The sequence below is a fragment of the Ranitomeya variabilis genome, chromosome 6 (assembly GCF_051348905.1).
Source record: "Ranitomeya variabilis isolate aRanVar5 chromosome 6, aRanVar5.hap1, whole genome shotgun sequence".
NCBI lineage: Eukaryota > Metazoa > Chordata > Amphibia > Anura > Dendrobatidae > Ranitomeya > Ranitomeya variabilis.
The window spans coordinates 412,910,792-414,064,224 of NC_135237.1; the positions used below are offsets into that span (position 1 = coordinate 412,910,792).

Consider the following 1,153,433-nt stretch of genomic DNA (forward strand, 5'->3'; position numbering starts at 1 on the left):
GAACCCTATTTATTGGCTCAATAACAAGTTCCCTCCTCCCATCTTTGCATTACAGTCCTTGCTGGTGTTTTGGTATTGCTGCATTGTGTCAAACATGTCAGACAAGCTTACCTTTAACACAACTGATCGGGTTATTTTCCACTGGGTTTTGTCCCATCATTTTGGGAAGCTGTACCCAGTGATTGTGGATCCAAGGAGGCAGAGGAGAATGTGGGTACATCCGCTTTTGAGGCGATGGCTGACTAAAGGTAATTTCCAAAGTCTGTATGCTTCTTTATGCAGCCATCCTGACAAGTTCTACCAGTATTGTCAGATGAGAGTGCCAACATTTGACCTTCTTGTGTGCCCTGGGATCACATTCAAGGACACCAAGATGCACAAGTGTATTTCTGCAGAAGAGCGCCTTTTCCTTAAATTACAGTATGTATTGTATGTATGTATGTACAGTATGTATTCATCCTCTATGTTGCTTATGTTTTTTGGTTTGTTCCCTATTGGTTAATGGTTTTAATGGTTTGTTCCCTATTTTCAAATTTAGTTTGTTCAGTACATTTTGCATTTCACATTCCCTGCTGTTTGTAATTTAGATCTGTTCTGTAGCCATTTAAGACTGTTGACACCTGTTGAGCCATACTGGGACCTAGGGAAGAACTGAAGACTCCAGAGTCTTCAATTCTTCCATAATGGGTCGGCAGCTGCACAGTAATGACTTGGACCTCCCATCCCCACATCAGCTACCAGGGTCTACTATGGAAGCGATGCCTTATGTGATGGTTGCTGATGAGCCCTTTCAATTGAGTCGTAACATCATGAGGCCCTATCCACATAGAGCCCTGGACCATGGCAGAAACCACACATTGAATTATCATTTTTAAATGAAAACATATTTGTTGCACAGAAAAATACCATAATTTAAGCATATGGCATATTGGGCCACTATTATTATTAGGGCCAACAACAACTTTCAAGCAAATAAAACATTTAGTCCTGATGACACTTTGGTTTACAAATTATGGTATGTTGGTGGAGTTAATGGGGGGAGGACAGCATGAGTGCTTTGGGTACTATGTGGCCCAACCTGATTGTGACCCAGAGAGGTGGATGAGGGTGGATTACGGACCAAGGATGGGACCTGTTGTGGAGTATGGTACTGGGCACTTTGGTAAGGATTCACATAATCCTGTGTATTGCTCTGGTCCATTTGTGGGTAAGCCACAGAATGGCCATGTTGAGCATACCCATGTTGTGACCACTCTCCTACAGTGGATATGTTCAAGTGGCCATATGGGAAGGTGCAGCTGGAGCTGGGAAATGCACATGTTGTGGGCTGTGTTGGTTTGGGGCTTGATGTGGCTGTGGAGATGACATCCGTGTGGGAGGTGGTTCAGCGACTGATAGTGCCTGCTCATCCTGGATTCAAGACGTTTGAAGTTGGTTGTCACTGGACATCTGCCATCTTTCTAGGTACAAAAATACTGGATTTGGATCTTTTGGTGGGGTGCATGCATCAATTGAAATTTGTATGGCACCTCTGGCCAGCAGCCTCACCTCACGGGGAATTTGGCGCAGATAGAGTGCAAGACTCTGTGAATATGCCTCCTCACCATCATCGTTCACAGTGCGTGAAAGATAATCCAAAACCCCAGTGTCCACTTGGCACCTGGTACCGGTGGTGGCAAGCTCCCTCTTGCGCCGACAACGGCGTGGGATGGCTGCAGCCTGAGGTGAAGTATCCAGGGGTACTGTTGGACTACTACTGTGGCTCCGGTCCTCATCTTCTTGATTGGCCTCCTGTCCTGCAGAAGGCCCTGCTGGTGGTGGTGGTTGGTTTGTTGATGATGCTGCCGAAGATGGTCCAGCCACGTCTTCAGCTTCACTAACAGAGTCGACTTTGACCTCGGAGTCCGAAGCAGTTTCCCGATCAGTTCGGTTGGAGTTTGTTCTGTTTTTTAGCACAAAGACAAAAAAAAAAAAAAAAAACTAAAATCGGGCCGTAAGGCCATGTGTAAAATGTGGGGTCAGGCATGCACTTAAGGATGTAGATCCATAACAGGAGCCAGAAAATTTAGTCAGTCATAATAGATGTACAGCTCTGGGAAAAATTAAGAGACCACCACATCAAAACCCTGTCATGGGCAGCACAATCTACAGACCTGAACCCTATTGAAAACCTCTGGAATGTAATCAAGAGGATGATGGATAGTCACAAGCCATCAAACAAAGAAGAACTGCTTAATTTTTTTGTGCCAGAAGCAGTGTGAAAGACTGGTGAAAAGCATGCCAAGAAAGCTGTGATTAAAAATCATGGTTATTCCACAAAATATTGATTTCTGAACTCTTCCTGAATTAAAACATTAGTATTGCTGTTTTTAAATGATTAGGAACTTGTTTTCTTTGCATTATTTGGGACATGTTGTCAGAAGTTTATAGAATAAAAGAACAATTTACATTTTACTCAAAAATATACCTATAAAGAGAAAAATCAGACAAACTGAACATTTTGCAGTGGTCTCTTAATTTTTGCCAGAGCTATATATATATTTTTTTGTACCATCAGCACCACTCCTGGCCCGCTGCTGGCCCTCATGGCGGTACTGGTCACGGCAGCTGCGCCACCGTCTAGTGACATCAGACACTGCAAAGTAACACAATAAATGTTTTAAATTTGGATCAGAGTTTGCATTGCCAAATGTAGGTTAAAGTGTAATGTGAAAACTCACGCTTATCCTAACTAATAGTCTTCTACTACCTTAGCAATAGAGAGATTCCAGCAATAGTTTTTATAAAGATTACAATTTATTGATATACATTGTCATTTTTTCGAATCTATATATCTAACTGGAGTTTCTTCTTTATTAGCATCCATGATAATTAGACTTAATAGAGGATTGTGCTTTTCTCATTATTACTTATTTGTCTAATTATTTGCTTTCATGTGAACCCTTTTAATACAAGTATGTGCCAGAATTGTTGCTAAGGCCTCTTTCACACATCCGTCATTTGGCCAACGTTTCAATGCGTCGTTTTGGAGAAAAAACGCATCCTGCAAAGTTGCCCACAGGATGCGTTTTTTCTCCATAGACTTGCATTAGCGACGCATTGCGACGTATGGCCACACGTCGCAACCGTCGTGCAATGGTTGCATCGTGATTTTGCGGCCCGTCGTGACGAAAAAACGTTCAATGTAACGTTTTTTCGTCCCTCGGAACAGCCATTTCCGACCGCGCCTGCGTGGCCGGAACTCCGCCCCCTCCTTCTCGGAACTCATAATGGGCAGCGGATGTGTCTGAAAACTGCATCAGCTGCCCACGTTGTGCACTATTTGCACAACGTCCGTCGGTAGGTCGGGCCGACGATTTGCGACGGCCCCGTACCGACGGATGTGTGAAAGAGGCCTAAAATGTATGAAATTCATGCATTTGCTGCAGAAAAAAACCCTATTGAGGCGCATGGAACAGATTTCAGTAATTAAAAAATCTGACACAAATCTGCTGTGTGTAAATATTTCCTTCTTAATTTTTTTTAAAGCTATATCAAAGCTACAATAGTGAACAGCAATTTCTATTAGCAAATATTATTTTTGTTAAATGAAAGAAAGAATAAAATGATGAAGGAAGGAAAGTTTCAGTCTGTCTCCACCAGGCAAGAGTCTGGTTTATGTACTCTCACAGTGAGCCAAAAGGTAAAGTTTGATCTACAGCAAGGTGTCTATAACAAAGTACTGAGGTATTGATTCACTTCTCTGCTGCTTCATTTAGGTTTTAAAAAGGTCAGTGTTGTCTCTGCGTATGATGCATATTTCATGTCAATGAAAGATAAGATTTTGGACTTAGTATCAACTGTCTATTGATTTACATAAAAAGTATTCCCTTGAGAAGACAACATCAAAATAAAATGTCTCATACATCAGCTAATGTGTAAATGGTTTGATGTGTTTGTTAAGTAAAGCCAGAATTTTGGCCTGTTTAAAACTAGCTAGCCAGTAAACTGTATTTGTAATTTTGTGCATCAGTTGCTATGTTATACCCCTTTGCTTTGAAAATTCTCATATCCGTACTTAAAGTGACATACTATATATATATATATATATATATATATATATATACACAGTACAGACCAAAAGTTTGGACACACCTTCTCATTTAAAGATTTTTCTGTATTTTCATGACTATGAAAATTGTACATTCACACTGAAGGCATCAAAACTATGAATGAACGCACGTGGAATTATATACTTAACAAAAAAGTGTAAAGCAACTGAAAATATGTCTTATACTCTAGGTTCTTCAAAGTAGCCGCCTTTTGATTTGATGACTGCTTTGCACACTCTTGGCACTCTCTTGATGAGCTTCAAGAGGTAGTCACCGGGAATGGTCTTCCAACAATCTTGAAGGAGTTCCCAGAGATGCTTAGCACTTGTTGGCCCTTTTGCCTTCACTCTGCGGTCCAGCTCACCCCAAACCATCTCGATTGGGTTCAGGTCTGGTCACTGTGGAGGCCAGGTCATCTGGCGTTGCACCCCCATCACTCTCTTTCTTGGTCAAATAGCCCTTACACAGCCTGGAGGTGTCTTTGGGGTCATTGTCCTGTTGAAAAAATAAAAGATGGTCCAACTAAACGCAAACCGGATGGAATAGCATGCCCCTGCAAGATGCTGTGGTAGCCATGCTGGTTCAGTATGCCTTCAATTTTGGCTAAATCCCCAACAAAGTCACCAGCAAAGCACCCCCACACCATCACACCTCCTCCTCCATGCTTCAAGGTGGGAACCAGGCATGTAGAGTCCATCCGTTCACCTTTTCTGTGTCACACAAAGACACGGTGGTTGGAACCAAAGATCTTAAATTTGGACTCATCAGAACAAAGCACAGATTTCCACTGGTCTAATGTCCATTCCTTGTGTTCTTTAGCCCAAACAAGTCTCTTCTGCTTGTTGCCTGTACTTGGCAGTGGTTTCCTAGCAGCTATTTTACCATGAAGGCCTGCTGCACATAGGCTCCTCTTAACAGATGTGTTAGATGTGTCTGCTGCTAGAACTCTGTGTGGCATTGACCTGGTCTCTAATCTGAGCTGCAGTTAACCTGCGATTTCTGAGGCTGGTGACTCGTATAAACTTATCCTCAGAAGCAGAGGTGACTTTTGGTCTTCCTTTCCAGGGGCGGTCCTCATGTGAGCCAGTTTCTTTGTAGCGCTTGGTTTTTGCCACTGCACTTGGGGACACTTTCAAAGTTTGCCCAATTTTTCGGACTGACTGACCTTTATTTCTTAAAGTAATGATGGCCACTCGTTTTTCTTTACTTAGCTGCTTTTTTCTTGCCATAATACAAATTCTAACAGTCTATTCAGTAGGACTATCAGCTGTGTATCTGGATCGCCCCCAAGCGCAGGGCAATGGGGTACTCGGCACCGGGTCCCTCGGTTTCGGTTCTGGGGATGTCACGGTGGCCCAACCCGGTCCATTGCCCTGCTGAGGGGTGCCCAATTAAAGGTGACAGTTTGTCAAGTGTTCGTGACGCCACCTGTGGTGTTCGGTCAGGATGACCGATGCTGCTGGGGGTCCACTGGGGTGATGGAATGGCAGCTAGATGGTATACCTTCCCACAGGTGAAGTATGTCCCCAGGGCTTCCCAAGGTGTGCGGATGGTGATAGTGGACATTGTAAGGTGCGATGAATAACGAGGACACAAAGGTTGCAGTCTCTTTACCTTTTACTGAAGACATCAGCGTCCGCAGTCCAGAGTACCGCTCACAGGGCTGGCTGAGTCCGGCCAGTCCGAAGGCACATCCAGAGTTCCCTTAGCCAGGAGGAAATCAGTAGCCTTCCTACTAGCGCCTGTGTGTTGTAGTATCTCCCTGCTGAGCACCACAGGAAAGTCCTCACAACCTTTGTAGATGTTTCTGATGTTCTCTCTCTCTGTCCCCCAGATGATATGGATAGACAACCCGTATGATGGGGTAGGCCTGGAGTTAATTTATAGGGACCCTAGAGATGCCCCTCTCCCACAATTGCCTCCGTGTCTTCTTAGGTATTTAGGTTGGGCAGCGAACTTGGAATTCTGTCCTGCCATTGTCTGGAGTAATGCGTAGAGTCAGTACTCCCTCGGTGTTCCGGCCACCAGCTACGCACCTCGGAAGGAGGCTGCCGATCTCGGGGCAGGACTCCTCCCGGTATTATTTCCTTGTGCTGTGACTTCGGTTCTCACTCTCCACAATATACTTTGCTTCATGTCCTTTCTTAGGATGCTGCCACAATGATGTGCAGGCGCAGCTCCGTAACGTTCTATCTCTTGCTAGGCCTCTGTCAGGATCCCACCCCTGACAGGACCTCTCTGGGTCAAACCCAGGCTGCTTCTCCCTCAATGTTATCTGGTCGAAGCCCAGTCTGCTTCTTTCTAACTTCCTATCCAACCCACCAGTTTTACCCGTGTGTAAGGAGTGCCCTAGTAGGTAGAAGCTTTGCTCCCCCTGGTGGACTGGAGTGTAAAGTGTGGTGTGTGACTGTGATACCTGGCAAGGTGAACTCCTTTAGTACCATCAGATGTAACATCACTCCCCCTGGTGGAAGAGCGACATTACTGCAACGACCAGGACTCTGGGGTGCTGCACTCCCCCCCGTTAAATCCAGTACTCCCAGACTGGGAAAAGAAGAACAACAATACATGTTAGCAAAAAGACATACAAAATTTTTGGAATGCTGTAAACAAGTAAATATAACAATGCTTCCCTTTATGGGAGGTGAGAACACTTGAACGTTGCAAACAATAACATATTTACGTTGTGCTTATGATTCTAAATAACACTTATTAATTAACTAACTATGAATAACCGTTATTACCCATACGGGTATGCTACCTACTAAATACAAAACAGTATCTCTCCTTTAAGGGAGTGTACCCACTAAAGGTATACTATAAAACTTCAAAAGTGCAAATTAACATTGTCTTCATTTCTCTTTCACTTTCACGTATGCAGGACTATCTGTCTACCCCTACGGGCCTACTGCATCTTTCTTTAGCTTTCTCTCATCAATTCTAATAATTACTTTAACTTCGATTTTATTCAAAGAACATCATTAACATTTCTACTCCTAGCTACATGCTATCACTATGTAAGAACATTATTACTATCTAACTATTTAAGGCAACATTATCACTTTTAGGCAAAGTGCAACAACTAAACATTCCCTTTAAGAGGAAACCAAGTCTCTTCTGAGGTAGTGCAAACAATCAGTTTGCAAGTCAGATTAAAGCAAGAACTTTCACGCCGTAATCAGGAACAGTCTCTTCAAAAAGCTCTTCTTTGTAAAACCAGTAGAGAGCACCTTTAAGAAGGTGCAAACTATATACAACCAGTTTGTAATCATGCGCAGTTCATGATTCCAATGTTCTTTTGAAGAAAACAGTGATGAACCGATGCAAAAAACTAGAAACAATAGGGATCCCGGGTAAACGAAGGGATCCCTTTAAGAATTAACCCTAGATGGGTTTAAAGCAGCAAAAAGCAGGAAAACAAACAGTTAACTATTTACAGTTTTCGGTTCTCCGAGGTTTATTCTCACAGTAAGTTGCAAGGCATCAGTCGGTAATGAACACTTCCTGACCGGGAAAGCTTTGGCCCCATGTTCTCGGTTGATGCGGTGTCCATGTCATTGGTTCGTCTCTCAGGTGCGGTCAAGTCACTAGGAGTCTGGATGCGAAGGTCAGTTTTGGTAGCCAGTTCAGTAGCGGCAATAATGCACACAGTGGTGGTAGTGTTAGGATTTGTCAGTTCAGAGTTAGTCGCAGTCAGGATGGCAGGTGGCGCTACAATAGGTTCACATCGCTTAACGTTCCGTGCGCACCAATCTTGCGCACGCCGATGGCGAGTGTAGGTCACCTGGTCCCCTCGGCGTAAGATGCGTTTCCGATAACCGTTGCGGAATTGAACTTCCACGTCATAGCTGGCAACAAAGACTTCAGACGGTAGTCCCGACTCCTGTATTAAGCCCCAACCCCTTTTCGAGTGAAAGGCTAGTACGGTTCCTTGTTTCACCGGGTTCTTATTACCACATTCGGTCTTTGGCTTTTGTACTTTTGGTGGGTCATTTTGTTCTGTCTCTTTTCTGTTTTTCCAATGTGAAATTAGGCACTGTTTATACTGCTCCCAGGTGAGCGCAGCAATATAGGTACCTTCTTGTTTGGTCCCGTCCGGTCTAGTCTTTGGAGCGTCCCATCTGAAGATCACCCCCTCGGAGCTCACGTCTAGTGGTTCTACCATAGTTGTCGGCAACGGAGGCACTATCTTCTCCATGGTGTCAGGGGCTACGACGACGAGCTCAGCAGCGGTGGATCGGTTACTGTCGGGACGGGGAGAGGTCACGGGAGCAGGATCGGTTGGTAGAGCAGGGGTGCTTTCCATACCTGCGTCTGAGGTGGTTCCACCAATGTCGATCCGTTCCATTGATGAGGATGCTGGAATCGGCAGCGGCTTGGACTGCGGCTCTTCCCATGCGGTCTTCTGGCAGAGTTCCGACTTCCATTTCCTCGCCGCTCTCAGCTTCACATCCTGGAGTGGGGGACTTGGCTCCTCCACCTGTGGATCCGAGGAGTCCGGATTCTCCAGCTGCAGCAGGTTCAAGTCCACCTCCGGTTGGCTGGGACAGTCCTGGATCACTCCTTCGTCGTTCAGGTACTCGCTGGTCGCCCCCGCTGCCTCGAGGTCAATGGCCGCACATGCACACTGCTCCTCCATTTTCTCGGGGTCGAGCTCCTTCTTCCCCTCGTTCCCGCCGTTGCAAATCAGAGGGCGGTTCTCCTCTGCTTTGGGGCATGTTGTCCTCTTGCAACAGTAGTCGGAGGGTGCGGTCGTTACTTTTGGCGCCGCTTTGGTAGTCTCCTCCCATGGCACGCCCTCCTTCTTCTCCTGCGCTCCTCGTGGCGCTGCAATGGCGGTAGTTTTGGCGGGAATTTTTGGTGGCAAATGGCAATACACAGTCTTTGCAATAAATCACAGTTCAAGCACAATTCTGGCACAGTTCCAAGGCACACATGACCCGATTCTCGGGCTTAAGTAGATCCTGTTCTTGACGCCAAAGTTGGATCGACCCCAGGCGCAGGGCAATGGGGTTCTCGGCACCGGGTCCCTTGGTCTCGGTTCTGGGGATGTCACGGTGGCCTGACCCTGTCCGTGGCCCTGCTGAGGGGCACCCAAATAAAGGTGATAGTTTGTCAAGTGTTCGTGACGCCACCTGTGGTGTTCGGTCAGGATGACCGATGCTGCTGGGGGTCCGCTGGGGTGATGGAATGACAGCTAGATGGTATACCTTCCCACAGGTGAAGTATGTCCCCAGGGCTTCCCAAGGTGTGCGGATGGTGATAGTGGATGTTGTAATGCGCGATGAATAACAAGGACACAAAGGTTGCAGTCTCTTTACCTTTTACTGAAGACGTCAGTGTCCGCAGTCCAGAGTACAGCTCACAGGCCTGGCTGAGTCCGGCCGGTCCGAAGGCACATCCAGAGTTCCCTTAGCCAGGAGGAAATCAGTAGCCTTCCTACTAACGCCTGTGTGTTGTAGTACCTCCCTGCTGAGCACCACGGGAAAGTACTCACAACCTTTGTAGATGTTTCTGATGTTCTCTCTCTCTGTCCCCCAGATGATATGGATAGACAACCCATATGACGGGGTAGGCCTGGAGTTAATTTATAGGGACCCTAGAGACGCCCCTCTCCCACAATTGCCTCCGTGTTTTCTTAGGTATTTAGGTTGGGCAGCCAACTTGGAATTGACTGTCCTGCCGTTGTCTGGAGTAATGCGTAGAGTCAGTACTCCCTCGGTGTTCCGGCCACCAGCTACGCGCCTCGGAAGGAGGCTGCCGATCTCGGGGCAGGACTCTGTTGTGGATTCTGTTGGTGGGCTCCCTCTGGTGGTTACTGCTGGTACTGGGTGACTTTGGTGGGTTGCGGCCTTTGGTTTCCACCTGTCCATCAGAGGCTGGGTGTTTCCTATTTTACCTGGCCTTTCTGTCATTTCCCTTGCCGGCTATCAATGTGTTCAGATGTGCTCTGTTTGGTTCCTGCCTACCTGCTCCCAGATCTTTCAGGATAAGCTAAGTGCTGATTTTCAGTTGTTTGGTTTTTGGTCCAGCTTGCTTAGAATGTTTCTATGCTAGCTGGTTGCTCTAGTGGACTGAGGTTCTCCCCATGTGCCATGAGTTGGCACATGGGTTCTTGTAATCTCAGGATGGTTTTTTTGATTAGGGTTTTTTGCTGACCGCTCAGTCCCCTTTTGTATCATTCTGCTTTCTAGTTTTCAGCGAGCCTCTATTTGCTAAAGCTATATACATCATCTCTGTGTGTGTGCCTTCCTCTCATTTCACCGTCAATACATGTGGGGGGCAACTATACCTTTGGGGTTGATTCCTCTGGAGGCAAGTGAGGTCTTGTTTTCTCTGCAGTACTGGTTGGCTCTTGGGCTGGTGCGTGGCGTCTGGAGCCGGCGTGGGCACGCTCCCTGGCTATCTCTAGTTGCGTTTGTCAGGCGTAGGGCAGCGGTCAGCCCAGGTTCCATCACCCTAGAGCTCGTCCGATATTTTGTTATACTTTGCTTGTCCTGTGCTATCCCTAGCCATTGGGGATTCATGACAGGACTCCTCCCGGTATTATCTCCTTGTGCTGTGACTTCGGTTCTCACTTTCTACAATATACTTTGCTTCATGTCCTTTCTTAGGATGTGCAGGCGCAGCTCCGTAACGTTCTATCTCTTGCTAGGCCTCTGTCAGGATCCCACCCCTGACAGGACCTCTCTGGGTCAAACCCAGGCTGCTTCTCCCTTGATGTTATCTGGTCAAAGCCTAGTCTGCTTCTTTCTAACTTCCTATCCAACCCACCAGTTTTACCCGTGTGTGAAGAGTGTCCTAGTAGAAAGAAGCTTTGCTCCCCCTGGTGGACTGGAGTGTAAAGTGTAGTGTGTGACTGTGATACCTGGCAAGGTGAACTCCTTTAGTACCATCAGACGTAATATCACTCCCCTGGTGGAAGAGCGACATTACTGCAACGACCAGGACTCTGGGGCGCTGCATATCCACACAACACAACTGATGGTCCCAACCCCATTTATAAGGCAAGAAAAATCCTACTTATTAAACCTGACAGGGCACCCCTGTGAATTGAAAACCATTCCCGGTGACTACCTCTTAAAGCTCAGCAAGAGAATGCCAAGAGTGTGCAAAGCAGTCATCAAAGCAAAAGGTGGCTACTTTGAAGAACCTAGAATATAAGACATATTTTCAGTTGTTTCACACTTTTTTGTTAAGTATATAATTCCACATGTGTTAATTCTTAGATTTGATGCCTTCAGTGTGAATGTACAGTTTTCATAGTAAATATAGAAAAACTGACTGAACAGCCATCTAGTCTGAACTGGTGCATAACCAAAAAGTCTTACATAGCAAATAGATAATGGCTGCACTCAAGTTTATTGTGCTAAAGCAAGGAAATGTGCAATATATGAAATGTGAACAGCATAATGGCTTGTGAAATATATGAAAAAACACATGAGATTTTTAGCACAAGATTTGGCCAAAAGTTGTGAGCCCATTCACCAAACGTCAAGGTAATCTCAGATCGAATGGGTAACTAACCTGTCTGCCTAGTGTGAACACTTACCTATGGCTAATAACATGGTAAAGCCTACATTTATAGAGGAGGTTAGAACCAACTGTGTTTGGATGTAATTAAAATCACAGCATGGTGAAGGGCGGGGCGTTCAAGTCAGAAAAAGCAATACATAGTAAATATAGAAAAACTGACTGAACAGCCATCTAGTCTGAACTGGTGCATAACCAAAAAGTCTTACATAGCAAATAGATAATGGCTGCACTCAAGTTTATTGTGCTAAAGCAAGGAAATGTGCAATATATGAAATGTGAACAGCATAATGGCTTGTGAAATATATGAAAAAACACATGAGATTTTTAGCACAAGATTTGGCCAAAAGTTGTGAGCCCATTCACCAAACGTCAAGGTAATCTCAGATCGAATGGGTAACTAACCTGTTTGCCTAGTGTGAACACTTACCTATGGCTAATAACATGGTAAAGCCTACATTTATAGAGGAGGTTAGAACCAACTGTGTTTGGATGTAATTAAAATCACAGCAATTACATAGTTAGTTACCCATTCGATCTGAGATTACCTTGACGTTTGGTGAATGGGCTCACAACTTTTGGCCAAATCTTGTGCTAAAAATCTCATGTGTTTTTTCCTATATTTCACAAGCCATTATGCTGTTCACATTTCATATATTGCACATTTCCTTGCTTTAGCACAATAAACTTGAGTGCAGCCATTATCTATTTGCTATGTACAGTTTTCATAGTCATGAAAATACAGAAAAATCTTTAAATGAGATGGTGTGTCCAAACTTTTGGTCTGTACTGTATATATATATATATATATATATATATATATATATATTTATTTACACATTTGTATTGCACATTGCTACAGGTGGCAGGTCTTCTGTTCAACTAGGCTGTGGCTGTCATTTCTGGCATACCCCATGTGAAGGCTGCAGTCAATCACTGGCCTCAGTGGTATATGTCACATGACCATGTACAGTGATTTGCTAAAAGTAATGCATGGGTATATGGAATGTCATCACTATGGCCATGGTAAACAGTAGAGCCAAAAAAAACAATTTTTCTCAGGTTAATTACACTGTAATCCAGCATTGCTTGAGGTGTTCATAAATAATCATAGAATCTGCAGTCTTGGTGGGATATCACACAGTTTAGTGAAAAAGTCACATAATGCAATCCAGCACTTCCTTACAATAAAATGTCATAGAAACACACATTAGAGTGGAGTGGGAAAAACTTGTATTTTGAACTTAACCAGCTTTTATTCATGGTATCATACCAACCCAAAAACACTAGGCTGCACGTTGCTCATGCTACTGTGAGCCTCCTGCATGGCCATAACATTCTACCATGGCTTACAGTGTGTCCGGACTTGTCTGTCATCAAGCACATCTTGGGCGCCATTGGTCGACAATCCCAATGGAGCTGCCAGCAGCGGATCTTGATGATTCACATGCCCACATGTATTTAGTGTGGCAGAATATTCCACAAGCAACCATTAATATCCTCATCATTATCAGCCAAAGTGTGTAAGTGCATGTATTTCTCCCCATAACATTTAGTTTCAATAATGAGAAAATCTAGATGTAATAAAAATCTTGTTTCCATGTTTTCATCATTTACATATCATTAAAACGTTTATCGATCCTATGATCTCCATAATTCCGCAACTTTTGCAAGTTCAGTGTTGAGAGGTGTGTATATAAATTTACATACAAAATGTTTATCTCAATTGCTAATATTATTTTACATTGATTTCTCAATATTAATATTAGACAAATCTTCAAGTGAAAGCAAAAATAGGAACATAATCCTTTTATTTATTAAAACAGTAAATAGAGCCAGAATACTGAAATTGCCACATGTTCTTGATGCAGGATAACTGCTTTCTAAATGACTCTATAGATTGTCTGTGAAAATTATACCTGAGTTCTGCAAGCTCCAGGATGAAGTCAGATTCTTTGTCTTTTATAATTGGAAGACCTCCAGTTGAGAGAAATAAGCATCCGGAGTTTGATGTTATAAATAGAACAAATTGGAGAGTTGGCATTTTCTCGGCAGTTTTGATGAATCCTCTTTCAGGTTCCAGGCAGACTATTCAAATATAGATTGGGGATTATATAGAAATGCTTTTTCTGTTTCACTTAGCACTACCAGATTTCCTCAGTAGTTAAAATGACCATCTTCAAAACACATTTTAAACTCAAGTTTTGCAAAATCAATGCTCAAGTAGCTATTCACTGCTAGTCGGCTATGCCCTACGATAATTATAATTTTGACATTGCTGCTTCCTAAATCTATGAATCAGGCAATTTTGCTGATTTTCTGTTATCACTTGTGGCATCAAAATGATTTTACAGTCCTGACTAACAAAAAGGATCTGATGCCAAGTGTGAAGTATGTCTGTTTCAATGGTAGCATGTGTAGCTCAGCGTGACATGATGATGGGTTAAGACAGTGCATAGTTTTTTGGAAAATAATATGTTCTATGATCTTCAGAACATTGTGTCTTGCATTTCATAGTCTTTAAAATGTTGCATGGTGATATTTTTGACTCAATTTAAATCAATGCTAGGTTTTAATATTTTGCAGTAGCAAATTTCTTCATTCTATTTTTTCTGTACTTTGCAAAAAAGTTCTACCTATTTGTATTTTTAGTAAAGGATTTTATTACTGGCTGATGTTAGGGAAGTGTCAGATGGCCGTATAACTTGGACGGGGATCACAACACAATGCTCGGACTGGCCAGCGGCTCTCCAGCCCCAAGCATGTATTTCTGTGCAGTTGGCTCAGGTTGGGAGAGCCGTTGGCCAGTCCCGGCATTGCGTTGTGATCCCAGTCTGAGTTACACAGCCGGCTAACTCTTTCCTAATGTGGAAATAAGGTCTCAGGGTGGGGCAGATGAATCCATATTCTAAAGTTTCTAAACTGGATCAAACAGTAGAAAAAAACTAATGTGTGCCAAGTGTTTTTGTTGTGGGCAGCACCACATTATTAACAAAATGTACAATTTATCAATGCTTTGGTGGCAAAAATTGTGACTTTCTACAGCAGAAATTTTTTCTAAAGTCTCTTTTTATAAGTTTGACCCTTTGTATTTAAATTTCAGATCTCTGTATGAGGACTATTAGGATATGTGCACACATTAAGCATTTGTTGCAGATATTTCTGTATCAAGAATGTGTCACTTGACAGCAAAAACGCTACATAAAAATCAGCTGCCCTTTTTGACTCAGTTTTTTTTTCATGCAATGTTCCCTAGGCATTGGAATGTGCAGAAAATGCTGCAAAAATGCTTAAAGAATTGTTAAAATTCTCATTCACTTTGCCGGTACAGTAAAATGCTGCATTTTTGTTGCAGATATTTCTGCAGCAAAGTGTCATTTGGCAGAAAAAGTGCTACATAAAAAAGTGTTATTTTTTACATGTTTTTTTGTGGCATCAAAGTGATTTTACTGTCCTGACTAACAAAAAGGATCTGATGCCAAGTCTGAAGAATGTCTGATTATTATTAATTTTTTAGGAATTTTTCCCCAGTTGTTAGAATGAGTGGAAAATGTTGCAAAAATTCTGGAAGAATTGTCAAATTCTCATTCACTTTGCTACGACAGTAAAATGCTGCGTTATTTCACTGCAAAAACGTGAAAAATGCAGCAAAAAAGGCAACATGTGCACATACCCTTAATCTGTAGAGCAGCATACCTCAAGAGTTGGAATCGTCAATGGTCTGAAAAAAGGCTTCTATGTTTTTTATTTAGAATAAGTACATAATACATAAATATATGTATTTACTTATGTAAATACTTAAAATCATTGTCCTGAATATTGATTCAGTCAAGCAACCCTTGGGATCAGGAAACAAAATGGAATATATTTGCCCTTTTGGACAGATTGGTTCATATGTCATGGTTGTACATATATCCAAACTTTATTTTATGTCCCATCCTTTGAATGAACTTGATGGACATGTCTTTTTTCATATTTGTGTAGGAGGGCTATGGGTGCCATGATAGCATATTGGGGCTGTAGGTGTATCCTACTGTATGGGGAGATGAGGAGGCAATTTATTATGTGGGAGGTGCTATGAGGTCTTCTTATTTTGTGTGTAAGGATCATACTGTGGGTTCATTATACTGTGTCGGTGGTCAGAGGTTATTATATGTATTTGAGGCTGTGGGTACATCATACTGTGTGAGAAAGTTGTGGAGGCATCAAAGTGCGTGTAGAGATCATACTGTGTTGGGTGTCCCTAGAGAGAAATAATATACAGTATGTGTGAAGGGCTGAGAGGTCCATCATACTGAGTTTCTGATGCTGTAAGAGGATGGTACTGTGTGTGGGCTGAAATATTCTAGGTACATGAAAACTCTTAACCTGTTATTACTATAAGACCTACAGTTACATCATATGCTGGCTCCCTGACTTTGATGAGGTTTCAGTACCTTTCTTGGCAGATGATTGCTGTGATAATTAGTCATTATCTGCCTCTAATAGCCATGCATATCATACCCCTTTAGTGCTCCCCACATATTTTGTTGACCATACAGAGACCCTATCCCACAAAGTTTGATTCTCCCACAATGAGCCCCCAAAGTATGATTTCCCCATATAGTTCTCACAAACACATTGTAAGGCCCACATAGTGACCCATACACAATATGATGTGCCCACACTGACCCACCACTTATTACAATGGCCTCACGACACCCTAACACAGTATTATTCCCCTACAGCCCCTAACATGGTATGATGCTCCCACAGTCAATTACACACATTGAGACCCCCCATTACCTCAAACACAGCATAATGCCTCCACAGTTCCTCCCACTCAGTAAGATGTGACACAGTAGGATACCCTGAGAGCACCACACAGTATGATGACCCAACAGTTTGATGCCCAACAGCCTCCTCATATTGTATAGCACTCCGACAGTACCTTACACACAATATATCTCCATAGCCACCTACACACTATGATGCACCCAGACTGCCTTCCCACACACTATAATGTTACCACAGTTTAACACGCAGTATGATTTTCTGTATACCTAACCCCACTGTATAAGGTCCCCACAGCTCCTTACTCACATTATGATGACACCACAGTCCCTCATAAAGTTTTATAACCAGTAGAGCCCCCTACATGGTGTGATGGTCCTCATAACCTACCCACAAATTATGATGGACCCCTACACACCCCCTCATAGTATGATTACTCAATAGTCTACCTCTCCCCAATCCCACCGCAAGTACTAAATGACAAAATGATAAAGGAAAAAATACCCACCTAGCCCCAACCTCTGATGCATTGATACATTCTGTAAAATGTGTGCATTGAAGCTTCGAACAGCAAATGAGATCTAGTGATGCCATTATACCTGGAGAACTGAGACTCCAGTACACAATTGCAGGTACCTGGGGTGGTATGCTATTCTCAATTAGCCCGCAATTTATGTGCCCTATCGCAGCCATGTGTTCTGATGATAGTGGTATGCTACTGCATTTCACAAAGGAAGTTGATATTTTTTTCCATTTGATGGTAAATAGTGTTGAGCGATACCGTCCGATACTTGAAAGTATCGGTATCGGAAAGTATCGGCCGATACCGGCAAAGTATCGGATCTAATCCGATACCGATACCCGATACCAATACAAGTCAATGGGACTCATGTATCGGACGGTATCCTGATGATTCCCAGGGTCTGAAGGAGAGGAAACTCTCCTTCAGGCCCTGGGAACCATATTAATGTGTAAAATAAAGAATTAAAATAAAAAATATTGCTATACTCACCTCTCCGACGCAGCCTGGACTTCAGCGAGGGAACCGGCAGCGTTGTTTGCTTAAAATTCGCGCTTTAACTTCCTTACTTGAAGTCCCGGCTTGTGATTGGTCGCGCGCCGCCCATGTGACCGCGACGCGACCAATCACAGCAAGCCGTGACGTAATTTTAGGTCCTTCAGGATTTTAAAATTACGTTCCGGCGTTGTGATTGGTTGCGTCGCGGTCACATGGGCGACCAATCACAACGCCGGAACGTAATTTTAAAATCCTGAAGGACCTAAAATTACGTCACGGCTTGCTGTGATTGGTCGCGTCGCGGTCACATGGGCGACGCGACCAATCACAAGCCGTGACGTCACGGGAGGCAGGACACGCGCGCATTTTAAAATGCGCGCATCTCCTGCCTCCCGTGACGTCACGGCTTGTGATTGGTCGCGTCGCCCATGTGACCGCGACGCGACCAATCACAACGCCGGAACGTAATTTTAAAATCCTGAAGGACCTAAAATTACGTCACGGCTTGCTGTGATTGGTCGCGTCGCGGTCACATGGGCGGCGCGCGACCAATCACAAGCCGGGACTTCAAGTAAGGAAGTTAAAGCGCGAATTTTAAGCAAACAACGCTGCCGGTTCCCTCGGTAAGGTGCAGGCTGCGTCGGAGAGGTGAGTATAGCAATATTTTTTATTTTAATTCTTTATTTTACACATTAATGTTGTTTCGATACCGATACCCGATACCACAAAAGTATCGGATCTCGGTATCGGAATTCCGATACAGCAAATATCGGCCGATACCCGATACTTGCGGTATCGGAATGCTCAACACTAATGGTAAATACACACATCATCTATTAGCTCTATCTTGACATTCCGTATATACTCGAGTGTAAGCCGGCCCGAGTATAAGCCGACCCCCCTAATTTTGCCACAAAAAACTGGGAAAACTTAATGACTCGAGTATAAGCCTAGGGTGGGAAATGCAGCAGCTACCGGTAAATGTCAAAAGTAATAATAGATACCAATAAAAGTAAAATTAATTGAGACATCAGTAGTTTACGTGTTTTTGAATGTCCATATTGAATCAGGAGCCCTATATAATGCTCCATACAGTTCATGATGGCCCCATAAGATGCTCCATACAGTTAATGATGGCCCCATAAGATGCTCCATATACAAATATGCCCCATATAATGCTCCATGCAGTTCATTATGGCCCCCCATATACAAATGTGCCACATGTAATGCTGCATGCAGTTTATTATGGCCCCATAGATGCTCCATATTACAATGTGCCACATATAATGCTCCATACAGTTGATTATAACCCCATAAGATGCTCCATATACAAATATGCCCCATATAATGCTCCATACAGTTCATTATGGCCCCATAAGATGCTCCCTACACAAATATGCCCCATATAATGCTCCATACAGTTCAGTATGGCTCCATAAATGCTCCATATAACAATGTGCCACATATAATAAACTTCAATAAAAAAAATGACATACTCACCTCTTGTCGCTGCTCCTCAGCATCCCGTCTCTCCACACTGACTGTTCAGGCAGAGGACGGCACGCACACTAATACGTCATCGTGCCCTCAGACCTGAACAGTCACTGCAGAGGACACGCGGACAACTGAGCGGCACCGATGCTGGAAAGAGGGACAGGTGAATATGAAATACTCACCTGCTCCCGGCGCGGTCCCTGCATCTCCTAGACAGATGGTCTCTGGGCGCGGCAGCTTCTTCCTCTGTCAGCGGTCACTGGTACCGCTCATTACAGGAATGAATATGCGGCTCCACCCCTATGGGAGTGGAGTCCGGGTCAGACCCATAGAAGTGCTTATACAGCACGAAACGGCCGTCGTCTACACCTGCTCACACTAACTCCGACCCTCACTCTCCCGGCCATGGATTTTATATGAAGACTTAATAAAGTACGGAATTTTAATGGATCGGTGAGTGCCTTCTTCTTTTTTCTTATGAATACAAGTGGATTAAAACTGTTTTTGTGAAGAGCACCCCGTATCCATGAGCATGATTCATAACCGAATGGTTATTAGATACACCTGATGATTAATAGTCTAGCAGTTTCATGGTGTTGGCAGTGTCGTCTTCCTTCCTTTCTTTTTTCTATATTAACTTAGCTTAAGATCAGTATAGTTTTAAGGAAGAATGCATACAGTAGCATGTAAAACAATGAAAAAGAAATATAGCCGCACTGCTCAAATCTTCCAGTAAAAAACCTTTGTCCTTTATTTCAACAATAAACTGTGGACATGGTTTGAGAGGGCAGGATGATAGCAGAACAATCTGGTGTTGTCCATTAACAACACCAGATTGTCCTGCTATCGCCCTGCCCTCTCAAACCATGTCCACAGTTTATTGTTGAAATAAAGGACAAAGGGTTTTTTATTGGAAGAATTGAGCAGTGCGGCTATATTTCTTTTTCATTGGATTGCAACTTATGTTTTTTCAAGCCAGCACGCCAAGTTCCATGCACATTTGCAGGTGGAGTCTTCCATCCAGCTGAACTCGCCGCACCAGTGAGTACACGCTTCATATCTTAGTGCCATTCAGCTTTATTCTTGTTTTCATTGACTGAGTAGCATGTAAAAGATTGGGCATCCCTGGTCAAAATTACTGATTGTGATCAGTTAAGCAAGTTGAAGATGAAATGATCTCTAAAAGGGCTAAAGGTAACAATAACTCATTTCCTTTGTATTTTAGGCAAAAAATATATATTGTCATTTTTATACATTTTTAAAACATTTTGAAAACCTTTTACTATCTTCGTATAGCTTGTTCCTGCTTTGTAGGCCGCCACCATTTTCATTTTCAGAGTGCTAGACGGCTTCTTAGAAGCACCCATGGCTGCTGTTTTTTGGCACAAAGTTAGAGAAGACTGAGTTTTTATAAAGCAGTGAATTTTGGCCTTTCCTAATGATGATAGTGAACAAGCCATAACCCTAACAAGCTAATTAAGGTCTGAAACCTTGGTTAAAGTTATCTGAGCACACAAATCTCCAAGGATGCCCAAACTTTTACAATGGCCCATTTCCCTTTTCGTAATTTTAAAAATGAAAAAAAAAAGACATTTTTTTTTGCCTAAAATACAAAGGAAATGTGTCATCTTTACCGTTAGGCCTTTTAGAGATCATTTCATCTTCAAATTGCTTAACTGTTCACAATAACAGTAATTTTGACCAGGGGTGCCCAAACTTTTACATGCCACTGTAAATCAAACGTCAGCATGCCATGCAAAACACAAACCCTTGACATGCATAAAAAAAAAAAAATACAGCTCTATCAACATAAGAATGAAATTATTACATGCTTGGAAAAATGGAAACACAAGCTATTTTTTTCCAAATCTGTATACTCATATTATCATAACTGACTTATTTTCCCCCCCGGCCAGAAGTTGTGGTATGTGTCGACCATGAACTGGAGCAGCTCTGCAGCCATTACACAGTAATCAGAAGGGGCACATATATAAGTATATCTCAGTACAGGATAATTTTTTTAACACATCCAATTGTGGACATTATTGTTCCAAGATCTATTGATTACAATATACTTTGTTTGTGGGACAACTCTTTTAAGTGTTATAAAATACTTGATGGTTTTTTCTCATTTGAAGGGTGACTACTCTGTCTTGACCAAATGAACAGTCGCAAAAATATAAAAAGTCCCTTGCTGGGATCTAAATAACTGTATACAACATGGCAAGACTTGGACTAAAACGCAGCCCTGGTAGACAAACTTTGCCAGTCCACAGACAATATCCTCCAATCAAGAATCATTTTATTCAGCTGTCACAAGCTACTGATCTGGACAATGGACCGGAGTCTTTCAAAATTATTCTCCCATCTCTACCAGAGATCATTAGGCTTGATTTTCACGGACAGAACACATACCCATTAGAGTCTATGGGGATGTTCACATGTCTTTTTTGTGGACCATGTATCCATGCAACAATTATGGTGGCATGTAAGTTTTTTCCGGTGATGCATGCACGTTTACTTACTCCCGATTCTGCTCTGAATGACACAACCAGGACACACAGGCGGATGCAGAGTTCTTCCAGCCGATGAGCATTACCGAGGAGGTTTGTGCTATAACACTTCCAGAGGATGCGGCACCTTTCACTTCACATGTCCCAGGCCCCTTCTGTTCTTTAACAGCTTTTCCAGCAGGAATTCCCTCACATCTGGACAGGTTCGGATGCTGGTTCAGTTCAGTTTCAATCTGCCGCCGCTCTTTTCTCAGTCAGATGCTGTCATGAGGGAATGTCACCACATCCCTCTCCAGCACAGCCTCATACACTCCTCATTCCTGCAGACTCTGCCCAAGATAGTCGTTCTTCCTCTTCCTGTCTTTCACTTTTATAAGTAACCCACCCTTTCACACATTACAGACATATTACAGCCTCTTAATAATAATAATAATTTTTATTTATATAGCGCCAACATATTCCGCAGCGCTTTACAACTTATAGAGAGGACTTGTACAGACAATAGACATTACAACATAACAGAAATCACAGTTCAAAACAGATACCAGGAGGAATGAGGGCCCTGCTCGCAAGCTTACAAACTATGAGGAAAAGGGGAGACACGAGAGGTGGATGGTAACAATTGCTTTAGTTATTTGGACCAGCCATAGTGTAAGGCTCGGGTGTTCATGTAAAGCTGCATGAACCAGTTAACTGCCTAAGTATGTAGCAGTACAGACACAGAGGGATATTAACTGTATAAAGTGTATGAGAACATGATGCGAGGAACCTGATTATGTGTTTTTTTTTTTTTGCTTTTTTTTAATTTAATTGGCCACACAGGGATAGTTAGGTTAATGCGTTGAGGCAGTAGGCCAGTCTGAACAAATGCATTTTTAGGGCACGCTTAAAACTGTGGGGATTGGGGATTAATCGTATTAACCTAGGTAGTGCATTCCAAAGAATCGGCACAGCACGTGTAAAGTCTTGGAGACGGGAGTGGGAGGTTCTGATTATTGAGGATGCTAACCTGAGGTCATTAGCGGAGCGGAGGGCACGGTTAGGGTGGTAGACTGAGACCAGAGAGGAGATGTAGGGTGGTGCTGAGCCATGGAGTGCTTTGTGGATGAGGGTAGTAGTTTTGTACTGGATTCTGGAGTGGATGGGTAGCCAGTGTAATGACTGGCACAAGGTAGAGGCATCGGTGTAACGGTTGGTGAGGAATATGATCCTGGCAGCAGCATTCAGGACAGATTGGAGCGGGGAGAGTTTGGTAAGAGGGAGGCCGATTAGTAGAGAGTTACAATAGTCCAGATGAGAATGAATAAGTGAGACAGTAAGAGTTTTTGCAGAGTCGAAAGTAAGAAAAGGGCGAATTCTAGAAATGTTTTTGAGATGCAAATAAGAAGAGTGAGCCAGTGATCGGATGTGGGGGGTGAATGAAAGCTCGGAATCAAGGATAACCCCAAGGCAGCGGGCATGTTGCTTTGGAGTAATGGTGGAACCACACACGGAGATGGCAATGTCAGGCAAAGGTAGGTTAGTAGAGGGAGAGAACACGAGGAGTTCAGTTTTTGACAGGTTCAGTTTCAGCCTCTTAACCATGGTCAAACAACAGCAACATTGTGTGGTCAGTTAACAACATTAACTATAAAGAAACAAGTCTATTGACAACAAGTACAAAGATTATTCAGGAGTGAGAACAATTACATTTATCTTCAATTATACTGCCCTGGTGAGCAAACACACATCTCACACTTTTATACAAACTGAAACCAGATACTGATACATACACTACCATTCAAAAGTTTAGGGTCACTTAGAAATTTCCTTATTTTTGAAAGAAAAGCACAGCTTTTTCCAATTAAGCTAACATTAAATGATTCAGAAATACACTCTATGCATTGTTAATGTGGTAAATGACTGTTTTAGCTGCAAACATCTAGTTTGTAATGCAATATTTTCATAGGTGTATAGAGGCCCATTTCCAACAACCATCACTCCAGTGTTTTTATGGTACATTGTGTTTGCTAACTGTGTAAGAAGGCTAATGGATGGTTAGAATACCCTTGAAAACCCTTGTGCAAGTATGTTAGCACAGCTGAAAACAGTTTGGCTGGTTAGAGAACCTATAAACCTGACCTTCTTTTTAGAAGTTAAGAATTTTGAGCATTACAATTGTTGGTTCCATTAAACTCTCAAAATGGCCAGAAAAAAAATAACTTCCATGTGAAACTCGACAGCCTATTCTTGGTCTTAGAAATTAAAGCTATTCCGTGCGAGAAATTGCAAAGAAACTGAAGATTTCCTACAACGGTGTGTACTACTCCCTTCAGAGGAGAGCACAAACAGGCTCTAACCAGAGTAGAAAGAGAAATGGGAAGCCCCACTGCACAACTGAGCAACAAGACAAGTACATTAGAGTCTGTAGTTTGAGAAATCAAAGCCTCACAGGTCCTCAACTGGCAGCTTCATTAAATAGTACACACAAAATGCCAGTGTCAATGTCTACAGTGAAGAGGCAACTTCGGGATGCTGGCCTTCAGGGCAGAGTGGCAAAGAAAAAGCCATATCTGAGATTGGCTAATAAAAGGAAAAGATTAATATGGGCAAAAGAACACAAATCTTGGACAGAGGAAGATTGGAAAAAAGTGTTATGGACAGACGAATCCAAGTTTGATGTGTTTGGATTATACAGAAGAACCTTTGTGAGTGTAACGCCCACAGGGCGTGGGGAAATATAGTGGACTCACTAGACCACTGATGGAGCAGTGGTAGCTGTATACCCGGTACACAAGAGACAGGAGAATGTGCTTCCAAAAAGCAAAGGTATTTATTTAAATGAAAAACAAACAGAAAGAGCTGCCTGAGAGAAGAACCCTCTGGACCACAACACAGAACCATGTAGTGGAGCACCGGGCAAGGTGTACCCCTATACAGGGATTCCCCCGTCACAACACCAGATGGCCAAAATGCCGCAGTACCCGGACCAGAGGGATGACCCGTACAGACCGTATAAACAAGATGGTGGAACTCAGGCTCTGTCAAAGAAGACGATCCTGGAAGCTCTGTGAAGTTTTTGGAAAGGCTGATCCAGCCAGCAGCCAAATCTGGATGGTTCAGTGAGGAGCAGCTTAGCCAGCCTGGAGTGGAAACCGGAGAGTCCAGGAGGATCCAGAATAGAGAACTGCCAGCGGAGGATACTGAGGAGACAGAGGGATTAGCAACCAAAATTAAAAACTATACTTAGCAGAGCAGAGCACAGCAGAGTGTGGCCTGAGCAGAAGGCCACAAACAATGGAATGAACACATTGCCCAGGCACCTCCCTTAAGGGGAGGGTGCTTTTTATGCACAGAGCATCACAACACAGACAGCCCTAATAACGAACAGGTGTCCTGCTGCTTCAAGTATGTGCAGGAAGCGGGGCGCAGCTCCTAAGAGCATTTCCAGGAGACCTGCCAAGAGGATGCAGGTTCCTAGCAGAGAAAGAAGCCGCTGATCGTCTGGAGCCACGGACAGGGTGAGTAAGGCTGTGTGATAGGCGCCGGTCTCCCTGCACAGCGGAGACTGGACCTGCGGCTGAGGGCATGACAGTGAGATGCAGAACAACTGAAAAGAGAAAAAAGAGGGCCGGGGAGCACTAATAATGGGCATAAGATCAACCAGTGACATATAGAGGTGCAGCTTATTGCATAGGGAGGAACAATGCATCAAAAAAAAGAAAAGGAACCATGCATATAAAGCGCACAACCAAATCGTAGAAAAATTGTATATGTATAATAGGTACAAAATTTATTAATTGACAAAAATCCACAATAAAACCATATTAAAAGAACAAACCACATCACCACTAGCCCCATGACATTATAATATATACAAAAAAGTCACAATTGCACTATAAGTGCCTGAAATTACACTACACATAAACACAATAATTTGCTGTTGAACATGCAAATAAGCAAGGCAAAAAAAAAAAAACTCCACATAAATCCTGGGCATCCCCAGACTTAATGGAAGATATATATATGCCTATATAAGTGTAGGTGCTGATATTCCCAAGAGAGCTCCAATAAGCCCCATAGAGATTGCAAAGAAGCTAGTGAAGGCATTCCATTATAATGAAAAGTAGTATGGAGGGAAATCAGAGACAGAAGGTAGAACTAAAAGGCGACCAAGAGTGGTAATATCACCATATATCACCCAGCATGTAGCGTCAGCAGTCAAAGCGTCAGGAGGAGAATAGTCCCGGGACCAGAGGAGTGTGGGGGAACGCGTATCGCTGCTCAGCGCAGCTTCATCAGGGAAAGTGAATGGGGAAAGGTCAGGGGATCTTAAGTAGCGGTCGGTTAATCAAACACAATAGCTGAAAGGTGTGTAATGACAAGAGAGAAAAAAAAAACATGTAGAGGAGTACCTTCAGCAAGGATGAGGAAGCCAGCGACATAGTACACATACTCGCGCAGGACATTAGCCACTCATATCAGGGTGAAATGCCGAGCATACAGGCTGCGCCGGTCAAAAGCAGAAAGCAGGAACTCGCGCATGCGTGGGACGCGACCCTGCTGGAGATGCAAAAGATCTAACTAAAGTGCGGAGGGCGGAGATAACCAACGTAAATGCGCAGTTCCAGCAATAAATGGACCAAGCGTGTATACTTGCAATAAAGTATATGAAAAATACAAGGGTGCATTAAACATGAATTGTGTACCCCAGCCCAAAAAAGAGAGGGGTATAAATAACATCCCAAAAACTGGACGGATAGATGTAAGGAACATGATAAAGCATAATAATGCATATAAAGGGGAACAAAGCCCCCACAAACCCCGATAGAATAGATGGGAGACATACCCAGGCAGAAAACCCCAATAGTAGTAAATAAAGATACAAAGAACTTAAAAAAATATATATATATAATACGTTCTTGGAAAGCCATGGGAAATGCTGCTCAAGGAGTTAATGCACAAACTGGAAATACATAACGTCAGTATAAATCATTCGACTGTATGACACTTGGTATGAACACATCAACCGCAGGGTACAGTATATATTTGAGAATGCTGTACTTCAGTTAGAAAGAAGCAAATACAGAGGAAGAAAATGGCAGCACGCAGATGTTTAGTATGCACACAAAGTTCAAGAATCCCGATGAGGGAACGTCAAACAAGGCCAGAGAACAGTCAGGCATGTGATCAATAGAACATGCCTAATTTATCCCAAGAAGCTCTTGAAAAGCAGCTCTTAGTTAAGTCCATTAGGTGATAAACTCCGTAGATTAAAAATCCAGCGAGATTCTGTTTGGAGCAGCCACTTCCTAAGGTTTCCGCCTCTGGCGTTGAACTGAATCTTCTGCAAACCTAAAAATGAGATGTTAGAAGTGGAGCCATCATGTGCGGATAGAAAATGCGAGGCTACTGGGGACATAGTCTTGCCCTTCTTGGTATCAGAAGCGGCCAGGTGTATTGTGGATAGATGTTTTTGTGTCCTCTTTCTAAATTCCTGGGAGGTCTGGCCCACATAGATCTTACTGCAGGGGCAAATAATGGCATAGATTACATTGACAGTCTTACAGTTAATGTAAGATGTCAGACGATAAGATTTCGAGTCCGAGGGATTTATGAAGAAGTCCCTCGTGATAGGGACATACTGACCAACGCTACATTCTCCACACGGGAATGACCCCCTCAACCGTATGCCTCTATTCAAGCTAGTGGGAGGGCGCATAAAGTGGCTCCTAGTTAAAATATCTCCCGAATTAGGGGCCCTCTTGGATGTCATAGTAGGGCGCGAAGCAACCAAGGGGGATGTCTGGGTGTCCGTAGTCAAAATGTCCCAGTGGGATGCTAGAATTCTCCATACCCAGCTCCATTGATCATTGTAATCTGTGATGAACCGGACATCTCCTTCCTGATGGCGAATCCTGGGAGAGATTAATGAATCCTGATTAAGTCCCTTAGCCCTCTCAAAGGCTTCTTTCAAGTATGGTGGAGGTAATGTGATGGTCTGGGGTTGCTTTGGAGATTTGCTTTAAAGTGGGAGATTTGTACAAGGTAAAAGGGATTTTGAATAAGGAAGGCTATCGCTCTATTTTGCAATGCTTGATTGGAACCAATTTCATCCTACAACAGGACAATGACCCAGAGCACACCTCCAAATTATGCAAGATTTATTTAGGGAAGAAGCAGGCAGCTGGTATTCTATCTGTAATGGAGTGGGCTTCTGGATGCATGTTGTGAAATTTCTCCAGATTACCTCAGCAAATTAACTGCTAGAATGCCAAAGGTCTGCAATGCTGTAATTGCTGCAAAGGGAGCATTCTTTTACGAAAGCAAAGTTTGCAGAAGAAAATTTTAATTTCAAATAAAAATCTTTTTTTAAACCTTGTCAATGCCTGGACTAGATTTTCAATTCATTTGGTAATGCATTTGATTAATAAAAGTATGAGTTTTCATTGAAAACACAAAATTGTCTGGGTGACCCTAAACTTTTGAACGGTAGTGTATTTATTTCAGATTGTAATCTGGTTTTATTGTCTGATTGCATATTTTTGGATTCAATTCTATGTACATGATTATGGAGTCACCCATCATTCTTGCACTGCTGTTAAAGAAGCAATCCCATCAAAATTTTCATCCTCTTAATATAGTGCAATCTTCATATTATATAACACATTGCTCATTTTTCCTTTCTACTGTCACGGGTTTACTGCGACAGAGAGGAGCCAGAAGACCACAACATCTGATTTCTAATTCCCCTGCACTGATTACAAGCTCCTTACCTTCATATTAAATGGTGCAGGTTTAGCAGTGCAGGGATTAATCTGCTCAGTTGAGAGCTCTTGGAAGCTTTCCTGCATTAAGGCTCTCAGCGGTTCACTGTTAGCCACTCCCTTCTGGCTCAGCTGCTCTGCCCCTACCCCTACCATTGACTTTTGCAGTGACTAATGAGTCATGCAGAGAAAATTGGGATCAAATAGTGAAAATCGGTCACAGGAGCACTGAAGGAAACTCCCTTTTCCCCCGCCTCCTCCCAGTTATATGTCATTGCCCCATCTCCTGGTATGCAACACCTCCTCCTCCCCTCACTGGAGTGCACGTCGATGTGGGATGATGTTACTTCCGGGTTCAGGCTCAGTGGCGCGCATTCCTCACCTTCTAGCGTGCCTTTAAATACCGAGAACTATGGACAGGTGACAGCGCCGTGGACCTGCGGTGGATGCCGCGTCCCTCACCCCTGGATCCTGAATAGTGATGGTAAGGTTCACAGATCCCGACATCTGTATGCCCTTACCGTGATTCTGGGCGCTCCTAAACTACATTTTATGTCTCTCACAGACCGGCTAGATTAGCCCTCTATGAATGAGCCTGATCTACCTCCCTTGCTCGGTATGTGCCACGGCCTCTCTTCTTTTTCTCTTTTTTTTTCTCTGTTTTTCTCCTCTCATGTATTCTCCTTCTCCAGTACTCCATTGACCCCTTCCCCCTGTGTACCTTTGGTTTGCTCCTCTAGACCAGCTAGTGTCAGCCCTCCATTTGGAAGCTATTGTTCTTACCATACTTCATAAGTTGGTATGTATTTTTATATATACTTTAGCTATCCACTTCTGCATAAGACAGATTACAATATCGGTCATTTTCCTTTATAGATGCAAAATTCTATATTAGTACGGGTGTACAATCTAACGCCTTGTAAACATTAGGTATGTGTTTTACCTACCTTCTCCCCTCTCTCTGTATGGACACGTATATATATATATATATATATATATATATATATATATATATATACACTAGCCACCCCGTGGTGGCCTGGGGACATGACAGACATCAGAATGTGAGTATGTACTGTTTTTTTTTTAACTTTTACAATGGTATCCAGGGTAAATATCGGGTTACTAAGCGCGGCCCTGCACTTAGTAACCCGATGTTTACCCTGGTTACCCGGGTGCTGCAGGGGGACTTTAGCATCGTTGAAGACAGTTTCAATGATGCCGTAGTCGTTCCCCTGGTCGTTGGTCGCTGGGGAGAGCTGTCTGTGTGACAGCTCCCCAGCGACCACACAACGACTTACCAACAACGATCACGGCCAGGTCGCATAGCTGGTCGTGATCGTTGGTAAGTCGTTTAGTGTAACGGTACCTTAAGAAATGATCTCTACAGAACCGGAAATATCCAGAAAATGCAACATTTTTGTAATTTTTATATAGATGTTGTCATGAAAGCTAAACAAATATGTAACATAAAAGTTTCATTTTAAAAGTTTAATTTATTATTTCAATCTACCAATGTCCATATAGTACATTATTTTTACTGGTTAACTAGATAATAATATTTTGTGTGTGTTCTTATGAACCTTGTCAATATGTAAGGTCGAGAAGTGTAATGCTGATGATGCTGATGGTTTTGAGTATTTTCTTCCACCTTAGTGTCTGACTACATATATTATTTCTCTATGAAAGGTGAGATCGATAAAACATTAAACATCTAAGATTTCCAAAAATGTTTCAGCTAAAAATATTGTATTGATGTAAGTAATCATCATCTGAACAGTTGTTTATCAAGATGCCCTCATATTTTTTCGCAATTGAATCAAATATATTATATAATTGACCACTGGGAGGAAGGCTTAGTTCTTCATGAGATCTATTTTATATTCTGGCCTGTTATATTAACCTATAGTTTGTTTTGATATATTGCCCAATATTTTTTAGGGTAAAGAATCAACCGTATTTTTTTTACGAGCCATCAGTGACTGAGTTAAATATTTGCATGGGTTCATCTTTGTCTCATAAAAGCTCACACTGAGAAAAAGTTTGTTTAAATCATAAAACATATTTTATATCAATGGCAAATATTTATCAAGACTGAAATTAAACTATATAAAAGCAATTCTCCGGATTCACCAATACATGAGAATAGAAATAGGCTACGAAAAAAACTGTTTATACCAAATAACAATTTGGGGTCTGAAATATATTATTCAGTGGTACAGCGCGCAAAAGTAATTTCTGTAATAAAATGAATGTCACAGAGAATTTAGAAATGCAAAATATATTGTTAGAACATTGTATTTAAATTACAGTTGGAAGTTGGACGGTTATGTCCCATAGCTTGGAAGGCAGAATAAAAACAATGTTCTGTATTCAGTGATATCAAAAAAGTTAATCTTTCTCTGCCCTCTCAGTATGCAGTTAGAAGTCAGACATAAGACTGAAGGAGGCATGAAAATCATCAACTGTTCAATTATGTTTAAAATTATTTCTGTCCAAAACCAACTAAACCTTTCCAATATAATTTCACTTTCAAAATGAATGAGTGAAATTACTGAATATTAGCTGCTGCTGTTTTTTTTCTTTATCATGTGCCCACCTTTATATTTTAGTGGAAATTACATGCAAAGGGTCTTCAGGGAGGTCAGAAGAGTAGCGGATGTTCTGGTCTACTGTCGGCTGCTGACTGTGAGTTCACTACTGATCAATATGGACATCTTTTCTCATATTTATGTAATAGTAGTAGTCAAAGGTGCTCCTCAGCTTCCAAATCCTGCAGAAACCATTTGCTGCAGATATGATGACAAAGGGGTAATTTGCAGCTCCTAGTTTCCAGCAAAAAATAAAAAAAATTGTGTCCTTAAAAGAAAAAAGTGCAGGCAGTACCTTGCGCAATAATATAAATGGACAAAATGACTCAGTGGAACTGTAAGGGTACGTGCACACGTTGCAAATTTGAAAGTAGAATTTTCTGTGCAGATTCTGCATCTCTTGGCAGAAAACGCAGGTAAAAATCCACGTGCTTTTGGTGTGTTTTTGATGTGGATTTTCATGCATTTTTTTTCATGCGGATTTGTATGCATTTTTGCATGCTAAATAAAGATCTATTATTTAACAACAACAACAAAAAGAATTGTGTTGCCATTTCTTGTCCAACCTCTTCATTTACATAGTCCATTAAAGGGAACCTATCACCCCGTTTTTTAAAGATTAGATAAAAATAGTGTGAAATAGGGGCAGAGCTGGGCTTTACATTAGTGCCTTTTTGGTGCCTTTACACCCCCGTTAGGCTGCCGAAATACCTGTGTGAAGTGGCCGTTTTGTCCTGTCACTCAAGTTGGTCAGGTCGGATGGGCGTGGTCACAGCGCTGTTTCTCCCCCAGAATCCTGCTCATCATTACGTTGGTGGCGTAGTGGTGTGCGCATGTCCAAAGAGAAGATCCACTGCCCAGGAGATTCAAAACAGCGCGGTCTACGCTATTCGCCGTTTACCGGTGGGCGCGGCCATCTTTCCTGTGGCCGCGCGTGCGCAGATGGAGCGCTCTGCTGCCCGGGGCTTCAGGAAAATGGCCGCCGCGATCTCCATCTGCGCACGCGCGGAATCCCGCGGCCATTTTCCTGAAGCCCCGGGCAGCAGAGCGCTCCATCTGCGCACGCGCGGCCACAGGAAAGATGGCCGCGCCCACCGGTAAACGGCGAATAGCGTAGACCGCACTGTTTTGAATCTCCTGGGCAGTGGATCTTCTCTTTGGACATGCGCACACCACTACGCCACCAACATAATGATGAGCCTGATCTGGGGGAGAAACAGCACTGTGACCACGCCCATCCGACCTGACCAACTTGAGTGACAGGACAAAACGGCCACTTCACAAAGGTATTTCGGCAGCCTAACGAGGGTGTAAAGGTACCAAAAAGGCACTAATGTAAAGCCCAGCTCTGCCCCTATTTCACACTATTTTTATCTAATCTTTAAAAAACGGGGTGATAGGTTCCCTTTAAAGAATAATGTTTACACACACAGAAAGATAGATAATAGATAACAGATAGATACTAGATGATAAATAGATATTAGAAAGATATATCTATAGATAGATATTAGAAAGATATATCTATAGATCTACAGATAGATCTATCTATTTATCTATAGATATATCCATCTATCTATAGATATATCCATCTATCTATAGATATATCTATCTATCTATCTGCGTATCTGTAGATCTATCTTTCTATAGATATATCTATTATCTATCTATCTATAGATCTATCTGTCTATAGATATATTTATCCATCTATCTATAGATATATCTATCTATAGATATAGCAATCTATAGATAGATATATCTATAGATAGATGGATAGATAGATAATACCAAGCCCAATATTTAGTAATAAACATAATAAAATGGTACATAAAGAGTTAAATAAAGACACACACATACACACACACAAAATCTGCGTTAGGCCAGAGTCACACTTGCGAGAGACTCGCACGAGTCTCGCACCTCAGTAGCCGTCACTGCCGCCAGCACTTGGGACCAGAGCATTCAGCTACATAGAAATACATGCAGCCGCACACTCCGGTCCTGTGTGCCGGCGGCAGTGCCGGGAATTGATGCGAGAGACTCGTGCGAGTTTCTTGCAAGTGTGACGCCAGCATTAAATGCAATATCTGTTTCATTTTTTTTTTTAATTGTGTGGGCTTCTGTGCAACTTTCTGCGCCACAGAGAGAAGGCCATCGACTGGGGCCCGATGTTTATAGCCTAGGAAGGATTTAATACCCATGGGCTTCCCAGGCTATGAATATCAGCCCACAGCTATATATTTAGCCTTTACTGGTTATTAAAATAGCGGGACCCCCGCAAAAAATGAGGTGGGGTCTCCCTATAATTAATAGCCAGAAAAGGCTATACAGACAGCTGCAGGCTGATATTCATAGCCTAGGAAGGGGCCATGTATATTGGACCCCCCCGGCTACAAACACCAGCACACAGCCACCCCAGAAATGGCGCATCTGTAAGATGCGCCAATTCTGGCACTTAGCCTCTCTTACCACTGCCCTGTAGTGGTGACATATGGGGTAATAGTTGGGGGTTGATGCTACCTTTGAATTGTAAGGTGACATCAAGCCAGCTTAGTAATGGAGAGGCATCAATAAGATACCTATCCATTACTAATCCTATAGTTGTTAGTGGGTTAAATAAACACACAGACAGAAAAAAGTATTTTAATGAAATAAAACACCACACAGTTTTGCCATCTTTATTGTTCTGCCAATCCATGCGACGCCCTCTATCTCCTGTAAAAAAGAAAAAATAATAAACCAACACAAATACTCCCTGGTCCGACGCAGTCCATTTAATAGCGAGTGTCCCACGACGATCTCCCCTATAGAGCTGTCACATCAGGAGATGTGACTAGTCTATAGGGCCTCCAGTGACACACTGACACACTGACAGGAGACAATGGCTCCTGCAGTGTTATCACTGAGGGTTCAATGGGCTCTCACTTTACGGCACTGCTTTGTGAGAATTTTCCCATGCAGTGGTGCCACAAGTTACAGCTTTAACTCAATTTAACTTGTTATTAAATGTATTACATCAGATCAGGGAGTATACTTTTGGTTTATTTTTTTTATTTTTTTTACAGGTGATCGAGGGCTTGGTTGTTAGCTGTATGGTGAGTATATACTGTATGTTGTATGTACTGTATGTGTATATGTGTGTATGTGTTTTGTTGTTTTTTTTTACAAAGTAGCCAGATGATGGGATTATTACTGTCCGATCATCCGGCTAGCTGTCACTGTAGCAGGCATAGCTGGATGGGACTAGTAGTCCCATCGGACGATGCCTGCCTACACACAGACGTGCACATACACACAGCCCAGCAGACACCAACACACAGACACACACATCGTCTCTGCACACACACAGTCTCCACCCTCACACATAATCTCCTCCCACGCACTCTTTCTCCTCCCGATCTGCAGCGTTTCTCGCACCCAACTCCGCAGCAAAACCACATATCTTTTTAAACCTGCAGTTTTGCTGCAGATTTGCCTGACACAATGGTAGTCAATGGGTGCAGAAACGCTGCAGATCCACAAGAAGTAGTGACATGCTGTGTAAAATAAAATGCTGAAAATCCGCGCATTTTTTCCACAACATGTGCACACCAAATATCAATTTCCCATTGACTAAAATTGTGTCACAGCTCCCAGATATTAATGCAGCTGGGAGAGCTACATGCAGCAGCAAACGAGCTGAGCTAAACGCCGGGTTACAAACCTGGTAACCAACAGGACCTTAAACATGTGACAAAGTGGGAGGAGGTCAGGTGGCGGAGCCAGATGCCAGGGAAGAGAGAAGGGATAAACACTAGAGAGTTATCAAACAAGCAAAGATCTGAGCCAGGAGATCACGAGGTACCAAAAGGGAGAGACAGGGGATAGTCAGAAGCAAAGCCAGATTTCAGTAATCCAGAGGAACAAACAGAGTAACGCCCGGAGAGCAAGATAAACACAATGCAAATCGGGCACACACTCCAGGGGTCAAGCATACAGACTAAAGCAGAACGTATTATTATGGGGGACTTCAACTACCCTGAAATAGATTGGGGAACAGAAACCTGCAGTTCCAGCAAAGGTAATCGGTTTTTGACAACTATGAGAGACAATTACCTTTCACAACTGGTTCAGGACCCAACAAGGAAGGGGGCACTGCTAGACCTAATATTAACCAACAGGCCAGACCGCATATCAAATATAAGGGTTGGGGGTCACTTGGGGAATAGTGATCACAAAATAATACGTTTTCATGTCTCCTTTAATAAGATGTGTAGTAGAGGGGTGACAAGGACACTAAACTTCAGAAGGGCAAATTTCCAACGGATGAGAGAGGATCTTGGTGCAATTAACTGGGACGATATCCTGAGACACAAAAATACACAAAGAAAATGGGAGACATTTATTAGCATCCTGGATAGGACCTGTGCACAGTATATACCGTATGGGAATAAACATACTAGAAATAGGAGGAAACCAATATGGCTAAATAGAGCTGTAAGGGGCGCAATAAGGGACAAAAAGAAAGCATTTAGAGAATTAAAGGAAGTAGGTAGTGAGGAGGCATTAAATAAATACAGAAAATTAAATAAATTCTGTAAAAAGCAAATCAAGGCAGCAAAGATTGAGACAGAGAGACTCATTGCCAGAGAGAGTAAAAATAATCCCAAAATATTCTTTAACTATATAAATAGTAAGAAACTAAAAAATGACAGTGTTCGCCCCCTTAAAAATAGTCTGGGTGAAATGGTGGATGAGGATGAGGAAAAAGCCAATATGCTAAATGACTTTTTTTCATCAGTATTTACAAAAGAAAATCCCATGGCAGACAAAATGACTAGTGATAAAAATTCCCCATTAAATGTCACCTGCTTAACCCAGCAGGAAGTACAGCGGCGTCTAAAAATAACTAAAATTGACAAATCTCCGGGCCCGGATGGGATACACCCCCGAGTACTGCAGGAACTAAGTACAGTCATTGATAGACCATTATTTTTAATCTTTAAAGACTCCATAATAACAGGGTCTGTACCACAGGACTGGCGTATAGCAAATGTGGTGCCAATATTCAAAAAAGGGGCAAAAACTGAACTCGGTAATTATAGGCCAGTAAGCTTAACCTCTACTGTGGGTAAAATCCTGGAGGGCATTCTAAGGGATGCTATGCTGGAGTATCTGAAGAGGAATAACCTCATGACCCAGTATCAGCACGGGTTTACTAGGGACCGTTCATGTCAGACTAATTTGATCAGCTTCTATGAAGAGGTAAGTTCCGGACTGGACCAAGGGAACCCAGTGGACGTAGTATATATGGACTTTTCCAAAGCTTTTGATACGGTGCCACACAAAAGGTTGTTACATAAAATGAGAGTAATGGGGATAGGGGAAAATATGTGTAAGTGGGTTGAGAGCTGGCTCAGGGATAGGAAACAAAGGGTGGTTATTAATGGAGCACACTCGGACTGGGTCACGGTTAGCAGTGGGGTACCACAGGGGTCAGTATTGGGCCCTCTTCTTTTTAACATTTTTATTAATGACCTTGTAGGGGGCATTCAGAGTAGAATTTCAATATTTGCAGATGACACTAAACTCTGCAGGGTAATCAATACAGGGGAGGACAATTTTATATTACAGGATGATTTATGTAAACTAGAAGCTTGGGCTGATAAATGGCAAATGAGCTTTAATGGGGATAAATGTAAGGTCATGCACTTGGGTAGAAGTAATAAGATGTATAACTATGTGCTTAATTCTAAAACTCTGGGCAAAACCGTCAATGAAAAAGACCTGGGTGTATGGGTGGATGACAAACTCATATTCAGTGGCCAGTGTCAGGCAGCTGCTACAAAGGCAAATAAAATAATGGGATGTATTAAAAGAGGCATAGATGCTCATGAGGAGAACATAATTTTACCTCTATACAAGTCACTAGTTCGACCACACTTAGAATACTGTGCACAGTTCTGGTCTCCGGTGTATAAGAAAGATATAGCTGAACTGGAGCGGGTGCAGAGAAGAGAGACCAAGGTTATTAGAGGACTGGGGGGTCTGCAATACCAAGATAGGTTATTACACTTGGGGCTATTTAGTTTGGAAAAACGAAGACTAAGGGGTGATCTTATTTTAATGTATAAATATATGAGGGGACAGTACAAAGACCTTTCTGATGATCTTTTTAATCATAGACCTGAGACAGGGACAAGGGGGCATCCTCTACGTCTGGAGGAAAGAAGGTTTAAGCATAATAACAGACGCGGATTCTTTACTGTAAGAGCAGTGAGACTATGGAACTCTCTGCCGTATGATGTTGTAATGAGTGATTCATTAATTAAATTTAAGAGGGGACTGGATACCTTTCTGGAAAAGTATAATGTTACAGGGTATATACACTAGATTCCTTGATAAGGCGTTGATCCAGGGAACTAGTCTGATTGCCGTATGTGGAGTCGGGAAGGAATTTTTTTCCCCATGGTGGAGTTACTCTTTGCCACATGGGTTTTTTTTGCCTTCCCCTGGATCAACATGTTAGGGCATGTTAGGTTAGGCTATGGGTTGAACTAGATGGACTTACAGTCTTCCTTCAACCTTAATAACTATGTAACTATGTAACTATGTAAAACTGGAGTGACTATAAATACCCCTCCCATCTTGAATGAGAGGCCAACAACATTATCCCTGAGAGAACAGGACATTAACCATGTCCTAACCATGACACATTGCTTGCACACTACACTTCGAATTTGATGCAATTCCGCACATTCAAAAGTACTGCGGAAACGCATCAAAATCTGCAACATGTACACATAGCCTAGGTCAAATCTTTCATGCAGATGTTTCAATATGTAGATTGCTGATTTTGACCCTGTTGCAGTGACATCCAGCCCATTAAGCCAGTATACTAAAGGAGAAATGAAAAAAAGGTATCGATTGCATTTATTCTATCTCTTTCTGGCTGATAATATACATAAATCTATCTTACAATGCCACCTGTATTACTACATTCAGATGTAAGAGACTCTGCTGTGTTTATATGCTGCACTCTTCCAGTGTCCCCCACACAATGATATCTCCTAGCTCATAAACAGGAAGTCTCACCGATTTGTTAAAGTAGGGAGATGTTGGAGAGCTCCAACTTCAACCAATTTTAGTGCCCTTCCCTGAACTCCTTCAAGACCTTTATTCACTTTCCAACCAGACCAAATTTTATAATTCTGTCTAGTGACATTTTATATGATAATAACTCTGGAACACTTCAACGGAACCCACTAATTCTGAGAATGCTTTTTCATTACATATTGTACTTCATCATTGTTGAAAAATTTGCTTGATATGACTAAGGCTGGTTTCACATTTGCGTTTTTTGCCGCTGCATTTTAGCGCAAAAAAACGCATGCGTTTTTTTCCTATATTTAACATTAAAAACGCATGCGTTTTTTGTATGCGTTATGCCATGTTTGACGACGCATGCGTCGTTTCTATGCTTGCGTTTTGTTGCAGAAATGCAACATGTAGTAATTTCTAGAGCCGTTTTTTTGCTGCAAAAAAAGTATTGCTGTCTATGTAAACGCATGCGTTTTTAATCACATGCGTTTGGTTGCGTTTTAAATGCATGCGTTTTCATAGAAAAAACAAGAATACACACTGATAAGCCACCCCCCACCATCAAGGTGATAAAGGGATCCAAACCCTAACCCTAATCCTACCCCTAACCCTAGGGATCCTAATCCTACCCCTAACCCTAACCCTACCCCTAACCCTAACCCTACCCCTAACCCTAGGGATACTAACCCTACCCCTACCCCTAACCCTAACACTACTCCTAACCCTAGGGATCCTAACCCTACCCCTAACCCTACCCCTAACCCTACCCCTAGGGATACTAACCCTAACCCTAACCCTACCCCTAACCCTAGGAATACTAACCCTAACCCTACCCCTACCCCTAACCCTAGGGATCCTAACCCTACCCCAAACCCTACCCCTACCCCTAACCCTAACCCCAACCCTAGCTATTTCTATTTATAGTGGGTTTTCTTGTTAATTTTGATGATTGGCAGCTGTCACACACTTCTCAGCATGCGTTTCAAAAACGCAAACGCATGTAAACGCGGCAAAACGCCGCGTTTTTTTACCGCATGCGAAAACGCATGCGTCTAAAAAACGCAGCGCTTGCACGCGTTTACATGCGTTTTTTTCACCACCTGCGTTTGCGTTTTAAACGCTGCGTTTTTAAACGCAAATGTGAAACTAACCTTATTTGTGAAAAATCTGAAACTTGGTGTAAATACAGAAAATATTTGCAATTTTCAAACTTTACATTTTTATGCCCTTAAATCAGAGAGTTAAGTCACACAAAACAGTTAACAAATAACATTTCCCACAGGTCTACTTTACATCAGCACAATTTTTGAAGCATAATTTTTTTGTTCAGGAGGGTTAAAAGTGGACTAGCGATTTCTCCTTTATCAAACAGAATTTACAAAACCTTTTTTAGGGACTACATCACATTTGAAGTGACTTTGAGGGGTTTATATGACAGAAAGAACCCAAATTGACACGATTTTAAAAACTGTACCCCTCAAGGTTCTCAAATCCCCATTCAAGAAGTGTATTAACCCTTCAGGTGCTTCACAGGAATTAATGGAATGTGGAAGGAAAAAATGAACATTTAACTTTCACAAACATTTGACTTTAAACCCGTTTTTTTATTTTCACAGGGATAAGAAGAGAAAATGTTGGCTAATTTCTCCTTAACGCACAGATACCCCATGTGAGGAGCTGGTCACTTACTAAAGACAATTAGACCAATATACGTAGAGCGGAGTCCATGACTCTAAGGGGTGCAGACTTTTTCCAGCACGGAGCACCAGTTATGTCGATATTATTGTGCTTTATAAGATATTTGCTTGCTGTTTTTTTACTAGAGATTTGCTTGCTGTATTTTATTAGTGATTTGCTTGCTCATCAGTTAAGCCTCAGGAATCAATGTTTCCATTTAGTGACAGCAAGCAGTGGAAGACATTCTGGTTGGGTCTTATGTATTCATAAGGCCAGAGAGGAGATTGCTAAAGGTAAAGGTAAAGCAATCATTCTATTAATCTTATCTGTATCTCAGAGTCTCAAGCAATTTTTCTCCTAGCAATTAGACCCATTGTGTGGATGGGGATAGTAGACCCAGGGGAGCTGTCACCACAGGGGGTCTCACATGCAGTCCCAGGTGATGGGATGCTGCAATATTCTTTATTCCTTGAACTAAAGGCAAATGTTTAATGGGGAGGGTGTGTACACGTCTGCCCATTCAGGGTGCAGATCCCGGGGGGGAGAAGCCACATGATCAGTCAGGGAGTGGGGGGAGTGACGTCGAAGGGTCAGGATTGAGGATGATGCCCTGGAGCCCATGGATGGATGGCCTATGGAGGTTGGAGATCAGTTGCTGGCTGGGCTGGACACATGTGCTACTGTCGAGGGATCTGTCATCTGGATTTCAGAAAGTTTCTTAACTGGAACTGTTGCAGTTGAATACATGGACTTTAGTTGTGTTACCTGTAATTTGGAGGAACATGGATTGTGACTACAGACTATACTGGCAGGATATACGAAATCTGTGGGCACACCAAAAATTGGGAGACAGTGAGTATCGCCTGGTATGGGGACAGTCGGACTGCCGGCCACGGAGAGGGAATCTTGTGGACTGTGAACACTGTATTTTGGCCATCTACCTGAAGCTATTATAAAACTATGGACGTAAGAAATAAAAAATAGTTGCATCGTTAACCTGCCTAGGTGATTATTACAACACACAACCTCAGATCCTCACACCCTATATGTGGGGAAAAGCAACTGTTTGGGTGTCCGTCATGGCTCGGAAAGGAAGGAGTATAGTTTGACTTTTTGAACGCAAAATTGGCCGGAATTGAGAGCAGATACCATGTTGCATTAGGAGAGCCCCTGAAGAGACCCCATTTTGCAAACTAGATCCCTCAATGAACTTATATAGATGTGGAGCGCCCCCACACCACCGCAGGGCCGAGGGGTACCCGGAGCCGGGCCTCTGGGTCTCTGCTCTGGGGTTGTCACGGTGGCTAGACCCGGTCCGTGGCCCTGTCTGTCAGTGGGGGACGTCCAGTGCAATAAGTGGTGTTGTAACGGTGCAGTTGTGGGGTGCAGGTCGCGGTAAATAACGAGGACACCAGGTTGCAGTCTCTTTACCTCTTTACTGGAGATCTCTGAGTCCTCAGTCCAGAATACGGTTCACCAGGCTGCGCAAGTCCGGCCGGTCCAATGGCACCTCCAGAGTTCACTTCACAGGTGGAAATCGGTGCCTTCCTTCTTAGCGCTATGTGTTGTAGTCCTTCCCTGCTGTGCTTACGGAAAGTACCCCACAACCGTTGTGTCTGTTTCTTAAGTTCCCTCACAACTCGATTAAATGATGTTCTTCTAATCTTCCGTCCCTTCCTGATGTTACAGTTAGAACGGCACCCGTTTGTCGGATAGGCCTGGAGTTCTTCCGGGACCCTAGAGACGCCCCTCTCCCGCAATTGCCTCCCAAGACTTCATAGGTGATATGTGTTAGACAGCCCGCCTTAAACTGACTGTCCTGCCGCTGTTTAGAGTATTGCTTGAAGCTGAATGTTATAATACTCCCTCGGCGTTCCGGCCACCGGTAGTGCGCCTCAGTAGGGTGTTGCTCCGGTCTTACAGCACGACCCCTACTGGAATTCTCCTATTGCTTGATCTCGTTTCTCACTCAGCACAATCTATCTCGCTTCTAGTCCTTTCTTGGGTCCCGCCGCTTCCCGGAGCTGGCGCGGACCCGTTACGTTCTTTTCAATGCCAAGCCTCTGTCAGGATCCCACCCCTGACAGAGACCCTACTGTCTCTTCCTCTACAACACCCTCTGCCACTAGGTGTTGCTTCGTCCAATCCAGTCCGCTTTCTGATCTAACTTCCTGCCTGACCCCCAGTTTACCCACTATGGTGGGGAGTGGCCTAATGAATAGAACCCTTAGCTCCCCCCGGAGGCCCGGCTGTGAAATGTATTGGTGTCTGTGATACCTGATCAGATGAACTCCTTCAGTGCCATCGGACGCACCATGGCTCCCCATAGTGGCGGAGCCACAGTACTGCAATGACCAGGACTCTGGGGCGCTGCACTCCCCCCTGGTTAAACACAGTACTCCGGGACTGGGAAGAAAACAACAATACAAGTTAGCAAAAAGACATACAATTTTGTTGAGTGCAATGACAATAAGTATACTTGAACAGGCTTCCCTTTATGGGAGGTAAGGACACTTGAACGTTACAAACATGGCAAAAAATATCATAGCAACATGCTATAATTTACTTCTGTTACCCAACCGGGCATTCTACTTAAGTGCAAAATTGTTGAACAATAATTTAACATTGCCTTTAAGGACTCACACTCTAAATCCACTAAAGACCTTTCTATAATCACATTATAAGGCACTTTAACTTTTTCATTCTCCTACTTTGGATCTGCAGGACCGCCTGTCCTATCGGCACCAGACCTACTGCCTCTCCTTTCTGTTACAGGACCGCCCCGTTCAGCCAGGGCCTACTGCCTTTTCAACTACTATACACAGTATAGAACATAACTTTTCTTTCAGTTTGAGAACACTGAGCCGGCTCTACTTGGCTCCTATAAGGACTCACCCACTAACCCTTACGGGTTCACTTTCTGTCCTTAGTAACACATTACTAACTTTCGATGGGGAACGCAGGGTTTACCTTCTATCCCCCCCCTTTTCTTATCAACATTATCAACTATCTTCTTTTCACAACATTAAACTTTCTCATTACTTCCTTTTACTTTTTCTTTCAGAGAACATTATCAGCATTCCTTTACAATTAACTAATGGCATACATATAACTTTTACATGTAAATATTATCAGCATTTTCTTCCATTGACATTATTGCTACCGGTCTTAAAGCAATATCACCATTTACGTGCAACAAATGAACATCCCCTTTAAGAGGGGACCAAATCTCTGTGAGGTAGCACATCTTCTCAAGCTACCAGTCCATACTCATCAAAGGTTCCAGTACGGTATCTTCGCAAAGAGTCCTTGTTTAAGTAAAACCAGTAGGGAGCGCCTTTAATAAGGTGCAAACTATATACAAAAGAGTTCGGATCATGCACTGTTCATGATTCAGCAGTTTTTTTTAAAACTTGTGCAAAACTTTTGGTAACAAAAACAAACAATAGGGATCCCGGGTCAACAAAAGGATCCCTTTAGAAGTTTACCCTGAACGGGTTTATCAGCAACATAAAAGCAATAAAACAGTAACTATTTACAGTAAAAGAAATGCAGTAAAATCTTACTGTGGTGGTCTCCTATCCGGTCTCACCAGGCCAACAGATCGCACTGGTGAGCCAGGACGCCGTTCCGGTCCCAGCAGTGATAAAATCCCTCGCCGGGAGGCCCTTCTCACTGGCAGACGCACACGTCCCTCCGGGGCACAGCGAGACCGGGCTTCTCGAGGTTCCGCGGGGCCGGGCTCTGCTGCTTTCCCCATGGGATCATCTTCCTCCGGTGTTCCGGCAGCAGCCTGGAAGGCAGTACATCGCTGCACGCCCCGCGCTACCCAGCCAGCCTCTCCCGTAGCCCTCCTCCATCTGGTGTAGGTCACCGCGTCACCGGGTTCTAGGTCGCGGGGGAATCTTCCGCTGCAGGGCTCCACCTCTTCCCGATCCACGTGGATTTGTAGCGGCTCCCCGATTTCCTGGATAACCCCGCGTCCATATTGGGGGTTAAAAGAAATCACGACCCCCCAGTGGGATGAGGGAACCTCCGCGGTGGGGGTCAGGTCCACCTGCACGGCCGGCCGAGGTCGGGTTCGCCATGCAGCCATCAAGCGCCGCAGGTGTTCGGCCTCAGGCGTGATCTTTAGGCCCGATGCCTGCGGCGCACCTTCAGCCGCGGCCAGGTTGGGAGAAGCAGGGGGCACTGGAACCAGGCAGATCTCTGTGGGCTGGCCCAGCCTAGCAATCACGCGGGCGTCGGCCTCCAGGCGGGTAGCAATCTGCCGGGCCTCTGCCACGGCCATGCTTTCTTCCGACGGCGGCCGGGGAGGTCGGCCCACCGTTGGCCCGGCAAGGGTCAGCTCCCACGGTGACGGCGTACCCCGGGCTACATCGGGCTGCCCAACCTCTCTCCGCGCCCGATCTTTCTCATGCGGGGTTTCTGGCGCTGCCATCTTTGTCTCCGCTCCCGCATCTTCTTCCCGCGGTCTCTTTCGTGGGCGGCCCCGTCTCTATGGTCTCCACCCTCCAAACAGGATCAGGAGGCGGACCTCAGCTGTTGACGGACACGTCCTCAAGACACAGAAATATTTGGACTGGGCGGCCATTGTTGTTCGCGCTCTCCAGCTTGTCTACGCCCACCTCACGCCCCTCTTCTCTTCCTGCGCTCTCCTCAGCGCTGTAATGGCGGCGGATTTTTGGCGGCAAATGGCACAGCACACAGTCTTTGTAATAAAGCACAGTCAAAGCACGATAAATCACAATTCCAAGGCACACATGACCTGATTCTTCAGGCTTAAGTAGATCCTGTTCGTGACGCCAAGTTTGGAGCGCCCCCACACCACCGCAGGGCCGAGGGGTACCCGGAGCCGGGCCTCTGGGTCTCTGCTCTGGGGTTGTCACGGTGGCTAGACCCGGTCCGTGGCCCTGTCTGTCAGTGGGGGACGTCCAGTGCAATAAGTGGTGTTGTAACGGTGCAGTTGTGGGGTGCAGGTCGCGGTAAATAACGAGGACACCAGGTTGCAGTCTCTTTACCTCTTTACTGGAGATCTCTGAGTCCTCAGTCCAGAATACGGTTCACCAGGCTGCGCAAGTCCGGCCGGTCCAATGGCACCTCCAGAGTTCACTTCACAGGTGGAAATCGGTGCCTTCCTTCTTAGCGCTATGTGTTGTAGTCCTTCCCTGCTGTGCTTACGGAAAGTACCCCACAACCGTTGTGTCTGTTTCTTAAGTTCCCTCACAACTCGATTAAATGATGTTCTTCTAATCTTCCGTCCCTTCCTGATGTTACAGTTAGAACGGCACCCGTTTGTCGGATAGGCCTGGAGTTCTTCCGGGACCCTAGAGACGCCCCTCTCCCGCAATTGCCTCCCAAGACTTCATAGGTGATATGTGTTAGACAGCCCGCCTTAAACTGACTGTCCTGCCGCTGTTTAGAGTATTGCTTGAAGCTGAATGTTATAATACTCCCTCGGCGTTCCGGCCACCGGTAGTGCGCCTCAGTAGGGTGTTGCTCCGGTCTTACAGCACGACCCCTACTGGAATTCTCCTATTGCTTGATCTCGTTTCTCACTCAGCACAATCTATCTCGCTTCTAGTCCTTTCTTGGGTCCCGCCGCTTCCCGGAGCTGGCGCGGACCCGTTACGTTCTTTTCAATGCCAAGCCTCTGTCAGGATCCCACCCCTGACAGAGACCCTACTGTCTCTTCCTCTACAACACCCTCTGCCACTAGGTGTTGCTTCGTCCAATCCAGTCCGCTTTCTGATCTAACTTCCTGCCTGACCCCCAGTTTACCCACTATGGTGGGGAGTGGCCTAATGAATAGAACCCTTAGCTCCCCCCGGAGGCCCGGCTGTGAAATGTATTGGTGTCTGTGATACCTGATCAGATGAACTCCTTCAGTGCCATCGGACGCACCATGGCTCCCCATAGTGGCGGAGCCACAGTACTGCAACGACCAGGACTCTGGGGCGCTGCAGATGTGTGGTGAGCACCTTGAAACCCAGGTGCTTCACAAAAATTTATAAAGTTGAGCCATGAATATAAAAAAAAATTCCACAAAAATGTTCTTTTAGCCCCAAAGTTTACAATCTAGAGCTGTAAAAGTAAAAAAATCCTATTTTTCACTCAAAAATAATCTTTTAACCCCAAATTTTGCATTTTCACAAGGGTATAAGGAGAAAAGACATCATTAAATTTGTTGTGAAATTTCTCCTGAGTACACTAATACCTAATATGTGGAAGTAAACTACAGCTTAGGGGCATGGCAGGGCTCTGTAGGGAAGTAGCACCATTTGACTTTTTGAACTCAAAATTTGCTTAAATCATTAGCAGACACCATGTTATATTTGGAGAGCCCCAGATGTGCCTAAACAGTGGAAACTCCCCACAAGTGATCCAATATGTTTAATAGAAGTTTTAACATTGAGCTGTGAAAATAAAAAATCTAATTTTTCCCATAATAATGTTTTTTTTGCCCCAATTTTTTTATTTTCACAAGGGTAACAGGAGAAATTGGATTGATACCCCATATGTGGTTGAAAAGTACTTTTGAGGCACAGTGCGATGCTTAAAATAAAAAAAACGCCATATTGAAGTTTCGATTTTGCTGGAACGGTTTGAAGATGCCATGACACATTGGCAAAGCCCCTGAGGTACCAGAACAGTAAAAATACCCCATAAATGACATCAATTTACAAGCCATACTTCTTAACGAATTTATCTAGAGGTGCAGTGAGCATGTTCCACATGTGTTCATTGAACCGTGCGGAATCACCGTGTCCTATACATTGGATGGTGATATTTGTCTTGCGGAGGCGGAGCGTCTCAGCAAGATAAATTGACATGCTGCGGTCTGGAAAGACGTGCCGCATGTCCGTTTACGCAGGGAAGCCGGAGGTGTCCCTGCACGCATAGTGGAGACAGGATTTCATAAAATCCCATCCACTATGCTGTAACATCTGGCTGCTGTGGATTGGACGCTGCGGCTGTACGCAGCATCCAACTGGCAGCATTTACTGACCGTGGAAACATACCCTTGTAAGTCATGTCGTTTTGAATGTGACAATACCAAATATGTTTACTTTATTTGTTTATTTTGTTTTTACATAAATATACAGTGGCTTGTGAAAGTATTCGCCCCCTTTGCTTTTTACTTATTTTGTTACATTACAACCGTGTTTAAATAATTTTATAATCCTATTTCTGTATGATTCAACAACACTAAGTAGTCTAAGTTGGTGAAGTGAAAAAAATATATGCATAAATTAAATTTATGGGATTAAATAACCAAAAATTGTCATGCACATAAAAATTCCCCCCTTTTGATATGAAGCCTTTTCTGAAAGACTACAGAGGCTGCAATAGCATTACGCAAGAGGCACCACAAGCCAAACAACACCAAGAAGACAAGACAATGACCCAAAGCATACTGCTAAAGCAACACTCAAGTGGTTTAAGGGGAAATATGTACATTTTTTGGCATGGCCTAGCTAAAGCCCAGACCTTAATCCAGTTGAGAATGTGTGGTAAGGCATGAAGATTCCTGTTCACCAGAGGAAACCATCTAACTTCAAGTAGCTGGAGCAGTTTTGCCCTGAGAAATAGGCAAAAATCCGAGTGGCAAGATGTAGAAAGCTCATAGAGACTTATCCAAAGCGACTTCCAGCTGTAATTGTGGCAAAAGAAGCCTCTACAAAGTACTGACTTCAGGGGGGTTGAATAGTTATGCACACTGAAGTTTTCAGTTATTTTATTCTATTTGTTCTTTGCTTCACGATAAAAAGAAGATCAAATGTTCACAGTTGTAGGCATGTTCTTTACAAAAAAAACTGTGAAATTCCAGGCAGTGAGGTAACAAAACTCAAAAATTGGCAAGGGGATGAATACTTTTGCAAACCATTGGATGCATTTATTGTTATAGTTTTCTTTCCTTTTTTGTTCTTTATTTTTTTGTTACCTAGTCCAAGGATCGGACATCAACTTTCCATTGTCTGATCTAATACGCTGCAATGCTTTTGCATTGCAAGTTATTAGACCTGTGTATCACACAGAGACAGGAGAAGTATCAGCTACTGCTCTCAGGCCACTGTATCTGTGTGACCCCTTGACCATCTTTTGGTCCGGGGTTCACCATGGTGACCATCGGTACAACGCGATTGCAATAATGTCATGTCAATCGGAGCCGATCAATGTCGCTGTCACTATTGACAGTGGCATGAATGTGGTTAAATGCACAAGATCGGTGCCAGCACTGATTGTAGGTGCTGCCACAGGCTGTCAGCTATCATATACTGTAGCTGATGATCACGTCGGTGCTGGGAGTGAGCTCACGTGATTGTCACTGACCGGAGATGTAAAGTGAATAGCACCTGAACATGAGTGGAAATGCAGCAGCTGTCAGCAGTACAGTATAGATGGCATCCTGCTGCATCAGCCATGATTGGGGTTGGCCCTGACCACAGAAATTTTACTCCTTAGATGCTGCTGTCCATAGTGACTACAACATCTAGGTGGTTAACAGAGCATGGGGGCTCCCTATTTAATCCCATTGGCACTTTGAGATAACGATTGTGTGGTCTTGATGGTTGCCATGGCAATTTACCACTAAATAATGGCCTTAATCTGGGAGCTATAGTGGCCTGTTCAGAAATTAGGAACATACAGGTGATAAAAATAACATTTTTCTTTCCTGTCATGCCACTTTGCAAGAATTCCTGAAAAGCACCTGAAGGGTTAATAAACTACCTAAAGCAGCTTTGAATATGTTTTTAAAATGGTATAACATTTGGGGCTTTTTCAATGTATAGGTTCCCCAAGGCCACTTCAAAGCTGAATAGGTCCCTAAAAAATATGGTTTGTAATTTCCTTGAAGAAGATTGAAGCATTTCTGCTACAATTTTAAAGCTTCCAGCATCCTGACAGAATAAAATAGCATTTTACAGATGGTGCTGATGTAAAGCAGACATGTAGGAAATGATATTTATTAACTGTGCTTTGGTATGACTATCTGGATTAAAAGGATAATAATTTAAAGTTTGCAAATTGCTAATTTTTAGATTTTAAAATGTCAAACATACATTTAAAATATCACATTTCTGATAATTTTTAGAAATAAACGCTAAACATATAATTTCCAATTATCATAAAATAGAATGTGTCACGAAAAAACAATCTCAAAATCAATGGAATAGGTTGAAACATTCCAGAGTTATTGATACATAAAGGGACATGTGTCAGATTTGAAAAATTTGGTCTGGTTACTAAGGGGTTAAACAATAAATTTGCTTCAATATTTTCTGATGTTGAAGACTTTTTATACCTTCTACTGAAAATATTGAAAAAAGTAGTGTGTTTCAAAATACTACAGTAAATTCCGCATTTTGTAGTATACAAATAGGGTGAATACATAAAGCAAGCACATAAGTAGCAGCACAAACATATTTATAACATCAGTAAATGTTACTGCATCGGCATAACTCCAGCTATGGATGCAAAGGGATTGCAAAGTTTACTGAGCGGTACTAAATAGAAGAGATCACTTGGACTATACTTACTGCAAACTATTTTTTATTAAGACCTTGAATGTGTTGGATTAACAATTTAATTGTTAGTCCAACACATGTCTCCTATATAGACATTTTCATAATATGTTTCCTTTCAGGAATCCTAGCCAATTCTTCCTTCAATTTCTCTTCACAGATGCCCCCATCGATCATGTTATTGTATATAATCTTCTCTAGATCACTCATCTCATTTAGCTGGTGGTAAATTTCAGAGACTACATGTTGAGCATCAGGTATTGATTTATTGATGGTTCTAGTCTTTTAGAAGTAGTTTGTGGGCAGCTATTATTGTAGCTGATAAGGACTTGAAATACCTCTATAATTGTATTACATTTATAAATCTGGTATTAGACATTCACATTTCATTAAACCAATTACAGCACTAGGTGCTTTATTCTGAACGTTTCTCCCATACACGTGTATTTTATATATTTTTTCTGGCACTTGCTAAATTTATTAGACGTCATTGAGATATCTATTTTTACAATATGTGTTCTATGTCTGCATTCTACGTGTTTGCTCGTCACACATAGAACATGCACCCACCATAATTAATAGGCCTGTTCACAAATGGTCCACAAAAAGAGAAGCCTTTTTTTATCTGATTTTCAGATCAAAATCAATTCAAGAAAATGGATCTTTCATAAAGTTCTCGGGTGCCACGGAGTGAGCATTGCAGCTTCCTTATCATTTCCATTTGGCTTTTCACTCAGTAGTAGAGATGGGCGAACTTGAACGGTAAAGTTTGGAGTCTGTACTGAACACCTAGTGTTCAGGCATGGACCCCAAACACTGACTTCTCCAGGAAGTCCATGCTGCTGTTCTGGTTTGGCACACAAAACATCAGATATCTGCATGACAGAGCCAGAAACACCTTTGGCTCTGATCGACGGTAAGATCATTACCACTGGTCAGAGCTCTGCGGTTCCCACACTGTCAAATGACAGTGTGAGCCAACAACTGTAGTGAACATAAATTCCCTTAAAAAAACAATTTTATTATTACTTATTTAAAATTACACCAACCCAGTGTTTTTCTGGCAGAAAAAACCTGCCAAAAAATAGCTAAAAGTGACCAGGACTAACGCATACCCTGCAATAATCCTAACTGTCACCTGCCTTGCTGTGGAGGTTTGGCACCCTAGATAACGCTTTTTTGGTGCCCCCACTCAACGTGGACTACCCCTCACTGCCCTTTCTCACCCTTATATAAAAGGTGGGAAAACAATATTGATAAGAACAGAAATGAAAAAAGCAAAAAAATCAAAAAAATGGTCACAAAAAAATAAAAAAAAACAATTATAATGAAAATTAGCAAAAAAGGCCAAAGCAGGACAGATAATGCAATCATATATAGTTACAATCCTTGCATCAACATGATTGCCCGTTGCTATTCAATAACAATGGGTATGCTGCCATATTCGCCATATACAGATACCTAATACGGCATCAAACAGTATCAATAAACAAATAAGGAGAAAATGAAAGTGCCCATAATATATTGTACTATCAAAAATCTAGCTGGATTGATTATCTAACAGTCTAGAATATGTTCATAAATGGGGCCCGCATGCTTTTCATCTATGGCATCCGGTATCTGACATTTATGACGGCCTCCTGATGAACCGCACCACGGGGAAACGCGTTGAGGCGCACAATATCTGGATAAGTGTCTTCTATCTTTATTATTGTACATATTAAGGGTGCATCTTGTATGGATTACTATTACTGCGGGCCCCATTTATGGACATATTCTAGACTGTTAGATAATCAATCCAGCTAGATTTTTGATAGTACAATATATTATGGGCTCTTTCATTTTCTCCTTATTTGTTTATTGATACTGTTTGATGCCGTATTAGGTATCTGTATATGGCGAATATGGCAGCATACCCATTGTTATTGAATAGCAACGGGCAATCATGTTGATGCAAGGATTGTAACTATATATGATTGAATTATCTGTCCTGCTTTGGCCTTTTTTGCTAATTTTCATTATAATTGGGTTTTTTTATTTTTTTGTGACCATTTTTTTGATTTTTTTGCTTTTTTCATTTCTGTTCTTATCAATATTGTTTTCCCACCTTTTATATAAGGGTGAGAAAGGGCAGTGAGGGGTAGTCCACGTTGAGTGGGGGCGCCAAAAAAGCGTTATCTAGGGTGCCAACCTCCACAGCAAGGCAGGTGACAGTTAGGATTATTGCAGGGTATGCGTTAGTCCTGGTCACTTTTAGCTATTTTTTGGCAGGTTTTTTCTGCCAGAAAAACACTGGGTTGGTGTAATTTTAAATAAGTAATAATAAAATTGTTTTTTTAAGGGAATTTATGTTCACTAATGTTTTTTCGAGTTCCCATGATGATTTAAATACGTGAGCCAACAACTGTGACTGGTGTGAAAAAGGCTACTAACAGTCACAGGTGTAGGCTGATGAGAGATTACTACTCCCATCAGCCTACGCCTGCTGTCGCGAGAGAATGTGCCGCTGATGGGAGTATACAACAGTCTATATAAAGTAGCAGAAAGGTAAAATATAACTTTTAATTAGTAATGCAGATAAAAAGGTTATCAACTAATTCATAAAAAAGTGCTCATGTGCTATTAATGTACAACAAAAAATGGTCGCAACTTTCTTATCAATAGTGTGCGGGTTGACTAATTCAATTAAGACCAAATACTCATAGCCTCGTTGAATAGATATGTCCAAATGGCTTTGCCACTAACAGCCGGCTCCTGTGCTATAAATATATATTTTTTTTTAAATTGACAAGCACTCTCTTCTTTTACTGATAACCAGCACAAACAAAACTTACAGCTGCGAGCTGAAACCTTCAGCAGTTAGCTTTATCATGGCTAATTATCAAGAGTAGAGGGGTCCCATGACATTTTTCTAAATTATTTAAATCAATAGAAATTGAAACCGCGTGGTCCCCCCCTCCCAGTTTTAACAACCATTCTCAGACTGGTAAGGGTCCATGGATATTCCCCCCCCCAGTCTGAAAATAGCAGCCCAAAGCTAAAGCCGAAAAGACACATGTTAGATGTGCCAATTTTGGCATTTTACGCACTTCTTCCCACTTGCCAGAGTGTAGTGGCAAGTGGGGTAATGGTTGTGGGATTGATGGCAGCTGTTTTATGTAAGACACCTCCACCTCCACAGTTAGATTGTAAAAAGGACATAGCCAGAACAAAATAATTAAATTGACAGATAGATACAGACTTCTTTATTTTAAATAAAAATAAAAAATCAGTTATACTCACCTTACACCTAATCCATAGAAGCCTATGTCGCCTGTAAAAAAACAGAAAATAATAAACAACGATAATACACACCTTACGACTAATCCACCAATGCCAATGTCCCCTGGAAAAAAATAAATAAATAAAAAAACACCATATCCCTGTCCCATGTGGAACACCTAGAGGATGTGAACTAAGGTTACCTTGGGTGTGTATTTTACTGCACTTGTTAATAAATAAATTAAAAAATGAAAAAGACAGCATGGGGTGCCCCATAATTTCCATAAGCAGCAGAGGGAAATCCAAAGGCTGAGGGATGATGTTAATATTCTGGGAAGGAGGGCAATATCCCTGAATGTTCCCAGGCTATTAATATTAGCTCACAACTGGTTGCTTAGCCCTTACTGGTTATTTTATGGGAACTCCAGAAAAAAATACGTAGCCCCCCATAATTTAAAACTAGCAAAGGCTAAACAGACAACTGTGGACTGATATTAATAGCCAGGGAAGGGGCGAGGGAAATTGGCTCTCCTCCCAGGCTAAGAACATCTGCTCTCAGCCTCCCCAGAAATGGCACATTAATAAAATATGCCAAATCTGGTACTTAGTCTCGCTCTTCCCACTTGCCCTGGTGCGGAGGAAAGTGGGGTTATATTTATGGGGTTGATGTCTGCTTTGTATTGTCAGCTGACGTCAAGCACAGCGGTAAGCAATGGAGAGGTATCTATATGACGCCCCCATCATTAACCCCATAGTTAGATTGTAAAAAATGCACAGATTCCTTTATTTGAAAGAAAAAGAAACAGCACAATTATACCCAGAAATGCATGTTACCTGTAAAAAAACCTGAAAATAATAAACAGCCATATCTCTCATCTGTCCTCCAACATGAAGATAATCTTCTGATACCCATGTCCCCTAGAAAAGAAGAAAAATAACAAACAGCCATGTCCTTCACCTGTCCTATGTGACTATAATCCATACTGTCTCACGACGATCTGGATGACTTGGATAGCAGTCACATCAGTGATCCTACTGCTATCCCCATCAGTTGGAACACAGTAACAGGAGTGTAATCACTGCTCCAGTGACTAGTGCTGAGCTGCCATGAGAAAGTTCACTCGGAGTTCAAACCTGATGAGGTGAGTATTATGGTTGTGTATTATTTTGTGTGTCAGTGTCTTTTTTTAATTAAAAGATTTTATTCTGGCTGTGTTATTTTTACAATCTTACTATGGGGTTAGTAATGGGGATGACACCTCTCCATTATTAACCTTTGGGCTTGATGACAGTGTACAGAAAACCTGACCAGCACCTCCTAAGTGTGAACATGTGCAAGCTGCCAGACTGCATTATATAGAAAAATAAAAGCACAGCAGCACTATGCATAAGTTTAGGCCATGTGAAAACACAGAAAAACATTAAAAACATTCTAGATTTTACTACTCAAAAAAAAGTTGTTCAAATGTTTTTTTTTACTTACGTGAATGAATGAAAATGAAGGTTCTTAGCGCATAAATTGGCCAATTCATGTATGCCCATCAAGGTGACTTCCCTCTGATGGGTCCCTGTTCTATTGTATATGCCCCTCTTGGGCTATCAACCTACAATTATGGACACTCATGTCTCTCCCGGGTTTAGCCTACAATTTATGAGCAGGTAGAATTGATGTCAGTAGCCATAAAACAGCTGACATCAACCCCTCAACCATTACCCCACTTGCAACCGCATCAGGGCAAGTGGAGTGAGCCAAGCAAAGAGCCAGAATTGGCGCATTTAATAGATGTGCCTTTTCTTCTATGGCTGTGGGCTGCTATTTTTAGACTGGGGTGGCACAATCCATGTCCTCTTACTAGTCTGAGAATACTAGCCCCCAGTTGTTTGCTTTGGCATGGCTCATCGTCAAAAATGGGGGTGACCTCTATTAGGGGTCGAGTTCCCGCCTCTGCACAGGGGGAGTCTCGAACCATCTCCGCTGTGGTCTCCCATTCTTCTCCAGTCGCATTGGAGCCTGCTCAGCGGAGATGTCGCTCTCAGCGTCTGGCTCAGCCTGATACTGGGCGAATGGTTACTGCAGCTCCCATTGGTCCTCTAGGAAGGTCCTGAAGTTGCTCAGGTACTGTGGCAGCTCCCATTGGTCCTCTAGGAAGGTCCTGAAGTTGCTGCAGCTATAAAAGGTTTGCATGGCCGCACGGCCATGCACTAGGATCAGCTTATGTCCTGAGCTTTTGCTATTCAGTGGTCTTGTCTGCTTATGGTCAGGGTCCGGCTGAAATAAGCCACTAGAATACGGCACCTCCAGTGAGGAGTTTTGTATGGCGAATTCAGGGCTGGCATAAAGCCATTAGAATTCCGGCTCCATTGGAGACGAAGTGTTTGTGTGCTTGCTACTCCCTGACCACTGATTGCTTTTGTTCTGTTAGGCAGCTATGTTCACCTGTGACGCTAACAGGGCACAGCGTTTTCCCTTCTGTGCAACGCTGTGAAGTAACAGACTTTGCTTATACCGCCATATTGTGCCGCCATTTGCTATCAGCAGGTTCGTCTCCTGCACGGTGGACCCCAGGCTGTGAACGCACCAATAATTATATCTAAATATACTCAGTGCATTCCGCCAGCCCTAACAACCTCATGCCGATTTTTTAAAATTATATATTTAAATGATTTCAAAAAATGGCATGGGACCCCTCTGTTCTTGATAACCAGCCATGATAAAACTGACAGCTGAGGTTTGCAGCCCACAGCTGTCAGTTTTGCCTGTGAACACACATCATTTTAGAAAAATGGTTTTTTTTATAGCACAGGCGGCGTTTTCAGCTACAGCAGGGATAGGCTGCTGGGAGTAGTATTCTCTCATCAGCCGATGCCTGTGACTGTCGGAAACCTTTTTACCGCCGATCACAGTTGCTGATCCATGCTGTCCCCCTGTGATCACAGTTTCAGCAGTATTCGCATCCTCAGGATACAAATGAATAGATCCACCATTCAGCCTACACCAATGAGTCTGAGAATCTATGCACTGTAGACATGATAATGTCACTATATTGTACCAGCATTGTGGCACTACAGTATTCACACTGCAAAGAGCATAGCAGCACACCGGAGGAATAGGGCAAGGTGAGTAGTTTTTTTTATGTTAGTAATTGTGAGAGCCATCATACTGACAGGCAGTTCTGGGGAGGCAATCATACTGATTGGGTGCCAGGTAGGGGCCATAATACTAAGTGGGGGGCTGGTGAAGGCAATGAAACTGATTGGGCGGCTGGTGGGATCCATAATATTGAGTGGGCCGTTATACTGTGGGAGGCCATAATTTTGAATGGGGCTGTAGGGCCCATAACACACTGTGTGGTGATATGTGGACTGTGAGGGCCCCCATATTGAGTTGGTAAATGTGAAAACCCCCATACTGAGTGGTCACCCCCACAATAAATGCTGTGCTCTGGAGGTCCTCATTCTGTGTGGGGCAGTGGTGGCCCTAATAGTGTGTGAATTGCTGTTGGGACCATTATACTTAGTGAGGGCTGTGGGAGATATTATTATAAGTAGAAGGCTGTGGGGGACCCATACTAAGTGGGGGCTACCATATTGAGTGAGATGCTGTGGAGGGTAACATGCTAAGTGGGTCATCCCATACTGAGTGATGGGCTGTGGGACCTCATTCTGTGTGGGGGCTGTGGGGGCCTTTAAGCTGAGTAGGTGGTTGTGGGGACCCACATACTGTGTGAGGAGCTATGGTAGTGTCATACTTACAGGTACTACACTGTATATGTGAGGTGAAACTGTTTGGAAGGGTTTCACTGTGTGGAGGCCATACTCAGTGTGAGTGTGGGTTTGGGGCACTTTTGAGAGCATCATACTCTACAATGGCCATAAGATGTGTACTGGTGGAGAGAACACTAAGGGGATTGAATAGGGATATTTATGTGTTTTGGAAGGTCCGGTGATTTTTATGTGCACAACTGAATCACTGTAATTTCTTTAGAGGTTGTGCTTGGTAGTTCAGTGTTGTAGCATACACTTGGGCAAAATATTTAGAGATTGTTAATTATTCCAATAAGTCTTTGTCAGGAAATTTAATTGCTCTGAAAAAAATAATCATTTTTAATTATTTTGAAGAATAACTACAATTTTTGCAAACCACTGTTTTACTTTGGAAACAAAGTTTTTTTTCTCCATATAATGCTCTAAAATAGCAGCTATTTATATGTTGTATAATTACTTCACAAGACTTTCCAGGGAGCAATATAATTCTTATAAATCTCCAAAGGTTTAATTCTTAGAAAAGCCGGTAAACCATTACTAATTTTTTAGGTAACATATGCCATTTTTGGCTTCATTTTCATGCATGCACTCAAATTCAATTATGTTTTAAAATAAGTTGTAAAAGAGATTACCCTGAAATGCCCATTTTACTTTATAGCCTGCATGATGCTGCCAGCATTCTTAAAGTCTTTTTAACTTCAAGTAAATTCTGAATTACAAAAAAATTAAGTAAGCCTAATTAAACTTTTCCCTTGGAAATGCTACATTGTATGTGTATTTCTAAATGTGACAAGCAAACAAGAATAAACAATAGTTATTCCCTTTTAAAATAATACGTTAAAGGGAAGCTGGCACCAAAAAATTATCTATTGTTTAAAAGAGCTATTTATGTTAAATGTATTTTTTGATATTTTTTTTTTCCATATCAAAACCTGTATTAAAAATTTAAAAAATAAAAATAATAGTCTTCCAATTTTAGCAGTCACTACTGTTTTTTTAGACTTTACCTTTCTGATTTTGATGAACAGGGGCCCCCTTATTATAATGAAAGCAGGAGGTAGAGATTTTTTCCAGGCACCACGAGCCCTGGAGCCTGGAAGAAATCATTAGCATGAAGACGGAATATAACATTTTTCAACAACAATGGTGTTAATATGAGGCATACAGGTAGGACTAGTTTAGCATTTCCATTACCTGTATGCCCATATTAATAGGTCATAAACGTCCAGGGAGTGACAGATTCCCTTTAACCCCTTCATGACCCAGCCTATTTTGGCCTTAATGACCTGGCCGTTTTTTGCAATTCTGACCAGTGTCCCTTTATGAGGTAATAACTCAGGAACGCTTCAACGGATCCTAGCGATTCTGAGACTGTTTTTTTCGTGACATATTGGGCTTCATGTAAGAGGTAAATTTAGGTCGATAATTTCTGAGTTTATTTGTGAAAAAAACGGAAATTTGGCAAAAATTTTGATAATTTCGCAATTTTCACATTTTGAATTTTTATTCTGTTAAACCAGAGAGTTATGTGACACAAAATAGTTAATAAATAACATTTCCCACATGTCTACTTTACATCAGCACAATTTTGGAAACAAATTTTTTTTTTGCTAGGAAGTTATAAGGGTTAAAATTTGACCAGTGATTTCTCATTTTTACAACAAAATTTACAAAACCATTTTTTTTAGGGACCACCTCACATTTGAAGTCATTTTGAGGGTTCTATATGGCTGAAAATACCCAAAAGTGACACCATTCTAAAAACTGCACCCCTCAAGGTGCTCAAAACCACATTCAAGAAGTTTATTAACCCTTCAGGTGTTTTACAGCAGCAGAAACAACATGGAAGTAAAAAATGAACATTTAACTTTTTAGTCACAAAAATGATTTTTAGCAACAATTTTTTTATTTTCCCAAGGGTAAAAGGAGAAACTGGACCACAAATGTTGTTGTCCAATTTGTCCTGAGTACGCTGATACCTCATATGTGGGGGTAAACCACTGTTTGGGCGCACGGTAGGGCTCAGAAGGGAAGGAGCGCCATTTGACTTTTTGAATGAAAAATTGGCTCCAATCTTTAGCGGACACCATGTCGCGTTTGGAGAGCCCCCGTGTGCCTAAGCATTGGAGCTCCCCCACAAGTGACCCCATTTTGGAAACTAGACCCCCCAAGGAACTTATCTAGAAGCATAGTGAGCACTTTAAACCCCCAGGTGCTTCACAAATTGATCCGTAAAAATGAAAAAGTACTTTTTTTTCACAAAAAAATTATTTTAGCCTCAATTTTTTCATTTTCACATGGGCAACAGGATAAAATGGATCCTAAAATTTGTTGGACAATTTCTCCAGAGTACATCGATACCTCACATGTGGGGGTAAACCACTGTTTGGGCACACGGCAGGGCTCGGAAGGGAAGGAGCGCCATTTGACTTTTTAAATGAAAAATTATCTCCATCGCTAGCGGACACCATGTCGCGTTTGGAGAGCCCCTGTGTGCCTAAACATTGGAGCTCCCCTACAAGTGACCCCATTTTGGAAACTAGACCCCCCAAGGAACTTATCTAGATGCATAGTGAGCACTTAAAACCCCCAGGTGCTTCACAGAAGTTTATAACGCAGAGCCGTGAAAATAAAAAATAATTTTTCTTTCCTCAAAAATGATTTTTGGCCCGGAATTTTTTATTTTCCCAAGGGTAATAGGAGAAATTGGACCCTAAATGTTGTTGTCCAGTTTGTCCTGAGTATGATGATACCCCATATGTGGGGGTAAACCACTGTTTGGGCGCACGGCAGGGCTCGGAAGGGAAGGCACGCCATTTGGCTTTTTGAATGAAAAATGGGCTCCAATCATTAGCGGACACCATGTCGCGTTTGGAGAGCCCCTGTGTGCCTAAACATTGGAGCTCCCCCACAAGTGACCCCATTTTGGAAACTATACCTCCCAAGGAACTAATCTAGATGTGTGATGAGCACTTTGAACCCCCAAGTGCTTCACAGAAGTTTATAACGTAGAGCCATGAAAATAAAAAATAATTTTTCTTTTCTCAAAAATGATTTTTTAGCCCACAATTTTTTATTTTCCCAAGGGTAACAGGAGAAATTGGACCCCAAAAGTTGTTGTCCAGTTTCTCCTGAGTACGCTGATACCCCATATGTGGGGGTAAACCACTGTTTTGGCACACGTCGGGGTTCGGAAGGGAAGTAGTGACGTTTTGAAATGCAGACTTTGATGGAATGCTCTACGGGCATCAGGTTGCATTTGCAGAGCCCCTGATGTGCCTAAACAGTAGGAACTCCCCACAATTGACCCCATTTTGGAAACTAGACCCCCAAGGGAACTTATCTAGATGTGTGGTGAGCACTTTGAACCCCCAAGTGCTTCACAGAAGTTTATAACACAGAGCCGTGAAAATTATAAGTGTTTCCTTTCCTCAAAAATATTTTTTTAGCCCAGAATTTTTTAATTTTCCCAAAGGTAACAGGAGAAATTTGACCCCAAAAGTTGTTGACCAGTTTCTCCTGAGTATGCTGATACCCCATATGTGGGGGTAAACCACTGTTTGGGCACATGCCGGGGCTCGGAAGGGAAGTAGTGACGTTTTGGAATGCAGACTTTGATGGAATGGTCTGCGGGCGTCACGTTGCATTTGTAGAGCCCCTGATGTGCCTAAACAGTAGAAACACCCCACAAGTGACCCCATTTTGGAAACTAGACCCCCCAAGGAACTTATCTAGATGTGTGGTGAGCACGTTCAACCCCCAAGTGCTTCACAGAAGTTTACAACGCAGAGCCGTGAAAATAAAAAATCATTTTTCTTTCCTCAAAAAAGATGTTTTAGCAAGCAATTTTTTATTTTCACAAGAATAACAGGAGAAATTGGACCCCAATATTTGTTGCCCAGTTTGTTGTGAGTATGCTGGTACCCCATATGTGGGGGTAAACCACTGTTTGGGCGCACGTCAGGGCTCGGAAGGAAAGTAGTGACATTTGAAATGCAGACTTTGATGGAATGGTCTGCGGGCATCATGTTGCATTTGCAGAGCCCCTGATGTGCCTAAACAGTAGAAACACCCCCCAAGTGACCCCATTTTGGAAAATAGACCCCCCAAGGAACTTATCTAGATGTGTGGTGAGCACTTTCAACCCCCAAGTACTTCACAGAAGTTTATAACGCAGAGCCGTGAAAATAAAAAATAATTGTTCTTTCCTCAAAAATTATGTTTTAGCAAGTAATTTTTTATTTTTGCAAGGGTAACAGGGGAAATTGGACCCCAACAGTTGTTGCCCAGTTTGCCCTGAGTACGCTGGTACCCCATATGTGGGGGTAAACCACTGTTTGGGCGCACGTCGAGGCTTGGAAGGGAGGGAGCACCATTTGACTTTTTGAACGCAAGATTGGCTGGAATCAATGGTGGTGCCATGTTGCGTTTGGAGACCCCTGATGTGCCCAAACAGTGGAAACCCCTCAATTCTAACTTCAACACTAACCCCAACACACCCCTAACCTTAATCCCAACTGTAGCCATAACCCTAATCACAACCCTAACCCCAACACACCCCTAACCACAATCCTAACCCCAACACACCCGTAACCCTAATCCCAACCCTAACCCTAATCCCAACCCAAACCACAACTGTAACCCCAACACACTCCTAACCCTATCCATAACCCTAACCACAAGCCTAATCTTAACCCTATTTCCAACCCTAGCCCTAATTCCAACCCTAACTCTAATTCCAACCCTAACCCTAAGGCTATGTGCCCACGTTGCGGATTCGTGTGAGATTTTTTTTTAAAAATCTGCAGGTAAAAGGCACTGCGTTTTACCTGCGGATTTACAGCGGATTTCCAGTGTTTTTTTGTGCGGATTTCACCTGCGGATTCCTATTGAGGAACAGGTGTAAAGCGCTGCGGAATCCGCACAAAGAATTGACATGCTGCGGAAAATACAACGCTGAGTTTCCGCACGGAATTTTCTGCACCATGGGCACAGCGGATTTGGTTTTCCATAGGTGTACATGGTACTGTAAACCTGATGGAAAACTGCTACGAATTCGCAGCGGCCAATCCGCTGCGGATCCGCGGCCAATCCGCTGCGGATCCGCGGCCAATCCGCTGCGGATCCGCGGCCAATCCGCTGCGGATCCGCGGCCAATCCGCTGCGGATCCGCAGCCAAATCCGCACTGTGTGCACATGCCCTAACCCTACCCCTAACCCTACCCCTAACCCTACCCCTAACCCTAACCCTACCCCTAGTTCTAACCCTAGTTCTAACCCTAACCCTAGTGGAAAAAGAAAAAAATATATTTTCTTTTTATTATTATTGTCCCTACCTATGGGGGTGATAAAGGGGGGGTCATTTACTATTTTTTTTATTTTGATCACTGTGATAGGTTATATCACAGTGATCAAACTATACCTGGAACGAATCTGCCGGCCGGCAGATTCGGCGGGCGCACTGCGCATGCGCCCGCCATTTTGGAAGATGGCGGCGCCCATGGAGAAGACGGATGGATACCGGGAGCCTCGGTAAGTATAAGGGGGTGGAGATCGGGGCACGGGGGGGGCGTCGGAGCACGGGGGGTGGCATAGGAGCACGGGGGACGGGGGAGCGGAGCACAAGACGGAGGGGAGTGGACCACAGATCGGTGGCTTGGGGGGGCGATCGGTGGGGTGGGGGGGTCACATCAGTGTTTCCAGCCATGGCTGATGATATTGCAGCATCGGCCATGGCTGGATTGTAATATTTCACCAGTTTTTTAGGTGAAATATTACAAATCGCTCTGATTGGCAGTTTCACTTTCAACAGCCAATCAGAGCGATCGTAGCCACGGGGGGGTGAAGCCACCCCCCCTGGGCTGAAGTACCACTCCCTCTGTCCCTGCATGTCGGGTGAAAGGGGAGTTAACCCTTTCACCCGATCTGCAGGGACACGATCATTCTGTGACACAGCATATGCGTCACAGGTCGGATTGGCACCGACTTTCATGACGCATACGCTGTCACAGGTCGGGAAGGGGTTAGCTACAGGGTGGGCCATTTATATGGATACACCTAAATAAAATGGGAATGGTTGGTGATATCAACTTCCTGTTTGTGGCACATTAGTATATGGGAGGGGAAAAACTTTTCAAGATGGGTGGTGACCATGGCTGCCATTTTGAAGTCAGCCATTTTGGATCCAATTTCATTTTTTTCAATGGGAAGAGAGTCATGTAACACATCAAACTTATTGAGAATTTCATAAGAAAAACAATGGTGTGCTTGGTTTTAACTAACTTTATTCTTTCATGAGTTATTTACAAGTTTATGACCACTTATAAAATGTCTTCAAAGTGCCCATTGTGTTGGATTGTCAATGCAACCCTCTTCTCCAACTCTTGACACACTGATAGCAACACCGCAGAAGAAATGCTAGTGCAGGCTTCCAGTATCCATTGTTTCAGATGCTGCACATCTCGCATCTTCACAGTATAGACAATTGCCTTCAGATGACCCCCAAAGATAAAAGTCTAAAGGTACCGTCACATTAAGTGACGCTGCAGCGATATAGACAACGATGCCGATCGCTGCAGTGTCGCTGTTTCGTCGTTGTGTGGTCGCTGGAGAGCTGTCACACAGACAGCTCTCCAGCGACCAACTATGCCGAGGTCCCCGGGTAACCAGGGTAAACATCGGGTTACTAAGCGCAGGGCCGCGCTTAGTAACCCGATGTTTACCCTGGTTACCAGTGTAAATGTAAAAAAACCCAAACACTACATACTTACATTCCGGTGTCTGTCGCGTTCCCCGGCATCCGCTTCCCTGCACTGTGTAAGCGCCGGCCGTAAAGCAGAGCGGTGACGTCACCGCTGTGCTCTGCTTTACGGCCGGCCGGCGCTGACACAGTGCAGGGAAGCGGACGTCAGGGGACGCGACAGACACCGGAATGTAAGTATGTAGTGTTTGGGTTTTTTTACATTTACAATGGTAACCAGGGTAAATATCGGGTTACTAATCGCGGCCCTGCGCTTAGTAACCCGATGTTTACCCTTGTTACCAGTGAAGACATCGCTGAATCAGCGTCACACACGCCGACTCAGCGATGTCAGCGGGTGATCCAGCGACGAAATAAGGTGCTGGCCTTCTAGCTCCGACCAGTGATATCACAGCAGGATCCTGATCGCTGCTGCGTGTCAAACACAACGATATCGCTATCCAGGACGCTGCAACGTCACGGACCGCTATCGTTATCGTTGTTAAGTTGTTCAGTGTGAAGGTACCTTAAGGAGGTGAGATTGGGAGACCTTGGTGGCCATTCAAGTGGCCTATGACAACCAATCCACTTTCCATGAAACAGCTCTGTATGATATAATAGCGCATGAATTAATAATAATAATAATAATAATAATAATTTTATTTATATAGCGCCAACATATTCCGCAGCGCTTTACAAATTATAGGGGGGACTTATACAGACAATAGACATTAAAGCATAACAGAAATCACAGTTCAAAATAGATACCAAGAGGAGTGAGGGCCCTGCTCGCAAGCTTACAAACTTTGAGGAAAAGGGGAGACACGAGAGGCGGATGGTAACAATTGCTTTAGTTATTTGGACCAGCCATAGTGTAAGGCTCGGGTGTTCATGTAAAGCTGCATGAACCAGTTAACTGCCTAAGTATGTAGCAGTACAGACACAGAGGCTATTAACTGCATGAAGTGTATGAGAACATGATGCGAGGAACCTGATTATGTTTTTTTTTTTTTTTTTTAAGGGGCCACACAGGGATAGTTAGGTTAATGCGTTGAGGCGGTAGGCCAATCTGATCAAATGAGTTTTTAAGGCACGCTTAAAACTGTGGGGATTGGGGATTAATCTATTAACCTAGGTAGTGCATTCCAAAGAGTCGGCCCAGCACGTGTAAAGTCTTGGAGACAGGAGTGGGAGGTTCTGATTATTGAGGATGCTAACCTGAGGTCACTTGCAGAGCGGTGGGCACGGGTAGGTTGGTAGACTGAGACCAGAGAGGAAATGTAGGGTGGTGCTGAGCAATGGAGTGCTTTGTGGATGAGGGTAGTAGTTTTGTACTGGATTCTGGAGTGGATGGGTAGCCAGTGTAATGACTGGCACAAGGTAGAGGCATCGGTGTAACGGTTGGTGAGGAATATGATCCTGGCAGCAGCATTCAGGACAGATTGGAGCGGGAAGAGTTTGGTAAGAGGGAGGCCGATAAGTAGAGAGTTACAATAGTTCAGATGAGAATGAATAAGTGAAACAGTAAGAGTTTTTGCAGAGTCGAAAGTAAGAAAAGGGTGAATTGGGAAGTAGTGGACTTGCAGATGCATGGGATGATAAGCTCAAGATCCCCATGATGTTGTTAATGTACTCATGGGGATCCCTGCAAAGGCAGGCGATTCAGTTATCCCCTCGATGTTAAGTTACTCGAGGGTGTCCCTGCCAAGGCAGGAGATGCAGTGTCTCTAATGGGCGTTGGCCACCACCCATAGAGCAGTTCACAAAACTCTGTTGTTAAAAAAAAAATTATCTCAAGCTGAACAAAGATTAACCCCTTACTGACCTCGGACGGGATAGTACGTCCGAGGTCAGCTTACCTGCTTTGATGCAGGGCTCCGCGGTGAGCCCGCATCAAACCCGGGACATGTCAGCTGTTTTGAACAGCTGACTTGTGCCCGCAATAGCGGCGGGTGAAATCGCGATTCACCCGCCGCTATTAACTAGTTAAATGCCGCTGTCAAACGCAGACAGTGGCATTTAACTACCGCATCCGGCCGGGCGGCCAGATATGAGCGCATCGCCGACCCCCGTCACATGATCGGAGGTCGGCGATGCTTCTCCATTGTAACCATAGAGGTCCTTGAGACCTCTATGGTTATTGATCGCCGGTAGCTGTGAGCGCCACCCTGTGGTCGGCGCTCACAGCACACCTGATTTTCTGCTACATAGCAGCGAACAGCAGATCGCTGCTATGTAGCAGAGGCGATCGTGCTGTTCCTGCTTCTAGCCTCCCATGGAGGCTATTGAAGCATGGCAAAAGTTAAAAAAAAAGTTTAAAAAAATGTGAAAAAAATAAAAAAAATATAAAAGTTTAAATCACCCCCCCTTTCGCCCCAATCAAAATAAATCAATTAAAAAAAAATCAAACCTACACATATTTGGTATCGCCACGTTCAGAATCGCCTGATCTATCAATAAAAAAAAGCATTAACCTGATCGCTAAACAGCATAACGATAAAAAAATCAAAAAGCCAGAATTACGTTTTTTTGGTCGCCGCGACATTGCATTAAAATGCAATAACGGGCGATCAAAAGAACGTGTCTGCACCGAATTGGAAACATTAAAAACGCCAGCTCGGCACGCAAAAAATAAGCCCTCAACCGACCCCAGATCATGAAAAATGGAGACGCTACAAGTATCGGAAAATGGCGCAATTTTTTTTTTTTTTAGCAAAGTTTGGAATTTTTTTTCACCACTTAGGTAAAAAATAACCTAGTCATGTTAGGTGTCTATGAACTCGTAATGACCTGGAGAATCATAATGGTGGGGCAGTTTTAGCATTTAGTGAACCTAGAAAAAAAGCCAAGCAAAAAACAAGCGTGGGATTGCACTTTTTTTGCAATTTCACCGCACTTGCAATTTTTTTCCCGTTTTCTAGTACATGACATGGTAAAACCAATGATGTCATTCAAAAGTACAACTCGTCCCGCAAAATATAAGCCCTCACATGGCCAAATTGACGGAAAAGTAAAAAAGTTATGGCTCTGGGAAGAAGGGGAGTGAAAAACGAACACGGAAAAACGAAAAATCCCAAGGTCATGAAGGGGTTAACTGAATCTGAAGGAAGATGGGTAGTGCTGGAATGCAGTCAAAAAATTACTGAAAGATAAATTGGAGCACTACCAGAATGTAGTTGAATTAGCTGCAGTAAAAGTTGCTCAGTGTAAATAAAGGAAAAAGGAAAAAAAACATTTCAAGGAAGGATAAAACCAACAAAGAGAAAGAACATAAAAATGAACCAGCTAAAGTGAAGCCTCTTGACTGGGAAGATTTCCAGAAAATTTACCCTTAGGAAGAAATGGCTACAATGGCAGCCACAAAAAGTGCAGGAGGGAATTTCTTCAGCCCCTCCTAAGGAGGATTCAGACTATGATTCTGAATCCTCGGAATAGGTAGCCAGCCAAGTCCTTATATGGATAAGAAGGGATGAAAGACCCTACATCCAATTATCCATACATTGAAAAGGGGGAAATGTACAAAGAGTACCAGCATTAATTGATACGGGGGGCGGAGGCTACGTTAATTTATGGAAACCCTAAAAAACTTAAAGGACCCCAAGTGAAAATTTCAGGACTTGGGGGAAGAGGGACTGAAGGAGTACAGACTCAAGTCACCCTCAAAATTGGGAACTTGCCATTGAGAAAATATCCTGTTTGGTTGTTCCCATACCTGAGTATATAATTGGCCTTGACATACTCAAGGGAATGGCATTACATTTGGAGGAAGGTAAATAAACTTTTGGAGTAAAGAAAAAACATATATCAATGAAACCTGTTGTGGTAGGAAAAGTAGAAAATGCCCCCAGTGCATATACCTCCGGCTACTAAATTGGTGGTTATGAAACAATATTGATGTCACGGCCACTCCTTCTGCGGCCGTGCCTGCTGCCGGGACCACCGCCGCTCCACCGCTCATACGTACCTGCTGCTCCTCATGCAGGCGCGCGTCCTCTCCTTCATTCTTCTCCGCTCCCTGGTTTTCGTCGGATGCGCGTGCGCACCGCCCACTCCAGCACTTCTTCTTTCTGATTTACAGGCACTCTGTATCTCCTCTCTGTGATCCTGGAGGACCGTGACCCAGAAGTCCTTCAGCACTCGATGTATTTAAGGCGATTCCTTCCTCTGCTCCTTGCCTGTCTGTCATTTGTGCTTCTGTGACTCAGGTCCACCTTTGTCTTTGCACTGCCTGTTCAGAGTCTCCGCTCTGTCCAGCCAGTTCAGCTTCTCTGCCTTTCTCAGGCTTCCTTGCTCCTCTTCCAGTCCAGCCTTCCCAGTATCCGCTCCGTACTCTGTTAGTCTGGTGTCTCTGTCCTGTCCTGCTTTCTTTGTGTCTTTACCTTCCCAGTGCTCCTTTGGTCTCGGCTGTACTCAGCTCTTACCAAACTATACTTCATCTTACCCCGCTCTGTCCATCCTACGCCCAGCTTCTCTATTTTGTACCTCCTACTACCTGTCTCTGGATTCCAGCTTCTATGGCTATAGTCTCCCTTGGGTCTGCCCCTAATGCTCCCTGTATAGGGGGTGGTCTACCTGGTCAGCTCACCCTTGGGAGGTTGTTGTCGTGGATCTGCAGGTCCACTCCAGGTGTTCCAAAAGATCTCACAATTGAATCCCTGGAGGACATAAAGAAATAGGTGAAATAATTTAAGAACTGGTAGAAGTGGGCTTAATGCGTCCCACAACTACTGCATGGGACAATCCCTTTTGGCCCATAAAAAAGAGTGATGGATCATGGAGAATGACAGTAGATTATAGGGAGTTGAAGTTGTTCAGTGTGAAGGTACCTTAAGGAGGTGAGATTGGGAGACCTTGGTGGCCATTCAAGTGGCCTATGACAACCAATCCACTTTCCATGAAACAGCTCTGTATGATATAATAGCGCATGAATTAATAATAATAATAATAATAATTTTATTTATATAGCGCCAACATATTCCGCAGCGCTTTACAAATTATAGGGGGGACTTATACAGACAATAGACATTAAAGCATAACAGAAATCACAGTTCAAAATAGATACCAAGAGGAGTGAGGGCCCTGCTCGCAAGCTTACAAACTTTGAGGAAAAGGGGAGACACGAGAGGCGGATGGTAACAATTGCTTTAGTTATTTGGACCAGCCATAGTGTAAGGCTCGGGTGTTCATGTAAAGCTGCATGAACCAGTTAACTGCCTAAGTATGTAGCAGTACAGACACAGAGGCTATTAACTGCATGAAGTGTATGAGAACATGATGCGAGGAACCTGATTATGTAATTTTTTTTTTTTTTAAGGGGCCACACAGGGATAGTTAGGTTAATGCGTTGAGGCGGTAGGCCAATCTGATCAAATGAGTTTTTAAGGCACGCTTAAAACTGTGGGGATTGGGGATTAATCTATTAACCTAGGTAGTGCATTCCAAAGAGTCGGCCCAGCACGTGTAAAGTCTTGGAGACAGGAGTGGGAGGTTCTGATTATTGAGGATGCTAACCTGAGGTCACTTGCAGAGCGGTGGGCACGGGTAGGTTGGTAGACTGAGACCAGAGAGGAAATGTAGGGTGGTGCTGAGCAATGGAGTGCTTTGTGGATGAGGGTAGTAGTTTTGTACTGGATTCTGGAGTGGATGGGTAGCCAGTGTAATGACTGGCACAAGGTAGAGGCATCGGTGTAACGGTTGGTGAGGAATATGATCCTGGCAGCAGCATTCAGGACAGATTGGAGCGGGAAGAGTTTGGTAAGAGGGAGGCCGATAAGTAGAGAGTTACAATAGTTCAGATGAGAATGAATAAGTGAAACAGTAAGAGTTTTTGCAGAGTCGAAAGTAAGAAAAGGGTGAATTGGGAAGTAGTGGACTTGCAGATGCATGGGATGATAAGCTCAAGATCCCCATGATGTTGTTAATGTACTCATGGGGATCCCTGCAAAGGCAGGCGATTCAGTTATCCCCTCGATGTTAAGTTACTCGAGGGTGTCCCTGCCAAGGCAGGAGATGCAGTGTCTCTAATGGGCGTTGGCCACCACCCATAGAGCAGTTCACAAAACTCTGTTGTTAAAAAAAAAATTATCTCAAGCTGAACAAAGATTAACCCCTTACTGACCTCGGACGGGATAGTACGTCCGAGGTCAGCTTACCTGCTTTGATGCAGGGCTCCGCGGTGAGCCCGCATCAAACCCGGGACATGTCAGCTGTTTTGAACAGCTGACTTGTGCCCGCAATAGCGGCGGGTGAAATCGCGATTCACCCGCCGCTATTAACTAGTTAAATGCCGCTGTCAAACGCAGACAGTGGCATTTAACTACCGCATCCGGCCGGGCGGCCAGATATGAGCGCATCGCCGACCCCCGTCACATGATCGGAGGTCGGCGATGCTTCTCCATTGTAACCATAGAGGTCCTTGAGACCTCTATGGTTATTGATCGCCGGTAGCTGTGAGCGCCACCCTGTGGTCGGCGCTCACAGCACACCTGATTTTCTGCTACATAGCAGCGAACAGCAGATCGCTGCTATGTAGCAGAGGCGATCGTGCTGTTCCTGCTTCTAGCCTCCCATGGAGGCTATTGAAGCATGGCAAAAGTTAAAAAAAAAGTTTAAAAAAATGTGAAAAAAATAAAAAAAATATAAAAGTTTAAATCACCCCCCCTTTCGCCCCAATCAAAATAAATCAATTAAAAAAAAATCAAACCTACACATATTTGGTATCGCCACGTTCAGAATCGCCTGATCTATCAATAAAAAAAAGCATTAGCCTGATCGCTAAACAGCATAACGATAAAAAAATCAAAAAGCCAGAATTACGTTTTTTTGGTCGCCGCGACATTGCATTAAAATGCAATAACGGGCGATCAAAAGAACGTGTCTGCACCGAATTGGAAACATTAAAAACGCCAGCTCGGCACGCAAAAAATAAGCCCTCAACCGACCCCAGATCATGAAAAATGGAGACGCTACAAGTATCGGAAAATGGCGCAATTTTTTTTTTTTTTAGCAAAGTTTGGAATTTTTTTTCACCACTTAGGTAAAAAATAACCTAGTCATGTTAGGTGTCTATGAACTCGTAATGACCTGGAGAATCATAATGGTGGGGCAGTTTTAGCATTTAGTGAACCTAGAAAAAAAGCCAAGCAAAAAACAAGCGTGGGATTGCACTTTTTTTGCAATTTCACCGCACTTGCAATTTTTTTCCCATTTTCTAGTACATGACATGGTAAAACCAATGATGTCATTCAAAAGTACAACTCGTCCCGCAAAATATAAGCCCTCACATGGCCAAATTGACGGAAAAGTAAAAAAGTTATGGCTCTGGGAAGAAGGGGAGTGAAAAACGAACACGGAAAAACGAAAAATCCCAAGGTCATGAAGGGGTTAACTGAATCTGAAGGAAGATGGGTAGTGCTGGAATGCAGTCAAAAAATTACTGAAAGATAAATTGGAGCACTACCAGAATGTAGTTGAATTAGCTGCAGTAAAAGTTGCTCAGTGTAAATAAAGGAAAAAGGAAAAAAAACATTTCAAGGAAGGATAAAACCAACAAAGAGAAAGAACATAAAAATGAACCAGCTAAAGTGAAGCCTCTTGACTGGGAAGATTTCCAGAAAATTTACCCTTAGGAAGAAATGGCTACAATGGCAGCCACAAAAAGTGCAGGAGGGAATTTCTTCAGCCCCTCCTAAGGAGGATTCAGACTATGATTCTGAATCCTCGGAATAGGTAGCCAGCCAAGTCCTTATATGGATAAGAAGGGATGAAAGACCCTACATCCAATTATCCATACATTGAAAAGGGGGAAATGTACAAAGAGTACCAGCATTAATTGATACGGGGGGCGGAGGCTACGTTAATTTATGGAAACCCTAAAAAACTTAAAGGACCCCAAGTGAAAATTTCAGGACTTGGGGGAAGAGGGACTGAAGGAGTACAGACTCAAGTCACCCTCAAAATTGGGAACTTGCCATTGAGAAAATATCCTGTTTGGTTGTTCCCATACCTGAGTATATAATTGGCCTTGACATACTCAAGGGAATGGCATTACATTTGGAGGAAGGTAAATAAACTTTTGGAGTAAAGAAAAAACATATATCAATGAAACCTGTTGTGGTAGGAAAAGTAGAAAATGCCCCCAGTGCATATACCTCCGGCTACTAAATTGGTGGTTATGAAACAATATTGATGTCACGGCCACTCCTTCTGCGGCCGTGCCTGCTGCCGGGACCACCGCCGCTCCACCGCTCATACGTACCTGCTGCTCCTCATGCAGGCGCGCGTCCTCTCCTTCATTCTTCTCCGCTCCCTGGTTTTCGTCGGATGCGCGTGCGCACCGCCCACTCCAGCACTTCTTCTTTCTGATTTACAGGCACTCTGTATCTCCTCTCTGTGATCCTGGAGGACCGTGACCCAGAAGTCCTTCAGCACTCGATGTATTTAAGGCGATTCCTTCCTCTGCTCCTTGCCTGTCTGTCATTTGTGCTTCTGTGACTCAGGTCCACCTTTGTCTTTGCACTGCCTGTTCAGAGTCTCCGCTCTGTCCAGCCAGTTCAGCTTCTCTGCCTTTCCCAGGCTTCCTTGCTCCTCTTCCAGTCCAGCCTTCCCAGTATCCGCTCCGTACTCTGTTAGTCTGGTGTCTCTGTCCTGTCCTGCTTTCTTTGTGTCTTTACCTTCCCAGTGCTCCTTTGGTCTCGGCTGTACTCAGCTCTTACCAAACTATACTTCATCTTACCCCGCTCTGTCCATCCTACGCCCAGCTTCTCTATTTTGTACCTCCTACTACCTGTCTCTGGATTCCAGCTTCTATGGCTATAGTCTCCCTTGGGTCTGCCCCTAATGCTCCCTGTATAGGGGGTGGTCTACCTGGTCAGCTCACCCTTGGGAGGTTGTTGTCGTGGATCTGCAGGTCCACTCCAGGTGTTCCAAAAGATCTCACAATTGAATCCCTGGAGGACATAAAGAAATAGGTGAAATAATTTAAGAACTGGTAGAAGTGGGCTTAATGCGTCCCACAACTACTGCATGGGACAATCCCTTTTGGCCCATAAAAAAGAGTGATGGATCATGGAGAATGACAGTAGATTATAGGGAGTTGAAGTTGTTCAGTGTGAAGGTACCTTAAGGAGGTGAGATTGGGAGACCTTGGTGGCCATTCAAGTGGCCTATGACAACCAATCCACTTTCCATGAAACAGCTCTGTATGATATAATAGCGCATGAATTAATAATAATAATAATAATAATTTTATTTATATAGCGCCAACATATTCCGCAGCGCTTTACAAATTATAGGGGGGACTTATACAGACAATAGACATTAAAGCATAACAGAAATCACAGTTCAAAATAGATACCAAGAGGAGTGAGGGCCCTGCTCGCAAGCTTACAAACTTTGAGGAAAAGGGGAGACACGAGAGGCGGATGGTAACAATTGCTTTAGTTATTTGGACCAGCCATAGTGTAAGGCTCGGGTGTTCATGTAAAGCTGCATGAACCAGTTAACTGCCTAAGTATGTAGCAGTACAGACACAGAGGCTATTAACTGCATGAAGTGTATGAGAACATGATGCGAGGAACCTGATTATGTTTTTTTTTTTTTTTTTAAGGGGCCACACAGGGATAGTTAGGTTAATGCGTTGAGGCGGTAGGCCAATCTGATCAAATGAGTTTTTAAGGCACGCTTAAAACTGTGGGGATTGGGGATTAATCTATTAACCTAGGTAGTGCATTCCAAAGAGTCGGCCCAGCACGTGTAAAGTCTTGGAGACAGGAGTGGGAGGTTCTGATTATTGAGGATGCTAACCTGAGGTCACTTGCAGAGCGGTGGGCACGGGTAGGTTGGTAGACTGAGACCAGAGAGGAAATGTAGGGTGGTGCTGAGCAATGGAGTGCTTTGTGGATGAGGGTAGTAGTTTTGTACTGGATTCTGGAGTGGATGGGTAGCCAGTGTAATGACTGGCACAAGGTAGAGGCATCGGTGTAACGGTTGGTGAGGAATATGATCCTGGCAGCAGCATTCAGGACAGATTGGAGCGGGAAGAGTTTGGTAAGAGGGAGGCCGATAAGTAGAGAGTTACAATAGTTCAGATGAGAATGAATAAGTGAAACAGTAAGAGTTTTTGCAGAGTCGAAAGTAAGAAAAGGGTGAATTGGGAAGTAGTGGACTTGCAGATGCATGGGATGATAAGCTCAAGATCCCCATGATGTTGTTAATGTACTCATGGGGATCCCTGCAAAGGCAGGCGATTCAGTTATCCCCTCGATGTTAAGTTACTCGAGGGTGTCCCTGCCAAGGCAGGAGATGCAGTGTCTCTAATGGGCGTTGGCCACCACCCATAGAGCAGTTCACAAAACTCTGTTGTTAAAAAAAAAATTATCTCAAGCTGAACAAAGATTAACCCCTTACTGACCTCGGACGGGATAGTACGTCCGAGGTCAGCTTACCTGCTTTGATGCAGGGCTCCGCGGTGAGCCCGCATCAAACCCGGGACATGTCAGCTGTTTTGAACAGCTGACTTGTGCCCGCAATAGCGGCGGGTGAAATCGCGATTCACCCGCCGCTATTAACTAGTTAAATGCCGCTGTCAAACGCAGACAGTGGCATTTAACTACCGCATCCGGCCGGGCGGCCAGATATGAGCGCATCGCCGACCCCCGTCACATGATCGGAGGTCGGCGATGCTTCTCCATTGTAACCATAGAGGTCCTTGAGACCTCTATGGTTATTGATCGCCGGTAGCTGTGAGCGCCACCCTGTGGTCGGCGCTCACAGCACACCTGATTTTCTGCTACATAGCAGCGAACAGCAGATCGCTGCTATGTAGCAGAGGCGATCGTGCTGTTCCTGCTTCTAGCCTCCCATGGAGGCTATTGAAGCATGGCAAAAGTTAAAAAAAAAGTTTAAAAAAATGTGAAAAAAATAAAAAAAATATAAAAGTTTAAATCACCCCCCCTTTCGCCCCAATTAAAATAAATCAATTAAAAAAAAATCAAACCTACACATATTTGGTATCGCCACGTTCAGAATCGCCTGATCTATCAATAAAAAAAAGCATTAACCTGATCGCTAAACAGCATAACGATAAAAAAATCAAAAAGCCAGAATTACGTTTTTTTGGTCGCCGCGACATTGCATTAAAATGCAATAACGGGCGATCAAAAGAACGTGTCTGCACCGAATTGGAAACATTAAAAACGCCAGCTCGGCACGCAAAAAATAAGCCCTCAACCGACCCCAGATCATGAAAAATGGAGACGCTACAAGTATCGGAAAATGGCGCAATTTTTTTTTTTTTTTAGCAAAGTTTGGAATTTTTTTTCACCACTTAGGTAAAAAATAACCTAGTCATGTTAGGTGTCTATGAACTCGTAATGACCTGGAGAATCATAATGGTGGGGCAGTTTTAGCATTTAGTGAACCTAGAAAAAAAGCCAAGCAAAAAACAAGCGTGGGATTGCACTTTTTTTGCAATTTCACCGCACTTGCAATTTTTTTCCCGTTTTCTAGTACATGACATGGTAAAACCAATGATGTCATTCAAAAGTACAACTCGTCCCGCAAAATATAAGCCCTCACATGGCCAAATTGACGGAAAAGTAAAAAAGTTATGGCTCTGGGAAGAAGGGGAGTGAAAAACGAACACGGAAAAACGAAAAATCCCAAGGTCATGAAGGGGTTAACTGAATCTGAAGGAAGATGGGTAGTGCTGGAATGCAGTCAAAAAATTACTGAAAGATAAATTGGAGCACTACCAGAATGTAGTTGAATTAGCTGCAGTAAAAGTTGCTCAGTGTAAATAAAGGAAAAAGGAAAAAAAACATTTCAAGGAAGGATAAAACCAACAAAGAGAAAGAACATAAAAATGAACCAGCTAAAGTGAAGCCTCTTGACTGGGAAGATTTCCAGAAAATTTACCCTTAGGAAGAAATGGCTACAATGGCAGCCACAAAAAGTGCAGGAGGGAATTTCTTCAGCCCCTCCTAAGGAGGATTCAGACTATGATTCTGAATCCTCGGAATAGGTAGCCAGCCAAGTCCTTATATGGATAAGAAGGGATGAAAGACCCTACATCCAATTATCCATACATTGAAAAGGGGGAAATGTACAAAGAGTACCAGCATTAATTGATACGGGGGGCGGAGGCTACGTTAATTTATGGAAACCCTAAAAAACTTAAAGGACCCCAAGTGAAAATTTCAGGACTTGGGGGAAGAGGGACTGAAGGAGTACAGACTCAAGTCACCCTCAAAATTGGGAACTTGCCATTGAGAAAATATCCTGTTTGGTTGTTCCCATACCTGAGTATATAATTGGCCTTGACATACTCAAGGGAATGGCATTACATTTGGAGGAAGGTAAATAAACTTTTGGAGTAAAGAAAAAACATATATCAATGAAACCTGTTGTGGTAGGAAAAGTAGAAAATGCCCCCAGTGCATATACCTCCGGCTACTAAATTGGTGGTTATGAAACAATATTGATGTCACGGCCACTCCTTCTGCGGCCGTGCCTGCTGCCGGGACCACCGCCGCTCCACCGCTCATACGTACCTGCTGCTCCTCATGCAGGCGCGCGTCCTCTCCTTCATTCTTCTCCGCTCCCTGGTTTTCGTCGGATGCGCGTGCGCACCGCCCACTCCAGCACTTCTTCTTTCTGATTTACAGGCACTCTGTATCTCCTCTCTGTGATCCTGGAGGACCGTGACCCAGAAGTCCTTCAGCACTCGATGTATTTAAGGCGATTCCTTCCTCTGCTCCTTGCCTGTCTGTCATTTGTGCTTCTGTGACTCAGGTCCACCTTTGTCTTTGCACTGCCTGTTCAGAGTCTCCGCTCTGTCCAGCCAGTTCAGCTTCTCTGCCTTTCCCAGGCTTCCTTGCTCCTCTTCCAGTCCAGCCTTCCCAGTATCCGCTCCGTACTCTGTTAGTCTGGTGTCTCTGTCCTGTCCTGCTTTCTTTGTGTCTTTACCTTCCCAGTGCTCCTTTGGTCTCGGCTGTACTCAGCTCTTACCAAACTATACTTCATCTTACCCCGCTCTGTCCATCCTACGCCCAGCTTCTCTATTTTGTACCTCCTACTACCTGTCTCTGGATTCCAGCTTCTATGGCTATAGTCTCCCTTGGGTCTGCCCCTAATGCTCCCTGTATAGGGGGTGGTCTACCTGGTCAGCTCACCCTTGGGAGGTTGTTGTCGTGGATCTGCAGGTCCACTCCAGGTGTTCCAAAAGATCTCACAATTGAATCCCTGGAGGACATAAAGAAATAGGTGAAATAATTTAAGAACTGGTAGAAGTGGGCTTAATGCGTCCCACAACTACTGCATGGGACAATCCCTTTTGGCCCATAAAAAAGAGTGATGGATCATGGAGAATGACAGTAGATTATAGGGAGTTGAAGTTGTTCAGTGTGAAGGTACCTTAAGGAGGTGAGATTGGGAGACCTTGGTGGCCATTCAAGTGGCCTATGACAACCAATCCACTTTCCATGAAACAGCTCTGTATGATATAATAGCGCATGAATTAATAATAATAATAATAATAATTTTATTTATATAGCGCCAACATATTCCGCAGCGCTTTACAAATTATAGGGGGGACTTATACAGACAATAGACATTAAAGCATAACAGAAATCACAGTTCAAAATAGATACCAAGAGGAGTGAGGGCCCTGCTCGCAAGCTTACAAACTTTGAGGAAAAGGGGAGACACGAGAGGCGGATGGTAACAATTGCTTTAGTTATTTGGACCAGCCATAGTGTAAGGCTCGGGTGTTCATGTAAAGCTGCATGAACCAGTTAACTGCCTAAGTATGTAGCAGTACAGACACAGAGGCTATTAACTGCATGAAGTGTATGAGAACATGATGCGAGGAACCTGATTATGTTTTGTTTTTTTTTTTTAAGGGGCCACACAGGGATAGTTAGGTTAATGCGTTGAGGCGGTAGGCCAATCTGATCAAATGAGTTTTTAAGGCACGCTTAAAACTGTGGGGATTGGGGATTAATCTATTAACCTAGGTAGTGCATTCCAAAGAGTCGGCCCAGCACGTGTAAAGTCTTGGAGACAGGAGTGGGAGGTTCTGATTATTGAGGATGCTAACCTGAGGTCACTTGCAGAGCGGTGGGCACGGGTAGGTTGGTAGACTGAGACCAGAGAGGAAATGTAGGGTGGTGCTGAGCAATGGAGTGCTTTGTGGATGAGGGTAGTAGTTTTGTACTGGATTCTGGAGTGGATGGGTAGCCAGTGTAATGACTGGCACAAGGTAGAGGCATCGGTGTAACGGTTGGTGAGGAATATGATCCTGGCAGCAGCATTCAGGACAGATTGGAGCGGGAAGAGTTTGGTAAGAGGGAGGCCGATAAGTAGAGAGTTACAATAGTTCAGATGAGAATGAATAAGTGAAACAGTAAGAGTTTTTGCAGAGTCGAAAGTAAGAAAAGGGTGAATTGGGAAGTAGTGGACTTGCAGATGCATGGGATGATAAGCTCAAGATCCCCATGATGTTGTTAATGTACTCATGGGGATCCCTGCAAAGGCAGGCGATTCAGTTATCCCCTCGATGTTAAGTTACTCGAGGGTGTCCCTGCCAAGGCAGGAGATGCAGTGTCTCTAATGGGCGTTGGCCACCACCCATAGAGCAGTTCACAAAACTCTGTTGTTAAAAAAAAAATTATCTCAAGCTGAACAAAGATTAACCCCTTACTGACCTCGGACGGGATAGTACGTCCGAGGTCAGCTTACCTGCTTTGATGCAGGGCTCCGCGGTGAGCCCGCATCAAACCCGGGACATGTCAGCTGTTTTGAACAGCTGACTTGTGCCCGCAATAGCGGCGGGTGAAATCGCGATTCACCCGCCGCTATTAACTAGTTAAATGCCGCTGTCAAACGCAGACAGTGGCATTTAACTACCGCATCCGGCCGGGCGGCCAGATATGAGCGCATCGCCGACCCCCGTCACATGATCGGAGGTCGGCGATGCTTCTCCATTGTAACCATAGAGGTCCTTGAGACCTCTATGGTTATTGATCGCCGGTAGCTGTGAGCGCCACCCTGTGGTCGGCGCTCACAGCACACCTGATTTTCTGCTACATAGCAGCGAACAGCAGATCGCTGCTATGTAGCAGAGGCGATCGTGCTGTTCCTGCTTCTAGCCTCCCATGGAGGCTATTGAAGCATGGCAAAAGTTAAAAAAAAAGTTTAAAAAAATGTGAAAAAAATAAAAAAAATATAAAAGTTTAAATCACCCCCCCTTTCGCCCCAATTAAAATAAATCAATTAAAAAAAAATCAAACCTACACATATTTGGTATCGCCACGTTCAGAATCGCCTGATCTATCAATAAAAAAAAGCATTAACCTGATCGCTAAACAGCATAACGATAAAAAAATCAAAAAGCCAGAATTACGTTTTTTTGGTCGCCGCGACATTGCATTAAAATGCAATAACGGGCGATCAAAAGAACGTGTCTGCACCGAATTGGAAACATTAAAAACGCCAGCTCGGCACGCAAAAAATAAGCCCTCAACCGACCCCAGATCATGAAAAATGGAGACGCTACAAGTATCGGAAAATGGCGCAATTTTTTTTTTTTTTAGCAAAGTTTGGAATTTTTTTTCACCACTTAGGTAAAAAATAACCTAGTCATGTTAGGTGTCTATGAACTCGTAATGACCTGGAGAATCATAATGGTGGGGCAGTTTTAGCATTTAGTGAACCTAGAAAAAAAGCCAAGCAAAAAACAAGCGTGGGATTGCACTTTTTTTGCAATTTCACCGCACTTGCAATTTTTTTCCCGTTTTCTAGTACATGACATGGTAAAACCAATGATGTCATTCAAAAGTACAACTCGTCCCGCAAAATATAAGCCCTCACATGGCCAAATTGACGGAAAAGTAAAAAAGTTATGGCTCTGGGAAGAAGGGGAGTGAAAAACGAACACGGAAAAACGAAAAATCCCAAGGTCATGAAGGGGTTAACTGAATCTGAAGGAAGATGGGTAGTGCTGGAATGCAGTCAAAAAATTACTGAAAGATAAATTGGAGCACTACCAGAATGTAGTTGAATTAACTGCAGTAAAAGTTGCTCAGTGTAAATAAAGGAAAAAGGAAAAAAAACATTTCAAGGAAGGATAAAACCAACAAAGAGAAAGAACATAAAAATGAACCAGCTAAAGTGAAGCCTCTTGACTGGGAAGATTTCCAGAAAATTTACCCTTAGGAAGAAATGGCTACAATGGCAGCCACAAAAAGTGCAGGAGGGAATTTCTTCAGCCCCTCCTAAGGAGGATTCAGACTATGATTCTGAATCCTCGGAATAGGTAGCCAGCCAAGTCCTTATATGGATAAGAAGGGATGAAAGACCCTACATCCAATTATCCATACATTGAAAAGGGGGAAATGTACAAAGAGTACCAGCATTAATTGATACGGGGGGCGGAGGCTACGTTAATTTATGGAAACCCTAAAAAACTTAAAGGACCCCAAGTGAAAATTTCAGGACTTGGGGGAAGAGGGACTGAAGGAGTACAGACTCAAGTCACCCTCAAAATTGGGAACTTGCCATTGAGAAAATATCCTGTTTGGTTGTTCCCATACCTGAGTATATAATTGGCCTTGACATACTCAAGGGAATGGCATTACATTTGGAGGAAGGTAAATAAACTTTTGGAGTAAAGAAAAAACATATATCAATGAAACCTGTTGTGGTAGGAAAAGTAGAAAATGCCCCCAGTGCATATACCTCCGGCTACTAAATTGGTGGTTATGAAACAATATTGATGTCACGGCCACTCCTTCTGCGGCCGTGCCTGCTGCCGGGACCACCGCCGCTCCACCGCTCATACGTACCTGCTGCTCCTCATGCAGGCGCGCGTCCTCTCCTTCATTCTTCTCCGCTCCCTGGTTTTCGTCGGATGCGCGTGCGCACCGCCCACTCCAGCACTTCTTCTTTCTGATTTACAGGCACTCTGTATCTCCTCTCTGTGATCCTGGAGGACCGTGACCCAGAAGTCCTTCAGCACTCGATGTATTTAAGGCGATTCCTTCCTCTGCTCCTTGCCTGTCTGTCATTTGTGCTTCTGTGACTCAGGTCCACCTTTGTCTTTGCACTGCCTGTTCAGAGTCTCCGCTCTGTCCAGCCAGTTCAGCTTCTCTGCCTTTCCCAGGCTTCCTTGCTCCTCTTCCAGTCCAGCCTTCCCAGTATCCGCTCTGTACTCTGTTAGTCTGGTGTCTCTGTCCTGTCCTGCTTTCTTTGTGTCTTTACCTTCCCAGTGCTCCTTTGGTCTCGGCTGTACTCAGCTCTTACCAAACTATACTTCATCTTACCCCGCTCTGTCCATCCTACGCCCAGCTTCTCTATTTTGTACCTCCTACTACCTGTCTCTGGATTCCAGCTTCTATGGCTATAGTCTCCCTTGGGTCTGCCCCTAATGCTCCCTGTATAGGGGGTGGTCTACCTGGTCAGCTCACCCTTGGGAGGTTGTTGTCGTGGATCTGCAGGTCCACTCCAGGTGTTCCAAAAGATCTCACAATTGAATCCCTGGAGGACATAAAGAAATAGGTGAAATAATTTAAGAACTGGTAGAAGTGGGCTTAATGCGTCCCACAACTACTGCATGGGACAATCCCTTTTGGCCCATAAAAAAGAGTGATGGATCATGGAGAATGACAGTAGATTATAGGGAGTTGAAGTTGTTCAGTGTGAAGGTACCTTAAGGAGGTGAGATTGGGAGACCTTGGTGGCCATTCAAGTGGCCTATGACAACCAATCCACTTTCCATGAAACAGCTCTGTATGATATAATAGCGCATGAATTAATAATAATAATAATAATAATAATAATTTTATTTATATAGCGCCAACATATTCCGCAGCGCTTTACAAATTATAGGGGGGACTTATACAGACAATAGACATTAAAGCATAACAGAAATCACAGTTCAAAATAGATACCAAGAGGAGTGAGGGCCCTGCTCGCAAGCTTACAAACTTTGAGGAAAAGGGGAGACACGAGAGGCGGATGGTAACAATTGCTTTAGTTATTTGGACCAGCCATAGTGTAAGGCTCGGGTGTTCATGTAAAGCTGCATGAACCAGTTAACTGCCTAAGTATGTAGCAGTACAGACACAGAGGCTATTAACTGCATGAAGTGTATGAGAACATGATGCGAGGAACCTGATTATGTTTTGTTTTTTTTTTTTAAGGGGCCACACAGGGATAGTTAGGTTAATGCGTTGAGGCGGTAGGCCAATCTGATCAAATGAGTTTTTAAGGCACGCTTAAAACTGTGGGGATTGGGGATTAATCTATTAACCTAGGTAGTGCATTCCAAAGAGTCGGCCCAGCACGTGTAAAGTCTTGGAGACAGGAGTGGGAGGTTCTGATTATTGAGGATGCTAACCTGAGGTCACTTGCAGAGCGGTGGGCACGGGTAGGTTGGTAGACTGAGACCAGAGAGGAAATGTAGGGTGGTGCTGAGCAATGGAGTGCTTTGTGGATGAGGGTAGTAGTTTTGTACTGGATTCTGGAGTGGATGGGTAGCCAGTGTAATGACTGGCACAAGGTAGAGGCATCGGTGTAACGGTTGGTGAGGAATATGATCCTGGCAGCAGCATTCAGGACAGATTGGAGCGGGAAGAGTTTGGTAAGAGGGAGGCCGATAAGTAGAGAGTTACAATAGTTCAGATGAGAATGAATAAGTGAAACAGTAAGAGTTTTTGCAGAGTCGAAAGTAAGAAAAGGGTGAATTGGGAAGTAGTGGACTTGCAGATGCATGGGATGATAAGCTCAAGATCCCCATGATGTTGTTAATGTACTCATGGGGATCCCTGCAAAGGCAGGCGATTCAGTTATCCCCTCGATGTTAAGTTACTCGAGGGTGTCCCTGCCAAGGCAGGAGATGCAGTGTCTCTAATGGGCGTTGGCCACCACCCATAGAGCAGTTCACAAAACTCTGTTGTTAAAAAAAAAATTATCTCAAGCTGAACAAAGATTAACCCCTTACTGACCTCGGACGGGATAGTACGTCCGAGGTCAGCTTACCTGCTTTGATGCAGGGCTCCGCGGTGAGCCCGCATCAAACCCGGGACATGTCAGCTGTTTTGAACAGCTGACTTGTGCCCGCAATAGCGGCGGGTGAAATCGCGATTCACCCGCCGCTATTAACTAGTTAAATGCCGCTGTCAAACGCAGACAGTGGCATTTAACTACCGCATCCGGCCGGGCGGCCAGATATGAGCGCATCGCCGACCCCCGTCACATGATCGGAGGTCGGCGATGCTTCTCCATTGTAACCATAGAGGTCCTTGAGACCTCTATGGTTATTGATCGCCGGTAGCTGTGAGCGCCACCCTGTGGTCGGCGCTCACAGCACACCTGATTTTCTGCTACATAGCAGCGAACAGCAGATCGCTGCTATGTAGCAGAGGCGATCGTGCTGTTCCTGCTTCTAGCCTCCCATGGAGGCTATTGAAGCATGGCAAAAGTTAAAAAAAAAGTTTAAAAAAATGTGAAAAAAATAAAAAAAATATAAAAGTTTAAATCACCCCCCCTTTCGCCCCAATCAAAATAAATCAATTAAAAAAAAATCAAACCTACACATATTTGGTATCGCCACGTTCAGAATCGCCTGATCTATCAATAAAAAAAAGCATTAACCTGATCGCTAAACAGCATAACGATAAAAAAATCAAAAAGCCAGAATTACGTTTTTTTGGTCGCCGCGACATTGCATTAAAATGCAATAACGGGCGATCAAAAGAACGTGTCTGCACCGAATTGGAAACATTAAAAACTCCAGCTCGGCACGCAAAAAATAAGCCCTCAACCGACCCCAGATCATGAAAAATGGAGACGCTACAAGTATCGGAAAATGGCGCAATTTTTTTTTTTTTTAGCAAAGTTTGGAATTTTTTTTCACCACTTAGGTAAAAAATAACCTAGTCATGTTAGGTGTCTATGAACTCGTAATGACCTGGAGAATCATAATGGTGGGGCAGTTTTAGCATTTAGTGAACCTAGAAAAAAAGCCAAGCAAAAAACAAGCGTGGGATTGCACTTTTTTTGCAATTTCACCGCACTTGCAATTTTTTTCCCGTTTTCTAGTACATGACATGGTAAAACCAATGATGTCATTCAAAAGTACAACTCGTCCCGCAAAATATAAGCCCTCACATGGCCAAATTGACGGAAAAGTAAAAAAGTTATGGCTCTGGGAAGAAGGGGAGTGAAAAACGAACACGGAAAAACGAAAAATCCCAAGGTCATGAAGGGGTTAACTGAATCTGAAGGAAGATGGGTAGTGCTGGAATGCAGTCAAAAAATTACTGAAAGATAAATTGGAGCACTACCAGAATGTAGTTGAATTAGCTGCAGTAAAAGTTGCTCAGTGTAAATAAAGGAAAAAGGAAAAAAAACATTTCAAGGAAGGATAAAACCAACAAAGAGAAAGAACATAAAAATGAACCAGCTAAAGTGAAGCCTCTTGACTGGGAAGATTTCCAGAAAATTTACCCTTAGGAAGAAATGGCTACAATGGCAGCCACAAAAAGTGCAGGAGGGAATTTCTTCAGCCCCTCCTAAGGAGGATTCAGACTATGATTCTGAATCCTCGGAATAGGTAGCCAGCCAAGTCCTTATATGGATAAGAAGGGATGAAAGACCCTACATCCAATTATCCATACATTGAAAAGGGGGAAATGTACAAAGAGTACCAGCATTAATTGATACGGGGGGCGGAGGCTACGTTAATTTATGGAAACCCTAAAAAACTTAAAGGACCCCAAGTGAAAATTTCAGGACTTGGGGGAAGAGGGACTGAAGGAGTACAGACTCAAGTCACCCTCAAAATTGGGAACTTGCCATTGAGAAAATATCCTGTTTGGTTGTTCCCATACCTGAGTATATAATTGGCCTTGACATACTCAAGGGAATGGCATTACATTTGGAGGAAGGTAAATAAACTTTTGGAGTAAAGAAAAAACATATATCAATGAAACCTGTTGTGGTAGGAAAAGTAGAAAATGCCCCCAGTGCATATACCTCCGGCTACTAAATTGGTGGTTATGAAACAATATTGATGTCACGGCCACTCCTTCTGCGGCCGTGCCTGCTGCCGGGACCACCGCCGCTCCACCGCTCATACGTACCTGCTGCTCCTCATGCAGGCGCGCGTCCTCTCCTTCATTCTTCTCCGCTCCCTGGTTTTCGTCGGATGCGCGTGCGCACCGCCCACTCCAGCACTTCTTCTTTCTGATTTACAGGCACTCTGTATCTCCTCTCTGTGATCCTGGAGGACCGTGACCCAGAAGTCCTTCAGCACTCGATGTATTTAAGGCGATTCCTTCCTCTGCTCCTTGCCTGTCTGTCATTTGTGCTTCTGTGACTCAGGTCCACCTTTGTCTTTGCACTGCCTGTTCAGAGTCTCCGCTCTGTCCAGCCAGTTCAGCTTCTCTGCCTTTCCCAGGCTTCCTTGCTCCTCTTCCAGTCCAGCCTTCCCAGTATCCGCTCCGTACTCTGTTAGTCTGGTGTCTCTGTCCTGTCCTGCTTTCTTTGTGTCTTTACCTTCCCAGTGCTCCTTTGGTCTCGGCTGTACTCAGCTCTTACCAAACTATACTTCATCTTACCCCGCTCTGTCCATCCTACGCCCAGCTTCTCTATTTTGTACCTCCTACTACCTGTCTCTGGATTCCAGCTTCTATGGCTATAGTCTCCCTTGGGTCTGCCCCTAATGCTCCCTGTATAGGGGGTGGTCTACCTGGTCAGCTCACCCTTGGGAGGTTGTTGTCGTGGATCTGCAGGTCCACTCCAGGTGTTCCAAAAGATCTCACAATTGAATCCCTGGAGGACATAAAGAAATAGGTGAAATAATTTAAGAACTGGTAGAAGTGGGCTTAATGCGTCCCACAACTACTGCATGGGACAATCCCTTTTGGCCCATAAAAAAGAGTGATGGATCATGGAGAATGACAGTAGATTATAGGGAGTTGAAGTTGTTCAGTGTGAAGGTACCTTAAGGAGGTGAGATTGGGAGACCTTGGTGGCCATTCAAGTGGCCTATGACAACCAATCCACTTTCCATGAAACAGCTCTGTATGATATAATAGCGCATGAATTAATAATAATAATAATAATAATAATTTTATTTATATAGCGCCAACATATTCCGCAGCGCTTTACAAATTATAGGGGGGACTTATACAGACAATAGACATTAAAGCATAACAGAAATCACAGTTCAAAATAGATACCAAGAGGAGTGAGGGCCCTGCTCGCAAGCTTACAAACTTTGAGGAAAAGGGGAGACACGAGAGGCGGATGGTAACAATTGCTTTAGTTATTTGGACCAGCCATAGTGTAAGGCTCGGGTGTTCATGTAAAGCTGCATGAACCAGTTAACTGCCTAAGTATGTAGCAGTACAGACACAGAGGCTATTAACTGCATGAAGTGTATGAGAACATGATGCGAGGAACCTGATTATGTTTTTTTTTTTTTTTTTAAGGGGCCACACAGGGATAGTTAGGTTAATGCGTTGAGGCGGTAGGCCAATCTGATCAAATGAGTTTTTAAGGCACGCTTAAAACTGTGGGGATTGGGGATTAATCTATTAACCTAGGTAGTGCATTCCAAAGAGTCGGCCCAGCACGTGTAAAGTCTTGGAGACAGGAGTGGGAGGTTCTGATTATTGAGGATGCTAACCTGAGGTCACTTGCAGAGCGGTGGGCACGGGTAGGTTGGTAGACTGAGACCAGAGAGGAAATGTAGGGTGGTGCTGAGCAATGGAGTGCTTTGTGGATGAGGGTAGTAGTTTTGTACTGGATTCTGGAGTGGATGGGTAGCCAGTGTAATGACTGGCACAAGGTAGAGGCATCGGTGTAACGGTTGGTGAGGAATATGATCCTGGCAGCAGCATTCAGGACAGATTGGAGCGGGAAGAGTTTGGTAAGAGGGAGGCCGATAAGTAGAGAGTTACAATAGTTCAGATGAGAATGAATAAGTGAAACAGTAAGAGTTTTTGCAGAGTCGAAAGTAAGAAAAGGGTGAATTGGGAAGTAGTGGACTTGCAGATGCATGGGATGATAAGCTCAAGATCCCCATGATGTTGTTAATGTACTCATGGGGATCCCTGCAAAGGCAGGCGATTCAGTTATCCCCTCGATGTTAAGTTACTCGAGGGTGTCCCTGCCAAGGCAGGAGATGCAGTGTCTCTAATGGGCGTTGGCCACCACCCATAGAGCAGTTCACAAAACTCTGTTGTTAAAAAAAAAATTATCTCAAGCTGAACAAAGATTAACCCCTTACTGACCTCGGACGGGATAGTACGTCCGAGGTCAGCTTACCTGCTTTGATGCAGGGCTCCGCGGTGAGCCCGCATCAAACCCGGGACATGTCAGCTGTTTTGAACAGCTGACTTGTGCCCGCAATAGCGGCGGGTGAAATCGCGATTCACCCGCCGCTATTAACTAGTTAAATGCCGCTGTCAAACGCAGACAGTGGCATTTAACTACCGCATCCGGCCGGGCGGCCAGATATGAGCGCATCGCCGACCCCCGTCACATGATCGGAGGTCGGCGATGCTTCTCCATTGTAACCATAGAGGTCCTTGAGACCTCTATGGTTATTGATCGCCGGTAGCTGTGAGCGCCACCCTGTGGTCGGCGCTCACAGCACACCTGATTTTCTGCTACATAGCAGCGAACAGCAGATCGCTGCTATGTAGCAGAGGCGATCGTGCTGTTCCTGCTTCTAGCCTCCCATGGAGGCTATTGAAGCATGGCAAAAGTTAAAAAAAAAGTTTAAAAAAATGTGAAAAAAATAAAAAAAATATAAAAGTTTAAATCACCCCCCCTTTCGCCCCAATCAAAATAAATCAATTAAAAAAAAATCAAACCTACACATATTTGGTATCGCCACGTTCAGAATCGCCTGATCTATCAATAAAAAAAAGCATTAACCTGATCGCTAAACAGCATAACGATAAAAAAATCAAAAAGCCAGAATTACGTTTTTTTGGTCGCCGCGACATTGCATTAAAATGCAATAACGGGCGATCAAAAGAACGTGTCTGCACCGAATTGGAAACATTAAAAACGCCAGCTCGGCACGCAAAAAATAAGCCCTCAACCGACCCCAGATCATGAAAAATGGAGACGCTACAAGTATCGGAAAATGGCGCAATTTTTTTTTTTTTTAGCAAAGTTTGGAATTTTTTTTCACCACTTAGGTAAAAAATAACCTAGTCATATTAGGTGTCTATGAACTCGTAATGACCTGGAGAATCATAATGGTGGGGCAGTTTTAGCATTTAGTGAACCTAGAAAAAAAGCCAAGCAAAAAACAAGCGTGGGATTGCACTTTTTTTGCAATTTCACCGCACTTGCAATTTTTTTCCCGTTTTCTAGTACATGACATGGTAAAACCAATGATGTCATTCAAAAGTACAACTCGTCCCGCAAAATATAAGCCCTCACATGGCCAAATTGACGGAAAAGTAAAAAAGTTATGGCTCTGGGAAGAAGGGGAGTGAAAAACGAACACGGAAAAACGAAAAATCCCAAGGTCATGAAGGGGTTAACTGAATCTGAAGGAAGATGGGTAGTGCTGGAATGCAGTCAAAAAATTACTGAAAGATAAATTGGAGCACTACCAGAATGTAGTTGAATTAACTGCAGTAAAAGTTGCTCAGTGTAAATAAAGGAAAAAGGAAAAAAAACATTTCAAGGAAGGATAAAACCAACAAAGAGAAAGAACATAAAAATGAACCAGCTAAAGTGAAGCCTCTTGACTGGGAAGATTTCCAGAAAATTTACCCTTAGGAAGAAATGGCTACAATGGCAGCCACAAAAAGTGCAGGAGGGAATTTCTTCAGCCCCTCCTAAGGAGGATTCAGACTATGATTCTGAATCCTCGGAATAGGTAGCCAGCCAAGTCCTTATATGGATAAGAAGGGATGAAAGACCCTACATCCAATTATCCATACATTGAAAAGGGGGAAATGTACAAAGAGTACCAGCATTAATTGATACGGGGGGCGGAGGCTACGTTAATTTATGGAAACCCTAAAAAACTTAAAGGACCCCAAGTGAAAATTTCAGGACTTGGGGGAAGAGGGACTGAAGGAGTACAGACTCAAGTCACCCTCAAAATTGGGAACTTGCCATTGAGAAAATATCCTGTTTGGTTGTTCCCATACCTGAGTATATAATTGGCCTTGACATACTCAAGGGAATGGCATTACATTTGGAGGAAGGTAAATAAACTTTTGGAGTAAAGAAAAAACATATATCAATGAAACCTGTTGTGGTAGGAAAAGTAGAAAATGCCCCCAGTGCATATACCTCCGGCTACTAAATTGGTGGTTATGAAACAATATTGATGTCACGGCCACTCCTTCTGCGGCCGTGCCTGCTGCCGGGACCACCGCCGCTCCACCGCTCATACGTACCTGCTGCTCCTCATGCAGGCGCGCGTCCTCTCCTTCATTCTTCTCCGCTCCCTGGTTTTCGTCGGATGCGCGTGCGCACCGCCCACTCCAGCACTTCTTTTTTCTGATTTACAGGCACTCTGTATCTCCTCTCTGTGATCCTGGAGGACCGTGACCCAGAAGTCCTTCAGCACTCGATGTATTTAAGGCGATTCCTTCCTCTGCTCCTTGCCTGTCTGTCATTTGTGCTTCTGTGACTCAGGTCCACCTTTGTCTTTGCACTGCCTGTTCAGAGTCTCCGCTCTGTCCAGCCAGTTCAGCTTCTCTGCCTTTCCCAGGCTTCCTTGCTCCTCTTCCAGTCCAGCCTTCCCAGTATCCGCTCCGTACTCTGTTAGTCTGGTGTCTCTGTCCTGTCCTGCTTTCTTTGTGTCTTTACCTTCCCAGTGCTCCTTTGGTCTCGGCTGTACTCAGCTCTTACCAAACTATACTTCATCTTACCCCGCTCTGTCCATCCTACGCCCAGCTTCTCTATTTTGTACCTCCTACTACCTGTCTCTGGATTCCAGCTTCTATGGCTATAGTCTCCCTTGGGTCTGCCCCTAATGCTCCCTGTATAGGGGGTGGTCTACCTGGTCAGCTCACCCTTGGGAGGTTGTTGTCGTGGATCTGCAGGTCCACTCCAGGTGTTCCAAAAGATCTCACAATTGAATCCCTGGAGGACATAAAGAAATAGGTGAAATAATTTAAGAACTGGTAGAAGTGGGCTTAATGCGTCCCACAACTACTGCATGGGACAATCCCTTTTGGCCCATAAAAAAGAGTGATGGATCATGGAGAATGACAGTAGATTATAGGGAGTTGAACAAATATACTCCTCTCCTAACAGCTGCTGTCCCTGATACCATAACAATTGTTGAAAATATTCAAAGTCATAAAGGAACATGGTATGCTGTAATTGATTTTGCTTATGTGTTTTTCACCACACCAATTGAAGAGAAGGGACAAGACCAATTTGCCTTTACATGGTTAGGGAGACAGTATCCGTTTGCTAGGCTCCCACAAGACTGGATTCACAGCCCAACTATCTGTCACCGGACAGTGGCAGAGCATTTGGATGAGTTTTATCTTCCAAAAGATATGCAGTTTTCTCATTATATCGATGATATAATGATACAAAGATCCGACGAGGAATCAGATAAAGAACAATTGGCTAAATTACTCTCCCACATGAGATACAAAGAATGGGAGATTAATGATGCTAAGGTCCAAGGACCGTCTCAAACAGTAAAGTTCCTGGGGATCCAATGGAACAAAGGACATAGGGAAATTCTTCTAAGGGGAAACAGAAAATTTTAGAATTTTCCTACATCTAAATCAAAACAGGAAACTCAATCTCATATTGGGTTATTTATTTTTTGGAGACAGCACATACCTCATCTTGGACAGTTTATTGGCCCTAATGTAAAAAGTTACTCTGAAAAAATGTGAATTTGAGTAGGGAGAAGAACAACAAACTGCGTTTGAAATGATAAAAGAAGCCATTCAGCAAGCAGTAGATTTATGGCCCATAAAGGAAGGAGAAGTGGAATTGCATGTATCAGTGCAACATCAATATGCCAATTGGTCTTTATGGCAAAAACAAGGGGCCAAAAGAGTGCCTCTGGGTTTTTGGAACCGAAAACTACCTGATGCTGAAGAAAAATATACTCCTCTGGAACAACAATTGTTGATAGATACGGAGCAGTTGACTTTAAATCATGTAGTGCTGCTAAGGCCACAAATACCCATCATGCAGTGGGTAATGTCAAATTCCAAATCCAATAGGATTGGGCATGCACAGGAACAAAGTATTATCAAATGGAAATGGTACATTTCTGAGAGAGCAAAGAGAGGTGAAGGAGGGGTTGCAGCCCTTCATGAAAAAGTTGCTGATATTCCTACAGAAGGACCAGCTCCTTCTGTAGAGACAACAACAATGGAAGAATCTCCTGTGAAATGGGGAAAACCATACTCAGAATTGACAGAACAACAAAAACATGTTTGGTTTACTGATGGGTCAGCTAAGTATATCAGTGGAAGAAGAAGATGTAAAAGTGTTGCATTTAATCCAAAAATAAACAAAACTTTATTAACAGAAGGTGAAGGGAAAAGCAGTCAGTATGCAGAATTGCATGCTATTTTCCTGGCTCTAAAACATGAGCAAGGGTCAGAGTGTCATCTTTACACTGATTCATGATCAGTAGCTAATGGATTGGCCACCTGGATCATGGGGTGGAAAAAACACAATTGGCAAATTCACAGTAAAGAGTTATGGGGGAGAGAGTGTGGCAAAATATCGAAGAGATAATTCAAAGCACTAAGAGTACTGTTTTTCATGTTGATGCTCATGTTCCTCTTGACTCACTTGAATGTTTATTTAATTCCCAAGCAGATGCGGCAGCCTCCATCTCTGTTGCAGATACTGAGTCTGATAAAGAAAAAGAAACATGGTTGCAAGGTACAGCCGTTTGGGCGCACCAAAAAAGTGGACACTTGGGAGAGAAAGCCACATACTGTATGTCAACACACAGAAACGAGAGGTGCCACACACAGTTATGGGACATATTGGGAGGGGACAGTTACAGGCCCAGATATGGAAGATGGATTTTTTGGGGCCCCTCCCTGAAAGTAGACAATGTAAATACATTTGTACAGCTGCAGACACATATTCAGGACTGATGGTGGGATTTCCATGTAAGTCAGCCACCCAATGGAGTACTTTGAGAACCTTAGAACTGATTACACAATATTATGGTACTCCTTTGCAAGTACAAACAGATAATGGGTCTCACTTTACAGGACAACAAGTCAAACACTATGCCAGGCAACACAGCATAAAATGGGTGTATCATATGCCATATTAGCCACAGGCGGCTGGTCTAATTCAGAGAATGAATGGATTGTTGAAATCCACACTGAAGAAACTTACACAATCAGATACATATGGACAATGAAGAGACAATTTGAGTGAGGCCCTTCAGATAATTAACAATAGGCCTATTACTGACTCCATGACACCTCTCATGAGAATGCTGACCCCTAACTTAAGTCTACATGAAGTACATGTAGAAACTTTACTTTACTGGAAACTATCAGAAGAGGCCAAAATGCCCTATCACGCTACTCCAGCGGCTGCTGGATTAGATTTACACTCTACTGAGGTAGTTTTAATTACCCCAGGAAAGGTAAGTACAATTTCTACAGGTTTAGGGTGTAAAATTCTTAAGGGTCATTTTGGACAGATTGCAACTCGATCAAGTTTTGCTTTGAAAGGGGCAGTACTAACAGGAGTCATTGATGCAGATTATCAAGGAGAGATCAAAGTGATTATGATTATTAATCTAGGGACAGAACCCCTAGTAATTGAAAAAGGGCAAAGAATGGCCCAATTACTGCTAATTCCAGTAACTCTGGCTGAAGTAATAGAAGGTATGGCTCCCACAGAATTGACAGTGAGAGGAGACAAATGGTTTGGTTCTACTAATATTACAAATGTTGAAGCTAAAATTTGGGTACAAAAACCTCAAGGATCGCCCTCTCCTGCAGAAGTGATTGTTGTAGGGAAAGACAGAACTCTCCTCATATTAAGACCTGGAGTGGAAAAATGGGAATATGTTCTTTAAGAAAACTGTTATTTACGGGAATAATATGATCTCTCTAATTACAGATGTAAATAAAAAGTGGAATCCGTGGCGCTGTGTACTAGGAAACCCCATTAAGAGTAAAAGATGGAAGGACTCCTGTTAATAATAATCATCCCTGTGGTGGCTGGATGGACGAAACTACACCAAGAGGAACCAGTGGTTAATAAATTCCTAGTGCATCATCAAGTGATATCAGAAGCATTAAATAATAATCAATATGCAGATTGTTGGATTTGTACTCATTATTTTGCAACAGCTACAAATATTCCATTTTTAGCTATTCCTGTGTTATTGGAGGAGATTTTGATCTGGGATAATTGTTCAGATACATTAGCCAATAATGATTCTCGAAATTCTCGATTATGGAATACTACAGTACCTATACCGGTAGTAGGATGGCTCAATCTTCCTTGGTGGCAAGGAAATTTTAGTGGATCAAGTAAGAACTTACAGTATTTGGCAATCAAAAGGGAATCAGGGTGCCAAGAAATAAGACTGGACTAACTGACTTAGGCATGATCCCTATGGACAATATTCAAATAAGTTTTAAATCTACTTCAAACACTCCAGATGCTTTTAAACCAATTTTGTTACAAAGAATAATTCATAATGTATCATGGCCATATGCTGAAATGTTTACTAATGGAGCTAATGATACTTGTAGTAATATACCTGGAAATTTGATGTGTGATGAATCGTCTGATTACACAAAAGGCGAAAGAACATGTGGTAGTCAGAATGCAGGTTATGGTAGTCCTATAGGACAAAGTCTTGGTTGGTGTATGTTATCAAATATTAGTATTTTTGTTGATTTAGCTCATTGATTGGTATTACAACATTCAGCTTTGTGGGATCTTCCCCATGGAATGTGCTGGGTATGCGAGAATAATGCATACAAGTGGCTTCCCGTAGGATTCAAGGGAAGTTGTACCTTAGCCCGGCTAACACCTGCTACGTTTATTTTACCATATTATCAATTGGAGGCTAGGGTATTACCTAAGCATATGGTATTCAAGAGGGCGGCGGATAATAGGCCCAGAGAGTCAGGACGACCTCATGTGGTACAAATGGGAGTAGAAAATAAAATCTTTAGTACTCAGTTTGTATATCCAATAATTATGCAAATATGGGACAAATTAGTAGAATCCACAGATTATTTAGATGATCAAATATATGCAATATTGGAAATATTGAATACTACTGTTCGAGTGCAGCATCAATTGGTAATAGTTACTAACCAACATAACTTAGTGCTCGATTATCTTACTGCTGCGCAAGGAGGAATGTGTCAAATTATAGGTCCTGCTTGCTGTCATTACATAGATCCTCAAGGACAATTACAATTACAAGTCAAATTGGATAATATACAACGACTAAGAGAAAAATACCAAAGAGATAATAATGAAAATAGAGATAGTTGGTGGTCCAATACTTTCTCTTTTCTTAATCCTACTAATTGGTTCAAAGGTATCGGATGATGGTTAGTGGGAATTTTACAAGGTGCTTTTCAAATTATGTTGCTTATTGTTTTAGTATATATAATTATTAAGATAACTATGTATTGCACTGAATGCTTTGTGAAAAAATCAAGTGTTTCAAAATCAAATGTGATGACTCCTTATATAAAATATTGATATTTTTATGGGATATTCTTCTTCTGCAGAGCAAATGTTGAATTGGTTAATTTATCCAGTATTAGTAATGGCTATTTTAATAATTCTATTATCTGTGTGGAATTGTTTCATAGCCTGTAAAATGTTTTGTAGGAAGCCAACAGTACTCACGATGACCTACAGCAACAGCAACAAACCAATTGATCAAGGACCGATTGTGATACAAATGGGACAAGATTGATTGCATGAATGTAATAGATAGGTATCCAGACATATATAGTGATCAATATGGTTTCTTGCTTTAGAGTATGAGTACAAGGTTATTATAGGACAAAATATGGCTGCAGAACGAGAACAGTGTAGCTGAAACTAGCTCTTATTACTCACAAAACAGGAGTATAATAACCTTGAAAAAGAACAAAATAAGCTGATAAGACCCTTGGAAAAAAAAAACTAACTGCGCATGACCTTAAAAGGTAATCACAGGCTAAAAGGTTCTGGAAGTCTTCATTGCGCATGACAGTGCGTGATGAATTATATAGCGATGATTTTGTAGAATGTGCTGTGCAGAAGTGGATATAGTCAGATAAGAAAAGAATATAAAAGAATGGGGATGATTCAGTGAGGTAGGGACTTTCTTCAGACAGGTGAAGCAGACGTGCTGACCGTCTTGATGTTTTACCGGAATTTTCCTCCTCACTGAATCTAGGTCCCTCCGATTGAGGAGTGATGCTACAATATCCGGTGATGTATTGATGCCTATTCATTCCTATGTAATTTGTTGTGTGTTTATGACATGACTCTGATAGTCACCATATATCCTTTAATTCATGCTTAAAATTGCTATTATATATGAATAAAATACTTTGTTTTACCGCAAGAACTGATCTCAGTTGTACCTAACTTGCATGTTAGTGAGCGAGCTGTAGGTTTAAATTGAGTTGGTAAGACAGCTTCTGTCTTGTCTATTGGTCATGAATGGCTTGACACAAGGAATGCGACACCTGTAGCCCATGTCCTGGATACGTCTGTCTGTGGTGGCTCTTGAAGAAATGACTAAAGCAGCAGTCCACTCCTTGTGAATCTCCCCCAAATTTTTGAATGACCTTTTCTTAACAATCCTGTCCTGCTCAGGAGCTGTGGTATGATCAGTCAAGTTCCTGCATGGACATACACAGCCATGACACAGTATACAGCAGGGGCACATGTATAAGATTATCTCAGCACAGGAACATTTTATTAAAACACATCGAATTGTGGAAGTTATTATTATTCCAAGATCTATTGATTAAAATTACCTTTTTAAAATAAACCCCTTTAACAATGGTAAGGAGATGCTTGGAGTTATCAGTCTATCAGGTTGCGGAGTATACAGGAAACACAGTACTGATGAGACCTATTCAGTATCAACAAGTAAAAATGTACATACAGGTACCTTATTTGTGACCTCTTTTCTGATTGAGTCTTTTTTTCTCCATCTTGTCTAGATGCCATGATGACTTTTCCCATACACAGCACATTTCTCCAGATTCCCTCTTCTCCGGGCTCCTGCAGCACATCCCAACAGAGTGCCCTCTAAAAATAACAGTGTTATTAAAATGCCCTCTTAAAAAAAAATCTGTACATACTATGACCTAAATAAGTCTCTTATAGTATATGGCATCCACACTGTCTGCCTTAATGAGCTACAAACACCACACTGTGTGTCATTATCAGCTCTAAGGCTAAGTTTTGTGTTCGGGGGCATGGTGGAGGGCTGCGTACGACCTCCGTTAAGCATACATCCGCATGTCCTGCGTACCCAATGTTAAAGATAGGTATGCAGGACGCATGCAGAAGTATGCAGAAGCAGGCGGAGCTTAACGGAGGACATACGCAGCCCTCCTCAAAGCCCCCTATCGCAATTGTGATCCCGGCCTAACTGGTACACCATCCACCTTCATGAACCATGGCCTATACCATGGTTGTCACCTCTCTATTTTTCTACTCTCTATATCTCCAGGCTCCCCCCCGCCATGTTAACCTCTCTCCATAATGTGCCGCCATTTCACACTGCCCACTCTCCATATCCATTTTATGCCTCTTTTTACACTATGCCTTCATATTGCTCAATGCATTGTCCTCTCACACTGCTCCCCTACGTGGTGTGAAAGTGACCACAGCCATCCGTACAGTTTGATATCCACAACATCCCCCAATATACACTATGATGTCCACCACAGCCCCAATATACAGTATTACATCCCCCACAGCCCCGTATACAGTATAATTTCACTTACAGCCCCCTATACAATTATGCCACCACATATCGTATATAGTATGATGTCCCCATAGCCCAGGTATAATGTCCCCCACAGCTCCCAGTATAATGTTCCCTGTCATGGTTCTCAATGGCAAGAGACCGTAGTAAAGCATACAAAAGGACTAGCTCTTGGAAGATGGGAACTCGAGCTGACTGTGAGCTAAACCTACCGCACAACTAACAGTGGCCGGGTAGCGTGCCTACGTTTTATCCCTAGACGCCCAGCGCCAGCCGGAGGACTGACTGACCCTAGCAGAGGAAAATACAGACCTGGCTTACCTCTAGAGAAATTTTCCCCAAAAGGCAGACAGTAGCCCCCACATATATTGTCGGTGATTTTAGAGGAAATTGACATACGAAGTATGAAGATAGGTTTAGCAAATTGAGGTCCGCTTACTAGATAGTAGGAAGACAGAAAAGGGAACTTCACAGTCAGCTGAAAACCCTTTCAAAACACCATCCTGAAATTACTTTAAGACTCTAATATCAACTCATGACACCAGAGTGGCAATTTCAGCTCACAAGAGCTTCCAGCCTCAGAAATATTCAAACACAGAGAACTGGAACAAAAATGCAAAACAATCTTAGGACTACAAGTCCAACTTAGCTGATAGTAGTCTAGGAGCAGGAACATGCAACAGAAAGGCTTCTGGTAACATTGTTGGCCGGCATAGAAATGACTGAGGAGCAAGGCTAAATAGAAACTCCCACATCCTGATGGAAACAGGTGAACAGAGGAGATGAAGCACACAAGTTCAGTACCACCAGTAACCACCGGGGGAGCCCAGAAACCAAATTCACAACAGTACCCCCCCCTCAAGGAGGGGGCACCGAACCCTCACCAGAACCACCAGGGCGATCAGGATGAGCCCTATGAAAGGCACGGACCAAATCGGAGGCATGAACATCAGAGGCTGTCACCCAAGAATTATCCTCCTGACCGTAGCCCTTCCACTTGACCAAATACTGAAGTCTCCGTCTGGAAACACGGGAGTCCAAGATCTTCTCGACAACGTACTCCAACTCACCCTCAACCAACACCGGAGCAGGAGGCTCAACGGAAGGCACAACCGGTACCTCATACCTGCGCAACAATGACCGATGGAAGACATTATGAATAGAAAAAGATGCAGGGAGGTCCAAACGAAAGGACACAGGGTTAAGAATCTCCAATATCTTGTACGGGCCGATGAACCGAGGCTTAAACTTAGGAGAAGAAACCTTCATAGGGACAAAACGAGAAGACAACCACACTAAGTCCCCAACACAAAGACGAGAACCAGCACGACGACGGTGGTTGGCAAACTGCTGAGTCTTCTCCTGGGACAACTTCAAATTGTCCACCACATGCCCCCAAATCTGATGCAACCTCTCCACCACAGCATCCACTCCAGGACAATCCGAAGACTCCACCTGACCGGAAGAGAAACGAGGATGAAACCCCGAATTACAGAAGAAAGGAGAAACCAAGGTGGCAGAACTAGCCCGGTTATTGAGGGCAAACTCCGCCAAGGGCAAAAAGGCAACCCAATCATCCTGATCCGCAGACACAAAACACCTCAAATAAGTCTCCAAGGTCTGATTAGTTCGCTCGGTCTGGCCATTAGTCTAAGGATGGAAAGCAGACGAAAAAGACAAATCAATGCCCATCCTAGCACAGAACGCTCGCCAAAATCTAGACACGAATTGGGTTCCCCTGTCAGAAACGATATTCTCCGGAATACCATGCAAGCGAACCACATTTTGAAAAAACAGGGGAACCAGCTCGGATGAGGAAGGCAATTTAGGCAAGGGGACCAAATGGACCATCTTAGAGAAACGGTCACACACCACCCAGATGACAGACATCTTCTGAGAAACAGGGAGATCAGAAATAAAATCCATGGAGATGTGAGTCCAAGGCCTCTTCGGAATAGGCAAAGATAACAACAATCCACTAGCCCGAGAACAACAAGGCTTGGCCCGAGCACAAACATCACAAGACTGCACAAAACCTCGCACATCTCGCGACAGGGAAGGCCACCAGAAGGACCTAGCCACCAAATCCCTGGTACCAAAGATTCCAGGATGACCAGCTAACGCAGAAGAATGGACCTCCGAGATGACTCTACTGGTCCAATCATCCGGAACAAACAGTCTACCAGGCGGGCAACGATCAGGTCTATCCGCTTGAAACTCCTGCAAGACCCGTCGCAAGTCTGGGGAAACAGCAGATAATATCACTCCATCCTTAAGGATACCTGGAGGTTCAGAATTACCAGGGGAATCAGGCTCAAAACTCCTAGAAAGGGCATCCGCCTTCACATTTTTAGAACCCGGTAGGTAAGAAACCACAAAATTAAACCGAGAGAAAAATAATGACCAGCGCGCCTGTCTAGGATTCAGGCGCCTGGCAGACTCAAGATAAATCAAATTCTTGTGGTCGGTCAATACCACCACCTGATGTCTAGCCCCCTCAAGCCAATGACGCCACTCCTCAAAAGCCCACTTCATAGCCAAGAGCTCCCGATTACCAATATCATAATTTCGCTCAGCGGGCGAAAATTTACGAGAAAAGAACGCGCAAGGTCTCATCACGGAGCAGTCGGAACTTTTCTGCGACAAAACCGCCCCAGCTCCGATTTCTGAAGCGTCGACCTCAACCTGAAAAGGAAGAGTAACATCAGGCTGACACAATACAGGGGCGGAAGAAAAGCGGCGCTTAAGCTCCCGAAAGGCCTCCACAGCAGCAGGGGACCAATCAGCAACATCAGCACCCTTCTTAGTCAAATCAGTCAACGGCTTAGCAACATCAGAAAAACCAGTTATAAATCGACGATAAAAATTAGCAAAGCCCAAAAACTTCTGAAGGCTCTTAAGAGAAGAGGGTTGCGTCCAATCACAAATAGCCTGAACCTTGACAGGGTCCATCTCAATGGAAGAGGGGGAAAAAATGTACCCCAAAAACGAAATCTTTTGAACCCCAAAAACACACTTAGAACCCTTTACACACAAGGAATTAGAGCGCAAAACCTGAAAAACCCTCCTGACCTGTTGGACATGAGAGTCCCAGTCATCCGAAAAAATCAAAATATCATCCAGATACACAATCATAAATTTATCCAAATATTCACGGAAAATGTCATGCATAAAAGACTGAAAGACTGAAGGGGCATTTGAAAGACCAAAAGGCATTACTAAATACTCAAAATGGCCCTCAGGCGTATTAAATGCGGTTTTCCACTCATCCCCCTGCTTAATTCGCACTAAATTATACGCCCCACGAAGATCAATCTTAGAGAACCACTTGGCCCCCTTTATTCGAGCAAACAAATCAGTAAGCAGTGGCAAAGGATACTGATATTTAACCGTGATTTTATTCAAAAGCCGATAATCAATACACGGCCTCAAAGAGCCATCTTTTTTAGATACAAAGAAAAAACCGGCTCCTAAGGGAGATGACGAAGGACGAATATGTCCCTTTTCCAAGGACTCCTTAATATATTCCCGCATAGCAGCATGTTCAGGCACAGATAGATTAAATAAACGACCCTTTGGAAACTTACTGCCCGGAATCAGATCTATAGTACAATCGCAATCTCTGTGCGGAGGTAGTGAACCAAGTTTAGGCTCCTCAAAAACGTCACGATAATCAGATAAAAATTCCGGAATCTCAGAGGGAATAGATGACGAAATGGAAACCAAAGGTACGTCCCCATGAGTCCCCTGACATCCCCAGCTTAACACAGACATTGCTTTCCAGTCGAGGACTGGGTTATGAGATTGCAGCCATGGCAATCCAAGCACCAACACATCATGTAGATTATACAACACAAGGAAGCGAATAATCTCCTGGTGATCCGGATTAATACGCATAGTTACTTGTGTCCAGTATTGTGGTTTATTACTTGCCAATGGCGTGGAGTCAATACCCTTCAGAGGTATAGGAACTTCCAGAGGCTCTAAATTAAACCCACAGCGTTTGGCAAAGGACCAATCCATAAGACTCAAAGCGGCGCCAGAGTCGACATAGGCGTCCGTGGTAATAGACGATAAAGAGCAAATCAGGGTCACAGATAGAATAAACTTAGACTGTAAAGTGCCAATTGAAACAGACTTATCAACCTTCTTAGTACGTTTAGAGCATGCTGATATAACATGAGTTGAATCACCACAATAGAAGCATAACCCATTTTTTCGCCTAAAATTCTGTCGTTCGCTTCTGGACAGAATTCTATCACATTGCATAATCTCTGGCGCCTTCTCAGTAGACACCGCCAAATGGTGCACAGGTTTGCGCTCCCGCAAACGCCGATCAATCTGAATAGCCATTGTCATGGACTCATTCAGACCTGTAGGCACAGGGAACCCCACCATAACATCTTTAATGGCGTCAGAGAGACCCTCTCTGAAATTCGCCGCCAGGGCGCACTCATTCCACTGAGTAAGCACAGACCACTTACGAAATTTTTGGCAGTATATTTCAGCCTCATCTTGCCCTTGAGACAGGGCCATCAAGGCTTTTTCAGCCTGAATCTCTAAATGAGGTTCCTCATAAAGCAACCCCAAAGCCAGGAAAAACGCATCCACATTGAGCAACGCAGGATCCCCTGGTGCCAAAGCAAATGCCCAATCCTGAGGGTCGCCCCGGAGCAAGGAAATTACAATCCTGACCTGCTGTGCAGGATCTCCAGCGGAGCGAGATCTCAGAGACAAAAATAATTTACAATTATGTTTGAAATTCTGGAAGCGAGATCTATCCCCGGAGAAAAATTCAGGTAAAGGAATTCTAGGTTCAGATATAGGAGCATGAATTACAAAATCCTGTAAACTTTGAACCTTCATAGCGAGATTATCCAAACCTGTAGCTAAACTCTGAGGATCCATTTTAATCAGGTGAAATCAGAACCATTCAAGGATTAGAAGGAGAGAGAGACGAAGGCTGCTGTAAGCAGAGATGCAAGTGAATCAACTAATGAGCAAACTCAGAAAAAAAAAAAAAAAAATTCTCTGCAGACTTCTTTTCTCTCCTTTCTTCTGCCAATTATTTTAACCCTTGGCCGGCCAAACTGTCATGGTTCTCAATGGCAAGAGACCGTAGTAAAGCATACAAAAGGACTAGCTCTTGGAAGATGGGAACTCGAGCTGACTGTGAGCTAAACCTACCGCACAACTAACAGTGGCCGGGTAGCATGCCTACGTTTTATCCCTAGACACCCAGTGCCAGCCGGAGGACTGACTGACCCTAGCAGAGGAAAATACAGACCTGGCTTACCTCTAGAGAAATTTTCCCCAAAAGGCAGACAGGAGCCCCCACATATATTGTCGGTGATTTTAGAGGAAATTGACATACGAAGTATGAAGATAGGTTTAGCAAATTGAGGTCCGCTTACTAGATAGTAGGAAGACAGAAAAGGGAACTTCACAGTCAGCTGAAAACCCTTTCAAAACACCATCCTGAAATTACTTTAAGACTCTAATATCAACTCATGACACCAGAGTGGCAATTTCAGCTCACAAGAGCTTCCAGCCTCAGAAATATTCAAACACAGAGAACTGGAACAAAAATGCAAAACAATCTTAGGACTACAAGTCCAACTTAGCTGATAGTAGTCTAGGAGCAGGAACATGCAACAGAAAGGCTTCTGGTAACATTGTTGGCCGGCATAGAAATGACTGAGGAGCAAGGCTAAATAGAAACTCCCACATCCTGATGGAAACAGGTGAACAGAGGAGATGAAGCACACAAGTTCAGTACCACCAGTAACCACCGGGGGAGCCCAGAAACCAAATTCACAACAGTTCCCCATAGTCTCCAATATAATATGATGTCCCCTCACAGCCCATCTTTTGATAGCTCCTGCAGCCAGCACCTTATATGCTCCACAGCCAGCCCATCCTATGTTCCCCACAGTCAGCCCAACTTATGTTCCCCACAGCCAGGCCATAAGTTCCCCACAGCAAGCTCATCTTATGGTCCCCATAGCCAGTCCCTCATACAGTCCTCACAGCCAGCCCCCCATTATGTTCCCAACAGCCAATTGCTCCCCTGTGTGCCCGTGCAACAGCCGTCACTGTGCTGAATATCTGCAATCGGGGGAAGATGCTGGTCGGCCACAAGTATTCAACCATGACACTTTTTTTATCCCTAGAGTACTCCCCTATCAGGGACGCAGGAGATAGCACCTTAGGCGACTGCCCAACCTGCCTATGCCTTGTCCCACCCCTACATATAGGGGACTTTTAGTATATGTGTTTAATAGAAAAATAGTTTTATTGCATATGTAAAAGAGGGGCTTTGGGGCTTTGGTGCACCCTTGGCATAACTAAGGGCTCGGTATTAACTAAGGGCACGTATTAACACTGGAGAAGCCAAAGTAAACACAGTGTCAGAGTTCTCTTCCCTCTCCTGTCATCAGCCACCACTGCTTTGTAATTGTAACACCCATTGCCAGTTCCCCCCTATGGTTCACCTCCTCCCTGCATGCGAGAACACCCACATACCCATCGTCCTGACAACGGCAGCATCCTCACACTCCTCTGCCTTCTTCCCCTGTTAACAGTGCTTTGACTTCCGGCGGCACGCGCTCCCCTTCTCTCAAAGAGGCAACCTGCAAAGATGCCCCCAGCCAATAGCTGGGAAGTGTCTTGTTTAAAAGGTACCCTCCCCAATAGGGAGGTGCCTGAGCAAACCCTATAGTTATTTAGTGGTAGTTGGTGTGTGCCACTGTATGTTGCTAGGTTCCCCGTCCTTAGTCTAATATAGTTGTTTCTATATCCTGTACTGTCCCTGTCATCCTGTGTAGTTTATATGTTACCCTGAAGCCATTCCAGTGATACCTAAACCCTGTAGTCATGTCAGTGATACCTGAACTGTTTCCCGAGACTTGTGTGTCTGAACGAGTACCTATCTCTAAAGTCCACGTTGTCCATACTGTCTGTCACACTTTGAATCCTTCCAGTCTATGATTCTGCTCCCGTATTCCCGTCCAGAGAACATGACCCCTGGGATCAGCAGCTGCAGTATCGGGGACTGCCTAGGAGTGGTACCTAGCAGCTACCTGTAGCTCAAGTCTAACTTCATCTTCAGGAGCTCCAGTGAACACCAGAAAACCAATTAGCTACACCCCTACTAAGTCAGCCCAGCCTCATGGCACAGTAGGTCCAGAAATTGCACCACCGGTGAACGTGACAATAACCTTATGTGTAGCAAAATCTTGCCTGCCTTGTTCATGCTACACAGGAGCTCTACCTCAACTCCATAATTTAATAATTGCTTTCAGAGTTCAGCCTCACTGATGTTTTACGAGCTACACAGCTGCTAATTCCCCCTATTATCCCAATATGAATCCCTGTGACGTACAGACCTCCTGGTTATATGTACAGCAGTCATCACTGCCCTTGGCTAGGCAGGATATTTACCTAGCCCTATTTTGGATCATTTTTTACATAGATTTTGGCTCCGGCCCACCAAACACACTCCAATGCCTAACTGTCACTTGTCGTTGTCCACTTCTTTGATATTACTTCATTTAATATGTTTTTTCCATGCCTTTATCAAGGATAAAAAACTTCACAGAATCAGCAAAGTGAATGAGATTTCTGAATATCTCATATACATGCTGCTTATTTTTGGCACAAATTTGAACCATAAAACCATGTTGTTGTTTTTTTTTTTTAATCTTCAGCATGTTCAGTGTTTTTCACCCATTCAAACGAGTGGGGAAAGAAACGCAAGTAAAAATGTTAAAAAAATGTATTGGAAAATCCAACAAAAATGTGCAGAGTTTATTCAGCTTTTTTTCCCGCCAGCACTCTGGTTATTGTAGCAGAGAAATCTGCTGCAAATACCATTAGGCCACTTTCACACGTTGAATATTTCATGAGTTTTTTTACTTCAGTAATGCTACGCCAAAACCAGGAGTGGAACAATCAGAAGCCTTAAGGTACCTTCACACAAAGCGACGCTGCAGCGATAGCGACAACGATGCCGATCGCTGCAGCGTCGCTGTTTGATCGCTGGAGAGCTGTCACACAGACCGCTCTCCAGCGACCAACGATGCCGAGGTCCCCGGGTAACCAGGGTAAACATCGGGTTACTAAGCGCAGGGTCGCGCTTAGTAACCCGATGTTTACCCTGGTTACCAGCGTAAAAGTAAAAAAAACAAACAGTACATACTAACCTGCGCGTCCCCCAGCGTCTGCTTCCTGACACTGACTGAGCTCTGGCCCTAACAGCAGAGCGGTGACGTCACCGCTGTGCTTTCACTTTCACTTTAGGGCCGGCGCTCAGTAAGTGTCAGGAAGCAGACGCTGAGGGACGCGCAGGTGAGTATGTACTGTTTGTTTTTTTTACTTTTACGCTGGTAACCAGGGTAAACATCGGGTTACTAAGCGCGGCTCTGCGCTTGGTAACCCGATGTTTACCCTGGTTACCAGTGTAAAACATCGCTGGTATCGTTGCTTTTGCTTTCAAACACAACGATACACAGCGATCGGACGACCAAATAAAGTTCTGGACTTTATTCAGCAACCAGCGACATCACAGCAGGATCCTGATCGCTGCTGCGTGTCAAACGAAACGATATCGCTAGCCAGGACGCTGCAACGTCACGGATCGCTAGCGATGTCATTTCGTGTGAAGGTACCTTTAGCAAAGCCAGCCTTTAGGCGATGTGCACACATTGAGTATTTGAGGATTTCCTTTTTTACCTCAGATAATTGAATGCCAAAAACAGGAGTGGGTGAAAAATACAGAAGTGGTGACATGTTTCTGTTATACTTTTCCTCTGATTTTATCCTGTCATGTGACAAGGCTCGTTAAAGGGTTGACATTGACTTTTAGAATTGCTACTTCCAATAGGTGGTACTAGAGTTCTAGTCCACTTCCTCTCTGAAGAGACAATTTGCGTATTTCCTCTGATTGTTCCACTGTTTAGTGTCCATCGCCGACAACTGCAGCTCAGCTCGATTTCAGTACGATAGTAGCTGAGAGCAAAAAAATTAATAAAGAAAGTAGATAATAATAAAGGCTATGTCCTACATTTGAACCATTTTTAATTTGGTCCCATTGTATTTAAAATGAAAAATTAAGCAATTTTGAAAATTGGTTTCTTATTGTCTTGTTTTACATTTGTTATACTATTGCTTAATAGACCTATACATCTTCACAGTAACAGTAATGTCATTCTGTGAGGCCCCAAAACCATCTCATCACTGATATAAAGTTCCTATAATAAAGTATTCATACCCTGTGAACTTTTCCACAGTTTTTCATGTTACACTCACAAACTTAATTGCATTTTTGGGGGGCTTTTATGTGCCATAGCAACACAAAATAGAAAGTATTTGTGAAGTGAAAAGGAAATGATACATATTTTTCAAAATATTTTAAGCACACACATGCACCCCATAATGTCATTCTGTGTAGCTGCCAAAATATCTGGTCACTGACATAAAGTGCCTTGTAAAAGTATTCATACCCCGAGAACTTAACCCACAAACTTAAATATATTTTATTGGGGGGTTTTCTGTGATATGCCAACATATATTGTGAGGTGTAAAGGAAATGATACATGGTTTTCTACAAATTTAAAAATATAAATCTGAAAATAGTGGCAAGCATTTGTTTTTAGCCTCCTGTAGTCTGATCTTCTTAAATAAAATCCTTAGCGATCAATTGCCTCCAGAAGTCACATAATGAGTAGATTCAGACCACTTCTGTACTGTGTGTAAGAGAAGACTTGAAAATTGCTGTTCACAGATGTGTCCATTCAATCTCACTGAGCTAGAGCTAATTTGCCAAAGAAAAATGGGAAAAAATTACAGCCTCTAGATGTGCAAAGTTGGCAGAGACATATCCCAAAAGACTTGCAACAGTAATTATTATTATTCATTTTTAGAGCACCATTGATTCCATGGTGGTGTACATGTGAAAACGGGTTACTTACAAAATACAAATCTAAATTACAATGAACAATCTAACAATGACAGACTGATACAGAATAAGGAGGAGCCTGCCCTTGTGGGCTTTCAGTCTACAGGATCATGGGGAAAGAGACAGTGGGTTGGGGTTTTCCTCAGGTCCAGTGGTGGTGAGGGGGCAGTGGGGACATTGCAGACTGTTCGCTTCTTGAAGAGATGGATTTTAAAGTTCTGTCTCAAAGTTCAGAATGTGGTGAATAATCGGACATGTTGGGGCACAAAACTGCAGAGGATTATGTGGAAGATAGTGGGAAATTAATTCAGAGATATATGGTGGAGACAGATTATGTATTTCACTGCAGGTCAAAATTAATAGTTTGAACTGGATATGTTGGGGAACTGGGAGCCAATGAAGGCATTTGCAGAGGCAAGTTTTGGCGGAGTAGAAAGGTGGATTAGTCGGGCAGCCTAATTTCACTATCACCTTTTACTGCAGTAATTACAACTATAGCTGGTCCTATAAAGTATTGGTCAGGACCGAATACAAATGCATATTATCATTTTCAGATTTATCTTTTAAAATATGTAGAAAGCCATATATAATTTCTTTTACTCTGAACAAAAACTTGCTACTTTGTGTGGTATATCACATACAGTCCCAATAAAATATCCTCCTGATGAAGCCAAGGCGTTGAAACGCGTATCGAGGCTCCTGATTGTCCCACTTGCACTCCTGCACTTTACTTACGAGATGTTTCTCAAGGTAATGTCATTTGATATTATTCACTATTTGACCAATAATCTTTATGCCCTGAGACATTTATGCTGATATTATTGCTCTTAGCCTACAGCAGTTTTGTGTATAGGCAGCACCTATTTCAGATGCTCTTTCTAATAGAAATTTCATCATCAGGCTTCCATACTTATATTCCCTGTTCACACTGCTAACGAACTTTATAGGCCAAATAATTTACATACTAGCATAATTTCAAACACATGTGCGGAGGTTGTCAGGGTTCACGTGTTTTTCTCTTCCCAATGTGATATTGTTTGTTCCATCTTCATTTACATCGGCCTTTTAGCTGCTGTTTTTCCTCACCATATTACCTGTTTTTGTCTGTTACTTATGTTTAATAAAATGTTATATTTTTTTGCTAAAACTCTTTATGTTGTATTGTGTGCTACACTTTATAATTAAGAACTTCCGTCTCATAAATGTGGATAAGCTATTTAGAAATCCTTATTTTGGTTTATTTAATCCCAATAAAATATGTAGGTGTAATGTGAAAAAATGTGGAAAAGTGCATTGGGTAAGAATACTTTTTCAGGGCACTGTACTTGTCTGTGTCTGGTGGGTCTCAAATGAATTCATAGAAAAGAAGAGGGTGCATAGGTGAGAGCCGCGGTGAGAGCAAGAACATGTAAGTGCTAGCCGTCCACAATGTTCCATCTCGTGAATCCTATATACAGTATTTGCACAATTGGGGTATCCCTTTACTCTAGCTCTCCAAAAATGTAGATGAGGTGGAGAAATGGCCATACATGGATATGAATATCTCCATAGTAATTTGTAAGAAGTAGTGAATCACTTGGCTGATTCAGTAACTCACATTAAGTATTTGGACTACACTACAGAGAAAAGAAGTCCCCCATTCTCTCAATAGAAGTCATATAACTTCCTATCTACCAAACATTTGTACCATATTCTTTGTATATGCAATCGCCTCAAATATTAAAACCTTTAAGTTGCATTGTAGCCCTTGGGCTTGGTTCAGACAATGGGACCCCTGGAGAAAAGAGATAGTACATCCATGCTTTTAATTTGTTTCTTTTCTACTTTACCCAGCATTACTTCCCCCTCCCCTGGAGGTATCATCTCACATCCAAAAAATATCACTGCTCTTATAAGCTATTACCGCTCCCACTTCAACCTTCTGTCCCCCAGATTTAATCCTCCTTAGGACTCAGCTCTGCCTTCTCTTCCCTAGCATCGCCTCCCCAAGTTTTCATTACCTCCTCTCCACAGATATAGCTCCCTTTAGGTATCATTGTGCTCCCTTCTTTTTCCACCTTTTATCTCTTTTGGTACCTGTTTTTACTCTATTATCCCAGGTATTGATTTCCTCAGGTATTACCTTCTCCCCCCAATATCACCTCTACATTCCCCCCAATATCAACTCTCTCCTCCCTAATATCATCTGTAGTATTATCCACCCAGTATAGTCTGATTCCCTCAGTATTATCTCTCCCCATTATCATCCAATGCCAATCCACAAGAGATGAGCGACTCATTTAAAATTTGGATTTGCCAGGTTCATCTAGTTATCCCACGAAAAGAGACTCATGACAAATCCATTTATAATAGATCGAAATCTCTGCCAAGACTCCAAAGGCCCTGAAAAACAAGTATGACACTATTCTCCTTTCCTCACACACTAATTTACTTCACTGCTGTGCTGTCACACATTTTATTGTGGTCGTGTTGGATTTTTCCAGCGATCGCAGTAAAACTACATTTTTACTGCAATATTAAAAAATCGTGGTAAAATCAAAGTTTTGCAGCAAAGAACCTGAAATGTGTGAGCGCAGCCTTAGGCCGGGATCACACTTGCGAGAAACTCGCACGAGTCTCGCATCTCAATACCCAGCACTGCCACCGGCACTTGGGGACTGGAGTGTGTGGCTGCATCTATTGCTAGGCAGCTGTCAAATTTCAGTAGCTGCTCCCCCTAGTGTTTAAAAGTGGAAATGCCAAAATTTTTAAAATTATTTTTTCATATTTTACTAAATTATAAACAAATGATAATATTTTTTTAAGAAAATGTAAACATTAATTCTTTACATTTTTCAATTGCTGGAATTTTTTTTTTTTTTATGGCACCTTCCCTTTAAGGCTAAGTTCACATTGCATTAAAGCAGCCCGTTCAACACATGCGTTAAACGGGCTGCGTTAACGCAAGTGCCGAAATGTGATCATGCTAGTGCAGATAGAGCTAGCAGATGCTCTATCTGCGCTAGCGGCGATGGACCCGGAAACGCTGCAGGCCGCGTCCCAGGGTCCGTCACTCAATGACTGCACATCGCTAGGGCACGCCCATTGTGGACGTGCGCTAGTGATGCGTCCGACATAGGGTTTAATGGCGGCGTTAATGGACTGCATTACACCGCGTTATACCACGGTGTAACGTAGTCCATCTAACGGACTGCCTATAACGTAATGTGAACCCAGCCTACTAGATGTTGTTTTTCTTTGGTGAGGGTTTTGTGTGCACCAGTTTTTAAATATAATTAAGAATAAAAGGTATTTTTTAATATTTGGGATTTTTTCTGTTAACTGGCTTTTTGATCATTTTTCCAAAACAAATCGTATTTGTTGTGAATTTTTCTAATCTGTGAAGAGCACAGGGAGATAGTGGCGAATTTGCCAATTCTGATGTTCTGTGGCAAATGCCAAGCGTCCTGCACGGTGTTGGGCTTTGAGCACAACCCCCATCTGTGGAAGTCGGGCACTCAGGCCATCCTCATGGAGTCGGTTTCTAACCATTTGCGCAGACACATGCACATTTGTGGCCTGCTGGAGGTCATTTTGCAGGGCTCTGGCAGTGGTCCTCCTGTTCCTCCTTGCACAAAGGCTGAGGTAGCGGTCCTGCTTCTGGGTTGTTGCCCTCCTATGCCCCCCATGTCTCCTGGTGTACTGGCCTGTCTCCTGGTTGCACCTAAAGCCTCTGGACACTACACTGACAGATACAGCAAACCTTCTTGCCACAACTCGCATTGATGTGCCATCCTGGTTGAGCTGCACTACCTGAGCCACTTGTTTGGGTTGTAGAGTCCGTCTCATGCTACAATGCGTGTGAAAGCACAACCAACATTCAAAAGTGACCAAAACATCCGCCATAAAGCATTGGCACTGAGATGTGGTCTGTGGTCCCCAACTGTAAAACCACTCCTTTATTGAGTATGTCTTTGTAATAGCCAATAATTTCCATCTGTTGTCTATTCCATTTGCACGACAGCATGTGAAATTGATTGTCAAATAGTGTTGCTTCCTAGGTGGACAGTTTGATTTCACAGAAGTTTGATTTACTTGGAGTTATACTCTGTTGTTTAAGTAAGTGTTCCCTTTATTTTATTTTTTGGAGCAGTGTATATATATATATATATATATATATATATATATATATATATTGCTTTTCATTATATTATTTTACACCACGCTATTGACTTGTTATACAGGCGGGTACCCAACGCCTTCTCTCTGCCCATTGACACTGACTGACAAGCCTCTACCGATACGCACATGCAGGCAGAGGCTTGCCGCAGCATTTCATACCTAGCTGGGAAAACTACAGCCAGGAGCTCATACATACTAGTATTAAAAGCACCTAAAACGCCTTAAGAATCACCTAAAAGCACAACATGACCATGATGGGATAACATGTTAATAGGGTGTTCAGGGGTGGCTATTGCACGCAGCCCTAGAGCCTGGGGAGGGAAAGGGGGAAAAGAAGGTCTCTTTGGCCTGTAAAGAAGACCAATACCAATAATAAACTGTGATAGCTGACAGCCCTGTGGCCCAGGAGCTTCAAATTTCACAAATGGCCACGGCTTTGCCTCCTCAGATGTACGGCTTTGGAATATAAAGGATGTGGATCCTGTTGAAGATGTTTAATTAGAAGATAATAAAATTAGCAGAAGAACAACAAACAGCTCAATATTAAACATGACCAGGCAGCCACAGCATACACTCAAAAATTAATAACTCTTAATTCTTAATGTCCGATGCAGAGATCAGAAGTCTATTATAATGTCACTCACACTGTGAGGCAACTTTTTAATCCTTTATTGTTTAGGTATTTATTTATATAAAATTTTCATTTTTAAAGAATTATTAAGTTTTCAAGTGTACACTGGGGCTGCCTGATCATGTTTACATACTGAGCTGGGCCCATTGTTTTCCATGTCTCTCACACAATGACACCAAATATATTTTGTTAAATATTTGTGGACATTTTTCTGATGATTTATATACTATTAGTAAAAGTTGCACCTTGTATTCTATGAAAAATCTGACATAATTTGAATTACTTGTATATTAAATCTCAGTTAAAGGCTATCCATATCTTATGCTGCAAATGTCATTGGTCAGTTGCTGATCACATGACCAGTAGAATGCAGTGCGCCAGAGCTGCTTACATTTGAACGGCAGTGAGTGACAGTTGGAAGTGATTGGCGACAGTTGAGGAGATGTCTGCTGAGCAGAGCGAAAAAATGGAAGAGAAATTTCAGAGAGGAGGAGTGAAAAGACGAAGATCTACCTATGACACATCTAATGATGAGAGGAAGACTTCGGTCAAGAGGACAAAACAAAGTGTCCAGAAGAAAGATGGAGAAGAAGAGAAGGAGGCACATCAGAAGATGGGAGCCAAGAAGCGAGGAGCCGTCTTCATCTCATTTGGGGACAAAGAAACATCTTCAAAAGAGGTCCAAGGTAGTAAAAAACCAAGGATTTCACCAGGACAGAAAGCCATGGTTCTGAAGAAAGAAGAGGACAGCAGTGAAACCAAGAAAAGAAAACCAATCTTGGTAAAGTACATCAAGAAAGCTCAAGAGGTCCAGAAGAAAGAGGACCTGCAGGACAACCAGGGAGGCTCAGGTAGATATCTTATACATAATTAACTTGGGAAAATATTCAATTATAAATACTGTACATTTAATGTGTAATGCTGTTCTGTCATCCAGATGTAAAGACTAAGCAATATTCTTTCAAGTTTTCATTGTATCATGTGAAATGAGTAACCAATGAAGTAAATGGCATATACTTGTCTTGTGGTGTCTTATGCTATGATTAATGTAAATGATCAGCACAAAGGTTTATAACATTTCAGATGTTGTACTCAGCAATCTCCACCATTCCCATACAGATTGCATTAAAAGGTAGTGCACATAAGTGATTACCACTCCATATAAAGTGGAGCATTGGGCACATATTTTCAGGATCAGCATGGGTACAAGTACAACAATCATATATTTTTCACATTTTCTGTGGATGCGTAATAAAAGTTGTTAGTGGGCCAACCTCTTTATTTAATTATATATATATATATATATATATATATATATATATATATATATATATATATATATTTACTGTGTAGAAAAGTTAATGATACTATGATTTCTCTATTAATTTTCCTCCTAGGAAGCAGCGGTGTTCAGCCAACCAGCTCCAGAAGCACAGTCCCTGATAACTTCAAAAGGAGATTACTGTTCCATCATGTGCTCGGTCGGGGAGGTTTTGGAATGGTCGTGCTGGCGGAGGATAGATCTACCCACAAACATTTTGCTATTAAGATCATCAGCAAAACAGCCCTGCTTGCTTCAGGTAATGCTTTTGGGATGGTGGAGCGACGAGTGCTACAGCTGGCATCTGGGAGCCCCTTCCTTCTCCGCGCAGACTTTGCATTCCAGACCAAGGTAAGATATTCATTACTTAAGCCCCTTCCCAACACTAACAATTTGCATCTTTTTTTCCTCGCTTTCTTCAAAGAGCCATAACTTTATTACTGTTGTGTCAACATAGCTGTATGAGAGATTGCTTTTTGCAGGATTTGTTGAAATGTTAAATTCCAAATACATTAAAATAGTAAAAAGAAAAATAAAGCAATTTTGCCATTTGTTTTTCTTTTGTTTATATAGTATTCAATGTGCAGTAAAAATGACTGGGTAAAATGATTCTCCAGGTCGGAACAATTATGACAATCCAAACATGAACAGTTGTTTTATTTAAAGGGAACCTGTCAGCAGGATTGTGCTAGGTAAACTACAGACACTGTCAGGTTGTTGCCATTATACTAATTAAAATGATACCTTGGTTCATGAAATCTGTCTTGTGGTTGTTATTTAATCTATATTTGTAGTTTTCAGTTAATGAGATTCTTGTGCTCCGGGACGGCCTGTGGGGGATCTTTATGTGGTGCTCTGCTTAGATATTCATCCTTGGCTTATGACTAGTGTTGAGCATTCCGATACCGAGTTCCGATATTTTTGTAATACTGGAAATCGGAATCGGAAGTTCCTATAAGTTCCCAGGAGTGTGCGGTGCGTATGGTTCCCAGGGTCTGGAGGAGAGGAGACTCTCCTTCAGGCCCTGGGATCCATATTCATGTAAAAAATAAAAATAAAAAATATGGATATACTCACCCCTCGGACGGACCCTGGACCTCAGAGGTGCAACCGGCAGCCTCCGTTCGTAAGAATGCAGTGAGTGTAGGACCTGTGACCTCTCATGTGACCGCTCACACGACCAATCACAAGCCGCGACGTCATCGAAGGTCCTTCACTCTGCAATCTTAGGAACGGAGGCAGACGCTTGCAGCGGTGAGGTCCAGGGGCCATCGGAGGGGTGAGTATATCCATATTTTTTATTTTTATTCTTTATTATTTACATGAATATGGATCCCAGGGCCTGAAGGAGAGTTTCCTCTCCTTCAGACCCTGGGAACCATACAGGATCACTTCCGATATTTGTGTCCCATTGACTTGTATTGGTATCGGGTATCGGTATCGGCGATATCCAATATTTTTTGGATATCGGCCGATCCAATCCGATATCGATACTTTCAAATATCGGAAGGTATCACTCAACACTACTTATGACAGGTCACTGATCCTTCAGTGACCTGCCCTTATTTTAAATTTTGCATTTTGCATAAAAAAATGCTAAGAAAATCACATTCATCAGGCAGGCGGTGGCGCCTGCGCTGTAGCATGATATGGTGGATAATATAATATAAGTTTTGATTTTATTTAAACATGTAGTTTTATTGGAAAAGAAACCCAAAAATTTTCTTAATCAAAATGGCGCTGGAGGCCGTGCCTGCACAGTAGCATCTATCGCTTTCCAATAGATGCTACTATGCAGGTGCCGCCGCTTGTTCCATTTTGCTAGGAAAAAAAAATAGGCTCCATCAAGAAGGCACTGGCAGTGTCTGTGCAGTGGAATCTATAGGAATTCCATACATGATACTGCGCAGGCGCGACCGCCGGCACCATTTTGATTAAGATAATTCAGCTTTTCTCCATCAAAACTATATGTCTAAATAAAATGAAAACAGGCATATTATCCACCATATCATGCTACAGTGCAGGCAACGCCGCCGCAGCCAGCCTGATGAATGTGATTTTTTTTTTTCTTTTTAAAACCATTATTCTATGCAGTATGTAAAATAGGGGGCAGGTCACTAAGGGATCAGTGACCTATCATAAGTCATAAGGATGAATGTCTAAGCAGGGCACCACATGAAGACCACTCCAATCCCCGACAGGCTGCCCCCCCGAGCACAAGAATCTCATTAACTGAAAACTGCAAATAAAGGTTAAAGAACAACCACAAGACGGATTTCATGCAGCATTTTAATCAGTAAAACGGCGCCAACCTGACACTGTCTGTAGTTTACTGAGCACAATCCTGCTGACAGGTTCACTTTTAGTGATGAAAAAACTGTGAGCATTTGTAAAAAAAACACTGTGTTTATGTGTGTCCATATCCTGAAACCTGGAAATGGTTTATTGCTCCATTGATAGAGCTGTACGAGAGATATTTTTTGTGAGGTAGGGTGATATTTTGATCACATTTTATTGAATTTTGATAGGAAAGTGTGTTGACCAAAACAAGCACTTAATTGTATATTTTGTAGCTTGGACTTTAATGGTTGTGGCGATGCAAAATACGATTATTATTATTTTATATTTAATAAGGGAAAAGTTTTCATTCAAATTATTATAATTTTTTGTTTGTTCTATATTTTTAAAACATTTTTAGTTATTTTTACTTTAATTTTCAGTTACCTTATGGGATTTAAACCTGTGATTACTTGGTTTCCTGCTCTATATAGTGGAATGCTACTGTATTGCAGTATATAGACAAAATCACGTTCTCCTTTCAAAGCTCAGCAATAGGCTTGGCTTCACAGGAAGAACAAGTTGACAGTCATGGAGGCCTTCAGCAGACCCTCAGCTGCCATTACAACCCATCAGCACCCAGCGATCGGTTAAACAAGCTGTGTTCACTGCTATTTATATCCTGAATTTTATTCTTATATTGACCAATGACTTTTGAATTATGCACATTATTATGGACGCTGCTATATTCAGGCCATGTGTTACATGAATTATATAAGATTTTTGTATTTATTATAATAGATACACTGTTTTTCTTTTTGCTATATTCCTGGTGTATGCATATATACTGTATCTGCACATGCACTTTATGTATTTAATGTATTGATCATGTTACGTTACTTGTATTTATCAATTTACTGCATTAAATGTTGTAATATATGAGCATCCTAGTGAGAACCATTATTCAATACATAGGCTGTCTCTCCACCTCTCATGTGTTTTAAAGGTTTAGTAGTCTATTACATGTTTTTAACTTGGTTTTTTTTTTGTCTGATCACTGATTTATCCAAATAAAGAATTTACTCTACTTATTTCTGTTGTATTACACCATATTTTTCGGATTATAAGACGCACTTTCTTCCCCAAAATTTTTGGGGAAAATGGGGGTGTGTCTTATAATGCGGATATGCCTTAATGACAGCTGTGGAGCAGGGTCCCAGAGTCGCTGCTGGAGGAGGCAAGAGTGGAGCATTGCTGCAGGCCACAGGCTGGGATGAGGGGGTGTTCGGATGTGCGCCGCTGCGGGTGCTCGGTGGTGAGGGGGCTCTGCCGACATTTTGTGAAAGCCCAGAGGCCCCTGTACTTACGTGTTTTTCTATGCGGTGGACTCTAGGAAAATGGCTGCCGACGGCAGCGCATGCGCAGGTAGAGATCCCGGCACCAAGATCTTGGGAGATGAGATCTCAGCGCCAAGATCTCTGTTGGCGGAGCCCCCGCACCACCAAACAGGATAAGGGCTCATACTCACTTACGAGAATAACGGACGAGTGCAATCCGATAAAAAATCAGATTGCACTCGGACCAATGTTATTCAATGGGTGACATCTCATCTGAGATTTTTATCTCAGCTGAATTTGGACTGAGAAAAAAATTGCAGCATGCTGCCTATTGCTGCGCATCTCGGACGAGACTCGCCAATGTAAGTTAATGGGTGCGAGAAAAAAATGCACAGCACTCGCACCATGTGAGTGCTTTCCACTTTTTACGCACCGGTGTCCTTTGAAAAGCTGGCAATTCATTTGCTGCATACAGTAATATCACACTGACAGGTTAGAATAGAAAAGATAGAATAGATATATACGCATACAATACATATATATACTGTATATGTCAGTGACACACATATATACAGTATATATCTTTATATTTCATAGAGAGATAGATAGCAGAATAATTCATTTGTCGCTTCTGTAAAATCATTGCAGAAGCCTACAGGATTGGAGACATGGTTTACATACAATAAGCCATTGCAGAACAGTTAGATTTATATATGTCAGTGACAAATACTGTTAGGCTGGGTTCACATAGAGCTACAGGGCTTCATTTTATAATTAAAGGGTGCGTCCAGGTTTGTGATGAAAGTCTGCAGTCATTCTATGTGACTGCAGGCTTCTGAATTATCACAGCGCAAGCACTGCACACTTTTAGGATTCTCCCTTGCCGGTGGCCAGAAGGGACGGTCATGACAGCACAAGTATGTGATTTGGATACTTCTGGCCACATTCCAACTAGACGTGTCCGGCCATAGTCAATTCATTTTCATTGAAGGAGGCCACACACGTCTAGTCAGCAGGTGACCGCATGTATGCAAATCGCCAACGTCAGAGAATTATGATAGCAGTGTGCACTGTGAGAATTCAGAAGTCTGCAGTCACATAGTATGACTGCAGACTCATCACAACCTTGGACATCCCCTTTAATGTTCCTAACATAAATAAAAATATGAGAATTAGTATCACAAAAAAAAACACATTTACATCCAGGTACCTGATAGATGACGTTGTTTCTGGAGTCGCCTCTTTCTTTTCATCTTCATCTTGTCCAGATGCCATGATGACTCTTCTCATCCACCGGCAGAGCTTGTTTCTGCAGACTTCCATCTTCTCCTGTCTTCTGCAGCACATCTCGACACAACACCCTTAGGCCGGTTTCACACGTCAGTGGCTCCGGTACGTGAGGTGACAGTTTCCTCATGTACCGGAGCCACTGACACACGTAGACACATTGAAATCAATGCATCTGTGCAGATGTCATTGATTTTTTTCGGACCGTGTCTCCGTGTGCCAAACACGGAGACAGGTCAGTGTTCGTGGGAGCGCACGTATTACACGGACCCATTAAAGTCAATGGGTCCGTGTAAAACACATACCGCACACGGACGTTGTCCGTGTACAACGTGTGGCGTGCAGGAGACAGCGCTACAGTAAGCGCTGTCCCCCCCACATGGTGCTGAAGCCGCCATTCATATCTTCTCTGCAGCAGCGTTTGCTGTAGAGAAGATATGAATAATCCTTTTTTTGTTTCTCGTGTTTAACATAAAGAGCCATGTCACCATCCCCCTCCCACCCCCTCACAGTAATGAATATGCGGCTCCACCTCCCACCTCATACAGGAGAAAGTTCGGCGAGGACAGGACGCTGCAAGGGAGCCGGGTAAGTATTTTAGTAACAGCGGGGGGGCGCACAGGGGGTGGGAGGGGGATGGTGACAGAGATCTTTATTTTAAACACGAGGACAAAAAAAAAGGGATTTTTTATATCTTCTTTCCAGCGAACGCTGCTGGAGAGAAGATATGAATGGCCGCTTCAGCACCAGAATTACGGGACAGCACTTATCTCTAGCGCTGTCTCCTGCACGCTCCGTGTGGTACACGGGCGGCGCACATGTGCCACACGGATGGCCTGCGTGAGCTCACGGACACACGGAAGACTCCGGTACCGATTTTTCCTGTACCAGAATTATCTGGACGTGTGGGACAGGCCTTAAAGATAGCAGTGTTATTATAATGCTCCGGAATAAAAATATCTGCCCTAGGCTGAGCCCCTGAGTAAATAATTGCCCCTCACTTTATTCCCAGCACATAATATGACCCTCACTGTCCCTCTTATGGTACATGCCATCCACACTGCCCTCTCTCTTTTCCTTACTTCACACTGCCTTCTCATACTGTGTCCCTCCTAGAGAGCCCAGTCCCTCTACTGTGCCCCTTCATTACACTCCTCCTACTTGGCATACTGTCTCCTCCTGGCTGTTACCCTCACACTACTCAGTATCTATTCTGTGCCCACTCACACTTTCCTCCCCCATACTGTCTGCACACATTTCTAATAGCCTCCTCATGTACATCCCCCCTGCTAACTATACTATCTCCTCACTTATTTACCCCATTGCTCTCCATATTTCCTCCTCACACATTCCCCCGACTCCCCATACTGTGTCCTCACACATCCCATCACCCTCGCTCCCAATACTGTGTCAGCACACATTTTTCCCTTAGCTACTGTGTCCACCCCCATCTCCCCACTCACCCCCACAGAATATATCCACTCCCCTTCCGACAGAATAAATCCATCCCCCTCCACACAGAATAAATGCACCCTGCCCCACACATGCTAAATAAATTCCCGCCCCCCCACATACATACTGAATAAATCCCCACACACAATGAATAAATCCCCTCCATACACACTGAATAAATCCCCCCACACACTGAATGAATCCCCCCCACACACTGACTAAATCCCCACACACACACTAAATCCCCACACACACACTGAATAAATCCCCCCACACACACTGAATAAATCCCCCCACACACAGAATAAATCCCCAAACACACACACAATGAATAAATCCCTCAACCTCCCTTCCATACACTCTGAATAAATCCCTAATCACACACACACTAAATAAATCTCCCCCCAAACACTGAATAAATAAACACACACACACACTGAGTAAACATTCCCCATAAACCAACCCACCCAATGCTGAATCTTCGGTGTCTTCAGCTCCACAACTACAGGAGCACTTACCATCAAGTCTCTTCTTTCTCCTGCGCGCTGGATAGTGACATCAGCAGCGTGATCACATGACTTGATCACGCTGCTGGCGTCGCTCTGACCCAGCGGTCAGAGCCTCAATTGTACTCGCAGTTGTTAGATGTGAGTACAATTGATCTCCGGGAGCCGGAGCACTGCAGCTTCTCTGTGCCGGCTGTCAGCTTGACAGGTGGCACAGAGAACAGCTGACTCCCAATCCAGGGAGTGACAGAATGCAGCCTCAGGGGGAGACACTTTGGACCACCACATTAGGCGGCCCAACTGCGCCCCCCTGTTGGCTTCGCCAGGGGCACATGCCCCGACTGCCCTCCCTAGATACGCCTCTGCCATTGTGTTATGTGCTGCTCCCATCCTGCGCCCCTATCCTGTCACCAATATAAAGAGTAAATCAACACAATAAATCATGAAAAATATGAGTACAGATGTTATCAAAATGAATCAAAGGTAATTCAAGTAAAGTAATCACAGAATATACCCATAGCTGCAGGAGGCGGACCAGTGACTATGCAGAATACTGCAGGATTGCGCCGCAGACAGTGGCACAGCATGTGACAAGCGCCCTATGCACACCTCCTCCGAGTGCAGTTATACTACTAGGCAGCCCCCTCCATGGTGGTTACTCTCACCAGTTCATTGCCCCTTTTATTGTGGCAGCTGCTGCAGTGCATTAGTATTGTGACCTGGTGATGGTACAGCTGCCCTTTTTCTGCTGTTTTTCTCACACCCCTGGCCCAGACACCTCTACATTGCTTGGCACCCAGAGGCTCCCTCCTTGGTACCTGTAGTTCACCATCACCACAGCTCCTCGCTTTACACGCTCGATGCCGGCTCCTGTTGGGGTCTTGCAGTCACTATTGTGGCACCTCACACACCTGTCCATTGCTGCAGGGGTTAATGAGCGCTCCTACCCCCATCCTGGTCAGGTGACCGCAGCGCCCGCAGGCATTATCACTCTGCGTTTCTCGAAAGGTCACCGGGTTTCCACTCACTGTGAATATGGAACACCAGGAATCTTTATATTTGTTTGGACTTGATACATTGCCTTTTCCAGTTGTCCTGGGGTTACCCTGGTTAAAAATGCACAATCCTGTACTGGACTGGTCGTCAAGCACGATAAGATTCTGGGATCAGGAGTGTTATGGGAAATGTTGTGATGTACACATTGCTGCTGTTGTGAAAAATGAGCTACCTGAAGCCATTCAGGAATTCTGGAAAGTATTTTCAGAAGTTGCGTCACAAGCTCTACCACCTCATAGAGATTACGATTGCGCTATTGAGTTCGTCCCAGGTGCTACTCTCCCTAAGAGTCGTTTATTTAATCTGATGATTCCCAAGAGGGAGGTCTTAAAGGAATACCTACATACTAGTCTCACTGTAGGTCATATAAGACCCTCTAAATCCCCTGTGGCTGTGGGGTTCTTTTTTGCAAAAAAAAAAAAAGATGGGGGTCTTAGGCCGTGTCTTGATTTCAGGGAGATTAATAAGATCACTGTGCGTAATCCTTACCCCTTGCCGCTAATTCCGGATTTGTTTAACCAATTAGTTGGAGCCAAGTGGTTCTCTAAGGTCGATCTCCGTGGGGCATATAATTTGCTGCGGGTTAAAGAAGGTGATGAATGGAAGACAGCCTTTAATACCCCCGGAAGGTCATTTTGAGTGTCTAATTATGCCTTTCGACATTACAAATGCTCTGGCTTCTTTCAAAATTGCATTAACGACATCCTGAGGCCGTTGATCGGCAGGAGTATGATTGTTTATTTGGATGATATTTTGATCTATTCTCCCGATCTGGAGTTGCATTGGCAGAGAGTCCGTGAGGTTCTGCAGATTCTGAGAGAAAGCACACTCTTTGCTAAACTGAAGAAATGCGAGTTTGAGGTACAGAAAATTAGTTTTTTGGGGTACTTTGTTTCCAGTGATGGTTTTGAGATGGACCCGGTGAAGGTTCAGGTGGTATTGGAGTGGCCTAGACCTGAATGCTTGAAGTTGATTCAGAGATTTTTGGGGTTTGCTAATTATTATAGAAAATTCATAAAGAATTTTTCTGTTATCGCAAAACCCCTTACTGATCTTACTAAGAAGGGTTCCAATACTGTCTAATGGTCTCCTGAGGCTGTTAAGGCTTTTGAGCATCTCAAGGAGAGGTTTAGCTCTGCTCCTGTTTTGAGACAAAGCCCTTTCTGGTAGAGGTGGATGCCTCATCAGTAGGAGTGGGGGCTGTTCTGTCCCAGGAGGGAGAGGATGGGGTGCATCCCTGTGCTTTCTTTTCTAAGAAATTTTCAGACGCAGAGCTCAACTACAATGTTGGGAACCGAGAATTGCTGGCTATTAAGCTTGCGTTTGAGCATTGATGACATTTTTTGAAGGGCGCTAGACATCCTATACAAGTCTTTGTGCAGTGCTGTACCTCTGGTTCTGCTAGCCTTAGTTTCTGTTTTCTATTGGTTTCTTCAGCCTTCTCTGTGTTTTCTATTAGGAGGTGACCCGTTTTTGTACCCAGTCCTTAGTTCTTTTATGGAAACCCTTCCCCTTATCTATAGGTCTTCGCTTGAGATTAACCTAGGATCGTCGGTGGGTCTACTCGCAAGGAATGGGTCGCCCTCTCCATCGCAGGGTTTCAGCCTAGTCATAGTGCAGGGTCAGTTTTCCCCCTTCTACTTTAGTCCTGTGTTGCAGATCCATAACACTTTTATAGTACTAGTCTTCTCCTATGGGCCAAAAAGATCTTTTGAGCCCCCATATACTCCAGGGCTCAGTGCCACTGCAGCACATGTACGTACTATAGTTATGCCTCTATGTTTGTATCTCGACAATCAGACATGAATTTACCATGCAGCCTATAGATATTCTCTCCTATTTTGTAGTAGATGTGTAGGTACTGCAATAATCTGTAATGCACCTATATATCTTCTCTGTCAACAGCTGCATTTGCTCCTTGGGCTGGAATACGTGAGCTGCGGGGACTTTTACAGCTACTTACTGATGAAGGGGCAGCTTGACATCCCCAGTGCAAGGTAAAGGTTTATATAATTATACATGTACTGAAATATATATAAGAGCAGTTCTGTTATCAGTGCTGACTGATCATTGGCATTCTGGTGTTTTCGATGGCAATAGAGTTTAGACTAAAGCAATATTTTAGTCAACAGAATCTGGACAGAATCCTGACTGACCACTTTAATATACTATAGAATAGGGCAGGATTTCTTGTATTTCTTCTGTACACAGTCACTAATTTCTTGTCTTTTTGTCAGATTCTATGCCGCTGAACTCATCTGTGGAATACAATATCTCCACTCAAAGGGCATCATCCACAGAGACCTCAAGCCCGAGAACATCTTGGTGGCTGAAACGGGCCATATTAAGATCTCAGATTTCGGTCTCGCAATTGACAACATGCATGGAGACCGAACAGCCACTGGATATGCTGGAACACAAGGCTACCTGGCTCCTGAGGTGAGAAGAACATGGGTTTTTTTTCATACTATAATTGTATGCCAGCCAGGATCATATACATAATCCTTCATGTCTCCATGAATTGGAAGAGGGAAGTAAGACCGTGCCAGACTCAAAGGGACAGGGCATTAATTTAAAATTCAACATCAAGTGTTTAGCTGAATTTGGATGTCTCCATATACAATGGATAATTTTTCCAGAATCTGTGAGTCTGGCCAAAATACATGATTATGTTATGTATTTTGCCAGCATTAGAGACCCAGGAGCTACAAGTCAGATAACAAAGTAACAAAGGGTACAGGAGCTCAGAAGAGCAGCATGGCTCCTTTCAGTCATTAGTGGAAGTAATCATAATATTCAAGTGACGTCACAACCAGAGGAATCATCCACCCTCAATGGATTACATAATCTTACAATTATTATAGCAAAAACTTTGTTACACTAAAGCTATGGAACTTTTTGACCAACTCTTTATCTATTTCCATCTTCATGTAGATTTTGGCTGGGAAGGAGTATAACACTGGAGTAGATTGGTTTTCTTTTGGTGTCATCTTAAAAGAAATGGTTACCGATGAGTGCGCCTACCATCAAACACTTGATAAATCCTCAAGCATCAGGAACATCATTAAACAGGTCAATAGTTTTAACAGCCGGTAGTACTATGATTTATACAATGTTATAGCTGTAAAGATGAGCAAATCTTTTGAAATTTAAAATAACCAGCTTCTTCCAAATATTTCGAAAAATTGCATGTACTCAACAAAAATTAAAAAACTTGTGGTAACCGTTCTTCACTGCTGTGCTGTCACACATTATCTGTACAGTCTTTTAGTGTTTTATGTTTTTCTCTTTGTGATGTGCTCTCCTTATCCAGATTCACCACAAGATGGCTGCTATATTCCCTGCTTTGGATTTCATACAGGCTATGATAGTCCCTCCTGATTGTGCTATAACATGTGATGTGACACCTGTAAGGCAATATGGTGAGGCCTGGACGGCTGCATCAGAGGTCCTATTAGCCTTCTCTGGCTGATATAAATTTCAGCAATACTCTACGAAAAACGGCTGCAACTATTATAGGTCATTCCCAAGCAGCAAATTACAAATTGATGAAATTTACCGGGGTTCATCAGATTCTTAAAAATTCGACGCAAATTCTATTTGCATCAAGTCGATTATCTCATCTCGGCATAGTACTCATCATTTTCTCTGTTACTTACATTGATGGATTTTGGCTTTTTCTTTATTAGCTTCTTCAGAAAGATCCTGCTAGCCGCTTAGGAGCCAACGGTAACATCAGAGAGCACAAGTTTTTTCAGCGTATCGACTGGGTCTCAGTGGAAGCTCTGAAACTGCCTCCACCATACATCCCTGTGGTAAGTATACAAGCAAATATTGTTCCATTACCTCATACAATATATTTTGCAGAATCTACTTATTTTTTAAGAGCAGATAATTACTGATGACAATAACACTGGATAGGCAACACCATCCAGATCTGCTACTCCATACTGGCATGGCTTTGTTGATTCAGTTATTTGGATTCTAATTTTTGGATTGTACACAATTGATTATCTAGTGTAGATTTGATCATTCTCCAGTGGGACTGTTGGTGTTATTTTGTTGGTTCCTTAGCTTCATGCACTGTGTGTCTATTTTTTCATTAATTTTTAATCTGCACAACTGGTTTTAAATGGAGACTGTGATAAAAAGTCATAATTCTAATTTTAGATTTTCTTTTTTCATTTATAGCCATCTGAGCTTCGCCATCGTCGTAAACCATTCCATCTGGACAAATTAGAAGCAGCGGAGGTCACAGAACTTACATCAGCAAATGACCAGGCTTTGTTCGAGGGATTTTCATTTGTCAACCTGGAAACCCTTTACCAGACACCAGCTCTATAGTCATCAGAGCGAGCTGTCCACCTGAGCCTCCGGAAGACTGAAAGCTGGAAGAATAAACATCACTTCAACAAACGCTGCAAGAATGAAGTTGGCCATGGAGACTTCGAGGGACCCCAAATGAAGAGGCAGAGAATGACAAAGCCAGCAGATCCATCTATGAGCTGGCGGTAAGTATAAGCGTAATAATATCTGCGCTTTATTACAATCATAGGCGTGTGCCAAACATTTTACACTGACCGGTAATGGGATTTCCTCCTGCTCATGGCAGCTCCAGCTTATGGTGCTGTCTTGGGCAAAGAGGAAATAACCAGGTGCGAGATGGCTGGCTATTAAGGGGTGGAAGGAGGCCAGATTTTTTTTTTTTTAAACTAACATCTTGCACATGCCTATGATAAATTTACCATTACCGGTAGTTGGATTTCCTCATACTTATGACAGTGCTGTCATAGGACTGGGGAAAAAGGTGAGAGATGGCCGGCTATTTAGGGGTGGAAGGAGGCCGGATTTTTTTTTTTTTTTTTTTTAAATATAAGGAAACATTGGTCCTCAGAGAGCAAAAGTGTTTGCTGCTAGTGGACCTGCACATCCTCCAGATGGAGGAGGAGGAAATGATGGAGGTGGTGGAATGGGCAAAGGTGGGGTGGTGGTGGAAAAGGCGATGATGGTGGTAGTGGAAAGGACAATGATGGTGGAAAGGGCAATTATGGGGGTGATAGGGGAGGAGGAAATGATGGAGGTGGTGGAATGGGCAATGATGGGGTGGTGGGGAGAAGGCAATGATGGAGGTGGTGAGGAGAAAGCAATGATGGAGGTGGTGGAATGGGCAATGATGAGGTGGTGGGGAGAAAGCCATGATAGAGATGGTGGAAATGGCAATAATGGGGGTGCTGGGGGTGGGGGAAAGGACAATAATGGGATGCGGGGGGAGGAGGACAATGAGGGGGTGTGGGGGATTGGGAAGGGAGGAAGGGGGATTTATAATGGATTTAGGAACAGGGGGAGGTGGAGGAAGATGTTATTATTGCTTTTATGTTTAACACAGTCCCTTAGTATATAGTGTACTCACTTATTATACATAGCACAGCCCCTTAGTATATAGTGTACTCACTTATTATGTATTGCAGTCCCTTAGTATATAGTGTAGTAATATAAAAAACATGGCACTCTTGTAGTGATCAGTTGTAAGTGCTCAAGTAGGGTGTCCAGCCCGTCGTAAAGCTATATGCAAAAAAAAGGCACTCAAGAGGTAGCAAAAATGCAATGTTCAATTTATTGTGCACCAAAACAGTATGTTATTATGTTAAACGTTTTCAGTCCATAAAGGGACCTTCATCAGAACAAACTGGTTCAGTAGTATAGTTGAGATGGTCACACCATGCTTGGCATTTACCCTACCGGCATCCAGAGCATATCCATAGCGTCGATTGTCGCAAGCCACAGACCCGCTGCGTTTACATATATTGAACCACAGCATTCAGGCACCTAATCCTAGAATATGGTCATACAAGGCATAATAAAACCTTCTCAACTATACTACTGAACCAGTTTGTTCAGATGAAGGTCTTTTTACGGACCGAAAACGTTTAACATAGCAACATACTGTCTGGATGCACAATAAGTGGAACCTTGCCTTTTTGCTACCTCTTGAGTGTCAATTTTTTTGCATATCAGTATATAGTGTAGTCACTTTTATCTATAGCACAGTCCCTTAGTATATAGTGTAGTCACTTACAGTATGTATAGCACAGTCCCTTAGTATATAGTGTACTCACTTATGTTTAACACCATCCTTAGTTACATAGTTTCCTCTTTTATCATGTATAACACGGTCCCTTATTACATACCATCCTCTCTAGTTATATATGGTGCCGTCCCTTATTATATAGCTTCCTCTGCTGTTATGTACAGTGCTGTCTCTTACATAGTGTATTCTTGTTATTTTTTTTAGTCACAGCGCCCTCTTTTATTACATAGTCTGCTCTCTTGTTAGATATAAAATGACTGCTGATGGAGGAGCCGGTGACCAGACTACCAGTCCATCATCTCCTCCATTAGAAAAGAACCTTTCCCATGCTCCATGAGCCATCATTGCATTAAAAATCCAACAAGAGAGGACAGTATGTAATAAAAAACAGAACTCTATATAATCCAATATGTAAGGGACGGTGCTGTACATAGCAAGAGAGGGCACTGTATAAGGGACAGCAATATACATAATAAAGGAGACAATGTAATATATTTACATGTATGTGTGTGTTGATATACAGTATATATATATTTATATATACATAGCTTTGTCGCCATAAAAGGAGGGGGCTCAGACACATTTCTTGCACAGGGGCCCCAAGCTGTCAGTGTCCGCCCTTGTGCTGTGCCGTGTGCCTTTAATTAATTGTGCGCACCTCCGTCACTCTACCTGGCTCCCCCTAACTCCTACTTTCTAGTCATGCACTGCTCTCGGCTGAACTCTGGCTGGATTTGCATAAGGACGTCACACCTCCTGGCTGACGTAGCTTTCCAGCCTGAGACACCAATGTATGCTGGGCTCGACCGGAAGTAGTTGCACATGTGAGGGAGGCTACCGACTGTTGGAGGTGGGGCGTGAGGTGCTGAGGCTGTGTGGAGACTCAAGACGTTGAGCTGGGCCCGGCGGTGATTTTTTTTTTCTTGGGGGGGTATTCAGATTTTCGTTATGGGGCCCCATGATTTATATGTACGCTCCTGGCACTATTGTATGTTGTTCTTAGATTTATGGAAATACATCTTTATTATTATGGTTCAGTTCTTTAGATTGTGTGCAATATTGTTTGCGGTTTTTAGATTTTCTTTTTCTGACCTCACAAAATAACCTTATTTTCATTGTATTAATTGGTTATACGTGTTGTATTTGTTTTTGGATTTTTTTGTTTTTTTGTTTTGTTTGTTTTGTTACTAGCACTATAATTGTACACTTTACATAATTGACCAAAAGATTTAACTAAATGACTCTTATGAAAAATAGATTTAGTTAGCAAAATGTTTAGTGGGAATGTGTTACGAAGCTTTCATGTTAAGGGCATTGACCACTTTGAGTGCAAAAATTCAACATAGCCTATATTTCTATTTCCCATATTTCATATTTAGTGCTGAAATGCAAGAATGGCCATATTAGTAAGTACATTACCATCATCTCAAACACATTGGTCAACAATAACTAGAAAAAGACCATCCTTTTTCATCATAGTTTGAAGTTTTGGAAGATTTTTCTTTAAAGTTTATGTCACCCCTTATATCATAAAATAATAAATAAACAGAAACTGCTTTTCTATTAGACTGAAATGTCCAGAAGAGATCCCCTTTCATCAGTCACCTGATTATCATAACAAGCAGGATTACAATGAGATAACAGAATCCACAATTCACAGTAAGAAGTGTCACAGCTCACCTCTTCCCCCTTCCTGCACAATGACATCTGCATGTCACTAAAAATGACAACATGTATAGAAAAGCCTCCCGAGGAAACAATAGTCTCCTATAATGTCTTGCGAGATATATATATATATATATATATATATATATATACGTACGTCCAATGTCCATGTCTCCAAACAGGCCAGAGAGCAGCTTCCATAAAGACACAGAAGACAAAATACAATAATCTGCAATTAGAAATACAGATTATAAAAAAAAAATATCACAATCTAGTTTCAATCATTTAAAAAAAATATATGTGATACATTCCCAGAAAAATAATTAAAAATATACATAAAAAGAGTATTGGATATGATAAGAACTGCTTAATAGGTTAGAGTAGAGTAGGGCCCTGCCAAAAGAGTCTACCTTGTCGTGGTGGCAGGCTTACATAATCTTTTGGCCAAAACAAAACCTGATGGCTATGTATGTGATATGGTGTTCGATGGGAACTGTTAATGTATGGTTGGTGAGAACATGGTGCAAAAGTAGAGTTTTTCCAAGAGTGGGCTATGGGACCATTCGGGGGGTGGTGGTGGAGCTGGGGAGGACCCTGGGCAGAGTGTCAAGATGGACCAAAAATGTTGCCACTATGGGGCCCTGAAATTCCCGGTAGCAACCATGTCCAGATGTAAGTGGAAAATTAGAGCAGAAGTCTTAACAAGCACATTTCATTAAGAAGACCCTGAAGATGTCAATGACAGCAGGTCCACCTATGAGCGGGAGGTAAGTATGGGCGCCATAATATCTACACTTCGCTATAATCAAGAATATGTGCCAAACATTTTACACTGACCAGTAATAGGATTTCCTCCTACTCATGGCAGCTCCAGTATTGATGCTTTCTTAAGCAATGAGAAAATAACAATGCGTGTGTTGGCCGCTATAAGGAGTGGAGTAGGCCGGATTTGTCTTTTTAAATAACATGTTGCATATGCTTATGATAAATGTATTATCACCGGTAGTTGGGTTTCCTCATACTTATGACAGTGCTGTCATAGAACTGGGGGAAAAAGCTGAGAGATGACCGGCTCTTAAGGGGAGGAACAGGCCAGATTTATTTTTAAACATGGTTACTAACATCTTATCATATTCCTATAATAATTCTTCCATTATTAGTTATTGGATTTCCTTAAATTTGTGGCACTGCTTTAAAAACACAGTGCCATAAACATTCTATTTTATCCAACTCTACGAGAAAATCCTTCAGGAATGAAGGTGGCCATGAAGACCTGGGAGATAGAGGAGCCAACAGACCCACCTATGAGCTGGTGGTAAGTATAAGCGCTATAATATCTGCCCTGTGTCCCAATCATAGGCATGTGCCAAACATTTCACACTGATAATAGGATTTCCTCCTGCTCATGGCAGCTCCAGCTTTTGGTGCCGTCTTGGGCAAAGAGAAAATAAAAAGGTGAGAGATGGCCGGCTATTAAGGGGTAGAGGAGGCCGGATTTTTTTTATATATATATTTATCCTATTACATTATTATTAACATCCTATATAATTACATTAATTCTACTATTCATAGTCATTAGAGGATAGCATTGGTCACAGATCACACAGGACACATACAGTAGATGCATTTTAGCAGCCAGGTTTTCCTGAAAGTGAGACGCACAGCAGCCAATTATCCAATAAAGTAATAGCATAGTTGTTTTACCAGGAGCCAGGGGAAGAGAACAGTATTACATCCACTGGGTATAGAAGAGATCTGGAGCACATCCATAATTTACAATGTTTCTCTTTAACCCCTTAACGTTATATGACGTACATATCCATCATGAGCATATGTCACTTTCTGCTCCATGACGCAGGAGCGGACACGGACAGAAGACTTCTGCTGTGCAGAATAATATATGGGCCCTTTGCAGTCCGATAGCTCATCATAATGAACAACTCCACCTGTAACTCCATCTGTAGCTGCTAGGATCGGCGTTCTCGATAATCCCGGTAGTTTTACCTCTCACATCCTGTGGTCAGTAGTGACAGCAGCGCATGAGGAGACTGACCAAGAGAGCGCACTCCCTCCGTCAGCCCATCGGTAACCCCACAATATGTTGCTATAGCAACCAAAGGCCTGTCTTCTGAGTCTGCTATTTACTATAGGCAGATCCCATCGGAAGTGGGGCCTATTAGGGGCCATCAATAACGTACAGGAAAGGTTTCCCAAATAGTGCCGTATATTACTAATGCAATCATAGGATCACATTTTCAAGTACCCTTGGTAGATTTATAAATATTGTAAAAATGTTAAACAAAATTGTTTTAAAGGGAAATTGTCCGCAGCATGAGGTAGGAACTGTGTAATTTATTGGGCTGTGGGCTATTGTTTAAACACAATGAAGGTTTGATCACCAGGAGATTATCACTGCCTGGACCACACAGCATGCGTCCACATCCCCTTCTCTGATAATTGGCTCACTATCAATAGACAATACACAGAAAGCTGTGGAGTGGGTGGGAATAGCTTTCTGACCTCTGCTACATGCAACGTCTAAGAACTCTGATTGTGTAACATCTGCTGCACCCAGTAAACCAAGTGATACATCAATGCAATCAGGGTCTCTATCTCTACATTATGCTGTTCTCAGATGAAGTAGCAAAAACCTGGTGACTGATCCCCTTTAAGTTTTTTTTTTTTTTTAAGTTAAAACACCCTCCCCAAAATTCCAGTTTTCTCAATAAAAAAAAGTATAATCTGGGAAAATATAAACGTAGCTTAAAAATTACACATATTTTTTTTTTTGTATAATTGCTGTTTTTATTATATATTGTGCAAAAGAAGAAAAATGTAAAAAATGCTATAAATTGGATATCACTATTATATTGACCTGTGATATAACACTACCGTATATACTCGTGTATAAGCCAAGTTTTTCAGCACTTTTTTTGTGCTGAAAAAAACCCCCGATACACAAGTCATTTTCCCAGAAAGCCGGCCGGGGAGGGGGAGGTGGAGCGGCGGAGCAGCGGGTCACAGAGGAAGGAGCCGGCTGCTGCATCTAAAGCCTGTGCCCGCTGGTAAAGAGAAATGAATATTGACTGTGCTGGCAGTGAATATTCATTTCTCTTATAGTGTGCACAGTTACAGACGCAGCTGCCGACTTCTAGCAGTGGCAGGGCTATAACAGGTGCCCACTCATTAAGGTAAAGAATATTCACCTATCTCCACTCCCATAGGTGTGGAGTGAATATTCATTACCTTAATGAGCGGGGACATGTGATTCCTCGACCGGAAGAGCTGCTGGCTGGATGCAGCGAGGGCGTGCAGGGAAGGTAAGTAGGATGTGTTTGTTTTTTTTATAGGAACTATGCATGCAAGGACAGGGATGCGGAGCCATGCATACAAGGACAGGGACAGGGGAGCCATGCATACAATGATGGGGACGGGGAGACATGCATACAAAGATGGGGACGTGGAGACATGCATACCAGGACAGGGATTTGGAGCCATGCATAAAAGGACAGGGATGGGGAGCCATGCATACAAGGACAGGGATGGGGAGCCAAGCATACAAGGACAGGGATGGGGAGCCATACATACAAGGACAGGTATGGGGAGCCATACATACAAGGCAGGGATGGGGAGCTGTTATGTTTGGCTGGTGGTTAGGAGCACTAGAAATGACCAGATGAGCAAACTAGCAATACAGGACGAGCTCTGGGAAGTGGGAGCTCTGCTGATCGCAACCCCTAATCCTATCACAACAACTAGAAATAGCCATGGAGCGTTCCTGACTCTGCCTAGACGCCTCTTCACAGCCTAAGAGCTAACTACCCCTAAAGATAGAAAATACAGCCTACCTTGCCTCAGAGAATTTCCCCAAAGAAATAGGCAGCCCCCACATATATTGACTGTGAGTTAAGATGGAAGTCACAAACACAGGAATGAAATAGATTTCAGCATAGGAGGCCAGACTAACTAAACAGACAGAGGATAGGAAAGGTATCTTTGCGGTCAGCATAAAAAACTAACAAAAAACCACGCAGAGTGTGCAAAAGAAACCGCCGCACCGACTCACGGCACGGTGGTGCCATTCTGCATCCCAGAGCTTCCAGCTAACAAGATTAAATCATAATAGCAAGCTGGACAAAAACACAGTGGTAACAAATAAGCTAGCAGGGACTTAGCTTTTGCTGAAATAGACAGGTCATCTGAAAGATCCAAGAGAACTGAACCAGTACTAGGACATTGACAGCTGGCATCAAGTAACGATCTGAGTGGAGTTAAATAGGGCAGCCAGCCAAGACCTGAACGAGATCAGCTGGAGAAGGAATCTCAGAACCAGAAGCTCCACTCACAGCCACCAGAGGGAGTCCATGAACAGAACTCGCCGAAGTACCATTCATAACCACAGGAGGGAGCTCGAGAACAGAATTCACAACAGTACCCCCCCCTTGAGGAGGGGTCACCGAACCCTCACCAGAGCCTCCAGGCCGCTCCGGATGAGCCAAATGAAAGGCACGAACAAGATCGGCAGCATGAACATCAGAGGCAACTACCCAGGAATTATCCTCCTGACCATAACCTTTCCACTTGACTAGGTACTGAAGTTTCCGTCTCGAAATACGAGAATCCAAAATCTTCTCCACCACATACTCCAACTCCCCCTCAACCAACACCGGGGCAGGAGGATCAACGGAGGGAACCATAGGAGCCACATATCTCCGCAACAACGACCTATGGAACACATTATGGATGGCGAAAGAAGCTGGAAGGTCCAAACGAAATGACACAGGATTAATAATTTCAGAAATCTTATAAGGACCAATGAAACGAGGCTTAAACTTAGGAGACGAAACCTTCATAGGAACAAAACGAGACGACAACCAAACCAAATCCCCAACACGAAGTCGGGGACCAACACAGCGACGGCGGTTAGCGAAACGTTGAGCCTTCTCCTGGGACAATGTCAAATTGTCCACTAGGTGAGTCCAAATTTGCTGCAACCTGTCCACCACGGAATCCACACCAGGACAGTCCGAAGGCTCAACCTGCCCTGAAGAAAAACGACGCTTCAGCTCCTGAAAAGCCTCAACGGCCGCAGAGGACCAATTGACCACATCAGCACCTTTCTTGGTCAAATCAGTCAATGGTTTAACAACACTAGAAAAAGTAGCGATGAAGCGACGGTAAAAATTAGCAAAGCCCAGAAATTTCTGAAGGCTCTTCACAGAAGTAGGCTGAGTCCAATCATAAATGGCCTGAACTTTAACAGGGTCCATCTCGATAGTAGAAGGGGAAAAAATGAAGCCCAAAAATGAAATCTTCTGAACTCCAAAGAGACATTTAGACCCCTTCACAAACAAGGAATGAGCACGAAGGACCTGGAACACCATTCTGACCTGCTTCACATGAGACTCCCAATCGTCCGAAAAGACCAAAATATCATCCAAATATACAATCATGAATCTATCCAGATACTTTCGGAAGATGTCATGCATAAAGGACTGAAACACAGATGGAGCATTAGAAAGCCCGAATGGCATCACCAAGTACTCAAAATGGCCCTCGGGCGTATTAAATGCTGTTTTCCATTCATCGCCCTGTTTAATACGCACAAGGTTATACGCCCCTCGAAGATCTATCTTGGTGAACCAGCTAGCCCCCCTAATCCGAGCAAACAAATCAGACAGTAGCGGCAAAGGGTACTGAAATTTGACGGTGATTTTATTAAGAAGGCGGTAATCTATACAAGGTCTCAGAGAACCATCCTTCTTGGCCACAAAAAAGAACCCTGCTCCCAACGGTGACGACGACAGGCGAATATGCCCTTTCTCCAAGGACTCCTTTATATAACTCCGCATTGCAGCAAGTTCTGGCACAGATAAATTGAACAGGCGGCCCTTCGGAAACTTACTACCAGGAATCAAATTAATAGCACAATCGCAATCCCTATGAGGAGGTAGGGCACTGGATTTGGGCTCATCAAATACATCCCGGTAATCTGACAAGAACACAGGGACTTCAGAAGGATGGGAAGATGAAATAGACAACAATGGGACATCCCCATGTACCCCTTGACAACCCCAACTGGATACAGACATTGATTTCCAATCCAATACAGGATTATGGACCTGTAGCCATGGCAAACCCAAAACGACCACATCAAAAAGCGAATATCCTCCTGATGTGCAGGAGCCATGCACATGGTCAATTGAGTCCAGTACTGAGGCTTATTCTTGGCCAAAGGTGTAGCATCAATTCCTCTCAATGGAATAGGATACTGCAAGGGCTCCAAGAAAAAACCACAGCGCCTGGCAAACTCCAAGTCCATCAAATTCAGGGCAGCGCCTGAATCCACAAATGCCATAACAGAATAGGACGACAAAGAGCAAATCAGAGTAACGGACAAAAGAAATTTTGGCTGTACAGTACCAATGGTGGCAGACCTAGCGAACCGTTTAGTGCGCTTAGGACAATCAGAGATAGCATGAGTGGAGTCACCACAGTAAAAACACAGCCCATTCTGACGTCTGTATTCTTGCCGTTCAGCTCTGGTCAAGGTCCTATCACATTGCATAGGCTCAAGCTTCTGCTCAGAAAACACCGCCAAATGGTGCACATTTTTGCGCTCACGTAAGCGTCGATCGATCTGAATGGCCAAGGACATAGACTCATTCAGACCAGCAGGCGTGGGGAATCCAACCATAACATCCTTAAGGGCTTCAGAAAGACCTTTTCTGAAAATTGCCGCCAGGGCACACTCATTCCACTGAGTAAGCACAGACCACTTTCTGAACTTCTGACAATATACCTCCGCTTCATCCTGACCCTGACACAAAGCCAGCAAAATTTTCTCTGCCTGATCCACTGAATCTGGTTCATCATAAAGCAATCCAAGCGCCAGAAAAAACGCATCTACATTACGCAATGCAGAAACTCCTGGCGCAAGGGAAAATGCCCAGTCTTGAGGGTCGCCACGTAGCAAAGAAATAATGATTTTTACTTGCTGAATGGGGTCACCAGAGGAGCGGGGATTCAAAGCAAAAAACAGTCTACAATTATTTTTGAAATTCAGGAACTTAGATCTATCCCCAGAAAACAAATCAGGAATTGGAATTCTGGGTTCTAACATCGGGTTCTGAACTACATAATCTTGAATGCTTTGTACCCTTGCAGTGAGTTGATCCACACAAGAGGACAGACCTTGAATGTCCATATCTACACCTGTGTCCTGAACCACCCAGAGGTTAAGGGGAAAAGAAATACAAAACACACTGCAGAGAAAAAAAAATGGTCTCAGAACTTCTCTTATCCCTCTATTGAGATGCATTAACACTTTATTGGCCAGCTGTACTGTTATGTTTGGCTGGTGGTTAGGAGCACTAGAAATGACCAGATGAGCAAACTAGCAATACAGGACGAGCTCTGGGAAGTGGGAGCTCTGCTGACCGCAACCCCTAATCCTATCACAACAACTAGAAATAGCCGTGGAGCGTTCCTGACTCTGCCTAGATGCCTCTTCACAGCCTAAGAGCTAACTACCCCTAAAGATAGAAAATACAGCCTACCTTGCCTCAGAGAAATTCCCCAAAGAAATAGGCAGCCCCCACATATATTGACTGTGAGTTAAGATGGAAGTCACAAACACAGGAATGAAATAGATTTTAGCATAGGAGGCCAGACTAACTAAACAGACAGAGGATAGGAAAGGTATCTTTGCGGTCAGCATAAAAAACTAACAAAAAACCACGCAGAGTGTGCAAAAGAAACCACCGCACCGACTCACGGCGCGGTGGTGCCACTCTGCATCCCAGAGCTTCCAGCTAACAAGATTAAATCATAATAGCAAGCTGGACAAAAACACAGTGGTAACAAATAAGCTAGCAGGGACTTAGCTGTTGCTGAAATAGACAGGTCATCTGAAAGATCCAAGAGAACTGAACCAGTACTAGGACATTGATAGCTGGCATCAAGTAACGATCTGAGTGGAGTTAAATAGAGCAGCCAGCCAAGACCTGAACGAGATCAGCTGGAGAAGGAATCTCAGAACCAGCAGCTCCACTCACAGCCACCAGAGGGAGTCCATGAACAGAACTCGCCGAAGTACCATTCATAACCACAGGAGGGAGCTCGAGAACAGAATTCACAACAGGGAGCCATAAATACCTGGATAGGGATGAGGGTACAATGCATACCAGGCTTATACTCCAGTCAATAAGTTTTCCCAGTTTTTCGTTGCAACATTAGATGCCTCGGCTTACACTAGGGTCGGATTATACACGAGTATATACGGTATTCCATTATTTATCCTGTATGGAGCACGCTGTAAGAAAAAAATTTTAAAAATACAATACCCGAATAGTTGGATTTTACTCATCCAGACTCATAAAAATGAAATAAATTAAAAAAGTGTTATTTAGCCCAAAATATTGAAAACTACAGTTCTCTATATCCTACATAAGAATATCTGCAAACATTGGAACATTCTCCAAATGGCCTATCCTACAGTTAAGGAATTCCACAAACCATTCCTACCATGTTTTAAATGAACACCTAACATAAGGGGCACTTTGGTACATGCTGACACTTCCCGCTGCTGACATACAAGCTTTTCACTATAAAGGCAGTTAGGACCTTCTTGCGATGTCACTTCCAGTCATGTACCTGTCTTCTGATTGGCCACAACCACAGCTAAACCCCGCCCCTGGTCCATTTAGTCAATCACACTCCATAGAGCATCAGCGTGCATATGAATGAGCGGTGGATACCGCGTTCACGCCACCACACCGGTGCTGAGTCTTCTCTGAACCACTGGTATGTTTGCCCAACGGCTTGCACTCCTTTACTGTGATGATTCTCATTCCTTGTACCACATGTTTCTCCACAGAGATTTTACCACCTGGACCTTGTGTCCATAACAGTGTAGTAAGAACCCTCCTCTTTTCTGTTTTCTGTTTTCTCTTTTTACTTCAATACATAATATTTGGATTTGGATCCATAATGTTTGTCTGGTGGATATAAAAATCTTTGTTGTCACTAATGGCTATACAGTATTACATATTTTTGCATTGTTTTTATCTTGGACTCTGATGAAGGTCGTTGCCAACCGAAACGTCAATTGTACTGTAACACTGTAAATAAAATTACTTATTTTTCACCATTCACCTGATTGCCAAGTTTTTCTATATTACTACATGGTTTGGGACCCTACTTGTACACCTTGGAGTGCTGATATCTTCTAACTATGGCTTTTCTAAAGAAGGGACAGGGAAGCTGGTCAGAGTTAATGGAAAGATTGATGGAGCTAAATACAGAGAAATCCTGGAGGAAAATCTAGTAGAGGCTGCAAAAGACTTGAGACTGGGGTGTAGGTTCACCTTCCAGCAGGACAACAACCCTAAACATATCGAAGGAGCTACAATGAAATGGTTTGGATGAAGGCATACCCATATGTTTGAATAGACCATTGAGAATTTGTGGCAAAACTTGAAAATTGCTGTTCACGGACGCTCTCAATTAAATCTCATTGAGACAGAGCTAGTTTGTAAAGAAGAATGAGCATAAATTTCAGCCTGTAGATGTATAAAGCTGGTAGAGACATACCTCAAAAGACTCCTAGCAGTAATTGCAGTGAAAGGTGGTCCTACAAAGTATTGACCCAGGGAGGCTGAATACAAATGCACAATATTCAGATTTCTATTTTTAAAATATAGTGGAGAAAAAAGTATTTAGTCAGCCACCAATTGTGCAAGTTCTCCCACTTAAAAAGATGAGAGAGGCCTGTGATTGACATCATCGGGAGACCACAACTATGAGAGCAAGTACACTGCCAGGGCAACGTTGGAGAGGCTTTGTAAGAACATGTGAAGGTTCTGGAGTGGCCTAGCCAGTCTGCAGATCTCAACCCCATAGAAAACCTTTGGAGGGAGTTTAAAGTGCATGTTGTCCAGCGACAGGCCCAAAAATCACTGCTCTATCTGCATGGAGGAATGGGCCAACATACCACCAACAGTGTGTGCCAACCTTGTGAAGACCAACAGAAAATGTTTGACCCCTGTCATTGCCAACAAAGGATATATAACAAAATATTGAGATGAACTTTTGTTAATGACCAAATACTTATTTTCCAGCGTAATTTGCACAATAAATCTTGCCAAATCAGACAAGGTGATTTTCTGGATTTGTTTTCTCATTTTGACTCTCATAGTTGTGGTCTACCTATGATGGCAATTACAGGCCTCTCTCATCTGTTTTAGTGGGTGAACTTACACAAATGGTGGCTGACTGAATACTTTTCTCCCCACTGTAATTAGAAAACCATGTATCATTTCCTTTACACTTCACAAATTCTTGCTACTTTGTGTTAATATATCACACGAAATCCCAACAAAATGCATTTAAGTGGGTGTAACATGAATAAATGTGGAAAACTTCACTGGGTATGAATACTTTTTCAAGGCACTGTAAAGGTACCGTTACACTAAACGACATACCAACGATCACGACCAGCGATACGACCTGGCCGTGATCGTTGGTAAGTCGTTGTGTGGTCGCTGGGGAGCTGTCACACAGACAGCTCTTTCCAGCGACCAACGATCAGGGGAACGACTTCAGCATCGTTGAAACTGTCTTCAACGATGCCGAAGTCCCCCTGCAGCACCCGGGTAACCAGGGTAAACATCGGGTTACTAAGTGCAGGGCCGCGCTTAGTAACCCGATATTTACCCTGGTTACCATTGTAAAAGTAAAAAAAAAAACACTACATACTCACCTTCTGATCTCTGTCACGTCCCCCGCCGGCGGCTTCCCTGCACTGAATGTGTCAGCGCCGGCCGTGTTTAAAGCAGAGCACAGCGGCCCTGCGCTTAGTAACCCGATATTTACCCTGGTTACAAGTGAACACATCGCTGGATCGACACACACGCCGATCCAGCGATGACAGTGGGTGATCAGCGACGAAATAAAGTTCTGGACTTCTAGCTCCGACCAGCGATATCACAGCGGGATCCAGATCGCTGCTGCGTGTCAAACACAACGAGATCGCTATCCAGGACGCTGCAACGTCACGGGTCCTCGTCGTTCTCGCTGCAAAGTCGCTTAGTGTGAAGGTACCTTAACTTTAGCTACATTTCCCATGCTTTATTATATGGCAAGTGAACATTTAAAATACAAATAAATAATTCCTTATGGAAATTACTTTTAAAAACCAAGTGTTTACTTCTACTTTATTGTTCTTGAAATGAATGAAAAAGTACAAAGATTATTTAATTTTCAGCCGGAGAGACTTAAGATGCTAAAACAAATAATCATGAAGAAATCTGGAAGAGAAAACAGGTTAACCTCCATTTTAATCAGGTAGCAACTGAGGTAACCTCTCAGCTTTCCCAACATCTGGTTTTTTGTTGTTGTTTTTTTTTTTTTTTCCCCCAATGTGGAGCTTACTCTTTGCCACATGGGTTTTTTTTGCCTTCCTCTGGATCAACATGTTAGGGCATGTTAGGTTAGGCTATGGGTTGAACTAGATGGACTTAAAGTCTTCCTTCAACCTTAATAACTATGTAACTAGTAACTATGTAACTTATATTATCCAAAAAATAACAAGTCTTGATCACTACGATGTGCTGTACCCCTATGTCTCCTCCTGGAAGTGTATGAATAAATTAACAAATTAACTTGTATAATGTTTTCTTATGCAGTCTGATATCGTAAGCCCTGATGTGTGAGGATATGCCTATTTGACAAAGACAATAATAGCACCCAGTTGTCAATTTATTCATTCATTATCAAGTAGAGGAACGGCACATAAAGGTACATTGTATGGTAGGCGCATGTTCACACTGGCCACTAAACAGACAAAACCCAAGATAAAAACAACATAAGCACACACCCTGCAGTAAATGAATGAGTACCAATAGTGCAATAAAATAGGGTGCTTAGCTATCATAATTTTGATTAAAAACAGGACAAGCCATCCCATCCCACCACGTAAAGGTGACCATATTTGGGACATTCCAAACCTTTAGAATTAAAACCTTACCATTTGTCAAGTGACATACATGTGACTAAGGGCAGAGAAAGAGCTTTTGTTTTTAATTTTGTGGGTTTTTTTTATAGTACATGAAACGATGTTTAATCCCTTAACAACCAGGGGTATTTCAGCTTTTGAATATCCGTTTTTTGCTTCTTGTTGTTTTAACCTATCGTGTACTGGAAAACAGGGAAAAAAATCCAAATGCAGTGAAATTGCAAAAAAAGTGCAGTTCCTTCGTTCTTTTTTTAATCATGCTCACTAAATGCAAAAACTGACCTGCCGTTATGATTCTTCAGGTCATTACAAGTTCATAGACACCATACATGCTAGGTTCTTTTTTATTTAAATGGTGAAAAAAATCCAACATTTGGTAAAGTAAAAAATGGCACAATTTTCCGAGACCTGTAGTGTCTCCATTTTTTGGGATCCGGGGCTGGGTGAAGGCTTTAATTTTATGTGCCAAGCTGAAGTTTTTATTGATACTATTTTGGTGTAGATACGATCTTTTGATCGCCCGTTATTGCATTTTATTGCAATGTAGTGGTGACCAAAAACACGTAAATCTGGGGGTTTGATTTTTTTCAGTTGCGCCGTTTACCGATCGGGTTAATTCTTTTTTCATATTGATAGATCGGGCGATTCTGAATTCGGCGATACCGAATATGTGTATATTTGATTTTTTTATTGTTTTATTTTTAATGGGGCGAAAGGGGGGGTGATTTAAACTTAATTTTATTTTTTTTATATATATATTTAACCCCCTTACCCCCAAGGGTGGTTTGCACGTTAATGACCGGGCCAATTTTTACAATTCTGACCATTGTCCCTTTATGAGGTTATAATTCTGGAACGCTTCAACGGATCCTGATGATTTTGACCCTGTTTTCTCGTGACATATTGTACCTCATGATAGTAGTAAAATTTATTTTATATTGCCTACAGGAAAGATATATATCTTGGTACTGCGTTAGCCAGTACATAGAAAAATATTTAGAATTGAGAGTCCTCAGTGGTATCAACCACTGAGGACTCTCAATTCTAAATATTTTTTTTATATTACCTGCGTTTATTTGTAAAAAAAAAACGGAAATTTGGTGAAAATTTTGAAAATTTCGCAATTTTCCAACTTTGAATCTTCATGCCCTTAAATCATAGAGATATATCACACAAAATACTTAATAATTTATCAGGAGGACAGCGAGTCAAAAATATACCACTCAAATTATTCAAATTAAACAATTATTTTTATTCAATAACATAGATTTTAGCCATTACAAGTAAGTACATGGGTCTCAAATAGAATCATGTGAATCACCCAAAGTGTTACATATGACCCAGGGAAGAACATGCAGGACAGAAATAAATGAATTTAAAGGGATCATTGCAAAGATACATGCTAAATAGCAATGTGTCCGCTCAAATAGGTACATTGCTAGTTGCAGTTGCATTCCCTCCTACTTGCAGTAACATTGCACATACCCTATATTGCAAGATCTCATTTCATCATGTTTGTATCATAATAACGGTAATAGTTACCCATGGTGAAGTCCAAAATCACGTTCCGGCCTGTGTCAAGTGACCCCAACGCGCGTTTCGCGTATTTGTAGTCTCGCTTCCTCAGGGGGCGTGGCTTAAGTGTCCGATCAGTCCGGGTTAAATAGTCAGCCGTTCCGGTCAGAAGACCGCACGGCCACCTATCAATACCCGCTGAAAGTGCGCACGCGCATCGCGTTCCACCGTCACATCAACCAAATACCCAGAGAGGACGTCCTCCCATGATCACGTGGGCGGGCTGGCGCCTAGCCACGCTGTTATGATCCTTAGTGGTTGAGGATCACAAATTACTCCAGCTAAGTAACAAACATAGGACAAGCTGTAATTGATTTTGCTTATGTGTTTTTCACCACACCAATTGAAGAGAAGGGACAAGACCAATTTGCCTTTACATGGTTAGGGAGACAGTATCCGTTTGCTAGGCTCCCACAAGACTGGATTCACAGCCCAACTATCTGTCACCGGACAGTGGCAGAGCATTTGGATGAGTTTGATCTTCCAAAGATATGCAGTTTTCTCATTATATCGATGATATAATGATACAAAGATCCGACGAGGAATCAGATAAAGAACAATTGGCTAAATTACTCTCCCACATGAGATACAAAGAATGGGAGATTAATGATGCTAAGGTCCAAGGACCGTCTCAAACAGTAAAGTTCCTGGGGATCCAATGGAACAAAGGACATAGGGAAATTCTTCTAAGGGGAAACAGAAAATTTTAGAATTTTCCTACATCTAAATCAAAACAGGAAACTCAATCTTATATTGGGTTATTTATTTTTTGGAGACAGCACATACCTCATCTTGGACAGTTTATTGGCCCTAATGTACAAAGTTACTCTGAAAAAATGTGAATTTGAGTAGGGAGAAGAACAACAAACTGCGTTTGAAATGATAAAAGAAGCCATTCAGCAAGCAGTAGATTTATGGCCCATAAAGGAAGGAGAAGTGGAATTGCATGTATCAGTGCAACATCAATATGCCAATTGGTCTTTATGGCAAAAACAAGGGGCCAAAAGAGTGCCTCTGGGTTTTTGGAACCGAAAACTACCTGATGCTGAAGAAAAATATACTCCTCTGGAACAACAATTGTTGATAGATACGGAGCAGTTGACTTTAAATCATGTAGTGCTGCTAAGGCCACAAATACCCATCATGCAGTGGGTAATGTCAAATTCCAAATCCAATAGGATTGGGCATGCACAGGAACAAAGTATTATCAAATGGAAATGGTACATTTCTGAGAGAGCAAAGAGAGGTGAAGGAGGGGTTGCAGCCCTTCATGAAAAAGTTGCTGATATTCCTACAGAAGGACCAGCTCCTTCTGTAGAGACAACAACAATGGAAGAATCTCCTGTGAAATGGGGAAAACCATACTCAGAATTGACAGAACAACAAAAACATGTTTGGTTTACTGATGGGTCAGCTAAGTATATCAGTGGAAGAAGAAGATGTAAAAGTGTTGCATTTAATCCAAAAATAAACAAAACTTTATTAACAGAAGGTGAAGGGAAAAGCAGTCAGTATGCAGAATTGCATGCTATTTTCCTGGCTCTAAAACATGAGCAAGGGTCAGAGTGTCATCTTTACACTGATTCATGATCAGTAGCTAATGGATTGGCCACCTGGATCATGGGGTGGAAAAAACACAATTGGCAAATTCACAGTAAAGAGTTATGGGGGAGAGAGTGTGGCAAAATATCGAAGAGATAATTCAAAGCACTAAGAGTACTGTTTTTCATGTTGATGCTCATGTTCCTCTTGACTCACTTGAATGTTTATTTAATTCCCAAGCAGATGCGGCAGCCTCCATCTCTGTTGCAGATACTGAGTCTGATAAAGAAAAAGAAACATGGTTGCAAGGTACAGCCGTTTGGGCGCACCAAAAAAGTGGACACTTGGGAGAGAAAGCCACATACTGTATGTCAACACACAGAAACGAGAGGTGCCACACACAGTTATGGGACATATTGGGAGGGGACAGTTACAGGCCCAGATATGGAAGATGGATTTTTTGGGGCCCCTCCCTGAAAGTAGACAATGTAAATACATTTGTACAGCTGCAGACACATATTCAGGACTGATGGTGGGATTTCCATGTAAGTCAGCCACCCAATGGAGTACTTTGAGAACCTTAGAACTGATTACACAATATTATGGTACTCCTTTGCAAGTACAAACAGATAATGGGTCTCACTTTACAGGACAACAAGTCAAACACTATGCCAGGCAACACAGCATAAAATGGGTGTATCATATGCCATATTAGCCACAGGCGGCTGGTCTAATTCAGAGAATGAATGGATTGTTGAAATCCACACTGAAGAAACTTACACAATCAGATACATATGGACAATGAAGAGACAATTTGAGTGAGGCCCTTCAGATAATTAACAATAGGCCTATTACTGACTCCATGACACCTCTCATGAGAATGCTGACCCCTAACTTAAGTCTACATGAAGTACATGTAGAAACTTTACTTTACTGGAAACTATCAGAAGAGGCCAAAATGCCCTATCACGCTACTCCAGCGGCTGCTGGATTAGATTTACACTCTACTGAGGTAGTTTTAATTACCCCAGGAAAGGTAAGTACAATTTCTACAGGTTTAGGGTGTAAAATTCTTAAGGGTCATTTTGGACAGATTGCAACTCGATCAAGTTTTGCTTTGAAAGGGGCAGTACTAACAGGAGTCATTGATGCAGATTATCAAGGAGAGATCAAAGTGATTATTATTATTAATCTAGGGACAGAACCCCTAGTAATTGAAAAAGGGCAAAGAATGGCCCAATTACTGCTAATTCCAGTAAATCTGGCTGAAGTAATAGAAGGTATGGCTCCCACAGAATTGACAGTGAGAGGAGACAAATGGTTTGGTTCTACTAATATTACAAATGTTGAAGCTAAAATTTGGGTACAAAAACCTCAAGGATCGCCCTCTCCTGCAGAAGTGATTGTTGTAGGGAAAGATAGAACTCTCCTCATATTAAGACCTGGAGTGGAAAAATGGGAATATGTTCTTTAAGAAAACTGTTATTTACGGGAATAATATGATCTCTCTAATTACAGATGTAAATAAAAAGTGGAATCCGTGGTGCTGTGTACTAGGAAACCCCATTAAGAGTAAAAGATGGAAGGACTCCTGTTAATAATAATCATCCCTGTGGTGGCTGGATGGACGAAACTACACCAAGAGGAACCAGTGGTTAATAAATTCCTAGTGCATCATCAAGTGATATCAGAAGCATTAAATAATAATCAATATGCAGATTGTTGGATTTGTACTCATTATTTTGCAACAGCTACAAATATTCCATTTTTAGCTATTCCTGTGTTATTGGAGGAGATTTTGATCTGGGATAATTGTTCAGATACATTAGCCAATAATGATTCTCGAAATTCTCGATTATGGAATACTACAGTACCTATACCGGTAGTAGGATGGCTCAATCTTCCTTGGTGGCAAGGAAACTTTAGTGGATCAAGTAAGAACTTACAGTATTTGGCAATCAAAAGGGAATCAGGGTGCCAAGAAATAAGACTGGACTAACTGACTTAGGCATGATCCCTATGGACAATATTCAAATAAGTTTTAAATCTACTTCAAACACTCCAGATGCTTTTAAACCAATTTTGTTACAAAGAATAATTCATAATGTATCATGGCCATATGCTGAAATGTTTACTAATGGAGCTAATGATACTTGTAGTAATATACCTGGAAATTTGATGTGTGATGAATCGTCTGATTACACAAAAGGCGAAAGAACATGTGGTAGTCAGAATGCAGGTTATGGTAGTCCTATAGGACAAAGTCTTGGTTGGTGTATGTTATCAAATATTAGTATTTTTGTTGATTTAGCTCATTGATTGGTATTACAACATTCAGCTTTGTGGGATCTTCCCCATGGAATGTGCTGGGTATGCGAGAATAATGCATACAAGTGGCTTCCCGTAGGATTCAAGGGAAGTTGTACCTTAGCCCGGCTAACACCTGCTACGTTTATTTTACCATATTATCAATTGGAGGCTAGGGTATTACCTAAGCATATGGTATTCAAGAGGGCGGCGGATAATAGGCCCAGAGAGTCAGGACGACCTCATGTGGTACAAATGGGAGTAGTGTTGTGAATTTGGATTCGGGGCTCCCCCGGTGGCTACTGGTGGAATTGAACTGGTGTCTTCATCTTCTCTGTTCACCTGTTCCCATCAAGATGTGGGAGTCGCTATATAACCTTGCTTCTCTGTTAGTTGCTTGCCGGTCAACAATGTTATCAGAAGCCTCTCTGTGCTTGTTCCTGCTCCTAGACAACTACTAGATAAGTTGGACTCTTGTCCATGTTTGTTTTTGCATTTTGTTCCAGTTCACAGCTGTAGTTTCGTTACTGTGTCTGGAAAGCTCTTGTGAACAGGAATTGCCACTCTGGTGTTATGAGTTAATGCCAGAGTCTTAAAGTAATTCCTGGATGGTGTTTTGATAGGGTTTTCAGCTGACCATGAAAGTGTCCTTTCTGTCTTCTGCTATGTAGTAAGTGGACCTCAAATTTGCTAAACCTATTTTCATACTACGTTTGTTATTTCATCTTGATTCACCGCCAATACATGTGGGGGGCCTCTGTCTCCTTTCGGGGTATTTCTCTAGAGGTGAGCTAGGACTAATATTTTCCTCTGCTAGCTTTATTTAGTCCTCCGGCTGGTGCTGGGCATCTAGAATCAACGTAGGCATGCTACCCGGCCACTGCTAGTTGTGCGTTAGGTTTAGTTCATGGTCAGCTCAGTTCCCATCTTCCAAGAGCTAGTTCCTATATATGCTGATGCTATGTTCTCTTGCCATTGAGATCATGACAGTTTGACCGGCCCACTAAAGGGTTAAAATCCTTGGCTGAGAAAGGAGAGTAATAAGAAGTCTGCTGAGTTTTTGTTTTTTTTCTTTGAATGGCTCTGTGTCCACCTGTTTGTAATGGATCTTCAGAGTGTAACTGCAGGTTTGAATAATCTCGCCACGAAGGTACAAAATTTGCAAGACTTTGTTTGTCATGCACCTGTATCTGAGCCGAGAATTCCTTTGCCGGAATTTTTCTCGGGGAATAGATCTGGGTTTCAGAATTTTCGAAATAATTGCAAATTATTTTTGTCCCTGAAATTTCGCTCTGCCGGAGACCCTGCACAGCAGGTCAGGATTGTGGTTTCCTTGCTCCGGGGCGACCCTCAAGACTGGGCTTTTTCATTGACACCAGGGGATCCTGCGTTGCTCAATGTGGATGCGTTTTTTCTGGCCTTGGGGTTGCTTTATGACGAACCTCATTTGGAGCTTCAGGCAGAAAAAACTTTGATGTCCCTATCTCAGGGGCAAGATGAAGCGGAAATTTACTGCCAAAGATTCCGTAAATGGTCTGTGCTTACTCAGTGGAATGAGTGCGCCCTGGCGGCGACTTTCAGAGAGGGTCTCTCTGATGCCATTAAGGATGTTATGGTGGGGTTCCCTGTGCCTGCGGGTCTGAATGAGTCCATGACAATGGCTATTCAGATCGATAGGCGTTTGCGGGAGCGCAAACCAGTGCACCATCTGGCGGTGTCCACTGAGAAGTCGCCAGAGAGTATGCAGTGTGATAGAATTCTGTCCCGAAGCGAGCGGCAGAATTTTAGACGGAAAAATGGGTTGTGTTTCTATTGTGGTGATTCTACTCATGTTATATCAGCATGCTCTAAGCGCACTAAAAAGCTTGATAAATCTGTTTCCATTTGCACCTTACCGTCTAAGTTTATTCTATCTGTGACCCTGATTTGCTCTTTGTCATCTATTACCACGGACGCCTATGTCGACTCTGGCGCCGCTTTGAGTCTTATGGATTGGTCCTTTGCCAAACGCTGTGGGTATGATTTGGAGCCTTTGGAGACTCCTATTCCTCTGAAGGGGATTGACTCCACCCCATTGGCTAATAATAAACCACAATACTGGACACAAGTAACTATGCGTGTTAATCCGGATCACCAGGAGATTATTCGCTTTCTGGTGCTGTATAGTCTACATGATGATTTGGTGCTAGGATTGCCTTGGCTGCAATCTCACAACCCAGTCCTCGACTGGAGAGCTATGTCTGTGTTGAGCTGGGGATGTAAGGGGGCTCATGGGGATGTACCTGTGGTTTCCATTTCATCATCTATTCCCTCTGAAATTCCTGAGTTCCTGTCTGACTATCGTGACGTCTTTGAAGAATCCAAGCTTGGTTCGTTACCTCCGCACCGAGAGTGCGATTGTGCCATAGATTTAATCCCGGGTAGTAAATACCCAAAGGGTCGTTTATTTAATCTGTCTGTGCCTGAACATGCTGCTATGCGAGAATATATAAAGGAGTCCTTGGAAAAGGGACATATTCGTCCATCGTCATCTCCCTTAGGAGCCGGTTTTTTCTTTGTGTCAAAAAAAGACGGCTCTTTGAGACCATGTATCGATTATCGGCTTTTGAATAAAATCACTGTTAAATATCAATACCCATTGCCGTTGCTGACTGATTTGTTTGCTCGCATAAAGGGGGCCAAGTGGTTCTCTAAGATTGACCTTCGTGGGGCGTATAATTTGGTGCGAATCAGGCAGGGGGATGAGTGGAAGACCGCATTTGATACGCCCGAGGGCCACTTTGAGTATTTAGTGATGCCTTTTGGTCTTTCAAATGCTCCGTCAGTTTTCCAGTCCTTTATGCATGATGTTTTTCGCGATTATTTGGATAAATTTATGATTGTGTATCTGGATGATATTCTGATTTTTTCGGATGACTGGGACTCTCATGTCCAGCAAGTCAGGAGGGTTTTTCAGGTTTTGCGGTCTAATTCTTTGTGTGTGAAGGGTTCTAAGTGTGTTTTTGGGGTACAGAGGATTTCCTTTTTGGGATATATTTTTTCTCCCTCTTCCATTGAAATGGATCCTGTCAAGGTTCAAGCTATTTGTGATTGGACGCAGCCCTCTTCTCTTAAGAGTCTTCAGAAATTTTTGGGCTTTGCTAACTTTTATCGTCGATTTATTGCTGGTTTTTCGGATATTGCTAAACCATTGACCGATTTGACTAAGAAGGGTGCTGATGTTGCTGATTGGTCCCCTGATGCTGTGGAGGCCTTTCGGGAGCTTAAGCGCCGTTTTTCCTCTGCCCCTGTGTTGCGTCAGCCTGATGTTGCTCTACCTTTTCAGGTTGAGGTCGACGCTTCTGAGATCGGAGCTGGGGCAGTGTTGTCGCAGAAAAGTTCTGACTGCTCCGTGATGAGGCCTTGTGCCTTCTTTTCCCGTAAGTTTTCGCCCGCTGAGCGGAATTATGATGTTGGGAATCGGGAGCTTTTGGCCATGAAGTGGGCTTTTGAGGAGTGGCGCCATTGGCTTGAGGGGGCCAGACATCAGGTGGTGGTATTGACTGACCACAAAAATTTGATTTATCTTGAGACCGCCAGGCGCCTGAATCCTAGACAGGCGCGCTGGTCATTATTTTTCTCTCGGTTTAATTTTGTGGTGTCGTACCTACCGGGTTCTAAGAATGTTAAGGCGGATGCCCTTTCTAGGAGTTTTGAGCCTGACTCGCCTGGTAACTCTGAGCCCACAGGTATCCTTAGGGATGGAGTGGTATTGTCAGCCGTTTCTCCAGACCTGCGGCGGGCCTTGCAGGAGTTTCAGGCGGATAGACCGGATCGTTGCCCACCTGATAAACTGTTTGTTCCTGATGATTGGACCAGTAGAGTCATCTCTGAGGTTCATTCTTCTGCGTTGGCAGGTCATCCTGGCATTTTTGGTACCAGGGATTTGGTGGCAAGGTCCTTCTGGTGGCCTTCCCTGTCACGAGATGTGCGAGGCTTTGTGCAGTCTTGTGACGTTTGTGCTCGGGCCAAGCCTTGTTGTTCTCGGGCTAGTGGATTATTGTTGCCCTTGCCTGTTCCTAAGAGGCCTTGGACGCACATCTCGATGGATTTTATTTCAGATCTGCCTGTTTCTCAGAAGATGTCTGTCATCTGGGTGGTGTGTGACCGTTTCTCTAAGATGGTCCATTTGGTTCCTCTGCCCAAGTTGCCTACTTCTTCCGAGTTGGTTCCTCTGTTTTTTCAAAATGTTGTTCGTTTGCATGGTATTCCTGAGAATATCATTTCTGACAGAGGGACCCAATTCGTGTCTAGATTTTGGCGGGCATTCTGTGCTAGGATGGGCATAGATTTATCTTTTTCGTCCGCTTTCCATCCTCAGACGAATGGCCAGACCGAGCGGACTAATCAGACCCTGGAGACATATCTGAGGTGTTTTGTGTCTGCTGACCAGGATGATTGGGTTGCTTTTTTGCCATTGGCGGAGTTCGCTCTCAATAATCGGGCCAGCTCTGCCACTTTGGTGTCCCCGTTTTTTTGTAATTCGGGGTTTCATCCTCGATTTTCCTCTGGTCAGGTGGAATCTTCGGATTGTCCTGGAGTGGATGCTGTGGTGGAGAGATTGCATCAGATCTGGGGGAAGGTGGTGGACAATTTGAGGTTGTCCCAGGAGAAGACTCAGCTTTTTGCCAACCGCCACCGTCGTGTTGGTCCTCGGCTTTGTGTTGGGGATTTGGTGTGGTTGTCTTCTCGTTTTGTCCCTATGAGGGTCTCTTCTCCTAAGTTTAAGCCTCGGTTCATCGGCCCGTATAAGATATTGGAGATTCTTAACCCTGTTTCCTTCCGTTTGGACCTCCCTGCATCCTTTTCTATTCATAACGTTTTTCATCGGTCATTATTGCGCAGGTATGAGGTACCGGTTGTGCCTTCCGTTGAGCCTCCTGCTCCGGTGTTGGTTGAGGGTGAGTTGGAGTACGTTGTGGAGAAAATCTTAGACTCCCGTGTTTCCAGACGGAGACTCCAGTATCTGGTCAAGTGGAAGGGATACGGCCAGGAGGATAATTCTTGGGTGAATGCATCTGATGTTCATGCCTCTGATCTGGTTCGTGCCTTTCATAGGGCCCATCCTGATCGCCCTGGTGGTTCTGGTGAGGGTTCGGTGCCCCCTCCTTGAGGGGGGGGTACTGTTGTGAATTTGGATTCGGGGCTCCCCCGGTGGCTACTGGTGGAATTGAACTGGTGTCTTCATCTTCTCTGTTCACCTGTTCCCATCAAGATGTGGGAGTCGCTATATAACCTTGCTTCTCTGTTAGTTGCTTGCCGGTCAACAATGTTATCAGAAGCCTCTCTGTGCTTGTTCCTGCTCCTAGACAACTACTAGATAAGTTGGACTCTTGTCCATGTTTGTTTTTGCATTTTGTTCCAGTTCACAGCTGTAGTTTCGTTACTGTGTCTGGAAAGCTCTTGTGAACAGGAATTGCCACTCTGGTGTTATGAGTTAATGCCAGAGTCTTAAAGTAATTCCTGGATGGTGTTTTGATAGGGTTTTCAGCTGACCATGAAAGTGTCCTTTCTGTCTTCTGCTATGTAGTAAGTGGACCTCAAATTTGCTAAACCTATTTTCATACTACGTTTGTTATTTCATCTTGATTCACCGCCAATACATGTGGGGGGCCTCTGTCTCCTTTCGGGGTATTTCTCTAGAGGTGAGCTAGGACTAATATTTTCCTCTGCTAGCTTTATTTAGTCCTCCGGCTGGTGCTGGGCATCTAGAATCAACGTAGGCATGCTACCCGGCCACTGCTAGTTGTGCGTTAGGTTTAGTTCATGGTCAGCTCAGTTCCCATCTTCCAAGAGCTAGTTCCTATATATGCTGATGCTATGTTCTCTTGCCATTGAGATCATGACAGAGTAGAAAATAAAATCTTTAGTACTCAGTTTGTATATCCAATAATTATGCAAATATGGGATAAATTAGTAGAATCCACAGATTATTTAGATGATCAAATATATGCAATATTGGAAATATTGAATACTACTGTTCGAGTGCAGCATCAATTGGTAATAGTTACTAACCAACATAACTTAGTGCTCGATTATCTTACTGCTGCGCAAGGAGGAATGTGTCAAATTATAGGTCCTGCTTGCTGTCATTACATAGATCCTCAAGGACAATTACAATTACAAGTCAAATTGGATAATATACAACGACTAAGAGAAAAATACCAAAGAGATAATAATGAAAATAGAGATAGTTGGTGGTCCAATACTTTCTCTTTTCTTAATCCTACTAATTGGTTCAAAGGTATCGGATGATGGTTAGTGGGAATTTTACAAGGTGCTTTTCAAATTATGTTGCTTATTGTTTTAGTATATATAATTATTAAGATAACTATGTATTGCACTGAATGCTTTGTGAAAAAATCAAGTGTTTCAAAATCAAATGTGATGACTCCTTATATAAAATATTGATATTTTTATGGGATATTCTTCTTCTGCAGAGCAAATGTTGAATTGGTTCATTTATCCAGTATTAGTAATGGCTATTTTAATAATTCTATTATCTGTGTGGAATTGTTTCATAGCCTGTAAAATGTTTTGTAGGAAGCCAACAGTACTCACGATGACCTACAGCAACAGCAACAAACCAATTGATCAAGGACCGATTGTGATACAAATGGGACAAGATTGATTGCATGAATGTAATAGATAGGTATCCAGACATATATAGTGATCAATATGGTTTCTTGCTTTAGAGTATGAGTACAAGGTTATTATAGGACAAAATATGGCTGCAGAACGAGAACAGTGTAGCTGAAACTAGCTCTTATTACTCACAAAACAGGAGTATAATAACCTTGAAAAAGAACAAAATAAGCTGATAAGACCCTTGGAAAAAAAAACTAACTGCGCATGACCTTAAAAGGTAATCACAGGCTAAAAGGTTCTGGAAGTCTTCATTGCGCATGACAGTGCGTGATGAATTATATTACGATGATTTTGTAGAATGTGCTGTGCAGAAGTGGATATAGTCAGATAAGAAAAGAATATAAAAGAATGGGGATGATTCAGTGAGGTAGGGACTTTCTTCAGACAGGTGAAGCAGACGTGCTGACCGTCTTGATGTTTTACCGGAATTTTCCTCCTCACTGAATCTAGGTCCCTCCGATTGAGGAGTGATGCTACAATATCCGGTGATGTATTGATGCCTATTCATTCCTATGTAATTTGTTGTGTGTTTATGACATGACTCTGATAGTCACCATATATCCTTTAATTCATGCTTAAAATTGCTATTATATATGAATAAAATACTTTGTTTTACCGCAAGAACTGATCTCAGTTGTGCCTAACTTGCATGTTAGTGAGCGAGCTGTAGGTTTAAATTGAGTTGGTAAGACAGCTTCTGTCTTGTCTATTGGTCATGAATGGCTTGACACAAGGAATGCGACACCTGTAGCCCATGTCCTGGATACGTCTGTCTGTGGTGGCTCTTGAAGAAATGACTAAAGCAGCAGTCCACTCCTTGTGAATCTCCCCCAAATTTTTGAATGACCTTTTCTTACCAATCCTGTCCTGCTCAGGAGCTGTGGTATGATCAGTCAAGTTCCTGCATGGACATACACAGCCATGACACAGTATACAGCAGGGGCACATGTATAAGATTATCTCAGCACAGGAACATTTTATTAAAACACATCGAATTGTGGAAGTTATTATTATTCCAAGATCTATTGATTAAAATTACCTTTTTAAAATAAACCCCTTTAACAATGGTAAGGAAATGCTTGGAGTTATCAGTCTATCAGGTTGCGGAGTATACAGGAAACACAGTACTGATGAGACCTATTCAGTATCAACAAGTAAAAATGTACATACAGGTACCTTATTTGTGACCTCTTTTCTGATTGAGTCTTTTTTTCTCCATCTTGTCTAGATGCCATGATGACTTTTCCCATACACAGCACATTTCTCCAGATTCCCTCTTCTCCGGGCTCCTGCAGCACATCCCAACAGAGTGCCCTCTAAAAACAACAGTGTTATTAAAATGCCCTCTTAAAAAAAAAATCTGTACATACTATGACCTAAATAAGTCTCCTATAGTATATGGCATCCACACTGTCTGCCTTAATGAGCTACAAACACCACACTGTGTGTCATTATCAGCTCTAAGGCTAAGTTTTGTGTTCGGGGGCATGGTGGAGGGCTGCGTACGACCTCCGTTAAGCATACATCCGCATGTCCTGCGTACCCAATGTTAAAGATAGGTATGCAGGACGCATGCAGAAGTATGCAGAAGCAGGCGGAGCTTAACGGAGGACATACGCAGCCCTCCTCAAAGCCCCCTATCGCAATTGTGATCCTGGCCTAACTGGTACACCATCCGCCTTCATGAACCATGGCCTATACCATGGTTGTCACCTCTCTATTTTTCTACTCTCTATATCTCCAGGCTCCTCCCCGCCATGTTAACCTCTCTCCATAATGTGCCGCCATTTCACACTGCCCACTCTCCATATCCATTCTATGCCTCTTTTTACACTATGCCTTCATATTGCTCAATGCATTGTCCTCTCACACTGCTCCCCTACGTGGTGTGAAAGTGACCACAGCCATCCGTACAGTTTGATATCCACAACATCCCCCAATATACACTATGATGTCCACCACAGCCCCAATATACAGTATTACATCCCCCACAGCCCCGTATACAGTATAATTTCACTTACAGCCCCCTATACAATTATGCCACCACATATCGTATATAGTATGATGTCCCCATAGCCCAGGTATAATGTCCCCCACAGCTCCCAGTATAATGTTCCCCATAGTCTCCAATATAATATGATGTCCCCTCACAGCCCATCTTTTGATAGCTCCTGCAGCCAGCACCTTATATGCTCCACAGCCAGCCCATCCTATGTTCCCCACAGTCAGCCCAACTTATGTTCCCCACAGCCAGGCCATAAGTTCCCCACAGCAAGCTCATCTTATGGTCCCCATAGCCAGTCCCTCATACAGTCCTCACAGCCAGCCCCCCATTATGTTCCCAACAGCCAATTGCTCCCCTGTGTGCCCGTGCAACAGCCGTCACTGTGCTGAATATCTGCAATCGGGGGAAGATGCTGGTCGGCCACAAGTATTCAACCATGACACTTTTTTTTATCCCTAGAGTACTCCCCTATCAGGGACGCAGGAGATAGCACCTTAGGCGACTGCCCAACCTGCCTATGCCTTGTCCCACCCCTCTATATATTGGACTTTTAGTATATGTGTTTAATAGAAAAATAGTTTTATTGCATATGTAAAAGAGGGGCTTTGGGGCTTTGGTGCACCCTTGGCATAACTAAGGGCTCGGTATTAACTAAGGGCACGTATTAACACTGGAGAAGCCAAAGTAAACACAGTGTCAGAGTTCTCTTCCCTCTCCTGTCATCAGCCACCACTGCTTTGTAATTGTAACACCCATTGCCAGTTCCCCCCTATGGTTCACCTCCTCCCTGCATGCGAGAACACCCACATACCCATCGTCCTGACAACGGCAGCATCCTCACACTCCTCTGCCTTCTTCCCCTGTTAACAGTGCTTTGACTTCCGGCGGCACGCGCTCCCCTTCTCTTAAAGAGGCAACCTGCAAAGATGCCCCCAGCCAATAGCTGGGAAGTGTCTTGTTTAAAAGGTACCCTCCCCAATAGGGAGGTGCCTGAGCAAACCCTATAGTTATTTAGTGGTAGTTGGTGTGTGCCACTGTATGTTGCTAGGTTCCCCGTCCTTAGTCTAATATAGTTGTTTCTATATCCTGTACTGTCCCTGTCATCCTGTGTAGTTTATATGTTACCCTGAAGCCATTCCAGTGATACCTAAACCCTGTAGTCATGTCAGTGATACCTGAACTGTTTCCCGAGACTTGTGTGTCTGAACGAGTACCTATCTCTAAAGTCCACGTTGTCCATACTGTCTGTCAGACTTTGAATCCTTCCAGTCTATGATTCTGCTCCCGTATTCCCGTCCAGAGAACATGACCCCTGGGATCAGCAGCTGCAGTATCGGGGACTGCCTAGGAGTGGTACCTAGCAGCTACCTGTAGCTCAAGTCTAACTTCATCTTCAGGAGCTCCAGTGAACACCAGAAAACCAATTAGCTACACCGCTACTAAGTCAGCCCAGCCTCATGGCACAGTAGGTCCAGAAATTGCACCACCGGTGAACGTGACAATAACCTTATGTGTAGCAAAATCTTGCCTGCCTTGTTCATGCTACACAGGAGCTCTACCTCAACTCCATAATTTAATAATTGCTTTCAGAGTTCAGCCTCACTGATGTTTTACGAGCTACACAGCTGCTAATTCCCCCTATTATCCCAATATGAATCCCTGTGACGTACAGACCTCCTGGTTATATGTACAGCAGTCATCACTGCCCTTAGCTAGGCAGGATATTTACCTAGCCCTATTTTGGATCATTTTTTACATAGATTTTGGCTCCGGCCCACCAAACACACTCCAATGCCTAACTGTCACTTGTCGTTGTCCACTTCTTTGATATTACTTCATTTGATATGTTTTTTCCATGCCTTTATCAAGGATAAAAAACTTCACAGAATCAGCAAAGTGAATGAGATTTCTGAATATCTCATATACATGCTGCTTATTTTTGGCACAAATTTGAACCATAAAACCATGTTGTTGTTTTTTTTTTTAATCTGCAGCATGTTCAGTGTTTTTCACCCATTCAAACGAGTGGGGAAAGAAACGCAAGTAAAAATGTTAAAAAAATGTATTGGAAAATCCAACAAAAATGTGCAGAGTTTATTCAGCTTTTTTTCCCGCCAGCACTCTGGTTATTGTAGCAGAGAAATCTGCTGCAAATACCATTAGGCCACTTTCACACGTTGAATATTTCATGAGTTTTTTTACTTCAGTAATGCTACGCCAAAACCAGGAGTGGAACAATCAGAAGCCTTAAGGTACCTTCACACGAAGCGACGCTGCAGCAATAGCGACAACGATGCCGATCGCTGCAGCGTCGCTGTTTGATCGCTGGAGAGCTGTCACACAGACCGCTCTCCAGCGACCAACGATGCCGAGGTCCCCGGGTAACCAGGGTAAACATCGGGTTACTAAGCGCAGGGTCGCGCTTAGTAACCCTATGTTTACCCTGGTTACCAGCGTAAAAGTAAAAAAAAAAAACAGTACATACTCACCTGCGCGTCCCCCGGCGTCTGCTTCCTGACATTGACTGAGCTCCGGCCCTAACAGCAGAGCGGTGACGTCACTGCTGTGCTTTCACTTTCGGGCCGGCGCTCAGTAAGTGTCAGGAAGCAGACGCTGGGGGACGCGCAGGTGAGCATGTACTGTTTGTTTTTTTTACTTTTACGCTGGTAACCAGGGTAAACATCGGGTTACTAAGCGCGGCCCTGCGCTTGGTAACCCGATGTTTACCCTGGTTACCAGTGTAAAACATCGCTGGTATCGTTGCTTTTGCTTTCAAACACAACGATACACAGCGATCGGACGACCAAATAAAGTTCTGGACTTTATTCAGCGACCAGCGACATCACAGCAGGATCCTGATCGCTGCTGCGTGTCAAACGAAACGATATCACTAGCCAGGACGCTGCAATGTCACGGATCGCTAGCGATGTCGTTTCGTGTGAAGGTACCTTTAGCAAAGCCAGCCTTTAGGCGATGTGCACACATTGAGTATTTGAGGATTTCCTTTTTTACCTCAGATAATTGAATGCCAAAAACAGGAGTGGGTGAAAAATACAGAAGTGGTGACATGTTTCTGTTATACTTTTCCTCTGATTTTATCCTGTCATGTGACAAGGCTCGTTAAAGGGTTGACATTGACTTTTAGAATTGCTACTTCCAATAGGTGGTACTAGAGTTCTAGTCCACTTCCTCTCTGAAGAGACAATTTGCGTATTTCCTCTGATTGTTCCACTGTTTAGTGTCCATCGCCGACAACTGCAGCTCAGCTCGATTTCAGTACGATAGTAGCTGAGAGCAAAAAAATTAATAAACAAAGTAGATAATAATAAAGGCTATGTCCTACATTTGAACCATTTTTAATTTGGTCCCATTGTATTTAAAATGAAAAATTAAGCAATTTTGAAAATTGGTTTCTTATTGTCTTGTTTTACATTTGTTATACTATTGCTTAATAGACCTATACATCTTCACAGTAACAGTAATGTCATTCTGTGAGGCCCCAAAACCATCTCATCACTGATATAAAGTTCCTATAATAAAGTATTCATACCCTGTGAACTTTTCCACAGTTTTTCATGTTACACTCACAAACTTAATTGCATTTTTGGGGGGCTTTTATGTGCCATAGCAACACAAAATAGAAAGTATTTGTGAAAAGGAAATGATACATATTTTTCAAAATATTTTAAGCACACACATGCACCCCATAATGTCATTCTGTGTAGCTGCCAAAATATCTGGTCACTGACATAAAGTGCCTTGTAAAAGTATTCATACCCCGAGAACTTAACCCACAAACTTAAATATATTTTATTGGGGGGTTTTCTGTGATATGCCAACATATATTGTGAGGTGTAAAGGAAATGATACATGGTTTTCTACATATTTTAAAAATATAAATCTGAAAATAGTGGCAAGCATTTGTTTTTAGCCTCCTGTAGTCTGATCTTCTTAAATAAAATCCTTAGCGATCAATTGCCTCCAGAAGTCACATAATGAGTAGATTCAGACCACTTCTGTACTGTGTGTAAGAGAAGACTTGAAAATTGCTGTTCACAGATGTGTCCATTCAATCTCACTGAGCTAGAGCTAATTTGCCAAAGAAAAATGGGAAAAAATTACAGCCTCTAGATGTGCAAAGTTGGCAGAGACATATCCCAAAAGACTTGCAACAGTAATTATTATTATTCATTTTTAGAGCACCATTGATTCCATGGTGGTGTACATGTGAAAACGGGTTACTTACAAAATACAAATCTAAATTACAATGAACAATCTAACAATGACAGACTGATACAGAATAAGAAGGAGCCTGCCCTTGTGGGCTTTCAGTCTACAGGATCATGGGGAAATAGACAGTGGGTTGGGGTTTTCCTCAGGTCCAGTGGTGGTGAGGGGGCAGTGGGGACATTGCAGACTGTTCGCTTCTTGAAGAGATGGATTTTAAAGTTCTGTCTCAAAGTTCAGAATGTGGTGAATAATCGGACATGTTGGGGCACAAAACTGCAGAGGATTATGTGGAAGATAGTGGGAAATTAATTCAGAGATATATGGTGGAGACAGATTATGTATTTCACTGCAGGTCAAAATTAATAGTTTGAACTGGATATGTTGGGGAACTGGGAGCCAATGAAGGCATTTGCAGAGGCAAGTTTTGGCGGAGTAGAAAGGTGGATTAGTCGGGCAGCCTAATTTCACTATCACCTTTTACTGCAGTAATTACAACTATAGATGGTCCTATAAAGTATTGGTCAGGACCGAATACAAATGCATATTATCATTTTCAGATTTATCTTTTAAAATATATAGAAAGCCATATATAATTTCTTTTACTCTGAACAAAAACTTGCTACTTTGTGTGGTATATCACATACAGTCCCAATAAAATATCCTCCTGATGAAGCCAAGGCGTTGAAACGCGTATCGAGGCTCCTGCTTGTCCCACTTGCACTTTACTTACGAGATGTCTCAAGGTAATGTCATTTGATATTATTCACTATTTGACCAATAATCTTTATGCCCTGAGACATTTATGCTGATATTATTGCTCTTAGCCTACAGCAGTTTTGTGTATAGGCAGCACCTATTTCAGATGCTCTTTCTAATAGAAATTTCATCATCAGGCTTCCATACTTATATTCCCTGTTCACACTGCTAACGAACTTTATAGGCCAAATAATTTACATACTAGCATAATTTCAAACACATGTGCGGAGGTTGTCAGGGTTCACGTGTTTTTCTCTTCTCAATGTGATATAGTTTGTTCCATCTTCATTTACATCGGCCTTTTAGCTGCTGTTTTTCCTCACCATATTACCTGTTTTTGTCTGTTACTTATGTTTAATAAAATGTTATATTTTTTTGCTAAAACTCTTTATGTTGTATTGTGTGCTACACTTTATAATTAAGAACTTCCGTCTCATAAATGTGGATAAGCTATTTAGAAATCCTTATTTTGGTTTATTTAATCCCAATAAAATATGTAGGTGTAATGTGAAAAAATGTGGAAAAGTGCATTGGGTAAGAATACTTTTTCAGGGCACTGTACTTGTCTGTGTCTGGTGGGTCTCAAATGAATTCATAGAAAAGAAGAGGGTGCATAGGTGAGAGCCGCGGTGAGAGCAAGAACATGTAAGTGCTAGCCGTCCACAATGTTCCATCTCGTGAATCCTATATACAGTATTTGCACAATTGGGGTATCCCTTTACTCTAGCTCTCCAAAAATGTAGATGAGGTGGAGAAGTGGCCATACATGGATATGAATATCTCCATAGTAATTTGTAAGAAGTAGTGAATCACTTGGCTGATTCAGTAACTCACATTAAGTATTTGGACTACACTACAGAGAAAAGAAGTCCCCCATTCTCTCAATAGAAGTCATATAACTTCCTATCTACCAAACATTTGTACCATATTCTTTGTATATGCAATCGCCTCAAATATTAAAACCTTTAAGTTGCATTGTAGCCCTTGGGCTTGGTTCAGACAATGGGACCCCTGGAGAAAAGAGATAGTACATCCATGCTTTTAAATTGTTTCTTTTCTACTTTACCCAGCATTACTTCCCCCTCCCCTGGAGGTATCATCTCACATCCAAAAAATATCACTGCTCTTATAAGCTATTACCGCTCCCACTTCAACCTTCTGTCCCCCAGATTTAATCCTCCTTAGGACTCAGCTCTGCCTTCTCTTCCCTAGCATCGCCTCCCCAAGTTTTCATTACCTCCTCTCCACAGATATAGCTCCCTTTAGGTATCATTGTGCTCCCTTCTTTTTCCACCTTTTATCTCTTTTGGTACCTGTTTTTACTCTATTATCCCAGGTATTGATTTCCTCAGGTATTACCTTCTCCCCCCAATATCACCTCTACATTCCCCCCAATATCAACTCTCTCCTCCCTAATATCATCTGTAGTATTATCCACCCAGTATAGTCTGATTCCCTCAGTATTATCTCTCCCCATTATCATCCAATGCCAATCCACAAGAGATGAGCGACTCATTTAAAATTTGGATTTGCCAGGTTCATCTAGTTGTCCCACGAAAAGAGACTCATGACAAATCCATTTATAATAGATCGAAATCTCTGCCAAGACTCCAAAGGCCCTGAAAAACAAGTATGACACTATTCTCCTTTCCTCACACACTAATTTACTTCACTGCTGTGCTGTCACACATTTTATTGTGGTCGTGTTGGATTTTTCCAGCGATCGCAGTAAAACTACATTTTTACTGCAATATTAAAAAATCGTGGTAAAATCAAAGTTTTGCAGCAAAGAACCTGAAATGTGTGAGCGCAGCCTTAGGCCGGGATCACACTTGCGAGAAACTCGCACGAGTCTCGCATCTCAATACCCAGCACTGCCACCGGCACTTGGGGACTGGAGTGTGTGGCTGCATCTATTGCTAGGCAGCTGTCAAATTTCAGTAGCTGCTCCCCCTAGTGTTTAAAAGTGGAAATGCCAAAATTTTTAAAATTATTTTTTCATATTTTACTAAATTATAAACAAATGATAATATTTTTTTAAGAAAATGTAAACATTAATTCTTTACATTTTTCAATTGCTGGAATTTTTTTTTTTTTTATGGCACCTTCCCTTTAAGGCTAAGTTCACATTGCATTAAAGCAGCCCGTTCAACACATGCGTTAAACGGGCTGCGTTAACGCAAGTGCCGAAATGTGATCATGCTAGTGCAGATAGAGCTAGCAGATGCTCTATCTGCGCTAGCGGCGATGGACCCGGAAACGCTGCAGGCCGCGTCCCAGGGTCCATCACTCAATGACTGCACATCGCTAGGGCACGCCCATTGTGGACGTGCGCTAGTGATGCGTCCGACATAGGGTTTAATGGCGGCGTTAATGGACTGCATTACACCGCGTTATACCACGGTGTAACGTAGTCCATCTAACGGACTGCCTATAACGTAATGTGAACCCAGCCTACTAGATGTTGTTTTTCTTTGGTGAGGGTTTTGTGTGCACCAGTTTTTAAATATAATTAAGAATAAAAGGTATTTTTTAATATTTGGGATTTTTTCTGTTAACTGGCTTTTTGATCATTTTTCCAAAACAAATCGTATTTGTTGTGAATTTTTCTAATCTGTGAAGAGCACAGGGAGATAGTGGCGAATTTGCCAATTCTGATGTTCTGTGGCAAATGCCAAGCGTCCTGCACGGTGTTGGGCTTTGAGCACAACCCCCATCTGTGGAAGTCGGGCACTCAGGCCATCCTCATGGAGTCGGTTTCTAACCATTTGCGCAGACACATGCACATTTGTGGCCTGCTGGAGGTCATTTTGCAGGGCTCTGGCAGTGGTCCTCCTGTTCCTCCTTGCACAAAGGCTGAGGTAGCGGTCCTGCTTCTGGGTTGTTGCCCTCCTATGCCCCCCATGTCTCCTGGTGTACTGGCCTGTCTCCTGGTTGCACCTAAAGCCTCTGGACACTACACTGACAGATACAGCAAACCTTCTTGCCACAACTCGCATTGATGTGCCATCCTGGTTGAGCTGCACTACCTGAGCCACTTGTTTGGGTTGTAGAGTCCGTCTCATGCTACAATGCGTGTGAAAGCACAACCAACATTCAAAAGTGACCAAAACATCCGCCATAAAGCATTGGCACTGAGATGTGGTCTGTGGTCCCCAACTGTAAAACCACTCCTTTATTGAGTATGTCTTTGTAATAGCCAATAATTTCCATCTGTTGTCTATTCCATTTGCACGACAGCATGTGAAATTGATTGTCAAATAGTGTTGCTTCCTAGGTGGACAGTTTGATTTCACAGAAGTTTGATTTACTTGGAGTTATACTCTGTTGTTTAAGTAAGTGTTCCCTTTATTTTATTTTTTGGAGCAGTGTATATATATATATATATATATATATATATATATATATATATTGCTTTTCATTATATTATTTTACACCACGCTATTGACTTGTTATACAGGCGGGTACCCAACGCCTTCTCTCTGCCCATTGACACTGACTGACAAGCCTCTACCGATACGCACATGCAGGCAGAGGCTTGCCGCAGCATTTCATACCTAGCTGGGAAAACTACAGCCAGGAGCTCATACATACTAGTATTAAAAGCACCTAAAACGCCTTAAGAATCACCTAAAAGCACAACATGACCATGATGGGATAACATGTTAATAGGGTGTTCAGGGGTGGCTATTGCACGCAGCCCTAGAGCCTGGGGAGGGAAAGGGAGAAAAGAAGGTCTCTTTGGCCTGTAAAGAAGACCAATACCAATAATAAACTGTGATAGCTGACAGCCCTGTGGCCCAGGAGCTTCAAATTTCACAAATGGCCACGGCTTTGCCTCCTCAGATGTACGGCTTTGGAATATAAAGGATGTGGATCCTGTTGAAGATGTTTAATTAGAAGATAATAAAATTAGCAGAAGACCAACAAACAGCTCAATATTAAACATGACCAGGCAGCCACAGCATACACTCAAAAATTAATAACTCTTAATTCTTAATGTCCGATGCAGAGATCAGAAGTCTATTATAATGTCACTCACACTGTGAGGCAACTTTTTAATCCTTTATTGTTTAGGTATTTATTTATATAAAATTTTCATTTTTAAAGAATTATTAAGTTTTCAAGTGTACACTGGGGCTGCCTGATCATGTTTACATACTGAGCTGGGCCCATTGTTTTCCATGTTTCTCACACAATGACACCAAATATATTTTGTTAAATATTTGTGGACATTTTTCTGATGATTTATATACTATTAGTAAAAGTTGCACCTTGTATTCTATGAAAAATCTGACATAATTTGAATTACTTGTGTATTAAATCTCAGTTAAAGGCTATCCATCTTATGCTGCAAATGTCATTGGTCAGTTGCTGATCACATGACCAGTAGAATGCAGTGCGCCAGAGCTGCTTACATTTGAACGGCAGTGAGTGACAGTTGGAAGTGACTGGCGACAGTTGAGGAGATGTCTGCTGAGCAGAGCGAAAAAATGGAAGAGAAATTTCAGAGAGGAGGAGTGAAAAGACGAAGATCTACCTATGACACATCTAATGATGAGAGGAAGACTTCAGTCAAGAGGACAAAACAAAGTGTCCAGAAGAAAGATGGAGAAGAAGAGAAGGAGGCACATCAGAAGATGGGAGCCAAGAAGCGAGGAGCCATCTTCATCTCATTTGGGGACAAAGAAACATCTTCAAAAGAGGTCCAAGGTAGTAAAAAACCAAGGATTTCACCAGGACAGAAAGCCATGGTTCTGAAGAAAGAAGAGGACAGCAGTGAAACCAAGAAAAGAAAACCAATCTTGGTAAAGTACATCAAGAAAGCTCAAGAGGTCCAGAAGAAAGAGGACCTGCAAGACAACCAGGGAGGCTCAGGTAGATATCTTATACATAATTAACTTGGGAAAATATTCAATTATAAATACTGTACATTTAATGTGTAATGCTGTTCTGTCATCCAGATGTAAAGACTAAGCAATATTATTTCAAGTTTTCATTGTATCATGTGAAATGAGTAACCAATGAAGTAAATGGCATATACTTGTCTTGTGGTGTCTTATGCTATGATTAATGTAAATGATCAGCACAAAGGTTTATAACATTTCAGATGTTGTACTCAGCAATCTCCAGCATTCCCATACAGATTGCATTAAAAGGTAGTGCACATAAGTGATTACCACTCCATTTAAAGTGGAGCATTGGGCACATATTTTCAGGATCAGCATGGGTACAAGTACAACAATCATATATTTTTCACATTTTCTGTGGATGCGTAATGAAAGTTGTTAGTGGGCCAACCTCTTTATTTAATTATATATATATATATATATATATATATATATATATATATATATATATATATTTACTGTGTAGAAAAGTTAATGATACTATGATTTCTCTATTAATTTTCCTCCTAGGAAGCAGCGGTGTTCAGCCAACCAGCTCCAGAAGCACAGTCCCTGATAACTTCAAAAGGAGATTACTGTTCCATCATGTGCTCGGTCGGGGAGGTTTTGGAATGGTCGTGCTGGCGGAGGATAGATCTACCCACAAACATTTTGCTATTAAGATCATCAGCAAAACAGCCCTGCTTGCTTCAGGTAATGCTTTTGGGATGGTGGAGCGACGAGTGCTACAGCTGGCATCTGGGAGCCCCTTCCTTCTCCGCGCAGACTTTGCATTCCAGACCAAGGTAAGATATTCATTACTTAAGCCCCTTCCCAACACTAACAATTTGCATCTTTTTTTCCTCGCTTTCTTCAAAGAGCCATAACTTTATTACTGTTGTGTCAACATAGCTGTATGAGAGATTGCTTTTTGCAGGATTTGTTGAAATGTTAAATTCCAAATACATTAAAATAGTAAAAAGAAAAATAAAGCAATTTTGCCATTTGTTTTTCTTTTGTTTATATAGTATTCAATGTGCAGTAAAAATGACTGGGTAAAATGATTCTCCAGGTCGGAACAATTATGACAATCCAAACATGAACAGTTGTTTTATTTAAAGGGAACCTGTCAGCAGGATTGTGCTAGGTAAACTACAGACACTGTCAGGTTGTTGCCATTATACTAATTAAAATGATACCTTGGTTCATGAAATCTGTCTTGTGGTTGTTATTTAATCTATATTTGTAGTTTTCAGTTAATGAGATTCTTGTGCTCCGGGACGGCCTGTGGGGGATCTTTATGTGGTGCTCTGCTTAGATATTCATCCTTGGCTTATGACTAGTGTTGAGCATTCCGATACTGCAAATATCGGGTATCGGCCGATATTCGCTGTATCGGAATTCCGATACCGAGTTCCGATATTTTTGTAATACTGGAAATCGGAATCGGAAGTTCCTATAAGTTCCCAGGAGTGTGCGGCGCGTATGGTTCCCAGGGTCTGGAGGAGAGGAGACTCTCCTTCAGGCCCTGGGATCCATATTCATGTAAAAAATAAAAATAAAAAATATGGATATACTCACCCCTCGGACGGACCCTGGACCTCAGAGGTGCAACCGGCAGCCTCCGTTCGTAAGAATGCAGTGAGTGTAGGACCTGTGACCTCTCATGTGACCGCTCACACGACCAATCACAAGCCGCGACGTCATCGAAGGTCCTTCACTCTGCAATCTTAGGAACGGAGGCAGACGCTTGCAGCGGTGAGGTCCAGGGGCCATCGGAGGGGTGAGTATATCCATATTTTTTATTTTTATTCTTTATTATTTACATGAATATGGATCCCAGGGCCTGAAGGAGAGTTTCCTCTCCTTCAGACCCTGGGAACCATACAGGATCACTTCCGATATTTGTGTCCCATTGACTTGTATTGGTATCGGGTATCGGTATCGGCGATATCCAATATTTTTTGGATATCGGCCGATCCAATCCGATATCGATACTTTCAAATATCGGAAGGTATCACTCAACACTACTTATGACAGGTCACTGATCCTTCAGTGACCTGCCCTTATTTTAAATTTTGCATTTTGCATAAAAAAATGCTAAGAAAATCACATTCATCAGGCAGGCGGTGGCGCCTGCGCTGTAGCATGATATGGTGGATAATATAATATAAGTTTTGATTTTATTTAAACATGTAGTTTTATTGGAAAAGAAACCCAAAAATTTTCTTAATCAAAATGGCGCTGGAGGCCGTGCCTGCACAGTAGCATCTATCGCTTTCCAATAGATGCTACTATGCAGGTGCCGCCGCTTGTTCCATTTTGCTAGGAAAAAAAAATAGGCTCCATCAAGAAGGCACTGGCAGTGTCTGTGCAGTGGAATCTATAGGAATTCCATACATGATACTGCGCAGGCGCGACCGCCGGCACCATTTTGATTAAGATAATTCAGCTTTTCTCCATCAAAACTATATGTCTAAATAAAATGAAAACAGGCATATTATCCACCATATCATGCTACAGTGCAGGCAACGCCGCCGCAGCCAGCCTGATGAATGTGATTTTTTTTTTTCTTTTTAAAACCATTATTCTATGCAGTATGTAAAATAGGGGGCAGGTCACTAAGGGATCAGTGACCTATCATAAGTCATAAGGATGAATGTCTAAGCAGGGCACCACATGAAGACCACTCCAATCCCCGACAGGCTGCCCCCCCGAGCACAAGAATCTCATTAACTGAAAACTGCAAATAAAGGTTAAAGAACAACCACAAGACGGATTTCATGCAGCATTTTAATCAGTAAAACGGCGCCAACCTGACACTGTCTGTAGTTTACTGAGCACAATCCTGCTGACAGGTTCACTTTTAGTGATGAAAAAACTGTGAGCATTTGTAAAAAAAACACTGGGTTTATGTGTGTCCATATCCTGAAACCTGGAAATGGTTTATTGCTCCATTGATAGAGCTGTACGAGAGATATTTTTTGTGAGGTAGGGTGATATTTTGATCACATTTTATTGAATTTTGATAGGAAAGTGTGTTGACCAAAACAAGCACCTAATTGTATATTTTGTAGCTTGGACTTTAATGGTTGTGGCGATGCAAAATACGATTATTATTATTTTATATTTAATAAGGGAAAAGTTTTCATTCAAATTATTATAATTTTTTGTTTGTTCTATATTTTTAAAACATTTTTAGTTATTTTTACTTTAATTTTCAGTTACCTTATGGGATTTAAACCTGTGATTACTTGGTTTCCTGCTCTATATAGTGGAATGCTACTGTATTGCAGTATATAGACAAAATCACGTTCTCCTTTCAAAGCTCAGCAATAGGCTTGGCTTCACAGGAAGAACAAGTTGACAGTCATGGAGGCCTTCAGCAGACCCTCAGCTGCCATTACAACCCATCAGCACCCAGCGATCGGTTAAACAAGCTGTGTTCACTGCTATTTATATCCTGAATTTTATTCTTATGTTGACCAATGACTTTTGAATTATGCACATTATTATGGACGCTGCTATATTCAGGCCATGTGTTACATGAATTATATAAGATTTTTGTATTTATTATAATAGATACACTGTTTTTCTTTTTGCTATATTCCTGGTGTATGCATATATACTGTATCTGCACATGCACTTTATGTATTTAATGTATTGATCATGTTACGTTACTTGTATTTATCAATTTACTGCATTAAATGTTGTAATATATGAGCATCCTAGTGAGAACCATTATTCAATACATAGGCTGTCTCTCCACCTCTCATGTGTTTTAAAGGTTTAGTAGTCTTTTACATGTTTTTAACTTGTTTTTTTTTTTGTCTGATCACTGATTTATCCAAATAAAGAATTTACTCTACTTATTTCTGTTGTATTACACCATATTTTTCGGATTATAAGACGCACTTTCTTCCCCAAAATTTTTGGGGAAAATGGGGGTGTGTCTTATAATGCGGATATGCCTTAATGACAGCTGTGGAGCAGGGTCCCAGGGTCGCTGCTGGAGGAGGCAAGAGTGGAGCATTGCTGCAGGCCACAGGCTGGGATGAGGGGGTGTTCGGATGTGCGCCGCTGCGGGTGCTCGGTGGTGAGGGGGCTCTGTCGGCATTTTGTGAAAGCCCAGAGGCCCCTGTACTTACGTGTTTTTCTATGCGGTGGACTCTAGGAAAATGGCTGCCGACGGCAGCGCATGCGCAGGTAGAGATCCCGGCACCAAGATCTTGGGAGATGAGATCTCAGCGCCAAGATCTCTGTTGGCGGAGCCCCCGCACCACCAAACAGGATAAGGGCTCATACTCACTTACGAGAATAACGGACGAGTGCAATCCGATAAAAAATCAGATTGCACTCGGACCAATGTTATTCAATGGGTGACATCTCATCTGAGATTTTTATCTCAGCTGAATTTGGACTGAGAAAAAAATTGCAGCATGCTGCCTATTGCTGCGCATCTCGGACGAGACTCGCCAATGTAAGTTAATGGGTGCGAGAAAAAAATGCACAGCACTCGCACCATGTGAGTGCTTTCCACTTTTTACGCACCGGTGTCCTTTGAAAAGCTGGCAATTCATTTGCTGCATACAGTAATATCACACTGACAGGTTAGAATAGAAAAGATAGAATAGATATATACACATACAATACATATATATACTGTATATGTCAGTGACACACACACGCATATATACAGTATATATCTTTATATTTCATAGAGAGATAGATAGCAGAATAATTCATTTGTCGCTTCTGTAAAATCATTGCAGAAGCCTACAGGATTGGAGACATGGTTTACATACAATAAGCCATTGCAGAACAGTTAGATTTATATATGTCAGTGACAAATACTGTTAGGCTGGGTTCACATAGAGCTACAGGGCTTCATTTTATAATTAAAGGGTGCGTCCAGGTTTGTGATGAAAGTCTGCAGTCATTCTATGTGACTGCAGGCTTCTGAATTATCACAGCGCAAGCACTGCACACTTTTAGGATTCTCCCTTGCCGGTGGCCAGAAGGGACGGTCATGACAGCACAAGTATGTGATTTGGATACTTCTGGCCACATTCCAACTAGACGTGTCCGGCCATAGTCAATTCATTTTCATTGAAGGAGGCCACACACGTCTAGTCAGCAGGTGACCGCATGTATGCAAATCGCCAACGTCAGAGAATTATGATAGCAGTGTGCACTGTGAGAATTCAGAAGTCTGCAGTCACATAGTATGACTGCAGACTCATCACAACCTTGGACATCCCCTTTAATGTTCCTAACATAAATAAAAATATGAGAATTAGTATCACAAAAAAAAACACATTTACATCCAGGTACCTGATAGTTGACGTTGTTTCTGGAGTCGCCTCTTTCTTTTCATCTTCATCTTGTCCAGATGCCATGATGACTCTTCTCATCCACCGGCAGAGCTTGTTTCTGCAGACTTCCATCTTCTCCTGTCTTCTGCAGCACATCTCGACACAACACCCTTAGGCCGGTTTCACACGTCAGTGGCTCCGGTACGTGAGGTGACAGTTTCCTCATGTACCGGAGCCACTGACACACGTAGACACATTGAAATCAATGCATCTGTGCAGATGTCATTGATTTTTTTCGGACCGTGTCTCCGTGTGCCAAACACGGAGACAGGTCAGTGTTCGTGGGAGCGCACGTATTACACGGACCCATTAAAGTCAATGGGTCCGTGTAAAACACATACCGCACTCGGACGTTGTCCGTGTACAACGTGTGGCGTGCAGGAGACAGCGCTACAGTAAGCGCTGTCCCCCCCACATGGTGCTGAAGCCGCCATTCATATCTTCTCTGCAGCAGCGTTTGCTGTAGAGAAGATATGAATAATAATTTGTTTCTCGTGTTTAACATAAAGAGCCATGTCACCATCCCCCTCCCACCCCCTCACAGTAATGAATATGCGGCTCCACCTCCCACCTCATACAGGAGAAAGTTCGGCGAGGACAGGACGCTGCAAGGGAGCCGGGTAAGTATTTTAGTAACAGCGGGGGGGCGCACAGGGGGTGGGAGGGGGATGGTGACAGGGATCTTTATTTTAAACACGAGGACAAAAAAAAAAGGGATTTTTCATATCTTCTTTCCAGCGAACGCTGCTGGAGAGAAGATATGAATGGCCGCTTCAGCACCAGAATTACGGGACAGCACTTATCTCTAGCGCTGTCTCCTGCACGCTCCGTGTGGTACACGGGCGGCGCACATGTGCCACACGGATGGCCTGCGTGAGCTCACGGACACACGGAAGACTCCGGTACCGATTTTTCCTGTACCAGAATTATCTGGACGTGTGGGACAGGCCTTAAAGATAGCAGTGTTATTATAATGCTCCGGAATAAAAATATCTGCCCTAGGCTGAGCCCCTGAGTAAATAATTGCCCCTCACTTTATTCCCAGCACATAATGTGACCCTCACTGTCCCTCTTATGGTACATGCCATCCACACTGCCCTCTCTCTTTTCCTTACTTCACACTGCCTTCTCATACTGTGTCCCTCCTAGAGAGCCCAGTCCCTCTACTGTGCCCCTTCATTACACTCCTCCTACTTGGCATACTGTCTCCTCCTGGCTGTTACCCTCACACTACTCAGTATCTATTCTGTGCCCACTCACACTTTCCTCCCCCATACTGTCTGCACACATTTCTAATAGCCTCCTCATGTACATCCCCCCTGCTAACTATACTATCTCCTCACTTATTTACCCCATTGCTCTCCATATTTCCTCCTCACACATTCCCCCGACTCCCCATACTGTGTCCTCACACATCCCATTACCCTCGCTCCCAATACTGTGTCAGCACACATTTTTCCCTTAGCTACTGTGTCCACCCCCATCTCCCCACTCACCCCCACAGAATATATCCACTCCCCTTCCGACAGAATAAATCCATCCCCCTCCACACAGAATAAATGCACCCTGCCCCACACATGCTAAATAAATTCCCGCCCCCCCACATACATACTGAATAAATCCCCACACACAATGAATAAATCCCCTCCATACACACTGAATAAATCCCCCCACACACTGAATGAATCCCCCCCACACACTGACTAAATCCCCACACACACACTAAATCCCCACACACACACTGAATAAATCCCCCCACACACACTGAATAAATCCCCCCACACACAGAATAAATCCCCAAACACACACACAATGAATAAATCCCTCAACCTCCCTTCCATACACTCTGAATAAATCCCTAATCACACACACACTAAATAAATCTCCCCCCAAACACTGAATAAATAAACACACACACACACTGAGTAAACATTCCCCATAAACCAACCCACCCAATGCTGAATCTTCGGTGTCTTCAGCTCCACAACTACAGGAGCACTTACCATCAAGTCTCTTCTTTCTCCTGCGCGCTGGATAGTGACATCAGCAGCGTGATCACATGACTTGATCACGCTGCTGGCGTCGCTCTGACCCAGCGGTCAGAGCCTCAATTGTACTCGCAGTTGTTAGATGTGAGTACAATTGATCTCCGGGAGCCGGAGCACTGCAGCTTCTCTGTGCCGGCTGTCAGCTTGACAGGTGGCACAGAGAACAGCTGACTCCCAATCCAGGGAGTGACAGAATGCAGCCTCAGGGGGAGACACTTTGGACCGCCACATTAGGCGGCCCAACTGCGCCCCCCTGTTGGCTTCGCCAGGGGCACATGCCCCGACTGCCCCCTAGATACGCCTCTGCCATTGTGTTATGTGCTGCTCCCATCCTGCGCCCCTATCCTGTCACCAATATAAAGAGTAAATCAACACAATAAATCATGAAAAATATGAGTACAGATGTTATCAAAATGAATCAAAGGTAATTCAAGTAAAGTAATCACAGAATATACCCATAGCTGCAGGAGGCGGACCAGTGACTATGCAGAATACTGCAGGATTGCGCCGCAGACAGTGGCACAGCATGTGACAAGCGCCCTATACACACCTCCTCCGAGTGCAGTTATACTACTAGGCAGCCCCCTCCATGGTGGTTACTCTCACCAGTTCATTGCCCCTTTTATTGTGGCAGCTGCTGCAGTGCATTAGTATTGTGACCTGGTGATGGTACAGCTGCCCTTTTTCTGCTGTTTTTCTCACACCCCTGGCCCAGACACCTCTACACTGCTTGGCACCCAGAGGCTCCCTCCTTGGTACCTGTAGTTCACCATCACCACAGCTCCTCGCTTTACACGCTCGATGCCGGCTCCTATTGGGGTCTTGCAGTCACTATTGTGGCACCTCACACACCTGTCCATTGCTGCAGGGGTTAATGAGCGCTCCTACCCCCATCCTGGTCAGGTGACCGCAGCGCCCGCAGGCATTATCACTCTGCGTTTCTCGAAAGGTCACCGGGTTTCCACTCACTGTGAATATGGAACACCAGGAATCTTTATATTTGTTTGGACTTGATACATTGCCTTTTCCAGTTGTCCTGGGGTTACCCTGGTTAAAAATGCACAATCCTGTACTGGACTGGTCGTCAAGCACGATAAGATTCTGGGATCAGGAGTGTTATGGGAAATGATGTGATGTACACATTGCTGCTGTTGTGAAAAATGAGCTACCTGAAGCCATTCAGGAATTCTGGAAAGTATTTTCAGAAGTTGCGTCACAAGCTCTACCACCTCATAGAGATTACGATTGCGCTATTGAGTTCGTCCCAGGTGCTACTCTCCCTAAGAGTCGTTTATTTAATCTGATGATTCCCAAGAGGGAGGTCTTAAAGGAATACCTACATACTAGTCTCACTGTAGGTCATATAAGACCCTCTAAATCCCCTGTGGCTGTGGGGTTCTTTTTTGCAAAAAAAAAAAAAAGATGGGGGTCTTAGGCCGTGTCTTGATTTCAGGGAGATTAATAAGATCACTGTGCGTAATCCTTACCCCTTGCCGCTAATTCCGGATTTGTTTAACCAATTAGTTGGAGCCAATTGGTTCTCTAAGGTCGATCTCCGTGGGGCATATAATTTGCTGCGGGTTAAAGAAGGTGATGAATGGAAGACAGCCTTTAATACCCCCGGAAGGTCATTTTGAGTGTCTAATTATGCCTTTCGACATTACAAATGCTCTGGCTTTCTTTCAAAATTGCATTAACGACATCCTGAGGCCGTTGATCGGCAGGAGTATGATTGTTTATTTGGATGATATTTTGATCTATTCTCCCGATCTGGAGTTGCATTGGCAGAGAGTCCGTGAGGTTCTGCAGATTCTGAGAGAAAGCACACTCTTTGCTAAACTGAAGAAATGCGAGTTTGAGGTACAGAAAATTAGTTTTTTGGGGTACTTTGTTTCCAGTGATGGTTTTGAGATGGACCCGGTGAAGGTTCAGGTGGTATTGGAGTGGCCTAGACCTGAATGCTTGAAGTTGATTCAGAGATTTTTGGGGTTTGCTAATTATTATAGAAAATTCATAAAGAATTTTTCTGTTATCGCAAAACCCCTTACTGATCTTACTAAGAAGGGTTCCAATACTGTCTAATGGTCTCCTGAGGCTGTTAAGGCTTTTGAGCATCTCAAGGAGAGGTTTAGCTCTGCTCCTGTTTTGAGACAAAGCCCTTTCTGGTAGAGGTGGATGCCTCATCAGTAGGAGTGGGGGCTGTTCTGTCCCAGGAGGGAGAGGATGGGGTGCATCCCTGTGCTTTCTTTTCTAAGAAATTTTCAGACGCAGAGCTCAACTACAATGTTGGGAACCGAGAATTGCTGGCTATTAAGCTTGCGTTTGAGCATTGATGACATTTTTTGAAGGGCGCTAGACATCCTATACAAGTCTTTGTGCAGTGCTGTACCTCTGGTTCTGCTAGCCTTAGTTTCTGTTTTCTATTGGTTTCTTCAGCCTTCTCTGTGTTTTCTATTAGGAGGTGACCCGTTTTTGTACCCAGTCCTTAGTTCTTTTATGGAAACCCTTCCCCTTATCTATAGGTCTTCGCTTGAGATTAACCTAGGATCGTCGGTGGGTCTACTCGCAAGGAATGGGTCGCCCTCTCCATCGCAGGGTTTCAGCCTAGTCATAGTGCAGGGTCAGTTTTCCCCCTTCTACTTTAGTCCTGTGTTGCAGATCCATAACACTTTTATAGTACTAGTCTTCTCCTATGGACCAAAAAGATCTTTTGAGCCCCCATATACTCCAGGGCTCAGTGCCACTGCAGCACATGTACGTACTATAGTTATGCCTCTATGTTTGTATCTCGACAATCAGACATGAATTTACCATGCAGCCTATAGATATTCTCTCCTATTTTGTAGTAGATGTGTAGGTACTGCAATAATCTGTAATGCACCTATATATCTTCTCTGTCAACAGCTGCATTTGCTCCTTGGGCTGGAATACGTGAGCTGCGGGGACTTTTACAGCTACTTACTGATGAAGGGGCAGCTTGACATCCCCAGTGCAAGGTAAAGGTTTATATAATTATACATGTACTGAAATATATATAAGAGCAGTTCTGTTATCAGTGCTGACTGATCATTGGCATTCTGGTGTTTTCGATGGCAATAGAGTTTAGACTAAAGCAATATTTTAGTCAACAGAATCTGGACAGAATCCTGACTGACCACTTTAATATACTATAGAATAGGGCAGGATTTCTTGTATTTCTTCTGTACACAGTCACTAATTTCTTGTCTTTTTGTCAGATTCTATGCCGCTGAACTCATCTGTGGAATACAATATCTCCACTCAAAGGGCATCATCCACAGAGACCTCAAGCCCGAGAACATCTTGGTGGCTGAAACGGGCCATATTAAGATCTCAGATTTCGGTCTCGCAATTGACAACATGCATGGAGACCGAACAGCCACTGGATATGCTGGAACACAAGGCTACATGGCTCCTGAGGTGAGAAGAACATGGGTTTTTTTTCATACTATAATTGTATGCCAGCCAGGATCATATACATAATCCTTCATGTCTCCATGAATTGGAAGAGGGAAGTAAGACCGTGCCAGACTCAAAGGGACAGGGCATTAATTTAAAATTCAACATCAAGTGTTTAGCTGAATTTGGATGTCTCCATATACAATGGATAATTTTTCCAGAATCTGTGAGTCTGGCCAAAATACATGATTATGTTATGTATTTTGCCAGCATTAGAGACCCAGGAGCTACAAGTCAGATAACAAAGTAACAAAGGGTACAGGAGCTCAGAAGAGCAGCATGGCTCCTTTCAGTCATTAGTGGAAGTAATCATAATATTCAAGTGACGTCACAACCAGAGGAATCATCCACCCTCAATGGATTACATAATCTTACAATTATTATAGCAAAAACTTTGTTACACTAAAGCTATAGAACTTTTTGACCAACTCTTTATCTATTTCCATCTTCATGTAGATTTTGGCTGGGAAGGAGTATAACACTGGAGTAGATTGGTTTTCTTTTGGTGTCATCTTAAAAGAAATGGTTACCGATGAGTGCGCCTACCATCAAACACTCGATAAATCCTCAAGCATCAGGAACATCATTAAACAGGTCAATAGTTTTAACAGCCGGTAGTACTATGATTTATACAATGTTATAGCTGTAAAGATGAGCAAATCTTTTGAAATTTAAAATAACCAGCTTCTTCCAAATATTTCGAAAAATTGCATGTACTCAACAAAAATTAAAAAACTTGTGGTAACCGTTCTTCACTGCTGTGCTGTCACACATTATCTGTACAGTCTTTTAGTGTTTTATGTTTTTCTCTTTGTGATGTGCTCTCCTTATCCAGATTCACCACAAGATGGCTGCTATATTCCCTGCTTTGGATTTCATACAGGCTATGATAGTCCCTCCTGATTGTGCTATAACATGTGATGTGACACCTGTAAGGCAATATGGTGAGGCCTGGACGGCTGCATCAGAGGTCCTATTAGCCTTCTCTGGCTGATATAAATTTCAGCAGTACTCTATGAAAAACGGCTGCAACTATTATAGGTCATTCCCAAGCAGCAAATTACAAATTGATGAAATTTACCGGGGTTCATCAGATTCTTAAAAATTCGACGCAAATTCTATTTGCATCAAGTCGATTATCTCATCTCGGCATAGTACTCATCATTTTCTCTGTTACTTACATTGATGGATTTTGGCTTTTTCTTTATTAGCTTCTTCAGAAAGATCCTGCTAGCCGCTTAGGAGCCAACGGTAACATCAGAGAGCACAATTTTTTTCAGCGTATCGACTGGGTCTCAGTGGAAGCTCTGAAACTGCCTCCACCATACATCCCTGTGGTAAGTATACAAGCAAATATTGTTCCATTACCTCATACAATATATTTTGCAGAATCTACTTATTTTTTAAGAGCAGATAATTACTGATGACAATAACACTGGATAGGCAACACCATCCAGATCTGCTACTCCATACTGGCATGGCTTTGTTGATTCAGTTATTTGGATTCTAATTTTTGGATTGTACACAATTGATTATCTAGTGTAGATTTGATCATTCTCCAGTGGGACTGTTGGTGTTATTTTGTTGGTTCCTTAGCTTCATGCACTGTGTGTCTATTTTTTCATTAATTTTTAATCTGCACAACTGGTTTTAAATGGAGACTGTGATAAAAAGTCATAATTCTAATTTTAGATTTTCTTTTTTCATTTATAGCCATCTGAGCTTCGCCATCGTCGTAAACCATTCCATCTGGACAAATTAGAAGCAGCGGAGGTCACAGAACTTACATCAGCAAATGACCAGGCTTTGTTCGAGGGATTTTCATTTGTCAACCTGGAAACCCTTTACCAGACACCAGCTCTATAGTCATCAGAGCGAGCTGTCCACCTGAGCCTCCGGAAGACTGAAAGCTGGAAGAATAAACATCACTTCAACAAACGCTGCAAGAATGAAGTTGGCCATGGAGACTTCGAGGGACCCCAAATGAAGACGCAGAGAATGACAAAGCCAGCAGATCCATCTATGAGCTGGCGGTAAGTATAAGCGTAATAATATCTGCGCTTTATTACAATCATAGGCGTGTGCCAAACATTTTACACTGACCGGTAATGGGATTTCCTCCTGCTCATGGCAGCTCCAGCTTATGGTGCTGTCTTGGGCAAAGAGGAAATAACCAGGTGCGAGATGGCTTGGCTATTAAGGGGTGGAAGGAGGCCAGATTTTTTTTTTTTTAAACTAACATCTTGCACATGCCTATGATAAATTTACCATTACCGGTAGTTGGATTTCCTCATACTTATGACAGTGCTGTCATAGGACTGGGGAAAAAGGTGAGAGATGGCCGGCTATTTAGGGGTGGAAGGAGGCCGGATTTTTTTTTTTTTTTTTTTTTAAATATAAGGAAACATTGGTCCTCAGAGAGCAAAAGTGTTTGCTGCTAGTGGACCTGCACATCCTCCAGATGGAGGAGGAGGAAATGATGGAGGTGGTGGAATGGGCAAAGGTGGGGTGGTGGTGGAAAAGGCGATGATGGTGGTAGTGGAAAGGACAATGATGGTGGAAAGGGCAATTATGGGGGTGATAGGGGAGGAGGAAATGATGGAGGTGGTGGAATGGGCAATGATGGGGTGGTGGGGAGAAAGCAATGATGGAGGTGGTGGAATGGGCAATGATGAGGTGGTGGGGAGAAAGCCATGATAGAGATGGTGGAAATGGCAATAATGGGGGTGCTGGGGGTGGGGGAAAGGACAATAATGGGATGCGGGGGGAGGAGGACAATGAGGGGGTGTGGGGGATTGGGAAGGGAGGAAGGGGGATTTATAATGGATTTAGGAACAGGGGGAGGTGGAGGAAGATGTTATTATTGCTTTTATGTTTAACACAGTCCCTTAGTATATAGTGTACTCACTTATTATACATAGCACAGCCCCTTAGTATATAGTGTACTCACTTATTATGTATTGCAGTCCCTTAGTATATAGTGTAGTAATATAAAAAACATGGCACTCTTGTAGTGATCAGTTGTAAGTGCTCAAGTAGGGTGTCCAGCCCGTCGTAAAGCTATATGCAAAAAAAAGGCACTCAAGAGGTAGCAAAAATGCAATGTTCAATTTATTGTGCACCAAAACAGTATGTTATTATGTTAAACGTTTTCAGTCCATAAAGGGACCTTCATCAGAACAAACTGGTTCAGTAGTATAGTTGAGATGGTCACACCATGCTTGGCATTTACCCTACCGGCATCCAGAGCATATCCATAGCGTCGATTGTCGCAAGCCACAGACCCGCTGCGTTTACATATATTGAACCACAGCATTCAGGCACCTAATCCTAGAATATGGTCATACAAGGCATAATAAAACCTTCTCAACTATACTACTGAACCAGTTTGTTCAGATGAAGGTCTTTTTACGGACCGAAAACGTTTAACATAGCAACATACTGTCTGGATGCACAATAAGTGGAACCTTGCCTTTTTGCTACCTCTTGAGTGCCAATTTTTTTGCATATCAGTATATAGTGTAGTCACTTTTATCTATAGCACAGTCCCTTAGTATATAGTGTAGTCACTTACAGTATGTATAGCACAGTCCCTTAGTATATAGTGTACTCACTTATGTTTAACACCATCCTTAGTTACATAGTTTCCTCTTTTATCATGTATAACACGGTCCCTTATTACATACCATCCTCTCTAGTTATATATGGTGCCGTCCCTTATTATATAGCTTCCTCTGCTGTTATGTACAGTGCTGTCTCTTACATAGTGTATTCTTGTTATTTTTTTTAGTCACAGCGCCCTCTTTTATTACATAGTCTGCTCTCTTGTTAGATATAAAATGACTGCTGATGGAGGAGCCGGTGACCAGACTACCAGTCCATCATCTCCTCCATTAGAAAAGAACCTTTCCCATGCTCCATGAGCCATCATTGCATTAAAAATCCAACAAGAGAAGACAGTATGTAATAAAAAACAGAACTCTATATAATCCAATATGTAAGGGACGGTGCTGTACATAGCAAGAGAGGGCACTGTATAAGGGACAGCAATATACATAATAAAGGAGACAATGTAATATATTTACATGTATGTGTGTGTTGATATACAGTATATATATATTTATATATACATAGCTTTGTCGCCATAAAAGGAGGGGGCCCAGACACATTTCTTGCACAGGGGCCCCAAGCTGTCAGTGTCCGCCCTTGTGCTGTGCCGTGTGCCTTTAATTAATTGTGCGCACCTCCGTCACTCTACCTGGCTCCCCCTAACTCCTACTTTCTAGTCATGCACTGCTCTCGGCTGAACTCTGGCTGGATTTGCATAAGGACGTCACACCTCCTGGCTGACGTAGCTTTCCAGCCTGAGATACCAATATATGCTGGGCTCGACCGGAAGTAGTTGCACATGTGAGGGAGGCTACCGACTGTTGGAGGTGGGGCGTGAGGTGCTGAGGCTGTGTGGAGACTCAAGACGTTGAGCTGGGCCCGGCGGTGATTTTTTTTTTCTTGGGGGGGTATTCAGATTTTCGTTATGGGGCCCCATGATTTATATGTACGCTCCTGGCACTATTGTATGTTGTTCTTAGATTTATGGAAATACATCTTTATTATTATGGTTCAGTTCTTTAGATTGTGTGCAATATTGTTTGCGGTTTTTAGATTTTGTTTTTCTGACCTCACAAAATGACCTTATTTTCATTGTATTAGTTGGTTATACGTGTTGTATTTGTTCTTGGATTTTTTTGTTTTTTTGTTTTGTTTGTTTTGTTACTAGCACTATAATTGTACACTTTACATAATTGACCAAAAGATTTAACTAAATGACTCTTATGAAAAATAGATTTAGTTAGCAAAATGTTTAGTGGGAATGTGTTACGAAGCTTTCATGTTAAGGGCATTGACCACTTTGAGTGCAAAAATTCAACATAGCCTATATTTCTATTTCCCATATTTCATATTTAGTGCTGAAATGCAAGAATGGCCATATTAGTAAGTACATTACCATCATCTCAAACACATTGGTCAACAATAACTAGAAAAAGACCATCCTTTTTCATCATAGTTTGAAGTTTTGGAAGATTTTTCTTTAAAGTTTATGTCACCCCTTATATCATAAAATAATAAATAAACAGAAACTGCTTTTCTATTAGACTGAAATGTCCAGAAGAGATCCCCTTTCATCAGTCACCTGATTATCATAACAAGCAGGATTACAATGAGATAACAGAATCCACAATTCACAGTAAGAAGTGTCACAGCTCACCTCTTCCCCCTTCCTGCACAATGACATCTGCATGTCACTAAAAATGACAACATGTATAGAAAAGCCTCCCGAGGAAACAATAGTCTCCTATAATGTCTTGCGAGATATATATATATATATATATATATATATATATATATATATACGTACGTCCAATGTCCATGTCTCCAAACAGGCCAGAGAGCAGCTTCCATAAAGACACAGAAGACAAAATACAATAATCTGCAATTAGAAATACAGATTATAAAAAAAAAATATCACAATCTAGTTTCAATCATTTAAAAAAAATATATGTGATACATTCCCAGAAAAATAATTAAAAATATACATAAAAAGAGTATTGGATATGTTAAGAATTGTTTAATAGGTTAGAGTAGAGTAGGGCCCTGCCAAAAGAGTCTACCTTGTCGTGGTGGCAGGCTTACATAATCTTTTGGCCAAAACAAAACCTGATGGCTATGTATGTGATATGGTGTTCGATGGGAACTGTTAATGTATGGTTGGTGAGAACATGGTGCAAAAAGTAGAGTTTTTCCAAGAGTGGGCTATGGGACCATTCGGGGGTGGTGGCGGAGCTGGGGAGGAGCCTGGGCAGAGTGTCAAGATGGTCCAAAAATGTTGCCACTATGGGGCAATGAAATTCCCGGTAGCAACCATGTCCAGATGTAAGTGGAAAATTAGAGCAGAAGTCTTAACAAGCACATTTCATTAAGAAGACCCTGAAGATGTCAATGACAGGAGGTCCACCTATGAGCGGGAGGTAAGTATGGGCGCCATAATATCTACACTTCGCTATAATCAAGAATATGTGCCAAACATTTTACATTGACCAGTAATAGGATTTCCTCCTACTCATGGCAGCTCCAGTATTGATGCTTTCTTAAGCAATGAGAAAATAACAATGTGTGTGATGGCCGCTATAAGGAGTGGAGTAGGCCGGATTTGTCTTTTTAAATAACATGTTGCATATGCTTATGATAAATGTATTATCACCGGTAGTTGGGTTTCCTCATACTTATGACAGTGCTGTCATAGAACTGGGGGAAAAAGCTGAGAGATGACCGGCTCTTAAGGGGAGGAACAGGCCAGATTTATTTTTAAACATGGTTACTAACATCTTATCATATTCCTATAATAATTCTTCCATTATTAGTTATTGGATTTCCTTAAATTTGTGGCACTGCTTTAAAAACACAGTGCCATAAACATTCTATTTTATCCAACTCTACGAGAAAATCCTTCAGGAATGAAGGTGGCCATGAAGACCTGGGAGATAGAGGAGCCAACAGATCCATCTATGAGCTGGTGGTAAGTATAAGCGCTATAATATCTGCCCTGTGTCCCAATCATAGGCATGTGCCAAACATTTTACACTGATAATAGGATTTCCTCCTGCTCATGGCAGCTCCAGCTTTTGGTGCCGTCTTGGGCAAAGAGAAAATAAAAAGGTGAGAGATGGCCGGCTATTAAGGGGTAGAGGAGGCCGGATTTTTTTTATATATATATTTATCCTATTACATTATTATTAACATCCTATATAATTACATTAATTCTACTATTCATAGTCATTAGAGGATAGCATTGGTCACAGATCACACAGGACACATACAGTAGATGCATTTTAGCAGCCAGGTTTTCCTGAAAGTGATATGTACAGCAGCCAATTATCCAATAAAGTAATAGCATAGTTGTTTTACCAGGAGCCAGGGGAAGAGAGCAGTATTACATCCACTGGGTATAGAAGAGACCTGGAGCACATCCATAATTTACAATGTTTCTCTTTAACCCCTTAACGTTATATGACGTACATATCCACCTTGGGCATACAGTGGGGCAAAAAAGTATTTAGTCAGTCAGCAATAGTGCAAGTTCCACCACTTAAAAAGATGAGAGGCGTCTGTAATTTACATCATAGGTAGACCTCAACTATGGGAGACAAACTGAGAAAAAAAAATCCAGAAAATCACATTTTCTGTTTTTTTATCATTTTATTTGCATATTATGGTGGAAAATAAGTATTTGGTCAGAAACAAAATTTCATCTCAATACTTTGTAATATATCCTTTGTTGGCAATGACAGAGGTCAAACGTTTTCTGTAAGTCTTCACAAGGTTGCCACACACTGTTGTTGGTATGTTGGCCCATTCCTCCATGCAGATCTCCTCTAGAGCAGTGATGTTTTTGGCTTTTCGCTTGGCAACACGGACTTTCAACTCCCTCCAAAGGTTTTCTATAGGGTTGAGATCTGGAGACTGGCTAGGCCACTCCAGGACCTTGAAATGCTTCTTACGAAGCCACTCCTTCGTTGCCCTGGCGGTGTGCTTTGGATCATTGTCATGTTGAAAGACCCAGCCATGTTTCATCTTCAATGCCCTTGCTGATGGAAGGAGGTTTGCACTCAAAATCTCACGATACATGGCCCCATTCATTCTTTCATGTACCCGGATCAGTCGTCCTGGCCCCTTTGCAGAGAAACAGCCCCAAAGCATGATGTTTCCACCACCATGCTTTACAGTAGGTATGGTGTTGGATGGATGCAACTCAGTATTCTTTTTCCTCCAAACACGACAAGTTGTGTTTCTACCAAACAGTTCCAGTTTGGTTTCATCAGACCATAGGACATTCTCCCAAAACTCCTCTGGATCATCCAAATGCTCTCTAGCAAACTTCAGACGGGCCCGGACATGTACTGGCTTAAGCAGTGGGACACGTCTGGCACTGCAGGATCTGAGTCCATGGTGGCGTAGTGTGTTACTTATGGTAGGCCTTGTTACATTGGTCCCAGCTCTCTGCAGTTCATTCACTAGGTCCCCCCGCGTGGTTCTGGGATTTTTGCTCACCGTTCTTGTGATCATTCTGACCCCACGGGGTGGGATTTTGCGTGGAGCCCCAGATCGAGGGAGATTATCAATGGTCTTGTATGTCTTCCATTTTCTAATTATTGCTCCCACTGTTGATTTCTTCACTCCAAGCTGGTTGGCTATTGCAGATTCAGTCTTCCCAGCCTGGTGCAGGGCTACAATTTTGTTTCTGGTGTCCTTTGACAGCTCTTTGGTCTTCACCATAGTGGAGTTTGGAGTCAGGCTGTTTGAGGGTGTGCACAGGTGTCTTTTTATACTGATAACAAGTTTAAACAGGTGCCATTACTACAGGTAATGAGTGGAGGAAAGAGGAGACTCTTAAAGAAGAAGTTACAGGTCTGTGAGAGCCAGAAATCTTGATTGTTTGTTTCTGACCAAATACTTATTTTCCACCATAATATGCAAATAAAATGATAAAAAAACAGAAAATGTGATTTTCTGGATTTTTTTTTCTCAGTTTGTCTCCCTTAGTTGAGGTCTACCTATGATGTAAATTACAGACGCCTCTCATCTTTTTAAGTGGTGGAACTTGCACTATTGCTGACTGACTAAATACTTTTTTGCCCCACTGTATGTCACTTTCTGCTCCATGACGCAGGAGCGGACACCGACAGAAGACTTCTGCTGTGCAGAATAATATATGGGCCCTTTGCAGTCCGATAGCTCATCATAATGAACAACTCCACCTGCAACTCCATCTGTAGCTGCTAGGATCGGCGTTCTCGATAATCCCGGTAGTTTTACCTCACACATCCTGTGGTCAGTAGTGACAGCAGCGCATGAGGAGACTGACCAAGAGAGCGCACTCCCTCCGTCAGCCCATCGGTAACCCCACAATATGTTGCTATAGCAACCAAAGGCCTGTCTTCTGAGTCTGCTATTTACTATAGGCAGATCCCATCGGAAGTGGGGCCTATTAGGGGCCATCAATAACGTACAGGAAAGGTTTCCCAAATAGTGCCGTATATTACTAATGCAATCATAGGATCACATTTTCAAGTACCCTTGGTAGATTTATAAATATTGTAAAAATGTTAAACAAAATTGTTTTAAAGGGAAATTGTCCGCAGCATGAGGTAGGAACTGTGTAATTTATTGGGCTGTGGGTTATTGTTTAAACACAATGAAGGTTTGATCACCAGGAGATTATCACTGCCTGGACCACACAGCATGCGTCCACATCCCCTTCTCTGATAATTGGCTCACTATCAATAGACAATACACAGAAAGCTGTGGAGTGGGTGGGAATAGCTTTCTGACCTCTGCTACATGCAACGTCTAAGAACTCTGATTGTGTAACATCTGCTGCACCCAGTAAACCAAGTGATACATCAATGCAATCAGGGTCTCTATCTCTACATTATGCTGTTCTCAGATGAAGTAGCAAAAACCTGGTGACTGATCCCCTTTAAGTTTTTTTTTTTTTTTAAGTTAAAACACCCTCCCCAAAATTCCAGTTTTCTCAATAAAAAAAAGTATAATCTGGGAAAATATAAACGTAGCTTAAAAATTACACATATTTTTTTTTTTGTATAATTGCTGTTTTTATTATATATTGTGCAAAAGAAGAAAAATGTAAAAAATGCTATAAATTGGATATCACTATTATATTGACCTGTGATATAACACTACCGTATATACTCGTGTATAAGCCAAGTTTTTCAGCACTTTTTTTGTGCTGAAAAAAACCCCCGATACACAAGTCATTTTCCCAGAAAGCCGGCCGGGGAGGGAGAGGTGGAGCGGCGGAGCAGCGGGTCACAGAGGAAGGAGCCGGCTGCTGCATCTAAAGCCTGTGCCCGCTGGTAAAGAGAAATGAATATTGACTGTGCTGGCAGTGAATATTCATTTCTCTTATAGTGTGCACAGTTACAGACGCAGCTGCCGACTTCTAGCAGTGGCAGGGCTATAACAGGTGCCCATTCATTAAGGTAAAGAATATTCACCTATCTCCACTCCCATAGGTGTGGAGTGAATATTCATTACCTTAATGAGCGGGGACATGTGATTCCTCGACCGGAAGAGCTGCTGGCTGGATGCAGCGAGGGCGTGCAGGGAAGGTAAGTAGGATGTGTTTGTTTTTTTTATAGGAACTATGCATGCAAGGACAGGGATGCGGAGCCATGCATACAAGGACAGGGACAGGGGAGCCATGCATACAATGATGGGGACGGGGAGACATGCATACAAAGATGGGGACGTGGAGACATGCATACCAGGACAGGGATTTGGAGCCATGCATAAAAGGACAGGGATGGGGAGCCATGCATACAAGGACAGGGATGGGGAGCCAAGCATACAAGGACAGGGATGGGGAGCCATACATACAAGGACAGGTATGGGGAGCCATACATACAAGGCAGGGATGGGGAGCTGTTATGTTTGGCTGGTGGTTAGGAGCACTAGAAATGACCAGATGAGCAAACGAGCAATACAGGACGAGCTCTGGGAAGTGGGAGCTCTGCTGATCGCAACCCCTAATCCTATCACAACAACTAGAAATAGCCATGGAGCGTTCCTGACTCTGCCTAGACGCCTCTTCACAGCCTAAGAGCTAACTACCCCTAAAGATAAAAAATACAGCCTACCTTGCCTCAGAGAAATTCCCCAAAGAAATAGGCAGCCCCCACATATATTGACTGTGAGTTAAGATGGAAGTCACAAACACAGGAATGAAATAGATTTCAGCATAGGAGGCCAGACTAACTAAACAGACAGAGGATAGGAAAGGTATCTTTGCGGTCAGCATAAAAAACTAACAAAAAACCACGCAGAGTGTGCAAAAGAAACCGCCGCACCGACTCACGGCACGGTGGTGCCATTCTGCATCCCAGAGCTTCCAGCTAACAAGATTAAATCATAATAGCAAGCTGGACAAAAACACAGTGGTAACAAATAAGCTAGCAGGGACTTAGCTTTTGCTGAAATAGACAGGTCATCTGAAAGATCCAAGAGAACTGAACCAGTACTAGGACATTGACAGCTGGCATCAAGTAACGATCTGAGTGGAGTTAAATAGGGCAGCCAGCCAAGACCTGAACGAGATCAGCTGGAGAAGGAATCTCAGAACCAGAAGCTCCACTCACAGCCACCAGAGGGAGTCCATGAACAGAACTCGCCGAAGTACCATTCATAACCACAGGAGGGAGCTCGAGAACAGAATTCACAACAGTACCCCCCCCTTGAGGAGGGGTCACCGAACCCTCACCAGAGCCTCCAGGCCGCTCCGGATGAGCCAAATGAAAGGCACGAACAAGATCGGCAGCATGAACATCAGAGGCAACTACCCAGGAATTATCCTCCTGACCATAACCTTTCCACTTGACTAGGTACTGAAGTTTCCGTCTCGAAATACGAGAATCCAAAATCTTCTCCACCACATACTCCAACTCCCCCTCAACCAACACCGGGGCAGGAGGATCAACGGAGGGAACCATAGGAGCCACATATCTCCGCAACAACGACCTATGGAACACATTATGGATGGCGAAAGAAGCTGGAAGGTCCAAACGAAATGACACAGGATTAATAATTTCAGAAATCTTATGAGGACCAATGAAACGAGGCTTAAACTTAGGAGACGAAACCTTCATAGGAACAAAACGAGACGACAACCAAACCAAATCCCCAACACGAAGTCAGGGACCAACACAGCGACAGCGGTTAGCGAAACGTTGAGCCTTCTCCTGGGACAATGTCAAATTGTCCACTAGGTGAGTCCAAATTTGCTGCAACCTGTCCACCACGGAATCCACACCAGGACAGTCCGAAGGCTCAACCTGCCCTGAAGAAAAACGACGCTTCAGCTCCTGAAAAGCCTCAACGGCCGCAGAGGACCAATTGACCACATCAGCACCTTTCTTGGTCAAATCAGTCAATGGTTTAACAACACTAGAAAAAGTAGCGATGAAGCGACGGTAAAAATTAGCAAAGCCCAGAAATTTCTGAAGGCTCTTCACAGAAGTAGGCTGAGTCCAATCATAAATGGCCTGAACTTTAACAGGGTCCATCTCGATAGTAGAAGGGGAAAAAATGAAGCCCAAAAATGAAATCTTCTGAACTCCAAAGAGACATTTAGACCCCTTCACAAACAAGGAATGAGCACGAAGGACCTGGAACACCATTCTGACCTGCTTCACATGAGACTCCCAATCGTCCGAAAAGACCAAAATATCATCCAAATATACAATCATGAATCTATCCAGATACTTTCGGAAGATGTCATGCATAAAGGACTGAAACACAGATGGAGCATTAGAAAGCCCGAATGGCATCACCAAGTACTCAAAATGGCCCTCGGGCGTATTAAATGCTGTTTTCCATTCATCGCCCTGTTTAATACGCACAAGGTTATACGCCCCTCGAAGATCTATCTTGGTGAACCAGCTAGCCCCCCTAATCCGAGCAAACAAATCAGACAGTAGCGGCAAAGGGTACTGAAATTTGACGGTGATTTTATTAAGAAGGCGGTAATCTATACAAGGTCTCAGAGAACCATCCTTCTTGGCCACAAAAAAGAACCCTGCTCCCAACGGTGACGACGACAGGCAAATATGCCCTTTCTCCAAGGACTCCTTTATATAACTCCGCATTGCAGCAAGTTCTGGCACAGATAAATTGAACAGGCGGCCCTTCGGAAACTTACTACCAGGAATCAAATTAATAGCACAATCGCAATCCCTATGAGGAGGTAGGGCACTGGATTTGGGCTCATCAAATACATCCCGGTAATCTGACAAGAACTCAGGGACTTCAGAAGGATGGGAAGACGAAATAGACAACAATGGGACATCCCCATGTACCCCTTGACAACCCCAACTGGATACAGACATTGATTTCCAATCCAATACAGAATATGGACCTGTAGCCATGGCAAACCCAAAACGACCACATCAAAAAGCGAATATCCTCCTGATGTGCAGGAGCCATGCACATGGTCAATTGAGTCCAGTACTGAGGCTTATTCTTGGCCAAAGGTGTAGCATCAATTCCTCTCAATGGAATAGGATACTGCAAGGGCTCCAAGAAAAAACCACAGCGCCTGGCAAACTCCAAGTCCATCAAATTCAGGGCAGCGCCTGAATCCACAAATGCCATAACAGAATAGGACGACAAAGAGCAAATCAGAGTAACGGACAAAAGAAATTTTGGCTGTACAGTACCAATGGTGGCAGACCTAGCGAACCGTTTAGTGCGCTTAGGACAATCAGAGATAGCATGAGTGGAGTCACCACAGTAAAAACACAGCCCATTCTGACGTCTGTATTCTTGCCGTTCAGCTCTGGTCAAGGTCCTATCACATTGCATAGGCTCAAGCTTCTGCTCAGAAAACACCGCCAAATGGTGCACATTTTTGCGCTCACGTAAGCGTCGATTGATCTGAATGGCCAAGGACATAGACTCATTCAGACCAGCAGGCGTGGGGAATCCAACCATAACATCCTTAAGGGCTTCAGAAAGACCTTTTCTGAAAATTGCCGCCAGGGCACACTCATTCCACTGAGTAAGCACAGACCACTTTCTGAACTTCTGACAATATACCTCCGCTTCATCCTGACCCTGACACAAAGCCAGCAAAATTTTCTCTGCCTGATCCACTGAATCTGGTTCATCATAAAGCAATCCAAGCGCCAGAAAAAACGTATCTACATTACGCAATGCAGAAACTCCTGGCGCAAGGGAAAATGCCCAGTCTTGAGGGTCGCCACGTAGCAAAGAAATAATGATTTTTACTTGCTGAATGGGGTCACCAGAGGAGCGGGGATTCAAAGCAAAAAACAGTCTACAATTATTTTTGAAATTCAGGAACTTAGATCTATCCCCAGAAAACAAATCAGGAATTGGAATTCTGGGTTCTAACATCGGGTTCTGAACTACATAATCTTGAATGCTTTGTACCCTTGCAGTGAGTTGATCCACACAAGAGGACAGACCTTGAATGTCCATATCTACACCTGTGTCCTGAACCACCCAGAGGTTAAGGGGAAAAGAAATACAAAACACACTGCAGAGAAAAAAAAATGGTCTCAGAACTTCTCTTATCCCTCTATTGAGATGCATTAACACTTTATTGGCCAGCTGTACTGTTATGTTTGGCTGGTGGTTAGGAGCACTAGAAATGACCAGATGAGCAAACTAGCAATACAGGACGAGCTCTGGGAAGTGGGAGCTCTGCTGACCGCAACCCCTAATCCTATCACAACAACTAGAAATAGCCGTGGAGCGTTCCTGACTCTGCCTAGATGCCTCTTCACAGCCTAAGAGCTAACTACCCCTAAAGATAGAAAATACAGCCTACCTTGCCTCAGAGAAATTCCCCAAAGAAATAGGCAGCCCCCACATATATTGACTGTGAGTTAAGATGGAAGTCACAAACACAGGAATGAAATAGATTTTAGCATAGGAGGCCAGACTAACTAAACAGACAGAGGATAGGAAAGGTATCTTTGCGGTCAGCATAAAAAACTAACAAAAAACCACGCAGAGTGTGCAAAAGAAACCACCGCACCGACTCACGGCGCGGTGGTGCCACTCTGCATCCCAGAGCTTCCAGCTAACAAGATTAAATCATAATAGCAAGCTGGACAAAAACACAGTGGTAACAAATAAGCTAGCAGGGACTTAGCTGTTGCTGAAATAGACAGGTCATCTGAAAGATCCAAGAGAACTGAACCAGTACTAGGACATTGATAGCTGGCATCAAGTAACGATCTGAGTGGAGTTAAATAGAGCAGCCAGCCAAGACCTGAACGAGATCAGCTGGAGAAGGAATCTCAGAACCAGCAGCTCCACTCACAGCCACCAGAGGGAGTCCATGAACAGAACTCGCCGAAGTACCATTCATAACCACAGGAGGGAGCTCGAGAACAGAATTCACAACAGGGAGCCATGAATACCTGGATAGGGATGAGGGTACAATGCATACCAGGCTTATACTCCAGTCAATAAGTTTTCCCAGTTTTTCGTTGCAACATTAGATGCCTCGGCTTACACTAGGGTCGGATTATACACGAGTATATACGGTATTCCATTATTTATCCTGTATGGAGCACGCTGTAAGAAAAAAATTTTAAAAATACAATACCCGAATAGTTGGATTTTACTCATCCAGACTCATAAAAATGAAATAAATTAAAAAAGTGTTATTTAGCCCAAAATATTGAAAACTACAGTTCTCTATATCCTACATAAGAATATCTGCAAACATTGGAACATTCTCCAAATGGCCTATCCTACAGTTAAGGAATTCCACAAACCATTCCTACCATGTTTTAAATGAACACCTAACATAAGGGGCACTTTGGTACATGCTGACACTTCCCGCTGCTGACATACAAGCTTTTCACTATAAAGGCAGTTAGGACCTTCTTGCGATGTCACTTCCAGTCATGTACCTGTCTTCTGATTGGCCACAACCACAGCTAAACCCCGCCCCGGGTCCATTTAGTCAATCACACTCCATAGAGCATCAGCGTGCATATGAATGAGTGGTGGATACCACGTTCACGCCACCACACCGATGCTGAGTCTACTCTGAACCACTGGTATGTTTTCCCAACGGCTTGCACTCCTTTACTGTGATGATTCTCATTCCTTGTACCACATGTTTCTCCACAGAGATTTTACCACCTGGACCTTGTGTCCATAACAGTGTAGTAAGAACCCTCCTCTTTTATGTTTTCTGTTTTCTCTTTTTACTTTAATACATAATATTTGGATTTGGATCCATAATGTTTGTCTGGTGGATATAAAAAATCTTTGTTGTCACTAATGGCTATATTACATATTTTTGCATTGTTTTTATCTTGGACTCTGATGAAGGTCGTTGCCAACCGAAACGTCAATTGTACTGTAACACTGTAAATAAAATTACTTATTTTTCACCATTCACCTGATTGCCAAGTTTTTCTATATTACTACATGGTTTGGGACCCTACTTGTACACCTTGGAGTGCCGATATCTTCTAACTATGGCTTTTCTAAAAATGGGAAAGGGAAGCTGGTCAGAGTTAATGGAAAGATTGATGGAGCTAAATACAGAGAAATCCTGGAGGAAAATCTAGTAGAGGCTGCAAAAGACTTAAGACTGGGGTGTAGGTTCACCTTCCAGCAGGACAACAACCCTAAACATATCGAAGGAGCTACAATGAAATGGTTTGGATGAAGGCATACCCATATGTTTGAATAGACCATTGAGAATTTGTGGCAAAACTTGAAAATTGCTGTTCACGGACGCTCTCAATTAAATCTCATTGAGACAGAGCTAGTTTGTAAAGAAGAATGAGCATAAATTTCAGTCTGTAGATGTATAAAGCTGGTAGAGACATACCTCAAAAGACTAGCAGTAATTGCAGTGAAAAGTGGTCCTACAAAGTATTGACTCAGGGAGGCTGAATACAAATGCACAATATTCAGATTTCTATTTTTAAAATATAGTGGAGAAAAAAGTATTTAGTCAGCCACCAATTGTGCAAGTTCTCCCACTTAAAAAGATGAGAGAGGCCTGTGATTGACATCATCGGTAGACCACAACTATGAGAGCAAGTACACTGCCAGGGCAACGAAGGAGAGGCTTTGTAAGAACATGTGAAGGTTCTGGAGTGGCCTAGCCAGTCTACAGATCTCAACCCCATAGAAAACCTTTGGAGGGAGCTTAAAGTCCATGTTGTCCAGCGACAGGCCCAAAACATCACTGCTCTAGAGGAGATCTGCATGGAGGAATGGGCCAACATACCACCAACAGTGTGCGCCACTGTTTGACCTCTGTCATTGCCAACAAAGGATATATAACAAAATATTGAGATGAACTTTTGTTAATGACCAAATACTTAATTTCCAGCGTAATTTGCACAATAAATCTTGCCAAATCAGACAAGGTGATTTTCTGGATTTGTTTTCTCATTTTGACTCTCATAGTTGTGGTCTACCTATGATGGCAATTACAGGCCTCTCTCATCTTTTTAAGTGGGTGAACTTACACAATTGGTGGCTGACTGAATACTTTTCTCCCCACTGTAATTAGAAAACCATGTATCATTTCCTTTACACTTCACAAATTCTTCCTACTTTGTGTTGATATATCACATGAAATCCCAACAAAACGCATTTAAGTGGGTGTAACGTGAATAAATGTGGAAAACTTCACTGGGTATGAATACTTTTTCAAGGCACTGTAACTTTAGCTACATTTCCCCTGCTTTATTATATGGCAAGGGAACATTTAAAATACAAATAAATAATTCCTCATGGAAATTACTTTTAAAAACCAAGTGTTTACTTCTACTTTATTGTTCTTGAAATGAATGAAAAAGTACAAAGATTATTTAATTTTCAGCCTGCAAGACTTAAGGTGCTAAAACAAATAATCATGAAGAAATCTGGAAGAGAAAACAGGTTAACCTCCATTTTAATCAGGTAGCAACTGAGGTAACGTCTCAGCTTTCCCAACATCTGTTACTTATATTAATCAAAAAATAACAAGTCTTGATCCCTACAATGTGCTGTACCCCTATGTCGCCTCCCGGAAGTGTATGAATAAATTAATAAATTAACTTGTATAATGTTTTCTTATGCAGTCTGATATCGTAAGCCCTGATGTGTGAGGATATGCCTATTTGACAAAGACAATAATAGCACCCAGTTGTCAATTTATTCCTTCATTATCAAGTAGAGGAAGGGCACATAAAGGCACATTGTATGGTAGGCGCATGTTCACACTGGCCACTAAACAGACAAAACCCAAGATAAAAACAACATAAGCACACACCCTGCAGTAAATGAATGAGTAGCAATAGTGCAATAAAATAAAATAGGGTGCTTAGCTATCATAATTTTGATTAAAAACAGGACAAGCCATCCCATCCCACCGCGTACAGTTGATCATATTTGGGACATTCCTAACCTTTAGAATTAAAACCTTACCATTTGTCAAGTGACATACATGTGACTAAGGGCAGAGAAAGAGCTTTTGTTTTTAATTTTGTGGGTTTTTTTATAGTACATGAAACAATGTTTAATCCCTTAACAACCAGGGGTATTTCAGCTTTTGAATATCCGTTTTTTGCTTCTTGTTGTTTTAACCTATCGTGTACTGGAAAACAGGGAAAAAAATCCAAATACAGTGAAATTGCAAAAAAATGTGCAATTCCATAGTTTTTATTTAAATAATGCTCACTAAATGCAAAAACTGACCTGCCGTTATGATTCTTCAGGTCATTACGAGTTCATAGACACCAAACATGCTAGGTTCTTTTTTATTTAAATGGTGAAAAAAAATCCAACATTTGGTAAAGTAAAAAATGGCACAATTTTCCAAGACCTGTAGTTTCTCCATTTTTTGGGATCCGGGGCTGGGTGAGGGCTTTTAATTTTATGTGCCAAGCTGAAGTTTTTATTGATACCATTTTGGTGTAGATACGATCTTTTGATCGCCCGTTATTGCATTTTATTGCAATGTAGTGGCGACCAAAAACACGTAAATCTGGGGGTTTGATTTTTTTCCGTTGCGCCGTTTACCGATCGGGTTAATTCTTTTTTTATATTGATAGATCGGGCGATTCTGAATTCAGCGATACCAAATATGTCTATATTTGATTTTTTATTGTTTTATTGTTAATGGGCGAAAGGGGGGGTGATTTAAACTTTATTTTATTTATATATATATATATATATATATATATATATATATATATATATATATATATATATATTTATATTTAACCCCTTCACCCCCAAGGGTGGTTTGCACGTTAATAACCGGGCCAATTTTTACAATTCTGACCACTGTCCCTTTATGAGGTTATAACTCTGGAACGCTTCAGCGGATCCTGATGATTTTGACACTGTTTTCTCGTGACATATTGTACTTCATGATAGTGGTAAAATTTCTTTGATATTACTTATACATTACTTATATATTGCTTTTTGGAAGTGCATCTGAACAGCAAGGTGGATTGCTGTTGAGGGGAGATAGAGAGAGAAAAAAAAAATCTATAAATCTTCAGCACAGCGAGTGTGAGCGAGCTGAGTGTGACCTGAGCGTAAGTGTGAACGGCGGTAAGTGTGTGACTTGTGATTCAGTGACTTTGGAATCAGGGAGTTTCCAAGGGAGGAATTGCTTCTGTTTTTTGTTTTTTTTGTTTAATTAATACTTTGTATTTATTTTTAATTAACGTTTCTGTGTGGTGCAATCCCCATTAGGAAATGTGCTCCACAATTGTTAATGCCATCCAGTGCACATCTTGCCACATGTATGCAGTCCTTGACCAGCCGGTCGAGGGTGCATACTGCTGTGCGAGATGTGAGCACATTGTGCATTTGGAAACCCAGATACTGGATCTAAATGTGCAGCTGGCAACACTGAGATCCATAGACAATATGGAGAGGAGTCTTCTGCTCACAGAGCAGACGCTCAATGGGATAGATGAGGAGGGAGATGGTAGGATGGAGCTGCAGGACAGTGTGGCAGTTAGCTGGGTGACAGATAGAAGGTGGGGTAGAGGGAAGAGTGCCAGGGAGGCTAGTCCTGATCTGGCACACCCCAATAAGTTTGCTAAGTTGGCAGATGAGGGGGGTGCCAGTACAGGGGTAGCACTGCTGCAGCCAGGCATGTCCTCTGAAAGCCGGAGGAGTGACTGCTCCAGTAAGGAGGGAAAAAGGAGAGCAGGGCAGGCCAGACAGGTGCTGGTAGTGGGGGACTCAATTATTAGGGGAACAGATAGGGCAATCTGTCACAAAGACAGGGATCGTCGGACGGTGTGCTGCCTACCTGGCGCTCGAGTCCGACACATCGCTGATCGGGTGGACAGATTACTGGGAGGGGCTGGTGAGGACCCAGCGGTCATGGTGCACATTGGCACAAATGACAAAGTTAGAGGTAGGTGGAAGGTCCTTAAAGATGATTTCAGGGAATTAGGCTGCAAGCTGAAAGCAAGGACCTCCAACGTGGTATTTTCCGAAATACTGCCTGTACCACGTGCCACGCCAGAGAGGCAACGGGAGATTAGGGAGGTTAATAAGTGGCTCAAGAATTGGTGTAGGAAGGAGGGGTTTGGGTTCCTGCAGAACTGGGCCGACTTCTCAGTTGGCTACAGGCTCTACGCTAGGGACGGGCTGCACCTCAATGGGGAAGGTGCAGCTGTGCTGGGGGAGAAAATGGTTAGAAGGTTGGAGGAGTGTTTAAACTAGGGATTGGGGGGGAGGGTATTCATTTTATAGGAGGGGAAGATAGTGCAGATAGAGACCTGGGCACAAATAAGGAAGTTGGGGGTGGCGGTGGCATGGGGGGTGGGGTTAGAACAGTTAGTAATTTAAGAAAGAATAGAGGTACAGAGAGTAACATCAAGTGCATGTATACTAATGCCAGAAGCCTCGCCAACAAAATGGATGAATTAGAACTAATGTTGTTGGAGCATAATTATGACATGGTGGGGATATCTGAGACGTGGCTGGATGAGAGCCATGACTGGGCTGTTAACTTGCAGGGCTATAGCCTGTTCAGAAATGACCGTACAGATAAGCGAGGGGGAGGGGTGTGTCTATATGTAAAATCTTCCTTAAAACCCATCCTGCGTGATAATATAGGTGAATTTAATGAAAATGTGGAGTCCCTGTGGGTGGAGATAAGGGGAGGGGGAAAAAATAATAAATTACTGATAGGGGTTTGTTATAAATCTCCAAAACTAATGGAAGCAATGGAGAATATCCTCGTACTCAAGGAGAAGTCATTATTATGGGGGACTTCAACTACCCTGAAATAGATTGGGGAACAGAAACCTGCAGTTCCAGCAAAGTTAATCGTTTTTTGACAACTATGAGAGACAATTACCTTTCACAACTGGTTCAGGACCCAACAAGGAGGGGGGCACTGCTAGACCTAATATTAACCAACAGGCCAGACCGCATATCAAATATAAGGGTTGGGGGTCACTTGGGGAATAGTGATCACAAAATAATAAGTTTTCATGTAACCTTTAATAAGATGGGTAGTAGGGGGGTGACAAGGACACTAAACTTCAGGAGGGCAAATTTCCAATGGATGAGAGAGGATCTTGGTGCAATTAACTGGGATGATATCCTGAGACACAAAAATACACAAAGAAAATGGGAGACATTTATTAGCATCCTGGATAGGACCTGTGCACAGTATATACCGTATGGGAATAAACATACTAGAAATAGGAGGAAACCAATATGGCTAAATAGAGCTGTAAGGGGCGCAATAAGGGACAAAAAGAAAGCATTTAGAGAATTAAAGGAAGTAGGTAGTGAGGAGGCATTAAATAAATACAGAAAATTAAATAAATTCTGTAAAAAGCAAATCAAGGCAGCAAAGATTGAGACAGAGAGACTCATTGCCAGAGAGAGTAAAAATAATCCCAAAATATTCTTTAACTATATAAATAGTAAGAAACTAAAAAATGACAGTGTTGGCCCCCTTAAAAATAATCTGGGGGAAATGGTGGATGAGGATGAGGAAAAAGCCAATATGCTAAATGACTTTTTTTCATCAGTATTTACAAAAGAAAATCCCATGGCAGACAAAATGACTAGTGATAAAAATTCCCCATTAAATGTCACCTGCTTAACCCAGCAGGAAGTACGGCGGCGTCTAAAAATAACTAAAATTGACAAATCTCCGGGCCCGGATGGGATACACCCCCGAGTACTGCAGGAACTAAGTACAGTCATTGATAGACCATTATTTTTAATCTTTAAAGACTCCATAATAACAGGGTCTGTACCACAGGACTGGCGTATAGCAAATGTGGTGCCAATATTCAAAAAAAGGGGCAAAAACTGAACTCGGTAATTATAGGCCAGTAAGCTTAACCTCTACTGTGGGTAAAATCCTGGAGGGCATTCTAAGGGATGCTATGCTGGAGTATCTGAAGAGGAATAACCTCATGACCCAGTATCAGCACGGGTTTACTAGGGACCGTTCATGTCAGACTAATTTGATCAGCTTCTATGAAGAGGTAAGTTCCGGACTGGACCAAGGGAACCCAGTGGACGTAGTATATATGGACTTTTCCAAAGCTTTTGATACGGTGCCACACAAAAGGTTGTTACATAAAATGAGAGTAATGGGGATAGGGGAAAATATGTGTAAGTGGGTTGAGAGCTGGCTCAGGGATAGGAAACAAAGGGTGGTTATTAATGGAGCACACTCGGACTGGGTCACGGTTAGCAGTGGGGTACCACAGGGGTCAGTATTGGGCCCTCTTCTTTTTAACATATTTATTAATGACCTTGTAGGGGGCATTCAGAGTAGAATTTCAATATTTGCAGATGACACTAAACTCTGCAGGGTAATCAATACAGGGGAGGACAATTTTATATTACAGGATGATTTATGTAAACTAGAAGCTTGGGCTGATAAATGGCAAATGAGCTTTAATGGGGATAAATGTAAGGTCATGCACTTGGGTAGAAGTAATAAGATGTATAACTATGTGCTTAATTCTAAAACTCTGGGCAAAACCGTCAATGAAAAAGACCTGGGTGTATGGGTGGATGACAAACTCATATTCAGTGGCCAGTGTCAGGCAGCTGCTACAAAGGCAAATAAAATAATGGGATGTATTAAAAGAGGCATAGATGCTCATGAGGAGAACATAATTTTACCTCTATACAAGTCACTAGTTCGACCACGCTTAGAATACTGTGCACAGTTCTGGTCTCCGGTGTATAAGAAAGACATAGCTGAACTGGAGCGGGTGCAGAGAAGAGCGACCAAGGTTATTAGAGGACTGGGGGGTCTGCAATACCAAGATAGGTTATTACACTTGGGGCTATTTAGTTTGGAAAAACGAAGACTAAGGGGTGATCTTATTTTAATGTATAAATATATGAGGGGACAGTACAAAGACCTTTCTGATGATCTTTTTAATCATAGACCTGAGACAGGGACAAGGGGGCATCCTCTACGTCTGGAGGAAAGAAGGTTTAAGCGTAATAACAGACGCGGATTCTTTACTGTAAGAGCAGTGAGACTATGGAACTCTCTGCCGTATGATGTTGTAATGAGTGATTCATTAATTAAATTTAAGAGGGGACTGGATACCTTTCTGGAAAAGTATAATGTTACAGGGTATATACACTAGATTCCTTGATAAGGCGTTGATCCAGGGAACTAGTCTGATTGCCGTATGTGGAGTCGGGAAGGAATTTTTTTCCCCATGGTGGAGTTACTCTTTGCCACGTGGGGTTTTTTTGCCTTCCCCTGGATCAACATGTTAAGGCATGTTAGGTTAGGCTATGGGTTGAACTAGATGGACTTACAGTCTTCCTTCAACCTTAATAACTATGTAACTATGTAACTATATTACCTGCATTTATTTGTGAAAAAAATGGAAATTTGGCAAAAATTTTGAAAATTTCGCAATTTTCCAACTTTGAATTTTCATGCCCCTAAATCATAGAGATATATCACACAAAATACTTAATAAGTAACATTTCTCTCATGTCTACTTTACATCAGTACAATTTTGGAACCAAATTTTTTTTTTGTTATGGAGTTATAAGGGTTAAAATTTGACCAGCGATTTCTCATTTTTACAACACCATTTTTTTAAGGGACCACATCACATTTAAAGTCAGTTTGAGGGGTCTATATGATAGAAAATACCCAAGTGTGACACCATTCTAAAAACTGCACCCCTCAAGGTGCTCAAAACCACATTCAAGAAGTTTATTAACCCTTCAGGTGTTTCACAGGAATTTTTGGAATGTTTAACAAAAAATGAACATTTAACTTTTTTCACAAAAAATTTACTTCAGCTCCAATTTGTTGTATTTTACCAAGGGTAACAGGAGAAATTGGACCCCAATAGTTGTTGTACAATTTGTCCTAAGTACGCTGATACCCAATATGTGGGAGGTAAACCACTGTTTGGGCGCTTGGCAGAGCTCAGAAGGGAAGGAGCGCCGTTTGACTTTTCAATGCAAAATTGGCTGCAATTGAAATCGGACGCCATGTCACGTTTGGAGAGCCCCTGATGTGCCTAAACAGTGGAAACCCCCCAATTCTAACTGAAACCCTAACCCAAACACACCCCTAACCCTAATCCCAACCCTAACCACACCCCTAACCCGAACACACCCCTAACCCTAATCCCAACCCTACCCTTAACCTTAATCCCAACCCTAACCACATCCCTAACTCTAACACAACCCTAATCCCAACCATAACCCCAACCACACCCCTAACCCTGACACACCCCTAACCTTAATCCCAACCATAACCCTAACCACACCCCTAACCCTGACACACCCCTAACCCTAATCCCAACCATAACCCTAACCACACCCCTAACTGTCATGATCTCAATGGCAAGAGATCATAGCATAAGCATATATAGGAACTAGCTCTTGGAAGATGGGAACTGAGCTGACCATGAACTAAATCTAACACACAACTAGCAGTGGCCGGGTAGCATGCCTACGTTGATTCTAGATGCCCAGCACCAGCCGGAGGACTAAATAATGCTAGCAGAGGAAAATATTAGTCCTAGCTCACCTCTAGAGAAATACCCCAAAAGGAGACAGAGGCCCCCCACATGTATTGGCGGTGAATTAAGATGAAATAACAAACGTAGTATGAAAATAGGTTTAGCAAATTTGAGGTCCACTTACTACATAGCAGAAGACAGAAAGGACACTTTCATGGTCAGCTAAAAACCCTAATCAAAACACCATCCAGAAATTACTTTAAAACTCTGGCATTAACTCATAACACCAGAGTGGCAATTCCTGTTCACAAGAGCTTTCCAGACACAGTAACGAAACTACAGCTGTGAACTGGAACCAAAATGCAAAAACAAACATGGACAAGAGTCCAACTTATCTAGTAGTTGTCTAGGAGCAGGAACAAGCACAGAGAGGCTTCTGATAACATTGTTGACCGGCAAGCAACTAACAGAGCAGCAAGGTTATATAGCGACTCCCACATCTTGATGGGAACAGGTGAACAGAGAAGATGAAGACACCAGTTCAATTCCACCAGTAGCCACCGGGGGAGCCCAGAATCCAAATTCACAACAGTACCCCCCCCTCAAGGAGGGGGCACCGAACCCTCACCAGAACCACCAGGGCGACCAGGATGGGCCCTATGAAAGGCACGAACCAGATCAGAGGCATGAACATCAGATGCATTCACCCAAGAATTATCCTCCTGGCCGTATCCCTTCCACTTGACCAGATACTGGAGTCTCCGTCTGGAAACACGAGAGTCTAAGATTTTCTCCACAACGTACTCCAACTCACCCTCAACCAACACCGGAGCAGGAGGCTCAACGGAAGGCACAACCGGTACCTCATACCTGCGCAATAATGACCGATGAAAAACGTTATGAATAGAAAAGGATGCAGGGAGGTCCAAACGGAAGGAAACAGGGTTAAGAATCTCCAATATCTTATACGGGCCAATGAACCGAGGCTTAAACTTAGGAGAAGAGACCCTCATAGGGACAAAACGAGAAGACAACCACACCAAATCCCCAACACAAAGCCGAGGACCAACACGACGGTGGCGGTTGGCAAAAAGCTGAGTCTTCTCCTGGGACAACCTCAAATTGTCCACCACCTGCCCCCAGATCTGATGCAATCTCTCCACCACAGCATCCACTCCAGGACAATCCGAAGATTCCACCTGACCAGAGGAAAATCGAGGATGAAACCCCGAATTACAGAAAAACGGGGACACCAAAGTGGCAGAGCTGGCCCGATTATTGAGAGCGAACTCCGCCAATGCCAAAAAAGCAACCCAATCATCCTGGTCAGCAGACACAAAACACCTCAGATATGTCTCCAGGGTCTGATTAATCCGCTCGGTCTGGCCATTCGTCTGAGGATGGAAAGCGGACGAAAAAGATAAATCTATGCCCATCCTAGCACAGAATGCCCGCCAAAATCTAGACACGAATTGGGTCCCTCTGTCAGAAACGATATTCTCAGGAATACCATGCAAACGAACAACATTTTGAAAAAACAGAGGAACCAACTCGGAAGAAGAAGGCAACTTGGGCAGAGGAACCAAATGGACCATCTTAGAGAAACGGTCTCACACCACCCAGATGACAGACATCTTCTGAGAAACAGGCAGATCTGAAATAAAATCCATCGAGATGTGCGTCCAAGGCCTCTTAGGAATAGGCAAGGGCAACAACAATCCACTAGCCCGAGAACAACAAGGCTTGGCCCGAGCACAAACGTCACAAGACTGCACAAAGCCTCGCACATCTCGTGACAGGGAAGGCCACCAGAAGGACCTTGCCACCAAATCCCTGGTACCAAAAATGCCAGGATGACCTGCCAACGCAGAAGAATGAACCTCAGAGATGACTCTACTGGTCCAATCATCAGGAACAAACAGTTTATCAGGTGGGCAACGATCAGGTCTATCCGCCTGAAACTCCTGCAAGGCCCGCCGCAGGTCTGGAGAAACGGCTGACAATACCACTCCATCCTTAAGGATACCTGTGGGCTCAGAATTACCAGGTGAGTCAGGCTCAAAACTCCTAGAAAGGGCATCCGCCTTAACATTCTTAGAACCCGGTAGGTATGACACCACAAAATTAAACCGAGAGAAAAATAATGACCAGCGCGCCTGTCTAGGATTCAGGCGCCTGGCGGTCTCAAGATAAATCAAATTTTTGTGGTCAGTCAATACCACCACCTGATGTCTGGCCCCCTCAAGCCAATGGCGCCACTCCTCAAAAGCCCACTTCATGGCCAAAAGCTCCCGATTCCCAACATCATAATTCCGCTCAGCGGGCGAAAATTTACGGGAAAAGAAGGCACAAGGCCTCATCACGGAGCAGTCAGAGCTTTTCTGCGACAACACTGCCCCAGCTCCGATCTCAGAAGCGTCGACCTCAACCTGAAAAGGTAGAGCAACATCAGGCTGACGCAACACAGGGGCAGAGGAAAAACGGCGCTTAAGCTCCCGAAAGGCCTCCACAGCATCAGGGGACCAATCAGCAACATCAGCACCCTTCTTAGTCAAATCGGTCAATGGCTTAGCAATATCCGAAAAACCAGCAATAAATCGACGATAAAAGTTAGCAAAGCCCAAAAATTTCTGAAGACTCTTAAGAGAAGAGGGCTGCGTCCAATCACAAATAGCTTGAACCTTGACAGGATCCATTTCAATGGAAGAGGGGGAAAAAATATATCCCAAAAAGGAAATCCTCTGTACCCCAAAAACACACTTAGAACCCTTCACACACAAAGAATTAGACCGCAAAACCTGAAAAACCCTCCTGACTTGCTGGACATGAGAGTCCCAGTCATCCGAAAAAATCAGAATATCATCCAGATACACAATCATAAATTTATCCAAATAATCGCGAAAAATATCATGCATAAAGGACTGGAAAACTGACGGAGCATTAGAAAGACCAAAAGGCATCACTAAATACTCAAAGTGGCCCTCGGGCGTATTAAATGCGGTTTTCCACTCATCCCCCTGCCTGATTCGCACCAAATTATATGCCCCACGAAGGTCAATCTTAGAGAACCACTTGGCCCCCTTTATGCGAGCAAACAAATCAGTCAGCAACGGCAATGGGTATTGATATTTAACAGTGATTTTATTCAAAAGCCGATAATCAATACATGGTCTCAAAGAGCCGTCTTTTTTTTTTGACACAAAGAAAAAACCGGCTCCTAAGGGAGATGACGATGGACGAATATGTCCCTTTTCCAAGGACTCCTTTATATATTCTCGCATAGCAGCATGTTCAGGCACAGACAGATTAAATAAACGACCCTTTGGGTATTTACTACCCGGGATTAAATCTATGGCACAATCGCACTCTCGGTGCGGAGGTAACGAACCAAGCTTGGATTCTTCAAAGACGTCACGATAGTCAGACAGGAACTCAGGAATTTCAGAGGGAATAGATGATGAAATGGAAACCACAGGTACATCCCCATGAGCCCCCTTACATCCCCAGCTCAACACAGACATAGCTCTCCAGTCGAGGACTGGGTTGTGAGATTGGAGCCAAGGCAATCCTAGCACCAAATCATCATGTAGATTATACAGCACCAGAAAGCGAATAATCTCCTGGTGACCCGGATTAATACGCATAGTTACTTGTGTCCAGTATTGTGGTTTATTATTAGCCAATGGGGTGGAGTCAATCCCCTTCAGAGGAATAGGAGTCTCCAAAGGCTCTAAATCATACCCACAGCGTTTGGCAAAGGACCAATCCATAAGACTCAAAGCGGCGCCAGAGTCGACATAGGCGTCCGTGGTAATAGATGACAAAGAGCAAATCAGGGTCACAGATAGAATAAACTTAGACGATAAGGTGCAAATGGAAACAGATTTACCAAGTTTTTTAGTGCGCTTAGAGCATGCTGATATAACATGAGTAGAATCACCACAATAGAAACACAACCCATTTTTCCGTCTAAAATTCTGCCGCTCGCTTCGGGACAGAATTCTATCACACTGCATACTCTCTGGCGATTTCTCAGTGGACACCGCCAGATGGTGCACTGGTTTGCGCTCCCGCAAACGCCTATCGATCTGAATAGCCATTGTCATGGACTCATTCAGACCCGCAGGCACAGGGAACCCCACCATAACATCCTTAATGGCATCAGAGAGACCCTCTCTGAAAGTCGCCGCCAGGGCGCACTCATTCCACTGAGTAAGCACAGACCATTTACGGAATCTTTGACAGTAAATTTCCGCTTCATCTTGCCCCTGAGATAGGGACATCAAAGTTTTTTCTGCCTGAAGCTCCAAATGAGGTTCGTCATAAAGCAACCCCAAGGCCAGAAAAAACGCATCCACATTGAGCAACGCAGGATCCCCTGGTGTCAATGAAAAAGCCCAGTCTTGAGGGTCGCCCCGGAGCAAGGAAACCACAATCCTGACCTGCTGTGCAGGGTCTCCGGCAGAGCGAGATTTCAGGGACAAAAATAATTTGCAATTATTTCGAAAATTCTGAAACCCAGATCTATTCCCCGAGAAAAATTCCGGCAAAGGAATTCTCGGCTCAGATACAGGTGCATGACAAACAAAATCTTGCAAATTTTGTACCTTCGTGGCGAGATTATTCAAACCTGCAGTTACACTCTGAAGATCCATTACAAACAGGTGGACACAGAGCCATTCAAAGGAGAGGAAAAAAAAAAAAAAAAAAAAATTTCAGCAGACTACTTATTTCTCTCCTTTCTCAGCCAAGGATTTTAACCCTTTAGTGGGCCGGTCAAACTGTCATGATCTCAATGGCAAGAGATCATAGCATAAGCATATATAGGAACTAGCTCTTGGAAGATGGGAACTGAGCTGACCATGAACTAAACCTAACACACAACTAGCAGTGGCCGGGTAGCATGCCTACGTTGATTCTAGATGCCCAGCACCAGCCGGAGGACTAAATAATGCTAGCAGAGGAAAATATTAGTCCTAGCTCACCTCTAGAGAAATACCCCAAAAGGAGACAGAGGCCCCCCACATGTATTGGCGGTGAATTAAGATGAAATAACAAACGTAGTATGAAAATAGGTTTAGCAAATTTGAGGTCCACTTACTACATAGCAGAAGACAGAAAGGACACTTTCATGGTCAGCTAAAAACCCTAATCAAAACACCATCCAGAAATTACTTTAAAACTCTGGCATTAACTCATAACACCAGAGTGGCAATTCCTGTTCACAAGAGCTTTCCAGACACAGTAACGAAACTACAGCTGTGAACTGGAACCAAAATGCAAAAACAAACATGGACAAGAGTCCAACTTATCTAGTAGTTGTCTAGGAGCAGGAACAAGCACAGAGAGGCTTCTGATAACATTGTTGACCGGCAAGCAACTAACAGAGCAGCAAGGTTATATAGCGACTCCCACATCTTGATGGGAACAGGTGAACAGAGAAGATGAAGACACCAGTTCAATTCCACCAGTAGCCACCGGGGGAGCCCAGAATCCAAATTCACAACACCTAACCCTGACACACCCCTAACCCTAATCCCAACCGTAAATGTAATCCAAACCCTAACTTTAGCCCCATCCATAACTTTAGCCCCATCCTTAACTTTAGCCCCAACTCTACCCCTAACTTTACAACCAACCCTAACTTTAGCCCTAACCCTAACTTTAGCCCCAACCCTAACCCTAACTTTAGCCCCAACCCTAACCCTAACCCTAATGGGAAAATGGAAATAAATACATTTTTTTATTTTATTATTTTTTTCTAACTAAGGGGGTGATAATGGGGGGCTTGATTTACTATTTATAGCAGGTTTTTTAGTGGATTTTTATGATTGGTAGCTGTCGCACACTAAAAGACGCTTTCTATTGCAAAAATTTATTTTTGCGTCTCCACATTTTGAGAGCTATAATTTTTCCATATTTTGTTACACATTGTCATGTGTGGTCTTGTTTTTTGCGGGACGAGTTGAAGTTTTTATTGGCAGCATTATCGGGCACGTGACATTTTTTGATCGCTTCTTATTCCGATTTTTGTGAGGCAGAATGACCTAAAACCAGCGATTCATGAGTTTCTTTTGGGGGGGGGGGCGTTTATACAGTTCCACATTTGGTAAAATTGATAAAGCAGGTTTATTCTTTGGGTCAGTACGATTACAGCGATACCTCACTTTTTTTTTATGTTTTGGCGCTTTTATACGATAAAAACTATTTTATATAAAAAATACTTATTTTTGCATCACTTTATTCTGAGGACCACCGGAACGCTGTGATCATGTTTGATCGCAGTGTTCAGGGGTTAATGTGCCAGGAGCGGTACGTGACCGCTCCTGGCACACAGTGCCGGATGTCAGCTGTGATAGTCAGCTGACACCCGGCCCCGATCGGCCGCCCTCCCCCTGTGAGCGCAGCTTATCGGTGATGACGTACTATCCCGTCGGTGGTCATACGAGCCCATATAACCTCGACGGGATAGTACGTCAGATGTCAGAAAGTTGTTAAAAACTTTTTTTTACCTCAATGGGAGACTAGAAGCTGCAGTACTTTGAGCGCTTCTGCTGCAGACAAGCGATGATCAGATCGCCTGTGTATAGCAGAAATGCGCACTTGCTATGAGCACCGACCTCTTGTTGTCATGCCGAACCCAACGGTGACCCGCGATCATGTGACAGGGTCACCAATGGGCGGGATTAGCAACAGGCTTCTGGCAAGCATCAGTTAAATGCTGCTGTCATAGATTGACAGCGGCATTTAAGTAGTTAACAGCTGCGGGTGGATTGCGATTCCACCCACGGCTGTTGCGGGCACATGTCAATGGAAAATATCAGCTGTCATGTACTCGGTGCTGAGCCCACACCTAACAGGGGGAGTCCGGAATGGGTGTACTATTATGCCCAATATTGGAAATGGGTTAATATTTATATTTTATGGGGAATATAAGTGCTGAAAAAATAAAAACGTTAGGAACGCTGACATAATAAATAATAATAATCTTTATTTTTATATAGCGCTAACATATTCATATGTCCTAACATCCTCTTTAACTTGCATGATGCCAATTACAAGAGTGGTAGAGGAAGCTTGGTTTAATGCTTAACCAGAGCAAACAGCGGTGAAATAACACATGGATCCAATATCTTTAGCATGCCAGACACAACAAGCAAATGCAACAATGTATACAAATAGAGAATATACTTAAAGGCCTATTGACTTGGTTAGTACGTAGGCAATAACAGGCTCTCCAGGTTCACATCTCCTATCTCAACATATCCCACCCTATCTCTGTCACACACAGCAAGCAAACGACAAGCAATTTCCTCCTCTATTAATTTTTCTGCCTGTGTGCTACTTTACAAGATATTCTTGGACCTCCTGCATAATCTTCCATAAAATTATTAAAGCCATTTAAAAATTGCTAAGCAATGCGGCTTGTAAAAAACAACCCTGGATTCTGATACTTCATATTGCACTTCATGCACTGACACACAGTAGCAATTTTGCATTTAAAAACAACAGAAAGTCATAATGAGAAAATGAATTCTGTGCTTCTCTGCATTCGGAGACTGTTATTCTTTCTTGCTTCCGAGAGACTTTTACTAACGCTGTGAAGGCAGTGATTCCAGCTGTCCGCCTGGGGCTCAATTAATACTGACAAAGGGCATCACTTATGGTCCTAAACTTTGCTGCTATTCTACTGTATGGTAAAAAAAATATATAAATGATCCTAAATAGCGCGTACTTTGGAGTATGGTATTTTTACAATTTATTTCGTTAATGTATACGTAGACAGTTTGACGGAGGGACTTGCACCCACAATGGAAAAAGTGAAGGGTGAATGATGAAATTTGGGTAAACTAAACATTATGCTAATATACAAATGAAATAAAAATTTGCCTTCTCCACTGTGTTTCTATAATGTTGTGTCAGCCAGATCAGATGCCACTATAAGTATACAAACTACAATATAATATTGTATGACACCGGCATTTGGCAAAATAGTGTGGTAGCCATAGTTTATCAATTATACAACATGCAAAACTAAGAAAAGGCACATCGTCATCATCATCATGTAGTCCTGGGCATGCATACTCAGTTATCATGCATTCTTTCTGGTGAGATAGCATTCTCAAGAACATCAGCATATACTTCAAGGGATATTCCCAACTTACACAGTTATAGAATATGTATAGTCAAACTTCCAAAAGGAACGACAACTTTGCAATGTCTAAAAAGAAAATGTGTTCCAGTACAGGTGTATGCTGAGTAGACATATAGACATGACACCTAATTAGAATAAGTTGAATTTGAATATTAACACTTGCCCAGTAGAGGGCAGCATTGCATAATTTGTTTTTAGCTCTTGGCCTCCCAGTTGCCTATGTGTCTGGTAGATTCCTTTCCATTTGTATTTGTGCATGTAATTATATTTAAAAGAGTCTGTTGCCCGAAAATACATTTTAAATAAGTTATACCGTGATATAGGGCCTTAGACTCTTTAAAATTATACTAGCACTATACCTGTTACTTGTAAAGTGCCTGAAAAATAATTAACTTTGGTGCACCCTTGGCGTGACCTAGAATTCGGTGCATGGCTGCACCTCCTTATTTTGCATGTTGGGGGCTTTCCTTGCTACTGATTGACAGCACTCCCTTCCTAAAGTCACCTGGGTTGTGAGCACATGCGCACTAACACTGCCTGAGCCAGGCCACGCGCGCACAGTGGAAAGGAGCAAGTAGCGCACCATTCCAAATACGCTTGTCTGTAGCTGCTGGAAAAGTTTGGAGCAGGTTATAAAGTACATGACAGCTCATTTAAGAAAGATATTGGTCTATAACAGTTTGATGGGAACACAGAGAATTTCATGAATGATAGTGAATGTCGTTACAAAAAAAGTTGGTGAAGGTTGTTAATTAACCTTTTTAGAATTGTATTATATCAGATTTCCTAATTCTTTCTCATAAAAAAACTGAGCACATCTATTCTCTTGGTGTAAGAATCTGTATGCTTTTGCTGCAGCACCGTTCATGGCTAAAGCAGTAGGTAGATATTGCAAGAATTTCTGAGAATACATAGGAATGAGGTCCACAATTTTTTAAGGTGCTTAAAAAAAGGGGGTTGCCAACTACTTTGATATTAATGACCTATCCTTAGTTAGGTGATCAAGATCAGATCAGTGGGGTCGAACAATTGATACCCAAATTAATCAGTTGTCATCAGCTCTAGCAGAGGCCGGATGTAATCAGTGTACGGAGCCTTAACACAATAGCTCAGTTCCAAGTTTTATTGGCGAGAAGAGACTTGTTTAATTAATGCAATTAAGTGCACAGATGCTGGCCCTGCCCCCAAGGAGCAATGCAAACGCCACAGAAATGAGAAGTGTGAGTGGAAGTTGTGGGACAAAGCCCTGACCTGCCAGGGGAGCAAGACTGCCCCTCAAATCAGGACTATCCCGCTAAATCTGGAACGGTTGGGAACCATGTGTCCTGTGTAGTCTCATATAACAGGACACTACCTTGTTTTCCTTCTACCCCACATTTCCTGTAAGGCAGAACATTAGGAGAAACCCCCCCAGCATCTAACTAATTTCAGCAAATGCCTTTGTATGCTGCATATAATTCAGTGCATAATATTGTAAAAAGAAAAACTAAAAAGTAAAAGCCCAAGATTTTTTTCCACTAAGTTACTAAAAAAAATTATATAAAATCAATTATAATAATCACACTTTTTTAAATAGACGTGACAATCCAGTAAATAACAGACACATTTTTGTCATCCCTATCATTGTAACAACTCATATATTATGGTAATTTCACTACTTATGATGAGTAATAAATGGTATAGAATATGGCTCAATGTTTTTTGCATTTTTCTCATTATAAAAGTTGATATAAATGTAAATAAGTCATAGGGTGCATGGGGTGTGCGTAGCATCTTTGTTGACTGCTTCCCATGTCCTTTCAGGACAGCTTGCCCATCTTTGGTCCTCATCTGGTACTCAACTCTCATCTATGCATCCAAGTAACTGCTAGCATGTGGCAGTAGGTACACCATGGAACAAAGCCTCAGTAGGAGGCCAAACCAGGTGAGGGGAGCTGTCGGTTTTGAGGCCAATGGCGACTTTAAAGAAGATGCTACTTGGAAAACCTCTTGCCATAACCCACACTTGGATAGGATAAAACAAAAAAGCTTATAATCACCTCTCATGCTTGTGCCATTTCCCCAGTTATTGTGACATGTGACCCCAGCGCCCAATTTGCATTGGTGTCACAGTTCCCACCTCCTGTCAAATTGAACACGAAGAGGAAGTCAGAGATCAGCTGCAGCCCAGACTTCCTCTTCATGTTCGATTTGTCCGAAGGGACAGTGATGCCAGCGCTGATTTGGCATTGCGGTCATGTGTCAAAACAACCACATGACAGCCTTGGGACTGCGAGTGCTGACCCCGATAGAACAGCGTCAGCACGGGAGGTGAACATAGACTTTTTTATTTTATCATGGCCAAATATTTAGTTCAACAAGGGGTTTTCCAAGTAGTAGACAACCCCTTAAAGGGTTTGCTTTTCCATGCTTGTGAAGACTGCATTCGACGGACTTTGCGGAAGAAACCTTCTAAGATTCAACTGACAGAAAAGCAATTCCCATCAAAGCGTTATGGAGTGTTGAGAGGGTGAAGTGAGGCACATGTAGGACACTGCTGGCCATCCAATGCATCCTGACCTCTCTCCAGTCATCTCGACTAGCTCTTGCCACAGGGACTTTACAGGCACAGACAAGAGTGCTGCTGACGACCTGCGCAACTCTTCCTCACTTTAATCCAGTCAAGCGCAAGTTATGACTACAAAATCTTGTGGTGATGGGAGAGCGGAAAAACAGCAGGTGTGGAATCATTGGAAGCTGTAGTCACGAATCTGCACACATGCAACCCAGGGCACAGGGTCGCTCCATACTGGACTAAAGCAGCTGTGAAGTTTGGCAACCCCCTGTGTTGTGAATTTGGATTCTGGGCTCCCCCGGTGGCCGCTTGTGGAATTGGACTTGTCATCCTCTTTCCTGTTTCACCTGATTCCATCAGTAGTGGGTGTCGCTATTTAAGCTCATTTCTCTGGTGGTTTCTTGCCGGTCAACAATGTTATCTGATGCCTCTCAGTGCTTGTTCCTGCTTCTAGACAACTACTGATAAGTTGGACTTTTGTCCATGTTTTGTTTTGCCTATTTGTTCCAGTTCGCAGCTGAAGTTTTGTTACTGTGTCTGGAAAGCTCTCGTCGATCAGGGATTGCTACTCTGGCGTTATGAGTTAATGCCAGAGTTTAAGGTAATCTCTGGATGGTGTTTTGTTAGTATTTTTCTGCTGACCATGAAAGTATACTATCTGTCTTCTGCTATCTAGTAAGCGGACCTCAAATTTGCTAAGACTATTTTCCTGCTGCGTTTGTTGTTTCATCTGAACTCACCGTCATTATATGTGGGGGGCTACTGTCTTCTTTGGAATATTTCTCTAGAGGTGAGCCAGGTCTTATATTTCCCTCTGCTAGCTATTTAGGTCTTAGGCCAGAGCTGGGCATCTAGCGATAAATAGGAAATGCTACCTGGCTATTTCTAGTTGCGCGGCAGGCTTAGTTCATGGTCAGTATAGTTCCATCTTCCGAGAGCTTGTCCCTCTATAGGCTTGCTATGATCTCTGCCTGCAGAGATCATGACAGTTTGACCGGCCAATAAAGTGTTAAAGACCCAGGTTGAGAAAGGAGAGTTATAAGAAGTCTGCTGGAATTTTTTTTTTTTTTTCCTCCAGTCTGCCTTGCTGCAGTCTTTTTTCTCTCTCTCCTCCTAATCTCTGTATGCTCTGTGTGCACCTGACAATAATGGATCTCCAGAGTGTAACTGCGGGTTTGAATAATCTCATCACGAAAGTACAAAATTTACAAGATTTTGTGGTACATGCTCCGGTATCTGAGCCGAGAATTCCTTTGCCGGAGTTCTTCACAGGGAATAGAGCTAGCTTCCAGAATTTCCGAAATAATTGTAAGCTTTATTTGTCCCTGAAGTCTCGTTCAGCTGGAGACCCTGCTCAGCAGGTTAGGATTGTGATTTCCTTGCTCAGGGGTGACCCTCAAGATTGGGCCTTCTCATTGCCAGCAGGGGATCCTGCGTTACGCGATGTGGATGCGTTTTTTCTGGCCTTGGGCTTGCTTTATGAGGAACCTCATTTGGAACTTCAGGCAGAAAAAACTTTGATGGCACTATCTCAGGGGCAAGACGAAGCTGAAGTTTTCTGCCAAAAATTCCGTAAATGGTCTGTGCTTACTCAGTGGAATGAGTGCGCCTTGGCGGCAACTTTCAGAGAAGGTCTCTCTGATGCCGTTAAGGATGTTATGGTGGGGTTCCCTTTGCCTGCAGGTCTGAATGAGTCCATGACAATGGCTATTCAGATTGATAGGCGTCTGCGGGAGCGCAAACCGATGCACCATCTGGCGGTGTCTATGGAAAAGACGCCAGAAAGTATGCAGTGTGATAGAATTCTGTCCAGGAGCGAGCGACAGAATTTTAGACGGAAGAATGGATTGTGTTTCTATTGTGGGGATTCTACTCATGTTATATCGGCATGCTCTAGGCGTACAAAGAAGCTTGATAAGTCTGTTTCCATTGGCACCATTCAGTCTAAGTTTATTTTGTCTGTAACCCTGATTTGCTCTTTGTCATCCATTGCCACGGACGCCTATGTTGACTCTGGCGCCGCTCTGAGTCTTATGGATTGGTCCTTTGCCAATCGTTGTGGTTTTGATTTAGAGCCTTTGGAGACTCTTATTCCTCTGAAGGGGATTGACTCCACCCCATTGGCTAATAATAAACCACAATACTGGACACAAGTAACCATGCGTATCAATCCGGATCACCAGGAGATTATTCGTTTCCTGGTGCTGTATAATTTACATGACGATTTGGTACTGGGATTGCCATGGTTGCAGTCTCACAACCCAGTCTTGGACTGGAGAGCTATGTCTGTGTTGAGCTGGGGATGTAAGGGTATTCATGGGGACGTACCTTTGGTTTCTATTTCGTCGTCCATTCCCTCTGAAGTCCCTGAGTTCCTCTCTGATTATCAAGACGTCTTTGACGAACCCAAGCTTGGGTCGTTACCTCCGCACCGTGAGTGCGATTGTGCCATAGATTTGATACCGGGTTGTAAATATCCAAAGGGTCGTTTGTTTAATTTGTCTGTGCCGGAACATGCTGCTATGCGGGAATATATAAAGGAGTCTTTGGAAAAGGGACATATTCGTCCATCTTCTTCTCCCTTGGGAGCTGGGTTTTTCTTTGTCTCAAAAAAAGACGGCTCTTTGAGACCATGTATTGATTATCGGCTTCTGAATAAGATCACTGTTAAGTATCAATACCCATTGCCATTGCTTACTGATTTGTTTGCTCGTATAGAGGGTGCTAAGTGGTTCTCTAAAATTGATCTTCGTGGGGCGTATAATTTGGTGCGGATCAGGCAGGGGGATGAGTGGAAGACCGCATTTAATACGCCCGAGGGCCACTTTGAGTATTTGGTCATGCCTTTTGGTCTTTCTAATGCCCCTTCAGTTTTCCAGTCTTTTATGCATGATATTTTCCGCGATTTTCTGGATAAATTTATGATAATATATCTGGATGATATTCTGATTTTTTCTGATGACTGGGACTCTCATGTCCAGCAGGTCAGGAGAGTTTTTCAGGTTCTGCGGTCTAATTCTTTATGTGTGAAGGGGTCTAAGTGCGTTTTTGGGGTCCAGAAAATTTCCTTTTTGGGGTATATTTTTTCTCCCTCTTCCATTGAGATGGATCCCGTCAAGGTGCAAGCTATTTGTGACTGGACTCAGCCCTCCTCTCTTAAGGGTCTTCAGAGATTTTTGGGCTTTGCCAACTTTTACCGCCGATTTATTGCTGGTTTTTCGGATGTCGTTAAACCACTGACTGATTTGACCAGACAAGGCGCTGATGTTGCTAATTGGTCCCCTCATGCTGTAGAGGCCTTTCAGGAGCTTAAGCGCCGTTTTGCCTCTGCCCCTGTGTTGCGTCAGCCTGATGTGAATCTGCCTTTTCAGGTTGAGGTTGACGCTTCGGAGATCGGAGCTGGGGCAGTGTTGTCGCAGAAAGGTTCCGACTGCTCCGTCATTAGGCCTTGTGCCTTCTTTTCTCGCAAATTTTCGCCCGCAGAGCGGAATTATGATGTTGGGAATCGGGAGCTTTTGGCCATGAAGTGGGCGTTTGAGGAGTGGCGCCATTGGCTCGAGGGGGCTAGGCATCAGGTGGTGGTATTGACTGACCACAAAAATTTGATTTATCTTGAGACTGCCAGACGCCTGAATCCTAGACAGGCGCGCTGGTCTTTATTTTTTTCTCGCTTTAATTTTGTGGTGTCATACCTACCGGGTTCTAAGAATGTTAAGGCAGATGCCCTTTCTAGGAGTTTTGACCCGGACTCTCCTGGTAATTCTGAACCCACAGGTATCCTTAGGGAGGGAGTAATTTTGTCGGCCGTTTCTCCTGATCTGCGGCGGTCCTTGCAAGAGTTTCAGGCGGATAGACCGGATCGTTGTCCGCCTGATAGACTGTTTGTTCCGGATGATTGGACCAGCAGAGTCATCTCTGAGGTACATTCTTCTGCATTGGCAGGTCATCCCGGAATTTTTGGTACCAGGGATTTGGTGGCAAGATCCTTCTGGTGGCCTTCTCTGTCACGAGATGTGCGAGTCTTTGTGCAGTCATGTGACGTTTGTGCTCGGGCCAAGTCTTGTAGTTCTCGGGCTAGCGGACTGCTGTTGCCCTTGCCTATTCCTAAGAGGCCTTGGACACACATCTCGATGGATTTTATTTCAGATCTGCCTGTTTCCCAGAAGATGTCTGTCATCTGGGTGGTCTGTGACCGTTTCTCTAAAATGGTCCATTTGGTTCCTCTGCCCAAGTTGCCTTCTTCTTCTGAGTTGGTTCCTCTGTTTTTTCAGAATGTTGTCCGATTGCACGGTATTCCTGAGAATATTGTTTCTGACAGAGGTACCCAATTTGTGTCTAGATTTTGGCGGGCATTCTGTGCTAGGATGGGCATAGATTTGTCTTTTTCATCTGCTTTTCACCCTCAGACTAATGGCCAGACCGAGCGGACTAATCAGACCCTTGAGACATATCTGAGGTGTTTTGTCTCTGCTGACCAGGATGATTGGGTTGCTTTTTTGCCATTGGCAGAGTTCGCCCTCAATAATCGGGCCAGTTCTTCCACCTTGGTGTCCCCGTTTTTCTGTAATTCGGGGTTTCACCCTCGATTTTCCTCCGGTCAGGTGGAATCCTCGGATTGTCCTGGAGTGGATGCGGTGGTGGAGAGATTGCATCACATCTGGGGGCAGGTTATGGACAATTTGAAGTTGTCCCAGGAGAAGACTCAGCGTTTTGCCAACCGTCATCGTCGTGTTGGTTCTCGGCTTTGTGTTGGAGATTTAGTGTGGTTGTCTTCTCGTTTTGTCCCTATGAGGGTCTCTTCTCCTAAGTTTAAACCTCGGTTCATCGGCCCTTATAGAATATTGGAGATTCTTAATCCTGTTTCTTTCCGTTTGGACCTCCCTGCGTCCTTTTCCATTCATAACGTTTTTCATCGGTCGTTATTGCGCAGGTATGAGGTACCTGTTGTACCTTCTGTTGAGCCTCCTGCTCCGGTGTTGGTTGAGGGTGAGTTGGAGTACGTTGTGGAGAAAATTTTGGACTCTCGTGTTTCCAGACGGAAACTCCAGTATCTGGTCAACTGGAAGGGTTACGGCCAGGAGGATAATTCTTGGGTCAATGCATCTGATGTTCATGCTTCTGATCTTGTTCGTGCCTTCCATAGGGCTCATCCTGGTCGCCCTGGTGGATCTGGTGAGGGTTCGGTGCCCCCTCCTTGAGGGGGGGGTACTGTTGTGAATTTGGATTCTGGGCTCCCCCGGTGGCCGCTTGTGGAATTGGACTTGTCATCCTCTTTCCTGTTTCACCTGATTCCATCAGTAGTGGGTGTCGCTATTTAAGCTCATTTCTCTGGTGGTTTCTTGCCGGTCAACAATGTTATCTGATGCCTCTCAGTGCTTGTTCCTGCTTCTAGACAACTACTGATAAGTTGGACTTTTGTCCATGTTTTGTTTTGCCTATTTGTTCCAGTTCGCAGCTGAAGTTTTGTTACTGTGTCTGGAAAGCTCTCGTCGATCAGGGATTGCTACTCTGGCGTTATGAGTTAATGCCAGAGTTTAAGGTAATCTCTGGATGGTGTTTTGTTAGTATTTTTCTGCTGACCATGAAAGTATACTATCTGTCTTCTGCTATCTAGTAAGCGGACCTCAAATTTGCTAAGACTATTTTCCTGCTGCGTTTGTTGTTTCATCTGAACTCACCGTCATTATATGTGGGGGGCTACTGTCTTCTTTGGAATATTTCTCTAGAGGTGAGCCAGGTCTTATATTTCCCTCTGCTAGCTATTTAGGTCTTAGGCCAGAGCTGGGCATCTAGCGATAAATAGGAAATGCTACCTGGCTATTTCTAGTTGCGCGGCAGGCTTAGTTCATGGTCAGTATAGTTCCATCTTCCGAGAGCTTGTCCCTCTATAGGCTTGCTATGATCTCTGCCTGCAGAGATCATGACACCCCTGGATGTCTGAGCAGCCCTTTTAAGGATCACTTTGCTCACCTTCATTGAGGAAGGGGCTAGAAAAGGTGCCTCAAGCATAGTCTGCTTTACCTTGCTCTTGCCAGCCTACTGCAACTGGCCGGTATCCCTCATAGAGGTCAACACACACAGAATAAAATGATGGTACTCAACCTTGGCACATGGAATGCAAGAACTCTTTTAGAAAATCAAGGCAGACAGTCCATAGAGAAGAACAGCACTGGTTGCTAAGGAGCTAGCTAGCTACTACGTGGAAATAGCTGCTCTTGGTGAAACAACCTTAGCAGATGAGGGTCAACTGACAGAGCGTTGTCGTTTTGGATGCAGCTTTTCTAGAGTAGTTAACCCCTTAATCCCATATGACGTACTATCCCGTCGAGGTGACCTGGGACTTAATTCCCAGTGATGGGATAGTACGTCATAGTTGATAAGCCGCGCTCACAGGGGGGAACACGGCCTATCGCCACCGGGTGTCAGCTGATTATTACAGCTGACATCCGGCACTATGTGCCAGGAGTGGTCACGGACCGCTCCCGACACATTAACCCCCGGAACACTGCGATCAAACATGATCACAGTGTTCCGGCAGCACAGGGAAGCATCGCGCAGCGAGGGGGCTCCCTGCGTGCTTCCCTGAGACCCTCAGAGCAACGCGATGTGATCGCGTTGCTCCGAGGGTCTCCTACCTCCTCCTCCCTGCAGGTCCCGGATCCAAAATGGCCACGGGGCCTTCCGGGTCCTGCAGGGAGGTGGCTTTCAAGCGCCTGTCAAGCGCCTGCTCAGAGCAGGCGCTGGGAAGCCTCCCTGCAGTGCCTGAACAGATCGCTGATGTGACACAGTGCACTGCAAAGCGTCAGATCAGCAATCTGATAATATATATTAAAGTCAATGGGGCAATGTAAAAAAGTAAAAAAAGAAAAAAATTACATGTGTAAAACAAAAAATTACTAAATAAAGAAAAAAAATATATATATTGTTCCAATAAATACATTTCTTTATCTAAATAAAAAAACAATAAAACTACACATATTTAGTATCGCCGTGTCCGAAACGACCCAACCTATAAAACTGTCCCACTAGTTAACCCCTCCAGTGAAGACCGGAAAAAACGATGGAGATGCAAAAACATTTTTTTGCAATAAAAAGCGTCTTTTAGTCTTTTAGTGTGTGACGGCTGCTAATCATAAAAATCGCTAAAAAACCTGCTATAAAAGAAAATCAAACCCCCCCCTTCATCACCGCCTTAGGGAGAAATAATACAATTTTAAAAAATGTATTTATTTCCATTTTCCCATTGGGGTTGGGGTTAGGTTTGGGGCTAAAGTTAGGATTAGGGTTGGGGCTAAAGTTAGGGTTGGGGCTAAAGTTACGGTTAGAGCTACAGTTAGGGTTGGGGCTACAATTAGGGTTGGGGCTACAGTTAGGGTTAGGGTTGGGGCTAAAGTTAGGGTTAGGGTTGGGGCTAAAGTTAGGGTTAGGGCTAAAGTTAGGGTTGGGGCTACAGTTAGGGTTAGGGTTGGGGCTAAAGTTAGGGTTAGAGTTGGGGCTAAAGTTAGGGTTGGGGCTAAAGTTAGGGCTAGGGTTGGGCTAAAGTTAGGGTTAGGGTTGGGGCTAAAGTTAGGGTTAGGGTTGGGGCTAAATTTAGGGTTGGGGCTACAGTTAGGGTTAGGGTTGGGGCTAATGTTAGGGTTAGAGTTGGGGCTAAAGTTAGGGTTGGGGCTAAAGTTAGGGCTAGGGTTGGGCTAAAGTTAGGGATAGGGTTGGGGCTAAAGTTAGGGTTAGGGTTGGGGCTAAAGTTAGGGTTAGGGTTGGGCTAAAGTTAGAGTTTGGATTACATTTATGGCTGGAATTAGGGTTGGGATTAGGTTTAGGAGTGTGGTTAGGGTTATGGTTGGGATTAGGGATAGGGGTGTGTTGGAGTTAGAGGTGTGGTTAGGGTTATGGTTAGGGTTAGGGGTGTGTTTGGGTTAGGGTTTCAGTTAGAAATCGGGGGTTTCCACTGTTTAGGCACATCAGGGGCTCTCCAAACGTGATATCGCGTCCGATCTCAATTCCAACCAATTCTGACATGAAAAAGTAAAACAGTGCTCCTTCCCTTCTGAGCTCTTCCGTGCGCCCAAACAGGGGTTTACCCCAACATACGGGGTATCAGCGTACTAAGGACAAATTGGACATCAACTTTTGGGGTTCACCTCTTACCCTTGGGAAAATACAAAACGGGCAAAAAAATAATTTTTGTGGAAAAAAAAGATTTTTTATTTTCACGGCTCTGCGTTATAAACTGTAGTGAAACACTTGGGGGTTCACAGTTCTCCCAACACATCTAGATAAGTTCCTTAGGGGGTCTACTTTCCAAAATGGTGTCACTTGTGGGGGGTTTCAATGTTTAGCCACATCAGGTGCTCTCCAAACGCAACATGGTGTCCCATCTCAATTCCAGTAAATTGAAAAGTCAAACGGAGCTCCTTCTCTTCCAAGCTCTGCCATGTGCCCAAACAGTAGTTTACCCCCACATATGGGGTATCGGCATACTCAGGACAAATTGCAGAACAACTTTTGGGGTCCAATTTCTTCTGTTACCCTTGGGAAAATAAAACATTGGGGACTAAAATATCATTTTTGTGAAAAAATATGATTTTTTATTTTTACGGCTCTGCATTATAAACTTCTGTGAAGCAGTTGGTGGGTCAAAATGCTTACCACATATCTAGATAAGTTCCTTAGGGGGTCTACTTTCCAAAATGGTGTCAATTGTGGGGGGTTTCAATGTTTAGGCACATCAGGGGCTCTCCAAACGCGACATGGCATCTGATCTCAATTCCAGTCAATTTTGCATTGAAAAGTTAAACGGCGCTCCTTCCCTTCCGAGCTCTGCCATGTGCCCAAACAGTAGTTTACCCCCACATATGGGGTATCGGCGTACTCAGAACAAATTGTACAACAACTTTTCGGGTCCAATTTCTCCTGTTACCCTTAGTAAAATAAAACAAATTGGAGCTGAATTAAATGTTTTGTGGAAAAAAAGTTAAATGTTCATTTTTTTTTAAGCATTCCAAAAAATCCTGTGAAACACCTGAAGGGTTGATAAACGTCTTGAATGTGGTTTTGAGCACCTTGAGGGGTGCAGTTTTTAGACTGGCATCACATTTGGTTGTTTTCTATCATATAGACCCCTCAAAGTGACTTAAAATGTGCCTTAAAAAAATAGTGTTGTAAAAATGAGAAATTGCTGGTCAACTTTTAACCTTTATAACTCCCTAACATAAAAAAAATTTTGGTTCCAAAATTGTTCTGATATAAAATAGACATGTGGGAAATGTTACTTATTAGGTATTTTGTTTGACATATCTCTGATTTAAGGGCATAAAAATTAAAATCTGGAAAATTACGAAATTTTCGCCAAATTTCCATTTTTTTCACAAATAAACACAAGTAATATCAAAGAAATTTTACCACTATCATGAAGTACAATATGTCACTAGAAAATAATGTCAGAATCATCAGGATTAGTTGAAGCGTTCCAGAGTTATAACCTCATAAATGGACAGTGGTCAGAATTGGAAAAATTGGCCCGGTCATTAACGTGCAAACCACCCTTGGGGTTAAGGGGTTAAGGCAGCAGTGAACAACAAGAAGCAGGTGTGGGATTTGCTATTAAGTCTCACCTTTCCATAAACTTGCCCAGCTGCAGGGGGGGCATCAACGACCACCTGATGACACTTCATCTCCCACTTACAAGAAAGAAGTTATGCTGATTAGTGCCTACGCTGCCTACTACGCTGATTAGTGCCTATGCTACCACCATGACCAATCCAAGTGACGATAAGGATAAGTTCAACAATGAACTGGCACATTTATCTCACCAATCCCACAATCAGACAAACTCATTATACTCAGAGACTTTATTAATTTCAGAGTAAGAACAGACTAGCAAAAGTAGGGTTATTGGGGGACATGGCATTTACAAGTGTAAGAGTAATGGAGTTCTGCTCATCAAGATGTGTGCCTTATATGACCTTAAGGAGAAAAAGCGTGAGCACTATTGTGAAGGGTGTGAAGGCTGTGTCCAGAAGCGGTAGACCTTGTACGCTACCTACAGTACCAGACAAGCAGTGGATACCGCGTCTGGACACAGCCTTCCACATTCATTTAAGCAAGGAGCTACCTAAGATTGATCTTACGGCAACATACTTGTGCCTCGTTGATGCTGCTATAAACGGTCCTATAAAATACTACCTTCTACTGTTATCCCATCCCTATTGCATAACTGATGAAGGTCTTTGCCAACCGAAAAGTTTGTTGGTACTACAAATAAACTTGAGTGCAACGCACAGCATTAAGTTGAGTGCTGGGTTCTCCTCATATGACCTTGTCATCATCGACACTCACAGGAAGAGATTGTGTAGCACAAGCACTCGTGGCAATGGCATCTCACTGACTATGTCATCACCAGGAAGAGGGATAGGATAGATTTTAAAGTAACGAGAGCCATGTGTGGTGCTGACTACTGGACCAACCACCACCTCATTATGTCTAAAGCATCACATTCTGCCATCTTGGAGAACCCAAGGTCAGAAGATTGCAAACAGGCTGAATGTCTCCAAACTGCAAAGCAGAAGAGTTGCAGGTGGATTTGCCTATGACCTTGACAGCAGTAAGACTAGACTGGCATGATGAACAGTGGACATTTCTTAAAAATACTATTTACAATACTGCCCTGGAACATCTTGGAATATGGATTTATTGTGCGTTCTTTGGTAAAAAAAAATATATATATATTTATTCTATTTTTCATAAATGTATAATGCATATCAGAAAGTGTACGTTCAAATTTCAACAACATAAAAAAAGTTCAACTTTTCTTATACTCAAACACAGCTCTGGAGCTGCCATTTCCAGGTACACCTAACAGTGAATGAGCCAGAAGGCTGTGTATTCATCCTCTGGACTATACCCTGGGCTGGAGGGTGAACAGCCTCCCACCCACTCAGATGTTCACTAAACCTATCCCTAAACATGACGGATTAACCTCTCTTAGCATTTGGTGTGCTGGGGCATTTTCCTAGGTTCATATCACTGAAGCTAAGAACCTCGGTGATACATATCTCTCCTCCAGTACTTTGTCAGAGCCTTGGTCACAATGTATATGTGCATGCATAGGAGGATCATGAGGGACAGGAGCAGACATATGTGTTGCATAGGGCCCCATGGCTGCCAGTGTCTATGCTTACACAAGGTTAATGCTTAAGCTGTGTTGCTTCTAGGGGTTTTTTATTATGACTTTATTGCATGTGTTGTTTTGCATAGAAACCAAGCATTCACTTATAGCAGTCATAACTATTTTGCCGATTCTGGCAGGAATGGTCTATAATTGGTTTAGCATCTGGAACTCTCACTATTGATAGGGACTTGTTCTAAGTTTATTAAACTTTTTAAAAAAAAATTCTGTACCTGTACTGTAGAGACATTTGTTGATGGTATTTTAATGGGGTTGCACCATGGAAAAATAATTACATTTCAATAGGATAGGTATTCAATGTATGATCACTGGAGATCCAACATCTGGGACCCAGAAACCATTAAAAGGAAATCCCGAGTCCCAGATTCACAGGTGTTTGAATGCAGTGGTGGGTGATTACACATGCACACTAAGGGTACCGTCACACAGTGCAATTTTGATCGCTACGACGGCACGATTCGTGACGTTGCAGCGTCGTATGATTATCGCTCCAGCGTCGTAGACTGCGGTCACACTGTGCAATCACGGCGCTGGAGCGATGCCGAAGTCCCCGGGTAACCAGGGTAAACATCGGGTTACTAAGCGCAGGGCCGCGCTTAGTAACCCGATGTTTACCGTGGTTACCAGCGTAAAAGTAAAAAAAAAAAAACCGTACATACTCACCATCTGATGTCCGTCAGGTCCCTTGCCGTCTGCTTCCTGCTCTGACTGAGTGCCGCCGTACAGTGAGAGCACAGCACAGCAGTGACGTCACCGCTGTGATCTGCTCTCACTTTCCGGCCGGCAGACAGTCAGAGCGGGAAGCGGACTGCGAGGGACCTGACGGACATCAGATGGTGAGTATGTACGTTTTTTTTTTTTTTACTTTTACGCTGGTAACCACGGTAAACATCGGGTTACTAAGCGCGGCCCTGCGCTTAGTAACCCGATGTTTACCCTGGTTACCAGCGAACGCATCGCTGGATCGCTGTCACACACAACGATCCAGCGATGACAGCGGGAGATCCAGCGACGAAAGAAAGTTTCAAACAATCTGCTACGACGTACGATTCTCAGCAGGGTCCCTGATCGCAGTAGCGTGTCAGACACTGCGAGATCGTAACGATATCGCTAGAACGTCACGAATCGTGCCGTCGTAGCGATCAAAATTGCACTGTGTGACGGTACCCTTATTCTCCAATGATTTGAGGACTTAATTAGTCTCACAGTCTCTGAATAGAGCATTAGTGCGCATATGTGACCACTCGGGAACCCCATTCTAGTGGTCATAATGATCTCAGTGATGGGACCCCAGGAATTATTGTGCTATGGAAAAGTAATGTTTTTCGTTCTCAAACAGCTTTAATACAATGGAATTTTTGTAATTGTTGATATTCTGTGGTGAATGGTCTGCACTTATCAATTACTATATGCTTAATAGGTATGGAGTTTTCCTTATCTACACCATGTGTAGGATAGGCTGTCTATATGCAGTCATACAGCATGCTCATTTCAGATGAAAGCTCTTATCTTCTGGTCAAGCAAGGATACTGTAACTGCCTCAAGGAAAATCAATTTAACATTTACTGCCAGCACCCTGAAAATGTAATCTTGCACATGAAACAGTTCCTTGCACAGGTAAAGTGAGAAGCATTCAACATTGAGCATACATTTTTTTTTTCAGTGAGCAAAGCAACAAAATGCCTCAAAATATAATGTTGTGTTGGATAAATTCAGTTTTATTACAAAGAAAATGTACTAATAAATTGCATAAACCAATTTCCTATGCTCTCATTAGATAATTCTCATTTCGATGGCAAGTGCGGATAATCCCATATAAAAAAGATGCTCTCTGAACATTGAACGGCCCTTGGCAAATATTTCAGGTGCCAATAGGCAATTCAAAATTCTTAGCTCGCTAGCATTTAATCTGTTCAGTTCCCTATCATTAAATACCCAATGTGGGCAGTTTAAACAAGAAATAACTACAGGCAAAGGGAAAAAAGATGATCAGAACAAGGTCAGTAATATAATAGGTAGAAATAGACCTACAGAACTGGTTACACCCTATTACGTAATTGTAGAAAAAGCATGCCCAAAGCTTTCTATAGGAAAGTCATGGCTTTTACCGAATTTTCCCCCAGTAGTGAAATGCTGGTTATTTACAGTACAGAAAAAGTTCATGTGTAGTATAAGTATAGTGAGGGCTGGAAGGCAATGACCTCCCTGATCTGCACTCGAGTAACAATGGTTTTAGAACGCTTCAACTTTGGCTTCAGTAGAGCTGTGGCCTTCATAAAGATAGAAAACACTGACAAATTTAATATTTATTGTTATTAAAAAGTCCAACAGCATGATAGTTGTTGGTATCCCATGTATAATATAACCTGTTTGCAATCTATTATTTTAACTTTCACAAATTTAATTTAACAATGTAGGTCACGTATCTATGTAGTTACACCACTACTCATCACTAACTCAATTTATAGAATAGTAAAGCTCTACATAATACAGTGACCAAAAAATAACTCAACAGAAGGATCAAATTACACCTCTACATCATGACCAAATATTACCACCATATAGTGACCAAGTGATACCACCATAGTTGTACAAACTGAAGACTGAATCACGCCACTATGCTGAGATTGAGTAATGTCCTTATACAGTGATGGTAAAATACACAGTACAAGGGTTTAATAATACCACAATACAGATACTGCACAATATCACTCTTCTTGTCCCCAATCACAAATGAGTCCTTGCATAAATTTGATTTGTTAATCAATAAAAGGTTAAAAAAATATGAAACGCATGAAATTGTACTTGGTAACCATAGAAACATCAAGCTAACTGAAGTAAAAACATTGAAATTTGAGTCAGTCTCAAAACCTTTGGTTATGACTGTTGTCATGAATCCCAATGGCTAGGGATAGCAAGGGACAAGCAAAGTAATACAAAATATCGGACGAGCTCTAGGGTGATGGAACGTGGGCTGACCGCTGCCCTACGCCTGACAAACGCAACTAGAGATAGCCAGGGAGCGTGCCTACGTTGGTTCTAGACGCCACGCACCAGCCTAAGAGCTAACTAGTACTGCAGAGAAAATAAAGACCTCACTTGCCTCCAGAGGAATGAACCCCAAAAGGTATAGTTGCCCCCCACATGTATTGACGGTGAAATGAGAGGAAGGCACACACATAGAGATGATATATATAGGTTCAGCAAATTGAGGCCCGCTGTAAACTAGAAAGCAGAACGATACAAAAGGGGTCTGAGCGGTCAGCAAAAAACCCTAATCAAAAAACCATCCTGAGATTACAAGACCCCATGTGCCAACTCATGGCACATGGGGAGAACCTCAGTCCACTAGAGCTACCAGCTAGCATAGAGACATAATAAGCAAGCTGGACAAAAAAAACAACAACTGAAAATCAGCATTTAGCTTATCCTGAAAGATCTGGGAGCAGGTAGGCAGGAACCAAACAGAGCACATCTGAATACATTGATAGCCGGCAAGGGAATGACAGAAAGGCCAGGTAAAATAGGAAACACCCAGCCTCAGATGGACAGGTGGAAACCAAAGGCCGCAACCCACCAAAGTCACCCAGTACCAGCAGTAACCACCAGAGGGAGCCCACAAACAGAATCCACAACAGTACCCCCCCCTTGAGGAGGGGTCACCGAACCCTCACGAGAACCCCCAGGGCGATCAGGGTGAGCTCTATGGAAGGCGCGGACCAAATCAGTCGCATGAACATCGGAGGCGACCACCCAGGAATTATCCTCCTGACCATAACCCTTCCACTTAACCAAATACTGGAGTTTGCGTCTGGAAACACGAGAATCCAAGATCTTCTCAACAACATACTCCAATTCTCCCTCCACCAGCACCGGAGCAGGAGGCTCAACCGAAGGAACAACGGGCACCTCATACCTCCGCAACAACGACCGATGGAACACATTATGAATAGCAAACGATGCTGGGAGATCCAAACGAAAAGATACAGGGTTAAGAATCTCCGAGATCCTATAAGGACCGATGAACCGAGGCTTGAACTTAGGAGAAGAGACCTTCATAGGGACAAAACGAGAAGACAACCACACCAAATCCCCAACAAGAAGTCGGGGACCCACGCGGCGACGGCGATTAGCAAACTGCTGAGTCTTCTCCTGAGATAACTTCAAATTGTCCACCACCTGGTTCCAAATCTGATGCAGCCTGTCCACCACCACGTCCACTCCAGGACAATCCGAAGACTCCACCTGACCAGAGGAAAAACGAGGATGAAACCCCGAATTACAAAAAAAAGGGGAGACCAACGTGGCAGAACTAGCCCGATTATTAAGAGCAAATTCGGCCAGTGGCAAAAAAGCAACCCAGTCATCTTGATCAGCAGAAACAAAACACCTCAAATAAGTTTCCAAGGTCTGATTAGTTCGCTCCGTCTGGCCATTCGTCTGAGGATGGAATGCAGACGAGAAAGACAAATCAATGCACATCTTGGCACAAAACGTCCGCAAAAATCTAGACACAAACTGGGATCCCCTGTCAGAAACGATATTCTCCGGAATCCCATGCAAACGAACCACGTTCTGAAAAAATAAAGGAACCAACTCAGAGGAGGAAGGCAACTTAGGCAAGGGCACCAAATGAACCATCTTAGAAAAGCGGTCACACACAACCCAGATAACGGACATTTTCTGTGAAACCGGGAGATCAGAAATAAAATCCATGGAAATGTGCGTCCAAGGCCTCTTCGGGATGGGCAAGGATAACAACAACCCACTGGCCCGAGAACAGCAAGGCTTAGCTCGAGCACACACTTCACAAGACTGCACAAAGGTACGCACATCCCTAGACAAGGAAGGCCACCAAAAAGACCTGGCCACCAAGTCTCTAGTACCAAATATTCCAGGATGACCAGCCAACACAGAAGAATGGACCTCGGAGATGACTCTACTGGTCCAATCATCCGGAACAAACAGTCTTTCTGGTGGACAACGATCCGGTTTATCCACCTGAAACTCCTGCAATGCACGTCGCAAGTCTGGGGATACGGCGGACAATATTACCCCATCCCTAAGGATACCAGTAGGCCCAGAGTCTCCAGGAGAGTCAGGCACAAAACTCCTGGAAAGAGCATCTGCCTTCACATTCTTTGAACCTGGCAGGTATGAAACCACGAAATTGAAACGAGAAAAAAACAATGACCAACGAGCCTGTCTAGGATTCAAACGCCTGGCAGACTCAAGGTAAATGAGATTCTTGTGATCAGTCAAGACCACCACACGATGTTTAGCACCCTCAAGCCAATGACGCCACTCCTCAAATGCCCACTTCATGGCCAAAAGCTCCCGATTACCCACATCATAATTGCGCTCGGCGGGCGAGAATTTTCTAGAGAAGAATGCACATGGCTTCATCACCGAGCCATTAGAACTTCTCTGTGACAAAACCGCCCCCGCTCCAATCTCGGAAGCATCAACCTCAACCTGAAAAGGAAGTGAAACATCTGGTTGACACAACACAGGAGCAGAAGAAAACCGGCGCTTAAGTTCCTGAAAGGCCTCCACGGCCGCAGGAGACCAATCAGCAACATCAGCACCCTTTTTAGTCAAATCAGTCAAAGGTTTAACAATACTGGAAAAATTAGCAATGAACCGACGATAAAAATTAGCAAACCCCAAGAACTTCTGAAGGCTCTTAACAGATGTAGATTGTGTCCAGTCACAAATCGCCTGAACCTTGACGGGATCCATCTCAATAGTAGAAGGAGAAAAAATGTACCCCAAAAAAGAAATCTTCTGGACTCCGAAGAGACACTTTGAGCCCTTCACAAACAGAGAATTGGCCCGCAGAACCTGAAACACCTTCCTGACCTGTAGAACATGAGACTCCCAGTCATCAGAAAACACCAAAATATCATCCAAATACACAATCATAAACTTATCCAGATATTCACGGAAAATATTGTGCATAAAGGACTGAAAGACTGACGGAGCATTGGAGAGTCCAAAAGGCATTACCAAATACTCAAAATGGCCCTCAGGCGTATTAAAGGCGGTTTTCCACTCATCACCCTGTTTTATCCGCACCAGATTATACGCACCGCGAAGATCTATCTTAGTGAACCACCTAGCCCCCTTAATGCGAGCAAACAAATCAGTCAATAATGGCAATGGATACTGATACTTGACTGTAATCTTATTCAGAAGGCGATAATCTATACAAGGCCTCAGGGAACCATCTTTTTTTGCCACGAAAAAAAAACCTGCTCCCAGAGGGGACGAAGATGGATGAATATGTCCCTTTTCCAAGGACTCCTTAATATAATTCCGCATAGCAGTATGCTCTGGCAGTGACAGATTAAATAAACGACCCTTAGGGAACTTACTGCCAGGAATCAATTCTATAGCACAGTCACAATCTCTATGCGGAGGGAGCGAATTGAGCTTCGGCTCCTCAAAAACATCCCTATAGTCAGACAAAAACGCAGGGATCTCAGAAGGAGTAGATGAAGCGATTGAAATCGGAGGTGCATAATCATGAACCCCCTGACATCCCCAGCTTAACACAGACATTGTTTTCCAGTCCAGGACAGGATTATGAGTTTGTAACCATGGCAGACCAAGCACTAGTACATCATGTAAATTATACAGTACAAGGAAGCGAATCACCTCCTGATGAACGGGAGTCATGCGCATGGTCACTTGTGTCCAATACTGCGGTTTATTCATAGCCAATGGTGTAGAGTCAATTCCCTTCAGAGGAATAGGAACTTCCAGAGGTTCCAGACTAAAACCGCAGCGTTTAGCAAATGACCAATCCATAAGACTCAGGGCAGCGCCCGAATCCACATAGGCATCGACGGAAATGGAAGACAGTGAAAAAATCAGAGTCACAGACAAAATGAACTTAGGCTGCAGAGTACCAATGGCAAAAGATTTATCAACCCTTTTTGTGCGTTTAGAGCATGCTGATATAACATGAGCTGAATCACCACAATAAAAACACAATCCATTTTTCCGCCTATAATTTTGCCGTTCACTTCTGGACTGAATTCTATCACATTGCATAGTCTCAGGTGCCTGTTCAAAAGACACCGCCAACTGGTGCACGGGTTTGCGCTCCCGTAAACGCCGATCAATCTGAATGGCCATAGCCATCGACTCATTCAGACCTGTAGGCGTAGGGAACCCCACCATAATATCCTTAATGGCCTCGGAAAGACCATTTCTGAAGTTTGCAGCCAGGGCGCACTCATTCCACTGAGTAAGCACCGACCATTTCCGAAATTTTTGACAATATATTTCCGCTTCATCATACCCCTGAGAGAGGGCTAATAAAGCCTTTTCAGCCTGAATCTCCAGGTTGGGTTCCTCATAGAGCAATCCCAATGCCAGAAAAAACGCATCCACATTGAGCAATGCAGGATCCCCTGGTGCCAATGCAAATGCCCAATTCTGAGGGTCGCCTCGCAGGAAAGATATTACAATCTTGACCTGTTGAGCAGGGTCTCCAGAGGAGCGAGATTTTAAAGAAAGAAACAATTTACAATTGTTCCTGAAATTCAGGAAGGTAGATCTATCTCCAGAAAAGAACTCTGGAATAGGAATTCTAGGTTCAGACATGGGAGTGTGAACAACAAAATCCTGTATGTTTTGAACTTTTGCCGCGAGATTACTCAGGCTGGAAGCCAAACTCTGGACATCCATGTTAAACAGCTAATATCAGAGCCATTCAAGGGTTAAGAGGAGGTAAGAAGCAGCTAGACAGCAATTAAGGGCTAGGCAGCAAAACTCTGAAGGAAAAAAAAAAAAAAAAATTTCCCTTAAACACTTCTTTTTCTCCTGCTTCAGCCCAAACAATTAACACTTTGTGGGCCGGCTATACTGTCATGAATCCCAATGGCTAGGGATAGCAAGGGACAAGCAAAGTAATACAAAATATCGGACGAGCTCTAGGGTGATGGAACCTGGGCTGACCGCTGCCCTATGCCTGACAAACGCAACTAGAGATAGCCAGGGAGCGTGCCTACGTTGGTTCTAGACGCCACGCACCAGCCTAAGAGCTAACTAGTACTGCAGAGAAAATAAAGACCTCACTTGCCTCCAGAGGAATGAACCCCAAAAGGTATAGTTGCCCCCCACATGTATTGACGGTGAAATGAGAGGAAGGCACACACATAGAGATGATATATATAGGTTCAGCAAATTGAGGCCCGCTGTAAACTAGAAAGCAGAACGATACAAAAGGGGTCTGAGCGGTCAGCAAAAAACCCTAATCAAAAAACCATCCTGAGATTACAAGACCCCATGTGCCAACTCATGGCACATGGGGAGAACCTCAGTCCACTAGAGCTACCAGCTAGCATAGAGACATAATAAGCAAGCTGGACAAAAAAAACAACAACTGAAAATCAGCACTTAGCTTATCCTGAAAGATCTGGGAGCAGGTAGGCAGGAACCAAACAGAGCACATCTGAATACATTGATAGCCGGCAAGGGAATGACAGAAAGGCCAGGTAAAATAGGAAACACCCAGCCTCAGATGGACAGGTGGAAACCAAAGGCCGCAACCCACCAAAGTCACCCAGTACCAGCAGTAACCACCAGAGGGAGCCCACAAACAGAATCCACAACAGACTGTATATAAACTGTGTATATAGAATCTTAGGGTGGATAAGTCACCAGATTTCAAAATACAAATTGAATACATTATTAACCAGTATACGACCAGGTCATTTAACCCATTTCTTGACCACGGACATTTTCAGGTTTTATCGTACATGCACTTTTAATGACTCTGTAACTTTTTTCGTTCAGATATTCATAGAATTTGTTACTTTTCTTTTGTGACACTTGAGAATTCATTTTAATGTTATTTATTTATTCCTTTTTGTTCTAATTATTGGGGAAAAATATAAACAAAAATAGGAAATATGTGTCCATTTTCACATTTCAATTTTTTATTTATGACCACAAAGGACCATTAAAAACATTATAAAATTGTGTTTCCCGTTTTCATAGAAATCATTTTTATATTTTGGACATATTTCGTCGATGGGAGCAGAGATAGAATGTAGAAACAGCAATTTAGACTGGCAGTGCCTTTTTATTTATTTGTTTGTTTTTTACTTATCCTTTTTTATATACTGGCTGTTATTTTTTTATCATTTATTTTATACACTGCCCACCTTGAGATCTTAAAAGACATATTAATACTTTTTTTTTGCTGAATTCTCTTGTTACTGTAGCATGTACTACAACCCAACTACAGCGGAATTTGACATTCCTATGACCCAGCAGTTCCTGCTCCATCCTGGTACCCAGTGATCGCATATTCACAGGGTTAAAAAATTAAAGCACAGTGAGAGCTTCCTAATCTGTATACACAGCTCTAGTTCAGGCTTTGTATACAGGAATAGAGAAGGTAAACATGGTAATAAACAATGTTTATCTTCTCTGTGGGAAGTCTGGCTCAGTGGCTGGCGCAGCTTCCCTCCCCCACAGCTTCATGATCTTGTGAAAGCTGATTAGACTGCATTGACATTTTAGAATGTCAGTTAAGGAGTAAGAGAGGACTACCCCCATGTTTAAAATGAACCTGTCAGCAGGATTTTGCTAAATAAACTACAGGCATTGTCAGGTTGCCACTGTTATACTGATTAAAATGATACCAGGGTGAAGTTTTCTGGTTCTTATGTAATCAGTCTTAGAAGTTTTCAGTTAATAAGATGCCCGTTCTCTGGGGCAGGACTCTAGGCAGAGTCTTATCTTGGTGCTCTAGGCCAGAGAAACCAAGGAGATACCTGTCAACAGGCCATCTCGAAGTACAAACAGTCTGTCTCTCTCTCTCTCTGTCTCTATGATGGGAAACATCTCAATAACTGAAAGCTTGGAAAACTGATTATACAACAACCACATAATGGAATTCTTCACCCCGATATCATTTTAATCAGTATAACAGCCTATAGTTTACTTAGCAAAATCCTGCTGACAGGTTCGCTTTAAAGGCTATCGGCAGTCCTGAAATAGTTAAACAGATCTTAGACATGATGAGACTGGTGTTGTTACCTTGAAAATATGTGGCTTTACAATCCCAAGTTGTAGCCTTACAGCTGCAACTTGTACTGAGCAATGTAAATGTAGCAGGGAACAAGAACCTTAACCCCTTCCCGACCTTTGACGCCACGTAGGCGTCATGAAAGTCGGTGCCTATGTGGCGTCATGGAATGATCGCGTCCCTGCAGATCGGGTGAAAGGGTTAACTCCTATTTTACCCGATCTGCAGGGAGAGGGGGAGTTGTACTTCAGCCCAGGGAGTGTGGCTTTGCCCCCACGTGGCTACGATCGCTCTGATTGGCTGTTGAAAGTGCAACAGCCAATCAGAGCAATTTGCAATATTTCACCTATGAAAATGGTGAAATATTGCAATCCAGCCATGGCCGATGCTGCAATAGCATCTGCCATGGCTGGAAATCATGTTCTGCCCCCCCCCCACCGCCCCCGATCTCCTCCCCAGTGCTCCGTTCTGTCCGGTACCCCCTCCGTCCCCCTGTCCGCTCCCCCGTGCTCCTGTCCGCTCCCCCGTGCTCCTGTCCGCTCCCCCGGTCCTCCCATCCCCCCCCCTGTGCTCCGATCCACCCCCCCACCACCCCCTCATACTTACCGAGCCTCCCGAAGTCGGTCCGTCTTCTCCCTGGGCGCCGCCATCTTCCAAAATGGCGGGCGCATGCGCAGTGCGCCCGCCGAATCTGCCGGCCAGCAAAGTACATTTTGATCGCTGTGGTAGGTTCTATCACAGCGATCAAAATAAAAAAATAATAAATAAACCCCCCCCCTTTATCACCCCCATAGGTAGGGACAATATTAAAATAAAGAAAATATATATATATTTTTTTTTCCACTAGGGTTAGGGTTAGAACTAGGGTTAGAACTAGAACTAGGGGTAGGGTTAGGGTTAGGGGTAGGGTTAGGGTTATGGCATGTGCACACAGTGCGGATTTGGCCGCGGATCCGCAGCGGATTGGCCGCGGATCCGCAGCGGATTGGCCGCGGATCCGCAGCGGATCCGCAGCGGATCGGCCGCGGATCCGCAGCGGATCCGCAGCGGATTGGCCGCTGCGAATTCGTAGCAGTTTTCCATCAGGTTTACAGTACCATGTACACCTATGGAAAACCAAATCCGCTGTGCCCATCGTGCGGAAAATTCCGTGCAGAAACGCTGCGTTGTATTTTCCGCAGCATGTCAATTCTTTGTGCGGATTCCGCAGCGTTTTACACCTGTTCCTCAATAGGTATCCGCAGGTGAAATCCGCACAAAAAAACACTGGAAATCCGCTGTAAATCCGCAGGTAAAACGCAGTGCCTTTTACCTGCAGATTTTTCAAAAATCGTGCGGAAAAATCTCACACGAATCCGCAACGTGGGCACATAGCCTTAGGGTTAGGGTTGGAATTAGAGTTAGGGTTGGAATTAGGGCTGGCTAGGGTTGGAAATAGGGTTAAGATTAGGCTTGTGGTTAGGGTTACGGATAGGGTTAGGGGTGTGTTGGGGTTACAGTTGTGGTTAGGGTTGGGATTAGGGTTAGGATTAGGGTTAGGGTTGGAATTAGGGTTACGGGTGTGTTGCGGTTAGGGTTGTGGTTAGGGGTGTGTTGGGGTTAGGGTTGTGATTAGGGTTATGGCTACAGTTGGGATTAGGATTAGGGGTGTGTTGGGGTTAGTGTTGAAGTTAGAATTGAGGGGTTTCCACTGTTTAGGCACATCAGGGGTCTCCAAACGCAACATGGCGCCACCATTGATTCCAGCCAATCTTGCGTTCAAAAAGTCAAATGGTGCTCCCTCCCTTCTAAGCCCCGACGTGCGCCCAAACAGTGGTGTACCCCCACATTTGAGGTACCAGCGTACTCAGGAAAAACTGGGCAACAACTGTTGGGGTCCAATTTCTCCTGTTACCCTTGCAAAAATAAAAAATTACTTGCTAAAACATAATTTTTGAGGAAAGAACAATTATTTTTTATTTTCACGGCTCGCGTTATTAACTTCTGTGAAGCACTTGGGGGTTGAAAGTGCTCACCACACATCTAGATAAGTTCCTTCGGGGGTCTAGTTTCCAAAATGGGGTCACTTGTGGGGTGTTTCTACTATTTAGGCACATCAGGGGCTCTGCAAATGCAACGTGATGCCCGCAGATGATTCCATCAAAGTCTGCATTTCAAATGTCACTACTTCCTGTCATGATTCCCAATGGCAGGGAAACATCAGAACACAGAAATAACGGACGAGCTCTGGGTGATGGAATCTCGAGCTGACCGTGAGCTAAATCTACCACACAACTAATAGTAGCCAGGGAGTATACCTACGACTTCCTAGATGCCACACGCCAGCCGGAGGACTAACTACGCCTGGTAGAGGAAGGAACAGACCTGGCTTACCTCTAGGGAAATACCCCAAAAGATGATAGCAGCCCCCCACATGTAATAACGGTGAGTTAAGAGGAAAAGACATACACAGTATGAAAGTAGATTTAGCAAAGAGAGGTCCACTTACTAGATAGCAGAAGGATACAAAAGAGGACTTCACGGTCAACTGAAAACCCTTTCAAAAAACCATCCTGAAATTACTTTAAGACTCCTGTGTCAACTCATGACACAGGAGTGGCAATTTCAGCCCGCAAGAGCTTCCAGCTACAGAGAATAACAAAAACTGCAAACTGGACAAAAGATACAAAACAAAAGGACAAAGTCCACTTAGCTGATCAGCAGACTAGTAGCAGGAACATGCAACCGAAGACTCTGGTTACAATGATGACCGGCAAGGAAATGACTGGAGAGCAAGGCTAAATAGGAAACTCCCAAACACTGATGGGAGCAGGTGAACTGAGACAGCAAAGCACACACAAGTCACCAGTACCACCAGCAACCACCAGGGGAGCCCAAAAAGCGGATTCACGACAGTACCCCCCCCTTAAGGAGGGGGCACCGAACCCTCACGAGAACCGCCAGGGCGATCAGGATGAGCCCTATGAAAGGCACGAACCAAATCCGAGGCATGAACATCAGAGGCAGTTACCCAAGAATTATCTTCCTGACCATAGCCCTTCCATTTAACCAGATATTGAAGTCTCCGTCTGGAAATACGGGAATCCAAGATCTTCTCTACAACGTACTCCAATTCACCCTCCACCAGCACAGGAGCAGGAGGTTCAGTAGAAGGAACCACCGGTACCTCATATCTCCGCAACAACGACCGATGGAATACATTATGGATAGCGAAAGATGCCGGGAGGTCCAAACGAAAGGACACAGGGTTAAGTATCTCCAAAATCCTATAAGGACCGATGAACCGAGGCTTAAACTTAGGAGAAGAAACCCTCATAGGGACAAAACGGGAAGACAACCACACCAAGTCCCCAACACGAAGGCGAGGACCAACACGACGACAGCGGTTAGCAAACTGCTGAGTCCTCTCCTGGGACAAATTCAAATTGTCCACCACTTGTCCCCAAATCTGATGCAACCGATCCACCACCGCATCCACTCCAGGACAATCCGAAGATTCCACCTGACCAGATGAAAAATGAGGATGAAACCCTGAATTGCAAAAGAAAGGAGAAACCAAAGTGGCAGAACTAGCCCGATTATTAAGAGCAAATTCTGCCAACGGCAAAAAGGCAACCCAGTCATCCTGATCAGCAGACACAAAACACCTCAAATAAGTCTCCAAGGTTTGATTAGTTCGCTCCGTCTGGCCATTAGTCTGAGGATGGAATGCAGACGAAAAAGACAAATCAATGCCCAACCTGGCACAGAATGCCCGCCAAAATCTAGACACGAACTGGGTTCCCCTGTCAGAAACGATGTTTTCTGGAATACCATGCAAGCGAACCACATTTTGAAAAAATAGAGGGACCAACTCAGATGAGGAAGGCAACTTAGGCAATGGTACCAAATGAACCATTTTAGAAAAACGGTCACACACCACCCAGATGACAGACATCTTCTGAGAAACAGGGAGATCAGAAATAAAGTCCATAGAGATGTGCGTCCAAGGCCTCTTCGGAACAGGCAAGGGCAACAATAACCCACTAGCCCTAGAACAACAAGGCTTGGCCCGAGCACACACATCACAAGACTGCACAAAAACACGCACATCCCGAGACAGGGAAGGCCACCAGAAGGATCTAGCCACCAAATCTCTGGTACCAAAAATTCCAGGATGACCTGCCAGCGAAGAAGAATGAACTTCCGAGATGACTCTACTGGTCCAATCATCAGGAACAAACAGTCTACCAGGCGGACAACGATCAGGTCTATCCGCCTGAAATTCTTGCAAAGCACGTCGCAGATCTGGGGAGACAGCAGACAAAACCACCCCATCCTTAAGGACACCAGCAGGTTCAGAATCCCCAGGAGAGTCAGGCTCAAAACTCCTAGAAAGAGCATCTGCCTTAACATTTTTAGAACCCGGTAAGTATGAAACCACAAAATTAAACCGAGAAAAAAACAACGACCATCGTGCCTGTCTAGGATTCAGGCGCCTGGCAGACTCTAGATAAATCAGGTTCTTGTGATCCGTCAAAACTACCACCTGATGTCTGGCACCCTCAAGCCAATGACGCCACTCCTCAAATGCCCACTTCATGGCCAAAAGCTCCCGATTACCAACATCATAGTTTCGCTCGACGGCCGAAAATTTTCGAGAAAAGAACGCACAAGGTCTCATCACTGAGCAGTCGGAACTTTTCTGCGACAAAACCGTCCCCGCTCCGATCTCGGAAGCATCGACCTCAACCTGAAAGGGAAGAGAAACATCAGGCTGGCGCAACACAGGGGCAGACAAAAAGCGGCGCTTAAGCTCCCGAAAGGCCTCCACAGCAGCAGGGGACCAATTGGCAACATCAGCACCCTTTTTGGTCAAATCCGTCAGAGATTTAGCAACGCCAGAAAAACCAGTTATAAATCGACGATAAAAATTAGCAAAGCCCAAGAATTTCTGAAGACTCTTAAGAGAAGTAGGCTGCGTCCAGTCACAAATAGCCCGAACCTTGACAGGGTCCATCTCAATAGAAGAAGGGGAAAAAATGTACCCCAAAAAGGAAATCTTTTGCACCCCAAAAACACACTTTGAACCCTTTACACACAAAGAATTCTCCCGCAAAACCTGAAAAACCCTCCTGACCTGTTGAACATGAGACTCCCAGTCATCAGAAAAAATCAAAATATCATCCAAATACACAATCATAAATTTATCCAAATATTCACGGAAAATATCATGCATTAAGGACTGAAAGACTGAAGGTGCATTAGAAAGGCCGAAAGGCATTACTAAATACTCAAAATGGCCCTCAGGCGTATTAAATGCGGTTTTCCACTCATCCCCCTGCTTAATTCGCACCAAATTATACGCCCCACGAAGATCAATCTTAGAGAACCACTTAGCCCCCCTTATGCGAGCAAACAAATCAGTCAGCAAAGGCAACGGATACTGATATTTGACTGTAATTTTATTCAGGAGTCGATAATCAATACAAGGCCTCAGAGAGCCATCCTTTTTAGATACAAAGAAAAAACCAGCTCCTAAAGGAGATGAAGAAGGACGAATGTGTCCCTTTTCCAGGGACTCCTTAATATACTCTCGCATAGCAGCATGTTCAGGTAGAGATAAGTTAAACAAACGACCCTTTGGAAATTTACTGCCAGGAATCAGATCTATGGCGCAATCACAATCTCTGTGGGGAGGGAGTGAACCAATTTTTGGCTCCTCAAAAATATCACAATAATCAGACAAAAATGCCGGAATCTCAGAGGGAATAGATGACGAAATGGAAACCAAAGGTATGTCCCCATGAGCCCCCCGACATCCCCAGCTTAACACAGACATTGTTTTCCAGTCAAGGACTGGGTTATGAGATTGTAACCATGGTAATCTAAGCACCAAAACATCATGCAAATTGTACAACACAAGGAAGCGAATCACCTCCTGATGGTCTGGAGTCATACGCATAGTCACTTGCGTCCAGAATTGTGGTTTATTACAAGCCAAAGGCGTAGAATCAATACCCTTCAGAGGTATAGGGACTTCCAGAGGCTCTAAATCAAACCCACAGCGCCTGGCAAAGGACCAATCCATAAGACTCAGAGCGGCACCAGAGTCCACATAGGCATCCACGGTAATAACTGATAATGAACAAATCAAGGTTACAGACAGAATAAATTTAGACTGTAAAGTGCCAATTGAAATAGACTTGTCAACCTTCCTTGTACGTTTAGAGCATGCTGATATAACATGAGCAGAATCACCACAATAGAAGCATAACCCATTTTTACGCCTATAATTCTGCCGCTCGCTTCTGGACAGAATTCTATCACATTGCATTTTCTCTGGCGTCTCTTCAAAAGATACCGCCAAATGGTGCACGGGTTTGCGCTCCCGCAAACGCCGATCAATCTGAATAGCCATTGTCATGGACTCATTCAGACCTGTGGGCGCAGGGAACCCGACCATAACATCTTTAACGGCATCAGAAAGGCCCTCTCTGAAATTTGCCGCTAGGGCGCACTCATTCCACTGAGTAAGCACAGACCATCTACGAAATTTTTGGCAGTATATCTCAGCTTCATCTTGCCCTTGAGATAGGGCTATCAAAGCTTTTTCAGCTTGAATCTCCAAATTAGGTTCCTCATAAAGCAACCCTAAAGCCAGAAAAAACGCATCCACATTGAGCAACGCAGGATCCCCTGGTGTCAATGAAAATGCCCAATTTTGAGGGTCACCTCGCAGCAAAGAGATTACAATCTTAACCTGCTGGACAGGATCTCCAGAGGAGTGAGGTCTGAGAGAAAGGAACAATTTACAATTATATTTGAAATTCAGGAACCGAGATCTATCTCCGGAAAACACCTCTGGTATAGGAATTTTAGGTTCAGACATCGGAGTATGTATAACAAAATCTTGTAAATTTTGAACCTTGGTAGCAAGATTATTTAAACCTACAGCCAAACTCTGAGGGTCCATCTTTAAACAGGTGAGATCAGAGCCATTCAAGGATTAGAAGGAGAGAAAGGCAAAGGCTGTAATTAGAGCTGAAATACAACTGATCCAACTATGGAGCAAGCATAGGGGAAAAAAAAAAATCTACAGACTTCTTTTTTCTCTCCTTTCTTCTGCCAATAACTTTAACATGGGCCGGTCATACTGTCATGATTCCCAATGGCAGGGAAACATCAGAACACAGAAATAACGGACGAGCTCTGGGTGATGGAATCTCGAGCTGACCGTGAGCTAAATCTACCACACAACTAATAGTAGCCAGGGAGCATACCTACGACTTCCTAGATGCCACGCGCCAGCCGGAGGACTAACTACGCCTGGTAGAGGAAGGAACAGACCTGGCTTACCTCTAGGGAAATACTCCAAAAGATGATAGCAGCCCCCCACATGTAATAACGGTGAGTTAAGAGGAAAAGACATACACAGTATGAAAGTAGATTTAGCAAAGAGAGGTCCACTTACTAGATAGCAGAAGGATACAAAAGAGGACTTCACGGTCAACTGAAAACCCTTTCAAAAAACCATCCTGAAATTACTTTAAGACTCCTGTGTCAACTCATGACACAGGAGTGGCAATTTCAGCCCGCAAGAGCTTCCAGCTACAGAGAATAACAAAAACTGCAAACTGGACAAAAGATACAAAACAAAAGGACAAAGTCCACTTAGCTGATCAGCAGACTAGTAGCAGGAACATGCAACCGAAGACTCTGGTTACAATGATGACCGGCAAGGAAATGACTGGAGAGCAAGGCTAAATAGGAAACTCCCAAACACTGATGGGAGCAGGTGAACTGAGACAGCAAAGCACACACAAGTCACCAGTACCACCAGCAACCACCAGGGGAGCCCAAAAAGCGGATTCACGACAACTTCCCTTCCGAGCCCTGACGTGCGCCCAAACAGTGGTTTACCCCCACATATGGGGTACCAGCACACTCACAACAAACTGGGAAACAAATATTGGGGCCCAATTTCTCCTGTTACCCTTGTGAAAATAAAAAATTGCTTGCTAAAACATCTTTTTTGAGGAAAGAAAAATTATTTTTTATTTTCACGGCTCTGCGTTGTAAACTTCTGTGAAGCACTTGGGGGTTGAACGTGCTCATCACACATCTAGATAAGTTCCTTGGGGGGTCTAGTTTCCAAAATGGGGTCACTTGTGGGGTGTTTCTACTGTTTAGGCACATCAGGGGCTCTGCAAATGCAATGTGACGCCCGCAGACCATTCCATCAAAGTCTGCATTTCAAATGTCACTACTTCCCTTCCGAGCCCTGACGTGTGCCCAAACAGTGGTTTACCCCCACATATGGGGTATCAGCGTACTCACAACAAACTGGGCAAAAAATATTGTGGTCCAATTTCTCCTGTTACCCTTGTGAAAATAAAAAATTGCTTGCTAAAACATCTTTTTTGAGGAAAGAAAAATGATTTTTTATTTTCACGGCTCTGCGTTGTAAACTTCTGTGAAGCTCTTGGGGGTTGAACGTGCTCACCACACATCTAGATAAGTTCCTTGGGGGGTCTAGTTTCCAAAATGGGGTCACTTTTGGGGGGTTTCTAGTGTTTAGGCATATCAGGGGCTCTGCAAACGTAGCATGATGCCCGCAGACCATTCCATCAAAGTCTGCATTCCAAAACGTCACTACTTCCCTTCCGAGCCCCGGCATGTGCCCAAACAGTGGTTTACCCCCACATATGGTGTATCAGCGTACTCAGGAGAAACTGGACAACAACTTTTGGGGTCAAATTTCTCCTGTTACCCTTGCAAAAATAAAAAATTCTGGGCTAAATAAATATTTTTGAGGAAAGGAAACACATTTATTATTTTCACGGCTCTGCGTTATAAACTTCTGTGAAGCAGTTGGGGGTTCAAAGTGTTCAGCACACATCTAGATAAGTTCCTTGGGAGGTCTAGTTTCCAAAATGGGGTCACTTGTGCGGGAGCTCCAATGTTTAGGCACACAGGGGCTCTCCAAACGCAACATGGTGTCCGCTAATGATTGGAGCTAATTTTCCATTCAAAAAGCCAAATGGCGTGCCTTCCCTTCCGAGCCCTGTGCTGCGCCCAAACAGTGGTTTACCCCCACATATGAGGTATCGGCGTACTCAGGAGAAATTGCCCAACAAATTTTAGGATCCATTTTATCCTGTTGCCCATGTGAAAATGAAAGAATTGAGGCTAAATGAAATTTTGTGTGAAAAAAAAGTACTTTTTCATTTTTGCGGATCAATTTGTGAAGCACCTGAGGGTTTAAAGTGCTCACTATGCCTCTAGATAAGTTCCTTGGGGGGTCTAGTGTTGTGAAATTGGATTTTGGGCTCCCCCGGTGGCCACTGGTGGAATTGAACTGGTGTGCATCATCCCCTCTGTTCACCTGTTTCCATCAGGATGTGGGAGTCGCTATTTAACCTTGCTCCTCTGTCACTTCCATGCCGGTCAACATTGTAATCAGAAGCCTTTCTGTGCATGTTCCTGCTGCTAGACAACTCCCAGCTAAGTTGGACTTTAGTCCTCGTTTGTTTTTGCATTTTGTTCCAGTTCACAGCTGTAGTTTCGTTTCTGTGTCTGGAAAGCTCTTGTGATCTGAAATTGCCACTCTGATGTTATGAGTTAATACTAGAGTCTTAAAGTAATTTCAGGATGGCGTTTTGATAGGGTTTTCAGCTGACCATGAAAGTGCCCTTTCTGTCTTCCTGCTATCTAGTAAGCGGACCTCAATTTTGCTAAACCTATTTTCATACTACGTTTGTCATTTCATCTAAAATCACCGCCAATATATGTGGGGGCCTCTGTCTGCCTATCGGGGAAATTTCTCTAGAGGTGAGCCAGGACTATATTTTCCTCTGCCAGGATTAGTTAGTCCTCCGGCCGGCGCTGGGCGTCTAGGGATAAAAAACGTAGGCAACGCTACCCGGCTACTGTTAGTTGTGCGGCAGGTTTAGTTCATGGTCAGTTTAGTTTCCATCCTTCCAAGAGCTAGTACTTATGTTTGCTGGGCTATGTTCTCTTGCCATTGAGAACCATAACAGTTTGACCGGCCGCAAAGGGTTAAATTAATTGACAGAGAAAGGAGAGAAAAGAGAAGTCTGCTGAAGATTTTTTTTTTTTTTTCCCTTCCCTTCAGTTCTGAGTGTGCTTGTAATTGAATCTCTTGCAAGTCTGCCTATATTGCAGCCTTTCTCTCTCTCTCTCTCCTTCTAATCCTGGAATGGCTCTGTGTTCACCTGTTTAAAATGGATATTCAGAGTTTAGCTGCAGGTTTGAATAATCTCACCACGAAAGTTCAAAATTTACAAGATTTTGTTGTTCATGTTCCTATATCTGAACCTAGAATTCCTTTGCCTGAATTTTTCTCGGGGAATAGATCTTGCTTTCAAAATTTCAAAAATAATTGCAAGTTGTTTTTGTCCCTGAAATCTCGCTCTGCTGGAGATCCTGCTCAGCAGGTCAGGATTGTGATTTCCTTGCTCCGGGGCGACCCTCAGGATTGGGCTTTTGCATTGGCTCCAGGGGATCCTGCGTTGCTCAATGTGGATGCGTTTTTTCTGGCCTTGGGGTTGCTTTATGAGGAACCTCAGTTAGAGCTTCAGGCGGAAAAGGCCTTGATGTCCCTATCTCAGGGGCAAGACGAAGCTGAAATATACTGCCAGAAATTCCGTAAATGGGCTGTGCTTACTCAGTGGAATGAGTGCGCCCTGGCGGCGAATTTCAGAGAGGGTCTCTCTGATGCCATTAAGGATGTTATGGTGGGGTTCCCTGTGCCTGCGGGTCTGAATGAGTCCATGACAATGGCTATCCAGATCGATAGGCGTCTGCGGGAGCGCAAACCTGTGCACCATTTGGCGGTGTCTACTGAGAAGACGCCGGAGAATATGCAATGTGATAGAATTCTGTCCAGAAGTGAACGGCAGAATTTAAGACGAAAAAATGGGTTGTGCTTCTATTGCGGTGATTCAACTCATGTTATATCAGCATGCTCTAAGCGTACTAAGAAGCTTGATAAGTCTGTTTCAATTGGCACTTTACAGTCTAAGTTTATTCTATCTGTGACCCTGATTTGTTCTTTATCATCTATTACCGCGGATGCCTATGTCGACTCTGGCGCCGCTTTGAGTCTTATGGATTGGTCCTTTGCCAAACGCTGTGGGTATGATTTGGAGCCTCTTGAAACTCCTATACCCCTGAAGGGGATTGACTCCACCCCATTGGCTAGCAATAAACCACAATACTGGACACAAGTAACTATGCGGATTAATCCGGATCACCAGGAGATTATTCGCTTTCTTGTGCTGTATAACCTACATGATGTGTTGGTGCTTGGATTGCCATGGCTGCAATCTCATAACCCAGTCCTTGACTGGAAAGCTATGTCTGTGTTAAGCTGGGGATGTAAGGGGACGCATGGGGATGTACCTGTGGTTTCCATTTCATCATCTATTCCCTCTGAGATTCCTGAATTCTTGACTGAATATCGTGACGTTTTTGAAGAACCTAAGCTTGGTTCATTACCTCCGCACCGGGAGTGCGATTGTGCCATAGATTTGATTCCGGGTAGTAAATACCCTAAGGGTCGTTTATTTAATCTGTCTGTGCCTGAACATGCTGCTATGCGAGAATATATAAAGGAGTCCTTGGAAAAGGGACATATTCGTCCTTCGTCATCTCCCTTAGGAGCCGGTTTTTTCTTTGTGGCTAAGAAAGATGGCTCTTTGAGGCCGTGTATTGATTATCGGCTTTTGAATAAAATCACGGTTAAATATCAATATCCGTTGCCACTGCTGACTGATTTGTTTGCTCGCATAAAGGGGGCCAAGTGGTTCTCTAAGATAGATCTCCGTGGGGCGTATAATTTGGTGCGAATTAAGCAGGGGGATGAGTGGAAGACCGCATTTAATACGCCCGAGGGCCACTTTGAGTATTTGGTGATGCCTTTTGGTCTTTCAAATGCCCCTTCAGTCTTTCAGTCCTTTATGCATGACATTTTCCGTGATTATTTGGATAAATTTATGATTGTGTATCTGGATGATATTTTGATTTTTTCGGATGACTGGGACTCTCATGTCCGGCAGGTCAGGAGGGTTTTTCAGGTTTTGCGGTCTAATTCCTTGTGTGTGAAGGGTTCTAAGTGCGTTTTTGGGGTTCAAAAGATTTCCTTTTTGGGATATATTTTTTCCCCCTCTTCCATCGAGATGGATCCTGTCAAGGTTCAGGCTATTTGTGATTGGACGCAACCTTCTTCTCTTAAGAGTCTTCAGAAATTTTTGGGCTTTGCTAACTTTTATCGTCGATTTATTGCTGGTTTTTCTGATGTTGTTAAACCATTGACTGATTTGACTAAGAAGGGTGCTGATGTTGCTGATTGGTCCCCTGCTGCTGTGGAGGCCTTTCGGGAGCTTAAGCGCCGCTTTTCTTCCGCCCCTGTGTTGCGTCAGCCTGATGTTGCTCTTCCTTTTCAGGTTGAGGTCGACGCTTCTGAAATCGGAGCTGGGGCGGTTTTGTCGCAGAGAAGTTCCGATTGTTCCGTGATGAGACCTTGTGCCTTTTTCTCGCGTAAATTTTCGCCCGCCGAGCGGAATTATGATGTTGGGAATCGGGAGCTTTTGGCCATGAAGTGGGCTTTTGAGGAGTGGCGTCATTGGCTTGAGGGGGCTAGACATCAGGTGGTGGTATTGACTGACCACAAAAATCTAATTTATCTTGAGTCCGCCAGACGCCTGAATCCTAGACAGGCGCGCTGGTCGTTGTTTTTCTCTCGGTTTAATTTTGTGGTGTCCTACCTGCCGGGTTCTAAGAATGTTAAGGCGGATGCCCTTTCTAGGAGTTTTGAGCCTGACTCCCCTGGTAACTCTGAACCTACAGGTATCCTTAAGGATGGAGTGATATTGTCTGCCGTTTCTCCAGACCTGCGGCGGGCCTTGCAGGAGTTTCAGGCGGATAGACCTGATCGTTGCCCACCTGGTAGACTGTTTGTTCCTGATGATTGGACCAGTAAAGTCATTTCTGAGGTTCATTCTTCTGCGTTGACAGGTCATCCTGGAATCTTTGGTACCAGGGATTTGGTGGCAAGGTCCTTCTGGTGGCCTTCCCTGTCTCGAGATGTGCGAGGCTTTGTGCAGTCTTGTGACGTTTGTGCTCGGGCCAAGCCTTGTTGTTCTCGGGCTAGTGGATTGTTGTTGCCCTTGCCTATCCCGAAGAGGCCCTGGACGCACATCTCGATGGATTTTATTTCGGATCTTCCTGTTTCTCAGAAGATGTCTGTCATCTGGGTGGTGTGTGACCGTTTCTCTAAGATGGTCCATTTGGTTCCCCTGCCTAAGTTGCCTTCTTCTTCCGAGTTGGTTCCTCTGTTTTTTCAAAATGTGGTCCGTTTGCATGGTATTCCGGAGAATATCGTTTCTGACAGAGGAACCCAATTCGTGTCTAGATTTTGGCGAGCATTCTGTGCTAGGATGGGCATAGATTTGTCTTTCTCGTCTGCTTTCCATCCTCAGACTAATGGCCAGACCGAGCGGACGAATCAGACCTTGGAGACATATTTGAGGTGTTTTGTGTCTGCAGATCAGGATGATTGGGTTGCTTTTTTGCCTTTAGCGGAGTTTGCCCTCAATAATCGGGCCAGCTCTGCCACCTTGGTGTCTCCTTTTTTCTGTAATTCGGGGTTTCATCCTCGATTTTCTTCTGGTCAGGTGGAATCTTCGGATTGTCCTGGAGTGGATGCTGTGGTGGAGAGGTTGCATCAGATTTGGGGGCAGGTAGTGGACAATTTGAAGTTGTCCCAGGAGAAGACTCAGCTTTTTGCCAACCGCCGGCGTCGGGTTGGTCCTCGGCTTTGTGTTGGGGACTTGGTGTGGTTGTCTTCTCGTTTTGTCCCTATGAGGGTTTCTTCTCCTAAGTTTAAGCCTCGGTTCATCGGCCCGTACAAGATATTGGAGATTCTTAACCCTGTGTCCTTCCGTTTGGACCTCTCTGCATCTTTTTCTATTCATAATGTTTTTCATCGGTCATTGTTGCGCAGGTATGAGGTACCGGTTGTGCCTTCCGTTGAGCCTCCTGCTCCGGTGTTGGTTGAGGGCGAGTTGGAGTACGTTGTGGAAAAAATCTTGGACTCCCGGGTTTCCAGACGGAAACTCCAGTATCTGGTCAAATGGAAGGGATACGGTCAGGAGGATAATTCTTGGGTGACTGCCTCTGATGTTCATGCCTCCGATCTGGTCCGTGCCTTTCATAGGGCTCATCCTGATCGCCCTGGTGGTTCTGGTGAGGGTTCGGTGCCCCCTCCTTGAGGGGGGGGTACTGTTGTGAAATTGGATTTTGGGCTCCCCCGGTGGCCACTGGTGGAATTGAACTGGTGTGCATCATCCCCTCTGTTCACCTGTTTCCATCAGGATGTGGGAGTCGCTATTTAACCTTGCTCCTCTGTCACTTCCATGCCGGTCAACATTGTAATCAGAAGCCTTTCTGTGCATGTTCCTGCTGCTAGACAACTCCCAGCTAAGTTGGACTTTAGTCCTCGTTTGTTTTTGCATTTTGTTCCAGTTCACAGCTGTAGTTTCGTTTCTGTGTCTGGAAAGCTCTTGTGATCTGAAATTGCCACTCTGATGTTATGAGTTAATACTAGAGTCTTAAAGTAATTTCAGGATGGCGTTTTGATAGGGTTTTCAGCTGACCATGAAAGTGCCCTTTCTGTCTTCCTGCTATCTAGTAAGCGGACCTCAATTTTGCTAAACCTATTTTCATACTACGTTTGTCATTTCATCTAAAATCACCGCCAATATATGTGGGGGCCTCTGTCTGCCTATCGGGGAAATTTCTCTAGAGGTGAGCCAGGACTATATTTTCCTCTGCCAGGATTAGTTAGTCCTCCGGCCGGCGCTGGGCGTCTAGGGATAAAAAACGTAGGCAACGCTACCCGGCTACTGTTAGTTGTGCGGCAGGTTTAGTTCATGGTCAGTTTAGTTTCCATCCTTCCAAGAGCTAGTACTTATGTTTGCTGGGCTATGTTCTCTTGCCATTGAGAACCATAACAGTTTGACCGGCCGCAAAGGGTTAAATTAATTGACAGAGAAAGGAGAGAAAAGAGAAGTCTGCTGAAGATTTTTTTTTTTTTTTCCCTTCCCTTCAGTTCTGAGTGTGCTTGTAATTGAATCTCTTGCAAGTCTGCCTATATTGCAGCCTTTCTCTCTCTCTCTCTCCTTCTAATCCTGGAATGGCTCTGTGTTCACCTGTTTAAAATGGATATTCAGAGTTTAGCTGCAGGTTTGAATAATCTCACCACGAAAGTTCAAAATTTACAAGATTTTGTTGTTCATGTTCCTATATCTGAACCTAGAATTCCTTTGCCTGAATTTTTCTCGGGGAATAGATCTTGCTTTCAAAATTTCAAAAATAATTGCAAGTTGTTTTTGTCCCTGAAATCTCGCTCTGCTGGAGATCCTGCTCAGCAGGTCAGGATTGTGATTTCCTTGCTCCGGGGCGACCCTCAGGATTGGGCTTTTGCATTGGCTCCAGGGGATCCTGCGTTGCTCAATGTGGATGCGTTTTTTCTGGCCTTGGGGTTGCTTTATGAGGAACCTCAGTTAGAGCTTCAGGCGGAAAAGGCCTTGATGTCCCTATCTCAGGGGCAAGACGAAGCTGAAATATACTGCCAGAAATTCCGTAAATGGGCTGTGCTTACTCAGTGGAATGAGTGCGCCCTGGCGGCGAATTTCAGAGAGGGTCTCTCTGATGCCATTAAGGATGTTATGGTGGGGTTCCCTGTGCCTGCGGGTCTGAATGAGTCCATGACAATGGCTATCCAGATCGATAGGCGTCTGCGGGAGCGCAAACCTGTGCACCATTTGGCGGTGTCTACTGAGAAGACGCCGGAGAATATGCAATGTGATAGAATTCTGTCCAGAAGTGAACGGCAGAATTTAAGACGAAAAAATGGGTTGTGCTTCTATTGCGGTGATTCAACTCATGTTATATCAGCATGCTCTAAGCGTACTAAGAAGCTTGATAAGTCTGTTTCAATTGGCACTTTACAGTCTAAGTTTATTCTATCTGTGACCCTGATTTGTTCTTTATCATCTATTACCGCGGATGCCTATGTCGACTCTGGCGCCGCTTTGAGTCTTATGGATTGGTCCTTTGCCAAACGCTGTGGGTATGATTTGGAGCCTCTTGAAACTCCTATACCCCTGAAGGGGATTGACTCCACCCCATTGGCTAGCAATAAACCACAATACTGGACACAAGTAACTATGCGGATTAATCCGGATCACCAGGAGATTATTCGCTTTCTTGTGCTGTATAACCTACATGATGTGTTGGTGCTTGGATTGCCATGGCTGCAATCTCATAACCCAGTCCTTGACTGGAAAGCTATGTCTGTGTTAAGCTGGGGATGTAAGGGGACGCATGGGGATGTACCTGTGGTTTCCATTTCATCATCTATTCCCTCTGAGATTCCTGAATTCTTGACTGAATATCGTGACGTTTTTGAAGAACCTAAGCTTGGTTCATTACCTCCGCACCGGGAGTGCGATTGTGCCATAGATTTGATTCCGGGTAGTAAATACCCTAAGGGTCGTTTATTTAATCTGTCTGTGCCTGAACATGCTGCTATGCGAGAATATATAAAGGAGTCCTTGGAAAAGGGACATATTCGTCCTTCGTCATCTCCCTTAGGAGCCGGTTTTTTCTTTGTGGCTAAGAAAGATGGCTCTTTGAGGCCGTGTATTGATTATCGGCTTTTGAATAAAATCACGGTTAAATATCAATATCCGTTGCCACTGCTGACTGATTTGTTTGCTCGCATAAAGGGGGCCAAGTGGTTCTCTAAGATAGATCTCCGTGGGGCGTATAATTTGGTGCGAATTAAGCAGGGGGATGAGTGGCAGACCGCATTTAATACGCCCGAGGGCCACTTTGAGTATTTGGTGATGCCTTTTGGTCTTTCAAATGCCCCTTCAGTCTTTCAGTCCTTTATGCATGACATTTTCCGTGATTATTTGGATAAATTTATGATTGTGTATCTGGATGATATTTTGATTTTTTCGGATGACTGGGACTCTCATGTCCGGCAGGTCAGGAGGGTTTTTCAGGTTTTGCGGTCTAATTCCTTGTGTGTGAAGGGTTCTAAGTGCGTTTTTGGGGTTCAAAAGATTTCCTTTTTGGGATATATTTTTTCCCCCTCTTCCATCGAGATGGATCCTGTCAAGGTTCAGGCTATTTGTGATTGGACGCAACCTTCTTCTCTTAAGAGTCTTCAGAAATTTTTGGGCTTTGCTAACTTTTATCGTCGATTTATTGCTGGTTTTTCTGATGTTGTTAAACCATTGACTGATTTGACTAAGAAGGGTGCTGATGTTGCTGATTGGTCCCCTGCTGCTGTGGAGGCCTTTCGGGAGCTTAAGCGCCGCTTTTCTTCCGCCCCTGTGTTGCGTCAGCCTGATGTTGCTCTTCCTTTTCAGGTTGAGGTCGACGCTTCTGAAATCGGAGCTGGGGCGGTTTTGTCGCAGAGAAGTTCCGATTGTTCCGTGATGAGACCTTGTGCCTTTTTCTCGCGTAAATTTTCGCCCGCCGAGCGGAATTATGATGTTGGGAATCGGGAGCTTTTGGCCATGAAGTGGGCTTTTGAGGAGTGGCGTCATTGGCTTGAGGGGGCTAGACATCAGGTGGTGGTATTGACTGACCACAAAAATCTAATTTATCTTGAGTCCGCCAGACGCCTGAATCCTAGACAGGCGCGCTGGTCGTTGTTTTTCTCTCGGTTTAATTTTGTGGTGTCCTACCTGCCGGGTTCTAAGAATGTTAAGGCGGATGCCCTTTCTAGGAGTTTTGAGCCTGACTCCCCTGGTAACTCTGAACCTACAGGTATCCTTAAGGATGGAGTGATATTGTCTGCCGTTTCTCCAGACCTGCGGCGGGCCTTGCAGGAGTTTCAGGCGGATAGACCTGATCGTTGCCCACCTGGTAGACTGTTTGTTCCTGATGATTGGACCAGTAAAGTCATTTCTGAGGTTCATTCTTCTGCGTTGACAGGTCATCCTGGAATCTTTGGTACCAGGGATTTGGTGGCAAGGTCCTTCTGGTGGCCTTCCCTGTCTCGAGATGTGCGAGGCTTTGTGCAGTCTTGTGACGTTTGTGCTCGGGCCAAGCCTTGTTGTTCTCGGGCTAGTGGATTGTTGTTGCCCTTGCCTATCCCGAAGAGGCCCTGGACGCACATCTCGATGGATTTTATTTCGGATCTTCCTGTTTCTCAGAAGATGTCTGTCATCTGGGTGGTGTGTGACCGTTTCTCTAAGATGGTCCATTTGGTTCCCCTGCCTAAGTTGCCTTCTTCTTCCGAGTTGGTTCCTCTGTTTTTTCAAAATGTGGTCCGTTTGCATGGTATTCCGGAGAATATCGTTTCTGACAGAGGAACCCAATTCGTGTCTAGATTTTGGCGAGCATTCTGTGCTAGGATGGGCATAGATTTGTCTTTCTCGTCTGCTTTCCATCCTCAGACTAATGGCCAGACCGAGCGGACGAATCAGACCTTGGAGACATATTTGAGGTGTTTTGTGTCTGCAGATCAGGATGATTGGGTTGCTTTTTTGCCTTTAGCGGAGTTTGCCCTCAATAATCGGGCCAGCTCTGCCACCTTGGTGTCTCCTTTTTTCTGTAATTCGGGGTTTCATCCTCGATTTTCTTCTGGTCAGGTGGAATCTTCGGATTGTCCTGGAGTGGATGCTGTGGTGGAGAGGTTGCATCAGATTTGGGGGCAGGTAGTGGACAATTTGAAGTTGTCCCAGGAGAAGACTCAGCTTTTTGCCAACCGCCGGCGTCGGGTTGGTCCTCGGCTTTGTGTTGGGGACTTGGTGTGGTTGTCTTCTCGTTTTGTCCCTATGAGGGTTTCTTCTCCTAAGTTTAAGCCTCGGTTCATCGGCCCGTACAAGATATTGGAGATTCTTAACCCTGTGTCCTTCCGTTTGGACCTCTCTGCATCTTTTTCTATTCATAATGTTTTTCATCGGTCATTGTTGCGCAGGTATGAGGTACCGGTTGTGCCTTCCGTTGAGCCTCCTGCTCCGGTGTTGGTTGAGGGCGAGTTGGAGTACGTTGTGGAAAAAATCTTGGACTCCCGGGTTTCCAGACGGAAACTCCAGTATCTGGTCAAATGGAAGGGATACGGTCAGGAGGATAATTCTTGGGTGACTGCCTCTGATGTTCATGCCTCCGATCTGGTCCGTGCCTTTCATAGGGCTCATCCTGATCGCCCTGGTGGTTCTGGTGAGGGTTCGGTGCCCCCTCCTTGAGGGGGGGGTACTGTTGTGAAATTGGATTTTGGGCTCCCCCGGTGGCCACTGGTGGAATTGAACTGGTGTGCATCATCCCCTCTGTTCACCTGTTTCCATCAGGATGTGGGAGTCGCTATTTAACCTTGCTCCTCTGTCACTTCCATGCCGGTCAACATTGTAATCAGAAGCCTTTCTGTGCATGTTCCTGCTGCTAGACAACTCCCAGCTAAGTTGGACTTTAGTCCTCGTTTGTTTTTGCATTTTGTTCCAGTTCACAGCTGTAGTTTCGTTTCTGTGTCTGGAAAGCTCTTGTGATCTGAAATTGCCACTCTGATGTTATGAGTTAATACTAGAGTCTTAAAGTAATTTCAGGATGGCGTTTTGATAGGGTTTTCAGCTGACCATGAAAGTGCCCTTTCTGTCTTCCTGAAATCTAGTAAGCGGACCTCAATTTTGCTAAACCTATTTTCATACTACGTTTGTCATTTCATCTAAAATCACCGCAAATATATGTGGGGGCCTCTGTCTGCCTATCGGGGAAATTTCTCTAGAGGTGAGCCAGGACTATATTTTCCTCTGCCAGGATTAGTTAGTCCTCCGGCCGGCGCTGGGCGTCTAGGGATAAAAAACGTAGGCAACGCTACCCGGCTACTGTTAGTTGTGCGGCAGGTTTAGTTCATGGTCAGTTTAGTTTCCATCCTTCCAAGAGCTAGTACTTATGTTTGCTGGGCTATGTTCTCTTGCCATTGAGAACCATAACAGTCTAGTTTCCAAAATGGGGTCACTTGTGGAGGTGCTCCAATGTTTAGGCACACAGGGGCTTTCCAAACGCGACATGGTGTCCGCTAACGATGGAGATAATTTTTCATTCAAAAAGTCAAATGGCGCTCCTTCCCTTCCGAGCCTTACCATGTGCCCAAACAGTGGTTTACCCCCACATATGAGGTATCGGTGTACTCAGGAGAAATTGCCCAACAAAATTTAGGATCCATTTTATCCTGTTGCCCATGTGAAAATGAAAAAATTGAGGCTAAAATAAATTTTTTGTGAAAAAAAAAGTACTTTTTCATTTTTACGGATCAATTTGTGAAGCACCTGGGGGTTTAAAGTGCTCACTATGCTTCTAGATAAGTTCCTTGGGGGTCTAGTTTCCAAAATGGGGTCACTTGTCGGGGAGCTCCAATGTTTAGGCACACGGGGGCTCTCCAAACGCGACATGGTGTCCGCTAAAGAGTGGAGCCAATTTTTCATTGAAAAAGTCAAATGGCGCTCCTTCCCTTCCGAGCCCTGCCGTGCGCCCAAACAGTGGTTTACCCCCACATATGAGGTATCAGCGTACTCAGGACAAATTGGACAACAACGTCCGTGGTCCAGTTTCTCCTTTTACCCTTGGAAAATAAAAAATTGTTGCTAAAAGATCATTTTTGTGACTAAAAAGTTAAATGTTCATTTTTTACTTCCATGTTGCTTCTGCTGCTGTGAAACACCTGAAGGGTTAATAAACTTCTTGAATGTGGTTTTGAGCACCTTGAGGGGTGCAGTTTTTAGAATGGTGTCACTTTTGGGTATTTTCAGCCATATAGAACCCTCAAACTGACTTCAAATGTGAGGTGGTCCCTAAAAAAAATGGTTTTGTAAATTTTGTTGTAAAAATGAGAAATCACTGGTCAAATTTTAACCCTTATAACTTCCTAGCAAAAAAAAAATTTGTTTCCAAAATTGTGCTGATGTAAAGTAGACATGTGGGAAATGTTATTTATTAACTATTTTGTGTCACATAACTCTCTGGTTTAACAGAATAAAAATTCAAAATGTGAAAATTGCGAAATTTTCAAAATTTTTGCCAAATTTCCGTTTTTTTCACAAATAAACTCAGAAATTATCGACCTAAATTTACCACTAACATGAAGCCCAATATGTCACGAAAAAACAATCTCAGAATCGCTAGGATCCGTTTAAGCGTTCCTGAGTTATTACCTCATAAAGGGACACTGGTCAGAATTGCAAAAAACGGCAAGGTCATTAAGGCCAAAATAGGCTGGGTCATGAAGGGGTTAAAGAGCTGTTGATCAGTCTACATTGGCAGATATTGAGTTAACCTCTTAACGACCGCCAATACAACTTTTAACAGTGGCAGTTAAGGGCACTTATTCCTCAGTGTCGCTTTTTAACTGCACTGAGAAAAAAGGTTATAGCGCCCCACAACGTCAGAAAATCTCCGGGGTCCCAGCCACCGGGGGTAGCTGATTCCCTAGAGAACTTGATCAGGGATGGTACCCTGTCACGTGATGGCCGTTATTCAGACAATTTACCTCAGAGGAAAAATTGTCTGGGCACTAATGACACCATTTCTTACTGCTCCATTTGTAATTGGCCCCATAAGGTTGTCTGTATGTAAGTGGCCACATAAGATGCTCCATATATAATGGGCCCCATATACTGCTCCATATGTAATTGGCCACATAAGATGCTCCATGTGTAATTGTCCTCATCAGATGCTCCATATGTAATTGGCCACATAAGATGATCCATTTGTAATTGGCTCCATAAGATGATCCATATGTAATTGGCCCCATAAGATGCTCCAAACATAAAAATAAATGAAATAATCACCTCTACTCGCTGGTGGCTGCTCTGCTCGGACTTCTCAGCGTCGGCGTCTTCCAGCTCGCTGCACTGTAGCTGCTCAGGCAGAGGGTGCACAGACTTGACTTAATCACGCCCTCTGACCTGAACGTCACAATCAGAGGACGTGGAAGACGCCACAACGGTGAAACAGGGAGAGGTAAGTATTGCAAGTACAAATGCCCAGAGCAGGCTCAGGGTGCGCTGGATACTGACGCCGGCCCTCTATCAAACTACTCTCTACCTCCCTAGATAAATACATTACAGGGTATAATTTACAAAACAGACATTGATGGGGGATTTATTTTGCTCTTGAACCACATAGGCTCTGCGAATATAACAATCTATTCCAAAAAGAGCCAAATTTTTGTTCCCCAAATTCACATTGTTCCCCTTTCGTTCCGAGCCCTGTCCTTTGTCCAAACAGAACTTTTTGACTAAATGTCATGTGCAGTATCGCTGCACTTGCAAGAAAGTGGGTAACAAATTGTGGGGTACACTTTTTTGTGTAAAAAGTGAGAAATTTGGGGCTAAAAAATTTTGTGAAAAAAAATGAACTTTTCCAATATGACGACCTAATTATAACAAATCCTGTGTCATACCTGTAGGTTAAAAATGCTCAATATACCCCTGGATAAAATCCTTGAGGAGTGTAGTTTTCAAAATGAGGTCAGTTGTGGGGAGTTTCTGCTGTTTATGCACCTTAATGGCCCTGAAAATGGGACATGGTGCCTGTCATCTTTCAGCCAAATTTGTGTTTCAAAATTCAAATATTGCTTTTGCTGTTTGTCCAAACAGAACTACAAGTGGGGTATTGCTGCACTTGTAAGAAAGTGTATAACAAACTGTGGAGTCGATTTTTTGGGTGTTATCTCTGGAATTGAGCAATTTGGGGCTAAAACACGATTCTTGTAAAAAAAAAAATAACTTTTTCAATATGATGACCTAATGTTATCAAATTCTATATCTTACCTGTGTGTTCAAAATGCTCAATATAGCCCTGGATAGAATCCTTGAGGGGGTGTAGTTTCCAAAATTGGGTCAGTTCCTTCCCTTCCGAGCCCTGCCATGCGCCCAAACAGTGGTTTTCCCCCACATATGCGGTATGCTCAGGAGAAATTAGACAACAAATTTTGAGGTCCATTTTCTCTTGTTGACCTTGTGAAAATAAAAAAATTTGGGCCTGAAGTAAAATTTTTGTGAAAAAAAGTTAAATGTTAATTTTTTCTTTCCACATTGCTTCAGTTCCTTTGAAGGCTGTGAAGGATTAATTAACCTCTTGAATGTGGTTTTGAGCATCTTGAGGGGATAATAAAGTTATATGGAACCTGTCACCCCCAAAATCGAAGGTGAGCTAAGCCCACCGGCATTAGGGGCTTATCTACAGCATTACAGAATGCTGTAGATAAGCCCCCCGATGTATCCTGAAAGATGAGAAAAAGAGGTTAGATTATACTCACCCAGGGGCGGTCCCACTGCGGTCCGGGTCTGATGGGTGTCGCGGTCCGGGGCCTCCCATCTTCTTACGATGACGTCCTCTTCTTGTAGTCACGCTGCAGCTCCGGCGCAGGCGTACCTTGTCTGCCCTGTTGAGGGCAGTGCAAAGTACTGCAGTGCGCAAGTGCCGGGAAAGGTCAGAGAGGCCTGGCGCATGTGCACTGCAGTACTTTGCCCCAGCGTGACTACAAGAAGAGGACATCATCGTAAGAAGATGGGAGGCCCCGGACCGCGACGCCTATCAGACCAGAACAGATCCGGGACCGCCCCTGGGTGAGTATAATCTAACCTCTTTTTCTCATCTTTCAGGATACATCGGGGGGGTTATCTACAGCATTACAGAATGTAATGTCCCTTTAGTCTTCTACCTGCAGCATTCAGCTAAGTGCAGGAGTCAGGCAGGTCAATAACACTATTAACCTGCATATTAACCCAATATCTACAGGTTAGTAGCTTTTTTTTCTGTTGACAGGTTCCTTTCAACATAGCTGCAGGAAATTCTAGCAAGTACTGCCCCTGAGGAAGGCCATGCGAATTTTGTATCCCGACTGCACTGGACATCTCATCACACAGGCATTAGTATGGGTAAGCTGACCTTATCTTGGTGGCTTAAACTTTGGATCCAGTTCTTGCAATACCTTGAGTTTTATCCCTATATCAGCTATTAAGCATTATATGTTACTCTATTTTGGTTCTGGCTCCTGTTAAGTTTATACCCATGGTTTGGATGTGTACACACCTATATTACACGGCACTAGTGTTGCATATTGTATGCACTAAACACTTAAGGTAACCATTAATCAGGGTGTTATGGTGATCTATTTGCCCAGATCTTCCCTACCCTGATGCACATATGATGAATTGATGTCCTTTACACCTGATCCTTTTCTGTGTTCTGACTTTTTTGTTTTTGTTATATGCTTCATGATTGAATAAACAGTTTTCATATTAATAATAACTTTTTGTGGACATTTACTCCATATTTTTTGTAGGTTTATTTGTATCTGGTGTGTCCTTAAACACCTCTTTGTGGTCTTCTACAGTGTGTCCGTAAAGTCATGGTGCACTATCCATCCATTTAGATACCATGAGTAGGGACAGTTCACTGTCTGAAATGCATTGGATTTTGCATTGATGCAATATTTTTAATGTACCTGTAGCCTTGTGTTATGAATAAATTGTTTAAATTTTATATCCAAATGGCTGGATACCTTTATTTACTATGTTTTGCCAAAATGTACATCAAGTCTGCCAAAATCATGTGAGAAAACATGTTGTGGTCTGATGAGACTATGGCTGAACTTTTTAGCCATTATTCCAAAAGCTATGTTGGGCAGAAAGCTAACATTGCACATCATCAAAAGAACACCGTACCTAGAACGAAGCATGATGGAGGTGGCATTCTGATTTGGGACTATTTTTCTTCAATTAGAACTGGGGATTTAGTCAAGGTGGAGGGAATTATGAACAATTCCAAATATCAGTCAATTCTGCTGCAAAACCTTCATTCAATGCTAAAATGAAGAGGAATTTCACCTGTGAGCACAGCAAGACCTAAACACACCTCCAAATTAACAAAAGAATGACTTCACCGGAAAAAAATTACTTTTTTGGAAGGCTCAACTAGGGCCCAGACTTGGATCTACTTGAAAATCTGTGGGTGACCTGAAGAGGACGCTGTACACAGGAGATGCACTCGCAAGTGTTACTGCAAGCAAGAATGAACAAAGACTGAAAATTCTAGATAGACTCCTACCAAAAAAGACTGAATGGTTGTCAAAAATTCAAAGGGTATTTCATGAATCTATTACTTTAAAAACGTCCATATTTATTTAACCACATTATCTTCATTACTTATTTTTCTGTTTTTACCTAAAAACATTTCCATTTGTAATTTAATGGATTTGTACAGATTTTAGGTGCCATTAAAGGTGGAAAAAGTACTGAAATTATATTTTTCGTATGATTTTTTACATGACAAAAACCTGGATTTTTAACAGGAACGTGTAGACTTTTAAACTCACTATAGTTCTTGTAAGAAGGCAGTGAAAAACTAAAAGTGCAAAAATTAAAATTCTCTGATCATTAAAGGGTTAATACTGTATGCCACTTGTTTTGTGAAAGCTGGTGACTGGTACGCTTTAAGGGTGTTTTTTAAGAGTTGTGTATAACCCAAACGATTGATTGTTCACGATTCTTTTCTCTCCTCATATATTATATGTCATATTATCATCATTGGCCAGCAATACGTCCACCATGTAAATAGGATCTGCTGCAGACAACAATGAAGATAGTTCTTATGAAACTGTCATGATTTATGTATCATGTAAAATGAAGTAAAAGAGCACTGAAGGTGGGCTATAAAACACTCCATAATGCTTTAGACAAAAAGGAGAGTAGTTCTAATGCAGTTAAAGCCCTTGGTATCTTTCAGTCTCTAAAGCAAGGACTCTTCAAGAAGATTTATCTTTGGGTATGATAATTTAGTAAGAGCTGTTTATTATTGTAAAAGCTGAAGAAAGTAAAACTAGGAAAAATGCGCAAAGTCATATCACAATATGGAAATTATGCACATAATGTTCTCAAACAAAATATAATACTTTATACTTAAAGAAATGTCACGACAGAGAAATAATGCACATTTTGATTACATATTATGGTGATAATAAAGTCACAGTAAAATAATAATACAGTATAAATGGTACAGTGACACATTGATGTTACAATAGTTAATAAATACACATTATTATAATATCATGGGAAAGCCGTGAGACAAGAGAGTCAAGGAGTCCGGGGTCAAATACCAGGCAAGCACGTCAAAGGCAAAAGGGTAAGGCAAAATAATGGTCAAAAGACAAAGTCTGAGGTCAGACAACAAAGATCAGAATACGTCAAAGGCAAAAAGGCAATACAAAAGAATAGTCAAAAGGCAAAGTCTGAGGTCAGGCAACAAAGATGAGAATTGCAGAACTCTAAGCAGAAGGCACGCACAACACCAAACAAAGCTACAACTGGGAATGGTCTGAGTATTGTCAACCAGCTAAATAACCAGGTAATCATCCTGAACGTTTGACATTTGGAAGAATCCCAGCAGACCCGGTCAGATTGGCTGGAATGGATGTCACTCACAATGCTGAGAGCCCAGCAAGCACCTGATTGTCACGACACAGCTGTTAGGTGAACCAGGGGCTTCTTCCCTGTCCCTAACACTAGGGGCGCCCCTGGGATACTTTACATGGTGATGATTCCGGGGCCTCCGCCCTCACCTTATCTCCTAAGTTAGCCCTCCGTCTGTTCTCTTCCCCCACCCAGGGAAGACTGGGCACTACTGTGCACTGTAGTGCACCAACCCTACAAACAAGGCAAAACACAAACAAGGAAAACTCCAGGCATACAAAATATTCACTCAAATATAACAGAGGAATGCACAGGGGCGTGAAGGTAGGGGAATAAACCAAAATAGAGAAGAATAAGGAAATACCACGCATACAAACCAAGCAACAGTCACCAATATCTCCTTCAACTCTCCTTCTCATACAAACTCCTCTCTCTCCACTAGCCATGCAGCAATAAAGCTAGCTCTGACAAGGATTAGTATCATAGTCCAGATTATAAAGCGAAAAGAGTGGCTAACTGAGCTCAGCTGTGAGCACAGGGCCAATTAACCCCTGTTCTGCCTGAAGAAATAAACACATTTAAAATCAAGGAGAAGTGCTACTTCTCAGCACCGGAGTAAGATCATTCAAATGCTGCGGTCTTCTAGCTCCACGCTGTCACAGTAACCCATGACATAGATTCTATGGAGCAGATGAGCTGTCACTCACTGCGTTCCTAGAAATCGTGTCAACATTATGATTACTACTACAGGATTAATCTACGAGGTGTCACAGTGCACAATGATGTTACCCAACAACCATCATGTTCACAGTGAGAGTACTACAGAGTAATATACATAAAAATGTAGCCCAATAAATACATAAGCATATGAATAATACACACAGTGATGTTTTAGAACAGGGAAAATACACACTGTAATGTCACAATAGCACAATATTGCACAACATATTTTACACAACATATGTAATAACCCCAGTGACGTGCTTAACGTATAATGCAACTGTAATACCATGAAGTCATAACACAATGATAATGGACACAGTGATGTCCCATAACGGGAATAATAGATACAGAAATGATGCAATATGAGAATAGCGCATATAAGGATGTCAAACTCCAAGGTTTTTACTAATAATAATTATTATAGTAAATTAATTGTTATATTAATGATATAATAAGATGACAAAGTAAAGCATAGTATCTTAGTCGTGACCTAGTGAATTGCTTGGAAAAAAAGGATTACATGGGTTATCCAGCTAAAAAAATAACCACAGATGTGTTTCTAATAACATTATATACAACTAAGCTACATTCACATTGGGCCATGCTGACCATTCCCTCTGGGGGTTAGTCAGAATAGCAAAAAACTATTTATGTGCCTCATGATGATGCGTACACTCAAGGTAATGAGATAAGTCAAGTCTCACAAAATAGACTGACCACACCTGAGGTCTAAAGGTGTCCAAAGCTTAACATTTGGACTCCACTTGCCTCATTTCTTCATGAGTAGTGTTGAGCGATACCGTCCGATACTTGAAAGTATCGGTATCGGAAAGTATCGGCCGATACCGGCAAAGTATCGGATCCAATCCGATACCGATACCCGATACCAATACAAGTCAATGGGACTCAGGTATCGGACGGTATTCCTGATGGTTCCCAGGGTCTGAAGGAGAGGAAACTCTCCTTCAGGCCCTGGGAACCATATTAATGTGTAAAAGAAAGAATTAAAATAAAAAATATTGCTATACTCACCTGTCCGACGCAGCCGGGACCTCAGCGAGGGAACCGGCAGCGTTGTTTGTTTAAAATTCGCGCTTTTACTTGGTTACGTGAGGTCCCGGCTTGTGATTGGTCAGGGCGGCCATGTTGCCGGGACGCGGACCAATCACAGCAAGCCGTGACGAAATTACGTCACGGCTTGCTGTGATTGGTCCGAGTCCCGGCAACATGGCCGCCATTAACCAATCACAAGCCGTGACGTCACGGGAGGCTGGACATGCGCGTATTTTGAAAAGCGCGCGTGTCCAGCCTCCAGTGACGTCCCGGCTTATGATTGGTCACGGCGCCATGTTGCCGGGACGCGGACCAATCACAGCAAGCCGTGACGAAATTACGTCACGGCTTGCTGTGATTGGTCCGCGTCCCGGCAACATGGCCGCCATTAACCAATCACAAGCCGTGACGTCACGGGAGGCTGGACACGCGCGCTTTTCAAAATACGCGCATGTCCAGCCTCCCGTGACGTCCCGGCTTGTGATTGGTTAATGGCGGCCATGTTGCCGGGACGTCACTGGAGGCTGGACACGCGCGCTTTTCAAAATACGCGCATGTCCAGCCTCCCGTGACGTCCCGGCTTGTGATTGGTTAATGGCGGCCATGTTGCCGGGACGTCACTGGAGGCTGGACACGCGCGCTTTTCAAAATACGCGCATGTCCAGCCTCCCGTGACGTCACGGCTTGTGATTGGTTAATGGCGGCCATGTTGCCGGGACGCGGACCAATCACAGCAAGCCGTGACGTAATTTCGTCACGGCTTGCTGTGATTGGTCCGCGTCCCGGCAACATGGCCGCCCTGACCAATCACAAGCCGGGACTTCACGTAACCAAGTAAAAGCGCGAAATTTAAACAAACAACGCTGCCGGTTCCCTCGCTGAGGTCCCGGCTGCGTCGGACAGGTGAGTATAGCAATATTTTTTATTTTAATTCTCTTTTTTACACATTATTACATTAATGTTGTTGCGATACCCGATACCCGATATCACAAAAATATCGGATCTCGGTATCGGAAATTCCGATACAGCAAGTATCGGCCGATACCCGATACTTGCAGTATCGGAATGCTCAACACTATTCATGAGTAACCCACCTGAACAGAATGCTCAAGGTAGAGTATTGTCCCAATGTGCAAGGAGCTTTACTAATAATCTTTTATTTCCACAGGTGCACAGACCTTCATTGTGGTTCTAGGCTCCCGCTATGTGCTCGATGCAGAAGAGTTTCCTATGTTGGCATGTCATCAGTGGAATGAAGGAGGCTGGCTGGTTGGTTCACTTCAAGACGGCTCATAACTAGTGTTGAGCATTCCGATACCGCAAGTATCGGGTATCGGCCGATACTTAGCGGTATCGGAATTCCGATACCGAGATCCGATACTTGCCGCGTATCGGATACCGGAATCGGAAGTTCCCAGGATTCAAACTGCACAAATTTGCACGAATTCAGCCAATGAGAATGATTCCAAGTGTGGGCACATCCTGTTCAGCATGGAGGGCATGAAACTACTGGCAAGGCTGTGATTGGCTGCTGAAATGATGTCATGCTGCAGTTTAAAAGTCGCTGGCGCCATTTTGCGCTCACTCTGCTGTGAATTCAGTTAGTGACAGGACGCTGTTTGCTGACTGAGGGCCAGTTTAGAGATAGCGATTTGCTTCATTGTTCTTTTCCAAGGCTAATTTAGCAACCGCTGTGTTCACCTACTAATCACCTTGCTTTTGCCTTGCAGCGCTGTTTTCACAGCGATCTGCAAGGTCTGTGTGTGTGTGTGTGTGAGTGCAGCCCACTCTCTAGTCTGTGTGCAGCCATAGGCCATAGCTGGTTGTATTCAGTTCAGGGAGGGTGGTTCATTGCCTCATACTGTTCTATTTTTTTTTTTTTCAAGTAGTGTAGTCTGCTGCTCATTTTTTCTAATAATTCCAATTAGTGACTTTCCACCCGTATCCAGCTAACTTGTGGAAAAACACTACATAGGATAAAGTAGAGGAGGTTTTTTGGGCCTTGCAGCGCCGTTTACGGCTGTCTGCACGGTCTCCGTGTGACTGCAGCTCGCCCTGTAGTCTGTGAGCAGCCATAGCCTGGTTGTATCCAGCTCAGGGTTCTTCACTGCGTCATACCGTCAAATCAATTTTCCTTTTGTTTTAAGTAGTGCAGGCTGCTGCACATTTTTTCAAAAAATTCCTATTAGTGTCTTTCCACCCGTATCCAGCTAACTTGTGGAAAAACACTACATAGGATAACGTAGAGGAGGGTTTTTGGGCCTTGCAGCGCCGTTTACGGCTGTCTGCACGGTCTCCGTGTGACTGCAGCTCGCCCTGTAGTCTGTGAGCAGCCATAGCCTGGTTGTATCCAGCTCAGGGTTCTTCACTGCGTCATACCGTCAAATCAATTTTCCTTTTGTTTTAAGTAGTGCAGGCTGCTGCACATTTTTTCAAAAAATTCCTATTAGTGTCTTTCCACCCGTATCCAGCTAACTTGTGGAAAAACACTACATAGGATAACGTAGAGGAGGGTTTTTGGGCCTTGCAGCGCCGTTTACGGCTGTCTGCACGGTCTCCGTGTGACTGCAGCTCGCCCTGTAGTCTGTGAGCAGCCATAGCCTGGTTGTATCCAGCTCAGGGTTCTTCACTGCGTCATGCCGTCAAATCAATTTTCCTTTTATTTTAAGTAGTGCAGGCTGCTGCACATTTTTTCAAAAAATTCCTATTAGTGTCTTTCCACCCGTATCCAGCTAACTTGTGGAAAAACACTACATAGGATAACATAGAGGAGGGTTTTTGGGCCTTGCAGCGCCATTTACGGCTGTCTGCACGGTCTCCGTGTGACTGCAGCTCTCTCTGTTGTCAGTTCAGCCCCCAAAAATTAAATAAATAATAAAGTTCACCAAACACACCACTTTACATTTGTGTAGGCCACATTAGCTCATATTAAAGTCTAGTCCACACTTTAGAAAATTAGTGTTTCTTATACCTGTTAGGAGCTGTTCAGGAATAAGCACACAAAGCCATTACCCGTTAGTACTTTTCTGCTTATCTTTATCAGTCAACCAAGATGAAGAAGGCAGGGAGTAAGGCACGTGGGCGTGGGCGCGGAGCAGGGAGAGGACGTGGGGATTCTGTGCCTGCTGCGGGCACCGGTGACTCCTCAGCACCCAGTTTCACCAGGGAACAGTCCTTCATGTGCAGCTTTGTCGCAGAGCGCCGTACACCGCTGCTGCGTGAAGAACAAATTGAAGCCGTTGTCGGATGGATGGCAGCTAACGCATCGACTTCAATTAGTGCCACATCCTCTCAGACACAGAGCACTGGAGAGCAGCCATATGTCTCTTCACCACCTGCCAAATTGCCCAGGCAGACAGAGAGCCCAAGACAGGAGCCGTCTCTACTTCTGTTCTCTGAATCTCTTGGCTTGGAAACAGGGGGCCAGCCAAGCAGCATTGGAGAAATGGAAGAAGAGGCAGGGTGCAGTGATGCCCAACCGCTTTTTCTCTCTTCCTCTGAAGAGGCGGGTGGGCCAGTGCCTCTGGTCACCACATCGCAGGACGCATCCGCTGATGACACTCAGGTGCCACTTTCTGGTGCATGCTCTGCTGCTGAGACTACCCAGGAGGAGCAGTTGGTGGCAGAGGGTAGTGTAGATGATGAGGTCCTTGACCCATCTTGGCGTGAGGGACAGGAAGGTGGTGGGAGCAGCTCTGAGGAAGAGATTCCCCGAACGGGCCAAAGAGGGAGAGGGAGGGGGAAGACTGCGGATCCTGCAGCCTCCACTTTGGCACCCGTTAGGAGCATGTCTCTTTCAAAAGCCAAAAAGGGCGCTCCCAAGACTTGCAGTGCCTGGTCCTTTTTTGACACAGTTGCAGATGACATTTGCTATGTCAAATGCAAGGTGTGTCATCACAAAGTCAAAAGAGGGAGAAATGTCAGCAACCTCAATACCTCCAACATGTGGAAACATGTGCGGACCAGGCACATGGCGGAGTTAGAAAAACACACTGAAGAGCTAGGCCAACCAACAGCGGCAGCTACCACCTCTTCAGCTCGTGTTGCCTCTTCCTCCAGCTCACACGCAGCTGGTTCGGCTTCCTCCCAGGATCGCCGTGGAAGAATCTCTGGCCCTGTTGTCCAGAGACCCACTCTAATTCCACCCGCAGCACCACGTTCCCAGGCATCCTCACACTCCCAGCCCAGTCTACAGCCATCGGTAGTACAGGCATGGGAGAAAAGGCGGCCTTTCTCGTCAAACCACCCACGAGCACAGGCTCTGACTGCAGGCATTGCCAAACTTCTGTCACTGGAAATGCTGTCATTCAGGCTGGTGGAGACTGACAGCTTCCGTGACGTGATGTCATTGGCAGTCCCACAGTACAATGTGCCCAGCCGCTTTTACTTCAGCAGGCAAGCTGTCCCCTGCACAAGCATGTGGAGGGACACATAAAACACGCGCTACTGAATGCCGTCAGTAGCAAGGTCCACCTCACCACCGATGCGTGGACCAGTCAACATGGACAGGGGCGATACCTTTCCCTCACTGCCCATTGGGTTAATGTTGTTGAGCCGGGTACAGATCATGCGAGTGGCGCAGGACGTGTCCTGCCCACTCCATGGATTGCAGGAATCCATTCTGTACGCATTGACTCCTCCTCTTACACCAGTTCCTCAGAATCATCGCTGCAGGAGCCGTCACAGTCCACCTCCACATGGACCCATGATGAACGTTTACCTGTTATGACCGACATGAGCACAGCCGTGGCCAAACGTCAACACGCCGTCTTGAAATTAATTTCTTTGGGGAATCGAAGCCACACAGCGCAGGAGCTCTGGAATGCCATCAAGCAGGAGAGCGATGTGTGGTTTGGGGCAGCGAATCTCCAGCCAGGCATGGTAGTGTGTGATAATGGCCGAAATCTGGTGGCAGCTCTGGGCCTCGGCAACCTCACTCACATCCCATGTCTGGCACATGTGCTCAATTTGGTTGTGCAGAGTTTTTTGAGGGACTATCCGGATCTTGATGCACTGCTGCACAAGGTCTGCCTAGAGTGTGCTCACTTGCGGCGTTCCAGCACGGCAAAATCGTGCATTGCGGCTCTGCAGCGCCGACACCGCCTGCCGGAACATCGCATCATATGTGACCTACCTACCAGGTGGAATTCCACGTTACATATGTTGGAGCGGTTGTGTGAGCAGCAGCAAGCTGTAATGGAGTACCAGCTGCATCAGGCACAAAGAAGTCGCACTCCGCGCCGTTCAGACTTCACAACCACAGAGTGGGCCACTATGAAGGACGTCTGCCAGGTTTTGCGTCCATTCGATTATTCCACGCGGATGGCGAGTGCAGATGATGCACTAGTCAGCATGACTGTCCCCCTTATCTGCCTGCTTGAAAAATCGCTGCAAGCGCTAAGGGATGATGTTGTGGAAGAGGTGGAGGATGAGGATTCACCATTTCCATCATCTTCTGGACAGTCAGTGCCACGTTGTTCCTCACAAACGCGTAGGCAGGGGACACTTTGTGAGGAGGATGAGGAGGAGTCAATGGAGGAGGAAGACATCTGTCCAGAGGAGGGAGTTACACAATTGTCCAGTACTCAGTGTGTACAGCGAGGGTGGGGTGACGACGAGCGGGCAGAGATCACGCCTCCAGCAGGGGACAGCGTTTCTTGGCCAGTTGGCAGTCTGCAGCACATGGTGGATTACATGCTGCAGTGCCTGAGAAACGACCGCCGCATCGCCCACATTCTCAACATGTCTGATTATTGGGTGTTCACCCTCCTCGATCCTCGCTACCGGGACAACGTAGAAAGCTTCATCACACCGTTGAACCGGGAGCGAAAAATGCGGGAGTACCAAGACACACTGGTGAATTCCATCATCTTCTCCAGTCCAACTGAGAGAAGTGCTGCTAGTGCATTACAAAGCAGCTCAGTGCGTCCAGGCAGTGGAGGAGGCTCTGCACAAAGAGGGAGCAGAAGCAGTGCCTCTGCCCAAGGCAAGACCAGTATGGCCCAACTGTGGCACACTTTTGTGTGCCCGCCACAAAAGTCTACACCATCACAGACTGCTCCAGTCAGCAGGAGGCAACGGTTCCGTCAGATGGTGACAGACTACATGTCTTGCCATCTTGCTGTACTCCCAGACGGCTCTTCCCCTTTCAAGTTTTGGGTCTCAAAGCTGGATACATGGCCAGAGCTAAGCCAGTATGCATTGGAGGTGCTGGCTTGCCCTGCGGCTAGTGTATTATCGGAACGCGTCTTTAGTGCTGCAGGTGGTGTACTAACTGACCGTCGCATGCAACTATCCTCCGATAACGTTGACCGGCTTACTTTCCTGAAAATGAACAAGGCCTGGATCTCGCAGGAATTTGCCACTCCTCTTCCTGATTAAATAATTAGGTGACTGTCTACAGTATCCAGGTCTCCTGTTGTGTTCATCTTTCTACCACCTGAACTTAAATTCCTGGGCTCCAACACCGCCAGTTGAGGCTCAGAAGTGCCGTCTGCACAGTCAAAACATACGACCCAGTGTTATTGGGTTTCAGTAACGTCAGCTGATCCCCAGCTGTGTAGCCGGCAATGTGTCCTGCGACCGCCACGCTGACACAACAACTTAAATGTAAGGGAACCTGTCCCCCCCCAAAGCGTTTGTTACTGAAAGAGCCACCTTGTGCAGCAGTAATGCTGCACAAGGAAAAGGTAGCTATTTTTGTTTAGCTCCTTGCACACGCAGAACTTAACACTTATAAAATGTGTCCACTGATACCGTTAAACCGTCCCGGAGGTGGGACTTTCCTTCGTAATGTGACTCAGCACAGCCGTCATTCTTACCCCCCCGGCGCGGTGCGCCGGCTCCTCAGCGTTGTTTGATTCTGTCTCGAAGCCTGCACTGTTATGTTATCCCTTGGCCAGGCACACTTAGCACTGCCCCTCTTCTGACATCATTTGGTGTCAGGCTGACTGCGCCTGTGCGGCCGCGCTGGCCGAGATCCCGCCTCGCAGTGTCTTCTGATTTAATCCCACTGGGGGCCTGAGATCCATGGACATGCGCAGTGCATATCTGAATCTCCACCTCTCACTCATCTCCCTCTGCCTTCTTCAGACTGTGCTCCGTCAGCTGATCCCTAATAGCATGCCACGGCCGTGACGCCGCACAGTCTGAAGAAGCCGAAGGGAGGGGAGTGAGAGGCGAGGATATGCACTGCGCATGGCCACGGATCCCAGGCCCGCGGTGGGATTACATTAGACGACACTGCAAGGCGGGCTCTCGGCCAGCGCGGCTGCACAGGCGCAGCCAGCCTGACACCAAATGATGTCAGAAGATGGGCAGCGCTAAGTGTGCCTGGCCAAGGGATAACATAACAGCGCAGGCTCCAGGACGGAATGAAAAACGCTGAGGAGCCGGGGCACGGCGCCAAGAGGGTAGGAATGACGGCTGTGCTGCGTCATATTACGAAGGAAAGTCCCACCTCCGGAACGGTCTCACGGTATCAGGGGACACATTTTATAATATGTGTTTAGTTCTGTGTTTGCAAGGAGCATAATGAAAAGAGCCACCTTTTCCTTTTGCATCCTTTGTGCTGCACAAGCTGGCTCTTTCAGCTACAAACGCCTTGGGGGGGGGGTTAAAGGTTCCCTTTCGACTTTTTCCAATCGGGCTTCGGCCTACACTGTGTTCCTCTGCTCCTCCTGCTGTCCCTGGGCTCCAACACCGCTAGTTGTTGTCTGGAAGTGCTGTCCGCTGTTATGATCCTAGTGGCAAGGATCGCAAGTAGGACTAGCTAAGTAACTAAACCGACTACAAACTCTGGGGAAGTGGTAACTGAATTGACCGCAACCTGATCCTATCCGCAAACAACTATAGGCAGCCGTGGAACGTACCTGAAAATCCTAAACGTCTCTTCACGGCCTGAGAAACTGACTATTCCTAGAGGGAATGAAAGTCCTCACTTGCCTCAGTGAAATGACCCCAAAGATATAGAATAGCCCCCCACAAATATTAACGGTGAGTCAAGGGGAAAGCACAAACGCAGAGATGAAATTAGATTTAGCAAATGAGGGCCGCTAACACTAGAAAGCAGAAAATAGGAAGGGAGCTGTGCGGTCAATTAAAAACCCTATTCAAAAATATCCACGCAGAGATCGCTTGAGCCCCCGCACCAACTAACGGTGCGGGGGAAGCAACTCTGTACCCCAGAGCAAACCAGCAGAAGAAATCACATATTAGCAAGCTAAACTAAACTCATCATACACAGAAATCATATTGCAGACTGATGAGCAAAAAAACAGAACTTAGCTTCTCCTGAAGAGACTGAAACCGAAGATAATCAGTAGTAATCAGAATAGCACTGAGTACATTGACAGCCGGCAACAAGTGGAAGTGGAACAGAGCTAAATAGGAAACTCCCAAGTGAATAACGAGGCAGCTGATCAGCCACAGACCAGCAGGATAACAAACAAAGCCACCAGGGGGAGCCCAAAACAAGTCACACAATACCATCTGTGACCGCAAGAGGGAGCCTGAAAACAGAGTTCACAACAGTACCCCCCCCTTGAGGAGGGGTCACCGAACCCTCATCAAAACCCCCAGGGCGATCAGGATGAGCCACATGGAAGGCACGAACCAAATCGGCCGCCTGAACATCAGAGGCGACAACCCAGGAATTATCCTCCTGACCATAGCCCTTCCATTTAACCAAATACTGAAGCCTCCATCTAGAAATACGAGAATCCAAGATCTTCTCCACCACGTATTCCAATTCTCCCTCAACCAGCACAGGGGCAGGAGGCTCAACCGGAGGACCCACAGGCACCACATACCTCCGCAACAACGACCGATGAAACACATTATGAATAGCAAACTATGCTGGGAGGTCCAAACGAAATGACACAGGGTTAAGGACTTCCAAAATCTTATAGGGACCGATAAACCGAGGCTTGAACTTAGGAGAGGAGACCTTCATAGGAACAAAGCGAGAAGACAACCACACCAAGTCCCCAACGCGAAGTCGGGGACCCACACAGCGACGGCGGTTGGCAAAGCGCTGAGCCTTCTCTTGTGACAGCTTCAAATTGTCCACAACATGATTCCAAATCTGATGCAACCTATCCACCACAACATCCACTCCAGGACAGTCAGAAGGCTCCACCTGACCCGAGGAAAAACGAGGATGAAACCCCGAATTACAAAAAAAAGGATAAACCAAAGTAGCAGAACTAGCCCGATTATTAAGGGCAAACTCGGCCAATGGCAAAAAAGTCACCCAGTCGTCCTGATCAGCAGAAACAAAACTTCTCAAATAGGTTTCCAAGGTCTGATTAGTTCGTTCTGTTTGGCCATTCGTCTGAGGATGGAAGGCCGATGAAAAAGACAAATCAATGCCCATCTTAGCGCAAAAGATCCGCCAAAATCTTGACACAAACTGGGATCCTCTGTCGGAAACAATATTTTCAGGGATCCCATGCAAACGAACCACATTTTGAAAAAATAGCGGAACCAACTCGGAGAAGGAAGGCAACCTAGGCAAGGGCACCAAATGGACCATCTTAGAAAAACGATCACACACCACCCAGATGACAGACATTCTCTGAGAGACGGGAGATCCGAAATAAAATCCATGGAAATGTGCGTCCAAGGCCTCTTCGGGACAGGCAAAGGTAACAGTAGACCACAGGCACGAGAACAACAAGGCTTAGCCAGAGCACCAATTGCACAAGACTGCACAAAGGAACGCACATCCCGCGACAAGGAAGGCCACCAAAAGGACCTGGCCACCAAATCTCTGGTACCAAATATTCCAGGATGGCCCGCCAACACCGAAGAATGAACCTCGGAAATAACTCTGCTGGTCCATCTATCCGGGACAAACAGTCTCTCCGGTGGACAACGGTCAGGTCTATCCGCCTGAAACTCCTGCAGCACTCGTCGCAAATCTGGGGAGATGGCAGACAAAATCACCCCTTCTCTGAGAATACCAGCCGGCTCTGAATCTCCAGGAGAGTCAGGAACAAAACTCCTAGAAAGAGCATCAGCCTTTACATTCTTCGAACCAGGCAGGTACGAGACCACAAACTCAAAACGAGAGAAAAACAACGACCAACGAGCCTGTCTAGGATTCAGCCGCTTGGCCGACTCGAGATAAATCAGATTCTTGTGATCAGTCAAGACCACCACACGATGCTTAGCTCCCTCGAGCCAATGTCGCCACTCCTCAAATGCCCACTTCATAGCCAACAACTCCCGATTACCGACATCATAATTCCGCTCGGCAGGCGAAAACTTTCTTGAAAAGAAGGCACATGGCTTCATCACAGAGCCATCGGCGCTTCTCTGCGACAAAACAGCCCCCGCTCCAATCTCGGAAGCATCAACCTCGACCTGGAAAGGAAGAGAGACATCTGGCTGACATAAGACCGGAGCCGAAGAAAACCGGCGCTTCAGCTCCTGAAAGGCCTCCACAGCCGCAGGAGACCAGTTAGTAACATCAGAACCTTTCTTGGTCAAATCCGTCAAAGGCTTAACAACACCAGAAAAATTAGCGATGAAGCGACGGTAAAAATTAGCAAAACCCAAGAACTTCTGAAGACTCTTAACAGATGTAGGCTGCGTCCAGTCATGAATAGCCTGAACCTTGACTGGGTCCATCTCAATAGTAGAAGGAGAAAAAATGAAACCCAAAAAAGAAATCTTCTGGACTCCAAAAAGACATTTTGAGCCCTTCACAAATAAAGCATTGGCACGCAGGACCTGAAACACCATCCTGACCTGCTTAACATGGGACTCCCAATCATCAGAAAAAAACAGAATATCATCCAGATACACAATCATAAATTTATCCAGATATTCGCGAAAGATGTCGTGCATAAAAGACTGAAAGACAGAAGGAGCATTAGAAAGTCCAAAAGGCATCACCAAGTACTCAAAATGGCCTTCGGGTGTATTAAATGCAGTTTTCCATTCATCACCCTGCTTAATACGCACAAGGTTATACGCACCACGAAGATCTATCTTGGTGAACCAACTAGACCCCTTAATGCGAGCAAACAGATCAGATAACAATGGCAAAGGATACTGAAATTTGACCGTGATTTTATTTAGAAGGCGATAATCAATACAAGGTCTCAGAGAACCATCCTTCTTAGCCACAAAAAAGAACCCCGCACCAAGAGGGGAGGAGGAGGGGCAAATAAGTCCTTTCTCCAAAGACTCCTTTATATAACTCCGCATGGCAGCATGCTCCGGCACTGACAAATTGAAAAGTCGTCCCTTAGGAAACTTACTACCAGGAATCAAATTTATAGCACAATAACAATCCCTATGATGAGGTAGAGAACTGAGTTTGGGCTCATCAAATACATCCTGGTAGTCTGACAAAAACGCAGGGACTTCAGAAGGAGTGGATGAAGCAATTGACACCACAGGAGCGTCACCATGAATTCCCTGACAACCCCACCTTGACACAGACATTGCTTTCCAATACAGGACTGGATTATGAGTCTGCAACCATGGCAGACCCAACACGACAACATCATGTAAATTATGCAGCACAAGAAAGCGAATCACCTCCTGATGAACAGGAGTCATGCACATGGTCACTTGTGTCCAGTACTGAGGCTTATTCGTAGCCAATGGCGTAGCATCAATTCCCCTTAGTGGAATAGGGAATTTTAAAGGCTCCAAAACAAAACCACAGCGCCTGGCAAATGACAAGTCCATCAGACTCAGGGCAGCACCTGAATCTACAAAAGCCATAACCGGGTAAGATGACAAGGAACAAATCAGGGTAACAGACAAAATGAACTTAGGCTGTAAAGTACCAATGGTGACAGATTTATCAACCTTTTTTTTTTCGCTTAGAGCATGCTGAGATAACATGAGCTGAGTCACCACAGTAAAAGCACAACCCATTTTGCCGTCTATAATTTTGCCGTTCACTTCTGGACAGAATTCTATCACATTGCATAGACTCAGGTGTCTGTTCAGAAGACACCGCCAAATAGTGCGCAGGTTTGTGCTCCCGCAAACGCCGATCAATCTGAATGGCCAGAGTCATTGACTCATTCAGACCTGCAGGCGTAGGGAACCCCACCATGACATTCTTAATGGCCTCAGAAAGACCTTTTCTGAAATTTGCAGCCAGGGCACACTCATTCCACTGAGTAAGCACTGACCATTTCCGAAATCTCTGGCAGTACACCTCTGCTTCATCTTGCCCCTGAGAGAGGGCCAACAACGCTTTTTCAGCCTGGTTCTCAAGATTAGGTTCCTCATAGAGCAATCCAAGGGCCAGAAATAATGCATCAACACTGAGCAATGCCGGATCCCCTGGCGCCAATGCGAAGGCCCAATCTTGAGGGTCACCACGCAAGAAAGAAATTATAATTTTAACTTGCTGAACGGAATCACCAGAGGAACGAGGTTTCAAAGAAAGAAACAATTTACAATTGTTCTTAAAATTCAGGAACCTAGATCTATCTCCAGAAAACAACTCCGGAATAGGTATTCTAGGCTCTGACATAGGACTATGAACAACAAAATCCTGAATACTTTGTACCCTTGCAGCAAGATGATCTACACTGGAGGCCAAACTCTGAATATCCATATCAGCAGCTGAGTTCAGAGCCACACCAAGATTAAGAGGAGGAGAGAAGCTAGACACACAGCAGCTAGACACACGGCAAAAAAAAAAAAAAAATTCTCAAGGCTTCTTTTCTCCTGCTTCTGCCATGCAATTAACACTTTACTGGCCGGCTGTACTGTTATGATCCTAGTGGCAAGGATCGCAAGTAGGACTAGCTAAGTAACTAAACCGACTACAAACTCTGGGGAAGTGGTAACTGAATTGACCGCAACCTGATCCTATCCGCAAACAACTATAGGCAGCCGTGGAACGTACCTGAAAATCCTAGACGTCTCTTCACGGCCTGAGAAACTGACTATTCCTAGAGGGAACGAAAGTCCTCACTTGCCTCAGTGAAATGACCCCAAAGATATAGAATAGCCCCCCACAAATATTAACGGTGAGTCAAGGGAAAAGCACAAACGCAGAGATGAAATTAGATTTAGCAAATGAGGCCCGCTAACACTAGAAAGCAGAAAATAGGAAGGGAGCTGTGCGGTCAATTAAAAACCCTATTCAAAAATATCCAAGCAGAGATCGCTCGAGCCCCCGCACCAACTAACGGTGCGGGGGAAGCAACTCTGTACCCCAGATCAAACCAGCAGAAGAAATCACATATTAGCAAGCTGGACTAAACTCATCATACACAGAAATCATATTGCAGACTGATGAGCAAAAAATAATTAAACAGAACTTAGCTTCTCCTGAAGAGACTGAAACCGAAGATAATCAAGAGTAATCAGAATAGCACTGAGTACATTGACAGCCGGCAACAAGTGGAAGTGGAACAGAGCTAAATAGGAAACTCCCAAGTGAAAAACGAGGCAGCTGATCAGCCACAGACCAGCAGGATAACAAACAAAGCCACCAGGGGGAGCCCAAAACAAAAGTCACACAATACCATCTGTGACCGCAAGAGGGAGCCTGAAAACAGAGTTCACAACAGTCCGCACAGTCAACAGTCGCTCCTCTGTTATTGGGGTTCAGTAACGTCAGCTGTTCCCCAGCTGTGTGTGTGGCAATCCCTCCTCTCTCCTCCACCTCCTCCTCCTTCTGTCCCTGGGCTCCAACACCACTAGTTGTTGCCTGGAAGTGCTGTCCGCACAGTCAACAGTCGCTCCTCTGTTATTGGGGTTCAGTAACGTCAGCTGTTCCCCAGCTGTGTATGTGGCAATCCCTCCTCTCTCCTCCACCTCCTCCTCCTTCTGTCCCTGGGCTCCAACACCGCTAGTTGTTGCCTGGAAGTGCTGTCCGCACAGTCAACAGTTGCTCCTCTGTTATTGAGGTTCAGTAACATCAGCTGTTCCCCAGCTGTGTGTGTGGCAATCCCTCCTCTCTCCTCCACCTCCTCCTCCTGCTGTCCCTGGGCTCCAACACCGCTAGTTGTTGCCTGGTAGTGCTGTCCGCACAGTCAACAGTCGCTCCTCTGTTATTGGGGTTCAGTAACGTCAGCTGTTCCCCAGCTGTGTGTGTGGCAATCCCTCCTCTATCCTCCACCTCCTCCTCCTGCTATCCCTGGGCTCCAACACCGCTAGTTGTTGCCTGGTAGTGCTGTCCGCACAGTCAACAGTCGCTCCTCTGTTATTGGGGTTCAGTAACGTCAGCTGTTCCCCAGCTGTGTGTGTGGCAATCCCTCCTCTCTCCTCCACCTCCTCCTCCTTCTGTCCCTGGGCTCCAACACCGCTAGTTTTTGCGTGGAAGTGCTGTCCGCACAGTCAACAGTCGCTCCTCTGTTATTGGGGTTCAGTAACGTCAGCTGTTCCCCAGCTGTGTGTGTGGCAATCCCTCCTCTCTCCTCCACCTCCTCCTCCTGCTATCCCTGGGCTCCAACACCGCTAGTTGTTGCCTGGTAGTGCTGTCCGCACAGTCAACAGTTGCTCCTCTGTTATTGGGGTTCAGTAACGTCAGCTGTTCCCCAGCTGTGTGTGTGGCAATCCCTCCTCTCTCCTCCACCTCCTCCTCCTGCTGTCCCTGGGCTCCAACACCGCTAGTTGTTGCCTGGTAGTGCTGTCCGCACAGTCAACAGTCGCTCCTCTGTTATTGGGGTTCAGTAACGTCAGCTGTTCCCCAGCTGTGTGTGTGGCAATCCCTCCTCTCTCCTCTACCTCCTCCTCCTTCTGTCCCTGGGCTCCAACACCGCTAGTTGTTGCCTGGAAGTGCTGTCCGCACAGTCAACAGTCGCTCCTCTGTTATTGGGGTTCAGTAACGTCAGCTGTTCCCCAGCTGTGTGTGTGGCAATCCCTCCTTTCTCCTCCACCTCCTCCTCCTGCTGTCCCTGGGCTCCAACACCGCTAGTTGTTGCCTGGTAGTGCTGTCCGCACAGTCAACAGTTGCTCCTCTGTTATTGGGGTTCAGTAACGTCAGCTGTTCCCCAGCTGTGTGTGTGGCAATCCCTCCTCTCTCCTCCACCTCCTCCTCCTTCTGTCCCTGGGCTCCAACACCGCTAGTTGTTGCCTGGAAGTGCTGTCCGCACAGTCAACAGTCGCTCCTCTGTTATTGGGGTTCAGTAACGTCAGCTGTTCCCCAGCTGTGTGTGTGTCAATCCCTCCTCTCTCCTCTACCTCCTCCTCCTTCTGTCCCTGGGCTCCAACACCGCTAGTTGTTGCCTGGAAGTGCTGTCCGCACAGTCAACAGTCGCTCCTCTGTTATTGGGGTTCAGTAACGTCAGCTGTTCCCCAGCTGTGTGTGTGGCAATCCCTCCTCTCTCCTCCACCTCCTCCTCCTGCTGTCCCTGGGCTCCAACACCGCTAGTTGTTGCCTGGTAGTTCTGTCCGCACAGTCAACAGTCGCTCCTCTGTTATTGGGGTTCAGTAACGTCAGCTGTTCCCCAGCTGTGTGTGTGTGGCAATCCCTCCTCTCTCCTCCACCTCCTCCTCCTTCTGTCCCTGGGCTCCAACACCGCTAGTTGTTGCCTGGAAGTGCTGTCCGCACAGTCAACAGTCGCTCCTCTGTTATTGGGGTTCAGTAACGTCAGCTGTTCCCCAGCTGTGTGTGTGGCAATCCTTCCTCTCTCCTCCACCTCCTCCTCCTTCTGTCCCTGGGCTCCAACACCGCTAGTTGTTGTCCGGAAGTGCTGTCCGCACAGAGCCAAACACCTCGCCAATGTGTTAGTGGGGTTCAGTAATGCCTGCTGCTCCCCTGCTGTGTATACGGCAACGTGTCATGCGACCGCCACGCAGGCACAACAACTTAAATTTAAGGGAACCTGTCCCCCCCCCCAGGCGTTTCTTACTGAAAGAGCCACCTTGTGCAGCAGTAATGATGCAAAAGGAAAAAGTGCCTGTTTTCGTGGTGCTCCTTGCACATGCTGAACCTAACACTTATGAAATGTGTCCCCTCCCACCGTTAAACCGTCCGGTAGGTGGAACTTTCCTTCGTAATGTGACACAGCACAGCCGTCATTCTTACCCCCTTGGCGCCGTGCGCCGCCTCCTCAGCGTTGTTTGAATCTGTCCCGGAGCCTGCGCTGTTATGTTAGCCCTTGGACATGCACACTTAGTGCTGCCCGTCTTCTGACTTTATTTGGTGTCAGGCTGGCTGCACCTGTGCGGCTGCGCAGGCCGAGATCCCGCCTCGTAGTGTCTTCTGATTTAATCCCACTGCGGGCCTGTGATCCATGGACATGCGCAGTGCATATCTTAACATACGCCTCTCACTCATCTCCCTACGCCTTCTTCAGACTGTGCAACGTCAGCTGATCCCTAATAGCATGCCTTGGCCGTGACGCCGCACAGTCTGAAGAAGCAGTAGGGAGGGGAGTGAGAGGCGAGGATATGCACTGCTCATGCCCATGGATCACAGGTCCGCAGAGTGATTACATTAGATGACACAGCGAGGCGGGATCTTGGCCAGCGTGGCCGCACAGGAGCAGCCAGCCTGCCACCAAATGATGTCAGAAGACGGGCAGCACAAAATGTGTGCATGGCCAAGGGCTAACATACCAGCGCAGGCTCCGGGACAGATTCAAACAACGCTGAGGAGGCGGCGCACAGCGCCAAGGGGGTAAGAATGACGGCTGTGCTGCGTCACATTACGAAGGAAAGTTCCACCTACCGGACGGTTTAACGGTGGGATGGGAACACATTTCATAAGTGTCAAGTACAGCGTTTGCAAGGACCATAATTAAAAGAGCTAAGTTTACCTTTTCCAGCATTAGTGCTGTACAAGATGGCTCTTTCAGCTACAAACGCCTTGGGGGGGGGGGGTTAAAGGTTCCCTTTCAACTTGCTCCACTGCAGGCTTCGGCCTACACTCTGCTCCTCCTGCTGACCCTGGGCTCTAACACCGCCAGTTGGCGCCCGGGAGTGCTAGCTGCACAGAGAAAAACACCAGCCAATGTGTCAGTGGGGTTCAGCAACGCCAGCTGTTCCCCTGCTGTGTAGCCGGCAACGTGTCCTGCAAACGCCACGCAGACACAAAGCTGCCGCCAGTGCAGGCTTCGGCCTGCACTCTGCTCCCTCTCCTCCTGCTGACCCTGGGCTCTAACACCGCCAGTTGGCGCCCGGGAGTGCTAGCTGCACAGAGAAAAACACCAGCCAATGTGTCAGTGGGGTTCAGCAACGCCAGCTGTTCCCCTGCTGTGTAGCCGGCAACGTGTCCTGCAAACGCCACGCAGACACAAAGCTGCCGCCAGTGCAGGCTTCGGCCTGCACTCTGCTCCCTCTCCTCCTGCTGACCCTGGGCTTTAACACCGCCTGTTGGTGCCCGGTACTGCTAGCTGCACAGAGAAAAACACCAGCCAATGTGTCAGTGGGGTTCAGCACCGCCAGCTGTTCCCCTGCTGTGTAGCCGGCATCGTGTCCTGCAAAAGCCACGCAGACACAAGAACTGAAATTGAAGGGAACCTGTCGCCCCTCCCCCAGGTGTTTGTATGTTTCACCGCCACCTTGTACAGCAGTAATGCTGCATGTGTGCAAGGTGGCTCAGAAACTTATTCTCCTTGCACATGTGGAACTGAACACGTCTAAAATGTGTCCTCTGTGACCATTAAACCGTCCCTGAGGTGTGACTTTCCTTTGTAATGACACGCTGCAACCCCCTTGGTAGCGCTGCCCGTCTTCTGGCATCCTTGGTTGGCTGGCTGCGCCTCTGCTGCCGCCCTGCCCGACACAACGCCCCTCGGTGTCTTATTTATATTGACTGCGAGGGTGTGATTGATGGGCATGAGCAGTGCATATCTTCGCCCGTCCCTCATCTCCTTCCGCCTTCTTCAGACTGTGCGTCCTCATGGCCGTGGCATACGATAAGGGATCAGCTGACGCCGCACAGTCTGTAGCAGGTGTAAGGACCCGAGCGAGAGGCGAACATATGTACTGCGCCAGGCCATGAATCCCAGCCCCACAGTGTGAAACACTGTAAAGACACTGCAGGGCTGGGATTCATGGGCATCGCGAACCGCACCAGCCGACATGAAATTATGTCAGAAGACGGGCAGCGCATGGCCAAGGGATAACGCAGCAACGCAGACTCCTGTACATCAAAATGCGATGCTCAGGAGGCCACGCCAAGCACCAAGGTGGTATTTTTGCCAGCTGTGCTGCGTCTCATTACGAAGGGAACTCCCGCCTCCAAGACAGATTGACTGTATAAGGGCCAAAATGTTGTACGTGTTTCATTCAGCTTGTGCAAGGAACAAAATTAAAAGAGCAACCTTTGACTTGTGCAGCACTACTGCTGCATAAGGCGTGGCTCTTCTAGTTTGTAACACCTGAGGGGGGGTTAAAGGTTACCTTTAAAATTGGTTCAATTAGGCTTCGGCCTACACTCTGCTCCCCCTGCAGAGCCTGGGCTCTAACACCGCCAGTTGGTGCCCCGAAGTGCTGGCTGCACAGAGAAAAACACCCGCCAATGTGTCAGTGGGGTTCAGCACCGCCAGCTGTTTCCCTGCTGTGTAGCCGGCATCGTGTCCTGCAAAAGCCACGCAGACACAAGAACTGAAATTGAAGGGAACCTGTCGCCCCTCCTCCAGGTGTTTGTATGTTTCACCGCCACCTTGTACAGCAGTAATGCTGCATGTGTGCAAGGTGGCTCAGAAACTTATTCTCCTTGCACATGTGGAACTGAACACATCTAAAATGTGTCCTCTGTGACCATTAAACCGTCCCTGAGGTGTGACTTTCCTTTGTAATGACACGCTGCAACCCCCTTGGTAGCGCTGCCCGTCTTCTGGCATCATTGTTTGGCTGGCTGCGCCTCTGCGGCCGCCCTGCCCCACACAACGCCCCTCGGTGTCTTATTTTGACTGCGAGGGTGTGATAGATGGGCATGAGCAGTGCATATGTTCGCCTGTCCCTCATCTCCTTCCGCCTTCTTCAGACTGTGCGGCTTCATGGCCGTGGCATGCGATAAGGGATCAGCTGACGCCGCACAGTCTGAAGCAGGTGTAAGGACCCGAGTGCCTCGGCGAACATATGTACTGCGCCAGGCCATGAATCCCAGCCCCGCAGTGTTTTAACAATGTAAAGACACTGCGGGGCTGGGATTCATGGTCATCGCATCATCGTGAACCGCACCGGCCGACATTAAATGATGTCAGAAGATGGGCAGCGCTAACAGCGCAAGGCCAAGGGATAACACGACAGCGCAGACTCCTGTGCAGCAAATAACGATGCTCAGGAGGCCGCGCCCAGCACCAAGGTGGGATTTTTGACAGCTGTGCTGCGTCTCATTACGAAGGGAACTCACGCCTCCAAAACAGTTTGACTGCTTAAGGGCCTAAATGTTATACGTGTTTCTTTCTGCGTGTGCAAGGAGCAAAATTAAAAGAGCAACCTTAGACTTGTGCAGCATTACTGCTGCCCAAGCTGTGGCTCTTGTAGTTTGTAACCCCTGAGGGGGGGTTAAAGGTTAACTTTAAAATCGGTTCAATTAGGCTTCGGCCTACACTCTGCTCCACCTGCAGAGCCCGGGCTCCAACACCGCTAGTTGCTGTCCGGAAGTGTTGGCTGCACAGAGCAAAACACCCGCCACTCTGTCAGTGGGGTTCAGCACCGCCAGCTGTTCCCCTGCTGTGTAGCCGGCAACGTGTCCTGCAACAGCCACGCAGACACAAAGCTGCCGCCAGTGCAGGCTTCGGCCTACACTCTGCTCCCTCTCCTCCTGCTGACCCTGGGCTCTAACACCGCCAGTTGGCGCCCGGTACTGCTAGCTGCACAGAGAAAAACACCAGCCAATGTGTCAGTGGGGTTCAGCACCGCCAGCTGTTCCCCTGCTGTGTAGCCGGCATCGTGTCCTGCAAAAGCCACGCAGACACAAGAACTGAAATTGAAGGGAACCTGTCCCCCCTCCCCCAGGCGTTTGTATGTTTCACCGCCACCTTGTACAGCAGTAATGCTGCATGTGTGCAAGGTGGCTCAGAAACTTATTCTCCTTGCACATGTGGAACTGAACACATCTAAAATGTGTCCTCTGTGACCATTAAACCGTCCCTGAGGTGTGACTTTCCTTTGTAATGACATGCTGCAACCCCCTTGGTAGCGCTGCCCGTCTTCTGGCACCATTGTTTGGCTGGCTGCGCCTCTGCGGCCGCCCTGCCCCACACAACGCCCCTCGGTGTCTTATTTATTTTGACTGCGAGGGTGTGATAGATGGGCATGAGCAGTGCATATGTTCGCCTGTCCCTCATCTCCTTCCGCCTTCTTCAGACTGTGCGGCTTCATGGCCGTGGCATGCGATAAGGGATCAGCTGACGCCGCACAGTCTGAAGCAGGTGTAAGGACCCGAGTGCCTCGGCGAACATATGTACTGCGCCAGGCCATGAATCCCAGCCCCGCAGTGTTTTAACAATGTAAAGACACTGCGGGGCTGGGATTCATGGTCATCGCATCATCGCGAACCGCACCGGCCGACATTAAATGATGTCAGAAGATGGGCAGCGCTAACAGCGCAAGGCCAAGGGATAACACGACAGCGCAGACTCCTGTGCAGCAAATAACGATGCTCAGGAGGCCGCGCCCAGCACCAAGGTGGGATTTTTGACAGCTGTGCTGCATCTCATTACGAAGGGAACTCACGCCTCCAAAACAGTTTGACTGCTTAAGGGCCTAAATGTTATACGTGTTTCTTTCTTGTGCAAGGAGCAAAATTAAAAGAGCAACCTTAGACTTGTGCAGCATTACTGCTGCCCAAGCTGTGGCTCTTGTAGTTTGTAACCCCTGAGGGGGGGTTAAAGGTTAACTTTAAAATCGGTTCAATTAGGCTTCGGCCTACACTCTGCTCCACCTGCAGAGCCCGGGCTCCAACACCGCTAGTTGCTGTCCGGAAGTGCTGGCTGCACAGAGCAAAACACCCGCCACTCTGTCAGTGGGGTTCAGCAACGCCAGCTGTTCCCCTGCTGTGTAGCCGGCAACGTGTCCTGCAACAGCCACGCAGACACAAAGCTGCCGCCAGTGCAGGCTTCGGCCTACACTCTGCTCCCTCTCCTCCTGCTGACCCTGGGCTCTAACACCGCCAGTTGGCACCCGGTACTGCTAGCTGCACAGAGAAAAACACCAGCCAATGTGTCAGTGGGGTTCAGCACTGCCAGCTGTTCCCCTGCTGTGTAGCCGGCATCGTGTCCTGCAACAGCCACGCAGACACAACAGACCCAAAGCTGACGCCAGTGCAGGCTTCGGCCTACACTCTGCTCCCCCTGCTGACCCTTTGCTCCAACACGCTAGTTGGGGATCTAGGAAGACAAGCTTGAATAGGTCCCCATCCTGGTTCCAGCACCGTCAGCTGGTTCCGAGCAGAGCCTTTGGCTTAGGTGCCTCCTTCTGGGTATCCGAGTTCTACCAACGTCAGGTGGTCCTTGGTAGTGCTTTCAGGCATGGGTACCTCCTGCTTAGTAAACGGGTTCCAGTAATGTCAGCTGGTCCTCGGTAGTTCCATTGGCTCTTGGACCTTCGGCTACCCATCCGGGTTCCAGTACCGTCAGCTGGTTCTCGGCAGTGTCTTTTGCTCTTGTACCTTCTGCTCCCCATCCTGGTTCCAGTACCGTCAGCTGGTTCCGGGCAGAGCCTTTGGCTTAGGTGCCTCCCTCTCGGTATCCGAGTTCCACCAACATCAGGTGGTCCTTGGTAGTGCTTTCAGGCACGGGTACCTCCTGCTTAGTAACCGGGTTCCAGTAACGTCAGCTGGTCCTCGGTAGTTCCATTGGCTCTTGGACCTTCGGGTAGCCATCCGAGTTCCAGTTACATCAGCTGTTTCTCGGCATTTTCTCAGCCTTCTTGTACCTTCTGCTACATTTCCAAGTTCAAGAGACTAAAGACGATGACCCGGAAGACCACCCCTAAGATGACGACGACACCAGAGACGACAACCACTGAGATGACGACGACCCTGGAGACGATGACCCTGAAGATCACCCCGATGACGACGACCCCGGAGACGACGACCCTGGAGACGACGACGACCTGGAAGACCGAGAAGCAGAAGAACAAGAGGCTGCAGAACAAAGAGCAGAAGAACATTAAGCATAACACTAAATATCAGAGCAAAAGATATTATCTAAATTATAAGCAGAAGAAGACTAAGCAGTGTATGGGGGTGAGTCCGTTCATCCTCGTGGTGCCCCTGGATAAAGCCTGATGCTGCAGGCCAAACTGAACGCGGACAAATGTAACTTTTTTGTGACAGGCAGAACGGAAGGTGTAATCTTCTAACTTTTATAGATAACAACTACGGGAATGCCTGTCACAAATAAGAATATGATGAAGAAGTTGAATATGAAGAAGATAATAGTTAAATAAAAAGAATATGAACAATGTAACAAAAAAAATAATAGGTAGAAGATGAAGAAGAAGATGAATAAGGTGAAGAAGTTGATGTCAAAGAAGCTGATGATGAGGATAATGAAGAAGAAAGTGTGGGAGAAGTAAAAAAGAAGGTGAAGGGCGTGGAAGTAGTGAAACATCAATATCTGACAAAATAAATAAAAAATTAACATAGTCAAAATCTTTCTAACGCCGAACGTCATAAAAAAAAAAATTCTATTTGATTGGGCTAAACCTCTGTGCCTTTAATGTCTCTGCCACCTCCCCCAATACATCCTACATTATTCTTAGTTGTTTTCCTTCATGTAGAATGAACCTACAAGGAAAGAAAGGGTTTATTTTAATTCCGATATTTTCGTCCCATTGACTTGCATTGGGATCGGGTATCGGTATCGGATTAGATCCGATACTTTGACGGTATCGGCCGATACTTTCCGATACCGATACTTTCCGATATCGGAAGGTATCGCTCAACACTACTCATAACTAAACCAGTCCTCTTGTCTGTGATGGAAAAAGGATAGACCGAGGCAGACTTTATGACTGAAATGAGTACACTTCACATACAGCACTGTTGACATTCAGAAACAGGAAATGTTCTCCTGTGCTGAGTCTTGTGAGAAGTGAAACTTTAAAAATAAAATTAGTAAGTTGCCCAAAATAGTATTAGGAACACAGTCAAAACTAATTTATTTGAAGTGGATACCCCCTTTAACTATTGGGGAGGGTCCCAAGCAGAAGTGTAATCTTTTGGGTTGCACATGTAATTTTTGACTTCATTTACCTAAAATCTTAAGTTTATACTTCCCAAAGGAGCAAATCTGTATGTTGTCCACATCCACTACACAGTTTCGGATGATTAAATATTTTATTTCCCTATGCGTAAAATTAAAAAAAAAAAAAAATGGAAAGAAGAAATAAGACCAGTGAAGTATTTGGGGAATATTTATTCTCACTTTTACTGTTTTAGTAGTAATTTTAGTAAACTAAATCATGTTTGACTTATATCAACATTTATGACCCTTTAACCCCTTTCTGTCATTGGACGTACTATTCCGTCCATGTGGGGTGGGCCCTACTTCCCAAGGACGGAATAGTACGTCCAGTGCGATCAGGGAGGGAGCGCGGCCGATCGCGGCCGGGTGTCAGCTGACTATCGTCACGGACCGCCCCCGGCACAGTAACCCCCGGCACACTGCGATCAAACATGATCGCAGTGTACCGGCGGTACAGGGAGGCATCGAGCAGGGAGGGGGCTCTGCGTGCTTCCCTGAGACCCCGGGAGCAACGCGTGATCGCGTTGCTCCGAGGGTCTCCTACCTCCTCCTCGCTGCAGCAGGCCCGGATCCAAAATGGCCGCGGCATCCGGGTCCTGCAGGGTGGCTTCACTGCGCTTGCTCAAAGCAGGTGCCGGGAAGCCTCCAGGAGCTGTGCACGTCAGATCGCCGATCTGACACAGTGCACAGCAAAGTGTCAGATCGGCGATCTTACGCTATAACATGATGCCCCCCCCCCCCCGGGGCAATGTTATAGTGTAAAAAAAAAATATTCACATGTGTAAAAAAAAAAAAAAAATTCCCCCCCCCCAAAAAAAAAATATATATATATGTTCCTATAAATACATTTCTTTATCTAAATAAAAAAAACAAAACAATAAGGGTATGTGTCCACGTTCAGGATTGCATCAGGATTTGGTCAGGATTTTTCATCAGTATTTGTAAGCCAAAACCAGGAGTGGGTGATAAATGCAAAAGTGGAGCATATGTTTCTATTATACTTTTCCTCTAATTGTTCCACTCCTGGTTTTGGCTTACAAATACTGATGAAAAATCCTGACCAAATCCTGATGCAATCCTGAACGTGGACACATACCCTAAAAGTACACATATTTAGTATCGCCGCGTCCGTAACGACCCAACCTATAAAACTGTCCCACTAGTTAACCCCTTCAGTGAACACTGTAAAAAAAAAAAAAGAGGCAAAAAACAACGCTTTATTATCATACCGCCAAACAAAAAGTGGAATAACACGCGATCAAAAAGACGGATATAAATAACCATGATACCCCTGAAAACGTCATCTTGTCCCGCAAAAAACGAGCCGCCATACAGTGTCATCAAAGAAAAAATAAATAATTTATAGTCCTCAGAATAAAGCGATGCAAAAATAATTATTTTTTCTATAAAATAGTTTTTATCGTATAAAAGTGCCAAAACATAAAAAAATTATGTAAATGAGGTATCGCTGTAATAGTACTGACCCGAAGAATAAACTGCTTTATCCATTTTACCAAACGGGGAACGGTATAAACGCCTCCCCCAAAAGAAATTCATGAATAGCTGGTTTTTGGTCATTCTGCCTCACAAAAATCGGAATAAAAAGCGATCAAAAAGTGTCACGTGCCAGAAAACGTTACCAATAAAAACGTCAACTCGTCCCGCAAAAAACAAGACCTCACATGACTCTGTGGACCAAAAAATGGAAAAATGATAGCTCTCAAAATGTGGTAACACAAAAAATATTTTTTGCAATAAAAAGCATCTTTCAGTGTGTGACGGCTGCCAATCATAAAAATCCGCTAAAAAACCCGCTATAAAAGTAAATCAAACCCCCCTTCATCACCCCCTTAGTTAGCGAAAAATTAAAAAATTAAAAATTTTTATTTATTTCCATTTTCTCATTAGGGTTAGGGTTAGGGCTAGGGTTAGAGCTAGGGTTAGGGTTAGGGCTAGGGTTAGGGTTAGGGTTAGAGCTAGGGTTAGGGTTAGGCCTAGGGTTAGGGTTAGGGCTAGGGTTAGGGTTAGGGCTAGGGCTAGGGTTAAAGCTACAGTTAGAGTTGGGGCTAAAGTTAGGGTTAGGGTTGGGGCTAACATTAGGGTTAGGATTACATTTACGGTTGGGAATAGGGTTGGGATTAGGGTTAGGGGTGTGTCAGGGTTAGGGGTGTGGTTAGGGTTACCGTTAGGATTAGGGTTAGGGATGTGTTTGGATTAGGGTTTCAGTTATAATTGGGGGGTTTCCACTGTTTAGGCACATCAGGGGCTCTCCAAACGTGACATGGCGTCCGATCTCAATTCCAGCCAATTCTGTGTTGAAAAACATATGGGGTATCAGCTTACTCAGGACAAATTGGGCAACAGCTTTTGGGGTCCAATTTCTCCTGTTACCCTTGGGAAAATACAAAGCTGGGGGCTAAAAAATATTTTTTGTGAAAAAAAAAAAGATTTTTTATTTTCACGGCTCTGCGTTATAAACTGTAGTGAAACACTTGAGGGTTCAAAGTTCTCACAACACATCTAGATAAGTTCCTTGGGGGGTCTAGTTTCCAATATGGGGTCACTTATGGGGGGTTTCTACTGTTTAGGTACATTAGGGGCTCTGCAAACGCAATGTGACGCCTGCAGACCAATCCATCTAAGTCTGCATTCCAAATGACGCTCCTTCCCTTCCGAGCTCTGCCATGCGCTCAAACGGTGGTTCCCCCCCACATATGGGGTATCAGCGTACTCAGCACAAATTGTACAACAACTTTTGGGGTCTAATTTCTTCTCTTACCCTTGGGAAAATAAAAAATTGGGGGCGAAAAGATCATTATTGTGAAAAAATATGATTTTTTATTTTTATGGCTCTGCATTATAAACTTCTGTGAATCACTTAATGGGTCAAAGTGCTCACCACACATCTAGATAAGTTCCTTAGGGGGTCTACTTTCCAAAATGGTGTCATTTGTGGGGGGTTTCAATGTTTAGGCACATCAGGGGCTCTCCAAACGCAACATGGCGTCCCATCTCAATTCCAGTCAATTTTGCATTGAAAAGTCACATGGGGTATCGGCGTACTCAGGACAAATTGTACAACTTTTGGGGTCCATTTTCTCCTGTTACCCTTGGTAAAATAAAACAAATTGGAGCTGAAGTAAATTTTTTGTGAAAAAAAGTTAAATGTTCACTTTTATTTAAACATTCCAAAAATTCCTGTGAAACACCTGAAGGGTTAATAAACTTCTTGAATGTGGTTTTGAGCACCTTGAGGGGTGCAGTTTTTAGAATGGTGTCACACTTGGTTATTTTCTATCATATAGACCCCTAAAAATGACTTGAAATGTGATGTGGTCCCTAAAAAAAAAAATGGTGTTGTAAAAATGAGAAATTGCTGGTCAAATTTTAACCCTTATAACTCCCTAACAAAAAAAAATGTTGGTTCTAAAATTGTGCTGTTGTAAAGCAGACATGTGGGAAATGTTACTTATTAAGTATTTTGTGTGACATAACTCTGTGATTTAATTGCATAAAAATTAAAAGTTGGAAAATTGCGAAATTTTCAACATTTTCCCCAAATTTCCGTTTTTTTTTCACAAATAAACACAGGTAATATCAAAGAAATGTTACCACTATCATGAAGTACAATATGTCACGAGAAATCAGAATCATCAGGATCCGTTGAAGCGTTCCAGAGTTATAACCTCATAAGGGGACAGTGGTCAGAATTGTAAAAATTGGCCCGGTCATTAACGTGCAAACCACCCTCGGGGGTAAAGGGGTTAAGATGAATTTTCAGCCATTTAACCCCCTGCAGCAGTAATTCACAAATGTTTCTGATTCTTCCCCTCCATTTCATAATTCTGTGTCTAATAGCATCAAACATTTTTAGAATTTGAAATCTTGATATTGTTTTCATTCAATATATTCAACTATAGCAAGTAATGGTTAAGGCGAAAAATTCTAAATTGCATGAGGGAATTTGAAAACAGAATTCATGTCCAAAACTGATCAGTTGTATAACTAAGGCTGCCGTCACACTAGCAGTATTTGGTCAGGATTTTACCTCAGTATTTGTAAGCCAGAACCAGGAGTGGGTGATAAATGCAGAAGTGGAGCATATGTTTCTATTATACTTTTCCTCTATTTGTCCCACTCCTGGTTTCGGCTTACAAATACTGAGGTAAAATCCTGACCAAATACTGACTGTGTGACGGCAGCCTTACGTCTCTCCCGCAAAGCTCTGCCCACTCTTCAAAATGTCGCTGCTGCGGACAGGATTGGTGACAGACGGGAAATGTCACATTCTGGCAAAACTGAACAATCAGCACTGAGTGTAATTTCTTATATTACAAAAAGAGGTGATGAAAATGCAAATTTTATTAATCAGGAAAAAATAGAATTTGGCCGTATAGAACTATATGAAAAATATAACAATGTTAAGAACAAATAATGTCTGACTTTTGATGTTTGCCCCATTAAACACTTGAGCAAATCCCTATAAAAGCATCACAGAGCCTGATGAGGCCGCCGGAATGGGGTCTGTGAGGGTCCCGGAGTCAGCGCCATCCTGGTCTCCTCAGTGGTGACCTGTCTACTACAGTGGAGCGGCAAATGGTCCTCAAAAAATCTACTCTAGACGCAACCCTGTGTCCTGTGCTGTCACTGTGGTTCTAATATCGCACACCAGGGGGCGCTGCCTCGGTAACTGTTTGTGCTCCTGATTCGGCTGTCCCCGCACTGTACTAACGCTGAGGATCGCCTGGTGCCGCACTCAACTCATCCCAGCACAGGGCCGGGCGGCAGCCAATCAGCGGCTCAGCTGGGAGGGACCATGACGAGACACACGGGGGTAGCGGTTGCATATTGGGTTGCGCAGCTTCGCAGGTGTGACAGCGAGGAGACTGGACCCGTGGGTGATCTGCTGTCACGTCCCCCCCTGCACACTTGCCCAGTAGAACCGGCCGGTGTGCGCGGATCCCGCCGCCTGCGGTGACTTTCAGTCACTTATGTGAGGAGGTCCGGACTGTGCGTCGCTCAGGTTAGTGCCTGTACCCCAGTGTGGCGCTGTCCCACTGGCGGTGCTCAGCATCCCTGCAGGTGGAGGAGTCCTGGGAGAGGTCCTGCAGCCAGACAGAGCCCCCTCCATCCTCGTCACTGTAGTGCCCCAATGTCAGTCCTGCCATGCCAGGTGTCCTAGCCAGTGTCAGGGGGCTGCCATGCATGGTTCCTCCATGGTGGCTGTCACCAGCAGCCCTCCCTGACCCTGTGTATCTGTGGCAGTGGTCACTATCAGGAGGCAGCACGAGCCAACATGGGAATGAATGGGGTACCATCTCCTGTGTGGGATTGGCATAGAAGGGGCATCCACAGCTGTCTCCCCTCAGTACATAGCCTGTGGTGTACCTGTGCCCCCCCATCACCTGTGCCCCCCATCACCTGTGCCCCCCATCACTTGTGCCCCCCCATCACCTGTGCCCCCCATCACCTGTGCCCCCCCATCACTTGTGCCCCCCATCACCTGTGCCCCCCATAACTTGTGCCCCCCATCACCTGTGCCCACCTGGGAGGTTCCCTACAGGCCAGTGCGATCCTCAGTGATGGATGGTCCCTATAAATGTATTATTGCTGCCATCTCTATGCTAAGTGGTGCTTCCTCTATCACCCACGTAGTGTATTTACCTAATCTCCCCACCCCAAAAATGGATTTTCCCATTACCTTCCTATCTACCCATCACTTTTTGATCCCGAGTCGTTGGTAATTCCAATGAGATTTCTTTTCCTGTCTCTCAGCTTCTTTCAGGACATCATCTGTAAATCTGTGTTGACATATTTAAGTTGTAGGGCATGATCTAAGCCCCCCGGTCTGACATCTGCATTGCCATGCACCCCCGTCCTCTGCAGCCCAGTGTAAGGCTACACCATACAAATCCACGCACACATTTAAATGTTAGTTTGCATGCCTGTCATGTTACCCAGAGCTGCTCAGATGAAGAAGCAGCAGCAGCAGATGACATTTTTTCTTCTCCAGAGGGATAAATGTCGATCAGAGACATCTTTCTTCATATCTTTGCACATGTTGTGATATTTATTTATTTATTTATACTTAATATTGTAATGTCAATGAATGGAAGTTGATTGTGGACTGAGTCACATACAAGCAATGACAGGTGAATAGGGGTTATTAGATTTATGGCATCGCAGCTTTTTGCTTCACTTGTTACTTTTTTCTGTTATATACAGGACAGTATTAATAGGGATGGAAAAATGTCCACCAGATTCTCCTGTTAGCAGACTGATTCACCCATAGACTCGGAACAGATAAATCAGAGCACACTGAGTGATCAAGATTGGTAAATCAGGAAAACTGGTTTGATCCTTCTATGTACAGTGACAGCTTCAGATAACAAAGGGGCCCTATACAAGAGCAGTATAAGGGCCCGAACAGTATAAGGGCCCCTTGTTATTCAATATCATAGCGGACCCTTTTATCTTTCTCTACCATTTCACCAGCAATTAGTATCCATGGAACTCATTCATTTAGGAATGTAAATGCTGTCTCATACAGTAATTAACGTACTCTAGGCTATGTTCACACATTGCGGTTTTGCTGCATTTTTTTTCCTGCAGGCAAAACTGGCTCTCCTGGCAGTAAAGAAGCTACTTACGAAAAGCAGGAAAGAAAAAAACAATGTGTGTGCATGAGATTTCTGAAATCTCATAGTCTTGGCTGGTACGGTAAAACGCAGCTTAAAATTTGCATTAAAAAAACGCTGCAAAATCGCAACGTGTGAACATAGCCTTAAGGTGACCACAGTAGTATGTTGGCACTTATGTAGTTGATGACATGATGATTGAGAACAGTTCTATGTGCACAGGACTCTGTATCACACCTCTGTCATCGTGTATTTGAGCTGCTTTTATCCCAGCAGCAGTATAACTACTGGTCCTGGGCAATAAGCAATAAGGACATGTGGTAGAGGGCAGCAACCAACAAATGCTTTCCGGTGCCTGAAACGCCATAGCCCCAATGCATCATTACCCTGGCGCCTGTTTTTTGTGTAGTTTGGCGCCTGTTTTTATTTGCACCATATCCATTATTCTATTGGCACCTTTTTCTAAGTCTGTTTTACATGTCCTCGCCTGTTTTTATTCTTTTCTTTTCTTGATTCCTGCTTTGTGGGCAGAGTTTAGCAATTCTAGATATTTTTGTCTGATTCATCAATTGTGACTTTTATAAAAGGCGCAGAGTTTGACGCAAATTCACTTCTGTTTCCCCCTGGTGTATTTTCGAGTAAGCCAGACTTTTGGTGCAATTTTGTGACGTTGTCTTAAAAAATGTTTGTTGTTTTTCTACACCTTCTGATCCTTGTCTTCATCGTGACAGCACCCACTACTTTTTTTTTTCTTATTTTTTTGTCTTCAAATTGACTTTGGTGCCAAAAGTCTCAATAAGCAATTACAGACAGTGCTTTCCAGTGTTGCCCATTTTTTGACTTTGTATCAAATTCATGAATCGTGTGCCATTTTGATAATAATGGAAATTAATACAATAGACAAAATGGAAGGAAAGTGAATAAAAAAAAAAAATGCAAATGATGAATTCGGGCCAATAACTGCTTTGAAGAGGTAAGTATCCACCTTGAAACTGCCAGTCTGAGAAAAGTTCTCTGCTTTGCACAGTGCCTTTGTTTTCACCCAATCTCTGCCATGAAAAACTTTTTCTATTGCATCTATAAGTCTTATTAAGTCGTATCTTAGTATTAAAGTAAATACATGTAAATAACCCTAAAAATGTATTAGCGGAACAGAAAATGGGGTATGCGAATGGGGTGGTACTGACGCACGCTGCTTTTTACATATGGCATCGGTCATTTCTTCCGGCGGGTACTGCTGTGGGTTCCTACATGTCTCTGTTATCTGTGGCCCACAACTCTCGGATCAGCAGCATAATGTGTGGCTATGTATTGTGCAGTTCCTGTAGTCCAGGTTCATGTCACCAGGCACTAGCATAAAGATGTCCAAGGAAGGGGGATGGGGCTTCTAGCAAAGATTAACCAGCTCAGCCTCATAGCATATACTGAAGCTCTACAATCCAAGCTGAGCTGAGCTAAAGATGTTGATGAGTTGAGTTGTGGTGAGTATTGATGACTAATGGAAAGATCACAGAGCAAAGTTTATATCTAGATCAGCAAAAATGAGCAATTAGCTTCAAGAGGTCTTAATAAGACATAGAACAACCAGCAGCCTAGTTAACCCTTGTTTGCATGTCGTCATTCGGAAGAGAAGAATTCTCGTTTTACCTTGTGTGGGTATATGAAATGATATATACATAAAGCCAGTGTATTATCCTTATGATCTGGTGGAATCTGATTTACTGTTCCATTTTATAATCCCCAGATTAATTTTTTAAAATCTGAAATACATTGATAAATCCATGATGACGTTTACTCAATTTAAGAGTAAAGGCCCTATCCACATTAATGTTTGCCAAACCGTCGGTTGGCGGGTTTCTCATAGAGAAAAAAGGAGCCGCTTGGCCGAACGATTGCTCCTGTGTATGGAATAGTCAGCTGAGATGGCTGATAGCGTCGATCTTCTGACAAGCATCTAGTGTGTATGACCAGCTTTAGGCCTGGTTCACACAGGCAAATATTACGGTCTGTATACAGACCTCAATTCTTGGGTCTCCTGACCTAACCTTATAGCCTAACGTCTGCCTATGAGGCAGTAAGAGTTGGACAGGGAGGTCCGCCACCTGACCCGGCATTGCGGTCCATATACGGATCATAAAATACGCTCGTGAGCCTAGCCTTAGATTAACGGAGGCGGGTTTGTCCGGCAGTCTGGTTTTATATGGGTCCCTCCCAAGTCCCCTGAGCGGGGAGAGAATTATCCACCATGTACAATTTAGAACGGCTGATCCTTTTAGCTTCCTGGATATAGCTACCTCAGGAGGAGTCAGGCCGTGGCTCTGATAGGGAATGCAGGGCTCCTATGTGTGTGTTGGGGTCAGGAGAAATAGCTGTCGGCTAAATGATACACTGAACCATAATTCAGCTGCCAGCTTTTCTATTTTAAAATGAATTATACTGGAGGCTGATAATAGGTAGAATTGAGGGAGAAATCACTTTAAATTGTGACATATGTAAAACCATTTTATTTTTTTTTGTGATTATTTTTTCTTTACAAGCCAGCTTCATATGGTGCATAATCTCTCTGTGCAGATGTCTGTTTATGGTTTATGGCATAAATCTGCTTTGCAATGAGATGTGCTGATGTGCAGATCTGTCATGTACGGTAGTAAGATAAACAACCGTCAGTACATTAGTTTTCCCTTTTAGGGTATGTGCACACGTCAGGATTTCTTCAGGATTTTTTGCGTTTTTTTCCGGAATTCCCCGATAAAAACGCTATAATACCGCATAAAAACCGCATACATTATGCATCCTATCATTTAGAATGCATTCCGCATTTTTTGTGCAAATGTTGCGTTTTTTTTCCGCAGAAAATTTGCAATCCGGAAAAAGAAGCAACATGTTCATTATTTTTGTGGATTTCCCATGAATTTGGAGTGTCAGGAGAAAAACGCAAAAATTCCGCAAAAAAAGCATAAAAAATGCGCAAAAAACGCAAAAAAAAAAACTCATGCGGATTTCTGGCAGAAATGTCCGGATTTTGTCAGGAAAATTTCTGCAAGAAATCCTGACGTGTGCACATACCCTTAGGCCATGTGCACACGTTCAGTATTTTTCAAGTTTTTTTCACGTTTTTTAGCTATAAAAAACGTGATAAAAACGCGAAAAAAAGCTTACGTATGCCTCCCATTATTTTCAGTGTATTCTGCATTTCTTGTGCAAATGTTGCATTTTTTTTCCGCGAAAAAATCGCATCGCGGAAAAAAAAGCAACATGTTCATTAAATTTGCGGAATTGCGGGGATTCCGCACACGTAGGAATGCATTGATCTGCTTACTTTCCGCATGTGGCTATGCCCACCATGCGGGAAGTAAGCAGATCATGTGTGGTTGGTACCCAGGGTGGAGGAGAGGAGACTCTCCTCCACGGACTGGGCACCATATAATTGGTAAAAAAAAAGAATTAAAATAAAAAATAGTCATATACTCACCTTTGATGGCCCCCGGAGTCTTCCCGCCTCTCAGCGGTGCATGCTGCCGCTTCCGTTCCTATAGATGGTGTGTGTGAAGGACCTGCGATGACGTCGCGGTCACATGACCGCGATGACGTCACGTGACCGCGACGTCATCGAAGGTCCTGCACACACACACCATCTATAGGAACGGACGCCGCTGAGGAGATCGGCTGTCTGCAGAAGGTGAGTATAACCATTTTTTTTATTTTTTTTAAATTATTTTTAAACATTCTATCTTTTACTATTGATGCTGCATAGGCTGCATCTATAGTAAAAAGTTGGTCACACTTGTCAAACAGTATGTTTGACAAGTGTGACCAACCTGTCAATCAGTTTTCCAAGCGATGCTACAGATCGCTTGGAAAACTTTAGCATTCTGCAAGCTAATTACGCTTGCAAAATGCTAAAAAAAACGCGAAAAAATGCAAAAAAAAAAAAAAGCGGATTTCTTGCAGAAAATTTCCGGTTTTCTTCAGGAAATTTCTGCAAGAAATCCTGGCGTGTGCACATACCCTTAAGGTTGCCTTTAAGAAGAACTAAAAGCAGATAACATGATCATGCTTAAAGAGGTTGTCCTCTACTTTATCACTGATGACCTATCCTTAGGATAGGTCACCAATGTCTGATCAGTCAGGGTCTGACACCCGGCATTCTGCTATTCTTCGTGTCGGTGCCGGTTGGCTGGCACTACTCAATAGCAGAGCTGCTCTGTCTTTTGAAAGCTGCCTTGGCAGGGTACTACACATCCACCTCCTATTGATTTGAATAAAACTTAAATGATCGCCACCTTGTTACACTGACAGGCATCTGTCCTAGAATGTTAATAGAACAGGTGACTGTAAACATGTGCAATAGGGAGCTCTGCTGCTATGAGCTGAAGATAACCTTTATCATATACCAGGATCGTAGTGTGAACCGCTTCTTCATACCTAGACACTCCTTTCTGTCTCTGGTAGATCAGATAGACAGGGTGGACAGCAGTGTGGGCAACCTCTTCTTACCCCAGCACCACTGGTATCTCCAGTATTTGGTCTGACAGGGTGGACAGCAGTGTGGGCAACCTCTTCTTACCCCAGCACAACTGGTATCTCCAGTATTTAGTCAGATAGACAGGGTAGACAGCAGTGTGAGCAGCGTCTTCTTACCCCAGCACCACTGGTATCTCCATTAGTAGATCAGAAAGACAGGACAGACAGCAGTGTTAGCAGTGTCTTACTGGTTCCGAACCCTGGTATCTCCAGTGTTAGATCAGATGAACAGCAGTGTGAGCAGCCTCTTCTTACCAGACAGTGGCCATTTTAATTTCTGTAGTGATTAGATCCATAGACAAAATGATTGTTTATTACCGTATTTAAAAATGTTGAGGAATTTATTTATAATGATATTTCCTTTAGTTTAATTTGTCTATTTTCAGAGAACCTCTTTAAAGGGAACCTGTCACCAGCAAAATACGCTATTAACCTGCATATATGGGGTTAATCTGAAGGTTAATAGCTTTATCAACCTACTCGATGCCCTCACATAGCCAAATGCTGCAGGGAGAAAATGATTTATTCCCCCCGGAAACATTTGGGTTTCAGGCACGGGGCGACACCTAAAAGCGGGATCAGTCACCACTCTGACAATACGATGCCCCCGTGACTGAAATCCAAACGTTACCGGGGATAATAAATAATTTTCTCCCTGCAGCGTTCGGCTACATGCAGGCATCGGGTAGGTTGATAACGCTATTAACCTGCAGATTAACCCCATTTCTGCAGGTTAATAGCATTTTTTTTCTTGTGACAGGTTCCCTTTAACCTACATTATAAAAAAAAAAAATTCAAATTCTCAGCATGTTGTGGGCAACTAAATGCACACCTGAGGATTTCAAACATGAAATAACAAATAAAATGAGAATATATTGCTACCAAAAGTATGTGTAGTACACTCTTATTTTGGGAAGTTGTGAGAAAAGACTCAGAAGCCCCATAGTTCTACTAAAATCACATGCCTGTGGCTCAGACTTCCCTATGTAGTAGCAGAAATCGAAACTGAAGTCTCATCAGTTGTGTCAAATGTTGCAATGTCCTCAGGACTAAAATCTGAGTAACATCCGGTGTGGAACTACATAACCACAAGGTGCATTATACAATATTAAGCCTTCAAGTAGACTTATTGTAGTCATACTGTGGCTTTTTTAGGTTTTAGTTTTTTTAGGTTTGATGTCTTCAGTAGGAGCCTTTATTATTTACACCCAGTACTTAAAACTTTGTCCTAATCATGTGCTATTTGCTGAAACTGCAATAAGCCTTTAAAGCAGGGGTACACAAATGTTTTTTGATCAAGGGCCACATTGTCATACTGAATCAATGCGGGAGCCGCACTAAAAAATTAATGGCATATCGAAAGTATATACCGTACTATAAATGTCTGATAGGTACAAATTCTACTTACATATCTCTTACCTCCACCAATCAGCACGCTCAGGATGTGCGACCATGATGAGTTTTTGAGGCTGCATCAAAAATGCAGCATCTTACAGTTTCCTCAAGGTTGATGGGGTTTATAGAGATCTCACACCCAGTGGACTTTTTTTTAACTCCTCATAAACTGACCTGCGGTTTGTGTTTCAAATTCGCAAGATGTCAATTTGTCTTGTGAGTACGCTGAGTTTTATGTGCAGATTTTTCACATAAACTTTCAATAAGTACGGAAATTATCACTTGATAATCCATGATAACCCACATTGGTGTAAAGCCCAAATAGTATTATAGTACTAATGGGTTCCCTGAGGAAGCTTGCCATCGATCAGTATCCTTTGGGTAGCAATAGACTTATTACGGTAATTTTTTCAGAATTTTTGCTTAGATTATTTTTTTTTCTGTCTGTATTTGTCACATATTATTTTTGTATCTTCTTAAGGCAAAAGATGAAGCATGTTCGATTTGTAAAAAGTCCAGCCATAAATTGTAGCCTCATGAATACCTATGTGATCTGTCCTGTAAATGAATTCTAACTATATTTCTCTCTTTTTCCATGTACTACCATTTGGAATTATGGTCTCCATGTATTTGCCTTGGATTTACCTGGGGACATACCGTAATGTTTTTGGTAAGTGCATAAACTTTTTTTTAAGTGAGTAAGATATGTTTTATTTAATTTGAACTTTGAAAGATTGTCTTAGGGTACCGTCACACAGTGCCATTTTCATCGCTACGACGGCACGATCCGTGACGTCGCAGCGTCGTATGATTATCGCTCCAGCGTCGTAGACTGCGGTCACACTTTGCAATCACGGCGCTGGAGCGATGCCGAAGTCCCCGGGTAACCAGGGTAAACATCGGGTTACTAAGCGCAGGGCCGCGCTTAGTAACCCGATGTTTACCCTGGTTACCAGCGTAAACGTAAAAAAACCAAACAGTACATACTTACATTCCGGTGTCTGTCTCCCGACGTTCTGCTTCTCTGCACTGTGTAAGCACCATAGCCGGAAAGCAGAGCGGTGACGTCACCGCTGTGCTCGCTTTCCGGCCGGCAGGCGCTCACAGTGCAGAGAAGCTGAGACGCCGGAGGACAGACACCGGAATGTAAGTATGTACTGTTTGTTTTTTTTACGTTTACGCTGGTAACCAGGGTAAACATCGGGTTACTAAGCGCGGCCCTGCGCTTAGTTACCCGATGTTTACCCTGGTTACAAGCGAACACATCGCTGGATCGGTGTCACACACAACGATCCAGCGATGTCAGCGGGTGATCAAGCGACGAAAGAAAGTTCCAAACGATCTGCTACGACGTACGATTCTCAGCGTGATGTCTGATTGCAGTAGCGTGTCAGACACAGCGATATCGTAACGATATCGCTAGAAGGTCACGAATCGTGCCGTCGTAGCGATGAAAATTTCACTGTGTGACGGTACCCTTAGGATTGTACTGCTGCCCATGCCATTATCTTATCTTATTTTCATTCATTTGTTTGTGCAACATCAAAGGTGACTATTTGGGCTGCTGATCTGAATGAACCACTTCACCTTATTGTGTCTTTAGTGTTATCTGAAAGCATCCGGACTCATATAGTAATGTTGTTTTGTGGTGGACACACAGACAAGGTGCTTCCTTTTATGCACGCTATACACGTTAGATCTATGTCTATTACATTTGCTAATTTTGGCGGGACTGGCTAATGACACAAGTATGAAAGATTTGGGTTTATGAAATTTTTTTTTTTTAAATCTAAAAACTGTTTATTAACATTACGGTAATTAATAGTGATGAGCGAATATACTCGTTACTCGAGATTTCTCGAGTATGCTCGGGGGTCCTCCGAGTATTTTTTAGTGCTCAAGAGATTTAGTTTTTCTTGCCGCAGCTGAATGATTTACATCTGTTAGCCAGCTTGATTACATATGGGGATTCCCTAGCAACCAGGCAACCCCCACATGTACTTATGCTGGCTAACAGATGTAAATCATTCAGCTGCGGCAAGAAAAACTAAATCTCCGAGCACTAAAAAATACTCGGAGGACCCCCGAGCATGCTGGGGAAATCTCAAGTAACGATTATATTCGCTCATCACTATTTATTAGCATTACACCCTTCTCCCCATAGAGAACACATTTTCTTAGAAGGGAAAGCTTTTGGTCATATGATCTTTGAGCTTCCTGGTTTTTAGTGTGTATGACCAGCCCAAGGACGCAGTCAGATGGCTATATTACTGGTGCGAGGATCACATCGCAATTCTCGGACTGGCCATCACTCTCCTGACCGGAGTGTGACTTCATGTATTTCTATGCAGTTGTCATGCTCCGATCAGGAGAGCCAGCGGCCAGTACGAGGATTGCGATGTGATCCTCGTGCTAGTAATACGGCTGCACCCTTAGGCCTGTTTCACACGTCAGTGGCTCCGGTACGTGTGGTGACAGTTTCCTCACGTACCGGAGACACTGACACACGTAGACACATTAAAATCAATGTGTCTCTGCACATGTCAGTGATTTTTCGCGGACCGTGTGTCCGTGTGCAAAACACGGAGCATGTCTACGTTTCTCCGGCAGCACGGTCCGCAAAGCGTCCCGCACACGTGCACACGGAGAACAGTGTGCACTCTCCTCTGTGTGCACGTGCCGCCGCAGGAGAAACAGCACTAGAGTTGAGTCCCTGCTTTTGGTGCTGAAGCCGGCATTCATTCCTTCTCCCCAGCAGCATTCGCTGGAGAGAAGGAATGAAATATCAAGGCTTTTTTTTATTTTTTTTGTTTAAAATAAAGTTCGTGGTCACCTCCCGCCTCCCACCCCCTGTGCACCCGCCCGCTTGCATTAAAATACTCAACCAGCTCCTGCGATGCCTCCTCTCAGCGCCGGCAGCTTGTCTTGTTTGAGCGGTCACGTGGTACCGCTCATTACAGTGATGAATATGCGGCTCCACCTCCCACTGCAGGATGTCAGTGTTTTCAGTGTTCCTGCAGCTTTTTTCACCCATTCAAATGAATGGGTGGGGGAACAAAGCAAGTAACAATATATAAAAAATGCACATAAAAACTCAAAACATACAGTAAATACGCAAGTATTTTTTGTAGCGTTTTTCCTGCTAACTCTCTTGTTTTTGCCGCAGAATAATCTGCTGCAAATACCCAATGTGAGTACATATCCTTTCGGTGTTTTTGCAGTGTTTTTCACTCATTCATATGGAAGGGATAAAAACGCACAGAAGAATATATTAGAAACACATGTACTGTATTTCACCAATAATCTGCTACAAATACTCAATGTGTGCACATACCCCTGAGGTCATATGTAAATGTCTTCCTCTGTGTGAAGGCATCCAAATATTAGGGGTTTCCCATAAAATGCTGAGAAAGGAAGTCACATAAATGGGACGTGGAGTCCATGTTCATTGTATGCTGGTTACTTATTTGAAAAGTGAGGATGCTAAGGGTGCCTTCACATTGCACTTATCATCATGTTCGTGGGTCCCTTCAGGGCTTGCTTTCGGACCCCCGCAATGCAGGATTCGGATGTATGCACCGAAGGGGGCCATAGACTTTAATGTGCATTCTGCCGTGCATTTTCTACAGACCTATGCGCCTACTGGAGGTGGACACTCAGATGTAGTAGACTACGATTTATGCGCAAGTGTGAACGAACCCTAAAAAGGAGTCAGTGTTTGCATTAAGATAAAGACCTCAATTGTGGCAAAAGAATGAGTTCTCGCATTTCTGATGAACGTTTCATTTGTTCCTCGTGAGATTATCTGCAAGGAAATAATTGTGGTTCCCGTTAATACCAGTTCGCGAAAGGCCTGTATTGGCCTGAACTCTGGCCATATAGTAAGGATTAAGATGCTATGAGTCAGAGATGAAAGGTCATCTAAGCAGTTACCGTTTACTTTACAATGTTGAAGTAGTCGACAGTTTTTTGTTTATTGCCCAGAGACGATTATTTGTGTAATGTGTAATTACTGTGCACAGTTTATAATGTGGTGTATAATGATGTCTGTTATAATCTTAATGGCTTATGTCAAATTTGTTTCTGAATTATTTGTGAGCTTTTATATGACAAATATGCGGTTTTACAGCTAGTAGCATGGAATGGTGCAAAGATATGAGAGTTGAAGGGTCACTTGCATGTCAGCCTTTCACGGCTGAGACCTAAAGACTCTTTTCAGACTTTACCACTGGAGGTGAGGCTTTGAAAGCAGCTGACAGCGCCTGAGCTACCCTGTTCCTTTCCATCGCTCTACCTCCCGTAGTCGAAGCCTGGACTGAGTCGTTCTTGTTTTGGCCATGAAACGCTAAGATGGGAATAGCCATTGTACCCTCTTACCGTTTTGCTATTCTGCTTTTGCAGATCTTAGATCGTAATTTTTTATTTTTTGGTTTCATTTGCCAAAAGTATTCCAGACAAAAAAAAGAAAATGATGTTTTTGTTCATGGCAGTTTATGTCTATGTCCATGATACCCTTTGTAATGGCTATAAAGTTGTGTCAAATTTATTATGCCATGGTCGCCACTGTGAATGACACCATTTTCACACTGTTACAATCCAAACGTAGTAGGTGGCAGTATGTGAACAGTGACAATGGCTTTAAGCTCTAAACAGCCTTAAAAGACCATATTCCATCTATCATACCGGTCAAATATAGCAATCACAGCAACCAAAATTAACTAACTTATTAACTCACTTTTGCACGCCTAAGGCACAGTCAGATGAGAGATTTACTCACGCGAGGATCGCATCACAATCATCGGACTGGCCGTCATCTCTCCTGACCTGAGCGTGTTAGCAGATATTTCACGCTCAGGTCAGGCGAGCCGATGGCCAGTCCAAGGATTACAATGCGATCCTCATGTGAGTAATATGGCTGTCTGACCTTATAGTAAATTCCTTAATATTGATGTAATTTCACTCTGTGCGGTATCCTTATAACAATGCTGCAATGACAGAACAAAATTAGAAGTATCGTCAAGGGAACACTGGAGTAAAGCAGACAAGTCATGGAACTATCTGGAGGATTACATTTACCTGCACTCTTTTATTATGCTCAATTCTAATCAAAAATCTATTTTAAAAGGGTCTGCTATACATAGAATGAATGAGATTTATAGCAAATAGCAAAATGATCAATGTTATGTTTTTGTCTGTTGTGTTTATTATATATATAACAAAACTTTTTTTGTTGAAGTACTTGCTAATTATTAGAGTTACTTGCTAATTATCATTTGATGGAATCTTCTCGTCATTGTGCATTTGTTTGATGCATTGTTTATCTCCTAATTATACTGCAGGTTGCTTTCTATGTGGACTGTTATGGAGTCCACTGGATTTATGGGGAGTTATTGTTCTATTATATTGGAGCAGGCTTAGGGCAAGCCGAGCTGTAAAGTAGCTTCGCACAGGTTGGCTGTAAGCAAGTAGATAAGTCACCGTTGTTTAATATATGTTTTCAGCTAATAAAAGGATGCAAGGCTTATTTTTTTGGTTTCAGATTGTAACTCACACTTTGCATGTATAGAGCCCCCTCACTTGTCTGTGCCAATATTAGGAAATGCTCTTACATCATGTTCATTATCCATATGTTTAGGAGGTGATATTTTTTCCACATTACGACCATCTAAACAAATAGTATAAATCACAGTGATATGTTGGTTTATTTGGCTCAGAAAAGCGCTGGGCTGGAGAGCTGTAATAAAATAGGATCGAATGGACTTTTCTCATTTAACGCTTTGCTGGCATTTTCTCCTACAACATACAGGAGCCTGGTGGGCCATGGCTGAGCGCTGGCCACGGCTGAACTGCTACTCTCAGCATGCAGTCTCAGCTACACATTTGCAACTGTGGAGTAAGCAACAGGTCGCCCTTTCCTGTTGTCACGCGTCAGATAATTTTGTAACCTATTTATCTGCAGTGATTTTATAGGAGCGACATTTTGACAGGACGGTGATAACTTGCCATTGTACAATGTGTCCTGATTGCCATGAAGCAAACATTTACCTGAGTATTTCTCATCACTGTCTTGAGACTCTGGCAAAGCAGAAGATTTGCGGCTCAGTGAGACATATGGATGTGACATGATTTGTGAGAGAGCTAAAAGGGCAGCAGCCATCTGTTCTAATATAATCCAAGCAAAAAAAAGATAAAAACCTAAAATTCCACTGACAGAATATGCAGGATAGGAAAAGTGAAGTCATGCTTGTAGAGAAATCAATGAACCAGGCAGACGATAGTAGGGAGAATGAAATGACTATTATTTATCTGGCATTAGTCGCTGACATCTATTCTACATTGTGTTGCATGAGACATCAATGGAGATTTTATGCCTTTTGTAATTGTTGTAATCTTCTTAATACAATTTGCCTCTCTCACCAGTAAGGCTCTGTTCACATGGCTGGTATTACAAGGAGCATAAAGAATATGACAGATCTGTTATGTAACGAATTCTTATGGAAATTTATGGATTCATCAGATTTCAGAAAGAAAGTCTTTTTTTTTTTTTTTTTCTGACAAGGGCATTTAGGGAGATTTGAAAAACAAAATGAGCCCAAATTAAATTTTAAAGTGTCACGTGCTAAATTTACTCTGTTTTAGACTTTTTCTTAAAACTTTCAGAGCTGTTGGGTAGGGATGAGCAGACCCATGGATTTGCGGGTTCGTCGGGTTCAACCAAACTTTAGTCCAAAGTTTGGTTCGGGTACCAGAACTCTACCGGAACTTGAACCCGAGCCCCAAAGAAGTCAACGACGACCCGAAGTTTGATGCTGTAAAATGGTCGTAGTAAGAGATCTCTCTTTGGACACTAAAACGGAGTTCCGGGAGAAGTCCATGTTTGGAGTTCACCACCGTCTGGTACGAACCCTGAACTTTACAGTTCAGGTTCGCTCATCTGTGTGTTTTGTGTGTTAAGCCTATTAAGTTAATTATTGCCTTTAATTTACTATTTTTTTTCTGGAAAAAAAACTATAGTACTTAAAGTCAAATTAATTCAAGTATTTTCACCAGTTTTTGTAGTGCTATTGCACCAGATTTTCTATGTTTTAAAAAAAACATATATCGCAAGAGGGATTTTACAGCAGAAGTTGCCGTAAATTATAGCAAAAATCTCCTGTTCATAGCTGGTGTATATTTCAGTTTTTCATAGTAAAACAGCCCAAAGATGCACTGAATGTATTAGGAGGTGTTCACATTACCAGAATTGCTGTAGATTTTCTGTTATTTTTAGGAAGAAAATCAATATTAGAATAAATTGATAGATAAAATTTGGACAAATGTCATGTACATGCAGGGTACATTTTCGGTACGGAAAATGCTTGACTGACCACTTATTTGCTTGAAATCACAGAGCAAAACCAGACAAGCAGGAAGAGGCCACATTGAGCAGGGAATAGAGCTGGAGTGACAGAGGCTTGTGATGTGCTTCCATTGCTGAAAGCACTTCAGCCTCATTCACATATCAATTCAAACACTGATTTTCATTAACGGAAGAACAGACTGGCCATGTAACGTTATTACTGGACTTGTTTTTGACATATCTACATATATATAAAAATAGTTTGAGGGTGAAATCCGGCTGACATATTCCCTTTTAAAATAAATTGTTGAGTGGTTGAAGATTTGTGACAAATTTAGTGGGGTATGCAAACCCAGTTGTGTATTTTGCCGCAGACTACCTGTGAATCTGCAGATGTGAACAATGATGAAAAACAAAAATAAAACTAATTACCGTACATTCTCTACTGTACAGGATTAGTTGTACCTATGGTAGAGAATATTATATACATTAGTGAACAATGCCAAGATGTAGCAGATTTTCTTCACTGCTGATTTCCTCAAAAGAAAAGTTGATAGAAAAGTTTTATAGACATTATGCAACAAGCTTTCGTTTGGTAAAATTGGAGTCAGCCACGAGTAAATGTAGTAGGTATTAGCATGATAAAAAAAATAAGTGTCATATTTTAATAGCCAAAGAGCAGAAGGATCCAGTGATGCAGGCTGTTAGTCTTGTATAAATTAAAATATAGCTTTTATTTGAGTCATTAAAAGAGAATATTTGGTCCACATATTAGTATACTTGGTTACAGATGTATACAGGTGCTTAGAAATAGGACCTACACATTTCGACTTTTGTCTTAATCATGGCACGAGACTAACAGCTTGCATTACTGGATCGTTCTGCCTATCCACGTTGTGGCTGCTCTGCCCTGATCCGTGGGAGGCTCTGGTCTGCATTGGGAACTATACTTAAAGCTTCTGGACCTCAATGTCAAATCTGAAACGTGGCCTCCTATCAACTTGCATTATTTATAATACTGATTAGAGTTGAGCAGAATGATTTGCAGGACTTTGGTCCAGCACGACATTGGTCGCCTGTGGCTGCCGAACCAGAGCGTCGTCAACCTCTTATTACATTTCGGCTTCCCCAATTCCTCTTCTGATTAGTAGACTTGGCACTATGTCATTGTTGTGGAGTGATGTATTCACAACATTGGAAGGGTCTACTAATCAGAAGAAGTGCCGAGAATGCCAACAATTAGGAAGAGGTTCGCAGACATCTGGTCCGGCAGCCATAGACTACCAAATGTTCTCCTAGACCAGGGTCCTGCAGATTTTTTCGCACAATCTAATCCTGATATCTTAGGCAATAGAGGAGCCTTTTGGGCCCCCTGAGGCATCAACATCTTAGGTGTGACTGCTGCCTTTGCTCCATCCATGTGTCAGGACTCTGAACATTTTGATTACCTTCTGTGCATTACTGCCCTTTTCCAAGATGGCGTCTTTGGTCTCATGTGCACTGTGTCTTCCTGCTATAAAACTCCACCCCAGCCTTCAGTCTGTGCTAGAGTATTCTGCCATGCATCCAGCTCCTGACGACTCCCTGGCTTTGCACCTGCACCTGCTCCTGTGAACCTGTGTGGAGATCCTGCTACTCAGCTCTGAGTTTCTGCTGCATACATCGGTTTCCAGTAATCCTCCATCTGGCTGCTTGTGTTTGTTTCCATCTGCATTTGCTGGACATGTAAGCTGTTGCTGCTCTGCTTAAACCTGAGACTATTACCCAGGCCTCCCTGGTTGAGCTAAGATATTATTTGAACTGCCTTATAAGCATATCTATCTGTGTTTGGACTACCAAGGACTTATTCGTGTCAAGTATCCTCAAGAATAATTGTGCTTCATAGACTTTCTGCATGATTGCATTTTCCTCTGAAGTTTCCTATAGACTACTGAGCTGCATTTGATATTTGCACCAAGTGTTGTGGACTTGAGTTTCTCTCTGCACCTGTTTGAATCACCGTGTGATAATATAGACTTTACCACTTATAAAACTGTGTCCTGTAGTTGTCTTGTTCCATGCAAAGAGTCTCCTGAGTTATCCCTTATAATCTTTACACCATGGCTATTTCCTGATCATAAGTTCTTTAGTATATTTCCACTGTTCTGAATGAAATTACTTCTAGGCAGCCATTTCTTAAGTCTTGAAAAATATGAAAGAAGGAATTTGATTTCTTAGTACTTTCTTCTTCCTTTGATTTGTATGTAAGTCTTGAAAGGGTTGTTTGCTTCACAAGCCCAGTTTTTGAAATAACTAATTAGAACATTTTGAGTTCACAGAAGTGATACTCACTATTTAGGTTAATTATCCCAAGCAGACGTTGTCATTACATGGTCAAGCCGTTGTTCTGAAATGAGAACTGTATAATCCTCCATTCCCCTGACGGTAACGGTTGCTGCCAAGCTTCTCCTAGATTACAGCAGATCCCTGGGGTCCCAATAATGTGACACTCTGTGATAAGTTTAACATTGGGGAACACTTCTAACAATAAAGTTAGTACTAAGCCAGCCGCCTTTTTTATACAAGTAATAGACCTGCTGGGAAATAGTCATTATGCAGATCACTGAGACGTATTTGGATTGATTTATAAAACTGCAAGAAGCATTTCTGCCATTTTTATTTGATATATTCGCTGGATGACGCTTCCTTCTCGTTGTTTGTGTGTAAATCTGACACAATGCTTGAATTATCCATTACTAAATCTAATTTTTGTTACTCCATGAAAGGTGAATGTCTTGCACTGTTCAAAGGTTATAGCAATAATCAGCAATCTGTTAGCTAACAGATGAAATTTGTTTAGCCAGGATTTTCAAGCCGCCTCTAAGCACGTTTATTGCCTAATATCCTCTTTATGTGATAAAAGCTTTGCTGGCTAAAGGATTTCTGAGTCTGGGCAAGGGTTAAGTTTTAAATGCCGCAGAAGCGGCAGACTTTGCTTTAAGAGATAAGTAATGTATTTTTTTTTTTTACCCACATCCTTATTTAGTAGTGCTATGTCAAAAGTTTTCTTTATCATCTTTTCTCTGGTGCCTCTTGATGATGTCAGTTATTTTTAGCAAGAGTTTGTTCTGGAGGTTACATGTAGCCGAGCTGTCCTTCAGTATAAGAGTTTTCCAAAAATACTTCTGCTACCTCTATAAATTAATGATCCCGAATGAAACGATAATGATAGATATTCCAGCGCATTCTATGACAATGTGTCTTTCCTTTTCCTTCCCTTCTTTAGTTTAGAGGTAATACATTTCATGATATATATATTTTTTTCGTTTGTTTTTATTTTACGTCTGTATGTTTGAATTTCTGTTTCATTATGTTCTACTTATAATGCCTTATCTTGGTGGTCTCGCCCTATGAGTCTTCAGGTTAAAGAGGACCTGTCACTAGATTAAAACTAGACCATTTTTGCTCTTATTTATCTCCGCTGTTCTTCAGTATTGTTTTTTTCCCCGATTCTCCATACGGTGCAAATACGCTAAATATGGTAATAAATAATGCTGCAAATACGCTAATTTTTATGATCTTTCACAGGGCATTAATGCATAGCAGCCTAAACTCACAACTCTAGATAAACCTGTGAACAGCATCCCCATTAGTAAAGACCATAAAAATTCTAGTATTGGGTGCATCAACAAAAAAGATCCATGTCGCAGGAACCATGGAGGATTAAAAAAAACAAACAAAAAAGACAATACCGAGTACTATTAGAGCAAAGAGTAAAGGATGATCCTAAAAGTAAAAACTAGCCACTTTTGCCCAAGTGACAGGTCATTTCTAAATTATGCAGTGAGTTGTAATTTAGTAACATCTTGATCTACACAGAGCCCTAAGTTGGAGACCAATGTCTTGCTGTAAGGGGGCCAACTAGTTTTTGATACATATGTAGTAGAGAATTGGTTTGAGGGGCACACCTGCCAAATCCTAGGGATTTACCCTTACCTCCTTTTACTTCATGCAGTAAGAACACTGTTCAAATATAATTAATGGAAAAAATAAAATATATAGCGGATATGACGCCATATTAAACATTACTATATGTAGCAAAGGGGAGCCTGACGCCTGTAGCCTCATCCTACCACGTGTCTATTTTTACTAGAAGGACCAACCATGCCCTTGTTGGTTATGTCACCACCACCATGCAGGTGTCAGGAGCGACCTATTACATCTTCACCCCAAAAGAAAGGTGTATCTACATTCTGCTATACCTCCTTTGTTGCACTCTCACATTTCAGGTTGCAAAGCCACAAATCAGGGTCTCAGGAAAAAAAAAAATTCTAAAAAAACCCCGACATTAAAGTGGAATGGTGGGGTTTCCACAATAAAGTTTCTAAAGGCTCAGTGCTCTACCAGTCCACCATCATGGTGCACGGCTGCAGAGTGGAGCAACTGTCGCTAAACCCGCTCAATTCATTTAATTGCTGAGTTGAAGGACTAGACTCCGTAAGAGTACATTCATATCTGTAATTACACCTATGTATCTTGCTCATTATCATTTTATCTGTGTGATGCACAAAGTTCAATCAGTCCATTATTCATGTGATGGCAGTTACTATACACTAAGAAAGCAGATGTGTTGCTTGGCTTGAGAAATTAATGCGCAGCTTGGCAGAAAATGAAATCCGCTGTGATTACCAGGATTTGGAATAGGATTGAATGTTGAAATGAATAAAATTATTTTTTTTAAAAAACTAAAGAAAACAAAACCAATATGATGAATTAGTTGATATCGCAATGTTCAGTTACTTCATGGCAAAGTGAGCAGGTAATGAAGAACCTAGATAACTGAAAGTAAGCGAGGCTACTCCGCTCCTTAGTCCTAGCCAGTCTCCATACGCTAAAGAACAGACTATGTCAGACTTTGGATGAGGATATTCTGATGGAACCGCCGCATTACCAGCTCTACCCTCTCCTAGTGTATCCTCACCCATCCCCTGCAGACTGTGAGCCCTCGCTGGCAGGGTCCTCCCTCCTTATGTACCTGTGCGCCTTGTTTTTTGCTCATGTTTATTGTATTTGTCTATATTTGCCCCCTTTTCACATGTAAAGCACCATGGAATAAATGGCGCTATAAAAACGTACAATAATAATAATGCCCAAAAATTTTTTTTCTGCTAGGCATACAAATCAAGTATTTTCTTTTCTTCACCTTAAAAATCCTGCCTGTCACAAGTACATGCACTGTCCCTATTGGCACCTTTATGTTGCATTTGTTTAGTAGTTTCCAAAAACTGACTAATGGGAAATTCAGGATTTTCCTGTTATTAGTGGAGATTTGACAGCTTCTAGTCAGTAGCAATAGTGAGCAAGTGCGAGCACCAATCCAATAGACCGTGAATGAAGCAGCACTCGTACATGCTCGGTATGGCTCCATTCACAAAGGGAACCTTGGGATTGCCCATTCTTGTGATCAGTGTTGAGAACCCGAGAGATCCTACATTCATACATGTTTTTTATGGAACCGTTTCTTACAGAAAACACTGTGAGATGCTCTCTAACTTGTCCAATGCTTATTCATGTGATTGAAAATGTTATGGCACATGGACAGGTTGTCCCCATAGAAATATGATTGAGGTATCCCATCTTAATTGGTAGGATCTGATAACCTGCCTGTAGCAGTAAGTAGTTTGGAATATAATTGGAAAAATGGTTACCGTAAATTTGTTTCATAGAAGGAGCAGAAAATGATTAAAGGCTCTAAAATGAATTTATGTATTGTCACACTTTGGGAAGCTGATTATCAATTCCATTTTTGGTTGATGGAACTGAAAGTTTATATTTTATCATATAGTTTATAATTCAGACCGATAAACTAAATAAAACTGTCCAGACAAATTTAGACTGACTTAAGAGCCTCTGTGTAGATGAAAAAGATGTCTGTTTTCAATCCATGTTATTGCAGCCCAAAAACCTGGGTCTCAAGGATCATTACATGCAAATTACCTTATAAACCACAAGTAAATTAATAACTAATGTGAGAGAAATGATCCTTAAAGAGACCAGCTGAGTATGGAGTCTCACAAAGTATCACCTAGAAGACGTGGCTAAGAGCCTCCATACAGATTGGACTAATGTTGGGTGATCCTGACGATTTAGATCGGATCGGCCGGAGGTCTAAGACTTCTGGGAGCACAAGTTGTTGGTTGGCAGAAATGTTGATCGCGCATGTCTCAGGGTATGTGCTCACGCCAGGATTTCTTGCAAAAATTTCCTGAAGAAAACCGGAAATTTTCTGCAAGAAATCCGCATTTTTTTTTTTTTTTTGCGTTTTTTTTTCCTGTTTTTTTCGCGTTTTTTTTTCAGCATTTTGCAAGCGTAATTAGCTTGCAGAATGCTAAAGTTTTTCAAGCGATCTGTAGCATCGCTTGGAAAACTGACTGACAGGTTGGTCACACTTGTCAAACATAGTGTTTGACAAGTGTGACCAACTTTTTACTATAGATGCTGCTTATGCAGCATCAATAGTAAAAGATAGAATGTTTAAAAATAATAAAAAAAACAAAAAAATGGTTATCCAAAATCAAAAGAAAAAAAGAGAAGAGCGGCACTGCATGTGTCTTAACGACTTCTCATAGGCTCTAGTCAAGGTGCATTTGTGCAGACTTCGGATGGACAAACCATACAGTGGTGACTTGGTGGTGCACCTCAATGAAAATGTGTCCATAAAAATGGTTATACTCACCCTCTGCAGACAGCCGATATCCTCAGCGGCGTCCGTTCCTATAGATGGTGTGGTTCAGGACCTTCGATGACGTCGCGGTCACGTGAGCGGTCACATGACCGGTCTCGCGACCAATCACAAGACAGCGACGTCATCGCAGGTCTTGAACCACACCATCTTTAGGAACCGAAGCGGCAGCATGCAGCGGTGAGAGGCGGGAACACTCCGGGGGCCATCGAAGGTGAGTATATGACTATTTTTAATTTTAATTCTTTTTTTTTTTGACCAATTATATGGTGCCCAGTCCGTGGAGGAGAGTCTCCTCTCCTCCACCCTGGGTACCAACCGCACATAATCTGCTTACTTCCCGTATGGTGTGCACAGCCCCGTGCGGGAAGTAAGCAGATCAATGCACTCCTAGGTGTGCGGAATCCCCGCAATTCCGCATTTTTAATGAACATGTTGCTTTTTTTTCCGCGATGCGATTTTTTCGCGGAAAAAAATGCAACATTTGCACAAAAAATGCGGAATACACTGTAAATAATAGGAGGCATATGTTAGCATTTTGTTCGCGTTTTTATTGCGAAAAAACTCGAAAAAAACGCGAAAAATACTGAACGTGTGCACATGGCCTCAGTTTGAACTGCCGATTACATGGTGCTCCATGAGATCGACATTGTTTTCTACCTATCGACATGTCAGTCTACTGCTTTATTCTAGAGAACACAGGAGCACTCGTCAGAACAAGCGCTGCTTAGTATGTGAGTGTTGGATGAAATGGATGTCAGATGAACAATCAGCCAAAGCATCGTTCGGCGTACATCCATCTAATGTGTATGGTCAGCCTAACCTAGAAATCAATCGATAGAGTATAAGATGGCATCTTCTCCTAGGTGCTACTTTGTGAGATCGGATCTTTTGTTTTGCAATGAGAGCTAATTAACTAACGTAACAATAAGACTCTTTAGCAATATAAAACCATGATCTGTAGACATTCTCCCTAACTAAAAAAAAAATTGCTATCATTTAGTATTTTGTTCTGGTATGTTGTCTATAAAGTGCTGTATTGACGTTGTACTGTGCTACTTATATTGAAGTGTAAAAACCCAAGATTAACCTGCATTTCTGTGTAAATGAACAATCTTCCTAGGTTTTCCAAAGGCCAGCAAAGGGACAGTTGCAAAAAGTGTCCTAAGAGCAATTTAAATTCATATCCTCGGATCTCTTTCACTATAAGTGACTGACATAATGTCCCTCAGAAAGAAATCTCGCCTAACAATTTCTTAGCTAATAAATATTTGAGCTGTTTTCTGTAGTTATCTCATGTGTCTGAGTAACATCATGGCATAACTCACATTTTCTGACCTTGGTGGTTGGCAACAAAAGGATATTCAGGTCGACAGGGAGCCATAAGTTTAAGTGATTTCCAGTGTAGAAAAATGTTATTTAGTGCAGGAGGAGGCGATTTGTGCATCATTAAAGCTGTCAGCTTTTTTTTTTTCTATATTTTTTATAGCATAAATAATACCTGTTAGTAATTAGTGAAGGTGCTAATTATGCATTGTTGATGTATAGTTGTGTGTGTATAATAAATAAAGTAACATGATAAATCAGGTGCCTGGGGCTACTGGTATGGTGTAAAAATGAAATTCTGCATTCTTCACTTGTCAGTTTCAGCTTTGTGCATACTTAAGTCTAAGGCTGGCTCATAATCCATTATTTATTTTAATGTATTTGCAAGTAAGTGGTACACATTATGTGTGTCTGCCAACACAATTTGCTATGATTGCTAGTAATGCAGTACTTCCTGGCATGCATAGTTGGGTTACTTCAAGGTCGGCATTATTACTCGCACATCTCAATGACATTATGTGACTGTACCTTTCTAAAAAACGTTATGACATCGCAACCACACGATGCAGAAAAAAATCTGTAGCATTTGCGCATCTGTTTCACTGCTAATATCTAATGTATGAGAGGCATGCTACTGATATTTTTTTTTTCTTTGCTCATGTCAGTAGATGAAAACGCTTAATGGTTGGATGGTGGCATTAGTTTTGCCGACTAAGATAGCTGGGGCTACTGAGATACAACAGTCCCATCATCGTCAAAAAGCAAGCTGACCAATAAGTAAATCATAGTGGAAGCCATCTAAATAGGGTCTTTGGAAAGGTAACAGCATGAGGAAACACTGTGGTCACCATACCACTATGTGACAAAGCGAACACGAAGGAAGGTCCAGCTCCATGATATCCATAAAAAATATTTATTAGTAATTCATAAAAAATTGATATAATCGGCATAAATGTCACAAGACCCCTATGGGAGGTATAAAGTAGCAAACACGTTTCAAACCTTGTTCATGCAATGATTAAGAACAGCAAGGTTTGAAACGTGTTTGCTATTATATACCTCCCCATAAGGGGCTTGTGACATTTATGCTAATTGTATCAATTTTAATGAATTACTTACTGATAAATTATATTTGTTCTGGATATCATGGAGCTGGACCTTCTTTTTTGATTGATTGGCTTTCCTGCTGCACCGCTGACCTCCGTGCTCCAGATTTCTGTCTATATGTGGGTGAGCTGACAAAACAACTTTTTTCTTTTTCTACTATGTGACAGAGGATAAGCATTACCGTGTGCCAGATATTTTTTCATTGTTAATTCTTTTAAGGCAAAGGAAATTAGAGGTAGTCTGTAACACAGGCCTTAGCTCTTCTTCTCCTGTATGCCTTACGATGCAGCTCTGTTTGCTAAGATTAGTTGCTATGTATAAGAACAAACCAAGACAGCCTAAAAAGAAAACCGGTGCATTTTGTCATGGTTTCCCATCAGCAGGAATAGAATGATTTATAAACTGGTGGTATGAGCATGACCATTATATAGTGCCTGGCATATAAATTGTGCATCTGAAATAACCTGCTACGCTTGAAATTACCTTCAAATTGTAGAAAATTTTATGGACATTACTAAGGAGTGAAATGTAATCTAGTAACCTAGTACATTAGATTGTGTGGTGCTACCCTGGGACTGGCTTTTTTTAACAGTGTTACTAAAATTGAAGAATATGGATAATATTACAAATATTGAATAAATGTTTATTGTTAATGCCTGCATAATAATAGTAATAGAATAGACACAGAGCTAGTGATAGCAGTGTGCATACGTGTATTTAAGGCTTCTTTCACACTAGCGTCGTGCACTGCACATCGCAATGCGTCGTTGTGGAGAAAAAACGCATCCTGCAAAGTTGCCTGCAGGATGCGTTTTTTCTCCATAGACTTTTATTAGCGACGCATTGCGACGCAGTGCCATACGTCGCAACCGTCGTGCGACGGTTGCGTCGTGTTTTGGTGGACCGCCGCCACAAAAAAAGTTACATGTAACTTTTTTTGTGCGTCGAGACCACCATTTTCGACCGCGCATGCGCGGCCGAAACTCCGCCCTCTCCTCCCCGGACCTTGCAATGGGACAGCGGAAGCGTCCTAAGACTGCTTCCGCTGCCCACGTCGGGCATTTTTTTCACAGTATGCGTCGGTACGTCGGGCCGACGCACCGCGACGGCCCCGTACCGACGTTAGTGTGAAAGCAGCCTAAGGGGGAAATCCTACTCAACAAAACAGATTCAGGTGTTTTTGAAATACCCATCATTGAGTCAATGGTAGTGCTCCCAATTGTTTACAGGCTGCCCTCATTTGCAGCCAATTTGTGGTCACTTTCCAGACTAATGGCACCATGGATCCCAGGGCTAAGTGGTAAGAGCACAAGTGACAAAGACCAGGAGCACTGCCAGATGGTGAGCACTGCCAGATGGTGGGCACTGGATTGCGTGAGAAAAAGCTAGGTAAGCATTTGTTTTTTTATTTCATTTTTTTTTTCATTTTTCTAAAATCTACAGCAGTTTAAATGGTAACCTACTCAAAAGATAATTAAAATAAGGAAGTACAAAGGGCTGAAAAGTGATAAGATTAGTGTGGTTACTTGTCTAGTCAGAGGAACGTGTAGTCTTTTCCAAAATACTATCCTTCCTGTGCAAATACATCAGCCTAGGTGGAATGTTAGATAGTAAAAAAAATTGGCAAATTTATTACTAAGGAATTATGACAAAGATACCGTATTTTTCGGACTACAAGACGCACTTTTTCCCCAAAAAATGTTAGGGGAAAATGGGGGTGCGTCTTGTAGTCGCAATATACTTATAAATCATGGCTCAGCGGCGGCGGTCCCAATGCAGCCTCCCTTCCCATGCTGGTGCTGGTGCGGCTGTGGCTGTGCTGCGGGCAGGGGCTGTGCTGCGGGCAGTGGCTGTGCTGCGGGGATGTGGCAGCAACTCTCTGGGCTCAGTGGGGGCTCCGACGGCATTTCGTCAAAGCCCGGAGGCCCCCCGCTCATAATGGCATGTTGCGGTGGCCTCCAAGAACATGGGCGCCGGGAAAATGGCCGCCGGGCCGGCGCACGCTCAGATTCAATTATCGTCAACGAGATCTCGTCTCCCGAGATCTCGGGGCGATATCTCGGCAACAAGATCTGAATCAGAGCGTGCGCCAGCCCGGTGGCCATTTTCCTGGCGCCCATGTTCTCGGAGGCCACCGCAACATGCCATTAACGGATGAGCGGGGGGCCTCCGGGCTTTGACTAAATGCTGTCGGAGCCCCCACTGAGCACAGAGAGCTGCTGCCCCTGCCCCGCAGCACAGCCCCTGCCCCGCAGCACAACCCCTGCCCCGCAGCCCAGGCACTGCCCCGCAGCCCAGCCACTGCCCCGCAGCCCAGCCCCTGCCTAGGAGCCCAACCACTGCCCCGGAGCACAGAGCCTCCACCCCTGCCCAAGCACAGAGCACCAGCCTGGGATGGGATTTCCTGGAGGCCAATGCACCAGCCTGGACCACCGAAAGACCCCTGTGACCACTTCTCCACCTGTGCCGATCCCTTCACTGGTAAGCTGAATTCGGACTGTAAGATAAACATTATTTTTTTTTCCTTATCTTTATTCTGAAAATTTGGTGTGCGTCTTATGGTCCGGTGTGTCTTATAGTCCGAAAAATACGGTACGTAAGGAATAACAACTTGACACCCTTTGTTGTACACTCCCCAATACTGAAACTACAGCACCAAGAAGGATAAATCATGGAATTATGGAAAGCATAGGATTGATGGACAAGTTAATGGTATGAAAACGATTAGGCAATGGAAAGAAAAGTTTCAAAACACCTCAATATTTTCAGTATTTAGTATGAGCACCACCCGCAGAAAAAAAACATGAACTTACAAGCTTTTTTTTAATATTATCAATGTAGTTATTAAAGGGAACCTGTCACCCCCAAAATCGAAGGTGAGCTAAGCCCACCGGCAACAGGGGCTTATCTACAGCATTCTGTAATGTTCTGGCACATTATGCTGAACCACACCATAATTCTGGGAATAGGACTAGTGTGACATTCCCGCGTGAAGGTGTTCCATCGATTTCAAACCACAGTTCTCAAAACCTATAATGGTACAGAGGAAGATTACAACCTATTGTGAAAAGGAGAAATGAATGCTAAAATGGAAGTCTGTCCTCCTCAATGAAAGCCACAGATTGAAATCACATAGCAAGCTAAATTAGTATCGTACTGATTATCCTGACTGGATAATCGTGACTGAATCTTGTCACGGTAGGATGGCTTTTAAGTTTTTCTGATAAAAAAAATGTTTTTTCATGTGTCACTATTTAGTTACTGTAGGGTCTTATGCACTGTTTTTATTCTAGGTTATATTTGTCTGTTTATGGCCTTAGTATGAATGGGTGCCTGTCATAGCTTGGTTTGGGGATTTTATCCGGTGACCTGTTGCTTCTTTGTTGGTTCCTCTGTCTGAGCTATTGCCCTTTTTTCTCACCTAAATGCTGATGGCTTCCGTTATCTTTGTGTTCCTTTCTTGTTTTGCTCCTCTCCAGGTGTTTCTCATTTTTACATCACACTCGGGGTAGTGTTTAATATGTTCACCCTTCACTGCACTTCCTTGCTGGATATAGATTTAGGTGGATGTGTGTAAGGGTACCGTCACACAGTGGCATTTTTATCGCTACGACGGCACGATTCGTGACGTTCTAGCGATATCGTTACGATCTCGCAGTGTCTGACACGCTACTGCGATCAGACACCCTGCTGAGAATCGTACGTCGTAGCACATCGTTTGAAACTTTCTTTCGTCGCTGGATCTCCCGCTGTCATCGCTGGATCGTTGTGTGTGACAGCGATCCAGCGATGCGTTCGCTGGTAACCAGGGTAAACATCGGGTTACTAAGCGCAGGGCCGCGCTTAGTAACCCGATGTTTACCCTGGTTACCAGCGTAAAAGTAAAAAAAAACAAACCGTACATACTCACCATCTGATGTCCGTCAGGTCCCTTGCTGTCTGCTTCCCGCTCTGTCTGTCTGCCGGCCGGAAAGTGAGAGCAGATCACAGCGGTGATGTCACCGCTGCGCTCTGCTCTCACTGTACGGCTGCACTCAGTCAGAGCAGGAAGCAGACGGCAAGGGACCTGACGGACATCAGATGGTCAGTATGTACTGTTTGTTTTTTTGTACTTTTACGCTGGTAACCACGGTAAACATCGGGTTACTAAGCGCGGCCCTGCGCTTAGTAACCCGATGTTTACCCTGGTTACCAGCGAACCTCGGCATCGTTGGTCGCTGGAGAGCGGTCTGTGTGACAGCTCCCCAGCGACCACACAACGACTTACCAACGATCACGGCCAGGTCGTATCGCAGGTCGTGATCGTTGGTAAATCGTATAGTGAGACGGTACCCTTAGGGACTTCCTGCTATTCAGCTTAGGGGTTTACCTTGCTTGGTAAACTCCAGTTGTATTCTTGCAGTGAGTCTGTTTTCTTTCCATCCCAGCACCTTTTCATTTTACCTCTGTTAGGTTTCTGGGAGGTATGATAGCAAGAAGCTGAAGAAGGGGAGATAGGAAAAAAAGAGTGCTACCTATGTGCAGTAAAAAACTTTACACTGACAAGGGTGATGCGTTTGTGTATGCTTACCTGTAGGGGTTGTGCAGACTAGGCACAACTCTATAAATCATTTTGTTAGGCATTGTATTCCAACTTTGTGGCTTACTGCCCATCCAAATTGGGTGGAGAAGTGTTAGTCCTGTTCTATTCACTGATCCAAATGGAAATATAGTGGTAAAAGCTTTTTCAGAGGTGCTGGAATCCCAAAAAGACCTTGATTCTGAAACAACCTCCAGGTGGTGTTCCAGAGTTTGTACAGAGAGAGACATGACCTGTCTTCTCTCTTTTTCTAGTAGGTTGAATGTGTATATTTATTTTATTTATTATTATTATGTATATTTGAACAGAAATCAATTTGACAATATTCTTATAATGCTGCAATTTAAATATATTGCTCTCTCACTATCTATCTATCTATCTATCTATCTATCTATCTATCTATCTATCTATCTATCTATCTATCTATCTATCTCCATAACCTGTTTTTAACAATACCAGAAAGAAAGTGTTTTCAGGATTGTAACCACACCCAATATCTGATGGGGTTGTATATAAAACTACCCATATGCCACATCACTTCTTACACCTGAGGAAGGCTCATTCAGAGCAGAAACGTGTTGTGGTTTTTAAAGTTTTTTAAAACAATTTCTATGTTGTTAGTGCATGAGCACTAACATTTTTTTTTAGAATTTAATTGTAAACACGCAGGTGTAATAATGTTACTCTGGAACACCACCTGGAGGTTGATCGAGAATCAAGTTTTTTTTTTTTTCGGATTCCAGCTACTAGAGGGAAGCGCCTCCCAAAAAAACTTTTTCCACTAAGTTTCTGGGAGGTTAATTTTTCCTTTTATTTTTGGTTTTCCTTAGCTTACCCTCCCTACCCTATATGTGTTATGGTTTCTCACCCTGGATTTTCATATCTTGCTTCACACTTTCTTTTCCCTTTGTTGGCTGTGTGTTGCGGTCTCCCCTCTGATTCCTCAGGAGGTACCAGATACCCCTCGATGGCTTTTAGGGAGTTGGGTGTATGGTGGTGTTTTTAGCTGTGCGGCTAGTGCCTTTCTAGTCTCTACAGGGACCAGTTGTGTGTAAGTGCGGCATTTCCATTGTGTGAGTTTGTACACATTCATAACAATACCTACATATTACACTTATAATAATGCAGCGCCCCAGAGTCCTGGTCGTTGCAGTACTGATGCTCCGCCGCTAAGGGGGGCTATGGTACGTCTGATGGCACTGAAGGAGTTCATCTGACCAGGTATCATAGATACCAATACATTTCACAGTCTGGCCTCCAGGGGGAGCTAAGGGTACTATTCATTAGGCCACTCCTCACAATCTGGTAAAACTGGGGGTTAGGCAGGAAGTTAGAAGAGAAAGCTGACTGGGTTGGAACCAGGCAACACCTTGTGGCAGAGGGTGTTGTAGGGGAAGATTCAGAGGGGTCCCTGTCAGGGGTGGGATCCTGACAGAGGCCTAGCAACCAGAGAGAACGTTACGGGACCGCGCCTGCACGATATAGCGGCGGTACCCCAAGAAAGGATAAGAAGCGAGGTATATTGTGCTGAGTGAGAAACGAGATCAACGCAACAAGGAGAATACCAGTAGGAGTCGTGCTGTAAGACGAGGCAACATCCTGCTGAGGCGCATAACCGGTGGCCGGAACGCCGAGGAAGTAAAGAGCTCCAAGCCAAACTTCAAACCTACGGCAGGACAGTCAGTTAGAGGCGGGCTGTCTCACCCAGACCCAGGAAGACACAGGGGGGTAACAACAGGAGTGGGGCGACGCTAGAGTCCCGGAAGAGCTCCGAGCCTCCCCGTCATACGGGTGCGTCCTAACCGTAAGATCAGGGGGACGTAGAAGAAGAACATCAGAATCGAGTTGTGAGGGAACACGAGAAACAGACACAACAGTTGTGGGGTACTATCCCGTAAGCACAGCAGGGAAGGACCACAACACACAAGCGCTAGAAGGTAGGCACAGATTTCCACCTGCAAAGGGAACTCTGGAGGTGCCATCGGACCGGCCAGGCTTGCGCAGCCTGGTTAACCGTATTCCGGATTGAGGACCCTGAAGCCTTCAGTAAAGAGGTAAAGAGACTGCAACCTGGTGTCCTCGTTATTTACTGCGACCGGCACTTCATCGCACCATAACATCCTCACCATACAACCCTCCACCTTCATTGTACGCCCCTCAGCAGGGTCACGGACCAGGTCTAGCCACCGTGACAACTCCAGAGCAGAGACTCAGAGGCCCGGTACCGGGTACCCCTCGGCCCTGCGGCAGTGGGGGCGCTACAATAACAAGTGTGCTGGCCCATATTTTTAGTTTTGCTTTTGTTTTTTGAAAGCCAGGTATTGGTCTGGACACCATGGGAGCAGGCAGCACTATGAGGAGATGGACAGTAGACTCTTTTTGGCGCTTTAGGCTCAGTATGTGTAGTGCAATTTCACTTGCAGTACAGAATGGATCAATCATGGAATCAATGGTATACCCATTTCTACAAAGTTTCTCAGGAGATGATTTTCAGGATATCCAGGACAAATGTTCCTCAGTCTGCTGTGAGCAGCCTGTATGACCTAAATGTGCCATAATAGCTTGCAGTGTCTCCAGACTTATCTCCCATCAAGCACATCTAGGGCATGATGAGCCAGCAATTGCATGGCGAACTGCCAGTGGATCTTGATGATGTGCACGACCAAATCAATTGTCTATCACTCCTTGTGATTTCCATGATTCCATTCCATTTTTCTTTTTGGTGTTGCAGTTTCAATGTTGAGTACTGTATCATGTATCCTTTTCATAATCATATTTGGCATCAAATGTCCCCAGTGCTGGTGGGAATTATATAAAAAGTATGAAGGATCTAATTTATTAATCTTCCATACAATGATGGGATAATACAATATCATACTAAAACCCATTGTTTTTCTAATTAAAGAGATAAAAGTTGGCGTTTCATCCACAATTGGCTTTTTCCAGCCAATTACAAGGCTTTGTCCTTGTCATTGGCTTTAAAAAGGTTCTTAGCAGGCAAAATGTCACATCATACATGTTGAAATACATACGGTAAATGTGAAGTTTTATGATTAATATTTCTCTGACGCCCATGACGGCACCACGGAGAGAGGGGATCCGCCCACCAAGGACAGGAAACCTACAGATAAAAAGGCGGTACCTCTCTCCTGCATCAGTTGGTTTCCTGTCCTTGATGGGAGACCTACAGATTCACCTCCGTGGTGCCGTCATTAAGAAGAAGATTCGTCATGGGATTCCGGGCCATTCAGCTCGATTCAGGCAGTGGGAGCCCCCCTGCCTCGGCTGGTGTGGTGACCCGAAGCGCCACCGCTGGGGCTAGTGGGCCTCTAGGGTGCGCGGAGAGAGGTGGCTGAATCACGGCCACCTCTCTAGGTAAGACTGACCAGCAGCAGCGGTATGCAAGGGGGGTCCCTCTGTGGATAGGAGCCGGTCTTGCTCCTCCAGCGTAAGTCTGCGGGCTGTAGTTCCCGGGGGTTCCGGGAATCCAGCAAACATGATGTGATGCGCGGCGCCATCTTGATCCCGTCTGCGCACGCGCGAGATTCTTTGAGATTTAAGCAGCGCAGGGACTCTGCGCACGCGCGGCTGGCTGCGGTACTGCGCTCGCGCACCGCTGTTCTCGCTTCGGCGCACGTGCAGGCTATAGGCAAACTGTGCAGGCGTGGGATTTCGTGCACGATGTTGCGCTGCAGCTGCGCATGCGCGGGCAGAGAAAATGGCGCCATCCACCGCTATTTTAGCAAAGACACACCTGGGGGCAGACGCTTCCAATGGAGACCGGCCAGCGCTCACCAGCCATGAGCGACGCAGAACAGGCATCACCCCTGTCCAGGGCATCTCCACTGCCGCCACCACAGCAGCAGCAGAAGGAGACTACACCAGGACACTACCGGCAAAGGGCGTTCTTGATCGCTGCACAGCAAGGAGTCCAGCATAACGTCCGGCTCAAGGGATAAACCGATAACAGACATGGATCGTTCCCAACCGGGGAAGAAAAGCACAGGCAAATCTAAACATAAGATATGTGCCCTGTGTAGAGAGGAGCTTCCATCTTCGTGGGAGAAGAGAATTTGCAGTGTTTGTATTCAACAGACAGTGTCAGAAGGCCTCCCCGGGTTCGCAGCGGACCTTAAAAACCTGATCAAAGTCCAGGTAGAAGAGACCTTTAGATCTCTTAAAGGGGGAAAAAAGCGGAGGAAGACCAAGCACAGATCTCCGTCTCCTGAGTCCGGTGATTCAGGGGAAGATATGGATGGGCGGAGAAGGCCGGAGCTTCGATTGAGCAGATATGTAAAGCTGCTACCTGGTCTTCACCGTCCACTTTTTATAGGCACTATAGATTGGACCTTATCTCCTCTTCGGACCTTACCTTTGGTAAAAGGGTTCTGGAAGCGGTGGTCCCTCCCTAATTTACAAATCTCTGCAATTCTCTCCGTGGTGCCGTCATGGACGTCAGAGAAAAATATAGTTCTTACCGATAACGGTATTTCTCTGAGCTCATGACGGCACCCGTACATTCCCTCCCTTCACTTTTTTGGTGTGCACAGTAATATAGTGCCTTATGCTAATGGTATAAATAGTCACGCGGTATCTCAAGTAATGTTAAAAGTAAGTCTCTATTCATAGTCTCCCATCGTTCTCTAGTAAACAACTGATGCAGGAGAGAGGTACCGCCTCTTTTTCTGTAGGTTTCCTGTCCTTGGTGGGCGGATTCCCTCTCTCCGTGATGCCGTCATGGTCTCAGAGAAATACCGTTATCGGTAAGAACTATATTTTTTGTGCCTTGTACCTTTTGTGAGTTTCCAGCACTGCACTTAGATTGCCATCACTCACATCAGTTTCTGTCTGCAATGTGGCCCACGGTATAACTTGCAATGCATCCAGAATGCAAAAGATTTTTATCAAAATCTAATTTTCCTATCACATAAACACACTAATGCCATTTTCATTTTCAAATAAGCTATCAGTAAAATTTAGCAGTTTGAAAGGTAGATGAAGTGCCATTTGTCAGATTCAAACCCCAGTGCTGTAAGGAAACCATACTAATGTCACGAGGGTGTCACGTCCCCCTGGAAGACCTGGAGTTAGACAGTCACATCGGGTAATGAGCCACAGGTCTTCTTTAGAGATGGTGTGAGTTGTGTCCCCATATTAAGTGGACTTGGTTTCTTCCGGTGCTGAAGAGGTTAAGACACTTTCTATTGCTGGTCAGAAACATGCAGCTTCATTTGAGCTGATTCTGGTCTCGTCATTACCTCTTCCTATAAATACTGGTCAGACCTTCTACTCCCTGCCAGTGAAAGATTTGTCTTCCTGTGCTATGTGCTAAAGCGAAGTGGTTGAAGTAGAGTTGTAGTGTTCTGTGGTTTGCTGTGGTAGGTGTGTTTCCCATTTAGTTTATTCCTCCGTGTTCCTATCATTCTCCCTATTGTTGGTTAGTGCTTTTGTATGATAGAGGTTTTCTGTTATCACGGTTTTGTATTTGTGTCTTGTTAACCTTACATGTCTGTCCCATGCCTCATGGGGTGGGGCAGGGGACAAATCAGAATTTTAACAGGAGGTCGACTCTGCCCTGTCTCCCTTCAAGAGTACCCCCAGGACAGCAGGGATAGTTAGGATCCCAGTTCCAGGGACAGTTTGAGTCCCCCCATCCTTACTGAAGACCGTCACAGTGTGACAACTAACCACTGAGCATCTGTTCTAATTACAGATATAGGAGATACAGTATGGAAGCAATTCATCATTGCCTTTGTGCCTCTTTTTTTGTCTAGTTTTGTGTATTTTGCATCTTTTTTTCCAGCCAATTATTACATTTGTGCCTTTTTTTAAAGTCTATTTTATATGACGCAAAATTTAGCATAAATTCACTCCAGTCCTTTTCCCGGTGTATCTTTAAGTGCATCAGTAATTTGGAACAATTTGTGCACTGTCTTGCAAAACATGCAATTTTTGGCACCAAAACATTGAAATAAGAGTTCAAACAGAATAAAAGACCATTTTTGACTTTGCGTCAAATTCATAAATTCCATGCACCGTTTTCAAGAATTTGATGCCAAATACATCAACCAATACCACAAGACAAAATATGAAAGTAACTAACTTTAAAAAAGCCAAATTATGAATCAGGGCTTATGTATTAATCCAGTGGTCTTAAACCTGAAAACATCCTTTTGGGTTAATAAACTGCAGTTTTGATCAACATTGTTGGCATCCCTGAATATCATGCACACCGTGGAAAATATCTTCTGAAATAAAGTATTTAGCAAAACTGCCTGGATATATAAACTCATATATTTGATTCAGAAAAGACACAACATAAAAACTGGAGGAAAAGGGTGTGGAATTGAAAACAATGCCAGAACACTATTAATGGAATCTGCTGTTTAGTTTGAAACAAAGGATAAGATCAGATAAACCTGTGAATACTTAAAAATTAGACACCCTATGCCCACCTTATCATTTCTTACATGATCTTAATTAGTCTATGAATGATGGCTTTGATGAAAAGATAGGTTGCCCAGCACTATGAAGAGTTAAGGTACCGTCACACTAAGCGACTTTGCAGCGAGAACGACGACGATCCGTGACGTTGCAGCGTCCTGGATAGCGATCTCGTTGTGTTTGACACACAGCAGCGATCTGGATCCCGCTGTGATATCGCTGGTCGGAGCTAGAAGTCCAGAACTTTATTTCGTCGCTGATCACCCGCTGTCATCGCTGGATCAGTGTGTGTGACGCCGATCCAGCGATGTGTTCACTTGTAACCAGGGTAAATATCGGGTTACTAAGCGCGGCCCTGCGCTTAGTAACCCGATATTTACCCTGGTTACCATTGTAAAAGTAAAAAAAAAACACTACATACATACTCACCTTCTGATGTCTGTCACGTCCCCCGCCGGCGGCTTCCCTGCACTGAATGTGTCAGCGCCGGCCAGCCGTAAAGCAGAGCACAGCGGTGACGTCACCGCTGCTGCTGACGCATTCAGTCAGTGCAGGGAGCTCTCGGCAGCAGCGCGTAACCCTGTGGACGCCGGGGGACGTGACAGACATCAGAATGTATGTAGTGTTTTTTTTTTTTTTAATTTTACAATGGTAACCAGGGTAAATATCGGGTTACTAAGCGCGGCCCTGCACTTAGTAACCCGATGTTTACCCTGGTTACCCGGGTGCTGCAGGGGGACTTCGGCATAGTTGAAGACAGTTCGTTGGTTCGTTGGAAGACAGTCGTTCCCCTGATCGTTGGTCGCTGGAGAGAGCGGTCTGTGTGACAGCTCCCCAGCGACCACACAACGACTTACCAACGATCGCATTGCTGGTCGTGATCGTTGGTAAGTCGTTTAGTGTAACTGTACCTTTAGTTTTTCTAACTATCAATGTAGGCTTCACATTTGTTTTACTATTAAAATTGATTACTCCTAGTGTCCCATTTGTCTAAATTAGTCACAGGTCACTATTTGGATCTTTTGGCATTTATGCTGACTACACAGTCGGATTCCCCATTAATCTCTGCAGCATCCGAACACAATGTCATCAATGATATCTGCTGTGTTGGTTTTCCTTTTCTGGGTATGAGTCTAATTGGTTTCTCAATGCATTTCCAGTTAGAGATAGTACTGTATGCTGCAGAGACTCATTTGGCTATATTGGTGGATAGAGATGTTCTTTGTAATGCTGGACAACCCCCATTGAAAAGCCAGTTTTGTTTCTTATTTTTTTATTCACTATAGTAAAAACAAGAGATTTTGAATGAGCTGAAAAGAAATGCAATTATCCCAAGAAATAGCAGTCTAAAGAGTATAAGACTATGAAGGCCTTGGCTTCCAGGCTTCAACAGTTAAAAATGTAGTCAAGAAGTCTGTTACTTAAGAAACTGCAAAGAACCTTTCTGAATGTGCTGGAAAGAGGAAAACTTATGAGAACAAAATAGAAATTGGTTCAAAATGGGGCAAAGAAACCTTGGAATATACGCAAAGAACTTTACGCTGAACTGAAGACATCAAGCGTGATTGGATTAAATCTAATATATGCTGCACACTTCACAAAACAGGATTCAGTGGGTGAAGGACAAGGAAGACGTCACTGCCTAAAAAGTCATAAAAAAGACAATTGTTCTAGAAATATATTCTATGGATAGATGAAACCAGACTGTAGCTCTTTGACAATGCACACCAATCTTATATTATAGGTACCAAACTGAAGCCTATAAAGAAAAGTGCACTCCACCTATTGTTAGAGATGGTGATGATAGAGAATTCATAATCTAGCGGGGCTGTGTTGTTGCTTCTGGGACAGAACATCTTACAGATAATTTTAGTGTAAAATGTTATTTTAAGTGTAAGAAAAAGTTTGAAATTAACAAAATGAGTCCTACAGCAGGATAATGACCTAAACGACATGTCCACGAGTATACCAGAATGACTACGAAGGTAAAAATAGACTGCTTTACATTAGCCAGCAGAGAGTCCTGATATCAATCAAACTGAAAATCTATAGAAAGAGCTGATTTCTGCTATTGGGTAAAGGAACTCTGCAAACATTTAAGAGCTGTAGGAATTGCAGTAGAGGAAACCACAAGCTGGCAGGCACAAGTAGATGGCAGTTGCCTCCAAAAATGTTTGGAGGTTGTCATTATTGATTATTGTCAAAGTTTGTGCAGGTGTTGCCTTTAATCCTTGTACTGTTATATCCTTTTTTTTCTTGTTTTAAATGGCTGCATGTATGGTGGGTGACTGGTCATCTTTTTTGCTGACCAGATTTGGTCATGTGTCTTTAGATATTTATTTGGTACATAGCCATAGCCATCAGATGCTAAGCCATCATATGACCCTCCTACACATTATACCCGCCAAACCTGCCGATATCTTCAGGCTTAGGCTACTTTCACACTAGCGTTGGGCACTGCACGTCGCAATGCGTCTTTGTGTAGAAAAAACGCATCCTGCAAATTGCCCGCAGTGTCATGATCTCTGCAGGCAGAGATCATAGCAAGCCTATAGAGGGACAAGCTCTCGGAAGATGGAACTATACTGACCATGAACTAAGCCTGCCGCGCAACTAGAAATAGCCAGGTAGCATTTCCTATTTATCGCTAGATGCCCAGCTCTGGCCTAAGACCTAAATAGCTAGCAGAGGGAAATATAAGACCTGGCTCACCTCTAGAGAAATATTCCAAAGAAGACAGTAGCCCCCCACATATAATGACGGTGAGTTCAGATGAAACAACAAACGCAGCAAGAAAATAGTCTTAGCAAATTTGAGGTCCACTTACTAGATAGCAGAAGACAGATAGTATACTTTCATGGTCAGCAGAAAAACACTAACAAAACACCATCCAGAGATTACCTTAAACTCTGGCATTAACTCATAACGCCAGAGTAGCAATCCCTGATCAACGAGAGCTTTCCAGACACAGTAACAAAACTTCAGCTGTGAACTGGAACAAATAGGCAAAACAAAACATGGACAAAAGTCCAACTTATCTAGTAGTTGTCTAGAAGCAGGAACAAGCACTGAGAGGCATCAGATAACATTGTTGACCGGCAAGAAACCACCAGAGAAATGAGCTTAAATAGCGACACCCACTACTGATGGAACCAGGTGAAACAGGAAAGAGGATGACAAGTCCAATTCCACAAGCGGCCACCGGGGGAGCCCAGAATCAAAATTCACAACAGTACCCCCCCCTCAAGGAGGGGGCACCGAACCCTCACCAGATCCACCAGGGCGACCAGGATGAGCCCTATGGAAGGCACGAACAAGATCAGAAGCATGAACATCAGATGCATTGACCCAAGAATTATCCTCCTGGCCGTAACCCTTCCAGTTGACCAGATACTGGAGTCTCCGTCTGGAAACACGAGAGTCCAAAATTTTCTCCACAACGTACTCCAACTCACCCTCAACCAACACCGGAGCAGGAGGCTCAACTGAAGGTACAACAGGTACCTCATACCTGCGCAATAACGACCGATGAAAAACGTTATGAATGGAAAAGGACGCAGGGAGGTCCAAACGGAAAGAAACAGGATTAAGAATCTCCAATATTCTATAAGGGCCGATGAACCGAGGTTTAAACTTAGGAGAAGAGACCCTCATAGGGACAAAACGAGAAGACAACCACACCAAATCTCCAACACAAAGCCGAGAACCAACACGACGATGACGGTTGGCAAAACGCTGAGTCTTCTCCTGGGACAACTTCAAATTGTCCATAACCTGCCCCCAGATGTGATGCAATCTCTCCACCACCGCATCCACTCCAGGACAATCCGAGGATTCCACCTGACCGGAGGAAAATCGAGGGTGAAACCCCGAATTACAGAAAAACGGGGACACCAAGGTGGAAGAGCTGGCCCGATTATTGAGGGCGAACTCTGCCAATGGCAAAAAAGCAACCCAATCATCCTGGTCAGCAGAGACAAAACACCTCAGATATGTCTCAAGGGTCTGATTAGTCCGCTCGGTCTGGCCATTAGTCTGAGGGTGAAAAGCAGATGAAAAAGACAAATCTATGCCCATCCTAGCACAGAATGCCCGCCAAAATCTAGACACAAATTGAGTACCTCTGTCAGAAACAATATTCTCAGGAATACCGTGCAATCGGACAACATTCTGAAAAAACAGAGGAACCAACTCAGAAGAAGAAGGCAACTTGGGCAGAGGAACCAAATGGACCATTTTAGAGAAACGGTCACAGACCACCCAGATGACAGACATCTTCTGGGAAACAGGCAGATCTGAAATAAAATCCATCGAGATGTGTGTCCAAGGCCTCTTAGGAATAGGCAAGGGCAACAGCAGACCGCTAGCCCGAGAACTACAAGACTTGGCCCGAGCACAAACGTCACATGACTGCACAAAGACTCGCACATCTCGTGACAGGGAAGGCCACCAGAAGGATCTTGCCACCAAATCCCTGGTACCAAAAATTCCGGGATGACCTGCCAATGCAGAAGAATGTACCTCAGAGATGACTCTGCTGGTCCAATCATCCGGAACAAACAGTCTATCAGGCGGACAACGATCCGGTCTATCCGCCTGAAACTCTTGCAAGGACCGCCGCAGATCAGGAGAAACGGCCGACAAAATTACTCCCTCCCTAAGGATACCTGTGGGTTCAGAATTACCAGGAGAGTCCGGGTCAAAACTCCTAGAAAGGGCATCTGCCTTAACATTCTTAGAACCCGGTAGGTATGACACCACAAAATTAAAGCGAGAAAAAAATAAAGACCAGCGCGCCTGTCTAGGATTCAGGCGTCTGGCAGTCTCAAGATAAATCAAATTTTTGTGGTCAGTCAATACCACCACCTGATGCCTAGCCCCCTCGAGCCAATGGCGCCACTCCTCAAACGCCCACTTCATGGCCAAAAGCTCCCGATTCCCACAATAGAAACACAATCCATTCTTCCGTCTAAAATTCTGTCGCTCGCTCCTGGACAGAATTCTATCACACTGCATACTTTCTGGCGTCTTTTCCATAGACACCGCCAGATGGTGCACCGGTTTGCGCTCCCGCAGACGCCTATCAATCTGAATAGCCATTGTCATGGACTCATTCAGACCTGCAGGCACAGGGAACCCCACCATAACATCCTTAACGGCATCAGAGAGACCTTCTCTGAAAGTTGCCGCCAAGGCGCACTCATTCCACTGAGTAAGCACAGACCATTTACGGAATTTTTGGCAGAAAACTTCAGCTTCGTCTTGCCCCTGAGATAGTGCCATCAAAGTTTTTTCTGCCTGAAGTTCCAAATGAGGTTCCTCATAAAGCAAGCCCAAGGCCAGAAAAAACGCATCCACATCGCGTAACGCAGGATCCCCTGCTGGCAATGAGAAGGCCCAATCTTGAGGGTCACCCCTGAGCAAGGAAATCACAATCCTAATCTGCTGAGCAGGGTCTCCAGCTGAACGAGACTTCAGGGACAAATAAAGCTTACAATTATTTCGGAAATTCTGGAAGCTAGCTCTATTCCCTGTGAAGAACTCCGGCAAAGGAATTCTCGGCTCAGATACCGGAGCATGTACCACAAAATCTTGTAAATTTTGTACTTTCGTGATGAGATTATTCAAACCCGCAGTTACACTCTGGAGATCCATGATTGTCAGGTGCACACAGAGCCATACAGAGATTAGGAGGAGAGAGAGAAAAAAAAAACTGCAGCAAGGCAGACTGGAGGAAAAAAAAAAAAAAAAAAAAAAAATTCCAGCAGACTTCTTATAACTCTCCTTTCTCAACCTGGGTCTTTAACACTTTAGTGGCCGGTCAAACTGTCATGATCTCTGCAGGCAGAGATCATAGCAAGCCTATAGAGGGACAAGCTCTCGGAAGATGGAACTATACTGACCATGAACTAAGCCTGCCGCGCAACTAGAAATAGCCAGGTAGCATTTCCTATTTATCGCTAGATGCCCAGCTCTGGCCTAAGACCTAAATAGCTAGCAGAGGGAAATATAAGACCTGGCTCACCTCTAGAGAAATATTCCAAAGAAGACAGTAGCCCCCCACATATAATGACGGTGAGTTCAGATGAAACAACAAACGCAGCAAGAAAATAGTCTTAGCAAATTTGAGGTCCACTTACTAGATAGCAGAAGACAGATAGTATACTTTCATGGTCAGCAGAAAAACACTAACAAAACACCATCCAGAGATTACCTTAAACTCTGGCATTAACTCATAACGCCAGAGTAGCAATCCCTGATCAACGAGAGCTTTCCAGACACAGTAACAAAACTTCAGCTGTGAACTGGAACAAATAGGCAAAACAAAACATGGACAAAAGTCCAACTTATCTAGTAGTTGTCTAGAAGCAGGAACAAGCACTGAGAGGCATCAGATAACATTGTTGACCGGCAAGAAACCACCAGAGAAATGAGCTTAAATAGCGACACCCACTACTGATGGAACCAGGTGAAACAGGAAAGAGGATGACAAGTCCAATTCCACAAGCGGCCACCGGGGGAGCCCAGAATCAAAATTCACAACACCGCAGGATGCGTTTTTTCTCCATAGACTTTTATTAGTGATGCATGGCGACGCAGTGCCACACGTCACAACCGTCGTGCGATGGTTGCGTCATGTTTTGGCGGACCGCCGCCACAAAAAAAGTTACATGTAATTTTTTTTGTGCGCGGCCGAAACTCCGCCCCCTCCTCTTCAGACCTTGCAATGGGGCAGCGGAAGCGTCCTAAGACTGCTTCCGCTGCCCACGTTGGGCATTTTTTTCACAGTATGCGTCGGTACGTCGGGCCGACGCAGCGCGACATCCCCGTACCGACGCTAGTGTGAAAGCAGCCTTATCCGACAGTAATGTCTCCAGGAACCTCCCAACTCTACTCCAATAGATCATGGAAGATGAGGAGCTGGGATGTCTGATTTCGGATTATCAATCATTTTGTTCTTGTCTAGATATTCCAACGTCAGAGGACTCTGGCAGCGTTTCTCTTGTCGAGTACACGAGCATTTGGCAGAACATGCACTCCTGTGAATGAATGAATGAATCAGTAGAGATAGCTACCAGCCAAATGATCCATCATTCGTGAAACAGCTGTCTATTGTGTTAGAGACTCACAATCGAAATTTAATTGCATATCCTACCTATAAGGGCTAATATTTTAAAATGGGAAACCCTCTTTAACCCCTTACAGACAAATGACGTACCGTTAAGTCATATATTGGGTCCTTGACTTTTCCTGCAGATGATGGCTGTGTTATTCAGCCATAATCTGAATCTAACAGCGAAGGGTGGTGCGGCGTTCCGCCCACGGCTGTTAACATGTTAAATGCTGCTGTCAATCTGACACCAGCATTTAATGCACACTAGCAAGGGCGTGCCATTACACTTGCCCATCAGCATGCCCGTGACACGATGGCGGGGCACCGAGTGTCATGACAGCCATAAGTCTGCTGAAGACCTTCGTGATTGTCATGATACTTTTTCTGTGAAAGCCAGCATTTAGCTGGTGTTTGTAGGGGACCATGATTTTCACTACGTATAACAATGCTGATGCACTGCTATGTATAGTACAAGTGATGAGACGATCGCAGGTTCTAGTCCCCTAAGGAGAATATTAAATAAAGTTCAAAACACTCCTTTTGCCCCATTAAAAATAAAATCATAAATACAAAATACACATGTTTGGAATAGCTATGTTCGTAGAAGTCCAATATGTAAAATAAATTAATCCAATTGGTAAAGTGTATAATGAGAAAAAAAAATGGAAACCCCAGAATTATGTGGTTTTTTTGGCCGCCGCAACAGTGCATTAAAATTCAGTAAGAGGTTGTGAAAACATGGTATCTACCCCAAAATTGAATCAGTAAAAAATGTACCCGTATTTTCCGGCGTATAAGACGACTTTTTAACCCCTGAAAATCTTCTTAAAAGTCGGGGGTCGTCTTATACGCCGGGTATCGTCTTGTACGCCGGGTGTATATGGTGGGTGGGGGGGGAGTGGTCCTGATGACGACGAGGGGGTGTCTCACAGGAAAGTGCGTGGAGTATCCCCCATTACCTCATCGTAGCGCTGCAGCGTGGGGTCTCTGTGCTGGGAGCGGCAGCTGCTGCTCCTCTTTGTGCCGCGTGGGTGCTGTGCTGTGGGGCGGCGGCTCCTCTTCTCTTCTACAGTGTGGGGCCTCTGTGCTATGGGGCGGCGGCGGCGCATTTTCATACAGTCGGGGCTCCTCCAGCATCTCCTTAAAGCCCGGAGGCCCCGCTGGCAGCTCCATTGCTATGATGCGGTGGCCTCCGGGAAAATGGCCGCTGCTCAGATTCAGATCTTGTCTCCTGAGATCTCGGGACGAGATCTGAATCTGAGCATGCTCCGCCCCCAGCGGCCATTTTCCCGGAGGCCACCGCATCGCAGCAATGGAGCTGCCTCCGGGAAAATGGCCGCTGCTCAGATTCAGATCTCGTCTCCCGAGATCTCGGGACGAGATCTGAATCTGAGCATGCGCCGCCCCTAGCGGCCATTTTCCCGGAGGCCACCGCATCGTAGCAATGGAGCTGCCGGCGGGGCCTCCGGGCTTTAAGAAGATGCCGGAGGAGCCCCGACTGACCGCATGAAAATACGCCGCCGCCTCACAGTACAGAGGCCCCACACTGCAGAAGAGGAGCCGCCGCCCCACAGCACCCACGCGGCACAAAGAGGAGCCGCCGCTCCCAGCAGAGACCCCACGCTTCAGCGCTACGATGAGGTAATGGGGGATAGTGCACTCACACTTTCCTGTGAGACGCCCCCTCGTTGTCATCGGGACCACTCCCACCCAAAAGGCACATTAGTCACCGGCCCTATAAGACGACATACGGCGTATAAGAAGACCCCCGACTTTTAAGAAGATTTTATATTTTAGCTGGAAATGTTGGGGGGTCGTCTTATACGCCCAGTCGTCTTATACGCCGGAAAATACGGTAATCTCAGAGTGGAAAAAATAGCCCTCTCACAGCCTCATATCCTGAAAATTCTAAATGTTATGGGTTTATTTTTTATTTTTTTTTTACAAATTTCCAAACATTTATCACCACTTAAATTAAAAAAAAAAAAAAAAATGGCTATAGACATGTTTGGTATGTGTATGCTCGTTCTGACCTGGAGAATCACATTGCCAGGTCCGTTTTACCATAAAATGAACATTGGCAATTTCAACGCACTTGGAATTTTGTTTCCTTCTTTGCGCTGCAGCACATGATAAAATGAATGACGTAATTCAAAAGTACAACTCGTCCTGCAACAAACAAGCCCTCATACTAATGTGTGATCGGAAAAATAATAAAGTTATGGCTATAGAAAGAAGGGGGAAAAAAAGGAAAATAGCACGGTCATGAAGTGGTTAATCACATTATTTTTTTTTCTGTGTGATACTTAATTTAGCCCATATTTGATTTTTTTTTTTTTAAGTTTATCTTTCTGAATACCTCGGTTGTTCTTTAAATATAGTTAATGTAAATTATGGTAAGTAGCTATCAATATGAATAATACATGAGATGATGTACTTTTATGTCAAAGTGTAATGTGCTGACCTGCAATGCTCAGGGAGTCTGATTTGTGCCGTATTAAATATTAATGTGTTATTCGAGGAAATAGTTAACTTTCATTAGTATGAATTGAGTTAACAAGGTTTCAGAAGAAGATTAAATTAGCCGGCACACAGCGTCCAGTCTCTGCCTTCATAATGATTCTGAATTAATATGACTTTTTTACCCAATTAGTTCTTGACCACAGTTATATTGACAGCGTAATAACTCATCCCACCTATTTTTAAAAACCTATAACTTTATGAATTGTTAGTTAAAGTATTAAATAGTAATAAATCATTACATAGTAATGGTCCCCAGGGATTGCATGGGGCCCCAATGTGCCTGGGATCTTTGGTCAACAGTATTAAACAGACTGCCTGAATCCTGTGATAGACAACAGAGTAGGTATTGTCTAAGGCAGAAGTCCCCATCCTTTCTGACCTTGAGAGCCACATGCAGCTCCTGTTCCCCCTCACAGTAGTGGCAACCAAAGCCCCCATTGTGGGTGTAATGATAACGAAAGCTTTTCCACACAAATCACCCCGAAGCAGTATACAAAGATCCAGGGGTTCCCACCACACCCCACCACATTCAGCATTCTTCCATTACACACTCCCAACACAGTCACATCCATCTTCAAGCACCTCCTCTGACCGGTAGTATCATCTTGTCTCCAGCGTACCATACGTAAATTATCTCTAAACCCCCAAGACCAGTAGATGTGTACCTAGATCTGCTCTTCTCTGCAGGGCTACTCACAAAGTTCACCATTTTGAGATGTGCTCTAAATACTAGTTTACTAAATCTGGAGCTAATGCACCAAGCTGGCAGACAGCCGTGAGCCACAATTCATTGGACCGCGAGCCACAGGTTGGGGACCCCTGCTCCAAGGCTTCTGCTACGTGTTCCCTCCTCCAAAGCTTGGTATGGAAAGATCTATTTATGAAATGTTGTGACCTGTGACATACTGGACATAGAGTCACAAATGTTTCCAATTATGTTGGATTTTCTGTTGCCGGACACGTCGCACACAACTCACTTGCAACAGATCTCAAAGCAAGTTACACGTGACATGCAACTTGTGTGCGACATCTAAAACTTGGTTGTTTTATTAACAGCAAAATCGGAACTGTAAAATAGTTGTGGGACAGCAAGTCGCAGACAAGTTACACACATTTTTGTCACACGATTTTTCTGAGAATTGATGTCGGTCATCAAGTATGGTGTGTCTGACCTGTGGCCATTAAACAACCATCAATCGGCAATCTGTTTGCCAATCAGTGGTCTTTTATTAGTTTGTTAAAACAATCCGATTGCACAACCAATACACAGAATGATCCTTAAGAGATCGCATTGTATGAGTACACTGCCATTGTTCTCGGCAGCACGTTTGGTGTACACAGGACCGTAGGCTGCCGAGAACAGTAATTTTTATGCCAGCTTAGAAGTCATTTCACCCAACAATCGAGATTTTAGCTAGTTTGTCTACAGATTGGCAACCTGTTTACATCGGCCAAATACCAGGAAAAGAGGGCTTTGGAGTCAGCAAGCCAAACCTCAGACTCCCACTCCACGAAAATGGACTCCGACTCCACGACTCCAACTCCACAGCCCTGATAGTCGGTACGCCAAACCTCCGACTCCTCAATTTCTGTGACACCGACTCCACCAAAATGGGCTCTGACTCCGACTCCACAGCCCTGGTAGCAACACTCCCTCATGATAATCGACCAGTATAAATTCACCCTTACTGTAGATGTTATAAAACACTGGTAGGAGAATCATAAGTTGCTGATTGACAGCTTTTGTCTTTATACTTTGCATATGGAGAATGCTGATAATCAGCGGCCGGGATAATCAAGCCTGTAGATCATGAATATTAAGGACTCGCGAGTGCGCACACATAAGGGAGAGAACTCCAGCACTTGGCTCCTTCTTTAGCTGATAAATAGGGATCTTACTATTACATCAAGGAGCTCTGCAGGTGATCCAATGATAGAATTAGCGTCTCTGTCCTGGTTTAGGGTAACATAAACCTGGCCAAAATTTAGTTTAAGCAAAACAGAAGAAAGGAAAATGCTCCTATGACTATATATTTTTGTTCTACACTTGAAAACAAACGTTCTGAAAGAGAACCAAAGAACACCAGGGGGCGCTACAATAGAAGTCTGTAACTGCAATATCTAGACACAGAGCCATTTCTAAAAAGAATACAAAAAACAATGTTCTACTTTACCTGAGCTAACAGAGAAATGTAATAGTTAATTTTTCTATTTCTTTTTAAATAGCTCATTAATTATTAATTGGGTTTTGAGGATTAGCTTGTATAGCCAAATCACAGATGTGACATCTTTTTCTCCTCTGGCCGCTCTGCTCCGTGCAGTGTACAGATTTTGACAGGTGGCATATAGTATTTCTCTAATATCTTGGGACTATCTACATTATTAATGTAATGGCTAATACAGTTTTCTGCTGTAAAGGATTAATTTTGCTTCGCTATACTTTTAATCATATGAGCGGAGTGTGGATACGATTACTGAGATGCCATATTTAATGTCATTAGTTATCGAAGTTTGGAAGTGTTCTCACAATAATTGTTTGAAACAATAAATGTGTTGATTTTGTTCCGTTCCAATTATGTTCAGCTTTATGTCAGCTCTGTGATTAGTAATTGTTTGATCGTCTTCTCAGCTCCAGTCTTAGAAGGAGTTGAATCGATGGAAATAAATAGCACAAAGTCTAAAAACAATCGAGGGAGTTGAACGTAAATATGTTCAAATATTGTGGAATTTAGGATTTAATTAGCGAGAATGACAGATGGCAGAGAGAAACTACTGATAGTCTGGAACACCGTGACTTTACGGGGTTGGCTTTTTGTTTTACCGCCCAAAGTCGGAATGAAATGTTGTATTAAACCTTATGTAACATCGTATAAAATGTTTTACTGTGAAATAACTGTTACATTGGAACAGCAAAGTGAATGCCATACATATTTATGCTTTGTATGCACAGTAAACCCTTTTTTTGCTCCAAAACCTGCTGCCATAGTTAATTATCTGAGCCATAGCTCAAAAAATTGCTTTGTGAATGGCAGTAGATGGTTTTAAAAATGAAAAAAAAAAACTTTGATTTTTTACAACCTCCTCGGGTTCAATGGTGAGTCTCCCCCACTGATCCCAATGTCTGTTAGCGTGTGTGTCCACGGGCCGGATTACATCCAGATTAGCTGCGGATTGAATGCTGTGTACAACCACAGCATTCAACCCGCAGCGTCCAGATGTTACAGCATAGTGGAGGGGATTTTATGAAATCCCGTCTCCACTGTGCGTGCAAACACGCATCCGGCGGCCCTGCGTTTACGGACATGAGTCGCATCTTTTTAGAACGCAGCATGTCTGCTTACCTTGCAACGTAAATAACAGGGTCCTAAGTATAGCGTGCGGCCATTCCGGATGTGTGCAATGAACACATCCGGAATCACCGCGTGTACAGATGGGGGCGGTGCTTTGGGCGGAGTGGGTTTTCCGCTCCGTCCAATGCGCCGACAATCCGGACAGTGGACACGCACCATTACTTTCTGTTGTGCTGACATTACGTCGACACCGGTAGCTGATCTTAACAGCTCTGAGTGCCTTTCACCGCCAACTCATTTATTGGTTCTAACATGTTCAACATGATGTCAGCACAACAGACAATTGCAGACATCATGAGCAGTGGTGAAGGCTTAGCGATGGACCTGGGGAGGGTGAGTAAAGAATTTTTTTTTTTTTTTCTTTAAACAAACTGCAGCCAAGGGACAGATTTTCCAAACCTGGAAAATTCCTTTAACTAGTTTACTCTTGATAATACAGCCCATACACTTTAGATAGCTTTCAGCTATTATTCCTGAAAAAGGTGCATGCTTGGCCAATGGGCACTGGGGGTTAACACTCTGGCAATGGATTATCTTATGATGAAGGATCGGACACAATTGAATTAAAGATGATTGATTTTTCTTTCCCTGTCTGGTGATGGAAAGTCAGCGCGTCCCCCCAAAACAATTGGATAGTTTGGACGGTTCTGCAGAAATTAGTGTATTTGGCAGACTTTCACCTATTGTGAATTTACACAGGTTCACACGTAAAAACCGCGCTGCATTGTTTGTACATGGATCACCAAAATCCCTGGAAAAGCGATTTCAGAAAATCATGGCAAAACAGTGCAGATTTGGAAAAACACCAGAAAAATGCATCTGTAATGGGCAAACACTAATTACACTTAGGTCATGTAGTGATGGTGCAGATTGTCAACAAGACAAAGGGTTAAATATCCTAATTATTTCATTCCAGTTCTGTTATATACAACATGTATAAACCAGTAATATACGACTTAGTGAGCTGTACTATTGCTAATATTTGTGCCCAAGATGGGTATGAAGGGGTTACGAAAAACTATCAATTTGGTGTACTTTAATCAATTAGGGAGTCAGTAAATGGCATAGGGAGGTCCACTTAAAGGTGCACTTTGGGATAAATGGACTTAGCATCTGGTGGAACACCTGCTAACACCATCTGCTAGCCCTAGCTAGTGTGTGTAGCAAAATGGACTGGAAATCAAATGTCATGTTGGAATCACATGGAAACGTAGTTAAGCTTTTCATCTGTTGTGTTTGCCTGTCTTTCATAAAAGGAATCTGCCAGTATGTTATAGGGCTCAATGATCATGGTATTTTACACGTGACATGCCCTTGATATTTTGACACTTTTTATAACAATTGTGTGTTCCAAGTCTCCTGTGCTAAAGAAGTCCAGAGATGTAAGTGTACATTACTGGAAGGGTGACATTGGCCCCGTGTACATGTTTCGCACCTTATGCACGTTGGTACAGTGGAGAAATACAAGCGCTGTGCAGGACTTTTAAATCTCAGCCACCTAAATTAAAATTGTTGAGCATAAAAATGGAAAACTTAGCTGATTATATTAAAGGGTTGTCAGAATAATATCTTCTGCGCATTAATTAACTCTGTATAAATTAAGTGTATGTCATTTATTTTAATATTCATGACAATCCAGACCTTTTTCAATGACTGTATGCATCTCTAGTGATTTATTTTAAGTAGCTACAACATTTAAAAAAACTATAGTGATGAACAGTCAGAATTGACAGCATACATAGATATCAGCTCACAAAGATGCTAAATATCCATTACTGTAGCTGAAGGGAACCTGTCACCAGATTCCACCCAAAATTTGGTTTTCAGCAAGTAAATTTGCGCAAATCTCAATACTTATTGCTTCTCACTGCCCGGAAAATACAGGTGCTTCTCACAAAATTAGAATATCATCAAAAAGTTAATTTCAGTTCATCAGTACAAAAAGGGAAACTCATATACAGTATTATATAGTCATTACAAACAGATTGATTTATTTGAAATGTTTATTTCTGTTAATTTTGATGAGTATGGCTTACAGCCAGTGAAAATCCAAAAGTCATTATCTCAGTAAATTAGAATACTCTATAACACTAGCTTGAAAAATGATTTTAAAATCCGAAATGTTGGCCTACTGAAATGTATGTTCAATAAATACAATTCAATAAATGTTCAATACTTGGTCGGGGCTCCTTTAGCATTTTTACTACTCTCATCATTGTATGCCTGGTCTCGCTGATAGCAGCGGGAGCAGGCATACAAAGATGAGAGTATTCATCAGCCGGCGCCTTTGCAATAAATAAATAAAATGAAAAAATAGTGTGTGGTCCCTTCTATTTTTGCTAACCAGCACAGGCAAAACCGACAGCTACGGGCTGCATCCCTCAGCTGTCAGCATTATGTTGGCTGGTTATCAAAAATAGCCAGCCAAGATAATGGTCCCCACGCCATTTTCTTAAATTATTTATATAAGTAATTGGTAATGGGCTATGGATATTGCCCCCCAACCTAAAAATAGCAGCCCTCAGCTGCCCAAGAAAAGGCGCACCTATCGGATGCACCAATTCTGGAGCTTTGCCCTGGTGCTGTGGTAAGTGGGTTAATAATTGTGGGGTTGATGCCAGCTTTGTAATGTCAGGTAAATAATTGACTAATTTACTAAAACTGTAATAAAATGTAAAAAAAACATACACAGAGTAAAGTCCTTTAATTGAAATAAGAACACAGACTCCTTTATTTTAAACTAGCTGAAGAGCCCGGCGTTGCCTGGGCATAGTAAATATCTGGTTAGTTATAGCACCTCACTTCTCTTATTTTCCCATCACGCCTCTCATTTTCCCCATCACATCTTTCATTTTCCCCTCACATCTCTCATTTTCTCCCTCACACCTCTCATTTTCCCCCTCACTCCTCTCATTCCCCCCTAACACTTGTCATTTTGACCTCACATCTGTCATTTTCCGATCACTCCACTATTTTCCCTCACTCCTCTCATTTTGCACTCACACCTTTTCATTTTCACCTCACACCTCTCATTTTCACCTCAGTATATACATGTTTGTCATCTCCCTTATATATAGTATACACCTGTACGTCATCTCCTGTATATAGTATATACCTGTATGTCATCTCCCCTGTATATAGTATATACCTGCTGTGTGTCATCGCCCCTGTATATAGTATATACCTGTATGTCATCTCCTCCTATACATAGCATATACCTGTATGTCATCTCCTCCTGTATATACTATATACCTGTAGGTAATCTGCTCCTGTATATAGTATATACCTGTGTGTCATCTCCTCCTGTATGTAGTATGTACCTGTATGTCATCTCCTCCTCTATATAGTATATACCTGTGTGTCATCTCCCCTGTATATAGTATATATCTGTGTGTCATCTCCTCCTGTATATAGTATATATCTGTGTGTCATCTCCTCCTGTATATAGTATATACCTGTGTGTCATCTCCCCTGTAAATAGTATATAACTGTGTGTCATCTCCTCCTGTATATAGTATATATCTGTATGTCATCTCCTGTATTAGACCTCGTTCACACGTTATTTGGTCAGTATTTTTACCTCAGTATTTGTAAGCTAAATTGGCAGCCTGATAAATTCCCAGCCAACAGTAAGCCCACCCCCTGGCAGTATATATTAGCTCACTCATACACATAATAGACTGGTCATGTGACTGACAGCTGCCGGATTCCTATATGGTACATTTGTTGCTCTTGTAGTTTGTCTGCTTATTAATCAGATTTTTATTTTTGAAGGATAATACCAGACTTGTGTGTTTTAGGGCGAGTTTCGTGTGTCAAGTTGTGTGTGTTGAGTTGCGTGTGGCGACATGCATGTAGCGACTTTTTGTGTGTCGAGTTACATGTGACAGGTTAGTGTAGCAAGTTGTGTGCAGCAAGTTTTGCGCATGGCGAGTTTTGCGCGTGGCAAGTTTTATGTGTGGTGCCTTTTGAGTATGTGCAATTTTTGTGTGAGGCAACTTTTGCATGTGTTGCAACTTTTGTGCATGTGGCAATTTTTCCGCGTGTGCAAGTTTTGCGTGTGGCGAGTTTTCCATGAGGTGAGTTTTGCACGTGTGGCGAGTTTTGCATGTGGAGAGTTTTGCGCGTGGCGAGTTTTGAGCGGCGACTTTTGTGTTTCGACTTTTATGTGGCGAGGTTGGTGTATGTGTGGTGAAATGTGCTCTGAGGGTGGTATATGTGTTTGAGCACGTGGTAGTGTGTGGTGCATTTTGTGTGTGTTCATATCCCCGTGGTGGTGTGGTGATTATCCCATGTCAGGGCCCCACCTTAGCAACTGTACGGTATATACTCTTTGGCGCCATCGCTCTCATTCTTTAAGTCCCCCTTGTTCACATCTGGCAGCTGTTAATTTGCCTCCAACACTTTTCCTTTCATTTTTTCCCCATTATGTAGATGGGGCAAAATTGTTTGGTGAATTGGAAAGCGCGGGGTTAAAATTTCACCTCACAACATAGCTTTGACGCTCTCGGGGTCCAGACGTGTGACTGTGCAAAATTTTGTGCCTGTAGCTGCGACGCCTCCAACACTTTTCCTTTCACTTTTTCCCCATTATGTAGATAGGGGCAAAATTGTTTGGTGAATTGGAAAGCGCGGGGTTAAAATTTCACCTCACAACATAGCCTATGACGCTCTCGGGGTCCAGACGTGTGACTGTGCAAAATTTTGTGGCTGTAGCTGCGACGGTTCAGATGCCAATCCCGGACATACATACACACATACATACATACACACATTCAGCTTTATATATTAGATAAACACTCCCTACCCTCTTTCACCTATTTATTACTGTAAAATTAAAATAGTAAAAACACCATAATCCTCACCTGTCCGGCGATAATCCATATCTCCCCGATCTGGATTGCTTGGCTGAGCGGTGGCATGATGCCACCTCTCGGCAGTGAATCAAGGAGACACTGAGCTGAGCCTGAAAATTCTGCTTCAGTACCGATTGCCGACGTCAAAAGGTGATTGGAGCTCACTGGAGTCTGAAGTTGATCTTTTCACATTCTTGAGATCTGTCTTTTTAAAAGCCAGTCTGTCATTTTAGAAACTTGTGCTGTCTACATCAGCAGGACCGCTGAGCTGAGTGTTGGCTGTAGCTAGGTCTATGTATTGTCACCACTGCTGCGGTTATACAGTCACCAGAGCAGCAGGGAGAGGCAGCACTGGATACCGGTAGGGTGAAAGGGTTTTCTTTTGCTTCAGTGAGCCTCTCTAGTTTGTGAAATGATTTTGCAAACTTGCTTTGTTCTGCAAGTTTAGGTAGTGTCTACACAACAATATAGATGTAAACTCTCTTTAAAGGCAAAGGGATGTCAACCATAGATAGCATTTGAGAGACTTTTATTAATGCATTTTCCCTGGGGTCATTACCTTAACCCCTTTACGACCTATGACATACTTATAGGTCATAGGTCATCCCCCCTCTTTGATGTGGGCTCTGGCGCTGAGCCTGCATCTTTTCTGGCAAATGACAGCTGATTTGACGTGACCCAAACAGCAGCGGTTGGAATCAGAATAACATGTGAATCTCTGACAGCGGCACTTAACATGCGCGAACCAGAAGTGCGTCACTAACCCCATCCATCAGCACCTGTGTCACATGATCACGGAACGCCGATGGGTTGGCACGACATTCGACTGTCTGCAGGAGACCCCCGTGCTTGTCATTGCGATCTGCTATGAGCGCAGCCAGTGGCTACAGCACTGCTATGTGTAGCACAAGCGATCAGAAGATGGCAGCTTCAAGTCTCCTAAGGAGGAGACTATTGAAGCAAGTAAAAAGTGGAAACAAATTTTAAAAATATTACAAAAGTTTAAAAAATGTAAAAGTTCAAATCACTCCCTTTTGCCTAATTGAAAATAAAACAATAGAAAATAAATAAAAAATACACATATTTGGAATCGCTGTGTTCAGAAATGCCCGATCTATGAAAGTATAAAAACAATTAATTAACTGACTGGTAAAAAAAATCAAAACGCCAGTATTACGTTGTTTGGTTGCCACAACATTGCAATAAAATACAATAGTAATTGTATGAATAAAAGCTCGGCACTCTCACCCTGCACCAGATCACTAAAAATGGAGACGCTACGGGTCTTGGAAATTGCCATTTTTTTTTTTACAACTCTCAAATAAAAAAGAACCTATACATGTTTGGTACCAGCAAACTCGTAATGACCTGGAGAATCATGATGGCAGGTCACTTTTAGCATTTCGTGAACATGGTATATATATATTAAAAAAACAGTTGTGGAATTGCACTATTTTTTACAATTTCTCCGCACTTGGAATTTTTTTCCCGTTTTGCAGTACACGATATGATGAAACCTATGGTGCCATTCAAAAGTACATCTCGTCCCGCAAAAAAACAAGTCCTCACATGGCCATATTGATGAAAAAATAAAAAAGCTATGGCTCTGAGAAGACAGGGTAGCAAAAAAACAGAAAATCCCAAGGTGGTGACGGAGTTAAAGAACCCCCTACCAGCAGGATCTTTGAAAGGAGAATTAGTATATTCTAGTCTTCAGTATAGACTGTCAACCTTAGAAATGATTCAGCTAAAAATATATTTATGAGATGGCAGGATGCAGACTTGGCACAGCTCAGAAAACGCATACAACTGGCAAATGCTTCAGATTTACTGTAATAGCTTGTATGGCAGACGGATTGTTTATTCTGCAAGTAGCATGACCCAGCGGCTGCTCTCAGAACATAAGCTACTTTTGGTTTATCTACTACATCAGTTAACTTGTCAAAGGCAGCAGCACTGTTTAATGTAGTGTTTTCTTCCTTCCTACTTTTTCTGTTGGTTTAGCCCTGATTAGTACAGATGACATTTCGTGTGGCTGTTATACTGTTTTTTTTTTTCCAAGATGACAAATATTATCTAAAGCTTTAGACATTTTCTGCTTACAGCTTCAGCTATTGCTTTGATCATTTTTATGTCATGCCAGGTCTTTGAATTGAAAATGCATGTAGTACCACAGGACCTGGCATTTTTATAGTATGAAAAAGAGATTTCAGCTAGAAGCAATTTCATAAACAATGGTCCCTTGGCAATCCAGTGCATGGCAACCCTTTACTTTCCTCGAATTTATAGGAGGGAAAGGAGATCTGATCTTCAGGTTGGCTTTTCTCTCCGTTATCTGTTAATGACGTATTGGATGTGGGATTAAATGAGCCTGTATTAAGGGTGAACCTGATTTAGGGCCCATTAACACTGAACGATAATCAGGAGTATTCCAGATTATTGGCCTGTCTAAACAGGCTGGCAATCAACCGACGAATGAGCAAAAGTGAAATAAGCGTGCTTAAAAATGATCATATCATATTTCAGGAAGCTGATCATCCTGTGTAAACAGAACATGTGCTGCAAAGACCAATGATGTTCTATGTGTACAGAACGATTATATTAACAATTATTCTGTGCGCTTAGGAAGTATGTTAAGTCTGTCTAAAGAGACTAGTAAATGACCACCGATCACATAAGAGTGGTCATTTAGTGGCTATCTAATTACAGCCTTAAGTAAGGTAGCTAGTCCCTTGAAATAGCACTAGACTACATATGACTAATTCTGTGGCTTTGGGTCAGTACTCGCCTCAAATCCTTAGTTTGTCCAATATATTGTATAATGCCCCCACCGATTTAAACCTTGTAAAGAATTATTTTTGTAAATATCTCTTGTCCTCTGTGTCTGAGTGGCGCGATCGCTGACCACACACTTGGCATCACGTGACCCTGACTGAAGCCGCCGCTGACATCTGCTGATGTTGCATCAAGTTCCAGAATGCCTTGCATCACCCGGGTGTGACCCAGTTGCGCACACCCCTCCTGATTGGCTGGACTGTGGGCGGTGTTTCACTGTACGTCACCGCCCAGTATCCAGCATGCGCTTTCCCTCCCCTGCTTTCATTAGCCGCCAGCGCCCGCTGGATGTTGGGCTGTTACGCCGCCCACAGCCCAGTCAATCAGGAGAGGTGTGAGGAGGACAATTGATACTTTAAGAGACAACCGCTGTCAATATAGAAGCTGCTTATAGACCTGAAACCTAAACTGCTGCCTGAACCCAGAACCGCGTGACCATAGTATCACATTAGTACAGTAATAGAAGTATATGCACAAGTTTATAAATTTACAAACTATTGATTACAACATTGCAGATAAAGTGACTTTCTAGTAAAGTCTAACCAGAAGTTCTATATAATGAATTATACCAACAAGTATTCACTAACATAATACAATGAGAGCGGACATGATTTGGGGCTTTTCATTAGATCTATTCCATTTGCTTGGAAGCTTCCATCTGATTTTTCCAATACTTCACTGAATGAATGAGTAATAATATAAATGTTCTCTAATTAGACATAATACACTTACACTGACTGCCCCCTGCTGCCAGATCTGAATATCATCATCATAGGTGGCTGCAGGCGTTTTATGCCCTTTCCAAAATGAATGTTGACGTGAGACCATGAAGAATCTATTCTAATGGCAGAAATCATTCACAAGTGTATTACAGCTTTCTCATGGTCCTTACATACTGTATATACTGGGGCAATTTGCTTGGATCCTTAATGCTTTTTACTGTTAACCTCAATAAATACCACTTTTTCATACTAGTTAAAGCAAATTTATAGTGTCATCTACTCTGTAATATTAATCATAAAGTGAGCACTGATGTATTTGTGATGGCCGTGATCATTTGAGGTTTTGCTGGCTGCGTCTGCTGGTTCTACATGGAGCTGGTGCAGAATGATACATGGCATGGTAATTGCTTTCTTAATTTATACACCAACAGGCACAGTGGGCAGTTGTATACAGAAGCCCAGTTTAGGTTCTAGCCTATAGGATTTGTCACTGAAAGGGGTGCTTTAATGGAATGCTAAATAGGTAGATAACATTCATTTGTCGGTATTGGAGTGAGTTACCTGTTCATAGCAGCTCCTAATTAGATCTGAAGCACTCTGATTGTTCCAGCAATGGCCATGTACAACTCTGGTCGATTACAGTATTAAAGGGGCTGTCCAGGCTTAAGCTACAAGTCTGCAGTCGCTGTAGGTGATGGCAGACTTATGAATCCCTACATTGTGTGCACTGCGCAGTGTGAGGATTCTCCAGTGCTATGAGCGGGCAGTCATGACAGCAAGCATGCGATATGCATACTCCCGGCTACATTCCAACTAGACTGTTTCTTCACTTAATACACTTACTTAGAGTATGCATATTGCATGCTTGCTGTCACATGCAAAAAATATTCACCACGTGCAGTGAGCGCTCTGTGAGGACTCACAAGTCTGCAGTCTCATAGAATAACTGCAGACTTGCAGTTTAAACCCGGACAACCCCTTTCAAAGGGAATTCATGAGCAGGTTCTTTATAATCTGAGGACAGTATGAAGTAGGAGTTAACACACAGATTACAACTATGTGCTGCATTCCATATGTACTGATTTGTGTGACAACTGCTGCACACAGTAAAATGAGTGATACATCATTGGAATCGGGGTCTCTTTTCCTACATTATGCTGCTCTGAGATGGGCTAGCTAAAACCTGCTAATCAATTCCCTTTACATTGCTAATCAAAACAACATGTAGTTGAAGTGATCATGTTTAAAAGCTAACTCCCACCTATGCTAAATATTACCCTGAATATATTATACCTTAATACCCAACTTGTTATAAACTATAATCTCAAGAAAGTGCAGAGAGAAATAAAACCTCTAGTTGAATACTTTGGATATAAATCATTGTGAAAAACACAATGTTCATAATTATTTGGTAAAAAGTGAACTATTATGAGATCCTTGAAAGCAATGTAGTAGTTTCCTTCCAATTCTATAAGTATGACTTACAGGAAGCTGCAAGCAAGGGTTTCACCAGGTATTTTCTTAGTATATACGGACGTATCACCTCTTAGGGTAGGTGCACAGCGGATTGGATGCAGCATCCAGATGTTACAGCATAGCGGATGGAATTTCAAAAAATCCCATATCCACTATGCATGCACAGACTCCTGCGGATCACCTGCTGAGACAGACATGCGGTGGTCTTTCCAGACCGCAGCATGTCAGTTTATCTTGCAGAGAAGCAGGTCTTCACAAGATAAATATCACCTGTACAACATATTTGATGCGATTCTGCACGGTTCAGTGAACACCTGCGGAATCGCCTGCATTCAAAAGCCGTCAGAGTTTTGGACGCAGCGGACATGTGCTGCATCCAAAGCGCTGCCATTTACTGACTGTGTGCACCTACCCTTATGATTTGTCTGTTTTAGCAAATCATTGAATTATGCATGGTGTACAAATTCTGGAGCATCTTTTTTGCAAAGTTCTGAATTATGCCATTTTTCTGTTGTCCCTCATAGAAATGTATAAATGAACTGATTGTCTTACACGGTTCAATGAGTGCTGACAGAATTTTACTGTGTAAAGACACAACACTTTGACAAGGAAAATGGAAACACTCGGTTGTTAATTTATTTATAAAAGTCCAGGGCTGAAGAAGAGAACAAAGGCACAATGTTTGTTGCTTTATGAGGATGCAAGTATTTACTAAAACAGATATGCATAGAGTTTTTTTTTTTTTTCGCACACCCCTTTAAAATAAATTTCTAAAGTCAACTTATGTCTCTGCAGACTGCTGATTTGTAACTGTGTGCAATGTGCACCTCTATTTCCAGTAAAAGTGGGTGTTCATGTAATATACAGTCATGGCCCTAAGTGTTGGCACCCTTGAAATTGTTCCAGAAAATGTTCATTTCCTTTGTGTGTATTGGATCGACACAAAAAAGAGAGAAACAAGGCAAATTGGACATAATTTCACTCAAACCTCCGAAATTGTTGGCACCTTTCCAAAATTGTGAGTAAAAAACTTTGTTTCAAGCGTGTAATGCAAATTCTAATTCACCTATGGCAAGTAAGAGGTGTGGTCCTTATGAAAATCACACCTGTAGCCAGATAAAAAGGGGAGAAGTTCACTCAGTCTTTGCATTGTGTGTCTGTGAGCCACACTAAGCATTGAGAACAAAGAGAAGAGAACTGTCTGAGGACTTGAGAACAAAAGTTGTTGAAAAATATGAACAAACTCAAGTTTACAAGTCCATCTCCAGAGATCTTTATGTTCCTTTGTCCACGGTGTGCAGCATAATCAAGAAGTTTACAACTCATGGCATTGTAGATAATCTCCCTGAATTTGGATGACAGAAAAATTGATCAAAAGTTGCAATGCAGGATAGTCCGGATGGTGGATAAGCAGTCCTAATCAAGTTCCAATGAAATTCAATCTGTCCTGCAGGCTCAGGGTGCATCAGTGTCAGTGCAAACTATCCGTCAACATTTGAATGACATGAAACACCATGGCAGGATACCGAGGAGGACCCATTGCTGACGCAGAGACATAAAACAGCTAGACTGCAATTTGCCAACATGTATGTGAGTAGATCAAAATCCTTCTGGGAAAGTATTTTGTGGACAGATGAAACCAAGATAGAGCTTTCTGGTAAAGCACATCATTCTACTATTTACCAAAAATAAAATGAGGCCTACAAAGAAAAGAACACCGTACCTACAACCAAATATGGTGGAGGTTCAAAGTAAAGCCTACATATATGGGTTGGCTGGAACCAAATGGTTCCGGCCAACCCATATATGTAGGGTTTACTGAGAGAGGTGTCCACATTCACCTATGCATTCAGACATTAGCTTTAGGTAAGTGTTCACATTGGACAGGGAGGTCAGGGACCCATCAGATTAATGAGGCCACCTTGACGATGGTTGATGGGCTCACACTATTTGGTCAAATTTTGTGCAAAACGACTCATAAATATTTTTCCTAATGTTCAAAAGCCATTTTGTTCATGTTTCATGTATTTCATATTAACATGCTTTGGCATGATAGAGTGCAACCTTTTTTTATATATTGTATAGTATATGGAGGTAGCTGCTCCTGGTATGCACCTATTCACACTAGTTTGGATGTGCCAGTCGTTTTTCTGTTATTTCACTGTGTGCAAGGCATCATGAAATCTGAACATTACAAAAGGATTTTGGGTCACAATGTAGTGCCCAGTGTCAAAAGCTGGGTTTGTGTCTTAAGTCACAAGGTCAGGACAATGACCGCAAACATGCTTCAAGAAGCCACCAGAAATAGATGGAAGCAAAGCGCTGGAGAGTTCTGAAGTAGCCAGCAATGAGTCTGGATCTAAATCCCTCTGAAAACCCGTGGAAAGATCTTAAAATTGCTGTTGGGAGAAGCATAGCTCCCAACCGTCCCTCATTCTGCGGGACTGTCCCAATTGTAAGGCTGTGCCCCGCAGTCCCGCACAGACTCTGCTTCTCCCGCACAGCCAGCATGAGAAGCAGCTGACACGCCCCCTTTATTAGGCCATGCCCCCTCAGTATCTTTTCTGGTGGTTCAGAGAAGGAGGGTGGACATTCTGAGGTATGTGTGTGTGTGTGTGTGTACATTCTGAGGTATGTGTGTGTGTGTGTGTGTGTGTGTGGTGTTAGAGCAATCCAGTGCAGCCTGTTAGAGTAATCCAGTGCAGCCTGTCATCCAGAGCAATCCAGTGCAGCCTGTCATCCAGAGCAATCCAGTGCAGCCTGTCATCCAGAGCAATCCAGTGCAGCCTGTGAGCCAGAGCAATCCAGTGCAGCCTGTGAGCCAGAGCAATCCAGTGCAGCCTGTTAGTCATAACATCCTATATATATCCATGTATCCTTTATATACTACAGTAGTTATGGAGAGGAGCAAATAGATAGTGGTGTTGTCCGAGTGCATGCAGAGTTCGCAGAGCTGGGCTACATTGCAATGTGCAGAATCTGTGAGGCAGCAGTGTGGACAGCGACAGGTGGTAAAATCTTTGCCTGCATTGTAAGCAGAGCTGCTGGGACACATCTACAGCCCCGACTGTACACTGGCATCGTCATGTGTGGGCATTATACAGTATGGAGCACTATGTAGCCGTTATACAGTATTGAGCATCATGTGGGGCCATTATACAGTATGGAGCATCATGTGTAGCCATTATACTGTATGCAGCATCATTTGGGGCCATTATACACTATGGAGCACTGTGTGGCTATTATACAGTATTGAGCATAATGTGTGGCCATTATACGGTATGGATCATTGTGTGGCCATTATACAGTATTTAGCATCATGTGCGGCCATTATACAGTATTGAGCATCATGTGTGGCCATTATACAGTATGGCGCATCATGTGGGGCCATTATACAGTATGGAGCATAATGTGGGGCCATTATACAGTATGGAGCATCACGTGTGGCCATTATACAGTATTGAGCATCATGTGTGGCCATTATACAGTATGGAGCATCATATGTGGCCATTATACAGTATGGACCATCATGTGTGGCCATTATACAGTATGGAGCACTGTGTCCATTATACAGTATGGAGCACTGTGTGGCCATTATACAGTATGGCGCATCATGTGTGGCCATTATACAGTATGGAGCACTGTGTGGCCATATTTTTTCTGTTTCTAATTATTGTTTATAGTTGTGAATGGGTATGGTCAGGGACATGGTCTAAAATTTGCCACGATGCGCTGCGCGCACCGCTACCTTTGTCTCTCTTTGCCATCTTCAAAAGTTGGGAGGTATGGGAGAAGACACCCTTCGAATATGAGAGACCTGGAGCAGTTTGCAAAAGAGTAGTCCAAAATTCCAATTGTATGAAGCTTGATGATGATTATAGGAAGCGATTGATTGCAGTTATTTATTCCGAAAGGTGTGCAACCAAATATTAAGTTGAGGGCACCAACAATTTTGGCTGCCCCATTTTTGGGGGTTTTGTGTGAAATTATATCCAATTTGCCTTTTTGTTTCTCTGTTTATTTGTGATGCTCTAATACACACAAAGGAAATAAGCATGTGTATAACAAAACATGTGTAATTGCAATAATTTTCTGGGAGAAAATTATTGCAGGCGGCCATGACTGTAACTAGATTACCTATTTGGAAACACACTTAAATATTGAACAAACGTACCTTATACAGTCAATTGAGGCAGACTGCTGTATGTTGGTATCGCCTTTTTTTGCAAGGTGTCTAACTTCTTGTAGAGGCCGAATGAGTTTGAGACTGGATTGATACAGTGAAACCACTGCAAATTAAACTAAGACTTAAGATTTAAATTTGTTGCCTTATATCATGTGATGTCAAGATGCACTGAAAGTGGCTTATATGAGTAAGCAATTTGTGAACCTGTTTCATGTATATTAGATGACATTGTACAGTGGCTTTCAAAGTATCCCCCCACCCCTTGGTATTTTTGTGTCTTGCTACCTCACAAGCTAGAATTTCACTAGTTTTTTTGAAGGTTTGCATCAGTTCATGTAAGGAACATGCCTATAACTCTGAACATTTGGTTTTCTCTTTATTGTGAAGCAAACAACAAATATGTCAAATAACTGAAAAATTCAGTGTGGATAACTATTCCCCCCCCCCAAAGTCAGAACTATGCAAAGTTTCCTATTGTGGCAATTACAGCTGCAAGTCACTTTGGTTACGTTTCTGTGGGCTTTCCACATCCTGCCACTGGGGTTTTTGCCCATTCCTCCAGGCAAAACTGCTCCAGTTTCTTCAGGTTAGATGGTTTGATCTAGTGAACGGCAATCTTCAAGTCCGATCACAGATTCTCAATTGGATTAAGGTCTGAGCTTTGACTAGGCCATTCCAAAACATCTACACGTTTCCCCTTAAACCACTCAAGTGTTGCTTTAGCAGTATGCTTTGACCATGTTTGCATGGTCTTCTTCTGATTGGGAAAGTAGATTGTGATCCCCATTGGGGACACTCATCACAGATAATGATGTATGTAAGAAAATAATGGCTCTCAAAACGTAAGAAAATAAATTAATAAATTATGCACGTATGCAGTACTGTAGAAAGACTCTTGTGTGCATCTTGGAGAAACAGACACAACACAGAATTTAACTGGAGATGCAAGCCAGTCAAGTTGACAAAAGAACTGAAAAGATTGCCGCTTTAAAAAAAACTCTTGTATTAGCAGTAGTGTAAGGAAGAAACATTGTTGTGGTAGTGACCCATTGTGCTACAGTCTTGATGAAATATTATTTTGTTGTAAAATGCATCTTCTACAAGTGATGTAGAGTCAGACCTACATGTAATAGCACATGTAAGCGGTGTCATTTATATACTATACATTTACTCTCAGAGGAGGGAAATAAAAAATAGCGTCGTCTGTTTGTGTTTTTGTGAGCTGCCTGCGCAATTGTTTAATACTAATCAATCAGTAGTCAGTGATTTCCCACAGAGACGAAGATGCTATCCTGGTGGGAAAATAGAGAGCTGTTTGGATACATCTGAAATTGATTTAGCAATTGTTCCTTTCAGCATCTCCAGCTCTATTATTCCCGATGAAAACATTTTAGGAAGATGGCAGTGTTTGTTCAAGTTATGTATTTTATTAAACTTCGTAATCCAGGTTATGGTTTGTGATCCAAATTTATGCCATGGTGCCAACACATCTCCAATACATATCATGCATTTATGGTAAAACAATCTGACAGTCATTGGTATCAAGACTTGTGTAATTTTATGCAAACCTACAGTGGGGAATATAATGGAAGGAAAGGTATCCAGCAGCAGATCCATTTGTAAAAAATTATTTAAAACAAAAATCTTTAATATATAACATAGTTAAAATTATGGCACAAAACAATTAATTTAGAAAAAAAGGCAAGTAACCCGGGAAACTCATGGCCTTACATGTTTCAAACCTACTGGTTTTTAATCATAGTTCAGAGTGTTTGAACGAGGTGGCAGTAGGAGTCGGGTGATTCTTTCTGTGGTCCGATGCAGCAGGATCATCAGTTCAGCTGTGCTCGGTGATGCTGGGGGCTCCGGCAACATTTTGTGAACGCACGGAACCCCCTGCAATTCCATTGCGTTGATGCTGCGGCCTTCGGGAAAATGGCCGCTGGAGTCGACGCATGTGCAGATTGAAATCTCAGCAAAGGGAGACGAGATCTCTTTGCCGCGATCTCAATGTGCTCATGAGCTGCCTCTGGCGACCATTTTCCCGGAGGCCACAGCATCGAGGCAAAGGAAGTATAGGGGGGACTCGTGCTTTCACAAAATGTTGACGGAGATCCAGTACCTCCGAGCACTGCCAAACCTGCAGCACCAGCCTTGGGATGGGATTTCTCAGAGACAACCGCATTGCAGCAATGGATGTGCGGGGGCTTCGGGCTTTCACAAATTGTCGGCGGAGCCCCCACAACACCGAGCACCGCCGAACCTGCCGCACCAGCCTGCAATGTCGCCAGACCACCGAACACCCCCTGTGTCTCCGCTCCACCAGCACTGCTGATCCCCCCCCCCCAGGGTAAGCTGAATTCAGGACTGTAAGACGGACCCCCATTTGACGCATCAATTATTTTCCCCCCATTTTCCTTCTGAAAATTTGGGGTGCGTCTTATAGTCCGAAAAATACAGTACTTGAATTTTACGGAAATCACAAACTGTCACTATCAGAACACCCCCACACGTCCCCTTCCATGATTCACATTGAGCACAACACATAAAAACCTTCTGCTCACCTTTTCTGTGTCCCACAAAGACATTGCAGTTGGTACCACAGTACAGATTTCTGTACAGATCACCAATTAATCTAATATCCGCCCAGACCAGGCTCTTCTGGACAGTTGATTTTGAGATGTGTCCTCACATCAACAATGAGGGCTGTCATTTGTTGTGCTGTGAATTTGTGGTTTCTGTGGTTAACTCAGATTAAATTACCCTTTGCAGCAATGGGTATTTTTTGGTCTTCTTTTCTTGGGCGAGTCCTTATGAGTCCCAGTTTCATCATAGTAATTATGAGAAAATACCAGAACTGATACAGTAAAGCAAAATGCATATTAGTTGAAAAGGATACTCTCAAAAATGCTATAGAGAATGAATAAGAACCATAGAGAGTTTAAGTATCCTAATAAGAATAGTGTGGATTGACCTCAAAAAGATGTATCTAAATAAAAATTATGGAATCACCGGCCTTGGAGGATGTTCATTCAGTTGTTTAATTTTGTAGAAAAAAAGCAGATCACAGAGATGGCACAAAACTAAAGTAATTTCAAATGGCAACTTTCTGGCTTTAAGAAACACTAAAAGAAATCAAGAACATAAAATGTGGTAGTCAGTAATGGTTACTTTTTTAACCAAGCATAGGGTAAAAATTGTGGAGTCACTCAATTCTGAAAAAAAAAATTATGGAATAATAATTGAGAATAAATCAAGACACTGCGGGGCTGGGATTCACAGGCAGGGCGGCCGCACAGGCGCAGTCAGCTAGACTGCATATGAGCACAGAGGACGGGCAGCGCTCACTGCGCCTGCACCAGGCAGGAGAAAAGAGCGCAGGCGTCGGCTCATTTCAAAACAGCGGTGAGGAGGAGGCGCCCGGCGCCAAGATTTGAGTGACGGCTGTGTGGCGTCTACAGCAGGGGGGGAAAGGCCTGCCTCCAGGACTGAAGAAAGGTATTTAGGACAAATTACAAAACGGATTATTTCGGCAGTTACAGCACCAATAACTAAAAGAGCCATCTTGTCAGAATGCAGCATTACTGCTGCACAAGGTGGCTCTTTTAGTTTGAAATGCCTGGGGGGGGGGGGGGGTGACAGGTTCCCTTTAACACATTCTGTAAATTTTATTTTACTTGTGCTGTACTTTTCTCCCTTTGACCACAAATAGGTCCCCCAATGTCACTTCAAAACTGAATAGGTACTTCAAAAAATAAGTTTAGCTAATTTGCTTGGAAAAAATTGCTGCTATTTTTTTTAAGCTTCTAACATCCTAACAAAAATAAATATTTTTTTTTTTACAAATGGTGCTAATGTAAAGTAGACATGAGGGAAATGTTATTTATTAAATATTTTTTGTGGTATCACTATCTGGATTAAAGTGATAATCATTTAAAGTTGTAAAATTCCAACGTTTTCACATTTTTGTCAATTTTTTTTTAATGTTTTATAAAGAAATGCAAAACATAGCAACCTAAATTTACATAAACATAAAGTATAATGTGTCACAAAAAACAATCTCAAAATCACTGGGATATGTTGAAACATTCATAAAGTGACACACACATCAGATTTGAAAGACTTGACCTGGTCAATAAGGTGTAACACTCATTCTGGTTAGTTTCACATGTAATTCTTTACTCCTTCTTTCCTTTGACTTGTACTGTACTTTTCTCTAATTTAATATACACTTCATCAGAAAATCCCATCTATGCCTGTTATCACCACAGGTCTCAGTCTGAATTTACAGCATTATATATGCCAATGATGCTGAAAGTCTGGATCATTAGACCCATGGTTATTTAGGCTAAGATTTGCAGTTCCCTTGCTCTATTAGTCTTCTTGGAGGGCACAACTACTTATTGGAGCCATTGCCACTTTTTCAGACACTTTACAAAATTGTCAAGGTCTTAATTTGTATTTCATTTTTTGGCACAGTTTACTGCATAACTTAACTCAAACTATTTAGTGAGTCTTGTTTTCATTTTAATTTGACAGTCTTCAGTAGCATATGACAGCGACCTGAAAATATTTGATGTTCATGTTGGTTTACAAAATCCTTTGTCTTCTGAATACTACAGTGGCTTTATTCACATCATGCTGCTGAATAATGTTTGTCAGAAATACGCTGAAAATTTTCTTTCAATCTGCATGCCAAATTTAAACTTGATGTATGCAAAAGGAAAGTATATTCTACAGGTGGAGCCCCGTTTATAGACTTTCACTTTAAAAAATTACAACTTTATTTGCTTGGTGTCTGAAAGCATTTTTGGCTAAACTTATTGTCACACACGTGAATCGTGGACCCACTGTTCCACAAGTCGGGCTTACCCTGGAGGGTTGTTGCCAAGCTGCTACCACTGGAGCAGTTACAGGCACAGGCATCACCGGAGCTGTTTCAGGCTCAGGTACTACCAGAGCAGTTTCAGGCTCAGGTACCGTTGGAGCGGTTTCATGTTCAGGCAATACGGGTAACTGGAACAGGTTCTGGATTACACAACACTGGTTTTAGCATCTGATTCAAACAACACGGAACTCAAGGACAGGGACCTGGCAACATACTAGTTGCAGAAACGAAATTAGGGAAACTAAAGGGGTGGCTCAGGCACCTCCATATTGGTGAAGGTGACTTATATACCTGATGCCTCTGAGCTACTTGCTGGGGGCATTTCAAAAGTGTGTGTGCTGCCCCTTTAAGAATCGGAGAGCGCGCTCGGCATGATGCCCCTATTCGGCGTGCTCAGGCCAGAGAAGCAGGAAGCCACAGCAGGGAATGGGGACAGCGCCGCACGGTAAACTTATTTAATATATCTGTAGGAAAATTTAGCCAGATTTACCAACAATAAACTTTTTGTCATATTTTGGGTCAATAAAAGACTATGTCTACATTTTAATGTATGTCCTAGAAGTATTCGCTGCCTATATAATCAACATAACCCAAAAGCATCATGTAGCCAGAGCCTAATATACCTATTTTTTTTAGTTGGAGGAGTTACTGTCAGGATGTTACATAGTTAAGTAGTTACATAGGTTGAAAAAAAGACCTAGGTCCATCAAGTTCAACCTTTCTCCACCAATTGTACATTTTTTCACTAAATTAACTATAACTCCTAATGTTATTTGTGCTGGGGAAATCATCCAGCCCTTTTTTAAAAGCTGTTATAGAGTCTGCCATTACTACCTCTTGTGGTTGGCATTCCACATTCTGACTGCTGACTGTATCCCATTTAGAGAATGTACCATTTATGACAACTCTTTGTTACCTGTCATTTAGCCAATTCCTTACCCATCTGCAAATCGTTTCCCACAGTCCTTGCTTCAGTATAAGGCCGGAGTCACACTTGCGAGTGTAATGCGAGAAACTCGCACGAGTCTCTATCAATCAATACCCGACACTGCCGCCAGCACTCGGGACCGGAGCATTCAGCTGCATATAAATACATGCAGCCGCACACTCCGGTCCCGAGTGCCGGAGGCAGTGCCAGGTATTGATTGATAGAGACTCATGCGAGTTTCTCGCATTGCACTCGCAAGTGTGACCCCGGCCTAAGGCTTTTATGTGGTACATTATCAAATGACTTTGCAAAGTCCAGATAAATCACATCAGCTGCATTACCAACATCTAGATTTGCACTTACTTCGTCATAGAAACCCAACATATTGGCTAGACACGACTGAATTCATGCTGGTTGTTATTTATTATATTCTCTTCAATATATCTCTGCAGGTTATGTCTTTTGATATCCTCAAAAACTTTGGACTATAGTTGCCTGGATCCAGCTTCTTACATTTCTGAAATATCATAGCCATCCTCCAATCCTGTGGCACCACCCTTGATACAAGAGAGTCTAAACATATAAGATACAGTGGTCTGTCAAATACGGAGCTCAATTCCCCCAATATACGTGGATGAATTCCATCTGGGCCGGGGGATTTGTCAATGTTTAGTTTACTCAGACGCAGAAGTACTTCTTCTTGTGTTAAAATAATTATATCAGGTTTTGATTTTTGCCTTGTTGAATGATCCCTGGAACAGTTAGTTAATTGGGGAACACGGATGAAAAGTGCCTGTTTAATATCTCAGCCTTTTCTTTGTTCTCTATAATGATCATGTTGTTATCATCTTTTAAGTGGCTGATAAATCAGTGCCAAAAAGAAAAAAAACGGATGGTATTTATAATTTTGGGGGGATTTATTTTAATGTCGCTGGCAATTTGCTTCTCTGTAGATAACTTTATTTCTTTTTACATTTCTTATTGAACTCTTTATACTCCTGAAATGCTATTTCTATATTCTTGTCCTTCAAGATTTTGAGTGTCCTTTGTTTTTGTCTTATTAAACTTTGTCCTGTCTTATTTATTCATAATAGTTTGTTTATTCCTGGACATTTTATTACCAGAGGGAATAGGTTTTCTACAGAATTCTATTAGTATATCCTTAACATGCCCCATTTATGTTCAGTATCCCCAGTTACCATGACATGGTCCCAATCTACACCATTAAGCTCTTCCCTTAATTTGTTGAAATCAACTTTTCTAAAGCTCCAGATTTTTGCATTTCTTCTTTGAACTGTTTTATTGAATATTACATTGAAACTTACCATATTATGGTCACTGCATTCCAAATTCTCCCTGACCTGTAGATCTGAAATTGTATTTGGTTTATTTGACAGAACCAGATCCAGCAGATTATCTCCCCTGGTTGATTCATCTATCAACAGAGAGGAAATTGTATTGGTCCGCAGATTAGATCTGGCAACTTTTAGCACAACTAGAAGATTCTATGTCCCATTGAATGTCTGGATAGTAAAAATCCCCCATAATAAAGACCTTATTATAATTTTGCTTTGTTTTAAAGGGAACCAGTCCGCATGATTGCACAGTAACCTACAGACCGTGTCAGGTTGGCGCCGCTATACTGATTAAAATTATACCTTGGTTGATGAAATCCGTTTTTTGGTTGCTGTTTAATCGTTATTTTCAGTTTTGAGTTAACGATATGCTCGAGCTTCGGGACGGGTCTGTGAGGGGGTCTTTATGTGGTGCTCTGCTTAGGTATTCACCAGTATGGCTTCTGTATAATGGCACCAACTTGACACTGTAGGTTACTGTGCACAATCCTGCTGACAGGGTCCCTTTCATTTGTTGCAGCAATTCATCCTTTACCTGTTCAGCTATATTAGAAGGCTTGTAGCATACTCCAATTAGCAGCTTTCCATTATTCTCATCCCCGTGTACATTTACCCATACTGACTACATTGTTGCAGCTCCTCCCAATGTCGTTATTGAGTACAGTTCTTAAGTTAGATTTAACTAGAATACACCCCCCCACACACCTTTTTTGTCTTTCCTGTCCTTTCTAAATGTAGTGTAACACTCTGTTTCCACCCATTCCTGGCTTTCATCAAGCCAAGTTTCCGTAAGTAATGCCCAATACATCGTATTCTACCAGCAGGCATTTAATACTATTAGCAAGTTTATTACTCCTACTCCCCTCCCTGCTTTACTTGCATCCCTAAATCCTCATTAACCCCTACTGTCTCACTCTCTCGGTCTACTCTATCTCCTTATTTTTACAGCTACCCTCCCTTCATCCAGACCCTAGTTTAAAAGCTCCTCCATCCGTCTGACCATTTTTTTAGCCAAGGACATCTGCACCCTCCCCATTGAGGTGCAGCCCATCCCTACAATAGAGCCTGTAGCAAACAGAGAAGTCGACCCAGATCTCCAGGAACCCAAACCCTTCCTTGCTGCACCAATTTCTAAGCCACATATTTATCTACCTAAGCTTCTGCTGTCTTTCTCGTGACGCTCGTGGCACTGGCAGTAATTTTTAGAACACCACATTGGAGGATCTTGCCTTCAGCTTCTCTCCGAGTTCCCTGTAATAATTTTTGAGGACCTTCCACCCCCCTTTAATTTTGTCATTGGCACAGATGTGTTCCATGACCGCTGGGTTTTTCCCCAGCCTCACCTAGCATTCTGTCTATCCAATCCCCAATATGCTGTACCTGAGCACCCGGCAAACACACTGTTCGGCATTCACAGTCTCATCGGCAGATGACTGTCTGTCCGCCTAATTATAGAGTTCCCTACCACCAACATCTGTCTAGCCTTTGCTGCAGTCCTATCTTCCTTCTTATGACAACATTCGTTTTCCTGGTTGCTAGGAAATTAAGACTTTGGAGTGGCCTAGTCAAAGTCCTCCGTAATCCGATTGAGATGCTGTGGCATGACCTTAAAAAGGCTGTTCATGCTCGAAAAACCCTCCAAACTGGCTGAATTACAACAAGTGTGCAAAGAAGAGTGGGCCACAATTCCTCCAGAGCGTTGTATAAGACTCATTGCAGTTGTTGCTGTTAAATATGGCCCATCCAGTTATCAGATTTAGAGGGCAATCACTTTTTCACACGGTTTATCAGCGAGGACAATACTCTAAATGAACCCGTATATTTTTTAATATTTACAGCTGGTTAGGAAATGATATTTAAAACTTAGCCTTTATTGCTATAAGCTAAAAAGTCTCCACATATTACCACAACAAAATAAGGTGCCAGTGCTCACAAAACAGTGCAGATAAAAACCAGAGTACAGTATAAGTAAACCACACATATGCTTCATCCAGGGGATAACAAGAATAACACCCCTGACTGGATATAGCAGCTATCGGAGATATATCTAGGAATGTATATTGATCTCTTTTGTTTCTGCTTATAACCTCTAAGGGGCATTCATCGACACCTTTCCTTAAAACGGACAGTGTTCTAAAACGATTTACCCCACGTACACTTCAGTAACGTGACCAAGGTCCGCCTGATTTAGACCAACAGAAGTATACAGCAGTTGGCATGTACAAAACCAGCGGGCCTATCTTCTGTCACTCAATGTACATATGGTGTTTACAAATAAGACGCAAGCTCCAAATTAACAGAGAGGGGGCAAATTCCTATCTCTCAATATCTAATCCATAGAAACCACCAGAATACATATATACCTCCCACACAGGGTAGCATTTATAGGCATATGTTCAGTTAGTGTATCAAATGGATATTTTTCAAAACATTCAGAGATTTATACTCATCCATGGGACCGGATCTCTCAGCGGTGCCTTTTCAGAGTGCTCGGGATCCTATATCCGGTAATGCAGCATAGCATTCCATTCCTTGATCCCTTTCTAATGCTGATGTCTCCCGACGCGTTTCATCTTAACATTCATCAGGGGGTAACCGACATATATTCAGCAGTATACATGAGCATTGCTAAGTCACCCGGACTTTTACCTGTCTTAAATAGACACTGTATGTGTCTTCATGCCGCATGATTCCGGACGCCGGTGTGCCACTTCTGGTTCACGGAGCGCGTGCGCTGTGTGATGTGTGCCTACGTCACGCAGCATATTGCTATTGGGCCACGTGCGGTGCACACCAAGAGATGCTCACCCTCCTTCCGGTTGCTGATACGCATACCAAAATACTTTGACCCGCACACGCCATATTAAATTATTCGTTCACATGATCAAGGCCGGCGTATTATGAAGTATATATGAGCACAGGATCAATCCGTCCCGCCCCCCAAAAATAGTTATGCACATCCAGCTGAGTGCGATTTGCACGTCGCCATAGATGCTGTCCCTTCAAAGGAAAATATGTGCAGATTTTAGCAGTCCCTATTATTTCTACACCAGTTACTGGCTATTGAAGTGTAACTCATTCCGACTTAGTGCATCCACGCTTAATCTTATTTAACATCACATCTATTACTAGTGGGGAAATGGACACTGGTACGAGAGAGAGAGAGAAATAATACGAGAGGAGGTGAAACAATGGAGGCCTATACAAAAGACACCACGGACCATTCCAAAAAAACACACAAAATAGAAGGTATAGAAAAGGGTGCCTTATTATTTCGGAATTCCTGCAGATCCCTAATGAAGAATCTATGTTTCCTTCCTTAAGATGGTACTGGAATTTGTCTATGGTATTCTGCAGTCCTATTTCTTTGGCCGCGAACTCGGGTTCGGCTGAGAACTTTTTTGTTACCTCAATCTGTTCCCTCAGGTTTTCATTCAGGTTTCATAGATTCTTCATTAAGGATCTGCAGGAATTCCGAGAAAAACGAGAGGATGGTAACCCCATTAGGTTTATCACAAAGTATACTAACGGGGCAAAGGACCTCAGGACAATTTTGCAACGTCATTGGTCCATTTTGCAGATGGATAAGGATCTTAAATACATTGTTACAACATCACCTCAAATTACTTTTAAGAGAGGACGGTCAATCAAAGACAGGGTAGTCCACAGCCATTTCACCCCCCCCTCCCCGCAGGCACAGAATTCCACCTGGCTTGGTGGTCAAATGAGAGGATGCTATAGATGCGGAAGTTGTAAATATTGTAATTCCATTGGTCAAGGCAAAGAGTTTGTCAGCAATATTACAGGAAAGAGTTATGCGATACGCCAGTTTATTAACTGTAAGACCAGAGGGGTGGTTTATAAGATGACATGTGTTTGTGGAGTGGAGTATGTTGGCAAGACCTGTCGAGAACTAAGGAGGAGGGTGGGCGAACACCACAGGGATACTGTAAATAGGAGAGACACCCGTGTAGCGAATCACATCAATTGACTACATAACGGTGATCTGAAAGGGATCAAGTTTATGGGGATTGAGAAGATCGCCCAGCCACAGAGAGGAGGCGATTGGGACAGACGGATCCTACAAAAAGAATGTATGTGGATCTACTGTCTGCAGACTCAGAGTCCATTGGGCCTTAATGAGCAACTCAACTTTTCTTCTTTCCTGTAAGGGTAGTGGCCTATAAGGGACTCCAGAGCCAGGGATAGCCGCCGTCGAGTGGGGGCGCCGCTGCGCAGGGTTTAGGGTGCCAACCTCCGCGTGAGGCAGGGCCTTAACAGACAGGGAGAAGCAGGGATAGTTTGTAGCAGCACCCTTTTCTATCCCTTCTATTTTGTGTGTTTTTTTGGAATGGTCCGTGGTGTCTTTTGTATAGGCCTCCATTGTTTCACCTCCTCTCGTATTATTTCTCTCTCTCTCGTACCAGTGTCCATTTCCCCACCAGTAATAGATGTGATGTTAAATAAGATTAAGCGTGGATGCACTAAGTCGGAATGAGTTACACTTCAATAGCCAGTAACTGGTGTAGAAATAATAGGGACTGCTAAAATCTGCACATATTTTCCTTTGAAGGGTCAGCATTAGTGTTGAGCGATACCGTCCGATACTTGAAAGTATCGGTATCGGAAAGTATCGGCCGATACCGGCAAAGTATCGGATCCAATCCGATACCGATACCCGATACCAATACAAGTCAATGGGACTCAAGTATCGGACGGTATTCCTGATGGTTCCCAGGGTCTGAAGGAGAGGAAACTCTCCTTCAGGCCCTGGGATCCATATAAATGTGTAAAAGAAAGAATTAAAATAAAAAATATCGCTATACTCACCTCTCCGACGCAGCCTGGACCTCAGCGAGGGAACCGGCAGCGTTGTTTGTTTAAAATTCGCGCTTTTACTTGGTTACGTGAAGTCCCGGCTTCTGATTGGTCAGGGCGGCCATGTTGCCGGGACGCGGACCAATCACAGCAAGCCGTGACGAAATTACGTCACGGCTTGCTGTGATTGGTCCGCGTCCCGGCAACATGGCCGCCATTCACCAATCACAAGCCGTGACGTCACGGGAGGCTGGACACGCGCGCTTTTTAAAATGGGCGCGTGTCCAGCCTCCCGTGACGTCCCGGCTTGTGATTGGTTGCGCCGCGATCAACCAATCACAAGCCGGGAGGCTGGACACGCGCGCATTTTAAAATTTTAAAATGGGCGCGTGTCCAGCCTCCCGTGACGTCCCGGCTTGTGATTGGTTGCGCCGCGGTCAACCAATCACAAGCCGGGAGGCTGGACACGCGCGCATTTTAAAATTTTAAAATGGGCGCGTGTCCAGCCTCCCGTGACGTCCCGGCTTGTGATTGGTTGCGCCGCGGTCAACCAATCACAAGCCGGGAGGCTGGACACGCGCGCATTTTAAAATTTTAAAATGCGCGCGTGTCCAGCCTCCCGGCTTGTGATTGGTTGATCGCGGCGCAACCAATCACAAGCCGGGACGTCACGGGAGGCTGGACACGCGCCCATTTTAAAATGCGCGCGTGTCCAGCCTCCCGTGACGTCACGGCTTGTGATTGGTTGCGTCTCCCATGTGACTGCGACGCAACCAATCACAAAGCCGGGACGTAATTTTAAAATCCTTAAGGACCTGAAATTACGTCACGGCTTGCTGTGATTGGTTGCGTCGCCCATGTGACTGCGACGCAACCAATCACAACGCCGGAACGTAATTTTAAAATCCTGAAGGACCTGAAATTACGTCACGGCTTGCTGTGATTGGTTGCGTCCCGGTCACATGGGCGGCACGCAACCAATCACAAGCCGGGACTCACGTAAATGAAAGAAAAGCGCGAAGTTTAAACAAAGAACGCTGCCGCTTCCCTCGGTAAGGTGCAGGCTGCGTCGGAGAGGTGAGTATAGCAATATTTTTTATTTTAATTCTCTCTTTTACACATTTTTACATTAATGTTGTTTCGATACCGATACCCGATATCACAAAAATATCGGATCTCGGTATCGGAATTCCGATACAGCAAGTATCGGCCGATACCCGATACTTGCAGTATCGGAATGCTCAACACTACTCAGCATTTATGGCGACGTGCAAATTGCACTCAGCTGGATGTGCATAACTATTTTTGGGGGGCGGGACGGATTGATCCTGTGCTCATATACACTTCATAATACGCCGGCCTTGATCATGTGAACGAATAATTTAATATGGCGTGTGCGGGTCAAAGTATTTTGGTATGCGTATTAGCAACCAGAAGCAGAGTGAGCATCTCTTGGTGTGCACCGCACGTGGCCCAATAGCAATATGCTGCGTGACGTAGGCACACATCACACAGAGCGCGCGCTCCGTGAACCGGAAGTGGCACACCGGCATCCGGAAACATGCGGCATGAAGACACATACAGTGTCTATTTAAGACAGGTAAAAGTCCGGGTGACTTAGCAATGCTCATGTATACTGCTGAATATATGTCGGTTCCCCCCTGATGAATGTTAAGATGAAACGCGTCGGGAGACATCAGCATTAGAAAGGGATCAAGGGATGGAATGGTATGCTGCATTACCGGATATAGGATCCCGAGCACTCTGAAAAGGCACCGCTGAGAGATCCGGTCCCATGGATGAGTATAAATCTCTGAATGTTTTGAAAAATATCCATTTGATACACTAACTGAACATATGCCTATAAATGCTACCCTGTGTGGGAGGTATATATGTATTCTGGTGGTTTCTATGGATTAGATATTGAGAGATAGGAATTCGCCCCCTCTCTGTTAATTTGGAGCTTGCGTCTTATTTGTAAACACCATATGTACATTGAGTGACAGAAGATAGGCCCGCTGGTTTTGTACATGCCAACTGCTGGTATACTTCTGTTGGTCTAAATCAGGCGGACCTTGGTCACGTTACTGAAGTGTACGTGGGGTAAATCGTTTTAGAATATTGTCCGTTTTAAGGAAAGGTGTCGATGAATGCCCCTTAGAGGTTATAAGCAGAAACAAAAGAGATCAATATACCGGTACATTCCTAGATAGATCTCTAATAGCTGCTATATCCAGTCAGGGGTGTTATTCTTGTTATCCCCTGGATGAAGCATATGTGTGGTTTACTTATACTGTACTTTGGTTTTTATCTGCACTGTTTTGTGAGCACTGGCACCTTATTTTGTTGTGGTAATATGTGGAGACTTTTTAGCTTATAGCAATAAAGGCTAAGTTTTAAATATCATTTCCTAACCAGCTGTAAATATTCACTTTTTCACACAGGAGCACTGTAAGCTTGGATTTATTTTTCCCTTAATAAAGACGTTAATTTAAAAATGGTATTTTGTGATTACTTGTGTTATCTTTGTCTAATATTTTAATTTGTTTGGTGATCGGAAACATTTAAGTGTAACAAGAGTATAGGAAATCAGGAAGGGGCAAACACTTTTTCACACAACTGTATGTGTGTTTCAGAGTTTTAGGAATACAGCTTCTGTCCTGATGTACAGTATGCACAAATAACCCGTCTTATAACAATAGGGAAGTTATTTAGAAAAGAAGTGACAACAAAATAATAGATAATTAAAGGATAATAGTCCCCTGTTAGAAAGATATCTGTGCTGAGACAAAGCTCCTTTTGTAAACTACATGTTTAGCAAGGTTCAAGCATTCATTTTCATAGCGGGAGACGGTTATTCTGACTCTCAGCTCTTCTTTATTGACATCATTTCCAGCTATAACAAAGGACAATAAGATTGTTTGTCCAATTAAGAAAAATCTCTCTGCGAATCGCATCTTGCAGCTGTAATTGTTACATAAGTGATGCGTTCTTTGATGAGATAAGTGCCACAGCCAGCAGTGTAAGGATGTAGGTCCTGGAGGCACGAAAATAATGCTGAACATGGATGTTCAGATAAAAGAAGACCACATAGGCTGCAAAGACAATGGCAATCACAACATATGGCATCTTTCACAAATCATTATCAGAGCCTTTGTATAAGAAGGGGTGTTTAGACCTGTATTTGTAATATCAACTTTAAAAGGTACATTGTTGGCGGGAAGTAATGTACATATATCCCAGACATTTCTTTTTAAAGTACGACAAATACAAATTTTATTAGTAATCTATGGATAGTCACATAGCTGCATACCGTTCTACTGATTAGAATAGTGGTCCCTTTGATGCATTCAGAAAATCAATTCATTTCCTTGGCTGTGTAAGGTCAGGCAGGAAATAGAAAAAAATAATATATAAGCGCTCATGAAGAATACATTACTATAATGTAATATAATACTTAAAAAAATAAATAAAAATAAATCACTACATAGATGATTACCTTCCGTGAGGTAAAATGAGTGTATGGTATGTGGCATATTCTATAGCATTGGAGGTTCAGCTTTAGGTCTCCTACACCCTTCTGTGTCACTAAACCGGTATTGGTGCCATCAGTGTTTTCCATCAGTATGTCATTTGTGTGTCCGTTTTTACCATCAGTGATTTTCCCGTATAGATGAAGAAAGCATTAAATTACAAAGCTTCTCCCATACTTTGCAATGTTAACCCCTTCATGACCCGGGGTATTTTCGTTTCTTCATTTTTCACTCCCCTCCTTCCCAGAGCCATAACTTTTTTATTTTTCCATCAATATGGCCATGTGAGGGCTTATTTTTTGCGGGACGAGTTGTACTTTTGAACGACATCATTGGTTTTACCATGTCATGTACTAGAAAACGGGGAAAAAATTCCAAGTGGGGTAAAATTGCAAAAAAAAAGTGCAATCCCACACTGGTTATTTGTATGGCTTTTTTGCTAGGTTCACTAAATGCTAAAACTGACCTGCCATTTTGATTTTCCATGTCATTACGAGTTCACGGACACTAAACATGTCTAGGTTCTTTTTTATCTAAGAGGTGAAAAAAAATTCAAAACTTTGCTTAAAAAAAAAAAAAATCCGCCATTTTCTGATACCCGTAGCGTCTCTATTTTTCGTGATCAAGGGTCGGGTGAGGGCTTATTTTTTGCATGCCGAGTTGATGTTTTTAATTATACCATTTTGGTGCAGATGCATTCTTTTGATCGCAGTTATTACATTTTAATGCAATGTCGCGGCGACCAAAAAACGTAATTCTGGTATTCAAATTTTTTTCTCACTACGCCGTTTAGTGATCAGGTTAATCCTTTTTTTCTTATTGATAGATCGGGCGATTCTGAATGCGGCGATACCAAATATGTGTATATTTGATTTTTTTAAATCTTATTTTGAATAGGGCGAAAGTGGGGGGGTGATTTCAACTTTTTTTTCATATTTTTTTAAAACATTTTTTTTTTTACTTTTGCCATACTTCAATAGCCTCAGCTACATAGGAGCGATGCTCAGATCGCTCCTATGTAGTAGAATTACTGCATTGCTATGAGTGCCAACGACAGGGTCGGCATCAACAACCATAGAGGTCTCAAGGAGACCTCTGGTTGTTATGACGGCGCATCGCTGACCCCCGATCATGTGACTGTGGTCAGCGATGCGCTCATTATTTGGCTGGAAGCGCTAGTTAAATGCCGCTGTTATAATGGGTATGTATGGTATCCTGTTGTGCCCAATGACACCCGAGAAATGCTGCATCCTGGTGTACAGAACAAGAGACCATGAGGCATCCCTATATGAGCAGTATTCCTGACATATTGCTGGTTCTACTATGAGACATGCAGCAGTTACAGTCAGCACAAATCATGCTCCCTGTGACCCTGAAGGGGGCGCTGCCAGGCATCCCCTTTTATCTCATAATTAGGTCTAACACTTTCCTATAGGGAGTGTAGCACCATGCCGGTCCCACTTGTCTTTTTGGCACGTTGCGCTGGCTGCTTAGCCGCATGTACCTCTCCTTATCCCACCTCATAAAGTGCCCTGAGCTGCTGATCTCATGAAGGATAATACGGTGTTTGATTTGCATGGGTGGATTATCATTAGAGTAATCCGTGAGAATGCCCGGTGCCCCCTATCTCTTAGGTCTAGCCTGTGAAACTTTGCAGTCTGTATGTTCAGCCCCATGCTATGTGCGATATAAAGAACCAACCTGTCTCACCGACAAACATTTTCAATATGTCACTGGTTAATGCTCAACTTGGTTCCTTCACTATATCTATGGCTTTTACTATGCAGTAAGTTCCACTTATACAGGATGCTTGTTCTGTTACAATAGTTACACACAGTCTCATCCCAAAGGTATATATACCGGTAAGGGCCAGATAAAGGGTGCACCATGACATGTACAAAGAGTATAACATACTCCGTAACCAAACCCTACATGCCAAAAAAATGTAAAATGTGACAAGGCAATATTCAGGAAAGGGATTAAGTTTCCCAAATTTACTGGTGAATGGAATAGATGATCCTTTGAGACAGTGTGATGAGATGGTAATAAAGAGTTAAAAGAAAAAGGACGCAGCCTTGTTTATTGCGTCAAAGGGAAAAGTGATATGAAACCACAGAGAAATACAAATTAGGAAAAAAAAAAGTCCATGGGAAAGAAACATTTTACAAAAAATCACAATGTTGTAAGAGAGAAGCAATCAAGCAAATCACTGGGTGGCTGCAGTAGTCGAAAATGGAAATGAAATGAAATCTATAAGCGTCTAGGTATAGCTGTTTGTTACCAAGTATTCATTGTTGATTCTTCTGTGTAATATCAGAGAAGAAGAAGAATGGAAGTTGAAAGCAAAAAAAAGCTAAACACCATTACTACAGATAGCTATTATTTAGCAGCTGAATGGATGTGTGCAGCCAGCACTGCATGTGCACCTAATGGCAAGCGTGTGCCTTTGTACCATGTTATACTGCTCCAGTGACACTAAAATACTTTATTACTTTAGTTAAATTAGCCTTCAGTTTTGTGTATACAGCTCCTATGAAGGCCTATGTGTCTCCTTACAAGCAAACCAAATGTTTGTCAGATCCTGATTTGTAACAGGTTCCCTATGTCTGTGTGAGATGCCCGGAGTTTTTCTGGCCACTGAAAATAATTCCTAATCTGATAATGAACGATTGCAATGTACTGCAAATAAACAATATATCACTATGGAAAATATATAGAGTACAGACCAAAAGTTTGGACACACCTTCTCATTTAAAGATTTTTCTGTATTTTCATGACTATGAAAATTGTACATTCACACTGAAGGCATCAAAACTATGAATTAACACATGTGGAATTATATACTTAACAAAAAAGTGTGAAACAACTGAAAATATGTCTTATATTCTAGGTTCTGCAAAGTAGCCTCCTTTTGCTTTGATGACTTCTTTGCACACGCTTGGCATTCTCTTGATTAGTAATATAGGCTCTTGGGATCTATGCCTGCATATGAATGTAACTAATGAGTTATTTCCTGTCATGGTACCGCTGTAAGATTAATCCTCATCTTACGCATAGGGCAGATCTGGTAACAACTAGTGGCTGTTAGCACTCACCAACCTTTACAACTTTTAGAATTTACTTTGGCTGCAGTTTAAAAGTGATATATATTCCATAATAGTAGCAAGGGTGTTATACTGATCCCCTGGGTATCTTTTTGTATTATGTGTATCATACCTGTTTTGTTCTTTTAACATTTTTGAAATAAATTGGGATATCTTAATAACATATTGTGGTTCTCTTCTCTGGGCTCAGGGGTTAATTCACACTGAGTTTCCAAATTGTTGATTTATGTATGCAGGAAGTGCCATGTAGTATTCTGGGACATTTTGTTGAATGACCTTTTTCTTTCCTGAAGATTTATGAAAATTAATGTTTAAACTGTATTTTGTGATCACATCGTGGATGTGTGGTTTGTTTGGCTATTAAATACTGGTTATTTGCTAAAGAATTTAAAAAAACAAAAATTGTATACCAGGAAAAAAAAGCACAGGATCACCTTTCATAGGGGGCATACAGTTAAGAGCATTATAGCACCAAGTAACCTCAGAAAAACATCGAATGTGGGACAAAAACCAATAAACAAAGAGAAAACATTCTCTAAAAAACATAGATGTAAAAGGGCTGTATAAATATGATTCTACGAAATGCTAGAGCTGTAACATCATTGGACATAATAGCAGATCTACTACATCCTACAGCACTGGTGAGACATACGAAATCACCCAAAATTTAACATGTGACAAAGACTTTGTCATATATGTGATTACTTGTGCCTGTGGCCTACAATATGTGGGCCGCACAACACAATCCTTGCGGGCCCGCATGAATGGCCACAGGCACAATGCAAAAAATGGAATACTGGAATACAGTCTATCCAGATACCTATGTTTAAAAAAACAAACAATATAATGTGATTGTCACCCTAGTTGAACAAATAACTCCAAATTGTTTAAACAGAATACAAACGCTTACAGTAACCAGAAAGAATCCTTTGGGATCTTTCGATTAAGAACATTATATCCTGATGGGCTAAATGATGTGGTAGAATGGGTTTAATAAAGAGGAGGAGAAGGGGAAAAGGAAAGTTGGAAAAGAAAAATCTAAATACCATATATACTCGAGTATAAGCCGAGATTTTCAGCCCAAAAAAATGGGCTGAAAGTGCCCCTCTCGGCTTATACTCGAGTCATGGTTGGCGGGTGAGGGGGAGCGACGACTGTCAAATACTCACCTGCTCCTGGCACTCCTGACGCGGTCCCTGCATGTCCCACGGTCTTTGGGCACGGCAGCTTCTTCCCCTGTTCAGAGGTCACTGGTACCGCTCATTAAAGTAATGAATATGGACTCCACTCCCATAGGGGTGGAGCCGAATATTCATTACTGTAATGAGCGGTACCATCTTCTACAGGAAGAAGCTGCCGCTCCCGGAGACAGTGGGACATGCAGGGACCACGTCAGGAGCGCTGGGAGCAGGTGAGTATTTCATATTCACCTTTCCGCGTTCCATCCACCGCTCCGTCTTCCGCGTCCTCTGCAGTAACTGTTCAGGTCAGAGGGCGCGATGACGTATTAGTGTGCGTGCCACCCTCTGCCTGAACAGTCAGTGCGGAGAGACGGGACACTGAGGAGCAGGGGGCAGCGACGAGAGGTGAGTATGTTTTTTTTTTTTTTTTTAGTGCAGCAGCAGCATTACATGTGGCACAATGCTATATGGCGCGTCTATAGGGCCATAAAGAACTGTATGGAGCATTATATGGGGCATCTATGGGGCCATAAAGAACTGAATGGAGCATTATATGGGGCATCTATGGGGCCATAAAGAACTGTATGGAGCATTATATGGGGCCATAAAGAACTGCATGGAGCATTATAAGGGGCCATAAAGAACTGCATGGAGCATTATATGGAGCATCTATGGGACCATAAAGAACTGCATGGAGCATTATATGGGGCCATAATGAACTGCATGGAGCATTAAATGGGGCATCTAGGGGGCCACAAAGAACTGCATGGAGCATTATATGGGGCATATTTGTATATGGGGCATCTATAGACCATAAAGAACTGTATGGAGCATTATATGGGGCTCCTGATTCAATATGGATATTCAAAAACACTTACGGTAACCTACTGATGTCTCAATTTTTACTTTTATTGCTAACTATTTTTATTTTTTACATTTACTGGTAGCTGCTGCATTTTCCACCCTAGGCTTATACTCGAGTCAATAAGTTTTCCCAGTTTTTTTGTTGCAAAATTAGGGGGGTCGGCTTATACTCGAGTATATACAGTATATTTTATATATATATTATACAAATCCGCAAGAAAAAACTCATCAAATCTGCACAAAAAACGCATAAAAAACGCATCAAAAATACGCAGATTTTTGGCTGCGTTTTATGGCAAGAGATGCAGATTCTGTGCGGAAAAATCTGCAGATCTGCAGGCAAATCCGCAACGTGTGCACATAGTCCTCATTAGGCTATGTGCATTTAATGGGATTAGATGGTGATATCGGTCTGGCCTTAATATACTGATTGAGACTTCGACATGCCCAATGGGGACAATGTGCAATTAGCTATGCACTTTTGTCAGCTGATGGTCCTATACCTAGGAAGGGTCTCAGTGACTAGTAATGACATACTGTCATTTCCTCTGATCTAGGGCATAGTGCAATAACTCCCATGCGCATCTCATAATAAGGAATACCTAGTAGAATATTCCCCTGCTACTGGAGGTACAGTGTGGGGGTCGTCTATCGGCAAAAGTGTTTCACTATAGGGTATTTTTTTAAATTACGGTGTCCTATTTTTTTTTTATTAGACTGCACACAAGCACGGTGGATAGTTAATATTTTATTAGTTATCATTAAAAGTTATATTTTATCAGTTTTCCACTAGAGTCAGTGATTATGTATACTCTGGTGGGATATTAAATTTGGCCTTTAGAGAGCTTCAATCAGTAATATGCCTTCCGTCTCACTTGCAATTAAATTCGACAAATGCAATCCAACTAAAAATCGAATTGCATTCATTCCAATTTAATCCTATGCTTGTGTTCTCAATAGCGTTTTTTCTTGCTCCAATCAGATTGCAATTGGATGAAAAAAAAACGCAGAATGCTGCGACTGCATGCGAAATTCGGATCACCATCACCTATATAAGTCTATGGGTGCATGTGAAACATCGCACTGCACATGGATATCACCCGAGTGCAGTGCAATTCACGCGTATGCCGGCAATGGAGGCTATGGAGAAATTACTTTCTCTGTCTCCTCTGTAGCATTCGAAAGGATCAGAGCACAGAGCACTGACACTCGGCTGACGCTCACAACAAAACTGGTGCCGAGTGTCTTTAATATATCACTCTTGCATCCGATGTGATACGCTAATGTGACTCCGGCCTGACAGGATGCATACTGCCTACTAGGAATAGGACTTGAACACTAGTGCCACCTACTGGAAGCAGCAATCCTAAAAGTCAATATTGACCCTTTCACGAGCTTTGCCACATGACTTGGCATAAGCTTAAACTGAATCTCAATATGCAGACACATGTTTCAGGGTGTAGCCCTTCCTCAGTGCAATGCATGACATCTGATTTGGCTGGGTGAGAGGCTTCCGACTGGGGCCTAAGCAGTAACGTCTGTCCTTCTGGAGAGTGATATGCCTGACAAGCCAGTGTAAGGAGACTAGTAGATCATTCAGGAAGAGGACTTGGAACTCTAGTGCCACTTATTGGAAGCAGCAATCCTAAAAGTCAATATCGACCTTTTAACGAGATTATAGAATAGTAAAGTATGATGAGTTTCTTTTTTTCCACAAAGATTACTACCACACATCATTACAATGGACTATATAGTGAATCTCACACTGATGTGATGTAGTCACAGGGACAATAAATTGTGACTGACAAACCAATGATGTTTTTTTTTTAATTGGAGCCTTTTTCATCTCCATCTGCACTTGATCTCCTTGCCACAAGTCGTATTTAATCTTTTGTTTGTTACATCAAGGGTAGCGTGGCATTTAGTGGCCAAGAAGGCATTACCGGATGCAGCAAGGCACTTGGTGGGTGGGGAGGTGTCACATGGGGCAACAAGGCACTTGCTTGTTTGGTGGGCATTTGGTAGGTACTACCATGGACAACAAGGCACTTGCATCCGAGGCATTAGGTACATGGTGGGTGTGAAGGCTATGCAGCAAAATGGCATCAGGCATAACAAGGATTTCGGCTTCACCTTGTTTGGTAAAGCATAAATGTGTGGGAACAACTTGAGAATTAAGAAAGCCGTAATGGGATCTCAGGTTTGAATTTTTTGTTCAAGAAACGATGAGGTAGCTACAGCTTCAAGCTGATTTGTCATATTTCTCATCATTATTCTCAAACTTTAAGAGGTGTTTCATTACATACAGTTGATAAAGTGAGAGCAGTACTCAAGAAGATGTGCCGGAGAATAAAAGAGAATCCGCATGCGAGTGCCTCATGCCTGACATGTAGAGCAGGTCCCACGGGCAGCCCTCCAGTACTACATCTAAGGCTCTGGCTTTGATGAGGAGGAAGCTAAAGTTCTCTTTTGCTATTGGCAAAGCTCTATGAAGCTAGTGCTATGGTGCAAGCTGGCACCGCAAACAATTTTGCAGGTTGCTTCTTTCGTAGTGTCAATAGAACAGTATCCTTAGTGATTTTTATTTATGCAGCACACCACGCTTCAAGACGTTATTATATCTTGATGAGCTCAGTTATGTGTAATCACTCTGGTAGGTGGGTGGTGTAAAAATAGAAGAAACTTCGCTAGATCTATTTAAAAATGTGACAATTTTATTAAGCACTGTGAAGCAAGTTTGATAAATTTGTTGCAAATAATGACAGCACTGCTTACAGACACACTGACGTTAGAGGGGTTGTCCATTACTCGGACAAACCCTTCTCAGTCCCTCTGTTTCCCCCCAGTAACATAACATCTATATTCGGGGGCGCTTTGTCGGCTCTCGCTTTCCTGGAGCTCGCTTGACATCAGGTATGGACTGGGGCTGAAATTTAGCCCTGGCATTTGAAATTACACAGGCCCATGCTATCCTCTATCTTCAAGCACCAGATGGGATATATTACTAATATTACCCTACATGGAGGAAAGCGAGGTTTACTACAAGATCAGTATTTTTAATGATACCTCCGTCACAACTCTTAACAGTATGGGTCTCTTGAGAACACCAATTCTGTTAACAATGTAGCAGACAAGGCAGCCCACGATCAGACAGGCCCTTCTGGCATTTGCCAGAATTTCCAGATGGTCAGTCCGGCGCTGCTTGACATTGTTACATCACGCGATCATTGCGGCCAATCAGTAATGGCTTCACTCTCCCCGCCTTCGGACGAATCACATACATCTTGATGAAGTAAGAGCTGCAACTATGTTTTTCTGACATGCTGGAGTCTATCTATGATTCATGCTGCACTTTCAAGGTTTTGTATTTTTCTATGGTAATTTTGCATTATTTTGGTATACTAGTATTAAAAAATATAAAACCAATTCTATTGTAATGGAAAATTTATATACTTGGTGACATTTTAGGTAAATTACTGTTCACATTCTATCTAACTTTATTTGCTAGATTTTTTATGAAAAATTATCAGTGCTGGTTCGAAGATTACACATTGCCATTAAATTGTAGAGACCGTATCAGCATTTTACAAGGAAAAGGCGCTCCATACCAAAATCTTATTAAACAAAAACATTTAATTTGCATCATTAAAGACTTTCCTTCAGCCTGTGTAGTCCTGCTCAGCCATTTATGAGGTTTAAACTCTGCAGGTTTATATGTCATTAAGGGTTATTGGAAGTCTTAGTAACAACCCTATGGGAAATGCAAAAGCTGCCATTAGTTTTGTTAACCTAGATGTCCAGTGTAGGGCAGAAAAATAACTTGTTGACTTTCAGTTCCTGGCATTTCTATATAAGGAAGTCCCCATTAATCCATTGCCACTATTACATACACCTCATTAGCTGCACTTGAATAAACTAATGGCTTACAGTGGTATGTTAAAGTTTGTGCACCCCATGTGAAAATTACTGTTATTGTGAGCAGTTAAGCAAGTTGAAGATGAAATCATCGCTAAAAGGCCTAAAGTTAAAGATGACACATTTCCTTTGTATTTTAGGCAAAAAAATCATATATAGTTATTTGTTTGTTTTTTTCATTTTAAAAATTACAAAAAGGATAATGGGCTTATGGAGATTTGTGCACAGATAACTTTGACCAAGGTTTGAGACCTTAATTAGCCTGTTAGACAGTCGCAACACATGCGGGATTGCCTGTTAGTCAAACATGCAGGCGCAGGGACTCGAACATGTTATCTGAGCATGCCCAAGATACTCAGATGTTATCCGAGCACGCCCAAGATACTCAGATGTTATCCAAGCATGCCCAAGATACTCAGATGTTATCCAAGCACGCCCAAGATACTCAGATGTTATCCAAGCACGCCCAAGATACTCAGATGTTATCCAAGCACGCCCAAGATACTCAGATGTTATCCAAGCACGCCCAAGATACTCGGATTTTAGCCGAGCATGCCAAAGATACATCAGATGTTATCCAAGCACGCCCAAGATACTCAGATGTTATCCGAGCACACCCAAGATACTCGGATGTTAGCTGAGCATGCCCAAGATACTCTGATGTTATCCAAGCACTCCCAAGATACTCTGATGTTAGCCGAGCACGCCCAAGATACTCGGATATTATCAGAGCACGCCCAAGATACGTGGATATTATCAGAGCACGCCCAAGATACCCGGATGTTAGCTGAGCACGCCCAAGATACTCGGATATTATCAGAGCACGCCCAAGATACGTGGATATTATCAGAGCACGCCCAAGATACCCGGATGTTAGCTGAGCACGCCCAAGATACCCGGATGTTAGCTGAGCACACCCAAGATACTTGGATGTTAGCCGAGCACGCCCAAGATATTTGAATGTTAGTCGAGCACGCCCAAGATACTCGGATGTTATCCAAGCACTCCCAAGATACTCGGATGTTATAGGAGCACGTTTGCTCATTACTATTCATCAGTGTTTTGGATCCAAATTTCATCATTGTTTGGTCAGTGTGTCCCGTTTTGCACAATTTTACCATCAGTGTCCCATCAGTAATTTTTCACTAATCGGGGGGGGGGGGGGGGAAATAACAAAAAAACCTAAGCAAAACTTCTCCTATACATTGCAATCACAGGCAGCACATGGGTTGCACAGTGATGTCATCTTTGTGCTTTCCATGATTTTGATGGGTAATTTTGACCTGTAATCAAAAACAGACATGTCTCCGTGTTTTCTAGTGGACTGCTCAGTCTGCAAATATCATAAGCATGTGGACAGCTTCATAGACTGTATAATGGGTTTGTAGTCTATCCATGAAAACCACCGATAAGAACACTTCCAGGACTCACAGATGTTTGAATGAGGCCTCAGTTGAATTCAGATTTTCTTTTGGCCCCATTACCACAGATGTATATAATTCATCTCCCCGCACTGCAGTCTGCCTTTGCTAACATTTGCACAATAAAGGTTCGTTCTAAAAAGCTCACTGATAGGTCTGATCATTTCTCCCCTCTTGATAATCTGTGATAAGCTGTGAGTTTATATTATTGAAATGTGCATATGTTTAGGGTCCACAGCAACTCAGTCAAGAAGTGCGAGATCACATAAGTTAAGAGTGCGCTCGATGAGTGCTTAAAATGGGTTGTCCAACAGTGCTTTTTAATCAATAAACTTTGGAATTAAGTTCCACAATTGGATGTGTTATAAAATGTTCCTCTACTGAGATAATCTTTTAAATGTGTCCTCGCTTTGTACTGTGTAATGGCTGTGTCTGACCTTGCAGGAAGCATCTTCAGAAGGACTTTGCATATTGCTTATATAAATTCCCATAGGAGCATTGCATGGCCTATAAGTCTCCTTATGCCGGCTTGGCACTCTCCGCTAGGAGAAGAAATGTCCCCCTTTGACCATGCAGGAACAAGGTCTGAACATACCACATCCCACATTATTTCCCAGCTGGGACCTCCGGGGGCCAAGATATCCTGAACAATGGGGATCTCAATCTTCTAATGACCTAGCACATCCTGTGACCAGCCCCCCATATAGGCTCACCAAGGGGACGTATGTGGGTGTAACCTAGATCTAAGAAAAATCAGATTTTGGGTTTTTATCATTTGTCAGTTTTGGAAGACTCGCTGCTCGGTGATTCTGTCCTTTCCTCTAAGGAGTGCTTCCCTTCACTAAACTTTGAGCCATTTGTATGACACAAATTTAGTACTTTTTTTTGCTATTCCTTTTATGTTATGTAATTTTATATACCGTATTGTTTTTTGTTCCCATTTTGTAACATCTTTGTGTATTTTTTTTTTTTAATAAACACAGCCTACTTTTCCGAATTAAATATTTAAAATGTAATATCCTCATTATTCTTGCTCTGTAAACAGCAATACGCTAGCTGTAATGGGTGTCCAACCGGCCTGTAATAACAATTGGTGGTGGCAGGTAGTAGTTATTAGTTATTCTGTTATTATGGCGTTGGCGGTGATCATATCAGAGTGTGTGTGTGTGTGTATATATGTATGCATGTGTCTGTGTGTGTGTATATGTATGTATGTATGTATGTGTATATATATATATATATATATATATATATATATAATCTAATATATAAAGCTGAATGTGTGTATGTGTGTATGTGTGTATGTCCGGGATTGGCATCTGAACCGTCGCAGCTACAGCCACAAAATTTTGCACAGTCACACGTCTGGACCCCGAGAGCGTCATAGGCTATGTTGTGAGGTGAAATTTTAACCCCACGCTTTCCAATTCACCAAACAATTTTGCCCCTATCTACATAATGGGGAAAAAGTGAAAGGAAAAGTGTTGGAGGCGTCGCAGCTACAGGCACAAAATTTTGCACAGTCACACGTCTGGACCCCGAGAGCATCAAAGCTATGTTGTGAGGTGAAATTTTAACCCCGCGCTTTCCAATTCACCAAACAATTTTGCCCCTATCTACATAATGGGGAAAAAATGAAAAGAAAAGTGTTGGAGGCAAATTAACAGCTGCCAGATGTGAACAAGGGGGACTTAAAGAATGAGAGCGATGGCGCCAAAGAGTATATACTGTACAGTTGCTAAGGTGGGGCCCCGACATGGGATAATCACCACACCACCACGGGGATATGAACACACACACAAAATGCGCCACACACTACCACGTGCTCGAACACATATACCACCCTCAGCGCACATTTCACCACACATACACCAACCTCGCCACATAAAAGTCAAAACAAAAGTCGCCGCTCAAAACTCGCCACGCGCAAAACTCTCCACATGCAAAACTCGCCACACGTGCAAAACTCACCTCATGGAAAACTCGCCACACGCAAAACTTGCACACGCGGAAAAATTGCCACATGCACAAAAGTTGCAACACATACAAAAGTTGCCTCACACAAAACTTGCACATACTCAAAAGGCACCACACATAAAACTCGCAACGCGCAAAACTCGCCATGCGCAAAACTTGCTGCACACAACTTGCTACACTAACCTGTCACATGCAACTCGACACAAAAAGTTGCTACACGCATGTCGCCACACAAAACTCATCTCACAAAAGTCGCTACATGCATGTCGCCACACGCAACTCAACACACACAACTTGACACACGAAACTCGCCCTAAAACACACACAAGTCTGGTATTATCCTTCAAAAATAAAAATCTGATTAATAAGCTGACAAACTACAAGAGCAACAACTGTACCATATAGGAATCCGGCAGCTGTCAGTCACATGACCAATCTATTACACTGGTCAACAGCATTTTTGGTGCCAAAGATATTTCATCGAATTTAGGGTATTTTTGGGGTGCTGATTCTGAATATGTCATCAGTTTTGCCAGATTGGCTCAAGTTTTTGAGATTTTTGGTATCTTATTTATAGCACTTGTTGGTAAATGCGACGCATCATCTCATTAATTTCTTTGGATTAGTACTTGAACTGAGCAGTTCTCAATATAGTTTTGTGTTAATTAGTGTTCTAAAAGTTTGTTCATAGCTTGATTTTTGCACTAACTTTATGTTGTTGTCTGTTTTCCAGTGAAAAGCATGAACTCATCAAGAAGAAGTTGTCTTAACGATCCAGACTCATTCTGTTACATTTGTGGTGAATACACACTGCCAAAACATAGAAGAAACATAACAGACTTCGTAAAAAAAGTGTATTTTGCCTATTTTGGGGTTATGCTTGGGGACCAAGACAAGTTTTGGGCACCACACATAGTGTGCAAAGCATGTATCGAATTATTACGAAAATGGAGCAAAGGACAAAGAAAAAGCTTCAAATTTGGTGTTCCAATGGTGTGGAGAGAGCCAAAAAATCATCATGATGACTGTTATTTATGGTAAACACAGGTACAGGCACATCTTCACAATGAGGGACAGGCCTTCTTGCAGATTCCATGTTACTCCCATTTTCGTTTCTTATGCTTATTGAATCCTTGCACTTGCACTGCACAGAAATAACAGTCATCATGATGATTTTTTGGCTCTCTCCACACCATTGGAACACCAAATTTGAAGCTTTTTCTTTGTCCTTTGCTCCATTTTCGTAATAATTCGATACATGCTTTGCACACTATGTGTGGTGCCCAACACTTGTCTTGGTCCCCAAGCATAACCCCAAAATAGGCAAAATACACTTTTTTTACGAAGTCTGTTATGTTTCTTCTATGTTTTGGCAGTGTGTATTCACCACAAATGTAACAGAATGAGTCTGGATCGTTAAGACAACTTCTTCTTGATGAGTTCATGCTTTTCACTGGAAAACAGACAACAACATAAAGTTAGTGCAAAAATCAAGCTATGAACAAACTTTTAGAACACTAATTAACACAAAACTATATTGAGAACTGCTCAGTTCAAGTACTAATCCAAAGAAATTAATGAGATGATGCGTCGCATTTACCAACAAGTGCTATAAATAAGATACCAAAAATGTCAAAAACTTGAGCCAATCTGGCAAAACTGATAGCATATTCAGAATCAGCACCCCAAAAATACCCCAAATTCATTAAAATATTTTGGACACCAGAAAAAAAAAAAATTTTTTGTTGACCTGTGTTATGTGTATGTGTGAGCTAATATATACTGCCAGGGGGTGGGCTTACTGTTGGCTGGGGATTTATCAGGCTACCAATTTAGCTTACAAATACTGAGGTAAAAATACTGACCAAATAACGTGTGAACGAGGTCTAATACAGGAGGAGATGACATACAGATATATACTATATACAGGAGGAGATGACACACAGGTATATACTATTTACAGGGGAGATGACACACAGGTATATACTATATACAGGAGGAGATGACACACAGATATATACTATATACAGGAGAGATGACATACGTATATACTATATAGAGGAGGAGATGACATACAGGTACATACTACATACAGGAAGAGATGACATACAGGTATATACTATATACAGGAGATGACACACAGGTATATACTATATACAGGAGGAGATTACATACAGGTATATACTATATATAGGAGGAGATGACATACAGGTATATACTACATACAGGGGAGATGACACACAGCAGGTATATACTATATACAGGGGAGATGACATACAGGTATATACTATATACAGGAGATGACATACAGGTGTATACTATATATAAGGGAGATGACAAACATGTATATACTGAGGTGAAAATGAGAGGTGTGAGGTGAAAATGAAAAGGTGTGAGTGCAAAATGAGAGGAGTGAGGGAAAATAGTGGAATGATCGGAAAATGACAGATGTGAGGTCGAAATGACAAGTATTAGGGGTTAATGAGAGGAGTGAGGGGGAAAATAAGAGGTGTGAGGGAGAAAATGAGAGATGTGAGGGGGAAAATGAAAGATGTGATGGGGAAAATGAGAGGCGTGATGGGAAAATAAGAGAAGTGAGGTGCTATAACTAACCACAGATATTTACTATGCCCAGGCAACGCCGGGCTCTTCAGCTAGTATATATATATCTATATATATAATTGTCTAAGGGTACTTCCGTCTGTCCTTCTGTCTGTCACCGTTATTCGTTCGCTGATTGGTCTCGGCAGCAATCAGCGACGCGCACAGTCCAGAAAAAAATGGCCGCTTACTCCCCGCACTCACTGCCGGCGCCCGCATACACCGCTCACACAGGGTTAATGCCGGCGGTAACGGACCGCGTTATGCCGCGGGTAACGCACTCCGTTACCGCTGCTATTAACCCTGTGTGTCCCCAACTTTGTACTATTGACGCTGCCTATGCGGCATCAATAGTACAAAATGTAATGTTAAAAATAATAAATAAAAAAAAAAAACCTGCTATACTCACCCTCCGCCGCCTTTCTCGCTCCTCGCCACGCTCCCCGGACCGCTCCATTACAAGCGTCAGCTTGCGGTCCGGTCCCGTCCCAGGGCTGGTGTGCGGCAAGGACCTGCCGTGACGTCACGGTCATGTGACCGCGACGTCTTCATAGGTCCTGCTCCCACCAGCCCTGGCACTTGCAATGGAACTCGGCTTCAGGAAAATGGCCGCCGCGATCTCGATCTGCGCACGCGCAGCATCCAGCGGCCATTTTCCTGAAGCCGACCACTACCATCTGCACAGGATCCCAGGAAGAGAAGAGGCAGGACGCAGAGGAGCAGCGACAAGAATGGTGAGTATGATACACTACAAGGGGCCCTCGGATCGTTAGGTGAGTATGTTTATTTTTTATTTTTTGGCCCTATACGTGCCTCGGTAATATACTACGTCACTGGGCAATATCCTACGTGGCTCTGATGTATACTACGTGGCTGGGCTATATACTACGTGGCTGGGCAATATACTACGTGGCTAGGCAATATACTACAAGGCTGGGCAATATACTACGTCACTGGGCAATATACTACGTGGCTGGGCAATATACTACAAGGCTGGGCAATATACTACAAGGCTGGGCAATATACTACAAAGCTGTGCAATATACTATTTGGCTCTGTGCAATATACTACGTAGCTGCGCAATATCCTACGTCGCTGTGCTGTATACTATGTAGCTGGGCAATATACTACGTCGCTGGGCAATATCCTACGTGGCTCTGCTGTATACTACAAGGCTGGGCAATATACTACGTGGCAGGGCAATATACTACGTGGCAGGGCAATATACTACGTGGCTGGGCAATATACTACGTAAATGGGCAATATACTACATGGACATGCATACTCTAGAATACCCGATGCGTTAGAATCGGGCCACCATCTAGTATATATATAATATTCCATTTGTTGGAATCCGCCAAGGAGGGGAAATAGTTTCAGCCTCGTCTATCACTCGTCATTCAATTGCATAATTGTTCTGCCGAACAGAGGCAGCACAGTTGCGTCCCATGACAGTTTCTTTTCCAAGTACACGCATACAATCCTGACATCAACAAGCACAATGCCAAGTATCAGAGTGGTGAATCACTCTTCTCTACCTGGCATCTGATGGACAAGTCTGTGTTTGGTGAATGCCTGGAGAATGTTTCCTGTCTGACTGCAAAGTGCAAACTGTAGTGTATGATGGAGGAGGGATAATGCTTTGGGGTTGTTTTTTAGCGGTCTGGCTAGGCTCCTTAGCTCCAGTGAAGGGTAAGCTTCATCGGATGAATGCTTCTAACTTTGTGGGAAATGTTTGGGGAAAGCCTTTTTCTATTCTAGCCAGACTGTGCCCCACTACAGAATGCAAGGTCCATAAAGGCATGGTTGGTTGACTTCAGCATGGAAAAACTTCACTGAGCTTCATAAAATCTTGACCTAACTCCACCAAACTCTTACATTGTTGAATGAGAGAGTCTCATCAACCTTCATTATTGTTCATTCCAGCTTTTGACCTCACAAATGCTGTTCTGGATGAATGGGGGGAAACTCCCACAGACACTCCAATATCTTGTAGAAAACCTTCCCATAATATGTTATGTGCTGATGTAAAGTAGACATGTGGGAAATGTTATTTTTTAACTAGCTCAGGGATTGACTTCAATTGTGATTTGAGCTGTCCACATAGTGTATCCACTGCAGCCAAAACAAAAAGACTGGAGCAGCTATGGGAACTGGCACTGGTGGGGGAGGATGACAACTATCTGGCTTTGATATTTTCCACTAGACGTATCATTTGAGGTCCACTTTTATAAATATGGAAAATCCCTTTTAAGCTTTATTTAGATAAGAGCAGAAAACTCCTTTAAGGGATTGTCTCACCATGACGGCAGCTTTTCAGATGGAAGCCATCAGCTGATTGCTGTGGTCTGACTCGATGCTCCCCTGGCATATACCAAAAGCAAAAACAAAATCCCAGCAGTACTCACAATTTTTAGAAATACCTGTCTTGATATTTTGGAGGGCTCTTCTGAGACTGCTGGCCACACCGGAAATGTCCAATATTGAGAAAAAAGTGGATAAGCACATCCAGAGGTTAAAAAAACAAACAAAAAAAACTTCAAGCTTTATTATAAATCCATATCTTTAAAAGCCCATATGTGAATAGTGATACGAAACCACTCTGATGCGTTTCTGGTGCGAACTACGTCCTTAGTCATAGAGCATGTTCCTCATCATAGAGATAGACTGTTTGTGCTTTGGGGCGGCCTGTGGACACATCTTTCCTTGGTTTCTCTGGCTTAGAGCAGGAAGATCAGACAATCCTGTGCCGCAGCACGGGCATATCATTCGCTGAAAACTTCTAACACTGATTACACAAGAATCACAAGACTGATTTCTTCACCACAGGTATCATTTTAATCCGTATAACACTGCCAACCTGATAATGCCTGTAGTTTACTTAGCAAATTCTGCTGATAGGTTCACTTTAAATAATATATTTCCTCGAATAAAAGAAAGACAACAGATTCTGACTTTGCAGATCATCACTATTCCTGAAATGTCAGCGCTATGTGTTCAATTACACCTTGTAGATTGTGAGCCTTCGCGGGCAGGGTCCTCACTCCTCCTGTACCAGTTATGACTTGTATTGTTTAAGATTATTGTACTTGTTTTTATTATGTATACCCCTCCTCACTTGTAAAGCGCCATGGAATAAATGGCGCTATAACAATAAATAATAATAATAATAATTACACTTCCTTCAGATGAACCTTAGATATCCAAATGAGGTGTGAGCCATTAGAAGCCGCTGATTGGCTGCAGTGCACATGTTGCATTAAGTCATGAGTCCTGGAAGTCCCAGCGTCAACATTGCTTTTAGTGGTGCCAGAGTGGGAGGTATCTGTTATTTTTATTTTCCTTGGATTATGGTATTTAAGAAGTCTGCGTAGTGGACAACCCCTTAAAGGTAGCTGTCTCTAACCTTAAGTTCTCAGGCTTTTACGTAACTACCATTTCCAGCATACCTGGTCAGACAAAATTGTACAGGTTAGGGGGCTAGTCCTGGGTGGGCTTCATGCCCTCATCTTTGTATAATGCCTAAATAAATGTCAACTACGCATAATAAAAGTATTGGCATTCTATTTCTGAAGCTATCCGACTGCTAAATATCTCATTTATCTCCATCGCGTAAAGTTCCAGCTGACATTTTACTGGGGCTGCTAAAGTAATCTAAGTAAGGTCACTTACAATTACCAGAAAAAGAAAAACCTTTATAGAGAAAATGATACCAGCAATAGAAAGATAATATCATGCAAAGAAAAATGGACGTTTATTCAGCATTACGTGATAGACATGTTTTACATTTGTTACCAATTTAACTTACTTTTCAGAGTTCGTTAACATGGAAATGGCTGGAATCATGGCTGCCAATGTATTCACTTTGTCACATAGATCAAAATCCAAACAGTAAAGATGGGTAATAATGTATCCGGGTAAAACAACCAACAGACTCCCAACTTACTTTTCATATGTTAGATGTGTGAATATACTAGGGAAAATGAATGCCCTTTATGAATTGGCACAAACTAGAGTTATGGTACATACTGATGAAGATTGCATGTAGAACAGCATGGACGCAGGCACTACTGTATGCGGACAAAGGCGTTGGGACACATTCCACCTTTACGTGCTTTTCAGACATCAGATTCTAAATCGGTTGGCATTAATGGAGAATTGTTATCTCCTATTCGAGCTACAATAACGTCCACTATTCTGGGAAGCCTGGAGAAATAAAAAACCAGGAGGTGCGCCCTGTGTAACACCGTGGGCAACAACTAAGAGTGAGTAGGAGGGTTGGTCGCTCACCTGATCAGGTTGTGCGTGGCACAGCTACGTAAAGAGCAATGTATAATCCAATCGTGGCTGCTGCCCCGGCAGCTGTACTCCCACCAAATGGAAGGAGCAGTGTGGTAGATCCCGGGCACTGCCGCTGACAAAGGTTAATACGAAAAAAGTCCAATTTATTGCAACGCGTTTTGGACTAAAACCTCCTCTCTCCTCAGGCACTCTCCTTCACTCTTCTGGGAAGGTTTTCTACAAATTTGCAGAATAGGTATATGGGAATTTTTATCCATTCATCCAGAACAGCATTTGTGCAGTTAGAAACTGATGTTGGATGAGAGGGTCTTGGTATGCTGAAGCATTAAGATTGGCCTAGGGTGACCCCTAAAAAATTATCCCTCTTCCACTTTACAGTTGGCACAATACAGTTCCTAACCCCTCACTCATCCATCAGACTGTCAAATAGAGAAGTGTGATTTGTCTCTCCACAGAACACTCCAATGCTCCATAGTCCAGTGGCAGCGTGCTTTACACCACTCCATCTGATGAATTGTGCTTGGTGGTGTGAGGTTTGTATGCATCTGCTCGGGTGAGGAAACCCATGCCACAAGGCTCTTCAGCACACAGTCTCTATGCTGATGTTAATGGCGGATTAGGTTTGGAACGGTGTTGACTCAATCTGGAGAGCAATGGCGACTTTTATGTACGCTGCCCCTTAGTACTCAGCGACCCACATGATCTTTCACTTCCTAGCTGAGTTTCTGTGCCTCCTAAACTCTTTAACTTTTCAGTATTATCACTCACAGTGGATCGCGTAATATTAGGGAAGAAATTTGGCAAACTTACTCGTTACAACGGTGACGTCGTATTTAAGTACAACACTGCAATTCAGTGAGACCCATTCTTTCACGAATGTTAGTACAAGCAGACTGCGTTACTATGGCTGGCATTTACAGACAATAGGACTGAATGAAAAGCCTGAACTCCATGATTAAGAGATGCTTCCCAATACTTTTCCCATATAGTGTTCATGTGTAAGTCAATAACTATAGCATTGAATATTGAGGAATCCATTAAAGGGGAGATCCAGGCACTAATGGTAAATGTCAGTAGATTATATTTGTGGAGTGTGCGATCACTGTCCTCCATAGAACTGATCATTGGTACCCTTGACATGTTTGCTTTGAACACCACATTTGCATTCATTGTGACTCCTGTGCTTGTGAATGAACACTGCTCCATAGTGGAAGGGGGTGGGCGAGTATTGTGCACATGCTCAGTACACAATGGGCCCATGTATATCATGTCTGTGCTACCATTTGCTAAGAAGCAGGAGTGATTGTTTCATTACAGTAAATGATTTAACATTATGTAATGAAACTTCCTTGTGACTACCACCCAGTATGGCTTTGGAAAGTGGTCCCTGAGAGTGGTGGTCTTCTCAAAGAATACGATCACCATGCATAGTGAAAATGTATCACCTGAAATCCAGCATGGATAAGGGTGCGGTCTTCCTGGAGAGATTTCACTGCACATATTGATACAGATGTAGCAGCTGCCAACATGACCAACAGTGAACCCGCGTCCGCTATTAGATTAGTGCATCACTCAGTTACAGTGAACCAAAAGGGGTGCACAACCCAAATTGCATGGCGCACCGGGGTGCGGTATCCTGCTACTGTAGAGCGACAGCAGCCATTGTGGTGGCCGTACGTATGTATATATGTCCACAATGGAGTTTCCTTACACCACCTGTGTGTCACCAAGTTCAATAGATTCCTGACAAAACGTCTCTTCCATGTGTAAGATTGTAGTAGCATCGTACACAGTGAAGAGGCAGTGACCCACAACGTTCCAACACGAAAGTCTTTAATGTGTTTCTCACAGCATTAAAGTCCAATTCAAACAAATGCGTATAACTTCAGTGTATATTATCAGTATTTAGTTCACACCAGTTCATAGCAATACATATCACATGGCTTTAGATTTACTGTCCCTAAACAGGCCAGACGTCCCTTGTCCAGTTTCCCTGGGCGACCACATGCCATATTACAGTCTCCATATACACAGCCTCATATGTTGCAGACACTACACACGCCAGCCCTCCTCTGACTAGTCCCTGTGGGTGTCCTGCATCACTGTATCACAGTCTGTTACAGTCTCTTTACTCACACAGCCATACACAGCCCTGGATATCCTCCGGATAGCAGCCGGGCACCATATCCACCTGTTTGCAATCGTTACACATGCTAGTCCTCTTTCGGGCACAGGACATCCACCTCCGGGCACAGGACTGTCCACATTCGAGACCAGTAACACGGACTTTCATAGCTGTATATGCTGCGGGTGCTGGCTCTGCTGGTCTGTGCCTCCATGCACTAAGGCTACGTTCACATTAGCGTTAAGCTAATTTGCGTCGGGTTTGCGTCGGCGACGCAGCGGCGACGCATGCGTCATGCGCCCCTATACTTAACATGGGGGACGCATGCGTTTTTTTGTGTTGCGTTGTGCGACACTTGCGTCTTTTTTGCCGCAAGCGTCGGACCAAGAAAACGCAGCAAGTTGCATTTTTCTTGCGTCCGATTTTCGGCAAAAACCGACGCATGCGTCGCAAAACGCAGCGTTTTTGCGTGCGTTTTGCCGCGTTTTTGCGTGCGTTGTGCGTTGCGTCGCCGACGCAGCGGCGCACAACGCTAGTGTGAACTTAGCCTAAGCTAGTGCTCTGCACGCCTCTGCTCTGCACACCAGCACACACCAGTCTGACACTGAGGTTGCACCTCACACACCTGACACACCCATACTTCTTACTGCAGGGCTTTTAACACATGCACACCTATGGACTTCATCCGTCTGCATGCGCAACCTGGGGAGAACACACAGCGACCCCTACCTGTGACATGAGTCACTGCCACACATTGCAGTCACAGCTACACCTGCGACTGCCATGCACACCTACGCCCTTCATACGCCTCCATGCACATTCTTGGGAGCACAAACAGCGCCCCCTAGCTGTAACAGGCATCACAGCCTTACACAAGATGAGGTCAGGCTAATCCCCAGGATTCTGTACTCTGGCCTCCAGGATGGCTTGCCAACACATATGATCACTGCGGCAGTCCTGTGTCTACAGCACAAGTCCATATTGGAGGCCGAGATACAGAGTCCCAAGGGGCACAGGCTAGTGACACCAAGGGAGGGAAATAAGTTATACTCACATTTTTCTATATCAGAGCACCACTGTAGCATTTGTCTTTTCATTTTATCACTGGAGTGGTGCCACTAATCTAAGTTCCCTGCACCTAGTACTATACTCACCGGCCGCTGTATACAGCTCTTCTTGCCGCTGCTCCGGTCGTTTGTGACATGCTGGACTGTTACAGAGTTTGTTAAGCGACCCAGGAATCACAACTCATTGTATTCAACAAGAGCCAGGACAAGCGCCTCATAGATTTGCATAGAGAGCTTGTTACCGTTACCTGTGACTTCTGGCCAGTCAGAAGTTACAGTCACAAATGGCGGATCAGGACTGGCGCGGTTACATAGTTATTAAGGTTGAAGGAAGACTTTAAGTCCATCTAGTTCAACCCATAGCCTAGCATGCCCTAACATGTTGATCCAGGGGAAGGCAAAAAAACCCCATGTGGTAAGAGTAAGCTCCATCATGGGGAAAAAAATTCCTTCCCGACCCCACATACGCCAATCAGACTAGTTCCCTGGATCAACGCCTTATCAAGGAATCTAATACATATACCCTGTAATATTATACTTTTCCAGAAAGGTATCCAGTCCCCTCTTAAATTGAAGCAATGAGTCACTCATTACAACATCATACGGCAGAGAGTTCCATAGTCTCACTGCTCTTACAGTAAAGAATCCGCGTCTGTTATTATGCTTAAACCTTTTTTCCTCCAGACGTAGAGGATGCCCCCTTGTCCCTGTCACCGGTCTATGATTAAAAAGACCATCAGAAAGGTCTTTGTACTGTCCCCTCATATATTTATACATTAACAGAAGATCACCCCTTAGTCTTCGTTTTTCCAAACTAAATAGCCCCAAGTGTAATAACCTATCTTGGTATTGCAGACCCCCCAGTCCTCTAATAACCTTGGTCGCTCTTCTCTGCACCCGCTCCAGTTCAGCTATGTCTTTCTTATACACCGGAGACCAGAACTGTGCACAGTATTCTAAGTGTGGTCGCACTAGTGACTTGTATAGATGTAAAATTATGTTCTCCTCATGAGCATCTATTCCTCTTTTAATGCATCCCATTATTTTATTTGCCTTTGTAGCAGCTGCCTGACACTGGCCACTGAATATGAGTTTGTCATCCACCCATACACCCAGGTCTTTTTCATTGACGGTTTTGCCCAGAGTTTTAGAATTAAGCACATAGTTATACATCTTATTACTTCTACCCAAGTGCATGACCTTACATTTATCCCCATTAAAGCTCATTTGCCATTTATCAGCCCAAGCTTCTAGTTTACATAAATCCTGTAATATAAAATTGTCCTCCCCTGTATTGATTACCCTGCAGAGTTTAGTGTCATCGGCAAATATTGAAATTCTACTCTGAATGCCCCCTACAAGGTCATTAATAAGTATGTTAAAAAGAAGAGGGCCCAATACTGACCCCTGTGGTACCCCACTACTAACCGTGACCCAGTCCGAGTGTGCTCCATTAATAACCACCCTTTGTTTCCTATCCCTGAGCCAACTCTCAACCCACTTGCACATATTTTCCCCTATCCCCATTATTCTCATTTTATGTATCAACCTTTTGTGTGGCACCGTATCAAAAGCTTTTGAAAAGTCCATATACACTACATCTACTGGGTTCCCTTGGTCCAGACCGGAACTTACCTCTTCATAGAAGCTGATCAAATTAGTCTGACATGATCGGTCCCTAGTAAACCCGTGCTGATACTGGGTCATGAGGTTATTCCTCTTCAGATACTCCAGTATAGCATCCCTTAGAATGCCCTCGAGGATTTTACCCACAGTAGAGGTTAAACTTACTGGCCTATAATTTCCGAGTTCAGTTTTTGTCCCCTTTTTGAATATTGGCACCACATTTGCTATACGCCAGTCCTGTGGTACAGACCCTGTTATTATGGACTCTTTAAAGATTAAAAATAATGGTCTATCAATGACTGCACTTAATTCCTGCAGTACTCGGGGGTGTATCCCATCCGGGCCCGGAGATTTGTCAATTTTTGTGATTTTTAGACGCCGCCGTACTTCCTGCTGGGTTAAGCAGGTAACATTAAATTGGGAATTTTTATCACTAGTCATTTTGTCTGCCATGGGATTTTCTTTTGTAAATACTGATGAAAAAAAGTCATTTAGCATATTGGCTTTTTCCTCATCCTCATCCACCATTTCACCCAGACTATTTTTAAGGGGGCCAACACTATCATTTTTTAGTTTCTTACTATTTATGTAGTTAAAGAATATTTTGGGGTTATTTTTGCTCTCTCTAGCAATGAGTCTCTCTGTCTCAATCGTTGCTGCCTTGATTTGCTTTTTACATAATTTATTTAATTTTTTGTATTTATTTAATGCCTCCTCACTCCCTACATCCTTTAATTCTCTAAATGCTTTCTTTTTGTCACTTATTGCGCCCCTTACAGCTTTATTTAGCCATATTGGTTTCCTCCTATTTCTAGTATGTTTATTCCCATACGGTATATACTGTGCACAGGTCCTATCCAGGATGCTAATAAATGTCTCCCATTTTCTTTGTGTACTTTTATGTCTCAGGATATCGTCCCAGTTAATTGCACCAAGATCTTCTCTCATCCGTTGGAAATTTGCCCTCCTGAAGTTTAGTGTCCTTGTCACCCCTCTACTACACATCTTATTAAAGGAGACATGAAAACTTATTATTTTGTGATCACTATTCCCCAAGTGACCCCCAACCCTTATATTTGATATGCGGTCTGGCCTGTTGGTTAATATTAGGTCTAGCAGTGCCCCCCTCCTTGTTGGGTCCTGAACCAGTTGTGAAAGGTAATTGTCTCTCATAGTTGTCAAAAACCGATTACCTTTGCTGGAACTGCAGGTTTCTGTTCCCCAATCTATTTCAGGGTAGTTGAAGTCCCCCATAATAATGACTTCTCCTTGAGTCGCAGCTTCATCTATTTGCTTTACAAGGATATTCTCCATTGCTTCCATTATTTTTGGAGATCTATAACAAACCCCTATCAGTAATTTATTATTTTTTCCCCCTCCCCTTATCTCCACCCACAGGGACTCTACATTTTCATTAGATTCACCTATATTATGACGCAGGATGGGTTTTAAGGTCGATTTTACAAACAGACACACCCCACCCCCTCGCTTATCTGTACGGTCATTTCTGAAAAGGCTAAAGCCCTGCAAGTTAACAGCCCAGTCATGGCTCTCATCCAGCCATGTTTCAGATATCCCCACCATGTCATAATTATGTTCCAACAACATTAGTTCTAATTCATCCATTTTGTTGGCGAGGCTTCTGGCATTAGTATACATGCACTTGATGTTCCTCTCTGTACCTCTATTCTTTCTTAAATTACTAACTGTTCTAACCCCACCCCCCATGCCTCCGCCACCCCCAACTTCCTTATTTGTGCCCAGGTCTCTATCTGCACTATCTTCCCCACCTATAAAATGAATACCCTCCCCCCCATTCCCTAGTTTAAACACTCCTCCAACCTTCTAACCATTTTCTCCCCCAGCACAGCTGCACCTTCCCCTTTGAGGTGCAGCCCATCCATGCGTAGAGCCTGTAGCCAACTGAGAAGTCGGCCCAGTTCTGCAGGAACCCAAACCCCTCCTTCCTACACCAATTCTTGAGCCACTTATTAACCTCCCTAATCTCCCGTTGCCTCTCTGGAGTGGCACGTGGTACAGGCAGTATTTCAGAAAATACCACGTTGGAGGTCCTTGCTTGCAGCTTGCAGCCTAATTCCCTGAAATCATCTTTAAGGAACTTCCACCTACCTCTAACTTTGTCATTTGTGCCAATGTGCACCATGACCGCTGGGTCCTCACCAGCTCCTCCCCGGTGTCGGGAAGAACTGAAGACAATGATTAGTGAGCATATTAGGGTCAGGGCACTTGGATTAGTGGCACCGCTCCAGTGCTGAAATAACAAAAATCCTGCTGGACTGGTGCTGCAGATTCAGCTGTGATCCACAGGTGGATTTTGTTGTCTTCCATGTTCAATTCAATCTGGACAATCCATAGCAAATGTATTTTTTATTTTACTTACATAGCGTCATTAATTCCACAGCGCTTTACAGTCATTATCACTGTCCCCATTGGGGCTCACAATCTAGATTCCCTATAAGTATGTCTTTGGATGTGGAAGGAATCCAGAGTAGCTGAGGAAATTCATTCAAACACGAGGAGAACATACAGACTCGATACAGATGCTGTCCTTGGTGTTGGATTGGAACCCAGGACCCCAGCGTTGCACGGCTTCAGTGCTAACCACAGAGCCACCGTGCTGCCCGGAGGTTGAAGTGCTGCTGATTTAAAAAAATGTGTTGGTCATTTTTCTGCAGCGTGAGTGAAATTTGTGTAATTTGCTGCAATTGTATTCAATTGTGGATTTTCAACGTGAAAAAATGGAAATTGGGTAAGTGTGAATATGAACTTAATGAGCTGTGGAAGAACAGACCATGGCTAGTAAAGAACGGTATGGCTACTAAACGTTCTATGAGGAGAAAGCAGCTGGGGAGCTTCAGCACCCTTGTGGAACAGTCACTGGCCCTGGTGGTACCGTCACTGGCCTGGTTCCATGCAGCTCGCCCTCCTCGATGCAGAGGATGCTGTGATCTGTGCAGCAGTCTGGTAGTACAGTTACTGGCTCTGGTGGTACAGTTACTGGCTCTGGTGGTAAAGTTAGTGGCCCTGGTGGTACAGTTAGTGGCCCTGGTGGTACAGTTAGTGGCCCTGGTGGTACAGATAGTGGCTCTGGTGGTACAGTTACTGGCTCTGGTGGTACAGTTAGTGGCCATGGTGGTACAGTTAGTGGCCCTGGTGGTACAGTTAGTGGCTCTGGTGGTACAGTTAGTGGCTCTGGTGGTACAGTTACTGGCTCTGGTGGTACAGTTAGTGGCTCTGGTGGTACAGTTAGTGGCCCTGGTGGTACAGTTAGTGGCCCTGGTGGTAGTTACTGGCTCTGGTGTGTTATGATCTGGTGACCTTGGAGCTGCATGAAACTTTCTCTGGAGACGGTGGAACCTGTACTGACCGCAATCCTGAACTAACACCGCAACTAGAAGTAGCCGTGGGGTGTGCCTAACACTCCCTAGACACCTCAACACAGCCGGAGGACTAAATACCCCTATAGATGGAAATGGGAATGCTATCTTGCCTAAGAGCAGACCCCCAAAGGATAGGCAGCCCCCCACAAATAATGACTGTTAGTAGAAGAATAGACACACGCAGGTAGAAAACAGGATTTAGCAGAAGAGGCCACTCTAGCTAAATAGGAAAGGATAGGACAGATAACTAGGCGGTCAGTATTAAAACCCTTCCAAAAATATCCACAGCAGATAATACAAAAAGTTCCACAATCTAACTAAAGACATGGAATGTATATCTGCCACTCCAGAGAATCCAGCAAGACTGAGAAAATACTGACACAATCTAAGCTGGACAAGAAAACACAAAGAATAGCACTGAATTGTGAAGCACACAACATGTGTGCCACAGGGAAAAAGAACCAGACACTTATCTTTGCTGATTTGGCAGAAAGGCAGGAGGAACCAGGCAGAGGTCCTACACCTCCCAACAACAATTGACAACTGGCAAGGACTAATGAATCCCGCATGCCTAAATACCCCAGTCAGATCTGCAATCAGCAGACACACCTGACCAGGACTGCAACCCAGGGACAACTGCATTACCACCTACCACCACCGGAGGGAACCCAAAAGCAGAATTCACAACACTGGTGGTACAGTTACTGGCTCTGGTGGTACAGTTAGTGGCTCTGGTGGTACAGTTACTGGCCCTGGTGGTACAGTTACTGGCTCTGGTGGTACAGTTACTGGCTCTGGTGGTACAGTTAGTGGCTCTGGTGGTACAGTTACTGGCTCTGGTGGTACAGTTAGTGGCCCTGGTGGTACAGTTAGTGGCCCTGGTGGTACAGTTAGTGGCTCTGGTGGTACAGTTACTGGCCCTGGTGGTATAGTTACTGGCTCTGGTGGTACAGTTACTGGCCCTGGTGGTACAGTTAGTGGCCCTGGTGGTACAGTTAGTGGCCCTGGTGGTACAGTTACTGGCCCTGGTGGTACAGTTAGTGGCCCTGGTGGTACAGTTAGTGGCTCTGGTGGTACAGTTAGTGGCTCTGGTGGTACAGTTACTGGCCCTGGTGGTACAGTTAGTGGCCCTGGTGGTACAGTTAGTGGCCCTGGTGGTACAGTTAGTGGCCCTGGTGGTACAGTTAGTGGCTCTGGTGGTACAGTTAGTGGCTCTGGTGGTACAGTTACTGGCCCTGGTGGTACAGTTACTGGCCCTGGTGGTACAGTTAGTGGCCCTGGTGGTACAGTTAGTGGCCCTGGTGGTACAGTTACTGGCCCTGGTGGTACAGTTACTGGCTCTGGTGGTACAGTTACTGGCCCTGGTGGTACAGTTAGTGGCCCTGGTGGTACAGTTAGTGGCTCTGGTGGTACAGTTAGTGGCCCTGGTGGTACAGTTAGTGGCCCTGGTGGTACAGTTAGTGGCTCTGGTGGTACAGTTAGTGGCCCTGGTGGTACAGTTAGTGGCCCTGGTGGTACAGTTACTGGCCCGAGGTCCATGCAGCTCGCCCTCCTCTCTGCAGAGGATGCTGTGATCGGTGCAGCAGTCTGGTGGTCGCTGACCCCGCCGGCGCATTGTCTGCCAGCAGTCCCGGTGCTGCGCTGCCCCATAGCTGAACGCCAGTCATCTGTGCAGACACCTCGCCTCTGTCCTGGCTCCTTGTCATTGCGGTGATTGGTGGGCCTCCCGTCCTGTGGGCGGGGCTGGCTGCACAGTGCCGGCTCCCATTGGCTGAGGCGTGCAGTAGAGGGGGCGCGCAGTGTGCTGAGGGGGCTCCGCCGCTGCTGCAGCTGTGCAGTGTACTGGGCCGGGCAGCTGACGCGTGGCTGCACACTGTGCTCACCCGATCCCAGCGAGCTCCCCGGGCAGCGGTGGTGCTGAAACCGAGGTACGTGCTGTGCCTGCTGCACCCATATGCCAGCTTCCCGTCCGGTGCCCGCGCTGCCGCAGCCGAGGACCGTGCATGCCGGCTTTTCCTGAGACTCCATTTTTTTGACTTGCTGCAGCTTGCAGGGTAACGTGAGGTGAGGGAGAGGGGCACGGGGTCTGGCGGGGCAGTGCCGCCCGCGGCGCCTCACATATGCCGCTCTCACTTTCCAGCTCTTTATCAGGTTACCTTCTGGCTGCAGGAGAATAATCCTGGGGCGCTTTGCCAGTCTGCGGGCGCACTTACCTGCCGGGGGAGGGTCCGGCCCCTGTAGCTGGGCACCGGGCTCCATCCTGCCGCGGAGCATCCCCTGCCGCCTGCAATGCGGTGGGTGTGGTGACTAGTACATTAGAGCGGTGCACCTCTGCAGTGCCAGGCGGCTCGTGCGGGAAGGGTCCCGGGGTCTGCCTGCTCCCTCCTGCCAGGACATATGGCTCGCATTATGCACGGCTGGACGCTGAGCAGTAGGGAGGGCTGGAGCCCAAGTCAAGAGTTCAACTTCCCAGGGGCGAGGACTGTGTGTATATACAGTGTACCCATCCATTCAGGGCTCACTCCGCAGTGGGAGCCCGGGCCTGCACCACTTTCCCATTACGGACATTCTATTGTTAGGGGTTGCGTCCTATATGCCAGCATTTCTGCATCCCTTTTCTTACAGAATATTTCGGACACTTCTTCTTGTCTGTTGTGATGCTCTGGTAGTTTACAGAACTGGGCACTGCTCCCTGGTGTTGCCCTGTGGCATGATGTGACATAATTGGCCTGTGCAGATCCTTGAAGGGAACCCACATGCATGTTGACCTTTGCAGCCCCTCCCCAGCTATGGACTCCTGAGATCCTAGCCCACCTTAACTCATTCACTACTGCGTGCTCCAATGTGCACTGCTGTTAGGTCTTAAGGGGTTAAAGGTTCTTATGTAGTTAAGGTAGGTAAGGTATTACCAGTCCAAGGGCAATGCAGTTATAATAACGCAGTGACTGCAATTATTATTTTGAGCTTTGCAAATAATACATACACTGCATGCACTATATACAGTGTGTGTGTGTGTATATATATATATATATATATATACATACATACACACATATATGATTCTATGAGTCATGAGTGTGTACATGACATCTGCAATGATGGCAAACAATATACAGGAAAGTATAAGAGGTAACAACCACTGAGAACTCTTAAATCTAAATATTTTTCTTGGCAAATAATATAGTATTTTGTGTGTAATTAATACTTTTATATAGATTTTTAAGTTTCCTGCGTATTAAATAGCTTTTTGTGCCACTTATCCCAAACTTTTGCCCATCTGAGCCGTGAATTGTTATTCTAGCTGCAGTTTTGGATTGTCTAGCAGCCGCACCCTATGTACAGTATCCCAATATTGTGTCCATTATTGTGTCTGATTTTCTCATATGCTAATTATATAGCGGGAACAGTGCTGGCGTTTGTGAAATGTCCGCAGGCAGGGTGCACTGCTGTTGTAGGAGTGCAGGCGATGCTTGACCATGTAGTGTGACATCATTATGGCACTGGGAGCTCAGGGTGCGGCAGCCAGGGACTGTCTGGATCTTCTGTATGATTTCACATCACTAATTGAGTGAATATGACCGGTCCCATAATGGGCAGAGCAGGGAAGTGCTTTATGCACAAGATGGTATCTTTTCTGCATGAGTGAATAAAATGCTGAAATTGCAGTCGGTGTGTCTCCAAAGTCAAATGCTATTCTGACCTATCTAGAAATGTTTTTTTTTTTAATCAGCATTGTATACATTAAATGTTACCTCGCTACCTTGTATACTTTTGCATTTCTTCAATGTTTTGTTTATTTAAATAGTTAATTAGAATTGCCAGTAAATAGAAGTCCTTGAGATGTTCTTGAGAAAAGTTACTAAATAAATTTTGTACGCCATTACTAGGGTGTGAATAGGGTGATTTGACATTTAGCTATCTGTAAAAGCCGGGAGAAAACCCTTATATCAGCTGGAATGATCGCACTTAGGGTACCGTCACACAGTGGCACTTTGGTCGCTACGACGGTACGATCCGTGACGTTCCAGCGATATCCATACGATATCGCTGTGTCTGACACGCAGCAGCGATCAGGGACCCCGCTGAGAATCGTACGTCGTAGCAGATCGTTTGGAACTTTCTTTCGTCGCTGGATCTCCCGCTGTCATCACTGGATCGTTGTGTGTGACACCGATCCAGCGATGCGTTCGCTTGTAACCAGGGTAAACATCGGGTTACTAAGCGCAGGGCCGCGCTTAGTAACCCGATGTTTACCGTGGTTACCAGCGTAAAAGTAAAAAAAAACAAACAGTACATACTTACATTCCGGTGTCTGTCCCCCGGCATTCTGCTTCTCTGCATTGTGAGCGCCGGCCGGCCGGAAAGCGAGCACAGCGGTTACGTCACCGCTGTGCTTTCCGGCTGGCACAGACACAGTGGAGAGAAGCAGAACGCCGGGGGACAGACACCGGAATGTGAGTATGTACGGTTTTTTTTTTTTTTACTTTTACGCTGGTAAACATCGGGTTACTAAGCGTGGCCCTGCGCTTAGTAACCCGATGTTTACCCTGGTTACCCGGGGCCTTCGGCATCGTTGGTCGCTGGAGAGCTGACTGTGTGACAGCTCCCCAGCGACCACACAACCACTTACCAACGATCACGGCAGTATCGCTGGTCGTGATCGTTGGTAAATCGTTATGTGAGACGGTACCCTAACACTAAGGAGCAGGAATTAAAAGCAACCCAATCACTGATATCTTTATTTAAGGGAAGATTCTCATTATTAGGGCTCCTACTCACTTGCGAGCAACTCGGATGAGTCTTGCATGTTTAAAACCCGGCTCTGCACCCGGCACTCAGATTGGAGCGTGCGGCCGCATAGGAATACTCCTCTGTGCCAGGTGCAGTGCCCGGGTATTGCCCGGGTATTGCCGTGCGAGACTCATCTGAGTCTCGCGCAAGTGAGTAGGAGCTCTTAATGTTATTTCACATGTTATGATAATTGATTAATAAATTAATTCACCCCATGTCATAATAAAACTATCTCCATGGACTGTATTATTGGTTACATTAAATGGTATTCTTACTATATAAAAAAAATGATATACTATAAATCAGATACCCTCTGTACACAAGAAAAAGGTGAACTCCAAAAATGTATTTATCCAACAGAAAGATACGTTTCATTCTAAATTAATGTAGAACAACTGTGATAAGGCAAAAAACTGTTGGTAATGGGGTTATTCCCGATATTGAAAGTCTTCCACTATTATTAAACTTCCACAGATCAGAGATGGGAGCCTCATTGTCAATTCATTGTCTATGGTACTGCCAAAGATAGGCAAGCACAGCACGCCCAAACCCCAACAAGCTGTCACCCTATTCTTTGAATAACTGTTCACTTTGAATGTATTGTGAAACCTCTTTGAAAAGTTATCCCAATTATTGCCACTTATAGCATATTTATACTTGTTAAGACCCACATCTATCTACAGAATAGGGGTCTCCACTTCCCATCCGGCCTGATGGCAACTGCATTCAGTCAAGTAGAGATTGGATTTACAGTGGGGAAAATAAGTATTTGCTACTCTGCCGATTTTGCAAGTTTTTCCACCTACCAAGAATGGAGAGGTCTCTCATTTTTATTGTAGGTACAGTTCAATTGTGAGAGACAGAATCTAAAAAAAGTCCAGAAAATCACATGGTATGATTCTTACATAATTAATTTGAAGTTTATTGCATGAAATAAGTATTTGATACAATAGAAAAACATAATTTAAGATTTGGTACAGAAACCTTTGTTTGCTATTACAGAGGTCAGACATTTCCTGTAGTTCTTGACCAAGTTTGCACACACTGCAGCAGGGATTTGGCCCACTCCTCCATACAGATCTTCTCCAGGTCTTTCAGGCTTCGGGGCTGTCACTGGGCAACATTGAGTTTCAGCTCCCTCCAAAGATTTTCTATTGGGTTCAGGTCTGGAGGCTGGCTAGGTTGCTCCAGGACCTTAAAATGCTTCTTATGGAGCCACTCGTCAGTTGCCCTGGCTGTGTGTTTCAGGTCATTGTCATGCTGGAAGACACAGCCATGATCCATCTTCAATGCTCTTACTGAGGGAAGGAGGTTGTTGGATAAAACTTGCTATACATGACCCCATCCATCTTCCCTTTAATACGGTGCAGTCATCATGTCCCCTTTGCAGAAAAGCACCCCCAAATTATGTTTCCTTCACCATGCTTCATGGTTGAGACACTGTTCTAGGGGTTGTAGTCATCCTTCTTCTTCCTCCAAACACGGCAAGTGGAATTGATACCAAAAAGTTCTATTTTGGTCTCATCTGACCACATGACCTTTTCCAATGCCTCCTGTGGATCATCCAGATGTTCATTGGCCATCTTCAAATGGACCTGGACATGTGCTGGTGTGAGCATGGGGACCATGCGTGCCCTGTAGGATTTTAATTCATGACCGCATAGTGTGTTACTTAGGGCTCATAGTCACATGCAAGAAACTCGGATGAGTCTCGCACATCAATACCCGGCACTGCACCCCGCACTCAGGAGCAGAGCGTGTGGCCGCATGTATTGCTACGCAGCCGCACGCTCCAATCCGGGTGCAGTGCCGGGTATTGACGTGCGAGACTCATCCGAGTTTCTTGCATGTGAGAATGAAACCTAATGGTACTATTTGAGACTGTGGTACCAGCTCCCTTCAAGTCATTGACCAGGTCCTCCCGTGTAGTTCTGGGCTGATTCCTGAACTTTCTCAGAATCATCCTCGCCATGAGGCGAGATTTTGCATGGAGCTCCAGACCAAGGAAAACTGACAGTTATCTTGTATTTCTTCCATTTTCTAATAATTGTGCCAACAGTTGTTGCCTTCTCACCAAGCTGCTTGCCTACTGTCCTGTAGCCCATCCCAGGCCTTGTGCAGGTCTACAACTTTGTCCCTGGTGTCCTTAGACAGCTATTTGGTCTTGCCAATGGTGGAGAGGTTGGAGTGTGATTGATTGTGTGTGGACAGGTGTCTTTTATACAGGTAACAAGATCAAACAGGTGCAATTAATACAGGTAATTAGTGAAGAGTAGGAGGGCTTCTTAAATAAAAAAAACTAACAGGTCTGTGAGAGCCAGAGCTTTTGCTGGTTAGTAGGTGATCAAATACTTATTTCAAGCAATAAAATACAATGTAATTAAAAATCATACAATGTGAGTTTCTGGTTATATTTTTAGATTCTTTCTCTCACAGTTGAAGTGTACCTACAATAAAAATTACAGACCTCTCCATTCTTTGTAGGTGCGAAAACTTGCAAAATCGTCAGTGTATCAAATATTTTCCCAACTGTATTTCTATGGGAGATACATAAGTAACTGAGCAATTGGGATGAGCTCTTTATGCCATACTAGATGGTGGCCCGATTCTAACGCATCGGGTATTCTAGAATATGCATGTCCACGTAGTATATTGCCCAGTGATGTAGTATATTGCCCAGTGACGTAGCATATTGCCCAGTGACGTAGCATATTGCCCAGTAACGTAGCATATTGCCCAGCCACGTAGAATATTGCCCAGCCACGTAGAATATTGCCCAGCCACATATATATTGCCCAGCCACGTAGTATATTGCCCAGTTATGTAGTACACAGCACAGAGCCACGTAGTATATTGCCCAGTTACGTAGTATACAGCACAGAGCCACATAGTATATTGCACAGCGACGTAGTATATTGCCCAGCCACGTAGTATATTGCCCAGTTATGTAGTATATTGCCCAGTGACGTAATATATTGCCCAGTGACGTAGTATATTGCCCAGCCACGTAGTATATTGCCCAGCCACGTAGTATATTGCCCAGCCACGTAGTATATTGCCCAGCCACGTAGTATATTGCCCAGTGACGTAGTATATTGCCCAGTGACGTAGTATATTGCCCAGTGACGTAGTATATTGCCCAGTGACGTAGTATACAGCACAGAGCCACGTAGTATATTGCACAGCGCCGTAGTATATTGCTCAGTGATGTAGTATATTGCCCAGTGACGTAGTATACAGCACAGAGCCACGTAGTATATTGCCCAGCCACGTATGTCACAGGTTAAAAAATAAAAAATAAACATATACTCACCTTCCGAGGGGCCCTTTGTAGTCCTGTCGCCTGTGTTCGGTTCAGGCGGCAGCTTCCGATCCGAGGGTGTGATGACGTCGCGGTCACATAACTGTGACGTCATGGCAGGTCCTTCTCGCGCAGGCGCGCAGGGCCTGTGATGACGTCGCGGTCACATGACCGTGACGTCATGGCAGGTCCTTGTCGCACACCAACCTTAGCACCGGAACCTGCCACTTGCATGGACCGGTCACCGGAGCGTCAGAAAGGCGGCGGAAGGTGAGTATATAATGATTTGTTATTTTTTTTTATTATTATTTTTAACATTAGATGTTTTTACTATTGAGGCTGCACACACACACTTGGTCACACAGGGTTAATAGCGGCGGTAACGGAGTGAGTTAACCGCGGCATAACGCGGTCCGTTACCGCTGCCATTAACCCTGTGTGAGCCGTGACTGCGGGGAGTATGGAGCGGGCGCTGAGCAGTGACTGCAGGGGAGTAGGGAGGGACTAATCGGACTGTGCCCGTCGCTGATTGGTTGCTGCAGCCATGACAGGCAGCTGGCGAGACCAATCAGCGAATGAATATCCGTGACAGAAGTTGCCGACAGAAAGACGGAAGTACCCCTTAGACAATTATATATATATATAGATTATGTGGTGTAAGCACACCTCCTATAAACAAGGGGAATAGTAACACCCAATTGTCAATTCATCTAAGCAAAGATGCTCTAGAATTGTTTATTCATTGTACAGGTCAATTGTTGGACCTCATTATTATTATTATTATTGCGCCATTTATTCTATGGGGCTTTACATGTGAATCTAGAATATGGGATCCAGATTTGGGCTCCACATTATAAAAAGGATATTCCAAAGTTAGTCAGTTCAAAGGAAGACCACTAGATTATTACAAGGGATGGAGGCCTCACGTATGATGAGAGGTTGGAAACGTTGGGCTTTTCACCACAAGTGTAAATGATGTAAGAAAGACGATGTTACAACTTGGATACAAAGTATGTGGAAACATTGATTGCTTTCTGTTGGCTGGAGCCCAGATATTCCCCTTGCAGTCATTTGTAACCCGCTGATGTACCTCTTTTCAGTATACTCCATGAACATTCCTATATACTGTTTGCTTAGCATTCAGCTCCAGACTTCACGGTGTGACCATTTAGACTGTGTAACAATGCCTCTATGTGGTAAGTTTTACAAGTCAGCCAGTAGTATAGCAAATATCATGTACTGTATCCATTCAGTTCATAAATGCAGGATTTAGCGTGTCACTTAGTGTTAGTAAGTATGTGTTCCATTACAAGTGACACCCGTGCTCCGTGCACACAATGGACTACATTTCTCTCTCCTTTTCTCAGAAGCAATGATGGACTTAGTATTCCACTCCAATGTAAGTTTCGTTGTCCTTTGTGCAGAATTTGCTGGAAAAAAACACAATTCATTGCAAATGATCTCTGCTACGGATCCGTTACAGTACTTGGTTTAACAACTTTAGTGAGACAAAGAGTTGCTCCGAGGCGTTCTCTGGGCCATTAAGGAGAAAAGTTGAGCTTTCCAACAACAAATAATAGACTTGGAACGCAACTGCACCATTAAAATCGTGACATGAAATCTGATAGCTTGTGGCTTTTTCAATTTGGCTGTCACCAGCATGTAGTAAAGGCAGCTAGCTACTATATTGTGTCTTCTCTAGAGGGAAGAAACGCCAGACTTGTAGTTTGTCAGGGTAGAAGAGGTCATCTGTCAGAAGCTGTATGAATGATATGCCTTCTACATACAAGCTTAATGTCATGATGATGATTTGTGCTTTTTTTTTAAGTTGCCTGCGACGACTACAGTAGTGTCACTGTTACGATACTAAGGAATTGCCTTCTATAGTGCAGTTATCATAATCCAGCCCTTTATGGAATATGGATCCCATTTTGGCCCCTTTTTCCATGTCACAATTGTCTCTGTTTCAGTATTAGATGGTTTCTTTCAAAAGTCTCTCTTGGTCTCAACTCCTTCTCCTTAAATCCTGCGTTATTAAAAATGATGTATATGTTTGGCGCATTGGGCTGAGGAGTGGCCGCTACTTTTTCCTGCCTCGGGCTTGACGACACTCGCTGTGAGCCTGACTGACACATTGAGATTTTCACAAGACAGAGATGGATCCGGATGTGTCATCTGCTGTCCGGGGTCTACATTACTAAGTGTTAGGGTGCTGCTATGGAGACAGGGAAGAAGCCATACAATTTCTCTTAGGGCTGTCCCACACGTCCAGATAATTCCGGTACCGGAATAAATCGGTACCGGAGTTACCCGTGTCCGTGTGCCTGGGAACTCACGGAGGCCATACCTGAGGCACACGTGTGCCGCCCGTATGGCGAGTGGGTACCACACGGAGCGTGTGGTACCCACTCTGCATGGTGCTGAAGCTGCGATTCATATCATCCCTGCAGTAACGTTTGCTGCAGGGAAAATATGAAGAATAGTGTTTAAAATAAAGATCCATGTGTCCGCCGCCCCCCCACCCCCTGTGCGCCCCCCCCCGCTGGTCAGAAAATACTCACCCGGATCCCCCGTCGGCAGTCGCTCCTTCCTGGTCTGGCCGCGGCATACTGTATGCGGTCACCTGGGGCCGCTCATTTACACTCATGAATAGGCGGCTCCGCCCCTATTGGAGGTGGAGCCACATATTCATGAGTGTAATCGGCCGCATACAGTAGGAGGCGCGGCCAGACCAGGAAGGAGCGACAGCCGACGGGGGACCCGGATAAGTATTTTCTGACCAGCGGGGGGGGCGCACAGGGGGTGGGGGGGCGGCGGACACATGGATCTTTAGTTTAAACACTATCATTCATATTTTCTCTGTAGCAAACGGTGCTACAGGGAACATATGAATGGCGGCTTCAGCACCATGTGGGGGGGACAGCGCTTACTGTAGCGCTGTCTCCGGCACGCCACACGGACCCCAGACGGAGAATGTCCGTGTGAGGTGCGTGTTTTACACGGACCCATTGACTCTATTGGGTCCGTGTAATCCGTGCGCTCCCACGAAGGGCTGTCCCACACGTCCAGATAATTCCGGTACCGGAATAAATCGGTACCGGAGTTATCCGTGTCCGTGTGCCTGGGAACTCACGGAGGCCATACCTGCGGCACACGTGTGCCGCCCGTATGGCGAGTGGGTACCACACGGAGCGTGTGGTACCCACTCTGCATGGTGCTGAAGCTGCGATTCATATCATCCCTGCAGCAACGTTTGCTGCAGAGAAAATATGAAGAATAGTGTTTAAAATAAAGATCCATGTGTCCGCCGCCCCCCCACCCCCTGTGCGCCCCCCCGCTGGTCAGAAAATACTTATCCGGGTCCCCCGTCGGCTGTCGCTCCTTCCTGGTCTGGCCGCGCCTCCTACTGTATGCGGTCACGTGGGGCCGCTCATTTACACTCATGAATAGGCGGCTCCGCCCCTATTGGAGGTGGAGCCACATATTCATGAGTGTAATCGGCCGCATACAGTAGGAGGCGCGGCCAGACCAGGAAGGAGCGACAGCCGACGGGGGACCCGGATAAGTATTTTCTGACCAGCGGGGGGGCGCACAGGGGGTGGGGGGGGCGGCGGACACATGGATCTTTATTTTAAACACTATCATTCATATTTTCTCTATAGCAAACGCTGCTACAGGGAAGATATGAATCGCGGCTTCAGCACCATGTGGGGGGGACAGCGCTTACTGTAGCGCTGTCTCCGGCACGCCACACGGACCCCAGACGGAGAATGTCCGTGTGAGGTGCGTGTTTTACGCGGACCCATTGACTCTATTGGGTCCGTGTAAAACGTGCGCTCCCACGAACACTGACATGTCTCCGTGTTTGGCACACGGAGACACGGTCCGCACACGGTCCGCACAAAATCAATGACATCTGAACAGATGCATTGATTTTTATGGGTCTACGTGTGTCAGTGTCTCCGGTACGGGAGGAAACTGTCACCTCACGTACCGGAGCCACTGACGTGTGAAACCGGCCGAACACTGACATGTCTCCGTGTTTGGCACACGGAGACACGGTCCGCACAAAATCAATGACATCTGAACAGATGCATTGATTTTTATGGGTCTACGTGTGTCAGTGTCTCCGGTACGGGAGGAAACTGTCACCTCACGTACCGGAGCCACTGACGTGTGAAACCGGCCTTAAGGTGCTTCAGTGAATCATTAGAATGATAATCTGGTTTTCAGTGTGTTTTTGCCTTTAACCTACCAATTTAATTTGTAAGCCTCAGCTGTATGTGTAGGTTGCATTCCTGAAATAGGGGAATTGATAAAAAAATAATGTTGATCTCACTAGAATTAGTATAGTTAGCAAACACTAATGTATCATAAAACGCAGCTTTAATGAAAATGCAAAATTATTGGAATTATTACATTAAACTTTTCATAACCATGCAAATAGTAGACATATATTGGCTTCTATTGAGTGAGTGATTACAGCTTCATAAAGAATGAGATTTAGTGTGTGAAGTCTTGTAAAGAATATAAATAGCACAAAAAAGTGCTACAGAAAATAAATTGATTATTTTAGCTTTAAGGCATTTAGCAATCTAGCCTATAGACAGTTGCTCCATTGGGGCTTACGACTGAAGTCCATTAAAACGTGACTCGGTCTCATACGTTGACTGGACCATTGACTGTAATGATGCAGCCGGAGTCACTGTGTTCTCTGCCGGACATCATATATATATATTTTTTTTTACCTTAAGGGTATGTGCACACGCTGCGGACTGGTGTGCGGATTTTTCCGCACTGATTTTGATAAATCCGCAGGGCAAAAACACTGCGTTTTTGCTGCTGATTTTTTGCAGATTTTCCGCGGGTTTTGTGCGGATTCTTCTGCGGTTTTACACCTGCGGTTTTTTAATATGGAGCACGTGTAAAATCGCTGCGGATTCCGCACAAAGGATTGACATGCTGCGGAAAATAAACCGCAGCGTTTCCACGCGTTTTTTTCCACAGCATGTGCACAGCGGTTTTTGTTTTCCATAGGTTAACATGGTACTGTACACCGCATGGAAAACTGCTGCGGATCCGCAGCGTCAAAAGCGCTGCAGATCCGCAGCAAAAACCGCAACGTGTGCACATGGCCGAAATGTTTATTTGAGGCAGGCTTCAAGACGTGGTCAACTGCATCTTGGAACTTGCCTCAAATAGGCTTGTGCAGCTGAAAAATATGTATTCAACAGAGCACAATGCTCTACATCATTATAGTCAATGACACCGTCAGAAAAAAATAGCAAATTTCGTTATTGGTTTTCCAGGACTTCAGATGTTATCCCCAAGGCTATGTGCCCACGTTGCAGAATGTCTGCAGAATTTTCCTGAGCAAAACCGGACTTCCTGCGCACAAAATCCGCTCGCGTTTTTTTTGCGTTTTTTTCCGGAGCTTCCCAATGCAATAATATAGCGGCAAAACCACGAAAAATCCGCAAAATTAATGAACATGCTGTGGAAAAAAATGCAGCATGGGCACAAATATTGCGGAATGCATTAAAATGATGGGATGCTGAATGTAAGCATTTTTGCAGCGGAAAACCGTCGCAAAAACGCAAAAAAAAAAGCTAAAATACCTGAACATGGGCACATAGTCGAACAGATCTGCTTACCATAAGTTAAAATACTATGGGTAAAACAAAAAAAGGAATACAAAGCCTTCTTGATGAACGGGCCTGTCCTTGCAACGTTACTGTTTCTTTGAGACTTTTTATGCTACCTTCACCACCCACCAATGTTACAGATATGGAGTGGATGAGGATCTTCTGTCAGACTCACTAATTATTATCTGATCTGGGTGAATATTATGGGTTTTTTTTCTGCACTTTATACAGACAATGATATTGAAGGAATAATTCCACTGCTTTGTGTTTTTTTTTTTTTGTGTGTGTTTTTTTTTTTTTTTGTTTGTTTCTGATGTTGTAATGGAGGAATTGGAGATATCCTTGTATACACATAGCTAATCCTCCATTGTAGTGAGGGTCTGAATATTCCTTGGAGATTTATTTATGTAAAATGTTATTTGAACATACCGTAGTCTTACACATTTATGATTTTCTGATCAAGGTTCTTCTTAGTTTACTAAGTGCATCAAGACTTGTCCTATCGTTACAATACACAAAAACACTATTTGTATCACACACCATATTTACAAAGATTGAAAAAAGACCTTCAGTAGGTCCATTAACTTTAACTTTTCTCCATTGTAGCTAATAACATCCTTGTGTAATGCATAAGAGACTGATTTTTTTCAGTTTCCTACTTTTAAATAGATTGCACAAGGGTAAGAGCAGTAAAATGCCAATCTGGACATTGAGTGGATTTAGTCCCGTATTTATATTTGCAGTAGCTGTGTTTTTCATTTGCAGGTTATTCTCTAGGGATGTTACCGGCTGGAGAATCATTGCGTACTTAGCTTCTCAATTGGTTTTCATTACTTTGCCTAGATAGTTCAGATCCTTTTGTATCTAACAGTTGTTTTATTAATAATTTTCTGTGAAATGGCTGCTAAAACAGCACAACTTATTAAAGCATATCGGTCAAGAGATAAACCTTTATTTTTTCTGCACTTGGTGATTGATTGGTTGAGGAGGCTATCCTAATATTTTGAGTTGTTTTTTTTGTTTTGTTTTTTATATAAAGGATTTTATTCCCATCTTGTTAGAGGTGATATTTAGCCAAATTGGTGTTTCTCAAAAAAACTGAGCAAAAGGAGCATAGCTCTTGGAACGGCACTGCAGTTGTCCGTCTGTCGTGGGTCTTCGGGTATGTGTCCACGTTCAGGATTGCATCAGGATTTGGTCAGGATTTTATGCAAGTAAAATCCTGACCAAAACTGCACCTGAGGTCACTGGCAGGTCACCTGCGGTGTGCCTGCGTGTTTTGCTCATTGTAGCAACATGCTGCGTTTTGAAAAAACGCACCGCGCATGCGTTTTCGCAGCAAAAACGCATGCGTTTTTTAACGCAAAGTGGAGTTGGGATTTCATGAAATCCCCTCCACTATGCTGTAACATCTGGACGCTGCGTTTTTGACGCTGCGGAAAAACGCAGCGGCAAAAACGCAGCGTTTCCTGAACGTGGACACATACCCTAAGGGTATGTGTCTACGTTCAGGATTGCATCAGGATTTGGTCAGGATTTTTCATCAGTATTTGTAAGCCAAAACCAGGAGTGGAACAATTAGAGGAAAAGTAACAGAAACATATGCACCACTTTTGCATTTATCACCCACTCCTGGTTTTTGATTACAAATACTGATGAAAAATTAGGTTGGACCTCCACTAATTTTACATATATTTTCTGTCTATTCTTCCAATTCTTGAGGGATCCAAGCATGGAAAATTATTCAGCTCTCCTCCGTAAACTCTGTTATAGCACCCCCTTGGCATTAATTGATGGCTCCACTATTTTTTCACAATATTCTGCACACAAGCCATCAGTGGATCAATCAATTATGGATAAGGGGAGGTCATGGGCAGGGTTTACAGGGGAGCGTTGGAGCATTTGCCTCACTTTAGACAGCCCATGGAGCTCATTTCTATAATCGATCAAAGTTCTTTTTCTCTGCAATGCTTAAAGGGAACCTGAGACCAGAAAAAACACTTTTAGCCTGCAGATATGGGGTTAATCTAGAGGTTAGTAGCATTATGCACTTGCACTTAGCTGAACTCTGCAGGGAGAAAATTAACTTTATTCCCCTCCACAGTGTTCTGGTTTCAGTCATGGGGATGTTCCGGCTTGAGTTCAGTTACAGCTATGAGAACGCAGAGCGGTGGCTGTAATTGCGCCCACGACCCTGACTGACAGACCCTAATACATAGCCAGTGTGCGTGCCGGAGGCGCTGTTACAGCCGCCGCTCTGTATTCTCAGAGCGGTGACTGAACCCGCGCCAGCGCCGCCCCGTGACTGAAACCCAGCTAAGTGCAGGTGCCTGGCGTCTTTCCTGGTGACAGGTTCCCTTTAAGTTTATCGGCAGCAGCAATGGCACGTTTTTCCAATTGTTTAAAGAGGACCTTTCACTGGATTTACTTATTATCTTATCTTAAACTGATTCAGAAATATTTGTATAGTTTTCTCTGTGCCTCTCCATTCCAAAGTTATGCCGCGCCCCCCCCAACCCGGTAACATTTTTTTTCCGTTCAACCAACTCAGCGCTAACCACAGAACTTCTGTCATAGAAGAGAAAAAGAAAACGCTACCAGAGAAGTTCTGTGGTATGTACCCTGTTGGTTGAATTGAAAACTTTTTATTTTTTGGGGAAATATAACTTTGAAATGGAAATTGTTCTAGAATCAGTGGAATCGCATCGGCAATTGGAGGACGTACTCAGTATAAATTATGTAATCCAGCGGGAGGTCCTCTTTAACCTCTTCTCGACTATCAACGTATCCAGTATGTCCTGGTTGGGAAGGACTTCCTGACCTTGGACATACTAGGTAAATCTTGGCGATATTGTGAGCACAGGCGCTGTCTGCTTGATCACCGCCGGGTGTTCTGCTAACATCATAGTTGACACCCTGCTTTAAGAAGGCAAAGGGAGGGAGGAGAGGGCTCCCACTTACCCTCCGATACCGCAATGTTATCGAGGAAGCCTGATCATTGCCGTGGTGATCCGAGGTCGTCATAAGGAGATCCTGGTCACTGCGCTATGCAGAACTCAGTTATAAACCATTGCAATGCTAGTGCATTGCAGCACTTTATCAAATTGATCAGACTGATGAAAGTGAAAGTCCCATTACGGAACTCCGTAAAAAGTAAAAAAAAAAAAAACCCGAAAAACTGTAAAACTATTTAAAAAAAAAAAATCACAAAATAATGTAGAAAAATAAATATATTGTACCCATAAATTTTGTGTTTTTATGTAAAAAAAAAATAAAAGTACACGTTTGGTACCGCCACGTCTGGAACAAACCACCCCATTAAACGGTCACACTAGTTAACCTCTTCTGTGAACACCATAAAAAAAGTAAAAAATGGGGCAAAAAGGATGCTTTTTCATCATACCGCCGAACAAAAAGTGGATTAAAATACGATAGAAAAGATGAATGCAAAGTAAAATGGTATCTCAAAAAACTTCATCTTGTCCCACAAATAAACATGCCGCTATACAGTTTCTTCAGCAGGTAAATAAGGTATAGCGCTCAGAATAATGCGATTCAAAAATATTTTTTTCTATTTTAAATATTTTTGAATCGCATTATTCTGAGCGCTATACCTTATTTATGTGCTGAAGAAACTGTATAGCGGCATGTTTATTTGTGGGACAAGATGTAGCTTTTTGCGATACCATTTTACTTTGCGTTCATCTTTTCTATCGTATTTTAATCCACTTTTTGTTCGGCGGTATGATGATTTTTATTGTGTAAAAAGCGCCAAAGCAAAGAAAATATATAAACGTGGTATCTCTGTAATTGTACTGACCCGAAGAAAAGAGCTGCATTATCAATTTTGCCATATGCGAAACTGCATAAACTCTCCCGCCCCCCCTTAATCATGGTGATTAAGGCTCTTAGCTGAAACATGTTGGTTGTTCATCCCAGGTTGTGGTGACCAGGATCCAGGCCTTTTTAATGTACTACTGTACCGAATAAAAGTTTTCATATTTTTTTTTTTTTTCATTTTTACAAAAAAGATAACTTCTTTATTTCATTGCTGGATTTTTCTTTCCCCCTGACCTTTTTCTATTCCTAAGGGCTCATACTCACTTGCGAGCAAAACGGACAAGTGCAATCCGATAAAAAATCGGATTGCACTGGGACCAATGTTATTCAGTAGGTGACCTCTCATTTGCGATTTTTTTTTTTTTTTTTTTTTTTTTTTTCTCATCCGAAACCGGACTGAGAAAAAAAAGCAGCATGCTGCGAGTCTCGCCAATGCAAGTCAATGGGTGCGATAAAAAAAACCGCACGGAATACGGACCATCGGTTTTCCATCCCGTTTTTTACAGATACCTTACCATTCTGTGGCATAGAACACTATAAATGGTCCTGTAAATGACTGTATAAAAATAGTTGCAGAGAAAAAAAATGCATTGCATACGGATGTAAAACGGATGGTGCGATTAAAAATCGCATTACAATTGCATGACAATTGCATAATTTGCATCCAATTTTTTCGGTCCAGATTACTGACCTTTTTTTTTTTTCTCGCAAGTGAGTAAATGTGCTGATGTAAAGTAGACATGTGGGAAACGTTATTTACTAAGTATTTTGTATGACATAACACTCTGATTTAAAGGCATAAAATGTAAAATGTAAAACTGACATTTTTGCAAAATTTCCATTTTTTTTTAAACAACTAAATGCAAGTCATATCGATCAAGTACAATATGTCACGGAAAAATAGTATCAGTGGGATCTGTTGAAGGGTTCCAGAGTTATTACCCTATAAAGGGACACTGGCCAGAATTGTAGAATTTGGCCACGTCATGAAGGTGAAAATAGGCTTAAGGGTTGGAGGGGTTAAATCACCTACTTGACCTGGTTGTTGGCTCAGTAATCAGAAGGCATCTGACAGACTCCCTTTAAATTGTAAAAATGTTCTCTTATGTGATATGTTACTATCAGATGATGTTCCTTGTCTGAAGTTCCCACACATCCTTGGATGTATTGATGTTCTGTGTAGTCAGCTTTCTTACATTGTTGTCCTTGTTATATTACTGATTTGCCCTGTAATTGTGGCCATATTTTCTCCACTTGGCAGAAGTATTTTTTTGTACCACTTGTTCCAGAGCTGTGATCTATTACATGGCAAATATTATTATATTTTCTAGATATAAAGAAATGCATATCCTAGTAACATAGTTTCTTTTCTTTTTGTCTTAGCAGCTTGCTAAAATGTGGTGATCTTTTTCTCAGATTGAGATCCAAAAATACAATATCTTGCATATTATTTTCACTTAAAAAAAAGAAAGAAAAAGTTAACCCTTACCAAAGAGGATTCATGTTGAGTCCATAACGTTAAACTGACCTTGTGGCTAATGCATATTTCTGTACTAAAAGTCTATACAACTCCTGAATTGTGTGGAGCCTTAATATGAACATATGCCAACCTCAACATTGACTTTACAAGACCAAGAAGGAAAAGTTGTGCAATTATGTAAATCACAGGATCGCAATACATGTAAATGATGGAAAAATTGAAAATTATTTATTACGGCTAATTTTCCAAAATGTGTAAAGAGCCAATTTCCAACTCATCAGTGCCAGGCCACATGTTGCTTGCCATTAGGCCGGTTTCACACGTCAGTGGCTCTGGTACGTGAGGTGACAGTTTCCTCACGTACCGGAGACACTGACACACGTAGACCCATTAAAATCAATGCATCTGTGCAGATGTCATTGATTTTTTTGCGGACCGTGTCTCCGTGTGCCAAACACGGAGACATGTCAGTGTTCGTGGGAGCGCACGTATTACACGGACCCATTAACCCCTTCATGACCCAGCCTATTTTGGCCTTAATGACCTTGCCATTTTTTGCAATTCTGACCAGTGTCCCTTTATGAGGTAATAACTCAGGAACGCTTCAACGGATCCTTGCGGTTCTGAGATTGTTTTTTCGTGACATATTGGGCTTCATGTTAGTGGTAAATTTAGGTCGATAATTTCTGAGTTTCTTTGTAAAAAAAAACGGAAATTTGGCGAAAAATTTGAAAATTTTGCAATTTTCACATTTTGAATTTTTATTCTGTTAAACCAGAGAGTTATGTGACACAAAATAGTTAATAAATAACATTTCCCACATGTCTACTTTACATCAGCACAATTTTGGAAACAAATTTTTTTTTTGCTAGGAAGTTATAAGGGTTAAAATTACATAGTTACATAGTTACATAGTTACATAGTTATTAAGGTTGAAGGAAGACTTTAAGTCCATCTAGTTCAACCCATAGCCTAACCTAACATGCCCTAACATGTTGATCCAGGGGAAGGCAAAAAAACCCCATGTGGCAAAGAGTAACTCCACCATGGGGAAAAAAATTCCTTCCCGACTCCACATACGGCAATCAGACTAGTTCCCTGGATCAATGCCTTATCAAGGAATCTAGTGTATATACCCTGTAACATTATACTTTTCCAGAAAGGTATCCAGTCCCCTCTTAAATTTAATTAATGAATCACTCATTACAACATCATACGGCAGAGAGTTCCATAGTCTCACTGCTCTTACAGTAAAGAATCCGCGTCTGTTATTATGCTTAAACCTTCTTTCCTCCAGACGTAGAGGATGCCCCCTTGTCCCTGTCTCAGGTCTATGATTAAAAAGATCACCAGAAAGGTCTTTGTACTGTCCCCTCATATATTTATACATTAAAATAAGATCACCCCTTAGTCTTCGTTTTTCCAAACTAAATAGCCCCAAGTGTAATAACCTATCTTGGTATTGCAGACCCCCCAGTCCTCTAATAACCTTGGTCGCTCTTCTCTGCACCCGCTCCAGTTCAGCTATGTCTTTCTTATACACCGGAGACCAGAACTGTGCACAGTATTCTAAGTGTGGTCAAACTAGTGACTTGTATAGAGGTAAAATTATGTTCTCCTCATGAGCATCTATGCCTCTTTTAATACATCCCATTATTTTATTTGCCTTTGTAGCAGCTGCCTGACACTGGCCACTGAATATGAGTTTGTCATCCACCCATACACCCAGGTCTTTTTCATTGACGGTTTTGCCCAGAGTTTTAGAATTAGGCCGGAGACACACTGGTGCGAGATACGGCCGAGTCTCGCTGGTTAAAAGCAAGCTGTGGCACCGGCACTCCGAAGCGGAGCGTGCGGCTCCATGTATCGCTATGCAGCTGCACGCTCCGCTCCGGAGTACCGGTGCCACAGCTTGCTTTTAACCAGCGAGACTCGGCCGTATCTCGCACCAGTGTGTCTCCGGCCTTAAGCACATAGTTTTACATCTTATTACTTCTACCCAAGTGCATGACCTTACATTTATCCCCATTAAAGCTCATTTGCCATTTATCAGCCCAAGCTTCTAGTTTACATAAATCATCCTGTAATATAAAATTGTCCTCCCCTGTATTGATTACCCTGCAGAGTTTAGTGTCATCTGCAAATATTGAAATTCTACTCTGAATGCCCCCTACAAGGTCATTAAAGGGAACCTGTCACCACGTTTTTGGAAGATGGGATAAAAATAGCGTTAAATAGGGGCAGAGGTGGGCGTTACATTAGTGTGTGTGTTATGCGTTTATTACCCACCTAAGTTGCCGAAATAACTTTGCAAAGTCTCCGTTTTCGCCTGTCAATCAGGCTGGTCAGGTCGCATGGGCGTTGTCTTCCCCCAGATTTGGCGTAGTTTTCCGTTGGTGGCGTAGTGGTGTGCGCATGCCCAAAGTCCGGAATCCTCTTCCAGTGGATTTAAAATAGTGCGGTGTTCGTTATTGCATTGGTGATCGGTGGGCGCGGCCATCTTCCTTTGGCCGCGCGTGCGCAGAAGCGGCACTCTGCTGGCCGCGGCTTCAGGAAAATGGCCGCCGCGATATCCATCTGCGCACGCGCGGCATCCCGCGGCCATTTTCCTGAAGCCGCGGCCAGCAGAGCGCCGCTTCTGCGCACGCGCGGCCAAAGGAAGATGGCCGCGCCCACCGATCACCAATGCAATAACGAACACCGCACTATTTTAAATCCCCTGGAAGAGGATTCCGGACTTTGGGCATGCGCACACCACTACGCCACCAACGGAAAACTACGCCAAATCTGGGTGAAGACACCACGCCCATGTGACCTGACCAGCCTGATTGACAGGCGAAAACGGAGACTTTGCAAAGTTATTTCGGCAACTTAGGTGGGTAATAAACGCATAACACACACACTAATGTAACGCCCACCTCTGCCCCTATTTAACGCTATTTTTATCCCATCTTCCAAAAACGTGGTGACAGGTTCCCTTTAATAAATATGTTAAAAAGAAGAGGGCCCAATACTGACCCCTGTGGTACCCCACTGCTAACCGTGACCCAGTCCGAGTGTGCTCCATTAATAACCACCCTTTGTTTCCTATCCCTGAGCCAGCTCTCAACCCACTTACACATATTTTCCCCTATCCCCATTACTCTCATTTTATGTAACAACCTTTTGTGTGGCACCGTATCAAAAGCTTTGGAAAAGTCCATATATACTACGTCCACTGGGTTCCCTTGGTCCAGTCCGGAACTTACCTCTTCATAGAAGCTGATCAAATTAGTCTGACATGAACGGTCCCTAGTAAACCCCTGCTGATACTGGGTCATGAGGTTATTCCTCTTCAGATACTCCAGTATAGCATCCCTTAGAATGCCCTCCAGGATTTTACCCACAGTAGAGGTTAAGCTTACTGGCCTATAATTACCGAGTTCAGTTTTTGCCCCTTTTTTGAATATTGGCACCACATTTGCTATACGCCAGTCCTGTGGTACAGACCCTGCTATTATGGAGTCTTTAAAGATTAAAAATAATGGTCTATCAATGACTGTACTTAGTTCCTGCAGTACTCGGGGGTGTATCCCATCCGGGCCCGGAGATTTATCAATTTTAGTTATTTTTAGACGCCGCTGTACTTCCTGCTGGGTTAAGCAGGTGACATTTAATGGGGAATTTTTATCACTAGTCATTTTGTCTGCCATGGGATTTTCTTTTGTAAATACTGATGAAAAAAAGTCATTTAGCATATTGGCTTTTTCCTCATCCTCATCCACCATTTCACCCAGACTATTTTTAAGGGGGCCAACACTGTCATTTTTTAGTTTCTTACTATTTATATAGTTAAAGAATATTTTGGGATTATTTTTACTCTCTCTGGCAATGAGTCTCTCTGTCTCAATCTTTGCTGCCTTGATTTGCTTTTTACAGAATTTATTTAATTTTCTGTATTTATTTAATGCCTCCTCACTACCTACTTCCTTTAATTCTCTAAATGCTTTCTTTTTGTCCCTTATTGCGCCCCTTACAGCTCTGTTTAGCCATATTGGTTTCCTCCTATTTCTAGTATGTTTATTCCCATACGGTATATACTGTGCACAGGTCCTATCCAGGATGCTAATAAATGTCTCCCATTTTCTTTGTGTATTTTTGTGTCTCAGGATATTGTCCCAGTTAATTGCACCAAGATCCTCTCTCATCCGTTGGAAATTTGCCCTCCTGAAGTTTAGTGTCCTTGTCACCCCCCTACTACCCATCTTATTAAAGGTTACATGAAAACTTATTATTTTGTGATCACTATTCCCCAAGTGACCCCCAACCCTTATATTTGATATGCGGTCTGGCCTGTTGGTTAATATTAGGTCTAGCAGTGCCCCCCTCCTTTTTGGGTCCTGAACCAGTTGTGAAAGGTAATTGTCTCTCATAGTTGTCAAAAACCGATTACCTTTGCTGGAACTGCAGGTTTCTGTTCCCCAATCTATTTCAGGGTAGTTGAAGTCCCCCATAATAATGACTTCTCCTTGAGTCGCAGCTTCATCTATTTGCTTTACGAGGATATTCTCCATTGCTTCCATTAGTTTTGGAGATTTATAACAAACCCCTATCAGTAATTTATTATTTTTTCCCCCTCCCCTTATCTCTACCCACAGGGACTCTACATTTTCATTAAATTCACCTATATTATCACGCAGGATGGGTTTTAAGGAAGATTTTACATATAGACACACCCCTCCCCCTCGCTTATCTGTACGGTCATTTCTGAACAGGCTATAGCCCTGCAAGTTAACAGCCCAGTCATGGCTCTCATCCAGCCACGTCTCAGATATCCCCACCATGTCATAATTATGCTCCAACAACATTAGTTCTAATTCATCCATTTTGTTGGCGAGGCTTCTGGCATTAGTATACATGCACTTGATGTTACTCTCTGTACCTCTATTCTTTCTTAAATTACTAACTGTTCTAACCCCACCCCCCATGCCACCGCCACCCCCAACTTCCTTATTAGTGCCCAGGTCTCTATCTGCACTATCTTCCCCTCCTATAAAATGAATACCCTCCCCCCCATTCCCTAGTTTAAACACTCCTCCAACCTTCTAACCATTTTCTCCCCCAGCACAGCTGCCCCTTCCCCATTGAGGTGCAGCCCGTCCCTAGCGTAGAGCCTGTAGCCAACTGAGAAGTCGGCCCAGTTCTGCAGGAACCCAAACCCATCCTTCCTACACCAATTCTTGAGCCACTTATTAACCTCCCTAATCTCCCGTTGCCTCTCTGGCGTGGCACGTGGTACAGGCAGTATTTCGGAAAATACCACGTTGGAGGTCCTTGCTTTCAGCTTGCAGCCTAATTCCCTGAAATCATCTTTAAGGACCTTCCACCTACCTCTAACTTTGTCATTTGTGCCAATGTGCACCATGACCGCTGGGTCCTCACCAGCCCCTCCCAGTAATCTGTCCACCCGATCAGCGATGTGTCGGACTCGAGCGCCAGGTAGGCAGCACACCGTCCGACGATCCCTGTCTTTGTGACAGATTGCCCTATCTGTTCCCCTAATAATTGAGTCCCCCACTACCAGCACCTGTCTGGCCTGCCCTGCTCTCCTATTTCCCCCCTTACTGGAGCAGTCACTCCTCCGGCTTTCAGAGGACATGCCTGGCTGCAGCAGTGCTACCCCTGTACTGGCACCCCCCTCATCTGCCAACTTGGCAAACTTATTGGGGTGTGCCAGATCAGGACTAGCCTCCCTGGCACTCTTCCCTCTACCCCGCCTTCTATCAAAATTTGACCAGTGATTTCTCATTTTTACAACAAAATTTACAAAACCATTTTTTTTAGGGACCACCTCACATTTGAAGTCAGTTTGAGGGTTCTATATGGCTGAAAATACCCAAAAGTGACACCATTCTAAAAACTGCACCCCTCAAGGTGCTCAAAACCACATTCAAGAAGTTTATTAACCCTTCAGGTGTTTCACAGCAGCAGAAGCAACATGGAGGGGAAAAATTAACATTTAACTTTTTAGTCACAAAAATGATATTTTCGCAACAATTTTTTTATTTTCCCAAGGGTAAAAGGAGAAACTGGACCACGAATGTTGTTGTCCAATTTGTCCTGAGTACGCTGATACCTCATATGTGGGGGTAAACCACTGTTTGGGCGCACGGCAGGGCTCGGAAGGGAAGGAGCGCCATTTGACTTTTTGAATGAAAAATTGGCTCCAATCTTTAGCGGACACCATGTCGCGTTTGGAAAGCCCCTGTGTGCCTAAACATTGGAGCTCCCGCACAAGTGACCCCATTTTGGAAACTAGACCTCCCAAGGAACTAATCTAGATGTGTGGTGAGCACTTTGAACCCCCAAGTGCTTCACAGAAGTTTATAACGCAGAGCCATGAAAATAAAAAAATTATTTTTCTTTCCTCAAAAATGATTTTTTAACCCACAATTTTTTATTTTCCCAAGGGTAACAGGAGAAATTGGACCCCAAAAGTTGTTGTGCAGTTTCTCCTGAGTACGCTGATACCCCATATGTGGGGGTAAACCACTGTTTGGACACATGCCGGGGCTCGGAAGGGAAGTAGTGACGATTTGGAATGCAGACTTTGATGGAATGGTCTGCGGGAATCATGTTACGTTTGCAGAGCCCCTGATGTGCCTAAACAGTAGAAACCCCCCACAAGTGACCCCATTTTGGAAACTAGACCCCCCAAGGAACTTATCTAGATGTGTGGTGAGCACGTTCAACCCCCAAGTGCTTCACAGAAGTTTACAACGCAGAGCCGTGAAAATAAAAAATCATTTTTCTTTCCTCAAAAAAGATGTTTTAGCAAGCAATTGTTTATTTTCACAAGGGTAACAGGAGAAATTGGACCCCAATATTTGTTGCCCAGTTTGCTGTGAGTACGCTGATACCTCATATGTGGGGGTAAACCACTGTTTGGGCGCACGTCAGGGCTCGGAAGGGAAGTAGTGACTTTTGAAATGCAGACTTTGATGGAATGGTCTGCGGGCATCACGTTGCATTTGCAGAGCCCCTGATGTGCCTAAACAGTAGAAACCCCCCCTAAGTGACCCCATATTGGAAACTAGACCCCAAAAGGATCTTATCTAGATGTGTGGTGAGCACTTTCAACCCCCAAGTGCTTCACATAAGTTTATAACGTAGAGCCATGAAAATAAAAAATAATTGTTCTTTCCTCAAACATTATGTTCTAGCAAGTAATTTTTTATTTTTGCAAGGGTAACAGGAGAAATTGGACCCCAATAGTTGTTGCCCAGTTTGTCCTGAGTACGCTGGTATCCCATATGTGGGGGTAAACCACTGTTTGGGCGCACGTCGGGGCTTGGAAGGGAGGGCGCACCATTTGACTTTTTGAACGCAAGATTGGCTGGAATCAATGGTGGCGCCATGTTGCGTTTGGAGACCCCTGATGTGCCTAAACAGTGGAAACCCCTCAATTCTAACTTCAACACTAACCCCAACACACCCCTAACCCTAATCCCAACTGTAGCCATAACCCTAATCACAACCCTAACCCCAACACACCCCTAACCACAACCCTAACCCCAACACACCCGTAACCCTAAATCCAACCCTAACCCTAATCCTAACCCTAATCCCAACCCTACCCACAACTGTAACCCCAACACAACCCTAACCCTATCCTTAACCCTAACCACAAGCCTAATCTTAACCCTATTTCCAACCCTAGCCCTAATTCCAACCCTAAGGGTACCGTCTCACATAACGATTTACCAACGATCACGACCAGCGATACGACCTGGCCGTGATCGTTGGAAAGTCGTTGTGTGGTCGCTGGGGAGCTGTCACACAGACCGCTCTCCAGCGACCAACGATGCCAAGGTCCCGGGTAACCAGGGTAAACATCGGGTTACTAAGCGCAGGGCCGCGCTTAGTAACCCGATGTTTACCGTGGTTACCAGCGTAAAAGTAAAAAAAAAAAAATCGTACATACTCACATTTCGGTGTCCTTCAGGTCCCTTGCCGTCTGCTTCCCGCTCTGACTGAGTGCTGCCGTACAGTGAGAGCAGAGCGCAGCGGTGATGTCACTGCTGTGCTGTGCTCTCACTTTCCGGCCGGCAGACAGTCAGAGCGGGAAGCAGACGGCAAGGGACCTGAAGGACACCGAAATGTGAGTATGTACGTTTTTGTTTTTTCTTACTTTTACGCTGGTAACCACGGTAAACATCGGGTTACTAAGCGCGGCCCTGCGCTTAGTAACCCGATGTTTACCCTGGTTACAAGCGAACGCATCGCTGGATCGCTGTCACAACGATCCAGCGATGACAGCAGGAGATCCAGCAACGAAAGAAAGTTCCAAACGATCTGCTACGACGTACGATTCTCAGCAGGGTCCCTGATCGCTGCTGCGTGTCAGACACAGCGATATCGTATGGATATCGCTGGAACGTCACAAATCGTACCGTCGTAGCGATCAAAGTGCCACTGTGAGACGGTACCCTAACTCTAATTCCAACCCTAACCCTAAGGCTATGTGCCCACGTTGCGGATTCGTGTGAGATTTTTCCGCACGATTTTTTAAAAATCTGCAGGTAAAAGGCACTGCGTTTTACCTGCAGATTTACAGCAGATTTCCAGTGTTTTTTTGTGCGGATTTCACCTGCGGATTCCTATTCAGGAACAGGTGTAAAACGCTGCGGAATCCGCACAAAAAATTGACATGCTGCGGAAAATACAACGCAGCGTTTCTGCACGGAATTTTCCGCACCATGGGCACAGCGGATTTGGTTTTCCATAGGTGTACATGGTACTGTAAACCTGATGGAAAACTGCAACGAATTCGCAGCGGCCAATCCGCTGCGGATCCGCAGCCAAATCCGCACATGCCATAACCCTAACCCTACCCCTACCCCTTAACCCTAACCCTACCCCTAGTTCTAACCCTAACCCTAGTTCTAACCCTAACCCTAGTGGAAAACGAAAAAAAAAAATATATATATATATTTTCTTTATTTTATTATTCTCCCTACCTATGGGGGTGATAAAGGGGGGGGGGGTATTTATTATTTTTTTTATTTTGATCGCTGTGATAGAACCTACCACAGCGATCAAAATGTACCTGTAAGGAATCTGCCGGCTGGCAGATTCGGCGGGCGCACTGAGCATGCGCCCGCCATTTTCCAAGATGGCGGCGCCCAGCGAGGAGACTTACGGACACCGGGAGGATCGGTAAGTATGAAGGGGTGGTGGGGGGGTGGATTGGAGCACAGGGGGGGTGATCGGACCACAGGGGGGGTTTATTCAAACAAGGAGGGAGCGGGTAGGAGGACGTGGGAGCCGGCAGGCGGACGGAGGGGACCGGACCCCATAACGGAGCACTGGGGGGGCGATCGGTGGGTGTGGGGGGGGACATATTAGGTTTTCCAGCCATGGCCGATGTTATTGCAGCATCGGCCATGGCTGGATTGTAATATTTCACCAGTTTTTTAGGTGAAATATTACAAATCGCTCTGATTGGCAGTTTCACTTTCAACAGCCAATCAGAGCGATCGTAGCCATGGGGGGGGGGGTGAAGCCACCCCCCCTGGGCTGAAGCACCACTCCCCCTCTCCCTGCAGATCGGGTAAAATAGGAGTTAACCCCTTCACCCGATCTGCAGGGACGCGATCCCTCCATGACGCATACGCTGCGTCATAGGTCGGGAAGGCACAGACTTTCATGACGCAGTGTATGCGTCAAAGGTCGGGAAGGGGTTAAAGTCAATGGGTCTGTGTAAAACACGGACCACACACGGACCTTCTCCGTGTGCGGTCCCTGTGGCGTGCAGGAGACAGCACTACAGTAAGCGCTGTCCCCCCCACATGGTGCTGAAGCCGCGATTCATATCTTCTGTGCAGCAGCGTTTGCTGCATAGAAGATATGAATAATAGTGTTTAAATGAAAGATCTACCTGTCCGCCGCCCCCCCACCCCCTGTGCGCCCCCCCGCTGTTCAGAAAATACTCACCCGCTCCCACGTTGGCTGTCGCTGCTTCCTGGTCTGGCCGCGGCTTCTACTGTATGCGGTCACGTGGGGCCGCTCATTTACAATCATGAATAGTCGGCTCCGCCCCTATGGGAGGTGGAGCCGCCTATTCATGACTGTAAATGAGCGGCCCCACATGACCGCATACAGTGGTAGCCGCGGCCAGACCAGGAAGGAGCGACGGCCAACTTTTGAAGCGGGTGAGTATTTTCTGAACAGCGGGGGGGCGCACAGGGGGTGGGGGGGGGGCGGCGGACACATAGATCTTTCATTTAAACTCTATTATTCATATCTTCTATGCAGCAAACGCTGCTGCACAGAAGATATGAATCGCGGCTTCAGCACGATGCAGGGGACAGCGCTAAACTTTAGCGCTGTCTCCTGCATGCTCCGTGTGGTACCCACTCGCCACACGGGCAGCACACGTGTGCCGCACGTATGGCCTACGTGAGCTCACGGGCACACGGACACGGATAACTCCGGTACCGATTTTTTCCAGTACCGGAATTATCTGGACGTGTGGGACAGCCCTTAGTAAGAGCAGTCTGTGAATCCTAAACATGCGAAATAGCACGTAATCAGCCACACACGCATTGAGAATTTTTTAAATGATAGCTTGTATTTTATTTACCGTACACTATTTCACCAAAGTGTTGGGTAGAAGAATATAGAGCGACAAGTCGTACTTGCGTTTCGACCCGTCCAGGGTCTTTTTCAAACATCGCTTTAATCACAAGGATGGGGTGTACTCTGCTGGACGCGCTCCAGCTGCGCAGTACACCATATGAGGGCGCATCTAATGTCTCTTTAGCCTAAACATGCTACATAGCTTGCAAGGTCTCTGGACTTTTCTCTCTTAGGACATTTGGGACTTTATTGATTGCATTTTCAAAGTCAAAGATGGCTGCCAACAACGGATCTTGATAATTTGTGTGCCCAAGTGCATTCAGCCTGGCAGAACATTCCTCAGACAACCATTAATCTCATTGATAACACCCAACTCTTTTAAGTGCGGGGATTTCTGTGTGTGGCACTCATATTCAATACTGAATAAGTCAAGATGGTAAGAAACGTTTCCGTATTTTAATTTGTATATCATTAACACATCTATAATTCTACAACCTTTCCTTATTAGTGTTGGGAGTGTCTATGTATAATGTTTCCTACCGTACTGCTGAATGCTTTCTATTAAATTGAAGTGCTTCATGCTATGTTCTGTCATGTAATGTCACATTAAGCAGGTATGCTACCCAGAAGCATTAGCTCTAGTGAGAAATGTCTATATAGAATGACAGGGAGTTGTACCCCTGCACCTTATGGCGTAGCACCTAAAACTTTGTGGTACAATGTGTCAGGGGCTCCATGTGAATGAGGCATTAATGTTCCAATGGGTTGTATAAGCGGTGATATTTCAGGTGTAATATCCACTGTATTACATTAGCAGCAGTGAGGATGGGGTTTCATAAAATTGTTTCTACATGTCGCATAGAAAACTGCAGCAGAAAGTGACTGGCACCCCTGATTTTTAATCTACATACAGCATGTGAATGAATTTCTGCTGCAGATTTCAATGTGATGGCTGGAGAAAAGCCAAATATAGCCCTCTGCTATTTCCTGCAGTCCCATCTATTTATATTATTACCTTAAATTGTCTGTCATCCACTTCCGTCTGGACGTCCTCGAATCCCACAATGCACTGCGCCGCACTGGAAGTACGCCGACTGCCATATTGGAATACACAAGTGATGGGTATTACAATATGGCACCCGTTGGTGGTACCAGTCTGTCCATCGCTCCCTGTCTCCCCTCTCTTCTGTCCATCGCTCCCTGTCTCCCCTCTCTTCTGTCCGTCGCTCCCCCGTCTCCCCTCGCTCCTCTCCGTCGCTCCCCATCTGCCCTCGCTCTTTCCGCTCCTCTCCGTCCCTCCCCTCGCTCCTCTCCGTCCCTCCCCTCGCTCCTCTCCGTCGCTCCTCTCCGTCGCTCCCCTCGCTCCTCTCCACAGCCCCCCGTCTTCCCTCACTCCCGCCGACAATCCTAGCAGCGGCGACCATGTTTGCGGGACAGAGTGCTGATCGCCGCTCACATGGATGAAAGCAGGCGCAGCAGATGGATCCCGGAGATGCTGCTCTCCGTGCTGCTGATCTCTGGGAGTGCGGAGGTGCAAGGAGTGGCAGAGACTGTGAGAGGCGGGGCTCCAGAGAAATACCGTATACTATCGCATTGAGAGGGTGGTGACGTGCCGATGGGGGAAGGCTTTGCAGCATCCATCTAGTAGATAATAAATGGGGCGGATGTCGAGTGTGTGCTACCACACTGCATGCAAGATGGGTCTGCAGAGCCTCATTCTTGGGATCCTAGCACCCTAATCTTGAGATTGCTAAGGACCCCAGCTTTTGGACCCCTTGCGATCAGCAAGTTAACTGGTATCATATGCATTTATATGAACAGTATTTTTCAGGGGGGTAATAACCCAATCATTAGTAGTGCATTATTGACCCTGAAGAATAAGTTAGCTTACAGACTGAATGAACAATGGGTGGATAGTAGAGAACTGCCTCCTGCCTACCCCTATGGCATCCTCTGCTCCTCTTTTGATTAACCAGCATGGCTCAATATCATTGTCGCAGCTTGACGCACACACAATGGGATCAGTATTGACTTTCCGGATTGCTACCTCCAATAAGTGGCACTAGAGTTCTGAAGAGCCTATTTGCATATTTATTTTCGCACAGGAGCATTTCATGGCCTATAAATATGCTTACGCCATCTTACCACTCTCCACAAGGAGAAACGTTCTCCCTTCAGGGGCATTTACACTGCAAGATGGTTGTTAAAACACTTGTTACATGATTTTGCGGTGTAAACTGGCTGCTGATGAATGAGAAAGCTCTTGTTCATCGGGTGAAATGATTTTTTCTGCAGCATAAAAGATCATCATTCTCAGCGATTTAATATTCCCGTGTAAACAAACCTCGCACTGACAAGAACCATGGTTGCCTATAGGCAATCTAGTATAGATTGTTCAGTGCACATTGTTTACTTTGGTCTGCCTGAGTAAACAGACAAACGAGCACCGATTGGTAGAAAAGAACTCATTGGCGGTTGTATTATGATACCTTTTAAGTCTTAGGGCTCATACTCACTTTTGAGAAACTCTGATGAGTCTCGCACGGCAATACCCGGCGCTGCTGCCGGCACTCAGATCGGAGCGTGCGGCCGCATAGCAATACATGCAGCCGCACGCTCCGCTCCTGAGTGCCGGGTGCAGTGCTGGGTATTGCCGTGCGAGACTCATCCGAGTTTCTCATGAGTGAGTATGAGCCCTTACACTCTCAGTCAGAGGTCTCTGCCTTAAAGGTACCTTCACACGAAACGACTTTACAACGAGAACGACAACGATCCGTGACGTTGCAGCGTCCTGGATAGCGATATCGTTGTGTTTGACACGCAGCAGCGATCAGGATCCTGCTGTGATATCGCTGGTCGTTGAATAAAGTTCAGAACTTTATTTGGTCGTCAGACCGGCGTGTATCGTCAGGTTTGACACCAAAAGCAACGATACCAGCGATGTTTTACGCTGGTAACCAGGGTAAATATTGGGTTACTAAGCGCAGGGCCGCGCTTAGTAACCCGATGTTTACCCTGGTTACCAGCGTAAAAGTAAAAAAACAAACAGTACATACTCACCTGCGCGTCCCCTGCCGTCCGCTTCCTGCTCTGACTGAGCGCCGGCCCTAAAGTGAAAGTAAAAGCACAGCGGTGACGTCACCGCTCTGCTGTTAGGGCCGGCGCTCACACAGTACAGGAAGCAGACGCCGGGGGACGCGCAGGTGAGCATGTATTGTTTGTTATTTTTACTTTTACGCTGGTAACCAGGGTAAACATCGGGTTACTAAGCGCGGCCCTGCACTTAGCAACCCGATGTTTACCCTGGTTACCCGGGGACCTCGGCATCGTTGGTCGCTGGAGAGCGGTCTGTGTGACAGCTCTCCAGCGACCAAACAGCGACGCTGCAGCGATCGGCATCGTTGTCGCTATCGCTGCAGCGTCGCTTCGTGTGTAGGTACCTTAAGGCCCCGTCACACACAGCGACGCTGCAGCGATACAGACAACGATGCTGATCGCTGCAGCGTCGCTGTTTAGTCGCTGTATGGTCGCTGGGGAGCTGTCACACAGACCGCTCTCCAGCGACCAACGATGCCGAGGTCCCCTGGTAACCAGGGTAAACATCGGGTTACTAAGCGCAGGGCCACGCTTAGTAACCCGATGTTTACCCTGGTTACCAGTGTAAAATGTAAAATAACAAACAGTACATACTCACATTCGCGTCCCCCGGCGTCCGCTTCCTGCACTGACTGAGCGCCGGCCCTAACAGCAGAGCGGTGACGTCACCGCTGTGCTGTACTTTAACTTTCACTTTACGGCGCTCAGTCAGTGTGGGAAGCGAACGCCGGGGGATGCGAAGGTGAGTATGTACTGTTTGTTTTTTTTACATTTTACACTGGTAACCAGGGTAAACATCGGGTTACTAAGCGCGGCCCTGCGCTTAGTAACCCGATGTTTACCCTGGTTACCAGTGAAGACATCGCTGAATCCGTGTCACTCACACCGATTCAGCGATGTCAGCGGGACCTCAACGACCAAAAAAAGGTCCAGGCCATTCCGACACGACCAGCGATCTCGCAGCAGGGGCCTGGTCGCTGGTACGTGTCACACATAGCGAGATCGCTACTGAGGTCGCTGTTGCGTCACAAAACTTGTGACTCAGCAGCGATCTCGCTAGCGATCTCCCTATGTGAGACGGGGCCTTTAGCCAAATCAGATCTCCTGCTTTGGACTGATGAAGGGCAAGCACCCTGAAACACTTGTCTGCAACTGGAGTGTCTGATTTGTCTTTTTATTTCAATATAATGTGGCAAATCTTGTTAAAGGGTCAATATTGACTTTTACAATAGCTACACCCAGAATGTGGCGCTAGAGTTCAATTCCTCTTACTCTCTGAAGAGAAAATTTGCAAACACTGTTAAGGCAGGCAGACTAATCAAGAGTCAGGGGATGCTGGCATGTAGCAGGTCGTTCACAGGGACTACTGTTCACCGGCAAGGTAATACTGACGCCGCAACTGTACTAGAGTGCTCCGCTTATCTCTAGAGGATAATAAGACATCACTATGAGAAACTCACAATGGAAATAATTCATTTCTTTCTTCCCCTCCATTTGCTAGAAGTAGGCCTGCTGTGTTTACAGTCGCTTGTGCTGGTTGCTATAGAGCCCTGGGAACCTTGGAGGAGAAGAGTAGTATAACAGCATCCTCCACCAGATATACACACAGAGATAGATAGATAGATATATATATATATATATATATATATATATATATATATATATATATATATATATATATATATATATATATATATATAATATATTCTATATCAGTGGGTACGGATAGTATTCAGACCCCTTTAAATTTACATTTTTCACTCTTTGATCATTGCAGCCATTTGGTAAATTCAAAAAAGCTAATTTGTTTTCTCATTAATGTACACTCTGCACCCCATCTTGACTGAAACAAAAACAGAAATGTAGAAATTTTTGCAAATTTAATAAATAAAGAAAAACTGAAAAATCACATGGTCATAAGTATTCAGACCCTTTGCTCACACGTCATAATTAAGCCACATGCTGTCCATTTCCTTGTGATCCTCCTTGAGATGGTTCTACTTCATTGGAGCCCAGCTGCGTTTAAACAAACTGAAAGGACTTTATTTGGAAAGGCACACACCTGTTTATATAAGACCTCACAGTGCATGTCAGACCAAATGAGAATCATGAGGTTAAAGGAACTGGCCAAGGAGCTTGGAGACAGAATTTTGGCAAGGAACAGATCTGTCAAAGGTTACAAAAGAGTTTCTGCAGTACTCAAGGTTCGTAAGAGCACAGTGGCCTCTATATTCCTTAAATGGAAGAAGTTTGGGACCACCAAAAGTCTTCCTAGACCTGGCCGCCCAGCCAAACTGAACAATTGTGGGAGAAGAGCCTTAGTGAGAGAGGTAAAGAAGAACCCCAAGATCACTGTGGCTGAGCTCCAGAGATGCAGTAGGGAGATGGAAGAAAGTTCCACAAAGACAACTATCACTGCAGCCCTCCACCAGTCGAGCTCTTTATGGCAGAGTGGCCCGACGGAAGCCTCTACTCAGTGCAAGACATGTGAAAGCCCGCATAAAGTTTGCTAAAAAAAAACAAAAACACATGAAGGACTCCCAGACTATGAGAAATAAGATTCTCTGGTCTGATGAGACAAAGATAGACCTTTTTGGTGAAAATTCTAAGTGGTATGTGTGGAGAAAACCAGGCACTGCTCATCACCTGCCCAATACAATCCCAAAAATGAAACATGGTGGTGGCAGCATCATGCTATGGGGGTGTTTTTCAGCTGCAGGGACAGGATGACTGGTTGCCATTGAAGGAAACATGAATGTGGCCAAGTACAGAGATATCCTGGATGAAAACCTCTTCCAGAGTACTCTAAACCTCAGACTTGGCAAAGGTTCACCTTCCAAAAAGGCAAAGACCCTAAGAACACAGCTAAAATAACAAAGGAGTGGCTTCAGAACAACTCTGTGACCATTCTTGACTGATCCAGCCAGAGCCCTGACCTAAACCTAATTGAGCATCTCTGGAGAAACCTGAAAATGGCTGTCCACCAACATTCATCATCCAACTTGACTGAACTGGAGTGGATCTGGAAGGAAGAAAGGCAGAGGATCCCCAAATCCAGGTGTGAAAAACTTATTGCATCATTCTCAAGAAGACTGCTGGCTGTACTAGCTCAAAAGGGTGCTTCTACTCACTACTGAGCAAAGGGTCTGAATACTTACGACCATGAGATATTTTAGGTTTTCTTTTTTAACAAAATTTGCAAATATTTGTACATTTGTTTTCTTTCCGTCAAGATGGAATGCAGAGTGTACATTAATGAGAAAAAAATGTACTTTTTTGAATTTACCAAATGGCTGCAATGAAAAGAGTCTGAATAATTTCTGTACCCACTATATAAATAAAAAAAAATAAAAAATTATATATATATATATATATATATGTGTATGTATGTATGTCCGGGATTGGCATCTGAACCGTCGCAGCTACAGCCACAAAATTTTGCACAGTCACACGTCTGGACCCTGAGAGCGTCAAAGCTATGTTGTGAGGTGAAATTTTAACCCCGCGTTTCCAATTCACCAAACAATTTTGCCCCTATCTACATAATGGGGAAAAAATGAAAGGAAAAGTGTTGGAGGCAAATTAACAGCTGCCAGATGTGAACAAGGGGGACTTAAAGAATGACAGCGATGGCGCCAAAGAGTATATACTGTACAGTTGCTAAGGTGGGGCCCCAACATGGGATAATCACCACACCACCACGGGGATATGAACACACACACAAAATGCGCCACACACTACCACGTGCTCGAACACATATACCACCCTCAGCGCACATTTCACCACACATACACCAACCTCGCCACATAAAAGTCGAAACACAAAAGTCGCCGCTCAAAACTCGCCACGCGCAAAACTTGCTGCACACAACTTGCTACACTAACCTGTCACATGCAACTCGACATGTCGCCACACAAAACTCATCTCACAAAAGTCCCTACATGCATGTCGCCACACGCAACTCAACACACACAACTTGACACACGAAACTCGCCCTAAAACACACACATGACCAGTCTATTATGTGTATGTGTGAGCTAATATATACTGCCAGGGGGTGGGCTTACTGTTGGCTGGGGATTTATCAGGCTGCCATTTTAGCTTACAAATACTGAGGTAAAAATACTGACCAAATAACGTGTGAACGAGGGCTAATACAGGAGGAGATGACATACAGCTATATACAGGAGGAGATGACACACAGGTATATACTATTTACAGGGGAGATGACACACAGGTATATACTATATACAGGAGGAGATGACACACAGATATATACTATATACAGGAGAGATGACACACAGGTATATACTATATAGAGGAGGAGATGACATACAGGTACATACTACATACAGGAGGAGATGACATACAGGTATATACTATATACAGGAGCAGATTACCTACAGGTATATAGTATATACAGGAGGAAATGACATACAGGTATATGCTATGTATAGGAGGAGATGACACACAGGTATATACTATATACAGGAGATTACATATAGGTATATCTAATATATAAAGCTGAATGTGTGTATGTATGAATGTGTGTATGTCCGGGATTGGCATCTGCACCGTCGCAGCTACAGCCACAAAATTTTGCACAGTTACATGTCTGGACCCCGAGAGCGTCATAGGCTATGTTGTGAGGTGAAATTTTAACCCCGCGCGTGCCAAATCACCAAACAATTTTGCCCCTATCTACATAATGGGGGAAAAAGTGAAGGGAAAAGTGTTGGAGGAAAATTGACAGCTGCCAGATGTGAACAATGAGGACTTAAAGAATGAGAGCGATGGCGACAAAGAGTATATACCGTACAGTTGCTAAGGTGGGGCCCCGACATGGGATACTCACCACACACGGGGATATGAACACAAACACAAAATGCACCACACACTACCACGTGCTTGAACACATATACCACCCTCAGCACACATTTCACCACACACACACCAACCTCGCCACATAAAAGTCGAAACACAAAAGTCACCACTCAAAACTCGCAACGCGCAAAACTCGCTACATGCAAAACTCGCCATATGCAAAACTAGGCTCACGCAAAACTCGCCACACGTGCAAAACTCACCTCATGGAAAACTCACCTCATGCAAAACTTGCACACACAGAAAAATTGCCACATGTACAAAAGTTGCACCACATGCAAAAGTTGCCTCACACAAAACTTGCACATACTCAAAACGCACCACACATAAAACTCGCCACGCGCAAAACTCGCCATGCACAAATCTTGCTGCACACAACTTGCTACACTAACCTGTCACATGCAACTCGACACACAAAATGTTGCTACACGCATGTCGCCACACAAAACTCATCTCACAAAAGTCGCTACATGCATGTCGCCACACGCAACTCAACACACACAACTTGACACATGAAACTCGCCCTAAAACACACACAAGTCTGGTATTGTCCTTCAAAAATAAAAATCTGATTAATAAGCAGACAAACTACAAGAGCAACAAATGTACCATATAGGAAATACGGCAGCTGTCAGTCACATGACCTGTCTATTATGTGTATGTGTGAGCTAATATATACTGCCAGGGGGTGGGCTTCCTGTTGGCTGGGGATTTATCAGGCTGCCAATAGCAACCAATCACAGCTCAGCTTCTATTTTGCTACAGTTAATTAACCTGAGCTCTGATTGGTTAATATAGGCAACAAAGACATTCTCAGTATAACAAAGCTAATATATGTTGTGAAATGCTTCTATTAGCTTAGTTTTTGCCTTTTAATAATTACATTTCTATCTATTTGTTTTGTGGTTTTTGTGTGCAGAATAAATTTTTGTTAACACATTCTATTTTGCTAACAGCAGTCATTAACCCGGGCGAAGCCGGGTAGTACAGCTAGTGTGTGTGTGTGTGTGTATGTATATGTATATATATATATATATATATATATATATATATATATATATATATATATATATATATATATATATATACTAGCTGTACTACCCGGCTTCGCCCGGGGTAATAACTGCTGTTAGCAAAATAGAATGTGTTAACAAAAATGTATTCTGCACAAAAAAAACACAAAACAAATAGATAGAAGTGTAATTATTAAAGGTCAAAAACTAAGCTAATAGAAGCATTTTACAACATATATTTCAACACCAGAGATATTCCATACAGATTTAACTAAATTGGCCAGGTAATGTGAAGTAATCTTCTACTACTTATTCGAGAGCCTTTTGATAAACAACATTCTTAGTTTTTCCTTCAGGTGCAAAGACAAACAGATTTTTGGCTGTTCCAACTCTTGAACAGGCCACATAAAGTTGACCATGAGAAAAGCATGGAGATTGTAAATCTAAGCTAGCTGAAGAGCCCGGCGTTGCCTGGGCATAGTAAATATCCGTGGTTAGTTATAGCACCTCACTTCTCTTATTTTCCCATCACGCCTCTCATTTTCCCCATCACATTTCTCATTTTCTCCCTCACACCTCTCATTTTCCCCCTCCTCTTATTTTCCCCCTCACTCCTCTCATTCCCCCCTAACACTTGTCATTTCGACCTCACATCTGTCATTTTCCGATCACTCCACTATTTTCCCTCACTCCTCTCATTTTGCACTCACACCTTTTCATTTTCACCTCACACCTCTCATTTTCACCTCAGTATATACATGTTTGTCATCTTCCTTATATATAGTATACACCTGTGTCATCTCCTGTATATAGTATATACCTGTATGTCATCTCCCCTGTATATAGTATATACCTGCTGTGTCATCTCCCCTGTATATAGTATATACCTGTATGTAATCTCCTCCTATATATAGTATATACCTGTATGTAATCTCCTCCTGTATATAGTATATACCTGTATGTCATCTCCTCCTATACATAGCATATACCTGTATGTCATCTCCTCATGTATATACTATATACCTGTAGGTAATCTGCTCCTGTATATAGTATATACCTGTGTGTCATCTCCTTCTGTATGTAGTATATACCTGTATGTCATCTCCTGCTGTATGTAGTATGTATGTCATCTCCTCCTCTATATAGTATATACCTGTGTCATCTCTCCTGTATATAGTATATATCTGTGTGTCATCTCCTCCTGCATATAGTATATACCTGTGTGTCATCTCCTCCTGTATATAGTATATATCTGTATGTCATCTCCTCCTGTATTAGACCTCGTTCACACGTTATTTGGTCAGTATTTTTACCTCAGTATTTGTAAGCTAAATTGGCAGCCTGATAAATCCCCAGCCAACAGTAAGCCCACCCCCTGGCAGTATATATTAGCTCACACATACACATAATAGACTGGTCATGTGACTGACAGCTGCCGGATTCCTATATGGTACATTTGTTGCTCTTGTAGTTTGTCAGCTTATTAATCAGATTTTTATTTTTGAAGGATAATACCAGACTTGTGTGTGTTTTAGGGCGAGTTTCGTGTGTCAAGTTGTGTGTGTTGAGTTGCGTGTGGTGACATGCATGTAGCGACTTTTGTGAGATGAGTTTTGTGTGGCGACATGCGTGTAGCAACTTTTTGTGTGTCGAGTTGCATGTGACAGGTTAGCGTAGCAAGTTGTGTGCAGCAAGTTTTGCGCATGGCGAGTTTTGCGCGTGGCGAGTTTTATGTGTGGTGCCTTTTGAGTATGTGCAAGTTGTGTGAGGCAACTTTTGCATGTGTTGCAACTTTTGTACATGTGGCAATTTTTCAGCGTGTGCAAGTTTTGCGTGTGGCGAGTTTTCCATGAGGTGAGTTTTGCACGTGTGGAGAGTTTTGCATGTGGAGAGTTTTGCGCGTGGCGAGTTTTGAGCGGCGACTTTTGTGTTTCGACTTTTATGTGGCGAGGTTGGTGTATGTGTGGTGAAATGTGCGCTGAAGGTGGTATATGTGTTTGAGCACGTGGTAGTGTGTGGCGCATTTTGTGTGTGTTCATATCCCCATGGTGGTGTGGTGATTATCCCATGTCGGGGCCCCACCTTAGCAACTGTACAGTATATACTCTTTGGCGCCATCGCTGTCTTTCTTTAAGTCCCCCTTGTTCACATCTGGCAGCTGTTAATTTGCCTCCAACACTTTTCCTTTCATTTTTTCCCCATTATGTAGATAGGGGCAAAATTGTTTGGTGAATTGGAAAGCGCGGGGTTAAAATTTCACCTCACAACATAGCCTATGATGCTCTCGGGGTCCAGACGTGTGACTGTGCAAAATTTTGTGGCTGTAGCTGCGACGGTTCAGATGCCAATCCCGGACATACACACATTCAGCTTTATATTATATATATATATATATATATATATATATATATATATATATATATATATATATATATATATATATATATATATATATATATATATATATATATATATATATATATACACATATATATATATATATATATATATATATATATATATATATATATATATATATATATATATATATATATACATATATATACATATTATACACATACTGCAAATCTGCCACTAAAAATTGGTTTCATACTTGTGAACTGGGTTGTTTCAGTATCGTGTGTGGATTTCACAAAATAACGCATTCATATACATGGGGCAGGAGGGGAATACATCCAAATGGAGGAATTCCAATTGGTTTAAGGATGAAGCTAAGCTGACGATCGACAGGTGGATGATATAAGAAAGAAATGTTTGCTCTTAAGCTGGCTTAGGCCTCTTTCACACTTCCGTCTTTCTTTTCCGTCACAATGCGTCATTTTGTAAAAAAAAAAAACGGATCCAGCAGCACCATTTTTTCTCATAGACTTGTATTAGCGACGGATTGTGACGGATGGCCACACGTTTCATCCGTCGTGTGCTGGATCCATCGTAAAATCGATGTTCGTCGGGCGGATACAACGCACAGAGGAATGTTTTTTGTGTACATCAGAAAATCGCTCAGCAACGGATCCTGCGCTGTCCGTCGTTGGCTATAATGGAAGCCTATGAAAGCAGGATCCGTCGCTGACTCTGAAAAGCAGGAATCTAGCGACAGATGCCGTCTTTTCAAACTGAGCATGCGTGGAAGAATTTCCCATCAGGGAAATTCTCTCTCCCTCTATCTCTTTTTGCAGCATCAATAGTAAAAACAAATAATTAGTGATGAGCGAGTGTACTCGTTGCTCGGGTTTTCCCGAGCACGCTCGGGTGATCTCTGAGTATTTGTTAGTGTTCGGAGATTGTTTTCATCCCGGCAGCTGAATGATTTAGGGCTTGTTCACACTATCCTTTTTTTGCTGCGGATTTTTCAGGTCCTGATTTGGAAAACCCGCAGTGCAAATCTGCGGTGGATTTCCCTGCGGTTTTTTGTGCGGTTTCTCCTGCGGATTCCACTGCGGGTTTCCAACTGCACTTTCCTATTGGTGCAGGTGGAAAACCGTTGCGGAATCCGCAGAAAGAATTGACATGCTACTTCTTTTTTTCCACAGAAAATCCGCGCGGAAAGTGGGCACAGCGGATTTGGTTTTCCATAGGGTAACATTGTACTGTACCCTGCATGGAAAACGTCTGCGGATCCGCAGCTGCAAATCCGCTGCGGATCCGCAGCAAAAACCGCAGCGTGTGAACATAGCCTTACAGCTACTAGCCTGCTTGATTACATGTGGGAATTCCCTAGCAACCAGGCAACCCCCACATGTACTCAGTCTGGCTGGTAGCTGTAAATCATTTAGCTGAGGCGATGAAAACTAAATCTTCGAACACTAACAAATACTCGGAGGTCACCTGATCAGCGAGTATATTCGCGCATCACTGGGAACTGAGCATCGGCAAGGCAGCGCGGGATGCCGGAAGGTAAGACTATCACGATTTTTTTTTTTCATTATTATTTTTAACATGGGTTGTGTTGTGTATGCATTTTGGCAGCGAAAAACCGTGGCGAAGACGCATACACAACGTGTGCACACAGCCTTCTTAGGATGCACTGGAACCGTCAAAAAAACGGCTCCAGTGCATCTGTTTTTTACAATCAGCGCAGGATCTGACTTTTCAACATTTTGACAGATTGTGACTGATTGTAAAAAATGGAGGTGTGAAAGAGGCCTTACTGGGTAAATTATAATTTTTTTTTTGCATGTGACAAAGTAAAGGCCCCGTCTCACATAGCGATTTACCAACGATCACGACCAGTGATACGACCTGGCCGTGATCGTTGGTAAGTCGTTGTGTGGTCGCTGGGGAGCTGTCACCCAGACAGCTCTCTCCAGCGACCAACGATCAGGGGAACGACTTCGGCATCGTTGAAACTGTCTTCAACGATGCCGAAGTCCCCCTGCAGCACCCGGGTAACCAGGGTAAACATCGGGTTACTAAGCGCAGGGCCGCGCTTAGTAACCCGATGTTTACCCTGGTTACCAAAAAAAACAAACAGTACATACTCACCATCTGATGTCCGTCAGGTCCCTTGCCGTCTGCTTCCTGCTCTGACTGAGTGCCGCCGTACAGTGAGAGCAGAGCGCAGCGGTGACGTCACTGCTGTGCTGCGCTCTCACTGTACGGCGGCACTCAGTCAGAGCAGGAAGCAGACGGCAAGGGACCTGACGGACATCAGATGGTGAGTATGTACTGTTTTTTTTTTTTTTACATTTACGCTGGTAACCAGAGTAAACATCGGGTTACTAAGCGCGGCCCTGCGCTTAGTAACCCGATGTTTACCCTGGTTACCAGTGAAGACATCGCTGGATCGGTGTCACACACACCGATTCAGCGATGTCAGTGGGACCTCAACGACCAAAAAACGGCCCAGGCCATTCCGACACGACCAGCGATCTCGCAGCAGGGGCCTGGTCGCTGGTACGTGTCACACATAGCGAGATCGCTACTGAGGTCGCTGTTGCGTCACAAAACTTGTGACTCAGCAGCGATCTCGCTAGCGATCTCGCTATGTGAGACGGGGCCTTAAGTCCACTGTTTCTGTAGCTAAAGGGTAAGTGTAATTAGAAATATGCCAGTCTTAATATTTCAGCTCCGATAAAAGGCATTTACCTATGCATTTAATTTCTTTTGTATGCTGGTAGTTGTAGGCAAACTGACCCCATAGGAATGGTCATCAGCGACTCTACCAGACAACTTATTTTTTACGTTGACATCTACATGAATATCTTTCTTCAGGGTACACTAACACCCTGCTTTTCCAATGGATTTTTCTCCTGCTGTAGCATACTGCATCTGACACAGTCATACTCTCTTTAAATTACAGATTTGCAATTTGTCTTTAGTATAGAAAACCACAGCACGTAAAAATCTCAAAACCTTTTTCACACTTGGTACTATTGAAATAATTTCAAGGAACCTTTAGGGTACGTTTACACTAGGCGTTTTTTTTTTTCTGCAGCAAAACCTGATCTCTTGGCAGGAAACAAATCTACAGAAAAAAAAATCAGGTTTTTCTTGTGTTTTTTTTTTTTTGCTGCAGTTTTGTCATGCTAGATTTGTCTCTTGTGCATGCTGATAAAGTTTAGTACAAAAAAAGTCCAAATAAAGAGAATCATGTTTTGGCACAAAAAGTACTGTAAAACCTGATACCTGCATATTTGCTGCAGATTTTCAGTGTTTTTTCACCACCCATGAAAAAACCATGAAAGAAGTGGCATGCTCTATTGTACAAAAAATCATGCAAAGCACAAATTACTGATGAGGAAAAAACAAGTTGTGTGCCTGAGATTTCTGAAATCTCATACATAGCGGTCCTGTAAAATTCAGCAGAAAATTTGCATAAAAAACGCATTAAAAAAAGTTGAAAAAGCGCCAAGTGTGAACTTAGCCTTACAAGAACTACCTTTTAGTGAAACGTGACAGTTTAGAATAGTTTAAGAATTTAACTCACCTGCCACTTTTGCACCTTTTTAAGTGACTGTAAGTGTATCATAATTCTTTTATGATGTTTACTCTTAAAGTATGGAACCATGCTTTGTGCAATATCTGTCATTCGTAATCTCTCCAGGCAAGAAAATGAAGTGTAATAAAACTCCCATCAGCAAAATTCATCCTGAGGGTATGTGCACACTCTGCTGATTTGCCTGCAGAATTTTCTGCACAGAATCTGCACCTCTTGGCAGAAAACGCAGGTAAAAATCCGTGCATTTTTTATGTGGATTTGATGCGCTTTTTCTTGCAGATTTGTATGCGTTTTTGTAACCTAAATAAAGATCTATTATTTAAAAAAGAAAAAAGAATTGTGATGTCATTTTTTCCAACCTCTTATTTTACATAATCCATGGAAGAATAGTGTTTACACAGACAGACGGACGGATAGATAGATAGATAAAATGGGACATAAATAGTTAAAGACACACACACACACACACACACACAAAAAAAATCTGCACGCAGTTATCTTTAATTTAAAAAAAAAAAAAATAGTGTGGGCTCCCGCGCAATTTTCTGCACCAGGGAGGGAAAGCCGACGGCCAGAGGCCAATAATTCTAGCCTTGGAAGGGGTTAATACCAATGGAGCTTCCCAGGCTATGAATATCAGCTCGCAGCTGTATATTTAGCCTTTAATGGCTAATAAAATAGGGGGACCCCCCAAAAAATGACATTGAGTCCCCCTATAATTTAAAGCCAGAAAGGCTATGCAGACAGCTGCGGGCTGATATTCATGGCCTAGAAAGGGGCCATGGATATTGCCCACCCTCCCTGGCTAAAAATACAGCACACAGCCACCCCAGAAATGGCGCATCTGTACGATGCGCCAATTCTGTCACTTATCCTCTGTCTTCCCACTGCCCTGTAGTGGTGGCATATGGGGTAATGAGGGGTTAATGTCACCTTTGATTGTAAGGTGATATTAAGCCTGGTTAATAATGGAGAAGCGTCAATAAGACGCCTACCCATTATTAATCTTATAGTTATTAATGGGTTAAAAAACAGCCAGAATGAAGTATTTTAATTAAATAAAACACTACACATCAGAATTTTTATTCCACACCTAATCCAATCGATGCCATCGATCACCTGCAAAAAGTAAAAAAAACAAACAAACGTTATTACTCCCTGTTCCGATGCAGTCCCTCTTTAATAACGAGTGTCCCACTACGATCACCCCTATAGAGTGGTCACATCAGGAGATGTGACCGCTCTATAGGGCCTCCGATGACACACTGACCGGAGATAACCCTCCCTCAGTGTATCATCGGAGTTCACTTTAAGGCACTACAGCCGTGAGAAAATTCTCACGCTGTAGTGCCGCAAGTGACAGGTGAACTCAGGTGACCTGTCGGCAGCGGAGTGATACAGTGCGGAGGATTATCTCCGTCATTGTATCACCGGAGCCTCCTGGAGAGCGGTCGCATCTGCTGATGTGACAGCTCTCCATGGGATATCGTCGTGGGACAATCATTATTCATTTGATTTCGTCGGACACAGGGAGTATATTGTTTGTTTATTATTTTAATTTTATTTGCAGTTGATCTATGGCTTCGGAGATTAGGTGTATATGGCAAGTATGTACTATATGTGTACTGTATGTGTTTTTTTTTGTTTGTTTTTTTAACATTCAACACATTAGTGTTACTTTCCCATCATTAGCTAATGGTGTCACTGTAGCAGGCATAGCCGGATGGGACTAGTAGTCCTATCGGACGATGCCTGCTGACACACACGCGCAGCCCGCACACAGACACAGATTCACATAGACACCGGCACACACACATACACGCACATCGCTCCACCCACACACTTCCCTCCTTACGATCTGCAGGGTTTCTTGCAGGTACATCGTCAGCAAATCCACAGATTATTATTATTATTATTTATTTATTTATTGTTATAGCGCCATTTATTCCATGGCGCTTTACAAGTGAGGAGGGGTATACATAATAAAAACAAGTACAATAATCTTGAACAATACAAGTCATAACTGGTACAGTAGGAGAGAGGACCCTGCCCGCAAAGGCTCACAATCTACAAGATCTTTAACATCTGCGGTTTTGCTGCTGATGTGCCTAACTCAATGGAAGTCAATTGGTGCAGAAACGCTGCAGATCCGCAAAAAGAAATTACATGCTGCGGGGAAAAAAAAACACGTTTCAGTGCAGATTTTTCCACAGGATGTGCACAACAAATCTCCATTTCCCATAGATTAACATTGGCTGTGCGCTACACTGCAGATTTGATGTGAATCCGTGCTGCCAAAAACGCTGCAAATCCGCATCTAAATCTGTAACATGTGCACATAGCCTGAATGTACATGGATGTGATTTATTTCTCTGCTACATAGTAATGCAATGTAGTATCTCAATTTGTTGGTGCCTGAATCTAAATAAGGTTGTTAAAATGTTTAGGTGTTTAAACTAGACAGGGCGTATTTCTACATTTTGAGGTATGTTCTCGAGATGGGCAAACTCAGCTGATTTTCTGTATGGAAAATATGCTGTGTCCACAGTTCCAGTATTATGCATAACATTTTTCAAAGAGTTATACGCACTATAGAGAATATCTGCAGCATGAATTGATCTGTGCTGCAGATGTTCCTGTGGTTTTCACTCTTTAAAATGCAAAGCGTGAAATGTGGTGTCCTATGGGAAAATACCCTTAGCATAGTGTTTTGTTTCATCGATGGCATTTTGTCTGTTGATGTCTTTTAAGCGAAATCCAGTAATACATTATCTCTAAACATGCTGTGACACTAGCCCCTACCCATGGGCAAGCCGCAAGGCTAGGGTAGTCGAGAGGTTAGATGCCAAGACCGTCATATACAAAGGGTAAGGCGAAAGGCGTAGTCCGGTCACAGTCCGGAGTCAGAATTCCAAGGTCAGAGTGTGTCAAGGCAAAAGGCAAATACAAACGGGTAATCAACGGTCAAATGCAGAGTTCGGCAACAGAAGATCAGAATGTCTGAAATGTGGATAGTTTATGTTTAAATAATTGAATTGTATCTAAAAACTTTCTACATCGCTGAGATTGGAAGACATCTATAAAATGCTTCAATTAGGCTATGTTCACACTTTGCTTTTTTTGCTGTTTTTTTTTGCACATTTTAAGCTGTGTTTTACAGTACTAACAAAAGCTTTGAAATCTCACAAATCTCATGCACACAAGTTTTTTTTTTCCACTGACTGATTTGGAATCTGCTGCATTTTTGCAAACTGTAGCATGCCATTTCTTTCAGCGATTTTTCACCCATTGAAAGCAATGAATAAGTGCAAAAAAAAACGCAGCAAAAAACACAAATATCAAGTTTTGGTGCGAAAAAAGCAGCTTCTTTACTGCCAAGAGAGCAGATTTCGCCTGCAGCAAAAATGCAGCGTGTGAACCTAGCCTAAGGGTGCAAACACTGTATAAGTTTTATGACATTTCATAACGAAATCCTTGTATAAAGTATGTTTGCCTTTAGTCGTGCTATTATATAGAGGCATTTTATACATGAGTATCCTGGCCAGCTAACTATAGTAAACATTGGGGTATAAATAACCCGGGAGGTCTCATTGTAGAAGAGCGCAGTGAGCCAGTGGGATTGTATATCTGTCTTCTGGGTCAGATACTGCTGCTGCCATGTGCAGGAGATGCCACACAGCATTCCATAGCTGGGATGTCTTCTCTTAAAGTGATAAGGAGCAAGTGTCCTGTCTGTCTCTTAGCCCGTGATGTTTTTACATTTACTTTAGGGTTAAAACTAAGAGACCTCCATTATCAGAGCAGCTGCTGGAAATGTAATTATATAGGATAGGAGGTCAGTAGTGTGGGGTGAATCTCAATGATGGCTGCGAGCCACAGCACACAGAGGAAATTGCACGTGAAAGCATTTATAAAGTTAAAGTATAGGGTTCTGTAGAGCACACATTATATGTGTCACTAGGACTGACACGTCTGTTTTAGTAATTATATTCCCCATGAATTAACAATTCTGGGGAATCTATTCTAATAACTGCATTGTGCCGTGCCGTACCGTGCATTGGTCGTTCCTTCTAGAAATTTATGACAAAATTGACAATGGGGTGTTCGCATTCTACCTGTCAGCGGGGACATTGCCAGTACTAATTGAGCAGTGTCAGGCTATGCAGGGACATGCGCCTATGTGGTAACACCCAGTTGTACTCATACGTTTCTAGAAGAAATAACAGTGAAGAAAAGATGGGGCAGAATTGTTATTTCATGTGGAATGCAATTATTTGCAAATACAGACATGTTCAGAAGACTGACAGCCTAATAATAAAGTTATGCTATTTCTCTCATTATCACCATTTACACGAGTATTGGTCAACATAGAATGCCGGGCTATAGAAAGATTGCAGTCATCTCTATAGTCTGTGGAAAATATGGGAAAAGCCAAGTGTTTTTTTAAGTTGGGTACAGTAAGGGTTACATTAGTCAGACATGGCAGAATATCTAGTAGGCGAAAGAAGTGATGATACAGCTGAAAACTGTCAGCGCTAGATCATTAAATGTCTCATCTCAGGTCTCGCCACCTTTATTCTACAGTCTGAAGGTTAGATAGTCTACAGATATTTCACATATAAGTCAGGGGGCCAGGAGGCATCAGGACTAGTGATGAGCAAATATACTCGTTACTCGAGATTTCTCGAGCACGCTCGGGGGTCCTCCGAGTATTTTTTAGTGCTCGGAGATTTAGTTTTTCTTGCCGCAGCTGAATGATTTACATCTGTTAGCCAGCTTGATCAAATTTTAATTACACAGACGTCTACCATTAGCCATCACAAATGATTAGTGATGAGCGAATATACTCGTTACTCGAGATTTCCCGAGCACGCTTGGGTGTCCTCCGAGTATTTGTAAGTACTCGGAGATTTAGTTTTCCTCACCTCAGCTGAATAATTCACATCTGTTAGCCAGCTTGATTACATGTGGGGATTCTCTAGCAACCAGGCAACCCCCACATGTACTTATGCTGGCTAAGGCCGGTTTCACACGTCAGTGGCTCCGGTACGTGAGGTGACAGTTTCCTCACGTACCGGAGCCACTGACACACGTAGACCCATAAAAATCAATGCATCTGTGCAGATGTCATTGATTTTTTGCGGACCGTGTCTCCGTGTGCCAAACACAGAGACATGTCAGTGTTCGTGGGAGCGCACGTATTACACGGACCCATTAAAGTCAATGGGTCCGTGTAAAACACGGACCACACACGGACCTTCTCCGTGTGCAGTCCGTGTGGCGTGCAGGAGACAGCGCTACAGTAAGCGCTGTCCCCCCCACATGGTGCTGAAGCCGCGATTCATATCTTCCCTGCAGCAGCTTTTGCTGCATAGAAGATATGAATAATAGTGTTTAAAAGAAAGATCTATCTGTCCGCCGCCCTCCCACCCCCTGTGCGCCCCCCCCCCCCCCCCCCCCCCCCGCTTTTCTGAAAATACTCACCCGCTTCCCTCGTTGGCTGTCGATGCTTCCTGGTCTGGCCGCCCCTTCTACTGTATGCGGTCACGTGCGGCCGCAGATTAGAGTCATGAATATGTGGCTCCACCTCCCATAGGGGTGGAGCGCCTATTCATGACTGTAAATGAGCGGCCCCACATGACCGCATACAGGAGAAGATGGGGCCAGACCAGGAAGCATCGACAGCCAACGAGGGAGCAGGTGAGTATTTTCAGAACAGCGGGGGGGCGCACAGGGGGTGGGAGGGCGGCGGACAGATAGATCTTTATTTTAAACACTATTATTCATATCTTCTATGCAGCAAACGCTGCTGCACAGAAGATATGAATCGCGGCTTCAGCACGATGCAGTATACCACACGCGTGGGTACCACACGCTCCGTGTGGTACCCACTCGGCACACGGGCGGCACACGTGTGCTGCACGTATGGCCTACGTGAGCTCACGGTCACACGGACACGGATAACTCCGGTACCGATTTTTTCCGGTACCGGAATTATCTGGACGTGTGGGACAGCCCTAACCGAAATCTCTAGTAACAAGTATATTCGCTCATCACTAATCAGGACGAGTTCCCAGCCCACGAGTCACACAACAGTGACTGGCATTGTACAATTATAATTCTGATATTTTAGTACGAAACAAATATTTTCAGCCGTTTAAATATATTTTGTGCAGATGTGACGATTTTCTTTCAAAGTGGCTTTTCTACCACACTGAGGTGCACATGTAGCCTATAATATTGGTCGAAAACCAAATGTATTTAAAGTAGTAAGGTATATTCTAACTGTGTAAAGCCGTACAAACATTTTTTTGCAGAATTTACCGTATCATTTATGATCTTGGTATAATTTTCCACAGAAAATACAGTTCCATTAGCTTGATTGGCTTTATAGTGTAACATTGGTATGGATGATAGTTTGATAGCTATCCGCATAATACTAAATTGGTAAACGAGATTAGTGTAATTATGAGCACACATTGCAGCTTCTTGCTAAATGTGAAGGTGAATGGAAATGTTGGAGATTCTTTGCACTTGTTATACTGCTTAGCAACTACGCATTGTCTTGGATCCTGGTCTGTAAAATATCTCTAAGCTATATTTTGTTGTATATCTGACGGTGCATGCTTTATTATACTAAGCAGCGGTTTTCGTCCCGCATGATGATGTTAATAACATTTTTTTGTGCGGTGTTTGCTTTCTGGCCATTGCAATTAATGAGAGTTTATTATGAAATAAATTTTAATAGACTACTATAGTGACCATGTAGGATAGCTGCGGAGACACCATCACGTGTTTCTCGACGCAAGCAGTGAATAGCCAGACCTTTCCCCGGGAGGGAACAACCACGGGAAGGGCAGCATCCAATAAAGGAAAACATCCAATACAGGAAAACCACCTATGCCAAGCATGGTATCCATCCACAGACAGCTGTTTCGGGGTGTTTGCCCCTCATCAGTGTGGAGTAGGAATCTGGCTATTAGGAGCAGTGCCTAGTAAAAGGCTGTGAAGGAACAGATGATTGGCCTCGGGGAGACCAAAACATCCAACACCGCGGAGACACCATCACGTGTTTCTCAACGCAGTGATCCAGAACACTGCCCCCATCCCTTATGGGAAATATGCAAATGCATGTAGGATAGCTGCGGAGACACCATCACGTGTTTCTCGACGCAAGCAGTGAATAGCCAGACCTTTCCCCGGGAGGGAACAACCACGGGAAGGGCAGCATCCAATAAAGGAAAACATCCAATACAGGAAAACCACCTATGCCAAGCATGGTATCCATCCACAGACAGCTGTTTCGGGGTGTTTGCCCCTCATCAGTGTGGAGTAGGAATCTGGCTATTAGGAGCAGTGCCTAGTAAAAGGCTGTGAAGGAACAGATGATTGGCCTCGGGGAGACCAAAACATCCAACACCGCGGAGACACCATCACGTGTTTCTCAACGCAGTGATCCAGAACACTGCCCCCATCCCACTGCTCCTAATAGCCAGATTCCTACTCCACACTGATGAGGGGCAAACACCCCGAAACAGCTGTCTGTGGATGGATACCATGCTTGGCATAGGTGGTTTTCCTGTATTGGATGTTTTCCTTTATTGGATGCTGCCCTTCCCGTGGTTGTTCCCTCCCGGGGAAAGGTCTGGCTAGTCACTGCTTGCGTCGAGAAACACGTGATGGTGTCTCCGCAGCTATCCTACATGCATTTGCATATTTCCCATAAGGGATGGGGGCAGTGTTCTGGATCACTGCGTTGAGAAACACGTAATGGTGTCTCCGCGGTGTTGGATGTTTTGGTCTCCCCGAGGCCAATCATCTGTTCCTTCACAGCCTTTTACTAGGCACTGCTCCTAATAGCCAGATTCCTACTCCACACTGATGAGGGGCAAACACCCCGAAACAGCTGTCTGTGGATGGATACCATGCTTGGCATAGGTGGTTTTCCTGTATTGGATGTTTTCCTTTATTGGATGCTGCCCTTCCCGTGGTTGTTCCCTCCCGGGGAAAGGTCTGGCTATTCACTGCTTGCGTCGAGAAACACGTGATGGTGTCTCCACAGCTATCCTACATGCATTTGCATATTTCCCATAAGGGATGGGGGCAGTGTTCTGGATCACTGCGTTGAGAAACACGTGATGGTGTCTCCGCGGTGTTGGATGTTTTGGTCTCCCCGAGGCCAATCATCTGTTCCTTCACATACTATAGTGACCAGTGACAGATGGGGTACAGAGGCATTGATGGAGGACACACATGGAAAATCTCATTTGTGTGTACTGTGCTGTACTATCCTGCCCCATTTTCGCTTCCAGCAGTACAATAGAGCTGTGATTTGTCATTAAATATATCTGTCCTTTTGCACACCATTTTTTAATAATAATAATAAACCCTGTGTGCAGTCCGGCCCCTGTGCACCAAAATGTAATTAGCAGGAAATTTCAAATGGTGATTATAGAAGAACCACAAAGTGGATTTCTTCATCAAAGGTATCAATGTAATCAGTATTACAGCCACATTACAGCCGTGTCTTAATTCTACACTGCAAAAATCCTGCTGACAGGTTCTATTTAAAGCCACTTTTGACACACATACCACTGTCATCCTCATTCTCTTTAACTCACCCCTTTAGCATTCTGTCTGTACTATGGTAGGAGACACTTCCCTTACTTCCCAGGATGCATTGCACCTCTTATTATCAAATGCTTGCCCGCTCTTTAATGAAAGCCTGCCTTAGGGTACCGTTACACTAAACGATTTACCAACGATCACGACCAGCGATACGACCTGGCCGTGATCGTTGGTAAGTCGTTGTGTGGTCACTGGAGAGCTGTCACACAGACAGCTCTCCAGCGACCAACGATGCCGAAGTCCCCGGGTAACCAGGGTAAACATCGGTTTACTAAGCGCAGGGCCGCGTAATTTCCCAATGCATCTCTGGGAACGTAAGATGGCGGCAGGCGCGAGCGCATCGTCGAACGACGGAAGGTGAGAATAGCAGGTTTTTAGTTTTTTTATTATTTTTAACATTAGATCTTTTTACTATTGATGCTGCATAGGCAACATCAATAGTAAAAAGTTGGGGACACACAGGGTTAATAGCTGCGGTAACGGAGTGCGTTACCCGCGGCATAACGCGGTCTGTTACCGCTGGCATTAACCCTGTGTGAGCGGTAACCGGAGGGGAGTATGGAGCGGGCGCCTGGCACTGACTGCAGGGGAGTAGGGAGGGACTAATCGGACTGTGCCCGTCGCTGATTGGTCGCGGCAGCCATGACAGGCAGCTGGCGAGACCAATCAGCGACGCGGGATTTCCGTGATGGAAGTTGCCGACAGAAAGACGGAAGTACCCCTTAGACTATTAGATAGATAGATAGATAGATAGATAGATAGATAGATAGATAGATAGATATATTTGCATATTGTTTACTTAGTACTTTGTCTAAATAGGTGACCAATTAATTCCAGGCCAATATCCGTAAACCCTATAAGCATAAGGTACACCCTCAGGGTTACATAGAATGGTAGAGTTGGAAGTGACCTCCAGGGTCATCATGTCCAACCCCCTGCTCAATGCAGGATTCACTAAACCATCTCAGACTGATGTCTGCCCAGCCTCTGTTTGAAGACTACTGTGGGTTAAGAACTAGACAACCATTTAATATATATCAGATACCTAAATACTACAGGCTAATTCACTGGCAACTAATGTGCCTAGATATTTGCAACTGATGCCTAATTTTTTTTAAAGTTGCAAAATCTATGTAAAATTGGCCTGGCTACGAAAAAATGATTTTTATAATGGTGTATGTGACTTTTAAAGTCTACAACAATTTATATCTGAAAATAAATCTGATATTACATAACTATGGACTTCTATATATCGCTATTTTATAGAAAATAGATTGTGTACCAACATGTTCTGTTGCATTTATGCTCCCATTCAGGTTTGGCATTATTGGTTTTATAAAGTACTAGTAGAAAGCCAGTCCAAGGATGGTGAATGTGATAGATTCTTGTCTCAGGGCACTGACCGCAGTGTGCGTCTGTCTGTCTGTCTGTCTATCTATCCTATATTCATGCCCATGAAAATGAATTAGTGGAATTAGGAACAGCGCCTTTATGTGGATGTTGAATAGAGCGTGCGCCACCATGGGTTGGTGAAGTAGGGGCACACAGGTTTGTGTAACGGGAGCTGCACTCCGCTACACTGCTGAGTACAGGGCGTGAGTGTGATGAGACTGCCTTTTTTTCTCTTTCCCTCACCTGGTATCATCTACATCATGCTATACATTCCCGTATAGCGCTTCAATGAGGGCACTGATTGTGAGTTTAGCAAGAGCCACTCTCCGCTACAGTGAGTGGGTGGCGCAGCATCATACCCCACCCCACGCCGGCTATATACAATTAGGAGTGAAGACCTCCTCTATTGGCTCATATATATAAATTCCTTAGTATGTCACGTGTTCATCCAACTACATGGTGGTAGTATTTCAGTTACAAACCTTACAAACCTACACGGGAAGCAGAGGGTATACAAATATATATATATATATATATTATATATATATATATATATCTGTGTGTGATATATATATATATATATATATATATATATATATATATATATATATCTATATATATATCTATCTACTATATAATTGTCTAAGGGTCACCTCCGTCTTTCTGTCCTGTCTTTCTTACTGTAACGGATATTCATTGGTCGCGGCCTTTGTCTGTCATGGAATCCAAGTCCTCGATTGGTCTCGCCAGCTGCCTGTCATGGCTGCCGCGACCAATCAGCGACTGCCATAGTCCGATTAGTCCCTCCCTACTCCCCTGCAGTCAGTGCCCAGCACCCGCTCCATACTCCCCTCCAGTCACCGCTCACACAGGGTTAATGCCGGCGGTAACGGAGCGTGTTATGCCGAGGGTAACTCACTCCGTTACCGCCGCTATTAACCCTGTGTGACCAAGTTTTTACTATTGATGCTGCCTATGCGTATATAGGCACCTTATATACATTTTATTCCAGTGTCTTAAGTTTTTTCTTTCATTGTACATATTGAAGACTCTGCTCAATATCTGATAGATTCCACCGGGTTCAGATGATTGTTATATTCCTGTGTTGCAGAAATCGGAGTGTAATTTGAGCGGCTCCTAATGTTGTTCTCTTGTAATGTTGTTCATTAGCCTTCTGTTCACAAAGGAAATGAGCTGGAATGTGCTGTAAATGAGCATTTAACTGCAGATTGTACAGAGGCAGCTCTCCATAAAACTTTGCCAAACTTACTTGATTGCTTTCCAATATTAATAACAAGAAACCGTCTTGTCTGTGTATTTCAGAATATTCTTGTGTATGTTTGCAATGTACATGTTCGTTGGAAGGGAAGCCTGTACAATTTGGACACGTTATTGTAAATTGATATCTCCCAAGTTTCGTCCACACATAATTATTTTCTAAACATGGAAAGCAAATTGTGTAAATGTTTGTATACTGGTTAACAATAGAAAAAATAGCCCACCAGCTTCAGGATCAGAGAACAACACAGATGTTCATTTTGTGGAATAGTAGAATTAGGTTATGTTGGTACATTGCAAATTAATGTATAATAAGCCATTGAAGTCGGTGAAGCACTGAGGTAGTCATTGGAAGGCTTTGAAGATCCGTCTTCTATTGGCTTCTGTCCGCGGCTCCAATGATGGAGACCTTTTTTCAGTATTTCTAATTAGCTTGTTGTTGATAGTCTGAAATGAAAATTATTATATAGTCTGACTTACCTACTCTTCTTTTCATATTTCAGCAGCAAAAAATGTACCATATTTTTCTTATATACCGAAGGTAATTATGGTACCTTTTTGTGGCATTCACCGAGGTATTTTCAACTCGATTTATAGTTTTTTAAAGACTGTTTTAGCAATCAATTCAAATGAAATAATTATAGGCATTTTACTAGTCAAAACTTAAAACTCATCCATCGGACAGCTGACAAATGTCTAATCCCTGGGGTCCCACAACTAAAAGAACAACTGATCACGAGTCCTGTTGTGAATTTGGATTCTGGGCTCCCCCGGTGGCTACTGGTGGAATTGAACTTGTGACATCATCTTCCCTGTTCACCTGTTCTGATTAGATCTGGGTGTCGCTATATAACCTGGCTTCTCTGTTAGATGCTTGCCGGTCAACAATGTTATCAGAAGCCTCTCTGTGCTTGTTCCTGCTCCCAGACATCTACTAGATAAGTTGGACATTCGTCCATGTTTTGTTTTTGTATTTTGGTTCCAGTTCACAGCTGCAGTTTCTTTACTGTGTCTGGAAAGCTCTTGTTGATCAGGAATTGCCACTCTGGTATTATGAGTTAATGCCAGAGTCCTAAAGTAATTTCTGGATGTGTTTTGTTAGGGTTTTCTACTGACCATGAAAGTATGCTTTCTGTCTTCTGCTATCTAGAAAGCGGACCTCAAATTTGCTAAAACTATTTTCCTGCTGCGTTTGTTGTTTCATCTCATATCACCGCCAATATATGTGGGGGGCTTCTGTCTCCTTTTTTTTTGGGCATTTCTCTAGAGGTGAGTCAGGTCTTATATTTCCCTCTGCTAGCATTATTTAGTTCTCCGGCCGGCGCTGGGCATATAGGGATAAAAAGTAGGACATGCTACCTGGCTACTTCTAGATGATGCGGTAGGTTTAGTTCATGGTCAGTATAGTTACATCTTCCAAGAGCTTGTTCCTATAGAGGCTTATGCTAGTTCTCTGGCCATGGAGATCATGACAGTTTGACCGGCCTGCTAAAGGGTTAAAATCCTTGGCTGAGAAAGGAGAGAAATAAGAAGTCTGCTGAGAGTTTTTTTTTTTTTTTTTTTTTTTTTTTTCTGTGCTCTTAATTGGATCACTTGCCAGTCTGTCTATGCTGCAGTCTTTCTTTTTTTTCTCTCTCCTTATAATCTTTGAATGGCTTTGTGTTCACCTGTTAATAATGGATCTTCAGAGTGTAACTGCAGGTTTGAATAATCTCACCACGAAAGTACAAAATTTGCAAGATTTTATTATTCATGCTCCGGTATCTGAGCCGAGAATTCCTTTGCCGGAATTCTTCTCAGGGAATAGATCTGGGTTTCAGAATTTTAGAAATAATTGCAAGTTATTTTTGTCCCTGAAATCTCGTTCTGCTGGAGACCCTGCACAGCAGGTTGGGATTGTGATTTCCTTGCTCCGGGGCGACCCTCAAGACTGGGCTTTTGCATTGGCACCAGGGGATCCTGCGTTGCGCAATGTGGATGCGTTTTTTTTGGCCTTGGGCTTGCTGTATGAGGAACCTCATTTGGAACTTCAGGCAGAAAAAACTTTGATGTCCCTATCGCAGGGGCAAGATGAAGCTGAAATTTACTGCCAAAGATTCCGTAAATGGTCTGTGCTTACTCAGTGGAATGAGTGTGCCTTGGCGGCTACTTTCAGAGAGGGTCTCTCTGATGCCATTAAGGATGTTATGGTGGGGTTCCCTGTGCCTGCGGGTCTGAATGAGTCCATGACAATGGCCATTCAGATCGATAGGCGTCTGCGGGAGCGCAAACCAGTGCACCATCTGGCGGTGTCCACTGAGAAGACGCCAGAAAGCATGCAGTGTGATAGAATTCTGTCCAGAAGCGAGCGGCAGAATTTTAGACGGAAAAATGGGTTGTGTTTCTATTGTGGGGATTCTACTCATGTTATATCAGCATGCTCTAAACGTACTAAAAAGCTTGATAAATCTGTTTCCATTGGCACTTTACAGTCTAAATTTATTTTGTCTGTGACCCTGATTTGCTCTTTGTCATCTATTACTACTGACGCCTATATCGACTCTGGCGCCGCTTTGAGTCTTATGGATTGGTCCTTTGCCAATCGTTGTGGGTATGATTTAGAGCCTTTGGAAACTCTTATTCCTCTGAAGGGGATTGACTCCACCCCATTGGCTAATAATAAACCACAATACTGGACACAAGTGACTATGTGTATTAATCCGGATCACCAGGAGACTATTCGTTTTCTAGTGCTGTATAATCTACATGAGGATTTGGTGCTGGGATTGCCATGGCTGCAGTCTCACAACCCAGTCCTTGACTGGAGAGCTATGTCTGTGTTGAGCTGGGGATGTAAGGGGACTCATGGGGACGTACCTTTGGTGTCCATTTCATCATCTATCCCCTCTGAAATCCCTGAGTTCCTGTCTGACTATCGTGACGTCTTTGAAGAACCCAAGCTTGGTTCACTACCTCCGCACCGTGAGTGCGATTGTGCTATAGATTTAATTCCGGGTAGTAAATACCCAAAGGGTCGTTTATTTAATCTGTCTGTGCCTGAACATACTGCTATGCGAGAATATATAAAGGAGTCCTTGGAAAAGGGACATATTCGTCCATCGTCATCTCCCTTAGGAGCCGGTTTTTTCTTTGTGTCAAAAAAAGACGGCTCTTTGAGACCATGTATTGATTATCGGCTTTTGAATAAAATCACGGTTAAATATCAATACCCATTGCCGTTGCTGACTGATTTGTTTGCTCGCATAAAGGGGGCCAAGTGGTTCTCTAAGATTGATCTCCGTGGGGCGTATAATTTGGTGCGGATCAGGCAGGGGGATGAGTGGAAAACCGCATTTAATACGCCCGAGGGCCACTTTGAGTATTTGGTGATGCCTTTTGGTCTTTCTAATGCCCCTTCAGTCTTCCAGTCCTTTATGCATGATATTTTCCGCGATTTTTTGGATAAATTTATGATAGTGTATCTGGATGATATTCTGATTTTTTCGGATGACTGGGACTCTCATGTCCGGCAAGTTAAGAGGGTTTTTCAGGTTTTGCGGTCTAATTCTCTGTGTGTCAAGGGTTCTAAGTGCGTTTTTGGGGTTCAGAGAATTTCCTTTTTGGGATATATTTTTTCTCCCTCTTCCATTGAGATGGATCCTGTCAAGGTTCAAGCTATTTGTGATTGGATGCAGCCCTCTTCTCTTAAAAGTCTTCAGAAATTTTTGGGCTTTGCCAACTTTTATCGTCGATTTATTTCTGGTTTTTCGGATGTCGTTAAGCCATTGACCGATTTGACTAGACAGGGTGCTGATGTTGCTAATTGGTCCCCTGATGCTGTGGAGGCCTTTCAGGAGCTTAAGCGCTGTTTTTCTTCTGCCCCTGTGTTGCGTCAGCCTGATGTGACTCTTCCTTTTCAGGTTGAGGTCGACGCTTCTGAGATCGGAGCTGGGGCAGTGTTGTCGCAGAAAAGTTCTGACTGCTCCGTGATGAGGCCTTGTGCCTTCTTTTCCCGTAAATTTTCGCCCGCTGAGCGGAATTATGATGTTGGGAATCGGGAGCTTTTGGCCATGAAGTGGGCGTTTGAGGAGTGGCGCCATTGGCTCGAGGGGGCCAGACATCAGGTGGTGGTATTGACTGACCACAAAAATTTGATTTATCTTGAGACCGCCAGGCGCCTGAATCCTAGACAGGCGCGCTGGTCATTATTTTTTTCTCGGTTTAATTTTGTGGTATCGTACCTACCAGGTTCTAAGAATGTTAAGGCGGATGCCCTTTCTAGGAGTTTTGAGCCTGATTCACCTGGCAACTCTGACCCCACAGGTATTCTTAAGGAGGGAGTTATCTTGTCAGCCGTTTCTCCAGACCTGCGGCGGGCCTTGCAGGAGTTTCAGGCGGATAGACCGGATCGTTGTCCGCCTGATAGGCTGTTTGTTCCTGATGATTGGACCAGTAAAGTCATCTCTGAGGTGCATTCTTCTGCGTTGGCAGGTCATCCTGGAATTTTTGGTACCAGGGATTTGGTGGCAAGATCCTTCTGGTGGCCTTCCCTGTCACGAGATGTGCGAGGCTTTGTGCAGTCTTGTGACGTTTGTGCTCGGGCCAAGCCTTGTTGTTCTCGGGCTAGTGGATTGTTGTTGCCCTTGCCTATTCCTAAGAGGCCTTGGACACACATCTCGATGGATTTTATTTCAGATCTGCCTGTTTCTCAGAAGATGTCTGTCATCTGGGTGGTGTGTGACCGTTTTTCTAAGATGGTTCATTTGGTTCCCCTGCCCAAATTGCCTTCTTCTTCCGAGTTGGTGCCCCTGTTTTTTCAAAATGTTGTTCGTTTGCATGGTATTCCTGAGAATATCGTTTCTGACAGAGGAACCCAATTTGTGTCTAGATTTTGGCGGGCATTTTGTGCTAGGATGGGCATAGATTTGTCTTTTTCGTCTGCTTTTCACCCTCAGACTAATGGCCAGACCGAGCGGACTAATCAGACCCTGGAGACATATCTGAGGTGTTTTGTGTCTGCTGACCAGGATGATTGGGTTGCTTTTTTGCCATTGGCGGAGTTCGCCCTCAATAATCGGGCCAGCTCTGCCACCTTGGTTTCCCCGTTTTTCTGTAATTCGGGGTTCCATCCTCGATTTTCCTCCGGTCAGATGGAATCCTCGGATTGTCCTGGAGTGGATGCGGTGGTGGAGAGATTGCATCATATCTGGGGGCAGGTGATGGACAATTTGAAGTTGTCCCAGGAGAAGACTCAGCTTTTTGCCAACCGTCACCGTCGTGTTGGTCCTCGGCTTTGTGTTGGAGATTTGGTGTGGTTGTCTTCTCGTTTTGTCCCTATGAGGGTCTCATCTCCTAAGTTTAAGCCTCGGTTCATCGGTCCGTATAAAATATTGGAGATTCTTAACCCTGTTTCCTTCCGTTTGGACCTCCCTGCATCCTTTTCTATTCATAACGTTTTTCATCGGTCGTTATTGCGCAGGTATGAGGCACCGGTTGTGCCTTCCGTTGAGCCTCCTGCTCCGGTGTTGGTTGAGGGTGAGTTGGAGTACGTTGTGGAAAAAATCCTGGACTCCCGTGTTTCCAGACGGAGACTCCAGTATCTGGTCAAGTGGAAGGGATATGGCCAGGAGGATAATTCTTGGGTCACTGCATCTGATGTTCATGCCTCTGATCTGGTTCGTGCCTTTCATAGGGCCCATCCTGATCGCCCTGGTGGTTCTGGTGAGGGTTCGGTGCCCCCTCCTTGAGGGGGGGGTACTGTTGTGAATTTGGATTCTGGGCTCCCCCGGTGGCTACTGGTGGAATTGAACTTGTGACATCATCTTCCCTGTTCACCTGTTCTGATTAGATCTGGGTGTCGCTATATAACCTGGCTTCTCTGTTAGATGCTTGCCGGTCAACAATGTTATCAGAAGCCTCTCTGTGCTTGTTCCTGCTCCCAGACATCTACTAGATAAGTTGGACATTCGTCCATGTTTTGTTTTTGTATTTTGGTTCCAGTTCACAGCTGCAGTTTCTTTACTGTGTCTGGAAAGCTCTTGTTGATCAGGAATTGCCACTCTGGTATTATGAGTTAATGCCAGAGTCCTAAAGTAATTTCTGGATGTGTTTTGTTAGGGTTTTCTACTGACCATGAAAGTATGCTTTCTGTCTTCTGCTATCTAGAAAGCGGACCTCAAATTTGCTAAAACTATTTTCCTGCTGCGTTTGTTGTTTCATCTCATATCACCGCCAATATATGTGGGGGGCTTCTGTCTCCTTTTTTTTTGGGCATTTCTCTAGAGGTGAGTCAGGTCTTATATTTCCCTCTGCTAGCATTATTTAGTTCTCCGGCCGGCGCTGGGCATATAGGGATAAAAAGTAGGACATGCTACCTGGCTACTTCTAGATGATGCGGTAGGTTTAGTTCATGGTCAGTATAGTTACATCTTCCAAGAGCTTGTTCCTATAGAGGCTTATGCTAGTTCTCTGGCCATGGAGATCATGACAGAGTCCCCCATTTCAATGGGCACTTCGTTTATCAGACTTTTGCTGTAGTCAAATGGAATGTGCCCCCCCAAAGTCACCCCAGCTAACTCAATTCAAGACCCTAATTAAAATGAAAACAATACACACTGTACTTCCCGCTGGAGCTCCAATCCAGCAAATATCAGCGCCGATGTTCCCAGAGATTGCTGTGACTTGTCACGTACTTTACTGCAGCCTTTACTATTTTGTTAGAACGGATGGGCACCCTGAGTCATGATGAGCTGCAGCCAAAGAGCGGGCATGTATAATACATGTAACCCAGAACTCCAAACTGCGTTTTCTTTATTTTTGAAGTTTTAAAACCAGAATCTCAAAAATATAATCATCCCCCGAGGACGATGCCAAAATAATGGGGGAAGCTTTAATGAAGCAAACACAATCTAGAGTGCATGGGTTATGTAATATACTGTATATTGTTGAACAGATGCATTCATGTTTTTAATGGGTAAATGGATGCCACCCTTACATATTAAAAGTTGGCCATCAGATATGGTGTGAATATAGCCGAAGTTTTATGCTTTGCTGCTGCAGATTCCCCTTTCTCAGTGTCGCTCAGTACTGCAAAAAAACTATGCATGGCGATGATGAAAGGACATTTTATTTTGTTTCATCTCATCCAAAAACAAAGCATTTGTATGAGAAAGTGAAATCCTATGTATTATATATGCTATATAAACTTATCATTTTTTTGTGCAAGAATTACAATATTGCTTGATATCTACAAAAACAAAATTGTTAAGCATCCCCTAACAGAAATGAAATACACAGGTACATTCAAGTGAATTGGAGATTAATTGCAGTACCTGTCAGTGACCACTAAGCAATGTAGAGAGCTGCGGTGTTACCCTCCGTATATGGTTCCTATCCGGCCTCTGCCAGAACAGATAGCAGGGTGTGCCATGTATAGGACCACCAATCCATTCTATCCTATCAATAGTTTAGTCCCAAATGACCCTTTGAAACCTTATATTACGTAGCATCTTGCTGTCAGAACCAACCGTTCTTTTCCAGACCAATTTTTAGTGATTATTGATCTGCCTTTAGTCTTACTAACAACCCAGGTTTTTATGTTTGTCTTAACACCTATCGACAAGATAAGTTATAACTTATTGACTGGTGGAGGTCCGACCTTTGGACTTGCACCGATCAGCAGAAACATTTTTTTTTTCCTTCACATGGCATTTTTATTCCATTCTAGAATGATGCGGCAGGTCAATTGCCCATCTGCTACTCCATCCATTCTTTACGGGCTGCCGGAATTAGCTGAGTGCAGCGCTCGCCAGCAGTGAACAGAGCGCAGGTAGAGCATGAGCACGGCCACTCTGTTCTAGTGAAGATAAAAGTGCCCCATTCTGCCAATCAGTGCAGGTCCAACGGATAGACCCCCACCAATCAATGAGTTCACATTTCCTATTGATAGGTGATAACTTCTACGCCCTCAGAATATTCCTTTAATTTTGTATGCAAGGTAAAAAAAAAAAAATGTGATAGAAAGCTAAACTCTTTATTTTGTGTCCTGGAGCATCAGTGTTTTCTGACTTCCATGGTTCATGAGCGTTCGTTCCCATTAGGTTTGGTTGTAGGCTATACATGCTAATCACTGTAAATGTAAGAGAAGCATTGTGATTAAAATAGATTGCGCTAACCTGTATCCTACTCTAGAAAGCTCATGCTGGGAAAACGGCACAGAGACCTGCATGGAAAATCAAAGGAAGGACGTAACATTTAGTTTTCTGATACTGTGTTACTTGTAATAAAAAAAAAAGAATGTTAGAAAATGGGAATTACAATATTGTTGTCTCCGGCTTTATGGATCACAAATGTATACATGCCACCAATGACCTAATTAAAGGGAACCTGTCATCAAGATATGGTTTTGAACCCTCCGCCCAGGAAACTAGCAGTGGACTCCGCGTCTGGTGGCATGCACGCCTACACCTCACTCTCCTAAAGCACTTCTCTCTGCATTCATCGGCTGTGGTTCCCCAGCATAGAATTTTTGTGGCCCACTGACTTCCGGCCCCATTCATCACATGAATTCCGTATACGTAACTGAAGAAGGTTCATGTTGAACCGAAACGTTTTGCGTATACTGCAAAATAAATTCTTCTGTTCCAGCATCCTAAGTTGAGTGCTAAGTTTTATGTTAAGTATATGGCATGGGAGCCTAACTATAGCACCACTTCGTAGCTGTGCTCACGGTGTTGTTTCACATTTCAGCAGCTCTCAAGCGGCACGCGGCATTTTTAAAAGGTCAATTTGTACAAACAGCAATTTGAGCAGAGGGAACGACTAGGAAGGGAGTCCGGAGCCCTCGCAAACGCTGCTTGTGGTTTGATTACCATATTTTGATGCAGGGTTCCTGCTTGTATGGGAGAGTACACTGCGGGACACTGCTGCTTATCGAGGATTCTTTGAATAGCAGATAAGGTGCAATAGCGGCGGCTGACCACTAAGCGGTGTATGTTGCTGCTGCGCTCTGCCTCGTACATTAAATATACGCCACCATCGCCAGAGGAGATGGCAGCTGATTTGGGGTGTCTGTCCCCCTCCAATCTCATACTGATTTTACGGGTTCCTGGACAGCCCCTTCGAGAAATGATTTCTGATTGTTTTCTAGCTGTACTCTAAAAGAAACAAAACTTTTAAATTTCTATTGAACCCTACATTGTACACGTCCATGCTGAGTTTTTCCCCCTTTGGTTTGAGTGATTGGTGTGGATCTCAGGGTCTGGACTCCCACATCAGCATTGCTTTAAGGTGGGCTGCAACAGTTCAGAAGATTTTTAAATGCTTAGTTACACTTTAGGCTGTGTGCACACGTTCCAGATTTTTCATATTTTTTTCACGTTTTTTTTCGCTATAAAAACGCGAAAAAAACGCATACATTATGCATCCCATCATTTAGCTGTAGTATGATCAGACCATGTTCCTGCACAGTCAGATACGGCCATTAGACAGGACACAGCAGGGGCACATTTTATAAGATTATCTCAGCACAGGAACATTTTATTTAACCCCTTCACCCCCGGAGCTTTTTCCGTTTTTTCATTTTCGTTTTTCGCTCCCCTCCTTCCCAGAGCCATAACTTTTTTATTTTTCCGTCAATTTGGCCATGTGAGGGCTTATTTTTTGCGGGACGAGTTGTACTTTTGAACGACATTATTGGTTTTACCATGTAGTGTACTAGAAAACGGGAAAAAAATTCCAAGTGCAGTGAAATTGCAAAAAAAGTGCAATCCCACACTTGTTTTTTGCTTGGCTATTTTGCTAGGTTCACTAAATGCTAAAACTAACCTGCCATTATGATTCTCCAGGTCAGTACGAGTTCATAGACACCTAACATGACTAGGTCATTTTTCACCTAAGTGGTGAAAAAAAATTCCAAACTTTGCAAAAAAATAAATAAATAAATTGCGCCATTTTCCGATACTCGTAGCATCTCCATTTTTCGTGATCTGGGGTCAGGTGAGGGCTTATTTTTTGCGTGCCGAGCTGGCGTTTTTAATGATAGCATTTTGGTGCAGATACGTTCTTTTGATCGCCCGTTATTGCATTTTAATGCAATATCGCGGCGACCAAAAAAACGTAATTCTGGTGTTTCGATTTTTTTTCTCATTACGCCATTTAGCGATCAGATTAACGCTTTTTTTTTATTGATAGATCGGGCGATTCTGAACGCGGCGATACCAAATATGTGTAGGTTTGATTTTTTTTTTAATTGATTTATTTTGATTGGGGCGAAAGGGGGGTGATTTAAACTTTTATGTTTTTATTTTTTTCACATTTTTTTTTTTACTTTTTTTTTTCACTTTTGCCATGCTTCTATAGCCTCCATGGGAGGCTAGAAGCAGGCACAACCCGATCGGCTCTGCTATGTAGCAGCGATCATAAGATCGCTGCTACACAGCAGAATTGCAGGTGTGCTGTGAGCGCCGACCACAGGGTGGCGCTCACAGCTACCGAGGATCAGTAACCATAGAGGTCTCAAGGACCTCTATGGTTACCTTCCTGACACATCGCCGACCCCCGATCATGTGACGGGGGTCGGCGATGACGTCATTTCCGGCTGCCCGGCCGGATGCGGTAGTTAAATGCCGCTGTCTGCGTTTGACAGCGGCATTTAACTAGTTAATGGGCGCGGGCGGATCGCGATTCCGCTTGCGCTCATTACGGGCACATGTCAGCTGTACAAAACAGCTGACATGTCGCGGCTTTAAGGTGGGCTCACCTCCGGAGCCCACCTCAAAGCGGGGGTTCTGCCAGCTGACGTACTATTCCGTCAGCTGGCAGAAAGGGGTTAAACACATCCAATTGTGGAACTAATTATTATTCCAAGATATATTGATTAAAATTAACTTTTGTTCGTGGGAAAATCCCTTTAAATGTTCAGCAGCCTCCAGATATTTTGTTAAAAAACATGGGAGGCAAAGTGGATATGTGCAAAATAGTGGGAATTGAGAGTTAGAAAGAGTTACAAAATCAATCAGAGGAGGTGATCGCAGTAGAAAGTGTCTTAACCGTGAATCTTGGTGGAGCTATGTGCTATAAAGTAGATCGCCATTATGTATGAACATTAGATGGGATGTTTATATACCAGTATGAATAAATTATTTATTTGATTATATATTTAATTTTTGTCTTTTCGAGAGTTTGTTCAAGTTTTGTAGCAATAATTTACCAATGGGTGATACAGACAACATGTCCAGATAGGATATGACTTTTAAGACGCCGATAAATTCACATTTTTCTTATGCAATGACTATGGAATAAATTTGTGACTTTTAACTTTATACAATAAAATTGTATTTTTTGAGAAGATCCTGACACTGGATTTCCTGCCCTTTTTTCATAATACTTTGTGGAGCTGCAAGCCTCCATGCTTCGGGTCCTCCTGGGTGAGCTGACTTTTTCATTTTATACCAAGCATAGAACACATACTTGAAAAATGGCCATCTGAATGAGGCCATACATGTGTGCTGGGGAATATACCGTATATACTCGAGTATAAGCCAAGATTTTCAGCCCAAATTTTTGGGCTGAAAGTGCCCCTCTCGGCTTATACTCGAGTCATGGTCGGCGGCGGGTGAGGGGGAGAGAGGACTGTCGCATACTCACCTGCTCCTGGCGCTCCTAACGCTGTCCCAGCCTGTCCCATGGTCTCCCACGCGGCAGCTCTTCCTCTATTCAGCGGTCACGTGGTACCGCTCATTAAAGTAATGAATATGGACTCCACTCCCATAGGGGTGGAGCTACATACTCATTACTGTAATAAGCGGTGCCAGTGACCGCTCATTACAGGAAGAAGCTGCGGTACCATGGGACAGGCAAGGACAGCGCCAGGAGCAGGTGAGTATTTCATATTCACCTGTCCGCGTTCCATCCGCCGGGCGCCGCTCCGTCTTCCCATCCTCTTGCTGTGACTGTGCAGGTCAGAGGGTGCGATGATGTATTAGTGTGTGCGCCGCCCTCTGCCTGAACAGTCAGTGCGGTGAGACGGGACGCTGAGGAGCAGCAGCAGCATTACATGTGGCACAATGCTATATGGGGCCATAAAGAACTGCATGTAGCATTACATGGGGCGTCTACGGGGCCATAACTGCATGGAACATCTATGGGGCCATAACTGCATGGAGCATCTATGGGGCCATAACTGCATGGAGCATCTATGGGGCCATAACTGCATGGAGCATTATATGGAGCATCTATGGGGCCATAACTGCATGGAGCATCTATGGGACCATAACTGCATGGAGCATTATATGGGGCATCTATGGTGCCATAACTGCATGGAGTATTATATGGAGCATCTATGGGGCCATAACTGCATGGAGCATTATATGGGGCGTCTACACTATGTTCCAAATTATTATGCAAATTACATTTTTATCGGATTTTCCTAAATGGTCGGTGCAAATGACAGTCAGTCTAATAAAAGTAATCACCCATTAGAGTATACATCGAATTTTATTGAAGAAACCTCCCAATGATAACAGTATAATCTCCAAAATGAATAAAAACTCAAAATGCACTGTTCCAAATTATTAGGCAGAGAAGAATTTCTAAACATTTGATATGTTTTAAAGAACTGAAAATGCTCATTTGTGGAATTTGCAGCATTAGGAGGTCACACTCACTGAACAAAAAAGCTATTTAACGCCAAAACATCCTAACAGGCCAAGTTACATGTTAACATAGGAACCCTTCTTTGATATCACCTTCACAATTCTTGCATCCATTGAACTTGTGAGTTTTTGGAGAGTTTCTGCTTGTGTTTCTTTGCATGAAATCAGAATAGCCTACCAGAGCTGCTGTTTTGATGTGAACTGCCTCCCACCCTCATAGATCTTTTTCTTTATGATACTCCAAAGGTTCTCTATAGGGTTGAGGCCAGGGGAAGATGGTGGCCACACCATGAGTTTATTTCCTTTTATGCCCATAGCAGTCAATGACTCAGAGGTATTCTTTGCAGCATGAGATGGGGCATTGTCAGCATGAAGATGATTTTGCTCCTGAAGGCACGTTTCTGCTTTTTATACCATGGAGGAAAGTTGTCAGTCAAAAACTCTATATACTTTGCAGAGGTCATTTTCACACATTCAGGAACCTTAAAGGGCCCCACCAGCTGTGTCTCCATGATTCCGGCCCAAAACATGACTCCTCCACATCCTTGCTGACGTTGCAGCCTTGTTGGGACATGGTGGCCATCCACCAACCATCCACTACTCCATCCATCTGGACCATCCAGGGTTGCTCAAGACTTATCAGTAAACAAGACTGTTTGGAAATTAGTCTTCATGTATGTGTGGGCCCAATACAACCATTTCTGCTTGTGAACACTGTTTAAGGGTGGCCAAATAGTAGGTTTATGCACCACAGAAAGCCTTTGAAGGAGCCTACACCTTGAGGTTCGAGGGACTCCAGAGGCACCAGCAGCTTCAAATATCTGTTTGCTGCTTTGTAATGGCTTTTTAGCAGCTGCTCTCTTAATCCGATGAACTTGCCTGGCAGAAATCTTCCTCATTATGCCTTTATCAGCACAAACAGATTTGTGCTCAGATACAGCCACAAATCTCTTAACAGTACGATGATCACTGTCATGATCTCAATGGCAAGAGAACATAGCATAAGCATATATAGGAACTAGCTCTTGGAAGATGGGAACTGAGCTGACCATGAACTAAACCTAACGCACAACTAGCAGTGGCCGGGTAGCATGCCTACGTTGATTCTAGATGCCCAGCACCAGCCGGAGGACTAAATAAAACTAGCAGAGGAAAATATTAGTCCTGGCTCACCTCTAGAGAAATACCCCGAAAGGAGACAGAGGCCCCCCACATGTATTGGCGGTGAGTTGAGATGAAATAACAAACGTAGTATGAAAATAGGTTTAGCAAATTTGAGGTCCACTTACTACATAGCAGAAGACAGAAAGGACACTTTCATGGTCAGCTGAAAACCCTATCAAAAACACCATCCAGAAATTACTTTAAAACTCTGGCATTAACTCATAACACCAGAGTGGCAATTCCTGTTCACAAGAGCTTTCCAGACACAGTAACGAAACTACAGCTGTGAACTGGAACAAAAATGCAAAAACAAACATGGACAAGAGTCCAACTTATCTAGTAGTTGTCTAGGAGCAGGAACAAGCACAGAGAGGCTTCTGATAACATTGTTGACCGGCAAGCAACTAACAGAGCAGCAAGGTTATATAGCGACTCCCACATCTTGATGGGAACAGGTGAACAGAGAAGATGAAGACACCAGTTCAATTCCACCAGTAGCCACCGGGGGAGCCCAGAATCCAAATTCACAACAGATCACGCTTAAGTTTTTGGGAAATTTCTAATGTTTTCATCCCTTCACCAAGGCATTGCACTATTTGATGCTTTTCGGCAGCAGAGAGATCCTTTTTTTTCCCATGTTACTTGAAAACTGTGACCTGCATAATAATGTGGAACATCATTTTTAAGTAGTTTTCGTTTAATTAGAATCACCTGGAGAACCAATTATATTATAGGGGGCATCTATGGGGCTATAACAGCATGGAGCATTATATGGAGCATCTATGGGGCCATAACGGCATGGAGTATTATATGGGGTATCTATGGGGCCATAAAGAACTGCATGGAGCATTATATGGGTCTCCTGATTCAATATGGATATTCAAAAACACTTAACTTACTGATGTCTTAATTAATTTTACTTTTATTGGTATCTATTTTTTATTTTTTTTAATTTACCAGTAGCTGCTGCATTTTCCACCCTAGGCTTATACTCGAGTCAATAAGTTTTCCCAGTTTTTTTTGTTGCAAAATTAGGGGGGTCGGCTTATACTCGGGTTGGCTTATACTCGAGTATATACGGTAAGCCTCAGTTACAGAAGCTGACGTTTTTGATGGGAAAAATATTTCAGATGTGATCAGAGCCTTATTGCAATCAGAGATGTTCAGGATAATTGAATACTTACCATACTAGAAATACCTTGGTTTATTTCCATCATGTATTAAATTACAAGCTTTAGCAAAAATATTTATTTATTAAAATTCCTGCTTCCAAATTTAAGCATTCGTTTTAGTTGTCCTCTATGTATCTCATCTTACCGCATAGAGATAGATGAGATTAGGCCTTAGGTATGATCTGCTGCTAATCTGCATCTGTTATGATCTGTGACAGTTCTCTGCACATTGTGTACCCTTTGGACATGCAATGTCTGAATATTTGGAATGTACATGTGTTCTTTATAGACTTTTGATTACATTTTTGTCACTCTGGGTGGTATATTACTAAACATGATTGAAGCTCATATGTAGCCAAGTAAAGATCCAGTCTTATTAGTGAAATCAGCTGTTTGAGCATTGTTTCTAGTACCTGGAAACCAAATGCAATCATCACTTGAAACTTAAGAGTATGTGCACACGATCAGTAAACGCTGCGCCTTGGACACTGCGTACTTGTGCAGCGTCCAACCAGCAGCGTCCATATGTTACAGCATAGTAGATGGGATTTCAAGAAATCCCATGTCCATTCTGCGTGCACAGACACCGGAGGCTCACCGCGGAGACGGACATGAGGCGTGTCTCTCCAAACCGCAGCATGTCAATTTATCTTGTAGAGACGCGAGCTTCTGCAAGAGAAATGTCACCTGCACAATGTATTGGATGCGGTGATTCCGCACGGTTCAATGAACACATGCTTAATCACCTACGTTCAATAGCTGGCAGCACATTGAATGCAGCGGACATGTGCTCTGGCAGTTCCAGATCATAGGCATATAGCCTAACAGGTTCTGAGGATGATATTATCTAGATTTCCAGCAGAGTAAGTCTTGCCATAATTCTTTGGTCCCAGAGTGTGTCTGAAGAACACACGCATGAGTGGGGAAGAATGCATGAATTTGCGGGTAAATCACTCATGACAGGTGCCTATAAGTTGTCCAAAGATTGTATGTGCTATTGCCTCTCAGCCTCATCCAAGATCAGACACAACTCAAAAAAAAGAGAATCGCTTGTTTTTTGAAATCCTGTTCAACCAAATGCAGTTTCCCCACTAAATTGTCCAGATGTCGCTGTGGATACATTTTTTGGATTTACAGCAGATTTCATCTTTTTTTTTATTCTTTCCATACAAAAGGGTAAAATCCGTAATGATTATCCACAACATAAAGTGAAATGTTGTGGATGCTAAGGGTAGGTTCACACCAGGCATTTTTTCAGCAGTAAAACCTAATCTCTTGGTAGGAAAGAAGCTGCTGAAAAACAGGCTTTTCTTGCGTTTTTTGCTCCAGTTATGGCATGCTACATTTGTCTCTTGTGCATGCTGATAAAGTTTAGTGTTGAAAAAAAAAGTCCTATTCTATAAAATCAGGTTTTCACGCAAAAAAAGCAGCAAAACCTTTTTTTCACCACTCAATCATTTCAATGGGTGAAAAACGCTGAAAGAAGTGACATTCTCCATTGTGCAAAAAAAAAAAAAAGCGAAAAATCCTGATAAAAAAATAACAATCTGTGTGCATGAGATTTCTGATATCTCATAGACTTTGCTGGTACTGTAAAACACCGCTGAAAATTTGCATTAAAAAAATGCATAAAAAAAAGTTGCAAAAACGCCTAGTGTGAACTTAGCCTTCAGCTCTGGTCAATTAGATGGAATCTCATCCACAACGCTGGTACTGTAAAATACTGCAGATTTTCCGTATAGAAATTCTACAAAGGAAATGTGCATCACATCTGACCCATGTCAGCAAGCACTTACAGTGGGTTTCCACATTGTGGCTGAGGTGCGTTTTCTTTCCAGCAGGTTTTCAAAGATTTAGGAAAACACAGGAAAAAAAAAACTCTGTAGTCACAACTTGTGAACCTAGTTCTCGTAGAGCTAAATTGGTCAACTGGAATCATCTAGCAACAAACACTTATTTACAATGTAGCAGACTACACAGGATCACAGAAATGAAAGTGAAGTCCTCTAACCCATTAATGACTGACGGTCATGGATATTTTTCATCCATCTGATACAATACATTGTGTATATGTCAATAAAAATGACAGGTCTTACTTCCCCAATAAAAAAATAAAAATAAAAATGCACTCATAAAGCAGTGTGGAAAGTATAGTTATGGCTCCTGGATTTCATCATTGAGAAATGAAAAACACATTTCTTGGTCATGAAAAGGGTTTTGTGAATATTATGAAGTTTTCCCCACAGCAGGCTAGGTAATAACATATTAAAATAAGCAGAATTTCCCAATTATCCCCACTTCGATTTCAGCACCGCGTTACAGGGGTCCCTAACTGTTCTTCACAGGGTCACATTCGTCTCTTACTAAATCTGGGACTTTTTACTCTATCTTTTTTCAATTTGAGACTGGGTATAAAATGCCAATCTTTATCAATTTCAGAGTATGCTTGTTCAATTACAGATGGAATCTGGCTTCTGCATGTATCGATTCGATATGCCCAACCCTTTTCTTGTGTTCCATTTCTACCATGGTTTTATTTCCAGCTTTGTTCTCTTTGGCATAATTGTACATTAATGGGAACTTGTGGCATTCATTCTTTTGCTTCTTTTGTTGCGTGCTGTGAGATTGTTTTGGCAATTATTTCTCTTATGTTCATTTGCTAGAGCAATGAAATTGTAGCCTGCTGAAGAAATAAGAATGTAGTTTCCCGATAATGTAGCACCCTCCTTGGGAGGGAGCTGGCTTTTGTGCAGAAATATATATTAGCAATATTAGCGAAGTACCAGTTTGATGCATCACCGTAACTTCAGCTTTTAGTGTATTTTAAGTTTGTGTAACCTAATGCTGAAAGCTACGGTACCTCCGAAATCTATTAATTTCCATGCAATAGTTATGAAGCCATTCAATTTGAAAACACTTTCTCAGTGTTCAGGACATTTTAGTGCAGTGTGAACAATTTTAGCACACAACATGCATGCATATTCATGTGCAGAGATAAGTGTCTCATTACCTGTTCCGAATGTACCATTTATTTTAAAGGATCATTACATTGCTAACGGTGTAAGAGCTGAAAAATATAAAATGACTACTGGAACATATGCACAAAATGCAGATATTCTATAAGAGCTTAAAACATCTTTTCAATTTAAGGCAATCTACACCGTCGTACCTAATTTGTTTAATCCTTTTCTTCCTAAATGTAATGTTAAAAGGGTTGTCCCCTTTCAGAAAAAAATTCTTTAAAAAGTCTTGCCACATGAATTAAAATGAAAGCCAAATTAGACACTATTTAAAGACGTGTTTCTGGGTATTTGTCCCTCAGCAGTGCAAAGCAAGAGGTCTCATTCGACTGGATGAGAGGCCTCTGACGGTAGTCTAAAGGTACCTTCACACTAAACGATTTACCAACGATCACGACCAGCGATACGACCTGGCCGTGATCGTTGGTAAGTCATTGTGTGGTCGCTGGGGAGCTGTCACACAGACAGCTCTCCAGCGACCAACGATGCCGAGGTCCCCGGGTTACCAGGGTAAACATCGGGTTACTAAGCGCAGGGCCGCGCTTAGTAACCCGATGTTTACCCTGGTTACCATTGTAAATGTAAAAAAACACAAAAACACTACATACTCACATTCCGGTGTCTGTCACACGTCCCTCGCCGTCTGCTTCCCGCACTGACTGTGAGTGCTGGCCATAAAGCACAGCACAGCGGTGACGTCACCGCTGTGCTCTGCTTTTACTTTACGGCCGGCGCTCACAGTCAGTGCGGGAAGCGGACGGTGGGGGACGTGTGACAGACAGCAGAAGGTGAGTATGTACTGTTTGGTTTTTTTTACTTTTACAATGGTAACCAGGGTAAATATCGGGTTACTAAGCGCGGCCCTGCGCTTAGTAACCCGATATTTACCCTGGTTACCATTGTAAAACATTGCAGGCATCGTTGCTTTTGCTGTCAAACACAACGATACACGCCGATCTGACGACCAAATAAAGTTCTGAACTTTCAGCAACGACCAGCGATATCACAGCAGGATCCAGATCGCTGCTGCGTGTCAAACACAACAATATTGCTAGCCAGGACGCTGCAACATCACGGATCGCTATCGTTATCGTTGCAAAGTCGTTTAGTGTGAAGGTACCTTAAGGCATAGTGCCTTTCTTTGCGGAGAGTGACAAGCTGGCTGTAACAACTCTGCTGGCATCACGGCATGGCCTCGCATCTCTCACACTATCTTACCCACTGCTCCAGGTCATGTTGTGGTTTCTGTTTCTTGCCAGCACCATGTTCTATGTCTCTGCTCTCCTGCATGTTTCATGGCTGTGTGTGTATAGGGGGCCGGCGCCTGAACTCTCTGGTTCTTATAGGAATCAGGTGCATCTGTCCAATCTGTTCCTGACCAATTACCAAGAGGCCTCCAGTATATAGTGCAGCTCCACCCAGTGTTCTGGGCCTGTGCAATGTGTTAGCTCAGTTAGTGTCTTGCTTCTGAGTTTGCCTGGCCTTTCTCTGAGTTACTCCCTCTCTGGAGGATTCTCTGTGTTATTTCCTTGGTCTTGTTGTCCGCCCACCAGGAGGCAGTATATCCTGGTCCCAGTGTCTTTGTCCTTGTGTCTTGTTCCATTGCCTTGTCTGTACTTAGTCTTACCTCGGTCTCCTAGTCTTTGGCTTCCTTCCCTGTTGTCTTTCCTTGTATTCTCAGTCTGCTTACACTCCGCTCTCTTGCAGCTCTGCCTGCTCTGAACCTTTGTGACTTTACCTCTGCTCCTCACTTCTGCGTTTCTGCTCCTTTCTACTCTGCTTATCTTCTGCTGTTGCAGTTATCCCTTGCTGCAGCTTCTCTCCACATTCCTTGTGGCTCTGCTCAGCTTTGCTGCAGAGACCTCTCCTGCAGCTCCTCTCAGCTCCTTGCGGTTCTACCTGGCTCAGCTCCTTGCGGTTCTACCTGGCTCCGCTCCTTGCGGTTCTACCTGGCTCCGCTCCTTGCGGTTCTACCTGGCTCCGCTCCTTGCGGTTCTACCTGGCTCAGCTCCTTGCGGTTCTACCTGGCTCAGCTCCTTGCGGTTCTACCTGGCTCCGCTCCTTGCGGTTCTACCTGGCTCCGCTCCTTGCGGTTCTACCTGGCTCCGCTCCTTGCGGTTCTACCTGGCTCCGCTCCTTGCGGTTCTACCTGGCTCCGCTCCTTGCGGTTCTACCTGGCTCCGCTCCTAGCGGTTCTACCTCCTCTGCACTTGGCTCCGCCGCCAGCCCTTGGCTCCGCCTCCTGCCTGTCTGCACTTGGCTCCGCCTCCAGCTATTGGCTCCGCCTCCTGCTGTTTTGCACTTGGCTCCGCCTCCTGCTCTTGGCTCCGCCTCCTGCATTTCTGTTCTTGGCTCTAGCTTCTGTGCTTTCGCTCTGCATCCGCTCTTGCGGTCTTTATCTACTTATTCCTAGGTCCTCGTGTCTGAACAGGTTCTTACCCGTTCTACATACCTGCCTGCTGACCGGTCCCTACCGGTTCTTCCAGTGTACCAGTCTTGTCCACCAGTCCTGCCAGAGAGCCAGCCGTGCCCGCCTGCCTACCAGAGAGCCAGCCGTGTCCGCCTGCCTGACAGTGTTCCTGTTGTACCCGTCTGCCTGCCTATGTGCCAGCTGTGCCCGCTTGCTTGTCTATGTTCCGTTCCCCGGTGGGATCAGCAGCCACAACCAGACTCCACCCTGGAGTGGTACCTGGTAGCTTCCTATTGCACAAGTCTGACCTCACCATCAGAGGCTCCAGCGAACACCTAGGAAGCTACTTAGTTACGCCCCTTCCAGGGAGGTTTGGTCTGTGGCACAGTGGGGCCACACACTCCCCCGCGAGCTCACGCCCACCAGTCAGGGCGTGAGCGTGACACTGGCATTATGTAAAACTAAGCACACTTCAATCGGTTCCTCCCTCCCTAAAAAGGTCTCATTGATTGAGAGTAGTGAATGATGGGCTCAATGTTTTCAGTGTTCTAGAATGTCTGATGATTACTGACACCGATGACCGAAATTCTGTTCTATATAGTTACATCAGACAAGTGATGCGGAAGGAAAGCTGTTTACTCTTCCACCTTTTGTACTTCACAATGGGGTTGAAGCAGGCTTTTGAGATTTAATTTGTTTTGTAGATGTCACATCCCAGAGTACTGACTAATGGGTTTTCCCAGGCTAGAGCTGAGAAGAGTGCTTATCTCTGCAGTATTTCATTCTTATACCAGTTGCAAGCTCCATTTCTGCTGCAAAGCACACAGCAGAGTGGATTAATACCACTGAATGTTGATGTGACAGTTTTGCTGGAAAAATCTACCTGTTTCAAATGGTAAAACCCTTTTGCAAACAACAATCAGATCAGATGGTTAACACTTTTTTTATTATAAGCTTTATGTTCTTTACAGTAAGTGTGTTCTAGATCTTAGGAGAATACATTGCACATGACAAACGTTGGTCCTAGTGTAATACAGTTTTCTAATGAAGAAATTGATTTGTGGCTGTGAAACTATATACAGTAGTAAAAAAAAAACTTTGTATAGTACAAAAAGTAGTTTTACAAATTACAATAGTAATAAACCGATCCCATGACGTTATCTATTCAATAGTAGATGGAGTATTCCCTGAGGAGAGAAATTGAAGGATCCGAAGGTGAGATAAGGTTACTTATTGAGGGATCAACATACAACGTGTTTTGGCTCAAATATACAAGCCTTCATTAGGTACCAACACACATTGTATACTTATCCTTCAATAAAGTGACCATATCTCATCTTCGGAACCGTCATTTCTCTCCTTATCGCCACAAGTGAATAGTCCATTATCTACTTCGAAATTTCAGCAGCTTATAGCCCAGCTCCCATTTTTTCCAAAGCACTGAACTGGACTATAAGCTGGGATATGTGCAAAGTGTAAGACCACGTTCACACTGTGGCCATTTCATAGACACAACACAAGAAAAAAAAACCCACAGAAAAGAGCAAGTGAATCAGTAAACGGTAGTAACTAACATATGATACTTGGTTAACGCTGTTTTGATCAAGAATGCATAAAAGTCATCCCGCCAATGACAAGGTGTACCCATAGGGACAGTTTTAACCTGTCTCTGGTAGTAAAACAATTCCATGTGTCCAACAATATTAATGAGAATAAGGGCAGAGCAGGACAGGGCCAGACCGAGACACCCATCCATGGGAAGCTATGCAGATACTTACAGTAGCTCAGATAGGGGAGCCAACACATTCTGGTTGAACAAAATACAAGAGATAATAGCAAAACCAAGCAACTGAGCTGGACTACAAGCTGTTTTATGTGCAAAGTGTAATGGCACATTCACGCTGTGGCCATTTCATCCATACTGGAGGTTGGTGTTAGACGTTTCCGTCTGTCGGATTATGATGGCTTGAAGCTCCTCGTTCTTTCTGCTGCCTTCACTTCAGTTGTGTCTGTTCCCTGCTCTACAGCACAAGATGCGCGGCATTCCTCGTTGCCGTTTTTTCTAACTGTTGTACACTACATTTTGACAACGCCCATTCTCCTGCAGCATTGTACTTTCGGACATCTCCAACTTGTCTATCTATGATGTTATCTATGTAATTGAAAATCATATATAATGTACATCAAGGAAATATAGCAAAGGCGTTATCACTTTCACTGTGGTTTAAAAGGGTTGTCTAATATTGGATAGCCCATTATTAATAGCTCCTCTCTGTAGTATAATATAAAACCATGATTGTTTACCTCCTGGATCAGCGCTGTTCCTTGAATCTTGATACTGTATCCCCCGCCAGTTATGTGACTTTTGTAAGGCCGTTGATCGATTGTAGCCTTGACTATTTTGTCAGCACATTACTCGCAAGGAACGGCGCCTGTCTGAGAGGCATGTATACAGTGTTTTTATTTATTCTGCAGATTTCAGCTATTGATAAGGGGTTCTCCAGGTAGTGGACAGCCCCTTTTAAACATTACGAATTGCTTGTGCAGTACATGTATGGTATACAGTGACTACATCAATCGTCACTCTGGCCAAAAGTACAAAACTGGGAGAATTTACCATAGCAGTTATTGTGAAAATGGTAACTTTTTTTTGCATATTTTGAGAAAAACATTTACTTTTTATAGTTTTACTTTTCACTCAAGCGTGATTAGAAAAGTAGGTTTTGTTTACTTTCTGCAAACCTACAGGTGTTCTATAATTTATCACAGTATATGGCCAATATTAGAGAACATTTTTTTTCCAGACAGCCTAAAAAGCTGAGAATTTATTAAGACGTTCTCTAAATAAATTTGGCACATGCTACTCTAGCACCTCTCGGTTAAAGACTGTGTTATGCAAGCGGTTGTGGAACTCCTGTGTCACGATCTGGAGGGACGTAACTAACAGGTCAACTGGTTCTTCACTAGAGCCCCCGATTGTATGGTTTGACCTGACCCCAGAGCTGCAGCAGCCAACCCCAAAGGGTCAGGGAAGCAGGACCGGCCAGGAACTGTCTAACAGGAGGACGTGCGGCTGGTTGACAGTACTGGCTCTGTAAAGGACTGTTCGGCTGATATGCAGAACAGGAACTGGATCAGGAACAGACAGGATAGGTTCAGGAACACAGGGCAGACTCATATATAGGAACAAAGGTGCTGGTTCAGACTGAACATGTGAGGGTAGCGATTCAACTAGATGCATCTGGCTCAAGGCTTGGTAGAGGCATGACCGGCTCAGAAACAGGTTACTGCGTGATGGACAGGACAGGATCAGATTCAGGTAGCACATGTACAAGGACCTTACAAATGGACAGCAGAATAGCACACTGATACTAATGTTGCTAAGGTACCTCCCAATAGGACAGTGCCTTAATTCAGACGTCTCCTAGGTATTGGCTGGGGACGTTTCAGAAGCAGGGAGCACACACGTCCTAAGCACACTCTGAGGATGCTTCCATGCAGTGCGCAGGTCCTGGAAGGAAACAGACCCTATGGGGACCAGAGCAGCGTGGGAGCATTGGTGAATATGCTAGTGTCCCTGCTGAGAGTAGGAAGGGGACTTGTGCGGCGTGTCCTAGCCTAGAGTATGAAACACCAGTTTAAATAAATTCCTTCCATCGTTTCTACTCTGTATAGAGTGGAGTTAGCATGTTTTATCTGACTTGCACACATTTTTAGTGACTTAAAATCAACCAAGTTGCAAATATGTAGAAATTCAGGCTAGGCAATAAGCTGCATCCTGGTCACAATTTAGTAAACTGATATGTCTGGCGTCTGGCAGAGTTGGCTCTAAATTATGGTACAAATTGTTAATATGTCACAGAGCAGATTGCGCAAATACAATACATTGGTAAGATCCGATTGATCTATGCATATTTCCATTGTATTTGTAGTCTGCTGGTTGCATCTCTCGGGGTGTTGTAGGAACACGTTTTTGTCACATGCTCGGGTGCTTATTAGAACATTGAATGAGCGGCGCTCAAACTGATTTGTCAGTTTTCACTAGTGCAGTACTGGGACTATGTTGTTGTTCTGCGTTCAGTGTTGAAGAATGTCCAATTTGTCAAACATAAATTCTACTAAATTTCAAGGGGAGTTGTACTGTGTATTATATGTTGCTATGTATTTACTATTTTGAAATCACCTTTATGGTGGTGAATAATGGCAAATTTTGTGCACACTGTGGGTCCGAATCACAAAAAAGCTTTTGTGCAACAGGGAGTTGCGCAAAGTTTTTGCGACTTTTGTTTTTTGACCTCAGTTTGAAAAAACTGACAAGTAAACCATCCAAGAGTTGTTGTGAAGGTAGATATGTGTTTTAAGATGCACCAAATTTACTATACAACAAATTTATCACCTGGATAAATGTGGCATACTTTTATACTAGTCTAAGGTGCCCCATACAGAATGGATAATGGTCTGCTCCTCCCTCCTCTGTTGCTCCTGCAGCGCTCCTCACTCTGATTCCGCTATTTTCCTCCTATCCTACCACTAATCCTACCACTAACCAGAGAGGCAGGCGTGGTCACATGTGATAAAGTCTCGCGGGAGCGTGATGTGTCTAAAAAATGTTTTTTTTCTTGAAAAGTTAGCAATAAAGGTGACATTGTGCAGTGTTGTAGGAGTTTCATGAAATATATTTTACTCTTATGTTATTATTATTGTTGTTAATAGCGAATATTAGACTTTTTTTTACTTTGTGATTTTGAGTTTTTAAAATAATTTTAAGGTTTTTGTGTATGATGATCTTTAAACATCCAGTTTCTGATAAGGCTTGTAGAAATCATTTCAGCTCCTTGTAAACCTCTTACCGTAATTCATACAGGTTTGTGTAAAGCGATGAAAGCTAAAGTCGGCTTCTGTTGAGGGCAATGTGTCTTGAAAAAGCCACATAGTGGAAAAAGGAATGTGTTAAAATATGACACAGAGAAACTGATGTGCGAGACAGCCTGTATTTTCCTATTTACACCTGACAGCATTTCCCAAGAAAAGCTCACAATTTGCATATCAGACTGGAAGATTGAAGCATACCGTAATATGTTCAAGAAAAAGTATAAAGGAATACATTTCTGTTTTATAGGAGTTGTGTATATTCAACATGTTTTATAACAGTGAGATGATCTCGTACATTTTAATTCTTTTCAAACCAAACCACATCTTTGAGAAGAATACCACCAATTTGGATGAGATTTGACTTTGTTGGATTTTTCAGTTTTCCTGTCGTCTGTGTATACTATACTGGCCTCTTCTGTGTGAGGACCAACTCCTAGAAGACTATTGTTCACTATAATTTTGGGTGGTGGTTTTAGAGAGTTTTTATCTACATATTTAATCACCTGGTGACATGTACTCTCGATAAACACTCGGTGTATGCAATTAAACAATATTGGATTGGAATATTGGAGTATTGGATCCTACAGCCATTTTAGAATACAGATCACTCCGTAATAAGCATGCCAAGAGCATCATAATAATACAATAGGGCTTAGTCACTGGTCACTTAGTCATTTATTTAGGACACTATGAGCCCCAATTGACTTCTGAACACTGTCTTGCAATTGGTCCGCTGGCCTGCGCCATCTGTTGCTCATCAGAACCTACTCTAACTACATTAATAACTGAGAGAGAGGCTGAGAATCTGCTGGCGGTGAGCGCACACCCAGGAATTACATCATTGCAACTTTTGAGTGCAGTTCTTGACAGCGGAGGCAGACGGAGCAAGGTAAGGAGAGTATGTTACATTAAAGGGAACCTGTCACCCCCAAAATCGAAGATGAGCTAAGTCCACCAGCATCAGGGGCTTATCTACAGCATTCCGTAATTCTGAAACGAACCGGGACCGCCCCTCTTTTTCTCATCTTTCAGGTTACATCAGGGGCTTATCTATAGCATTACAGAATGCTGTAGATAAGCCCCTGATGCTGGTGGGCTTAGCTCATCTTCGATTTGGGGGGTAACAGGTTCCCTTTAACTAAATCACATAAATGAAAAGACTATCTTTTTACCTGCTTGTTTAAAAGCATAAACAAATCATTGCAAAAAGTGTGCCGGGCCAATAGTTGCATTCAAATGTGTATAAAATTTCTTAGTAGTTGAAGAAGATAATTTTAGATTGCCAAAAAATGTAATAAATGTATAAATTGTTCTATACCAGGCACATGGTAGGGATCTTAGCTGTAGTGTCCCTAGTGTCATACAGAATGTGTATTATAGTGCCTAGTCAAGCATTTTCTGAAAGTTTTTTGGTGTAAAAGTTGGAAATTTTTGAATAATATGTACCGTAGTTGTGCAAAAATGTAGCAACTTTTGGCATTATTATGCCAACCTCACCAATTTTTTTGGCAGTTGGCAAATCTTAGACAAATGGATCATTATTAACGATTACAATTAATTTCTATTTGTATACAGTTGAGTGCCCTTCACTAAGCATCCTAAACTTTTGACATTGGTATTTCTGTCTGAAAATAGTTGTTTGTATTGTGCTCTACATATAATGTTAATAAGGTTTTGGTCAATGTTTAACTATAAAAAGATAAGCTCTGTGTCTGTCCAGAGGAGTGTAAATGCACATCTGTGAAAGGGGTATTTCTTTTTTCTGAAGTCTTAGGCTACTTTCACACTAGCGTCGTACGACGCACGACGAATTGCGTCGTTGCGACGTACCGACACAAGCAGTGAAAGCGCCGCACAACGGGGGCAGCGGATACTGTTTTTCAACGCATCTGCTGCCCCATTGTGAGGTGCGGGGAGGAGGGGGCGGAGTTCCGGCCACGCATACGCGGTCAGAAATGGCGGACACGACGCACCAAAAAACGTTACATGCAACGTTTTTTGGTAGCGACGGTCCGACGCAACCGTCGCATGACGGTTGCGACGTGTGTCAATGCGTCGCTAATGCAAGTCTATGGAAAAAAACGCATCCTGCAAGCACTTTTGCAGGATGCGTTTTTTCTACAAAACGACGCATAGCGACGTGCAGTGCACGACGCTAGTGTGAAAGTAGCCTAAGTAGGAGCAGCAGAGGCTTCCCCAGTACTAAACTAAATATACGGTATTTGTGCAGTTATGCTAGTTTTATCTTAGAATCTGAAAACAATGTTTAGAACACATTTCTAGAAAAGGCTTCTGGCGAGATTGAGCAGCACAAGTTCTTAAGAGAAAAGTTAAAATCTTCAACATTGATTGCCCGATTAAAAGCCTTTTTTTTCGAGGATGCTTTGTGTTTCCAATCAGTTGCAGCTAGTCTTTTCTGCCATATCATCTTTTTTTATTTTTATTTCTAATATTCCTAAATTTTAAATTTGTATAAAGCCGATTTTTTTTTCTAGAAAATTGCTTTTTTTTCCCCTAATAATCATAGTGTTAAAGTTTTCTGCGTTCTCACCTAAAATATTTTGAGTTTTAAACATTTCATATAGAGTAATCCAAACTTATTCAGCATTGCTATGTGGAAATGTGTTACTTTTTTAATAGTATTTTGTACTTTTTGCAGTCTAAAACAACTTTCCAGAATGTGTTTGGAGCGCCCCTGCCAGGGGCTAGGGGTACTCGGTACCGGGTCCGGGCGACATTAAAGGGGTGGTCACGGTGTCAGTGCCTGGTCCGTGTCCATGGGCGTCCAAATTAAAAGGAGGGTCTTTAAAGGGGTTATTAGAAATGGGAATGATCGTAACACCACCTGTGGTATTCGGTCAGGGATGACCGACGCTGCTTAAAAGGGTCCTCTGGGGAGTGATGGCACTGCAGCAAGGATGGTATGGCTTCCCACAGGTGAAGCTGGGTCCCAGGGCCCCCAGGGTATTTGGCAAAGATGGTGTGGTTCCAGAAATAATCAAAGGACACAGGATTGCAGTCTCTTTACCTGTTTACTGGTGATTCATGGCCACAGTCCTGGGTACCGGTAACAGGTGTTGGAGAGGTTCGGTTGGCCTGGAAGAGATTATGGATCCCCTTCTCCAGGTGAGGTTATAATCCTTCCTTCTAGCACTGTAAGGCGTGTCCCTTGCCTTAGGACTCACACATGGTTCTCTCTGTCCCTGTCCTAAGACAGTACCCGCATGGTAGGCAATGCGAGCCTTTTTACAGGTGTTTAGATCAGATGACTCCAGGCTCTGTATGTTGCTGTACCTTTGGGTGTGGGTGCGGACAGCCGACCTAGAATCTTCTGCTCTCTTCTTCTGCTATGGGACATACAGTTCTACACAGCCTCGGGCTCCCGGTGACCGGTTCCTGCGCTCCAGCAAGGAAGGAGCTCAGTCGCAGCTCTCTTCCCGCTCCTTAATTCTCCTGTGCTTCTCTCCTCTGGCACGTTCTACAGATGCAACCAGTCTGCTTCTCCTTTCGGGCCTGGAGCTGCAGCACCAAACCGCTGCATGGCCCCAGCTCCTTTCTCTCACTGTCTGCTCCAGACTTCAACTCACTGTCTGTCTGACACCAACTTCAGACAGAACTAACTCTCCTCCTCCAAGCCGGAATATATGTATCTAGGGAAGCTCTCCTGAAACCGGGTTCAGAGCGCCCCCTTCTGGCCTGGAGTCAGAACATGTTGCATATATTGAGCTACCTGTTAAAGGGATCCTCCTCGCTTCCAGGCATGGCATCACCCTCCTCGAAAGGAAGGCAACACCACTGTAACAACTGGCTTCCTGGGATGTTACATGTTTGTCAGACACCTGACTATTTGTGACCTTACCTGGCCATACACACAGATAAAAGTATTCCAAAATGCCTTATTTTTACCATTCATTATACGGACTCATGTTTTAAAATCCTATGCGAATGATCATTTGTAGTGATGAGCGAATATACTCGTTACTCGAGATTTCCCGAGCACGCTCGGGGGTCCTCCGAGTATTTTTTAGTGCTCAGAGATTTAGTTTTCATCGCCGCAGCTGAATGATTTACATCTGTTAGGCAGCCTAAGTACATGTGGGGGTTGCCTGGTTGCTAGGGAATCCTCACATGTAATCAAGCTGGCTAACAGATGTAAATTATTCAGCTGAGGTGAGGAAAACTAAATCTCCGAGTACTTACAAATACTCGGAGGACACCCGAGCGTGCTCGAGAAATCTCGAGTAACGAGTATATTCGCTCATCACTAATCATTTGTGATGGCTAATGGTAGACGTCTGTGTGATTAAAATTTGATCTGCCTTGTTGGAATATTATGGCCACTAGATGTGTATGGCAGGATCAGCTGTTTATATCTGGTTATTCTCCTGTATGAATGCAGTGAATTATTTACTGCACATTCAGTAGGTCAAGATCCAAAAAGTGATGTTTGTTAATTTCCACAGGTATAGGTAGCGCATTCCAATAGAAGTAATTGCTTCTTGAGTGCAACAAGGGATTGCATCTTGTTCAAAATGTCGCTATAGAAATAATATGAAATACAATAATATAAAATACAATTAAAATACATACAGTACCAACTAAAAGTGAAACAAAATAAGTGGTTGGTACTTATTCTAATTGTATTTCATATTATTCCTATAGCGACATAAGATTAATCAAATCAAAACGTCAATCCCTTATTGCAATCAAGAAGCTGTATCTTCTATTTGAATGTACTATCTACACCTATGGAAATAACTAAACCTCAGTTTTGCTCAACGTACTCTGTATGTGATGAATAATTGTTTGGATGTTTGGTGGGGATCCGCTCACTTTTCACTAGCACCTTGAAGATTCTCCTTCCATGTGCACCCCGAATATTCTCTGTTCTCCAGTTTGTGCAAGCACTGGCACTCTTGCGCTTTTTTTTTTTATTATTATTATTATTCTACTTCCTAATCTGGTTTAACCTGGCATGTTGCTAGTAGAGTCATTTATACAAATCATCCCATTCCAAAGAATGATTGTTTATATTCCGGGTAAGATCTTAAATGAAGGGTCAGCTTTAAAGAATATTAATAGATATTTGACCCAAAACTACCGTACTCAGACTTTTGGGGTTTGCAATACATTTACTTGTTAAAAATCTGATTGCTTCACTTTTTTGTTATGTTCTAGGCTTTTAGCGCTAAAATCAATACTGTGTTCCATCAAAACATATCATACGCATCATTGCTTCTATTTAAATGTTGGAACTGAAGGTAACCCTGGTTGAGTTATGAAGTTCATACAGATCAAGGGACATTTTTTGTAATCAAATTGATTTATTTTATCCTTTTTATCAGAAAACATAATAACGTAAAAGAAGTGTAGCATTTTTATATTCAATAATTTAGTCATTTTTACTGAGTAAGACATCTTGTTATAAAATATTTAAGATCAAGTGTTCTAAAAGCCTTTTCTGTTTTGGCCCTGTTTATTTATTGTTCCTTGTGATTGTTGCGTGAGCTGAATGTGCCCCATTCTTATTTATTGCAGTGTATTTAGTTTAATTTCTACTTTTTTCCCAGAAAATAAAACAACATGACTTTAGAAACGGGTTCCGATTCTTCTGAAACTAAACACGACCAAGAGAAAGACCAGAAAGCAACTGGTGGAACACAACCAGGGCAGCAGCCCGGAGACGATCATCAGAACGCACTAGAACATTTTCCAGAAGCAGCTGCACATAGTACGCCATTGAAAAGTGGAAAGGCAAGTGTCATTTATATTCCCATGTTATCATTCTACAACAATTACCAACACCATTCAACTAGCTTTCATTTATGACAAGTGTGCTTACTTGGAGTACAAAATCAATATTCGTTAATGATTTCCAATTCACCTTTGGGCTCGGAATGATTGAAGAGACTTTTGAGGTCTTGGATATCAACTTAAAAATCCTAACGTAATATTAGCCATATTATACAAATGTGAAAGAGGCTAGAAATTCAAGGTAAACACATTTGCTTTTATAATTTCCTATTTTTCCTGAAGGAAAAACTCTACATTTTGGTTCTCTGTGTCTTAAACATTGATGGCCTATTATTGAAATATGCCATGAATATTTGATGGTGGCAGGAGGGCTGACATCCACGTCACCTGCTTAATCTCTGCACTTTAACCCCTTTACCCCCCCCCCCTTCCCCCCCAAGGTGGTTTGCACATTAATGACCCGGCCAATTTTTACAATTCTGACCGCTATCACGTTATGAGGTAATAACTCTGGAACGCTTCAACTAATCCCACTGAATCTGAGATTGTTTTTGTGACACGATAGTGCTGCAATTTCTTCGATGTAACTTGCATTTATTTTCTGGAAAAAATGAAAATTTGGAAAATTTTGCAACTTTCAAACTTTGAACTCTTATGCCCTTAAATTAGAGAGATGTCACACAAAATAGTTAATAAATAAAATTTCCCACATGTCTGCTTTACATCAACACAATTTTTGAAACTTTTTTTTGTTAGGAAGTTAGAAGTGTTACAGGAAACCTGTCACCCCCCAACCCCCCCAGGCGTTTGAAACTAAAAGAGCCACCTTGTGCAGCAGTAATGCTGCATTCTGACAAGGTGGCTCTTTTAGCTCTGGGTGCTGCTGTAACTGCAGAAATAATCCGTTTTGTAATTTGTCAGAAAATACCGGCGTTTCCCCCCTGCTGCAGACGCCAAACAGCCGTCACTCATGTCTTCTTGGCACCGGGCGCCGCCTCCTCACTGCTGTTTTAAAATCAGCCGGCGCCTGCGCTCTTTTCTCCTGCCTTGGGCAGGCGCAGTGAGCGCTGCCCGTCTGTCCTCATATGCTGACTGCGCCTGTGCGGCCGCCCTGCCTGTGAATCCCAGCCCCGCAATGTGAATAAATCAGAAGACACTGCGGGGCTGGGATTCACAGGCACGGCGGCCGCACAGGCGCAGTCAGCTAGACTGCATATGAGGACAGAGGACGGGCAGCGCTCACTGCGCCTGCACCAGGCAGGAGAAAAGAGCGCAGGCGTCGGCTCATTTCAAAACAGCGGTGAGGAGGCGGCGCCCGGCGCCAAGATTTGAGTGACGGCTGTGTGGCGTCTGCAGCAGGGGGGGAAACGCCTGCCTCCTAGACTGAAGAAAAGGTATTTTCTGACAAATTACAAAACGGATTATTTCTGCAGTTACAGCGCACCCAGAACTAAAAGAGCCACCTTGTCAGAATGCAGCATTACTGCTACACAAGGTGGCTCTTTTAGTTTCAAACGCCTGGGGAAGGGGGGGGGGGGGTGACAGGTTCCATTTAAAAGTTGACCAGCGATTTCTTCTTTTTCCAGCAAAATTTGCAAAACCATTTTTTTAAGGACCACCTCACATTTGAAGTGACTTTGAGGGGTCTATATGATTTAAAATACCCAAAAGTGACACCATTCTAAATACTACACCCTCAAGGTGCTAAAAATCAAGAAGTTTATTAACCCTTCAGGTACTTCACAGGAATATTTGTAATGTGGAAATAAAATGAACATTTAACTTTTTCCACAAAAAAAATTAGTTCAGATCCAAATTTTTATAAGGGTAACAGGAATAAATAGACCCCAAAATTTGTTGTGCAAATTCTCTTGAGCATGCAGATACCCCATATGAGGGAGAAAACCACTGTTTGGGCGCACAGCAGGACTGGGAAGAGAAGGTGCGCCATTTTACTTTTTGAATGCAAAATTTGCTGGAACAATTCACGCCATGTCTTGGTTGGAGAGCGCCTGATATGCCTAAACAGTGGACATCCCCCACACGTTTATTAAAATAAAAAAAAAATAAAAAACTTTTTCCCCACAAAAATGTTATTTTGGCCTCTAATTTTGCATTTTCATAAGGGTAACGAGAAATTGCACCATTGAATTTGTTGTGCAATTTCTCTTGAGTACACTGATACCCCATATGTGGGGGAATACTGCTTTTTAGGCATAGTGCAAAGCTTAGAAGGGAAGAGGCTCCATCTTTTCATTTGAGGGTGCCATTTCACATTGGCAAAGCCCCTGAGGTGCCAGAAGAGAAACCCCCCATATGTGAACTCATTTTCCAACTACACTCCCCAGTGAATTTATCTAGTAGTGCAGTGATCATATTGACACCACATGTGCCTTACAGAATTTTATACCATTGAACGTGAAGAAAGAGTACCGTATATACTCGAGTATAAGCTGAGATTTTCAGCCCATTTTTTGGGGTTGAAAGTCCCCCTCTCGGCTTATACTAGAGTCATACCCAGGGGTCGGCAGGGGAGGGGGAGCGGGGGCTGTCTAATTATACTCACGTACTCCTGGTGCGGTCCCTGCAGGTCCCTGCTTCCCCGGCGCCGGCAGCTTCTTCCTGTACTTAGCGGTCACATGGTACCGCTCATTACAGTAATGAATATGCGGCTCCACCTCCCATTAGGGAGTATAACGGGGAGGGGAGCGCAGCGCTGCACGATATTCACCTGCTCCTCGTTCCGGCGCCGCTCCATCTTCAGCGTCTTCTGCAATGACGCTAAGGTCAGAGGGAGCGATGACGTGGTTAGTGCACGCCCTCTGCCTGAACGTCAGTGCAGAAGACGCTGAAGATGGAGCGGCGCCGGAACGAAGTCAGGTGAATATTGAATGTGCGGGGGGCCTGAGCGACGGAGAGGTGAGTATGTGATTTATTTTTTTTTATTGCAGCAACAGCAAATGGGGCAAGTGTCTGTATGGAGCATCATATGGGGCCATAACGTTTGTGCAGCACTATATGGGGCAAGTGTCTTTATGGGGTCATAATCAACGTTTGTGCAGCACTATATGGGGCAAGTGTCTGTATGGAGCATCTTATGGGGCCATAATTAACGTTTGTGCAGTACTATATGGTGCAAATGTCTGTATGGAGCATCTTATGGGGCCATAATTAACATTTGTGCAGGATTATATGGGGCAAATATCTTTATGTAGCATCTTATGGGGCCATAATTAACGTTTGTGGAGCACTATATGGGGCAAGTGTCTGTATAGAGCATCTTATGGGGCCATAATCAAGGTTTGTGTAGCAATATATGGGGCAAATATCTTTATGGAGCATCTTATGGGGCAATAATCAACATTTGTGCAGCATTATATTGGGCAAATGTGTCTATGGAGCATCTTATGGGGCCATTATTAACCTTTATGCAGGATTATATGGGGCATATTTTAATATGGAGCATCTTATGGGGCCATCATAAACTTTATGGAGCATTATATGGGGCTCCTGATTCAATATGGATATTCAAAAAACACTTAACCTACTGATGTCTCAATTAATTTTACTTTTATTGGTATCTATTTTTACTTTTGACACTTACCGGTAGCTGCTGCATTTTCCACCCTAGGCTTATACTCAAGTCATTAAGTTTTCCCAGTTTCTTGTGGCAAAATTAGGGGGGTCGGCTTATACTCGGGTTGGCTTATACTCGAGTATATACGGTAAATTACATTTTTACAACTAAAATGTTTCAGCCCCAAGTTTTTAATTTTTCTAAGAGCTAATAGGAATTATTTTTTTTCAACAAACTGATGTCCTTTTTTTCCGAGTGCGCCAATACCCTACATGTAATCGGGAACTATTTTTCAGGCACAGTGCAAAGCTCAGATGACAAGGAGCGCCATACTATAGTGCAGATTTTACTGAAATGGTTTGCGGGTGCCATGACCCACTGGGAATGCCCATGAGGTGCCAGAACAGCAGAAACCCCACCCCCATAAGTGACCCTGTTTTACAAACTACACCTCTCAATGAATTCATCTAGGGGTGCAGTGATTACATTGACGCCACGGGTGGGTAACAGAATTTTATACCATTGGGCAGTGAAGAAAAAATAACTACATTTTTAGCACCAGATTTTACATTTTCACACATGAAGGAAGTAAAAATGGCACCATAATTTGTCCCACAATTTCTACTGAACATGGCAATATCCCATATGTGGCTGTACAGTACTATGTAGTCATACGGAGAAACTCTGCAGGAACGGAGCACTATTTGCCTCTTGGAGAGCAGATTTTCTTAGAACAGATTGCGGACTCCATATACAGAGCCCCTAATTGCTAGAAGAGCAGCATCCTCCCTCAGATGACCCCATTTTGGAAATTATACCCCTTTGTAAATTTGTCTTCAGGTGTAGTGACGATTTTCACTCCATAAGTGTTTTCCAGAAACAAGCAGCAATGAATGTTGCCGAGTGAAAATTGCAAACTGCCATTGTAGTCACCAGTATGTTATGCCCAGCCCTTGCTTTTGGAGACATGCACCTCTAAGTTAGGTGGCCTCTCAGATGAAATCCCCAAGGGATCCATTCACTATAATGAGGCAGCAGAGTTACTCTGGACCCGGCTGGCCTCTATTCAACAGTGTCATTCTTTTTAGAAGTGCACAAAACAGTGGCCGACGGCACTTTTACTCAATCCTAAAAAGACGAACACCGCCGAGTAACAGGTCTGACAGCGGCCACAGTGCTTCAGCTGCCTCATTATAGGGAATCTTTTGTCGAGGGTTCCGTCTGAATCACATATTTCAAAGATTTACACAGAAACCCCGCTGGGGTAAGCGCTCAACGCAGAGTGCAGGATAAATGTGCGCTGAGCCTTTCTGCGAACTTTGGGAGGCAGAATGAAACAATTAACAGCAGCTGAAGAATTGTTTTTATTTTTTACGCCATTCCTCTTGTGGTATAAGTGATTAGGTGGCTTTTTTCTTCTGTGCGATTATAGCAATACCAGATTTATATAGGGTTTTTTATGTTTTGCTGCTGTCACACACTAAAAGATGCTTTTATTGCAAAAAAAAATAGTTTTTACATTACCATATTTTGAGACCTATCATTTTTCCTTTTTTTTGGCCCACTGAGTCATGTGAGGGCTTGTTTTTTATGAGTTGACGTACTTATTGGTACCATCTTTGTAGTCATAACATTTTTTGGTTGCGTTCTATTCCGATTTTCGGGAGGCTGAATGAACAAAAAACAGCAATTAAGGAATATTTGGTGGGGTGCGTTTTGTTCCACGTTTCCTAAAATTGATAAGGCAGTTTTATTCTTCGGGTCTGTACGATTACAGCAGTACCACAGTTATGCAATTTTTTTATGTTTTTGGGCTTTTACACAATAAAAGCTATTTCATAGAAAAAATAATTATTTTTGCATCGCTTTATTCTGAGAGCTATAACTTTTTTATTTTTCCGCTGATGGAGCTGTATGGCAGCTCATTTTTTGTGGGACAAGATGATGTTTTCAGCGGTACCATTTTTATTTATATCAGTCTTTTTGATAGTGTTATGATGATAAACCATTGTTTGTTGCTTTGTTTTTACATTTTTTATGGTGCTCACTAAAGGGGGTTAACTAGTGGGACAGTTTTATAGGTTGGGCCGTTTCAAACTCGGTGATACCAAATATGTGTACTTCTATTGTTATATATATATATATATTGTTTTTTCCCTACAAATATTTATTCATGTGTATAATATCTTTAAATCTTTTATTTAAAATATTTTTACAATTATTTAAAACATTTTTTTTTTTTTACTTTTTTTTTTTTTTAACCTTTTTTACTTTGTCCTACTATGGCACTATCATTTCTTGCAGGCTGATCGCTGGCATAGCATGGGGATGCAGCAGTATCCCTGTGTTATGCAAACTGTCAGCTGTGCACTGACAGATAAAGTTGCTTATCATGCTCTGAGCATAATCCAGCAGCTTTACTAGCTCTGGTGACCCTGATGTCATGATGACCACATTGGGTCAATATGGTAATGATTGGGACCTCGTGATTATGCTTCGAGGTCTCCGATCCAAGAGCAGAGTGGATGTCTTCCATCTGCCTGCTCCCAGAATGCATTTAGGGGGTCAAAGTGCCGGGAGCGGTGCAGGACCACTCCTGGCCCTTAGTGCCGGGTGTCAGCTGTGAGAATCAGCTGACTCTCGGTGGCGATCGTGCACGTATTCATCTGTCCCAGGTCAATAAGGTCCAGGTCACAGGGACGTAGAGATACGTCCAAGGTGGGTAAGAGGTTAAACCTTATAATGCCATTTTGATCTCAGACAGCGGCATTTTTTGCACACTATCCTGACCAGTGTCTGGACTCCCAGTTAGCACTATTTAACCCCTATGACAAGATCTTGTGGTGCTGACAGGTTGCCCTGACAGCTAGGGACAAGCTCTATTGATCGCTGCTTTCTCAATGACTTTTTTTGGCAATTAAAAATGAAAAACAAAATTGTAATCGTACATACCATATACAGTGCCTTGCGAAAGTATTCGACCCCCTGGAACTTTTCAACCTTTTCCCACATATCATGCTTCAAACATAAAGATACCAAATGTACATTTTTGGTGAAGAATCAACAAGTGGAACACAATTGTTAAGTAGAATAAAATTTATTGATTATTTTAAATTTTTTGGGAAATTCAAAAACTGAAAAGTGGGGCGTGCAATCTTATTCAGCCCCTTTACTTTCAGTGCAGCAAACTCACTCCAGAAGTTCATTGAGGATCTCTGAATGATCCAATGTTGTCCTAAATGTCCAATGATGATAAATATAATCCACCTGTGTGTAATCAAGTCTCCGTATAAATGCACCTGCTCTGTGATAGTCTCAGGGTTCCATTTGAAGCACAGAAAGCATCATGAAGACCAAGGATCACAACAGGCAGGTCCGTGATACTGCTGTGGAGAAGTTTAAAGCCGGATTTGGATACGAAATGATTTCCAAAACTTTAAACATCCCAAGGAGCACTGTGCAAGCGATCAAATGGAATGGAAGGAGTATCATACCACTGCAAATCTACCAAGACCCGGCCGTCCCTCTAAACTTTCATCTCAAACAATTAGAAGACTAATCAGAGATGCAGCCAAGAGGCCCATGATCACTCTGGATGAACTGCAGAGATCTACAGCTGAAGTGGGACAGTCCGTCCATAGGACAACAATCAGTCGTACACTGCACAAATCTGGCCTTTAAGGAAGAGTGGCAAGAAGAAAGCCATTTCTCAAAGATATCCATAAAAAGTGCCTTTTAAAGTTTGCAACAAGCCACCTAGGAGACATACCAAACATGTGGAAGAAGGTGCTCTGGTCAGATTAAACCAAAATCGAACTTTTTGGCAACAATGCCAAACAATTTGTTTGGCGTCAAGGCAACACAGCTCATCACCCTGAACACACCATCCCCACTGTCAAACATGGTGGTGGCAGCATCATGGTTTGGGCCTGCTTTTCTTCAGCAGGGACAGGGAAGGTGGTTAAAATTGATGGGAATATGGATGGAGACAAATACAGGACCATTCTTGAAGAAAACCTGTTGGAGCCTGCAAAAGACCTGAGACTGGGACAGAGATTTGTCTTCTAACAAGACAATGATCCAAAACATAAAGCAAAATCTACAGAGGAATGGTTCACAAATAAACATATCCAGGTGTTTGAATGGCCAAGTCAAAGTCCAGACCTCAATCCAATAGAGAATCTGTGGAAAGAGCTGAAAACTTCTTTTCACAAACGATCTACATCAATCCTCACTGAGCTCGAGCTGTTTGCCAAGGAAGAATGGGCAAGAATTTCAGAGTCTCGATGTACAAAACTGATAGAGACATACCCCAAGCGACTTGCAACTGTAATCACAGCAAAAGGTGGCGCAACAAAGTATCAAGTTAAAGGGGCCGAATAATATTGCACACCCCACTTTTCAGTTTTTGAATTTCCACAAAAATTTAAAATAACCAATAAATTTCGTTCAACTTCACAATTATGTTCCACTTGTTGTTGATTTACGTTTTGTGTCTTTATGTTTGAAGCATGATATGTGGGGGAAAAGGTTGAAAAGTTACAGGGAGCCGAATGCTTTCGCAAGGCACTGTAGTTAAAATAAAAAAATCAATGTCTGAATTGACGTTTTTCGGTCACCACTCTTAGTTTTTTTCATTACATCGTATGTGCATATTGCATTGTATGTACCTTTACATAGTACCAGTAAAAATTACAGCTCATCACTCAGGATTAAAAAAAAAAAAAAAGCCTTCATACATTTTATTTTGTACGAATTTCTGATTTTTTTTATCTCTTAAATTAAAAAACGAGTAAAAGGGCGATACCGCTCACCAGTTTAACAGCTTGCGTGTTGGAGGGTCTGGAGTTATACTGTATCCGTTATAATTCTTTTTTCACTCATGATTAAAAACATTCATATCCATGTGCGGTGGGCTTAAAAAGAGCCTAAACGTTTTGGTTTATAGCGGCTAGAAAAAAATATGTACAAGGTTGATAACGTAATCTTGTGAATCCTACGAAAAATCTTATTGCCAGGTATTTTTCTTTAACACACAATGAACAAGCGAAGCCCAAAACAATGCCAGAATTGCATTCAATTTTTTTCTTAACCATTTGGAATTTATTTCCCCCTTTCCAGTACTTTACAATTAATAGTGTCATGTCATTCAAAAGTTTAAATCGTGCCGCAAAAAAACAATTGTCAAATAACTATGCAATGGAAAAGTTAAAAAAATAAAACAAAGGTGCAAAAATTGTTTTCAGTGAGAAGGGATTAAAGAGGACTTATTCTTAGAAGAAATGTATGAATAAAAGCTATTATCTTTCATTTCTGAGCATACCAGCCATTTTCAAAAATATGGCCTGTTTGTGCCCAACTGATTCAATGTTTTCCTTTTCACACGGTACATTTAGCTCTCCATGAAAGGAATTAGTAATAGTGACAGCCTTTTTAAATCGGTCCATCCATGATGGATGCTATTCACAATCCTACACCTGGGCCACATTCTGTGGCCAAATGTCAACTGTAGATTGAATTAAAATTTGAAGGTAGATTTTTTTTTCTCTCCCTTTAAATAGATAATGTATATGAAAGCAATTTTCATAAAAAATGACAAGTATGTTAATTTTGGGTGATTAATGGCCTAACAGCTCTTCTCCATTTATATCAGTTGGATTCCTATGATTGCTTATAAGCATGACCATCACTCTAGCTTGCTACCTGCTGCCATGTTGCATGGATTTAACAGATTAATTTCTTACATGGAAAGTAAAATTGGATGAGAAAATTGGCAATTCAGGTATTTGTATGTGATTTTTGACAGTAAATTACATTTTCTAAATATGAGGTCAAAAATAAATCTCAATAAGTCAAGTAACAAAATCAAGCAATGCACAATTGATCTAGAAACATTTAATCACAGAGAATAGAAATATTATCCTTAAATCTTTACAGTATTAAAATTATATTCCCTTACATCTTATGACCTGTAGAGTACAGGCATACCCATGTTGGATAACAAGTAGTAGTCAGATCTCATATCCTCTATACTGTTTTTTTCAGCAGAACCTGTAAATCAGCCAAGACTATAATTACTCTTCAATATTATTATAGTTTTCCACAACATGCACTGTGCACAATTATTAGACAAGTGAGTATTTTGACAGTATCATCATTTTTATGCAGATTTTCCAACTCCATCCTGTATAAACGTGAATGCTTGTTGGATGAAGCAGATCAGGTGATGCGTATTTGTGTCATGAGTGAGGATGCGGCCTAAGAATATAACACCCTTTATCAAGGTGTGCAGAATTAATAGGCAGCTTGTTTTCCTCAGCCATAAGGGGCCAAAAAGATTTAACTTACTCCAAACAGTCAAAAATTGTAAGTCTCCCTGAGGGATGCAGCACACTTGAAATTGCTAAGATATTGGGATGTGATCACAGAATCATGAAAAAAGTGTTGCGATAAAATGATATTTTGAGAAGAATGAAGCGCCAACCAACCAGAAAGCTATCATCTCCCGCCACTGAACAAGGCACATAAGTTGAAACATCAGTAGTGATGAGCGAGTGTACTCGTTGCTCGGGTGATCTCCGAGTATTTGTTAATGTTCGGAGATTAAGTTTTCATCGCTGCAGCTGAATGATTTACAGCTACTAGACAGCTTGATTACATGTCAGAATTCCCTAGCAACCAGGCAACCCCCACATGTACTCAGCCTGGGTAGTAGCTGTAAATCATTCAGCTGAGGAGATTAAAACTTAATCTCTGAACACTAACAAATACTCGGAGGTCACCCGAGCAACGAGTACACTCGCATCATCACTAAACATCAGAACTGGGCCAAGCAATATCTGAAGACAAATTCTTTAAAGGATTTGTGGACTGATGAGATGAGAATCACTCCTGACGGACCAGTTGGATGGCCCATAGCTGGATCCGTAATTGGCACAAACCTCCACTTCATCGTGGATGTGAGTTACTGCTATGGGCTGGTATTATTAAAGATGAACCAATTGGACTTTTTCTGGGTTGAAGAAGGACTTAAAATCGTCTCCCAAAACTACTGCCATTTAAGTAGTGGTACAGGAAAATGTCTACCTCTTTCAAGGAAGTCATGATTTTTATGCAGAACAATGCTTCATCGAATGTAACAGTGTCCTCCACTTCTTGGCTGCCAGTAAATACTTTAAATGAACAAGAATAATCACATGGCCCCCCTTCCTCACCTGACCTAAACCCTAGTAGAGATTTACAATGAAGGAAAGCCATACACCTCTCTGAACAGTGTCCAGGAGGCTGTAGTTGGTGCTTTCCAAAAAGTTGATCATCAACAAATTAAGAAACTGACAGACTGTATGGATGGGAAGGGTTATAACTGTTATTGAAACGAGGCGGCTATATTGGCCAGTGGTCATTTTTATCACGTCTGAAAGTGTATTTTTGTGTGTTTTATACCATGTTCCGTATATCACATTGGACCAGTAGTTGGAAATATAATTAGTATATCACATTGGACCAGTAGTTGGAAATATAATTATCTGGAGAAAAGCATGTTACTGATAATTTTTTTTTGGTTTCGTAATTGGTCACTAGAGAAATGCGTTTAAACATAGCTGAACTTGCGTTTCTTTCAAATGGATTATCCCATTAGAATAACGGCTGCCTATATTACATTGTAGGGCACATATTTATTATTGTGGATGGGTCCTACCCTGCTTTTGATCATACTCTGTGGAGCAGAACGTTGCTAACAAGCTCCCACAAATTTGGACAGTCCATGTCTCATTCACTTAGATTTCTGCATGTAACACTACAGTTCCCCTGCTGAAGCCACAGAAGTTTAGTAAGGCTACTTTCACACTAGCGTCGTACGACGCACGTCGCAATGCGACGTTGCGACGTACCGATGCTAGCAGTGAATGCGCCGCACAACGGGGGCAGCGGATGCAGTTTTTCAACGCATCCGCTGCTGTTGTGAATTAGACTTTTTTGGCTCCCTCTTGTGGTCACTAGTGATATGACTCTGGGATTGTCTTTCCTCAGTTTGGCACCCACCTGGGTCGTTAGTCCAGGGGTGTTGCTATATAAACTTCCTGGATCCTCAGTCCAGTGCCTGGCATCGTTGTAATCAGATCCTTTCTGTTTGCTCCTGTCTGCTGTTCCTGGTTATTGCAAAATTAAGCTAAGTCCTGCTTCCTTGTTTTTTGGTTATCTGTATTGCTCTTATTTTCTGTCCAGCTTGTACTAAATGTGATTCCTGATTTTGCTGGAAGCTCTAGGGGGCTGGTATTCTCCCCCCGGGCCGTTAGACGGTTCGGGGGTTCTTGAATATCCAGCGTGGAAATTTTGATAGGGTTTTTGCTGACCGTATAAGTCATCTTACTATATTCTGCTATTAGCCAGTTGGCCTCTCTTTGCTAAATATCTAGTTCATTCTTACGTTTGTCTTTTCTCCTTACCTCACCGTTATTATTTGTGGGGGGCTTGTATCCAACTTTTGGGGTCTTTTCTCTGGAGGCAAGAAATGTCTATCTTTTCCCTTCTAGGGTTAGTTAGTTCTCCGGCTGGCGCGAGACGTCTAGAACCAACGTAGGCACGTTCCCCGGCTGCTGCTATTTGTGGTGCTAGGATTAGATATACGGTTAGCCCAGTTACCATTGCCCTATGAGCTGGTTTTTTATGTTTGCAGACTTGGTATGTACTTTTGAGACCCTCTGCCATTGGGGTCATAACAGTATGCCAGGCCAAGGTTGAATGTTTAATGCATTGCAGAAGTGGGATAATAAGAAAGGAAATTCTGAGTTTTTTTTTTTCCTCTTTGTTCCTCCCCTTTACCTCTGAGTGGCTTGTGCTTGCTGCAGACATGAATATCCAGACCTTGATTACAAGTGTGGATCGGCTTGCTGCTCGTGTGCAGGGCATACAAGATTTTGTTACCAGTAGTCCAATGTCTGAACCTAAAATACCTATTCCTGAACTGTTCTCTGGAGACCGATTCAAGTTTAGGAATTTCAGGAATAATTGTAAATTGTTTCTATCTCTGAGACCCCGTTCATCTGGAGACTCAGCTCAGCAAGTTAAAATTGTTATCTCTTTCTTGTGGGGCGACCCTCAGGATTGGGCTTTCTCGCTAGCGCCAGGAGATCCGGCATTGGCGAATATTGATGCGTTTTTTCTGGCGCTCGGATTGCTTTACGAGGAACCCAATCTTGAAATTCAGGCCGAAAAAGCCTTGCTGGCTATTTCTCAGGGCCAGGATGAAGCTGAAGTGTATTGCCAAAAATTTCGGAAATGGTCCGTGCTTACTCAGTGGAATGAGTGTGCTCTGGCCGCAAATTTCAGAAATGGCCTTTCTGAAGCCATTAACCCCTTCCCGACATTTGACGTACTATCCCGTCGAGGTGGGGTGGGCCCGTATGACCGCCGACGGGATAGTACGTCATAGCCGATCGGCCGCGCTCACGGGGGGAGCGCGGCCGATCGCGGCCGGGTGTCGGCTGCATATCGCAGCTGACATCCGGCACTGTGTGCCAGGAGCGGTCACGGACCGCCCCCGGCACATTAACCCCCGGCACACCGCGATCAAACATGATCGCGATGTGCCGGTGATGCAGGGAAGCATCGCGCAGGGAGAGGGCTCCCTGCGGGCTTCCCTGAGCCCCCCGCAGCAACGCGATGTGATCGCGTTGCTGCGAGGGTCTTACCTTCCTCCCTGCCTGCTCCAGACCCGGATCCAAGATGGCCGCGGATCCGGGTCCTGCAGGGAGGGAGGTGGCTTCACAGACGCCTGCTCAGAGCAGGCACTGTGAAGCAGCCTGCACTTCTCGCAGATCGGTGATCTGTCAGAGTGCTATGCAAACTGGCAGATCACCGATCTGTATTGTCCCCCCCTGGGGCAAAGTAAAAAAGTAAAAAAAAAAATTTCCAAATGTGTAAAAAAAAATAAAAAAAAATATTCCAAAATAATGAAAAAAAAAAAAAATATATTATTCCCATAAATACATTTCTTTATCTAAATTTAAAAAAAAAAACAATAAAAGTACACATATTTAGTATCGCCACGTCCGTAACGACCCAACCTATAAAACTGCCACACTAGTTAACCCCTTCAGTAAACACCGTAAGAAAAAAAAAAAAAACGAGGCAAAAAACAACGCTTTATTACCATACCGCCGAACAAAAAGTGGAATAACACGCGATCAAAAAGACTGATATAAATATCCATGGTACCGCTGAAAACGTCATCTTGTCCCGCAAAAAACAAGCCGCCATACAGCATCATCAGCAAAAAAATAAAAAAGTTATAGTCCTGAGAATAAAGCGATACCAAAATAATTATTTTTTCTATAAAATAGTTTTTATCGTATAAAAGCGCCAAAACATAAAAAAAATGATATAAATGAGATATCGCTGTAATCATACTGACCCGACGAATAAAACTGCTTTATCAATTTTACCAAACCCGGAACGGTATAAACGCCTCTCCCAAAAGAAATTCATGAATAGCAGGTTTTTGGTCATTCTGCCTCACAAAAATCGGAATAAAAAGCGATCAAAAACGGTCACGTGTCCGAAAATGTTACCAATAAAAACGTCAACTCGTCCCGCAAAAAACAAGACCTCACATGACTCTGTGGAGCAAATGTGGAAAAATTATAGGTCTCAAAATGTGGAGACGCAAAAACTTTTTTGCTATAAAAAGCGTCGCTGGTTTCACACTTGCGTTTTTGTCTGCAGCGTTTTTTGCACAAAAAAACGCATGCGTTTTTTCCCTATATTTAACATTGAAAACGCATGCGGTTTTTTTGTACGCGTTTGGTCGCGTTTTCAAACGCATGCGGTTTTTTTCTGCATGCGTTCATTTTCAGAAATACAACCTGCAGTATTTTCTTGCGTTTTTAAGCACATGCGTTTGTTTGCGTTAAAAACGCATGCATTTTTATCGAAAAAAACAGAAAACACACTGAAAAGCCACCCACCACCATCAAGGTGATAGAGATCCAAACCCTAACCCTAACTCTACCCCTAACCTCACCCCTAACCGTTTAATGAACATTTTCTGACAGTCATAGTGCCACGTATTTCAGTGCCACGTATTTCAGTGCCACGTATTTCAGTGCCATGTATTTCAGTGCCACGTATCACGTATTTCAGTGCCACGTGTTTCAGTGCCACGTATTTCAGTGCCACGTATCACGTATTTCAGTGCCACATATTTTAGTACCACGTATTTCAGTTGCACGTATTTCAGTGCCACGTATTTCAGTGCCACGTATTTCAGTGCCACGTATTTCAGTGCCACGTGTTTCAGTGCCACGTATTTAAGTGCCACGTATCACGTATTTCAGTGCCACGTGTTTCAGTGCCACGTATTTAAGTGCCACGTATCACGTATTTCAGTGCCACGTATTTCAGTGCCACGTATTTCAGTGCCACGTATTTCAGTGCCACGTGTTTCAGTGCCACGTATTTAAGTGCCACGTATCACGTATTTCAGTGCCACGTATTTCAGTGCCACGTATTTCAGTGCCACGTATTTCAGTGCCACGTATTTCAGTGCCACGTATTTCAGTCACGTTTAGGGTTAGGGGTAGGGTTAGGGTTAGGGCTAGGGTTGGAGGTAAAGTTAGGGTTGGGGCTAAAGTTAGGGTTGGGGCTAAAGTTAGGGTTAGGGTTTGGATTACATTTACGTTTGGATTAGGGTTGGGATTAGAATTATGGGTGTGTCAGGGCTAGGGGTGTGGTTAGGGTTACCGTTGGGATTAGGGTTAGGGGTGTGTTTGGGTTAGGGTTTCAGGTAGAATTGGGGGGTTTCCACTGTCCAGGCACATCAGGGGCTCTCCAAGCGCGACATGGCGTCCAATCTCAATTCCAGCCAATTCTGCGTTGAAAAAGTAAAACGGTGCTCCTTCCCTTCCGAGCTCTCCCGTGCGCCCAAAAAGGGGTTTACCCCAACATATGTGTTATCAGCGTACTCGGGACAAATTGAACAACAACTTCTGGGGTCCAAGTTCTCTTGTTATCCTTAGGAAAATAAAAATTTGGGGGGCTAAAAATCATTTTTGTGGGAAAAAAAAGATGTTTTATTTTCACGGCTCTGCATTATAAACTGTAGTGAAACACTTGGGGGTTCAAAGTTCTCACAACACATCTAGATAAGTTCCTTGGGAGGTCTAGTTTCCAATATGGGGTCACTTGTGGGGGGTTTGTACTGTTTGGGTACATCAGGGGCTCTGCAAATGCAACGTGACGCCTGCAGACCAATCCATTTAAGGCTGCATTCCAAATGGCGCTCCTTCCCTTCCGAGCTCTGTCATGCGCCCAAACAGTGGTTCCCCCCGACATATGGGGTATCAGCGTACTCAGGACAAATTGGACAACTTCTTTTGGGGTCTAATTTATCCTGTTACCCTTGTAAAAATACAAAACTGGGGGCTAAAAAATCATTTTTGTGAAAAAAAAAAAGAATTTTTATTTTCACGGCTTTGCGCTATAAACTTTAGTGAAACACTTGAGGGTTCAAAGTTCTCAAAACACATCTAGATAAGTTCCTTGGGAGGTCTAGTTTCCAATATGGGGTCACTTGTGGGGGGTTTGTACTGTTTGGGTACATCAGGGGCTCTGCAAATGCAACGTGACGGCTGCTGACCAATCCATTTAAGTCTGCATTCCAAATGGCGCTCCTTCCCTTCCGAGCTCTGTCATGCGCCCAAACAGTGGTTCCCCCCCACATATGGGGTATCAGCGTACTCAGGACAAATTGGAAAACAAATTTTGGGGTCCAATTTATTCTGTTACCCTTGTAAAAATACAAAGCTGGGGGCTAAAAAATCATTTTTGAGAAAAAAAAAATATATATTTTCACGGCTCTGCGTTATAATCTGTAGTGAAACACTTGGGGGTTCAAAGCTCTCAAAACACATCTAGATAAGTTCCTTAGGGGGTCTACTTTCCAAAATGGTGTCACTTGTAGGGAGTTTCAATGTTTAGGCACATCAGGGGCTCTCCAAACGCAACATGGCGTCCCATCTCAATTCCAGTCAATTTTGCATTGAAAAGTCAAATGGCGCTCCTTCCCTTCCAAGCTCTGCCATGCGCCCAAACAATGGTTTACACCCACATATGGGGTATCAGCGTACTCAGGACAAATTGCACAACATTTTTTGGGGTCCAATTTCTTCTCTTACCCTTGGGAAAATAAAAAATTGGGGGCGAAAAGATCATTTTTGTGAAAAAATATGATTTTTTATTTTTACGGCTCTGCATTATAAACTTCTGTGAAGCACTTGGTGGGTCAAAGTGCTCACCACACATCTAGATAAGTTCCTTAGGGGGTCTACTTTCCAAAATGGTGTCACTTGTAGGGAGTTTCAATGTTTAGGCACATCAGGGGCTCTCCAAACGCAACATGGCGTCCCATCTCAATTCCAGTCAATTTTGCATTGAAAAGTCAAATGGCGCTCCTTCCCTTCCAAGCTCTGCCATGCGCCCAAACAATGGTTTACACCCACATATGGGGTATCAGCGTACTCAGGACAAATTGCACAACATTTTTTGGGGTCCAATTTCTTCTCTTACCCTTGGGAAAATAAAAAATTGGGGGCGAAAAGATCATTTTTGTGAAAAAATATGATTTTTTATTTTTACGGCTCTGCATTATAAACTTCTGTGAAGCACTTGGTGGGTCAAAGTGCTCACCACACATCTAGATAAGTTCCTTAGGGGGTCTACTTTCCAAAATGGTGTCACTTGTAGGGAGTTTCAATGTTTAGGCACATCAGGGGCTCTCCAAACGCAACATGGCGTCCCATCTCAATTCCAGTCAATTTTGCATTGAAAAGTCAAATGGCGCTCCTTCCCTTCCAAGCTCTGCCATGCGCCCAAACAATGGTTTACACCCACATATGGGGTATCAGCGTACTCAGGACAAATTGCACAACATTTTTTGGGGTCCAATTTCTTCTCTTACCCTTGGGAAAATAAAAAATTGGGGGCGAAAAGATCATTTTTGTGAAAAAATATGATTTTTTATTTTTACGGCTCTGCATTATAAACTTCTGTGAAGCACTTGGTGGGTCAAAGTGCTCACCACACATCTAGATAAGTTCCTTAGGGGGTCTACTTTCCAAAATGGTGTCACTTGTAGGGAGTTTCAATGTTTAGGCACATCAGGGGCTCTCCAAACGCAACATGGCGTCCCATCTCAATTCCAGTCAATTTTGCATTGAAAAGTCAAATGGCGCTCCTTCCCTTCCAAGCTCTGCCATGCGCCTAAACAATGGTTTACACCCACATATGGGGTATCATCGTACTCAGGACAAATTGTACAACAACTTTGGGTGTCCATTTTCTCCTGTTACCCTTGGTAAAATAAAACAAATTGGAGCTGAAATAAATTTTGTGTGAAAAAAAGTTAAATGTTCATTTTTATTTAAACATTCCAAAAATTCCTGTGAAACACCTGAAGGGTTAATAAACTTCTTGAATGTGGTTTTGAGCACCTTGAGGGGTGCAGTTTTTAGAATGGTGTCACACTTGAGTATTTTCTATCATATAGACCCCTCAAAATGACTTCAAATGAGATGTGGTCCCTAAAAAAAAATGGTGTTGTAAAAATGAGAAATTGCTGGTCAACTTTTAACCCTTATAACTCCGTCACAAAAAAAAATTTTGGTTCCAAAATTGTACTGATGTAAAGTAGACATGTGGGAAATGTTACTTATTAAGTATTTTGTGTGACATATGTCTGTGATTTAAGGGCACAAAAATTCAAAGTTGGAAAATTGCAAAATTTTCAAAATTTTCGCCAAATTTCCATTTTTTCACAAATAAACGCAAGTTATATCGAATAAATTTTACCTTTAACATGAAGTACAATATGTCACGAGAAAACAATGTCAGAATCGCCAAGATCCGTCAAAGTGTTCCAGAGTTATAGCCTCATAAAGGGACAGTGGTCAGAATTGTAAAAATTGGCCCGGTCATTAACGTGCAAACCACCCTTGGGGGTGAAGGGGTTAAGAATGTGATGGTGGGTTTCTCCATTCCTACAAGTCTGAATGATTCCATGGCGCTGGCTATTCAAATTGACCGGCGTTTGCGGGAGCGCAAAACTGCTAATCCTCTGGGGGTGTTGTCTGAACAAACACCTGATTTAATGCAATGTGATAGAATTCAGACTAGAAATGAACGGAAAAATCATAGACGTCAGAATGGGTTGTGTTTTTACTGTGGTGATTCTACACATGTTATATCAGCATGCTCTAAACGCCTAACAAGGGTTGTTAGCCCTGTCGCCATTGGTAATTTGCAACCTAAATTTATTTTGTCTGTGACTATAATTTGCTCATTGTCTTCCTACCCTGTTATGGCGTTTGTGGATTCAGGTGCTGCTTTGAGTCTTATGGATCTGTCATTTGCCAAGCGCTGTGGTTTTGTTCTTGAGCCTTTGGTAAATCCTATCCCTCTTAGAGGTATTGATGCTATGCCATTGGCGGAAAATAAACCGCAGTTTTGGACACAGGTAACCATGTGCATGACTCCTGAACATCGGGAGGTGATTCGTTTTCTTGTTCTGCATAAAATGCATGATTTGGTCGTTTTGGGTCTGCCATGGTTACAGACCCATAATCCAGTCTTGGATTGGAAGGCAATGTCTGTGTCAAGTTGGGGCTGTCAGGGAATTCATGCTGATTCCCCGCCGGTGTCTATTGCTTCCTCTACTCCTTCGGAAGTTCCTGAGTATTTGTCTGATTATCAGGATGTATTCTGCGAGTCCAGGTCCAGTGCTCTGCCTCCTCATAGGGACTGTGATTGCGCCATAGATTTGATTCCAGGTAGTAAATTTCCTAAGGGAAGACTATTTAATCTGTCTGTACCTGAGCATACCGCAATGCGTTCGTATATCAAGGAGTCTCTGGAGAAGGGGCATATCCGTCCATCTTCTTCCCCTCTTGGTGCGGGATTCTTTTTTGTGGCCAAGAAGGACGGATCTTTGAGACCTTGTATTGACTATCGGCTTCTGAATAAAATCACTGTTAAATTTCAGTATCCTTTGCCTCTGTTGTCGGACTTGTTTGCCCGGATTAAAGGTGCCAAGTGGTTCACCAAGATAGATCTTCGTGGTGCGTACAACCTTGTGCGCATTAAGCAAGGAGATGAATGGAAAACTGCATTTAATACGCCCGAAGGTCATTTTGAGTACTTGGTGATGCCTTTTGGGCTCTCTAATGCTCCTTCAGTGTTTCAGTCCTTTATGCATGATATTTTCCGGAAGTATCTGGATAAATTTATGATTGTTTATCTGGATGATATTCTGTTTTTTTCTGATGATTGGGACTCGCATGTAGAGCAGGTCAGGATGGTGTTTCAGGTTTTGCGTGAGCATGCTTTGTTTAAGGGCTCAAAGTGTCTCTTTGGAGTACAGAAGGTTCCCTTTTTGGGTTTTATTTTTTCCCCTTCTGCGGTGGAGATGGACCCAGTCAAGGTCCGAGCTATTCATGATTTCAGGTCTTGGGTTTTGCTAACTTCTACCGTCGTTTTATCGCTAATTTTTCTAGCATTGTTAAACCTTTGACGGATATGACCAAGAAAGGTTCTGATGTTGCTAACTGGGCTCCTGCAGCCGTGGAAGCTTTCCAAGAGTTGAAGCGCCGGTTTACTTCGGCGCCTGTTTTGTGCCAGCCTGATGTCTCACTGCCCTTTCAGGTTGAAGTGGATGCTTCTGAGATTGGGGCAGGGGCCGTTTTGTCGCAGAGAGGCCCTGGTTGCTCTGTAATGAGACCATGTGCCTTTTTCTCTAGGAAGTTTTCGCCTGCTGAGCGGAATTATGATGTTGGCAATCGGGAGTTGTTGGCCATGAAGTGGGCATTTGAGGAGTGGCGTCATTGGCTCGAGGGTGCTAAGCATCGTGTGGTGGTCTTGACTGATCACAAGAATCTGATGTATCTCGAGTCTGCTAAACGCCTGAATCCCAGACAGGCCCGCTGGTCATTGTTTTTCTCCCGTTTTGACTTTGTGGTCTCGTATTTACCAGGTTCAAAGAATGTGAAGGCTGATGCTCTTTCAAGGAGCTTTGTGCCTGACTCTCCTGGAGTCGTAGAACCAGTTGGTATTCTTAAAGAGGGAGTTATCTTGTCAGCCATTTCTCCGGATTTGCGACGTGTGTTGCAGAGATTTCAGGCTGGTAGACCTGACTCTTGTCCACCTGACAGACTGTTTGTTCCTGATAAGTGGACCAGCATAGTCATTTCCGAGGTTCATTCCTCGGTGTTGGCAGGGCATCCGGGAATTTTTGGCACCAGAGATCTGGTGGCTAGGTCCTTTTGGTGGCCTTCCTTGTCACGGGATGTGCGGTCATTTGTGCAGTCCTGTGGGACTTGTGCTCGAGCTAAGCCTTGCTGTTCTCGTGCCAGCGGGTTGCTCTTGCCCTTGCCTGTCCCGAAGAGGCCTTGGACACACATTTCCATGGATTTCATTTCAGATCTTCCGGTGTCTCAGGGCATGTCTGTCATCTGGGTGGTATGTGATTGCTTTTCCAAGATGGTCCATTTGGTATCTTTGCCTAAGCTGCCTTCCTCTTCCGATCTGGTTCCTTTGTTCTTTCAGAATGTGGTTCGTTTACACGGCATTCCCGAGAATATTGTGTCTGACAGAGGATCCCAGTTTGTTTCCAGGTTCTGGCGATCCTTTTGTGCTAAGATGGGCATTGATTTGTCGTTTTCGTCTGCCTTTCATCCTCAGACTAATGGACAAACGGAGCGAACTAATCAGACTCTGGAGGCTTATTTGAGGTGTTTTGTTTCTGCAGATCAGGATGATTGGGTGACCTTCTTGCCGTTGGCTGAGTTTGCCCTTAATAATCGGGCTAGTTCCGCTACTTTGGTTTCGCCTTTTTTTTGCAACTCTGGTTTCCATCCTCGTTTTTCCTCGGGACATGTGGAGCCTTCTGACTGTCCTGGGGTAGATTCCGTGGTGGATAGGTTGCAGCAGATCTGGAATCATGTGGTGGACAACTTAAAGTTGTCACAGGAGAAGGCTCAGCGTTTTGCCAACCGCCGCCGCGGTGTGGGTCCCCGACTTCGTGTTGGGGATTTGGTATGGCTGTCTTCTCGATTTGTTCCTATGAAGGTCTCCTCTCCTAAATTTAAGCCTCGCTTCATCGGTCCTTACAAGATATTGGAAATCCTTAATCCTGTGTCCTTTCGCTTGGATCTTCCGGTGTCGTTTGCCATTCACAACGTGTTCCATAGGTCTTTGTTGCGGCGGTACGTTGTGCCTGTGGTTCCTTCTGTTGAGCCTCCTGCTCCGGTGTTGGTTGAGGGCGAGTTGGAGTACGTGGTGGAGAAGATCTTGGATTCTCGTCTCTCCAGACGGAGGCTTCAGTATCTGGTCAAGTGGAAGGGCTATGGCCAGGAGGATAATTCCTGGGTGGTTGCCTCTGATGTGCATGCGGCCGATTTTAGTTCGTGCTTTTCACGTTGCTCATCCTGATCGCCCGGGTGGTCCTGGTGAGGGTTCGGTGACCCCTCCTTAAAGGGGGGGTACTGTTGTGAATTAGACTTTTTTGGCTCCCTTTTGTGGTCACTAGTGATATGACTCTGGGATTATCTTTCCTCCGTTTGGCACCCACCTGGGTCGTTAGTCCAGGGGTGTTGCTATATAAACTTCCTGGATCCTCAGTCCAGTGCCTGGCATCGTTGTAATCAGATCCTTTCTGTTTGCTCCTGTCTGCTGTTCCTGGTTATTGCAAAATTAAGCTAAGTCCTGCTTCCTTGTTTTTTGGTTATCTGTATTGCTCTTATTTTCTGTCCAGCTTGTACTAAATGTGATTCCTGATTTTGCTGGAAGCTCTAGGGGGCTGGTATTCTCCCCCCGGGCCATTAGACGGTTCGGGGGTTCTTGAATATCCAGCGTGGAAATTTTGATAGGGTTTTTGCTGACCGTATAAGTCATCTTACTATATTCTGCTATTAGCCAGTGGGCCTCTCTTTGCTAAATATCTAGTTCATTCTTACGTTTGTCTTTTCTCCTTACCTCACCGTTATTATTTGTGAGGGGCTTGTATCCAACTTTTGGGGTCTTTTCTCTGGAGGCAAGAAAGGTCTATCTTTTCCCTTCTAGGGTTAGTTAGTTCTCCGGCTGGCGCGAGACGTCTAGAACCAACGTAGGCACGTTCCCCGGCTGCTGCTATTTGTGGTGCTAGGATTAGATATACGGTTAGCCCAGTTACCATTGCCCTATGAGCTGGTTTTTTATGTTTGCAGACTTGGTATGTACTTTTGAGACCCTCTGCCATTGGGGTCATAACACGCTGCCCCATTGTGAGGTGTGGGGAGGTGGGGGCGGAGTTCCGGCCGCGCATGCGCGGTCGGAAAAGACGGTCACGACGCACCAAAAACGTTACATGCAACGTTTTTTGGTAGCGACGGACCGACGCAACACGACACAACCGTCACACGACGGTTGCGACGTGTCAATGCGTCGCACTGCATCGCTAATGCAAGTCTATGGAGAAAAAATGCATCTTGCAAGCACTTTTGCAGGATGCGTTTTTTCTGAAAAACGACGCATGGCGACGTGCAGTGCACGACGCTAGTGTGAAAGTAGCCTAAGCCAAGCACGGTTGCTTTCACTGGCTGGCGCAGAAGATCAATGCCAATACTACCCATAGGAGGGCACACAGGGTTCGCCTAACCATGCGCATGCGCCGGATGACAGCGCCGAACAGGTCAGTGTGATGCTGATGGGAGGGGGGAACCATTATAATGAAGTCAGGAGGCAAGGATTTCTACACAGCACCGCACGCCCCAGAGCATGTAAGAAATCATTAGCATAATACATTATAAATGAATTTCTTAAGATATACACCGCAGCTATGAAGCATACAGATAAGACTGGTTTAACCATTCTATTACCTGCATGCCCATAGTAATAGATCAGAATCGTCCAGAGGGTGAGCGATTCCCTTTGAGGTCAAAATTTGCTCGGTCACTAAGGGGTTAAATGTTTCAGTAAGAAGCTGTAAGCCCAATTTGTGCATGGTTGTTTGGGGAAACCTTTGCTGATGATGGCCACACTCTTGACAGCCCATCTTCTACTAAAAATAGCCAGTTCTGCCTTTCTAGCAATGACAGTCATTGTGGGCTATTTAACGAGTAATGTAATCTGATCACATTTTTGGACCAGCTTGCAAATCTATACTCTTCACAGCCTTTAGGGAGGACAGAATTACACTCAAGTTATTTTGGAATGCAAACGCTTAATCATGATTGCCATGTTGAAACCATCCAAGTGTAATGTGCCTTGAAAAGTGTAGCATGAAAGCAGAAAGTCTTTGGATAAGTAATTTCATGTAATATATTGTTCATCCCTTTCACTTCCATTATTCTGGTGCACTGTTAGATAACTTTTATTTACATTTTATTAATAAAAGCTTTATGAAAGCAGCTGTTCGAACAAAATGGTCTTTAATTTTTTTTTTATTGTAAAAAAAAACCTGATTAGCAAAAACAAACGTGAGTGAAATATATCTAGAGCTTTAGAGGGAAGCAAATATTGCAGGTTTTTATGCAATGGCCACTAGGTGGCGCTTACTGTATAGGGTCATAATATGGAGTTCAATGTATGAATCTGTATGCAGTAAACACTTTGTGAATTTCAAGGTATTGAAAAATGATTAGAATACAGGAACTTGCACAATTTATCATTTTTTTGTAAATCACGAATTGATTTTGCTCTCAATAGAAGCACAGAATACTTCTTTTGTCCATAGTCCTTGCTGTTTCCTTCACCAGCATTGTAGAATTTACTGTAATCGTATATATCAGACAGAAGAAAGCTGGTCTCTTTAGGTAGTCTGAATTTTATTTAGCTCTTTAGGGGATTTTATATGTTAAAAAAACTGAGCCTTGTCATTTTATAAAGATATATTAAAACAATTTATCCTTTATAGAAGTTTGAAGCTATCTGTAGAATAATGTAATGTTGTCCCGTGAACAAAGTATATTTTAATCCACAGATCTTGCAATAATAATAAGTTCCACAATGAGATATGTTGAAAAAATGTTCCTGTGCTGAAATAATCTTATAAATGTGTCCCTGCTGTGTACTGTGTAATGGCTGTGTCTGACCGTGCAGGAACATATTCTGATCATACCACAGCTCCTGGGCGGGGGGGGGGAGAAAAAAAAACTATACAGACATTACAGCACAGGATTGCAAATTATTCTTTATTTGAAGTGAAACATTGTTTTAAAACAGGCAGGGACAGGTTTTACCTCACAAAAAGAATCAACTGTGATCCCGGCTGTCCTGTCTGTATACTCTTTTTTGCTTCTTCCCCTGCCAGGAGCTGTGTTATGATCAGGCCATGTCCCTGCACGGTCAGACACAGTCATTACACAGTACACAGCAGGGGCACATTTATAAGATTATCTCAGCACATCTCACCAGATCTTGGTGCCGAGATCTCCATCTGGACATGCCCCTCCCCGGCGTCCATTTTCCCGGAGTCCACTGCACAGGAAACCATGGAACTGCAGCACCGGAGACACCCGCAACAGCATCGGACACTTGCAGGACCGCCGGACACAAGCAGCAACATCGGAACACCCCTCATCCCAGCCTGCGGCCTGCAGTATCACCCCACTCCTGCCTCCTCCTGCAGCGACCCTGGAACCCCACTTCACCGCAGCTACTACCCCCAGTAATCAATAAACACATGGATTATAAGACGCACCACCATTTTATTTAAAAAAAATAAATCCAATTTTTCTTCTCAAAATTTGAGGTGCATTTTATAATCCGGAGGATCTTCTAATCCGAAAAATATGAGGTGTGTGTGATTTTATATATATCTCTATATCTATCTATATATATATATATATATATATATATATATATATATATAGAGAGAGAGAGAGAGACACTTAAGCAACAGTATGTAACTCCCAAGTAAGTCAAACTTCTTTGAAATCAAACTGTCCACTTAGGAAGCAACACTGTTTTACAATCAATTTCACATGCTGTTATGCAAATGGAATAGACAACAGAAGGAAATTATTGGCAATTATCAAGACACACTCAATAAAGGAGTGGTTCTGCAGGTGGGGACCGCAGACCACATCTCAGTGCCAATGCTTTCTGGCTGATGTTTTGGTCACTTTTGAATGTTGGTTGTGCTTTCGCACTCGTGGTTGCATAAGACAGACTCTACAACCCACACAAGTGGCTCAGGTAGTGCAGCTCATCCGGGATGGCACATCATTGCAAGCTGTGGCAAGAAGGTTTTCTATGTCTTGTCAGCGTAGTGTCCAGAGGCTGGAGGCGCTACCAGGAGACAGGCCAGAACACCAGGAGACATGGAGGGGAGACATGGAGGGGGGCAACAAACCAGCAGCAGGACCGCTACCTCAGCCTTTGTGCAAGGAGGAACAGGAGGAGCATTTATAGAGCCCTGCAAAATGACCTCCAGCAGGCCACAAATATGCATGTCTGCACAAACGGTTAGAAACTGACTACATGAGGATGGTCTGAGTGCCCGACGTCCACAGATGGGGGTTGTGCTCACAGCCCAACACCGTGTAGGATGCTTGGCATTTGCCACAGAACACCGGGATTGGCAAATTCGCCGCTGGCGCCCTGTGCTCTTCACAGATGACAGCAGGTTCACACTGATCACATGTGACAGACTTGACAGATTCTGGAGACGCCGTGGAGAGCGATCTGCTGCCTGCAACATCCTTCAGCATGACTAGTTTGGCAGTGAGTCAGTAATGGTGTGGGGTGGCATTTCTTTGAGGGCCGCACAGTCCTCCATGTGCTCTCCAGAGGTAGCCTGACTGCCATTAGGTACCGAGATGAGGTCCTCAGACCCCTTGTGAGACCATATGCTGGTGCGGTTGGCCTTGGATTCCTCCTAATGCAGGACAATGCCAGACCTCATGTTCCTGGAGTGTGTCAGCAGTTCCTGCAAGATGAAATCATTGAAGCTATGGACTGGCCGGCTCGTTCCCCAGATCTGAATCCGATTGAACACATCTGGGACATCATGTCTCGCACCATCCACCAACATCACGTTGCACCACAGACTGTCCAGGAGTTGGCGGATGCTTTAGTCCAGGTCTTGGAGGAGATCCTTCAAGAGAACATCCGCCGCCTCATCAGGAGTATGCCCAGGCTTTGTAGGGAGGTCATACAGGCACTTGAAAGCCACACACACACAAAAGAACATCATTCCTTGTCTTGAGGCATTTCCACTGAAGTTGGACCAGCCTATAATTTGATTTTCCGCTTTGATTCTGAGTATCATTCCAAATACAGACCCATATTAATTTTGCTTTACATTGATCATTTTCATGTTTTATTGTTCTCAACACATTCCACTATGTAATGAATAAAGATTTGCAACTGAAATATTTCATACAGTGATATCTAGGATGTGGTATTTTAGTGTTCCTCTTATTTCTTTGAGCAGTGTATACATAGCCACACACATACGTGCGTGTGTATGTGTGTGTGTGTATATATATATATATATCATAGTCTCATTTATTATATATACTAACCGTCCCTTATTACACAGCACGGTGGCGCAGCCTTACAGCGCTGGAGTCCTGGGTTCTAATCCCACCCAGGACAACATCTGCAAAGAGTTTGTATGTTCTCTCCGTGTTTGCGTGGGTTTCCTCCGGGTACTCCGGTTTCCTCCCACATTTCAAAGACATACTGATAGGGAATTTAGATTGTGAGCCCCATCGGGGACAGTGATGATAATGTGTGTGCAAACTGTAAAGCACTGCGGAATATGTTAGCGCTATATAAAAATAAAGATTATTATTATTATTTATGTACAGAACCGTCCCTTACAAATCGGATTATATAGAGTCCTGTCCAATGACGGCTGATGGGGCATGGGAAAGCTTCTTTTCTAATGGAGGAGCTGGCAGACTGGTCATCTGGTCACAGTCTCCTCCATCAGTAGTCATTTTACATCTAACAAGAGAGGGGACTATGTAATAAGAGGGCTCTGTAAATAACAAGAATACACTATATAAGAGACAGCCCTGTACATAACAGCAGAGGACGCTATATAATAAGGGACGGCACCATATATAACTAGAGAGCAAGGTACGTAATAAAGGATGGTGTTATACATAATAAAAGAGGAAACTATGTAACTAAAGGACCTATAAAACTCTTATGATTCCGTGTGCCATGAGCTAAAAAACCTGGAAGCACATGGACATTTCACACAAATGTGAGTGTAGAATAAGGGACTTTACTGATGACATTATCACTCCACGTCACACAGTGCTGGTAAGCAATAATATCTACATCTAGGCACTTAACTCTGACGTCTCGTCTAGTCATTTTATGCTGTTTCTTCTCCATCTGGTCAGACCTCCATGTCGACATCTCACAGCCACGACTCATCTTGTCACGATGATCATCGAAGCCCTGAAAATGACAAGGTCACATATATTGTATGCATACTTGTGTCTCCTCCCCTGAATACAGATATGTACCCCACCATTAATATACTATTAGCCACGCACCATTAAAAATATAAAGTGATAAGCAGCACTGTCCCCCATTAACTATAATCACTGCTGTCCAATAATATAAGCTATTCAGTCTGTGACTCTCCCCAATTAACTGTAACGCTATGTGCACACGGAGAATGTGCAAGGTTTTACAGTACAGTAAAAGTGAATAAGATCCCTGAAGTCTCATGCACACGCTTATTGTTTCCTTGCAGAATTGAAGCAGATTAAAATCTGCATAATGTCAATTCTTGCAGTTTATTTCACCCATACTAATTGGGAAAAATACATAACAAAAGCATGGCAAAAACGTGGAAAAAAATAAATGTATTTTACTTACGCAACTTTCTTCCTGCCAAAACATTACGACATGCAGCAGAATTTTCTCCTGCAGATCCTAAATGTGTGCACATAGCCTTAGTCACTGTCCTGTGTCCCTCCATTAATTATAAGTACTTAATAGCATCAAAATGAATTTGGAAGTGCGAGAAGGTGATATCAGGAACTGAGCATCCTCCCCCACCTCCCAATTCATTACAAGTCCCTGACAGTGTCATCTCCCACCTTTCAATTCATCATAAAGGGTCATATGCCTCCTCTCCCAATCACCAATAGCATCTCCTATGTGATGTATGTAATAGTTAGTTTCAGTATCTCCTATGTGATTGAAAAACAGTTGCGAGTAGCAACATCATTAATACCATCTTAGACAACACAGCATTTTATCTTAATTATCAGACTTCTTTTTTGCAGTAAGCCAGGAGGCATAGACTATTACCTTTATGTTGACTCTTCTTGTAGGTTGAATTGATATTTGTAAATTGATGAATGGTTGTTATTTACCTCTTATATTAGCTCCTACAGTTTATTGTACTGTTTTCTTTGCAAAACAGTGATGCGGGTCACTGAACAATGATGTTTGCTGTTATATTGATTACACATTATACTAGGCCATACACTTTGTTGACTTGCAAACATTGAAAGATAAACTATAAATAATCAAACAATGTGGGTTGACCTAATTCACCCCTTTGTGAAATATAAAAAGGAGATATGCCTCTGTAACAAGACAACCAGAGACTCTTTACAAAACCACAACAAGGAACACTGTTGAGGATAGCTGCCAGATCATGGTTCCATAACGAGGAACACAGATATGACATTCTACAGGATGCCAGCTTAGAAGACCACAACCCCATCTGAAAGAATACAGATCTGCTCCATTGACTGTCACTGAACTCATGGATACGTTTGGGGAGGTCTGGATGTGGACCCACCAGTCACCAGAGCCCCATGGGTATGTTTGGGAAAACCATGATTGGCACCTACCTTTCACCTGGCTCCATGGAGATGTTCAGAGAAGCCAGGTTGTGATCCACCAGTCACCTGGCCTTGTACTTCAGTGGGCTGTCAGCTTCCTAGGCTTGTCGTTACCTCCTCTATGTGCATGCTACATGTGGGGGCAGTCGACCCTGGAAGCTCTGAAGTCAAAGCTGCTGTTATCCCGACGAGTCAGCGGAAGGGGAGGACTCTAATTTTGCACCAACTTGGGTATTTTGTTGGGACTGTTCTGTGTTATTTGCCTGTTTTGTGCTTCAATAAAGTATTGCCACATTGTTTTACCCTCACCCTATGTTGTCTGAGTAGTATTACGCCCACTGTAAAAGAAGATCAAGCATTCGGTGGGATAATCCCTGGTCCATGCGGTTTGGCCAGCTGATCAGAGCCCACTAACCCTCGTATCTCCACACCATCTAACATCACACGTTTCACCAAAGAAAAGCAATTCCAACCATCATGTTAGGGGTGAGTTATTTATATGATTGATGAAATACAGCAGGGTAATTTTAAACTTGATAATTTTGTATGGCTAGCAAATGGTGGTCTAAATATCCAAATGCTCCTTAGTAGAAAATAGGTTTTCCACTGCTCTAAATGATACACTAAAGTCTCTAAGACTAGAAATAGAAAATGTCCAGGTTCTCAGCTAAAAAAAAATTCCTGATTAACGTATAAAATATTAAATACAATTTTCTACTGGAATATTTTCCTCCCTTTACTGAACATGCACAATAGTTCAAGGCAGAGAGAGGAGCTTGAGGGGAGCGGAGCAGAGGGAGTGCAAGAGATAAGGGGAGTAGGAGATCCGAGCTGTGTGAGTTCACAAAGGTTATTACATGTTGTTATGGCAATAAAGCCATTAATACAAGATAACCTTCCTACATGTGGTATTTAAAGTGAAGGCCCACTTGGCAATGATTTTAAATTGAAGTCAAGAGACTTGAAAACAGGAAGAAAATGAGTGTATCTTTCGAAAGTCAAGTTAGTACGATATATATATATATATATATATATATATATATATATATATATATAAACTATTCCTTCCCTCCAAATATGTGTGAATTCATGAAGAATTTGAAGTTGGTCTTATAGTTAAAAACAGAAAGCCCTGACTAAATATAGAATTTGGAGGAAATGGAGAGCGTTTCCTGGGATTAAACTTTTATATCCCTTCTGAGACTATCCTCAAACCTTGTACTTTGAATTATGTATAGCTAATTTGATTTCCTTGTCTACCAGTCCGTTGTGGCGAGCGCCATTTTTTTTGCTATCATATGCTGGGGCAGTAGTGTGTGAGTATCTGACGCTAATAAGCTCAACAAACTTATCAAGAAGGCAAGCGCGGCTGTTGGCCTCCATCTGGACTCTTTTGAGGAGGTAGTGGAGGATTCAGAAGAAGCTGTTCTTGAAGCAGAAGCACATTCAGCAGCCGTCTAATCCTACCAAGGTGCATGAAGGAGAAATTCAGGAAATCGTTTGTACCTACTGCTATGGGGAAGTATAATGAATTCCTAAGGGTACTGTCACACAGTGCAATTTTGATAGCTACGACGGCACGATTCGTGACGTCGCAGCGTCGTATGATTATCGCTCCAGCGTCGTAGACTGCGGTCACACTGTGCAATCACGGCGCTGGAGCGATGCCGAAGTCCCCGGGTAACCAGGGTAAACATCGGGTTACTAAGCGCAGGGCCGCGCTTAGTAACCCGATGTTTACCCTGGTTACCAGCGTAAACGTAAAAAAAACAAACAGTACATACTTACATTCCGGTGTCTGTCCCCCGGTGTTCTGCTTCTCTCCACTGTGTAAGCACCATAGCCGGAAAGCACAGCGGTGACGTCACCGCTGTGCTCGCTTTCCGGCTGGCAGGCGCTCACAGTGCAGAGAAGCTGAGACGCCGGAGGACAGACACCGGAATGTGAGTATGTACTGTTTGTTTTTTTTACGTTTACGCTGGTAACCAGGGTAAATATCGGGTTACTAAGCGCGGCCCTGCGCTTAGTTACCCGATGTTTACCCTGGTTACAAGCGAACACATCGCTGGATCGCTGTCACACACAACGATCCAGCGATGTCAGCGGGTGATCAAGCGACGAAAGAAAGTTCCATACGATCTGCTACGACGTACGATTCTCAGCAGGGTCCCTGATCGCTGCTGCGTGTCAGACACTGCGATATCGTATGGATATCGCTAGAACGTCACGAATCGTACCGTCGTAGCGATGAAAATGGCACTGTGTGACAGTACCCTAAGGGTGGTAGACAGCAATGACTGATTGCAGGTGTACTAATGTCAATTAACAGTAACTTATATACCTGAACTACCCACATTTATTTGTTATGTAATGTTGGTATACTTGTGCTAGATTTGTGTCCTAATATTTTATGTACTGCTGTTCGTATTGCTGCTATAATACCGTAATTTACCTGTGATCAATAAAGTGTATCGTATTGTATTGTCCGCTCACTCTGGGAGGGATTTGATATTTGATAGTGAATATTCAATGTATTTTAAGGGCATCTGCCAGTAAGATTAACCCTCCTAAGCTGTCCATATAATTGGTCATAGGACGCTGAATGAACTGATACCTTGATATCTGCTATCCAATGTCTTATTCCAGAGAAATCCATCTTTTTCTTGTATGTAAATGAGCTATTCCAAGCTATGGGCCGGACACTGATCTGCAAGAGAAACTGCCTCCAGAGATTATTTTTATTAAAAGGGGGAGTTATCAGTGTGGTGTGTAATGTCTATTCTCTGCTCTCCTAATCTCACTGCAGAGCTGTATCTGATTATAACTGACACATCTGCAGTTTCCTCTCCACTTCCAAGTCACTGGCAAACAGTGTTGCTATACAGCAGAGCTGTGTGAGCTGCAGCAAGCGTGTTTGTAAGGAGACAAAGTTTAATTCTACTGTACTACTTTAGTTGTATGTCTCACACTGATAACGCTCCCCTTTTATTTAAAGTAGTCTCTGGAGGCATATTCTCTGGAGATCGGTGTCTGGCCCATAGTCCTTAGCAGCTCATTTAAATATAAAAAATGGAGTTCTCTTTAATAATCAATTGGATCGCAGATATCAATAGATCACTTTATTCAGCTTCCTATGACCTACAGTATTGTTTGGACTATAAAACACATTTTTTCCGCCAAAAATGTGGAGGAAAATGGGGGCTGCGTCTTGTAGTCCAGATGTAGCGGCTCTGGTAGGGAAGGTGGGTGACCGGCATCGGCAGAGCAGCAGGTCACAGAGGCAGGAGCTGGCGGCTGTGGCTAACTCCTGTGCCCTGCTGCTAAAGAGAAATTAATATTCACTTCTCTTTAGCATCCTGGTATGATTGACCCCCATTCCCATCCTGTTATGCATGGCCCCATCCTTATCCTGATATGATTGGCCCCCATCCTGTATGCATGGCCCCATCAGGAAACATTTAAGGTATGTGCACACGTTGCAGATTTCCTGCGGATCTGCTGCATTTTCTCCCGAGCAAAAACGCTGTAGATCTGCAACTGATTTACAGTACAATTTAAATCAATGGCAAAAAACATGCTGTGCTAATGGTGTGGAAAAATCGATATGGAAAACGCAGCAGATTCAAAAAAGGACCATGTCAATTCTTTTTGCAGATCTGCTACGTTTATTCACCCATTCCATAATAGAAATCTGCAGGGGTTAAAAAAGGAAGAAATCCACACAAAAATCTGCTACATGTGCACATGCCAAAAAAAGTGCAGATTCTGACCTGCAATGCAGAATCTGCACAGAAAATTCCACAGTAAAATCTTCAACGTGTGCATATAGCCTTAAAAAAGTTACTGTTACCTTCCCGGTGCTCCCTCACAGCGTCTTGTTCCGGTGCCAGCAGCTGATTTATGCTTGTAAGCAGCGCATGGCAGGGACGTCATACGATGCTTGCAATCTGAATGGCAGTTGCCGGAATGCTCAGTGCTCTGCACCCCGGGACAGTATGCGTTTGCTGCATAGAAGATATGAATAATAGTGTTTAAAAGAAAGATCAATCCGTCCCCCGCCCTCCCACCCCCTGTGCGAAACAGGGCCCCCTCCCCCCCCCCCCCCCCCGCTGTTCTGAAAATACTCACCCGCCTCCCTCGCAGTATCCTTTCCTGGCCGCATCTTCTACTGTATGCGGTCACGTGGGGCCGCCGATTACAGTCATGAATAGGCGGCTCCACCTCCCATAGGGGTGGAGCCGCCTATTCATGACTGTAAATGAGCGGCCCCACGTGACCGCATACAGGAGACGGTGCAGCCAGGACAGGAAGCAGCGACAGCCAACGAGGGAAGCGGGTGAGTATTTTCAGAACAGCGGGGGGGCGCACAGAGGGTGGGAGGACGGCGGACAGATAGATCTTTCTTTTAAACACTATTATTCATATCTTCTATGCAGCAAACGCTGCTGCACAGAAGATATGAATCGCGGCATCAGCACGATGCAGGGGACAGCGCTAAACTTTAGCGCTGTCTCCTGCATGCTCCGTGTGGTACCCACTCGGCACACGGGCGGCACACATGTGCTGCACGTATGGCCTACGTGAGCTCACGGGCACACGGACACGGATAACTCCGGTACCGATTTTTTCCGGTACCGGAATTATCTGGACGTGTGGGACAGGCCTTACAAATACTGATGAAACATACTGACCAAATACTGAAAGTAAAGGCAGCAAAAGCCTGTAGGAAACACAGCTGAGTATATATAGATTACACTCCATTACTACACATAATGATGAAGTGAATCCTGGTTTATTTCAGTAAATGTTGCATTATCCTTTTATGATATTTTGTGATGGGCCCATTTAGACCAGCTGATAATCGGGAATAATCATTTCTAGTATATTAATGATCGTTTTGTGCATATGGATGTGGAGTCTGACTTTCTAGACAGGCCATTAAATGACTGCCGCATGGCTCCTTGTAGCTGATAGGCAATCGTATAGCAGATGTGGTCAGCCTGTCTAAATGGGCCCATTGTGTGTCAATAGTTAATAGAAATAAGTAAAACACATACAATATACACTGTATGAAAACTCATCTTTTTAACAGGCAGAAAATAATGCCATCCATATCACTAAAGAGCGATGTTATGATCTTGTTCAGATTACTGGTGACTGCTGTAGGACACAATTTGTAATGATAAAGATGCCCTTATTCCACTGCTCAAGGTCTATTAAATGAAATTAGTAACACCTGCTAGTGAAAAATGTGGCAGAACCTCAAGCCAAGTCCATGAATGGTTTGTGCTGCGGATAATTAAACCTTTCGGAGAGGAAAAAAGAGACAAGCCTGGTGTTGAGACAAAATGTAACACGCTTGTCTCCCATGTTTTACAAGTCCCTTCAGGAGTTTTGACAGGTACAGAACTACTCGTTTAAATTTGGATACCATGAGGGAAAACTAGAACAGCAAAATAAAAGGAGACTTCAAGTACAGAAGGCTGACAACAGGCTCATCTTCAAGATATTCATTGTCAGTGAAGATTTCAATAGCAGTATTGGGAACGGGCAGGTTCTTGAACGTCCTTGAGTGTTTATATCAGAAATGCAAAACTGTTTCAAAAATTAATTTTTTCCATTGCATTTCAAAAAGATAATGGGAAGGTTACTCAGTAATGACATCTGGGAATGTGCTGCCAGTTGTTCACTGCTGCTTCTGAATTGTAAAGGAAAACAGAACTTACAGTTAAATAAAATATTATTTTAAACAGTTTTGCTTTTTTGTGTATTCCATGCACATTTAGCCCTTGGTCACACCTAATCTTTTTTCCTAATTTCGCCGCTGTTAGCTAGAGGAGCATGGCCCCCAATGGTGTTCTTTATTGTTCTTTTCTTTTTCTGTACTAATATAGTATTAAATGTAACCTGCGTGCTCCATGAGTACAGTGAAGATGTGCTAGGGTCTGCTCTGACAGGCATTACTTAGCAATTTCTAAAAATCGCTGCTAAAGAATTGAACACAATTTGTATCGATTAACCCCTTAACGACTGCCGATACGCATTTTAACAGCAGCAATTAAGGGTACTTATCCCTCAGCGCCACTTTTTAACGGCGCTGAGAAATAAGGATATAGCACCCCTCAGGGTCGGAAAATCTTCAGGGTTTCGGCTACTGGGGGTAGCTGAGACTCTTGAGAACATGATCAAGGTCGGTTTTTACGGTCCCCAGTCATGATCACCATTATTCACTGAATTGTGGCGATTACAAAAGACTGATTTACAATTTCTCTTCTGATATGATCTAGCATATCAGAGAAGATAGAAATGGGGTGCCCTGAGCCTCCCCGGTACCTCTGCCATCCCCGAGCCCTGCTACTCCCTCCCCCGGCCCTCCGCTTGATCTTCCTGGAAGATGGTGCTAGACCCTATCACAGTGATCAATGTAAAAAAAATAGTAAATCAAAATCCCCTTTGTCACCCCCTTATTTACATAAAAATGCTAAAATCAAACAAAATTGTAATTTTTTCCATTCTTTGGGGTTAGGGTTGTGCTAGGGTTAGTGTTGGTTTAGGGTTGGGCTAAGGGTTGTGTTAGAGTTGTGTTAGGGTTACTGTTAAGATTGTGCTAGGATTGGGTGTTTTTTCAAAAGTAAAAAAAAAGTAATGACGATATGAATGCTAGTGTTGAGCTCAAGTGCTTGCTACTTGAGTTTGCATCGGGTACTCTGGTATGTACCAATTGTCACAGATCCCCGCTTGTTTTTTTTTTTTTTAGTTGTCTAACAGCCACGAGGGGCAGAGACTCAGGTATGTCACTCCAGCACCCGTGATATTTGATACATACCCGAGCGCCCGATGCAAACTGGAGTAGCAAGCACTTGTGCTCAAACACTAATAACGACATATTCAATATAACGACCTAATGCTATCAAATTCTGTGTCGTACCTGTGGGTTCAAAATCCTCACCATGCCCCTGGATAAAATCCTTGAGGGGTGTGGTTTCCAAAATGGGGTCACTTGTGGGGGGTTTCCACTGTTTAGGCACATCGGGGGCTATCCAAAGTGACATGGTGCCCGCCATCGATTCCAGACAATTTTGTGTTTAAAAAGTCAAACGGTGCTCCTTACCTTCCGAGCCCTGCTGTGCGCCTAAATAGTAGTATTCTCCCATATATGGGGTATCCCATTACTCAGGAGAAATTGCACAATGAATTTTGTGGTCCATTTTCTCCTGTTATCCTTGTGAAAATAAAGTTTGGGTCTAAAGTATTTTTTTTTTGTGAGAAAAGTTAAATATTAATGTTTTCCTTCCACATTACCTCTGTTCCCATGATGCACCTGAAGGGTTAAAAAACTTCTTGAATGTGTTTTTGAGTACCTTGAAGGGGTGCAGTTTTTAGAATGGTGTCACTTTTGGGTATTTTCTGTCATATAGACCTGTCAAAGTCACTTAAAATGTGATGCGGTCCATAAATAAATGGTTTTGGAAATTTTGTTGGAAAAATTAGAAATCGCTGGTTAACTTTTAACCCTTATAACGTCCTGACAAAAAAAAAAGTTTACAAAATTGTGACGATGTAAAGTAAACGTGGGAAATGTTATTTATTAACTATTTTGTGTGATTTAACTCTTATTTAAGGTCACAAAAATAAAAAGTTTGAAAATGGCAACACTTTCAAAATTTTTGCCAAATTTTCGTTCTTTTCATAAATAAACGCAAGTCCTATTGAAGAAACTTATCATGAAGTACAATATGTCACGAAAAAACAGTTTCAGAGTCAATGAGATCTGTTGAAGCGTTCGAGTTATTACCTCATAAAGTGACACTGATCAGAATTGTAAAAAGTGGCTTGGTCATTAAGGTCAAAATCGGCCTTTTCACTAATGGGGTTAAACATTGCTTTTTGAAAGACAGTGAAGCTATACAATGATGTCTTTTTATTCCTATTTCTTTTTCCCAACAGATTTTATTCATTAGAAGCTGCCTTTTTCCTCTAGGTTTTTTTCTGTCACTTTTAAGGGCCATAAACCACAGCACCTTGTTTCTTGCTGTCTTGCATTTTTAGATCGGGTGAACTAGAAGAGTGCAACGTTTTTAGCTAAACTGTTAGCAATAGATGGTGTCATTTACACCTTCACAAGGATCCTGAATAACACCTTCACGCCTTCTGAGCGAAACCTGATCTGCCAATTTTCTCTTTGCAGAACTCGGACAAAGACTGGGATAAAGAGGCTGCTGCTGCAAAACAACTTGAGTATCAGCAACTTGAAGACGACAAAGTCTCTCAGAAATCTGTTTCCAGCAAGCTTTCCAAATCACCTCTGAAATCTGCAAAAAGACCCAAAAACATGCAGGCTAAAGTCGCGCTTCTTGACGGCTCCGAATACACATGCGAGGTAGAGGTAAGCTCCTTTATTTATGATCATGTGTCTGAGAAACGAAAATAATAATAGTCAAATTTTAGCTGTAACCACATTTATATGGGTTACATATAAAATTTCCCTGAACCTTGGCGGCTTGTTTATACACATTTACACATAGTGAATCCGCCTTGTAACACTGGTTCTGGGTATGATATTGATCGATGAAACAATAGTATTTATTATGTATTTTATACAATGCTTGAATGAACTTAGTGTTACTCTTCTCTTCTCCCGCAATTTAAAGAACTAGTTAAAAACTTAATTCTAAAGCCTCATTCAGATATCCGTGTTTCACGTACATGTTCTGTCTGTGATTTTTACAGATTGAATGCATACCCATGATAGTCTATGGGGTTGTTCACATGTCAGTTTTTTTGGGGGGGAGACTATGCGTTTTTGCCAAAATCACATAGATGTCAGTTTTTTTACTGGCATCATGGATGGAGAATGCTAATACAAGTCTATGGGTCCGAGAAAATCACATACAGGCGCACAAATGGCATCAGTGTGCAGTCCATACGCTGTCTGTGATTAACGTTACAAAAAGAAGCTTTAGGCTATGTGCACATGTTGCGGATTAAGCTTAGGAATTTCTGGTGTGGATTCTGCAACGCTTGGCAGAAAATGCAGGTGCAGATTTGATGCGTTTTTTTGTGCGGATTTGCTACGGATTTTTTGCGGATTTCTTGCGTTTTTTACCCCTGAGGATTTCTATAATGGAATGGGTACAAAAACGCTGCAGATACGCAAAAAAGAAGTGACATGCTACTACTTTTAATCCGCAGCGTTTCCGCACCGAATTTTCCACACCATTAGCACAGCGTTTTTTTTACTATTGATTTTCATTGTACTATAAATCACTTGCGGATCTGCAGCGTTTCTGCACCGTAAAAAATGCTGCGCATCCGCAGGAAATCTACAATGTGTGCACATACCCTTATAGTTTATCTGATGACACACTGATGACACTCGGTTCCAAAACACCAATGACACCATTTTGTGTCCATGAAAAAATACAGAGGTCTGAATGAGGTATAAAGTAACTCTGTGAAGGAGTATTGGGATTACGCATGTCGTAAACAAATTATTGAAAATGTTGTTAAAATTACGCACGGTGTAACGTGTTAAGTTTATAAAACACTTTTCCTCATGGCTTGCGCACAATAACATGTAAAAAGTAAAAATAACATAGACCTTTTATAAAATTTGAAAAAGTGTTCTTCCTTGCCACATCCTAACTTTTTATTTTAAAAACTGTCAGACGGGACAGAGAAAGTGTCTCTAATAATATCCCCCTGTTCTGTAATAATGTCCCCTTTCTTGTAATAATGTTCCTCGTCCTGTAATAATGTCCCTCAGCCTGTAATAATGTCCCCTGTCCAGCAATAACGTCCTTCAGCATGTAATAATGTCCTCTGTCTTGTAATTAATGTCCCCCATCCTGGTTGCCACCATATAGTAAGGTCTCCATCTTATAGAAATGTCCCCATTCTTGTCCCCTTCTTGTAACAACGTCCCCCATTCTGCTGCTCTTTACATACTCATAAAGAAATGTCTTCTCTCCTGACTTCGCTCCCTTGGCGAACAGCGTCCTCTTCCACCTCCACAGCCGGCACTCTCCGCAATGACGTCATGAAGGGACGCCGACATCAGCAGCTGGCATCTGATTGATCTTTCCATGCAGGGAGATGGGCTATGCTCCACAATACATTTCAATTGAATGTGCGTCCGAGTTGCTAAGATGGACGCGATTGTCTCAGGAGGACCATATGCATGTTTGAGACCCCTGCTTTATATGGATGTTGGAAGATGGCAGTAGAAAGAAGTCATTCATATCAAGAAGCTGGAAACACACTTATTTCACCCATAAACAAGAGCTCTGGATGCCATACTATACGTGCCTGAGCAAAAAAACATAATAATAATAATAATAATCTTTATTTTTATATAGCGCTAACATATTACGCAGCGCTTTACAGTTTGTACACATTATCATCGCTGTCCCCGATGGGGCTCACAATCTAAATTCCCTATCAGTATGTCTTTGGAATGTGGGAGGAAACCGGAGTGCCCGGAGGAAACCCACGCAAACACAGAGAGAACATACAAACTCTTTGCAGATGTTGTCCAAGGTGGAATAGAACCCAGGACTCCAGCGCTGCAAGGCTGCTGTGCTAACCACTGCGCCACCGTGCTGCCCGACATACATTTATCTTCTGACTACATTAGTTTCTGTAGATAAATCCAGTCATGTAATCCATTTTCTCCTCAGAAATTAGTGGTAGGTCACTTTCACATGGTGGCATTTTGGTTTGTATTTTGCATTAGTATTTATTAGCCACAGCCAGGAGCGCAGCCAACAAAAATCAAAACATGAAAGAAATGGAGATCTTTCCTTTATATGTTTTCTCTTTGTCCTTTCTTCGCTTTTCAACACTCGGACGGACGTATTCTCCGTCAGAGGGCTGTGTGCGTCCGCAATGTTGGTAGAGTAGTATTAGCCCATGGAGTGGTGTGCAAGTGATTTTCTCACGTTGGAATAAAAATCGCATATGCACTTGTGTTGTCCATTTTACAGACAGATCAGTGCCTGTACCAATAGCCGGCAGCTCCTGCAGGAGCCGTAGATGGCGCCAGTTACAATTTGGCCAGTAATTTTGGTGCTCGTCTGAACTTATGCAAAATGCTAGCCAAACTTCTGTTTTATTCTACTGTGAATCTTCTTGTATTTTCTCTGCACAGATGACTGGATTCCATTTTTGTGTTCTGGGTTGTTCACAGCAGTTAGTTAGGTGACTCAATTCTCAATTAGTAGGTATGAGATGGCAGCTGAATTGATTAAATGGAAATTATCACCTTTTTTTTTAACAAGCTCTGCTTTAGCAATGAAAATTAGTGTGACATGCCTGCCGGAGGAGGTACTGATGTCTTCTTTATGCCTTTAGGTGACATGTACATTTATTTAAAAAAAAATAAAAAATAAAAATAACCTATTCACTAGAGATGTGTATGAGTCTGCAGATTCCCTAGCTGTATTTTTCCTGAAGTATGGAGTGGGGCACAGCATAGCTATCTTTGATTTAAATCGGATTAAAACCGTTTTCGTCTGTGTGCCCACAATGGGTTTCTAATGAGTTTTTGCCGCTGCGTCAAAAACGCAGCATATTACAGTTCCAGCACAATGGAGGAAATTAATAGAAATCTCATGGCCACTGTGTTTTTTTTTTTATTACTCGGCATAAACTGACCTGCGGTGCATGTTTCAAATCCATAACATGTCAATTTCTACCATTGGGCTTGATGTCGCTGGACAATACAAAGGTGATGCCAACACCACAAATATGAACCCCATTTGCCACTGCCACAGGGCAAGTGCGAAGAGCCGGGCAAAGCGCCAGATTTGGCGCATCTAATAGATGTGGCTTTTCTGGGGCAGCGCAATATCTATGGCCCCTTAGCAACATGAGAATACCAGCCCCCAGATGTCTGCTTTAGCTTTGCTGGTTGTCAAAAGTGAGGTGGATCCCAAACCGGTTTTTAAAATTATCTATTTAAAGAATTTTAAAATACGGCATGGGGACCTTTCTATTCTTGATAACTAATCTTGCTGAAGCTGACAGCTGAGGGTTGCAGCTCCCAGCTGTGAGTTATGCCTGGCTGGTTATCAAAAATACAGGGAAACTCACACCGTTTTTTTTTTTTTTTTTTTTTTTTTTATTAAATTTATTTATTTACGGCGCCAGCTGATGAATACTCCCATCTGCCGCCTCCTGCTCTCGCTATTATCAGCTGAACACAACTCTCAACATTGTCCCCTCCTAGTGCTGATTGCAGCATGAGCAGGGAACAGTGTTGAGAGCCGTCTTCAGCACCCAGCGTCGGGGAACAGCATGGCGCCGGTACTTGTGATACTGATGCGGCACACGGTTGCCACATGTATGCCACACAAATTAAACACACTGACACGGATATCTCCGGTACTGTTTTTTTCAGTACTGGAAATATCAGGATGTGTGAAAGAGCCCTTTTGACAACTTTAAGTTCGAGAATGTCTGGAGAAAATGCACTGAATTTATTAAGGACTGCACACCACTTAGTGTATGTGTCCGGATTACATCCTGATTAGCTGCGGATTGAACGCTGCTCTTGTTGAGATTTTCTGCTGCATTTCTGCATTATCTTAGCATTTTTTGATGTCTTAGTTATTGCATTGTAGGTGTTTCAGTACCTGTCCCCAGTACGCACAGTGGAGGGGGATAGTCAGTCGTGACATGGACTGTGTATCTGTGTATACTAACCCTTTGGCTTTTTAAAGTATTTTTAATTGTTGTTGGTTCTACTTTTGTGTTTAATAAACTTAATTGCATCATATTTTGGTTATCCGTACTGTTCCATACACACTTCTTTTTCCTTCATCTGTTTATTCATTATAATGGTGCCAACCTGACAGTGTCTGTAGGTTACTCAGCACAATCCTGCTGACAGGTTCCCTTTAACTGTTTCAGATCAGCAAACATGTAAATATTAGACAAAGATAACACAAGTAAACACAAGATGCAGTTTTAAATTAAGGTCTTTATTATTATTAAGAGAAAAAGAAATCCAAACCTACAGGGCCCTGTGTGAAAAAGCGATTGCCCCCTAAACCTAATAACTGGTTGGGCAAAAAGAATAGGAAATCAGGAAGGGGGCAAACATTTTTTCACACATCTGTAGATTGCTTAGTGCACATCGTTTACTTTGGTCTGCCAGTATAAACAGGCATTCAAATAACTGCCGATTGGCGGTTGTATCGTGCCGCTGTTTAATCTTTATGAATGGATCTTTAAGCTTTTTTTATGTTGAAAATATATTTTTTTAAATTCTGATGATTTTTTATAGATATGTAACTATATATCAAAAGCCTGGTTTTATGCTTTGTCACTCTTGTCACACAACGGTACATTGGCATTTACTGTTCTGTTGGATCACTTCTCAGCACTCATCTAATTATCCTAACTGGGAAAACTACCATGAAACTTAACACCTATATGTAGATAAAGGATTTTACCAGTCAAAATACAGTAGATGTGAGCAGTATAACCATAACATCATTTCAGAAAGGGGTTTATACAGCAGCTGTCACTGCGGTCAATGCACGCACTTAACAGTATGAAATTAAAGATTAAAAAATTAAAAAAGGTGGTTGGCAGGGATCTCCCAGATATATTGAAATACCTTGCATGCTCGGAATAAACACTATATTTTTTCAAAATGATTCTGCAGTGCTGCTTTCTTAACTTATTTTCTTGCTACTGTTGACAAAAAGGTGATAGACACAGCTCTCCCTCACTGCACAATGATTTCTGCACAGGTCACAGTACATTCCTAGAATAATTTCCCATAGAAATCAATGAACATCTCCATACTATTGTTTCCAGTAGTTTTTGTGGCTGTTGTAAAGCATATCACAGTACTGAATACTGTTAACAGAATCTTGGGCAAGATGGGTGCTGCCATAAACAAACATCGAAAATAGCATAAACTATCTACTACAATCATAAAATAAAATACTGTAAATATCAGTATCTGCTTTAAAATAGTAAAAAAAAAAATAGGTGAAAATCCTCTTTAAAGGGGCTCTGTCACCTGAATTTGGAGGGAACAATTTTCAGCCACAGGGGCGGGGTTTTCGGGTGTTTGATTCACCCTTTCCTTACCCGCTGGCTGCAATATTGGATTGAAGTTCATTCTCTGTCCTCCATAGTACATGCCTGCACAAGGCAATCTTGCCTTACGCAGGCGTGTACTATTGAGGACAGAGAATGCAGCCAGCGGGTAAGGAAAGGGTGAATCAAACAACCAGAAAACCCCGCCCCTGTGGCTGAAAATTGTTCCCTCCAAATTCAGTTGACAGAGTCCCTTTAAATACCTGGTATGTGTTAAGTTACTAAATGCCAGAACTAAAGATCGGGTCTGTGGCCATGCAGCCCACATGTGTAGCCAACACATTCTTACACCGTTCTTGCAAAGTCAGCATTATTTTTTAAGCTGTTTGTTCTACCATATATTTACTGTGGCATCAGACCAGACCGTGTTACCAACATGTATGAATGAGCTGTGAGCACCTACGAGCCTAACAGTAGTTTATACTTCATCCATCGTTGGACCATTTTTGGTAGATGCTAACAACTTCAGATCATGTGCTGACTGAGTCATCAAGCCTTATGGCCCTTGTCAGAATCATTGAGATAATTGAGATCTGGCCCTTGTTCGAGTCATTGAGCCCCTTAGGTCACACACATGCATGCAACGTCTTTTTCAGGTGGATTCCACTCTGAAAAACCACGAACTAAAATCTAAAAGCTCAATTTATGCAGTTCTATGTAAAAACTACAATACTTTTTTCCTCATATGGTCAGTCCTTTTAGCATCTTATAACCATGTTGGGGTTCTAAAAATGCCTTGCAGTTAAAAGAAGTAAAATGAAGTTTTCTGCTCTGAAGACAAGTTATATTGTTTAATAGAAGTCAATAGGAAGGTTCAAGACAATCCCTGGCATCTTTTTGAGCGTTTCACAAGCATTTTTGATTTCTTTCTTGTTAAATGGAATAAAAAAGACTGGAAACTGCAAGCATAAAATGCCGGAAAATGCTCAAAATCCTCCTGCCGCCAGTCAAAAAAGAGCTCAGGAAACTAACACATGACACCCACATAAAAAAATACATTGTGTATACAAAAATTATATTCACACTTTGTAGTTTTGCTGCCAATTTCCCTGTGCGCCTAAGTGGGTTGGCCCACCAACAAGCTTCATTTTAAAGGGAACCTGTCACCCCGTTTTTTCAAGATGAGATAAAAATAGAAGAAAAAAGGAATGTAGTCAGCTTACCGGTCTTAGACGAAATCCCCAGACCTGCCAACGCCCAGCACAGTTCGGGGTGAGCGCCCACAGCAAATGAAGACAAACAGAGAAATGATCCAGCTGGAAGTGGAAGCAGTTCAGACTTTGTGGGTCTTTATTAGACAACTAAAGCGATAAATAGTTCTTCAAAAAGAAAAATGTTTACATAGCAAACACCTGGCACACCAGTGAGGAGGATCAACGCGTTTCAACTAAGAAGTCTTACTCATGATCTGATCATGATTAGATCATGAGTAAGACTTCTTAGTTGAAACGCGTTGATCCTCCTCACTGGTGTGCCAGGTGTTTGCTATGTAAACATTTTTCTTTTTGAAGAACTATTTATCGCTTTAGTTGTCTAATAAAGTCCCACAAAGTCTGAACTGCCTCCACTTCCAGCTGGATCATTTCTCTGAGATAAAAATAGCGTTAAATAGGGGCAGAGCTGTGCTTTACACTAGTGTGTTTTTTGTGCCTTTATTCCCCACCTATGCTGCCGAAATACCTTTGTAAAGTCGCCGTTTTGGGCTGTCACTCACGCTGGTCTGGTCATATGGGCGTGGTGACATCGCTGTTTCTCCCCCAGATCCTGCTCATCTTTCCGTTGGTGGCGTAGTGATCTGCGCATGCCCAACAGGCGAATCCACTGCGCAGCTGAAGGAAAAGAGCGCGATCTGCGCTATTCCCCTGGTGATCGGTGGGGGCGGCCATCTTCCTGTGGCCGCGCGTGCACAGATGGAGCGCTCTGCTGCCCGGGGCTTCAGGAAAATGGCCGCGGGATGCCGCGCATGCGCAGATGGAGATCGCGGCGGCCATTTTCCTGAAGCCGTGTTCGCATCTCGGCTTCAGGAAAATGTCCGCCGCGATCTCCATCTGCGCACACGCGGCATCCCATGGCCATTTTTCTGAAGCCCCGGGCAGCAGAGCGCTCCATCTGCGCACGCGCGGCCACAGGAAGATGGCTGCCCCCACCGATTACCAGGGGAATAGCGCAGATCGCGCTCTTTTTCCTCACCTGTGCAGTGGATTCGGCACTTGGGCATGCGCAAACCACTACGCCACCAATGGAAAAATAAGCAAGATCTGGGGAAAGAAACAGACCACCACGCCCATCCGACCAGACCAGCCTGATTGACAGGCGAAAACGGCGACTTTGGTAACGTATTTCGGCAGCATAGGTGGGGAATCAGGGTCCACAAAATACACTATTGTAATGCACAGCTCAGGCCCTATTTAACAGTATTTTTATCTCATACAGAAAAAACGGGGTGACAGGTTCCCTTTAATTAATAGATCTTGGAATAATAAGTTCCACAATTGGATGTGTTAAAAAACTATTACTACGTTGAGAATCTTCTAAGTTGGTCTCTGCTATGTACTGTGTAGTGGCTGTGTCCAATCATATAGAACTGCTCCGTTTCATAGTCTACACAAACTAGAGCTCCTGGCAAAGGGAGATAGCCACTGGAGCTCCTATGTCATTGATTTGGCTGAATACATGGCAGAAACACTCCTGTGATAAAACAGGCAGGGGAATGTGATATTTCAGAAACCAACAGCTGCTATTCCCTACTGTTTCTTGTGTATACTCACTTATCATAAGTGATTCATTAACTGCTTCCTTCCCTGGCCAGGAGCTGTTGTATGTGGTGAACATGAACTGAAGGAGCTCTGTTCAGGCACATTTATAAGATTATCTCTGCACAAGAATAATTTTTTTAACACATTCAATTTTTTATCTTATTATTTAAAGATACATTGATTTAAAATATACTTTGTTCGTGGGGTAACCCCTTTAAGCAGTATTTCTTAAATAAAGACAAAAAAAAACAACCTTGCCTCTTCTGACAATTTTTCCATGCTGGTCTTGGTTGATCTCAACCCCTGGGGTGACGTTCCGTCACATAGGATAGAAAATCACTATATGAGGCCACAATGCATAGAAACCACCATGGAATCACTACTAGCAGCGGAGAAATCAGCAGCAGATGTGATTTTTATTTTAACCCCTATTTTGATAATCTTATTGGGTACTGTAGTTTACCTATTGCAAGTTTGATTTGCCCAAATTTCAACTCCCTTACTAATGGACTCATTCAGACAGCCGTGATTTTTATCATATGAAAAAAATAAAATGAGCCGTTGTTCATCAGTGTTTCAGTTCTTGCAACCATCCGTGTTTTATCAGTGATTTTTCACATATGAAGAAAAAGCTGCAAAGCTACCCCCATCAATTACAGTGTTAATTATGGACAGCACACGCACTTTACTGTGCCTAATTTTCACAGATTCTTAGACTTGAATGGGTAATTTTAATCCTTGACATGGATCAGAAACAGACAATTGTGATATTTTTTTTTGCGGGTATCTATCTATATATATATATATATATATATATATATATATATATATATATATATATATACATACATATATATATATAATTGTCTAAGGGGTACTTCCGTCCTTGTCGGCAACTTCCGTCACGGATATTCATTCGCTGATTGGTTTCGCCAGCTGCCTGTCATGGCTGCTGCGACCAATCAGCGATGGGCACAGTCCGATTAGTCCCTCCCTACTCCTCTGCAGTCAGTGCCCGGCGCCCGCTCCATACTCCCCGCAGTCACGGCTCACACAGGGTTAATGCCAGCGGTAACGGACCGCGTTATGCCGTGGGTAACTCACTCCGTTACCGCCGCTATTAACCCTGTGTGACCAAGTTTTTACTATTGAGGCTGCCTATGCAGCCTCAATAGTAAAAACATCTAATGTTAAAAATAATTAAAAAAAACAAAACAAATCATTATATACTCACTTTCCGACGCTCCGGTGACCGGTCCATGCAAGCGGCAGGTTCCGGTGCTAAGGTTGGTGTGCGACAAGGACCTGCCATGATGTCCCGGTCATGTGACCGCGACGTCATCACAGGCCCTGCGCGCCTGCACGAGAAGGACCTACCATGACGTCACAGTCATGTGACCGCGACATCATCACACCCTCGGACCGGAAGCTGCCGCCTGAACCGAACACAGGTGATAGAACTACAAGGGGCCCCTCGGAAGGTGAGTATATGTTTATTTTTTAACCTGTGACATACGTGGCTGGGCAATATACTACGTGGCTGGGCAATATACTACGTGGCTCTGTGCTGTATACTACGTGGCTCTGTGCTGTATACTACGTCACTGGGCAATATACTACGTAACTGGGCAATATACTACGTCACTGGGCAATATACTATGTAACTGGGCAATATACTATGTGGCTGTGCAATATACTACGTAACTGGGCAATATACTACGTGGCTGGGCAATATACTATGTTACTGGGCAATATACTACGTCACTGGGCAATATACTACGTCACTGGGCAATATACTACGTCACTGGGCAATATACTACGTGGACATGCATATTCTAGAATACCCAATGCGTTAGAATCGGGCCACCATCTAGTGGTCTATAAAAGAGCAAGGACATGTGAAGAAATGTCATGATTAAGGGAGCTTAGTCTCCAGAAACGCGTTGAGATTCACACCCACATGGTTTATGAAGTTTATACCCTCTATGTTACAAGTTTGGGAATAAATATTATCTTCACGGATTCGGTGGAGCTGGACATTTTTCTTCTCATGTGAAGAAATCCATAGACTTAAATGAAAACATGTTCCAGCTGTTAAAGTCACAAATAGAACACGTATGTGATTCACGGATGTATGAATGTGACAACACAGTCAAATCTGGTTGCGTAAAACGGGCTGATCAAAAGCAACTGGAGCTGTTCGTGGTAATTTAATCGCTAAAATACAATATGTCTCTTTCTGGATTTCTGTATGGTGCTGTGATGGTTTTTCCCATTCAGTGTGCAGATTTAAGCTGCTGCTTATTAGAGATTCCAGCCATGATGAGTCACTTGTACATGACCTCATTCCCGAGGCTTCTTTATTCTCTCCGCTGCATGTACTCCACACAATTGTAATGTCTGTCTACACTTGACATCATCAGCTGACAAAATATTGCTATGTTGTAAGTTTTGCAAAGTCAAAGTATTGGATTTTGCATTAATAACCCAGCTAATGTTTTAGCATATTAATAATTAGGTTTGACATCCTTTTGTCCTTATTCTTTTCATCATCTGCGTGCACTGACTATGCTTAGAACGCTCGGAGCTTAGCGACACCGGCAGATTATCCTGCATTCACATCCACGGTCTCTGGTTGTATGTCCAGATAATACTTCTATATTTAGCACTCATAATTGCTCTATTGTGTTTGCAGAATAATATTATAGGCACCAAATGCTGGAGATGTTATATAACAACCATTCTGCTTATTGGGAACTGCATTAATGCTGTTTTTACACTTTTTTTTTTTTTTTTTTTTTTTTTTTTTAAGTATACATCTCCAAACTAAAAAGCCAGCACTAATCTAAAAATAAATCTATAAACCGGTTAGTTAAACCCTTTTAAGAAGATTGTTGACCTAGTGCTGCTTTTGGATCCAAGTCAAATCACTGTTTGTTTCTGAACTCGAGCTCAGAGAAAATAAAATGGTTTCTCCCTGTGACCTGATTTGGCTGCGTATGATTGAGGTTTTCTCCCACAGTCTCCCACTCACTTGCTGTCAGAGTTGCAGGTTACCCTTCAAAGTGCGTTTTGCAAAAAAGGCATGGCATCCCTTATCGGAGTGATAAGCAAGTGTTTCCACAATGTCTTTGAACATTTTTAAGACCCTGTCTCCTGTAGGGCTTGTTCAGACTGCTGTATTATACAGATGTGCTGTCTGAGTAAAAATCGGTCAATAGGGCTGTTCAGATTACACTTTTCTAACGTTTACGAAGTGTCCACATGAAAAAAATTGCAGCATGCACTATTCTCTTCTGAGCATTGGATGAAAATAGCCTATTCAAATCTATGGGTGCGCAAGAAATGAGGAAAAGATCAGATCTCATACTGATCATCGGCACAGTATCCGATTTTTACCGATTCATTACCATTATTAACACCGGAAACTGCATTTGGTCATGTACATTTTAAAATATAGATGTATTATTTATTATTAAAGCGCCATTTATTACATGTATAAAATGAATGCCTCACAGGTGTCACATGGACGTAAAATATGGACACATTCGTTTTGTGGACGCAACTCAGAAGATGTTTCATACACTCGTCTGACCACGGCCTTATACATATCCTGTGTAAATTCAAAAATTAAAATTCTATTTTAACCCTTTTTCACCAGCAGACCTTTTTGACACTATTAGCAAATAGAGTTGGTGTGAATAGATTCACAGGCTCCAATCCATCGGCCGACGTTAGTAATGTGCATCTTATCTCAACGATGACGTTGTGCCAGGCCGGTTAAGCAAAGGAAGATCTGCTGATGCCGGGAGATAGTAAGCAGGGCTCAGGTCCGTTAGCCATAGATTACGGCTTACTGACATGGCCGATGGATGGGGTCCTGTGTATCAATTTGCACCAACTCTACTAGCAGACCTTTCTAACATCACCAACAGATCCGCCTGACCATTTTGGCCGCACTAGCATACCATTGACATATTGATCAAAATTCAGTAAAAAGCTCATTTATTTAATATAGCATATTTCGTTTTCATGAGCAGTTCAAAAATGCGGTCAAGGCAACGCTAAGAAGGTACTATTTTTTATTTTTTTTGCTTTTGTCATGTTAAAACAGAAGTAGTCTAGGCAACATTTTTAAATGAAAGTGGACAATCCCTTCAATAAACATGTATGCAAAACACTTGACATCTTTTTAAGGGGATGTCTTAGTTCTATAATATGTGTTCATTTTATAGGTTGGCAACCCTATTACCAGATCACATTTGAAATCAAACAGCCCCTTCATCCTTTCATCATACAGTGCTTTTATCAGTATCCTAACATTCAGCAGAACAAGAGATTATGATGAGCTAATATATGCAGGGAAAGTAATAATTGTTTACATAGATCATTTATTTGCTTCAAGATATATTTTTCTGTTTCTCAACATTTGTTTAGGGTTCTGTGTTTTTATGTCCGTTTTTATCACAGTTCTCATCTCTGCAGATCATGGTGACTGATGAGAAATTGATATTATGCATTCATCTTTTGTGTTCCTTTTTTCCTTTCACAGATATGCATTTCTAAATAAATTGGTAGGCAGTGCCTTTCCTGCATTAAAGAAGCACTCCCATTAAAGTTTCTATCCTCTTAATATACAGTGGCATGCAAAAGGGGCATCCCTAGTCAAAATTACTGTTACTGTGCATAGTTAAGCACGTTGAAGATTAAATTAACTCTAAAAGGGGATAAGTTAAATGTGACACATTTTTTTCATGACTCTATTGATCCTGGGACTTCTTCCCTGTCCCTAACACTAGGGGGTCCCTAGCTCGCCCTGTTCCCCAAATTACTTCTGATGGTGAAGATGCCAGGGCCACGTACCTTGCCTTAGCTCTTGAATTCGCCCTCAGTCTGTACCCTTCCCTTATTCAGGGAAGAGGAGAGTAGTAGTGTTCCGTAATACACCAACCAGACTAACAAAGTAATACCAACAGGGTTAAAGGAAAATACCAATCATGCAAATACACTCACATAAATAACGGAGGTAAACACTGAGGAGTGGAGGATGGGGTTAAACCAAAGTTGGAGAAGAAGGGGAATTATCACACACTCAAAACCTAGCAACAGTCACACATAAATCCTCCAAATGCTTTCTCCAATAGCAACTACCAACAACCACCAGCCATGCAGCAAAACCTAGCTCTCGCAATTAGTGCTAGCCAGGGCCCAGTTTATATAGCAGACGGGAGTGGCTAACAGTACACAGCTGATAACCTTAGTGCAGGAAAACTTCCAGGAGCTCTCAACTGATCAGATTAACCCTTGCACTGGTAAATGAGTCTTACCCCTTTTAATATGAAGAAGTGCTCCTAATCAGGGCATCTAGTAGGAGAAATCAGATGCTGCGGTCTTCTTGCTCCCCTCTGTCGCTGTAAACCCGTGACACATTTACCTTGGGTTTTATGCAAAAAAATTTTTTTTTAAAGATTTGTGTGCTCAAATAACTTTGACCAAGGTTTCAGACCTTAATTAGTGTGATGGTTATGGCTTTTTCACTATCACTATTAGGAAAGACCAGCTGCTGCAAATTTTCCAGCTTTATAAAACCCAGCCCCCTCTAACCTTGTACCAAAAACAGCAGCCATGGGTTCTTCTAAGCAGCTGCCTAGCACTCTTAAAATGGTGGGGACCCACAAAGCAGGACAAGGCTATAAGAAGATAGCAGACCTTTTCAAGTTGCTCTTTTCTCAGTTTGAAATATAATAAAAAAATGGCAGTTAATAAAAAGAGTGGAGGTCAAGATAAGGTCTGGAAGACCAAGCACAATTTCAGTGATAGTTGCTTTTACGATTGCAGGTAGAGCAGAACTCCTGTTTGACTTCAAAAGACCTTCAGAAAGATTTAGCAGACTCTGGAGTTGTGGTACATTGTTCTATTGTTCAGAGACTTTGCACAAATATGGAAGAGTCAACAGAAAAAACCTCTCCTGCGTTCTCACCATAAAACTCAGCGTCAGTATGCAAAAGAACATCTAAACAAGCATGATGCATTTTCGAAAGAAGTCCTGTGGACCGATAAGTTTAAAATAGCACTCTTTAGCCGCAATGATAAGAGGTATATGTGGAGAAAAAGGGCACAGAATTTCAGGAAAAGAACATCTGGCCAACCATTAAGCATGTGGGTGGATCAATCATGCTTTGGGGTTGTGTTGCAGCCAATGGAACATTTCATGGGTAGTGGGAAGAATTTCAACAAATTCTATAAAAAAAGCTGAAGTTGAAAAGAGGATGGCTTCTACAAAGGGATAATGATCCTAAACACAAGTCAAAATCCACAAAAGATTACCTCAAAAGAGACAAGCTGAAGGTTTTACAATGGCCCTCACAGTCCCCTGATCTGAATATCATTTAAAGTCTGTGGCTAGACCTCAAAATAGCAGTGCATGCAAAATTACACAGGAATCTCAGAACTGGAAGAATTTGCCAAGGAAGAATGGCTGAAAAACCCTCAAACAAGAATTGATAGACGCTTTGCTGGCTACAAAAAATGTTTACAAGCTGTGATACTTTCAAAAGGGTGTGGTACTAGAGACTAACCATGCTGGGTGGCCAAACTTTTGCATCAACCCATTTTCCATTTTGTAATTTTTAAAATGTAAAAGATGAAAACATTATGCCTTTTAGAGATCATTTCATTATCAACTTGCTTGACTGTTCACTATAACAGTTATTTTGACCAGGGGTGCACAAACTTTTACATACCACTGTATTTCAATCATCATATTACATAGCACTGTGTACTTACAATTGCTCAATTTCTCTTGGACCCAGTTAATTATTCTGTCTACTATTAGGCCATGTGCACACGTTCAGGATTTTTAGCGTTTTTTTCGCGTTTTTTCGCTATAAAAACGTGATAAAAACGCGAAAAAAACGCTAACATATGCCTCCTATTATTTACAAGGTATTCCGCATTTTTTGTGCAAATGTTGCGATTTTTTCCGCGAAAAAATCGCATAGCGGAAAAAAAAGCAACATGTTCATTAAAAATGCGGAATTGCGGGGATTCCGCACACCTAGGAGTCCATTGATCTGCTTACTTCCCGCACGGGGCTGTGCACACCATGCGGGAAGTAAGCAGATTATGTGCGGTTGGTACCCAGGGTGGAGGAGAGGAAACTCTCCTCCACGCACTGGGCACCATATAAGTGGTCAAAAAATAAGAAATAAAATAAAAAACAGTCCTATACTCACCCTCGATGTCCAGCGCAGTGTTCCCGCCTCTGTGCTGCACGCTGGCTGGTTCCTGTAGCTGGTGTGCGGAGAAGGACCTTGCCGAATGACGTCACTGTCCTGTGATTGGTCGAGACCGCTCACGTGACCGTGACGTCATGGAAGGCCCTGCGCGCACACATCAGCTATAGGAATGGACGCCGGTGAGGAGATCTGATGTCTGCGGGTGAGTATAAGCATTTTTTTTATTTTTTTTATTATTTTTAAACGTTCTATCTTTTACTATAGATGCTGCAAAAGCAGCATCTATAGTAACAAGTTGGTCACACTTGTCAAACGCTATGTTTGACAAGTGTGACCAACTTGTCAGTCAGTTTTCCAAGCGATGCTACAGATCGCTTGGAAAACTTTAGCATTCTGCAAGCTAATTACGCTTGCAGAATGTTAAAAAAACGCAAAAAAACCGGAAAAAAAACGCAAAAAAAAAAAATGCGGATTTCTTGCAGAAAATTTCCGGTTTTCTTCAGGAAATTTCTGCAAGAAATCCTGAACGTGTGCACATACCCTTAGGTATATGAGATGATTAAATCAGCCATCAAGTGCTGGGAATGATTTGGGCTCTGCGCCAGAGACTGCATCACAGGCAAGGACACGGCCGATGACGTAAATATGTTATCAGTTGTGAAGGGGTTAAACAGTGTAAAGAGTTTGTTCATACGCAGTGTTTATTTCTGCAGACAAAACTGTTCTCTTGGCAATAAAAAAACACTCCATTCAAACTGCTGTTTTTTGTTGAGTTTTAACAGGGTGTTTTTGATGTGGATTACATGTATAATTTGTCTACAGTACTTGTTTAATAAACTCCGTTTTATTCACAAAAAAATGTTTCTCATTGCTTTCTATGGGTGAAAAAAATGACGTGAAAATGCTGAAAGAAGAGACATGCTGATTTTTAAAACCACTGCAGTGCTCAATTTTAGTCAGGAAAAAAAACTGTGTGCATGAGATTTCTGGAATTTTAAAGCTTTTGATGCTACTGTAAAATACAGCTTATTTTACGTTGGCGAAAACTGCAGATGAAAAAAACGCCGCAAAAACGCCAAATGTGAACATAGCCTAAATTGGCTTTATAATTTGTCTATGCTGCTAGTTGTTCAGACTCTGCCTTGTCCTTCAAACCGCACGTTCAAACTCTTGCCACCTCCTGTCGCCTCCAACTCAAAAATATTGCCAGAATCCATCCCTTCCTCACCCCACAATCTACTAAGACTCTTGTGCATGCCCTTATCATCTCCCGCCTCGACTACTGCAACACCCTCCTCTGTGGCCTCCCCGCTAACTCTCTTGCACCACTCCAATCTGTCCTCAACTCTGCTGCCCGGCTAATCCACCTCTCTCCTCGCTACTCCCGTGCTTCTCCCCTTTGCAAATCCCTCCACTGGCTCCCAATTCCCCAACAAATCCAGTTCAAACTACTAACACTGATCTAAAAAGCCATCCACAACCTGTCCCCTCCCTACATCTCTGAACTAATCTCCCAATACCTTCCCTCACGTAATCTCCGATCCTCCCAAGACCTCCTACTCTCCTCCACACTTATTCGGTCCTCACTCAACCGCCTCCCAGATTTCTCCCTAATATCCCCCATCCTCTGGAATTCCATGCCTCAACACGTCTGACTATTCTCCACCCTCGGATCCTTCATACGGAACCTGAAAACCCATCTCTTCAAGAAAGCCTACAGCCTGCAATAACCATTCTGCCGCCTCGCCATCGCCAGAGCAGCCGCCTCACCACCGCCAGAGCTGCTGCACCTCCGACCTTCTGTCTCTTCCCCACTATTCCATAGAATGTAAGTCCGCAAGGACAGGGTCCTCTCCCCACTGTACCAGTCTGTCACTGTAAACTTGATTACTGTAAACGATATTTATAACCCTGTATGTAACCCCTTTCTCATGTACAGCACCATGGAATTAATGGTGCTATATAAATAAATAATAATAATAAACTAATGTGGGTTATCAAGTTATATTACATTATGGTCATACAAGGGTATAATCCTACGATCAGTGTTTGTTCAGGCTTTCACGCATCTGATTTTCCGCATGAATGCCACACCTCAGTTCACTTGCGTTTTTGCATGGGTTTTTGAAGCCTTTTTTGCCACGTATTTTTGTCTCTATTTAGATTAGATGTGCAAAGATATAGATAGATATGGGGTGGATAGATTTCTGTGAGATATATAATTAGTGCCTTGCGTGTGTAGTTTATTGTAAATATATCTAGCTAATAAATAAATTTATTAAAAAAAATTGATGTGGGTTCGCCCTATTTTTTGATAACTAGCCAAGGACAACCAGACCGCTGTGGGCTTATGTTATCAGGCTGGGAAGGGCCATGGATATTGGATCTTTTCCAGATAACAGCAGCGTTTTGCCCGGCTCTCCCCGAATGCCCTGGTGCCATGGTAATAACGGTATTGATAGTTGTGGTTTATGACAGTGGTGATTTATCAAAAATCACGGCTGCCATCAACCCCTTGGCTAAATAATGGAGAGGTGTCTATCAGACACCCCCATTACTAATCCAGTAATCAAAAAATGAAAACATACTGAAAAAAACACTTAATTTGAATATAGATTTCCCCACACTATCTCTCGTTCACTAGTTTCTTGAAAAAAAAAACATACCGTGCAGATCTATAGTAATCCAACAAATCCCAAGTAGTCCAGAAAAGGATACCTGACAGACTGAAATAAAAACAATAGATACTGCATCGTTCACCAATGTGTTTCCCAAAATGTTCCCATGAAGCTCCAGTGTCTCTGCCGACTGTGAAAAGCAGTAAAGTGACTTCTATTCACATGCATCAAGTAGTGACGATCAGTGTGGCCATGTCTCAGAGTTGTTGTCAGTACCAGAGGGCCTGTAACTAGCAGTCACTTTACTGCTATTCACAGTCGGCTGAAACATCGGGGAACGTGGACCACACCGGAGCTTCATGGGAACATTTTGGGTAATAAATTGGTGAACGAGAGACTGTCCATTGTTTTTATTACTGTCTTCTTATATTTTTCAGCTATTCATTTTTGGACTTCTTCGGATTTGTTGGATTACAGCAGACCAGCATGGATTTTTTTAAATTTTTTTTATAACAAACTGGTGAAGTCTTTATAAAAATCGTGTTTGTTTTCTGTGTGTGGTTTTATTTTTTATTACCACGTTAGAAATGTGGGTGTCTGACACCTCTCCATTACTAACCCCAGGGTTTGATTGCAGCTGTGATTATTGACAAATCACATCTGTCATCAACCCCAACTACCATTATCCTGATTGCCACCGCTCCAGGGCAATCGGCAAAAGTCGGGCAAAGCGCCGGAATTGGCACATCTCATGTAATCCATCAATTCTGTGGTGGCTGCAGGCTCTTATTTTTAGGCTGGAAGGGCACAATAACCATGGACCTACACAGCCTGATAATATCAGCTCACAGCTGTCTGCTTTACCTTGGCTTGTTATCAAAAATAGGGGGAACCCCACTTTTTTTTAAATTATTTATTTATCAGGTTAAACCAAGGTAAAAACACCTCTGGACACTCACAATGGGTACTCACAATGCAGGTGTTTTTTTTTTTTTTTTAACTGTGGCTTTATTGCAAGTCTATGAGGAAATTCCACACAGAGGAGTGAGTGTTTCCGCAAGCAGGCATGGAAATCTGCACTGCAGTGTAAAAAAGAAGCAAAACCGGCATGGGATTTCTATCAACCCCATCCACTTGGCTTGTATTGTATAACGCAGTGTTTTGGACGCAGCGAAAATATGCTGCATCCAGAACACTAGTAATACTGATTGTGTTCACGCAGTTTAAGGCGTCAGGAAAGTATCTGATTTACTTTGTACCCTTCGATTTCCAAAATTAATTTCCTTTGCCCAACATGGCCGCAGTGCTTGTAAAAATGTCAATGAAAAACTCCTTCATACAATTTGGAAAGGATTACATGCGTGAGTTTGGATAGCAGGTGGGAAATTCTATTTAGTGTTACATAATGGCATCATTATATTAAAATAACCTTTCATTTTTTATATTTCCCTCTTGCCATGTGATTTATTTAACAGTTATGTTTGTATTCTGCATGTTAGCATGTTGCAGTTAGTTACATGGAAGAACACGCTATTCGAGACTTCCAGAGTAGTTTGGTCTCACAGTGCAGATGAAGTGGAGTTGTCTGGACTGCCCTGCTGCTTTTTTCTCTGTGACCCCAGGTTAGGCAGTGAGTTTGTGTGGAATCATACTGTATGAAATGTTACACACTGGCGAGCTGTTTGAAAGATGTGTATCTCAAAGCGAAATTTCTGCTGGAAGTCCCGTGATGCGTTGACCTAGTTTAGCATTTGTACTGCATTATCTGGGGAATCAAGTTAAAAGAGCGCATCCGCTTTGTTGTTAGAGAGTTGTCATGCAGGATTTTCAGTGAAAGAACTCTTCTGCGTTTCATGCACGTAACATAATTTAATACTAAATTAAATGACTTCTGGCTCCGATGTACAAATGTTTTGTTGAAGCATTTTGAGATGCAACTTATGGTAGCTATTTCTTTCATTTTTTGGAATAGAGTCCTCATTTGCTTTATGAACTGGCTTTATACGAAAGTTTACATTTGTAATTATTAGATTAATAATCCTGTTTCTTCTTAAAAGTATTAAGTTGTATTGAAGGAAGATGTTCGCTAACAAGTAATTTGACAGCTGATACATGCTTCCCAAGCCACGGCCAGCATGTATTGGGCACTAGCTGTATGTTTTCAGCCATATATGTTTTGCTCTGCAATACTGCAGTGTTTCAGAGAAAAACATACTTTGAAAGCTGCTGGGGACCGAGTTGCACTAGAGACTAGTTGGACAGGAGGGTCTCCAGTGGCTTCTCCATGCACTCTCTAGTTGGACAGTTTTCTGCCTACATGCTTGTATACTTCTCAGCATTGAGATCTCATTCAGATGTTTGTTTTTCGCGGCACGTGTTCTATTGTACCCATACCCCAATATAAATACTATGCACATGTCTGTGATTTTTTGCTCATTGTAGACCTGATTCATAAACACTGGAGATTCGTATTCCAGTCTTAAAGGGAATCTGTCATCACATTTGACCTATTTAAACTATTAATATGGGCATACAGGTTATAGACTGCTGAGAAAAGTCCAACTTGTGTGCCTCATATCAGATGCCTTGTTGAACAATCCTCTTTTATCACTTTTATATAAATAACCTCTTCCAGGCTATGGGGAGGATGCTGCTTGGAAGTTAACTCTGCCTCCAGAGCTCATTTTTCATAAATTACCAATGTGATAAATAATGGCTGCTATCGACTCTCGTGATCTCACTGCAGAGCTGTGTGTGGTTATACCTGACACATCTGCAGGTTCCTCTCAGCTTCCATCTCACTGACAGACAGGGTTGTAATATTGATACAATTTAGCAGAGCTCCAAGACCTGTAAAAAACAGGTTTGCAAGAAGACCAAAGTTAATTTCTCCTGTTCTGGATTAGTTACTTGTCTTGGACTGGTATCTCCCCTTCATGTAAAATAATCTCTGGAGGCACAGCTATCTTCCAGGCACCGTTCCCAGAGCCTGGAAGAAGTAATTTACATAAAGTGATAGAAGATTATTGATAAACACTGAGACATCTGATATGAGGCATGCAGGGATGACTTCTTTTCTCAGCAGTCTATAACCTGTATGCCCATATTAAAGGGAACCTGTCACCCCCAATCGAAGGTGAGCTAAGCCCATCGGCATCAGGGGCTTATCTACAGCATTCTGTAATGCTGTAGATAAGCCCCCGCTGTATCCTGAAAGATGAGAAAAAGAGGTTAGATTATACTCACCAAGGGGCGTTCCCGCTGCGGTCCGGTCCGATGGGCGTCGGGGTCCGGGGCCGCCCATCTTCTTACGATGATGTCCTTTTCTTGTCTTCACGCTGCGGCCTGTTGAGGGCAGAGCAAAGTACTGCAGTGCACAGGTGCTGGGCCTCTCTGACCTTTCCCGACGCTTGCACACTGCAGTACTTTGCTCTGCCCTCAACAGGGCAGACAAAGTATGCCTGCGCCGGAGCCGGAGCATGTCTACAAGAAGAGGACGTCATCGTAAGAAGATGGGAGGCCTATCGGACGGGACCGCCCCTGAGTGAGTATAATCTAACCTCTTTTTCTCATCTTTCTGGATACATCGGGGGCTTATCTACAGCATTCCAGAATGCTGTAGATAAGCCCCTGATGCTGGTGAGCTTAGCTCACCTTCGATTTTGGGGGGTGACAGGTTCCCTTTAATAGTTTAGATCGCCTGTCTCTCTGTTATGCTTGCATACAGGTTGTATCATATTCCCTGTAGTTTGATATTTTTGCAGATTTTTTTTTTTTTTCATATCAATCATTCTTTCATTTATAGTCTTATTTTTATTTCAATTTTGTATTGATTACACTGGTCAACACAATTTTTCTGGCAAAAGGTTTTAAAACCTATTTTAAGTCAATTTTGGCTGCTGATTATGAATATTTTTGGCTGTCACATCAGGATTTCGAGATATTTTAAATTTTTGATAAAGTACTCCTATCTAATGTTTTATGATAAAAACACATGATTTTCGGTACTACATTTTGTATATTTTTAATCAAGGAATAACAAAGATTACAAAGTCTATGTACAGCAAATCAAATATACTTACAGAATTAAACTACAAAATATAAAAACACATATATATGGCACACAGATGAATGGCAAATGGCAGTTATTTGAACTTTCTTTTCTTGGCTGATCTGTGATGTACAGCTTGTGGGTTGTCTCTCATTAAGCTCCAGCAATAGTCAGCCATCATATGATACCATTCTTCCATTGTTTTAATGTCCTGATGAAAACGCTCCCCTTGTTCCTCGCTCACATCCCCAAGGTTCTCTGGAAAAAAGTCCAAATGGCTGTGTAAATAGTGAATCTTGATACTCATTCTACATCCAAGATTTCGCAGACTCATTAGTAGCTCTTCCACAATCTCTTCATAGTCTGCTTTCTTATTCCCTAGAAAATTCTGCACCACAGAACAAAATGCATTCCAAGCTCTTTCTTCTGTCTCATTTATTGATGTGATAAAATTTGGGTCTCATAAGTGTTCTTGTTTGAGGTCTATCAAATATTCCAGCCTTTTTCTTCTCTTTACTAAGACCAGGAAAAGTTGAACATATATAGTTAAAGCATTCTCCACTGTGATTGAGGGCTTTGACGAACTGCTTCATCAATCTAAGTTTTATGTGTAAGGGAGGAAAGACAATGTTCTTCCTATCCACTAGAGGATCATGGATGACATTCTTATAGCCAGATGCCAAACTCTGTCGCTGAGGCCATTCAGTTTTCACCCAATGCTCTGCTGTAGCTCTACTGTCCCAGTAGCGCAGAAAACAAGGGTGTTTTGTGTACCCTCCTTGCAGACCCAAAAGAAAGATAACCATTTTCAAATCAACACAAATTAACCACCCATGAACATTATATTATATTGTAGCCTCTCTAGAACAATCTTGATGTTTTTATATTCTTCTTTAAGTTTGGCAAAATGACCTATTGGTACAGAGCCATCCTTATTTCCATTGTGTAACAGAACACATTTTAAACTTCTTTTGGAACTGTCAATAAAAAGTCTCCAATCCCTTGAATCATATGCTGGAAGTCCCATAAAGAGAAGTAGCCCTTCAGCATCAGTACAATAGACAAGCTGGCCATCTGAATGGAAGTACTTACACAGTTCTGCTTCACTGTTACGATTAAATGAGACACTTGTACCGGGTTTCAACATTCGATTCTCTTGTAGTCTTGAAGCCAATAGTTCAGCAGACTCTTTTGGTAGATAAAGATCTCTAACCAGATCATTCAAAGCAGACTGAGTAAACAGAATTGGTTTGTCACAGTCTTCATCACATGGCTGAAAAATATCTGGACTGTCTTCTTCATCAGTATAACAATGTGAGGAGAGTTCTGTGTCAACGTTTTCTGGAAGCACAGTAAATTTTGGAACAGGTATGTCTTCACCATGGGCAACTGGTCGAATAGCTGAAGAGATACTCGGGTATTGCAAATATTGCTTATTTTTCTTATTGAAACCTTTTACATCGACAAGGCAGAAATAGCAGTCTTCTAAATGATTGCTTAGTTCTCTCCAAACCATAGGAACTCCAAACTGAAGTCTAGCATTCTTTCCTTGAGACCATGATCTCAAGCTCTCAATACAGGTTTTGCACACTTTGTGAGGAGCCCAATGCTTGTCTTGGTCTCCAAGTTTTACTTTGAAGTATTCAAAATACACCCTCTTAACAAAGTCAGTAATGTTGCGCCCCTGAGTCTTCACAGTAAAGTTTCCACAGATTTAACAAATGGGAATTATGCATGTTCAAAGAAAACAAAAATATTCACATTTATTGGGAGACTAAATGAAAGCTAAATTTACCTTAGTGAACCGTATAAACCGGCACTTTTCATACACTACTTATATTTATCATGAAATTCATGAAAATGGGCTATATACCTATAGGGCAAAAACGTGATGTGATAGAGAAATTATAAGATCAAATTTGAATTCGGCACCCTCAAATTAGTCCAAAACTGTTCTTAAAGTCCATGCCAGAATTTTTTATTTTTTTGGTAGACCAGTGTTATCAAAGTGAAGTGTATATTGTGGTGTTCAAATGGGATCAACTCTAGAAAAAGCTACAGTCCTGGTACAGTTGTATAACTGAGCTTTGTCTCAATGAGTAAAATGCCGTCTTTATTAGATAAGATGTCAAAGGGAACTTGTGATCCAGATACATGATGTCTGAACCGTGGGCAACATGAATCTTAGTGAGGCTGTACTATTGCAGCAGTTTGTGTTTTTATGAAACGTCCAGGTACTATGTGGCTCGGCTGACTCTATTCGAGGATTATCTTCAGTGACCTTTCACCACCGAACTCACCTAGATTGATAGGTATTTCCCTATACATGTGCATAGGGAGTAACCGGTCAGTCAAAAGGATCAGGGTGGGGAGAAGCAACCGGAGAATGGGCCTGGATTAGTCAGCCGAGCCAGCTTCTTAAAGTTTATTTTCTCTGAAACATCTCAGCATTTCAGAATTAAACATACACGGCTGCAATAAGTTCATGGCTCGGGCACCATGAATCATGTGACTGGTTCCCTTTACTAAACTGGCTTAAAAGATTTCCTCGACTCTTTAATTTTTAAAATTCTGACATCCAATATTATTAGCACTTACTTGTAATACTGCCTGAAATTTGCAAAGTACTATTATAAAAGTCTAAATAACATTGTTTTAGATATTGTCAGAAACCTTTTAATGTTGTTTAACATGTATTTAGGTTGAAAGCACTGTGTGGCATATGGCATTATGTTTCTACTAACCTAACCTAAGCGTGTCCTCACTGTCTTATAATACTGAAGCTGGCGATTTAATAAATGCTGTAGCCCACTTACAGCTTTGCATTAATTATCCACCTTTGGCAAAGTAGAACATACAGTAGAAATTATAATGAGGAATCTTACATCACACAGTGAAAAACTGTTATTCCATATGTCCATATAAACAAACAGGAGGATAAGGATGTAGCCCAAGTGAGAGGAAACATACGGCACACATTCATTAAGGAACTATTTTGTTGATTGTTTCCCCTTTCTATTGAGCCTCCCATCAATCCTCCTTTTTTTATCTAAAAGGAGGTAAGGATGAACAGATGTGAATGTAATGCAAAGAATGTAATCAAAACCTAGGTGCATATAATTCTTGGGGTGTGCTGCCAGCCCACAGACCACTTGTCACCACGTCCCATCGCCGCGCACCCCAACGTGCATTTTTGAAAGACTTCCTTCGTCAGGGTGCGCGGCGACGGGACGTGGTGACCCTTAAAGGTATATGACCCTCATATTTTATTCCTCACATTTTTCTTGCAATTTTCTTTTAAGGCACTTAGCACTTGTTTGGGGCATTGCAATCCTCTTTTTTATGGTATCTTCGTTCATTTTTTGATACACCTTATGATTGAGCACATTATTTAATTCAGCACAGGCACCTTAATGTGATCATTATATGTGGCACATTTGATTTTAAATTGCCTTTTTTTTTGTTCATTATTGCACAAATGTTTTTTTCTTTACACTTGAGGAATATGAGATATAACTGGGTCTGCTTATTTTGATTGATGCATATAATTTATTATTGGTAATCTTCGTCCTAATACGAGCACATTGTTTTAAATTGTTTTATATATTTTGCCACCTTCTACTTAATAAAGGCATATTCCCTTTAACTATTCTCTGTTTGGTTACCCTTGACTATTCATGTTTTCCATTGGTTCTCCTACTTTCAGTGGTTTCACTGTCTTCACAGAGCACTGGGAATATATAATATATAAATTTATATATAAAGTACTTAAATCCTTATATATAAATAGTGTTTCTGGTGTCTCTACTCTAATCTCAGCATGTGTGTGTGCAGAGCAGGCTGCTGATCAAGATGTTGGGGACTGATTACAGTATAGTGTGCAGTGGTTGTAAATGCTCCTTGCACTGCACTGATGAATGGAAACGAGCAGCTACAGGGATGAAAAAAGTTCATTTTTTTCCCTGTAGCCATCTTTACAATAAGGCAATGTAACATGATTTTAATGCTATTTACCCACAGATTAATCGTATGTCAGATTCTCTTTAAATTCTCCGAGCTATTGTAGCATCGTTGATTGGAAGTTATTTTATAAATCGTTTATAAATATTTGCATTATTGGACCATACATACTCTGTGACATGACATTTATTGTATTTTATCCTGTCTATTCCTCATGCATTTTAATTTATAAATTCCCAAGTACGTGCACTTTTGTGCCGTTATTGCCATATAAATACAATAAAGGCTGATTTTTTTATCATTCCTAAATCTTGGCTATTGTGGCTTCCTATATATTTGCTAACCTTGAGTGTCCAGGTGACGGCTTTTTTGGATATTATACTCTGTGACATACAATTTTTCCTTTAGTAGTCAAGCAAGTGATTGGCTGGTTGCAGTTTTAACTCCTAACAACCTCTGGAACTATACATGTGCAACTAGACTTTTTTTTGTAGTACATAGAACCTGTCACCAATTTAAGTGCCCAGCTTATGTTCTTCTTGTGTTCCTTCTGCTCAACTGAGTTGTCTGTTGCTTTTTTTTTTTCAATCCCGTTTTATTAGAGATATATGGGTCTTTTTATTTAGTGCTAATTTTTATGGGCCATGCTCACGGGATTCTCATGTGGGCGTTGCTCACAGGATGTTCTACTGGGCATGACTTTATATTGCTGTGTATTATTTCCCTGTGTGCAGTGCCCCATTGGTAAAGGCCATACAAATCAGCACAAAAGTAAAAAACCCTTATATCTGAAACTGTATGGTAGATGTAAACCAAACTGAAAATAAACTGAATATTCAAACAATTAAAATGAAATTAGATCAAAATCTGGCCAAAACTGACTTGGTAGCAGGAAAATGCAGTCAAATGTGCAGGCATTATGTTATAGTGCAGGGGATACTGATTAGATGGATCTGTTGTTTTGTAAGAGAAGATTCTGTATAACCTGTGTTTATATAAACACAAGCTCGATGAAGAGAACCAGATGGTGAAATATAAAATCAAGTTTTATTTAACATATTAATAAAATGCATATAAAAAACTTTAAAAAAATGCAGAGTGCCCAGAAGGGGGAAGTGTTTACCAAAAATAATATATAGAGGATGGAGGTATGGCTCAAATTGTAAGGAATTACAATTACCCTTAAGGAAACCAAATCAAAATGCCTGCCCATATATTAGTCTGGATCCAGAGTAATTATGCATTAATTTGTTAGAAAAGAGTCTGTTGAAGAAAATTATTATTATTATTATTATTTATTGTTATAGCGTCATCCTCTGTCATTTTCTTGTATAATACATCACAATAATATAATGATATAAACTCTAAAATATAAGAGTGCAAGAGTAGATCAAGAAACCAGAGCAGTTATAAGGACCACATAGGTGAAGAGCATATGGATATAAAAGGCTGGTATATACCTTAATCAGGAACAGGAGCACAGGTAAAGATAGACTGCACTTCCCCCTCACCCAATGCACGTTTCGCTGTCGCTTCTTCCAGGGTCGTGTGTGGGACGGGGATGGTGTGATGTTTTATATCCCCTGGCACCAATCATAGGAGTTCTTCCAAGAGGAGAGGGAATAGGTAATCAAATTGCCTCAAGGGATATTAATCGGCATATGCGCCACTGTAATGAACGTCCCTTCCGGTGACGCGCTCCCTGGAACACATGCGGGAAGGAAGAGGAGCACTCCCGGAAGTGAACGGGGCAACAAGATGCATGCATGCGCACTATCCAGAGGCAATGGGTGACGTAAGCAATACAGAATTCGGAGATTATGTGCGCAGCTATCACGCTCACGCCCTGACTGGTAGACGTGAGCTCGGGGGGGTTGTGGCCCCACTGTGCACAAACCAGACTACCCTGGAAGGGGCGTGACTATGACAGCTGCCTGGGTTTTCACTGGAGCCCCTGATGGTGAGGCCAGGCTTGTGCAGCAGGCAGCTGCCAGGTGCTACTCCAGGGTGGTGTCTGGCTGTGGCTGCTGATCCCACTTGGGAGACAGGAACACCATGATTGGTGCGGGCATCAGGCAGGACTGGCAGAAGAGCACGGCTGAAACTCAGACGAGTAGGCTGGCATGGCTGAGACACAGGGCTGGCAGAGACACGGCAGAGAACACAGGGCTGGCAGAGACATGGCAGAGAACACAGGGCTGGCAGAGACACGGGACTGGCAGGGATGGCAGGAAACACAGGACTGGCTAGGACAGCAGGAACACAGGACTGTAAGGCACGGCAGGACTGGCAGGAACACTGGATTGGAAGGCACGGCAGAGAACACAGGACTGATTGATGTGGTTTATGAAGGAACAGGTAGGGACCTGTTCACACTGGAGGTGCAGGTACGGTTATGTAGTGTGGAGGAACAGGTAGGGACCTGTTCACACAGGAAGTGCAGGAACGGATATGAAATATGAAGGAACAGGTAGGGACCTGTTCACACAGGAGGTGCAGGAAAGGAAACAAGCAGAAAGGAATGAGGTATGAAGGAACAGGTTGGGACCTGTTCACACAGGAGATGTAGGTACGGAAACAAGCCAGGAGGAAAGGAGAATGAAGGAACAGGTTGGGACCTGTTCACACAGGAAGAGAACCGCAGATAGGAATGGTAGAGCAGCAAGAGATAGTGTAGCAACAAAAGCTAAGCAGAGCAGAACCGCAAGGAATACGGAGAGGAGCTGCAGCGAGAGGTTTCTGCAGCAAAGCAGAGCGGAACCACAAGGAATGTGGAGAGGAGCTGCAGCAAGGGATAACTGCAGCAGCAGAAGATAAGCAGAGTAGAAAGGAGCAGAACCGCAGGAGTGCGGAGCAGAGGTAAAGCGACAAAGGTACAGAGCAGGCAGAGCCGCAAGAGTGCGGAGTGTAAGGCTAGTTTCACACTAGCGTTAACTGCAATACGTCGCAAATGCGTCGTTTTGCCGAAAATACGCATCCAGCAAAAGTTTTTGCTGGATATGTTTTTTCGTCATAGACTAACATTAGCGACGCATTTGCGACGCATTGCAAAACGTCGCGTCCGTTTTGCGACGCTTGGGCGTGTTAGCGGACCGTCGGGGAAAAAAAACGTTACATGTAACGTTTTTTGCTCCCGACGGTCCGCTTTTTCCGACCGCGCATGCGCGGCCGGAACTCCGCCCGCACTTCCCCGCACCTCACAATGGGGCAGCGGATGCGTGGGAAAAATGCATCCGCTGCCCCCGTTGTGCGGCGGAGACCACGCTAGCACGAGGAAAGACACAGCAGGGAAGGAAGCCACAGACAAGGAGACCGAGATAAGACTAAGTTCAGACAAGGAAATGGAACAAGACAAGAAACAAGGACAAAGACACAGGGACCAGGATATTCTACCTCCTAAAGGGCGGACAACAAGATCAAGGCAATAAGACAGGGAAAAGCCTCCAGAGACCCAGACCACTGGGTGGAGCTGCACTATATACTGGAGGCCTCTTGGTAATTGGTCAGGAACAGATTAGACAGATGCACCTGATTCCTATAAGAACCAGAGAGTTCAGGCGCCGGCCCCTATGCACACAGCCAGGAAGCATGCAGAGAACAGAGACACAGAATATGCAGCTGGCATGAAACAGAAACCACATCATGGCCTGGAGTGTGAGAGATGAGAGGCCTTGCCGTGATGCCAGCAGAGTTGTTACAGCAGCCAGCGCCAAGGCAAAGCATGCAGACAGTTGTGGTACAGAGGGGAATGTACTTAATGTTGTGCCAAAAAAGGCTTGGGATATATCAAATGAATAAAGATTAGATAATTAAATGCCCATGTAAACGGATAAGTAATCAGGAATTAGTGATAATGATGTAAGTAAATATGTCAAACCATTAATAGAGGGTCAGTATAAAAAAGGATACTGACAAAATAATAGAAATAAAAAGTAAAAATTACTAGTGACACATTTTCTGGGCCGTGACATCTGTCGTCATCCTACCTCTTTAAACCGTGCAACTTTACTTAACTATCCTAGACATGAGCATAACTAGTTTTAAAGATTGCAGAGATTCTAGATACATTCATATTACACATGCTATCAGATATTGAATTTCTGATAAAGAGAAAATAATATTCACTGCTCCCCACACAACCATGGGGGTGTGGGGAGCAGTGAATATTAATTTCTTTTTCGCAGCGGGCCCATGCTTTAGCCTCAGCCATCGGCTCCTGTCTCCTGTCACCCGCTGCTGCTCCGCTGGCACTAGGGGGGCCCCCCTAACTCACGTGCCCCATAGCAGCTGCGTGGTGTGCCGCTATTGGCGACATGTCACTTGCTGGAGGCCCCTGGGGCAGCGGCGGTCCTAGGCAGCTGGGGGCCCTGTATGCCAGCAGGTGTCAGTGCCTGGGCCCAGCGGAAAATACTCAGATTCTCAGGTGGGCCAGTCCGACCCTGGTAATAACATTAGCTCACTGATACGCCCACCTGTGTACTTGCAAGCCTAGTTTACATATGATTAAACCACAAGTTTCGGTGCAACGGATCATTGGATCACAACGGAATAGGTATACTTGGGAATGTGTTACCCTGTTATATTCAGCAGTACATCAGGTTTCCTCAGTAAAGCCTTGCTGACAATTTCACATTAAATTTGATGTGAAAAGGGATAAGAAAAGGTCTCCTCTATTTCAGGAACAAAAATTTGATAATTCTATGTAGCTTTGTCTGTAAAGATGTACTGGTTTTAGATGGGTTTTTGTTTCCAAATAATACAATCTATTTTTATTTGCTGTCAAACATTACAAGGGGTGAGATGATTTTGTGGGTTCAAATGTATCAGTAGGCTAAAAAGCCATAATTTTCCTATCGCCACGACAGCACCCACAACGAGAGAGGGGATCCGCCCACCTTCCGGACAGGAACCTACAGGTTAAAAAAGGGCGGTCTCCCCTCACCCTCCAGTTTGGGTTCCTGTCCGGACGGCGGGAGCCTACAGGTTTTGCTTACCCAGGTCCGCCAAGCCTCTGTGCGGTGTCCGGGTGAGAACGGCAGAGTCGGGGGCCTGGAAGCAGCGTCGGGGGAGGTTCTGTTTTCAGCCTCCCCCCTCGTCTGGCAAGGACCGGCTCGGTGGAAAATAGCTGAGCGGTCGTGGTGGCGTTCCCGGGGGAAGGCGCGCCGCCCCGGGTCGACCACGCGCGCAGGACGCCTGAGAGATGTCGGCGCTTATGACCCGGAAGTAGAGGAACGACTTCCGGAGGAGGCCGGGAGGAAGAGCGCGGGACCTTTGAAAAGAAGGCAGCGCTTGGTGAGTAGTGTGCGGCAGCATGTCTTCTACAGGAGACGCCGAACACCGACCGTTAGGTGAGCAGAGGAGCAGCAGCAGATCGCACACTGGAGATGTGGCACGCGGGCAGCAGGACCCTGGCACGTCACGTCGTACCTCACCCCCTCAAAAACCGGTACTTTATTGTTTCATCAGCAGTGGTGAGTTTTATATTTGAACCATTGACTGATACAGATTGTCCCCTGTACTATGTTTTCTTATAGGGAAAAAAGACCTCAAAGTCTAAACATAAGCAGTGTGCGTTATGCACGGAGCCACTACCTGACACCTACCTAAAAAAGTTATGTCAGTTGTGTATATGCCGCACGTTAGAGGAAGAAGCTCCCCTTCGTGTATCAGATTTAAGGGAAGTAATTAGGGAGGAAATAAAATCATCCCTTAAAACCAAGCGGCATGAGAAAAGTAGCATGGAGGTGATATCCGATTCCAGCCCTTCATTGCAAGAGGGCGAGTGCTCGGACACTTCATCATCGGCCTCCTCGGATGAGGAAGGAAGGCCTTGTTTCTCCATGGAAAATATGGACACTTTAATTAAAGCAGTCCGTACAACGATGGGGGTGGCAGAGAGCAAAGAGCCAAAAACCACCCAGGAAATCATGTTTGCAGGACTGAACCAGAGGAATCGTAGAGCTTTTCCCGTAGTTGAGACCATTAAAGATCTGGTCAGACGAGAATGGGACAAACTGGATAAGGGGTTTTTACCTTCGGCCGCAAAAAGAAGGTACCCCTTTGAGGATGACACCTTATCTCAGTGGGTGAAGATCCCGAAAGTGGATGCGGCAGTAGCCTCTACTTCAAAAACTGCCTCACTACCATTAGAGGATGTAGGACTCCTTAAGGATCCCTCAGACAGAAAGGCGGACATGCTCCTTAAGAAAGTGTGGGAAGCATCATCAGGAGCCTTTAAGCCTGCAATTGCAGGCACCTGTACGGCAAGGTCAATCATGGTCTGGGTGACGCAGCTGGAAGAGCAGCTTAAAGCCAAAACACCTAGGGATAAGTTACTAAATTCCCTGTCTCAGGTCAGAGAAGGAGCGGCTTATCTCGCAGATGCCTCAATTGACTCCCTGAAATTAGCTGCAAGATCGGCGGGGCTCTCAAACGCAGCCCAACGGGCGCTTTGGCTAAAGACTTGGAAGGGAGATGCCCAGGCAAAAGCCAAGTTGTGCTCTATTCCGTGTAGGGGTGAGTACCTGTTCGGCCCGGTGCTGGATGACATACTTGCAAAGGCAGAAGATAGAAAGAAGGGATTTCCTAAAGCATTTAATCCCACTTTTAGGAACGCCTTCCGGAGACGCATGCCCTTCAGGAAGTTCCAGTCAGACCAGCAGGCATATAATCGAGATTGGGAGTCGTCGGATCAGAAAAAGAAAGGTGGATACTATAAAAACCCTTCATCTTTCTCAAGACGGAGACGCAGATAAAGCAGGTCTGCCAGTAGGTGGAAGATTAAAGTTCTTCTCAGCAGAATGGCAGAAGATAACATCTAGTGCCTGGATAATGGGGGTAGTCGGGGCAGGTTTAAAATTAGAATTTTTGAAAACTCCCCCAAATCGTTTTATTGTAACATCACTGGATACTCCGGCCCAACAACAGGCCTTAGAGTTAGAGATTCAACAATTACTGACAAAGCGAGTTATTGAAGAAGTACCAAGAGATCAGGAGAAGACTGGCTTTTATTCTCCGCTGTTCTTAATCTCTAAGCCTGATGGGTCCTTTAGGACTATTATAAATTTACGCAGATTGAATGAATATCTTCAGTACCGCGCCTTTAAGATGGAATCCATCAGATCAACAACTAAGCTTTTGTTTCCTAGGTGCTACATGTCAGTGTTGGATCTAAAAGATGCGTATTACCATCTTCCAGTTCACCGGGATCATCGGCAATTCCTCAGGATGGCTGTATGGGTAAACCATCAGATTAAGCATTTCCAGTTCTTAGCAATGCCCTTTGGCCTATCCATGGCTCCTAGAATTTTTACAAAGGTTGTGTCAGAAGCAATGGCCCATGTCAGGGAAAGAGAAACCCTGGTGGTGCCCTATCTAGACGATTTTTTAATAATTGGAAATTCTATCGCTCAGTGTACATCTAGGGTAAATGCCATAATATCATCCCTACAGGGTCTCGGGTGGATAATCAACTGGAAAAAGTCAAGGCTAGAGCCCACAAGACATCAAGCATTCTTAGGAGTTCTCTTAGACTCAGAAAATCAGTCATCCTTCCTACCAGAAGAAAAGAAACAAAGGATCATTCAGAAGATCAGGGCCGTAAGGAAAGCTCCAAACTTAAGTTTAAGAGACGCAATGTCTCTTCTAGGTTCTTTGACGGCATGCATATCGGCGGTGAGATGGGCTCAATCTCACACCCGAATGCTTCAGTACGAGGTGCTTCAAGCAGAGAAAGATCTTCAGGGAGCTCTAAGCAGGAAGTTCAGTATATCGCCTGCCACTCTTCACGATCTCAGATGGTGGCTCAATCCAGTAAATTTGTCAAAAGGAGTCCTCTGGACCATCACCCCGGACAACGTGGTCACGACAGATGCCAGTCCGTTCGGTTGGCGTGCCCATATGGGAGACATTCTAACCCAGGGGCGTTGGTCAAGTCTAGAGTCCCAGAACTCCTCAAATCTAAGAGAGCTGACAGCAGTCAACCAGGCTCTTCTTTCTCTGCTACCTTCCCTGAAGAGTTCGCACGTTCAAATACAGTCAGACAATATGACTGTGGTGTCCTACATCAATCATCAGGGAGGGACAAGGTCACGTTCTCTAATGACCACTGCAGCACAGATATTGTCTCTGGCCGAGGATCACTTACAATCTCTGACAGCGGTTCACATAGAAGGGAAACTCAATATAGAAGCAGACTACCTCAGTCGCCATTCCCTTCGTCAGGGAGAGTGGTCCCTAGACCAGCAGATATTCAATCAGATAGTCAATCTGTGGGGATTACCGACAATAGATTTGTTTGCTACGAGGGAGAACAAGAAGACCAGGAGGTTCGCATCCTTACACAGGGCAGACCAACCTCTCATAGTAGACTCCCTTCGTGTCCGTTGGAACTTCCGACTAGCGTATGCATTCCCTCCTATGTGTCTAATTCCGATAGTTCTCAGGAAGATCCGGGAGGAAGGAGCCAGAATAATCTTAATCGCCCCCTTCTGGCCCAGGAGGCCTTGGTTTTCTCTCCTCAAAGCAATGTCTGTCACCGATCCTTGGGTGTTGCCAGTGGTTCCAGATCTCCTCTCTCAAGGTCCATTCCGTCATCCAGATTTGGAGACTCTTCACTTAACAGCGTGGAACTTGAGAGGGAGCTTCTGAAGGAGAGGGGGTTCTCCGAAGCTTTAGTAAATACCTTATTGAAAAGCAGGAAGGAGGTTACAACAAAAATCTATTCAAAGATTTGGAAAAGATTCCTTATGTTCTACCAGAAACCATTGGGAAATAATGCTCCGATCTCAGCCATTTTAGAATTCCTTCAGAAGGGCTGGGAGTTGGGTCTAGCGGTCAACACTCTAAGGGTTCATGTATCAGCCTTAGGAGCTCTGTACAACAGTGACATAGCTGGTAATAGATGGGTTGCTAGATTTATTAAGGCATGTCAGCGTTCTAACCCAATCCATATTGCCAGGGTACCTCCTTGGGACCTCAACTTGGTGCTTGAGGCGTTGACCGAACCCCCCTTTGAACCATTAGAATCTATTTCGATTAAAAATCTAACATTGAAAACAGCCCTACTCTTAGTGTTAACATCTGCCAGGAGGGTCAGTGATATACATGCTTTGTCAGTAGATCCTCCTTACTTGATAATTCTCCAAGATAAGATTGTCTTGAAACCTGATCCTGCATACTTGCCAAAAGTGGCAACTAAATTTCATAGAAGTCAGGAGATTTATTTACCATCTTTCTATGAAAATCCGGGTTCAGATGAGGAGAAAAAATATCATACCCTAGACGTAAAGAGGACAATATTAGAATACCTGGATAGGACACAAAGCTGGAGACAGAGTAGGGCTCTGTTTATTTCTTTCCAGAATCGGAAAAAAGGTTCCAGTGTCACGAAGAGCTCTATCGCTAGGTGGATTAGAGAAGCGATATGTCTTGCCTACTCTGCCAGGGGAGTAACACCACCCGAAGGCATCAGGGCGCACTCCACTCGGGCCATAGCATCATCCTGGGCGGAGAAGGCAGATGTCCCCATTGAAATGATATGTAAGGCGGCAGTTTGGTCATCACCTTCCACCTTTTATAAACACTATCGCCTTGATCTATCTGCTAATTCCAGCTTGCAGTTTGGCCGTTCAGTACTTAGTGCTGTGGTCCCTCCCAGTTAATAGTCTTTGAAAGTCTCTCGTTGTGGGTGCTGTCGTGGCGATAGGAAAACCGGTTTTTACGTACCGGTAATAGGATTTTACAGAGTCCACGACAGCACCCATACATTCCCCCCCGTATTTAGTTGCTTATTCCTGCACTCTGTTGTAAGGTGTGCCTTAGAAATCACTCTTTAGAGGTGGTGGTATTTAGTAATGTTTAAAATAATATTGTCATGTACTGATTCATTGGCGGTATCCCTTGTACTCTGGAACACAAACTGGAGGGCGAGGGGAGACCGCCCTTTTTTAACCTGTAGGTTCCTGTCCGGAAGGTGGGCGGATCCCCTCTCTCGTTGTGGGTGCTGTCGTGGACTCTGTAAAATCCTATTACCGGTACGTAAAAACCGGTATTTAAAGTGTAACAGCACTCGCGATCTCTTCTGATAATTACTATAATTACAGCATTTATTCTGTGCTGATGGCCTTGTATGAAGGACAAAACCGTTCGATAACACTCGGAGTCTTGGGTTATTTTTAATAGCTCTGATATCCTCACAGGAAGACTTTCAAGAGTCACTGTTCCTTGTGTAATTGTCAGCAGATATTCCCGATTTGTATTACTAAATAAAGTTTAATGGCTTTTTGCTGTGATAAAAATAACTACGGAATTGGAAATCTGGAGAGCTGCACCATACTCCATGCTGCATGGCAGTCACTCTTCTGTAAAGCAGATTTCCCAAACTGAGCCATGAGGTAGTTAATAAACTTTAGTGATTGAGGACAGATGGAATTTCATGTGTGAGATGTACTGCCACCAGGGTGATCCATTGCTGTTTGCTGAGTAGTAAGTTCACAGAACTTTTGCCATAACTTCCCCATGGTTCTACAAGAATGATGTCATGTCATATCTAATGGTGGGAATCGTAGACAACAGTTGCCGGCTGAAACCCCTGAACCGTCAAGTACTGGTCGTATTCAATGACCATGCTCCATTATAGGAAAAGCTCCTGAATTGCATGCATTCGCAGAATCATATTATTGTTCAGTTCGGAGAGGTGTGTGCAAAACACGTCGGTTACTCAAATAAAGGAAAATTGCTTACATTTTCTTTTTCAAGTAAATGCACATTTAACATTTCCATCAAGCACATAGAGTTGTATTTTTGTAAGTGGTGCCAAATTATTTTGGACCCAAGATTAATTCAGTTTTATTGTTATATTTTGTAAGTGTATGTCAGATGACAAAGAAGAAATGCAATGGAAGTGGAGTTGAACATGTATATACAGTACATGTATTTTTTTGTAGTTTATAAAATAAAACACCCTACATAATATAATTATAACAAATATGTGATTGAAATACTTCGTTTTTATACATCCGTGTAGAAGTTAAATCATACCTTTTAGTAAAAGAAAAAGAAAAATGCATTTAGATTCTTTTGTGAAGTACCTGTGGTGGAGCCTGTTAAATTTAGCTATTTGTGCTGTGGACCTTTTGTTCTTCCCACAGTGCAAATGCTGCAGTGACCACAGGCCTATTATAACTAGCAAGTAGCCTCACAGACATGCTAACTGCCTGGAATGCCTAATTTGCAAACTCTCTGTATTTTATCTGTTTATCTGTTAAGTTAGAGGATGTAAAGGATTGTAGTGTTTCTGTTCTATATAAATGGGGTGTATTGTTTGCAAGTAAATGAAGATAATAAACAGCACAGAGCACTCAAAATGTTATTTGCCAGCAGCTGATGGCTGTAATAATTAACTATCATCTGCCCCTAACACCCGAGACTTGGGCGAAGCACGGCAAAGGCTGTTAACCTGTCGATTGCCGCTGTCAATCTGTGACCGCAGCATTTACAGCGTGTACCGGCAAGGGGAGCAGACTATTTTCTGCAGCCATCAGCATGCCTGTAACATGATTGATGATGGGTTGCAACCAGGGGTCTGCTGAAGATCCCTGTGCCTGTCCTGACAGTACTTCTGTGAAAGCCAGCTCGTGGCTGCCGTTCATAGAAGTCCGATTTTTGCTATATATAGCAGTACTACAGTATTTTTGTGTATAGTACAAGTGATCGTATCTAACCCAAAAAGATATCAATAAGAACATCGGCTCTAGGTGCAAGCCCTCACTGAGCTTCATATCCTGAAAATTTAAAACGTTATGGATCTTGAAACATGGGAGTCATAAGCAATTTTTTTTTTCTTGCAAATTTCTGATTTTTTTTCTCACCACCTAAGTAAAACAAAAGCCATACATGTTTGGCATCTCCATAATCGCACTGACCTGGAGAATCATATCATTATTTTTACCATAAAAAGGAACACTCCGTAAAAAAAAAACCAACACAATTGTGGTATTGGAATTTTTTTCTATTTCGGCACACTTGAATTCTTTTTCCTGCTTTCCAGTACACCACATGATAAAATTGATGTTGTTATTCAAAAGTACAACTCGTCCTGCAAAAAAAATCCCTCACACAGCTATGTTGATGAAAACATAAAAAAAAAAAAGTTATGGCTCTTGGACTGAGGGGCGGAAAAACGACAGTGCAAAATCGGCCAGGCTTTAAGGGTTTAAACAGGTGCAGGATAGGTGGTAACATTTAGATAGTTGGAGGCCTGACCACTACATGTAACCCACCCTTCAGAAGAATGGTGCACTTTTATTACTGTTAGAACCGCAATAACCTTTTAAAGGGTTATAGGTAGTGTTGAGCGATACTTTCCGATATCGGAAAGTATCGGTATCGGAAAGTATCGGCCGATACCGTCAAAATATCGGATCCAATCCGATACCGATACCCGATCCCAATGCAAGTCAATGGGACGAAAATATCGGAATTAAAATAAACCCTTTATACACTTGTAGGTTCATTCTACATGAAGGAAAACAACTAAGAATAATGTAGGATGTATTGGGGGACGTGGCGGAGACATTAAAGGCACAGAGGTTTAGCCCAATGTAATAGAATAGCAGGTTTTTGTTTTTTTTGGATGACGTTCGGCGTTAGAAAGAATTTGACTATGTTAATTTTTTTTTTTTTTTTATGCCACATATTGATGTTTCACTACTTCAACGCCCTTCACCTTCTTTTTTTCTTCTCCCACGCTTTCTTCTTCATTATCCTCATCATCAGCTTCTTTGACATCAACTTCTTCACCTTATTCATCTTCTTCTTCATCTTCTACCTATTATTTTTTGGGTTACATTGTTCATATTCTTTTTATTTTACTATTATCTTCATCATATTCTACTTCTTCATCATATTCTTATTTGTGACAGGCATTCCCGTAGTTGTTATCTATAAAAGTTTGAAGATTACACCTTCCGTTCTGCCTGTCACAAAACAGTTACATTTGTCCGCGTTCAGTTTGGCCTGCAGCATCAGGCTTTATCCAGGGGCACCACGAGGAGGAACGGACTCACCCCCATACACTGCTTAGTCTTCTTCTGCTTATAATTTAGATAATATTTTTTGCTCTGATATTTAGTGTTATGCTTAATGTTCTTCTGCTCTTTGTTCTGCAGCCTCTTGTTCTTCTGCTTCTCGGTCTTCCAGGTCGTCGTCGTCTCCAGGGTCGTCGTCTCCAGGGTCGTCGTCTCCCGGGTCGTCGTCATCGGGGTGGTCTTCAGGGTCGTCGTCTCCGGGGTCGTCGTCATCACGGTGGTCTTCAGGGTCATCGTCTCCAGGGTCGTCGTCATCACGGTGGTTGTCGTCTCTGGTGTCGTCGTCATCTTAGGGGTGTTCTTCCGGGTCATCGTGTTTAGTCTCTTGAACTTGGAAATGTAGCAGAAGGTACAAGAAGGCTGAGAAAATGCCGAGAACCAGCTGATGGAACTGGAACTCGGATGGCTACCCGAAGGTCCAAGAGCCAATGGAACTACCGAGGACCAGCTGACGTTACTGGAACCCGGTTACTAAGCAGGAGGTACCCGTGCCTGAAAGCACTACCAAGGACCACCTGACGTTGGTGGAACTCGGATACCCAGAGGGAGGCACCTAAGCCAAAGGCTCTGCCCGGAACCAGCTGACGGTACTGGAACCAGGATGGGGAGCAGAAGGTACAAGAGCAAAAGACAGTGCCGAGAACCAGCTGACGGTGCTGGAACCCGGATGGGTAGCCGAAGGTCCAAGAGCCAATGGAACTACCGAGGACCAGCTGACGTTACTGGAACCCGGTTACTAAGCAGGAGGTACCCGTGCCTGAAAGCACTACCAAGGACCACCTGACGTTGGTGGAACTCGGATACCCAGAGGGAGGCACCTAAGCCAAAGGCTCTGCCCGGAACCAGCTGACGGTACTGGAACCAGGATGGGGAGCAGAAGGTACAAGAGCAAGTGTCTGCGTGGCTTTTGCAGGACACGATGCCGGCTGCACAGCAGGGGAACAGCTGGCGGTGCTGAACCCCACTGACACATTGGCTGGTGTTTTTCTCTGTGCAGCTAGCAGTACCGGGCCCCAACTGGCGGTGTTGGAGCCCGGGGTCAGCAGGAGGAGGAGAGGGAGCGGAGTGTAGGCCGAAGCCTGCACTGGCGGCAGCTTTGGGTCTGTTGTGCCTGCGTGGCTGTTGCAGGACACGTTGCCGGCTGCACAGCAGGGGAACAGCTGGCGGTGCTGAACCCCACTGACACATTGGCGAGGTGTTTTTCTCTGTGCAGCTAGCAGTACCGGGCCCCAACTGGCGGTGTTGGAGCCCGGGCTCTGCAGGGGGAGCAGAGTGTAGGCCGAAGCCTAATCGAACCAATTTCAAAGGTAACCTTTAACCCCCCCTCAGGGGTTACAAAGTAGAAGAGCCACAGCTTATGCAGCAGTAGTGGTGCACAAGTCAAAGGTTGCTCTTTTAATTTGGCTCCTTGCACACGCTGAATGGAACACGTATAACATTTAGCCCTTTATACAGTCAAACTGTGTTGGAGGCGCGAGTTCCCTTTGTAATGAGACGCAGCACAGATGTCAAGAATCCCACCTTGGTGCTGGGTGCAGCCTCCTGAGCGTTGTTATTTGCTGTACAGGAGTCTGCGCTGTCGTGTTATCCCCTGGCCTAGCGCTGTTAGCGCTGCCCATCTTCTGACCTCATTTAATGTTGGCTGGTGCGGTTCGCGATGCCCATGAATCACAGCCCCGCAGTGTATTGACATAGTTAAAACACTGCGGGGCTGGGATTCATGGCCTGGCGCAGTACATATGTTCGCCTCTCGCTTGGGTTCTTACACCTGCTTCAGACTATGTGGCGTCAGCTGATCCCTTATCGCATGCCACGGCCATGAAGCCGCACAGTCTGAAGAAGGCGGAAGGAGATGAGGGACAGGCGAACTGATGCACTGCTCATGCCCATCAAACACACCCTCGCAGTCCCAAGAAATAAGACACCGAGGGGCGTTGTGTGGGTCAGGGCGGCCGCAGAGGCGCAGGCAGCCAAACAATGATGCCAGAAGACGGGCAGCGCTACCAAGGGGGTTGCAGCGTGTCATTACAAAGGAAAGTCACACCACCGGGACGGTTAAATGGTCACACAGAGGACACATTTTAGACGTGTTTTCCGTTCCACATGTGCGAGGAGAATACGTTTATGAGCCACCTTGCACACATGCAGCATTACCGCTGTACAAGGTGGCCTTAAAAACGTACAAACGCCTGGGGGAGGGGGGACAGGTTCCCTTCAATTTCAGTTCTGGTGTCTGCGTGGCTTTTGCAGGACACGATGCCGGCTGCACAGCAGGGGAACAGCTGGCGGTGCTGAACCCCACTGACACATTGGCGAGGTGTTTTTCTCTGTGCAGCTAGCAGTACCGGGCCCCAACTGGCGGTGTTGGAGCCCGGGGTCAGCAGGAGGAGGAGAGGGAGCAGAGTGTAGGCCGAAGCCTGCACTGGCGGCAGCTTTGGGTCTGTTGTGCCTGCGTGGCTGTTGCAGGACACGTTGCCGGCTGCACAGCAGGGGAACAGCTGGCGGTGCTGAACCCCACTGACACATTGGCGAGGTGTTTTTCTCTGTGCAGCTAGCAGTACCGGGCCCCAACTGGCGGTGTTGGAGCCCGGGCTCTGCAGGGGGAGCAGAGTGTAGGCCGAAGCCTAATCGAACCAATTTCAAAGGTAACCTTTAACCCCCCCTCAGGGGTTACAAAGTAGAAGAGCCACAGCTTATGCAGCAGTAGTGGTGCACAAGTCAAAGGTTGCTCTTTTAATTTGGCTCCTTGCACACGCTGAATGGAACACGTATAACATTTAGCCCTTTATACAGTCAAACTGTGTTGGAGGCGCGAGTTCCCTTTGTAATGAGACGCAGCACAGATGTCAAGAATCCCACCTTGGTGCTGGGTGCAGCCTCCTGAGCGTTGTTATTTGCTGTACAGGAGTCTGCGCTGTCGTGTTATCCCCTGGCCTAGCGCTGTTAGCGCTGCCCATCTTCTGACCTCATTTAATGTTGGCTGGTGCGGTTCGCGATGCCCATGAATCACAGCCCCGCAGTGTATTGACATAGTTAAAACACTGCGGGGCTGGGATTCATGGCCTGGCGCAGTACATATGTTCGCCTCTCGCTTGGGTTCTTACACCTGCTTCAGACTATGTGGCGTCAGCTGATCCCTTATCGCATGCTACGGCCATGAAGCCGCACAGTCTGAAGAAGGCGGAAGGAGATGAGGGACAGGCGAACTGATGCACTGCTCATGCCCATCAAACACACCCTCGCAGTCCCAAGAAATAAGACACCGAGGGGCGTTGTGTGGGTCAGGGCGGCCGCAGAGGCGCAGGCAGCCAAACAATGATGCCAGAAGACGGGCAGCGCTACCAAGGGGGTTGCAGCGTGTCATTACAAAGGAAAGTCACACCACCGGGACGGTTAAATGGTCACACAGAGGACACATTTTAGACGTGTTTTCCGTTCCACATGTGCGAGGAGAATACGTTTATGAGCCACCTTGCACACATGCAGCATTACCGCTGTACAAGGTGGCCTTAAAAACGTACAAACGCCTGGGGGAGGGGGGACAGGTTCCCTTCAATTTCAGTTCTGGTGTCTGCGTGGCTTTTGCAGGACACGATGCCGGCTGCACAGCAGGGGAACAGCTGGCGGTGCTGAACCCCACTGACACATTGGCGAGGTGTTTTTCTCTGTGCAGCTAGCAGTACCGGGCCCCAACTGGCGGTGTTGGAGCCCGGGGTCAGCAGGAGGAGGAGAGGGAGCAGAGTGTAGGCCGAAGCCTGCACTGGCGGCAGCTTTGGGTCTGTTGTGCCTGCGTGGCTGTTGCAGGACACGTTGCCGGCTGCACAGCAGGGGAACAGCTGGCGGTGCTGAACCCCACTGACACATTGGCGAGGTGTTTTTCTCTGTGCAGCTAGCAGTACCGGGCCCCAACTGGCGGTGTTGGAGCCCGGGCTCTGCAGGGGGAGCAGAGTGTAGGCCGAAGCCTAATCGAACCAATTTCAAAGGTAACCTTTAACCCCCCCTCAGGGGTTACAAAGTAGAAGAGCCACAGCTTATGCAGCAGTAGTGGTGCACAAGTCAAAGGTTGCTCTTTTAATTTGGCTCCTTGCACACGCTGAATGGAACACGTATAACATTTAGCCCTTTATACAGTCAAACTGTGTTGGAGGCGCGAGTTCCCTTTGTAATGAGACGCAGCACAGATGTCAAGAATCCCACCTTGGTGCTGGGTGCAGCCTCCTGAACGTTGTTATTTGCTGTACAGGAGTCTGCGCTGTCGTGTTATCCCCTGGCCTAGCGCTGTTAGCGCTGCCCATCTTCTGACCTCATTTAATGTTGGCTGGTGCGGTTCGCGATGCCCATGAATCACAGCCCCGCAGTGTATTGACATAGTTAAAACACTGCGGGGCTGGGATTCATGGCCTGGCGCAGTACATATGTTCGCCTCTCGCTTGGGTTCTTACACCTGCTTCAGACTATGTGGCGTCAGCTGATCCCTTATCGCATGCCACGGCCATGAAGCCGCACAGTCTGAAGAAGGCGGAAGGAGATGAGGGACAGGCGAACTGATGCACTGCTCATGCCCATCAAACACACCCTCGCAGTCCCAAGAAATAAGACACCGAGGGGCGTTGTGTGGGTCAGGGCGGCCGCAGAGGCGCAGGCAGCCAAACAATGATGCCAGAAGACGGGCAGCGCTACCAAGGGGGTTGCAGCGTGTCATTACAAAGGAAAGTCACACCACCGGGACGGTTAAATGGTCACACAGAGGACACATTTTAGACGTGTTTTCCGTTCCACATGTGCGAGGAGAATACGTTTATGAGCCACCTTGCACACATGCAGCATTACCGCTGTACAAGGTGGCCTTAAAAACGTACAAACGCCTGGGGGAGGGGGGACAGGTTCCCTTCAATTTCAGTTCTGGTGTCTGCGTGGCTTTTGCAGGACACGATGCCGGCTGCACAGCAGGGGAACAGCTGGCGGTGCTGAACCCCACTGACACATTGGCGAGGTGTTTTTCTCTGTGCAGCTAGCAGTACCGGGCCCCAACTGGCGGTGTTGGAGCCCGGGGTCAGCAGGAGGAGGAGAGGGAGCAGAGTGTAGGCCGAAGCCTGCACTGGCGGCAGCTTTGGGTCTGTTGTGCCTGCGTGGCTGTTGCAGGACACGTTGCCGGCTGCACAGCAGGGGAACAGCTGGCGGTGCTGAACCCCACTGACACATTGGCGAGGTGTTTTTCTCTGTGCAGCTAGCAGTACCGGGCCCCAACTGGCGGTGTTGGAGCCCGGGCTCTGCAGGGGGAGCAGAGTGTAGGCCGAAGCCTAATCGAACCAATTTCAAAGGTAACCTTTAACCCCCCCTCAGGGGTTACAAAGTAGAAGAGCCACAGCTTATGCAGCAGTAGTGGTGCACAAGTCAAAGGTTGCTCTTTTAATTTGGCTCCTTGCACACGCTGAATGGAACACGTATAACATTTAGCCCTTTATACAGTCAAACTGTGTTGGAGGCGCGAGTTCCCTTTGTAATGAGACGCAGCACAGATGTCAAGAATCCCACCTTGGTGCTGGGTGCAGCCTCCTGAGCGTTGTTATTTGCTGTACAGGAGTCTGCGCTGTCGTGTTATCCCCTGGCCTAGCGCTGTTAGCGCTGCCCATCTTCTGACCTCATTTAATGTTGGCTGGTGCGGTTCGCGATGCCCATGAATCACAGCCCCGCAGTGTATTGACATAGTTAAAACACTGCGGGGCTGGGATTCATGGCCTGGCGCAGTACATATGTTCGCCTCTCGCTTGGGTTCTTACACCTGCTTCAGACTATGTGGCGTCAGCTGATCCCTTATCGCATGCCACGGCCATGAAGCCGCACAGTCTGAAGAAGGCGGAAGGAGATGAGGGACAGGCGAACTGATGCACTGCTCATGCCCATCAAACACACCCTCGCAGTCCCAAGAAATAAGACACCGAGGGGCGTTGTGTGGGTCAGGGCGGCCGCAGAGGCGCAGGCAGCCAAACAATGATGCCAGAAGACGGGCAGCGCTACCAAGGGGGTTGCAGCGTGTCATTACAAAGGAAAGTCACACCACCGGGACGGTTAAATGGTCACACAGAGGACACATTTTAGACGTGTTTTCCGTTCCACATGTGCGAGGAGAATACGTTTATGAGCCACCTTGCACACATGCAGCATTACCGCTGTACAAGGTGGCCTTAAAAACGTACAAACGCCTGGGGGAGGGGGGACAGGTTCCCTTCAATTTCAGTTCTGGTGTCTGCGTGGCTTTTGCAGGACACGATGCCGGCTGCACAGCAGGGGAACAGCTGGCGGTGCTGAACCCCACTGACACATTGGCGAGGTGTTTTTCTCTGTGCAGCTAGCAGTACCGGGCCCCAACTGGCAGTGTTGGAGCCCGGGGTCAGCAGGAGGAGGAGAGGGAGCAGAGTGTAGGCCGAAGCCTGCACTGGCGGCAGCTTTGGGTCTGTTGTGCCTGCGTGGCTGTTGCAGGACACGTTGCCGGCTGCACAGCAGGGGAACAGCTGGCGGTGCTGAACCCCACTGACACATTGGCGAGGTGTTTTTCTCTGTGCAGCTAGCAGTACCGGGCCCCAACTGGCGGTGTTGGAGCCCGGGCTCTGCAGGGGGAGCAGAGTGTAGGCCGAAGCCTAATCGAACCAATTTCAAAGGTAACCTTTAACCCCCCCTCAGGGGTTACAAAGTAGAAGAGCCACAGCTTATGCAGCAGTAGTGGTGCACAAGTCAAAGGTTGCTCTTTTAATTTGGCTCCTTGCACACGCTGAATGGAACACGTATAACATTTAGCCCTTTATACAGTCAAACTGTGTTGGAGGCGCGAGTTCCCTTTGTAATGAGACGCAGCACAGATGTCAAGAATCCCACCTTGGTGCTGGGTGCAGCCTCCTGAGCGTTGTTATTTGCTGTACAGGAGTCTGCGCTGTCGTGTTATCCCCTGGCCTAGCGCTGTTAGCGCTGCCCATCTTCTGACCTCATTTAATGTTGGCTGGTGCGGTTCGCGATGCCCATGAATCACAGCCCCGCAGTGTATTGACATAGTTAAAACACTGCGGGGCTGGGATTCATGGCCTGGCGCAGTACATATGTTCGCCTCTCGCTTGGGTTCTTACACCTGCTTCAGACTATGTGGCGTCAGCTGATCCCTTATCGCATGCCACGGCCATGAAGCCGCACAGTCTGAAGAAGGCGGAAGGAGATGAGGGACAGGCGAACTGATGCACTGCTCATGCCCATCAAACACACCCTCGCAGTCCCAAGAAATAAGACACCGAGGGGCGTTGTGTGGGTCAGGGCGGCCGCAGAGGCGCAGGCAGCCAAACAATGATGCCAGAAGACGGGCAGCGCTACCAAGGGGGTTGCAGCGTGTCATTACAAAGGAAAGTCACACCCCCGGGACGGTTAAATGGTCACACAGAGGACACATTTCAGACGTGTTTTCAGTTCCACATGTGCGAGGAGAATACGTTTATGAGCCACCTTGCACACATGCAGCATTACCGCTGTACAAGGTGGCCTTAAAAACGTACAAACGCCTGGGGGAGGGGGGACAGGTTCCCTTCAATTTCAGTTCTTGTGTCTGCGTGGCTTTTGCAGGACACGATGCCGGCTGCACAGCAGGGGAACAGCTGGCGGTGCTGAACCCCACTGACACATTGGCTGGTGTTTTTCTCTGTGCAGCTAGCAGTACCGGGCCCCAACTGGCGGTGTTAGAGCCCGGAGTCAGCAGGAGGAGGAGATGGAGCAGAGTGTAAGCCGAAGCCTGCACTGGCGGCAGCTTTGGGTCTGTTGTGCCTGCGTGGCTGTTGCAGGACACGTTGCCGGCTGCACAGCAGGGGAACAGCTGGCGGTGCTGAACCCCACTGACACATTGGCTGGTGTTTGGCTCTGTGCAGCTAGCAGTACCGGGCCCCAACTGGCGGTGTTGGAGCCCGGGCTCTGCAGAGGGAGCAGAGTGTAGGCCGAAGCCTACTTGAACCAATTTCAAAGGTAACCTTTAACCCCCCCTCAGGGGTTACAAAGTAGAAGAGCCACAGCTTATGCAGCAGTAGTGCTGCACAAGTCAAAGGTTGCTCTTTTAATTTTGCTCCTTGCACACGCTGAAAGGAACACGTATAACATTTAGGCCCTTACACAGTCAAACTGATTTTGAGGCGTGAGTTCCCTTCATAAAGAGACGCAGTACAGCTGGCAAAAATGCCACCTTGGTGCTTTGCGCGGCCTCCTGAGCATCGTTATTTGTTGCACAGGAGTCTGCGCTTTTGTGTTATCCCTTGGCCTTGGGCTGTTAGCGCTGACCATCCTCTGACATCATGTTATGTCGGCTGTTGCGGTTTGCGATGACCATGCATCCCAGCCCCCCAGTGTGTTAACATTGTTAAACACTGCGGGGCTGGGATTCATGGCCTGGCGCAGTACATATGTTCGCCTCTCACACTTGGGTCCTTACACCCGCTTCAGACTGTGCGGCGTCAGCTGATCCCTTATCGCATGCCGCGGCCATGAAGCCGCACAGTCTGAGGAAGGCGGAAGGAGATGAGGGACAGGCGAAGAAATGCACCGTTCATGCCCATCAATCACACCCTCGCAGTCCAAATAAATAAGACACCGAGGGGCGTTGTGTGGGGCAAGGCGGCCGCAGAGGCGCAGCCAGCCAAACAATGATGCCAGAAGACGGGCAGCGCTACCAAGGAGCTTGTTGCGTGTCAATACAAAGGAAAATCACACCTGAGGGACGTTTTAATGGTCGCAGAGGACTCATTTTTAGACGTGTTCACTTCAACATGGGCAAGGAGATTAAGTTTCTGAGCCACCTTGCACACATGCAGCATTACTGTCGTACAAGGTGGCTGTAAAACGTAAAAACGCCTGGGGGAGGGGGGACAGGTTTCCTTCAATTTCAGTTCTGGTGTCTGCGTGGCTTTTGCAGGACACGATGCCGGCTGCACAGCAGGGGAACAGCTGGCGGTGCTGAACCCCACTGACACATTGGCGAGGTGTTTTTCTCTGTGCAGCTAGCAGTACCGGGCCCCAACTGGCGGTGTTGGAGCCCAGGGTCAGCAGGAGGAGCAGGGGGAGCGGAGTGTAGGCCGAAGCCTGCACTGGAGCAAGTTGAAAGGAAACCTTTAACCCCCCCCCCAGGCGTTTGTAGCTGGAAGAGCCATCGTGTACAGCACTAATGCTGGAAAAGGTAAACTTAGCTCTTTTAATTATGGTCCTTGCAGATGCTGAACCTAACACTTATGAAATGTGTCCCCTCACAGCGTTCAACCGTCCGGTAGGTGGAACTTTCCTTTGTCATGTGACGCAGCACAGCCGTCATTTTTACCCCCTTGTCGCCGTGCGCCGCCTCCTCAGCGTTGTTTGAATCTGTCCCGGAGCCTGCGCTGTTAGGTTACCCCTTGGCCATGCACACATTTTGCGCTGCCCGTCTTCTGACATCATTTGCTGTCAGGCTGGCTGCGCCTGTGCGGGTGCGCTGTCCGAGATTCAGCCTCGCGGTGTCGTCTAATGTAATCCCACCGCGGGCCTGGGATCCGTGTCCATGCGCAGTGCATATCCTCGCCTCTCATACCCCTCCCAACGGCTTCTTAAGACTGTGCGGTGTCACGGCCGTGGCATGCTATTAGGGATCAGCTGACACCGAACAGTCTTTAGAAGCCGTAGGGAGGGGAGTGAGAGGCGAGGATATGCACTGCGCATGGACACGGATCCCAGGCCCGCGGTGGGATTACATTAGACGACACCGCGAGGCTGAATCTCGGACAGCGCACCCGCACAGGCGCAGCCAGCCTGACAGCAAATGATGTCAGAAGACGGGCAGCGCAAAATGTGTGCATGGCCAAGGGGTAACCTAACAGCGCAGGCTCCGGGACAGATTCAAACAACGCTGAGGAGGCGGCGCACGGCGACAAGGGGGTAAAAATGACGGCTGTGCTGCGTCACATGACAAAGGAAAGTTCCACCTACCGGACGGTTGAACGCTGTGAGGGGACACATTTCATAAGTGTTAGGTTCAGCATCTGCAAGGAGCACCACGAAAAGAGGCACTTTTTCCCTTTGCATCATTACTGCTGAACAAGGTGGCTCCTTCAGTAACAAACGCCTGGGGGGGGGGGACAGGTTCCCTTAAATTTAACTTGTTGTGCCTGCGTGGCGGTCGCAGTACACATTGCCGTATACACAGCAGGGGAACAGCTGGCGGTGCTGAACCCCACTAACACATTGGCGAGGTGTTTGGCTCTGTGCGTACAGCACTTCTGGACGGGAACTGGCGGTGTTGGAGCCCAGGGACAGGTGGAGGAGGAGGAGGTTGGAGGAGGTAGGAGGGATTGCAACACACACAGCAGGGGAACAGCTGACGTTACTGAACCCCAATAACAGAGGAGGGACTGTTGACTGTGCGTACAGCACTTCTGGACGGCAACTGGCGGTGTTGGAGCCCAGGGGCAGGTGGAGGAGGAGGAGGTTGGAGGAGGTAGGAGGGATTGCCACACACACAGCAGGGGAACAGCTGACGTTACTGAACCCCAATAACAGAGGAGGGACTGTTGACTGTGCGTACAGCACTTCTGGACGGCAACTGGCGGTGTTGGAGCCCAGGGGCAGGTGGAGGAGGAGGAGGTTGGAGGAGGTAGGAGGGATTGCCACACACACAGCAGGGGAACAGCTGACGTTACTGAACCCCAATAACAGAGGAGGGACTGTTGACTGTGCGTACAGCACTTCTGGACGGCAACTGGCGGTGTTGGAGCCCAGGGGCAGGTGGAGGAGGAGGAGGTTGGAGGAGGTAGGAGGGATTGCCACACACACAGCAGGGGAACAGCTGACGTTACTGAACCCCAATAACAGAGGAGGGACTGTTGACTGTGCGTACAGCACTTCTGGACGGCAACTGGCGGTGTTGGAGCCCAGGGGCAGGTGGAGGAGGAGGAGGTTGGAGGAGGTAGGAGGGATTGCCACACACACAGCAGGGGAACAGCTGACGTTACTGAACCCCAATAACAGAGGAGGGACTGTTGACTGTGCGTACAGCACTTCTGGACGGCAACTGGCGGTGTTGGAGCCCAGGGGCAGGTGGAGGAGGAGGAGGTTGGAGGAGGTAGGAGGGATTGCCACACACACAGCAGGGGAACAGCTGACGTTACTGAACCCCAATAACAGAGGAGGGACTGTTGACTGTGCGTACAGCACTTCTGGACGGCAACTGGCGGTGTTGGAGCCCAGGGGCAGGTGGAGGAGGAGGAGGTTGGAGGAGGTAGGAGGGATTGCCACACACACAGCAGGGGAACAGCTGACGTTACTGAACCCCAATAACAGAGGAGGGACTGTTGACTGTGCGTACAGCACTTCTGGACGGCAACTGGCGGTGTTGGAGCCCAGGGGCAGGTGGAGGAGGAGGAGGTTGGAGGAGGTAGGAGGGATTGCCACACACACAGCAGGGGAACAGCTGACGTTACTGAACCCCAATAACAGAGGAGGGACTGACTGTGCGTACAGCACTTCTGGACGGCAACTGGCGGTGTTGGAGCCCAGGGGCAGGTGGAGGAGGAGGAGGTTGGAGGAGGTAGGAGGGATTGCCACACACACAGCAGGGGAACAGCTGACGTTACTGAACCCCAATAACAGAGGAGGGACTGTTGACTGTGCGTACAGCACTTCTGGACGGCAACTGGCGGTGTTGGAGCCCAGGGGCAGGTGGAGGAGGAGGAGGTTGGAGGAGGTAGGAGGGATTGCCACACACACAGCAGGGGAACAGCTGACGTTACTGAACCCCAATAACAGAGGAGCGACTGTTGACTGTGCGTACAGCACTGCTGGACGGCAACTGGCGGTGTTGGAGCCCAGGGGCAGGTGGAGGAGGAGGAGGTTGGAGGAGGTAGGAGGGATTGCCACACACACAGCAGGGGAACAGCTGACGTTACTGAACCCCAATAACAGAGGAGGGACTGTTGACTGTGCGTACAGCACTTCTGGACGGCAACTGGCGGTGTTGGAGCCCAGGGGCAGGTGGAGGAGGAGGAGGTTGGAGGAGGTAGGAGGGATTGCCACACACACAGCAGGGGAACAGCTGACGTTACTGAACCCCAATAACAGAGGAGCGACTGTTGACTGTGCGTACAGCACTTCTGGACGGCAACTGGCGGTGTTGGAGCCCAGGGACAGGTGGAAAAGCAGAGGAACACAATGTAGGCCGAAGCCTGAGAAAGTCGAAAGAGAACCTTTAACCCCCCCCCAAGGCGTTTGTAGCTGAAAGAGCCAGCTTGTGCAGCACAAAAGATGCAAAAGGAAAAGGTGGCTCTTTTCATCATGCTCCTTGCAAACACAGAACTAAACACTTATAAAATGTGTCCCCTACAACCGTAAAACCGTCCCGGAGGTGGGACTTTCCTTCGTAATGTGACGCAGCACAGCCGTCATTCCTACCCCCCCGGCGCCGCGCACCGGCTCCTCAGCGTTGGTTTATTCCGTCCCGGAGCCTGCGCTGTTATGTTATCCCGTGGCCAGGCACACTTAGCGCTGCCCGTCTTCTGGCATCATTTGGTGTCAGGATGGCTGCGCCTGTGCGGCCGCGCTGGCAGAGAGCCCGCCTCGCAGTGTCTTCTGATTTAATCCCACTGGGGGCCTGGGATCCATGGACATGCGCAGTGCATATCCTCGCCTCTCACTCCCCTCCCTATGGCTTCTTAAGACTGTGCGGTGTCACGGCCGTGGCATGCTATTAGGGACCAGCTGACACCGAACAGTCTGAAGAAGCCATAGGGAAATGAGTGAGAGGTGGAGGTTCAGATATGCACTGCGCATGTCCATGGATCCCAGGCCCCCAGTGGGATTAAATCAGAAGACACTGCGAGGCGGGCTCTCTGCCAGCGCGGCCGCACAGGCGCAGCCATCCTGACACCAAATGATGCCAGAAGACGGGCAGCGCTAAGTGTGCCTGGCCACGGGATAACATAACAGCGCAGGCTCCGGGACGGAATAAAACAACGCTGAGGAGCCGGTGCGCGGCGCCGTGGGGGTAGGAATGACGGCTGTGCTGCGTCACATTACGAAGGAAAGTCCCACCTCCGGGACGGTTTTACGGTATCAGTGGACACATTTTATAAGTGTTAAGTTCTGCGTGTGCAAGGAGCTAAACAAAAATAGCTACCTTTTCCTTGTGCAGCATTACTGCTGCACAAGGTGGCTCTTTCAGTAACAAACGCCTTGGGGGGGGGGGACAGATTCCCTTACATTTCAGTTGTTGTGTCAGCGTGGCGGTCGCATGACACATTGCCGGCTACACAGCTGGGGATCAGCTGACGTTACTGAAACCCAATAACACTGGGTCGTATGTTTTGACTGTGCAGACGGCACTTCTGAGCCTCAACTGGCGGTGTTGGAGCACAGGAATTTAAGTTCAGGTGGTAGAAAGATGAACACAACAGGAGACCTGGATAACGTATACTGTGACCTAATTATTTAATCAGGAGGAGGAGTGGCAAATTCCTGTGAGATCCAGGCCTTGTTCATTTTCAGGAAAGTAAGCCGGTCAACGTTATCGGAGGATAGTCGCATGCGACGGTCAGTTAGTACACCACCTGCAGCACTAAAGACACGTTCCGATAATACACTGGCCGCAGGGCAAGACAGCACCTCCAATGCATACTGGCTTAGCTCTGGCCATGTATCCAGCTTTGAGACCCAAAACTTGAAAGGGGAAGAGCCGTCTGGGAGTACAGCAAGAGGGCAAGACATGTAGTCTGTCACCATCTGACGGAACCGTTGCCTCCTGCTGACTGGAGCCGTCTGTGATGGTGTAGACTTTTGTGGGGGGCACAGAAAACTGTGCCACAGTTGGGCCATACTGGTCTTGCCTTCGGCAGAGGCACTGCTTCTGCTCCCTCTTTGTGCAGAGCCTCCTCCACTGCCTGGACGCACTGAGCTGCTTTGTAATGCACTAGCAGCACTTCTCTCAGTTGGAATGGAGAAGATGATGGAATTGACCAGTGTGTCTTGGTACTCCCGCATTTTTCGCTCCCGGTTCAACGGTGTGATGAGGCTTTCTACGTTGTCCCGGTAGCGAGGATCGAGGAGGGTGAACACCCAATAATCAGACATGTTGAGAATGTGGGCGATGCGGCGGTCGTTTCTCAGGCACTGCAGCATGTAATCCACCATGTGCTGCAGACTGCCAACTGCCCAAGAAACGCTGTCCCCTGCTGGAGGCGTGATCTCTGCCTGCTCGTCATCACCCCACCCTCGCTGTACACACTGAGTACTGGACAATTCGGTAACTCCCTCCTCTGGACGGACGTCTTCCTCCTCCATTGACTCCTCCTCATCCTCCTCACAAACTGTCCCCTGCCTACGCGTTTGTGAGGAACCACGTGGCGCTGACTGTCCAGAAGATGATGGAAATGGTGAATCCTCATCCTCCACCTCTTCCACAACATCATCCCTTAGCGCTTGCAGTGATTTTTCAAGCAGGCAGATAAGGGGGACAGTCATGCTGACTAGTGCATCATCTGCACTCGCCATCCGCGTGGAATAATCAAAGGGACGCAAAACCTGGCAGACGTCATTCATAGTGGCCCACTCTGTGGTTGTGAAGTCTGTACGGCGCTGACTGCGACTTTTTTGCGCCTGAAGCAGCTGGTACTCCATTACAGCTTGCTGCTGCTCACACAACCGCTCCAACATATGTAACGTGGAATTCCACCTGGTAGGTAGGTCACATATGATGCGATGTTCCGGCAGGCGGTGTCGGCGCTGCAGAGCCGCAATGCGCGCTTTTGCCGTGCTGGAACGCCGCAAGTGAGCACACTCTAGGCGGACCTTGTGCAGCAGTGCATCAAGATCCGGATAGTCCCTCAAAAAGCTCTGCACGACCAAATTGAGCACATGTGCCAGACATGGGATGTGAGTGAGGTTGCCGAGGCCCAGAGCTGCCACCAGATTTCGGCCATTATCACACACTACCATGCCTGGCTGGAGATTCGCTGGCACAAACCACACATCGCTCTCCTGCTTGATGGCATTCCAGAGCTCCTGCGCTGTGTGGCTACGATTCCCCAAAAAAATTAATTTCAACACGGCCTGTTGACGTTTGGCCACGGCTGTGCTCATGTCGGTCGTAACAGGTACACGTTCATCACGGGTCCATGTGGAGGTGGACTGTGACGGCTCCTGCAGCGATGATTCTGAGGAACTGGTGTAAGAGGAGGAGTCAATGCGTACAGAATGGATTCCTGCAATCCTTGGAGTGGGCAGGACACGTCCTGCGCCACTCGCACGGTCTGTACCTGGCTCAACGACATTAACCCAATGGGCAGTGAGGGAAAGGTATCGCCCCTGTCCATGTTGACTGGTCCACGCATCGGTGGTGAGGTGGACCTTGCTACTGACGGCGTTCAGAAGCGCGTGTTTTATGTGTCCCTCCACATGCTTATGCAGGGCAGGGACGGCTTGCCTGCTGAAGTAAAAGCGGCTGGGCACATTGTACTGTGGGACTGCCAATGACATCAAGTCACGGAAGCTGTCAGTCTCCACCAGCCTGAATGACAGCATTTCCAGTGACAGCAGTTTGGCAATGCCTGCAGTCAGAGCCTGTGCTCGTGGGTGGTTTGACGAGAAAGGCCGCCTTTTCTCCCATGCCTGTACTACCGATGGCTGTAGACTGGGCTGGGAGTGTGTGGATGACTGGGAAAGTGGTGCTGCGGGTGGAATTACAGCGGGTCTCTGGACAACAGGGCCAGAGGTTCTTCCACGGCGATCCTGGGAGGAAGCCGAACCAGCTGCGTGTGAGCTAGAGGAAGAGGCAACACGAGCTGAAGAGGTGGTAGCTGCCGCTGTTGGTTGGCCTACCTCTTCAGTGTGTTTTTCTAACTCCGCCGGGTGCCTGTTGCGCACATGTTTCCACATGTTGGAGGTATTGAGGTTGCTGACATTTCGACCTCTTTTGACTTTTTGATGACACACGTTGCATCTGACATAGCAAATGTCATCTGCAACTGTGTCAAAAAAGGACCAGGCACTGCAAGTCTTGGGAGCGCCCTTTTTGGCTTTTGGAAGAGACATGCTCCTAACGGGTGCCAAAGCGGAGGCTGCAGGATCCGCGGTCTTCCCCCTCCCTCTCCCTCTTTGGGCCGTACGGGGAATCTCTTCCTCAGAGCTGCTCCCACCACCTTCCTGTCCATCACGCCAAGATGGGTCGAGGACCTCATCATCTACACTACCCTCTGCCCCCAACTGCTCCTCCTGGGTAGTCTCAGCAGCAGAGCACGCACCAGTAAGTGGCACCTGAGTGTCATCATCAGCTGATGCGGCCTGCGATGTGGTGACCGGAGCCACTGGCCCACCCGCCTCTTCAGAGGAAGACAGAAAAAGCTGTTGGGCATCACTGCACCCTGCCTCTTCTTCCATTTCTCCAATGCTGCTTGGCTGGCCCCCTGTTTCCAAGCCAAGAGATTCAGAGAACAGAAGTAGAGACGGCTCCTGTCCTGGGCTCTCTGTCTGCCTGGGCAATTTGGCAGGTGGTGAAGAGACAGATGGCTGCTCTCCAGTGCTCTGTGTCTGAGAGGATGTGGCACTAATGGAAGTTGATGCATTAGCTGCCATCCATCCGACAACAGCTTCAATTTGGTCTTGACGCAGCAGCGGTGTACGGCGCTCTGACACAAAGCTGCGCATGAACGACTGTTGCCTGGTGAAAGTGGGTGCTGATGAGTCACCGGTGCCCGCAGCAGGCACAGAATCCCCACGTCCCCTCCCTGCTCCGCGCCCACGCCCACGTGCCTTACTCACTGCCTTCTTCATCTTGGTTGACTGATAAAGATAAGCAGAAAAGTACTAACGGATTTGTGTGCTTATTCCTGAGCAACTCCTCCTAACAGGTATAAGAAACACTAATTTTCTAAAGTGTGGACTAGACTTTAATATGAGCTAATGTGGCCTACAGAAATGTAAAGTGGTGTAACTGGTGTGTTTGGTGAACTTTATTATTTATTTCTTTTTTGGGGGCTGAACTGACAACAGATAGAGCTGCAGTCACACAGAGACCGTGCAGACAGACGTAAACGGCGCTGCAAGGCCCAAAAACCCTCCTCTACTTTATCCTATGTAGTGTTTTTCCACAAATTAGCTGGAGACGGGTGGAAAGACACTAATAGGATTTTTTTAAATTAATTAGCAGCAGACTACACTACTTGAAAAAAAATTAAAATTGATTTGGCGGTATGACGCAGTGAACAACCCTGAGCTGGAGACAACCAGGCTACGGCTGCTCACAGACTACAGGGCGAGCTGCAGTCACACGGAGACCGTGCAGACAGCCGTAAACGGCGCTGCAAGGCCCAAAAACCCTCCTCTACTTTATCCTATGTAGTGTTTTTCCACAAATTAGCTGGAGACGGGTGGAAAGACACTAATAGGATTTTTTTAAATTAATTAGCAGCAGACTACACTACTTGAAAAAAAATTAAAATTGATTTGGCGGTATGACGCAGTGAACAACCCTGAGCTGGAGACAACCAGGCTACGGCTGCTCACAGACTACAGGGCGAGCTGCAGTCACACGGAGACCGTGCAGACAGCCGTAAACGGCGCTGCAAGGCCCAAAAACCCTCCTCTACTTTATCCTATGTAGTGTTTTTCCACAAATTAGCTGGAGACGGGTGGAAAGACACTAATAGGATTTTTTTAAATTAATTAGCAGCAGACTACACTACTTGAAAAAAAATTAAAATTGATTTGGCGGTATGACGCAGTGAACAACCCTGAGCTGGAGACAACCAGGCTACGGCTGCTCACAGACTACAGGGCGAGCTGCAGTCACACGGAGACCGTGCAGACAGCCGTAAATGGCGCTGCAAGGCCCAAAAACCCTCCTCTACTTTATCCTATGTAGTGTTTTTCCACAAATTAGCTGGAGACGGGTGGAAAGACACTAATAGGATTTTTTTAAATTAATTAGCAGCAGACTACACTACTTGAAAAAAAATTAAAATTGATTTGGCGGTATGACGCAGTGAACAACCCTGAGCTGGAGACAACCAGGCTACGGCTGCTCACAGACTACAGGGCGAGCTGCAGTCACACGGAGACCGTGCAGACAGCCGTAAACGGCGCTGCAAGGCCCAAAAACCCTCCTCTACTTTATCCTATGTAGTGTTTTTCCACAAATTAGCTGGAGACGGGTGGAAAGACACTAATAGGATTTTTTTGAATAAATTAGCAGCAGACTACACTACTTGAAAAAAAAAAAAAAAAAAGAACAGTATGAGGCAATGAACCACCCTCCCTGAACTGAATACAACCAGCTATGGATGGCCTATGTGGCTGCACTCAGACTAGAGAGTGGGCTGCACTCACACACACACACACACACACAGACCTTGCAGATCGCTGTGAAAACAGCGCTACAAGGCAAAAGCAAGGTGAATAGTAGGTGAACACAGCGGTTGCTAAATTAGCCTTTGGAAAGCACAAAGAAGCAAATCGCTATCTCTAAACTGTCCCTCAGTCAGCAAACAGCATCCTGTCACTAACTGAATTCACAGCAGAGTGATCGCAAAATGGCGCCAGCGACTTTTAAACTGCATCATGACATCATTTCAGCAGCCAATCACAGCCTTGCCAGTAGTTTCATGCCCTCCATGCTAAACAGGATGTGCCCACACTTGGAATCATTCTCATTGGCTGAATTTCGGAATTTTGAATCTGGGAACTTCCGATTCCGGTATCCGATACGCGGCAAGTATCGGAATTCCGGTATCGGAATTCCGATACCGCAAGTATCGGCCGATACCCGATACTTGCGGTATCGGAATGCTCAACACTAGTTATAGGTGAATAGTGTCGGATTATGCTTATAAAAACATGCACTTTTGCATTTACTGTTTAATATCATTTCCAGATATATATATATATATATATATATATATATATATATATATATATATATATATATATATATATATATATATATATATATATTTTAAAGAGGAGCTGTGACTTGCTGAAAACATGGAGTTACAAACTTTGTAAAAATCTCTCAGCTCCCCTGATTCTGCTTCTCTTTTACGCTTTGTCACTCCATTACATGGATATTTACAATTGTTTTTTTCTGGAGTTCACTATGCGAAATCTCTGCCTGCAGTCCAACTGGGAGTTTTTTCAGAGTTTTTCTGGGAGTGTGGCCTCTCACCATTCCCTCTCTGATGCTGCCAATCATAGCTCGTGAGCTAGTCTATCATTATCAGATACTCCTGAGCGGTGATTGGCAGCATCTGGGTGGGAGGGCTCAGAGCTCAAGCTCCCAGAGAAGACTCTGAAGAAACGCCTAGTAGTACTGCAATTGAGTGACTCGGCACAAACCAAAAAAAAACACAATCAGGTGAGCAGAGTGATTTTTACAAGGTACTTGAATACATTTTTTTCAGTACATGACAGTTTTTCTTTAACACTTTTTTTATACAGCACATTGCCAAAAACAGATCTAGTAACCCTTTCCATCTTCAGCACTGTGCTTACAAACTAATAAACTAATAAAAGCAGCTTGTAAGCACTGCATGTGTTTATCAACTGGTCGGTCTCGAAGGTTTTTGAGCTGTAAACAAAATAAGTGTTAAAGGGAGTTTGTCAGCAGGTTCTTGCTATGTAATCTGAGGACAGCATGATGTAGGGGTTAAAACACTGAATTCAAGGATGTGTCACATGTTAGGGTGTGTACTGTTGTTTACTTAGACTGACTGTTTTATCACCTAGTGATTCACATTGCTGTGACTAGCCTCCCTGCCCCAACCTGTATTTGTACAACTCCGCCCCTTCTGTGATAAGCAGCTCACTGCCTATAGACTGTCCATGCAGAGCCTGGTGTGGGCATAGGCAGCTTTCTCAGCTCTGCATTATTGCTAAATCTATAAACTCTGTCAGAATGGCTGCACCCAATAAACTAAGTAATACATTGTTAGATTCAGGGTCTCTTTCCCTACACTATTCTGCTCCAAGATGAGGTAGCAAAAACTTACTGACTGATTGCCTTTAATATCTGAAGAATAATAAAACATTTCAATAAACATTACATTTCAAAAGTGTTTTTTTTGCAAACTATAATCATCAATTCCAATCTGTGAAGATTGGCATGAATATCCATATGAGTAAGATATTTGAGCGCCATTTTTTGCCAAGAGGCCACGTGTACATTACTGTAACCATCTTCCAAACTCTTGCTTTTTCCGAACAGGTGGCGTATTTCTAGGTAAAGATTCCAGTGATTGCGGCTAACAAACCAGGAGTCTGAGGTGTTATCTATTAGTCTCATGGAAGTTACTATAATGCAATAACTATTATAACTGCATTCATCCATTATATTGATATTTCCAATTACAAACTATACAGGGAAAAAAAAAGACTAAATCAATTGACAATCGGTAATCGCAAAGAAACTTTCTGTCTTGGCTAAAATCAGGTATTCTTTTATGCCTGACATTTGACAGTGTCCTTGAGCTTAGGCTACTTTCACACTAGCGTTAACTGCAATACGTCGCAATGCGTCGTTTGGGCAAAAAAACGCATCCTGCAAAAGTGCTTGCAGGATGCGTTTTTTTACCGTTGACTAACATTAGCGACGCATCGACACACGTCGCAACCGTCGTGAGACGGTTGCGCCGTGTTGTGGCGGTCCGCCGGGAGCAAAAAAACGTTACATGTAACGTTTTTTGCTCCCGACGGTCCGCTTTTTCCGACCGCGCATGCGCGGCCGGAGCTCCGCCCCCACCTCCCCGCACTTCCCCGCACCTCACAATGGGGAGGCGGATGCGCTGGAAAAATGCATCCGCTGCCCCCGTTGTGTGGCGCAGAGAACGCTAGCGTCGGTAACCTCGGCCCGACGCACTGCGATGGGCCGGGCCCTACGCTAGTGTGAAAGTAGCCTTACTTAGAATTTCTATGGGCTATTTTAGCATTACTGGGAATTATACGGTACTGAAATGTTTGAGTGCTTGTAATAATGTAGCCATATTCTTTCTTTTTTGCAGAAACGGTCAAAAGGTCAAGTTCTTTTCGATAAAGTGTGTGAACATTTAAACCTATTGGAAAAAGACTATTTTGGCCTGGTGTATAGAGATTTGGAAAATCAAAAGGTATTTCTTTTTTTTTTTTTTTTTTTATCACAGAGCTTCCAGGTGAAATCTGTAAAATAAAAATAACTTCCTTTACTCTGTACTACCTGGTGATAACAGTGCCAAGATATGTGTCTAATGTATTAGAATAAAACTAAACATTAATTTATATATACACTATGTCCAAGACGCACTTACCCTAGACAGTAAAGTACCAACGCTCCCAGGCCATTTCCCATTATCATACACTGCAAATAGTAATTATACTTTATTTTATGGATGTGGTGTAATTATTATGCAGAGTTAATTCTATTGCATATACTGTAAATACTGTAACTGTTATGATAATTACATTATAGGAAGTAGATTAGCTCATATTTGAGGTACAACTTGTATGCTGCAGTGCTTAGTTTTCAGCCTTTTTTTGCAACTTCAATCCATCTATAATGTCCGTTAAATATTTTCACAATTCCAAATCAGAGTAAGAAATGCAAGCAGATTAGACCCAAAACATATCACCAAGACAGTGATTACTAGAAGGACTCAACTTTGTAAAAGTTGATGCCATTTGAAAAAAATCTTCTCTAGCAGTAAAGCCCATTGTTGTGTTTTTCTCTGTAACTACTTGAGTCGTTTGGCTTATATAGTCCTGTGTCTGCTTCCAAAACAGAAGAAAAAAGAAGAATATTAACATTAAGTTAACTTGAATTTGACATTTGTTAAAAAACTAATAGTCATTTCACATCATATTTTATTGTACACATCATGACTTCTATCAACATTTTTTTCCCATTAGGATTCTTTATGGCAAAAAACAAGTATCCGAAGTTTAACCCCTTCGCGACATGCGCCGTACTAGTACTGCGCTGCCGGCACTGCATTTGTGCCAGCCGCAGTACTAGTACGGCGCACCGATCACTGCGGTCTCACGCTGAGCGCCGCGGTGATCGGGTGCGGGTGTCAGCTGTATGTGACAGCTGACACCCTGCAGCAATGCCCACGATCGGCGCTAGAGCCGATCGCGGGCATTTAACCCCTCTGATGCCGCTGTCAGTAGTGACAGCGGCATAGAGGGGGATCGCGCAGGGACGCGTTGCTCCGGTGATCCGGAAGGAGTCCCCGGATCCAAGATGGCCGTGGGACTCCTTCTGGGTCATGGAATGACCTGTCTAGCCAGCGCCTGCTGAGAGCAGGCGCCGGAAAGCCTCCTAACCTTCCTGTCAGATCGTTGATCTGACAGAGTGCTATGCACACTGTCAGATCAACGATCTGATCTAATACAGTGATGTCCAACCCTGGGACAATAGTAGAAAGTAAAAAAAAAATAGAATGTATATAAAAAAAAAAAAATCCCCAAATAAAGGAAAAATAAAACATTTCCCAGTAAATCCATTTATTTATGTAAATTAAAAAAAATAAAATAAAAGTACACATAAAAACAACGCTTTATTATCATACAGGCGAACAAAAAGTGGAATAACACGCGATCAAAAAGACGGATATAACCATGGTACCGCTGAAAACGTCATCTTGTCCCGCAAAAAAAAAAAAGCCGCCATACAGCATCATCAGCAGAAAAATTAAAATGTTATAGCTCTCAGAATAAAGCGATGCAAAAACAATTATTTTTTTATATGAAATAGTTTTTATTGTGTAAAAGCGCCAAAACATAAAAAAATTATATAAATGAGGTATCGCTGTAATCGTACTGACCTGAAGAATAAAGCTGCTTTATCAATTTTACCACACGTGGAACGCTATAAACGCCCCCCCTAAAAGAATTACAGGAATTGCTGGTTTTTGTTCATTCCGCCTCCCAAAAATCAGAATAAAAAGCGATCAAAAAATGTCATGTGCCCGAAAATGGTACCAATAAAAACGTCAACTCGTCCTGCAAAAAACAAGATCTCACATGACTCTGTGGGCAAAAATATGGATAAATTATAGCTCTCAAAATGTGGTGATGCAAAAACTATTTTTTCCAATAAAAAGCATCTTTTAGTGTGTGACGGCTGCCAATCATAAAAATCAGCCAAAAAAAAACGCTATAAAAGTAAATCAAACCCCCCTTCATCACCCCCTTAGTTAGGGAAAAATAATAAAATTTAATAAAATGTATATATTTCCATTTTCCCATTAGGGTTAGGGCTAGGGTTTGGGTTGGGGTTAGGGTTAGGGTTGGGGAAGGGGTAGGGTTAGGGCTGGGGTTAGGGTTGGGGTTAGGGTTTCAGTTAGAATTGGGGTTTTTCCACTGTTTAGGCACATCAGGGGCTCTCCAAACGCGACATGGCGTCCGATCTCAACTCCAGCCAATTCTGCTTTGAACAAGTAAAACAGTGCTCCTTCCCTTCCGAGCTCTGCCGTGCGCCCAAACAGTGGATCCCCCCCATATACGGGGTATCAGCGTACTCAGCACAAATTGGACAACAACTTTTGTGGTCCAATTTCTCCTGTTACCATTGGGAAAATAAAAATGTGGGGGCTAAAATATCATTTTCGTGGAAAAAAAAATATTTTTTATTTTCACGGCTCTGCGTTATAAACTGTAGTGAAACACTTGTTGGTTCAAAGTTCTCACAACACATCTAGATAAGTTCCTTGGGGGGTCTAGTTTCCAATATGGGGTCACTTGTGGGGGGTTTCTACTGTTTAGGTACATCAGGGACTCTGCAAATGCAACATGACGCCTGCAGAGCATTCCATCTAAGTCTGCATTCCAAACGGCGCTCCTTCCCTTCCGAGCTCTGCCGTGCGCCCAAACAGTGGTTCCCCCCCATATATGGGGTATCAGCGTACTCAGCACAAATTGGACAATAACTTTTGTGGTCCAATTTCTCCTGTTACCCTTGGGAAAAAAAAATTGCGGGCTAAAACATCAAGATCATTTTTTGTGAAAATTAATATGAAATTTTTTTTACGGCTCTACATTATAAACTTCTGTGAAGCACTTGGAGGTTCAAAGTTCTCACCACACATCTAGATAAGTTCCTTAGGGGGTCTACTTTCCAAAATGGTGTCACTTGTGGGGGTTTCCACTGTTTAGGCACGTCAGGGGCTCTCCAATCGCGACATGGGTTCCGATCTCAATTCCAGCTAATCTTGCATTGAAAAGTCAAATGGCGCTCCTTCCCTTCCGAGCTCTGCCATGTGCCCAAACATTGGTTTACCCCAACATGTGGGGTATCGGCGTACTCAGGACAAATTGTACAACGACTTTTGTGGTCCAATTTTTCCTGTTACCCTTGGTAAGATAAAACAAATTGGATCTGAAGTAAAAATTTTGTGAAAAAAAAGTTAAATGTCCAATTTTTTTTAAACATTCCAAAAATTCCTGTGAAGCACCTGAAGGGTTAATAAAATTTTTGAATGTGGTTTTGAGTACCTTGAGGGGTGCAGTTTTTAGAATGGTGTCACTTTTGGGTATTTTCTGCCATATAGACCCCTCAAAGTCACTTCAAGTGTGAGGTGGTACGTAAAAAAATTGGTTTTGCAAATTTTGTTGCAAAAATGAGAAATCGCTGGTCAACTTTTAACCCTTATAACTCCCTAACAAAAAAACATTATGTTTCCAAAATTGTGCTGATGTAAAGCAGACATGTGGGAAATGTTGTTTATTAACTGTATTATGTGATATAACTCTCTAATTTAAGGACATAAAAACAAAAAATTTGAAAATTGCAAAATTTTCATAATTTTTGACAAATTTCTCTTTTTTTCACAAATAAATGCAAGTCATATCGAAGAAGTTTTACCACTATCCTAAAGTACAATATGTCACGAGAAAACAGTGTCAGAATCACCAGGATCCGTTGAAGCGTTTCAGAGTTATGACCTCATAAAGTGACTGGTCAGAATTGTAAAAATTGGCCCTGTCACTTAGCTGAAAACAGGCTTCGGGGTGAAGGGGTTAATGTGGAACATTGTCTAAAATCTACTATAGGTGGTTTTAATGTTAATTTCTTCCTGGACAACCAGTGTAGTTTGAAAATATTGTAACCCTGTAATTCCATGGAAAGCTAGTACTCAATGGAAAACTAGTAATTGGTTCATAAGCGCTCATCAGATAATAAACTGCTTTTGTCTTTTTCCTCTAGGTCATTGGCTGTGTCTTCACAGCCGGAGAGCCGACCTCTCCACGCTAGATTGTAGGACCTGGAGCTTTACAGAGCTTGGTCCTAGACTTTAAAGGGACTCTGTCAACAGAGAATGATTGTTCAAACCAAGTACAGGCGCTTGGTGCGTCATGGTGGGGGCAATCATTTATATACAACTACCCACCTGCTTAGTTTCCATCTATCCCTGCTCTTATCTTGCTCTATGAAGCCAAAGCTGTCAATCAAAGAAGAGGGTGAAGGTAGCGATAGAGAGAAAATAAGCAGGTGGGAAGGTGTATAAATGATTGGTCCCTCCATGACACATCAAGCAGGGGGGCGACTTAGTTTGAACAGTCATTCTGTGTTGACAGAGTTTCTTTAACCCCACAGTTTTGTACATTTACGGCACTTGTCCCTTATGAGGTCATGTGCTTTGTGCATGGCAGTCATCCCACACGAAGATGTGGAATAGTTTTTTTTTACTTTGCAATTTGGATTAAAATATATTAAGTAAGGAGCGTACCTTAAAGTTTTTTAAAAGACCCTGATAATGCATGTGCAGTTATATCAGAAAAGGTTTGTATAAGCTAGTATGGGTTTGATGTTGATGTGCTAGCAATCTGCAGGCTGGCCATGTACCTTTCATCTTCCATAAGTGATTAGAAGAGAGCAAAGCCTAAGGCGAGCTGTTGTAGCTGGCAGGTGCATACATAATTGCCAAATAATTATAAGCTGGCCTTTGTTGCTGAAAGCTCTGCAAGGCTCTCCAGCATTCAAGCTGATATCAGGTATTCATTTAGATTCTGACAACACCTTGTTACTAATTGCATTTCCATATGTATGAACCAATAAATTAGAATTTATTTTTTTACAAATTCAGTTTTAGAAGGACAGAACATTTGTTGAGATATTTTGTTCCAGTGCTGTTAGCCTGTTTCTAGGACATCTGTTACACTTAACTACAAAATATTACCAAAAAGACACAAAATAGAATTAGATTGCTCCCTGATGTTGTCAATTTTGTGTGATGCCAGTGTCAAATTGAATGTCACATCACAAAATGGAAAACCATATTTCATGAGAGGTTTAATGTATTTTTTATGTATTAAGTGCTTGTTCTTATAACAGAGATTATTTTTTCGATCTATTGACACCTATTCTCTGAATTCTTCTTCAATCATTTTCAGCCCTTACATCCTCTTGTGTTCTAAAGTTGACTCATAGCAGCATGTATGGACAGGCTTAGGCTTGCCAGTACATGTCTATGCCTTAGGACACAGCATTGGAGAGAATAGGAAGGAAAAGAAAGTGCTCCATTATTGGTAGAAAATCTTTGCATTCCAGGGTTTGCTATATAGCAGAAAGAGATGAGGCAATGTCAAACACTAGACAATTGAACATGTTGGCCACTACTTTATAAGGCCCTACTGTGAACTAAATTCCACAGATAAGCACTTTTTGTAAATACGGTATCTTTTTCCTAAATCCTTCTGTAATTGAATACTCCTGGTTACATTAAAGGTACCTTCACACTGAACAACTTAACAACGATAACGATAGCCATCCGTGACGTTGCAGCGTTCTGGATAGTGATATCGTTGTGTTTGACACGCAGCAGCGATCAGGATCCTGCTGTGATATCGCTGGTCGGAGCTAGAAGGCCAGCACCTTATTTCGTCGCTGGATCGGTGTGTGTGACGCCGATTCAGCGATGTCTTCACTGGTAACCAGGGTAAACATCGGGTTACTAAGTGCAGGGCCGCGCTTAGTAACCCGATATTTACCCTGGTTACCATTGTAAATGTAAAAAAAAACAAACACTACATACTTACATTCCGGTGTCTGTCGCGTCCCCGGGCGTCCGCTTCCCTGCACTGTGTCAGCGCCGGCCGGCCGTAAAGCAGAGCACAGCGGTGACGTCACCGCTCTGCTTTAGGGCCGGCGCTTACACAGTGCAGGGAAGCGGATGCTGGGGGACCTGACAGACACCGGAATGTAAGTATGTAGTGTTTGTTTTTTTTTACATTTACACTGGTAACCAGGGTAAACATCGGGTTACTAAGCGCGGCCCTGCGCTTAGTAACCCGATGTTTACCCCGGTTACCCGGGGACTTCGGCATTGTTGGTCGCTGGAGATCTGTCTGTGTGACAGCTCTCCAGCGACCACACAACGACGAAACAGCGACGCTGCAGCGATCGGCATCGTTTTCTATATCGCTGCAGCGTCGCTTAATGTGACGGTACCTTAACTCTGGCTGATAATCCTTTGACTTCCTGTCTTGTAACATCAAGTTGTCCCTGACTTCCTGGCTTTGGAGTCTACCGGTATATACTGATAATGTGTATATGGTGACTAGCTACAGTGCCTTGCGGAAGTATTTCGGCCCCCTTGAACTTTTCAACCTTTTCCCACATATCATGCTTCAAACATAAAGATACCAAATGTAAATTTTTAGTGAAGAATCAACAACAAGTGGAACACAATTGTGAAGTTGAACGAATTTTATTGGTTATTTTTGTGGAAATTCAAAACCTGAAAAGTGGGGCATGCAATATTATTCGGCCCCTTTAACTTAATACTTTGTTGCGCCACCTTTTGCTGCGATTACAGCTGCAAGTCGCTTGGGGTATGTCTCTATCAGTTTTGTACATCGAGAGACTGAAATTCTTGTCCATTCTTCCTTGGCAAACAGCTCGAGCTTAGTGGGGTTGGATGGAGATCATTTGTGAACAACAGTTTTCAGCTTTTTCCACAGATTCTCGATTGGATTGAGGTCTGGACTTTGACATGGCCATTCTAACACCTGGATACGTTTATTTGTGAACCATTCCATTGTAGATTTTGCTTTATGTTTGGGATCATTGTCTTGTTGGAAGACAAATCTCCGTCCCAGTCTCAGGTCTTTTGCAGACCCCAACAGGTTTTCTTAAAGAATGGTCCTGGATTTGGCTCCATCCAGCTTCCCATCAATTTTAACCATCTTCCCTGTCCCTGCTGAAGAAAAGCAGGCCCAAACCTGCTGCCGCCACCATGTTTGACAGTGGGGATGGTGTGTTCAGGGTGATGAGCTGTGTTGCCTTTACGCCAAACATATTGTTTGGCAATGTTGCCTAAAAGGTCTATTTTGGTTTCATCTGACCAGAGCACCTTCTTCCACATGTTTGGTATGTCTCCCAGGTGGCTTGTTGCAAACTTTAAACAACACTTTTTATGGATATCTTTGAGAAATGGCTTTTTTCTTGCCGCTCTTCCATAAAGACCAGTTTGTGCAGTGTACGACTGATTGTTGTCCTATGGACAGACTGTCCCACCTCAGCTGTAGATCTCTGGAGTTCATCCAGAGTGATCATGGGCCTCTTGGCCCATAAAAGTTTAGATGGACGGCCGGGTCTTGGTAGATTTGCAGTGGTATGATACTCCTTCCATTTGAATATGCTCACTTGCAGTGTGCTCATTGGGATGTTTAAAGTTTTGGAAATCATTTTGTATCCAAATCCGGCTTTAAACTTCTCCACAACAGTATCACGGATCTGCCTGTTGTGTTCCTTGGTCTTCATGATGCTCTCTGTGTTTCAAACAGAGCCCTGAGACTATCACAGAACAAGTGCATTTATACAGAGACTTGATTACACACAGGTTGATTATATTTGTCATCATTAGGCATTTAGGACAACATTGGATCATTCAGAGATCCTCAATGAACTTCTGGAGTGAGTTTGCCTCACTGAAAGTAAAGGGGCTGAATAATATTGCACGCCCCCACTTTTCAGTTTTTGAATTTCCACAAAAATTTAAAATAACCAATAAATTTTGTTCCACTTCTTGTTGATTCTTCACCAAAAATTTACATTTGGTATCTTTATGTTTGAAGCATGATATGTGGGAAAAGATTGAAAAGTTCAAGGGGGCCGAATACTTTAGCAAGGCACTGTATCTAAGGTGTATAAGTAGCATTAAGTTATTCTGACTGTACTTCCAAATTCAACCATTAATTGGTAATTTTTTTATTCTTCCAGACAGTATTGTATTGACTTCAGTACAGCTTCGAAAATTGACATACCGCTGAATTTGCTGTGCAAAATTGAAGCAAACTTCACATTTTCCTGTGTACTACCCCTTTATAGTATTAAATGCATCTACTTACAGGAATGGTCATAAATCTAATACATTAATAGACCTTTCCCATCACAGCAGGAGACCACAGCTTGTTATTTAATGTATGATCATCCCAAATGCCTAAGAGGGAGGAATAACTGTTCTATACTATATTACTACATACTACATACTGTGCTATGTTTTTGTAGTCACATTTTTTTTAATCTGCATTGTCTGTCAGCTGAGGTCAGTGAAGTGTAGATTAGACAGCCGATATAGAAAACATGCATCTATTGTCTGATTTCAAAACATAAGGTGTAGATTCACAAAGTAAGACTTTAGTGCCTATCAGAGATTTTTTGCAGTCCCATGTGCTTTAAGCCATTTCTATTAACGTCTTGATTATATATACAGGCCTCATACTTTACAGATATATATATCACAAATTCTATAAAAACAATGCGCATTACAGCTTAAATTTTCACTGTTTCATGGTCATTAGATAACATTTGTATTATTCTGTCTTCTCTTTTAGAACTGGTTGGATCCTGCTAAAGAAATCAAGAAACAAACACGAAGTAAGTTATATCCATGCAACGTTGTAGGATGAGTGTGCCAACATTTAAACTCATTGGAGATTGTCATTCGTATGATTTAGTAGGTAGTAGTGATATGAAATATGCAGATTTTTTTTTTTGAGTAGTGACTGCGTAGGTATGGCAATCATGGTTACGCAAAAAGGTTAAAGGAGATGTCTGACTCTTTTCCTATTCCGGTGAGACCCGTAGAAGCTCAGAGGAGCGAAACGATCGTCGTCGTTAGGAACCACAGTTCTCCCTGCTATATCCTGCTTTTTTAATATGAAGCCGCAATAAAGGAAGATTTTTGCACAGATGGTGAGTGCTCGTTTTCTTGCATTTATTGCCATACAGACATTGTTTCCTATTTTCACGAGCACCCGATTCTGTTGTGGCAGCAACAACGCCTGGTTATTTGTAAGTGAAGCACAGGTGGGTCGATGCTGACAGTGCGTCAAACTTTTTTTCCTTTTTGTTTTCTATAACAAAATGTGTTATTGCAATAATTTTCTGGGAGAAAGACTCAATCTTCTTGAACAATTTCAAGGGTGCTATCATTTTCGGCCATGACTGTGTGTGAAGTGTATAAATAATATAGAGACTTGAGGAAAAAGATTAGCAGGACCTATTGTCCTGCAAATTTCTTTAGCTGGCATTTGAATGCCAGCATGACCCTGTTTTGATACACTGTTCTACATATTTTCAAAAGTTGTCAGGTTCAGTTATGAAATGAGCAATTTCTTAATGATTTTGAGTTGAATTCAAATCGGATAATGAAAAGTGGCCTTAAATGTGTTTTTTTTCACTAGAATATTTTCAAGCCATCCTTGAATAATCAATGTTTTATATTTGAGGCTACTGAGTCACAAGTGATTAAATGTACTTACTTGGTGAAAGAAAAGCCTGTATTCCTTTAACAATGGTCTCCTCATAAGTGGTTGTCATAATAGGATAAATTAATGACACTTAAAAAAACACGTAACACGCATTAATATGAAATTGTAAGAAGTAGAAATAAGTGCTCTGACAATATTGAGATCATTTGATTATTAATTTTCCTTTGCAATAAATATGTTAAAATTGACCAACTTGGTTTAATAAAATTCCACTGTACTTAGCCACTGCTTGTGAAAAAGAACTGAAACGCTTTGAAAATGTGCTACTTCTTCACCACCTTCGCCTTGTTTGAAAGAATATTAATATTAGGCACACTCACATTTTAATGTATTTAGGCACAGATTGTTAACCTGCTGCTGTTTCCCCTTTTACGGCTAGTCACAGAAATCATAATCATCAGCCAAGTTACATTAAAAAGTAATAAAAAATGGGAAAAATCTTTAAAAGTACTACTGATAAAAAAACAACTCTATTTATCTTTGTTACTAGTTTATCTATAAATACATAAATCTTACCCATTTAAACACTGAGCCTGTTCCTTCCTCAGGTCTAAGGCTATGTTTCCACTGTCCGGATTCCTTCAGTATTTGCTGCGGATTGGACGCTGCGTACATTTGCAGCGTCCAATCCACAGCATCCAGATGTTACAGCATAGTGGATGGGATTTTATGAAATCCCGTCTCCACTATGCGTGCAGGGCCGCATGCGGCGGCCCTACGTAACCGGACAACCGGTCTTTCCAGACCGCAGCATGTTTATTTATCTTGCGGAGACAGACACAGTCTATGAATACGATGTAGTGATTCCGGATTCAATGAACACATCCGGAATCACCGCGCGTACAACATGGGGTGGTGCTTTGGGTGGAGCGGGTTATCCGCTGCGTCCAAAGCGCCAGGATTCCTGACTGTGGAAACATAACCTAAATGTTAATTGCTGAAGCGTGTAGCCTTATGTATTTATAGATTAACTGTTTCTTTGGATGTTTTTACCTGTCCCGTCTTTATGCGCCTCATCACGCATGCCATTGAAGACATACTAGCTTCTTTTCTCTATTTTGTAAAGGGAGACCATCTTTTTTTAGTAAGCATCCGATTTGTAAATGCATTACATACTTTGATCACACATGTCATTATATATGTATTTTTTTTTTTACTTGTATCTCGTTTTGTTATACAAGATACTGAAACATGAAGTTCTTAAAGTTCATGTATAGAAGGTATGATGGAGGTACATGAAATGTGGTTCAATATAAAAAGTGGCAATCGCAGTGTAATAAAAAATGGCAATAAAAACCAGCAGGAAGTCAGTGGGGCTGCGTGCCACAAATCCACAGGTCACATATCACAGGATAACAATCTACAATTGAAGGAAATAATGTATCAATGGACATTAATGTCTCGAGAGATTTTTTTTTGGTCATGAATAATGGCTTCCATTCACGTATAGTGTGTTCATCATGTTTTTTTATTATGCAGGCTACACTATTCTGCATATGAGAAAAGAACCATGACCAAACTGAGCAAAACGACAGATTATATTAGAGTTTTGTGTCCTGTTGTGCTCTTGCTATTATAAGTAATGTACATACATAGAAATCTCACGCAGTTGTATTGTCCTCCAGCCCCCCAGTCCTGTGCACTGGCACAATGGTAATTACGCTGCTGCTCTGTGGCATATTATCTCTTTTATTTTTAGCTGAATTGTGCCCGTTATGTCTCGCACTCTCTGCATCCTTCCCAGCAGCATTCTCACCCATCACTTTTATTTTCACTTAGATCTGGATTTTGCTGCTTTTCTGTACACCATAATGACCTTGCATCTTCCAGCATTTCCCTGCTGCAGTCCTTATGAAAGTAGTTTTGCAGCATGCTGGGTCTCAAATGATATAATACTTGCAGAAATCTTATGTCTGCAGACATTTCTGTGTTCCTGTAATACAAGCGACACAGAAATGGGCACATCACTTGTTACATGAGGGCTTCAGGATGATATTGTAATAAAAGTAAGTGTCAGATTATTTATTGTCTCCTTTTTTCAGATGGTTCTTGGCACTTCTCATTTAATGTGAAATTCTACCCACCCGATCCTTCCCAGCTTTCAGAAGACATAACCAGGTATTTATGCTTTCTTTAAAGTGCTTTGTGCACTTCCAGCCAGCTTCTGAAATATTTAAATGGCTATAAAATTGGCTTTTATTTTGTCTCTTTTTAGATGGGGATAAAACCTTAGAAAAGTGGATCATAATAACGATTATACAGAATTCTTGTCAGTATAGCTCGGTGCTTCTGAGGATGTACACACGATAATGGTTCTCTTAATGCTCTAGCACAGCACTAAATCCTTATGCCCATTAGTTGTGGCACTGGTGTCCTTAATGAAACTGTACCAGACTTAGACAAGTGCAGTATGTCAGCTGTTGAAGTTCATCTAGTTTAGGAATCTGCACCATAATCTCTGCTTGTTCCTTAAACTGTTCCCTATCTTAATATATACTTACCTTGTAATGTCTTCACATCCTGTTCCATCCAGATGTGTCCGGATCCCAGAATTCCAAGCGGCGGAAGTTCACCGACTGCCATATTGGGACACCCAAATGATGGGTGTCTCAATATGGAAACTGCTGGTGGTACGAGCCTCTTGTGCCGTACCACCAGCGAAACACTGTCGTACCACACACACACACACACACACACACACACACTCACTATATACGCCGTATGCACCACACACACAAAAGCACACACTGTATATGCCGTGCACACCACAAACACACACACTGTATGCACTGTACACACCATACACACACACACACACACACACACACACACACTGTATACTCCGGTACCACCAGCTGAACACTGTCGCGAACACGCCGCCGCTGAGGTCAGGAGAATGTTTCACTGGCTGCCGCCATCTTCGTACAGGAGGAGCGCATGTGCAGTTTTGATGTGACCGGCGCTATCTGTCTGCACAAAGACGGCGATGGTCTGATTTACTGCGCCTGCATGAATTCCGTGCAGGTGCAGTGGATCATTCAGCTGATCCCGGCGGCAGATGCAGGACGTGTCTACAGGCAGAGAAAGCGGTCACATTAAAGGGGTTTTCCCACGAACGAAAGTTCATTTTAAAAATTGTCTGTGTCTGACTGTGTACGGAGCATACCACAGCTCCTGGGCAGGGGAGGAAGCAAAAGACAATACTGACATTACAGCAGGGGATCACAGAGGATCCATTTTGTCAGGTAAAATATTTCAGTGACTGTTTTTAAACAATATTTTACCTCACAAAATGTATCCTCTGCGATCTCCTGCTGTAATGTCAGTATTGTCTTTTGCTTCATCCCATGCCCAGGAGCTATGGTATGTTCTGTACATGGTCAGAACCAGACGATTTTTAAAATGAACTTTCGTTCGTGGGAAAACCTCTTTAAAAAGCAAATATCAACACCAACATGGCTCCTCCTAAAAAGTACGCCAATTACAATGAAAGGAAAGCAGCAAAGGCACAACATCGAAGACAACAACGGGCAAATGAGACTCTTGAAGAGCAACAGCATCGCTGGGACAAAAACAATGCATATAGCACATAGGCGAAGACAGGTCAAAGAAGAGAGCACAGACGGGAGAAGTCAGCACATGGGGAAAGAGAGAGTGGATAGGTGGGTGAGCACATGGGGGGAGAGATTCTCAACATGGCAAAGCCTGCCCCCATCGTGACATTACCGCCCTCCCAATGCGATAGCATTGGGCCTCCATCTAGTGATTTCATAATTGTAATATAAGCTTGGTTTATGCCCCTATTTTGGCATTTTTACCAGACATGTTAGCAGGGGCTTAATAAAGATTGAGTTATTACAATACATCATAGCCATGGAGATTGTGTTCATTGCCTAGATTAGGAGTGGATAGTGCATATTTTTTTCTGTAAATTAGCCAAGTACAGTTAACATGTCTGGATGCTGGCAAGCTCTAAATTTCCAGCTTTTTTAAGGTGGCTGTCTGCATTAGGCAGAATTAATAATCAGGTGAACCTCGTCACTTATACATCATGCTTATTTGGCTCTTGTCTTCTCTATGAGAAAGCCGCTGCCAGTATTCTCTGGCAGCAACTTTTCTCACTGAGTCCAAAGAATCTGCAGTCCAAAATCAGACATGGTGGATCCTGTTCTCTTCTGACGTCATCTGTTGTTAAAGTCAAGAACCCTTCATATATATTAAACTGTTGTCCAAGCCCTCCGATTTTGGGGCCTTCATCTTCCTATCACTCAGGTCATCAGCCCTGAATTGTGACTACAGTGACTTGAATGCATTTGATAATGTGATTCACAGCATACAGTACCTGTGTGGTTTAGTTAGATTTAACTAGTCTAGGAAACCTATAACTATATATATTTAAAGGGAACGGTTTGGCCAATAAGATACTGCCATCACCTTTCAGGGCTGATATACAGCCTTCACTAATGCTGTATATCTGCCCCCAACCTGACCTGTAACAGAAGAAAAATAACTTTTATTATACTCACCTGTGGGCGGTCCGGTCCAATGAGCGTTGCTGGTCTTGCTCCGGCACCTCCCATCTTCTTACTATCCCCATCCTCCTACTTGTTTCAAAGAAGATGGGAGGCGCCAGACAAAGAGCGACACCCCTCGGACTGGACCGCTCCGCAGGTGAGTATAATAATAGTTATTTTTCTTCTGTTACAGGTAGGGTTGGGGGCAGATATACAGCATTATAGAGGTCTGTATATCAGCCCTGAAAGGTGATGGCCGTATCTCTTATCGACCAAACTTGGTGACAGGTTCCCTTTAAAGGGAACCTGTCACCCCCAAAATCGAAGGTGCGCTAAGCCCACCGGCATCAGGGGCTTATCTACAGCATTCTGGAATGCTGTAGATAAACCCCCCGATGTATCCTGAAAGATGAGAAAAAGAGGTTAGATTATACTCTCCTGGCTGGGCGGTCCGATCCGATGGGCGTCGCGGTCCGGGGCCTCCCATCTTCTTACGATGACATCCTCTTCTTGTCTTCACTCTGCGATGCAGGCGTACTTTGTCTGCCCTGTTGAGGGCAGAGCAAAGTACTGCAGTGCGCAGGTGCCGGGCCTCTCTGGCCTTTCCCGGCGCCTGCGCACTGCAGTACTTTGCTCTGCCCTCAACAGGGCAGACAAACTACGCCTGCGCCGTAGCCGCAGCATGAAGACAAGAAGAGAACGTCATCGTAAGAAGATGGGAGGCGCTGGACCGGACCGTGACGCCCATCGTACCGGACTGCAGCGGGACCGCCCCTGGGTGAGTATAATCTAACCTTTTTTTCTCATCTTTCAGGATACATCGGGGGCTTATCTACAGCATTCCAGAATGCTGTAGATAAGCCCCTGATGCCGGGGGGAGCATGGCCGATCGCGGCCGGGTGTCAACTGCGCCTATCGCAGCTGACATCCGGCACTATGTGCCAGGAGCGGTCACGGACCGCCCCCGGCACATTAACCCCCGGCACACCGCGATCAAACATGATCGCGGTGTGCCGGCGGTACAGGGAAGCATCGCGCAGGGAGAGGGCTCCCTGCGGGCTTCCCTGAGACCCCCGGAGCAACGCGATGTGATCGTGTTGCTCCGAGGGTCTCTTACCTCTCCTCCCTGCAGCAGGCCCGGATCCAAAATGGCTGCGGCATCCGGGTCCTGCAGGGAGGGAGGTGGCTTACCGAGTGCCTGCTCAGAGCAGGCGCTGGTGAGCCTGCAGCCCTGCACATCAGATCGCCGATCTGACAGAGTGCTGTGCAAACTGTCAGACCAGCTATCTGTGGTGTCTCCCCCTGGGACAAAGTAAAAATGTAAAAAAAAAATTTTCCCAAGTGAAAAAAAAAAAAAAAAAAAAAAATATATATATATATATATATATATATTGTTCCTATAAATACATTTCTTTATCTAAATAAAAAAAAAACAATAAAAGTACACATATTTAGTATCGCCGCGTCCGTAGCGACCCGACCTATAAAACTGTCCCACTAGTTAACCCCTTCAGTGAACACCGTTAAAACAACAACAAAAAAAACGAGGCAAAAAACAACGCTTTATTATCATACCGCCAAATAAAAAGTGGAATAACACGCGATCAAAAAGACGGATATAAATAACCATGGTACCGCTGAAACCATCATCTTGTCCCGCAAAAAACGAGCCGCCATACAGCATCATCAAAGAAAAAATAAAAAAAGTTATAGTCCTCAGAATAAAGCGATGCAAAAATAATTATTTTTTCTATAAAAATAGTTTTTATCGTATAAAAGCGCCAAAACATAAAAAAAAAGATATAAATGAGGTATCGCTGTAATCGTACTGACCCGAAGAATAAAACTGCTTTATCCATTTTACCAAACGTGGAACGGTATAAATGCCTCCCCCAAAAGAAATTCATGAATAGCTGGTTTTTGGTCATTCTGCTTCACAAAAATTGGAATAAAAAGCGATCAAAAAATGTCAAGTGCCCGAAAATGTTACAAATAAAAACGTCAACTCGTCCCGCAAAAAACAAGACCTCACATGACTCTGTGGACCAAGATCTGGAAAAATTATAGCTCTCAAAATGTGGTAACGCAAAAAATATTTTTTGCAATAAAAAGCGTCTTTCAGTGTGTGACGGCTGCCAATCATAAAAATCTGCTAAAAAACCCGCTATAAAAGTAAATCAAACCCCCCTTCATCACCCCCTTAGCGAAAAATAAAAAAATGTATTTATTTCCATTTTCCAATTAGGGTTAGGGCTAGGGTTAGGGCTAGGCTTAGGGTTAGGGCTAGGCTTAGGGTTAGGGCTAGGGTTAGGGCAAGGGTTAGGGCTAGGGTTAGGGTTGGGGCTAGGGTTAAGGCTACAGTTAGGGTTGGGGCTAAAGTTAGGGTTAGGGTTCGGGCTAAAGTTAGGGTTAGAGTTTGGATTACATTTACGGTTGGGAATAGGGTTGGGATTAGGGTTAGGGGTGTGTCAGGTTAAGGGGTGTGGTTAGGGTTACCTTTGGGATTAGGGTTAGGGATGTGTTTGGATTAGGGTTTCAGTTATAATTGGGGTTTTTTCACTGTTTAGGCACATCAGGGGCTCTAAAACGCGACATGGCGTCCGATCTCAATTCCAGCCAATTCTGCGTTGAAAAAGTAAAACAGTGCTCCTTCCCTTCCGAGCTCTCCCGTGCGCCCAAACAGGGGTTTACCCCAACATGTGGGGTATCAGCGTACTCAGGACACATTGGACAACAACTTTTCGGGTCCAATTTCTCCTGTTACCGTTAGGAAAATACAAAACTGGAAGCTAAAAAATAATTTTTGTGGAAAAAAAAAGATTTTTTATTTTCACGGCTCTGTGTTATAAACTGTAGTGAAACACTTGGGGGTTCAAAGATCTTACAACACATCTAGATAAGTTCCTTGGGGGGTCTAGTTTCCAATATGGGGTCACTTTTGGGGGGTTTCTACTGTTTAGGTGCATTAGGGGCTCTGAAAACGCAGTGTGATGCCTGCAGACCAATCCATCTAAGTCTGCATTCCAAATGACGCTCCCTCCCCTTCCGAGCTGTGCCATGCGCTCAAACGGTGGTTCCCCCCCACATATGGGGTATCAGCGTACTCAGGACAAATTGGACAACAACTTCTGCTGTCCAATTTCTCCTGATACCCTTGGGAAAATACAAAACTGGGGGCTAAAATATAATTTTTGTGGAAAAAAAGGATTTTTTATTTTCACGGCTCTGCGTTATAAACTGTAGTGAAACACTTGGGGGTTCAAAGTTCTCAACTCATCTAGATAAGTTCCTTGGGGGGGTGTAGTTTCCAATATGTGGTCACTTTTGGGGGGTTTCTACTGTTTAGGTACATTAGGGCCTCTGCAAACGCAATGTGACGCCTGCAGACCAATCCATCTAAGTCTGCATTCCAAATGACGCTCCTTCCCTTCCGAGCTCTGCCATGCGCTCAAACGGTGGTTCCCCCCCACATATGGGGTATCAGCGTACTCAGGACAAATTGGACAACAACTTTGGGGGTCTAATTTCAACTGTTACCCTTGGAAAAATACAAAACTGGGGGCTAAAAAATAATTTATGTGGAAAAAATAATTTTTATTTTCACGGCTCTGCATTATGAACTGTAGTGAAACACTTGGGGGTTGAAAGCTCTCACAGCACATCTAGATGAGTTCCTTAGGGGGTCTAGTTTCCAAAATGGTGTCACTTGTGGGGGGTTTCAATGTTTAGGCACATCAAGGGCTCTCCAAACGCAACATGGCGTCCCATCTCAATTCCTGTCAATTTTGCATTGAAAAGTCAAACGGCACTCCTTCCCTTCCGATCTCTACCATGCGCCCAAACAGTGGTTTACCCCCACATATGGGGTATCAGCGTACTCAGGACAAATTGTACAACAACTTTTGGGGTCCAATTTCTTCTCTTACCCTTGGGAAAAAAAAATTGGGGGCGAGGGGCGTGGCCTGGCTGTGAAGGGAAACAGTCGAATGTCTGAGGAGCTCCTGCCCAGTGCTGGATTCCCACTAAATTTAATTAGCCCTGCAGCGTGAGAAATAACCCCATAGACAGACAAGAAGCTGTGCCTGACCCTGGAGTGGACGGTGCACCCCACCCCAGCACGAGTCCCAGAAACTGAGAGGAGAGAGGGAGACAGGACAGCGGCGCCGCCATCTTTAACAGATCCACGGGCCGGGTCTGTGCCGGGCTGCGGCGACCGCAGGGAGGTACGAACTGCCCCCTTCCCACACACCCTCTCCAGCCTCGGCTTGCCGCTCATGCGGCTCACCGCTTACCTGCAGCTGTGCCCCCTGCGGTCCGGTGCATCTCGCTGTGCTTGGCGGTGCTCTGGACTGCTGCTTCCATAACCCGGTCCCTGTCCCATGCGGTGGTGCCTGCAGACATAGAGGGACACCACGGTCGGCGATATTGCTAGACGAACTCATCGCCTGTGACGGCGCTCTGCTCTCCTGGAGGCCTGGTAATTCCCCTGGACACATCCCTGTCGGCGAGGTGAGAGAGCTGTAAGTTTTCCCGCCAGTCCTGGCGCCATCTTTGACTCGCCGCATGGTGTGGAGGGAGCCCCTGCACTCTTGAAACGGGAGCTATACCTTTGCTGGGATCGCTCCCCGTTTGCAATCTGTACTTGTGCCTTGTCTCCTGCTGCCCCATACCCACCTGTTTAACACCTACTGGCCTGGAGAGATAGCTGTGGATGTTTGTGCACTGTTACACTGAGGCACACTTCAGCAGAAACCGTCTCCCTGTGCTGGGATCACTCCCCGCCTGCAGCCTGTGCTTGTGCCTTGTCTCCTGCTGCCCCATACCCACCTGTTTAACACTTACTGGGCTGGAGAGATAGCTGTGGATGTTTGTGCACTGTTACACTGAAGCACACTTCAGCAGAAAGCGTCTCCCCGTGCTGGCCGCCTGCAGCCTGTGCTTGTGCCTTATCTCCTGCTGCCCCATACCCATCTGTTTAACACTTACTGAGCTGGAGAGATAGATGTGGATGTTTGTGCACTGTTACACCGAAGCACACTTCAGCAGAAAGCGACACCCTGTGCTGGGATCACTCCCCACCTGCAGCCTGTGCTTGTGCCTTGTCTCCTGCTGCCCCATACCCATGTGTTTAACACTTACTGCGCTGGAGAGATAGCTGTGGATGTTTATGCACTGTTACACGGAAGCACACTTCAGCAGAAAGCGACACCCTGTGCTGGGATCACTCCCCGCCTGCAGCCTACACTTGTGCCTTATCTCCTGCTGCCCCATTGCCTACTGCCGCCCTGAGTACGAGGCACTTCAATTCAGCAGAAAGTAGTAGACGTTGTAGCCGGGACTGAACACACTAAAAGCAGTACCATTAGCTTCCAGCCCATGCGGCCTCCCTCTGCATGCGGCTCATTTTGCAACTAAGTGAAATCAGCAAGTAGATAAAACTTTATTGACGGGGCGCATGTGCAGAGTACGGCAATGACAGTCATGTTGTGCTGAGCTCTGCTACCCGACGGACCCCATTCAACCCTTTCCAGCGACCGAAACATTGTAAATATTCCCCTCCCGGGGACAGTCTATCTCTAAGAGCAGGGCAATCAGTAATGCCGAAAAAGGGGGGCGCAGCACTGCCGACGGGCCGCACCATTTCAGACCTCCTTATTAATGGCACCCCCTCCAAAATGGCTGCAGCAACTAACCCTCCGTCTGCTTCTGCAACTCAGGGTAATGGGGGCGCAGAGCGGGATGATGCTTCCCCAAACTCTGAAGCAATGATTTCAACGGCTGCCCTCACGAGGTCCTTGCAAGAAACCTTTAGAGAGCTTACCACCGCCATGCAGGGTATCTCATCCCAGTTGCAAGACCTGGCACAGCGCACAAATAACTTGGAGGAAAAAATGGTTGTTGTCTCTGATGCGCTGGAGGAAGATCAGGAGACTCCCAAGCGGCATACTGACCGTATTACTGAGCTGGAATTGAGATGTGAGGATTATGAGAACAGGTCCAGAAGAAGCAACATTCGAATTAGAGGACTTCCTGAACATGTGGTTGCCCTTAAAGATACAGCAGCAGCCCTTTTTACAGCCCTTCTACCTGACCTAGACCCGGCCCTTCTCCATATTACAAGAATACACAGGGCACTGGGTAAGCCAAGATCTAATGCTATGCCCAGAGATGTAATACTAAAGATGCACTATGAGGAGACCCGTGATCAGATCTTGCTGGCGGCTAGAAACCAACCTATCTTACCTGGCCTACCAGACTCAGTGCACATTTATGCAGACATTGCGCCCACTACATTGGCCCGAAGAAGGGCCCTCAGGCCAATTACTACCTCCCTACAAGAGGCTCAGGTTAAATACAAGTGGGGTTTTCCATTCGCTCTTATCTTCACTTTCAAGTCTCAGCTCTATACCTGCCGGTCACTAGAGGAAGGAACCCAGGCCTTGATAAAGGCTAGTATTCCACTATCTCCAGAGACTCCCTCGCTTCCACAAAGAAAACCCAGGCCAACAAGGGAATGGACAAACCATCCCAGAACAAGAAGTCAAGACACTCAGATTACCTGATTTGCATACCTCAAGATTTGATATCCCCAAAATAATTCATGTTTCTCTAGGTTATATTTATGGGGCCAGTTGTTGTCTTTGCCCTGCTCTGGATTTAGGTTAACTACCTAGCAGTTAATATTCGGTCTATCTACAATTGTATTACCTGCTAATGCATTATCTAGTTCCCTTCTCCTCCCCCCCCCCTTTTTTTCCCCTCCCCCCTTCCCCCCTCCCCCTTCCCCCCCTCTCCCCCTCCCTCCCTCTCCCCCTCCCTCCCCCTCTTTTCCCCTCCTCCCCCCCTTACCCCCCTCCCTTCTCCCCCCCTCCCTCCCCTCCCTTCTCCCCCCATTTTTTGTGAAAAAATATGATTTTTTATTTTTACGGCTCTGCATTATAAACTTCTGTGAATCACTTAATGGGTCAAAGTGCTCACCACACATCTAGATAAGTTCCTTAGGGGGTCTACTTTCCAAAATGGTGTCATTTGTGGGGGGTTTCAATGTTTAGGCACATCAGGGGCTCTCCAAACGCAACATGGCGTCCCATCTCAATTCCAGTCAATGTTGCATTGAAAAGTCAAATGGCGCTCCTTCGCTTCCGAGCTCTACCATGCGCCCAAACAGTGGTTTACCCCCACATATGGGGTATCGGCGTACTCAGGACAAATTGTACAACAACTTTTGTGGTCCATTTTCTCCTGTTACCCTTGGTAAAATAAAACAAATTGGAGCTGAAGTAAATTTTTTGTGAAAAAAAGTTAAATGTTCATTTTTATTTAAACATTCCAAAAATTCCTGTGAAACACCTGAAGGGTTAATAAACTTCATGAATGCGGTTTTGAGCACCTTGAGGGGTGCAGTTTTTAGAATGGTGTCACACTTGGTTATTTTCTATCATATAGACCCCTCAAAATGACTTCAAATGAGATGTGGTCCCTAAAAAAAAAATGGTGTTGTAAAAATGAGAAATTGCTGGTCAACTTTTAACCCTTATAATTCCCTAACAAAAAAAAATTTTGGTTCCAAAATTGTGCTGATGTAAAGCAGACATGTGGGAAATGTTACTTATTAAGTATTTTGTGTGAGATATCTCTGTGATTTTATTGCATAAAAATTCAAGGTTGGAAAATTGCGAAATTTTCAAAATTTTTGCCAAATTTCCGTTTTTTTTCACAAATAAACGCAGGAAATATCAAAGAAATGTTATCACTATCATGAAGTACAATATGTCACGAGATAACAGTGTCAGAATCACCAGGATCCGTTGAAGCGTTCCAGAGTTATAACCTCATAAAGGGACAGTGGTCAGAATTGTAAAAATTGGCCCGGTCATTATCGTGCAAACCACCCTTGGGGGTGAAGGGGTTAAAATGATGTTATTTTACCTCCTTGTTTTTTGAATAGAATGTCAAGCTTTATTATTACTTTTATTATTTTATGGTTATTTGCCATAAATGCAGTATACAAATTCTATTACTTCTATCTGAATAAGCACTACATGTCACCATGGAAAGTAAATACATCGTTGCAAAAGATCATGTTAACAGCTTCTGAATTCAGACCGCTTTCATTATAGCTTGTTTAGTAAAATACTGCAGACAAGATAATTGCACTGTTGCAAATAGCACCCAATCTGAGACAGGCTTTCAGTGTTCACAGCACATAATTGATATAAGTATTATTTTTTCAAATTAACTCATTGTTTTAACTTTGTTTTTTCTCTTCCCAATGTATTCGCCAACAATATGCCATACAGTTGAATTTGTACATATTGTAAAAAGTTGTGTACCACACTGTGTGTTTTTACGTAGGATGCCCCTGTACCGAACGTCTAATCGCTTATACTCTTCATTACAATGAAAAAAAATACAGGGACTCTTTTGATGAAAGTTGGGACTATGAACTTGTTGGGTACATATTCTTATGGATATGAGTATAGCGTGAACAATGCTACATAGTGCATGAGACTATTATTCTCACACAAAAGAAAATTAATCAAATGTAATGCTTGATAGATAATTTTTCCGCTGTTTTGGTTGCGCATTATTTTTTTGTTTGTTTGTGAGTTGTATGTGATATGGAACTTGTGCTTTATTCCCATACAGGTACTATCTGTGCTTACAGTTGCGGGATGACATTGTATCAGGACGCCTCCCTTGCTCCTTTGTCACATTGGCTTTGTTGGGATCTTACACTGTGCAGTCCGAACTCGGAGACTATGACCCTGATGAGTATGGTAGTGACTATGTCAGTGAATTTCGCTTTGCACCAAACCAGACAAAAGAACTGGAAGATAAAGTAGTTGAGCTGCACAAAAGTTATAGGTGAGATAACATAAAAATGCAAACTTTAACTTCAGATTCCGATCGAAATCGCATTGTATAGTGTTATGTTATAGAACAATTCTATTTAGTTTACCTCTTCGTAGATTGTTCTACAGTATCTCAAAATTATCTTGTTGTATCTGATTATTCATAAAAAACCTAATTATATTGTTGGAAACTCATTCCTTTGCTAAAACCCATCTAATCCTCTATATAACTTTTAATAACCAATTTACTAATAATATTTCAAAAATGTTAACATTTGTGTTAAACATAGTTACATAGGTTGAAAAAAGACCTAGGTTCATCAAGTTCAACCCTTCTCCACCAATTGTACATTTTGTCACTAAATTATCTATAACTCACAATGTTATGTGTATTAAGGAAATCATCCAGGCTGTTTTTAAAAGCTGTTGTAGTGTCTGCTATAACTACCTCTTGTGGTCGGACATTCCACAGTCTGACTTCTCTAACTGTAAAGAACCCTTTCCTATTTAGCTGCCGGAATAGCCTTTCCTCCACCCACAATGAGTGCCGCCTGGTCCTTAGTATGATCCTTGGAAGGAATAAGTCATGCTCTGGGGCTTTGTACTGGCCACACATATATTAATACATGGAAATGATATCTCCTATGAATCATCTTTTTTCTAAGCTTAAACAAGCCCAACTTTTCCAACTTCTCACCTTTGAACTGACTCTACTTTCTGAAAGTACTTTTTTCAATGTGGAGTCCAAAACTGGATCCAATATTCTAGATGTGGCCTCACCAGTGTTTTATAAAGTGGTAATAATACGTTGGGCTCATGGGATTTTATCTCTGTTTTTATACACCACAAAATCTTGTTTGCTTTTGCGGCTGTTTTTTGCCTTTTAGATACAGAACATGATGCATCAAATACATTGTACACCTCGAAGCGTATTCTATTTAGTCCCAGTTATTTAAGTTACCATATATACTCGAGTATAAGCAGAGATTTTCAGCCCTTTTTTTTAGGTTGAAAGTGCCCCTCTTGGCTTATATTTGAGTTGTTGACCAGGGAGCTGTCAAATCATACTCACCTGCTCCCGGCACGTCTCTGCATGTCTCTGCTTCTCCGGCGCCCACAGCTCTTCCTGTGTTCAGCGGTCACGTGTTACCGCACATTAAAGCAATGAATATGGACGCCACTCCACTCCCATAGGGGTGGAGCACATAAGCATTACTTTAATGAGCGGTACCAGTGACCGTTGAACATAGGAAGAAGCTGCCGGAGACCATCTGTCAGTGAGAAGCTGCCAGGGACCGTGCCGGGAGCAGGTGAGTATAACGGGGGAGGATGAGCATTCTGATATTCACCTGTCCCTGTTCCACCGCCGGGCTCTGTCTTCCGTGTCCTCTGGCTGTGACTTTCAGGTCAGAGGGCACGATGACGTGTTTAGTGCGCGCCGCCCTCTGCCTGAACAGTCACTGCAGAGGACACGGAAGACGGAGCCCGGCGGTGGACGGGGACAGGTGAATATTGCAAGTGCTGGCATCCCCGCCTGCTCAGGACAAGAGGTGAGTATGTTATTTTTTTTTTTTTTATCGCAGCATATGGAGCATCTTATGGGGCCATAATCAACCTTTATGCAGCATTATATGGGGCAAATGTTTCTCTGGAGCATCTTATGGGGCCATAATCAACCTTTGTGCAGCATTATATGGGGCATATTTTCAATGGAGCATCTTAATGGGGCCATAAACAACCTTTATGAAGCATTATATGGGGCAAATGTTTCTATGGAGCATCTTATGGGGCCGTAATCAACCTTTATGCAGCATTATATGTGGCAAATGTTTCTATGGAGCATCGTATTGGGCCATAATCAATTTTTGTGCAGCATTATATGGTGAATATTTTTGTATGAATCATCTTATGGGGCCCATCATAAACTTTGTGGAGCATTATATGGGGCATATTTTATTCTGGAGCATCTTATGGGGCCCATCATGAACTTTATGGAGCATTATACGGGGCTCCTGATTCAATATGGATATTCAAAAACACTTAACCTACTGATGTCTCAATTAATTTTACTTTTATTGGTATCTATTTTTATTTTTGAAATTTACCAGTAGCTGCTGCATTTCCCACCCTAGGCTTATACTTGAGTCATTAAGTTTTCCCAGGTTTTTGTTTCAAAATTAGGGGTCTCGGATTATACTCGGGTCGGCTTATACTCGAGTATATACGGTATTTGTCAGACAGAGACGTGTAAGGACCTTTTACATATGTGATAATTGTTCAAAAATAGTTTGACATTGCTGAAATTCCCAATCGTTGTTCATTGTAAACATATGCAGCAGTCAACATAACAGTGGTAATCCCATTGTTTGTCATTGATCAAATCTTTTATGATGACGTAAAATGTATTTGCTGGCTGTGCATCTCCTGATGCAAATCGGCGTTTGCTAGTCATTAGCAATGTAAATGGTAAAAGGAAGCTAAACATTCAATCTCGCCAGTGAATCTCACCAGATTGAAAAAACATCAATAGAGTATTGCACACTATTAGTGTGTGACTTGTTAAAAATTTGCTGTATCGGCGCTTGTTTCAGCAATACATCTTCCTGTATAAAAAGACTCTTTGTTTAGATGCTGGTTATTGTAGTAAACTTTCTGTGTTAATAGTAAAATCCCCTCCTGTGTCTATATAGCCAATATGTCAGTCTTACATTATTTTTTATTACCGGGATACTATCTTCTTATGGCCGTGGTCTAAAAAGTATTGAATTTTCAGAGGCTCCAATATTAAATGACTTGCTGACATTTTTTCTAATCTGCTGTTTTTTCTATTTATTGCTTTTCTCTCATTAAAAACCCCTTTGTTAGACTCGGTATCCTAAGATGACTGTTTTGTCATAATTTCTTTAAAATATTATTTAAAAACATCCCACATCATTCATTCTGACTCTGATTATTTAGATAATTCTAAAATTAGATCATATTTTTTCTGTTCAAAAGACTGAACCAAGGAGGGTTGATACTTGGTCTAGCGCAGGTGGATAGATGAGCCAGACTCTATGCTGCTGACGTAGTGGAGAGTATTAACCCCTTAACATCTGCCGATATGCTTTTTAACGGCAGCAATTGAGATTACTTATTAGTCAGCGCCGCTTTTTAATGGCGCTGAGAAATAAGTCTATAGCGCCCTCCAGCGCCTGAAAATCACCGGGGTAGCTGAGCTTTGGGTCGTTTTTTTACCATCCCCGATCTTGTGATCGCAGTTATTCACTGAATAACAGCGATCGCAAAAAAAAAGTCTGATTTTCATTTAATTTCTCTCCTCTGAAATGATCTAGCATACCAGGGAAGAGAGAAATGGAGTCCCCTGCAACCCCCCATTCCCGTTATCTTCGCCTTCCCCAGACCCTCCTGCTTCATCCCCTGGCCCTCCGCGTCATCTTCCTGGAAGAAAATGGCGGGCGCATGGCCAGTGCGCCCCCTAGATCTGCAGGCCAGTACATGGCAACAATAGGAGATTTTTCCTATTTCTTCATTTTGATCACTGTGATAGACGCTCCCTCTCTGCTTTGCCGAAAGATGGCCATGGGGTCATTCTGGTATGGTGGCCTGTAAGCTCCTGCTAAGGGCAGTAACTGATATGCCTCCTCCTTGTGTGCTAATGCCCTGCAATGCAAAAGTGATTAGGACAAGGAAAGTTGATGTCCCAGCTTGGGACAAGGTAAGAAAAAAATAACAAAAAATTGTAAAAATATTTAAAAAAATTACAAAATAAAGAACAAAAAAAATCCAATAACGACCTGACCTATAAACCTGTTCTAGTTACCCCCTTCAGTGAACTCCGTAAAAAAAATAAATATAAAACGTGGCAAAAAAACAATGCTCTTTTTTTATACCGCTGAACTAAAGTGGAATAAAACGCAGCCAAAATTGAACGCAAATATTATCGGTCAAAAACGTCATCTTGTCCCACAAGAAAACAAGCTCCATCAGCGGAAAAATAAAAAGCCTATAGCTCTCAGAATAGAGCAATGCAAAAACAATTCCTTTTTCTATAAATTAGTTTTTATTATGTAAATGCGCCAAAGCAAAAAATAATTAAATGGTGTATCGCTGTAATAGAAATCCAAAAAAACTGAAAAAAGAAACCGCACAACCAGCTGGTTCTATCACCTGAGCTATCTGCGTGTGACTCTGATACCAAGAAGCAAAAAACGGATGGCCGGTGCTCACGCTTGAAATGAGTCCAAAACACCGCTGCAAATGAGTAGAAGAAAAAGCGGGCACTCACCATCCAGGTAAAATCCAAACTTTATTCTGACAACATGATCCATTTACCTTCTCTTCTCAGTAGCAACCTATTATGGTTGCCCCCCCTGTTCTGGTAGAGTAACCCTTTCCAATCCAATAAACCGCAGCACTGACGTATTACCCCCATGATAATTACGCATATGAGAAATTAAACGGGGGACACACCTTCCGTGTACTAATGGATCTCAGATGCTCTCTAAATCTAATATACAGGGGTCTGATCGTTTTCCCGATATAAAAAAAGCCATAAGGGCAAAAAAGCGCATACACTGTGTGTGGTCTTACATGTTATAAAATCGCGGACCCGGTTTGTATGGGAACCAATCCTAATCACTTTGTCTGTTATGTGGTAACTGCAAAAATTGCAGCTGCCACACCTGAAGTTACCTTCTGGTGTACCCGCTTCCAACCAATTGGGCTGCTTCGTGGCAACTACATTTTGCACCAGGATGTCCTTTAATTTTTATTTTTTTTCCTCGACAGACCGCAAACAAGGGACCCCTACTGGCGGTTTCTGTTAAATCAGGATCTTTTTCCAATATGTGCCAGCTCCTTCTGACTGCTGCTCTTATTACGGAGTCCATGGGCCCATAATTAAAACTGAAGACAAACCTCTTTTTTTGCGCTGCATCAGCTTTCCTACCCCCTCCAGTGTGACAAACTTGCTCACCTGACCTATCCGCTCTCTCCAAGGTTTTATCCAGTACAGAGCTGGGGTAACCCCTGGCTCTAAACCTAGTGTAAAGCTCCGCCGATTGTCTCTGGTAACCCTCCTGGCCACTATTCACCCGTTTAACCCTTAGAAACTGACTGTATGGAAGGGAATTCTTAGTATATTGAGGATGTGTGCTATCATAGTGCAGTAGAGAATTTTGAAGCTGAGGGTTTCCGAAAGATCTCCGTGTGTAAGAGACCGCCATTAGCACTTACCCTGACGTCTAAAAAACTCTAATGTTAACCCACCAAATACTGAAGTAAATTTCATGTTCATGGTATTAACCCTTCCCAAGTACTCAACAAATTGAAGGAAAATATCCTCACCACCATCCCAGGTTATGAACACAACGTCCACAAATCTAAGATATAACTTGATGTGCTTCAAATAAGGATTATTTTCTGTATAAATGTACCTGCTCGCAAAGACAGCCAAGAACAAATTTGCTAATGTACACGCGACGGGCGTACCCATCGCGGTTCCTTCTAACTGAAGGAACCACCTTGAATCAAAACGGAAAACGTTGTGGGTCAAAACAAAATGCAAACCATCACAGATAAACCTGGTGGTGACGTCATTCGTGCTTGTGTAGGAAAGAACTTCTTTTACCGCAGCCACGGCCGCCTGTTGCGGTATCCGGGTATATAAACTCTCCACATCTATTGAAGCTAGCGCAAAAGTCTCCTGCCAGTCAAAACCTTTTAGTGCCTCCAAAAAATGTTTCGTATCTCTTATGTATGATAGAATGTCAGGGAGTAACGGGTGAAGTAGCCAGTCTAGGTACCTTGAAAGAGGTTCTGTTAATGAGCCTATACCTGACACGATTGGACGGCCAGGCGGCTCTGTTAGAGACTTGTGCACTTTAGGGATATGGTACCAGTACGTTTTTTTGGGAAACTCAGGAAATAATTTTTCCACTTGTCTCTGTGACAGAACTCCACTCTCAACCTGAGCGCGCAACAAAGATCGCAACTCATTCTTATATTTAGTAGTAGGGTCAGACTTTAAACCCATATATGTTTCCGATCTAGACAACTGTCTGTTCGCTTCTAACATATACATTTCTTTTGAGAGGAGAACTGTGTTGCCCCCTTTATCGGCCGTACGTACTACTCTGACCAGCCTCTTATTTCAGATAATGCTCCCCACGCAGCTGCAGATAAATTTGAGGTTGTTTCAGTCAGTCAGTGTCAAGACCCGTGGAAGCGCATTTGCGTTAAACGGCCGTCGTCTTGTGGAAGCCCGTTTTTCCCTGCCTGTCCCGCATTTGACATGTTGTCAGAATAAAGTTTGGATTTTACCTGGATGGTGAGTGCCCGCTTTTTCTTCTACTCATTTGCAGCGGTATCGCTGTAATAGTACTGACCCAAAGAATAAAGTTGTCATCACTTTTACAACACGGCGAACACCATAAAACCCCATTCTGAAATAAAAAAACAATTCCTGAATTGCTGGGTTTTGTTCATTCTGACTCCCAAAAATTGGAATAGAAAGTGATCTAAAAGGAATATGTGGCTGAAAATGGTAGCAATAAAAATGTCAACTTTTAACAACATATAGAAAATTATGCTCTCAAAATATGATGATGCAAAAACTTTGTTTTGGAAAAAAAGTGTCTTTTAGTATGTGACAGCAACTAAACATAAAAAAAAAACAATATAAGTCTAATATCGCTGAAATCACACCGACCTGAAGAATAAAGTCATCTAAATCAATTCTTGACCTGCTGTTGATTTGTTTATTCTGCTTCCCAAAGATTGCAGTAAGGTTCGGCTCACATTTATCCTGCGCTCTGCACTGAGTGCTTACACAAGATTTCCATGTAAATCTCTGGAATACGTGATTTGGGCGGACCCCCAGCAGAAGATTCCCTATAATGAAGCAAATGGAGACATTGTGTCCTATGATCCATTTTTAAGCGTGCATAAAAGCGCGGTCGACCACAGTTTTGGGCAACTCTGAAAAGGACACTGCTGAACAGTGGCCAAACTGGGTGCAGAGTAACTCTGCTGCCTCATAATAATGAATGGATCCCTCTGGTGTTTCATCTGAATCGCGTGATTCAGAGATTTAGATTGAAACCTTGATATAAGTGCTCAGCATAGAGCACAGGATAAATGTGACCCAAAATTTGATGTAAAATGTTCACAGTAATCAATCCAATCAGCCTACAAAAATGCAAATCCCCACTCTGGTCCGTCATCTGTCAATGGAAATATAACAGGCTTCCATGTTACTGGTAGCACAAATTCTATGGTTCCTCAGCCCCCAAAAGAAATCCAGTGAATTTTCCACCCCCAAATCCAAATGCCCCTTTCCTTTGCCTAAACCACATTTAGCATCTACATGTTTGGTATTTCTAAAGCAATGAGAGCTCACTTAATTTATGGATGCATGTCTGCAGAAGTACAAGCTACACAATTTTGTGGTAAAAATGTTATTTTTTTCTTCACCGCCCAATGGTATAAAATTCTGTGATACGCATGTGGTGTCAATATGATCACTGCACCCGTAGTTGAATTTATTGAGTGGTGAAGTTTGTAAAATGAGGTCATATATGGGTGGTTCTGCTGTTCTGCCACCTCAGGCACCTCAAACCATTCCAGCAAAATGTGCACTATAATGGTACTCCTTCACTTCTTTTTTTGAGTTTTGCAGTGAGCCTCAAAAGTATTACTCTTTTCCTCCATGACGGCACCACGGAGAGAGGGGATCTGCCCCCAGGGACAGGAAACCTACAGGTAAAAAGGTGGTACCTCCCGCATCAGTTGGTTTCCTGTCCCTGATGGGTACCTATAGTCGATGTGGAAAGCAGCGCATACCTGAGGATCGTCATGAGATGCCAGTCCGATCCAGGCAGCGGTGGTTCCCTGCCTTCGCTGGGGTGGTTGCCTGAAGCACCACCGCCGGGGTCAGCGGGCCCTGACGGTGTTCAGGGAGAGGTGGCAGAAGAAATGAGGAAGACCACCTCTCCTGGAGCGTGTCCCGGCTTCCTGCAGAGCATGGGGCGTCCAAAGCTCCGGAGCAGCAGTGCTCAAGCGAGAGAGTCGTGCCCTTATGACACGTGCAGGGAGCCACAATGCATTACTGGGAAACCAGTACTGTGCATGCGCGAGGCCTCTAATGAAGTGGAGGGTTTAATGCATCACTGGGAACGCTGTGGCCGGGCACGCAGTGCTCTCTCCTGGAACGGAGGCTGTGGAAGGTCCCGGTATAGGGATTTAAACAGCGGAAGCGACTATATGCATACATGGAACCTGACGGCCATACCAGCATGAGTGACCAGGAGTTTCCAGAGGAGCAGGCCTTGCAGGGTCAGTCTCCCCATCCTAGCCAGTGGCATCAACAGCAGCAGCAGCCGCGACGGAAGAAGCAGCGGACGGAAAATAATTCTTCCCATAGACACAGCGGCGGCAGCCACTTGGGCTCTCAACACAGTAAGGGCTCCAGCGTGATCGCCAGTGGAAAAGAGAATCCATCTTAGGGAATGCTTTCCCCCCTCTGATCCGGTATCCTTCTTTCTGTTGGGATGGTAAGTGAACTTTGTGAAAGTCCACATTGTAATTAGGGCCTGTTCCTCTTGTCTTATAGGGGAAGAAATGTACCACCAAGACCAAGCACTAGATTTGTGCGCTCTGTGCAGAGGATCTACACGCCAGTTGCGCCACTTGGGGGAAGTAGCTTTGTGGCTCTTGTATTGAAAAAACAATTTGTGAAGAATTCCCGATCTTTGCTTCAGACCTCAGATGTCTAATCAAAAATCAAGTGGAGGACACCCTTAAATCCCTACAGAGATCAGGAAATAAACAGCAGAAAACTAGACATGAATCCCCTGAATCTGGGACCAGTAGTGCAGGGAGTGTAAGCGAATCGGATTCTACTAATTCATCCTCTTCTTCCTCGTCATCTTCTTCTGAAGATGGTCGGTGCTGTTTTCCATTAGGGGGAAAAGAATAACCAAATTGAAGCAATTAGAACCACCATAGGCCTTGAGGACCCCCGGCCCAAGAAAACTGTTCAAGACATAATGTTTCGTGAGTTTGAGCAAAAAACTAGGAGGTCGTTTCCAATGAACCAGAAAGTTCAGGCATTAATTAAAAAAGAATGGAAAAAAACAGAAAAAAAGGGCCTTCTCACCCACAAAAGGAAATACCCCTTCAAAGACCCTGTGTGTTTGTTTTGGGAGAAAGCACCAAAATTAGATGTGTCTATCACCAAAGCCTCCAGAACATTCGCCCTACCTATCAAGGATATGGGGGCGTTAAAAGACCCCATGGATAAGAAGGAGGATTCAGTCTTAAAGGGCTCCTGGGAGACCGCTGGGGGAGGACTAAAGCCAGCTATTGCTGCCACTTGTACGTAGAGAGTAGAAGTAAGGGGTTCATGTTTAATGAGTCCAGCACCACCAGCAAACAATCCCAATGAGGGTGTTCCCTGGGTAGGGGGGAGGTTATCTTTCTCCTGGCCTGGGAAGAAATATCCAGTGTAACGAATGGAAACGGAGGCACATATGTAGAAGTTCACAATTGTATTTATTAAGGTTTGATGTGGAACCACTAGACCACGGTCCGGGGGGCTCCGAAGGGGGCGTTACTGCTTGAGCCCCAGACACCCGTAGTAAGTCCCCTCGAACAGGGACAGAATGGAATGCCTGGAGGACACGGGTGCTACCTTCAGTTAGACCCCGAACTCGAGGCGGCTGTCCCAGCGGAACAGACGGACCAGCAAGGTTAACGGACGTTGCAGAGCTGACCGGAGGATACCGGGTGTAGGAGTGGAAGCTGACTGGTCCAGAGTAGATACTGCGGAAGCAGTCCAGAATGACCGGGTAACTGGTAGCAGAAGATCTGTGGAGACAGACAGAATGAGCGGAGATCCTTGCAGATACTACAGGAACAGCAGAGCAAGATTACAGGAACCGGAAGTTAGCAACAGTAGGTACTTGTTGCTCCGGCGCCCTCCCTATGGTGGAAGGGCTAGAAATAGTAGTAAAACACACGCCATTGGTTAGAGACAACATTTGGAAAATGCACACTGTCTCTTTAAGAGGCCGGGAGCAAGCGCGCGTGCGACCTAGTAACCCTGTCAGGAAACCTGCTGGCCACATGCCAGGAAGCAGGAGAGGAAGGAGAGGTGGGGGCTGTGTCCAGACAGCATGAAGCCGGCACAGAGCGAGAGCCCTGACGGAGACCTCCTGGAGGTACAGTAAACAGACTGGGTGTAACATCCAGCAGAACATGTTTTTTTAACATAATAAAGTTCGGACTATAACTAAGGTTCCTCACAATTCAGGGGGGGATAAAGCATTTTCAATTCACAGCTCTTTCATGCGGTTTACCTATCGCCCCAAGAGTGTTCACCAAGACAGTGGCGGGGTTGATGACCCACTTAAGGGAACAAAATATCTTTATAGTCCTGTATCTAGCCGATTTTCTAGTAATAGGCAATTCTCCTCGTCACTGCAGAGACCAACTAGACTGAGTTACGGGGGCTTTAACCAACTAAGGTTGGCTTCTAAATTTGCCAAAATCCAGGATAGTGCTGAGTCAAGTACATGAGTATCTAGGCATCTTACTGGACGTGAACACACAGGAATGTTGTCTCCCGGATCGGAAGATCCAAAATATGGCAGAGCTGGCGTCTCGAGCGATAGCCTTCCCCTCTACCTCTCTGCGGAAGGCAGTGTCACTCCTAGGAACAATGACATCGTGTATCCCGGCTGTCCGATGGTGCTCAGGTTCATTCCAGGAAATTGCAATGGAAAATATTGGCAGCAGGAAATTCCCTAAAAGGGAATTTAGAAGGGCGGTTAAATATATCATCAAAAACCGTTCTCTCGCTGCAATAGTGGCCGAACACAGACAATTTAGTACGGGGAGTTCCCTGGGCATTACCAGTTTCACAAATCCTGACTACAGATGCAAGCCCCAGGGGGCCGGTGCTCACCTGAATGTCCAGGGGAAAGGGGAGTTAAGATCGGTATCCTCGAATATGAAAGAACTCCTAGCTGTAAAGTTCTCCCTGGTACATTTTCTCAACTCTCTCCATTCCCACCATGTATGAATATTTTCGGACTATCAAGTGGTAGTAGCCTATCAAAATCATCAGGAGGGCACCAGTTCCTGCTCTCTGATGGAAGTAACAGAGTCAATTTTTCAGGTTGCCGAAAACAACTTGAGATCTTTGTCAGCACTCCATATAAAGGGGGCAGAAAATCAGACAGCGGATTTCCTGATCTAAACCCAGCTAAGACAGGGCAAGTGGGAGTTGAAGCAGTCAGTGTTCGATCAAATCGTAAAGGCATGGGCTTACCCAGCCATAGACCTGTTTGCAAACAGCAGGAACCGTTAAGTAGACACCTTTTGTCTAATAGATCCCCTTGGGAACCCGGTCGCTCTAGATGCCCTCGTGATACCTTGGAATTACCATCTAGCATACGCCTTCCCGCCTATGGCCCTGATTCCAGCAGTTCTGAGGAAAATTCAGGAGGACAGGGCAAGGGTAATCTTGGTAGCCCCCTTCTGGCCGAGGAAAACGTTCTCGTGGCTCAGGATGTTGTCCGTCTCCGACCCTTGGGTCCTCCGGATCTTTCCCAAGGGCCAGTGATCCATCCACAACTAAAAAACTTGCACTTGACAGCATGGAACTTGAGAGGTCACTTTTGAGCAATAGGGGGTTCTCTCCAAACTTAATTTCCACCCTCCTACAGAGTAGGCAACCTTTAACTTCCAGAACATACAATTTTGAAAAAAATTATCTCAGTGTCAGGCGCTTCTTGGAGCGAAGAGGTTCCACTCACGGCCATATTAGAATTTCTACAGAAAGGCCTGAAACAGGGGTTGGCCACAAGTACCTTAAAAGTTCAGGTTGCGGTACTAGGAGCCCTGTACAATTATGACCTGGCTGGGAATCGCTGGATAGCTAGATTTATCAATGCTGCAAGTAGATTCAGACCCATCCTCTCTCAGGGTGTCCCTCCCTGGGATCTGAATTTGGTCCTCTCAGCTCTAACTAAGGCTCCTTTTGAACCTCTATCAGAAGCCCCGCTGAAAGTTTTGTCCCTTAAAACTTCCCTTCTCGTGGCTTTAACTTTGGCGCATAGGGTCAGCGATATCCAGGCACTATCGGCATACCCGCCTTTAACGTAAGGGGTATTGGCATACTTACAAGAAATTGCATAAGAAATTGTATGGTCCATTTTCTCCTATTATCCCTTTTTGAAAATTGAACATTTTGCAATTGTAATTTATCTATCACCCATGACAGCATCACGAGAGAGGGAATCTGCCCACCAAGGACAGGAAACCTATAGTCTGAAAAGGGCGGCACCTCTCCTGCGCATCAGTTGGTTTCCTATCCTTTACGAGGTAATCTCATATAGGCTTACCTGTATTTAGAAGAATGAAGACAGAGTTATCCCTTCCCAGGCCTTGTTAGCCGGCTCAGGCAGAGATCCCTTCTTTGCCTCGGCCGGTGCAAGGTTCCTGGAAGTGCCACAGAGGGTCCAAGCCAGACCATGGAGAGATTGTGTTCTACAAGAGAGAATAAATCCTGTCAGCTATGTCAGTTATGTCCTTCCTTTAGTCCAATACCATTTGACATTTGATTGCATCAGGTTTGTAAGTGATCTTTGTGAAAGTTCACTTGGTAATGTGGTATCCTCTTCTTTCTTAGCAAATAGTTAATGGCTGCACTCAATTTTACTGTGCTAAAGCAAGGAAATGTGCGATACATGAAATGTGAATAGCATACTGGCTTGTGAAATCTATGAAAAAACACATGAGATGCTTAGCACAAGATGTGGCCAAAAAAACACTTACCTATGGCTAATAACATGGTAAAGCCTGCATTTATAAATGCAGGCTTTACCATGTTATTAGCCATAGGTAAGTGTTCACACTAGGCAGACAGGTTAGTTACCCATCCGATCTGAGATTACCTTGACGTTTGGTGGATGGGCTCACAATTTTTGGCCAAATCTTGTGCTAAGCATCTCATGTGTTTTTTCATAGATTTCACAAGCCAGTATGCTATTCACATTTCATGTATCGCACATTTCCTTGCTTTAGCACAGTAAAGTTGAGTGCAGCCATTATCTATTTGCTATGTAAGACATTTTTGGTTATGCACCAGTTCAGACTAGATTGCTGTTCAGTCAGTTTTCCTATATTTACTATCCTCTTCTTTCTTGTTATTTGTTGCCTGGGAAAGAAGTGTGTGGCTAAAGCCAAGCAAAAGCAATGTGCACTTTGTAAGACCTTAATGTCCTATTCCTATCAGAAGAGGCTTTGTCAATTCTGCATGTAGCAGACAGTGGTGGAGGAGACCCCTAACTTCACCACTGACTCTTAGATCCCTCTCTCAGGAAGAAAAGGATAAAGGGGTTATGGAAGTTTCCCCACTATCGGATACTTCCTCTAAATCGGAGTACGAGGCCGTCTTGGCTGATTCCTCCTCACCGGCCTCCTCTTTACAAAGCAGCTCGGGGCTCCATTGTTTTTCGCTGGAGGAAATGGATAGGCTGGTGAAAGTAGTCAGATGTACGATGGGTATTGTGGACACTATGCAAGAAAGATTGGTGCAGGATACAATGTTAATGAAAGGATTTGGGCTTTAGTACAGAAAGAGTGAAGAAAGACAGAGAAAAGAGGTTCTATTCACCATCCTTCAAAAGGAAATATCCCTTTGATGAGCCTTATTCATTATTATGGGACAAAGCCCCTAGACTGGATGTGGTAATAACTAAGGCTTACAAAAAACATTTCTACCCTTTGATGATATGGGGGCATTGAGGGATACCCTCGATAGGAAAGCGGACACCTTTCTTAAGGGGAATTGACAGACCATCAGCAGGGACCCTTAAACCAGCGGTAGCAACGTGTATTGCCAGGTCCTTGATGATCTGGCTGGATTGTCTGGAATCCCAGTTAAAAAACAGAGTGGCAAGGGACGACATCTTGGCACTGTTCGCTGCTCACCGCATAAGCGGCTTTCCTATCAGATGCTTCTGAGGACAGTGTAAGGGTACCGTCTCACATAACGATTTACCAACGATCACGACCAGCGATACGAGCTGGCCGTGATCGTTGGTAAGGCTACGTTCACATTTGCGGCCAGCGCCGCAGCGTCGGGCGCCGCAGCGGCGCCGCATGCGTCATGCGCCCCTATATTTAACATGGGGGCGCATGGACATGCGGCGCACTTGCGTTTTGCGCCGCATGCGTCGCTGCGGCGCCCGCGTCGGGGCGCAGAGGACGCAGCAAGTTGCATTTTTGCTGCGTCCAAATTCAATGAAAAAAACGACGCATGCGGCGTAAAACGCAGCGTTGTGCATGCGTTTTGCTGCGTTTTTGTTTGCGTTGTGCGCTGCGGCGCCGACGCTGCGGCGCACAACGCAAATGTGAACGTAGCCTAAGTGGTTGTGTGGTCGCTGGGGAGCTGTCACACAGACCGCTCTCCAGCGACCAACGATGCCGAGGTCCCCGGGTAACCAGGGTAAACATCGGGTTACTAAGCGCAGTGCCGCGCTTAGTAACCCGATGTTTACCGTGGTTACCAGCGTAAAAGTAAAAAAAAACAAACAGTACATACTTACATTCCGGTGTCTGTCCCCCGGCGTTCTGCTTCTCTGCACTGTGTCTGCGCCAGTCGGAAAGCACAGCGGTGACGTCACCGCTGTGCTCGCTTTCCGGCTGGCCGGCGCTCACAGTGCAGAGAAGCAGAACGCCGGGGGACAGACACCGGAATGTAAGTATGTACTGTTTTTTTTTTTTTTACTTTTACGCTGGTAACCACGGTAAACATCGGGTTACTAAGCGTGGCCCTGTGCTTAGTAACCCGATGTTTACCCTGGTTACAAGCAAACGCATCGCTGGATCGCTGTCACACACAACGATCCAGCGATGACAGCGGGAGATCCAGCGACGAAAGAAAGTTCCAAACGATCTGCTACGACGTACGATTCTCAGCAGGGTCCCTGATTGCTGCTGCGTGTCAGACACAGCGATATCGTATGGATATCGCTGGAACGTCACGGATCGTACCGTCGTAGCGACAAAAGTGCCACTGTGAGACGGTACCCGAAGTCTGGTAGCAAGGTTGGCTGCCCTTTCCAACCCAGTGCATAGGGCTTTGTGGCTGAAATACTGGCCAGAGGACATTCAGGCCAGATTAAGACTTGTGTTCTATCCCTCCTGAGGGAGAGTATCTGTTTGGCCCAACCCTGGATGAAATCCTAGAAAAAGCGGGGATTCCAAAAAGGGATTCTCTAGTCTGTCTATTCCTACCTACAAATGATCCTTCCGAAAAAAGAAGTTCGTACAAAGGAGGCCTCCCAGGAAGCAAGAGAAATGGGAAGATCACAGAAGAAAAGGTAGAGACCCCATGTTAGGAACCTTTTCCCAGGAGGCAAGGCAACCGGGTCAGTGAGTTGTAGCCCAGGTAGAGGGAAGGCTTTCCTCCTTTTTTGCCTGGGAGAGCATTTCGGCCAGTAGCTGGATCCTCAACCTGATTAGATATGGGTTGAGATTAGAATTCCAGTCAGTCCCACATGGAAGATTTGTCTCCCCCTTGGACTTCACTATGAGAGCAATTACCTAGTCCTCTGTAGAAGTGCAAGAGTCTGAAAATCCCCTCTCTTTCTAATAAGCAAGACACAGTTCCTTTAAGGACTTTAATAAGTCTGAAGACTCTGTACAAATTCCTGAAGGTTCAGTGCTTTAGATGGAATCCATTAAATCAGCAATAAAGATGCTCTTTTCAGGTTGTTTCCTGGCAGTCCTGGATTTGAAAGAAGCGTATGGTCATGTGCCCATACATATGGAACATCAGAAATACCTTAGGGTTGCAATGACCATTGCCCGGGTACTTAGGCACTTTCAGTTCAGGGCCGTTCCATTTGGGCTGACTGTAGCTCCTCGGTATTCACAAAGGTGATTGTGGAGGTCATGGCTCATCTCCGGGAAAAGATGTTGATCATCCCATGTCTGGATGGTTTCCTGATGATAGGCAAAATCAATCCACCAGTGTAAAAGTCTGCTAGAAAATGTAATGGCTACCCTAAAGGGCCTGGGCTGGCTACTGACTCTAAAAAAGTCCAGATTAGAACCCCATGAGATTCAAGAGTTTCTGGGACTCCTATTGAACTCGGAAGTGCAGGAATGTCACCTCCTGGTGGATAAAATAGAAAAGATCCAATGTCAAATGAGAACAGCAGTAGAAGTCCCATCCAGGGTTCTTTAACCTCGTGCTTTCCGGATGTTCTATGGGCACAGTTCCATTCCAGAGTTCTGCATTGGGACCATCTACAAAACGAGATCTTCCTTAGGGGGCACCTGGAAGGCAGGGTGACACTATCCCTAAAAATTACATATGTTGTCACCACAGATGCAAACCCCATGGAATGGGGTGCTCATCAAGGGAGGGATTTGGCCCAGGAGGTATCGACTAGGAGTGAGAGAACACTTTCATCAAATGCAAAGGAGTTACTATCCCTACAGGGCCAGCATGTCAGGATCCTCTCAGACAATCAAATGTCAGTGGCTTACATTATTATTATTATTTATTTATATAGCACCATTGATTCCATGGTGCTGTAGATGAGAAGGGGTTACATACAAATTACAGATATCATTTACAGTAAGCAAACTAACAATAACAGACTGCTACAGAGGGGCGAGGACCTTGCCCTTGCGGATTTACATTCTACAGGTTAGGGGGAACTCAGTCCAAATCATTAATGGAGATGACAGATCGCTTGTTCCATCTAGCAATGGGTCATCTCCTTTCTGACGGCTGTACATATAAAAGGGAAGGAAAACGCCAAAGCAGACTTCTTAAACAAGGGGAGTGGGGGTTGAGTCAGGACATCTTCAATCAGTTCAGATGTGGGATCTGCCAGTCATAGATCTTTTTGCCAGCAAACTAAACCGAATGGTGAATCAGTTTTGTTTGATACTTTCTGATCCTGTGGGATTTCAGCCTGGTATATGCCTTTCCTCCAGGAACCCTGATCTTGCTAGTCATAAGAAAAATAAGGGACAAGGATCCTGAGGATTGCCCCCTTCTGGCCCAGAAAACCATGGTTCTCATAGCTAAGGATGTCTGTCTCCGATCCATGAGTTCTTCCGGAGATTCAGAATCTCCTTTCCCAAGGGCCAGTGTACCATCCACAAGTGGCCAGCCTCCACTTGACAGCGTGGATCCACTTGACAGCGTGGAATTTGAAAGGGCGCTGTTCAAGGAGAGGTTTTTCCCCTATTCTCATCTCCACCGTGCTTCATAGTAGAAAGACAGTCACGACCAGAATATATGCTAGAACTTGGAGAAAGGTTTTTTTTATCCTCTTCAGGGTCTAGTGTGTAAGAATGGGGCACCTGCGGGGAAGATTTTGGAATTTTTGCAGAAGGGTCTCGAGTTAGCTTTGTCCACCAGTACCCTAAAAGTACAGGTTGCAACGCTCAGGGCTCTGTACAGCTCTGATTTGGCTAGTAATTATTGGCTATCTCAGTTTATTAAAGCAAGATCTAGGCCTATTTCTAAAGTTAATTTAGTACCATGGGATATTAATTCTGACAGCCTTAACGGAAATACCATTTTAGCCCATAGAATCTGCAACCCTTAAGGTTCTTTCACTCAAAACAGCCCTGTTGGTAGCATTGACATCAGCCTGACTAGTCAGTGATATTCAGGCTCTTTATAGATCTCCAACATATATCCAAATTCTAGATGACAAGGTAATCTTAAAGTCAGATCCAGCCTACGTTTCCAAAGTAGCGTCTCGGTTCCATATACTACATGTCATCGTCCTTCCTTTGTTCTAATCCAAGGAACCAGAAGGAGGAAAAATTTCATATTTTAAATGTTAGTAGATGCGTGGTCAGAGTTGTGCGCAGTAGACGAGACCTCTGTAACCACATTTGGGTCATGTCAGACAACCGCGCTACAGTGGCGTACATAAATCATCAAGGGGGAACGAGGTCTTACTCCCTAATGGAAGCAGCAAACAATCTCTTTCATCTAGCAGAACAGCTTCTTCTATCCCTAACAGTGTTGTATATAAAGGGGACAGATAACACCAAAGCTGACTTCCTTAGCCGCAACAGAGTGAAGCAAGGGGAATGGACTGTAAGCTCCCAGGTGTTTCACCAGGGAGTACACTTGTGGAGATTACCAGAAATAGACCTGTTTGCAAACAAACAGAACAGGAGAGTAAAGAGGTTCTGTTCTTTAAATCCAAAGGTAGATGCCCTTCAGATCTTTTGGAACTTCAGGATGGCATATGCTTTTTCTCAAATAGTCATGAATACAGCAGTCTTGAGGAAGAACAGAACAGGGAGGATCAGGCAGGGATGATTTTGATTGCTCCATTCTGGCCAAAAAGAACCATGATTTTTCTTCATGAGATTAATGTCGATGTCAAATCCAAGGATCCTGAGATACCAAACCTTCTCATGCAGGGTCCAGTGTGCCATTCTCAAGTGAAAGGCTTCCATCTAACCACATGGAATTTGAGAGGGTAATGTTGAGCCAGAAAGGATTATCTCCAGGGTTAGTCTTCACAAAATTATAGAGAAGTAAACTTATAGCAAAAAAAATTATGGCATGGCATAGAAACATTTTTTGGAATTTTGGCAGGACAGACTTTGGGAAGATTCCAATTAATTCCATCCTAGAATTTCTCCAAAATGACTGCCCTCTGGACATCTGTCAAGTCAGCAGTCTTCCCCATAATTGTGGAGCCTACTGAAACAGACTAAGGGACCATTTTAAACGCTTAGGAAGCCTTTGCAGGTGTTTTTTGTTAATTATTCTAATTTACTGAGATAATGACTTTTGGTTTTTCATTGGCTGTAGGCTAATAGTCATCAACATTAACAGAAATAAACACTTGAAATAGACCACTATTTGTAATTACTCTATATAACATGAGTTTCACTTTTTGTATTGAAGAACTGAAATAAATTAACTGTTTGATGATATTCTAATTTTGTGAGAAGCGCCTGTGCTTCCTTAAAAATGCAAACCATTCCTCTTCATCATAACATACTCCACTTATACTACTGCATGCAGCAATATTTTTTTTCCGGCATTGTTGGCTGAATTTGCTTGGAGGCAATTGTTTATCTAGGCACAGGGCAACCTAATTGGCTGTTTTATTAAACCTACCACGATTAAATATAGCTTTACAATATACAAATACACTACTGCTCTTTTCATATTAGAATCAAGACGTAAGAAGTATATAAAAACCAGGGCAATCATAAGTACCAAAAACAGGTGGAAAAAAAGTTAGAAATCCTGATGAAAACCAGTATAAGTCAATGGGGTTCAATAGTATTCAGTTTGACCCATGCAAAAATCGATCCATTGTACCTATCGTGGCTCTGTGGGGAACATGAGCCAAGATGGTAGGTCTAACATGACCTAAATCAATTTAATTTAAAAAAGACTTGCTGGTGCAAGGAAATATAATTATGTTTTATTAAGAGATGTTCTCATTCAAGAATAATAGTAAATAAAGGAAAACCCATGCACTTTTTGAGTACATTCAACAGCCAGATGGGTACAAACCCAATAAAAGCTCTCAACAAAAGTTAATTTAGGTGACAAAATTAGTCCAGGGAAGGTGGGAGACATGGAAAAAGAAGAATTGGGCTGCTCACTTGACAGTGTGGCATTTCTGTGTATTTGGGAACTGAAAACTGCATGGAAAATAAGGAATGTAGCAGTAATTGATTTTTAGAATACAAAGAATTTCAAATCTATAATTTGCTAAATATAGCGTCTTATGTCTGAGAAATTCCCTTTGGGAAGTAGAATATTACTGTACTGAAATTTTTAGTGAAGAGGTTTATTACATTTCAAAAGCCTCTTAACAGGCTAGTGCTTCAGGGTTTTATTTTGCTGTTATGAATGCTAGACGAGACCGATATTCATGGATTGCATATAAAACACTACAACAAGCACTGCTGTATATGTTAATTATATGTTGCCCATGGACAAACATATATTTCTCTTTTTAGCTCTTATGTTTTATATTATAATAATGCTTATTCGTAACACATCAATGTCTATGTCGTTGGTTTAATGTCCCATATGACATTAGCTGTCCATTATGTAGCATATTTTTGATACACTTTAACAGTTTAATACATTGTAATTAGTAAAGATTCAGAACTGGAGGATCGATACTTCAGCATCCATTGTGGATATATGATTTGTGTTTTAATTGGTCACATATGTTCTATTACAGTTACGAGGGTTATTGGCCTATTCACTTTTTAGCATAACCAATATTTGCAGCGCTTTCTCATTTTATATCACCTTTTATATATGTGCATAATGCGTACACCCACACACTAACACCTTGAAAATAACACAGCAAATTGCAGACTTGTTTTGCCGTTTATTTGCTTGTTTGACAGCTGTCATGAAATGTGAGGGGGCCTCTTTTTTTCTGTGGCATTTATTTCAAGCTGGATACATACCTGTAGTTTGGTGGCGTTGGTGATGTCACTAGATAACAGCTTGTGTCTACACTCTATAACCGCTATGTATTCATTCAGAAAAACTATTTTCAGAGTAATGTTAGTCCAAAAGCTTAAGAACGTTTCTGTATGTTTTAACGTGATTGACAAATTCTAGATATCACCTAGGGAGCATTTTTTTTTTTTTGTGAAGAACATGCTTTGTTAATGTACTCTGACCATACTGCAAGCAGATCTCGTCAGTAATAATATAAAAGGAGAAATTAATTATCACAATCTTCTGTTTGTTTTCTGCAGAGGAATGACTCCTGCTGAGGCTGAAATGCACTTCCTGGAAAATGCCAAAAAATTGTCAATGTATGGGGTTGATCTACATCATGCTAAGGTATTAAATTGTATCTTATTACACATCTTTCTGTCCAACCTCTTTACCCTATGAATATATTACACGAGTGTTGTATGATAACTGTTTAGTGTTCTCAGTACGTCATTTTTATGTTTTTTATACTTTAGTTACTACTCAACGTATAAAGGTGTTCCTTCTATGATTATGATTGTGGGGGCCCAAACTCTGTGGCCCCTACCAATTACAAGAATAGTGGACTAAGTTGCCTTCAGCTTATTTCCTGCAGAGCTGAGCTCCTGGCTTCCTGCTTAGCAGGAAAATACACGACCGCCCCATTTAAACGCATTGGATTGTCTTGAAGTTCCTTGCAAGAGTGATATAGAATTTTAATTGTGAGCATCATTCAGAATAGTCAACAGCATAACCCCTTAATTGCAAGGTTTCCAATTGGAAAATTAGATCAATCGACACTTTCCAAAGCTGATCTCGTAATATTTGGGTGCTACCACACTCCCTTCGGCCTCATGCGCACAGTGTTGGGCTATTCAGTGGCACACAGAGTCCCTTAATGCTCTGGATTGCAATACTCATACATTGCTACTTTAGGTGCTGTATGTGCAAAGCTATTAACCCCTAGAAGTAATAGTTTTAAAGTAGAAAGTTTCCATACATATGTTGTGATAGAGAATGTCACATTTATTGTTTTGTTGGGTACTGTACCAATGCAACAGAAATAAAAGGTCCGGTAGATGCCTCAGGCACTACTATAGTTCCTAGCAGTATTTTGTGCTAAATGTGCCAGGAAATAAGTTATACATACAAGGTTCCAGTAACATGACAATCGTATTATGGTGAAAATCGTATTATTTCTTCTAATGATTTTTACATTTCCAGTCCTTCAGTTTATAGCTGCCTCAGTCAAATCTGCTTTAGTAAACTAAGTACGGCTGACAGGTTCTCAAATTGCTTTAACCAGCTCATGAAAGGAAGCCTTTACAATGTTACAGCTTACTCACTCTTTGGTAGATCTTGGCCTAAGCTTTTTATAATTGCCTGCCTGTGCAGAGAAACAATTTTATAGTATGAAAATGAGCAGCTCACACTATTATATTCCTTACATATATTTGTATGTACATGGGTGGCCACTACCTTAGGGTTTATTAGAGCATAGCAAAAGCATTGCTCATCGAAAACACTAGCCACCCAGTTCTTATGTTCAGAAACCGATAGGTTCCCTTTAAAACACAATTTCCTATCACCCCGTTTTTTAAAGATTAGATAAAAATAGTGTGAAATAGGGGCAGAGCTGGGCTTTACATTAGTGCCTTTTTGGTGCCTTTACACCCCCCGTTAGGCTGCCGAAATACCTTTGTGAAGTGGCCGTTTTGTCCTGTCACTCAAGTTGGTCAGGTCGGATGGGCGTGGTCACAGCGCTGTTTCTCCCCCAGATCAGGCTCATCATTACGTTGGTGGCGTAGTGGTTTGCGCATGTCCAAGATCCCGAATCCTGCACAGGGGAGTGAAAATAGCAGCGATGTCCGTTATTTCATTGGTGGTCGGTGGGCGCGGCCATCTTGCTTTGGCCGCGCGTGCGCAGAAGCGGCGCTCTGCTGGCCGCGGCTTCAGGAAAATGGCCGCGGGCATCCGCGCGTGCGCAGATGGCTATCGCGGCGGCCATTTTCGTGAAGCCGAGATGCGAACTCTGCTAAACGAAAATGGCCGCCGCGATAGCCATCTGCGCACGCGCGAATGCCTGTGGCCATTTTCCTGAAGCCGCGGCCAGCAGAGCGCCGCTTCTGCGCACGCGCGGCCAAAGCAAGATGGCCACGCCCACCGACCACCAATGAAATAACGGACATCGCTGCTATTTTCACTCCCCTGTGCAGGATTCGGGACCTTGGACATGCGCAAACCACTACGCCACCAACGTAATGATGAGCCTGATCTGGGGGAGAAACAGCGCTGAGACCACGCCCATCCGACCTGACCAACTTGAGTGACAGGGCAAAACGGCCACTTCACAAAGGTATTTCGGCAGCCTAACGGGGGTGTAAAGGCACCAAACAGGCACAAATGTAAAGCCCAGCTCTGCCCCTATTTCACACTATTTTTATCTAATCTTTAAAAAACGGGGTGATAGGTTCCCTTTAAGATGCAGAAGTTAAGATGGATGTGTATCCTGATCAGGGCTAGCTGTACCATTGCATCATCGTATCGATTAGCTGTGGATAAAGCTGTTCTGCCTGCTTCCAATGCACCACAGGAGGGATGAAAAGCCAGGGTTATTGTACAGACAGCTTTTTATTAGACTTACTGCAGCAAAGACCATTACAATGGAAATCACTAAAAGGCTGAATCCCTAAAGATTAATTAAGTAGTTCTTGTTTTATTACATTATCGTAATCATTCATAGGGGACCTCTAAATTAACTCTGGAAGAAAAATGCAGGCACAGAAAAGAGCAACACTTTCATTAAATCAAAACATTTGTCATGCCAGAATTCTGGATTAAAACACTTCAGAAAGTTGCAACATTTTTGAGCAACAATTTTGCAGCTTTTGGTAAATTAACAGCAGCTTCGACTAACTCTGCCAAAATAGACAGGGAGTGATAATGCCTGCTCGCCTAGTTCGTGACAAGCTGTGGTGTGCCTTATGTCACAAATCTTACTCCAGTCTATGCCAGATTCATTAAGAGGTATCTCTTAAAGGGACACTGTCACCTGAATTTGGAGGGAACAATCTTTAGCCATAAGGGCGGGGTTTTCGGGTGTTTGATTCACCCTTTCCTTACCCGCTGGCTGCATGCTGGCTGCAATATGGGATTGAAGTTCATTCTCTGTCCTCCATAGTACACGCCTGCGCAAGGCAAGATTGCCTTGTGCAGGCATGTACTACGGAGGACAGAGAATGAACTTCAATCCCATATTGCAGCCAGCGGGTAAGGAAGGGGTGAATCAAACACCCGAAAACCCCGCCCCTATGGCTAAAGATTGTTCCCTCCAAATTCAGGTGACAGTGTCCCTTTAATGAATCTGACACTTCTGACTCACAACCTGCCCTCTCATGAAGACTGGCATTAACACTGCTGGTCTTGATGAATCGGGGCAAATGTCTACCTCAATTATAGCTAAAAAGTTTAGATAGTTCTGTTTGTAAATGCTTCTGTATGGTTTGCATTAAAAAGAACGTGTGCTGGGAAGTTTACGTTTCTTTTTTATTAAGGATCAAGGTCAGATATTTGTAGGCATGCAGCTCCATGCATGGGGCAAATGTTCCAACCTGTCTTGCAGAATAATACAAAATTTGTGAAGTTAGCTTTAAAGTTTACCATGGTTTTAACAAATAAAGATCATTCAATGTATAATAAAGGATTACACACTCTAACATTCCATTTTTTTGTATGATTTGTGCATGGTTTTCTTGATCTCTGGTTGCGGTCATTTAATATGAACTTTTATTATGTACACACAGAAGAAAGAAATCTGCCATGATCAGGTGTTGGAAACAGGTATAGGGCTGCTAAAAATAGTGAATCAGAGCCATGTCTTGTAATGAGCAGTGCATCTTTGTGTTTGCCTCCATCTAATGACTCCCCATCCCAGTGTCAGGCACCAGAAACATTGAAGCACTGCTTTCCAGGAGCTTTCGGCGGCACCTGGATATTTGCCAATTGTTACTGAAGATACCCCTTTTCTGGGTGGTTTCCAGACAGTTGGGAGAGTTTGCAAAAATGCCAAAACTTCACCAGAAATTGTGGATCACCATTCCCTCTCCTTTAGGTTGTCTTGTAGGCAACACTGCAGGACCATTGTTCATCCCATGGCTGTTGTGTCATGGCTGGATTGATCCCTATCTGATGACAATTACTGTAAAGATATTTTCGAATGTACTAAACAAAATTCTCTTTTACAGGATTCTGAAGGAGTTGAAATCATGCTAGGTGTGTGTGCCAGTGGCTTATTGATATATCGGGATAGACTACGGATAAATCGCTTTGCCTGGCCAAAGGTTCTGAAAATTTCATATAAGAGGAATAATTTTTACATCAAGATCCGCCCAGGGGAGGTATGTCACAGTTCTAATAGAAATGGATATGTGGAAAGAAAGTATCCATATCAGCACAATTATAAATTACACTAGATGGCAGCCCGATTCTAAAGAATCGGGAGTCTAGAATCCATATATACTTTATTTATTCAAATGTAAGAATAATACAATTAATAAATAATAGTAAGAAAGAACAAAAAATGGCTGCACTCACCAGCTCTTGACAATTCTTGACAGTACGGCACATTTCTGATTGGTCGCTCGCGGCAGGCGGCAACCAATCAGAAAAGTGCCGCGCACCACGAAGGCATATATCTTTGTCCACCCTGAGCGGGTGTAGGACGCTGGTGACGTCACATATCTCCGGACATTATCTCCGGACAAAGCCACGGAAGTTGGCACAAATTGCCGGAAGTAGTATTCTAGGCAATTATATATTAGATTTTAATGTTATCAGTGTTTACCTTTGAACGTTTATATTGTATTGTCCTGTCACCAGCCATGTGTACGATTATCGGCCGAAAGCCTCTCTGGAACCAATAATCACCCCATGTAAAGGTATCTTTATAAGTTAAAGATTCAGAATACTATGACTTTTATCATATCCTGAACAGTCAAGTTTTTTATGAACCGTTAAGGTTTTCTGGTTGAAGTAAAAAAAACTCTGAGTGTTTACAGTTTGAAACCATAAAATGTTGAAAAATTATGTCATTCTTGAGTATATCACTCAATGGTGCTCATAAACGTGTCAAATTTGATCTATAATATACTTTAATATACGTTACTTTAATCTTTAATATACTTAAGAACAGGGCCCCAGACATCACACAGGGGGTCTGAAATACCACACAGTGGTCCAAAATATCGCTGTGCTCTGCCTGGGGCCCCTGTGCTCTGCCTGGGGCCCCACATGCTGCCTGGGGCCCCTGTGCTCTGCCTGGGGCCCCTGTGCTCTGCCTGGGGCCCCATGTTCTGCCTGGGGCCCCTGTGCTCTGCCTGGGGCCACTGTGCTCTGCCTGGGGCCCCATATGCTGCCTGGGGCCCCTGTGCTCTGCCTGGGGCCCCTGTGCTCTGCCTGGGGCCCCATGTTCTGCCTGGGGCCACTGTGCTCTGCCTGGGGCCCCATAGGCTGCCTGGGGCCCCTGTGCTCTGCCTGGGACCACTGTGCTCTGCCTGGGGCCCCATATGCTGCCTGGGGCCCCTGTGCTCTGCCTGGGGCCCCTGTGCTCTGCCTGGGGCCACTGTGCTCTGCCTGGGGCCACTGTGCTCTGCCTGGGGCCCCATATGCTGCCTGGGGCCCCTGTGCTCTGCCTGGGGCCCCATGTTCTGCCTGGGGCCCCTGTGCTCTGCCTGGGGCCACTGTGCTCTGCCTGGGGCCCCATGTTCTGCCTGGGGCCACTGTGCTCTGCCTGGGGCCCCATAAGCTGCCTGGGGCCCCTGTGCTCTGCCTGGGACCACTGTGCTCTGCCTGGGGCCCCATATGCTGCCTGGGTCCCCTGTGCTCTGCCTGGGGCCACTGTGCTCTGCCTGGGGCCCCATATGCTGCCTGGGGCCACTGTGCTCTGCCTGGGGCCCCATATGCTGCCTGGGGCCCCTGTGCTCTGCCTGGGGCCCCTGTGCTCTGCCTGGGGCCCCTGTGCTCTGCCTGGGGCCCCATGTTCTGCCTGGGGCCCCTGTGCTCTGCCTGGGGCCACTGCTCTGCCTGGGGCCACTGTGCTCTGCCTGGGGCCCCATATGCTGCCTGGGGCCCCTGTGCTCTGCCTGGGGCCCCATGTTCTGCCTGGGGCCCCTGTGCTCTGCCTGGGGCCCCTGTGCTTTGCCTGGGGCCCCATGTTCTGCCTGGGGCCACTGTGCTCTGCCTGGGGCCCCATAAGCTGCCTGGGGCCCCTGTGCTCTGCCTGGGACCACTGTGCTTGCCTGGGGCCCCATATGCTGCCTGGGTCCCCTGTGCTCTGCCTGGGGCCACTGTGCTCTGCCTGGGGCCCCATATGCTGCCTGGGGCCACTGTGCTCTGCCTGGGGCCCCTGTGCTCTGCCTGGGGCCCCATATGCTGCCTGGGGCCCCTGTGCTCTGCCTGGGGCCCCTGTGCTCTGCCTGGGGCCCCATGTTCTGCCTGGGGCCCCTGTGCTCTGCCTGGGGCCACTGTGCTCTGCCTGGGGCCCCATATGCTGCCTGGGGCCCCTGTGCTCTGCCTGGGGCCCCATATGCTGCCTGGGGCCCCTGTGCTCTGCCTGGGGCCACTGTGCTCTGCCTGGGGCCCCATAGGCTGCCTGGGGCCCCTGTGCTCTGCCTGGGACCACTGTGCTCTGCCTGGGGCCCCATATGCTGCCTGGGGCCCCTGTGCTCTGCCTGGGGCCACTGTGCTCTGCCTGGGGCCCCATATGCTGCCTGGGGCCCCTGTGCTCTGCCTGGGTGTAGGACACTGGTGACGTCACTTATCTCCGGACATTAGCTCCGGACATTAGCTCCGGACATTAGCTCCGGACAAAGCCACGGAAGTTGGCACAAATTGCAGGAAGTAGTATTCTAGGCAATTATATATTAGATGGGCATTTCCTGAAGGAAATACATGGTGCTTGAACAGCGCTACCAGCTTTACAGCAGCACTTTTCACACACGGGACTGGGGGGCGCGCTTACTTTTGCACCCGGGGCCGGGGGCGCGCTTACTTTTGCACCCGGGGGCGCACTTACTTTTGCACCCGGAGGCGCACTTTTGCACCCGGGGGCGCACTTACTTTTGCACCCGGGGGCGCACTTACTTTTGCACCCGGGGGCGCACTTACTTTTGCACCCCGGGGCGCACTTACTTTTGCACCCGGGGGCGCACTTACTTTTGCACCCGGGGGCGCACTTACTTTTGCACCCGGGGGCGCACTTACTTTTGGGGCCGCACTTACTTTTGGTGGGCGGGGCTCCTCGGCCTCCGATTTGGTTGGTGGGGCCCCTCGTCCTCTGATTTGGTGGGTGGGGACCCTCGGCCTCCGATTTGGTGGGCGGGGACCGGCCTCCGATTTGGTGGGCGGGGACCCTCGGCCTCCGATTTGGTGGGCGGGGACCCTCGACCTCCGATTTGGTGGGCGGGGACCCTCGGCCTCCGCTTTGGTGGGCGGGGTCCCTCTGCCTCTGATTTGGTGGGCGGGGACCCTCGGCCTCCGCTTTGGTTGGCGGGGCCCCACGGCCTCCGATTTGGTGGGCGGGGTCCCTCTGCCTCCGCTTTGGTGGGCGGGGCCGCTCGGCCTTCGATTTGGTGGGCGGGGCCCCTTATCCTCCGATTTGGTGGGCGGGGACCCTCGGCCTCCGATTTGGTGGGCAGGGCCCCTCGGCCTCCAATTTGGTGGGCGGGGACCCTCGGCCTCCGATTTGGTGGGCGGGGACCCTCGGCCTCCGATTTGGTGGGCGGGGACCCTCGGCCTCTGATTTGGTGGGCGGGGACCCTCGGCCTCCGATTTGGTGGGCAGGGACACTCGGCCTCCGATTTGGTGGTCGGGGACCCTCGGCCTCCGCTTTGGTGGGCGGGGTCCCTCGGCCTCCGATTTGGTGGGCGGGGTCCCTCGGCCTCCGATTTGGTGGGCGGGGCCCCTCGGCCTCCGATTTGGTGGTCGGGGCCCCTCGGCCTCCGCTTTGGTGGGCGGGGCCGGGCCCCTCGGCCTCCGCTTTGGTGGGCGGGGCCGCTCGGCCTTCGATTTGTTGGGCGGGGCTCCTCGGCCTCCGATTTGGTTGGCGGGGCCCCTCGGCCTCCGATTTGGTTGGCGGGGCCCCTTATCCTCCGATTTGGTGGGCGGGGACTCTCGGCCTCCGATTTGGTGGTTGGGGACCCTCGGCCTCCGATTTGGTGGGCGGGGCCCCTCTGCCTCCGATTTGGTTGGCGGGGCCCCTCGGCCTCCGATTTGGTGGGCGGGGACCCTCGGCCTCCGATTTGGTGGGCGGGGACCCTCGGCCTCCGATTTGGTTGGTGGGGCCCCTCGGCCTCCGATTTGGTGGGCGGGGACCCTCGGCCTCCGATTTGGTGGGCGGGGACCCTCGGCCTCCGATTTGGTGGGCGGGGACCCTCGGCCTCCGATTTGGTGGGCGGGGACCCTCGGCCTCCGATTTGGTGGGCGGGGACCCTCGGCCTCCGATGTGGTGGGCGGGGACCCTCGGCCTCCGCTTTGGTGGGCGGGGCCGGGCCCCTCGGCCTCCGCTTTGGTGGGCGGAGCCGCTCGGCCTTCGATTTGGTGGGCGGGGCTCCTCGGCCTCCGATTTGGTGTGTACTCTGCCTGGGGCCACTGTGCTCTGCCTGGGGCCCCATATGCTGCCTGGGGCCCCATGTTCTGCCTGGGGCCCCTGTGCTCTGCCTGGGGCCACTGTGCTCTGCCTGGGTGTAGGACACTGGTGACGTCACATATCTCCGGACATTAGCTACGGACATTAGCTACGGACATTAGCTACGGACATTAGCTACGGACATTAGCTACGGACATTAGCTCCGGACAAAGCCACGGAAGTTGGCACAAATTGCAGGAAGTAGTATTCTAGGCAATTATATATTAGATTTTGCATAGATGTTGATGTGCTTATATAAAATTGTATTGTAAGGTCAAATTCAGACGTCCATGTATCACGGTCAGGGAATGGACAGCGTAACCTCTTCCGACCCACCTCAACAGCCTCATAGGCGTAAACAATGCGGTCGAGTTTGGATCAGAAGCCCCGAGGCCGGGTCGAGCATCACTCCCTGTACTCTGACCGTGATATACAGATATGCATTGGCATTCCAGCTATTCATGCCTGTTTTATCTGTTAATTTCTGAGGGTGGATCATGGGAGTATTTTGCTGATCTTGTTAAAACTTAAATATGTTATGCTAAGAGGAAGTCTTGTATATTATCGATCATTGGCAATTGTATGAGGAAGTCTGCTTTAATAAGTCCCTTGTGTGATAAATGTTTGATCTATCTTCTCCTTCTAAATATTATATATTTGGGAATGCTTGGAGTCTTTTGTAGGATTTCTACTCAAAGCATTAAAAGGGCATTCCAATAGAATATGCCATAATTACTGACCTTTGGGACCCTAAGCGCTGATTCAACTTTTCAACCCCTTCCCAGTTTTTATCCTGCATATTGTTATGCAGGGAATTGCATCAGCTTCAGTTAATTGAATGAAGCTGGCTTCTAAGTTTTTTTTTTCTCCACAAAGGTGCTTCCATCCATTCAGATGTGAAGGGAAAACTTTAGAGAACACAGCTCAATAGAGTGGCCCTTTTGTTCACAGGATGGCTAGAGGTCCAACAGGTCAGACCTTCTCCACGAAGTAATGGCATATGTGATATGCTGTCATTTTTTAGGAGGAAAATTGGAATTACAATTGCCATGTTAGAGCAGAGGTCAGAGCCTTAGATGAATTTTAGTAATTTACCATTGGTTAGAGGTCTCTTTAGTTGTTAGACAAGCGATATGATTTTAACACTCACATTACTGCATTTAAAATAGCAGTCCAGTTATGTATTTTTTTTTACTTCACTCTGTCGTTAGTACACAATGTGTTTGGAAATGCACGCACATTTCTCATCCGTTTATGTGATCCCTTGGTAATTACTTGCCCTTGTGTTTTTTGGTTTTTTTTCAAAGCGTCACCATATCATTCACCAGCAACATTCTATGTGATGAAATTGCATGGACTGTACCACTGAACTTTTTCTTAAGGGACACAAACACCTGTCACCTTAAATTATGATTACTGCACAATTATAATGTAGGAAATCATAGTTCAGACTCCATAAAAGTGTATTTATAATATATTAACTATTTAAACTAATTTATTATCTAATTAAAGGGCTGGATGATTTCCTCGATACACAACATTGTGGGTTATAGTTAAATTAGTGATGAAATGTATAATTGGTGGAGAACGATTAAACTTGATGGACCTAGGTCTTTTTCTCAACCAATGTAACTAATTTAGGAGAAAATCAAGGTGCAGATAATCCTAGTGTTACCCAAGTAGGCAGAAATGGTGCTGGCTCTAGCTGTTCATGTTATGGGGTTCAGATGATGCATCATGGTGTTGATAGCTAAGCACAGAGGAAAAAAATGCAGAGTGAAATCTAATAATCGAGATAGAGACTGAGGAGGCAAAGAAGAGAATGAACTGCAGAAAGAAAGTAGACCCCCACAATCAGGTGAAGTGTGCAGGGGTGGAAAAAAATACATTTAGCTAAGCAGCTTCCTTTAAATTTTCTGACAAACAGGGCTCTTTCTAAACAAAATGGTATTAATGTCTTTTTAAGACTGTAAATGTGTTTTCTTTTCAGTTTGAACAATTTGAAAGTACGATTGGTTTCAAGTTACCAAACCACCGGGCTGCCAAACGCTTATGGAAAGTGTGCGTGGAACATCATACGTTCTTTAGGTGAGCCAGTTATTTTTATGTTTCTTTTTGTTTTTGTCTTTTACTAATCTAGTATTTTTGCAAGCTTACAATGAGTGGCTTTACCTTAAGAATTTTACAAATTCAAACATGCAACACTAGTTGTAATTTTATACATTAGAGCATTGTTGTATATTAACCAATTATATCTACATTGTATTAAATGACATTATGTTCACCAGACCATAATTCTCCATAAGACTATACCTTGCTGAGTCACAGATGGTATACAGCTAAATGACAAAAAGCTGAAATTTGACTGTTGGAGAATAAATTAATCATGACAAGCCCATTCATCATGTCTGCCATTTCTTATTAAGTAGGATCTACATGCAATGTAATTGGGCACATTGTCCCAAGAGAAAAATCATATGTATTCATTTATTACCCTTGTTTATACCATGTGTTGGCAAATCTCCCTGAACAATGTATCTTATTTGTATAGACTGTTGTTACCAGAGGCACCTCCCAAAAAATTCCTTACCTTAGGGTCGAAGTTCCGCTACAGTGGGAGGACACAGGCTCAGACGAGAAGAGCAAGTGCACTGATTGATAGGCCCGCACCCTATTTTGAACGTTCTTCTAGCAAACGTTACACAATGTCCAGGAGCCTAGATGGGGGTAAGAATCGTGCATTTGCCTTACATGAGTAATAGGACATTTAATGATAATTTAGGAGCAGAGCAAAGACATTTTCTGTTATACAGTTTAATTGGAATTGGAAATTTAGAAGTTTTTAACGTTTTCTTTCCGTGTGACAGTATCACAATTATAGGAACAAAGGACACCCACACATGACTCATGACTCCTACACTCTGCATTTTGGTGGAATCGCTTCATTACAGAATGTGTATTCACAGGTGCTTGCATGTCCTGCACATTGGGCGCACACACGTCATTCATACAACTCTCATGTACTTTTTGTTGTTAGAAACTTGTGTGTGTATATATATATATATATATATATATATATATATATATATATATATATATATATATATATATATATATATATACATGCATACATACATACATATACATATATATATATATATATATATATATATATATATATATATATATATATATATATATATATATATATATATATATATATATATTTCAGACCAACAAAGCACGATATGTAGTTGGATTAATTTTCCATACCATGATAGCCTTACTAGTGATGTCTTCACAGTTAAATAGGTCAATATGCAAAACGTAAGCGTATTGTATAAAATGCAGTGCCTCACCCCAATTGCTTCAATAATACCAATTGTATCTGCATTGTAAGAAGAATATAATGGTCTGCTACAAGATATATAGAATAATACTAAAAAAAATTAATTTTCATGTAGTACACATATGCACTGTTAGCTGATATGAATAATCAGGAATGGCCCTAAATAATAATCCCGAGCTGTGCACACATTAAATATTTGCAGAAGAAATTTCTGCACCAAAAGCACATTTCTTAGCAGGAGAATGCTGCATAAAATACATGCGTTTTTTAATGCGCATTTTTTCCCGATTCATAAGAATTGGTGAAAAAGAGCATTGAAAAAATTGACATGTGAAGATTTGAAGGAAACAGTAAGCAGCATGTAAATAAAACTTCAGAAATCTCATTCATCTTGCTGGTACTGTAAACTGCAGCATTTTGGTGCAGAAATTTTTGTTGCATATACGTAACGTGTGTAAATATCCTAAATGATCCCATTCAGGCGCACATCATTCAATAAAGGGTTGGGGTCATTGAAGGAGACGTCAGTTACATCAAGGGGCATGACGATCACTTGAGGCCGTTCTATTCCAAGGAAGTAGACGAGACCTGCTGGACTAGTACCTCTAATAAACGTGTAAGTAGTGATATACAGTGCTATTCACCAATATTGGTACCCCTTAATTTTATTCATAGACTGTACTATGCCTTCTAAAATAAATGGAAATGCACCATATTTATATCCTCAGGATATTTTAAATAGTGGTGCAAAGTAATACAACAATAAAGCATTGTTTTTCAACTTACATGCTGCAATTTCAAAGAAGGAACAGAATAAACAGCTTGTTCAGCAATAAAGGCCCCCCTAATTAATACTTGGTTGCCCACCCATTGGCATTGATTACAGCCTCCAAACGTTTCTTGTAGCCAGCTATAAGCTTCATGCACTTCTCAGCTGATATTTTCTGCCACTCTTCCTTTGCAGTTTGTTCAAGCTCTTGAATGTTTGCAAGGTTCTTTTTCTCAAATGCAGATTTCAGCTCACCCCAAAGATTTTCATTGGGATTGAGGTCTGGACTCATTGATGGCCATTTTAAAACAGTCCGTTTTTTCTTTTTCAACCATTCCTGTGTACTTTTGGATGTGTGCTTTGGGTCATTGTTTTGCTGGAGAACCCATTATCTTTGAAGTTTTCTTACACTGGGTAGGACATTTTGCTCTAAAATCTCTTGAAAATGTTCTGATTTCGTGATTCCTCTAATACGGTCAAGGCCTCCAGTACCAGACGCAGCAAAGCAACTCCACAGCATTATGGATCCTCCTCCATGCTTAACTGTTGGTAGGGTGTTCTTTTCCTTATGAGCTATAGTGTGCATCTGTAAACAAACAGTTGCTTTGCATTGCTAAAAAGCTCTATTTTTGTTTCATCTATCCACAAAGCATTTTCTCAGAAGAATTGTGGTTTGTCAAGGTACTCTTTGTCAAACATCAGTCGTTCATTTTTAGTTCTTTTCTTCAGCAATGGTTTCTTCTCTGGCTTCCGTCCATAAAGATCTTCTTGGTTTAGTGTGCGGCGTATGGTACTTGTTGAAACCATGACCCCAGACTGTTCCAGGTTGGCCTTCAGGTCTTTGGATGTTTGACGTGGTGTTTTTTCCACCATTCACACACCAATCTTCGAAGACATCTCTTGTCAATTTTCCTCTTTCCTTCATGTCCAGGGAGGTTCTTGATGATACCATGCTTGGCAAACTTCTTAATAACATTGCGCACTGTTGAAACTGGGATACCAAGGTTTTTGGAGATGACCTTATACCCTTTGGAAGTCTTGTGTTTTCTAGTAGCAATTCTGATGTCCTCAGACAGCACCTTTGTCTTCACCATTATGACAAAGGAAGTGGGCTTACCATGTTGCTTTTTAAAACATTGAAATCATCATTCATTGGCTAATTCATGTCACGTGAGCACGGACAATTAACCCCTTATGCAATCGGTTTTGAATTTTTGTTTTTCGCTCCCCTCCTTCCCAGAGCTATAACTTTTTTATATTTCCGTCAATATGGCCATGTGAGGGCTTATTTTTTGCTGGACGAGTTGTACTTTTGAACAGTACCATTGGTTTTACCATGTCGTATACTAGAAACCGGGAAAAAATTCCAAGTGCGGTGAAATTGCAAAAAAAAGTGCAATCCTACACTTGTTTTTTTGTTTGACTTTTTTGCTAGGTTCATTAAATGCTGAAACTGACCTGCCATTGTGATTCTCCAGGTCATTACGAATTCAAAGACACTAAACATGTCTAGGTTATTTTTTATCTAAGTGGTAAAAAAAAATTCCAAACTTTGCTAAAAAAAATTGCGCATTTTTCCGATACCCATAGTGCCTCTATTTTTCGTGATCTGGGGTTGGGTGAGACATACTGATAGGGAATTTAGATTGTGAGCCCCAACGGGGACAGCGACGATAATGTGTGCAACCTGTAAAGCGCTGCGGAATATGTTAGCGCTATATAAAAATAAAGATTATTATTTTTTTTTGCGTGCCGAGCTGATGTTTTTAATTATACCATTTTGGTGCAGATATGTTCTTTTGATCGCCATTATTGCATTTTAATACAATGTCACGGCGACCAAAAAAAAAAACCGTAATTCTGGACAGTTTTGAATTTTTTTTCTCGCTACGCTGTTTAGTGATCAGGTTAATCCTTTTTTTATTGATAGATCGCTCAATTCTGAACGCGGAGATACCAAATATGTGTAGGTTTGATTTTTTTTTTTTATTGTTTTATTTTGAGTGAAAGGGGGATGATTTAAACTTTTATTTTATTTTATTTTTTTCATATTTTTAAAAACATTTTTTTTTAAACTTTTGCCATGCTTCAATAGCCTCCATGGGAGGCTAGAAGCTGGCACAACTTGATTGCCACTGCTACAGATAACCTTTATGTAGTAGAATTACAGCATTGCTATGAGCGCCGACCACAGGGTGACGCTCACAGCAATCTGGCATCAACAACCATAAAGGTCTCAAGGAGACCTTTGGTTATCATGCCGACGCGCCGATGACACCCGATCACGTGACGGGGGTCACCAGAGTGCGCATTTCCGTCAAGATGGCCGGAAGCGCTTGTTAAATGCCGCTGTCAGAGTTTGACAGCGGCATTTAACTAGTTAATAGGCGCGGATGGATCGCGATTCCGCCCGCTCCTATTGCGGGCACATGTCAGCTGTTCAAAACAGCTGACATGTTCCTGCTTTGATGTGGGCTCACCGCCGTAGCCAACATCAAAGCGGGGGACGTACTATTCCGTCCAATGGCAGAAAGGGGTTAATGATGTGTGGTTCTCATTTGTGATTTACCACAAGCAAGTCAAAATGTGTTTCTACACTAAAGTAAAGGGTGCCAGTACTAGTGTCACAGCAAACTTTTAAAGGGAACCTGTCACCCCCAAAATCGATGGTGAGGTAAGCTCACCGTCATCAGGGGCTTATCTACAGCATTCTGTAATGCTGTAGATAAGCCACCGATGTATCCTGAAAGAGGAGAAAAAGACATTAGATTATACTCACCCAGGGGCGGTCCCGCTCCGATGGGCGTCTCAGGTCCGGTACAGCGCCTCCCATCTTCATTCCATGACGTCCTCTTCTGGTCTTCACGCTCCGGCGCAGGCGTACTTTGTGTGCCCTGTTGAGGGCAGAGCAAAGTACTGCAGTGCGCAGGCGCCGGAAAGGTCAGAGAGGCCCGGCGCCTGCATACTACAGTACTTTGCTCTGCCCTCAACAGGGCAGACAAAGTACGCCTGTGCCGGAGCCGCGGCGTGAAGACCAGAAGAGGACCTCATGGAATGAAGATAGAAGGCGCCGGAGCGGACCTGAGACGCCCATCGGACCGGACTGCAGCGGGACCGCCCCTGGGTGAGTATAATCTAACCTCTTTTTCTCCTCTTTCAGATAACATCGGGGGCTTATCTACAGCATTACAGAATGCTGTAGATAAGCCCCTGATGACAGTGGGCTTACCTCATCATCGATTTTGGGGGTGACAGGTTCCCTTTTTTTGTTTTAAATTATTGTTTATCATTTGCTCTTTTGTATTTAACATGAGTGCTCTATAGAAAATAAACTGTTTCACTTGACTCATTTTTTTTCAGTAGATATTCCACAATATGTACTTAAACTTCATGGGTGCCAATATAGATGAGCAGGGCTATTAGAGTTTTTGACCTTTTATATGAGCGAAGTTTTGTAACACTAAAGCTATGTGCACACGTTGCAGAATTGATGCAGAAATTCTGCAACTCCTCTCAGCGGGAAATACACATGCAGAATTGGCATGCATATTCCCGCTAAACACTAGCGATTTGCAAGCGTAATTAGCTTGCAGAATGCTAACGTTTTCCAAGCGATCTGTAGCATCGCTTGGAAAACTGATTGACAGGTTGGTCACACTTGTGAAACATAGTGCTTGACAAGTGTGACCAACTTTTTACTATTGATGCTGCCTATGCAGCATCAATAGTAAAATATATAATGTTAAAAATAATAAAATAAAAAATCGTGGTATTCTCACCTTCCGGTGTCCCCCGCAGCCTTCCCGCTCCTCGCGATGCTCCCTGCAGCTCCCATTCCCAGTAATGCCTCGCAACAATGTCCCCGGATGACGTGGCATCTCGCGAGACCGCTACATCATCACAGGTCATTGTCGCAAGGCATTATTGGGAACAGGAGCATCGCGAGGAACGGGAAGGCTGTGGGGAACGCCGGAAGGTGAGAATATCATGATTTTTTATTTTAATTCCTTTTTTTTTTTTTTTACAGGTATATGGTTCCCAAGGCCTGGAGGAGAGTCTCCTCCTCCAACCTGGGTACCAACTGCACATGATCCGCTTACTTCTCGCATGGTGGGCATAGTCCCATGCGGGAAGTAAGCGGATCAATGCATTCCTATGTGTGTGGAATCCCCGCGATTCCGCACAAAGAATGAACATGCTGCTTTTTTTTTCCAGAATGTGATTCCGCCGCGGGGAAAAAAAAGCAGCATGTGCACAAAAAATACGGAATGCATTTAAAATGATGGGATGCTTATGTAAGCGTGTTTTTTTTTTAGCATTTTTTTCGAAAAAACGCTAAAAAACACTAAAAATCCTGAACGTGTGCACATAGCCTAAATCATTCAGTGCACGTCCGTGGGTATATACTTGTTGGTTGGTTAGAAAGGTTCACAGGTGTTGTCCAGTATATGAAGAAAAGTCTGAAGTTACTTTTTGTGATTGTAGACTGTTGAATCATGACCGTGCACACACCGTCAAGATTCTCTTATATTCCTTGTGAGAGTGGGCGATCATGTAATCATATGTTTTCAATTTGATCTCTTGCCGACTAGGCTTTGTATTGTTTGAACATTTTGAAGTGGAGAAGAGTCTAGTCAGCATTTGACCACGTATGTATAGCGCTCTGCACTGGGAATACAGGGGAATCATTCGTGGGCACATCACAATATACAGTCACATAAAGTAGCTGCAGAGTGCAGGGATTTTTAGTTCTTGCAGTTTCATTTTTTCTGTCCCTTCTTCCAAGAGCCGTAACTTTTTTATTATTCTGTTAAAATAGCCATATGAGGCCTTTTTATTGTGGGAAGTGTTGAAGTTTTGAATGACACTATTCATTTTACTATTAAATGTATTGAAAAAGAGGGGTGAAAAAAGTCCAAGTGCAGTGAAATTATAAAAAAAAACATCAGCAATTCTGCTGTTGTTTTGGGAGGTTTATTTTGATGCTGTTCACTGTGCAGGAAAAATGACCTGGCAATAGGATTCTGACACCGATAACTTCTTTATTTTTCCTCCATAGTACTGTATGGGAACTGTTTTTTTTACATTGAGATAATGTTTTTATTGACTCCATTGAATGCTTTTTATCGGAAAATGTGGCAACTGAAAAACTTTGTTGCATTTAATTTTTTTTTCCCGGCAATTAATGTATGGCTTCAATACAGCTCCTGGTGACTGCTTCATACATTTCTTGTCACCTTATGATGAAAATGTATATTATAGGTCAGTTAGAATTTTATGGATGATCTTGTAATAAATGTCAGATTATTTTGGACTGAACAGAAGGCCAAATGTGATACATGCCAATCAAGTATGTGTTGTTATATAGATCTATTACAAACAGAGATATTACATCAGACATATTGATGTTCCTCCTTCAACTGTAATTTCGATTATGAAAATTGCAGCAAACTAAAGGAGAGAAAAGCGTGTGACGCAGTGGTCACACCTTCATTATGAACTTGATTATAGTCATTGTTGTGATGTTGGGATTTGGACACGTCTCTCTCACATTGCAATGGAAGCAGTTGCCTAGTAACAAGGTCCAGTTTCTGGCCTCTGTAGTGCCCTTCCACTTGCACTTTTTTTTACTACATCTTTTATGTATTTGTTTCTTTGAAACATAAATGTCAGCCCTCATTAATCTTTATACAGCTCGTTTTGTGATAATTATCACCACAAACCTCATATACTATATGGCATATTTATGCATGAAAAACACAGTATTGTTCCTAAGCAACAAGAATCCTTTCCATGAAGTCTACTTTTCAAAGTCGATATTAATTTCTTCTATTTCCTACCAATTATGTATAGCCTCACGCTCCAAATGTCTCACATTATCATTTAGTAATAATAATAATTATATAAAAAAATAAAGTGGCAAAGTATATTAACACCCAAACGCATCATGCGAGTAAAGTCTTGAGGATAAATATTACAGATTTTGATCTGGTCTAAACTTAAAAATACACATTTTGGCAGACAGGCGCCACCATGTCCCACCCCACTTTGGCAGAGCTGGCCTCAACCAGCGTGAAAGCTCCAAAAGTCAAAATTTTTTGCTCACGCTTGTATTGTACAAAAATGTTGCAAGTTTTCAAAGTGTTTTACAACAGAAAGCTGTGGTCAACCATTTAATGGATCATAGCCCCATGTGCTTGTTTGTATTAAGGGTTTGCATTTACTTTGCCTTTATAAATGTGACGGGCCTTAAGTGCTGGACATTTTGGACCCAAATCATCAAAGCTTTCGCTCCAGAATTCTGCCATAGAAGCATTGAAAAGTTGCAAAATTTAACTGCAACTCAGTTGCATCTACATTTTGCGGCTACTGGCATCTTCACAACAGTGTCTCTCAGCTCCACTGAAATGGGCTGAGCTTCGACTGGCGTGGCCACTCGTCAAGTTCATGATGAATGGAGGCGTTGACTTTGCCACAAATCTTACTTCAGCACTGGCATATGCCCCTCCATGAATCAGGAGCGTCTGACTCCAACATTCCCCCTCATCAAGACCAACAAAGTGAACAAAGCCAGTCCTAAATAAATTGGGCCCTTTGTGTCTATGACCTCCTTAGATCGTTAAGACAAAAGGATTTTTTTGGGCATACGGATATCATAGAGCCACAAATGCTCTAGCTTCGATGACCCCAGCCGCACAGAGATTTGCAGGACTCCGGTCCATCAGTCAGGTCAGTAATCTGGGACTGCTGGGTGGTATTCTTCTAACCTCCTAGCTCTTATTTTGATTAGCCAAGTTGTCCTGACGTTGTGTGTGCATCACACCGATATGATGAAGTTGCTTTTGCTTGGCTGATCAAAAGAAGAGTTGGGAATGCTAGGAGGTAAGGAGACTCCCATCCAACAGTCACAAATTACTGACCAGAGTCCTGAAAATCAATTCTCTCATCTTTATCAGCCATTCATTTGAATGACCAGAATGTATTCCATGTTTCTCCAGCTGTGGTCCCTGCAGGGTAAATGTGTGGCCTGCATAGCTTTGACGCAAATCGGCTAAATACTGGGTGGGAAAAGAGGCCACTTTAATGGGATAATATGGTATGTCAAGCCCTATATATATATATATATATATATATATATATATATATATATATATATTCAGAAAATGTTCATAAGAAGTAATGAGGGCACTCACCGCACTGTAGTAAAAAATGGTTCCTTTATTGAAGATAGTACATCCAGATAACGATCATGGCCGGGGGAGAGGCAGCTCGTGCGAGCAGGGGTGGATATATATATAATCATTGCTTTCATTTCATATTATCTTGAAAAATTAAAGCTCTGATCTGATTATTTCTCCCATGTAAAAAGGATGTTTTATTGCTTTTAATCGTAAAAGAGAAGTTTAATTTAAGTTGTTCTTGCTCACATCATCAACTAACAGATCTGCAGCTTTCCTCCTCACATTAACACCTTCACGCCACAACCAATTTCAGTTTTTATTATTGTTTTCATTATTTTCTCCCCATCTTCCAAGAGCCTTAACTTTTTTGTTTTTCTGTTTACATAGCCGTATAAAGGTTTTTGGTTTTTTTTGCAGGACAAATTGTACGTTTGAATAATACCATTCATGTCATGCACTGGAAAGTGTGTAAAAAATTCCAAGTGCGTCAAAATTGCAAAAAAAAAGGTGCAATTCCAGAATTATTTGGGATTTTTTAATTTATCTATATGGTAGAACTGACTGGGCAATGTGAAACATTTTTAGAAATTTGTAAAGAAAAATAAAATTGCTTGCATTGCCATTTTCCAAGACATTTAACATTTTTCATTTTCAGGTTATGGGGCTGTGTGACGGCTTATTATTTGTGTCATAATAACATGACATTTTTACTGACACCATTTTGGGGTAGATACAATGTTTTAATCGCCTCTTACTGCATTTTATTGCAATTTTATATTTTTATAGATCATACTTTTATGAGTGCAGCAATACCAAATATGTTTTGTGATTGCTTTATTTTCAAAGGGGCAAAAGAAGGCGATTTGAACTTTATTTTTTTCATATTTTTAAAACCATTTTTTTTTCCACTTTTTAACTGTCTTTGTATGTCCCCTATGGGATTTGAACCTGTGATTGTCTGATCGCTTGTACTACATAGAAGTGCTATAGTTAGCATCACTATGTATAACAAAAATCACAATCTCCTATGAACACCATTCACATTCACAGGAGTACCATAATGACAGGCACAGAGGTCTTCAGCAGACCCCCCCATCTACCATGGCTGAATAATTCAGCCATTAGTTGTCCGTCAGTCACTCTATTCTATGATCTATTTGTAAGTAATATGTCGGAAAGGGGTTAATAATGATTAGATACGAGTAGAATATTCTGATTGGCCGTATGCAGTATGTGTGTATTTTCGTTCATATAATAATGTTAATTAATGTGAAAAGCTTGCTATATGTATCGCAATCTGCGCATACTCAGCCCTTTTTGTTTGCTTAAACAGACCATCCCATACTTAGTTATTTTTTCCCCAAATATCATATTTGCTTTTAGCATCAGTGAATGAAAACCATGACTTGTATATGAAGGATTCTGTGTCTGCCACAGAGGTGGGCACCGGCCCATACATCACTACAAAGGGTGCATCCCAAACCAACTTGATTGCATCAGCAACCCCAGAGAAAAAGGTTGAGGAAGAGAAAAAGGAGGCCGAAGAAAAAGCCAAGAAAGTAGAAGTTGTCACTACTGTTACTACAATACGTCATGATACAAAGGTATTTAGCATTACTTCTGAATGAATGCTTCAATTTCAGATTTATGTTATTTACAATGTGGTTTATACTAGCCGGCAGTTTTGATTGTAATGTTGTGCAGGATTATAAAAAAATAGCTGTTCTTTTTCAGAAACCGTGCCTTATCTGTCCACAGGTTGTTTGCGGAATTGCAGTTAAAAAGGTTGTCCACTATTGTAAAGGTTCAACTTAATGGCCCCAGAGTGGTGTAAGAAATAGAAAAATCCCTATGCTCATTTTCCGGACTGGTGCCACTGCCATGCACTGGTTATGGTGTCCCTCATGGGTGCACTGGTATCCACATCCAGCAGGAGCACCAAGTGACTGCAGCATTCACATTCGGCTGAACGAGCAGAAACATCTCTCTTCTTGTTCAGAGATAATGTGTAGGCTGAAATTACTAAGCCGCTGATTAGACAGTCTAAAATGCACTGGTTTTATAACAGTGGCTCATGCTGGATAATGTAGAGTGGAGCTGTAATATCAGACACTACCAATCAATCAATGGACTGGTGTTGTGCTATTTATGGAAGAGAGTACTTATGTTTAATTGATTCTGTAAATCCATGTTAAATATTGGTTACCCTTTTATAGAGAACTTTTCACCTAATTTTTAATTTCGAACTGAACACACCGTTCTTGTTTTTGTTTTGTTTCGCTTCTCTGAGATGTTAGAAATTTAGCACCTCCTGAGTTCATTAATTAAGGTTAAGTATTAAGTCTAAGTGGGTGTTAGATAGTTTTCACTGCGGTGTGTACTTCTGCCTCCTGTATAACGCTGACCAATAATAAGCATGCAGCAACATAGAAGTGCAAAAAGACACGTGAAGAATAGATGTTATCAGGGTCCCATGACCAGATTCCACGGGTCCTCCCAGCTGGAGTGTGGAGCCTAAATAAGTGCTGAAGATCTATTACACAATTAATATTTCCACACTTCTGTGCTGTGTAATATATCTTCAGGACTTATTTAGGTTTCGCACTCTGGCTGGCAGGACTTGTGTGCTCAGGTCATGTGACCCTGATGACATCATTAAAGGGCCTTCTGCATTTCTGAGTTGCTGAGTGCTTATGATTGGTTAGCATTTTACAGAAGGCAGAACTACATGCCCCAGTGAAAATTATCTGATAACTTTAGTTAAGTCCAAGTGTGTGTTAACTCATTAGGTGTCAAATACTTGATTGCCAATATCGCTGCAACAGGGAGACGAAATAAAAAAAAAAAGTTTTCTTCCATAATTACATTGTATGTCCAGTTCAACATGAAAAACTTGGTGAAAGGTCCTCTTTAGTTTAGATTATTACCTCTCTTTTTGTTTTTAATTATCCTATGATAGTGTCGATTTTTAAAAATGTAAGGAATGACTACATTTCCCAAGTAGTGCCAAGTAATGATATCTGAAATAGAAATAATCTCATACCCCAGTCCACTCATATATTATAAATGCAGTTTGAAGTTCTCATTTTCCTGCCACAGCTAAACTTTACATTGCCATGCAGCTGATACACACTTGATACTTTGGGGCAGATTTACTTTTCTTAGTTTGCAACTGATTTGGAGCAATTTGGCCCTTCCAATTCTAGACTTTATTATAAGTCTGAAAGACAGTTTTCAGAGGTGTGGCTTAGCTGCAAAGGGACGTGCCTTAAAATGTGACAATGCGCAAAATGGTGCCCACCTAGGAGCATTACAATGTTAAACAAGAGCACTTAAAGATGCGTGAAATTTATCATTCAGCATGAGCCACTAGGATAAATTTGGTGCATTTTCAAACTTTAACTATTTCACAGGATTTGTAAATCTGCCAATTATGTTGCCTTTGGTTGCTTGCGGTGAATGCACATATTACTGTAATTCACTATGCCGTGATTCTCAAAAATTCAGCCACTTAGTGTCTTTTTACATTGAGGTTTATTTTTACTATATGAAAAAGAGTGATAACAAACCTGTAATAAAACAAAAAGGTGCCGTAAAGAAACAGGATACCTTTTACTGATTTAAGGAGTTTTCTTTGTAATTACAACAATGGTATTACTGTAAATCAACATAGCAGCTAGATTATTGATTTAAAACCAGTATATTTATCAGTGTCTGGTTTTAATATATATCATTGTGAGGTCAACAATATTCTTTCTTGCACCTTTGATACTTTTACCTTGAGCAGTCTTAAGCCCCTTCACACGTCCGTCTGTTTTTTTTGTGTCTGAATACAGTCTGTTTTAAAGGCCACAAATACAGACACATGCACCCCTATTGTATTCAATGGTGGTGCGCACGTCAGTTTTTTCACGCAGACCGTGTGTCCGTGTGAAAAACTCATGTCTGTTTTTTATCAGCAGCACGGACAAAATGTGTGCAGCACACTGATGACACACTGATGACATCTGTGTGTCATCAGCTTGACACGTACCGGCGCTTGGGAAGAAGCAGTACATTTCATGCTGTCCCAGGCTGCTGAAGGCAGCTCTCATCACTGTCGTTTGGTCTCCCTGAGATCAGTGCAGCCAGGCGACAATAATGACAGTTGTATTCCGCACCTGCTGTATCCTTCCTGTGTGAAATAAAGGGAAAAAAAGGTGTGAGCCCCCATACAATTTTCATAACCAGCAGATGGAAACCCTACGGCTGGGGGCTGATGTTAATAATCTGGGAAAGGGGACAATCCCCCCAAAGGTTCCCAGGCTGTTAACAGCACCTCACAGCTGTTTGCTTAGCCTTTACTGGTGAATCTACAGGGACACCAGAAAAAAATGATGTATACTATAAATACCCCTATAAATTCAAACCAGCAAAGGCTAAACAGACAGCTGTAGGTTGATATTAATAGCCTGGTAAGGCAACATGGATATTGCCACCCCTCCCAGGCTACCAACATCAGCCCTCAGCCACCCCAGAAATGGAGCATCCATATGATATGCCAAATCTGGCACTTACCCCTTGCTTTTCCCACTTGCCCTGTGGCGGTGGCAAGTGGGGTGATGGTTGTGGGTTGATGTCAGCTTTGTATTGTCAGATTACATCAAGCCCAGGGGTAAGTAATGGAGAGGCGTCTATAAGATGCCCCCATTACTAACCCCATAGTAATTATTGAAATAAACACACAGCCAGAATAAAAGCCTTTATTTGAAATAAAACTCGGCACCCTGTTTAACATTTGTTAAAAAAAGCACAGCGATACTCACCTTTGCACCTAAACCATTGAAGCCCATGTCCCTGTAAAAAATAAATAAACAACCATATCCCTCACCTGTCAGACATGAAGATAATCCATTCTGTGCCACGCCATAATCCATCTCTGCGACATCTGATTTTCAAAATGAAAGGTGCCATGATGCGACGGTTCACTCTGAAAACCAGGACACAATGAGCTGCTGAGTGGCATGATGAACTTCAGTGACCTTAGTGAGATCACCACTAGCACCATCAGAAAATTCTGGGCTTTACCTCTGCTGGTTATGAAAATAATGCTGGAGTCAACACCATTTTTTTTTTTACATGTAATTTTTCATTTTACACAGAAAGTACAAAGCCGCTGCAGAATACAACTCCAATCATGGTCGCCTGGTCGTGCTGATATCAGGGAGAACAAGCGACAATGATGAAAGGTGCATTCAGCAGCCGGCGCCTGGAATTAGTGCGAACTGTACTGCTTTTCCCAGGCTCCAATACGTGTTACGCTGATGTCATAGGGACCACTGATCTCACCAGTACTGGTTTTTCCTGTACAGGAATCACCAGGACATGTGAAGGAGACCTTATAAGCAGGTAACGCATCATTAGTCATTGTACTTTGCTGAACACTGGCATGTAGAATGAACTCTTGACATATAGCAGAAGATTCTTGACCTAACCTAGATGTATTTGTCTAATAAAAAATGAATTGGTTACATGGTACCAGTTTGGTTGCACCTACCAAATGATTAATGTGCATAGTTCACAGCAAACATAGTTTAAATATAGTGGAAAGTATCCTATACAGGTTTTAAAACAGTGAACAGAATGCTTCTTTCTGCTTTAGGTGCCACAGTAAACAGTTTTAGTAAAGTATGAACATGATTTAGTGTATTGCAAAAAAAATGTACCATATATACTCATATATAAGTCGAGTTTTGCAGCACATTTGTGCTGAAAACACCCCCTTTGGCTTATACACGGGTCAATTGTCCCAGAAGCCGGCAGGGGAGGGGAAGCGGCGGAGCAAAGGGTCACAGAGGCAGAAGCCGGTGGCTGTGGCTAAAGCCTGTGCCGCTGCTGTAACAGCGCACAGTGCCAGCTGCAGCTGCCGGCTTCCAGCACACATATTACTCACCTACCAGTGCGCCCTCGAGGGCACGGCATCATCTTCGTTCCGTTCCCAGCAGCTCTTCCTGTGCCGAGCGATCACGTTGCCCCCCTCATTAACCCCTTTCTGACCTCGGACGGGATAGTACGTCCGAGGTCAGAACCCCCGCTTTGATGTGCGCTCCGGCGGTGAGCCCGCATCAAAGCTGGGACATGTCAGCTGTTTGGTACACCTGACATGTTCACACAATAGCGGCGGGTGGAATCGCGATCCACCCACCGCTATTAACTAGATAAATGCCACTGTCAAACGCTGGACAGCGGCATTTAACTAGCGCTTCCTGCCATCGGGCCGGAAATGCGCGCATCACTGACCCCATCACGTGATCGGGGGTCAGCGATGCGTCAGCATGACAACCAGAAGTCTTCTGAAGACCTCTATGGTTGTTGATGCTGGCTTGCTGTGAGCGCCACCCTGTGGTTGGCGCTCATAGCAATGCAGCAATTCTACTACATAGGAGTGATCTGAGCATCGCTCCTATGTAGCAGAGCCGATCAAGTAGTGCCAGCTTTTAGCCTCCCATGGAGGCTATTGAAGCATGGCAAAAGTAAAAAAAAAAAAAAATGTTTTTAAAAAATATGAAAAAATTAAAAAAATATAAAAGTTTAAATCACCCCCCTGTCGCCCCATTCAAAATAAAACAATTAAAAAATCGCCGTGTTCAGAATCGCCCGTTTTATCAATAAAAAAAAGGATTAACCTGATCGCTAAATGGTGTAGCGAGAAAAAAATTTGAAACGCCAAAATTACGTTTTTTTGATCACCACGACATTGCATTAAAATGCAATAACGGGCGATCAAAAGAACGTATCTCACAAAAGTGGTATCATTAAAAAGTCAGCTCAGCACGCAACCACTTAGATAAAAAATAACCTAGACATGTTTGGTGTCTATGAACTCGTACTGACCTGAAGAATCATAATGACAGGTGAGTTTTAGCATTTAGTGAACCTAGCAAAAAAGCCAAACAAAAAACAAGTGTGGGATTGCACTATTTTTTGCAATTTCACCGCACTTGGAATTTTTTTCCCCGTTTTCTAGTACATGACATGCTGAAACCAATGATGTTGTTCAAAAGTACAACTTGTCCCGCAAAAAATAAGCCCTAACATGGCCATATTGACAAAAAAATAAAAAAGTTATGGCTCTGGAAAGGAGGGGAGAGAAAAACAAAAACGCAAAACCGAAAAAAGCTGGGGTCATGAAGGGGTTAAGGTAATGCATATGCATGTCCCTCCACTAGGCGTGGAGTGCATATTCATTACCTTAATGAGCGGGGCGACATGATCGCTCGGCCGGAAGACAGCTGCTGGCGCCGGAACAAACGAGATGCTGTGCCACCGAGGGTGCGCAGACAGGTAAATAGGATGTTTTTTCTGTTAAATAGTCATGCATACAATGACAGGGACCGGGGGGAGATATACCGTATTTTCCGGCGTATAAGACGACTTTTTAACCCCTAAAAATTGTCCCAAAAGTCGGGGGTCGTCTTATACGCCGGGTACGGTGTGTGCAGGGAGAGATCCTGGATGTTCCCAGGGTCTGAAGGAGAGGAAACTCTCCTTCAGGCCCTGGGATCCATATTCATGTAAAAAATAAAGAATAAAAATAAAAAATATGGATATACTCACCCCTCCGAGAAGCCTGGCTGTCACCGATGCAAGCGTCTGCCTCCGTTCCTAAGAATTGCAGAGCGAGAAGGACCTTTGATGACGTCACGGTCAGGTGACCGGTCACATGAGCGGTCACGGACCAATCACAAGACCGTGACGTCATCGAAGGTCTTTCACACTCTGCAATTCTTAGGAACGGAGGCAGACGCTTGCAGCGGTGACAGCCAGGCTTCTCGGAGGGGTGAGTATATCCATATTTTTTATTTTTATTCTTTATTTTTTACATGAATATGGATCCCAGGGCCTGAAGGAGAGTTTCCTCTCCTTCAGACCCTGGGAACCACACGCCATATAAGGGCTTGTTTCCACTTGCGAGAAACACGTCCGTGTCTCGCATGTGGAAACCAAGCTGTGGCGCCGGCACTTGGGAGCGGAGCGTGCGGCCACATAGGAACACATGGAGCTGCACAGCTCCGCTCCAAAGTGCCGGCGCCAGAGCTTGGTTTCCACATGCGAGACACGGACGTGTTTCTCGCAAGTGGAAACAAGCCCTAAGATGACTGGGCGTATAAGACCGCTTATACAGCGGGCATATCCCAAATTCCATATTTTATATGGAAAAGTTGGGGGTCGTCTTATACGCCCAGTCGTCTTATACACCAGAAAATATGGTACATACCAGGATGAGGGGACAATGCATACCCGGCTTATACTCGAATCAAAAAGCTTACCCAGTATTTCGTGGCAAAATTAGGTGCCTCGGCTTATACTCGGGTCTGCTTATACTAGAGTATATACGGTATGTATTTTTTTGTTTTTCATTTTTGGAGTTGGAATTTGATTTTTTAATTCACATTTGGCACGGGCTTTACTGCCTCGATGGTATTTAAATCCATAATTTTGTTCTTAGCACTAGAATAAATGATATGTATTTGTTTTCTAGATAATGTCTTATATGATCAATAACTATAACCATTGAACCATAGAATAAGGATATATTCAAACATTTTGTCCTCGTTCCACTTTTAGGGCCTGTGCACACGTTGCAGAATTGTCACAAAACCTGAAGGGTTTCTTAGTGCCAGCATAGTGAATGAGAATCCTGAAGTCTCATTACCATGTTGCTTAATTATTAATGCTTTATTTAACCCCCTTCGATCTGGTTAATTTACTTTATATTTTGATAGATCGGACATTTGTGAACGCAGCGATACCAAATATGTTTTTTGTTTTTTATTTTCAATGGGGCAAAAGGGTGATTTGAATTTTTTTTTTTTATGTTTTAAAACTGTTTTAATTTTTACTAGCTTCATTAGTACCCTGAGGAGACGTGAAACTGCGATTAGCCGATCACATGTGCTACACATAGCAGAGCTTCAGCTCTGCTATGTGTAGTCAAAAATCACAATTTATGAACGCCGGCCACGAGCTGGCGTTCATTGGAGATTTACAATGACAGGCATGCGGGCCTTCTTCAGAACTCATCAACGGCAGGGACACGACCTCTGACGTACCTATACATCACAGATCCCGAAGGGGTTAAAAGACATATAGACTAACTACAATCACGTTGCTTAGTTGTGACTTGCTGATGTGTTGCAGATTGAAATCTTCAGCATGTCAATTTTTGCAGTGTTTTTGCTGCAAATTTCACTCATACTAATCAGTGGGGAAAAATCTGCACCAAAAACGCACGTAAAAAATGCACCTATTTGACACAGCTTTTTTTTCCTGCTAAGAGATGCAGAAATGGGTGCAGAAATTTCAACACCAAATACTTAGCGTGTGCACATACCCTAACAGTGATTTTATAAAATCATGGAAAAGCTGTAGCGTTTTCCTCCGATTTTGGAAAACAGCTGCAAATAAAGCAGTGTAGGCCGAATGTGTGAACATAGCCTAACTAGACAATCTTTTTATTCATTGATCATGGTCATTTAAACTTAATGGGTAGTTTTTATGAGATACAGATGACATAACACAAAAGCCTAGAGACTCATCAGAAAACCGCTGTGCACACACTCAGGTACATAAAATAATGGAACAAAAATGTAAATACCATTTGCACTTTCACTTTGAACAATGTTGTATACTTGTGGTGATTATCCCTTCACCAGCACTTTATAAGTGTGTGATCAGAATTTTTGTATATCCCAGTATTGCTGGGCCCTGCATAAGGGAAGACCCATATCTTTGACTCTCACCCCTTTTATCTTTTGAGGAGTGCATATACAGGACATTAAGTAATGGTGTAATGTTTACATTTTAATTTTTTTTTTTTTTTTTTTATCTTTGTCCTTGTATTTGACATGTTAAAGAATGATGATATATATGGTATATGATTGTGAGGATAGCTGTTTTTTTTTTTTTATTCATGTATCTCTTCGGGTTTTGGTGCCTATGCATTGGTGGGTGGTGCCACCATGATATAACAGGCTGATCTAACTGTTGTTTGTTATCCCAAAATAAAAGTACAGGGTAAATCTTAACATTCAGTTTATACTCAGTTTAGGGTTACTATATTCTTCCAAAGCCTTACCCTATTGATTGTCCCTATCTGCTTCTGCCAAAACATAGCATGACACCACTCTATTTGGATGCTGACGCTGTCATTTTATGAGGGAAGCAGATAGCAGAAATCTTTTAGGATCTTTGTGCCATGGGATTACAGTTGGGTAAGGTATTTGGTAAGGTTAAACCTCACCTTAGGAAAAAAAATAAGTGTTTTTTTCTCAGAAGTATGGTGCATTATGTGAAGACTCTCAATGTTTTAACCCTACTAAGTAATACAATTCTGGCTTTAAAATGTGAATTGATAAACTGAAGATGACAGTATATCTACCATTAGAAGATTAATGGAACTGTTATGCTTTTGATTACAATTTATGAAGAATACCATTTAACTAATCGCAGTTTTCTTTTTGTCCTTTTGATCTTACACCTTGTTTGCTGCTCTCTGCCTTCAGCCATCTTGTTTTGCAACTGACTCATTTCACTCCTCTCCACACCCACCTTCTAGTCCCTCCACATCTTCAACCAATTTGCGTAGAAGATGTAAGGAGAATGCTCAAAAATCAGTGGCTTGTAAGCCGAGCACAGACCCAGTTCAGATGTCTCGTGAGTCTGAGTGGGACTCGGAGCAAAAAGCATTGCTGTACCCCAATGAGGAGGAGTTGGCCATGAGCTATAAGCAGCAAGCCGGCAAAGGCGGGACACTGTTTTCCTTCTCCTTGCATCTTCCAGAATCATTTCCTTCTCTTTTGGATGATGATGGCTACCTTTCCTTCCCTAACATTTCTGAAGCCAGTTTCCTGCCTGAAAGTTTACAGCATTATCTTCCAATACAATCTCCTTCTCTCGTCCCATGCTTCCTCTTCATCTTTTTCTTTCTGCTCTCTGCCTCTTTCTCCGTGCCATGTGCCCTCACACTCTCTTTTCCTTTGGCTATGTGCCTCTGCTACCTGGAGCCCAAGGCGGTCTCCTTGAGTGCCTCTCTTGACAATGACCTGAGTGACAGTTCAGATGATGAGGTGTGTACCTCGGCATAGAACACACCTTACTTTGTGTTCAGTGTTAGTCCTAAACAGTGCTAGAATGCTACCATACTGGTCCAACTTTCAGAGCCTCATTTATGTCTGCTTGCTACTATTTGGAAGTTTTGTCCAAGGGCTGCAAGGGTTAGGCACAACATTTTAAAACAATTCTGTGGTAGTAATAATAATTATAATAATGGTTGCAAAAGGCGAGTTACATTTATACAATGTAGAAAAGCTAAAAATAATAATAATATTTGTATTAAACTGTTAATAGGGAGATTTTAGTTTAACAAACTAATAAACAAAAATAAAATATACCTAGTTTGGAGGGGCGGCCCCCACTAGATGGGCAAAGTTTAAGCAGATGGGTTCCAGGAAGAGCTTTAGCATTAAGCACATTCTTTTATTTTAGAATTTTATGAAGTAAGCATATTTTTTTTATATATTTTTTCCTTTTTTTAAAAAATGGTAACCTGAATATTTCAATACACTTTACTGATTTAACACTTTCACACATTACTGGACGTACAATCTACCAATATATACTGTCAAATCTGTACACTGAAAGTGATTTCAGACTGAACTTAACTGGTTTAGTATATCAAGGTTTTTGTTATTTTCAGTTTGATACAAAGGTTATTGAAATTCCCAGAAAATCCCTTAGACAAACCAGATTTAGTAATGAAAGTCTGAGACAGTCCTGTAAGTCCAGTGCAATATTATTAAGCTCTCTGGACAGTAAGCTGTACGGTATATTAAATTGATTGCACACAGGAAAATGACCCATGAGACAGAAAGGTGATTTGTAGCATAGAAATGATAAAAAAAATTAGTAGTAAATCCTTATTTTTTTTCAACTATCAGTTTTTCTAAGTAAAACCATCAGTTTGGTTTTTGCATAAATATTGCTTGTGCCTGATCCTTTCTATCCATTGTGTATTACATACTGCATGTTCTGTGTCTGACATGTCTGCATTACATTTGGCTATACACATTGTCAAAGCCAAAGTGTTGTGTAAATCATTTTGTAATCCCGGAGCAGTTTCTGCATGATGAGAGCTGCCTAGCTTATTAGACAGATAATAGAAAAGAATGGAAGAGAGGTGATTGAAATACACAACTGTTTAATTCATGTGCAAATTATTGTGACCAATCACTGGTAATCGTGCAATTTATTAAGTTTTCCAGCGTTGAATATGGCGTGACTTTAGGACTCACTCAGAGTCATTTGGCATTCTCATTCTTCTTAAATAGATTTATTTCTGTTTTGCCTTTTGCGTAATGCAGACAGATCAGGCAGCTAGACACAAATCTGCAATTACAAATGAGGAGCTGAAAGTCAGGCGGCTGTTATAGTAGTCTCATTCGAGTATTTTACACCAAAAACTAAAGACGTATCTGAGAACAGATTAATATTACATGAGGAATATATAATATTTCTAGCTAAGCTGATACAGATTATAATATATATACCTAATTTAATGTACACAAAACTGTGAATGATCTCACAAAATGTATATGCCTTGCGTATTCCTCAGAATCTGTTCTGTTTGTGTTGTTTTGCTTTTCTCTTCGTTTTCTTTTTTTTGGCTACTGTTATTTTTTAACAAATGGCAAAATGGTTTTGAGGTGAACATCATTACAGTTTCACAACATGGATTTTTTCTTTGTTTCCGCTTCCATTTTGGAATCCATATCTTGTAAAAATAAATAGACTGACAGTGAACAGACGGATACAGCAGCTGATGGTGAAACCACTGCCACTGAGGTGTGTAAATTGCAGAATGTATTCCCTAATATAGTGTTTAGCTGTGTAAGAATGAAGCCTCTGTGTAGACTTCACTATCAGTACGTAGGCATGTTCTGCTCAGCTCATGTCAGTGATATTATTGTAAAGTACATACTGAGAATATAGATATTAATGGCAATTGTCCGTGTATGGAGTCTCACTCAAATGTTATTGGAATATTGTACAAATGTGAAAAATATTACATTTTGAGAGTCCTCAGTGGTTGATACCTTTTAATGGCTAACTAAAAAGTTGGTAAATTGCAAGCTTTCAAGACTATTCAGGTCTCTTCATCAGACATAGAGTAACACAATCTTAAGAGTCACATTTATACACAACAGGACGCAGGAATAATACAATAAATAAGACAAGTGACGTGAAGCAGAACTATGAGTCTGGCAGAGTGAGAAACAGTTGTGGCCTTAAATATTGGAACGGTTCATAGATAAGGAGTATGAAAGTTTTATTATCCTGTGATTGAGGTCTGGTCCATGGTTGTGATGCCCCCAAACTATCTGAGTATATTCCTTAGTTGATGTAGAAAGACATAAATCCATGCAACATATTCATTCCTGCCCTGAGTGTGTCAAAGTTTCTTATTCAAATATGGAGGTGCTATCGAGAGCTTCAAGGAAACTGTCAACCTTTATTACAAAAAGATGCCCAATTACAATCTATATTTCCAGATCCCCCACTTCTGTGTTTTAGGCAGCCCCCAAATCTAAGCATTATTTTCAGACGCTCCCTGTCCTCTCTACAGAAACTTTTCCCTGCAACCAGAAAAAATGTAAAACCTGTCCATTTATATTGACAGTAGACAAGATCCCAGTTCATGTCAGGACAACAAGATCCCAGGTACTTTCAGCTGCATCACATCTAATTCACTGTACTTAATTATATGTAACAATGTCCAACTAGGCATCTATATGTAGGGGAGACAGGGCAAAAACTTAGAGCAAGGATGAATGCTCATCACCAAACACAATAAAAGAAGAAAGAATAGATCTACCTGTGGCCAAACATTTTTGTATCTCTGACCACAGCATGGATATGAAATTACTGGTATTAAAAGGTAACTTCAAATCTCAGAGAGACAGAAACATTTGGGAGTACAAACTTGTGACAACGTTTGACACACTCAGAGCAGGAATGAATGTGTCACTTAGATTTATGTCTGCATCATCTGAAGAATGTGTTCTTCTGACAATTTGGGGCATCACAACCATGGACCAGACCTCAATAACAGGACAATAAAGCTTTCACACTTCTCTATAAACTTCCAATATGTACGGCCACAAATTGTTTCTCCCTCTCCTATACTGATAGTTATGCTTCACGTCACTAGTCTTATCTATTGCATTATTCATGTGTCCTGTTGTAATAAAAATAGCTTGTGAAAAGGATTAGCATGTTAAGAAGATACATAAAAGTATGTAGTGTACTGTTTGTTATATCATAGAAAATGCTAATAAAAATAAAGGACTAAATCATGACCAATCGTCATAGATGTCATAGATGAAAAGGGGGAGGAAAAAGAAAAAAAAAACATCAAGGAGTCCCATATAGAGTAAAAAAAATATAAAGTGTTTATTAAAATAGCAAAACAGGCCTTCGAAAACATGGACAAATAGTACATGGGAAAACGTCGAAAAATAGCATACACCAAAAACACAAACAAGATTTGTGCATGGGACACACAGGACAAGGAGGAACATATCTCACAATACTAAAGTGTTAATAATGAAACATATATTGCAAAGTGAGAACATATATAGGGGAACCCTGCAATTTGGTGTCAGATAAAAGATGTAATGCTAGGTATCAGCATATATAATGATCACCAAGGGAGGAGTCATTTAAGGTACCGTATTTTTCAGATTATAAGACGCAGCGGACCATAAGATGCACCTAGGTTTTAGAGGAGGAAATTAGGGAAAAAAAATTGAAGCAAAAAAATGGTCAATTCTGTACTGTAATATCCCCTATCCTGGTATGCGTGGCTCCTTCATCCTTATCCTGGTATGATTGGCCCCATCCTTATCCTGGTATGATTGGCACCATCTCGGTCCTGGTATGCATGACCCCATCACAGTCCTGGTTTGATTGGTCCCATCCCTATTCTGGTATAATTGCCCCATCCCAGTCCAGGTATGATTGGCCCTATCCTTTTTATTTTATAATTGGCCCCATCCTGTTCCTTGTATGATTGGCACCATCCTTTTTCTCTTATAATTGGCCCCATCATGTTCCTGGTTTGATTGGTCCCATCCTTTCTTTTATAATTGGCCCCATCATGTTCCTGGTTTGATTGGTCCCATCCTATTTCTTTTATAATTGGCCCCATCCTGTTCCTGCCATGGATACCAGGATCAGGATGGGGCCATTTATCAAAGAAAAATGATGGGACCAACATTCCAGGAACAGGATGGGGCCAATTATACCAGGGATGCCAGAAAAATGAATATGCATTGCCCCCCATGCACCATGGGCGTGGAATGCAGTGCATATTAATTTCTCTTTAGCAGCGGGCACAAGAGTTAGCCGGAGCCGCCGGCTCCATCCTCCTGTAACCCGATGCTCCACCGAAACCGCTTCCCCACCACAGCCAGAGCCCATACATCTGGACTATAAGACGCACCCCCCCATTTTCTGCCACATTTTGGGAGGAAAAAATTGGGTCTTATAGTCCGAAAAATACGGTAAATAGGCCATAAGTTAATGGCCCAAACATTATGTCCAAAGGTGATACCATGATGATAATTGTACCTGAAAAGTAACGCCAGAAAGGGCTGACAGGGGAAGAAGAACATAGAAAGTAAAGGAGTTGTCCCATTAACAAAGTTTATTCTAATTAATAAATCTTGGATTAATAATAAGTTTCACAACTGCATGTATTAAAAATGTGTTACTGTCCTGAGATAATTTGCCCCTGGTACGTACTGTGTAACGGATGTGTACAACAATGTAAAGCTGCTTCAGTACATAGTGGACACTTACCACAACTCCTCACCAGGAAAAGCCGTATAATCATAATAACCATTGATAAGTGAGTATACAGAAAAAACAGCAGGGGCTTGCATGTGCTGCTTTCTGATGTCACTCATTTCCTTGCCTGTTTTATCACATGAGCAAGTGTTCCTGAGCCCACTGACATCATCATAAATCAAGCAAGTGACATACGAGCTCTGGCAGCTGCTGAGCTTATACAGTTGTGTGAAAAAGTGATTGCCCACCCACAAAAAAACATAAATTAACTGTGGTTTATCACATTTTTGGGAAGCTCAGTTTATATTCCATAGCCACAGCTAAGCCTGATTACTCCCACAGTTGTTCTCAATCAAAAAATCACTTAAATATGACCTCCCTGACAAAGTGAGGTATACCAAAAGTTCCTCAAAAGCTAGACATCAAGCCGCTATCCAAAAGAAATTCTGGAACAAATGATAAACAAAGTAATTGAGATCTATCAGTCTGGAAAAGATAATAAAGCCATTTCTCAAGCTTTGGGACTCCAGCGAACTACAGTGAGAGCCAGACTGGGCAAAAGATGTTATAAGATGAAAACCACTGCTGAGCAATAAGAACATAAAGGCTTGTCTCCGTTTTTTACCAGAAAACATCTTGATGATCCTCAAGACTTTTTGGAGGATACTCTGTGGATTGATGGGACGAAAGTTTAACTTTTTAGAAGGTGAAAGTCCAATTACATCTGGCATAGAAGTAACACAGCATTTCAGAAAAGGAACATTATACCAACAGTAAAATGGTAGTGGTAGTGTGATGTCTGGGGTTGTTTTGCTGCTGCAGGACCTGGAAGACTTGCTGTGGTAAATGGAACCATGAATTCTGCTGTCAACAAAAAATCCTGAAGGAGAATGTCCAGCCATCTGCAATGATCCAAAACACACCAGAAAGTCCACCTCTGAATGGCTTAAGAAAAACAAAATTTAGACTTTGGAGTGACCTAGCCAAAGTCCTGACCTTAATCCGATTGAGATGCTGTGACATGACCTTAAAAAGGTGGTTCATGCTCGCAAACCCTCCAATGTGGCTGAATTACTACAATTCTGCAAAGATGAATGGGCCAAAATTCCTCCAGAGCGTTGTAAAAGATCCATTGCCAGTTATCGCAAACGCTTGATTGCCGTTGTTGCTGCTAAAGGTGGCTCAACCAGTTATTAGGTTTAGGGGGCAATCGCTTTTTCATACAGGGCCTTGTAGGTTTGGATTTCTTTTGTCCTTAATGAAGACCTTCATTTAAAAACTGCACTTTGTGTTTACGTGCGATATCTTTGTCTAATATTTAAATTTGTTTGGTGATCTGAAACATTTAAGTGTGACAGATTGTCACGGGTGTGTTATCAGAGGCTGCAGACTGTCGTTCTGCATCTGACTGCAGAAGGTCTCAGCGGTTTGCTTTGTAGATTTCTTTCTGGGCCTTCTGAATCTAGGACCCAGTGGCAGCCTTCCCCGGCTCTAGATGACACACCTGGACAGGGGTGTTTATAACTTCCTGCTTGCTGCTGATAGTTGCAGGTGATATTGTTATTTCCATTTCCCTGTTGAGGCTTGGAGCTATAGCAGTCGGCTATCTTCCTCTCTGGTGTTTATAGGACGTCTGTGTTTGGTTCTCATTCCCTTATCCCTTCGTGATGCACTTAGCCTTTCCTACACGTTGCGTGACACATATATGCAAAAGAATAGGAACTGTAAATCACTGACTTGATTTACGTTGAGTTCACAGTACTAGTTTTGTCACCTAAAAACTCCTGTGATAAAACAAGCAGGAGATAGTGTTGCCTCAGAAAGCTACAGGCCCCTGCTGTTTCATCTGTATGCTCATTAATCATTAGTCATTATCATTATGCTTTCTTTTCTGGCCAAGAGCTGTGGTATGTGACTGCCATGAACTGGAGCAGCTCTGCTTGTTTATCCTTAGATTTTTTGCTGGACTTAAAGGGATTTAACAGTATATCTTTATTTTATCAAGAGTGTGTGGGGGCATGATTTTGTAGAAATTTGTGGCTGTGACTTGTCCAAGAAGTGTAGCTTTCCTCACAGATTGTATGGTGCTGCTATCCACACAATGTCTGCTAAAGGAGGAGCATGTGAGCAGACGTGTTCATCTGCCTCCTCCAATTGAAAAACAGCTGTCCCATGCAAAGTGTTTTTGTATTGGAAGAAGCTGATGAATAAGGCTGTTAACAAGCTCCTCCACCAGCAGCCATTCTAAGGACAGCAGAGTTTAGAGAACTGCAATAACAAGTCCAAGAGGAAAAGCTGTCATACTTATATATTTATAAGTGCCATAAAATTATGTTCCTAACACAACTATAATGTGTGCAAAAACTGTAAAGCCCTGCGGAATATGTTAGCGCTATAGAAAAATAAAGATTATTATTATTATAACTATTAAAATAAAGTGGGAAACCCTTTTAACTGATTTTCCACAGTTCCTGTACCTTTGTCCTCTTGGGGTGATTTCATGGAGTAAAGTTCAAATGTGATCATGGGCTTCAAACCTTAGGAAGTAGGCTGTATGGAGACATACAGAGTAGCCATTGAGATGTAAGCGCCATTTGTGTCACATTATTGGTGCTCAAAGTGCTTGCTTTTATAATTTGCATACTATTTAATGATCTGTTAATTATTCTGAATTTCATTAAATTCACTGAAACTTGCTCTTCAGTACTAATAGAAGCATTACTATTCGAAAATCAAATGTGCCAACCCCTATTCTTCCCTTAAACAACATCACATCAAGAACTGGGGCATCAGGCATTTATAGCATGGAAAAAGCACAATCCGCGGATATTCCTGACCATATCCTCAGCGTTAATGGTTATTATCAGCTATTTAGATATAATGAAATACTAAGCTACCAACATAATGTAATAATTTATATTTTACAATGCTTCCAGTCGGATCAAGATGAAGATACCGATGTAAAAACTCAGGTAAACACCTCTTAAGAACTTCAGATCTCTACAGTTCTGTTTTATGTTGTACAGTGTCTGTCTGGTATCTGTGGAACATGAGCGCAAAATCATCATTGTCCAGCGTGTCATGTGTATCTTAATGTTCCCTCTCTTCACTTTTTCAGAATAGTCTCATTAAGCGAATAAAGGGTGAAAATGTTTATGTCAAACATAGTAATCTTATGTTAGAGGTTGGTATTGGTACATACCACTGCATGCACTCGTGTGTTGGATTTTGGCATGGACTGAGTGTCCCCCACCTCCTAGTGAACTGAGTGGATTTTCAGTGTTATTTATTTTATTGCCTAGGCAATGTGTAGTTGTATTTCCTCTCTATATAATTTATTGAACCTTAATAAAAAATGTAGTCTTATATTTTGATGTTATTGCCATTCACTAAACGATCACACCTCACTTTAGTAATTCCCTTCAAACTCTCACTCTTCACCGGATTGTGTTGTAGCTTTGTGGCAATAGTGACAGCTACGTGGTAAGCTTGATACTAACCTATCCACTTTTTCCTGCATACCTTCTTTTACAGCTGGAAAGGCAAGCAACAAAAACACATTTCATTAGGTTTTCTATGCCATGATGGTACTACAGGCATTACATATCTGTCTGTAATTAAAGTTTCTGTTGCTTGTTTTTTCAGCTAGCGTGTTGAATGGTTAATTTTTTTTACATACTTTTTGTTGCTTCTTTCATTATTTTTTTCTTAGGAGTTTGATAGAAATCAGGAAGAATTAATGAAACACCAGACTAACATCAGTGAGTTGAAAAGGACATTTTTGGAAACGTCAGCGGAAACAACAGCCGCCAGCGAGTGGGAGAAACGACTGTCTACTTCTCCAGTCCGACTTGCAGCGAGACAGGATGAGGCTCCTATGATTGAACCACTTGTGCCTGAAGAGGTCAGTGGCTGTCTGTGTGCGGTAGATTTAGGATTCAGCTGTCTTAATTGATATGCCATAGAAATTATTTTTTTATTCCAATTGTGAGCTTATGATTACTTTCTAGGAATTTGCGTCAACCTAACATAGAAACGGTCCACAGCAATGAGAGATTCCTTTTATTGCATTGTTTTTTATTATTGTTGTACAGACAATGATAGTTTGTTTATATATTTGGAATTTTATAATGTGCCTTAATAGTGAAAAATGGCATCTACACTTGTTCACCCGTCTGTAAGTTCTCTATACACCCAAAAATCTGTCTCTGTAAATAGGAGACAGTGAAAGCAGGGGGACGTAGCTGCAGTTACTATAGTGTTCAGTGTGACCGCTATGGAGACATAATTGGCTTAGCGCACAAAGCACTGCTTTAAGTCACAGCAGAAAGAGCCCACCCACACTGCAAGTATTGGGGCACACATCAGCTACCTAAGAAGTAATATTTGTACTGCAACTATAAGTCTGCTTTAGGGTTGGCCAAAAGTTGCTGGCATTTAAAAAAAAAAAAAAAAAAAGGAGGTATATATCGACAGGCCTTGGCAAATTCCTCCAATATTTCCCAGCATCTTTTCCCTTTGGTGCAATTCTTAACTGTACAGACAAAGCCAAGCTTCTTCTTGTACAACAATCAATATTTATACTTATCATTATTATAAAAATACTTTTTTGTTAGCTTTTCCTTCTCATATGCAATAATAATGCATTGACAGATCATTACAGAGAAAGGACCAAATCCGAACATGTTTATTATTACTTTGAATATATATATTTCTGGTTTGTATAGAATATTCAGACTTCAAATGATTAGATCCTGCCAGAAGATTTGAGTTCTATAGGTCTGTAATCTTGTAGTGTGAGGAGCTATGTGCAAGTGGAAATCTTGGGTTCAGGTCTTTACATGGTGTTTATACAGCTACATACATAATTTTATCCACAGACAATTGCATTTATATTTCCAAGAATGCATTAACCCCTTAACGCCCTATAACAGATATATCCGTGGTGGAGTGTATTAGGGACTTTGGAGCGGGCTCAGAAGCAGCACCGCTGCACACGGGGCAGATGCTGGCTATAGTGTATAGCGGACATCTGCCTCTAATAGCATCCACTGATTACAAACCACTTAAGTGCCATTGTCAACTGATTAGAGTCAATTACGCCATGCAATCCAGCCTGGACGTTAGGGGGGCCTTCAAGTTCCCTGTGATACCACTGTGTGGCGTCTGTCACCGGCATTTGTTAAACGTATACTTTTCAAAAGCTTTTCACGACATATCTGTTAAATGGATAACATTATGGTTTTCGTTTAAGGCATACAGTCATGGCCAAAAGTATTCACACCCCTGCAATTCTGTCAGATAATACTCAGTTTCTTCCTGAAAATGATTGCAAACACAAATTCTTTGGTATTATTATCTTCATTTAATTTGTCTTAAATGAAAAAACACAAAAAGAATTGTCCTAAAGCCAAATTGGATATAATTCCACACCAAACATAAAAAAGGGGGTGGACAAAAGTATTGGCACTGTTTGAAAAATCATGTGATGCTTCTCTAATTTGTGTAATTAACAGCACCTGTAACTTACCTGTGGCACCTAACAGGTGTTGGCAATAACTAAATCACACTTGCAGCCAGTTGACATGGATTACAGTTGACTCAACCTCTGTCCTGTGTCCTTGTGTGTACCACATTGAGCATGGAGAAAAGAAAGAAGACCAAAGAACTGTCTGAGGACTTGGGAAACCAAATTGTGAGGAAACATGAGCAATTTCAAGGCTACAAGTCCATCTCCAAAGACCTGAATGTTCCTGTGTCTACTGTGCGCAGTGTCATCAAGAAGTTTAAAGCCCATGGCACTGTGGCTAACCTCCCTAGATGTGAACGGAAAATAAAAATTGACGAGATTTCAACGCAAGATTGTGCGGATGTTAGATAAAGAACCTTGACTAACATCCAAACAAGTTCAAGCTGCCCTGCAGTCCGAGGGTACAACAGTGTCAACCCGTACTATCCGTCGGCATCTGAATGAAAAGGACTGTATGGTAGGAGACCCAGGAAGACCTCACTTCTTACCCCGAGACATAAAGAAGCCAGGCTGGAGTTTGCCAAAACTTACCTGAAAAAGCCTAAAATGTTTTGGAAGAATGTTTTCTAGTCAGATGAGACAAAAGTGGAGCTTTTTGGGCAAAGGCATTAACATGGAGTTTACAGGAGAAAAAAAGAGGCATTCAAAGAAAAGAACACGGTCCCTACAGTCAAACATGGTGGAGGTTCCCTGATGTTTTGGGGTTGCTTTGCTGCCTCTGGCACTGGACTGCTTGACCGTGTGCATGGCATTATGAAGTCTGAAGACTACCAACAAATTTTGCAGCATAATGTAGGGCCCAGTGTGAGAAAGCTGGGTCTCCCTCAGATGTCATGGGTCTTCCAGCAGGACAATGACCCAAAACACACTTCAAAAAGCACTAGAAAATGGTTTGAGAGACAGCACTGGAGACTTCTAAGGTGGCCAGCAATGAGTCCAGACCTGAATCCCATAGAACACCTGTGGAGAGATCTAAAAATGGCAGTTTGGAGAAGGCACCCTTCAAATATCAGTGACCTGAAGCAGTTTGCCAAAGAAGAATGGTCTAAAATTCCAGCAGAGGATTGTAGGAAACTCATTGATGGTTACCGGAAGCGGTTGGTCGCAGTTATTTTGGCTAAAGGCTGTGCAACCAAGTATTAATCTGAGGGTGCCAATACTTTTGTCTGGCCCATTTTTGGAGTTTTGTGTGAAATGATCAATGTTTTGCTTTTTTCTTCATTCTCTTTTGTGTTTTTTCATTTAAGACAAATTAAATAAAGATAATAATACCAAAGAATTTGTGTTTGCAATCATTTTCAGGAAGAAACTGAGTATTATCTGACAGAATTGCAGGGGTGTCAATACTTTTGGCCATGACTGTATATTGTACATTGCAAACTTTTCAGCATATACTTCAAATGTAGGTCAAAAAGGCAATATGAACATAGCTGTAAATGCATATCACATATTTTTTGTTCAAGTGGAACTGTGACCTTTTCTACATCCCTGATGGCTAAATCATCAGCCATTCAAAATAGGTTATGCACTGGAGGTGGTAACCAGTCACTGTTCCGTGACGTCTGAAAGCATTAATGTACATCTTTTCTATCAAAATGTTCAATGTTTAACAAGGTTAAATACCCAAGTGCATTTCTGAATATTCTGACCCTGCAGCTAATGAGATGACTAATTAGTGTTCTTTTCTGGATGTATGAAGGGAAGGAATAAGTGTTATCAATGATGATTTAATGTCTTCCAAAAGCAGACCAAAGAAGAAAAAGAAGAAGTAGAAAGACGTGCTTCTTTGGAAAGGACAAGCTACTCAATGTTAGAATCCCAGGTAAATCATTAAGAAAATGTGTTTATTTCAACATTTACAGTGCATCTTAATTGTTCCTGGATGTCTTTTGTTTTTATTTTCAGATTGGTAAATTCATTGTATATGCAGGGTATTAGCTAACAATTATAGAAGACATAACTTGATGAAGGAATTGATCCAATTTTCCTTGGCACCCCCAATGTCCTTTTAGCTACCCTTTCAGGTTCATGCTTACTACTACAGTTGTCCAGCTGTTTATTTTTCTGTTTCTAGTATACAGGGATGGAAACACACATACATATACACTTGATTTCATCTGAGTTATAAGGATCTATGTGCTACACACAGGATGACTCTATTGTTGCTTTTGTGTAGGTTTTTTTTTAATTTCTACTGTTCCCAATCTATTAAAGTTGTAAAAGTTATGTTCTGGGAGATGACAAGTTAAAGTTCTTGGAAATTTAGATATTTCATAAATGAGAACATTTTTTAAATATACGTTTTACCTATGGTATTCTCTGAGCCTAAGCAGTATTGATATCGGTGGAGAAATGAATTTTTGAACGCTATTTTCATCACTGTTCAGTTCAAAGAGTTATTAAAGTCACTGTGCAGTGTGCAGAGAGATATCAATTGCCTGGTGTAAATCTGTAAAGCTGTTGAGAGTTGAGCTGTATTTTAAATGAAACTGAAATACTACTGATTCTTATTGGTTTTTCTTCTGCTAGCCAGGAGACATAGTGAAGAAACTTCGGGAAGCAAGAGCCACCAGCCCCGTGGCTACTTCTCATCAAATCATTATGCAGAAAACTATCCCATCATCCCCAGAGGTTATTTTTTATTCGTTTAATCTAGATATAATCCTCCACTTTACATATAGATCGGGCCTTCATAAGTTATGCAAGATTGCCATAAACACCAGCTAAAAAATGTTTTAAAGAGGATTATTTATTTTTGTTTGTGTCCTCAGTGTAAGCTAGGACAGACAAGAGAACGCACTGTTATTATTTCATATTTAACACCCAACAGTGTGAAATATGCAGATAATGAGGGGCACATTTATCAAACAAAATGTGCCAGGAAGACGCGATGGTTCATAATTTTTAAACATGTCCTGTAACATGTAAGGCAGTTTAAAAAAAAAAGAAAGGAATAAAGGATGTATTCAATAACTTGCAATGATTGTTTCAGTTATAGCTCTGGCAAAATGTATAACTATATATATATATATATATATATAACAGTCATATGGCCCTGTTAACAAGAGAAGTAACTGGGTATATCGACTCGCTAGGAATCATTCACAACACCATTGATAAATTTGTCCCTGTATTTTGCTGCAGTTCCATAAAAATTAAATGAGAGTGACAAATTCTAATTTAGATTTTATATCTCACTTAGGGCACTGAGGATTGGGTTATTATAGACAAAGTTCCTACTAAGGTAGTTGATGGTGAAACAAAAAGCATTATGACTTACAAGGTAACAACTGTGAGCAGTGAAAAACCAGCTGGAACATTTAAAACCAGTCCTATCGGAACTCAGAGCCTGGATGCCTTGAAAATGGAGATTAAAGCAAGAGAAGAGGAAAACCGGCAGAAAATGTTTGCATTAGGAAAAACGTATGACGCTGTATCTGGTAAAATTTTAACAATGACTAGTAAAGGTAAAGAAGGCGACAAAGTGTCCCAACTTTCCTCTCTTGAAGTCACTCAACAGGGAGAGAAAGATATTTCTGAAATCGTGAGTCGAATTCCAGTTGTAGGCGAGTTTGAGATTTTAGAACCCATTAGCGATGACAAGAGTAGGAAAACCCAGGAGGGACTGACCATAAAGCGAAGAGTATCAGAGTCACTAACTCCCATTAAAGAATCAGACTCTCAGTTGGCAAGTCCAATAGAGGATAGTCTAACAAAGGTAAAGGATGCCGACGCTGGAATGAAGATAACTGAAAGTATGATCATTGAGAAGACCGTCGGATATCCTGAATATGAAGTTGTGAAAACAGAGGCTCCGGCCTGGAAGGAAAAGAAGCTGTCTGACTGGAGATACACAAGAGACCAACCGTTTACCATTGCTACTGCTCACTATGTCACAGAATCATCGGCATCCAAAGTGGTGGTAACAAGCGACAATAACTTTGTGCCCTATCCTAATGATCACAAGCATGAATTGCAAACATTCCCTGCTTCACAATTCCCTTTGGTTCACTTGCAGCTTTACTTTATTTTGGCAGGCGACATTTATCAATTTTTTTTATAATCACTGCAGCCTAAGTAGGCATTGTATAGTTTTATAACAATATGAGAATAAATAGCTAAAAATATCGTAATAATACAGCTTGCCATTTTTATACTTGTGTGCTTCAGCAATTTTTCAGATCTAACAGCTATGGGCCCTATTCAGCAAAGAGTTGTGCAGAAAGACCATAAAAAGTGTCACATGGAAACACATAATATCTGCTCAGTAGTAAAAATTATGCTGCACTCGCTGTGCTTTAAATAACAAAGGGTTATTAATAATAACAATTTCATAACATTCATAAGTGTTATCTCTCTTTTTATCTGTACTTTCATATCCAGCTATTCCTCTACTTGTGTATCCGGCTATTTAAGTTAGTATGCCATCTCGTAAACTGATGGCCTTATGCCAGAATATGCCATCACTTCATGATAAGGAAAGATCCCTTTAAACTCTGTCTTGTGCTTTCACTGACACATTTTTTGTGCTGCTTTACATTTTTAGTAATAGATTAATAAAATGCTAAACCTCAAGAACAGTAGGGTAAGTACCATACAGACAAGTGTATGGGGAAAATAATGAAGCATCTTGGAAAGGAGATTATAATGTAAGTGTCAGGAACACCGCACTGCACTTGCTTAATGAGCCAGTGCGCGTGTCCTGAGTTGAACAAACTATGCTCAAAGAGACCTGTGGAGCGGGGGTGGCAACGGTGGAGATGCGTGCTTCAGGCAAACAAGACCTGAAGCACATGACTGCCGGTGGAGTGTCTGGGGGCAGAGACAAGCCCCAGCACTCCGGAGACTGGCGCTTGGGCTAGAGATGCCCAGAGAGTAGTCGGACAGATGTGGGTCTAAACCAGGAGATGGCACGGTACAGGAGGGGCAAGACCGGGGCGAGGTCAGTCACAAAGCAGAGTCTGGAAATCAGAGATAGCGCGGTACAGGCAGAAGCAACGGAACGGAAGGTCAAGGACAGGCAAAGGTCATAACAGAGAGTCAAAACAAGTACAAAGTCAGGCATAAATATCAGACACAGGAATGGACCGGATCATACACGAGCAAGCATACACAGGCAGACTGTATCCACAGATACACAGGGGTCAGGAACTAAGGCAAGGTCAAATGTATCAATGACAACGGACGGAGCCCAATTAAGGCTATTTAAAGCCCTCCCAGAACCAGAGAGAGGCCAAAAGCATTAATCTTCAACATAAAACCAGAATTCACATACAGACCATGACAGTACCCCCCTCTTAATGGGGGGCCACTGGACCCCAGCCTTCTCAGGATGTCTGGCATGAAACTCCCAAACCAAGCGATCAGCGTGTACAGACTGAGCCGGGACCCACAATAGATCCTCTGAACCATACCCCTTCCAGTATACCAGATACTGCAAGGTGCGGTGTACCAGACGAGAATCCACCATGTGTCCGACCTCATATCCCATATGACCCTCCATCAACATTGGGGTTACATTTGACACAGAACCCTCCTCAACAGATCCCAAAGGTTTTAAAAGGGATTTGTGGAACACATTGGAAATCTTGAATGAGGCTGGGAGACGTAACCTATAGGCTACAGGATTGACTACCTCCACAATTTCATATAGACCAATTAATTTTGGCCCCAATTTGGCTGATGGAATCTTGAGCTTAATATTCCGTATGGAGAGCCAAACCTTCTCCCCAACCTGAAAAGTATGACCTGAGACCCTCTTCTTGTCTGCAAAAAACGTATATCACCCCTGAGACTTGGAGATGTTACGACGGACCTCAGCCCACAGATTTTTTAAACGCTGTACAGACTCCTCCGCCCCCGGACAACCAGAATCCAAACGAGAAAATTCCCCAAAGTGTGGATTAAACCCATAGTTCACCAGGAAAGGAGACATACCAGTGGACTGACTCACACGACTATTAAAAGCAAACTCAACCAAAGGCAATGCATCACACCACTCATCCTGCCTAGTAGAGGCCAAACACCGAAGAATTTGCTCAAGGGACTGATTGGTGCGTTCAATCTGACCATTACTCTCAGGGTGATGCGCAGAAGAACAGGACAACTTAACATCCAATTTTTTACAGAATGCCCTCCGAAACTTACCAACAAACTGCACATCTCTGTGAGACACCACATTCATGGGTACCCCATGCAGACGGACCACGTGCACAAACAACCTGGACAAGGTTTCAGCAGAGGATAATGCGGGATAAGGGTACAAAATGAGCTTGCTTAGAAAACCTGTCCACCACCCATATCACCATATTACCCCTGGAAGGAAGGAGAATGGTGATAAAATCCATGGGCAAGTGAATCCACGGTCTATCAGGAACTGGCAAAGGCACCAGTTCCCCTGCTGGCCGGCTATGAGAGCTCTTTGAACGGGCACAAAGCTCACATGCAGACACCAATTTTTTTACATCCGTACCCAACAAGGGCCACCAAAAAACCCTTGCCACAGCCTCCCGCGTAGCAGAAATCCCAGGATGGGCACTCAACATAGACCCATGAAACTCTTGAAGGAGCCTAGAATGAAATTGCTCTGGGACAAACAATTTACCCTGCGGTTTTGGAGCAAGAGACTGAGCCTCTAAAATCTCAAACTCCAGCTCCGACGAGACAGCCACCACCACCCCGGGTGGAAGAATGGAGGACGGTGGTTCGGGGGGAGACACAGAATCAAAACTTCGAGACAATCAGCTTTGACATTTTTGGACCCAGAACGAAAAGTAATGGAAAACTGAAACCGGGAAAAAAAAAGCAACCAGCGGGGCCTGTCTGGGAGTTAATCTTTTAGCAGACTCAATATAGGCCAAGTTTTTATGATAAGCCATCACAGTGATAGGACGGGCCGCCCCTTCCCAAAAATGCCTTCATTCTTCAAATGCAATTTGACCGCAAGAAGTTCTCTATTGCCCACATCATAATTTCTCTCGGCAGAAGAGAACTTCTTGGAAAAGTAGGCACATGGCTTGAGATTGGTCAAAGTGGCAGGTCTCTGAGACAACACTGCTCCCACCCCCACCTCAGAAGCGTCCACCTCTACAATAAAAGGTTTGGACGGATCTGGCTGCACCAATATCGGAGCAGACATAAAACACCTTTCCAAAGTAAAAAAAGATTCTTTGGCAGACGCAGACTAATTTTTTGTATCTGCACCCTTGTGTGTAAGATCAGTAAGCAGCTTGACCACCTGTGAAAACCCCCAATAAATTTTCAATAGTAATTGGCGAATCCCAAGAAACACTGGAGCCCCTTAAAGTCCCGGGGTTGAATCCAGTCAGTAATAGCCTGCACCTTCTTGGGATCCATGCGAAAACCCTCACTGGAAACAATCAGGCCTAAAAAAGACAACTCCTGTCCAAAAAAGAACATTTCCCCAATTTAGAGCAAGCAGTTGATTTTCCCTGAGTCTTTGGAGAACAGTACGTAAATGTTGCAGATGGGAATGACTATCAGGGGAGTAGACCAAAATGTCATCAACAAAATGAGCAATAAGATCAGAAAACACCACATTAATAAAGTTTTGAAATATAGCAGGAGCATTAGTAAGACCAAATGGCATAACAAGGTTTTCAAAGAGCCCCTCAGATGTGAGAAATGCAGTCTTCCATTCGTCCCCCTCCCGAACGCTTATCAGATTATGGGCTCCCCGAAGATCTAGTTTGGAGAACCACTTTGCTCCTGACAACTGGTTACATAAATCTGGAATAAGGGGAAGAGGGTACGTGTTTCTCACGGTAATTTTGTTAAGTTCCTGAAAGTCGAGGCAAGGACGTAAACCACCATCTTTTTTCTTAACAAAGAAATAGCCCACGGCCACAGGAGAGACAGAGGGACATATATGCCCCTTGCGGAGACTTTCTGCAATATACTCCTTCATGGCTAAGCGTTCAGGGCCGGACAGATTAAACAGACGGGCTTTAGGCAATTTTGCCCCATGAATCAATTCAATGGTGCAGTCAAAGGGTCTAGGTGGTGGTAAGACCTCAGCCTCGCTTTTGGAGAACAAGTCTTGAAAGTCCTTCAAGTACTCCGGAATATCCTCCAGACCGACAGAAGACACAGAAACAGATTTAACAGGTTGAGACAGTAATGTACATTGGCAACATAGATTTACACAGTTAGGACCCCATGAACAATTACCAATCGATGACTGGGTTGTGGCTTTGTAACCACGGCATCCCCAACACCAACCCAGCAGGTAGGTTTTCCAAAACAAAACAACTTATTCTTTCAGCATGAGCTGGGCCCACCTTGAGTGAAAAGATCTCAGACACAAAGAGAATCCCTTCTTTGGTTAGGGGGGAGGAGTCAATGGCAACCACTTTAACCAGAGTCTCGAGCCTAACTGTCCCTATCTGGCATTGAGATATCAAACGAGAGTCAATCAAATTGATAGATGAACCGCAATCAACAAAAGCAGTAGAAAGCGAAGGACAACCATCCACCAGCAGACCTGAGGGTCTGGTTACTATTTGGACAACTACCCAGACCTAGTTGTTTCACGACATTTCGGCTGATGAAGAACAGGAGGGACAGTCCTTCCTCCAGTGTCTCAATTCTCCACAATAAAGCAATAAAAGCACAGCTGTTTCTCACGGCAGCGTGTCCTCTCCTTCTCCTGATATGAGATAGCACCCACTTCCATGGACTCAGCTGTGGACAATGTCTCACTTTTGCTAGAGTATAATAGGGTCTCCAGCTGCATCACCCATCTAGCACACAACCTACGATCCATACGGACAGCCTGAGCCATGGCGTCCTCCAGGGAATCTGGTGGGGGGTGTAATGTCAGGGCTTCCTTCAAGCGCTCAGACAGTCCTCTGCGGAACAAGCCCTTAAGGGCTGGGGTGGCATCCATAGAAACCTCAGCAGCCCAGCGTCTGAACTCAGAACAAAACCACTCGGCTGAGTGCTTCCCCTGACAAACTCTCAAACCCATGTCCTCAGCGAGACGCACACGCTCAGGTTCATCATAGATATGCCCAAGGGCCTCAAAAAATGCATCCACCGATGGAGCCGTGGGGGGAAGAGAAAAGGCCCAAACCTGAGGGGCTTCCCTTAATAGAGAAATAATGACACCCCCCCACCATCTGACTTTCATCACCTGAAGAGCAGGGTCTTATCGGGAAAAGTTTACACCCTTCCTTGAAGACTCTGAATTTCTTCTTATCACCAGAAAAGGTGTCAGGCAATATAACAGGAGGTTCAGGAGAAATAAGGATAACATCCCTAGCACCAGGCCCCCGATTCCCCAAGGACAAAGCCCCTTGCACAACATCAGTCACCTGCTGCTGAGACTGAGCAAGGGCTTTCTGTTCAAGATTCAGCTTTTGCATCATCTGAGTCAGACTGTTCAACTGCTCAGAGAGAGCAGGCAGCGGATCCATGACCAAAGGGAAAAAAAAGTACAAAACCCCTTTAAAATGTTCAGGTCAGTGATAATGTCAGAAACACCACACTTGTTCACTGAGCCAGTGCACGTGTCCTGAGTTTAACAAACTATGCTCAAAGATACCTGTGGAGTGAGGGCGGCAGCGGTGGAGATGCGTGCTTCAGGCAAACAGGACCTGAAGCACATGACTGCTGGGGGAGTGTCTAGGGGTGGAGACAAGCTCCGGCACTCCGGAGATTGGCACTTGGGCTAGAGATGCCCAGAGAGTAGTCGGACAGATGCGGGTCTAAACCAGGAGATGGCATGGTACAGGAGGGGCAAGACAGGGACGAGGTCAGTCACAAAGCAGAGTCTGGAAACCAGAGATGGCAGCGCAGAACAGGCAGGAGCAACGGAAGGCCAAGGACAGGCGAAAGACATAACAGAGAGGCGAAACAAGTACAGAGTCATGCAAAAATATCAGAAACGAGATCGGGCCGGGTCATACACGAGCAAGCATACACAGGCAGATGTGTATCCACAGATACACAGGGGTCAGGAACTAAACCGAGGTCAAAGTATCACTGACAACGGACAATTGAGGCTATTTAAAGCCCTCCCAGAACCAGAAAGAGGCCAAAAGCATTAGCCCCTGCAGCACAAAACCAGAATTCACATACAGACCATAACAGTAAGTTCTCCTGTCTCCAGTAAGTTCTCCTGTTGGTATTGCATCATTTGCTAAGTTAATATCCAGTCTAAGTGATGAGCAGGGTTTGCTGGAACTACTGGTTATGGTAGCATAGATAAAAAGTTAGTTGTCATTGTTTTATCCCTCCCCTACACAAAGATTGCTGCCAACCGCAGGATGGTTTGGCCAATCATTCTTGGTATGTCTATGCCCTTCCTTATTTTGTATGGGAGAGCAGCTGTCAGACTCCTTTGGCAGCAGCTTATCTTGTCAAGAACAAAATCATTGGCAGTCCACTTTCAAACATGCCAAGTCCATATTTCTCCCTAAATAGTCTGTCAGAGGAGAGCAAGGAGGCTCCCATACACTTTAGACTGATGTCTCAGCCTGCCAATAACTGTGCATTCGGCTGATGTTAGTCTATAGCATTGGTCCCCAACCTTTGTGACCTTGAGAGCCACATTCATATATGAGCGGGTCGCGAGCCACATTCAACTCCCACCTCTCTGTGTAGTGGCAACCAATGCCCCCATTATGGGTATAATGATAACCAAAGCACCAAGCTTGCAGACAGCCACGAACCACAATTCATAAGACTGTGAGCCACATGTGGCTTCCGAGCTACAGGTTGGGTATCCCTGGTCTAATGTGTATGGGGTTCTTTAGAAAGCACTTCGGTGGCTTCATTAAGTTTTATTTGAAAACTACTTTTGACTGTATGGAATGCGGTTTATAGAGCTCTGTATTTATTGACTTTGGCCAATTGATTGGGGGTTAAAATTAGTGTTTGCGATTTGTAAAATAATATTTCTAAACTGCAGCTGTTGCTTAATTACAGACATTAAAATTAACCCACGTATAATCTAATTCTTCTTGGTTAAATAATATAAATTCTCTCCATCTTAATGTTGGAGGAGAGTTAAAAGGATTTTTTTTGAGTTGTATATCAATGGCCTATATTCGGCACAGGACATTAATTTCGGGTAGGTGAGGGTCCATCGCCTGGCATCCAAATCTACAGCCACCCCCTCCCCTCCCTGATCTGCCATTTGAAGGGACCATGTCAACTTCAGAATCATGCTAAATTACTTTTAATATTTTGATTCCTAATAAGGAAAAATGTTTTTTGTTTTACTACTGATCCCAGAGTTCTGCTTACAATCAGGATTTTGAACATATATGGCAATCTGTGCTAACTAGCCCCTGAAAATGACTTATACAAATTTCAGTCTGTCTTAATTTGTAATAAGTGAATGTGTGCTAAACTCGAAATAAATTAATACCAATGAAGGTCATATTTTCAAAACATAAATAATGTCAATTACACATTGTATTGGTACCACCACTTTCCATGGTAAAAACAGCAACAACCAATTTGAGAACCACATTCTTTGTCATTAGCAGGTCCTGTCTACTACAACAAAAGAGAATTTTCCTAATAATTTTACTAAGGTTGTTGAATAGGGCCCTCTGCTTCCCAGCATTTCTTACAGGCGATAGTGGTGAATGCTACTTTTGCGTTCCTTGGTTCTGCCACGTCCTTAACCTTCATGGCTTCTTCTTTCCCAGATCTCCTTGTGTTATAATGTTGCACTGCTAATATTTATGGTTATATGATTTCATCTTCTTTTATTCATGCTGTCAGTAGCTTTCTCTTTATCTTTTACAACTTTATACAAAAACACTTAAATTGAATTTTTAGGTGTGACTACAGTAAACAACCTAAAAATCCCATATCAATTGTCACGTCACATTGAGGGGGTTATAGAAAGCCTAACATTTGTTTGGTATAGTCCTCAATATCTGATTTTGCATACGTAGCTAGCAAAAAGTGGCTCTGTCAGGTTAACAAGTCTTAAATTTGCATTTTGTACCATTCACAGAAAGAAAATCACTGTCATGTCATACACACAGGTGCAGCTGAAATATCTGTCAGAGAACTCCCCATCTTTTAGCCTCTCGGATTCTTACACACATCACTTGGAGGCAGGGGAATTTTGAGATAAAGTAATTTTCCAGCTATAGTTTTTCTCACCGTAGAAGCTTGCCCATGTTAGATAAAAACTTTCTGTCATTCTACCCAGGTCCAGCACCGCATCTCCATCGCTGCTCCAGTCTTTGTTGACAGGCACGTGACTGCTGCAGCCAGTCGATTGGCCCAGCCATTTGCCTAGATCAGGGGTACTGCTGAGTCCAGTGATTGGCTGCGGTCCTCACAGGCGCTGTATTTGAGAGGTCATTCCTGCAGCCTAGCATCAAAGACTGGTGCAGCAGCAGAGATTTGGGGCGCTGGACTTGGTGAAGGTGAGAACGAACTGATTTTATTTTATCTCATAGGGAGAAAAAAAAATTATAGCTGGAAAGCCGTTTTTAACCGAAATTACCAAATTCTGGAGTAGTATTTACATTGCCACAGTATTAATGGGAAGTGCACATTATGGAAACCTGTTCAAAGCTGTCTATAATGTATATAAAATTTCATCTTTTTCCACAATGACACATATTTTCTACTTTTTTGTTACAATCTGTGTATTTGTCTTGTCCACTTATCTCTCTCTGTTTGTCTTATCCTTCTTCTCCTTATGTTCCTGTCCTGCCAATATGACATTTCATTTCTTTGTCTGTTTAGACCAAACAGTCCTCTGGTGACAAACTCATGGATGGTTCTGATATCTACAGTTTGTTAGAATCTACAAGAAAGCCATCTGAGTTCATAGGAGAGGTTACCACTACTTCACAAAACTGGGCTCAGGTGGCTGCTCATTGGATGTGTTTATTAATTTTCTTATCCAGCTTTAAATTGTAACTTGCTTATGTTTTTAAAAATGGATGTTGTGCTGAAGGAAGGGTATTATGAGACTAGCGTTTCCACAACTGCCATGACACAATGGGCTACAATCACTGCTACACTTAGAATCGTTTATATAATGTTCTGAATACTATACAGATAAAATGTGTCTAGAAATATATACGATGAATATAGTTTGCTGGGCAAAATGATGTAGCTTCCTGGCCATTTTGTGCCAAGTAATAGATGTTCAATTGCAAAGCATTAAATGGGATATAAAATGAGTAGCAAGAGAGAAATAAGATTCTTTGTCATATATAAGTATTTTATATGCTCTTATTATACCCTAGAAATTGATGCCAAACATGTATAAAACATAAGTAAATTCACTTTCGCTAAAACACTTGATTTGGTGGCCCATTAGATATCCTGAAAAATACAGAAATTTGTTATCAGGTTACAGATGTGCAAGTTATTGTGTTAGATCACATGGCTCTAAATTAAAACAAAAATAAAAGTTTACTACATGTGACAAGTTGCACATACAAGTTTAAATCTAAAATCATATTTACAATATATGTCTTGGCTACGTTAAAAAAATATTACACATCTTATGAGTGTATTTCTGGCATAATTAGATTGTGTTTTTCTAAGGTTCTACAAATATTTTAGTACTTTTAGTTTCTGTTGGTGAATTTTCAAGAAAAATTGTGAAACTCTTAATTCTAATACATTTTGCTTGGCTAACAATGCTCTATTCTACTTGCAGAAAATTGAAACAAATGCAGAATGGGAAACCAGTGGCATAACCGAAAAGGAGGACACTGAGCAAAGAGTGAAAGAGAAGGTTGTGCAGGGAATAATCAGTTTGGAGGAAACGGGGGCTATGCATGCAAGTGGGGATGCTGCCTCTCTGGCTTCAGAGCAGGTGGATGGTGCAGAGCAGGCAAGCACAATCATTGCTTCTGGCTTGAAAGAGCGTGTGGGGGCTGCATTAACAGAGGAAGATGGGGCTGCTGATGCTTCTGCTGCTAGCAATGCTCAAGAGGAGCAACATGGCAAAACATCTCATGATATGTTGGATGGCAAGCCTCTCGAGGAGGTAACTGGCTGGTGTCAAGTATTTTCATTTAATGCTTGCGTATGTATACAGTTTGGCAACTCATGTCTGTGCTGTTCAAAGCTTTGCACGTTCCATTGCCATTATATTTTTTCATTTTGCTAAATTATAAAGGTTTATAAACTTCTTCTTGTTTGGCAATGCTGGTCAAAAGCTTTCTTTGTTTTAAACCTACTTTGTTTTAGATTGTATTAATTATATTTTAAGGCTTAAACACTATTCATCTTGAAGACTTTGGCAACAAATCATCAAAGAGAATATTCTGGCAAAAAAAACACTTTTGAAAACTTGCAAAACTTTTGTACAACAGAGTTGTGCAAAAATGTTGCAACATTTTGTGTTTTCATGTAATTTTTGGCCACCTCCCCCCAAATTAGCAGAACAGAACGTAGTAACACACTCTTCTCTAATTTATGACATAATGTGGTATATTTTACGCCTGGAATTTATTTCAATCCTGGACTACAGGACGATTTGTGGTGAGGAGCATGGAGGCACAAATAACTTTTAAGAATCGCCTGATTCATTAAGAGGCACATCCTGCCTAATGACATAGGCGTGTCTCACTACAACATGCCCCCTAATCAAGACTAGCATGAACAATGCTGGTCTTGATGAATCGGCATAAGACAGATGTATTTCTAATTGAGGCGCTCTAAAGATGTACATGGATAAAGTAAAAGGCAATAAGAGTACCCACTAATGAAATAGCCACTGACAGATAGGGTCCTAGCCATGTTTTGACAAATCCAGTAACGCTTGACAGAAGAGTAGTTTAGATTTATTTCATACTTCTTACATAAACTTTATTTCTTGCTAGATAAATGTGTGCAAAACGAATTGTGAAGATCAACCCCTTCACGACATGTGCCGTACATGTACGGCGCAGGTTGGAAGCGTTGGAATGGAGCCGGCTCACGGCTGTGTGTTACATCCATGGCATGCCTGGCTTTCATAAGACCAGTGATGTCCCCAGTGAGGGTGGCTCTAGTCTTCTGCACCCCGGATATTGTTGCCGGCTGATTATTGCTGATCTGAGCCATCAACAGAGCGGACGCTACCACTGTGCAGATTGCACAGCTCGCAGGGAGGGACACAGCAGGGATGAGCACAGCCCCTGGACCGAGCATCACTGATGATGCTTCATTTCAGGGAAGGGGTAGGAGCTGTGACAGTGATGGCAGTCTATGCCTCATGCTCTGATGACGCTTTGAGTATCTCCACATACACTGGGATTCTCAAACGAAGTGTCATCACACAGGAAATAGGAAGAAAAATAGAATATCAGCTAGTGTAGTTAGGGAATGGTAGGGAATTTTTAATACACGTATATAAGTAAATAGCTTAAATTATGGCACTAAATAGATTTATAATGAAATTTAGTTTTGTCAGACCACCCCTTTAATATAAAAAAATAGAAAATACAGCATAGATTTATATTTCTGTTTTTGAAGTTTTAAATTATAATAGCATAAAATGCATTATAAGATGTATCACAAAGTTCATTAACAAAATTTAACTTATGGCTATATAATCATGAAACACTAGCAAGATGAAATAGAATACATAACTGGTCAAGGAAAATAATGTCTCTAGTGCCATCTATAGGTGACAAGGCTGCAAGTCAACGTACGACCTTGAAACGTGAGTTTCAATGCCATGGACATCTTTGTGTAGACTGTACTGTTTTGAAGTTGTGGCTCCTTGTCAGTATAGTGTCACAGTTGGCTGTAATTTTCCACACAGTGTTGCCTTAAAATCTCCCTACCAGCAAGAGTTCCACTTTCAAGACTTTTCAATCTTGAATATGGGATGAATGTATAACTTCTAATATAAAACAGGTAAGTGACTGGAAATCCATACATCTCAGGGTGTTTGTCAGATACCAACGGGTACAATGTGACTCACATTTTTATGTTTTCCTATTATGTTTGCAAATGTTGTAAGGAATTAAACTTTAGCTGTAATGCAAATGAAAGCGAAGACCTGTTTACCCTTGACAATTTTTATGAACTATTGATTAATGTTCCCCGCCACTCAAAACCACAGCCATGACATGCACATTTACATCATTATGATTACTAACTGAAATGGAGTGCAAATTTATCAAATAGTTTTAATTTTTTAACAAGCAATTTTCATCATTTATCATCTTATTGTTAATTGTCCAGTGAAGACGGGTCTTGTGAACAAATTCTGGTATTTGTACAAGGAACATTATTTAAAACTTGCCCTTTTTATCTGCTCCCAGTCCCCCCTTGTGAAAACGGAGATCATCACTTTTGGCACTATTGCGGAAGCAGAGAAGCCTGACATTGCTACTAAGGACGTACCTGTAATACATACAGAAACAAAAACCATTACGTATGAATCCTCAGAGGTAAAAAAAAGTGAAGCCTCAGAATAAATATTTGTGTGTCCTGTAATATCTATGCTTTGGGAATCTTAGAAGAAAATCTTAAAAGCACCTATCCCTTCTGACAGAAGATGACATTTATAAGGCAAATATGTGTCATTAGCCAATCCAATGATTTCTCAGTTTTACTGGTTTTACTTGGACTTTACATGGTAAGCTCAAAATCTGGTTCGAGTCTTTTCTGTGAGAAAACTGTGAGGGGAGGGGATCTGATCCCATACAGCAGCATCTAAATGGTAAATTGAGTTTTTCCCTCAAACCTGGTCAAGGTTCAGGGTGAACAAATTAAATTTCCTGTTTCGCCATTTTGTTGATTTGCTGGTTTATAGAATACAGTAGCTGAATCAATTCACCTATCTTTTCCCAGAAATTTGTCAAAAGTACAAATGTGGGAAATAAAATTGACAAATGCATCCCAATGTGCTGCCAGTCAGCAGAATGCAAGATAGGGCTCATTTCCATTTGCGTGAAACACGTCCGTGTCTCGCATGTGAAAACCAAGCTCTGGCGCCAGCACTTTAGAGCGGAGCGTGCAGCTTCATGTGTTCCTATGCGGCCGCTCTGGAGTGCCGGCGCCACAGCTTGGTTTCCACATGCGAGACACGGACGTGTTTCTCGCAAGTGGAAATGAGCCCTAAGGACTATAATGTCTCACGACCTCCAGTAGACCATCCAAGAAGTGGACAACCCCTTTCAGGACATAGTGTTGGGGAAAGTGTATCTTTTAAAAATAAAGTTCTATGCCCTTACTATTGTGCTAGAGATAGAGCTCAACTTTGCACAGTACAAAAAACCTTTCAAAAGAGTTGATTAATTTTGGGTCAGAGATCAGTGCAAGGTAAGTGGATGATATCGTGACCACAATGTGGCAGACAGAAATGTATTTTTTACTAAAAATAAATAATATCTTGTGATTGCTATTTTTCTTCATTTTCACAGACTAGATTTATTTTAAACTAGAATTTGTAAAAACATCACAATATCTTATTATAAGCAGTTTCATGGTGCACGTTCATGTATTGCACCCGCTTGAATGCTTGAAAAACTGATTTGGCAGCTAAATATGGTGTTGGTGTATCATCAAATTAAAGGGGTTGGTTACTTTTTTACTAGCTTATACAGCGTCATTAATGCCATAGCACTTTCACATCATCATCACTGTCCCCATTTGTGTTCACAATCTAAATTCCTTATGAGTATGGTTTTGGAGCATGGCAACAAACCAGAGCAAACACTATACAAACTCTAGGCAGATGTTGTCCTCAATGGGATTTGGACCCAGGACCCCAGCGCTGCAAATCAACAATGCTAACCACTGAACCACCGTGTCTATACTTTAACAAATGCATTTAAAACCTTTTAAGAGGGTTTTCCAGGATTTTTAAAATTGATAACCTATCCTACTATGAGTCCAAAACCAGAAAAGACTTGGCACTCAGAAGGAAATTTTGGCGTGCAATGAAAATATTTATTGATGTGCATCCATAAAGGCAAGTTGAACGTTTTCGGTCCACATCCGGACCTTCATCAAAACTAATAGACTGGTATTGAGAGCTGTTTTGAACAGCTGACATGTGCCTCTAACAGCCAAGAGTGGAATCTCTTGACAGCGGCATTTAACTCGCTCTTAACGGAAGCGCGCAGGAAATCCCGCCCATCAGTGACCGCGTCACGTGATTGCAGGTCACCGATGGTTTGGCATGACAACCAGAGGTCTCCAGCAGACCTCTATGGTTGTCAAAGCCGGATTGCTATTATGTTTTTTTTGGTCGCCGCTACATTGCAATAAAATGCAATAACGGGCAATCAAAAGATCGTATGTACACCAAATGGTATCATTAAAAACGTCAGCACAGTGCACAAAAATAAGCCCTCACCCAGCCCCAGATCACGAAAAACGGAGACGCTACAGGTCTCAGAAAATGGCGCCTTTTTTTTTATTTAACCAAAGTTTGGAATTTTTTTTCACTACTTAAATAAAAAATAACCTAGGCATGTTTGGTGTCTATGAACTCGTAATGACGTAGAAAATCAGGTCAGTTTTAGCATTTAGTGTACATGGTGAAAAAAAACAACTGTGGAATTGCACTTTTTTTGCAATTTCACTGCACTTGGAATTTTTTTTCCTGTTTTCCAGTACACAATGTTAAAACCAATGGTGTCATTCAAAAGTACAACTTGTCTCGCAAAAACAAACCCTCACATGGCAATTTTGACCGAAAAATTTAAAAAAAGTTATAGCTCTGGGAAGAACAGGAGCAAAAAAACAAAAAAGAAAACACCTCCTGTCATGAAGGGGTTAAATAGGCAGACTGATTGATTACAAGTTTTCAGACACCTGTTATGCTAGTTACAGCAAATACTTTAGTTTAACATGTTCCTATGATCAAGGTATTTTCCAGGGATGCCATCATTTTTGTCCAGGCCATTTTCATTGGTTTGTTTTTTATTTTACATTTTTCTGTTGAACCACAAGTCAAAAGCAATGTCTGAATTTCATTAGTTGATATTCAGCAAGATTTAAATTGAAAATTACTTTTGTCAGTTTCAAGGTATTTCAGTGACCATTGTGTTTTTTTTTACTTTAAAGGGAATCTGTCACCTCATTTTGGCCCTATAAACTGAGGCTACCGCCATCATGGGCTTATCTACAGCATTCTTTAATGCTGTAGATAAGCCCCCGATGTAACCTGAAAGATAAGAAAAACAAGTTAGGGTACCGTCTCACAAAACGATTTACCAACGATCACAACCAGCGATACGACCTGGCCGTGATCGTTGGTAAGTCGTTGTGTGGTCGCTGGAGAGCTGTCACACAGACAGCTCTCCAGCGACCAACGATGCCGAGGTCCCCGGGTAAACAGGGTAAACATCGGGTCGTCACCGCTGTGCTCTGCTTTCACTTTACGGCCGGGAGTCAGTCAGTGCGGGAAGCAGACGGCAAGGGACCTGACGGACACCGGAATGTGAGTATGTACTGTTTTTTTTTTTTTTTACATTTACGACGGTAACCAGGGTAAACATCGGGTTACTAAGCGCGGCCCTGCGCTTAGAAACCCGATGTTTACCCTGGTTACAAGCGAACGCATCGTTGGATCGGTGTCACACACACCGATCCAACGATGACAGCGGGAGATCCAGCGATGAAAGAAAGTTCCAAACTATCTGCTACGACGTACGATTCTCAGCAGGGTCCCTGATCGCTGCTGCGTGTCAGACACAGCGATATCGTATGGATATCGCTGGAACGTCACGGATCGTGCCGTCGTAGCGACCAAAGTGCCACTGTGAGACGGTACCCTTAGATTATACTCACCCAGGGGCTGTCCCGTCCGATGGGCGCCGCAGGTCGGGGTCCTCCCATCTTCATGCTATGACGTCCTCTTCTTTCCTTCCTGTCGCGGCTCCTGCGCAGGCGTACTTTGCCCTGTTGAGGGCTGCGGTCCCGGTGCCGTCCGGTCCGATGGGCGTCGCAGGTCCGGGTCTGGCGCCTCCGATCTTCATACGATGACGTCCTCTTCTTGCGGCGGCTCCTGCACAGGCGTACTTTATCTGCCCTGTTGAGGGCAGAGCAAAGTACTGCAGTGCGCAGGCGCCGGGAAAGGTCAGAGAGGCCCGGCGCCTGCACACTGCAGTACTTTACGCAGCCCTCAACAGGGCAAAGTATGCCGGCGCAGGAGCCGCGACATGAAGCAAAGAAGAGGACGTCATAGCATGAAGATGGGAAGAAGCAGACCTGCGACGCCAATCGGACGGGACCGCCCCTGGGTGAGTATAATCTAACTTGTTTTTGTTATGTTTCAGGTTACATCGGGGGCTTATCTACAGCATTACAGAATGCTGTAGATAAGCCCCTGATGGCAGTGGCCGCAGTTTGTAGGGCAAAAATGAAGTGACAGATTCCCTTTAACAGAAGGGTACCAACAATTTTGTCCACATCTGTATTTGCAAAGGTGCAACTACAGTTGCAGCTGATATAGCATTTGCCTCTACAACTTATGGCCCCAAAGCTCTTTCTATCCTATGTAGAATAGCATGGTGTGCAATATGCTTGGGGAGGGAGGGGGGGGGGCAATATCTATTGCTTTGCAGGATTATTATATTGTTTATAAATCATCTATTCTGCTGTGGGAGCAGTTGAAGCTTTTGTGCCAGCCCTAATGACTATTATAACTAGTGGTAAGTAGCAAGGATCCAGCCTAATGGTATGATTAATTGTGCAGCTATGACTACATGTTGCAATAAAATGTATAAAAGTGACATGCTGCAAAAATATAAAGATATCTAAAGACAAGACAGCTCTGCAATAATTTGTGATGATGCAAGCCATTACTCTGTGTACATTTTCATTGCCATTTAATACAACAAATGAATTCACATACTGAAGCTGCATTTTTCATCTGACTTTTTACATGATGGTCATTAACTTAAATCAGACTTAAAATTCTTGTAAGGAAATGGCTATTAGCATTAAATTATAAAGTTTAGATTTATTTAACATTATGCTTTACATTCTGCTTTTGTTCTATGAAAAGTGGATACTATAACATAAGGAAGCGGCTTAGTAGCACGTAGTGCAAATACTGTAGCTGGGGGCATGTGCCTCACCAATAAGATAGAGAACAGCTACGCTTTTGTTACCGTATTTTCCGGCATATAAGACGACTGGGCGTATAAGACGACAACCAACTTTTCCATTTAAAATATAGAGTTTGGGATATACTCGCCGTATAAGTCAGGGGTTATCTTATACGCCGGGTGTTGTCTTATACGGCGTGTGCGGAGCTCTAAGGTCGCCGAATATGGTGCAGGGAGCGGTCCCCGGTGGTTCCCAGGGTCTGGAGGAGAGGAGACTCTCTTGAGGCCCTGGGTACAATATTCACGTAAAAAAAAGAATTAAAATAAAAAATGGGGATATAGTTACCTTCTGATGGCCCCCGGAATTCTCCCAGCTCTCAGCGGTGCAGGTGGCGGCTTCCGTTCCCAGGGATGCATTGCGCGAAGGACCTTTGCGACGTCATGGTCGCGTGACCGCAACGTCATCTCAGGTCCTTCGCGCAATGCATCCCTGGGAACAGAAGCCACTGCGTGCACCGCTGAGAGTCGGGAGAACTCCGGGGGCCATCAGAAGGTAAGTATCTCCCTATTTTTTATATTAATTCTTTTTTTTACGTGAATATTGTACCCAGGGCCTCAAGGAGAGTCTCCTCTCCTCCAGACCCTGGGCACCATCTGGGACCGCTCCCTGCACCATATGCGGCGACCTCAGAGCTCCGCACATGCCGTACCCGGGGTATAAGATAACCCCTGACTTTTGAGAAGATTTTCAGGGGTTAAAAAGTCATCTTATATGCTGGAAAATACGGTATATTTATTTGATTTGATTATCATTTATTTCAATGCATATGTGAATTACTCTTTTGAAAATAATTTTATTTTAATCTAAACATGTCCAAAACTGCCATTCATTCTTTATTATATCCATATAATAGAGTTTTGCTTTTTTGATAAAGAGCCCCACATCCACTGTAGAGATGTAGAAATGAAAAAAAAAATATTCCTCCATTTAGGAAGTATGGAAGCTTACTGCATACTGGCTCACGTTTATCAGAAATTATGTAACTTGCACAAGTGTTTATTGTAATCACTACTCCATATTCAACAAATATCTCACCTTAATGATAACTTTGGGCAAATTAGTGCACTTTTCAAGGTTAAAAATGGCCATTATACCAATGTAACAAATGTCAAACGTTAATGGGGGTCTCTATTGAAGACAAGTTATCAACTATACATAGAATATGTGATAACCTATTGCTCCATATGGATCAGACCAATGTCACCTACAGCTTTCTGTAGAAGTTAATTCATAAATATGTCGTATTTTATGCTAAGATTAACAACACCCTGTTTTCTTGTCATTTTTAAGTTTTGGTGTAGGTGCTAAGAAATGGTGTATTTAAATGTCTAAAATATTAATAGGCTTGGCATATACATTTACGCCAAGGAGGTCCTCCTCTTCCTCTAGTGGTGATTGCGGGCCACCAATGAGTTAATTTTTAAATCTATGTCTGATTAGGGGATATTGAGCTCTGTATCATGAACACTTTAATAATTAATGATAAAAAGTTTACTACCTTCACCAGCTAATATTTTCAGTAATATTCACAAACAAATACTCGTTCTTTTGATAAACATCAGGCTGAACTTCTAGAAACTGCAAAAGCTTGAAAGTCTATTAAATTGTAGTCTACACACCTGTAAACTAACACCGACTGCATGTGATGTTATACAGGATAACACGTATGCATTTGTGAATATTTATGTATATTTTACATGTCGGATCCATTAATCATTTAGGTCTAGTGTCCGCAATATACCCGAAGTACAGAGGTCCCAAAAATATTTTTATTTTGCTATTAAACCCAGGTCCTTGCATCACTTTGTTTTTAGATGGTATCCCGTCCTGATACAGATCCTGGTGTATTAATGAGCGCTCAGACAATTACTTCAGAAACTCTTGGCACTACAACTACTACACACATTACCAAAGTAAGTTCTGGCTGTGTATTTCTGTTTGTTGACACCTGGTAAGGAATATAGGCACTTATCAGGAACTGTGTGTGTCCAGTGGGAATACTTTCCTTTTCAAATATTATAACTTCGGAGGTTACTGAGCGGAACATGCACAATACATGACATTCCTGCCAATAAACATTTATAGAGCAAAGCAGAATAAAAGATCCCAACATAAAATTGTGTAGTAGTTCTATCCTCGTTCGATCCCAGCTGTTAGTATCGCACAATAGTCTAACTAATTTTATTCACTATACTGCATCCTGTTTCACTGTCACAATTGGTAAAAGACATATCAGCAACTTCAATTCCCATCAATTGTCCACAAGTATTTGCTAAATTCCTTAGTTCTTATAAGAATGTAGAATCATGATTCACTCTTAGTTTTAATGGACTGAAACTGAAAAATGTGATAGTTCACTGATTAAGTTAATCACCTAGCTATGTGTATGTCATCCCACCATGATTCAGAGCAAGTGCTCATATCAGATTGCATATAACATGCTTCTATAGGTCACCGTTCATGCTCTTCACATTGCAAACATGCATTAGTTGATTCGAGTAGTGACTTCATTGGGTACATTATTAGGTGAGTAAACTGTGACAAATGTTTTATTCTAAGTACTTTTTATGTTTTCTGTAATATTGCAATTCTAGGTGTAATACTTTTCTTCCTACATTGTACATTTCTTGCATTACTTACGCTCAGTTGTGCAGTACTGTTGACATAAACACTGGGAAATGCTTCCAAAATATAAGCTTAAAGGGGTAATCCATTTTGGACAATTGTCACTGGACCACTGGATTAGCATGGTAAGAGTCTGAGCATTAGGTCCCTCACTGATTACAAGATTGGTCTCCTCCACAAGAGTGAACGAAGAATGAGTTGAGTAGAGTGGATGGTTACACAGTGAATAGGCGACAGTTTGTCTAAACAAAAATGCCCTTTTTAATGCCATTAAAAAGCTAACAAAGAATAAGGAGACTCATAGTTGTGAATCTCATTTTTTGAGAGGAGCACCCTTCTCATGTTCTTCATCAGTGACTGGAAGATTATACAGTTAAGTATTTAGTGATGCTTTATATATATGCAAAGTTATACTGCTGGCTCTAAACAATTTTAATCTATATTTTGTATTTTAGGTAGTGTTGATCGAATAGGTTTGAATAGTTATAGGGCTTACCGAATAGCTGCCTCGGGAACCCAGATACCTGGATTACTTCTGATAATCAGGTGTCCGGCGCCGCAGCTGCTTGTGTCGTGGCTGTGCGACAACCACAATACATACATGGAGAGCCTGTTTGTTGTACCACAGTATTGATACAAATGAAGGTTCACACAGCAGTCAGCAGGAGAAGGGAGAAAAACCATTGAGAATAAAACTCTAATATATTATAAGTTAGTGACAGTGCATGAGTAAGTTGAAGGATGCAAGATTGCAGCCTAAAACATGCATTATCTTTAAAGAGGTTGTCCATTACAATGTGTAGTGGGCAGATCAATGGAAACATTGTAAATAAGGCTTTTTTCAAATACCTTGAGTTTTTAAATGTAACTGAGCTGCGCTATCGCTGTCCGCTCATCTCCATCTTGTGACCCCCGGCTGCATCTGCCTCTGATGTCCGGTAATGTCACGTCAACTTCTGGAAGCTGACTCTGCATCACCAAGGCGGGACCTAGTCTCAGTAAAGTGACTGGGCTGTGGGTGGAGTTTAACCACAAGTCACAGCCCAGAATAATGCGGGCTTGCGTTGTTCTGTTAATGAAAGCAGTGCAGGAGAGAGCTCGCGATGCTGGGTTGTGATGTGCTGAAACCCACAGCTCAGTTTAAGGATTAGCTTTTAACACCTTAATGACCGCCGATATGCAAGCAGCATTGAAATCTCCGTGCCCCAGCTGTGAACTGACAACTGGGGCATGGAGGAACGCTGTCAAAGGCTTGTCACCAATGTCAGATGTGATAGCCAGGCTTTAAATACTTTCATAGGCCTAACAGGTGCTGGGCTGTACACTCTCAGAGACCCCACCTCTTCTCTAATCTTGTGAGAGAAGTAAAAACCTGATAGGAGAGCTATTGCTAAAGTAAAAAAATATATATATATTTTTAATAATTTGCAACTAGTGGGCAGAAGTCCAAGCAATACCCATGTGCATGTACAGTGGCTTGCGAATGTATTCACTGAACTTGACATTTTTCGTGTTTTGCTACCTCAACATGGTATTTCGCTATATTTTTTAAGTGTTTGCATCAGTTCATGTAAAGAACATGCCTACAGCTGTGAGCATTTGGTTTTCTTTTTAATGCGAAGCAAACAACAAATAGGACAACATAACTGGAAACGTCTGTGTGCATAACTATTCACCCCCCTAAAGTCAGTACTTTGTAGAGCCTCCTTTTGCCTCAGTTACATCTGCAAGTCGCTTTGGATAAGTCTCTATGAGCTTTCCACATCTTGCCACTGGGATTTTTGCCCATTCCTTAAAGGGGACCTGTCACCCCCAAAATTGATGGTGAGGTAAGCTCACGGTCATGAGGGGCTTATCTACAACATTATGAAATGCTGTAGATAAGCCCCCGATGTTACCTAAAAGATGAGAAAAAGAGGTTATATTATACTCACCCAGGGGCGGTCCCGCTGCGGTTCGGGTCCGATGGGTGTCTCAGGTCCGGTCCGGAGCCTCCCATCTTCATTCCATGACGTCCACTTCTGGTCTTCACGTCGCGGCGCAGGCGTACTTTTTCTGTCCTGTTGTGGGCAGAGCAAAGTACTGCAGTGCGCATGTGCCAGGCCTCTTTGACCTGTCCCGGCGCCTGCGCACTGCAGTACTTTGCTCTGTCCTCAACAGGGCAAAGTACGCCTGCGCCGCTGCGTGAAGACCAAAAGAGGACGTCATAGAATGAAGATGGGAGGCTCCGGACCAGACCTGAGACACCCATCGGACCCGGACCACAGCAGGACCGTCCCTGGGTGAGTATAATCTAACCTCCTTTTCTCGGTCTCCCATGACAGCACTACGGCGAGAGGGGATCCGCCCTTCAGGGACAGGAAACCTACAGATAAAAAAGGCGGTACCTCTCCCTCACATCAGTTGGTTTCCTGTCCCTGACGGGGAACCTCTTTTCGGTGGTACCTGTAAGAAGACGCCGTATCCCATGGACCGGGACCAGACAGCCGGGTTCCGGCAGCGAGGAGGCTCCTGCCGCGGCTCGTCCGGTGTCCAAAGCCGCCATCGCTGGAACCGAGGGGTTCTTCAGGGTGTGCGGGGGGAGAATCGCCGCCACTCTGAATGAGGAAGGGGCGCTGAGACACCCGGAGCTTCTGTGCCGACAAGCGCACGCTCCGGGTGTACAAAGATGGCCGCCGCTCCGGAAATGAGGCAGGACTTCCGGGTCATCGCCGCACGCATGCGCGGTAGCTTTTTCTCCCCGGGGGACGTGACGTAGGACCGGAAGAACGCCGGACGCTGGGAAGTGGCGCCAGATTCAAATAGGGAGATAGTGCACACATGGTTGCTGCACTAACTCCCTGGAAACATGGAGGATAGCGACTTGCAGCAGGAACCGGAGCAGCAGCCGAGGCAGCAGCACCAGCACCATAGGAAGCAGGCGGACCCTAAGGCCAGGAGAAGTGGGTCTAGCAGCCATTCCACGCAGCGCAGCAGATGTGCTGCAGTGATCAACTCTCCTCCTCAAGAGTTTCCTCTACCAGACCCGGGCCCTCTTCCACAACCGGTACCTACGTTCACGTCTGAATGGTGAGTGATCTCCGAGAAAGTTCATATTTTATAATGGGGTTCCTTCTTCTCCCTTAATAGGGAAAGAAGAGGTTGGAGAAAAAGAAAAATAAATCCTGCCCCACCTGTGACAAAGCTTTGCCGGTAACCTGGAACAAAAAGCATTGTAAATCGTGTATTCAACGATTACTATGTGAAGAGACCCCCGATTTTGCATCTGACCTAAAAACGATGATCAGATCTGAGGTTCAGAATGCGCTTATATCTTTCAAAAAAGGGAAAGATAAGAAAAAAGAGACAGTATATTCCCACTCTGACCAGTCTTCATCCGAGGACACAGATTCTAACAAATCTGATTCCTCATTATCTTCCTCCGACGAAGATTCGGGCCGTCACTGTTTCCCACTAGAGGAGGTAGATACTCTAGTAAAAGCAGTTAGAGCTACTATGGGGGTAGAGGACCCCCGTCCCGATAGAACGGCTCAAGACATAATGTTCGGTGGTCTAGGGCAGAAAAAGCGGAGAACATTTCCCCTAAATTCCAACATCCAAACGCTGATTAAAAAAGAGTGGAAGAAACCTGATAGCAGAAACTCCTCAGTACCCTCGCTTAAAAGGAAGTATCCATTCGAAGACGAGGCGTCTACTTCCTAGAATAAGGCGCCTAAATTGGATGTCGCGGTAGCTAAGGCTTCGAAAAAATTTGCGCTCCCATTTGAGGATATGGGTACCCTTAAGGACCCTTTAGATAAAAAAGCGGATACTTTTCTCAACGGGGCGTGGGAATCGGCTGGAGGTAGCTTGAGACCTGCGGTTGCTGCGACATGCACCTCCAGATCTTTAATGGTGTGGATTGACCAATTAGAAAAACAGATTAAAGACGGGTCACCCAGGAATAAGTTACTGGATTCAATCCCTGTAATTAGAGCGGCAGCAGCGTTCCTAGCGGATTCTTCAGCGGACTCTGTGCGCTTAACATCCAAAGCCGCTGCCCTTTCCAACGCAGCCAGAAGAACTTTATGGCTTAAAAGTTGGCCGGGGGATCTCCAGACGAAATTAAAATTATGTTCCATTCCATGTGAGGAAAATTTCTTGTTTGGGGAGACCTTGGATGACATCCTTCAGAAAGCTGGGGACAAAAAGAAAGGTTTTCCAAAAATGGGACCAGTCCTTTCAGAGCCGGAGATTTTTTCGCCGAAGACCCCCCAGAGAACAGAGTAAATGGGAATAAGGAAGGAGAAAAGATAGGGGTTACCTTTTTGGCAACACCTCCCGTGACAAAAAACCCTCCAAATTACATTTTCCCTATGGTGGGAGGAAGACTCACTTCATTCCTTCCCGCCTGGAAGAAAATCCTAAATCTAATTCACCACGGTCTAAAAATAGATTTTCTCTCTTTACCCCCTCAAAATTATGTAGTAACAAAGACAAGGTCTTCAGCAGCAGAGCAAGCCGCACTAGAAAAGGAAATTATTTCCCTATTACAAAAATCTGTAATTCAAGAGATCTCCCCTCAAGAAATAGGGAAGGGATTTTACTCCCCGCTATTTCTAGTGCCAAAACCCGACGGCTCTTTTCGAACGATAATAAATCTAAAAAACCTGAACAAATATGTAAAAAATCAAAAATTCAAAATGGAAACAATAAAGTCTACCATAAAAATCCTCTTTCCGAACTGCTACATGGTCGTGATAGACCTAACCGACGCATATTATCATGTACCCATCCACAAACAATCTCAGAAATTTCTCAGGATGTCGGTACCCATAGAGGGTCAAGTAAGAAATTTCCAATACAGAGCCCTCCCGTTCGGGATCTCAATTGCTCCACGAGTGTTTACAAAAATAGTAGTGGAAATGATGGCCCACATAAGGGAACAAAATATATTAATAGTCCCTTACTTGGACGATTTTCTTATTGCAAGCGACTTGGCTCAAAGTTGCAGGGAACAGCAGGACCGAGTGATAAATATTCTAATGGACTTGGGTTGGCTCATAAATATAAAAAAATCAGAGTTGGAACCCTGTCAAATTCAGGAGTTTCTGGGACTAACATTAGACTCCCAGGTCCAAGAATGCCGACTCCCAGTGTCCAAAAAAGACAATATAATGACTGATAGCACGATCTCTACACAACCCCTCCATGACTCTAAGGAAGGGGATGTCGCTACTGGGCTCTCTCTCTTCATGTCTGCCAGCAGTACCTTTCGCACAATTCCACACGAGAGAGCTTCAATGGCTTATACTGGAATGGCAGTCAATACTAAAAGACAATTTAGAAGGTCGCATCATTCTAAATTCCTCTGGATTCATTCCCTTCTCTGGTGGGGAAAGAGCCGAAGCCTTTCAAAGGGAATCCCTTGGGTACCAAAAATATCTCGGGTAATAACAACCGATGCGAGTCCCAGGGGGTGGGGGGCTCACATGGAAAACAGGGTGGCTCAGGGAGACTGGACAGTTCAGGAACTATCAGCATCCTCGAACCAAAAAGATCTTTGGGCGGTGTATCGAGCTCTTCTATTTTTTCTAACCTATATTCGAGGCCATCATGTCCGAATTTTTTCGGACAACAAGGTGACAGTAGCATATACACTCACCGGCCACTTTATTAGGTACACCATGCTAGTAACGGGTTGGACCCCCTTTTGCCTTCAGAACTGCCTCAATTCTTCGTGGCATAGATTCAACAAGGTGCTGGAAGCATTCCTCAGAGATTTTGGTCCATATTGACATGATGGCATCACACAGTTGCCGCAGATTTGTCGGCTGCACATCCCAAAGATGCTCCATACAAGGCAGGATGGATCCATGCTTTCATGTTGTTTACGCCAAATTCTGACCCTACCATCCGAATGTCGCAGCAGAAATCGAGACTCATCAGACCAAGCAACGTTTTTCCAATCTTCTACTGTCCAATTTCGATGAGCTTGTACAAATTGTAGCCTCAGTTTCCTGTTCTTAGCTGAAAGGAGTGGTACCCGGTGTGGTCTTCTGCTGCTGTAGCCCATCTGCCTCAAAGTTCGACGCACTGTGTGTTCAGAGATGCTCTTAGGCCTACCTTGGTTGTAACGGGTGGCGATTTGAGTCACTGTTGCCTTTCTATCAGCTCGAACCAGTCTGCCCATTCTCCTCTGACCTCTGGCATCAACAAGGCATTTCCGCCCACAGAACTGCCGCTCACTGGATTTTTTTTCTTTTTCGGACCATTCTCTGTAAACCCTAGAGATGGTTGTGCGTGAAAATCCCAGTAGATCAGCAGTTTCTGAAATACTCAGACCAGCCCTTCTGGCACCAACAACCATGCCACGTTCAAAGGCACTCAAATCACCTTTCTTCCCCATACTGATGCTCGGTTTGAACTGCAGGAGATTGTCTTGACCATGTCTACATGCCTAAATGCACTGAGTTGCCGCCATGTGATTGGCTGATTAGAAATTAAGTGTTAACAAGAAGTTGGACAGGTGTACCTAATAAAGTGGCCGGTGAGTGTATAAACCACCAGGGAGGAGAACAAGGTCTCGATCACTGATGAGTTCCTCCACCAAAATTATCAGTCTTGCAGAGGAAAATCTACTATCCTTTTCGGCACTACATATTCAGGGGTCACACAACGAAAAGGCAGATTACTTGAGTCGGACTCAGTTAAAACAAGGCGAGTGGTCCCTAAACCAATCCATCTATAACCAGATTACGGAGATGTGGGGAACCCCAACAATAGATTTATTCGCCAATTCCAAAAACAAAAAAGTAAACATGTTTTGCTCACTAAACCCGGAAGGGAATCCCCAGGCTCTGGATGCTTTTCTGATTCCATGGACCCACAAACTAACATATGCTTTTCCTCCCATTGTTCTGATCCCGGCAGTCATTCGGAAAGTCAGAGAGGACAAAACAAAAATGATCCTTATAGCCCCATTCTGGCCAAAAAGGACATGGTTTTCCTGGCTAAGGATGCTATCAGTCTCAGACCCATGGATCCTACCGAATATACCAGACCTACTACAGCAAGGGCCGATCTTCCACCCACAGGAGACGAACTTACATTTAACAGCCTGGATTTTGAACGGAGACTATTGAAACAAAGGGGGTTTTCGGACAACTTAGTAGCCACATTGTTAAAAAGTAGAAAACCTATTACTACTAAAGCATATGGGAAAACATGGAAAAAATTCTTATCCGTCTCCAAAGTAAAAGTCCAGGATGGGCCTTCTATTGATAAAATACTTGAATTCCTACAAAAAGGTCTGGAACAGGGGTTGGCGGTTAGTACTCTGAAGGTACAAATAGCAGCTCTGGGAGCACTCTATAATCAAAATATTGCAGCCAATCCATGGGTAGTAAGATTTATTAAAGCAGTAACCAGGTCAAAACCTCTAGTTACTCAAAAAATGCCCTCATGGGACCTAAACTTAGTTCTCTCTGCACTAACGGGTCCTCCATTCGAACCCATAAACACAATTTCCATTAAAACACTATCACTTAAGACTATTCTTCTGGTAGCTTTAACATCTGCGCGCAGAATAAGTGACATTCAAGCCCTGTCCTCTAACCCACCTTTTACAAAAATATTAGATGACAGTCACTCTTAAACCCGACCCGGCCTATTTGCCAAAAGTGGCATCAAAATTTCATAGGTCACAAGAAGTATCCCTGCGGTCCTTTTGCCCAGACCCTAAAAATTAGAAAGAGCGAAATTTCCATAATTTACATGTCAGAAGATGTCTAGTCCAATATTTAGATTCCACCAGGGAGTATAGGAAGGAAGGCTCTTTATTTGTCTGTTTTCAGGGTCCCAGAAAAGGATTCCGTGCATCCAAAGGTACCTTGGCAAGGTGGATAAAGGAGGCAATAGCCTTGGCATATTCATCCATGGGGAATAAGATCCCGGATGGTATAAAAGCGCATTCCACAAGGGCAGTAGCTACCTCATGGGCTGAGAGGTCAGATGTATCAATTGAGCAAATCTGCAAAGCGGCCACCTGGTCATCACCATCAACCTTTTTTAGACACTATAGATTAAATCTAGCCTCTGTGTCTGACTTGACCTTCGGGCGAAGGGTTCTCGAGGCTGTGGTCCCTCCCTAAGCTTAATCTCTGTAATTCTCTCCGTAGTGCTGTCATGGGAGACCGAGAAAGTCTCAGTTACTCACCGATAACGGTGTTTCTCGGAGCCCATGACAGCACTCGCTTATTCCCTCCCATCACGAGTGCGGTGAGTACTTTTCTTATATATACCTTATCTAATAATATAGGCACGGTGTTCCTCTAATAAGCAATGTTATAATATGTTTTTTCTGTCGTAACTAACCTGGAGGTCCTCCGATGCTCTGTAAACCAACTGATGCGAGGGAGAGGTACCGCCCTTTTTATCTGTAGGTTTCCTGTCCCTGAAGGGTGGATCCCCTCTCCGTAGTGCTGTCATGGGCTCCGAGAAACACCGTTATCGGTAACTATGACTTTCTCCTCTTTTAGGTAACATCAGGGGCTTATCTATAGCATTACAGAATGCTGTAGATAAGCCCCTGATGACGGTGGGCGTACCTCACCATCGATTTTGGGGGTGACAGGTTCCCTTTAAGGCAAAACTGCTCTATCTCCTTCACGTTAGATGGTTTCCTCTGATGAACAGCGATCTTCAAGCCTGACCATACACCAAAACATTTACACGTTTCCCCTTAAATACGCAAGTGTTGCTTTAGCAGTATGCTTTGAGTCATTGTCATGATCGAAGGTGAACCTTCGTCCCAGTCTCAAATCATTGACAGACTAAAACAGGTTTTGCTCAAGAATATCCATGTATAACACACCACCATCTTCCCCTCGACTCGGACCATTTTTCCTGTACCTGCTGCCAAAAACCATCCCCACTGGCATGCTGCTGCCACCACCATGTTTCACTGTGGGTTGGTGTATTGGAGTGATCATCTGTGTTGGTTCGGTGCCAGAAATAGCAGTTACCTTGGTGGCCAAAAAGTTCAATTTTGGTCTCATCAGACAACAGCACCTTCCTCCATACATTTGGGGAGTCTCCCACAGGTTTTTTTGGCAAACTCAAAACAAGCCTTACAATTTTTGTGTGTAAGTAAAGGCTTTTTTTTTCTGCCCACTCTTCCATAAAGGCCACCTCTATAGAGTGTATGGCTTATTGTGATCGTATGGACAGATACTCCAGTCTTTGCTGGATAACTGCAGCTCCTTCAGGGTTACCTTTGGTCTCTGTGCTGCCTTTCTGATTAATGTCCTCCTTGCCCGGGCTGAGTATTTTGGTGGATGGGCTCCTTGGCAGGTTTGTTGTGGTACAATGTTCATTCCATTTGATCATGATGTATTTGATGGTGCTCCTGGTATCATCAGAGATTGGGATATTTTTTTATAACCAAATCCTGACTTGTATTTCTCAACAACTTTGTCCCTGACTTGTTTAGAGATCTCTTTGGTCTTCATGGTGTTGTTTGGTTAGCGGTGTCTCTTGCTTAACCCCTTTCTACCATTGGACGTACTATTCCGTCCATGTGGGGTGGGCCCTACTTCCCAAGAATGGAATAGTACGTCCAGCGCGATCAGCCGCGCTCACGGGGGGGAGCGTGACCGATCGCGGCCGGGTGTCAGCTGACTATCGCAGCTGACATCCGGCACTATGTGCCAGGAGCGGTCACGGACCGCCCCCGGCACATTAACCCCCAGCACACTGCGATCAAACATGATCGCAGTGTTCCGGCGGTATAGGGAAGCATCGCGCAGGGAGGGGGCTCCCTGCGTGCTTCCCTGAGACCCTCGGAGCAACAATATGTGATCGCGTTGCTCCGAGGGTCTCCTACCTTCGTCTCCCTGCAGGCCCCGGATCCAAAATGGCCGCCGGGCTGCATTTGGGTCCTGCAGGAAAGTGGCTTACCAGCGCTTGCTTAGAGGAAGCGCCGGGAAGCCTCCCTGCTGTGCATGTCAGATCGCTGATCTGACACAGTGCACAGCAAAGTGTCAGATCAGCGATCTGTCACTTTACTGTGATGTCCCCTAAATAAAAATAAAAGTACACATATTTAGTAAAGACCCGACCTATAAAACTGTCCCACTAGTTAACCCCTTCAGTGAACACCGTAAAAAAAAGAAAAGAAAAAAAAAGCGAGGCAAAAAACGCTTTATTATCATACCGCTGAACAAAAAGTGGAATAACACGCTATCAAAAAGACGGATATAAATAACCATGGTACCGCTGAATACGTCATCTTGTCCCGCAAGAAACGAGCTGCCATACAGCATCATCCGAAAAAATAAAAAAGTTATAGTACTCAGAATAAAGCGATGCAAAAATAATAATTTTTTCTATAAAATAGTTTTTATCGTATAACAGCGGCAAAACATAAAAAAATGATATAAATGAGGTATCGCTGTAATCGTACTGACCCGAAGAATAAAACTGCTTTATCCATTTTACCAAACGCAGAACGGTATAAACGCCCCCCCCCCCCCCAAAAAAAAAAAAAAAAAGAAATTCATGAATAGCTGGTTTTTGGTCATTCTGCCTCACAAAAATCGGAATAAAAAGCGATCAAAAAATGTCACAAGACCTCACATGACTCTGTGGACCAAAATATGGAAAAATTATAGCTCTCAAATAGTGGTAACGCAAAAAATATTTTTTGCAATAAAAAGCGTCTTTTTAGTGTGTGACGGCTGCCTATCATAAAAATCCGCTAGAAAACTCGCTATAAATGGTAAATCAAACCCCCCTTCATCACCCCCTTAGGCTACTTTCACACTAGCGTCGCGCACTGCACGTCGCAATGCGACGTAAAGACGCTAGCGTTGAAAGCGCCGCACAACGGGGGCAGCGGATGCAGTTTTTCAACGCATCTGCTGCCCCATTGTAAGGTCCGGGGAGGAGGGGGCGGAGTTCCGGCCGCAACGCACAAAAAAAGTTACATGTAGCTTTTTTTGTGCCGACGGTCCGCCAAAACACGACGCATCTGTCGCACGACGGATGCGACGTGTGGCAATCTGTCGCAATGCGTCGCTAATGCAAGTCAATGGAGAAAAAACGCATCCTGCAAGCACTTTCGCAGGATGCGTTTTTTTTCTCCAAAACGACGCATTGCGACGGAGGCCAAACGACGCTAGTGTGAAAGTAGCCTAAGTTAGGGGAAAAAAAAAAATGTATTTCCATTTTCCCATTAGGGTTAGGGTTGGGGCTAGGGTTAGGGCTACAGTTAGGGTTGGGGCTAAAGTTAGGGTTAGGGTTTGGATTACATTTAGGGTTGGGATTAGGGTTAGGGGTGTGTCAGGGTTAGGGGTGTAGTTAGGGTTGCCATTGAGATTAGGGTTAGGGGTGTGTTTGGATTAGGGTTTCAGTTATAATTGGGGGGTTTCCACTGTTTAGGCACATCAGGGGCTCTCCAAGCGCGACATGGCGTCCGATCTCAATTCCTGCCAATTCTGCGTTGAAAAAGTAAAACAGTGCTCCTTCCCTTCAAAGCTCTCCCGTGCGCCCAAACAGGGGTTTACCCCAACATATTGGGTATCAGCGTACTCCTGACAAATTGGGCAACAACTTTTGGGGTTCAATTTCAACTGTTACCAGTGGAAAAATACAAAACTGGGGGCTAAAAAATAATTTTTGTGGGAAAAAAAGGATTTTTTATTTTAGCGGCTATGCGTTATTAACTGTAGTGAAACATTTGGGGGTTCAAAGTTCTCACAACACATCTAGATTAGTTCCTTGTGGGGTCTAGTTTCCAATATGGGGTCACTTGGGGGTTTCTACTGTTTAGGTACATTAGGGGCTCTGCAAACGCAATGTGACGCCTGCAGACCATTCCATCTAAGTCTGCATTCCAAATGGCGCTCCTTTCCTTCCGAGCTCTCCCATGCGCCCAAACGGTGGTTCCCCCCCACATATGGGGTATCAGCGTACTCAGGACAATTTGGACAACAACTTTTGGAATCCAATTTCTTCTGTTACCCTTAAAAAAATAAATTGGGGGCGAAAAGATCATTTTTGTAAAAAAATATGATTTTTTATTTTTACGACTCTGCATTATAAACTTCAGTGAATCACTTAATGGGTCAAAGTGCTCACCACACATCTAGATAAGTTCCTTAGGGGGTCTACTTTCCAAAATGGGGTCACTTGTGGGGGGTTTCAATGTTTAGGCACATCAGGGGATCTCCAAACGCAACATGGCTTCCCATCTCAATTCCAGTCAATTTTGCATTGAAAAGTCAAATGGCGCTCCTTCACTTCCGAGCTCTGCCATGCGCCCAAACAGTTGTTTACCCCCACATATGGGGTATCAGCGTACTCAGGACAAATTGTACAACAACTTTTGGGGTCTATTTTCTCCTGTTACCATTGGTAAAATAAAACAAATTGGAGCTGAAGTAATTTTTTTGTGAAAAAAAGTTAAATGTTCATTTTTATTTAAACATTCCAAAAATTCTTGTGAAAACACCGGAAGGGTTAATAAACTTCTTGATTGTGGTTTTGAGCACCTTGAGGGGTGCAGTTTTTAGAATGTCACACTTGGGTATTTTCTAGCATATAGACCCCTCAGAATGACTTCAAATGAGATGTGGTCCCTAAAAAAAATGGTGTTGTAAAAATGAGAAATTGCTGGTCAACTTTGAACCCTTATAACTCCCTAACAAAAAAAATGTTGGTTCCAAAAGTGTGCTGATGTAAAGTAGACATGTGGGAAATGTTACTTATTAAGTATTTTGTGTGACATATCTCTGTGATTTAATTGCATAAAAATTCAAAGTTGGAAAATTGAGAAATTTTCAAAATTTTCGCCAAATTTCCGGTTTTTTTCACAAATAAACGCAGGTAATATCAAAGAAATGTTACCACTGTCGTGAAGTACAATATGTCACGAGAAAACAATGTCAGAATCACCAGGATCCGTTGAAGCGTTCCAGAGTTATAACCTCATAAAGGGACAGTGGTCAGAATTGTAAAAATTGGCCCGGTCATTAACGTGCAAACCACCCTTGGGGGTAAAGGGGTTAAGGGTGTTGCAGCCTTAGTGGCCTTTCAGAAAGGTGTGTATATACTGGCAGACAATCTGACATTTCACTAAGCATGTGACTTATGAATGTAATTGCTTGCACCATAAATTTTTCGGGGCTTCATAGCAAAACAGGTGAATACATACACACATGGCAATTTTTCGTTATTTGATCCCATAAATAAAATTTTTGCCTATATTTTTCTCACTTCATCAACTTAGACTATTTAGTACTGATGTCTCACACACAAATTGGATTACAAAAATATGTAAACATAGGTCGTAATGTGACAAAATAGGTAAAAATCCAAGGGGGTGAATACTTTTGCAAGCCACTTTGAATTTTAATGCCCTTAAATCACAGAGATATGTCACGCAAAATACTTAATAAGTAACATGTCCCAAATGTCTACTTTACATCAGCACAATTTTGGAACCACATTTTTTTTTTTGTTAGGAACTTATAAGGGTTAAAAGTTGACCAGTGATTTCACATTTTTACAACATTTTTTTTTTAGGGACCACATAACATTTGAAGTCACTTTTGGGGTCTATATGATAGAAAATACCCCAAAGTGACACCATTCTAAAAACTACACCCCTCAAGGTGCTCAAAACCACATTCAAGAAGCTTATTAACCCTTCAGGTGCTTTACAGGAATTTTTGGAATGTTTAAAAAAAAATAAAAAAATGAACATTTAACTTTTTTTCACAAAAAAATGTACTTCAGATCCAATTTTTTTAATTTTACCAAGGGTAACAGGAGAAATTGGATGCCAAAAGTTGTTCTGCAATTTGTCCAATGTACACTGATACCCCATATGTGGGGGGAAACACTGTTTGGGCCCATGGCAAAGCTTGGAAGGAAAGGAGCGCAGTTTGACTTTTTCAAACTAAAATTGGCTGGAATTGAGATCGGACACCATGTCGCGTTTGGCGAGCCCCTGATGTGCCTAAACAGTAGAAACCCCCCAAAAGTGACCCCATTTTGGAAACTAGACCCCTTAAGGAATTTATCTAGATGTGTGGTGAGCATTTTGAACCCCCAAGATCTTCACAGAAGTTTATAAAGTAGAGCCGTAAAAATAAAAAATATTTTTATCACAAAACTGATCTTTTCGCCCCCAAATTTTTTATTTTCACAAGGGTAACAGGAGAAATTGGACCCCAAAAGTTGTCCAATTTGTCCCGAGTGCGCCAATACCCTATATGTGGGGGTAAATCACTGTTTGGGCGCACAGCAGAGCTCGGAAGGGAAGGAGTACCGTTTGACTTTTTCAACGCAGAATTGGCTGGAATTGAGATCAGACACCATGTCGCGTTTGGAGAGCCCCTGATGTGCCTAAACAGTGGAAGTCCCCCAATTCTAACTCCAACCGTAACCCCAACACACCCCTAACCCTAATCCCAGCCCTAAACATAACCCTAACCACAAACCTAACTAACACATCCCTAATCCCAACCCTAACTTTAACCACAACCCTAACCCTAACTTTAGTCCCAACCCTAATGGTAAGATGGAAATTAATAAATTTTTTTTAATTTTATTATTTTTGCCTAACTAAGGGGGTGATAAGGCGGGTTTGATTTACTATTTATAGCAGGTTTATATGTTTGGCAGCTATCACACGCTAAAAGACACTTTGTAAAAAAAAAAATTTCCATCACCACATTTTGAGAGCTATAATTTTCCTATATTTTGGCCCACAGTCATGTGAGGTCTTGTCTTTTGCGGGACGAGTTGGCATTTTTATTGGTACCATTTTTGGGCACATGATATTTTTTGATTATTATGATTTTTGGGAGGCAGAATGAACAAAAACCAGCCATTCATGAATTTCTTTTGGGTGGGGCATTTATACTGTTTATACCGTTCCGCGTGTGGTAAAATTGATATAGCAGTTTTATTCTTCGGGTTAGTACGATTACAGTGATAGCTCATTTTTATCATTTTTTCATGTCTTAGCGCTTTTATACAATAAAAACTATTTTATATAAAAAATAATAATTTTTGCATCGCTTTATCCTGAGGGCTATAACTTTTTTATTTTTTCGCTGATGACGCTTTATGGCGGCTTTTTTTTGTGGGACAAGATGATTTCAGCGGCACCATGTTTATTTATATCCGTCTTTTTGATCGCGTTATCCCACTTTATTGGGACAGTTTTATAGTTCGGGTCGTTACAGACGTGGCGATATTAAATATGTGTACTTTTATTGTTTTTTTTTATTTACATAAAGAAATGGATTTATTGGAACAATATTTTTTTTTTTTCTTTATTTAGGAATTTTTTTTTTAATATTTTAACACAGTATAATATTATTTTTTTAACTTTTTTTTTATATTGTCCTAGGGTGGGACATCACTGTATAAAGTCAGATCGCTGATCTGACACTTTGCACAGCACTGTGTCAGATCAGCGATCTGACAGGCAGTGAAGGAGGCTTGCCAGTACCTGCTCTCAGCAGGCGCTGACAAGCCACCTCCCTGCAGGACACGGAAAGACTCCGTGGCCATCTTAGATCCGGGGGTCTGCAGGCAGGGAGAACCTCAGAACAACGCAATCACATTGCGTTGCTCTGAGGGAAGCACGCAGGGAGCCCCCTCCCTGCGCGATGCTTCTCTATGCCAACAGAATGCTGCAATCTTGTTTGATCACAGTGTTTCGGGGGTTAAAGTGCCGGGAGTGGTCCGTGACAGCTTCTGGCACTTAGTGCCGGGTGTCAGCTGTGAGAATCAGCTGACACCCAGCCGCGATCGGCCCCGCTCCCCCCGTGACTGCGGCTGATCGCCTATGACGTACTATTCCATCCATGGGAATTAAGTCCCAGGTCACATGGACGGAATATTACGTCGGATGGCAGAAAGGGGTTAATCAACATTCTAGAATTCTCATTTTGTTAACCTGCTAAGGAAGGTTTCTGAGGCCATATCAAAAGTGGTGAATGTAGTTTATTTTTAACGATGATTGAAATGTGAAATTGGGAGTTTTTCCCCACTGAGAATGTGTGATGGAACTGGGACTGTTTTATGAAAAATACAAGCTTTGATTAGATTTAAGTAGAATGTTTAAAATGTTTGCATAGCAACAATACAACATATTTATGCCACTTGGAATTTTGTTCCCACTTTCCAGTACACTGTATGGTAAAATTAATGGGGTCATTCAAAAGTATGATGTGTCCCACCAAAAAACAAGTTCTAATACTTGGCTATGTGGACGGAAAAATAAAAAAGTTATGACTCTTGGAAGAAAGGAAATAGGCCGAGGTGTGAAGGGGTTAAGCAATCCTATAGAATCAGTTAAATATTATAGAATTTTCTATTACACTTGTAATAATAGTTCACTTCAACAGCTTCCATTAATAAAGTATTTATCCTACAGAGTATTCACAGGAACCATGTTCTTATACAAGAAAATCCCACCATTCAAAGTCAGTGGCCCATTGAAAAATTAAATGTACTTAAAGAACTAATTCAGCTCAAATGAAAATTGTCTGCTTTTAATTGAAAACACAGGCGAGTTTTACATCTTTATCTAAATAGAGCCTTAGTAACAGTATTAGGCTGCCGTCACACTAGCAGTATTTGGTCAGTATTTTACATCAGTATCTATGCAAATTGCCTCTGCTGAAAAAAAGAGGACTTAACTCTATAGCGCCACCTATTGGAAGTAGCGATCCTACAAGTCACAATCAACCCTTTAACGAGTCGTGCAATATGACTTAGGATAAAAGCCAAATCAGTATCTCAATACGCAGACACGGTGTTTCGGGCTGTTGGCCCTCGTCAGTGCGAAGCATGAGAACTGATTTGGCTAGGTGAGAGGCTCTGGACTGGGGTCTAAGGGGTAACGTTTCTCCTTATGGAGAGTGACATACCAGCTGGCTTGTCAAGGTAAGGAGGCTTATTCGCCGTGCAATGCTCCTCTGGGAATTTAAATATGCAAATTGCCTCTGCTGAAAAAAAGAGGACTTAACTCTATAGCGCCACCTATTGGAAGTAGCGATCCTACAAGTCACAATCAACCCTTTAACGAGTCGTGCAATATGACTTAGGATAAAAGCCAAATCAGTATCTCAATTCGCAGACACGGTGTTTCGGGCTGTTGGCCCTCGTCAGTGCGAAGCATGAGAACTGATTTGGCTAGGTGAGAGCCTCTGGACTGGGGTCAGTATCTGTAAGCCAAAACCAGGAGTGGAACAATTAGAGGAAAAGTATAATAGAAACATATGCACCACTTCTGCATTTATCACCCACTCCTGGTTTTGGCTTACAAATACTGAGGTAAAATACTGACCAAATACTGCTAGTGTGACGGCAGCCTTAAAGTGAACTGACCATCACCAGCATTATCCTTATACACAGCAAAGCAAGTAACAGTAATAGGGCAAAAATAAATGCAGTCTAGCCTCCAACTAAACAGTGTTCCTTAATAATATAGTTATTATATATCGAGTATTGCCAACTTGGCACCTTCCACAAAGAGAAACTTAGCTCAACCCCCCACCCCCCCACCCCCACTGGCATTAGAGGATTCCTACCCAACAAAACCAATTCTCTTGTTTTGCTCTGATGTGGGTCAAAAGTTGCAAAATATTTATCTTATTTCAAATTTATCATTTGAAATTTCCGGTTTGACGTATTATTCCTAAGTCATGTGGCAAGGGTTTTTAAAAGGGTAAATTCTTGCAGAAAATGTCCGGTTTTGTTCAGGAAATTTCTGCAAGAAATCCTGACGTGTGCACATAGCCTGAAATTCCATTAAAAGTTCATCATAGCAAAGCAGAAGTAAATGTTGATGTTTTGACTAAACTGTTTTAATCGTAAATGTTATGATGAAGAGATGAAGACTGTGTAGTTGAAATGCATCAACATTTACTTCTGCCTCACTATGATGAACTTATGGAATTTATATAAAGTTACAAATTTTACAGAGTTCTCCGCTTTTTTTTTTCTTGGACTATTTGCCTCGTTTGACCGAGGGGCTTTCTGAATTTTTATATTTTTAATATGCGGTAGTAGAGACATCATTTTGGTGAGTGGAAGCTTTTGAGTCCTTTACCTTTGTAAATGTGTATGTAGTTTAAGTGCAGAATCAAACTCACTGGTTGCCATTTTTTTATTTCCATTGCGCTGCTCCAGCCATCTGAGTCATGGCTAATCTGACTTCCTGGCTCATACTAAGCTCTATATGTGGTCTGGAAGTTGCTGTTACTATGTAACCCTATGGAGCGTCAAAACGTGTTTCCTTAAGCTTCTCTAAGAGACGTCTGCCTGACATAAAGCCCAGTGTAAACCAGCAAATCATGACTAAAGGTACCTTCACACTAAGCGACTTTGCAGCGAGAACGACGACGATCCGTGACGTTGCAGCGTCCTGGATAGCGATCTCATTGTGTTTGACACGCAGCAGCGATCAGGATCCCGCTGTGATATCGCTGGTCAGAGCTAGAAGTCCAGAACTTTATTTTGTCGCTGATCACCCTCTGTCATCGCTGGATCGGCGTGTGTGACGCCGATCCAGCGATGTGTTCACTTGTAACAAGGGTAAATATCGGGTTACTAAGCGCAGGGCCGCGCTTAGTAACCCGATATTTACCCTGGATACCATTGTAAAAGTAAAAAAAAAAACACTACATACTCACATTCTGATGTCTGTCACGTCCCCCGGCGTCCACAGGGTTAAAACTGCTTTCGGCAGGAGCGCTGCTAATGCTGCGCTGCTGCCGAGAGCTTCCTGCACTGACTGTGTCAGCGCCGGCCGTAAAGCAGAGCACAGTGGTGACGTCACCGCTGTCCTCTGCTTTACTGCCGGCGCTGACACAATCAGTGCAGGAAGCTCTGAGCAGCAGCGCGTAACCCTGTGGACGCCGGGGGACGTGACAGACATCAGAATGTGAGTATGTAGTGTTTTTTTTTTTTACTTTTACAATGGTAACCAGGGTAAATATCGGGTTACTAAGCGCGGCCTTGCACTTAGTAACCCGATGTTTACCCTGGTTACCCGGGTGCTGCAGGGGGACTTCGGCATCGTTGAAGACAGTTTCAACGATGCCGAAGTCGTTCCCCTGATCGTTGGTCGCTGGAAAGAGCTGTCTGTGTGACAGCTCCCCAGCGACCACACAACGACTTACCAACGATCACGGCCAGGTCGTATCGCTGGTCGTGATCGTTGGTAAGTCGTTTAGTGTAACGGTACCTTTAGAAGAAGACTAGAGCAGTGCTGGAAACCGGAGAAGATGGCAGTGAGTACAGTAACACACTTACACAAGTGTAGCAAATAAAATTTTTAATGGGAATGTTTCTTTAAATTCCCAGGAGAGCATTGTATGGCCTATAAGTTTCTACAAGAAGAAACTTTACCCTTTCCATCTTATACCCTCAGTACGATAGGCAGTGAGATTAGTAACCTGGCATCACAAAGCGAAACATGATTTATGCTATTTCTCTTTTCCTTGACTGCTACAACACACGGCATAGCCTATGCTTTCTCACACTATGACCATTTGTGTGAGCTTAACATCTTTTTTAAAAAAGCCTTTACAACTAGTGCTTGATGAGGGCATTCAAAACAACAGAACACAAGGCTGCCTGGGGTCGTCTTCTTCCTCTACTGTAAAAAAAATTCTGGCCCTGTTCATGGTTTTATGTTGAACACCTTAAGCACCTGAAATACCGACACTTCAGTGGCCGCACTGCTACAACATGCTGTATACTTTTAACTTGCAAGTATGTGCATGTACAGTAGCTTCAATAAAAGAGCTGCTGACTAATACCTTTGAGACCACTTATCTGTAGACCATACAATCACACAATGAATCAACCCCATGTGATTTCTATTTTCACCAAAATTTGTCACTAGTGCATATCTGGCAGCTCCAGTCGATACTACCACCCTACACCCTTTTCTTACAATTTTAGTGTACTTCTTAATCACTACTTATGAAATAATAACTATACATATATAATAGTCGTATGGTAAATTGTGTTGGAAAATTGGGGAGGTAGGGCTGGTGGTTTGTTTGCAATAGCCATGTACTTAAGCGAGAAGCTAATCTAAACCCACTGCCGTTAAAGGGAACCTGTCACCCCGTTTTTTCAGTATGAGATAAAAATACTGTTAAATAGGGCCTGAGCTGTGCATTACAACAGTGTATTTTGTGGACCCCGATTCCCCACCTATGCTGCCAAAATACGTTACCAAAGTAGCCGTTTTCGCCTGTCAATCAGGCTGGTCTGGTCAAAAGGGCGTGGTGTCTTCCCCCAGATCTTGCTTAGTTTTCCGTTGGTGGCGTAGTGGTTTGCGCATGCCCAAGGTCCCGAATCCACTGCACAGGGGAGTTAAAAGAGCGCGATGTGTACTATTTCATTGGTGATCGGTGGGGGCGGCCATCTTCCTTTGGCCGCGCGTGCGCAGAAGCGGCGCTCTGCTGGCCGCGGCTTCAGGAAAATGGCCGCGGGATGCCGCGCGTACGCAGATGGAGATCGCGGCGGCCATTTTCCTGAAGCAGAGTTCGCATCTCAGCTTCAGGAAAATGGCCGCCGCGATCTCCATCTGCGCACGCGCGGCATCCCGCGGCCATTTTCCTGAAGCAGAGTTCGCATCTCGGCTTCAGGAAAATGGCCGCCGCGATCTCCATCTGCGCACGCGCGGCATCCCGCGGCCATTTTCCTGAAGCCGCGGCCAGCAGAGCGCCGCTTCTGCGCACGCGCGGCCAAAGGAAGATGGCCGCCCCCACCGATCACCAATGAAATAGTACACATCGCGCTTTTAACTCCCTTGTGCAGTGGATTCGGGACCTTGGGCATGCGCAAACCACTACGCCACCAACGGAAAACTAAGCAAGATCTGGGGGAAGACACCACGCCCTTTTGACCAGACCAGCCTGATTGACAGGCGAAAACGGCTACTTTGGTAACGTATTTTGGCAGCATAGGTGGGGAATCGGGGTCCACAAAATACACTGTTGTAATGCACAGCTCAGGCCCTATTTAACAGTATTTTTATCTCATACTGAAAAAACGGGGTGACAGGTGCCCTTTAAACTTCACGAAAACTTGGGAGATTACATAAAAACTTGTTTCAATTACTTTGCTTCTGCGTATTGCACACACCGCTTTTCTTATCTCCTCTTGTACAGACTGTGTCTGAGTGGGAAACATCAGGCTCAGGTACCATGTATGAATGGTCAGGCCTGATAAGAGAGTAAGAAATTCTTGCATGAACAGATTTTTGAAACTTTGTCTTATTATTTTCATCTCTGCGTAGACTGTGAAAGGAGGCATTTCAGAGACCAGAATTGAAAAGCGGATAGTGATTACAGGAGATGCTGACATTGACCATGATCAGGTAAAGTAGCTTGGGAGGAAGCATTCTATATATACTTACAAGGGTGCTGCAGTAACTTGATGTGAGTGATTCATCAGCGGAAAATGGTAACTAGAGGTCATACTTAACCCTTTCACCTTTAACTATTCCCACTAATAACCTGCAGTGTCAGGACAAGTTTATTTACTTCTTTGATTTCCATTGCAAACTCAACACAAGGATTTTAATTGCTTCTGCAAATGTCTCTTATAAAGAATGGGCTAAGTGTAAACTCTTGTATGCCTTCTACATGAAAATTACAAGTAATTTATGTTTAATTGTGTCTCCTCATTTGTAAGTGGTGTAATTTTCTCATGATTATCCACCTTCCCACTGATCATGCATGTTCCACCTCCTTTTTGTTTCCGTCCCCTTTTGGTTCTTCTTGTGTTAGGCGCTGGCTCAGGCAATTAAAGAGGCCAAAGAGCAGCACCCTGACATGTCAGTGACCAAAGTAGTGGTACATAAAGAGACAGAGATCACACCTGAAGATGGGGAGGACTGACCGAAGGTAAGATGCATCCATTGCTTCCCCGGACCAAGCAGGCTGGCATGTGCAAAAAGGCGCCCACCCCTTTGCATACTATTGGCAAGTTTCCTTTTATGCATGAACAAACTCATTTTACATCATATTATTTTTAGATTTTATGCAATATTTTATATTTCTGCATGCTGATCATCAATGCTGTTTATGGCTGGAGGGTATATACTCCGCTCTCTCTGGGTTTAAAGGCTTTAAAGAGGCAGTTCACAAAAACATGAAAACAAGGATGTAACTCCTGCACTTAATCTTATGACAGAATACCAACCAGTCTTTAATAATCTCTCTTTGACAGTCGTGCATTTTAAAAATTGCAAGCAATAGAAAGTGAAAATACCTCTTTAAAGGATGTTGCTTCATTCAATGTTTATTGTGGTTTCATATATCCAAGAGCATAGCATCCTGTCACGTCTGTTTATTATATGGAAAAGTATCACTAACGAGATCACACATTACAGCATTTTCTAACATAAATTAACACTCAAGGTGTAGTAAATGTGATTGATCAACATGAGTGCAATAAAGCCAGAATAAAGAATGGTCCCCAGCTGATCAAACAATATACATATTACCAAAAGGGAATATATTCACATTATTATTGAAAAACATAACTAAAAAAAGATGCTCTTAGACAAAAGTGGGTTGTCAATGGTAACAAGTGATGCCACATTTATCCCTAAAGTGAAAGTCCATTCTTGAATACATGAGTTTTGCATATGTTTTTTTGTCAACTTAATTACGGTAAGTTAAAAATTCTCCTTAATTGAATTTTTTTTTTTAGCTTTGCAATAGCTGAAGCTACATATTTCTAATAAAGAACTCCAAATCCCCTGCATATACAACAATTTAACAAATAAAATGCTAAATCCTTCTAGTTTCCCCTTTACTAATTGCATATTATCTAGTGGCTGCTGTAGTTTCACAAAATGTTCTATTTTGAATATGTGGATCCGATTCAATAACACTAGTGCGTTTCATGCCGGTCTTCATGATGGGCATGCGCCTCTGCCGGGAATGTTGCTCCAGCCTTGAGTAATATTTCAGCTGTAAGCTACGCCATAACCTTCCATGAATTTGTTGGGTAGGCATCACCACAATGCGTACTGCCCCAGTAAATGACCACCTTGGTGGAGCTGGCCAAAACTGTTTTGAAAGCAACATTTTTATTGCAATATTTGAATGTGTTTATGCCACAACTCTGGCAAAAAACACTTTCATGAATCGGACACCATGTTTATGCTAGGTTTTGCAGCTCTGTTAAAGAAATGGAGTTTAAATTGAATTAAAAATGAATTGACATATTTCAAATTAATATTGGACCTAAAAGCCATTTAATAACAAAAGGTGAAGCTTAACTCTTGGGGTACACTTACATGCCTGTATCAGTGCTTTGTGTTCCCATATGTATTTTTTGTAGCCCTACAAAACAGTGAATGTAAAAAAGTAACCGGTTGCTATTTAAAACTGTAAAGTATGTATAGATGTATAGAATTATACTTAAAAGAACACAATGTTTCCAGAGCATCGCCTCATGTAAAAAACAGTTATCTAGTATATGCTTACAGGCCACCTAAGGAAGGGATTACATGCCTTCAGCTGGAATGCAAATCATTACTAAAGAATTTATGATCACCTTTCTATGGAACTACAGACCTTGCTTGTAAAACTAATGGATCCTAAAATGAATACCCCCCAATTTATTGGCTACCTGTTTTTGTTCACAACTTATGAAATACAAGTAGTTAGATTGCTACCATCTTTAACCTCTTCCTGACATATGATGTACAGTTATGTCATATGTCGGGTCACTGACTTTAATGTACAGTTACGTCATATGTTGGGTAACTGACTTTAATGTTGGCTGTGATGGCTTTAGCCCGCTAAGAGACTAATAAGTACAGTAGAAATTGAAAAAAATGTTTTTCAAAATATGAAATTAAAACTAAAAATAAAGCAATTAAAACATTTGGCATCGCTGCATTTGAAAAAGTCTGATTTATCAAAATATAAAATAAATTAATCTGATCACTAAGGCTGGGTTCACACTTCAGTATGGCAGTCCGTTAGACGGACTACGTTAGTCCGTTAACGCCGCCATTAATTCCTATGTCGGACGGATCGCTAGCGCACGCCCACAATGGGCGTGCGCTAGCGATGTGCCGTCATTGAGTGATGGACGCGGGCTGCAGCGTTTTCGGGTCCGCACCGCTAGCGCAGATAGACCATCTGCTAGCTCTATCTGCGCTAGCGTGATGACACATCGGCACTTGCGTTAGCAGCAGCCCGTTAACGCATGTGTTGAACGGGCTGCTGTTAACGCAATGTGAACCTGGCCTAACCGACGTACCAAGAAAAAAATCCAAACTACAGAATTCTTTTTTCTGCCATTGCAAAATTGCAATTTTCATCACTTACTAAACATACATACCGTATATACTCGGGTATAAGCCGAGTTTTTCAGCACATTTTTTTGTGCTGAAAACTCCCCTCTTAGTTTATACACGAGTCATGGTACAGAAAGCCGGCGGGGGAGGGGGGGCGTCGGAAGAGCGGGTGCCAGGAGCCAGTGCACACATCATACTCACCTACCTGCGCATCCTCGGGGCTGGCACTGCATCTCGTTCCGGCCGCCTTCGCCTGCCTGCAGCTCTTCCTGTGCTCGGCGGTCATGTAGTACCGCTTATTAAGGTGATGAATATGGAAGCGTCTCCACTCCCATAGGGAAGAGCTGCAGGTGGGCGCCAGCAGTCGGAACTAGATGCAGTGCCAACACCCAGGGCGCATAGAAAGGTGAGTATGATGTTGTTGTTTTTTTTTCAATAGGAAACATGCACACAGGGATAGGGAATAAGGAGGCATGCATACAGGGACGGAACAGGGGAGACATGCATACAGGGGCAGGGACGGGGAAGCATTCATACCAGGACAGGGAAGAGGGAGGCATGCAGACAGGGATGGGGAGGCATTCATACCAGGACAGGGAAGGGGGAGCCATGCATAGCAGGGCAGGGATGAGGTGACAATGCATACCCGGCTTATACTCGAGTCAATAAGCTTACTCAGTTTTCCATGGCAAAAGTAGGTGCCTCGGCTTATACTTGGGTCAGCTTACACTCGAGTATATACGGTAGTTGTTTTTTTTATCTGTGTACTCATATCGCCAGGTCAAATTTTACTGTGTAGTTAACATAGTAAATTGAAAAACACAAATAATAATTGTGGAAATATTTTTATTTCCAATTTTGAACACGTAGAATTTTGTTCCCACTTTCCAGTACACTGTATGGTAAAAATAATGGGGTCATTCAAAAGTACGATGCGTCCCGCCAAAATACAAGTTCTCATACTTGGCTATGTGAATGGAAAAATAAAAATGTTATGACTCTTGGAAGAAAGCGAGGAAAAAAAAGGAATTTTGGCCAGGGCGTGAAAGGGTTAAGCAATCCTATAGAATCCGTTAAATATTATAGAATTTTCTTTTACACTTGCAATAATAGTTCACTTCAACAGCTTCCATTAATAATGTGTTTACCCTACAGAGTATTCACAGGAACCACGTTCATGTGCAAGAAAATCCCACCATTCAAAGTCAATGGCCCTTTAAAAACTTAAATGTACTCAAAGAACTGATTCATCTCAAATGAAAATTGTCTGCTTTTAATGGATAACACAGGCGAGTTTTACATCTTTAAATAGAGCCTTAGTAACAGTATGAAAGTGAATGACCACCCTTGAACATATTTTGACCCCTTCATAACATATGACGTATATATACGTCATAATCATGTCTTCCCCTTTGATGCAGGCTCTGGCGCTGAGCCTGCGTATTTTCCGGCACATGACAGTTGACTGTATCAGCTGTCAGGTTAACAGCCGCCATTGGAATCGCGATCCACCCACAGCTGTTAACATGTTAAATTCCGCTGTCAATCTCCTAAGAAGACTGTTGAAGCAAGTAAAAAAAGTTTAAAAAAAATATTTAAAAGATATAAAAGTTCAAATCACTCCCCTTTTGTCCCATTCAAAATAAAATAAATAAAAAATAAACATATTTGGTATTGCTGCATTCAGAAACTCCCGATCTATTAAAAAAATAGAAAAACAATCCGATTGGTAAACAGCATAGTGAGAAAAAAATTCAAATCTCGTAGATTTACCGGAGTTTTTATTATCGCAACAATGCAATAAAATGCAACAGGCGATCAAAAGATTGTATCTACCGTATATACTCGAGTATAAGCTGACCCGAGTATAAGCCGACCCCCCTAATTTTGCCACAAAAAACTAGGAAAACTTAATGACTCGAGTATAAGCCTAGGGTGGGAAATGCAGCAGCTATTGGTAAATTAATTGAGACATCAGTAGGTTAAGTGTTTTTGAATATCCATATTGAATCAGGAGCCCCATATAATGCTCCATAAAGTTTATGATGGCCCCATAAGATGCTCCATATTAAAATATGCCCCATATAATCCTGCATAAAGGTTAATAATGGCCCCATAAGATGCTCCATAAAGATATTTGCCCCATATAGTGCTGCACAAACCTTGATTATGGCCCCATAAGATGCTCCATACAGACACTTGCCCCATATAATGCTCCACATACGTTAATTATGGCCCCATAGGATGCTCCATAAAGATATTTGCCCCATATAGTGCTGCACAAATGTTGATTATGGCCTCATACAGACACTTGCCCCATATAGTGCTGCACAAACGTTATGGCCCCATAAGATACTCCATACAGACATTTGCCCCATATAGTGCTGCACAAACGTTGCTTATGGCCTCATACAGACACTTGCCCCATATAGTGCTGCACAAACGTTATGGCCCATACAGACACTTGCCCCATATAGTGCTGCACAAACTTTATGGCCCATACAGACACTTGCCCCATATAGTGCTGCACAAACGTTATGACCCCATACAGACACTTGCCCCATATAGTGCTGCACAAACGTTATGGCCCCATACAGACACTTGCCCCATATAGTGCTGCACAAACGTTATGACCCCATACAGACACTTGCCCCATATAGTGCTGCACAAACGTTATGGACCCATACAGACACTTGCCCCATATAGTGCTGCACAAACGTTATGGACCCATACAGACACTTGCCCCATATAGTTCTGCACAAACGTTATGGCCCCACAAGATGCTCCATACAGACACTTGCCCCATTTGCTGTTGCTGCGATTAAAAAAAAAAAAATCACATACTGTCCTCTCCGTCGCTCAGGCCCTGGCACTTTCAATATTGACCTGCTCCACGTTCCGGCGCCGCTCCATCTTCAGCGTCTTCTGCACTGACGTTCAGGCAGAGGGCGCGCACTAACCACGTCACCGCGCCCTATGACCTGAGCGTCACTGCAGAAGACGCTGAAGACAGAGCGGCGCCGGAACGAGGAGCAGGTGAATATCGCACAGCGCTACGCTCCCCTCCCCGTTGTACTCACCTGCCCCTGGCGCTGTGTAGTCCCTGCTTCCCGGGGCTGCAACTTCTTGCTGTACTGAGCGGTCACCGTTACTGCTCATTACAGTAATATATATGCGGCTCCACCCCTATGGGAGGTGGAGTCGTATATTCATTACTGTAATGAGCGGTACCATGTGACCGCTCAGTGCAGGAAGAAGCTGGGGCGCCGGGAAGCCAGGGACCTGCAGGGACTTTGCCAGGAGCAGGTGAGTATTATTAGACAGCCCCCGCTCACCCTCCCCTGCCGACCCCTGGGTATGACTCGAGTATAAGCCGAGAGGGGGGACTTTCAGCCCCCAAAAATGGGCTGAAAAGCTCGGCTTATACTCGAGTATATACGGTACTCCAAAATTGTATAGATAAAAATGTCAGCTTGGTGTGCAAAAAAAATAAGACTTCAACCAGTCCCCCCAGATCCCGAACAAAGGAGACGCTATAGGTCTCAGAAAATGGCTTTTTTTTTTTACACTTAAATATAAAAGAACATATACATGTTTAGAATCTGCAAACTCATAATGACATGTCAGTTTTAGCATTTAGTGAAATGGTACAAAAAAAAGTGGAATTGCACTTGTTTCAGTCTGTACACTTAGGAACATGAAATTGACAACAAGTGCTGTGAATCAAGATAAGGGACAAAACTTTATGCAAATTGGAGCACAGAGGTTTGCTGAGCTCTTGGCAAAGCCAAAAGTGCACTAAACTAGTCATAGATGTATATGAAATAAAAATCAGTTTATCTGCAACACTAATTTGTATGTTGTCTATTGCTTGCATGATTTCTAGTGCTCTCCAGCTGAGATGGAGACTAGGGCCCCTTGTGTTTTCAGTGATATTTCAACTTTTAGACCGTAGTTACTGCTTTGAAAGACCACAAATCATAACAAAACTGATTATAAAAAATAAGCAGATAATTAATGATTTCCATTGCATTTAATTACATTATTAATAGCTGAATATTGTAAATCAGTTTCTAAGATCAAGAAATAAGTCACTTTTTTTTTCTTTTAGAAATCAATTTCCTCTTAACGGGAACCTGTCACCCCCAAATCCAAGGTGAGCTAAGCCCACCGGCATCAGGGGCTTATCTACAGCATTCTGTAATGCCCCCCTGATGTATCCTGAAAGATGAGAAAAAGAGGTTAGATTATACACACCCAGGGGCGTTCCCGCTGCGGTCCGGTCTGGGGCCTTCCATCTTCATACGATGACGTCCTCGTCTTGTCTTCCTGCCGCAGCTCCAGAGCAGGCGTACTTTGTCTGCCCTGTTGAGGGCAGAGCAAAGTACTGCAGTGCGCAGGCACCGGGAAAGGTCAGAGAGGCCCGACACCTGCGCAAAGTACGCCTGTGCCGGAGCGTGAAGATCAGAAGAGGACTTCATCCTATGAAGATGAGAGGCACCAGACCGCGATGCCCATCGGATCGGACCGAAGGTGAGTATAATCTAACCTCTTTTTCTCATCTTTCAGGATACATCGGGGGCTTATCTACAGCATTACAGAATGCTGTAGATAAGCCCCTGATGCCGGTGGGCTTAGCTCACCTTCGATTTTGGGGGTGACAGGTTAAGGAATCTTCCATTAGAAGTGGTGCTACTATGGCAAACTTTTGTTCTGGTGACACTGACAGCCAAGCATCACATTTTAGGCCAAATCATCATAGCAGTCCTATCCCAGAAATAGTGTTCTAGCTGCCAAATGTCAAAATGTGGTCTTTTCTACCTCAGTTTTTAGTGATGGAATAGTCATTTTTTGTAAACCTAACCTAGGCCATGTTCTTGTGTAGTGTAAATGATGCGTTTTTGTTTTGCCTTTTTGTACAGAAAATCTGAGTTCAAAAGTATTGTCTATTGGACTACACTTCCTTAAATGCAGTATTGACCCTAGTAAAAGAAAACTTGGAATTTAGGTGGTGTTCCAGCAACATCAGCCCTGGGTTTACCCTCTGACATTGTTATGCTACGGGAGAGCTGTAACCGATCAGCTTCCACTAATGGCCTAAGTTGTAGAAAAGCCTGACACCCCTTTACCAATTCAAGCAAAGTGGCTGTGATCTTATGACCTCTACGCATTTAAAAGCCAGATGGAACTTTACTTTTTTTGGGGGGTGCACTTTTTCCTTATAGGTTTCTATGGGGAGCCTAAAACAAACCTTTAAAAACACAATTGCATTCTAACGTGTGGAATTCCAGCATTTCTTAACTATAAAAAATGCATTAAAAATGTGCATTAAATTTCTACAAAAACACATCAGATAAGGACTAATTCAGACATCTAATATTTGGGGGCATACGAAAAAATCTGAATGATTATTCTGAACACAGTTTAGTATGAGTGACATCCAATTTTCTTGTACGTGGAGAAATTAAAAAGAAAACAATTTCTCCATGTTCACTATTCTGACAGTCTGTGAAAATCAGACCACACTCGAATGTATTCTAAGTGCCGATTTTTCATGTACCCTTTGATTTCCATTGCTGACTTTCCTCCAACTGACAGCTCAAAATCGGAATATGTGCACTGCCCCATAGACTAATATAGGCACGAGTGCTATCTGCGAAAATCATGGATACCACTCACATGCAAAAAAATGAACATCTGAATGAGGCTTAAAAGGAAAGGCATTAAAAATAGCTCCAAAACACAATCACAGCAAATTTCTATTGCATATTTTGATGTTAACGCCTGAAGAAAAAAATGCATTGTTTCTGCAGCTGGGGACATGGCCATAGTGTTACAAGTCCTTATATCTCATAAACCTACAACATGCTATCAAAACCACTTCATTGTGTGCTAGGTGCTGAATAACCTGACGTGGCTGCAGTTTGGCTTTATCTTGCTGTGCTATGTGCATTTTATACCATTGTGAACGCATAATAAAGAAAAATGTATTATTTGTGGTCTCAGAACCTTTGTCATTACTGAAATGGTTTCTGCACTGGTAGCTTGTCAGTGCTGTCGATGGTAAATGTGTCTTCTCCCACTGAGATTTATCTAGAGAAGTACAGTATGCTTGTCTCCTGCTGCGCGCCTATAACTGTGCCTTTCTCTTGCCTGCAGGAATAATGGAGCTTGAAAACAAGCTTAGTCATGTACACCATTAGGAGTATGAGCACCTCTGCGGAGCAACAGACAGAACCTGGCTGACTTCTGTCTGGGAAAATTTCAGCCCTGAAGGATTTAGCTTGACCATTTGCAAAGTCATCGGCAGACATATCTTCCCATTAAAAGCAATGCAATTCAGCATATTATAAATCAATATTGCATGAAGCAAATATTAAAAGGCCGCATTTTTTTTTTTTTTTTTTGTCTCGGTTTCCAGTTATATCTGCACGCACACACACTCTCCAGAAAACCAGACTATGTGAACTTAATGTACGACATTTACAGTCCATGCCTTTCACTGAAAAAAGTATGATTTGTTAGGTGGTAAGCCTGGTTTACACAAAGAAAAATTACTGCGAGACCCTAGAAACAGTAAAGTATTATGTTTGACAACACCTTCTACGTGCCAATAACACAACCTTCAGTACACCACTTGAATATTACATTAGTTTTACTTGGTTGTATTCCTATGATGGATAAAATGGAGATCCCTGAACTCTGGTGAGACTATTTAACTGCTGATGACATGTGCATTGCATTCCCATCTAATTACATATGGGATAGTCATTATTTTAGTGTTTTTAATTAAAGATATTTTTTTTTATGTGGTCAGTGTTTTTAAGTTGCACCTTGCAGATCAGCATTGACATTCTTTACTGTGTGCATCATGTGTACTTCTTTGAGAAAATGTGTCCATAGTTTAATTACACAATAATTCGACTTCATATTAATTTTCTTTGTGTTTTTAATGTTGATTTTTCTACCCATTATCACTGCTTCATTGACTCTGCTTCTGATTCCTAGTAGAGAGCTAAGCCTTAACCTGTACAGAGTTCCCTCCATATATATATATTATTCCAACCCTGCAAATAATTCCATTCTGCCATTTGCTGTGTCACAACACCTGTTGAATGTTTGTTATAGTGAAATAAAAATGTATTGGCCTTGTTAAGAAAACAAAATAATCTGCTTTTCTAATTTGCACCAGCCATGGTTTACAGCCAAAATATATTACAGAATTAAATAGGAGTTCTCTTGAAAATCTTATTAAAAATCAGTTTTGCCGCTAATCAAATTAAAGAACTTTTATTGTGCTATTATGTTTTTTGTCCTTATGATTGCTTCTGAACCTTCACCATTTCCGATTTTTTTTTCTTTTGTTCTGCCAATAAACGCTGTACATCACACTTTGAACTGTGTCTGTAGTTAAATCTTCTTAATAAATTGTAAGGATATTAAAGTGAACCTGTCGCCCCCAAAATTGAAGATGAGCTAAGCCCACCAGCATCAGGGGCTTATCTACAGCATTCTGGAATGCTGTAGATAAACCCCCGATGTAGCCTGAAAGATGAGAAAAAGAGGTTAGATTATTATACTCACCCAGGGGCGGTCCCGCTGCGGTCCGATGGGCGTCGCGGTCCTGGGCCTCCCATCTTCTTACGATGACGTCCTCTTCTTGTAGTCACTCTCCGGTGCAGGCGTACTTTGTCTACCCTGTTGAGGGCAGAGCAAAGTACTGCAGTGCGCAGGCGCTGGGCCTCTCTGACCTTTCCTGGTGCCTGCGCACTGAGGTACTTTGCTCTGCCCTCAACAGGGTAGACAAAGTACGCCTGCGCCGGAGCCGCAGCGTGAAGACAAGAGGACATGAAGATGGGAGGCCCCGGACCGCGACGCCCATCGGATCGGACCGCACACCCAGGTGAGTATAATCTAACCTCTTTCTCTTATCTTTCAGGAAACATCTGGGGCTTATCTACAGCATTCCAGAATGCTGTAGATAAGCCCCTGATGCTGGTGGGCTTAGCTCATCTTCGATTTTGGGGAAGATGGGTTCCCTTTAAGTGTTTGGACTGTCACATTTATTATTTTGTAAATGTGGAAGAAAAATACCTATGCCTTATACTCTGGAATCTATGTTCATGAATTTCAAATGCACAGCTGTTTTTAATTTTTTTTTACTCGCTTACAAAAGCACCATTAACTCCATAGCGCTTCACAGATATCATCATCACTGACCCCTTTGGGCTCACAATCCGAATTACCTATCAGTATGTCTTTGGAACGTGGGATGAAACCCACGCAAACACTAGGAGAACATACAGACTCCTTACAAATGTTGTTCTTGGTTGGATTTGAACCCAGGACCCAGATGCTGCAGACCAACAGTACCAGCCAGCAAGCTGCCCATTTCAGCACATCACTGTAAAAATGGTGCAATATTGTTTCTTATTTCATACATATGTGCAGGAGTATACCAACTGTGCTTTATTTACTATATGGGCATTTTCCAGGGCATGGCATAAAAAGAGGCTATTTTGGACATTTTGTCTACACACTCTATAAAGTACCTTATAAACCATAAATAAATGATTTCATTTATAAATGGGTTTACCCTCAATCCAACTCACAAACAATACCGTTGAAAAGGAGATCCGTGGCTTGGCTGAGAGGATACTCTTCTTATGGCAGGTAGTGCTGACATGTCTTAATTTGTTGCAAGACACCTGCAGGAAATAAATGCAGACCTTGTGTGGTTGAAAAGTTTCAGGACCCCCCTGACAACAGGTAAGATGTTCACTACCTCTTTTCCAGCTGGCAATAGCAGTCTTCCTCAGCTCTAGTGAATAAATGAAACCAAAAATGGGTACCTACAATAAAGGCTGCCTGCTTCTAGTCCATAACAAACAGTTGCACTTCCATAAAGCAAATGTGTTAAAAATCAATTTTTACAATATGCTGCTTCAGGTTTGAGGTTGGTTTTTGGACAATTTATCACAGACATTAAGCTTAAGCAGAAAATTATGGAACCTTTAGTAGCATACTAATACAGCTCTGGCAAAAATTAAGAGACCACTGCAAAATGTTCAGTTTGTCTGATTTACCTCTTAATAGGTATATTTTTGAGAAAAAATGTAAATTGTGTTAGTCTATAAACCTCTGACAACATGTCTGCGAATTTCCAAGCAATAAATTTTGTATTTTTTTCTGACAAAGAAAAATAGTCAAAATAAAAAAACATTGCTTTCAGACTTAAAATAATGCAAAGAAAACAAGTTCATAATCATTTAAAAACAACAATACTAATGTTTTAACTCCAGAAGAGTTCAGAAATCAATATTTTGTGGAATAACCATGATTTTTAATCACAGCTTTCATGCGTCTTGGCATGCTTTCCACCAGTATTTCACACTGCTTCTGGCTCTAAAATGTAAGCAGTTATTCGTCGTTTGATGGCTTGTGACTATCCATCATCCTCTTGATTACATTCCAGAGGTTTTCATTGGGGTTCAGTTCTGGAGATTAGACTGCCCATGACAGGGTTTTGATGTGATGGTCTCTTAATTTTTGCCAGAGCTGTATTTTTTTTTTTTTTTTTAGATCCAAGCTTGTTTAGTGGGAGGATCTGCAAACATTTCCAGGGCTGTGATTTTTAGCCAAGTGTTAGTACCGGTTTTCCAGTGAGATTATTTTTTCAAATTCACTAAAGAAAGTGTCTAAGTCTCCATTTTTATCCATAACATGTATATTCCACACAAGGGTTTAAATATTGTATCACTGACTTCATGTTTCTATGAGCCATGCTAACTAGCTGGTACACTAAATCGTTCCACCTGTTTCTTTGAAAACTCTAGCTCTACCTGTCAATCACATAAAACCAGCTACATACACATTTGGGAGTTACATTCACCCTTTTGCTGAATAATTAGTCTCGAGAAAGAATCCATCCAACTATTGAGAGCTGCTGCTTGTACTCTCTGGACCAGTTAGTTCTTAAACTAGATCTTGAAGCCGAGAAGGTAAATTGGTCCCTTGCTCATGTACCACATGGATCATTTCTGTGTCCTTACCCATCCCTTTCAGACCACTCTCCTCAAAACAGCTTAGTTTCTTATAAGCATCTGCTATCTTAGAAGTTACTTGTAAAGATGATTAAATCTTTCGAAATTTGTACTCCCCAGGTTCCGCAATTTTTTTTTTCTTTCAAAAAAGTATTCACAGCAACTAATCAAGAATCGCAGGATGTAACAAATTCCATAATGACTTCTGTTTACTTACCACTAATATTCTTGATGGAGGCCAATGTTTAGCAGTACTACTGGATCCAGTGATGGAGGTGGTGCTTTTGATAACAGCTCCCACATTTTTATCCATGGTATTTTTTTCTACACAATCCTGACAATTGCTACTTTTTCTTTTACCAAACATTTACCATACTATAATGGACTTTTCACAATCTTTTCAACACCAATTATTTAACATTTGACAAAAAGGATGTAAAAAGAATTCTAGATAAGTAGATGTACAGTAAAAAAAATATGGTAGCAGTGTAGTTACGGACAGATGTCAAATTGGATTAGTAAAGCAGGTGAACAAAAACAGACAAAGGGCGGTACCTCTCCCTCGCATCAGTTAGTCTCCTGTCCTTAACAGGGAACTTTCAGATAGGCGTACCTGAAGAATGAAGATGGAAGTCGTTACAGGCCTGGCAGAAGGGTACAGGCAGCGGGGGTGCCCCTGCCTCGGCTGGAGCGGTATCCTGAAAACGCCACCGTTGGGCATTTTAGGGTGTGCAGGGGGAGTGCACCATTTTTTGCGGGCGTCCAGTCTGCACATACGCCAGCGTCGCTCCCTGATGACGCGGGTCACATGGCTGGAAAGGATACAGGGGGCACGCCAAGGCTGCTTGCCTTTAAAAGGCAGTGGAGTGGTACGTGACGCTGCCAGCAGCTTAGGCAGTCCCCTGTAGGTATGGAGGTAGAACCACCACAGCAGCTGAAGCAGCAGCCAGGTAGACAAAGGCAGAAAGAGGTGCGGCAGCCCATAAAGCACTTTGGCTTAAATGTTGGCATGGGGATGTCCAATCAAAATTATATTCCATTCCTTGTGAAGGTGAATTTCTGTTCGGGTCAACATTGGATGACATCCTTGAGAAAGCAGGGGATACCAGATATAAAAAAATCTTTTTTTTAAGTAGGAAAGTTTTTCATAGAATGCCCCCCAGAGAGCAAAACAAGTGGGAAAGCGGTAAAAGAAAAGCAGAGCTTTCCTCTTTGGGGGCTCATCTCAGGATAGGAAGCCATCCCAGTGATGGTCTTTCCCAGGTGGGGGGAAGATTATCTCCCAGCTGGGGAAACTATTTCCAGGAGTTCCTGGATATTGAGCCTAATAAAGTCGGGCCTAGAATTAGAATTCCTCTCAGTCCCAGTCCAAATCTTTGTTGTGACTCCTCTGGTCCTTTCCAGAGAAACAACTGGCTCTGGAACATGAAGTCCTAAGCTTAGTAGACAAAGCTGTCCTCTAGGAAATTCCCCTTCAGGAATAAAGAGGATTCTACTCCCAACTGTTTAATGATGAAGAAACCAGAAGGATCCTTCTAGACAATAATCAACCTGCAAAAGCTGAACAATTCACTAAAGACTCAAATGTTCAAAATGGAGTCTATAAAAACAGCTGTCAAAATCCTGTTTCCATATTGATTTATGACAGTTCTGGACCCAAGGGACTTATTATTACATTCCCATACACAAAAACTATCAGAAGTCCTCAGGGTAGCGGTCTCCATATGGGAGGGAAACATCCTTTCAGTACCTCCTCTAGTGTTTACCAAGCTTGGGGCAGAAGTGATGGCACACTTGAAGGAGCAGGACATCTTGATTGTCTTCTACCTGGATGACTTTCTAGTGATAGGAAACTCAATCTAACAATGTAAAGCTCAGCTAGAAAAAGTTATGACCTCTTTAGTAAGCTTAGGATGGGTTTTAAACTTAACAAAATCGAAGCTCGAGCCATAAAGGGTACAGAAGTTGTACTAGACTCGCAAAAAAACAGGAGTATTGCCTCCTGGAAGACAATAAAAAAAAATTATGCGTCGGGTGTTGAGGGCATCACAATACCCATCTATGAATTTGAGGAAGGCTATGTCCCTGCTAGGTTCCCTAACCTCCTGCATGCCAGCAGTACAGTGGGCCCAAATACACACCAGGGATCTTCAGTGGGATAGCTTAGGCTATTCATTCCTTGGGTTGGCGGCAAAAAAATGAAAATCTGGCCAAAGGGGTTCCTTGGGTAAGCAGAGTTACTCGAGTTGTCACCACAGAGGCAAGTCCCAGGGTTTGAGAGGCACATCTAAACAACATAGTTGCTCAGAGAGTCTATATGGGGGAACAGAAAATAGTTTTCTCAAACAGAAAAGAACTTTTAGCAGTCAAATAGGCTGTGATAGAGTTCATAGATCTCCTTCAGGGTCAGCATGTAAGGGTATTTTTGGACAATCAGGTAGTGGTAGCCTATCTGAACCTCCAGGGCGGAACCAGGTATCGCCTCTTGATGGATATAACAGCCCAGATTTCCCGAATGGCAGAGATCAATTTCCTTTCTCTGTTGGCGTGCCACATATGGGGGGTTGAGAACTACAAGGCAGATTTTTTGAACCAGACCCAGTTAAAACAAGGAGCGAATGGGTTCTAAAACAGTCCATATTCAGCCAGATCATAGAGATATGAAGTCTCCCAGTTATAGATCTCTTTGCCAACAGCAAGAACAAAAGGATAGAGACACCGTGGAATCAATGGTGCTATATAAATAATAATAAAAGAATAGAGACCTTTTGCTCTATAGGTCCCTGGGGGAACTCTTAGGCTCTAGATGTCTTCATGATTCCATGGAATCATTTTCTGACCTATGCTTTCCCCCCAGTAATCCTGATCTTAGCGGTCCAAAGAAAAATCGACATGGCAAGGGTAATTCTGATAGCCCCCTTCTGGCCAAAAAGAACTTGGTTATCCTGGCTGAGGATGATGTCTATCACCGACCCTTGGGTGCTGCTGGAGATTCCGGATCTTCTCTCCCAGGGGCCAGTATATTATCCTCAGTGTCAAAATATAGTCTAGCACTCAACTGAGGCTACTTTGACACTAGCGTCAGGCTCGGCCCGTCGCAGTGCGTCGGGCCGAGGTCACCGACACTAGCGTCTCCGCCGCACAACGGGGGCAGCGGATGCATTTTTCCAGCGCATCCGCTGCCCCATTGTGAGGTGCGGGGAGGTGGGGGCGGAGTTCCGGCCACGCATGCGCGGTCGGAAAAAGCGGACCGTCAGGAGCAAAAAACGTTACATGTAACGTTTTTGCTCCCGACGGTCCGCCACAACACGGCGCAACCGTCGCACGACGGTTGCGACGTGTGTCAATGCGTCGCAAATGCATCGCTAATGTTAGTCAATGCAGAAAAAACGCATCCTGCAAGCACTTTTGCAGGATGCGTTTTTTCGTCAAAACGACGCATTGCAGTTAACGCTAGTGTGAAAGTACCCTTAAGTATCCAATGGTGCATTTATTTGTAGCACTCGAAACATTTCAGTCCTTGTGGACTTTCATCAGTCACTACAGTGACAGTAAAAATAGAGAACACAAAACAAAATAACAACGTATCCAAAGTCAAATACAACATAATAAAAAGAAAGTATATACATAAGGCGCAAAGCCAAAATATAGGTCAATAAACATGATCATTGCATATTGAAGTACATAGCAGAGGCGTATAAACAAACAATCCCACTCAGTTAAAGTGTAAGGTGAGTAGAGAGATATAATAGTGGGTCCAGAAAAGCGAAGCTTAACGTACCGTGTTAATCCTAGCGAATGTAGTGGAGTTCAATATCAGCTATTATATGCGAATAGTGCCAGTAAAATGTAGGAAAAGACCAGGGTCAACTGGCTACAAAGCCGAAAAGAGGGAAACCAGATCATATCAGTATACTTACAGAGAGGGAATAGGGAGAGGGGAAGCCGCCACACTGTGCCTCAGTGTATGGGTATGTCCGCTCTGGCTATGAAAGTAACGGCAGAGAGGATAAAGAAAGCCCCTTAACTAGTTACCAACAGGGTCCAGTACAAGGGTCTAGTTAAGATATATGTTGGGTCCATGGTATACAGGTCCTTCTCAAAAAATTAGCATATAGTGTTAAATTTCATTATTTACCATAATGTAATGATTACAATTAAACTTTCATATATTATAGATTCATTATCCACCAACTGAAATTTGTCAGGTCTTTTATTGTTTTAATACTGATGATTTTGGCCTACAACTCCTGATAACCCAAAAAACCTGTCTCAATAAATTAGCATATCAAGAAAAGGTTCTCTAAACGACCTATTACCCTAATCTTCTGAATCAACTAATTAACTCTAAACACATGCAAAAGATACCTGAGGCTTTTAAAAACTCCCTGCCTGGTTCATTACTCAAAACCCCCATCATGGGTAAGACTAGCGACCTGACAGATGTCAAGAAGGCCATCATTGACACCCTCAAGCAAGAGGGTAAGACCCAGAAAGAAATTTCTCAACAAATAGGCTGTTCCCAGAGTGCTGTATCAAGGCACCTCAATGGTAAGTCTGTTGGAAGGAAACAATGTGGCAGAAAACGCTGTACAACGAGAAGAGGTGACCGGACCCTGAGGAAGATTGTGGAGAAGGACCGATTCCAGACCTTGGGGAACCTGAGGAAGCAGTGGACTGAGTCTGGTGTGGAAACATCCAGAGCCACCGTGCACAGGCGTGTGCAGGAAATGGGCTACAGGTGCCGCATTCCCCAGGTAAAGCCACTTTTGAACCATAAACAGCGGCAGAAGCGCCTGACCTGGGCTACAGAGAAGCAGCACTGGACTGTTGCTAAGTGGTCCCAAGTACTTTTTTCTGATGAAAGCAAATTTTGCATGTCATTTGGAAATCAAGGTGCCAGAGTCTGGAGGAAGACTGGGGAGAAGGAAATGCTGGTGTGGGGTGCCATGTCAGCTGCTGGTGTTGGTCCACTGTGTTTCATCAAGGGCAGGGTCAATGCAGCTAGCTATCAGGAGATTTTGGAGCACTTCATGCTTCCATCGGCTGAAATGCTTTATGGAGATGAAGATTTCATTTTTCAGCACGACCTGGCACCTGCTCACAGTGCCAAAACCACTGGTAAATGGTTTACTGACCATGGTATTACTGTGCTCAATTGGCCTGCCAACTCTCCTGACCTGAACCCCATAGAGAATCTGTGGGATATTGTGAAGAGAAAGTTGAGAGACGCAAGACCCAACACTCTTGATGAGCTTAAGGCCGCTATTGAAGTATCCTGGGCCTCCATAACATCTCAGCAGTGTCGCAGGCTGATTGCCTCCATGCCACGCCGCATTGAAGCAGTCATTTCTGCCAAAGGATTCCCGACCAAGTATTGAGTGCATAACTGAACATTATTATTTGATGTTTTTTTTGTTTGTTATTAAAAAACACTTTTATTTGATTGGCCGGGTGAAATATGCTAATTTATTGAGACAGGTTTTTTGGGTTATCAGGAGTTGTATGCCAAAATCATCAGTATTAAAACAATAAAAGACCTGACAAATTTCAGTTGGTGGATAATGAATCTATAATATATGAAAGTTTAATTGTAATCATTACATTATGGTAAATAATGAAATTTAACACTATATGCTAATTTTTTGAGAAGGACCTGTATATAGAAAAAAGTACCTTGTCTCCAATGCTGTTGGTGCGGTGACCGCAGGTAACTGTTCAGCATGTAGAGGCTGCAGAAATACGTACATAAGAACGTAGAGTAGTATATGCTTAATGGCGGTGCACTATAGAGTGCTATTACCTGCAGAAGCCTGTATGGAGAGCGAGGGACCTAGCCTTCAGACATGGTGTCCACCGTATGTCTGAGGCATGCAAGCAGAGAAGCTGTTAAATGCATGGTGAGGCGGGTGTAGGAAGGGAGAGGGGCGGAGTACGGGCGCCGGAAGTGACGTTACGATACTCTGAGCCGACCGGAAGAAGATGGCCGGGAGTCCGGTGTATGTCATCTCCATACAATACCGCAAAACATGCGGATGATGGAGATGTCAGTAAAAGATAGAACCGCAAAGCATGTCGCGGATATAAGAGGGGCTGCAGGAGTATAAGCCACATAGAAAGAAGGGGAAAAGGAGTCAGAGCCTAGCCCATGCCAGAATATAGAGCCATATATGCGGAGAGGAGAATGAATATCAGAAACACAAATGCTCAGTCACCCGGACATACGATATATTAGAGAGATGATGTTATAGCCACTAGGTATAAGGTGCCATGGTGAAGGGAAGCATCCATTACAAACGTATAGTTGTGCCTATAGTGCGGCGTGATGTGATGTTTCCAGGTCGTGAAGCACAGGCATAGATAAAGTGATATATCCAGTGGAAATTCGTGAGTTGCCCATCAGAATTCTTAATAAAGGCGACTCTAAAGAAACAAAAAGCTGTATTAGAACCTGTATCACAGTCACATGATGTAATAAAATATATACAAAATGTAGTAACAGTATTAGAATCAACATTAAATAAAGGCAGATAACTCAAACCTCTGGGTGACAATGTATCGAGCGTATGTATCCAGAACGCCTCTCGCTTTTTAAGGGATAGTATCCTACTCCCCCCTCGACGTATTAGAGGTATTTGCTCAAGGACTTGAAACCGCAGCTGGGAGATATTGTGTCCCATAGTATGAAAGTGATGTGGTATAGGTAGGAGGAGATTATTACAACGCATTGTCGATTTGTGTTTAGATATCCTATCCCGGAGAGGTTGTGACGTCTCCCCCACATATAAAAGGCCACAAGGGCATTTTATCACATATACTACATACGCTGAGCTGCATGAGAAATAGCCCCTTAATTTAAATTCCTTGCCCGAATATGGGTTGTATTACCCTGTCATCCTTCAAAACGTTACTGCACTGCGCACAGTGTAGACACGGGAAGGTCCCTTCCCGGGGTTTGTGAAGGAAACGCTGTTTCGTTATAGTATTAGGGCCTATGTCTGCTCTCACAAACATATCCCTCAAACTGGGAGCCCTTTTAAAACATAGTAAAAAGGTTGTTTAAATTCAGGAATATCCGGGTATGCAGTGGAGAGTATTGACCAATTTTTCCGTATGGACTTGTGTAATTTGTACATAAAGGGGTGGAATGTATGTACAAACGGAATGCGTTCACTGGTGTCTGCCCTGGGTCTATTGGATATGGACTTAGCCTCCTCCAGAAGGGAAAGGGGGTATCCTCTCGCTTGAAATTTTTCCGTCATTTCACGGGTGCGTGTATCCCTGGTCTGAGTATCGGACACAATCCGGTGAACCCTATGGTACTGAGCCTTCGGTATTGATCTCTTGGTTGAGGGGGGGTGAAGGCTTTGGAAGTGCAAAAGACTGTTCCGATCCGTACTCTTAGAGTAGAGATCGGTGCTCAAACAGCCATCCGGGCTTTTGAGGACAAGTGTGTCTAAAAAATTCATACTCCAGGGGTTGTGGCTGATGGTAAAGCTGATACCTGGCCATGAGGAGTTGAGAACTTCCAGGAACATGTTAAGGGGCTCAATGGAGCCTCCCCATATGCAAAATATGTCATCAATGTATCTCTTCCATATGATGACATTGTCCCTGAAGAGATGGTGCTTGTGAATTACACTTTCCTCAAAATCGATCATGTATGCATTAGCATACGGAGGCGCTGCGTGCGAGCCCATCGCAGTCCCCCGTACCTGTACATAGAAAGTGTCTTGAAAAAGAAAAAAGTTACATGTGAGTACCAATTTCAGAAGATCCGTACACAGAGATATCTGGTCAACGTCCATTTCTGTATTCTCCAATAGACGGCGCACATAATTAACTCCCTCGACATGGGGAATAGAGGTGTATAAGTCCCTGACGTCCAGGGTGACTAAGAGAGCATCAACTGGTATGTGATTGATGTCATGGATAAGTTTGAGAAATGAGCTTGTGTCTAAAAGAAATGACTTGGACTGTTGTATCAATGGAGTGATGATTTTCTCCAGATATTTGGAAATGGGAGATAGTAGTGAGTCAGTGGACGCTACGATCGGTCTCCCTGGTGGATTCTCAAGGTTTTTATGAATCTTGGGTAGTGTATAAAAAACTGGAATGATCGGATTGGGATTTGTGAGGTAATCACAAGTTTTCTGATCCAGTATTCCCAAGAGCATATATTTATGGAGTATAACCTCTATCTCATGACGCACAGTATAGGAGGGATCTCTATCGAGTACCTGATAGATGGAAACATCACTCAATTGTCGCGCAATTTCTGCTAAATACATTGTTTTATCCATAATCACCAGTGCCCCACCTTTATCAGCCGGTTTGATTATAATGGAATCGTCCTCCTGTAAATTTCTAAGGGAGTGTCTCTCCTCTGTGGTGAGATTAGGGGGGTAGAATAGAGTGCCCCTTTCAACATCATTTTTGAGAGACAAGAATGAATCTTGTACAAAATTAATAAAAGTTTCCACCGGGTGGGAGGAGTGTGGGGGGTCTGAAGTGACTCTTAGTGCGTAAACCCAAACTGGTGGATGACAGTAGTCTGGGATTGATCAATGCTGTATTAGTGTCGCTAGCCAAAGGTGTAGTAGAGAAATATGCTTTTACACGAATCAGGCGAAAAAACCGTTGTAAATCCATGTCTAGGTCAAATGTGCGACAACGATATGACGGACAAAAGGAGAGACCTCTCTGTAATAAAGAATGTTCAGCGACATTAAGAGTTCTAGATGATATATTAATCACCAGGTTCTCCATACCTTGGATCTGGTGGATCGTGTTGAGTCCTGGTTTCTTCTTACATTTCTGTCCCTGTCTAGTTTTCTTCTGGGGTATCGGCGTTGTCCTAAAAAAGGAGGGGGTGGTACCGAAGAAGATGGTTCTTGTTCGTGTTCCGACCCTGAGGTAGAGAGATCTGAGGAAGTAAGATGGTCTGTACGTGCATTTGAACGCTGAAAGCTGTCCTGCCATCTATACACCCTGTTGTTCTTATAGTCCTCTGCGTCCCTTGCAAATTTGTTGTGTTTCCTTATCTCAATGTCTCTTTTGTGACGGTTGATGTGCTCCTGGATTTCAAACTTGAGGGAGTTTAGTTCATCTGGCGTGCCAGTTGTGGATAGCTGGGCCTCAATAGTTTTGATTTTATCAGAGTTAATGGTGATAGCCCGTTGAAGATGTTCCACTGTCAAGGTGATAAATCCAGAGAACACTTATTTAGTATTGCGGTATTGTATGGAGATGACATACACCGGACTCCCGGACCGCACGGCCATCTTCTTACGGTCGGCTCAGAGTATCGTAACGTCACTTCCGGCGCCCGTACTCCGCCCCTCTCCCTTCCTACACCCGCCTCACTATGCATTTAACAGCTTCTCTGCTTGCATGCCTCAGACATACGGTGGACACCGTGTCTGAAGGCTAGGTCCCTCGCTCTCCATACAGGCTCCTGCAGGTAATAGCACTCTATAGTGCACCGCCATTAAGCATATACTACTCTACGTTCTTATGTACGTATTTCTACAGCCTCTACATGCTGAACAGTTACCTGTGGTCACCGCACCGCACCAACAGCATTGGAGACAAGGTACTTTTTTCTATATATACCATGGCCCCAACATATATCTTAACTAGACCCTTGTACTGGACCGGTAACTAGTTAAGGGACTTTCTTTATCCTCTCTGCCATTACTTTCATAGCCAGAGCGGACATAGTCATACACTGAGACACAGTGTGGCGGCTTCCCCTCTCCCTATTCCCTCTCTGTAAGTATACTGATATGACCAGGTTTCCCTCTTTTCGGCTTTGTAGCCAGTTAACGCTGGTCTTTTCCTACATTTTACTAGGCACTATTCGTATATAATAGCTGATATTGAACTCCACTACATTCGCTAGGATTAGCACGGTACGTTAAGCTTCGCTTTTCTGGACCCACTATTATATCTCTTTACTCACCTTACACTTTAACTGAGTGGGATTGTTTGTTTATACGCCTCTGCTATGTACTTCAATATGCAATGATCATGTTTATTGACCTATATTTTGGCTTTGCGCCTTATGTATATACTTTCTTTTTTATATATTATGTTGTATTTGACGTTGGATACGTTGTTATTTTGTTTTGTGTTCTCTATTTTTACTATCACTGTAGTGACTGATGAAAGTCCACAAGGACTGAAATGTTCCGAGTGCTACAAATAAATGCACCATTGGATACTTAAGTTGAGTGCTAGACTTTATTTTGACATAGATTGTTGGTTTGGGAACCTAGTCGTTGGCACCACTCTGCAGCTGTGCACACGGTGTTTATTCTCAAGTATATCATCCTCAGGCAGCAATTTTAAACTTGACAGCATGGAATTTGAGAGGGCGGTCTTGAAGGACAGACTTTTTCCCCAAATTTGACTTCTATGCTACTCCAACGTAGAAAACCTGTTACTACTGGAGCCTATGGGAAAACTTGGAAAAAAATACTGTCCACATCAGAGGTCAGAGTCCAGGACACGGTTCCGATCAAGACCATCCTAGAATTTTTATAAAAAGGATTAGAGCAGGGCCTTGCTACTAGCACCTCAATGGTTCAGGTGGCTGCATTAGACGCCCTGTATAATCACGATGAGGCTGGCAACCTTGGGTAGCTAGATTCATTAGAGCCTCCGCTAGATCTAGACCCATTGCTAGCCAGACATTACCCATGTGAGATCAGAATGTAGTATTATCAGCACTAACTAGTTTCCCCTTTGATCCCTTGAATTCCACTTCCCTTAAGATTTTATCTCTTAAGACTGTTCTTCTAATAGCATTGACATCAGCTTGCAGAGTGAGTGATAGTGCCTGTCTGCAGGCCCCCCTTCACTCAAATTTTAGAGGATAGGGTCAGTCTGAAACCTGACCCTGCCTACTTATGTAAGATAGTGTCTCACTTCTATAGGTCCAAAGAAGTAGTCCTCCCATCCTTTTGCTCCAAAGCCAAGAACACAAAATAGGAAAGTTTCCATACGTTAGACAAAAGGTGTCTAGTTCAATACCTAGCGGCCACCCAGGGGTGTCGGAAGGATAGGTCTTTGTGTGTTTTAGGGTCCCAGAAAAGGACTCAAGGCCTCAAAAAGCACATTGGCAAGATGGATAAGGGATGAGATTTTGTTGGCCTACTTGTCCAGTGGGAATGTCGTCCCAGAGGGATTGAGAGCTCATTCTACGAGAGCGGTGGCAACCTCCTGGGCAGAAAAGTCAGGTTTCTATAGAAAAGATCTGTAAGACTGCAACTTGGTCATCTCGAACATTTTACAATCACTACCAGCTGGGCCTAGCCTCTTCCTCTGATCTCACCTTTGGGAGGGTTCCACAGGCCCTGGTCCCTCCTTAAGATACAATTCCCTGCAATTCTCTCTGTGGTGCTGTCATAGAGGAGAAAGATGTACTTACCAGTAACAGGATTTCTCACCGGTATAAAGGATTTCTCACCCTTCAAATACTTCAAAACTGCTGTGTTTTAACCCTTCAGGTTCTACACAGTAGTCAATGCAAAGTCAAATGACTCATTTCGGCTTTCATGATGCCCTCATGAGAACCGCTTGCTGTGAACTGAGGTAACCTAACTGACGTCAACTCAGTTCACAGCGGCTGGATGGGATTTTTGTTACACTTTTTGAAAACTTTTTTAAAAAAACTTTTAGTCCTGCTGTGGGACATGCATTATTTTTACTTTAAGAATATGTGCCCACGATCAGAAATAGTAGTGTTTTGGACATAGTGCACGTGTGCTACATTCTAGATTACAAGCACAGTGGATGGTATTTATATAAATCCCATGCCCACTGTGCTTCTTCATGCTGCGTAAACTCACCCGCTGCGTTGGCTTATGAGCCGTAGCATGTCAATTTATGTAGCCCCCTCTGCGTAAATTGGCCATACTGTCATTAGATGCGGTAAATCCGCATATCTTCATAAACGCATTCGTTTTAAAGTGGATTTACGCACTTTACTACGCATGTGTACTCATTTAAATAGTTGTGACACAGCAGGAAGTAGATTAGACGGGATATTGAAGAAAGCAGAGTGAGAGATCAGTAGAATGTAATGTCCTCCCCTCCTCAAACCTTTTTTTTTTAAATAAATTTGTTTTTAAAAAAATTATGTGGAGTCCCTTGATTTTTGTTATCCAGCCAAGGATAAAGCTGAGGGTTAGTATTTTCAGGCTAGCAAGGTCCATGAATATTGGCCCTCCCCAGCCTAAAAATACCAGCACGCAGCAGTCCCACAATTGTCACATCCATATGATGTGCAAATTATGGCACTTTTGCCCAGCTCTTGCCACTAGCCCTGGTGCTGTGGCAAGTGTGATATTTGCAGGGTTGATGTTAGCTGTTTTATGTTCGATGACATCAAGCCCAGGTTAGTGGAGAGGTGTCTGATATCAGATGCCCCATTACTAACCCAATATTCATATTGTAAAAAGTAAAACATCCAGAATAAAATCTTTTAATTGAAATAATGATACCCGTTTTATGCTCAGCCAAAGGCATACAGATGAAGCAGAGTTGGACTCCTCCAGTATGGATTATCTTCTTGTCGGACAGGTGAGGAATATGGTATATGTACCAGGCTGCAGCTGTTTGCTTTATCCTTGGCTGGTTAACAAAAATAGCAGAACCCGATGTCATTTTTTTGTGGGATTTCTATGTTTTTGCTAAACATCCAAGGTAAGCAGACATCTGGTGTTATCAGGCTGGTAAAGTTCATGGATATTAGATCGTTACTAGCCATCAGTAGTCTTGTAAGGTCATGTCATAGCATCTCAATCGGATTAAGGTCATGACATTGACTAGGCCACTCCAAAGTCTTAATTTTGTTTTTCTTAAGCCATTTAGAGGTGACCTTGCTGGTGTGTTTTGAATCATTGTCCTGCTTCATAACCCAATTCTGTGTCAGCTTGACGTCATGAACAGATGGCCGGACATTCTCCTTCAGGATTTTTTTGTAGATTCCATTGGTTCCATTTACCACAGGAAGTCTTCCAGGTCCTGGAGTACCAAAACAGCCCCAGACCATCACACTACCACTGCCATATTTTACTGTTGATATGATGTTCCTTTTCTGAAATTATGTGCTACTTCTATGCCAGATGTAATGGGACATACAGCTTCCAAAACATTCAGCTTTTGTCTCGGCAGTCCACAGAGTATTCTCCCAAAAGTCTTAGGGATCATCAAGGTGTTTTCTGGCATAACTGAGATGAGCCTTTGTGTTCTTATTGCTCAGCTGTGGTTTCCATCTTGGAACTCTGCCATGCAGGCCATTTTTGCCCGGTTTCTTTTGGTAGAGTTATGAACAGTAACCTTAACTGAGGCAAGTGAGGCCTGCATTTCTTTAGATGTTGAGGGGTCTTTTGTGACCTCTTCGATGAGTCATTGCAGCGCTCTAGGGGTAATTTTGGTCAGCCGACCACTCCTGGGAAGATTCCGGTCAGCCGACCACTCCTGGGAAGATTCACTACTGTTCCATGTTTTTGCCATTTGTGGATAATGTCTCTCACTGTGGTTCACTGGAGTCCCAAAGCTTGAGAAATAGCTTTATAATATTTTCCAGACTGATAGATCTCAATTACTTTCTCATTTGTTCCAGAATATCCTTGGATCGAGGCGTGATGTCTAGCTTTTGAGGAACTTATGATCTACTTCACTTTGTCAGGCAGGTCGTATTTAAGTAATTTCTTGAATGAAAACAGTGTGGCAGTAATCACGTCTGATTGTGGATAGGGAATTTGAACTCCGCTTCCAAAGATGTGATAAACCACAGTTCATTTATGTTTTAAGGTGGGGAAAGGCAATCACTTTTTTTAGTGATCTGAAACATTTAGGTGTGACAAATTTGCACAAGAATGAGAAATCAGGAAGGGGCAAACACTTTTCACACAACTGTATATACGGCGCGAGTCGTGTCTCCCGCTTTGATGTGGGCTATGGCGATGAGCCAGCATCTTTTCCGGCACATCAGCTGATTTAATCATCTGACATGTGTCCCTAACAGCCGCAGGTGGATTCGTGAACCATCTGCGGCTGTTGACATGTTAAATGCCGCTGTCAATCTTCGATAGTAACATTTAACTTGCACACGCTGGTAGCGTATCACAAAACCGCCCATTTCACATGACCTTGAGTCACCGATTAGTTGGCAGGAGACCCATGTCGTCATAACTGATCTGCTATGAGTGCTACCCAGTGGCTGGTGTTCATAGCAGATGAGCATTTCTGCTTTGCAGAGCAGGGCTGAAACTGTGGAGCACATGCGATCAGATGATTGCAGCTTCAAGTCTCTTATGAAGACTACTGAAGAAAGTAAAATGTGAACACATATTTGGTATAGCAGCGTTCAGAAGCGCCCGATCTATCAAAATATAAAAATCAGATTGGTGGATGGCGTAACAAGAAAAATATTCAAAACGCTAGAATTACTTTACATTTTTTGGTCACCAGGACATTGCAATAAAATGCAATAACAGGTGATCAAAGCATCATATCTATCCCAAAACGGTATCAATATAAACGTCAGCTTGGCACGCAAAAAATAAGCCCTCACCCAGATCCCAAAAAATGGAGACACTACGGATCTCGGAAAATTTTCTTAACAAACTTTGGATTTTTTTCACCACTTAAAAGGGAACCTAGAGATGTTTGATATCTACGAACTCGTAATGACCTGGGGAGTCATAATGGCAGGTCAGTTTTAGCATTTAGTGAACATGGTAAAAAAAAAAAAAAAAACTATTGCGGAATTGCAAATTTTTCTTGCAATGTCACCGCATTTGTAATTTTTTTCTTATTTTCTGTAGATTGCATGGTAAAATCAATGATGTCGTTCAAAAGAACAATTCGTCTTGCATAAAACGAGCCCGTACATGGCTATATTGATGGAAAAATAAAAAAATTATGGCTCTGGGAAGAAAGTTAAGAAAAAACACGCAGAAACGAATGGCCCTGGCGTGAAGTGGTTAAAATAATTGGTGTGCTCTTGTTTTTATTCAAAGTACTTTGAAATGTTTGTCAGATTGTCAAACTTATGTCAAGATTCTCATGTTTGCACCTTTTTATTGAGCGGAACAGAGGGCAACATTCCACCAACTGACTTTGAATGCAAGCGCTAGAGGAACGTGGGCCAAGTGAAGATTTGCTTCCAATATGTGCCTCATCACAGCCGCAAGAGGAAGGAGCAACATGCATCCAAGCCATGTTTCAAGACACCCAAGAGACAAACTCAGTGTTCATAACTGATGATAGACATGCAACTCATGCTAGACATGTAGCCCGCAGGCAACCGAAAGACACAGAAAATGCTCAGGCTCAGACATTGAAGAGGCAATGACTTTGATTCACAGATTGGACATAGCTGACCAATGGGATAATCTCTGTGCATCAATCAATGGCACCATGCTTCTGGGATACGCCACCTGACAAACAGTGGGCATGCACCTCTGCTGTATTCTCTGTCCTGGAGCTGTTTTCAACACCAAACAATCAAATCAGCAGAGCTGATTATGACTATCAATAATATGGCACAACGCCAGCCATCATCCTCCCAATATGACCCCAGAAGCCATCCACATACAGTAGTGTTCAAAATAATAAGTGTGTTCAAAAACATGAGTTAATCACAAAATCTTTATACTAGTTTTTATTTCCATGCATCGGGAACATTGCATGCTTTTTTCTAATTCAAAACCTGAAGAGAAATGAATATAATTTTTAACTACTTTACAGAAAATAACAAAAAATGAACAGCTGTTCTTAAAAATAGCAGTGTCTGCATTTGTCTTTACAAACTCACAATATGATCACAATATGAAATACTATTTCTTGTGGATGTAGCATTACTTTGAATTACTAATTTAATATTTAGTTGTATACCCATAGTTTTTTAGAACTGCTTCACATCTATGTTGCATAGAGTCAACCAACTTCTGGCACATGTCAACTGTTATTCCAGCCCAGGATGCTTTGACTACATCTCACAATTTATTTCGACATTTATTGACTTTGCCTCAGAAACGAGATTTTTGTTGTCACTCGACAAGTGTTCTGTCAGATTAAGGTTCGGCGATTAGGCAGGCCACTCCATAATTTCAATTTTTTTTTTTATTTCAAGAACCAAGATTTTGCTTGTTTACTGGTGTGTTTAGGGTTGTTGTCTTGTTAAAACACCAATTTCAAGGGCATATCCTCTTCATCATAAGGCAACATGACCTCTTCAAGTATTTTACTATATACAAACTGGTCCATGATCTCTGGTATGCGGTAAATAGGTCTGGCACCATAGCAAGAGAAACATGCCTATATCATGATGCTTGCACCACCATGCTTCACTGTCTTCAGAGTGTACTGTGGCTTGATTGCAGAGTTTGGGGGTTGTCTGACAAACTGTCTGTGGCCCTTGGACCCAAAAAGAACAATTTTACTTTCATCACTCCATAAAATGTTTCTCCATTACTCTTTAGGCCAGTTGAAGTGTTCCTTGGCAAATAGTATCCGCTTCAGTAAGTCTTTTTTATTTTATTTTTTTTTACAGTGGGACTTTGTGAGGACTTCTTCCTAGAAGATTAGCTTCACACAGGTGTCTTCTAACTGTCACAGTACTCACAGATAACTTAAGACTGTCTTTGATCATCCTGGAGCTGATCACTGGCTGAGCCTTTGCCATCCTGGCTATTCTTCCATCCATTCGAATGGTAGTCTTCCGTTTTCTTCCACGTCTCTCTGGTTTGGCTGTCCATTTTAAAGCATTGGAGATCATTTTAGCTGGACAGCCTAGCATTGTCCGCACTTCTTTATAGGTTTTACCCTCTCCAATCAACTTTTTAATCAAAGCACGCTGTTCTTCTGAACAATGTCTCAAACAACCCACATTTCTCAGACTTTCAAGGAGAAATGCATGTGTTAGGGCTGGCAGAACGCACCAAATAATATAAAGGTAGTAATAAGGTGGTTTGCAACCCGTGGTCCACTGTGCATAGATGTTACCTGCTGCTCGGTAATGGCAGACACTATATAGCGGTATAATAGATGAGCACACGTGGGTTAACGTCACCCGATGAGTACAGAGGCGGACTCTTGCTTCACAGAGCCGCAATACTGCGGAATGTAAATGCTGTAGCCTGTTAGGACTCACAGAGCTCAGCTGAGAGAGCACTAGTGTATGGTCACAGGATAATTTTTCTAGGCCCACTAAGCGCATGGCGCCGCAACTGCGATGCCTGGAGAACTATTTAATTTAGCGCATGGAAAGCCACTAATCACCCTAACTAGGGTAGGAAAGCACATTAATTGTGCATGGCGTCGCACTAATGAATGCCACTATTGACGCTGGTAAATTCGTGCTCAATTGCACTAACTGGCGCTATGTCAGCTCCAATCACCCACACTCAGACAACAGCGCTAGGGAAGGGGATCATTTAGGAGCTTTCACCAGTACATACATGCATCCATACACACCACGATATCAGGCTATACTAGCACATGGCCAAGAGGCCATGCAAACCTTTTATAGTCGCAGCCTTCCGGGACCTTGCCAGTGGTCCAATCAGAGCCGCTTGAGGACTTGGGTATGTGTTAGTCGAGTTCCCGCCGCTGCACAGGGGGAATCTCGAACCATGTTCGCTGCGGTCTCCCATGCTCCAGCCGCAGTGGAGCCTGCTCAGCAAGAGATGTCGGTCCCAGCGTCTGGCTCAAGCTGATACTGTGCGCTTGGTTACTGATGCCTTTCCAGGCTCTGCCTTTGTAGCCAGTACTGATCAGCAGCGAGCAGGCGTTTCAGGGACTAAGTCCTGCTTTTCCCATACTGAGCATGCCCACAGGACGACCTCCCATTGGAGGTCGGGGGTCACATGCTCAGGTCCTGTAGCAGCTCCTATTGGACCACTAGGAAGGTCCTTGAGTGCTACAGCTATAAAAGGTTTGCATGGCTGCACGGGCCATGCGCTAGTATAAATCTGTATTTGTGTGTGTGTGGATGTATGCCTGTTCTGGTGAAAGCTCCGAATCACTCCCATCCCTAGAGTTGTTGAATGCTCGCGAGTGTTGTAGCTGTCTAGCGCCAGATAGTGCCATCCAGCACCAGGCACAAAATATACTGCGTCTATCCTGCAGTGATCGCCTCTGCGGTACTGTACGCACTCTGTGCGGCTATCTTTAGCGTCTCCTGACAATCCGTCAGTGTAGGGTGGGAACTCCCGTTTGATCCCAGCATTTGACTCAGGGCATCCTCAGGCGCGGGCTCAAAAGCCACAGAGGGTCAGAGCGGGATCAACCACCAGCATAGTGGGGGTGAGTTGCAGGGATCCCACTAGTATCCATTTGCTGCGCCCTGTGAATGCTAACAGGGCACAGCGTTATCTTTAATCCCGGCGACTCTGAAGCAACAGAGTTCGCTCTTATGCAGACCGGGTGAAGGTACCCGTGTCTATTCAGGCGTAGTACCGCCATTTACTAGCTGCAAATCCACCTATACTATCTCTGTATTTACTCGGTGCATTCCGCCAGCCCTAACAGTATGTGACCTCCAATGAGAGGTCGTCCAACGGGCATGCTCAGTAGGCAAAAAGCAGGACTAATGCCGCTGCCTAATGCTGGTTACAATAGCTGGACCTTGGATGGCAGCAGTAACCAGACACATAGCATCAGCTAGAGCAAGACACTGGGACCGACGTCTCTGCTGAGCAGAATCCTCTGCAACTAAGGAAGAATGGGAGAATGCAGAGGACATGGTTCGAGATTCCACTTGTGCAGCGGTGGGAACGCGACACCTAACAGCATGTACAACATGTCCTTGCTTCACAATGAAATAATGGCCACCTGATTCAGACCCGTTTCTTCACAGAAAGATTGACCTCACTAATTGAACTCCACACTGCTATTATTTTTCACTCCCTCTTTCAATTAATTATTCTAATACACATACTCAAAACCATGCAGATTATGAATGCTAAGTCTGTTGGTTTTCTTAGAATTTACTACACCAACTAGTAAATTGTTTGACATGTGGTAATATAATTTATACCAAAAACAGTGATTAATCTGGTTAGTCATATTGGACTGCTGTTATTTTGAACGCTACTCTATAGCATATCATTTCCAGTGAGATGTTGTTTATGCTCCAAATTTGTAATTTTTACAAGGGGTAACAGAGTAAAATGGATTCCATAATTTGTTACTTAATTTCTCCCGAACAGTGATACTCTGTGGTACATAAGTGGTCAAAAGCAAATGCTTGGGCACATGGCTGGGTGACGAAAGGAAAGAGCGTTGTTTGATTATTACAGCGCAAATTTGGCTGATATACATTGTATATATTATGCTGTATTTGCAAATCCTCTAAGGTGCCAAAACAACATAAACCCCTAACAAGTGAGCCTATTTTAGAAATAAGACTCCCAACAAATTCATCTAGGGGGGTGTGTGTAACAGTTTTAACCCATAAGGTGCTTCACATAACTGTATTTTATGTTTCTTTTTCCAGTAAAATGTTTGTAATGGAATTTCTTACAAATGCAGTAATACCCTATTAGTGTTGAGCCACCCCCCTAGTGTTCGAGTTCGGTTCGGTTCGTCGAATTGGTGTGTGTTCGGCGAATGTTCGTCGAACGTTCGACGAACACCGTCGAACCCCATTGGAACCAATGGCAGGCAAACACAAACACATAGAAAATACCTTAAAAGGTGTCCAAAAGCTGATAAACTGCTCAGAAGACACAACAAACACATGGAAAAGTCACAAGCACATATGGTCATGCGAAAATAAAAGGTGGAGGAGTAAAAGGAGGAGGATACACAGATAAAGGCATGTCATGCCCTTCTAAAACCAAGAAAGGCTGGAGTAAAAATCTAAAATCAGCCTACCAACACCCAGACGTCATGACAAAAAATTTTTTAAAAGAAATATCTTTAGGTAGAATGGCGGGCCCATTCAGAACACTTTCCTTAGAAGACGTAGTGGTATCCCCGTTGGGAGTCGTGCCAAAAAAGGAACCCAATACATTCAGACTAATCCACCATTTGTCATAGCCAAGGGGTAGGTCAGTAAACGACAAAATGTACGCGGACCCAAGTACAGTACTATATACTGTACCTCCTTTGACGAGGCAATCAGGCGGGTCAAGAAGTTGGGAAGGGGCACCCTAATGGCCAAAACAAACATTGAGGGGGCGTTCCGGTTACTACCTGTGCCTCCGAATAGTGTCCGCCTATTGGGCTGCTTCTGTGAAGGAGCATACTACATAGATCGCTGTTTGCCCATGGGGTGCTCCATATCCTGCTCACTATTTGAGGCGTTTAGTTGCTTCCTCGAATGGGTCGTCATAGACGTTTCTAAGGGGGCACATATTATCCATTACCTCGACGACTTCTTATGCCTGGGCCAAAAAGATTCGCCAGAGTGTGAATACACGCGGTAGTCCACCTGTGAGAAGGAGAGAGCTGGAGGGAGAGCGGACAACCCAGAGCCAAAGGGTTAGATTGTGAAAGGAAGAAGGCGGTGTAGCTTGCTTCATGGGTGGGGTACTCTGCTGAGTAGAAGACACTGCTACTAGGCCCAAAGTATTGCCTGGGCTAGATGCAGTTAAAAATTAATTCGATAAACAGGCGGTGTAGCTTGCTTCATGGGTGGGCTACTCTGCTGAGTAGCAGAAACTGCTACTAGGCCCAAAGTATTGCCTGGGCTAGATGCAGTTAAAAATTAGCACTTGGATAAACAGGTGGTGTAGCTTGCTTCATGGGTGGGGTACTCTGCTGAGTAGCAGACACTGCTACTAGGCCGAAAGTATTGCCTAGGCTAGATGCGGTTAAAGCTAGGTTCACATTGCGTTAATGTGTGCACGCTAACGGACAGCGTTGCACGGCGAAAATGTCGCAATTAACGCCGTGCAACGGGTCCGTTAGCGCACCCATTGACAGCAATGTAAATTTCGCCTGCAGCGCATCGCTAGCGCGTGCCTTTTTCGGCTCGCGCTAGCGATGTGCCGTTCTTCTGTGGCGCGCCTCGGACGCTGCTTGCAGCGTCCACGGCGCGCCCGAGGTCCGTTCCCCGCTCTCGCAGATCAGGGATCTGCGAGAGCGGGGACGTTAACGCGACCCCTAACCCGGCCCCTAAATAAACATTGCGTTAGCGCAATCCGCTAGCGCTAAACGGATTGCCCTAACGCAATGTGAACCTAGCCTAAAAATTAGTAATTAGATAAACAGGCGGTGTAGCTTGCTTCATGGGTGGGCTACTCTGCTGACTAGCAGACACTGAAGCTTTGGAGCAGACCTCTAAATCCCAGGCCATAGTATGACTAAACAGCTCTGCAGACTCAACCATCTGTGTTACCCCAAGCCATAGTGTATGTAGTTTCTAAAGGTTTAAAGGAGGGGAGCGACCCCACCCACCTGGAATTGACGATGCCAACGTCATGCAAAACACAGCAAGGGGACTCCAAAAAGAGTCTCCATTTTTTCCAAAAATTGGGCCACAGACACCACTTAAGTGGCATCAGTTTTGCAAGAGTTTCATAAAATGGTTGGTGAGGTGATTTTCAAAAATCATCAATCTTTTAGTCTCCCCAGGATGACACAGGGGTAGAAAAGTCCTTGCGGATCCAGGATTTGTTCATCTTGCTGAACGTTAGTCTGTCTACATTGTCACTGGACAGCCGCATGCTCTTATCTGTCAGCACACCACCCGCAGCGCTGAACACACGTTCAGAGAGAACCCGGGCTGCGGGGTATGACAAGATTTCCAAGACGTGAGTGGCGAGCTCAGGCCATTTTTCCAGATTGGAAGCCCAAAATGAGCAAGGGTCCAGTTCCATAGTCATGGCATCGATGTTAACTTGGAGATACTCCTGTACCATCCTCTCTAGGTGTTGGCTATGCGTCAGACTTCTTGTCTCCTGTGGCCTTGCAAAGGATGGTCTAAAAAATTCTTGAAACGATTGGAAAAAATTGCTGTTACCACCAGATATGATGTAAATGTTACGGTTTGAGTGATGACTCGACAGTTCCACGGTTGGCAAGTTAGAACTCAGAGATTCACTACGGGCACCACTTGTGTTTTGTGGAAAAGCAGATGTAAGATTCTGTAACAGTCTCTGCTGATACTCCTGCATGCGTGAATCCCTTTCTATGGCAGGAATTATTTAGCCAAATTTACTTTTGTACCGGGGATCTAAGAGTGTGGCAACCCAGTAGTCAGCATTACTTCGGATTCTGATGATCTGAGGGTCATGTTGCAGGTAATGCAGCAAGAAGGCACTCATGTGTCTTGCGCATCCAGGAGGACCAAGTCCTTGTTGTCTTGGTGGCGGCGAGGTGAGAGTCATGCTTCCTTCCTCTGCCCTCTCCCCCCAACCTCACACAACAGAAATTTGATCAAGGCCTCCATCATCTGATGAGTCTTCCATGCCCAGCGCCAGTTCATCCTCCACTTCTTCCTCGGCTCATGCACCTTTCTCAACAGTTTGGCTGCTACCATGCGCCCTCGGTAATCCCTCTCCCCCACCCTCCAATGCCAGCCGCCTTGGTGCTGCCCACCGTCTGGACCTCTGAGATATTATCCCTTCCGCATACGACTCCTCCTGTTCCTCCTCCTCCTCTTGTCCCACCACCTGACTCCGAATACTGTTTAAGGTGTGCTCCAGCATGTAAATGACCGGAATAGTCATGCTGATAATGGCATATTCAGCACTAAACATCTTCATCGCTATTTCAAAACTGTGCAGAAGGGTGCATAGGTCCCTGATCTCTGACCACTCCTGCAGCGTGATTTCCCCCACCTCTGGATCTCGTTGGCACAGGCTATAAGTCATAACGTATTGCACCAGGGCTCGTCGGTGCTGCCACAGTCGCTGCAACATGTGCAGAGTTGAATTCCACCGTGTGGGCACATCGCATTTCAGCCGGTGAACTGGCAGGCCCAAAGACTTCTGTAGAGATGTAAGTCGTTGAGCTGCAGGATGCGAACGGCGGAAGTGAGCACACAGCGACCGTGCCCTCTGCAGAAGCCCATCTAGTCCGGGATAGTGGAATAAAAATTGCAGGACAACCAGATTCAAAACGTGAGCCATACAAGGCACGTGTGTGACATTGCCCCGGCGAAGGGCCGCACCCAGGTTTGCAGCATTGTCGCACACGGCCTTCCCTGGCTGCAGGTTCAGTGGTGACAACCATTGATGGAACTCCTCAGCTGTGTGACTCACATTTCCCAGACATTTCAAGGTAAACACCGCCTGATGCCGTTGAGCCCTGGTGACAGCATAATAAGGAGGTGTGCAGGATTCCTTCTGCACAGTTAGAACGCGGGTGGCATTACCAGACAGGCTTTGGGTGCAGGTGGAGGACCGAGAGGAGGATGAGGAGGCAAAAGCAGTAGAGGAACTTATAGATACAGAGGATCGACGCGCAACTTGTGGGGACGGCAAGATTTGGACAGCAGCCCCTCCTCCTGATGTCACCATAGTTACCCAGTGCCCAGTCACCGACATGTAACGCCCCTGTCCATGTCTACTCGTCTAAGTGTCTGTGGTGAAATGCACCCTGTCACACAGAGTTTCTCAAGGAAGCGGTGATGTTGTGTGCGACATGCTGGTGTAGCACAGGCACAGCTTTCTTTGAGAAGTAGTGGCGACTGGGCATCTGGTACTGGGGCACTGCGACGGACATAAGGTTTCGAAAATCCTCTGTCCACCAGGCGGAAAGGCATTTCTGTAGCCAACAGCTTGCAGATGGTGAAATTCAACCTCTTAGCTTTGTCATGGCTAGGAGGAAATGGTCTTTTACTTGTCCACATCCAAGGGACCGAGGGCTGGCTGCCGTGCTTAGACGGGGTTGAGTAGGGTGTCCCCGGCAAACTGCTGGTCTGTGGGGAAGGTGCAGGCGGAGATATTATGTTGCCTTGATCAAAATGTGGTGGTCTCGATGTCGGAGAGCGCGCAACACCAGCAGGTGTTTCCACTTGCAAATGTCCTGATTACATGCCAATCACACTGGCTGTTGCAGGTAAAGAGGTGGAAGGTCTGCGTCCCCACAGTCACAGAGGATGAGAAGGCCGTGGATGCACTTGATGGGGCAGACGGTCGTTGGCCCGGCCCACTAGGCCGCATTGTAGCACAGTGAGCTTCCCACTGCAAGTTATGCCTCATATCCATGTGACGGTTCATGCATGAAGTACTCAAACTATTCATTTTTTGGCCTCTACTGATATTTTGGTGACAAATCTTACAGACAACATGAGTTGGGTCATTCTTTGCAATCTCAAAAAATGCCCAGGCTATGCAAGGCTTAGAGCCCATGGGACCTGAAGAGCCACCACGACTTGTGCTCAGAGGCACAGTTGTGGTTGAGGATGCAGTTGTTGAAGTGCTTCCAGTACTCCGTCTCTGCCTAGGAAGGCGCAACCTAACCTCGTCGTCACTAGCACCCTCCTTCACCTTCTCTGCTGACCTCATGGACTGGCGGACTGTGGTTTGACAGTAAGTGGGGTCTCCAACCTCGTCATCATCACCGTGCGTTCTCACACCTGTCGTCCTCAGTGCCAACCTCTTCCTGCCCTGACCGAAAAGTCAAGTTTTCGTTCCAATCAGGTATCTAAGTCTCATCATCATCTTTCTCATTGTCTCCACCAACAGGAGTTAGTTTGGGAACGAGGGTCTACATTATGCTCAGAACCTTCTTCATCTGGGCCTGGATCCGACTCACAAAGATTCTGGGCATCAGTGCAGATCATTTCCTCGTCTGGATTCACAGAAGCTCTGGAGCACACCTCTGTAATAATTATAGGGGATAACTCAGGAAACTCTTTGCGTGGAACAAGACAACTACAGGACACAGTTTTATAAGTGGTAAAGTCTATATGATCACACGGTGATTCAAACAGGTGCAGAGAGAAACTCAAGTCCACAACACTTGGTGCAAATATCAAATGCAGCTCAGCAGTCTATAGCAAACTTCAGAGGAAAATGCAATCATGCAGAAAGTCTATGAAGCACAATTATTCTTGAGGATACTTGACACGAATAAGTCCTTGCTTAGTCCAAAACACAGATAGACATGCTTATAAGGCAGTTCAAATAATATCTTAGCTCAACCAGGGAGGTCTGGGTAATAGTCTCAGGTTCTTGCAAAGCAGAAACAGCTTACATGTCCAGCAAATGCAGGTGGAAGTAAACACGAGCAGCAGATGAAGGATTACTGGAACTGGTGTATGCAGCAGGAACTCAGAGCAGAGTAGCAGGATCACCACACAGGTTCACAGGAGCAGGTATATAGTCAGGGAGTCACCAGAGGGCAGGAGCTGGATGCAAGGCAGAATACTCTAGCACAGACTGAAGGCTGGGGTGGAGTTTTATAGCAGGAAGACACAGTGCACACGAGACCAAAGACGCCATCTTGGAAAAGGGCAGTAATGCACAAAAGGTAATAAAAATGTTCAGAGTCCTGACAACCTCTGATTCCCAGGCTATAGTATGAGTAAACAGCTCTGCAGACTCAATCATCTGTGTTACCCCATACTCAGATGGGCAGCTGGAGACTTGGGAGCTGTGAGGAAGCAAGTGCGATTGGGGTGACACCTCTGAGGACTGGAGTATTTGTGATGTTGAAGTTGAGGTGGAGGACAGCCCACTTGAACGAGCACTTGATATCCGTTCAAGTACTTGCTGTTTTTGTGCCTCATCTGGAATTTGTAGCGATGCTCGTAGCGATGGTCGTAAGAAAGGGATCATATCAGAAAAGAAGAAGACATCTTACTTTGGCTGCAGATGGTCTTTCTTCTGCAGATGTTACTGTTGCTTTACCACCTACCCCACGGACACAACCTTTTTTCCCTTTCCAACACGCCTATTCCCCTTTCCACCAGCAGCAGGCCTTTTGCCACTCATTTTGGTGATTAACTAATTGGCAACTCTGTAGTTGTTGGCACAAAAAGCGATGGATGGAAACTGAGCAGAGCTAAGTGGCCAAACTGTGGTACTAGCCCAAAACGATTTACTGTGTTATATGCAGTAAAAAGTTAGATACACAGGCGGTGTAGCTAGCTTCACAGGCGGGCTACTCCGCTGACGTGCAGACACTGCTCGTAGGCCCAAAACGATTTACTGGGTTAGATGCAGTAAAAATTTAGATACACAGGCAGTGTAGCTAGCTTCACAGGCGGGCTACTCCGCTGACGTGCAGACACTGCTCGTAGGCCCAAAACGATTTACTGGGTTAGATGCAGTAAAAATTTAGATACACAGGCGGTGTAGCTAGCTTCACAGGCTTGCTACTCCGCTGACGTGCAGACACTGCTACTAAGCCCAAAACGATTTACTGGGTTAGATGCAGTAAAAATTTAGATACACAGGCGGTGTAGCTAGCTTCACAGATGGGCTACTCCGCTGACGTGCAGACACTGCTACTAAGCCCAAAACGATTTACTGGGTTAGATGCAGTAAAAATTTAGATACACAGGCGGTGTAGCTAGCTTCACAGGCGGGCTACTCAGATGACTACCAGACAATGCTACTAGCCCAAAAGGATTGGCTGAGCTAGATTACACTAAATGCTGTGACAAACACTTGCACAGCACTGGCACAGACCTGCCTGGCAAAAAGTGCTCTGAACTGCTGTAACCTACCCTGAAAAGGGCTGGTATTACAACTAGTCCCGACTCCCTAAACCTCTAACTGAAAATTCGCTCGCAAAAAAACACTCTTAGGGTACATTTCCACTGGCGAGGAAAACGGACGAGTGCAATCCGATAAAAAATCGGATTGCACTCGGACCAATGTTATTCAATAGGTGTCTTTTCATTTGCGATTTTTTTCTCTGCCGAAATCGGACTGAGAAAAAAATCGCAGCCTGCTGCGATTTGCTGCGAGTCTCGGACGAGACTCGCCAATGCAAGTCAATGGGTGTGAGGAAAAAAACCAACGGAATACGGACCATCCGTATTCCGTCCGTTTTTTACGGATACATCACCATTCTGTGGCCTAGAACACTGTCCATGGTCCTGTAAATGACTGTCTCAAAACAGTTGCAGAGAAAAAAAACGGATGTCATACGGATGTAAAACGGATGGTACGATTAAAAATCGCATTGCACTCGCATTACACTCGCATGACAATCGCATGACAATCGCATACGCTACATCCCTTTTTTCGGTCCAGATTACGGACCGATTTGTCTCTCGCCAGTGGAAATTTACCCTTAGACTGTATAGCGCCCACAGCAGCAGCAGTCCCATCTAACACTAAGCTGCAGCAGTGAGGAAATGGTGGCGATGGGGAAAATGGCTGGTTCTTATAGGGCAAGGACATGTGGCATACACAGCCAAAGAGACATGCCTTTGCTTGTGTGCATCACATGCACTTTGCTGTGTGTGGGTGTACTGCTGATAGGCTGAGAGACTGCACCGCCCCACTGTAAATGCGGGAAAGAAAAAAAAATGGAGATCGGCATTATTTCAGCACAGATCCATCCCCCGCCCACTATACACTGAAACAGTCTATTAACATTGATAAACAGTTTTAATGTGAAAATCAAGTTAGGCCTTTGGTGAATGAACAGTTATTGAACAGAAACAGCCGAATTTTAACCCGTTTCTGACATTAGACGTACTATCCCGTCGAGGCGGGGTGGGCCCGTATGACCACCAATGGGATAGTACGTCATATGCGATCGGCCGCACTGACGGGGGAGCGCGGACGACCGCCAGCTGACATCCGGCACTATGTGTCAGGAGCGGTCACGGACCGCTCCTGGCACATTAACCCCCGGAACACTGCGATCACAGCGTTCCGGCGGCATAGAGAAGCATCGTGCAGGGAGGGGGCTCCCTGCGTGCTTCCCTGAGACCCTCGGAGCAACGCGATGTGATCGCGTTGCTCCACGGGTCTCCTACCTCCTTCTCCCTGCAGGCCCTGGATCCAAAATGGCCACGGTGCTGCTTCCGGGTCCTGCAGGGAGGTGGCTTACAAGCGCCTGCTCAGAGCAGGCACTGGTAAGCCAGGAGCACTGCCTGTCAGATCGCTGATCAGACACAGTGCTGTGCAAAGTGTCAGATCAGCAATCTGACTCTATAATGTGATGTACCCCCCGGGGCAATGTAAAAAAGTAAAAAAAATATATATATTTACATGTGTAAAAAAAAAAAATAAAAAAAAAATTCCTAAATAAAGAAAAATATATATATTGTTCCAATAAATACATTTCTTTATCTAAATAAAAAAAACAATAAAAGTACACATATTTAGTATCACCGCGTCAATAATGACCCGACCTATAAAACTGTCCCACTAGTTAACCCCTTCAGTGAACACCGTCACAAAAAAAGAGGCAAAAAACAACGCTTTATTATCATACCGCCGAACAAAAAGTGGAATAACACACGATAAAAAAAAATCCATGGTACCGCTGAAAACGTCATCTTCTCTCGCAAAAAACGAGCTGCCATACAGCGTCATCAGCGAAAAAATAAAAAAGTTATAGTCCTCAGAATAAAGTGATGCAAAAATAATTATTTTTTATATAAAATAGTTTTTATTGTATAAAAGCGGCAAAGCATAAAAAAATGATATAAATGAGGCATCGCGGTAATCGTACTGACCCGAAGAATAAAGTTGCTTTATCAATTTTACCAAACGCAGAACGGTATAAACGCCCCCCTCCAAAAAAAAAAAAAAAGAAAGAAATTCATGAATAGCTGGTTTTGGGTCATTCTGCCTCACAAAAATCGAATCGGAATAAAGAGTGATCAAAAAATGTCACGTGCCCGAAAATGGTTCCAATAAAAACATCAACTCGTCCCACAAAAAACAAGACCTCACATGAATCTGTGGACCAAAATATGGAAAAATTATAGCTCTCAAAATGTAGAGACGCAAGAACTATTTTTTGCAATAAAAAGCGTCTTTTAGTGTGTGACAGCTGCGAATCATAAAAATCTGCTAAAAAACCTGCTATAAAAGTAAATCAAACCCCCCTTCATGACCCCTTAGTTAGGGAAAAATAATAAAGTTTAAAAAATGTATTTATTTCCATTTTCCCATTAGGGTTAGGGCTAAAGTTAGGGTTGGGGCTAGGGTTAGGGTTGAGGCTAGGGTTAGGGTTGGGGCTAGAGTTAGGGTTGGGGCAAGTTAGGGTTTGGGCTAAAGTTAGAGTTGGGGCTAAAGTTAGGGTTTGGATTACATTTACGGTTCGGATTAGGGTTGGGATTAGGGTTAGGGGTGTGTCATGTTCTCAATGGCAAGAGAACATAGCATCAGCATATATAGGAACTAGCTCTTGGAAGATGGGAACTGAGCTGACCATGAACTAAACCTAACACACAACTAGCAGTGGCCGGGTAGCATGCCTACGTTGATTCTAGATGCCCAGCACCAGCCGGAGGACTAAATAATGCTAGCAGAGGGAAATATTAGTCCTAGCTCACCTCTAGAGAAATACCCCGAAAGGAGACAGAGGCCCCCCACATGTATTGGCGGTGAATCAAGATGAAATAACAAACGTAGTATGAAAATAGGTTTAGCAAATTTGAGGTCCACTTACTACATAGCAGAAGACAGAAAGGGCACTTTCATGGTCAGCTGAAAACCCTATCAAAACACCATCCAGAAATTACTTTAAAACTCTGGCATTAACTCATAACACCAGAGTGGCAATTCCTGTTCACAAGAGCTTTCCAGACACAGTAACGAAACTACAGCTGTGAACTGGAACAAAATGCAAAAACAAACATGGACAAGAGTCCAACTTATCTAGTAGTTGTCTAAGAGCAGGAACAAGCACAGAGAGGCTTCTGATAACATTGTTGACCGGCAAGCAACTAACAGAGCAGCAAGGTTATATAGCGACTCCCACATCTTGATGGGAACAGGTGAACAGAGAAGATGAAAACACCAGTTCAATTCCACCAGTGGCCACCGGGGGAGCCCAGAATCCAAATTCACAACAGTACCCCCCCCTCAAGGAGGGGGCACCGAACCCTCACCAGAACCACCAAGGCGATCAGGATGGGCCCTATGAAAGGCACGAACCAGATCAGAGGCATGAACATCAGATGCATTAACCCAAGAATTATCCTCCTGGCCGTATCCCTTCCACTTGACCAGATACTGGAGTCTCCGTCTGGAAACACGAGAGTCTAAGATTTTCTCCACAACGTACTCCAACTCACCCTCAACCAACACTGGAGCAGGAGGCTCAACGGAAGGCACAACCGGTACCTCATACCTGCGCAATAATGACCGATGAAAAACGTTATGAATAGAAAAGGATGCAGGGAGGTCCAAACGGAAGGAAACAGGGTTAAGAATCTCCAATATCTTATACGGGCCAATGAACCGAGGCTTAAACTTAGGAGAAGAGACCCTCATAGGGACAAAAAGAGAAGACAACCACACCAAATCCCCAACACAAAGCCGAGGACCAACACGACGGTGGCGGTTGGCAAAAAGCTGAGTCTTCTCCTGGGACAACCTCAAATTGTCCACCACCTGCCCCCAGATCTGATGCAATCTCTCCACCACAGCATCCACTCCAGGACAATCCGAAGATTCCACCTGACCAGAGGAAAATCGAGGATGAAACCCCGAATTACAGAAAAACGGGGACACCAAAGTGGCAGAGCTGGCCCGATTATTAAGAGCGAACTCTGCCAATGGCAAAAAAGCAACCCAATCATCCTGGTCAGCAGACACAAAACACCTCAGATATGTCTCCAGGGTCTGATTAGTCCGCTCGGTCTGGCCATTCGTCTGAGGATGGAAAGCGGACGAAAAAGACAAATCTATGCCCATCCTAGCACAGAATGCCCGCCAAAATCTAGACACGAATTGGGTCCCTCTGTCAGAAATGATATTCTCAGGAATACCATGCAAACGAACAACATTTTGAAAAAACAGAGGAACCAACTCGGAAGAAGAAGGCAACTTGGGCAGAGGAACCAAATGGACCATCTTAGAGAAACGGTCACACACCACCCAGATGACAGACATCTTCTGAGAAACAGGCAGATCTGAAATAAAATCCATCGAGATGTGCGTCCAAGGCCTCTTAGGAATAGGCAAGGGCAACAATAATCCACTAGCCCGAGAGCAACAAGGCTTGGCCCGAGCACAAACGTCACAAGACTGCACAAAGCCTCGCACATCTCGTGACAGGGAAGGCCACCAGAAGGACCTTGCCACCAAATCCCTGGTACCAAAAATGCCAGGATGACCTGCCAACGCAGAAGAATGAACCTCAGAGATGACTCTACTGGTCCAATCATCAGGAACAAACAGTTTATCAGGTGGGCAACGATCCGGTCTATCTGCCTGAAACTCCTGCAAGGCCCGCCGCAGGTCTGGAGAAACGGCTGACAATACCACTCCATCCTTAAGGATACCTGTGGGCTCAGAGTTACCAGGCGAGTCAGGCTCAAAACTCCTAGAAAGGGCATCCGCCTTAACATTCTTAGAACCCGGTAGGTATGACACCACAAAATTAAACCGAGAGAAAAATAATGACCAGCGCGCCTGTCTAGGATTCAGGCGCCTGGCGGTCTCAAGATAAATCAAGTTTTTGTGGTCAGTCAATACCACCACCTGATGTCTGGCCCCCTCAAGCCAATGGCGCCACTCCTCAAAAGCCCACTTCATGGCCAAAAGCTCCCGATTCCCAACATCATAATTCCGCTCAGCGGGCGAAAATTTACGGGAAAAGAAGGCACAAGGCCTCATCACGGAGCAGTCAGAACTTTTCTGCGACAACACTGCCCCAGCTCCGATCTCAGAAGCGTCGACCTCAACCTGAAAAGGTAGAGCAACATCAGGCTGACGCAACACAGGGGCAGAGGAAAAACGGCGCTTAAGCTCCCGAAAGGCCTCCACAGCGTCAGGGGACCAATCAGCAACATCAGCACCCTTCTTAGTCAAATCGGTCAATGGCTTAGCAATATCCGAAAAACCAGCAATAAATCGACGATAAAAGTTAGCAAAGCCCAAAAATTTCTGAAGACTCTTAAGAGAAGAGGGCTGCGTCCAATCACAAATAGCTTGAACCTTGACAGGATCCATTTCAATGGAAGAGGGAGAAAAAATATATCCCAAAAAGGAAATCCTCTGTACCCCAAAAACACACTTAGAACCCTTCACACACAAAGAATTAGACCGCAAAACCTGGAAAACCCTCCTGACTTGCTGGACATGAGAGTCCCAGTCATCCGAAAAAATCAGAATATCATCCAGATACACAATCATAAATTTATCCAAATAATCGCGAAAAATATCATGCATAAAGGACTGGAAAACTGACGGAGCATTTGAAAGACCAAAAGGCATCACTAAATACTCAAAGTGGCCCTCGGGCGTATTAAATGCGGTTTTCCACTCATCCCCCTGCCTGATTCGCACCAAATTATACGCCCCACGAAGGTCAATCTTAGAGAACCACTTGGCCCCCTTTATGCGAGCAAACAAATCAGTCAGCAACGGCAATGGGTATTGATATTTTACAGTGATTTTATTCAAAAGCCGATAATCGATACATGGTCTCAAAGAGCCGTCTTTTTTTGACACAAAGAAAAAACCGGCTCCTAAGGGAGATGACAATGGACGAATATGTCCCTTTTCCAAGGACTCCTTTATATATTCTCGCATCGCAGCATGTTCAGGCACAGACAGATTAAATAAACGACCCTTTGGGTATTTACTACCCGGGATTAAATCTATGGCACAATCGCACTCTCGGTGCGGAGGTAATGAACCAAGCTTGGATTCTTCAAAGACGTCACGATAGTCAGACAGGAACTCAGGAATTTCAGAGGGAATAGATGATGAAATGGAAACCACAGGTACATCCCCATGAGCCCCCTTACATCCCCAGCTCAACACAGACATAGCTCTCCAGTCGAGGACTGGGTTGTGAGATTGCAGCCAAGGCAATCCTAGCACCAAATCATCATGTAGATTATACAGCACCAGAAAGCGAATAATCTCCTGGTGATCCGGATTAATACGCATAGTTACTTGTGTCCAGTATTGTGGTTTATTATTAGCCAATGGGGTGGAGTCAATCCCCTTCAGAGGAATAAGAGTCTCCAAAGGCTCTAAATCATACCCACAACGTTTGGCAAAGGACCAATCCATAAGACTCAAAGCGGCGCCAGAGTCGACATAGGCGTCCGTGGTAATAGATGACAAAGAGCAAATCAGGGTCACAGATAGAATAAACTTAGACGGTAAGGTGCAAATGGAAACAGATTTATCAAGCTTTTTAGTGCGCTTAGAGCATGCTGATATAACATGAGTAGAATCACCACAATAGAAACACAACCCATTTTTCCGTCTAAAATTCTGCCGCTCGCTTCGGGACAGAATTCTATCACACTGCATACTCTCTGGCGACTTCTCAGTGGACACCGCCAGATGGTGCACTGGTTTGCGCTCCCGCAAACGCCTATCGATCTGAATAGCCATTGTCATGGACTCATTCAGACCCGCAGGCACAGGGAACCCCACCATAACATCCTTAATGGCATCAGAGAGACCCTCTCTGAAAGTCGCCGCCAGGGCGCACTCATTCCACTGAGTAAGCACAGACCATTTACGGAATCTTTGACAGTAAATTTCCGCTTCATCTTGCCCCTGAGATAGGGACATCCAAGTTTTTTCTGCCTGAAGCTCCAAATGAGGTTCGTCATAAAGCAACCCCAAGGCCAGAAAAAACGCATCCACATTGAGCAACGCAGGATCCCCTGGTGTCAATGAAAAAGCCCAGTCTTGAGGGTCGCCCCGGAGCAAGGAAATCACAATCCTGACCTGCTGTGCAGGGTCTCCGGCAGAGCAAAATTTCAGGGACAAAAATAATTTGCAATTATTTCGAAAATTCTGAAACCCAGATCTATTCCCCGAGAAAAATTCCGGCAAAGGAATTCTCGGCTCAGATATAGGTGCATGACAAAGTCTTGCAAATTTTGTACCTTCGTGGCGAGATTATTCAAACCTGCAGTTACACTCTGAAGATCCATTACAAACAGGTGGACACAGAGCCATTCAAAGATTAGAAGGAGAAAAAAAAAAAAATTCTCAGCAGACTTCTTATTTCTCTCCTTTCTCAGCCAAGGATTTTAACCCTTTAGTGGGCCGGTCAAACTGTCATGTTCTCAATGGCAAGAGAACATAGCATCAGCATATATAGGAACTAGCTCTTGGAAGATGGGAACTGAGCTGACCATGAACTAAACCTAACACACAACTAGCAGTGGCCGGGTAGCATGCCTACGTTGATTCTAGATGCCCAGCACCAGCCGGAGGACTAAATAATGCTAGCAGAGGGAAATATTAGTCCTAGCTCACCTCTAGAGAAATACCCCGAAAGGAGACAGAGGCCCCCCACATGTATTGGCGGTGAATCAAGATGAAATAACAAACGTAGTATGAAAATAGGTTTAGCAAATTTGAGGTCCACTTACTACATAGCAGAAGACAGAAAGGGCACTTTCATGGTCAGCTGAAAACCCTATCAAAACACCATCCAGAAATTACTTTAAAACTCTGGCATTAACTCATAACACCAGAGTGGCAATTCCTGTTCACAAGAGCTTTCCAGACACAGTAACGAAACTACAGCTGTGAACTGGAACAAAATGCAAAAACAAACATGGACAAGAGTCCAACTTATCTAGTAGTTGTCTAGGAGCAGGAACAAGCACAGAGAGGCTTCTGATAACATTGTTGACCGGCAAGCAACTAACAGAGCAGCAAGGTTATATAGCGACTCCCACATCTTGATGGGAACAGGTGAACAGAGAAGATGAAAACACCAGTTCAATTCCACCAGTGGCCACCGGGGGAGCCCAGAATCCAAATTCACAACAGGGGTGTGTCTGGGTTAGTTGCGTGGTTAGGGTTACCATTGGGATTAGAGTTAGGGGTGTGTTTGGATTAGGTTTTCAGTTATAATTGGGGGGTTTCCACTGTTTAGGTACATCAGGGGCTCTCCAAATGCGACATAGCGTCCGATCTCAATTCCAGCCAATTCTGCGTTGAAAAAGTAAAACAGTGCTCCTTCTCTTCTGAGCTCTCCCGTGCGCCAAAACAGGGGTTTACCCCAACATATGGGGTATCAGCGTACTCAGGACACATTGGACAACAACTTTTGAGGTCCAATTTCTCCTGTTACCCTTGGGAAAATACAAAACTGGGGGCTAAAATAATTTTCGTGGAAAAAAAAGGATTTTTTTATTTTTACGGCTGCTTTATTAACTGTAGTGAAACTTTGGGGGTTCAAAGTCATCACAACACATCTTGATAAGTTCCTTTGGGGGGTCTAGTTTCCAATATGGGGGTCACTTGTGGGGGTCTCTACTGTTTAGGTACATCAGGGGCTCTGCAAATGCAACGTGACGCCTGCAGACCAATCCATCTAAGTCGGCATTCTAAACGGCGCTCCTTCCCTTCCAAGCTCTGCCATGCGCACAAATGGTGGGCCCCCCCCCACCCCACATATGGGGTATCAGCGTATTCAGGACAAATTGGACAACTTTTGGGGTCCAATTTCTCCTGTTTCAATTGGGAAAATACAAAACTGGGGGCTAAAAATACTTTTTGTGGAAAAAAAAGAATTTTTATTTTCACGACTCTGCGTTATAAAGGTCTGTGAAGTACTTGGTGGGTCAAAGTGCTTACCACACATTTAGATAAGTTCCTTAGGGGGTCTACTTTCCAAAATGGTGTCACTTGTGGGGGGTTTCAATGTTTAGTGTTGTGAACTATACTTCTTGGCTCCCTCTTGTGGTCACTAGTGGTTTGGCACTTGGATTGTCTTTTCCCAGGTTGGTACTCACCTGGCTCGTTAGGCCTGGGGTGTTGCTATTTAAACTTCCTGGATTCTCAGTCCAGTGCCTGGCATCGTTGTAATCAGGTCATTTCTGTTTGCTCCTGTCTTCAGGTCCTGGTTCTTTGCAAGATAAGCTAAGTTCTGCTTTCTTATTTTTGTTTATTTGCATTGTTCATATTTTTGTCCAGCTTGTACAAAATGTGATTCCTGATATCGCTGGAAGCTCTAGGGGGGCTGATATTCTCCCCCCTCACCGTTAGTCGGTTCGGGGGTTCTTGGATATTCAGCGTGGATATTTTGCAGGGTTTTTTGCTGACCATATAAGTCATCTTACTATCTTCTGCTATTAGTCAGTGGGCCTCTCTTTGCTAAAATCTAGTTCATTCTTACGTTTGTCTTTTCTTCTTACCTCACCGTTATTATTTGTTGGGGGCTTGTATTATAACTTTGGGGTCTTTTCTCTGGAGGCAAGAGAGGTCTTATTTTCCCTGATAGGGTTAGTTAGTTCTCCGGCTGGCGCGAGACGTCTAGAATCAACGTAGGCACATTCCCCGGCTACTGTTAGTTGTTTGTGCTAGGATCAGGTATATGGTCAGCCTAGTTACCACTTCCCTATGAGCTGTTATTTATGTTTGCAGACTTTGCTGTAATCTCCGAGATCCTCTGCCATTGGGATCATAACAGTATGCCAGGCCAAGTGAATAGTTAATGCATTGCAGAAGCGGGATTAAAAGAAAAGAAGTTCTGAGTTTTTGTTTTTTTTCTTCCTTCCCCTTTTTCTCTGAGTGGCTTGAAGCTTTGCTGCAGACATGAATGTTCAGACCTTGATTACTAGTGTGGATCAGCTTGCTGCACGAGTGCAGGGCATTCAGGATTTTGTTGTTAGCAGTCCTATGTCAGAGCCTAAGATACCTATTCCTGAGCTGTTCTCTGGAGATCGATTTAAATTTAGGAATTTTAGGAATAATTGTAAATTGTTTCTATCTTTGAAACCTCGTTCGTCTGGAGATTCAGCTCAGCAAGTTAAAATTGTTATCTCCTTCTTGCGTGGCGACCCTCAGGATTGGGCTTTCTCGTTGGCGCCAGGAGATCCGGCATTGGCGGATGTTGATGCGTTTTTTCTGGCGCTCGGATTGCTTTATGAGGAGCCTAATCTTGAAATTCAGGCAGAAAAAGCCCTACTGGCTATCTCTCAGGGCCAGGATGAAGCTGAAGTGTATTGCCAAAAATTTCGGAAATGGTCCGTGCTTACTCAATGGAATGAATGCTCTGGCCGCAAATTTCAGAAATGGCCTTTCAGAAGCCATTAAGAATGTGATGGTGGGTTTCACAATTCCTACAAGTCTGAATGATTCTATGGCGCTGGCTATTCAGATTGATCGGCGGTTGCGGGAGCGCAAATCCGCTAATCCTCTGGCGGTGTTGTCTGAACGGACACCTTTCTCAATGCAATGTGATAGAATCCTGACTAGAACCGAACGACAAAATCATAGACGTCAGAATGGGCTGTGTTTTTACTGTGGTGATTCTACACATGTTATATCAGCATGCTCTAAACGCCTAACCAAGGTTGTCAGTCCTGTCACCATTGGTAATTTGCAGCCTAAATTTATTTTGTCTGTGACTTTAATTTGCTCATTGTCTTCCTACCCTGTTATGGCGTTTGTGGATTCAGGTGCTGCCCTGAGTCTTATGGACTTGTCGTTTGCCAAGCGCTGTGGTTTTGTCCTGGAGCCTTTAAAAGTTCCTATTCCTCTGAGAGGAATTGATGCTACGCCACTGGCAGAAAATAAACCGCAGTATTGGACACAAGTGACCATGTGCATGACTCCTGAACATCGGGAGGTGATTCGTTTTCTTGTTCTGCATAAAATGAATGATTTGGTCGTTTTAGGTCTGCCATGGTTACAGACCCATAATCCAGTTTTGGATTGGAAGGCTATGTCTGTGTCGAGTTGGGGTTGTCAGGGAATTCATTGCGATTCTCCGCCGGTGTCTATTGCTTCTTCTACTCCTTCAGAAGTTCCTGAGTATTTGTGTGACTATCAGGAGGTATTCAGTGAGTCCAGGTCCAGTGCTCTTCCTCCTCATAGGGACTGTGACTGCGCTATAGATTTGATTCCTGGCAGTAAATTTCCTAAGGGACGATTATTTAATTTGTCTGTACCCGAGCATGCCGCGATGCGTTCTTATGTCAAGGAGTCTTTGGAGAAGGGGCATATTCGTCCATCCTCTTCCCCTCTTGGTGCGGGATTCTTTTTTGTGGCCAAGAAAGACGGGTCTTTGAGACCTTGTATAGACTATCGGCTTCTGAATAAAATCACTGTTAAGTTTCAGTATCCTTTGCCACTATTGTCAGACTTGTTTGCTCGGATTAAGGGTGCCAAGTGGTTCACCAAGATAGATCTTCGTGGTGCGTACAACCTTGTGCACATTAGGCAGGGAGATGAATGGGAAACTGCATTTAATATGCCCGAAGGTCAATTTGAGTACTTGGTGATGCCCTTTGGGCTCTCTAATGCTCCTTCAGTGTTTCAGTCCTTTATGCATGATATCTTCCGGAAGTATCTAGATAAATTTATGATTGTTTATCTGGATGATATTCTGTTTTTTTCTGATGATTGGGATTCTCATGTAAAGCAGGTCAGGATGGTGTTTCAGGTTTTGCGTGATAATGCTTTGTTTGTGAAGGGCTCAAAGTGTCTCTTTGGAGTGCAGAAGGTTTCCTTTTTGGGTTTTATTTTCTCCCCTTCTGCTGTGGAGATGGACCCAGTCAAGGTCCGAGCTATTCATGATTGGACTCAACCCACGTCTGTTAAGAGTCTTCAGAAGTTCTTGGGGTTTGCTAATTTCTACCGTCATTTTATCGCTAACTTTTCTAGCGTTGTTAAACCTTTGACGGATATGACCAAGAAAGGTTCTGATGTGGCTAATTGGGCTCCTGCAGCCGTGGAGGCCTTCCAGGAGCTGAAGCGCCGGTTTACTTCGGCGCCTGTTTTGTGCCAGCCTGATGTCGCACTTCCCTTTCAGGTTGAAGTGGATGCTTCTGAGATCGGTGCTGGGGCTGTTTTGTCGCAGAGAGGTTCTGGTTGCTCTGTGATGAGACCATGTGCTTTTTTCTCTAGGAAGTTTTCGCCTGCTGAGCGGAACTATGATGTTGGTAATCGGGAGTTGTTGGCCATGAAGTGGGCATTTGAGGAGTGGCGTCATTGGCTCGAGGGTGCTAAGCATCGTGTGGTGGTCTTGACTGATCACAAAAATCTGATGTATCTCGAGTCTGCTAAGCGCCTGAATCCTAGACAGGCTCGTTGGTCATTGTTTTTCTCTCGTTTTGAGTTTGTGGTCTCGTACCTGCCTGGTTCGAAGAATGTTAAGGCTGATGCTCTTTCTAGGAGCTTTGTGCCTGACTCTCCTGGAGTCTCGGAGCCAGCTGGTATTCTTAAAGAGGGAGTAATCGTGTCGGCCATATCTCCTGATTTGCGACATGTGTTGCAGAGATTTCAGGCTGGTAGACCTGACTCTTGTCCACCCGACAGACTGTTTGTTCCTGATAAGTGGACCAGCAGAGTTATTTCCGAGGTTCATTCCTCTGTGTTGGCAGGGCATCCGGGAATTTTTGGTACCCGAGATTTGGTGGCTAGGACCTTTTAGTGGCCTTCCTTGTCATGGGATGTGCGGTCATTTGTGCAGTCCTGTGGGACTTGTGCTCGGGCTAAGCCTTGTTGTTCTCGTGCTAGCGGGTTGCTTTTGCCCTTGCCCGTCCCGAAGAGGCCTTGGACACACATTTCCATGGATTTCATTTCTGATCTTCCGGTGTCTCAAGGAATGTCTGTCATCTGGGTGGTGTGTGATCGTTTTTCCAAGATGGTCCATTTGGTGCCCTTGCCTAAGTTGCCTTCCTCTTCCGATCTGGTTCCTTTGTTTTTTCAGAATGTGGTTCGTTTACACGGCATTCCTGAGAATATCGTGTCTGACAGAGGATCCCAGTTTGTGTCCAGATTCTGGCGATCTCTTTGTGCTAAAACGGGCATTGATTTGTCGTTTTCATCTGCCTTTCATCCTCAGACTAATGGCCAAACGGAGCGAACTAATCAGACACTGGAGGATTATTTGAGATGTTTTGTTTCTGCGGACCAGGATGATTGGGTGACCTTCTTGCCATTGGCTGAGTTTGCCCTTAATAATCGGGCTAGTTCCGCTACTTTGGTTTCGCCATTCTTCTGCAACTCTGGTTTTCATCCTCGTTTCTCCTCGGGTCATGTTGAGTCTTCTGACTGTCCTGGGGTGGATTCCGTGGTGGATAGATTGCAGCGGATTTGGAATCATGTGGTGGACAACTTGAAGTTGTCACAGGAGAAGGCTCAGCGTTTTGCCAACCGCCGCCGCGGTGTGGGTCCCCGACTTCGTGTTGGGGAATTGGTTTGGTTGTCTTCTCGGTATGTCCCTCTGAAGGTTTCCTCTCCTAAGTTTAAGCCTCGCTTTATTGGTCCTTATAAAATTTTGGAAGTTCTTAACCCGGTTTCTTTTCGTTTGGATCTTCCGGTGTCGTTTGCCATTCACAACGTGTTCCATAGGTCTTTGTTGCGGCGGTACGTTGTGCCTGTGGTTCCTGCTGTTGAGCCTCCTGCTCCGGTGTTGGTTGAGGGCGAGTTGGAGTACGTGGTGGAGAAGATCTTGGATTCTCGTCTCTCTAGACGGAGGCTTCAGTATTTGGTCAAATGGAAGGGCTATGGTCAGGAGGATAATTCCTGGGTGGTCGCCTCTGATGTTCATGCGGCCGATTTGGTTCGTGCCTTCCACGCTGCTCATCCTGATCGCCCTGGTGGTCTTGGGGAGGGTTCGGTGACCCCTCCTTAAAGGGGTCTAGTTGTGAACTATACTTCTTGGCTCCCTCTTGTGGTCACTAGTGGTTTGGCACTTGGATTGTCTTTTCCCAGGTTGGTACTCACCTGGTTCGTTAGGCCTGGGGTGTTGCTATTTAAACTTCCTGGATTCTCAGTCCAGTGCCTGACATCGTTGTAATCAGTTCATTTCTGTTTGCTCCTGTCTTCAGGTCCTGGTTCTTTGCAAGATAAGCTAAGTTCTGCTTTCTTATTTTTGTTTATTTGCATTGTTCATATTTTTGTCCAGCTTGTACAAAATGTGATTCCTGATATCGCTGGAAGCTCTAGGGGGCTGATATTCTCCCCCCTCACCGTTAGTCGGTTCGGGGGTTCTTGGATATTCAGCGTGGATATTTTGCAGGGTTTTTTGCTGACCATAGAAGTCATCTTACTATCTTCTGCTATTAGTCAGTGGGCCTCTCTTTGCTAAAATCTAGTTCATTCTTACGTTTGTCTTTTCTTCTTACCTCACCGTTATTATTTGTTGGGGGCTTGTATTATAACTTTGGGGTCTTTTCTCTGGAGGCAAGAGAGGTCTTATTTTCCCTGATAGGGTTAGTTAGTTCTCCGGCTGGCGCGAGACGTCTAGAATCAACGTAGGCACGTTCCCCAGCTACTGTTAGTTGTTTGTGCTAGGATCAGGTATATGGTCAGCCTAGTTACCACTTCCCTATGAGCTGTTATTTATGTTTGCAGACTTTGCTGTAATCTCTGAGATCCTCTGCCATTGGGATCATAACAGTTTAAGCACATCAGGGGCTCTCCAAACGCGACATGGCGTCCTATCTCAATTCCAGTCAACTTTGCATTGAAAAGTCAAATGGCGCTCCTTCCCTTCCGAGCTCTGCCGTGCCTTCAAGCAGTGGTTTACTTCCACATATGGGGTATCAACATACTCAAGACAAATTGCACAACAACTTTTGGGGTCCAATTTCTTCTGTTACCCTTGGGAAAATAAAAAATTGGGAACGAAAATATCATTTTTGTGAAATGATTTTTTATTTTTACGGCTCTGCATTATAAACTTCTGTGAAGCACTTCGTGGGTCAAAGTGCTCACCACACATCTAGATAAGTTCCTTAGGGGGTCTACTTTCCAAAATGGTGTCACTTGTGGGAGGTTTCAATGTTTAGGCACATCAAGGGCTCTCCAAACGCGACATGGCGTCCTATCTCAATTCCAGTCAATTTTGCATTGAACAGTCAAATGCCGCTCCTTCCCTTCCAAGCTCTGCTGTGCGCCCAAACAGTGGTTTACCCCCACATACGGGGTATCAGCGTATCAGGACAAATTGCGCAACAACTTTTGGGGTCCAATTTATCCTGTTACCCTTGGTAAAATAAAACAAATTGGAGCTGAAATAAATTTTTTGTGAAAAAAATTAAATGTTCATTTTTTTAAAACATTCCAAAAATTCCTGTGAAACACCTAAAGGGTTAATAATCTTCTTGAATGTGGTTTTGAGCACATTGAGGGGTGCCGTTTTTAGAATAGTGTCACACTTGGGTATTTTCTATCATATAGACCCCTCAAAGTGACTTCAAATGTGATGTAGTCCCTAAAAAAAATGGTGTTGTAAAAATGAGAAATTGCTGGTCAACTTTTAAACCTTATAACTCCGTAACAAAAAAAAAAATTTATTTCCAAAATTGTGCTGATGTAAAGTAGACATGTGGGAAATGTTACTTATTAAGTATTTTGTGTGACATATCTCTGTGATTTAAGGGCATAAAAATTCAAAGTTGGAAAATTGCGAAATTTTCAAAATTTTTGCCAACTTTCCGTTTTTTTTCACAAATAAACGCAGACAATATCAAAGAAATTTTACCACTATCATGAAGTACAATATGTCATGAGATAACAGTGTCAGAATCACCGGGATCCATTGAAGCGTTTCAGAGTTATAACCTCATAAAGGGACAGTGGTCAGAATTGTAAAAATCGGCCCGCTCATTAACGTGCAAACCACTCTTGGGGCTTAAGGGGTTAAAATGATACCTTGGTTGATGAAATCTGTCTTGTGGTTGTTAATCTTTATTTTCAGTTTTTAGTCAATGATATGCTCGTGCCCCGAGGCGTGCCTTCATGTGATGCTCTGCTTGGGTATTCATAATGCAGCCTCCTGACAGGTCACCGATTCCTCACTGACCTGCCCCCTAGCTTACAAAATGAATGTATGTATATACTGCAAAAAAACCTAACAAAAAAACTAAAACCCTTCGGCAGGCAGGTGCCAGCCATGGCACCTGCACTGCAGCATAATTTCATGTTTAATGTGTAGTTAATAAAAGTGATTGAGGTTTTCCTGGGGAGTATAAAAAAAACTATTTTAAAATGCAGTAGCAGCTATCGGTGTATATAGAAGTGATCCAATAGCTTCTATTGCACAGGCACCTAAGCAGAGCACCACATGAAGACCCCTCCACAGGCCGTCCCGAAGCACAAGCATATCACTAACTAAAAACTGAAAATACAGATTAAACAACAACTACAAGACGGATTTCATATACTCCTTGAGAAAGCCAATGGCGAAACGTACGTTGGAGTCACAGAAGCCACGGGTTACTGACTACTGGTATATACTAATTTACTATATCCCTTCTCTTTATGCTTTTTATGCATTTTACCTCTAGACATGAGGTTTTAATATTAGACAGTGTAGGACTGTCCCGATCAGAGTTACCTTCACGCGGTGGGATGGCTTTTGTTGTATTTTTTTCATAAAAAAAACAGTATTACTAAAAACTCTGTGCTATTTAAATGCACTTTTGCTTTTTTACTTACTTACATCAGGGTTTTTGCTTACTTTTTCTCTTGTAGGTTTTAATGTTTTGTGGCCAATATGAACATGCATTTAACTTCTGCATGTGTACCAACTTAAGTTAAGCTCAATTTTTTTCAATTTACTATATCCCTTCTCTTTATGCTTTTTATGCATTTTACCTCTAGACATGAGGTTTTAATATTAGACAGTGTAGGACTGTCCCGATCAGAGTTACCTTCACGCGGTGGGATGGCTTTTGTTGTATTTTTTTCATAAAAAAAACAGTATTACTAAAAACTCTGTGCTATTTAAATGCACTTTTGCTTTTTTACTTACTTACATCAGGGTTTTTGCTTACTTTTTCTCTTGTAGGTTTTAATGTTTTGTGGCCAATATGAACATGCATTTAACTTCTGCATGTGTACCAACTTAAGTTAAGCTCAATTTTTATGTTTTTTGTTTTCTTTGTAGTGTTGCATTCTGTGCAAGCCGGGGTTTGGCCTCCCTGTTTCTGAGCTAGAGATTATATATAAGGCTTCTTCAGTTTGGTGTTTCACTGGTTTGGCCCAGTCCTTTTGTCTGCCTTTATTCACACTGAGGTCAACATTGACACATGGTAAGGTTTTAATATTAGACAGTGCAGGACTGTCCCTATCAGAGTTACCTTGACGCGGTGGGATGGCTTTTGTGCTATTTTTTGATCAAAAAACAGTATTACTAAAAACTCTATTATTTAAATGCACTTTTGATTTTTTACTTCGTTACATCAGGGTTTTTGTTTACTTTTTCTCTTGTAGGTTTTAACCCCTTCGTGACATGCGCCGTACTAGTACGGCGCTGCCGGCACTGCATTAGTTCCAGCCGCAGTACTAGTACGGCGCCCCGATCACCGCGGTCTCACGCTGAGCGCCGCGGTGATCGGGTGCGGGTGTCAGCTGTATATGACAGCTGACACCCCGCAGCAATGCCCACGATCGGCGCTGTCGCCGATCGCGGGCATTTAACCCCTCTGATGCCGCTGTCAATAGTGACAGCGGCATAGAGGGGGATCGCGCAGGGACGGGGGCTCCCTGCGCTCTCCCACCGGAGCAGCGCGATGAGATCGCGCTGCTCCGGTGACCTGGAAGGAGTCCCCGGATCCAAGATGGCCGCGGGACTCCTTCCGGGTCATAAGATGACCCTGCTTGCCGGCGTCTGCTGAGAATCCTCATAGCAGGCGCCGGCAAGCCTGTGGAACGTGCCTGTCACATCGGTGATCAGACCGAGTGCTATGCACACGGTCTGATCACCGATCTGTGATGTCCCCTCCTGGGACAAAGTAAAAAAGTAAAAAAAAATTTTTTCCAAATGTGTAAAAAAAAAAAAAAAAAAAAATTCCTAAATAAAGAAAAAAAAAATAAATATATTCCCATAAATACATTTCTTTATCTAAATAAAAAAAACACACAATAAGAGTACACATATTTAGTATCGCCGCGTCCGTAACAACCCCACCTATAAAACTATATCACTAGTTAACCCCTTCAGTGAACACCGTAAAAAAAAAAAAAAAAAAACGAGGCAAAAAACAACGCTTTATTCTCATACCGCCAAACAAAAAGTGGAATAACACGCGATCAAAAAGACGGATATAAATAACCATGGTACCGCTGAAAACGTCATCTTGTCCCGCAAAAAAAAAGCCGCCATACAGCATCATCAGCAGAAAAATAAAAAAGTTATAGCTCTCAGAATAAAGCGATGCAAAAACAATTATTTTTTATATAAAATAGTTTTTATTGTGTAAAAGCGCCAAAACATAAAAAAATTATATAAATGAGTTATCGCTGTAATCGTACTGACCCGAAGAATAAAACTGCTTTATCCTTTTTACCAAACGCGGAACGGTATAAACGCACCCCCTAAAAGAATTTCAGGAATTGCTGGTTTTTGTTCATTCCGCCTCCCAAAAATCGGAATAAAAAGCGATCAAAAAATGTCATGTACCCGAAAATGGTACCAGCAAAAACGTCAACTCGTCCCGCAAAAAACAAGATCTCACATGACTCTGTGGACCAAAATATGGAAAAATTATAGCTCTCAAAATGTGGTGATGCAAAAACGATTGTTTGCAATAAAAAGCGTCTTTTAGTGTGTGACGGCTGCCAACCATAAAAATCCGCCCAAAAAACGCTATATAAGTAAATCAAATCCCCCTTCATCACCCCCTTAGTTAGGAAAAATAATAAAATTTTAAAAAATATATTTATTTCCATTTTCCCGTTAGGCTACTTTCACACTAGCGTCGGTACGGGGCCGTCGCGCTGCGTCGGCCCGACATACCGACGCATACTGTGCAAGCGCCGCACAACGGGGGCAGCGGATGCTGTTTTTCCACGCATCCGCTGCCCCATTGTGAGGTGCGGGGAGGTGGGGCGGAGTTCCAGCCGCGCATGCGCGGTCGGAAATGGTGGACCGTCGGCACAAAAAAAGTTACATGTAACGTTTGTTGCTGCCGGCTGTCCGCCACAACACGACGCAACCGTCGCACGACGCTTGCGACGTGTGTCAATACGTCGCTAATGTTAGTCTATGGGGAAAAAAACGCATCCTGCAGATGACTTTGCAGGATGCGTTTTTTCGCCAAAACGACGCATTGCGACGTATGCAAAAAAACGCTAGTGTGAAAGTAGGGCTAGGGTTAGGACTAGGGTTAGGGTTGGGGTTAGGGTGTCAGTTAGAATTGGGGAGTTTTCACTGTTTAGGCACATCAGGGGCTCTCCAAACGCGACATGGCGTCCGATCTCAACGCGTTTGTTTGCGTTAAAAACGCATGCGTTTTTATAGAAAAAAAACAGAACACACTGAAAAGTCACCCACCACCATCAAGGTGATAAAGGGATCCAAACCCTAACCCTAACCCTACCCCTAAACTCATCCCTAACCGTTTAATGAACATTTTCTGACAGTCATAGTGCCACGTATTTCAGTGCCACGTATTTCAGTGCCACGTATTTCAGTGCCACGTATTTCAGTGCCACGATATTTCAGTGCCACGATATTTCAGTGCCACGATATTTCAGTGCCACGGTATTTCAGTGAAATACGTGGCACTGAAATATCGTGGCATTTACGTGAAATACGTGGCACTTAAATACGTGGCACTTAAATACGTGACACTTAAATACGTGGCACTTAAATACGTGGCACTTAAATACGTGGCACTTAAATACGTGGCACTTAAATATCGTGGCATGTACATGAAATACGTGGCACTTATATACGTGGCACTTATATACGTGGCACTTATATACGTGGCCACTGAAATATCGTGGCACTTATATACGTATATACGTATATACGTATATAAACGTATTTCAGTGCCACGTATTTCAGTGCCACGTATTTCAGGTTAGGGGTAGGGGTAGGGTTAGGGGTAGGGTTAGGGTTTTTTGGTTTTTTCTTGTTTTCTTGTGTTTTTCTATAAAAACGCATGCGTCTAAAAAAACGCATGCGTTTTACCGCGATTACATGCGTTTTTTCACACATGCGTTTTTAAAAAAAACGCAAGTGTGAAACCAGCCTTATCCTTGGGAAAATAAAAACATGGGGGCTAAAATATAATTTTCGTGGAAAAAAATATATTTTTTATTTTCGCGGCTCTGCGTTATAAACTGTAGTGAAGCACTTGGGGGTTCAAAGTTCTCACAACACATCTAGATAAGTTCCGTGGGGGGTCTAGTTTCCAATATGGGGTCACTTGTGGGGGGTTTCTACTGTTTAGGTACATCAGGGGCTCTGCAAATGCAACATGACACCTGCAGACCAATCCATCTAAGTCTGCATTTCAAACGGCGCTCCTTCCCTTCCGAGCTCTGCCGTGCGCCCAAACAGTGGTTTATCCCCATATATGAAGTATCAGCGTACTCAGGACAAATTGGACAACAACTTTTGTTGTCCAATTTCTCCTGTTACCCTTGGGAAAATAAAAATGTGGGGGCTAAAATATAATTTTCGTGGCAAAAAAAAAAATTTTTTTATTTTCATGGCTCTGCGTGATAAACTGTAGTGAAACACTTGTTGGTTCAAAGTTCTCACAATACATCTAGATAAGTTCCGTGGGGGGTCTAGTTTCCAATATGGGGTCACTTGTGGGGGGTTTCTACTGTTTAGGTACATCAGGGGCTCTGCAAATGCAACATGACACCTGCAGACCAATCCATCTAAGTCTGCATTTCAAACGGCGCTCCTTCCCTTCCGAGCTCTGCCATGCGCCCAAACAGTGGTTCCCCCCCATATATGGGGTATCAGCGTACTCAGGACAAATTGCACAACAACTTTTGTTGTCCAATTTCTCCTGTTACCCTTGGGAAAATAAAAATGTGGGGGCTAAAATATAATTTTTGTGGAAAAAAAAATATTTTTTATTTTCACGGCTCTGCGTGTTAAACTGTAGTGAAACACTTGTTGGTTCAAAGTTCTCACAACACATCTAGATAAGTTCCGTGGGGGGTCTAGTTTCCAATATGGGGTCACTTGTGGGGGTTTTCTACTGTTTATGTACATCAGGGGCTCTGCAAATGCAACATGACACCTGCAGACCAATCCATCTAAGTCTGCATTTCAAACGGCGCTCCTTCCCTTCCGAGCTCTGCCGTGCGCCCAAACAGTGGTTCCCCCCAATGTATGGGGTATCAGCGTACTCAGGACAAATTGGACAATAACTTTTGTGGTCCAATTTCTCCTGTTACCCTTGGGGGGAAAAAAATTGCGGGCTAAAACATCATTTTGTGGAAAGAAAAAATGATTTTTTGATTTTCACAGCGCTACATTCTAAACTTTAGTGAAACAACTGGGGGTTAAAAGTGCTCACCACACATCTAAATAAGTTCCTTAGGGGGTCTTCTTTCCAAAATGGTGTCACTTGTGGGGGTTTCCACTGTTTAGGCACGTCAGGGGCTCTCCAAACACGACATGGGTTCCGATCTCAATTCCAGCCAATTTTACATTGAAAAGTCAAATGGCGCTCCTTCCCTTCCGAGCTCTGCCATGCGCCCAAACAGTGGTTTATCCCCATATATGAAGTATCAGCGTACTCAGGACAAATTGCACAACAACTTTTGGGGTCCAATTTATCCTGCTACCCTTGGGAAAATAAAAAAATTGGGGAAAAAATATCATTTTTTGTGAAAATTAATATTAATTTTTTTTTACGGCTCTACATTATAAACTTCTGTGAAGCACTTGGAGGTTCAAAGTGCTCACCACACATCTAGATTAGTTCCTTAGAGGGTCTACTTTCCAAAATGGTGTCACTTCTGGGGGTTTCCACTGTTTAGGCACGTCAGGGGCTCTCCAAACACGACATGGGTTCCGATCTCAATTCCAGCCAATTTTGCATTGAAAAGTCAAATGGCGCTCCTTCCCTTCCGAGCTCTGCCATGCGCCCAAACAGTGGTTTATCCCCATATATGAAGTATCAGCGTACTCAGGACAAATTGCACAACAACTTTTGGGGTCCAATTTATCCTGCTACCCTTGGGAAAATAAAAAATTTGGGGCAAAAATATCATTTTTTGTGAAAATTAATATTAATTTTTTTTTACGGCTCTACATTATAAACTTCTGTGAAGCACTTGGAGGTTCAAAGTGCTCACCACACATCTAGATTAGTTCCTTAGAGGGTCTACTTTCCAAAATGGTGTCACTTGTGGGGGTTTCCACTGTTTAGGCACGTCAGGGGCTCTCCAAACACGACATGGGTTCCGATCTCAATTCCAGCCAATTTTGCATTGAAAAGTCAAATGGCGCTCCTTCCCTTCCGAGCTCTGCCATGCGCCCAAACAGTGGTTTATCCCCATATATGAAGTATCAGCGTACTCAGGACAAATTGCACAACAACTTTTGGGGTCCAATTTATCCTGCTACCCTTGGGAAAATAAAAAATTTGGGGCAAAAAGATCATTTTTTGTGAAAATTAATATTAATTTTTTTTACGGCTCCACATTATAAACTTCTGTGAAGCACTTGGAGGTTCAAAGTGCTCACCACACATCTAGATTAGTTCCTTAGAGGGTCTACTTTCCAAAATGGTGTCACTTGTGGGGGTTTCCACTGTTTAGGCACGTCAGGGGCTCTCCAAACACGACATGGGTTCCGATCTCAATTCCAGCCAATTTTGCATTGAAAAGTCAAATGGCGCTCCTTCCCTTCCGAGCTCTGCCATGTGCCCAATCAATGGTTTACCCCAACATGTGGGGTATCAGCGTACTCAGGACAAATTGTACAACAACTTTTTTGGTCCAATTTCTCCTGTTACCCTTGGTAAAATAAAACAAATTGGATCTGAAGTAAAAATTTTGTGAAAAAAAAGTTAAATGTTCAATTTTTTTTAAACATTCCAAAAATTCCTGTGAAGCACCTGAAGGGTTAATAAACTTTTTGAATGTGGTTTAGAGTACCTTGAGGGGTGCAGTTTTTAGAATGGTGTCACTTTTGGACATTTTCTGTCATATAGACCCCTCAAAGTCACTTCAAGTGTGAGGTGGTCCGTAAAAAAAATGGTTTTGCAAATTTTGTTGCAAAAATGAGAAATCGCTGGTCAACTTTTAACCCTTATAACTCCCTAACAAAAAAAAATTATGTTTCCAAAATTGTGCTGATGTAAAGCAGACATGTCGGAAATGTTGTTTATTAACTATATTATGTGATATAACTCTCTAATTTAAGGGCATAAAAACGAAAAATTTGAAAATTGCTAAATTTTCATAATTTTCGACAAATTTCTGTTTTTTTCACAAATAAATGCAAGTCATATCGAAGAAGTTTTACCACTATCATAAAGTACAATATGTCACGAGAAAACAATCTCAGAATCACCAGGATCCGTTGAAGCGTTTCAGAGTTATGACCTCATAAAGTGACAGTGGTCAGAATTGTAAAAATTGGCCGTGTCACTTAGGTGAAAACAGGCTTTGGGGTGAAGGGGTTAAGCTAGACATGTATGTCTATTCGACTTCTGCACTATACAGATTATTTATATGGGATTCTTATTATGCCTAATGATGCTTTTTGGTCACTATTCCCAATAATGAAATATCTCTGTGCTGTGGTTTCTGTCTTTTTTCTTTGGTTTCCCCTATTTTTTATGTTTTAACATTAGGATTCAATAAAATTAGATATTTTATCTTTGATTTTTCTTGTTCATTCACTTATTCTGTGTAGGTTAAATAAAGGCTCCCTTTAAGTGTTTAACCAAATCAAGATCGGGATATTTTCCTTACGTTCTTGACACATTTTCAGTTTTTTTCTTACATGCGATTTAAAGAGCTATCATTTTTTTTTTTAATGGATATTCAAGTTTTTTTGCACCATGATAGATGGAGTTTCATTTTTATATCACTGTCATATTCCCTACTTTTTTCTTTGTTTTGCTGGTATCGGTGGCCACACAGAACCACTAAAATACAATTAAAAAATTGTTCACCATTCTCTAACAAATATTTATATATATCAAGTAGTTATTTTTATTTAACAGGGGCAAGGCTAGTATCAGTGATTTGGATTGTCAGTTCGTTAGAGATTGAGTTCCCGCCTCTGCACAGGGGGAATCTCGAGCCATCTCCGCTGCAGTCTCCCATTCTTCTCTGTGGAGCCTGCTCAGCGGCGGCGGCGGTCCCAGCGTCTTGCTCAGTCTGACACTGTGCAAAGGGTTACTGCTGCCTTTCCAGCTTCTGCCATTGTAGCCAGTACTGGTCAGCGGCGAGCAGACGTCTTTGGGACTAAGTACTACTTTTCCCCTTCTGAGAATGTCCACGGTAAGATCTCTCATTGGCGATCAAGGGTCACATGCTCAGGTACTGCAGCAACTCCCATTGGTCCTCTAGGAAGGTCCTGAAGTTGCTCAAGTTCTGTGGCAGCCTCCCATTGGTCCTTCTGGGAAGATCCTGTAGTTGCTGCAGCTATAAAGGTTTGCATGACCGTACGGCCATGCGCTAGTATTAATTCTTGTTATATGCTTTGCGCCAGTGTGGTCATGGTCGGCTGTAAAAGCCATTAGAATACCGGCACCTCCGGTCAGAAGTTTGGTTGCATGTATTCAGGGCCCAGCTGAAATAAGCCACTAGAATACCGGCTTTCCTGACTGCATGACCACTGACTGCTATTTGCTCAGCAGTTATCTGTGTGCTCCTGTGAGCTTAACAGGACACAGTCCTTTTTTATATCAGCAACTCTGTGAGGTAACAGAGTTCGCGTATACCGCCATATAGTGCCATTTACTAGCAGCAGGTTCCTCCTGCACTTTGGACCCCGGGCTGCGAACGCACCAATATCATCTATTTACTCGGTGCGTTCCGCTAGACCTAACATCAGTGCTGGTTTTATTTTACACATTGTGCCCCTAATAAAATAATAAAATACCTTGGGGGGGGGGGGGGATTTCAAATATTGAAATGTTTTTTATTTTCATCTTATTTCCCTTGTAGCACCAGTTACAATGGGTGCGTAGAAGTGCTGTTTGGGTCTCTTATGACCCATAAACTCCCACTCCCTCACTATACACAGCTATCACACGACCGCTGTGTATGGAGGAGGCGCCATCAGCACGTCCTATTAAGGTACCTTCACACGAAACGACTTTGTAACGATATCGCTAGCGATCCGTGACGTTGCAGCGTCCTCACTAGCGATATCGTTTAGTTTGACACGCAGCAGCAATCAGGATCCTGCTGTGATGTCGCTGAATAAAGTCCAGAACTTTATTTGGTCGTCCGATCGCCGTGTATCGTTGTGTTTGAAAGCAAAAGCAACGATACCAGCGATGTTTTACACTGGTAACCAGGGTAAACATCGGGTTACCAAGCGCAGGGCCGCGCTTAGTAACCCGATGTTTACCCTGGTTACCAGCGTAAAAGTAAAAAAAAAAAAACAGTACATACTCACCTGCGCGTCCCCCAGCGTCTGCTTCCTGACACTTACTGAGCGCCGGCCCTAAAGTGAAAGTGAAAGCACAGCGGTGACGTCACCGCTGTGCTGTTAGGGCCGGAGCTCAGTCAGTGTCAGGAAGCAGACGCTGGGGGACGCGCAGGTGAGTATGTACTGTTTGTTTTTTTTACTTTTACGCTGGTAACCAGGGTAAACATCGGGTTACTAAGCGCGGCCCTGCGCTTAGCAACCCGATGTTTACCCTGGTTACCCGGGGACCTCGGCATCGTTGGTCGCTGGAGAGCGGTCTGTGTGACAGCTCTCCAGCGATCAAACAGCAACGCTGCAGCGATCGGCATAGTTGTCGCTATCGCTGCAGCGTCGCTTCGTGTGAAGGTACCTTTACTGTGTACACAGAGCTAAAGGTGCGAATAGGCGCTTCCTATTATTGCATACACCGAGCTGGTTTAGCCATGTACATAGCAGTGGAGAAGGCACAAATGGTAATAAGCCATCTGTACATTCTCCATGGGGACATCTCAGCGACAGTCGGATCCCTACTCCCACAGCTACAAGATCGTGTGTATCTGCGCTCTTATGCAATGACCTTTTAGAAGGACACTGCAGACTCGTAGCCACATCGCCCAGAATTTAAATCTATGGGTGGCCCAGAAGCAGCTAAAGAAGCTATTTGTGCACCAATAGTACTTAGGCCAGTCATTAGAACTTGTATCCAGAATTGATCTTTGTACATGTCTGCATTATTGAATGCTTTATATATTCTGATATTTCTAATACTGCTCTTTTATATGTCTGGTTGTAGCACAGGTTTAGTGCAGTTATTCACATTTTGGCATATTTATGAATTTACAGTGAAAGTGCTATTTATTTATGTACCAAAAGTACGAGGTCAGTCTTTAGTATTTATTTGGTACACAATTGTTTATTCGCGTTTGTATAACAGATTTTTTTTATTATATGCCATTTTACATGTAGGACAGGATTAGACAGTGCGGTTTAATGCTGGATTTAGTTATTTAGGCTGGAGACACACTGCTGCGAGATGCGGCCGAGTCTCGCTGGTTAAAAGCAAGCTGTGGCACCGGCACTCCGGAGCGGAGCGTGCTGCTCCATGTATTGCTATGCAGCTGCACGCTCCGCTCCGGAGTGCCGGTGCCACAGCTTGCTTTTAACCAGCGAGACTCGGCCGCATCTCGCAGCAGTGTGTCTCCGGCCTTATTCTCTCTGTTGGACTGACTGATGTTATCAAATTTCACAGATTTTTTTTACTTTTGCTGCATTTAGAATCAGGGTATTTGGGTTTTTTTGTTGTTGAGAATTTGGCTTTCCAAAGCCTAAGGCTATGTGCACACGTTGCAGATTTCCTGCAGATCGGCAGCTTTTTTTTCCGCGCAGAAACACTGCAGTTCCGCAAGTGATTTACAGTACAATGTAAATTAATGGCAAAAAAAAAATGCTGTGCTAATGGTGCAGAAAAATCTGCACAGAAAACACAGATTAAGGCTATGTGCACACGTCAGGATTTCTGGCAGAAATTTTCCTGACAAAAACCGGACATTTCTGCCAGAAATCCGCATGCGTTTTTGAAGCGTTTTTTCCCAATGCATAGAATAGCGGGAAAAACGCGAAAAAAAAAGCAAAATTAATGAACATGCTGCTTTTTTTACAGCGATGCGTTTTTCTCGCGAAAAACGCACCATATGCACAAAACATGCAGAATGCATTCTAAATTATAGGATGCATAATACATGCGTTTTTAATGAGTTTTTACAGCATTTTTATCGCGAAAAAACCTGAACGTGTGCACATACCCTAAAAAAAGGACCATGTCAATTCTTTTTGCAGATCTGCTGCGTTTCTGCACCTATTCCATAATAGAAACCTGCAGGGATAAAAAAAAAAAAAAAAAAGGAAGAAATCTGCACAAAAATCTGCAATGTGTGCACATGCCAAAAAAAAGTCACAGATTCTGACTTGCATTTTCTGCCAAGAAATTCAGAATCTGTACAGAAAATTCCAGTCAAATCTGCAACTGTGTGCACATAGCCTCAGCCTGGCCGCCACCACATGCATGCTTGTGCCTCTAACCCTACCAAGGGTCAGGCTGCGCCGGCCATGTTACCCACAGAATTGTTTGCTCCTAAGCTGAAATCATTTAGTAAGTATACAGTCCATTGTTGCACTTTACGGCTGTGTCCGTCCTGAGTATTCGCTAGTATAGTATTTGGAATTGCCTGTCAGAGAAATCCATGCTATATAGGACTAGTGCTGCTGAGCTAATGGCTGCCGAGTACCACGCTCATTCACGGCACAGCGCGGTGACTGCTCCCCCCTTCCCCATGCTGGTGACAGTGACGCCGCGGCCATGGCCGCCGCCGCCTCAGGCACCACATGAGGTCCCGCACCGCACGCCTGACACTACACGGCCGTGACTTCCCACAGGTGCGCGCGCCGGCGTTCCCGCTCTTTCTGTGCTCCCCACCGCCGCCCCGCCCACTCGTCGTGCGAGCACGCCTATGACGTACTACTGCCGAGTATGTTAATGGCGCTCTCTGCCGACCACCACATCCGCCATATTGCACGCACTGTGACCGAGACGTGAATGGCGCCCCCGCCCCAGTACTGGGCCGTCCTGTGCCTGCGCGGCGCGCCCTCTCCTCACGGCGCATGCACAGCAGACTCACAAAGACGTGCACAACTCCCGTCCCCTGCCCGCTGTAGTCCCTATCATAGAGCGGCTCGCGGCCGGCCACAAGGTAAGCGCTCCCGCCGCGTCATGGCGCCGGCCGGTGGACGCGGGTTGCGCCCGTGACTTAGACCAGGTGGCTGTGCGCGCTCTCGCTACATAGCCGCGTGCTGAAACCAGGCGGTCACCCGAGCGCATACTGCTGTGCCCTGCTTTATGTTAAAGGAGCGGATATATAACGGCAGCGGCTCTGGAGCGGGCCGAGGAGATGCTGCTCATGTGAGCATGCGCTGCCCGTGTGCGGGTGCTTGTCCTGGCGGGAGGGGCGCGCAGCAGTGCTGGAAAGTGACCCGGGGTGCGAGGACGCCTCACGTTACGGCTCCGCGCCGCCGCCGCCGCCACATTGTGTGTGAGGAGGGAGACGGCCGCGGCCTGCTCCTCACAGCCGTGCACGGCGCCGCCCGGACACGTGAGCGCTCGTCGCCAGCCGCAGGCTCCGCTGTCCTCCAGTCTCCTAGTGTAGGGACTCGGGCTATGTAGTGACTGCATGCGGTGCAATGGAGACACCCAGAGAGCCGCGGGCACCGGCACATCTCCCTCTGGACTCCCTATAGGAAAACCTGACTGCGTCTTATCTCCTGTGCAAACAAAGGGTTGGTGTAGTGACACCCAAAATGCCAGATGTTTTTTGGTCATTTAGACATATGTTTTCAAGAACTATCTGGTGGTCCCCCCCCCAAAACACATGAGAGCCTGTGGGCTTGAACAGCTATTCACCAATGCCAATGGGCAGCCTAAGGGCGCTTGTACGTGATCTGTGACCCCATTGAGGCATAGGGCCAAATTCCACCCCAAAGCGGGATTTGGATGTTTGCACCAATGGGGTCATAGACCTAATAGTAGTATACAGCCAGGGTGTCCACCTCCAGTAGGCATATATGTCCGAAAATGATGCACGTCCGCCCTGCTGTCACCGTTATAGTCAATGGCCACGTCTGTTCCCGGTTTACGTAAGCCTCAACGGGACGTGTACTTAACACAATGTGAAAGCATCCGAAGGCCATGTCCACTGATCATCAGGTGCACTGTCTGGGTGTTTTGTTTGACTCCGATCTCTCCTTCACATTGCATATACAATCTCTTGCCGCTTACACCTAAAGAACATCTCTAGAATCCACCCTTTTCTCGCCATGGAAACCACAAAAACCCTCACTGTCACCTTGATCCACTCCCGCCTGGACTACTGCAATGCTCTATTAATTGGCCTCCCTGTTGAGCTATGTGCACATGTTGTGGATTTTGCTGCGGATCTGCAGCAGCTTTCCATGTGTTTACAGTACAATGTAAACCTATGGAAAACGCAATCCACAGTGCCCATGCTGCGGAAAAAAACGTGCGCGGAAACGCTGCGGGTTACATTCCGCAGCATGTCAATTCTTTGTGCGGATTCCCCTGCGGTTTACACCTGCTCCTCTATAGGAATCCGCAGGTGTAAATTCCGCATAAAAACCGTTGTAAATCCGCAGGTAAAACGCAGTGCCTTTTACCTGAAGATTTATTTAATCCGCAGCCCTCAAAAATACGTGTGCACATACCCTTGCTTGACTTTCTCCTCTCCAGTCTATCCTTAAAGGGAATCTGTCACCTCATCTTGGCCCTATAAACTGCGGCCACTGCCATAAGGGGCTTATCTACAGCTTTCTGTAATGCTGTAGATAAGCCCCGATGTAACCTGAAAGATGAGAAAAACAAGTTAGATTATATTCACCCAGGGGCCGTCCTGGTTCGGGTCAATGGGCGTTGCAGGTCTGGGTCCGGCGCCTCCCATCTTCATACGATGTCATCATCATCCTTCTGTTGTGGCTCCTGCACAGGCGTACTGATTTGCCCTGTTATGGGCAGCGTAAAGTAATGCAGGAGCTGGGCCTCTCTGATCTTTCCCTTCACCTGCGCACTGCAGACTTTGCTCTGCCCTCAACAGGGCAAATCAGTGCACCTGCACAGGAGCCGCGACAGGAAGCAAAGGAGAGGATGTCATCGCATGAAGATGGGAGGCGCCGGACCTGCAACACCCATCGGACCGCCCCTGGGTGAGTATAATCTGACTTGTTTTTCTTATTTTTCAGGTTACATGGGGGGGGGGGGGGAGGGACTTATCTACAGCATTACAGAATGCTGTAGATAAGCCCCTGATGGTGGTGGCCGCAGTTTATAGGGCCAAAATGAGGTGACAGATTCCCTTTAATGCAGCAGCCAGGGTTGTCCATCTAGCTAATCGGTATTCAGACACGTCCGTTCTTTGCCAGTCGTGACACTGGCTGCCCATTCATTATAAAATCCAATTCAAAGTACTTGTTCTCACCCACAAAGCTCTTCACAGTGCAGCACCCCCTTACAACTCCTCCCTCATTTCTATCGGCCTAACTGACCACTGCACTGTTCAAACGACTTTCGACTAATCTCTGCACTAATCCGTACCCCCGACTCCAAGACTTCTCCCGCGCTGCACCAGTCATCTGGAATGCTCTACCCCAAGATATTAGGATCATCCACTGTTTGCAAAGTTTTAGGCGCTCCCTCAAAACACATTTGTTCAGAGTGGCCTATCACGTTCTCTATTCAAAGTCATTTTATGCTTGTGTGCGTGTGTAACCCATCACTATCCCCATCTATCCCCCACCCCCTGAAGATGGCTGGACCATCATTTTAAATACATCATTGTAAATAAGCTCCTGTACTTTGTATCTCCCCCACCTCGTTGTAGATTGTAAGCTCTCACGAGCAGGGTTGTCTTATTGTGCTTTAATTATTGTATTGTTAACATTGTTACTTATGACTGTTGTGTTTGAAACTCTTAAACTGTAAAGCGCTGCGGAATATGTTGGCGCTATATAAATAAAGATTATTATTATCATCCATTTTAAATGGATCCTGCAGCAATCCATTATCTTAGCAGTACAAAAAAGGTTCTGCAGTCACAGCATTCTTGTCTGGCTGAGAAACTGAGGCTTCTTTTACGCATACCGTGGTTTTGTGGCCCCAATAGATTTCTATGGGGCCGTAAAAACGGGCAGCAATAATTTCACGGTGCGCCGCATGGCTGTGAGGGTCGTATTTTCGCCGTGAAAAAAGATCGAGCCTGCCTGATCTTTTTCACGGCTTACGGACACGGCCCCCATTGAAAATCAATGGGGCCGCAAAAACAACGGAAGCTTGTTTTTGCGGTGCACCGTGATTTCCGGTTTTGCGGAACGCCGTTTTTTTTTTTCCAATACTATTTCCATAGTATTAGAAACCCGAAAAATGGCGATCCGCAAGTTTTTTGCGGTCTGTTTTTGCGGCAGACCGTGATAATTGTGGCGATACGGCCCACAATAAAGGGACGCAAAAAAACCCCAGTAAGTGTAAAAGAAGCCTAACCGTAAGGGTATGTGCACACGGTGCAGGTTTGCTGCGGATCCGCAGTGGATTTTACCGCGCAGAAACGCATTGTGATGTACTGTACAATGTTAGTTAATGGGGAAAAAAAAGATGTGCAGACGGTGCGGAAAAATCAGTGCGGAATGCATGTCACTTCTTTTGTGCGGATCTGCAGCGTTTCTGCACCCCTCCATGTTAAACATGTTTTTTTCTTCCTGTACCACTGCTTGAAGAAGTTGTCTTCCAGAAACTGGCAGTAGGTCTGGGAGTTGAGCTTCACTCCATCCTCAACCCGAAAAGGTCCCACAAGTTCATCTTTGATTATACCAGCCTATACCAGTACCCCATCTACACCTTGCTAGCGTATGAGTCGGAGTGGAGCTCTTTGCCCTTTACTGATCCAGCCTCTGGCCCATCAAGAGTCAATCTCATTTCATCAGTCCATAAAACCTTTGAAAAGTCAGTCTTAAGATATCTCTTGGCCCAGTCTTGATGTTTTATCTTATGTTTCTTGTTCAAAGGTGGTCGTTTTTCAGCCTTCCTTACCTTGGCCATGTCCCTGAGTATCGCACACCTTGTGCTTTTTGTTACTCCAGTAACGTTGCTGCTCTGAAATATGGGAAAACTGATGGCATCTTGGCAGCTTCACGCTTGATTTTCCTCAATTCATGGGCAGTTATTTTGCGCCTTTTTTGCCCAATACGCTTCTTGCGACCCTGTTGGCTATTTGCCATGAAACGCTTGATTGTTCGGTGATCACGCTTCAAAAGTTTGGCAATTTCAAGACTGCTGCATCAAGACATCTCACAATTTTGGACTGTTCAGAACCCGTCAAATCTCTCTTCTGACCCTTTTTGCCAAAGGAAAGGAAGTTGCCTAATAATTAAGCACACCTTATATAGGGTTTTGATGTCATTAGACAACACCCCTCGTCATTACAGAGATGCACATCACCTGATTTACTTTATTGGTAGTTGGCTCTCAAGCCTGAACAGCTTGGAGTAGAACAAGTATAAAAAGTATCGTGATCAAAATACAACTTGCCTAATAATTCTGCACACAGTGTAGATAGGAAATAGATAATACTAAGACCGTTGTTTAGTAATGAACCTAATAAAATGGTACAGAAATAGGTAAAGACACACACACACACACAATCTGCACACAATATCTTTAAAAAAGGGGGAAAAAATGGCTCCCACGCAATTTTATGTGCCAGAGAGGGAAAACCAGAAACTGGGGCCGATGTTTCTAGCCTGGGAAGGGGTTAATAACCATGGATCTTCCCAGGCTATGAATTTCAGCCTGCAGCTGTATATTTAACCTTTACTGGCTGTTAAAATAGGGGACCCCTAAAAAGAAAAAAATGATGTGGGTTCCCCCTATAATTAATAGCCAGAAAGGCTATGCAGACAGCTGCGGGCTGATATTCATAGCCTAGAGAGGGGCCATGGTTATTGGGGCCCCCCAGCTACAAATACCAGCCGCCCCAGAAATGGTGCATCTGTAAGATGCACCAATTCTGGCACTTGGCCTCTCTTCCCACTGCCCTGTAGCGGTGGCATATGGGGTAATAAGGGGTTAATGTCACCTTTGATTGTAAGGTGACATTAAGCCCGGTTAGTAATGGAGAGGCATCAATAAGATACCTATCCATTGCTAATCCTATAGTAGTGATAGAGTTAAATAAAGACACAGCCAGAAAAAAGTATTTTAATATTCTTAATTTCACCATACTTACAACCACGCCTAAGTCCCCGAAGCCATCAATCACCTGCAAGAAAAAAGAATAATAAACCAACACAAATACTCCCTGGTCCGACGCAGTCCATTTAATAACGAGTGTCCCACGACGATCTCCCCTATAGAGCTGTCACATCAGGAGATGTGACAGCTCTATAGGCCTCCAGTGACACACTGACAGGAGACAATGGCTCCTGCAGTGTTATCACTGAGGGTTCAATGGCCTCTCACTTTAAGGCAAAAACCTGGTGGGTGAAAGTAGCCTTAAGGTACCGTCACACTCAGCGACGCTGCAGCGATATAGACAACGAGCCGACCTAAACTAGATCGCTGGAGCGTCGCTGTTTAGGTCGCTGTAGAGACGTCAAACACAGCATCTCCAGAACGATGCAGGAGCGATCCAGTGACGTAACGGGGACTCACTTCTCGTTCTCGCTGGTTGTTAGCTCCATTACATCCATTGTTAGCGTCTTTGCTTTTGATGTCAAACATGACGATACACGCCGACCTGGCGACGAAATAAAGTTCTGGACTTCTAGCTCTGACCAGCGATGGCACAGCGGGATCCAGATCGCTGCTGTGTGTCAAACACAAGATCGCTATCCAGGACGCTGCAACGTCACGGATTGTTGTCGTTCTCTTTGCAAAGTTGCTGAGTGTGACGGTACCTTTACAGAGAGGGCTTCTGTGTGTAAAGCTTTCTTCACACCTAGTAAGTAGTAAGGTCTGCTTCTCCATCATTTTAACCATTAAACAAGCAGAAGGACCCTACTGGTATAGTCACCTTGTCTTTTGCAACATGTAGCACTTTTTGTCCCATACAATAATGGAGTTCAGTTGAGCAACTGACAACACTTACAGCAGCCATTCCCCTCTGTTAGCAGCGGGGAGTGAGCGCTGTTAGGCCTGTCCCACACGTCCAGATAATTCCGGTACCGGAGTTATCCGTGTCCGTGTGCTCACGTGGCACATCAGTGTGGCACACATGCGGCAGCCGTGTGCTGACTGTGTACCACACGGACCGTGCAGGAGACAGCGCTAGAGATAAGCGCTGTCCCCTGCATCTGGTGCTGAAGCCGAAATTCATTCCTTCTTCCCAGCAGCGTTCGCTAAAGAGAAGGAATGAAAAATCATTGGGTTTTTTTTGTGTGTGTGTGTGTTTAAAATAAAGATCCTTGTCACCACCCCCTGTGCGCCCGCTCGCTGGAAATAAAATACGCGGCTCCCTCGATGCTTCCTCTCAGCGTCGCAGCTTCTTCCTGTATGAGCGGTAACGTGGTACCGCTCATTACAGTGATGAATATGCGGCTCCAACCCTATGGGAGGTGGAGCCGCATATTCATCACTAGTGAGCGGCACCACGTGACCGCTCATACAGGACATGCTGCGGCGCGGAGAGGAAGCATCGAGGGAGCCGGCTGAGTATTTTATTTCCAGCGGGCGGGCGCACAGGGGGTGGGAGGGGGGTGGTGGCAAGGATCTTTATTTTAACCCCTTTCTGACCTCGGACGGGATAGTACGTCCGAGGTCAGAAGCCCCGCTTTGATGCGGGCTCCGGCGGTGAGCCCGCATCAAAGCCGGGACATGTCAGCTGTTTCTAACAGCTGACATGTGCCCGTAATAGGCGCGGGCAGAATCGCGATCTGCCTGCGCCTATTAACTAGTTAAATGCCGCTGTCAAACGCAGACAGCAGCATTTAACTACCGCTTCCGGCCGGGCGGCCGGAAATGAGCGCATCGCCGACTCCCGTCACATGATCGGAGGTCGGCGATGCTTCTCCATTTTAACCATAGAGGTCCTTGAGACCTCTATGGTTACTGATCGCCGGTAGCTGTGAGCTACACAGCACAGCACACCTGCAATTCTGCTGCATAGCAGCGAACATCAGATCGCTGCTATGTAGCAGAGGCGATCGGGTTGTGCCTGCTTCTAGCCTCCTATGGAGGCTATAGAAGCATGGCAAAAGTAAAAAAAATATATATATATATATATATATATATATATATATATATATATATATATATATATATATATATATATATATATATATATATATATATATATATATATATATATATATATATATATATATATGTGTATGTGTTTAAATCACCCCCCTTTCGCCCCATTCAAAATAAATCAATACAAAAAAAATCAAATCTACACATATTTGGTATCGCCGCGTTCAGAATCGCCCGATCTATCAATAAAAAAAAAGCATTAATCTGATCGTTAAACGGCGTAGCGGGAAAAAAATTTGAAACGCCAGAATTACGTTTTTTTGGTCGCCGCGACATTGCATTAAAATGCAATAAAACGGGCGATCAAAAGAACGTATCTGCACCAAAATGCTATCATTAATAACGCCAGCTCGGCACGCAAAAAGTAAGCCCTCAACCGACCCCAGATCAAGAAAAATGGAGACGCTACGAGTATCGGAAAATGGCGCAATTTTTTTTTTTATTTTTTTTTTGCAAAGTTTGGAATTTTTTTTCACCACTTAGATAAAAAAGAACCTAGTCATGTTAGGTGTCTATGAACTCGTACTGACCTGGAGAATCATAATGGCAGGTCAGTTTTAGCATTTAGTGAACCTAGCAAAAAAGCCAAACAAAAAACAAGTGTGAGATTGCACTTTTTTTGCAATTTCACCGCACTTGGAATTTTTTTCCCGTTTTCTAGTACATGACATGGTAAAACCAATGATGTCATTCAAAAGTACAACTCGTCCCGCAAAAAATAAGCCCTCACATGGCCAAATTGACAGAAAAATAAAAAAGTTATGGCTCTGGGAAGGAGGGGAGCGAAAAACGGAAAATCCCAAGGTCATGAAGGGGTTAAACACAAAAAAAACAATGATTTTTCATTCCTTCTCTCCAGCGAACGCTGCTGGAGAGAAGAAATGAATGGTGGCTTCAGCACCACAAGCTGGGGGGGGACAGCGCTTACTGTAGCGCTGTCTCCTGCACGGCACACGGACGTGTGCGGTACGTGTTTTACACGGACCCATTGACTTTAATGGGTCCGTGTGATACGTGCGCTCCCACGAACACTGACATGTCTCCGTGTTTTTCAAACGGACACATGTGCAGAGACACATTAATTTTAATGTGTCTACGTGAGTCAGTGTCTCCGGCACGTGAGAAAACTGTCACCACACGTACCAGAGCCACTGAGGTGTGAAACCGGCCTTAGAAGGAGGCCATTGTGATGATACACAGCCTTTTCACATCTTACTTGAGACTGGCATATACCATTAGGATGTGAATAGGCTGTAATATGATGGGAAATAGTTTATAAAAAGTCTTGCATGTATATTTCATCTTATTTTATAAAATATAACTAACTACACTTTTTCTCTTTTTTTCATTAAGGTTTCTTTACACTTCAAATTGGAAGCCTCCAGGAAGAACATATTCTTTGTTCATGGTATGTGTTCTGGGTAATTCAAAACAAAAATTCTAAAATTGCTTCTATATTACTTGAGAAAGACACATGTGTTTAGCCAACTGTATTTAGTTAACAAAAGTATGAAGTGCTTAATGAAGCTAAAAGTAGCCTATAAAGAAATGATTGCAAAGAGAATTGAACTACATACGATTCATTTATAACAAGAGAATATCAGTTAAAAAGGGAACCTGTCACATCGGATAATGCTATTTACCAGCATTTATACTGTTAATCTGCAGGTAAATAGTATTACCCGACATGATAGGTTCTCTGTAAAAGTAGTCATTACGGAAGTACACTTTAGAGAAAATATCATATATAGCTAAAACATCCAAAATGCTTCACATATGCTGAAGGGAACCTGTCACCAGGTGTTTGCTACCTAATCTGAGAGCATCATAAAGTAGGGGTAGAGACCCTGATTTCTGTAAGGTGTCACTGGGCAGCTTGATGTAGTTTTGAGCTTTTTATCAGAATAAGAACAGCTGTAAACTGATATAATATTAAATTATCAGAACTTATTGTTCCATAATTTGGTTACAGTGTATATGCTGACTATTTGTGATCTTTATTTCTTCCTCTCAATTTTAGGATTTTTTTATAAGCATGTCCGAAACACTGAAATATAACGATGATGATCATAAGGCTGTATTTTTAAAGACGCTGAATGAGCAACGACTGGAAGGTGAATTTTGTGATATCGCCATTGTTGTAGAAGATGTAAAGTTCAGGGCACATAGGTGTGTACTTGCAGCTTGCAGTACATACTTTAAGAAACTTTTCAAGAAGCTAGAAGTTGATAGTTCATCTGTCATAGAAATTGATTTTTTACGGTCTGATATATTTGAGGAAGTACTCAACTATATGTATACATCAAAAATTGCTGTCAAGAAAGAGGATGTGAATTTGATGATGTCTTCTGGACAGATACTCGGCATAAGGTTTTTAGATAAGCTATGCTCTCAGAAGCGTGATGTTTCTGCAACTGATGAAAATACTTCATCTCCAAAAAATAAATACGCTTATGAGACAAGTTTGAAAATAACTCGTCAAGTTGGTGAGCCAAATGACCATCAAGATGATGAAGTAGAAGAGATTGGAGATCATGACGATAGTCCTTCAGATGACACTGTGGAAGGGGCTCCTCAGGTCCATGAGGAGGAAAAGTTGCCTACCTCTACACTGCGAGTTCAGGAAGCTATCTTGAAAGAGTTGGGGAGTGAAGAAGTCCGGAAAGTTAATTGCTATGGTCAGGAAGTTGAAGCGATGGAGACTACTGAACCTAAAGAGCTGGTACCACAAACTCCTCAAGCCCTGACTTTTAATGAGGGCATTAATGAAGTAAAAGATGAGCAAGCACCAGCATGGACCACTGCAACAGGAGATATGAAATTTGAATATTTGCTTTATGGTCACAGAGAACAATTTGCATGTCAAGCATGTGGTAAAACATTTACTGATGAAGCCCGTTTACGAAAGCATGAAAAATTGCATACGGCTGATAGGCCGTTTGTATGTGAAATGTGTGCCAAAGCGTTTACAACACAGGCTCACCTAAAAGAACACCTGAAAATCCACACGGGCTACAAGCCCTACAGTTGTGAAGTATGTGCCAAATCCTTTATCCGAGCACCAGATCTTAAAAAACATGAAAGGGTACATAGTAATGAAAGGCCATTTGCGTGCCACCATTGTGATAAAGCTTTTAAACACAAATCTCATCTTAAAGATCATGAAAGACGACACCGTGGAGAAAAACCATTTATTTGTGCTTCATGCACAAAAGCATTCGCTAAAGCATCAGACCTGAAGCGGCATGAAAATAACATGCACAGTGAACAACGCAAGCAAGTGACAACCAGTGCCATACAGAGTGAGACTGAGCAATTACAGGCAGCAGCAATGGCTGCTGAAGCTGAGCAGCAACTGGAATCCATTGCTTGCAGTTAAAATCAAATTATTTAGGAGCCTGTTATGTTTACATTACACTGCTTGGGTACAGACATGTCTGTTTCCTGTTTTTAGTAAAAACATTGCATATGACCGCTGAGGTCAGATAAGTCTTTCATTTTTTTTATAATTTTTATATCATTTAATAGAATGTATAGACCAAGCGTACTTTAGTTTCACCCTTTTAAAACACCACTCCAGCATTTTTCATTTCAGCGCTGGTGTGATGCTACTAATTTATGTTCCCTGACCCTAGTTTTATACTAACCAGACACTGTGTTCATCTCTTCCAGGCCTCCATCTTGTGATTGTCACTTCTGACTGACCGGAAATCAGAGGTAATGGTTAGAATTGAGCAAATTTGCTCTGGTCCCTGCTTATTCTGCAAGCTATAGCGCTTACCGAATAATCTGCAGAGGGAACCCGGCTTCCTGGATTGCGCCGGGTAATCAGCTGTTCAACTCCACAACTGCATGTGTCGTGGCTATGTGACAGTCACAACACATGCATGGAGAGCCCAACAAACAGGATCTCTATGCATGTGTTGTGACAGTCACACAGCCGAGACACATTCAGTTGTGGAGCCGAACAGCTGATCAGCCGGCGCAATCCAGGAAGCCAGGTTCCCTCTGCAGCTTATTCGTTAAGCGCTATAGCTTGCCGAATAAGCAGGGACCCAAGCAAATTCGCTCAACTCTAGTAATGGTCACAAGCTCTCAATGCAAGTTGATGGGAGGTTGGTTCTCGCTCTCATAGACTTGTATTGAGTTGTGACTTTCGGATCGTCCAGCAACCACTGGAGCGATCCGGCAGGTCACAAACTTTTGGAGACCGACCAGAGCAGTGCCAATAAAGGATGAATGCTGAGGCTACTAAGTATGAGACTAAGTGTAGCGAACTTAGAGCTTAGTATCATCACTCCACCGCCGCAATAAAAAAAAAACAAACCGCTGAAGTGGTGCTTTAAAGGGACTTTGCCAGTACAGGCTGACTGTTCACATTAAGTCCGACTGTTGGATGCTTCATGGCAGGGCCAATCATTTAAATACACTTTCTCACCTGCTCAATTTCCACCCCCCTCTTCTTTGATTTACAGCTCTGGCTTCATAGGGCCAGCAAAGGAAGGAGATAGATAGAAACCAAGCAGGTGGGTAGGTGTATTTAAGTAATTGGCCACAACATGAAGCACAAAGGGCTCGTACTTGAGTTGAACAGTCCCTTTAAAAATTCCCCCCCCAAAAAAAAAATATATATATATATATAAATGTATCAAACAGAATACATTCTCTTGTCTTTCTAAATAATCAGAATTTTTTTTCTTAAACGGACAGTGTAATGTATATATAGTTTGTTTTTGTTTCATGTTCTGACCATTTAATGATGAAGTTAATACTAGTACTGATATGGTGGGGCTTACTGTGTAATCATGAACCATAGTATTAGAATACTTACTAATATTGCAGCTTAGTTTTGTAAATTTACAGACTGAAACACAATACACAATATAGGTGAAATATGTTTAAGCTATAAGAATAATATAGGACATCATTGGAAAATGTAAAAGTGTGATCATTACAGTTGTATTTGCTTTATGATATAATCTGTTAACTTTAAAGGTTGGGAATAACCCTTTATCACCTATCCACACGATAGATGGTAACTTGCTGAATCGGTGGGAGTCCAAATGCTGGATCCTCTACTCCCCCAGATCCCGAGAAGGGGTCCTGAAATGTCCCTTTGAAATGCGCCAGTTGCTGTATATAAACGCATCTGCTTCATTCATTATCACTGGGTACAGCGTATAAAGCAACTGTCGCCAGTCTGGGGCTGCCCTTTTTGTTCAAAGTGAATCTTAGTAGGATAAACCCTCCTAAGCTGTCTACATGGGCATGTAGATCATAAGCAGCTGAATAAAATGATACCTTGATATATGTGGTCCGATGTTTTATTCCAGAGAGGAACCTGCAGATGTGTCAGTTATCACACACAGCTCTGCAGTGACATCAGGAGAGCAGAGAGCGTCCATCACACTGGTAACATCCCCTTTTATTAAAAATAATCTCTGGAGGCAGATTCTCAAGCAGATTACTGTCTGGCCCATATTCTGAAACAGCTCATTTACATATAAGAAAAATATGGCTATCAAGGTATCAATTTTTGGCTTCTTGTGACCTATATACCCATATAGACTTCTTAGGAGGGTTGATCCTGCTGACAGATTCCCTGAGAGAAAAGAGTTGGCAGTTTCATGCATTCGTTTTCTAAATATAACCAATTAAGAAAAAAGGTCTCAAGTGTCTCTAATGTCCACTAAAGGATCTGACTTTAGCAAAAGGATGGTTTGAATTTCTAAATTGTGGGATCCCAGCATGCAGATCAGTACCCCACGGCCCTCCGTTCTGTGAACGAGATCATTCTCTATGCAATAACCCAGTGCTGCCTCATACTTAAGGTGCTACCAAGCAGTAACATTAAAGTTGTTACCATTCGGTAACAGATTATTGAAGCACGTGGTAGCTCAGGGTTAGTGCTAAGAGCAAGATATTGCTCTCTTACAATGAAGGATGTGAGATCCCACATCCTGGAAGTTTGTACCTGATTTGCTAGAAAGACAGGTTCTTTACAGGAAGTGAAAGAAGAAATCCTGGCACTCACGTGTTGAATAATGGATTTCCATGTATTGGAGTAAACGAGCATTCAGCACGTGAGTGTCGGGATTTATTCTTTCACTACTACACCTCCACGTGCACTACGATCAGACGGAGTGCCGACTATCCCACTTGGGTTCTTTACAGAGACACTTGGGAATTTTTTTGTTAATAGTTATTTAGAAAACTCGCCATTCTGGGGCTGACCAATCTTTTCTTAAAGAAAAAGATTGGCACCAGACTAGTTATATGTACTCTTCAATTTACTCTGGCATTCTTGTTCTTGAGATTGAATCAGTCAGCAAATTATCACCTATCCACTTGGGAATAACCATTTCAAGTGAATCTGTCAATAAGTTTAACCTCCACACCCCGTAAACCGTTTATATGTGCATGTAGCCCAGTGAAAGATGAACTCGTTAGTACCTATTATATTGTCATTCCATTACCTGAATCTTGGTTAATCTCTGGTTTTGCATTATGCAAATGAGTTGTGTAGTACATTGGACGGGAGACAGCACTTATCGAAACTCTACCCTTCGGTTATTAACTTTCTTGTCACCTCCCGCCGTCTGTTGATAATGGCTGACTTTGCCTCTGATGTCAGGTGCTGGCCAGGAAAACTCATGCCTGCGCAGATCAGCGGTGTCCGTGTTTCTTCACCCTTCTGAGGACACAGGCTCCATCGTTATGCGATGCATGCACAGCAGGAGACCAAAGCTTATCACCTCAGTTGGTCAAGTTACTGCGTAGAAACAAGGAAACTTGTGTTTAGGGGAAGTCAAACTTACTGACAAATTCCATTTAAATTGTAACATTACAGCATACAAAGGTAAACTGAACGTAAGGGTGCAGACAGATGGCCGTATTTCTCATTCGAGGATCACATCGCAGTGCACGGACTGGCCTGGCACCTCTCCTGACCTGAGCGTGAAAGCGTGATGTATTTCTATGCAGATGTCACGCTATGGTCAGGATAGTCGACTGTCAGTCCGAGGATTGAGATGCTTTCCTCACATGCGAAATGCGGCCATCTGTCTGCGCCCTTACAATTCAGATATAAAGTCTGAAGTATTGGATGATCACTCTGAAAGTTCATTATGCTATTTGTTTACAGGACACTTGTAACAGTAAAGCCATAATGGATGTAGCATGCTTATAATAACTGCTGTGTAGTGGCATGTTCAATATTGTCTATATTTCTTAATTTAAAGGTTATTTATCCCAAGGCAAACATGTCATGAATATTGATTGGATGTATCATAATTACTGGAGGCTAAAGGCAGGGTCTTTGTTCTATGTAGACTACTGGGTCTCAAGGATCCCTGTCCCTGGAAAGGTAATTTTCCACTTAAGCCTATGAGACATGAAGAAGCAGTCGATACATAAATACATACAGCGTACATTATCAATAGATTCTGTTGAGGCCGGTGTACTTTAAAAATCCGCATCAGAATAATTTTTGAACGTTTTGGTGAGCAGATATTAGATTTTAAGCCATAGATTTTCCTTAATTTACAATAAAAAAGATTAAACCATTGAAAAAAACAAAAAAGATTACACTGGGTTAAAGCATACAGTTTTGGATTCCTATCAGAACACGTTAGAACCTAAACGGATATGTTTAAAATGCCTTTTACTAGGGTAATTATAGTGAGTAAGCAGTGTATGTAATATTACGCACATTCAATTTAGGGAATGACATTTAAAATTGTGCAGATCTTTTTGTGAACATGCCATCCCTGACCACAGTCCATAGTCTAATAGCAAAAATGAGTGTGATGAAATATAGCTTTAACAGGGTTCTTCACTTCAATTAAGTTTTCTTTAGAGAAGTTATAAATATCTGGAACTTTACAAATTAATAATATGCTTGTGTTCATAAAGGTGTTTTGAATTTCAGATATCACCGAGGTCCCTGGAGCTTTACTTCCGGCTTGTAATGTACAAAGGAGTTTCCAGGAGTGTTAGCAAGTTTTTAGCGCTGTACGTGAAGGGACCTGGCTGACCATTTTAATAGATAAGCCAGGCCCCTTCTGTGTCACAACTAATGCACAAACAGAGAGGGGTGCTGGCTTAGCTATTGAAATGAGTCCTAGTCCCTTTCCAACACCGCACTGATGATCTGTGAAATTGGAAAACCTCTCCTCTATCAAGTACAATCCAGAAGGGAAGAGTCAGGTTCCCTGCTGATCTCTGAAGTTCTTGTTGCCATTGAAAATGCAAATATATTATTTTATGGACCATTTACATTTCTATGGCTAATTTCCCATGATGTGTATCTGGTGTCCTTTTTTTTCAGATGCGTAGTTTTGTACGTAGAAAATGTTGCATAATACAATTCCAGCATAGTGGAAGAGCATTATGCACTCTTTAGCGTATGTGCACACGTTAAATATTTGCAGCAGAAATTTCTGCACCATTTCCGTATCTATTGGCAGGAAAAACAGGAGTAAAATAGGCTAGTTTTTACCTCATTTTTTTACATTCTGCAGGTTTAAACCTGCACCAAATCTGCAAGGAAAAAATAAGCAACATGTGCATGAGACTTCAGGAATCTCATTCACTTTAACACTAGGAAATCCTTCAAGTTTTATGACAAATCTGAAAAAAAGCCACAAAACTGCAAGTATTGCTATGTTAACTTGGTGAGCTTTTGATGCAGATTTTCTTCACCCATTAAGGAACATGGGTTGCTTGCATTTAAAAAAAAAACAAAAAAAAAAACACCACGTAAAAACTCATAGTGGGAATGTAGCCTGAAACTGTTTTTATAAAGTTAAGGGTTACCCAACCCCTAACTCATTAGATAATCATGAAAGTTTAATTACTATGAAATATTGTTTATCTTTCATCTAGCTCTGGCTGCGTCCTATAGTCAGATGTGTTTTATATATGAGAAATCTCGTGTCCACTGTGGTTTTTTTGTATTTATTTTTTAACTGTGTCTGCAATGCATTTTTTAAATCCACAGCATATCAATTTCCTTTGCTGTTAATTTTTGCATTGTTTGTGGATTTTCCCCATTGACTTGAAAGAGATACAGAAAATCCTTCCAAAAAAAACTTGTGTATTTATTAGCTTTTTTGCAGTTGGAATGTATGTAATCCTCACGTGAGTTTATCAATATAGTTTTACTAAAGCTCTGCAAACAGGAAGTTTCCAAAACAATTAGTTTTGTTTAGAACTTGATATACAAAAAATGAATAACATTCATATTAGAATGAAAACAAGAAATGGCATGTAAAAAGAAGGAATTAAATTTTCATTGAAAAATACGAGTGTCAAAGTTTAGCTGATCTGTAGTTTTTGGTTCCCCACCCCACCGCATGTGTCATCCTAAATTTTATTTTTTTCTCATTTTATTTTCTTACTGAAGCAGATACTGTCTGGACTTTTCATCTATTCAGCAATGGATCACTTCAGAGCAGATGAAACTCTGATGGAATATTTTTAAGTCCAAAATTTTTTTTTCCATGTTTCATGCACTTTAGCCCACATTCCCACCTTGAGTATTTGGTCAGTATTTTTAATCAGTATTTGTAAGACAAAACCAGGAGTGGGTGATAGATGCAGAAGTGGTGACATTTTTCTATTTTACTTTTCCTTTGACTGGTTTTGTCTTGCAAATACTGCGGAAACATACTGACCAAAGACTGAACGTGTGAACTTGACCTTATACTGACCCCCATATATTTTAATTGCCTGATCTGGTCCACACAATAGGATCACAATAGGACATGTTGTGAGTTGCACGGATCTCAATTTGGGATCTGTGATTTTAACTTTTTGAATACATATATTCTATTATATGGGGCTGAGTGCTGTCCAATGGAAAAAATGGTATAGCACTAAGATGTAACAGATGTGTCAATGCAGCGTTACACATTCTGAGATTCTTTTGAAGCATATAATCGCTTTAAAGCCTGTTTAATATTACACAAATAAACCACTTTATAGTGATGAATTGCCGTATAAACCAACCTCATCCTCATCCTGGTATGCATGGCTCCTCATCCCTATTCTGGTAAGCATTGCCCCCTCATCCCAATCCTGATATGCATGGTCACTATCAGAAAAACCTAAAAAAAAAAAAAAACCATCCTACTTGCGTCAGTGCGCTCACTCGCTGTGTCTTGTTCCGGTGCCAGCAGCGCCGGGGCGATCCCGTGTGCCCAGTATTTAAGGGAATTAATATTCACTTAGCTCCATGCCTATTCCCTTAAGTAGCGGTCACACGTGTTTGCGCAGCCGCTGCAGGAAGCTGACGGTTTTGACTGCTGTGCCCGCTATTAAAGAGAAATGATTATTCACTGCCAGCTCAGTGAATACTCGTTTCTCTTTAGTAGTGGGCACATGCTTTAGCCGCAGTTGCCGGCTCCTGTGACCCGATGCTCTGCCACTGCTGTTCCCCCTCCGTCTTCTGGGACCCTCGAGTATAAGCAGAGGGGGCTTTTTCAGCACAAAAACTGTACTGGAAAAACTCTGCTTATACTCTAGTATATATCAACATAGTCTGTTGTGGTCCATTGCTGCTAGACAAGAAGCGACTCCAACTCACAAATGATAAAATTAAAAATATATTTTTATTCAATAAAAAAAAGACAGGGCAATAAACCTCCAAAAAAGAGGGAAGAAAAATACACAGTAAGGCCGGCCTCACACTAGCGAGTTTTACGGACGTATGAGCGCATAAACTACGTCCGTAAAACTCGCAAAATAAACGGCACAATTATTCTCAATGGGGCTGCTCCTATTAGCCGTATATTACGGTTCAGTATTATACGGCTTTCTACGGCCGTACAAAATCGCAGCATGCTGCGTTTGTCACCGTATTGCGCAAAAAAATCACCAATGAAAGTCTATGGGGGCGAGAAAAATACGGATTCCACACTGACCATGCGTGTGACTTGCGAGAAATACGCAGCGCTGTTAGTGAAAAGTCGGTAATTCAATTGCCGGCTTTTCATTTCTCCTGCACAAACCCGACAGGATATGAGACATGGTTTACATACAGTAAACCATCTCATATCCCCTTTTTTTTTTGCATATTCCACACTACTAATGTTAGTAGTGTGTATGTGCAAAATTTCAGCGCTGTAGCTGCTGAAATAAAGGGTTAAATGGCGGAAAAAATTGGCGTGGGCTCCCGCGCAATTTTCTCCGCCAGAATGGTAAAGCCAGTGACTGAGGGCAGATATTAATAGCCAGGAGAGGGTCCATGGTTATTGGCCCCCCCGTGGCTAAAAACATCTGCCCCCAGCCACCCCAGAAAAGGCACATCTGGAAGATGCGCCTATTCTGGCACTTGGCCACTCTCTTCCCACTCCCTGTAGCGGTGGGATATGGGGTAATGAAGGGTTAATGCCACCTTGCTATTGTAAGGTGACATTAAGCCAGATTAATAATGGAGAGGCGTCAATTATGACACCTATCCATTATTAATCCAATTGTTGGAAAGGGTTAAAAAACACACACACACATGATTTAAAAGTATTTTAATGAAATAAACACAGCGGTTGTTGTAATAATTTATTGTTCTCTCAATCCATCAGGAACACCCTCGCTTGGAAAAATAATAAACGCACAAGATACATACCTTCTGGTGAACCGTCTCGTCCCACGAAGTAATCCATCTGAAGGGGTTAACTAATATTACAGGCAGGAGCCCTGCTAAATGCAGCTGTGCTCCGTGCGTGTAATTCCCCAGCGAATGAATGAAATGTAGGTCATTGACCTACATTTCCTTCAGTCGCGGTGAGGCGCCCTCTGGTGGATGTTCTCATGAACTGCAGCCTGGGAACTTTTTCCCACGCTCCAGGTCATATGAGGACATCCACCAGGGGGCGCATCACCGCGACTGAAGGAAATGTAGGTCAATGACCTACATTTCATTCATTCGCTGGGGAATTACAAGCACGGAGCACAGCTGCATTTAGCAGGGCTCCTGCCTGTAATATTAGTTAACCCCTTCAGATGGATTACTTCGTGGGACGAGACGGTTCACCAGAAGGTATGTATCTTGTGCGTTTATTATTTTTCCAAGCGAGGGTGTTCCTGATGGATTGAGAGAACAATAAATTATTACAACAACCGCTGTGTTTATTTCATTAAAATACTTTTAAATCATGTGTGTGTGTGTGTTTTTTAACCCTTTCCAACAATTGGATTAATAATGGATAGGTGTCATAATTGACGCCTCTCCATTATTAATCTGGCTTAATGTCACCTTCCAATAGCAAGGTGGCATTAACCCTTCATTACCCCATATCCCACCGCTACAGGGAGTGGGAAGAGAGTGGCCAAGTGCCAGAATAGGCGCATCTTCCAGATGTGCCTTTTCTGGGGTGGCTGGGGGCAGATGTTTTTAGCCACGGGGGGGCCAATAACCATGGACCCTCTCCTGGCTATTAATATCTGCCCTCAGTCACTGGCTTTACCATTCTGGCGGAGAAAATTGCGCGGGAGCCCACGCCAATTTTTTCCGCCATTTAACCCTTTATTTCAGCAGCTACAGCACTGAAATTTTGCACATACACACTACTAACATTAGTAGTGTGGAATATGCAAAAAAAAAGGGGATATGAGATGGTTTACTGTATGTAAACCATGTCTCATATCCTGTCGGGTTTGTGCAGGAGAAATGAGAAGCCGGCAATTGAATTACCGGCTTTTAACACATATCGCGCTGAATGAAATCTAAATACAGAATATATATATATGTGTCTCAATGACATATATATATATATATATATATATATATATATATATATATATATATATATATATATATACTGTATATATGTTTTCCCGAACATTTGAGCACATAAATCCATTAGATGTCGGTTTTGCAAGCCTGCGCGAAAATCTCGCAGTACGGATGCCATACGGATTACATACGGAGGATGCCATGCGCAAAATACGCTGACACACCCTGACTACGGATCAATATTTTGGGAACATTTCTCCGTATTACGGCCGTAGTACGGACGTATAATACGTGGCGTATTGTCTTACGCCCAGTGTGAGGCCGGCCTAATTCAGCAATGACAATAAAAAGGGACCAGAAAACGGAGATAAGCAGTAAAAGGGAACCACCAGAATACACTGAAATGCACTGGAATAAATGTTGCCAGTAAATAGTTAATATTGTGCTGTATGGAGGTGTCAATGAGTGCTAATCTCATTCTGGGCATCTGCTGCCTCCGGCGGCCATTTTCCTGGATACCACAGCGTTACAACAATTTAAGTGAGGGGGCTTCAGGCTTTCACAAAATGTCGGCGAAGCCCCCCGCACCACCGAGCATCTTCGAAACTGCCGCGTATCAGCCTGGGATGGATGTGTGGGGGCTTTCACAAAATGGCGGAGCTCCCGCACCACCGAACCTGCTGCATCAGCCTGGAATGAGTCAGATCATCGCCAGACCACTGAACACCTCCTGTGACCCCACTCCACCAGTTCTCTCGATCACACACACACACACACACACCTTCCCCCAGTAAGCTGAATAATGCGGACTGTAAAACAGACCCTCATTTGACATTCATTTTTTCCCTATTTTTCTAATGAAAATTTGGGGTGCGTCTAAGGGTACGTGTCCACGGTCAGGAAACGCTGCGTGGGGCCGCAGCGTCAAACACACAGCGTCCAGATGTTCCAGCATAGTGGAGGGGATTTTTTGAAATCCCGTATCCACTATGCGTGGAAACACGCACGCGGCGGCCCTGCGACTCAGGACATGCTGCGCGTCTTTTCAGATCGCAGCATGTCCGTGTTCCTTGCGGCGACGCTGCGTCGCCGCAAGGAATAACACAGGGCCCTATGCGAGGGGTGCGATGATCCCGGATGTGTACAATGAACACATCTGGCATCATCGCGTCCCAGAAGGGGGCAGGGCTTAGCGCCGAGCGGCTTTGCCGCTCCGACGATACCGCCGGCCATCCTGATCGTGGACACGTACCCTTACAGTCCAAAAAATATGGTATCTGCTTGCACTGAGCGGGGATCATTTTGTCCCTTTTCCATGTTTAGTATATTTTATGACTAAACCTTTCTGTTCATCAAGTACATGCAGATCCAAAAACTGAACCTTGCATATTTTAGCCAGCTCACATAATTATTTAAAAAAAATGGTGCATATTTTAAGCAAATCTAAATTATAAGCAACTCGTAAAAAGTTTACATTAATACAAATATTTACTTTTTTATGTAGTTGGAAGATTTTAATGTATGCCTTTTTTGAGACCGCATCCTTTTATATTTTACTTATAAAACGTATAAGATATCGGTCAAATTGGTTCATCTTGAGGGCATATTATTTTTCACACAATTATTTAACTTAGCATTTAATATGATTTAGTTTAAGCTGCAGATGTCTGGTCTGTAACGAAATAAAGATCAAAACACTGGTGCAGTTATAAAATAATTTTACATGTAAGAATTAAAATCTTCAAAGGTTGAAATCTTCACAAACTGAACACAGTAAAATGCTTATATACAATTTTACGATCATGTTGGTTTTTAATTCAGATGAATCTCATAATTGGGTAATTTATGCCTTCCGAAAACAATTACCAGTTGAGTTTTTGTACTCCTGAGTTATAAAAAATAGTTTTATGCTGCTCTTTGCCTATCAAGAATCATTCCATTGACTCATGGTGGTTTTCTGAATTTGTGTTTTTTTGTGCCTTGATTATGGACACACTTGAACCTCTCGCTAGAGCACTATAGACTTTCTGGTTCTAATGAACTACGGGAGGTCCGAGTAATGCATGCTTATAAGAGGCACAAAAAAAGCACCTAGTCACAAAAGTCTTTCTGATTCGTGTGCATCCATTTCTCACCCATGTGTCTCACTTTGGCTGGTTTCACACTTGCGTTTTTATCTGCATGCGTTTTTTTAAAAAACGCATGTGTGAAAAAACGCATGAAAACGCGGTAAAACGCATGCGTTTTTTAGACGCATGCGTTTTTATAGAAAACCACAAGAAAAAACCCTAACCCGAAATGCGTGGCACTGAAATACGTTTATATACGTATATAAGTGCCACGATATTTCAGTGGCCACGTATATAAGTGCCACGTATTTAAGTGCCATGTATTTAAATGCCACGTATTTCACGTAAATGCCACGATATTTCAGTGCCACGCATTTAACCCTACACTTAACCCTACCCTAAATACGTGGCACTGAAATATCGTGGCACTGAAATATCGTGGCACTGAAATATCGTGGCACTGAAATATCGTGGCACTTAAATATGTGGCACTGAAATATCGTGGCACTGAAATATCGTGGCACTGAAATACGTGGCACTGAAATATCGTGGCACTGAAATATCGTGGCACTATGACTGTCAGAAAATGTTCATTAAACGGTTAGGGGTGAGGTTAGGGTTAGGGTTTGGATCCCTTTATCACCTTGATGGTGGTGGGTGACTTTTCAGTGTGTGTTCTGTTTTTTTCCAATAAAAACGCATGCGTTTTTAACGCAAACAAACGCATGTGCTTAAAAACGCATGCGTTTACATAGACAGCAATGCATTTTTTTGCCGCGAAAAAAACGCATGCGTTTTTTCGCGGCAAAAAAAACGCGCAAGAAAATACTGCAGGTAGAATTTCTGAAAATGAACGCATGCAGAAAAAAAACGCATGCGTTTGAAAACGCGACCAAACACGTACAAAAAAACCGCATGCGTTTTCAATGTTAAATATAGGGGGAAAAACGCTGCAGACAAAAACGCAAGTGTGAAACCACCCTTTCAGAATGGGCAACATAGAATTTAATTAACCTAGTCACACATTAGTTCCATGCATGTACTGTTTTCATCCATGTTTAAGGGTATGTGCACACATTGCGGAATGGGGTGCAGAATTTTCTGCATAAAATCCGCATCTCCTTGCAGAATCCGCAGGTGCAGATTTGCCGCGGTTTTTATGCGGTTTTTACCACTGCGGATTTCTATCATGGAGGGGTGCAGAAATGCTGCAGATCCGCACAAAAGAAGTGACATGCACTTCTTTTAAATCCGCAGCGTTTCCGCGCGGATTTTCCCCACCATCTGCACAGCTTTTTTTTTTTCCACATTGATTTACATTGTACTGTAAATCACAGTGTGGATCTGCAGCGTTTCTGCGCAGAAAAATCCGCTGCAGATCCGCACGAAATCCGCATCGTGTGCACATAGCCTAAGGATCACAATCAATGGTTTAAGTCTTAGGGGATTAGTTAAAAATGGAAAACATGTTTTTTTTTCACAGATTTGTTGCTCAGTAATAATGAAAAGTTCAGAGACTTTACCTCCTTTTGGGTTTTAAAAAGGGATGGGGAAAAAAGCAGACGTGAAAGAGATTTCACACAGGACCACAATGGTGCATTTTTTGAGGATGAAGAAACAGACGGATATGTGAATACTTATATGTGAGCATACAGTTAATATAAATAGATTTGGTTCTATTGTTTTTTTTTTTATATGGAACTGGATTAAGAAAAATTGATAATTTGTGCATAAACATTCATCTTGGTATAACGTATACAAGCTCAAATAGACATGCTTTTGCAGAATTATATAGCATATATCTTGTGGTTTCATTTTGATATAGATGCTTTAAATTCCTTGTATATTTTCAAATAAAACCGCAAATGATTTGTCTGCTGTTATTTTTGTAGTACACATAATCTCTAGAAAGTTCTTTGTGTAAAACTATTGTCTCATTATTTTTCTTAAGAGGATTACTTAAAGTAGCACTCCAGTACTTTTTTCATGTGTTATTGTGAAAGGAAAATAGTTTGGTATCATAAATGTGCTGCAAATGTTAGAACAAAATTAACATTTCGTTTTTTATTTAAAAAAAAAAAAGGTCTAAGTGACATTTCAGTGCCACAATTGATGCTATCTGTGCAGCTGCGAAGCAGGTGTGATTGTGCAGTATGATGAACTACTGAATTGCAAAGGGACCATATTGTTTTTGCACTGGGGCCCTCTTTTCCTTCTGTATAAGACATACCTTTCTATAAGATGCACACCAGCTTTAGACAGTCGAAAATATTAAAAAATTATAATTTCTCTATTAAAAGGGTACTTCAGAGTGATGTACAAATAATAGAAATGTCAATGCCTTCATAAACATCATGAATAGTTTAGTTTGTAACCCTAATGTACCTGCAATTCAGTGTTGAGTTGCTTCTCCTCCCTTCTGGGATGTTATGTCACAAATTACAGGGCATGATCCGATAATTTCTCCTTCACTATAGTCAAAGATTGTGGGGACGTGGCCTACTCCCTGCAGTGATAGAGACATTATGAGGCAGATGGCTTCTACTAAAAGCTGGGACTAGGCCAAGCCCCCTGATCTGGGAAGTAACATCCCAGAAGGGAGGGAGTGCAGCTCCAGCATCATACTGAATTGCATATAGTATGAGGTTTCAAACGTCACTTTTCATACTTATTTTATTGTCTATAAAGACATGGGCATTTGAATAATTTTTTAAAGAGGGGTCATTATCACTCAATTATCGATCACTTGTGACCGCACCACGAGAGAGGGGATCTGCCCTTAAAGAACAGGAAACCTACAGGCATAAAAGGGCGGCATCTCTCCCACTCACCAGTTGGTTTCCGCTCCTTGACAGGTGATCCCCTTGCAGGCATACCTGTTGGCAGAAGATGGATGACTGTTTTTTCCCAGTCCCTGACAGTCAGTAAAGGCAGGGGTAATTTCCCTGCTCCACGGTGGGTCCAGGGGGACTTTTATGGATGTGTGCGGGCGCCGGTGAGCAGTATCCTGTGGGGATTGGTGGATGCGCCAGGGAAGAAGACGTAAGCGCTTCAAATGCCACCGGCATGTTTCGAGTCAGCAGACGGGGGGTGTTGTGCCTTGATGACGGGCTAGGGTGATGATGTGGCTGGAGCGCTCTTGGATGTCGTGTCAGGATGACTGGGCACTCCCGGATAGTGGGCAGGCCACATGGTTGACCTGCTGAGCCAGAACTTCGGAGGGTACCGGATCTGGTGGGGTGGGCAATGGCGCAGCTATGGCATTTAAGGGGCTACCATAGCATGGATCAGCTCTTTTTTGCCCAATGTTCCCTCTCCAGGAAAGTGGATGCACCTCAGAGTGAAAAGCAGGAGCTTGTGCAGCAGCAGTTCATCGGGAAGCCCCAGTAGCAGTACTGGCGGCAGCCATGTTGGGGAGATGGAATTCTGCAGGCAATGGCAGACCCAGTCAGAGGAGCTCCAGCAGAGTAGACGAGTCTTCAGCCTCCCGAGATGGTCTTTCGGCTGAAATAGATTTCCCCCCCTCATAGTTTGGTACCATTTGATTGCCTCACTGGTAAGTGATCTTCATCAAAAGTTCACTCGGTGATGTAGTCTTCCCCTTCTTTTCTCCCATTTTTGCTAGGGAAAAAAGTGTACAGCAAATCCCAAGCAGTTGACAACCGAAATAATGTTTGTGTATTCTAGTGCCTAGGTTTACTGTAGTTATGGTTAAGATGAAGTGGGATCCATCCCTCATCCAAAAATCAAGCAAAACCTAAGCACTAAGAATATGCGCTTTGCAAGAATCTGTTGCCTGACTCCTACCAGAAAAGACTTTGCCAGTCTTGTATTTAATCATCATAACTAAACAGTTATTCAACACCTTCAATTCTCTCCTCCATCCCCCAGCACCACCTCCCCCTCCACTCAGCTGAAGACTGCCTCATTTTTCAAGCAGAAGATTGATAATATCAGAGACCGTTTTGGTCGACAACCCCCAGAGCCCTTCCTCCCAACTGCCATGCCCTCCACCTCCAAAACCAGTTTCACCATTACAAAAGATCGACTCTTCACTCAAGATCGCATCTCACCACCTGTGTGCTTAACCCAATCCCATCCCACTTCATCCCAAACCTCACCACAGTCTTCATCCCAACCCTAACCCATCTATTCAACCTATCACTAACAACTGGTGTTTTCCCCTCAAGCTTTAAACATGCCTCAATCACACCTATCCTCAAAAAGCCCTCTCTTGACCCATCCTCTATATCTAGCTATCGCCCTATATCACTTCTATATCTTCACCCCTATGCCTCAAAACTACTGGAACAACACGTCCATCTTGAACTGTCTTCCCATCTCTTTTCCTGCTCCCTCTTCAACCGCTTACAATCTGGCTTCCGGTCACCACTCCACTGAAACTGCCCTAACTCAGGTCACCAATGACCTATTAACCGCCAAGAGCAATTACACTACTCTGTCCTCCTGGACCTGTCCTCTGCCTTTGACACAGACCATTCCCTATTACTACAGACCCTCTCATTCCATAGCATCACAGACTTGGCCCTATCCTGGATCTCGTCATACCTAACAGACCGGACATTCAGCGTCTCCCACACACACCACCACCTTGCCCTGTATCTGTTGGAGTGCCGCAAGGTTCAGTCCTATGGCCCCAGCTCTTCTCCATTTACACCTTTGGCCTGGGACAGCTCATAGAATCTCACGGCTTTCAGTATCACGTCTATGCTGATGACACACAGATCTACATCTCTGGACCAGATATCACCCTACTAACCAGAATCCCTCAATGTCTGCTATTTCATCCTTCTCCACTAGATTTCTAAAACTTAACATGGACAAAGCAGAATTCATCTTTCCCCCATCTCACGCGACACCCCCCTCCCCCCAACGAAACTATCCATTACAGTAAACGGCTGCCCACTCTCCAGTCCCACAAGCTCGCTGCCTTGGGGTAATCCTTGACACTGATCTCTCCTTCAAACCACATATCCAAGCCCTTTCCACTTCCTGTCGATTTGAACTCAAAAATATTTCACAGATCCGTACATTCATAAACCAAGAATCTACAAAAACCCCAGTCCATGCCCTCATCATCTCTCGCCTTGACTACTGCAACCTCCTATGTGGCCTCCTCTCGAACACTCGCACCCCTCCAATCTATTCTAAACTCTACTGCCCGACTAATCCACCTGTTCCCCGCTATTCCCTGGCCTTTTCCCATCTGTCAATCCCTTCACTGGCTCCCCATTGCCCAGAGACTCAAGTACAAAACCCTAACCATGACATACAAAGCCATCCACAACTTGTCTCTTCCATACATCTGTGACCTCGTCTCCCGGTACTTACCTACACGCAAACTCCGATCCTCACAAGATCTTCTCTACTTCCCTCTTATCTCTTCCCACAATCGCATACAAGATTTCATTTGAACATCACCCCTGCTCTGGAACTCTCTACCACAACATATTAGACTCGCCTACCAACGAAACCTTCAAAAAGAACCTAAAGACCCACCTCTTCCGACAAGCCTACAACCTGCAGTAACCACCGACCGACCAAACCGCTGCACGACCAGCTCTACCCTCACCTATTGTATCCTCACCCATCCCTTGTAGATTGTGAGCCCTCGCGGGCAGGGTCCTCTCTCCTACTGTACCAGTCGTGACTTGTATTGTTTAAGATTATTATACTTGTTTTTATTATGTATACCCCTCACATGTAAAGCGCCATCGAATAAATGGTGCTATAATAAATAATTTGTTTTTTCTGTTTAGTGGTAAGTGAACCTGCGCTTACATGCTGCATTCACACCAGTTTATATCCCAGTTCATATCTTTAGGGTTTTTTCTGTTTGCATCATGTGCATATAAAGGTGTGGCCGCCTTTCTTTTGAGCTGCGCATTATTGATGTGGTCTCCCTTGGCTGTGTGTCCACTAGTTTGGCTCAGCCCTTATCGACATGCATATCGCTTGACAAATGGTAAGGTTTTTAATATTAGAGTTAGGACTGTCCCAACTACGGTCACTGTGACGAGGCGGGATGGCGTTCGCATTTTTTTTTTTTTACTCAAAAGTACATGTAAGTACTGTGTATTATTTTTATGCGTGATGCTATTTATTTACTGCAGGGTATTTAATCTTGTTTCTGTCTTTGTTTTTTTTCTGTTCAGTGGCTAATGTGAACTTGCGTTTACATGCTGTATGCACACCAGTTTTTTGTTATATGGAGCAGACATTAGCAAAGGAGACCAATAGCTTTACCTCTAACTTGAGATCAATCATCAGGGCGGAAGTTAGATTCTCTTAAGTCCCTTTCTCAAGAAGAGGTCCATAAGGGGAAGAAGAATAAAAAAGCTAGGTCCCCTGAGTCCGATGTGTATGTTTCAGATAAGAATGACGAATCCGAATCCTCTTCTTCAGATGACAAGACAGGTCATCTGTTTCCCTATAGATCAGATGGACAAGCTTGTTAAAGCAGTTAGAACCACGATGGGGCTAGTAGAGTCCAAGCCCGAAAGATCGGTTCAGCCGGATCCTTAATGGTCTGGTTGGACCTTCTGGAAACTCAGTTGAAGGATAAGACATCTAGAGACTGCATCCTGTCCACTGTCCCGCTGATGAGAGAGGCTGCAGAATTATTGTCAGACTAGATGGTAGCCCGATTCTAACGCATCGAGTATTCTAGAATATGTATGTAGTTTACTTATGAAGATTTTAGAATAATACATTAAATACACAGGATTCGGCCGGCCGCGACCAATTAGCGAAGCGTGGTTCAAATCCCGTGCCAATTTGCGGCCGGACTGCGCCTGTCGCTGATTGTTCGCAGCCGGCCAAGTAGTATATAGCACAGCTACGTAGTATATTGCACAGCCCACGTACATTGCGCAGCCCACATAGTATATTGTGCAGCCCACGTAGCATATAGCCCAGCCCACGTAGTATATTGCACAGCCCACGCAGTACATTGCACAGCCCACGTGGTACATTGCACAGCCCACGTAGTACATTGCACAGCCCACGTAGTATATTGCACAGCCCACGCAGTACATTGCACAGCCACGGAGTATATTGCACAGCCCACGTAGTACATTGCACAGCCACGTAGTACACTGCACAGCCCACGTAGTACACTTCACAGCCCACGTAGTACATTGCACAGCCCACGCAGTATATTGCACAGCCCACGTAGTATATTGCGCAGGCCACGTAGTATATAGCAATGTGGGCATCATATCCCTGTTAAAAAAAAAGAATTAAAATAAAAAATAGTTGGCCCCCGGATCCAGGCAAATCATTTATGCTCCTCGCGCGTCTCGAGTGCAATGCGGTCTCGCGAGATGATGATGTACAGTCTCGCGAGACCGCTACGTCATCATCTCGCGAGATCACAATGCATGGAGCGGTCACCGGAGTGTCGCGAGGAGCAGGAAAAGCCTGGGCTGGATCCGGGGGCCGACGGACGGTGAGTACATAACTATTTTTTATTTTTTTTATTATTTTTGACATTAGATCTTTTTACTATTGATGCTGCATAGGCAGCATCAATAGTAAAAAGTTGGTCACACAGGGTTAATAGCGTTAACGGAGTGCGTTACACCGCGGCATAACGCGGTCCGTTAACGCTGCCATTAACCCTATGTGAGCGCTGACTGGAGGGGAGTATGGAGCGGACACTGACTGCGGGAAGTAAGGAGCGGCCATTTTGCTGCCGGACTGTGCCCGTCGCTGATTGGTCGTGGCCGTTTTGCCGCGACCAATCAGCGACTTGGGATTTCCGTGACAGAAAGACAGAAGGACAGACAGAAAGACGGAAGTGACCCTTAGACAATTATATAGTAGATGCTTCATCAGATTCAGTTAATTTAGCAGCGAGTTTCTCAACCTTTTCAAACGTGGCCCGTAGAGCCATGTGGGTGAAATGCTGGCATGGGGACATCCAGGCTAGATCAAAGCTGTGCACCATTACATGTGAGAGGGAATATCTGTTTTGCCCAGCTTTGGAGGAAGTTCTGGAAAAGGTGGGCGATACTAAGAAAAGATTTCCTAGCTTGTCCGTCCGCCCTACATGTGATTCTTCAGTAAAAGAAGATTCGTCTGAAGGAAACCCTCCAGAGATCGAGACAAATGGGAAGACCTGAAGAGGACAGGTAGAGGTTTCAGGTTTGGAACATTCTCCCAGGATTCCAAAAAGCCGGGCTAATGACTTCCAGCCCAGGGTGGGTGGAAAGTTTTCATCCTTCCTGGCCTGGGAAGAAATATCAGGGAATATTTGGATTCTTGGCCTGATAAAATCTGGACTGAAGATGGAGTTCCAATCAGTCCCGCAAGGGAGGTTCATAGTAACTCCCTCGGTCTTCCACAGCAGAGCAACAGGCCCTAGAGGCATAAGTCTCATTGCTGGTGCAGAAAGCAGTCCTATTGGAGGTTCCCTTGTTAGCTGCATTAAGAAACCAGACTGCTCCTTTAGGACACTAATACATTTGAAAGGACTTAAATTCCTTAAGATATGCCCTTTCAAAATGGAATCTGTAAAATCGGCAATAAAATTATTCCCAGATTGCTTCATGGCCGTTTTAGATCTGAAGGATGTTTACTACCATGTACCTATAAATGTAGAACACCAGCAATACCTCAGAGTTGCAGTAGACCTTTGGGGAGTAGATAGACACTTTCAGTTTAGAGTCCTCCCATTTGGCCTCACTATTGCCTCTCGGGTCTTCACCAAAGTGCTTGCAGAGGTCATGGCCCATCTGCCAGGTATTGATTGTCCCTTTATTTGGATCATTCTCTAGTGGTAGGCAGTTCAGCCCAACATTGCACGACACAGCTAGGGGGGGTAATATCCACTCTAGAGCAATAGGGTTGGCTACTGAACCTTAAAAAATCGAGGTTAGAGTGCCTAAAGGTACAGGAATTTCTGGGACTTTTGCTTGACTTTGAGGTGCAGGAGTGTTGTCTCCCGGGCATTAAAATAGATAAACTCCAACTCAGATGTTAAAAGCCCTGTAGTTTCCCACCATGTCTCTTAAAAGTGCTATGTCCCTTCTAGATTTGCTTACGTCTTGTATTCCAGCAGTCCTGTGGACCAAGTTCCATACTAAAGCCTTAGAATGGGACGTGTTAAGTAAAATCATTTCCCTTAGAGGGCACCAAGAAGAAGGATGACGCTATCCCCATCATCAGTTCAGTCCCTTCCTTGGTGGCTGGATTTCACTATTCTGTCCAGGGGGTTCCCTGCATAAATGAGATCTGACAAGTGGTCACAGATGCGAGCCTCAGGGGTTGGGTGGCTCATCTAAAAGATGTAGCAATCCAAGGGATATGGTCAAGGGATAAGAGGTTTTCATCAAACCTGAAGGAATTGCTTGCAGTTGAGTTTAGCAGTAAGGCTACTTTCACATTTCTGTCGGTACGGGCCCGTCGCAATGCGTCGGGCCGACGTACCGACGGATGTGAAGTTACTACACGACGTGGGCAGCGGATGCAGTTTTTCAATGCATCCACTGCCCATTCTGAAGTCTGGGGAGGAGGGGGTGGAGTTTTGAAAATGGAGGACGCGACGCACAAAAAAAAGTTACATTGAACATTTTTTTGTGCGTCGCATCCGCCAAAACACGACGGATCCGTCGCATGACGGACGCGACGTGTGGCCATCCATCGCGATCCGTCTATGGGCAAAAAATGCATCCTGCAAGCACATTTGCAGGATCCGTTTTTTGCCCCAACTGATGTATTGTGACGGAGGACAAAAGACGGAAGTGTGAAAGAGGTCTAAGAAGACTCCTTGTGTCTCTACAGGGCCATCATGTCAGGATCCTCTCTGACAATCAGGTAATGGAGGTCTACATCAACCACCAAAGGGGAACCTGGTCCAGACTCTTAATAGAGGTGACAGATCGCTTATTCCAACTAGTGGAAAGTCATCTCCTGTCTTTAACAGCTCTTTATATAAGAGGGAGAGAAAACATCAGAGCAGACTTTTTAAGCCACAATCAAATTGGGCAAGGAGAGAGGGAGGTAAATCAGGCCATCTTCAGCCAGATAGTGCAGATGTAGAGCTGTCCGGATATAGATCTTCTGCCACCAGCTTAAACGGGGGTAAAAAATTTCTGTTCTCTGAACCCAAGAGAAGTTCCCCAGGAGGTAGATGCCTTCTTAGTTCCATGGAAGTTCAACCTGACATACGCTTTTCCTCTAAGGCCAGGATCACACATGCGAGAAATACGTCCGAGTCTCGCATGGTAATACCCGGCATTGCCACCGTCACTCAGGAGCGGAGAGTGCGGCCGCATAGCAATACATGCAGCCGCACGTTCTGCTCCAGAGAGACGGTGGCAGTGCTGGGTATTACCATGCGAGACTCGGACGTATTTCTCGCATGTGTGATCCCGGCCTAATAAGTCTGATCCTGTTTGTAGTAAGGAAGATCACAGCGGACAAAGCAAGGATTATCATAAGTGCCCCCTTTTGGCTCAAGACCATGGGTCTCATGGTTGAGGACTATGGCGATCACTGACCCGTGGGTCCTACCGAAGGTACCGAATCTCCTCTCTCAGGGACCTATCTACCATCCACGAGTAAGCAACCTTCATTTGACCACGTGGAATTTGAGAGGGCAGATCTGTGAGGCAGCAAACCTGGTCTACTTTCTATAAGCATTATAGACTGAATATGGGTTCCTCTTCTAACCTCACGTTTGGAAGAAGGGTGCTCCAGGCTGTGGTCCCTCCCTGAATTCTTACTTTCTTTGTAATTCTCTCGTGCTGTCATGGGTGATCGATAAACTCATAGTTATTTACCGATAATGGGATTTTTGGGAAACCTTAAGAGCACTCTTATATTCCCTCCTGTCACGTGTGGGTGAGCACTTTCACTAGTGTATAAGTTCACATTTATGATTGTGATTGGTGGTACGGTTAAAATTTGTGTTTATTTGCAATAAACTTTTGGAGGTCTTCTTGTGCTCTGCAATCCAATGATGCATGGGAGAGGTTCCGCCCTTTTATACCTGTGGGTTTACTGTTCTTAAAGGGTGGATCCCCTCTCTCGTGGTGCTGTCATGGGTTCCAAAAAATCTCGTCTCCGGTAAGTACCTAAGACTTTTATTGCACTAGGGTAGTAAAGGGAGGTAATAAAATAAATTCTTAGTGTCTCTCTGCAGCATATATATTATACACATATAGTGATAAAGCACTCACATTAGGGTGTTTCATTTTGTATGGTAAAAATTAAAATGTCAAATTTTTGCAGACTTTGCTTACGACCCGAGTCTCACTAATGTAAAAAGTATATATGCCAATTTTCAAGATGATCGAACTATGTTTAGAGGTTGCACACTTTTATCAGTTTAATAAAAGCACGCAAAAAAAAACAGATATTCAATGTTAAGTATTTTTTATTAGAAATTCAAACAATTAAAAACTTAGAATAATAGTGACAATAAACAGTAACATTGATAGGCAGTATCATACGTATTAAATTATTTACACTAATGTGCTGTGAAAGATGCAACTCCTTCTTTTGTTCGCTTGGTGACGGCTTTTCTATGATACTCGACAACGCTTAACAAGAACTGTTTTGGTTGTTCATCTCTGATTGAATTATTAAACTTCTTTATCAGAGCAATGCCCCTTTTTGTGGTGTCATTCACCACCTTAAAAGCATTGATGGAGCTTCTTAGTGTATCACTGCAATATTTTTCTACATCGTGGATCCCAAAATTTAATTCAAAGAATGTCTTTGTTTTACTTGTAACAAAATCGCTGAGGTCTTTTCCTTCAAAAACTAGTTTTTTACCTTCCAACTGTTTCAGCTCCTTTTTCTTTGCAGGTTTCATTCTTAAATTTTCAAACATCTTATCCTTCTCAGCCTGACTGATACGTTCATCCAAAAATGATAATCTTATGTTAGTTTCTGACAGATACCAAATGTGACTGTTAGCCACTGTGAGGGCACTTTCTCTGACATCTTTATCTGGATAATATTGCAAAAGCTGTAGCATCTCCAAATTATTCTTTGGAGCCCATCGACTTACAACTGCCTCGTGGCAAAAGCGGACATATATTAGACAGACAAAACACACTACTTTTCTTATTCCTTTCAATTCGGTATTAGAAATATGCAATTGTTTAGTGAATAGCACAATTTTGAGTACATATATGGCCTTTGCCATCCACCTTGCTTCAGTCAGAGCCCATGGAACCCTAAATTAAAAATAGTTTTCATCCCAGCCTCCAAGATATAGAAATGATAGTTCTAATAGCTCTTTGTAATCTTCTCTTGGATGACTGCCATCTTGCAAGACATTGTTGAGGTAGTCCACTATTTTCACACTTTGTTCTTCTAGAAAACCTTGAATGGGATTTTCTTCATCTAACATCGTGAAATAGGACTTCTTACCAACTGAATTCGACTGATTTTGGAACTTTTGGAAAATCTGGATGTCAAGACAACTTGATGGGATGTTACAACATTTACCAAACACTCCTTTCAAGATTAATTCGTGGGTGGGGTGGCGGCAAGCCAACCACAACAATGGTCTCCCAAATTCAGTTTCAATTCTGATACATGCTCCTTGGATCATTCCTGTATTAGATGCAGTTGTATCAAAAGATATACCAATGATACGGTCAGGTTGCGAGAATCGGTCCACCTCCTGAATAACAACTTCAGCCATTAGCTCACCAGTACCTTTCTGGGCAACAGGTACGCCAAGCAAATGCTCAAAATCTTTTCCAGTTTCAAGAACAGCAGCTCTATCTTCTAGAGTTTTGACACTCCCTCAGGCAACAATTCACTATCCCAATGTAAGATTAAATGAGGAGGATTTTCAAACAGTGACTTTTCCATGTTCTCAGCCATTTGTCTTCTGTTAATCACCCGAGCTCAGAAAACAGTAGATGGAGATATGGAAATGCATGAAACATTGTGACCAAAGCTTTTTGCAGTTGCAATAAATTAAGTACTTGCTTGTTGAATGGAGAGTTGTTCTCGATCCCATGTAGCCGTGAGTGTGTGATCAAGAGGTTTTAATCTACGACCTGCACAAGATTTTTTCACTGGTGGTGCAGAAAATTTGTCTTTTTCATGAATTGATGATGATGGAGATGAGACTGAGTGTTCCACTGTTCATTTTGGCGATTTCTTTATGATGTTTCTCCTTGTATGCCTCCTTTTTTTCTGCATTTATTTTCTTCTTTTTAATTTGTGAGGCAAGAACCTTATCTACACCACTCATTGATAAACTCATATAATCCTCTCTTTGTGACATAAGGAATGCTTTATTGTCTTCTAGTACACTATTCACGGACATCACATTTTGCCTGGCAATATCAAAAAGCTCAACAAGATCACCTTTCCAAATCTGCCGCTTCATATTTACTTTGTCAATGTTTCTTGAGTTCTCTTTACCCAGATGTTGATATTCCTTGTATAACTTCTGTATACAAGTTCGGATATTCTCCTCTGTCATGACAGGGATACTTGCTTTCTTCCATACTTGCTTTAGTTTAATACTTGTGGATTTAGCAGCGCGCGAGACTGTTTCTTTCATTTCCTTGTGATTAGTGTTGAGCATTCCGATACCGCAAGTATCGGGTATCGGCCGATACTTGCGGTATCGGAATTCCGATACCGGGATTCCGATACTTGCCGCGTATCGGATACCGGAATCGGAAGTTCCAAGATTCAAAATGCAGAAATTCAGCCAATGAGAATGATTCCAAGTGTGGGCACATCCTGTTTAGCATGGAGGGCATGAAACTACTGGCAAGGCTGTGATTGGCTGCTGAAATGATGTCATGATGCAGTTTAAAAGTCGCTGGCGCCATTTTGCGATCACTCTGCTGTGAATTCAGTTAGTGACAGGACGCTGTTTGCTGACTGAGGGACAGTTTAGAGATAGCGATTTGCTTCTTTGTGCTTTCCAAAGGCTAATTTAGCAACCACTGTGTTCACCTATTATTCACCTAGCTTTTGCCTTGTAGCGCTGTTTTCACAGCGATCTGCAAGGTCTGTGTGTGTGTGTGTGTGTGTGTGTGTGTGTGTGTGTGAGTGCAGCCCACTCTCTAGTCTGAGTGCAGCCACATAGGCCATCCATAGCTGGTTGTATTCAGTTCAGGGAGGGTGGTTCATTGCCTCATACTGTTCTTTTTTTTTTTTTTTTCAAGTAGTGTAGTCTGCTGCTAATTTATTCAAAAAAATCCTATTAGTGTCTTTCCACCCGTCTCCAGCTAATTTGTGGAAAAACACTACATAGGATAACGTAGAGGAGGGTTTTTGGGCCTTGCAGCGCCGTTTACGGCTGTCTGCACGGTCTCCGTGTGACTGCAGCTCGCCCTGTAGTCTGTGAGCAGCCGTAGCCTGGTTGTCTCCAGCTCAGGGTTGTTCACTGCGTCATACCGCCAAATCAATTTTCATTTTGTTTTAAGTAGTGCAGGCTGCTGCACATTTTTTCAAAAAATTCCTATTAGTGTCTTTCCACCCGTCTCCAGCTAATTTGTGGAAAAACACTACATAGGATAACGTAGAGGAGGGTTTTTGGGCCTTGCAGCGCCGTTTACGGCTGTCTGCACGGTCTCCGTGTGACTGCAGCTCGCCCTGTAGTCTGTGAGCAGCCGTAGCCTGGTTGTCTCCAGCTCAGGGTTGTTCACTGCGTCATACCGCCAAATCAATTTTCATTTTGTTTTAAGTAGTGCAGGCTGCTGCACATTTTTTCAAAAAATTCCTATTAGTGTCTTTCCACCCGTCTCCAGCTAATTTGTGGAAAAACACTACATAGGATAACGTAGAGGAGGGTTTTTGGGCCTTGCAGCGCCGTTTACGGCTGTCTGCACGGTCTCCGTGTGACTGCAGCTCGCCCTGTAGTCTGTGAGCAGCCGTAGCCTGGTTGTCTCCAGCTCAGGGTTGTTCACTGCGTCATACCGCCAAATCAATTTTCATTTTGTTTTAAGTAGTGCAGGCTGCTGCACATTTTTTCAAAAAATTCCTATTAGTGTCTTTCCACCCGTCTCCAGCTAACTTGTGGAAAAACACTACATAGGATAACGTAGAGGAGGGTTTTTGGGCCTTGCAGCGCCGTTTACGTCTGTCTGCACGGTCTCCGTGTGACTGCAGCTCTATCCGTTGTCAGTTCAGCCCCCAAAAAATAAATAAATAATAAAGTTCACCAAACACACCAGTTACACCACTTTACATTTGTGTAGGCCACATTAGCTCATATTAAAGTCTAGTCCACACTTTAGAAAATTAGTGTTTCTTATACCTGTTAGGAGGAGTTGCTCAGGAATAAGCACACAAAGCCGTTAGTACTTTTCTGCTTATCTTTATCAGTCAACCAAGATGAAGAAGGCAGTGAGTAAGGCACGTGGGCGTGGGCGCGGAGCAGGGAGGGGACGTGGGGATTCTGTGCCTGCTGCGGGCACCGGTGACTCATCAGCACCCACATTCACCAGGCAACAGTCGTTCATGCGCAGCTTTGTGTCAGAGCGCCCTACACCGCTGCTGCGTGAAGACCAAATTGAAGCCGTTGTCGGATGGATGGCAGCTAATGCATCAACTTCAATTAGTGCCACATCCTCTCAGACACAGAGCACTGGAGAGCAGCCATCTGTCTCTTCACCACCTGCCAAATTGCCCAGGCAGACAGAGAGCCCAGGACAGGAGCCGTCTCTACTTCTGTTCTCTGAATCTCTTGGCTTGGAAACAGGGGGCCAGCCAAGCAGCATTGGAGAAATGGAAGAAGAGGCAGGGTGCAGTGATGCCCAACAGCTTTTTCTCTCTTCCTCTGAAGAGGCGGGTGGGCCAGTGGCTCCGGTCACCACATCGCAGGCCGCATCAGCTGATGATGACACTAAGGTGCCACTTACTGGTGCGTGCTCTGCTGCTGAGACTACCCAGGAGGAGCAGTTGGGGGCAGAGGGTAGTGTAGATGATGAGGTCCTTGACCCATCTTGGCGTGAGGGACAGGAAGGTGGTGGGAGCAGCTCTGAGGAAGAGATTCCCCGTATGGCCCAAAGAGGGAGGGGGAAGACTGCGGATCCTGCAGCCTCCGCTTTGGCACCCGTTAGGAGCATGTCTCTTCCAAAAGCCAAAAAGGGCGCTCCCAAGACTTGCAGTGCCTGGGCCTTTTTTTGACACAGTTGCAGATGACATTTGCTATGTCAAATGCAAGGTGTGTCATCACAAAGTAAAAAGAGGTCGAAATGTCAGCAGCCTCAATACCTCCAACATGTGGAAACATGTGCGCACCAGGCACCCGGCGTTGTTAGAAAAACACACTGAAGAGCTAGGCCAACCAACAGCGGCAGCTACCACCTCTTCAGCTCGTGTTGCCTCTTCCTCCAGCTCACACGCAGCTGGTTCGGCTTCCTCCCAGGATCGCCGTGGAAGAACCTCTGGCCCTGTTGTCCAGAGACCCGCTGTAATTCCACCCGCAGCACCACTTTCCCAGTCATCCACACACTCCCAGCCCAGTCTACAGCCATCGGTAGTACAGGCATGGGAGAAAAGGCGGCCTTTCTCGTCAAACCACCCACGAGCACAGGCTCTGACTGCAGGCATTGCCAAACTTCTGTCACTGGAAATGCTGTCATTCAGGCTGGTGGAGACTGACAGCTTCCGTGACTTGATGTCATTGGCAGTCCCACAGTACAATGTGCCCAGCCGCTTTTACTTCAGCAGGCAAGCCGTCCCTGCCCTGCACAAGCATGTGGAGGGACACATAAAACACGCGCTACTGAACGCCATCAGTAGCAAGGTCCACCTCACCACCGATGCGTGGACCAGTCAACATGGACAGGGGCGATACCTTTCCCTCACTGCCCATTGGGTTAATGTCGTTGAGCCGGGTACAGACCGTGCGAGTGGCGCAGGACGTGTCCTGCCCACTCCAAGGATGGCAGGAATCCATTCTGTACGCATTGACTCCTCCTCTTACACCAGTTCCTCAGAATCATCGCTGCAGGAGCCGTCACAGTCCACCTCCACATGGACCCGTGATGAACGTGTACCTGTTACGACCGACATGAGCACAGCCGTGGCCAAACGTCAACAGGCCGTCTTGAAATTAATTTTTTTGGGGAATCGTAGCCACACAGCGCAGGAGCTCTGGAATGCCATCAAGCAGGAGAGCGATGTGTGGTTTGTGCCAGCGAATCTCCAGCCAGGCATGGTAGTGTGTGATAATGGCCGAAATCTGGTGGCAGCTCTGGGCCTCGGCAACCTCACTCACATCCCATGTCTGGCACATGTGCTCAATTTGGTTGTGCAGAGCTTTTTGAGGGACTATCCGGATCTTGATGCACTGCTGCACAAGGTCCGCCTAGAGTGTGCTCACTTGCGGCGTTCCAGCACGGCAAAAGCGCGCATTGCGGCTCTGCAGCGCCGACACCGCCTGCCGGAACATCGCATCATATGTGACCTACCTACCAGGTGGAATTCCACGTTACATATGTTGGAGCGGTTGTGTGAGCAGCAGCAAGCTGTAATGGAGTACCAGCTGCTTCAGGCGCAAAGAAGTCGCACTCAGCGCCGTACAGACTTCACAACCACAGAGTGGGCCACTATGAATGACGTCTGCCAGGTTTTGCGTCCCTTTGATTATTCCACGCGGATGGCGAGTGCAGATGATGCACTAGTCAGCATGACTGTCCCCCTTATCTGCCTGCATGAAAAATCACTGCAAGCGCTAAGGGATGATGTTGTGGAAGAGGTGGAGGATGAGGATTCACCATTTCCATCATCTTCTGGACAGTCAGCGCCACGTGGTTCCTCACAAACGCGTAGGCAGGGGACAGTTTGTGAGGAGGATGAGGAGGAGTCAATGGAGGAGGAAGACATCCGTCCAGAGGAGGGAGTTACCGAATTGTCCAGTACTCAGTGTGTACAGCGAGGGTGGGGTGATGACGAGCGGGCAGAGATCACGCCTCCAGCAGGGGACAGCGTTTCTTGGGCAGTTGGCAGTCTGCAGCACATGGTGGATTACATGCTGCAGTGCCTGAGAAACGACCGCCGCATCGCCCACATTCTCAACATGTCTGATTATTGGGTGTTTACCCTCCTCGATCCTCGCTACCGGGACAACGTAGAAAGCCTCATCACACCGTTGAACCGGGAGCGAAAAATGCGGGAGTACCAAGACACACTGGTCAATTCCATCATCTTCTCCATTCCAACTGAGAGAAGTGCTGCTAGTGCATTCCAAAGCAGCTCAGTGCGTCCAGGCAGTGGTGGAGGCTCTGCACAAAGAGGGAGCAGAAGCAGTGCCTCTGCCCAAGGCAAGAACAGTATGGCCCAACTGTGGCACAGTTTTCTGTGCCCCCCACAAAAGTCTACACCATCACAGACGGCTCCAGTCAGCAGGAGGCAACGGTTCCGTCAGATGGTGACAGACTACATGTCTTGCCCTCTTGCTGTACTCCCAGACGGCTCTTCCCCTTTCAAGTTTTGGGTCTCAAAGCTGGATACATGGCCAGAGCTAAGCCAGTATGCATTGGAGGTGCTGTCTTGCCCTGCGGCCAGTGTATTATCGGAACGCGTCTTTAGTGCTGCATGTGGTGTACTAACTGACCGTCGCATGCGACTATCCTCCGATAACGTTGACCGGCTTACTTTCCTGAAAATGAACAAGGCCTGGATCTCGCAGGAATTTGCCACTCCTCCTCCTGATTAAATAATTAGGTCACTGTATACGTTATCCAGGTCTCCTGTTGTGTTCATCTTTCTACCACCTGAACTTAAATTCCTGGGCTCCAACACCACCAGTTGAGGCTCAGAAGTGCCGTCTGCACAGTCAAAACATACGACCCAGTGTTATTGGGTTTCAGTAACGTCAGCTGATCCCCAGCTGTGTAGCCGGCAATGTGTCATGCGACCGCCACGCTGACACAACAACTGAAATGTAAGGGAATCTGTCCCCCCCCCCCCAAGGCGTTTGTTACTGAAAGAGCCACCTTGTGCAGCAGTAATGCTGCACAAGGAAAAGGTAGCTATTTTGTTTTAGCTCCTTGCACACGCAGAACTTAACACTTATAAAATGTGTCCACTGATACCGTAAAACCGTCCCGGAGGTGGGACTTTCCTTCGTAATATGATGCAGCACAGCCGTTATTCCTACCCCCCCGGCGCCGCGCCCCGGCTCCTCAGCGTTGTTTGATTCCGTCCCGGAGCCTGCGCTGTTATGTTATCCCGTGGCCAGGCACACTTAGCGCTGCCCGTCTTCTGGCATCATTTGGTGTCAGGATGGCTGCGCCTGTGCGGCCGCGCTGGCCGAGAGCCCGCCTCGCAGTGTCTTCTGATTTAATCCCACTGGGGGCCTGGGATCCATGGACATGCGCAGTGCATATCTGAACCTCCACCTCTCACTCATCTCCCTATGGCTTCTTCAGACTGTTCGGTGTCAGCTGGTCCCTAATAGCATGCCACGGCCGTGACACCGCACAGTCTTAAGAAGCCGTAGGGAGGGGAGTGAGAGGCGAGGATATGCACTGCGCATGGCCATGGATCCCAGGCCCCCAGTGGGATTAAATCAGAAGACACTGCGAGGCGGGCTCTCTGCCAGCGCGGCCGCACAGGCGCAGCCATCCTGACACCAAATGATGCCAGAAGACGGGCAGCGCTAAGTATGCCTGGCCACGGGATAACATAACAGCGCAGGCTCCGGGACGGAATCAAACAACGCTGATGAGCCGGGGCGCGGCGCCGGGGGGTGTAGGAATGACGGCTGTGCTGCGTCATATTACGAAGGAAAGTCCCACCTCCGGGACGGTTTCACGGTTTCAGGGGACACATTTTATAAGTGTTTAGTTCTGTGTTTGCAAGGAGCGTGATGAAAAGAGCCACCTTTTCCTTTTGCATCTTTTGTGCTGCACAAGCTGGCTCTTTCAGCTACAAACGCCTTGGGGGGGGGGTTAAAGGTTCCCTTTCAACTTTCTCAGGCTTCGGCCTACATTGTGTTCCTCTGCTTTTCCACCTGTCCCTGGGCTCCAACACCGCCAGTTGCCGTCCAGAAGTGCTGTACGCACAGTCAACAGTCCCTCCTCTGTTATTGGGGTTCAGTAACGTCAGCTGTTCCCCTGCTGTGTGTGTGGCAATCCCTCCTACCTCCTCCTCCTCCACCTGTCCCTGGGCTCCAACACCGCCAGTTGCCGTCCAGAAGTGCTGTACGCACAGTCAACAGTCCCTCCTCTGTTATTGGGGTTCAGTAACGTCAGCTGTTCCCCTGCTGTGTGTGTGGCAATCCCTCCTACCTCCTCCTCCTCCACCTGTCCCTGGGCTCCAACACCGCCAGTTGCCGTCCAGAAGTGCTGTACGCACAGTCAACAGTCCCTCCTCTGTTATTGGGGTTCAGTAACGTCAGCTGTTCCCCTGCTGTGTGTGTGGCAATCCCTCCTACCTCCTCCTACTCCACCTGTCCCTGGGCTCCAACACCGCCAGTTGCCGTCCAGAAGTGCTGTACGCACAGTCAACAGTCCCTCCTCTGTTATTGGGGTTCAGTAACGTCAGCTGTTCCCCTGCTGTGTGTGTGGCAATCCCTCCTACCTCCTCCTCCTCCACCTGTCCCTGGGCTCCAACACCGCCAGTTGCCGTCCAGAAGTGCTGTACGCACAGTCAACAGTCCCTCCTCTGTTATTGGGGTTCAGTAACGTCAGCTGTTCCCCTGCTGTGTGTGTGGCAATCCCTCCTACCTCCTCCTCCTCCACCTGTCCCTGGGCTCCAACACCGCCAGTTGCCGTCCAGAAGTGCTGTACGCACAGTCAACAGTCCCTCCTCTGTTATTGGGGTTCAGTAACGTCAGCTGTTCCCCTGCTGTGTGTGTGGCAATCCCTCCTACCTCCTCCTCCTCCACCTGTCCCTGGGCTCCAACACCGCCAGTTGCCGTCCAGAAGTGCTGTACGCACAGTCAACAGTCCCTCCTCTGTTATTGGGGTTCAGTAACGTCAGCTGTTCCCCTGCTGTGTGTGTGGCAATCCCTCCTACCTCCTCCTCCTCCACCTGTCCCTGGGCTCCAACACCACCAGTTGCCGTCCAGAAGTGCTGTACGCACAGTCAACAGTCCCTCCTCTGTTATTGGGGTTCAGTAACGTCAGCTGTTCCCCTGCTGTGTGTGTGGCAATACCTCCTCCTCCTCCACCTGTCCCTGGGCTCCAACACCGCCAGTTGCCATCCAGAAGTGCTGTCCGCACAGAGCCAAACACCTCGCCAATGTGTTAGTGGGGTTCAGCACCGCCAGCTGTTCCCCTGCTGTGCAGCCGGCAACGTGTACTGCGACCGCCACGCAGGCACAACAAGTTAAATTTAAGGGAACCTGTCCCCCCCCCCAGGCGTTTGTTACTGAAGGAGCCACCTTGTGCAGCAGTAATGATGCAAAGGTAAAAAGTGCCTCTTTTCGTGGTGCTCCTTGCACATGCTGATCCTAACACTTATGAAAAGTGTCCCCTCCTACCGTGATACCGTCCGGTAGGTGGAACTTTCCTTTGTGATGTGACGCAGCACAGCCGTCATTCTTACCCCCTTGGCGCCGTGCGCCACCTCCTCAGCGTTGTTTGAATCAGTCCCGGAGCCTGCGCTGTTAGGTTAGCCCTTGGCCATGCACACATTTTGCGCTGCCCGTCTTCTGACATCATTTGGTGTCAGGCTGGCTGCGCCTGTGCGGCCGCGCTGGCCGAGAGCCCGCCTCGTACTGTCTTCTGATTTAATCCCACTGGGGGCCTGAGATCCATGGACATGCGCAGTGCATATCTGAACCTCCACCTCTCACTCATCTCCCTACGGCTTCTTCAAACTGTGCGGTGTCAGCTGGTCCCTAATAGCATGCCACGGCCGTGACACCGCACAGTCAGAAGAAGCCGTAGGGAGATGAGTGAGAGGTGGAGGTTCAGATATGCACTGCGCATGTCCATGGATCTCAGGCCCCCAGTGGGATTAAATCAGAAGACAGTACGAGGCGGGCTCTCGGCCAGCGCGGCCGCACAGGCGCAGCCAGCCTGACACCAAATGATGTCAGAAGACGGGCAGCGCAAAATGTGTGCATGGCCAAGGGCTAACCTAACAGCGCAGGCTCCGGGACTGATTCAAACAACGCTGAGGAGGCGGCGCACGGCGCCAAGGGGGTAAGAATGACGGCTGTGCTGCGTCACATCACAAAGGAAAGTTCCACCTACCGGACGGTATCACGGTAGGAGGGGACACTTTTTATAAGTGTTAGGTTCAGCATGTGCAAGGACCATAATTAAAAGAGCTAAGTTTACCTTTTCCAGCATTAGTGCTGTACACGATGGCTCTTTCAGCTACAAACGCCTGGGGGGGGTTAAAGTTTCCCTTTCAACTTGCTCCAGTGCAGGCTTCGGCCTACACTCTGCTCCCTCTCCTCCTCCTGCTGACCCCGGGCTCTAACACCGCCAGTTGGGGCCAAGTACTGCCAGCTGCACAGAGAAAAACACCAGCCAATGTGTCAGTGGGGTTCAGCACCGCCAGCTTTTCCCCTGCTGTGTAGCCGGCAACGTGTCTTGCGACCGCCACGCAGACACAAGAACTGAAATTGAAGGGAACCTGTCCCCCCTCCCCCAGGCGTTTGTACGTTTTTAAGGCCACCTTGTACAGCGGTAATGCTGCATGTGTGCAAGGTGGCTCATAAACGTATTCTCCTCGCACATGTGGAACTGAAAACACGTCTAAAATGTGTCCTCTGCGTGACCATTTAACCGTCCCGGAGGTGTGACTTTCCTTTGTAATGACACGCTGCAACCCCCTTGGTAGCGCTGCCCATCTTCTGGCATCATTGTTTGGCTGCCTGCGCCTCTGCGGCCGCCCTGACCCACACAACGCCCCTCGGTGTCTTATTTATTGGGACTGCGAGGGTGTGATTGATGGGCATGAACGGTGCATTTCTTCGCCTGTCCCTCATCTCCTTCCGCCTTCTTCGGACTGTGCGGCTTCATGGCCGTGGCATGCGATAAGGGATCAGCTGACGCCGCACAGTCTGCAGCGGGTGTAAGGACCCGAGTGCGAGAGGCGAACATATGTGCTGCGCCAGGCCATGAATCACAGCCCCGCAGTGTTTTAACAATGTTAAGACACCGCGGGGCTGGGATTCATGGTCATCGCAAACCGCAGCGGCCGACATTAAATGAGGTCAGAAGATGGGCAGCGCTAACAGCGCTAGGCCAGGGGATAACACGACAGCGCAGACTCCTGTACAGCAAATAACAACGCTCAGGAGGCTGCACCCAGCACCAAGGTGGGATTCTTGACATCTGTGCTGCGTCTCATTACAAAGGGAACTCGCGCCTCCAACACAGTTTGACTGTATAAAGGGCTAAATGTTATACGTGTTTCATTCAGCGTGTGCAAGGAGCAAAATTAAAAGAGCAACCTTTGACTTGTGCAGCACTACTGCTGCATAAGCTGTGGCTCTTCTACTTTGTAACCCCTGAGGGGGGGTTAAAGGTTACCTTTGAAATTGGTTCAAGTAGGCTTCGGCCTACAATCTGCTCCCCCTGCAGAGCCCGGGCTCCAACACCGCCAGTTGGGGCCCGGTACTGCTAGCTGCACAGAGCCAAACACCAGCCAATGTGTCAGTGGGGTTCAGCCCCGCCAGCTGTTCCCCTGCTGTGCAGCCGGCAACGTGTCCTGCAACAGCCACGCAGGCACAACAGACCCAAAGCTGCCGCCAGTGCAGGCTTCGGCCTACACTCTGCTCCATCTCCTCCTCCTGCTGACCCCGGGCTCTAACACCGCCAGTTGGGGCCCGGTACTGCTAGCTGCACAGAGCCAAACACCAGCCAATGTGTCAGTGGGGTTCAGCCCCGCCAGCTGTTCCCCTGCTGTGCAGCCGGCAACGTGTCCTGCAACAGCCACGCAGGCACAACAGACCCAAAGCTGCCGCCAGTGCAGGCTTCGGCCTACACTCTGCTCCATCTCCTCCTCCTGCTGACCCCGGGCTCTAACACCGTCAGTTGGGGCCCGGTACTGCTAGCTGCACAGAGAAAAACACCAGCCAATGTGTCAGTGGGGTTCAGCACCGCCAGCTGTTCCCCTGCTGTGCAGCCGGCATCGTGTCCTGCAAAAGCCACGCAGACACAAGAACTGAAATTGAAGGGAACCTGTCCCCCCTCCCCCAGGCGTTTGTACGTTTTTAAGGCCACCTTGTACAGCGGTAATGCTGCATGTGTGCAAGGTGGCTCATAAACGTATTCTCCTCGCACATGTGGAACTGAAAACACGTCTAAAATGTGTCCTCTGCGTGACCATTTAACCGTCCCGGAGGTGTGACTTTCCTTTGTAATGACACGCTGCAACCCCCTTGGTAGCGCTGCCCGTCTTCTGGCATCATTGTTTGGCTGCCTGCGCCTCTGCGGCCGCCCTGACCCACACAACGCCCCTCGGTGTCTTATTTATTGGGACTGCGAGGGTGTGATTGATGGGCATGAACAGTGCATTTCTTCGCCTGTCCCTCATCTCCTTCCGCCTTCTTCGGACTGTGCGGCTTCATGGCCGTGGCATGCGATAAGGGATCAGCTGACGCCGCACAGTCTGCAGCGGGTGTAAGGACCCGAGTGCGAGAGGCGAACATATGTGCTGCGCCAGGCCATGAATCACAGCCCCGCAGTGTTTTAACAATGTTAAGACACCGCGGGGCTGGGATTCATGGTCATCGCGAACCGCAGCGGCCGACATTAAATGAGGTCAGAAGATGGGCAGCGCTAACAGCGCTAGGCCAGGGGATAACACGACAGCGCAGACTCCTGTACAGCAAATAACAACGCTCAGGAGGCTGCACCCAGCACCAAGGTGGGATTCTTGACATCTGTGCTGCGTCTCATTACAAAGGGAACTCGCGCCTCCAACACAGTTTGACTGTATAAAGGGCTCAATGTTATACGTGTTTCATTCAGCGTGTGCAAGGAGCAAAATTAAAAGAGCAACCTTTGACTTGTGCAGCACTACTGCTGCATAAGCTGTGGCTCTTCTACTTTGTAACCCCTGAGGGGGGGTTAAAGGTTACCTTTGAAATTGGTTCAAGTAGGCTTCGGCCTACACTCTGCTCCCCCTGCAGAGCCCGGGCTCCAACACCGCCAGTTGGGGCCCGGTACTGCTAGCTGCACAGAGCCAAACACCAGCCAATGTGTCAGTGGGGTTCAGCCCCGCCAGCTGTTCCCCTGCTGTGCAGCTGGCAACGTGTCCTGCAACAGCCACGCAGGCACAACAGACCCAAAGCTGCCGCCAGTGCAGGCTTCGGCCTACACTCTGCTCCATCTCCTCCTCCTGCTGACCCCGGGCTCTAACACCGCCAGTTGGGGCCCGGTACTGCTAGCTGCACAGAGCCAAACACCAGCCAATGTGTCAGTGGGGTTCAGCCCCGCCAGCTGTTCCCCTGCTGTGCAGCCGGCAACGTGTCCTGCAACAGCCACGCAGGCACAACAGACCCAAAGCTGCCGCCAGTGCAGGCTTCGGCCTACACTCTGCTCCATCTCCTCCTCCTGCTGACCCCGGGCTCTAACACCGCCAGTTGGGGCCCGGTACTGCTAGCTGCACAGAGAAAAACACCAGCCAATGTGTCAGTGGGGTTCAGCACCGCCAGCTGTTCCCCTGCTGTGCAGCCGGCATCGTGTCCTGCAAAAGCCACGCAGACACTTGCTCTTGTACCTTCTGCTCCCCATCCTGGTTCCAGTACCGTCAGCTGGTTCCGGGCAGAGCCTTTGGCTTAGGTGCCTCCCTCTGGGTATCCGAGTTCCACCAACGTCAGGTGGTCCTTGGTAGTGCTTTCAGGCACGGGTACCTCCTGCTTAGTACCCAGGTTCCAGTAAGGTCAGCTGGTCCTCGGTAGTTCCATTGGCTCTTGGACCTTCGGCTACCCATCCGGGTTCCAGCACCGTCAGCTGGTTCTCGGCACTGTCTTTTGCTCTTGTACCTTCTGCTCCCCATCCTGGTTCCAGTACCGTCAGCTGGTTCAGGGCAGAGCCTTTGGCTTAGGTGCCTCCCTCTGGGTATCCGAGTTCCACCAACGTCAGGTGGTCCTTGGTAGTGCTTTCAGGCACGGGTACCTCCTGCTTAGTACCCAGGTTCCAGTAAGGTCAGCTGGTCCTCGGTAGTTCCATTGGCTCTTGGACCTTCGGCTACCCATCCGGGTTCCAGCACCGTCAGCTGGTTCTCGGCACTGTCTTTTGCTCTTGTACCTTCTGCTCCCCATCCTGGTTCCAGTACCATCAGCTGGTTCCGGGCAGAGCCTTTGGCTTAGGTGCCTCCCTCTGGGTATCCGAGTTCCACCAACGTCAGGTGGTCCTTGGTAGTGCTTTCAAGCACGGGTACCTCCTGCTTAGTAACCGGGTTCCAGTAACGTCAGCTGGTCCTCGGTAGTTCCATTGGCTCTTGGACCTTCGGGTAGCCATCCGAGTTCCAGTTCCATCAGCTGGTTCTCGGCATTTTCTCAGCCTTCTTGTACCTTCTGCTACATTTCCAAGTTCAAGAGACTAATCACGATGACCCGGAAGACCACCCCTAAGATGACGACGACACCAGAGACGACAACCACCGTGATGACGACGACCCTGGAGACGATGACCCTGAAGACCACCCCGATGACGACGACCCCGGAGACGACGACCCTGAAGACCACCCCGATGACGACGACCCCGGAGACGACGACCCTGGAGACGACGACGACCTGGAAGACCGAGAAGCAGAAGAACAAGAGGCTGCAGAACAAAGAGCAGAAGAACATTAAGCATAACACTAAATATCAGAGCAAAAAATATTATCTAAATTATAAGCAGAAGAAGACTAAGCAGTGTATGGGGGTGAGTCCGTTCCTCCTCGTGGTGCCCCTGGATAAAGCCTGATGCTGCAGGCCAAACTGAACGCGGACAAATGTAACTGTTTTGTGACAGGCAGAACGGAAGGTGTAATCTTGAAACTTTTATAGATAACAACTACGGGAATGCCTGTCACAAATAAGAATATGATGAAGAAGTTGAATATGAAGAAGATAATAGTAAAATAAAAAGAATATGAACAATGTATGTAACAAAAAAAATAATAGGTAGAAGATGAAGAAGAAGATGAATAAGGTGAAGAAGTTGATGTCAAAGAAGCTGATGATGAGGATAATGAAGAAGAAAGTGTGGGAGAAGTAAAAAAGAAGGTGAAGGGCGTGGAAGTAGTGAAACATCAATATCTGACAAAATAAAAAAAAAATTAACATAGTCAAAATCTTTCTAACGCCGAACGTCATAAAAAAACCCAAAATCCTGCTATTCTATTACATTGGGCTAAACCTCTGTGCCTTTAATGTCTCCGCCACGTCCCCCAATACATCCTACATTATTCTTAGTTGTTTTCCTTCATGTAGAATGAACCTACAAGTTTATAAAGGGTTTATTTTAATTCCGATATTTTCGTCCCATTGACTTGCATTGGGATCGGGTATCGGTATCGGATTAGATCCGATATTTTGACGGTATCGGCCGATACTTTCCGATACCGATACTTTCCGATATCGGAAAGTATCGCTCAACACTACTTGTGATGGTAAATAAAAACTAAAAGCACGTGTTCCTTGGAAGGGAGTTGAGGTCCCAAAAATTCACCACCAGGCACCTTTTCAAGTAACCAAATTCCCTTTCTAGTACTCTTTTTCAGTTAAACTAACCGCAAAACATAATAGAAACACAACATACACATTAGTGTGATGTCGATGATACATTTTCATGAATTTCGGTACTTTCAGATAAAAGTGATCAAAGTGCGCAACCTCTAAATATTAATTGATTTTGCTAAAAATGTTTACATGGATCTTTTAGATGACTTAGACCAAGGATTCAAACAAAGTCATATGAAAATCATAACTTCGGAAAAATGAAACACCCTAACGCACATTATATGCACTCTATCACACCATCCATGCACATTTACCCACATACACACACACTACCCATATTTTTAAGTTCCTTCTAGGCACAAAACATAACATGACCTGATGTCCAGCCTACGACCAGTGCTGTCGATCGCACCAATCCAAGCGCACAGACGTGGTGTGACTTGGCAGTGACCACCCTGTACTTTCTCATTCTAGCTACATATGTGTACAAGGCCGTCACTCTGTCGCTCTGTGTACCGTGCTGGGCCTTTAGGTGCCACAAAGCCTCTGCCACAGTTCTTCTGCCTGTGCTCCTGCTGCTGCTGAACAAGAAGAAAGAAGAGTTCCTGGTCCTTGCCTGTTCAATACTTGATCGCTCAATTTTTGCCAGTATTTGTTTTTCGTGTGTACTGCAGCCATCGAGCGTTGATTAGTGATGCAAATCACTGATCCACACTCTCGTTCACTGATTTCCACGACTTTTTTTTTCACTATTTTTTCTCACCCCCCTTGCACCACTCAATGCCGTTGAGCTGCTGATCAGACACACAGCACTAGCTAGCACCTGTGTTCATTTTTGGGAAAAATTTTTTTCCCTGTCTATTGTTTTTTTATCCCTTTTTGCACCACATCCGTATGTGGGTCCTACAGCCATCGAGCGCTGGACGGAGACGGACATCACTGACAGGCCTCCAGTTGTTTGTTTTTTTTGGTTAAAAAAGATTTGATTAAAAATCATTTAGATTAGTTGATAGGACTAGATTAGGGACAGTAAAAATATACCGTAGTATACTGGTTGTTGGCTGTGTTTATTTTTTTGCTAAAAGAGAATAAAAACTAATTTAGATTAGGGATAATAAAATATATTGCAGTAATTGTCCTCTACCACAGTATTTTTACTTAATTGTATTAGGGTTAGTGTCAGATGGTTGAGGATACTCAGTAATTTTTTATTAATGGAATAACGGCGACCGCAAAAAAAAAAAGTCTGATTTTCCCATTTAATTTCTCTCTCCTCTGATGTGATCGCACATCAGAGGAGAGAGAAATGGGGTTCTCCAATTCCCTCCCCCGGTACCTCCGGTGTCCCTGCATCCCCACCGTGAAGCCCTCCAGCCGGCGGCATCTTCCAGGAAGAAAATGTCTTGTGCAGTCTGCCCGCCGAGATCTTTTATGCCGGCACTCTGCAACAATAGGAAATTTTTCTTATTGGTTCATTTTGATCACTGTGATAGACCCTATCACAGTGATCAAAATAAAAAAAATAGTAAATCAAATTAGGATTAGGGTAGGGCTAAAGTTAGGGTTGGGCTAAAGTTTGGGTTGTGGTTATGGTTGGGATTACGGTTAGGGTTTGGATTAGGGTTAGGGGTGTGTTGGGGGTTAGGGTTGGGTTTAGGGTTAGGGATGTGTTGGACTTAGAATTGGGGGGGTTCCACTGTTTAGGTACATCAGGGGGTCTCCAAACGTGACATGGCACAAGACACAATTTGAGCAGGCACCATCCACTTTAAATAGGGAAATCTCCAGATGCATTAAAGTGTAAACAGACAAAAAAGAGATAAAGTACATGCATCAAAAATTGGGATCACCACACTAATAATTCTACTACAAACATAACAATATTTTCATTGAAAACACCACACAAAAAGCATGTTAAAAACATTTAAAAAACCCCAAACAGGGTAGAGGATTAGGGTCCAGGTAAACATGAGTTAACTACTCAAAGAGAAACACTTCACATTCAAATCCACTAATGCATATATCAAATAAACCAAATGTTGGAATAATATTGAATAATCAGTATATGCATGCTGTTGTCCAATTCAAGTGGTAGTATAAAACTGTAAAACTCTTTGGAGTGACACGTTATATGTACACTTAGCACAATTGACTATCCTATAACAATACAAACAAGTAAGTAAAAGCCTAAATATCAATAGAGCACAAAGGGGTCCAGTGCTCAGAGAGTAAAAACTCTCAGAAGGCTTTACCAAAAGCCCCTGTATCTTACCCCAATGCTGCTAAGTGAATCACCCCTGAATCAATAACATGGCAGACTGTGTCAGTGTTGAGACCCACGCGTATCGACACCTAAAGTGTCTTCCTCAACAGTATTGTAGTGGTGTAATACCCATAGTTATATACATGAATTAAGAATTATCAATGCATACCAGGTGTGCAGGCAATGGCGGCAACAAATAGGAGATGCGGCTGAACGGCGTGATACACTTCCTACTGCGCAAGTCCTGATCTCCCTCCGTTACCGGAAATGTGGTATAGAAGTCAAGCGCAGTTAGAGCAGGTTGTCATGACAACTAGGATGCAGCTCTCCCCGTCACAGGGGGTCTAGTACTAGAAATCGTGTGCATGCAGTCTCGAAGGGTTACCATGACGACATGTATGCGGCTAGATAGCCTGGTATAGCACCTAATGCGCAAGGCCAAACCACCGAATATAAAGTTACGGAGTCTAGTTTAAAGCTTTTCTACCTGCATAGTTTAATCTTAGCGCACACAAAGGTTTATAATTAGTGATGAGCGAGTGTACTCGATGCTCGGGTTACCTCCGAGTATTTATGACTGCTCGGAGATTTAGTTTTCATCCTGGCAGCTGAATAATTTATAGCTACTAGCCTGCTTGATTACATGTGGGGATTCCCTAGCAACCAGGCAACCCCCACATGTACTTAGGCTGGCTACCAGCTGTAAATCATTTAGCTGCCAGGATGAAAACTAAATCTCCGAGCAGTCATAAATACTCGGAGGTCACCGAGCGCGCTCGGGAAAACCCGAGCAATGAGTACACTCGCTCATCACTATTTATAATCGTAGCATCTAGGGTAATCATTGATGTGAAGATCTTTGAAATATAGGTGCAGCAGTGCCCCATAGCAAGTATATATAAACGCAGTCTAGATTTGGACCGCAACTGACCAACACAATTAAGTGGTTTCATTGTCAAAATTTCCCATGCGCAAATTGCAGATTCATTCTGAAGGATTTTTCGAGAAAGAATTTTTTGAAGTTTCTTTCAATAAAAGACTGCATGTCATGCAACCTTCACAAATCACCCACACAATATATCCCACAAACAATTAAGTAGAGGTAGGCTCAATGAGCAAATACAAACCAAGTAGATTAATGGGCCTGATATTAATTTTAGTAAGCCATGTGAATAGGTACCAGCTATGCCCATTACTTTACACAAGGTATATCCCTCTGTAGGCACCCACCTATGCAAGAAATGGCACAGAAAGGTAAAGTAAACATAAGCCACCTTTGTTAGTAAAGAAGGTAGATAACAGCATGCATATAACCAACCATATGACATCAATGTCATGATTCAAAAACAATCTGGTATATTAGAGTTTTTTTACCCATAATATTACACTCCCTGTCAAATATAAAAATATTTCAATAATAATTCAGATGTTCTATTGAGTGATGATCTAACTGTTCCAGTTTTTTATAGTTCATATTATTGTCTTCTAGTATCCACAAGGAGTGTAAATACAATCTTCCATCCATCACCATTTGGATGACTGTAGAAAGAAAAAATCTGAAAGTAGAAAGAAAATAAATATACATGAGTAACCCGATACACCCACACCTTAAGAAACTGCGCTGGGGGTAATTCACAAGGAGGAGTAAAGCCAAACAGCTATAACCTTTTGTAGAAACCCGTATACAGTAATTCCTAATTTAAACCACCCGGTTTCAGACTTTTTAATTCATAAATCCAGTGGGATTCCCTTCTCAAAAGTTCATCTGTTACCTTACCACCCCTAATGTTCAAAGCAACCCCCCCTCCAACCCCATTGATGCCACCCAATTTTGCATTCAAAAAGTCAAACGGTTCTCTCTCCCTTCTGAGCCCTGCCATGCGCCCAAATAGTGGCTTTCCCCCACATACTTGGTATTGGTGTACTCAGGAGAAATTGCACAACAAATTTTGTGGTCCATTTTCTCCTGAAAATAAAAAAAATTGGTTTTAATGTAAATTTGTGAAAAAGTTTTTTTTTTCCTTCCACATTGCTTTAGTTCTCGTGAAGCACCTGAAGGGTTAATAAACTTTTTGAATGTGGTTTTGCGCACCTTGAGGGGTCCAGTTTTTAGAATGGTTTCATTTTTGTGTATTTTCTGTTATATTAACCCCCAAACTCAATTCAAATGTGAGGTGGTCCCTAAACAAAATGGTTTTGTATATTTTGTTGTAAAAATGAGAAATTGCTGGTCAACCTTTAACCCTTATAACGTCCTAACAAAAAAAAAATGTTTCCAAAATTGTGCTGATGTAAAGTAGATATGTGGGAAATGTTATTTATTAACTATTTTGTGTGACATAACGCTCTGATTTAAGGGTACAAGAATTAAAAGTTTGAAAATTGCTAAATTTTCAAAATTTTTGTCAAAATTCAATTTTTTTCATAAATAAACGCAAGTTATATCGAAGAAATTTTACCACTAACATGAAGTACAATATGCCACAAAAAAACACTCAGAATCAGTGGGATACGTTTAAGCGTTCCAAAGCTATAACTTCATAAAGTGATAGTGGTCAGAAATGTAAAAATTGGCTTGGTCATTAAGTACCAAATTGGCTCTGTCACTAAGGGGTTAATGTAACGGACTATGTTTATATAACCACTTGAGAGCTGAACAGAATATTTGTAGGCAATAGTGATGAGCGAATGTACTCGTTGCTTGGGTTTTCCCCGAGCACACTCGGGTGACCTCCGAGTATTTATTAGTGTTCGGAGATTAAGTTTTCATCACAGCTGAATGATTTACAGCTAGTAGCCAGGTTGAATACATGTGGAGGTTGCCTGGTTGCTAGGGAATTCCCACATGTAATCAAACTGTCTAGTAGTCGCAAATCATTCAGCTGCTGCAAGGAAAACTAAATCTCTGAGCAGTCATAAATACTCGGGGACCACCCGAGTGTGCTCGGGGAAAACCCAAGCAATGAGTACATTCGCTCATCACTATTGTACTCACACTCGCTCATCACTAGTAGGCAACAATGAAGCATAGGGGAAGTTCAGCAAATAGAGTTGGGGTGTTAGGTTTAATGATGTTTTTAATACTGAGATATACATGCAAGAAATGGCATTATCGTGAACAATATCTTTATCAAACGATAAAATTGCTGAATCTTAAAAACATCAAGAAATATTATTGATGTTACTAATATCAACTGATAAAAACACAGCACAGCAACACTATCCCCGTGTAGATTCTAAGGGACGGTCAGCAAAGAAACACATTGACGAAAGTGTGTAAAAACTATTTTATACCCAGAATCAAATGAAAGTATAAAATTGATAATGCAGATAGCTATTAACAGGCATTACAATATTACAACAAATTTCCTAAGAATATAGTAATTTATATAATGTCATAGTTTCCAGAAAGGAACCCTTTACATAGTGCTTCCTGCGTATGCCACCTTGGTGTGGCCTTCATGTGTTTGCAATGTTCTCTCTTTGGTATTTCCTACCTCTGTCCAGGGGTGAACCTAGCCTCTGTGCTGCCTGAGGCGAAGTGCAGAACGGCGCCCCCCCCCATAGTAAATTTGTTTAAATCGGTAGGAATAAATCTGGTTCATACAGATTTATATCTATACTGTAAAAATGAGGACAATAGTGGACGTTTTAATTTAGAGAAATAGAAAAAAGATGTCCAAACAGATCATGCCTCCTTCTCCCGAAACGCTTAGCCAATCACAAGCGCCGCACACGGGGCTGTCCGGAGCTAATAGCAGGGGCCTTCCTATTGGGTTGAGTAAGGGATATGAGAGTGGGAAGGGTAGCGAGCACAACCGACACTCAAGAAAAATATGGCTGAATGCCTGTATGTACCGAGGGGCAGCATTGGACATGCTGTGTAAGTTATGGGCCATCTGTCCTCCAGCAGAGATGTTTGTGAAAAGGACAATGCATCCTGCACCAGGGCGTACAAAAAAATCATGGGGCCCCAAACCACAAGCTCTTATTGCTCCCCCATCCCCCCCTCCAAAAAAAATAATTTGTCTGGATCACATAGGTACGTATCTCACAACTTTGCTGCCGTTACAAAGTAATTTTCCTCCTATTGAAGCCCCCAGATTCCTCTTTCATTGCCCCATAAACTATGATGCCAACAAAGGTGCCCCGCAAACACTATGATCCCCCACAATGATTCCTCCACACGCACAGTATGATATCATTACTGTATCCCCTCAACTATCCTGCCACAGTATGATCCCCAGCTGTGAGCCCCATACAGCCCTCCATAATGTATAAAAGAACTACATACAGTATAATGGCCCCAAAACAGCCCTCCATAAAGTATAAAGGCTTCCTCATAGCCCTTCAAGTATTATCATGCCCCCCACAGAGCCCTCCAAATATTATAATTACTTCCATATGGTATAATTGGCTTCATATAGTCCTCCATATAGTATATTGCCAGTGTGCGAGATTATATCAAAGGCAAGGATACAACCTTTGACGTATATGAACGTCAAAGGTGGTGAAGGGGTTAAATTACATTATATACAGCACACATGTACTGGACAACACATGTTCATTACATGCACATCATACCGTCACAGACACACATCATACATGTCCTTAGTAAACAGATGCACAGCAGCCGGTACACATCATATTCACAGAACATGCATGCAGGACAAGTGTATATACATACACACCTCAGTATTCTCACAAGATATCTAAACGCACAAACATACACAGCCCCCCACACACAGAGATACAACAGACACACGCAGATACAACCCACAGTCAACACAGAGACACAACCCACACTGACACACAAGAGACACACCACATAGACAGACACAACCCACACACCATAGAGAGACACAATCATCACACAGGCAGACACACCACAGACACAACCCACAAACAGAAACAACCCACACACCACAGAGACACAAACTACACACAGACACACACAACCCACACACACGCAGACACACACAGACACAACCCACACACCACACAGAAAGACAGAGACAACCCACACACAGACACGCAGCCCACACACAGACACGCAACCTACACAACACACAGAAAGACACAACCTACAAACAAACAACCCACACAGACACGCAACCCACACAAGCAGACACACAACGACGCAAGCCATAAACAGACAAGCAACCCACAGATAAGCAACCCACACAGACCACACACATAGACACGACCTACACACAGACACGCAACCCACACAGACACACGCAGACACGCAACCCACACACAGACACATACACAGACACACAAGCAGACACACAGACACGCAACCCACCACAGACACGCAACCCACAGACAGACCATACACAGACACACACATAGACACAACCCACACAGAAAGACACAACCCACACACAGACACGCAACCCACACAGACATACACAAGCAGACACACAACCCACACAAGCAGACAAACACAGACAGACACGCAACCCGCACACAAGCAGACAGACACGCAACCCGCACACAAGCAGACAGACACGCAACCCACACACAGACACGCAGCACACACACAAACACGCAACCCGCAGACAGACCATAAAGACACACACAGACACAACTCACACACCACACAGAAAGACACAACAACAGAGAGACAACCCACACACAACACCGCCCCACACACACACACACTTCTGTGCTAAGGGCTGGGGGCTGGTGTACATGTGTAGCTTCCCCTGCTCACAGCAGCTGAGCCCCACACCCACTCTCTGTGCAGGGATTGCCCAGCAGGGGATCTGTCACCTTGTGGATTGGAGCTGCTTCTCCAGCATCTCCAAGCACAGGTGGCTCCTCTCTGATCTTATTTCCTGGCTCTCGCTTCTTCCCTTCAAAGAGTCACAATGCAGGAGGACGGGAGCACTGCAGGACGGGAGTTCATTGGCCAGTGTCCTTCTCCTGCAGGTCACCTCCCCTCTCTGAGTTGCTGAACCTGGAGAGTAAAAGCCACCGCACACCAGTAATCACAGTGCATATTTTACAGTATGAAGCGGGCGGCAGCACAGCAGGAGATAACAGGATGTCAGGGAGACAAGAGCGGCCAAACACAGGCACAAGTCGGCATCTGAAAGAACGCTCCCCGCAGATGCCGCCCCCCTTTTTATCAGCAGGTGGCGCCGCCTGAAGCAGCTGACTCAAGTGGCCTCATGATAGCGACGCCCCTGCCTCTGTCATGCACCCATCTTTCCTTGAATGCCGATAAACTTTCATCTTCTTCGAGGACTCCTCTCTTAACCTTCGTCCGGCTGAGTATGTACAATTGTAACTATTCCAATTTAAAAGTGCAATAACTTTTTTTTGAAAAGCCGTAGAGGGCTGAAATTTCGTGACATCTCTGCAGTTTTGGTCCAAAATATATTGGCCAAAATTTCAATAAAATATCTCCACCCCCTTCCGAGATAAGGGGTCGAGATATTTTTGCATCCATAACAAGCTGCATAGGTACAAATGTACCCTCATATATTTTGAATGAAAATAATGCAAGGAAAAAAAAATTATATTTTTCTTAATGATAATCCTATTTTATTATTATAAACAAGTAAAAAAAACTGTTCATTTACATTATAAAAGAAAATATAAGAAACTTTTTTTATTGATTTTCTTCGCAAGTAATGCATGTTGTCTTTGCTACCGAGTGTTCATCGCTGGGTTTCACACAAACCACACAAGACTTTCTAGTCTTACGTTATTTTCGTCTCAGGTCTCGGCAGACATAGCAACTACCAACAACAGGGGAGGGTTCACGACTACCATGAGGTATTTGAGGGCCAGCTGCTGCTTGCGATGCTACCAGAATGCATCGTCCAAGCACCATTTCTACTGCACCTCGAAGAAAATGGTTTTTCATCATCATTCGGTTTGTACTACGATCTTCAATTGCAGGCATACACACAGGGCCGTATTTGCCACTAGGCACTTGAGGGCACATGCCTAGGGCGGGGACAATGCAGGGGGCGGCACCTGAGCAAGGTTTGTTGTGTTTTTTTTTTTTTTTTTCATAAGTCTTGGGTCACCTCCCGACCGACCGCCCCCCCGCCCACCTACCTCCCACCCACCCACCCTCCTTCAAGACGATACTCACCCTGCTCCAGCGATGCCTTGTCTCGGCGTCTGCAGCTCGTCCTGAATGAGCGGTCACGTAGTACCGCTCATTAAGGTCATGAATATGCGCATATTCATGACCTTAATGAGCGGTACCACATGACCGCTCATGCAGGAAGAAGGTGCTGAGTCGGGACAGAGCCAGAGGGATGTCGGCGGCTGCGCGGTGAGGGACAGGTGAGTATGAGGGACGGGGGGATGAAGGAGGACATAAGCCAGCGCACAATGCAAGATAGGAGCGGGGGGAGCGGGGCGGGGGGAGTGGAGAGATAAGCCATGCATACAGGGGGGATATGAGCCATGCATACAGGGGGATATGAGCCATACATACAGGGGGGCGATATGAGCCATGCATACAGGGGGGGATATGAGCCATGCATACAGGGGGGGATATGAGCCATGCATACAGGGGGCGATATGAGCCATGCATACAGGGGGGGCGATATCAGCCATGCATACAGGGGGGCGATATGAGCCATGCATACAGGGGGGGGGGGGGATAAGAGCCAAGCATACAGGGGGGATATGAGCCATGCATACAGGGGGGGATCTGAGCCATGCATACAGGGGGGGAATATGAGCCAAGCATACAGGGGGGGAATATGAGCCATGCATACAGGGGGGAATATGAGCCATGCATAGGGCGGGAATATGAGCCATGCATACAGGGGGGGATATGAGCCATGCATACAGGGGGAATATGAGCCATGCATACAGGGGGGAAATGAGCCATGCATACAGGGGGCGATACGAGCCATGCATACAGGGGGGAATATGAGCCTTGCATACAGGGGGGGAATATGAGCCATGCATACAGGGGGGGAATATGAGCCATGCATACAGGGGGGGAATATGAGCCATGCATACAGGGGGGAATATGAGCCATGCATACAAGAGAGGGAATGTGAGCCATGCATACAGGGGGGGAAATATGAGCCATGCATTCAGGGGGGGATATGAGCCATGCATTCAGGGGGGGAATATGAGCCATGCATACAGGGGGGGGAATATGAGCCATGCATTCAGGGGGGAGTATGAGCCATGCATTCAGGGGGGGAATATGAGCCATGCATACAGGGGGGGGGAATATGAGCCATGCATTCAGGGGGGAGTATGAGCCATGCATACAGGAGGGGGAATATGAGCCATGCATACAGGAGGGGGAATATGAGCCATGCATACAGGAGGGGGATATGAGCCATGCATATGGGATGGGAGGGAGATGAGCCATGCATACAGGAGGGGGGGTCATTATACAGTATTGAGCATCATGTGGGATCATTATACAGTATGGATAACTGTGTGTGGCCATTATACAGTATTGAGCATCATGTGTGGCCGTTATACAGTATGGAGCATCATGTGTGGCCGTTATACAGTATGGAGCATCATGTGTGGCCAATGGCCATTATACAGTATGGAGCATCATGTGTGGCCGTTATACAGTATGGAGAATCATGTGTGGCTATTATACAGTATTGAGCATCATGTGGGATCATTATACAGTATGGAGAACTGTGTGTGGCCATTATACAGTATGGAGCACTATGTGTGGCCATTATACAGTATGGAGCACTGTGTGGCCATTATACAGTATGGAGCACTGTGTGGCCATTATACATTATGGAGCATCATGTGTGGCCATTATACACTATGGAGCATCATGTGTGGCCATTATACAGTATGGAGAACTGTGTGGCCATTATACAGTATGGAGCATCATGTGTGGCCATTATACAGTATGGAGAACTGTGTGTGGCCATTATACAGTATGGAGCATCATGTGTGGCCATTATACAGTATGGAGCATCATGTGTGGCCATTATACAGTATTGAGCATCATGTGTGGCCATTATACAGTATGGAGAACTGTGTGTGGCCATTATACAGTATGGAGCATCATGTGTGGCCATTATACAGTATTGAGCATCATGTGTGGCCATTATAAAGTATGGAACACTGTGTGGCCATATTTTTTTTGTTTATAATTATTGTATATGAAACAGTGTGATCAGCAGTGCTAAATGGCTGTGGTTGGGACGTGGATATGGGTGTGACTAGTTGTGAAATGGGTGTGGTCAGAGGCATGGCCTAAAATTTGCCGCGGCGCACTATGCGCGCCGCAAACTTTATACCTCCTTCCCTTCTTCAAAAGTTGAGACGTATGGTACCACATTTGCCAGGTCATGGCAAGTGCTGCAAATCCCATAGGGAATGAATGAGGCCAAACGCAGTGTTGCCGTAAGTGATCCGTTATGCGGCACATGCAGAAAAACTGCCGGATCTGCTGCAAAAGGTGACCTTCACATCAGCGATTCTTGCCAAAGTCACTGCCGATAGTGTCATACTCACCAAAGGGGGAGGCAGCACTAAAAGTGCCTAGAGCAGCAGAAACTCTAAATACGGCCCTGCATACACAGCTGATTTGCGAGATCTTTCAGGAACTTTCTTCGTTGATCCTTTGACCTGAAGCTTGGATTGGGTTCTCTGTAGATGATGTAGGATGCTAACCCAGTGACGTCAATCATATTGTAGAAAAATGCCAAAGGCCAATGTAATGTTCGTCGTTTCACAGTGTACTCTTCCCAACATTTTATCCATAACATCAACTCCGCCTTTTGTTTTGTTGTAGTATTTTATTATCTCTGGCTTGGCTGCTAGTGTCTCTTCAACTTCTCCCGTCATGTGCATAGATGATAGAAGCACGACTGATTTGTTCTTCTTTGGTACATATGAACAGACTTGCATCATGATTGTAGGCAAAATTTGTCGAGTTTACAGGCCTTTCTTTGGCAGGCTGCATGTTGCTAGGTAGGAACCTTTTTTTTTTTCTCACTGTACCAACTAGTGTCATGTTCCAGGAGTTCAATACCTTAGCTAGTTCCATGGTTGTAAAGAAGTTATCGGTGGTGACATTTCTCCCAGAGCCTTTATACGAGCTCACTAGGTCCAGTACTGTTCGTTCACCAATGTTTACTTGTCGAGGACTATCAGTTGGTTTCTCAGTGTAGAGCTGACCTTGCAATGGGTAGGCGTTTGACGAGTCACAAGCCCAGAAAATCTTTATGCCATATTTAGCTGGTTTTGAAGGTATATACTGGGTAAATTTAGTATGGCCTCTAAATGGAAATAATTGCTCGTCGACGGTGATACAATTATATGGCTTGTAGGCTCTCTCCAGATTTCTGTTCAGCATTGTCCAGATGTCCCGTATTGGTGCAGCTTTATCTGTTTGCACACGTTCTGCACGTGTATTTTCGTTGTCAAATCTGATAAATCTGAGTATCATCTTGAAGCGGTCACGAGACATGGCTGCACGTATAAGAGGCAGAGCAGCAACATTCCACATTTCCTCCAGATTCTCTTTGTTGTCTCTGTGCACACCAGCAGCAATCAGTATGCCCAAAAATGTATGGAGTTCAGTTTCAGTAAATTGCTTGAATGTTTTTTGTGGTGGCCATTCAGAAGAATCAGGAAAACGTTGTACCAGTTCGTTGTTGTAAGCATCACTAACTCTCTTGGCCTTTCGATTCGTTTCTCGTAATATGATGTCATACATCTCGGGAGTCATGATTGACTTGAATAGCTCTTTTTGCTGTATACAGGTTGCTGATTGCTGCAGGGCCACCTCTTTGTCGTAGGACATTACGAGATTTTGTTTGTGCATTTGGCAGTGGGTGACTACAACATTGAGTTTTATCCTTAGCAGTCCAAATGTCGCCTGCACTTTGAGGCACAGACTCATCCTCAACACTTTCGTCTGAGTCGTATTCTTTTTCCTGCTCTATGACCATTTCTTGTTCAATGTCTGAATCTTCTTCAGTAACATCCACTTGTGGTACATAGTTTTCATCATCAGATGCAACATATGGTTCTTCCTCATGCTCAGAATCAGATTCTTCTAGCATTCGCATTATTTCGTCAGACGTAAATCTGTAAATATGAAAAAATGAAAAATAAATAATTTTCCGAAATACTACACAATACTACATTATTGGCTTTTCACAAAATGATACTAACCTGCAAACACGTTTTCTTGGATTATGGCGGAAACTAGATCCAGCATCACTATCACTCATGATGACTTGGTAGATGAATTTTGGCTTCGTAATTTAGTTCAGTAACACGTGGCAAGTAGAATGAAACTCGATTCTAAAGAGCAGATAAAAAAGTAAATTATTTCTAGTGATAATTATTTATAAATGTAATTTATATATTATGTAAACCGTATACGGTTTCAGAATTTTCATTCCAACTTTGACTGTTTTTTCAACCAATAGGAAAATTGTAACAGAGCCACCATCTTTATTTTGTGCTGAATATAAGTAAAACATCGTAAAACAATATGTGGATACTAATTATTATCCATTTTTCGTATAAAAATCATACCTATAGTGATACGTTTCATACAAAATATATGTAAGCCAAGTCCAGGCTCAAAGACAATTTCTGACTGTTCTGTCCCCACATAATGAGAATAAAGGTATAACTGGCTGTTAGATGCTGTGAGACTTTCCTACCTTCGTATCCAAGAAATTGAAGACTTCACAAGCCTAGAAATGTGTGTGCTCACAGCAATGAGATGAACAGCAAAATGGCTACTGAGAGGAGGGAGGCAGGAAGAGAAGTAGAAGCCACTCCCAGTTTGAATCAACTTAATTGACAGCAACATAAATGAGCAGTAACAACACTGGCCAATAGATATCAGCATAACATTTGTAGCTGAATGAACTTTAGTTTCTGAAACCAAGTAAAGGAGAAAGTCTTCCCAAAGTGGAGGTATATATGAAGGTACAATTGTACCTATGCAGCCTGTAACGTTGTAAAATTATGCAGCCTGATGAAGGTTAAATAGAAGGTTCCTCAATTTGTATATAAATAATTGATTACACAGGTCAACAAAAAAAAATTTTTTTTCTGGTGTCCAAAATATTTTAATGAATTTGGGGTATTTTTGGGGTGCTGATTCTGAATATGCTATCAGTTTTGCCAGATTGGCTCAAGTTTTTGACATTTTTGGTATCTTATTTATAGCACTTGTTGATAAATGCGACGCATCATCTCATTAATTTCTTTGGATTAGTACTTGAACTGAGCAGTTCTCAATATAGTTTTGTGTTAATTAGTGTTCTAAAAGTTTGTTCATAGCTTGATTTTTGCACTAACTTTATGTTGTTGTCTGTTTTCCAGTGAAAAGCATGAACTCATCAAGAAGAAGTTGTCTTAACGATCCAGACTCATTCTGTTACATTTGTGGTGAATACACACTGCCAAAACATAGAAGAAACATAACAGACTTCGTAAAAAAAGTGTATTTTGCCTATTTTGGGGTTATGCTTGGGGACCAAGACAAGTTTTGGGCACCACACATAGTGTGCAAAGCATGTATCGAATTATTACGAAAATGGAGCAAAGGACAAAGAAAAAGCTTCAAATTTGGTGTTCCAATGGTGTGGAGAGAGCCAAAAAATCATCATGATGACTGTTATTTCTGTGCAGTGCAAGTGCAAGGATTCAATAAGCATAAGAAACGAAAATGGGAGTAACATGGAATCTGCAAGAAGGCCTGTCCCTCATTGTGAAGATGTGCCTGTACCTGTGTTTACCATAAATAACAGTCATCATGATGATTTTTTGGTGACCACTGATAGCCCGACAGTCAGAGAGAGAGAACCTTTGTTTCTTCCAGCAATAGTTATGTACCCTGGTAGAGTGTGTACTTCCCCTGATGATTCTAAGAACTGATGAAACGCGTTGGGACACACAGGGACAAGTAGGGCTGATGTTGTAAGGGTCAGCTGTGGACTGCCCTTGTTAGGGCGGGAGTTATTTGGGACAGGGCCATATTAGCCTTTACAGGGCATAACAGGTTGAGAGTGCCCCACTCCTATGGAAACCGGCTGCTGTGAAAAGAAGGACGGTTCCTGAGCTACTGATGGGTGAGATCGTTCCTAATTACTGTTGATAAATACTGTGGAACTTGATATTGTACCCAAAGAAGCATGTCCACATGGAGACTGTGATAAGTACCGTATGGATTGAATATTAGACATTTTCAATTTAAATGCACGGTCTATGAAATTTTGTGATTTGGTATCCAATCGAAAAATTGACCAGAATTGGAACTGATTATTCTTGCATGATATAGGGTGTCCTTTATAAGGGATATTGTTATTTGGAGCGCCCCCACACCGCCGCAGGGCCGAGGGGATACCCGGAGCCGGGCCTCTGAGTTTCAGTCCTGGGGTTGTCACGGTGGCTAGACCCGGTCCGTGGCCCTGTCTGTCAGTGGGGGACGTCCGGTGCAATAAGCGGTGTTGTAACGATGCAGGTCGCGGTAAATAATGAAGACACCAGGTTGCAGTCTCTTTACCTCTTTACTGAAGATGTTGGAGACCTCAGTCCAGAGCGCTGTTAACTGGGTTTTCAGAGACCGGCCGGTCCAACGACACATCAGGAGTTCCTCCTTACAGGTGGGAATCAGTATCTACCTTCTAGCGCTGTGTGTTGTAGTTCTTCCCTGCTGAGCTCCCGGGATAGTCCTCACAACTGTTTCTTTCTGTCTCTACTGTTCTTTCTCCGTCCTCCAGATGATATGGTAGGACGCACCCGTATGACGGGGTAGGCCTGGAGTTCTTCCGGGACCCTAGAGTCGCCCCTCTCCCACAGCTGCCTCCGTTGTCTGCTTAGGTGTTAAGTGAGACAGCCAACCTGTAATTAGCTGTCCGGCCGTGGTTTGCAATGTACTTAAAGTCTCTTACTTGCTCGGCGTTCCGGCCACCGACTGTTTGCGCCTCAGAAGGATGTTGCCTCGGTCTAACAGCAGGACCCCTTCTGGTATTTCTCCTTTACTGTATTCCCGTTGTTTACTGGTTAGTTCTGCTCTGAGGAGTCTGCCAGGATCCCATCCCTGACAGGTCCTCTCACTAGCTCTTCCCAGCTACTTCTCCCTGTCTTCCTGTCCAACCCCCAGTTTTACCAGAATTGTGAGGAGTGGCCTACTAGATAGGACCACCCCCCCTGGTGGCCGGAGTGTGAAGTGTGGTGTGAGTGTACCTGGTCAGAGAAACTCCTTTAGTGCAATCAGACGTACCACAGCTCCCCATAGTGGCGGAGCCACAGTACTGCAACAACCAGGACTCTGGGGTGCTGCACTCCCCCCCGGTTAAATCCAGTACTCCGGGACTGGGAAAACAAGAACAATAATACATGTTAACAGGAAACACACAAACTTTTGAAATAGCATAACAATTGAACATAACAAGGCTTCCCTTTACGGGAGGTGAGGATTCTTGAACGTTGCAAAAGTTAGGTCATGCACAGTTTATGACTCTCAGTTCAGTGATTGAAACAGCGGGGACCCCGGGTAAACAAAGGGGCCCCCCTTTTTGAAAGTTTTTGAGCAATTCACCGTCCATTACTCTATTGTCCATTTAAAAACCTGTAACAAAAAGATATATATACAACATTTTCAATTAAATAGCAGCCCTTATTAATACCTCCAAAGTTTGTAGCGGAGGGGAGTTTGATTTTGAGTGCTGCGTGTGGACCTTCGCAGCGCAGGGGTTGCTATTGGCCTAACAGGGCCCGCTATGCTTGCTACCGCTGGTGTAGTGCGCTGTCTTCTAACTACACTTCTAGTGAGTCTGGGTAGCACTGGCAGGTTGGGGCTCTCAGAGCTGCTGCTATCAACAGTGGGTACGGCAGGCTCACTGATAGCAGAGGGAGGATTTGCCGGTTCAACGGTTGGCATGGCTTCTTCAGGCAAGGCTTGTTGAGGTTGCGGAGCCGGATGATCTGGTACCACCATTGTTTCTGGTGGGTCCGGCTGTGGAAACGTTAGAACAGGTACCGCGATGGCCTGATTTATCTGAGTCCAGGACTGGGGAAAGTCACCAAGGACAGTATGGAACATCTTCTCCTTTTCCACCGGCGGGGAGATTTCTGGGGCCGTGCCCCTCTCTTTCAACTTATCGGGGCAGACCTTAAGGTGATCCCTGGATACCGCTGTCGAGGTCTCCCCTCTGTCCTTGCTGATGAGACAGACCTTAGTGTTGTCGAAGTCGGATGGCAAGATGGTATACGGTTCCGCTTCCCATTGGTCATCGAGCTTGTGTAACCTCCTCTTTCGTTTAAGCACTTGCTCACCAGGTGACAGGGGAATCGCAGGAGCGTGTTGGTTGTAGTCCCTTTCTTGCTTCTGCCTAGCCTGGGCGAGACTTCTCTCTACACACTCCTGTACTTCGCGGTACCTTCGCTGCCTTTCTGCATCCCAATCTGCATCCGGCGAGGTATCTTCGGGTACTAGGACCCCCATGTCCAGATCAACGGGTAACCGACTAGACCTTCCTCGCATCAGGTACGCTGGAGTACAGTTGGTGGAACTTACTGGGATGTGGTTGTACATATCCACTAAGTCAGGCAACTTTGTCGGCCACAGATTCCGTTCCTCCACAGGCAAGGTCTTCAACAAATCGATTACTACCTGGTTCATCTTCTCGCACATCCCGTTAGTTTGAGGGTGGTACGGTGTAGTTCTGATCTTCTTACACCCGTACAACTGGCAGAATTCTTGGAACACTTCCGCTTCGAATGCAGGCCCCTGATCGGTCAGTACTTTCTCTGGGTAGCCATGGGGTCTACAAAAGTGCTGCTGGAAGGCCCTGGCGGCAGTCCTAGCTGTTAGATCCTTGACAGGCACAACCACCAAAAACCTGGAGTAGTGGTCCACGATGGTAAGGGCGTAGATATAGCCCGACCGGCTAGGCGTCAGCTTCACATGATCCAGCGCGACCAGTTCAAGCGGCCGTTTGGTGATGATAGGCCGCAGGGGAGCCCGTTGACTGTCACGGTCCTTCCTTCGCAGACTACACGGACCACACTCTCGACACCACTTCTCAATGGTTCTCTTCATGCCAATCCAATAGAACCTCCCTCGGAGCAGCTTCTCCAGCTTCCTCCATCCGAAGTGTCCGGCTCCATCATGGTAGGCTCCCAGAACCATGGGCGCATCTCGCCTTGGCACCACTATCTGCCACACCAATTCATGAGTACGTGGGTCGATGCTCCTCCTGCACAACTTGCCATCATGGATAAACAGTTTGCTTCTCCCCTTCCACAGCTGTTGAGTTTCTTGTGGATCATCTGGGCCAGGGTGCAACCCAGCCTGCGTCAAGAGTTCCTTCACCTGACGGACCGCGGGGTCACTATCCTGGGTTTCTGCCCATCCGTGGTGGGGCAGGGGATTCAGCGTGGCATCCGGTTGGTTCTTGTGCCTGATCTTCACATGGTGAGAGTTCTGAGTGGCTTTGGGGCGATGGAAGGCAGGCAGCTCCACCTCTTCAAGTGCCTCCGGGTCTTCTCCCACTTCTGGTAGATTGGGCATTCGGGACAGAGCATCGGCATTGGCATTCTGGTGTCCTGCCCGATATTTGATGGTGAAATCATAGTTGGACAGCCGGGCCATCCACCGCTGTTCCAAAGCCCCGAGTTTGGCAGTATCCAGATGCGTTAGCGGATTGTTGTCCGTGAAGACGGTGAATTTCGCAGAGGTCAGGTAGTGCTTAAACCTCTCTGTCACTGCCCAGACAAGGGCAAGGAATTCCAGTTTGAAGGAACTGTAGTTGTCAGGGTTCCTTTCCGTGGGACGGAGTTTCCTGCTGGCGTAAGCGATCACCCTTTCTTTGCCGTTCTGAACCTGGGACAGCACGGCTCCTAATCCCACATTACTGGCATCTGTGTACAGCACAAACGGTTGATCGTATTCGGGGTAAGCCAGTATCTCTTCTCCCGTCAGTGCCGACTTCAAACAGGTGAAGGATTCCTCCAGCTCTTCGTTCCAATCAAAGGGGGTTTTCCTCCCCTTGGTCTTCTTTGGTTGGCCCACCAGCAGATTTTGCAAGGGTGCGGCCTTCTTGGTGAAATCCTTAATGAATCTCCGATAGTAACCTACCAACCCGAGGAACTGCCGGACTTCGTGGAGGTCACTGGGCTTTGGCCAGTCCTTGATCACTGTGACCTTGTCGGAGTCTGGGGCCACTCCTTCAGCGCTCACCACATGGCCCAGGTACTGCACTTTAGGTTTCAGCAGATGACACTTGGACGGTTTCACCTTTAGGCCGAAGTTGGACAAGGCTTCGAACACCTCGGCCAGGTGCTTCAGATGGTCTTCGTAGGTTTTAGAGAAGACTATGACGTCATCCAGATATAGCAGCACGGTTTCAAAGTTCAGGTGTCCCAGGCAGCTCTCCATCATCCTCTGGAACGTTCCGGGAGCATTGCACAATCCGAAGGGCATGTAGTTGAACTCACAGAGGCCCATTGGCGTCGTGAAGGCCGTCTTCTCTTTGTCCGCCTCCGCCACAGGAACCTGCCAGTACCCACTGGTGAGATCTAAGGTAGAGAAATAGTTAGCAGATTTTAAGGCAGCCAGGGACTCCTCTATCCTGGGCAGTGGGTATGCGTCCTTATGTGTAATGCGATTCAACTGTCTGTAATCAACACACATCCTCATTGTACCATCTTTCTTTTTAACGAGGACTAACGGAGCTGCCCAGGGGCTACAGCTGTCTCTCACCACCCCAGCCTCCTTCATTTCCCGCAACATGTCCTTGGCACACTGGTAATGAGCTGGGGGTACAGGGCGATATCTCTCTTTTATGGGTCGGTGATCTCCCGTGGGGATGTGATGTTGGATCCCTTTCACCTGCCCAAAATCTGAGGGGTGTTTGCTGAATACCTGCTCGTACTCGTGTACTACCCTGTAAGCCCCCTGTATTTGATGAGATGGGGTAGAGTCAGTGCCCACATGCAATTCCCGACACCAGTCTTTCGAGTGCTCTGCAGAACCTTTGTTCTCCGCCACGTTTGACGGGACCAAGGGTTCAGGTGTCTGTATTACACTATTATTGACAGTGAACAGTTTGGCGAGCGTGGTATACTTGGTTAGGTGGACCTCTTCCTCCCCACAATTGAGGACACGTACGGGCACTCTCCCCTGTCGGACGTCGACCACCCCCCGAGCTGTCAGAACAGTAGGCCTATTGTCTGAATATACAGGTTCTACCAAGGCCTGGTAGTCCCTACCCCTGAGGCCTATGGCTGCTCGACACCATATTAACATTTCACTCTTGGGAGGTATCGCGATGGGGTTTGAATCACTTACAGTGACACGACCAATCTCGCCACCAGTCAGCTCTACCTGCTGTCTCTGCATCAGAGCCCTGATTTCCTTCTGCAGGGCACGTTGCTCACTGTGGCCAGCGTTTTCTGCCACCTGTTGCAACAAAACAATCACTTCTGCAAGACAATTTTCTATAACATTAGTACCAAGAGTCATCATGGGATTACATTCTCGACGATCAATATCTACAATCACAATCCCTTGGGCTTTCAATTCCACCCGCCCCACTTTGATGGTGACCTCCTTATACCCCACTTGTGGCAACGGCTGACCATTACTGGCGATTATGGTGAAATCATCGTCAGGGCCACGAGTAATATCAGCGTCCTCCCAATACCGTTTGTAGAGCACGTGAGGTATAGTCGTCACCTGAGAACCGGTGTCCAGCAAAGCATTCAAGGGGATTCCATCAATCACTACAGGGAGAACTGGTCGTCCTCCAATATACTTGGTTCTCCAATGCTGCGGGCCTGACCGTCCTACTCCTGGCGGTTGGCCCTTTGCACCAGGGGTTGCTCGTTTAAAGAACAGTACCTTACAAGATGGCCCACCTGGTGACAGCGGCGGCAGATGGGTCGTCCATCCTGGTGGAAGCGATCGTCGGGCCGGCTCCTGGTCGGCGGAGTCCTCCTCCGTCGCATCCAAGGGACATCCTCCGGGCTGGAAGCCAACTGGATCTTCTCTTTGGGGGCCTCCTGCAGGGACTGCACCGTCCGGGCCAGGGCAGCAACGCTCTTGGTTAGCTCTTGCATCTGGAGACGGAGTCCTGCAGGGGAGTCGTCCTCGAAGCTCTGGGCGTCGGCCTCCGCGGCAACTGGGGTATCCGATGCCACCTCCTGGTGGTAGGTGAGAGCGGGGCGCCTGGGTGGTACTGCGCGGCTGGGCTGTCGCTCCTGCAATGCCTGGATAGCTTTATCTTTAAACTGCGCAAAAGTCAAGTCTGGATTTTGCATGGCCAGGAAGTGCAATTGGCCCCGCTGGTGACTGCACAGGAGCCCCTCAATGAACCGCTCCTTCAGGATTTTATCCTCATCCTGCATGCTGCCGGGGTCACTCTGCTTAATGGCCCGCATCGCTTCCTGGAGATCAAGGGCATAGTCCCGTAAGCTATCCTGCGACCTCTGTTTGCATCCATAGAAAGTCAGTTTAATCTCTGTGGCAGTGCGAGTATCAAAGGTGGCTTTAAGCTTGGCAAAAATCTGTTGTGCAGTTCCTTTATCCTCAGCGGGCCAGGATTTCACTTCTCTCAGAGCCGCCCCAAAGAGTTGGCCGGTTATCATATGGACCTTCTGGGGCTCGGTTAGGGGATAGAACTCGAGCAGGCTGCAGAGCCCTTCTTTAAAGTCAGTGAACGTATGCGCCTCCCCAGAATATCGTGGGAGCCAGGCCGCTCCGGGCAGGTAGGGCATGGAGAAGGGCATTATGGCTTTCGCATTAGCGGCAGTGTCCGACTGGCTGATGGGGGCAGCGGGTTCTGCGGCAGCCAGTGGTGGTATTAGGGCCGCGGTTTCGGCCGCTGCGGGGACCGGAGCTGCCTCTGCGTCCGCGGCTGCGACCGCCACCTCCTCTCCTCCCGACTCGGACATGGCCGTCCCTTCCTCCCACTAACCTGCTGGAGGTCGGAGTTCCTCTTCCGGGATTGGCGTCTCACCGCGCTTTCCGTTCCGCGCTTCTTTTGGCTGATCCCGCCCACGTAGCTAAGGCTCCTCCCTCCGCGCGCGGCAATGGCGAATTTTGGCGGTAACTTTCCGCGGCAAGCAGTAGCACACAGTTCTCTCAATAAAGTACAGTCCAAGCACGATAAATCACAGTTCCAAGGCACACATGACCTGATTCTTCAGGCTTAAGTAAATCCTGTTCGTGACGCCAAGATTTGGAGCGCCCCCACACCGCCGCAGGGCCGAGGGGATACCCGGAGCCGGGCCTCTGAGTTTCAGTCCTGGGGTTGTCACGGTGGCTAGACCCGGTCCGTGGCCCTGTCTGTCAGTGGGGGACGTCCGGTGCAATAAGCGGTGTTGTAACGATGCAGGTCGCGGTAAATAATGAAGACACCAGGTTGCAGTCTCTTTACCTCTTTACTGAAGATGTTGGAGACCTCAGTCCAGAGCGCTGTTAACTGGGTTTTCAGAGACCGGCCGGTCCAACGACACATCAGGAGTTCCTCCTTACAGGTGGGAATCAGTATCTACCTTCTAGCGCTGTGTGTTGTAGTTCTTCCCTGCTGAGCTCCCGGGATAGTCCTCACAACTGTTTCTTTCTGTCTCTACTGTTCTTTCTCCGTCCTCCAGATGATATGGTAGGACGCACCCGTATGACGGGGTAGGCCTGGAGTTCTTCCGGGACCCTAGAGTCGCCCCTCTCCCACAGCTGCCTCCGTTGTCTGCTTAGGTGTTAAGTGAGACAGCCAACCTGTAATTAGCTGTCCGGCCGTGGTTTGCAATGTACTTAAAGTCTCTTACTTGCTCGGCGTTCCGGCCACCGACTGTTTGCGCCTCAGAAGGATGTTGCCTCGGTCTAACAGCAGGACCCCTTCTGGTATTTCTCCTTTACTGTATTCCCGTTGTTTACTGGTTAGTTCTGCTCTGAGGAGTCTGCCAGGATCCCATCCCTGACAGGTCCTCTCACTAGCTCTTCCCAGCTACTTCTCCCTGTCTTCCTGTCCAACCCCCAGTTTTACCAGAGTTGTGAGGAGTGGCCTACTAGATAGGACCACCCCCCCTGGTGGCCGGAGTGTGAAGTGTGGTGTGAGTGTACCTGGTCAGAGAAACTCCTTTAGTGCAATCAGACGTACCACAGCTCCCCATAGTGGCGGAGCCACAGTACTGCAACAACCAGGACTCTGGGGTGCTGCACATACCTATAATTTTTTGGGTCCAGTCGGACAGATAGTGGCTAAGTGGAATTTTTTATACTGCACATGCACTTGATCACTAATTGTATAGAAGTTAGTTTTTAAGGATATAATTAAAGGTTATATTTTAAATTTATTCTCAATGCTGTATCATACCTAAAGGAGAGAGAAAATTGGGTTTTGACCCTTTATTACGTAGTTAGACCATTATACTATGAATCACTATATGGTGCCATTATACTGTGGAGCAATATGTGAGGCACATTATAATCTAGGTCACTACATTGGGGCAATTATACTGTGGTGCACTATATGAGGTCATTATACTGTGGGCTGCTATATGAGTCCATTATACTGGAGCATTACATGGGGCCATTATACTGTGAAGCAATATCTGGGGCACATTATAGTGTGGTACACTATAAGGGGCCATTATACTGTGGGGGACATTATACTGTAGGTCACTATATTGGGGCACATTATACTGTGGTACACTATAAGGGGCCATTATACTGTGGGGTTCTATATGAGTCCATTATACTGGAGCAGTAAATGGGGCCATTATACTGTGAAGCAATATCTGGGGCACATTATAGTGTGGTACACTATAAGGGGTCATTATACTGTGGGGCACATTATACTGTAGGTCACTATATTGGGGCACATTATACTGTGGTGCACTACATGGGACCATTATACTGTGTTGCCATTATAATAATAACCTTTATTTTTATTTAGCGCTGACATATTTCGCAGTGCTTTACAGTTTGCACACACTATCATCGTTGTTCCCAATGGGGCTCACAATCTAGATTCCCTATCAGTATGTGAATGTGGGAGGAAACCGGAGTACCCAGAGGAAACCCACGCAAACACGAGGAGAACATACAAACTCCTTGCAGATGTTATCCTTGGTGGGATTTGAATCCAGGACTGCAGTGCTAACCACTGAGCCACCGTGCTGCCCGCATTATACTGTGGGGCACTATATAGGTCTAGGTCCATTATACTGTGGAGTACTATATGTGACCATTATACTGTGGAGCAATATGTAGGTCGCATTATAGTGAGGTGCACTGTATGGGGCCATTATACTGTGAGGCACTACATCAGGTATACTGTGGGGCACTACATGAAGCCGTTCTATTGTGGAGCAATGCATGAGGCCATTATACTGTGGAGCAATATGTGGGGCGCATTATAGTGTGTGGAATTGTATGAGACCATTAAACTATAGAGCACTATATAGGGCTCGGCACATACAGAGGGCTTGGCAACTCTGATGAGCGGTGTAGTTACTAACATCACCGCTCATCACAGGCGCTGGGTCTCATGGAGCACAGCAGGATCCGGAATGGCTGCTACTACAGCCTATGGAGCTTCATTCTCTGAACAAGGCTCCATTGCCTTTGGACGTCAGATTAGGCGATAGTCTTAGGAACTTTTTGTCTTTTCTTTCTTTTTTCTTTTTTCAGGTTTCCATTTGTGGACTATGGCAGATTCCCTGGACTACCGACCTACATGCATTTTTTTTTCTTTTTCAAAAAATAAATTGGTGAACCAGGGAAAGTGTCGGGGAGTTTTTTTATGAAAGAAAATTTTGTTTTCTGTCTGTGTTCTTTTCATTAGTGTGTTATTAATGGGGGTGTCTGATAGACACTTCTCCATTACTATCCATGGGGCATATGCCAGATGTGATTTTTGCCATTTCACAGCTGTCATCAACCTCCTCTGCAATTACCCTGATTGCCACTGCACCAGGGCAATCCAGAAGAGTCTGGCAAAGCGACAAAATTGGCGCATCTAATGTGATGCTCCACTTCTAGGATGCCTGGGGGCTGGTATTTGTAAGCTGGGAAGGGCCCAATAACTAGGGACCCTCTCAGCCATCTGCTTTACCTTGGCTGGTTACCAAAAAATAGGGTTGACCCCACATTTTTTTTTAATTATTATTATTTATTAGGATAAACACCTTTTAGTGTCACATGAAAAAGGCACTAAAGCAGGAGTCTCAAACACGTGGGCCGCATGCGGTCACTGAGGCTACTTCATGCAGCCAGCAGTCACTGCAAGCCCCATGGAGATCCCTGCCAAGTTCAAGGGGCCTCCAACAGCAGCGTTTTATGTCAGCTGAATGTGCATCCTTAGACTCATATTCAATTGAAATGTACGGTATTGCCGAGCAGAGACTCTCTACACAGCAATACCTATGCCAGCCGCTGACCAATCAGAGGCCAGAAGCTGACACAGCCATGCTGGTGCGGCAGCATGCAGATGTCATCTGCTGGCCTGTGATTGGCCGGCAGCTTGCATTGGTATTGCTCTGCAGAGTCTCTGCGTACAATACATTTCGATTGAATTTGTGTACAAGGGCACACATTCAACTGAAATAAAATGCTGCTGGCAGCAGCTCCTGTATCTGGGTCTACAGTGCCTGCGACCACATGTCCATTAAGGATGCGGAGAGAACAGAGGACAGGTGAGAATCTTTCTTTTACATATTTTTTTCTCTTTTATGTGTATATGAATAACGTCACAATAGGTGACTGACATATCTAAATATGGGGACCTGGAAACCCTAGTGTGAGCACTCAGCACAGACTGCAGGATAAATGAGTGCCAAGCCTTACTGCAATCTTTGGGAGGCAGAATGAAAAAATCAACAGCAGGTGAAGAATTGGTTATATTTATTTTTACACCGTTCCTTGTGCGGAATAAGTGATTAGACAACTTTACTCTTCAGGTCGGTGCGATTACAGCGATATCAGATTTATATCGGGTATTTATGTTTGGCTGCTGCCACACACTAAAAGACTTTTAATTGCAAAAAAAAGTGTTTGCATCACCATATTTTGAGAGCTATTATTTTTCCATATTTAGGCCCACAGAGTCATGTGAGAGCTTGATTTTTGCAGGGCGGGTTGACGTTTTTATTGGTACCATTTTCAGGCACATTACATTTTTTGATCGCTTGCTATTCTGATGTTTGGGATGCAGAAAGAACAAAAACCAGCAATTCAAGATTTTTTTTTTCGGGGGCTGAAGGGGTTTATGCTGTTCCCTATGTAGTAAAATTGATAAGGCAGTTTTATTCTTCGGGTTAGTACGATTACAGCGATACCAAATTTATATATTTTTTTTTATGTTTTGGCTCCTTTACACAATAAAAACTTTTGTAAAAAAATATTTGTTTTTGCCATGCTTTAGTCTGAGAGCTATAACTTTTTTTATTTTACGACTGATGGCAGCTGTATGGCAGCTTGTTTTTTTGCGGGACAAGATGACTTTTTCAGCGATACCATGTTTATTTATATCCATCTTTTTCTATAGCGTTTTATGTCACTTATTGTTTTGTGATATGATGATAAATTATTGATTTTTGCCTTGTTTTATATTATTTTTTTTAATTGCGTTAACTAGTAGCTCAGTTTTATAGGTCGGGTCTTTGCGGACGCAGCAATACCAAAGATATATACTTTTATTGTTTCTATTTTTTTTTCATACAAATATTTTATTATCTTTTGATTTTTTTCTTTACTATTTTAGATTTTTTTAAAAATATTTCTACAATTATTTAAAACATTTTTTTTTACTTTATCCCACTATGGGACTATCAGTTTTTGCAGGCTGATTGCTTGTACAGCATGAGGATGCAGCAGCATCTGCATGCTGTAGAAACTGTCAGCTCTGCACTGACAGGGAAAGTTGCTGATCATGCATTGCACATAGTCATGTAAATTTCCCAGCTCTGGTGACCCGGATGTCATCATGACGACATCGGGTCACCTTGGCAGTGATCGGGACCCCGCGTCACGCCGAAGGGGTCTCCGATCTAAGGGTAGAGGCACTGTCATCCCTCTGCCGTCTCTCGGAATGTTGCGATCGCGTTCTATCACAGCATTTTGGGGGTTAAAGTCCCAGAAGCGATGCGTGACCATTTCTAGCACTTAGTGCCAGGTCTCAGCTGTCAGAATCAGCTGATACCCAGCGGTGATCGCCCGAGCACAACCCTTTTTTTTACTCACCGGTTTTTTCTTGCTGCCCAATACTCATAAACCCCCCCCTGAGAAATGGCCTACTGTGGCCTATTTTGTGGAAAAAAAACGTGCCCATTCACGTGAATGGTTCATTAAAAAAATACAGGTACTGTTTGGATGCCATCATAGTGCTGTCAGTTTTTAACTGACATGTTGCTTAGCAATCATAAACTTTTGTATTTCTTTTTTTTTTCCTAGAAAAGCAGACAACACTCTGATGATTAAAAACAGGAGCGGCAAGAAAACGGAAAATGAACCATCATGTAGATAAAAAAGGGAATTTTTTACAGCCAGGAACATGTGAATGAGGTCTAGATGCTGTGTTACGTGGCGATTTTGAAATGTTTGTGAGAAGCATACTTTTGAAACTAAAAAATGGCATTTGGTTATGTCTATTTTTACATTCATGTATTTGACATGGTACTCGCTTTTGTTCTTACTACAATGCACAAATGCTACTGTCTTCACACAGCTTCCACAAATGTTCAATTAGAGATAAACGGAGCAAACCAAATTCAAACCCATTTGGGATCCTAAGATTCTCTGTGCCATTAGCTTTCATTGTAAATATCATTATGACATTCACCAAAATTGTCAATAAGAAACATCCTTGTCAGTTGAGCATAAGCTCTTACTATTTAATGAACAACTGGTGTATATAACAAAATCACTGTTTGTTTTCTTTTTTGAATATTGTGAACGAAAAAGAACAAACTATAAAGATTTTGAAATACAACATGCGACAATGCCATAATATCCTGCAAAATATATGTTTTTGTTACTTTCAGAGCTATCAATTTTGCCTAGTGACTTTTAAATTACAGTTCTTTACTGGAGGAACACGAAGTATATTACAGCTAGTGAAATATTAATGAAATCTCTGCGCTTCTTTTCCGTGATGGTACAACCAAGGCCAGAATGTTCACTGGAAGATTAGCTCTAAAATTAGTTTTCAGCTACTCTGTTCCCTAAATTAGCAGTCTGACATATCCAGGAAAATAATTTATGTAGTAACATTGTACCCAGTTATACATTTTTTAGTTTCTAATTGAATCCTGTGTGTTCCACTTAGATGATGCATTTTTTATGGTTTTGCATATTAAAACACTACTACAAAAAAGTTTCTCCACCCACATATAATATATCTTATCTTTATAAATGTAGAATTGTGGCTAAAATTGGTGATACTGACACAAATTTTGGCTTTCACAGAGTTTGCTCCTTTCAAATTCATAGTGGCAATTTGCACTTACTCCAGATTTTCATGAAGACAGATTAAATGAATTGCAAATATAAATCAACCATTTATCATATCACACAAAACATTAAAGAGAGAGGTTTAATTGCTGTGAAGAAGGTTTCATAGCACCCAAGAAAGTCCAGCAGTTGTCAGTAGCTTTTCCTAAAAAAGATTAGGCTATGGAATTGTTTCAACATCATTGCAGAGCTTACTCAGGAACAACAGCAGTCAGGGGTCAGCGCACTGTGAGGTGAAGGCTTTTGGAGGCTGATCTGGTGCCAGTAAGGACAGCCAAAAGGACACTTCTCTGCAAAAAAAAAAAATCAAATACATACTGTCATTTTGCAGGAAGCGTGATGGATCATCATGTCACGGGATAAAAGTTATAACTAAGTGAACTAAACATTGACATTTTGGATCCGTGGCCAAGAAAATCCCCAGATCTTTATTTAATTGAGAACCTGAGCTCAATCCTAATAAAAAGTGGGTGGACAAACAAAAAGAGAGAAATTGTCATAAGCACTGATTAGGCAAAAATTGGTTGACCCACAAGCTGATATCCAGCATGTCAGGGCGAATTGAAGAAATCTTGAAAAACAAGGGTCAACACTGTAAATATTCAGTCTTTGCATAAACTCAATGTATTTGTGACTAAAAGTTAAAACACTTATGAAATGCTCATAATTGTATTTCAGTAACCACATAAATATCTGACTGAAAGATCAAAAGACACTGAAGCACCAAACTTTGTGAAGACAAAAGTGCTTCAGTCTCAAAACGTTTGGCCACAAATATAGATTTGCCTTTACATAAATGCAATTTGCATTTACAGGAACCAATTCCTCAAGACCAGGCTTGATGAAGGGTGTGCTGGAGTCAGACACTCCTCATTCATGTAGAAGTACACACTTCTTCATGAATCTGTAGTGTCTGACGAGTGGTGTGGATTTGCCCAGAAATCCCGCTCCAATCAGGTACTAGATTTTTGGCTTGGGGAAAACCACAGCTCCTTATGAATTAGATGAGCTGTGGTGTCATGTATTTTCTGTCTGAATGGTGTCCGTGTAAATAAACTGACCTCACAGATACAATATTTGATCCAATGTTAGCCTATGTGTTAGTGCTGATGGGCTACTTTTCAAACAGACCTCACTAATGTAAATCACAAGTAACTTCAATTTGGTTGGACACACAGTCCATCACTTTTGGAAATGTGGACATAATTCATTCAAAAAATTCTATGAAAATGTTGTGAAATAAAAAATTACATTTTTACAAGGATAGGAAAGTAAAAAAACAACCAAAAATATAAAATGGTTATAATCTGTCTTCATGATATCTTTGATTTGCAGTACTGACCTCAAGGAGCTTTGTTGTAGCAAGGGAGAATAAAATTCCCCTTTTGTGTGAAATGTCCAAACTTTTATTTCTGCCAAAAACAAATGGTCTGTATGGAGCATTATATGTGGCACATTGTTATATGGAGCATCTATGGGGCCATAATGCACTGCATGGAGCATTACATGTGGTACATTGTTATATGGAGCATCTTATGGGGCCATAATGAATTGTATGAAGCATTACAGGTGGCACATTGTTATATAGAGCATCTTATGGGGCCATAATGAACTATATGGAGCATTACATGTGGCACATTGTTATATGGAGCATCTTATGGGGCCATAATGAACTGGATAAAGCATTATATATGGCACATTGTTATTGTTAGGGCTAGCGGAATGCACCGAGTATAGATAGGTAGCTACAAGGTGCGTTCGCAGCCCGGGTCCACCGTGCAGAGATATCTGCTGCAAAGTAATGGTGGATAACCTCTGAGCTCACACGTGGGTTAAGCTTCACCCCGTGTGAACTGGAAGCGATCTCTGTTGACTCACAGAGTCGCGCTGTACACCAAACTATTACCCTAACTAAGGTTTGTGCTTGCTCTGGAACTCTTCTGTGCTAACCGCACAAATGAAGGAACCAGATACTAAGCCAAGGCTAATTGCCCCCACTGACGCTAGCTGCCTGCTTGAGTGTACAGTCCCAAAGCTACAGCCTCACATTACATAAATATAGAGTGGTATAGTATCCACTGGCATAAGCCAAATACATTTGATACTAGCGCATGGCCGTGCGGCCATGCAAACCTTTTATAGTTGCAGCTCTACAGGACCTTCCTGGTGGACCAATAGGAGCTGCAACGGCCTGAGCGTGTGACCCCCGACCTCCAATGAGAGGTCCTCCTGTGGGCATGCTCAGTACGTGAAAACAGGACTTAGTCCCAGAAAAGCCTGCTCGCCACTGGCCAGTGCTGGCTACAAGGGCAGAGCCTGGAAAGGCAACAGTAACCATTCTCACAGTATCAGGCTGAGCCAGACGCTGGGACCGACGTCTCCGCTGAGCAGGCTCCACTGCAGCTGGAGAAGAATGGGAGACCGCAGCGGTCATGGCTCGAGATTCCCCCTGTGCAGCGGCAGGAACTCGACGTCTAACAGTTATATGGAGCATCTTATGGGGCCATAATGAACTGTATGGAGCATTATATGTGGCACGTTTTTATATGGAGCATCTTATGGGGCCATAATCAGCATTTGTACAGCATTATATGGGCCAAATATCCGTATGGAGCATCTTATGGGGCCATAATCAGCATAATCCGACAGATAGGCTGGCGAGCACATCAGATACACTGGTAGAGGTAGGACCCAGTTCAGACTGGACAGACAGTAACGGTTTCTGGAAGGACTGGGACATGGGCAGATATGACTAGAATACAGGAACGGGTAGGACCCAGTTCAGACTAAGAGCAGTTTTAGGAAGGACTTGGATACAGGCAGGTACAACTGGAATACAGTGATGGGTAGGACCCAGTTTAGACTGGACAGACAAGAACAGTTTCAGGAAGGATTGGGACACTGGTACAACTGGAGTACAGGGACGGTTAAGACCCAGTTCAGATTTCAAGCAAGAAACTGCAGATGCTGTCAAGCAGGAAAATGCAGAAACAGGAAAGCATAGGGCAAATAGAAGGACAAGTACTCAAAGGAAACAGGAAAGCATAGGGCAAATATAAGGACAAGTACTCAAAGGACAGACAGGATCGAGTTCACACAAGAGCAATACAAGGACAGACAGGACTAGATTCACACAAGGTACTTACACTACAATGAAGTAACAATTGTACACAAAGATCACTAATGTACAGAGACAACAGACTAGAGATTGGTACTGGTTCAGATTCTGCAGGAGCCGAGTTGTATATTACAGTCAGTTCCCCCTGCTGATGTTGTAAGTAGTGTTGAGCGATAACTTCCGATATCGGAAAGTATCGGTATCGGAAAGTATCGGCCGATACCGTCAAAGTATCGGATCTAATCCGATACCGATACCCGATCCCAATGCAAGTCAATGGGACGAAAATATCGGAATTAAAATAAACCCTTTATAAACTTGTAGGTTCATTTTACATGAAGGAAAACAACTAAGAATAATGTAGGATGTATTGGGGGACGTGGCGGAGACATTAAAGGCACATAGGTTTAGCCCAATCTAATAGAATAGCAGGATTTTGTTTTGTTTTTTATGATGTTCGGCGTTAGAAAGATTTTGACTATGTTAATTTTTTTTTTATTTTGTCAGATATTGATGTTTCACTACTTCCACGCCCTTCACCTTCTTTTTTACTTCTCCCACACTTTCTTCTTCATTATCCTCATCATCAGCTTCTTTGACATCAACTTCTTCACCTTATTCATCTTCTTCTTCATCTTCTACCTATTATTTTTTTTGTTACATTGTTCATATTCTTTTTATTTTACTATTATCTTCTTCATATTCTACTTCTTCATCATATTCTTATTTGTGACAGGCATTCCCGTAGTTGTTATCTATAAAAGTTTGAAGATTACACCTTCCGTTCTGCCTGTCACAAAACAGTTACATTTGTCCGCGTTCAGTTTGGCCTGCAGCATCAGGCTTTATCCAGGGGCACCACGAGGAGGAACGGACTCACCCCCATACACTGCTTAGTCTTCTTCTGCTTATAATTTAGATAATATCTTTTGCTCTGATATTTAGTGTTATGCTTAATGTTCTTCTGCTCTTTGTTCTGCAGCCTCTTGTTCTTCTGCTTCTCGGTCTTCCAGGTCGTCGTCGTCTCCAGGGTCGTCGTCTCCGGGGTCGTCGTCATCGGGGTGGTCTTCAGGGTCATCGTCTCCAGGGTCGTCGTCATCACGGTGGTTGTCGTCTCTGGTGTCGTCGTCATCTTAGGGGTGGTCTTCCGGGTCATCGTGTTTAGTCTCTTGAACTTGGAAATGTAGCAGAAGGTACAAGAAGGCTGAGAAAATGCCGAGAAACAGCTGATGGAACTGGAACTCGGATGGCTACCCGAAGGTCCAAGAGCCAATGGAACTACCGAGGACCAGCTGACGTTACTGGAACCCGGTTACTAAGCAGGAGGTACCCGTGCCTGATACTACCAAGGACCACCTGACGTTGGTGGAACTCGGATACCCAGAGGGAGGCACCTAAGCCAAAGGCTCTGCCCGAAACCAGCTGACGGTACTGGAACCAGGATGGGGAGCAGAAGGTACAAGAGCAAAAGACACTGCCGAGAACCAGCTGACGGTACTGGAACCCGGATGGGTAGCCGAAGGTCCAAGAGCCAATGGAACGACCGAGGACCAGCTGACGTTACTGGAACCCGGTTACTAAGCAGGAGGTACCCGTGCCTGAAAGCACTACCAAGGACCACCTGACGTTGGTGGAACTCGGATACCCAGAGGGAGGCACCTAAGCCAAAGGCTCTACCCGGAACCAGCTGACGGTACTGGAACCAGGATGCGGAGCAGAAGGTACAAGAGCAAAAGACACTGCCGAGAACCAGCTGACGGTACTAGAACCCGGATGGGTAGCCGAAGGTCCAAGAGCCAATGGAACGACCGAGGACCAGCTGACGTTACTGGAACCCGGTTACTAAGCAGGAGGTACCCGTGCCTGAAAGCACTACCAAGGACCACCTGACGTTGGTGGAACTCGGATACCCAGAGGGAGGCACCTAAGCCAAAGGCTCTGCCCGGAACCAGCTGACGGTGCTGGAACCAGGATGGGGACCTATTCAAGCTTGTCTTCCTAGAGCCCCAACTAGCAGTGTTGGAGCAAAGGGTCAGCAGGAGGAGGAGAGGGAGCAGAGTGTAGGCCGAAGCCTGCACTGGCGGCAGCTTTGGGTCTGTTGTGTCTGGGTGGCAGTTGCAGGACACGTTGCCGGCTGCACAGCAGGGGGACAGCTGGCGGTGCTGAACCCCACTGACACATTGGCTGGTGTTTTTCTCAGTGCAGCTAGCAGTACCGGGCCCCAACTGGCGGTGTTGGAGCCCGGGCTCTGCAGGGGGAGCAGAGTGTAGGCCGAAGCCTAATTGAACCAATTTCAAAGGTAACCTTTAACCTCCCCTCAGGTGTTACAAAGTAGAAGAGCCACAGCTTATGCAGCAGAAGTGCTGCACAAGTCAAAGGTTGCTCTTTTAATTTTTCTCCTTCCACACGCTGAATGAAACACGTATAACATTTAGCCCTTTATACAGTCAAACTGTGTTGGAGGCGCGAGTTCCCTTCATAATGAGACGCAGCACAGATGTCAAGAATCCCACCTTGGTGCTGGGTGCAGCCTCCTGAGCGTTGTTATTTGCTGTACAGGAGTCTGCGCTGTCGTGTTATCCCCTGGCCTAGCGCTGTTAGCGCTGCCCATCTTCTGACATCATGTAATGTCGGCCGGTGCGGTTCGCGATGACCATGAATCCCAGCCCCGCAGTGTCTTAACATTGTTAAAACACTGCGGGGCTGGGATTCATGGACTCGCGCAGCACATATGTTCGCCTCTCACACTCGGGTCCTTACACCCGCTTCAGACTGTGCGGCGTCAGCTGATCCCTTATCGCATGCCACGGCCATGAAGCGCACAGTCTGAAGAAGGCGGAAGGAGATGAGGGACAGGCGAACTGATGCACTGCTCATGCCCATCAATCACACCCTCGCAGTCCCAATAAATAAGACACCAAGGGGCGTTGTGTGGGTCAGGGCGGCCGCAGAGGCGCAGGCAGCCAAACAATGATGCCAGAAGACGGGCAGCGCTACCAAGGGGGTTGCAGCGTGTCATTACAAAGGAAAGTCACACCTCCGGGACAGTTAAATGGTCACACAGAGGACACATTTTAGACGTGTTTTCAGTTCCACATGTGCGAGGAGAATATGTTTATGAGCCACCTTGCACACATGCAGCATTACCGCTGTACAAGGTGGCTGTAAAACGTACAAACGCCTGGGGGAGGAGGGACAGGTTCCCTTCAATTTCAGTTCTTGTGTCTGCGTGGCTTTTGCAGGACACGATGCCGGCTACACAGAAGGGGAACAGCTGGCGGTGCTGAACCCCACTGACACATTGGCTGGTGTTTTTCTCTGTGCAGCTAGCAGTACCGGGCCCCAACTGGCGGTGTTGGAGCAAAGGGTCAGCAGGAGGAGGAGAGGGAGCAGAGTGTAGGCCGAAGCCTGCACTGGCGGCAGCTTTGGGTCTGTTGTGTCTGCGTGGCAGTTGCAGGACACGTTGCCGGCTGCACAGCAGGGGAACAGCTGGCGGTGCTGAACCCCACTGACACATTGGCTGGTGTTTTTCTCTGTGCAGCTAGCAGTACCGGGCCCCAACTGGCGGTGTTGGAGCCCGGGCTCTGCAGGGGGAGCAGAGTGTAGGCCGAAGCCTAATTGAACCAATTTCAAAGGTAACCTTTAACCCCCCCTCAGGTGTTACAAAGTAGAAGAGCCACAGCTTATGCAGCAGTAGTGCTGCACAAGTCAAAGGTTGCTCTTTTAATTTTTCTCCTTGCACACGCTGAATGAAACACGTATAACATTTAGCCCTTTATACAGTCAAACTGTGTTGGAGGCGCGAGTTCCCTTCGTAATGAGACGCAGCACAGATGTCAAGAATCCCACCTTGGTGCTGGGTGCAGCCTCCTGAGCGTTGTTATTTGCTGTACAGGAGTCTGCGCTGTCGTGTTATCCCCTGGCCTAGCGCTGTTAGCGCTGCCCATCTTCTGACATCATGTAATGTCGGCCGGTGCGGTTCGCGATGACCATGAATCCCAGCCCCACAGTGTCTTAACATTGTTAAAACACTGCGGGGCTGGGATTCATGGCCTGGCGCAGCACATATGTTCGCCTCTCACACTCGGGTCCTTACACCCGCTTCAGACTGTGCGGCGTCAGCTGATCCCTTATCGCATGCCACGGCCATGAAGCCGCACAGTCTGAAGAAGGCGGAAGGAGATGAGGGACAGGCGAACTGATGCACTGCTCATGCCCATCAATCACACCCTCTCAGTCCCAATAAATAAGACACCGAGGGGCGTTGTGTGGGTCAGGGCGGCCGCAGAGGCGCAGGCAGCCAAACAATGATGCCAGAAGACGGGCAGCGCTACCAAGGGGGTTGCAGCGTGTCATTACAAAGGAAAGTCACACCTCCGGGATGGTTAAATGGTCACACAGAGGACACATTTTAGACGTGTTTTCAGTTCCACATGTGCGAGGAGAATACGTTTATGAGCCACCTTGCACACATGCAGCATTACCGCTGTACAAGGTGGCTGTAAAACGTACAAACGCCTGGGGGAGGGGGGACAGGTTCCCTTCAATTTCAGTTCTTGTGTCTGCGTGGATTTTGCAGGACACGATGCCGGCTACACAGCAGGGGAACAGCTGGCGGTGCTGAACCCCACTGACACATTGGCTGGTGTTTTTCTCTGTGCAGCTAGCAGTACCGGGCCCCAACTGGCGGTGTTGGAGCAAAGGGTCAGCAGGAGGAGGAGAGGGAGCAGAGTGTAGGCCGAAGCCTGCACTGGCGGCAGCTTTGGGTCTGTTGTGTCTGCGTGGCAGTTGCAGGACACGTTGCCGGCTGCACAGCAGGGGAACAGCTGGCGGTGCTGAACCCCACTGACACATTGGCTGGTGTTTTTCTCTGTGCAGCTAGCAGTACCGGGCCCCAACTGGCGGTGTTGGAGCCCGGGCTCTGCAGGGGGAGCAGAGTGTAGGCCGAAGCCTAATTGAACCAATTTCAAAGGTAACCTTTAACCCCCCCTCAGGTGTTACAAAGTAGAAGAGCCACAGCTTATGCAGCAGTAGTGCTGCGCAAGTCAAAGGTTGCTCTTTTAATTTTTCTCCTTGCACACGCTGAATGAAACACATATAACATTTAGCCCTTTATACAGTCAAACTGTGTTGGAGGCGCGAGTTCCTTTCGTAATGAGACGCAGCACAGATGTCAAGAATCCCACCTTGGTGCTGGGTGCAGCCTCCTGAGCGTTGTTATTTGCTGTACAGGAGTCTGCGCTGTCGTGTTATCCCCTGGCCTAACGCTGTTAGCGCTGCCCATCTTCTGACATCATGTAATGTCGGCCGGTGCGGTTTGCGATGACCATGAATCCCAGCCCCGCAGTGTCTTAACATTGTTAAAACACTGCGGGGCTGGGATTCATGGCCTGGCGCAGCACATATGTTCGCCTCTCACACTCGGGTCCTTACACCCGCTTCAGACTGTGCGGCGTCAGCTGATCCCTTATCGCATGCCACGGCCATGAAGCCGCACAGTCTGAAGAAGGCGGAAGGAGATGAGGGACAGGCGAACTGATGCACTGCTCATGCCCATCAATCACACCCTCGCAGTCCCAATAAATAAGACACCGAGGGGCGTTGTGTGGGTCAGGGCGGCCGCAGAGGCGCAGGCAGCCAAACAATGATGCCAGAAGACGGGCAGCGCTACCAAGGGGGTTGCAGCGTGTCATTACAAAGGAAAGTCACACCTCCGGGACGGTTAAATGGTCACACAGAGGACACATTTTAGACGTGTTTTCAGTTCCACATGTGCGAGGAGAATACGTTTATGAGCCACCTTGCACACATGCAGCATTATCGCTGTACAAGGTGGCTGTAAAACGTACAAACGCCTGGGGGAGGGGGGACAGGTTCCCTTCAATTTCAGTTCTTGTGTCTGCGTGGCTTTTGCAGGACACGATGCCGGCTACACAGCAGGGGAACAGCTGGCGGTGCTGAACCCCACTGACACATTGGCTGGTGTTTTTCTCTGTGCAGCTAGCAGTACCGGGCCCCAACTGGCGGTGTTGGAGCAAAGGGTCAGCAGGAGGAGGAGAGGGAGCAGAGTGTAGGCCGAAGCCTGCACTGGCGGCAGCTTTGGGTCTGTTGTGTCTGCGTGTCAGTTGCAGGTGTTGGAGCCCGGGCTCTGCAGGGGGAGCAGAGTGTAGGCCGAAGCCTAATTGAACCAATTTCAAAGGTAACCTTTAACCCCCCCTCAGGTGTTACAAAGTAGAAGAGCCACAGCTTATGCAGCAGTAGTGCTGCACAAGTCAAAGGTTGCTCTTTTAATTTTTCTCCTTGCACACGCTGAATGAAACACGTATAACATTTAGCCCTTTATACAGTCAAACTGTGTTGGAGGCGCGAGTTCCTTTCGTAATGAGACGCAGCACAGATGTCAAGAATCCCACCTTGGTGCTGGGTGCAGCCTCCTGAGCGTTGTTATTTACTGTACAGGGGACAGGTTCCCTTCAATTTCAGTTCTTGTGTCTGCGTGGCTTTTGCAGGACACGATGCCGGCTACACAGCAGGGGAACAGCTGGCGGTGCTGAACCCCACTGACACATTGGCTGGTGTTTTTCTCTGTGCAGCTAGCAGTACCGGGCCCCAACTGGCGGTGTTGGAGCAAAGGGTCAGCAGGAGGAGGAGAGGGAGCAGAGTGTAGGCCGAAGCCTGCACTGGCGGCAGCTTTGGGTCTGTTGTGTCTGCGTGGCAGTTGCAGGACACGTTGCCGGCTGCACAGCAGGGGAACAGCTGGCGGTGCTGAACCCCACTGACACATTGGCTGGTGTTTTTCTCTGTGCAGCTAGCAGTACCGGGCCCCAACTGGCGGTGTTGGAGCCCGGGCTCTGCAGGGGGAGCAGAGTGTAGGCCGAAGCCTAATTGAACCAATTTCAAAGGTAACCTTTAACCCCCCCTCAGGGGTTACAAACTCGAAGAGCCACAGCTTATGCAGCAGTAATGCTGCACAAGGTAAAGGTTGCTCTTTTAATTTTGCTCCTTGCACACGCTGAAAGGAACACGTATAACATTTTGGCCCTTACACAGTCAAACTGATTTTGAGGTGTGAGTTCCCTTCGTAAAGAGACGCAGTACAGCTGGCAAAAATGCCACCTTGGTGCTTTGCGCGGCCTCCTGAGCATTGTTATTTGTTGCACAGGAGTCTGCGCTTTTGTGTTATCCCTTGGCCTTGCGCTGTTAGCGCTGCCCATCCTCTGACATCATGTTATGTCGGCCGTTGCGGTTTGCGATGACCATGAATCCCAGCCCCCCAGTGTCTTAACATTGTTAAAACACTGCGGGGCTGGGATTCATGGACTGGCGCAGTACATATGTTCGCCTCTCGCTTGGTTTCTTACACCCGCTTCAGACTATGCGGCGTCAGCTGATCCCTTATCGCATGCCACGGCCATGAAGACGCACAGTCCGAAGAAGGCGGAAGGAGATGAGGGACAGGTGAAGAAATGCACCGTTCATGCCCATCAATCACACCCTCGCAGTCCAAATAAATAAGACACCGAGGGGCGTTGTGTGGGGCAAGGCGGCCGCAGAGGCGCAGGCAGCCAAACAATGATGCCAGAAGACGGGCAGCGCTACCAAGGAGCTTGTTGCGTGTCAATACAAAGGAAAATCACACCTGAGGGACGTTTTAATGGTCGCAGAGGACTCATTTTAGACGTGTTCAGTTCAACATGGGCAAGGAGAATAAGTTTCTGAGCCACCTTGCACACATGCAGCATTACTGTCGTACAAGGTGGCTGTAAAACGTAAAAACGCCTGGGGGAGGGGGGACAGGTTTCCTTCAATTTCAGTTCTTGTGTCTGCGTGGCTGTTGCAGGACACGTTGCCGGCTACACAGCAGGGGAACAGCTGGCGGTGCTGAACCCCACTGACACATTGGCTGGTGTTTGGCTCTGTGCAGCTAGCACATCTGGGCCCCAACTGGTGGTGTTAGAGCCCAGGGTCAGCAGCAGGAGGAGAGGGAGCAGAGTGTAGGCCGAAGCCTGCACTGGAGCAAGTTGAAAGGGAAACTTTAACCCCCCCCCCCCAGGCGTTTGTAGCTGAAAGAGCCATCGTGTACAGCACTAATGCTGGAAAAGGTAAACTTAGCTCTTTTAATTATGGTCCTTGCACATGCTGAACCTAACACTTATGAAAAGTGTCCCCTCCTACCGTGATACCGTCCGGTTGGTGGAACTTTCCTTTGTGATGTGACGCAGCACAGCCGTCATTCTTACCCCCTTGGCGCCGTGCGCCGCCTCCTCAGCGTTGTTTGAATCAGTCCCGGAGCCTGCGCTGTTAGGTTAGCCCTTGGCCATGCACACATTTTGCGCTGCCTGTCTTCTGACATCATTTGGTGTCAGACTGGCTGCGCCTGTGCGGCTGCGCTGGCCGAGATCCCGCCTCGCAGTGTCGTCTAATGTAATCCCACCGCGGGCCTGGGATCCGTGGCCATGCGCAGTGCATATCCTCACCTCTCACTCCCCTCCCTACGGCTTCTTCAGACTGAGCGGTGTCACGGCCGTGGCATGCTATTAGGGACCAGCTGACACCGCACAGTCTGAAGAAGCCGTAGGGAGATGAGTGAGAGGTGGAGGTTCAGATATGCACTGCGCATGTCCATGGATCTCAGGCCCCCAGTGGGATTAAATCAGAAGACAGTACGAGGCGGGATCTCGTCCAGCGCGGCCGCACAGGCGCAGCCAGCCTGACACCAAATGATGTCAGAAGACGGGCAGCGCAAAATGTGTGCATGGCCAAGGGCTAACCTAACAGCACAGGCTCCGGGACTGATTCAAACAACGCTGAGGAGGCGGCGCACGGCGCCAAGGGGGTAAGAATGATGGCTGTGCTGCGTCACATCACAAAGGAAAGTTCCACCTACCGGACGGTATCACGGTAGGAGGGGACACATTTCATAAGTGATAGGTTCAGCATGTGCAAGGACCACCACGAAAAGAGGCACTTTTTCCCTTTGCATCATTACTGCTGCACAAGGTGGCTCCTTCAGTAACAAACGCCTGGGGGGGGGACAGGTTCCCTTAAATTTAACTTGTTGTGCCTGCGTGGCGGTCGCAGTACACGTTGCCGTATACACAGCAGGGGAACAGCTGGCGGTGCTGAACCCCACTAACACATTGGCGAGGTGTTTGGCTCTGTGCGGACAGCACTTCTGGACAGCAACTAGCGGTGTTGGAGCCCAGGGACAGGAGGAGGAGGAGGAGGTGGAGGAGATAGGAGGGATTGCCACACACACAGCTGGGGAACAGCTGACGTTACTGAACCCCAATAACAGAGGAGGGACTGTTGGGACTGTGCGTACAGCACTACCAGGCAACAACTAGCGGTGTTGGAGCCCAGGGACAGGAGGAGGAGGAGGAGGTGGAGGAGATAGGAGGGATTGCCACACACACAGCAGGGGAACAGCTGACGTTCCTGAACCCCAATAACAGAGGAGGGACTGTTGGGACTGTGCGGACAGCACTTCTGGACGGCAACTAGCGGTGTTGGAGCCCAGGGACAGGAGGGGGAGGTGGAGGTGGAGGAGATAGGAGGGATTGCCACACACACAGCAGGGGAACAGCTGACGTTACTGAACCCCAATAACAGAGGAGGGACTGTTGGGACTGTGCGGACAGCACTTCTGGACGGCAACTAGCGGTGTTGGAGCCCAGGGACAGGAGGAGGAGGAGGAGGTGGAGGAGATAGGAGGGATTGCCACACACACAGCTGGGGAACAGCTGACGTTACTGAACCCCAATAACAGAGGAGCGACTGTTGACTGTGCGTACAGCACTACCAGGCAACAACTAGCGGTGTTGGAGCCCAGGGACAGCAGGAGAAGCAGAGGAACACAATGTAGGCCGAAGCCTGATTAGAGAAAGTCGAAAGGGAACCTTTAACCCCCCCCCAAGGCGTTTGTAGCTGAAAGAGCCAGCTTGTGCAGCAAAAAAGATGCAAAAGGAAAAGGTGGCTCTTTTCATGATGCTGTCCCCTGAAACCGTGAGACCGTCCCGGAGGTGGGACTTTCCTTCATAATATGACGCAGCACAGCTGTCATTCCTACCTCCTTGGCGCCGTTCCCCGGCTCCTCAGCGTTGTTTGATTCCGTCCAGGAGCATGCGCTGTTATGTTATCCCTTGGCCAGGCACACTTAGCGCTGCCCATCTTCTGACATCATTTGGTGTCAGGCTGGCTGCGCCTGTGCGGCCGCGCTGGCCGAGAGCCCGCCTCGCAGTGTCGTCTAATGTAATCCCACCGCGGGCCTGGGATCCGTGGCCATGCGCAGTGCATATCCTCGCCTCTCACTCCCCTCCCTACGGCTTCTTAAGACTGTGCGGTGTCACGGCCGTGGCATGCTATTAGGGACCAGCTGACACCGCACAGTCTGAAGAAGCCGTAGGGAGATGAGTGAGAGGTGGAGGTTCAGATATGCACTGCGCATGTCCATGGATCTCAGGCCCCCAGTGGGATTAAATCAGAAGACACTGCGAGGCGGGCTCTCGGCCAGCGCGGCCGCACAGGCGCAGCCATCCTGACACCAAATGATGTCAGAAGACGGGCAGCGCTAAGTGTGCCTGGCCAAGGGATAACATAACAGCGCAGGCTCCGGGACGGAATCAAACAACGCTGAGGAGCCGTGGCACGGCGCCAAGGGGGTAGGAATGACGGCTGTGCTGCGTCATATTACGAAGGAAAGTCCCACCTCCGGGACGGTTTTACGGTATCAGTGGACACATTTTATAAGTGTTAAGTTCTGCGTGTGCAAGGAGCTAAACAAAAATAGCTACCTTTTCCTTGTGCAGCATTACTGCTGCACAAGGTGGCTCTTTCAGTAACAAATGCCTTGGGGGGGGGGGGGACAGGTTCCCTTACATTTCAGTTGTGTCAGCGTGGCGGTCGCAGGACACATTGCCGGCTACACAGCTGGGGATCAGCTGACGTTACTGAAACCCAATAACACTGGGTCGTATGTTTTGACTGTGCAGACGGCACTTCTGAGCCTCAACTGGCGGTGTTGGAGCCCAGGAATTAAAGTTCAGGTGGTAGAAAGATGAACACAACAGGAGACCTGGATACTGTAGACAGTCACCTAATTATTTAATCAGGAAGAGGAGTGGCAAATTCCTGCGAGATCCAGGCCTTGTTCATTTTCAGGAAAGTAAGCCGGTCAACGTTATCGGAGGATAGTCGCATGCGACGGTCAGTTAGTACACCACCTGCAGCACTAAAGACATGTTCCGATAATACACTGGCCGCAGGGCAAGACAGCACCTCCAATGCATACTGGCTTAGCTCTGGCCATGTATCCAGCTTTGAGACCCAAAACTTGAAAGGTGAAGAGCCGTCTGGGAGTACAGCAAGAGGGCAAGACATGTAGTCTGTCACCATCTGACGGAACCGTTGCCTCCTGCTGACTGGAGCCGTCTGTGATGGTGTAGACTTTTGTGGCGGGCACAGAAAACTGTGCCACAGTTGGGCCATACTGGTCTTGCCTTGGGCAGAGGCACTGCTTCTGCTCCCTCTTTGTGCAGAGCCTCCACCACTGCCTGGACGCACTGAGCTGCTTTGGAATGCACTAGCAGCACTTCTCTCAGTTGGAATGGAGAAGATGATGGAATTCACCAGTGTGTCTTGGTACTCCCGCATTTTTCGCTCCCGGTTCAACGGTGTGATGAGGCTTTCTACGTTGTCCCGGTAGCGAGGATCGAGGAGGGTGAACACCCAATAATCAGACATGTTGAGAATGTGGGCGATGCGGCGGTCGTTTCTCAGGCACTGCAGCATGTAATCCACCATGTGCTGCAGACTGCCAACTGCCCAAGAAACGCTGTCCCCTGCTGGAGGCGTGATCTCTGCCCGCTCGTCATCACCCCACCCTCGCTGTACACACTGAGTACTGGACAATTGTGTAACTCCCTCCTCTGGACGGATGTCTTCCTCCTCCATTGACTCCTCCTCATCCTCCTCACAAACTGTCCCCTGCCTACGCGTTTGTGAGGAACCACGTGGCGCTGACTGTCCAGAAGATGATGGAAATGCTGAATCCTCATCCTCCACCTCTTCCACAACATCATCCCTTAGCGCTTGCAGTGATTTTTCAAGCAGGCAGATAAGGGGGACAGTCATGCTGACTAGTGCATCATCTGCACTCGCCATCCGCGTGGAATAATCAAAGGGACGCAAAACCTGGCAGACGTCATTCATAGTGGCCCACTCTGTGGTTGTGAAGTCTGTACGGCGCTGAGTGCGACTTCTTTGCGCCTGAAGCAGCTGGTACTCCATTACAGCTTGCTGCTGCTCACACAACCGCTCCAACATATGTAACGTGGAATTCCACCTGGTAGGTAGGTCACATATGATGCGATGTTCCGGCAGGTGGTGTCGGCGCTGCAGAGCCGCAATGCGCGCTTTTGCCGTGCTGGAACGCCGCAAGTGAGCACACTCTAGGCGGACCTTGTGCAGCAGTGCATCAAGATCCGGATAGTCCCTCAAAAAACTCTGCACGACCAAATTGAGCACATGTGCCAGACATGGGATGTGAGTGAGGTTGCCGAGGCCCAGAGCTGCCACCAGATTTCGGCCATTATCACACACTACCATGCCTGGCTGGAGATTCGCTGGCACAAACCACACATCGCTCTCCTGCTTGATGGCATTCCAGAGCTCCTGCGCTGTGTGGCTTCGATTCCCCAAATAAATTAATTTCAAGACGGCCTGTTGACGTTTGGCCACGGCTGTGCTCATGTCGGTCGTAACAGGTACACGTTCATCACGGGTCCATGTGGAGGTGGACTGTGACGGCTCCTGCAGCGATGATTCTGAGGAACTGGTGTAAGAGGAGGAGTCAATGCGTACAGAATGGATTCCTGCAATCCTTGGAGTGGGCAGGACACGTCCTGCGCCACTCGCACGGTCTGTACCCGGCTCAACGACATTAACCCAATGGGCAGTGAGGGAAAGGTATCGCCCCTGTCCATGTTGACTGGTCCACGCATCGGTGGTGAGGTGGACCTTGCTACTGACGGCGTTCAGTAGCGCGTGTTTTATGTGTCCCTCCACATGCTTGTGCAGGGCAGGGACGGCTTGCCTGCTGAAGTAAAAGCGGCTGGGCACATTGTACTGTGGGACTGCCAATGACATCAAGTCACGGAAGCTGTCAGTCTCCACCAGCCTGAATGACAGCATTTCCAGTGACAGAAGTTTGGCAATGCCTGCAGTCAGAGCCTGTGCTCGTGGGTGGTTTGACGAGAAAGGCCGCCTTTTCTCCCATGCCTGTACTACCGATGGCTGTAGACTGGGCTGGGAGTGTGTGGATGACTGGGAAAGTGGTGCTGCGGGTGGAATTACAGCGGGTCTCTGGACAACAGGGCCAGAGGTTCTTCCACGGCGATCCTGGGAGGAAGCCGAACCAGCTGCGTGTGAGCTGGAGGAAGAGGCAACACGAGCTGAAGAGGTGGTAGCTGCCGCTGTTGGTTGGCCTAGCTCTTCAGTGTGTTTTTCTAACTCCGCCGGGTGCCTGGTGCGCACATGTTTCCACATGTTGGAGGTATTGAGGTTGCTGACATTTTTCCCTCTTTTGACTTTGTGATGACACACCTTGCATTTGACATAGCAAATGTCATCTGCAACTGTGTCAAAAAAGGACCAGGCACTGCAAGTCTTGGGAGCGCCCTTTTTGGCTTTTGGAAGAGACATGCTCCCAACGAGTGCCAAAGCGGAGGCTGCAGGATCCGCAGTCTTCCCTCTCCCTCTCCCTCTTTGGGCCGTACGGGGAATCTCTTCCTCAGAGCTGCTCCCACCACCTTCCTGTCCCTCACGCCAAGATGGGTCAAGGACCTCATCATCTACACTACCCTCTGCCCCCAACTGCTCCTCCTGGGTAGTCTCAGCAGCAGAGCACGCACCAGTAAGTGGCACCTGAGTGTCATCATCAGCTGATGCGGCCTGCGATGTGGTGACCGGAGCCACTGGCCCACCCGCCTCTTCAGAGGAAGAGAGAAAAAGCTGTTGGGCATCACTGCACCCTGCCTCTTCTTCCATTTCTCCAATGCTGCTTGGCTGGCCCCCTGTTTCCAAGCCAAGAGATTCAGAGAACAGAAGTAGAGACGGCTCCTGTCCTGGGCTCTCTGTCTGCCTGGGCAATTTGGCAGGTGGTGAAGAGACAGATGGCTGCTCTCCAGTGCTCTGTGTCTGAGAGGATGTGGCACTAATTGAAGTTGATGCATTAGCTGCCATCCATCCGACAACGGCTTCAATTTGTTCTTCACGCAGCAGCGGTGTACGGCGCTCTGCGCTCTGCGACAAAGCTGCGCATGAATGACTGTGCCCTGGTGAAAGTGGGTGCTGCTGATGAGTCACCGGTGCCCGCAGCAGGCACAGAATCCCCACGTCCCCTCCCTGCTCCGCGCCCACGCCCACACCCACGTGCCTTACTCACTGCCTTCTTCATCTTGGTTGACTGATAAAGATAAGCAGAAAAGTACTAACGGATTTGTGTGCTTATTCCTGAACAACTCCTCCTAACAGGTATAAGAAACACTAATTTTCTAAAGTGTGGACTAGACTTTAATATGAGCTAATGTGGCCTACACAAATGTAAAGTGGTGTCACTGGTGTGTTTGGTGAACTTTATTATTTATTTATTTTTTGGGGGCTGAACTGACAACAGATAGAGCTGCAGTCACACGGAGACCGTGCAGACAGCCGTAAACGGCGCTGCAAGGCCCAAAAACCCTCCTCTACGTTATCCTATGTAGTGTTTTTCCACAAGTTAGCTGGAGACGGGTGGAAAGACACTAATAGGAATTTTTAGAAAAAATGTGCAGCAGCCTGCACTACTTAAAACAAAATGAAAATTGATTTTGCGGTATGACGCAGTGAAGAACCCTGAGCTGGAGACAACCAGGCTATGGCTGCTCACAGACTACAGGGCGAGCTGCAGTCACACGGAGACTGTGCAGACAGCCGTAAACGGCGCTGCAAGGCCCAAAAACCCTCCTCTACGTTATCCTATGTAGTGTTTTTCCACAAATTAGCTGGAGACGGGTGGAAAGACACTAATAGGAATTTTTTGAAAAAATGTGCAGCAGCCTGCACTACTTAAAACAAAATGAAAATTGATTTGGCGGTATGACGCAGTGAAGAACCCTGAGCTGGAGACAACCAGGCTATGGCTGCTCACAGACTACAGGGCGAGCTGCAGTCACACGGAGACCGTGCAGACAGCCGTAAACGGCGCTGCAAGGCCCAAAAACCCTCCTCTACGTTATCCTATGTAGTGTTTTTCCACAAATTAGCTGGAGACGGGTGGAAAGACACTAATAGGATTTTTTTGAAAAAATTAGCAGCAGACTACACTACTTGGAAAAAAAAAAAAAAAGAACAGTATGAAGCAATGAACCACCCTCCCTGAACTGAATACAACCAGCTATGGATGGCCTATGTGGCTGCACTCAGACTAGAGAGTGGGCTGCACTCACACACACACACACACACACAGACCTTGCAGATCGCTGTGAAAACAGCGCTACAAGGCAAAAGCAAGGTGAATAGTAGGTGAACACAGCGGTTGCTAAATTAGCCTTTGGAAAGCACAAAGAAGCAAATCGCTATCTCTAAACTGGCCCTCAGTCAGCAAACAGCGTCCTGTCACTAACTGAATTCACAGCAGAGTGAGCGCAAAATGGCGCCAGCGACTTTTAAACTGCATCATGACATCATTTCAGCAGCCAATCACAGCCATGCCAGTAGTTTCATGCCCTCCATGCTGAACAGGATGTGCCCACACTTGGAATCATTCTCATTGGATGAATTTGTGCAGTTTGAATCTGTGAACTTCCGATTCCGGTATCCGATACGCGGCAAGTATCGGAATCCCGGTATCGGAATTCCGATACCGCAAGTATCGGCCGATACCCGATACTTGCGGTATCGGAATGCTCAACACTAGTTGTAAGCACACCACTTGTCCCCGCACCATTCACTGGACATAACAGCACATACATTTATGGGAATGCACTGCAAGCAGGCTTGGACTGATCCATGGGGTTAGGTTTTTTTTGACTGTGTAGGAATGGGTCCTAAAGGCAAGTGTAAAGCACTTTTAAATAGTTTACATTAATAAAATTCAATGATAATCACCAACCAGACTCAAAGTGCACACAAGTGAACAGGTGAAACCGTGATGTGCCTGTGTAGAATTGAGCCTCCCACCCAGCAACATGAGTATTTGATAGCACAGTACATTTGATGAACTATGTTCAGAGAAATGTAGCATTTCATAATTAATTTAGCCAACTACCCATTTTATTAATTATTATTATTATTACATGGAAGCATAGGCAGATTTTTGACTGTGAGATAGGTAACACTTCCATGTAGCTGAATTAATGTTGCTAGTGGGCATGTGGCAACTCCGTTCACCACTAGCCGCAAAAAATGGACAGACAGTTATCTCCTTTTGCAGCTTCAGTTTCAACAGTAAGTTCCAAACAATATGAGCCAAAAGTATAGTTTAACGTCTTAAATAATTAGTAATTAATAATGTATCAGTTGAGGGAAATACAACTTACTTATAAAGGTATATTGTAATCAATTAGCACAGAATTTTGAGCTAAAAAATCAATCTGCCTGTAATGCGGCCCATTGTGAGTTTTGCTTTGGAACTATTTTAAAGGGGTTGTCTGTGAAAAACATCACATAGGAAAACCACTGTAATAATGTTAAATGGCATTTTTTCTGATGTATAAGTGTCATATTCTATTCTCACTAAATTTCAACTTTTAAGTGGTCTTCAGTCAGATATTTAAGCTTTGTCAGCTGAAAAATAACTTTTTCATAAGCTACTTACTTGATGATAACTCACCTTTGCTAAAATTAATTGCAAAGGAAGTTCCTAGGTCATAAGCCGCTGTAAATAAATTGTTAAATTGGTTTTTAACAAGATAATCATATAATTAGGCCAAGTCAGCTTATGGAAACCGTAAGACCCATAACTGTCCCATGAACTCCTTCACTTCACGGGTTCCTAAACAACCATATATCTAATCAATATGGAACAGACAGTCCTGATACTTCTGTGTATGGACAGTGCTGAATAATATATGTGGCAAATTAGCCAGAAAACCCAGCATTCAGATCTGTACATGTGTGGAGTGGGTTGGGGTAGAGGTAAAGTAGGGAACCTTTGTTATAAGTAATCCAACGGGTGACATACAAAGCCACATATAGCAGTATTGAAAAGCTGCCTGTAGAGAGGAATATACCGTGTCTAGTGTTGAGCGATACCTTCCGATATTCGAAAGTATCGGTATCGGATTGGATCGGCCGATACCGGCAAAATATCGGATCTCGCAGATACCGATACCCGATACCAATACAAGTCAATGGGACACAAATATCGGAAGGTATCCTGGATGGTTCCCAAGGTCTGAAGGAGAGGAAACTCTCCTTCAGGCCCTGGGATCCATATTCATGTAAAAAATAAACAATAAAAATAAAAAATATGGATATACTCACCCCTCCGGCGGACCCTGGACCTTAGCAATGTAACCGGCAGCCTCCGTTCCTAAGAATGCAGAGTGAAGGACCTTCGATGATGTCGCGGCTTGTGATTGGTTGCGTGACCGCTCATGTGATCGCTCACGCGACCAATCACAAGCCGCGACGTCATCACAGGTCCTACACTCACTGCATTCTTAGGAACAGAGGCTGCCGGTTACACCACTAAGGTCCAGGGTCCGCCGGAGGGGTGAGTATATCCATATATTTTTTTTTTATTCTTTATTTTTTACATGAATATGGATCCCAGGGCCCGAAGGAGAGTCTCCTCTCCTCCAGACCCTGGGAACCATATACTGAGAACTTCCGATTCCGATTTCCGATATCACAAAAATATCGGAACTCGGAATCGGAATTCCGATACAGCAAATATTGGCCGATACCCGATACTTGCGGTATTGGAATGCTCAACACTAACCATGTCACATTATGTAATGTATTACGCCATTTCACAAGCAATGATGTTGTTTTTAAATGTTCCAAATTCTTTACAGAAATGTTTGCCTCATGTTAACAGTATTGCAAGATCCCAACACCCAAAGTATCATAATCCTGTTTTGCATTTTTTTTGCTACACATTATACATTATACATTCACATTGCTACACATTATACATTATACATTATTATTATTTATTATTTATTATTATTATTGTAGCATGGAACTAAATTTATCACTAAAGAGAATATGTCAGCAGGATTTTGCTATATAATCCGAGAGCAGCATGATGTAGGGGTAGAGAGCCTGATTCCAGTGATGTGTCATTTACTAGACTACTTGGTGTCATTTTGATAAAATCCCTGTTTTCCCTACTGTTAGGTCAGAGTGATGAGCTGTGTATAACCCCACCTGCACCCCTGATTGACAGCTTCCTATGACAGCTTGCTGACAATAATAATGTACAATCAGTGGTTGAAATGATGTTGTACAGATCAGCCTGACTGACTTGCATGCAACACCTAGTCCTCTTTTAATAATTTCCTGCTGATGAAACACTGATTTTGTTCAAATCAGCTAACTCTGACAATGAGTGCTAGCCAGGGCCCAAATTATATAGGAGATGGGAGTCACTAGCAGTGAACAACTGAGCCTTAATGCAGGAAAACTTTCAGGAGCTCCCAACTGTGCATATTAACTGCTGCACTGCTAAAAGAAAATTGCATGGTTTAATATGAAGGTGAAATGCTTCTAATCAGTGCAAGAGTAGGAGAAATCAGACCTTGCAGTCTTCTGGCTCCTCTGTCGGGGTAAACCCGTGACATGGCTCTCTGCACCTACAGATTAATATATACATAGAGAATTCCCACCACAGATGCACAGGAAATAATAATGGCTAAAACTCAAACAATAACATGTATTAGCTTCAATACATAGGCATGAAAAATCACAGCAACAACAGGGCATATTATAGCCCAAAGTTTATTATTAAAAAAATTACCTATAAATAGATAAAGAAATCACAAAAACATAAAAGGATGGTTTTGCTATAGTACGGGGATAAGAAGATAAATTGTAAACCAACTAAAAAGTGAAGTGGACCTACAGTGTCTAATGAAATAAGGAATTAACTACACTCTTAAGATTAATTGGGCTGTCCAACAGAAATAAATAGCAGTCAAAGTTATATATGTCAATAGTTGGTATATTTAGGGTCCCCACTGCCCTGATACGCGTTTCATGTAACTTCCTCAGGAGGCGTGTCTTGAGGAGGGGGAGAGCCAGTTATTTACAATGCAGATTATCCAATCAGATGTACAGGATGGGAGGTGTGTGGGTCTTGTGTTCATAATGATATGCCCCAGGGTGTGGATATCAATCATATAGAAATGTGTGTCAAAGTGACATAGTTGGAGTTGGTGAATAAGCAAGACCTGCGGTCAGCCAGAACACTAAGCGAATCAATGCCACCAGGGTATCGGCACATGCACAGAGCCCTGGAAGTGATGCGGGACAGCTTATTAGCAGAGACCAGGTGTCAGGACGGTGGACAGAGTTAGCCGTCCCTCCAATTTTGGGAATGCAAGCACATCACCGTTACCTAGGCAGTGGGTCATGTATTGAGCTGCGGGAACTTAATAGGAACAAGTAAAAAGTATGTATGAGTAAAAGATATATTCCAAACAACAGAAAGAAGGGCGTTCACACCTTATAGGTGGATGCAGTGAAGAGCTCTAGAGTAAATAGTTTTAAGGCTTTATTGGAAATCATCACAAAAAATAAAAATAGCATTACTGCTCTAACACCATAACACAAGGTGGAGAGCTGAATAGTGAATATCATTAAATAGTAATAAACACAAGGTAGTAGTTACGTAAACTTATACTGCCCGATGCACCTCTAGCTGCCTCAGCATGCTTACAAGTTCAAAAGAAATCCTGATACATATACATCCAGACAGACAGTTCAATAATATCTACCTGCATTCAGTACAGCCCTCCACCTCACCCCAACGCACGTTTCGCACCAAGCTTCTTCCGGGGGGCGAAACTTAATAGGAACAAGTAAAAAGTATGTATGAGTAATAGATATATGCCTAGACGGACTGAATACTAAACATAGAGTACTGTGGCCTACAAGAGACTGTGTTGCGTAAAAATTACAATTAACCTACAGAAAGAATATTATCTCCTATAATGTATGTTTATACATACACATTTTATACAAAAAATATCGGACATTATAATAAAATAGATACCGTACCGCTGAGATCTCCATCTGCGCATGCGCTGCCCTCGGCAGCCATTATCCCGGACTCCACCGCATAGTAAACCATGTAAGAGCGGGGGCTCTGGGCTTTCACAAAATGTCAGCAGAGCCCCCGCACCACCGAACACCCCCCAGCGGCGCACATCCAAACACTCCCTCATCCCAGCCTGCGGCCTGCAGCAACGCTTCACTCTTGCCTCCTCCAGCAGCGACCCTGGGACCCTGCTCCACCGTGGCCGGTAAGGTACATCCGCATTATAAAACGTACCCCCATTTCCCCCCCCAAATTTCATCTTATAATACGAAAAATACAGTAATAGGAATGTGTGGATATGAATAAACTTAGGAGACAAAAATAAAGGTGCTAAGAGAAAGCATGGTAAAATTCAAATATTGCTGGTATCTAACCATGGAAAAAAATAAAAGGACATGTTAGTAAAATAAATGGGCATCTAATGGAGAACATTCCACTGGTGTCAGCCTGACAAGTGATCACCCGATTTACGGTTGGCGGTCTAGCAGCATGCAGCTGCAGACACTCCTAGTGCCCCAACCTCGGTGAACCTGGTAGAGAACAACAAGCCATGTGCACAGCCAAGGATATTGGACAGTAAAGTGTCTATCTGTAATCAATATACCTAATTTGGACGTGTCCATGTGTCTGTGCACAATGAGTCATCCACAGCTGAACAGTAACTTAGGTATCCATAGTTACTACCACTAGCAGCTAACTGCGTGGCCGTAACCATGGATACCTAAGGAGAGGAGCTCTCCCTGGTGGCGAGATAAGGCATAAACCTTTTTTTGAACGTTAGCCTGTGAAGCAACACTGTGAGGCAACACTGAGGCAACAGTGGAAAGATGGATCAAATTGAGAGCGCTGCTGCACATAGAGAAGCGAATCGCATACGAATGCGTAAGCTGCATCTTAATGAAACAGAAGACGAATGAAATTGTTGAAGAACTGCTGGTGCAGCCCGACAGAGGGCGGCCAGAGCAAGAGAAACGAATGAAGTAACTGAATCACGTAGAGCATCTAATGCTGCAACAACAACAAGCAACACACAATGCACAAACTGATACACATATTTCACAAAAAAGAGAACAAGATAGAAAACGTGTCCAAAACGCAAGAGCCATTCGACGACGGCAAGTTACATTTGCCGCTAGAGGACTTCTCAATCAAAATGATTAGACACGTATTGAAGTGCACTATGCTGGCAAACTGACATTTCAATGTCAGTTCTGCCAATCTAAAAATTTCAAAGATGAAATGGTGCAGGACAAAACATTCCCTTCCTGCTGCAAGAGAGGGCGCATCAAATTATGTCCTATTCGTATGGATGATCAGTTAGTCAAGTTGATGAAAGGAGAGCATCAGCACTCCAATAACTTTATGGCTAATATAAGGCAATACAATAGCTCGCTTGCTTTGGCATCAATGGGAGCCCAAGTAGCGCCAGCTCCTGGGCATGGTCCATACTGTTTTCTAATTCATGGACAAATTTACCACAGAACTGCCCCATTGAATCCCGCTGTGGGTAGTACTCCCAAGTTTGCCCAGATTTATATCTTGGACAGTGAAGAAGCATTAAGTACAAGAAGTCAAGCAAATAAAAAGTGCCTCCCAGCACTGCTATCATCTCTTGGAGAGAAAATGAAAGCAATTAACCCAGTGACTACAATGATGGCCAGAGGCTCTACAATGCACCAAGGTGTAATGAAGTAGCTATAATTTATCAAAATGCAAAGGGTGAACCCCCATTTAATAGGGACATCAGAGTTCACCTCAAAAGTGAAAACCAAACTTTTCAAATCAGCTTTCTTCACAGAAAGTGTGATGCAATGACATATCCACTTCTATTCCCATATGGGGACAGTGGGTGGACAATAAATTTGACAACTCCAATTGCCCTAAGTGTGCAACATCAAGGAATTGGTGACATTCATCTACCATCCATACCAGTGCATCAAGATTGACAAGAAAAAATCACCCTGTTGCAGCACTATGCATACATGCTTTCCATTCGTGACGAGTTCAATCCCCTTTTAAATGCTGGGAACTTGACACAACAATTTATCGTTGAAAGTTACATCAAAATTGAATCCGACAGGATCGAATATATAAAACAAAATCAAAAGGCATTACGCGTCGACAGTTATGCCGGCGTTATGGATCACATCCATAATGATGTGTTACACCAAGGGCTAAAAGCTGGGACACCAGTAATTTTACCGTCCACTTTCATTGGAAGCTCAAGAGAGCTATGCAGCAAAATTACCAAGACACATAACAATTGTCCGAAAACTCGGAAAGCCAGATCTTTTTGTTACGATGACCTGTAACACAAAGTGGAAAGAAATTACTGAAAACTTAGAACCATGGCAAAGGCCAGAGTTCAGCCAGATTTGGTTGCACGAGTATTTAAAATCAAACTACAAGTCGTGTTAACGAGATTTTGAAAAAACACATTTTTGGCCGTGTAGTTGCCTATATGCATGTAATAGAATTTCAAAAGCGTGGACTACCACATGCTAACATGCTCTTAATCCTCGGAGAGGAAGATAAACCGAGGGACAAAGAAATAATTGACGAATTGGTCTCTGCTGAAATCCCAAAATAGACAGCTAATCCAAAACTGCATGAGGCAGTGATGATGCACATGATTCATGGCCCATGTGGCGAAGATCAACCTGGTGCTATATGCATGACAGATGGTCAATGCGCAAAAAAATTCCCAAAGGAATTTAATACAGAGACAAACCCCAATGTTGATGATTACCCACAGTACAGTCGACGCTATACTGGGAAAACCAGATGAGGAACACGAGAAATCGACAATAGATGGGTAGTTCCATACAACCCCTATTCATTCCTCAAGTACAATTGCCATATCAATGTTGAGATATGTGCTTCAATATAAAGTGTTAACTATCTTTTCAAATATGTATACAAAGGACATGACTGTGCCAATATCAAGTTTGATTTAAACTGGAATGAACCAGCCATGTACCTAGATTCTCGGTATATAAGCGCCCCTGAGGGCATGTGGAGAATCAGAAAAAATAAAATGCACGATGCTTCACATACCATTAAAAGGCTTGCTGTTCACATTGAAAACATGCAGCAAGTGTTTTTCGAAGATGGTAATGTGGATATGGTTATTTCGGACTCAAAAGCCTCTACTCTGCAAGCTTATTTTGAACTAAACAGAGTTGACAGTTCCGCCCGTCAGTATGTCTGAGATAGAAAAGCTGTACCAGAAGGATGGAAAAAACGACGGGCTCAATTTGGGAAAACAATTGCCCGAATGTATACAGTCTCTTTAACAGATGGTGAGCTGTATTACCTAAGACTCCTTTTACTTCACGTAAGAGGAGCAAAGTCTTATGCTGACTTAAGGACTGTCAATGGAGTTGTACATGACATGTATAAAAATGCGTGCATTGATCTTCATCTTTTGGAAAACCATTCCCAATGGGAAGACGGTATAATGGATGCAATCACTTTCCAAATGCCCTACCAACTTCGCAAAATTATTTTCTATACTTTGTGTATATGGGGAACCAGCTAAACCATTGGCATTATGGCAAAAATATAAAACCGTATTTATGGAGGATTACACCAGGCGGTATACTCCAGAAATTGCTGAGCAACTGGCTCTTCGTGATATTAATGAATTGCTCTTAAGCAATAAAAAGTCCTGTGCTGACTACGGATTGCCAACTCCAGTAAATTTTCCTGATTAAATACTAGACCAACTGAATTATGCTGTAATAAAGCAGGAGGCTGAGCAATTGAAAGCTATGCTTAATGAAGCTCAGAAATCAGCTTTTGATGCAATTATGCAAGCAGTCAATGCTGCATTACAGCCAGACAACACTAGCTCACACTGGTTTTTTTCTGGACGGCCCAGGAGGCAGTGGGAAGACATTTTGGTACAACTGCTTGCACAAGACACTACAAGCAGAAAAGAACCACTCTCCATAATCTTTGAAAATTGTTGGAGAATTGGAAAAGTCCCAAAAGACTGAAGAAGAGCAAATGTCATTCCTATCTTCAAAAAGGGGAAGAAGGTGATCCCAGGGAACTATAGGCCGGTGAGTCTGACTTCCATACCAGGAGAGATCTTTGAACAAATTATTAAACAACATGTATGTAAGTACCTGGATAAGAATGAAGTGATTAACCAGAGTCAGCATGGGTTTGTAACTGATAAGTCATGTCAGACTAACTTAATTTCCTTTTATGACAGAATCACTGACTGGGTGGATCAGGGAAATGCTGTAGATATAGTATATCTTGACTTCAGCAAAGCATTTGACAAAGTATCTCACACCATCCTTACTGAGAAAATGACTAAATATTGAATGGACAAGGCAACTGTTATGTGGATTCATAACTGGCTTAGTGATCGGACCCAAAGAGTGGTCGTAAATGGCTGCACATCCAGTTGGAAGAATGTCTCAAGTGGGGTACCACAAGGTTCTGTCCTAGGCCCTGTATTGTTCAACATCTTTATCAATGATTTAGATGAAGAAATTCAGGGTACACTAATTAAATTTGCTGATGACACAAAGCTAGGAGGGATAGCTAATACTAGAGAAGAGAGAGAGAGAGGTTTCAAAAAGATATAAATACACTGGAGCAGTGGGCAGCAATTAACAGAATGGTTTTTAACAAGGAAAAATGCAAAGTACTACATCTGGGCAATAAAAATGAAAAACGAATTTACAGAATGGGAGGCATAGGGCTAAGCAACAGCACATGTGAAAAAGACTTGGGTATACTAATAGGTCATAAACTGAACATGAGTCAACAGTGTGATGCAGCAGCAAAAAAGGCAAATGGAATTCTGGGATGTATTAACAGAAGCATACAGTCTAGATTACGCAAAGTCATTATTGTCCTCTACTCCTCTTTGGTCAGACCTCACCTGGAATACTGTGTCCAGTTTTGGGCACCACATTTTAAAAAATACATCAACAAACTTGAGCAAGTTCAGAGAAGAGCGACCAGAATGGTGACCGGTCTGCAAGCCATGTCCTATGAAGAACGGTTGCAGGATTTGGGAATGTTTAGCTTGCAAAAAAGAAGACTGAGAGGAGACTTAATAGCTGTCTACAAATATCTCAAGGGCTGTCACATTGTAGAAGGAATATCTTTATTCTCATTTGCACAAGGAAAGACTAGAAGTAATGGGATGGAACTGAATGGGAGGAGACACAGATTAGATATTAGAAAAAACTTTTTGACAGTTAGGATGACCAATGAGTGGAACAGGCTGCCACGAGATGTGGTGAGTTCTCCTTCCATGGAAGTTTTCAAACATAGGCTGGACAGACATCTGTCTGGGATGATTTAGTGAATCCTTCTTTGAGCAGGGGGTTGGACCAGATTACCCAGGAGGTCCCTTCCAATTCTATCACTCTATGATTCTATACTCAGTAGCCTCCACTGGAATGGCAGCTACATTTCTACAAAACGGTAGCACCTACCATTCAAAGTTTGGCCTTGGAATTACAACAAATGAGACCACAGTGTCAAAAATTAAGCCAACCTCACTTCAAGCAAAGGAGCTTAAGGAGTCATCTGTCGTTATTTGGGACTAATGCTGTGTATAATTTGTTCCAAGACATACAGTACAGACCAAAAGTTTGGACACACATTCTCATTTAAAGATTTTTCTGTATTTTCATGACTATGAAAATTGTACATTCACACTGAAGGCATCAAAACTATGAATTAACACATGTGGAATTATATACTTAACAAAAAAGTTCTTCAAAGTAGCCACCTTACACAGCCTGGAGGTGTGTTTGAGGTCATTGTCCTGCTGAAAAATAAATGATGGTCCAACTAAACGCAAACCGGATGGAATAACATGCCGCTGCAAGATGCTGTGGTAGCCATGCTGGTTCAGTATGCCTTCAATTTTGAATAAATCCCCAACAGTGTCACCAGCAAAGCACCCCCACACCATCACACCTGCTCCTCCATGCTTCACGGTGGGAACCAGGCATGTAGAGTCCGTTCACCTTTTCTGCGTCGCACAAAGAGACGGTGGTTGGAATCAAAGATCTCAAATTTGGACTCATCAGACCAATGCACAGATTTCCACTGGTCTAATGTCCATTCCTTGTGTTCTTTAGCCCAAACAAGTCTCTTCTGCTTGTTGCCTGTCCTTATGTTGTGAATTTGCTTTTTGCTCCCTCTAGTGGTTACTAGTTTTTTGACTCTGGTTTTTCTGTCATTCCTTTTATCCGCACCTGGGTCGTTAGTTAGGGGTGTTGCTATATAAGCTCCCTGGACCTTCAGTTCAATGCCTGGCAACGTAGTTATCAGAGCTAGTCTGCTGTGCTCTTGTCTACTGATCCTGGTTCCAGTTATATCAGCTAAGTCTGCCTTTTGCTTTTTGCTATTTGTTTTGGTTTTGTATTTTTGTCCAGCTTATTGCAAATCTATATCCTGACCTTTGCTGGAAGCTCTAGGGGGCTGGACTTGAATTTCCAGTGTGGATTTTGATAGGGTTTTTGTTGACCATATAAGTTACCTTTCTTTATTCTGCTATCAGTAAGCGGGCCTCTCTGTGCTAAACCTGATTCATTTCTGTGTTTGTCATTTCCTCTTACCTCACCGTCATTATTTGTGGGGGGCTTCTATCCAGCTTTGGGGTCCCCTTCTCTGGAGGCAAGAAAGGTCTTTGTTTTCCTCTACTAGGGGTAGCTAGATTCTCCGGCTGGCGCGTGTCATCTAGAATCAACGTAGGAATGATCCCCGGCTACTTCTAGTGTTGGCGTTAGGAGTAGATATATGGTCAACCCAGTTACCACTGCCCTATGAGCTGGATTTTTGTACTCTGCAGACTTCCACGTTCCTCTGAGACCCTCGCCATTAGGGTCATAACAGTTTGCCAGGCCAGTATTAAATGTTTAATGCATTGCAGAAGAGGGATTATAAGAAAGAAGATTCTGAGTTTTTTTTTTCTCCTTCCCCTTTACCTCAGAGTGGCTATGCTTGCTGCAGACATGAATGTCCAGACCTTGATTACAAGTGTGGACCAGCTGGCTACTCGTGTGCAGGGCATACAAGACTATGTTATCAGAAATCCTAGGTCAGAACCTAAAATACCGATTCCTGAACTGTTTTCCGGAGACAGGTTTAAGTTTAGGAATTTCGTGAATAATTGTAAATTGTTTTTGTCCTTGAGACCCTGTTCATCAGGAGATTCTGCTCAGCAAGTAAAAATTGTTATTTCGTTCTTACGGGGCGACCCTCAGGATTGGGCTTTTTCGCTGGCGCCAGGAGATCCGGCATTGGCTGATCTTGATGCGTTTTTTCTGGCGCTCGGTTTACTTTATGAGGAACCCAATCTTGAGATTCAGGCAGAAAAGGCCTTGCTGTCTATGTCTCAGGGGCAGGACGAGGCTGAAGTGTATTGCCAAAAATTTCGGAAATGGTCCGTGCTGACACATTGGAACGAGTGTGCACTGGCCGCTAATTTTAGAAATGGCCTTTCTGAAGCCATTAAGAATGTTATGGTGGGTTTTCCCATTCCCACAGGTCTGAATGATACTATGGCACTGGCTATTCAAATTGACCGGCGGTTGCGGGAGCGCAAAACCGCAAATTCCCTCATGGTGTTGTCTGAACAGACACCTAATTCGGTGCAATGTGATAGAAAAACCGCAAATTCCCTCATGGTGTTGTCTGAACAGACACCTGATTTAATGCAATGTGATAGAATCCGGACTAGAAATGAGCGGAAAATTCATAGACGCCGGAATGGCTTGTGCTACTACTGTGGTGATTCTACACATGTTATCTCAGCATGCTCTAAACGTATAGCTAAGGTTGTTAGTCCTGTCACCGTTGGTAATTTGCAACCTAAATTTATTCTGTCTGTAACTTTGATTTGCTCACTGTCATCTTATCCTGTCATGGCGTTTGTAGATTCAGGTGCTGCCCTGAGTCTCATGGATCTCTCATTTGCTAAGCGCTGTGGATTTACTCTTGAACCATTAGAAAATCCTATTCCTCTTAGGGGTATTGATGCTACACCATTGGCAGCAAATAAACCGCAGTATTGGACTCAGGTTACCATGTGCATGACTCCTGAACACCGCGAGGTGATACGTTTCCTGGTTTTACATAAAATGCATGATTTGGTCGTTTTAGGGCTGCCATGGTTACAGACCCATAATCCAGTCCTGGACTGGAAAGCTATGTCAGTCTCAAGTTGGGGCTGTCGTGGTATTCATGAGGATTCCCTGCCTGTGTCTATTGCTTCTTCTACGCCTTCGGAAGTTCCGGAGTATTTGTCTGATTATCAGGATGTCTTCAGTGAGTCTGAGTCCAGTGCACTGCCTCCTCATAGGGACTGTGACTGTGCTATAGATTTGATCCCAGGCAGTAAATTTCCTAAGGGAAGACTGTTTAATCTGTCGGTACCTGAACATACCGCTATGCGTTCATATATCAAGGAGTCTCTGGAAAAAGGACATATTCGTCCGTCTTCTTCCCCTCTTGGTGCGGGATTCTTTTTTGTGGCAAAAAAGGACGGATCTTTGAGACCTTGTATTGATTATCGGCTTTTAAATAAGATCACTGTCAAATTTCAGTATCCTTTACCGCTGTTGTCTGACTTGTTTGCCCGGATTAAGGGTGCCAAGTGGTTCACCAAGATAGACCTTCGTGGTGCGTACAACCTTGTGCGCATTAAGCAAGGTGATGAATGGAAAACCGCATTCAATACGCCCGAAGGTCATTTTGAGTACTTGGTGATGCCTTTTGGGCTCTCCAATGCGCCTTCAGTTTTTCAGTCCTTTATGCATGACATTTTCCGGAAGTATCTGGATAAATTTTTGATTGTTTATCTGGATGATATTTTGGTTTTTTCTGATAATTGGGATTCGCATGTGGAGCAGGTCAGGTTGGTCTTTAAAATTTTGCGTGAAAATTCTTTGTTTGTCAAGGGCTCAAAGTGTCTCTTTGGTGTACAGAAGGTTCCCTTTTTGGGGTTCATTTTTTCCCCTTCTGCTGTGGAGATGGACCCAGTCAAGGTCCGAGCTATTCTTGATTGGACTCAGCCCTCGTCAGTTAAGAGTCTTCAGAAGTTCTTGGGCTTCGCTAACTTCTACCGTCGTTTTATCGCTAATTTTTCTAGCATTGTGAAACCTTTGACGGATATGACCAAGAAGGGCTCCGATGTAGCTAACTGGGCTCCTGCTGCCGTGGAGGCTTTCCAGGAGTTGAAACGCCGGTTTACTTCGGCGCCTGTTTTGTGCCAGCCTGACGTCTCACTTCCCTTTCAGGTTGAGGTGGATGCTTCGGAGATTGGGGCAGGGGCCGTTTTGTCGCAGAGAGGCCCTGGTTGCTCTGTTATGAAACCTTGTGCCTTTTTCTCTAGGAAGTTTTCGCCTGCCGAGCGAAATTATGATGTGGGCAATCGGGAGTTGTTGGCCATGAAATGGGCATTTGAGGAGTGGCGTCATTGGCTCGAGGGTGCTAAGCATCGTGTGGTGGTCTTGACTGATCACAAAAATCTGATGTATCTCGAGTCTGCTAAACGCCTTAATCCGAGACAGGCCCGCTGGTCATTGTTTTTCTCCCGCTTTGATTTTGTTGTCTCGTATTTACCAGGTTCAAAGAATGTGAAGGCCGATGCTCTTTCTAGGAGCTTTGTGCCTGATGCTCCTGGAGTCGCTGATCCTGTTGGTATTCTTAAAGATGGAGTTATCTTGTCAGCTATTTCTCCGGATCTGCGACGTGTGTTGCAGAGATTTCAGGCTGATAGGCCTGAGTCTTGTCCACCTGACAGACTGTTTGTCCCGGATAAGTGGACCAGCAGAGTCATTTCCGAGGTTCATTCCTCGGTGTTGGCAGGTCACCCGGGAATTTTTGGCACCAGAGATCTGGTGGCCAGGTCCTTTTGGTGGCCTTCCTTGTCAAGGGATGTGCGGTCATTTGTGCAGTCCTGTGGGACTTGTGCTCGAGCTAAGCCTTGCTGTTCTCGTGCCAGCGGTTTGCTCTTGCCCTTGCCTGTCCCGAAGAGACCTTGGACACATATCTCCATGGATTTCATTTCTGATCTTCCGCTATCTCAGGGCATGTCCGTTATCTGGGTGATATGTGATCGCTTCTCCAAGATGGTCCATTTGGTTCCTTTGCCTAAGCTGCCTTCCTCTTCCGATCTGGTTCCTGTGTTTTTCCAGAACGTGGTTCGTTTGCACGGCATCCCTGAGAATATTGTGTCTGACAGAGGATCCCAGTTCGTTTCCAGGTTCTGGCGATCCTTTTGTAGTAGGATGGGCATTGATTTGTCGTTTTCGTCTGCTTTCCATCCTCAGACTAATGGACAGACGGAGCGAACCAATCAGACTTTGGAGGCTTATTTGAGGTGTTTTGTCTCTGCTGATCAGGACGATTGGGTGACATTCTTGCCGTTGGCTGAGTTTGCCCTTAATAATCGGGCTAGTTCCGCCACCTTGGTTTCGCCTTTTTTCTGCAACTCTGGTTTCCATCCTCGCTTTTCTTCGGGTCATGTGGAGCCTTCTGACTGTCCTGGGGTGGATTCTGTGGTGGATAGGTTGCAGCAGATCTGGAATCATGTGGTGGACAACTTGAAGTTGTCACAGGAGAAGGCTCAGCGCTTTGCCAACCGCCGCCGCGGTGTGGGTCCCCGACTACGCGTTGGGGATTTGGTGTGGCTTTCTTCCCGCTTTGTTCCTATGAAGGTCTCCTCTCCCAAATTTAAACCTCGTTTTATTGGGCCTTACAAGATATTGGAAATCCTTAATCCTGTATCTTTTCGTCTGGATCTTCCTGTGTCGTTTGCTATTCACAATGTATTTCATAGGTCCTTGTTGCGGCGGTACATTGTGCCTGTAGTTCCTTCTGCTGAGCCTCCTGCTCCGGTGTTGGTTGAGGGCGAGTTGGAGTACGTGGTGGAGAAGATCTTGGATTCTCGCCTCTCCAGGCGGAGGCTTCAGTACCTGGTCAAGTGGAAGGGCTATGGTCAGGAGGATAATTCCTGGGTGGTCGCCTCTGATGTTCATGCGGCCGATTTAGTTCGTGCCTTTCATGCCGCTCATCCTGATCGCCCTGGTGGTCGTGGTGAGGGTTCGGTGACCCCTCACTAAGGGGGGGGTACTGTTGTGAATTTGCTTTTTGCTCCCTCTAGTGGTTACTAGTTTTTTGACTCTGGTTTTTCTGTCATTCCTTTTATCCGCACCTGGGTCGTTAGTTAGGGGTGTTGCTATATAAGCTCCCTGGACCTTCAGTTCAATGCCTGGCAACGTAGTTATCAGAGCTAGTCTGCTGTGCTCTTGTCTACTGATCCTGGTTCCAGTTATATCAGCTAAGTCTGCCTTTTGCTTTTTGCTATTTGTTTTGGTTTTGTATTTTTGTCCAGCTTATTGCAAATCTATATCCTGACCTTTGCTGGAAGCTCTAGGGGGCTGGTGTTCTCCCCCCGGACCGTTAGACGGTTCGGGGGTTCTTGAATTTCCAGTGTGGATTTTGATAGGGTTTTTGTTGACCATATAAGTTACCTTTCTTTATTCTGCTATCAGTAAGCGGGCCTCTCTGTGCTAAACCTGATTCATTTCTGTGTTTGTCATTTCCTCTTACCTCACCGTCATTATTTGTGGGGGGCTTCTATCCAGCTTTGGGGTCCCCTTCTCTGGAGGCAAGAAAGGTCTTTGTTTTCCTCTACTAGGGGTAGCTAGATTCTCCGGCTGGCGCGTGTCATCTAGAATCAACGTAGGAATGATCCCCGGCTACTTCTAGTGTTGGCGTTAGGAGTAGATATATGGTCAACCCAGTTACCACTGCCCTATGAGCTGGATTTTTGTACTCTGCAGACTTCCACGTTCCTCTGAGACCCTCGCCATTAGGGTCATAACACCTTAGCAGTGGTTTCCTAGCAGCCATTTTACCATGAAAGCCTGCTCTACAAAGTCTCCTCTTAACAGTTGTTGTAGAGATGTGTCTGCTGCTAGAACTCTGTGTGGCATTGACCTGGTCTCTAATCTGAGCTGCTGTTAACCTTCGATTTCTGAGGTTGGTGACTCGGATAAACTTATCCTCAGAAGCAGAGGTGACTTTTGGTCTTCCTTTCCTGGGGCGGTCCTCATGTGAGCCAGTTTCTTTGTAGCGCTTGATGGTTTTTGCAACTGCACTTGGGGACACTTTCAAAGTTTTCCCAATTTTTTGGACTGACTGACCTTCATTTCTTAAAGTAATGATGGCCACTCATTTTTCTTTACTTAGCTGCTTTTTTCTTGCCATAATACAAATTCTAACAGTCTATTCAGTAGGACTATCAGCTGTGTATCCACCAGACGTCTGCACAACACAACTGATGGTCCCAACCCCATTTATAAGGCAAGAAATCCCACTTATTGAACCTGACAGGGCACACCTGTGAAGTGAAAACCATTCCCGGTGACTACCTCTTGAAGCTCATCAAGAGAATGCCAAGAGTGTGCAAAGCAGTCATCAAAGCAAAAGGTGGCTACTTTGAAGAACCTAGAATATAAGACATATTTTCAGTTGTTTCACACTTTTTTGTTAAGTATATAATTCCACATGTGTTAATTCATAGTTTCGATGCCTTCAGTGTGAATGTACAATTTTCATAGTCATGAAAATACAGAAAAAACTTTAAATGAGAAGGTGTGTCCAAACTTTTGGTCTGTACTGTATGTGGAAAAAAAAAGACCATTTGGTCGAAAAGTTTTCATAAACGGTGGTGACTTTCGTCAAACCCTACCAATAGTGGAAGGTGGAAAAAGAGCCCAAATTGTGCAGTCCACCATTAAATACTCAAAATCCTGGAATCAGTTTTCACGGTTCCAGCTACAACAGAATATGAAAACGTTTCAGGACGAAGTTGAGTAAAACTCATGATTACTGAAACTTGGCAATGGAGAGTTGTCAAATGTAAATGGTCTACCAGAAGACACAATTGAAATCCTGAATTTTATTGAAGAGGGTGATTTAATTACAGCTATTTTTGGCCACTCAATTGAGATTACCGATGCAACGGTAGAAGCAATTGTCAATAAAGCAATTCTTACGCCATTGAATGATGATGTTCACGCCTTGAACGACAAAATTCTTAGTCAAGTTCAAGGTGAACACTCAACATATCACTCCGTCTACACAATTGCGGAAAAGGAGGGTGTGATCCTCACAGATTACCCTGTAGAGTTTCTTAACTCTTTGAATCCCACTGGGATGCCTCCTTTCTTAACAGAAAGTGTGGCCTTTTTAATGGCACAAAGCTTTATGTGAAAAGCTTAACAGCAAACGTTATTCATGCCATTGCTTTAAATGTAAAAGCAAAGGGTCAGACTGTTCTTATTCCAAGAATTGACCTGATTTCCAAAGGTAAAAACTTACCAGTCCAGATGCATCGGCGTCAGTTTCCTGTCATGTTGGCTTTTGCAATGACCATCAATAAATCTCACGGACAGTCTTTGGATATTGTAGGAATTTATTTGCCTCTCCCAGTGTTTTCACATGAGCAGTTATATGTGGCTTTCTCCAGGGGAAGGAAAAGTCAACAAATAAGGGTCAAAATATTTGAGACAGAAAGCAAGGTAAACTTATTCCTAACATTGACAAAAGGTTTACTGTCAACTGTGTGCACAAAGAAGTCTTTTATTAAGCTTTTTAACAATTGTAAAAGCCAAAAAAATATGTATACAAAAGCGGGACTAACTCCTAGCCGCGATCTACGAACCAAACATTGGGCAGGGCCTTGGGGGCAGATCCCAAGTGAGCTCAACCATGTGAAATAGCTTATACTCAGGAACATTGAGGAATAGCGCTATCGGATAGCTCTACCCGCTCATTTCCTTTAGGAATAGGGCTATGGGATAGCTCTACCAGTTCACTTTCTTCATGGATAGTGCTATCAGATAGCTCTACCAGATCAGTATTAACTACAGAGCTTTTTCATACACAAGGTAGGAGAGGCAGGAGAGGTACACCAGGTATTTATGTTTGCTATTAGTCTGCACATACGCCCGTCTGGTGCGTGGGTACACCCCATTGCGAGGTCAGTCTGCTGCATGGTTACACCCCATTGCATGGTTCGTAATCACAGCGCACGCCCGAAGGGCGCACAATCACTCGTTGGTATGAAAACGGACTATAGTAAAAGAATGTGTTAAAAAGTGGAAAAAACTACGATATGTGTAGAATTGCGGAAAAAAAGAACAAGTGAAGGTAATTGTAACTGTATAAGGTAATTGTAAGTGTATATGCAGGATATATGTGAACAAGGTAGTGAAAAAAAATATGAATTGGTAATTATAAAGTCATATATCCCAAGTGAAAAAAATAAATAATTAAGTGTAATTATATAATAGTATATCCCAAAGGACTGAAATATGAAGCAAAATCATGATGTCATATACAGTTAGGTCCATATATATTTGGACAGAGACAACATTTTTCCAATTTTGGTTATAAACATTACCACAATGAATTTTAAACAAAACAATTCAGATGCAGTTGAAGTTCAGACTTTCAGCTTTCATTTGAGGGTATCCACATTAAAATTGGATGAAGAGTTTAGGAGTTTCAACTCCTTAACATGTGCCACCCTGTTTTTAAAGGGACCAAAAGTAATTGGACAGATTCAATAATTTTAAATAAAATGTTCATTTCTAGTACTTGGTTGAAAACCCTCTGTTGGCAATGACTGCCTGAAGTCTTGAACTCATGGACATCACCAGACGCTGTGTTTCCTCCTTTTTGATGCTCTGCCAGGCCTTCACTGCGGTGGTTTTCAGTTGCTGTTTGTTTGTGGGCCTTTCTGTCTGAAGTTTAGTCTTTAACAAGTGAAATGCATGCTCAATTGGGTTGAGATCAGGTGACTGACTTGGCCATTCAAGAATATTCCACTTCTTTGATTTAATAAACTCCTGGGTTGCTTTGGCTTTATGTTTTGGGTCATTGTCCATCTGTAGTATGAAACGACGACCAATCAGTTTGGCTGCATTTGGCTGGATCTCAGCACACAGTATGTCTCGGAATACCTCAGAATTCATTCGGCTGCTTCTGTCCTGTGTCACATCATCAATAAACACTAGTGACCCAGTGCCACTGGCAGCCATGCATGCCCAAGCCATCACACTGCCTCCGCCGTGTTTTACAGATGATGTGGTATGCTTTGGGTCATGAGCTGTACCACGCCTTTGCCATGCTTTTCTCTTTCCATCATTCTGGTAGAGGTTGATCTTGGTTTCATCTGTCCAAAGAATGTTCTTCCAGAACTGTGCTGGCTTTTTTAGATGTTTTTTTAGCAAAGTTCAGTCTAGCCTTTTTATTCTTGATGCTTATGAGTGGCTTGCACCGTGCAGTGAACCCTCTGTATTTACTTTCATGCAGTCTTCTCTTTATGGTAGATTTGGATATTGATACGCCTACCTCCTGGAGGGTGTTGTTCACTTGGTTGGCTGTTGTGAATGGATTTCTCCTCACCATGGAGATTATTCTGCGATCATCCACCACTGTTGTCTTCCGTGGGCGCCCAGGTCTTTTTGCATTGATGAGTTCACCAGTGCTTTCTTTCTTTCTCAGGATGTACCAAACTGTAGATTTTGCCACTCCTAATATTGTAGCAATTTCTCGGATGGATTTTTTCTGTTTTCGCAGCTTAAGGATGGCTTGATTCACCTGCAAGGAGAGCTCCTTTGACCGCATGTTTACTTCACAGCAAAACCTTCCAAATGCAAACACCACACCTCAAATCAACTCCAGGCCCTTTATCTGCTTATTTGAGAAGGACATAACGAAGGGATTGCCCACACCTGCCCATGAAATAGCCTTGGAGTCAATTGTCCAATTACTTTTGGTCCCTTTAAAAACAGGGTGGCACATGTTAAGGAGTTGAAACTCCTAAACCCTTCATCCGATTTTAATGTGGATACCCTCAAATGAAAGCTGAAAGTCTGAACTTCAACTGCATCTGAATTGTTTTGTTTAAAATTCATTGTGGTAATGTCTGTAACCAAAATTAGAAAAATGTTGTCTCTGTCCAAATATATATGGACCTAACTGTATCTAAACCAAATAAGAGGAACTCAATACAGAGGAGATTTAAAACATTGAAAAACTCTTATTATGGAAAGCACATAAAAAATCATAATGAAACACAAATGGTGAAAACCAAACAAGCCAGTTAACCTTAAAAATAAGTGTCAATGTCCCCCTAACCAAAGCAAAGTGAAGAGGTAATCCAAAGACCATATCAAAAGGAAAGTTCATAAAGATGATTAAATCACTCGGGGAACAGCATAACCTGGTGTGTTTTGTCTCATGAGGAGATCATCAAAGGGATGACAAATCTTGGTCATTCCATGATAACTAGTGATGATATAAATTTGTTTCAAAATCCCAACATCTCCCCAAACCATCAAATACATCAAGGTAAGGTTATATTTATTTTTAAGATAATATCTAGGAAAAACAATAAGTTATTTTATTTTATGATCTTATGCCAGTACAAAAACAAACACAAAAAGCACTAAAACAAACACAAAATGGTGCACAAATATGAATAAACAATTGAAAGAGCTGCATAGATGCTAGGCTCTACCTCTACACCCTAAAAGTACCATATTTTTCTGACCATAAGACGCACTTTTTTCCCTCCAAATTTGGGAGGAAAGTGTGGGTGCGTCTTATGGTAGGGATGTAGCATGTGGGGAGGGGGGCAGCAGCGAGTGGGATCGCACTGTTATCCCACTTCAGGAGGCAGAAAAATGTCCCCACTGCTGGGAATCAGCGCTGGGGAAACTGTTGTGAATTTGGATTCTGGGCTCCCCCGGTGGCCGCTTGTGGAATTGGACTTGTCATCCTCTTTCCTGTTTCACCTGATTCCATCAGTAGTGGGTGTCGCTATTTAAGCTCATTTCTCTGGTGGTTTCTTGCCGGTCAACAATGTTATCTGATGCCTCTCAGTGCTTGTTCCTGCTTCTAGACTACTACTAGATAAGTTGGACTTTTGTCCATGTTTTGTTTTGCCTATTTGTTCCAGTTCACAGCTGAAGTTTTGTTACTGTGTCTGGAAAGCTCTCGTTGATCAGGGATTGCTACTCTGGCGTTATGAGTTAATGCCAGAGTTTAAGGTAATCTCTGGATGGTGTTTTGTTAGTGTTTTTTTGCTGACCATGAAAGTATACTATCTGTCTTCTGCTATCTAGTAAGCGGACCTCAAATTTGCTAAGACTATTTTCCTGCTGCGTTTGTTGTTTCATCTGAACTCACCGTCATTATATGTGGGGGGCTACTGTCTTCTTTGGAATATTTCTCTAGAGGTGAGCCAGGTCTTATATTTCCCTCTGCTAGCTATTTAGGTCTTAGGCCAGAGCTGGGCATCTAGCGATAAATAGGAAATGCTACCTGGCTATTTCTAGTTGCGCGGCAGGCTTAGTTCATGGTCAGTATAGTTCCATCTTCCGTGAGCTTGTCCCTCTATAGGCTTGCTATGATCTCTGCCTGCAGAGATCATGACAGTTTGACCGGCCAGTAAAGTGTTTAAGACCCAGGTTGAGAAAGGAGAGTTATAAGAAGTCTGCTGAAATTTTTTTTTTTTTCCTCCAGTCTGCCTTGCTGCAGTCTTTTCTCTCTCTCTCCTCCTAATCTCTGTATGCTCTGTGTGCACCTGACAATAATGGATCTCCAGAGTGTAACTGCGGGTTTGAATAATCTCATCACGAAAGTACAAAATTTACAAGATTTTGTGGTACATGCTCCGGTATCTGAGCCGAGAATTCCTTTGCCGGAGTTCTTCACAGGGAATAGAGCTAGCTTCCAGAATTTCCGAAATAATTGTAAGCTTTATTTGTCCCTGAAGTCTCGTTCAGCTGGAGACCCTGCTCAGCAGGTTAGGATTGTGATTTCCTTGCTCAGGGGTGACCCTCAAGATTGGGCCTTCTCATTGCCAGCAGGGGATCCTGCGTTACGCGATGTGGATGCGTTTTTTCTGGCCTTGGGCTTGCTTTATGAGGAACCTCATTTGGAACTTCAGGCAGAAAAAACTTTGATGGCACTATCTCAGGGGCAAGACGAAGCTGAAGTTTTCTGCCAAAAATTCCGTAAATGGTCTGTGCTTACTCAGTGGAATGAGTGCGCCTTGGCGGCAACTTTCAGAGAAGGTCTCTCTGATGCCGTTAAGGATGTTATGGTGGGGTTCCCTTTGCCTGCAGGTCTGAATGAGTCCATGACAATGGCTATTCAGATTGATAGGCGTCTGCGGGAGCGCAAACCGGTGCACCATCTGGCGGTGTCTATGGAAAAGACGCCAGAAAGTATGCAGTGTGATAGAATTCTGTCCAGGAGCGAGCGACAGAATTTTAGACGGAAGAATGGATTGTGTTTCTATTGTGGGGATTCTACTCATGTTATATCAGCATGCTCTAGGCGTACAAAGAAGCTTGATAAGTCTGTTTCCATTAGCACCATTCAGTCTAAATTTATTTTGTCTGTAACCCTGATTTGCTCTTTGTCATCCATTGCCACGGACGCCTATGTTGACTCTGGCGCCGCTCTGAGTCTTATGGATTGGTCCTTTGCCAATCGTTGTGGTTTTGATTTAGAGCCTTTGGAGACTCTTATTCCTCTGAAGGGGATTGACTCCACCCCATTGGCTAATAATAAACCACAATACTGGACACAAGTAACCATGCGTATCAATCCGGATCACCAGGAGATTATTCGTTTCCTGGTGCTGTATAATTTACATGACGATTTGGTACTGGGATTGCCATGGTTGCAGTCTCACAACCCAGTCTTGGACTGGAGAGCAATGTCTGTGTTGAGCTGGGGATGTAAGGGTATTCATGGGGACGTACCTTTGGTTTCTATTTCGTCGTCCATTCCCTCTGAAGTCCCTGAGTTCCTCTCTGATTATCAAGACGTCTTTGACGAACCCAAGCTTGGGTCGTTACCTCCGCACCGTGAGTGCGATTGTGCCATAGATTTGATACCGGGTTGTAAATATCCAAAGGGTCGTTTGTTTAATTTGTCTGTGCCGGAACATGCTGCTATGCGGGAATATATAAAGGAGTCTTTGGAAAAGGGACATATTCGTCCATCCTCTTCTCCCTTGGGGAGCTGGGTTTTTCTTTGTCTCAAAAAAAGACGGCTCTTTGAGACCATGTATTGATTATCGGCTTCTGAATAAGATCACTGTTAAGTATCAATACCCATTGCCATTGCTTACTGATTTGTTTGCTCGTATAGAGGGTGCTAAGTGGTTCTCTAAAATTGATCTTCGTGGGGCGTATAATTTGGTGCGGATCAGGCAGGGGGATGAGTGGAAGACCGCATTTAATACGCCCGAGGGCCACTTTGAGTATTTGGTCATGCCTTTTGGTCTTTCTAATGCCCCTTCAGTTTTCCAGTCTTTTATGCATGATATTTTCCGCGATTTTCTGGATAAATTTATGATAATATATCTGGATGATATTCTGATTTTTTCTGATGACTGGGACTCTCATGTCCAGCAGGTCAGGAGAGTTTTTCAGGTTCTGCGGTCTAATTCTTTATGTGTGAAGGGGTCTAAGTGCGTTTTTGGGGTCCAGAAAATTTCCTTTTTGGGGTATATTTTTTCTCCCTCTTCCATTGAGATGGATCCCGTCAAGGTGCAAGCTATTTGTGACTGGACTCAGCCCTCCTCTCTTAAGGGTCTTCAGAGATTTTTGGGCTTTGCCAACTTTTACCGCCGATTTATTGCTGGTTTTTCGGATGTCGTTAAACCACTGACTGATTTGACCAGACAAGGCGCTGATGTTGCTAATTGGTCCCCTCATGCTGTAGAGGCCTTTCAGGAGCTTAAGCGCCGTTTTGCCTCTGCCCCTGTGTTGCGTCAGCCTGATGTGAATCTGCCTTTTCAGGTTGAGGTTGACGCTTCGGAGATCGGAGCTGGGGCAGTGTTGTCGCAGAAAGGTTCCGACTGCTCCGTCATTAGGCCTTGTGCCTTCTTTTCTCGCAAATTTTCGCCCGCAGAGCGGAATTATGATGTTGGGAATCGGGAGCTTTTGGCCATGAAGTGGGCGTTTGAGGAGTGGCGCCATTGGCTCGAGGGGGCTAGACATCAGGTGGTGGTATTGACTGACCACAAAAATTTGATTTATCTTGAGACTGCCAGACGCCTGAATCCTAGACAGGCGCGCTGGTCTTTATTTTTTTTCTCGCTTTAATTTTGTGGTGTCATACCTACCGGGTTCTAAGAATGTTAAGGCAGATGCCCTTTCTAGGAGTTTTGACCCGGACTCTCCTGGTAATTCTGAACCCACAGGTATCCTTAGGGAGGGAGTAATTTTGTCGGCCGTTTCTCCTGATCTGCGGCGGTCCTTGCAAGAGTTTCAGGCGGATAGACCGGATCGTTGTCCGCCTGATAGACTGTTTGTTCCGGATGATTGGACCAGCAGAGTCATCTCTGAGGTACATTCTTCTGCATTGGCAGGTCATCCCGGAATTTTTGGTACCAGGGATTTGGTGGCAAGATCCTTCTGGTGGCCTTCTCTGTCACGAGATGTGCGAGTCTTTGTGCAGTCATGTGACGTTTGTGCTCGGGCCAAGTCTTGTAGTTCTCGGGCTAGCGGACTGCTGTTGCCCTTGCCTATTCCTAAGAGGCCTTGGACACACATCTCGATGGATTTTATTTCAGATCTGCCTGTTTCCCAGAAGATGTCTGTCATCTGGGTGGTCTGTGACCGTTTCTCTAAAATGGTCCATTTGGTTCCTCTGCCCAAGTTGCCTTCTTCTTCTGAGTTGGTTCCTCTGTTTTTTCAGAATGTTGTCCGATTGCACGGTATTCCTGAGAATATTGTTTCTGACAGAGGTACCCAATTTGTGTCTAGATTTTGGCGGGCATTCTGTGCTAGGATGGGCATAGATTTGTCTTTTTCGTCTGCTTTTCACCCTCAGACTAATGGCCAGACCGAGCGGACTAATCAGACCCTTGAGACATATCTGAGGTGTTTTGTCTCTGCTGACCAGGATGATTGGGTTGCTTTTTTGCCATTGGCAGAGTTCGCCCTCAATAATCGGGCCAGTTCTTCCACCTTGGTGTCCCCGTTTTTCTGTAATTCGGGGTTTCACCCTCGATTTTCCTCCGGTCAGGTGGAATCCTCGGATTGTCCTGGAGTGGATGCGGTGGTAGAGAGATTGCATCACATTTGGGGGCAGGTTATGGACAATTTGAAGTTGTCCCAGGAGAAGACTCAGCGTTTTGCCAACCGTCATCGTCGTGTTGGTTCTCGGCTTTGTGTTGGAGATTTAGTGTGGTTGTCTTCTCGTTTTGTCCCTATGAGGGTCTCTTCTCCTAAGTTTAAACCTCGGTTCATCGGCCCTTATAGAATATTGGAGATTCTTAATCCTGTTTCTTTCCGTTTGGACCTCCCTGCGTCCTTTTCCATTCATAACGTTTTTCATCGGTCGTTATTGCGCAGGTATGAGGTACCTGTTGTACCTTCAGTTGAGCCTCCTGCTCCGGTGTTGGTTGAGGGTGAGTTGGAGTACGTTGTGGAGAAAATTTTGGACTCTCGTGTTTCCAGACGGAAACTCCAGTATCTGGTCAACTGGAAGGGTTACGGCCAGGAGGATAATTCTTGGGTCAATGCATCTGATGTTCATGCTTCTGATCTTGTTCGTGCCTTCCATAGGGCTCATCCTGGTCGCCCTGGTGGATCTGGTGAGGGTTCGGTGCCCCCTCCTTGAGGGGGGGGTACTGTTGTGAATTTGGATTCTGGGCTCCCCCGGTGGCCGCTTGTGGAATTGGACTTGTCATCCTCTTTCCTGTTTCACCTGATTCCATCAGTAGTGGGTGTCGCTATTTAAGCTCATTTCTCTGGTGGTTTCTTGCCGGTCAACAATGTTATCTGATGCCTCTCAGTGCTTGTTCCTGCTTCTAGACTACTACTAGATAAGTTGGACTTTTGTCCATGTTTTGTTTTGCCTATTTGTTCCAGTTCACAGCTGAAGTTTTGTTACTGTGTCTGGAAAGCTCTCGTTGATCAGGGATTGCTACTCTGGCGTTATGAGTTAATGCCAGAGTTTAAGGTAATCTCTGGATGGTGTTTTGTTAGTGTTTTTTTGCTGACCATGAAAGTATACTATCTGTCTTCTGCTATCTAGTAAGCGGACCTCAAATTTGCTAAGACTATTTTCCTGCTGCGTTTGTTGTTTCATCTGAACTCACCGTCATTATATGTGGGGGGCTACTGTCTTCTTTGGAATATTTCTCTAGAGGTGAGCCAGGTCTTATATTTCCCTCTGCTAGCTATTTAGGTCTTAGGCCAGAGCTGGGCATCTAGCGATAAATAGGAAATGCTACCTGGCTATTTCTAGTTGCGCGGCAGGCTTAGTTCATGGTCAGTATAGTTCCATCTTCCGTGAGCTTGTCCCTCTATAGGCTTGCTATGATCTCTGCCTGCAGAGATCATGACAGGAAACCATGTGGTCCCGATGATTAAGTGCAGTGAATATTCATTAGCTGCTCCCCACCCACCTATCAGCTGAGCATGAGCCGGGAGCAGCAAATGAATACTGCACTTAAGCAGGGACACACATGGTTTCCCCAGCGCTGATTCCAGCAGCAGCTGGGGAGATCCATGTGTCCGGGGGAGGAGGAGGCAGCAGCAGCAGGGTCCGGGGGAGAGGAGATCACTGCCTACCTTCCTGGGCTGGAGCTGAGTGCTGTGCAGTGTGCACAAGGAGGACCTGTGATGATGTCAGAAGTGGGCGGGCTGGAGCATCACATGGCAGCACAGAGCCCTCCCTCTTCTTGACATCATCACAGGTCCTTCAGACTCCAACACTAGAATCTGCTGGCTTCCATTACCTGTGCTGTGGAAAGGCAACAAGAGGGAGGGCTCTGTGTGTGCAGCCATGGGATGCTTTTACCTCACCACAGTGTGGCTGGCTGCCACAATTAAGAGGTTAGTCTTTCCAAAACACAATAAAGCACTCTGCCACTACTTTAGTGAACTATAACTCCCAGCATGTCATAGGATCTGCAGGACATGCTGGGAGTTATAGTTCTCCCATGGGATTTTAAAGCAGCACTCCAGTGTTATTTTGCAGTGCTGGAGTGGTCCTTTCAATATAAGCCCTGTGCCCCCATTCTTATACTCACCCTCCAGCATCTTCATATAGTACTTCACAGACACCACACTGGTCCCTCAGCTTCCAACATAATAACATACTATTATGTATAATAACACCACATATAATAGTATGTTATTAAGTATTTTACCACATTTTTTTGCTTCAAATATTTTTTTCCCTATTTTCCACCTCTAAAACCTGGGTGCGCCTTATAGTTCGGTGTGTCTTATAGTCCGAAAAATACGGTAGTTTGGAATTACAAACAGGACGATAACCTGAAATTTTCATTCAATCCTTTGGGTGTAACCATATTTAGACAGTACATCCATCTGCTTTCAACCTGAGACAATATTTTAAAGAGGTCACCACCTGTTGATTCCAAAGATACCTGGTCAATGGCTTTGACAGTAAGACGTCTTGCATCAGAATTTTGAAAATACTTGAAGTGCTTGGGTATCATTTTCAGATCTTCATCCTCCACAGATGTTTTCGCTTACATAGGAGCACATGATGCCCCCATAGCTGTGCCTTGTAATTGTAGGTAAACTTGGTCTTTGAAGATGATGCAGTTATGTGTAGGGATACATTCCAATAGGGTCAATATTAATTGGATAATGTTGTGTTCAATATTGCTAGCTCTCAGGAACCTAGCCACAATATCAGTATGCCTGATGAAGGTGTAGAGTGACTCTATATCCACCTTGACCATAATCATATGTTCCTCCAGATGCAAGAGGTTCAATCTGCCCAATGCCATAGTAGTGTCCTTAATGTATGATGGTATTGTGGAAACTAGTGGCTTGAGGAAAAAGTCAATGACCTGACATGCCATCTCCCAAAGTTCTACATTTCCAGCTACTATTATACAACCAAGAGGCTCTATTGGGTTATTAAGTACTTTAGGAATTAAATGAAAGGCCAGTAGGCATGGCATTACTGCCCTCATGGTTTCGATGAGTTTTTAGGGATGATGTTATCTTCATATGCTTTTTCCAATATCTCTGCAAACTGTTGTTGGAATGTGGGACAGTTTTTTATAGCACCTTCTGTCGGCCAATAGCTTATGTTTCTGATGCTCATACATACTGTTTGGCCAGATTAACAAATTGCTGCCTTTATCCGCCAGTTTAAGTGTTACATCTTTCCAGGATTGCATTTGCTGTAGTGCCCATCTCTGTGTTATACAGATATTGGATGGACTGGAACCTCCTATCAGATTTTCTCTGTCAGCAGAGATTAGTTTAACAAAGTTTTCTATTGCTGAGCAGGTATTAAGAGTACTGGATTTAATATATAGATGGGAAGGTAATGTTCTGAGCTGCATTTATATATTCTCTTCTGATAATTATTCTAAGATAGCAAGTGCTTCTCTTTCTTCCACGGTTTGAAATGGAACCTCCGTATTTGATCTTTCATAGATTTTTTTCAAATCAACCTTCTAACAAATAGATGTACATCCTGTATTGTGTGAAAAAGCAGGGTGTGATTAATTGGTTAAAAATTAACTTTTAAATTTAAGATAGTATACCAAGGTTAATAACAAACAGTACATATAGGACTCACAATATATCACATTCCAAAAGAAATGCCAATTGAAACACGATACCCCAGACAACAATCTGTTGAGTATCTTATTAAACAGCTCTCTCGACTGAGAACTGCATGAATTAACACCAACTGTCTTTCAGTAAACCAAAAGTAAGGTAAACAATATCCACTTTCCATACAAAACATCAGAAACTGGGTAAGACAAAAGTTCCTTTTGATGGTTTCTGAATGGTGTATTAGACAATGCCAAAGGAGAAATGAATATACAATCTCACCCTATTATCTAATATCATTCTAGGTGATACTATCCCTCATACTATTTTTTCGAGGCACCAAAGGGGGTTTAGTTAAAAAAAAAATTTTCCCTCCCGTCTCTCCGGTATATATCTCCCAATAATTTTCTTTTAATAATGTTCTTTTTGTAATATCTTTTGATAATATTTTTTGAGCATAATCATATATCCCTTCTAGGAATAGGAGTCTGCCATCATAAAAAAGTATAGATAAGTGGATGAATTATACTTTATTTACATACTTCCCTCTTTTTGGATAAGCCATGCACGTGCCCTAGACTAAAGATTCTCCTTCCTAGAAGGAGGTTTAGGTAGAATCTTATTTATATATAGAAAAATGGCCCCCGATAAGAAGTGGGTTGTGCGCGCTCTCCTAGCGATGCTATAACCGTAAGGGGTTAATAGTTTCTGTTGTTTATAGTGCGGTCCTGGGATATGAGACAGGATGTTCCAGTATGGCGCTTCTGTTAAGAAGACTACGGTAGTCACGAAATGACTTAGACGCTCTGACCGATATTTACGGCTCAGTCATGCGTTGTCATGGAAACACCAGACACGCATCACCGGAAATGATGCGTGCGGTTCAGCTATGCGTCTCACAGCGGACGCACAGGAAGTGACGTTTGACTAGGGGACACAGAAATGAGCGGGCGGGCTATTTAATAGCAGCTGCCTAGAGATAGGTAAGACCGTGAAAGCACCCCTACCTCCCACATGAATGGAGCCACACAGGAATCTTCCCCTGATGAGTATAGAAAACGAAAAGCGTAGGGAAGTATACTTTATTTATTTGGGGTATCTTTACAAGAACTGGTGACATTTCAGTAATGGGGTATGGTATGGTATGGTATGGTTGAGAATGTGCCATCTCCCCGGACACAGCACCAGGTGTAAACGGTTATCATCTCACCTAGAATGATAATAGATAATAGGGTGAGATTGTCTATTCATTTCTCCTTTGGCATTGTCTAATACACCATTCAGAAACCATCAAAAGGAACTTTTGTCTTAAGGTACCTTCACACTAAGCGACGCTGCAGCGATATAGACAGCGATGCCGATCGCTGCAGCGTCGCTGTTTCGTTGTTGTGTGGTCGCTGGAGAGCTGTCACACAGACGGCTCTCCAGCGACCAACGATGCCGAAGTCCCCTGGTAACCAGGGTAAACATTGGGTTACTAAGCGCAGGGCCGCGCTTAGTAACCCGATGTTTACCCTGGCTACCATTGTAAAAGTAAAAAAAAAAAAAACACATACTCACATTCCGGTGCCCGGCGTCCGCTTCCCTGCACTCCTCCTGCATCCTGTGTCAGCGCCGAACATCTCCGGCATCTCCCACAGAGCAGAGCGGTGACGTCACCGCTCTGCTTTACGGCCGGCACTTACACAGGATGCAGGAGGAGTGCAGGGAAGCGGACGCCGGGCACCGGAATGTGAGTATGTGTTTTTTTTTTTACATTTACACTGGTAACCAGGGTAAATATCGGGTTACTAAGCGCGGCCCTGCGCTTAGTAACCCGATGTTTACCCTGGTTACCAGTGAAGACATCGCTGGATCGGTGTCACACACACCGATTCAGCGATGTCAGCGGGAGATCCAGCGACGAAATAAAGTTCTGGACTTTCAGCAACGTCCAGCGATCTCACAGCGGGATCCTGATCGCTGCTGCGTGTCAAACACAACGATATCGCTATCCAGGACGCTGCAACGTCACGGATCGCTATCGTTATCGTTGTAAAGTCGCTTAGTGTGAAGGTACCCTTATACCCAGTTTCTGATGTTTTGTATGGAAAGTGGATATTGTTTACCTTACTTTTGGTTTACTGAAAGACAGTTGGTGTTAATTCATGCAGTTCTCAGTCGAGAGAGCTGTTTAATAAGATACTCAACAGATTGTTGTCTGGGGTATCGTGTTTCAATTGGCATTTCTTTTGGAATGTGATATATTGTGAGTTATGTACTGTTTGGTATTAACCTTGGTATACTATCTTAAATTTATATATTAAAAGTTAATTTTTAACCAATTAATCACACCCTGCTTTTTCACATAATATTCTTTGATTGGTGGTCACAGTTTTTTACATCCTGTATTGCCATGAATGTATCTAAAGGATTATCAGGAGAGAAAGGTAGACCTTTTTCCAGGATACTTTCCTGCATAGGAGTGGCAGAGTGTGATGATAAGTTAAGTACTTTAGGCTGATTCTCCAATCTACTCCCATTGGGTTTAACAGATGGTTCATAAAACTTCATTTTTCCACCATAACGTGTCCTGGTGTTTCTAAAAACCGGGTAGTCGTTTTCCTGATTGGAAGTGGCACTGTCAGTATATGATGTTTCAGATGTGTTGGAGCAACTCCTAAGTATAGGTTTATCAGAGTTTGTCAACCTTTATTGCCATCTATAAATCTTATTAGTCTCATAATCATTAATATCACATTGAACGTTTTTAATTTTAATTGCACTAATGTCCTTTTCTCATACTTCGAGATCTTTCTCAAGGTGCATGTGGAAATTTTCAAGTTTATCAGCAGTATGTCCTAGGTTATTTGTTTCTGAAGTGCATCAATATGTTCATCCATCTCTCCTAACAGGACCATATCTTTATAATTGATAATTTCAATGAATGTGATGGAGCATGCGGCAGATGCTGCCTCCCATTTCTTAGCAAGATTATCATTCTTCAAACCAAAGGTGGGATACAATTTCATCATTAACCCTCTAGGGATGAGTTTCTGACTATAGTAATTGTCAAGCAATGTCTTAGTCCACCACAACTTAGTTTTTCTACTTATCAGCTTTTTATATATTTTTGGTGTTTCTTTTTTAAATACAGTATGCTATATGTCAATTTCTTTTGTGGGTATGCTGAGTGTTATGTGCATATTTTCCCCATAGAAATTGGATTAGATGTAGAAAATCCACAGATTAAAAACACATATGCATTTTTACTGCATTTCTGCTGCAGAAATGCAGTAAAAGCATCTATAATATGTGCATAATTGTATCAATAAAGTTTTGGCAAAGTTATATACCGGGAAGTATCAAAAATAAAACTGCTTTATTTAAAACATGACATACCAACAAAACACATAAACTGCAGCGTCAAAAACCTGATAAAAACGCATGTAAAATGCAGTAAAAAAGACAATGAAAAAAAACGTAAGTAATCTAATTTAATAGATGCAGAAATTGTGCAGAAAGTCTGCAACATCAAAAACTCACCAAAGGCTCATTGTCAGAATGTAGCCTAAATGCAAACAGAAAATGTTTGCTCTTCCTATGTTTACCTCTTTTCATGGGTTTCCAGTTTTTGGCTGCAAATCCAAGTACGGACTTAAGGTACCGTTACACTAAGCGACTTACCAACGATCACGACCAGCGATCGTGATCGTTGGTAAGTCGTTGTGTGGTCGCTGGGGAGCTGTCACACAGACAGCTCTCTCCAGGGACCAACGATCAGGGGAAAGACTTTGGCATCATTGAAACTGTCTTCAACAATGCCGAAGTCCCCTGCAGCACCCGGGTAACCAGGGTAAACATCGGGTTACTAAGTGCAGGGCCGCGCTTAGTAACCCGATATTTACTGTGGTTACCATTGTAAAAGTAAAAAAAAACACTACATACTCACCTTCTGATGTCTGTCACGTCCCCCGGCGTCCACGCGCTGCTGCAGAGAGCTTTCCCTGCACTGAATGTGTCAGCGGCGCCGGCAGTAACAGCGGTGACGTCACCGTTGTGCTCTGCTTTATGGCTGGCCGGTGCTCACACAGTCAGTGCAGGGAAAGCTCCCTGCAGCAGCGCGTGGACGCCGGGGGACGTGACAGACATCAGAAGGTGAGTATGTAGTGTTTTTTTTTTACTTTTACAATGGTAACCAGGGTAAATATTGGGTTACTAAGCGCGGCCCTGCGCTTAGTAACCCGATGTTTACCCTGGTTACAAGTGAACACATCGCTGGATCGGTGTCACACACGCCGATCCAGCGATGACAGCGGGTGAGCAGCGACGAAATAAAGGTCTGGACTTCTAGCTCCGACCAGCGATATCACAGCAGGATCCAGATCGCTGCTGCATGTCAAACATAACGAGATCACTATCCAGGACGCTGCAACGTCACTGCAACGTCACGGATCGTTGTCGTTCTCGTTGAGTGTGACAGTACCTTTAGGGTAAGTTCACACGTGGGGTTTTTGCTGCGTTTTTTATGCTAATTTTCAGCTGCTTTTTACAATACCAGCAAAGCCTATGAGATTTCCGAAATCTCATGCACACACATTGGGTTTTTGTTTGATCAGTATTTTGTGCTTTGCTGCGTTTTTTAGACATAGAGAATGTCACTTCTTTCAGCCTTTTTGCTGCGTTTTTTCACCCATTGACTTGAATGGGTGTTGTAAAAAACGCAGCAAAAATGCATCATTATTTGCTGCGTTTTTGCTGCTGAAAATCCAAGGACACTAGCATGGACAAAGACAAAAAAAAAGCACCAACAAAATGCACCAAAAAGGCACCGATAAGCTGATGATCCTTAAAAGAATTTGCTTGTTCTAAGCAATTGAATTGTTCCTGAATAAAGGATCCATTAAAGTCAAAGGAGAAAATTTGTGATAAACCTGGTTGCAATCCACGAGAAGAAGGATCTCACCTTGAATTTTTTTCCATAGTGTGGGATATAATCTGCTTGGAAATTTTCAAATAGTGGTTGCATAAAAACCATCCACTTACATTAGAGGTGGATTTAGTCATAGAATATGCATCAAATGCTCACAACGTGAATACAGCCTTAGGCCCCGTTCACACGATCAGTATTTTACATCAGTATTTTATAATCCAGAACCAGGGGACTGGAGCAATCAGAGGAAAAGAATCATAGAAACACGTCACCACTTCTGTATTTTTCACCCACTTCTGGTTTTGGATTACAAACACTGATGTAAGATACTGACCATATACTGAATGTGTGAATGTGGACTTAATAACACAAAAAAATGTATATTCATGCATAAATACTTTCTAGCTGGTAGTATTCAGTCTATTCCATTTTTACGTTTACATCATTTATCTGCAATTTCCACCACAACAGGTGTGGGATTTGTAGTAAGGGTGAACGTTGTGCTTATCTTTTAACTACATGTGCTGTATTTGTAGTTTGCAGTTTGTGCTGCCTTTTTGGAAATTGGCAATTCCAACTGAAGATTTCACTAGCCACTGTAAGATGTAAGTATTTACAGAGTTAGCCTTAGGGAAGAGTCTGACAGACGTGTAACTCAGACAAGGCAATGCTCGGACTTCACTGCTGTTCACACATAGCCATGTTCTCACACTGAACTCAGTGTGTTTCAGATGGCGTGATGAGCGGTCACATTACTGATGTCAGCGCCCACCACACCATCTGGATGTAGCTGAGTGGGGGATCATCGTGGCACATGTGCATTATGGATTATTGATGGAAAGGTGAGTAAAACTTTGCTTTTCTATTTTTCATTTTTGTTTAATAAATGGGTAAAAAAGGGTTGTGGAGTTTTTATTTAATTTCAAAGATTTTACTCTGTGTCTTTATTAAATTTGATAATTGGGTTAGTAAAAGGGGGTGTCTGATAACACCTCTCCATTACTAACCCCTGTGTTTGATGTCAGCGAACATGGGAAGAGCGGAGGCTAAGTTCCAGAATTGGCTCTTCTAATGGATGCACTATTTCTGGAATGGCTGAGGGCCAATGTGCTTAGTCTGGGAGGCGGCCAATATCCTTGGTCTCGTCCCAGCCTATTAATATCAGCCCGCAGCAATCTGTTTAGCCTTTGCTGGTTAGTGAATATAGGGGGGACCAAACATTATTTTTGGGGGGTACCCCCATAATAACCAGTAAAGGCTAAGCAAACAGCTGTGAGATGATATTAATAGCCTGGGATGTTTCATTGCTATTGGCTCATTCCCAAAATATTGACACCAGCCCCCAGCTGTCGGCTTTCCCTAAGCTGGCTAGGAAAACCAAGGGGGCCCTCAAGCCGTTTATTAATTTAATTTTGGCATGAGTAAGATCTACTGATCGAAACGCGTTGCCGTTTATTCCCTTTGCATTCACCTGTACTGTCCACGATATGTAAGGATTATCCTTTTTTAAGATGTTCTTGGATGAATAAAGAAATTTACCATTTTACTGGAGCTGGAGTATCTACGTCTTTTCACATTTGCTGCTGCTTGGCGTCCCAGTCAGGACGAACTCTCGTGCTCTGTTGGATGGTCTGGTTGGTGAGCTGGCTACGGCCTTTTAGCCGTTTTTTTTGCTTATATTAATTTAATTATTTGTTTTATATTCATGATACACAGATGGCGGTGCTGACTACAAGTCTAATCAGCGTCACGTCTTCTCGTTGATCGCAAAGAGATCAGGTGAAAATGGTAAGAGTTGCATTCAGCACTCTGTGTCTGTGTACAAGGCTTACTGTACTGCTTTTCCCAGGCGCCAGTATGTGTCACACTGATGTGGCACATGGATAGCACATGGATGCCACACATATTTAACATGTGGACACAGGTAGCACTGGTACTGTTTTTTCCATTACTATAAATATCAATATGTGTGAAAGGGACCTGAGTTGGAGTGAGTCCTTTGACTCAGATGGTACAATTTCCTAACTCCAGGAATTTTTTGGGGGGAGGGATGGGGGTGGCCAGCATTTTGCCAGATATGCTATGTATCTCAGCCTAAGAAGTGCCATTAATTTAAAATTACTTTGATGCTTGTCATTAAAACTGTTTGCCAGTGATCCTGTGCAATTTAGTACTATACCCAGCCTAATGCTAAATTGTGATGATTAGCTAAACCTGCTGCCAGACTGCAAAACAAAAGATCATGTTTAATTATATTGGATTTATATAGTCCAGAAACATCAAATAATTGGTTTTCTGTGACAAGCAGCAACAATTATATGTGCTAAGATATATGCAAACATTGGATATTTGAACTTTGAGCTACATAACTGCTATATAGAATATAGTTATAAAATTAAGGTACTTTGCCAATTTGTGTGTGTCCACAAGCAACCACAAAAAGTACATTTAATTTAGGGTAGGAAGGATCCAAAATGAGACTGTCCAGGCCGAGAACCACTGATAAATGAGCTGCTGTGAGCACACGATCAGTGACATCATCGACACTGCGTTCTCAGCCGGGCTGAACTGTGGTGACCTCAGCACTTTGAAAAAAGTCAGTGAATTCACCACAGTTCAGGTCAGTGAGTTCTGCGGTGCACTCAATGACTTTTTCTCATGGTGCTAAGGTCACCGCAATTCAGCCCGGCTGGGTACACAGCCTCATTGACCTGCGGTAACTCAATGACTTTTTCTCATGGTGCTGAGGTCACCGCAATTCAGCCCGGCTGCGTACGCAGCCTCATTGACCAGCGGTAACTTCGATGTCACCGCTAGTTGCTGATGCTGCGCTTGCAGCAGATCATTCCTCAGTGGTTCTCAGCCTGGATGGTCGCATATAGGCACCGTCCAGGTTAAAAACAGCATGGGGACCCCTCTATTCTTGATAATCAGCCTTACTAAAGCTGACAGCCGAGGGTTGCAGCCCATAACTTTTAGTTTTGACTGGCTGTTTATCAAAAATACAGGGGAATACATGCCTTTTTTTAATTAATTAATTTATACTCCCATCAGCCACCGCCTGCTTTCACTGTTATTTTTGGCAGCAGGTGTAGGCTGATGAGAATAGTAGTCCCTTCCACCACCACCTGCTCTCGCAGTTATCACTTGAATACATCCCTCAAAATTCTCCCCTGCTAGCGCTGTTTGTTGGCAGAGCATGGGAAAATGATAACGATCTTCAGCACCCGGCATTGATGAACAATACAAACCGTACCACTGCTTCTCAGGCACCGATACATGTGACACTGATGACACATGGATGTTATCCGTGTGCACATGTGCAGGACATTTTGCGGCCCGTGCTACTGTTAGAAAACGGAATGTCAGGGTATTTTGACAATGGACACACGGTCCATGGAAAATCACTGACATGTCCACAGACCCATTCACTTGAATAGGTCTGCGTGTGTAAGTGTTTTCAGTACGTGTGAAAACAGTCACCACATGTACTGGATACACTGATATGTGAAAGAGGCCTAATAGGAAGTCAGATCTCATAGTTCTGTGAAGGTGTTGACCTTGACATTTCCAAACTTAAAATATCAAGAATATTGATGGCATTATGAACCTAGAAGATGAGATATAAAAGTGAGAGAATGTATTTATAAAATGATCTTATATAATCAACACAAAGTTGTTTGTGACTATATCTAACCCCTTAGTGATCGAGCCAATTTTGACCTTAATGACCAGGCCAAATTTTTTAAATCTGACCAGTAAAACTTTATGTGGTAATAACTCTGGAACGCTTCAATGGATCCCACTGATTCTGAGAGTGTTTTCTTGTGACCTAGTGTACTTCATAATACTTGTAACATTAGTTCAATATCAGAAACTTGGCAAAAATGTTAAAAATTGCACAATTTTCAAAGTTTTAATTCTTATGCCCTTAAATCAGAAAATTATGTCACACAAAATAGTTTATAAATAACATTTCTCACATGTCTACGTTACAGCTGCATCATTTTTGAAAAATTTTTTTTTTTCACTAGGAAGTTAGAAGAGTTAAAAGTTGATCAGCAATTTCTCATTTTTCCAACAAAATTTACAAACCCATTTTTTTAACGACCACATCCCATTTGAAGTGACTTTAGTGGAACTATATGACAGAAAATACCCAAACGTGACATCATACTAAAAACTGCACCCCTCAAGGTACTCAAAATCACATTCAATAAGTTTATTAACCCTTCCAGTGCTTCACAGGAACTTAAGCAATGTGGAAGGAAAAAATGAATATTTCACTTTTTTTCAAATTTTTTTACTTTCGCTCCAATTTTTTTTGCAAGGGTAGCAGGAGAAAATGGACCATACAATTTGTTGTGCAATTTCACCTGAGTACGCTGATACCCAATATGTATGGGAAATCCACTGTTTGGGTGCACGGAAGGTCGTGGAAGGGTAATAGCACTGTAGACTTTTTGAACACAAAAATGGCTGGATAGTGGACGCCATGTTGTGTTTTGGAAACCCCCACAAGTGACCCCATTTTGGAAACTAGACCCTTTAACCCCTTTACCCCGAAGATGGTTTGCACGTTAATGACCAGGCCAATTTTTCCAATTCTGACCACTGTTACTTTATAAGGTAATAATTCTGGAACACTTCAACGGATTCCGGTGATTATGAGTTTGCCTTTTCATGACATATTGTACTTCATGATAGTCATAAAATTTCTTTGATATGACTTGCATTTATTTGTGAAAAAAATGGAAATTTGGTGAAAATTTTGAACATTTTGCAATTTTCCAACTTTGAATGTTTATGCACTTAAATCACTGAAGATATGTCACACAAAATACTTAATAAGTAAAATTTCCTACATGTCTACTTTACATCAGCACAATTTTGGAACACAATTTTTTTTGTTAGGAAGTTAAAAGTTGACCCGCAATTTCTCATTTTTTCAACAAAATGTACAAAACCATGTAATTTTTTTTATTTGCTGCAAATTTGTCAGGTACACAAAGATTAATAAGTAAAATTAGGCCAAACAATTTATTGCGCAATTTCTCCCGAATGTGATGCTATACCATATGTTGTCAGAAATTACTGTTAAGCCACATGTCAGAACTGAGAAGGAAGGAGCGCTATTTGGCTTTTGGAGCACAGATTTTGCTAGAATAGTTTATGGGTAACATTTGTGGAGCCCTTAAGCTGCCAGAACAGCAGAAAAACCCCAAAAGTGACCCCATTGTAGAAACTGCACCTCTCAATGAATTCATCTACGGCTACAGTGACTATTTTGTAACATCCATGCCTGTGTGTTTTTTCTGGAGAATTGCAAATCTGTCCCCATACAGTGTAGCACCCCCATACTTTGGGCCCAACTTGTTGTTCTGGCGATACGCACCCATAAATTAAGTGCCTTATCTCTATTACAATAATGCCAAACATGTGACCGCATGGTTTAGGCACAGTGGGGCTCAGAAGGAGGGAGGTATTTGGATTTGGGAGCGCAGAATTCACTGCATTTTATGTGATGGGACGGAAGCCATGTCGCTTTCCAGAGTCTTTGTTCCACCAGTAACGTGGGAACCCCTATAGTTCCAGTGACAGATGACGGCCCGAAGTGGTGGCTGGTTTTCTGAGGGATAAATTAGGGTTTTTATTGGTAACGATTTGGGGTACATTATATTTTTCCATCGCTTCCAGAATAAGGCTGGATTACATTCTTGTGTTCTACACTGAGCACTTATGTCGGGGTTTCCTTGTATATCACATAAAAATGCGATTCACACAAAACCCCCAATGGAACCACCCACCATGAGGCAGATGGAGACATGTTGTACTCCATTTGGCATCTGCTTCAGTGGTATTCATCTTTTTAGGGGTGCACAGATCTGTAGTCACCCACAGTTATGAACTAAAAAGACACCTAAAATGATGGGACACTGCTAGAACACAGACAAGTCCAAAGTGACTCTGTCTGCCTCATAAGCGAGTGGTTCCGTCCGGGGTTTTGTATGAATTGTGGTTTGGGGGAATTTACATAGAAACCCTGATATAAGTGCTCAGCGGACAGTGCAGGATAAATGTGAGCCAAGCCATAGTCCGATTTTTGGGAGGTAGAATGAACAAATAGACATCAGTACAAGAATAGTTCTTATTTTTATTTTTGCGGAGTTCACTGTGCAGTATAAGTGATGAGGCAGATTTTTTCTTCGGATCGGTGCGATTACAGCAATACCAGATTTATATCACTTTTTTTAGGTTTTGCTATCACACAGTAAAAATGCTCTTTTATAAAAAGTGGGGTTTTTTGTCGTCATTTTCTGAAGGCTGTAACTTTTTGATTTTTTTTGGTGAGCAGGGCTCTATGAGGGCTTATTTTTCGCGGGATGAGTTGCAGATTTTTTTTACACCATCATGGGATACATAATATTATTTGAACCCATTTTATTCAGATTTTTGAGATACAGAGTGAACAAAACCAGCAATTCAGTGATTGTTTTTATTTTTATTTTTCGCCATTCACTGTGTAGTAAAAGTTAATTCGTTCATCGGATTTGTAAGATTACAGCTATACCAGATTTATATTTTTTTATGCTTTGCTCTTTTTACAGACTAAAAACAATATTTTACAAAAATTAATTTGTTTTTGCATCATCATGTTCCGAGAGCTGTAACTTTTTTATTTTTTTGCCGAATAAGTCATATTGGGGCTTTTTTTGCAGGGATGATTTAGCGTTGTCATTTATACCATTGTTTTTTACATATGACTTTTTGATGTCTTTTTATTCACTTTTTTTGTGAATCAGTATCATGAAAAAGGCACAATTTTGTAATTTGTTTTATTATTTTTTTTTACGGAGTTCGCCGCCAAATGGAATAAACATGCCAGTCTTTTTTTTGTTTTATCACAAGCGCTGCGTTTTGAGTTGCAAAATGGATTTTAGCTATTTGTGTGCACTTTTGTGTGTTTTTTTTAAAACTTTTTTTACATATTTTGTTTTACTTTTTTCACTTTTTTACTGCTGTAGTGATCCCAGTCCTGGGTTTGCATGCCTAATATCTGCAAAAACAGGCATATTTACTAGGTTGTGCAAAATCAAGAGTGAGCTCCCTGGCACTTTTCCCTCTACCCCTTCTTGTAACTGTCACCAGCTGCGTACTTCTCTGTCCTGATCTTCCCTACCTCCACATTCCTCCATTTCACTGGCCCCAGCCAGCGCATTCTCAGTGAGCTCTAAACCCCTTTCCAGGTTTGCAATGCTCCTGAGTGTTGCAAGCTCCACAAGTAGATCCATACACCTTTAAATGGCTGTTCAAAGATTGCATACATGTGACATGATGTGCACTGGAAGTTATTGTCATAAATGGAGCACATTTTACTAATGAGGATTCCAGAAACCCATGAATATACAAGTAAATTTGTTTCCTGAACCCAATGTCACTGATTCTCCAGTCACACTTAAGCCAAACCACAAGTAGAACAAACCACTCACTAGCATGCTCACTAGCTATTTTAAATGCTTTACATATAGTTTTCCTTAGTTGAAATACAATCTGTAACTCTCTGCAAATGTTTGCAAATTAAACCAATAAATACGGCGTCTTAAAGTGACGCTTCCCTAAATTATATAAATACCAAAAAGAAAGAAACACCAATGGAAGCACCGTCACAGTATTAAAAGTTGGTAAATTTTATTAAAGGTCAATTGACACAAACATTATAAATAAATATTCATATAAAAGAGTAATAGGATACCATCCTCTGGGGAACAACATACAGTCTGAGACCACAGGTGCACGGCCCCATATAGCAGTCACATATATATGCTCAAAAGACACTCAGAGTAATCAAAAAGGTAAATATATAGACTTCCTATTAAAAAATACGTCCATGTGTTTTACTATATATTAGTTCTTAGTGGGGGTTCACCCCTTACCACAGTATGCCTGGATCAGTACAAAGGGAACTATAAACATATAGAATAAAGTGCCAAGTGCTTTAATGAGCTCACTAATATTTCTGCCAATAGTCTATCTGAGATCATAGTAGTATGAATAGGGGGCTAGTGAAAACACCATGCCCAATATCAAGCTTATAGTACCGGCATGAATAATGAAAGCTATACGTAACCTGCACGTGTAGTCCTGACAGCCCCAACGCGCGTTTCGCGTCTTGCTTCTTCCGGGGGAGTATGTGGATAGTGGTCAGTGTAAGGGCTTTTTATAGCCCTGTCTTTAATTGGTGGTAGCGGTGTTTGTAATGGCGCTCGCGTCGCCGCATAGCCCCACAGCGCATGCTCAGATCGGCGTCACACGCCACTGTTCCACTTCCTCGTCTGACGCGTCAAGACGAGGGGCGGAGTCAGTGACGTCACAGGACGCATCCCCACAGCAACGCGGCGAGGCCCCAGAGACAGAGCGCACACACTGCTATGTGTGGAAGGAATTTGTAATTATACTAAACGAGAAAGGTAAAGATATCGCTACATAGGCGGCGTTAGATGAAGCGTACTCACCGATCAGTGTGTAGTTATAAAGAATGTCTTGTTTACCTATCCGGGAGAGTGGAGACAAGGACGTTACTAGAAATTTTTCATAGAGTCTATGCTTAAGTTGGTGTATACGCAAAAGAATGGTTTTATTATTCAAGAGATCACATGGCGAAAGGGGCAAAGGGCAGTATGTTCCACTTAGGGCCATAAAGAGTGTCTGCACATGTGATCGAACCCATAAGATGACATAACAATATGTGCAGGCCATATATTGTACTTTAAAATAATTTATCTGCTGGTTAAGAGTTACTGATCAAAGCATACTGTGAGGGTAGATAGGTGCTATATAGAAAACTTCATATATAGCAGTAAAAAAATGTTTTCTATTATTTTATTATATATATAAATCTGCCATATACTACATAAATAAGATAACTAATAAACATTCTAAATAAAGTGCATTAAGTGACCAGTATTCCGATATCAAAGAATACATGTATTTATAACACTAAAAAGTACATAGATTTTTACGTAAATAGTGAGTTATAGTAACAACCAAAATTAATAAGGTTGCTGCATATTTTTAAAAATGATACTAATAATATTGACTATATTGAAAGTGACACGTGTTAGAGCTACAGATTGAATTAAACTAAATAGGTAAAATTTGATACTCAGTGCTAAGATCCATAATAATTATTTACAGCAACCAAATATACAGTGCATAAGGTAACACGTGCACACTAATAAAGTTACCTATATATTTAATATACATAGATATTGTGCCATTAACCTAAAATAGTGCCATATTAGATCCAATTAAGTGCAAAGTGTCATTTATTCCAAATAGCACTCATACTTACTACCCCAGATTGTTGTTCAGTACAAAATTATTCACATATTGATCCATATACTTAAAGTGACTAGTGTTCATATAGTTTATTAATATTCCACCGTTTTCATCAGTAATGTCCTTTGCATATAGTTTTCCTTGCAGGTTCTCTTGGAAAGTCTCAGCAGTTTCTTCATCAGGGCACGACATTAGTCACCAAGGTACAGCAGATTGAAAGTCCGTCCGTCATCTTCCAATGGCCACATACAGTCCAAAGAGACCCTTTACAGGATCCCAGTCCATAGATATTCTTCAGGGAGACGATGGCACCACCGCAGATCCTTCAGGTCTCAATGCATATCCAAATCCCTTCCACTCTCCAAGTGCCGAAAACCACCAAGCACGTAACCAGTCGGTAAGTGTATTCTAGAGGGAACTAAAAACATAGCTATTAAAAATTTGCAGTGTATACATTATTAATATGACACAACAAAAGACACTGGATAAAAAGACCACTAATACTAAAATTAAAATTAAAGAAAAGGGGCAAAGCTTAATTTTTCATTAAGGCCTTTCGGATACACACAGTCAATCTTTTTTATCCATCTCGTCTCCAGTTGAGCACAATGGCTCAATATCTATGTATATTAAATATATAGGTAACTTTATTAGTGTGCACGTGTTACCTTATGCACTGTATATTTGGTTGCTGTAAATAATTATTATGGATCTTAGCACTGAGTATCAAATTTTACCTATTTAGTTTAATTCAATCTGTAGCTCTAACATGTGTCACTTTCAATATAGTCAATATTATTAGTATCATTTTTAAAAATATGCAGCAACCTTATTAATTTTGGTTGTTACTATAACTCACTATTTACGTAAAAATCTATGTACTTTTTAGTGTTATAAATACATGTATTCTTTGATATCGGAATACTGGTCACTTAATGCACTTTATTTAGAATGTTTATTAGTTATCTTATTTATGTAGTATATGGCAGATTTATATATATAATAAAATAATAGAAATTTTTTTTTACTGCTATATATGAAGTTTTCTATATAGCACCTATCTACCCTCACAGTATGCTTTGATCAGTAACTCTTAACCAGCAGATAAATTATTTTAAAGTACAATATATGGCCTGCACATATTGTTATGTCATCTTATGGGTTCGATCACATGTGCAGACACTCTTTATGGCCCTAAGTGGAACATACTGCCCTTTGTCCCTTTCGCCATGTGATCTCTTGAATAATAAAACCATTCTTTTGCGTATACACCAACTTAAGCATAGACTCTATGAAAAATTTCTAGTAACGTCCTTGTCTCCACTCTCCCGGATAGGTAAACCAGACATTCTTTATAACTACACACTGATCGGTGAGTACGCTTCATCTAACGCCGCCTATGTAGCGATATCTTTACCTTTCTCGTTTAGTATAATTACAAATTCCTTCCACACATAGCAGTGTGTGCGCTCTGTCTCTGGGGCCTCGCCGCGTTGCTGTGGGGACGCGTCCTGTGACGTCACTGACTCCGCCCCTCGTCTTGACGCGTCAGACGAGGAAGTGGAACAGTGGCGTGTGACGCCGATCTGAGCATGCGCTGTGGGGCTATGCGGCGACGCGAGCGCCATTACAAACACCGCTACCACCAATTAAAGACAGGGCTATAAAAAGCCCTTACACTGACCACTATCCACATACTCCCCCGGAAGAAGCAAGACGCGAAACGCGCGTTGGGGCTGTCAGGACTACACGTGCAGGTTACGTATAGCTTTCATTATTCATGCCGGTACTATAAGCTTGATATTGGGCATGGTGTTTTCACTAGCCCCTATTCATACTACTATGATCTCAGATAGACTATTGGCAGAAATATTAGTGAGCTCATTAAAGCACTTGGCACTTTATTCTATATGTTTATAGTTCCCTTTGTACTGATCCAGGCATACTGTGGTAAGGGGTGAACCCCCACTAAGAACTAATATATAGTAAAACACATGGACGTATTTTTTAATAGGAAGTCTATATATTTACCTTTTTGATTACTCTGAGTGTCTTTTGAGCATATATATGTGACTGCTATATGGGGCCGTGCACCTGTGGTCTCAGACTGTATGTTGTTCCCCAGAGGATGGTATCCTATTACTCTTTTATATGAATATTTATTTATAATGTTTGTGTCAATTGACCTTTAATAAAATTTACCAACTTTTAATACTGTGACGGTGCTTCCATTGGTGTTTCTTTCTTTTTGGTATTTAAATGTTTGCAAATACTTAGAGTGCAAAATCTGTTGTATATGCTAAGAAATGTCCTGACCATGTATGCCAAAAGTGTCCACAAATTTCTATGTACTTGATGCAACAAGCATTTTCTTGGCAGACTCCATAAAATGGCAAAGTATCAGAGCTGTGCTGCATGCTGCGAGGATGCTGATAACTGAGAAAGATTTCCTATAATGAATATTGTAATGTAAGTTTGGTAAAAAAATATATATCTTCTACAATTTCCACTAGTCTGTGTCATTTTCTTCCCTGATTGCAGACATCCAAAAACATACGTCTCCAAAATTTTTATCTTGTGTAGAACAGTGAGTAGAAGATGGGGTGAGGGAAGTCTCCCCATCATCCCTGTGGATTGCTGATGTGTATGAAGGTGATAACTGCCTTAGTTTGCAAGCTAAACCATCCTCCTTCTCCATTATAGATGACCAGAAGAAATGGAAAGCGGCTGGCCTAGCTAATGAACAGTCAACCCTTCTTACATGTCTTTGATACACAGGAAGGAGGAAAAAACTTCTTAACAATGGATATTAAGTCAAAAAGTCACAGCTTTCAAGAAAACCTGCAAACTTCAGATACAATGTACAACAAGATTTTAGGTAGAGATGAGCGAATTTGATCGGGTCAGGGCTTGTTTGGCAAGCTATAGCGCTAACCGAATAAGCTGCAGAGCGAACCCGGCTTCCGGGATCGCTCCGGCTGATCAGTTGTTCGGCGCCACAGCTGCATGTGTCGTAGCTGTGTCACTGTCACAATACATGCATGGAGAGCCTGTTTGTTGTGACTATAGCACAGCCGCTACACAGCTGCAGCTTATTCGGTTAGCGCTATAGCTTGCCGAATAAGCCCTGTCCCGATCAAATTCGCTCATCTCTAATTTTAGGATGTATAAAAAAGAGAGAAAATCCTGCAATCCCAGTGTATTGTTACCGGGCTACACATTTAAAAAAGGATATTCAGAAGTCAGAGTCAGTTCAAAGGTAGGCAGCAAGAATATTACAAGGGATGGAAGGCTGCTCATATGATGACAGGTTGGAAAAGTTGGGCTTGTTTAGAAAAAACATACCTCTGAGGAGATCTCATTTACATGTTTATATGTATGTGTGGTCAGTACAGAGGACTGGGACATGACTTATTCCTTCCAAAGACCATATTAAGGACCAGGGGGCACTCATTATGGGTGGAAGAAAGATGATTCCGACCGCTAAATAGGAAAGGGTTCTTTACAGTTAGAGCAGTCAGACTGTGGAATGCCCAACCACAAGAGGTAGTAATGGCAGACAATATAACATGTTATGTCCCCAATGGCAGAGGGTCTCAGAAATAATAACCAAGTCTGCAAACACAAAAAACCAGCTCATAGGGCAGTGGTAACTGGGCTGACCATATATCTAATCCTAGCACCACAAATAGAAGTAGCCGGGGAACGTGCCTACGTTGGTTCTAGACGTCTCGCGCCAGCCGGAGAACTAACTAACCCTAGAAGGGAAAAGAAAGACCTTTCTTGCCTCCAGAGATAAGACCCCAAAAAGTTGGATAAAAGCCCCCAACAAATAATAACGGTCAGGTAAGAGGAAAAGACAAACATAAGAATGAACTAGGTATTTAGCAAAGAGAGGCCCACTAGCTAATAGCAGAATATAGTAAGATGACTTATATGGTCAGCAAAAACCCTATTAAAATCCACGCTGGATATTCAAGAACCCCCGAACCATCTAACGGCCGGGGGGAGAACACCAGCACCCCTAGAGCTTACAGCAAGGTCAGAAATCACATTTAGTACAAGCTGGACAAAAATAGAGGCAAAGCAAATAACCCAAATAACCAAAAAGCAAGACTTAGCTTAATTTTGCAAAAACCAGGACCAGCGGACAGGAGCAAACAGAAGGATCTGATTACAACGATGCCAGGCACTGGACTAAGGATCCAGGAAGTTAATATAGCTACACCCCTGGACTAACGGCCCAGGTGAGTGCCAAAGTGAAGAAAGACAATCCCAGAGTCATATCACTAGTGACCACAAGAGGGAGCCAAAAAGTCTAATTCACAACAATAACAGCTTTCAAAAAAGGGCTGGATGATTTCCTCGATACACATAACATTGTGAGTTATTGATAATTTAATGACAAAAAACAATTGGTGAAGAAAGGTTGAACTTGATGGACCTAGGTCTTTTTCAACCTATGTACCTATGTAATGTGAGGGCAATAGTTGCAGTTTTGTTAATAACAATATTTTAGAAAGTTGTGTTATATCACAGATTTTAATGTTTTTACTATCCATGTTGATTACCTGGGGGAACGGTATTTTCTGCAGTTATATAAAACAGAGTTACTGTTTAATAACGTTTGCTGAATTCATTGTAAAAGGAAACACAAAATACAGAATGATACCATATGCATGTGAATGAATTATACAAGTATGACATTCCAGGTCTCTAGATGACTGCCAGACTAAAGGTCACAGTAATTACATATTAATAGTTAATATCCTTATTCTTTGCATGCATCTAATACGTAATATTTAGTCAACCTAGGGTGTTAAACATTTAAATGTCACACGTTGCTCATAGAATTCTGCCGCCATGGTATAATTAGAAACAATTAACTGGCTTGCCTACTGTGGTATCTTTGCTCTCAACGTAAGCTCGTTTTACAACTTAATCTTCTCCATCACCCTTTGTCATTCAGCGCCTATGTAATGTGATGGCACTGATTGCTTCAGTGAGCGTTCCCCAGAGCGCAGTGAGTCAGGGATGTGCTGGATGGAGCAGGTTGAGCCACAGGGATGTAGCTGGATTACTGCAAACTGTCCAAGGTGCTGAAAGTCACTTCTCCTTCCCTCTCTGATGTCCTTGGGAAGGTCTCTCTTCCTCCTCAGCCTCTTGCTTCCAGGTGGATGGTAATAACAATGGTCTATTCTCCAGGTAAAATGCATTTTCATTGTGGCCTTTGCATTTTTGCTCTTCTCTGTAGTGCCCCGGTAGAAGAACAAGGCAATGGGAGGCAGAAAAAAGAGAAGAAGGGGAGTTAACCTTTTGCATTCTTAGAAGCTATGAACCTGTGATCTTCCAGACTCCCAGTGGAGGGAGGAGAACACAGCAGAAACACAAAAACAAGAAGCCTCTCGGTATCAGGGAAAGAGAAGCCTGGGACTGCTGCTGGGAAAAGCTGTCTCTTTCCTGCTCACCAATGTATAGGAGTAAGTTCTTTTACTAGCTATGCTACGAAGTCATATCAAGGGGTAATTTGCTGTGAATGTGCATGGATGCATAATTAACTTCAATTATAATTAACAATGTGGCGTAGCATCTCATTACAGAATTTCTCATTTAACTCTTTGAGGTTACATTGTCTTTCAAGATAAAACAGTAGGTTTACCTGCAGTCCTATGCAAGAACTCCTCATACCAAAATTTGTTGTATTAAATGACAATTTTGCTAAAACTATAGGTCACTTGTGACTTAACAAGCATCATGGAATATACGTAGACTACATTACTATTAAATGGGTTTTATAGGTTATGCCAAGAAAGATCTAAATTGGGCTTGTTATTGACGTCTGTAACAGCTCCGAAGCTAAAGTTTCAGAAAACAGGAGAGTAACATGCAAGCAGCCTGACATTTGTATTGTAGCTGGTATGAGGCTGCGTTCACACACGCCATCCAAAACAGCAGCAGCGCTGATCAATTGCAATATTTTAACTGCCCCATAAACAATTATTTAATGTTGCAAAGAAACAGCTGCTCGATCCCACAAACCAGACTGACAGCATGTCATATTACATGCATTACATATTAAGCAGAATCACTATTGCTAACCATCAATGCTTTGCTGGTCTTTAGCATAACATAGTTTACTGCGAGTCATTATTTTTAGTAAATAGCACCTATTCATAGTCGGTTCTTGTAAATGTACTTTTTATAGATTTCAAGGTCATAATGAATGTATAATATCCTTCAATTAGCGTCAATTTTACATTCAAACTAATTGTTTTCAAACATCTCCTAGATTCTGTTACTTTTTAGCAATGACTAAGCAATCCGTCTTATCTGCAACCACAGATGTTTCTCTCAACGAGCATGTAAATTACACCAGGTCGCAAGAACAAATAAAGAATCAGCAGTTTTTCCCCAGAAAAAAAAATATTTTTCATGATCATTTGTATGTAATCCATATGGCATTCGTTTTTATACTTCAGTAGTGAATACAGTTTACCAACCCAAAAAACAGTTTCCTATAGTAATGATAATGTATATTTAAAAATTCTGTAGGTGAGACTCATCTGAAATACTAAAGAGACTAGTGCATGCTGCTATTTGTTTTCAATTTTTTTTTTACATTTTTTCACATGGACATTCAATACGTATTTGGTGTTTCGGATGAGACTTTGCTATTCAAGTCTGCAGGTGTGTAGCAAAATATCGGATCCTGTATGGATCAGCCATATTGCATCCGATTTGTATCCATGCATTGCTATTTTAAACATAGGAAATTGTTTTGGTCTTTTAAAATGTATTCACTACTGATGCATCAAAACGAACACCAGAAGGATGGCATGCGGATGACAATACCAATTAAAAATCATCTGTTTTTTTCTGGATGATATTTAGATGATTTTTTTTATATGTCCATGTGAACTTTGCTTTATTCATTGCTACTGATCTAATTTTTGAGAAAGTATTTATTTTCCTGCATAACAAAGTTGCATTTGAAACATGACATGGGCGCTGCATACACTATGATGCATGCTAACTGATTTTAGAAGGAAAATACTATTGGGAATTACTACATTTGCTGTCCCAAAATGCATATCGTGTGACGGGATTACATTTCCTTTTATATTCTTTGGCCAGAAGGGCGCTGGTTTAGGATTTCAGTGATTATTTTATGTTGGATGTCTATTCATGCAGTTATAGTAGACTCTGTTTATGTAACTCCTTATGCCAAGACATGAACTGTGCTTTATACAGTATGTAGCGCACTGACAGAAAGTTATGAAAGTCCCCTGTATTTAATACAGAATAAATAATAATGTATTAGAATCGCATGATCATAAGAACTGTTAACCTCTTAAGGATGCAACCTAGTTTGGTGGAGAAATTTAGTTTTTTTCATTTTTTTTTATTGCCGCATTCTAAAAGCTAAAAATTATATTCCTATCAGTGTAGCCAAACTATAATTAGTTTTTTTAGTAGCAATACTTTAGAGATGAGATTTTTTTGAATGTCTCAATTATGGAGTAAATTTAACTTACTGAATATAACTTTTAGGGCTCATACTCATCTGTAAGAAAAACAGACTAGATCAATCCGATAAAAAATCAGATTGCACTCAGACCAATATTAATCTACGAGTCACAGCTCATCTGCAATTCTTTTCTCGGCTGAAATCGGGCTGAGAAAAAAATCAATTATCACAAGAGGATTTTAACATGATATCCTTGTTCACTTGCACAATATACTATATAGCCGCCTGTCAGAGCCTTAGGGTATGTGTCCACGTTCAGGATTGCATCAGTATTTGGTCAGTATTTTACATCAGTATTTGTAAGCCAAAACCAGGAGTGGGTGATAAATGCAAAAGTGGAGCATATGTTTCTATTATACTTTTCCTCTAATTGTTCCACTCCTGGTTTTGGCTTACAAATACTGATGAAAAATCCTGACCAAATCCTGAAGCGAACCTGAACGTGAACACATACCCATATAGGGAGGGTTGAAGGGTAAATTTCCCCTTCTCCCCTCTGTTCTCTCCCTTCCACCTTTCCTTATTTCCACAGTTTATTTCCCTATAGTTGCATATTGCCAAGGAAGTACATGGTAATTATCATTATGATACGTACATTTCATATGTGACTTTATATAGTTGGACGACCACTGTTTTATGAAAGTAGCATTGTTATGTATGTAGAGGAATGATAAGGACTGACCCTGGTTAGTGGTGGAACCACTGCTGCTGCCCCACACTCATCTATGTATAGATGCAATGAAGCAAATAAAAAATCCCTTACATGACAGACTTTATTGCCAACTGTTGAAGAACTCCCAGATAGTCCATAAATATAGGGACATTTTCTAATTTCCATAATAGAAAAAAAGAGACTGTCATATTTTTTATTTTATTTAGAAAGGCTTGTGCAGGTTATTGTGATTTTACTTTACAGTTAACAATAAATATTGCTAATGAGTTCATATACAGTCATGGCCGAAAATGTTGGCACCCTTAAAATTGTTCCAGAAAGTGAAGTATTTCTCCCAAAAAATTATTGCAATTACACGTTTTTCTATGTTTATTTCCTTTCTGTTTATTGGAATAAGGCCTCTTTCAGACGTCAGTATCTCCGGTACGTTGTATTGACAGTTTTCTCATGTACCGGAGACACTGACACACGTAGACCCATCAGAATCTATGTGTTTCTGCACATGTGCGTCTTTTCACACGGACCGTGTGTCCGTGTGGAAAACATGTCGACATGTCCGCTGTGGTGCTGAAGGCGGAATTCATCTCTTCTACCCCGCAGGAGAGAAGAGATGAAAGTTCAAGTATTTGTTTTTTTTTGTGAAAAATAAAGTTTGCATGTGCCCCCCGCCTCCCCCCCCAGTGCGCCGCCCGGCCCCTTGCAGAAGAAATACTCACCTAGCTCCCACGATGTCATGTTCACTGACTGTAATGAGCAGTACCACGTGACCACTCACACAGGAGAAGCTGCCAGTGCTGAGAGGAGAGAGGAGACATCGCGGGAGCTAGGTGAGTATTTCTCTGCATCTGCAAAGGGCCGGGCGGCGCACTGGGGATGGAAGGACACCAGCAAAGTTTTTTTTTAACAAAAAAGAAGAAAAAAATGATCTTTCATCTCTTCTCCCCAGCAAACGCTGGGGGAGAAGAGATGAATGCCGCCATCAGCACCACACAGGAGGGACAACGCTTAGTGTAGCGCTGTCTCTCCTGCACGGTCCATGTGGTCCTCAGGCGGCACACGGGTGGCACACGGATGCCGCACGTGTGCCACACTGATGTGCCACTTGAGCACACGGACACGGATAACTCCGGTACCGATTTCTCCGGTACCGGAATTATCTGGATGTGTGAAAGAGGCCTAATACAAAGAAAGAGAAAAAAGGCAAATTGGACATGATTTCACACAAAACCTAAAAATGGGCTGGAACAATTTCAAGGGTGCCAACACTTTTGGCCATGACTGTTGTGCACATATATTACTTACCATCATATGTTTCTGAAAAGTTTTCCAACATACCAATAGCATACTTGTTAGTTTTCTTGCCATTACAGAAATGTAGAATTAAAATGCAAACTTCTTCTTACTCCTTATTTGTAGCATACCACTCTTATAAGGCATTGAATTGCTACCAGTTTTGTTTCAGTGGCGAGACCAGCTGTACAGATAAGTGTCTTCTATTAGATCTCGTATTGAGAACAGTGTAAATCTAATATGAGCACTACATTTTATACTACTAGCCACAATATACAGTATATGATCAGTTGCGATAAATTTAAATTCACAGCTGTAATAAACCCAAGCACAGAGCTAATAGACCTGAATATGTAAACAAAATAATGTATTTGTAGATTGCCAACACATCAGTTGAAGTTGCGTAGAACTGAAAAAATGTGGCACAACAAAGATCATCACAACATGCCATATGCACCTGAATAAGGCCAGTCTCATAGTCCTTTAAACACACATGACGGAAACACTTGGTCATGAGTACTCTGAACTGATGTCACCACTGACTGAGTATGTAGTTGGATAGCAGTCAATGAATAACCTGGGTCTTGTGAGTTGACTACATCATATTGCTGCACTAAAACGTGTACAGTACAGTAGGGGTGACGCCCCTGCCAAGAACTGACTTACACTGTGACTTTGAGAGACAATGCTCTTGTCTGATTTGTGTGCAGTTGGACAAGTCCTTTTACCCCCCCTGCCACTTGCTGTGTGTTGGTTTGAGCAAAAAGCAGGAAATGTCTGATCTGGAAGTGTAGACAGGGAGAGACTTGTGCCTGTGTCAGGAAGACAGACCCATAAGGGTGTCTAAACACTGAGAAACTGTTAAAAGAATTAGTGGCTTTAAGGAGGAAGATCATGCCCGGTTAACGCAGGATCGACTAGTTGGACCATGCCAGGAGGAAATGGTCGAATAGCACAGCCAAGGTGGTTTGCCCCAAGCACCTGTAACCTTGAGAGAGGAAGCAATTCTTTGGTACCAGTGACTCCTCAGTGACCCGGAAGAGGACTGAACTGTTAACCTGAAGGAGAAGTGCAACACAGCAAACTTGGCTTCACTATATCAGGACCAAGCAGAAGCTAGCTGATTTTCTCCTCAAAGCTGCAGCACTGTGAGTGTTAGGGTACATTTCCACTGGCGAGAGACAAATCGGTCCGTAATCTGGACCGAAAAAAGGGATGTAGCGTATGCGATTGTCATGCGAGTGTCATGCGAGTGCAATGCGAGTGCAATGCGATTTTTAATCGCACCAACCGTTTTACATCCGTATGACATCCGTATTACTGTCCGATTTGTACGCACCGGTGTCCTTTGAAAAGCCGGCAAATCAGTGCTGTGTACAGTAAAATCACACTGACAGGTTAGAATAGAGTAGATATATACACATAGAATAGGTATATATACATATATATATATGTCAGTGAGACACCTATATATGTATATTTATATTTAATGCAGCGCAAGATAGCATTAAAGCAGCTAATTCAATTGCCGGCTTTTCATTTCTCCTTCCCATACCCGACATGATATGAGACATGGTTTACATACAGTAAACCATCTCATATCCCCCTTTTTTTTGCATATTCCACACTACTAATGTTAGTAGTGTGTATGTGCAAAATTTCGGCGCTGTGGCTATTAAATTTAAGGGTTAAATCGCGGAAAAAATTGGCGTGGGCTCCCGCGCAATTTTCTCCGCCAGAGTAGTAAAGCCAGTGACTGAGGGCAGATATTAATAGCCAGGAGAGGGTCCATGGTTATTGGCCCCCCCGTGGCTACAAACATCTGCCCCCAGCCACCCCAGAAAAGGCACATCTGGAAGATGCGCCTATTCTGGCACTTGGCCACTCTCTTCCCACTCCCGTGTAGCGGTGGGATATGGGGTAATGAAGGGTTAATGCCACCTTGCTATTGTAAGGTGACATTAAGCCAGATTAATAATGGAGAGGCGTCAATTATGACACCTATCCATTATTAATCCAATAGTATGAAAGGGTTAAAAAAACACACACACATGATTAAAAAGTATTTTAATGAAATAAGCACACAGGTTGATTTAATATTTTATTGCTCTCTCAATCCATGTGATGACCCTCACTTGGAAAAATAATAAACCAACAATATACATACCCTCTCTGATGAACTGTCACGTCCCACGATGTAAATCCATCTGAAGGGGTTAAAATATTTTACAAGCAGGAGCCCTGCTATAATGCAGCTGTGCTCGTGCTTGTAAGCCCCGGGGAATGAAGGAAATGTAGGTCAATGACCTATAGTTACCTTCAGTCGCGGTGATGCGCCCCCTGCAGGTTGTCCTCATATGACCTGGAGCGTGGGAAAAAGTTCCCAGGCTGCAGTTCATGAGAACATCCAGCAGGGGCGCATCACCGCGACTGAATGTAAGTATAGATCACTCTGCTTTCCTTTCAGCACCCGGGGATTACAGACACGAGCGAGTGCCTTAGCACAGCTCCTGCGTGTAATATTAGTTAACCCCTTCAGATGGATTACCTCGTGGGACATGACAGTTTATCGGAGGGTATGTATATTGTGTGTTTATTATTTTGCCAAGCGAGGGTGTTGCTGATGGATTGAGAGAGCAATAAATTATTAAAACAACCTGTTTGTTTCTTTCATTAACCCCTTCACCCCGAAGCCTGTTTTCACCTAACGGACACGGCCAATTTTTACAATTCTGACCACTGTCACTTTATGAGGTCATAACTCTGAAACGCTTCAAAGGATCTTGGTGATTCTGAGATTGTTTTCTCATGACATATTGTACTTTATGATAGTGGTAAAACTTCTTCGATATGACTTGCATTTATTTGTGAAAAAAACAGAAATTTGTCGAAAATTATGAAAATTTCGCAATTTTCAAATTTTTCGTTTTTATGCCCTTAAATTAGAGAGTTATATCACATAATATAGTTAATAAACAACATTTCCCACATGTCTGCTTTACATCAGCACAATTTTGAAAACATAATTTTTTTTTGTTAGGGAGTTATAAGGGTTAAAAGTTGAAAAGCAATTTCTCATTTTTGCAACAAAATTTGCAAAACCATTTTTTTTACGGACCACCTCACACTTGAAGTGACTTTGAGGGGTCTATATGACAGAAAATGCCCAAAAGTGACACCATTCTAAAAACTGCACCCCTCAAGGTACTCAAAACCACAATAAAAAAGTTTATTAACCCTTCAGGTGCTTCACAGGAATTTTTGGAATGTTTAAAAAAAATTGATCATTTAACTTTTTTTTCACAAAAGTTTTACTTCAGATCCAATTTGTTTTATTTTACCAAGGGTAACAGGAGAAATTGGACCAAAAAAGTCGTTGTACAATTTGTCCTGAGTACGCCGATACCCCACATGTTGGGGTAAACCATTGATTGGGCACATGGCAGAGCTCGGAAGGGAAGGAGCGCCATTTGACTTTTCAATGCAAAATTGTCTGGAATTGAGATCGGAACCCATGTCGTGTTTGGAGAGCCCCTGACGTGCCTAAACAGTGGAAACCCCAAAAAGTGACACCATTTTGGAAAGTAGACCCTCTAAGGAACTAATCTAGATGTGTGGTGAGCACTTTGAACCTCCAAGTGCTTCACAGAAGTTTATAATGTAGAGCCGTAAAAAAAAATTAATATTAATTTTCACAAAAAATGATCTTTTTGCCCCAAATTTTTTATTTTCCCAAGGGTAGCAGGATAAATTTGACCCCAAAAGTTGTTGTGCAATTTGTCCTGAGTATGCTGATACTTCATATATGGGGATAAACCACTGTTTGGGCGCATGGCAGACCTTGGAAGGGAAGGAGCGCCATTTGACTTTTCAATGCAAAATTGGCTGGAATTGAGATCGGAACCCATGTCGTGTTTGGAGAGCCCCTGACGTGCCTAAACAGTGGAAACCCCCACAAGTGACACCATTTTGGAAAGTAGACCCTATAAAGGAACTAATCTAGGTGTGTGGTGAGCACTTTGAACCTCCAAGTGCTTCACAGAAGTTTATAATGTAGAGCCGTAAAAAAAAATTAATATTAATTTTCACAAAAAATGATCTTTTTGCCCCAAATTTTTTATTTTCCCAAGGGTAGCAGGATAAATTGGACCCCAAAAGTTGTTGTGCAATTTGTCCTGAGTACGCTGATACTTCATATATGGGGATAAACCACTGTTTGGGCGCATGGCAGAGCTCGGAAGGGAAGGAGCGCCATTTGACTTTTCAATGCAAAATTGGCTGGAATTGAGATCGGAACCCATGTCGTGTTTGGAGAGCCCCTGACGTGCCTAAGCAGTGGAAACCCCCACAAGTGACACCATTTTGGAAAGTAGACCCTATAAAGGAACTAATCTAGGTGTGTGGTGAGCACTTTGAACCTCCAAGTGCTTCACAGAAGTTTATAATGTAGAGCCGTAAAAAAAATTAATATTAATTTTCACAAAAAATGATCTTTTTGCCCCAAATTTTTTATTTTCCCAAGGGTAGCAGGATAAATTGGACCCCAAAAGTTGTTGTGCAAATTGTCCTGAGTACGCTGATACTTCATATATGGGGATAAACCACTGTTTGGGCGCATGGCAGAGCTCGGAAGGGAAGGAGCGCCATTTGACTTTTCAATGCAAAATTGGCTGGAATTGAGATCGGAACCCATGTCGTGTTTGGAGAGCCCCTGTCGTGCCTAAACAGTGGAAACCCCCACAAGTGACACCATTTTGGAAAGAAGACCCCCTAAGGAACTTATCTAGATGTGTGGTGAGCACTTTTAACCCCCAATTGTTTCACTAAAGTTTAGAATGTAGCGCTATGAAAATTAAAAAATAATTTTTTCTTTCCACTAAATGATGTTTTAGCCCGCAATTTTTTTTCCCCAAGGGTAACAGGAGAAATTGGACCACAAAAGTTATTGTCCAATTTGTCCTGAGTACGCTGATACCCCATACAGACCATGCAGACTTAGATGGATTGGTCTGCAGGTGTCATGCTGCATTTGCAGAGCCCCTGATGTACCTAAGCAGTAGAAACCCCCACAAGTGACCCCATATTGGAAACTAGACCCCCCACGGAACTTATCTAGATGTGTTGTGAGAACTTTGAACCAACAAGTGTTTCACTACAGTTTATGACGCAGAGCCGTGAAAATAAAAAATATTTTTTTTTCCACGAAAATTATATTTTAGCCCCCACGTTTTTATTTTCCCAAGGGTAACAGGAGAAATTGGACAACAAAAGTTGTTGTCCAATTTGTCCTGAGTACGCTGATACCCCATATATGGGGGGGAACCACTGTTTGTGCGCACGGCAGAGCTCGGAAGGGAAGGAGCGCCGTTTGAAATGCAGACTTAGATGGATTGGTCTGCAGGTGTCTTGTTGCATTTGCAGAGCCCCTGAGGTACCTAAACAGTAGAAACCCCCCACAAGTGACCCCATATTGGAAACTAGACCCCCCACGGAACTTATCTAGATGTGTTGTGAGAACTTTGAACCCCCAAGTGTTTCACTACAGTTTATAACGCAGAGCCGCGAAAATAAAAAATATATTTTTTTCCACGAAAATTATATTTTAGCCCCCACATTTTTATTTTCCCAAGGGTAAGGCTGGTTTCACACTTGCGTTTTTATCTGCATGCGTTTTTTAAAAAAACGCATGTGTGAAAAAATGCATGTAAACGCGGTAAAACGCATGCGTTTTTTAGACGCCTGTGTTTTTATAGAAAAACACAAGAAAACGAGAAAAAAACAAAAAACCCTAACCCTACCCCTAACCCTAACCTGAAATACGTGGCACTGAAATGCGTGGCACTGAAATACGTTTATATACGTATATACGTATATAAGTGCCACAATATTTCAGTGGCTACGTATATAAGTGCCACGTATATAAGTGCCACGTATATAAGTGCCACGTATTTCACATAAATGCCACGATATTTCAGTGCCACGTATTTCACTGAAATATCGTGGCACTTAAATACGTGGCACTGAAATATCGTGGCACTGAAAGACGTGGCACTGAAATACGTGGCACTGAAATATCGTGGCACTGAAATACGTGGCACTGAAATATCGTGGCACTGAAAGACGTGGCACTGAAATATCGTGGCACTGAAAGACGTGGCACTGAAATATTGTGGCACTGAAATACGTGGCACTGAAATATCGTGGCACTGAAAGACGTGGCACTGAAATATCGTGGCACTGAAATACGTGGCACTGAAATACGTGGCACTATGACTGTCAGAAAATGTTCATTAAACGGTTAGGGGTGAGTTTAGGGGTAGGGTTAGGGTTTGGATCCCTTTATCACCTTGATGGTGGTGGGTGACTTTTCAGTGTGTGTTCTGTTTTTTTTCTATAAAAACGCATGCGTTTTTAACGCAAACAAACGCGTTGAGATCGGACGCCATGTCGCGTTTGGAGAGCCCCTGATGTGCCTAAACAGTGAAAACTCCCCAATTCTAACTGAAACCCCAACCCTAACCCCAGCCCTAACCCTAGCCCTAACCCCAACCCTAACCCTAGTCCTAACCCTAGGGCTACTTTCACACTAGCGTCAAAGTCATCTGCAGGATGCGTTTTTTCCCCATAGACTAACATTAGCGACATATTGACACACGTCGCAAGCGTCGTGCGATGGTTGCGTCGTGTTGTGGCGGACCGCCGGCAGCAACAAACGTTACATGTAACTTTTTTTGTGCCGACGGTCCACCATTTCCGACCGCGCATGCGCGGCTGGAACTTCGCCCCCACCTCCCCGCACCTCACAATGGGGCAGCGGATGCGTGGAAAAACAGCATCCGCTGCCCCCGTTGTGCGGCGCTTGCACAGTATGCGTCGGTATGTCGGGCCGACGCAGCGCGACGGCCCCGTACCGACGCTAGTGTGAAAGTAGCCTAACGGGAAAATGGAAATAAATATATTTTTTTAAATTGTATTATTTTTCCCTAACTAAGGGGGTGATGAAGAGGGATTTGATTTACTTTTATAGCGTTTTTTGGGCGGATTTTTATGATTGGCAGCCGTCACACACTAAAAGACGCTTTTTATTGCAAAAAATAGTTTTTGCATCACCACATTTTGAGAGCTATAATTTTTCCAGATTTTGGTCCACAGAGTCATGTGAGATCTTGTTTTTTGCGGGACGAGTTGATGTTTTTATTGGTACCATTTTCGGGCACATGACATTTTTTGATCGCTTTTTATTCTGATTTTTGAGAGGCGGAATGAACAAAAATCAGCAATTCCGGAAATTCTTTTAGGGGGGGCGTTTATACCGTTCCGCGTTTGGTAAAAAGGATAAAGCAGTTTTATTCTTCGGGTCAGTACGATTACAGCGATACCTCATTTATGTAATTTTTTTATGTTTTGGCGCTTTTACACAATAAAAACTATTTTATATAAAAAAATAATTGTTTTTGCATCGCTTTATTCTGAGAGCTATAACTTTTTTATTTTTCTGCTGATGATGCTGTATGGCGGCTTTTTTTTTGCGGGACAAGATGACGTTTTCAGCGGTACCATGCTTATTTATATCCGTCTTTTTGATCGCGTGTTATTCCACTTTTTGTTTGGCGGTATGAGAATAAAGCGTTGTTTTTTGCCTCGTTTTTTTCTTTTTTTTTTTTTTTACGGTGTTCACTGAAGGGGTTAACTAGTGATATAGTTTTATAGGTGGGGTCGTTACGGACGTGGCGATACTAAATATGTGTACTTTTATTGTGTGATTTTTTTTTTATTTAGATAAAGAAATGTATTTATGGGAATTTTTTTTTTTTTTCTTTATTTAGGATTTTTTTTTTTATTTTTCTTTTACACATGTGGAAAATTTTTTTTTTTACTTTTTTACTTTGTCCCAGGAGGGGACATCACAGATCGGTGATCTGACAGTGTGCACAGCACTCTGTCAGATCACCGATGTGACAGGCACTTTGCAGAGGCTTGCCGGCGCCTGCTATGAGGATTCTCAGCAGACGCCGGCAAGCAGGGTCATCTCATGACCCGGAAGGAGTCCCGCGGCCATCTTGGATCCGGGGACTCCTTCCAGGTCACCGGAGCAGCGCGATCTCATCGCGTTGCTCCGGTGGGAGAGCGCAGGGAGCCCCCGTCCCTGCGCGATCCCCCTCTATGCCGCTGTCACTATTGACAGCGGCATCAGAGGGGTTAAATGCCCGCGATCGGCGATAGCGCCGATCGTGGGCATTGCTGCGGGGTGTCAGCTGTCATATACAGCTGACACCCGCACCCGATCACCGCGGCGCTCAGCGCCGTACTAGTACTGTGGCTGTCAGTAATGCAGTGCCGGCAGCGCAGTACTAGTACGGCGCATGTCGGGAAGGGGTTAAAATACTTTTTAATCATGTGTGTTTTTTTAACCCTTTCATACAATTGGATTAATAATGGATAGGTGACATCATTGACGTCTCTCCATTATTAATCTGGCTTAATGTCACCTTACAATAGCAAGGTGGCATTAACCCTTCATTACCCCATATCCCACCGCTACAGGGAGTGGGAAGAGAGTGGCCAAGTGCCAGAATTGGCGCATCTTCCAGATGTGCCTTTTCTGGGGTGGCTGGGGGCAGATGTTTTTAGCCACGGGGGGCCAATAACCATGGACCCTCTCTCCTGGCTATTAATATCTGCCCTCAGTCACTGGCTTTACTACTCTGGCGGAGAAAATTGCGCGGGAGCCCACGCCAATTTTTTCCGCGATTTAACCCTTAAATTTAATAGCTACAGCGCCGAAATTTTGCACATACACACTACTAACATTAGTAGTGTGGAATATGCAAAAAAAGGGGGATATGAGATGGTTTACTGTAAACCATGTCTCATATCCTGTCGGGTATGGGAAGGAGAAAGAAAAAGCCGGTAATTGAATTAGCGGCTTTAATGCTATCTTGCGCTGCATTAAATATAAATATACATATATAGGTGTCTCACTGACATATATATATGTATATATACCTATTCTATGTGTATATATCTACTCTATTCTAACCTGTCAGTGTGATTTTACTGTACACCGCGCTGAATTACCGGCTTTTCAAAGGACACCGGTGCGTAAAAATCGGACAGTACTCGCATGGTGCGAGTGCTGTGCGATTTTTTTTCTCGCACCCATTGACTTGCATTGGCGAGTCTCGTCCGAGAATCGCAGCAATACGCAGCTTGCTGCGATTTTTTTCTCAGTCCGATTTCGGCTGAGAAAAAAATCGCAAATGAAAAGACACCTATTGAATAACATTGGTCCGAGTGCAATCCGATTTTTTATCGGATTGCACTAGTCCGTTTTCCTCGCCAGTGGAAATGTACCCTCACACAGGTATTCAACTGCCTTAGGGTATAGAGCCAGGTAGGAATTTAGAACAGTAGTCTGTAAAAATAGTTTATGCTGTTTGCATTGAACTTTGCATTACAATTGCTGGAGCGCAGCTTGTGTGACACTTTCCAGCTACCTCTCCTTGTATTTACTATTGCTGTTATCATTATGAGGACAGTAAGGCTCATTTTCCGGCATAAAATCCTCTGTCTTTCAATAAAGCCGGTGTTTTGTTTCTGCCTCCTCATCTAATGTACCGTATTTGAGCCCTGCCCGGTGTTGTTCAAGCACCTCTTCAGTTCTGCACTGGGAAAGTCAATATATTTATATTATTGTCATTCTTGAAAACTAATGAATACGTTATACTGGTGGTATGTTGGAAAACTGGTAAACACTTTACATAGCAAGTAATACAGCAGAAAACTGTTGAATATTTGAACATGGGATTTATTTTGTTTATTATCTGTTCCATGACTAGGCTATTTTCCTTTTTTTTTTTTTCCTGTTGTTTTTTCTTTTCTTCCTTCTAAGAGCCATAACTTTTTATTTTTCTCTCCACATAACTGTATGAGGGCCTGTTTTTTAGCAGACGAGTTGTACTTTTAAATGACACCATTCATTTTATCATGTAATACACTGGAAAGCAGGAAAAATATTGCAAGCACGTCAAAATTGAAAAAAGTGCATTTGCACAATTGTTTTTTTTTTATATTTGCTATGTTCACTATATGGTACAACTGACCTGGCAATATGATTCTTCAGGTCAGTACGATTACGCAGATATCAAACATATATTGTCTTTTTTTATTTACGTGGTAAAAAATTAAAATTTTGCTTTCTGAGACCCCCAATATTTTCAATTTTTGGGATGGCTTATTTTTTCTACCCTGAGCTGACATTTTTACTTATACTATTTGGGGTTAGATACTATTTTTTATCACTTCTTATTGCATTTTATTGCACTGTTACTATGGCCAAAAAAATAAGAAATTTGGCGTTTTTATGGTTTTTCTTATTACGCCAGTTACCGATCGAATGAATTTATTTTATATTTTGATAGATTGGAATTTTCTGAACACAGCGATACCAAATATCTACCGTATTTTCCGGCGTATAAGACAACTTTTTAACCCCTAAAAATTGTCCCAAAAGTCGGGGGTCGTCTTATACGCCAGGTACGGCATGTGCAGGGAGCGATCCTGGATGTTCCCAGGGTCTGAAGGAGAGGAAACTCTCCTTCAGGCCCTGGGATCCATATTCATGTAAAAAATAAAGAATAAAAATAAAAAATATGTATATACTCACCCCTCCGAGAAGCCTGGCTGTCACTGCTGCAAGCGTCTGCCTCCGTTCCTAAGAATTGCAGAGCGTGAAGGACCTTCGATGACGTCACGGTCAGGTGACCGGTCACATGAGCGGTCACGGACCAATCACAGGACTGCGACGTCATCGAGGGTCCTTCATGCTCTGCAATTCTTAGGAACGGAGGCAGACGCTTGCAGCAGTGACAGCCAGGCTTCTCGGAGGGGTGAGTATATACATATTTTTTATTTTTATTCTTTATTTTTAACATGAATATGGATCCCAGGGCCTGAAGGAGAGTCTCCTCTCCTTCAGACCCTGGGAACCACACGCCGTATAAGATGACTGGGTGTATAAGATGACCCCCGTCTTATACAGCGGGCATATCCCAAATTCCATATTTTATATGGAAAAGTTGGGGGTCGTCTTATACGCCCAGTCGTCTTATACACCAGAAAATACGGTATATATATATTTTTAATTGTTTTATTCTTAATGGGCAAAAGAGGGTGACTTGAACTTTTGTATTTTTTTTCATATTTTTAAAAACATTTTATTTTCACTCTTTACTGTATTTAATAGTCTAGTTGGGGGACTTAAGCCTGCAATTGTTTGACTGCTTGTACTATACATAGCTGTGCATCAGAGCTGCTATGTATAGCTAAAATCACAGTCTCCTATGAACACCAGCTAAATGCTGACTTTCAAAGGACAATCATCATGACAAGCATGGAGGTCTTCATCAGACCCCCAACTGTCATGGCAACCAATTGGTGCCCTGCGATTACATTACGGTCACGCCGATAGGCTAGCGGAATAACACACCCACTGTCTTTGCATTTTAAATACCGCTATCAGATTGACAGTAGCATTTAACAGGTTAACAGCCTCAGGAAGAGCTTCGCTCTACCCACAGCTGTTAGAGGCAGATGATGGCTGAATAATTCATCCATCATCTACGGAGAAAGATGCAGGCTCGACTTATGAGTCCACATCCAATGGGTTAAAATTATTTACGTGTAAAGGGAATCTGTCACAATGTTTTTGCTAGCATATCTTAGAGCAGCATGATGTAGGGGGGCAGGGACCCTAATGCCAGCAATATATCACTTACTGGGCTGCTAGCTGTAGTTTAGATAAAATTGTGTTTACTCTGCTGCAGATCTACCAAATCTCTGAATGCTGAGCTCTGTATAGCCCCACCCACACCACTGATGCTGAAGACTAAGAACACAGCAGTGTTCGAAACGCGTTCAGTGAGGGCTGATATGTGATTTTCTTTTCACCCACTTGTTATTGGAGTCCACATTTTATCATTACTTCCTAATAAAGCTATTTTGGATTTTATGAAAGACTATTCCTTGTCCTGGAGCTGGATTCCGCTAGTTTTTCCTGTATCTACTACGTCGTTGGCTGGACGTTTCATCTTTGCTCGGACTTTCTCATTGTATTTGGATTCCGTTTGGGTGAGCTGAATACTTTTTTCTTTTTGTATACTTTTCCTATACCACGGTACAGAAAATGCTGGGGAAGCATGATTTAGACTTACCACTGCACTCCCCATGCAGCTGTGGCAGCCATCTTGAATGCAGCAAATGGAATGAAGATACGAGTGAAAGACAGAAATGGGATGCCAACAGAGTTCGCCAGGATTGCTTTAACGATTTACTCTCCCAGCTCATCCCAGCACAAGGACACACACATATATATATAGATACGTATCATCGAGGTTGATAACCTCGGTGATGTCATCCTGGAAAAAGCAGGCTCCGCAACGTATAGTGATGAGAGCTTTAATAGGGCATGTTAAGGGACGGTTTTACGAGCCGTCAGAGAGATGGGTGTGACTGGTGTTAGAATCTGTTTTGTTTTTGACCATCCGCCATCTTGTTGTGGTTTTCGGGCTGCTGGTCTTTTTCCCCCGGTGCTGGGTTGTCTTAGGTCAGGTGATTGTATCACCCTTTATTACCCAGCACCTGCCTCCTAGTCCTTACTGGACAACAGTGTTAATCCGCTAGAGTTTTGGCTAGGTGCTTTGATAGCTTTCTGTGTTTGATATTGTGCAGTTCTGGGACCCCCAGTTCTGCTATCCTTAGTTTCTGTTTTCTGTTGGTTTCTGCAGCCTTCTATGTATTTTCTATTAGGAGGTGACCTGTTTTTATACCCAGTCCTTAGATCTTTTAGGGACCTCCTTCCCCCTATCTATAGGTCGTCGCTTTAGTTTAACCTAGCATCGTCAGTGGGTCTATTCGCAAGGAATTGGTTGCCCACTCCATCATAGGGTATCAGCCTAGTCTGCGGGGTCAGTTTTCCCCCTTCTATCCTAGTTCTGTGTTGCAGTTCAGTAACAGTGTGTCCAGCCACACATAAAAAAAGAAAAAAAAATATTTTCCCGGATTCCATCAATATGTGCAGCGTCCAAGAACTTGCTCAATGCTTGCAAGGGTTAACTTTGGAAGTAGCCGACCTGCAACAGCACGTGAGTAATTACTCTGAAGCATGCTCTGAAGAACCTAAGGTAGGATTACCTGAGTTTTTTTCTGGTAAGCCGCAGGAATTTTTTACGTTTAAAAATGCATGTTTACTATATTTTCGGCTTAGACCCATATCCTCAGGGAGTGAATTAGAGCGTGTGGGGATTATTATGTCTTTATTGTGAAGTGAACCCCAAATCTGTGCATTTTCATTACATCCTGATGATCCTTGTTTGACATCCGTAGAAGCATTTTTTTTTGCTATGGGGTTGTTATATGATGATTGATGATCCTGATCGGGTCACATCAGCTGAGGCAGAGCTCAGATGGCTTAAACAGGGTTCTGTTGATGCTGAGAGTTATTGCACCCAGTTCAGACGATGGTCCGCAGAGGTCAGGTGGAATGACCCAGCACTCAAGAGTCAGTTTTTAGCAGGTTTGAGTGAAAGAGTTAAAGATTTGCTAATTGCATATCTGGCACCTGATACTTTGGAAACTGCTGTGCAGTTAGCTATCCATGTGGATAGAAAATTGAGAGGCAGACAGAATGAAGAGAAGGCTCTTATAATGCTGGAACCAGTCTCTCAGGATAGCCCCGTTGACAGCGGGGAACCAATGCAACTTGGGGCGATGTCCTCTCATTCCCAGGAGAGGGAGAAGAGGTTTTCTGAAGGGCTATGCTTGTATTGTGGTAAGGCTGACCATTTTATTAAGCAATGTGAGGTTTGCATAAGGAAAGAAACAAAAAAGGTCAGTAGGAGTAACACTCCAGTTCGTATTGCGGTTTTACGGTCGGCAGGAGTTTTTTTTTCTGGCAATACCACATATCATGGTCATTCCATTGATTTTCAGGTAATGGTGGATTGTGGTTCTGCACTTTGATTGATCAACAATTCCTAGACAAATATAAGTTTGATTATGAACCATTGTCATCTATTCCTGTTGTGGCTATTAATAACACTCCTCTGGAACATGGGTGTATTTCTCGAAAGGTTACCGGGTTCCCACTTATTGTGAATATGGAACATCAGGAGTGTATAGACTTGTTTGTCCTTGCTAAATTACCTTGCCCAGTCGTCCTGGGTTTACCCTGGTTAAAAATGCACAATCCTTTGCTGGACTGGTTGTCTAGTACTATAAGGTCCTGGGGTCAGGGGTGTTATCATAATTGTTGTAATGTTCACATTGCTGCTGTTGTGAGGAAGGAGCTACCTGAAGCCATTCAGGATTTCTGGAGGGTATTTTCAGGGGTTGAGTTGCAAGCTCTACCACCCCATAGACATTACGACTGCGCTATTGAGTTCATCCCACTTCCTATGAGTCGTTTATTTAATCTGACGATTCCCGAGAGGGAGGCCTTAAAGGAATACCTACAGACTAGTTTTGCTGCAGGTCATATAAGACCCTCTAAGTCCCCTGTGGCTGTAGGATTCTTTTTTGTCAAAAAGAAGGATGGGGCCTTAGGCCGTGTCTGGATTTTCGGGAGATTAATAAGATCACTGTGCGCAATCCTTAATTCCGAATTTGTTCAACCAACTATCCGGAGCAAAGTAGTTCTCTAATATTGACTTTCGTGGGGCATATAATGCCTGGTTTTTACCCGGTTTCATTTCTCTGTAACATATACCCCTGTGACAAAGAATGTTAAAGCGGATGCATTGTCTTGTAGTTTCTCTCCAGCAGTTAATACTGAGAAGGAGGAATGTACTTTGCAGAAAGGGGTTGTGGCAGCATTGGGTTCTGAGTTGGAGAGTAGCATCCTAGAGGCCCAGAATGCTGCCCCAAATAACCCTCCCTATGGTGCATTATTTGTGCCTAGAACCTTGCAGAGAGCTTTGTTTGCTGAATGTCATGAGTCTTGGTTGGCTGGTCATCCAGGGATTTCAGAAACTAGAAAGTCGTTCAGTCGAAGTTTCCGGTGGCCAGGGTGGCAAAGAGAAATCATCAAGTGGGTGAGTCAGTGTACTGTGTGCGCTAGGTCGAAGGCCTCACATGCCCGTCTGCAGGGTTGCTGTGCCCTTTGGAGGTTCCTAGTTCGCCATGGTCACATCTTGCTATGGATTTTATCACCGATCTGCCAGTCTCTGAGGGTTTTTCTGTCATCTGGGTTGTTGTGGACAGATTTAGTAAGATGTGTCATCTGGTCCCGTTCAATAAATTACCCTGCGCCAAGACTCTAGCTAAGGCATTTGTGAAAGAGATTGTCAGGCTCCATGGGGTTCCCACGGACATTGTTTCCGATAGAGGACCACAGTTTGTGGCTCGCTTTTGGCATGCTTTTTGTGACAGATTAAAGGTACATTTGTCATTTTCATCAGGTTATCATCCAGAGTCCAATGGACAGACCGAAAGGAAGAACCAGGACGTTGAGCAGTTTTTGAGATGTTTTGTAGCAGACAATCAGGTGGAGTGGTCGGAATATCTACCACTGGCTGAGTTTGCTCTTAATAATCATACATCTTCCTCAGCTGAGTGTTCTCCTCTTTTTTGCTGTACAGGGAGGCATCCATCTTTCGGTCCATTTTCAAAGATTGGGGCAGCGGTGCCTGAGGAGGAGAGTTTTTCTGGAAATTTGGACAGGGTTTGGACCAATGTACACCATAATCTGAAAGAGGCAAATAGGAGGTCAAAGAAATATTTTGACAAGAAAAGAAGGGAGGCGTTGTTTGCAGTTGGGGATATGGTCTGGTTGTCCTCTAGGAATCTGCGTTTGAAGATCCCTTCTAAAAAACTGGGGCCTAAGTTAGTAGGACCCTTCAAAGTGGTTCAGGTTGTCAACTCGGCAGCGGTGAGATTAGACATCAAGAATTAATTAAGTTTTTTATGTATCTTTACTGAAGAAAGTTGACACACCAGATAAGGAGTTACTCAAGTTGATGAGGACGGTGAGTTTGAGATTTCACGCATTGTAGATTCCAGGTGGCACAGAGGAAGGTTGCAGTGTCTCGTGTCCTGGAAGGCTTTCGGTCCCGAGGATAATTCCTGGGTGAAAGCTGATAATGTCTCGGCCTCAAGACTGATTAAGGCTTTTCACAGGAGATTTCCGAATAAGGCTTGGCCAAGAGGATCCGGAGGATCCTCGTAAAAGGGGAGGTACTGTTAGAATCTGTTTTGTTTTTGACCATCCGCCATCTTGTTGGGGTTTTCTGACTGCTGGTCTTTTTCCCCTGGTGCTGGGTAGTCTTAGGTCAGGTGATTGTATCACCCTTTATTACCCAGCACCTGCCTCCCAGTCCTTGCTGGACAACAGTGTTAATCCGCTAGAGTTCTGGCTAGGTGCTTTGATAGCTTTCTGTGTTTGATATTGTGCAGTTCTGGGACCCCCAGTTCTGTTATTCTTAGTTTCTGTTTTCTGTTGGTTTCTGCAGCCTTCTCTGTATTTTCTATTAGGAGGTGACCTGTTTTTATACCCAGTCCTTAGATCTTTTAGGGACCTCCTTCCTCCTATCTATAGGTCTTCAATTGAGATTAACCTAGCATCGTCAGTGGGTCTTTTCTCAAGGAATTGGTCGCCAACTCCATCGTAGGGTATCAGCCTTGTCTCAGTGCAGGGTCAGTTTTCACCCTTCTATCCTAGTTCTGTGTTGCAGTTCCATAACAACTGGCTGCTCACATATCCCCACCCCGGGGGCGTGGTACAGCAGATAAAAAGGAGACCAGTTGTATGATTTAGTGACTGATAGTGGAGGGTTTGAATAAAGTTTGAATAAACCTGCATCTATATATATAAGTGTCTTTATCTAAGATACTTTGCTGAATCATGCCTGATAAAGAGATCAAAGTTGTCTTGTCGTTTTAAAAGCAGTCTTTTAATTTTGTTAGTCATTAAATCCTATCATTTCTACAAGACATCCTTTTTTCTCTTACTGAAAGGCTTAAACTTTGTATTTTCATACCTGTGTACCTTTGGTTTATATTGGTTTCTATTTCGCATAATAAAACAGTTTTTTTACTTATGCCCTTTTTTACAAGCCCTGCAGCATAGGCCCAGGCTTGCATTAAAGGGTTGGTCAAGACTTTTTTTTTCAATATGAGCCTTAAAACTAAAAGGCGTTCAGTTGCTACCAACCTGCTCCTGCCAGTGATTCAACAGAGCAGCTCTTCCTTTTCCGGGCTGCTCTGTTGATGGTTCATGGCTGCCAACATCATTCTGATTGACAGTCAACTCAACGAAGTTAAGAAATGAGGAGCCAGCTGTAAGTCAGTTTGACAATTACGCCCCGTCGACAGAGCAGAGTTGAAAAGAAGCCGCTGCTCTGTCAACATGCAGTCAGCAGAAATGTTCTGTGACCGCTATGTGCCGCCATTTGATGCTTAAATTTGAAACAACTCCATAAGTATAGCTTAAATGTAAGTCCCGATGGAAGCAACTGTGTACAATACCATTGCATATGTCATTTATAGGATTTCGTGTTAGAAATGTATTATATTTTTGTTATGGATCCCAACTATATAGGTGAAAGCTGCAGATTATGCTTTCCTGTATGAGAAAAATGCTGAGGCATATCTTCTTTGCAGATGCCACAATAATACTTTTTTTTGCATACACAGCATCATTTTCCCATACATGTACTTTACCTACAAAGCATTGACATAGCATAAAGCTACAAGACTGTGTTTTACAAAGATGTTGGCAGTGTTCTAGTAATGCTATGTTGGCATACGCCAAATATTGCTGTTTGGAAATTAGATGGCCTAAGTTTGGCTAAAATAGACCATAGAATCTTTTTCTAGTTAATTTCAGAATCTCTCACATGATTTTTGTCATCCTTTGCTGATATTTTGTATGCTAACATCACTCATAAAATACCGTCAAGTGAAGCACATGAACGATTGCTGACAGCAATGTTTCCCATCTACTTCACACAATTTTTCAATTCTTCTCTTGGTGACATACTTCACTAGTGCTCTACATTCATGGTCACCACATAATTATAGCTGTACTCCCTCAATCTTGGAACTTAAGATATTTCTGGCTAGCAGAAACATTATGTGCAAAAACAGTAATAATTTACAAAGAAAAAACAACTAGTTATTAAACCTAAACCAACAACTTCAATAGTAATTATATTTTTTCATATCTGTGAAAGATTTTATGATGATTCTTGATGGTGTTTGTGAACACAACAGCATTTAATCTTAATTAACCAGTTATTTTCAGCAAGCCAGGAGGAATAGACTGTTATCTATATGTTGACTTTTTGATTTATGTGTTTCTTTCTTGATGGTCCAGAAAACAGTCTTTTGTCCTTATAAGACTGTAATATTGACATGTAAGTTGACATTTTATGTAGCATATTGTGCTGTTATCCTGGATGACTGGTGATACAGGGTCATTGAACAATGATATTTGCTGATTACACATTGTCCAGGCCAGCTAGTTTGTTGACTTGCAAAATAGAGGAAGAAAAGCTATGCAAATACATTACATAATCAAACATTGCGAGTTGGTCTTATCACCATTCTTTCCCTTTACCTGTGAATATTGGCTTGAAGAACACTTGTTAACTATAAAAAGGATAAATGCCTCCATATACAGATATACATCCAGTTATCCAAACAGCCAAGAGATCCAGAGATACAAAGAACCAGAGACTCTCTACAGGATGGCAGCCAAAACCTCATGGCTCTATCTCGAGAGATACAGATTTTACATTCTTCAGGATATCATCTTAGGGGACCATGTACCCAACTGAAAAGAATACAGATCTGCTACATTGTCACTGAACCTTGGATACATTTGGGGTAGTCGGGATTTGGACCCACTGGTCATCTTAGCCCCATGGATATGTTTGTGAAAGCCAGGACTGGGACCCACCATTCACCAGGCTCCATGGAGGTGTTTGGGGAAGCCAGGTTGTGACCCTCAGGTCATCTGGCCTTGTACCTCAATGGACTGTCATTTTCCTAAGCTTGTCATTACCTCCTCTCTGTGTGCACGCCACAGGTGGGGTAGTGGGCCCTGGAAGCTCTGAAATAACAGCTGCTCTTATCATGGAGAGTAAGCGGAAGGGTGAGACTGTTTTTGCACCATCTTGTGCATTTTGCTGGGACTGTTCTAGGTGTTATTTGCCTTTTTTTTGTGGTTCAATAAAGTATTGCCACACTGTTTTACCTTCACCCTGTGTTGTCTGAGTAGTATTACTCCCATGAGGAAAGGAGAGCGCGTGTTCGGTGGGATGTGCTTCAGTTCATGTGGTTTTGGCTAGCGGACTGGAGCACCCCCTGACCCCTGTATCTCCACAGTGTTCATTCAGTTTTTATAATTACCATTTTTGCTTGTTTATTTTGTTTGCATGTTAAAAAAATATTTATCTTTTCATAATCATCAAGTTTTATCATGTATTTTGCTAATTAAATCTACATGTAAGTAGGGGGCAGACATACCCAATGAATGTCAGTGTGCCATCGAGTCTAGTACTTAGTAAAAAGTCACAGAGAAAAATGCAGAGATGTTTACCTGCTGAAGCCTCCAACCAAATGCACTATCAGGGTGCTGCGGACACAATTAATGATGGCAAAAACACAGGTGCAAAAAATACCGATGAAACAACCACTTTCAATCCAGTGTTGGCTGTTTGGCATTAGTGCACAAAAAGATAAGCGATAATAGTCTGTATGTGGCGTTGTTCACACAGGCAATGCAAAGCATCTGGTTTACAGCCTATTACTGACGCACATATATGTGGGCCGCCCAGTGCCACAAAATGCATGCTATGTGAACAGAGGCCAACAGTGAGCTTTTATTCTATGTTTAGCGTTAGGACTGGCAAAATGTAAGGACCCTTGACGCGGGTTGCCAGCTTACGTATTGAGGCCCCAATATAAACTAATACCTTACATACATTGGTATGTGTTTTTTTTTTGCACTTTATCTTGCAGGGTGTGGTCGGACCAAGATGGCTCTGTAAACTGTTGGCCTCTGTTCATTATAGCATGCATTTTGTGGCACTAGGTGGCCCGCATACAGTATATGTGCGTCAGTAATAGGCTGTAAACCGATGCTTTGCATTGCCTGTGTGAACAATCCCACATACAGACTATTATCGCTTATCTTTTTGTGCAGTAATGCCAAACAGCCAACACTGGATTGAAAGTGATTGTTTCATCGGTATTTTTTGCACCTGTGTTTTTGCCATCATTAATTGTGTTCGCAGCACCCTGCTAGTGCATTTGGTTGGAGGCTTTAGCAGGTAAACATCTCTGCATTTTTCTCTGTGACTTTTTTCAATTTTTTGGAGGATCTTTAAGTCCTCTTTCTGTGTCGGTGAGCTTTTATTCTAGTACTTAGTAAACTGTATAATGATTCCTTGACAAGAAAATAAAGAATAAGAACAGTTCAATGTGGCTTTATTTACAGTCATGCAATATTGACACACTTTTACTTTTAACATTGCACAACTTTAGAACTTTTCCAAAAATATATACAGTGGCATTGAAAAGTTTGTGCACCCCTGGTCAAAATTACTGTTATTGTGAAGAGTTAATCTCTAAAAGACCTAAAGTTAAAGATGACACATTTCCTTTGTATTTTAGGCAAAAATATATATATTTTTATCATTTACAGCTCTGGCATAAATTAAGAGACCACTGTAAAATTTTCAGTTTGTCTGCTTCTTCTCTTTATAGGTATATTTTTGATTAAAATGTAAATTGTTCTTTTATTCTATAAACTACTGACAACATGTCTCCAAAGTTCCAAGCAATACATTTTGTATTTATTTTCTGAAAATGAGAAATGGACAAAATAACAAAAAAGCATTGCTTGCAGACCTCAAAAAATGCAAAAAAAACCCCAACAAGTTGATAATCATTTAGAAACAACAATACTAATGTTTTAACTCAGGAAGAGTTCAGAAATCAATATTTTGTGGAATAACCATGATTTTTAATCACAGCTTTCATGCGTCTTGGCTTGCTTTCCACCAGTCTTTCACACTGCTTTTGGGTGACCTCATGCCACTCCTGATACAAAAATTTAAGCAGTTCTTCTTTGTTTGATGGCTTGTGACTATCCATCTTCCTCTTGATTGCATTCCAGAGGTTTTCAGTGTGGTTCAGGTCTGGAGATTGGGCTGGCCATAACCGAGATTTAATGTAGTGGACCTTTATCCACACCTTGATTGTGTGTGGCATTGCGCATTGTTCTGCTGGAAAAACCAATCCTCAGAGTTGGGGAACATTGCCTGAGCAAACGGAATCAACTGTTTTTCTAGGATAACCTTGTATGCTGCTTGACTCATATGTCCTTCGCAAAGAACAACCTACCCAATTCCAGCCTTGCTGAAGCATCCCCAGATCATCACCGATCCGCCACCAAATTTCACAGTGGGTGCAAGACACTGTGGCTTGTACGCCTCTCCAGGTCTCCGCCTAACCATTAGACGACCAGGTGTTGATCTGGGGATGCTTCAGCAAGGCTGGAATTGGGCAGGTTAATCTTTGCGAAGGACGTATGAATCAAGCCGCATATAAGGTTATTCTGGAAAAACACAGCAACAATAATTGGGACAGTCCTAATTCTAATATCTAAAACCTTACGGTTAGTCAAGTGACATTCATGTAGATAAGGGCTGAGACAGACTGGACCCAAGTAATGGAAACACAGCCGAGGGAAACCACATGAATAATGCCCAGTTCAAGATAAAAGGCAGGCCACACCCTTATATGCACATGATTCAAGCAGATAGAAAAAAACTGGGATATGAACTGGTATGAACTGGTATGAACTGGGATATAAATTGGTGTAAATGCAGCGTGTAAGCGCATGTTCACACTAGCCACTGAACAGAAAAAACAAGGACAGAAACATAATGATTAAATACCCTGCAGTAAATAAATAAATGGCATAGTGCATGAAAATAATATATGGCATTTAGTTAACATGTTTTTTGATAAACAAAAATGCGAAAGCCTGTGTTACTATCCTTACATTTTTATAACATTTGAGGTCTATCAAGCTTATATTTGTGCCACCTGAGTGTGGCTGGGAAAAAATAGTTTGAGCTGTTGCATGAGGTATCAGTGCACACAGCAAATAAGGCTTACACCTCTCCCTTACCCACCTTATCTTAATTGAAACTTCAATGCAAAGCTCTACATGCTGACCCAGACCCTGATACCTCATGCATGGCCCATGACTGACTGCTCCTGTGCCATTATACAATTTATATTGTGAGTGAATTGATCACCAGTCAACTACATGTGTTACTCTCCTTAATTTTTTCTACCAATAGTAGCCTACTAAAGTGATGTATGTGGCACCTGAGTGTGGCTGAGCTAAAATCCAGTTTGAGCTGTTGCATGAGGCATCAGGGCCCCCAGCAAAGAAGACTTACATTGGTCCCTCACGAACCTCATCTTAATTTAAACCTAAATTAAAACATTTTAATTCTGGCCCAGACCCTGATACCTCATACATAGCTTATGGCTGACTGCTTCAGTGCCATTCTAAAATTTCTACTGTGGGTGAATTGATCAGGCAAATACCTGAGTTATTCTCCTTACATTTTTGCAACATATGTGGTCTACCAAGCTGCTATTTGTGCAACCTGAGTGTGGCTGAGCAAAAAAGTAGTTTGAGCTTTTGCATGAGGTCTCAGGGCTCCCAGCAAAGCAGGCTGGGAGTAATGATATCTTTCAGAAATGAGTACAATTGAAGCTCTGATCGATGGGTCACAGCAAAATCAGCAGCTTGATCAGGTCATGTGATCATGCTGCTGTGACTCGCTGGCGCTGCAGAGGCACACATTGGTGGTAAGTAGGGTTGAACGACTTTTATTTTTATAGGATCGGGTCGGGTTTCACAAAACCTGACTTTCTCAAAAGTTGGGTCGAGTGAAATCGGCCGATCCTATAAAAAAGTCGGGGTCGGGGTCGGCCGAAACACGAAACCCAATGCAGTGCAATGGGATACTATGGTTCCCAGGGTCTGAAGGAGAGGAAACTCTCCTTCAGGCCCTGGGATCCATATTTAAGTGTAAAATAAAGAATTTAAATAAAAAATATTTATATACTCACCTCTCCGACGCAGCCTGGACATCGCCGCTGGTAACCAGCATCTTCCGTTCCTAAGAATGGCGCTTGAAAGACCTTTCGATGACGTCACGGCTTGTGATTGGTCGCAGCCGCCCACGTGACCGCTCAGCGACCAATCACAGAGCCGTGACGTAATTTTCAGGTCCTAAATTCCTCATTCTAGGAATTTAGGACATGAGAATTACGTCACGGCTTTTGATTGGTCGCTGAGCGGTCACGTGGGCCGCCGCGACCAATCACAAGCCGTGACGTCATCGAAAGGTCCTTCACGCGCTCATTCTTAAGAAGGAAGGCTGCTGGAAAGAAGCCGAGGGTGAGTATATTCCTATTAGGTATATACTCACCCTCGGACGCGCCCTGCTTCTTTCCGGCAGCCTTCCTTCTTAAGAATGAGCGCGTGAAGGACCTTTCGATGACGTCACGGCTTGTGATTGGTCGCGGCGGCCCACGTGACCGCTCAGCGACCAATCAAAAGCCGTGACGTAATTCTCATGTCCTAAATTCCTAGAATGAGGAATTTAGGACCTGAAAATTACGTCACAGCTTTGTGATTGGTCGCTGAGCGGTCACGTGGGCGGCCGCGACCAATCACAAGCCGTGACGTCATCGAAAGGTCTTTCAAGCGCCATTCTTAGGAACGGAAGATGCCGGTTACCAGCGGCGATGTCCAGGCTGCGTCGGAGAGGTGAGTATATCAATATTTTTTATTTTAATTCTGTATTTTACACTTAAATGTGGATTCCGATACCGATTTCCGATATCGCAAACATATCGGAACTCGGTATCGGAATTCCGATACCAGATTCAGAAGATCGCCGACCTCATGGCCGACCCCACACAGGGGGGCGACTTCTGAAAATGGCCGACCCGTTTCGCTCAACCCTAGTGGTAAGTACTTCAGTGAAGCTGAAGACACTGAAGATTTAGTGTGGTGATGGGAGTAATTAGTATGTGTGGGGAAATTTAGTGTGGGGATGGGGTATTTAATGTGTTTGGTGAAATTTAGTGGGGGTATGGGGGTATTTAATATTTTAATATGTATGGAGAGATTTGATGTGGGTTTGGGGATATTTACTATGTGTGGGGAGATTTGGTGTGAGGATTGGGAGATTTAGTGTTGGGATGGGGTATTTAATGTGTGGGGAAATTGTGTCTGGGGATGGAGGTATTTAATGTGTGTGCAGGTTTTTAGTGTGGGGATGGAGGAATTTAATGTGTGTGGAGGTATTTATTGTGGGTATGGGGGGCATTTATTGTGTGTGGGGAGCTTTAGTGTGGGGATGGAGATATTTAGTGTGTAGGAAGATTTAGTGTGGGGAGGGTTGGGAGAGATTTAGTGTAAAGGGAGGAGGAAGATTTGAGGACAGAGTTTGGGGAGCAAGAAGGGACAGGTACAGGCACAATATGGGGAGCTGGTGAAATTTGAAGACCCAAAATGAGGAGCAAGGAGGGAAATGGGGGCATGTATGAGGAAACAGTTTGGGGGATGGGTGCAAACACAGTATGATGAGTGGGTGGATGAGTGCGGACATAATATGAGGGGCAAGGGGGATGGGTTCAGACAAAGTATGGTAAGTAGGGGGATGCTTGCGAATGCAGTATGGGGAGCAAAGGGGGAATGTAAGCGGACATAGTATGAGTAGCGAGGGGAGAAATGTAGGTGGACACAGTATTTCGGAGTGAGGGTGATGGGATGTGTGCAGACACAGTATGGGGAGTCGGGGGGATATATGAGCAGGCAGTATAGATAGTGATCGGGTAAATATATGAGGAGGCAGTCTGATGAACAGGGGGCCTGCAAGAGGAAACAGTATACGGAGGGAGGGGAAAATGTGAGGAGACTATTGAGGGAAATAGTGTGAGGAGACATTATGAGGGAGAAAAGTGTGAGTGGGCACAGAATACAGACTGAGTAGTAGGGGGATAGCATGGAGTGACAGTGTAAGAGCACAGCCAGGAGGGGACAGTATGCCAAGGAGGGGAGTGTGATGTGTGGGCACAGTATAGAAGCTGGGCCCTATAGGGGGACACAGTGTGAGAGAAATGTTTTAGGAGGGGGTCGTTATGGAAAGGAGAGGGCAGTGTGGAGCGTATGTACCATAATAGGAAGAGTTTTGGGTCATATTTTGTGCAGGGATATAGTAAGGGGCAAATATTTATTCAGGGGCTCAGAGCCGGACAGATATTTTTATTCAGGAACATTATAATGACACTGCTATCTTTAAAGGCATCATGTGGGAATGTGCTGCACAAGACCAGAGAAGATTAAAGTCTGCAGAGATGAACTGTGGATGAGAAAAGTCATCATGGCGTCTGGACAAGGTGAAGAAGAAAAGAAAGGGACGACTCCAATCAGAGGCAACGCCATCTATCCAGGTACCTGGATGGAATTTTTTTTTGTGATGCTGATGTTTTTGTTTGTGTTAGGAGCATTAACCCCTTAACGACCGCCGATACGCCTTTTAACAGCGGCCGCTAAGGGTACTTAAACCACAGCTGTGGATAAAGTGAATAGCGCCCCCCAGAGTCGAATTTTCTCTGGGGTCTCGGTTACCGGGGGTAGCCAAGACCCCAGAGAACATGATTCGGGGGTTTTTTACCGACCCCCGAGTTGCGATCGCCGGTAATTAACCGTTTACCGGCGATCGCAAAAAACACCAAAAACGCTATGTGCCATTACATTTCTCTGTCCTCCGATGTGATCGCACATCAGAGGACAGAGAAATGGGGTCCCCGATCACCCCCGATACTCACCTGTCTCCCCGGTGCTCCTCGTGGCTCCCAATGGGCGCCGCCATCTTCTTTCGGCAAAAAAAATGGCGGACGCATGCGCAGTGCGCCCGCCGGCCGGCACCCGGGAGATCTTTGGGGTCTCGGCTGCCTGGGGTAGCTGAGACCCCAAAGAACATGATCGGTGTTGGTTTTTACCGACCCCTGTTTTGCGATTGCCGGTAATTAACTGTTTACAGGCGACCGCAAAAAAAAAAAGCGATGTGTAATTCTCTGTCCTCTGATGTGATCGCACATCAGAGGACAGAGAAATAGGGGGATTTGGGGACCCTATCATACTTACCGGTGTCCCTGGGTCCTCCGGCGTCCCCTCCTGCCCGCCGGCTTCTTCATCCAGGGACAAAATGGCGGGCGCATGCGCAGTGCGCCTGCTCTCTGCTGCCATCTGCCGGCCGGCAGAAGAGAGAGGAGTTGGGGCTAAAATTAGGGTTAGGGTTAGGGTTAGGGCTAGGGTTAGGGTTAGGGCTAGGGTTAGGGCTAGGGTTAGGGTTAGGGCTAGGGTTAGGGTTAAGGCTAGGGTTAGGGCTAAATTTAGGATTAGGGTTGGGGCTAAAACTAGGGTTAGGGCTGGGGCTAAATTTAGGGCTAGGGTTAGGTTGGGGCTAAAGTTAGGGCTAGAGTTAGAGTTGGGGCTAAATATAGGGTTAGGGTTGGGGCTAAAGTTAGGGTTAGGGTTGGGGCTAAAGTTAGGGCTAGGGTTGGGGCTAAAGTTAGGGCTAGGGTTGGGGCTAAAGTTAGGGCTAGGGTTGCGGCTAAAGTTAGGGTTAGAGTTGGGATTAGGGTTTGGATTAGGGTTGGCATTAGGGTTACGTTTGGGATTACGGTTAGGTTTGGGATTAGGGTTAAGGTTAGGGTTGGGATTAGGGGTGTATTGGGATTAGGGTTAGGTTTGAGGTTAGGGTTGAGATTAGGATTAGGGGTGTGTTGGATTTAGGGTTCTGATTAGGGTTATGGTTGTTTTGGGGTTAGGGTTGTGATTATCCTTAGTGTTGTGATTAGGATTATGGATCGGGTTGGCATTAGGGTTAGAGGTGTGTTGGGGTTAGGGTTGGAGTTAGATTAGGGGGGTTTCCACTGTTTAGGTACATCAGGGGTTCTCTAAACGCCACAGCCAATTTTGCGCTCAAAAAGTCAAATGGTGCTCCCTCCCTTCCGAGCTCTGCCGTGCACCGCATCTCTGCTTCAGGAAAATGGCCGCCGCGATCTCCATCTGCGCACGCGCGGCATCCCGCGGCCATTTTCCTGAAGCCCCGGGCAGCAGAGCGCTCCATCTGCGCACGCGCGGCCACAGGAAGATGGCCGCCCCCACCGATCACCAGGGGAATAGCGCAGATCGCGCTCTTTTCCCTCCCCTGTGCAGTGGATTCTGGACTTGGGCATGCGCAAACCACTACGCCACCAACGGAAAAATAAGCAAGATCTGGGGGAAGACACCACGCCCATCTGACCAGACCATCCTGATTGACAGGCGAAAACGGCTACTTTGGTAACGTATTTCGGCAGCATAGGTGGGGAATCGGGGTCCACAAAATACACTATTGTAATGCGCAGCTCAGGCCCTATTTAACAGTATTTTTATCTCATATGGAAAAAACGGGGTGACAGGTTCCCTTTAAGTACCAAATTGGCTCTGTCACTAAGGGGTTAAACTGGTTGTTCAAGTTTGTGATGAATCTGCAGTCATTATGAATGACTGCAGACTTCTGAATTCTCACAGTGCGCACTGCATGATATCAGGATTCTTGGGTGCTGGTGATTTGCATACATGTAGTCACATGTCCTCGCTCATAGAAAATGAACTGAGTGATGCCGTACACGTCTGTTCAGAATATAGTCAGAAGTATACAAATCTTATACTTGTGCTGACAAGACAATCCACTCTTGCCATGTGCAAGGGAGAATCCTAAACATGTGCAGTGCATACGAGAATGTGAGAATTTAGAAGCTTGCAGTCACATAGAGTGACTGCAGACTTTCATGGACAAGCCCCTGAATTATAAAATGAAGCCCTGTAGCATGCAAATTCGAACAGCGTGTAACATACTTACTGTCAGGATTCAGCTCTGCTTGCAGGTTCCATCAGTTATCACATAGCCACTTCACTCATATGCGATTTTCATACTTATGGTCATGTGACGACAAGCTTCTCTTTATGCTTCTGCTTTTCACTGAAAATTGGGAGAATTAGGGAGAGCAGCTTATCAGTACATGACTATGTGTGCAAATTACATATGTGCTTGAGGGGGGCAAACTGAATTCTTGCCCGGGGTGCCAGAAAACCAAGATACACCTCTGCTAAAGGCTTATAATGGCCTGCCTCTAATAATCATCATCTGTCGCCAATGACACAGGCTCAGCTTCTGATGCCATGCTGTCAAAGACAGGATATCCAATGTCCTTCGACATACCACAATCCTTCGACATGCAACATTAAAACACAGGATATACTTAACCTTTTTGTTACAAAGCTATTAGGGATGAGCGAGTGTGCTAGTTACTCGAGATTTCCGAGCATGCTCCGGTGTTCTCTGAGAATCTTGGGTGTGCTCGTAGATTATGTTTGTGTCACCACAGCTGCATGATTTGCTGCTGTTAGACAACCTGAACACATGCAGGGATTGCCTGTTCGTTAGGGAATCCTCACATGTATTCAGGCTGTCTAGCAGCCACAAATCATGCAGCTGTGGAGAAAAAAAACATAATCTACGAGCACGTCCGAAATACTCGGAGATCACCCGAGCATGCTCGGAAATCTCGAGTAACAAGCACGCTCGCTCATCACTAAAAATTATACAGGGTGGCCATTTATATGGATATACCTAAATAAAATGGAATGGTTGGTGATATCAACTTCCTGTTTGTGGCACATTAGTATATGGGAGGGGGAACTTTTCAAGATGGGTTGTGAACATGGCGGCCATTTTGAAGTCTGCCATTTTGGATCCAACTTTATTTTTTTCAATGGGAAGAGGGTCATGTGACACATCAAACTTATTGAAAATTTCACAAGAAAAACAATGGTGTGCTTGGTTTTAACGTAACTTTATTGTTTCATGAGATATTTACAAGTTTACGACCATTTATAAAATGTGTTCAAACTGCTTCACATTGTGTTGGATTGTCAATGCAACCCTCTTCTCCCACTCTTGACACACTGATAGCAACACCGCAGAAGAAATGCTAGCACAGGCTTCCAGTATCAGTTGTTTCAGATGCTGCACATCTCGTATCTTCACAGCATAGACAATTGCCTTCAGATGACCCCAAAGATAAAAGTCTAACGGGGTCAGAGTGGGAGACCTTGGTGGCCATTCAATTGGCCCATGATGACCAATCCACTTTCCAGGAAACTGATCATGTAGGAATGCTCAGACCTGACAACCAAGATGGTGCACCACCACATTATGGGTGTCAGGTCCGAGCCCTCTATATCTGGGACAGATTTTTGATGATTATTTTGTGAATAATTTTGGAGGGTTGTTTAAAAGTGAATGTATTACACAAATTTGATAATAGTGATGTAAATAAAAATGGACTTAGATTAAAATATAGCTGTAGGTTAGGCTATCAATTGTATCTTCCCTGGGTAATTTGAATCCATCACTGAACAGAGGCAGCCCCTCTTATGGGAGATCAACAACACAGATCAGTTGATAACTATGGGTCCAGGTCCCTACCTGGCAAATAACTGATTTTTCAAGGGATATCGATTGTCAGCTGCATCAAAAATATATTATGCCCCTGCACCTACTTAGATAAATGTTTGTCCATGTGACACAAAAGGGCATATGGAAAAGTATTTTTTCACGAGACAAGAAAACAAAAAAACAGCACAACTCTATCGATGAGTGCTTTTCAGAGTGAGCTAATTGTTTTCTAAATATGAAATGTGAAAAATAAAATATATCATTCTGCTGAAATATATTAGCTCACTAATTGTTGTTTGCCTCTAGAGAGCAATATTTTTGCTCTGAATACCAAATTATATTGCTATCTTTATTAAGAAAGCAGCATGTCAGTCTTATTGCAGACAGTTTTTAATTATTCAGATTTCATGTTAGAGTATACAAAGCTCTTCCATCAGGTAGATAATGGCTAAAATGCACCAAAATTGTCAACGGTGTAAAGGCTCCCATACTATTCGAAGTAAAATCACATGTTGATTTCAGTAGGAACAATCTAATGTGTAAGGACTCTTACTAATTTATTTCTAGAATGATTCAACTAATCTGTGTGTTTTATTAATCCCTCCAGGGCTGCTGGTCTTTGTGCAGCGCTGATGTTTCTCTATGGTTTTGCAGCCCTTGGGACCCCCAGAGTCCTGCAAGCTGTGGGATTCCAATGCAGAGGGATAGTGCTGACCTGCGAAATCATAATGACATGATTGGCTCAGATCTCGATGATGTTAACCCTGCGTTATCTTCTAGATGCTTCTACCAATAGTGATCAAGACATTTAAAAGTTTGTGAGAGGGAGAGGGTCTATACACTCTGCACCCCATCTTGACTGAAACCCCCCCAGAAATTTAGTAATTTTTGCAAATTTATTGAAAAAGAAAAACTGAAATATCACATGGTGATAAGTATTCAGACCCTTTGCTCAGTATTGAGTAGAAGCACCCTTTTTCAGCTTGTACAGCAATGAGTCTTCTTGGGAATGATGCAACAAGTTTTTCATGCCTGGATCCTCTGCCATTATTCTTTGCAGACCCTCTGGTTGAATGGTGAACGTTGGTAGACAACCATTTTCAGGTCTCTCCAGAGATGCTCAATTGGGTTTTGTTAGGGCTCTGCCTGGGCCAGTCAAGAATGGTCACAGAGTTGTTCTGAAGCCACTCCTTTGTTATTTTAGCTGTGTGCTTTGGGTGATTGTCTTGTTAGAAGGTGAACCTTCGGCCAAGTCTGAGGTCCAGAGCATTCTGGAAGAGGTTTTCATCCAGGATATCTCTGTACTTGGCCGCATTTATGTTTCCTTCAATGACAACCAGTCATCCTGTCCCTGCAGCTGAAAAACACCCCATAGCATGATGCTGCCACCACCATGTTTCACTGTTGGGATTGTATTGGGCAGGTGATGAGCAGTGCCTGGTTTTCTCCACACATGCAGCTTAGAATTATCACCAAAAGGTCTATCTTCATCTCATCAGACCAGAGAATCTTATTTCTCATAGTCTGAAAGTCCTTCATGTGTCTTTTAGCATACTCTATGCAAGCTTTCATATGTTTTGCACTAAGGAGAGGCTTACGTCAGGCAACTCTGTCATAAAGACCCAACTGGTGGAGAGCTGCAATGATATTTTACTTTGTAGAACTTTCTCCTATCTCCCTACTGCAACTCTGGAGCTCAGCTACAGTGATCTTGGGGTTATTCTTTACCTCTCTCACCAAGGCTCTCTTCCCACAATTGCTCAGTTTGGTTGGACGGCCAGGTCTAGTAAGACATCTGGTGGTCCCAAACTTCTTCCATTTAAGAACTATGGAGGCCACAGTGCTCTTAGGAGCCTTGGGTACTGCAGAAATTCTGTTGTAACCTTGGCCAGAGCTGTACTTTGCCACAATTCTGTCTCTAAGCTCCTTGGCCAGTCCCTTTGACCTCATGATTCTCATTTGGTCTTACATGCACTGTGTGCTGTGAGGTCTTATACAGACAGGTGTGTGCCTTTCCAAATCAAGTCCTATCAGTTTAATTAAACACAGCTGGACTCCAATGAAGAAGTAAAACCATCTCAAGGAGGATCACAAGGAAATGGACAGCATGTGATTTAAATATCAGTGTCTGAGCAAAGTGACTGAATACTTATCACCATGTGATATTTCAGTTTTTCTTTTTTCTTAAATTTGCAAAAATTACTACATTTCTGGGATTTTTTTTCAGTCAAGATGGGGTGCACAGTGTACATCAATGTGAAAAAAATGAACCTTTTTGGATTTACCAAATGGCTGCAATAAAACAAAGAGTGAAAAATTTAAAGGGGTCTGAATACTTTCCGTACCCACTGTCCATGGTATTGCCGCATCCAAAATGACCCAATCTATAAAACTGTCACAGTGGTTAACCCATTCAAGGATCACTGTAAGTAAAAAAATATATAAAATAGTGGCAAAAAACTGTTTTTACCTCATACCGTTGAACAAAAAGTGAGATAAAGTGCAATCAAAAAGATAAATGTAAATATAACTGGAATGACTGAAAACGTCATCTTGTTCCGCAAAAAACAAGCCACCATACTCGTACAACTCCGTCAGCAGACAAATAAAAAAGTTATAGCTCTCAGAATATAGTGTTGCAAAAACAATTGTTTTCTTTATAAAATAATTTTTATTGTTTAAAACAGGCAAAACATTAATGATATAAATGTGCCACCACTATATACGGACGTGAAGAATAAAGCTGCCTTATCACTTTTATCACAAAGTGAATGGCATTAAAAAAACTCTCAAAAAATAATTTCTGAATTGCTGTTTTTTGTTTATTGCTGTAATTGCACCAACCCAAAGAGTAAATCTGTCTAATCACTTATACCGCACGAGGCACAGTATAAAAAATAAATACAACTAATTCTTGACCTGCTGTTAATGTGTTCATTCTGCCTCCCAAAGATTGCAGTAAGGCTCGGCTTACATTTATCCTAAGCTCCTGACAGAAGATTCCCTATAATGAGGCAGATGAAGTCACTTTGCACTTTGTGCAGCGTATGATCCGATGGTGTCCGTGTAAGCATTCATAAAAGTGAGGTCAATCAAAGTTTTGTGCACCTCTGAAAAGGAAGTGGAGTCCAGGGTAATGTTGCTGTCTCATTATGATGAATTGATCCCTCAGGGGTTTCATCTGAATCAAGTCATTTAGAAATTTAGATGGAGACCCTAATCTAAGTGCTCAGTGTAGAGCACAGGATAAATGTGACCCAAAATGTTATGTAAAATGTTCCCAATAAAAGTTTCAATTCAATCCACAAAAAGTCCCCACTCAGGTCCATCATCTGTCAATAGAAATATAGGGGATTTCCATGTTACTGGTAGTACAAAGGCACTGGAAAAGTCTTAGAAACCCCCAAACAAAAATATAAAATCCAGCAAATTCACTTAAATCCAAATGCCCTTTCCCTTCTGAGCCCAAGTGTGCCTAAACCAGATTTAGCAACCACATGTTTTGCGCCTTTGAAGCGATGATAGCCTGCTTAATTAAGGTGGTGCCTGTCTCCAGAAGCAAGAACTAGGCACTATAACATACCAGGCATTACAATACACTGGGCTTTACAATGGCAAATAGTGTTCCTTCTCTCCCAAGTCTCGCAGTACTGTACAGTCACATATGGGAAATTGATATGAACAGCTGACATTGTGTGACAAATTTTGGTGCCATTTTTATACATTTCCCCCCTTGTGAGAATGTAAAATCTGAGGCTAGAACTAATCTTTTTGTGGTAAAAATATAATTATTTTCTCTTCACTGCCCAATGGTATAAAATTCTGTGACACACCTGTGGTGTAAATACGATCACTGCACCCTTAGTTGAATTATTTGAGAGGTGTAGTTTGTGAAATGGTGTCACTTGTGAGTGGTTCTGCTGTTCTTATGGGGTATTGGCATACTCATGAGAAATTTGCTTATCAAATTATACTATTCGTTTTCTCCGATTTTCACTTACAAACTTGGGGCCAAAGCAGCATTTTAATGGAAAAAATAGTAATATTTCATTTATTCAGCCTAAAATTATATATTTCTGGAAATCATCTGAGGGATAAACATACTCACTACTCTAGTCTATTTTCTCCTACTACCCTTGTGAAGATAAAAAATTTGAGACTAAAGCAACATTTTTGTAGGAAAATGTGATTTATCTATTTTCATGGCTCAATGTTCTAAAATTCTGAGAAACACCTGTGGTTCAAGATGATCACTGCACCTCTAGATAAATTCCTTGAAGAGTTTAGTTTCTGAAATGAGGTCACTTGTGGGGGTGTTTCCAGTGTTTAGGCACATCAAAAGTTCTGCAACATGAAATGGGGTCTGCTATCTATTCCAGCCAGTTTTGAGTTAAAAAAGGCAAATGGTGCTCCCTCCCTGCTGTGCACCCAAACAGCAGTTTTTTTCCATTCACATGTGGGGTATCACAGAAATTGCACAACAAATTGTATAGTCCTGTTATCCTTGTGAAGATCCCAAATTTGGGACTAAAGTAACATTTTTGTGTGAAAAAGTAAAATTTTTATTTTTTCCTTCCATATTGCTTTAATTCCTGTGAAGCACCTGGAGGTAAATTTTTTATTTTTTCCTTCCATATTGCTTTAATTCCTGTGAAGCACCTGGAGGGTTAATAAACTTATTGAATGTGGTATTCAGCACTTCGAGAGGTGCCATTTTTAAAATGGTATCACTTTTGGGTATTTTCTGTCACATAAGCCCCTCAAAGTCACTTCAAATGTGATGTGGTCCCTGAAAAAAAAATTGGTTTTATAAATTTTGTTAGAAAAATGAGAAATTGCTGATAAACTTTTAACTCTTCTAACTCCCTAACAAAAATTATGTTGCTGAAAAGTAGACATGTAGTAAATGTTATTTATAAACTATTTTGTGTGATATAATTATCTGGTTTAACCCCTTTCTGACATCTGACGTACTATCCCGTCGAGGTGACCTGGGACTTAATTCCCAGGGAAGGGATAGTACGTCATGTGCGAACAGCCGCGCTCACAGGGAGGGGGCTCCCTGCATGCTTCCCTGAGACCCTCGGAACAACGCGATGTGATCTTTTTGTTCCCAGCATCTCCTTCGTCCTCCTCCCTGGAGGTGGAGGTGGCAAGCCTCCTGCGCTGCCTGTCAGATCGCTGATATGACACAGTGCTTTGCAAAGTGTCAGATAAGTGATCTGACACTATACAATGATGTCCCACTCTGGGACAAAGTAAAAAAGTAAAAAAAAAAATATTAACATGTGTAAAAAAAATTAAAAATTCCTAAATAAAGGAAAAAAAGTATTGTTCCAATAAATACATTTCTCTATGTAAATAAAAAAAAAAAACAATAAAAGTACACATATTTAATATTGCCGTGTCCGTAACAACCCGACCTATAAAACTGTCCCACTAATTAACCCCTTCAGTAAACACCGTAAAAAAATAAATAAAAAACGAGGCAAAAAGCAATGCTTTATCATCATACCTCGGAACAAAAAGTGGAATAACACGCGATCAAAAAGACGGATATAAATAAACATGGTACTATTGAAAATGTCATCTTGTCCCGCAAATAATGAAATATAAAATAGTTTTTATTGTATAAAAGCGCCAAAACATAAAAAAATATATAAATGATGTATCGCTGTAATCGTACTGACCCAAAGAATAAAACTGTTTTATCAGTTTTACCAAATGCAGAACGGTATAAACATCCCCCCAAAAAAATCATGAATTGCTGTTTTTTGTTCATTATGCTTAACAAAAATCGAAATAAAAAGCGATCAAAAAATTTAATGTGCCCAAAAATGGTACTAATAAAAACGTCAACTCGTCCCGCAAAAAACAAGACCTCACATGACTCTGTGGACCAAAATATGGAAAAATTATAGCTCTCAAAATGTGGTAACACAAAAACTATTTTTTACAATAAAAAGCTTCTTTTAGTGTGTGACAGCTGCCAAACATAAAAACCCGCTATAAAAACCCGCTATAAATAGTAAATCAAACTCCCCTTTATCACCGCCTTAGTTAGGGAAAAATAATAAAATTCAAAAAATGTATTTATTTCAATTTTCCCATTAGGGTTAGGGCTAAAGTTAGGGTTAGGGCTACAGTTAGGGTTAGGGCTAAAGATAGGGTTAGGGTTGGGGCTAAAGTTAGGGATTAGTGTTAGGGCTAATGTTAGGGTTAGGGTTGGGGCTAAAGTTAGGGTTAGGGTTTGGATTACATTTATAGTTGGGATTAGGGTTGGGATTAGGGTTAGAGGTGTGTCAGGGTTAGGGGTGTGGTTAGGGTTATGGTTGGGTTTATTGTTAGGGATGTGTTGGAGTTAGGGGTGTGGTTAGGGTTGGGATTAGGGTTAGGGGTGTTGGGGTTAGGGGTGTGGCTAGGGTTGGTATTAGGGTTAGGGGCGTGTTCATGTAAGGGGTGTGGTTAGGGTTATAGTTAGGGTTGGGATTAGGGTTAGGGGTGCTTTGAAGTTACGGTTGGAGTTAGAATTGAGGAGTATCCACTGTTTAGGCACATCAGGGGCTCTCCAAATGCGACATGGCGTCCGATCTCAATTCCAGCCAATTCTGCGTTGAAAAAGTAAAACAGTGCTCCTTCCCTTCCAAGCTCTCCCGTACACCCAAACAGGGGTTTACCCCAACATATGGGGTATCAGCGTACTCAGAACAAATTGTACAACAACTTTTGAGGTCCAATTTCTCCTGTTACCCTTGGGAAAATACAAAACTCTCCTCTCCTTCAGACCCTGGGAACCATACGCACCGCACATGCCTGGGAACTTATAGGAACTTCTGATTCCGATTTCCGATATCACAAAAATATCGGAACTCGGTATCGGAACTCCGATACAGCGAATATCGGCCGATACCCGATATTTGCAGTATCGGAATGCTCAACACTAAACGTGACGCCCGCAGAACATTCCATCTAAGTCTGTATTCCAAACGGCGCTCCTTCCCTTCTGAACTCTGCCATGCGCCCAAACGGTGGTTTCCCCCACATATGGGGTATCAGTGTACTCAGGACAAATTGGACAACAACTTTTGAGGTCCAATTTCTCCTGTTACCCTTGGGAAAATACAAAACTGGGGGCTAAAAAATCATTTTTGTGGAAAAAAAATGATTTTTATTTTCACGGCTTTGCGTTATAAACTGTAGTGAAACACTTGGGGGTTCAAAGTTCTTACAACACATCTAGTTAAGTTCCTTGGTGAGTCTAGTTTCCAATATGGGGTCACTTGTGGGGGGTTTCTACTGTTAAGGTACATCAAGGGCTCTGCAAATGCAACGTGACGCGCGCAGACCATTCCATCTAAGTCTGCATTCCAAACGGCGCTCCTTCCCTTCCGAACTCTGCTATGCGCCCAAACGATGGTTTCCCCCATATATGGGGTATCAGTGTACTCAGGACAAATTGGACAACAACTTTTGAGTCCAATTTCTCCTGTTACCCTTGGGAAAATACAAAACTGGGGGCTAAAAAATCATTTTTGTGGAAAAAAAAGGATTTTTTATTTTCACGGCTCTGCGTTATAAACTGTAGTGAAACACTTGGGGGTTCAAAATTCTCACAGCACATCTAGATAAGTTCCTTATGGGTCTACTTTCCAAAATGGTGTCACTTGTGGGGAGTTTCCACTGTTTAGGCACATCAGGGGCTCCCCAAACCCGACATGGTGTCCTATCTCAATTCCAGTCAATTTTGCATTGAAAAGTCAAACAGCGCTCCTTCCCTTCCGAGCTCTGCCATGCGCCCAAACAGTGGTTTACCCCCACATATGGGGTATCAGCGTACTCAGGACAAACTGCATAACAACTTCTGGGGTCTAATTTCTTCTTGGCCCGGTCATTAACATGCAAACCACCCTTGGGGGTTAAGGGCTTAAGGACATAAAAACTAAAAGTTTTAAAATTGTGAAATTTTTAATTTTTACAAAATTCCAATATTTTTTACAAATAAATGTGAAAATAGTGACCTAATTTTACTACTAGTAACATGAAGTACTATATCACAAAAAACAGTCATAGAATCACTGGGACCTGTTGAAGCGTTCCTGGGCTTTTACCACATAAAGTGACACTGGTCAGATTTGAAAAAAATGGCCTGGTCAGGAATGTGAAAACAGGCTCTGGTGCAAAAGGATTATCTGCAGATTCACTTCAACTGACTGAATGCAAGGCGTCCAATTTTTTTATGAGACATGTCCCAATTTGAACCTCAAAATTGGATTAGAATAAGAAATGTGCTGAGTTTCATGCATTTCTTTCTCAGGTATATGATTTTAATGGATTTCTGAATATATCCATTTTACTCAATCAATAGGTCCATGTGCTCTCCTTTAAAAAAAAAATTGGCAGCACAAAAACATTTGAAACAGGTGCGTGAATGTTGCCTAAGGGACCCAACAGGATGCACATTGTAAATAACTCATTTTGGGGGGCTTTTCTAAAAGTAAGGAATGCTACCAAAAATAGACAATCCCCTTTTTGAAGGAACGTGACAGCTTCCCCAAGCCCCCAAACCACCACCATGTACTTACTGCTACCATTACACCTTTTCTGCTAAGCCCATTTTGTTGTCTCATTGAGTTGTTCATGTGCCAGAAGTAGCTGTTATAACTGTGGTAGCCATATGCTAATTAGTGGGTATACCCGCCTCTGACAATGCACCAAAGTCTGGCTGTACGCAGTAAGCCGGGTGCAAGCTAGGTTCATTGGCATGTCATGCCCAGGAAGACGGTAGTGACGGAGAGCTCAGACAGCTGTTTCTGCCGCCTCTGCTAATCTTGCAGGTGGCTGTGTCCTTTATCACTGCAGTCTCCCTGAACAATCACATTGCTCCAATGAAGCAGGGGTGCGCATACATAGTCAGGAAGGCATAGAAATTTGAAAAGAGTTGGTAGTGGTCCCGATTTTGCAAATTATTTTACTAACACCCCCCAGGGGAATGATAGCATGATTAGTGGGACGATTAGTCTGGGGAAAACAATGACCATATGAATATTCCCCCAACGATTCTGATAACACCATAAGGTAAGGTAATAAAATGGGCTTGTTAGGAAGGGAATAAGGGTAGCAATAAATACATGGTGGTAGTTTGGAAGGTAAGAGGAAGCTGTCAGATTCTGTTTCATTTCAAACTCAGAGATCATTCTGCTAATTTGCTGTAGCTTTGGGAATCACTGGTTTCTTTAATCAAATGGAACTAAACTGAAAAGCTATTTGCATCATTTCATGTATATTTGATGTTTTTCTTTTATTCTCTATTTTTTAATTTGAATATTTTTGTCCTAGGAGATAAACTTGGAAAAGGCCCGGAAGAAGTAAAATTACAAAATGCCAGTAAACAGATTGTAGAAACTGTAATTTTGCAAGCAGTCCAGCAAATATCTGAAGAGGACAAGAAAAAAGAAAACAAACAAGATAGAAGTGTGGGTCAAACCCTAACAACAAGAAGAGTTCATCATGAAAAGAAGTAAATGAGCATGACTACCACTTGGCATTAGAGAATTTTGCCTTTTCCTTAGTTACAGAACCACTGGCAGAGTAATTGTATTCTCCAGCAAACCAAAGCGTTATTTGAATGTCATAGTTAAAAGCAGAACTCTACTGTGAAACATTTCTCCTTGTGTATATACAGAACACAACTCCCTGATGACTTTGTGCCTCTTGAAATCTTCAGAAAGAAATGAAATATCTTCAGTGTCAAGATCATGAGTTCTAGTTTGATATGGAAGACTTTCCTATCAATTGTCTGTTATACTACAAATTTAAGATATTGTGGAGTCAAATCTGAGTGCTAAAATTATAGATTTGTCATTTAAGTAATTTATTTCAAACACTGTGAATAATTTAGACAATCAAAAAATGTCTACTTTTATATATATATATATATATATATATATATATGTATATATATATATATAGCTAATTATGAACATTTTTTTCTTCTATGATTGATTTCATTAGCCCATAGCTCAAAGTAGAACAAAGCCTCATGTCAAGTTTTATCCCAAAATCTTTGAAAAAGTATTTAGCACAGGGAAAAGGATGTTTAATGAGGACTATGCCTTTTCTTCATGTAATTGGCTTATTAATAAATAAAGGCTTTAAATGACAATTCTTTGAAATTTAATTGCACAGTCATTTTAATTTTTTTCTTTTCTAACAAGTTTTGCATTCATTTTTAGAGAAATAGTCAAAGGGCTTTTCATATAACCTCCACAAACTAGCATAAATGTTGGATAAGCAGGGCTTCCACCTTTGGTGCCAAAACTACTGTTAAAACAGTTCCAATCAAACAGTGCCTAATGATGAGAATCATGCAGCAGAGGTGAGACCCATTTATCAGACATTTATGACTGTACGAGATGGTGGCCCGATTCTAACGTATCGGGTATTCTAGAATATGTAGGTAGTATATAGCACAGGCTACGTACTATATTGCACAGTGACGTAGTATATAACACAACCGACGTATATAATATAGCTATGTAGTATATAACAGAGCCACGTAGTATATAACATAGCCACGTAGTGTATTGCACAGGTATGTAGCATATTGGTCAGCCACGTGGTATATAGCAGAGCCACGTAGTATATAACATAGCTACGTAGTATATTGTAGAGCCACGTAGTATATTGCACAGCCACGTAGTATATAACAGTCACGTAGTGTGTTGCACAGCTACATAGTGTATTGCACAGCTATGTAGTATATTGGTCAGCGACGTAGTATATAGCAGAGCCACGCAGTATATAACATAGCTACGTAGTATATTGTAGAGGCACGTAGTATATTGCATAGCTACGTAGTATATTGCACAGCCACGTAGTATATTGCACAGTCGACGTAGTATATAACAGAACCGACACAGCCACATAGTATATTGCACAGCTACGTAGGATATAACACAGAGCACATAGTATATTGCACAGCCACGCAGTATATTGCACAGCCACGTTGTATATTGCACAGTCACGTTGTATATTTCCCAGCTACATAGTATATAGCACAAAGATGTAGTATATAACAGAGCCCACGCAGTATGTAACACAGCCCACGTAGTATATAGCAATGTGGGCACTATACGCGTGGTTAAAAAAGACTTAAAATAAAAAATAAACATATACTCACCTTCTGAAGGCCCCTTGAAGTCCTGGCGCCTGTGTGCAGTGCACGCGGCAGCTTCCGGTGCCAGGGTTGGTATGAGCGCAGGACCTATGATGACGTCACGGTCACATGACCGTGACGTCATGGCAGGTCCTTCTCGCATAGCATCCTTGGCACCAGAACCTGCCGCTTGCACCGCCGAGGACAGAACGTGGCGTCGGAAGGTGAAAATAACCTTTTTTTATTATTATTATTTGTAACATTAGATCTTTTTACTATTGATGCTGCATACGCAGCATTAATAGTAAAAAGTTGGTCACACAGGGTTAATAGCTGCGTTAACGGAGTGCGTTACACCGCAGTCTGTTAATTCTGGCATTAACCCTGTGTGAGCGCTCAGCGCTGACTGCAGGGCAGTAAAGCAGCGGCCATTTCACTGCCAGACTATGGCCGTCGCTGATTGGTCATGGCAATGGTCGTGGGCGTTTTGCCACGACCAATCAGCGACTTGGATTTCCATGATAGACAGAGGCCGCGACCAATGAATATCCGTGACAGACAGACAGAAAGACAGACAGAAAGACAGACAGACGGAAGTGAACCTTAGACAATTATATAGTAGATAAGTTATACCTATCTAACATGGGAAATCCCTTTTCCATATACATGATTATAGGGTTTATCCAGGGCTATTTATTTTACTTTGGACTTAAGTACTAGCCCATTGCCAAGCTTCACCGCCATAGAGCCGACATATACTGCTCCTGCTGGTAATTGAGTGGCTTCTTCTGATGTCACGTCAACAGAATACCTTGTCTTCTACTCTGCTCTGCTGACAGGGTGTGACTGTCAACATCATGCTGACTACCTGCTGCCTATCAATCAGAATGACGTTTGCAGTCATGCCCTGTCAACAGAGCAACCCAAAAGAGGAAGCATTGCTCTATTGATGTGGAGCAGTTGAATCACTGGCAGGAGAGTTCAATGACCTCTAAATCCTGGCACCTTGTAGAACAGGCAGGTAGTTAGCAGCTAACTATCAGTTAGTTCTTTGGCGCATAGTTAAAAAAATAGTGCTGGATAAACCCTTTATTCCTTTTTCATTTTGGCGTAGATTTTGAGCACTGGTAACATGAAGTTACAATGCTCTTACTGGAAAAAGTTTGAGAAGACTGGTGGTATAACAAAGTATTTACAAAACAAAATTTAGCATTTAAAAAAGTTTTTGTTTGCAGAACTAATGGGGATTGTATTTCCAATTTCACTCTTTTAAATATATTACTTTTTCCGATGAAGCAGGCTACAAGTAAAATATATATATATACCTGAATGTTCTAGTGATCTGTTTTGATACTCTCACATATATATCAGATGGTGATTTTTACTCTTAATAAATATGGAAGTGTGGCACCCCAGAGTCCGGTTGCCATGGTGACATTGCCCCCTCTGTAGGCTGATGTCATGTCTGAAAGCAGGAAGAGGTCCCCATGCCAGCATGCATCACAATTCCTGCTCCAGGCCAGAGGGGGGAGCTCTAGACCCGACTTCTGGGGAGCTGCTCTCTCTGGTCGGGAGGAGAAGTCAGAGTAGTCTGTTAGTGAGTTAGTGTGAAGAGAGGAGAGAGAGAGGAAGCAGAGACAAGGACTCTGGGGAATTGCAGCTCCGTCAGAGCTGACCCCGGAGCGGAGCGCTGACAAGAAGGACGCCAGAGTCCTTTGCTGTGCAGGTGCTGTGTGCCCCGACAGCCAAATCTGGAAGGCAGGGGACTGTAAGCTCCCTGGCAACACTGAACACCCGGAGGCACCACAGCAGACCAAGAGCCCGGGGCTGCCAGTAAAAAGGCAGTGTCTGTGATAGGCTTGCACTGTCTCCCATACAGGACAAAGCCAACATGCAGGAGAGGGCCGCAGCTTAGCTACAGGCAGCAGGGACCCGAAAAGGGAGTGCAGCAGGAAGGCCTCCAACCCCACCTGGTAAGGTGGACCCCCTGAATGCTTCAAGGCTAGCCGGATTCTTTCTGTCATCGGTAACTGGTCCCCCTGGAATGCATATTCATCTGCCAAGAAGTAAATGTAAAGAAAACTGTATTTTTCTGCGTCCCTTGCATATTCTCCACACCCAAACGTTTACCACCACCTGAATCGCCTGTTATATCTGCCCTGGGGCCCCGCTCTACCCGTGGGGAGCTGTACCATCATTGCTGCGTCACCATCAGCCCCAGAGGACCTGAACCGCAGCGTCGGCCATCCCTTGCCGAACACCACCTTTGGCGTCACAAATCAATCCCATATAACGTTCACCTCTTGCATTTTTAGTTTCAATAGGTTTTTATTTTCCGACATGCAAACAGAATCAAGAAAATTTTTTGCATAACCAGTTCCCACGCAGGGTAGGTTATGCGTATGCAGCGCCCCAGAGTCCTGGTCGTTGCAGTACTGTTGCTCCGCCACTAAGGGGGGCTACGGTACGTCTGATGGCACTGAAGGAGTTCACCTGACCAGGTATCACAGACACCAATACACTTCATAGTCTGGCCTCCAGGGGGAGCTAAGGGTGCTATGTATTAGGCCACTCCTCACAATCTGGTAAAACTGGGAGTTAGATAGGAAGTTAGACAGAAAGCTGACTGGGTTGGAACCAGGCAACATCCTGTGGCAGAGGGTGTTGCAGGGGAAGATTCAGGGGGGTCCCTGTCAGGGGTGGGATCCTGACAGAGGCCTAGCGAACAGAAAGAACGTTACGGGACCGCGCCTGCACTTCATTGCGGTGGTACCCCAAGAAAGGACAAGAAGCGAGGTTTATTGTGAAGAGTGAGAAACGAGATCAAAGCAACAAGGAGAAAACACCAGTAGGAGTCGTGCTGTAAGATCGAGGCAACATCCTACTGAGGCGCGTAGCCGGTGGCCGGAAACGCCGAGGAAGTACTGGCTCCAAGCCTTACTTCAAACCAACGGCAGGACAGTCAGTTATAGGCGGGCTGTCTCACCTAAATCACCTAAGCAGACATAGGGGCAACAGTGGGAGAGGGGCGACTCTAGGGTCCCAGAAAACTCCAGGCCTACCCGTCATATGGGTGCATCCTAGCCATATCATCTGGGGGACGGAGAAGAACATCAGAATCAGTTGTGAGGGAACATCAGAAACAGACACAACAGTTGTGAGGACTATCCCGTGGTGCTGAGCAGGGAAGGACTACAACACACAAGCGCTAGAAGGAAGGCACAGATTTCCACCTGCAAAGGGAACTCTGGAGGTGCCATTGGACCGGCCGGTCTCAGACAGCCCTGTTAACCGTACTCTGGATTGAGGATCCTGAAGCCTTCAGTAAAGAGGTAAAGAGACTGCAACCCTGTGTCCTCGTTATTTATTGCTACCTGCACCGCACACCACCATCTATCACTCTCAAAATTTACTGGACGCCCCTTGGCAGGGCCACGGACCGGGTCTAGCCACCGTGACAATCCCAGAACCGAGACAGAGAGACCCAGTACCGGGTACCCCTCGGCCCTGCGACAGTGGGGGCGCTCCACATAGATAATATAAAACTAGAACAACTGTAACAACGTAAACAATGACAAAATAAGACGTAGACAAGGGGATAAAGAAACAAGGGGGAAGTGGGGGAGTAACTGAGAGATCCAATCATCGTGGTGCAGTGATGGGAACAAATGGGGTGGGGGGAAGAGTCTGAGGAATTCTATTGAGGCATATGTATTCAGGTCCTCACAGAGATAATGTTAAAACTTGGCCAAGATTGATATTAGGGTCTCTTTCAATCCAGGGTTTCCAGGTCTGGTAGAAGATGTCCCATGAGTCATTCCTTGTAGCCTGTATTCGTTCATATAGCATAAAGGTGTTCATCTTGTCCATAACTATTGATATTGAGAGGAAAGAAGCTTTCCAACTCGTCGCGATGTGTAGTTTCGTAGCCATACAAAGCTGGTTGACCAGGTTATGAAATTTGTTGTAGAAATCAGGATATTTAGCTCCTAAGAGGAATACAGTTGGATCAAGTTGGATCTTTTTCACCAGAGACTCTACCCCTGATGAAGACGCTGGAGTAGCGTCGATACGCGTGGGGTTCAGGGCTTTCTTTTTCCTGAGGGACAGGACTGGGTAACTTACCTCCATAACTGCTATGGAACTACATCTATGTATTTCTTGCATAGACTGACACTTATCCATGCCTTAGGACATTGGATCTTGATTCCTTGTATGGCGTGTGTGTGCATATGTTTATTTAAACAACTAATACATTGTAGTATTGCAGTATATTTATTTCCCTGATTATTTTTCTACAGGGGTCTGCTCCTACTTATTTACCATCTGTTTGCACACATGCCACTTTGGACAAGATAGGATCCATGATATATCTTCTCCTGATATTAGGCTGGAGTACATGTTATTTGTCATAGTACTCAGGGGGTCAGTTGGCAGCAAACAATAGGATTTATGTAGTCTTATATTTAGCACTTTCTGGCAATTTTTCCTGTTCTACATACGTTGTGAAGTATTAGCTTCCTTTTTCCCCTCGGGTTAAATTCTTTATGGTCTATTTTGCCATATCATTGTTTTAAATGTTTTTAAATGTATGTCTTGCCTGGCTCTGTTTGTGGTTAATGACTTTTGTATAATAAAATTGATTATTTAAGGTTGATCCCATTGGTTTGCATATCTTCTCTCTCTGTTCAAAAGCCTTCTCTATGTCGAGTGCCAGTAACAGGAGGGATTGCTTGTGGTAATTTGCTGAGTGTATTAGGTTGAGGTTTCTCCTAATGTTATCGGGGCCTTGCCTTTTAGGAATAAATTCCACTTGGTCCTGGTGGACCAAAGCGGGTAATATTTTATTGAGCCTGGCTGTGATGATGGACGTAAATATTTTTAGTTCCACATTCAGTAATGAAGTGGGCCTATAGTTTTTGGGATATAGGTGGTCTTTCTTTGGTTTCGGAATTACTGTCACATGGGCAGTATAGAATTCAGGTGGCATTTGGGTCCCACTCAACAAACCATTACAGAAGTTTTGAACATGAGGTATAAGTATATCGTCACATTTTTTGTAATACAGTTATATGAAAAAGTTTGGGCACCCCTATTAATCTTAAGCTTAATGTTTTATAAAAATTGTTTTTTTTGCAACAACTATTTCAGTTTTATATATCTAATAACTGTTGGACACAGTAATGTTTCTGCCTTGAAATGAGGTTTATTGTACTAACAGAAAGTGTGCAATCTGCATTCAAACAAAATTTCACAGGTGCATAAGTATGGGCACCTCACCAGAAAAGTGACATTAATATTTAGTAGATCCTCCTTTTGCAAAAATAACAGCCTCTAGTTGCTTCCTGTAGCTTTTAATGAGTTCCTGGATCGTGGATGAAGGTATTTTTGACCATTCCTCTTTACAAAACAATTCCAGTTCAGTTAAGTTTGATGGTCGCCGAGCATGAACAGCCCTCTTCAAATGATCCCACGGATGTTCAATGATATTCAGGTCTGGGGACTGGGATGGCCATTCCAGAACAGTGTAATTGTTCCTATGCATGAATGCCTCAGTAGATTTGGAGCAGTGTTTTGGATCATTGTCTTGCTGAAAGATCCATCCCCTGCGTAACTTCAACTTTGTCACTGATTCATGAACATTATTGTCAAGAATCTGCTGATACTGAGAGGAATCCATGCGTCCCTCAACTTTAACAAGATTCCCGGTGCCGGCATTGGCTGCACAGCCCCAAAGCATGATGGAACCTCCACCAAATTTTACTGTGGGTAGCAAGTGTTTTTCTTGGAATGCTGTGTTTTTTTGCCGCAATGCTTAACGCCTTTTTGTATGACCAAACAACTCAATCTTGGTTTCATCAGTCCACAGGACCTTCTTCCAAAAAGAAATTGGCTTCTCCAAATGTGCTTTTGCATACCTCAGCCGACTCTGTTTGTGGCGTGCTTGCAGAAACGGCTTCTTTCGCATCACTCTCCCATACAGCTTCTCCTTGTGCAAAGTGCGTTGTATAGTTGACCGATGCACAGTGACACCATCTGCAGCAAGTTGATGCTGCAGCTCTCTGGAGGTGGTCTGAGGATTGTCCTGGACTGATCTCACCATTCTTCTTCTCTGCCTTTCTGATGTTTTTCTTGGCCTGCCACTTCTGGCCTTAACAAGAACTGTACCTGTGTTCTTCCATTTCCTTACTATGTTCCTCACAGTGGAAATTGACAGGTTAAATCTCTGAGACAGCTTTTGTATCCTTCCCCTGAACAACTATGTTGAATAATCTTTGTTTCAGATCATTTGACAGTTGTTTTGAGGAGCCCATGATGCCACTCTTCAGAGGAGATTCAAACAGGAGAACAACTTGCAAGTGGCCACTTTAAGTAGCTTTTCTCATGATTGCATACACCTGGCTATGAAGTTCAAAGCTCAATGAGGTTACAAAACCAAAAAAAGTGCTTTAGTAAGTCAGTAAAAAGTAGGTAGGAGTATTTAAAACAAGAAAATGATAAGGGTGCCCATACTTATGCACCTGTCAAATTTTGATTGAATGCAGATTGCACATTTTCTGTTAGTACAATAAACTTCATTTCAAGGCAGAAAAATTACTGTGTCCAACAGTTATTAGATATATGAAACTGAAATAGCTGTTGCAAAAAAAATCATTTTTTATAAAACATTAAGCTTAAGATTAATAGGGGTGCCCAAACTTTTTCATATAACTGTATAGTGCCGTAAGCCCGTCAGGTCCGGGGGCCTTATTTTTTTTTAAAGTTTTGATTGTTGCCCTTATTTCATCAGAGGTGATTGTTTGTTGAAGTTGGTCGATGTCAACGGTCGGCACCGTAGGGAGTGTCAAATTTTAAAAAAAGGCTTGAAGGTTCTGAGGGGGTGGGGGCTGTGGGGGGGAGTAAAGGCTTTGGTAGTATTTTTGAAATGTATTATATATAACTTCCGGGTGTGCAGAAATTTGGCCCGCTGGATCTTTAATACTGGAGATGTTATTTAAGAGCTCTCTACTTCTGAGTTTGCGTGCTAGTAAGCTATTTGGTTTATTGGCGTGTTTGTAAAAAGTTGATTTAGTCCATGTTAATGCTCTTTCAGATCTATTTGTTAGAATAGTGTTTAATTGTAATTTAATATCACGGATCTGTTTAACTAATTAGGGTGATGTAACAGTTTGGTTTGCTTGTTCTAGCTTAGAGAGCTTATTTTCTAATTGTAGTTGTAGCTCTGACCTTTATTTTTTTTTGGTAGAGGCAATTTTGATTAACGAGCCTGTTATGAATTTTTTATGTGCCATCCACACATTCCCGGGTGTATCGTCGTTGGTGTTGTTAGTTTGAAAATATAATTTTAAATCCTCTTTGATGTTAGAGACAATGGTGGGATCAGTTAGAAGGGATTCATTCAATCTCCATTTGAACAGTCTGGAGGAAGAGGTAGTAAATTTAAACACTGACAGGACAGCGTCATGATCTGACCAGGATGAAACAATATGTTGGGAGAATAGGGCTGAAGGGAGTGTTTTGGTGGAGGTTAAGTGTAGGTCAATCCTAGAATAGGATTTTTGAGCGGGGGAGAAATAAGTATAACCCCTCTAGGGTCCATTCAGCTCCCTCCAAACATCCGCTACACAGTTTTCCTTCATCATCCGGAGGATTTTTTTCCTATCAGATTTTGTTATGTCAGTTCGCTTTTGTGAGCTACTATCAAGTGCTGGATTAATGGTAAGGTTAAAGTCTCCACACCAAATGAGGTGGTGGAATGATAGTGAGGCTAGTTTTGTTAAGATCAGGTGGAAGACACGGGTTTGAGTGGCAGCTGGTAGATAGCTGTTAACAATGCATATACTTAGGCCCTGTAGGGTACCAAGTAGAATGACAAACCTGCCCTCAGGGTCAGAGTATGTAGTGACATGTTGGAATGAGAAATTGTTTTTAATAAAAATGGCTACGCCTCTCGTTTTCCGGTCCCAAGACGAGAGGAAACACTGCGAGTAGCGAGCGTCAAAGTATTTGGGATGTGAGGAGTTGGTAAAGTGGGTCTCCTGAAGGCAGATTATATCAGGTTTATGCTTCATATAATCAAGAAAGGCCTTTTTGCGTTTTAGAGGCGAGTTGAATCCTCGCACGTTGTGGGAGATGACTCTACACATGGTTGATTAAATAGTTACTGCTAATGAGTGGTAGACTAGTATACACCCCAAAACCTTGCCTGGTTAGCATATTCACACGATGACGATTTCTATGGTGGAACGATAGGGAAGAGACAAACAAGGGGAAGAGATGGACACCTAATACAAAAAAGATTTTCATAAGGGCATCAAGCCCGAGACATATGGCGGTCTGGGTTCCCATATTAGGTAGTACACCAGATGTCGCCAGATTTGGGCAGCATGTTATAACCCCGAGGATCCCAACCCCAGAGGAGCGGGAGACTAACCAAGTGGATAGATGGAGAGAGAAGGGAGAAAAAAAAAAGAGAGGGGGGAAGAAAAGGGGGGGTGGTGGGGGAAGAAAATGGGGGTAGGGGAAGAGGTGAGGGGGAGAAGGAGGAACTAGGGAAGGGACATAGGGGAAGGGATAGGGGGGAAAGGGGGAGAAGAGGTGGATAAGAAGAAGGGAATGGAGGGAGGGAAAAGGAGGGGGGAAAGGGTGGTATGGGTCTGAGACGGGGAGGGGGTAAGGTATAAAGGGAAAGGAATGGTGGGGGGTATGAATGGTATGGTATAGATGGTTAGGTCTGCTATGAATAGACCGAGCACAGATTGTTTATATATATAGCCAGATTTGAAGCTTTATAATTGGAAAATATCCGAAGGGGAGTAGGGTAGTTCTCTAGCCGCAAGGTTTCTTCAGAGGGTACCTTTTGGGTATGAAAGTCAGGTAATCCGGGCATTTTGGCTCCTTGTTCTGGGGGCGTTTTTCTTCCATTCTCTGACAGGCCTGGGTTTTCTTTGGGGAAGGGAAGGGGCATCAGCAGAGGCCGGGATCCCCGCTTTAACCAGAGCCTGTGTCGCCTCCTCTAGTGTCCGGCAGGTGAACATTTGAGATTTATATGTGAAATTAAGGGCGAACGGAAAGCCCCATCGGTACTTAACTTGAGCCGCCTGGAGGGAAGCCATAATCGGTCTAAGAGATCTCCTCCTGGCAAGGGTGGTGGCCGCAATGTCAGCGTAGAGGTGTACAGAGTCCGACAAGCCAGGTAGGACAGGATTTTCCCCTGGCAGCTATCAGGATCTGATCACGCGTCTCCTCATAATGCATTTTTAGAATTACATCACGAGGCATGTCATTAGATCGAGGCTTACCCAGGGCCCTGTGTATTCTGGTGATATGGAGCAAGTTCGGGTCCAGGTCAGGTAGCAGTGCTGTGAAGAGGGCCATTGCAGTGTCCTTTATTGCGACTATATGTTCAGGAAGACCACGTATTCGTATGTTACTTCTACAGGATCTATTCTCGTAGTCTTCGCATCTGAGTTCAAGGTCGGTGATGCGGTCTGTATGGAGTTTAAGAGTCTCCTGGTCTTCCTCCAGTGCGTCTGTTACCTCATCCATTTTTCCTCCAAGTTGTTTGTGCGCTGCATGATGTCCTGTAGCTGGACGGCTATATTTTGCATAGCGGAGGTAAGTTCCGCCCGGAAAGTCTCTTGCAGGGACTTTGTGAGCGCCGCTGTGGATATTACAGCCTCCGTATTCAAGGTGTTTTCTTCCAGCTCTGCATCGCTATCGGTATATGTTGCAGACGCTGAAGCTGGGACAGTCGCGGTGGCCATCTTGGAAGAGTTGCCGCTCATAAGAAGGTCGGTAATAGTGCGGCCCGCTACCTGTGCTGAGCTTCCTTTCTTCGGCATCGTTAGCCTCTTCTCTCCGAGGGGTGAGGGGGATCCGGTATTAGGGTGTTCACCGTTTCACTTCGGTCGCTGAATGGGGTTGATTAGGGTCTATCAGGCAGCGGAGCTCAGCACAACATGTCCGTCACTGCCGAGGTCGGCACATGCGCCCCACCTCTTGCATTTTTATTGCACGCCCAGGGCCACGAAATATGGTCACGGCCCCGTGACTTCCCTAAAGAACTGTCCGACCCGGTTTTGAGTATCCCATGACCCTGGTGGGCATCGCAGAAGGACATTAACTTTATTATTCATTATGCATAGTTTATATAGCACCATCATAAGCATTTTACAGGCATCATCACTGTCCCCATTGGGGCTCACAATTTATATTCCCTATCAGTATGTCTTTAGATTGTGGGAGGAAACCAAAGTACCTGGAGAAAACCCATGTAAACACGGGGAGAACATACCAACTCCTTGCAGATGTTGTCCTTGATGGGATTTGAACACTGGACTCCAGCACTACTGAGTCACCGTGCATCCACAGCCATGAGATTCAAAGGTCTTCACAGCAGCACTAGAGCCAGAAAGCTAGAAATGGTCCTGATGCAGACTTTTAGGGATTTTTTAATACCAAATATCAAACTTGCCACAAGACTGTAACATCCCTGTTTCTCTGACTTAAAGGGGATATTCTCAAGTTATTAAATTGCTTTAGTTAGACAGCATGAAAATGATCAGACTGTCCAGAGGTCAAGTTCAGAAAGTCAAGGGTTTAAATAATAGAGAATGCAGCACACAAGAGCCAAAACACAAAGGATGACACAGCAATATTAAAATACAATGAAGGGAAAATAGAATAAGGTATTCCAGCATCCGAATGTAGGAGTATTTAAAACCTCACATTTTTAAAAATACTGGGAAGGGGACGATATTAAAAACATCTTAAGTATAGGAGGTTAAAATACAATAACTGGCAAGTGTTATTTTTGCGGGAAAAATGTATTTTTTTATTTTCACTGGTCAACGTTATAAAAATCTGTGAAGCACTTGTGCGTTCAAGGTATTCACCACACCCCTAGATAAGTTCCTTGAAAGGTATAATTTCCAAGATGGTGTCACTTGTGGGGGAATTCCATTATTTATGCACATTAGGGGCTCTGCAAACGCGACATGGCATCAGCTATCTATTCCAGGCAATTATGCGCTCCAAAAGTCAGACGGTGCTCCTTCCCTTCCGAGCACCACTGCATGCCCAAATTGTAGTTTTCCCGTACATATGGGATATTGGCGTACTCAGGTGTAATTGCACAGCACATTTTTTATTCTAATTTCAACTGTTACTCTTGTGAAAATGAGAACATTGTGGCTAAAGCAACATTTTTGTGGGAAAAATTAAAATTTTCATTTTCCCTTTCCACATTGCTGTAATTCCTGTAAAGCGTCTAAACGGTCAATACACTTCTTCAGTGTGGTTTTGAGTATTTTGAGGTGTGCAGTTTTTAAAATTATGTTACTTTGAGATATTTTTAGTTACATAGGCCCCTCAAAGGCACTTCAAATATGATGTGGTCTATTAAAAATGGTTTTGTACATTCTGTTGGAAAAATGAAAAATTGCTGATAAACTTTAAGCTCTTTTAAGTTCCTAACATGAAAAAAATAAAACAAAGTTTAACCCCTTAAGCCCCGAGGGTGGTTTGCACGTTAATGACCGGGCCAATTTTTACAATTCTGACCACTGTCCCTTTATGAGGTTATAACTCTGGAACGCTTTAACGGATCTTGGCGATTCTGACACTGTTTTCTCGTGAGATATTGTACTTCATTTTAGTGGTAAAATTTATTCGATATAACTTGCGTTTATTTGTGAAAAAAATGGAAATTTGGCAAAAATTTTGAAAATTTCGCAATTTTCCAAATTTGAATTTTTATGCCCTTAAATCACAGAGATATGTCACACAAAATACTTAATAAGTAACATTTCCCACATGTCTACTTTACATCAGCACAATTTTGGAACCAACATTTTTTTTTGTTAGGGAGTTATAAGGGTTAAAATTTGACCAGAAATTTCTAATTTTTACAACACCATTTTTTTTTAGGGACCACATCTCATTTGAAGTCATTTTGCGGGGTCTATATATAGAAAATACCCAGGTGTGACACCATTCTAAAAACTGCACTCTTCAAGGTGCTCAAAACCACATTCAAGAAGTTTATTAACCCTTCAGGTGTTTCACAGGAATTTTTGGAATGTTTAAATAAAAATGAACATTTTACTTTTTTTCACACAAAATTTATTTCAGCTCCAATTTGTTTTATTTTACCAAGGGTAACAGGAGAAAATAGACCCCAAAAGTTGTTGGACAATTTGTCCTAAGTACGCTGATACCCCATATGTGGGGGTAAACCACTGTTTGGACGCATGGCAGAGCTCGGAAGGAAAGGAGCGCCATTTGACTTTTCAATGCAAAATTGACTGGAATTGTGATGGGACGCCATGTTGCATTTGGAGAGCCCCTGATGTGCCTAAACACTGAAACCCCCCCACAAGTGACACCATTTTGGAAAGTAGACCCCCTAAGGAACTTATCTAGATGTGTGGTGAGCACTTTGACCCACCAAGTGCTTCACAGAAGTTTAGAAGAACGCAGAGCCGTGAAAATAAAAATCCTTTTTTTTTCACAAAAATTATTTTTTAGCCCCAGTTTTGTATTTTCACAAGGGTAACATGATAAATTGGACCCCAAAAGTTGTTGTCCAATTTGTCCTGAGTACGCTGATGCCCCATATGTGGGGGGGAACCACTGTTTGGGCGCATGGCAGAGCTCGGAAGGGAAGGAGCGCCATTTGGAATGCAGACTTAGATGGATTGGTCTGCAGGTGTCACTTTGCATTTGCAGAGCCCCGATGTACCCAAACAGTACAAACCCCCCACAAGTGACCCCATATTGGAAACTAGACCTCCCAAGGAACTTATCTCGATATGTTGTGAGAACTTTGAACCCCCAAGTGTTTCACTACAGTTTATTACGCAGAGCCGTGAAAATAAAAATTCTTTTTTTTTTCACAAAAATGATTTTTTAGCCCCCAGTTTTGTATTTTCACAAGGGTAACAGGATAAATTGGACCCCAAAAGTTGTTGTCCAATTTGCCCTGAGTACGCTGATACCCCATATGTGGGGGGAACCACTGTTTGGGCGCATGGCAGAGCTCGGAAGGGAAGGAGCGCCATTTGGAATGCAGACTTAGATGGATTGGTCTGCAGGTGTCACGTTGCATTTGCAGAGCCCCTGATGTACCCAAACAGTACAAACCCCCCACAAATGACCCCATATTGGAAACTAGACCTCCCAAGGAACTTATCTAGATGTGTTGTGAGAACTTTGAACCCCCAAGTGTTTCACTACAGTTTACAACGCAGAGCCGTGAAAATAAAAATCCTTTTTTCCCACAAAAATGATTTTTAGCCCCCCAAATTTTTATTTTCCCAAGGACAACAAGAGAACTTGGACCACAAAAGTTGTTGTCCAATTTGTCCCGAGTACGCTGATACCCCATATGTTGGGGTAAACCCCTGTTTGGGTGCACGGGAGAGCTCAGAAGTGAAGGAGCACTGTTTTACTTTTTCAATGCAGAATTGGCTGGAATTGAGATCAGATGCCATGTTGCGTTTGGAGAGCCCCTGATGTGCCTGAACAGTGGAAACTCCCCAATTCTACCTGAAACCCTAATCCAAACACACCCCTAACCCTAATCCCAACTGTAACCCTAACCACACCCTAACCCTGACACACCCCTAATTCTAATCCCAACCCTAGTCCCAACCGTAAATGTAATCCAAACCCTAACCCTAACTTTAGCCCCAACCCTAATCCTAACTTTAGCCCCAACCCTAACCCTAACTTTAGCCCCAACCCTAACCCTAACTTTAGCTCCAACCCTAGCCCCAACCCTAACCCTAGCCCTAACCCTAGCCCTAACCCTAGCCCTAACCCTAACCCTAACCCTAGCCCTAACCCTAGCCCTAACCCTAACCCTAACCCTAACCCTAGCCCTAATGGGAAAATGGAAATAAATACATTTTTTTAATTTTATTATTTTTCCCTAACTAAGGGGGTCATGAAGGGGGGTTTGATTTACTTTTATAGCGTTTTTTATATCGGATTTTTATGATTGGCAGCTGTCACACACTAATAGACGCTTTTTATAGCAAAAAAGTTTTTGCGTCTCCACATTTTGAGACCTATAATTTTTTCATATTTTGGTCCACAGAGTCATGTGAGGTCTTGTTTTTTGCGGGACGAGTTGACGTTTTTATTGGTAACATATTCGGACATGTGACAGTTTTTGATCACTTTTTATTCTGATTTTTGTGAGGCAGAATGACCAAAAATCAGCTATTCATGAATTTCTTTTGGGGGAGGCATTTATAGCGTTCCACGTTTGGTAAAATTGATAAAGCAGTTTTATTCGTCGGGTCAGTACAATTACAGAGATATCTCATTTATATCATTTTTTTATGTTTTGGCTCTTTTATACGATAAAAACAATTTTATAGAAAAAATAATTATTTTGGCATCGCTTTATTCTGAGGACTATAACTTTTTTATTTTTTTGGTTATGATGCTATGTGGCAGCTCGTTTTTTGCGGGACAAGATGACGTTTTCAGCGGTACCATGGATATTTATATCCGTTTTTTGATCGCGTGTTATTCCACTTTTTGTTCGGCGGTATGATAATAAAGCGTTGTTTTTTGGCTCGTTTTTTTTTTCCTTACGGTGTTCACTGAAGGGGTTAACTAGTGGGACACTTTTATAGGCTGGGTCGTTACGGACGCGGCGATACTAAATATGTGCACTTTTATTGTTTTTTTTTTTTATAAAGAAATGTATTTATGGGAATAATATTTTTTTTTCTTCTTTAGGGTATGTGCACACGTCAGGATTTTGTCAGGATTTTCTCAGGATTTTGTCAGGATTTTGTCAGGCTTTTTCATCAGGTTTTGTAGCCAAAACCAGGAGTGGAACAATTAGAGGAAAAGTATAATAGAAACATATGCACCACTTCTGCATTTATCACCCACTCCTGGTTTTGGCTCCAAAACCTGATGAGAAAGCCTGAGAAAATCCTGAGAAAATCCTGAGAAAATCCTGACGTGTGCACATACCCTTATTTAGGATTTTTTTTTTTTTTTTTTACACATGTGGAATTTTTTTTTAAAACTTTTTTACTTTGTCACAGGGGGGGACATCACAGATCGCCGATCTGACAGTTTGCACAGCACTGCAGGACCCGGATGCAGCCCCGTGGCCATTTTGGATCCGGGGACTGCAGGGAGGAGATGCTCGGCACAAGGTGTGTACATCGCCTTGTACCGATCGTCTCAGGGAAGCCCGCAGGGAGCCCCCTCCCTGCGCGATGCTTCCCTGTACCGCCGGTACACTGCGATCATGTTTGATCGCGGTGTGCCGGGGGTTAATGTGCCGGGGGCGGTCCGTGACCGCTCCTGGCACATAGTGCCGGATGTCAGCTGCGATAGGCAGCTGACACCCGGCCGCGATCGGCCGCACTCCCCCCGTGAGCGCGGCCGATCGCTATGACGTACTATCCCATCGGTGGGAATTAAGGCCCACCCCACCTCGATGGGATAGTACATCATATGGGATTAAGGGGTTAAAAAATGACACTGATGAAAGTAGACATCAGGTAAATGTTATTTATTAGCTGTTTTGTGTGGCATAACTATCTAGTTTAACCCCTTCCTGACATCTGACGTACTATCCCGTCGAGGTGGGGTGGGCCCGTATGACCACCGACGGGATAGTACGTCATACGCGATCGGCTGCGCTCACGGGGGGAGCGCGGCCGATCGCGGCCGGGTGTCAGCTGCATATCGCAGCTGACATCCGGCACTATGTGCCAGGAGCGGTCACGGACCGCCCCCGGCACATTAACCCCCGGCACACCGCGATCAAACATGATCGCGGTGTACCGGCGGTATAGGGAAGCATCGCGCAGGGAGGGGGCTCCCTGCGGGCTTCCCTGAGACCCCCGGAGCAACGCGATGTGATCGCGTTGCTCCGAGGGTCTCCTACCTCCCTCCTTGCCGCAGGTCCCGGATCCAAGATGGCCGCGGCATCCGGGTCCTGCAGGGAGGGAGGTGGCTTACCGAGTGTCTGCTCAGAGCAGACACTTGGTAAGCCTGCAGCCCTGCACAGCAGATCGCAGATCTGGCAGAGTGCTGTGCACACTGCCAGATCAATGATCTGTGATGTCCCCCCCTGGGACAAAGTAAAAAAGTTAAAAAAAAATTCCCCACATGTGTAAAAAAATAAATAAAAAAAATATCCTAAATAAATTAAAAAAATATATATATTATTCCCATAAATACATTTCTTTTGCTAAATAAAATTAAAAAAACAATAAAAGTACACATATTTAGTATCGCTGCGTCCGTAACGACCCAACCTATAAAACTGCCCCACTAGTTAACCCCTTCAGTAAACACCGTAAGAAAAAAAAAAAAAAAACGAGGCAAAAAACAACGCTTTATTATCATACCGCCGAACAAAAAGTGGAATAACACGCAATCAAAAAGACTGATATAAATAACCATGGTACCGCTGAAAACGTCATCTTGTCCCGCAAAAAACGAGCCACCATACAGCATCATCAGCAAAAAAATAAAAAAGTTATAGTCCTGAGAATAAAGCGATACCAAAATAATTATTTTTTCTATAAAATAGTTTTTATCGTATAAAAGCGCCAAAACATAAAAAAAATGATATAAATGAGATATCGCTGTAATCATACTGACCCGACGAATAAAACTGCTTTATCAATTTTACCAAACGCGGAACGGTATAAACGCCTCCCCCAAAAGAAATTCATGAATAGTTGGTTTTTGATCACTCTGCCTCACAAAAATCGGAATAAAAAGCGATCAAAAAATGTCACGTGTCCGAAAATGTTACCAATAAAAACGTCAACTCGTCCCACAAAAAACAAGATCTCACATGACTCTTTTGACTCAAATATGGAAAAATTACAGCTCTCAAAATGTGGTAACGCAAACAATATTTTTTGCAATGAAAAGCGTCTTTCAGTGTGTGACGGCTGCCAATCATAAAAATCCGCTAAAAAACCCGCTATAAAAGTAAATCAAACCCCCCTTCATCACCCCCTTAGTTAGGGAAAAATTAAAAAATGTATTTATTTCCATTTTCCCATTAGGGTTAGGGTTAGGGCTAGAGTTAGGACTAGAGTTAGGACTAGAGTTAGGGCTAGGGTTAGAGCTAGGGTTAGGGCTAGGGTTAGGGTTAGGGCAAGGGTTAGGGTTGGGGCTAGGGTTGGGGCTAGGGTTAGGGTTAGGGCTAGGGTTGGGCTAGGGTTAGGGCTAGGGTTAGGGCTAGGGTTGGGGCTAGGGTTAGGGCTAGGGTTAGGGCTAGTGTTACGGCTAGTGTTAGGGCTAGTGATAGGGCTAGGGTTATTGCTCGGGTTAGGGCTAGGGTTAGGGCTAGGGTTGGGGCTAGGGTTGGGGCTACAGTTGGGGTTGGGGCTAAAGATAGGGTTAGGGTTTGGATTACATTTACGGTTGGGAATAGGGTTGGGTGTGTCTGGGTTAGAGGAGTGGTTAGGGTTACTGTTGGGATAAGGGTAAGGGGTGTGTTTGGATTAGGGTTTCAGTTATAATTGGGGGGTTTCCACTGTTTAGGCACATCAGGGGCTCTCCAAACGGGACATGGCATCCGATCTGAATTCCAGCCAATTCTGCGTTGAAAAAGGAAAACAGTGCTCCTTCCCTTCAGAGCTCTCCCGTGTGCCCAAACAGGGGTTTACCCCAACATATGGGGTATCAGCGTACTCAGGACAAATTGGACATCATCTTTTGGGGTCCAAGTTCTCCTGCTACCCTTGGGAAAATACAAAACTGGGGGCCAAAAAATAAGTTTTGTGGGAAAAAAAGATTTTTTATTTTCACGGCTCTGCGTTGTAAACTGTAGTGAAAAACTTGGGGGTTCAAAGTTCTCACAACACATCTAGATACAGTTAGGTCCATATATATTTGGACAGAGACAACATTTTTCTTATTTTGGTTATAGACATTACCACAATGAATTTTAAACAAAACAATTCAGATGCAGTTGAAGTTCAGACTTTCAGCTTTCATTTGAGGGTATCCACATTAAAATTGGATGAAGGGTTTAGGAGTTTCAGCTCCTTAACATGTGCCACCCTGTTTTTAAAGGGACCAAAAGTAATTGGACAATTGACTCCAAGGCTATTTCATGGACAGGTGTGGGTAATCCCTTCGTTATGTCATTCTCAATTAAGCAGATAAAAGGTCTGGAGTTGATTTGAAGTGTGGTGCTTGCATTTGGAAGGTTTTGCTGTGAAGTAAACATGCGGTCAAAGGAGCTCTCCATGCAGGTGAAACAAGCCATCCTTAAGCTGCGAAAACAGAAAAAACCCATCCGAGAATTTGCTACAATATTAGGAGTGGCAAAATATACAGTTTGGTACATCCTGAGAAAGAAAGAAAGCACTGGTGAACTCATCAATGCAAAAAGACCTGGGCGCCTGTTATGACCCCAATGGCAAGGGTCTCAGAGAAATAGGTAAGTCTGCGAAGTACAAAAATCCAGCTCATAGGGCAGTGGTAACTGGGTTGACCATATATCTACTCCTAACGCCAACACTAGAAGTAGCTGGGGAACATGCCTACGTTGGTCGCTAGATGTCTCGCGCCAGCTGGAGAACTAACTACCCCTAGAAGAGGAAAACAAAGACCTCTCTTGCCTCCAGAGAAAGGACCCCAAAAGTAGGATACAAGCCCCCCACAAATAATAACGGTGAGGTAAGAGGAAATGACAAACATAGAAATGAACTAGGTTTAGCAAAGAGAGGCCCGCTTACTAATAGCAGAATGTAGTAAGATAACTTATATGGTCAACAAAAACCCTATCAAACATCCACGCTGGAAATTCAAGAACCCCCGAACCGTCTAACGGCCTGGGGGGAGAACACCAGCTCCCTAGAGCTTCCAGCAAGGACAGGATACAGATTAAGTACAAGCTGGACAAAAATGCAAACAAAAACAAATAACAAAAAGCAAGAAAGCAGACTTAGCTTAATCTAGCAGGAACCAGGATCAGTAGACAAGAGCACAACAGATTAGCTCTGATTACAACGTTGCCAGGCATGGAACTGAAGGTCCAGGGAGCTTATATAGCAACACCCCTGAACTAACGGCCCAGGTGAGCATACAAGGGATGACTGACATATCCAGAGTGAAATCACTAGTAACCACTAGAGGGAGCCAAAAAGCAAATTCACAACAGTACCCCCTCCTTAGTGAGGGGTCACCGAACCCTCACCAAGACCACCAGGGCGATCAGGATGAGCGGCGTGAAAGGCCCGAACTAAATCGGCCGCATGCACATCAGAGGCGACCACCCAGGAATTATCCTCCTGACCATAGCCCTTCCACTTTACCAGGTACTGAAGCCTCCGCCTGGAGAGACGAGAATCTAAGATCTTCTCCACCACGTACTCCAACTCGCCCTCAACCAACACCGGAGCAGGAGGCTCAGCAGAAGGAACCACAGGCACAACGTACCGCCGCAACAAGGACCTATGAAATACGTTGTGAATGGCAAACGACACCGGAAGATCCAGGCGAAAGGACACAGGATTAAGGATTTCCAATATCTTGTACGGACCAATGAAGCGAGGCTTAAATTTGGGAGAGGAGACCTTCATAGGAACAAATCGAGAAGACAGCCATACCAAATCCCCAACACGAAGTCGGGGACCCACACCGCGGCGGCGGTTGGCAAAACGCTGAGCCTTCTCCTGTGACAACTTCAAGTTGTCCACCACATGATTCCAGATCTGCTGCAACCTATCTACCACAGAATCCACCCCAGGACAGTCAGAAGGCTCCACATATCCCGAGGAAAAACGAGGGTGGAAACCAGAGTTGCAGAAAAATGGCGAAACCAAGGTGGCGGAACTAGCCCGATTATTAAGGGCAAATTCAGCCAACGGCAAGAAGGTCACCCAATCATCCTGATCAGAAGAGACAAAACACCTCAAATAAGCCTCCAGAGTCTGATTAGTTCGCTCCGTTTGTCATAATGTCTGTGGATGAAAGGCGGACGAAAACGACAAATCAATGCCCATCCTACCACAAAAGGATCGCCAGAACCTGGAAACAAACTGGGATCCTCTGTCCGACACAATATTCTCAGGAATGCCGTGTAAACGGACCACGTTCTGGAAGAACACAGGAACCAGATCGGAAGAGGAAGGCAGCTTAGGCAAAGGAACCAAATGGACCATTTTGGAGAAACGATCACATATCACCCAGATGACAGACATGCCCCGAGACACCGGAAGATCAGAAATGAAATCCATAGAGATGTGTGTCCAAGGTCTCTTCGGGACAGGCAAGGGCAAGAGCAACCCGCTGGCACGAGAACAGCAAGGCTTAGCTCGAGCACAAGTCCCACAGGACTGCACAAAAGACCGCACATCCCTAGACAAGGACGGCCACCAAAAGGACCTGGCCACCAGATCCCTGGTGCCAAAAATTCCCGGGTGCCCTGCCAACACCGAGGAATGAACCTCGGAAATGACTCTACTGGTCCACCTAGCAGGCACAAACAATCTGTCAGGTGGACAAGAGTCAGGCCTACCAGCCTGAAATCTCTGCGACACACGTCGCAGATCCGGAGAAATAGCTGACAAGATAACTCCTTCCTTAAGAATACCCACAGGTTCAGCGACTCCAGGAGCATCAGGCACAAAGCTCCTAGACAGAGCATCGGCCTTCACATTCTTCGAACCTGGTAAATACGAGACCACAAGGTCAAAACGGGAGAAAAACAATGACCAGCGGGCCTGTCTAGGATTCAGGCGTTTAGCAGACTCGAGATACATCAGATTTTTGTGATCAGTCAAAACCACCACACGATGCTTAGCACCCTCGAGCCAATGACGCCACTCCTCAAATGCCCACTTCATGGCCAACAACTCCCGATTGCCCACATCATAATTTCGCTCTGCAGGCGAAAACTTCCTAGAGAAAAAGGCACAAGGTCTCATAGTAGAGCAACCAGGACCTCTCTGAGACAAAACGGCCCCTGCCCCAATCTCCGAAGCATCCACCTCAACCTGAAAGGGCAGTGAGACATCAGGCTGGCACAAAACAGGCGCCGAAGTAAACCGGCGTTTCAACTCCTGGAAAGCCTCCACGGCAGCAGGAGCCCAGTTAGCTACATCAGAGCCTTTCTTGGTCATATCCGTCAAAGGTTTAACAACGCTAGAAAAATTAGCGATAAAACGACGGTAAAAGTTAGCAAAACCCAAGAACTTCTGAAGACTCTTAACTGACGAGGGCTGAGTCCAATCACGAATAGCTCGGACCTTGACTGGGTCCATCTCCACAGCAGAAGGGGAAAAAATGAACCCTAAAAAGGGAACCTTCTGTACACCAAAGAGACACTTTGAGCCTTTAACAAACAAAGAATTTTCACGCAAAATCTTGAAAACCATCCTGACCTGTTCTACATGCGAGTCCCAATCATCAGAAAAAAACAGAATATCGTCCAGATAAACGATCAAAAATTTATCCAGATACTTCCGGAAAATGTCATGCATAAAGGACTGAAAAACTGAAGGCGCATTAGAGAGCCCAAAAGGCATCACCAAGTACTCAAAATGACCTTCGGGCGTATTGAATGCGGTTTTCCATTCATCTCCTTGCTTAATGTGCACAAGGTTGTACGCACCACGAAGATCTATCTTGGTGAACCACTTGGCACCTTTAATCCGGGCAAACAAGTCTGACAACAGCGGCAAAGGATACTGAAATTTGACAGTGATCTTATTTAAGAGCCGATAGTCAATACAAGGCCTCAAAGATCCGTCCTCTTTGGCCACAAAAAAGAATCCCGCACCAAGAGGGGAAGAAGAAGGACGGATATGCCCCTTCTCCAGAGACTCTCTAATATATGAACGCATAGCGGTATGTTCAGGTACCGACAGGTTAAATAATCTTCCCTTAGGAAACTTACTGCCTGGAACCAACTCTATTGCGCAGTCACACTCCCTATGAGGAGGCAGTGCACTGGACCTGGACTCGCTGAAAACATCCTGATAATCAGACAAATACTCCGGAACTTCCGAAGGCGTAGAAGAAGCAATAGACACGGGCAGGGAATCCCCATGATTTCCATGGCATCCCCAACTTGACACTGACATGGCCTTCCAATCCAAGACTGGATTATGGGTCTGCAACCATGGCAACCCCAAAACAACCAAATCATGCATTTTATGCAAAACAAGAAAACGTATAACCTCCCGATGTTCAGGAGTCATACACATGGTAACCTGTGTCCAAAACTGCGGTTTATTTTCTGTCAACGGCGTAGCATCAATACCCCTAAGAGGGATTGGATTTTCTAATGGCTCAAGAACCAAACCACAGCGCTTGGCAAATGACAGATCCATAAGACTCAGGGCAGCACCTGAATCTACAAACGCCATGGCAGGATAAGATGACAGTGAACAAATCAAAGTTACAGATAGAATAAATTTAGGTTGCAAATTACCAACGGTGACAGGACTAACAACCTTAATTAGACGTTTAGAGCATGCTGAGATAACATGTGTAGAATCACCACAGTAGTAACACAAGCCATTCTGGCGTCTATGAATTTTCCGCTCATTTCTAGTCAGGATTCTATCACATTGCATTAAATCAGGTGTTTGTTCAGACAGCACCATAGGTGAATTTGCGGTTTTTCTATCACATTGCCTTAAATCAGGTGCCTGTTCAGACAACACCATAAGGGAATTTGCGGTTTTGCGCTCCCGCAACCGCCGGTCAATTTGAATAGCCAGGGCCATGGAATCATTTAGACCTGTGGGAATAGGGAAACCCACCATCACATTCTTAATGGCTTCAGAAAGGCCATTTCTAAAATTTGCGGCCAGTGCACACTCGTTCCACTGAGTCAGCACGGACCATTTCCGAAATTTTTGGCAATACACTTCAGCCTCGTCCTGGCCCTGAGACATAGCCAGCAAGGCTTTTTCTGCCTGAATCTCAAGATTGGGTTCCTCATAAAGTAAACCGAGCGCCAGAAAAAACGCATCAATATCCGCCAATGCCGGATCTCCTGGCACCAGCGAGAAGGCCCAATCCTGAGGGTCGCCCCGTAAAAAAGACATAACAATTTTCACTTGCTGAACGGAGTCTCCAGATGAACAAGGTCTCAGGGACAAAAATAATTTACAATTATTCCTGAAATTTCTAAACTTAAATCGGTCTCCGAAAAACAATTCAGGAATCGGTATCTTAGGTTCTGACATAGGATTTCTGGTAACATAATCTTGTATGCCCTGCACACGAGCAGCAAGCTGGTCCACACTTGTAATCAAGGTCTGGACATTCATGTCTGCAGCAAGCTTGAGCCACTCAGAGGTAAAGGGGAAAAGAAAAAAAAATGAGAGAGAGAAAAAAAAAAACTCAGAATTTTCTTTCTTATAATCCCGCTTCTGCAATGCATTTAACATTTAATACTGGCCTGGCAAACTGTTATGACCCCAATGGCGAGGGTCTCAGAGAAATAGGTAAGTCTGCGAAGTACAAAAATCCAGCTCATAGGGCAGTGGTAACTGGGTTGACCATATATCTACTCCTAACGCCAACACTAGAAGTAGCCGGGGAACATGCCTACGTTGGTCGCTAGATGTCTCGTGCCAGCCGGAGAACTAACTACCCCTAGAAGAGGAAAACAAAGACCTCTCTTGCCTCCAGAGAAAGGACCCCAAAAGTAGGATACAAGCCCCCCACAAATAATAACGGTGAGGTAAGAGGAAATGACATAGAAATGAACTAGGTTTAGCAAAGAGAGGCCCGCTTACTAATAGCAGAATGTAGTAAGATAACTTATATGGTCAACAAAAACCCTATCAAACATGCATGCTGGAAATTCAAGAACCCCCGAACCGTCTAACGGCCTGGGGGGAGAACACCAGCTCCCTAGAGCTTCCAGCAAGGACAGGATACAGATTAAGTACAAGCTGGACAAAAATGCAAACAAAAACAAATAACAAAAAGCAAGAAAGCAGACTTAGCTTAATCTAGCAGGAACCAGGATCAGTAGACAAGAGCACAACAGATTAGCTCTGATTACAACGTTGCCAGGCATGGAACTGAAGGTCCAGGGAGCTTATATAGCAACACCCCTGAACTAACGGCCCAGGTGAGCATACAAGGGATGACTGACATATCCAGAGTGAAATCACTAGTAACCACTAGAGGGAGCCAAAAAGCAAATTCACAACAGGCGCCCACGAAAGACAACAGTGGTGGATGATCGCAGAATAATCTCCATGGTGAAGAGAAACCCCTTCACAACAGCCAACCAAGTGACCAACACTCTCCAGGAGGTCGGCGTATCAATATCCAAATCTACCATAAAGAGAAGACTGCATGAAAGTAAATACAGAGGGTTCATTGCACGGTGCAAGCCACTCATAAGCATCAAGAATAAAAAGGCTAGACTGGAATTTGCTAAAAAACATCTAAAAAAGCCAGCACAGTTCTGGAAGAACATTTTTTGGACAGATGAAACCAAGATCAACCTCTACCAGAATGATGGAAAGAGAAAAGTATGGCGAAGGCGTGGTACAGCTCATGATCCAAAGCATACCACATCATCTGTAAAACACGGCGGAGGCATTGTGATGGCTTGGGCATGCATGGCTGCCAGTGGTACTGGGTCACTAGTGTTTATTGATGATGTGACACAGGACAAAAGCAGCCGAATGAATTCTGAGGTATTCAGAGCCATACTGTGTGCTCAGATCCAGCCAAATGCAGCAAAACTGATTGGTCGTCGTTTCCTACTACAGATGGACAATGACCCAAAACATAAAGCCAAAGAAAGCCAGGAGTTTATTAAAGCAAAGAAGTGGAATATTCCTGAATGGCCAAGTCAGTCACCTGATCTCAACCCAATTGAGCATGCATTTCACTTGTTAAAGACTAAACTTCAGACAGAAAGGCCCACAAACAAACAGCAACTGAAAACCACCGCAGTCAAGGCCTGGCAGAGCATCAAAAAGGAAGAAACACAGCATCTGGTGATGTCCATGAGTTCAAGACTTCAGGCAGTCATTGCCAACAAAGGGTTTTCAACCAAGCAATAAAAATAAACATTTTATTTAAAATTATTGAATCTGTCCAATTACTTTTGGTCCCTTTAAAAACAGGGTGGCACATGTTAAGAAACTGAAACTTCTAAACCCTTCATCCAATTTTAATGTGGATACCCTTAAATGAAAGCTGAAAGTCTGAACTTCAACTGCATCTGAATTGTTTTGTTTAAAATTCATTGTGGCAATGTCTATAACCAAAATAGGAAAAATGTTGTCTCTGTCCAAATATATATGGACCTAACTGTAAGTTCCTTGGGGGGTCTAGTTTCCGATATGGGGTCACTTGTGGGGGGTTTGTACTGTTTGGGTACATCAGGGGCTCTGCAAATGCAATGTGACGCCTGCAGACCAATCCATTTAAGTCTGCATTCCAAATGGCGCTCCTTCCCTTCCGAGCTCTGTCATGCACCCAAACAGTGGTTCCCCCCCACATATGGGGTATCAGCGTACTCAGGACAAATTGGACAACAACTTTTGGGGTCCAATTTATCCTGATACCCTTGTGAAAATACAAAACTGGGGGCTAAAAATCATTTTTGTGAAAAAAAAAAGAATTTTTATTTTCACGGCTCTGCGTTATAAACTGTAGTGAAACACTTGGGGGTTCAAAGTTCTCACAACACATCTAGATAAGTTCCTTGGGGGGTCTAGTTTCCAATATGGGGTCACTTGTGGGGGGTTTGTACTGTTTGGGTACATCAGGGGCTCTGCAAATGCAACGTGACGCCTGCAGACCAATCCATTTAAGTCTGCATTCCAAATGGCGCTCCTTCCCTTCCGAGCTCTGTCATGTGCCCAAACAGTGGTTCCCCCCCACATATGGGGTATCAGCGTACTCAGGACAAATTGCACAACAACTTTTGTTGTCCAATTTATCCTGATACCCTTGTGAAAATACAAAACTGGGGGCTAAAAATCATTTTTGTGAAAAAAAAAAGAATTTTTATTTTCACGGCTCTGCGTTATAAACTGTAGTGAAACACTTGGGGGTTCAAAGTTCTCACAACACATCTAGATAAGTTCCTTGGGGGGTCTAGTTTCCAATATGGGGTCACTTGTGGGGGGTTTGTACTGTTTGGGTACATCAGGGGCTCTGCAAATGCAACGTGATGCCTGCAGACCAATCCATTTAAGTCTGCATTCCAAATGGCGCTCCTTCCCTTCCGAGCTCTGTCATGCGCCCAAACAGTGGTTCCCCCCCACATATGGGGTATCAGCGTACTCAGGACAAACTGGACAACAACTTTTGTGGTCCAATTTATCCTGATACCCTTGTGAAAATACAAAACTGGGGGGCTAAAAATCATTTTTGTGAAAAAAAAAAAGAATTTTTATTTTCACGGCTCTGCGTTATAAACTGTAGTGAAACACTTGGGGGTTCAAAGCTCTCAAAACACATCTAGATAAGTTCCTTATGGGGTCTACTTTCCAAAATGGTGTCACTTGTGGGGGTTTTTAATGTTTAGGCACATCAGGGGCTCTCCAAACGCAACATGGCATCCCATCTTAATTCCAGTCAATTTTGCATTGAAAAGTAAAATAGCGCTCCTTCCCTTCCGAGCTCTGCTATGCGCCCAAACAGTGGTTTACCCCCACATATGGGGTATCGTCGAACTCAGGACAAATTGCACAACAACTTTTGTGGTCTAATTTCTTCTCTTACCCTTGGGGAAATAAAAAAATGGGGGCGAAAATATCATTTTTGTGAAAAAATATGATTTTTTATTTTTACGGCTCTGCATTATAAACTTCTGTGAAGCACTTGTTGGGTCAAAGTGCTCAACACACATCTAGATAAGTTCCTTAAGGGGTCTACTTTCCAAAATGGTGTCACTTGTACAGGGTTTCAATGTTTAGGCACATCAGGGGCTCTCCAAACGCAACATGGCGTCCCATCTCAATTCCAGTCAATTTTGCATTGAAAAGTCAAATGGCGCTCCTTCCCTTCCGAGCTCAGCCATGCGCCCAAACAATGGTTTACACCAACATATGGGGTATCAGCGTACTCAGGACAAATTGCACAACAATTTTTCGGGTCCAATTTCTTCTCTTACCCTTGAAAAAATAAAAAATTGGGGGTGAAAAGATCATTTTTGTGAAAAAATATGATTTTTTATTTTTACGGCTCTGCATTATAAACTTCTGTGAAGCACTTGTTAGGTCAAAGTGCTCACCACACATCTAGATAAGATCCTTAGGTGGTCTACTTTCCAAAATGGTGTCACTTGTGGGGGGTTTCAATGTTTAGGCACATCAGGGGCTCTCCAAATGCAACATGGCGTCCCATCTCAATTCCAGTCAATTTTGCATTGAAAAGTCAAATGGCGCTCCTTTCCTTCCGAGCTCTGCCATGCGCCCAAACAGTGGTTTACCCCCACATATGGGGTATCAGCGTACTCAGGACAAATTGTACAACAAATTTTGTGGTCTATTTTCTCCTGTTACCCTTGGTAAAATAAAACAAATTGGAGCTGAAATAAATTTTGTGTGAAAAAAAGTTAAATGTTTATTTTTATTTAAACATTCCAAAAATTCCTGTGAAACACCTGAAGGGTTAATAAACTTTTTGAAAGTGGTTTTGAGTACCTTGAGGGGTGCAGTTTTTAGAATGGTGTCACACTTGGGTATTTTCTATCATATAGACCCCTCAAAATTACTTCAAATGAGATGTGGTCCCTAAAAAAAAATGGTGTTGTAAAAATGAGAAATTGCTGGTCAACTTTTAACCCTTATAACTCCGTCACAAAAAAAAATTTTGGTTCCAAAATTGTGCTGATGTAAAGTAGACATGTGGGAAATGTTACTTATTAAGTATTTTGCATGACATATGTCTGTGATTTAAGGGCATAAAAATTCAAAGTTGGAAAATTGCGAAATTTTCAAAATTTTCGCCAAATATTCGTTTTTTTCACAAATAAACGCAAGTTATATCGAAGAAATTTTACCACTATCATGAAGTACAATATGTCACGAGAAAACAATGTCAGAATCACCAGGATCCGTTGAAGCGTTCCAGAGTTATAACCTCATAAAGGGACAGTGGTCAGAATTGTAAAATTGGCCCGGTCATTAACGTGCAAACCACCCTTGGGGGTGAAGGGGTTAAGAGCATAACAATTCAAAGTTGCAAAATTTTCATTTTTTTTTTATCAAATATTCAATATTTGAATATTATTCAATATTTTATAAATAAATGCAAATCATACCCACCACAATTTACCACTAACATGAAGCATAATATGTCATGAAAAAAACAGTCTGAGAATTACTTGGATATGTTGAAGCGTTCCAGAGTTTTTACATTCATAAATTGACTTTGGTCAAAATTGTAAGATTTTTCCTGGTCAGGAAGGTGAAAAAAGATTTGGGGTGAAGGGGGTAACATCAGGACCATCTTTCATTTCCATGGCTGGGAGAGCATTTACTCTACTTAGCAAAAGGAGAAAACACTTCAAAAGAGAAAAGTTTCCATTCAGTTCAGCCTATATTCCGTCAGAATAAATCCCCAGATCTACGTCCTTCTAAAGAACCTAATAACTGTAAGATACAATATTGTTACTCTCCAGGAAGACATCCAGGCCTCTCTTGAACCCCTTGACTGAGTTCACCATCACCACCTCCTCAGGCAAGGAATTCCAGATTGTCACTGCCCTAACAGTAAAGAATCCTCTTCTATGTTGGTGGAAAAACCTTCTCTCCTCCAGACGCAGAGAATGCCCCCTTGTGACCGTCACATTCCTAAGTATAAACAGATCCTCTGAGAGATATTTGTATTGTCCCCTTATATATTTTTACATGGTTATTAGATCGCCCCTCAGTCTTCTTTTTTCTAGACTAAATAATCCTAATTTCACTAATCTCTCTGGGTATTGTAGTTTCACCATCCCCTTTATTAATTTTGTTGCCCTCCTTTGTACTCGCTCTAGTTCCATTATATCATTCCTGAGCACTGGGGCCAAAAACTGTACACAGTACTCCATGTCTAACCAGGGATTTGTACAGAGGCAATAACACCTAATTAAAAAGAGAGGTGAGTTGGGCGGGGCAGTGCATCTCAAACTGCGGTGTCACCTACTTGCAGCTGAAGAGGATGAAGTGGTTATAATTAGAGATGAGCGAATTTGATCGAGTCCCTGCTTATTTGGCAAGCTGTCACAACACATACATGGAGAGCCCAACAAACAGACTCTGCATGCATGTATTGTGACTGTGAAACAGCCGCAACACATGCAGCTGCGGAGCAGAAAAGCTGTTCAGCCGGCGCACTTCATGCATCTTGGTTCCCTCTGCAGCCTATTCGGTAAGCGCTATAGCTTGCCAAATAAGCCCTGACCTGATCAAATTCGCTCATCTCTAGTTAGAATCCGTGCAGTCCTTTTGATGGCTATAGTAATATCTGGTTTAGCATTCTGTACTTATTTAAACCTTATACAGAGTTCATTAAACAAATGAATGATAAATTGAGCAGCATGTTTAATTTTGGCATGAACTGTTACCAATCATGGTGAGGCCCAGGTGTCATCTTTGTCTATCTGGTGATGACAAAAAGGAAAAAGTTTGAGAAACCATGGTGTAGGTGTGAGGGGCGCCAGGGCCATAGTTGTGGCTGACATGTATTGCTCAATCGCGCCCTGGTTCTCCGTCGCATAAATACAATGTCCCTTTTTCAGCATACCTTCTGCTTTACCCTCTGCACCATCTGGGTCTCATCGGGGCTGCTGAAGTTCTGCTGCTGGCGGTATTATGCACAAAGAGACAGAGTCCAATTCCAACTTTAAACGGAGAGCTTTACTTGTTTTCAATAGCAGCACGTCCCCATCAGTTACAGCATCAACACAGACCACTGGCCCTGGATGGCTGGGCCCTTTTCTTAGACATTTCAAAGCTGACCGCCCTGACTGGGCTCTATGGCCCCTACTCAGTAGAAACAGGAATGCCCTCTATCTTATCCACGGTTAGCTCCACCTATATGAACTATGCACACTATTATACCCCATCTAGTGTCCAACTTGAGGTACTGTACTCTCCCTATCTGCACAATATATAAATATATGTACATAGCAACCTTAGAGAAATATAGATATAATTATGTACAAAAGTACAGTGACAGTGAAATACAGTCAACATTTATTAACGTTTACAAAAAGAAAACGTCAGTAGTTTGTTACACATACGGCCACTCGATCATTGTCTATTTAAACTGGAGAAAAACGAGTCATATTTAGCCTAGATATATATAAAAAATCCTTTATTGAAATTGTGGAACCAATAAAAAATCTCTTTCACATAAATATGCACATAATATATAATGAATGGTAATTCACAAGGTTAATGTAAGGTGACTACTCATAAGGTGCAACCCATATACCAGGACTCAAGAAAGGACACTAGTAACTTAAATAATAAAGGGTGTCCAGTACGAATCTGTAGAAAATAACTGGCCCAGTTCTTGGCACATAACAGAGTGTAGCAATATTTACAAGGCTATACCGCCAAAATCAATACCACCATCATGTACCACATCAATACTGCCCATATTACATAAATTAGAAAGAAGAATAAGCGTACTAATTACCCATATGATAGAGTGTCCAGACTGGGTCCCGGTCCCGTACCCCAACGTGCGTTTCGCGTTCACGTGTTGCCGCTTGAACGAGACGTGCTCAGGGTATAAAACAGTCTCTGTGACCCCCTTTCTTTACTGATGGTTACCATTCGCATATAAAACTTTATTATATACAACGTAATACTCCACACAGGCAGACAAACACTTATATGAGGTAGTCCTTTGATAACCCAAGAGGAAAACTGTTTGTGGTCAAAGGAAGTCTCTTATTCCACAACAAAGTCTGTTTTCATGATAAACAATAGGTGTCTGGTTCACAGTCCTCCAAGTGACACCAGTAGTCCGTTGGACCCGATCCTGCCACACTATGCCAAGTGTGAGAGGCGCCAGGGCCATAGTCGTGGCTGACATGTATTGCTCAATCGCGCCCTGGTTGCCCATCACATAAATACAATGTCCCTTTTTTTGGCATACCTTCTGCTTCACCGTCTGCACCATCTGGGTCCCATCGGGGCTGCTGAAGTTCTGCTGCTGGCGGTATTACGTACAAAGAGACAGTGTCCAATTCCAACTTTAGACGGAGAACTGTACTTGTTTTCAATTGCAGCACGTCTGCGTCAGTTACAGCAGCAACACAGAGTTCGCTACCATTCACATCCTTCACTTTCCCTGTGCTCCTTTCTATGTCCTTCAGTTTGTACCTGGTTCATCCCGTCTCGACCGGTACTGCAGCATCCTCCCTGTTCAGCCTCACTATGTTCAGGTTTCCCTTGTCTGTTTCGCACCAGACAGGAGTTCATCTGCCCATGTAGAAAGCTGCCACATCTTGGAGCGACCTGTGTCCTTCCCAGCTGTAACATTCTGCTGTGAACTTCTGACCCACTGGAACTGGATGGCTGGGCCCTTTTCTTAAACTTTGCGGAGCTGACCGCTCTGACTGGGCTCTATGGCCCCTACTGATTAGAAACAGAAAAACCCTCTATCTTATCCACAGTTAACTCCTCCTATATAAACTATGTACATTATTATACTCCATCTAGTGTCCAACTTGAAGTACTGTACTCTCCCTTTCTACACAATATATAAATATTTGTACATATTTGTACATGGCAGCCTTAGAAAAATATAGATATAATTATATACAAAAGTACATTTACAGTGAAATACAGTCAACATTTACCAACATTTGAACGGGATGTGCTCGGGGTATAAAACAGTCCTTGACCCCCTTACATAGGGTCCCATTTAAAAGAGGTCACCTTGTCAACGGGAGACAGACTCACACAGTTTGATCAAAATGTTTGCCAAGAACCTCACATTTCTTTTGTATGTAGCAATAATGCATTTCATGTATCCAGTGTGCAAAGTGCTGTAGCATTTGTGATTACATTAACATGCTGCAGCCAGATGTGTGTACACCTGGATATTCATTTAACTTTATAGGAAATGCTTACTACTTTTGTTTTTCTCTTTTAAAAATTCATCATAGCTGACATGGTTCTATAAAAACAAAAGTCATTATAGGGCATTAACCCCTTTCTGATGGGACTATTTCCACATAGCCATTTGAGTTCTTGCTTTTTCGGGATGAGTTGAACTTTTGAACTTGATTTATTCTATCAAGTGATGCAGTGAAAAGTTCGTTGAAATTGCAAAAAAGTGCAATTCCACAATAAACACACACAATAAGTTTTTGTGCTTTTTTGTTTTCCATGTTCACTGTACTGTAAAACTGACCTGGCAATATGATTCTCCATGTCAGTACAATTACGCAAATACCAAACTTGTATAGTTTTTTTTTATTTAAGTGGTGAAAACAAATGTGCTTTTGTCGCCATTTTCCGAGACTCATAACGATTTCCATTTCTGAGCTATGGGCCATGTGAGGGCTTACTTTTTTGTGCTCTGAGCTGACGTTTTTACTGATTTTGTGGAAGATATGATATTTTGATTGCCTCTTATGACATTTTATTGCAATGTTGTGGCAGTGCAAAAAAACGTAATTCTAGATTTTTTTTTTATTTTGATAGCTCGAACTTTTTAGGATACAAAATATGTGTATTTTATTAATTTTGTTTAATTGTTTTACTGTTAATGGAGCTAAAGAGGCATGGTTTGAACTTTTCTTTTTCATATTTTTAAAAACCTTTTGTCTTCACGTTTTACTTTATTAATCCCATTAGGGAAGCTGCGATCTTCCAATCGCTTGTGCATACATAGCAGTGCATAAGCACTACTATGAATAGTGAAAATCACAATCTCCTATGAACTTCAGCTAAACACTGGCTTTCACAGGAGCATCAAAATGGCAAGTATGGAGGTCTTCAGCAGACTCCCAGGTGTCATAACAACCCATTGGTGCCCCACAATCACATCAAGTGCTCATGGAATGATGGAACAGTCTAAATTTGGCCAAACCCGCTGATACCAACAGGTTCCACTGACAGTCCAAGGTGTATGGAGACCTCTGACTGATGACTGTCAGGGGAGATAAGAATTCAGTGTGTTTGATTTCGGACTGTGGATCCTTTTGTTCTTTAAGTGATAAGCTGCTGCCAAAGATGTCTAATATCGGCTCTCATAGAGAACACAGGAATGCTCGGCAGAGTGAGCAATCCTGTATATGGGAGAGCTGGGCAAGATAGCTGCCGGCAGAATGATCGGACAGCTGTCTATAGTGTATTGGAGCTTTAGTCAATTACTTGTTCAGCTGACAGACATTCAGACACTTGTATTTTTAGTCCAGCACTCTGAATTTATAATATTTTAGTATCAAGTCTCATCAATGAAAGATTACAACATCTACATGACTACATCACCTGAACCACTATCAGTACATTAATACATTACCAGAACCTCTGTCAGTGCAGTAAACATCACGAGAACCTCTGTCAGTGCAGTATTACATCACCAGAACCACAGTCAATGCATTTATACATCATCATAACCTCCATCAGTGTAGTAAAACATCACCAGAACCTCCGTCAGTGAAGTAATACATCACCAATACCCCTGTCAACATAGTAACACATTACAAGAAATAGTCAGTATAGTAAAAAATTAGCTGAACCTCCATCAGGGCAGTAGTACATCACCAGAACCTCTATCAGTGCAGTTATAAATCACCAGAACTACAGTCAGTGCAGTTATACATCAGCAGAACTAGAGAGGAGTGAATTTGCTCAGGTTCCCTCTTATTCAGCAAGCTATAGCGCTTACAGAATAGGCTGGAGAGCGAACCCGGCTCCTTGGATCACGCCGGCCGATCAACTGATCAGCTCCGCAGCTGCATGTGTTGCGGCTCTGTCACAGGGGTCCAACCCCCTGCGGATAGGGGATAGCTTTCCACCTTGAAACAGGGGTTGTCCGGTCTAAAACTACAAATCTGCAATCACTATGCAGCACCGGGAACGGTTGCCATGTGACTGCAAGTATGTGATATGAATACTCCCTGCCACAATCCAACTAGATGGGTACAACCTCGCTCAATTTACTTGCATAGACAGTGGCCGGAAGTATACAAGTCACATAATTGCAGTCGCATGACTGCCATTCCCAACGTTGGCATTGAAGAATCTTCACAGCAAGCCGTGCATCATGTGAGGATTCACATGTCTGCAGTCACAGAGTAACGGCAGATTTGTAGTTTTAGACCAAACAGCCCCTTTGACACTGCAGCCGATAGTGGAAAACTATCAATCTATCTAAACAGGCTGTCAATCACCCAATGTATCACCAAAATGCTCATTCTTTGGATGAAAAGAATTCAAAGCTTACTGAAAGGGAGTCTGTCACCTCAAAATGACTACTAGATTGCATAAAGTTTTTTTTAAAGGCACATAGCCTCTATTAAAATAATACCAGACATATACAATTTAGTGTAATATTTGCTGAAAAAGTGACATTTATTTAACATGCACTTGAAGACGCTTATGTGCACCCTTGGTGTTGCCTAAGCCTTAATGCACTGTTATGACCTAACATTTGAAAATTAAAGAGAGCCTATCACCATGTTTTCCCCATATATAGTACGGCTAGCACATGTAAGCCCTCTCTTACAGCAATCTAAAATGCGATGTATATCCCCAATCCGCTCTGCAAGGCACAAAAAAGAGCTTTTATTATACCTACAGATGGCGTGGTCCAGTCCAATGGACATCTGTGGTCTTGATCTGGAATCTTCTCTCTTACAATCATCGCTCTCCTTCCCTGCTTCATGTGGGTGACTGTTATGATCCTTAGTGGTTGAGGATCACAAATTACTCCAGCTAAGTAACAAACATAGGACAAGATCTAGGGAGGTGGCAAACTGGACTGACCGCAAATCTGAACCTATCCAAACACACTAGAAGTAGCCGGTGAACGTGCCTAAAAATCCTAGACGTCTCGAGCCAGCCTGAGGAACTAACTACCCCTAGAGAGAAAGAAAGACCTCTCTTGCCTCCAGAGAAATAATCCCCAAAGATATAGAAGCCCCCAACAAATAATAACGGTGAGGTAAGAGGAAGGCACATACACAGGGGTGAAAGCAGATTCAGCAAATGAGGCCCACTAATACTAGATAGCAGAAAATAGAAAAGGGAATCTATGCGGTCAGTAAAAAACCCTTACAAAATATCCACTCTGAGATTTCAAGAACCCCCACACCAACTAATGGTGTGGGGGGAGAAACTCAGTCCCCTAGAGCAACCAGCAAGCGAGGAAATCACATTTTAGCAAGCTGGACAAGAAACATAATGAATGCTGATAATCAAAAAATGAACAAACAAAAACTTAGCTTGTCTTGGAGAAACTGGGAGCAAGGTAGTCACAAGGAATCTGAAGAGCACTGAATACATTGATAGCAGGCAAGGAACTGAGTATCCAGGTGAGCTAAATAGGAAACCAACCAAGGATAACGAACCAGCTGATGCTGCCAACCTGCAGAAAGACAACACTACACAGTACCGCTTGTGACCACTAGAGGGAGCCCAAAAATAGAGTTCACAACAGGTGACGTGTCCAAACATCATCATCACGGTGTCCCCCAATTTCGTTCTTGCGAAAGTGAGGGCAAAGAATAAGTACTGTAGTGCTTATGAGCATGGAAAGGCAAAAGAGCGCATGCGCACTACTGAACTTTACTCTGCCCTTTGCAGGGCAGAGAGAAATGCAACTGTGCATGAATTCAATGGGGGATACTGTGTGGATGACATGCGATGCATCATCAACATGAAACAGGGAAAGAGGATGGCGATTGTACGAAGAGAGGAGGCACCAGATCAAAACCAGAGACGCCATCGGACCAGACCACGCCATCTGTGGGTATATTAAAAGCTATTTTTTGTGCCTTGCATAGGAAATTGGGGCATACAGACATCATACCAGAATGCTGTAACAGAGGGCTTATAAGTCCTGGCTGTACTTTATATGGGGAAAACCTTGTGACAGGTTCCCTTTAAAGCCTTTATCTTGATATTGATCTGTTGGTAAGAGTGAGCAGAATCTAACATCAGTTCACCTGTCTGCGCTTGCGCACCTACACTGGAGGAGCACAGTTGCACACTCCAAGTGTCAGTGCGTGTATGCATGCTGTGTGGGCACATTCTGACCCCTAGATCCAGTCTGTCTGCAGGTACTACTCTGTGCACCTGGAGGAGGGGACAAGATGTTGTGATGTGGTGTCTTCAACTGACCAATGTAAAGGCACCTTATCTGTAAGTACCTGACTAAATGATGACTTCTCACAGCCACAACTTGTCTCTGCAGGCTTCCATCTTTTCCTGCCTTCTGCATCACATCCCAAAACAGTGCCCTTAGATATAACAATGTCAATATAATGTTCTCGAATGAGAATAACCACCTACGCTGTGCCCTAAATAAGTCATATGCCCCTGAATAAATAATTACCCCACACTGTGCTCCCTGCACAAAAAAATACCCCACACTGTTTCACTTATGGTTCATGGTGTTCCTATTATTCTCTCCTATAAAATATTCCCACCACACTATCTACCCTAGTGAAATATAACAGTCACTGTAGCGCTATTGCTGGCTCCCCTGCATGGTGTCCCCTTCTTCCTCCATGCAGAAATGCTCGCTAATTCACTGCCCCGGCCCTCGGCATGGTCCCCGACGTGCTGCCTGTTGGTGTGTGCTCTGCAGCACCCGGTGGTGCACCTAGTGCGCACGCGAGCTCCCTTGCTCTCAAAGTGGCAGTGTGTGCATTTTGCTAAATGCCCTCAGCTTGTTGCTTCAGTGACTAGTGACAAGTATGGGCCTGACTGTGGAGGTTTCATACTGTGCTTTCGGAACCATACAAAAGGTATCTGAGTGAGTGGGAAGACTAAAGGGCTTCAATAGGAGCAAAATTTCTATGTCAGGGCTGCAAAGTTGTGAGATATGCACTTGTGTGACCCCTGCCGAATATTATTATTTTTTGGGGAGGAGGAAGGGGCTCAATTAGGACTTTTGATATAAATTTATAAGATACTTTTTAAGTTTACAACCTCTTTGGAAATTGGTAAGGCAGCCGTAGCCATACTGGTTGTTGCTGAACTATCCCATATACAGAGATAACTAAGAAATAATTCTATATGATTTGCAAAAAACTGACAGAAGTGAGTGACTCTGTACATTTTCTTTTCTCATCTATGTTTTGTGAAGCACTGTATAATGTATGTTAAAGTACATAGGTGGCATCTTGTGGTCAGCATTAAATCAGAAATTGGTTTTACACAAAATATTGAAATATATTTGGAAATCAACTATGCACAGATTTATTTCTCCCACTATCAAAAACCATATAAAAACATAAATAAATCAAGAAATGCATAAGTGCTTGCAGGTGAATGTTACAAATGAACTTCCAGAATCCTAGTTGTTTGGAACAGAAAAAACACAAATGCTTCATTATTCCTGTAAAACCTTTTTGTTCTTTATTGATATATATTTAAACTCTTCCAGTAACTCCACAAAAAGGTAAAAAAAAGGTCAATGTGTTTCAATAGGCCAACCCCATCCTTATCATGATAGGAACATTTTAAACAAGTATCAGTAATAAAATGAGAAGATTTTGCAGGAATACTGGAGTTGTATGGATTGTATAGGAAAAGCTGCCTGCTGCAGGGGAGCTCTGTGCATGCTTGACAAATCCCTAAGATTTACTGGCGGGTGTGCCGAATTTTTATTTTTTCTTTATGGTGTTATCTCAGATATTTGAACTTCTTTATCAAGTAATCATTTATTATAAGGAAGTGTCCAAATGAAATTGTAGCAATAGGGATCAGTGTTTATCAGATGAAGAAATTAAACCTTTCGAATAAACTTACCTAATAAACTTGCACTGGCCACTTTATGTACATAGCTCCAAGGCAAACATATGTGTCCCCATTAAGCTGCAAGCAAACCTTACATGTGGCTGGACCAACAGTTGTGTCAGTAGTAGTGGTCCCAAGTGCACAAGATTAAAAGGTGGATGTATCATAACAGAAGATCAATCTGCTTCTATCTGAAAGAAAAGGCCTTGAGGACCAGACATTGGACAGCAAGCAGTGCTGCTCACGTCTATTTCAATTCTTTCTGGGGTCGCAGCTTCCAGCTTGATCACTCTAGGCCGGGACTTTCAGCTGTGACCAAGCCTCAGTGGTCACTGTGCATTGCACATGCATGACGTCCTGACTTGCAACGCGCAGAGACCTCAGAAGCCTTATCGTAGCTGGAAGTTCCACCTTAGAGTGAACAAGCTGGGAGATGCATCAACAGAAGGGTCAGACAGTTGATCGGTGCAACGTATATATATATATATATATATATATATATATATATATATATATATATATATTGTGGTGTAGTGACCTCTGTTACAGGTAGGGGGCGCTGTATGGGCTTCCCAGAGTTTGCATGGAGGCGTATGGAGGCCATAGGAATGCATAGTAATCGAAGATATAGCTGTTGTGGTGAGACAATGTCCGGCAGAATTGTAGATGGCTGGTATGTGTGTCGCAGAGGAGGATACTCTGCGCTGTCAGTCTGAAGTTGTGTTGTGGTCTGGGACCGGTAGTCCCACATGTAAATGTGTAGTTCTAATGGGAGATTGGCAGGGCTAGTTATGAGAGATGGGAGGGTCAAACTAGCCACACACACTCCCATCTAGGGGAGTGGTTAGTTCTATATAATGTGACTGAGGTCTGGTCACATGGTCTCTGAGTCTGGACCTGAATGGTCTGTGCTGGAAGGTCCTGGAGAGCCCATGTGTTGGGAGTGTCATCTCCCTGGAGAGCACATGGTGGGGCTTTGGACCTGGCACATGATAGTGCTGTGGAACGGTCTGATAACCGTGGGTAATGCTGACCGCGGTCAGTGAGAACATCTGAAGGATACCTCTGTGGAGGAGAGGTATCTGAGAAACTGTGCAGCACCAACAGGTAACGGAAAGGGATCCGTGTTATGTTGACCAGGGTCAGAGGAGAGAGACATTGTGTATGGGGCCCCTCTGGGGCCAAGAGGTGTCCAGGAACCTGTGAAGGTCGCCAACAGGTAACAGACAGGGGTCTGTGTATTATGCTAACCGGGGTTAGTGAGAGGCTGTGGTGAAGTTGAATATGTACAGACGGTGTTCAAACTGTTACCAAGTTCTGAGGATGTGGTTTATGCTGATGTGAAATAAACCTAGAGACTGTGTTTTATAAGAAATCCGTGCCTGAGTGCGTTAATCCCGTGCCAAGCGAGTGTCCCCCAAGACACGCAGTAGGTGAAACGCTACAATATATATATATGTATATACGTATATACACTATATATATATACAGTGCCTACAAGTAGTATTCAACCCCCTGCAGATTTAGCAGCTTTACACATTTGGAGTTAACTTGGCATTGTGACATTTGGACTGTAGATCAGCCTGGAAGTGTGAAATGCGCTGCAGCAAAAAAGAATGTTATTTCTTTGTTTATTTTTTTTTTTAAATTGTGAAAAGTCTTTTCAGAGGGTCATTTATTATTCAACCCCTCAACCCACCAGAATTCTGTTTGGTTCCCCTAAAGTATTAAGAAGTAGTTCAGGCACAAAGAACAATGAGCTTCACATGTTTGGATTAATTATCTCTTTTTCCAGCCTTTTCTGACTATTTAAGACCCCCCCCAAACTTGTGAACAGCACTCAAACATGGTCAACATGGGAAAGACAAAGGAGCATTCCAAGGCCATCAGAGACAAGATCGTGGAGGGTCACAAGGCTGGCAAGGGGTACAAAACCCTTTCCAAGGAGTTGGGCCTACCTGTCTCCACTGTTGGGAGCATCATCCGGAAGTGGAAGGCTTATGGAACTACTGTTAGCCTTCCACGGCCTGGACAGCCTTTGAAAGTTTCCTCCCGTGCCGAGGCCAGGCTTGTCCGAAGAGTCAAGGCTAACCCAAGGACAACAAGGAAGGAGCTCCGGGAAGATCTCATGGCAGTGGGGACATTGGTTTCAGTCAATACCATAAGTAACGTACTCCACCGCAATGGTCTCCATTCCAGACGAGCCCGTAAGGTACCTTTACTTTCAAAGCGTCATGTCAAGGCTCGTCTACAGTTTGCTCATGATCACTTGGAGGACTCTGAGACTGACTGGTTCAAGGTTCTCTGGTCTGATGAGACCAAGATCGAGATCTTTGGTGCCAACCACACACGTGACGTTTGGAGACTGGATGGCACTGCATACGACCCCAAGAATACCATCCCTACAGTCAAGCATGGTGGTGGCAGCATCATGCTGTGAGGCTGTTTCTCAGCCAGGGGGCCTGGCCATCTGGTCCGCATCCATGGGAAGATGGATAGCACGGCCTACCTGGAGATTTTGGCCAAGAACCTCTGCTCCTCCATCAAGGATCTTAAGATGGGTCGTCATTTCATCTTCCAACAAGACAACGACCCAAAGCACACAGCCAAGAAAACCAAGGCCTGGTTCAAGAGGCAAAAAATCAAGGTTGCAGTGGCCTAGTCAGTCTCCTGACCTTAACACAATTGAAAACTTGTGGAAGGAGCTCAAGATTAAAGTCCACATGAGACACCCAAAGAACCTAGATAACTTGGAGAAGATCTGCATGGAGGAGTGGGCCAAGATAACTCCAGAGACCTGTGCCGGCCTGATCAGGTCTTAGAAAAGACGATTATTAGCTGAAATTGCAAACAAAGGTTATTCCACAAAATATTAAACCTAGGGGTTGAATAATAATTGACCCACACTTTTATGTTTAAAATTTATAAAAATTTAACTGAGCAACAAAACTTTTTGGTTTGTAAGATTTATGCATCTGTTAATAAATCCTGCTCTTGTTTGAAGTTTGAAGGCTCTAACTTATTTGCATCTTATTAAACCTGCTAAATCTGCAGGGGGTTGAATACTACTTGTAGGCACTGTACATACAGTGGGTACGGAAAGTATTCAGCCCCCTTTACATTTTTCACTCATTGTTTCATTGCAGCCATTTGGTAAATTCTAAAAAGTTCATTTTTTTCACATTAATGTACACTCTCCACCACATCTTGACTGAAAAAAAAATGAAATGTAGAGATTTTTGCAAATTTAAATTAAAAAAGCTGAAATGTCACATGGTCATAAGTATTCAGACCCTTTGCTCAGACATTCATATTTAAGTCACATGCTGTCCATTTCCTTGTGATCCTCCTTGAGATGGTTCTACTCCTTCATTGGAGTCCAGCTGTGTTTAACCCCTTCACGACATGCCTCGTACTAGTACGGCGCATGTCGTGTCTTCCCCTTTGATGCGGGCTCCAGCGCTGAGCTCACATCAAAGTTGCGACATGTCAGCTGTTATGTACAGCTGACATGTGCGCGCAATAGCGGCAGGTGGAATCGCGATCCACCTGCCGCTATTAACCTGTTAAATGCCGCTGTCAAATGCTGACAGCGGCATTTATCCGGTGCTTCCGGCCGCCAGAAATGAGCGCATCGCCAAACCCCGTCACATGATCGGGGGTCAGCGAGGGTAACCATAGAGGTCCTTGAGACCTCTATGGTTACTGATGCCGGCCTGCTGTGAGCGCCACCCTGTGGACGGCGCTCATAGCAAGCCTGCAATTCAGCTACATGACAGCGATCTGATGATTGCTGCTATGTAGCAGAGCCGATCGAGTTGTGCCAGCTTCTAGCCTCCCATGGAGGCTATTGAAGCATGGCAAAAGTAAAAAAAAATTGTTTTTAAAAATATGAAAAAAATAAAAAAAATATAAAAGTTTAAATCACCCCCCTTTCGCCCCATCCAAAATAAAACAATTAAAAAAAAATCAAACCTACACATGTTTGGTATCGCCGCGTTCAGAATTGCCCAATCTATCAATAAAAAAAGCATTAACCTGATCGCTAAACAGCGTAGCGAGAAAAAATTCAAAACGCCAGAATTACGTTTTTTTTGGTTGCCACGACATTGCATTAAAATGCAATAACGGCGATCAAAAGAAAGTATCTGCACAAAAGTGGTATTATTAAAAATGTCAGCTCGGCACACAAAAAATAAGCCCTCACCCCACCCAAGATAACGAAAAATGGAGACGCTATGGGTAACAGAAAATGGCGCAATTTTTTCTTTTTAGCAAAGTTTTGAATTTTTTTTCACCACTTAGATAAAACAAACCTAGACATGTTAGGTGTCTGTAAACTCGTAATGACCTGGAGAATCATACTGGCAGGTCAGTTTTAGCATTTAGTGAACCTAGCAAAAAAGCCAAACAAAAAACAAGTATGGGATTGCACTTTTTTTGCAATTTCACCACACTTGGAATTTTTTTCCTGTTTTCTAGTACAAGATATGATAAAACCAATGATGTCGTTCAAAAGTACAACTTGTCCCACAAAAAATAAGCCCTCACATGACCATATTAACAGAAAAATAAAAAAGTTATGGCTCTGCGAAGGAGGGGAGCGAGAAAAAAAACGCAAAAAAGAAAAAAGGGCCGCGGCGTGAAGGGGTTAATTAAAATGATAGGACGTGATTTGGAAAGGCACACACCTGTCTATATAAGACCTTACAGCTCACAGTGCATGTCAGACCAAATGAGAATCATGAGGACAAAGGAACTGGCCAAGGAGCTCAAAGACAGAATTATGGCAAAGCCCAGATCTGGCCAAGGTTACAACAGAATTTCTGCAGTACTCAAGGTTCCTAAGAGCACAGTGGCCTCCATAATCCTTAAATGGAAGAGGTTTGGGACCACCAGACGTCTTACTAGACCTGGCGGTCCAGCCAAACTGGGCAATCGTAGGAGAAGAGCCTTGGTGAGAGAGGTAAAGAAGAACCCCAAGATCACAGTGGCTGATCTCCAGAGTTGCAGTAGGGAGATAGGAGGAAGTTCCACAAAGTCAACTATCACTGCAGCCCTCCACCAGTTGGGCCTTTATGGCAGAGTGGCCCAACAAAAGACTCTCCTCAGTGCAAGACATATGAAAGCTTGCATAGAGGTTGCTAAAAAACACATGAAGGACTCCCAGACTATGAGAAATAAGATTCTCTGGTCTGATGAGAAAAATATAGACCTTTTTGGTGATAATTCTAAGCGGTATGTGTAGAGAAATCCAGGCACTGCTCATCACCTGTCTAATACAATCCCAACAGTGAAACATGGTGGTGGCAGCATCATGCTATGGGGGTGTTTTTCAGTTGCAGGGACAGGATGACTGGTGGTCATTGAACAAAACATGAATGTGGCCAAGTACAGAGATATCCTGGATGAAAACCTCTTCCTGAGTGCTCTGGACCTCAGACTTGGCTGAAGATTCACCTTCCAACACGACAATGACCCAAGGGATAGTAAATTGTTGCCCTCGGTTGCCTGGGGGAGTGTCAAAACTCTAGAAGATAGAGTTGCTGTTCTTGTAACTGGAAAAGATTTTGAGCATTTGCTTGGCACACCTGTTGCCCAGAAAGGTACTGGTGAGCTAATGGCTGAAGTTGTTATTCAGGAGGTGGACTGATTCACGCTTCGTGACCGTATCATAGGTATATCTTTCGATACAACTGCATCTAATACAGGAATGATCCAAGAAGCATGTATCAGAATTGAAACTGAATTTGGCCGACCATTGTTGTGGTTGGTTTGCCGACACCACACCCACGAATTAATCTTGAAAGGAGTGTTTGGTAACTGTTGTAACATACCATCAAGCGGTCCTGACATCCAGATTTTCCGAAAGTTCCAAAATCAGTGGAATTCAGTTGATAATATGTCCTATTCCACGATGTTAGATGAAGAAAATCCCATTCAAGGATTTCTAGAAGAACGACGTCTGAAAATGGTGGACTACCTCAACAATATCTTGAAAGATGGCAGTCATCCAAGAGAAGATTACAAAAAGCTATTACAATTATCACTTCTATATATTGGAGGCTGGGATGAAAACGATTTCGAATTTAGGGTTCCGGGGTCTCTGACTAAAGCAAGGTGGATGGCAAAGGCCATATATGTACTCAAAATTGTGCTATTCACTAAACAATTGCATATTTCTAATACCGAATTGAAAGGAATAAGAAAAGTAGCGCGTTTTGTCTGTCTAATATATGTCCGCTTTTGGCACAAGGCAGTTGTAAGTTGATGGGCTCCAAAGAATGATTTGGAGATGCTACAGCTTTTGCAATATTATCCAGATAAATATGTCAGAGAATTGCCCTCACAGTGGCAAAGAGACACATTTGGTATCTGTCAGAAACTAACATAGGATTGCCATTTTTGGATGAACGTATCGGTCAGACTGAGAAGGATAAGATGTTTGAAAATTTAAGAATGAAACCTTCAAAGAAAAAGGAACTGAAACGGTTGGAATGTAAAACCTAGTTTTTGAACGAAAAGACCTCAGCGATTTTGTTAGTAAAACAAAGACATTCTTTGAATTGTTTGGGATCCACGACGTAGAAGAATATTGCAGTGATACACTAAGAAGCTCCGTCAATGCTCTTAAGGTGGTGAATGACACCGCGGAAAGGGGCATTGCTCTGATAAAGAAGTTTAATAATTCAATCAGAGATGAACAACAGAAACAGTTCTTGTTAAGAGTTGTCAAGTATCATAGAAAAGCTGTCACCAAGTGAACAAAAGAAGGAGTTGCATCTTTCACAGCACATTTGTGTAAATCATTTAATACGTATGATACTGCCTATCAATGTTACTGTTTACTGTCACTATTATTCTAAGTTTTTAATTGTTTGAATTTCTAATAAAAAAATACTTAACATTGAAAATGTGTTTTTTGCGTACTTTTATTAAACTGATAAAAGTGTGCAACCTCTAAATATTGTTCGATCGTCTTGAAATTTGGCATATATACTTTTTACATTAGTGAGACTCGGGGCGTAAGCAAAGTCTGCAAAAATGTGACATTTTTATTTTTACCATACAAAATGAAACACCCTATTGTGGAGCCTACAGATAAGGGGCCTTTTTAAATGCTTAGGAAGCCTTTGCAGGTGTTTTTTGTTAATTATTCTAATTTACTGAGATAATGACTTTTGGGTTTTCATTGTCTGTAAGCCATAATTATCCACATTAACAGAAATAAACACTTGAAATAGGTCACTCTGTAATGACTCTATATAATACATGAGTTTCACTTTTTGTATTGAAGAACTGAAATAAATGAACTTTTTGATGATATTCTAATTGTAAGAAGCACCTGTACACAGTATAGATATGCAAACAAGTATAAGTAAGATGTGTGTATGCACATAACACATTTATATACACATTGACAATTTTGTCATGCACTTGTTCAGATGACCAGATGAGTTTTTTTCATTCACTTATAGTTGTAACAACCATATCTTTTTAATCATATCTAAGTTTCACTAAATGAGATTTTATTTTTTGCAACTGGAATTTATAGGTGCCTTTTTAAATATTGCTCTCCAAGTAAAATTAATGATATTCTTCTTTTTTCTGAACTCGTATAACTCTGTCATGATCCATATGCATGATCTGTCTTTCTGCAAAAGCAAAGTTCACTACCTACGATGTTGCATGTTTCAGTGCATGGATGCCCTTTCTGCCCCTTCATCTATTTAGTTTGACTTCCCTTGCCAGTCTGCGCAGATGCTTTGACACTGTTTTCCAGTAGGCTTTCATTTCATGTGTTATATTGATTAAGGGAAGATCTTGACAATGTAAGAACTGAAGGGCAGTGCGGTAGGACATCAAGACACAGTAAGAAGCATCTGAGGTAGGAGAGGAGCAAGAAGATGGTAAGCAATGAATAAGAACTATGTCTGAAACACGTTTGCTGTGGTTCATTACCCTTCAGGTTTTTATGGATTTGTAGATTTTTAAATTTAGTTCAAGTTTTTATGGATCTTCTCCCTTTGCCAGATTTTTTCTTCCTTTGCTAATTATCGCTTGGCAAACTGCAAGTCCCATGCATGGAAGATCCCTGCTCTGTCTGAGCAAGAAGATGCCTCTGTTTCTGAACAAGAAGATGCTCTCAGTATCGCTCTTTTAACTGCTACTAATTATCAGGGTAAATTAAGCACAAAAAAAATTTTCAATTTCCATTTTGTCAGCTCAGGTTCACAAGGAATAGGTGTCTAAGTTTGATAAGGCACTAACAAATGACATTTTCAAAGTATCCCTCATTATGTATTTAGACTTATAGACTCCACATTCATAACTTCTTATCTCTTATTGTTTACTTATCTCTTAACTGCATACTTATAGAATAATTCAGGAGTTTGCTAATAATGCATGATTCATTGATGTGTCAAATAATGTTTATAACTAAAAGAACAAGTCTGACATCTAGTGTTCAAATGTGTGAATACATATGGTTAATCTAAAAGTGATCAAAATGTATAAACTAAGTAGAACTCTTTGCAGACCCACGCTTTAACCATTGAATTCAGGTGTTTCCTTCAGTCCCATTGTCGCAGTGTCTGAAACGACTTTCCTCTTAAATATTCCGTGATCAACTGTGAGTGGAATAATTGAAAATTGGACACATTTAGGACCCACAGCAATTTTGTGACAGACCATGTTACGTTACAGAGACACAGATACCAGACTCCCACATTGTCTATATACCTTTTATAAAATTATGCAAAACAAAACCTCAAAAATGGGGACAGCAAAGGAAAACCAACTCCACATACTATCTAGAAAAAATTAGGAGGAAAAGGGAGTACTTAGGTTAAAAATAGTATTTTGTTACAATACACATAGGGGCAAGTACTGAGACACATAGTGCTCGAAAAGTGCCAATACTCTGATTATGAATATGGCTTTAACATCAGCTCATTAACTGCTCTAGGAGCCCAATGGGTTTCCATGTCTGAGCAGCTGCATGCAAGCATTACATCACTAATGCCACTCATCAGATGGAACAATCTGAATCATAGTTACATATTACCTAGTTATATAGGTTGAAAAAAGACCTAGGTCTAACAAGTGGAACCTTACTCCACCACATACATTTTATTATCACTAAATTAACTATAAATCATTCTAATTTGTACTAAGGAAATCATCCAGCCCTTTTTTTAATCCCTTCACCCAGAAGCCTTTTTTCATCTTCCTGACCTGGCCAATTTTTACAATTCTGACTGCTGTCAATTTATAACAGCGGTCAACTCTGGAACACTTTAATGGATCCTGCTGATTCTGACATATTGAAGCAATGGCCGGCGGACCACCACGGTGCAGGAAGACTACTGTACACAAGATGAGGTGCAAACAACAAAGGGTAGATTTATTGGAAGGCAAGGAATGAAGTGGATGAGGAAGATGCAAACAGGGGTATACAATGGCAAAAGACAATTTACGAGAGTAATAAACTTTATCTTTTCCGTAAAATAGCACGGTGCTCCAGCTATTACAGACTCAAAATATGTCTAACCAGCAAATGTGAACAATAAACAAGTGATGATGCTACTCTACGTATAACCTCTCTGGCCTTTACTAAGCAGGCCACACGGCTCCCGTGTACTGACTATTGAAGCCTACACTAAGCCCTAACAGGTGCACCAAACAGGAACAAACTCACGGTGATGTTGAAGAATCAGCTCCAGTCCAAGGGGGGCCCGCAGCAGTCTATTCTGGTGGTGCGCACGGCTTTCCATCAGCTCTGTGAAGCGTGGTCTTCTCCTTGCTTCTGGATCCTAGGGATGCTCCTGGAAACTGTAAATCCCTTCCTCTGTATCTTCGTGGCTCTCTTGCAGCTATATCAGGGCACAGTTCTTCTCTCTTTCAGCTATCAGCACAAAAAGTCCTCTCTGAAGCAGCCTCAGCTCACACACACTGCTCCAGCTCCACACCTGCACTCTGCACCGACTAGTTCATTACAACGATTATTGCAGGGGAGAAGCAGAACATTCCATCACGCCAGACAAGGGCGTGCAGCCTCTTAAAGTGACAGCGTGTTCCTTACTGTCCATAACAGCACCACCCTCTTACATGCCTCCCTTCTTAATGATGGTCGTCCTCGGCCATCACAGCATCAGGGTCAAAGTGTAATGGAGGAACGTGCAATGCGGAAACAGCGCCTATAGAGGAGGCAACAAAGGTGTAAAAACAGACAGAGCACACTGTTCTACATATCGGACTGGTGGAACCCCTGCATTAGACCTCTGGGATATCCGAAGCTCTTGGCTGTCAGGCGAGGCTTGACTATCTTCCAGAGGAACACTTGTTGCAGGAGACATTATGAGCTCTTGTCTGGTCTCGTCCTCGCATGGCGGTACTGGTACATCCATGGGATTACCGTCTCCGTGTGGCTGAGAACCCCCTACTGTGTCAGGGACGGTCCACCACTCATCACTGATTGCACCATCAAGCATGACAGATTTAGGAAGTGGAGTAGCGACTTCAGGCAACAATGGTGTAGAACAGACCTCAGACCGGCAAGGCCGCAGCATATTTCTGTGAAGTACTCTAGGGGCAGATGCCCCAGTCTCAATCTGTACCTTAATTGAAAAATACTGAAGCACCACGATAAATAGTATTGGAGAGCAAACCTCATTAGCTCCCCCTACACGCCCAGCGGGCACTTACCAGGTTTGGTTTCTTGTCCGAAAATCCATCGGCTTCAGATTATGCGCTGTGAACAACACAGAAGAGCAGAATTTAATTGAAAAATACTGAAGCACCACGATAAATAGTATTGGAGAGCAAACCTCATTAGCTCCCCCTACACGCCCAGTACCTTGTAGACAGGGCCATACCATACACTCGCTCGATAACTTTGTATGGCTGTACTTCCATCTCTCACTTAGTTTTCCCTTGGGGCGTTTCTCTCTGACTAATACTCGGTCTCCAGGTTGGAGCGGTAACTCTTGAGTCGGTTTGCGGCCCGTATGTTCTTTTTCTTGCAGTTGCTGACCCTCGAACCGCCGTATCTTTTGCAATCGTTGCCGATGCTCTTTCACCCATGAAGTGACAGTTCGCTCCATCAGCTCCTCTGGCTGTTCCAAATTCAGCTCAATGATCTCTAGTCCAGCTCTTCCAAACAACAGTAGATAGGGGGTATAACCCGTGGTGGAGTGGACCCGATTGTTGTGCTTGCGCTCCACTCGGCGGTTGTCATGAAGCGTTGTTCCATCAGGGACGGAGTGGATCTGCGCATGCGCTGCTAGCGTCATTGATGGAGTCCGGTAGCCACACGTGATTTTGCGGCAGTATGCTATTGGACAGTAGGCACCATATATACTAGTCACCTTACCTGGGTAGAGACACGCCCCCGGAAGAAGCTAGGGCGAAACGCGCGTCGGGGCGCTGGGAAGAGCCACGGGAGGACGTACACCTTCTACTATTTACTTTGGTAATTATATTCCCATTTCCTATTCACCTTACCTTGTTTATTATTAGGTTTTGTCATTTCATAGTGCTGGTATGGTTTCACAGCCAGGTTGAATAGGTTGCCACTATTTATATATAGGACATATAGGCAAACAGGGGATGCTTTTAGCACCTTATATAGCTATTTTGCTTTGTTATATTAGAGGCAATGGGGGATTTGTGTTACTGTGTATTATATATATTTTATATTAGTTGGTGAAGCTCCTTGTGGCCTCCCCATGGGGTACTATCTTGTATTTATGCAGTAGTTTTAACATATGTATTTGTTGTTAGTTTAAATAAAAATTCATTGGATTTTATTGTTTGGTTGGCTTCTTTATAGATGACAGGGATTATACTGCCATCTAGTGGTTGTTCTTATATATCTAGGAAGTACCATTTGCATTTAATGGTGGGACATTATTTGGTAAACATTTGATTGCTGTTTTATAACAGATTGTCCGTTTATAATGGATTTGAAAGCCAGGGAGAATGCCTGGCGATCTAAAGCTACAGACATTTTTTCTCGAAGTGCCCCAGTAGTTTCGCAGAATGCCTCTCAAGAATTAAAAGATTTGACGCAGAAATATAGATATACTCTACAACGTAAAACCAAGATTTGGTGGAACAAAACCACCCTTGAGAATTACTTGGAAAAAAAGATAGTCCCTAGAGGATTGAGAATTCAGTTATACCCTACGTATGAACTGGGAGAAAAGGATTTGGTTACTAGATGGATGGCTACAGCTTCTAGATGTTCTTTAGAGTTCATCCAAATTTTAATTGATAATAATGCTGCTTCACTTCTTGAATTGGATAAGGAGTTGGAATCCACTTCTACCATATTGGCAAAGGAAATGACAATGGACCAATTTAATAAATGGACTAAAGATTTGGAAATGGATGCCATTAAATGGGAGGAGAAAATTAGCCAGGAGAAAGCCAAGAAATATCAACGCGATGTTGAAGATTATGACTCAAACAAAATCTTTAGATGGCAGTTGAAAGGGGTTAAAAATGGCCATAGAAGTAGGAGCAGAACACAATCGGATAGGTCGTATGCCTCTGAGGTGGAGAGTACAGCATCAACAAGTGATGTGGAGGAGGTCCGGGACTTGCAATCTAAAGGAACTGAGAAAAGAAAGAAATTCCCTGATATGTTCCATAAAGTACAAAAAAATGGCAGACAGAACGATCGTTATCAGGTAGTCAATCTGTCTAATCATGTATTAACTAAGGAACAGATGGATGTATTACAACGTGGATTGACTTTTTCTCCCTCTAATCATCTAGACACGTTCACATCGGTAAAAGACACGCACCTATTTGCTAGGAAATTAATTCTGAAAAAGTTGCATGCATCTAAGAAAGATAAGGATTTGACATCTACAAAAGCTGAAGAGGAGGCCTTGGAGGCTTTGATTTCTTTGGAGGAAGAAAATATGGGAGGATCTAACGTAAGTATGATTCCTAAGCATTTGTTCACCAAATGTAAAACCTTCCCAGCATTGAATTTATGCCCTGCAATAGAGATCTTCACTAGGCTGGTGACACAGGATATAGAAGATCTAGGACGCAAACAATGGAAAAAATCTAACCTCTCGAAATCAGAATGGCTGGCTTTGAGGGAGATGAAAACATGGGATGACATTGTATTTAAACCTGCTGATAAAGGGGGTAATTTGGTGATTTGGCCCATTGGCCAATACGAAAAACAAGCTAATAGACTTTTGAATGACTCCAAATGTTATCGTCAATTAGCCTTCAATCCCCTGTCCTCTTTTCAGGATCAACTGGTTGAGATTATGGAGAGAGCTTTTGTACAAGGTTTGGTTACCAAAAAATTGGTGGAACAGATTCGTGGCAGTCATCCCAGGCTTTCGACCTTTTATTTAATACCGAAAATCCACAAGAATCAGTTGGATCCCCCAGGCCGTCCCATCGTGGCAGGTAATGGAGGACTTTGTGAACTAATTGGGAATATCATAGATCATTTCTTGAAACCTTTGGTGAACGATCTGCCATCGTACATTAAGGACACCACGTCGGCATTACAGCGTTTGGATCAATTATGTCTGGAGGATAATATGATTCTTGTAACTGCCGACGTGGAATCACTGTACACGTCTATAAGACATCAGGACGGTTTGGATGCGGTGCGATTGTTTCTTGGTTTTGGCTCTATGGAGAATGATATGATTGAACTTGTTTTGGTTCTTTTGGAGTTTTTATTGACTCATAACGTTTTTACCTTTAATGATCGCATCTACTTACAATTACAGGGCACTGCGATGGGGGCCTCATGTGCCCCCTCGTACGCCAATTTATTTTTGGGGGCTTGGGAGAGGGAGGTTCTCCAAGATGATCTCATCCAGGGGGTATGTCATATCCATAACTGGATGAGATACATCGATGATGTTCTATTCATATGGGAAGGCCCGGTGGAGGGCCTGGAACATATGATGCAACATCTTAATAACAATAACAAGAACATCAGACTATCATATGTATATGGTAGAGAAATAGACTTTCTGGATATTAAGATTACGGTAGGTCAGGATGGTGTGATCAATACAGACATCTTCAGAAAGTCTACATCCACTAATTCTTTCCTATATGCAGAATCCTCGCATCCCGTCTCTACAATTCGAGGGATTCCGGTTGGCCAATTTCTCCGGGCTCGGAGAATTTGTTCTGATGAGTGCAAGTTTGAAAAACAAGCTCTGGACCTGACTAGAAGATTCACTGAAAGGGGCTACAGTAAAAGGATGATCAAAAGAGGATATCTCAGGGCCTCCAAGACTTCACGTAACCAGCTATTGTACAAAGAATTTTCTAATATCAACAACCAGGATTGTTATGAACAGGTGCGTTTTATTTCAACCTACAATAATAAATGGAATGAACTCAAAGAAATTGTATTGAAACATTGGAGGGTCTTACAAGCGGATCCCACTTTGCGACAGATTCTACCCGATCGTCCATCTTTTGTGGCTAAACGATCAGCAAATTTGAAAGATACCTTGGTCCATAGCCACTATGAGCGGAAGAAAAAAGAGAAAATCGTGGGGAGACTGGGATTCTTTCCATGTGGCATGTGCAAGGGGTGCTACAATCATACGAGGGCAACCAGCTTCAGTAATTTTGATGGATCTAGAATGTATGAAATCCGAAAACATCTAACTTGTAGCTCCCAAGGAGTTATATATCATGCACAATGCCCGTGTGGGAAGGTGTATATTGGCCTCACAACAAGAGAACTGAAGGTAAGAACGAGAGAACATGTCAGGGACATAGAGAAGGCCAAAAAAGTTGATAGTGATGTGCCCCTGAAACCCTTTGCTAGGCACTTTAAACTTTATCACGAGTGTAATGCTAGAGGACTGGTCGTTAAGGCCATAGACCAGGTCACTCTGGGTATTCGAGGGGGAGATTTGGCAAGGATTCTTGCCCAGGTTGAGAGCAAATGGATCTTTCGTCTGGGTACTCTCAGTCCTCAGGGCCTTAATGAGAATTTTGGTTTTTCAGCTTTTCTGTAGATAGTATAGAATTCTATTATATTGAGGGGCATTTTTAAGGGTTAGGGTGATTTTATTATATTTTATGTGTTATATATGTGTATATGTTAATTGTATCTTTTTATCTATTTATAGTATATTGTTACGGCCTTTTGCCTGCCATACTGCCATCAAGAATGTGAAACTTTTATTGTGTTGGCCTTCGAGTCTGGACGTCCATCAAGAACTATCAACATATGCTGTTTTGTTGTTGTGTATTATTAAGATATATTGTTATGGCTGCAGTTCTATGCCTTGATAATGTGGTATTGGTTATTTATTATTCATTAATATTACATTATCACAAGGTATCTGTATACATTTAGGTGTAGTGGGTTTAATTTTGAGTGTATCCGGGGATTAATGGTCCTATATATAGGTATATTTAGATACATGTATACCTATGTTGTTATAATGAGGTATTTATTTGGTACACTTATATGTTCATAGAATTTTATTAAGTAGAGGTCACTGCACTTGTTCACTTTATATAGATTAATTTTTATTATCCATTTTTGATGTATTAGATGGTATTTAAATTAAATATTGCATGTTCTATTTTGCATGAGCACTATATTCACTGCACTCTTATTGATATTTACTGCACTTTGTAATATTAAATATTAAATATATATCTTTCAATTTTTTCTATGCATGGACTATATATATTGGGTATTTGTTATTTATTTATCCATGCTTGTGTAGAGATTCACAGTATGCACTTTACACTATGCACTTTCTCTTATATACCTATTTATTCTGCCCTCATTGATATATTGGCACTGCATTTATGATCGGCACGTCGCACTCTGCACTTTATAATTACATACTCGGCCCCTCCTTAATCTCCCTCATGATTGTGCGCATGCGTGGGTCTCCCCCTCCTTACGCTTCAGACAGCGCCACTGGTGGAGTGAGCTTGCGTTCCAGCTTGCGCTCCACTCGGCGGTTGTCATGAAGCGTTGTTCCATCAGGGACGGAGTGGATCTGCGCATGCGCTGCTAGCGTCATTGATGGAGTCCGGTAGCCACACGTGATTTTGCGGCAGTATGCTATTGGACAGTAGGCACCATATATACTAGTCACCTTACCTGGGTAGAGACACGCCCCCGGAAGAAGCTAGGGCGAAACGCGCGTCGGGGCGCTGGGAAGAGCCACGGGAGGACGTACACCTTCTACTATTTACTTTGGTAATTATATTCCCATTTCCTATTCACCTTACCTTGTTTATTATTAGGTTTTGTCATTTCATAGTGCTGGTATGGTTTCACAGCCAGGTTGAATAGGTTGCCACTATTTATATATAGGACATATAGGCAAACAGGGGATGCTTTTAGCACCTTATATAGCTATTTTGCTTTGTTATATTAGAGGCAATGGGGGATTTGTGTTACTGTGTATTATATATATTTTATATTAGTTGGTGAAGCTCCTTGTGGCCTCCCCATGGGGTACTATCTTGTATTTATGCAGTAGTTTTAACATATGTATTTGTTGTTAGTTTAAATAAAAATTCATTGGATTTTATTGTTTGGTTGGCTTCTTTATAGATGACAGGGATTATACTGCCATCTAGTGGTTGTTCTTATATATCTAGGAAGTACCATTTGCATTTAATGGTGGGACATTATTTGGTAAACGCCCAGTACCTTGTAGACAGGGCCATACCATACACTCGCTCGATAACTTTGTATGGCTGTACTTCCATCTCTCACTTAGTTTTCCCTTGGGGCGTTTCTCTCTGACTAATACTCGGTCTCCAGGTTGGAGCGGTAACTCTTGAGTCGGTTTGCGGCCCGTATGTTCTTTTTCTTGCAGTTGCTGACCCTCGAACCGCCGTATCTTTTGCAATCGTTGCCGATGCTCTTTCACCCATGAAGTGACAGTTCGCTCCATCAGCTCCTCTGGCTGTTCCAAATTCAGCTCAATGATCTCTAGTCCAGCTCTTCCAAACAACAGTAGATAGGGGGTATAACCCGTGGTGGAGTGGACCCGATTGTTGTAGGTCCAGACCAATTCCGGCAGATAGTCTGGCCAACACGCCTTCTTATCCTCCTCCAACGTTCTCAGCATTTGAAGTAAGGTTAGGTTGAAGCGTTCACAAGCTCCGTTGCCTTGAGGGTGGTAAGGGGTGGTCTGGGACCGCTCGATGCCATGCATACAATACAATTCTTCCATCACCTTGCCTTGGAAACATGCTCCTTGGTCGGAGTGGATGCGCTTTGGGCACCCATACACCCGGATGAAGTCTTGACAGATGGCTCGCGCCGCTGATTCCGCAGTCTGATCTCTAGTCGGAGTGACTACTGCGAACTTAGAGAAATGATCGGTCATCACCAAACAGTATTGCAGCCCCCAGGCCGAGTGTCCCACGAGGAGATAGTCGATCATCAAGACTTCTAGCGGTTCCATAGTTTGTATGGTCTGGATGGGTGCCCTCTGTTCGGTACTCTTAATGAGGCCACATACTCGACATTGCCGGCAAACCTCTTCCACCACAAACTCCAACCGGGGGCAATACACATACCGCTGTAACCATTGGTAGGTCTTTGTGGGGCCAAAGTGCGCTCCAAATTTGTGGGCTTCTTTAGCTACTTCTTGAGCCATTCTTCCTGGGATGACAACTTGCCACCTTACTTCCATATCTTTTGGCTGTTACCTCTTACGATATAGCACTGACTCTCGCACCTCCAGTCTATCCCACTGATGTAACACACTCCTCATTTCAGAGTCCAGGTCATCTCTCTCTTGTTTGCCAGGCTTCCGCTTTTGAGTTACCCACCATTTCATCTGTCTCAGCCCTTCGTCTTCATCCTGAACGTGTCTCCATTCCTCATTGGTTCTCCCTAGGGAACAGGGTAATGAGCAGGCCTCCCTTCTTGACTGGGCTGCAACCATTGGGGGCTTAAACTTGCGAAAGTCTGGGTTTCCTCCTCTTCGAGTTGCTCATCAAGATCCCCCACTGGAGTCTCCACAGTCACTCTTGACAGCCCATCAGTATTTGCGTTTTCGGTAGCAGAGCGATAACGGATGGTAAAGTCGAACTTGGCTAGGCGAGCCACCCACCGTTGTTCTAAGGCTCCCAATTTAGCATTCTCAAGGTGGGCCAGGGGATTATTGTCTGTTCGAACTTGAATCTTGGTACCTGTCAGGAAGCCTGCAAACTTTTCTGTCATGGCCCACACCAGGGCCAGGAGCTCTAACCGGAAGGAGCTGTAATTGTGAGGGTTTCTTTCGTTGGCTCTTAGGGACCTGCTGGCATACCCGATGACTCTCTCATGTCCATCCTGTATTTGAGAAAGTACTGCACCGAGTCCATGAAGGCTACCATCTGTGTACAACAGGAACAGTTGATCGAAGTCTGCGTAGGCCAAAATTGGGGCTGAAGTAAGGGCATTCTTTATAGCCTGGAAGGCCTCGTCTTGTCCCTTTGCCCAGGGGATGCGCTGGGTCTTCGGCACTCCAGCGGTCCCACTCAGCAACTCATTGAGAGGACCCGCCACCTTCGTGAAGTCTTTATCAAACCGGCGGTAGTACCCAGCGAGTCCCAGGAAGGCTTGGAGTTCTCTCACTGTTCGAGGGACTGGCCACTTCTGGATAGCAGCCACTTTTTTTGGCGAGGGTAGAACTCCATCTTGTGACACTATGTGGCCCAGGTACTCGATCTCTCTCTTGAAGAGGTGGCACTTTTTTGGCTTCACCTTCAGGTTATGAGCACGCAGTCTTCCGAGTACCTGTCCAAGCTGGGCAAGGTGTTCTTCAAATGAGGCTGAAAACACAATGATGTCATCCAGATAGATCAGGGTAGCCTCAAAATTTAAGTCTCCCAAACACTTTTCCATCAGCCGTTGAAATGTGCCTGGAGCATTGGAGAGCCCGAAGGGCATCCGGTTAAACTCGAACAACCCCATAGGGAGGATGAAGGTGGTTTTCTCTTTGTCTTTCTCTGCCACTGCTACTTGCCAGTATCCGCTTGCTACGTCCAGGGTGGAGAAGTACTTGGCTTTCCCCAACGCTGTCAAGGATTCCTCCATGCGGGCAACGGATAGGAGTCTCGAACAGTGCAGGCATTGAGTTTCCTGTAATCTACACAGAACCGGACGGCCCCATCCTTGTTCTTGATGAGCACCACCGGGGCTGCCCAAGGGCTCTGACTACTCTGCACCACTCCTGAATCCAGCATCTGCCTCAGTAATGTTTTCACCTCTTGATACATCTTGGGCGGGATCTGCCGGTATCGTTCTCGAATTGGACGAGCTTCCCCAGTCAGTATCTCATTTGTGATGGCTTCAGTACAGCCAAATTCTTCGGCATGATGGGCGAATGCGGCCTGATTTTCCCACAGCATAGTTTCTATTGCTTGCACACGCTCAGGGCCCAGAGCCTTCACATCCACTTCCATTTGATCAAGGATGACCCGTCCACTCCACGCCAGGGAGGGCATCTCTTCGTCCCCCGCAGCAACTGCTAGGGTCCACCCCATGCCTTCTTTCGGTGATAAAGACATCTCCTTCTGACTCACCACTTCACCCTTATGTAGGTACACTTGTGACCTGGTATCTGTCAGGCAATCCACTAGAACTCCTTCGAATTCAGCACGTAGGATGGGGCTCCCAGCAATCAAGTGTTCGTTATGATATGGAGCGGCCTCTCTCCTCTCCTCCCCCGCAGAGTGCCGCACTACTGCGGGGGTTGGTAGTTTAATGGCGGCTTCCACTGGCCTTGAGTATAGTTCCGACAGTCTCTGGCAAGGTGCCCCCGTCCTCCACATTCCCAGCATTGGATGCCTCCTCCTCGCCGGGGGGTACCTCGAGCCTGTCCTCGTGCCTCTGATGACCAACGGGAGGGGGCTTGCTCCCACTGATCCCTTATCGGTCGGGCTGAAGTATGGTTGCATGAATACGGTGGGTCAGACTGTTGTAGTTCCCCCACTCTTCGCTCCATCCAGGTCAGTTTCTCTTGCACATTGACAAGGGACCACTGCAAGTCTTGCACCACCTGGACCAGCACCTCCTGATGGTTTGGGTCCCCTCTGGTATTGGCGCCCTGGACACGCATCACCCCAGATGCATAGCTCTCTTCTTTACTTCGGGCCACTGTTTCCTCCAGGATTTGACGAAAGGTAAGAGCCGGATCTGCCTGGACCCGTTCTGACAGTGCTCGCCCCAAGGATGTGCTGTGCAGTTCCAGAATGAATTTCTCCGGGAGTATCCGGTCTTTAGAGCCCATGCCGCCAAATCCATCCACCTCCTTTCTCTGCACATCTGCTAACACTTCTTGCAGTGCTGTTGCATACTGAGAAATTCCTTCTTCTTCCCTCTGCAGCCTAGAGAAAAAATTGGCGCGAAGGTGTCCGGCGCTAGCAGTCTCGCCGTAGATCTCTTCCAGGAACTTCCCTAGCTCCTTCAGGGTACTGCGGGTGAGTTCTGGATGTAGGCAGACGTTTCTATGGGCTTCTCCCTCTAGGGCAGTTAACGCAATGTCCACTTCAAGGTCTGGGCTGATATTATAAATCTTCAGGGTGCTTTGCAGCCGGGACACCCAGTTGGACAGTGGCATATTCTTGCTGTCAAACTTTGGTAGCACACCAAATATGGTGCCCTTAGGGAGTGTCCTTGCAGGGGTCCACCAATGCCCACAGCATCTCCATTAACATTAGCATTCCCGCCATTGCTGTCTGCTGCCTCCATCTTGGTGACAGTACCCTGCTCGCAGCGCCACTTGAAGCGATGGCCGGGGGACCACCACGGTGCAGGAAGACTACTGTACACAAGATGAGGTGCAAACAACAAAGGGTAGATTTATTGGAAGGCAAGGAATGAAGTGGATGAGGAAGATGCAAACAGGGGTATACAATGGCAAAAGACAATTTACAAGAGTAATAAACTTTATCTTTTCTGTAAAATAGTACGGTGCTCTAGCTATTACAGACTCAAAATATGTCTAACCAGCAAATGTAAACAATAAACAAGTGATGATGCTACTTACGTATAACCTCCCTGGCCTTTACTAAGCAGGCCACACGGCTCCCGTGTACTGACTATTGAAGCCTACACTGAGCCCTAACAGGTGCACCAAACAGGAATAAACTCACGGTGATTTTGGAGAATCAGCTCCAGTCCCAGGGGGGGCCCGCAGCAGTCAATTCCAGTGGTGTGCATGGCTTTCTGTCAGCTCTGTGAAGCGTGGTCTTCTCCTTGCTTCTGGATCCTAGCGATGCTCCTGGAAACTGTAAATTCCTTCCTCTGTATCTTCGTGGCTCTCTTGCAGCTATATCAGGGCACAGTTCTTCTCTCTTTCAGCTATCCGCACAAAAAGTCCTCTCTGAAGCAGCCTCAGCTCACACACGCTGCTCCAGCTCCACACCTGCACTCTGCACTGACTAGTTCATTACAACGATTATTGCAGGGGAGAAGCAGAACATTCCATCACGCCAGACAAAGGGGTGCAGCCTCTTAAAGTGACAGCGTGTTCCTTACTGTCCATAACAGCACCACCCTCTTACATATTTCATGATAGTGGTAACATTTCTTTGATTTGACTTGTGTTCAGTTGTAAAAAAATGAAAATTTGGCAAAAATTCTGAAAATTTCACAATTTTAAAAATTTCATTTTTATGCCCTTAAATCAGAGAGTCAAAAAGCTCTAAATAGTTAATAAAAAAACATTTCCCACATGTCTACTTTTCCTTTAGACCTAGACTCTGGAATCTCTAGCTGGCAGTCTCATAGACAAATCTGGATTTGGTGAATGCCTGAAGAACGTTATTGTCTGACTACATTGTAATAATAATAATAATAATCTTTATTTTTATATAGCACTAACATATTCCGCAGCGCTTTACAGGTTGCACACATTATCATGAATGTTAAGTTTGTTGAAGGGATAATGCTATGAGGTTGTTTTTCAGAGATTTGACTAGGCCTATTAGTTCCATAGAAGTGAAATCTTCAGCATACCAACACATTTTAAACAAATTTATGCCTTCAACTTTGTGGGAACAAATTTGGGAAAGACCTTTTCCCCATAATTATTCAGGTTTGAAGTGACTTTAAGCAATCAATAAGTCAGAAAACTTCCAGAAGTGGTACTATTTAAAAACTGCATCCTTCCGAATATTCAAAACTACGTTCAGGAAGTTTGTTAACCCTTCTTGAGCTACAAAGAAATTAATGCAGACTGGAATGAAACACTGGAAAATTGCATTCTTTCGACTAAACTATATTGTTTAGCCTAATTTTTTATTATTTTCGCAAACTGTAATGAGAAAGAATGCACTGAAAAATATATTAAGCAAATACTATTGAATGCGTCAATACCTCATAACAGTGATCTGAATGTAATGTGTGGGCAGATTACACAGCACAGAATGGTAGGAGTGCAATTGATGCTGGCCACTATGTCACACTGGCAGAGCCTCTAAGGTGCCAAAACAGAAGAAACTCCTGACAAGATCACATTTTGAAAATTGCACCACTCAAGGAAAACATCTTGGCTGTAGTGACCTTTTGTAGACTCAGGTGCTTTAAAAGGTTTTTAACATTGGGAAGTGAAAATTAAAAAACATGTTTTTTTACACAAGAATTTTGTTTTAGCCCCAATTTTTCCCTTTCACAAGGGTAGCAAGATAAAGTTCACCACACAATTTGTAGGGCATTGTTTCCTGAGTATGACAACACCCCATTTGTGGTTGGAAACTACTGTTTGGGCACACAGCATGGCTGAAAAGGGAAAGAACGTTGTTGAACTTTTGGACGGGCAATTTCGGCTTGAGTAGATTGTGGACACTATGTCACATTTGCAGAGCTCCAAGGTGCCAAAGCAGCAGAATCCCCCCTCCACAGGTGACCCTATTTTATAAACTGCACCCCTCAAGGAATTTGTCTTTGGGGGTAGTGACTGCTTTGGATTTTCAGATGCTTCAAAAAATTTTACAACATTGGTATATGACTATAGAAAATTATGTTTTTTTCCACAAAAACGTTCTTTCAGCCCCAAATATTTACCTTTCACTAGGGTGTCAGGATAAAGTGAAGTGCACAATTTGTAAAGCAATGTCTCTTGAATATGCTAATATGTGGTTGGTAACTACTGAGTACATGGCATGGCTCAGAAGGGAAGGTGTGCTGTTTGATTTTTGGAGCAGAAGTTTAGAAGTTTAGCTGGAAGAGATTTTGGTCTCCATGTTGCATTTTTAGTGTCGCCAAGGTGCTTTATCAGCAGAGAACAAATCATTCCATTTTGGAAAATAAACCTCTCAAAGATTTTAAATAGGGGTATAGTGGTCTTCTCATAAGTTTAGAACATTGGGATTCAAAAATTAAAAATTAAATTTTTCCAGTAAAATTATGCTTTAGCCTCCAATTTTTAGTTTTTTTTACATGGGGTAGTAATAGAAAATGAACAATGCAATAAGAAAAAAGAAATTCTCCCAAATGTAGCAATAGCCCATATGTGGTCAGAAACTACTGTTTAGCAGGGCTCTGGAGCGAACAAATTGTGTTTGGCTTTTGCTGTACAGATTTCACTGAAACAATTTGCAGGTATCACCTGGAGAGTCTTCAAGATGGCAGAAAATCAGAAAAGCACCCAAAGTGAAACAACACCCCTTGAGAAATTCATCTAGGGATGTGATGAATATTTTTATCCCACAGATGTGACAGCGATTACTTTAACATTGGGCTGTGTTTCAATGAAAAATTACATTGGTTATTAATAATAATAATAATAATAATAATAATAATAATAAGTAGATTTATATAAAAATGTTTCATTATTATCATGCCTACAAAGAAAAATGTACCCCATAAATTACTACGCACTACCGTATATGTGGTCATACATTTCTGTTTGGGCACATGGCATGGTTTAGAAGTGAAGGACAGCCATTTAGATTTTTGGCCACAAATTCCTGGGGACATTTGTGTGAATTATTTGCAGGGCCCCTAAACTTCAAAAATAGCAGAAAAACTCCAAAACTGACCCCATTTTGCAAATTACAGTCAATGGAAATACTCTATGGGTGCAGAGACTATTTTGACATAACTGGCATCTTTCAGAAATTAGTGTGCCATGGATGTTGCAAAATGAAAATTGGAAATCTCGTATTTTAGTGCCCAATACATAGTGCGCAGCTTGTGTCACAGACACTTGTGCCATAAATTGTCAAAAGGGCTGTCTAGCAATCGATGACTTACCTGGCACTTCCACAATCAATTATAAACCAATTAATTTCCACTAAAACTCATTCTAAACCATTGACAGGTAATACAATTTTACATGCTAATAGCAGCCATCCCAAGCATATGGTGAAATCGATCCCGGATGGAGAATTCACCAGGCTGAAACGGAATTGCAACAACAATAATGATTTGAAGAATGATTTGGTAAAATCCTGTTTTTTTTTTTTGCTTTTTTTTCCCGTTTTTTCCGCGTTTTTTTTAGCATTTTGCAAGCGAAATTAGCTTGCAGAATGCTAAAATGTTCCAAGCGATCTGTAGCATCGCTTGAAAAACTGACTGACAGGTTGGTCACACTTGTCAAACATACTGTTTGACAAGTGTGACCAACTTTTTACTATAGATGCTGCTTATGCAGCATCAATAGTAAAAAGATATCATGTTAAAAATAATAAAAAAATAAAAAAATGGTTATACTCACCCTCTGCAGACAGCTGATCTCCTCAGCGGCGTCCGTTCCAATAGATGGTGTGGTGCAGGACCTTCGATGACGTCGCGGTCACATGACCGCGACGTCATCGCGGTCATGTGACCGCGACGTCATCGCAGGTCCTTCACCACATCATCTATAGGAACGGAAGCGGCAGCATGCACCGCTGAGAGGCGGGAAGACTCAGGGGGCCATCGAAGGTGAGTATATGACAATTTTTTATTTTAATTCTTTTTTTTACCAATTATACGGTGCCCAGTCCGTGGAGGAGAGTTTCCTCTCCTCCACCCTTGGTACCAACCGCACATGATCTGCTTACTTCCCGCATGGTGGGCACAGCCACATGCGGAAAGTAAGCAGACCAATGCATTCCTAGGTGTGCGGAATCCCCGCAATTCTGCAAATTTAATGAACATGTTGCTTTTTTTTCCGCGATGCGATTTTTTCGCGGAAAAAAAGGCAACATTTGCACAAGAAATGCGGAATACACTTAAAATAATGGGAGGCATATGTAAGCGTTTTTTTCGCGTTTTTATCACGATTTTATAGCAAAAAAACACGAAAAATACTGAACGTGTGCACATGGCCTAAGTGTGGTTTCCACAAAGAAACAGGAGGATCTTATGTAATCACCTATTAATCGTATTAATAAAAAGAAAAATGAGTCTTTTGATAAGTGATTTGTATCTCTACATACAGTACTCCAATCCTATGAAATTAAACATATTATCAATAGATTTATTCCGATCTTATATGAAGATCCTATTTTGGCAACTGTTTTGCAACAGGGCTGCAACATTGTGGCTAGGAGGGCACCCACTTTGGGAAAAATTTTATCCCCTAGTACTGTATGTTCAATTCCAACAAGCAGCAAGCAACATGGTTGACATATAAGGGTAGTTTAAAATGTGGTGCAACCAATTGCAGTACCTGCAAACAAATTGTTAATTTGAAGTCATTTAGTAATCACAACAACACTAACACATTTCAAATACAGGATTTTATTAATTGCAATACACGATTCGTGGTGTACAAAATTGATTGTAATCTGTGCAATAAGGCATATATATAGGCTGTACGCCCAGAAAATTAAAAACACGCATAAGTGAACACCTATATGACATTGCTAATGTTAGAGATAAAAATCGCAACATATCCTCTGCAGCAAAACATTTTATAGATTATCACTCACGTAATATCAATTCTTTGAGAGTAACGGGCTTGAAGAGAATAAAAAAACCCTTCGTGAGGTGGTGATATTAGGAGAGTTTTACTTACCCGTGAAGCCTATTGGATTTTCAACCTAGGAACTAGATTCCCTGATGGACTGAATAGAAAAAACTAGATCATGTTTCATTATTAATTGGTATCAAAGCATGATTAATTATGGTTAATTTATTATTATGTATTTTTCTTTTTCTTTTTTCTCTATTAATTTACAGTTTTTTATTATTCGTAATTTGTATATGTGCATATTTGTACTAGGAGTTGATCATGTCACAGAATTCTGACAGTTGATTGGTGCCAGATCCTTTTTAATGTTCGCAGATTCTATGGTGGAGTAGCTTTGATAAAGACCACAGCAGCGGTCGAAACGCATCGCTTTCCTCACGCGTGATATAGTGATGTCTGAAGAGCTTTTTGTATTTTAAACTACATGGAATAAAGGAATCATTATATTAAAAAGGAGCTGGAACACTTCATTCCTTTTCTTGCTCATGGTTACGTCTCATCAGTCCCGTGCACCTTCCAAAGATCGGTGAGCTGGCTTTTTTTCTTTTTTCTTTGCATAAACAGCCCCAAAAGAGGCCCAAAATAAGGCTAAGTTCACACTGCGCTTGTGGACACGGTCCTCTGGAATCCATTCAACTTATGAGAAAAAGAAGATTCTCTCATTGCAAATAGGCACGCGGCGACATTTACAATTCAGATGCTGCAAAGCATCAGCCCTCCTCATAGTATCTCCCAGAGAAGAGGACGATGTCACAAAATTTTGAGCGCTCTCAGGTAAAATGAAAGTAAAACCTTCTATGATGCCGAAGGAAATCATCTGATTTGGTGTGTTTCTGCATTTTCTGATACCTGTAACTTTTATTTTCCATCCATGCTGTGTTTGGGCTTGTTTTTGCATGTTGAACTGACATTTTTATTGATTTCATTTTGGGGTATGTACAATATTTCCATAGTTTTATACAACCTTTTGTGGGAGAGGTGCGGCAAACCAAAAAATAGCATTACTGATGTTTTTATTTTTTTGTATTTATGTCATTTACTGTAGGAATTAAATTATTTTACATTTTGATAGACTGGACTTTTATGGACGTGACCTTGCTGAATATGTATTTACTAGATGGTGGCCCGATTCTAGCCCATCGGGTATTCTAGAATATATACAGCGCCTGTATTGGATCTGGACACCTATTGATCCAGGAGGAGAAAGCCCACTACTTGAAGGCTCACAATTTGTATTTTCATTTTTTTCTTTCACCTGTATGTTTTTACCGATACCCCCTGACTGGATATCAGGTTATTATTTTATGTATATATTATGTAACTTTTAGCCTTAATTAATGTCACTTTATTCACTACATGATATGGTGAATATGCTGCTATTATTCTGTTTTAAAATATTTTGGTAATTGTTATTAATGGTAGCTTGGCGATTGGTGGAGCTGATTGCCCTTAAGTAGTATGTGAGCACAGTATAGGTAGGCACATGATGATGGATTTTCTGCCAACAGGCGGAATGGCAATCTATCATCAGCCAGTTTTAATTATATTTGCACTATTTCACTAAGCACGATGGCACTTTAAATTCTGAAGTGGACTTTTTTACCTCCATTCATTCTGTTGTGACGTGTGCGCAGCTGTCACTTCCGTCGGTGCGATGGCAAGCGGGCATCAGGAGCAGGACGCCTGCGCTGTCTCCATGATGGCCCAGTTATGTGCTTGCGTTCCACGGCCGCAAACCAGGACACCTATGAGACGGAGATTGCCGGCTGCGCACGCGCAGTATACAACGGATATGATGTCCGGATTAGTAACAGGCGGGACCATGTTAAAACGAAACTGGTTCCCCCATTGGATATTGGTTCCTATTTAAGATGTACACACTCTCCCTATAACGTTCGCCTCCTGACGAAGGGACGAAACGCGCGTTGGGGCGCTTTGGAAAACCACGCTGGTCAGGTCACCTCTCCAGTAAGTGCTTACTTTATATGTCTTTATGTACCTTTTAGGGATTCAGGTGTCTATCTTGCGAGGACATCACCAGGGTTAGTATTGAGAGTAGCACGGTGCACTTTTTTCATGGAGGGTAGACCAGACCTACGTTGATGCATTTTCCTAATCTATCAAGTAGTGTTCATGTACTAATACCTATTGGTATCTGATATAAATGTAATTTAATGATTTGGCTACATATTGTAGTATTTGTTCAATAAAGGCAATTCTTTTTATAGCACAGTATACTGTTCTTTCTTGTGTGTGATTCTAGAATATATGTAGTTTATTTATGAAGATTTTAGAATAATACAATGAATACACAGCATTTAGCTGGCCGGGCGTGACCAATTAGTGAAGCGTGGTTCAAATCCAGCGCCAATTCATGGCCAGAGTGAGCCTGTCTCTGATTGTTTGTGGCCGGCCACATAGTATATAGCACAGCCACATAGTATATAGCAGCCCACATAGCATATAACACAGCCACGTAGTATATTACACAGCTCATGCAGTATATAACAGCCCACATAGCATGTAACACAGCTACGTAGTATATAACACAGCCCACGCAGTATATAACACAGCCCACGTAGTGTATAACACAGCCACGTAGTATATAACACAGCCCATGTAGTATATTGCACAGCCACACAGTATGTAGCACAGCCCACGTAGTATATTGCACAGCCCACTTAGTATATTGCACAGCCCACGGAGTATATTGCACAGCCACGTAGTATATTGCACAGCCCACGTAGTATATTGCACAGCCCACGTAGTATATTGCACAGCCCACATAGTATACAGCACAGCCACGTAGTATATTGCACAGCCCACTTAGTATATAACAGCCCACGCAGTATATAACAGCCCACGCAGTATATAACACAGCCCACGTAGTGTATAACACAGCCCACATAGTATATTGCACAGCCACGTAGTATGTAGCACAGCCCACATAGTATAGTGCACAGCCCACGTAGTATAATGCACAGCCCACATGGTATACAGCACAGCCACATAGTATATTGCACAGCCCACGCAGTATATAACAGCCCACGCAGTATATAACAGCCCACGCAGTATATAACAGCCCACGCAGTATATAACACAGCCCACGTAGTGTATAACACAGCCCACATAGTATATTGCACAGCCACGTAGTATGTAGCACAGCCCACATAGTATAGTGTACAGCCCATGTAGTATAATGCACAGCCCACGTAGTATATTGCACAGCCACGTAGTATATTGCACAGCCATGTAGTATATTGCACAGCCCATGCAGTATATAACACAGCCACATAGTCCCACAAAGTACAGTCATGGACAAAAATTTTGAGAATGAGACAAATATTAATTTTTCCAAAGTCTACTGCTTCATTTTTTCTAACGGCAATTTCCATATACTCCTGAATGTCAGAGTGATCAGCTTAACAGCAATTACTGTACTTGCAAAGTCAATATTTGCCCAGAAAATGAACTTTAACCCCCAAAACACATTTCAACATCATTGCAGTCCTGCCTTAAAAGGAGCAGCTAACATCGTTTTAGTGATTGATCCATTAACACAGGTGTGGGTGTTGATGAGGACAGGGCTGGCGATCAATCAGTCATGATTAAAGGGCCACTGTCACCCCCTCCAGCCGTTATAAACTAAAAGAGCCACCTTGTGCAGCAGTAATGCTGCATTCTAACAAGGTGTCTCTTTTAGTTTTTGATTCAGTTAATCCCTGAATAAAGCGTTTTAAAGTTTGCCACAAATACCTGACTTTGTACCTGGAGGCGGTCCGAAGCCTCCTCTATGAATCTCCCAACTGCCGTCACTCTTCTCTTCTGGGGATGTGGTCGCCGCCCCCTGCGTGCTGTTTCTTCTTAAATCCGGCGCCTGCGCTGTGCGTGCCTGCCTGGGGCAGGCGCAGTCTTCATTGTCAGTCACAGCTCAGACGCAGGGTGCCTGACTGCGCCTGTGCGGGCAGTGCGGCCACCCTGTTGCTGAATCCCCGCCCCGCACTGTGTTATTCATTATGCACAGTGCGGGGCTGGCATTCCTGGGCATGCGCACTGCGCTGTTCAGGCGCTCCCCCATCTCGGACGCTCCCCCTGCTCCCCCGCCTTCCAGCATTGTTATTTGCGGCTGCCTCATTACAAACGCTGGTGAGGATTAGTGTATATTGCGGCAACCTGCATCTGAGCTGTGACTGACAATGAAGACTGCGCCTGCCCCAGGCAGGCACGCACAGCGAAGGCGCCGGATTTAAGAAGAAACAGCGCGCAGGGGGCGGCGACCATCGCCCCTGAAGAGAAGAGTGACGGCAGTTGGGAGATTCATAGAGGAGGCTTCGGACCGCCTCCAGGTACAAAGTCAGGTATTTGTGGCAAACTTTAAAACGCTTTATTCAGGGATTAACTGAATCAAAAACTAAAAGAGCCACCTTGTTAGAATGCAGCATTACTGCTGCGCAAGATGGCTCTTTTAGTTTATAACGGCTGGAGGGGGTGACAGTGACCCTTTAACCCCTTCACCCCCGGAGCTTTTTCCGTTTTTCCGTTTTCGTTTTTCGCTCCCCTGCTTCCCAGAGCCATAACTTTTTTATTTTTCCGTCAATTTGGCCATGTGAGGGCTTATTTTTTGCGGGACGAGTTGTACTTTTGAACGACATCATTGGTTTTAGCATGTCGTGTACTAGAAAACGGGAAAAAAATTCCAAGTGCAGTGAAATTGCAAAAAAAGTGCAATCCCACACTTGTTTTTTGCTTGCCTATTTTGCTAGGTTCACTAAATGCTAAAACTGACCTGCCATTATGATTCTCCAGGTCACTACGAGTTTATAGACACCTAACATGACTAGGTTATTTTTCACCTAAGTGGTGAAAAAAAATTCCAAACTTTGCAAAAAACAAAACAAAACAAAATTGCGCCATTTTCCGATACTCGTAGCGTCTCCATTTTTCGTGATCTGGGGTCAGGTGAGGGCTTATTTTTTGCGTGCCGAGCTGGCGTTTTTAATGATAGCATTTTGGTGCAGATACGTTCTTTTGATCGCCCGTTATTGCATTTTAATGCAATGTCGTGGCGACCAAAAAAAACGTAAATCTGGCGTTTCGAATTTTTTTCTCATTACGCCATTTAGCGATCAGGTTAATGCTTTTTTTTTATTGATAGATCGGGCGATTCTGAACGCGGTGATACCAAATATGTGTAGGTTGGGGGTTTTTTTTATTGATTTATTTTGATTGGGGCGAAAGGGGGGTGATTTAAACTTTTATATTTTTTTATTTTTTTCACATTTTTAAAAACTTTTTTTTTACTTTTGCCATGCTTCTATAGCCTCCATGGGAGGCTAGAAGCAGGCACAGCCCGATCGGCTCTGCTATGCAGCAGTGATCATAAGATCGCTGCTACACAGCAGATTTGCAGGTGTGCTGTGAGCGCCGACCACAGGGGGGCGCTCACAGCCACCGGCAATCAGTAACCATAGAGGTCTCAAGGACCTCTATGGTTACAATGGAGGAGCATCGCCGACCCCCGATCATGTGACGGGGGTCGGCGATGGGCTCATATCCGGCCGCACGGCCGGATGCGGTAGTTAAATGCCGCTGTCTGCGTTTGACAGCGGCATTTAACTAGTTAATAGGCGCGCGCAGATCGCGATTCTGCCCGCGCCTATTGCGGGAACATGTCAGCTGTTCAAAACAGCTGACATGTCCCGGCTTTGATGTGCGCTCACCGCCGGAGCGCACATCAAAGCGGGGGTCCCGACATGTGACGTACTGTACCGTCACATGTCGGGAAGGGGTTAAGTAAGAATGACATCACTGGACACTTTAAAAGGAGGCTGGTGCTTGATATCATTGTTTCTCTTCAGCTAACCATGGTTATCTCTAAAGAAACACGTGCAGCCATCATTGCACTGCACAAAAATGGCCTAACAGGGAAGAGTATCGCAGCTACAAAGATTGCACCTCAGTCAACAATCTATCGCATCATCAAGAACTTCAAGGAGAGAGCTTCCATTGTTGTCAAAAAGGCTCCAGGGCGCCCAAGAAAGACCAGCAAGCGCCAGGACCGTTTCTTAAAACTGTTTCAGCTGCGGGATTGGACTACCAGCAGTGCCGAGCTTGCTCAGGAATGGCAGCAGGCTGGTGTGAGTGCTTCTGTACGCACTGTGAGGCGGAGACACTTTGAGCAAGGCCTGGTTTCAAGGAGGGCAGCAAAGAAGCCACTTCTCTCCAGAAAAAACATCAGGGACCGACTGATATTCTGCAAAAGGTACAGGGAGTGGACTGCTGAGGACTGGGGCAAAGTCATTTTCTCTGATGAATCCCCTTTTCGATTGTTTGGGAGATCTGGAAAACAGCTTATTTGGAGAAGAAGAGGTGAGCGCTACCACCAGTCTTGTCTCATGCCAACTGTAAAGCATCCTGAAACCATTCATGTGTGGGGTTGCTTCTCAGCCAAGGGAATCGGCTCACTCACAGTCTTGCCTAAAAACACAGCCATGAATAAAGAATGGTACCAGAATGTCCTCCAAGAGTAACTTCTCCCAACCGTCCAAGAGCAGTTTGGATCCAACAATGCCAGCATGATGGAGCACCTTGCCATAAAGCAAAGGTGATAACTAAATGGCTCATGGAACAAAACATAGAGATTTTGGGTCCATGGCCTGGAAACTCCCCAGATCTTAATCCCATTGAGAACTTGTGGTCAATCATCAAGAGACAGGTTGGCAAACAAAAACCAACAAATTCTGGCAAAATGCAAGCATTGATTATGCAGGAATGGACTGCTATCAGTCAGGATTTGGTCAAGAAGTTGATTGAGAGCATGCCAGGGAGAATTGCAGAGGTCTTGAAGAAGAAGGGTCAACACTGCAAATATTGACTTGCTGCATTAACTCATTCTAACTGTCAATATAACCTATTGGTACTCATATTATGATTACAATTATATTTCTGTATGTGATATAAACATCAGACAAACACTATTAAAAACCAGAGGGCAGCAGATCATGTGAAAATATAATTTTGGTGTTATTCTCAAAACTTTTGGCCATGACTGTATATAGCACAGCCAAGTAGTATATAGCACAGCCGCATAGTATATTGCACAGCCACGTAGTATATTGTACAGTCCACGTATTATATTGTACAGTCCACGTAGTATATTGCACAGTCCACGTAGTATATAGCACAGCCCATGCAGTATATAACACAGCCATGTAGAATAATACACAGCCCATGTAGTATATAGCACAGCCACGTAGTATATTGCACAGCCGATGCAGTATATAGCACAGCCCACGCAGTATATAGCACAGCCCATGCAGTATATTACAGCCACGTAATATATTACACGGCCCACATAGTATATTGCACAGCTGACGTAGTATATAGCACAGTGATGCAGTATATAACACAGCCCATGCAGTATATAACACAGCCCACGTAGTCCCACATAGTATATAGCACAGCCAAGTAGTATATTGCACAGCCACGAAGTATATTGCACAGCCACATAGTATATTGCAGAGCCACATAGTATATAGCACAGCCATGTAGTATATTGCACAGTCCACGTAGTATATAGCACAGCTCATGTAGTATATAGCACAGCCACGTAGTATATTGCAGAGCCGACGCAGTATATAAAACAGCCCACACAGTATATAGGACAGCCCACGCAGTATATTACACAGCCACGTAGTATATTACACAGCCCACATAGTATATAGCACAGCTACGTATTATATTGCACAGCCGATGTAGTATATAACACATCCCACGCAGTATATAACACTGCCCACGTAGTATATAACACAGCCCATGCAGTATATAGCAATGTGGGCACCATATCCCTGTTAAAAAAAGAATTAAAATAAAAAATAGTTATATACTCACCCTCCGACGGACCCCGGATCCAGCCCAGGCCTTTCCCGCTCCTCGCGCGCCGCTCCGGTCCCAAGCGGCAATAACACGTGATGATGTAGCGGTCTCGCAAGACCGTTACGTCATCTCCGGTCATTGCCGCAATGCATTCTGGGGACCGGAGTGGCGCGCGAGGAGCGGATAAGGCCTGGGCTGGATCCGGGGGCCATCGGAGGATGAGTGTATAATGATTTTTTTATTTTTTAAATTATTTTTAACATTATATGTTTTTACTATTGATGCTGCATAGGCAGCATCAATAGTAAAAAGTTGGTCACACAGAGGGTTAATGGCAGCGTTAACGGACTGCCTTACACCGCGTTATGCCGCGGTGTAAGGCAGTCCGGTTAACGCTATGTGGGCGCTGACTGGGGGGGAGTAGGGAGGGGGCACAGACTGCAGGGGAGGAGGGAGGGGCCAATTTGCGGCCGGACTGTACCCGTCGCTGATTGGTCGCGGCCTCGGGCTGCGACCAATCAGCGACGCGGGATTTCTGTGACAGACAGACAGACAGACAGACGGAAGTGAATTAATTGTGGCAGATGATTCCTCAGACAACCATTAATAGCCCCATTGATAGAATGCCAAGACGTGTAAGTGTGTGTATTTCTGTGTGTGGTGCTCATACTCAAATAAATCAAAAATCTTTTGAAAATTCTGTTTCATTTTTTCACCATTTGTATGTCATTAACATGTCTATCATTGATCTTGTGATTTCCATGATTCTAGAATTTTCCCTCTTTTTACTGCAATTTCAGTGTGTAAAGTCACTGTACAATACTTCAAATTAAATAAAAATGTTTTCTGTTTAAAGGAACAGTACTGAAGCCTTAACATACTGAGCAGTGTATTCAAGTGTCCCTGTCCTTGCAAAACCTGTATAAAAATGTTCTTGCAACTATCATGACTCATAATAACTTATAGAGGTTGCTCACTAACTCACTTACTGATTTTGCTATTTAAGCCTAATGATAATACCCCTAAAGATTCCATAGCCATTCATGGGTCATCCGTGTGCACGTGTGCAGGACGTTTTGCGGCCTGGTAAAAAATGTCAGCGTATTTTGCCCATGGACACACGGTCCATGGAAACACAAATACATGTGCACAGACCCATTCACGTGATTAGGTCTATGTGTGTAAGTGTCTCCAGTAAGTGGAAAACTGTCACCACATGTACCAGACACACTGACATATGAAAGAGGCCTAACATTGTATATACTGCACGCTGTCAGTTATTCCATAAGCTGTACTGCTTGCTGAAAATTTCCTTTGCGTGAAAAACACCTTTAACGGCTGTGGTCAGCCAGGGTAAGTGCACTTTAAAGAGAACCTGTCAGCAGTTTGACTACTGCAAATCGCTACGTCCAACTGGGGTAAGTACCCAGGTCCCTCTTCTTTTTTATTTTTTTCTATTTTTTTCTTTTTCGTTTTTTTCTTTTCTTTTTTTTATAAATTTTTTGTCATTTTTTTCATTCTTTTCATCTCCTAGTTTGTATTTTTATTTTCTATTTTTATTTTAAATTTTGCATTATTTTTTCCATCTCACTTATTTTCCATATTTTTATTCTTATGTCCACTTTCATTATCTTCATTTATTTTCATTTCCCATTATTTGATGCATATTCTATTTTCATTTTTATTTTTATTTTTACTTTTAATTTTGTATTTATTATTTCCATTTCTTTTGATTATTTTTTCATCATTGGTTCCTTCATTCCTCCGCCTTTCTACATATTCCCCAATTTTCCATATTTTTCCGCATTGTTCAATTTCTATTTCCATTTTTATCTCTACTGTTTTATTTTTATTTCTATTTTATTTCTATTTTTATTTATTTTCTTATTTTTACTTTATTTTTACGTATTTGTCTTCTCCCTCTCTCTTAATTTTCCCCTCCCTTTTTCCTTTCTTCCTTTTATTTTCCCTTATCTGTTTCATCTGATTATTTCATCTTTTTCATCTCTTCCTATATTCCCCTCCTCTCCTCATACTCTTGCAGTCCCACCTCGGTTTTCTTTTCTTTATTTCTTCCCCTTCACATCTAATCGCCTCTCCTGTAACATGCCTCCTCTTATTTACATCGGTCACACATTCTCTACGTTGCTGCCATCCACACGGCACTCTGCACACACTGCGCAGGCGCCGTGCGTCTCCAGTCTCCTCTCCACTGCGCACGCGCCCACTCAGTGCTGCGCTCCACGCCGGTTCCTCACAATGCGCAGGCGCCGTACTTCCTCTGCGCGTGCGCCCTCTCAGTGCCGCGTTCCACATCGGCTCCCTGCGCTTCTAGCCTCCCTCCACATTACGCGCACGCTTTCCTGCCCAGCTGCACTTCCTGCCCTGCTGTTATTTTAACCTGCTGACCACCAATGATGGCTCACACCACCGCCAATCTCCCTGCATCTGGACCTACAGGTACTTTGCTCTCTTGCCACCATCTTTCTACACCTTACAACCCTACCAGCACCTTGACTTCGTGCCTCTTGTCCATAGTGCCTTTAGGGATCCTGCTCCCGGTCCGTGCCGTACCGGACCCCCGCACTCCCCAGCTGTCTTTGATACCTTTTGGTATGTGTATGGTACATTGTTATCTGGTCCTTTCTTAGCATTATTTCTTTGCCTCACTTTATTTAAACTCTCCATAGGAGCCTCTGTGTCCGTCCATTGGACAGCGTCCTCTCCTATTCCTATTGCTCTCCACTCTAAAGGTCAGTTATGCTCTACACCTCTCGCATATCAATTCCATGCCGTATTTGATTAATTTTAATTTTCTGCATGGCCAGCCGTCCCCGGTATTGCCTTCCTGCACGCTGTTATGCCTACTTTCATTCATTACGTACTCTGTATGGGCATCATCTGTGTATATGTAAATTATTGGCTGTCTATTTTTGTATTTTATTTTTTATTTTTGGTCTACGTATACATCACGACTTTGGATGCCCACCTGGCGCTCATGCACCATACTGCTTTAATATGATTGTTTTATTATGTTTGTATTATTTTTTGCACATTGCCATATTTTGCTTTGTCCTTTTTGTCCACATTATCTCTAATATAATGTATTTTTATGTTTCTTTCAGTGAGGTTTGATAAAGACCCAAAGGGTCGAAACGTTACCTCAATACTTTATTGATCACTGTGGTGTTCCTCAATAAATATTTCATGCTTTTGAGGCAATTTGTTTTCCAAGGCTTTATTGTTTTTTAACAAGTATGAGGAACAGGGGAGGAAAAAGAGGGGAGGGGGGGGAGGGGGTAAAGGTGGACAGGAAAAATAAGTGGAGTAAAACAAACAAATCACACAATAAAGTGCGGAGAGGCAACAATAAGCCTTAATGAAGCAAGGGACGCAGCCCTTGGAACAAACTGTCTAATAACTGTTCGTTATATAAAATATAATGTATAACGTAAACAGGAACAGGAAAAAATGGATTAGGTACATTTTAACTTTTATAGTGCAAGGGTTAAGCCCTTGAGCTAGGCATACTTTGGCTCATGAAAAGCAAGGGTTATGTCCCTTGGACGGACTGTTAATTCTAACGGCAAGATTAGTGCAGAGGCTATATAAGTAGAGAGCTCCCAGGCGAGGCAGAAATGCTATCAGAAAGGAATTAGGTCTGAGGCAGGCGCCATCTTGTGTTACCTTATGGTAGTGAAAGTGAGTTGAGGTAGCAGCAGATATTCAATGAGGAAAAAACTGGTCCCACTTATACCATTTCTGGTAGAACTTGCTAAACTCGTTATTGGATAAAGCGAATTTGAGTTCGAGGTCCCTATGTTGCGACATTAATTTAATTATAATGGTTTCGTTGGGGAGGGTCGTGTTTTTCCAGTGGTATGCTATGGAGTTTTTGGCGACCATGCATAGGTGTAAGATTATTTTTACCAGAGAACTGTCTAGGAGGTGGGTGTCCAATGAGAGGAGAGCTAGTTGGGGAGAAAGGGTGACTGAAGGGCCTGGAAGTTTGGCGATTATCGAGGAGATGTTTGACCAGAAGGTAGTAGCAATGGGGCAGTTCCAGAAAATGTGTAGCAACTCACCCCTGTGTCCGCAATTTCTCCAGCAGAGAGGGGAGATGGACAGGTTTATGTGTGAGAGTCTAGTTGGGGTGTAGTACCATCTGGAACAAATTTTGAAATGGGATTCTAAAAGGGACATCGAGATTGTGGAGGAGTATGTGGTTGAAAAAGCCTCTTCCCAGTCGTCTGTGGAGGCGGATAAGTTTAGGGACTTCTCCCAGGTTAGGATATAAGCATTTTTTACAAAAGAAGTGTCTTTATTGAAGCAGTCGTAAATAAACTTATGGCCCCAGAATATTCGGTGGTTTTGGTTGGTTAAGATTTTTAAAGATGGCTCCGAAAATCTAAGTTTGAGGCCTAGAAAAAGTTTAACATTTTCCCTCAATACAATGTATTCAAGGAAGGAGGACGAGGGTGCGTTGAATTTGGACTTTAGGGAGCTAAAATTCAAAAGATTAGGACCATCTGAAATGTCCCCCAGGGTTAGAATTTTTCGGTCGGCCCAGAAGGGGGGCAGAGGTAGGTTAAAATATGAGTAGATAAATGCGATAGGTAGCTTATGGAGAGTGGATCTGTTTTGGCTGCGGCCCTCTAATCTGGATACTCTGGACCAGGCAAGGGAAATTGCTTGGAATATCGGATGTTTACAGGTGTTTAGGTGGGAGCTAGCTATGGCTTTAAAGATCAAAGATTTGAGTGGCTTGCCCTCGTTTATTTCCAACTCCAAGTCGTACCAAGCCGGGGTTTTTTGGTCTGAAAACCAGTGGGCACTCTGTTTAAGAAGAAGTGAGTGGTAGTGAGCATGAATGTTAGGAAGGCTCATTCCACCATGGTTTGAGGCAATTTGAATACATTCTCTGAGTGCGGTTGTTTGTCCGAATTTAGCAAGTAAAGACACGGCTGTAATGGTGCTGTAATACTTATTACATTGATACTTTTGATGAAGAAATCCACTTTGTTGTTTCTCTTTAATTCCCATGTGAAGTTTTCTGCTACTGAGATTTTGGTGCACAGAGGCCGGACTGTTTGACTGGTCAGTTTTCCATAGACTCCATTGTTAAAAAAACGGATCCGGTTGAAAGCAGTTTTTTTTTTTTTAGCTGTACCAAACAGTTGTATCTGCTCAATTTTTTTTGTTAGCCGAATGCAGCTGGATCCATTCTAACTGATGATTACTGGACATGTGGACCGAGCCTTACTTCCTTATTTTAGGGAGTCTCGCTTTTTGTGTCCCTGTGTCATCTAAGGTCTTATCTCCTTTACGTTTAGATTCGCTGAGCTTATAGAGGTCATTAGACTATCTTTTCTAAAAGAATGGTTACAATTAGGCTATGTGTACACGACAGGATTTTCTGCAGAATTTTCCTGAACAAAACCAGACTTTTTCTGCAGGAAATCCGCATGCGTTTTTTTCAAGTTTTTACCGTGTTTTTTTCATGTTTTTTTCTGGAGCTTTCCCAATGCAATTAAATAGCGGTAAAAACGCAAAAAATCCGCAAAATTAATGAACATGCTGCGTTTTTTACTGCGATGCGTTTTTTTTGCGGAAAAAAACGCAACATATGGACAAAAATTGTGGAATGCATTATAAATGATGGGATGCATATGTATGCATTTTTAACCCCTTCATGACCTTAGGATTTTTCGTTTTTTCGTGTTCGTTTTTCGCTCCCCTCCTTCCCAGAGCCATAACTTTTTTATTTTTCCGTCAATATGGCCATGTGAGGGCTTATTTTTTGCGGGACGAGTTGTACTTTTGAACAACATCATTGGTTTTAGCATGTTGTGTACTAGAAAACGGAGAAAAAAAAAATTCCAAGTGCGGTGAAATTGCAAAAAAAGTGCAGTCCCACACTTGTTTTTTGTTTGGCTTTTTTGCTAGGTTCACTAAATGCTAACACTGACCTGCCATTATGATTCTCCAGGTCATTACGAGCGAGTTCATAGACACCTAACATGACTAGGTTCTTTTTTATCTAAGTGGTGAAAAAAAAATCCAAACTTTGCTAAAAAAAAAAAAAAAAAAAAAATTGCTCCATTTTCCGATACCCGTAGCGTCTCCATTTTTAATGATGTGGGGTCAGTTGAGGGCTTATTTTTTGCGTGCCGAGCTGGCGTTTTTAATGATACCATTTTGGTGCAGATACGTTCTTTTGATCGCCCGTTATTGCATTTTAATTCAATGTCGCGGTGACCAAAAAAACATATGGTAATTCTGGCGTTTTGAATTTTTTTTCTCGCTACACTGTTTAGCGATCAGGTTAATGCTTTTTTTTATTGATAGATCGGGCGATTCTGAACCCGGCGATACAAAATATGTGTAGGTTTGATTTTTTTTTTATTGATTTATTTTGAATGGGGCGAAAGGGGGGTGATTTAAACTTTTATATTTTTTTTTATTTTTTTCACATTTTTTTTTACTTTTTTTTTTTTTACTTTTGCCATGCTTCAATAGCCTCCATAGGAGGCTAGAAGCTGGCACAACGCGATCGGCTCTGCTACATAGCAGCGATCATCAGATCGCTGCTATGCAGCAGAAATGCAGGTGTGCTATGAGTGCCGACCACAGGGCGCTCACAGCTACCGGTCTCAAGGACCTCTATGGTTACTATTCAGAAGCATCGCTGACCCCCGATGCGCTCATTTCCGGCCGCCCGGCTGGAAACGCCGGTTAAATGCCGCTGTCTGCGTTTGACAGCGGCATTTAACTAGTTAATAGCAGTGGGTGAATCGCGATTTCACCCGCTGCTATTGCGGGCACATGTCAGCTGTTCAAAACAGCTGACATGTCCCGGCTTTGATGCGGGCTCACCGCCGGAGCCCTGCATCAAAGCGGGGTATCTGACCTCGGACGTACTATCCAATCCGAGGTCAGAAAGGGGTTAAAGTGTTTTTATTGCGTTTTTATAGCAATAAAACACAAAAAAACCCGCAAAAAATCCTGAACTTGTGCACACAGCCTTAGTGATGAGCGAACGTGCTCGGATAAGGTGTTATCCGAGCATGCTCGGGTGCTTTCCGAGTATCTTGGGTGTGCTCGTATCTGATCCTATCCTGTGTGATACAGTCTGCTGAGCTGTGTATCTAATCCTATCCTGTGTGATATTGACTGCTGAGCCGTGTATCTAATCCTCTCCTGTGTGTTATTGTTTGCTGAGTAGTGTATCTAATCCTATCCTGTGTGATACTGACTGCTGACTTGTGTGTCTAATCCTGTCCTGTGTGATACTGACTGCTGAACCGTGTATCAAATCCTATCCTGTGGGATACTGTCTGCTGAGCTGTGTATCTAATTCTATCCTGTGTGATACTGACTGCTGAACCGTGTATCTAATCCTATCCTGTGTGATACTGTGTGCTGAGACGTGTCTCTAATCCTATCCTGTGTGATGCTGTCTGCTGAGCTGTGTATCTAATCCTATCCTGCGTGATACAGTCTGCTGAGTCATGTATCTAATCCTATCCTGTGTGATACTGGGCTGTGTATCTAATCCTATCCTGTGTGATACTGTCTGCTGAGCCTTGTATCTAATCCTATCCTGTGTTACTGTCTGCTGAGCTCTGTATCTAATCCTATCCTGTGTGATACTGGGCTGTGTATCTAAACCTCTCCTGTGGGTTGTTGTCTGCTGAGCTGTGTATCTAATCCTATCCTGTGTGATACAGTCTGCTGAGCCGTGTATCTAATCCTGTCTTGTGTGATACTGAGCTGTGTATTTAATCCTATCCTGTGTGATACAGTGTGCTGAGCCGTGTATCTAATCCTATCTTGTGTGATACTGGGTTCCCCCTGGGCTACCCCTCCAGTCTGTGTCAGAGGGTGGTCTGTGTTGGCACGGTAATAAATTATGTTATTTACAGCTTTACAGAAGGACGATAACACCATAGAAATAAGAATAATAGGCCTCAGTTACCACAACTGTCTACAAGGAAAACTGTTGCTCATAGCAACCAATCAGAGCTCAGCTTCTTATAAACAGCTCTGGTGAAATAAAAGATGCTTAGTGATTGGTTGCCGATACATATACACACACACACACACACACACACACACACACACACACACACACACACAACGTAAGGGGTACACGTGACTCATGACCGCCTTTACTGACTTAAATTGCCTAACCCTAATTACTTACTGAATCCGATCTATCGTAAACTGCCTTATCATAAGGTCCCCTCCTGAATAATGACATTACACCAGATTTGGATTAAATGGTCACAGCAGCAGCAGTCAATACAACATGTAAACAATATCCCCCCCCCAGGGAGTGGTGGTCCTCGAAGCCGAAAAAATAACCTTGCATAAATTCAAATTGAGTACCTTGGCCTCCAGGCTTAGTCTTGCCTCCAGCCGCTAAGCACCAGCTCGGAGGCAGGTAATGACCAACCTGGCCAAACCAACCGATTACCGAATCCTTTAATCAGCCCCTCCACGGGCTGATCTACCACAACCACTCGCAATCCACTCCGGGGGAGTCCAGGACCACTAGAGGTCCCCCCCTACATCCGCCATTCCTCTCTTTCCACCAACTTCGAGGACCTCCCTCCCCCGCCACCAACGTAAATGTTTTGACACCTCAAACATTTGTGTCCCTCCACACCTTCAAACCCATCTCAATTCCTTCCTGAACAGCGAGACACCACATGTCGACCCCGATTGCATTTAAATGCACGCCATCTGCCCTCCAATATTCGCCCATTCTGGATTTCAAATTTACATGACGTACTACCAACGCCCCATTCCGCGCCATGAACCGAGATACCGCCCTATTTACTTTTATTCTGGCCTTATTTATCCCCTCAATTGAGCGAGCACCGCGCCACACCTTCCTAGGGATAATATCCGACCAGACAACTAACAACTTCGGAAACGCTGCCCAAAGTCTTAAAATGTCGAACTTTATGTCCTTTTTCAATTCCCTACAGGGCCTCTTGCCCAAGTCATTCCCACCCAAATGAATTACTACCACATCCGGAGCTCGATCCAAACGAACAAACTGGTGGAACTCCGGCAAAAACTGGCTCCATATCATTCAGCGTTTCCTGATCCACCGCAGAATCGCTGTCTCTCTTGAGAACCCCAGTTGCCACCCGTCCGGCCGAATTGCGGCCCGCAAAGCCGCCCAAAAAACGAAAGAGTGGCCCATGATCCACACCAGCCAGTGCTTGCAGCCTGAAATAGATAACACAATAGTAAGAAAAAAACAACTCAACTATTAAACCATTAGACCAAGTCCGGGCGGATATAGGAAATGAATCTCCTCGACTCCCACTGCCCGATCTTTTTATCCACCTCCTCGCCCAGGCCCCTCCTGGCAGCTTCCGCCGCTGCGCCGATCCTAAATGAGTGCCCACTGTAATCCCCCGGTGAAATTCCCCCTGCGATCAAACATTTCTTAAAAACCGCTATGAACTGAAATCGAGATAAAAAGGAACCGTCCTCATGGACCAAAAGGGGGTTGGACAACCCTCCGCCCATCCCCATGAAAGCATTGACACACAGGACCAGGCATAACGGGGAACCGGCCACCTTAAATAACACCACTTTACAGCCTTTACCTTGACTGTCTGTCTTGGAAAATCGAAGCCGAATAACTACCCTATCATTATACATGTCCACGTCTTCCCTCAACAAACCCCATTTGGTTCTTTTAGAGGGGCTGACCAACTCCCCTAACCGAAAGGCTCCAAAGAATGCTAATGCGAAGGCTGCCTTAAAAAGAATTATTTCCCATTGCGATGAACAGACAGCTTGATTGCCCAAAACTAGCAATACCTCGTATGATACCGGGCGTCTTTTATCGCTCACCGCCCAACCTTTTCTCCATCCCTTTAACGTCTGAACTACCAAAAAAGACTTCGTGACATCCTTAAGGCCCTGAGCCTTGAAACCAAATGCAATGCCCGCCAATAACTTGTTCAGTCTCGACACGGACCAACCCGACTCTTTAACATGCCTGATCAACAACAATAATCTGCTCTCATCCTGTAGCCCCGCCCCTAAAGAAACACCCCACTCTTCCCAAGTACCCCATGCCTGCTGATACTGCCTCCAAGACCTAGCCGATAAAGAATTCTGAAACAGATAATCTACTGCACGCCAGGAAGCTTCCATAACTCCGCTGGGCACTCCCGGCCTGTTGACTTCGCCTGAGGTACCAATTCTCAAAAATGATCTCCCTGCAAGTGAGAAAGAGCAACAGAGACAGGGTTAGAAGCCATCGTCCTGAACTCCGCCACAATCCACAAATTCAAAGATAAGCCCAAAAACACAAAACGCTGCAAAGTTTTTACTACCGCCGGTGAATCAGCCGACAGTGAATTTATCACCACGGCAACCGCATCGGACCCACATGGAAAACGAATCTTCCTGTCTTGCACACTGTTACCCCATAAAGACAACACAACAACGATAGGAAACAAATGAGGAAGAACCCGATTTTGTAGCCAACCTTGGTCCCGCCAGAAACCAGGCCATTCAGCCAACAACCAACTGCCTTGAAAAAACAAACCAAAACCACGATCGTCCACCACGGCAATGATGAAACCCAAATCATCTGAAGTCACAACCGGTTTTATCCAGATAGACTTTCCATTGTAATTCTCCAAAAAATTTGCCCATACTGCCAAATCTTCACGCAATTCCTTCTTTAGTCTGATAAAATGAACCGGAGATCGAACGCCCTTGGTCACCAAAGACAACCTGCGGCAGAATGCCCTTCCCATCGGCATGATACGGCAAGCGAAGTTCAATTTGCCAAGCAAAGATTGTACCTCCCTCAGCTTCAATTTTTTAGCACTACATGCCCGAGATACTTCTTCACTCAAAGCGCTAACCTTCTCTCCAGGCAACCTGCACACCATTTCTAAGGTATCGATTTCTATACCCAGAAAACTCAGAACAGTGACTGGACCCACAGTTTTGTCCGCAGCTAAAGGAACCCCGAAAATCTTGCACACTCTCTCCATAATGTGCAATAGCACCGAGCAATCGGTACTTTGAGCCAGGCCTATAAACAGGAAATCATCCAGATAGTGAATGCAAGATTTCAAGCCCGACACGTCTTTCACCACCCACTCCAAAAAGGTGCTAAAAGTTTCGAAGTACAAGCAGGAAAGGGAACAACTCATGGGGAGACATCGATCGACGAAAAAACCTCCATCCCAATAGCAACCCAGAAGATGCATACTCTCCGGGTGAACCGGTAGTAGCCTGAACGCGGCTTCGATATCCGTTTTTGCCAACAGTGTGCCACCCCCACATACCCGCACCCAATCCATAGCCGCATCAAATGAAGTGTAATCACCGAACATAACTGAGGGTCAATTCCATCATTTACTGAGGACCCTTTCGGAAAGGACAGATGATGAATCAATCTGAATTTATTGGGTTCCTATTTTGGTACCACGCCCAACGGGGAAACCCTCAAATTGCATATAGGCGCAACTGGAAAAGGGCCGGCCATCCTGCCCAATTTAACTTCGCTTTCCAGCTTATTAGCAACCACGTCAGGAAATTGCAGAGCCGATTTCAAATTTTTTGTGGAAAAATTATGTGCCGCATCCACGAATGGAATACGGAAACCATCCCGAAAACCTCCTTCTAACAAAGCTGCAGCTGGTGTATCAAGGTACCTATTTAGAAGCGGCACCATCATGTCCAGACGAATTGGCGTCATTCCTTTTTTCAGAACCGTCTGAGTTTCTGTCTGCCACCCTTAAAACATTTGGATGACCCGTGCTGTCCCCCGCAAGTTGTACATTCATGCTTGAATTTGCATTTTCCCCAAAATTTACATGATCCCTCATTGAATGCAAAGCACAGTCCTCTCTGCATTGCCGCTGAGTGTCCCAACTGCCCTGAACCCCCAGCGCTTCCAGGAAAAAACTGGCTGCCTGACCCGAAGCGTGACAGAACCATAACCTTCATCCACAAAGCTATATCTTTGTGATCCCACCGAATAATGGGCCTAATGGCCTTCCGCTGCCGGAATTGCTCATCATATCTGAGCCAACCTTGGCCCCCGTAAGTTCGATAAGCTTCCCCAATCGCATCCATGTAACAAAAGACCCCCGAGCAGTTCTCGGGGGACCTCTCCCCAATCACACTCGCCAAAATGGCGAATGCCTGCAACCAATTAGAAAACGTCCTAGGAATCAGCCTGAGGGTATGTTTCCACGTTCAGGAAACGCTGCTTGTTTGACGCTGCGCAGCGCTGCAGCGTCCAGATGTTCCTGCATAGTGGAGGGGATTTGATGAAATCCCGTCTCCACTATGCGTGGAAACCCGCACGCGGCGGCCCTGTGACTCCGGACATGCTGCGCGTCTTTTCAGATCGCAGCATGCCCGTACACCTTGTGGGGACGCAGCGTCCCCGCAAGGCATATCACAGGGCCCTATGGGACAGAGCGATCATCCCGGATGTGAAGAGTTAACACATCCGGCATGATCGCGTCCCAGAAAGGGGGCGGGGCTTAGCGCCGAGCGGCTTCGCCGCTGCGGCGATACCGCCGGCCATCCTGAACGTGGAGACATAGCCTGAAACGCCTTTTCTCTTCCTCCTCTTTTTTTTAAATCATCTTTGCGCAGCCTGTCCAATTGAAAACGCTCTAGTGGTAATAAGGAGAATATTTCCACATAATTGTAATAATTATAGGGGATAATTCAGGAGACTCTTTGCGTGGAACAAGACAACAGGACACAGTTTTATAAGTGGTAAAGTTTATATTATCACACGGTGATTCAAGCATGTGCAGAGAGAAACTCAAGTCCACAACACTTGGTGCAAATAATAAACACAGCTTAGCAGTCAATAGGAAACTTCAGAGGTAGATGTAAACAAACAGAAAGTCTATGAAGCACAGTTATACTTGAGGAAACTTGACACGAAAAGATCCTTGACTTAGTCCAGACACAGATAGATATGCTATTAGGCAGTTCAAATCATATCTTAGCTCAACCAGGGAGGCCTGGTTAATAGTCTCAGGTTTTGCAGAGCAGAAACAGCTTACATGTCCAGCAAACTTATGGAAGTAACATGAGCAGCAGATGAAGGAGGATTACTGAACACTGGTGTATGCAGCAGATACTCAGAGCAGAGCCGCAGGATCTCCAACACAGGTTCATAGGAGCAGGTGCAGGTGCAAGGCCAGGGAGTAATCAGGAGCTGGATGCAAAGCAGAATAATCTAGCACAGACTGAAGGCTGGGGTGGAGTTTTATAGCAGGAAGACAAGTGCACATGAGACCAAAGACGCCAAGTTGGAAAAGGGCAGTAATGCACAACAGGTAAAAAATGTTCAGAGTCCTGACATTACTCCCTCCTTAGAAGCGGCCTCAGGACGATCCTGGACCTGGTGTCTCAGGGAATCTCTGATGAAAACGAGAAATCTTCTGTTGGGCATTGATGTTTTCCACAGGTTCCCAAGAGTCTTCCTCAGGGGGATATCCCTGCCATCTTATCAGATATTGGAGCCGATTCCTGCGAATCCAGGAATCAATAATTTCCTCCACCATGAATTGTTCTTGCCCATCAATCACCACAGGCTGGAAGGTATTAGGAGATACAGGCTTTAGTAAAGATACATGAAAAACTGGGTGTACCTTCATTGTCCAAGGTAGCTTCAGCCGGCAGGCCACAGAGCTCACAATACCATTGATCTTGAAAGGGCCAATGAATTTCTGTCCAAGTTTTTGTGAAGGAACATTTAACTTCAGATTCTTAGTTGCTAACCACAGGGAATCTCCTACCTTGAACATGGGTGCAGGTTTACGGAATCTATGAGCCGATCTCTTATAACGTTCTTGAGCCGTGGTCAGGGATTCCTTTAGAACCTCCAGATTTTGTGTCATCGCAGTCAGCCTTTCCTCCACTGCTGGAACCGGAGAATTAATTGGAGACCTAGGTAAAATACACGGATGATAACCCAGATTGGCAAAGAAAGGTGTAAATTTAGTGGAGGCGCTCTGAGAATTATTATATGAAAATTCGGCTAACGGCAACAACTCCAACCAATCATCCTGGAGATGGCTGACATAGCATCTTAGATATTGTTCCAGCGTCTGGTTGGTACACTCAGTCTGACCATTTGTCTGGGGATGGTAAGCAGAAGAGAGACAGACATTAATATTGAGTGCAGAGCAAAACCCCTTCCAGAATCTTGAAGTGAACTGTACTCCACGGTCAGAGATGATCTCATCCGTCACCCCATGCAACCGAAAGACATTCTGTATAACCAAGTTCACTGTATCTTTAGCAGAGGGGAGGCCGGTGCACAGAACAAAATGAGCAGCTTTAGTCAGGCGATCAACTACCACCATGATTGTATTCATGCCCCCGGATGTAGGCAGCTTCACAATAAAGTCCATTGATATAGACCCCCAAGGGCGGGATGGAACAGGTAATGGTTGTAGAAGACCCGTAGGTGCCACATGAGGAGTCTTGTAATGGGTACATACCTTGCAAGAGAGAACATAGTCCTTGGTATCCTTCAGGCAAGTTGGCCACCAGAAGAATCGGCTCAGGAACTTTTGTTTCTTCTGTACCCCCCTGTGATCAGCCAACTTGGAGTCATGTACCAACTTGAGGATCTGCAGACGGACGACCTCCGGGACCTAGATACGTCGATCTCTGAACCACATGCCACCCTTAAAGACAAGATTAATATCCACAGGTGGGTTGGCCAGAAATACATCACCTTCATAGGCCTCCCTGCACTCCTTCCACAAGTCCCAATCGTGGATAACTCCGATGAAATTGGCATCAGATAGAATGGAGCCCTGTCCAAGACCAGGTACGGAATCAGCAGCATGGATTCGGGATAAAGCATCAGCCTTCCCATTATGAGAACCTGGATGGTACGAGATAACAAAGTTAAATTGATTTAAGAATAGGTTCCAACGAGCCTGACGAGGAGAAAGACATCTAGCGGATCTAAGGAACTCTAGATTGCGATGGTCAGTTAGCACTATGATCTGTTGTGCAGCTCCTTGCAGATGATGCCTCCATTCTTTGAAAGCCGCAATAATAGCCAGCAATTCCTTGTCTCCCACATCGTAATTCTTCTCTGCTAAGGATAGTCTACGGGAAAAGAAAGCACAAGGATGTAGCAGACCCTTCTCTCCAGTTCTTTGGGAGAGAATAGCCCCCAAAGCATTATCAGAAGCGTTCACCTCCACAATGAAAGGATGTGTTGGATCTGGGTGTATCAACAGCGGTGCTGATGTGAAACAGATCTTCAGCCGATCAAAAGCTTCTTGAGCCTGTGATGACCACTTAAAGGGCTTTTCCTTCTTTGTCAAGGAAGTAATGGGACGGACAATATCAGAAAAATTTCGAATGAAGCGTCTGTAGAAATTAGCAAAACCAATAAAACGTTGGACCTCCTTAACGTTCTTGGGTGCTGGCCAGTCATGGATAGCCTGAATCTTACTAGATTCCATGTTCAGCCCCTGGGGAGAGATGATATAACCCAAGAACTGTATCTCAGAACGATGGAACTCGCATTTCTCCGGCTTGACATACAGTTGGTTCTCTTTCAGACGTCTTAAAACAGTTTTGACATGTTCTTCATGTTCCTGTAGAGAGTCAGAAAAGATTAGTATATCGTCCAAATAGATCACCACAAACTGGTCCAACAAATCTCTGAAGATGTCATTAACAAGGTGTTGAAATGCTGCAGGGGCGTTACAAAGCTCGAAGGGCATCACAAGAGATTCAAAGTGTCCATACCGGCATCTGAATGCTGTCTTCCACTCATCCCCTGGACGAATACGCACCAAATTATAAGCCCCACGAAGATCCAGCTTAGAGAACACCTTAGCGTGGCGGATTCTTTCCAGTAATTCGGGAATCAGAGGCAAAGGGTAACGGTTTCGTACGGTTACCTTATTGAGTTCCCGATAGTCAACGCAGGGTCTCAGGGTCCCATCCTTCTTTTAAAAAAAAAAAAAAAAAATGGGTGCCCCTGCTGGTGAGGAAGAAGGACGTATGAAGTCTTTGGCCAGATTTTCATCAATATACTCCTTTAAGGCTTGAAGCTCAGGTGCCGCCAAAGGGTATACGTGACCAAAAGGAATATCTGCCCCAGGAAGCAACTCAATGGAACAGTCATAATGCCTGTGTGGAGGAAGTTGATCTGCATTCTTCTTGTCACAGAGGTCAGAGAACTCTTTATATGCTGGAGGTAAAGAAGATACCTGTACATGTGGCTCCGTAGCCGTGGACTCAGGGACAACTTCTGTTAATGCTGAGTTGCTCCTTGTTGGAAAGATAATCTCCTTTGTCTCCCAGTTGATAATTGGGTTCTGAGAACGCAACCAAGGAATGCCTAAAATCACAGGAAAATGAGGAGAAGAAATTAGCAAGAAAGAAAGTTGCTCCTGATGATTAGGCTCCAACAAAATTTCAAGTGGTACGGTCTCCTGATCCACAGGCCCAGAGATTAAAGGTGACCCATCCACTGTTTCCATGGTAATTGGAGAGGCTCTTTGCTGAATTTTAATACCATGTTCCTTGGCAAATGCGATATCCATGAAATTGCCACCTGCACCAGAGTCAATCATAGCTGAACTGGAAATCCACTTTCCTGAACACAGGATCTTAATAGGGAGACAACAGTGAGAGTTCTTTTCCTTCAGCTCCTTGGGGGGTGAAGTCGTAGAGAGTGAATGGAATACAGCGTTTAAAGGCAGGCTACATTCAGAGATGTCAGATTCATCATCACAGTTGTCATACTCCCCTATTGCTGCTAGCACCTTGTTAGGCCATCTAGGACACTTAAGACAATTGATCAAGAAGTGGTCAGATTGGCCGCAGTAGAAACATAGACTTTCACGAAGGCGATGCTCCCGGCGCTCATTGATCTCGCGTCTCTGAACGGAATCAATTTGCATGGGTACCTCCTCCACTTCCCGAGATGTTTTACCTGCAGGCTCTTTGGAAGGAAGGGAAAAGTTAGACATACGGTTATATGCAGCAAATTTCTCCTGCCTACGCTCAGTAAGGCGAATGTCTATGCGCACACAATGCTGTATAAATGTCTCTAGTTCTTGTGGTGACTCTGAGCGAGCTAGTTCATCTTTTATAATACTAGACAGACCCCTTTTAAAAATAGGCAATTGTGAATACCTGTCCCAATTGGTATCTACCGCCAATCTCCTGAATTCAGTGGCATACTCAATAACAGAACGTTTAGCCTGGCGTAAAGACAACAAAGCAGATTCAGCGATTGCACAGCTATTAGGGTCATCAAACATTAATGCCATAGCGGCCAAGAAATCATCCAAGTCATTTAACCGTGGGTCACGAGACTCAATCATCGGATTCGCCCAGGCGAGCGCTTGTGAGGTCAGTAGCATTATTACACACAATACTTTGGATCTATCAGTAGGAAAACGGTCAGCATGCACATCAAAATATAGCATACATTGATTCACAAATCCATGAAATTTGTCGCGATCACCATTAAATCTGAATGGGGGCAACTTAGGTGGGCTAGCTGGTGGCGGTTACCAAGAGGGTAAAGTCACTTGTGCAGCTATTTGCGTGCTTATGTCCTGAAAAGCCCATCCATACTGGGACTCTATGCCAGCAAGTTTGTTTTGCTGGGCTGCCATGCGATTGCTTAAGTCCTGCAAAATTTGTCCAATCACTTGTTGATTGTGTTCAAAGCTTCCAAACTTCTTTTGCAGACCTTCCACATCTTTCTGCAGTGATCTAATTATGGAAAACACTTGCTCTAATCTGCTCTCTGCAGTCATTGCTCCAGCAGTCTCCTTTTATTTTATGGCTAGATTATCCTGTAATAATTATAGGGGATAATTCAGGAGACTCTTTGCGTGGAACAAGACAACAGGACACAGTTTTATAAGTGGTAAAGTTTATATTATCACACGGTGATTCAAGCAGGTGCAGAGAGAAACTCAAGTCCACAACACTTGGTGCAAATAATAAACGCAGCTTAGCAGTCAATAGGAAACTTCAGAGATAGATACAAACAAACAGAAAGTCTATGAAGCACAGTTATACTTGAGGAAACTTGACACGAATAGATCCTTGACTTAGTCCAGACACAGATAGATATGCTATTAGGCAGTTCAAATCATATCTTAGCTCAACCAGGGAGGCCTGGTTAATAGTCTCAGGTTTTGCAGAGCAGAAACAGCTTACATGTCCAGCAAATGCAGATGGAAGTAACACGAGCTGCAGATGAAGGAGGATTACTGAACACTGGTGTATGCTGCAGGAACTCAGAGCAGAGTGGCAGGATCTCCAACACAGGTTCATAGGAGCAGGTGCAGGTGCAAGGCCAGGGAGTAATCAGGAGCTGGATGCAAAGCAGAATAATCTAGCACAGACTGAAGGCTGGGGTGGAGTTTTATAGCAGGAAGACAAGTGCACATGAGACCAAAGACGCCATGTTGGAAAAGGGCAGTAATGCACAAAAGGTAAAAAATGTTCAGAGTCCTGACAGTAATCCCCTTTCCAAATTTTCTCCCTAGTTTCACTTTTTAAGTGTGCACCCAACAGTCCCTCGAAGCAAACTTATACCTCCCCACGGGCCGTGTCATCCAAACGCACTGAGTTATCTTTTTCCGCTTCCCCTGCCTGACTGGCAACAGACACGTTAACTGATGGTACGGCAGCACTCGGTGCCGCAGCATCATTCCCCACGTTATCTGACGACATACTCCCAGAACTAATACCAGCGAACCCCCCCAGAGAACCCCTCAAACCCGAAACTTCCCCAAGATTCCCAAGCCATGCTGCAGAAGGAGAAGAACCCAGGTTTGAACCCCCCGATCCCTATAGTGCCGCTAGATCTCTAAGCCCATGCATGATAAGACCTAACCCCCCCGACTCCCCCATAAATACATCCCGACTAACACCGACAGAGGGAGCTAACACAGGGGTACATGAAAGAAAAGGATTGTCCTCACCTAGCTGCCCGAGCGCTGTGGACCCAGCAGCCGAATATCCTGAAGCCAGATGAACGTGCTCCTCTCCTGGGCTCTCCATCTGTTGATCCCCGGGTAAGTCAGACGGCCGACTGCCGTCCTGTGATACCCTATCCGAAGGTGCAGGGTCCCTTGCTGCCGCCGCCGCTGTGAAGATGCCTGAGCCAGCGTAGCGCTGCCCGTGCTGGGAAGTGTTCCTGTCCGCATCTGTGACATGACCTGACCCCCTGGTTGGACTCAGCCCTGGCCTGCGCTTGCTAGAGGAAGTCAGCCCTCCAGCTCTGTGCCCCATCCCAGGCAGAGCGCTGCTGACAGGGCCAGCAGAACGCCGCCCGCTAGATGCCCCACGCCAAGAGGCCTGGGAATAAGTCCCCCGCCTCCTGGAAGCGCCCGCTCCTCCGCACCGAGCAGGCTCACCTGACCTGGTGCAGCCCGCCGCTCCTGGTCCCGACACCTGGTGAGACACACACACCGAGGAGGAGGCCGACACCTCCCCCTGCTGCAGGCCCAGCCATGCCACCGGATTCCTCCCGGCTCTGCCGCGGGCCGCTGCTGCACCGCTGCTCGTGTCTCCCGCCGGAGGGTCCCGAGAGGGGCTCCTGATACGGCGCCGGGCCCGAGGGGTGACTTCAGGGCTCAAGCGCACCGGAGGCCTGGACCTCCGCGGCCGGCGTCCCTCTGCTGGTATCTGGGCCGGTCCCAACACCGCTCCATCCAGAAGGCTGCTGACAGACTGCTGCAGCCATTCGGTGCCCTGTGTGCTGGCCTGTTCACACAGCCTCTGCAATAAGGCCTCCACGTCCATCACTGGGGATTTCAGCAATCGCCGGACCAGTAGGTGAGCGTGGCAGTTGCTGAGGTGAAATTGGCAGTTTTTTCTCCAGATCACCCCCTCAGAAATCTCCCCCTGCTTGCTCCTCCCTGCCTCATCCAAACCCCGCCCCCCTGTGTCCAATTCAAAAATATACAGTCCAAGGAAACTATTTAACCCCGACTTGCCCTTGCCTACCCTGAGGCTCTGCCATTCCCCGTGACCCCGTCATGCTGGCCTCCCTTGAGGGCCAGGGGCCCAGTACGGCCTTTCCTCACACACACGTACATACACTCATTTTTATATATATAGATATTTGTTATGTTGTTCTCTGTTAAATGGACAACTTGTAAAAATCTGCATCTGTTTTATCGGCACTAACTCTCTAAGGCCGGCGTCACACTAGAGAGAAATACGGAGGTGTGAGAGGCATAAAAACAACGTATTGCACTCGGACCAATGTTTCTCTATGGGGGCAGCTTCCATCAGTCGTATATTTCTCGGCTGTATTTTACGGGCTGAGAAAATTGCAGCATGCTGCGATTGTCAGCGTATTCCTCCAAAAATACGCCAATGCAAGTCTATGGGGGCGAGAAAAATACTGATTACACAAGGACCACATGTCTGCCTAGCGAGAAATACGCAAGACTTTTCCAGGTGACAGGAACTGGGCCAAGCCATAATCAAGAAGCATAGACATGCAAATTAGCTCAAAAACCGCTCCAGACATCCCAGAAGAACGCCTCCACGGAGTCCTGCAGCATCTCTACATACATAAATGTCGAGAAGCTAATCGCTCTGGTCCAAGAAAGGCCAGAAATTTGGGACCAAAGGGATGCACTTTATTCAGACCGGGCCAGAAAAGAGGCGGCATGGAGTAGGATCTGTGGGCTACTTTTTGGCAATTTTGTGGACCGTCCACGTGAGGGACAGTAACAAATTAGTAAGTTCTCTCATGTTTTATAAATCATATTAACTGCACTAAATAATAAGTTTTCACAGTATCCCCTTAAATCCGATTATGTGGATTTTTTGCTGATTATGTATAATCTAGATTATGTTTTTAAATGACACCTTACTAGGCCACATGACTATGTAAAATGTCTATCAACTTGTTGATCCAATGTGTGCAATGTCCTAGTACATTATTATTGTCTGTTATTGCAGTGGAAGATGTTATGAGACGCTGGCACAGCATCCGCGACCAATACAGGCGTGAACATCAGCAGCGGGCCAGGAATGGGGATGCAGCACCGACCAAACGGAAGTATATCTATTTCGACCACCTGGCATTTCTGGCTCCCATTATGGATCTGAGACCGTAAGTACATACATCAGACCACATTACACATATGCTATTTAGGGTCATATCTCCAACATTTTTTTTAAATTTAAATTTCACAACAGAACTCAGTCCAACCTCACTGAGAGGGAGACAGGGTCATATTCTGAGGCCATTATAGATCCGATCGGGGAAGGTGATGAGGTGGCTGACCCATCTTCTGAGCCTCCCAGCTGCATCACCCAAGCTCCACCTGCACCAGCACCAGTAGCTGCAACAGGACCTGTACTAGCAGCTGCACCAGCACCCGGCAGCCTTGAGGAACCAGGCAACAGCAGCAGCCCTACTGTTCGTCTTGAGGGCTCCCCCCAGCCTGTTGTCATATGCTGCCATGGGCGACGAAGGCGAGAGATCCCTGCCTCTGATACAAGGAGGCATGTTGACACAGGGGTGCTGAATTACCTGTCCTGGGCTGCCCAGGATGAGGGTGAGGAGGCATATTCCCACTGTCTGGCCCGGTACCACTGTCCCCTACCCCATGAGGTGAGGCTACATGTGTGAGGATCAATTCAGATCCTCATTCAGAGGTGTATCTAGCCTTTCCTGCACCAGGGGCAAAGGATCAGTTTGGCGCCCCTCCGCCCAAACCTCCCCCATTTGAACCTGAACTCTATTGAAACTGTATGACCGAGCCAAGGTACATTCCTGAATCTCCATAATGTTAAAATAGATACCAATAAAAGTAAAATTAAGACATCAGTAGGTTAAGTGTTTTTGAATATCCATATTGAATCAGGAGCCCCATATAATCCTGCATAAAGGTTAATAATGGCCCCATAAGATGCCCCATAGACACATTTGCCCAATATAGTGCTGTAGAAACGTTGATTTTGGCCCCATAAGATGCTCCATAGAGACATTTGCCCTATATAGTGCTGCACAAACGTTATGGCCCCATAAGATGCTCCATACAGACACTTGCCCCGTTATAGTGCTGCACAAATGTTATGGCCCATAGATGCTCCATACAGACACTTGCCCCGTTAGTGCTGCACAAATGTTATGGCCCCCATATAGTGCTGCACAAACGTTATGGCCCCATATAGTGCTGCACAAACAGTATGGCCCCCATATAGTGCTGCACAAACGTTATGGCCCCCATATAGTGCTGCACAAACATTATGGCCCCCATATAGTGCTGCACAAACATTATGGCCCCCATATAGTGCTGCACAAACATTATGACCCCCATATAGTGCTGCACAAACATTATGGCCCCCATATAGTGCTGCACAAATATTATGGCTCCCATATAGTGCTGCACAAACATTATGGCCCCATATAGTGCTGCACAAACGTTGTGGCCCCCATATAGTGCTGCACAAACATTATGGCCCCCATATAGTGCTGCACAAACGTTATGGCCCCATACAGACGCTTGCCCCATATAGTGCTGCACAAACGTTATGGCCCCATAAGATGCTCTATACAGATATTTAACCCCATTTGCTGTTGCTGCGATAAAAAAAAAAATCACATACTCACCTCTCCGTCGCTCAGGCCCCCGGCACTTTCAATATTCACCGCTCCTCGTTCCATTCGCCGCTCCATCTTCCGCCTCCTCTGCACTGACGGTCAGGCAGAGGGCGCGCAGTAACTACGTCATCACGCCCTCTGACCTCAGCGTCACTGCAGAAGACAGAGCGGCGGCTGGAACGAGGAGCAGGTGAATATAGCGCAGCGCTGTGCTCCCCTCCCCGTTATACTCACCTACTCCTGGTGCGGTGCAGTCCCTGCTGCTTTTTCCTGTACTGAGCTGTCACCGTTACCGCTCATTACAGTAATGAATATGCGGCTCCACCCCTATGGGAGGTGGAGCCGCATATTCATTACTGTAATGAGCGGTACCATGTGACCGCTCAGTACAGGAAAAAGCCAGGGCGCCGGGCAGCCAGGGACCTGCAGGGACCGCGCCAGGAGTAGGTGAGTATAATTAGACAGCCCCTGCTCCCTGGCCCTGCCAACCCCCTCCTTGGACCGCCGCATCATCAGGCGGCCCGCTGGCGCCCTCCTGTCGGCTGTGCCCAGGGCACATGCCCCGGCTGCCCCTCCTGGATACACCACTGTCCTCATTGATGCATGTGTAATAGAGTGCAGGGTTGCGTATGTCACCACGGAACAGACAGACCAACTGTTGAAGGGGATTTATTAACAGGGGAAAAATTCTCCTCGCAGGGAGTAAACAGGGGGTTAATAGAGTAAAACAGTAAACAGTTAAGCGGAATCAAAAGGGTTAACGAGTGTTCTTGTAACTTATCAGCCCAGGGAGGTCCTGACTGGACTGGAGGGTCCTTTTTCCAACGTAGATACAGTCACCAGCAGGGCTTGAGATCCTGAAGTCTCTTCTGTGTCTCCTGGAAAGTCCGGGGTTAAGCCTCTGCAGCCTGTTCTTCTCAAAGTGAAACTGGAACCAGGAAATAGCACAGTCTCTCCGTCACTGCTGCAGGAGTCTCCCTAAGCCTGGCAGCTTCTCTGTAATAATGATGTCACACACACACACTGGGCAGTTACTTATCACACTCAGGGATATTTGCTTGTCACTGCGGTCACCAGGGCTGCACTGAGTCACTGTCTCTGCACTGTCAGGGGAAGAGTCTTCTCAGATTATGGAGGCTTCCAAGTCCCCACTCTCACTCCAGCCTTAGTGCCCTCACGGGGAGCACCCTGTCATGGGGAGCGCGGCGCTGCAGCCTGCTTTCTCTCTGGCACCCTGTCCCCTCTCTGGCGCGCTCTCTCTCCCGCACTTTTCTGACCACTCCCCTCTCTTTTCCCAGCAGTCACCACGTCCCCTCTGTCCAGAGCAGAAAGTCTTCCCCCCAACAACCCGGCTGTCTGACTAAGTGGTTCCAGGCAAGGAGCAGGGAAAGCAACCTCCTTACATTCCCCCTCTCTTAAAGCTCACCATTCCACGGGTGAGGACTCTTCGTGCTTCTCTTTGTTCCTTGGAGGGGAGTTAGATACCTGCGATTCTCGCATCTCCTTCTGCCTTTCTTCTTGTACATACTCCCAGACTAAATGGTTTAGGAGCTGCTCATCAGTCAGGTTGAGATATGCTTTCTCTGCTTCATCAACAACTGCTGTCTTCTTCTTTTTCTTCTTCTTCTTCTTCTTCTTAGCTTTGCCGCTAGCAGATGTCTGCGTAGATGATTCATCCTCCTCCTTGTCGTTATCTGAAACTTTAGGGACTTCTTGTTCGGACTCCTCAGTTTGGGGGCTTAGTACAAGCAATTCTTCTCCATAGCTCCCCCTCTCTTTGACAGGAGCATTCTCGTCAAAGCTTGAGTCAGATGAATTAAGACCATGCAGGCCGGACTCTTTGTCATCTGCGCCGGGCTCTGCGGGCATCATTTCCCAGGGTTTCTCAGCCACACGCCCTATCTCACACAGCTGCTCCACTTCCCCTGTCCGATCAGGAACTGGTGAGCTGACAGCCAGCACATTCTTCACCTCAGGGGACGACATCAGTGGTTCCTCCTTCTCATCGGCTCAGACCTTGAAAACGAGTGTCGCAGGAACACTTGGCACTTTCTTTCCTTCTTCAGGACCTCGTGCTGGGCAGGGTAGTAAAGCACTTTGGTGGTCCTCTCGAGTGAACGTCACTTTCTTCCCGCCGGACTGAGTCTCACCAACAAAACCTTCAGACCCAGGCTGTAGATCCACCAGGTTCACCTTTACGTGTTGGGACAGCGCAGTCATTTCACCAGAGATGCCTGACACCTTCTCCACCTCTCCTTGGCGTCCGACATTGTGGTACTGTCTTGCCCTAGGTGGAACTCTTCTCTTCCTGCCGTACCATTCCCTCCAGGGGCGACGTTCCCTCCAGTTAGCAGGACCCTCAGAGGGGTGAGCGGATCTCTGCCACCGCTCTTCTTGGGTAGGGCAATTTCTGGAAATGTGTCCCACCTTTCTGCACGACCAGCACTCACGTCTGCGTCTGTCTGAAGGGCGCTTCAGTCCGGATCGTCGACCTCGACAGGGGACATCTCTCATCTGCGGTTGCTCTTCACCCCAGGATACGGAGTTAGACTCTGGGGCCGCCACCGAAGCCTTCTTTATGCGGCGCACCTCTCCTATATCTCTTTCTGGTGGCTTCCGCACGTTACCTCGGGGTATGCCGCTGGTCCCCAAAACCGCAGTAAGGGCTTTCCCCAGACTCTCAATCTCCTCCCAGATTCTTCTTATCTTCAGCTGGGAATCTCGGGTCCACATTGCCTCCTCTTCATTCTGACTGGGTGCTCCGCAGTTGTAGCATCTAGGCAGTCTTCTTCGCCGAGCGGCACTAGTCTCACTTTAGGGGGCGGTCTCTCTTTCTCGCACCGAAGGGCTGTACTCTGCAGCAGGGATCTTCTTATATTCAGCCACCTCCTCACGGACTCGCTTAACCTCCTTCTTCAAGTCTTCTACCCATTGAGGGGCTGTTACCTCCCTGCTCCATACCTTTCCCACTGGCCCTACCATCCCTTGCTCTTGCTCACGTGTGCGTGCCTCACTCCCGACCTCAGAGAAAGTCATATCTAGCTTTACGCGCATGCGCTCTCGAAGGGCCTGTTTCATCAACACATCTCGCAAGCCTGTCACCAGTTGGTCTCGCAGCACAACGTCAACTGTCCCCACACCTACGCCGTCCTTCCGTATAATGGCAGTATGAAGCTCTTGCAGTGCGTTCATATATTGAGTCACGGTCTCCCCCTCTCTTTGTACCCAAGGGAACAGTCGCATGCGCAGCTCCCCTACGTCAGTGGGGTCCCCATGCGTCTCCTCAAGTATACGTAATACTTTGTCCATTGTATCTCTCGCCTGGGGGGGTCCGTGCATCCCCCCTCTAGGGCCATCACAGCTATTTCCACCTGCAGAGCCGGTGTCATAGGATGCATCCGCATCATCCCTCGGATGTGCTCCGTCCAACCCCACAACATGACATTACTCCCTGAAAATTTTGGCAGGTTAGCTAACATGGCTCCCAGGGAGATGCTAGACCTGGGACCTCCCTCAACTGCTTGGTCTGCCCCTTCCGCGCTACCATGTGACATCCTGCCGACTACACCAAGTGTAATAGAGTGCAGGGTTGCATATGTCACCACGGAACAGACAGACAAACTGTTGAAGGGGATTTATTAACAGGGGAAAAATTCTCCTCGCAGGGAGTAAACAGGGGGTTAATAGAGTAAAACAGTAAACAGTTAAGCAGAATCAAAAGGGTTAACGAGTGTTCTTGTAACTTATCAGCCCAGGGAGGTCCTGACTGGAGGGTCCGTTTTCCAACGTGGATACAGTCACCAGCAGGGCTTGAGATCCTGAAGTCTCTTCTGTGTCTCCTGGAAAGTCCGGGGTTAAGCCTCTGCCGCCTGTTCTTCTCAAAGTGAAACTGGAACCAGGAAATAGCACAGTCTCTCCGTCACTGCTGCAGGAGTCTCCCTAAGCCTGGCAGCTTCTCTGTAATAACGATGTCACACACACACTGGACAGTTACTTATCACACTCAGGGATCTTTGCTTGTCACTGCGGTCACCAGGGCTGCACTGAGTCACTGTCTCTGCACTGTCAGGGGAAGAGTCTTCTCAGATTATGGAGGCTTCCAAGTCCCCACTCTCACTCCAGCCTTAGTGCCCTCGTGGGGAGCACCCTGTCATGGGGAGCGCGGCGCTGCAGCCTGCTTTCTCTCTGGCACGCTGTCCCCTCTCTGGCGCGCTCTCTCTCCTGCACTTTTCTGACCACTCCCCTCTCTTTTCCCAGCAGTCACCACGTCCCCTCTGTCCAGAGCAGAAAGTCTTCCCCCCAACAACCCAGCTGTCTGACTAAGTGGTTCCAGTCAAGGAGCAGGGAAAGCAACCTCCTTACACATGCACACCCCCCAATACCCCATTTGAGGTATTTGAGTTCTTGGAGAGGTGGCAGCTGTCACCCCATAACCTGTGAGTTAACCCCAACCCAGAAGTACATGGTCAGGATGGATCTGAGGCACCTCCTTCACGTGTGCCTACACCTCAACCCATTCCACCCCAAACCAACCTTGGCCACAACAGGCCCAAATGGCATCCTATAATCCACCTGCCCAATATGGCCACTTGTACAGACCCAGTGTTGGAGGCTGGTCCCAACCTGGCTTTGGACGACATGGCCATATTGGGGGGTATGAGGCACGTGGCTTTCAGAATCCCCATGAGTATAATGTAAATTATCCCTATGGACACTTCGCCGCTCAGCAATCTGATCCTGGCCACAACATACATCATGGCCCAGATTATGCACCCCCACAGGGTGAAGGCCAAGTTGGACACCAAAGCCAGCAACAAAGAGAGGCTGTACTCCCGCCACCACCGAAACCAGCGTACCAAGATTTGTAATGTATTTTGGTATCTGATTTTGCATATAGCAAATTAATGTTTATGTTTGATTATTTTGTTTTACAAATTTTGAAAAAAAGGTATGCCTAAATTGCTCTGGGCACAAAAGCCATATGACTGAAATATGGTTTTTGTTAAAAAAAAAGTTCTTTTGGCTTTATAAACATTTTAAAAATGCCAAGTTTTGTCTCTTATTAAATTGATTACTACAAGACAAAATTTGAAAAAAAAAAATCTAAAGAATAAAGAAACTTAACAAACACAACAACTTAAATGAAAAAATGATATTTATATACACAAACATTTTGAACTTACAACATAGATAAAGCATGCTCTTGCCAGGGAGTAGCACTCTGAGGTGTCACAAAATAATTAGTGAAAATATCACGTACTTTCAGTCTGGAGAGTGGATGACGCTGAGGGATCACATGTGGTCTAGGCCTACCCACATTGCACAACACACCTTCAGCACCATCCATCAGATGAGGAGCAATCATGAAGTCAGGTGAAGTTATGTAGGACCACACATGCTTTGATGACCTCATTTACGTTGGCTTCATTCAGCTGAATGGTGGACTGGAGGACCCGCCATTTGGCACAAAGAATGCCAAAGGCGCACTCCACCAGTTACTGTGCGCGTGATAGGCGCAAGTTAAAGATCCTACGCCGGAGGTCCAGGTTTCAACAGGGATATGGCCTCATTACATGCCTGGTTAATTGAAAGGCCTCATCTGCAACAAGGACCAGAATCTTGATGGGAGCCTGGAAGCTGACGTGGTGGTGGTAGGTCCAACTGGTTATTGGGCAGCCGCCGACCCATAATGGAAGAATTGAAGACTCTAGAGTCTCCAGTTCTTCCATAGGCCCCAATGTCTACAATTATAAACCTGTAGTGACTATCAACCACAGCCAACAACACTACCAAAAAATCTTGTGTATAATTATAGAATTAGGACCCTGAGTTCGGCGTCTTACTCACACATATGTGCTTCCCATCAAGGGCTCCAATACAATTGGGAAATTGGCAGTGCTCTGCAAATCCCCAGGCAATCCGCAACCAGTCTTTCATCTTGGGCTCAGACATGACCACTTGATGAAGTCGGGACCAGATTAATGAACAGGAAGACCGGACTATGCTTGAGAAGGTAGACTTCCCAATCAAAAATTCATGATGGAGTGCTGCATAGGATAGACCAGTTGTAAGGAAGCTAAAAGAAAAAAAAGTTGACAAAAAAAAACATTAAAACTGGTTCTAGGTTTTAAATAATTCATATAGAGCACAAGTACTGTGTGGAACTAACAAGCCAGGCCATCACAACCTTAAAAAAAATTTACACTGGCTATGTGAATTTAACATAAATAACATATTCTTATTACTAAGAGGAGAGATTTGAGATATATTAAGAATAAAAGAACCGAAACTGGTAAGCAGAACTAGATAAGACATTTAGAGACACATCATCAACATAGAGTATTGAGGAGGAGGAATACATACCGTAACATAAGGAGAAGACGCTCCTCAGCAGATATACATTTGCACATCCTGGTGTCCTGAAAGGTTATCCCAGGGTGCACTGTCTCCAACAAAAGATCAAAGGTGGCAAGGCTCATGCGACAATATTGATAAAACTTGTCGGGATGTGTCCCGCAGAGATGCATAGAGATGGTGGAAATGGCCTTTAGTGAGGCGTTGTCTCAAAAGCGGATGGACCCACATTCGTCTCCTCCTCCTCGGACCCACTATCACCGGGTATGGCTGGCCAAAGTGCTGTGACATAACCCAGTTGTATAGAACGCGCTCAGTTGGGGTGAACCTAAGTCTGTCTGACATGTTGCTAACAAACCACCAAATACACCAGCGCATTGGTTGGGCATTAGCATGGGTAAGTGGATCTGGAGGGTTTGCTCTTAGAATAATGCTGGGGATTTGTGGATCTTTACTAAACTGGGGACTGACATTTGGACCTTACCACTTTGTAGCAATTCTCTCAGTTTTCCTGCCCTGCTTCTTTGCAATCCATGGGGTGCCTCAGCACACGCATTCATAACAATTTTATGTATTATGCACTATGCACCTTATTAAAAAAATCAAACAAATAATCCTTTTATGTGTGTGTCTGGGATGCCTCCATGTGTTCGCATTGTGCACTTTCCATTGCCTTTCATGGTTTAGTATTGCTGCCCGCTTGCTCTCTTTTTAATATAAATAGAATTTTTTGACAAGGATTTAATTTGTTATTTGTGCAATGGTTGTAGGTAATATGTTTGTACTAATAAAAGACATTTTGTAACTTTCCAAAATTGTTGGTGATGACTTATTCACAACCTTGATTTATTTGGCATTATACTTATCGATTAAGGATCTAAAAACTCTCTGTGGTCTTTATGTATCATTTATTGTATTCTTGAGAGGATCCCTCCTTTTTGTGTGTGGGGAATATGTATTATGTATTTTATGGTTACGATTAGTGTTGAGTATTCCGATACCGCAAGTATCGGGTATCGGCCGATATTTGCGGTATCGGAATTCCGATACCGAGTTCCGATATTTTTGCGATATCGGGAATTGGGATCGGGATGCATATTCATGTGTAAAATAAAGAATAAAAATAAAAAATAGGGATATACTCACCCTCGGACGCGCCCTGGTTGTAACCGCTGCAACCGGCAGCCTCCGTTCCTAAGAATGAGCGAGTGAAGGACCTGCGATGACGTCGCGGTCTTGTGATTGGTCGCGTAACTGCTCACGTGACCGCGACATCATCGAAGGTCCTTCACTCGCTCATACTTAGGAACGGAGGCTGCCGGTTGCAGCGGTTACAACCAGGGCACGTCCGAGGGTGAGTATATCCCTATTTTTTATTTTTATTCTTTATTTTACACATGAATATAGATCCCAGGGCCTGAAGGAGAGTTTCCTCTCCTTCAGACCCTGGGAACCATCCAGGATCACTTCCGATATTTGTGTCCCATTGACTTGTATTGGTATCGGGTATCGGCAATATCCGATATTTTTCGGATATCGGCCGATACAATCTGATACCGATACTTTCAAATATCGGAAGGTATCGCTCAACACTAGTTACGATATGTTTTCACAAGCACAGCAACAAAATGACCAGATTGGAGGCTGCCATCTGTTGTACAGGCAATAAATAGGGTTGCTGATGATGATTTAAATTAATTTCAGGCCTCAAAACTGTTAAATGTCCATTTTGCAAGGTTGCGAGGAAAAAACGCTATACGGAAGACATACGGATGACTTACAGAGAATTACAATAATAGAAAAAACTTGGCACTCAGTAGTGAGGAAAATAATTTTGCTTTTTATTATTAATGCATCCAGACAAAATTAACGAATAAACTTTTCAGTCCGGTAAAGGACCTTCATCAGACAATTCTTTAGTGTGAACTGGATGTAGAAGAAATCTAAGAACGTATAAAGAGCGTCCACAGATTATATAGATTATATAACAGCCTGCTGCAATAGGTATAATCTGCTGCACGTTGCCACGCTTCCTCCTCACTGATCCGGACACAGCGCTTTGCCTCTGCAACTGATGTTGCCACATACCCTGGCGCTTTATCCTCCCTGTGTGATTGGGGTTCCATATCTCAGATCATACCTATTGCAGCAGATTATATCTATTGCAGCAGGCTGTTATATAATCTATATAATCTGTGGGCGCTACTTATACATTCTTAGATTTCTTCTACATCCAGTTCACACTAAAGAATTGTCTGATACAGGTCCTTTGCCGGACCGAAAACGTTTATTCGTTAATTTTGACTGGATGCATTAATAATAAAAAGAAACAAAATAATTTTCCTCACTACTGAGTGCCAAGTTTTTTCTATTATTGTTCTATGGGTTGCAGACCCTACTTGAGCACCTACAAAAAAGTTTTTTCTATTGAGTGCCGTGTTTTCTTCTACTATATGGAGGATTACATGCGCAAAATACACAGCCACACCTTGCCAACGGATTACATACGGATCACTGTTCAGGGAGCATTTCTGCGTATTACGACCCTAATAAACGGACCGTATTTTTATGCGTTAGGTGTGACACCGGCCTTAGCCCTAGGGAAGGGCGAACCTCCAGCCATGGTTCCCTATAGGTTTCCTCCACAGGGGGTTTTCCTCTCCTGAGTGCTGAGGGGGTGACTTTTCGTGAGTCAGGGGTTGTGCTATTTTCGGTGTCATGTCAATTTAAATAAAGTTGAGAACATTTGACGCCTAATTACAATACACCGTGTATTTATTTTGTGCTTCTGTCTGATTCATGTTTGGGAGTCGGAGTCCATCACACATCACTGGGTCTTAAGTCTGGACATCTGCCGGCCGCAGCTCCTACAAGTGTGCACTCATCCTCGGAGTATGGACCCACAGTATATTACAGTATTAAAAACAGTTTCCTAGCCTCATTCACGCAGTGAGTATTTACATCAGTAAGTATTTACCCAGAACAAACAGATAAAAAAAAATAATGGAATCACTGTGACCTCTTGTGTGTTTTGGATCCTCTCCTGGCGTCTGGTAATAAATACTGATGCACAATATCGCTATGTAAAAGTGCCCTAAATCCTCACTGATGGATCTGATGATGTGAGCTGCAGTGATGCACCAGAGGTTGGAAGCGTTAAAGTAGTTTTCCAGTTTCAAAAACCCCAGTCCCCCGATTGCCATTTTAAAAACAAACAAACTGTCCTTTCCTCACCCTCCCCAGGACAGACTGTAGCATATGATCACTTCTATGATAACCACCTCCCTGTCCTCACATCACTCACAACCAGCTACTGCATCTGAGTGTGACACACACTTATTTAGGATAAGTATATCTTCATGCAAAAAAAATTACAGCGTATTACAGTTCCAGCAAAGTGGAAGCTATATATATGGTTATTGGCCCCCCCGTGGCTAAAAACATCTGCCCCCAGCCACCCCAGAAAAGGCACATCTGGAAGATGCGCCTATTCTGGCACTTGGCCACTCTCTTCCCACTCCCGTGTAGCGGTGGGATATGGGGTAATGAAGGGTTAATGCCACCTTGCTATTGTAAGGTGACATTAAGCCAGGTTAATAATGGAGAGGCGTCAATTATGACACCTATCCATTATTAATCCAATTGTTTGAAAGGGTTAAAAAACACACACACACATGATTTAAAAGTATTTTAATGAAATAAACACAGCGGTTGTTTTAATAATTTATTGCTCTCTCAATCCATTTGCAGGCCCTCGCTTGGCAAAATAATAAACGGTCCACATATGGACATACAAAACAGACGTTTGTTATAGTCTCTTGAAGCATATTAGGGAATATAGGGGTGTCCTTTGTCTGTGATCTTCGTGGTCAGTGTGGTTACAGAGAACATGTCTTGCTTTTGCCTCCAGACGGGTGTTATGCCCTGCAGTAACCGACAATCCACGTATATGAATAAGTGCTATATAATAAATCCATTCTCTGGTGGTGCTAAAGGACAACTGAACAGAATCACTGATTTCCTGATTGACCTCTGGCAGCAAATTATTTTTTTCAACCTAATTCAAGAGTAACATTTATGTAGACTGAAACCTCGATTCCAGTGATGTGTCACTGGGCTGCTTGCTGTAGTTCTTATAAAATTACTGTTTTATCAGCAGGAGATTATCACTACAGGACTAGTAAATCAACTCTAACTAATCCTTTAATCCGTGGTGTGGGCGTCGTTATGCAGAGCTCAGCATTCAGAGAACTGCTAGATCTGCTGCAGATAACAGTGATTTTATCAAAATGGCAGCAAGCAGCCCAGTAAGTGATACATCACTGGAATCAGGGTCTCTGCCCCTACATCATGCTGCTCTCAGATGAAGTAGCAAAATCCTGGTGATAGATTTTCTTTAATGCTCAATAAGGACTAATCATTCTCTGTGATATTTTGCATACTTTATGTTCCTCTGCTTCTTTTAATCCATGGTACAAATGATGCAATCATGACCAGAGAATGTTTCCCAAGCTATCGCAAATAACTGAAATTAAAACACATTTTATTTGTTTTCAAATCAAGTAGAGGAAAAAATGTTGACATTTCATTGAAATGTGCATTTTTAATATAACTACTGTTCCTTGTCTAACATTGCAAATCAGGCTGAAGTTAAAGGGCTCTGGTAGATGCAGTAGCAGCTACTGGAAGCCTAAGGGCCCCTTTCCACTTGCGAGGAAAACGGACGAGTGCAATCCGATAAAAACTCAGATTGCACTCGGACCAATGTTATTTAATAGGTGTCTTTTCATTTGCGATTTTTTTCTCAGCCGAAATCGGACTGAGAAAAATCTGGATCGGCTGAGAAAAAAATCGCACAGCACTCGCACCATGCGAGTTCTGTCCGATTTTTACGCACCGGTGTCCTTTGAAAAGCCGGTAATTCAGCGCGGTGTACAGTAAAATCACACTGACAGGTTAGAATAGAGTAGATATATACACATAGAATGTGTATATATACATATATATATGTCAGTGGACACCTATATATGTATATTTATATTTAATGCAGCGCTAGATAGCATTAAAGCCGCTAATTCAATTGCTGGCTTTTGCTATCTCCTTCACAAACCCGACAGGATATGAGACATGGTTTACATACAGTAAACCATCTCATATCCCTTCTTTTATTACATATTCCTCTTCACTAATGTAAGAAGTGTCTGTGTGTCAAATTTGGGGGCTCTAGCTATGAAATTAAAGGGTTAAATGGCGGAAAAAATTGGCGTGGGCTCCCGTGCAATTTTCGCCGCCAGAGTGGTAAAGCCAGTGACTGAGGGCAGATATTAATAGCCTAGAGAGGGTCCATGGTTATTGGCCCCCCCTGGCTACAAACATCTGCCCCCAGCCACCCCAGAAAAGGCACATCTGGAAGATGCGCCTATTCTGGCACTTTGCCACTCTCTTCCCACTCCCGTGTAGCGGTGGGATATGGGGTAATGAAGGGTTAATGTCACCTTGCTATTGTAAGGTGACATTAAGCCAGATTAATAATGGAGAGGCGTCAATTATGACACCTATCCATTATTGATCCAATAGTACTAAATGGTTAATAAAACACACACACATTATTAGGATGGCTAATTATAGGATGGCTGCCAAAACCTTCCAGCAGTGCTTCTGTAGACCTCATGGGTACCCGGAGAAGGTACTGACCGATCAGGGGCCAGCATTTGAAGCGGAGGTGTTCCAGGAGTTCTGCAATTTGTACGGGTGTAAGATCAGAACCACACCGTACCATTCACAAACCAAAGGGATGTGTGAGAAGATGAACCAGGTGGTGATCGACTTACTGAAGACCTTACCTGTGGAGGAACGGAACTTGTGGCCCACAAAGTTGCCGGACCTGGTGGATATGTACAACCACATCCCAGTGAATTCCACCAACTGCACTCCAGCGTACCTGATGCGAGGAAGGTCTAGCAAGTTACCGGTTGATCTGGACATGTGGGTCCTGACCCCCGAAGATATCTCGCCAGATGCGGATTGGGATACAGAGAGGCAACAAAGGTACCGCGAAGTACAGGAGTGTGTGGAAAGGAGTCCCGCTCAAGCCAGACAAAAACATGAAAGAGACTACAACCAGCATGCTCCTGCGATTCCCTTGTCACCCGGTGAGCAAGTCCTCGAACGGAAGAGGAGACTACACAAGCTTGATGACCACTGGGAAGTGGAACCGTATACCATCCCGCCATCCGACTTCGACAATGCGAAGGTCTGTCTCATCAGCAAAGATGGAGGGGAAACATCAACGGCAATATCCAGGGACCACCTTAAAATATGCCCTGACAAGCTGAGAGATGGGGAAACAGACCCCGGGACGTCTCCCCCCGTGGAAGAAGAGAAGATGATACACATTGTCCTTGGCGATTTTCCCCAGTCTTGGACTCATATAAATCAGGCCATTGTGGTACCGGTCCTAACGTTTCGTCAACTGAAACCACCAGAACTAAATGTGGTGATGGGTCATCCGAGCCTGCAAGCACAGCCTACCCCACCGGAAGATGCCGTGCCAGCAGTTGAACCGGCAAGTCCTCACTCTGCTATCGGTGAATCTGCCATGCCCACCATTAGTAGCAGCAGCCCTGAGAGCTCCAACATGCCAGTGCTACCTAGGCTTACTAGAAGTGTAGCTAGGATACAGTGCACTACACCAGCGATAGCAAGTGCAGCGGGCCCTGTTAGGCCGGTAGCAACTCCTGCACTGCGGAGGTCTACACGTAGCACCAAGAATCAAACTCCCCTTCGCTACAAAACTTGGAAATATTAACGATAGCTGTCATTTGGTTGAAAATGTTTGTGTAAATATCTTTGTTACAGGTTTAAAACAATGGACAATGTAGTAATGGAGGGTGAATTGCTCCAAAACTTTCAAAAGGGATCCCTTTGTTTACCCGGGATCCCTGCTGTTTCAAGTTTGCACCCACTGAACTGGGAGTCATGAACTGTGCATGACCAAAACTTTCGCAACGTTCAAGTGTTCTCACCTCCCATAAAGGGAAGCACTGTTATATTTACTTGTTCATAGTGTTTAATTGTTTATAGTATTTCAAAATTTTGTGTGTTTTCTGCTAACATGTATTGTTGTTCTTATTTTCCCAGTCCGGGAGTACTGGATTTAACCAGGGGGGAGTGCAGCACCCCAGAGTCCTGGTTGTTGCAGTAATGTCGCTCTGCCGCTAAGGGGAGTGATGTTACGTCTGATTGCACTAAAGGAGTTCACCTGACCAGGTATCACACACACACTACACTTCACACTCCGGCCACCAGGGGGAGTGGTTCTATCTAGTAGGCCACTCCTCACGCTCTGGTAAAACTGGGGTTTGGACAGGAAGTTTGGAAGAAAGCAGCCCACGAGAGTTCGGGAGAGGACCTGTCAGGGGTGGCAGTGGCCTAGCGAAAAGGACAGATCGTTACGGAGCCGTGCTTGAATGATATAGCGGCAGGCTTCTTACAAAGGACACGAAGCGAGGTTTATTGTGGAGATGTGAGAAGCGAGATCACAGCACAAAGGAGAATAGAACCAGTAGGAGTCGTGCCTGAAGATCGTGGCAACATCCTACTGAGGCGCATAGCCGGTGGCCGGGGCACCGAGGAAATAACAGACTCTATGCATTACTTCGAACTATGGCTGGACAGTTAACTTCAGGTTGGTTGTCTCACCTAATTCACCTAAGAGGACAATGGAGGCAATTGTGGGAGAGGGGCGTCTCTAGGGTCCCTATAAAATAACTCCAGGCCTACCCCATCATACGGGTGCGTCCTAGCCATATCATCTGGGGGACGGAGAGAGAAAGAACATCAGAAACAGACACAGCAGTTGTGAGGACTATCCCGTGGTGCTCAGCAGGGAAGTACTACAACACACAAGCGCTAGTAGGTAGGCACTGATTTCCACCTGCAAAGGGAACTCTGGATGTGCCTTCGGACCGGCCGGTCTCAGCCAGCCCTGTTAGCAGTGCTCTGGATTGCGGATTCCGAAGCCTTCAGTAAGAGGTAAAGAGACTGCAACCCTGTGTCCTCATTATTCATCGCGCCTTGCACCACGCACCATCATCACCCCTTTTATTGAACGCCTCTTAGCAGGGTCACGGACCGGGTCTAGCCACCGTGATAACCCCAGGACCGAGACAGAGAGGCCCGGTACCGAGTACCCCGTGGCCCTGCGTCTGGGGGCGCTCCAGAAAAGTGACTGCACGCCCCAATCAAGAGGACATAAAACTAAGTGTGTTGCAGAGGCGTAGCTAGGGTTTTGGTTGGTGGGGGGGCGAATCTTCTGAGTGGGCCCCTAACCAGGTAACCTTGATTACAACTGGGTGACGCGCTCTAATAGTGGAGAACCTCAGCAAATGACAGCGCTATTATTGAAGATAATCTCTATATTTCGACCAACATGGATAGTACCGCCATATGGTCAGTGGTAGATACCAGCCCTGCAGAACATGTAAGATCACAGCACAGTTACAGATAATGTCTTACCGCTGATGTCCTTTATGATCGTTCACTTTTCACATGTTTTCCATCTGGCCCAGACCGACATGACAACTTCTTCCAGCCAGGACTCGTCTGCAGAGATTACAACAAAGACACATTTCACTTCTAATATTCCATCCCCATCACCATCTATTCCCAACCTTCACACACTCCTTATCCTGCTGATACTCCAATACTGAGCGGCTGCTGCCATATGTGTCCCTATTACTGCCCCTGATGCCCCAATACTGAGCCGCTGCTGCTGTATGTGTCTCTATTACTGCCCCTGATGCCCCAATACTGAGCCACTGCTGCCGTTTGTGTCCCTATTACTGCACCTGATACCCCAATACTGAGCCGCTGCCGCCGTATGTGTCCCTATTACTGCACCTGATACTCCAATACTGAGCCGCTGCTGCCGTATGTGTCCCTATTACTGCACCTGATACCCCAATACTGAGCCGCTGCTGCCGTATGTGTCCCTATTACTGCACCTGATACCCCCAATACTGAGCCGCTGCTGCCATGTGTCCCTATTACTGCACCTGATACCCCAATACAGAGCCGCTGCTGCCGTATGTGTCTCTATTACTGCACCTGATACCCCAATACTGAGCCGCTGCTGCCATATGTGTCCCTATTACTGCACCTGATACCCCAATACTGAGCCGCTGCTGCCATATGTGTCCCTATTACTGCACCTGCTGTGTGGTTCTCTGTACCCTCTAAAGTAATGCCGGGTGCAAGTGCCCTAGAAAACAGTGCCCACATTTTGCCCCTAGAAAGTAATATTGCCCTGTGTGCCCCTTTGATAGTCACAGTAACCTGAGTTCCCCTATAAAAATAAGTGCCCACTTTACATTTAATAACATCCTGAGTCTCCCCCCTGTACAGCTCCCCTATACACAGTATAATGCCCCCTAACTGTATAGTACCACCCACACAGGTTGGTGCGGCAATCTGTTTTTCTTTTCTCTTTGAACCTACCCAGTATACTGACCCCTTATTAGCCTCCAAACTGTTTGATGGCTCCAACACTGTATGATGGCCCCCTCACTGTAATCCCCACACTATATAATGCCCCTTCACTGTAATCCCCACAAAGTATGATGGCCCCATAGATAACCTCCAAATAGTATAATGTGCCGGATAGTCCTCAATATAGTACAAGGCAGCACCCCCATAGGCAGACCCTGTAGTATAAGACAGTACCCCTATAGGCAGACTCTAGTATAAGACAGTACCCCATAGACAGATCCTGTAGTATAAGGCAGCACCCCCATTGGCAGACCCTGTAGTATAAGACAGCACCCCTATCGGCAGACTCTGTAGTATAAGACAGTACCCCATAGGCTGACCCTGTAGTATAAGGCAGCACCCCATAGGCAGACCCTGTAGTACAAGACAGCACCCCTATCGGCAGACCCTGTAGCATAAGACAGTACCTCATAGGCAGACGCTGTAGTATAAGGCAGCACTCCATAGGCAGACCCTGTAGTATAAGGCAGCACCCCAAAGGCAGACACTGTAGTATAAGACAGTACCCCCATAGGCAGACCCTGTAGTATTAAGCAACACCCCATAGACAGATCCTGTAGTATAAGGCAGCCCCCCCATAGGCAGATCCTGTATATAAGGCAGCACCTCCCATAGGCAGATCCTATATATAAGGCAGATCCTATATATAAGGCAGCACCCCCCATAGGCAGATCCTGTATATAAGGCAGCACCCCCCATAGGCAGATCCTATATATAAGGCAGCACCCCCATAGGCAGATCCTGTATATTAGGCAGCACCCCCATAGGCAGATGCTGTATATAAGGCAGCACCCCCCATAGCCAGATCATGTATATAAGGCAGCACCCCCCATAGCCAGATCCTGTATATAAGGCAGCACCCCCCATAGCCAGATCCTGCATATAAGGCAGCACCCCCCAATAGGCAGATTATGTATATAAGGCCGCACCCCCCAATAGGCAGATCCTGTATATAAGGCAGCACCCCCCAATAGGCAGCTCCTGTATATAAGGCAGCACCCCCCATATCCAGATCCTATATATAAGGCAGCACCCCCAATAGGCAGATCCTGTATATAAGGCAGCATCCCCCAATTGGCAGATCCTGTATATAAGGCAGCACCCCCCAATAGGCAGATCCTGTATATAAGGCAGCACCCCCCAAAAGGCAGATCCTGTATATAGGGCAGCACCCCCCAATAGGCAGATCCTGTATATAAGGCAGCACCCCCCCAATAGGCAGATCCTGTTTATATGGTAGCACCCCCCCAATAGGCAGATCCTGTATATAAGGCAGCACCCCCCCAATAGGCAGATCCTGAATATAAGGCACCCCCCCATAGGCAGATCCTATAAATAAACAATAAATACCTCTCTTCCTCCTTGTACGAGCGGCGCTCCCTGCTCCCGCTCATCTACTGACAGCGGGCGCCAGGCGGTGACGTCATCGCGCCCGCTTTCAGTGTGGGGGATGATGGGAGAAGAAGCGCAGCGCAACACTCCTTCCCTCATCAATGTGGTGAGCTGTATCGGCTAGATGCCGATACAGCTCACCTTGCGATAACGGGCAGGGGGCCCACTGCTGGCACCGGGCCCCCTGCCTGCTCAGGGGCCCCATAGCGGAAGAGCAGGGAGATTGATTCTCCCTGCTCTGCTGCAGAATGTAACTGCATCGGCACGCTGAGCGTGCCGATGCAGTTACAGTAGCGTAGCTCCGGGTGGGCCCCCTCAGAGCGCGGGGCCCGGGGCGATGGCCCCCTCTGCCCCCCCCCCCCGGTAGCTACGCTACTGGTGTGTTGCCTTGGGGATTGATTATTATGAATCTTATTTCATTTTTGTGTATGATGCACTACTTAGGTTGGAGATATGACCTTTAAAAAAGGAAGGACATACAAGTGCTTCTAACAAAATTAGAATATCATCAAAAAGTTAATTTATTTCAGTTCTTTAATACTAAAGTGAAGCTAATATATTATATAGTGTCATTACAAACAGAGTGATCTATTTCAAGTGTTTATTTCTGTTAATGTTGATGATCATATCTTACTGCCAATGAAACCCAAAAGTCATTATCTCAGTAAATTAGAATACCGTATAACACCAGCTTGAAAAATGATTTAAATTCCGAAATGTTGGCCTACTGAAATGTACGTTCAGTAAATGCACTCAATACTTGGTCTGGGCTCCTTTTGCATCATTTTCTGCATCAATGCGGCGTGGCATGGAGACGATCAGCCTGTGGCACTGCTGAGGTGTTATAAAAGCCCGGCCAATCACCTGACCTGAATCCAATAGATAATTTCCAGAATGAAGTAAAAGTCAGAGTTCGTAGAAGAATCCCACAGAACCTTAAGGATCTGAAGAATGTTTGAGTGGAAGAATGAGCCAAAATCACACCTGAGCAATGTGTGCGACTAGTTCTTCTATTCATGAAGCGTACAAAGAATTTTGGACTAAGTACTAAATTTCAGTAAGCTTGTTCAATACTTTTTTCCTTTGTCATTTCTCATTATTACATATAACTTAATTTATGGACATCTATGGTTTGAGTTCTTTGCGTGGATTTGATGGCTTATTACCAACATGTGGTGAGAATTTCATGTCAAGAGTACCTTTAGAAATATATTTACTTAGAAAATTGGTGACATGTTGAATACTTATTTCACCCAATGTGTATGTATATATACAGTAGTGCTCAAAAGTTTACATACCCTGGTAGAGTTTTTGGTTTCTTGGCCTTTTTTCAGAGAATATGAATGGTAACACCAAAACTTTTTCTTTACTCATGGATAGTGGTTGGGTGAAGCCATTTATTGTCAAACTACTGTGGCTTCTCTTTTTAAATCATAATGACAGCCCAAAACATCCAAATGACCCTGATCAAAAAGTTTACATACCCCATTTCTTAATACCGTATAATGCCCTCTCTAATATCAGTGACAACTTGGAATCTTTTGTGGTAGTTGTGGATGAGGTTCTTTATTTTCTCAGATGGTATGACTGCCCACTCTTCATGGCAAAAAGCCTCCAGTTCCTGTAAATTCCTGGGCTGTCTAGAATGAACTGCATGCTTGAGATTTCCCCAGAGTGGCTCAATGATATTGAGGTCTGGAGACTGTGATGGCCGCTCCAGAACCTTCACTTTATTCTTCTGTAGCCAATGACTGGTCAACTTGGCCTTGTGTTTTGGATCGTTGTCATGTTGGAACATCCAATTTGCTATTGTATTTGCTGATAACATACTGCATTCATCTTTCCTTCAACTTTGACCAAGTTTCCAGTGCCTTTGTAGCTCACACATCCACAAAACATCAGCTGATCCACCTCTGTGCTCTACAGGAATATGGTCATAGGTCATAGACCTTGTTGATCATAGGTCTTGTTGACTTCTCTCCAAAGGTAATGTTTATGGTTGTGGACAAAAAGTTAAATTTTGGTCTCTTCTCTCCAAATTACCTTGTTCCAGAAGTTTGGAGTCCTGTCTCTGTGCTGTTTTGCTTATTGTAGGTGAGATACTTTGTGGCATTTGCACAGTAATGGCTTTCTTCTGGCATCTAGGCCGTGCAGACCATTTTTCTTCAAGTGCCTCCTTATTGTGCATTTTGAAACAGCCATGCAACTAGTTTTCAGAGAGTCCTGTATTTCAGGTGATGTTATTTGTGGGTCTTTCTTTGCATCTTGAACAATTTTCCTGGCAGTTGTGGATGACATTTTTGTTGGTCTACCTGACTGGTTTTGTTTTTACAGAGCCCCTGATTTTCCATTTGTTAATCACAGTTTGACCGCTGCTGGCTGACATTATCAATTCCTTGGATATCTTTTTGTATTCCTTTCCTGTTTTATACAGTTCAACTACCTTTTCCCGTAGATTCTTTGACAATTCTTTTGATTTCCCCATGATTCACAATCCAGAAACGTCAGTGGCTGGATGAAATATCCCAGAAACTCACTCAGCTTTTATGCACAAACACTGATTACAAGCAAACAGGTCACAGGTGAGGATATCACCTTTAGTAACCATTCAAGCCCATTTGTGTCAACTTCTGTGCATGTTATCAGGCCAAAATCACCAGGGTATGTGAACTTTTGATCAGGGTCATTTGGATGTTTTGGTTTGTCATTATGATTTAAAAAGAGAAAATACAGTAGTTTGACAATAAATGGCTTCACCCCACCACTATCCATGAGTGGAGAAAAAGTTTTGGTGTTATTCAAATTCTCTCAGAAAAGGCCAAGAAAGCAAAAATTCTGCCAGGTTATGTAAACACAACTGTATATAAAATACAAGAGAGACTTTTGGAGAGAGAAATGTGCAGAGAGATGGGAGAGCTGTGTCTGCACCAATATTCACAGAAGCAGTGAGTGAGCTCTGCTGAATAGAACACCGCCCATCCACACAGCATGAAAGTCACATGACTATGATGTAATGTCATATACCAGAGCCAGGAACTCAGGGAGAAGTTGACATGACATCACAGGAAGTTAGAGTATTTTGAGCCAAAGATCATGTGATCTGAATAGCAGCTAAGATTACAGAAGGATTTTGTAAAGCAAAATATTTAGTGAAGTGCTTATCTATGGCAGTTAAATTAAATCAAAGGGACTTGGATTGGCTACTTTGATCTTTTTTTTTGGATCAAACTCACCAATTATAAGTCAATGGGTGTGCAAAAAACGAATCGCATATTTGAGTTACCGTCTGTATGTCACATATGTCATGTATTTTTCACAGATCCATTGTAATTGTTAACATAAACTGTATTTGACCAATTATATTTTAAATAATTGATTTATAAAATGGATGCCATATGAATGACAGTATTAACCTCTTTACGACCTATGACATATAGTTATTAGGGTTGAGCGACTTTCATTTTTTTAAGATCGAGTCGGGTTTTGCGAAACCCGACTTTGTCCAAAGTCGAGTCGAGTGAAGTCGGCCGATTATCGGGAAAAGTCGGGGATCGACCGAAACATGAAACCCAATGCAAGTCAATGGGGAAGCATAGTCGGCAGTGAGTGGAGGCCAGGAAAACACCTACAGTGCCCATTTTAATGCCAAAAACATCCATTCTTGTTTCTGAAGCTTGTCAATCTTAATTAACTTTATAATAATAGTTGGGCATTGGAAATTGGGGGTCATTTGGCAAAAGTTGTGGGGAGTAGGGCTGGTTCATGGTTTTAGTGGGCCCAGGAAACGTGGAGTACGTCACGGCGGTGGAGCAGTGAGAGGTAAGTATTTCAACTTTGCAAGTGCTGTGATCCTGAGCAAGCAGGGAGGCCCACTCGTTCGCATTGGCACTGGCACAGGGCCCCTCAAAGTACGGTGGTGTGTTTGCACGGCGGAGGCGCCTCCCACCGGCAGCGACACTTTTGCGTACTCTGAGGGGCCCTGTGCCTGTGATGACGCCAACGAGTATGCCCCCCTACCTGTTGAAGAAACCTGCACTTTCATCTGCACCTTCCTCTTTGTCCCTGTGTAAGGTGGTATAGTATGCGGGAAGGGGAACCTGACTTTCAGCAGGGTCAGATTGTGGCTGTGTAGCGTGCAAGGGGAATGTAGTGGTCTGGGTCAAAGTACCACAAGACTCATCTAGCACCGGCTGGGCAATGGGCAGGATGAGGCGGAAACACTGATATAGGCCCAAATAATAAAGTGGGTAAAATGCAGGTCAAAATTGGTAACAGGACTAACCAGGTGGCATTGCTTAGTTCAGTGGAGTAGAAAACCCAGGAGCGGCAGACAGACACCATTAGTAGGGCCGAACCACACTAGTAGGCCCTATGCAGTTTAATATTACAAATGAAGGCCGAAAGCCTGAAGATTAAAGGTCATGAAAATAACACAGGACAACACCAAGGTGCGGCACACACCGTTACTAGGCCCCACCAAAGTAGTAGGCCAACTGCAGTTTAATTATTTAAAATGTAAGCCGAAAGCCTGAACATTGAAGGTCGGGACAACAAAACAGGAGAAAACCCAGTAGCGTCAGACACCGTTTTAAGGGCCCAAACACACATTTTAAAAACAACTAATTAACGAGAGCTTTAAGATTGAAGCTCAGCTTTATACAGTGGAGGACAACACCATGGTGCGGCACACACCGTTAGTAGGCACCAACCACCAATTTTTACCAACAAATACTTAATGAGAGCCTGAAGGTTGAAGCTCAGCTTTATACAGTGGAGGACAACACCAGGGAGCGGCAGACACCATTAGTAGGGCCCAACCAAAGTTGAAGGCCAAATGCAGTTTAATATCTGCTACTATAGGCCGAAAGCCAAAAGGTTGAAGCTCAGCTTTATACAGTGGAGGACAACACCAGGGAGCGGCAGACACCGTTAGTAGGGCCCAACCAAAGTTGAAGGCCAAATGCAGTTTAATATCTGCTACTATAGGCCGAAAGCCAAAAGGTTGAAGCTCAGCTTTATACAGTGGAGGACAACACCAGGGAGCGGCAGACACCGTTAGTAGGGCCCCAACCACCAATTTTTAAAAACAACTACTTAATGAGAGCCTGAAGGTTGAAGCTCAGATTTATACAGTGGAGGACAACACCAGGGAGCGGCAGACACCGTTAGTAGGCCCCAACCACCAATTTTTACCATCAAATACTTAATGAGAGCCAGAAGGTTAAAGCTCAGCTTTATACAGTGGAGGACAACACCAGGGAGCAGCACACACCGTTAGTAGGGCCCAACCAAAGTTGAAGGCCAAATGCAGTTTAATATCTGCTACTATAGGCCGAAAGCCAAAAGGTTGAAGCTCAGCTTTATACAGTGGAGGACAACACCAGGGAGCGGCAGACACCGTTAGTAGGGCCCCAACCACCAATTTTTAAAAACAACTACTTAATGAGAGCCTGAAGGTTGAAGCTCAGATTTATACAGTGGAGGACAACACCAGGGAGCGGCACACACCGTTAGTAGGGCCCAACCAAAGTTGAAGGCCAAATGCAGTTTAATATCTGCTACTATAGGCCGAAAGCCAAAAGGTTGAAGCTCAGCTTTATACAGTGGAGGACAACACCAGGGAGTGGCAGACACCGTTAGTAGGGCCCAACCACCAATTTTTACCAACAAATACTTAATGAGAGCCTGAAGGTTGAAGCTCAGACAAGGAAACCTGGAGGAGAACACCAAGGAGGAGGAGAACACCAAGGAGGAGGAGAACACCGTTACTAGGCTCCAACCCAAGTAGTATGGCAACTGTAGTGTTACATTTAAAAATACTTAATGAGAGCCTGAAGGTTGAAGCTCAGACAAGGAAACCTGGAGGAGAACACCAAGGAGGAGGAGAACACCAAGGAGGAGGAGAACACCGTTACTAGGCTCCAACCCAAGTAGTATGGCAACTGTAGTGTTACATTTAAAAATACTTAATGAGAGCCTGAAGGTTGAAGCTCAGACAAGGAAACCTGGAGGAGAACACCAAGGAGGAGGAGAACACCAAGGAGGAGGAGAACACCGTTACTAGGCCCCAACCCAAGTAGTATGGCAACTGTAGTGTTACATTTAAAAATACTTAATGAGAGCCTGAAGGTTGAAGCTCAGACAAGGAAACCTGGAGGAGAACACCAAGGAGGAGGAGAACACCGTTATTAGGCCCCAACCCAAGTAGTATGGCAACTGTAGTGTTACATTTAAAAATACTTTAAAAATACTTAATGAGAGCCTGAAGGTTGAAGCTCAGTCAAGGAAACCTGGAGGAGAACACCAAGGAGGAGGAGAACACCCAGGAGGAGGAGAACACCCAGGAGCGGCAGACATCACTAGTAGGCCCCAACCAAACTAGTAGCCCAAATGCAGTTTCCTATTTTTTTAAAAAGCCCGAAAACCTGAATTGAGGACAATTTTAATTAGGGACTGCAGACAGACTTACTAGGCTGTCCCCTGTGGACCATGCATCCACCACATTAACCCATTGCGCCGTAATGGACACGTAACCTTCCGTGGCCATGCCTACAGGTCCATGAGTCTGTTGTCAGGTGCACCTTTGTACTCACAGATTGCCAGAGTGCATGGACAATGCAGTCTTTTACATGCTGGTGGAGGGTTGGGATGGCTTTTCTCGCAAAAGAAGTGTCGACTGGTTAGCTTGTAGCGTGGTACAGCGTAGTCCATCATGGCTTTATTAATATTAAATAAAATATATAAATAGGCTCTATGAACTTTTAAATAGGTTCCAGGGGTACACGGGCAGCATTGGTGTGGTCAGCGGAGGACGATTGCAAGGAGGGACCGCAGACAGGCTTACTGGGCCTAAAATAAATAAAAATAGGCTCTATGCAGTTTTAAATAGGTTACATGGGTACACAGGCAGCATTGGTGTGGTCAGCGGAGGACGATTGCGAGGAGGGACCGCAGACAGGCTTACTGGGCCTAAAATAAATAAATATAGGCTATATGCACTTTAAAATAGGTTACATGGGTACACAGGCAGCATTGGTGTGGTCAGCAGAGGACGATTGCGAGGAGGGACCGCAGACAGGCTTACTGGGCCTAAAATAAATAAAAATAGGCTCTATGCAGTTTTAAATAGGTTACATGGGTACACAGGCAGCATTGGTGTGGTCAGCGGAGGACGATTGCGAGGAGGGACCGCAGACAGGCTTACTGGGCCTAAAATAAATGAAAATAGGCTCTATGCAGTTTTAAATAGGTTACATGGGTACACAGGCAGCATTGGTGTGGTCAGCGGAGGACGATTGCAAGGAGTGTCTGACACAGTACTCTCAAAAAATAAAAAGATGTTAATGTCTCGCAAAACAACAAAACAAAAAAACAAAAGTGTGGCATACTTAGGTACAGGGGTGAGCTCCTCTGCTGAGTTTCAGACATAGTAATTTGGCACTAAGTATTTACTGGTGTCTATATAGGACACTGACCCAGACTATTTTAACTAGCATCATAGATGTCAACAAATTGGTATTGTCAGTGCCAGGCATTGAATGATGTCAGCGCATAGACTAAACATTGGTGGAGCTGTGAGAGATAATTTTGCACGTGGTAGAGCACAGTTTGAGCTGGGGGGTGAACTCTCTTGTGGCCGGTGATACCGTCCCAGGGCCCCTCATGTTACAACGGTGTGTCTGACGTTGGGTGCGCGCCACCACTGCCAGAGACACTTTATTGTACTATGAGGGACCCAGTGGCAGTGCCGTCGACCAAAAGCGGGCACACCCACCTCTTCAGACAAACGGCACTCTAACGGGTGCTTGCGCCAAGTGGCGAGACCACGGCCCCGTGGGGGGAGTTTTCCCATTGAGGGAGGTGTAAACATGTCGTATGCTGGACAAACAGCTGCTGCAAATTAAGAGATTGCAACACTCAGTAAGACCAGTCCACAAGCAAGACCTTTTTATAGGAAAGCTAGGTGTCAGCCGGGAAAGGTGGGGCAAAATAATTTGAAATCCAGGAGTGGTTCATTTTAATGAAGGTTAGATCATCCACATTTTGGGTAGCCAGACGAGTCCTTTTTTCGGTTAATTTTGAACCAGCAGCACTGAATACTCTTTCTGATAGCACACTAGCTGCTGGGCAAGCAAGCTCCTGCAATGCATTTTCTGCCAATTCAGGCCAGGTGTCTAATTTGGATGCCCAGTAATCAAATGGGAATGACGGTTGAGGGAGAACATCGATAAGGGATGAAAAATAGTTAGTAACCATACTGGACAAATGTTGTCTCCTGTCACTTTGAATAGATGCTGCAGTACCTGTCCTGTCTGCGGTCATTGCGAAATCACTCCACAACCTGGTCAGAAAACCCCTCTGTCCAACGCCACTTCTGATTTGTGCACCTCTAACACCTCTGCCCTGTAGCCCCCTGCAGCTCGTGTGAGAACCATCACCGGCGCTGTGTGCTGGGAATGCCTGAATCAAACGGTCTACAAGAGTTGCTTGTTTGGTTGCTAATATTTGTTCGAGGTTCTCATGTGGCATAATATTTTGCAATTTGCCTTTATAGCGAGGGTCAAGGATGCAGGCCAACCAGTAATCATCATCGGTCATCATTTTAATAATGCGTGGGTCCCTTTTGAGGATACGTAAGGCATAATCCGCCATGTGGGCCAAAGTTCCAGTTGTCAAATCTGCGGTTGTGCTGGTTTGACGGGCAGTTAGAGGCAAATTTACGTCACTTGTCTCCCTTAAAAAACCAGAACCCGGCCTTGCAACGCCACTAATTTCTGTTGGCCCAGGAGAAGCTTCCTCATTAAAAAAGTACTCATCCCCATCATCCTCCTCGTCCTCCTCCTCTTTGCCCGCTACCGCGTCCTCTACACGGCCCTGACCAGACAATGGCTGACTGTCATCAAGGCTTTCCTCTTCCTCGGCTGCAGATGCCTGCTCCTTTATGTGCATCAAACTTTGCATCAGCAGACGCATTAGGGGGATGCTCATGCTTATTATGGCGTTGTCTGCACTAACCAGCCGTGTGCATTCCTCAAAACACTGAAGGACTTGACACAGGTCTTGTAGCTTCGACCACTGCACACCTGACAACTCCATGTCTGCCATCCAACTGCCTGCCCGTGTATCCTCCCACAAATACATAACAGCACGCCTCTGTTCGCACAGTCTCTGAAGCATGTGCAGTGTGGCGTTCCACCTTGTTGCAACGTCGATGATTAGGCGATGCTGGGGAAGGTTCAAAGACCGGTGATAGTTCTGCATATGGCTGGAGTGTACGGGCGAACGGCGGATATGCGAGCAAAGTCTGCGCACTTTGAGGAGCAGGTCGGGTAACCCCGGATAACTTTTCAGGAAGCACTGCACCACCAGGTTTAAGGTGTGAGCCAGGCAAGGAATGTGTTTCAGTTGGGAAAGGGCTATGGCAGCCATGAAATTCCTTCCGTTATCACTCACTACCTTGCCTGCCTCAAGATGTACAGTGCCCAGCCATGAATGAGTTTCTTTCTGCAAGAACTCGGACAGAACTTCCGCGGTGTGTCTGTTGTCGCCCAAACACTTCATTGCCGATACAGCCTGCTGACGCTTGCCACTAGCTGTCCCATAATGGCACACCTGGTGTGCAACAGTGGCAGCTGTGGATGGAGTGGATGTGCGACTGCGGTCTGTGGACGAGCTCTCGCTTCTGCAGGAGGACGAGGAAGAGGAGGAGGGGGGGGGCGAACGCCTACAGCCAACTGTTTCCTTGACCGTGGGCTAGGCAGAACTGTCCCAATATTGCTGTCCCCTGTGGACCCTGCATCCACCACATTCACCTAGTGTGCCGTGATGGACATGTAACGTCCCTGGCCATGCCTACTGGTCCATGCATCTGTTGTCAGGTGCACCTTTGTAGTCACAGACTGCCTGAGTGCATGGACGATGCGGTCTTTAACATGCTGTTGGAGGGCTGGGATGGCTTTTCTAGAAAAGAAGTGTCGACTGGGTAGCTTGTAGCGTGGTACAGCGTAGTCCATCAGCGCTTTGAAAGCTTCGCTTTCAACTAACCGGTAGGGCATCATCTCTAATGAGATTAGTCTAGCAATGTGGGCGTTCAAACCCTGTGTACGCGGATGCGAGGATGAGTACTTCCTTTTCCTAACAAGAGTCTCATGTAGGGTGAGCTGGACTGGAGAGCTGGAGATCGTGGAACTAGCGATGGTGCCGGTGGACATGGCAGACTGAGAGAGGGTTGGAGATGGTATTCTTGCCGGTGCCCTACATGCAGTGTTTCCTACTACGAACCTGGTGATTCCCTGACTGCTTTGGCCTGGAGACAAAAGCTGCACAGATACTGCAGGTGGTGCGGGAAATGGTGGGCTTACAGTGAGGGAAGGGATGTAGTGTTGCTGACTAGCTTCATTGGCCAAGGGTGCTGCAACCTTTAGCCACGTTTGGTAGTTAGTCCAGGCTTGCAAATGCATGGAGGTTAAATGTCTATGCATGCAACTTGTATTTAGACTTTTAAGATTCTGACCTCTGCTTAAGGTAGTTGAACATTTTTGACAGATGACTTTGCGCTGATCATTTGGATGTTTAAAAAAATGCCAGACTGCACTCTTTCTACTATCGGATACCTTTTCAGGCATTGCAGACTGAGCTTCTTTAACCGGATGGCCATGCTGTCCTCAAACTGGTTTTGGTTTTGCCACGCGTTTTTGGCCAGATACGGGCCTGGCAGATGGAACCTGTTGTGATGTTGATGCCTGCTGCGGCTCCTCCTCCTCCTCCACTTCAGAACTACTGCCGCCTGCACCCTGTTCCCCCAATGGCTGCCAATCGGGGTCAACAACTGGGTCATCTATGACCTCCTCTTCTATCTCGTGTGCAACTTCGTCTGTGTCACCGTGTAAGCCGGTGGTATAGCGTTCGTGACAGGGCACCATAGTCTCAGCTGGGTTTGATTCTGGCTCAGTACACTGCGAGGGCAATGTTCTGGTCTGAGTCAAAGGAACAGCATAGTAATCTGGCTGTGGCTGTGCATCAGTGCGCTCCATGTCCGATTCAACTTCTAATGGGCATGGCCTGTTAACTGTTTCATTGTCTAACCCAGGAACGGTATGTGTAAAGAGCTCCATGGAGTAACCCGTTGTGTCTCCTGACGCATCCTTCTCTCTTGTTCTGGGTGAAGAAGACAAGGAAGCGACTTGTCCCTGACCGTGAACATCCACTAACGACGCGCTGCTTTTACATTTAGCACTTTCAGAAGAGGAGGCAAAAGAGCTAGAGGCTGAGTCAGCAAGGAGAGCCAAAACTTGTTCTTGCTGCTCCGGCTTTAAAAGCGGTTTTCCTACTCCCAGAAAAGGGAGCGTTCGAGGCCTTGTGTAGCCAGACGACGAACCTGGCTCAACAACTCGAGACTTAGGTGCTGTACTGCTTTTACCACGACCACCTGATGCTCCACCACCACTACCATCATTACCAGCTGACAATGACAGCCCACGGCCACGACCTCTTCCACCAGACTTCCTCATTGTTTGCAAAACATAACCAAAGTAACTGTATTTGTTACTGTAAAACAACTTATAAGGAGAACTTCTGTAGGATTTATATATACCTTTATAGATGGCTGACACTGAAAGGAAAATCAGGCCCAATGTTACACACTAGGTTTTCTGTGCCCCAATAATTTGAGACAGATGGCACACACAGGACCGGCACTCAAGCAGAAATGCCAATCTTAATCTCCCACTATTTTTTGTTTTCAGGGAGAATTTAAAAAAAACAAAAAAATTAACAGTATGACACACTAGGTTTTCTGTGCCCCAATAATTTGAGACAGATGGCACACACAGGACCGGCACTCAAGCAGAAATGCCAATCTTAATCTCCCACTATTTTTTGTTTTCAGGGAGAATTAAAAAAAAAAAAAAACAATTAACAGTATGCCACACTAGGTTTTCTGTGCCCCAATAATTTGAGACAGATGGCACACACAGGAGCGGCACTCAAGCAGAAATGCCAATCTTAATCTCCCACTATTTTTTGTTTTCAGGGAGAATTTAAAAAAAGCAAAAAAATTAACAGTATGACACACTAGGTTTTCTGTGCCCCAATAATTTGAGACAGATGGCACACACAGGATCGGCACTCAAGCAGAAATGCCAATCTTAATCTCCCACTATTTTTTTTTTTTCAGGGAGAATTAAAAAAAAAAATGGCCCAGTATTACACACTAGGTTTTCTGTGGCACACAATGAGAGACAGATGCCACACACAGCACTGGCACAGAGGCAGACTTGCCAATCTTTATCTCCCGCTATTTTTTTTTTTTTCAGGGAGAATTAAAAAAAAAAAAAAGAAAAATGGCCCAGTATTACACACTAGGTTTTCTGTGGCACACAATGAGAGACAGATGCCACACACAGCACTGGCACAGAGGCAGACTTGCCAATCTTTATCTCCCACTCTTTATTTTTTTTCAGGGAGAATTAAAAAAAGAAAAATGGCCCAGTATTACACACTAGGTTTTCTGTGGCACACAATGAGAGACAGATGCCACACACAGCACTGGCACAGAGGCAGACTTGCCAATCTTTATCTCCCACTATTTATTTTTATTTTTTTCAGGGAGAATTAAAAAAAAAATGGCCCAGTATTACACACTAGGTTTTCTGTGGCACACAATGAGAGACAGATGCCACACACAGCACTGGCACAGAGGCAGACTTGCCAATCTTTATCTCCCTGCAGTAATCTCATAAAAGTATGGCAGGCAGCTATAAATAGGACTGCTGCACACAAAAGTGTGGACAAACAAACTAGATAGCTGTGCAGAAAGGAAGGAACAACAGGATTTGTGCTTTGAAAAAAGCAGTTGGTTTACACAGCGGCGAACACACACAGCAATACAGCTATCAGGGAGCCTTCTAGGGCAGCCCAATGAGCTACAGTGCTGAGGAAAAAAAATGTAGCTTCCACTGTCCCTGCAAACAAAAGGTGGTGTTGGACAGTGGGAATCGCTACAGCACAAGCGGTTTGGGGTTTATTTACCCTGCCTAATGCTCTCCCTGCTTCTGAAGAAGTGGCAGCAACCTCTCCCTATGCTCAGATCAGCAGCAGTAAGATGGCGGTCGGCGGGAACGCCCCTTTATAGCCCCTGTGACGCCGCAGAAAGCAAGCCAATCACTGCAATGCCCTTCTCTAAGATGGTGGGGACTGAGATCTATGTCATCACGCTGCCCACACTCTGCGTCCACCTTCATTGGCTGAGAAATGGCGCTTTTAGCGTCATTGAAACGCGACTTTGGCGCGAAAGTCGCGTACCGCATGGCCGACCCCACACAGGGATCGGGTCGGGTTTCATGAGACGCCGACTTTGCCAAATGTCGGCGACTTATGAATATGACCGATCCGTTTCGCTCAACCCTAATAGTTATGTCATAGATTGCTTCCCCTTGTTTGATGATGGGCTCCGAAGATGAGCCCGCACATCTACAAACTAATAATGACCTGGAGAATCATAATGGCAGGTCAATTTTAGCATTTATTACCATGGTAAAAAAAAAAAAAACGATTGTGGAATTTCACTTTTTTTCAGTTTTATCTCACCTGGATTCTTTTTTCCCATTTTCAAGTACACGATATGGTAAAACCAATGGTGTCATTAAAAGTTACAACTTGTCCCGCAAAAACAAAACCCTCACATGGCCATATTTACAGAAAAATAAAAAAGTTATGGCTCTAGGAATAAGGGGAGCAAAAAAGGAAAACTCAAAATGGAAAACCCCTAAGTGGTAAAGGGGTTAATTTTACTATACAATGTACTGCAAAACGTGAAAAGATTCTAAGTAGGGTGAAGTAATGAAAAAATACAATTATGTCATGTTTTGTGGAGCTTGTTTTTACAGCATTCATTATGTGGTAATATGATTCTACAGTTCAGTACAAAAAACAAAAAAAAATTTGTCAAAACAATTTTTATTTTGTGTTGCTATTTTCTGAGACCCGTTATGTTTTCCTTTTTGTGTGAAGACATTTTGCATGTTAAGCTGACGTTATTATTGATATCATTTTTGGTTAGATAATGTTTTTATTGTTTATTGCATTTCCCACACAGTAGTGGAGAATGATAAACCTAAGCTCTGTTGTTTCAATTATTTATTTTTGGTTTACCATACGTGTTAATTAATTTTATTGCTTGGAAGATCAATCTTTTACAGACGCAGCAGCACTAAATATCTTTATTTTAACATTTTTAAATGTATTTTTTAATAAGAGAGAAGAGTATTGGTTAAAATTTTTAGATTACATTATTTTTTTGTTTACTGCTATTGATGAGCAATTACTAAAATGTTCAGGTACTTGTGACACCCCCGGAGTCCGGTTGTCACAGTGGTATTGCCTTCCTCACAGGGAGGGTGATGCCATGCCTGGAGGCGAGGAAAAGATCCCTTTAACAGGTAACACATACATGCAACATGTTCTGACTCCAGTCCAGAAAGGGGGAGCTCTGATCCAGTTTGTGGGTGGCTCCCCTATATATATCCTGGCTGGAGGAAGAGTTAGGGAGAGAGTTGGGGCCGTGCAGATGTCAGGATCTGCAGCTCCTGTGAGGAAAGCTGGGGCCATGCAGAAGAGTGGTTCTGCAGCTCCTGGAAAGGAAAGAGAGGAACAGAGCAGTCTGTAGGAGACTGAAAGGGGAAGAGAAGCGCAGGGGTAGTAAAGAGCTGGAGGGAAACTGTGACTGAGCTTCCTCCACACTGAAGCACAGAATTCCGGTAGCCGGAAGACTGAGGTTGTGGGGGTAACTTCTTGCCCCACGGCAGAAACCAGTGGACAGGAGATTGCAGGTTGCCTGTCCACCATTAACTCCCGAAGGCACAGTAACAGATAGAGCCCGGAGTCATCTGAGAGACCCCTGTAAAAAGGCTCAATTTACCTGTCATGCGGGTAGTGTCCTACCGACAAGGGGGACAGAGAGGACGTGCATACCTTGTGAGAGACCTAAGGCAGCAAGGGACTACAACACAGCACTGAAAGGAAGGCTTCCAACCCCACCTGGCTAGGGGGATTCCTGAGTTGCTTCCAAGCCGGCCAGACCATACTAGTACAAGTGATCCGATACCCTGGACTGTGGCTGCCTTACACTAGTAAAGATGTAAAGAGACTGTAACCTTGTGTCCTCTAGTTCTTTCTACACCATCTATAATCTGTCCCTACTACTCCGGGAGCCCTGGGGATCACAGCTCCAAACAATGTGCCAAAAAGGCCGTGATTGTCTGGAATTTCATTTTCTCTTGGGCAAACTTTACCTCTTACTAAAGTGTTACAGAATTGTAAGGTAAGGAAGAACCAGAACAGGGGTACCTTTCTCATGCTTGCTCAGGAACTGCCGGGGCTGTCACCCATATTGCAGGGGGGAAGACTTTCATTCCAGAACGAACCCTTGCATGTGACTGTATTATGCAGGGCCGAGATAATTAGCGCTGCTCCTCAAAGAAGCCAGAGCCTGAGCGGGAAAGCTGAGTGATGAGTCGAGTACTGTGTCCACTGTGAGGGCAGTGCGATCCGTTTGTGCAGACCGACTCAACAGTACCCCTGCATACAGGTCCACCGCTGGTGGATGAGTAACCGGCAATCTTCTGCTATCCTCCGAGCCTGGAGGTGACTCAGACTTGATGCCGGAGACTGCATCAGTCGGGAGAGACAGGCATCTAGACCCATGCTCTGCTACCCAGGATTCGTGTACACCGCAGAGCGAAGTCTTGTTCCAGCAGTTTCACACATTGGACTCAGTACCGTGCCCACACATGGGCACAGGAAAGTTACTCTCTCCTCAAAGACTACATCGAGATGTCACGTGCCACTTTTGTTGGTGCCACTGTTGGATCACCTTCCGTCACAGACTTCATCGAGACATCACATGCCACTGTTATCGGTGCCACCGTTGGAACCCTGAGACGCTGCACACAAGAAGATTGCAGTCTGATAAGTTTCACCTCTTTAATTGCAGAACTATCGTTCATCCCTGTCCTAACCTGCCACTCTCCCAGTTCTGTCCCATTCCCTATCACTATCCTGCCAACCTATTACTCCCAGCGTAGAGTGCGCTTACTGTTAAATAAAACCTTAACTCTTGATCGGCCTCGTGTTCATGACGACATCAATTTCTACAGAATGAGGAATACACAGCTCCCATGTCTACTCAGCACAACACTTCGCCAATCGGCACCTTTATTACACACAAAGCCTCTAACCAACATGTTATAGACACTTGTCACAAAAGAGGTCAGTCCATCAGTAGGGCCCACTCATAAAGAGTCTGTCTTTAGCTCTTTAAAAGGCATAAAAATGACCTTTAATAATTTGCATCCAAGAGTCACAGAGGAAGATATCGTGGATTCATGGACCTTTTCTGTGTATGCGGTGCCATGAAGTGCACCTGCTTGTTGAGTTCTAGAGTTGCAGAGGTTGTGTTTGTAAGAAAGGAAGATGCAGTTGGTGCCTACAAAAAATACAACAACAGATACCTAGATGGAAAACCACTGAAATGAAATCTTCCTTTGGCTCACTCTGGAGCCAAACACACACAGTCTGGATTACCTGCTTGTTAGCATTGCAGGATTTCACTGGCTGGCATCACACGGGTCCTGACCTCCGGAGAAGCTGCCTACGTGGATCACCAACTTGCCTAGCAGGCACACATTAGTCAGTTCCAGACCCACCGAAGGACGGTAGCTTCCCCCACACAGTAGCCGTCACCGGATCTGCAGATCCCTGGCCTCACCTCGTTCTGTCCAGGGATCCGGTCCACACACAGGACCTCCCAACACAGAGGCCACTCAGGATCACGGCCTCACCAGGTGCTCTTCAGGGATCCAGTCCACACTTTAGACCTCCCAACACCCAGGCCTTTCCTCTTACAGGGCCTTCCAGCCCAGAACCATTCAGGTCTATACACATGAACTATGTGTCCCACACCCTGGTCACATTACATACTTGTAACCACTCCCATAGGTGGGTGGTGTGTATGTGGCTAGTTCGACCCCCCAGCTCTCAAACTAGCCTTGCCAGTCTCCCTCTAAAACAACACAATTACTTGTGGGACTACAGGTCACAGAACAACCTTACTTCAGGCTGACAGCACAGAGTATCTTCCTCTGCAACACACATACCGGCCATTCACAATAATGCCAGATTTTGTCTCATCACCATAGTTATGCCTGCGATTGCCATGCATTCCTATGGCCTCAATATGCCTCCATGCGTATTCTGGGGAGACCATGCAGCGCCCCCTACCTGTAACAGGGGTCACTGCATCACACCTGATACTATCTTAAAAAAACTCTTTAAATCCTCAGGGTCAATAGCAATCATCCAACCACCTGCATTTAAGATTAAGCTCTGATGACACTTTAACACAACTTGGAGACTATAGTAACAGAGATTCACAATTCACATATGGGCCCAGAGACTCCTTTAAAAAAAATATTATTTATTTTTTTTTGCTTTTTGTTTAATGCTGGTGATGAACACCAACAGGTAGTTGATGTTTGCAGGAGTCTGGCATCAGACATTGGACAATTTATCCTGTTCACAGCATTGTAGTACATTTCACCATTGTTGTGGGGCACTTGGGTTATTGCATCAAGAATTTCTGTTTTCCCCTTAGTCTAGTATTGTGATACAGCACAATTTTGGTTCTACTGTTCTATCAAGGGAGGCTAAATAAATGTTGAATAACTTGTTAAAATGTCTTCAATAATCTGTTTCAACTTAAAAGAAAAGATTTGTTGTTTGGTAGCTTAAATATCCAAATTCGTACAAATGGATCTCAAGACCTTTATATTCCACCAAATTGGGGAAGGGGGGGGGGGATTGCTAAGTGTTCACCAACTCTGTTCTAGAGAAATAATTTTTTTATGACTAATTAATGTTTCACATTGTAAAACTGTCATCCACAACTGGTCAATTGTAGGCCATACTCGTTGCCCTGCGGCTGAAGCATTTTGTGATATATGTGATCTTAAGACAGAGAAATGTTAAGGGCAAATACAATAGATCACGCTAAGGCTATGTGCACACGTTGCGGATTGTATGCGTTCTTGCCACGTTTTTTCGCCCCGAAAATGCATGCACAACACAACCCATTGAATTCAATGGGATTCTGCAAAGCTGTGCTAATGCTGCGTATTTTTTCCGTGGCGGAATCGCATTGTGAAAAAATACGCAGAATGCTCGCCACGATTCCACACACATAGGAATGCATTGATCCGCTTACTTTCCGCATGGGGCTATGCCCACTATGCACAAAGTAAGCGGATCATGTGTGGATGGTACCCATGTGTGGAGCAGAGGAGACTCTCCTCCAGGCCCCGAAAATAAAAAATAGTTATAATACTCACCTTCTGGCGGCCCCCGGATCCAGCCCAGGCCATAGCGATGCTCCCGTTAGCTCCCGTTCCCAGTGATGCCTTGCGATAATGACCTGTGATGATGTAGCAGTCTCGCGTGATGCTACATCATCTGGGGTCATTGTCGCAAGGCATCTCTGGGAACGGGAGTTGCCGGGAGCATCACGAGGATCGGGAAGGCTGCAGGGGCCGCTAGAAGGTGAGAATATCACGATTTTTAATTTTTTAAATTATTTTTAACATTCTATCTTTTACTATTGATGCTGTATAGGCAGCATCAATAGTAAAAAGTTGGTCAAACTTGTCAAACACTATGTTTTGACAAGTGTGACCAACCTGTCAATCAGTTTTCCAAGCGATGCTACAGATCGCTTGAAAAACGCTAGCATTCTGCAAGCTAACTACGCTTGCAAAATGCTAGTCTTTAGCGGGAATATGCATGCCAATTCTGCATGCATATTTCCCGCTGCAGGGAGTTGCGGAATTGCTGCGGAAATTTCTGCTGCAATTCCGAATGTGTGCACATAGCCTAATAGTGATCTAAATACTGAGATGTATACAGAGGAATGCTGGGAGGACATAGATTGTGGTTTTCTATCAACTTCATCTGCATTTTAAAATGTTGATGTAATGCTGGTAATTAAAAAAGGTGCTCTAGTGTTGACAGGGCACAATACCATACCACCACTATCTATTTGCGTTTCCTGTACAACCTTATAATTTTTTAATAATTGATATTTATTTGTACTCATTGGGAGTGGTTGGAGACACAAGAAACGATAGGCGAACTCTGCTGAGACCACAAACATCCCTTTGCAAACAATAACGTGGCTGTTGCATGACGGAACACGTTCACCCTGGTGTTCTAGTGGTGGTGTCTGAAGAGATGTGGAGGATGTGTGGTGTCCCACTAAGAAACCATTTCTATGGGATACCGTATATATTGTGCATTTTCATATAAATGCTCGCCATTTTTATGTGGACTGGCCATTTTAATACATTGTGAGACCTGCTGACAGGCAGCAAAAAAAGGGTTAATCTTCTCCTTCCAAGCTTGATCAGGTGACCCAGCTCAGTTTTAATATGCAAAAGGTATCAGGCCTCCATCGTTATTTTTGGGTTGTGTCTTAGCCTACTTATTCACACAATTTTTCTGGCCCCCCAAAAAACAAAAAACAGGCAAGATAATTGAGAGTGGATTGTCTCCGTCAGACGCCTCATCTATCTGTGGGCTACAAATTGTGACATTTGAGTCCTCCATTGAACTGTTTTTCCTGTCTCTTACTAAAGACATTAACACCAGTTTGATGAAAAAATTTTTTTAACCTACAGGCAAGATATTTTAAATTGTGGGTTTCCCGCACACGGATAACATATAAGTTCACTCCAAATTCAGCCATTTTTGAGTGAGCATGGAAAATAGTGTAGTACATTGAAAAAGGGCACGGCGTATGGCAAGGGACAGGGAAGTGGACGTGATGGAGATAGTGCATGCAGAGACTGAGGCTGTTGGCAAGCTGAAATTGGGCTACACCAAACATCCACATTTTCTCGCTCGACCTTCCTGTGCCAATTACTAGAGGAACGCATCAGCACACCACGTATTGAACCCACAGCAGTGTCAAAATGTTGTTGGTTGGATAAAGGATAATGCTTACAGTCACTTTGCCACCACCAGTCACTTTGCCACCACCATCAGCACCCTGTCTTACACACAGTAAAGTCTGAGTACCTGTGAGTCTGGACCGCATATTCCTCACCCTGATCCTCCATCCTCCCACCATGCCGATTGCCTGTAGACAACTAATCCCACACTTGGACACTCCCAAGAGCTGTTCACTTTCCCATTTATAGATTCGGGCCTCTCGCCTGATACACTTGAAGCAGGGCAAGATGATATTGAATGTAGTAGTGCCAAAATATTTGAACAGCCACGGTCACACGAAGGCGACGGTGGAAACAAGTCACAAAAGGTGGACGATGATGAGACATAATTGCCAGAAACTCAGGAGGAGGAACAAGGTGCAGAAGTGGAAGATGAGGTGGTGGATGATATTATTATAATTAGTCATTTTTATAGCGCCATTTATTCCATGGCGCTTTACATGAGAAAAAGGGGCATACATAGACAACTACACTAAACATGAGCAATGCAAGTCACATACAAGTAGAGAAGGAGAGAGGAGGACCCTTCCCACGAGGGCTCACATCTACAGGGGATGGGTAAGGATAGACTATTGGAGGGTAGAGCTGGTTGTGAGGCGTTTCAGTAGACTGAGGATCACTGCAGGTTGTAGACTTATCGGAAGAGGTTGTTCTTCAGGTTTGTTTTGAATGTTTCTGTGGTAGCCGGTAGTCTGATGTGTTGTGGTAGAGAGTTACAGAGTCTGGGTGAAGCACGCAGAGGTGTATCTAGCCTTTCCTGCACCCGGGGCAAAGGATCAGCTTGGCGCCCCCCCCCCAAACCTCCCCATTTGAACCTTAACTTTATTGAAACTGTATGACCAAGCCAAGGTACATTCCTGAATCTCCATAATGTTAAAATAGATACCAATAAAAGTAAAATTAATTGAGACATCAGTAGGTTAAGTGTTTTTGAATATCCATATTGAATCAGGAGCCCCATATAATCCTGCATAAAGGTTGATAATGGCCCCATAAGATGCTCCATAGACACATTTGCCTAATATAATGCTGCAGAAACGTTGATTATGGCCCCATAACATGCTCCATAGAGACATTTGCCCATATAGTGCTGCACAAACGTTATGGCCCCATACAGACACTTGCCCCATATAGTGCTGCACAAACGTTATGGCCCCATACAGACGCTTGCCCCATATAGTGCTGCACAAACGTTATGGCCCCATAAGATGCTCTATACAGATACTTGCCCCATTATACAGTAGTAGGGTTGAGCGAAACGGGTCGATCATTTTCAAAAGTCGCCGACTTTTGGCTAAGTCGGCGTCTCATGAAACCCGATCCGACCCCTGTGCTTGTCGGCCATGCGGTACGCGACTTTCGCGCCAAAGTCGCGTTTCAATGACGCGAAAAGCGCCATTTCTCAGCCAATGAAGGTGAACGCAGAGTGTGGGCAGCGTGATGACATAGGTCCTGGTCCCCACCATCTTAGAGAAGGGCATTGCAGTGATTGGCTTGCTGTCTGCGGCGTCACAGGGGCTATAAAGGGGCGTTCCCGCCGACCGCCATCTCACTGCTGCTGATCTGAGCTTAGGGAGAGGTTGCTGCCGCTTCGTCAGAAGCAGGGAGAGCGTTAGGCAGGGTCCACTAACCACCAAACCGCTTGTGCTGTAGCGATTTCCACTGTCCAACACCACCTTCGGTGTGCAGGAACAGTGGAAGCTATTTTTTTTTTTTTTCCTCAGCGCTGTAGCTCATTGGGCTGCCCTAGAAGGCTCCGTGATAGCTGTATTGCTGTGTGTACGCCACTGTGGAAACCAACTGCTTTTTTCAAAGCACATATCCTCTTGTTCCTTTCTGCACAGCTATCTTTTTTGTTTGTCCACACTTTTTATTTAATTTGTGCATCAGTCCACTCCTATTGCTGCCTGCCATACCTGGCTTAGATTACTGCAGGGAGATAGTAATTGTAGGACAGTCCCTGTTTTTTTTTTTTTTTTTGTGGGAGATTAAGATTGGCATTTCTGCTACAGTGCCATCCCTGTGTGTGCCATCTCTCACTGAGTGGGCCATAGAAAGCCTATTTATTTTTTCCGTGATTTGTGTTCTAAATTCTACCTCAACACAAAAACACTACATCAATCAGTGGTAGAAAAATATTGGCCTCAGTCAGGGCTTGTGTGCCACTGCTGTGTGTGCTATCTCTCATTCAGTGGGCTATAGAAAGCCTATTTATTTATTTATTTATTTTTCTTATTATTTGGTTTCTAAAGTCTCCCTGAAAAAAAAAAAAAAAAAAAAAAAACAGTGGGAGAGTAATATTGCCCTTTCAGCTTGTGTGCCAGTCTTGACTCCTGGGTGTGCCACCTCTCTCTCATTCAGTGGGCCATAGAAAGGCTATTTATTTTTTTGGTTTTTTTAATATTATTTGGTTTCTAAAGTCTCCCTGAAAATAAAAGAAAAAAAACTTAAGAAAACAGTGGGAGAGTAATATTGCCCTTTCAGCTTGTGCGCCAGTCTTGACTCCTGGGTGTGCCACCTCTCTCTCTCTAATTGTGGGCCATAGAAAGCCTTTTTTTTTTGTTTTTTTTTAAATATTATTTGGTTTCTAAAGTCTCCCTTAAAAAACAAAAAATACATAAAAAAACAGTGGGAGAGTAATATTGCCCTTTCAGCTTGTGTGCCAGTCTTGACTCCTGGGTGTGCCACCTCTCTCTCTCATTCAGTGGGCCATAGAAAGGCTATTTGTTTTTTTGGTTTTTTTAATATTATTTGGTTTCTAAAGTCTCCCTGAAAAAAAAAAAAAACATAAAAAAACAGTGGGAGAGTAATATTGCCCTTTCAGCTTGTGTGCCAGTCTTGACTCCTGGGTGTGCCACCTCTCTCTCTCATTCAGTGGGCCATAGAAAGGCTATTTATTTTTTTGTTTTTTTTAATATTATTTGGTTTCTAAAGTCTCCCTTAAAAAACAAAAAATACATAAAAAAACAGTGGGAGAGTAATATTGCCCTTTCAGCTTGTGTGCCAGTCTTGACTCCTGGGTGTGCCACCTCTCTCTCTCTCATTCAGTGGGCCATAGAAAGCCTATTTATTTTTTTTTAAAAATATTATTGGGTTTCTAAAGTCTCCCTTAAAAAACAAAAAATACATAAAAAAACAGTGGGAGAGTAATATTGCCCTTTCAGCTTGTGTGCCAGTCTTGACTCCTGGGTGTGCCACCTCTCTCTCTCATTCAGTGGGCCATAGAAAGCCTATTTATTTTTTTGTTTTTTTTAATATTATTTGGTTTCTAAAGTCTCCCTTAAAAAACAAAAAAAACATAAAAAAACAGTGGGAGAGTAATATTGCCCTTTCAGCTTGTGTGCCAGTCTTGACTCCTGGGTGTGCCACCTCTCTCATTCAGTGGGCCATAGAAAGCCTATTTATTTTTTTAAAAAAATATTATTGGGTTTCTAAAGTCTCCCTTAAAAAAAAAAAAAAACATAAAAAAACAGTGGGAGAGTAATATTGCCCTTTCAGCTTGTGTGCCAGTCTTGACTCCTGGGTGTGCCACCTCTCTCTCTCATTCAGTGGGCCATAGAAAGGCTATTTATTTTTTTGGTTTTTTTAATATTATTTGGTTTCTAAAGTCTCCCTTAAAAAACAAAAAATACATAAAAAAACAGTGGGAGAGTAATATTGCCCTTTCAGCTTGTGTGCCAGTCTTGACTCCTGGGTGTGCCACCTCTCTCTCTCATTCAGTGGGCCATAGAAAGCCTATTTATTTTTTTGGTTTTTTTAATATTATTTGGTTTCTAAAGTCTCCCTGAGAAAAAAAATAAATAAATTAGGTGGGAGATTAATATTGACATTAGTGCTTGAGTGACAGTCCTGCGTGTGTGTCATCTCTGTGATTTTGTGCCACAGAAAACAGAGTGTGTAACATTGTGCCTGATTTTCCTTGTGGTCTCACCAACCTGTTAAGGGATATTGAAATCATACTGAAGTTATAGCTCACCGTGTAAGTTGTTTGACAGCAACAAATAAAGTTACTTTGGTTAAGATTTTAAAACAATGAGGAAGTCTGGTGCAAGAGGTCGTCGTGGGCGTTCATTGTCAGCTGGTAATGATGGTAGTGGTAGTGGAGCATCAGGTGGTCGTGGGGATAAAAATATTCCACCTAAGTCTGGAGCTGTGGAGCCAGTTTCGTCGTCAGGCTACACAAGGCCTCGAACGCTCTCTTTTCTGGGAGTAGGAAAACCGCTTTTAAAGGCGGAGCAGCAACAGCAAGTTTTGGCTTACATTGCAGACTCAGCCTCTAGCTCTTTTGCCTCCTCTTCCGAAACTGGTAAATGTAAAAGCAGCGCGTCGCTTGTGGATGTTCACGGTCAGGGACAAGTCGCTTCCTTGTCCTCCTCAGCAAAAACTACAACAAGAGAGAAGGATGCAGCAGGCGACACAACGGGTCACTCCATGGAGCTCTTTACACATACCGTCCCTGGCTTAGAAAGTGAAACATTTAACAGGCCATGCCCATTACAAGTAGATTCTGACATGGAGTGCACTGATGCACAGCCACAGCCAGAGTACTATGCTGCTCCTTTGACTCAGACCACCACATTGCCCTCTCAGGGTACAGATCCACAATCAGACCCTGATGAGACTATGTTGCCCCGCCACGAACGCTATACCACCGACCGACACAGTGACACAGACGAAGTTGCACACGAGCTCGAAGAGGAGGTAATAGATGACCCAGTTATTGACCCCGATTGGCAGCCATTGGGGGAACAGGGTGCAGGCGGCAGTAGTTCAGAAGCGGAGGTGGAGGAGGGGCCGCAGCAGGCATCAACATCGCAACAGGTTCCATCTGCCGGGCCCGTATCTGGCCCAAAACGCGTGTCAAAGCCAAAACCTGTTGGAGGACAGCGTGGCCATCCGGTTAAAGCTCAGTCTGCAATCCCTGAAAAGGGATCCGAGTCTAGGAAGAGTGCAGTCTGGCATTTTTTTAAACAACATCCAACTGATCAGCGCAAAGTCATCTGTCAAAAATGTTCAACTAGCTTAAGCAGAGGTCAGAATCTGAAAAGTCTAAATACTAGTTGCATGCATAGACACTTAACCACCATGCATTTTCAAGCCTGGACTAACTACCAAACGTCCCTTAAGGTTGTAGCACCCTCGGCCAATGAAGCTAGTCAGCAACGCAACATCCCTTCCGTCACTGTAAGGCCACCATTTTCCGCACCACCGGCAGTATCTGTGCAGGTTTCTTTGCCAGCCAAAAGCAGTCAGGGTCAGGGAACCACCAGTTTTGTAGGAGGAAATATTGCATCTAGGGCACCGGCGGAAACAATACCGTCTCCAACCGTCTCTCAGTCTGCCATGTACACCGGCACACCCGAAAGTTCCACGATCTCCAGCTCTCCAGTCCAGCTCACCCTACATGAGACTCTGGTTAGAAAAAGGAAGTACTTATCCTCGCATCCGCGTACATAGGGTTTTAACGCCCACATAGCTAGACTAATCTCGTTAGAGATGATGCCCTACCGGTTAGTTGAAAGCGAAGCTTTCAAAGCCCTGATGGAGTACGCTGAACCACGATACGAGCTACCCAGTCGACACTTTTTTTCCAGAAAAGCCATCCCAGCCCTGCACCAGCATGTTAAACAGCGCATCGTCCATGCACTCAGGCAATCTGTGAGTACAAAGGTGCACCTGACTACAGATGCATGGACCAGTAGGCATGGCCAGGGACGTTATGTGTCCATCACGGCACACTGGGTGAATGTGGTGGATGCAGGGTCCACAGGCGACATCAATTTAGGGACAGTTGTGCCTAGCCCACGGTCTAGGAAACAGTTGGCTGTAGGCGTTCGCACCCCCTCCTCCTCCTCCTCCTCGTCCTCCTGCAGAAGCTACAGCTCTTCCACAGAACGCAGTCTGCCAACCACTCCATCGGCAGATGACACTGTTGCACACCAGTTGTCCCATTATGGGCCAGCTACTGCCAAGCGTCAGCAGGCTGTATTGGCTATGAAGTGTTTGGGCGACAACAGACACACCGCGGAAGTTCTATCCGAGTTCTTGCAACAAGAAACGCAGTCATGGCTGGGCACAGTAGATCTTGAGGCAGGCAAGGTAGTGAGTGATAACGGAAGGAATTTCATGGCTGCCATCTCCCTTTCCCAACTGAAACACATTCCTTGCCTGGCTCACACCTTAAACCTGGTGGTGCAGTGCTTATTGAAAACTTATCCTGGGTTCTCCGACCTGCTCCTCAAAGTGCGTGCACTTTGCTCACATATCCGACGTTCGCCTGTACACGCCAGCCGTATGCAGACCTATCAGCGGTCTTTGAACCTTCCCCAGCATCGCCTAATCATAGACGTTGCAACAAGGTGGAACTCAACACTGCACATGCTTCAGAGACTGTGCGAACAGAGGCGTGCTGTTATTTATTTGTGGGAGGATACACGGGCAGGCAGTAGGATGGCAGACATGGAGTTGTCAGGTGTGCAGTGGTCTAAGATACAAGACATGTGTCAAGTCCTTCAGTGTTTTGAGGAATGCACACGGCTGGTTAGTGCAGACAACGCCGTAATAAGCATGAGCATCCCCCTAATGCGTCTGCTGATGCAAAGTTTGACGCACATAAAGGAGCAGGCGTCTGCACCAGAGGAAGAGGAAAGCCTTGCTGACAGTCAGCCATTGTCTGGTCAGGGCAGTGTACAGGACGAGGTAGCGGGCGAAGAGGAGGTGGAGGACGAGGAGGATGATGGGGATGAGTATATTTTTAATGCCGAACCTTTCCCGGGGGCACAGGAAATTGGTTGCGTGTCACGGCCGGGTTCTGGTTTTTTGAGGGACACAAGTGACGTAGATTTGCCTGCAACTGCCCCTCAACCAATCACAACCGGAGATTTGACAACTGGAACTTTGGCCCACATGGCGGATTATGCCTTACGTATCCTAAAAAGGGACACACGCATTACGAAAATGATGAACGATGACGATTACTGGTTGGCCTGCCTCCTTGATCCACGCTATAAAGGCAAATTGCAAAATATTATGCCACATGAGAACTTGGAACTAATATTAGCAACCAAACAATCAACTCTTGTTGACCGTTTGCTTCAGGCATTCCCAGCACACAGCGCACGTGATCGTTCTCACACGAGCTCCAGGGGGCAGCAGACTAGGAGTGTTAGGGGTGCACACATCAGAAGTGGCGTTGGACAGAGGGGTTTTCTGACCAGGTTGTGGAGTGATTTTGCTATGACCGCAGACAGGACAGGTACTGCTGCATCAATTGAAAGTGACAGGAGACAACATTTGTCCAGTATGGTTACTAACTATTTTTCATCCCTTATCGATGTTCTCCCTCAACCGTCATTCCCATTTGATTACTGGGCCTCCAAATTAGACACCTGGCCAGAATTGGCAGAATATGCATTGCAGGAGCTTGCTTGCCCGGCAGCAAGTGTCCTATCAGAAAGAGTATTCAGTGCTGCAGGTTCAATATTAACCGAAAAAAGGACTCGTCTGGCTACCCAAAATGTTGACGATCTAACATTCATTAAAATGAACCACAACTGGATTTCGAAATCTTTTGCCCCACCTTGCCCGGCCGACACCTAGCTTTCCTATGAAAAGCTCTTGCCTGTGAATTACTTTTCTAATGTCTAATTTGCTGCAGCTGATTGTACAGCATACGACATGTTTACACCTCCCTAAATGGCAAAACTCCCCACACGGGGCCGTGGTATCGCAACTTGGCGCAAGCACCCGTGAGACTGCTGTTTGTCTGAAGAGGTGGGTGTGCTCGCTTTTGGTTGACGGCATTGCTACTGGGTCCCTCATAGTACAATGTAGTGTCTCTGGCGGTGGTGGTGCGCACCCAACGTCAGACACACCGTTGTAACATGAGGGGCCCTGGGGCGGTCCCGCCGGCCTCAAGAGAGTTCCCCCCTACCCCAGCTCAAAATGTGCTCTACCACGTGCAAAATTATGTCGCACAGCTCCACCAATCTTTAGTCTATTCGCTGACATCATTCAATGTCTGGCACTGACAATACAAATTTGTAGACATCTATGATGCAACTTAAAGTAGTCTGTGTCTGTGTCCTATATTGGCACCATTAAATAGTTACTGCCAAATTACTATGTCAGAAACTCAGTAGATGAGCCCACCCCTGTACCTAAGTATGCCACCTTTTTTTTTGTTTTGGTTGTTTTGCGAGACATTAACATCTATTTATATTTTGGGAGTACTGGGACAGACACTCCTTGCACTACTCCTCCACTCACCACCAAGCTGCCTGTGTATCCATGTAACCGCTGTAAAGCTGCCATGAGCCTATTGTTTGTTATTTTAGGCCTTTGATAGCCTGTCTGCGGTCCCTACTTTAAATACTCCTCCACTCACCACCAAGCTGCCTGCCCGTGTATCCATGTAACCGCTGTAAAGCTGCCATGAGCCTATTGTTTGTTATTTTAGGCCTTTGAAGCCTGTCTGCGGTCCCTACTTTAAATACTCCTCCACTCATCACCAGCTGCCTGCCCGTGTATCCATGTAACCGCTGTAAAACTGCCATGAGCCTATTGTTTGTTATTTTAGGCCTTTGATAGCCTGTCTGCGGTCCCTACTTTAAATACTCCTCCACTGACCACCAAGCTGCCTGTGTATCCATGTAACCGATGTAAAACTGCCATGAGCCTATTGTTTGTTATTTTAGGCCTTTGATAGCCTGTCTGCGGTCCCTACTTTAAATACTCCTCCACTCACCACCAAGCTGCCTGTGTATCCATATAACCGATGTAAAACAGCCATGAGCCTATTGTTTGTTATTTTAGGCCTTTGATAGCCTGTCTGCGGTCCCTACTTTAAATACTCCTCCACTCATCACCAGCTGCCTGCCCGTGTATCCATGTAACCGCTGTAAAACTGCCATGAGCCTATTGTTTGTTATTTTAGGCCTTTGATAGCCTGTCTGCGGTCCCTACTTTAAATACTCCTCCACTCACCACCAAGCTGCCTGCCCGTGTATCCATGTAACCGCTGTAAAGCTGCCATGAGCCTATTGTTTGTTATTTTAGGCCTTTGATAGCCTGTCTGCGGTCCCTACTTTAAATACTCCTCCACTCACCACCAAGCTGCCTGTGTATCCATGTAACCGATGTAAAACTGCAGTATTTTGCTTATAAAAAAGAAAATACTGGAGAGATATCAAATGCAGACATTTTAACATTAAAAACAAAAACACATACAACAAAAAACTGGTACAGTACAAAAATTGGCCACCAGCTACAAAAACTTGCTCCTGCAAGTAGTTAACTGAAAGGTTTTTTTCCATTGAAAACACAGATATGGCATCCACCGAGTGTTGTCCTGTCGCGTCTTCTTTATATTATTGCCAAGAAGCTGCAACTGAATAAAGCTGAGCTTCTACCTTCTGCCTCTTATTAACTGCTTTTTTAAAAAAAAATTGTCCACCAGCTACAAAAACTTGCTCCTGCAAGTAGTTAACTGAAAGGTTTTTTTCCATTGAAAACACAGATATGGCATCCACCGAGTGTTGTCCTGTCGCGTCTTCTTTATATTATTGCCAAGAAGCTGCAACTGAATAAAGCTGAGCTTCTACCTTCTGCCTCTTATTAACTGCTTTTTTAAAAAAAAATTGTCCACCAGCTACAAAAACTTGCTCCTGCAAGTAGTTAACTGAAAGGTTTTTTTCCATTGAAAACACAGATATGGCATCCACCGAGTGTTGTCCTGTCGCGTCTTCTTTATATTATTGCCAAGAAGCTGCAACTGAATAAAGCTGAGCTTCTACCTTCTGCCTCTTATTAACTGCTTTTTTTAAAAAAAATTGTCCACCAGCTACAAAAACTTGCTCCTGCAAGTAGTTAACTGAAAGGTTTTTTTCCATTGAAAACACAGATATGGCATCCACCGAGTGTTGTCCTGTCGCATCTTCTTTATATTATTGCCAAGAAGCTGCAACTGAATAAAGCTGAGCTTCTACCTTCTGCCTCTTATTAACTGCTTTTTTTAAAAAAAATTGTCCACCAGCTACAAAAACTTGCTCCTGCAAGTAGTTAACTGAAAGGTTTTTTTCCATTGAAAACACAGATATGGCATCCACCGAGTGTTGTCCTGTCGCGTCTTCTTTATATTATTGCCAAGAAGCTGCAACTGAATAAAGCTGAGCTTCTACCTTCTGCCTCTTATTAACTGCTTTTTTTAAAAAAAATTGTCCACCAGCTACAAAAACTTGCTCCTGCAAGTAGTTAACTGTAAGGTTTTTTTCCATTGAAAACACAGATATGGCATCCACCGAGTGTTGTCCTGTCGCGTCTTCTTTATATTATTGCCAAGAAGCTGCAACTGAATAAAGCTGAGCTTCTACCTTCTGCCTCTTACTAACTGCTGTTTTTTTAAAAAATTGGCTGTTCCGGCCTACTAAAGGTGTCTGTCTGCCCCTGCCTGGTGTTGTCCTCAACTGAATAAAGCTGAGCTTCAACCTTCAGTTCCAAATTACCATTTTTAAAAATGCAATTGGCTGTTCCGGCCTACTAAAGGTGTCTGTCTGCCCCTGCCTGGTGTTGTCCTCAACTGAATAAAGCTGAGCTTCAACCTTCAGTTCCAAATTACCATTTTTAAAAATGCAATTGGCTGTTCCGGCCTACTAAAGGTGAATGTCTGCCCCTGCCTGGTGTTGTCCTCAACTGAATAAAGCTGAGCTTCTACCTTCTGTTCCAAATTACCATTTTTAAAAATGCAATTGGCTGTTCCGGCCTACTAAAGGTGAATGTCTGCCCCTGCCTGGTGTTGTCCTCAACTGAATAAAGCTGAGCTTCTACCTTCTGTTCCAAATTACCATTTTTAAATATGCCATTGGCTGTTCCGGCCTACTAAAGGTGTCTGTCTGCCCCTGCCTGGTGTTGTCCTCAACTGAATAAAGCTGAGCTTCAACCTTCAGTTCCAAATTACCATTTTTAAAAATGCAATTGGCTGTTCCGGCCTACTAAAGGTGTCTGTCTGCCCCTGCCTGGTGTTGTCCTCAACTGAATAAAGCTGAGCTTCTACCTTCTGCCTCTTACTAACTGCTGTTTTTTTAAAAAATTGGCTGTTCCGGCCTACTAAAGGTGTCTGTCTGCCCCTGCCTGGTGTTGTCCTCAACTGAATAAAGCTGAGCTTCTACCTTCTGCCTCTTACTAACTGCTGCTTTTTTAAAAAATTGGCTGTTCCGGCCTACTAAAGGTGAATGTCTGCCCCTGCCTGGTGTTGTCCTCAACTGAATAAAGCTGAGCTTCTACCTTCTGCCTCTTACTAACTGCTGTTTTTTTAAAAAATTGGCTGTTCCGGCCTACTAAAGGTGTCTGTCTGCCCCTGCCTGGTGTTGTCCTCAACTGAATAAAGCTGAGCTTCAACCTTCAGTTCCAAATTACCATTTTTAAAAATGCAATTGGCTGTTCCGGCCTACTAAAGGTGTCTGTCTGCCCCTGCCTGGTGTTGTCCTCAACTGAATAAAGCTGAGCTTCTACCTTCTGCCTCTTACTAACTGCTGTTTTTTTTAAAAATTGGCTGTTCCGGCCTACTAAAGGTGAATGTCTGCCCCTGCCTGGTGTTGTCCTCAACTGAATAAAGCTGAGCTTCAACCTTCAGTTCCAAATTACCATTTTTAAAAATGCAATTGGCTGTTCCGGCCTACTAAAGGTGTCTGTCTGCCCCTGCCTGGTGTTGTCCTCAACTGAATAAAGCTGAGCTTCTACCTTCTGCCTCTTACTAACTGCTGTTTTTTTTAAAAAATTGGCTGTTCCGGCCTACTAAAGGTGAATGTCTGCCCCTGCCTGGTGTTGTCCTCAACTGAATAAAGCTGAGCTTCTACCTTCTGCCTCTTACTAACTGCTGTTTTTTTAAAAAATTGGCTGTTCCGGCCTACTAAAGGTGTCTGTCTGCCCCTGCCTGGTGTTGTCCTCAACTGAATAAAGCTGAGCTTCAACCTTCAGTTCCAAATTACCATTTTTAAAAATGCAATTGGCTGTTCCGGCCTACTAAAGGTGTCTGTCTGCCCCTGCCTGGTGTTGTCCTCAACTGAATAAAGCTGAGCTTCTACCTTCTGCCTCTTACTAACTGCTGTTTTTTTAAAAAATTGGCTGTTCCGGCCTACTAAAGGTGAATGTCTGCCCCTGCCTGGTGTTGTCCTCAACTGAATAAAGCTGAGCTTCTACCTTCTGCCTCTTACTAACTGCTGTTTTTTTAAAAAATTGGCTGTTCCGGCCTACTAAAGGTGTCTGCCTGCCCCTGCCTGGTGTTGTCCTCAACTGAATAAAGCTGAGCTTCTACCTTCTGCCTCTTACTAACTGCTGTTTTTTTTAAAAATTGGCTGTTCCGGCCTACTAAAGGTGAATGTCTGCCCCTGCCTGGTGTTGTCCTCAACTGAATAAAGCTGAGCTTCAACCTTCAGTTCCAAATTACCATTTTTAAAAATGCAATTGGCTGTTCCGGCCTACTAAAGGTGTCTGTCTGCCCCTGCCTGGTGTTGTCCTCAACTGAATAAAGCTGAGCTTCTACCTTCTGCCTCTTACTAACTGCTGTTTTTTTTAAAAATTGGCTGTTCCGGCCTACTAAAGGTGAATGTCTGCCCCTGCCTGGTGTTGTCCTCAACTGAATAAAGCTGAGCTTCTACCTTCTGCCTCTTACTAACTGCTGTTTTTTTAAAAAATTGGCTGTTCCGGCCTACTAAAGGTGTCTGTCTGCCCCTGCCTGGTGTTGTCCTCAACTGAATAAAGCTGAGCTTCAACCTTCAGTTCCAAATTACCATTTTTAAAAATGCAATTGGCTGTTTCGGCCTACTAAAGGTGTCTGTCTGCCCCTGCCTGGTGTTGTCCTCAACTGAATAAAGCTGAGCTTCTACCTTCTGCCTCTTACTAACTGCTGTTTTTTTTAAAAAATTGGCTGTTCCGGCCTACTAAAGGTGAATGTCTGCCCCTGCCTGGTGTTGTCCTCAACTGAATAAAGCTGAGCTTCAACCTTCAGTTCCAAATTACCATTTTTAAAAATGCAATTGGCTGTTCCGGCCTACTAAAGGTGAATGTCTGCCCCTGCCTGGTGTTGTCCTCAACTGAATAAAGCTGAGCTTCTACCTTCTGTTCCAAATTACCATTTTTAAAAATGCAATTGGCTGTTCCGGCCTACTAAAGGTGAATGTCTGCCCCTGCCTGGTGTTGTCCTCAACTGAATAAAGCTGAGCTTCCACCTTCTGTTCCAAATTACCATTTTTAAAAATGCAATTGGCTGTTCCGGCCTACTAAAGGTGTCTGTCTGCCCCTGCCTGGTGTTGTCCTCAACTGAATAAAGCTGAGCTTCAACCTTCAGTTCCAAATTACCATTTTTAAAAATGCAATTGGCTGTTCCGGCCTACTAAAGGTGTCTGTCTGCCCCTGCCTGGTGTTGTCCTCAACTGAATAAAGCTGAGCTTCTACCTTCTGCCTCTTACTAACTGCTGTTTTTTAAAAAAATTGGCTGTTCCGGCCTACTAAAGGTGTCTGTCTGCCCCTGCCTGGTGTTGTCCTCAACTGAACAAAGCTGAGCTTCCACATTCTGGCTTTCGCCCTATACTATCAGATATTAAACTGCATTTGGCCTACTAGTGTGGTTAGGCCCTTGAAACAGTGTCTGCTGCTCTTGGGTTTGCTACTCCACTGAACAAAGCAATGCCGCCTGTTTAGTCCTGTTACCAATTTTGAACTGCATTTAGCCTACTTTATTCTTTGGCCCTATATCTGTTTCCTCCTCATCCTGCCCATTGCCCAGCCACTGCTAGATGAGTCTGCTGGTACATTGACCTAGACCACTACATTCCCCTTATACTCTACACAGCCAGAATCTGACCCTGCTGAAAGTAAGGTTCCCCTTCCCGCATGTTATACCACCTTACACAGGGACAGAGAGGAAGGTGCAGATGAAAGTGCAGGTTCCTTCATCAGGTGGGGGGGCATACTCGTTGGCGACGTCACTGGCACAGGGCCCCTCAGAGTACGCAAAAGTGTCGCTGCTGGTGGGAGGCGCCCCCGCCATGCAAACACACATCGCTGTACTTTGAGGGGCCCTGTGCCAGTGCCAATGCGAACAAGTGGGCCCCCCCTGCTTGCTCAGGATCACAGCACTTGCAACGTTGAAATACTTACCTTTCCCTGCAACACCGCCGTGACGTAGTCCGCATTTCCTGGGCCCACGAAAAACTTGAGCCGGCCCTACTCCCCCCACAACTTTTGCCAAATGACCCCCAATTCCCTATGCCCAACTATTATTATAAAGTTAATTAAGATTGACAAGCTTCAGAAACAAGAATGGATGTTTTTGGCATTAAAATGGGCACTGTAGGTGTTTTCCTGGCCTCCACTCACTGCCAACTATGCTTCCCCATTGACTTGCATTGGGTTTCGTGTTTCGGTCGATCCCCGACTTTTAGCGATAATCGGCCGACTGCACTCGACTCGACTCTGGACAAAATCGGGTTTCACAAAACCCGACTCGATCTTAAAAAAATGAAAGTCGCTCAACTCTATACAGTAGTGCTGCACAAATGTTATGGCCCCATAGATGCTCCATACAGACACTTGCCCCGTTATAGTGCTGCACAAATGTTATGGCCCCCATATAGTGCTGCACAAACATTATGGCCCCGTATAGTGCTGCACAAACGTTATGGCCCCCATATAGTGCTGCGCAAACATTATGGCCCACATATAGTGCTGCACAAATGTTATGGCCCCCATATAGTGCTGCACAAACATTATGGCCCCCATATTATGCTGCACAAACATTATGGCCCCCACATAGTGCTGCACAAACATTATGGCCCCCATATAGTGCTGCACAAACGTTATGGCCCCATACAGACGCTTGCCCCATATAGTGCTGCACAAACGTTATGGTCCCATAAGATGCTCTATACAGATACTTACCCCATATAGTGCTGCACAAATGTTATGGCCCCATAGATGCTCCATACAGACACTTGCTGTTGCTGCAATAAAAAAAAATCACATACTCACATCTCCGTCGCTCAGGCCCCGGCACTTTCAATATTGACCTGCTCCTCGTTCCATTCGCCGCTCCATCTTCTACCTCCTCTGCACTGACGTTCAGGCAGAAGGCACGCACTAACCACGTCATCGTGCCCTCTGACCTCAGTGTCACTGCAGCAGACAGAGCGGCGCTGGAACGAGGAGCAGGTGAATATCACGCAGCGCAATGCTCCCCTCCCTCCCTGATACTCACCTGCTCCTGGCACGGTGCAGTCCCTGCTTCCCTGGCGCTGCTGCTTCTTCCTGTACTGAGCGGTCACCGCTACCGTTCATTACAGTAATGAATATGCGGTTCCACCTCCCATAGGGGTGGAGCCGCATATTCATTACTGTAATGAGCGGTACCATGTGACTGCTCAGTACAGGAAGAAGCCGGGGCGCCGGGCAGCCAGGGACCTGCAGGGACCGCGCCAGGAGTAGGTGAGTATAATTAGACAGCCCCCGCTCCCTGGCCCTGCCAACCCCCTCCTTGGACCGCCGCCCGCTGGCACCCCCCTGTCGGCTGCGCCCGGGGCATATGCCCCGGCTGCCCCCCTCTGGATACGCCACTGGAAGCACGGTAGAAGTCTTGTATGTGGTTGGGGGAAGAAGAGATAAGAGGAGAGTAGAGAAGGAGATGTTGAGAGGATCGAAGGTTGCGTGTAGGTAAGTCCAGGGAGACCATGTCACAGATTTATGGAGGAGACAGGTTGTGGATGGCTTTGTATGTCATAGTTTTAGGGTTTAGAGAGGAGAGGCTGGTGAATAACAGGGAGACAGGTGGATTAGTCAGGAAGCAGAGTTTAGGATAGATTGGAGTGGTGCAAGAGTGCTAGAGGGGAGGTCAGAGAGTAGAAGGTTGCAATAGTCAATGCGCGAGATGATGAGGGCATGCAAAATCGTTTTTGCAGTTTCTTGGTCAAGGAATATTAGGATCCGGGAAATGTTTTTTTGAGTTGGAGTCAGCAGGAGGTGACAAGGGCTTGGATATGTGGCTTGAAAGAGAGCAGAGTCGAAGATCACACTGAGGCACTGAGCATGCGGGACTGGGAAAAGTGAGCAGCCATTAACATTGATGGATAGGTCTGGTGGAGGGGTAGAGTGAGATGGGTGAAAGATGATGAAATCTGTTTTGTTCATCTTCACTTTTAGAAAACGAACAGAAAAGAAGGATGAAATAGCGGAGAGACATTGCGTGATTTTGTTAATTAATGAGGTGATGTCAGGTCCAGATAGGTAGATCTGCATGTCATCGGTGTACAGATGGTATTGCAAACCGTGGGATTCTATGAGCTGTTCCAGGTAGAAGGTGTAGATGGAGAAGAGTAGGGGGTCCTACAACTGAGCCTTGGGGAACACCGAAAGACATGGGTCGAGGTGAGGAGGTGGTGTGTAAGAGGGGGGCACTGAATGTCCCTGTAACACCATCACGATGGAAGTTGCCAGTATAACTGTTAGGTGTTCCCGAGTCTGGTTGTTTTTTAAAGACTCTGCTGATAACTCAAAACAGGCCATTTGCACCACCGGCCCACATCAGCAGGGGTAGCAAAACTACCAGCCTGACCACCACCGCATGATCAGGCACATGGCAGCAAAACACCCCACTTTGGGGGCCGAACACCAGGCTCCAGGAACAGTGTCTGCGGGTGATAACACTGTTTCTTCCACTGTTTTTCGTGAATCCCCTGTTCATGGTGCATGCAAAGATGCATCTTTCCCTGCATCTGTAGTTGCACACAAACTCAACTAGCACCGTCAACAAGCATGTCCACGTCCTTGTCCCAGCGCAGTGTTCAGTTGTCCATACCCCAGTCCTTGGTACGCAAGCGGAAATACACAGCCAAAGCACCACAGGCTACAGTACTAAATTCACACATTTATCATCTGCATGCACTCGAAATGTTGAATTTTAGGCTCATGGAGACAGAAGCTTTACGCAACATAATGGGGGTGACCGTCCCAAGGTACTCGGTCCCCAGCCGCCACTATTTTTCCCGGTCTGCCGGCACGGCATTACACAGACACGTGTCCCACAACATTACCCAGGCCCTCAACAGTGCTGTTACTGGGAAAGTGCACCTAACCACGGACACGTGGATGAGTGCCTGTGGGCAGGGACGGTATATCTCGCTGACAGCACGCTGGGTTAACATAGTGGAAGCCATGAACCAATCGGAACTTGGGAGACCATGTCACAGATGTACGGAGGAGACAGGTTGTGGATGGCTTTGTATGTCATAGTTAGGGTATTGAACTGTAGCCTGTGGGCAATAGGAAGGCAGTGAATGACCTGGCAGAGAGGAGAGGCAGGGGAATAACAGAGGGATAGTTGGATTAGTCATGCAGCAGAGTTTAGGATAGATTGGAGTGGTGCAAGAGTGCTAGAGGGGAGGCCAGAGAGTAGAAGGTTGCAATAGTCGAGGCGGGAGATGATGAGGGCGTCCACCAACGTTTTTGCAGTTTCTTGGTCAAGGAATATACGGATATGGGAAATGTTTTTGAGTTGTAGTGGGCAGGAGGAAGCAAGGGCTTGGATATGAAAAGAGAGGGCTAGAGTCTAGGATCACCCCGAGGCACGGAACATGCCGGACTATTTTTCCCGGTGTGCCGTCTCGGCATTACACGGGCATGTGTCCAACAATATTACCCGTGCCCTCCACAATGCTGTTACTGGGAAAGTACACCTAACCACGAATACATTGACAAGTGCTTGTGGGCAGGGACAGAACATTTCGCTGACGGCACACTGGGTTAACATAGTGGAAGCCGGGACCCAGTCAGACCTTGTGATGGAACATGTCCTCCCGACGCCGATGATTGCAGGCCCTACATCAATCAGGATTGCCCCCACAGTATACAGCTCCTGCACCTCCTCCTACCCCTCTTCAGCCTCCATCTCCAAAATGAGCATATCAGTCACAAGCTGGAAGCACTGCAGCACTGCCTCAGCCAAACTGCAATAGGCTGTGCTGAAGCTAATATGCTTAGGTGAAAAACCGCACAATGCTGAAGAGTTGTGGACAGCAGGCAGATCTGTGGTTGACATCACTGGGCCAGGCATGGCCAGGCATGGTCGTGTGTGACAATGGCAAGAACCTGGTGGTGTATCTGAAGCGAGGCGAGCTAACACAAGTATCATGCCTGGCCAATGTGCTTAACCTCGTTGTTCAACGGTTTCTCAAAAGTGACCCAGAGCGGCCAGATCTGCTTGTAAAAGTACACAGCCCTGCGTGCCCATATTAGAAAGTCAGGTACAGCTTCAGCCGCCCTTCCCGTGCTTCAGCAGCATTTGCAGCTTACGGCTCACTGAGTGGTGTGTGATGTCCCCACGCGTTTGAACTCTACACTGTGGATATTGGAAAGGATTTGTGAGCAGAAGAGGGCAGTTTTTGCCTACCAGCATCAACAAGGCCGTCGGTATTCAGTTCAGAATTCACACATAAGATCTCAGAAGTGGAAATGGATGTCATACATATGTACCATCCTTCAAAACTTTGAGGAATCCACCAAGATGGTGAGCGGCGATGACGCCATAATTACTGTAGCATCACCAGCCCGCTTCTCTGTGTTCTAATAATAATATAATAATCGTTATTTATATCTCGTCAACAGTTGTGGATGGTCTGAGCACATAGAGGAGGAGGACGAGAGCATGGTCAGTCATCCTCTTGGTGAGGAAACAGAAGTCTTGCCTGTTAGCAGTCTAGCACGCATTCGGTTGACTTTATGCTATGCTGCCTTTCCTGTGACCCTCGCGTTCTCAAAATTTTGGGTGAAAGACAGGCAATACTGATTGGTGACACTTCTAGACCCACGCTAATAGGAGAACTTTATATCTCTTATTCCAGAGGCAGAGAGGTGTACTAAAATGTTGCAGTACCAGAGGGCCCTTCTTGCGGAATTATTAAAAAATTTCCCATCTGAAAACGCTGGCAGCAGAGGTCACAGTTCTTTGGACAACCAAGGAGTACAGGTGAGAGAGACACAACTCCAATCCAGCAGAGGCAGTGGAACACTGACAAAGTTCTGGGAGAGTTTTCTCAGGCCCTCCCATTGCCCTGGCCCTGAGGCGTGGGGTACTCTCACAAGGAGTGCAAAGTTTGGGAAGATGCTGAGGGAGTAACTTGCTGACCATACCAATGTGTGCTGTATTCACAGTCACGGAATGCACGGCGCCTCGCTCTCTGGTGGTCACTGGGCCCACGGCGCATTGCTCTCTGGTAGTAATGATTTTAGTGGTGGGAGAAGATGGGCACAGTCCTTTGCGGCGTCAGTGCGCTAAGGACATAACATGCTGCTCAGCCTCCTACGCGCTGATAGTCCCAGACAAAAATTTATGCTGTCTTGCCTGCTTTCTCTTAAGCTGGCCCCCCTGCCTCTAGGTCACCGGGTCTGTCTGCTGTGGTCCATCGCAGCGCTGGCACTTCAGATACGTAGTACACTACCACCCCTTGCTGGTCACACTCTGACAGCGGGGGACTCATTCCTGCTTTGCGTGTTTTTTCCATCATCTTCTGGCCAGGTTCCCTGTCTAAACATGCCCCCTCTTTCTGGGTAATGGGGCCTGTCTGTTCCCCTATTCCTTCCCCAGAGAAACAGGGGACGCAGCCTTGACAGTTCCAGACCCGGAGCAGCACAGGTACCCGCAGCCCAGTCTTGTTGAGTCCATACATATCTGGCTGATCAGCTCTTTAATGCAAGCATCAAAGAAGGCATGTTCTAATTTTCAGGAGCAAATTGTACATTACATCCAGAACAATTTCACTTTGAAGGACTTTGTGGCTCACATCCATTCACAAGATGATACTGTAACACCCCAGGTAACTGGTTGTTATAGTGGCATTGCTTTCCTCATGGGGAGAGTGATGTCACTCTTGGAAGTGAGGAAGGATCCCTTTCACAGGTATTCAGCAGATACAACACTGTTCTGACTCCAGGCCAGAAGGGGGAAGCTCTACACCCGACATCAGGGGAGCTGCTCTCTCTGGTCAGGAGGAGGAGTCTGTTGCTAGGCAGTTGCTGGGCAGTTGGAGTTAGACAGTTGGTGAGAGGAGAGCGAGGTGAGAGGAAGGTGTGATAGAAATATATATATCATGTAGATCTCACTTGCATGTATACTCCTCTATAATCAAATATATACTTATATGCTCACAGCTAATATATATATTATAATCAATGGTTTAAAATGGCTGACACGAACTGAACTGATATAAGCCTGATATAACCCAGACAGATCATATGGGGTTTTCCACCCCTAAAAGCAGAACAGAGTCAGATGTTTGGTGACTGCTGGTCAGGTGTCTCCACTTTGTCCTAGACAGAGAACTCGAGTTTAGTTGCTTGATCAGCAGTCCTATGAGCATTAATCACAATATTCCATATATGTTTAGATAACCAATGACAGAGGAGCTAGACAATATGATAATTAACTAACCACCCCTGACAACCCCTAACCACCCCTTTCTATGTGAAAATATAAAACTATGTATGTACAATAAAGTATCAGTATTGATGGAATGTTGTTCTGTCACAGTTGTGTACAGTCCATTCTTGATGAGCGCTCAAAATACTCAGTCTAATTGGGAGCGGCCACAGCACACACAGGGATATATTTATCCAACCCTAATATTTCCATAACAGAATGGCGCCCAACGGCTCGGATGAAACGCACGGGATCCTTCTTACCGGAGATACGGAAGCTGTAGCGTGGCCTGGCACAGGGGCAGGAGACTGCGCAGCTCCATAAGTAAGGTAAGAAAATGTTATCATCTTACCTGAAAGTCCCCTGTGCCCAGTCCTTGTCTATGCCTCTTGCCGGTCAGATGTGGTCACAAATTCCCAGGTAGTGTAAAAAATCCGTAGCCACGAATCCACCCTGGGAGGTGTCTGCTGTGTACCGTGTATATGTATTTGTGTAAAATCCGAGAGAGGAAGGAAAAAGTGACTTTTGTTTGTGGTTGCTGAGAAACAGACCGCAGGAGGTCAAATCGCTCGATAAGTTATTGCAGGATTCCCGTGCATAGGAGGAACACGCAGAGTTCCGGGGCAGGTAGTCCCATGTTCCAGGCACGGGTAGTGATAACTTAAGAGGGCTACTGCAGATTCCCGTAGTGCCGGCGATCCAGTCAGGACGTCCGGACCGGGGGTGGTAGATTTCCCGCTTGTTGTGCTTCTCAAGCACTCAGGTGGCCCGGGCGCAGGTGCGTCCAGTGCGATTGGCAGTAGTCTGTTCCCAGCGCAACCTGCATGTGTCACAGAATTTAAAAAAGGGCATCTCTCGGATTGTCTATCTGTGTCTGTTTGTGTCATGTACTATTGCCGCTTTAAGAAGCAGAAATAGTTCTCTTAAACTTCCTCTTTTTTCAGCTGAGAGCAGAGAGAGATGCATTGTAAATCAAACTGTCATATCTGTTTTTTTTTTTGTTTTTTTTTCTGATTGTTTTCAGCTGCAATGCTGGGTATGTGTAGTTTTTTTGTGAAGAAGTGAAATTTAAATTGTATCTATCATTTTTTGATGTGACCTACGTGTTTTCAGAAAACGTGATTTTAGTGACATTTGATATTATTGCAATGGCATACGGAATAAAGAGGAAGTATGTCTCTGACTGCATTTGAGCGCAGAGATTTTTACTCTCTTAAAGGGTCTTTTTCTTTTTGCGGCATTTTAAAGTTTTTTTTAATTAAGTTTTCCTCAATCTTCAATCTCTTTACCTTTTTATTTTTTATTTATTTTATTTTTGAAAAAAAAATTTTTTCCTCTTGTATCAAAGTTTTGAGTTTTTGGTTGTGAACTAAGTTTTTGACGGTTTTTCTTATCGTTTTGAGTTTTTTCTTAGTGTTTTATATACTCATTTTTAGAAGTTTTTTCTTTTTCTTAGTACTGTTTTTTTTCATTTTTGTGTGTTTTTCATTTTTTTTTGCTTTTGCCATGGGGAATAGAGTGGCCGAGCAACAGGAAAGTCAGTAGAGAGTGACAGAACACGAAGGTATTAAGTATGTGTAGATTTTGGAAGGTATAAAGTACGTGAAATTCATTAGAATGGCAGACTTCAAGCTGCGGAGTGGCATGACGTAGAAAGGAAAATAGAGGAAGTTAGCTGATGTTAGATTGCTGAATACTAATACATGGTATGAAGTGGCAGCAGAGCTTACATCGTTTAGATGGTACAGAAAGTTATGTGAGCAAATCAGGAAGTGATTTTTGTGGGTATGAGACGGGAGAATCTGCGCAGTCTGCTTTTAGCAGAATCCATGGTATAGGTAGTTATTTTTGCACAGTATGTGGTGCGCCCCGTCTCTCCCTACAGGGAGAAGGCATAATTGCTCCTCTCTATTATTCTTGTTGTTCTAATCTATCCTCTTTTTCCTCTGTCAGTCTTTTCTCTCGCACTCTCTCTCTCTCTCTCCACATTCTCTCTCCCCTCCTACTATTCCTTTGTCTCACTCCTCAACCCCTCCTCCTTCTTCTTCCTCTTTTTTCCTCCGTGTTGCCGGCTGGGCCAACGCCCAATTCAAACAATATGGTGCTTACAGCACAAGGTGTCCCTGGCACAGTCCAGCCATTGCCAGTTGTGATATCGGGGAGAGAAGGTGAAAGCCCCCCCTACAGTGGGCAGCCCCAGACATATCAGGCAGCAGTCAGCTCAGCCCTGGGTGCAGAGGGGGGAGGAGTGATATCAGAACGAGCTCACTGACAGATCCTCCGTTACCTCATTTCACAGTCAACAATATTGTAACCCTTAAGGTTTTACATGAACTTTGATATCACCATGTATTGATAATGTACAGCTTCAGCACCGGTCAGAGCTGCCTACATTCACACCAACATGAAACTATAAGCCTAATCCATCACAGCTTCAGCAAGGGGGGAGACATCCTCACACAAAAAAAAAAAAAAAAGCAACTTCTAAGTCCAAAATCAGTCAGTGTACGACCCCAGTACAAGCTATCACAACTATTCCTCTGATGAAGATGAAGAGGGAACATCATACATGCTGTCTAGTACTAGAAAAGAAACCCACAGGCACCAAGAATGCAGGGGCAGATAGAGGCACCACCATTACACTATGTGCACTGCACTTCAAGTCAGATGACAATCTTCCAGACCCAGGGATGCATCCCATGCCATTTTACCGAAGAATGTAGCAGAAGCAGTAAACATATGCAGCCAGCTGGAATGATCTCTGGGCCATGAATGAAAATAGAAGCAGGTGATGCACTCTGGCCAATCATGAAGGAACAATTCAAACTTCCAGCAGAATCAGACATACACGCTTGGAAGTCAGGGCCACAGCTAATTGAACAGCTCAGAGAGTGAGCCAAGACATGAGCCAAGAAAAGACAGAGTCTGTAAAGAAGTTTCATTGCAGAGTAATGCAAGTATTCCAAGACTTGGGCTTCACCATTCATGACCAGATACACAGGCCTTTGGGCATGGACTGAGACAGCCAATCAGGAAACCACTGATAGTGGCTAGGCCTAGGAACAGGTCAATAGCAGTGGACTGACCCAGAAAAAATGTTTTATGTGCGCCTAGGAGACTGTCTATTGCCGATTGTCACCAAAACTGCCACCATTATAGCACCACAAAGAGCGCGAAGAAGGAAACGGGTGCCGTGCTGCTGAGAACGCTGGAAGGGGAGCCAGAGGTGAAGACGCTGCAAAGTGCCGACCAACACACCACCAGAAGAACCGCTGCAGACTCCAGAGAGGAGACACCGACCTCAATAAGGTTAGCAAAGGGGAGAAGCTATGTCGGAGCAGGAGGAAGAAGTGATGGCAGATGCAGCCACAGCCCCTGTAACGCCCCAAGACCTTGGGTTGGATGCAGCCGCCGGTCTCATGGCACCCCGGGCCTCGCCACGAATGCACCTGCAGGCCCCGTCTTACCACCGCAGCTTCAATCAGCAGGCCGGACCCCGCTGCCGCTACAGTACCCATCATGCCGTTGTCCACAGTAGCCAAAGGGATTGAGTCCCAACCAGGGGTGCAGAAGACAGCCCCTCTCATGGTGACCACTGACCTGAAAGCGCAACCACCCTACAAAGACAGAAAAAGTGTCAAGTGTTACATCTGTGGCAAGTTTGGCCATTTCCAGAACCAGTGCAAAGCACTCACGCCCCCGAAGAGACTGGACCCATGCAATCCAAGAGTTGGTCCAGAGAAACAGGTCAAGGAGGAAGTGCAGAAAGCAGTGAAGTACCCCGTCCATAGGACAGAGGCAAGCAAGCCAGGTCTGCAAGACACTACGCTCCTGACATGTAAAACTTCATCTGCAAGACCAGTACCTCAAATTACCCTTAAAATGGATGGCGTTGTCAGATCCAAAGTGGTGCAGCCAGAAGTGTGATGACACCTGTGGAACTCGCTGATCCCACCTGCCTATCAGAATTCTCTGTGTCTCGCATGGGCATTGATGGTCAAGTCAGACCTTCTCAGCTTACAAAGCCACTGAGCGTGTGCACTCAGCCAGGACACTCTATCCTGTCCCAGTTTGTGGTGTCAAGGAACTTCCACTCAACCTGCTGGGAGCGAACCTACTGCAGAAGCTGAAGGCAACCAAAGTGTTCCACGAAGATGGGACAGTGACACTTTCTTCATCCCTGACCCAAGAAGAGTCATGCTGGCGGCCCTACAAGAACATTAACCAACCAATGAGGCCTACCCAAGGAGGTACTGGACGTAGTACCAGAAAGTCTATGGTCTAAGGGACCCCAGCACGTGAGAAAACCTCAAGTTGCCCCAGTACGGGTGTCACTCAAGCCATGTACCCCGTACCCTCGTAAGGCCCAGGCCAGGCCTAGAGTCAAGCTGCCTGTGACCAACTGAAAGTCTACCTGGAAATAGGAATCATTGTTCCTCGCACATCGCCTTGCAATACCCCGCTTTTCCCCGTCAAGAAAAAGACTGTAAAAGGAGAGCCAGCCAAGTTCAGAATGGTATATAACCTGAGAGCTGTGAATGACGCCACAGAGTTTGAAACAATTATGCCGAATCCGCACACTCTGCTCTCGAATGTGCCTGCCACAGCAAAAGTGTTCACAGTGACCGACCTGACTAAGGTTTTCTCCAGTGTTCCCCCTTCACCCGGATGACCAGTTCCTGTTTGCCTTAATGCACCAGGGGGGACACCACACATGGACAGTGATGCCACAGTGGGCCCAGAACAGCCCTTCACAGTTCACCAAAGCAATGTCCACAGTTCTCACCAACTGAGTCACAGAACAAGCAGAAGTAACCCTGCTACAATACATGGACAATCTACTCCTTTGTGCAGTTGACTTTGACACGTGTAAAGCCCATTCCTTGTATCTCCTACTCTACCTGGCGGAGCAGCACTGCAAGATCTCAAAGAACAAAGTCCAGTGGTGTCTGAAGCAAGTTACGTTCCAGAGACACTGTATTGCTCACCAGGCGAAACACCTGACAGATGACCGGAAGACCACAGTGGAGAAGATGGTCCCTCCGACAACTCCAAAGGTGCTACAGGCCTTCCTTGGTCTAGTTTCATATTGCAGAGCCTGGATCCCTGATGCTTCCGTCCTAATGCAGCCTCTGTGTGAATACGTCAGTGTGACCCCGTTCCTCCAGACAGATGTGGCCTTCAGTTCGTTCAAGAAGTTAAAAGGCTCTGTAGTCTCAGCGCCAGCACTAGGCCTATCTGACTACAAGAAGCCATTCCGTCTCTACTTGATGAGAAGAGAAGGCCTTGCTACTGGAGTCCTGACACAGCTTCAGGGGGGAAAGCAGAGACTTTCGGACTACTTTTCAGCTTGCCTGGATCCAGTTGCAAGGGAAGCCTCTTCCTCCCGCATGAGAGCAGCAGTTGCAGCACACGCCCTCCTGGACAGGACTACTGACATCAGTGGAAAAACCATTGGAAATCCTGGCTCTGCATGACATCTCAGCAATCCTCAACCAAACCCAGCTAAAACATCTCTCCACCGCCAGGCATCTTCGCCTCCAGTGCTCTCTACTCCTGCCCAACAATGTCACCATCTCCAGATGCACAGTCCTCAATCCGCCCACTCTACTCCCACTCCCAAGGGGGGATACAGATACGGATCCTCAGATAAAAAGTCTGATCAAAATCTGCATGATACCTTCTGCAGGGATCTGAATTTGCTCCGGACGGATGACCATGATTGCTTCAGCATCATGCAACAGGAAACAGCAGGACTACCCAAGGTGGCAGAAGAGCCACTGACCAACCCAGAGTTGATCCTCTATGTGGATGGCTCCAGATTTGCAGATGATGAAGGAAGATTCCACACGGGAGGTGCAGTGACCAGCAATCAAGAGATCCTGTGGTCCAGAAGTCTGCCGCCCAGTCTGTCAGCCCAGGAAGCAGAACTGATAGCGCTGATGAAGGCCTACCAGATGGCAGAAGACAAGACTGAGAAAATGTTTACCGATTCAAGGTACTTGCATGGCATAGCACACGACTTCGGACCCATCTGGGCTGCAAGGGACTTCCTCACAGCAAGCGGAACAACCGTGAAGCATCAATGGAGCCATTAAGGACCTGCTGAACACACTTCAACTTCCAAAAGTGGTGACAATGCTAAAAGTCAAAGCGCATGGAAAACTGAACACAGTAGGGGCACGAGGCAACAACATGGCGGATATGGCAGCCAAAGAAACAGTCAAGGGAAGACAATATGGACAAGTGGAAGAGGTCGTAGAGCCGGACGGCTACTACAGGACGGCTGAAGACAGGAAACCTGACAAGATGACATCCTGGGATCTGCTCAAAAAAGTTGCAAGAGCAAGCCCCAAAGGACAAGAAGGAATGCTGGGTGCAGAAGTGAGCAACACATGAAGAAGGAAGGGTATACTAAATGGACTACAAACCCTGTTTACCCCGAAGCATGTACCCTATGGTGGTCCAGTGGGCACATGGGCCCACACACAGATTAAAGACACAGATGAATGATCCGATTGGTGCTTACTGGTTCGCTCCAGAAATCTCCACCCTAACAGCCAAGTTCATAAACAGCTGTCTGACCTGTGGCAAATGCAACCCTGGAAGAATGAAGAAAGTTCCCACACATCAACTTGCCAGACCACTGTACCCCCTTCCAGAGGATCCAGATAGACCACATCCAGATGCCGCCAAGTGGAGGATTCGAATATGCCCTTGTGGTCGCGGACGTGTTCTCAGGATGGCCAGAAGCTTTCCCAGTGAGGAACCAGTCAGCAAAGACTACTGCAAAGAAGCTACTCTCAGAGACGAGATATGCAGCTATGGGGTCCCAGAAGTGATAGAGAGTGACCAGGGACCTGCATTCACAGCAAACCTCACATGAGAGATCTAGTCAGCAGTAGGGTCAGACTTAGGCCTACACACTCCCAATCACACTACTCAGTGTTAGGCACACTCCCAGAGGCCCAGAAAAGCTGTCACCATATGAAATTTTGTTTGTGTCTAGTCCCAGGTTAGGGGTATCCTTTCCCTTAGCAGCTGATTATGCAATATGATACTTTGTCTGCTTATGTAATTGAAATCACCAAGAAACTTGCTAACATCCATTCTCGAGTTTTTTTCTTCATTGCCAGATCCAGATTCAGTGTCCGGTATGCACTCCTAGAAGCCAGGAGACTGGGTGTTGGTGAAAAAGCTTGTAAGGAGAACACCACTTGATCCCAGATTTGATGATCCTGCTCAAGTGCTGCTGATGACACCAAACTCTGTGAAACTGGATGGAAGACCCACTTGGATCCACTCATCGCATGGCAAGAAAGCTCCCCTACCAGAAGATGACACCCAAGCCAGAATGATGTCGTGGATGCCCTGCCTGACCGAACAGATTACCTACCTGATAAAGACTACACATCGCTCACTACACATGCTATTGACTAAGAGACTGATTGCAACGAACCCCCGTTAGGGACAGATCTCCTGACCGCCCATTTGCGAAAAGTCTGTATGGAGTGGGGCACAGGCGTTAGGCTTGTGTCAGTTCGCCAACAGCACAAAAGAGTTGCAGCGCTTTGGGACAGGAGGCTAGGATTAGGGCAAGTGATATCTAAGGGGGGCTTGTGATAGAAATATATATATCATGTAGATCTCACTTGCATGTATACTCCTCTATAATCAAATATATACTTATATGCTCACAGCTAATATATATATTATAATCAATGGTTTAAAATGGCTGACACGAACTGAACTGATATAAGCCTGATATAACCCAGACAGATCATATGGGGTTTTCCACCCCTAAAAGCAGAACAGAGTCAGATGTTTGGTGACTGCTGGTCAGGTGTCTCCACTTTGTCCTAGACAGAGAACTCGAGTTTAGTTGCTTGATCAGCAGTCCTATGAGCATTAATCACAATATTCCATATATGTTTAGATAACCAATGACAGAGGAGCTAGACAATATGATAATTAACTAACCACCCCTGACAACCCCTAACCACCCCTTTCTATGTGAAAATATAAAACTATGTATGTACAATAAAGTATCAGTATTGATGGAATGTTGTTCTGTCACAGTTGTGTACAGTCCATTCTTGATGAGCGCTCAAAATACTCAGTCTAATTGGGAGCGGCCACAGCACACACAGGGATATATTTATCCAACCCTAATATTTCCATAACAAAGGAAATCTGGGGAATCTGAGACAGATTGAGAAGAAGCGAAGGAGAGTAAAGAGCTGGAGTGAAAAGCTGCGACTGGGCTTCCTCCATGCTGAGTGCAGATACCAGTGGTCGGAAGACCGAGGTTGTGCAGCACTTTATGTATCACAGCAGAAACAGGCGGATGGCTGGACTTCAGGTCACCCGTCCACCATTGACACCTGAGGACCCAGTAGCAAATAGAGCCCAGGTCATGGTAGAGATCCTGTAAAAAGGCTCGAGCTACCTGTCATACGGGTAGTGTCCTACCTAAAGGGGGACAGAGAGAAAATGTGAGGACCTTGTGTGAGGCCTAAGGCAGCAAGGGACTACAACACCACAGTGCTAGAAGGATGGCTTCCAACTCCACCTGGTTAGAGGGATTCCCAATTCACTTCCAAGCTGGCTGGACCATACCAGCATCTGTGATTCGGTACCCAAGACTGTGGCTGCCTTGAACCAAGTAAAGAGGTAAAGAGACTGCCACCCTGTGTCCTCCATTTCTTACTACACCACCTATCACCATCTTCATCTATTGCACCGGGAGCCCTGGGGACCCAGCTTCTCCTGTGGGAAGCCATACCATCCCTACTGCAATAACATTAGCCCAGTGGACCTCTTTAAGCAGCATCGGTCACCTCTGACTGAATACCACATGTGGTGTCACAAACTCTTATTATTCAACTAACCCCTTTAAAGACCGTTCCTTTCACATGGGCACCCAGGGCCACAGACTGGGTCGCCGCCACCGTGACACATCCCTAAGTACTGGACCCGGTACTGAGTACCCCACGGCCCTGGCGGGCATTCCAATACTAGTCTCATACTTCAAGATTTTGGTGCTAAATCATTGACACACACATAGGTTGCATGTTCTGACTTCTGTAACATCATTTGTGTGATAATTATTCATACCTATTTGCTTTGTAATATATTCATCATCTTCTTCAAGGCTTCGGAATATAATGTTGTAAAAGTGAATGCAAGTTGGTGAAGTGTGTGGTAACTCATTTGGGAAAGTAATTGTAATCTTTACTATTTCTCCATTCCGTGTGCGGCTAACCACCTCATTTATCTTATTTAGTTTCTTTGGAAAGAAAACAACAGCTCCATCAATACCACATGCTTTTCCTATTAATTCATTATGCTGGTAAAGTAGAGGTGACATTAGGGACCTAGATAACATCTGTGAACTGTAGTCAACATGCCACTGTGTTAAGACCCACTAGGGTCTAGCTATCAATTTGACATAGTTTGTGCACAGCTGAACATAGTTGCGAGAAAAAACAGATTTTGATTCAATAACACGTTGGATGGATTGTCTAGTGGAAACACCCATATCATAGAAGTCACATCTACGACCACCACACTCTCCAATTGAAACCTCTTGAAATCCAGCCAAAATGTCAAAGTCTCTAGCTTCTGTTCTAGAAACTGCAGGGGCTCTTTTTTTACGTCCTCGCACAACAAGTTCAGTATTAGTATGTGATGGATTATCAGAATACGGCCAAGGAACACTGGGCTTTGGTAGTTGCGAATACGGGCCCCATGCTACATGATTTCATGTAGAAGATTTCACCTTCGTAATCCAGAGACAGAGTACAACACCGCCCACACATTCACCCTCTGCTCCTCAGACTTTATAGCTGCACAGTAACTGCCTGTAGGCAGAAGATGATGATGGTGGTAGTAGCTGGTGCATTTAAGACACAGACATGAAGCAGCAGTAATAATTTGAAACCACAGTATTTTTACCGAGATACCAGACTGTTCAATATGTGGCTTGTATTTTTTTATTTTTTTACCCAAAAATAGTGTATAGACTTAGGGTAACAGACAACAAATGCATTGGAATGTAGGCCTGAAATGCCCCAATTTGTGCACAACAGATAGCAGAGGCGTGTCACGGATATTCCACACTGTAAAATATGTGGCCTGTGTTTTTATTTTTTACCCCAAAATAGTGTTTAGACCTAGGTTAGCAAACAGCAAATACAGTGGAATGTAGGCCTGAAATGCCACAATGTTTAGACCCCAGATAGTTCAGGCATCTGACGGCGATACCAGACTGTTTTATATGTGGCCTGTATTTTTATGGTTTTTTTTACCCCAAAATAGTGTATAGACCTAGGGTAACAAACAGCAAATACAGTGGAATGTAGCCCTGAAATGCCACAATTTGTAGCCCACAGGTAGTTCTGGCGTTTGACGGAGATACCAGACTGTTCAATATGTGGCCTCTATGCTTGTTTTTTTTAATGAAAAATACTGTATGGAATTATGGTAAGGCACAGGCAAAAAAGAAGAATGTAGGCCTGAAATGCCACAATTTGTAGGCCACAGATAGATCAGGCTTCTGACGGAGATAGCACACTGCTAAATATGTGGCCTGTTTTTTTGTTGCCCACCAAAATTGTGTCAATAACTAGGCTATGACACTACAAAAAAAATTATTTGGAGGACTTAAATTGTAAAATATTTAGCGCAATGATATGCGGTGTGAGTCGCCCACCAGGGCAATGGGGATACTCGGTACCGGGTCCGGACGCTCTTAAAGGGGATGCCACGGTGGCTGCAACCTGGTCCGTGGCCCTGGGACTCAATTAAAGGGGAACGGTCTTTAAAGGGGATTTGTGAAAGTCTATTTTCGTGACGCCACCTGTCGTTCTCGGTCAGTAGGGACCGACGCCGCTTAAAGGGGTCCTCTGGGGTGATGGTATGGCGGCTGGATGGTGACGCTTCCCACAGGTGAAGTGGGGTCCCCAGGGCTCCCAAGGTGTATGGTGATGATGGTATATGCCGGTGAATGAGTAAAGGACACAGCGTTGCAGTCTTTACCTGGTTTACTGAAGTTGTAACAGGCCTCTGTCCAGGGTGCTGGCAACAGGGACATAAGGAGTACAGGCTGCCCGGAAACAAGTGAAATCCCCTTGGCAATTCAGGTTGGGAGACTTCCACTTTGCACTTTCTATAAGACCCTTGCTACCTGAAGTGTCCTAACAAGGTCCTAGTCCTTTTTCTGTCCTGGGACAGTGCCTGTATGATAGGCAGCTTGAGCCATTCTTTCTGGGGTCTCTGCATGGTGACTACAGGCTCCAGAATGCTGCTGTACCACAGACTTAATAAGGGCAGTATACGTATAGTCCAATGCCCTCCGGTTCTGCTATGGGGCTTGCAGCTCCCCACAGCCTCGGGCTCCCGGTACCCGGTCTCCGCGCTCCGGCTCACAGGAGGCCCACTCACAGCCTCCCTTAGCCCTAAATCTCTCCTCTGCTCCTTTCCTGTCTCGACTCGACGTCTGCTCTCTCTAGTCTCTCTGGAACAACTGTCTGACTCCTCCTCCACACCAGGATGTTTATTCAGGGAAGCTGCCCTAAAACCGGGCTTTGAGCTCCCCTTCCTGGCCTGGATTCAGAAGGTGTTGTGTGTGTGATTTACCTGCCAAAGAGATCCCCCTTGTTTCCAGGCATAACACTACCCTCCCCGAGAGGAAGGCAGCACTACTGTGGTACCCGAACTCCTGGGATGTCACAGATGCGTGTGGTGGACAAAACACAGTGTTAAATATATGATCTGTAGCTAAATATTTTTTGGGCAGCTAAATATTTTTTTGCAAGCTAAATAGTTTTGGGGCAGCTAAATTTGTTTTGGACAACTAAATCGTTTTTGGGCATCTAAATATTTTTTGAGCAGCTAAATATTTTTTTGGCAGATAAATATTTTTTGCAAGCTAAATATTTTTGTGGCAGCTAATTTTTTTTGGAGTAGCTAAATATTTTGTAGGTAGACAAATATTTTTGGGGTCAGCAAAATGATGTCCAAAAAATGTATAAGACACTCAAAAAAATACTACAGTACCACAAAAAATGCCACAATTTTCTGTGCACTCAGATGTGATGCCTGGGATGGGCAAAGCTAGATTTTCACACTGTAGTATTAAAATGATCTGGCTGTAGTCTGCATTGTCAACAAGCAAATGGAGAAAAAAAGGGGGTCTGGATTGCTTTGGAATAAAAAAAAATCACGATTAAGGTGCAAAAGAAAATTATTGCTAACCACTGATACCTGGAGCTAGATATATATGTAATAGGCAGCAACAAACAGTAATGGACCCACTTGATTTTTGCAATATCTATATAGCCACATACAGTGCCTGCATGCCTTGCACTGACGTGTATATACGCACATACACTCCCCTGCCTACCTAGCACTGCAATCTATAGACCCCGTAATTAGTCTTTAGAAGGACTGTTGGTTTAGCCGGATATGTGGATTCAACGATGGTAGACCCACACTAACAAATAAATCCCCAAATCTGACCCTATCTCGGCAGCAGCTCTCCCTACACTGTCTGAATCCAGAGCTGAAAGCGCCAAGCAGAGTGGTGCCAGGTCTCTTATAGACCTGATGACGCTGTGCAGCCAGCCAATCACTGTAATACCACAACAAAGATGGCTGCGGCATTACAGTGTGTGGCACACAATCCCTGCATGCTGATTGGCTCTGTAAAGAGTGCCAATCATGCAGGGTGGAGACCCAATCTCCTGCCGAACAAACCCAGAAATGCTCGGTGCTTGCCGAGTACTGCGAGTACAGCGATGCTCGGGCGAGTAACGAGCATTACCGAGTATGCTCTCTCATCACTATTTACTACATTATATATATATATATATATATATATATATATATATATATATATATATATATATATATATATACTGTGTATATATATATATATTTTGTTTTTCCTTCTGGAATCTTTTTTGATAGCTTGATGTATGGTATTGCAGTGTATATAAAGAAAGTCACAGTCTCACATGAGCACCATCATGGCAGGCAACTGGATCTTCAGCAATGCCTTAGCAAAGAAGGCACCCCGTTTTCACTCCATAATCGTGTCATGCATGGGCCAGATGGGCATATGGAACAACACTCGCAGTGGATGGCGCACATTAAAGTTCACTATCAGACACTGACAGTGACAATCAAGTAGCTAACAGTAGTGAGCGGCACTTATCGTTGTTAAAAGTAAATGCTGGCTTTGTAATATGGCCACTGTCTGCCGGGTATGGTGTGGTCTCAGCTTCTAAGCTTGCATTATACATGAGCAGCAGACAATAGATATACCAGTATGTCTAATGTCAAGAAGTGGTTAAAGGGAGTCTGTCAGGACAAATTAACATTATAAACTAAGTACATAGCCTTGTAGGGTATATAGACCCTTTAACTTTGCTCCTCTTGCTGCCTCCTTTCTGCAGAAACTGAAGTTTAATTAAATATGCCAATTAGGGTGCTTGGTGTACCCTTTGGTTGCCAAGAGGCTTTGTGCACTGTTCCATCCTTTGGTTTTGCATGCAACCTCCTCCCTCACTAGTGATTGACAACACTGTTTAGCAAGGCCAAAGATAGACTGAGCACACTAATTAGTATATTTAAATAAAATGAAGCTTTAAATTGAGGCAACATTTAGAATACAAACTGCGTTTAGTGGGACAAGTTCTAATTGGTGCATGGACAAGCCTCGGGTCTCCTGACCTAAGCTCGACAGCCTCCTAAATGCCTGTGATGTGTAGAATGCTGCTTCATGCTGCCCGTGGTTTGGATAGGCTGTGTCTTAAACTACCATTTTATTTGTTTTTGTATACTGAATTACCATGGCCGATGTCAGATATTGAATGCAGCCAGAGGCGTAGTTGGGATTTTGGTTCAGAGGAGGGGCGAAACTTCTCAGTGGGCCCCTAACCAGGTAACCTTAGTTACAACTGGGTGACGCTCCCTAATAGTGAAGGAGAACCTCAGCAGATGACAGCGATGTTACTGAAGATAATCTCTATACAAAGACCAACATTGATATTACCTCCATATGGTTAGTGGTAAATACCAGTCCTACGGAACATAAAAAAAAGATTACAGCACAGTTACAGATGTTGACTTACAGCTGACATTCTATCTGATGGAGTCGTTCACTTTTCACGTCTTTTCCATCTGGCCCAGGCCGACATGACACCTTCTTCCAGTCAGGACTCGACTGCAGAGATTATAAAACAAAGACACATTTCACTTCTCATATTTTCAGCACTGTCCCCAATGGGACTATGCCAAACCTGCACAAACGCCTCATCCTGCTGATACCCCAATTCTGAACCGCTGCTGCCATATTTGTCCCTATTACTGCACCTATTATGTGGCACTATGTGACCTCTAAATTCTAAAGCAACCTTCTAGAATACAGTAATGCCAGGTGCAAGTGCCACATTTTGTCCCCTAGAAAGTAATAATGTCCTCTGTGAGCCCCTTTGACAGTGACAGTAACCTGAGTTCCAATATAACAATAAGTGCCCACGTTACATTTAATAAAGTCCCGAGTCTCCCCCCTGTACAGCTCCCTTATACACAGTATAATGCTCTCTTATACACAGTATAATGCCCCCATAATAAATTACATAACCATGTTGTATTGAAGGTTTCTCTACCTTGGCTTGACAACCAAGGAAATGCATGCCCTGATCTCTTCCAATCAGGGGCAGATTATAATAGGGTCAATCTGGGTGGTTATTTCCTGCAGAAACGAGCCCTGGCTGGAAGAAATGATGGCGGTCTGTGCTGGATGAAAGATGAAGGACTTCACCTAGAGACATCACTGGTGAGTCAGTGTTACCTATACACTGACAATATACACTGTATACTATATACAGAGGTCCTGTGTATAATGTCACCAGTGATCACTGTATAACCTCTACACAGACACTGCATACTACGTACAGATCTCCTGTGAATACTGGCACTAATGGTGATAGTATTGTGTTTTTTTGTTTTTTTATTACTGATCAGTATTGTAGTATTCAGTCACTATGTGGTGATAATATGTGGTCTGGAAATGGTGTTGCGGTATTTGTCCCTTGTATGTGCTATTTGGTCACCAAGTGGTGGTAATATGTTGTCTTGACATGGTGTAGCGGTATTTGTTCCTTGTATGTGATATTATTCGATCACTGTGGTTGTAATTTGTGGTCTGGTCATGGTGCGGTGGTATTTGTTCCTTGTATTGATATTATTGGTCATTTTAAAAATTGAAAAATAAATCTAAATATACCTAAATTGTATTGGATATTTTAACAAATATTTAATAGGTTACAGTAGAGTAGGGCCTAGCCAAAAGTGTCTACCGTGTTATGGTGGCGGCTTACAAAATCTTTGTCACATGACCCCGTCACATGACCCCATCACATGACCCTGTCACATGACCGGGGGGGCCCACAGTGTCTGAACAGCCCGGGGCCCTGGCTACCCTTAATCCACCCCTGCTTCCAATATCTATTGAGTAGCAATGACGTGAATGTGGATGTTAATTGTAGAACAACATCAATAGATTTTAGAAGGATTTCTTACATCTGTGCATTTTAATCACAATATTACTTTGAAAAAAACATTTTATATAATTGGATGTAACCGTATATTGTTTGGATCGGAGCAATAATTGCAAAAGGAAATGTGAAATGCATTTGGTTTTATGATTGAGTGACAGCTGGATTTAGCAATGCAATTAAAAGAATTGTGGCTGGTGAATTAGAAAGCTTTGAGGGATCACAAATACAGTAATCATTCTAAAGCATACACAGGAAAATACATAAATGCACATCTGCATGTTGCTGCATACCTCAGAGTGAAGGACATATTCCAAATATAAAACAAGTGGCTATGGTGATTCATTAAAATGCAAACACCATTTTGCTAACTCACAGTTCTTTTGCACAATGGCTTTTTAATGTGTGAAAAACTCATGAATAAGAAAAAAGGAGAACAAAATATCTGACGTGTAGCAATTCATATTTAATCCCAAACCATTTACACATTGCATGAAATTGTTTTCTTATTTAAGGGAACTGTAAAATTAGAAGTAAATGATAAAAAATAAACGGGAGATCGGACATTATTTTCCTGTCTGGAGAATTTTCTGCATGTTCCTAAACAGTCTTGGATAAATCCCGCAGCGAACATAGGTGTTTATATCCTCCTAATTTATTCCATTCTCTGATGAGTCAGACATTAGTTGGCCTTACACATGCAATAGCTGTCGAATAACTTCACTCCCAATTTCCTCATGCACATGAATGTTTGGCTCCAAAGGTAGAGCAAAGAAAGATGCTGTCAGGCACTTCTGGCAGCGGTTTATATCCCGAAGAACAAAAGGGTGAAGTAAATACGGGTAAATTAAAACTGCCTATTTCTCTATGAGCTATTCCACTATATGAGGGACTGTGTATACAGACTTCATCTTGATTAGTTATCCTAAGAGAGTCCTCTATATGAGGGACTGTGTAGACTACAGACAAGGAACAGCCAAGCAAGCAGATGGTATGACCAATCTAATCATTGGCATCAACTGTAAATGAATAAATGTTGGCACTGATGCATGCCTGAACCTGTACCTATCAATAAAACCTGCAGTATCTGAACCGGTACCTATCACTAAAACCTGCAGTATCTGAACCTGTACCTATCACTAAAACCTGCAGAGTCTGAACCAGTAACTATCCCTGTCGCTGTACATCATTAGTGATCTATGTGTACACTTGCTAGTTCATTGTAAGTACCCTGTATGAATTTGGTCCTGTCTGTCCTGAGAGTATCTGTCCTTGTATAGGTCTTGTGTGAACTTGATCCTGTCTGCCCAGTGTGTAATTGTCCTTGTAATTGTCCTGTGCTTACCTTATCCTGTTCATTCCATATAAACAGTGTCCTTTCTAGTGTCTGCATCTGCGGTTTCCTGCTTGTCTGCGCCTGCAGTTCCTTGCCTGTCTGCATCTGTGGTTCCCTGCTTTTCCACGTCTGCTGTTCCCTGCCTATCTGTGTCTGCAGTTTCCTGTTTGACCATGTCTGCGGTTTCCTGCTTGATCGTGTCTGCAGTTCCTTGTCCATCCAGTTTGTACTAAGTCCTACCCATACCTGTATTCCAGTCGTACCTGCCCATGTCCCAGTCCTTCCTGAAACTGTTCCTTTCCCTCCAGTTTGAACTGGCTACTGCCTGCCAGTGTATCAGCCGTGCCCGCCAGCCTGCCAGTGTATCATCCGTGCCCGCCAGCCTGCCAGTGTATCAGCCATGCATGCCTGCCTGGCAGTGTACCAGCTGTGTCTGCCTGTAACCGCCTGCCTGCACATCACCCGTATCCGCTAGCGCCTGTATGCAGATCAGCCATGGCTGCCAGTACCCGCCTGTCTATAAATCAGCTGGGCTAGGCAGTATACCTAGTGTACCTGACTTCACCTGTCATTACAGTGTCCTGTCACCTTGGGGGTCAGCTGCCACTGCCGGGCGTTGCCCTGGAGTGCTACCTGGCTGCTACCTACTAGTGATGGGCGAGTGTACTCATTGCTCGGGTTTTCCCAAGCACGCTCGGGTGACCTCCGAGTATTTATGACTGCTCGAAGATTTAGTTTTCATCACGGCAGCTGAATGATTTACAGCTATTAGCCAGGCTGAGTACATGTGGGGGTTGCCTGGTTGCTACAGAATCCCCACATGTAATCAAGCAGGCTAGTAGCTGTAAATCATTCAGCTGCCGATATGAAAACTAAATCTCCAAGCAGTCCTAAATACTCGGAGGTCACCCGAGCAATGAATACACTCGCTCATCACTACTACCTACCCCACAAGCCTGACCTTACCACTAGAGGCTTCAGCAAACACCAAGGTAGGTGTTTAGTCACGCCCCTCCGGGGAAGTCTGGCCCGTGGCACAGTGGAACCACGATCCAGTCTCGTGCTAAACAGCCTGGGTGCGAGGGCAACATAAATCCACCCTCCGCTCTGAATTTGCTGTCTGACAGTACATTGGTATTGGAGTTTAATCAGCCGCACTCTCAGTAGTTTGCAAATGTTTGATTTAATTTATATAAATTGTACACCACAATAAAGAAAAACAAATTTGTGCGATTGGCAAAAATCAAGTAGCTATACTTGACTCGGTTAACTGCCTGGTCTGTACAGTAGTGTTTCTTAGCTTGGAGTGCTTGGAATATAGTGTCCAGGGAGCCCTGTGTAGGAGCGCGGTTGTGCGCTATAGCGGTGGTGGTGCAGCTGCCGTTGAATATCTAGTGTTATACAGCACCATTTAGTCCAGTTAATACCATATTTTATTTTATATTTCTTTTATGTATACTACATTCTAAGTTGAGCACAATACTTTCTCCAGAATGCCCTGGAGCTATCATATCACCTGTTTTAGTGTAGCCAATCAATGGGAGGGCTAAAATTAGGTCAACAAAATGTGTCCTTTGTTTAAAAGATTTAAAAAAATGTAAAAAATATTGCAACTGTTTTATTAGATGAATTTAACCATTGAAGGCACCATAAAAATACTAATGGCTGTGGCCGCTAATTATGCTTTTGCTTACTGTAGTATGTTACATTGACAAGTTATCAAATGGGTCTATGAGTCTCCCAAACTATTCCTATATGATGAGGAAAGTAAGGTAGGAAAGGGTTAAATCCTAGCACTACAGATTCTAATGAGGTGTACCTGGCTGAGGCCAGTCTCACACGTCCAGATAATTCCGGTACCGGAAAAATCGGTACCGGAGTTATCTGTGTCCATGTGTCCGTGTGCTCATGTGGCACATCAGTGTGGCACACGTGCGGCAGCCGTGTGCCGCCCGTGTGCCCACTGAGGACCACACGGACCGTGCAGGAGACAGCGCTAGAGATAAGCGCTGCCCCCTGCATCTGGTGCTGAAGCTGGAATTCATTCCTTCTTCCCAGCAGCGTTCGCTGGAGAGAAGAAATGAAAAATCATTGTTTTTTTAATTTTTTTTCTGGTTAAAATTAAGTTCCTGGCAACCTCCCCCCTCCCACCCCCTGTGCGCCTGCCCACTGGAAATAAAATACCCAGCTCCCTCGATGCTTCCTCTCAGCGCCGCAGCTTCTTCCTGTATGAGCGGTCACGTGGTACTGCTCATTACAGTGATGAATATGCGGCTCCACCCCTATGGGAAGTGGAGCCGCATATTCATCATTGTAATGAGTGGCACCACGTGACCGCTCATACAGGACAAGCTGCGACGCTGAGAGGAAGCATCCAGGGAGCTGGGTGAGTATTTTATTTCCAGTGGGCGGGCGCACAGGGGGTGGGAGGGGGGAGGTTGCCGGGAACTTGATTTTAACCAGAAAAAAAATAAAAAAACAATGATTTTTCATTCCTTCTCTCCAGCGAACGCTGCTGGAGAAAAGAAATGAATGGCGGCTTCAGCACCACAAGCTGGGGGGACAGCGCTTACTGTAGCGCTGTCTCCTGCATGGCACACGGACAGCACACGGACAGCATCCATGTGCGGTACGTGTTTTACACGGACCCATTGACTTTAATGGGTCCGTGTGATCCGTGTGCTCCCACGAATACTGACATGTCTCCGTGTTTTTCAAACGGACATGTAGTGCCCCCACTGCCGCAGGGCCGAGGGGTACCCGGTGCCGGGCCTCTGAGTCTCTGCTCCGGGGTTGTCACGGTGGCTAGGCCCGGTCTGTGACCCTGCCGTGGGGCGCACAGTGTAATAGGTATAACGGATGATGGTGATGAGGCTGTAGTGGTGCAGTGCAGTAAATAACGAGGACACCAGGTTGCAGTCTCTTTACCTCTTTACTGAAGATCTCTGGGTCCTCAGTCCAGAATATGGTTCACCAGGCTGCGCAAGTCCGGCCGGTCCAATGGCACCTCCAGAGTTCCCTTCACAGGTGGAAATCGGTGCCTTCCTTCTAGCGCTATGTGTTGCGGTCCTTCCCTGCTGTGCTTACGGAAAGTCCCCACAACTGTTGTGTCTGTTTCTTAAGTTCCCTCACAACTCAATTAGATGATGTTCTGCTAATTCTCCGTCCCTCCCTGGTGTTCTGGTTGGGACGGCACCCGTTTGACGGGTAGGCTCGGAGCTCTTCCGGGACCCTAGAGTCGCCCCTCTCCACAAGTTGCCCCCCAAGACTGCATAGGTGATTTAGGTTAGACAGCCCACCTCAGACTGACTGTCCTGCCGCTGTTTAGAGTATTGCTTGAAGCTGAATGTTATTATACTCCCTCGGCGTTCCGGCCACCGGTAGTGCGCCTCAGTAGGATGTTGCCTCGGTCTTACAGCACGACCCCTACTGGTATTTCTCCTTTTGCGTGATCTTGTTTCTCACTCAGCACAATCTATCTCTCTTCTAGTCCTTACTTGGGCACCGCCGCTACCCGGAGCAGGCACGGTCCCGTTACGTTCGTTCAAGTTGCCAAGCCTCTGTCAGGATCCCACCCCTGACAGAGACCCTACTGTATCTTCCCCACAACACCCTCTGCCACAAGGTGTTGCCTGGTTCCAACCCAGTCAGCTTTCTGATCTAACTTCCTGCCTGACCCCCAGTTTACCCACTATGGTGGGGAGTGGCCTAATGAATAGAACCCTTAGCTCCCCCCGGAGGCCCGACTGTGAAATGTATTGGTGTCTGTGATACCTGATCAGATGAACTCCTTCAGTGCCATCAGACGTACCATAGCTCCCCTTAGTGGCGGAGCCACAGTACTGCAACGACCAGGACTCTGGGGCGCTGCACTCCCCCCTGGTTAAACACAGTACTCCGGGACTGGGAAGAAAACAACAATACAAGTTAGCAAAAAGACATACAGTTTTGTTGAGTGTAATAACAATAAGCATATTTAAACAGGCTTCCCTTTATGGGAGGTGAGGACACTTGAACTTTACAAACGTGGTTAAATATCATAGCAACATGCTACAAATAACTTTTCTTACCCAACCGGGTATTCTACTAAGTGCAAAATTGTTGAACAATAATTTAACATTGCCTTTAAGGACATACACTCTAAATCCACTAAAGACCTTCCTATAATCACATTATAAGGTAATTTAACTTTTTCATTCTCCTTCTTTAAATCTGCAGGACCGCCTGTCCTAACGGCGCCAGACCTACTGCCTCTCCTTTCTTACAGGACCGCTCCTTTCAGCCCGAGCCTTCTGTCTTTTCAACTACTATACACAGTATAGAACATAACACACTTTCAATTTTAAGAGCACTGAGCCATCTCTGTATGGCTCCTATGAGGACTCAGGGTTTACCTTCTATCCTAATTATCTATCAACGTAATTAACCATTTCCTTTACACAACATCTAACCTTCTCATTATTTTTCTCACTAACATGCATGCTGGACACCACGTCTACCCCTACGGGCCCACTGCATCCCTCTACTGTCTTTCACCTTTCCTTTTTAGAGAACATCATCAGCATTTCTTCACAATTAACTAGTTAAATACATATAACTTTCTCATGTAAACATTATCATCACTTTCTGTCATCAAAACATTATTGCTACCTGTCTTAAAGCAATATCACCATTTATGTGCGACAAGTGAACATCCCCTTTAAGAGAGGACTAAGTCTCTATGAGGTAGCACGCCTTCTCAGGCTACCAGTCCGTACTCAACAAAGGTTCCAGTGTGGTATCTTCACAAAGAGTCCTTCTTTAAGTAAAACCAGTAGGGAGCACCTTTAATAAGGTGCAAACTATATACAAGAAGTTCGGATCATGCACTGTTCATGATTTCAGCAGTTCTGGAAACTTTGTGCAAAAACTTGGAAGAATCAAACAAAAGCAAAACAATAGGGATCCCGGGTCAACAGAAGGATCCCCTTAAGAGTTAACCCTGAACGGGTTTTAGCAAAACAGCAGAGAAACAGTTAACTATTTACATGTTCATGGTATCGAGGTTTATCCTTATAGCAAATCACAAGACATCAGCCGAAAGTGGACACCTTCCGACTGTGCAGGCTTCGATCCTTGGCCAGCAGCTAATGCCGCACCAGTGTCACTGGCGGATTTCCCCTGGGCAGCCAGACCTCCGGAGGTCTGAACCTGAAGGCGGACTCTAGCTGCTAGCTCAGTCGCTGCAATGAGACGTACGGCGGCAATATTGGTAAGATCCGTCACGTCTGGTTCCATCATGGTTGAAGTAACAGATGACACTCTCCCAGGCCCACAGCGGCGCACATTCCGGGCATACCATCCGCATGCATTCCGATGATGAGTGTAAGTCACCTGATCCCCTTTTTTCAATGGGTCACCACTTCGGCCGCAGCAGGGAGTCTTCACATTGCAACTGGCAACAAAGACGTCAGTTGGTAACCCCGGTTCCTGTATGGAACCCCATCCCCTCCTCGGGTGGAAGGTCAATACAGTGCCCCGCTTCACCATGTCCCTGTCATCACATACAAGAGGCGATGGTTGCGCCCTCGGTGGGTCAGTCGGTTCTGCCTCTTTTTGCCGTTTCCAATGTAAGATCAAGCATTGTTTGTATTGTTCCCAGGTAAGTACAGCAAGGGTGAATCCTTCTTCCCGAACTCCATCTGGCCCAACCCGGGGGGTGTCCCACTGGAGGATCACCCCATCTGGCCCCATGTCTATGGGTTCTCCCATCCTAGTCGGTAGCGGCGGTACCAGCTTCCCCATTGCATCAGGAGGTAACACCATTAACTCTGCCGAGCGGAGACGGCTTTTACTGGGGTGAGGGCCGGTCGCGGGAGCGGGATCGAGCGGGGGAGCAGGGGTGTCTTCCATACCTGCGCCTGATGTGATTCCACCGATGTCGATCCGGTCCGTTGACGAGGACACTGGAATCGGCAGCAGCCCGGACCGCGGCCCTTCCGGAATGGCCTCTTGATGCGGCTCCGCCCTCCATGGCTCCGTGGCTGGAATAGGTAGGCTCGGCTCCTCCACTGGCGGCTCCCAGGAATTCAGGTCCTTCACGGGCGGTGGACGCGAGTCCACCTCTGATGGGTGAGGGCAAGCCGGGATCACCTTGCCGTTGCTCGGGCACTGGCTGCTCATCGTCGCTGTCTGGCATTCGGCGGCAACGCATGCACCTGGCTCCGCCATTTCTCCGAGGTTGAGCTCCTTCTTCACCTCGTTCCCGCCATTGCAGATCAGGGGGCGGTTCTCCTCTGCTGCTGGGTAGGTCGTCCTCTCGCAGCAGGAGTCGAAGGGGGCGGTCGCTACTTCTGGCGCCGCTTTGGTAGTCTCCTCCCATGGCACGCCCTTCTTCTCCCTCTGCGCTCCCCGTGGCGCTGCAATGGCGGCGACTTTTGGCGGGAACTTTTGGCGGTAAATGGCGCAGCACAGTCTTTGTAATAAAGTACAGTCCAAGCACAACAAATCACAGTTCCAAGGCACACATGACCTGATTCTTCAGGCTTAAGTAGATCCTGTTCGTGACGCCAAGTTGTAGCGCCCCCACTGCCGCAGGGCCGAGGGGTACCCGGTGCCGGGCCTCTGAGTCTCTGCTCCGGGGTTGTCACGGTGGCTAGGCCCAGTCCGTGACCCTGCCGTGGGGCGCACAGTGTAATAGGTATAACGGATGATGGTGATGAGGCTGTAGTGGTGCAGTGCAGTAAATAACGAGGACACCAGGTTGCAGTCTCTTTACCTCTTTACTGAAGATCTCTGGGTCCTCAGTCCAGAATATGGTTCACCAGGCTGCGCAAGTCCGGCCGGTCCAATGGCACCTCCAGAGTTCCCTTCACAGGTGGAAATCGGTGCCTTCCTTCTAGCGCTATGTGTTGCGGTCCTTCCCTGCTGTGCTTACGGAAAGTCCCCACAACTGTTGTGTCTGTTTCTTAAGTTCCCTCACAACTCAATTAGATGATGTTCTGCTAATTCTCCGTCCCTCCCTGGTGTTCTGGTTGGGACGGCACCCGTTTGACGGGTAGGCTCGGAGCTCTTCCGGGACCCTAGAGTTGCCCCTCTCCACAAGTTGCCCCCCAAGACTGCATAGGTGATTTAGGTTAGACAGCCCGCCTCAGACTGACCTGCCACTGTTTAGAGTATTGCTTGAAGCTGAATGTTATTATACTCCCTCGGCGTTCCGGCCACCGGTAGTGCGCCTCAGTAGGATGTTGCCTCGGTCTTACAGCACGACCCCTACTGGTATTTCTCCTTTTGCGTGATCTCGTTTCTCACTCAGCACAATCTATCTCTCTTCTAGTCCTTCCTTGGGCACCGCCGCTACCCAGAGCAGGCACGGTCCCGTTACGTTCGTTCAAGTTGCCAAGCCTCTGTCAGGATCCCACCCCTGACAGAGACCCTACTGTATCTTCCCCACAACACCCTCTGCCACAAGGTGTTGCCTGGTTCCAACCCAGTCAGCTTTCTGATCTAACTTCCTGCCTGACCCCCAGTTTACCCACTATGGTGGGGAGTGGCCTAATGAATAGAACCCTTAGCTCCCCCCGGAGGCCCGACTGTGAAATGTATTGGTGTCTGTGATACCTGATCAGATGAACTCCTTCAGTGCCATCAGACGTACCATAGCTCCCCTTAGTGGCGGAGCCACAGTACTGCAACGACCAGGACTCTGGGGCGCTGCAGACACATGGTCCATGAAAACACGCTGACATGTGCAGAGACACATTGATTTTAATGTGTCTATGTGAGTCAGTGTCTCCGGTACTTGAGAAAACTGTCACCACACGTACCGGAGCCACTGACGTGTGAAACAGGCCTTATACTGTGCATATAACTCACATGTGCCCTGCAAATTTAACTGTTTATTTGCTGTTATACCTTGGTGCCGAGGAAGAGGCTGTTTTGGTTGAATCCATTGAAGTTTTATGGAAGCAATATAGCTGTACCTGTTTGGACCAAACCACATTGCCTGCGAGAATGCTACATAATGCCTACACTACTCTAACTGTAAAGACCCACTTCCTATTTAGCTGCTGGTATCGTATTTCCTCCACCCTTAATGAGTGCCCCCTGGTCCTTAGTATGACCTTTGGAAGGAATACGTCATGTGCAAGTCCTTTGTATTGATCACACATGTATTTATGTAAATAAAGGAAAACGCCTCTGAGGTGTCTTTTTTCTAAGATAAACAAGCCCAACTTCTCCATTTTTTTTCTTATGGGAGAGACCTTCCATCCAATGTAAAAAACTATTCAACACAACGTCCTAATTACTGTAATATCCTACATCAATAGCTGCACACTCCGTAATTCAAATATAATTTTCCAAAAACCTAGGTATAAATTAAACCAAATGTAAGGGGGTAGCTGAAAAATAACAGTAAATATAAACATAAAAAATGCTGTTTTTAATTAATTACATGGTAAAACACATGATTCAAATATTAAGAAAGATACAGGAAATGAAAGGAGGGACTCAGGACTAAAAAAAATAACGATTGTTACAAAGTAAAAAATACGTGTCCTAAAAAGTATAAAATCTAAGCTCAAAGTGAAAATGCTCCCAAACAATGAGACAAAAAAGGAGGAAAATAGTAAAGTACTTAGTGCAACAATATAAACTTGCAGAGAAAAAATAAGCTTAGCAGATTCAATCAATCACAGGCGAAGGTGTGAACTATGCTAAAATGCCAGACAAATGATTCCCAGTAGTGCATGAATATCATTGCATGTAAAATAAGTGGGGTCTGGACGTGTAAAAAATGGCATAAAGTTTTTACCTGGATCCAAGTAGCATACAAGGGTTGTAATTCAATCCCATCCCTCTGCCCTAAAGTGCACATTTCGCCCAGCTTCTTCTTCTTCTGTGAAGTATGCAGTTTGAAGGAAGAGGTGGTCACGCTGCTCCAGCCGCAAAGCAAACATGGCAGCAGGGTGCAAAAGTGAAGATGCCGGCCTCTAGTCATTAAGTTGGGTGCTTTTGCTCACCACCGCCGGCCCCTAGCCTTTTCTCTATCCATGTTTCCTTCTCCTCTTACTCTGCTTCCTCCACCATCTCCTCATCCAGTCAAAAAATGCGGGCAGGGTGTGCTCGCTTTTGGCGTTCTCTCCCTGTTGTAGCTCGCCTGTCTGTGGTGCAGCCTCACTTCTGTTTTCCTGCTCCCAGCCTCATATGCAACGTACTCACAGGGTAGAACTCCACCTTGCATATATTGGAGAGACTGTGCAATCTGCAGCAGGCGATTGTGGAACTTTTTTATAAACAGTTATCTGGCATTGCTATGGGGAGCAATATAGCATCTACACATTGGTTGAGCATTTTCACCTGATTCAGAGGAATATTTGTACACATTAATGTATTGTAGTTAAAACATCTAGAAATGATGCATATGTTTCATGAGTGCCATTGGGTGATTGCTATTCCTATTACAGATAAATTGAAGTGATTAAAAAGGGTACTGTCCAATCTCTGCAAGACTTGTGCTCTATGTTAGTCTTGCAGAGGATAAATCAGATACCGTATATACTCGAGTATAAGCCGAGATTTTCAGCCCAAATTTTTGGGCTGAAAGTGCCCCTCTCGGCTTATACTCGAGTCATGATCGGTGGTGGGGTCGGCGGGTGAGGACTGTCATATACTCACCTAGTTCCGGCGTTCCTGGCGCTCCCCCTGCCCGTCCCATGGTCTCCGGGTGCCGCAGCCTCTTCCCCTGAGCGGTCACGTGGGACCGCTCATTAGAGAAATGAATAGGCTGCTCCACCTCCCATAGGGGCGGAGCTGCATAATTCATTTCTCTAATGAAGCGGTGCCGGTGACCGCTGATAGAGGAAGAGGCTGCGGCACCGAAGATCAGCTGTCCGGGGGAAGGAGCGGGACGCCGGGAGCAGGTAAGTATCTCATAGTCACCTGTCCTCGTTCCACACGCCGGGCGCCGCGCCATCTTCCCGGCGTCTCTCCGCTCTGACTGTTCAGGTCAGAGGGCGCAATGACGCATATAGTGTGCGCGCCGCCCTCTGCCTGATCAGTCAGTGCGGAGAGACGCCGGGACTGGACGCTGAGGAGCTGCAAGCAAGAAAGGTGAGTATGTGTTTTTTTTTTTATTGCAGCAGCAGCAATGGCACAGCTTTATGTGGAGTATCTATGGGGCAACGGTGCAGAGCACTATATGGCACAGCTATGGGGCAACGGTGCAGAGCACTATATGGCACAGCTATGGGGCAATGGTGCAGAGCACTATATGGCACAGCTATGGGGCAACGGTGCAGAGCACTATATGGCACAGCTATGGGGCAACGGTGCAGAGCACTATATGGCACAGCTATGGGGCAACGGTGCAGAGCACTATATGGCACAGCTATGGGGCAACGGTGCAGAGCACTATATGGCACAGCTATGGGGCAATGGTGCAGAGCACTATATGGCACAGCTATGGGGCAACGGTGCAGAGCATTATATATATGGCACAGCTATGGGGCAACGGTGCAGAGTATTATTTATATGGCACAGCTATGGGGCAACGGTGCAGAGCATTATATATATGGCACAGCTATGGGGCAACGGTGCAGAGCACTATATATATGGCACAGCTATGGGGCAACGGTGCAGAGCACTATATATATGGCACAGCTATGGGGCAACGGTGCAGAGCATTATATATATGGCACAGCTATGGGGCAACGGTGCAGAGCATTATATATATGGCACAGCTATCTATGGGGCAACGGTGCAGAGCATTGTATATATGGCACAGCTATCTATGGGGCAACGGTGCAGAGCATTGTATATATGGCACAGCTTTATGTGGAGCATCTATGGGGCCATAATGAACGGTGCAGAGCATTATATATGGCACAGCTTTATGTCGAGCATCTATGGGGCCATAATGAACGGTATGGAGTATCTATTTTTAATTTTGAAATTCACCGGTACCTGCTGCATTTTCCACCCTAGGCTTATACTCGAGTCAATAAGTTTTCCCAGTTTTTTGGGGCAAAATTAGAGGGGTCGGCTTATACTCGAGTATATACGGTAAGTCATCAAACTATTTGATAAGGGAGATAACTAGGTAAATACAGCTCTGGCAAAAATTAAGAGACCACTGCACAGTTTTATAACAATCAGCTTCTCTACATGTCTGACAGCCATTCCATTCCAGTGTCAGTTGAATTCCAACCAGAGTACACCTCATTCTACTTAATGTGCTTTTGATTAGGTGATCACCTGAACCAAATCTTATTTAACGAAGGAAAGTATAAAAAAAAACACTGCTGCATTGCTGTGGTGTTCTCAATCCTCTTGCAATAGGACCAGCTGGATGGCAAAACAAGTGCTAGTAATATCCCAAAAGTAATAGGAATGAAAAAAATAGCTTTTAACCATGCCAAAGGAGTTGAAAAGAAAAGTCTTGAGTGAGGAAAAGAGGGTCTCAATTCTGGCTTTACTAGCAGAGGGACACAGTGAGCGTCACGTTGCCTCCATCCTTAAAATTTCTAAGATGGTAGTCCATTACAACAAGGTCAAGCAGCAGACATTGGGGACAACAAAGCTACAGACCGGCAGAGGGTGAAAATTACTCTCCACTGACCGGGATGACCGTCATCTTATTCAAATGTCACTCAGCAACCGCAGGATGATATCAAGTGACCTACAAAAGGAATGGCAAATGGCTGGGGTGAAGTGCATGGCAAGAACAGTTCATAACAGGCTCCTTGAGGCAGGGCTCAAGTCATGTAAATCTAGAAAAAAGCCTTTCATCAATGATAAGCAAAGGAGAGCCAGGCTGAAGTTTGCCCAAGACCATAAGGATTGGACCATAGAGAACTGGAGTAAGGTAATCTTCTCTGATGAGTCTAATTTTTAGCTTTGCCCAACACCTGGTCATCTAATGGTTAGATGGAGACCTGGAGAGGCGTACAAGCTACAATGTCTTGCACCCACTGTGAAATTTGGTGGAGGATCGGTGATGATCTGGCTATGCTTCAGCAAGGCTGGAATTGGGCAGGTTAATATTTGCAAAGGAGGTACTGTATGTTGATTCCTTCTGCTTAGGCAATGTTCCCCAACTCTGAGGACTGTTTTTTCCAGCATGACAATGCATCATGCCACACAGCTAGGTCAATCAAGGTGTGGATGAAGGACCACCACATCAAATCCCTGTCATGGCCACCCCAATCTCCAGACCTGAACCCCATTGAAAACCTCAGGAATGTAATCAAGAGGAAGATGGATAGTCATAAGCTAACAAAGAAGAACTGCTTAAATTTTTGTACCAGAAGTGGTATAAGGTCACCTAAAAGCAGTGTGAAAGACTGGTTTAAAGCATGCCAAGACGCATGTAAGCTGTGGTTAAAAATCGTTATTCCACAAAATATTGATTTCTGAACTCTTCTTGAGTTAAAACATTAGTATTGTTTCTAAATTATTATGAACCTTTTTTTTTGCATTATTTGAGGTCTGCAAACAATGCATTTTTTTGTTATTTTGACTATTTCTCATTTTCAGAAAATAAATGCAAAATTTATTGCTTGGAACTTCGGAGACATGTTGTCAGTAGTTTATGGAATAAAAGAACAATTTACATTTTACTCAAAAATATACCTATAAAGAGAAAAATCAGACAAACTGAAAATTTTGCAGTGGTCTCTTAATTTTTGCCAGAGCAGCACAGTGGTGGCTGGGCCTGAGGTAGAAAGCGTTTTGGTGCTTGTCCTGCAACCACTGAGGATTGCTGCATGTTTCTTTGTCCATGTTGCCTCCTCTTCCTACACCGCCTTGTGATCCGGTCAACATAACACCTGCAAGACCAACTGCAGCACAGCCAGGGAGAAACGACAGCAGGCTGTTCTGAAACTCATCTGTTTGGGGGGAAAATGTGTGGTTGGTGCTGATAAACCTCAATCCTGGCCTAGTGGTGTGTGATAACAGGCGAAATCTGGACCTAGCTGGTTTGGCGCACATCCCTTGCCTTGTGCATGTGTTGAATTTGGCAGTGCAGAGTTTCCTGAAAAATTACACAGATTTGTCAGAATTGATGCTGAAAGAGCGGGCAGTGTGTGCTCACTTTCGTCATTCTCACCCTGAAGCTGCTGACTTGTCTGCGCTGCAGCTTCACTTCTACCTTTCCACTCACGTCCTCAAATGTGACGTGTCCACAAAGTGAAACTCTACCTTGCATATGCTGGAAAGACCATGTGAACAGTAGCATATGATGTTGGACATTTAGCTGCAGCACGCATGGGTGTGTGCCTTCAAAAACAATACCACTTCAATACCAACAAGTGGGCCTGCATGCGAAATGTGTGTGCCTTGTTGCATTGCTTGGAGTACTCCACCAACATAGCCAGCGCTGATAACACCATCATCACCGTTACTATCCCACATCTATGCCTCTGAGAAAAACAAAGCTGCAAGTGATTATGGATGAGGTGGTGGCACTTGAGGAAGAGGAGGAACAGGGACTATTCACACTATTATCAGGAGGCCAGATGTCCAAACGTCTTGGAAAATGGGTTCCTTTACCAGAAGCAGCTAGGTACACAAATGTCCAGCCAGGGGACAGTTTTGGAGGATAAGGAGGAGGAGTAGAAGTATGAATAGTAGGATGATAAACAACCATGTTCACAGCAGGCTGGCACTCAAACCAGCTTACGGGAATAACTGTACCATAGCTTGGGTGGATACAGATGATACAGATGACCCAGACGATACACCTCCCATGGAGGACAACTTGTTGTTCCTCTTCACAACCTGGCACACATAAGGCAATATATGCTGCTGTGCCTGCCCAAAGACAACCAAGTTGCCCGGATTGTTACAAGTGCTGATTCCTGGGTGGCCACCTTGCTGGATCCCCGCTACAAGCACAACGTGCCACCCTTACTTCCGTCACTAGAGCGAGATCAGAAATGCTGGTACCTATACTACTGACTGCCTCATCGCCTGACAGCAAGGGCTCAGTGGAAGCACAAGGCAGAAGAGGATGAAGTCGCTAACACAGCTAAGGCACTGTCACCACTGCGGAAGGGATAGTTAGCATGGCAGAAATGTGGAAAACCTTATGCAGTATGTCACCAAATTCAGCAGCACCATCTGATATGGTTCCTATTTTGGTACAGTACAAACACAGGCTTTTTGGCACAGTACTCCCAGAGGTTTTTTGGTAAAGTAGAAACAGAGATGTGTTTTGGCACAATACACACAGAGTCTTTTTGGTACAGTGGTCCTAGAGGCTTTTTGATACAGTACTAACAAATGTTTTTTGTTACAGTAAAAACAGAGTCTTTTTGACAATGTAGGAACAGAGGCTTCTTGGCACAGCACTACCAAATGATTTTTGGTAAAATATTAACAAAGAGTACACATAAAGGCTTTTTGGTAAAGTAGAAACAAAGGCTTTTTGGCACAGTACTCCCAGAGGCTTTTTGACACAGTACACATGAAGGCTTTTTGGTAAAGTAGAAACAGAGGCCTTTTGGCAAAATACTCCCAGAGGCTTTTTGATAGAGTACAAAGCTTTGGCACACAAATGAGAAAGAAACGGCTGCATAGTAGAATTTATTTTAGACACACCACTAACAAAAAGACGGCTGCGGAGTATAAATGATTTTTTCAAACACTACTCGTATAGATGAAAAAAGAAGGATGAGTCCAGCTGATAAAAAAACTTGTTTTTATTCCGAATTCATATTGAATAGTAAAATTCACCCATGTGTGCAGCTACGCGTTTCGAACACGAGCTGTGCTCTTTGTCAAAGAGCTTTGACAAAGAACACAGCTCGTGTTCGAAACGCGTAACTGCACACATGGGTGCCATTTTGCTTTTCAATATGAATTTGTAATAAAGACAAGTTTTTTTGTCAGCTGGACTCATCCTGCTTTTTTTCATCCATTATTTAAGTGGTCCGCTTGGAGTCCGTGCTGCTACACACCGAGGTGGTAAGCTGGCTATTGTCTTCACTACTCGTATAGACACAGCAATAGAATAAAAATAAATCCTGCAAACAAATGGGAAAGAGATGGCTACATAGTAAAACTTTTTTAAATACATTACTGACAAAAAGACAGCTGCAGAGTAAATTTTTTTAGAAACAGTACTCCCAAAAACGCAGCTACAGAGTAGACACATGCTCATATAGACACAGTGGTACAATAAAATATATATTTTTTTCACCTCACAAATGCGTAAGAAGGCTGCAGAATGATTTTTTTAGAAACACTACACCCAAAAACATGACTGTAGAGTAGAAATTTTGGGGGGGCACACTACTAGTACAGACACAAGCGGGATTGCAGAGCACACTCAGAGGCTTATAGGCACAGTACTATCACAAATATGGGTGAATAGGAGTAGAAAAAATTGTTTTGATGCACATAACTCCCACCAACATGGTTGCTGGTTGGAATTTTTTTTGGCTACGCACAGTACTATCACAGACATGTGTGCAGAGTCCACATAGAGATTGTTTTTGGAAAAGTGCGCATTTACAGCATCTAATACTGTCCCTTATAACCGTTGCATCCTGTCCCTATTCTATGCAGATCACTCACTTGTCATGCTATGACTAAGGGCTCTTTCACACCTCCTGATATTTCCGGTACCGGAAAAACCGGTACCGGAGATATCCGTGTCCGTATGTCCGTGTGCTCAAGTGGCACATCAGTGTGGCACATGTGCGGCATCCGTGTGCCGCCCGTGTGCCGCCTGAGGACCACACGGACCATGCAGGAGAGACAGCGCTACAGTAAGCGCTGTCCCCCCCGCATGTGGTGCTGAAGGCAGAATTCATCTCTTCTCCCCCAGCGTTCGTTGGAGAGAAGAGATGAAAGATCTTTGGGGGGGTGAAAAATAAATTTTGCATGTGCCCCCCGCCTCCCCCCTCAGTGCGCCGCCTGGCCCCTAGCCGCAGAAATACTCACCTAGCTCCCGCGATGTCTCCTCTGTCCTCTCAGCGCTGGCAGCTTCTCCTGTGTGAGCGGTCACGTGGGACCGCTCATTACAGTCAGGGAATATTCACTGACTGTAATGTATTTCTGCGGCAAGGGGCCGGGCGGCGCACTGAGGGGGGAGGCGGGGGGCACATGCAAAATTTATTTAAAACCCCCCCCCCCAAAAAAACTTGATCTTTCATCTCTTCTCTCCGGCGGGGGAGAAGAGATGAATTCCGCCTTCAGCACCACAGCGGGGGGGACAGCGCTTAGTGTAGCGCTGTCTCTCCTGCGGGCGGTACGTGCACACGGAGGAGAGTGCACACTGTTCTCCGTGTGCACGTGTGCCACATGTGCATAGACCCATTCATTTAAATGGGTCTACGTGTGTCAGTGTCTCCGGTACGTGAGAAAACTGTCACTACACGTACCGGAGACACTGACGTGTGAAAGAGGCCTAAGGGCAGTACTGCCTGAAACGCGTCAGCTTGTTTTATGATGCACTAATAAAGGACAAGATTTTTATTCTATTTTCATCTCCTCCATTCAATATTTGCATGAGCTGGACAAGTGAGTGATTTGCATTTTCACCTGGGAGTCAGCCGGCAGGAACTTGGTGGTAATCCGTGCTCTGCACATGTCTATTGAGAATTGGATTCTAATACTTCTGGTTGGGTGAGCAGATGAAGTTCTAGTATTTTATGCAGAGCAGAAATAAATAATAATCTTGAACCAAGAGGAACAGATCCAAGTGGAGTAGGAGATGGATGAGGCAAGGGAGGAGTAATCCAACACATTCTTTTTCCATTGGTTGCATTTTTCTTTTTTAATGGAACTGACAAGCTTGAATTAATAAAACTAAAACTAGCAATTTAGAAACAGGAGACGCACGTCCAAGTGGAGGAAAAGGTGAACATTGCGGTATAGGTGGAAGAAGCAAGAAAGGAGTGATCCAACACTGTTGGTTTATTTTTTGCTTTCTTTTTTTCTTTTTCTTTTTTTTTCTTTAGGGAACGAACTTAAAAGAACTTAGAATGAACCCAAAATAAACTAACAAGCTACAACCAGGGAGTGGAGATTCAACTGGAGGAGGAGGTGGAGAAGGTGTATGTGAAGGTGTTGATGGAAGAGGTGGTAGCAAAGATAGTTTTTGTGTTTTTTTATTTGGAGAGAAGGCACTCAAATGTATTGAATGGTAAATATAGTTGAAGACTGACTGGGTGCAGCTGGTATAGTTGTCTACTGTCTAATTATCCAAAGGTATGTACAAGTCCTGTGGGATCCATGCCTGGTTAATTTTAACCCCTTAGTGACAGAGCCAATTTGGTACTTAATGACCGAGCCAATTTTTACAATTCTGACCACTGTCACTTTATGAGGTTATAACTCTGGAAGGCTTTAACGGATCCCGCTGAGTTTGTTTTTTCA

At 43.9% G+C, this 1,153,433-nt stretch overlaps 3 protein-coding genes and 4 long non-coding RNA genes across 63 annotated transcripts; 5 read left to right on the forward strand and 2 right to left on the reverse strand.

Moving 5' to 3' along the window:
* Positions 1–1,812: 1,812 nt before the first annotated feature.
* LOC143781206 (uncharacterized) lies at positions 1,813–183,369 on the reverse strand. 4 transcript variants are annotated; one of them, XR_013216619.1, is made up of 5 exons: positions 183,239–183,369; positions 175,607–175,757; positions 123,425–123,575; positions 13,544–13,712; positions 1,813–1,942 (listed from the first exon to the last, which is right to left on the reverse strand). It is a non-coding gene; the product is annotated as an uncharacterized LOC143781206 (long non-coding RNA). The 4 variants fall into 4 exon arrangements; XR_013216618.1 differs by having other exon boundaries at positions 183,297–183,366; XR_013216620.1 differs by lacking the exons at positions 175,607–175,757; positions 183,239–183,369 and adding an exon at positions 129,523–129,604.
* On the forward strand, positions 122,771–124,933 carry LOC143781207 (uncharacterized). Its single transcript, XR_013216621.1, has 3 exons — positions 122,771–122,837; positions 123,455–123,580; positions 123,957–124,933. It is a non-coding gene; the product is annotated as an uncharacterized LOC143781207 (long non-coding RNA).
* Positions 183,370–287,078: 103,709 nt separating the features above from the next.
* On the forward strand, positions 287,079–718,316 carry EPB41L3 (erythrocyte membrane protein band 4.1 like 3). Of its 50 annotated transcripts, XM_077270237.1 has the most exons (27): positions 287,231–287,380; positions 314,458–314,605; positions 479,366–479,549; positions 517,168–517,365; positions 577,829–577,933; positions 586,638–586,680; positions 589,619–589,694; positions 600,740–600,958; positions 621,754–621,841; positions 625,717–625,869; positions 632,146–632,243; positions 632,707–632,882; positions 642,838–643,058; positions 651,999–652,562; positions 654,283–654,336; positions 660,279–660,314; positions 661,055–661,246; positions 664,617–664,694; positions 665,402–665,503; positions 666,075–666,794; positions 675,614–675,736; positions 676,542–676,874; positions 679,144–679,272; positions 685,762–685,860; positions 707,895–707,975; positions 708,388–708,504; positions 717,078–718,316. In XM_077270237.1, exons 3-26 carry the CDS (start codon positions 479,379–479,381, stop codon positions 708,496–708,498), a joined length of 4,170 nt encoding a protein of 1,389 aa, XP_077126352.1. In that variant the 5' UTR covers positions 287,231–287,380; positions 314,458–314,605; positions 479,366–479,378; the 3' UTR covers positions 708,499–708,504; positions 717,078–718,316. The 50 variants fall into 50 exon arrangements, with proteins under 50 accessions (XP_077126403.1, XP_077126375.1, XP_077126401.1 ...); XM_077270246.1 differs by lacking the exon at positions 314,458–314,605 and having other exon boundaries at positions 287,208–287,380; positions 479,389–479,549; XM_077270249.1 differs by lacking the exon at positions 314,458–314,605 and having other exon boundaries at positions 287,223–287,380; positions 479,389–479,549; positions 642,892–643,058.
* A 1,175-nt stretch (positions 718,317–719,491) lies between these two features.
* LOC143782621 (uncharacterized) lies at positions 719,492–789,831 on the reverse strand. Its single transcript, XR_013217008.1, has 3 exons — positions 789,713–789,831; positions 719,704–719,739; positions 719,492–719,626 (listed from the first exon to the last, which is right to left on the reverse strand). It is a non-coding gene; the product is annotated as an uncharacterized LOC143782621 (long non-coding RNA).
* ZBTB14 (zinc finger and BTB domain containing 14) lies at positions 775,502–787,852 on the forward strand. Of its 4 annotated transcripts, none has more exons than XM_077270291.1 (3): positions 775,502–775,523; positions 784,590–784,644; positions 785,257–787,852. In XM_077270291.1, exons 2-3 carry the CDS (start codon positions 784,642–784,644, stop codon positions 786,613–786,615), a joined length of 1,362 nt encoding a protein of 453 aa, XP_077126406.1. In that variant the 5' UTR covers positions 775,502–775,523; positions 784,590–784,641; the 3' UTR covers positions 786,616–787,852. The 4 variants fall into 4 exon arrangements, with proteins under 4 accessions (XP_077126406.1, XP_077126407.1, XP_077126404.1 ...); XM_077270292.1 differs by lacking the exon at positions 775,502–775,523 and adding an exon at positions 775,902–776,121; XM_077270289.1 differs by lacking the exon at positions 775,502–775,523 and adding an exon at positions 776,282–776,330.
* Positions 789,832–921,661: 131,830 nt separating the features above from the next.
* On the forward strand, positions 921,662–965,941 carry AKAIN1 (A-kinase anchor inhibitor 1). Of its 2 annotated transcripts, XM_077267693.1 has the most exons (3): positions 922,070–922,164; positions 951,578–951,726; positions 965,124–965,941. In XM_077267693.1, exons 2-3 carry the CDS (start codon positions 951,591–951,593, stop codon positions 965,306–965,308), a joined length of 321 nt encoding a protein of 106 aa, XP_077123808.1. In that variant the 5' UTR covers positions 922,070–922,164; positions 951,578–951,590; the 3' UTR covers positions 965,309–965,941. The 2 variants fall into 2 exon arrangements, with proteins under 2 accessions (XP_077123809.1, XP_077123808.1); XM_077267694.1 differs by lacking the exons at positions 922,070–922,164; positions 951,578–951,726 and adding an exon at positions 921,662–921,889.
* A 74,935-nt stretch (positions 965,942–1,040,876) lies between these two features.
* LOC143781209 (uncharacterized) lies at positions 1,040,877–1,041,904 on the forward strand. The gene is made up of 4 exons (XR_013216622.1): positions 1,040,877–1,041,157; positions 1,041,236–1,041,310; positions 1,041,388–1,041,450; positions 1,041,823–1,041,904. It is a non-coding gene; the product is annotated as an uncharacterized LOC143781209 (long non-coding RNA).
* The last annotated feature ends 111,529 nt before the right edge of the window (positions 1,041,905–1,153,433 follow it).

What these genes read in the sequence shown, in the direction of transcription:
- EPB41L3 (XM_077270237.1), top strand. Translation starts at nt 479,379, where the DNA reads ATGACTTTAGAAACGGGTTCCGATTCTTCTGAAACTAAACACGACCAA. An exon ending in GTCCAGGAGCCTAGATGGGG is followed by an intron (nt 632,883 to 642,837) that starts GTAAGAATCGTG and finishes ATTTGCTTTTAG; the next exon opens with CATCAGTGAATGAAAACCAT. An exon ending in CTTCACAAAACTGGGCTCAG is followed by an intron (nt 675,737 to 676,541) that starts GTGGCTGCTCAT and finishes TTCTACTTGCAG; the next exon opens with AAAATTGAAACAAATGCAGA.
- AKAIN1 (XM_077267693.1), top strand. Translation starts at nt 951,591, where the DNA reads ATGTGCTGCACAAGACCAGAGAAGATTAAAGTCTGCAGAGATGAACTG. An exon ending in AGGCAACGCCATCTATCCAG is followed by an intron (nt 951,727 to 965,123) that starts GTACCTGGATGG and finishes TTTTTGTCCTAG; the next exon opens with GAGATAAACTTGGAAAAGGC.
- ZBTB14 (XM_077270289.1), top strand. An exon ending in GAACATATTCTTTGTTCATG is followed by an intron (nt 784,645 to 785,256) that starts GTATGTGTTCTG and finishes TCTCAATTTTAG; the next exon opens with GATTTTTTTATAAGCATGTC.